Here is a 1,040,939-nt window from a genome sequence, read left to right on the forward strand (position 1 = left end):
AAAAGCTGTCCAATAAGTAAAAAAACAACAACAACAACAACAACTTTTGTCATCCATCTTTGAAGTCGCTGCCTATCCAACTGAAACAGCTTACACTTGTTACAGATGGACCAACAATAAAAAACGACAATGTGGATGCAGCAGCTCATAGGTTTGCTTGCTTTGTTTTGAGTGAACGGGGATGACGGCTGCTCTGGGAAGGGGAAAATTAGACCGTCCTAATTGGCTTCCTTGCTTACAGCGAACTAGATAGGTTCACTTCCACTCCTGTTTATTAAACCTCCTTGGTAACAAGGAGGTTGCTCAGTAACAGCGCGGCGGGCGGACTACTAGTGTCACTGGTTCCAGTTTCCTGTCGGTTTAATTTTCGCGGTGCTCCTCAATATGGCGCTGTCGGCGGCTCGGGCTGTTGCTCGCTTTTTGCGCACAGGTCAGAACCCCCCCTCCCCCTTCTCCTGCGTTTTTTCGTTATATGAATTAGAGGCTGTGAGTGGAGAAAGCGTATCAGTCCAGGCTCTGGTGGGCCGCTGCTGCTGGAAGGCTCGGTGTAGAAACTAAAGTCAGCGAGTAGCGGAATGGGGGGGGGGGGGGGGGGGGGGTTAGAGGGGTTTTAGGCGCCTCTATGAACCTTCACCCTTGTGCCCCTCCTTTAATTTGTAGGTTCCTAGGCCCTCCCTGTAAGTTACAGTTTGCTAATTAAACTCAACCTTTAAATACTTGAAAGGTACTAAGAAACAGCTTGTCCAGAGAGGGGGAAGCGATAAAATTAGAGGACATAAATTGAGGTTGCAGGGTGGTAGACTTAGGACTAATATCAGGAAATTCTTTTTCACAGAGAGGGTGGTTGATGCCTGGAATACCTTCCCAAGTGAGGTGGTTGAGACACAAATGGTGACAGAATTCAAAAAGGCGTGGGATGAACACAGAGGCTCTCTAAAAACAAAAAAGTGGCTGTATGTGTGTTGATGTGTCTAGTGACGCTTAGAGGGCGAGTCTGGCTGCGAAGAACTAAGACCAGTGCCGGGGCAGACTTGTACAGTCTGTGTCCCGTATATGGCAGTTCGGTTTAGGATGGGTTTCAACAGCAACTCAAGTAGCTGGAATGTGAGGACTGTAGGGGATTATATATATGTTTTTGTAAGAGGCCAATTTCCTACCTATGTACTCGCTTATGTCTAGGGGGCGTGGCCTCTGCCCAACATTAGCTGCATGGAAAATAACGGACAGACCAATGGAATATATTAGTTTATTTATACAGCGTTATATACAAAAATATAGAAAACTCTTATCAGCTTATAGCATTAGCAATTCCTGATTGCATGCACAATGGTACCAAAAATATAGAATAACTATGATTATCCTATTGGCTAAATCTGTAATGACAGATAAACACAATACCAAGATCTTAATGATTACCACACAAATCTTATACTAGGCTAACAGCAACTAAAGATCATAAATCCTGACGTCACACATCTGATGGGTCCGAGCCCAGACTAATTACCTAACCCAGCCTGAAGGAAGTAAACTATGATCTCACCGTCCCGGTTTCCAGATCAGATTCCTTCCAATGCCTCAGCCGAAGGTCTCAGCGAGGTCACACAAGCTCAGGTGATGCACTTGTCTTGATCAGCCACAGATGATACAGACGCAGTATAGATCCTTTAGACAGCTGTAACCTGGGGAAAAGCTTTGCCAGGTATTATCAGTAAGTCTCTTAGGTAAAGTCAGGTGCTTGCAGAAATGCAAGTGTTATCTTCTTCTTTGCTTCTGTTCTTCTTCTTAGTTCTTCTCTCTTCTCTCTCCTCTCAGGAACTAGTCCTTCTGTTCCCGCTTCTCAGATCAATCCCTTTTCTGGGAGCCAATCAGAAATAATTCCCCCATGTACTCCCAGCATCTGTATGAAGCTTCCTTTGTCCGTCTTATCTCGTAAGCTCTCTCCCTGGGACAGGCATTCTCCCCCGATGCAGAGTGACCTTGGAGGTGGTGCAGGCTTCAGTAAATCTCTTACAAGCTGAAATGCTGCCTTCTGCACAGTGGGTAGCCAGACATATAGGTGAAAGGTTGCAGCGTCCATTTTGTCTGTAAAGGTGCTCTCATATGCACACAGGGTGGGTGAGATCACAGCAAATACTCCTACAGATTCCCCCCCTTGGAGATGGAAATTACTACAAAGGAGTAAAGGCCTTCTCCAACCTAACTACAAAAATAAGCCAGACAGTTCAGTCAGGATTCAGGTACAAACTTCATGGTCAAAACTACAAAAGTTTCAAAGTAAATCTTAACTAATGCAAACTAACACTCTTCAAAACAGTTCAATTAAGCAAAATAATGTTCACAAGGAAATCACAAATGCTAATACAGCAAAATACTGAATAATAGAACCCGCATGTGCAGTTAGGCAAAAAGTCTTAACACATGAAATTAATCAAACAAATCATGAACCATAATCACATAGATCATGAAAATCACATCATGCAAAGCAAAGCATATTAGTACATAAAAGTGAAAACGGAATAAATTGTTGGCAAAACTCTGGTTAGAGGTAATTACATAAAGTCTTGCAATCTCATTGCCGTAGGTGACAAAGTGTTTACGCGATAGCGTAAATGACGAAGGTCTCTCCAAAACACTACAGCACACAGGAGCATGATGACCCACGAGATGGTCAAAAGTGGGATGACAACGTGAGTGGACATGTGGAACTGGATGACATCAGATGAACGACGTTTGTAATCTGCAACCTCGAGAGTCTCATGGTCAATAGATAATTCAACAGTGTGAGAGTCTTTGGACTGTAAAAATGGTATAAGGTCCATAGCAAAGTCAATAGGATGTCCACGAAATACATCAAGCACTTCCAATTCAGAAACAACCGGGTCTGTGTCAAGATAAAACAGGGAAACTCCTCCGACATGGGCAACAGCATACTTGGGTACAGCGATCACACACACATTGCAAGGAAGAGTGTAACGGTTGATTACATCATGCTTCTGAAAGGTGACAGTAAGTTCAGTACTAGGTGTGCTAACTAACCATACCGTATCCAGTACTGCTACAGTGGTATCAGAAAAATCGTCATATTTGATACGGTAACCTTACACTTCTCTTGGACATTCTCTGTGGACAATCCACAAAGAGCTTCTGTTGTGTCTTTCAGGAACGGTTTACCAGGGCATAGCCAATTAACATCTTTAGTTTTGTGGCAAAGGTCTAAGTTAGGGACCAAATAATGTTGCGGAGCATCCTGTTGGTAAGCAACATACTTAGGTGTATCAACATTAAGGTACAAATTCTCATGCCAGGTACCTACATTTACAACTTGTTTAAGCTGGTATACATTCTCAGGCATAATAAATGGCAAATTAAGGATGAAGGCAATTTCCATACGCTCCATATCCAAATAAAGGGGAAGGGCAGTACCTAAATGAAATGCAATTTGAATTTGAACCGGTTCAATAGACAAACGGGTAACTTTGGCAAAGGCATCTTTAACAACCTCAGATGGTATTAGGTACGTAGGTATCTGTCCCTGCATTAGCTTACTAACACTAGTATCTACTTCCCTAAATAAATCCTGAATAAGGTCCTTAACAGGTTGTATAAACACACGGTCTTCATTCATGGTACCTTTAATTGTCAACAAATCAGCTGTGTTAGCACTAATTTTATGTGTATGTAAATTCACAAGAGTGACCGTATCAGCAATAGTTTTACCCTGGGCAACAAGTTGGCTCTGTTGGACTACCAACTTGGTCTCAATGGCTTTCAAGTCTGCTTGGATGGCATGTATATTGGCCTGCAGCTTTTGGACAGAAACTACGTTGGCAACAGACATGGAAATACCAAAAAGTGAACCAATGGCAGAAAAAATCAAACCACCGGCCATACCAAGAAAACGCTTAGATCTGGACCTGGAATTATAAGGTTGCATAGGTTGTACCATGACTTTGTCCAGTTGATGCAAAATGTTCTTCACTTGTGCACGGGCATTTTGCATATAATTGTGAAACCAGGCATGGGTAGCAGCAGGCAGAGATAAGTTACTCATATTGAAATGTTTCAGTAGTACATGCATTGGGTCAAGGGACACAACTACTTTCTGTGGAACAATCTGGGACTGGGTAATCAGGAAGCCAGGGGTATCTTGCAGAACAACTCCAGACATGGGACCAGGTTCGATCATCTTGGACCACGATCCCAGCAGCACGGAGATCAGGAACACGATCATCAGGGTTCTTTTCTGCATCTGCAAGGTACAAAGAAAACAGACTATGCTGTTGGGGTGTTAGTACAGTTCGTTTCATCAACACATACGTCTGGAATCAAATGACTGGGATGACGTGGTCTCAACTGATTGATGTGGACCCATTTAAGGGTGTCTTCACCGTTAGTATTTTTCTTGAGGCAAATTTGGTAAGCCACAGGTGAAGCTTTATCCACTATTGGGAATGGACCACGCCAACTAGGCAGAAACTTCCTTTCTTTAACCTTGTTTCTGGCAAAATTGAAGTAGAATACCTTGTCGCCAATTTGGTATTCTTTAGAGGTAGTCCCTTGATCATAATAGGCTTTTCTACCTCTAGCGCTACTTTCCAAGTTTTTCTGAGCAAAGGCAAAGGCACTTTGCAAATGCTTACGCAAATGGGTGACATATTCGTGAGTGGAGGTAGCACTGGACAAGTTCACATCATTAGTCCTGTACAACAAATGAATTGGTAATGTCATTTCCCTACCTGTCATCATCTCAAAAGGAGACACTCCGGTGGAACGGTGGGGTGTGGAACGAATCGCCATAAGGACCAATGGTAAAACAATGTCCCAATTCTTACCTGAGGATGACACATACTTCTTCAGAATGGTCACGATGGTGCGATTAGCTCTTTCCACCTGGTCTTTCACCATAGCGTCAAACTCTGAGAAAGGCTGGTTGGTTGGAATTTCCACCTGCTCTTCAATGTCCTCCTGCAAGGTTGAGGTTTCCACAGAATTCACCCTTCGAGGCTTCTGAGGTACAGACATTTCCCTGGACAGAAACAAGAAGTCATCTTCCACCTGTACCTGAGCACACGTCGCATCATAGGGCCAAACAAACTCGAGAGATATGAGGCCCCTGGGAGAGGTAAACCAACTGTCAGTCGTCTCCCCCCCCTGGCAGGTGTCCCAAGAAGAAGGCAGCCTGCCAAGGATAGGCAAACTTACCTCGACATCATGGAAAGACTGGCCAACCAGAAAGCCAAAAGAATCTCCAGCAGATAGCTCAACTTCAGCAGACTGTGGATTGGTGACCAACAGGTATAAGGTGGTACCGGTGATCTCCAAACATGGCAGAACACCAATTGCCAATCCAAGGTCTCGAAAGTGGGCATGTGGGTTAAAGAACACTACATCATCCAGCAGACGTTGTCCTTGAGCGAGGCGAAGCTTGAGGGAAAAATCCCGAACTCTTCCTGGAATGGTTACATCCTTGTCACAGACTACCTCACAGACCTGGGGAATGGTCTGTCCAGACTTCAAACAAACAGCCGTAGGTTCAAGTTCCACTGGGTTGTTCTGCATTCTACTCCACAGGACAAGATTCACCAGGTCCACATAAACTCCCAGTCGTGCAAGGCAATCTGACCCCAAACATAAGGGTTCTCTCAAGCCCCGGACAATAGAGAAGTGGTGAGTGAATGTCTTCTTTCCCACAGTCAAGGGAAGGCCACATATTCCGTCAAGCGGCTTGGAGCCTTGTCCCGGTACCTGTACCGAAGTAGAGGAACATCTGCTGAAGGGAAGTTGTACAGACTTACGAATTTGGCTGTACAACGAGTCACTGATGTAGGAGAGATCACTAGTGAACAGTAAAGTAGCTTGAAGCAATTGGGTGTTAGCCACTTGAACTGGTATGGTGAATTCATCACCTTTCTGGGTGATGACAGTCACCTTGCAAGGATGAGCAAAATCAGGAGCAGAGAGAGGAGATGAGATTTCAAGTGATGCGGGAGACACAGTATCTGTTAAGTCATCCGTCTTGGCTGAGTCCTGTGAAACAATCTCTAGTTGGTCCGCTTGTTGCACCAGCTCTTCATGCTTCTGACCCCCTTTTGGTGCATCTGTCAAAGGAGGCTCCCGCATGGGCGGATCCGCGGAACACCGGAGATCAGTCCGCAGGGGAGTGTCCTGTAGCTCCACAGAGTTGGCATCACTGACTGTACGCCAGTATCTCCCTCGCACATATTTAAGGGGTCGAGTGACTTTAGACCAGATCGTTTCCTCGTCATAATCCAAAACAGGCCGAAATCTCTTCAAAAGGTCATTTCCAATCAGAAATTCTTCACCCTCACTGGTAGTGATGATGGCTGGGTGCCTGACGGTCATCTGTCCAAGCTGTAAAGATAGCCAAACCTGTCCCACAGTTCCAATACTTTGATTGCCATAGGCCACCAGTGACAAGTCGCACGGTGTGACATGTAGCACATCCTGACCCCCCCCTAGAGATGCCTCTAGTTTCTGAAACAGGCCCTGGGTGACCAAAGTCACCTCTGAGGCTGTATCCAGGAGACCTTCACAGGAAAGTACTTGTTGAATCAACAACTCCACGGTATATCTGTAACCTTTAGATATAAGCTTACCTAGAAAATACCTGACTTCCTGGGATGAGTCTTTTGAAAGAGGCCCTTCCGGGTTCGAGGGCTGAGACGCAGCATGGTTCACGGGGGACTCCTCACTGATGGGCGACAACGCATCCACGTGGACAGTGGGGACGCTTGCGGTAACAGGTTTGGTGGACACGTCTAGTCATGCTTGTTCTTCTTCCGAAGAGGATGGCTGTTCCACCTCAACAGATTTAACACTAAGCCCCGGAGGGGTCGGCGGTCTAGAAGACTGGTCCTTCTGCTTCTGGAATTTGACCTTCTTATGAGATGGAGGTGTCTTAGGTACATTGCTAGACTCCGCGATTGAACATCTTGCCATCAATTGGTCCAGCTGAGCTTGCATAGCGCGGATCTTCTCTGCATTCCACTTCTTTTGATTAAACCGCTTCTTTTTAGGGTGTTGCTGTCCCTCCTGTGCAATAGGGGGCGCTGCATCCCGCGGCAGGGCCTGAGAGCCCGGCGGCGTAGTTGGTCTCGGCGCTTTGTTTTCCAGAGAAAGCGTGGAAGTGACCGCACAAACAGCGGGTGTTATTACCCTGTTGCGACTCTTGGATGTCGGTTTAGGAGTCTCGGCGTTTGGCTTGGCGCGGCAGATTTCAAAAATTCCTTCAGCCTGCTTTAGAAGGCTGGAATAGGGTTCTGCGTTTTTTCCTGCCAAGGGAATCTTTATCGGATCAGGCAGACCCTGTATAAAAAGTTCCCTGAAATCACCAAATTCAAGATCTTTAGAGTCAGGCGGGACCCCCCCCTGATAATATGCATGCTTCAAGCGATGGGCCCACTCCCGCGGACTCTCCTCCGGCTTACAACTAATAGTATACGCTGCACGCTTAGCTTCCAGAGAGTTGGCAAAGAGACCGTAGCGCTTCGCTAAGGCTTGCTCCACTGACCGTAAATCAGGGTTATCAGACATGATCAAATCTAGAACTTCATGGCACTCGGTACTAAAGGTCCATTTGAGGAGGGCTCTGATATCATTCTCAGAAGAGACGTGCATGGTTTGCAGGAGTTCATGCACTGCCTTAAGATGGGTTTCTATGGATACCAAGGCAGACTCTTTAAAAGGCGCTATTACGGTGCGTAGCATCTTTATAACATATGCCTGCCTCTCCATAGACATTCCTTTCTGGGGTTCCGGCTTGACATGCCGCTGATCACTACCAGGTGTAGAGAACCTCGGGGCAGGTGCGTTGCTAAAACTGGGTGGATCTGCCGAAGGCTGAGGCCCTGAGCTAGGCACCTGTCCAAGTGAGCTGATGATTTCAGCCGGCAGTCCCTGGGCCCGTGCCCCCAATGGGTGTGGCACTGTCTCGGGTCTGCTGCTTCGTTCACCAGCCACTATGGGGCTGAATTGTACAGAGGGGCGGGAAAGAGCCGGAGCCATGCCCCCAGTGGGTGTGTTTAACTCGGGTCCCTCCCGGCTCACGTAACGGTTCATTTCGGGAGCTGGGCTTGGGTGACCCACAGCAAAACTGTCGGGGAACTCTAAGGTATACGGTACTTCTTCCTGAGCCATTTGCGTAAGCTCTTGCTGCATTGTGGAAATCTTTACAGTGCACTCATCTAATGCTTTAGACAATGAATCTCTGTCCTTCACTGTACATTCTAATTGTAGTGAGACTGTGTCCTGCTTTTCTTTTAACACCGCCAACTCTAGCTTGGCTGCGTGCCAATCTTGAAACACAGACATAGATTGTTCTTGAGTGGCCACTAGCTCCCTGCGCAACTCACTCTGAACACCTTCTGAGACCTGTTTTAGCTCCCGATTTAATGTCCGCAACTTATCTGTTTCCCTAATCTGGTTGTGTAATGCATCAGTCAAACGAGAAAATTTCTCCTGCAACGAATCAAAAGACTCGAGGTACTGGGCAATTTCTTGCTTTAATGTGGAATTAAGTGCTTCACAATCAGTTAGGTCACACTGCAAAGTTTTACACTTATCGTACAGTGTCTGGCACTCCGTACAAATCTCTTCAGAGGAGTCAGGTGGGGCGGGGCTTACATTGGTCCCTGCTAAAGCAGATCTGGCAGTGTCTAAATCAACTCGTAATGCAGCTAACTCACTGTCTCGCTCCTGGACAGTTTCCCTAGTCTGGGACAAATCTAACTGCAACTCTGCTATGCGATCTGTTAGAGGTACAGATATCTGTCTTATCTCATTCATCAAAGAGTCCTTGACTGCCAAAAGAGACACGCCCAGTTCACAAAGCATCCATTGTGACAAATGCTGTTTCTCTTTTATAATTGTATTTAAAACCGTAGCATATGCTTCTGAGCTATTCGGTGACCTGCTACCAAATAAAGCACGTACAGACTCTATTGTAGGAGGAGCTGGTTTCGCCTTACTCTGAGAGAGCGGCAGTAATATCTTAAGCACGCCCCTCTCCTGTTCACTCAGAAGAATTTCAGGCAATGTGCCAACAGTGCCGGTCGCCATGTTAAAGACTAAACACACCCTGTTCCTTCCTTACAGAGTTAGAGAAACCGTTCTTCTCTTTTTGGAGCTCAGAGTAATAAATCTGTCAACCAATTGCAGCAATAAAACACAGCTGTATAAACAAAAGTCTGCCGTCAGCTAGGGCGGAACTGCAGTTCGTGCAGAGAGAAACAGAAAGTCAAACCAGCTTTCTGAAAACACTCAGAAAAAGTTTTAAATTCTGCTGGTCCTGCACTACCGTCCCGGACGAGAGCCCCAATTTGTAGGGGATTATATATATGTTTTTGTAAGAGGCCAATTTCCTACCTATGTACTCGCTTATGTCTAGGGGGCGTGGCCTCTGCCCAACATTAGCTGCATGGAAAATAACGGACAGACCAATGGAATATATTAGTTTATTTATACAGCGTTATATACAAAAATATAGAAAACTCTTATCAGCTTATAGCATTAGCAATTCCTGATTGCATGCACAATGGTACCAAAAATATAGAATAACTATGATTATCCTATTGGCTAAATCTGTAATGACAGATAAACACAATACCAAGATCTTAATGATTACCACACAAATCTTATACTAGGCTAACAGCAACTAAAGATCATAAATCCTGACGTCACACATCTGATGGGTCCGAGCCCAGACTAATTACCTAACCCAGCCTGAAGGAAGTAAACTATGATCTCACCGTCCCGGTTTCCAGATCAGATTCCTTCCAATGCCTCAGCCGAAGGTCTCAGCGAGGTCACACAAGCTCAGGTGATGCACTTGTCTTGATCAGCCACAGATGATACAGACGCAGTATAGATCCTTTAGACAGCTGTAACCTGGGGAAAAGCTTTGCCAGGTATTATCAGTAAGTCTCTTAGGTAAAGTCAGGTGCTTGCAGAAATGCAAGTGTTATCTTCTTCTTTGCTTCTGTTCTTCTTCTTAGTTCTTCTCTCTTCTCTCTCCTCTCAGGAACTAGTCCTTCTGTTCCCGCTTCTCAGATCAATCCCTTTTCTGGGAGCCAATCAGAAATAATTCCCCCATGTACTCCCAGCATCTGTATGAAGCTTCCTTTGTCCGTCTTATCTCGTAAGCTCTCTCCCTGGGACAGGCATTCTCCCCCGATGCAGAGTGACCTTGGAGGTGGTGCAGGCTTCAGTAAATCTCTTACAAGCTGAAATGCTGCCTTCTGCACAGTGGGTAGCCAGACATATAGGTGAAAGGTTGCAGCGTCCATTTTGTCTGTAAAGGTGCTCTCATATGCACACAGGGTGGGTGAGATCACAGCAAATACTCCTACAGGACAATGCTGGGCAGACTTTTACCGTTTGCGTCCTTCAAATGATAAGACGGATTCAGATAGGCTGGAGTGGGCTTTGATGGCAACTCCAGTAGTTGGAACGTAAGGACAGTGCTGGGCAGACTTCTATGGTCTTATCTCTCAAAAATTCCAATCTACGAATGAGATAAACATATGGAAGTAGTACGGATATCGGAAGTGGAACTTCGTTGTATACAAATGTAAAGACTGAGTTTGTCAGCTACATTTAAACTGATGTGGATTCATCTCTATGCAATTTCTGGATGTCTGATAAAAGGAATTAACAGCGGATGGACAGAATCTTAATGTGGATATAAGATTTAAGAGACGATGTGTTAACTATTTGGACATCTGTCTGAGCTGTTCAAATAAGATCAGCTATTAAGAAGGTGGAAATAGCTGTAGAAATTAATGTAACTGGGAATCTCTTGATTCATTGGGTATGCCAGTGAATATGTTATGCGGAGTTCCATCTGAGATGGTATCCTGATATGGTGTGAATAAATAATGGAAAAATGCATATAATGTATTATGTGTAATGTATAAATGTATTATGTTGTGTCATTAAAAGAATTGAAAGGTCACACAGAGTATAGTATAGTCAAAAATTCCAAAGAGAGACAGTGATCAAGTATTTTATATCACATTCATTGTTGGTTTAATCATCAATTCATAATGTGTGACTGTTGGTAGACTGAATGATCGTCCAGATCTTCATCTGCCGTCATTTATTATGTTGCTATGTAACCTAATGCCACCTCTCTCAACAGCTGGGAAAACATATTATATTTAACATTATTAAACAATGAGTTATATGTTTAACAAGCTCAGTTTCCAAAAGCTATTTACAGGGGCAAACAGCTGTTTGAAAATATTCCTCATGCATGCAGTCCTTGTGGATTAATTTAAGTTTGAGCTTATACAGCCACCAGGACCGTTGTTTTTTCTGTTTTAAGATTATCGGACTTCCCAGGTTTTGGGGGATTGTCCCTAACTCCAGACCTGTTCCTGACTCCGTTCTCATTGCAGCCATCTGCCCCTGATTCTAGTAATGGGGACAACAGTTCCATATTTTACTTCAGCTTTTCCCTGCCCACCTTCGCCCACAAAGTCTAGCATCTCCTGGAGTTCTGCCCCACTCTTAAACCTCCCCTTGCATCTCCTTTCCATTTGTCCTGGTGTCAGCATGAAAAACGGCACCACACCATGGATCCTCTGTTCATGCACACTGGCGTTCTCTGCTGGGTCCTGCTCCCTCTGATGCATGCTTTCCTTGCCATGGGGGCAAAACCCAGTAGAGACTTCAGCACACATAAGCAGAGACTCTGTATTGTGTCATTGTGCCTTTCAGGCTGGCAGGAGAGGAAATAGGAAGGAGCTGTGAAGGGAGGTTTGAGGAGAGAGAAGGGAAGAAAGATGCTGGGCCCAAAGGGAGGAGGGAGGAAGAAAGAGGTACAGGTGCTGGACTGGGTCAGAGGGAAGTGGAATGAGAGAGAGAACGTTCTGGACTGGAAGGGGAATGGTGGAGGTGCTGGACTTGAAGGTGAGTGGAGAGGAGAGAGAAGTTGCTGGTCGTCTGGAGAGGAGAAGAGAGTGATTGTGTCAGGAGGGAGAATTGTAAAAAGGAACACGAGTACCCATAGAAGGAATAGACAACATGTGGGAAAAATACTGGAGAAAGAAGAGAAGTGGAAGAACTCAACTCACAAGAGAGAGAAAGAATGGGAAGTAGAGCACAAAGAACAGAAGTATCAAGAGAAAGGAGTAGAAACATAGTGAAAGAAGGAGAAACATAGAGAAAGAAGAAAACGTATTCAGATATTCACTGGCGAGGGAAGAGACAGAGTTGAAACTTAAAGGAACATGGAAGACAGCAGAGAGAAAAACAAAAGGTACAGATGAGACTAGAGTGAGAAAAGAGATGCTAAACTTTCAAACAACTATTGTTTACTTCTAGCACCACATAGCTAGCAGTGAGTTTGAACTGCATGGTTCTCTGTCTTACGTGAATAATGTGGGATTTGGGGCAACCCATACACACTGAGAATTATGTGATACAGATATTAAACAGAATAACTGCTATGGAGGTATACCAGCAGCAAGTCTGAGGAAAAGTTTGGAGGAGGTCCACATTTAGGGTTGTTGGGGACCACCATTGGCTCCCAGGCCTTGCAGTGAAGAACACGGGCCTAATATATGCCCAATAGTTAAGCCAGTGCAGGGCGGGGGCTGGTTTGAAAGCTTTCTGAACAGCAGCGTAAACTGAAACCACTCTCTTCTTCCAGCTGGGAACTGGAACCAGGCCACAGATTTCCCCCGAGTGAATGGTAGATCTCTGGGTGTCCCAAGCAGACACTATGCTCCCCCTGCTGCCAAGTAAGTCTCTTCTCTGCACCACTGTTATTGGGAGAGGGTGTTCTCCCTTTCCTTTTGACGTTTAAAGAAAGTGCATGCTTTGTATTTCTCTGTGACCTAGCTTTTTCCTTTGAGTGTCATTTATTATTAGTACCAATTCAGGTACATAGTACTTTTGTCAAAAAATGTAAAGGTAGTGAAGAGTGAAAGACAGGGCCAGTGGAAACATATTAGCCACAATAGGCTAGCCTGCAGGTATTGAGATGAGCACTAGTATTATGTTTGAGAGATCAAGGCTGTACCCAGTGATATGCACAAACTAGAGCAGTGTTTCCCAAACCTGGTCCTGGAGGCACTCCAGCCAGCCAAGTTTTGGGATATCCACAATGAATATTCATGACAGATGTTTGCATGCACTACCTGCAATGCATACAAATCTCTGTCATGAATATTCATGCCCCTGGCCAGAGAGAGCCCTAAGCCTCCTGGAAGCAGAAGAAGGCACGTCCTGGTAGGGTCCTCGCCCAAATTTCTGCCTTGGGCCCAAGCCATGTCTAACACCATCTCTGGCAGGATACATATTTAAAATTTGACATTTTCTAATCACAAAATAGAAAAAAATATTTTTTCTACCATTGTTGTGTGGTCATTTTATTTTTCAAATCATGTTGGTCCCAAGCTTTGGTTTCTGTTTCCCCTCTTGTCTTCTCTTAACTCACTCGCCAGGGTCTTCTGCCTATTTGACATTTCTTATTCCGAGCTCACCATCCATCTCTGTGTACCAATCTTTCCCTATGTTCAGCATCTCTTTTCTCTATGTCCCCTATACTTCCCTAGCCAGCATTTCTTCCTCAGCATTCATCATCACCACTCTATATTCCCCATCCCCTCCTCTTTGTCCCTTTGCCCACCCCAAGTCCAACATCTCCCTTCTGTGTTCCTATTCTCCCCCATGTCTAGCATCTTTCCTCTGTGTCCATATACCCTCTCCCATGTCTAACATTGCCCCTCTGTGTCCATATACAAGCCACATAAGGCACCTCCCCTTTCCATAGCGTCCCACAGATCAATCCAGAGATTTGTTGGTTATGTCCCTCTACCAGCAGGTGGAGATAGAGAGAACTTCAGAGGTTTACTATATGTGGTCATGTGCAGCCACCTTTACTTCAGTATTCTCTCTATCTAGCAGGTAGATGGTCATAACGGTGCAGCTCTGGATTGATTGGCTCCTGGTCTGGTCCCCTGTTGGGATCTGTTGGGATGTTATTAACGCTGGCAATGAAGTATTCCCTGGTTCCATTATTGGACTGAGGCTCCAATTAGAGCAGCCTTCGCCTTCAGTAGCACAAGGATCTCTTAGCTCAAAACCCTATTCTCATAGGAAGATTTGTTTCCCTTTAGTGTTACAGCTTACCTGTATTGAGAGGTGTAAATTAAGATGAAAAGGTTACTCAGAAAAAGTCATTTCTACCTTCAAGTTAGGAAGCGTTCTACTTCAGTAGCTTATGTTAGAGTATGGAGAGTTTTTGAAGATAAAATGGAAATAGATCTTTCTGAATACTATCTTCTTTCAGAAAGGTCTTAAGAAGGGATTAGTTCCTTCTTCCGTAAAGATCCAAGTTGTGGCACTAGCTGGTTTCAGGGGACGTTTGCAGCACCTCCTCCTCAGCCACTCACCCAGAGGATGTTAATTTCTTCAAAGGAGTTAATCATCGCCATATATTGTTACTAGCCGTTGAGCCCCTAAAAACGGGCTGGTATTGGGGTTTTCCTTCCTTCCCCCTCCCTCCCCGTGAGGTCGCCACCGCTACCGTTCCCCCCCCCCCCCCCGGAGTCGCCGCCATCCCTCCACCCGGCCCGGGCCCTCTTTCTCTCTTCGCTACTAAACTTACACATCCATTCGCCGGAACGCAGCACGCACATCAGCTGAGCTGTCGTCGGTCCTTCCTTCTCTGCCTGTGTCCCGCCCTCCTGTGACGTAACGTGAGCGAGGGCGGGACACAGGCAGGGAAGGAAGGCCGACGGCAGCTCAGCTGATGTGCGTGCTGCGTTCCGGCGAATGGATGTGTAAGTTTAGTAGCGGAGAGAGGGCCGGGTGTGGGGGGGGTAACGGTAGCGGCGACCTCGGGCGGGTGAGGGGGGAGCGGTATCAACCTCGGCGGCGCAGTTTCCCTCTCTGTCCCGCCCTCGTCATCACGTATTGACGCGGGGGCGGGACAGAGAGGGAAGTCTCTACTGCGCATTTGCGAGTGAGTCGGTCACTCGCCGTTTATATGTTTGATGGGCTGTTTGCCCACCATGGAATCTTAATTCGTTCTCAAGTCATTACAGTGTATTCCTTATGAACCTCTTAAGAAGCTTACCTTAAGAGTAGCTCTGGCTATTATGTCTGCCAGAAGACTTTTGGCACTTTCTTGTAGGGATCCTTTTCTTCGTTTTACTAAAGCCAGAGTTTCTATTCAGACAGTCCCTTCCTTCCTTTCCATTTCATCTAAATCCAGCTTTCCTTCTTTGCAATGAATTCTGATAGCACAGATATACTAATTTAATTAAAAGTATTTCTTTATTTTTAGTAGATGTGTCCCTTGTTGCAATGATGATATTCTATATTTATTCAATATTAATGATTATTTTATGTATTGCAAAGTATTGATTTACTCTGTTAAGCTGCAAGGAACAACAGGACAAAACCACAATATGTACAACATACTAGAAGACAGGAGGTGGCCAGGAGGAAGACAGAACAACTAGGAGATATCACCAAAGGGATTTTTATTGTGGAAATGACCCACATGGCTGACTTCCAGTATAAATGTCTGCATCATGGTCCCACAATTTCCAAAGAGATGAGTAACAAAGGCTACTCAGCACTGTGCTTACTTTCCACCTTCAAATAGTTTGTGTTCAGCTATAATTTAAATATTCTTCCTTTGTCGTCTGATAGATGCAAACAACATCAGGGAATATCATTTAAATATGGCAGTGGGGTTCTGAGCATGTCTTTCTCCTGCCCAACAGTGCTTTGCAATATATAATCAATAATCCCTTTAAGTGTTTGGAAGCTGCTTCTTTGAGCAGTAATTGAAACTGTAAATGGAGAATATTTGAATTATAGCTGAATATGAACTGTTTGAAGGTCTTTGGAAATTATGGGACTCCTGATGCAGGCATTTATGCCGAAACCTGACCATGTTGGATCATTTCCATAATAAAGATTATTTTGATGATATATCCTGGTTGGCCACCTCTGCTCTTCTGGGGGCCCTTTTTTACAAAGGTGTGTAGGCGCCTATGTGCATCCAACGTGCATCAAATTGGCACTACCACCCAGCTACCGCGTGCCCCGGGCAGTAATTCCATTTTTGACATGCGCCCAAAATACGCGATAGAAAGTATTTCTATTTTCTACTGCATGGCGCTTACCCGGCGGTAATAAGTTTATGCGCACTGGCCGCTTACTGCCCGGTTAGCGCATGAGATCTTACCACTAAGTCAATGGGTGGCAGTAAGGTCTCAGCCCAAAAATGGATGTGTGCTGATTTTAATTTTGCTGCACATCCATTTTCTGGCACAAAAAATACCCTTTTTTCAGATGCGCTGAGCAAATGGATCTGTGCGCATCCAAAACACGTGCATACTAGAAAGTTGCACGGGGACAGAAATCTAATCCGTCCCCGCAGGGAATCTAACCTATCTCCGCCGCAAGTAATCTCCTCCATCCCAGCCCACCAAGCCCTTGCTGTGCTGCAGACACCTTGACCCCTCCCCCCCCCCCCCCCCCCCCCCACCACCACCAAGAAAGCCAGATTCTATAAGCAGTAAAAATACTAATAGTATTTTCTTCTGTGCAGATGTACAGATCAGCACAGGACCCAAAGCAGTCCAAATTCCAAAACAAGTAAAGTCAGAAACAACACAGTTTATACCTAATTGTTCAACCACCCTTAGGATTCACCTTTAAGATTAAAAAGCAAAACCATGTACATGTAAGGACTGGATAAATGAATTAAAACAAAGTTTAAAGCAAATGCCCTTAGTATGTAATACTTGATGCAGTATTCACATAGTAAGCAGCCTGAGGTAACAGATTTATTTTCTACTGAACATAATTAACGTTGTATGAACTTGGCAGCAAATAGTGTTGTGAACTGGACAATGTTGCCACATTTAGACTGATGCTGGACAAAACTTCTGCATAAAGGAAGCCCTTCTCTAATTATTCAGTACCTTTCTGTGAAAAAATAGTAACAAAAAAGGCAAGTGCATTTTTATAACATACCATTGCAATTCATAAAACAAAAGGAACAAATTCCCACATGCTATCTTTTTCTTTTAATGTAGGCACAGGGAAAAAAAGATTTTAAATGCTCCCAGGTTTCAACTTAATGTTTAATATGGGATATAAATGTTACAAATAAGTAAATTGATAAATAGAAACTCTGAATGGTGAGCACCTGATTTTCAAAACATATCATCTGTTTTAGTGGCCCTTTACCAGGAGAAAAAAAATCTCTGCATGAATATAACAAGTGCTAAGGTGTCCCTATAATCAGCCCCTCCAACTAACATACTGATTACGATCTATAACAAATTACCTATGAAAAGTTATTCCGTCATTATACTTCCTCTGTGTATATCCATATGCTGCAGAAGGCGTCGTGTTTAAAAATATAAGGGTGATTAAATAAAAGTGCCACCAACAAAGAATGACAATGTGGATTCAGCAGCTCATAGGATCACTTGCTTTGTTTTGAGTGTACGGTGGCACGAGGAAAGAGAAACACTCACCCTTTTACCTCCCTTTCCACCCTGGATGCCCTCCCGGGACATAGCTCAAGGCAGCCTGGTGGTCTAATGGCTTCTTCGGTGCAGGAAAGATTCCCACTCTTTCCTGCCCGTTACCGCGGCGCTGATCCTCTCCTCTGTGCTTTTTTAACATGGCTGACAAGACTTCAGTGGCGGCCTCGCAAGACTTCAGTGGAAGTCTCGTGAGGCCACCGCTACGAGTCTCGGCAGCCATGTTAAAAGAGCACAGAGGAGAGGATCAGCGCCGTGATAACGAGCAGGAAAGAGTAGGAATCTTTCCTGCCCCAAAGAAACCACTAGACCACCTGGGTACCTTGAGGTATATGACTGGAGGGCACCCTGCGCTTGGGAGAGGGAAATCACTTCTGCAGGGATCCCGCAGGATCTAGATCCATTCCCACGGGATCCGCTATCCCCGTTCAGCTCTCTAGCATATACACCAGCGCAGGCACTTTTAGGCACACCGTAGTAAAAGGACCCACCCCCTGGTATGCAAGGTGTAAGCTGAAATATGGCCATGACATGTTTTATTAATTTTATGCTGCTCTAAGTTTGTTGTTAAAAATGTTTTTGACTTTGGTGATGGTTTCCCACTATTCCTTTTCTTCTGTTGGCTGTAAATCCTTTGCTACCCTGGACTTCTTTGTTTCTGGCATTTTCATTTCTCGACTCTGCATTTGTGTCAGGAGCACTGAGCAGCCCCAAATGTTTGTGGACAGAAGGTCTGCAGTTGGCATTGAGGGACTCCAGCTTTTTCATTGTGCCTTTGTTTTTCAAAGGGCTACAAAAAAGCCATGGGTTATAAAAAAGACATCGGCTACAAAAAAGACATCAACGGAGGCGAAGAAGCAGCAGCGAGGGCCTTCTCAGGAAGAAAGGGAAAAGTTGATGAGTGACACCAGCCAACCTAAACCTTTTGGACTGACAGCATGGGAGCCTGTGGATGATGTGTATCTGGTCCGGTACTATCCAAAGCCCATCTATGAAATTGAGACTGCTATTGAAATGCTGAAACAGTTTCAGCAACTGGACTTCACTGATCCTAGTCAGGTGGTGCATGTTGAGTTGAGACTTGATATGACAATGGAGAAGGTAAGAGGAATTTTTCTAATGATGAATTTGCCTAATAGAAGTTTTGTCCTTCAAATGCATGAATGACCAAATTCAGGATTTGGGAAAATTTGATAGCAATAAAACACTTGGCAGTTTTTCCTGAATACAAAATAATAAAATCCTGTGTTAAAGTCAAACAAACCATGAATTGGTCTTCCTGGATATCTGAGGAAAAGCGAATAATCCCTTTTCACTTAGGGCTTTAAGATGGGGCACCTTTTTGAAATTGCATAGAATATTACCAGTTACATTATAATATGTGTTATCCCTTTTTAACTTAAGTTTCCATAAAGCTACAAAGAAAAGAAAAAATATTCATCAGGCAATAGAGTGTGTTTACAGGAAAGTATGCAAAAACAAAACAATCCAAACAGGTAAACTATACAGAAACATGACTGTAAAAACAATTGAAAAGTGTGAAGGAGTGCAGAATCAAAGAAACTTCAGAGTTACAGTGCACTCAAACAACATAGCATACAATTTAATTAACCCTTAGGGGAGTAAATTATCAATGTGGTCTGCTGTTATGGTGTATATTTTACTGTTAATTTCTGTTATTAGTAACTAGGTCTCATTGTATTTGCAACTGTGCTAAAATAGCACATTAGTGGTAGTAAAATAACTTGTCTTAATAGTAGCCCCTTAATCCACTACCGACAGAGTTTGGAGATAAATGCTGTAAAGTTGGAGATTTTTGCACTTCCTCCTCTTGTGCACATATTAATTCCTGCAATTGTGTAGGATTCCAAAACGCATAGTTTTCCCCTGGGAACCCATCAAGACATTTTCTAGAGAACTTCAACAAGAAAGTAATCTCCAGAACCAAAGTTCTAGGTGTGAACTTGAGAAATTTCATCCTGGGTTCCTGTCAAAACATCAAGAAAAACCTATATAGGTAAACTATGAAAGGGTGTAGTCTGTTCTCTAAAATATGCTGGTAAGACCAACGCCTTATCAATCAATGCCATGAAGATAGCCGCTAAGGTTCCCCTCATGGAAGATTCCTGGATAGGGGTCTCCAATGGTAGTCATCATGTTAAGATCTTGATTTGATCCTGCAATAACCCCCTGAATATTCTTCACTGGTTTTGTTACTATATATTAGGCACATAGTATGACTTAAGAATAATAGGGATGGATGTAGGATCAAAATGTAGAACATGAAGAAAATCCATCTAGTGGAGTCTGTGTAGTTGGTCTATTTGCATCACCAACATATCTGTGGAGGGCTTTAATTGAGTATTTAAGATGACTTCTCCTGTTTGCCCTAAATATTTCTCTTCTATTTTTAAAGGATGATTTCTTTTTTTTTTTTTTTGTCAGATGTCTCATGAATATTCATTTTTTGCAACTATTGCAGCATGGCAAAATCCAAACACTTGCCAGTATTTGCCTTCCAATGAATTAGGGTGAACTGAGCCACTTTGGTATAGAAAGCCACACTTTAGTGTAAAGGATTTATCTGGTTGTAAATTATTACTTGCCGACTAACCATGCTCTGGAGAGACATCAGGTGATGGGCTTGCTGTCAGTGGCTGAGCCTTTTCTTTTTCTTCTTCAGTGAGGTAGAAGTTCCACTCTACTTTCTATATATTAATACACCTGGGAACCTACTATGTACTGCTGGGTTGGTATCCAGGTATCAGAGAAAAAGCAGAGGAGAAAGGGGGAAAAAAACCCAGTTGAAGTCACATGGCCTATTTTTCTCAGTTTTCAGTTAATACAACTGAAACAAAGTTGTGTTTTCCTAAAAGAGTTCAACTTTTAAGAAATGAAAAACCAGTGCAGGAGGTTTCTCTGACTGACATGAAACATGAATTTGGTTCTTCACACTGTCGCTAGGTTTTGGACAGTGGTTTTACCCACAATGAGTATGTGTGTGTGTGTGTATGGCCTATCCAGCTTGCCCACATGAAAAGTCAGAGAAACCTCCTGCACTGGTTTTTCATTTCTTAAAAGTTGAACTCTTTTAGGAAAACACAACTTTGTTTCAGTTGTATTAACTGAAAACTGAGAAAAATAGGCCATGTGACTTCAATTGTGGATATCCTGCAAACCTGACTGCTGGGTGTGTCCATTCCAGAAGGCAGTGTTGCCTGGTGGGAGCTAGGTAGCAATGAAGAAGCAGCAACAGAAGCAGCTTAGAGACAGCAATATGTAGCTCATTAACACACACTGCAGTACATTACTCTGATTCTAAAAACTGATCAGACTGCAGAAAGGTCAAAGGCAGTGAAACAGGTTTGTTAGCAGCTGTGCATCAGGAACTGGCCTGTTATATAACTACCTATTTTTTTCTTCTTTATTGCCTTCAGAAAAAATTGGATCCATTTATCAGTACCATGCATCTACCCTATCCATTAATATCAGAAACAAACAAAGTATTGGTTTTCACTGAGGTACGTGTGCCTTCCTGGTCCTTTCTAAGTAATCCTTCATTTGTAAATTCAAGAATTCTCTCCTGAAAGAACTGAAAACTTCCCTTTATATAGCTTCACCCTAATTTGGGTTTGTAAATATTTCCATTCTAAGAAAAATATTGCAATAGATTTTTCTATGTAAATTTTGTAGTGCTAATGTCAATAACACAGATTAGAAATTTTGTTGAGAGGGGTGTCATGTGTTAATGTTTTGATTGACAGAATGCAAAAGAAGCAAAAGTTGCAGAAGACAATGGAGCTGCTTTTGTTGGAGGTGCTGAGCTGATTAAAAAGGTACCATTTTTATTCTGTCACACTTTAAAAGATTCAGAATAATCTGAAAAAGAAAGTCAGCTAGAATTCTTTGCATTAGTCATTAATATTTAACCCTGGATATTAGCGTGAGAGTTTGCATTCCATCTAAATGGGTTCCCATGTATATATTAACACTTAAATGCATAAGAGTACACTTACCTATGAAGGTGCCAGCAGGGCACCTAAGCACTGTTCTGTAAGGGCACATCTAACTTAGGGTGTAAATGAAAGGGGGCGTATACTAGAGCCTAACTGAAACCAAGATCTTTGGTTTCTGCCAAAACAGAATCTGCCACTGAAATTGGCCAAAAACAAAACTGGCCCTGCCTCCAGTCAGCCCCTCTTCCCTCGCCCATCCGACCAAAAAGAGCCCCCCTCCTGGACCCATCTGCCAGCAGCAGCCCCCTTCCTGAACCCCCACTCCCCAGGTAGTGTGGGCTAGTGGGAGTGATCACCACTCGCTCCTGCCCACACCTGCTCCTGCCTCAAAATTGCTTTCGGGACTTCCATTGGCAATCTTGCGAGACTGCCACTGGAGAGCAGCCATTTTAGGATTGGAAGTGGTATGGGCAGAAACCATCCTCATTTTTGAATGAACCCTTTCCGCATGTGTGTTAAAATTAAACCACACCTCTGGTGATCTCTGGATGTTAGATGTTTACCCACTTTAATATCAGAAATAGTCTCTCCTCATTTTTAAGCACCAGGTCCATCCCACTTGGGTTCTATTACCAGCTGCTAGAACAGTTCTCCCTGTAGGGAATCCAGAATCCCTTACTTCTAGATGATCTTGCAACAGGGATGCTTCAATCAAACATTCGACATATTAAAATCGTATGTCAAAGCCTGAGAGAGTGGAGAGGAGAGGGGAGTTCTGCACATGTAGTGGACACGTCTGAAGATTTTGAATTTTGGGAAGAAAGTTATAAGAGAAATGAGGGAATTAAAGGTAGATCTAGATTGAGTGCTTATTGGGAGTTGGGCTGCAAAAATTTCTGAACTGGCAAAGGAGATTATTGAAGACGGATTTAGTAGTGGCTAAATGCGAAATAGCAGTGTCTTAGAAGGCAAGAGATGCCCTCACTTTGAATGAATGGAAATCCAGGCTGGTGTTGATAGGGCAAATGGGAAAACTCAGACACACACAACAGGTATGAATGGGGGATTGCTTCTGCCTTGACCCCACTAGACCCTAGGGATTTGTAAAGGTAGGCTTGGGGGGGGGGGGGTGACTTTGGGAGTGAGTTCAAGTGTAGTAGAAGCCCAACTTTTATTGCATCATAGTAACTATCCGTCTTACAGTTAATGGACCTGATATTCAGATCAAGGTAGGTAGCCGGGGCTGCCTTTTACGGTTAGTGCTGAGCCCAGATATTCAATGCCGGGGCGTTTCCACTGACAGGTATTAAATATCCGGTTTATTTTTGGCCACTAAGAACATAGCCGGCCAAGTTGATATTCCACACTAGCCGGCTAAGTTCATAGCGGCCAAAGATAGAACTGCTATTAACGCTTCCAGATTTGGCCATAAATCTTAGCTGGCAATGCGCTGAAAATTGTTGGATAGCCGGTTATATTGTGCGATATAACTGGCAATCCGCTAAGTCCTAACCGGCAATATTCAGTGGGAGATAGCTGGCTATCTCCCGCTGAAAATCGCTAGATAGCAGTCTAAGTACTATTTAACTGGCCAGGTGCCATTCCTGGCTGGTTAAATGGTTTTGAATATCGAACGGAATGAGTTTGACTATAGGTGCAGAAAAGGAGAAACCTTTTTGAAACCAGAGCTCTGTGAGTACGTTTAAAAAACTTTTTCCATGTGGAAATCATGTTTTAAGTATGGTAAATGGCTGTTAGAAAATTGCACAGCTGAATATGTGTGTACACATTTTCTGGAGTATAGGTTAGGTGGAGTTATAAAATATGTGAGTATATGCAGACAAACCTTTTGGAGCAGGTGTAAATATGTGAACAAACGGGGTCATTTCATATGAGCCTGAGAACTTAATCTAGATTCATAATCTAGATGGTTTTTAGACTTTTCACATAGGCACCCTGTTTAAAAATAATTACTTTTCATGTGGGCAAGCTGGATAGGCCATACTGTTTTTATGCGCCATCATTTTCTGTGTTTCTGTTTTATCTTTGATAATTAATGCTTGGGGATTAAGTGTTCCTGGTATATGAGCTAGGAATTTTCAATTTACTGTACTAGAGATGAGTAATTTTACCTGGATCACATCAGATAATACTATGATCTGTTAATATTTGTTTTGCTTTGGTGTTTATTATATTTTGTCTTTTTCCAGTGTTCACAACATTTTTATTGATGACAAATATAAGAAAACTCGTCCAGTGCAGTTGCTATAAAATGAATAAAGTGTCAAAGCTTATACAAAAACAGCAATGGAAAATTCTTTCATCAGTTATTTTACAGATTTTATCCCCCTCCCGCCCTCCTACTTATAGCCCTCCCTTACCCTCGATATGTATTGTACAGAAATATATTATTTATTCAATATACAGATCACTTTGTTTTAACCCTTCCTAACAGCACTGCCCCATAAACCCTACATAATACATGAAAACCTTTTACCACAAAACATCTATAATCATAAATCACTCCCCCACCACCAAACTCATCCAACCAAAACAATTTAAAAAAATTACCATGGAAACAGCAGAGAAGGCTTGTGTTCTTATAACCCATTCAATGTTTGGGAATCACTGGTATAATTTGTAATATGTAGAGCCATTTCTACAAGATGAACATCTAGAATAATACTAGGTATCTCAATATGCAGGGGGGTAAACTAGTCCAATTGTAAAAGAGGTACTTTAGAAAAGTCATCAAAGGCTTATTGTTGACCTCGTGTAACTAATCCAATGTTTTTGGTAATTGGAGTCGAGGAGTGGCCTAATGGTTAATGCAGTGTGGGTTGTGAACCTAGGGAGCCAGGTTTTGATTTCTGCTGCTGCCTGACAGTCAGCAGTGGGTTGAGATCTTCCCTCTGCAGCTCCATGTGACCCCTTGGGCAAGTCACTTAGCCCTCTATTGCCACAGGTATAATATTTAACTTAGATGGTGAGCCCATTAGGGACAGTGCAAAGTACCTGTAATAGAAATTGTAAGCCGCATAGTCACCTCAGGGATCACTTGCGGTATATCAAGTGCTGAAAATAAATAAATAGATCCCCCCCTCCCCTGAGAAAACCAACATTTCCATTCCCCCCAACCATCCCTTAATATTCAGGAACCCAAGTCCATCCTTTACCATATTTGTCTTCAGTCTAGAAATGCCAAAATGCCAAGGTAGTCATGTCTCCCCCCCCCCCCCCCCCCCCCCCCAAAAAAAAAAAATGTTTTTTAAAAGACCAACATTCAGAATTTGCTTGAGCCCTAGGGGATAATAGTCTTCTCATATGTCCAAAAAATATTTACAGTGTTTACATGGGCTATATTTTGTCATTTTATGTAATATTCTGCTTTACTTTTTTGTAAACTTCTTTACATGTTTGTCCAGGAGAGTGGTATGTTTATTTTATTTATAACATTTTATATTTAGATACATTTTCTGACCTGAGGAAGGGGGTGTTAGCTTCTGAAACTAGTCAATAAATGTTCAAAGACATGGGAAGCAACTGCTTGTTCTGGGATTTGTAGTATGGAGTGTTGCCACGATTTGGGTTTCTGTCAGGAACTTGTGACCTAGCTTGGCTACTGTTTGGAAAACAGGATACTGGGCTAGATGGACCATTAATCTGACCCAGTATGGCTACTCTTATGTTCTTATGTAAAGTTAGTCCATGAAAAATATATCATCTTCAAGATTTTGCTTTTATTTATTAACCATTATTTTTGTGTAAGTGAATGAAGACATATTTTTGGACCATTTTTGTGATTTCCAGATTTTGAATGAAGAGATCCAAGCAGACTTCTATGTAGCTGTTCCAGAGATTCTGCCTAAGCTGGATCCGTTGAAGAACAAATTGAGAAACAAATTTCCAAAGAGTAAAAGAGGTAGGCATGTCTTGGTTTCATCAGATGCGTACTTCTCTGTGGCTCGCAAGTGGTGCTACATGTAATATGATGCAGTCATCTATCTGTACTAAATAGAAAAGTACATTCTTTACATATCATCATGTTTTGATGGTTACAGTGGAACCATACAGCATACCTTATTATTCTTTTGGTGTTCAAATGAAAGTTGGAAAGAAAGGAGGTGCGTAAAGGAATCTGGTGAATTACTTCAAAATTCTTTAGAATGGGGAGGTAGAAAGGTGGAATGTGTGAGAGAGGAAGTGTGTGTGTGTGTGTGGGGGGGGTGCTACATTTATCTCTACAGCTAGCCATGAGCTAGTAAAACAATTTTTTGAAGAGGGTAATAAAGTGAGTAGATTGTTAACAAATTGAAGATAAGGGCTAGAGAGCCAGGGATCAAGCAGGGGATATGTACATAAGAACATAAGTATTGCCATTCTAGGACAGACCGAAGGTCCATCAAGCCCAGCATCCTGTTTCCAACAGTGGCTAATCCAGGTCACAAGTACCTAGCAAGATCCCAAAAAAGTACAATATATTTTATGATATTTATCCTAGAAAAAAGCAGAAGATTTTCCTCAAGACCATTTTAATAATGGTCTATGGACTTTTCCTTTAGGAAGCCATCCAAACCTTTTTTTAACCCCACTAAGCTAACCGCTTTTACTATATTCTCTGGCAACGAATTCCAGAGTTTAATTACAAGTTGTATGAAGAAATATTTTCTCCGATTTGTTTTAAATTTACTATTTTGTAACTTCATTGCATGCCCCCTAGTCCTAGTATTTTTGGAAAGAGTAAACAAGCGATTCACTTCTACCGCGGTATTTTCAATTTAGCGAGGGACAAGACAGGGCTGTCCCCTGTCTCCTCTCCTGTTTGTGTTATCCTTAGAACCGCTGTTGCAAGTGTTGAATGCCTCCCCTTCAATCACAAGTAAAGAAATACATAATTATTTTATTAAAGCACTAGCCTATGCAGACGACTTAACAGTAGTCCTCACCACCCCTCAGAAGACTATGGAGATGTTTGGCACCTTTTCAGCTTTTCTTTGAGTTATGAAAAATCCAAAGCACTTCTCCTGATGCCTCACATAAAACAAAACTGGCAAGGTCATTTTCCACTCTCACGGGAAGATACAAAGCTGAGATACAGTATCTAGGCATATTACTACCTGTGGATTTATGTACTCTTTACAAGTTTAATATCCCCTTGTTAGAAGATTCAAAACCTAAGCTTCACCAGTGGCAAGAATTGCCTCTGAGCATATGGGAACGTATTCACCTTTTCAACATGTTACTCAGCACCGTGATGGCTTTGTTTTCCAGCAATTGCTTTTTTTTTTTTTTTTTAAAGGTTCATGAGGAAAAGATTTTAAATAAATTGCTTCAAAAATATCTATGGAAAGGCAAAAACCTAATGCAAGCTCCTAAGGCACACGGGGGGATGGGGCTCCTTAATGTGCGTTATCTGGTGGCTGCTAGCGCAATGCAGCATATCAGTGACTGGTACAGAGGTACAGAACAATTTTCTCTCACTCCACTAGAAACATTTTTGGTGCCAGGTGTCCACTTTAGCCATATTTTACATACATCTAATAATTATTGCCTATCACAATGTCCCACTACCCCATCCTTAAGACAAGTAGGGAGGTGTGATGGTGGGTGTGTAGGAGATCACATTTTTCAGCAAAAGTAACCCCATATCTCTCCATACAGGATAATCCGGCAATGGCGTATTTAACTAGCTGGGCTCGTAAGGGTATACAATATATAATGCATGTTGTTGATGATGAGGGACGTATTAAACCTTTTACTGATTTCGCTATTAAGATGGCTGTTTTGGAAGATCTCATTTGGCTTTACATTGTAATTGTCCTGTTTCTTCACTTCTGTGGAATAATAAAAAGAGTTAAACATAGTAATTAGGGAAAACTGGAACTGCTACACAACATATGCTTCCATATTAAAAAAAAGTGATCTTTAAATTAGAGGCTGACTGAATTTCGGTTTCAGTTATGGTGCTGAAACCGGTCCAATGTCCTTTTTCGGCCCAGTTTTAGTTTCAGCAGAAAGGTTATTTTAATATATGGCTATATTTTCAGTTTCAGCCAAAAATAACTGGGGGAGGTAATATTCAGCCAACAGTGGTCAGCTTTTTTTAAATGCTGACAGCTATGGGCAGAATTACCCCACATACTCAGTGCCAGCCCATGTCCGGACACTGGCACTGAATGTCAGGGGCTAATTTGGGGCTGGCTGCCAGAGCTTATAAGGATCCTTGCTGCTTCCTTTCCTCCTCCCCCCAGTCCATGACATTCCGGGGGAAGTTGGGAGGTTTTAATTGTCATGGGCTGTGGGGAGGGGGAAGGGAAGTAGAAGGGCCAGGAGGGGGCTCTCGGGGTTCCAGACACCTTTTTAATAGTCATGTGGGTCCTGACCAATGTTCAGTACCAGGGCGCACATGTTCAGGGCCCACATAGCTAAGCAGCCAAAATTAGGACAACTTTTGAGCTGTTCTAATTTCAGTCACTTAGTCCCAGCACTGAATATTGCCAGCGCCTGCATAACTGACTTCTCCCCAGTTCTGCCCCCTGTACTACCTCTGACCTAACCACTTTTTGGGGGGCCAGTCAGAGCCAATATTCAGCAGCACTTCCCAGTTAAGTGCCGCTGAATATCAATGGTTGGGTGGCCTGTGATTTAATTGGGCAGAAGCCTCTTCTGCCTGCTTAAATCACTTTGAATATTAGCTGGTGTATGTTTTTGGTGAAAGCTGAAAATTTGTGTTTTGCCCAATTTTGTATACCTCCCCCCCCCCCCCCCCTCCCCAGCCTATCCTACAAGCCATTGTGGTCTAGGGCTATAGCTGGGGCAGGTACAGTCCCCAGTCACTCTTGCCCATGTGTTGGTTCTGCTTTCAAAATAACTGCTGTGACCTCTAGTGGCAGTCTCATAATATATAATTACTAGGCCGCTATAACTGACTGAGCAGAGCAGTGTACAATCTAATTAGAAAAAGAAAAGAACTCCATTTAGATTAGGAACGCAAACTGATCACACAAGCAAAGCAGTCGCACAAGGGGCTGAAAGGAGAGAAGAGGGGAAGGAAAAGAAACTGTCACAATGTGGGTGGGGAGAGGACCCTAACTGGCCGCCTCAATCAAACTGCACCTTCACCAAATGCCTATTTAAAAACCATGTCTTAAGCTCCACTTTGAAACACTTGAAAACAAGATTACTATGAATAGAGGAGGGGAAGGCTATTACAGATGAAAGGGGAAAGAAAAAAAAAAAAGCACTCCATCTGGTTGATTCAAAGAATGCAACCTTAGGACCAGAAAGCACCAGATGGTAATTGTTCAGGGATCGAAGAACCCTAATGCATGTGTAGGGAATGGTAAGGTTGGATAAATAACCAAGGGCACCTGTTCTGAAAGACTTGAAAGTCAGGACTGCAACTTTGTAAATGATCTGCTGTTCTACTGGTAACCACTGCTGTTTCAGTAATGGGGTTGTGTGATCTGTACGACATATGTGACAAAGCAACCTAATAGCAGTGTTTTGATGGGTTTGTAACTTCCTTAGTGCAATACGTAGTAAACCAGCATAAGCTATGTTGCAGTAGTCTAAATGGGATGTAAAAAAAAAATGAGAGGAGAAGTGCATGAAAGATATGATCCAAGAGATGACAGATAGCACATAGCTGGCAAAATACGAGAAAACTAATCTTGAATAGATGTGAGATCTGGGGCAAAAAAAGAAAGAGGTGCCGTGCCGAGGATGATTCCTAGGTAATGGAAGCTGGTCACCGGTTTAATCAATCTTCCAAAAAGGGAGAGAGGGAGGAAGGTAGGGATAGGTTTCCAAAGAACCAGCAGGCAAGAGTTTTGTCCTTATTAAGTACCAGCTTATGTTTAGATAGCCAGTCAGCAATGGAATCAAGGCATGCCTGTAGAGGAGCAATAGAAGGAGAAAAGGGTTTGTTGGATATAAGAAAAGAATGTCATTGGCATAGAAATAGACTGAAATCCCTGAAGACTGGATGTCGGCCGCTAAAGGACTTTAGAAATAAGTTGAAGGGAGGAAGTATTAGCCCTTGAGGGACAGCGCAAAGCAGTTCCCTCTTCTCTGAAATCAAGTTGGACATAATGACTTGGAAAGAGCGGTGGGATTAAAAAAAAAAAGAAGTAAACCACGAGAGGACAATGCCAGATATTCCAAGGGAAGATAGGTGAGAAAGGAACAGAGAGTGAATCGAACCCACTAGGCTACTCCACTCCACTACTTGAATCCTTTCATCTTGATTCAGGAATGGTTTGTTGGAAGATGAGTGACTGATGACATTAATTATGCCACATTTCTATATGTTTGTCTCTCTGGCTATCACTAAAGTGCTGGGTATATTTTCAGCTGGTGGCAGAAAGTGTACATAATGCCAAGTTGGTGGACACTGCTGTGAAATTAATGTGTTTACAAGAGAAACTTGGCTGAGATTATTATTATTTTATTTTGTGTTGATCCTTATGCATTTTTTCAGGTGTATCTCCCGCAGTAAAAGGCTGACCAACTAACTCCTCTAGCTTTCACCTGCTTTTTAATCTTGTTCTTTTTCTTCTGATAGGTTCTGTGAACACTGACATACCCAAAATGCTGAAACTATTCAAAAATGGATACCAATACCAGATAGCGGATGAACGTTTTGTTCGCACAGAAATAGCAACGGTGAGTTGTACAACATGTGTTGCTTTATGCTTCTTTTTCAAAAAAATGTTATATTAGTGGTGTAGTGAATACTTCACCTACATTTGTATTTAATTTTTGGATTTTTCTCACACCTTTTTCAGTAGCAGCTCAAGGTGAGTTACATTCGGGTAAACTGGGGTATGTTTGCTGATGTTGAGTAGGCATGTAGCCTTGGCTTCACTGTTTATCTTTTTCTTTGGAATACAACCTCTTGAAACAAGATATAAGGTAATAACCCACACTCTCTCCAATATTTCTTTAGGTATTTTTGTTTGTTCTTGAACCTCACAGTCAGTGCCTTGCTTACCTGACAGTGACTGCTGTAGTTTTTCCCCCCTCCAATGATATGTTTAATGGGAGGAGGTTTTTTTTTTCTCTTCCCATGTTCAGAAAGTTATAACTTAACCACTTTTCAGATTTTGTGAATACCCTTCATTTTTTGCCAGAATATTCAAGTATTTTTTTTCTGCCTTAAGAAAATAACCTACACGCAATCAGCATACATACACTCTATATAAATTCTACTGCTGTTATAAATAAAAGGAGGAAAAAGCTTCAATACCAGACAGGAGCTCCTTTTGTTGGGAACCACCTTAATGGGAGTCCTGTCTACTCATCACAGGCTCAAAAACAGCAGTAGAATTTATATAGAGTATATGTATGCTGATTGCGTGTATGTTAATTAATACTCTAATAGCTCGCAATTTATATAGATTAAGAAAATAACCAACATGGGAAGCAATACAGCATTTGACTGGTAGGAATTTTGCCAAGCCAGTCTCCTTGAGAAGAAATCCAGGAAACCGAATCCTACCAACATAGGCAGCTGGTGACTCAGCTGTTTGGGGAGACTGTAGTGGGGATGGGACAGAGTTAGTTGAATTTAAAATCCTTGGGAAAGTGGCTTAGCCAGAACTTATTTTTTGGAACAGCCCAAAGATTAACATAGCACTAACATAGTAAATGTTGGTATATAAAGACCTACACAGTCCATCCAGTTCGCCCATCAAGATGGCCAGAGTTGAATCTGGCCAGGTTCCACTATTTCATGAGTAAATACTGGTATACTTTATGTCCATCTCTCTCTGCCAGTTTTGGGGCACAGACCATAGAAGTCTGCCTGGCACCTATCCTACTTCCCAACTACTGACTGGACCACTCCAGCCTTGATCCTGATCTGTTTTTGCCATTTACGGGACCCAGGTTGTAGAAGTCTGCCCAGCATTGGTCTTACTTCCCAATCTCTGAAGCTGCCATCAAAGCTTACTCCAGTTATGTGGTCATTTAAGTTTTGCTTTAATTGGATTCCATCCTTTTCCATATAGTGTTCCTCTGTGTTTATACCATGCATTCTTGAGTTCTGTCACCATTTGTCTTCATAACATTTCACAGAAGGGCATTTCAGGTGTTCACCACCCATAAAGGTCTGAATCATACTAGTTATATTCCTAGGGGTCCTTTTTCTTTTTATTTTATTTATTTATGATAGTTTTCATATCTTTACAAGTCAAACACTTGTGTACAGAAACACAGTTAGAATATTATTAACAAAGAATTTTACAAAAAATAAAGGCAATTAAATCATTAACTTTCTTAGACCACTTTAGTGGGGGGGGGGGGGTGATTATAGAATAAAGGAGTAAATTAGGAAAAAAAGAAAAACATTTTAAATCAAGGCAGTGAATAGAGACTCTGCTTTTACATTATCTAATATTACTTAAGTCTTTTCAAATCTAGAAAAAAATTGTTCTGGTTCATAAAATATATACTTTGAGTCTCCAAGTCTTATCATGCATTTACACAGGTAAGCCAGGAAAAAAGTAGCTCCAAGATCAAGCACTTGTTGTTTCATTTCTAAGAATATCTTTCTTCTCTCTTGGGTAACTCTGGTAACGTCTGGATAAATCCAACTTTTTTCGCCCCCGAACAGGTCTTTAGAATGTTTAAAGTATAATCTCAAGATATTGTTGAGATCCTGTTCAAGTATAAAGGAGACCAATAATGTAGCTCTTTCAGATGCTTTATCAATCAATTGTTCCAGAATTGCTGAAATATTATTTAAATCCATATTATCAATTTCAGTTCTACGTTCTCTGTCATTCTTACCAGGCCTTTTAGGAAGGTAAATATTCTTGTATTTGCTTAATATCTTTTTGCATCACATTAACACGGGATGTTAGATCTTCTTTCACAGCTTCTACTGTTTTAACCATTTCCTCAAACTTAAGAGATAATGGGGAGGAAGTGATGTCATCGGAGAACATGGCAGCTTAAACGCCGTGCTCCCGAGAACCCACAGCGTTTTCCTGCAGTCCCCCGGCTCACAGCAAGTAACCCTAACCAGATCAGCAAGTTGGAGGCACCTGGCACGTGAGGGATTGGGAGAAGTGATGCAAAACTGAGCAGAGCCCGTCAATCTCAATTCGCGTTCGAGAATGGCGCGTTCTTGGCTCCAGGAGATCCGCACGGACTTGAAAGCAGTCTGATCAGACTTGGCCGCCTTGGGAGCTGATCTGAGGGGCGAGATCACAGAACTGGGCCGCAGAGTAGAGAAAGCCAAAGGCCGGCTCGATGACCACTCGGAAGCACTGGGATCTATAGATCGGCAGATCACTGATGTACGGATTGTCCAGCAACTAATGTCCGACAAACTGGAGGATCTGGAAAATCGGAGTAGACATAATAACCTCCGGTTTCGCAGCCTTACTGAGACCCCAACGTATCAGGATAGTCGGTGGTCCAACGAGTGGTCAGCTCTCTGCTATCAGCATCAGAGTCACCTATTGTGCCAGAAAAAGTAATTTTGGAAAGAGCTTATCGAGCTCTGGGGCCAACTAGGCAGAATCTCTCTAAAGACATTATAGCATGCTTTCAGGATTTCAAGTTACAGGAATGAGTAGTAACAGCAGCACGACAAGCGAGTGGCTTTAAATGGGACTCCTGTGGAAATATATCAGGATCTGGCGGCAGCCACTCTGAAGTGCCGGGCTGACCTGAAACCTGTTACAGCTAGTCTACGGGACCTGGGCATTCGTTATAGGTGGAGGCACCCGTTTATGCTGGTTTTTTACAAAGATGGAAAACAGCACCAGCTTAAATCAGTTTCAGAGGCACACGAGGTCCTTCCGGTGGGAGAGCTGGCAGCAACACCATCAACATCTGGAGTGTCTCGATCGGACACAGGCTTGAGGACACATCCGAAATGGCAATGAGTGGGGCACAAGCACCTGCAGCGCCAGCAGTTGGCTGGCCGCCTAACTTGAAGCTGGTCTGGGAGTTTATAATGTGCCTAGGTTCCTTCTGTGGTGATTGGGATGGGTCACTCTTAGGGGATCAGCTCTGAGCTGTGATGGCTGTTGCTTTGTTTATGGGTGTTGAGAGTTGGGTTTGTTTGATGTTAAATTGGGATGTTTGATAGAGTCGGAGGACATAGTGAATTGCCATGTTTGAATTAAGGGCAGTTGAAGGGGGGTTCAGTATAAATGGCAGCATAATCGGTTGGGGTTAAGAGGGTCACATTCCTTCCCTTAAACACCTATTTGGATATGGAAGAGGTGCTATGGATACATGGAAGTGGGTTGGGGAGGGAATTTATTAGGGGAAGAGAAGGGTCTCTTTAGGCAGGAGGGGAGGGTGAGGAGGGGTTTGGAGGGGGGGAGAAGGGGAGGGCAAGGCTAGTGGTTAGCAGAGGAATGGGGGTGGAGGGCCCATAAACAGTAGGGGTAGGAGTATAATATTGTTAGGATGTCGGACATAAAGTTAATGCTCTTGAATGTCAGGGGTTTGAATGTATATATGAAGCGCCAGCTGCTATTTCGGGAACTGGTTCGCTTGAGGGTGGGCATTGCCTTAATTCAAGAGACGCATTTAAAGTCACAATATGAATATTTGTGTAAGCATCGTAATTATCCTCATATGTACTCTGCATCTAACCGTGCGGGGGGTAAGGCCAGGGGGGTTCTGATTGCATTCAACGACTCCCGCCCATGGGATGTCTCAAAAATCATCCGAGATAAGGGGGGACAATTTTATACTAGTAGTTTGTAAAGTGGGGACACACAAATACACTATAGTAAATGTATATGGACCTAACGCGGACCATAGCGAATTCTTTCACCAATTAGATCAGTTAATACTTACACATGGGGAGGGGGCATTGTTATTTGGGGAGGGACTTTAATCTCACACTTAACCCTTGGTTATACAATTCAACCTTAACAGTACAATATCCCCAACAGAGTCGCTTACTGCTTCATGCATTTCTAGCTGAGTTCTTTGAAGACCATCCTGGTGTGAAGCCCTGCCCAACGCATCCAGGATACACTGGGTCGGGCTGGGCGTCGCCATTTTGCAGGCAGCGTCGAAGGAAGAGGAGGGAGGCAGGCTTCCTCCCTTCTCCAACTCAAGGATGGGGGTGGTGGGGGTAGGGGGAGTGACACTGGACCAACAGGGACCCCTTGGTAATGCTAGGGGGTTTGGGGGGGGCTGGAGACCCACCGGACCTCCAGCCCCCCTGTTACTAGGGGGGGGGGGTCAGTCACCCACTGGACCACCAGGGACCTTTTAGAAATGCTGAGGGGAGTTAAGGGGGGCTGGAGACCCACCAGATCTCCAGTCCTCCTTGAACCTGGGGGGGGGGGGTTATCGGGGGGGGGGACCGGACCTCCAGCCTCCTGTTGCTGGGGGGGGGGGGGTTGCTTCATTGGGGGGAATGGGGGCCTGCTAGCATGCAAATGCATGCTGGACAGGGCTCACCATTCCTCCCCAATGGTCTGCAAACCCTAACGACAACTTGGAGCTGGCGTAGGGTTTGCCACGGCCAGCAACCCAATCTTTGGCGCTGCTCGTTGATCATTGGGGATGAATAGGTTTAGCATGCATTTGCATGCTATTTGATCTGAGAGCCCTGTTTTGCATGCATTTCCATGCTACTTGCGTTCAGAGCCCGCAAGCGCATTGTTTCACGCACTCGGGGATTCTGATCATGGGGCATTAGCAAACGCAGGTGCTCGTTTGGCGCTAACAGCCTCTAGCGCTGGCGTTTGCTTCTGATCATCCCCCTGAGAAGAAGAACTATTTCCAGAGGGCATATGAAAGTCACAGAGACAAGGTGTCCTGGCTTGAAGAAATTAATATGGAATTAGAGAGGATTTGGGGTGGTACAGAAGAGGGGCAAAGATGGAGGGAGGAAAAGGAGAGGTTGCATGTGGAGAGGACAGGCTATGAGGATTTGGGAGGAGAGAGAGAGAGGGATGATGTAATTGAGGGGATCCTAGGAGACTTTGAGAACCCAGGCCTCTTAATACTATTGGGTGCAGAGTGAGTTGTCAATGTTGGGGGTGGGGGGGGAAGATGGAAAATTGTTTAAAAACTTGGGTGACTGTTTGTACCATGTTCATGATTGTTTTTACACTGCTATTTGGTTTAATGTTGGACAGTACTTTTCTTTTCCTTGTAATTTGGTCATTGTAACTAATAGAGAAAGTTGTTTTGTTTTTGTTCTAATTAGCTGAAAATTTGAATGGCTACTTTTCACTTTTAAAAACTTGGTGGCATTTTATTGTTTTGTTTTTTTTCAGCTGGATATGCCTAGCAAACATATAATTGCAAATGTGGATGCTGTAATTAAAGATGTCTGCACACACAGACCACTGAGCTATGGTAAGTACGGGAGAGCGACTGACATCCATTGTAAAGTGTACTACAGGGGGCACTGGGACTTGTTTTCAGATACACCACTGATAGTAATTACTTATACATTACATAGTGTATCAAATAGAACATTATAAATCCCCCTTATATGTGACCCAGAGGTTGGTAGCAAGTTGTAGACTAACAGAGAGGGGTCCTTTTACTAAGGCCCACTAATGATAAGATGCCCATCGTCAGCGATAAGATGTCTATTATATTCCTATGGGCGTCTTATCATTTAGCGCATGCTAATCATTAACACACGCCTTAGTAAATGGACCCTAGAGAGTTATTAAGACATAGGCTATCAAATACAAGAATTCACCTTTGATAGGTAAAAGCAAATTCACCACCCTTTTCATGAAACGTATATTCTTAGATTAGTCCTGAGTTGTTTCCATTTCACTCTCATTCTTTGCCACCCTATTCCAGAGCTTCCTTTAGAGACTCACCTGCTGTGCATTTGTCACAGAGGTATCCAAATTTCTCTATTATATCTCACCTCTCCCGCTTTTCTTCCAACGTATACATATTGAGATCTTTAAGTCTGTCCCGTATGCTTTTTATTTTAATTTCTGTTTATTGAGAGACATTAAATTGAATCACAGCATATCAGAGAAATAGTACTACTACTACTCAACAAATGGCATCTAACACTTCGTGCCATATTGAACTAAAGAATGAATAACTCTTTCTCATTAACAACAGTCTCTACAAATTGCAGGAGATGCGCTCCCAGTTTTATCCCCTCCCAAATTCCCCCCCCCCCCCAAAAAAAAAAAAAAAACCTCCCTCCCCTCATAGGTATGATTCACATTCTATTGTATACAGCTGTAAATTGCACAAATGGTCTTACATGTTCATGAGATATCCCCTCCCCGCTGGGGTCAGCGTCTGCCAAAATGGTGTCCAAACTCGGAAAAGGGCTGATTCCGTGAATTTTGAGTCAGACTCTGCCACTCTCCACTCAAACTTCATGTATGTGATCATTTTACTACGCCATTGTTGAGTTGTAGGGCTTTTAGAAGAGATCCACTCGTTCAAAATTAGAGACTTAGCTATTATTGTCGATCTATGCATAAACCCTTTATAGCCCACCGGGATGGGAGTGATCAATGTGGGGTGTCCAAACAATAGAAGTGGGTCGTGTCTCCATTTAGTGTGCCACATTGCCGAAATATAGTTTAAAAGTCTTGACCAAAAGGTGACAATTTGTGGGCAGGACAAGAACATGTGTCCCAGAGTGCCGCCCGGGGACATGCACTTGGGGCAGGCCCCGTCCGGGGATACTCCCACTTAAAATGCCCGCCGTGGCGACATATGCACCCGCAGTGCGAACTTATAGTCCAGCTCCTGGAACGCCACCATCTTTGAAGTGCTCTTGATCCTAAGAACAAAGACCTGAAACACTGACCCTATCTACGGTAACCTCCAGTTCTCCACTCCAGGCTCCAGCCAAGGCCGTGTAATTAGGTTCTTGTACAGAGTCTCTGATATGTCTATGATGCATCCTCAGAGAGACCTTAACTTGTGACGGAAGAGAAAAGGCCGATGACAACTCTTCTTGTACGTCTTCTGTTAGCGACTCCCAGGGTAACCCAAGCACATAATGCTTCAGCTGAAGGTAGTGAAAATGGTCAGAGGAAGATAGCAAAAATTGAATCTGCAGTTCCTCAAATGACCAGATCTGGCCCTCTTCCGTCAAGACTTGAGTTAAATATTGTAGACCATGCCTTTTCCATCTGGCAAAAGCTGGATAAATGTTTCCTGGTGGGAATTTTGGATTGCCGCATATCGCCAAAAATGGGGTCATTCTTGCTGAAAATCTGTGGTGGCGGCAAATCCACTTCCATGTTGCTTTTGCTGTAGGGAAAATGTGCGAATTAGCCAGTGCATTCGGGAGTGGGCCACCTCCAACATGCAGAAGACAGCTAAAATGTATATCTTGAGTAAGCGCTGTTTCTATGCTTGTAGCGGAAAAGTCTGATCTTGATCGACACCAATCAGAGATATGATGCATGCTACTTGCAATAGTGAGGTAACGGATGCTCAGAAGGCCCAACCCTCCATGCTCCACTGGGACATACAAGGTCTTAATAGGGAGACGAGCCCTTTTCCCACTCCATAAAAAGTATTGTAGATGTTTATCCAGCTTCTTCTCATCCACCAGTCTGAGGAAGAGTGGCAGTGTCTGAAAAATGTACAACCACTTTGGCACAAGCAAGATATTGTACAATGCTATCCTACCCAGCAATGACAGAGGATAATCTTTCCACAGTCTTAATTTATGACATGTCATTTCCATCAAAGGTGTTACATTGTCATGATACAACCTCGTCAGATCCTGGGTGATATATGTACCTAAATATTTGATTTTACTCCCTGCCCATGCCAAAAGCATATCCATCTGACCCAGACCCTCCTCTATAGGGTATACATTAAAACCAATTGATTTATGCACATTTAGCGTGAAACCTGAGATTTTTCCAAATGACTGGATTAAATCTAGCAGCTTTCCTAGAGTGGCTTGTGGTTGGGTAGTAATTATCAGAAGATCATCTGCGAAGGACAGAGCTTTAATTTGTTCACCCCCTACCCTTATTCCTGGAATCTCTGCAGAGTGTTTAATGGCCCTCAAAAGGGGTTCTATAATTAGGATGAAAAGTGAGGGTGGAAGAGGGCACCCCTACCCCTGTCTGGTGCCCTTTTGTATTTGAAACGACTGTGATTGAGCCCCATTGATTAAAACTGATGCTTCAGGCCGGAAGTATAAAGCTCGTATGGCCCTCATAATCCACCCGCCAAGACCCGTATATGTTAACACATTAAATACATATTCCCACTCTATCTTATCGAATGCTTTTTCAGCATCTAGGGAATACATACAAGTGGGAATTTGCTGTTGACTAAATGCCATAGCTAAGAGTAATTGTCTGACATTTCCTGCTGCTGTCTAGTTTTGACGAAGCCAACCTGTTCCTTCCCAATTAGTCTAGGTAAAATATTGGACAATCAGTTTGGCCAGGATCTTGAGATCTACGTTTATTAATGAGATGGGTCTATAAGAATTCGCCTGGTTCTCCGGTCTGCCCGGTTTGTGTATTAGTATTATGTATGCCATATTGAAGTGTTGCAGGAATTTGCCCTCCCTTGTAGTTTGCTCATAAAACTCGTAAATACAGGGGTAAAAGGATACTGGTAACGTCTTATAAAACTCCCCTGAGTATCCATTGGGACCAGGTGCCGAACCCACAGGTAAGGTTTTAATTGCCACTTGTATTTCTTTAAGCGTTAGGGGGAGGTCCAGTTCTCCCTGTTCCTGCTCTGTCAATGATGGCTGCTTTACTTGTGTTAAAAACTGATTAATCACTTCTGAGCCTGAGATTTGAGATGGCTTATATAGAGAACTAAAAAAATTCTGAAGTATCTCAGCCATCTTCTCACTCTTGTTGTGGAGTTTCCCTCTAGGATCTCTAAGAGAGACAATTGGCTTCTGTGCCCCCGCCTTCACCAGCCTCGTCAAGAACGCCCCTGTTCTGTCCCCATACCGTTGAAACTTTTATATTTTTGGTATGCTAATGAGCGGCAAGCCAGATGGTGTAATAAGAAGTTAAGGACCACCTGGACTGTGTGGAGCTGCTCCCTTGTGGTCATGGAGGGGTGCTGAATATACTGCGATTTGGCTCTTTTAAGGTCTTTTTCTAGCTTTAGTATTGCAGATGCAAGTTTTTTTTTTATAGGCAGAGACATAGGCTATAATCTCACCTCGCAACACGGCCTTAGCCGTTGCCCAAAACAGGCCTGGTTGGTCCCTATGTTGGTCGTTGTTTTTAGCGTAATCTTCCCACTTCTGCGCCAGATACAATTGAAATTCTTTGTCTGAGTAAAGATAGGCAGGGAACCTCCACCTTCTCGCCTGTTGAAAAAAGCTGGGAGTCTCCAAGTCTATCCACACAATTGAGTGGTCCGAGACCTCCTCCGGAACAATCTCCACATTCAGGACCCAAGGGAAAGTTGTGCGGGAAACTAGGATATAGTCAAGTCGAGAAAGGGTCCCATGCATGCGTGATACATGAGTGTAATCTTGTTCCACCGGATGAAGGCTACGCCATGCATCTACCAAATTGAGAGTCTGCATAAAGTGTGGGAGTGCATGAGATCTCCCCCCCCCCCCCCCTTGTGCAGAGCCTGGGTTGGAACAGTCTTGTTGTGGATGCGACACTAGGTTAAAGTCTCCCATGACCACAAGTGGAGCCGATTGATAGGGCACACACAATCGGGTTAATTTAGCAAGAAATTTGGGATCATAAGAGTTTGGCCCATATAAACCCAGAATCATAAGCTCTCATGCGCCCACAGTCGTATCAAAATGTAGCGGCCTCCCGGGTCCACTTCAACCACTTTGCCGCTAACCCTTTTCGAATTAATATGGCCACCCCTCCCTTACAGTCACCTGAGGAACACGAGTGAACTACTACTACTACTTAACATTTCTAAAGCACTACTAGGGTTACGCAGCGCTGTACAATTTAACATAGAGGGACAGTCCCTGCTCAAAGAGCTTACAATCTAAAAGACAAGTGAACAGTCAGTCTGATAGGGGCAGTCAAATTGGGGCAGTCTGGATTTCCTGAACGGTAAGAGTTGGGTGCCGAACGCAGCATTGAAGAGATGGGCTTTAAGCAAAGACTTGAAGATGGGCAGGGAGGGGGCTTAGCGTAAGGGCTCAGGAAGGTTGTTCCAAGCATAGGGTGAGGCGAGGCAGAATGAGCGGAGCCTGGAGTTGGCGGTGGTGGAGAAGGGTACTGAGAGGAGGGATTTGTCCTGTGAACAGAGGTTTCGGGCGGGAACGTAAGGGGAGATGAGGGTAGAGAGGTAGTGAGGGGCAGCAGACTGAGTGCATTTGTAGGTAAGAAGGAGAAGCTTGAATTGAATGCGGTATCTGATTGGAAGCCAGTGAAGTGACCTGAGGAGAGGGGTGATATGTGTATATCGGTTCTGGCGGAATATAAGACGTGCAGCAGAGTTCTGAACAGATTGAAGGGGGGATAGATGGCTAAGTGGGAGGCCGGTGAGGAGTAAGTTGCAGTAGTCAAGGCGAGAGGTAATGAGAGCGTGGACGAGAGTTCGGGTGGTGTGTTCAGAGAGGAAAGGGCGAATTTTGCTGATGTTAAAGAGGAAGAAGTGATAGGTCTTGGCTATCTGCTGGATATGCGCAGAGAAGGAGAGGGAGGAGTCAAAGATGACTCCGAGGTTGCGGGCAGATGAGACCTGGAGGATTGAGGGTGTTATCAACTGAGATAGAGAGTGGAGGAAGAGGAGAAGTGGGTTTTGGTGGAAAGACGATGAGCTCGGTCTTGGACATGTTCAGTTTCCAGTGGCGGTTGGACATCTAGGCAGCAATGTCGGATAAGCAGGCTGATACCTTTGCCTGGGTCTCCGCGGTGATGTCTGGTGTGGGGAGATACAGCTGCATGTCATCAGCATAGAGATGATACTGGAAACCATGAGATGAGATCAGGGAGCCCAGGGAAGAGGTGTAGATTGAGAAGAGAAGGGGTCCAAGGACAGATCCCTGGGAAACACCAATAGATAGCGGGATGGGGGTGGAGGAAGATCCGTGAGAGTGAACTCTGAAGGTGCGGTGGGAGAGATAGGAGGAGAACCAGGAGAGGACAGAGCCCTGGAACCCAAATGAGGACAGTGTGGCAAGAAGTAAATCATGATTGACAGTGTCAAAAGCGGCAGATAGAACGAGGAGGATGAGGATGGAGTAGTGGCCTCTGGATTTGGCAAGGAACAGGTCATTACAGACTTTAGAGAGTGCTGTTTCTGTCTAGTGTAGAGGGCGAAAACCGGATTGAAGTGGATCGAGGATGGCATGAGAGGAGAGAAAATCAAGGCAGCGGCTGTGAACGGCACGCTCAAGTATTTTGGAGAGGAAGGGTAGGAGGGAGATGGGGCGGTAGTTGGAGGGACAGGTAGGGTCAAGTGATGGTTTTTTGAGGAGAGGTGTGACTACGGCGTGCTTGAAGGTGTCAGGGACAGTTGCAGTGGAGAGAGAGAGGTTGAGGATATGACAGATGGAGGGTGTGACAGTATGAGAGATGATGTTAAGTAAATTGGTGGGGATGGGATCAGAAGAGCAGGTGGTGCATTTCGAGGAGGAAAGAAGGCGAGCGGTTTCCTCCTCGGTGATGTCAGGAAAGGAGGAGAAAGAGGCCTGGGTTGGTTGGTTGAGGGAGAGGGTTGAAGGGTGAAGAGGAGGAGATGGCTTGGTAGTGAACTCAAGGTTGATCTTTTGCACCTCTCCCACCCACTGACGCCTTAACTTTACATGTTCCTCCGCTGAGAACCAGGTTTCCTGCAAGCAGCCTATGTCCGTTCTATGAATATTTAGGGCTGCTAGAATTTTCGCTCATTTGATCGGGGTGGAGATACCTCCTACATTTCATGTAGTGAATCGTAGTGACTTAACTTTTATGTTTGTGTAGGTTATCGTGCGCAGATAGTGGGGGGTCAATGCCGGTCCGCAGAACCTCCTCTACTGTTTCCCTGTTCCATGTTTGTGTAAGGCAACACCACGTGTGCGTTGTAGGAAAGCCTAGCCAACTTTATGTGAAGTGCAAAATTCTTGTTCCTCAACCTATCTGCCCCCCCCTTCCCCCACCCACTCCCCTTCCCTGTCCTACTCCCTTAACCAAAATGTAACTACACTCTAACCAACTTTATCTGCTATTGAGATCAATGATGGTGGCCTCCCCTCCCCCCTCTGCCTAACGCCTGAAAACAATGCAATCCCAATAGGGAAACTGCAATTTAGCATACAGTGCCAACATATATACTCACTCCTCCATATAATAAAGTCACTTATCACCTCAACTTTTACTTTAGCTGTTGTTGTCTTTGATCCTCACGGTGGGGGAGCCTTTGTTAAGTCCGCTGGAACCTCATGTGGATCTCTGTAGGTCTGCCACTTCTCCTGATAGAATATTTTCAAAGTTGCAGGGTAAACTAAGGCAAATCTGTGTTTGGAGTGCGCCAAAGCTTTACACACAGGCCCAAATGCCTGACGTCGTTCTTGCAGCGATGCGGAGAAGTCCTGAAATATTTTAATTGGTGTCCCTTCAAAAGTTAATGAATCCCTCTTCTGCCGCATCCCTCTCAAAATTTCCACTTTGTGGATGCAATTATGCACTTTAACCATAATTATTCTTGGTCGCTGTTTTGGGTCTGTCTTGCATCCCACCCGATGAGCTCTCTCAAGGCACAGTGGCTCTATGCTATCCGATAGTGCGAACTCCGATTTTAGCCATTTTTCTAGTACCTCGGATAGATGCTGTTCTGGGGTGGATGCCGGGAATCCAACAATCCGTAAATTGTCCCGCCTTGACCGGTTTTCCAATTCATCCACTAATTGAGACTGTTTCTGCACCAGCTCAGTTAGCTCCTTCATCCACGCTGCCATCCCCGCCTCCTCATCTTCCACCGTCGACATCCGTTGTTCTAGCTCACCGGTTCGCTTTGTGGTGTCTGCCAGGAGTGATTCGAGGGAGGTAAGCTGGCTAGAGAGCTGTTGTAGTTGGGGGCTCCATTGCGGACTTCACTGCTGTTGTTAACTGCATAAGCTGCGTTTCAGTGAATTCCATGACATTTTTCTCTGGTGCGGGGCTCGCGGCCATTTTGTTGTCGAGGGGTCGGGACTTCTCGATCTCCTTCTTTCCACTTTTTGGAGGCATACTCGATTCTTTACGGGTGACAAACTGGTCCATAAAGTACCCGCTGTCTCTCCCCACCCGTGAAATGGTGATTGGGCACCGTGGCAATCTGTGCTGGGCGCGAGTGGGAGGGCAAGGCCTTAGAGAAGAGCTATCTCGCGTCCGCTCCCCTCAGCTCATCACGTGATCGCGCCTATCCTGTATGCTTTATGACAAAGATCACTGTGTCCTCTGGTCTAACTCATAAGAATAGCCATACTGGGTCAGACCAGTTATTCATCTAGCCCAGTATTCTGCTTCCAATGGTGGTCAATTCAGGTCACAAGTGCTTGACAGAATCCCAAATATTAGCAAGATTCATACTACTGATCTCAGGGACAAGCAGTGGCTTTCCCCATGTCTGTCTCAATAGTAGACTATGGGCTTTTCCTCCAGGAACTTGTCCAGATTTTTTTTTTAAATCCAAATACACTAACCGCTGATTCCACATCCTCTGGCAACGAGTTCCCGAGCTTAAATATTCGTTGAGTGAAAAAATATTTCCTCCTGTTCATTTTATGTTTCAACAATTTTTATTGATGATGTTACAAACAACTTTTATTCAGCAGTCAACAAATTCAGCTTACATCCGCATATCTCATGACTAACAGAACAAAGCTTACAATGAAGAGTTTGAGCTACTTATTTACAACCCAAACTTTTACTGACTTCTGCTCAGTCTGTGTTGATGCACCAGTCCTCAATTTTACTCGGAACTTCTTCCATTTATTTTTGGCTGGAGAAAGGAAATTTTATCTCCCCTGAATAACTCTCCTCATGCACTGAGATTGGAGCTGGATCCTTATTTACATCTATCCTTCCTCTGGGACATTAAAGAAAAATAATGTGGAACACCCCACTCAGTGAACAGCTTAATCAAGTGTTTTAAAAAAAAAAAAGTGGAGGAAAAAAGCTTCGGAGTCTCCACCCAGCAAGTCCAACTAAGCAGACTGTAAGGCTTGAGCTCGGCATGCCATCATATAGCTTCAAAAAAACTCCACTCCTACGTATGTATTCAATTTCAAATCTCCAAATGTACTCTGTGAATTGCTGTCTACTTTGTGTGTCCACTATAACTTAGGTCAATGTACTGTATGCTACTAGCGGAATTCTTATATCAACCAGTAGTCTGTAGAATGCAAGTAATAAGTCTATCGAGAAGGTGTCACCCCAAAACCACTTAGCTCGGTATTATCGCTCTAGTGTTTCTCTCCAGACGGCACTCTCCACTTCGTAACCCGACAGGGAGCCCCCGTTTCACTGGTGCTGCGTCAGGGGTTTCCAAAATTTTCCACGCAAAATTACATCCATACTTGTTCCACTCCGTTTCCTGCTCAAAGCTCCTAGCATCCTGTTTGCTTTTATGTCCACCACCGCACACATGGATTCCACGCTGCTATTTGTTTCATGTGGAGTGTTTTCAATTTCTTTAACATATTGGGCAGTCCCCTCTCCAATTTGATCCTCTCATTGTAGTACAATTTGTAACCTGTTAACACAGTGTCCCATTGATTGTCCTCTTTTCACCAAGTCTCTGAGATGCCTATTATACCTATCTCATCGTTTAGTGCTATATGCTGTAACTCTTCCATCTTATTTTTTCAGGCTTCTAGCATTTGTATACAGACACTTCAGATTGTGTTTTTTCCTTAGATCTACAAGCTGCTTAGAAGTTGAAGGGGGTAATGTGCATCCTTTATCCTGCTGTCTCATTAAGCACAACTGGCTTACTTCTCGACTGGGATTCCCTAAATGTCCTTGGAGAATATTCCACACCGAGCCATGCACTTCTGGGTGGCTGTAAGCTCCCCTCCCCCCATTCTAGTTTAAAAGCAGCTCTATCTCCTTTTTAAAAGTTAACAACACAGTAATCACTGCTAAACAGTGCAAGTTGGTTAGACTCAGTCCACCATGGCCAACTTAAACTTTATAGAAACGTGTGAAATGTTTGTTTCTTAAGTTGACTGACTGCAATGAAATGTGATACTACATACAACTTTGAAGAGATCTGGGGGCCCTTTGCCACTTGGACCACTAGAGCCCACAATGTTATTAGCAATGCATAGGTCAGACCAGTGCATTTTTTCTAGCAAACAAAAGGTGTCGGTACTCATAAGTACATAAGTAATGCCACACTGGGAAAAGACCAAGGGTCCATCGAGCCCAGTATCCTGTCCATGACAGCGGCCAATCCAGGCCAAGGGCACCTGGCGAGCTTCCCAAACGTACATACATTCTATACATGTTATACTCAAATGCCAGGCTGCCCCTCAGGGGTGGGATGATCACTGAGGTACCCACCCCACAATAGCCAGGTCCCCTGCAACCAGTCACGGAATCTATGACAAGGCAGAATTGGTGTCTGGGGCCTGAGTTCTTTCATTAAAACTTGAGGGACCATGGGTCAATTTTAGCAGACAATGGAAAAGGTGCCAGTACTCGGTATCCCCTCAAAAAAAGCCCTGGGTCAGACCTTCCAATATCAAGGTTAGTTTTGTCACAGCTGTGTGTGTGTGTGTGTAGGGTCATTCTGTTGCAATGTTTATATGAATACTGTTGTTACTGTGGGATTTATACTGAAAACATTTTGTATTAAAATGACCAGGTAGCACAGCAGTAGTTGAGTAAGAGTACAAGGCAGCTCTTTCTTCATAGGAGATTAAAGGTACACCCCTATAAAAAATATTTCCCAGAATACCTTTTGGGTGGCGCTGCCATGAAACACAGTGTGGACACAAAGGGTGCTTGCAAACCGGAAAAGTTTGGGAACCACTGTCCTATATTGATGGAGGATATTTTGCCAAGCACATATACATAGAACAGTTGTATCCAGCTTGCGTCTTTGCAATGCAACTTTGCCCAGAAATACTGAATGTCCAGAACTGTACAGAAATAAATGCTAATAGTTACAGGCCATGCAGGACATTAGACCTGTGTTCATGAGATGAAAAACTGTAAAGAATTCCCATGTTTGATTGATTGATTTATGTATTCTTGTATCCCACTGTTATCCAAAAACAGGTTTCAGTTCAAAGTGGTTTATAATTTACATTCTGGTTGAGAGTTACAGTGATGGTGTATAGTTTGCATTCTGATTGAAACTTACTCTGATGGTTTACAAATTAGGAAGTAGAAAGGACCTCAATAGCTTGTTTAGTCAGTTGTATAATTTTTTTGTATAAGTAGGTTTTCAGTTCTTTTCTGAACTAAAGATACTTGGATATGTTTCTTGTGATCTTTGGTATTGAGTTCCACCATTTGGAACCCAGGTATCCAAATCCAGCCATGTATATAGATTTGTAAGTTATGCTTTTGCAGTTGGGTAGGTGCAGAAGTAGGTAGCCTCTGGTTTCTGGGCTTGTGTTTCTTGGATATAGTTCGATCATATCTAGCATATATTCTGGAGACATACCAAATAATATTTTGTAAATCATGGTACTAGCTTTGAAGTATATTAATCTTGCCTTGATTGGCAGCCAGTGTAGTGTTTCGAGCAGTGGGGTAACTCTTTTTATTTCGACTTTTTGAATATTAGCCTTGCTGCTGTGTTTTGGATAGTTTCCAGCGATTCCAGTGTATTTTCCTTGCAACCCACTGCATTGCAGTAGTCTAGTTGTGATAATATTGTCGATTGCACTGTTATCCGGAATGATTGTCTAGGGAAGTAGTCTCTGATTCTTCTCAGTTTCCATAGCGTTCTGAAGCATTTTGTTGTTACTGCTGATATTTGACTGTCTAGTGATAGATGTTTGTCAATAATAATTCCCAGTATTTTTAGCTGCATTTTGATTTGGTATGTTTGATGGTTGATTAAGTTTTGGTGAGGTGTGAGTTTGTGTGTGCTTGATAAAACCAAGGGTTTGTCACTATTCAGTTTGAGTTTGAATGTTGCTGCCCAGTTTTCCATAAGGTCCAGACCTGTTTTAATGTTTGTCCAGGTCAGCATGATGGAATCATTTATTCATTTTTGAATTTGTAAGTTAAGTTTAACATTTCTGATGAGAGCTAATTGTAACTTTAAAAAGAGAGATTTGAATTGAATTTTACAAAATCAGATTCATACACTGTAGAATTTGTTTTCCACTTGGCATTCTACAGCAAGTAACCTATCCCTCCACCATTAATTATCGCTTTTCTTCTGAATACTCACAGTAATGTATGTAAATGCAGTCACCAAAGTCAAACCATAATCTGATTATATATAATTAACAAATGTATTTTTTTCTTCCAGGCCCTTTTATTAATCGCAGCCTTATCTGGAGTCTAACGAGTGAAGCCTTGAATTTCAAGTTTGAGCATTTTCTTCCCCAGCCAGAAGAAGAAATAAAGCCAGAAGATTCCAATTAATGTACAAATGTTAAAGGACAGTGGACTAAAAGTTTTATTATCAATTTTTTATTACAGGAGCTATTGATATTGTATGGCACTTCTCAGATACATTTTTATGTTGAAATCTCATCTGCTTTGTAAATTAGCATAGTTATTCAATGCTTTTCTGCAACAGAGTACATTTGATGAAGTTGTGTTTTCTTAAGAGACCATTTTTATTGGCTTCAAAAAATAATTTATAAAAAGTTGAATAATCACGTCATTAAAAATTCATTGAGACCAGAAGCTGCTGTTATATAATCTCTTCAATCCCCCCAAAATATACCCATTGGCAGGAGAAAATATTAAACACTAACATAAAACTCATTCCTACCTAAAGTGTAAGATGGGATCCTCAGACAAAGGAGCTCAAGAAGAATCACCAGACAGCACAGCTAATGCTCCTGATTGTCAGTCATAGGACCATCTTCAAAGCTTGTGCAAGGTCCATGCCACTGCCAAATTTATAGTGATCAATAAAATACACATAACTTTTAAGGTGTCCAAAGGCTTGTTTTGGGTTTTTTTGCACTGTTGACATCACTGCTGTGATTTTAAAAGCAATTTCTATGTAAAATTTTTCAATTCAATTATAGACTCTTAGCGATAGAATTGCTTTATGTTTACTTTCTTTTATTGATTTTCAATACAAAGGTAAAACAAGAGCTCACAACCTTGAGACAAGCAAAATTTTACAATACAAGGTAAAACAGGAGCTCACAATCATGAAACAGGAAACATTTTCAAAATTAGGATAAAGAAGGGAGGAAAAAAAAAGGAGGGTATGCAACAGAGCATGAAACATGCATAAGCCATAAGATACACCAAGTTTAGCAATCATCACTTTACATTGTTAAAATAAGATACAAGTGGAAGCCATTTTTCCCCATGCAAGGCAAAACAAAATGATTTCTTAGCAAGGTATGTTTCACATTTATAAGTTTGAAACAAATTCCACCATTCTTGGTAAGTGACTTGATATAAGGACTTCCAATGCGAAAAGATTACTTTCAAAGCTAAAGACATCATGGTGTTAACAAGGATACATTAATTGGATTTTAGCATGCTTTTAAAGCATTGATCTTTTAAGTATTACAAATTTAAAAGTTATTGGGCTAGGAAAGTGGAAAATGTCTACCAGTAATGACCAAATTTCTTTCCAATAATTTTGAATACACACACAGTTAAATATAAGGTGCTTAATATGCCTATTTGAGATTGGCAGGACCAACATAAGTTGGAGTTAGAGGGATCAACAACATGCAACTTATGAGGCGTCCACAAAGATCTATGCATAAAGAAGTACAAAGATTGTATCATTGAAGAAGAGTTAGAACATCTAAAGAGGGAATTCCATAACCGCTCCCATAGTTTATCTGAAATAGGCTGCTGAATGTCTTCCTCCCAACATTTATGTAAACCTGTACATTTAGTTGAGGATTTACTTAATAAATATTTATAAGTGTGGGAAGCAGCGTGGCCAGTATGCTGAAGCCTCAAGTTGAAATCAATAAGCTCTGGGGTTTGAGACATTAGCTGAATTTGTAAATTACTTTTTTTAAAACATGGAGCTAATCTGTAGCCATTGATAAAATTGAGAATCTGATAATAAAAATTCAGCTTTCAAATCTGAGAGAGATTTCCATGTCTGGCTACTCAAATGTATCAAATCTTTAAGGGCCCATATTCTTATACATTGCCACTGAGACCAAGAAACTTGTTTTTTTTATCATTTTTAAAGTTGGGGTTATTCCATATAGGCACAAATGTCGTAACAGACCAAGGAATGTCCAAAGGTTTTTCCAAAGATGATAATTTATGGGTAGTGTTGATGATCGGGTTGGAGATAATATTTTTAGGAAGGCGCATGCCAATTGGGAGTGCAATAGCGGGTCGATGATGGATTGTTCAAAGATTAGCCATCTGGGGAGTGAAACAGCATTAAAAGGAGCAATCCATTCCATACCCTGGCGCACAATGAAAGCTTTATGGTATAGTAGGAGGTCAGGGAATCTAACTCCACCTTGCATTTTTGACAGCTTTAGTTTGCTTAGAGAGATTCTGGGTACTTTAAGATTCCATAAAAAATTTGAGAGTAATTTTTCCAGCCGCCTATAAAAGGTACAAAGGAAAAGAAGGGGAATCATACTCAAAGCATATGAGATCTTAGGAACTATCATCATCTTGATGGTATCTAGCCTTCCCCACCAAGTAAGATTTAATGGGGACCACGCTGTTAAAGAGGACTCAACTTGTGCAAGTATTTTGTCAGAGTTAATTTTAATAGTGGTAACAAGATCTCTGTCAAAGAAGACACCAAGATATTTAATAGAGGAAATTACCCATTTAAGAGGCAACCCTTGAATAGAAAAAGGAATACAAATGTCATTCAAAGGCATCAGCTCTGTTTTATCCCAATTTATTTTAATACCTGAAATTTTTGAAAACCTAGAGATTAGGTTAATGAGGGCTTTCAAAGATGATTGAGGACTGGTGAGGTATAGCAGGATGTCATCTGCATATGCTGAGAGTTTAATCTCCCCCTTATCCAAAGAAATACCAGTAATATCTTTTGATTTACGAATTGCCACTAGAAGAGGTTCAAGAGCCAGATTAAATAACAAGGGAGAGACAGGACAGCCTTGCCTGGTGTCTCTATGCAAAGCAAATGAATTAGAAAATTCTCCGTTAGCTACTATACGCACTGAAGGCAAGGAGTATAACAGCTGAATGAAGGATTTAGGGAAACCAAACTGCTCAAGAACATCAAACAAATATTTCCATTCTACCCGGTCAAAGGCCTTCTCCGGATCAAGGGAAACAGATAGTATGGGATAACATGACACAGTAATCTGGTATTATCAGCACCACATCTGGATTTAATGAAACCAGCCTGATCCCTGTGTATAAGTGAATAAACAATGCTTTCAATTCTGCAGCACAAAAGCTTTGCATAAATTTTATAGTCAGTATTTAAAAGCGAGATTGGTCTGTAATTTTGTACAAGAGTACAGTCTCTATTGGGTTTAGGCAGCACTATAGTGTTAGCATCCAAGAAGTGGCCTGAAGAAGAAGACTCAAGCAAAGCTTGAAAATAGGACAGCAGATGAACTGATACAGAAGATGAAAAGGGCTTGTAAAATTCCGCTAGCAAACCATCCGGACCTGGTGCTTTGCCTAGAGGCAGCTTTGTCATGAGAAATAGGTTTTTTAAGTTGGCTGATACAGTGCTCTGAGATGCGTGGTAAGTGCAATGCTGAGAGAAAGCTGGAGATTTCAGAGTCCTGAGCTGTAGATTCTGAGGAGTACAGTGACATAAAAAAGGATTAAAAAGCCTCGAGAATTTGAGAACAGGAGGTTAAAGAGGATCCTGTAGATGATTGAACAACCGCTATCCTCTGTTTTGTTCTCTTGCCCTTGAGATAGGTTGCAAGCAGTTTACCAGCTTTGTTTGCTTCTGAATAGTATATAGTACTTTGTTTAAAAGTAATCACATTAGAGATACTTGACAGCAGAGAATTATATTGCATTTTAAATGACCTAAGCTTTTGAAGAGTAGATTTGGATGAAGAAGTATAAAGAGTTGCCTCAAGCTGGTGTATTTCCTTTTCCAGATTAGAGATTTTAGCATTATTAACCTTGCGAAGATGAGATGAGTAGCTAATTATTTCACCTCTCAGCCAGGATTTAAACGCCTCCCAAACTGATACAAAAGAGGGTACAGAGTCCTTGTTATTGTCAAAAAATTCAGTAGACTTTTGAGAAATGTGCTGGAGAAACAGAGTATTCAATAGTAGAGTGGCATTGAGTCTCCAGGGAGAATAATTGGATTTATTAGGGGACCAGTTGAAGTCACACGATATTGCTGCATGGTCAGAGATCGATATTTCATGATTTTTTGCAGTAGACAATATAGGAGTCAAATCCTTGGTGCCCAAAAAATAATCTATTCTGGAATATGTACAATGAGGGGTTGAGAAAAAAAGAATAGTCTCTAGATGTCGGATAGAGTAGTCTCCAGAGATCAGACCATCCATTGGATTGCATGAGATTATTTAATGTGCTCCTGACTTTGTTTAGCAGGCCTGCAATTTGAAGATCTATCCAGATAAGGGTCTATTGGGAAGTTGAAATCATCACCTATTATACCGTTGCGAGTGAGTGCACTTAGGCCAGATGTATTGACATTGTGGAAGAAATTTGGATCATCAGTGTTTGGAGCATAAACATTGATTAATATTATGGGATTGTCCTCTAGGATTCCTTCTAGCTGAGACCATCTGCCTTCATTGTCGTTGCTATGAGAGATTAACTGGAAAGACAATGACTTTTTGAGAAGAATAATAACACCATTTTTCCGACCTTTTGCAGGGTTAAAAAAAAACATTTATCAAACCATTTACCCAAACGTTTAGAGCTCTCTTGTGCATCAAGATGAGTTTCCTGCAAAAAACAGATATCCACTTTTTTATTCCTCAGATATAATATAAGCTTTTTTCATTTTAATGGGATTGGAAATTCCCTTTACATTAAGGGAAAGTATTCGCAGATTCATCACAAAAATAATGGAATATGAAATCAGCTATGCCACGCTGTACTAAAAAGCAAATGCATGAGAGGAATATACTACTACTACAAATCATTTAGGAAATAACAAGCAAGAATAAGATCCTCCAACAAAAAAAAGGACAAAAGGTGAGGTTCCACGGAGCACAAGTACTTAGGACAAGAAAATATACTCCATTGAGGAGAAAAGAGAATAAAAATAAGATAATCCATTCCGGGGCACATGAGCCCAGTACAGACACTCGGAAGAGCTTTAGCCAGCAATGTAATACAATAACGGCAAAAAGAAAAAAAAATCACATAGCAGCCATAAGTACAAGATGTGTGAAAAGGAGAGAAGCTGCAATCAAATTCAGCTATTAGAGGTCAGATTGCAGAACAAGATTCACTTTCAAGAAAATTCTGTAAGTCAGCAGGGTCAATGTAGTGCTAAGTGCTGTTTTGAAAAGTTACACGCATAGTTGCAGGGTAGAGAAGACTATGCTGAGCTCCCATAGCCTTCAACTGAGGACACATTGAAAAAAACAACTTTCGTTTTTTAGCAGTGTCTTTAGAGAAATCAGGAACCAGCAGGAGTTTCGTTCCTCCATGAAACACAGGGGATTTAGATCTGACAGCCTTCAGGACTGACATCACTTGATCATGACGCAGAAATTTAACAATGATTGGGCACGAGTAGTTTTTCCCAGGGATAGGCCACAGTGAAATACGGTGAGCACGTTCTATATCAATAATAGTCAGTTGGAAGTGCCACAATATTTATGAAGAGGGTTTTTAAAAATTGAATCGTGTCCTTTCCCTCAGATTGCTCAGGGAGCCCAAGAAGCCGGATATTATTCCTTCTCAGATGATTAGAGAGATCTTCTATCTCCCTCTGCATCAGCTCAATTTTATTCAATTTACGTGACGTTTTCAGCTGAAGCGCGTCGTGGACAGACATGCGGTCTTCGAGGAATTCAATTTGGGCATTGAACTGAACGAGCTGAGTAGAAATCACAGCTAATTCTGACTTGATTTCAGCAGTAGAGGTGAGATTTTGCTGCATCAAGACTCACAGGGCTTTGATATCACGGCGAGAGACTTCGTTCTTCCAAGGGGTAATGGCGTCTGAAGGGCCTTTTCAGGAACAGAAACAGCATCCAATTTGTTCCGTTTGGAGACTGGATGTAGAGGGTAAGAGCTATCATTCCTATTAGTTTTTGACACCATCATTACAGGCATCAAAAACGCTGGCTACTACAGGTCTTTTAATACTGAGGCTGGCGGGAGAGATAGCCCTACGCATCCATGCCAGTTAAGGTCACGTGACCACCCCAGAATTGCTTTATGCTCAATGTGAATTATAAGTTAAATGAAACTTACCTGCAATGGGTTTGCTAAAAAATGCTTGTTCATATAAATACTTCTGGAACAGCTTTTTAATCTGATGCAGAGCCCAAATTTCTTTTTGAACTGCATCAGGAGTCAGCACTCTGGTGCAACCTGTGCCTTGAACTGCTGCAAGAAAAACAGTACCTAAGTAAATTAAAATTCTCCTGTGACCCTTCAAACCACAACACAACTTCCTATCACCTTCAGATTAGCACAGCAATAGTACTGGCATTATTATTACACTATACTATGTTCTAATTTAGATAGTGTGATGATGTCCAAAAGCTAGACAATAACTTTATTGATCTAGTATGGACCACAGACTGTTCCAGTACTGTAAGATCACTGTCTCAAAATGTGTGACCAAAAAGCAAAGCAAAACACAATGTTCCTTAGCATCAGCAGCAGATGAATCCAGAGACTTGTGGATTGTGACCATCTACCAGCAGGTAGAGAGAAAGAGTGTTGAACCGTCTTATAAGACGGAATGCTTCTTGGTCATTCAGTAGATATGGTGGGTTTTGGTACTTCATACTCTTCAACCTACTCATGTAAAAGGCCACTGTCTTGATTTTTTTTAGCTTCTCATAACTTTGTTTTTTCATATGTCTGTTGTAAATTGATCATCAATCCCCTGGTCAGACCATTTTATTTTTGATTTTATACTCTTAAAGCTTTTGCTGGTTGATCACTTCTTATTACAGTGTTTAAAAGAAGAAAGATCAAGTCAAATAATTTCCGACATAGTGTCTCATCAGCTTGATTTTGATTTTTCTGACCCAGTTCAAGGCACCGGTCTCATGACCACCTTTGTTGAGTAGAGTGGAAAACAGCTATGAAATCATATAAATCATCCATTCATAAAGCAAAAAAAATTTACTTTTCCTTACTTGTAGAAGATGCATCTTCTTCTTCTAAACATCTTTTTGGTTTATTTAGGACTTAGTGCCACGTATTTCATCAAATGTTGATGAAGAATGCTTTCCATCTTCCTCTTGGCCACTTATTTTCAGGATAAAATATGAAAGATTAGTTCCACCAGATCTATAGCCACTAGTTGATCTTTCTATTTCTGCTTCTGAGACTTTTTTAGCCGTTCCTGCTGATAGCTATTGGAATACCTTTTCTTTGGTTTAGTGATAGGTTAAGGGTTTTTTGTTTAAGCTTAAGCTTTCTGCTTCTTCTTGTTTACTAGATAGTTGTCCTCCTTACCTTATGAAACTTCTACCACCAACAATTATGTTTCTTGTAAATTATTACATCAGGGTCTTTTTTCCCGTTGAACTAGGAGGAATTATTCTTACCCCTATTTTTAGAAAGCTTAATTTAGATCCCATGCTTCCACTTAATTTTAGACTGGTGGCCAGTATTCCATTGGTGGCTGAACAATTAGGGCCCTGTTTACTAAGGCACGTTAGCATTTTTAGCCGCTAACACTAGAGACATCCATATATTCCTATGGGTGTCTCTAGTGTTAGCGTGGGCTAGTTTTTAGTGCGGCTTAGTAAACAGGGCCCTTAGACTCTATAGTGGCCTGTCAATTAACTTCTTATTTGGACAAACATAGCTTTTAAGTTCATTACTATTCGGATTCCAATCTTTCCATAGTACAGAATTAGTTCTACTCTCTTGTTTCAGAGGTACAGCTCTTATTTTACTTCAATTCAATCTTACTGCTGCATTTGATACAGTAGATTATGATATTCTTATTTTTAAGCTGAATTCTATCGGTATTGAGCTACTTAATGTAGTGGATAAGACTGTACCAAATGGTCTTTGATGGTCAGAAAACCTCTTAAACCAAATGTTAACTTTGCTTAAGGATTTATGGAGTTTGGATTAACTACCTGTTGCAGAGTTCAGTAATGTATGCATAAAAAATAACTCCTTGATGTGGCAAGTATTCCTTGAGAGAGACTTTCTTTTCTCTGTTTTGTTGTATTTCTGTTTATGTATTTATTTATTTATTTATTTATTTATTTATTTTGCTTCATTTGTATCCCACATTTTCCCACCTATTTGCAGGCTCAATGTGACTTACATTATGTTGCACTGGCATCATCAATAACAGAGTAAGAGATTCAGCATATTGTTACAGTTAATGTACAATAATATCAGGTAAATATTAATTTTAAAAGTGGACTAACACAACTACCACACCACTTTACTTAGGATAAAAGTGAAAGGGGGTAAACTCAGAAGGATTTAAGATAGTAGAAGGGGTTGTGAAGCTGGGCACAGAACAAGTCTATACTGCCGCTGACCTCCCCACTACTGCTGTTTCTTGAAAATGGCTGCTGACACTTCATGGAAGTCTTGCGAGGCCACCGTTTGAAGTCTCAGCAGTCATTTTCAAGAAGCAGCGGGGAGAGCAGCAGCAGCAGGCAGGAAAGAGTGAGGTTCTTTCCTGCCCTGAAGAGGCCACTAGACCACCAGGGTTGCAAGTTAGGCCGAGGAGGGGACAAGCTGCTCATGAATGGAAGGGAGAAAAGGGGGCAAGCAGCACATGGATAGGACAAGCTGCTCGTGGATGGGAAGGAAAGGAGAGGAGAGGGGGACATGCTGTACAAGGAGGGAAGGGAAAAGAGGGAAATGCAGCACATGGATAGAAGGGGATGGAGAAGGAGAGGGGGACATGCTATTCATGGATGTTTGCTTTTTTTGGAAATGTACATCTTTTTAAATTTTGCATTTAGACTACAGAAGAAAATGCATTTCTGTTACTTTTTCCAGTACTGGCTTTCATGGGGGGGGGGGGGGGGGGTCAAGGTGATTGTGCAGCGGGGGCAGGGCAGCATTTTATTTTTTGTTCTCTTTTTTTTTATCTCCGCAAATGTGGCAACCATAACTCAGGGCTGCAGGTAGTTCCCAACAGACAGAATCTTCAAATTGTAACTCTTTACTCCAAGGTGAGTGAAAGACTAAGGAGGCAGGGCTATGCCATGAAAAGAAGAGATTCCCAGTAAGTAGAGGTAAGAAAGGTCAACTGGGCCTTTTTGCCCTGGACTTCCCCAGAGTTGCAGAAATATATTGCAGCTAACCAGTCAGGCCTGAGCTAGAGAGCACAGCGGCTCAGCACATGATACTCTGATGGACTGGGCTAGAAAATGGCACAGAAGTGGGTAGGCAATCCGCGGTTATACTGCAGGTAAAATGAACATTTTCTAGGTTTTACTGTGGGCGCAAAAAGCAATTATTACCCAGCACCGCGGGAATGGTAGTAATCCCTGTACCTGTGTTAAAACAGATGCCTACCTTTTACCGCTGGGCTGGGACATTCCTCCTCCTCCTCTTGTTCTGCTGAGCTCTGCTCCTCCTCCCTGCCTGCCTGCATGCATGTGCAGGCACGCACACAGTCTTCCAAATGAATGCCAGCTGGCACAGAGTTTCCTCCCCACCCACCATGCTGACATCACAAGAAGAGAGGACCCTGATTGGCCTCTTTCTTTTTGTCTCATCTCACGCTGGCATCACCAGCACCACCACAGCAGCCATTTTGTGGGTTATTTTTCAGTGTGGTGGCTGGTGGCAATACAGTGCATCATTGTACAGGCTAAAGACAGCGGCCGCAGGCAGTGAGCAGCACAGCAGGAGAGAGGACTGACTGAGGACGGAGTCGGGAGTTGAGACTCGGCCAGAGGGACTCATCCAGGCAGGAGAACATGAGCCCAGAGGAACACGTGATACACGATTATGAAGACCACGGTAAGGTGCCCCCCCAGCCTTGCCCCCCAACATGCCTGCTTGTGCAGCAGCATACAGATGCGATGTACACAGTATTATTGGTTTAATCTGTTACAGTAGTAATTAGTTCATTTGGAGGCGCTAGTTATAGGGACTCCCCGCAGTGATCTTTTTCATCTAGTAAAGGGCTACGAAAAAAACACAAACATCAACTTATGAGATCAGGTCAGATGCTCAACAATCATTATTATTTATAATGCAGTGGTATATTATAGTTCAATATTTTTATTGATGATGCTAGACAAAAAAAAAACATATCCAGATTCTAACATAGACAGTAATCCCCCATCAAAGCATTCAAAATAGTCCATCATCAACCTTTTTTTGTTAACCTTTCCATCCTTCCCCCCCCAACCCGCCCTTCTACCCCCTTCCTATATTATAATTCAATATTATTATTGATGACAATTGACAAAAACCATATCCAGTCTCTAACATAGGCAAAGATACCACCAGCAACCCTTCAAAATATAAATACAATGTCAACATCCAACATCAACCTGTTGCCGACATTATAAACATGTCAAGTAGTAATAAAAGGACGTTAACGTTGTCAACCGTATTACATGTAAATCTTAAACAGTTAAATTTGTAAAACACCTTGCCAAAAGATCATCTTGAAAATTTCTGAATCTACACTTCCCCAACTGCAAAGGACTAAAATATAAGCTTATACATGCGACTTCTTTCTCCTACATGAGTATGCAGCTTTGGAACGCTCTACCTGCTGACCTGAAAACAATCGAAGAACTACCTAACTTTCGTAAATCCCTGAAGACGTATCTCTTCAACAAAGCCTACAAAGAGGACCCATAGCTTAACTTTACAACCACACTAATCCTCACCAGTCTGAAACTCTTCTCTAATAACTATTTTCTCAGAACTCTTTCCCACTCTCATTCTCTCTACATCACCAATTGTATCTGACTCACTGGAATGGCAATGCCATAACAGACCTCTGTAAGCCACATTGATCCTGCAAATAGGTGGGAAAATGTGGGATACAAGTGCAATAAATAAAACTAATTGTCCTTTTAAAGAATCCCCCCCCCCCCCCCCCACCTTCATAGGTATATTAATGTAGCAGGAACAATAAGGTACCCTAGAATTCTGAATGTGGATCAACAGTTTAGAATATAACTTCTCCCTTTATGTGCAGTAGTATATTATAAAATGCACTTGCCTTTTTTTATTACTATTTCACAGAGAAGTTCAGTCTAAATGTGGCCACATTGTCCAGTTCAGAAGTTAATTATGTTCAATAGAAAACAAATCTGTTGGCTCAGGCTGTTTGCTACGTTGTGAGTATTCCATCACTGTTTCATTATTGCTACCCACCAGTATTGGACTGTTTTGGGATGGGTCCTATCTGCTGTCTAGAATTTTGGAAGATGGAAATATGAAAGTTTTGGATGTTTTCCGAGCCTGTTGTTTACTTTTGAAATGTGTGTGTGGATCAGTGGATGCCTGTTCTGGTGTTTGGTATCATACATATGGCTATGATTTCAGAACATGCTACGGCATCATTAAAGGACAGACTTTTAAAAATGCCCAGTTGGTACTATATGTGGCATATGCTAATCTCAACTTTGTTAAATGTTTCAGACATATCCATCTACTCACTTGCAGTTGTAGATGAATGATTGGAAAAATTAGTGCTCATTATTGCTTGCTATGTAAATGAATATTCCATCACTGTTTCATTATTGCTTGCTACCACTCCAGTATTACATACTAAGAGCTTTTGCTTTAAACTTTGCTTTATTCAGTTCTTAGATGCAAATGGTTTTGCCTTTTAAACCCAAAGATAAATCTTAAGGTGGTTAAACAATTAGGTATAAACTGTGGTTTTTAGACTGCTTTTGGTCCCTCCCTCGAACTGATCTGTAGAACAGTGGAAGAAAGGAGAGCTCATCTGAAGCCCGATATTGCAAGGTGCTTTATATTTACATAAGTATTGCCATACTGGGATAGACTGAAGGTCCATCAAGCCAGCATCCTGTTTCCAACAGTGGCCAATCCAGGTTACAAGTACATGGCAAGATCCCAAAAGCAGTACAACACATTTTATGCTTATCCTAGAAATAAGTAGTGGATTTTCCCCATGTCCATTTTAATAATGGCTTATGGACTTTTCATTTAGGAAACCATCCAAACCTTTTTTAAACTCCGTTAAGCTGACTGCTTTTACTACATTCACTGGCAATGAATTCCAGAGTTTAATTACTTGTTGAGTGAAGAAATATTTTCTCCAATTTGTTTTAAATTTACTACTTTGTAGCTTCATCGCATGCCCCCTAGTCCTAGTATTTTTGGAACGAGTAAACAAGTGATTCACATCTACCTGTTCCACTCCACTCATTATTTTATAGCCCTCTATCATATCTCCCTTCAGCTGTCTTTTCTCCAAGCTGAAGAGCCCAAGCAGCTTTAGCCTTTCCTCATAGGGAAGTCATCCCATTCCCTTTATCATTTTCATTGCCCTTCTTTGTATCTTTTCTAATTCCATTATATCTTTTTTTGAGATGTGCTGACCAGAATTGCACACAATATTCGAGGTGCGGTCATACCATGGAGTGATATAAAGGCATTATAACGTCCTTGTTTTTGTTTTACAATCCTTTCCTAATTATACATAACATTCTATTTGCTTTCTTGACCGCCGCCGCACACTGAGCAAAGAGTTTCAACATATCCTCAACGATGACGCCTAGATCCCTTTCCTGGACGGTGATTCATAACGTGGAACCTTGCATTATGTATCTGTAGTTCGGGTTCCTCTTTCCCACACGCATCACTCTGCACTTGCTTTCATTAAACGTCATCTGCCATTTGGATGCCTGGTCTCCCAGTCTCGTAAAGGTCCTCTTGTAATTTTTCACAATCCTCTTGCGATTTAACAACTTTGAATAACTTTTCTGTCGTCAGCAAATTTAATTACCTCACTAGTTACTCCCATTGCTAGATCATTTATAAATATGTTAAAAAGCAGCGGTCCCAGCACAGACCCCTGGGGAACCCCACTATCTACCCTTATCCATTGAGAATACTGACAATTTAACCCTACTCTCTGTTTTCTATCTTTTAACCAGTTTTTAATTCACAATAGTGGAGGAGTGGCATGGCCCAGTGGTTAGTGCAGTGGACTTTGATCCTGGGGAACTTAGTTCAATTCCCACTGCAGCTCCTTGTGACTCTGGGCAAGTCACCTAACCCTCCATTGCCCCTGGTACAAAATAAGTACCTGAATATATGTAAACTGCTTTGAATGTAGTTGCAAAAACCTCAGAAAGGCAGTATATCAAGTCCCATTTCCCTTCCCCTTTTCCCTCCTATCCCATGACTCTTCAATTTCCTCTGGAGTCTTTCATGTGGTACTTTGTCAAATGCCTTTTGAAAATCCAGATACACAATATTGACTGGCTCACCTTTATCCATGTTTGTTCACCCCTTCAAAGAAATGTAATAGGTTGGTGAAGCAAGATTTCCCTTCACTAAATCCATGTTGGCTTTGTTTCATTAATCCATGCTTTTGAATGGATTAATGTCATTTTGTTTTTTATAATAGTCTTTACCATTTTACCCGGCACCGACATCAGGCTCAATGGTCTTAATTTCCCGGATCACATCCGGAACTTTTTTTTTTTAATTGGCGTTAGATTGGCCACCCTCCAATCTTTGTTGAATGCAAGGGTGTTTCTTGTAAGTATGGCAGGGAGGGAGTGTAGGGGAGGGGATGTTTGTGAAAGGGGAGGAGGGAGGAAAGATGGGGGGATGCATCTTCTATTTTTTGCTTTATAAATGACAGTTCAGAATATTGTTTGTTCATTTTTATACTGTAAGAAAAAGATTTAAATATAAAATCAACTGTTTGAGGCTTCTGTGGACGGGGACAGAGTTTGGGGGGATGAGGCGGGGATAGAGTTCACGGGGACGGGGACAAACTTTGTCTCCACGTCATTCTCTAGCCTTGACCCATACATGGAAGGGAGGGAGGGCAATAATGGTACAGCAGGGTCCCTGCAAGGCCTAGTATGGCATACCTTGCACAATGACAGAGTCCAACGGGTGACTATGCAGTTGAATGCTAGTGGCTTTTGAGCAGAGATGTGACAACCAGCAAGAAACCACAGACTGTGGTATACTGGAGCTGGGAAGATGATGAGCACTGCACAGGTTAGGTATAGGATTTGTAGCCCTTCTGCAGCTCTGTCTCTGGGATTAGGAGGGGTGTTCTTCTTATAATTGGGAAGCAGTGCGCCACTTAGAACTTCTTGGCAGCCTTTCTCACGGCCAACCAGAAGTAAGGAAATACAGTAGAATCTCTATGAAGCAAATGTTCTATGAGAGCTAGAGATGGTGAGAGTACAGGGGTGGGGGGGGGGGGGGGAGGGGGAATAGGGTCTACAGCTAACTATTGATATTAAAATGTTTGAATCTGACAATGTAGGAAAAAGAATACAACCAGAATTGGCCAAAAAGTCTCCAGCCTAGAACCGGGTAACTTAGCATCTACGTTCTCACCATTCAGTTTTCCCATTGCTTTCAAGTGAATGAGGCTCACTGGGTAACAATGATTTTGATTATTCTGAAGTAGAGAGGTGTGGTAGCCGTGTTAGTCCACTCTTAAAGGTTATCAATAGAAATCAAACAAAATAAAACATGGAAAAGAAAATAAGATGATACCTTTTTTAGTTATGTCCAATAAAAAAGGTATCATCTTATTTTCTTTTCCATGTTTTATTTTGCTTGATTATTCTGAACAGAGCATTGAGAGGCTACATCTTGTGTTTGTGGCTGGCTTTTACTGCTCTTTGCTTAGCTGTTCCCTTCCCACAACACTATGCTAGAAAGCAAAGTTACTTAGCTGTAACAGTAGAGGAGTGTGGTAGCCATGTTAGTCCACTCTTAAGGTTATCAATAGAAATCAAACAAAATAAAACATGGAAAAGAAAATAAGATGATACCTTTTTTATTGGACATAACTTAATACATTTCTTGATTAGCTTTCGAAGGTTGCCCTTCTTTGTCAGATCGGAAATAAGCAAATGTGCTAGCTGACAGTGTATATAAGTGAAAACATTCAAGCATTACTATGACAGTCTGACAGGGTGGGAGGATGGGAGTGGGTAGGAGGTATGCATGGGGACATCAAAGCATATCATTGATATTCTAACAGGATAGGTGTGGATAGGTGAGGGAGGGTGATCAACAGAGAAATACAGCTTTATGGTTTATAATGGGCTAGGAACCCCAGATCCTTGTTAAGTCCTTTCTGTTGGGTGTTAAAATATTCAATCATTCTGACTTCAAAAGTCTTACGTTCTTGTATGGTTTTAAAGTTACCTTTCAGGATTCTCACTGTGAAGTCACTGGTACAGTGTCCTGGTCCTGTAAAATGCTGACCAACAGGGGTGGGAGCCCTACTGGCACCAGTATTGTTCATGTGATGTCTATGTAAATTGAATCTTGTCTTAAGCATCTGGCCTGTTTCTCCAATATAGCATCCTTCGTTACATTTTTTACACTGAATGATATATACCACATTGGAAGATGAGCAAGTGAAAGATTCCTTTATGTTGAATATCTTTCCTTTGTGGATGACTGTGGGGTCCTGTGAAATGTTTTGGCATAGTTTGCAACTGGATAAATTACAGGGAAGTGTGCCCTTCTGTTCCTTTTCAGTCTGTGATGGAAATTTACTTCTGATTAGCTTGTGTTTTAAGTTGGGTGGCTGTCGGAAGGCCAGTACTAGTGGGGATGGGAATATCTCTTTCAGTAATTCATCCTCCTGGAGTATAGGTTGTAGATCTCTTATGATTTTCCTCAGTTTTTCCAGCTCAGGATTGTATGTCACTACAAGGGGGATTCTGTCTGTGGCTTTTTTCTCCTTGTACTGTAGCAGATTCTCCCTGGGTGTTTTGAGGGAGGAGGCAATATTCTTGGAGATTATTTTGGGGTTGTAGCCTTTCTGTTTGAAGGATGCAGTCAGGCTTTTAAGGTGTCTGTCTCTGTCCCCTGGGTCAGAGCAGATACGGTGGTATCTTGTGGCTTGGCTGTAAATGATGGATCTTTTTGTATGTGAAGGATGGAAGCTGGAGTTGTGGAGGTAGCTGCATCTGTCTGTGGGTTTCTTGTATATAGATGTTTGTATACAGCCATCACTGATTGAGACCATGGTGTCCAAAAAATTGACTTTTTCTGGGGAGTAGTCAATTTTGAATCTGATTGTAGGATGGTATGTATTGAAGGAAGAATAAAATTGTTTCAGAGTTTCTTCACCCTCCGTCCAAATCATAAAAATGTCATTGATGTACCGGTAGTATTTCACAGGACCCCACAGTCATCCACAAAGGAAAGATATTCAACATAAAGGAATCTTTCACTTGCTCATCTTCCAATGTGGTATATATCATTCAGTGTAAAAAATGTAACGAAGGATGCTATATTGGAGAAACAGGCCAGATGCTTAAGACAAGATTCAATTTACATAGACATCACATGAACAATACTGGTGCCAGTAGGGCTCCCACCCCTGTTGGTCAGCATTTTACAGGACCAGGACACTGTACCAGTGACTTCACAGTGAGAATCCTGAAAGGTAACTTTAAAACCATACAAGAACGTAAGACCTTTGAAGTCAGAATGATTGAATATTTTAACACCCAACAGAAAGGACTTAACAAGGATCTGGGGTTCCTAGCCCATTATAAACCATAAAGCTGTATTTCTCTGTTGATCACCCTCCCTCACCTATCCACACCTATCCTGTTAGAATATCAATGATATGCTTTGATGTCCCCATGCATACCTCCTACCCACCCCATCCTCCCACCCTGCAAGACTGTCATAGTAATGCTTGAATGTTTTCACTTATATACACTGTCAGCTAGCACATTTGCTTATTTCCGATCTGACGAAGAAGGGCAACCTTCGAAAGCTAATCAAGAAATGTATTAAGTTATGTCCAATAAAAAAGGTATCATCTTATTTTCTTTTCCATGTTTTATTTTGTTTGATTTCTATTGATTAGCTGTAACAGAAATTCTCCATGGATAGCAGGATAAGTCAGGTTCCCTCTTTCTTATGGTCCTTCTGAATAGATGCAAATGAAAGCACTCTTACTCCACCTAGTGGAGATTCTTTGTACTTCATTTATTTTATTTAGCAACTTTCACTATACCTACCCTCTGTACATCACACGATTTGCTTATGAAAAAACAAGCTTTTTTTCAAGTTAGAGCCTTTTTAACCTGTTTGTTTGTTTGTCTTGATTTAACTGAAAGCTCTATGGAGAAGGGGCTGTCTCTTGCATTTGTGTTGCATATATCTAGTAGCACTATGGAAATAAGTAGTAGTGACTATCTGCCTGCGAGAAAATGCTGCTCATCAGCATTCTGTTACGTACAGGACAGCCAAAAGAAACTTGTCTAGGTAGAAGGCATTGCAAAATATAAAGAGAGAGAGAAATAACAAAGAATTATTTCCATGGGTAAAACAGTGATTTTGCCCACAAAATTGGGGGTTTTGACTTTTGCCCATCACAATGTGAGCAAGATTACTCATGCTTTTTCACAGCATGAGCAAACTGTTTGTATGCTATGTGCCTTAGTACTATGAGTTAGTGCCTACATGGGAAATTGAATCTTGTGTTGCTGCAGCCAGGAACAATGTACGTTCTGTCGTCAACAATAAATGATAGCAAGACCCACGTTGGGTCCACTATCTTTTAAAGGGCTGATACAGGATAAAATAAAATCCCCCAGTTGAAGACCCCACCCCCAAAACCTCTGCCCTCTAATCATCCCAGTACTTACTAGGGGTGTCCCTGGCAGGTAGTGGAAGAGCAGATGTGATCTCTAGTCACCTATTTGAATCCTTTATTTGGTGAGTGGTATCCCAGTGGAAAGAGTCTTGTTTTATACTGAAGTCTGGGAGTTTGAAAACAAATACTCCTGCCCCGGTGGCACCCATGTTCAAAATGGTGGCCAAAGCCCCCTAGTGGTAGTCTTGTGGTACTACTGCTAGGGGATCAAGCTCCTTCATGGAATGCCAGAATGGAATTTAGCTGTTTAAAGTGCACCTTTAGATTCTGTTTGGTTAAAAAAGTAATCTTTGGTTTAATATATGTTCATCATTCAGTTCTTGTGTGTGTCTTATCAATAATACAAATATTAAGAATATAAAAGTTCTTCTGAGCCTGTCTTGTCTTATTGTACTCTAAGGGGTCCTTTTACTAAGCTGCGTAAGCATTTACATGTGCCCAACATGCACCAAAATGGAATTAACGCCCAACTACTGAATGGCTCTTGCGGTAATTTCATTTTTGGTGCGTGTCTAATACGTGCATTTGAAAAATATTTTTTAGTTTCAGGTACGCATAACAGACGCGTGCCAAGTAGTATTTGGCGTGCGTAGGTCATTACTGCCCGGTTACCGCTTGAGTCTTCACTGCTAGGTCAATGGCTGGCGGTAAGGTCTCAGACCCAAAATGGATGCATGGCAATTTTCATTTTGCTGCACGTCCATTTTGGCAAAAATGTTTAAAAGGCCTTTTTTTACAAGTACGCTAAAAAATGGATCAGCACACAGCCAAAACCTGCGCCTACACTACCTCAAGCCATTTTTCAGCGCGCCTTTATAAAACGACCCCTAAGTGAATACACAAACGTATTGTCTCACTCTTCCACTAATTTTTTACCTTTCTAGATGCATTTCACTCAAGCAATATTTCAGAAGTTGGGACGTGTTCATCCGCCTGCACACATATGTATGTTTACATTTACACAAATAAACTTCTGCTATCCCATAAAGTCAAGAAAGGAAAGAACCACAGCAATGGTGAAGAATGGCGTTGTTGGTCAGCTGAGCCCAACTCCCACCAGCAGAAGAAGACAGGAAGAGTCGCTGCAGCGGTAAAGAACTGCTTCTGCCTGCCTGCAAAAGAGAGGAAGAGTTGCAGTTTCTGCCAGTGGAGGCTAGGCCACCTGGAGAGAAGCCGTGGCAGTAGTGAATGTGGCTCAGGTAGCTCTGCTACCTTGAGCCAATTTTGCCTTGGTGCCCCCATAGGTGCCAATCTTGAGGTAAGAACAGTGCAGATATGATGCCAGTTTGTGTACTCAAAAGTATTACACACATTTAGATCATCCTCTCCAAAAATTAGCCCTTTTTAGCTTTAGTTGCTGCTGCCATATTCTGCCTTCCTTTTTACACACGCCCAGACCTGCACACTCCCTCCCAAGCTTCTGATACCACTTCAGTGAATCCAGCAGCGATGCCTGGTGGGCTCCAACCACAGCCAGTAGGAAGAAAGCAAGTAGCCACTGAGCTCACTCTTTTGATTGACCACGTCTGACTATATTCCAGCCCCCGCTAAAACTATCATTATATTTTAAATGCCATTCTAACACACATTTTTTATGTAAATTATAGAGGGGTTGATTTTCAAAGCGATTTAAGTGGGCAGGAGAGCCTCCTGCAAATTTAAATCACTTGCGCCTGCCTAGCTGCTGATATTGTGCGGCACTTAACTGGACAGCACTGCTGAATATCAGTGCTCAGTGGCCATGTTGGAAATGGTAAGTCAGGGGTGATACAAGGGGTGGAGCCAGGATAGGGTTACCATATGGCTCCAGAAAAAGGAGGACGGATTGAGCCAGCCGGGTTTTACTTCCATTGCTTTGAAAGCAATGGACGTAAAACCCGGCTGGCTCAATTACTTCCATTGAAAGCAATTGCTTTCCATTGAAAGCAATGGAAGTAAAACCCGGCTGGGTCAATCCGTCCTCCTTTTTCTGGAGCCATATGGTAACCCTAGGTCTGCAATGTCTTCCCTTCCTTCACACCCCACCCCAGCAAGTTCTAATCGCCCTTCCCACCCACCCTGACACAATCTCAGAACCCCCCAATTAGAACAGACCCCCCAGGCCTACCTTAGTCCCTGATGGTTCAGTAGGACGATGGTGGCAGGAGCGAACTCTACCCACTCCTGTTCCCATCATCCCCAATGGACCACCAGAGACTAAAATAGGCTTGGGGAAACCTGTTTTAGCTGGGGAGGGGAAGGTCCATAATTGTGTCAAGGGGGGGAGTCTGAGATTGTACTCACTTGTTCAGTACCCATGTTTTATCATTCCCAACTTAGTAATTCCCTTATCTCTTATTTGTCCCGTTTGTCTGTCCTAATTAGATTGTAAGCTCTGTCGAGAAGGGACTGTCTCTTCATGTTCAAGTGTACAGCGCTGCGTACGTCTTGTAGCACTATAGAAATGATAAGTAGTAGTAGCAGTAGTAGTAGGGGGGGCAGTGACAATGTTAAGAGGGACTGTGGCCTGACCAAGTCCAGTCACACACTGATATTCAATGCCAGTGCCTGGCGTGGTCTGGCTTTGACTATCAGAGCCTAAAGCTGCCCATAGCAGTCAGTGTTAAAAAAAAAAAAAAAGCTGACTGCCACAAGCTGAATATTGACTGGATAGAATATAATTATTCATTCACATGGGACATTCCCAAACCAACCAATAAAACTCCCCCAAGAATGGATGCCAAAAAGAAGTAGGATGATTCACTTTACAATTCAACATTAATAAAATGTTATTTGAACTCTAGTGTCACATCAGTGACAGCAACAGATACTCCCCTGGTCACAGACACTGTGTGAAGCAACATAAATATCTGTTAGCAGACTTGGAAACTTATTATACTACTAGTAAAAGAGGCCCGTTTCCAACTGAAATGAAACGGGCGCTAGCAAGGTTCTAGGGCCACCTCCCTCCCTCCCTCCCTCTCTCTGTCTTCTGAGTTCCAGCCCCCCTCCCCTCCAAGTTCCAGGCCCCCCTACCTGCCTCCCTCCCTCCGAGTTCCATGGCCCCCTACCTGCCTCCCTCCCTTAACTCTGAGTTCCAGGCACCCCTCCAGTTCCAGGACCCCCCTCCCCTTCAAGTTCCAGAACCGGCCCTCCCCTTCCAGTTCCAGGCCCCCCCTCACGGTCGAGTTCCAGGACCCCCTGCCCCCTCCCATTCCAGTTCCAGGACCCCTCCCCCCTCTCCTCCCCTGCCCTCCGAGTTCCACACCCCTGTGCCTCCCTCCCTCTCTGTGCCCTCCGAGTGGAAGCAGGACATTTGTGGCTGGCCCTCCCCTTCGTAAGTGCCGGCTATTATTTAAAATTTCTTACCTCGTGGTCCGCCGGCAACAGTGAAGTTGAGCTGGCACAGCACAGCGCTTCACACTGCCTTCGCTTCTGTTTCAGCTCTGCCTCTGGTCCCGCCCTCATTTCCTGTTTGCGGAAGGGAGGGACCAGGCCAGGCAGTGGCGTAGCTAGGTGGGGCGCAGGGGGAGCAGTCACTCCCCCAAACAAATGTTTAGAAAAAATAGCACCTATGCGCCTCATGCCAACAAATAGTTTTTTCTGCTCCCTCCCTCCCAAGTCTTTAATCTTTTCCTGTCTCTTCTGCCTGTCTCTCCTGTCCGTGTGGTCACTTTTTACTTCCCTGAAGCCTTCTCCCTCCTGCACTGGCGATTCACAGTCAGCCATCTGCCAGCATCGGGGCCTCTCCTCAGGTGCGTCCCACCTCTGCGGAAAACAGGAAGTTGCATTAGAGTAGGCGGGACGCGCCTGAGGAGAGGCCCCGACGCTGGCAGAAGGCTGACTGTGAATCGCTGGTGCAGGAGGGAGAAGGCTTCAGGGAAGTAAAAGGTGACCAAGCGGATGGGAGAGACGGGCAGAAGAGAGGGTGAAAGATGCAAAACTCGGGGGGGGGGGGGGGGAGGGCTGGAAAAGGGAGAAAGCTGCCCAGGGATGTTTAATTGACTGGAGTGGAAGTGAGCCTATCTAGTCCACTTTAACAAGTAAGCCAATTTGGGTAATCTGTTTCCACCCCCCCCCCCCCCCCCCCCCCCCCCCCCCCCCCCCCCCCCGCAGCTGTCATTGCTGTTCAGTTCAAAGCAAGCAAACTTATGATCTGCTGCATACACGTTGTCATTCTTTATTTTTGGTCCATCTGTAACAATGCTAATGCTGTTTCAGTTGGATAGGCAGTGCCTTAAAAGCTGGAGGAGTAAAGAAATAACAGTTGAATATCACTAAAACAGCGTCAAAAATTATTGTTGCTGGTAGAATAGCAAAGCAAAGTCGGATTTAGTGTGGCTTACATTTCAAAATACAGTGAGACAGAATAATAGAAATTAGTTATATTATGGGAATAAATAGATGGATATGCCTGAAACATTTAACAAAGTTGAGATTAGCATATATACCCAACTGGGCATTTAAAAGTTTGTCCTTTATTGATACCACATGTTCAGAAATCATAGCCATAAGTATAGACAGTTATTCAAAGATTATCACATGCACACACCAGAACAGGCATCCAAACATACACTGCAAAAGTAAACAACTTCTACAGAGTACATCCAAAATTTAAGTTTTATTTCCTTATTTCCATCTTCCAAAATTCCAGACAGCAGATGTACAGATCAGCAGGACCCAAAGCAGTCCAAATCAAGTAAAGTCAGAAACAACACAGTTTATACCTAGTTGTTCAACCACCCTTAGGATTCACCCTTGGTTTTAAAAAGCAAACCACTTGTATGTAAGGTGTAGATAAACAAATTTAAACAATCAAAGTTTAAAGCAAATGCCCCTATGTATGTAATACATGGTAGCAGTAATGAAACAATGATGGAATATTCACATAGCAGGCAGACTGAGCCAACAGATTTATTTTCCACTGAACATAATTAACTTTGTATGAACTTGGCGGCTAATAGTTTGCTGAACTGGACAATGTTGGCACATTTAGACTGACTCTGGACTTCTGAATGAAGGCAGCTCTGTCTTCATTATTCAATACCTGTCTTTTAAATAATAGTAATAAAAATATCAAGTGCATTATTATAATATACCTCTGCAATCCACAAAAGGAGCAAGTTCCCACATGCCATCTTTTTCTTTTAATGTAAACACAGGAAAAAAAAAGACTTAAAATGCTCCCAGGTTTCAACCTAATTCATGATTAATATGGGGTATAAATGTAATAAATAAATAAATAGAAAAACTGAATGTTAAGCACCTGATTCTCATAACATGACGTCTGTTTTAGTGGCCTTTACCAGGAGAAAAAAAAATCTTTGCACAAATATAACACATGCTAGAGTGTCCCTATAACCAGCCCCTCCAAATGACACACTGATTACGATTTATAACAAATTACTACTCTTCCTATGAAAAGTTATTCCGTTATTATACTTCTGTGTACATCCGTATACTGCACAAATCGACATGTTTGAAAATATAAGTGAGATTAAATACAAATGCTACCAATAATAAAGAGTGACAACGTGGATGCAGCAACTCATAGGTTTGCTTGTTTTGTTTTGAGAGTACAGCAATGACAGTTGTGTGGGGAAGGGGAAAGTGAGATTGGCCTAATTGGTTTCAACATTTTGATGTCACTTGATCTCCTGTCTATTAAACCTCCTTGGAGCTGCCAGAGGATGGACCATAGGAGAAAGCCAGGGAGATATGTGGCCCCAAGGAGGACGGGGAGCGCTGAAAGAGACGGGGAAGAAGGTTAACATGGGGAGAGAGAAAGATATAGTAAATGCTGGACAGGGAGAGGGTAGGCACATTGGAACGCAAAGAGGCAGTGCTAGAAAAAGAAGAAATGGGGACAAGGGGCACTATGGAAAAGGGGGAGATAGGGGCTCTACTGAAAAGGAGGGGGATAGGGACACAGAGGCACTACGCAAAAGGGGGGAAGGACATAAGGACACAAACAGGGCACTACTGGAAAGGGGAGGAGGAGATAGGGACACAGAGAAGGCACTACTGGAAAGGGGGAGGAGATAGGGACACAGAGGGGCAGTACTGGAAAAGGGAGAAGGAGATAGGAACACAGAGAAGGCACTACTGGAAAGTGGAGGAGATAGGGACACTACTGGAAAGGGGAGGAAGAGATAGGGACACAGAGGGGCACTACTGAAAAGGGGAGAAGGAGATAGGGACACAGAAGGGCACCACTGGAAGGGGGAATGGGGATATGGGGACAATGGTGAAAGGGGGTGAGAAGGGGACAAAGAGGTAATGCTGGAAAAGGGGGGAAGATGAGGGCACAGGACAATGTTATAAAAAGGGAGTGGTGGGGACACCAGGATGGCAGATGCTAGAAAGGGGGAGATGAGGAGACCAGGTAGGCTTGTGCTGAAAAGGGGGGGAGATGGGGACACAGAAAGGGCAGATGCTGAACTTGGGGTTAGTATAGGGACAAGGGACACAGAAGGGAGATGCTGGACAGGACAAATAGTGGTGCAGAAGAAAAAAGGATGGGTGCACTTGGAGACAGAAGAAATGTCAGATGGGCAAGAGACCCTGTAAAGGCAGAAGAAACAGAGAAAAACAGAAAAGAGACAGTGGGACTAAAGCAAATGAGAAAATAAATTGTTCAAACAACAGTAGAGGGGTCCGAGTGCATTTTCTTAAGTCATTTTGGATGTACTGCAGCACAGATTTTGATGGGTAGAATCAGGGACTGCAAATCCCACATGAATTTGGGATGTGAGTTCACACTAGGATTGGTTGAAAAATCTCCCTTCTGGAACTGGATCACTTGGCAGCTCTATACACAGCTATTTGATAGTGGGGACATAAAATGAAAGATCAGTGCCAAATAGATGTAGAGAAGGAAATGAAGAAGACAAGAGGCGAGAGAAGAAATGGAAAGGCCAGTCTGGAAAAGAATTTGTAAGACTGACTCATGGAACATGGAATAAAAGACTGGGACCAGCCAAATTACCAGACAACAAAAGTAGAAAAAATATTTTTATTTAATACTTTGTAAGAACTGAGATGTACCTGCTTTGTAAAATGTACATTTTTTCTATTTTTATTTTGCGAAGTATAGGATATAATGCATTTCTGTCTGTTTTTTACCAGTATTGTAGAGTCTGACTTTCTTGGGCGGGGGGGGGGGGGGGGGGGCTCTATTTCAATTTTTGTTGTTGTCTTTTTTTTTTTTTGGGGGGGGGGGGGGGGTTGTGTCTCCCTATTCTGCATTAGATTGGTAGCATGGAATGTTGCCACAATTTGGGTTTCTGCCAGGTGCTTGTGACCTGGGTTGGCCATGTTGGAAACAGGATACTGGGCTAGATGGACCATTGGTCTGACCCAGTATGGCTACTCTTATGTTATATAGATGAGGGTCTGTCCATGTTCTGCATGTGTGACTGAGGTGAAGGATTCTGCCAGCATGTAGTATCTATGTAGGAATGTGTAACAGTGCAGCTTGTTCCAGTTTCGCAATAGTAGGTATATTGGTGCTCCAGAGCCCAGTGTAATATATATAGAACTGTCTTCTGATAGGTGGGTTAGGGCTGTTATGGTGTGGTAAGTTTTGTGTTCTAGGGCAGTCCTGGAGTACCCCCTTGTCAGTCAGGTTTTCAGGATATCCACAATAAATATACATGACATTGATTTGCATATACTGCTTCCGTTACATGCAAATCGTTTTCATGCAGATTCATTGTGGATAGCCTGAAAACCTGAATGGCAAGGGAGTACTCCAGGACCACCCAGGGAAACACTTCTCTAGGTCCCACTGTAATATTGATAGCATTGTCTTTTCATAGGTGGGTTAGGGCTGTTTTGGTGTGGTAAGTTTTCAGTATAGGTTTTGAGTGACTTTTTGCAGGGGTTTGTGTTATTTCACAAAGTGTCTAGCCCTATTTGAATGTAGGCTGTGGGGCAAGGGCCATCTTTGATGGCCCTAGTCACCCAAAATAAAAATGCTCAAGACTAGTGTTCTTCACATCCTGTAGAGTCACCACACAAGCAAAAGCCCATCTGATTTAAACAAGGTGTCTAGCAGTGGGAGGACTGGGGTGTGCTATTCCTGAGGTGATGGTCACAATTTGAATATTTTTATTTGAAGTTAAGAAGACAGGTTGCCTGCTCTGGCCAGTCCAGGGACCTCTTCTGCGTCCTGCCTCCTGATGTAACTTACTGTTTCCTTGTAGGCAGGACGCAACAGAGACAGTCTGTATTAATCATTGCCCGCCACAGCCCCTGAGCAACAACACAGACACTGCTGTCTAGCTGACACCAACCTGCGCCTATTTTATAAAAGTCTGCTCCCCCTGAGATCAAAGCCTGGCTACTCCTCTGGTTGCAGGATGCAGCGCAACCCATAAGCGGGCACTTATTGAAGAAATACCGGCCAGCAAACACAAATCCCAGCATTTCGGGTGTATTGGTAGGAGTCAAAAGGCAAACTGTATGCCTGATTTTGCCATCAGAGTACCCTGCCCGGTGTCTCTGAGCAATTCAAGCACCATGTCAAAGGACATGTATTGGACTGAAGATGCAGTGTCAGGGATTCAGTTATTGACAGAACTCCCTTTGGGGAATGACAAGTTGTGAATCAGCCAAAATTTTCCAGGCTCTTTTCTTGAAACAGCTGAGATAGGGAACAGGTACATCTCAGGGAAAGGAGAAGAATGGAAAGGCAAGCTTGTCATCATTGACTTGGTGCAAGTGAGGGAGGTGCTGTGGTACCAAGTTGAGGGGTGCTGCAGGCAATCATCCTCGTAAAGGGATGACAAATTCTGATAAAAATCCTTCTACAATCAATCAGAATTGATGTCTTCTGGAATATTGCACCAACCAGGGTTGCATCACCTCTACTTGTATTGGTGTGGGAGCCCATGAGAATATATCAGAGCTTTGGGTTCCCTGAAGGTTTTGCGGGCAACTTCTTCAGATATAGGGCAGGATGGGATGATCTGCATGTGGCGCAGGTGTGCTTAATCTTGCAGTTAGTGATAGCACAGCTACCTTTGTTGTAGCACCAGCAGACATCTCGGGGCATACTGGCGAACTTCCTCGATTTGGCATCTGCTGCCACAGGCATAGGAAAGGAGTACCACAGGGGAGGTGGTATACCTGTAGTAGATGCATTGCAGAGCCAGAGCCTTTCAACATCTATGTCCCAGGCCATAAGTGGATTGGACTCCATCTTGTCACGCATAATCCTCCTGCGCTCTGTAAATGCCAATGATGGCGTCTATTTAGCACAGCATAGAGTCCAGCTAGTCTGGCCTCTTCTTGCACATGATGCTGATCATTCGTGTATATGACAGAACCCATCAGGCAGGGTCACTAGTTTTTGCTCTCTTCTTGGAGCTCATTTAGCATCTGCCCTCAAGCAACTTGAATATATTGAAGTGCTCCCGTTTCTTTACTTTTTTCCATAAGGACTCGGGGACTCTTTGGCCTCACACATGCTGGTGGACAGCATTAAGCCGGGACCTTGTATGCTGCACTTGCAGCAAAGGGAACCTCTACTGTGCCTAGGTCATGCACAAGGGAGGGGAATGAGAAAGAGGAGGAGGAGGAGGAGCTGGACGATGAGGAAGAGCTTGGGTGCTTTGAATGTTTGCACTTCTTACCTTTGTTCTTGCATGAGGCCGCTCTGCCACTGTCTTCCCCATTCGCTGGTGACTGTTCCATAGCTGCCATAGTGACTGCTGCCATCCCAGAGGCTCCGGTCGGGATTGCTACTAATGTGGTGGCACTACCTTCTGCTGGCTCACCTGGCACCAGGGTAGTAGTTTGCATTGGCCCCAAAGCTTGTGTTAGGCTGTGGTGTCTTGTGTGTCTGAATATGCCACATTGATTCGGCCCTTGGGGATTCGCAGTGACTGCTATGTGAGTGACTCCTCGTGCACCTTGTTCTCTGATGTAATCAATTGTGTGAATGTCAGTGGGTGTTTCTCCTCCAGTGACTACTTATCCTACCTCTGGATTGGGAACGTAACCCAGCCCTTCATTGGTGATAATGCTTTCCTGTGGAATGCCCGGAGGAAGAGCTGCTGGAATAACTCTGATGGGAGTTTCATGTTCTCCTGTACCTCAAAGACCACCGTCTCCATGATGAACTGGAAAAACTGCACTGACTCCTAGATGAGGAGTCCCATGATAGGTCCGATCATCTACCATGGGAACGCTGCTTGCTCTAGCAGCATTAGTGTGGGAAGGTGATTATGCCACGCCCACAAGGACGGAGCTTCATCACTGATCCACACACCAAGAATGCCTTTCCTGCTTATTTTCGAATGAGAAGGCCGGCCATCTTCTGACACAAATCGGGAGATGGCCGGCCTTCTCCTAAGGCCGGCCAAATCGGTATAATCGAAAGCCGATTTTGGCCAGCTTCAACTGCTTTCCATCGCAGGGCCGGCCAAAGTTCGAGGGGGCATGTCGGCAGTGTACCGAAGGCGGGACAGGGGCGTGGTTAACAGATGGCCAGCCTCGGCCAATAATGGAAAAAAGAAGGCCGGCTCTGACGAGCATTTGGTCCTTTTTTTGTTCATGACCAAGCCACAAAAATGTGCCCTAAATGACCAGATGACCACCGGAGGGAATCGGGGATGACCTTCCTTTACTCCCCCAGTGGTCACCAACCAACCCCCTCCCACCCAAAAACATTTTTTTGCCAGCCTCTATGCCAGCCTCAAATGTCATACCCAGCTTCATCACAGCACTATGCAGGTCCCTGGAGCAGTTTTTAGTGGGTACTGCAGTGCACTTCAGGCAGGCAGACCCAGGCCTATCCCCCCCCCCCTACCTGTTACACTTGTGGTGGTAAATGGGAGCCCTCCAAAACCCACCATACCCACATCTAGGTACCCCCTGTACCCTTTAAGGGCTATAGTAGTGTTGTACAGTTGTGGGGAGTGGATTTTGGGGGGCTCAGCACACAAGGTAAGGGAGCTATGTACCTGGGAGCAAGTTATGAAGTCCACTGCAGTGCCCCCTAGGGTGCCCGGTTGGTGTCCTGAAATGTGAGGGGGATCAGTGCACTACAAATGCTGGCTCCTCCCACGACCAAATGGCTTGGATTTGGCCGGGTTTGAGATGGCCGCCATTAGTTTCCATTATTGGCGAAAACCAATGGCGGCCATCTCTAATGCTGGCGATCTCTAAAGGCAGCCCAAATGTTGAGATTTAGCCGGCCCCAACCGTATTATCGAAACAAAAGATGGCTGGCCATCTTGTTTCGATTATACGGTCGGGAACGCTTCTTTCCGGGGCCGCCCCTAGAGATGGGCGCCCTTATAGATGGGCGACCCCGTTCGATTATGCCCCTCTTTATTACCTAGTACCCCTACCTTTCTGAGTAGGAGGCAATGACAATGGTTTTGAAGGTGAAATGCCTCATAATAACCTTAAAGCAGTCCTGCTGGTGAGAGGGGATGCAATTGTTGGCCGCTGCCATGTTAAATGTGGACACTCTCACATGCTCTCACAGACCTTTGCTAAAATGAAGGGGAAGAAAGTAAAAGGGGGAGTGGGGATGAAGGGGTGGATGGAGAAGAAGGGGCAAGAGAGCAAAGGGGAGGGCAGAGGGGAAGGAACTGATGAGGCCCCCACCCCAATTACACGTATACCCACACTTCTCATCCCACCATCCTCACTACACTCCCACACTCTCAGGATACAAGCTAATATACAGGATGCAATTCATATACACCTCTCATAAATGCTCCCAGTGCACACAATCACACAGTCAACAGCCCTGCCACCCTTACAAGACACATTTTAGCAGGTCCCTTCCAAGCAGTTCCCCCATCCAGGCTTGCATAAATTTGCAAATTGATGAAGAGAAGCACAGCATTGCATCATACTATAAGTGAACACTTTGCAATGTATTTAAAATTTAAATGGCTCTATCTATAATTGTTGATTTTCCCAGTAAGAATTAGTAAATGTGCTAACATAATTTGATTTCAACATAATGAGTGGGTGAGTAATTGTAGTACATTAGTGATCTGTCATTGAAACTGTTGCACTGAACAGAAATGACTATCATTAACCGGTAGAATTCAGCATTTAATGTTGTAGCTTAATTAGGTTGAATTCTATCAATTCATCATGTTAGCAGTGAGCTGGGTTCAGGCTTCCTTCTTAGGCAAATTGCAGATTTTTGTTCTTGTACTGGATTGTTGGCATTTTCAAAGTCATGAACATTCACAATAAAGTCAGTTCACTTTAGATAAATTAATTCCTAAAGGGCTACATCTGCTTTTCTGTGTTTTGGGGCTCCAGAAGGCAAATATTACAAATTATTTGTGTTCTCAAAGGGAATATGTGGTAATAGATAAGCTTTGACTAGGCTCTTTTAATTGACTATGTTTATTGCTTGATGGTGTTTCCCTTCCCTCTTCCCCTTTATTTTTTCTTTTTTCCTTTTTCTGGGGTAGGGAGTATAAAGGGATGAAAAACTGGGGGAAATTATCTGAGGTTATAGATGTTGTGTTACTTTCCCAAAACCCAGCATGCACTGCTATTATGCAGGCATATACTATCCCCCAAACTCTTTAATTAATCTCTTGAACAATTCTTCCACATCCTATTCCTCTGTTTCTTTGATCATTTTTATTGCTTCCACCGCTTAGCCTTTAATGTGGTCATGTACCACATCCCACTGATCTTCAGGAGGTACACGAAGGATTTTTCAAGTGGACACAGTTTTTTTCACCCACTCTTCCACTTTTTGATCTGCAACATCTTGAATCTTCTTTGGGAATATGCAATGCTGGATACTTTGGCTGCGTCTCTCCCAGCTTCTCAATCACAGTTCTGACCAAAGCAGACAATTCCATTCTCTCTTCCCTAAACATTTTCAAGAGTTCAAACTGCTCCTGATTAACTTTCTCTTGTTCTTCTAGCCAAGAACGGAGGCTTTTCATCTGAACTTTCCAATCTTCCATTTTCTTTGTGAAGAGAAATTGACTATGACATACACGCTACTGCCAGAGATAGAACCTGCTGAAGAAATATGCTTTACTCGGAATCCTCCTAGTTTCTTAACAACTCTTTATCAGAATATTTGTTACACTTTTCAAAATTCTAAATTCTACATTCGAATTCTAAATTTGAATCCTGTCCCATGATGCCACTTGTAGATTCCCTGGTGGTGAGGTTTTAAAAGTGGTAAGATGGAATAGATCACCTACACTACTTAAGGAACTTACAGAGAAAATTTGAGGAAACAGTAGATTATGAGTGTTATATATTGTGCAGTTTAAGGTTTGTCAAATTGTTTTCTCAGATGTTTAAGTTTTTAAAGTAATTTCAGACTAGAACTCTGAATTAAGATGGTTTATTGTACAAGAATTGTTGAGTTTTAAAATGTGTTAATAAAGACAGTTAAAAACAACAATAAATACTTGTTAATACATATTTTAAAACCCAGTTTAAAAAAACAGTTGTATTAAAACGTATTAAAGTGCAAAAGAGGGAAAAATTATGTTCTTACCTGATCATTTTCTTTCCTTTAGTCTTACCAGACCAGTACAGACCAGTGGGTTCTGTCCATCCACCAGCGGAAGGAGGCAGAGAAAATAGTACCAAGTACTTCACCCCTTAAGGGTATCATGCAGCCTGGAATACTCAGTATTTCGAATAGCCAAGCAAAGGTGCTCTCAACTGCTACAAACAAGAAAACAGGAAAACAGCTCACTGGAAAGCCAAGAGTGTCCAGGTGGGAGACCTTCCAGGGCTATTGTGTGACCAAGGGCCAGCCAAAGCACCCATCGAGGAGGAAGGATAGGCACCATTCAATCCTTCTGTCTGTCATGGCGACGCACCCCTGAAGCAGGAGAAGTGGTTCATCAGAAAAGCACAGTTGAGAGCTGGCATTACAAAGTGGAATGGAGAACAAGGGTGAAACCTGTCCTCCTGAAATGGTCTCCATTTCCAGAAGACCAAAATGCACTCAGTATGCGACACACAGGAGTGGAGCCCTAGAAGAAACAACAATGAAGCAAACCAAAGAAAACAAACAGGGTGGGCATCTAGACTGGTCTGGCATGACTAAAAGAAAGAAAATTATCAGATAAGAACATAATTTTTCCTTCCTTGTCATCAATACCAGACCAGTCCAGACCAATGGGATGTAGCAAAGCAGTCATAGCATAAGGGCAAAAAAGGAACGACATGAACAGAAGAACAGCAATGCCTCAAAAGAACAAAGGAAAAATGTAGAAAGATGCCAAGCTACATCTAAAAAGGACCTGCATCAGGAGTAGACACCAAGAGGTCCCCAACTGCTTGAAGAAAACAAAGTCCTTGACCAGAGAGCAAAGCAGAGGCACCTGGAAGGAAGCCAGTGCCCTGAGACTCAGAGGAGCTCAAGGAAGGAGCCTAAGGACTTTCCGATGTCCAGAACAAAGAAGTAGAACCCCAACCACTGACCGAAGGAAAGTCATGGGGTCCCAAGGCTGCCTGTGAAGAGCCCCGCAGAGAGAAAAGAACCCACACAGGCACCAACGACCTCAGCAGCTGTCGATGAAGTCACAGAATAGAGAGGAAGCAATGTACCACTCTCCAAGCCGATGCTTTGTCGAGCCACTGCCAGAGTCTCAAGGCATTATCAAAAGGGGCCTGAACTCCGGCATGCGGACCAAGAGAACTATGTCCCACCAAGAAAGACAGAGGGAGATGCCACCAACCGAAATAGAGGTAGGCACCACCAACTTGAATTCAGCCAGTTGAACCAAGAGTCCCCTAAGAGATGGGACCGGGCCGCAACCGAGTGGCAGACAGCCCGCGACCTCAAAGGAAAACAGAGATGCACTCCCTACTGAGGTAGAGACAGAGGCAAAGTTCCATCAGCAAAGACGGAACTAACCAGCAAGGCCAAGAGGGACTGTGGTACCATCCAAAGATGGGCTCACTTTGACCTCTGTAAGATGGGCCACTGCCCACAGTAAAGGAGGAGACCCACTCATCTGACAAGGACGAAATTGCAGGTACCTAACAGAAAAGTTACTTGTTCCAAATGCAGGAACAGAGCCCCACCCGAGAGCCAGAGACGGAGGTCTGCTACCTGTCCAGAAGCCAGGACAGACACCACAGCCTAAGGTAGAACCATGTCCCAAATACAGGGATTGTATCCTGCTCCATGAGCAGAGCGGAGACAATGCCCCGACCTCCAGAAATGAAGGCACGCTCCATCATCAGAAAGAAAGAAACTCCCCTCAAGGAAAAAGGAAATAAAGTGATGTGCCACATCTGGGAACAGAACACCGCTTGAGCTCCTAGGAGGTACCCATGAGCGGGCCCCAGACCACCTGCAATGAGAGAGACATGTCTGGCTCGCAATAAAGGAGCCCGACTCGCAATGCAGAGATATTGGAAGGCTCAACCTCTAGAGGCAGAGCCAGGATCCCTGTCCAGAGGTGGCCACCCTGGAGTGATAGCCCGAGGCCCGCCACCCAGAGACCCAGCTCAGCTTGATCAGCAGAGAAGGAGTAAGGCCTGACCTCTAGAAATGAAAAAAGGCTTGGCATCCAGAGATGCAGCAAGGTGCAACATCCACAGACGACATAAGGAGCGACCTCCAGAGATGGGTCAAGTCTCGACAGCAGGAGATGGACCAAGGCTCAACTTCCAGAGATGAAGCAAGGCTTGTTACCCCTAGATGGAGCAAGGCTTAACATCCGAAGATTGAGTAAGGCTCAACAGCCAGAGAAGGATCAAGGCTCGACCTCCAGAGAAGGATCAAGTCTCAACCTCCAGAGAGGGAGCAAGGCTCGACCTCTGGAGAGGGAACAAGGCTCGACCTCTGGAGACGGAGCAAGGCTCAACTTCCAGAGAAGGAGCAAGGCTTGATCTCCGGAGAGGGAGCAAGGCCTGACCTCTGGAAAGGGAGCAAGGCTAGACATCCAGAGGCTAGACATCCAGAAACTAATCAAGGCCAGACATCCAGAGACAAAGCAAGGCTATAAACCAGAGATGGACCAAGGTGGAAACACCAGAGCTGGGGCTACGCAGCCACGCTCCATATGCAGCACCAGGTTAGCACCACACGGTAGAAAATAGACAATATTTTCTGCCACGCATATCGGACGCATGTAAATAATGGAATTACCACCTGGGGCACGTGGTAGCCGGGCAGTAGTTCCAAATTGACGTGCGTACGATGCGTATAGGCGGTTACGCATCTTAGTAAAATGGCCCCTTTGTGACTTGCCAATGATCTTTGTTAAGTTTATGTTTGCTGGAGATCTGAAATATGTAGCAATTATCTAATGAAGATAACATTTAGTGGAGCTCAATATGTCATTTTAATTGAAGCACTGTGCAGATTCAGTCCAATAAAATGCCCTCAGGTCAGGCTAAAACTTTGTTTGCTAGGTATATAAAATATGGCTAAGCTTAGCACTGTAAATGTCAAAGGACTAAACTTGCCCTTTCAAAGGCAGATGATGTTCAGAGCATTGTCAGGCTGCAGATCAATACTGCATCCAGGAAACACATCTCTGAATGCAAGATAACATAGAGAAATACAATTCCAAAAATACATCTTGTGTTCTTTGCTTCAGTCCTTAAAAAACAAAATAAAGCAGGTGTCACTATCCTGATAACTAAAAATAGAAATGTGGACTCAATAAGAAGATTCCCAGGAGTGAGGAGAAGACATATCTTTTAATGCATTAATAAATACAACCAGAACAACTAAGGTCGATATATGTACACTAATAAGAATCAGTATTCCTTCTTTGAAGAGACTTTATTCTGCTTCCATTTGCAAAAGGATCATTTAATGAAGGGGGTGACAATAACATTACACTGAATATTGTTCTTAGGCATGATTTATTTATGTATTTATCGATTTGTTCAAACTTGATTTACCCGCCTTCTCAACAGAGGCTCAGGGCAAAGCACAACAATAACATAATTTATAAAATTAAATATAAACACTATAATATCATAACAAAATAAAATGTTAACGTCAGGTGCTCTACTGGAACCCACAAAAACCCTGGAAAAACAGACAAGAATTGACTAGCTGATAGAGGTGTAGCAAACCTGCCTCTGTCTGCATCTCACCAGGATGCATGTTCTGTAGACTAGCAAATAATTGGAAAGCTAGTGTAAGCCATTCTTGCAGTGGAGGCTACAAGGACAATCAGTAAACTCAAACTCCAGATGGCTCATAAATACGTAATAGGCCACCCATGCAATAACTTAAATACCAAAACCCAGGATCTTGATATTGATTTCTCTCATAGTCTCATGCACTAAAGTGCAAAATGACTACAAAAGTGCATTTGATGTGAAAAACAATTGTGCAAAACCCCAGCAAATACACATAAATGCAGAGTCTGGCATTTTGCACTATTTTGCCTTAAAATGCACTTTGCAAAAGTACATGTCACAGGAATAAAAACTGTTGTACAAAAGTTAAATCAAATTTGGCATTAATGAGCTGTTGTGATACAAAATCTTGCAAAGCAGCTCATTGATGCCAATAACTGCAAAAATTAATGTATGAAAAAGTCTTCTTGATGGAGACATCATTATTTTTCGGGTGATTAGGGGAAAAACATTTACTTTTTTTGCATAGTGACAGTATGATTTAAACCATTAGTTCTCAAACCTGTCCTCGGGGACCATCAGCCAGTCAGGTTTTTAGGATATCCCTAATGAATATGCATGAGAGAGATTGGCAAATAATGGAGGTGGCAGGCATGCAAATCTGTCTCATGCATATTCATTAGGAATATCCTGAAAACTTGTCTGGACAGGTTTGAGAACCACTGATTTAAATGGCACTTATGATCCAAATTGAAGGCCCCCTGATCCTCCTAAGGAGCCACCGATATATGGTAAACTAGTGGCCCAGTTCAGAATATCAATGACAAAAAAAAGGTTCCTTTAATTTTCCCCCTCTCTCACTGGAGGAGTCTCAGGCCCTTGGTAATCTGGTACCCTCCCATACTGAACTGGAGACATCAGTGGTAAAATTAACACTCACCCAACTCTTAAAATTACAAAAAGTGAGGGCCAGCCCTGCCCCTACCCATTCCCCCATCCTCCTAAGTCCATGATTCACCCAAGGGGCCTAGGGAACATAATATCAATAGTATCCTAAAATCAGTAGTATCCTTTTACTTGCTGTTTTTGATGTCTGCCTATCATCTCATATTTTTAATATATGTGATATAATGCTGTTGCGTTGTATTTTATATTTTAATATGTTGAATTTTGCCTCGAGCTCCAGTTAATAAGATGGGTGAAAAATAAATAAACTCTCAAAACACTTCTTATGAAATATATCTATGGATCCAGATGAGCCAATAGTTGAATATCACAAAAACAGGTGCTAACCTATGAACTTGTGTGGGTTTATTACATGAGACCTGAAGTAATTAAATAACATGACCATAGCTGTTCTTACTAAACAGTTGAGCCACCATAGTTAGAAATAACTTCAGTCTTCATAGAATTTTCTCTGATGTTCATAGTGCTTCAGAGGAAGAGATCACTCTTCCTGGAATCACATTTGGCTCTGGGCTGAGTTATTCCAGAAATATTTCAAAAGGTGGCCAAGAAGTCTCCCTTTTTTAGGGTAAAATTCAAAGACTTCACCCTTTCCTTGATCCAAAGGATGTTTAGTCTCTTCTTTTTACATTAGTAATGAGTCATGTTGATTACTGTAATGCTCTTTTATAGGCATTACTAGCTCTTCTCTTCATCGTTATCAACGCATTCAAAATATTGCTGTCAAGCAACTTTGTTCAGCAGATAGGTTTGATCAGGTATCCACAATTTTGAAAACATCGTTGGTTGCCAGTTCAACAGAGAATCAAATTTAAAATTGCACTTCTTTCTTTTCAATATATTCTTCCTTTCTACCTTCTTTTGAACTTCTACATCCCTAGAAGATTCTTAAGATCTTCATGAGCCTTTCTTTTGTCTTTGTCATCTCCTTCACTAATTCACCTGGAGGCTACTCATTGTGCTGCATTTTTTATATCAAGCTCCATTTCTCTGGAATCTTTACCTCTCTTATTAAGGTCAGAGAAAAATATCTCTTATTTGTTGTCAGTACTTGAATCTAGTCTTTCTTTAGCAAGTTATCCCATTCCCTTTGTCGATTTTCTTAAAGTTTTAAGTGTTATCTTAGGGGCCCTTTTACTAAGGCGTGTAGGTGCCTATGCATGTCCAACATGCACCATAATTGGAACTACTGCCTGGATACCATGTGCCCTGGGTGGTAATTCCATTTTTGACGCGCGTCCAAAACATGCGGTAGAAAACATTTGTTTATTTTCTACTGCGTGGTGCTTACCCGGCGGTTATCGGCAGTTTACATGCGCTGGCCACTTACCACCCAGTTAGCGCATGAGACCCTACCTCTACATCAATGGGTGGCGGTAAGGTATCATTCTGAAAATGGACGTGCGCTGGTTTTAATTTAGCTGCACATTCATTTTCGGCCACAAAAAAATGCCTTTTTTCCAGGTGCACTAAACAATTTACCTGTGCACATCCAAAACATGTGCCTACACCAGCACAGGCCACTTTTCAGCACGCTTGAATAAAAGGACACCTTAGATAAGTTGTCTTTTCAATTACATTTTTCAGAGTTGACCAGGAAAAGCTTTTACTTTCTCCCCCAAATTCTACAAATGGCACTATAAGTAGTGCAAGCTAATTCGGCTGCACAGCCAAATTTTACGCACAACTTAATTAACAAGTCAGTCAGCACTGATAATTGTGGCACTAATTGGCTTTAATTATAATTTACACATACAGCTTTCTAGATGTATTCTATAATGTGGTGCATGTAAATTCTAATGCATGCAGCTGAAAAGGAGGCATGGCCATGAATGTAGAATAGGCATGTCATGGGCGTTAAAAATACTATGTTCACTATTATAGAATACACCTGATCTGCGCCTAAGTTAGGCACGGGTATTTAGGTCTTGCTTTAGGTGGCCTAAATGGGTGCTCCTACATTTTAGTCTCAAGAACAACTGCTAAATGTATTCTATAAACTATGCCTAACTTTAGGCATAGTTTATAGAATCGCACTAAGCGTGTGTTTTTTCGGCACCAATTTTTAAAGCACCATCTATAGAATTTTGCCCTCTGTGGATAATCCGTTTGATCAGAGACCTCTTTGATAAGAAAATCTCTTACTGTGCTAATGCATGCTTTTTTTAATTAGTAGGTTGGATTACTGTAATGCCTTGTTTCAAGGTATACAACAAGAAGACATTTGCCATCTGCAAGAGATGCAAAACACTGCTATGAGAATTAAGCTCAAGAAAATATGTGCAGGTTGCTCCTCTCTTTAAGGAGGAGCATTGGCTGCCCATGGCATTCCAAATTCCTTTTAAGATTCTGACGTTTAACACCTATGGTTTATTATTCTGGGCAACCTGGGTGTGTAGACCTAGTCAGCAAAATGTATTATTGGTTTCTTCATTTCAACTCATTCACTAAGATACGATTCATCAAGCTACTTTCACAGTAATTGCCTTCACATTATGGAATGATTTGCCAGCAGATCTGTGATTGCCAATATCATTTGCACATTTTATAAATGGACTTATAACTTATTTTTTAAAAAAGTCATGTAAGTAATTAATTTTTTATGAAATCAATAGGTCACAATGTAGGGGGTGGAGGGAGTCTGGAGCCACAATGCAGAAAGCCATAAAACTGCCAGGTTTTCTTATTTTTTCCCCTCCTTTTTTTAATATATTCTTTCTACTCTGTTGTTAGTTTTATTTGTATTGTTACTGTAAACAACTCATATATCAAGTACAGTGCACTCCATTTAAGTGCACGTCGGATAAATGCATGCTCTGTTTAACTGCATGCCATACTTCGGTCCCATTTTTGGTGCCATCAATTTCTATGGGGACAAACTTCGGTTTAGCACACCACTGATAAGTGCAAGATTCACTTATATGCATGGTTTAAGACCGTTCCTTTGCAGGAAAGACTCCGCATAAGCACACGCATGGAATATGGAAGCCGATTGGCGCGTGACAAAGGGGTGGTAAATTTGTGTTACGTACCTCACCTGTAGTGCGGCCCGCAGGGCCGGTTTGCCTCCGAGCGCTTTCTCAGTAGCGGTGGCCAGCCATGCTGGTGGTCGTCATCGGCTATGCTCGGCCTGGGCTCGATGGCCGGCCATGCGAATGGCGGCATCGGTCGTGCTCGGTCCGGTCTCGATGTCCAGCCATGCAGATGCGGCCGGGGTGGCCGGTCAGGTTGGCTATCGGCATCTGTCAGGCTCACTTCAATATCTTAGCCGGCCATTTTGGTTCGGTCCTGGAGGCCGGCCATGCAGACTGTCGGCGTCCAGGAGGTGGGGCTTCCTTCTGGCGCGGATCTTTCGCCTCGCCTGATTGTGCGAGATTGGCTGTTTCTCGCTGGTGCTCCACCCCTCTCCAGCTGCTAGGATCGTTCTCTCCAGCTGACAGGAGTTACTGCTGATGAGGGGACTATTGAAGAGCCACAGTCTCCTTCATACTTTGCTTCGGCTTCTATTGTTATAGAGGTTTGGTGCTTGTGATTGAGCGTTCTGCTGTCTACTTTGCTGTCCACCCTGACTATTGGACCAGACCCGACTATTCTCTGTTCTGCTGCCTGCCCTGACTCTCGGATTGGACCTGATTATTCTCTGTTCTGCTGCCTGCCCTGACTCTTGGATTGGACCTGACTATTCTCAGCTTTGCTGCCTGCCACGGCCGGTGGCTGTGCGACCCCGCTCGAATCCAGAAGTCCTGGTGGCCACCTGCACCTGGGGGCTCAGCTGCCTGACCGAGTATGGCACTCCTCTTCAGTCCACCGTGCTCTGTCAAGGCACAAGGGCTCACAACCGCAGTATCGCAGGAATCTTAACAATTTGAAATCTCGTTGGTTAACTGCCACAGGCAGAATAAGCAAAAGAATGTTGTTAGAGTGTACACTGGAGTCGTTGTTGTCGCGCAACTGTAAGACTTTAACACTGACTGAACAAATAGAAGTTCTTAAAAAATTAGAAAACAAAGTCAAGCATCTATTGCTAAAGAATATGGTGTCAATCCCAGTCAAATTTCACGTATCTTGAAGCAGAAAGTCCAGCTTCTGGAAGACTGGCAAAACAATACAAATCCACAACGGAAACAGGCGGGAAAAGCTGAGGATGTAGAAGATGCTCTTCTTCGGTGGTTTTCTCAAGTCAGGAGCAGACAGTTTCCTGTCAGTGGTCCACTGCTTATGGAGAAAGCTAATCAGCTAGCTGAAAGTCTAGGACTAACTAAATTCAAAGCCACTGTTGGATGGTTGGAAAGATGGAAGGAGAGGAACAACATAAAATTAAAGAAACAGCATGGTGAAAAACAAGACGCTGATGACTTTGGTGCAGGGGCGTAGCTACGGGTGGGCCTGGATGGGCCCAGGCCCACCCAGTTTAGCCTCAGGCCCACCCAGAAGATCCTTACCCTCTCCCACCCCTGCCGCAGTGCTTCTTTTAATGCTTTTGGCGCTGCTGTGCACAGTCTCCCACCCCCGAGGCGGCGCTTAAACTTCGCTACGGCGCTGCCTGCCTGCAACTCTACGTCCGACTTCCTACTCCGGGGCCTTCCCTCTGCTGCGCTGATGTAACTTCCTGCTTACGGAGGCGGGACACGGAAGACGTCGGACGTCGGTGCCGCATCTGTAGAGTTGCTGGCAGGCAGGCAGCGCTGTAGCAAAGTGTAAGCGCCGCCGCGGGGGTGGGAGACTGTGCACAGCAGCCAACAGCATTAAAAGAAGCGCTGCAGGGGTGGGAGAGGGTGAGGAAGTCAGTGGGGTGCTGGCCCAGGAAGGGGAGGGGAGGGAACAGAAGGCTGAAGGGTGCTGGACTTGCCAGGGGCAGAGGGGAAGATGGAAGGAAGGGGAGAGGTTTGGGATTTGCAGAGGGGAAGATGGAAGGAAGGGGAGAGGTTTGGGATTTGCAGAGGGGAAGATGGAAGGAAGGGGAGAGGTTTGGGATTTGCAGAGGGGAGGTTGGAAGGAAGGGGAGAGGTTTGGGATTTGCAGAGGGGAGGTTGGAAGGAAGGGGAGAGGTTTGGGATTTGCAGAGGGGAAGATGGAAGGAAGGGGAGAGGTTTGGGATTTGCAGAGGGGAGGTTGGAGGGAAGGGGAGAGGTTTGGGATTTGCAGAGGGGAGGTTGGAGGGAAGGAGAGAGGTTTGGAATTTGCAGAGGGGAGGTTGGAGGGAAGGGGAGAGGTTTGGGATTTGCAGAGGGGAGGTTGGAAGGAAGGGGAGAGGTTTGGGATTTGCAGAGGGGAGGTTGGAGGGTAGGGGAGAGGTTTGGGATTTGCAGACGGGAGGTTGGAGGGAAGGGGAGAGGTGCTGGATATGCAGGGGGGGGGGTGGAGGGAAAGGGTTGATGTCCTGGATACGCAGAGGGTTGAAGTGAAGGGGAGAGGTGCTGGACATGTAGGGGGGGGCTGAAGGAGAGGTGCTGGATATGCAGATGATGGCTGAAAGGAAAGGAGACAGATGTGGACCTGCAAGGAGGGCTGGAGCAAAGGGAAAAAGGTGTTGGACCTATGGGAGGTGTTAGAGGGAAGGGAGAGAGGTGCAGGGAGAAAGAGCCAGATGCATAAGGGGAAGGAAAGAGAGGAAGAGAAGCTGGTTGGGGGGTGGGATCAGAGAGGAGAGGGACACATTGGTGTGTGTGGAGGAGGGAGAAAGGGGACATAGGGAAGTATACAGATACAGAAGGGAGATGATGGGCATTAGGTGGGAGCATGGGGACAGGGACACAAATGTGAGATGCTGTATGGGGATGGCACATGGGCACAGAGGGGCCTGACAAGGGGGAGAATAGGAATACAGAAGGGATATGCTGGGCATGGGGTGCATAGGTGCACAGAGGAATGATGATGGATGAGGGGATATGAACACAGGGGAGATACTGGACAAGGAAATATAGGAAAACAGAGATGGGAGATGGATGATGGACATGAAGAAAGAAGAAATGTCAAATAGGAGACACTGGCAAGTTATTTAAGAGAAGACAGAGGGAAGCAGAAACCAGAGACTGGGACCAATATGATTTGAGAAAAAATGACCAGACAACAAAAAGGTATTAAAAAATATTTTATTTTCAATGTTGTGAATATAACATGTTGGATTTGAAATGTACATCTTGCCAAAGTTGATGTTAAACATGGCTGGGGTCCAGAACAAAAATCTAGGAAAGGACCCCAAAGTCCATTACCAGGCTGCGCCTTCAGCTTCCAGCATGCAGGCTTTCTCTAGCCAAGGAACCAAGCACAATTGCCCTAGTTCCATCCCCTAACACTATCCCTGGCATGTGCCATCTTTATATTTTGCACAGGAGCAAATGCTTTTCTTTCTTGTTTCTCTGGTGTTGTACTACATGCAAGGTCTAATTTCTTGGGGTTTCCATTTAATTTATATTTCTAGAGTTTGTGGTCACTTATTCTGTATTTGGCATTTGTGTCTTGTTTGTGTGACTGAGGTATTCTGTTAGCATGAAGTTTCCATGTAGCATTCTGTAGTAATTTGGCTTGTTCAGCTTTCCTGATAAATGTATTTGTATTTTAGGGCCCTACTATAATATTTAAGGCACTTCTTTTTCATAGTTAGGATCTTTGTTTTTTGAAGTTAGTGTTGGCATGGTAGATTTGTTCTAGGTTCTGAGTGACTTTTGTTTTATAGATTTTTTTAAAGTTAATTTATAATATGTCTGTAATTGAGATTACACTAGAAAACAAAATTTCTTTGTATGATGAGTTTTATGGAGAATTGTCCTTGCTGTGCTCTGTATCCATTGTTGGTGGAGAGCCAGGAGGTTCTCTGGATGCAGAATGTGTGGCTCAATGGGGCTGAATAGTGCAGTCTATTGTACTTCCCTTAGCTCTCAATGAAGCCTGCACTGCAACCCTCATTGAAGTTATGGAGAGTGTGGTAGGGACAGAGCATGGGTGCATCAGGTTGCTGTTTTTTCTCTTTCAAAAAAGTTGGCAACTCTAGTGCCCACCCATCCAACCTGTTGGCCCACCCAAAAATTGCCTTCTGGCTACGCCACTGCTTTGGTGCTGAAAATTGGGTTGTTTCAGTTCTTCCTACCATCTTGAACGAGTTTGCACCTCATGACATTTTCAATGCTGATGAAAATGGTCTCTAATGGTGAGTGATTCCTGATGGAACACTTGCATTCAAACAAGCTGAAACTACAGGAAGTAAAACGTCGAAGGACCGACTGACGATCCTCCTTTGCTGCAATATGGATGGGAGTGAGAAATTGGAACCACTCATCATTAGAAAGAGCAAACAGCCTCGTTGCTTCAAGAATGTTAAGTGACTTCCTGTGTCATACAAGGCTAACGCAAATTCATGGATGACTGGGGAAATTTGGAAGCAGTGGCTAAAGAAGTTAGACACTAGAATGAGGGCACAAAGCGTCAGATTTTGTTGCTTTGTGATAATTGTGCTGCACACAGTGATGATGTCAGGCTGTCTAATGTCAAGGTGGTCTTCCTGCCACCAAACACTACCTCTCTGATCCAACCTATGGATCAGGGCATAATCGCCAATTTCAAACAACATTATCGGGCTCTTGTGCTACGTCGTCTGATGGACATTATGGATGACCAGACTGGCAAAGGATAAACCTGCTGTTCAACTGGCTCGTAATCTATCACTGTTGGATTCCCTACATATGCAGAAAGAAACCTGGAATCATGTTACACAGGCAACCATTGTGAACTGCTACAAGCGGGCAAGCTTTGTTAAGGATGTGGAGAGGGATGAAACAGATGCAGCTGTTGCAAACGCGTCAGATGAACAGGCTATTGACATCCCAGCTGGTGTTACTGAAGAGGAGTTTCATCACTACGTAGCTGTTGATTACGATCTACAAACAGCTGACAACAGCACTGATGTTGAGATATGCACCTACACGCAGGCAATGGCTGATGATGAACCAGATGATGAAATGAGCAGCGAGGCACATGCTGACAAAATTCAACAACCTCCTGTCACTTTTGCAAGAGCACTGGAGAGTCTCAACACGTTGCAGGCCTATCTGGAGGCCACTGGATGTTAGTACTATGACAGTTTTTACCGTCTGGCAGATGTAGTCTATGGAACTCACAGACACAAGAGTGTACAGAGGACTATGACTGATTACTTCAAGTAAGCCTAACATCAGTTAATGGAGACTGTATACTGAACGTATAATAAACAGTACTGTACATATGTTTATCAGATGTCAAGCTTCTTTGGGTCACAACGGTTAAGTGCACGCTCCGGTTAACTGCATGTATTTCTTTGGTCCCAGACCCTTGCACTTACGCGGATTGCACTGTATTAATAAACTCAATTAAACTAAACAAACTTTTTAGTTCTGCTGATGGGGTTTTTTTTTGTGCGTTTGAGTTCTGTCGATGTGTTTGTTTTGTGCTTTTCAGTTCTGCTGATTGGTTTATTTTGTGCTTTTCAGCTCTGTTGATGTGTTTGTTTTGTGCTTTTAAGTTCTGCAGATGTGTTTGTTTGTGTTTTCCTATTTGACTATGTTCTGGCTATTCTGGTATTCCCCACTCTGATGTTTTATCATTTTTGTCCAACAAGCAGATGTTGTACCTTTCCTTTTGTTATTGTGGTTAGGTTACCCTTATCTCTCTACCTCTACATTTAATTATTAACTGCTTTGATGAACTGGAAATGTGCTATAATAAATGTACTAATAAACTAATGCATTAGGCCTTGATAAAGGGAGTTACAGTGGCATATGATAATGCTGTTAGGGCAGTGGTTCCCAAACCTGGTCCTGGAGGCACCCTAGCAAGTCAGGTTGTCAGGATATTCACCATGAATATTCATGAGAGAGATTTGCATGCAAATAGTGGATATTCTGAAAACCTGACTGGCTGGGGTGCCTCCAGGACCAGGTTTGGAAACCACTGCCTTAGTTAGACCCTTCAGACACAGGTAGTACAGATCAAGCACCAAAATGAGTAAATGTAACATATCAGAGTGATGAACAACTAGAGCCAGACTTATTTACATTTATTTTTAAAGTTTGATATATAGCTTGTCATAAAAATACAGTACAAAGTGATTAACAATAAAATACTTTACACCCATGGCTTAATAACTACCTTCAAAGTTACAATAAAATGCATCAGCAGGCTACCTCAAACTTTTATCATCTCACATTTTACAAATCCCCTGCATCGCTCAGAATAAAGGTTTATTAAGGACTGAGAACTTTAATTTCAAAATCTACATGACTCAATACTTTGAGATAAAGAACAGTGGAAAAGTTATCTAAGCAATGGCCTAGGATGGATTCAAGGCAGAGAGAGCAAGTGAGTGAAACAGCATTGAGGAAGAAAAGAGGAAAGAAAAGGAATTGAAAGAAATCCAAAGAAGTGCAAATAAGGCACTTTTCTTCCATCCTGCGTCTATGAGCAGAAAAGACCTGTAAATCAGGTCCTGAAAGATTTAAAACAATACATTAAAAATACAGCACATACGACTTTCCATTTAAAGGGCACAAGATATTGATTTTAAAGCAAAACAACCTTGTTACATAAAGGGCAATAGGTCAACCACATTCATAGTGTTAAAGCTCCCTAAGAAAACCATCTCTTGATTCATCTGTATAACTAAAAGTCTGTCATTAGAAACTTTTGAAATTCAAAATGCCCTTACTTCCTTTTTAGTATTTTCAACAAAATGTCCAAACCTCTTTCTGACTAGAGGCTGACCGAAACTGCTTTTTCAGTTTTAGCCGAACCCAAAGCTGCTAGACATATCAAACTGTAGAATTAAAATTTCCCTACCTAAGCTCAGTTCTTTCCTAAAATTGGATAGCAAACTTGTTAAGACAGTCTCTGTACTAAATCCAGGTCTGAACCCGGATTGAGACCTTTGCAGTATAGAATGTGATTGAAGATATTCTATAAGTTGAGAAGTCACATAACCTTTACTAACAAAGGTATAGAGGCCACCGGCCTATAACTGGATATTTCATTCCAACTAGACAAGGGGATCTTCGGAATAGGAGTAAGAATTATTCTACCTTTGTCTTTAGGCACTAAACCTTGAGATAGAACAAAAGAGATTTAATGTAAGATAACAAATTAATAAATCTGGTGCTGACTTTGACAGATAACTGGGGCAAGGGTCAAATAAACAATATGAAAACAAATACTTAGAAAGACTGAATCTAATGATGGTAGTAAAAAGGAGGACCATATCCTATCTGCTGGTAGGCATGCTGTAGAATTATTAAGTAGGCTAAGATAATCATCCAAGGCAGAACTAAGGCAATTTAGTTCAGCTCAGATTTTATCAATTTTCTTTGCAAAATAGTTAGCAAGTTGATCCCCAAATGGGATAGGTTCATTAACAGCTGATACAGATTGAGTATCTAGCATTTAATTAACTAAGGAATAAAGCTTCCTAACATTCATAGAGAAATCATCTATGTACTTTGCATAGTAAGAAGTTTTAGCTTCCTTGATTTTATGTTTATATTCCTTGGATAATTTTTTCCAGGTAGACCAATTTTCAGCAGTTTTAGACTTTGCCCAGGTGCGTTCTTGACATCTACAACTCCTCTTCACTACTAGGAGTTCATCTGAAAACCATGGAGATAATTTCTTAGTGGGCCTAAATTTTGTTCTTTCAGGCACTATTAAGTCCAATATCCTCTTACTTGTGTTATCACAAAATTGAAAGAAATCCAAAGAAGAAGAAGCTGTCAGTAGCTGGTTAATGTCAGTAGCTGGTCAGAATTCCGTAGCATTAACTTTGTCCCTTGTTACAAGACAAGTTAAACATGTTAATGGAATTAGCATATGCTAATACGGTAGCACACTTTAACAAATCTGGCCCTTGAGACCTCTTTCAAATAGAAAGTGTATTTGTTTCTTTAATCTTAAAACATAAAGGGCAAATTCACTAAGCTACATTAGCTGTTAAAAGCAGATTTTAATATGTACTAACAGCATGGTACCATGCTAACAGAGCATTGCATTAATGTTAGCATGTGCTAATTGCTATGTTAAACAGTTAACAGTATGGGGGGAAAAAAGAGTCAATAACCAACCACAGCAGTCCGCAAAGTCAGAAAGGAGCAGTCAAAAAAGCCAGCGGCCGTATGATAATAAGCACTTTATTAGAAAAGCGACCTTTATCAATAAAGGGTGTGAGTGATTATTGTCCAGACTTCAGGTCAAACATGTTGCCAGCCCTCCAAATTTCTTTTTTTTTTTGGGGGGGGGCAACAAATTCCCTCCTCCCTACCTAATGAGTACCTTTGCTGGCGGGGTTGCTGAACCGCCCCTGCCAAAAAGTTCCTGCTGAGCTGCTCTCTTCCTCTTCACACTACTGCATTAACCTGAAAGTTGGCAGGGTGCCCCCCAGCTGCCAACATTGGGACTCCTCGTGCATGCTCAGTTTGCAACATGAGGAGGAGGGGAGTGCCTCAAGAGGACATTTCTTTGGCTGACAGGGCTTTGTCATTTCCATCAGCCATTTAATGGGTGCAGGTTGCAGGGGGCTCAGATGGTAGTACTGTGCCCAACATGTATCAGCATCATAAATGCCTGTATCAGGGGCAAAGTATATAATTTTTAGGACATAAAACCAAACCTGGTACAGAATGTTAAAAAGCCAAAAAGGTCACCTACTTTAAAAATTGCTGGAAATCATCCTTACAACTTAGATATAATTCAGTGAAATTACTGTCTGCAGAAACTTGTTGCATGACATATATATGAATTAAGAGCGGTTTCAAAAGTATGTGAGATATATGAGAATATAATTAACAGTCCCAATTCCTCCATTAAGATCCAGCATGTGACTATTTAAATTAAAATGCAATAGCTCAGATTTCACAACCATTCCATTTCTCATACCCTTGTAAAGCTAAAAATGTTTAGCATAGCCTGCTCCTTTTAGATCTGCTATCCACGGGTTAGTAAGAACTTCTATATTTAATGTGGAATCTCTGCTCTTTACCCTGAGTGTCACCCGCTGAGCTGAGTGACTGAAATAGTGAAGTGAAAGCATAAAATCCATGACTTCAGTCTAGCTATCTTGGGTGAGACCAGCTGCAGCTGCTGTTTCATTAGGTCTTTGGGAACCATGGCAGAAAAGTCAAACTAGCGATCCTAAGGAATGAGGCTGGTCTGATTTTTAAAGATGCCAATATGAGAGACAGGCCTACTGAGAGAGGGAAAAGGAGAGGTGAGACAGGGGAAAGTGATGATGAAATCACTAAGAAGCAGTGTATTAAAATACGGTGAGCTAAAACAGTTTAAAGTTTATAAATGCAACTTTAGTTTAGATCTTATAAGCCTATCAAACAATTATATTAAATATGTGACAGCATCATCTACCTCTTTCACTGCTCTCTTTTGATTTATTTCATTATGAATTTGTTGCATTGAAAATACATCACTATGTTGCCAGTGTAACTCATTAATGGGATGGGACTTGATATATGACTTTTCTGTGGTTGCAATCAAAGCAGTTTATATGTTATATACAGGTACTTATTTTGCACCTGGAGCAATGTAAGCCGCATTGAGCCTGCCATGAGTGGGAAAGCGCGGGATACAAATGTAACAAAAAAAAAAATGTTTACTAAGCTATGCAGCAATGTCAACACACAGGAGCAGCTAGTGCAGCTTAGTAAACAGGGTGGGGGGGGGGGGGGGGGGGGTTAAGTGACTTATCCAGAGTCACAAGGAACTGAGGTGAGGAATTGAACCCAGTTCTTCTGGTTCTCAGGCCACTGCACTAAGCACTAAGATACTCCTTCATTCCCTCGGATTGTAGGGGATTTTAAGGCCTGAGTCATCAAAGGCTTTTCTATAAAAACAAGCTAGTAAGCCCAGATATAGTTCATAGCTGAATTGTATAGAAGAGGTCAACCCAGTTGTGTAGACAGATATCCATTTCTGGGTGGGCCCACACATTTCCTCTGTGCCCTCCCCCTCATCTGCCACATTAAAATCAATACCTTTTCTGATGGGGATCCCAAGCTCTGCCAGCTGAATATGTCCCACAACCCCTGTGCCATCTGAGTGGGAAAGTTGGCAGCCTGCTTCCAGTCACTGAGGCTGGCACTCCCCACACGTGCTCAGTGTCTGCAGCTGGAAGGGTGCTGCTGACTTCCCCACAGCTCAGTCAGCAAGGAGGGCTCGGGCAGAAGACATCTTCCGCTGGTGGGGCTTGGGCATCCCTGCCAGCAACATCAACCATGTGCACCGCTTCTGAGTGGGCACCTGCCCACTTGACCCCACCTGTGACTATGCCACTGGCTAAGCTTTTTTTCTCACAACTGGTCCTCCAATTCTGTTTGGATTGAATGAAACAAATAGTTGAGTTGACTTTGTGAATTAAGCAGTTCTCATCAACTAATTTTTATCTGGTGCAAGAGTAACAGTAGCAAGCAAAGTTGAAGGTGTCATTGCTTCAGTGTCCGAAGACTTAAATAGCAGAGACATCCAAAGGTACATTATCTTGATCCAATTTCTTATTTTACCTTCCACAGATTTTACTGGGAGGTAATATACTTGAGAAAATGGAGGCATATTGTCCTCTAAAACACCAAAACTTCCTTAATGTACCTTTTAAGCCTTAAGATGCAGATTATTAGTTCTTAGAGTGTTTTCAAGGTCTTCTGCCTTCCTACGAAGATCAGTTACATCTTTTATTATAGTTCCCTGCAGAGCCGTAGCGAAGGGAGCTGACACCCGGGGCGGGTCGCCGCTGCGCACCCCCCTCCCCCGGGTGCAGCACAGCGCTCCCTCCTCCCGCTAGAGTGCACCCCCCCCCCCCCGGAGAGCATACCTCCCCCCGGAGCGCATACCTGCGGCGAGGGACGAGTGGGAGGGCCGATCTGCCCCAACTGCACGTTGCTGGGGTGTGTCGGCTCCGCGCTGATTCACTGCTCTCTCTGTCCCGGAACAGGAAGTAACCTGTTCCGGGGCAGAGAGGGCAGTGCACCAGCACAGAGCCGACACCCCCCGGCGGGGTGCACCTGGGGCGGACCGCCCCCCTGCCCCCCCCCTTCCTACGCCACTGGTTCCCTGTCACGTCTTCTGAACATTATTCAAATCCTTCTCCTATTTTTCAACCCGCTCCTTTAATTTCTTAACCTCAGAATCAACAGTCCCCAGCCTTTCCTCGTAAGAAGAAAATTGTTGCTTTTTAATGTATTTATAAATGACCTAGCGATGGGAATAACTAGTGAGGTAATTAAATTCGCCGATGACACAAAATTATTCAGGGTCGTCAAGTCGCAGGAGGAATGTGAACGATTACAGGAGGACCTTGCGAGACTGGGAGATTGGGCGTGCAAGTGGCAGATGAAGTTCAATGTTGACAAGTGCAAAGTGATGCATGTGGGTAAGAGGAACCCGAATTATAGCTACGTCTTGCAAGGTTCCGCGTTAGGAGTTACGGATCAAGAAAGGGATCTGGGTGTCGTCGTCGATGATACGCTGAAACCTTCTGCTCAGTGTGCTGCTGCGGCTAGGAAAGCGAATAGAATGTTGGGTGTTATTAGGAAGGGTATGGAGTCCAGGTGTGCGGATGTTATAATGCCGTTGTATCGCTCCATGGTGCGACCGCACCTGGAGTATTGTGTTCAGTACTGGTCTCCGTATCTCAAAAAAGATATAGTAGAATTGGAAAAGGTACAGCGAAGGGCGACGAAAATGATAGTGGGGATGGGACGACTTTCCTATGAAGAGAGGCTGAGAAGGCTAGGGCTTTTTAGCTTGGAGAAGAGACGGCTGAGGGGAGATATGATAGAAGTGTATAAAATAATGAGTGGAATGGATCGGGTGGATGTGAAGCGACTGTTCACGCTATCCAAAAATACTAGGACTAGAGGGCATGAGTTGAAGCTACAGTGTGGTAAATTTAAAACAAATCGGAGAAAATTTTTCTTCACCCAACGTGTAATTAGACTCTGGAATTCGTTGCCGGAGAACGTGGTACGGGCGGTTAGCTTGACGGAGTTTAAAAAGGGGTTAGATAGATTCCTAAAGGACAAGTCCATAGACCGCTATTAAATGGACTTGGAAAAATTCCGCATTTTTAGGTATAACTTGTCTGGAATGTTTTTACGTTTGGGGAGCGTGCCAGGTGCCCTTGACCTGGATTGGCCACTGTCGGTGACAGGATGCTGGGCTAGATGGACCTTTGGTCTTTCCCAGTATGGCACTACTTATGTACTTATGTACTTATGTTGCTCCAATTTTTGAACCTGGGGACACAACTCCTTACCCAAGTATGCAATCAGAGCCCATAAACTGTCCAAAGTCACTTCAGATGGCTTAACAAACAAAATTAGGACATTGTGGGGAAGGTACCAATTCTTGACTTTTAGAAATTACTTCCTGCTCACTTTCTGCAGTAATTGGCTCACCCACAGAGAATGATGGTCCCGTTGCAACAGCTTGGGGGTCCAGAACAACCTGTAATCCCTGGTCCAATATTGGCTGGTTCAGAGCCTCACGGCACTGAGACTCCATTATACTTCCTGGAAGTGGAATCTGAAACGCCAACAATGACAAACTGCTGGTCTGTAGCTGTGGGGGAGGAGCTCTAAAGTTGGCTGGTCTGTAGCTGTGGGGGAGGAGCTCTAAAGTCGGGGCTCAAGGTAACATCTAGCCCTAAGGACGCCACAGGGTCTCCACCAGCTGCAGGCATCTGTCTCAAGCAGGCCGCCTTCCGACTGAATAGGAATTCCAGGCCTCACCATAAAAGATTCGATAGAGCCAATAGCCTGTAAGGGAGGTCGCAGCGAGGCTCCAGCCGCCGACCTTCCCCTGCAATTTGGCATCACAGTCAATGCAACAGAAGAAAGGAGAGACTCAGCACACGTCAGGGCCACTGATCTCTTTTCAAATAGCATCAAGGAGTATAATTGATTCTGCCATCCCCAATATGACGGAGATTCCTGCCCCATCCATGTTCCCAAAATTACTTTCTTGCTCACTCAGATAGCCTTCCTAATAAATTGCCTCTTCCCTCTCCGGAAACATCCCAAACTCTCGAGGTGATCTAGCAAAAACCCTAGGGAAGATATATTAACCTAGTTCTGAAGGATCTTCATAAGGTATGAAGCTATATTACCCCAAAATGTTTGAATCTGAGGGCATGTCTAAAAAGCATGGTAAAATGTATGATCTGTCCTATTGCGTTTCTGATAGACCGGATCCTCTGCTCTGCCCATTTTAAAGAGTTGCTCCTGTGTGCAATAAGCCCTATAAATTATGTAAAACTGACATTCTCTATATTCTGCATTGGAAATAAAAGAGGGAATCTGTCGGATAGTTAAAAGGAGGTGTAATCTATCTGGCTGACATTTCAGGTCTATACTTCCAATGCCAGGTCAACTGGGTTAGATCCTGTTGTGGGAACAATTGGAGCAATAGTTTTTCTGATTGCGTGATTGACAGGCGATCTTCTCCCACATGAGCTACCATTTCATGCAGTAACTCACTATGAGATCTCTCGAAAGCTCTCAGGCCCAAAAATGTAATATAAAGTGATAATTGTCTATAAGCAAAAATATCACAAGGGTGATCCAGAGTGCCATCTCCTAACTGTTCAAGAGGTCTTAGCTTACCTTCATTGTCCCTTATTAAACAGCTGGACTCAGGATTAACATTCCCAGGGTCTCTCTCTGCTTAAAAATTTGTAGTCATGTTACCAGAGTCTTATTTATAGTCATCAGAAAATACAAATAAATCTGGGAAGTTCTGCTGCTCTTCCTTATGATTTCATAAAATCCAGCTTCTTTCCTGATTTATTTCCTTAATCTCAAATCTCTGGTAGGATTGTGAGAGGTGGAAGATTTTACAGATTTGTGTTAAACATGTTCAAGCCAATCACTGCTCTGCTACAGTAATATTATAGTTTGAGGATTTCTTACTTTACTGTACAGAGCCTATAAATGTCACCTTCAGCACCTAACCACCTATCTCTATTCAGGAAATCTAGACTGCCCCAACTTGACATTTCGTCCTTTAGATTGTAAACTCCTTTGAGCAGGGACTGTCCTTCTTTGTTAAACTGTACAGCGCTGCGTAACCCTAGTAGCGCTCTAGAAATGTTAAGTAGTAGTAGTAGTTATTATACCATTCTCAAATAATTCTATTCTCCATGCTCATGTGGGAGGAAATCTGACACCTCCAAGGAAAGAGACCAGCAACAAGTTATCTCTTGCCAAAGGCCCCGTAGAGGTTGTAACAGAATGCTTCCTCGCACCTCCAATAGAATCTGAGAGGTTGATGCCTGCAACAGAAAAAGGAGATACCAGGGAGCAAAATATTCTCTTTCTAGTGTTAAAGGCAAATAGTCCTGACTATCCAGTAACCAGTCTGCTAGATGTCGGAATAAACAGGCTTGATTATATGTTTTAAGGTCCAGCATGCCCATTCCTCCAAGCATCCAACAGCATTTTAAATGGTAATTTTGGTTTGGCCTCACCCCAGCAAAATTTGGTGAGTAATCTTTGAAGAGTTTTAAGATCCTTCTTGAGAAATGTTAATGGAAGTGTTTGCATTACATTTAGCCATCTAGAGAATTCAATCATTCTAAATAGTTGGATTCTACCATGTAAATTAAGGGGGAAAGATTTCCAGCCATTCAGTGTACAGGTAGTTGACGCCAATAGTTTATCCACATTGAGACAGTAAAGTTGAGGCACATCAGCTGTAAGTCGTATACCAAGGTAACGAACGAGCCCTCTGCCAATTGTTAGAGGAAACACACCTGGCCACTGATTACGCACCTGGTCCTGTAAAGTCAATGCTAACCATTTATCATAGTTACGCTTAAAGCCTGATAAATCTCCATATTTGGAGAATACCTCCATCAGGGCAGGTAACAACTGATAAGGGTGAAGTATGTGAACAAACAAGTCATCTGCAAAGGCTAATATTTTAAAAATGGATTTGTTAAGGGGTACTCCAATTATCTCCAGAGCTGTTTTATTTCCCTAATCAATGGGTCCAGCATGAGTATGAATAACAGTGGGGAAAGAGGGCACCCCTGTTGTGTGCCTCTTCTATTAGGAAATGAGGGTGAGAGCACTCCATTTACATTCAAAATAGCTTGAGAATTAGTATATAATAATTTTATAGCTTCCAAAAATAATCCCTGAAAAGCATTGGCCTCCAAGGCTGAAAATAAAAAATACCAAGAGGCCTTGTCAAAGGCCTTCTCCACGTCAACACTGACTATCAAAGAAGGCACCTGATGTTGGTAAACCCTCTCCAGGTACTCCAAGATGGCTCTAATATTTTAAACTGTTGATTGACACCGAACAACCCCCACTTGGGACTCATCACCCAGAGATGGCAAAGCATTTGCCATCCTATTAGCAAAATTTTGGCCAACAATTTTGACTCATAATTTAGCAGGGAAATAGGTCTATATGACAAAGGTCATGTTGGATCTCTACCTGGTTTGGGTAAAATGATCATATGAGCCATTTGCAGTGAATCTGGCATCTTTCTGGTCTCTAATATGGTGTTAAAGTGAGCAAGCAGATTAGAAGAGAGATCTGAGGCCAGAAGTTTATAAAATTCTGCTCAAATCCATCAGGGCCTGGAGTTTTCCCCAAGGCACTAGCACTAATAGCTAAGTTAAGTTCATCCAAGTAAAGTGGCTGTCATATGTGCTTGTGGGTAAAAACATTCATGAGTCTTTACTTGGTTACATTAGTATTCTGTAAAGAAAAGAAGGTGCCTACTTTTCTTTACAGAATATGTTCTAAATAAACACCTTCTTGGCACCTAACAATAGGCACTCCATTATTGAATTGCTCTTCATGAGGAGAATTTTATCAAGCTTTTTCTACTTGTAAAACCTGTTTAAACACAGAACGGGATTTTATAAAATGGCATGACTGAATACATGCATAAAAGTTACATTTTTTACAGTCTGTGTATTGGCATTTGCAGGGGAGTAGTTTGGCAAGAGCAGAAGCAGAATTGCAGTGTATTTTACAATAGGTATGTACATACATAGAGTGCATGCACACATTTACATCTTCAAAGCAGATGGAAATGTATATATCGGCATTTGTGTGCAACTGGGGCTGGATGTGGGTTACATTCTTAGAATGCTCAATAAGACTATTTATTTATTGCATTTGTATCCCACATTTTCCCACCTATTTGCGGGCTCAGTGTGGCTTACAATACATTGTGAGTGATGGAAATACAATTTGTTGTGGTACGATTATGGGTTATATTGTGAAGAGTAGGATGACAGCAAAATAACTATAAATAAAATAAAGTCAGTACCCCCTGAGACAGCATTTGGAACATTGCAAAATGGTGGTCAAATTTGGGGTAACCTCTGCACTGACTTCCACATCAACTGAAAGCCAAGTTTTTTTTAAATTAATAAGAAGAAATTGTTTGAAAAATAAAAAAAAAATAGAATAAATTTAAAAAATTAAAGGATGGAAGGTTTTTGCCTACAAGTGATGCTGACAGGTTATTAGAAGTGTTGAATCTGCATTTTCTGAGGTTCTTCCTTCCAATTTTTGTTATTGAAGTGATATTGAACATATGGTAAGTGAAGTGTCTTTGGTGTTTATGTTGTTATACGTCCTTCCACTTTGAATGATTTGCAAGTCACCTAACCCCAGTTCTTTTTTTCTAGCAAAAAAGGTGCCGGTACTCAAAGGCCAAGACACATTTCAGGGGTAAGGTGATCACTGAGGGGCCCATCCCACAATAGCCAGGTTCCCTGCAACCAGTCACAGAATCTATGACAAGGTAGAATTGTCGTGTAGAGCCTGAGCTCTTTCTAAAACTTGGGGTCCATGGGTCAATTTTAGCAGACAGTGGAAAAGGTGCCGGTACTCAGTACCCCCAAGTACCCCCTCAAAAAAAGCCCTGCCTAACCCTCCATTACCCCAGGTACAAAACAAGTACCTGTATAAAATATGTAAATTGCTTTGATTGTAACCACAGAAAGGCAGTATATCAAATCCCATCCCCTTTCCCTTTCAATAATCAGCACTTATATGTATTTACGTATTCACTTACTAAACCTATGACACCACTGCATACACAAATAATTTGAAATATCTAGATTAGACGTTTCAAATTATTCCCTTGAAATATCTAGATTAGACGTTTCAAATTATTCCCTTGACTTCCCACTAAAAATTGACATCCGTATGCATAAGATAAGTTTACACACACTGGATTTTTAGTGGATGCAAATGTGTCTCATGCATATTCATTGTGAATGTGCTGAAAACACAACTGGCACCTGGATCCGTATCACTAATTTGGGGAGCAGTGAGTTGGAAAGGCTACATCTGCTGCCAGAGGGTCACCCTGAGCAGAGCAGTCTGTGAGTAGTCAGCTGGTGAATGTGATTAGATCAAAGACTGGCTTTGTGTGAGAAAAAAAAATGCTGAGCTATAATAAAATCTGATTAGATGCAAAGTCAGATATTTGATTACAGGCACTATAGTTTCATAGCATAGCAAATGCTTAAAATAAGCCTGTATCCTTTGTGTATTTATTTATTAGGATTTACTTACCGCCTTTTTGAAGGAATTCACTCGAGGCGGTGTACAGTAAGAATATATCAAACATGAGCAATAGACAATTACAGCAGTAAAAATATTCAAAAACAATTCAAAGTATGGCATGGTGGTATACTACTTATAATGTCAACACAATATGTAATAGAACATTATAATTGATAGTGATGGGTAAAGCAAAGATGTAACAAATAGATAGGTAAGAAAGTAGGAAGAGTTAGAAAGTAAGGTGACTGATTTAAAGAAAATTGCACATGAGGTCAGAGAAATGGTTAAATATTATCTCAGCTAGGGTAGGAGTGGATAAATATGTCTTGCTGCAGTATATGCAGCCTGAGTCACTCCTTGTGTGTGTGTGTCAGTGAGACTAATGAGTTAGTTACTTCTTCCATTAAAGGCCTGGTTGAAGAGCCAAGCTTTCACCTGCATCCTAAAGTAGAGATAGTCTTGTGTTAAGAGCAGCCTTTCAGGGAGTGCATTCCAGAGTGTGGGGGCTATTCCGGAGAAGGCTCGCTTGTGAGTATCATGTAATGTCTTTTGGAGAGGGTGTGGTTAGTGTAAGTCCTTTGTTCAGGATTTCCCAAGTTACACACAAGAAGCAGAAGCAGTTTATGTACTCATTGGAGCTACAAGGGGGAAGTGCATGCGTCAAGCTTCAGACATCTCTCCTGATTCTGTACTCAAAGTGTCTTGGACTTCAGAGCTGCCAAGTCACATCCTAAAGCAGTATTATTTGTAGTCCCCGATTCTATGCATTGAAATCAGTGCTGCAGGCGCAATAGTGCACCAGAATGTGCTGTGAAGAATCCAGGACTGGAATAAAAGTTCCCTTCTGGAACTGAGGCCTAGATGCACAAAACTCTAATGTCCCTTTAACGACCCTTTAACGACAAAATTTGCCACCGTTGCATGCATTATAGGCCTTTTCTGAAGCCGCTAGCAGATAACGAAAACGGAATGCAAACCAGAAACTACCATTGAAATGTGGACAATTCTCAATGCACTAACCATACCGAAAATTCTAACGAATCATTTAACGTGAGAAATTTAGCGAGATCTCAGACCTGTCGCTCAGGCCTGAGCTGTCATCTCCCCGCTCCCTCCTGCACCTTAAAAATGCAAGCTGGCAAGTAAAAAAAAAAAAAAAAAGTTATATAAAACACAGTTCCCCACTGCCCCCTGCACTAACCGAAACAAAAAAAGAAATTCAAATAGATCGGGAGGGGGCAAAGGCGCTCGTCAGGAGCATCCTGTATGGGCGCCCTTGCCCCCCCCCCCCCCCGAGATCGCCATTGTTCCCCGCTTCAGCCGGTTTTAATAAAAACAAATCTCCACATTTTCTCATCCCCGGTCCCCCTCCCTTCCTGTGTTTCCTGTCCCTTGCTCCAGGGCTCCACCTCCCGCCATCCTCCGCCTCTGCCCCTGTGCCCCGCCCCCCTGGGATCGTCGCTGCCGCTCCCACCCTCCACCGGACCCCCCCTTCGCATTACCGTCCCGCGTAGCGCCTGTCACCTGTATGTGGAGGCGCTGCACAGGATAAAACATCTGATTGACAATTGCTTCTCCCTTCTCCGACGTCAGTCTGTTGTTCCTGTGCCCGCCCATCATTGACGTAAGTTACCTACGTAGATAACTAACGTAGGTAACTTACGTCAATGGAGGGTGGGCCCAGGAACAACAGACTGACGTCGGAGGAGGGAGAAGCAATTGGCAATCAGATGTTTTATCCCGTGCAGCACCTTCGCATACAGGAGAGAGGCGCTGCACGGGACGGTAATGTGGAGGGGGGGTCCGGTGGAGGGTGGGAGCGGCGGTGACGATCCCAGGGGGCGGGGCACGGGGGTGGAGGCAGAGGATGGTGGGAGGTGGAGCCCTGGAGCAAAGGACAGGAGACACAGGGAGGGGGACCGGGGATGAGAAAATGTGGATATTTGTTTTTATTAAAACCGGCTGAAGCGGGGAACAGTGGCGATCTCGGGGGGGGGGGGGGAGGGCAAGGGCGCCCATACAGGACGCTCCTGACGAGTGCCTTTGCCCCCTCCCGATCTATTTGAACTTTTTTTTTTGTTTCGGTTAGTGCAGGGGGAAGTGGGGAACTACCGGTTTGTGTTTTATATAACTTTTTTTTTTTTTACTTGCCAGCTTGCATTTTTAAGGTGCAGGAGGGAGCGGGGAGATGACAGCTTTTGTTTTGGTTAGTGCAGGGGGAAGTGGGGAGCCACGTGTTTGTGTTGTGGTTTTTTTTGGACGTTTGTGGCATGCGCAGAGCAGCCAGCATAACGCTTGGCTGCTCTGCGCATGATTTAGGGGCCCATTACCAGGGCCGTGCCAAGGGTCTCTGGCGCCCCCCTGCAGACTACCAGTTGGCGCCCCCCCCACCTGGCTCCAAGGCAGCGATTCCCCTCTCTCCCCTGCCCTGCCCTCCCGCTCCCATGTAGGAACTGCCCGCCCTCTTCTCCCCCCCAAGATCCCGTTCGTTTTTTTTGTCTTTTAAATTTACTTTCCTCCGGCAGCGCAGCGTCAGTGAAGGAGGCGGCGCTCCCAGTCCCGACGTCTCTAGCCTTCCCTTGTTCGCTGCTCACTGCCCCGCCTTCTTCTGACCTCATCACGTCATCACGTCAGAAGAAGGCGGGGCAGTGAGCAGCGAACAAGGGAAGGCTAGAGACGTTGGGACTGGGAGCGCCGCCTCCTTCACTGACGCTGCGCTGCCGGAGGAAGGTAAATTTAAAAGACAAAAAAAACGAACGGGATCTTGGGGGGGAGAAGAGGGCGGGCAGTTCCTACATGGGAGCGGGAGGGCAGGGTAAGCACACAACGGCGGCGCCCCCAGAGGATAGCGCCCCCCTGCGGCGCTTACCCCGCTTACCGCATCGGCACGGCCCTGCCCATTACCAACGGGGATTACGATTCATTGATACATTGTACTTCTTCATACCGGAACATGTTTGACCTGTTGTTTTGGTGCATGCTTCGGTTTTTCAAAATTGTTAAGGACTTTAACGATTTAGATTTTTTTACGTTTGTTTGATGCATCTGGGCCTGAGTAATTTGGCAGCTCTGGGACTTGGAGATGGAGAGGGGGGGGGGGGGGGGGTGTCAGCAAAAACTCCTGCTCCTCTCTTTTGTTATCTTCCACTGCCTGGCATGTGGCATACACACGACCAATTCATTAAGGGCTCACAGCTGTGCATGGATACCTGCACCTGGATACGTGCTGATGGACAGATGGACAAACCCTCAACAGTAAATGCTCTCACTGGTGCAAAATGTGCTTAAAAAGGAGTGGCATACCACTGAATCACTAAAGTGTGTGCACACGAATCAACATTCAGCCAATGGCAGAATTAGGCCCCAATATTCAATGCTGAGCCACATCTGACTGGACTGAAGAGAGCCACTCGGACTTCTGCAGATCTCAGTCCATTTTATGGAGTGAGACCTAGGGCCCTATTTACTAAGGTGCGTTAGTGTTTTTAGTGCGCCTAAATGTAGCATGTACGCTAATCATGTGGGTGCCTATCGGGATATCGTAGGCATGTACATGGTTAATGCGCGTACATGGTTAACATGCATTAAAAACATTAACATGCCTATAACGCTTCTTAGTAAACAGGGCCCTTAGTTACTAATAACTAGGGTTAACAGTAAAACAACACTTCGTAACAGTAGCCCATGTTGATAAATTAACCAATTGGTTATATATTTTTTAAATTAAATTTGCACCCTATGCTGTGGAAAGATCCACATTGTGCTCCAACTAAAACACACTTTTATATTTTGTTTTAAAACTATTAGTTTCCGGGGAGAACCTTCACCTCACAAATAATGTTATAAACCCCTATAATAGCGTCTTTTCTGCAAAGGTTGTCACAAGGGATCTATTATAGAGAATGACCGATGCAGACAAGCACACAGTTCTTACAATATAGATTTTTTTTTACCATGTTTTTAAAATGTCCAGCTCTCTTACAAGTTTACAATAAAAGGACCACTTTTCCCAGGTTCCTATTCATCTATACTAGATAAAAGTTCCTCCACAAAATCTGAAACGTGCATAAGTAGTCCAAAAAAATATTTAATTGATCTTTCCAAAATTTAACAAGAGTACTGTTCAAAACTGCTCAAAATCTAATGGAGCTCATATAACAAATCCAAAAATTCAAAAATTTGATGAATGTTGAAAGCGCCTATTCAAGCCATAGTAATGCTAAACATTGCCCCATGTAAGCCGCATTGAGCCTGCCATGAGTGGGAAAGCGCGGGGTACAAATGTAACAAAAAAAAAAAAAGTCAGTATTTACTCCATGACTAAGTTTGAGCGTGGAGTAAAATACTGACATGTTCAGCATTACTATGGCTTGAATAGGCGCTTTCTAGATTCATCAAAATTTTGACTTTTTGGATTTGTTATATGAGCTCCATTAGATTTTGAGCAATTTTGAACAGTACTCTTGTTAAATTTTGGAAAGATCAATTAAATGTTTTTTGGACTACTTATGCACGTTTCAGATTTTGTGGAGGAACTTTTTTCTAGTGCAGTGTTATGTTCTGTTACTATCCATTTCCTCAATTTTTTTGGTAAACCTATTCATCTATAACCAACAAAAACAGGGTCCTGCTGAATTAGCCAGTGTTACTCATGTAAATTATGTAACCACTAGTAAAAAAGCCCCGTTTCTGATGCAAATGAAACGGGGGCTAGCAATGTTTTCTTCTGTGTGCATGTGGGAGTGTGTGTGTCCCTGCCCTCTGGCCTCTCTCCCCTCCCCCCTCTGAGTCCTTCACTGTTACAGAGCCAGCGATTTGATTTCGTGCTCTGCTGTTTTCCTTCACTGACTGTGTTACAGAGAGGGCGGGGCAGACACTCATAGGGAAACCGGATATCTCGCCCCCTTCACACTTCCGGCTGGAGGCTTCATAGAACGTTGGTGTTGCCTTTTATATAGAGAGATGGATAAGGGGCTAAAGTTGCCTCCTGTCCCCTATACAACAAAAATGTAATTTTTTTTGTATTGACATGCATTTTGGAAGACTATAAAATTCGACCAGCGAGGCTTCAGGAAAAGCAAAGCTCTTATCAATTATAATTTGCAGCTAAATAGTAGCACTGTAAGGATCATGGCTTGGACAGCTCCCTGTGTATTGCTCCCACCTGTGTACATCTCCTGTGAGCTAATAAGCTGTGAGAGAGGTCTGGTGTATGTCATTGCTGTATGAGTGGGCAGAGGATGGGGGGGAGGGGCTGAGAAGTGGATCATTGTTATTTTCTTACCAGCAAGATGAAATAATATCTCTTATACAATGTGATACAGCGCTGGGAGCAGCTAAAGTCTTATTAGAAATCAAGTACAAGCAATTTCACATTCCCTAGTGCTTTATAATATCTCTGTGTTTAATGTAGCAATGCTGGGTGTATCTTTCAAAGGACTGACTTGCTTCATTTTAGGTACATTGTGTCCTCTTTCAAATTTATTCCAAGGTCTTCTTGCTGCTTCAGTGTTTTAGATCAGGTTTTCATGTAAATTTATAAGGAATTTTTATCATGTATATCTTTGTTTTTGTAAACCACTCAGATCCTGTTTTGTGGGTATTGAGTGGTGTATAAATTGAAATTGAAATTACATGGAACAGGATGGTTTAATGGTAAGGACAATTACTATGGTGGTATTCTGTATTGTCCCTAGTTATAGCACACAGGGCTGGTGCCCCAGCTCTATCAGTCAGTCTTTCAAGAGAACAGCCCTTTGCTTCCTGCCAGGGCCACCGAAAGACAAAGCCGGCCCGGGCCCGGGGCAAACAAGGGACCCATTGCTGCCCCACTCCCTGGCCCCGCTGCCTCCACCCGTCCTCAACCTTCCCTCTGGCGTATTCCTGCCTATGCGGAAACAGGAAATTGCATTACAGGGAAGGCTATGCGGCTGGTGAGAGCAATGTGTATCAGTCACTGGCTGCTTGTCCTTGCTGCTTGTCCTTGCTACCAGCAAACTGCTGTTTTAAAAGGTACGGGGGGGGGGGGGGGGGGGCTCAATTTTTACAAAAACTAATCATCCAGCACTAACTTCGGGCCCTCCTTGGAAGCTGGGGGAATCTTGGCCCCCCCCATCTTGGCGGCCCTGATCCTCCCAGATCTCCCAGAGGCTGATGCAAAAAGCTTTCCATGTGGTTACCATGGGTTTTACACAATTTTTACTGTGGGATAGCAATGCAGAAAGGAAACACTTACTGCACACCGCATTAACATGAGTGCAAACATGGTGCATTTGCTATCCTGCGGCATGCAAAAAATTTTTAAAAGCTCTGGTCACATAACTACAGCAGGAAAATTTACACCAGGGTCTGGGGCAGCATAGAAGGGTTAATTGAGAGGCGTGGGTGTCTACCAGGACCCTCCTTCTCTCCCCAACTCAACCAGCCTGCCCCAGATACCTGCATCAGCCCCCCTGGTGGTCTAGCAGCCCCCTCCTTCCCCAACAACCCAACCCAAACCAACCTCCCTCCCACCCACAGTTCAAAGTTAGCCTTGGTAGTCTAGTAGCCCCCAACCCACCTCACCTTATCTCACATCCTTTTTTCAAACAAATAATTTCCTGGTGTCTAGTGGCCTCTCCCACTCCCAACCCCTCTCCTAGATCACCTGAGCCAACCCCGCTGTACCAAACAGGAGAGGCAGGAGCTATATGGCAGACTGGTCCTGCCTAGTGCACCTCCAGGATGCACCAAGCAGGGCAGTCGCTTGTCATTTTTCAAGACTGCAGCACCAGAGGCAGGAGCGAGTGTATATCACTCCTGCCTCTTCTGTTAGATATGGTGGGGTGGGCTGGGGGAGGGGTTGGGGGAAGCAGGGGCCACTAAACACCAGGAGTTTAATTTTTTGTTTGAGGAAAGGGTGTTGGATCGGGGGGGGGGGGGGGAGATGGAGAGTGGTCCACTGGACTGACAGGGAAATATAAGTGAGGGAGGGTGGGTGTGTGGTTGGGTAGGTACTAGACTACCAGGGAAATCTTTTAATTGTGGGTAGGGGGTTGGATCAGATTTGGTTGGGAAGAGAAGGGAAGGGGCCTCTACATAGGATTGTGGGTTTGGGAGGGAAAGAGGGAGATGCCAGTACGTTTTGATTAGTATAGTCCGTTCGTCTTCTAGGAATTGTTCTAGATAATAGTTTCTCTTTTTGTTCTCAGGTATCATTGGTTGTACAATGCTCTTTTTACAGGCTTAGATTCAAAATCAGATCAGTCTTTCATTTATCCTCCTGCATTGAATATTCTCATGCACTCTCTAGTAATAAGTCAATTGGATTACTGTAATTCTTTATATATGGGTCTTCGCGTAAAGGACCATCAGTGATTACAAATTGTCCAAAATACAGCTATTAAAATAATTAACGGTTTAAAAAATTTTGACCATGTTACACCGTACCTGATAAATGCACACTGGTTACTAATAACACCGTATTACATAAAAACCTCTGTTACTAGTATTTAAAATTTGTACTTCCAATGAACCACTCTATTTGGCATGTTATCTTGTTCCATATGTTCCTTCACGTGTCTTGAGGTCAGCTAAACATCAGCGCCTTCATGTACCCACTTATAGGGAAATTCACCATGAACATATTTGACATAATATATTCTCGGTACAAGCCCCAGTACTCTATAATTCATTACCCAACTTGACATTTCGTCCTTTAGATTGTAAGCTCCTTCGAGCAGGGACTGTCCTTCTTTGTTAAACTGTACAGCACTGCATAACCCTTGTAGTGCTCTAGAAATGTTAAGTAGTAGTAGTAGTAGTAGTAGTAGTAGTAGTAGTAGTAGTAGTAGTAGTAGTAAATTACCAGTTCAATTAAGACAGTGTTCAAATTTTGAAAACTTCAAATCAGACTTGAAAACCTCTCTTTTAAAGGATGCTTTTCCTACAGTGTAATAATCTTACTTATTCTTGTGCTTGTTTTGGTACTCGATTTCCACCGTGGCTCTGACTACAAATGCAACATCCCTATATGTATTTCCCCCACTCTTTTCTATCTGTATTGTAGTTCTCCCCTTTTTTCCTATTGTATCCCGTTTTACCTTAGTATGTATCCCTTTATAATTTAGATTGTAAGCCGCTATGATGGTTTTTCACTTAGGTGGGGAAGGAAGTTTAAATAAACTTGGAAACTTGGAACTTGGAAATTTTTGTTTTTTTTTAAGCTCACCCTTCCTGTCAGTGCCTGAGCCAATCACCACTCAGGCACTGACAGAAAAAAAAAATGACATTTATCAGTGAACTGCGTATTACTGCCACAGTTTTAGCGTGGCAGTAATTTGCATGCTCATTGATTATAGCATGTCATGGTATTTTTTGTGCAGTATTATACTGCAAGGCTTGCCTCATCTTCCCCCAAGGCAGCAACCTGCAGAGATCAGAAAGGGAGGATGAAACTAGTGCAAATAACAGAACAGAGCAGGGGCATAGCTACGGGAGGGCCTGGGTGGGCCCAGGCCCACCCAGTCTTGGCTGAGGCCCATCCCATTTGCTTGTCCTCCTCCAATCGGTGCACTTTAAGTGCACTGCACAACCTTTTAGTCCTGGCATGGTTCAGTCAGGAGCATTTAGGCAGTCGGCAGCAAAAATAGCTTTACAGCAAGCTGACTACCTCAATGCAGTAACCTGCCTATATTGTTACCTCATGTTTTAAAAGTGTATGTCCGGGTTGAGAACAGCCGCTCTAGCACCACGCTGCAACACTGCTGTTGACGTGCTGTGCTCTGCTGCTCTGATCTCCGTTCTCCGACAGTCATGGCGCCTGCGTGCTTTGCTTTGCCTTGCCCCCCAGGGCCCCCGCAGGCTGCAGCGTGCACGGACGCTGGAACCACACAGAAAAATCTGCCGCCAGTGCCACAGCTCAGCTGAACGGGTCCCTCACTGTGCCACAGTGTCTCAGGCTGCCAGCAGAAGCTGGAGAAGCTATTGGGGACATGCTTCATCTTGCCCCTTGTCCCTCAATCCTCTGCAGGTAGTGCACTCCACTGCGGTACCAGAGGCAGCACAGGGAATCTGCACCTGCCCAGGTAAAACAATTTTTTAAAAATATCTACAGTATAATGCTGGTGCTGGGCTTCTAGGTGGAGGTGGGCTTTTCACTGCCTAGGGGAAAAAGGTATATTTAATCATTACACATACCTTTTTTTCCCTAGGCAGTGAAAAGCCCACCCTCACCCAGAAACCCACTAACAATAAATTTTAATGTTGGGTTTCTGGATGGGGGTGGTCTCAGTCCCCAGTTTAAAATTAAAAAAAAAAAAGTCGTATATTTGTTCATGTTGGTGGGTTTTCGGGTGGGGATGGTCTCTGCAGTGCAACTTAGAGGGAACCTCAGTTAGCGGGGTGTATGTTAATTCCATAGTAACATAGTAAATGACGGCAGATAAAGACCTGTACGGTCCATCCAGTCTGACCATCAAGATAAACTCATTTTACATGGTATGTGATACTTTATATGTATACCCGAGTTTGATTTGTCCTTGCCATTCTCAGGGCACAGACCGTAGAAGTCTGCCCAGTACTGTTCTTGTACTAAGTTCTGAAGCTAACATCGAAGCCCCTTAAAATTTACACTCCAGCCCATCCCTATCTATTCAGTCACGATCAGGGCGTAGACGGTAGAAGTCTGCCCAGCTCCCATTTTGTTTCGAATTACCAGTGTCACCACCCAACCTCCACTAAGATTCCACGGAACCATTCCTTCTAAACAGGATTCCTTTGTGTTTATCCCACGCATGTTTGAATTCCATTACCATTTTCATCACCACCACCTCCCGCGGGAGGGCATTCCACATATCCACCACCCTCTCCGTGAAAAAATACTTCCTGACATCAGTCCTGAGTCTGCCCCCCTTCAACCTCAATTCATGTCCTCTAGTTCTACCGCCTTCCCGTCTCCGGAAAAAGGTTTGTTTGCAGATTAGTACCTTTCAAATATTTGAACGTCTGTATCATATCACCCCTGTTTCTCCTTTCCTCCAAGGTATACATGTTCAGGTCAGCAAGTCTCTCCTCGTACAGTTTGCAACGCAAATCCCATACCATTTTCGTAGCTTGTAATCTAATTGTGAATATTGAGCCAAACATAGTAAGGATTTAATCACAGGTGCAAAATGGGATTAGCACATTATTTATTTTGTTTATTTATTTATTTATTTATTTACTGGGATTTATAGTATCTACACTATGGCCCTGCTTATTACAGGCCCGTTTAACAAGTAAATGCAAGTTTGCAGCTATAACAATAAACTGAATTGCAGCTCGTTGTGAATCTTTTCTGTATATATATCACTGCACGTTGGACTAGATAGGGTGAAAAAGATTTCTGCTTGGTAATAAAGTAAATGCCTTAGGCATCACGACTTAAAATGTTGTGAAATAAAGAGGACATCTCAGCTACGAGCGCTGAGCAGGTTGGGAATTAATGAAAAGGATTTAAAAAAAAAAAAAAAGACATGAACCAGATATCGTATGGAGACAGGAGGGAGAGAGAGTGTAAGATGTTAACACAAACAGGCTTCACACTTAGCAAAGTCTTTATAGTGAATAAAGGAAAGAAGAGAGCAATTTCCTGTAATTGGAGCACAAAAAAACAACAACAAAAAAAGACATTAATGTTCATCAGCCCAGGTGAACAAGAATGAAAGGAAATTTGTAGCTATAGAAATCATTGGTAATTACAATTGTAATTGCCTGTAATTTTTGTTCATGTTTTTACTGTTTTATTGTATTATATGAAAGAGAATGAGGCATAATCATTAATAGAACTGTTTCATGTGAGGGGTGATTCGATATGTACTTGTATTTGATTACCTTAGTAAATGGCAGTTAGAAACCAAAGTAAATAATGAGACAGGAAAAAAAGGAAATACCTTAAGGGAACAAAAACAATCTTATTTCAGCTTTATTAGTGTAAGTGCATTAAATAAGACCAGCTATAATGAAGATATAGTTTACCATGCTGAAATGTGATTGTTGTATTTTGTAGTCATCAAATTGGGGCCTTGTATTTATGCCTTATTGTTTGTATTGGGAAGATAAGCCTGGCTTTCCTCTACAGGCAGGTTCCTTTATCCGTTCGGTGCTTGGTATTTGTTCTGGGTGATGGAACTGCCAAGTTACTTTGGGGCTAACATTCAAATGAAGTTATACATTTGCCAGCAGCCTTTTAGACATTTTTCCTTCTTATTTCATTTCTTTTTATATTTTGCTTTCATGTTCTTTTAAACTGCTTTACTGTGAACCATTTGGAAGGCAATATAGCAAATCTTTTAAACTAAACTAACTTTGTTCTACATTGATTTTCAACCGTTACACGGTACTTCATAATTCTTTTATTTAAAATTTTGGTTAGGATTAATTCATTATATTCACATTAGATTTTGATATGAAGATTAATATATGTTCATTATAAATTGATAATTTCTGCAAATACATATATCCACATACCATTTTATACAATTTTAATTATATTATCAGCATATAATTACAATGTTTATTTGTACAACTTGATGCATTTAAATTGTTTATCCATGTGTTTAATATCTATAATATACTATTTCATATCGATTTTTTTTTATTATTAATTTGATGCATTAAAATTATTATTCACGTGTTTAAATACTCATAATGCATTATTCCACATAATTTTAATCATAAATTTCAGCATTTGCATTTAAACACAATGATGTATTGTTCAAAGTATTATCCATGCGTTCTTAATAATTATTTAAAGCAATCTTTTATAATTCACATTAATAATCTCCAATTATATAAAAAAATTTTTTTTAAATTTTACATATATGTTTTAATATTATGTTTTATTATTATCATCTAATTGGAATATTATTCGAATGAGTCACTGATAATTCTCTGGTTGTTCGTTTATTCATGCTATATTTTCAGCCAATGTCTGTTGTTACATTTACCATATTTATGTTTATGATATATTTGTAACAATATTCTTTATTTGTTTCATTGTCCAACTTAGGTTACAAAGACCCCTGAGGCAGGCCATTGGGCCGAAACACGGCCGTGTCGGGTCATTTTTATGTACATTGTCATCTTTTAATTTTTTATCTTTTAATTTACAAGTAAATAAATACATTATTGTTGGTATCCTCATCCACTCTCCTCACTTTTTGTTTTATATCCAACAGCACCATGAACCATCATTTGCAGGTATCAGCTCAGCTATCACAGTAACAGTCTTTGATCAGGAGCCACAAATCATGCCTCCTTAAGTCTGGTCTCTAGGAAGAAGCATTACAAAATACTGAGCTCTCAGTTCCTATCCTAGACCAATTGGTGCCCTCTGGAGAGTGACAAGATCCCTTCACTTGGATCAGGAAGAAGCTTGTGCACTTCTATACAGAAGCATCCTGAACCAGAGTCACGCCCTGTGCAACATTTCCTCCCCCCAGTGCCCCCTCCCACTCACTATACCACAGCCACTGCAGGGAGACAATGGATAGGGGTAATTTTTGTGCCTCCATTTCCCTTGTGCCCTGTGGGCCGCACCACCCGCAGAGCCCTTGGGATGTTGATTGGTCTATTAATGGCTCCAGCATGTGAACAGGGAGGGGGACTGCTAGCAATCCATCACACTGCTAGCTCCTTAGCCAAGTATCTCCTCCTTCGCATTCACAAGCCCTGGAATTTCTCTTTAAAATGTGATTGAATAGATCTGGAAATGCTCCTTTACTAGATAGGTCATTGGTAATGCATTTGATATACCACCTTTCTGTTGTACAACCAAACCAGTTTACATATTAAATACACATACTTTCTCTGACCCTAGTGGATTCCCAATCTAAGTTTTTGCACCTGGGGCAAGGTTAAGTGACTTGCCCAGGATCACAAGGCGAAGCAAACAAAGGATTATGGAGATCACTGATTATAAACTTTACTGTACTGTTTAAAGAAATGCGATAGGGTTTCTCCTTTATTTTATAAATTACATTGGCTTGCAATATAAGAACATTGGGATTTTCAACTATGCACTATAGCTTTTAAACTTTTATATATGCATGCACTGCCATATATGTTTGAATTATTCCCACGATTGCTAGGAGGTCAGGGTAGGGCATTTCAAACACTATAAATTTCAATTTCCAGGACCAAAAGGATTTAGGTATAAAAAAAATGACTTGAATTATCTATTCCATTGCAAATTACTAAAATATGGAATTCCTTACCACTTAGTTTAAGAGGATGTCAGAATTACATGATTATTTTTTACAACAACTGAAAATACTGAAAAAACTGAAATTAAAAAACTGAAAAAAACTGAAGCTTAGCCGAGATTGGGTGACAGTATAGCGCTGCGTGAGTCTGGTAGCGCCTTGGAAATGATGAGTAGTAGTAGTAGAGCCGGTGGGGGAGGCGGGGCTGGTGGTTGGGAGGCGGGGCTAGTGCTGGGCAGACTTCTACGGTCTGTGCCCTGAAAATGGCAGATACAAATCAAGGTAAGGTATACACAAAACGTAGCACATATGAGTTTACCTTGTTGGGCAGACTGGATGGACCGTGCAGGTCTTTTTTTGCCGTCATCTACTATGTTACCACATTATGTTACTATGTTATTCTTATTTCAGAAGACTTTTAGAGGTTTTAGATTATTTTATTTCTAATATCTATTATTTTGTTGATATTGTAATTCCTAGTGATAACTAGTTATCTTTTTGTTAGTCCACAGTGAACTTCATCTAGCAGAATATGTTACAGTGGCATAGCCACGGGGAGGGGGCCTTGGGGGCCTGGAACCTCCTATTTGGGTTCAGGCCCCCCAAAATAGATATACTGTCTGCTGGTTTGGCTGGCGGGGGTCCCCAAGTCCTGCCAGCAGAAGCCCTCCTCCAGTCAATGCTTGATTTTCTGAGCCACCCCACTGGCTGCCCTGTCCCCCTCCACCCCATGGACATGGTTGTTCTTAGTGAAATTGAGCATGCATGAGGGAGGCTTGCCCATCCCCCTGCACATGCGTGAAAACCAAACATGCACAGAGGTCAGGCCTCTCTCACTCATGCTCAGTTTCACTAAAACCAGGGCAGGCAGAGTGATGGCTCAGGAAAACAGACATTGGCTGGAGGAGGGATTCCACTGGCAGGACTTGTGGGGTCGCAGCAGGGCACAGAGTGGCAGGGAGGCAGGCCAAAGTTTTGTGCCCCCCCCTGACGTTTGGCTCAGAACCCCTCCCAAAATCTGAAGTCTGGCTACATGCCTGGCGGAATATAAGTTTTACTATTGTATTGGAAACCCAATAGCCCAAGCTCAAGATCCAACGTGATAAATTGGAAGATTCTTTGCCTTTAGCTAGGGATAACACACTACTAAGGAAAAGGCCTGGGGAGCATGGTTCTGCCCATGAGATGGAATCAGATACCTTGGTGATCTGTCCTGAGGTACTAACAGCTGTAAATCCCGAATGCAGACCAGTTTTTCACAGGGGAGCAATATGTCCAAGTGGGTGCCAATTTTGCAGGGAACCCAATGACTTTGGCATGCAGAGTGATAGAGAACAGACCTGAACAGAATGCAAAGAGGCAGTCACATGATGTATGGTCTGCAGGCCTGGATAGTCTATGCTGGTGGAAGCTTAATGGGGAGATATGACATTGCTACAGATAATGAGTTTGGTTGCGGTATTTCAGCAGCACTAGGAGCCAGCCCAGTGCAGAGAATTAAGCATAACTGTAGTCAGAGGTATTTCCACTGGCAGCAGTGGGACCCAATACTATAAAATCTTCCTGCAGTAAAACTGAATTAAAAAAAAATAACTTTGGAGCTGGAGGCCTGAAAAGGGTGAGATAACCTGAATCAGGTTTTATTAAGTGTAACCCCATATTTGAAGTTTTGAGAGGAGTAAGATAGACCATAGTATGTTTACCAGTTGCAGAAACTCCTCTTCCAGACAACCTTTGCAGATCATAGTGACACCTTAATGACTTTTGGAAGTACGAGCCAGCATAAATAATGGAAGCATTGGCTAAACACTAGCAGGAGCTCCAGAGAATGTAATACAGATCTGAAAGAAAGTCCACAGGATCTTTGGGATTTGTGGTTCCTAGGACCCCTAAAATATCAGGAAGAGATCTTGCAAAGGCAAACAATCTGAGAACTGTAGCGGCCGGCAAAGCAGCAGGGGCTCAGAGCACATGTAAGGCAAGTAAGCACCTATGGCTATAAGCTGCCTGTGAACAGATAGATCCAGTTTTTTTGGAATTGCGACACTTCCTATTTCTTTCAGAATACAATTCAAGTGCTATTGTTGACTTTCAGGGCTCTACGGGAGGGACATCTGGACTATCTGGCCAGTCTTACTATACCTTATATTCCCATTCCACTGTTGCGGTCCTTTAACGACCATCACCTGGCCCTCCCCTTTCTAAGAGCCTACTGGGAGTCCACTCGATCATTGGCATTTTTCCTTTGGTTGGAACTTTCTTATAAAAATTTCAACGTAGGATTAAAAACCTACCTTTTTCAGTAGCATTTGAGGTTTCGTAGAAATGCTGGAAGATGGAGGATAGAGGTGACTTTGAGACAATCGTTTGATTCTCAATACTGAGAAGACCGTTATGTGCTGGGTTTCAAATCACATGTCCCCACCGTCTGTTGTTTCTACTCTCTTTGGTATACCCCAGCCGCCAGTGAGTTCCTTTAGACATCTAAGAATTATTATTGATTCCCGTTTGACCTGTACCAAACAAATTTCTGCAGTATGAGTATGTTTACTAAAACTTTTAATATACCACAATTGCCCACAAAAGGATTAAAGCTTCCAGACAGGATTGTAGGGGACCAAGATTAATAGCCATTGGGTCAGTGTGATATTCCAGAAGGATATCATCTGTATAGAGCTATATAGAGATTAAAGGACTGGATAAGGGTCCCCAGGGGGCTTTAAAAACATTCAATAATAGGGGTGGCAAAATAGACCCTTGGAGGACACCACAAGCTAGAGGGAAAGATGAGCATGTAGCACCTGAATGGGCAACTCTAAAGGACAATCAAGAACTGTACCTGAATATACCCATTGAAAACTGTAAAAGAAGGGAATGATTAATGAAATCAAAGTGCAGATGTTTTTATTGTAAGTGATAGACTTCAAACCCTATTCAAGAATTCATAATTTATTTATAGTGTTGTGAAAACTTTTTGCATCACCTAAGCAAAACTTCACATGTACATGGTTAGTTGGCTCACAGTCAAGGTATGTCATAGAAACATATAAGTAACATACATCATTTCATTCAGAAATTAATACTACATTCATTTTGAGTGTTTTGTTTTTAATTTTATGGCACTTTATACATGTTATACCAAATGTATTGCAGAGTTTGTAGAATGCATGGATTCTGCACCAAACTAGGATTGAAATGGACAAATCAAATAATAGGATTGTCTTCCAACAGAAATTCAGAATGTTTAACCAATCACACTGCAGCTAGAAGTACAGCTCAGACACAGAGGTGGGGCGCCAGGAAAGCGACTGCTCCCCCAAATGGACTTCCGACAGCACCTATTTTTCAGCAATCCATCACACCTACATAGTCCGCTCTCCACTCCCCCTTGGCATCACAATCTGGCTACGCTTCTGCTCAGACAGAATATATAACATTTAATGCTTGTTGGCCAGTCTAGAAAGTGAATAAAAGCTGAAAACAAATTAAAAGTGCAGGCTGTATTTGTCAGTGTTGTATAGTACTTAAGTAAATATTTTGTCACTTTTACTTGTAAAGAAGTGCAGGAAACATTTTGATACTGAAGTAATAATTTTACCCGTTTTTACTGCTTTTACTCAGTTACATCTAGTGCTTGCAGTTAGTTAAAAGTGAAGAGTAAAAGCAAAAGCAAGACATAAATGGTGATTTCTCAGTATATCAAATAAAGCAGCAAAACCTGGAACAGGATTTTGCTATTGCAAAAACCTTGTCACACATCCAGTGGATCATCTCATCTTAACTCGTGCTGTTCAGTGAATATAGTCTATAACAACAGTGGAGTTACCTGTGTTTGTTGATCTCCAGCCAAACAGAACAGTGATGAATTGGGTCACTTTGAAGGGGAGATGAAGCTGAAGCTGGTTGCAATTCTTCATGAGCAGACATGTCTCTACCCCAACAGACTGCCAATCACCTCATGGAAAATTTTACATTGGAATGACTGTCCACTGGATTGACAGAGTATTTAGAGAAGACTGGCCTTAAGACTGAAGGGTTCCCACCAGGGCCAGCTCAAGAGATAGTGGTGCCCTGAGACAACTTGCTTTGGTAGCACCCCCCTCCTCATTACATTGCTTGCGGTGCCCCCTCCCTCCTCCCTCCCTCTGCGGGTTCAGCATCTCTCCTCCCCCCTCCTGGTCCAGTCTCACTTTCCCCTTTCTCTGTCCCCCTTCCCATGAGTCTGGCACTGCTCCCTCATCTCTCTCACTCCCCTGCGGTCCAGTGAGAAGGGGGGAGGAAAGACAACCTGTAGACTAGGTGAGGTCAGAGGGTGGGTATTTTGGTGCCCTTAATTGATGGCACCCTAGGCCAGATCCTCACCTGGTCCAATGGTTAAGCTGGCCCTGGCTCCCACACATCTGACATTCTTGCATCAGTTCTTAAAGACATTCAAAAAGTGTTTGCTATCAAACAAAAAAATAGTCAGAACAACAGGCAATGATTTCAACTTTGTGAAAGCCTTCTCTGTAATTGGACAGCATGACAATGATAACAAAGATAAAGATCAGCACTACTTCTAATGCAGATAATGATGATGATAAAGCATTATTTGCTATAAGGAAGTCAAGCATTTCAAACAGACATTCCCTTGATCAATACCTGCAGAATGAGTCTGAATACATCAGTAATATTGCAGCCTGGCCTGATCTGAAGGAGAATAATCCACTTCCAGCTAATGCAGTTGTTGAGTACCTTTTTTTTAACTGTGTAGGATTAATTACCCAAAAGCACACTCACATGAGTGATAGTCATTTTCAAAATATAGTTTTACTAAAAGCAAAGTGGATTGACTTGTGGAGCAATAAAGTTATCGGGGCAAAAAATGTATACGGTACCCAAAATCCATAAAAATCTTAATAGACCTCCTGGAAGACCAATAGTATCAGCACGCAATTCACTATCAGAGCGGATTTGCCAGTATGTGGACACGTTTTTGCGTCCACTTATGGTAGAAATACCATCCTTTATTAAGGACTCCACACATTTTTTGAATCAGATAACTAAGGTCAAGATTACAAAATCAACAAAATTAGCTACACTTGATGTGAGAGCACTGTATACTTTGCTCCCCAAAATGAGGCACTAGAAGTGACAGAACAAGCTTTGGATTCACGGGTGAGACCATGGACAGTCCCAACAACATTTTTACAACAACTAATAGATCTGGCATTGAAAAATAATGTTTTCTTATTCAATAACCAGTTATATCTACAAACAGCGGGAATAGCTATGGGGGCTACATTTGCCCCCTCAATAGCAAACCTGTTCATGGCGCGTTTTGAACAGAAATACATCTCTGTCGCCTCAGAATGGCAGAAAATCATATACTGGGGACGGTTCATAGATGATATTTTTGTTTTGTGGGAAGGCACGGAACAGGAATTTACACAGTTTGTTGAGAGACTGAATCAGAGTCATCCAACAATCAAATTCGACCATAATTTGGATCTGAATCAAATCAACTTTTTAGATATACTGATTCAAAAGGAGGGAATGGAGCTCCACACAGATTTGTATACAAAGCCAACGGATAGTAATTCACTGTTGGCATATGATAGCATGCATCCTAAACATCTGGTGGGGAGTCTACCTTTTTCACAGTTCATACGATATAGAAGAATATGTGATTCTACTCAGAAGTATACGGAAAAATCAGAAGATTTGAAAATGAAATTTATGGAGAGGGGGTATACCTATAAGGTGATTAAACAAGCTCAGAAACGAGCGAGGTTCAATGATAGGGATTGGTTATTGCAAATAAAGGAGAGAACATCAGAGTCTCAGATTAATTGTATTTTGAAATACACAAAAGAATCAGATAAGATAACCAAAATAATAAAAAAAACATTGGGGGATCCTCCAAACACAGAATGAATTTAAAGATAAAAGATTGATGGTGTCATACAATAGAAATACAAATTTACAGGATACTCTATGTAGATCAGATGTATGGACTAAGGTACAGACAACCAGTGGAACGCACAAGAAATGTGGTAGATGCAGTATATGCCCTAACATTGAAGGGTCGGTCTTGGAATGGGAACATGGCCAGAAAAACATCAAAGTAAGAGAGCAATCAGATTGTGACACATAAAATGTAGTGTATGCATGCAGGTGTCCATGCAGTAAGATCTACATAGGACATACTTCAAGGAAGTTCAAAACGCGAATTATTGAACATAAACATGGGATTATGCATAAAAAAAACTAGAGGCACCCATGGCACAACACTGTGTAAAGGAGGGGCATACTTTTGAACAAATGCAATTTATGGTCTTGGAAGTAATAACTAAGGGTATGAGAGGGGGGGATATTAAACAACAATTATGGCAGCGGGAGCAACGATTGATTTTTCAATTCAAAACCACTATCCTGCTTATAATTGAAATAGAAAAACGCCTATATTGTGACCCAAATCGGGAGATAGACGTTTATCTCACAAAAACGAATAAAGTGGTATAATCGAAAGCCGAACTTGGACGTTTTCAACTGCACTCCATCGCGGAAGCATACAAAGTTGAAGGGGGCGTGTCGGAGGCGTGGTGAAGGCGGAACTGGGGCGTGGTTATCGGGCGATCAGAGATGGGCGCCTTTCGCCGATAATGGAAAAAAAGTATGCGTTTTTAGCGAGAATTTAGGGCACTTTTCCTGGACCCTGTTTTTTCACGAATAAGGCCCCAAAAAGTGCCCTAAATGACCAGATTACCACCGCAGGGAATCGGGGATGACCTCCCCTGACTCCCCCAGTGGTCACTAACCCCCTCCCACCACAAAAAAATGATGTTTCACAACTTTTTATTTTCACCCTCAAATGTCATACCCACCTCCCTGGCAGCAGTATGCAGGTCCCTGGAGCAGTTGTTAGGGGGTGCAGTGGACTCCATCCCCCCCTACCTGTTACAATTGTGCTGCTTAATGCTTATTAGTCGTCCAACCCCCCAAAACCACTGTACCCACATGTAGGTGCCCCCCTTCACCCCTTAGGGCTATAGTAATGGTGTAGACTTGTGGGCAGTGGGTTTTGAGGGGGATTTGGGGGGCTCAACACACAAGGGAACGGTGCTATGCACCTGGGAGCTCTTTTTTTTTTTTGTAAAAGTGCCCCCTAGGGTGCCCGGTTGGTGTCCTGGCATGTGAGGGGGACCAGTGCACTACGAATATTGGCCCTTCCCATGAACAAATGCCTTGGATTTATTCGTTTTTGAGCTGGGCGCTTTCATTTTCCATTATCGCTGAAAAACAAAAACGCCCAGCTCACAAATTGTCGAATAAAACATGGACGTCTATTTTTTGCGAAAATACGGTTCGGTCTGCCCCTTCACGGACCCGTTCTCGGAGATAAACGCCCATGGAGATAGACGTTTTCGTTCAATTATGCCCCTCTATGCCTATGGGATTGAATAAAAGTGTAGAATGGAAGGCATTCTACTGACTGGCCCTTTAAAACAGAGGCGTAAGCTGATTGGATGAGGTCCCTGTGGGCGTCATTGAAATACCGCAGCCATCTTGAGCGATGTAAATAAAAAAAAAAAAAAGAAATCCTCACAAGCGCATGCTACCATCAGCTCACTAGTTGTTTCCCAGAGATAACTTCTTCCAGGATGATAATGCTCCATGCCACTGAGCAAAAACAGGAAGAAAAAGAACCGGGTGAAGACAACTGAATGGTCAGCACAGTTTTTAGATCTCAATTCAATTGAGAATTTATGGCAAAAGTTTTCACTGGAAATAGCTAAGAGCCAGCCAGTGAACAAAAGGGAACTTATGGAGTCTCTTATTGCCACCTGGAACCATGTTGTCACTCAGGAACAACTCCTGAAGCCAGTGCACTCTATGCCAGAGAGATACTGACAGATAAAAAGAACAAAGGCTGACCAATTAAGTATCAAAAGCCAAAACTGTTCAAACAGAAGGGCCACTACAAAAATTAATTCCTAGAAGAGATTAACATCAATGTGCCTGATGGTAGATGTATTGTTTAACTGCAGTTCTTATATATGGATTTGTATTGCAGGGTACAGCAGTACAGACAAGTTCCCCTGAAGCAAATAACATCTCAGTTGACATTCTAATAGAAAATTTATAGTCAGAAAGAATGCACAATTTAATTTTGATACTAAGCATGTGCACTGTCTTGGAATTCTGGAAAAAAATTTGCCAGAATTCTAGCACACAATCCTAGAAAATGCATTTTATCACAAGGTGATGCAAAACTTTTTCTCAGCACTGTATTTATTTGGATTTTGTTTGCACCTTTTTTTTAGCAGTAGTTCAAGGTGAGTCAAAATTCAGGTACACTAGGTATAACGCAAGAACTAGCAGAGTCCTAGAAGGGGTTAAAGATGAAGGAATAATTAAATTGGTTCAAGACATATAGGGGGAAGTTCTATAAATGGTGCTCAAAATTCAGCACTGAAAAAAAAATCAGCGCTGAACGGTATTCTATAATGGGTGTTCCAGGATCAGCACCCTTTATAGAATAACCTGTAGCACTGGGATTTGCGCTCAACTTTGGGCACGAGGAGTTATACCAACTGAAGCCGGCATGCAAGTTGGACACGGATCCTGCTAATTTTATAACATTGCGCATTTTAAGGGAATGCCTCTGGCCTGCCCTTACCTCTCTCATAGCCACGTCCCCTTTGCAGATCTGCGTGTAAACATGCTCTATTCTATAAATGGGCATGTAAGTGTATTTCACATGGATCTGCCATCCCTGCCCTGTTTCAGTGCTTTACGTCCATTAAAATGCTTTCTGGTGTGGAAAATTTGGTTCTGAAGTAGCGCCAATATTTGGCGCCATATATAGAACTTCCTCCACAGGGGGCAATTCAATGACTGGGTGCCTCTGATGCTGCTGGTGAAAGCCTCTTCTTGAGCAACAGCTGGGTGCACAGGTTCCATTACAGAATACCAGCATAACCCAAATTACCCAAAAGAGGAGTTGGTTGGTGAATACTAGCATAACCCGCCATTGGTGCTAACATTTAGGCACCCGCAGTAACACCACCTATAGAGCTAGCAAGGGTGTGCATAACTTACCGTATTCTGTATGTTGTCTAGTAAGTGGCAGCCCCTCCCATGTGAACACCCCTTTGCATTTACTCTTCATGGGGTCCTTTACCAAGCTGTGGTAAAAATGGCCCTGCAGTAAAAATTACCACGCGCCAGGGCCCTTTTTATTGCAGCGGGTAAAAAGTCCCTAAAAAAAGACATGACTATGCGATAAGATTATTCTTACCATGTGACTATGCGGGGGGGGGGGGGAGTACTTACCGCCACCTATTGAGGTGGTGGTAAGGGCTCCTGCGGTAAGTCAGCAGTAACCACTGGGTTAGCGCCACGCTAGAAATTACAGAATGATTTTCCGTAGCGCCAGAAATGGCGCGTGCTGAAGGCTTCAGGCTGGTGGTAGTTCCGGGTTTCGCACGACTAGTAGAAGGGCCCCTATGCCACTTACATATGCTCTTACAGGTGTTTTGCTGCTACTTACCCGTGAAAGAGACAGTATTGTGTACACTTCCATGCCCAAGTGGTGCTTAAATATGGGCCCCCTGTTATAGAATTAGGGGGATTCTAGGATACTTAAAGGAAGGAAGACAGGGGGGGGTGGGGTCGATATTCAAAGTGATTTAACTGATTAGAAATGGCTCCTGGCTGGTTAAATCATCTGTGCAAGGGTAACAGCTCAATTTCAGTGGCACTTAACCGCTGAAATGTCTGGTTAGCACTGAACTTAAAACCGGCTTATTACGGGGCGGAGCCAGCACTTAACCAGCAAAGGTAACCACTTAAATAGGACCACGTGACCACGTAAAAGTCAGTCCTATCTTTATGTGGTAACTCATAGCCGGTTAAGAGCTGACTATCACACTTGACCAGTTATGATTTAGCTAGCTCTGTAAACCTAGGAATTCAATGTCGCAGACCAGACATGATCTGCCATTGAATTTCCAGGTATAATATCTGCAATGGTCAGCAAAATACTGAGCACCACTATCGATCCCAGATTACTTAGAGCTAGAGCATGCACTCATAGGACATTTATCCCTATTCCAATTGGAGAATAGAGACTTGGACAAATCATAGTAAAACTGTTGTTCTTATATTGTGATGTAGTGCCAAGGAACAGATCTTAAAAGCAGCTCAGAATACTGGATCTTTAAGATGGAGATGAAAATATATATTTCTTTTTCAGGATCTTACCAAGGGAATCATTCAAGAGCAGCAAAAATTGTTTCCAGCAAGAGGGCACTTAGGAAAATGGGGGTTTGCTCTGATCTCTATTAGGTGTGAATAGCAAAATAAGAAATAAAATTGTGAGAACACCTTTCAGATTCTGGAAGCTGTTAGCTGTAAAAACATAGAGAAGCCATGATACTGAGAAGGTGGAGAAGCTGCCAGACATAAAAATTTCCTGCTCATACAGTGCTGAGGAGACATTAGAAAGTGTGGCGGCTCAATAGGAATTTGTCCAAAATGAAACTTTAAGTAATATACTAAAAGGCTGGCAATCTTGCATTCACTATAAATACATAGTTATTAGAAATTGGTGAGAAACCGAAGGATGAAAACCTAGAGGTTTCTGAGCTGAGGCATGAATGATATGGTTCTGTTTGTCTCCAGCAGTGGTGTAGCCAGACCAGTTATTTTAGGTGGCCCACATTACTTTTTTCATCTTCACCACCTCCCGCGGGAGGGCATTCCAAGTATCCACCACTCTCTTCATGAAAAAATACTTCCTGACATTTTTCTTGAGTCTGCCCCCCTTCAATCTCATTTCATGTCCTCTAGTTCTTCCGCTTTCCCATCTACGGAAAAGGTTCATTTATGGATTAATACCTTTCAAATATCTGAACATCTGTATAGTATCACCCCTGTTTCTCCTTTCCTCCAGGGTATACATGTTCAGGTCAGCAAGTCTCTCCTCATATGTCTTGTAACGCAAATCCCATACCATTTTTGTAGCTTTTCTTTGCACCGCTTCAATTCTTTTTACATCCTTAGCAAGATATGGCCTCCAAAACTGAACACAATACTCCAGGTGGGGCCTCACCAATGACTTATACAATGGCATCAACACCTCCTTTCTTCTGCTAGTCACACCTCTCTCTATACAGCCTAGCAACCTTCTAGCTACGGCCACCGCCTTGTCACACTGTTTCATCGCCTTCAGATCCTCAGATACTATCACCCCAAGATCCCTCTCCCCGTCTGTACATATCAGTCTCTCACCGCCTAACACATATGTCTCCCATGGATTTCTACTCCCTAAGTGCATCACTTTGCATTTCTTCGCATTGAATTTTAATTGCCAAAACTTAGTTCATTCTTCTAGCTTCTGCAGATAATTTTTCATGTTTTCCACTCCCTCCCGGGTGTCCACTCTGTTACAAATCTTAGTATCATCTGCAAAAAGGCAAACTTTACCTTCTAACCCTTCGGCAATGTCACTTACAAATATATTGAACAGAATCGGCCCCAGCACAGATCCCTGAGGTACTCCACTACTCACCTTTCCCTCATCCGAGCAAATTCCATTAACCATCACCCTCTGGCGTCTGTCCGTCAACCAGTTTCCTAATCCAGTTCACCACATCGGGTCCTATCTTCAGCCTGTCAAGTTTATTTAAGAGCCTCCTGTGGGGAACCGTGTCAAAAGCTTTGCTGAAATCTAAGTAGATTACGTCTATAGCACGTCCATGATTCAATTCTCCGGTCACCCAGTCAAAGAATTCAATGAGATTCGTTAGGCACGATTTACCTTTGGTAAAACCATGTTGTCTCGGATCTTGCAACTGATTGGCTTCCAAGTAGAAGACAGAGATTAAATTTAATTGAAGACATTCACCCAATATAGCTGGTATCCCCATTATTACTCTATAGTAGAAGATCCATGCCCTTAGGTTGGCCATATTTGGTGAATACTCTGGGAGCTGATGTGAGGCTGAATGGTAGAACCTTGTATTGATAATGCTGGTTATTGACCTTGAATCGAAGGAAGCACCTGAATGATGGGTAGATAGGAATATGGAGGTATGCATCCTGAAGGTCTATCGATGTTAGCCAAGTGTGTTGTTGAATGAATGGAAGTATGACTCCCAGAATAGTCATGCAAAAACTTTCTTTCCGAATGTATTTGTTCAACACTTGAAGATCCAAAATTGCTCTGGTCCCTCCTCCTTTCTTTTGAATGAGAAAATATTTTGAATAAAAGCCCCTGTTTCTTTAGGAGAAGGGAACTAACTCCATGGCTTGGACCTCGAGCAATCTTTGAACTTCCTGTGTTAACATATAATTTTGATGGGATGTTAGTGGAAAAAAAGATGTGTTCTGATATGTGGCCAACAGTGAAATTTTAGTTGGTAATCATTTTGAATAATGCTGAGAATCCCTTGTTCTGTGGTAATTATCAACCAAGCATGGTAGAATCTCTGAAGTCTTCCTCCTACTGGGAAGTTGGGAAGGGAAAGATTGTCAAAAGGAAGGTGGTTGCTTTTATTGTGAAGAGGTGGCAACCTTTAGGTTCCTTCTATCCCTCGGTGCCCTTGGTTGAAAGGATGTACACTAACATCCAAATTTAGGATTGTAGGATGATCTGATAGAGGTGTAAGATCTGCGCTGCTTAAAATGAGATCTGGACAAATAGTAAGGTAGCTTTTTGTAATTAGACCTATGAAAGTGATGTTTATCCATTACTAGAGTATCCACGATAGTACAGTCATCCCTGAAACCTTCTATCAATTCTTCAACTTTGTCACCAAATAAAGAATCACCGACATATGGAGCATCGGCTATTTTTTCAAAAACATCTTCACCAAGTCTCAAGGCTCGTAGCCAGGCTGGACGATGGGACACAATGTCAGAAGCTGCACCTCTATAATTGCCTATTGCTCATGTTTGATCTATTCTTACTGTACACCGCCTTGAGTGAATTCCTTCAAAAAGGCGGTAAATAAATCCTAATAAATAAAATAAATAATTAGACATGATGTTGTGAAAAACTGGAACATTAGCCTGAGGGATCACAGCTTGCAGTTTTGCAAGCTCATCCATAATAGTGTATACATATTCTAGATGATGGAAACTATGAATTGAAATGTGAGCTGAGATCATTGCAGATTGAAAACATCTTTGCGACAATGACATCCATAACCTTTAAATCTTTAGAAGATGGATGATTTGTGAAATCCCTTTGGGTTTTGTTTTGTTTTTTTTTGCATGGCAGAACGAACTAAAGATGCATGTGGAATCTCTTGCTTACAAATCCCAGAATATCTTCCACCTTGAATTTGTTATCTAATGCTCCCTATGTGGATCATGTGGAATATCGTGTTAGCCACAAATTATTTATTTTTTTACTCGTTTCATAAGTGCCTTTACTCCTTAAACCCTTGCTCACCCCGATTAGACTCTTGTCAGTACTGGGTTTTTAAAAAAAAGCTTAATTGTTGATAAATTTCAGAATACAAGTAGCTGAAATAGCCATCGCATTTAAATACAAAGCTTTTACATTATAGACCTTGTGTTATCCCCCTCACCCTCTCTCCGGAATTAAGGTGGTGCTGGTGATCGTGATTTCCACTGTTCATATTTTTTGCCATAGCTTATTAAATGGCATCAAAGGACTGCATCTCATAGCTGTAAGTTTAGACATTTCATTGGAACAAAAAGTCCACTTTGTGAAGAATAAGTTGCATAGATGGTAATGTCTGCTGTTTCCAGGAACAAGACAAAGCCAGCTTTGCTGCTGTGAAGAAGTGTATTGGCAGCTTATGGTGGGGCACAGTTATTTCTGGAGGCTTGAAATGTAATAGGCAATATTCCAATTTACATGGGTATTGTTGTGTGTTTGCTACAATTTCTGATGATGCTTTGAGAACTGGAGCAACTGGAAGTGCTATTGTCTCTTTGGAAACATTTAGATATTCAGTTACTGTTATTTTACTAGAAGATTGATCTTCTTGAGAAGGGCTGGAAAAACCTACAGTAAGAGACAATTTGAGAAGAAATTTGGAGTAAGAAATTTCTTCCAGAGAATATGAAATGTCTTTTTTTTTGGAGAATGAGGGGTGGAAGAAGGTTTAAATGCAGCAATAGATCGGTGATGCTCTGGCAACGAAGGTGAAGATAGCACTGGACTTTCCCTATAGGAGCCATGTGTATGAGGAACAGATTAATCAATTGGCCAATTCTGCTTCTTACGAGAATAGTGATGCTGATCCTGTAAATTCATGGCTAACAGCGCAGCTTGAGCAGACATTAGAGATGGAGCCAACGGCAAAACTGTGCTTTGCTGCTGCTGATGCTGGAGAAAATGGGTCAATAATTGAATTAAGTCTGATGATACATTAGAATCAGACTGATGATAATTAAACAGTGAGCTGTTGATGTCGAGGTCGAGCCTGATTTTCTTGTAAAAATGGTGGCATGAGCCAAGATAGACTGCATCGCAGAGGACTGTATCGCAGAGGAGTGATGACGCCGACAGTGTGAACTTTGATGATGCCAAGAGTGTTGGGACGACCTGCATCTAGACATGGAAACATCTAGAATGACGGCGGCTGCCAGAAGAATTAAAAGATGAGCTTGCTCGACGCCAACGCTTTGGAGGTAGAGCAACTTGTAGTGGAGATAACTCTCCTCAGTTTGATAGAGAGCAATCTGCTGATGTTTGGAGTCACTTATTTGTGATGCCGATGTCAGCTTCTGGATGATTTCGGTGCGCCAGTTAAAAAGCAGAAGCCTGGTTCCCAGGCACTGTGGCAAGGGGGAGAGCAGGTGGAGAAGAAATCTGATCCCCGGGCTTAGAAGCAAGAGGGAGAGCAGGTATTGTTGAATGCTGTTGAGGATTTAAAGCAGGCAGTACTTCAGAGGTGGCTGCTTCTGTGTTTTCCCTCAACTGGTAGTTGACATTCTTGATAGAGAGGTGAAAATATATTTTTCAAACTTTAGAGCCCGAATTTCTAAAGTCTTCTGAGACATGCTTTTACAATCTCCACAGACTGAAACTTGGTGATGCGAACCTAAACAACACAAACATGTAGTGTGAGAGTCTGTGACAGAAAGTTTACAAGTACAATTTGAACATCGTTTAAAGCCAGGTTTAGAGAGAGACATTGAAATCCGTAGCTGCTATGTCGAACTCTGTCGTGAAAATAATAAAATAGCACTAAAGGGGCAATTTAGCAACACGGGTCATTCCGCAACCGCGGACTAAATAAAACTGAGTAGGCGGTTGTGGTTCTGTACTATATATAGGTAGGGACATGCGCAGTAGGCTTTTAAAGCTTGCACAGCTTGCAGAAGGACCAGGTCGATCATGTCACTGTGACGGCAAATTCATCTGTGTGGCTACAAGCAGGGTTGCCAGGTGGAAAAATTTTTTCCCACCCAAACGAGCCCAAATCCAGCCCAAAACCCGCCCAAAGTCAAACCCTGCGCCTGACACCCCACCCCGCCCCCGCCGTCATCACCCCGCCCCCGCCATCATCAACCCTGCCCCCACCGTCATCAACCCCGCCCCGCCATAATCGGCCCCGCCTCCCACATCATCGGCCCCGCCCAAAACGTCAATAACCCCGCCTAAAATGTCACTAACCCTGCCCCCAGCGGCCGAAAAAAATGCTTAAAAAACCGCCCAAAAGACCCCAAACAAGCCCAAAAAACCGCAACCCGCCGCGGGCAAAAATTTCCCGCAGCGGGTCGTGGAAAACCGCCCAATTGGGCGGTAAAACCGCCCACCTGGCAACACTGGCTACAAGTTCTCCATCACAGTTGAAGTGATGTCAGGGTGACGTTACCGACCCGGGCTTCCAATAGCACAGAAAACTCTAAGACCTCTCTGCGCATGCACTAACCTTCCCGCCCGTAGCAGTAGTATAAATAGCGGACACGCCCCCCTGTCAAACTAGTTGATCTTCCAGCTGGCAACAACTCAGGGTGGGAGGGCGGGTCTGTGTGGCTAGATGATCAACTGTCCAAGGAGAACTACCATTACAGGTAAGCAACTTCTATATCTTCTTATCCATGGAGAACAGGAAGTTGCAATGCGTCAGAAGTTCTGATGCAACGTCCTGTTTCAGCCTGGGAGGAATGCAGCAGAGAAACGGTGCTAGGGCAGACGCAGGCAATGTATAAGAATTGCTGCCGCACTGCCTACCAATCCCCCTTTCAAAACATGATGTAAGGAAGACAGGGAAGGGAGGGAGACCTTGGATAAGAGTGGCAAGAATGGGAAGAGGTGGCAGACTGCAGAGGCCCCCTGGAGCTGTTTGCCCCCTCCCAACTCCAGCCCTGAATATGACTTTGAGGATAGAGGGTTTTTGAGAAATAAAGTGCACAGAGGTCCATGGAAGGGGCCCTTAAATGTATGTTTGTGTAATCAACTTAAGAATGTTAGATAAAGAGGACTAGCCATGTTAAATTAATGTCTAGGACTGGCCCTTAAGTTAGTACACACCACTACCAGTTTGTAAAGTCCAGTGAATAGTAATGTGCAGAGGCGCCAACATTTCAAAATTCTTGGTGATGCCACACACAATATAAATCAACCCCTCTCTGACCACAAATCAAGGAGTTTGCTCAATTTGTGAATGCTCAACACCCCCAGAGTGGGACTTCTATGTGTGCACCACAGGTTAAAAACAAGGCGTAGTGCCCCTCAAGTGCAAGGAGCTGCCATTAACATGGTGCCGTGCCCCCGATGAGCCTGCGCATGGTAAGCAGGGGGTTGTTGGGCGGCAGGGAATTTTTTCCTGCCACGCACTGGCACCCCGCTGTGGGAGGAGGAGTTGGAACTGGGGTTTAAAACCCCCAAGGAGATCCCAAACGCCATCTTTTGCCAGCATTTGGGAGAAAGGCAACATCAAGCACCGTGCAGCTTACCACCGAGTCATCACGCTGAATTCGGGGTCTGAGGAGTGCTGCAGGTGATGGAGAGCAAGAACATGAAGGAGAGTTGGACACTCCCCCCATCAGGCATTTACGGATCAGCATGTGGGTAGCATCCGAGGCCCAAGGAACAGCTAGGATAGTGAGGGAAAATCAGCCTCGTGGCCGCTCTGCACTTCCTGCAACGCAGCACAGGAAGAGCAACGAGATAAGCTGACTGTGGGGTTCCCAGTTTTTCTCTGTACCGAATGTGTGATTGGGTCCCCTTAAAAAAAAAAACAACAAAGCAAGCGGGAAGTGGGCTTGTGGGCTGTATGCCGATGTGAAAGGGTGGAAGGCCCCAACCCCTCTCTTTTTCTGGTGGTGGCTGTCCCACGGGTCCCCTTATAAAAAAAAATTAATAAGAATAAAATAAATAAAAAGGATATAATGGGGAGCTGATTGGCTTAATGGATGTCAGCGTATGGGCTGTGTGTCAGCCTCCACACTCCCCCCTTCCATGTAGGAGGGGGACGTTTTGAGTTGTTAGGCAGACATCTTAGGAAGGTCATCCAGGTGATAGCGGTGGCTATCTTGGAAGCTATGGGGCAAGAAATTATGGGGACCTCATCAGACAGCCATATTGGGGAGGTCAGGGAGCAGAGCAATGGGGACCAGTGGCCATTTTATAGCATTGGTGGCCATATTTGATGAGGTTAAAAAAAAGTAATTAATTAAATATATTTAAATGAATGAATGAACAAGCACGTGGGAGCAAGTGATGGATTAGGGATAAAATCCACTGGTTAATGTATAAGTGGTCTGGGGTTCGGATCCCATAAAAAAACAAATCTTAATCACAGATGTTGGCACAGTAACTATAAATATAAAGGATAAAAAAATATGTTATCATATGATTCAACAAGAAGTTGACTAACTATCTTTATTTCAGTTTCTTCAGATTCCCTTTCTTCCTCGAAATCCCCCCCCCCCCATGCAGAATGGAAGTGGTGAACCCGACCCTGATCCAGAAATCGTGGGACATGCGCAAGTGATCGAAAGAGCAGATGGAGTGCAGCCTGTAACCCCCGAACACATGGAGATTCCAGCTGGTACCAGAGGGAGCGGAAGTTTCAGCATTGCTGGGCCTCCCGGGATGGCCCAAACCGTAAGCAAGGTCAAGAGCACCAAAAAGGGGAGCAAGAGCAATTTACCGGGACAGACTAGTGTGAAGGCAGTGGTCGAGATGCCGGCCAGGAAGCTGAATAAGAGAAAGAAGAGTGAGCAAGAAAGGGACACAAGGTGGAGGCATGGAGGACGCACTCGTGTCCTCTGTAAATACACCATAGCATACGACAATGAGAGCAAATATTGCAGACTTGCCGGGCACCCCGCATATGGCCTCTTGGAGCACATCAACGGCCCAAAGGCCAGACACCCCAGTTTATTGGCCCAATGCCTCTTTGTACCCGGGATGTGCAACGCTTCAGCCAATAATCCAAGGGGCCATTGCCTATTCGGGAGGTAATCCTGGGCATATTACAGGGCAATGACAACCTCTTCCCACAATCATAATGCCCTCATATAACCAGGGCTGGGCTTACCCTACACACTTTCCTTTCTATGGAGCATGACTGGGGTATGGCCTTCCACAATGCCGACCCCAGATGCCCCACATAGCGGGGCCCCCTGGTCAAGTAGCGAGTACTGCTGCAACTCCTTTGCAGACAACAGTCACAGGTATTCAGACTCCTGGTTACGTGCCCTCCAACTCTTCATACCAAGGGCCCAGTGCCAGTCATAGCCATCTACACGGAGGCAATAATGCAGTGATGCCAGCGGTCCAGATCCTTAGTCCGGGGAAAGAACCTGGACACAATGGTTGTCATGACATTAACGCTCCCCTGGCTGATACAACGCAAGCATGCACCGCTATGGCAGGAGGGTCGGCTGGCATCAGGGAGATGAGATACCCCTCATCAGCAGTAGCTACAGGTACAACCAGCAGTCTGGCCACAGCGTGCAATGCGAGCATTAACTTAAGTGTGGGTGGCATTACTAACCAGGTATCAGAGCAGGAGGGTACTAGCGCTGGCAGGAAGGAAAATGCGTTGTCCATAGCGCCGCGAAGTGGGGGACAGGGTTCACACATGGGGGATGGAGGAGACAGCGGGGGTTCAGGTCGACGACCACGGGGGATGGAAAGAGTGGAAAGAAGAGGAGGGGGAAGGGAAGGAAAAGAGGAGAAAGCTTAGCGGATCAAGCAGCGATAGCAGCTCAGATTCTTCTTCCACCTCATCCTCATCGAAAGACAAGGAGATAGTACCAGGTATGGGCGAGGCGGCTGTGAGAGGCAATGGCACCCCACTGCTGGCATCCCTGCCCCATCTCTGGAAAATGGTCCCCAAATCAACCAGGAAAAAGATCAGGAAAATAAATTTTTTTTGACATGTTCCAAATATTAGAAGGAAGGAGAAAGGGTAAGAAAAGGAATAAGAACAAAAAGGAGGAGGCAATGGGGCAAACAAAAGTTACCCCCAGGTCAGTGCTGAACTGGCCTACCGCCTTTATGCGGGTGATAGAAGTAGCAGGTCAATGTGACCCAACCCAGTATAGCACCATTTTGGCTTATGCGCACAGTATTATACAAACATATAGAGATTATGGGGGTTACTGATGGCTGAAGTATGATGAACAGTACAGGGACAGGATGAAGAAGGATTCCTCTCTGGACTGGGACTCAAAAGATGTTGACCTTTGGCTTTACACTGTGACCAACAGAGGAGCATCTGGTAGCACGCAGAGCAGGTTCTTTCGGCAGGCAGGGCACAGAGGACAGGGGAGAGCATCAGGTTCACAGGATGGGGTCTGTTGGCATTTCAACTGGGCATCCTGTAACCTGCCAAACTGCAAATTCAGACATGTATGTTCCTTTTGCAGAGCCACCCATACAGCCACCAAGTGCGTTAGGAACGTACCAGACAAGCACACACCACAACCATAATCACATCAGTTTGCAAAAGGCCTCATCCCCGGTAAATTTGGAAATGATGCAGCCATGGTTAGCCAAATGCCCACGCAGGAGGGACGCCCAACTTATTGAGGAGTGTTTTAGTCATGGTTTCAGAATACCCTACAATGGGTCCATACACAGGGGCTATGCAAGGAATTCACCATCAGTTAGACGATTGGCACAAATTGCTCAGGACAAAATTAACAGAGAGATCAAGTTGGGAGGGTGACTGGTACTTTCCAACACAAACCCTTTGACAGATGGATAGTGTCCCCAGTAGCTATTGTCCCAGAAAGGATCCCGGAAAATTCAGACTCATTCACAATCTTTCCTACCCTGAAGGAGGATCTGTGAATGATTTTCTCCCTCCCCCCCACCCCGAAGCATGCTCTGTGCAATATGCCGCTTTCAACCAGGCAGTACGGCTGCTGAGGAGAGCTGGACAGGGAGCACTCATAGCCAAGGCAGACATAGAGTCAGCTTTTAGACTGCTACCAGTGTACCCAGATAACTTTCTCATACAGGGCTTCAAGTTTGGGAAACAATTCTATTATGATAAATGTATGCCAATGGGCTGCTCGGTGTAATGCTCTTGCTTTGAGTGTTTCAGCACGTTTTTGCACTGGGTACTAGCCAGAGCTTCGGGGAGCAGAAATATTGTCCACTACCTTGACGACTTTTTATTTGTTGGCCCCATGGGCAATAATTTGTGCCAATCCCTTCTCAATCACTTCAAAGCTATAGCGGAGAGGTTTGGTATCTCCTTAGTACAGGACAAAATGTGGGGCCCAGCTACAGGACTATCCTTTTTGGGCATTGAACTTGATTCATCTGACATGGTCTCCAGACTCCTGCCAGATAAACATTCCTGCGCCAACTGTCCAGCTCCATGGCGGGGGTTTGTAGGCCATATCACCATATTCAGATTACTCAGCAGATGAAGGATGACCTAAAAGTGTGGAATATGTTTTGGAAAAATTAAGTGACAGGGTGGTATGGTTGAATGACCCCTTGACCAATGTTGACTTGCAGTTATATTCGGACGCGGCTAGTGGCATTGGTTTTGGGGTTTATTTCCAGAGTTCCAGGTGCACAGGGTTATGGCCTCAGGAGTGGAAGGACAGAGCGATTACCGGGAACATTATTTTCCTAGAGTTGTTCCTGGTGGTGGTAGCTGTTTCCATATGGAAAAAGAAATTGAGCAACAGAAGAGTAATTTTTTGGTCAGATAACAGGGCCGTAGTAGATATCTTTAACAGGCAAACTGTGCGATGTTCACGAGTAGTAGACCTGATGCAGGAGCTGGTACTGTTGTGTCTATTCAACAATATTCTGTTTTGTGCAAAGCATGTCCCTGGCACCTGTAATTCAATTGCTGATACTCTTTCTCGTTCCAAGTGGGAATTGTTCCAGGAATTGGCTCCACAAGCCGAAGTGGTAGGAGAGAGTGTCCCCGAATACCTCTGGAGTTTCGGAGCCCCGAGGCTTGGTGACTGTTGTGACACTCAGTGGTACCAGGAACTTGGAAAACCTATACAAAAGGATTCACCAGTCAGCTGCTTCCTGGTAGAACATGGTTGGCACAGTGGCCCCATCCTTGAGAATATGATAGTTGAATATATTGTGCATGCAAAGGAACAGGGACTGTAATATGCATCGGTGACTAGTTACTTATCTGCAGTGTGATTTTTCACAAAGATAGCTGGATGGGGTGATCCAAGGAGAAGTTTTCTTGTGAGGAAGATGCTAGAGGGATGGAAGCAGAAGCGGGGAGTCAAGCTTGACAAAAGATTCCCTATCATATACGAGACATTGCTAAATATCTGGCATGCACTATCGGAGGTTTGCAATTCGCAGTTTGAGACCAGATTATCCTGGGCCGCATTTTCTTTAGTCTTCTTTGGGGCACTCAGGATATGCGAGTTGGTGGTCCCCTCCAGGGGAACACGTAAATGATGCGGACTGCTGCACAGCCAGGTTACTCTGGAGAGAACTACCCTCCGACTGAGGATTCACAGATCTAAGACAGACCAGAGGGGTAGAGGGCAGGCAATTACGTTAGAACAGGTGTACTCTCTACCTACCTTCCTCATTGTGAACACTCGGGATTACATAGCATGGAGACCCAGTGGGGATGGGGAACCCTTTTTAGTGCACCAGGATGGCTCCCCACTTACCTTGTTCCAATTCTTGGCAGTATTGCATAAATGTCTACAGAGGCTGGAACATAATCCAACTAATTTTGGTACCCACTCATTCAGGATAGGTGCGGCCAACAGTATGGCAGCAGAAGGTCTCCCACCGACATCAAGAGGATATGCAGATGGAAGTCGGAGGCATATAAAGTATACGTTAGGCTAGGACTTCCAGACAACCAGGGGGCTCTTTGATTGCTGACATTCAAATGTCTATTGTATGTTTCAGGGGCCGATTTCGGAACGAAAAGCGTGTGGATTGTCAGACACTCTTTTGTCAAATGGGACGCTCGGCGAGCCAAGATCTTATGGCGCCCACCTGGGTTTGGCTTCCAAGGGCATTAGAGTGCATTGGAAGGGAGTTGGAGGAATGAGATGGGCACAGCTGGTCCCATTTCTCTGACATAGATCAGTTGATTTGCCCCCCCCCCCCCCGAGAGCCATGGTCAAGGAGGAAACTACTTGGGAACATGGTCTTGCATTGAATTGGCTAGGTCTGACTTGTCCATCATATTACAACTTTTTCCTCATACCCTGATGATTTGGTCCAATATAATCCCCAGATTGCGTCACAAGCATAGAGATTATGGGGCAGAGCGAGGAAGAAGGTGAACAGGCAAATTGCAACCTGAGTCATGCAAATGGGTGGCCTGCAAATGTCACATACATGGACTGAGGAACTATGCGAGGGGTTCTTTCAGAAGGACAGCGTGCACCTGTCCGACATTGGGAACGACCTATTTAATAATGATGTGCAGAACATACTTGAAGATGTATTCTTAGCACAACTGGCCACAGCTGATGGGTAGTGGGCCTGGGGCATGTAATACTACCCCGGGCTGGTGGCGGGTGTACCCAAGCCTGATGTGAGATAAGCTAGGCAGCTGGGACAGCTGCGCTCAGTGGCGTTCCTAGGGGCGCAGACACCCGGGGCGGATCGCCGATGTGCCCCGCCCCCCCAGGTGCAGTGCCCCCCCCCGGTGAAATAGCCCCCCCAGGTACACGCCGCTGGGGGGGGGGCTGCCGCGCGCCTGTCGGTTCTTCGTTTCCATGCTCCCTCTGCCCCGGAACAGGAAGTAATCTGTTCCGGGGCAGAGGGAGCATGAAAACGAAGAGCCGACAGGCGTGCGGCACCCCCCCCAGCGGCGTGCACCCGGGGCGGACCGCCCCCACCGCCCCCCCTTGGTACGCCACTGGCTGCGCTTAAGGTTGAGCCCCCTTACTGCGCGACAGGGGAGCTCTGGTTTGATACTTTGTGAATTATCAGTCTTGCTAAAGGCGGCGGACTGCGATTGGCATGTTAAGCTTGAAAGTTTCTGGTTGGTTTGGGTATACTCTGTTTAAGCTGAATTTAAATAAAGCTGCAGCCAAGTTATTGGCACTTTGTGAATACACAAGTCCTGTTCTTATTTGTATCATCAATGAAGTTTTAGGCAGGCGTGAGAGGTCTGGGCTGCCCATGTTGTTATAGAGTTAGTAAATGAGCTCGCCTCCTCAGTCCTCACCCTCCACCAGTCCTTGCAGGAGGGGATCAGGTTGCTTTCTCTCCTGCTGTCCACGTGACTCTGCAATCTGTGCCGGAGAGAAGCTCCCTGTGTCCATTTTCACCCTGGGAAAGAAAGGCGGGCTGCATTCTCTCCCCCCCCCCCCCCCCCCCCAACTATACCAGCTCCACTACTGACACTGGGCAATTAGGCTTTGGCTGATTCTTTTTTGTTTGTTCTCGGACCTGCTCCGCTTAAAAGTGTGTGCTTAGTACGGCTCCCCTCCTGCACATACCTTTTGGGAACTGTGCCTGGACCCTCCTCCTCATCGGCTGCACTGAACAGTGAAAGCAGGGCTTGGGCTGATTTGTTGCACTGAGGAAGGCGCTTCCCTTCTCTATTGTTTTTATCCTTGGATCGGGTATTTTATTTTATTTTTTTAATTTAGAGGGGAGTGTTGGAGTGCAGCCAACCCCCCCTGCAGCTGCTGGTAAAGTTACTTGTGTAGGAAGGAGGGAAGTGGCAAACCCCGTACGAGGAACAAGCGAGGAGCTCGGGGGGGGGGGGGGGGGGGGTTACTTACGGCTTCTGAGCTACCTTTTTGTTGTTGTTGCTTTTTGTTTTGATCGAACCCCAGCTGACCCCTCAGTGACCCTGGCAAGAGAAGTTTGAGAGCCTCCCTGAAAGGATCTAAAGCCGCAGCTCTTGCGCTGGTTCTACCAAAAAGCAAGGAGAGTCAACCAGGGACCCGATAACCTGCTGCTACCGGGACCACCGACCAGTACATTTTTTCAAATGAGTGCATTCGCTTTTTTTTTCTTACACTAATACAAAGAAGCTCTGTATTTATTCAGTTACTAGTATAATTCGCTGCTGAAGTTTTGTGAATTCGCATCCGACTTGTTCACTGTATTCTAAGCGAACTGAAGAGAAAAAAATACAGACTGCGTCTAATCTCAGCTACTCTAGATAGGACATTCATTTGGTTTTTTTTTTTTTCGCGGACTTTTTGTTATTCACAGAGTAAAAGCTGGGGTGTTAATTTTGCAGGGAATCGCTATTTTCTGATACTCTGACAGAAGGTCCTTATAATCATTGCACTTGTTAACATATTATTTTAGCTTCCCTACGGCTATGGATTATTATCTAAAACTGGCACTTACTGTGTCTGTCATGTGTACAGGATTTGCAGCCCTGCCTCAGCAGTCGGAAGGTTAGTAAATGATCATTGCATTATTGATGCTCTCATAAAATTATATTTCTTTTAGTTGAAAAATATATTTTCCCTTCCTATGTATCCCCCCCCCCTTTCCTTTTGCGATCGCCCCGGCCTGCTGATAATTTCTCAGAACTATGAACTTACAAAACATTTCTTGCAATATATTTTTAATATAATAAATGCTTTGAAATAACGATAATTATTTATGCTCAAGCTCCCCCCCCCCCCCTCACCTTTGGAGGAGGTGTAGTTGTCAATCCCTGTCTCCAGGGCAGTTGCAGGTAAAACTTGGTTCCCGTGGCCCTAAAATCCACGTTTTACCCGAACCCGTGCAAGGGTAACGGAACCTTTGTAATGTCCCACCCGCACTAGTCTGGCCGCTCCCCCACCCCAATTTCAAACGTCATTTACTCAGGTAAACGGGCTAATGAATTGCCCACCCTTCCTTTAGGGAAAAGGATGCATTGATGGTTATTTGAATTTCTGTAGCTATCAAGGTCTGTTTTTGCTGCAGCCTGCTCTTTGCTGCCGCCCCAGGTAGTCGCCTAATCTTGCCTATAGTTGGGCCGACTCTGCCCCTCTCTGTCTATAAAAGTCGAAAGAAGAATGTCATTATTTGCACCGCTTTCCTCCTGTAACATCCTTGCAATCATCCTTTGAAGGCGGGGCAGCTTGAGCAAACCTTGGTGTACTGTGACAGTCAGCAGGGTTGGTTGAAAATGTTGGAGCGATTGATTTCATTCATTCTCATGCGCCGTCCCCGGTCTTTGATTTATCTTTATGTTGTTTTTAATTTGCTTTGCATCAATGCAGGTAGAAGAAAGTTCACTTGTTATATAACTACGAGATTTTTCCTTGTCAAGGATTCCCTGCAAGTTTTGGGAAGCTGCTTTATGTCCTCAGAAAGTGACTAGCTTTATAAATGTATGTAAGAGTATACACATTTCTTTCCTTCCCCTTCTCCCATTCCTGTTTTCATTCCTGGGAACTGAACTTCAGCAAAGTTCACTTTATTGTAAAGAAGAACCAGTAACAGCTGCTTGGAATGGTGGTGACAGTCTACAACCCCTGTCTCTAGGGTAGGATGGCAAATGGTCGCTATGGCTATTTCAGTTTTGCCACCTGTTGTGCCCTGCAGGAGGCAGTCAGTCAGAAAACTCCACTTCCCTCCTTTTCAGATACCACGAGACCTTGCCAGTTTAATTAAAGCAATGATTTATTTATTTTATTTATTTATTGCATTTGTATCCCCACATTTTCCCACCTCTTTGCAGGCTCAATGTGGCTTACAATATTCATCATTAATGGTGGAATTATATTATAACATAGACATTTGGTATTACAAAAAGATCTTGGGTTATAACAAATAGATATTGTAAGACAGTTCTGAATATATGTGGAGGAGTTGTCAGTGGTGTAGCAAGGGGTGGGCGGGAGGGGCGGTCCGCCCCGGGTGTCAGCTCGGGGGGGGGGGTGCTCCCTGCCAGCTCCTCCCCTCGGCGCATCGACACCCACCCCCAGCTCCCCCTACCTTCAAAAAAATATTGGAATCCGAAGCGAGGCACAGCGCCTCGCGCCTGCACGTAAAAGAAATGTGCAGCATCTCATCGGGCCTTCTCTCGCTCTGTCTGTCCCGCCCTTGCGGAAATAGGAAGTTGCGTTGGGAGGGCGGGACAGACAGCGAGGGAAGGCCCGATGAGACGCTGCACATTTCTTTTACATGCAGGCGCGAGGATTCCGATATTTTTTTAAAGGTAGGGAGCTGGTTGGACGGAAGAGGGTGGGCACTGGGTGGGGGGGGGTGTGTCATCGTGCTGCACCTGGGGGGGGGTGCAACGGCGAACCGCCCCGCCCCGGGTGGCAGCCCCCCGCGCTATGCCACTGGGAGTTGTGTATGTTCACATTTTTTGATCTTTGTGGTATGCTTTATTGAAGAGGTGTGTCTTCAGTAGTTTGCGGAAGTTAGTTGGTTCGTAGATTGTTTTTAAGTTAGATAGAGTTGATATAGAGAATGATAGCATTCACGGTCACTTTACTACTACTACTACAAATCATTTCTATAGCGCTACCAGTCGTACGCAGCGCTTCACATAGTACTTTGGAACTTTTTTTCGCTAAAAAAAAAAAAGTACAGGTATTCTCTGTGACTTTCTGTGTACACAATTCCTCTCAAATTCAACTTATAGCAACCAGACTTTCAGAGAAGGTATCTAAAAAAGGTAGAACTCCAAATTAGTTTTCCCCCAGAAAATGTGTGGGCCTAGCCTCAAATTTAAAATAACGAACAGAGTGTAGGGAGAAAACGACATCCATACAAATAGCCTAGCAGGTTTCTTGTTCCATGGTCAGATCTGAAACCCTGGGCTGTTGCCTGCATAACTGTGGCTAAGCCTGGCTCACTCTCCCTTCATACTTCATCAACTTGCATCCCCAGTATTACAATAGCAAAGACAGGAGCACAGATTGTAAACAAACGGTTCCCCAGAAATATTCTTAAACTCAGTCAGCTCAATTTTAAAAAGGATTATAACCAATAGAAGGTAATTCCATAACTGGGCACTTAATTGGCACATATGCTATAAAGAAAAGTAGACACCTAAATTTCTTTAAAGAATAGTAGCATAACAGGTGAGATATATGCATAGTAACATAGTAACATAGTAGATGACGGCAGAAAAAGACCTGCATGGTCCATCTAGTCTGCCCAAGATAAACTCATATCTTGAATTTGTACCTGTCTTTTTCAGGGCACAGAACGTATAAGTCTGCCCAGCAGTATTTCCCGCCTCCCAACCACCAGTCCCTTCTCCCATCACCGGCTCTGGTACAGACCGTATAAGTCTGCCCTCCCCTATCCTAGCCTCCCAACCACCAACCCCTCTTCCCCCCACCTGCTCCGCCACCCAATTTCAGCTAGCATAAGTGGGTGGTTACATTCTGGAGATACACATGTAACCCAGTTGCCTAGCTAGACCTTCATTTTTTGGGAGAGGGCTGAGCCCAAAGTAGGGAGGAGCCACAAAATTTTGCCCTTCCCACGCTCCATCCTCACCTTGCTCTCTGTACCCCCCTATTACCCCCAAATACCTGATCTGGCGGAGATCCTCAAGCCTTACCAGCTAACAAGGTCATCCACTGGCATCGCTTTCCATGGCTGCTGCCATTTCACCCCCCCCCACATGCTCAGTTTTTGCACATGTGAAAACTGAGCATGCATGAGGTGGGTGCCCCCCATGACCCCCTCCATGCATTCTCAGTTTGGTGAAAACTGAGCATGCTTGGGAGAGGGGCGGCATGGCAGTGGCCATGAAAAGTCCTGCCTACTGCCAGGGACAGGCTGCTGGTGGAGGACCTCTTTGGCTGGGGGCTTGCAGATCTCCACCAGCTGTAGCAGCAAGTGGCACCGCAATTCTTTTTTTTTGGGGGGGGGGGGGCTGAACCCGTGAGGCCCCCTTGTGGCTATGCCACTGATGCAACTTCTGTAAGTTGTGTGTGTGTGCCCCGCCCGCATTCTGCCCATACTCCATGTGTTACCAGAGATTTGTGTATACATACTGAATAGTGTGTAGATGTATGTTCGCAACTTATGTTTGACTTATTCTTGCTGTATATCGCCACGACTGAATTGTTTCAAAAAGGAGGTAAATAAATCCTAATAAATAAATTAATATACATGTGTATGTGTATACAGGTATGTATATTTGATAGTATCCTATATGTTTACACACATAACTGGCACGTATAAATGTCGGTGTCTGCGTTACAGAATTAGCCTATACTGGCTGCCTGGTATCTGAGTATGTAATTGACTGGCCCCATATGCGTACAAAATTGGGCTGGGACAGAGACAGGGTAAGATTAAAAATGATCTGGATAGAGGTAATTTCCATCTGCTATCCAGATAACTTCAAATAACCAAAAAACAAAGTCACACTCTACTTCAATATAAGAACATAAGACTAGCCATACTGGGTCAAACCAATGGTCCATCTAGCCCAGTATTCTGTTTCCAACAGTGGCCGAGCCAGGTCACAAGTATCTGGCAGAAACCCAAATAGTAACAACATTCCATGCTACCAATCCCAGGGCAAGCAGTGGCTTATCCCAATAACAGACTGTGGACTTTTCCTCCAGGAACTTGTCCAAACCTTATTTAAACCCAGATACACTAACCCCTGTTACCACATCCTCTGGCAGTGAGTTCCAGAGCTTAACTATTTGTTAAGTGAACAAATATTTCCTCCTATTTGTTTTAAAAGTATTTCCGTGTAACTTCACTGAGTGGCCCCTAGTCTTTGTATGTCTCGCCAAACTAATATGAAATGTGCTCTATAAACATAGAAGGGAAGACCATCAGTATAAAGGGATGCAAATAAATCATATGCATGTATCACACAAGAGCCATGTATTGAAAATGTCATTCAATGATGACTACTCAATTTTTGCTCAAACATGCGTCATTGGTCATTGCCTCTATGAATCTTTAGCATATATCTAATCATGTGAAATTATAGGGGTAGATTCAATAAGAACTGCACTTAGCTAGTATTCCATAAATGGGGATCAGCACAGAGCTCCCTTTACAGGATACTAGTGTGGTGCACTTCTGGTGCCTAACTTTGGGCGTGAGCACTTACGTCTATCAAAAGCTGGTGCAAATGCTTGCGTCCAACTGGTGGCAGTTAGGCATGCAAATATCAGTATGCTATAACATCATGCCCAACGTGGGAATGCCCCTGACCCGCCCATGCCCCTACCATGACCACATCCCCTTTTGAGTTGTGCACTGTGAAATGTCTATTATGCCCCAGCAGGTGACGATAGGTAGGGGGACATAACCCATTCACCTCTGCATTGATCTGTTGGGCCTAAAGGAAAGAAAATTATCAGGTAAGAGCTAATTTTTCCTTAGGCACACACGTTATAGAATAGAGGGTAGGGCAGATCTGTGTGTAACTCCTAATTACTGCCAATGAAGTGCTTGTTAATTGCAGTAATTGGTCATTAGTTCTTAATTGATTAATTAGTTTACATGTTGATCCAGGATCTGTGCCCAAATTTATTTATTTATTTGTAGCATTTGTATCCCACATTTTTCCACCAATTTGCAGGCTCAATGTGGCTTACATTTGCCGTAATGGCGGTTGCCATTTCCGGGTAACATAAATTTGGACAACCTATACAGAATTTGGGGGATATTGTCCAGAAATAAGTGTTTTATCGTTTCATACCTTCTCTATGTACTAACTACAATGTTACCGTAACGTAGGCATTTCGTTTACTTTAGATCAACATAGGATATCTGGATCATGGATAAATATCGCTGCTATCTGAATAGTAGTTCCCAGTCAGTGATGAATGTGAATCTTCAGTGATATTGACTATAAGGTGCTGGAAATGTGTATTTAACACATGCTGTGGCTGGTGTTTAAAAAAAAAATAGGCTGTCTGCCAGCCCTGAAAATTCCCACATTAAATTTTAGAAATACCTGACCAAATGGAGTAGTGGAGCCCCCTCTGTATGTGCCACAAAATTGACCAGTTTGAGAAAATCTTGTTTCACTGAATAAAATTTATTTTTGGTTCCCTTGCCCCCCCCTGAAATTTCCACCTGTCCACTTTACTTCTGTCCCATCAGTTCTGTTCCAAACTTGGCAGAGACGTGCAATTATTTGCTTGGAAACAAGCCAGAGAGAAAATCGAAACTTTCTGGAAAGACTTTGTAAATGCAGTTTTGCTGCAGAAGAACAGGAAAGTGATGGTGGTTGGGGGAGGGGGGGGGGAGTTACATTGTGGAGTTTTTGTGCAAGCATTTCTTCTCAGTTTGACCACAGAATATGACATTTTCTCTTACTCCTTAACCTTTTCTGCTTGTTGACTGAGGGGGAGATGGGGAGAAGAGCAGGCACCAGACTGACAGGTGCCCCGAAGTCAGGATTAATTACCTTTTCCTCTCTCAAGGGAGCCCCAGACCCACCTCCAATCAAGCGGAAGTAGTTAAATATCACCCAGAGACAGCCTGAGTTGTATTTCCTAAAAGTCATAAGGACACAGCTTGTCAATGTGGAGCTGTGTCCTACCCTGGGGCTCTGGGGAGGGTGCTGCAGTGTGTGCTTTGAAAGAATGTGTGTGCCGCATGCAGCCCTTTGAGAGGTGTGTTTGATACAGAAACAAAACCAAAAGCCCCTGAGTCTTCAGGTATACATAAACAAAGGTCTTACTTTTCACACAACAGAGGTGGTTCATATGTTTTACAAAGGGCAGACTGGCAGAAATAGGCTTGCCTTGTTAATAACTTGGCTGGCAGTCTCTTTCCACCCCCATTCTCCTGTAAAAGTTCACTATGCTCTCCTGGAAGAGATGTGACCTACTTGCAGAATTGCATATTCAGAAAGCAAAGTGCAGGAACATTCAGCTTTTCCCCTAATTTCTGTGGTTTCACCTTATAGAAGAGGAAAATACCAAGGGGAAGAGCACTTGGGAATGGATATGAGCTTGTGTACCTAGAACAGGAATTACTGAAGTCCTGAATGGCACCTGCGCATATGTTATGATGGGTTGCACAAGGAGAATTTATGCCTCTGTAACAGGTACTTTTTTAAATCTGGGGGCAGAGGTGTTGCTAGAAAGTTAGAACGTCTGGGGCAGGGGTCTGGGTAGAGTAGATCCTCCTGCCTTCCCTCCAGATTTGGAAAAAGAATAGAAAAATCATGATTGCTTCTTTCAAGTACAATCCTGATAAAACTGCACTAGCCGTCATCCTGCTATTTTATTCCCTTCTGAAGAATGTCTGCAAGATATCTTAAGTAAGTCACTTAACCTCTGGAGTGGCCTCGTGGTTAGGGTGGTGGACTTTGGTCCTGAGTTCAATTCCCACTTCAGGCACAGGCAGCTCCTTGTGACTCTGGGCAAGTCACTTTGCCCCAGGTACAAATAAGTACCTGTATACAATATGTAAGCCACATTGAGCCTGCCATGAGTGAGAAAGCGCAGGGTACAAATATAACAAAAAAAAATTGCTTCAGATTCAAACATGAGACTGTAAGCTCTCTGGATATAGGAAAATACCTACTGTACCTTAGTGTAGCTCACCTTGAGTTACTAAGAAAGATGTGACCTAAATCCAAATACAGAAATTTTGGAAAAAGACAAAGATGATAATTTGCCAGAAAAAATTTCTCCAACACAAATTCAAATTTTTTTTCTAAATTAACAAGAAAAGCATAACCAGTTTATGTATGAAAATTAAATTAGCTACGAAGACCCTACAAGAAGACATTTAAAAACCTTATTGGGACAATTCTAGAAGTGGGTACCTTTATTAAAGTGCCCTAAGGCCGCGCAGTAGGAGTGTATTCTATAATGGACTCTGGTTGTACAATGTAACCTGGTATCGATGTATCTAACATTTAGGCATTCACAGTTACATTATGCATAGAGTTAGCAAAAATGCAGGTACCTAAATGCAGGAGGGATAAGCATAAATTACAGCAGTGGCATATTTATACAAGGTGCAAGTGTTGCGTATGCACCTCCTATCACCCCCCCCCCCCCGCCCATGCCTTGAAATCATCTCTACTCCAGTCTTTGCCTGGGCAGTGGCAGCGGCATTCATAGACTGCCTGTAGCCTTCACCAGGACTTCCTCTCTGAAATGTCCCGCCCCTTCTGACACAACTTCCTATTTTGTGAAGGGCGGGATGGTTCAGAGAGAAGGTCCCAGTGCATGCTGCAGGCAGCCTATGAGTGCCGCTGCCACTGCCCAGGTGAAGACTGAAGTGAAGATGATTTTAAGGTACTGGGGGGAGGGGGGCATGGGAGACGTACACCCTGTTAAAAATTCCTGGCTACACAACTATCTTACAGTATTCTTTAAGTTACACACATGTCCATGTCCTGCCCATGCTGCACTCGTATGTACACCCCTTGCATTTATGTGCTGTATAAACTAGGCAACCTGCTGACACCTTCGTGGGTGTGTACACTTGTATGCATAAGTGCTAATATTCTGGACATTTACATGTGCAACGGGTGTGTAAATGTGGACGTCTAGATTATAGAATTGCACTTTATGGGGTACATTTTCAAAAGGTCATGTAAATTTAGGTGCCAAAAATTTGGGTACTAAGTGCCAACTCAGTTATTGCCTGCATAAGTTGGCATTAACATGCCCAGCTAATCATGAGCACTTGATGCCGTGTTAATGCTTCGTGTAAATGCTTGTGCCAAAATGTTGGCAATTGTGCATGTAAGTGATAGTATTGTATAATTTAAACGCACAACTGCAAAACCTGTCCCTGACCCGTCCATGTGCACGCCCCCCTTTCGGTAGCGCACTATACGGCATTTAGGTGCTATTGGGCCTAATTCAAGAAATGGTACCCAAAAATAGACGCTGGGACAAATCAGCACTATACTATAAAGGACGAGGAATTAAGCCAATGGAAACCTGGTGTAAATTCTGGCATGCAAGTTGGGCATGCAACCTTGGAATTCTGTAACACTGTACGCATCTATTGAGAACACCCCTGACCTGCCCATGCCCCTCCCATGGCCACACCCCATTTTAGGTTGCATGGTATGAGATTTGGGTGTCCAGGATTATAGAATAATGCACAGCCAGATGCGCTCATAACCCCTAATGCCAATTAACATCAATAAGTTGTTAGCGCTCAATTACTGATGTTAATTGGAACATTATGCAATTAGGTTGTGTGCACATCCCAGGATTGTGTGCAAATTTGAGTGTCCAAGCTTGAGCAACCTTTATAAAATCTGGGGGGTATGTTTGTAGAGTAGCACCTAAGCGCAGTTACATGCATAATTGTAAATTAGTGCCAATTAATGCTATTTTACACAAATGAAGGCTTATTAATGATAATTAAAGCCAATTAGAACCTAATTTAGCAATTAAGTTAGGCATGCAGTTGGCAATATTCTATAACTTGCACGTGCAATTTTGCATGCTATTTGCAAAATTGTATATACAAGTTTATAGAATTAAGAGGTATATGCACTTTATATTACATCAGCTCCAATGGGCTAACATAAAACCCTGCAAAAATATATATTCAGGAGGTAATTCTATAAAGAAGACACCAACATTTTGGCACCACGAATGCACATAGTCCAGAATACTGGTATATACTGAGTGGAGTGGAATGGGTAGACGTGGATCGCTTGTATATTCTTTCCAAAAATACTAGGAATGAAACTACTAAGTAGTAAATTTAAAACAAACTGGAGAAAATATTTCTTCACTCAACATATAATTAAACTCTTGAATTTGTTGCAAGAGAATGTGGTAAAAGCAGTTAGCTTAGCAGGGTTTAAAAAAGGTTTGGATAATTTCCTAAAAGAAAAATCCATAAGCCATTATTAAAATGGGAACACCAACTGCTTATTTCTAGGATAAGCAGCATAAATATATTGTACTGTTTTGGGATCTTGCCAGGTACTTGTGACCTGGATTGGCCACTGTTGGAAACAGGATACTGGGCTTGATGGACCTTTGGTCTGTCCCAGTATGGTAACACTTATGTTCTTATGTGTACGTATCCATGTATGTGCATAAATGCCAATGTTCCAGGTACACACACTTCTACAAATTACGTCTAAATTTGATGATGCTTAGTTTGAAGGTGGGCGTACATATGAGCAAAGTTGGAGCAGAGCTTGGGCGGGTCACACAGTCCATAAATCATAGAATACTATACTTTTTGTATGTTTTTTAAAGCAATCTAGGTGTGAGCATTTAAACCCAAGTGGGGTGCGTTTGTGCACGTTCTGTTAAGGGAAATGCATCTACACTGCAGTGCCTAAATCAGCTTCTACTTACCCTCTTAAACTAGACATTCAGTTATAAAATTACCCATTGTGCTTAGCTTAGTGCATCTTATTGTACTGGTTTCTAATTTAGCTCAGAATGGAAATGCTTCTTTTCCTGAACTTGTTTCCTCTAGCATGCTTTCCCCCCCCCTTGCTTAAGAAAGGTGTATTAACCATGCATTTTGTGTTATTTCTGAATTTCATATGATAACAGTGATCATAATATGATCGGTTTTGATATTGGCATTGAAGGAAGTGAAACTAGGAAATCAAGTACGCTAGCGTTTAACTATAGAAAAGGTGATTACGACAAAATGAGAAAAATGGTGAAAAAAAGACTGAAAGGAGCAGCTCGCAGAGTAAAAAACTTGCATCAGGCGTGGATGCTGTTTAAAAACACCATCCTGGAGGTTCAGGACAAATATATTCCACGTATTAGAAAAAAGGGAAAAAAGACTAAACGTCAGCCGGCGTGGCTAAACAGTAAGATAAAGGAAATCATTAGAGCCAAAAAACAATCCTTCAGAAAGTGGAGAAGAGAACCAACTGAAAGTAACAGGATAGATCATAAGGAATGCCAAGCCAAATGCAAAGCGGAGATAAGGAGGGCAAAAAAGGACTTTGAGAAGAAATTAGCGTTGGAAGCAAAAATACATAGTAAAAACATTTTTAGATACATTAAAAGCAGGAAACCGGCCAAAGAGTCGGTTGGGCCGCTGGACGAAAATGGTGTTAAAGGGGCGATCAAGGAGGACAAAGCCGTAGCGGAGAAATTAAATGAATTCTTTGCTTCGGTCTTCACCGAGGAGGATTTGGGGGGGACACCGGTGCCGGAAAGAATATTTGAAGCGGGGGAGTCGGAGAAACTAAACAAATTCTCTGTAACCTTGGAGGATGTAATGGGTCAGTTCAGCAAGCTGAAGAGTAGTAAATCACCGGGACCTGATGGTATTCATCCCAGAGTATTAATAGAACTAAAAAATGAACTTGCGGAGCTACTGTTAGAAATATGCAATCTGTCCCTAAAATCGAGTGTAATACCGGAAGACTGGAGGGTAGCCAATGTTACTCCGATTTTTAAGAAAGGTTCCAGAGGAGATCCGGGAAATTATAGACCGGTGAGTCTGACGTCGGTGCCGGGCAAGATGGTGGAGGCTATTATTAAGAATAAAATTGCAGAGCATATACAAAAACATGGACTGATGAGACAAAGTCAGCACGGATTTAGTGAAGGGAAGTCTTGCCTCACCAATCTAATGCATTTTTTTGAGGGGGTAAGCAAACATGTGGACAATGGGGAGCCGGTTGATATTGTATATCTGGATTTTCAGAAGGCGTTTGACAAAGTGCCGCACGAAAGACTCCTGAAGAAATTGCAGAGTCATGGAATCGGAGGTAGGGTATTATTATGGATTAAGAACTGGTTGAAAGATAGGAAGCAGAGAGTAGGATTGCGTGGCCAGTATTCTCAGTGGAGGAGGGTAGTTAGTGGGGTCCCGCAGGGGTCTGTGCTGGGTCCGTTGCTTTTTAATGTATTTATAAATGACCTAGAGATGGGAATAACTAGTGAGGTAATTAAATTCGCCGATGACACAAAATTATTCAGGGTCGTCAAGTCGCAGGAGGAATGTGAACGATTACAGGAGGACCTTGCGAGACTGGGAGAATGGGCGTGCAAGTGGCAGATGAAGTTCAATGTTGACAAGTGCAAAGTGATGCATGTGGGTAAGAGGAACCCGAATTATAGCTACGTCTTGCAAGGTTCCGCGTTAGGAGTTACGGATCAAGAAAGGGATCTGGGTGTCGTCGTCGATGATACGCTGAAACCTTCTGCTCAGTGTGCTGCTGCGGCTAGGAAAGCGAATAGAATGTTGGGTGTTATTAGGAAGGGTATGGAGTCCAGGTGTGCGGATGTTATAATGCCGTTGTATCGCTCCATGGTGCGACCGCACCTGGAGTATTGTGTTCAGTACTGGTCTCCGTATCTCAAAAAAGATATAGTAGAATTGGAAAAGGTACAGCGAAGGGCGACGAAAATGATAGTGGGGATGGGACGACTTTCCTATGAAGAGAGGCTGAGAAGGCTAGGGCTTTTCAGCTTGGAGAAGAGACGGCTGAGGGGAGATATGATAGAAGTGTATAAAATAATGAGTGGAATGGATCGGGTGGATGTGAAGCGACTGTTCACGCTATCCAAAAATACTAGGACTAGAGGGCATGAGTTGAAGCTACAGTGTGGTAAATTTAAAACGAATCGGAGAAAATTTTTCTTCACCCAACGTGTAATTAGACTCTGGAATTCATTGCCGGAGAACGTGGTACGGGCGGTTAGCTTGACGGAGTTTAAAAAGGGGTTAGATAGATTCCTAAAGGACAAGTCCATAGACCGCTATTAAATGGACTGGAAAAATTCCTCATTTTTAGGTATAACTTGTCTGGAATGTTTTTACGTTTGGGGAGCGTGCCAGGTGCCCTTGACCTGGATTGGCCACTGTCGGTGACAGGATGCTGGGCTAGATGGACCTTTGGTCTTTCCCAGTATGGCACTACTTATGTACTTACAGTGGGGGAAATAAGTATTTGATCCCTTGCTGATTTTGTAAGTTTGCCCACTGACAAAGACATGAGCAGCCCATAATTGAAGGGTAGGTTATTGGTAACAGTGAGAGATAGCACATCACAAATTAAATCCGGAAAATCACATTGTGGAAAGTATATGAATTTATTTGCATTCTGCAGAGGGAAATAAGTATTTGATCCCCCACCAACCAGTAAGAGATCTGGCCCCTACAGACCAGGTAGATGCTCCAAATCAACTCGTTACCTGCATGACAGACAGCTGTCGGCAATGGTCACCTGTATGAAAGACACCTGTCCACAGACTCAGTGAATCAGTCAGACTCTAACCTCTACAAAATGGCCAAGAGCAAGGAGCTGTCTAAGGATGTCAGGGACAAGATCATACACCTGCACAAGGCTGGAATGGGCTACAAAACCATCAGTAAGACGCTGGGCGAGAAGGAGACAACTGTTGGTGCCATAGTAAGAAAATGGAAGAAGTACAAAATGACTGTCAATCGACAAAGATCTGGGGCTCCACGCAAAATCTCACCTCGTGGGGTATCCTTGATCATGAGGAAGGTTAGAAATCAGCCTACAACTACAAGGGGGGAACTTGTCAATGATCTCAAGGCAGCTGGGACCACTGTCACCACGAAAACCATTGGTAACACATTACGACATAACGGATTGCAATCCTGCAGTGCCCGCAAGGTCCCCCTGCTCCGGAAGGCACATGTGACGGCCCGTCTGAAGTTTGCCAGTGAACACCTGGATGATGCCGAGAGTGATTGGGAGAAGGTGCTGTGGTCAGATGAGACAAAAATTGAGCTCTTTGGCATGAACTCAACTCGCCGTGTTTGGAGGAAGAGAAATGCTGCCTATGACCCAAAGAACACCGTCCCCACTGTCAAGCATGGAGGTGGAAATGTTATGTTTTGGGGGTGTTTCTCTGCTAAGGGCACAGGACTACTTCACCGCATCAATGGGAGAATGGATGGGGCCATGTACCGTACAATTCTGAGTGACAACCTCCTTCCCTCCGCCAGGGCCTTAAAAATGGGTCGTGGCTGGGTCTTCCAGCACGACAATGACCCAAAACATACAGCCAAGGCAACAAAGGAGTGGCTCAGGAAGAAGCACATTAGGGTCATGGAGTGGCCTAGCCAGTCACCAGACCTTAATCCCATTGAAAACTTATGGAGGGAGCTGAAGCTGCGAGTTGCCAAGCGACAGCCCAGAACTCTTAATGATTTAGAGATGATCTGCAAAGAGGAGTGGACCAAAATTCCTCCTGACATGTGTGCAAACCTCATCATCAACTACAGAAGACGTCTGACCGCTGTGCTTGCCAACAAGGGTTTTGCCACCAAGTATTAGGTCTTGTTTGCCAGAGGGATTAAATACTTATTTCCCTCTGCAGAATGCAAATAAATTCATATACTTTCCACAATGTGATTTTCCGGATTTAATTTGTGATGTGCTATCTCTCACTGTTACCAATAACCTACCCTTCAATTATGGGCTGCTCATGTCTTTGTCAGTGGGCAAACTTACAAAATCAGCAAGGGATCAAATACTTATTTCCCCCACTGTATGTACTTGTGCCTTGTTTATTTTTAGTTGTAATTAGATCACGTAAATAGTTCTCTTCAAATCTCCACAACCCCTCTCAACTCGGGCATTCGGCACACACTCAGACGTATCAACCCCCGCCCCCTTCAATACCACACTACAAGCCGTATCTTCGATAGAATTGGATTTATTTTGGCCGCAGCCAGGAACATCAAAATTGTTACAACTTAAACAAATTACATTACATCTTCTACTAATCATTATGCCAGCATGCATTTCTACCCGGGTACACAGCTTCTACACGTAGTTGCATATTCTGGGCCACAGGCCAAGCCGTACCAAGCCCCTGTGGCCCCCTGTGCTGTTTTCCAAGCACCCGACGTCACTTGGTGTCTCCCGTTGAAGGAGGCACCTACCACATTTACAAAATGACGTTCTAGGCCTCCCGGCCGCCCAAGCCAGGAGACAAGCTGTATACACGTTGTTTCCCGTTGAAGGAGGCACCTACCACATTTACAAAATGACGTTCTAGGCCTCCCGGCCGCCCAAGCCAGGAGACAAGCTGTATACACGTTGTTTCCTTATAACAAGGCTGCTCACATGCAAGCCTACCATTTGCATCAACTTGATAATTTTCCACACAACTCTTTCTGCAGCAGTAGTTACCCCAAACTTGTAACTGTTATGTGTCAAGCTGCTGTGTACCCATTGCTGGCTGTGCGTAAACATTGTAGTCTAACGCCTCGCTGCGACAAATCTTGCCTCTCAAGTGGGTGGGCGGGTGGGCGTTGCTCTTCTCCTGCTTCCAAATTCAAAAGGACTTCCTGTGCAGTTCAAATTCCTCTCTCCTCCTCCCTTGCTCCTCCCCTTCTTTCCTGCCCCCTCCCCTTGCTACCCCTTGTTTCCCTCCCACTACTACCTCTGCTCTCTAGCTAGGCCCTCCCTGTACCCTCCCCCACACTTCTGTCTTTGCTGGCCTTCAGCCCGGTTATGGTCGGCCCCCCTTTAATGGGTGTGCCTGGTTCTCAACTCGGGCATTCGGCACACACTCAGACGTATCAACCCCCGCCCCCTTCAATACCACACTACAAGCCGTATCTTCGATAGAATTGGATTTATTTTGGCCGCAGCCAGGAACATCAAAATTGTTACAACTTAAACAAATTACATTACATCTTCTACTAATCATTATGCCAGCATGCATTTCTACCCGGGTACACAGCTTCTACACGTAGTTGCATATTCTGGGCCACAGGCCAAGCCGTACCAAGCCCCTGTGGCCCCCTGTGCTGTTTTCCAAGCACCCGACGTCACTTGGTGTCTCCCGTTGAAGGAGGCACCTACCACATTTACAAAATGACGTTCTAGGCCTCCCGGCCGCCCAAGCCAGGAGACAAGCTGTATACACGTTGTTTCCCGTTGAAGGAGGCACCTACCACATTTACAAAATGACGTTCTAGGCCTCCCGGCCGCCCAAGCCAGGAGACAAGCTGTATACATGTTGTTTCCTTATAACAAGGCTGCTCACATGCAAGCCTACCATTTGCATCAACTTGATAATTTTCCACACAACTCTTTCTGCAGCAGTAGTTACCCCAAACTTGTAACTGTTATGTGTCAAGCTGCTGTGTACCCATTGCTGGCTGTGCGTAAACATTGTAGTCTAACGCCACAGGCCACGGCAACGACACCTCGTTTGCCGTGGTCCCCACCCCTCCTAGCTGCGGTCATGCCCTAACGCTATGGCTTGTATCTATTCGCAAGTCATGTGGGATCGTATGACTTTTAATGCACACATGAATGCCTGAAGCATCCCTCCCTTACCTATACCCTGTTATGGCTCCTCTATCGCCCTGACAACCCAGGCTCTCACTGTTCGGTCTCACTGCTGCCCTTCTTTGCGCCCACCGCCTTTCCCTGTGCCTAATGTACATACAAGTGATGAGTGACCGCATATCCAAATCCGCTGCAGCTCATTCTGGATATGGATACCTGTAATAGAATATAATGGGAAGCGACATGTTAGCACAGTGCAAGCAACCATTATCACTTTGCTGTGGATGCCTTAATGGGTCCAATGTACCGCTTGTATACACTAGATGGGTCTGATGTAGCGCTTGTATACATTAGGTCGCCATCGGCCCAGTCTTTTGATGGCCTCTATGGACACTCCTAGCGCTGCCACTGCCGTAGCTGCCCTAATCCTAAATGAGTGGGTACTGTACATATGTACATAGTGTATGAATCAGCAGGCTGGTCTTTGGTCTTTGTTTTAAGTCTGCTTGAAGGTTCAGGAAAGGGCATGTCCGTTCCAATCCATTTTGATTTGCGAATAAGTAGGTCAGTTGCCGCGGCTGTAATGGCCGCGTCACGTATTAAGAGGGACATGCCATGGTGGGCATGCTTGTACGTAGCCACCAACTCACTGACTCGCAGAGCACCATGCAAAGCTAATGAGAATGCACATTTGACTTGACGGCCCTCAAACTCAGTGTCACTTATCTCCTCTAATGATGCAAAGAGACGGCCCATTTCCCTGCCGGTACTGGGTTTTCTTTTACCTGGGTAGGGTACTCCCGGCCTGCCCCATCCTTTCATCAGTCTCGTGACAACAAATGACCTAGATAGATTTTGGACAGCCACCGCTTTGGCGAGAAAACTGATGGCTGCGAACATGATTGAGACCTGGTTTCTGCTAATTCCCTTCATACATGCCGGGGACCGGGAATATATCAGTACCACCCTTCTCTTCTAAGTGTTGACTATATGTGCGGTTGTGTATCTTGTCTGCGAGGTATCTGTTAACTATCACAGCATCGGGTCCCATTTCCGGGTCTGCGCTCTAAAAACGAGAAGGAGCATCCACTATAACCATTCTCCCTGCCTGGTATATGTTTAGCTGTAATCACTGCAGAACTATCTGTCTGCGCACATAACTTGTGGGAAGTGCATGGCGGACAACTACTGCCATATTGTCTGAGGGAATTACAATTGACTTGTGAGATATGCCAGGTCCCCCCAGGAAACATGATATCCTACGTGGTCCCTGCTGAAACCCGAGCTTGCTGTGCACCACGCTCCCTGGAAGTAAATCTGCCGCATCTAAAGAAAATGCAGGGCTTCCGTGAGAGTGGGTGAATCGTGCCAAAATGAAATCCCATGGGCCAAGAACCTGCTAAATCTCGCTTGATGTCCTGTGTACGTCTGAGATGAAAATGTGCTTTGTTTGTTCCCGATGTTGCTAAAGCTATTGGGACTCACCCTTATTGCGAAGCCTTCTGGACCCAGGAGTTCCTGTACCTGCTTCAGCCTTGCTTTTTTACAGTGCCACCTCATATTCGCTACTCTGGCAAGCTTATCAATTTTGTCAGCCGGCAGTCTGGAACATCTAGTTCCAATTCAATACCTATAACGTAAGGATTCGCCGTGGGCCTACTGTTTTTTCAACGGCTAATGGGATGTCCAATTTCTGTGCCAAGTGGATAAAGACCTGTAACACATCCGTCCACTCTTGTGATTCCCGGTCTTTGAACAGGAAGTCCTTCAGATGAGGACCAGAGACCTAGGGGGGCTAGTTGCTCCACTACCCCATGCACAAACATGCTAAGCTCTTTGAAGTATGCGCACTAGATGTGGCCACACATGGGGACACATTTATGGCAATAAAACCTCTCCTGGAACCTGACACCTAACAAGGGAAAGGGCTGTGGGTGTAAAGGCAAGGTGCGAAAAGCCGAATCTCCGTCCACCTTAGCCCAATGTGCCTAGTTGCCTTGCCGCCGAATTATTTGAATGGCATTGTCTACAGATGCATATTGTACTGTACAGCTGCTATGGTCAATGTAGTCATTTACTGATGTTCCTATGTGGCGGGACAAATTACGACTGGGCCTACCTTTCCCCAGCTCCTTCCTTGGTATTATGCCTAGCGGAGACACTGTTGTTGCCTTGAAGGGCGGGTCCTCAAACAGCCCCGCTATGCAGCCTAGCAATAGTTCTTTGGTAATCTTGCCTGCAGCTATCTGTCGATGCATGTGAATCGAGGATGCATTGTTGGGGTAGTGTTGTCACTGTGGTGTCCTCTAATATGGAATCATGCAACCTGATTGGAAACCTGTGGTGATGCACCCGTTCTGTCAGGGTAACAGGCTAACCTTGAAGCTTGATGGCTTCCGGACCCTGTACTGAGTTAATAGGTTGCTTTCTCCTGTCTCATAAGCTTGCTTGGGGGAGCGCTAGCTCCCTCAGTACCCTGTCCTGTGTTACTAGATTGCTGTTCCCTGTCTCTGGGGAGCCTGCCTTGCCCTGCAGCATGCATGCCCGCGCGGGCGTGTCGGGTGCTAGGTGCAATGTCCGCTGCCTCCGTCCTGCCTTTGTCCTGACGGCATTGCCTGACAGGACTACCACTGGTGCTGACCCGATATGAATGGATTGTCTGCACTGCTTTCTTGTAAATTTAATATCTTAGTTAAGGCATGCCTGTCCCCTAAATATCTCATGCGCTTTTAAAATTGTATTCCATATCCCACACCAAGTCCGGGCCCCTTTCCGTTTCCTTCACTATAGTGAGTGTCCTGAGTATGTGAACAGCTGAGTGTCCTAAGTATGTGAACAGCCTACGACCAGTCCATGAAGGACCCGAATATCTTGGGGTCTTATCTGTTACACTATCCCTGCCTACGGTACCCTCCTCATGCAACTCCCACACAAGGAGGGAGAAGATATCAATCCACCTGTATTGTGAGAACGGTACCTAATGCATCGCTCCTGTGATTAAGTACTCCCACATCCTGACTGGTCCCCTGTGCACCGACCGGTGCCACAACCGCATTCTGTCCTGCCATATTGGGCTCCGTTACCCGTTCTTATCGTCCCGTACTGCATATCTAGTTATGTCATGCGTCTGCGCTGGAAGGAGTGTGGTGCTGTCATTAGACTTACCCCTTGCCAGTACTGGCGGTAGCCCCGCAACTATGGAGGTGGAGTCTGCGGTGCTACTACCTCCCTTGCAGGCCCCCGCACCGTCTGTGCTTGTGGTGTAGGTCCACTGTGACTTCTAAGGTCTGGGGCCGCAGCACTCCACGTCTTAGCTGGTGGAGTTTTGGTGGGCCGCTTGGCTGGCCTTGCTGGTGCATATGTCTCCTTCGCACACTACAATGACATTACTACAATGGAGAGACTAAAAGAATAGACAATTTAAAGCAAAATGACCTCATAATAACTGATTGTGGTGACGCCGGCTTCCCCAATCGCTGCGTGCATCCTATGGTGCCTGTGTAAACTGTACCCTCCTTGCTCACAGCTACATATCCGACTGCGTGCTTTCTGCGCAGTGCGCCCTTCCTTAAATGGCCAGCCTAAAGCCCCAAGGGCGATGGCTGTTACATTCAAATTTGGCCTGGTAGTCAAAACGGCTGCCGTATGCAAAATGGGCCGCTAAAATTAAAATGGCCGGGCCCCTGTAAATCCGGCAGATAAATCAGTAAGACCGGTGGTCCTTCTATCAAAATGGCCACCGTTTTCAAATTAGCTGCTTTAGTCCACGTGGCCGCTCTAGTCAAACTGGCCGCTAAGTGCACATGGCCCTCTAGGACTAACACTGTTGTACCAACCCTTCCCCCCGTGGACCTGGTCCTAACGGCAGCTGAGAGTAGCATACTGTAACCGATATGTTTGTCTGATGCCCCTAAGTACTGTGTCCCGCTATGCTGGCACCAAACGGTATGACATCAATTGTTCCAGCCTATGCCGTGTGTCAAAGACACATGTGTGCGGTATCCAAGGTGGCTGCTGCGGTTAAATTTGTATTTGGAATGTCCATTCTAGTGAATTTTAGCGCCATAAAACTGGCTGCCTTTTCCAAATTTTACTGCTAGTCGGAATGGGTGGTGTATTGAAAGTGGCCACTGTTTTTACAATCGGCACTCATGCAAATGGCCACCCTATCGAAATTCACCGCTGCCGTACGTGCCTCTGTAGGTTAATGGCCGACTGTATGGGCGGGCAATTACAACGCGTAGCGAAGCGCATGTCCCGCCAATTTGGGACTCCCCCTAAGTGGCCCGCAAGAGAAGACCCTGACTAGCGAGGATCGCAATGTGGACGTTTCTGCAAAAACCCGCATCTCAAATATCGCATGGCAGGCCAATCATACAGACATGGCGCCGGTAAGTAACGTTTAAGGTCCGTCGCCGTAATGGCATGGACGGCTTATACCGCATTAATTTATCGAATTTGATAACACGGCGTGGCCAGCCACAACGGGGCTCAAAGGTCCGTTGCCATATAGCGCGTAACTGTCGGCTAAGTATTATTGGCCGGCCATCACCGCATCTTAACATGCGATGTGCCGCTGAGGCAGGAGAAGAGCAAAAATTACGTACCATTAAAGATGTTTTCGTCTCCCTGGGATCGTTTGCGTTTCGGTTCAGTGCTGTGCACAAGGTCTTCCAAGTCGTGCCTCAGTGCCGTGCTATGCACTAGGTCTGCCGGATCAACCGAAATGGGCCTAGACACGTGTGCCTGTAGAACAATCAACGGCCATAACGGGTTTTAAGGTCCGTCGCCGTATTGGCATGGACAGCTTATAACGCATTAATTTTTCGAATTAGATAACACGGCGTGGCCGGCCACAATGGGGCTCGAAGGTCCGTTGCCGTATAGTGCGTAACTGTCGGCCAAGTATTAGTGGCCGGCCATCACCGCATCTTAACGTGCGGTGTGCCGCTGAGGCAGGAGAAGAGCAAAAATGACGTACCATTAAAGGTGTTTGCGCCTCGGTTCAGTACTGTACACAAGGTCTTCCGAGTCGTGCCTCAGTGCCGTGCTATGCACTGCGGATTGCGAGCACTGCATGGCCGGCCAAAAACAGCAACCGCGCTGTGGCAAACCCATCTGCCATGCGCCATGGGCAGCGTATGTGGGACTCTAGCCTAGTGCGCATAATGCCGTGAGATAGGCAGCTAACCCGAGATGGCTGGCCATCCTGGAAAAGCTAAATGGGGGTCGGCAGGAGAAAGCTAAAATGCCTTGCAGCTGCACAAAGTTTTAAATGTCTACATACCGTAAAATTTGTTCTCAATTTGCTGGAATATCGTGCTCTGCTGTAAGAGCTTCTTTGGCTGTACTCTGCACAAGCTCTGCCCAGGGCAGACACAAAACATGTGCCTGTAAAAATTTCAGGAGCTGCTGCCCAGCGTTGCTCTTCTCCTGCTTCCAAATTCAAAAGGACTTCCTGTGCAGTTCAAATTCCTCTCTCCTCCTCCCTTGCTCCTCCCCTTCTTTCCTGCCCCCTCCCCTTGCTACCCCTTGTTTCCCTCCCACTACTACCTCTGCTCTCTAGCTAGGCCCTCCCTGTACCCTCCCCCACACTTCTGTCTTTGCTGGCCTTCAGCCCGGTTATGGTCGGCCCCCCTTTAATGGGTGTGCCTGGTTCTTTCCACCTGAAGGAATTATGGGGTCGATCTTGAAAGCGATTTAACGGGCCAGGAATGGAGCCTGACTGGTTAAATCGCTTGCGTGGTGCTATCTGCTGATATTTAGCGGCACTTAACCAGTTTGTGCCATTAAATTTCAGCACTAGCCACCAAACACAAAATCGACTATTTTGTGGCTGGTCCAGCAGTGGAATCAGCACTTGAGCAGTTAAGTGTCAACATTCAGTGTAAGTTAACCACATAAATAGGAGTGCATAAAACACAGTCCTGTGTTGCTGCGCAGCAACCCAGAACTACTGCTGGCCCAACGTGGGTGCCGGTGGTAGTTCCACCCACAGCACGCACCATTTGTGGCTTTAGGGGAAATACTGAAAAATATATTTCGCAGGGGGTTACCCTAATGCAGTGCTGCCCGGTTACCGCCAGGTTGGTGCAGGAGCCCTTATGTTACTTCAATGGGTGTCAGTAAGTGCTCCCCACTTAATGCACATCTATTTCATTTTTGGTTATTTTCACCCGCTGTGGTAAAAGGGGCCCTGGCACGTCAAAAACGGCTGCCGCCACATATGTTCCTTAGATTCGCTCCCCAGTTTGGCCCGGGTCCACTAGACAAGGCTTACTTAGACTGGGAAAGACGGGGCCTATGTGAGCTGGGACAAATGCTGGATCAGGGGGCAGTGGCCTCGTATGAAGAACTCTGCCATATTCATGGGCTCTCCCCCCTACAGGTCTTCCAGTTTTGTCAAGTTCGTGATTTCATTAAAAAGCGGGCAGAGGAGGAACTCAGTTTAACCGAGACACTATTGGAACAGGGAATGATGGGGGGGGGGGGGGGGAAAGGAGGGATAACCAGAATTTATAAGGCCCTAATATCTGGGGATAATCCCATAGAGCATTATACAAAGAAATGGGAGATGGCTATGGGTTCCACTTATGAATCAACCCAATGGGCGCAGGCCTTCCGGTCTTTATTAAAAGTATCCATATCCAGTGCGCTAATAGAAAGTGGACACAAGATTCTGTACTGGTGGTACTATACGCCTGACCGGTTGGCAACAATGTATAAAACAGGCTGCAGCCTCTGAGGGGAGGAGGTGCACTGCTGAAGGTTCCGTTGGGCCAGCCCTGGGTCCTGGCCATCGGTCAACTTTCCTGTTTTTCAAGCCCATGCCATGCTAAAGAATTCTGGCACATTCTGAGCCACCTCCCTTAGGACCAGTCATAGTCCAACACACTGGTTTCCTGAACTGTGAAAAATTAAAATACTGTAGTACTGTGAAAAATTAAAATATTATGATGCCTAGAGCAGGAGCAGAGGCTGCCTGTTTGGCTCCTCCATCCCCCCCTCAAAGAATTTGCCACATATCCTGACTTTTTTTTTTTTTTTTTGCAAGAGTTGACTATTAAAGTTTAAGGATTCTCTGCTGGGATGGTTTTGAGGTGTTCTGATTTCTTATTGCATTGAGATTGACCTGCAGGGCTCCAGAGAAATTATGGGGAATGGAAGCTAAGATGGTGGCTTTTTAGGCCCTGCTGAGTCCATCGGTAAGCTCAGCATGGACTAACGAGATCATGTCGGAAGTGTGGGCAGTGGTGGAACTTAAACTGGATATTAAACTACAGCAGTTGCACAATAGAATTGAGGCTGCTCATGACAGTTTGGATAGCATGGACCTAACGTTTGATGCGCAGCAACATCAAGTGGGAGCGTTGGAAGTTGGGGCCCAAAGCACATCGTGGGATATGGATCAGCTTTGCCTTAGTCTTCACAGATGGAGCACAAGGTGAATGATTTAGTGGGCAGAGCCCGGCGCCATAATCTGTGTTTGGTGGGCCTTTCCGAGTCCCTGAAGGATGACATTTTTGTGAAGACTTTAGAGACGGATTCTGAATTCTTCACAGTTGATCTCTCTTGATGCTCCTTTTAAAAAAGAATAGGCTCATTGGTTAGGCACTGGAACTGGAGTACCTGCAAGGCCTAGAGTGGTTGTATTTCGTGTAGTTCACTTAGCACATAAGCAAGCTATCCTGCAAGCCTTGCGCGTGGACATAATTTGGAATTTGAAACTAGGAGTTTTACGTTTTCAAGACTTTACTGCTCAAGTGCACTACTTGGAAAGCTTTTGAATCCCCATGTTCTCAGCTTTATCTCCAAAAGATTCCATGTGCTTTGCTTTATCCAGCGCGACTTCGGATTAAGTATGAATGCAAGATTCATATTTTTACTGCTGTGGAGGCAGCGCAAGCTTTTTGGCAAACTGTCCCAGCCGGAGTGGGCACTTAAAATGCTGCTTCTGTGAGCCTTGGACTTGCTTGTAGTTGGCGTTGGACTGGTCCTTTCTGTCTATATTTTATCTTTATTTTGTATATTTCGCTAGTGCATAATAGAACGCCTTAGTATGAGTTTATTTGTCTCATGTTAAAGCCTAGTTCATTCAGGATGGGGGCCTAATTTTGCTGTTAAGTGGGCTGGTTATGATAGGTGGGGGTGGGTGGGGGATATTCATGTGTCCGATCCCATATTTTGGGATAGTACTTTAATTTGGGGTTGGGGTAGAGGTGGGATGTTGGGATGGGAGAGGGATATAGGAATAGGAGGAGATGGGAGGTTGGGATGGGGGAAGAAAATGTAAAACTTCTTAACTATGTTAGGTTTGTTTGACGATATTTTGTATCTGTGTTTTCTCTTTGATAACTGTATATGCTTGTGCTGTTTTGTATACTGTCAATAAAAAAAGATTTAATATAAAATATTACTGCTCCTTCAGGAGACTGGGGGAACATGCAGTCCAAATCTTAATTTGAAGCTAGTGAACAAGGTTAACCCCTTCATTCCTGGCTGACACCAAAGGAAGCCTCCAGATGCCTAGTACAGTAAAATACTGCAGAATCTTACCTAAATCAGAATAGATGTTATGAAGCAGGCTAGGAACTTGTAGAGAAAGGCTTTTCACATTGGTGAAGATTAGTTTCACAGAGCAGAAGAGAGAATCACAATGACAGATAAAACCCCATTTTCCAACAGTAGCATTATTCAGAATCAGGTCAGTTTTCAAAGAAGTTGTGATTGCTGATAGCCTGTAAATGTGTAACTTCTCTCTCTGTAGATATTATAAAGCAATTTCGATAGTGCCGGGCTTAACACATAGTTAAGAAAAGGAGAAAAGTGGGAACTAAAACCACGGGTTCTAGAGACTGGAGCACACAATGTCTTGAATTTAAAACCAGGTTTATTTAAAAATCACAAATGACTCAACACAAAGTTGTGTTTCGGCCGGAAGGCTTGCATCAGGAGTCTGAAACAATATATATAAAAGATATAACATATATAATACAACAGAGCTTGTATAGTTTATGTAACTTATGGATATAATTTAAGAAGATAATACAATGTGCGTTAAAATCTGTATCTAAATTTAAAATGAATAACACATGAATGCGAAACTCATAAATGAAATAAGTACTATGTAATGTACACTTGAGTGTGACCCGGATCTCTGTATAAATAATAAAAAAATAATATGTATATAGAACAAAAATACGGAAATATATTACTGACCTGTATACAAGTGCAAAACAAAATCATCAGAAAGGTAAAAATCATGAAGAAAAACAGGATGGTCTGTGGAAAGAAAGGGAGAATACCACATTTAGACCTATAAGAGCTGAGGGGAAAGATGAGAAATGACTGACAGAGAGTGGGAATAAGAACGCATAAAGCAAATAGGACAAAAAATGCCAAATTTGAAAACAGATAAAAACTGCAGGGCATAGAAGAAAACCAGATAGTCAGAAAAAAAATGGACACATGTCCATACTAATAGGATGTGAGAAAACAGCCAAAGTGCCATGAGCCAAATTGGCACCTTACTCATATCTCCAATTTGGCTCATATACATATTATTTTTGTATTATTTATACAGAGATTCCGTGGTTTTAGTTCCCACTTTTCTCCTCATCTTGAGCTTCTCCATGGGATCTTTGAGTTCTCCACATACGTGGATTCTTTTGGATTTAAGACATACTTAACCACTCTGCACTATCCATACACTGGAGGGGTGGAAGGACAGCAGAGTAGCAATTGTATCCAGATGGTGTCTGAAAATCATCACTATCTTGAAAAGCCTAGAGTTGCAGACCTGAAGTAAACAGATATTGGTGGTGGTGGTCAATGGCAAACACGTATATGCAACACCACTGATTAAATGTGTAGTGGGGCTGATTATATTAATTTAAACATGGGTACTGGCATTTAAATTAAGTTGTTCACCATGATCACTGAAAATTACCTCACTACACACAAAAAAATAAGCATTCATTAAACGCTAGAGACACACATATATTCCACGCTAAAAACACTACAGCGCCTTTGTAAAAGACCCCCCTATGATTTCATTTAATAGTTCAGACCATTCAGTGTGCAGTATGATATACTTCAACAAACATTGGAGAAATTATGGGGTACATATTCAAAGTGATTTAAATGGCTAGGGAGGCTCTTTTAAATTGCTTGTGTGGGGCTATCTGGGGCTATTCAGTGGCACTTAACTGGATAGTGCCACTGAATATCCCCTCTAACCACCTATGCCGAAACTGTCTAGTTTGTAGGTGGTATGAGGGTGGAGTTAGGGCGATTTTCAATCTGCTAATTGGCTAAGTAACCACATTAACTGAGCTCCGGTCTGAATATTGGCTGGTGCCAGGTTAACTTCCGGGTCAGAGGTCATACCCGGATATTCACTGCCAGGTGTCACCCATGCCCTGGCATTGAATATCCAGGGTTAGTTCAGCCTTTGGCTAGAAGTGCCAGCTGCTTACCACACTGCAGGCTGAATATTGGGCCGAATATTTTTGACTTTTATTTCATCATTATTATTACCATTACTATTGCAAGTTGATTGAGGTTTTTTTTTGTGTGTTCACAGCAATCTGAAAATAGTGGGTTTCTGTATTGCTAAATGATATAGGATTGGATTCATTGCTTAATGCCTGCATGCATCTCTCACTGACTCATTGCTGGGCAACTTACTACTTGACTATTCGTGTCTCTGCCCAGTGATTAGCCAGGCCTACCACAAATTGAGAATCATGAGCCTGCTTCTTAAATGAAATGTACTTCCTAGTGTCAGTTAGGGCTGGTATAAAAAGGCATTATAGGCCAATATATAAATTAGCTGAAGAAACTGTCTTGGAACACATTTGCACAAGTTATATACCAAGATGAATGCTCTGTTACTATGGTAATAAAGCCTCTCAGATTATCAAAAGATAAAGTCAACAGCAGGCATTCTGATGTTTTAGACATTAATTGTAGGGCTAGTGCTCATCTGACATCGTGACTGGCTTAGGTTAAGTGCTAGTACCAATGTTTAACATACCCCACAGTGGAGGAATAGCCTGATAGACTGAGAACTGGGGAAGCCAGGGTTCAAATCTCACTGCAGCACCTTGTGACCTTGGACAAGTCACTTAACCTTTCATAGCTCCAGGTACAAACTTAGATTGTGAGCCTGACAGGGAAAGACTCATTATAACTGTCTTATCTAGATTGTAAGCTCTTTGAGCAGGGACTGTCTTTTTGTGTGTGGTGTACAGCGCTGCATATGCCTTGTAGCGCTATAGAAATGATAAGTAGTAGTAGTATACCAAAATGTAACTCACCTTCCGCTATACCTGAAAAGGTGTGCGCTAAATCCAGAATTCCTTTCCTTTCCTTTCACATTCAACACCTCTATCTATGTAGTGCATAACTGTCTGTTTAGTTTAGGCCTGCCTGCTGTTCATCAGGTGAAAATTAACCCCCTAATTCTATAAACGTTGCCAAAAATTGCGCACATGCCCAATTTGTGCGTGTAGTTTAATTGAATAATGAGCCATTAGTGCCAATAATTGGCTTTTTAACAAGCAATTATTGGCGCTAATTGAAATTAATTAATATGTATGCGTGTAAGTTTAGGTGCATCCCGGAAAAGGGGATGCAGAAATGGGAGGGTCATGGGCATTTCAAGGCCGAGCATGGACGTGATTTGAGTTACGCATGCAATTATAGAATAAGGGTGTTCAGTGTGTAAATTTAGGCGAGGGCATTTGAACCATGTTTTTGTTGGTGCAAATGGACTTGCCTACATTTTTTATCTTTCAACAATTTTTATTAATAAACCAGCATGTTAAACACAGACAATAAGCTTTGTGGATAATGGAATAAATGTGACAACATACCGATTAACACAAAATAGTCAAGTCCAACCTCAGAGTTTTAACAATTTTTCGCCCTCCCCCCTAAAACTTTATCTGCCCCTCCCTCCCCGGTGATACACACATATGTCTGTTTATTAGTAAACATTCTTATTGTTGCCAAGGTGAAGAAACAGGATAAACCCTCAAACTTGTCAGTGATATAAAAAAAAAAAAAACACAAACAAAAACAAACCCCAGCTCCCCACCTTGACCATCAGTCAATATTTAGACCCAGTATATGGACTCTGATACTAATACTCCCCCCCATGCCTCTTAAACTGGTATTTCCCCCCAAAACCCCTCAACTTTAGCATTATAACCATAAACTGTAAGGGAAGTCGCTACTCTTGGGTCTTTCCCTACTCTTTATACAAACTATTAGCCCTCCCCCCCAAAGCTACCCTCCCCTCCTTCACCGGTGCAGTGCCTCACCCCCCCACCCTCTCAAATAGACCTAACTTCCCCAGGGGAGTTTGTTCAAAATTTCACTGCGTGCCCATGGCGATATCTGGTTCAAGTAAGCCTCCCAAATTGCAAGGACCCTACACTGCCTTCCAGGAGACAAACATGTTCCCCGAGACTCCCAAACTATTAATTAATTCAATTTGTTCCTCCAATACCAGAAGGAGGGAGGGCGATCCAGGATCCAGTGATTGAGAATGCATTTCCTCCTTAGTATACATGATTTACCCAAGAACAATTTCTCTTCTCTTGTACCCTCCTGCCACAAACACGGAGCACTAAACACTACTCTCTCAAAGGATAAAGTAATTACATGTCCTACCACCCCTTGAAGAAATTGAGCTATTGCCGACCAGAACAGAGTAATGTGCTTACACTGCCACAACCCATGATATAAAGTTGCCCCTGCCTTCTTACACTTGATGCAACTAGGCGCTTCTGACACCCCCGCATGAAATGCCTGTCTCTGGGAGAAATATGCCCTATGCACTGTCCGAAAGTGGCATTCCTGCAGTTCCGTACTATGTACCAAACGCATGCCACTCTGAAGAGAAGACCGGATCAACCGCGCCGAGATTGTTTACTACTATTACTACTACTACTTACTACTTAACATTTCTAAAGCGCTACTAGGGTTACGCAGCGCTGTACAATTTAACATGGAAGGAAAGTCTTGCTCCACCGACCCGCAACTTCTTGCAGGTCCCTTTCTTGAGCCTTCCTACATAACTCACCATGAAACCACAAAACCGATATTTGGCCTACGGCGTTCCCCTCCAAAAATTCTCTCAGTTGACGTCCAAACTGCCCCCTGGCAAAGAATGCACATAGTGAGATAATTGGCTATAAGCAAAGATCGTTGCTGAACCTTGTGCACATTGATCTAAAAAATCTTGCAAGGGCATTAGGGATCCATCCTCCTTAACTAAACTTTCTAACTAAGTTACCCCCTTCGCATTTTCTCCGCCTGGCATAAAATCTGCGTTTCCCCGCAGAGGCAACCATACACTACTTGTCGGGCATTGCCTCCACAGGGGAAGCACCGCCCTCCACAACAACCAGAGGGGTCTAAGCAATATACTCCTACGCATTCTCACCGGCAATCTCCCCCTTGGAGTATGAAGCAAATAGCTCAGATGCCATGGTCTAAAATAAGCCTGTTCTATCCTTATATCCGTGCATGATGTGGTACCCAGCAACCAATTCCGTAGATGACGTAGCAAGCATGCTGGATTATATTTTCGAAGATCAGGAAACCCCAACCCAATTTTTGGGCTCCTGTCAAGTAATGCCACCTCATTTTTGGTTTCCTCCCCCCTCCCCCAACAAAACCTTGCCACCATCCTCTGAAATAATACCAGGTCTCGTCTCAATAAACAAATAGGCAGGGTTTGTAACACATACAACCACCTCGGAAAAACGATCATTCTAAAAAGATGCAACCTACCCAGAAACGACAACAGGAGAGTGGACCAAAGCGACAACTGCTTTTTCATCTCTTTAAGCAACTTTGAAACATTAGTGTCACACAGAAGCAGTGGATCCATGGACAACTGTAAACCTAAGTAACGGAACGACTCCCGCGCCCACCTCAAAGGGAACCCCTCTCCCCACGACTGTCACAAATTATCCAAGCTCGCCAATGCCTCTGACTTTGTAAAATTCAACTGAAATCCTGAGAAATCTCCATACTCCACCAGGCTTTCCATGAGATTCAGTAGTGAAGATCATTTGCAAATGCTGCTGACTTAAACGTAAAATGCCCTATCTGCACTCATATATCCGAGTTATTCTGAATCTCCCTCAAAAGAGGGTCCAAAGTTAACACAAAAAGTAGTGGCGACAGGGGGCAGCCCTGTTGAGTCCCCCGTCTAATTGGGAACCAATCCGACAATATTCCTTTGGCGCACACCTGCGCCTTCGGGTCTGAGTATAGGGTCCGCACCGCCTGAGCAAACCAACCCTCAATACCCCCAACACCCCCAAAATGAACCCCCACTCCACCCTATCGAACGCTTTTTCTGCATCAAAGCTTATTAATAGAGCTGGAACCTTTTCCAAGTCAATGGTCTCCAAAGCCGCCAATATTCTCATGTTTTTCGTGATCACCTTCCCACAGGTGAGCCCCACCTGAGGCTCGGTCACCAATGAAGGAAGAATTCTCGACAGCCTATTAACTATGATCATAGCCAATAGCTTTACCTCCGTATTGAGCAGCGAAATTGGACGATAAGAGTCCAGACAATCCGCCGGCTTACCCGGCTTCTGAAGAACTATGGACATGCCTAAATTTATACGCATGACTACTGCGCTTAAGCGCTTATTCTATAAATTGCACCTAACTTTATGCGCAGCATATAGAATAGCACTTAAGCATTTGTTTCCGCACTGAATTTTTTAGGCATGATTTATAGAATTCACTCCTTACTCTGTAAGTTCTTGGATATATAATCCAGTCTTCTTATTTGTAATTTTCTTAGAACAATTGACAGGAATTAGTGGAATATAAAAGGCTTAATTGTTTAACCTATCTGAATAGTTCATGAATATACTCTGGATAATTCTTTCAACTGCCCTTGTCTCACCCCAACCCATTTTTTTTTTTATACAGATAATATTGGACCCATATAATGACTTCAGTGGCCCAGTACTATCCATATAACTTATATTGATAGGGCAATTGCTTTCGATGCCTACCGGTGAACTTATAGTTGTCTTTGAATATCAAGCCCTGTCTATTTATTGAGGATTTGCATCAGTAAATGAGTGTTAACATGTATAGGATAGCAAGCTGCTTCTTACTTGTCACAGACAGGTCTGGTTTTGAGGTTATGAATGGAAATATTCAGGAAATTGCTTTACAGACAGTGGTGCTGGTTTCATTTGGTTGTCTTGGAAACCAGCCCATTTTTAAACTGCAAATTGGGAGCCAGGCCAGAGGCAGACCTGCATCCTTTTAACTGATCAATGAAACACTTGCACCCTTTTCCTAAACCACCTGTCCACTAGTGACTACTGACAGCTACATATGTGGCTGTCGGCTCCTAACAGAGCAGTTATTAGCATGTTGCTAAAATAATATTAGTTTAGTTTAGGGTCCTGTTTACTAAGCAGTGCTATAGGCACGCTAACGTTTTTAACGCACGTTAACCATGTACGTGCCTACAATATCCCTATAAGCACCTACATTGTAAGCGTGCGTTCTAAAAACACTAACACACCTTAGTAAACAGGTCCCTTAGTTAAAGACTTGATATACTGCCCTTCAGTGACATCAGAATGGTGTACGCAGTTATATTATCAATAACTGTCTTAATAATTGCCTTCACTCTTCTAGAAAGTTACAGTTTGCCTCGGCTTTTAAGACCCTTCTCTGCACCCTGTTAGACATCTTCCAAGGGGTACACTGGTTAAGAACCCCTGACTTAGTACTGGCCCCCACCCAATGTCCGAAAAACATCTCAGATGACTGATTCTGAGTCTAGTCAGACTTATTACAGACCAAGAAAGATGAGTACTAATGATGAAAGCAGCTTCTGCCTCTTCCTACCACTTATCCTTACTTTACATATTAAAAGGACTGTTAAACCTTAATTTCCAAAGAGTGGTTTGCCTCCTTTTTGTTTTCTGAAGGCATACATTGATATGTGCGGTGATTTAAATGGTGTGCTGGCCTTTTACTAATCCCTGTTCCCATTTGTTTTCTCTCACAGGTGCCTGTGTCTATCAAGGCTCACTGTTTGCGGTAGGTCATGCTTCATCTGTTCTGGTTTGCTTTTCCCGCTTTGCTGCAGTGCATTTTTCTAGCAAAAAAGCTGCCGGTACTCAAATGCCAGGGCTGGGGTGATCACTGAGGGACCCACCCCACAATAGCCAGGCCCCCTGCAACCAGTCACAGAATCTATGACAAGGCAGAATTGGTGTGTAGAGCCTGAGCTCTTTCATGAAAACTTGGGGACCATGGGCCAAATTTAGCAGACAATGGGAAAGGTGCTGGTACTCAGTACCCCCTGAAAAAAGGCCCTGCATAACACGCATAATTTTTATTAAGTTAAAATGAGTATGTTGAAAGTAGGAGGAATAAACAACTATACTGCTAGATTTTTCCACTTTTCTCTCCACCCCCACCCCCTTGAAAATTAGCTGCAAAGTCCATGTGGACAGATGTTCAGGTGTATCATGCAACATATTGGGCTACTAAACATTGGTCCTATACAGTGAATTGTTTCTAGGAAAAAAGGTGCAGGTACTCAAATGCTAGGCCACCCTTCAGGGCCCACCGCACAATAGCCAGGCCCCCTGCAACCAGTCACAGAATCTATGAAAAGGCAGAATTGGTGTGTAGAGCCTGAGCTTTTTCATTAAAACTTGGGGTCCATTAGTCAATTTTAGCAGACAATAGAAAAGGTGCCGGTATTCAGTACCCCCAAGTACCCTCTCAAAAAAAGTCCTGCTTTGCTGTAATGGGTAGACATGCTACTGCTGTAGAGTCTGGGGTGTACCCTGTGGAGTACAGCTGTATAAACTTGTTAAAAAAACAAAAAACAACAACTGTTTTACGCCTCTTCAGCTCTCATCAGGCAAGATATGAAGCAGATTAGAATTACTGGTAGTCCTGGCATTTTTATGCCAGCTGGCAAAGTTTGTACAATAGATCTGGGCAGCACTCCTTCTCACTGGTGTAAGTCCTTATTGAAATGGATTTGTTAATGTAGCAGGTTTCTCATACAGCACTGCTCTCCAACAATGTTCTTCCCTAATCACCAACAGGATGTCCAAAATGAATGTATAGATTTGCACACAATTGTTCTATGAATCAGTTGAATTTGTCTTGTTGTGGTTATCTTGAACGTTGACCTGTTGGTGGTTCGCAAGTGCCACTGTCATTATCAGTGTTTTTTGGAAGAACACCTTGTAGGCGGAGCCGCGGATAGACCCAGCTTAATTTCTCGAGGTTGGTGCACTGTAGATCTTCAGATTGGCCAATGTGATTGGTTGATTCACTTTTTTTTCTCTCTGTACCTTTAGCTTCTTGGCATGGATGGGACAGATGTTCCCTCTGGCCATGGCAGGCGAAATTTGCTCCTAGAACATGTAGATAGGAAGAAGTACATTTGTTGGAAAGCTGCTCTTATACCAGGGGTTTGTGTAGGCTGTCAGGAGTGTGAAGTGAACCCTTCAGTGTTCTCTGTTTCCACAGCATTTCTCAAGGACTGTGGGTGTGCACTATAACCTGAATAAAAATTATTACCTATGGATGCTAAGTATTGTTATTTACAAACGAAGACTTCTGTCTGTTCAGTGATGATTGCATTTAAAATCTACAACATTCCATCAGTAATATCCATGCGGACATATGTTATCAGCACCCACAAAATAAAGCACGTGTATTACTCTTGTTTTAGAACAGGCTTGTCCAAGTTTAGTCCCTGAGAGCTGCAAGCAGGCCAGGTTTCCAGAATATCCCTAATGAATATGCACTAATACAAAACTGGGCTATCTAATTCAACAATGATAAAATAATACAATACTATAAATCAAAAATCAATTCTCCGAGGACAAGCAGGCTGCTTGTTCTCACTGATGGGTGACGTCCACGGCAGCCCCTCCAATCGGAATCTTCACTAGCAAAGTCCTTTGCTAGTCCTCGCGCGCCCGCGTGCACCGCGCATGCGCGGGCCGTCTTCCCGCCCGAAACCGGCTCGAGCCGGCCAGTCTTCTTTTGTCCGCACTCGGTACGGTCGTGTTTTCGCCGTGTCGAGCCCCGGAAAGTCGACCTCGCGCGTCCTTTTTCGACGTGTTTTTTCTTTGGAAAATCCTCAAAAACTGTTCGGGAAGTGCTCCGGAAGCCCTCTCGGGTTTCGTTTGCCCCTTCCCGTATTTTCAGATTTTGCCCCGGTAAGTTTTCTTTCGTCGTCGGGGTAGGCCTCTTTTCGGCCTCGGTCGAGATTTTTCTCCCTCAAAGTTTTGGTGCTCACTTTCGCCATTTCGGCTTTTGATTTCGCCGGCGTGATTTTTCCGCCCATGACATCGAAGCCTTCCAGCGGCTTCAAGAAATGCACCCAGTGCGCCCGGGTAATCTCGCTCACTGACAGGCACGCGTCGTGTCTTCAGTGTCTGGGGGCCGAGCACCGCCCTCAGGCCTGTAGTCTGTGTTCCCTTTTGCAAAGGCGGACTCAGGTAGCGAGATTGGCCCAGTGGAACGTTTTGTTCTCGGGCTCTTCGTCGGCATCGGCACCGGGGGTATCGAGTGCATCGACGTCTTCAGCGTCCAGAGCTTCATCCTCGGCCGCCAGTGCATCGAGTGCATCGAGGCATCGGCCCTCTGCATCAGCGCCGAGACATCGGATAGCTGCATCGACGTCGGTGGTACCGGGACCTCGTCTGCTGATGTCGTCGGACGGTGGTGCATCGTCTGGAGTGCAGGTGAGGGCTGTCCATTCCCCTGCTGGTGGCGGTGAGCCTTCGGGTGGGTCTCCCCCTACCCTGAGGGCTCCTGCGGTACAGCCCCCCCGAGACCGACCTCCTTCGGCCTCGGCCCCGAGGAAGCGACGGCTGGATTCTACGTCCTCCTCGTCGGTACCGGGAAGCTCCAGTGACATGCTTCGTTCCAAGAAGTCGAAGAAGCATCGTCACTGGTCCCCTTCCCGTGTCGGTACCGAGAGCTCTGGGTCGCCGAGGGAGTCGGCACCCAGCAGGCATCAGCACCGAGAGGACCGCTCACCCTCTGTTCAGGAGGTGTCGATGCGCTCCACTCTGGACAGCCCGGAACAGCCTCCACGCCCGGAACAGGTTCTGACGTCGACGCCTGCATCGACTTCCATGCCTTTCTCTGCAGCCGCTCTGAACGAGAGCCTCCGGGCCGTTCTCCCAGAGATCCTGGGAGAGCTGTTGCGCCCTACCCCTCCGGTACCGGCGGTGCTTGCGCCTCCGGTGCCGTCGAGCGTGGCGCCGGCTGGCCCATCGCCCGAGGTGAGGTCTCCGGTGTCGGTACCGCGTGCGGTGCCGGCTGCCGTCGCCTCCCAGGAAGGCTCCCCGACTACGTCGGCGGAGGGAGCTTCGCCGATGCGGGCGAGGGAGTCTACCTCTCGATGCCCCCATCGTGGACGTGGCTCCACGGAGTCGAGTCGGGCACGGTTGCAGACACAGGTCCGTGAACTTGTGTCTGACACCGAGGGTGAGGCCTCATGGGAAGAGGAAGAAGACCCCAGATACTTCTCTGACGAGGAGTCTGAGGGTCTTCCTTCCGATCCCACTCCCTCTCCTGAAAGACAGCTTTCCCCTCCTGAGAGTCTGTCTTTCGCTTCCTTTGTCCGGGAGATGTCTACGGCCATCCCCTTCCCGGTGGTTGTGGAGGACGAGCCCAGGGCTGAAATGTTTGAGCTCCTGGACTATCCTTCTCCACCTAAGGAAGCGTCCACTGTTCCCCTGCACCATGTCCTCAAAAAGACATTGCTGGTGAACTGGACCAAGCCTCTAAGTAATCCCCACATCCCCAAGAAGATCGAGTCCCAGTACCGGATCCATGGGGACCCAGATCTGATGCGCACTCAGTTGCCTCATGATTCTGGAGTTGTGGATCTGGCCCTAAAGAAGGCTAAGAGTTCTAGGGAGCATGCTTCGGCGCCCCCGGGCAAGGACTCTAGAACCTTAGACTCCTTTGGGAGGAAGGCCTACCATTCTTCTATGCTCGTGGCCAAAATTCAGTCTTACCAGCTCTACACGAGCATACACATGCGGAACAATGTGCGGCAGTTGGCGGGCTTGGTTGATGCTCTCCCCCCTGAGCAAGCCAAGCCTTTTCAGGAGGTGGTCAGGCAGCTGAAGGCGTGCAGAAAATTCCTGGCCAGAGGGGTGTATGACACCTTTGATGTTGCGTCCAGGGCCGCTGCTCAAGGTGTGGTGATGCGCAGGCTCTCATGGCTGCGTGCCTCCGACCTGGAGAATAGAATCCAGCAGCGGATTGCGGACTCGCCTTGCCGTGCGGATAACATTTTTGGAGAGAAAGTCGAGCAGGTGGTAGAGCAGCTCCACCAGCGGGACACCGCATTCGACAAATTCTCCCGCCGGCAGCCTTCAGCTTCTACCTCTACAGGTAGACAATTTTTCGGGGGAAGGAAGACTGTTCCCTACTCTTCTGGCAAGCGTAGGTACAATCCTCCTTCTCGACAGCCTGCGGCCCAGGCTAAGCCCCAGCGCGCTCGCTCTCGTCAGCAGCGTGCGACTCAGCAAGGCCCCTCGGCTCCCCAGCAAAAGCAAGGGACGAGCTTTTGACTGGCTCCAGCAGAGCATAGCCGACATCCAAGTGTCAGTGCCGGGCGACCTACCAGTCGGAGGGAGGTTGAAAGCTTTTCACCAAAGGTGGCCTCTCATAACCTCCGATCAGTGGGTTCTCCAAATAGTCCGGCAAGGATACACCCTCAATTTGGCCTCAAAACCTCCAAATTGTCCACCGGGAGCTCAGTCTTACAGCTTCCAGCACAAGCAGGTACTTGCAGAGGAACTCTCCGCCCTTCTCAGCGCCAATGCGGTCGAGCCCGTGCCATCCGGGCAAGAAGGGCTGGGATTCTATTCCAGGTACTTCCTTGTGGAAAAGAAAACAGGGGGGATGCGTCCCATCCTAGACCTAAGGGCCCTGAACAAATATCTGGTCAAAGAAAAGTTCAGGATGCTTTCCCTGGGCACCCTACTTCCCATGATTCAGGAAAACGATTGGCTATGCTCTCTGGACTTGAAGGATGCCTACACACACATCCCGATACTGCCAGCTCACAGACAGTATCTGCGATTTCAGCTGGGCACACGTCACTTCCAGTACTGTGTGCTACCCTTTGGGCTCGCCTCTGCGCCCAGGGTGTTCACAAAGTGCTTGGCTGTAGTAGCAGCAGCACTTCGCAGGCTGGGGGTGCACGTGTTCCCATATCTCGACGATTGGCTGGTGAAGAACACGTCCGAGGCAGGAGCCCCTGGAGCTACTGGGGTTTGTGATAAATTACCCAAAGTCCCATCTTCTCCCGGCGCAGAGACTCGAATTCATAGGAGCTCTGCTGGATTCTCGGACTGCTCGCGCCTATCTCCCAGAGGCGAGAGCCAACAACTTGTTGTCCCTCGTCTCGCGGGTGCGAGCGTCCCAGCAGATCACAGCTCGGCAGATGTTGAGATTGCTGGGCCACATGGCCTCCACAGTTCATGTGACTCCCATGGCCCGCCTTCACATGAGATCTGCTCAATGGACCCTAGCTTCCCAGTGGTTTCAGACTGCTGGGGATCTAGAAGACGTGATCCACCTGTCCACGAGTTTTCTCGAATCCCTGTACTGGTGGACGATTTGGTCCAATTTGACTCTGGGACGTCCTTTCCAAATTCCTCAGCTACAAAAAGTGCTGACCACGGATGCGTCTCTCCTGGGATGGGGAGCTCATGTAGATGGGCTTCACACCCAAGGAAGCTGGTCCCTCCAGGAACGCGATCTACAGATCAATCTTCTGGAGTTGCGAGCGATCTGGAACGCTCTGAAGGCTTTCAGAGATCGGCTGTCCCACCAAATTATCCAAATTCAGACAGACAACCAGGTTGCCATGTACTACGTCAACAAGCAGGGGGGCACCGGATCTCGCCCCCTGTGTCAGGAAGCCGTCAGCATGTGGCTCTGGGCTCGCCGTCACGGCATGGTGCTCCAAGCCACATACCTGGCAGGCGTAAACAACAGTCTGGCCGACAGACTGAGCAGGATTATGCAACCTCACGAGTGGTCGCTCAACTCCCGAGTGGTGCGCCAGATCTTCCAAGCGTGGGGCACCCCCTTGGTGGATCTCTTCGCATCTCGAGCCAACCACAAATTCCCTCAGTTCTGTTCCAGGCTTCAGGCCCAAGGCAGACTGGCATCGGATGCCTTCCTCCTGGATTGGGGGGAGGGTCTGCTGTATGCTTATCCTCCCATTCCTCTGGTGGGGAAGACTTTGTTGAAACTCAAGCAAGACCGAGGCACCATGATTCTGATTGCTCCTTTTTGGCCGCGTCAGATCTGGTTCCCTCTTCTTCTGGAGTTATCCTCCGAAGAACCGTGGAGATTAGAGTGTTTTCCGACCCTCATCACGCAGGACGAAGGGGCTCTTCTGCATCCCAGCCTCCGGTCCCTGGCTCTCACGGCCTGGATGTTGAGAGCGTAGACTTTGCCTCTTTGGGTCTGTCAGAGGGTGTCTCCCGCATCTTGCTTGCTTCCAGGAAAGATTCCACTAAGAGGAGTTACTTCTATGGAGGAGGTTTACCGTCTGGTGTGACAGCAAGGCCCTATATCCTCGCTCTTGTCCTACACAGACCCTGCTTGAATACCTTCTGCACTTGTCTGAGTCTGGTCTCAAGACCAACTCTGTAAGGGTTCACCTTAGTGCAATCAGTGCATACCATTACCATGTGGAAGGTAAGCCGATCTCGGGACAGCCTTTAGTTGTTCGCTTCATGAGAGGTTTGCTTTTGTCAAAGCCCCCTGTCAAGCCTCCTACAGTGTCATGGGATCTCAATGTCGTTCTCACCCAGCTGATGAAACCTCCTTTTGAGCCACTGAACTCCTGCCATCTGAAGTACTTGACCTGGAAGGTCATTTTCTTGGTGGCAGTTACTTCAGCTCGTAGAGTCAGTGAGCTTCAGGCCCTGGTAGCCCAGGCCCCTTACACCAAGTTTCATCATAACAGAGTAGTCCTCCGCACTCACCCTAAGTTCTTGCCAAAGGTCGTGTCGGAGTTCCATCTGAACCAGTCAATTGTCTTGCCAACATTCTTTCCCCGTCCTCATTCCTGCCCTGCTGAACGTCAGCTGCACACATTGGACTGCAAGAGAGCATTGGCCTTCTACCTGGAGCGGACACAGCCCAACAGACAGTCCGCCCAATTGTTTGTTTCTTTTGATCCCAATAGGAGGGGAGTGGCTGTGGGGAAACGCACCATATCCAATTGGCTAGCAGATTGCATTTCCTTCACTTACGCCCAGGCGGGGCTGGCTCTTGAGGGTCATGTCACGGCTCATAATGTTAGAGCCATGGCTGCGTCGGTAGCCCACTTGAAGTCAGCCTCTATTGAAGAAATTTGCAAAGCTGCGACGTGGTCATCTGTCCACACATTCACATCTCATTACTGCCTGCAGCAGGATACCCGACGCGACAGTCGGTTCGGGCAGTCAGTTCTTCTGGATCCAACTCCACCCCCCGAGGGCCCTGTTTGTTCTGTTCCAGGCTGCACTCTCAGTTAGTTGGTAAATTTTTTAGGTCAATCTCAGTTATGTCCTCGCCGTTGCGAGGCCCAATTGACCATGGTTGTTGTTTTGAGTGAGCCTGGGGGCTAGGGATACCCCATCAGTGAGAACAAGCAGCCTGCTTGTCCTCGGAGAAAGCGAATGCTACATACCTGTAGAAGGTATTCTCCGAGGACAGCAGGCTGATTGTTCTCACAAACCCACCCACCTCCCCTTTGGAGTTGTGTCTTCCCTTGTCTTTGTCTTGCTACATATAAGACTGGCCGGCTCGAGCCGGTTTCGGGCGGGAAGACGGCCGCGCATGCGCGGTGCGCGCGGGCGCGCGAGGACTAGCAAAGGACTTTGCTAGTGAAGATTCCGATTGGAGGGGCTGCCGTGGACGTCACCCATCAGTGAGAACAATCAGCCTGCTGTCCTCGGAGAATACCTTCTACAGGTATGTAGCATTCGCTTTCTCCGAGGACAAGCAGGCTGCTTGTTCTCACTGATGGGGTTTATTTATTTTATTTGTAGCATTTGTATCCCACATTTTCCCACCTATTTGCAGGCTCAATGTGGCTTACATTATGCTGTGATGGCGATCACCATTTCCGGGTAGGTTCTGGTTGCTACCAAATATTGAATAGAACCTGACACAAAATTTTTGAAACATCCCACAGTAAATTATCCAGTTCACATTTTACATACATTTGCACTTTAACTGGCTGGCCCCCTGCTGGTTCATCAAATAAATGAGCAGTAAAGATCCTAACCACTGCTCATGTTGTAATGTTCTTCATAAAAGGAAACTTTTCAAAATGTTAGCAAATTTGTTGACTGCTTTAGTAAAAAATAAACCACTGTCATTTAAACTCCAACCAGTCCTTGCCAGAATTCATACTGGTAATTTCAACATCAGATGTGTACTGTGTCCAAAACTGTGCCTCAAAACTTGCCTTGTGTCCGGTATCCAACACAGGGGTACCATAGGACCGCACAGATCGTTCAATGGTTCTGCTCAGTCTTTGCTATTTAGTCTTGGCATGCCCACATGTTTCATCACAGAGGCACACTCAGCAGACTAAAACTACATGCTAAGACCCTACAGTACCATACATACCATTCTCATACAAATATTACATCTAAATAACAGTATTACGTATCTTAAAACTGTACAGCAAATTTTCAGTCACTGTCAAAGCAGGAATTCCCTCTGCAGAACACCCAAAAAACAAAGGTGTAACCACAAGTGTCTGATCTCAGCAGAAGCGATGCCAGATATACCTAACATTCAGGAATTGTCTTACTACTAAGCCCATTCAGTTTCCCTGTTAAGACCTTTGGGTTCAACCATATTCCAACTATAAATCATTCTCTGTTCCCGCTGAATCAGCATAGCTGATATGTCACTTCCTCGTTCAGCACACTCCAGAGGGAGTGGAAAACATGAAAAAGGATCTGCAGAAGTTAGAAGAATGGTCTAATGTTTTGCAGTTAAAATTCAATGCTAAGAAGTGCAAAGTGATGTACTTAGGGAGTAAAAATCCAAGTGAGACTTGTGTGCTAGGCGGTGAGAGGCTGATATGCACAGACAGGATCTTGAGGTGGTAGTATCTGAGGATTTGATGGCGACGAACCAGTGTGAAAAGGCGGTAGCCGTAGACAGAAGGTTGCTAGGCTGTATAGAGAGAGGTGTAACCAGCAGAAGAAAGGAGGTGTTGATGCCCCTGTACAAGTCGTTGGTGAGGCCCCACCTGGAGTATTGTGTTCTGTTTTGGAGGCCGTATCTTGCTAAAGTTGTAAGAAGACTTGAAGCGGACCGGAGGAAGGCGACAAGAATGATATGGGGCTTGCGCCAAAGGACATATGAGAAGAGACTAGAAGACCTGAATATGTATATCCTAGAGGAGAGGAGGAACAGGGGAAATATGATAAAACATTTAAAGTATAACGGTTTTATTCAAGATCTAAAGAACCATACAGCAAAAAACTAAACACCAAGTCTAGGCGATAACAGCAATCTGTTACATAATAATATGTAGACAAAAAGAGAATAGTAACACGCCTTACAACATAGAACTAAAAACAGAACTAAAAAAAAAGGAACTTATGATCCTGATTTTATGAGACACCATCCTTCCCCCTTTACCACCCTACCCTGAACCCATTTCCTGTAAACCACAATTGAGATGGCCCACTGTCTGGACTCTTATGACCCCAGTCCATCTTTGAAATAATTATGTCCATTATTCCTAATGCCCCCTCCCCTACCCTGACAGAGAACACCAGAACAGCCCTTTATGTAGCAATAACCAACTGGGCAGGCTGGACTGAAGACAATCGAGGCAAAGCTGCAACTCAAGACCAAGTGACCTGTTGGAAAAGCAAAGACAGAGTGCTGGGAGCTTCCTGAAGTACTCCCTGACCTGGAAGTGGAGGCCTTGTTGTCCGTCCTGCGTGTCCATTCTGCATTTGGGCGCATGCACCTGCCAGAATGCCAGCGTCAGTCAACACAGGAAGTGCTACAAGAGAGTGGGCTGCAGCATGGAGGAGCACTGTGGAGCTGAAGGTGCGTCAGGTATCGGGGCAGGGCACACGGCAGAGTCCGTGACACATGTACACCCCCCCCTTGCATTTACACACTGTGAAAGTTAGGTGCCACATCAGTGGCTGAGCTAGATATCTGGGGGAAAGAAGGATAAAATATAGTCGGAAAAATCCTGGGTGGCTGCAGATGGAAGTTTGTGAAGCCATGGCTCTAGTAGATACAGGTTCTAATTGCACTGGAGGCCCAAAGGAACTGGATAAAGTTGGCTGGCAATCCCACCCCCTCCTCAACAACAACAAAAAAAAGAGGTTAACTGAGTGGGACCAAGTAATTACAGACGTTTATTTGCTTCCTTGAAGCTTCGTGCAGCTGTTTCTCCCTGCTGCCAGTTGTTTTAATTGAATTGTTAGCTCAAGACCAGAGAGAGCCATTGAAAGCTTGGTTTCATTAGTGGCAGAGAATGTGGCTCATTGGCACTTCTTTTAAATGCTTGGTGGGGTTGTGCTGATATTACATTGCTGGTGCCGACAGCATCAGGTCAGCTGTTGACAAGAAATTGAGCGTGTCCAGATGGCAAATTAAAATAAAAGAGGTAAGAAAAAGAGTGTTAATGTAAAGGTGACAGCTCAAGTCACGCTCTGGAGACCATTCCAGTCTTCTGCTTCATTCAGTGGAGGTCCATAGCACTGTGCAACCGTTGAGTCTGTATACATGGCTGATTTTATATTCCACATGGAAATTTGCTATCTTGTCTTATGTAAGAAATGCACAGGGGAAAAACATGGTGCTCGCACCAGGGGAGGGCTGTTACCATCTCTTTTGCAGCCTGCAAGAGCATGTTTCCCAAAAGAGCAGACAGTAAGAAGATACATTCCAGCAGTTGTATTCTGCATTAACTGAGTGCATTCCTTATTAAATAGTGGTTCTGCACAGGCAATCTGCTGATTTTCACATTGTGACATGAGATACAGAGATGGATAAGGACATTTTAAGGAGAGGGGGAAAAAGACATTTACTGTAACCCCCCCCCCCCCCCCAGTGCAGTACACTGGACTCTTTGCATCTTAAAATCAGGGGTATGCATTCATTTTTTTTAAAAAATTTATTTTCAAGCGCCAGTACAGAGGAAATGCAATAAAAACAACTCACAGCAAACCACAATAAACAAGCTTTAAAACAGTGTGAAAAACATACCCAGAAAATGCTGGTTTCCTCCATTGATTTTTTATTTTTACTAATTTTTAACCAATATATCCCAAAAAACATGAGATAAACAGAAACTGAAAATACATACAATGCAATTACATATAGTAATTTAAAAAAAGAAAAAGAGATACATTTTCGTCTACAATATACTTTGTTGGATCCAAGAATTTAAGAAAAAGAAATAAATAAATAAAAATTATATCACCCAGTTATCGCATACCCATACAGAACTCCCCAGCCTGTCACTACAGTGTGCGCATGAGACTATACAATGACATTTATTCCTTCTTTAGCTACAAGAAAATCCTCCAATTGCTTGGATTACGAAAAAAATTGAAACTGTTTACCCTGAAATAACATAAGCAAGGAAATTTCAACCCAAAATTGGTGCCCAAGGCCAAAATCCTTGGTCAAAAGGCCAAAAAGGCCTTACACCTTTTCTGTGTTTCTTTTGAAAGATCAGGAAATATTCTAACTTTAGAGCCAAGGAACTGTGTATCTAAATGTCTAAATGAAAATTTCAAAACACCATTGCGATCCATCTCCAGTGCAAAAGTTACCACCATAGTAGTTCTCTGTGTAATTACTTGCAACGATGATTCCAAAAAGGATGTGAGGTTCATACCATCTCCCTCTTGATCTTCAGGGGTCTCACCAGGAAATTTCCCCGAGACCAGTAAATACTGGGCTCGCGTTATAGGTGGTAATGAATCACCTGACATCCCCAGGACTTCAATTAGGTATTTCTTAACTATATCAATAGGTGAAATTGAAGGCGACCTGGGAAAGTTGAGTAGTCTCAAATTATGTCTCCTAACTTGATTTTCCAAATACTCCAACCGACGATGTGTAAAATTCTTATCTTTAGTTAAAACTGTACCCAACGATTCCGTTGTCTGAATTTTAGTCTCTAAAGAAATTATTTTAGAAGACTGCTGGGCGGTTTCCTGTGCTTGGAGAAGAGTAGCTACAGACAAAGATTTTATATCCTTAGTATTTTTCAAAGTCAAATTTTTTAAAGAAGTATGCATATCAGATGTAAGGCCCCCAAGTGACTCCAGTGTCACAATGGTAGGTTTCACAAAAACCCGAGTAGATACATCAGGAGTAACCAAACTAGATATCTGGTAAAGAGTACTCGCAATTTGTTGAGGTAAAGTTTGTGCTGCATTATGTATTATCTCTTGTCCAAAAGTCAACTTCTCCACTGCTATGGAAGCGTGCCCTCCCTGTTCACCTGGTTCTTCACAGCCGGGGTCAGGACCTATCATAGCTGCATTTCTTCCTGGCTGTGGTGGTGTCGCTTGCAAAACAGGACTTAGAGAAGCCCCGTCTACACTGCTGACTGACGCCAAAGCGTCAGTTCCGACAGAGGGGGAGGATGCCTGTATGGGTCCGGCAGAAATTCCTAATCTTTTGAGGTTCATCTGCGTTGGAGCCTAGGTCGCAACGGGGGTCAAGGGAAACTCCCGCACCTTCCCTCTCCTCTTCCCCATGACTGAGGCACAAGGAGCCGCTTCAATGAGTGATTCATGATAAGTTCTGGGAGCTGCCGGTGCGATCAACCGTCACAGCGCCATCTTGGATCTCCATTTATTTTTTAAAATTTTATACCAGAACAACAAACTCCCACTCATATAAAAAAAAAACACATTAAAGAAACACACCAGTCATCTACGCCACCAACCAGCAACACACACCTCTAGACTCACCTGTCTCCCCTCCCCCCCCCCGAAGTCACCCTGAAAGGCTAAGGATCCAAGAGTTCCTGGAAGCGCTGCCACAAAAGAGCAAACCTCCGATTGTCTATTTTAATGGAACAAGAATATATCTGACACTTATGCCAAGCCACATCATGCATTTTCATAACCCAGCAGTAATAAGACACCTCCTCCGCAGAAGTCCAAAAATGCAAGATAGCTTTTCGAACTGGGAGTAAGGACATATAAATAAAACGTCATATGGGACTGGGAGAGACTTTGGGAAAGCAGTAGTGTATCATAATCCCAGTCCACTGTGTGTTGGACCACCTGATTAATCAAATGAAAAACTGTATTCCAGATGTGTGCCAGACTTAGACTGGCATCTGGGACACCCAACAGCATCCCATGAGCCCAGAGAAGCCCCCTTTGCCCTAGAAATATAGGCTTTATAGAGAATTTTATATTGGGTTTCTTGCAGATCTGCCAATTTAACCATCTCATACAAGGTAGAAAGGGGTATGCATTCATAAGCAAGCATTTTATTTGTTTGAGTATGTAACAATTACTTTTATACATACATATGAATTAAACTGCATGTAATCAACTTATCAGCTTAAAAATAATTCTTGTGTGCATACAATGTTTGTGCAAAGAACAAGTAGGTGAAGCAAACACTAAAAAGTGCTTTCATTTAAATCTACCATGAACTGAGCATTTTTTTTGGCTGTATATATTTCTATCTTAAATAACGGTATGTGAATGTCATGCTTGGTTTGACCCACATTAATTCTGCATCTTCTAGCACAGAGGAAGGCCATAAAGCTTGGTTGGCTTAAAGAATTGGATTTTGGCCCACGAAGATAGATATAATCACACTTCCTGTACCTTTTACTTAAAGCAGCATTGTGCAAACTAATTGTATTTTTTTTCAAGCAGGATGTATAGAATATAATTCTCTAATTTTAATACTTCCAAATATTATGGAGCTGTTTGGGTAGTTGAGCTGGTGGCATCGGGTAGTAGCAGGCTGAAAAGTCACATAACTTCAGTACATTCAGATTTGTTGCCTAGAGAAGGTTCAAGTAGGCGTTTACTGCATGACATCAGAATCCCTGTTGCCATGTGTGGAAAATCCAGGGCGACATTACAGTTTTTGGGCAAAGAGGACAGAAAGGCCACACGCCATTGTACATATGAGCATGAATTTGAATTGTCATGTCTTTTTACTGGAGGATTTAATTCCCTGCATCTTCTAAAAGGGAATAAGATTGCCAGAGGAAAAACCATGTAAGCAAAAATCTTCTGCTAGACTCACAGCAGGACTTTTGCCCACAAGTGGTAGATGTTACAATTGGGCATTGTGTGAAATGGGGTGGGTAACAAGCAGAGAGAAAACTTTTATAGTGTGGCCTGTGATATCCTTTCTAATCTGTTACAGTTTAATTGAGTCACAGTTTGTGTGTGGGTGTGGTAGGGGTGGGTTGTTTTTTTATGTGGGGTCTGTTTTTATTTTATTTAGTGGGTCTTTTTTTTTTTTTTACTTTTGTCTGTTTACTTGTTTCATTGGGTTTCCTCAAAAATCATTTTAGAGGATAGTGTTCACAGTGTATAATTCCTACAGATTTGTGTTTTGTAAGTTTCAGAATATTCAATAAACATTGAATAATAAAAACAGAAATTCTCCTGGGCTTTCAGTGAGGAAGAGAGACTGCGGTGGGTTCGGGGCCAGGCAAGCCTAGACATCGAGTCGGGGGAGTTAATTTGCAAATCCCGGGGCCTGCTTCTCTTTTACTTTTTTAATCTGCAAACTTTGCACTTGGAAAATGTGTTGATGTATTTTTAAAGGAAAACTTGCTGGCTGGTGCCGGGTATTGTGTGATCTGTATAAAGATATATGTTGCTTTTGATGAACGATACCAGTGAGAAGGTTAGAGCAGTGGACTGAGAACCAGCAAACTCAGAGTTCAAATTCTACTGACATTCCTTGTGACTGGGCAAGTCACGTAACTCTCAGTTGCCTCAGATACAAACTTAGAGGGGCACTTCTATAACTGGATGATCCTGTTAGGTGCTCCAGTGCTGTGCAAGGAGCACTAATTTGACAACTGCAGCTGCATGTTGAGATACTGTTATAGAGGGGTGAACGAGAGGAGTTATATCCGGACTTTTGTATTGAGTGTCACATGTATGATTATCTCCCAGTTTGTGAGCGGTTATATGTGTGTGCCCGATGCAAAGGGCTGCTAGTTTTCAGAGAACGGGTCCGTTCTTTGAGGCTAGAGTAGCAGACTTGATGGAGCTGAGGAAGACAGAGAGGTACATAGAGGAGACCTACAGGGATGTTGTAGAGAAGTCCCAGTTTGGTAGCTCCTGTGCTACTTTGGAGAAGAGCGGTCTCCTAGAAGGAGAGCATCACCCTGGTTAAGTAGGAAGTACTCCTGTAGCCAGGACCTGCCCACCAGGGGATGTACTATCTTCTCGCACCAAGGATATGTCTCCAAGTGCTGCCCAGTAGGGAAGGGTTAGGACAGCTGTTGTACTTGGTGATTCGATCATTAGACATTTAGATAGCTGGGTGGCTGGTGGACATGAGGCTTGCCTGGTGACTTGCCTACCTGGTGCGAAGGTGGCGGACCTCACACGCCACCTAGATAGGATTTTAGATAGTGCTGGGGAGGAGCCAGTTGTCTTGGTACATGTGGGTACCAATGACATAGGAAAATGTGGGAGAGAGGTTCCGGAAGCCAAATTTAGGCTCTTAGGTAGAAAGCTCAAACCCAGAACCTCTAGGGTAGCATTTTCTGAAATGCTACCTGTTCCACACGCAGGGCCGAAGAGACAGGCAGAGATCTGGAGTCTCAATGCGTGGATGAGACGATGGTGCAGGGAGGAGGGTTTTAGATTTGTTAGCAACTGGGCAACATTTTGGGGAAAGGGGAGCCTATTCCGAATGGATGAGCTCCACCTTAACCAGGGTGGGACCAGGCTGCTGGCATTGGCATTTAAAAAGGACATAGAGCAGCTTTTAAACTAGAAACGGGGGGGGGGGGGGGGGGGGGGGGGGGGGGGGGGGGGGAAGGCCGACAGTCGCTCAAAAGCGCATGGTTCGGGAGAAGGTATCTTTCAAAGATATCACCAAAACAGGGAAGATAGGGTATCCTGATAGTGAGGTTGCAAAAGAGACCGTAGTAGATCAGGTGCCATATAGAAATCAAAATCAGACAAAAGATTGCAAATTAATACTGTCAACTACCGAGCATGATGTAAATAGGAACAACAAACATCGTTTGAAATGTCTATATGCGAATGCCAGGAGCCTAAGAAATAAGATGGGAGAGTTAGAATATATTGCACTAAATGAAAAGTCTCTATATATAAAATGCACCTCCAACGTTCTAATGAAGCCTCAATCCGGAAACTTGAAGTGGCATAGATATCCGGTTTGCCCATGAGTGTCTGCCCCGCCCTCGCGTCAAACGTGATGACGTCGAGGGCGGAGCACTGACACTCAACGAATCAAGGAAGCCCATTGTTTAATCTGTTTCCACTCCACAACGCTGCCGTCATTCCCAAACACTCAAAACCAAACAAAATCGCCGCTGCACCCCGTCCCCCCCGCCCACAGTCCCCCTCACCCACCCTCCCGCAGCCGCTCACTCACCGTTCCGCCGCACCCCCTCTCCTCTCCGACTCTGGCCATGCAGCAGGACGATTACTACACACGAGTGAAAGTGACCCAATCAACTACACTGTAAGCAAGGAAGCCCATTGGTTAATCTCTGTTTCCACTCCCCAACACAGCCGTCATTCCCATACACTCAAAACCAAGCACACCTAGGAGCTGCTGATCCACATTGTCGTTTTTTTCCCTTCTTCCATCTGAAACACGTCTAAAGCTGTTTCTACTGGATAAACTGTGCCTTAAAAGGTAAAGGACAAAAGGTTTTTGTTTTTGTTTTCTTACTGCACACCTTTTTAATTTATTTGAAAGCTATCCATCTGTACATATGAATATCATGAAATCTAAATTAAATATCACTAAAACAGCTTTAAAAATATTCTACGTGGTAGAAACAGCAATTTTAAACTCTGTATTGTCAGATCATTTGTCAACAATACAAACTTTATCCAGGTAAGTGCCCGTGGCTGCGTCAGCCCCATCGTTGCCTGTCAATGTGTGCATTTAAAGTCCAGTGTTTGTTCCTGGTCTCTTCTTGGATTGACTCCAAATCCACCCAGCAATGGGCGTGGTCAGAGAATATAATGGTACCAATATCCAATCCCACTAAATTTCCCATAAGAACATAAGAATAGCCATACTGGGTCAGACGAATGGTCCATCTAGCCCAGTATCCTGCTTCCAACAGTGGCCAATCCAGGTCAGAAGTACCTGGCAGAAACCCAATTAGAAGCAACATTCCATGCTACCAATCCTGTAGCAAGCAATAACAGACTATGGAATTTTCCTCCAGGATCTTGTCCAAATCTTTTTAAAACCAGATACGCTAACTGCTGTTGCCACATCCTCCGGCAGCGAGTTCCAGTGCTTAACTATTCTTTGAGTGAAAAAAATATTTCCTCCTATTTGTTTTAAAAGTATTTCCATGTAATTTCATTGAGTTACCTTTTGTCTTTGTATATTTTGAAAGAGTGAAAAATTGATTCACTTCTACGTGTTCTACACCACTCAGGATTTTATAGACCTCAATCATATCCCTCCTCAGCCATCTGTTTTCCAAGCTGAAAAGCCCTAACTTTAGCCTTTCCTTATATGAGAGAAGTTCCATTCCCTTTATCATTTTGGTCGCTCTTCTTTTAACCTTTTGCAATTCCACTATATCTTTTTTGAGATACAGCGACCAGAATTGAATGCAGTACTCAGGTGAGCTCGCAGCCTGGAGCGATACAGAGGCATTATAATATTCTTGGTCTTATTTTGCATCACTTTCCTAATAATTCCTAGCACCTTGTTTTCTTTTTTGGCTGCTGCCGCCACATGCTGGGCAGAAGATTTCAGAGTATTGTCTACAATGACACCTAGATCTTTTTCTTGAGTGATGACTCCCAAGGTGGACCCTAGCATCAGGTAACTGTGATTCGGATTATTCTTCCCAATGTGCATCATTTTGCATTTGTCCACATTAAATTTCATCTGCCATTTGGATGCCCTGTCTTCCAGTTTCCTTTAAATCTTTAGCATGATCCTCCGCAGGAAATGCTCTCATTACTTCTGGACTGTTGGAGATGATTTTGTGAAGTCTCAGATTGGCCTCTGCCAGCATTGCTTGTGTTCTCTTTTACAAATCAATGGCTTGTCCTACAGTAGGTGAGGACTTCAAACCATCGTCAATGTAAAAGTCTTTCGATAAGCATCTGTGCCTTACTCTTTCTCCTTCTTGGGCTGTTCTTGTAAACCCATAAGTTGCTACCTGTCATGGTACCACAGGAGTCTCAAGTAGTTTCTGTAGTCTGGGTGGACGACAAAGCAATAGAACATTTGCTGGATGTCCGCTGTGATGATGATGGGTTCCTTTTTGAAGCAATCAAGATTTCTAATAAGCTGCTGATCAGGTCAGGCTTAGAACGCAGCACATTGTTGAAAATTCTGTTTTGTCTCTGGGTCCTTCTTAGAGTCTTCTGAAACAAAGCAAGTTGAGAGAGAGCTTGTTCTCTGTTATTAGGGAGCCATGATCTGGGTGTCTGAAATAATAGAGGAGCTACCCAACTGTTTGACTCATCTTTATAGAATTCCTTATCCATGATTCTCAAGAACTGTGTTTTCTACCGAAATAGTTGGTTTATCATCATCCTTGGTGATCTGGAACACTGAATTCCCCAGATATTCTCCTAAATTTTGTGGAGAGGCATTCTGATAGATGGTTGAGTTGGGGTCTGGTTCTTCCCAGCTGGAAACCTCCTTTACATGTAGATGGTTATGACAAGGCTTGAATAAGGTGGTGCGCCCATTCTTCAAGATGCACATTTTGTACACATCTACACTTGGTCTCCTCAGTCTGTTAAGGCAGGTGTCACCTACTATCACCTCTCCCAAGGCGAGTCAGTAGGCATATGGAGCATCGGGTGGACCTGGACATAACTCATAAACTCCGATCAGTGTTGGTACGTCTCTTTCCAACAAGAATAAAACCTTGGCATTTGGGACCAAAGGCTGTAGATACTCTGCTATAGGTTGCAAATGAGGGGGGGTGGTGCACAATCTCTGATGTGGAAATTTCCTCTCTGTTATCAGGTATCTGATTACTCTCAATACGAGTCAGTGGGTGGGTCTTGTTGCTGCCATCCTATCTCGTATCCACTTGCTCTTCTCCATGTCTTCTTTGTCATCCCTTTGTCTTGAGGTTGTACGGATAGCGATATCCCTGGATGTCAATTAAGTCAAAGAATTCTGTCCTTGCCAGGGACTGGTTACTCTACTCATCTATGATGACATTCACCTTTACTACCTTTTCTGGTTGTTCATGTGGTATACTTTAGCTACACATATCTTGGTGCATGACCTTCCACTGAGGCCTCCTCCATACACTTGTGTACAGTTTGGAGTAATGTTAGGTGGTGATGCTTGCTCCTCTTCCTCTCCCCGCCATGGCTTGACTTTGAGCTGGGGTTCCTGGAGAAGTAGGCTTACTCTTGTCAGAGTGTAAGGCGCTGACATGCTGATCATTATTGCACTCTGTACACATGATGGCAGCTTTACAGTCTCTACCATACGATTGGATGAAGAGCGGCATTTGCAACAGATTCTGTACTTTTTCAACAGATCTTTACCATTGTCTCAAGGGGTTCTCCCTAAATCCTCAACATATCTTGAGAGGATAAGGTTTCTTGTGTTGGTCTGGATTCTCTACTTTCTCTGTAGTAGGAGGACAATCAGATGGTAGGATTGCTGTAGGCGACACATCTGTCATGTGTACTTCTTGAACGGCCTTTTATTCAGGAAGTAGCCTATCTTGCTTGCTTTCAGGTACATCAGATATTAAGCTGGGATAGTTACTCCTCTTTTCCAAATGTCAAATAACTTCACAAAGATTGTGAAGAGAGGAAATGTCTCTTGTCCTCTTTATGCTTTGTACCTAATGATGACCATTTCTCTCTTACGTCATATGGCAGCTTTGTTATAATCTTGTTTATGCCCTAAACTGTATCCAAGTATCACAGGCCTGGAAGGTTCGGATCAGCTTTAATTGCTTCCAGTTCCTGGAGAAGATCTGATTCTTGTAACTTGTCATTATCTCTGCTTGTAACCATTGTAAAACTACTAGTTCTCCTCATCAGTGCCTTTTGGATAGCTTCTGGGCTGCCATAGTGCTGCTCAAGTATTTCCCACATTTCTGTCAAACCTCTGGAGGGGTCATGCAAATATCCATCCTTTAGTCCCTTTACACAATCGGCTGACTCTGTTTCCAGCCATTTTATTATCAGGTTAATTTCTTGCTTTGGGGTGGGTTTCATAATTGCTATGGCATCCTTAAAGTCAGATTTCCATCCTCTATACTTTTCAGGACAGTGATTGAACTGGGTAAGCCCCATCTTCAATCAAAAGAAACAAGAGCAATCCACTGCAAGAAAGCACAAAGCAGGAAAAACAGCAGAGGTTACCAAAAAGACGGACAGACAATCAAAATATATCAATGTTTTTATTGAGTGTCTTCAATTGACTTGAAATGAACCACGTTTCGGCCTACCCATTTGCATATAATCAACTATTGCATTACATTTCTTCAGTGGGTCCCAATGCTCTTTGCCGTCTCATAGCCTCAGATTTTACGAGTTTGTGAAATGGCTAAGGAAGACATGCCTTTCGATATCCGTCCTAGATAAAGCTCCTCCTTCAACTCTCCCCACAGTGGGATTTTGTCGCTTATCACTTCACGATGGTGTGAGGAAGTGGTGTAGCCAGACCTGATATTTTGGGGTGCCCAGACTTAACATGGGGGGGGGGGGGGGCACTAGGCAGAAGTCTTGCGAGATCACTGCTTGAAGTCTCAACAACCATTTTGAAGTGGTGCCAGTAGTGAGCGGGCAGTGACATTGCTGGGCAGGAAAGAGTGGGGTCGTGCCCCGAAGAGGCCACTAGACCACCAAGGCATGAGAAAGTAGGGGAGTAGAGGTAGATCATGGATGGAATGCGGGTAGGGGGTGAGAGAGGTTTTCTTTGGGGGGGGGGGATCAAGGTGACTGTGTGGCATGGAGGTGGGGTGGGGGCATGGCAGAGGGTGTGGTGGGGTAAGTAGGAGTATGAGAGGGGTGTGGCAGGGTGGGGGTGGGGCAAGGCAATTGGTGTCTTCTTTTTTTGTCAAGGCAAATATGGTAACCCTAACTATAGGTAGGTACAACATGGGACAGGGTGGATACAAAAGGAACTGGGGACAAACTACAATATCTGATAGGAAAGAGAGAGGAAGAGAGGGCAGCACATTATGAAGGGTAGGGTATAAGTGATCCAGTAATTCAACTGGCTAATGCCCAAATGCTTCTGAAAAGAAATAGGTCTTTAACCAGTCTTGAACTGGGCTAGCGAAAGTGATGTTTTCAAGGGTTCCATAGTAAAAGAAAATACTTTCTTTGCTTAAGAGTAGGATTTGCCTCTTTGGCTTTCCACATAATAAGAGTGTGCAGTTGATTCCAACGTTCCCCAAAATGACAGTATATCTATTTGCACCCACTTCTTGCTCCTGGTCCTCCATTTGCTGGTCGTCCTCCTCCACCAATGTCAGCAAAATCCTGCCTCAGCCCTGCCCAGCCCATCCATCAGATCTCTCACCACACTTGCCATGTGGCCCTGCTCAGCTTTAAGCTCTTCTTTCATATCCCTTAACATTGCTCTCTGTGCTGGTAAGAGGTCCCTGTACATTCCCAGCTCGATGTCACTTGTTGTGTCTGAAGCGGAATCAGCTAAACACTCTCAGACCTGCTCCAGAACTGTGCTATCGGAGTCGGAAGCAATTTTTGGTGGAGGCGGAGTTGGTAAAAATGTACCAACTTTGAGTTCAGCTTCAAAATAAGTATATATATATATAAGTACTTTAGATCCAGAACAAAAAATTTAAAGCCTAATATCGTTGGAGTTGGACAGTAGAAAAATAGAGGAACACCGGAGCAAATTTAGTGGCCATCGCTGGAGCTAGTCTTCACTGGGTGGAGTTGAATAATTGTGCAGCACTGCAAGCTAGCAGATTGCTTACATGGTAGTTTTTTTAGACTGTTTTCCTTTCGCACTTAATAAAAAATGTACAGGGGTGTAACCTGCACGTAGCAGCAGATACAACTCTAGTCACCTTACTAGGTATATTAGTTAATCGTTATTTGCTGTCATTTACTATGTTATCCTTACAATGAGAGTAAGTAGGGAGGATTGATTGAATCAAATTTTCGTATCAGAAGTATCTGTTATTTTGTTCTGGAGGAGTGGGTGCACCAGAGGTTTCTGTTCTTTTGTCCTGGAGAAATGTGATCTTGGAAAACATATGTAAGCCAGGTTTAGGGTGCAGGTTTGAAATGGAGCATTGGGATTTGAGGCTTCAGGCTCAGGACTGTCACTGTGTTGCTTTAGCTAGATTTGGACAGGATGGTTATAAAATGGAGGAAAACCCCAGGAAGCTGTGTATGAATTGTTATGGTTCTGTAGCCTAGTAGAGGCTGGTTCTGATTGAACCAGGAGGCCCCCCCCCCAAAAAAAAAAAAATTGTGAATGTGTATTTGATGTTGCTGAAATGCCCAGGACTCATTTTTCTTCTCTTTAATCAGGGAGAAGATGAAAGGGTTGAAAGTCATGCAGGTGGAACTGAGACATGTTCTAACACAAACCAGGCAGACAATATTGCTTTCTTTCAAGTTTTATAAGAGACAGAAAAGACTCTTTGCTGAAAAAGTGACCTTCATTGCTTAGGGAAGTGGAAGTTCATAGCAATACACAGCTATGTTGTGTATGAACAACAGAGGTCCGTTTTCATGCTTAAAGTGGGCTGCACTTAGTAATCACAGGTTAATAATAATCAGAAGGGTAAATATGCATTTCGTTTCCTGTTTTACTAAACCAGCTGAAATCTAGGAATGTGCTATCGTTTGTTTTATTACATTTATTTGAAATCTTTTTTTTTTATTTGTCAAGCAAAAAAACATGCAAAATATCAGTTCAGTACAACAGCACAACCAGCTCTTTCTACAAAACATGTTCACCTTCAAAGAGCACAACTCATGTTCTTTTTAAAAGTTCCCTCAGTCCCAACAGAAGCGTTCTTGATCCTTATCCATCCCTAACCCTCCCTTCCCATTTCCTTTATGCCTCTTAATCCATCATATTTCAGAAGGATTGAATGCTTGAAACAAAACAGAATACAACAGAGTGAACAACTAATATTGTGTTTTACATTTGTCAGCCAAACCAGGGGCCCAGATGAAATTTGCAGCGGCCCAGGCCCCTGTGGCCCCCCATAGCTAAGCCTCTGGCTGGTACAAGAGTGTACTTGCACTGGGCTCCATGACTTTCAGTCAGAACCCATTGTTATAAGGCTGGTGCAAATGCTTGTGCTTAGATTGCTAAAGAATGTACCAAGGATCGATCCATGTGGTACATCATTGGTAACATCCTTTTCCTCAGCGAACCACCACCCTCTGTCTTCTACTTAACCAGTTGCAAACCCTGTTAGTCACCTTTTGGTCCAGACTGAGGGCACTCAGTTTCTTTATCAGTCACCTATTTGGAACAGTGTCAAAGGCTTTATTCTAAAATCTAAGTATACCACATCTAGCACTCCCCCTAAATCTAACTGTTTGGTCACCCAGTCAAAGAAGTTAATCAGAGAAGTGTGACAAGACCTTTCTTTAGTAAAACTTGCAGTTTCAGGTCCTGCATTCTGTTTGATTTCAGAAACCTCTCTATGCTCTCTTTCAGAAGTGTTTCCATTACTCTAGCCATCACAGAGGTAAGACAAACTGGCTTGTAGTTCCCAATCTCCTCCTTACTTCTGCTATTGTGGAGAGGGACCACATTTCCCCCCCCCCCCCCCCCTTCTCCAGTCCTCCAGGACCACTCCTGACTCTAAAGAAGCATTGAAAAAGCCAGACAGTGGAGTTGCCAGAAATTCCTTAAACTTCTTCAGTACCCCTTGGATGTATCTCATCCATCTCCATCACTTTGTCTACGTATAGTTTAGCTAGATCCTCATGAACAGTCTTCTGAAATTTGGTCAAGATCAACTACACATCCATTCTTATAAGCATTTGTCTTCTGCAGTCCTACTCCCAGGCCCTTCATCTGTGAACATAGAACAGAAATATTTGTTGAGTAATTCTGCTTTATCCTTATCAGCTTCTTTGTATTGCTCCCCTTCACCCTTTCAGCTTCACAATGCCACGTTTGCACTTCCTTCTTTCTTACATATCTAAAGAATATTTTGTCCCTGAATTTTACCTTATTGACTGTTTCTTCTTCCATTTGCATCTTTGCTTGCCTGACTCCTTTACCAGCTGCTCTTAGCTTTTCCAGGTATTGTAGCCTGTCGTCTTCTTTCTGCGATGCCTTGTGATTTATGAAGGCTGACCTCTTTTCCCCTTACCTTTTCAGCTACTGCTTTTCAGAACTAAATTACACCCAATTGGGCACCACCTAATCAGTACAGTATAATGAAAAGCTAGGTCTTGTGACAGTATTGTACTTTTGAATTTTATTGGAAACTTGTTCCCCAGTCTGGGAACTGCTCCAGGAAATGACCTTTTTCATGTTTTTATGTATTCCAAAACTTTGGCTGATAGAACACTCATCTCAGGGCTCAGGACGGCTTCTGTTTCAATCAGCTTATCCCTTAGTATGGCTGTTTAAACCTATGCCACATTTTTTTGCCATACACAAAGCAGAGTTCAGGACTGTATATGGAGCTGTACAGTATATTTTCTGTATGTTTGGAATGTATTAATTAGATTGTAAGCTCTGTCGAGCAGGGACTGTCTCTTCATGTTCAAGTGTACAGCGCTGCGTACATCTAGTAGCGCTATAAAAATGATAAGTAGTAGTAGTAGTGGAATGTATGGTGACAGATAGTCCCTGTGGTGTTGGGCTGACTGTATCACCTTCCCTCCCTCCTTTGTCTTAGTGTGTATTTACTTTACATTTTTGTACCGCCTATACTTTTCTTGCTTTCTTGCCTTGACTTGGGCAGTGACTTGGTTGCCTTTGATGCATCCCAGTATTAAGTATATATGTGTGTGTGCTTTGCAAGTCACTGAAGAGGTTATGTTTGCTAAGGACCCTTAGTCACCAGATAAATAATTAGTGGTAAACACTGTTGGAGTCTGGGATCCAGATCTACAGTTTGCTGTGCCCTACCTGTCTCTATCTCTCTTTTTTCAAAAGAGTTTATTAATATTTCCTGGCTATGTGTGTCACATTCTCTCTCTCTCCCTCTCCCCCCCCCCAAACCCTCTGGCACACACTCTCCCCATCTCTTTCCTTTTCCCCCTCCTGGCACTCTTCCCCAGGGGCATTAGAACACATTTTTACTTCGGAGGGCCAAACAAACCAAACTCTGTCCCTGCCTCCCCCTCACTACTGCTGTGTCACGGTTGTGTCCAGGTTCCTGGCTCGGTCCCCAGGGGTTAGACCCAGGGAATGCTGCGAATTGATGGTTTACCGTTTCCCATGTTTCAGAAGATATGCTGGTCCGGTCCGGATCTTCCAGCTTTCCAGATTGTTTTGGGAGTTTTTTGGAACTAAGCAGTACCCGTACCTGGTGAACTCCCTTGTGGGCTGCCTTTATTAACCACCTGGGAAGGTCCCTAGTTGCCTTGCAACAGAGGTCCTCAGAGGAGTTTCCTTTGGTGGAAGTCGTTTGCAGTGTTGCTGAGTTTTTCCTGTTTTAGGTTTTGACCCTGCTTGTTTACTGACTTACTGTACTGTCTGCTGCCTGCCCAGACCCGGCTTGGTTCCTGGCCTACGCTGCCGTCTGCTGCCTGTCCAGACCCGGCTTGGCTCCCGGCTTTCTGCTGCTGGTTGTCTGCCCTGCTCCAGCTGGGTTCCCGGTTCGATTATCCTGCTGGTCCCTGCTATTCTCCTTTCCTGCCCGGTCCGGTAAGTCCTGCCGACCGCCCGCACTCTGGGGCTCAACCCCTGAGGAACAGTGGTCAGGTGCAGGTGAAGTTGGGGCTATTTCTGGTCCAGCTGGTGCCAACCTGAGCTGCCTCAACGGCAGCCTCTGTCTGCAAGTTCCGGCCCTGGGTACCGGGAAGTCTGTTTTGCCTGTCCTGCGTTTGGGTGGTTCTCCTGCCGCTGCCACTCCTCGGCAGTGGCCCAAGGGCTCACTAACCTAGAAGTGCCAGTAGAAGCGTGACATGCTGATGTTGTGTCAAGCAAAAAATTGGTAGGGCCATGGTCCCTGAAACCTACTCCATTCCACTGCCTATGTGCTCAATCTCTTCCCCTTCCCCAACACGCTTCTGTCTTTTCTCCACTGCCAGATACTGTATGAAGTAACACAAAACCCTGCAAATGGACATAAATAGTTAGTGACGACAGATAAAGACCTGAATGGTCTATCCAGTCTGCCCAACAGTCTTCACATTCATTATCAATTCAAGATTAAATCAGCAATGAACGTGATATTATATACTTGATCATGGTCTTTCTTTGGTGTTTCTGTACCATACCATCACCAAGTCCAAGAACTCAAAATATACTAGCCCTACCTATGATAATTCAGCAGTACGCCTCCATTCGGGAAAAGAGGACAAGCCAGACTGCTATAGGTTCCCACACACAACCTACATGTTACAGAATCCCTCAGCTCAGTTACACATGGAAAACAGACTATCACGTAGTAAAAATAACAGGTTGCAAATTAGAAATGAATATGCAGAGAAAAAGTTAAATAAAAACTCAAGAGACCCCAGACTCTTTAACAATGGAATACGGAAGAAAGAGAAACAGAAATGCATTTCTTCCAGAGCAAAATATAAGTAATGCACATTTTCAAAGTGATCTAATAAATATTTTGTACCTTTTGTCTGATCATTTTATGTTTCCAGTTGTTTTTGCTCAAGTCTTTCTCTAGGATCTCACACCCACTTTCTCTTTCATCATTCTTCCATTTTCTTTCCTTCATTTCTCTCTAACATCAATCCTTCTGGTTCTGCTTTTTTCTCCATTTCTCTTATCTGCATTTTAAATGTACTTCCACCTAGATTTTATTCCTCCTTTATCCGCCGCATCCCTGCATCCCTCCACTTCATATCCTTATGTCTCTGGTCGTCCCATTTCCACCTGTCTCTCATTCTCATTTCTCAGCAACCTTCTCCCAATCCCCAGGCCCAGCATCAACCTCCTGCTCCCTTCTCCCAATCCCCAGGCCCAGCATCAAACACCAGCTCTCTTCTCTCAGTCCCCAGCTCCAGCATCAACCGGCAGCTCCTTTCTCCCAGTGCCCGGCCCCAAGATTGGTCTCCATCTCCTCTTTCTCCTTCTCACCACCCCCCTACCTTTATAGCCTAACATCCTTCCCTCTTTCTCCACCCTCTACTCTTGTAGCCAAACATTTTCCCTTTCTCTTCCCCTACATTTGTAGTCTAGCATCTCTGTCTCTCTCTCCTTCCCCCTATAATCAGCATCCCTTTCCCTATCCCTTTCTTCTCCTTCCCCCAGCCAGCATCCCCCTTCTCTCTCCTCTCCCCAGTGGTCCAGCATTTCTCCTTCCATTTCCAATGGTCCAGCATTTCTCCACTCCTTAACGGTTCTGTATGTCTCCTTCTCCCTTTCCTTACCTCCCCAATGGTCCAGCGTTTCTCTCTCTTCCCCCGTTGAGCATTTCTCTTCTCTCCTTCTCCCAGTGGGCTAGCATTTGTCTTTCTCTCTCCCCCCCCCCCATGGTGCTGCATCTCTGCTTCAGGTTCCCTCTTCAACCAGTGAACTGGCATCTCCCTTGGCCTCTCACACTCACCCCCCCCCCCCCCCCCCGGGTGTACCTTTCAAAAGTTTTTTTTTTTAATGCTTGGATCAGCAGCTGGCAGCGATGTATATTCACAGTTGTGTCAGACTGTCGGCCATTGCTCTAAGCACATGCTGGGGGGGGGGGGGGGCTTGAGAGGCCAAGGGAGATGCCGGATTGCCGGGGGGGGGGGGGGGTCCAAGAAGGAATGATGATTGATGGGGAGGAGGGGAGAGAGAAATTTGGGAGGAGAGAGGGGTGGAAGGAGGCACTGCATCTAGCACCCTCGCCCCCCTAAACTACCCCAGTGCTGGGCAGTTAGCTAATGTGACATACTGGCTGCTCCTTCAGTGCCTTCTGCAGAACTTGAACTGATCTGTTAAAGAGAAACCTTTAGTTGACTTGTACACTATATGAGTATGTATCTAGTTTCTTACCCTGGATAGCAAGGGCATTAAAGATACACGCTTATATTTTGGACCACCCAGGGCAGGATTAACCCTTTGGAGAGCTCTAGGCAAACAATCTTGATGAGCCACCTCATCATGATGTAAATGCATTTTAAAACACAAATGGGGCCCTGTGTGGTTCTGGTTGCAGAGGAAAACCAGCAAAGGAGGAAGCAGTAGGTAGGAAGCATTACACATCAGGTTCTCTGGTTGAGAGTCCCTTGTACTTGGAAGGGGGCGAAAAGAGAACAGATAGACCTGTACAGGTAGTGATGGCTCTGGTTCCCTCCCCGTACCCTCAGTCTTCTTTCTTCCAGCAGCTGATTTACCAGGTTAAAAATGTGCCTTGGGAGACATTGACTTATATACAGTGTGTTTTTTCTAGCAAAAAAGGTGCCGGTACTCAAATGCTAGGCCACCCTTCAGGAGTGGGGTGATCTTGAGGGATCCACCCCATAATAGCCAGGCCCTCTGCAACCAGTCACAGAATCTATGACAAGACAGAATTGGCGTGTAGAGCCTGAGCTCTGTCAATTAAACTTGGGGTCCATGGGTCAATTTTAAAAGCCCTGCTTATACATCTAATAGGACTCCTCCTAAATATTTGGGCACTAGGCATGTGTCTACTTTCCCAGTGCCTTAATGCTGCCCTGGGAACACCTGGCTATATATTGACAGTGCTATCTATAATAAGAAAAAAGCTAATTTTGGTAGTGAATTTAGTTTTTGTGCCTGATTGAGAGAACTAAAAACCAAAATCTTCTATTTGTCTGCAGAACAAGTACATCAACACTGCCTTGCTAACATGTATCCACTGCTGGGTAGGAGAGTCATTCATTCTCTGTGCCCCTACGAGGTTTGGCCTCTTTGCTCCAAACCTACAGCCAATTAATGCCAGATTATGATGGTGCTTTTTTTGACCAGAGGTATTAAAAAGACTTTCTCATCTTGTGTCTCTGAAAAAACAAAAATGCTTAATACACTTACCTGGTAGTGTTGCAATTAGTGGTCCTAACATTAACATCAGAAATTGTCCAAAATTAAACAGCTTCTTGCGGACTATTACCAGGAAAATGGCCCCTCAGGCGATCTGAGGAGAGGTCCACTGATGATATTGCTGGCCAGATGAGGAGCCTTGCTGTTCAATGATGTGGCTGGCCAGGATGGGGACCCTCTCTGATGATATGACTTGGACAATGAGCACAGCTATATGAGAACTTCCCTCTGTGGCTGGATTGGTGGTGGTGGCATGGTGTGGTGTCACTCCTTTCCAGCAGCCTAGCACGCCAAATAGGTACCTGACTTGTTTATCTGTTCCAACACCTATGGCTTCTGGTCAGATAGTGTTATTTCTCTCCATGGTGACGCATTCATATTTTTAAAAATTGTTTTTAATATTATCTCTATTCTTCATCTTATAATTTAATTAACAATGAGAGAATTAATGTGGAGTGGCAGGACCCTGATAGATACAGTGGGGGGGATGGGGAGAGATAAGTTTCAAAAACAGCTTTATTTATAAATTTAGGGGGGGGGGGGTGAGAGAACAGTGTGTTTTAAGCCTGTAAAATGTATTGAGTATTTCCTGAAGTGTATTTCTCTAGTTTGGCCAGCAGGTGGTTCATGTTTATGTTTTGAAGCTGCTGCAGAACCAAGGCTGTTCTCTTTATGTAAACCTTTTGGAAAGGCAGTCTGCAGTATACTCTCAAACTTGTTGTCTGAGCTCTGATTGGCCCAGAATTTCATTTTCATTTGGAGAATACTGGCTTTTGTTCCAGTCTTAGCCAATAAGAAAAGAGAGCAGGATCTCTTTGTTGAGGCTCAGTAAACAAACAGTTGTATGCCCTGATCTTCCCAGGTACTTTTTAGAAAGTAAGCAAATGTTTAGTTATTGTCATAATTGATCCATGTTTCAGTTACCTGTTATTGTTTTCTGATTTCACATTTTTTGTTCATTGTTCAATTTTGAAGACAATAAACAATATTTAGTTTGTGTCTGGACTGAGAAGGAATCCTGGTGGTTTGTGTGTTGGGTCTGTGAGTGCTTTCTGGGAACTGTGGGACCATTGGGAGTGTGGCTTCAATAACCTAGAAATCACTGGGAATAATTTGAGAGCGGGAGACTCACCCAGAGGCGGTTGTGACCCAGTCGGTGGGAGGAGGGTACTAGTGTAGAGCATGAGTGGCAGGTGCAGGTGGACCTGAGCTGTGCTGGGGATAGACCCTGTAAGTGGCCATGGGATAACCCCAGGCAGGTGGCTAGGTGTTTCGTGCCAGAGAGATTTTCAGATAAATTTAGGAACCTATGTTTTCAGCCAAAGATTTACTTAAAGTTATTTTGCTAAAACTTAAGAACCTAAATTTTGGCCTGTACTACTTACCTAAGGGCCTCATTTATTAACCTACATTAATGTGTTAACTTGAATTAATGTGAGATATGCTTAGGTATGGAATAGGACTAATTGGGAAGAATGGGGCTTGCTTTAAATGTTGTGTTAAATCACATTAATGGTCATTAACATAAATTAGGAGCCTAGAGCTGAAAATGAGTACTAAACTCCCATCTTTTTCCACAACCTGACTTCTCCTCCACATCTGTCCTCTTTTTAGAAACTAAATGTAGGTGCTTGGTGAAGATAGGCTCTGAAAAATAAGAATTTGGCCCTAGTCAATTTTCAGAAGGGCCGATTTAGTTGCCTGACTCTCAAAATTAGGTGCCTGCTGCTTTTGGAAATTGAGCCAGATTCACCTAAGTAATGAAAATGAAATCGTGAAGGTGGCTTTTGTTCTAATCTAATCTAATCCATATTTTATATACCGCTCTATCCCAGCAAGAGGTTCCAGGTGGTTTACATAAAGAAGGTCGGCCAAAATGAGGAACTACATAATTCATAGGCTATAAAATTAAACATCAGATTTATCAAATAAAAAAGATTTCAACCTCTTACACAAGTGCATATAAATTTGATCCACTCAAAGTACACATGGAGGGGCATAATCGAACGCGAACGCCTATCTCCATGGGCGTCTATGTCCAAAAACGGGTACGTGAAGAGGCGGGACAGACCGTATTTTCGAAAAAATGGACGTTTTTCAGCTGGGCGTTTGTTTTTTTTAGCGATAATGGGAACTAAAAACACCCAGCTCAAAAACGTCCTAATCCGAGCCATTTGGTCATGGGAGGGGCCACGATTCGTAGTACACTTGCCCCCCTGACATGCCAGGACACCAACTGGGCACCCTAGAGGTCAGTGCGGTGGACTTCAGACAACGCTCCCACATGCATAGCTCCCTTACCACGGGTGCTGAGCACCCAACCCCCCTCCCCCCAAACCCACTACCCACAAATGTACAACACTACCATAGCTCTTAGGGGTGAAGGGGGCACCTACATGTGGGTACAGTGGGTTTTGGAGACCTCCCATTTACGAGCACAAGTGTTACAGGTAGGGGGGGATGAGCCTTGGTCCACCTGGCTGAAGTGCACTGCGGTAACCACTAAAAGTGCTCCAGGGACCTGCATACACGCAGGCCTCTAGGACTTGTTGCTGCTATATAACATTGGCACACCAGTTGACACCTGAAGACTAATCTCTCCGAAAACGTCCTTTATTGGAATAAGCACACTTACTCACAGTTAACTGCAGATCAGAGGTTGTGCCCCACTGGCAACGAGTCTCCCTGGTACTGAGATTAGCAGTAGGTCAGAGCTGGCAGAGTGGTGTACAATGCCCTCTTTCAGCCACATTCAAGGTAAGAACTAAGTTCTGTAACATGGCTAACACGTGAAAGGGATCTAAAACTGGCTTACAAAAATGGCCACTACCTCATGGACTACAGGAAACAAAACAGGGCACACTCTGACCCAGTAAGCAGGAGGAAAAGCACCATGGGAGTAGAGCCTACCAACTACCAACATCGTGAGCATTTGCCACAAGCTAGTGGAATCATGGAGCCCAATATCCTACACCCACCACAATGCTTTGCTGATGTGACTCTGCAATGTGCATAACAGAAAAGTTGTCACACTCACCCGAGAGCTACATCAGAACCAGGGAAAGGCTGTCACAGGATAGAACACATTCTGCTGTCATAGAGGTGGGTAAGGCATTTGAGGCTGGCATAGAGGCTGGAGAAAAAGTTATTAAAGTGGGGTTTTTTTTGGTGGGAGGGAGTTAGTGACCATTGGGGGAGTCCGGGGAGGTCATCCCCAATTCCCTCCGGTGGTCATCTGGTCAGTTGGGGCACTTTTTTGGGACTTGTTCGTGAAAAAAAAAGGGTCCAAAAAAAGTGACCCAAAATCGCGGTAAAAACGCCTTTTTTTTTTTTCCGATTATCAGCTAAAGACGCCCATCTCTCCTTGGCCGATAACCATGCCCCAGTTCCGCCTTCACCATGCCTCCGACACCCCCCCGTCAACTTTACCCGTTTCTGCGACGGATTGCAGTTGGAAACGCCCAAAATCGGCTTTCGATTATACCGATTTGGGCGCCCACGGGAGAAAGACGCCCATCTCCCGATTTGGGTGGCAATATAGGCGTTTTTCTCTTTCGATTATAAGCAGGTTGGTAACTTATTCCAAATAACATATGCTTAAAAGGTAAACATAGAATCCAGCTGATTCTTAAACCGAATACTTTTAAATATAGGACATTTCAATTGCAAACTATTATGGACTCTAGTTGACATATAAAAGCAGTGAGGAGAAAACAGAATTAATAATACAGGCGTACTACCATATAATATCTGAAAAACTATAGATGTGACTTTAAAAGTAATTTGTGTGCGAACACGAAGCCAATGACGTTTTATAAAGATAAACAGGTAAGAACAAAGTTAACATATTCAACTGATGCCTCTCATCCTTCCAAACCTTTACACAGAGAAAATAGAACGTCCTATTAAGGGCCTGTTTCATGAAAGTCTCTCTTATTCTGTGTCTATGGGTAAAAAGCTGAGAGAAGCAGGCCCTACACATTATTTTGCATTAAGCATTTAAAATTATTATTACATTATCTAATTTGAATTTGATTGTAAATCACAAACACACAATTAAACTTTGATGTTTCTTTAAGTAGCAGTATAATAAATCTAATTGAATCTTAAAAGTGCACAACTGCATTTCCTGTATCAAATATTTATACACACCACACGCAGGTTTACATAGCAAATTATTAATGTTCAGCTATTATCACTATCATATTGTACCTGTCTTGCATGGAAAAATGGAAGCTCTTGTGGTTTGCTAAAAAAAAAAAGGGAAATATTTTGCAGTTTGTAGTACTGAATTTTGATGACCTCTCATTTTTAAGATGTTTCTGGCAGGATTTTGTTTGCCTCCCCCCACCCTCATAAAAGGTTATGCTAGAAAAGGAGAAAGATTCTTGTGAAATTGGGGTTCCACCTTCTGCCACCTTTTGGGGCCGATGCTTAAAGCCTGGGTGCTAAAGCCCACAATGCGAACCCTATAGCGCAACAACAGAACAGAATAGCTAACCAATGCTCAAAGCAAATGATGTTCAAATTTTATGCGTGGATAATTACTGCTGTTAAACCGAAAGCAAGGGGAGGAATATACCTGGTGCATGTGCACAAAAGTTTTGCGGTAAGCGTGGCTTTTGTGCGCATGTCCAGACAGATCCGGGTGCAAGCACACATTGGTGCTCTTCTGTGCTTCAAGGTGAGTGTTTCAGAAATTGTTTGCACTTAAATGTTTGAAAGGCTCATATTTAAGTACAGAAAAACAGGTGCCAATGTGTGCTTTCATTTTTGGTTTTGCTTGGACTTGCACACGTTTGTTTCTCACTATCAATGCTTAGAACCTGGTCCTGGAGGTACACCAGTCAGTCAGGTTTTCAGGAGATCTGCATGCAGTGGAGGCAGTGCATGCAATATCTCTCATTAATATTCATTGTGGATATCATGAAAACCTGACTGGCTGGGGTGCCTCCAGGATCAGGTTTCGGAACCACTGGCTTAGAAACTTCACGGGCTCCCTTCTGCTTCCAAAAGTAGACAAAATCGGCAGTTTAATTTGAGAAATTCACAAGAAATCCTCTCCCCATACCCCTCTGTGCTGCCCCTGAGCTGGCAGTACGTTTTCTGTGTTATAGACAATCATTTGCTTCTGGGCATTGCAACTCTACCATCTAAGCATTAGGAAGAAATAGTTACTGACTTCATTAGCATCCATTTAAATACATTAAAATGCTATTTGCGGCCATCTTTGGCACACATATTAGCACTGGCGCTCGAGCCCTCTGAGCATTCAGCACTGTATAATGTGTGTGCAAATCCAGCACTAACCTCTTTTACCACTGGCATTAGTTTTGAGCATCAGCCTCTTTAAGAGCAACAGGAAAAACAAAGGAGAGCCTACCTCCCCCAATTAACATGGCATGGAGGGATTTATTTACCAGCTGATGAAAAGTGTTATTTACTGCACTGTCAGCTGTGTCAGTGTGCTGTGTGTGTGTGGGGGGGGGGGGGGGGGGGGGGGGGGGAGAAGAATACCTATTGGAACAAGTAAAGAGCTAATTTTCTAACCACATCAAAAGTACATAGGAAGCTCAGGGCAGGATTAAGGCATAGTCAACTAGGCACATGCCAGAAGGCCCAGATGTTTAGGAGTGGCTCTCTGATGTGTTAATTCAATGGCTCCAAAGGCAGAATTGTGCTCTGGTTAGTCAGGGTTCTGGCAGAAAGAGGAGTGGGTGAAAGGGGTTCAGACCCACCGCTACCCACAGAAGTTCAGTCTATTCTCCAGATGGCAGGAATCAGAGAGCAGCACTTCTTACCTACTATTTCCACCTCTGGCACTTTTCATCTGCAGTCAGAACCACATGGGGACTTGTTTGTGGGAGTTTTAAGATGTATTTATATTAAGATGGAGGACACAATGCACACGCTTGCCTAGGGCCCACCTAAGGATTAATCCTGCCCTGGTGAAGCTATCTTTTGCATAGGACGTCTAGGTAGGAACTGGGACATCCAAATTGGGACACTCTCAGTTTACCGAGCATTTTACAAAAGGCTTTGTTGAAATGTGAGACATTTGTAAAATACATCTAAGAACATTTGCAAATTCATGTGTACTTGCCAGCAGGTAAAGCAGGAACAGCGATTTCAAAAGATACTTGTTACCTGTTCCGGGGCAGAGGGGCAGAGGGAGCAGGGAACCAGCGGAGCCAACAGGCTCGCAGCTGTTCTCTGTACCCTCCAGCAGTGTGCACCCGGGGCAGACCGCCCCCATTGCCCCCGCCCTTGCTACGCCACTGGTTGTTGGCCAGACTTCATGGACTGTACATATCTTTACCTGCTGTAAAGATTACTATATTACTTTTTTTTTTTTTTAGTTTTTGTGCTGGTGTTAGAGACCACAGAGGTAAATACATTTACCCCCCCCCCCCCCCCCCAATCATTGCTGGAGATCCCAGGTCCAAAGAGCAAATAGCTGACACTTAGGTGTGCCCCTGAACAGGACTAAGGGGGAAAGTTATCAATGTGGGCTACCATTAAGATGGGTTATTTTTACCACATGTCATGCTGTTCTAGCACAGGGTCCCATTTCATGCAGTGAGTCTCTGGTAAAATAACCTGTCTTAACGGTAGCCTACTTTTGATAACTTCCCCTCTACATGCAGATGGGGGAATTTTTTTAAAATATAGATGCATTTCCTTTGTAAAATGGGAAGTACATGTACATTTTTATGGGCCACCCAAACCATGCCTAGAATATGCCCCCTTTGAATTTGCAATCCTGTGGGCATTTACATATGTCTACAATCTACACATGCAGATGTCACCTTTCACACCTAGAAATGCTGCATAAGGCTTCTAAAATTATCCCCTTTGTCTGCAAAAACAATGGCATTCATGTCATAAGTCAGAAGCCTGCAGGCAAAAAGATTTTTTCCCATTAATTTTTGCCTTTTCTTCCCTTATTTCATTTTTTATTTACCATATTTTCTCGATTCTAAGTCGCACCCCCCCTTTGCATATATGGGGGAAAATACTCGATTCTAAGACACCCTCGATTCTAAGACGCACCCTCATTTTGCGGAGAGTGTACCACGCAGAAATGTCAGTATGGGTTATACATTAAGGTAGTGTGAGTTTGATATATCCTTATTGCAGTGGAGACTAATCAGAGTGCATTCACCTTTGTATTGTAAGATTTTATATTCTGTATTTCATATTAAGATAAATGACTTAGAGGTAGATGCACTAAATGTTTTTCATCGTTAAATGAGCCCTCAGGGAAGAATTTCCTATCCTTTCCATGCACTTAAGCCTATTTTCCGACGACAGTAGCAGCTAACGAAAACGGAATGGAGATGAGCAATTAGTGTGAAAACCCCATTGAAACGGGCAAGAAGAAAGCTGAATCAGCTGATGCCTGCCTTCGCGATGGCGCGTCTTTCTTCTGCTGCGCCCGCCCCTGTCTGACGTCAGTAACCTACGTAGGTTACTGACGTCAGACAGGGGCGGGCCCAGGAGGAGAAAGACGCTCTATCGAAGCTAGGCGAAGGCAGGCATCAGCTGATTCAGCTTTCTTCTTGCCCGTGCAGCGCCTTCGGACAGAGGAGAGAGGCGCTGCACGGGCCCGGTAAGAGGAAGGGGGGCCCGATGGAGGAGGGGAATGGCGGCGACGACCCCAAAAGGGGGCGGGGCACGGACGGAGGATGTCGGGAGGCGGAGCTGAGGTGAGAGAGTAGTGAGGAAGGGAGGGGGGCAGGGGCTTCTAGAAGTTTGCTTTTTCGGGGTGGGGGGAGCGGCGGAAAGTGGGGAGGGGGCAGGGGCTGCTAGAATTTTGCTTTTTCGGGGTGGGGGGAGCGGCGGAAAGTGGGGAGCAGCGGGGGGGGGGGGCAAGGCCGTCTGTACAGGACGCTCCTGATGAGCGCCCTTGCCCCCTCCCGACCCTTTTTTTTAATTTTTGTTTTTATTTGGGAGCCATGTGCTTGCGATTTGACTGTGTTTTGACTGTTTGTGGCATGCGCAGAGCAGCTAACATAACGCTTGGCTGCTCTGCGCATGATTTGGGGGCCGATTAACGATGTGTATTGTGATTCTTTGATACATTGTACGTTTCACTACCGATCTCAGCATGTGTGACTTTTTTTTTTGGTGCATTTTTCGTTATTTTAAAATCGTTAGGGACTTTAACGATTTAGATTTTTTTACGTTTGGTTGCTGCATCTGCCTCTTAGAGGCATATTTTCAAAGCACTTAGCCTTCCAAAGTTCCATATGGAACTTTGGAAGGCTAAGTGCTTTGAAAATATGCCTCTTAACCTCAAAACTACACCAGAACTATCCAATACTGAACTCTTATTATTAGGTTACTTTAATCACATTATTATCACTGTATGTTATACCTTGTCCTTGATATCATATACCTGACTTGTATTATTTATTCATTTATTCCCAATTCATCTGATATTTTTATGTACCTTAATCGTATAAATAATCTGAACTTTTCATCCCGTTAATGGCGATTGCCATTGCGGCATAATGTAAGCCACACTGAGCCTTCAAATAGGTGGGAAAATGTGGGATACAAATGCAGCAAATAAATAAATATTATTTGTAAGCTGCTTCAAATTTTGTGATATTACCATCCGTTAAATATAATACATAATTTAAATTAATTATTGAGTTATTTCAGGTTTATTTTCAGGTTTTTTTTTTTTGGGAGGGGGTTCTCATTGCTCTGTATTCTTTGCTTTAGTGTTTTGGTTATGAACTTTGCCCACTGGGCTCCTGTGCTTGTGGCTGGGATCACATGTGCATATTATGCTGATGTGTTTCACTGTTAAGCAGTGCTTGGCATAGAATATGTTTTCTGTTTTCCAAGGGAGCTATATTTTCCTGTGGAATGGTGTCCTTTTGAACATCTGCCTCAATTCACTGCATGTCCTCAGGCCCCATCTTCAAAGTTGGTCTAAGATTTGAGGGCAATACGGGCTGCCTGTACTTTTCAGACAGTGACTTTGTCCGCTAGAGAAACTGCAATCTGCCTTTCCTGCAAAACTTGTAAATAATTTACCTGGGATCAGCTGTTAAGACTGTGTCAGAAATTGAGAGGGGCAGGTCTAGAAGAGTGGGATGAAGGAGAAGCTGGGCTGAATGAAACTTCACAAACATAGACAGACTACCAGGCACCAATTACCATTCAGACTGCAGGGAATTAGGGCAAACAGGATGCTTAAAGGGTATTATTCGGTACCTCTACTGGTCCCAATAGCAAAGTGAAAGCTGAAAAGCAGGAACAGCAGCAAAACCACAGATTGTTTTATCTAAATTCAAAGGTTCCCTCAAACCCTGGCAGTCATGGCTGGAAATCAAAGCAAAGTTGCATAACTGGAGGAGTTGACCATTATATCTCGTAATGCTATACTTAGAAAATTAACAATTTACCTAGGGAATACATCAAAACAAACATGATTAATGTCCTCAGAATAAAAAGAAAACTAGCAAAAGGGACCAATCTAATATTTAGGAAAAAAATAACTAAGGTTGTAAAAATAGCCAACTACAGAACAAGCAAAAAATCTCTACCACTACAATCGTCTCCCTCAGCCAGTTGAAGTAGAAATGTTAGAATATGAAAGCATCACCCCATCCATTTGGTGACATTTACCCTGAAGAAATACTTTCAGATGATTAGGGTCAAATATGATAAAGAGTTTTCCCTCTTCTTTAATCATACTGTACATTTAGAGGGAAATTGAAAAAGAAAGACACATCCAAGGAAATTGCCTGCAGAGGTAATTAAAAAAAAATCTTCATGGAACATCCAAATTTTATGACCATAGAGAAGGTAAATCTCTATTCCTCAAGAATAAGTTTTAACTCTAGGCCGTTGTCAAAAGATGTTGTAAAAGAGTTAACTAAAATAACTTGGTATCTTGAGCATCTCTTTACAATCCAAAGACACAGATGTATCCATCTTGCCTTTTACCAATTTTGAACCCTGCATGGTACTAGTAATCTCATATGCCCTGGAGATCATAAAATCAATAGAAGGCATTTTAAAATATATTGTAGCTTCTCTTGTGGTTCTGTCAACCTATTACCGGGGAAATTTAAGGGTCGATATTTAGCCTGTGATGGTCAGTGTTTTTTTTAAACCCTGACTGCTGCGGGCAGAATTAGCCTCAGATATTCAATGTCAGGCCATGTCCAGCCACTGGCATTGAACATCCAGAGCTAACTCTGCATGTGATGGGCACTGGAGCTTATGTGGACCCCGGCTGATATTCATCTGGGACCTGTATAATGCAGGTCCTCGCTGAATATTGGCCAGAATCCTCATAAGTATATGGGCCCCCTTCCGATGCACCCTCCCCCTCCAATCCCTCAAGAAGCAATAAAAGACCCCCCCCCCCCGGATCCCCTTACCTCACCCCCACTCATTCCTCCCTGTTGCAGCAGCTTCCCAAATAAGTTGGTAGGAGGCATGGTAGTCATATTTGGGAGGCTGCTGCACAGGCAGGATGGAATGGACATTGCTTCTGCCCATTTTCCCCACTGGACCACCAAGGAAATGGGCAAGTAAGCCCACTCTCATTGAGGTGGTGGGGGGGGGGGGTAGAGGGATCCAGAGAAGGATCTTTTGTTGCTTCCAGGGGATTGAGAGAGGAAGCGGGCATTCGAAGGGGGAGGACCTTGAAAGGCATTCAGGGATGGGAGGAAGGGGGATCTTGCTGTACTTACAGGTGGGGAGGGAATGGGGATTACAGAAGGGTCCTGGATGTCCCAGAGGTTTTGCCAGGGAGGGAGAGGGATGGCACAACAGTGGGCAAGGACTTAACTGGGCAGTGGCTGATATTCAGACTGGTGCTTGGTTGACTTTACAGTATAAAGTTAGGCCAGCCATTTTTCTGGCCTAACTTTATGCGGTTTCTTAGCTGGATAGCAGACTGAATATCTCTGCTAACTATCTAGGTTACTGCACCACTCTGATTCTGTTCCCAGACCCCACACAAACTAGCCAGTTTCAGCATGGGCAGTTAAAGGGGATGTTCAGTGACACTGCCCAGTTAAGTGCTGCTAAATAACCCTGGTTAGTCCCACACAGGAGTGAAAAGTGAAAAAAAAAAAAAGAACATAAGAATAGCCATAATGGGTCAGGCCACTGGTCCACCTACTACTACTACTACTTAACATTTCTAAAGCGCTTCTAGGGTTACGCAGCGCTGTACAATTTAACATGGAAGGACAGTCCCTGCTCAAGGAGCTTACAATCTAAAAGACAGATACTGGGCTAGATGGGCCACTGGCAGAATCCAGGCCAATCCAGGTCACAAGTACCTGGCAGAATCCCAAATAGTAGCAAGATTCCATGCTACCAATCCTAGGGCAAGCAGTGGCTTCCCCCATGCCTTTCTCAATAACAGTCTAAGGACTTTTCCTCCAGAAACTTGTCCAAACTTTTTTAAACACAGATGTGAGAACTGCTGTAACCATATCCTCTGTCAACGAGTTCCAGAGCTTAACCATTTGTTAAGTGAAAAAATATTTCCTCCAGTCCATTTTAAAAGTATTGCCATGTAACGTCATTGTGTGTCCACTAGTCTTTGAACGTTTTGCAAGAGTAAATAAATCGATTTACATTTCCCATTCTACACCATTGAGAATTTTGTAGACCTCTATCTTATACCCCTCAGCCATCTCTTTTCCAAGCTGAAGAACCCTAACCCTAACCTCTTTAGCCTTTCCTCATATGAGAGGAGTTCCATCTCCTTTATCATTTTGGTTGCCCTTCTTTGAACCTGTTCTAATTCCACTATATCTTTTTGAGATATGGTGACCAGAATTGCACACAATACTCAAGATGAGGTCGCACCATGGAGCGATACAGAAGCAGTATAGTATTCTTGCATCCTTTTCGTAATAATTTCTAGCATCCTGTTTGGCCACTGCTGCACACTGGGTAGAAGATTTCAGCGTATTGTCAACAATGACACCTAGATCTTTTGCTTGAGTGCTGACTTCTAAGGTGGAACTTAGCATCAAGCAGCTATGATTTGGATTATTATTCCCAATGTGCATCACTTTGCACTTGTCCATATTACATTTCATCTGCCATTGGATGCCCAGTCTTCCAATTTCCTGAGGCCTTCCTGCAATTTATCACAGTCCACATGTGTTAAGAACATCAAATAGATTTTTGTCATCTCCAGATTTAATCACTTCACTTTTTGCTCCCATTGCCAGATCATTTATAAATATGTTAAATAGCACCGATCCTAGTACAGATCTCTATGGCACTCCACTGTTCACCCTCCTCCATTGAGAAAAATGGCCACTTAACCGTACCCTCTGTTTTCTATCCATTAACCAGTTCGTAATCCAACATTGCCTCTTATTCCATGACTTTTTCATTTTCTCAGGTTAAGGCTAGAATGGGTAGATGGGGGAGGAAGAAGCATGATGAAGACAAGAAATAACCTCCCAGCAGAGGCAGTAGGGCAAAATAATAATAAAAATAAAAAAGGACTTGTTGAGAAACAGAGCTTCTTTAGCAGTTAAAATATGAGGGGAGAGCAAGGAACCAGATTCATCAACTTTTTCTTGTGATAGAGATAGAAATTTGGAAAAATAATTCGCTAAATCTACTCCAAGTAATGTGCTTTTGCCCTAGATGGGGAGAATAAATAGATGGTCCTGGAGTTTTTATCAGCTGACGGTCTATAATTGTAGCACGCCCTTAAACGACCCACCATTCCTGACATATCCTCTAATAGAAGCAAGTTGCTTATTTCAATTTAATTTTGAAGTAAGCTGCAGTAGGCTTGACTAAACTCATCCTAGTGGGACTAGGCTCGTTTGGGAAGGGCTTTAGGTTTTCCTCAGATCAAAAAGATACCACTGTAGAATTATACTTGTTTTAAAGCCGTCCCTTTTCAGCTATCATTATGGCAGGAACAAATAAACCCCAAAACAAAACTAGAATTCATCTGTCTGGGCAAAGGATCTGAGATTGTCAGCTTCTTGCGTGCTCAGAGATGACTGTGCTTGTGCTGTTGTGTATTTTCAGATTTGGTGTCACTCCTCACAAGCAGCACGCTGAGTTAATGCACATTTCACAGAGGCTCAGATGAAACACACATATGCCGTGAAAACAGTCATAAGAGATAATTATATGAATTCTATAGTTAAAGAATCCCTTGAAGTGAAAGAGTATATTTTTTTTGTTTTGATTGTAATTATTTTTTGATCTGGAAGACATACTCCTCCTTTCGGCTTCAGTTAGCCTTTGTTGGACTATGGCACTGTGAACCTACAATTCCTCCCCAGCTACTGGCCGGGGGGGCAGATAGGAGCTCACTCCATACCCTGGTTCATGTGCACACCCAAATTCTACAAGGTTCAAGGGAAATCAGAGCTGGTAGGTTCAAGGTTTCACAAATGACAAGAGAAGCAAGGGTTTCTAAGCTGAGACTTTGGGAGTCTTTTACTAAGCCACGGTAGAAATCAGCTGGTGGTAAACACCGAGACACCCATTATATTCCTATAGGCATCTCAGCATTTACTACCAGCTGATTTCTATCGCGAGCTAAAAATGCTACCACAGCTTAGTAAAAGATCTCCTTTATATGCTCCTCTGTATTCTCATACCGTTGAATTGCTGGGAACAAGTTCTCTTTGGGGCTCTTTTAGTAAAGCTTAGCTCGTGTTGATGGAATTAGCGTGTGCTAAATGCTAACAATAAGAAGCCTGTAGGTATAAAATGGGCTTCCAAGCATTTAACTTGTGCTAATTCCGTAATGTGCAGTGCTGTACACATTATGTGCAAGTACTTTCTCTGTCCCTGGAGGGCTCACAACCTAAGGGGGTCTTTTGGTAAAGCTTAGCTCTAGTTATCTGCAGCAGGGCCCATTTTATTCCTATGGGCCCTGCTGCAGATAACTCGAACTAAGCTTTAGTAAAAGACCCCCTACGTTTTTGTACCTGAGGCAATGGAGGGTTAAGTGGCTTGTCCAAGGTCACAGGGAGCTGCAGTAGGCATTGAATCCAGGTTGCCAGGATCAAAGCCCACTTCACTAACCATTAGGCCCCTTTGCGAGTTATGAGTAGCTAAATGGTTAGGGCTTTTCAGCTTGGAAATGAGACGGCTGAGGGGGGATATGATAAAGATCTACAAAATCCTGAGTGATATCGAGCGAGTAAACGTGAATTGATTGTTTATTCTTTCAAAAAGTACTAAGACTAGGGGATACGCAATAAAATTACATGCAACGGCATACTTGAAAGAGAAGGACGCCCATCTTCCGACACAAATCGGGAGATGGGCGTCCTTCTCTCAGGGTTGCCCAAATCGGCATAATCGAAAGCCGATTTTGGGCGTCCTCAACTGCTTTCTGTCACGAGGATGACCAAAGTTCACGGGGGCGTGTCGGCAGTGTACTGAAGGCGGGACGGAGACATGGTTAACAGATGGGCGTCCTCAATCGATAATGGAAAAAAGAAGGGCGTCCCTGGCGAGCATTTGGTCGACTTTACTTGGTCCAATTTTTTTCACGACCAAGCCTCAAAAAGGTGCCCGAACTGACCAGATGACCACCGGAGGGAATTGGAGATCACCTCCCCTTACTCCCCCAGTGGTCACCAACCCCCTCCCACACAAAAAAAATTAAAAAACATTTTTTTCCAGCCTCTATGCCAGCCTCAAATGTCATACCCAGCTCCATCACAGCAGTATGCAGGTCCCTGGAGCAGTTTTTAGTGGGTACTGCAGTGCACTTCAGGCAGGTGGACCCAGGCCCATCCCCCCCCACCTCTTACACTTGTGGTGGTAAATGGGAGCCCTCCAAAACCCACCCGAAACCCACTGTACCCACATGTACAGTGGTGGAAATAAGTATTTGATCCCTTGCTGATTTTGTAAGTTTGCCCACTGACAAAGACATGAGCAGCCCATAATTGAAGGGTAGGTTATTGGTAACAGTGAGAGATAGCACATCACAAATTAAATCCGGAAAATCACATTGTGGAAAGTATATGAATTTATTTGCATTCTGCAGAGGGAAATAAGTATTTGATCCCCCACCAACCAGTAAGAGATCTGGCCCCTACAGACCAGGTAGATGCTCCAAATCAACTCGTTACCTGCATGACAGACAGCTGTCGGCAATGGTCACCTGTATGAAAGACACCTGTCCACAGACTCAGTGAATCAGTCAGACTCTAACCTCTACAAAATGGCCAAGAGCAAGGAGCTGTCTAAGGATGTCAGGGACAAGATCATACACCTGCACAAGGCTGGAATGGGCTACAAAACCATCAGTAAGACGCTGGGCGAGAAGGAGACAACTGTTGGTGCCATAGTAAGAAAATGGAAGAAGTACAAAATGACTGTCAATCGACAAAGATCTGGGGCTCCACGCAAAATCTCACCTCGTGGGGTATCCTTGATCATGAGGAAGGTTAGAAATCAGCCTACAACTACAAGGGGGGAACTTGTCAATGATCTCAAGGCAGCAGGGACCACTGTCACCACGAAAACCATTGGTAACACATTACGACATAACGGATTGCAATCCTGCAGTGCCCGCAAGGTCCCCCTGCTCCGGAAGGCACATGTGACGGCCCGTCTGAAGTTTGCCAGTGAACACCTGGATGATGCCGAGAGTGATTGGGAGAAGGTGCTGTGGTCAGATGAGACAAAAATTGAGCTCTTTGGCATGAACTCAACTCGCCGTGTTTGGAGGAAGAGAAATGCTGCCTATGACCCAAAGAACACCGTCCCCACTGTCAAGCATGGAGGTGGAAATGTTATGTTTTGGGGGTGTTTCTCTGCTAAGGGCACAGGACTACTTCACCGCATCAATGGGAGAATGGATGGGGCCATGTACCGTACAATTCTGAGTGACAACCTCCTTCCCTCCGCCAGGGCCTTAAAAATGGGTCGTGGCTGGGTCTTCCAGCACGACAATGACCCAAAACATACAGCCAAGGCAACAAAGGAGTGGCTCAGGAAGAAGCACATTAGGGTCATGGAGTGGCCTAGCCAGTCACCAGACCTTAATCCCATTGAAAACTAATGGAGGGAGCTGAAGCTGCGAGTTGCCAAGCGACAGCCCAGAACTCTTAATGATTTAGAGATGATCTGCAAAGAGGAGTGGACCAAAATTCCTCCTGACATGTGTGCAAACCTCATCATCAACTACAGAAGACGTCTGACCGCTGTGCTTGCCAACAAGGGTTTTGCCACCAAGTATTAGGTCTTGTTTGCCAGAGGGATTAAATACTTATTTCCCTCTGCAGAATGCAAATAAATTCATATACTTTCCACAATGTGATTTTCCGGATTTAATTTGTGATGTGCTATCTCTCACTGTTACCAATAACCTACCCTTCAATTATGGGCTGCTCATGTCTTTGTCAGTGGGCAAACTTACAAAATCAGCAAGGGATACTTATTTCCACCACTGTAGGTGCCCCCCTTTACCCTTTAAGGGCTATGGTAGTGTTGTACAGTTGTGGGTAGTGGGTTTTGGGGGGGGGGGTTGGGGGGCTCAGTACACAAGGTAAGGGAGCTATGCACCTGGGAGCAATTTGTGAAGTCCACTGCAGTGCCCCCTAGGGTGCCCGATTGGTGTCCTGGCATGACAGGGGGGACCAGTGCACTACGAATGCTGGCTCCTCCCATGACCAAATGGCTTGCATTTGGTCATTTTTGAGATGGGCGTCCTCGGTTTTGATTATCGGCGAAAACCGAGGTTGCCCATCTCTAAGGACGACCATCTCAACATTTAGGTTGACCATCTCTTAGGATGACCTAAATGTTGAGATTTGGCCATCCCTGACCATATTATTGAAACGAAAGATGGATGCCCATCTTGTTTCGATAATATGGGATGCCCCGCCCCTTCGTGGGGGACGTCCTCAGAGATGGACGCCCTTAGAGATGGGCGTCCCCGTTCAAAAATGCCCCTCATGGAAATACTTTTAAAACAAATAGGAGGAAATATTTTTTTTGCTCAACAGAGGGTAAGGATGTGGTAACAGTGGTTGGCGAATCTGGGTTTAAAAAAGGTTTGGACAGATTCCTGGAAGAAAAGTACATAGTCTGCTATTGAGATAGAATTGGGGAAAGCCACTGCTATCCCTGGGATTGGTAGCATGAATCTTGCTACTATTTGTGATTCTGCTAGGTGCTTGTGACCTGGATTGGCCACTGCTTGTGCTAGATGGACCATCAGTCTGCCCTAGTATGGATATTTTTTATGGTTCGAGCAGTGGGCTGAGAACCTGGGAAACCAGAGTTCAAATCCAAATGTGGCTTCTTGTTCCCTTTTTGAAGCTGCTTTTAATTCCTAATTTTTCTCAGAGGGGTTTAGCGCTTTCGAATCGCGTTTTTCCAAATATAAACCTGACTGCTGTGTTTTGAGCGATCTGAAGTTTCTTTATGAGTTGTTCCTTGCATCCCGCATAGATTCCATTGCAATAATCTACGTGGCTTAGTACCATTGATTGTACCAGATTGCGAAATGTTTCCCTCGAGAAGAATGGTTTCACGCGTTTAAGTTTCCACATTGAGTGGAACATTTTCTTGGTTGTAGAGTTAACTTGGCTGTATTTAAGTGGAACTGGAGCAGAGTTGCGAGGTACATACATAATTTATAAAATACACACACCTGGGCAAAGCTGCACCTATGTCGGAGTTGATGTAACTGCATAAGAGCAATTGTGTGCTGCTAGGATGTTTTTTTTAGAAGTCCAATTTATTAAGGGGCCTTTTTACCAAACTGTGGTAAAAGGTGGCCTTAGTGACTGTGGTTAAATGGCTGATTTTTCTGTTTTCTTTTTTAATGGCTCGGCACTGATTTTCCCATTAGTGCATAAGCCCCCTACTGCCACCTGTTTTGTAGGCAGTAAAGGCTCATGCACTAACCATGCGCAAATTGGTTAGAGCGTGGCAATTTAGCCTCACTAACCGGTTAGGACAGAGCACAACCACTCTCCACTCCCAGCCCCCCAGCCCCCCAGCCCCAGTGCTAAAACATTAAATTTATCTTTTAGCGCGTGGGTAGCATGTGTCCATCGTGAAATTACCATGGGACGCCTGAGTGTGCTCCCAAGGTAAGTTCTTTTTAGCTGCACTTCTGTTGCTTTCATAAAATAGGCACATTTTAAGTATTTGTTATAGGTGCCTTTTTATAAAATACCTTCTGAAATTGCAGCCTGTTTTGTTTTGTAAGAAGATGCTTTCTTGGGCGGTTTGGTTCTGTGTTTTTAGTTTTTTTTAGATGTTTTTACCACAGGCCTCCAGTTGTTTAATAGAACCAGGCTACCCAGGAGCTGCTGTTAAAAGGACATCTGGTCAGATTAGTCAAATACAAATTTAATGATTGATATTTTGCTTCTGTAAAGAATAATTTCAAGCTATGCTATCTTACCCTCCCCACCTTTCACAAAGCCATGCTAGCGGCTGCTGGTGCAGTAATGCCGACGCAGTCAAAATGAATGGGCTGTGCTGGCATCACCGAGCGACTTTGTAAAAGGTGTAGGGTGGGTTAATCTTTTGCTATTTTATATCTGAAGTAATAGATGGCTTAGGGCATTTAAAATTAATTGAAAGCCAGCAGTAAAATGTAGTGAAGGAATATATAAACCCAAAGTAAAAAGAGCGATGAATCTCATTTTATTCTTGCCATCTTTTCTTTTAGCTCTTGGCAGGTTTTTTTTTCCTTGGCCTGACCATTTCCTTCTGCTTAAGGTTAACTGTCCTCTGTTGGATTACAGCACTGTGAAACATCATTTTCAACTATCCAGGAATTTCCCTCATTTTCAACCCTCTGCACCCTCCTACATTGCCCAGAGGTAGTCCTTGACAAAGGCCAAACTACAGCTCTTTCTGTAACTAAAGGGCACACACGTTTTGTGTCTAGCCAGTAGGTATCACTGTTGCGTGATGGCTTAGATGTCGTATTCTCAGGGGACGTGAATGCTGTCTGTGCTGCAGCCGCAGCCCCTGTGAGCCTGGGGAGGAGAAAACCTGAGTCTGAAATGGAATCCAGGTGCCTCCACATGGCAGCACGCAGCACTGGAACCAACTATCGGACATCCCTTGCGATTTCGTTTTAAGGGAAGGGAAATGGGATTTGATATACTGCCTTTCTGAGGTTTTTGCAACTACATTCAAAGCGGTTTACATATATTCAGGTACTTATTTTGTACCAGGGGCAATGGAGGGTTAAGTGACTTGCCCAGAGTCACAAGGAGCTGCAGTGGAAATCAAACTCAGTTTCCCAGGATCAAAGTCCACTGCACTAACTACTAGGCATCTGTCTTTTTGCAGGATTACTGCTATTTGATATTTAGACAAAAAGACAAATAAATAAAAGCCTGCTTTTCAGCTTACTAAGTGTTTTTGCTAGTATACATAGCAGGGTTAACTGGGATATTCTGAATGCCCTGATACCAGGAGAGGGTGTGTGTGGTCTAGGTTGAATCTCTGCTAGGGGGGAAGGGGGGCACTCACAGGTTCAGGTTTCACACAAAGCTGCTTTCAAGGATCTTGAGAAATCAAGGAACAGGGGTAGGGAAAGGGGTGAGAAGTAGAAAAAATAATAAAGTTGAGTGAACAAATGGTTGGCCTTTTATTTTTGTATGCTGCATTGTATTGTTCAGACTAAGAAGACCTCACAGTATAAGTGTATATTGTATTGTTCAGCAGCTGTTAACTTCCATAAGCTAAAAGTGAGACTATGCAGCTTATTTTCAAAGCACATAGACTTACAAAGTTACGGTTACTTTCTGGACTGGCCACATAGACATCCCAGCAAAGCAGTGGGGCAGCCTTGGGGGCACTGTAGTAGGCTTCACATAAAAGGACCGAGATACATATCTCACCATAACCTCCCTTATATTGTATGGTAAGCCTTCCAGGAATAATAAAAGCTATGCTGTATCCACTACAAGAGCTGTTAAGCCTGTAGGTGTCACCTGTATGTAGATATAGTAGGTATATTATGTTTTCCACTGGATATATCGGCGGCCTTTGACTCAGTTGAACATTCCTTGCTTCTCTCAGTCATCTAATGGATTTGCGCATCATTGGTTGAGCTCTGTAGAGGTTTCACTCTAACGTAGTTGACCATTCTTATGTTATTCGCCATTCGAATTCCATTTCCTTCCCTTGTCCTTTATTCTCTGGTGTTCCCCAGGGTTCTATGCTAGGGCCCACCCTATTCAGTATTTTCCTGGCTCTGTTGACTTCTCTGATCCAATCCTTGTGATTCACTTTCTTCATATATGCAGACGATATACAGCTTCTTTTCCCTTTTCACTCCCTGATTTCTGGTAAATTAGACTCTGGCGCTGACTGGCTAATCACAAATCATCTGAAACTTAACTCATCTAAATTGGTAGCTACGATCTTTTCTTCTCATTCTCCTGTCTCGGGTCCTCCCTGCCTCACTATTCAGGGTACTCTTCTTCCTTATGTCTCCTCTACTAGAATCTTGAGCATCACATTGGACAACACCCTCTCTTTTTACTCTCATAGCTCAAGACTGATTTCTTCTTCTTTCTTCACGCTTAGGTGTCTGCATCTGCCCCCTCATGGGTCCTGGATCTCTCGGTATCTTTCTTCATTCACTTATACTGTCCAAACTTGACTATTGTAATTCTATCCTCATAGAATTTCAACTTATCAGTTGAACTGTTTGCAACTGGTACAAAACACTTCTGTGAAACTTCTCTATAACCATAAGAAGTATGATCATGTTACGCTGCTTCTCATCGCTGAGCACATGCTTGCTTCCTGTTGTGTATAAGATTCCTTTTAATCTGAATACCGTAACCCATCAGATTCATTCTTCCGGTCTACCCTCCTTTTTAGCCACTCTTCTGATTCCCTATGCCCCTGCAAGAACACTTCGGTCGCCTAATCAGGGACTGTTAGTTGTCCCCTCTTTCTGTCAACTCTCCTTAACTGTTAGTTGAAGTACATGTTTTAGTGTGGCTTTTCCCATAGCGTGGAATGCCCTCCCCTCATATCTACATCTTGAGTGGTTCTTTCAGAATTTTAAGTCCCAGTTGAAAGCTTATTATTTCTCCTTGGCTTTTCCATCTTCATATGCCTGACTTTGGGCCCTTTTTCTTTGTTTCTGACCCTGTCCGGCAAACAGACAGCACCAAAATTCCTGTTCTTTCCCTCCCTTGTTTTTCCCTCTTTTTCATGATCTAACCTTTCCTTCCCCTGCTTCCCTCTTGTGTTCCAATTTGTGTTATGTTACTTTGTGTTGCCCCCTTTCTTCTCCCCTTTTTAATTAATATATTGTAAACTGCTTAGATTTCTATTTTGAAAATTAGCGGTATATCAAATAAATTGAACTTGACAGATGGCCTCCTGACCATACTGTAATTTTGCTGAAGTTCACTAACAGCTTGAGCTCTTGAAGAAAGCAGTAGAAATAAAAATTTGGATCTGTGGGCATGCATTCTCTCCAAGAAGTATCCCAGCGTGTTCTCTGATACACATTCAGTGGTTCAGTCAGTATCTGTTGCTGATAGTGGCAACACCAAGAGTCTTCTTTTCTTGACTTTCAAGAGAACCGGTAGAATGTTTCTGCATGTTGTCTTGTCTGTTGTCTGCTTATCCGTGTCTGTCAGATGATCATTCTTTACTATGGGAACACTACAAATCCCCACATAGATGGAATAGGGAGGGAAGTTCTCTGCTTACATTGTATTTGAATAAATAGACTTGGGTCTTTTGAGATTAGTATCTTTCTTTTTTAGAGCTTTCAGACCTCTAATCCATGCTGAAATCCTCATGTAGATGGCATAGGGAGGGGCTTTCTCTGCTTACATTATATTTGAATAAATAGAGTTGGGTGTAAGTCTTTTGGGATTAGCATTTATAATTTTTAGAGTGTTTAGGCCTCTAATCCATGTTATAGATATGTAAGAACTACATGTGGAACTTTTCAGTAAAGCTTATAGAATGCTCTTCGTGGGGGAGTACTACCTCAGTGATCTGGACTTACCTCAAATTCCTTTACCTGAATGTAACTCACCTTGAGCTACTACTGAAAAAGGTGTGAGCAAAATCTAAATAAATAAATAAATACCAGGAAACCAACATTTGTTTATGAAGGGGAAGAGATCTGAGTAGGCATAATTGCAGCTCACTGAGAAGCACAGGTAGAATTTGGAGATACAGCTTTTCACTGGTTTGCTTTACAACTATGTTTGACTTATTCTTACTGTACACCGCCTTGAGTGAATTCCTTCAAAAAGGTGGTAAATAAATCCTAATAATAAAATGAATAAAATAAACTGCAAAAGAACTGGTATTTGGTATAGAAATAAGCACAACCTTTATAATTTAAATAATCTTCAGAAAGGGAAAGGGGACGGGATTTGATATACTGCCTTTTATGTGGTTACAATTAAAATGGTTTACATATTTATATACAGGTACTTATTTTGTACTTGGGGCAATGGAGGGTTAAGAAAGGAGCACACCTTTGGATGCTGCTGAGCCCTTACAAAATTCAGCACTGCCCCAGCTGGGTTCTCTGAATGGGATGGGAGGAAGTGAACTAGTACTGCAGGATCCAGAGGCCACAGGTAGAGTCCAACAAACGGACACACATTATTTATTTATTTATTTATTTATAACATTTGTATCCCACATTTCCCCACCTATTTGCAGGCTCAATGTGGCTTACATAATTCTGTAAGTGGTGATTACCAGTTCCGGATAGGAGAAATACATAGTTGGAGTAAAGGAACAAATTAGGTTAGGTTACAAGAGGAAGTTCGTCCTATGATAAGAGCTAAAGGTAATAGGTTAGACTCTGGATTTCAAGATCTGTCCCAAAGGTTTTACTGAAGCATATGGTAGCATTGCAAAAATTAAGAAAAATCTTTTCTTCCGTTTCCAGCAAAATTGAAATACAGCCCAACAGAATAGACAACCGTGCCAGTAGTTCCTGGGATGTGTGTGTTGGTGGCGGATCCCTTTCGCTTCTCCTTACTTTTAAGACACCCAGGATATAAATGTGGGATCCTTTGACTTTCGAGACTCTCACAGATTACTGTGGTTTTACAGCTCTTCATTAAATGTGAATATTATTTTGTGCTATTGTCCAGCAATGTTTAAGGAAGTCTCTAGAGTGATAGAGATGATTGTTGATAGTAATTGTGATCCAGCTAAAACGATAATATTAGTAGATTTTAACCTACATGTTGACTTAGGAGAAGAGGATATGTTTCTCCCAGGACTGGGTTGAGAACCCCTTTTTACATTGCCCAGTTCAAAGGAGGTTTGGGGCCAGTTCTGGATTTCTGCCAATATTATCCTGCATTATGGGTCCTGCAGCACTGTTTTCAATGGGTAGGATCGGGGACTACAAATACCACACAGCTTTAGGATGTAAGTTTGAAACCAGAAAGGGCCAAAAAGTCTTCCTCTTGAAAACAGGGGACTTAGAAACCCTACTTATAACTCCTGCTAGAAAGAGTCTATCCCCTCGATATTTAAAACCATTTAACTGGCCAGGAATGACTCCTGGCTATTTGGCAATATTCAGCAGGAGATAGCCGTGTTATCTCCCTGTTATATCGCACAATGTAACTGGCTATCCCCCGACTACGTTTGGTGACCAAATTAGGCTGCTGAAATAGCTGGAATATTTTGGGCTGGTTTAAACTTAACTGGCCGGTGTTAAATTCAGCTTGACCAGTTAAATCTAAACTGGCCAAAAAACACCCAGATAGTCAAAGCTGGTTACCGGAAATGACCCGACTTTGAATATCCGGGCTGACCGCGGACCATGGGAGTTAGCTGGGCTCCCTCCCATGGTCTAAATATCGGGCCTTATATGCGCGTCTTGAAGGGATCTTATATCTAATTTGTTTTACCTGGGTATGGAACTTTGTTAGTTTAAAATGGTTTAGACTACTGAAAAAAGTTTGTGAAATGAATTGAGGAGGATTAATTGGGAATGTCAAGATGTAAGACCAGGGAATACGGATCATAAAGGAACTGCTAACTTATTTTCAGATGGTTTTAGTGCTAAACTGTTTCAGAACTGAAATTTTCAGGGGTGTGTAGTCTTTAGCTTTGAGAGAACAAATGCATCCTCAAAATAAACTTTGAGCTTGGTTAACATTCATTTACCTTGCCCTGGGGCATTCCTGAGACACACTCCCACATCAGACATGCATGGTATATTTTTGTTTTTTTCCTAGTGTCAAATTAAGTGAGTGGATCAGAAATAGACCCGTGACACAAAGGGAGGGAAACACACTTCAATGCAAGTTAACACAAGCCAGCAAGGAAGATTTCTGTAAAACTCTAAAGCCAAAAATATGGAAAACAGTTATTAAAGTGGAATTTGCTCTGTGTTTTTCAGCTGTATTCTTGAGGGGGCTTGGCTTTGTCTAACCTCAGAATATGTTATATAGCAGGCTGTTTTGCCTGCCAAAATGGCCTTTGGTTTTCTCCTGTCTCAGATCCTTGTCCTGAGGGAAACCCTACTTGCTATGCCTGCAGCAGTTAACCGGTGACTAGTGACAGCCAGACTATATTCTTGCAAGTTAGTCCCATCTAGGCAGCTGCTTGTAGGAGCAGTGTCACATAGAGGCAAGAGGACAAGCATCAGATCATACAGAAGGTTATAGGCTTGTTTTAGTCTCCAGGTTTGGGGACCTGGATACCCACCAGTTGACCTCCGAGAAGAAGGAAATTTTCACAGGAATTCATCTGCCTGACTCACCCAGGCACCCTGCTCTGTTTACCCAGAAGAAGATGTCATCTTTAAGCAAGAGGGATTACCTTCTCAGTGTCCTCCAGCAGAGCCACAGTGTCTGCCTGCCAACTCCTGCTAGTCTGTAAGTGTGTACCATCTACAGTTATAAGCTTTTAAGATCTGCCACAAGGAACAGCATTTTGAAGAGTGATTGTGCATATCCCACACCTACCCGGTGACCAGGGTTTGAGCATAGGAAGAGGAGTGGTGAAGGTAACGACTGTAACATTTCTGTACTGCAGAGAAGGAGGAGGACTGATGTAAATAAGTTGGCCACCTGTATTTGACTGTTCTGATGTTTTGCTTCATCAACTGAAAGCAGAGTAAATTGTTGTTGGTTCAAGTTAATAACCAGTGTGGACTATTTTTATTTGGTAAAATTACAACTCTGAAGCTGACCTTCCTGATCCTGGCCCTGGTCCCAAACAAATACATTTTTTGTGTGCCTTCCATCCCACCAGCTCGGGCAGTGACTAGGCAATTGCCTAGCCCACGTCTACAACCAGGGGGTTGCACAAAGAAAATAAAATAAGGTGATACCTTTTTTTATTGGACTAACTAACTTAGTCCAATAAAAAAAGTCTAATTTTCTTTTCTTTGTTTTATTTTATCTGAACTTATTGCTGTTATGGAGAAATGAAAGCAAACAAGTTGTGGGTGACACCTTTCTATTGGACTAATATGTTGCATTTATAAGACTTTAAAATGCACCATATTTTAAGATACATCAAGGTTTATACTTGGAAAAAAAATAGTGTGACACCTTTTTTTGCCAGGGCTGCTGACTTCTGCAAACTCGTTGCAGTGTCTGGAACATGGATTTTCACAAATATACTCCATCCATTGAGTGTTTGTTCCAAACTAGAAAAAGAACCTTTACTGAAGCCCAAGATCAATAAAGAAAAAACACAGTATGAAACAGAAAGTTGAAGGAAACATTGTGGCTTGTTTTCAAAGCACTTAGACTTACAAAGTTCTATAGGTTACTATGGAACTTTGTAAGTCCAAGTGCTTTGAAAATTTGCCTCATTCTGTAGCATTTTCAGTCCAGTCATTACAGAAGTACAATGTTCAAGAGCAAAGTACTATCCAGTCCACACCAAATTACTTCTCAAGCTTTCTTGAGCAAACTGCAGGAAGGTTAATACTGTCAGGACCTTCTCTTGGGTCGCCTTATCCCTAGAGCTCTTGAAAACTGCTGCATCTTCTCCCATAGACAAAACATCAGAGAATACCTGATGTTTTGGGGTACCTGACTTTCATACCACAAGGTCTGGCTCAAGGAATTATGGCACCCTAAGCCAACTCGCTTTAGCCTCCCCTCCCCCATGCATTGCTTCCGTCCCCAACACTTTCCATGGGTCCGGCATCTCTTCCTCACTCTGTTCACTGTCTCCTCACCCCTTTGGTCTGGTCTCTTCTGCCCTCTTCCTCCATGGTCCTGTACACTTTACTTTGTTTTCTGTCAGCAGAACAACAGGTGACTTTCAGACCACCCTTGCATCTTCCCTCTGCCGCATCCCGCCTCCTCTGATGCATGGGTGGGACAATCAGTATCATCTATAAAGTTGTTTTCCTCTAGTAAGAGTTTATTTTGGGTCTTCCAAGGCTTAATTCCAAAGCCTTGGAAGAACCAAAATAAACACTGGAAATTTGTGTGGAGGAGTGGCCTAGTGGTTAGAGCACTGGTCTTGCAATCCAGAGGTGGCCAGTTCAAAACCCACTGCTGCCCCTTGTGATCTTGGGCAAGTCACTTAATCTTCCACTGCCTCTGGTACAAACTTAGATTGTGAGCCCTCCTGGGACAGAAAAATATCCAGTGTACCTGAATGTAACTCATCTTGAGCTACTACTGAAAAAGGTGTGAGCAAAATCTAAATAAATATACAAAATTTCATAAACTTGTGAAAACATGGTTGTTTAGGGAATATTTGTGATACGTATTATGCAATTCAGATCTTGTATAAATAGCATCTCAATTGAAAATGTTCAACATGTAATTTCTTAAGATTTTAATAGTATCCTAAACTATGTTGTGACTCATCTAGAATAATCAAAAACAGCGAAGATGACGCACAATAACAATAAAGTGAAAAAATGGAAAGGAAGATGAAAACAGGAAAAAAACAAAAAAAATTAATTGAGACAAAGAAACAAAAAAAATTGAAAATTGCAAAAATATGCACATAAAAAGAAAAGAAAAGAAGAAAAAAGAAGAAAACCCAAAATATGTGTATGGGCAAAATCAAAAAATCAGAAAAAGACGACACAAGAATGATGCAAAAAATGAATAATTAAAATAATTTATTAAGGTGATATGACTCGACACAGCTGTGTTTCGGCCAAACCGGCCTGCATCAGGAGTCTGTTACACCATGTGTGTATTCTCTGGCAATGTAAATTCTTGTAAGGAATTCAATGAAATTTTATTCAATAACACTCTACCTTTAAAAAGGCTGTGTGCGTAGTTTGACAACAATCGTAATGAAGAATTCTGGTGTGAAAAGTGTAGTTCACCGGTGAACGCCAGTAACTTCGAAACTCTGCTCCACAAGATATAGCTACACTTTTCACACCAGAATTCTTCATTACGATTGTTGTCAAACTACGCACACAGCCTTTTTAAAGGTAGAGTGTTATTGAATAAAATTTCATTGAATTCCTTACAAGAATTTACATTGCCAGAGAATACACACATGGTGTAACAGACTCCTGATGCAGGCCGGTTTGGCCGAAACACAGCTGTGTCGAGTCATATCACCTTAATAAATTATTTTAATTATTCATTTTTTGCATCATTCTTGTGTCGTCTTTTTCTGATTTTTTGATTTTGCCCATACACATATTTTGGGTTTTCTTCTTTTTTCTTCTTTTCTTTTCTTTTTATGTGCATATTTTTGCAATTTTCAATTTTTTTTGTTTCTTTGTCTCAATTAATTTTTTTTGTTTTTTTCCTGTTTTCATCTTCCTTTCCATTTTTTCACTTTATTGTTATTGTGCGTCATCTTCGCTGTTTTGATTATTGTTGTTTTTGCGAAGACAGGTTTCTTCTGTATTTGTTACAGTGACTCATCTAGACACATACACACACACACACAAAAAATATATATAAGGGATGGGTATTTATGACTAAATTCTATTTATGATGCCTAAAAGATTTGTGCCAAAAAACTTACACCTAAATTATGTTTAAAGTTATGCGCGGTTTATAGAATGCGCTCAGCACCCGTTTCCTAGAACTATAGTTGTGGCCATTTATGCCAAGAAAAACCTGGTGAAAATGCCCACACCTAAGTTACACGTGGAATGGGCATATTCTATAACACTGCATGTAAATTCAAGGAACGCCCACAACCAGCCCATGACCCACCCATGGCCACACCCCTTTTCAGATCTACATCTTGGAATTGACATGCATCACTTTATAGATTACACTTAGAAAGTTCTGCACGTAAATTCCAATTAAAGCCAATTAATGGCAATAATTCATTGTTAAGGGGCAATTATTGGCGCTGATTGAGTTGCGTGCACAAAACAGAATATGACCAGATTTGCATGTACAACTTAGGTTGCACTATATAGAATTTGGGGGTTAAAAACTGTAACTGGTGTTAAATTTTTAAATTCTGACCAAAATTTTTAACTCCCCTCCATTGTCCAGTTTTGCTTTCTCTCCTTCCTATCCTATTTCACCTTGTGCTGGGGGAGGGGGGTGGTCAGCAGCAGGAAGGAGAGAAATGGGTCAGGGGTGACAGGTTTAGTAACAGACAGAGAGACACTTGGATGTAAGTACAGGGAAAGGGTGTAGCAGGAGAGGAGAAAAGTAGGTACCTGCATGGGGATAGGGAGAGCAATGTAGTGTGGGAAGGAAGGAAGTGTGTGTATGCATTATATTCAGCAGGTTTAAAAAGAATTTCCATAAAGTATGCGCAGAGGAAATTTATTAGTACAAAGCCATCCTGCCCAGAGGTGTGATTACAGTTTTTTTAACACACAATTAATTTTGATTCAAATGTTTTGATCATTGCCCACCCATTACACGCACGCTACAAATAATTCCCTACCTGTGGTGTACTGCATTTTAAGTTATTCAGATATATATTTTAGGGTTGATTTTCCAACTGGCCAGAAACGCCTCCTGGCTGGTTAAATTGCTTGTTCAGGGCTAACCGCACATTTTCAGCGAAACTGGTTAATGCTGTTGAAAATGACCAGCTACTACTACTACTTGACATTTCTAAAGCGCTACTAGGGTTACGCAGCGCTGTACAATTTAACATAGAAGGACAGTCCCTGCTCAAAGGAGCTTACAATCTAAAGGACAAATGTACAGTCAGTCAAATAGGGGCAGTCTAGATTTCCTGAAAGCACCTAACTAACCAGTTAGCACCTAACGTAAACCCGGCTGTTTTGGAGGTGTTCCATGGGTAGAGTTAGCACTTGGCTGGTTAATTGCCGATATTCAGCACTTAACTGGCCATGGTCATCATCAAATAAAAGTCAGCCCTGTCTTTATGCGGTGCCCTATAGCTGGTTAAGAACTGAATATCACATTTAATTGGCTGTGGTTTAGCTGATTTTAGAAACCTGGAAATTTGGTGCTGAAGCCTGGACATGGCCTGGCATTGAATTTCCGGGCATAAGAGAGAGAAAGAGAGGAGTCTGGCCTGGTGAAACACTACAGGAGGCACCTGGGAGACCTGAGAGGATAGGCTGTGACTGGGTGTGGTGTCAACTCGTCGGCCTGCTGATGTCACCAGCACAGGCTGCCGCCGCCAATATAGTCCAGCCAAACCCTGTGGTGCAGCCTCAAGGCATGGCCTAAGGGGCACTCCAGGCCCCTTGTGAGCCCCTTTGGGGCCCTGATGGAACCCGGGTGAGCCAGGATTTTCAGCTTGACCTGTTCTGTTCTCTCCCAGGTATATTTTGTGTTTGTCAGTGGGGAAGTGTGAAGTGAAGACTAAGTATATAGTTGCTAGTACACCGGATACTGTAGACCTGATTGAGAAGCACCTGCTTTTGCTCAGTAAGAATATTCCTCCCTCTGTTTCCATGGGGTTGGACTATGGTGCCTCATTAAACTCAGGGGAGAGGCTTACCCCAGAACCACCTTATTCTTCCTGTCTATTCCTGGAGGGGTTCTTCCCAAGTAGGTGTTTCCCTGGGGAGGGAGGAGAGGAGCAAAAGACTTTTTCAGCAGACCACTTCATCACCATCATCTTCTACTGGGTGTTTGTATCCTGTGACATTTCCTAAAGAAGCTTCATCGACTGAGGAGGAAGCTTCTCAAGTTTCCCTATTAGATGTTTGGAAGGTGGTGAAAAGGTCTGAGGCGATGTTGAAAAGGTTCAGTACAGCAGCTCTGTGATTTTCCCCAGCTTGTAGTCTCTAAGATGGACGGAATGGACCAGAAATTTCAGCAATTGGGTAACTCTGTCAAGAAAGATGAATTCCAGGTAACTGCATTGCAGCAAGCTGGAGCTGCAGGGATTAAAAATAGTTTATTTTTACATAGGTAGATGGAGATGTTAGATAATCAGTTAAGGTCTTCCAATTTGAGATTTTTAAAATTTTCAGTGTGTCCCTTGCTGTCCGCAGAGATCCTGTTGAGAAAATATTTCACAGAAGTATTAGCTTTGATTAATGCTGACACAATTATTATTACTAAGTGTTATTATTTGCCAAAAAAAAGTTCTGAGTGCGGGGGGCCAGGATGGGAGGCTCCTGTGGAATTATCTGGTAAAGAAAATGTAATGATGGATTTGATAGCTGTTTTGGAAACTACTCAGGATAATTTCTAGGAGCCATCTACTTTCTTGGGGCCCTGTTTACTAAGTCACGCTGTAGGCACACTAACACTAAAGACACCCATAGGAATATATGGGTATTTCTAGCATTAGCACGCTTAAAAGTTAGAGCTTCTACAGCGTGGCTTAGTAAACACAGGGCCCTTGGTTTCTTTTGCCTCAGAACTTAATAAAGTTTCAGTTTTGAAAAATGACTAAAAGAAGAAGGACTTTTTGTTTTGTGGTAAGAAATAACAGATGTTTCCTGATGTTTCTAGGGCCACACGGGTTAGGAGAAGACAGTTTTTTTTTTTTAAATTTAAGGATAGAGTGGTGGCACAAGAATGACTTTTTTTTAAAAATTTCCGTCAAAAGGTATTGTGACATTTCCTGATAATCAGGGAGGTAGGTATCACAACAATACCAGGGCAGTATACCATCTGAAAGAAGGGGCAGAAAGGACCCTAATTATACATTCTTTGAACCAGACCAGCTTGAAAGACTGTTAATAGACAAGGAAGTAAAACAGAGTGATCATAGGTGGATAAATTTTACATCGCTTTAAGTATGATTCAGATGTATTTTTCCTTATTGTTTTTTTTTAAATAAGAGATTATTTCCTTTCCCTTTTCTCTCCCATGGTTTGAGCTAATTGTTCCTTGAAGTGCTTAGTGTATTCTGTATTTTGAATTTCAAATTTAAAAAAACATTTCCGGGCAAAATGCTGGCGGCAGTCAGTAAAATGCTGAGCACCGCCAGCTGAGTATCAATCCTTTCAGATTCCTTCATTTGTTTTGTGAAACTTTCTGATTGAATTGTGCAGCTTTCTGATTGGTTGTTATATGTACTGAACTAATATTTGTTGCTATGGTCAGGTACAGATTAAGGCATTAGTAAACTAATAATATACTTGGGAACCAGAGTTTAGGGAGGACCTGTCAGAAGTATTTAGGGTTAGGATTGATAACTATCTGGCATTTTCTGTATTCTACTAATTTTTATGTTCATGTCCATATCTGCACTCCAATCCACCCCCTTTGTGAGTAAGCCTGCCCCTCCTTGTTTCTAGGGTAACTAATAGTGGAGACTGGGGGTAGGATCTAGCCAGTGGGAAACTGGGGGGGGTGGAGCACTCTTTAGCTCCATAAGGGGAGGTGCTGTGGAAATGGAGCTTCTGCATGCTGTGGGAGATGGAAGAGAAATGTAGCGATCCCCCAGATGGGAAAAATAGTTTCAACAGCGGTAGCATACAAATAGTGATTTATGGTAACATAGGAATTAAAGAACTGCACCTTTGAAAGAGTCCTCCCCTCTCCTGGTCACAGACACACAGAGAACCCACAAATATATAAATACACACACATGGAAATATTCTTGCACTGATACACAAATGTAGGTACATATGACATCACTCTCTCTCTCTCTCACCCCATGGTTCATTAGAAGTGCAAAAATTACTTAGCTGAAGTATCTATGCTTGGTTTACATTTTTCCCGCCTGTTAGGGATCCACTGTGTATATCCCACACCTTATAATATTCCTGCACCATTTTTTCTTTTCACTACCTCTTTGAGGAGGGTATTCCAAGTATCCACTAGCCTTTCTGTGAAAAAAATACTTCCTGATGTTTTTTTGATTCTGCCTCTCTGTAGCTTCTTATCATGACCTCCTGGTTCTAGAGTTTCTCCTAATTTGTAAAAGGCTGGTTTGTTCAGTATTCCTTTCATCTATTTAAAAGTCTATATTATATCCTAGCGGTCACTGCTCTCCTTAGGGTATACATATTTAAGACCTCTTCTCATATGTCTTCTAATGGAGATCTTTTAGCATTTTGGTCACTTTCTCTATACCAACTCCAGCCTCTTGCTGTCCTTAGTAATATATGGCTACCAAAACAGATAAACATACTGAAACAGAGATAGTAATTTGGTGTGTGATAGTGGTGTAGCCATGGGGACCCGAGTTCTTCCAAATTGGATGCGGGCCTCCACAAGGTCTGCTGGTTTGGCTGGTGGGAGGTCCCCAAGCTCCACCAGCAGAAGCCTTTCTCCAGCACTGTTTGCTGCCACACCTACCAAATTGAGGATTAGGTTTGTGCCTGGTATGTGGCAAGGTGGACCTAATCTTTCTCTGGCAGTGACATGCTGGAAAGTTCCACACTGCACCAGTTTTTGTGCTGATAATGGTGTTGGGGTCTGTGTCTCTGCCTCTGTCTGGTGGGGGTGGGGAGGACCTTGGCCTGCTTGTCTGGAATGGTCTAGCAGGGTTGATGAATAAATTTCACCATTTCTAATACTGTATCATGTTTGTCCTATTGTTAAGATTCAGTTTGACAACTCCCAAGTTTGTCATTTATTGTATTTACTAGTAAAAGAGGCCCGTTTCCAACAGAAAGGAAACGGGTGCTAGCAAGGTTCCAGGGCCCCCTCCCCACTCCTCCTCCCCCCAGGACCCCCCACCTCTCTCTTCTGAGGACCCCCACCCCCTCCCCCTCTCTCTTCTGAGGACCCCCACCCCTCCCCCCTCTTGTCTCAGGACCTCCCCCCCTCTCTCATCTCAGGACCCCCCTCTCTGATTTCTGCCACCCAGCGCCTCCCTCCCTCTGTCTCTGTGGCCTCCGAGTGCAAGGAGGACCTGTGCGAGTGCCCCAGCCCTTCGAACGTGGCAGCTGCTGTTTAAAAAGTTTTACCTCCTGCTCGGCCGGCAACACTCAAGTCCACCAAGTACAGACGCCACTTCAGACAGGCTGTGGTTCACTGTTCCTCTGGTCCTGCCCTCATTTCCTGTTTGCAGAAGGGCGGGACCAGAGGAACAGCGAGCCACAGCCTGTCTGAAGCGGCGTCTGTACTTGGTGGACTTGAGTGTTGCCGGCCGAGCAGAAGTTAAACCTTTTTAAACAGCAGCTGCCACGTACGAAGGGCTGGGGCACTCGCGCACGTCCTCCTTGCACTCGGAGGCCACAGAGACGGGGGGGGGGGTGATGTACAGGGGGAGGGGCGGACTGCTGAACTGGGAGGGGATGGAGATGGTGGAGCGAACTCGTAGCACCCGTGCTTAAGTCGCGTTGCGGTTTCCCAGGCAACACGGTGATGTCACCAGAAGGCTTCAGACATTACGAACAGGGCTTCAACTTCCTGGCAGTCAGCATCAGAACGTTGGAGGTGCAAATTATTATAGTAGATATTTATATTTGGTCATTTTACTATTATTATTTTATTAACCAAATTGTGGATGTACATCCTATGTGCTTTCGCACACACAGCCTATTTGCACACTCTGCTTACTGCTCTAGGTGCAAATTTGTTTTATGCATTTGTTAGGAAACTGTGCTGTGAACTTTAGCACTATTCTAACCTCCCTGAGCAAGAAATTGCTGGATCAAAAAAAGTAAAAAAAAAGAAATAGAGAAAAAAGCTTTTAATCATTTTTCTCCATTTCTCTGCAACTGTTACTGACTTTTAATATCTGCTTCTGAAATCTCTGAGGAACAATTGCCAAGTATAGTTTGCATACAAAAGTAATTTAGTGTGTGCATGGAAATAAGCTTGTGATTTTTAATGGTCAGTTTAATCTCGCTAAGGGTCACTAATGGGATTTCCCTAATGACTGCATATTGCATTCTGTGCTAAAGGAAAAGTGAAAGACATATAGTAGATAAAACCACACAGGTAAAAGGAATCATTGAGAGCAGAATGAATAGCCATTAACTGGAATTTAGATTTTCACCTCAATATCATTTTTATCATAGGAAACCAGAGAATTCAAGAGTTTACTAAATGATTAGTTTTGAATTTACAAACTGATTAATATAGTTTTCAGTTGATTTAAAATGGCATATTACAGGTGGTGGAGTATCATTTGTTTGGACCCATCAATTTGCTCCTACTCCTTTCTCTTTCTAACTCATGGGCAGATGATCCAGGGGCGTAGCTACGGGAGGGCCTGGATGGGCCCAGGCCCACCCAGTTTCGTCTCAGGCCCATCCTCACCTCCCACCCCCGCCGTAGCGCTGCCTCCTCTCCTGCACTTCACGGTCTCTGTCTCCCACCCTCACGGCAGCGCTTTCAATTTGCTATCAGCGCTGCCTGCCTGACAGCTGACAGACGCGGCGTGACGTCCTCCTGCTCCGGGGGCCTTCCCTCTGCCGCGTTGATTCAACTTCCTGTTTACGCAGGGTGGATTGCACGCGGCAGAGGGAAGGTCCCGGAGCAGGACGTCGTCGCGCCGCGTCTGTCAGCTGTCAGGCAGGCAGCGCCGATAGAGCACTGCCGCAGGGGTGGGAGACGGAGACCATGAAGTGCAGGAGAGGAGGCAGCGCCACGGTGGGAGAAGGTGAGTGGAGGCAGCGCCGATAACTTTAAATGTGCTGCGCGCTGCGTGTGTGTGTGTGTGGGGGGAGGGGGGTTGTAGTTGTAGTGCCCACCCATCCAACCTGCTGGCCCACCCAAAAATTGTCTTCTGGCTACGCCACTGAGATGATCGAAAGCCCAGCCAGCTCTAAAAATAGCATGCACATTTGTCCAAACCTTTTTTAAACACAGATACACTAACCGCTGTTACCACCTTCTCTGTTCCACAGCTTAACTATTCGTTGAGTGAAAAAATATGTCTTCCTATTTGTTTTAAAAGTATTTCCATGTAACTTCCTCAAGTGTCCCCTAGTCTTTGTACTTTTGGAATGAGTAAAAAATCGATTTACTTCTACTCATTCTACACCACTCAGGATTTTGTGGACCTCAGTCATATCTCCTCTCATCTGTCTCTTCCAAGCTGAAGAGCTCTAACCTCTTTAGCCTTTCCTCCTACGAGAGGCGTTCTATCCTCTTTATCATTTTGGTTGCTCTTCTTTCAACCTTTTCTAATTCCGCTGAATCTGTTTTGAGATACAGGGACCAGAAGTGAAAATACTTAAAGTGCGGATGCACCATAGAGCGATACAAAGGCATGCTTCCAATGTTTTTTGTACTTCAGCAGCACGAGGAGGAGGGGAGCAGCTCAGCAACAAATTTTTTTGGCTGGCAGGACTTCGGCATCCCTGCCAGCCATTTAACGGGAGCTGCATGTTTGGAGGGGGCTCCAGAAAAAGGAGGACAGATTGAACCAGTCCGGGTTTTACTTCCATGGAAGTAAAATCCAGACTGGCTCAATCTGTTCTCTGTTTTTCTGGAGCCATATGGTAACCCGGGGGTGCACCACAGATGTCAGAGGTCACCCCCATATATTAGAGAGAATATAGGTGGGAACTCACTGATAGAGGAACTCAGACAGTTGCACATGAAAGCTCTCAGAAGCAGACACAAGTGGTGCTGAACTCTACAGCAGGGGTGTACAACATTTTCTTTTTTTTTTTTTTTTTTTAATTTTATATTTTAAATTTTGTATTTATAATTTGAAACAAGTAATACAAGTGTATACTTGTTTAGGGTAACACAGAGCAGAAGCAATACAAGAAAGGAAAAGAAACCCATTTACCAGGATATTATGTAAAGGAAAACATGTTTTATGTTAATTTTGTTATATTGATGAATAGTTATCTTTCTGTTTCAGGTTTTATTTTCTCATTTTGGGCCCTGTTTACTAAGCCGCGTTATAGATGTGTTACCATTTTTAATGTGCGTTAACCATGTATGTGCCTACAATATCCCTATAGGTGCCTACACAGTTAGCGCTCACGCAAATTGTAGGTGCGTTAAAAACGCTAACACGCCTTAGTGAACAGGGCCCTTTATGTTTAAAACAAAAGCAACAGCAACCACCCCTGATGATTCCTTCCCCTGCCAAAAACCTATGCTCTAAAAAGTAAAACCAGTCTCTGGTAGATCTTTCCTCCATCTTTGATACCTACTTGTACCTCCCCCCTTCCTCTTACCCACTATCCTAAGTATATTCATGGGCCGGAATTGACCCCCTTGTTACTCCTGCCCTGCTGGTGTTCTATTCAGAATGGTGCTAGCTGACCCATGGCCATTGCCATTTTGTTGAATAGTTTGCTGACACCACTTTGATTGTAAGTTGGGTGTATAAGAGGGATTGGTAATAGGCCTTTATAGAGGTGTGATTTTTCTTTGGGGGGGGGGGGGAGAAGAGGGCTGAGAGTGGTCCCAGTGGGGGGTTGTTAAACATTAAACAAAAGCAAATATAATTTGTTTTGTTTCATGATAAAGCATACTTCTAGACTATAGACAGCCGAACAAAGCTGTAGATCATAGACAAAGACTTGACCCAGGAAATCCTAAAGAAACTCAGAGTGGCTTGCTCGCAGTTTAGCACAGTCAAAAGCAGATCACATAAATGGTTTTTTTTTGTGTGTGGCACTATTGTCCTTTGGGTTTCTGTACCTGAAACTGAACCACAAATCTGTTCCTTTGAATCTGTTATAATTAATAGGGCAACTCCTGAGCCCATTTCTCTTAGTAAATGGACTCTTTGAAAATGCCCGCCCTATGTGCAGCTAAAATTACAAATGTAATTCAAGTACACATGTAATTTTTATATATAATAGAGTGGTTTAGCAAATGAGGAAAAAATGATAAAAAAATGATAAACAAAAATGACAGGAGTATATTTCACTAGCTGGCCAACACTTCCACGCCCACGTCCTGCCCATGCTATGCTCTCTCAGAGAAAATGGAGCAATGTGGTAACAGGGCAACTACTGCACAGCCTCTTGAGGTGTTTGTGTAGTGGCTAACCACACGTTAATTGTTTGACATCCTTTAGTAAAGGGCCCCCTAAGCACCTAAGGGGGTCTTTTAGCTCTTAGTAGAAATTAGGTGGTGGTAAATGCCGAGACACCCATAGGAATATAATGGGCATCTTGGTGTTTACCGCCTGCTGATTTCTACCACAAGCTAAAAACGCTGCCTTGACTTAGTATTGTAAATGATATTATGTATGTTAGGCTATACATTTATTAAATTGAATGAAAATGAAAGGATGATACCTCTCTTTATCCTCTTGAACATGCCTGTAGCTCTTTCTGCTCTTTTATCACGTTGATTGACAGCATTTAGGTCATCAGAGAGAATTACTCCCGTGTTCCTTCCCTGTTCAGTGGGTTCAAGTACATATTTTCCTAGAGGCCAATATCAAATTGGAAGTGTTTTGGAATGAAACATTTATTTAGTTACATTTATATTCCATAATAGTGCTCAAGAGTGCTGTGCAATAAAATTGCCACTTTTTCAAGCTAGTTATGCCTTGTGAGGGTAGCTAAACACAAGAATATCTATGTACAATTTGTATTGATATGTGCTGAATGCTGGTGGGAAATGCATTAATTTCTAATTTCTGGTGGGACCCTTTTACTGAAATCTGGGCTTAATGCGTTTTAATGTGGGACTTTGCAGTGCGCTAAGCCCAGATTTAATGCAGCGGTTTATTAAGGTTAAAAAACATTTTTTTTTTTGCAGGTCCTACTTTAATTTTTCTATTAGCTTGCGGGACCTTCAAAAAATTAACGTGGAGGCACAGAGTGCTCCCGGGTTGTTTGTATTATCCAGTTAATGCACGCTAATTAGAACATGCTAGCTGAATACTGTTTTCATGCCCATTCCCTGCCCATGCCACACTTTAATGCATTTTGTGGTAGCCTACTAATCATGTGTTAGGGCTTAATGCCCTTTATTAAAAGGACCCCAGTATGACATGATTGTTTTCATATACGTTTTTCAGTTTCCAAATCATTTGTTCTTGCAGATGGTCTTGGTCTCAGTGTTAAATGAAATCAGGGTGGACTGACAGTGATCTGGGCCCCTGGGCAATAAGGATCATTGGGCCCCCTCCCAGGGCCGGTGCTAGGGTTTCTTTTGACCTCCTGCAGCCTATTAGTTGGCGCCCCTATCCATCCAGGGGCGGGATCACTATGGTTCTGCCCCTATAGTAGTCACACACCTTTTACCAGCCATGGCACATATAAACAGGCATCATTGAAAATATTACACCAGTATAGGAGAAAAAAAATAATGTGTGTTTTTTTTGTTTTCATTATAAATAATTTCTGTAAGCTGTTATAGCTCCAGTATGTTTTTAGCATACTGTCACGCCCCTGCCGACGATCCGGAGTAGTGAGCCCTTGGACTGCTGCCAGAGACTAGCAACAGCAGGAAGACCTCCCCATAAGGAAGCATGGACTACACCAACAGACTGGACAGGAACCACAAGCTGGAGCGGACTTGGCTTGACTGGACTGGAACCACCAGCTGCAGCGGACTGGGCTTGGCTGGACTGGAACCACAAGCTGCAGCGGACTTGGCTTGGCTGGACTGGAACCAGATTGAAGTACTTGGCAAGGCAGACACGAACGGGGAAGGGCTAAGGCTAAGGACAACCAGGGTGGAACAAGCAGGCAGGGAACTATAGCAGAAGACAGACAGATCAGGGACACAACAAGGAACTGGAGCTAGGCAGAGCTAGAGCAGCAACAAACACTCTCAGACAAAAGCACATCTGAAGACCTCTATTGCAAAGGCAAAGCCTGAAAGCTCCCAGGTGCTTAATAAAGGCAATTACAGATGATGTCACTGGTGAGGCTGGGCAGCAGAACTACCAAGGCAAGTCGGGAGAGCTGGAACATCAGGACCAGAATGGGACCTGGAAGCCATCTGGGAAACTGAAAAAACAGTCCACCGCAACCATAAGACCTGGTCCCCCGGAGGCAAGGCGAGCGCAGGCATGGAATACAGCCACAGTTGTGACACATACAGACCAGGAATTAGGAGAACAGTCTTGCCAACTCTGAAAAACAATGTGTTATCAAAATCTCAGAACTTAACAAACAGATCCCTATTCAGACACTTGGCCTTGCAGTCACACATGCAGAACAGAGATAGCCCCTCTTCAAATTCTTCAAAAATTAACCTGAAATCCTAAGAAGTTAGACACTACATGCAACATAATACCAGAAAAACAGAAATAAACACATTGCTATGCATTGCAAAATAAGACAGCAGATGTAAATTCTCAAAGAGGACATATTCCAAACACTAAAATAAAAATAAAATGAATTTTTTCTACCTTTGTTTTCTGGTGACTTTGTTTTTCTGATCATGCTGGTCCCAGTTCTGATTCTGCTGCTCTCTATCTGTTCTCTTAACTCCGTTTCCAGGGCTTCTTTTCCATTTATTTCTTTACTTTCTTCCATTCTTCTTCATTTCTTGCCCTACACCCATAAGTAAAAGCTGGGTCCTCCGTAGACTTGACTGGTGGAGGTATAGAGTGGATCCAGCTTCTGCCTATTTTCTCCATTCATGTGCAGTTTTTCTCCTCTCTTCCTTTTCCCTCATCTCCATCAGTATACATCTTCTTCCTCTCTCTTCCTTTCCCTCTATCCATATGCATCTCCTTCCTCTCTTTTCCCTCCCTTCCATCCATATGCATCTCCTTCCTCTCTCTTCCTGCTCCTCCATCCATGTGCAACATTTTTCCTCTCCCCCTCCCCTCCATCCATGTGCATCTCCTTTCTCTGTCTTTCCTTCCCTCCACCCATGCCCAGCATTTCTCCTTTCTCCCCTCCATCCATGTTCATCTTCTCCTCTCTCCTGCCCTCCCCTCCATCCATCTATCCATCAATATCCAGAAACTCTCCTCTCTCCCCTGCCCTCCCCTCCATCCATCCATCCATCCATGCCCAGCAATTCTCCTTTCGCCCCTGCCTTCCCCTACCATCTATGTTCAGCGATTCTTCTCTGCCCTCCACTCCCCTCCATGTCCAGCAATTTTCTCCTCTCTCCCTTGCCCTCCCTTCCCATCCATGTCCAGTGATTCTCCTCCCATCCATGTCCAGCAATTTCTCCTCTGACCTCCCATCCATGTCCAGTGACTTGCCCCAGCCCCCACCTGCCCCCCTTTTCAGCCCTCGAGTTCCGGTTCCAACCCCAGCCCCACCTGCCCGCCCTCTTCTCCAACATCCCCCTTTTCATTCCTGCCGCCCTGTGGGGTTTAAATCTTTTATTTTACCTCAAGTTGCAGCAGCGGTGGCAGTGAAAGCATCAGGCTCGTCTCTAGCCTTCCCTGTCAGTGTCCCGCCCTCGTGGAAAGAGGAAATTACATCAGAGGAGGGCAGGACAGTGAGAGGGAAGGGAATGCTAGAGGCGAGCCTGATGCTTTCACTGCCTCCGCCGCTGCGACTTGAGGTAAAATAAAAGATTTAAACCCCCCAGGGTGGCAGGAATGAAAGGAGGGCTGTCCAGGAGGTGAGGGCAGGCAGGAGGGATTAGGGAGCTGAGGGCAGGCAGGTGGGATCCGAGAGCTGCCTGCAGGTGAGCATGGCTTGTGGCGCCCTCCAGAGGTTGGCGCCCCCTTGCCATGCTTACCACGCTTACTGAGTTCTGCAGGCCTTGCTCCCTCCCCCTCCCCAGGTCCTGCTGTCTCCTTCTTAACCTGCATTTAAGCTGCCGTGGCCACTGACCTTTTCCTTTAGTTTGGCTTCCAGGCTGAAGGCCTCCTTTCCCTCTGCTGCGGCCCGCTCATGGGGAAGAAGGAAGTTATGTCAGAAGGTGAGTGGGCTGCGGCAGAGAGAAGTTCTGGCATCAGTGACAGATGTCTCACTATAATAAACTTGGGTTCAAAATAATTTATCTTTTTTTATATATGCTCTTTAAAATGCTATAAATATTATAAAGTGTTTTAAATGTGCTCAGACCATACCATTTACACCCATTATATCCCCAAGAGGAATATGTAGTGGTGTCACAATGGAACCATCATTGCACATACGATGTTCCGCCTCCTAATATTTGTGTATGTACATACAGCTGAGCCCAAGTAGATCTTTATCACCAGTGTACGCATATATCTATAATAAATACGTATAGGTCATAAACTAGTCACATTAAATACTGTTAGGCTTGAGCTCAAACCTTCGCCCATACATTATGGTGCATTCCATATTACCATCCAATACATAGATAATAGAACATACAATACAACATTTGTTTGAACCTAAAGGAGGTATATGTTAGTTCATGACACCCTGATCTCACTTCCCCCACATATCTTACATAAACCAACCCACAATGCGATATACACATATATTCACACAGTTATTTCACTTCCCTTGAGATTTTTTGTAATTTATTATCAGTGACAGATGGTCAGGGTAGCTGCCTGTGCCCTTGCCTGCATGGAGGAAAGGGGGTTTCAAAGATGAGAGCACGGGAGAGGGGGAGAGAAAGGGGGCATCCTTGTCCCTGTACTAGACCTGTGGATGGAAGGAAAAGAGGGATGTCTGGCACATAGGAGGGAAGTACTAGTCTCCCTACTGCCCTTGGCCCTTGGGCACTGTCTGGTTGCTGGTACGGTCAATCTGCCCCTGAATGGTTTGAGCAGGAGTGACTGCCTAGTTGCATTTCATTGTGGTTGTTTCATAAGAAGAGAGGGGGAGGCTGGAGTTGCTGGACCAAGACAGCTAGGGATGTTTGATGTTAGTTTCATGTGTGGAGGCTTTGGAGTAGGATGATTTGTAGATGGGGTTTACACATTGCATCTCTTGAAACATTCCTTCTGCATATTATATCTCTTTTATGTACTACTCTTTTACAGCAGTTTTATCCTGTGCATTGGGAAATAGGATCTAGGGTTTGTTTCCAGGCCATTTGTTCCTATGGAGGTCTTTGGTAACTGTGCCTCATACATTTTCTCCACCAGAATTCAGAGCTTCTGCCTCCTACCTTACTGTGGAAAGGTCATGATTAAGTTGGTATGAATAGTAGGGGCCTTTGAAGAGAGACTGCAGACAGGGGAACTCATCAAGCCTCCATGTATTGACACTTCTGCAGCTTACAGCAGATTGAAACTGAGTCTTGTTCTCTGATTACCAGAAAGTTGTCAGGGATCTGCCTACATCACAACAATTTAATTTATTAAGGGGCCCTTTTACCAAGTTGGAGTCAGCACTAACGTGTGCTTCCTTGTCATCATGCAGATGAATCCATTACGAATAGGTTGTGTCCACCTACCAGCAGGGGGAGATAGAGAACACTGAAAACCATAGTGCCTCTTAGGACAGCTAGCTCCATCTGCCTTTCAGTCTTTGTAGCGCTCTAGAAATGTTAAATAGTAGTAGTAGTATTTCTCTATCTCCCCAGCAGGGTGGATACAGCTTCTTCAGCTCCTTCAAAATTCTGCCAGGGGTGGCTCCTGTGCTTTGGCCAGTTGTAGCAGGGGTGCTGTGGTTCTGTAATTGTTTGAGAGCCCACTTTAAAGGCACATAGGTTCGCCCTTTCCCTGCCTTACCCTCCCCCCGGGGTGGATGTAGGCACATAGGCTTGCCCTTTCCCTGCCTTGTCCTACCCGTGTGTGGATGCAGGCACATAGGTTCGCCCTATCCCTGCCTTTCCCACCCTTTTCTGCCTCCGGAGTACCTCTCTAGCTGTCTGCCTCCAACTTTCCTCATAGTGTTAAAAAAAAACCGCGCCTTAGCGCTTTTATTTCTGAGGCTTGATTCTCTGTTGTACAGCGTTTCTGAAGCTCCTGGACTTGGTTCTTGAGGTAAGAGCGCTTTTCCTGCTCCTCCGGGGATGTCCCGTTACAGGGTGATTTTGGCGCAAACTCCGCCATCTTGAATTTTTTCTGCCATTTTCGGTGATGGCTGCTGAGAATGTAAAGTGCTGCTCCGTTTGTGGCAAGTGCAAAACTGCAGCGGGGCTCTGTAAAGCGTGCTTTTCAGACGGTAGAGCCAGCAAGAGCATGGCGCGCGATGTTTCTTCCCGTTCGACGGACCTTGCAGCGGGCGCCATCTTGGATGCGCCACATGGCACGACTCCCGTGGTGGCGGTGGAGTCGGAGGCCGGAGGGGTGTCTCGGGCTGAGTTGACCAGAGGGGCTTCTTTCCCCGCGACTCCTGCCTACCTACCACCTAAGCAATTTGCTGGCTTTACTCTTCTGTTGGAGAAGGTCTTGCTTTGTTCATTGGCTACTTCACTTTTTCAACATATAAATCCTTAATTGTTTGCTCATCTTATGGTTTATAACCTTAGGCATAACCCAATTATTGGGTATAAGACTTGATATACCGCCTTTCTGTGTTTTTTTTTTTTTTTGCAACTATATTCAAAGCAGAGTTTACATAGTATATACAGGTACTTATTTGTACCTGGAGCAATGGATGCGTAAGTGCCTTTCCTAGAGTCACAAGGAGCTGCAGTGGGAATCAAACCCAGCTCCCCAGGATCAGAGTCCGCTGCACTAACCACTAGGCTACTCCACCACTTCTGAAGCTGTTGCACTCTCTTCAGTCTCCCTCCCTTCAGAACTTGCAAAGTATTTCCAAGGTGTCCGGACTGAACTGGAACAGAGTACAACACGGGCTGCATTTTGAATTCTTCAGCCAGAATGTAGCAGACGAGTGCAATTCTGCATGGTGGTGGCATTTTTTTAAAATTCCACATTTCACAAAATGACTGCAAGTCATATAAAGGACAGAGACAAGGTACATGTAGCTCCTGGGCATCTATGCCTTCATCTCATGATTGAAGAATTACATTTGTAAATAAGGCTCCTTTTTTCTAATGAAGAAAGCTTGAACATTTAAAACCAGGTAGAGAAACCCTGGGCAATATTGGATTTTTTTTTTTTAAATACTTCAGCCTGGGAATAGATTTTCTTATGCATCCTGTGATTACAGTCATGGTGTCCAAATGCCATGAAAGAAATTTCAGAAGCTAAGAGAAGTAATACTACTGGTGTCTCCAAAATATACCTGAGCTTTGAGATCCAAAAGATAAAAGATTGCATAATTGTATGGGACATTTGTACTAAGCTGCAGTAAAAAGTGTCCTTAGTAAACTTTTATACAGGATTTTCTTGTGCACTAAAACCATTTTTACCACAGCAGTAAAATGGCCTTTTTGTATTTTTTGTATTGATGACCATGCACTAATGTTGCATTAGTGTGTGACCATTAAAGAATTTACCACTTGAACACTTCCTGTCACCCATTTTGTAGATGATAAGGGCTCACATGCCATCCATGTGCTAACTTTGGTAATGTAGCTGCAGTAATTGATTAGCACAGGAATGCTCACTCTCTGCCCCCTGACATGCCCCCTCAAAAATAAAATGGTGTTCAGTTACGGCAGGATGCCTGCATGCGTCCTTCAGTATGCCATTTTAAGCTGCTTTAGGTACACAGGAGTGCCCAACACAGCTTAGTAAAAGGGCTCCTATGTTAACTAAAAGCTCTATAGTAGTTCCTTGTGTCCTTTATGGAGCCATTCATCAAAAAATATGTAATGATACAGTTACTCTAAAATGCCTTGTGAAACTATAATATCTAAAGACCAGTGGTTCCTGGACTTGTCCTGCAGGATTTTTACAATGAATATAAATATAAAATTTGCTTATCCTAGCCTCCAACGTAAGCAAATAGTCTCATACATACTCATTGTGGATGGCCAAGAACCTGACTGTGTCAGGGTCACCAGGGTAGGTTTAGGTGCCTCTAAGCTAGACAGTGCCAGAAAGTTCAGGTGTGTTCAGAATATCCTTAACTGGTATTGTGGTTAAGGAGTTTTTTTGCCTTTCCCCCATTTTGTAGGTCTTTGAAATTCTGCTGCTGTATTGTCAAGGCTTTAGCTTAAGTCATAATAATCTCTTGATGACATGGCGATAGGCTGCAAACACTGTAGACTTTTTTGGTTTCCAAGTCTTTATCAAAGTGAGTTAAGTACCATCAAATGTGGGCTCCAGCAGGAGGAGTTCCACCTCCAGGAAGCAAGCATGGTTTAGGAGATGACCAAAGGAAAACACAATAGATCATCAAGATGGGGCAAATACCAGCAAGAAAACAGAGATCCAATTTGGAGGCTTGCCAAGGTATGTAAAACAGTTAATGAAAACATTATAGGCATTCCCTTTCAGAATGGAAAATATCTGTGACATCCTGTAGCATCTCTCTGGTGTTGTCCATCACTTTGTAAGAACAAATACACTTCTCATGCATAGTCACCTTTAAGAGACTCCATGGCCAGCCCTAGGTGAAACTTCAGCTGTATGCCCCCTATCCTGCCCTACCCTTCTGTGCCAGCAACACCTTCTTACCTTCCTCCCCTCCCTCAGCCCCAGCCAGCTGCAGTCCTTCTAATTTCCTGAAATCCCTGCTCCCACTCTTTCCCACTCAGCTGGCTGCCATTCTCCCATCACAATGAGACAGTGCAGGGGCATGCTCATCACGCTGAACCAGTGAAGCAGTGGTGATTGTGACAAGAGCACCCTCTAGCTCCTGCCTCGCTCCCAGACACGCAGCGCTGTGGTGTACCGGATGCAGTCAAGCCCCTGATCATTCACACGCTTGCCAGTAAGCACTAACTTCTTTCTTCTGGGGTGGGACTGCATGCGATAGGGGAAGGAGGGTCACATTTGCTTGTGTCGGAATTGGGAACTGCTCTGATCTAGCCAGTTTTTGCGTGTCTGGGTGTTGCCCCCAGAATTGTGCCACCCTGGGTGGGTGCCTAGCTCACCTGATGCTAGGGCTAGCCCTGAGAGACTGCAATGAGATTATTTGATAAAATTAGAAAATACTTGTTAAGCTGCATGAGCAGTTTATTTATTCAGTCATATTGACACTGAACTTTCATTCTTCCAGTAGAACATAAGATATTCCTTGCTGGGTTAGATTAACAGCCACTGAGATCAGTATGTCAGGTTCTGTTAGGGCTGTGGGCAATGCACAGAATCAGGTGGGAGAAACAGTCTTTATCAGAGCAAGTTGCAGAGCCCAGAGATTACATAGCACATGTCCAATCCATACTGAAGTCAGTATAGGGAGCTGGATCACAGCAGGAAGCCATGAACTCAGGAGTCCTGGAAAGCAGGAGTGACTTAGCATTTATGCCTAGATGCTCGAAACTCTGGCACTATTCCGGACAGCATCGGAAAAACACCACCGGATCAGTGCGGCAAAGGAACTCCCTAATACTCAACAGTAATGAAATACAAATTTAGGCCCGCTCATAGCATTGAGCATTAGGGACTTCTGTGGGAGGATTGTGCCTGGCACATGTGCTCAATGTTAAGCACAGCTCTTGAGCACATGCCCAGAATGCCAGAGGGGGAGGAGGGAAGGAGGAGGAAGAAGTGCATCCTGGTAGAGGGAAAGAGGTCAGGAGGCTGCTAACAGACTATCCTAGGTTAACTCCATTGCCAGTCAGCATTTCAGCAGGGGCAGGGCAGGGGAGGGAGTAGCTTATGTGACCTCAGCTTCCCCTACATCCCCCACCCCAACAGCTGGACTTTTCCCCTTCCTCCTAATCTTTAATCCTGTTACGGTCCAAGGTTCAGACTGCTCCAGTTGCCAGAGTCTGCAGTTCAATTTAACACCAGCAGGGTGAGCGAATCTCCTGCTTTTGGGCGTGGTTTAAACTTTAGCCTGATTGTAGGCAGCAGCAGACAGCTGGAAGGAATGATTCCCCACCCTTCCCGGTCTCCCCGTTCCTTTCCAATGGCTTGGCATAACCCTAATGCCAGCTCCGAGCTGGCATACAGTTTGCCACAGGAGTGGTGCCCTTGTTTGGCACGCTGCCAGCAGAGCATTAGGGAGGAATATGGGATAACCTCTTTAGCATTATTTGCATGCTTATTGCGCTCATAGCCATCGAGCTTGTTTTACACGCTTCTCGGCTCTGAGCATTCAGAGCACCTGCATTTGCTGCTAAGCATTGGAGCCTTAGAGCAGTAGACTGAGAACCGGGGAAGCCAGGATTCAAATCTTTTTTGTCCCATTGATGCTTCCTGTGATATATGCAAGTCTTTTCACTTTCCATGGCCTCGGGTACAACTTAGATTGTAAGTTCACTTGGGCAGGGCAATACCTACAGTACTTGAATTGTAACTCATTGGCGTATCTGAACTGAATTTGTATTTGGAAAGGTGAAGACTTGAATCTAAGATCTAAATTCAAACAAGGATAATGCTGAAGCACAGGAGCAGAGACTCTGAATGAAGTGTACCTGTAAGAATTTGAGAGGGTACATTTAGAACAAAGTGCCTAAGCAAAGAAGGCACACATCTTACAAACATTTTATAAAAGCAATATATATGCATATGTGTCTCCATAAAATCAACTATCCAGAAGCACCAGCATCAAATTTTCTATTAAGGACTACATAAAACAGACGGGCACAACCAGAGTTTGGAAGGAAATTCGAGATGTGAGAAATCTGATGGATGATAACTTCCTAGAGGCCTTGTCCTACCCCATGTGGATGAAAAGATGATGACAATGTCAAGAACAGGTTGATATCTGGAATGCATATTTAGCAATGGCATTAGAAAAAATGGCTCCTCTAAATAAGGTCTTGTGCTCTATGCACAAACATTCCCCATGGTTCTCCCCAGGATACCGATCCTTAAATATCAAAGACATCAATTTGAAAGAAAATTATGAAAATCTCACCTAGATGACGACAGGCTCAACTATAGGAAACATATGACAGTGAACTGTCAGGCCTTAACAACAGCCAAAAAACAATATTTCTCTCAACACATTGAACAAACTTCAACCAAGCAACTATTTAAAATAGTAAGCCGCCTATTGCAAACCTCAGAACAGAAATAGCCTTCTCAGTTACTAATAACCAGCAATGATTTTGCCACATATTTGCCAACGAAATTAAAGACTCCATCAGGACCTACAGACGATCCCATCTAAGCTCCCACCTCTCCCCATCTCCCAACCACGCACAGCCATCTGGGACTCATTTAACCAGGTCACAGAAGAAATTCTTGAAAAAATCCTGAAAGGTCTACAGTCTACAGCCTACAACCTGCCCTCTTGACCCCTGCCCAGCAAAGATAATACAACAAGCGAGCATAGGCCTCATTGAAGGGGCCACTAAAATTGTTGACTCTCTTGTGGAAGGGCAACTGCCAACAACACTAAAAAGAGCTGTGGTGCGCCCCCTACTGAAAAAGAGCTCACTCGACCAGGACAAGCATCCAGCTTTCCCTATTTAAATGCACAACTATGGAACGCACTGCCAAAAAATAGTAAAAACAACGTACGACCACCTAAACTTCCGGAAAGTACTAAAAACAAACCTGTTCAGAAAAGCATATATTAGTTACATTTACTAATATCTGTTTGATATTTTGTTGTTGTATTATCTTATGTTGATTTTATTATGCATTTTTTATGTTACCTGCTTAGCTGTAATCGGGCTACAAAAGTTATTAAAAAAAATATATATTAGTTACATTTACTAGTACTTTAGGTCCAGAACAAAAAATGTAAAGCCTAATATCATTGGGAGTTGGAATCGGAATTGGACAGTAGAAAAATAGATGAGTCAGAGTCAAAGGCACTGGTTAGACACCACAGAAGTAAGACATTTGCTTCATCAATCACTGGTAGAGATCCTGAATCCAAAAGAGCACGCACTTGATATGCTTGCCCTGGAGCAGATGGAGAAATGTAAAAAGAAAATTTATGATCAGAATTCTTTAAAATTGGTGCCCAAAAAAACCACGCTAAGCGCTGTTCTATGAAAGATGCTGAAAGTTAGGCGCTGTTTATAGAATACGCTTAGCACTGGGATCAGCACCTAACTTTAGACATGAGGATTTACACCAAGTAAACCCTGGTGTAAATCCCTGTGTCTAAATTAGGCTCGGATCCCTCTTATTCCATAACAGCGCCCATAGATTGTAGGAACACCCCTGATCCATCCATGATCCTTCCATGGCTGCACACCCTTTATGGAACTGCATGTAAAATTTATGTGCAGAGTCCCTTGACTAAAAATGCACTTGTGAATTTCAATTAATGCCAACTAGTGCTGATAATTGATTATTAGCACCCAAGTATCAGCGCCAATTGGCTCGTTATTCAATTAAATTGGATGCATGCCTAAATTTGCATGCACAATTTTAAGCACCATTTAGAGAATTTTGGGGCAAATGGTCAGTTCTATAAAGGACACCTAAATTTAGGTGCCTTTTACATGCATTAATTTATGGAATAGACGTGTTTACTCTCATAAATGATATTAATTGGCATATATGCTTCTAGGTGCTAGGCGTTATTCTATAAAAAGTGCATCTAACTCACATAGTGCACAAGTACGAGGAGGCGTTAATGTGGGATGAGCATAGGTGTGTCATGGGTGTTCCACCTAGAGATTCGCGTAACATATAGAATGTTATTGAATGGACGAGGGAATGCAGTATTTCTAAGATGGGCGGGACAAATTGCTTGTTCTTTTGGCCGCTGTCGGTGATGGGGTGCTGGGCTCAATGGACCCTTGGTCTGTCCCAGCATGGCGATGCTTATGTACTTAATACTAGCAGATGCCTGTATTGCAGAGCACACTTAGGCATGCCCACTTACACCTGCTATTGACACTGGGTAAGTGTCTGTGCCTACCATGAAGGGGCCCTTTTACTAAGGTGTGGTAGGCCTACTTCACGCTAAAGGGCACTTCTGCGGGATGTGCCGAGGTGTCCTGCAGTAGTTTCCCGCTCATCGCGTGCTAATCCCACACTGGAAAATATTTTTCATTTTCCAGTGCAGGAGGCATGCCCATGGGCAGAGAGTAGGCGTGCCTGTGCTAATCGGGTTGCGCTGGCACATTACCGCGTGCTACCCAATTAGCGCAGGAGTAGCAAGGGAGCCCATACCACCTCCTAAATAGGTGGTGATAAAAGCTCCCGTGGATAATGGCCATGTGCTAATGGGGAAACTAGTGTGTGGCCACTCTGAAAAAAGTATGCCATGGTGGCCATTCAACAACCACGCTGACACCAGTGCCAACCAGTTTTTAGTGTGACTTGGTAAAAGGACCACTAAGTGCGTGAAAGTGGATTAACGTTAGTATTCTATAATGGCTTAGGCACAGCTCAAAGCTGTTATAGGATTGGCACTAAGCACATTCCTTTGTGGTACCCAAAATTAGGCACCACTGTACAGAATAGCCACCATATTTTCACCTGCCCATATCATACCTCAAATATACCCCCTCTAAATCTATGCCTTGCAGGCTACCTACTCATGTAAATAGTGGCATTCTGAAATGGCCATTTCCATGTGTTTACACTCTACATGTAGATACCAGGCAAATCTTCTAAAACAGCTTTTCCCCAAGTCTGGTCCTGGAGTAGTACCCCTTGCCAGTCAGGTTTTCAGGATATCCACAATGAATATTCATGAAAGAGATTTGTATATAATGGAGACAGTGTATGCAAATCAAGTTCATGCATATTCATTGTGGATATCCTGCAGACCTGACTGGCAAGAGGGTATTCCAGGATTGGACTTGGGAAACACTGTTCTAAAATGACCTCCTAAGAGTAGAAGAAAAGTGAAGGCTATGTCAAGCCTATAGGAGACATTTATTTAATCTAGAAGAGTTCCTTCTTGTAGTTTTACTGTACTTATAAGCTGCTGTAAGTACATAAATATTGCCATATTGGGACAGACCAAAGGTCCATCAAGCCCAGCATCCTGTTTCCAACAGTGGCCAATCCAGGTCACAAATACCTGGCAAGATCCCAAAAAAGTACAAACCAAAAGTACAAAATAAGCAGTGGATTTTACCCAAGTCCATTTTAATAATGGTGTATGGACTCTTCCTTTAGGAAGCCGTCCAAAGCTTTTTAAAACCCTTCTTAGCTAACCACCTTTACCACATTCTCTGGCAACGAATTCCAGAGTTTAATTACACGTTGAGTGAAGAAAATTTTTCTCCGATTTGTTTTAAATTTACTACTTTGTAGCTTCATCACATGCCCCCTAGTCCTGTTTTGGAAAGAGTAAATAGATGCTTCACGTCTACCCGTTCCACTCCACTCATTATTTTATAGACCTCTATCAAATCTCCCCTCATCTGTCTTTTCTCGAAGAGCCCTAACCGCTTTAGCCTTTCCTCAAGTAGTTTGGTTCATTGGCCGCCTAAGCACTAGCCATGTCAACGGAGCTGCCTAGAGCCTACAGCAAGTCGCACGTGTCACCTGTCAGAGACTGACATGCTCTTTGTATTCAGGCAGCAAAATAATTGTAATCAGGTATGTGAAAGTGGCAATGCAGGGCAAATTCTGCAAAGTGTCATTCTGCTTATTTATTGTCTACTGCATCCTCTTTTATGCCAAAAGCATTTTTCATTTCTGTCCTAATATATTTTATTTCTTATATTTTCACATCTTTTAGAATGAAAGGCAGGCATGTCTATTTCCCCGTGGCTCGTTGTGTTCCTGAAGCATCCAGATTGTAAAACCTGTTTGGCTGATAGGAACAGTGTAAATTCAGAATCGTATACTTTTATTGTTATCAGTGTAAATGTGGGACTCATGGGAAAAATAAATCAGATAGAAAACAAACAGGATTAAGGAAGAATTGAAACATGAAATAAACCCTGTGAAGGTCTGATTTTATAATCTGTCAGATATTTGTGGGTTAATTTGGTAAAGCAAAGTGTCAGCTTCTGAAAACCTTATTTTACTTTTGTGTCTTATTCTTCTCTTTCTGATGGTGCCCTCTGGGCATCTAATTGTATGCACCCTGTTAATAGAATGGCTCTTTATGGGGGGTAATTGTATGACCATCTGCATGCATGAAACATACACGCATAGCTTTCTCTGTGCAGACTTGGATTTTCAAAGTGAAAGTATGCCCTTAGCTTTTGAAAATTTCCCCCAAATTATCTTGGTGCTTGAATTTTCAAAACTCTAGGGTCCTTATACTAAGCTGCTGTTAGCACTAACATGTGCTTACCACAGCAAAAAACACCTTTTCCTCGCTGCACCCCCCCCCCTCCCCGCCCATGTGGCAAAAGGAAGTTGTGTCTGAGGGAAGGCCCCTGGGGCTGGCAGAGGAAGGCCTGATATAATCTTTGGTGGCAATAATTACAACATAGGCGGTCAGTGGTTCAGATGTTTGGGAGGCTAAAGAGGGGCGGGACTGGGTAGGGCTAGGGTGAAGTGAGTGGGGCGGGACTGGGTAGGGCTAGGGTGAAGTGAGTGGGGCTAGGAAGAAGTGGGATGGAGCGAAGTGGGGGAGGGGTGATACCTATATTGGCAGTAAATGGGCCAGTTTTGAACACAGGAGGGAAGTATCCTTCCGCTGTGTCCCTGTGGCGCAGCTGCACCAGCTGCCTCCATTGCTTGTACCTCTGTTACTGATGGTAATATGCACATTGACTACATTCCAGGGAATTATGTGCCAAAATTAAAATGAAAACAATGCACCAGAACAGTACCACATATTAAACAGAACAATATTGCAATATTCTGGAAACATATGCAGGCAGTTTAACATTTGCCTCCCAGTTGACCCTCGCTCCCCAGTCCAGCATCTTCCTGTTGGCCATGTTAACCATGATGTTCAGCAGCACTGTAACAGAAATCCTTTGCTTACTGGCAACCATAACATGAATTGCCTACCAATGTTTTTGTTAGGTTGCCAAATGACCACCAGGCTTCAGATCTAAGATAAGTGCTAGACACTTTATGAGTACAAACATACAGCAGATAAAAAAGTTATATTGTAGTTTGTACAAAAGGAGGTTTTTAAGCCAGTGAAGATTCCATCTCGTGAAATCAGAATATAATGTTTTCTTGATCGGGAATACAGAGGCTTTTTCCTCCACAAGAATAAGACAGTTGTAGCCACGCCATTCACAGCCACTCTCTTGAATTTGAGGACCAGAGAAGCCAGGGTTCAACTATCAATGTCACTTTGCAAATCACTTAACTGTTACCTTAGGTACAAACTTAGACCGTAAGCCCTCCAGGGACAGGAAAATACCTCCTGTACCTGAATGTAACTCACCTTGAACCACTGCTAAGAAAGCTGTGAGCAAAATCCAAATCCAAAATCCATTACAGGACTTACTGTGAATCAATACAAAACCCTACAAAAATCACTCGACCTATAAGGCATTCTACCATACCATAATACACTAACTTCCAGGAGTCACACAACAAGGCCCTACCTAAGAAAAGGCAGCATGCTAAATATTGCAGTGGGCAGTAGAACATCAATACACCATTAGGAAAACTAAATAAGCTGGATTAATACATACCGATCCTACAAGGACAATCAATACCTTTTTCACACAAACAGAATACGGATAAACCCCTCACCACCTATAGAATAAGAAACCACAGACTAAAGTAGAAATACATGCACAAAAGTTAAACTGAATCCCCAAGAAATCAGACTCTGCGTATAGTGCAATACCAGAGAAAGAGAAACAGTGATGCATGTCCTCCTGTACTGTGCAAAATAAAGAAAAGAGGTGTAACTTTCAGAAACTGATACATTCGAATCACTACATTAAAAATTAACAAACAAATAATAAAAGAAATAATTGAAAATAAGTTCATACGTTTTTGACTGTCTTTCAGAGACCAAAACTACCTTTCTCAAGTTAGGTTCTATCCTGACCTGAGGAAGGAGGTATTGGCCTCTGAAAGTGCTAGCTAAAGAATGCATCTAGTCCAATGAAAATATATCATTATTTTCCATTTTCACTTTATTTTAGTGTATTAACCTTTAAAATGGACTAACATTGCTACCACACTACTTCACCCTAAATTAAAAATATTTTTTTTCTACCTTTGTTGTCTGGCCATTTAATTTTTCTAATCATGTAGGTCCCAGTTTCTGGTTACTGCTTTCCTGTCTTCTCTTAGCTCTCTTTCCAGGGTCTCCTGTTTGTCTTTCTTCTCTTTCTTCTTCACTTTTTCCACTACATCCATCTCTAACACTTTTCCTTTAAGCTTTCTTCTATTTTTCTGCCTCTCTGTCCATTCAAATTTCATTCACTTTTACTATCCAATCTCCCTTTATTCACTGCATCTACCTAAAGCTTTCCATATCTTTCATTCTACCCAGGCCTTCTCACTCCTTTCCTCTTCTCCCCATCCAGCATTACTCCATCTCCCTCTCTATCTCACTTCTCCCCATCCACCATTACCTCCTCTCTCTTTCTCTCCGTCTCATTTCACCCCATCCAGTATTATCCCCATGTCTCTTTTCTGTGTTCCTGTCTCCTATCGAGCATTACCCCGTCTCTCTCTCTCGCTTTCTCTTTTCTCCCCATCCAGAATTACCCCATCTCTGTCTTTGTGTGTGTGTGTCTTCTCCATTTAGTATTAGCTCCTTTCCCTCTCTGTCTCACCTCCTCCCATTCAGCATTATTCCCTCTATCTGTCTCGCATCAACCCATCCAGCCTAACCCCGTATCCCTCTCTATCTCACTTTACCCAATCCAGCATTAGTCCATCTCTCTCTCTCTCTCTCTCTGTCCCTTCTCTCCCAAGCATTATCCCATCTCTCTGTCTCTCTTTCTTTCTCTCTCTCTCTTTTCCCCAGTCCCCATGTCTCCCTCTGTCTCACTTCTCTTCTTTCTTCTGTCTCAGTTCACCCCATCCAGCATTACCCCTGTCTGTCGATATTCAGCCCTTGACTGCATAAGCCAAACAGCTTAAAGACGGGACTGCTATTTATGTGGTCCGATTTAAGTGGTTTACTTATGTGGTAAGGGGCTGAATATCGGCACTTAACCTGACTCTGCCCCTGGAATGCCCACAAGTTAGCCACTTTGGAATTCGGCGCTAACCAGTGGCGTAGCCAAACCTGAGATTTTGGGTGGGCCCAGAGCTAATATGGGTGGGCACTGTATCTATCTATCTATCTATCTATCTATCTATCTATCTATCTATCTATCTATCTATCTATAGATAGATATAGATAGATAGATAGATATAGATATATAGAGATAGATAGATAGATATAGAGAGAGACATGAGTAATGTTTCTTGGGATACTACAAAATAATGCCTTAGAATGCACTTGATGATGGATTTCTAACTATTCTGCCCAACAGCTGCCCTGCATCAACATAAACCACTTACTTAATGTGGGGAAAAATACAACAGTTTTAAATATAGTTACGTTATGCCATATCAAACTTGATCAGATATTTCTACTATAATGGCAAATATGTCAACACACACAACAGTATAATCACAGCAATGGCATATACTTTGCTTAACAAATGTAAATGCCTGATAACCTTTGAAGACTTATTCCCTTCCTTTGGCTCTACTGCTTTCTATTTCTATTCTGATGCTGACAAAATAAAATTGCCACAGTTTGGCACATATCCTTCAACTTTGTTTTATAAGAAATGTATATCAAAGGGCAGAACGAATCACAGACGAAGAACAAACCAAAAATACTTTATTGAAAATGACCCAACATGACCATGTTTTGCCTGAAGGCTAGGGATATTTGTAAAAACAAACTGTTTAAAATAAAAACCAAGAACAAAGTACAGGTGTGGTTACATGCAGTCAAGAAGTGTAACTATTTAAATAGAACAGTGTAGTGTGCTTTAATATAAAAACAGTAAGTGCATAAATGTACAATTCCAAAGCTGTATAATAGTATGTAGCAAATTAAGTTGAGAACCTATGCTCACTAAAGAATGAAACTATGCTCACTAAAGAATGAGGCGCCGTCTTTTGGTGTTGAATATATCAATAATTCTGTCATAGTCCAATGAATCACACAGTTCTCTTTCAAATGATAACAGTGACAGATTATGGAGGCGACTGGTGAGCATTGAAGCTCTTGATGCCGTTTTGATCCTGTTTACAGTTGAAAACAGTCGTTCCACAGTGCAAGTTGACATCGGCAGAGTGATAAGTACTCTTAAAAGGGCACCGACATTTGGGAAAATGTCCACATTGCAGCTGTCTAATACTTCAATTAAAGATGGAAAATGTATACCTTCTGCTACTTTGCGTTTTAGATGCTGACAAACACTGTTAATTCAGCCTCCTCTATGGTAATGCCATATAATGTACACGGGGGCAGTAGACTCTGTCTTCGGCCAAAGGCCTCAGATGTTGGCATACAGGCAGCAGAAGCAGTCATCATGCCATAAGCATCATCTTGAAAACGATTATTCAGTTCACTTAGCTGGCAGTCAATAATCTCATTCCACAGATGTCTCAAATCTTCATTGCTTTGCACAGAAGATTTACCCAAAGTGGAAAAAACCAATGACTCACCAACTTTATAGGTAGCTTGTCTTTCGAGAGGAAGAAACATCCCACTTTTCAATATCATATTTCTCCATGAGATCCTCTGTTAATTTAAGAACTTTATCAAAGTCATTTGATGTGTTCTCCCTAAACTGAACAAAAGTTTCTTTTAGACACTCTATAAGATTAATGCAATCTGTAACAGACAACGTGGCACTCTGTAGTCCTTTTGTGGCAAAATCACTGCTTTCAAATAATTTCCCAAATGTAACTGCCAGAAATAAGAATTTCTTTGTCTCTATCTGATGTAGAAGTGATAGGGAATCTAGTTTTGTCTGTCACGAGCATTTGAAAATTCAGCAAGTACTTCAAGAATAATATCAAAAAGTATCAATAATTTTTTCACAGAGCCAGATTTTGAGCTCCTCCTTGTGTCTGTTGATCGTTCAAGTTCAAGACATGGTCTATCAGGATGCAGTTGTTTCTGTACTTCCAAAAAACGAGCATGCCTATATGTACCTGTCATAAAACTATGCAAGGAGTTCAGAATTTCAAAAAATGTGCTAACAGAGGGACATGCTTTAGATGCTGTGCAGAGAACCAGATTGGGGCGATGAGAATTACAGTGCACATAAACAGCCCGCCGAAACGTGCGTTTCAAATGACATGAACACCTCCTTTCTTTCCAGACATCACAGATGCTCCATCAAAGCTGAAGCCAACACATAACTCTGGATCTAATTTAAGCACTTCAATCACTTTTATGATTTATCAGAAATCCCATTTGCTGCCATGTCTGCAGTATCAACAAATCCAACTGCCCTTTCCTTTATTACCCCTTTGTGTAGGTACCTGACACATACTGCAACAAGCTCACGTTTAGAGAGATCTTTGCATTCATCACCCAGAATTGCATAGTATGTATTTTGGATTTGATTTTGCGTAACAGTAGTAAAGTGGCAGATTCTAACAGTTCATTCTGAATATCTGGGCTCATTAGAGTTGCATTCTTTGGAAGTTTTTCAAGGCGACTTTTGATACTATTGTCATATTTGCTAAGGAGTTTGAACATTTCCAAAAAGTTTCCTTTATTTAAGGCTTCTTCTGTCTCTCTGTGTCCGCGTAATGGAATTTCTTGCTTGGCACAGAATATCACAATATCAAGTACTACTTTGATGTGTTCACGATTCCTTTCAACTAAAGAAAAGTTCATGGCATCTTGGTTTAGTTGATTGAAAATGTTTCCCCGACCTCCTGGTAAGTGAAAAAAGACTGAAAGGAGCAGCTCGCAGAGTAAAAAACTTGCATCAGGCGTGGATGCTGTTTAAAAACACCATCCTGGAGGTTCAGGACAAATATATTCCACGTATTAGAAAAAAGGGAAAAAAGACTAAACGTCAGCCGGCGTGGCTAAACAGTAAGATAAAGGAAATCATTAGAGCCAAAAAACAATCCTTCAGAAAGTGGAGAAGAGAACCAACTGAAAGTAACAGGATAGATCATAAGGAATGCCAAGCCAAATGCAAAGCAGAGATAAGGAGGGCAAAAAAGGACTTTGAGAAGAAATTAGCGTTAGAAGCAAAAATACATAGTAAAACTTTTTTAGATACATTAAAAGCAGGAACCGGCCAAGAGTCGGTTGGGCCGCTGGACGAAAATGGTGTTAAAGGGGCGATCAAGGAGGACAAAGCCGTAGCGGAGAAATTAAATGAATTCTTTGCTTCGGTCTTCACCGAGGAGGATTTGGGGGGGACACCGGTGCCGGAAAGAATATTTGAAGCGGGGGAGTCGGAGAAACTAAACAAATTCTCTGTAACCTTGGAGGATGTAATGGGTCAGTTCAGCAAGCTGAAGAGTAGTAAATCACCGGGACCTGATGGTATTCATCCCAGAGTATTAATAGAACTAAAAAATGAACTTGCGGAGCTACTGTTAGAAATATGCAATCTGTCCCTAAAATCGAGTGTAGTACCGGAAGACTGGAGGGTAGCCAATGTTACTCCGATTTTTAAGAAGGGTTCCAGAGGAGATCCGGGAAATTATAGACCGGTGAGTCTGACGTCGGTGCCGGGCAAGATGGTGGAGGCTATTATTAAGAATAAAATTGCAGAGCATATACAAAAACATGGACTGATGAGACAAAGTCAGCACGGATTTAGTGAAGGGAAGTCTTGCCTCACCAATCTAATGCATTTTTTTGAGGGGGTAAGCAAACATGTGGACAATGGGGAGCCGGTTGATATTGTATATCTGGATTTTCAGAAGGCGTTTGACAAAGTGCCGCACGAAAGACTCCTGAAGAAATTGCAGAGCCATGGAATCGGAGGTAGGGTATTATTATGGATTAAGAACTGGTTGAAAGATAGGAAGCAGAGAGTAGGATTGCGTGGCCAGTATTCTCAGTGGAGGAGGGTAGTTAGTGGGGTCCCGCAGGGGTCTGTGCTGGGTCCGTTGCTTTTTAATGTATTTATAAATAACCTAGAGATGGGAATAACTAGTGAGGCAATTAAATTCGCCGATGACACAAAATTATTCAGGGTCGTCAAGTCGCAGGAGGAATGTGAACGATTACAGGAGGACCTTGCGAGACTGGGAGGATGGGCGTGCAAGTGGCAGATGAAGTTCAATGTTGACAAGTGCAAAGTGATGCATGTGGGTAAGAGGAACCCGAATTATAGCTACGTCTTGCAAGGTTCCGCGTTAGGAGTTACGGATCAAGAAAGGGATCTGGGTGTCGTCGTCGATGATACGTTGAAACCTTCTGCTCAGTGTGCTGCTGCGGCTAGGAAAGCGAATAGAATGTTGGGTGTTATTAGGAAGGGTATGAGTCCCGGTGTGCGGATGTTATAATGCCGTTGTATCGCTCCATGGTGCGACCGCACCTGGAGTATTGTGTTCAGTACTGGTCTCCGTATCTCAAAAAAGATATAGTAGAATTGGAAAAGGTACAGCGAAGGGCGACGAAAATGATAGTGGGGATGGGACGACTTTCCTATGAAGAGAGGCTGAGAAGGCTAGGGCTTTTCAGCTTGGAGAAGAGACGGCTGAGGGGAGATATGATAGAAGTGTATAAATAATGAGTGGAATGGATCGGGTGGATGTGAAGCGACTGTTCACGCTATCCAAAAATACTAGGACTAGAGGGCATGAGTTGAAGCTACAGTGTGGTAAATTTAAAACGAATCGGAGAAAATTTTTCTTCACCCAACGTGTAATTAGACTCTGGAATTCGTTGCCGGAGAACGTGGTACGGGCGGTTAGCTTGACGAAGTTTAAAAAGGGGTTAGATAGATTCCTAAAGGACAAGTCCATAGACCGCTATTAAATGGACTTGGAAAAATTCCACATTTTTAGGTATAACTTGTCTGGAATGTTTTTACGTTTGGGGAGCGTGCCAGGTGCCCTTGACCTGGATTGGCCACTGTCGGTGACAGGATGCTGGGCTAGATGGACCTTTGGTCTTTCCCAGTATGGCACTACTTATGTACTTATGTCTTCAAATTTTCCTAGTGCAAGACAGTGTGCCTTGCTGGATTCATGTTTTGAGCAGCTCTGATTCATGTGCTTCCAATCTCTAAAGCCAGTTCTTGTGAAAGTTTCTTCAGCTCGGGTATCAGAAAAATGTCTGCACGCTTTGCACAACACTGCATCCTGGCTTGCACTGTATTCCAGCCAGCAAAATTTATCATACCAGTGAGATGAAAAACTTCAGGACTTGCCACTAATTGTACAAACTGGGAAAGCCTGTAACTTTGGCTGTTTTGGTGGTTCATCAATGTCGGATAAATCTGAAAGTAATTCCATCGGTTGCATACCAGGTTTACTGATCTGTGAGCATAAAGTAGAACTTGTTGAGGGAACAGCATCCTCGCCATGCTCCTCTAGATGTGGTTTTTCAATTCTATCTGCATCCTCACCATGCTCCTCTATACGTGGTTTTTTTGAAGTAGTTTAGTAATGAACTCTGTTTTGCCATGGGGGCAGAATAAGGAACACTGTCAGGAAATATATTTATCTCTGGAACACTTCTGGGATTTTTCTCTCCTTGAAGCTGAAATCATAATAACTTCAGTAAGTTTTGTGATAAGGATCTTCTGAGTTTACATTTACATACAGGACTCAAAATACAAATCCACCTATGCATCCAGATTTTCCTACCTAAGCGCACAACTATGGAACGCATTGCCAAAAGCAGTAAAAAACTACACTCGACCACCTAAATTTTCAGAAAGCACTAAAGACAGACCTGTTCAGAAGAGCATACCCCACCGACCCAACATAAAAATGCCTGTTCACCTGCAACACAATGTAACCAAAGACCGTAATAGACATTACCTGACTTTTCTTCCCCCCTTCCCTCTCTAAGTTCCCCCAATTGTACCTACCGTACATGCACCTCATTTGACAACAGTATCACCTTGTATTCATTCATACCATGTATTTGTTCAGACCAGAATCAGTTAACGCCATTAACAGTTACATGTAAGCCACATTGAGCCTGCAAAAATGTGGGATACAAATGTAACAAATAATAATAATACATCCAACAACATAGGTAGCAGAAGCATAATAAAGTTGCCCTTTTACTAAAGCTTAGCACCCGCACAATCCTGGAACAATGTATTCGAATTGTAGTAGCACCTCAATAACAGCAACACAAAATCCATTTGTTGCCAAATGTACTTTGTGATCCTGCAAAGAGGCTTCTTAGAGCCTATATTGCAAACAATAACACCAGTTCCAATAACAGTACCTTTAAAAAAGCAGCAGTGAATATACACAACAGCAATACACATCCCATTGGAAAAGCCTGACAAGTCAGATCCTTCACCCCACTCCTCCCTGTAGCCTAGCATCAGCCCTACCCTACTCCCTACCCACCCCCTATGGAATTAAATTAAAAAAACCCCTTTTTTTCTGCACGCACCGGTCCACCCAGAGAAAACCGCCGGTGCCTACACTTTTTTTTAAAAAAAATGTTAAACTAGGCACTGCAGAGACCACCCCCACCCAAAAACCCACCAAAATGAGAGAAAGACAACTTTTTTTAAAATTAAGCTAGTTTGGCACTATTAAAATTTATTGTTGGGGAAGTTTTGGGTGGGGGATGGCCTCCTCATTGCCCTAGGCACCGGCACATCTACACCCCCCATCCAGAAGCCCACTACCAGACCACAGCCATCATTTTGATTACAAAAGGATAATCAAAATGCTGGCAGGTCATGGTGGTGGGCTTCGGGGGGGGGGTGGGGTGGGGGGGCTCTTCATTGCAGGGCAAAAGATTATGTATGATGAAAAAAAAAAGCATTTACAATTTTATTACCGGCTGCCTGCTGCTGGGCTGGGCTGGGCTGGGCTGGGCTGGGCTGGGCTGGGCTGGGCTGGGCTGGGCTGCTGGCAGCTGCTGCTGCTGCTTACCTTGGCAATAAAGTTAGGATTGAGAGTGGAGACACTGCTGGAGCTCAATCTGGACTGGAATGATGATCTCTAGTTTCCTCGAAGGCTGGAATTTCCTTCCCAAGCCAAATTAGCCAATTCCCACGTCCAGGCAGGGCCAGGCGGAGGCTCACCTCGCACCTGCGTGCGTGCACATGCGCACGTCGTCCAGTGAGCGCTGCTACCGCTATCGCACCACATAGGATGATGGGAAACTACGACGTGGCCCTGCAAGCCAAGTGCATTCATTCCCGAAGCCGAAGGTAGGCGCCAGCCCGGCGGGGGCTGATGTTGTTGTCCGGAGCCTGCCCTGGAGACCTGAGCAGGTGCCCGGCTGCCCGCGACGTGGTAACAATGGTGGTACGACGCTAGCGCTTGGGTGTGGTGGAGGGGGGCCTCCCGTGAGCGAAATCGGGCTGGATTCTGTCCTATCGGACAGCTGAGCCACAGCGGATGGCTGCGCGCGTGCGGGTGCCGTCCCTGTCATCATGCTGTGCTGCTGCTGCTGCAATTTGGGCGGGTGGGCCTGGGCCGAAATTGGGCGGGCGTTCATTTTCAATGAAGATAACCAGTTAAGTGCTGCTGAAAATGACCGGATAGCCGCGAACAAGTGATTTAACCAGTCGGCAGTCGTTCCAATAATTTGAAATATCGTCCGGATAGTTATTACAGAAGGATATCCTGGCAAAAACACTTTTTTTCTTAACACTGAGTAGGTTTTCTCTTCTCCATACTCATACGTGGCAAGACTTGCATGCACCACAGGTACATTAGGATTATTCTTATTATAAAAAAACTAGTGGAACCCAGCCCGTTTCCTCAACAAGGAAACGGGCACTAGGAAGGCTCTCTTGTAAGCGATTTTTTTGTCTCTCCTCTGCCCTCCTCTCCATGTCCAGCGATTCTTCCCTCCCTTCCCTTCCCCTCCCCTCCCCTCCATGTCCAGCAATTCTCCTCTTCCCTGCCCTCCCATCCATGTCCCGCGATTCTCTTCTCTCCTGTCCTCTCCTCCCATCCCATCCCATCCATGTCCATCGATTCTGCTCTGCCCTGCCCTCCCCTCGATGTGCTGCGATTCTCTCTTCCTTTGTACCTTATCGTTTTCTGGCTGGCCTGGTTGACTTCCCTTCCGTTGGTAACATCCTGATGTCAGCTCACCTCCAGCGTTCCCTTCCCTCTCACTGTTCCGCCCTCTGACATCATTACCTTTTGACACCAGGGCGGGGCAGTGAGGGGGAATGGAACGCTGGAGGCTGACTGACGTCATGAGATGTTATGAACCCAGGCAGCCAGACAGCGATGGAACGTTGGAGGTGCAAATTATTATATAGGATTTGATATTCCACTTAGCCCATTAGGATAACAGCAGTGTACAGTAAAATAAACATCAAGTAAAGAAACAAAAAGAACACCATTAAATGGTTGGAAAGATTATATCATAGAGGATGCAACAGATAAACAGCAGCAGAAAGAAAGCTGGATCCAGGAATGAGGACAGTGGCACACTCCAGGCTCAGGTTCTCTCTGAATGTAACTTGATTCAGGGAGGAGAGCTGCATTAGCTGAGTGGTTTCAAAAGTGCTGAACACATAAAAAGTCAAGTAATTAATATAAACCTTGCAGTAGGAGTGCTTCTGATCTTGTGTTGAACCAGTCTGATGCGCTGTCTAATTAAGTATGAGATGGCACTGACAGTAAATTAGGAAAACTTTTCTGTAACTCATCCCCAGAAATTCAGCTGTTTAAGAGACAGAGTTTTGTGTGGAATGAATAGGGACTTACATTTGAGCCATCAATTGCAGTTAAAGTACAACTGTTTCTTCCTGCATAACAGTAGCAACACAAATAGGGTAGCTGGTAGGATTTCCTTGGCTTATTTTGAAATCTTTAACAGGTCGATGGTATATAGAATCTACCAATAGAGCTCCCCCCCCTCCCCAACCAAATCTACCCAAAGCAGACCACAGTGGCTATAAGCAGAACTATGACCCACATTAATAGAACATAGCAGTATTGTAAATGAAGACAGACAAGAGACCGGGCTGACCATCTAGTCTTCCCCATTGAGATTCTTCCATGGATATAACACCCACATGCAAGCAAATATTTCTTTTTCCTCCCCCACCTCCCGCTATAATATTGCACATAGTAGAATTTTTTTTAAAAAGAAGTTTTGATATTTACAGTATTGAGATCAAAGAATATGGACCCAAGTGTGGCAAGTAATTATCACCATGGTTTATAATCAGATTCAGGATTCTTTAGCCAGTTCTCACGTTCTTCATTCAAGCTGGAGTTTAGAAAGAGATATAGCACAGAATCAGCATTACTTGTTGTAGTTAATGAAATTAAGCCGAAGGCAAACAAAATGAGTGATGCTTTTAAAAAATATTTCTAGACGTGACAATGAACTAAAGACAAGCCATGCTGATTTAGACTGAGGTCCGTTGAGTCCCACATCCTGTATCCAGCAGTGGCCAGTCCACATTGCAAATACCTGGTAGATCCCAAAAAGTACATCTGTTTCCCATAGTTAATTTCCAGGGATGAACAATGGCTTTCCCAAGTCTACCTGGCTAGCAGTATTGTGTGGAACTTTCTTCCAAGAACTTGTCCAAGCATCTTGTGAATCCCTCTATGTTGGTTGTTTTGACCACATCCTCTGAATGAGTGTAATGCTACACTCAAGATTAATGATTGCTTAGCTTAAGGTGCTTGTGAAAACCGCCTTTTGCAAGGTGAGATTAATCTGTTAATTAAAGTCGTTACTGCAGCCTGGTGGTTTCAGGAGAGTTCTTCAGTTATTAGTTTAATCCACATAGGCTACGGTAACTCATGTTGTGGACATCTGAAGAAGTCTCTTTGAATATTATAGGTAGTTCAGCATGCATACTGCCTGTCTACTTGCTGACTCTAGCTGTCAAGATAACATAACACCAGTGTTATGTAGTATCTACTGGTAACCAGATGCATGGAGCAGGGTTTCTCAAGCATTTCTGGAATACCTAGCCAGGATATCCACAATGAATATGCATGAGAAAGGATCATGTGGTCCCATATTTCCCAGGTGCAAGCTCTTCAAAGGTTGATATACTGTTTGTTTACTTCAATATGTGACCTTTTTAAAAAAAATCAATCAATCAATTGATCAATCAATCAATCAACAACCCATCAGAATGCCAAGATAGTTTGGTTCTTCAGCTACAAGTGAAATTTGGGCTTAGAAGGGATAGATGCCCTGACACAGGGATGGCCCCAGGGCTCCCTACTTTGTGTTTCCAACATAGTCTCTCATAGTCTGAGAGATCCAGAGGATAGCAGATTCAAATGTGCCCTACTAGCCTTGATATCTTTTAAATACTGATATCAGAGTGGATCCCACTCCGTTCTGCCTTCTAAATAGTCTATCTCTTGAGAGGAAAAGTTTGAGAATGGATATTCATCATCAATTATTATTATTATTTTTTAATATCTTTATTGGGTCAAAGAAAGCGCACAGTACAAAGCATCAAATCCATGTAAGAAACACAATGTCCCCACAATAGAACAGATAAGCAACACTCAATCAGAACATATCTACAATAGTTTTTTTTTTTTTTTTTAATTTCTTGTTTATTGGCACAACTTCATACAATACAAGATAGTGTGATCACAACATTGTGAAAACAAGAACCTTTCACAGAGAATCTTATCTAACAAAAAATAAATCTCAAATCTATTCAGACATATGCCAAACCTGTGATTTTCATTTTCTCCCCCCCTCCCCTCCCTCCTCCTATGCTTCCAAACAAGCTCTCCAAGTAGTTCCCCTCTCCCCACCCTCCCCTAACAATTCAGAATCCTGCTTTTTGCTGTGGCAGTGAGTGAGTCCCAAAACGGTGACCAAACCTTACAAAAGCGATCTCCCCTTGCAGAAGCCAAGTCCCGTACCCTCTGTTTCTCCACTGAACAGCACTGCATCATGGCGCTACGCCAGTGTGATGTGCAGGGGGCCTCTCGTGTTATCCATTGCTGCAAAATTGTTCTTTTCCCCATTAACACAGCTCTCCTTAAGAAAGCCCTCAGGCCCTCAGGCGGAAGTCCTTGCACCAGAAAGGTGTCAAATAGTTGGCCCGGAGTAGGCCTCCACCGTACCCTCCACATGCCCGACACCTGCCCGCCCATTGCCAGCCAAAACGAGCGCACCAGTGGGCATGACCAAAACATGTGTCCCAGGGAAGCTCCGGGTCCCCCACATTTGGGGCAATCATCCGACAATCGCAAAGTTGCCCTGAAAGCTCTGTGGGGCGATATATGGAGGCGCAGCAAGAATTTGTAGTTCATCTCTGTCCATGCTGCATTCTCAGTCACTCCCTGTGACGATTTCAAGCAAATCTCCAGCTGCTGCGGTGTCAGACGCCAACGAAGTTCTTTGGACCATCTGTCACATATGAGAGTAGTGTCCAATGGCGTAAGAGAGTCTCGCAAGCAGCTATGGTAGTATTTCAGTGGAGTTCTCTGCTGCGCCTCCAGCCCCAACAAACCATCCTGTAGCTCCCACACACCCCCAGCCAGAGAGCCGGCCGGCAACGAGCGGACATAATGACTTAGTTGTAAATATGCAAATGTATCGCCCCCTCCCAGACCAAACTCCTCGCATAAGGTCTGAAATGGCTTCATTAACCCCTGCTCTGTTACTACCTGAAATAAATACCGGATCCCCTGCGCTGACCATTTTTTAAATAGGGTCGAAGACCCCCCCTCTGGGAATGCCGGGTTACCCCGGATTGGCAACAGGGGTGACACCAATCTGTTCCATTTATAGGTTTTACTTATCCAGTGCCATGTTTTTCTTAATGGGTTCAAAATGTATTTGTAAGGACCTAGAGGAGGTAACTGGCCTGCTGGCGCCTGCAACCAATATGCAAAATGTAACGGTTCTATCAAAGCTGTCTCAATCCCAGTGCATGAAAAGTGTTCAGTGGATCGGAACCAGTCCGACAGATGGCGTAAGCAACTGGCTATCGAGAATAATTTCAGATCTAAAAGTCCTAGTCCCCCCTTCCCTTTCGGCCGCATCAATGTCTTGATCCCAATTCGTGCTCTCTTACCCTGCCACAGAAACCCATTAAGCTGTCTCTGGAGCCATGTATCCTCTTTGCAACTCAGGATGAGCGGGAGCATCTGTAAAATATATGTCCACTTAGGGAACAGTATCATGTTGTATAAAGCTATTCGCCCTTGTAGTGATAGGGGTAACCCCCTCCAACCCCGCAGTGTTGTTGCTAGTTTATCTTTTAGTGGGCCAAGGTTTATCTCAGCTAGTCGGGACAGATCCGATGGTATTAGTACACCCAAGTATCTGACCTCCCCCTCCGCCCACCGAAACGGAAAGTCTCCCACCCACTCCTCCCTCACCACGGATTGAACTGGGAGAGCTACTGACTTATGTAAGTTTAGAGAAAGACCGGAAAAAAAACCAAACTCCTCTATAACCTCTATTAGGTGAGGGACCGAGGTGGTAGGCTGGGTGAGGGTCAAAAAAAGATCATCCGCAAATGCGAGTACCCTTGTTTCCTTCCCACGACATGTTACTCCTTTTATGTTAGGGTCTTTTAGTATGGTACGCAGGAGGGGTTCTAAGTACAATAAGAACAATAATGGGGACAGGGGACACCCCTGTCTGGTACCCCTTTCCACTTTAAAAGCGTCCGATCGAAGACCATTAACCAAAACCCGTGCCGTGGTGTCCCGATAAAGTGTATTTATTGCAGCCAGAAGCCTCCCTCCCACCCCAATATATTCGAGGGTTTGGAACAAATAGTCCCAGTTGACTTTGTCGAAGGCCTTGGCTGCGTCAAGGCTCACTAATAGTAGTGGGTCCCCTGTAGCCTGTCCATAGGCCGTTGCCAACAGTACTTTCCGCACATGGGTAACTGCGTGGCGGCCTCGCACAAAGCCCACCTGGTGCTCCCCCACCAGAGATGGAATATAGGCAGCCAACCTATCAGCCAGAATCCTAGCCAAAATTTTTACATCCACATTGAGGAGGGATATAGGTCTATAGGACTCCAGCTGATCTAGCGGCTTGCCAGGTTTCGGGATCAGGGTAATGAGTGCTTCATTTGCTCCCTTGGTAAATGAGCCCCTGTCTATCACTTCATCATAATAATCTATTAGTGGACCATAAATATGAGGTGCCATGATTTTGTAGTATTCATTTGAGAAACCGTCTACCCCTGGGGCAGACCCCAACTTTAGATTCTTGATGACTTTTTGCACTTCTAGCCCCTGGAGTGGTTTAGACAGAGCCTGCTGGGCCTCCACCCTCAACTTGGGCATCCCTGCATCATCTAAATCCTTCAACAAAGGCCCACGTTCACAGTTCCCTGTAGTGTACATGTCCTCAAAAAAAACACGGAACCCATCTAGAATGGCTTGTGGCGTAGAAACCCGCAACCCCCGCTGGTTGATAATCTTGGGGATAAACTGGCATGGAGTGTTCGACCGTGCCACCCTCGCCAAAAGTTTACCTGATTTGTTTCCAAAGCATTGGAATCTAAGGCGACCCGCTGACAGGTGTCTTTGCGCTTGCTCATGGAGAAGAGAATTAAGTGCCACCAGGGCGGTATCCATCCTGTCTTTATGAAGCCTAGAGGGAGTAGTAATAAATTTTTTTTTTGCTAGTTTATATTCCCCTTCCAGGCGTAACACCCCTGCCGCCATCCTCTTGGCCCTGGCACTTTGAAAAGCGATCACCTCTCCTCTTATTACAGCTTTAGAGGCCTCCCAAAAAATAATTGAAGAATCACATGAGTCAGCGTTAGTGTCAACATAAAATTGCCATTTTGACTGTAAATGCTCTATGAACTGTTTGTCTTGATATAGGAAGGACGGGAATCTCCAAGGCCGTGCCCCTGTTACACCTACGGCCAAGTCCAAAACCAGCCAGATCATTGCATGGTCAGAGACAACCAATGGGCCTATCTCAGCCCTCCGGACCTTGAAGAACCAAGACTGGGAGATCAGTAGGTAATCAATTCTCGACCAGGTTTGGTGGACTTTAGATTGGTGTGTATAATCTCTGATGGTGAGGTTATGCACCCGCCAGGGGTCCACCAAATGGAGTTGACGGCAGAGCGTTCCCATGTCTTTCCCTCCCCCCGGTCCCCGGAAAGCCCTAGGAGAGGATCTATCCAGGGCAGGGTTTACTACTTGGTTGAAATCTCCCGCCCAAATCCATGGAGCGTCCGCGTGTTGGAGGCCCAGGGCAGTAAGCGATTGAAAGAAACCTGGGTTGTGTTCGTTAGGGCCGTAAATCGAGCATAGGTAATAATGTTGGCCCCGGAGGTTCATCTTCACTAATACTATACGGCCCTCGGTGTCCTTGTAAATTAATTTGGACTGGCATGGGAGACCCCTTTTGATTAGGATGGCCACCCCACTTTTCTTTCCCCCTGAAGAGGAATAAAAACACTCCCCTACCCACTGTTGCTTTAGTTTTCTGTGTTCTATGTCTGTGAGCTTAGTCTCTTGAAGACAAGCAATGGTGGCACCCCTGCGCCTCAGCTGTGTTAATATTTTGTACCGTTTCACCGGGGATGTAATTCCAGAGACATTCCAGGAGATTATTTTTACCTGGGAGCAATCAGCCAGTCACCAAAATATCAATAGTTAGAATAACAGATTTACCATTTTCATAATCCCCGGGGGCCAGCCCCTCCCCCCAAGGGATCCAGCTTCCGTACAGAGCAGGGGTTTTCAGTACAACCATATTATCCACTGCTAATATCCCCTTACTCCTGTTTTTACTCGCTCCCACAGCACTAGTGCACAGCCATGTGACTCTCTCCCCCTCCCTCCCCTCCCTCCCCTCTAACCTGGTCCCTTTCCCTCTTATCCCTCCCCCCTCCCCCCCCGCCCTTATCCTTTCCATCCCTCTCCAACCCCCTCGCCTCCTCCCCTTCCCCCCTTCCCCTTAGACCCACACTTGTATTGCCCATTGGAATGGGTTTGGGGGTTTTCCTTGTCTCCCTGCACCCGACTCCTAATACAGGTTATACAACATACCAACCCTGCAACTTAGTGTTCTAGTCCTTATCAGAGTGGTTCAGTATATTAGACTATATGCAGTTCAGCCGCTGCCTGCCGCGTCCCGATCCTTCAACTCCTGTTGTTGTACATACTTCTGTGCCTCCTCCGGAGTTCCCAGGGTTCTCCACTGCCCGTTGTCCTTGACTTTTAGCACTGCAGGGTAAGCCAGCATGAACTGGGTGTTCATTTCATGCAGTTTCTTGCAATATGGGGTAAACAGCTTCCTTTTCTCCTGTAGTGCTGCGGAGTAATTTTGGAAAATGAGTATTTGATTACCATCAAATTTAGTTTCATTCCGTTTCATCCGAAATCCCCTCAGAATTTCCTCTTTGTGTACATAATTATGTACTTTTAGGATTACTGTCCTTGGATTGCGTCGTCCATCTTGCTGCCTGCCCACGCGGTGGGCCCTCTCCAAACATAAGGGCCCCGCGTGGTCGGATAGAGCAAATTCTTTAGCTAGCCATTTCTCTAGCACTGAAGACAGCACCGACGCACCCACCGATTCCGGCAGGCCCACGATTCTTAAATTGGCTCGACGGGACCTGTTCTCTAGTTCGTCTAGTTTTTCAGTTACAGACTCCATTTTGTTTTTGATCTCTGTAAGCTGCTGCGCGTGAGGGATTAGAGACTCCTCCACTGCCGATACCCGTTGTTCGAGCTCACCCGTTCTTTTGGTTGTGTCCGTGATTAAGGCGTTCTCAAGGCGTTCCAGTACTTTGTCCCATTTGGGTTCGACCACCGCTCCGACTACCTCCGCCAGTTGCCTCAGCTGCTCCGCCGAAAAAGCTATAGAGTCTTTTGGCGGCGTGCGCGGACTCGCCTCCGCGCCGCCCGCTGATTTCGGCTTCTCTTTTTCTTTTTCCTTCTTGGAGCTTTTGGGCGCCATTAGTGGATTCGGGGAGTTTAAATATTTTTCCATACAATCTCCCCTCACGATTCCACAGTTGTGGCGGTGTTTACCTGGGGTTTTCAGGGTTTATTCCTAAAAGATCGAGTCGGGGCCCGGGAGATCGCGGAAACCACGTCTGCCTTGCCTTAAAGCATCACGTGACCCCCTCATCTACAATAGTTAATCAAAGAAAGGGCAACTTGGCAGTCAAGGAAAAGATATTGTCAGTAGACTCATAGCAAACGAGCAAGAACGTGGAAGGCCCATAGGGACTCCTCAGCTCTTGTCAATGTCACTCACATGCCGCAGCCAAAACCAATATCAACTGCCAATGTGCGGCCACGTCAAAGCTAGAGGCCCACTTTTAGTAAAGCATGTGCATTGCTGCCCCCGAGTCCATTCAACCACAGGTGACCTCTGGACTTCCAAAATTGGTTGCTGCCATCCAGGAGCAGAAGGGGAAGCAATATTCCAAACCAGGAAGCAATATTCCAAACCGGATCCTGCAGGTGCCCAAAGGGAATCAAACTTTGATATTGTATAGAACCAGCAGAACAAGTATCTTAAGCCACTGTTCCCATAGAGAGAGTGGCTCTTAAACAGAGTCAAAGCAGCTTATCCACAAATGCATGCAAATCATTATGGTCTGTGAAGAAAATTGTCTTGTTATTGTGAATGACCCGGACTTTTGCAAGGTGCTTGCACTGCTCTCCCATTTGTTTGCTTTGCTCCAAGTCTGTAGCCAAGTAATCTTAAAACAGAAAGATTTTTGACATTTGATAGTCCACTTGACGCAGGGAGCGAAAGGCCTGCATAAACTTATCCTTCCTTCTCAGTGTAGTTGAACACCCATGCCAGCACAGGTCGTGGTCTCTTTTCCCCATCTCTGATGGCACCCACTCGATTAACACATTCCCATCTGGGATGTTAAGACCCATATGGGTGGGAAGCCACTTTTCAATAAAATCCAGCAACTCTCTATCCTTCACAGACTCGGGCAGACCAATGATTTTCACATTGTTGTGGTGGCTTAAGTTTTTCTGATCATCGACTTGCTGTAACAATTGCTGATTTGGGGACTCCACAGCAGTGAGGCACCCCTCCATCGAATTGGTGTAATCCTCTTGGTGCGTGATCCTCTCTCCACTAACTACAATCATGAGCCCTGCTGCTGCAGATTCTCTCTTTTTCTTTTAAACTTTATACAAGACTTCCAAACCTGAACCCCCCCCCCCCGGATGAAGACCCAGCTCAAAAACAGAGTTCCCATTAAGGGCCTAAAAGGGGGGCAATTTGGGGAGCGACACCAAAAATGTCGCCACCTGTCAGGGGTGCCCAAGCCTCCCTTATCCCGAGAAAGTGCTAATTTAGCAAGACTAATCCAAGATGCTTTACCCTGATACAGAAACTGCCACAATATACTGTTAAACTAGCCCTAGTCCTTGCAGGTAGGCTAGAAAGGAACCATCTGAAGTGGGTAAAGGAGCTTAGGCAGCGCCTCCATCTTAAATAAAGCACTACGGCAAGAAGGCCAGAGGAAGATCTTTCCAACAGTCACAGAGGGTCTTAATCTTATTCAACTGATCAAGAACATTCAGCTTATATAATACTTCTCATCAGCATAGAGATAAATCCCTAAATACTTAATAACCCCCGGGGCCCATCGTAACACTGTTGACGGCCGTCTTCTATCGAAAGAGCACATATAAAATTTCTGACTTATCATAATTTATTTGGAGACTGGAAAACATGTTAAAATGATCTATTGAAAGTGGTTTGCATCACCACTTTCCAGTAGTGGACAGGGTCGCCCAGAAAAAGCAGCATGTCATCAGCAAAAAGATAGATTTTTTGCTCTGCATCACCCAGACACGTGCTAGAAATGGGAGTGTAATGGAAGCTTGACCCGTTAAAATGGTCCCTCCCATCTGAATTTCAGTGACATATTTCTGCACTCTACTTGGCCAAACCAAATTGGTCAACAATTTTCTGGTGTGATTTCCCCCATTTATATAATTTATACTTAGCTGTTTGATCCAACAGAGTCCAATTCCCTCTGCACCGAGGTCAGCTCTTCTCCACAGCATTAAGTGTGGCAATATGCCTCTTATGCAACGATTGATAGCGGATAGTAAGCTTGAGCAACTGAGCATCCCTCTTCTTCTGAACATGGCTAAGGTAAGAAATAATCCTACCTCTCATTACAGCCTTGTCTGTTTCCCAAAAATTGGAGGCACTAACACAAGGCTCCCCCACTCCAGCCCTCCTGCCCCCACCATTATCCTCTAAAAATTTCTGCCAAGCTTTGCGCGCAAACTGTTGATAGTGGCGATCTTGGCACCACACAGGATTCAAGCGCCAGATATGGGTTGCCCCAGCATCACTAAAATGAAAAACCACTTCCAAATCAGAGTGGTCCGATAGAACCATAGGAACAATGTCGGCTGAGGCCAAAGATAAAAAAAAGAGAGTCGGAGACCAAAAAATACTCAGTTCTAGTGTACACATTATGGACCCAAAAATAAAAAGTAAAATCAGAGTCCAAGGGGATGCAGGACACGCAAGCATCCAAGAGGTTCAAGTGTGAAAACATAAAATTGACTTCCCTACCAAAATGATCAGAAGGTGAACAGGACGGTTGACAATTTAAGAGGTTCACCACTACGTTGAAGTCCTCAACATTCCTTTTCTATGTACTTATCAACGTGTGTCATATTTATTTAGAGCATTGACCCATGAGGCAGGCGTGTTTTACACTGAAACACAGGACTGCGTCAAGTCAACGTTTTTGTATTTTTAAATAAACTTTGCCCTTGTGTTGGAATTTGTGTGATCACTCCCCAAGTTTTTGTTTGTTTTTCTTATACCATAAATTTATAAGCATAACTTTTAAGCTCCTAAATTAAAATTAATTTTCAGTTTTAAACTTAGGTTTCTAAGTTTGTTTAAAAATAGATCACAAATTTAGGTGCTTAGGACCCCAATATTTAGCCCACAGCAATAAGCAGGTTGTAAGCTGCTCACAGCTGCAGGCTGAGTTAAGTGTGGACTGGATATATATTCAGTGCTGTGGCATTTCTGGCCTTTGGCCTTGAATATCTGGGTTTGTGTGGCAACCTGGAAGCTAAACATGTACTGGCCAATATTCAGACTGCTGTGCGGTTAGCTTGGTGGCTAAAATTAGGACAGCCGTTTATGCTGTCCTGACGTTTTCCGCTTAACTAATTAGCAGACCAAAAATCTCTACTAACTGTTTAAAGCACTGGCTCCATCCCTGGACCGCCCTAGAACTAACCATTTACCCTTGGGTTCTATATATTGCGCCCAAGATTGGGCACCTATCCAAGATCTGTGCCCAACTAAATTGGCTAACAAGCCAATTAGCACCAATAATTGGGTACTAATTGGCACCGATTTGAATTTGCATACCCATCTTGCTATGTGCCGTTCTATAACAAATGTGCCCAAATCCCATAGCACGCAACCCAAAAGGGGGCATGGCCATGGGAGGTACATGGGTGGTAAATTAATACCAATACTGAAAATCACTAGTTGCTAACAAGCTTATCCAAGAATTGGAACTTGTTTAATTGTTTAAAAGAAGAAAGAGAAATGAGATCATCAATAGCGCCAGCGTAATGAAACAGCACTTAAGGAACGGGGCCACCGTTTCACCAGTTTTTGGCTTCTTCAGGAACTCATGCTGCTTGTCATCACCATAAGTGTATTTTCAGTTCAGTAGGTTTCAGTGCAAAAATGGCGCCATTTCATTACACTGGCGCTTTTGATGATCTCATTTTGCTTGTATATAAAGACTTTTTGATGCACAGTAAATGATGGCACATAAAAAGTATACAAAATAAGGAGTTTTGATCCGTATGATAGAAACGAGATAACGGCTTAAGCTATTGCCGGTTACAACCTAGGATTTTTAAACCGAGTGGTTTCTGAGGGATCTTTTCCCTTTTAAATAATTGAACAAGTTCCAATTCTTGGACAAGCTTGTTAGCAACTAGTGTTTTTCAGTATTAGTATTGATTTACCACATTTAGGACCCTGTTTACTAAGCAGCGTTATATGCGCGTTAACATTTTTAATACGCGTTAACTATGTACGCGTGTTAACCATGTGCGTGCCTACAATATCCCTATAGGCACCTACGCAGCTGTGGAATACATTACCACCTGACCTAAAAAATATTCACGACCTTATCAACTTTCGAAAATCACTAAAGACTTACCTTTTTAACAAGACGTATCATAATAATCAATAATAGGAACTCCAACACATCACTACTTACTAGATAATCTGTCTGTTTTTTTATTTATCGAATTGGATAATCTGTCTGTTTTCTGTTTCTGATTTATTGAATTGATTATATCCATTATGTTACACTTGTTCTTTATATAACCAATTGTTCTATCTACTCTTGATTGGCGATTGACAGGATGTATTATTGTAAGCCACTTTGAGTCGGCAAATAGGTGGGAAAATGTGGGCTATAAATGCAACAAATAAATAAATAAATAAATAAATAGTTAGCGCGCGTGCTAAGTGTAGACACGCTAAAAACACTAATGTACCTTAGTAAACAGGGCCCTTATACACTAGTATTTACTGCATGTTTTGATTTTTTTGTGAGGTACATGAATGGGTCAGGGACGCTCCTAAAATTTGTGCGCAGCTTTATAGAATACCAGGGATGTTCGCCCAAATTGGGCACCGGGAATTACACCTGTTTTCAGCAGACATAAGTCCATTCTATAATGGGTGCTTATCTTTGAGTGCCCATTATAGAATAGGACTGAGGGCCAATTTTTTTGGCGCCGATTTTTGAGCACCATTTACTGAATCTAGTCCTTAGTGCTTTGGTGGTCAGAGCAGTGGCGTAGCTACGTGGGGCCTGGGGGGGCTGGGCCCCCATAGATTTGTCCCTGGACCCCCCTGCCGACGACCCGCCCGACACCCCCTCCTGCCGCCAACTCGCTGTCAGACTCACAGAACGAAGCCTTGCACATGATGTACAGGACGTCAGACTCACAGAACAAAGCCTTGCAGATCATCTGCAAGGCTTCGCTCTGTGAGTTTGACGTCCTGCTTGTACAACGTGCAGAACATCAGAAACAGAAGGAAGCCTTTTGCGAGAAGAGGACCTTGGCTGGCAGGGGTTGGGGTCCCCCGCCAGCAAAGGCAGGCGACGGCGGGTTGGTGGCGGGAGGGGGGTTGAGAGGGTCGGCGGCAGGGGGGGGGCAAAGTCGGCAATGGCGGGGGGACCAAGTCGTCATCGGGGGGGGGCAGCGGTGAGGGGGCAAAGTCGGCATTGGGGGGGGGGGTCGGCGCTGCCTGGGGGGGGGGGGGGGGGTAAAATGTGCCTCCTTACCTCGGGCTATGGACCCCCCTCCCGCTGAAGTCTGGCTATGCCTCTGGGTCAGAGGGGATATTCCAGCAACACTATTTGGTCTGCTTGATCTCTTTTGAATATTGGGCCCTCAGCTTTTTTGAACATCAGGCCTCATATGACCTATCCAGTCTGCCCATGTGCATGAACTACTAAGCTCTACAATTCCTTCCTGCAGATATAACACATTGACATTGTTTTAGGAATAATAATTGTTTTTATTATTTTTTCAAATAGCTATGTTTTTATTGCTCCATGCTTCTGATATGATTTGACTATCTCTGTGAAATCATTTCTTTATTCTATTTGTGCCTGCCATCCTCTCCCTTGACAATTACTCCCCTCTTCAAACTACTTGAGCAGTCTTGGTGGCCCAATGCTCTGAGCACTGCTTCAGATGAGGTTCGTTTCTATTTAATCAGAGAGCAGAGTTCAGATAAATTCAATACAAAATAAATCCCCTCAGGTTAGGTTGTGCTTAGTGAATCGCTTTAATGGTAAGTCGAGTTTCAAGGAAGTGCTCTCAAAATGTAAGGATAAACTGCATTCTCTTCTATGATATTTCAGTATGTGATAAGAGAGTCTGGAAGCTTTTATCTTGAGTTTCACTGATCCAGAATCAAACATTTCTTATAGAACATTGCATTATTATGAAAAGCGTAGTCTGTGAGCTCAGGAGAGTAGTATGCAGAGTGATGACGGCCTCAGCAAGCTAATATTATGTAACAAAAATAAAGTATATTAAAGCCAATCTCCTTGAAAGATTTTACGTATAAACAGGCCGATATTCAAAGGAACATATACTTTTTTCAGTTGACATAACATGTACAAGTCCCCTATCTGTGAATTTTCAATAGCACTACAGTCAAATCCACTTAGGCCAAGATTCTATATATGGCACCGAAGAAACTGGCACTGAAAGAAGCACTATTCTTTAAGCCTCGCTTAAAGTTGGGCATGGTTTATAGAACAGCACTTACACCAAACGTTAGGTGGGGCCATTTGCACCAACTGAAACATGGTGCAAATGTAACGTGGAGGAGCATAATCGAACGGGGGTGCCCACCGATAAGGGCGCCCATCTCCGGGGACGGCCCCGGGAAGGGGCGGAGCCAACTGTATTATCGAACAAGATGGGCGTCCATCTTTCATTTCGATAATATGGTGGGGGCCGGCCAAATCTCAACATTTAGGTCAACCTTAGAGATGGTCGACCTAAATGTTGAGATCGCCGGACTTAGAGATGGCCAGCCTTGGTTTTCGCCGATAATGGAAACCGAGGCCGGCCATCTCAAAACCAAGCCATTTATGTGTAGCATATCTCCCCTCTTCCCTTCCCTACATGTGCAACATTTCACTCATTTTCCTCTGTGGTATTGTCTCTTCTATTCCTCCTTTCCCCGCAGGTCCTGGCACCTCTCTCCTCTCCCCACCCAATTTTAGCACCTCTTTCCTACTACTACTACTACTTATCATTTCTATAGCGCTACTAGATGTACACAGCGCTGTACACTTGAACATGAAGAGACAGTCCCTTTCCCTCTCCGCACCCCCTCTCTTCTTCACCTACCTCATTGGATCTCTCTCTTCCCTAACTGACCTCCCTGCCCATCACCTCTCCTCTTAGCCCCCCGATGCAGCATTGCTGTCCTTTCTTAACCCTCATATAGAACCTCTCGCCCTTCTCCCTCCCCCTGATGCAGCACCTCTCTTTTCTTCTTGGCCCCCTGATGTAGCACTGTTCTCCCTCCTTGCTCCCCAAGCAGAACTGCTCTCCATCATTCTGACACTCCCCCAGCCCCAGTCCATTGTCTCCCTCATTCTCAAACCCACAGCCCCAGTCCAGCACCTCCCCCTCATATTCAAATTCTCCACCCCCTTGTCCCACCTCTCTCCTCTCCCCACCCAATTTTAGCACCTCTTTCCTACTACTACTACTTACCATTTCTATAGCGCTACTAGATGTACGCAGCGCTGTACACTTGAACATGAAGAGACGGTCCCTTTCCCTCTCCGCACCCCTTCTCTTCTTCACCTACCTCATTGGATCTCTCTCTTCCCTAACTGACCTCCCTGCCCGTCACCTCTCCTCTTAGCCCCCCGATGCAGCATTGCTGTCCTTTCTTAACCCTCATATAGAACCTCTCGCCCTCCTCCCTCCGCCTGATGCAGCACCTCTCTTTTCTTCTTGGCCCCCTGATGTAGCACTGCTCCCCAAGCAGAACTGCTCTCCATCATTCTGACACTCCCCCAGCCCAAGTCCATTGTCTCCCTCATTCTCACAAACCCCCAGCCCCAGCATATCCCCCTCATTCTCAAACCCACAGCCCCAGTCCAGCACCCCCCCCTCATTCTTACACTCTCCCAGCCCCAGTCTAGCACCTCTCCCTCATATTCAAATTCTCCACCCCCTTGTCCCACCTTCCAAATTGTCTTTGAGGTCACCTGTGGCAGCTTTCCTTCTCCAGCGTGTCCCTTCTGATTCATTTTCCTGGGACGCAGTTGAGGGAGAGAAGTTGTGTCAGAGGGGGTGGGGCAAAGCCACGGTGGACTTCAGGTATGAGTTTGAAGGAAGTTTGGGTGGCATTTTGAGATTAAGGAGAGAGGTGCTGAATTGCGGACGGGGAGCAGAGAGAGATATATGCTGAACTGGGGAGAGTGAGAGAGATGGCAGACCATGGGGAGGGGACTGGTCCCTGAATGCATGTTTAGAGGGGTGTTCGGTGTGTGAGGGCAGCCAAATGCGTGTGACTTTGTATCTCTGTGGAGGGGGTCCCTGTGATATACTTGGGGAGCAGCTGTGGTACACTGGTTGAGAAATGCTGGTCTGTGGCAATCAAAACCTAGCACATCAATCAAATATCCAAAATCTTCATTAACCAGTAGTAGTCTTAGTCCACATCTCAAAGGGTGTCCAAATTTTCCCAAACTGTCCCAGTCTTTTCTTTCTGAAGGCCAGTAACATATACATTGAATTAAGGTCCCACAACATGTGCATAAACGCTGTCTGGATGGTAGAGTAGACTGCCTCCACCAAGTTCCTAAATGCATAGGGCTGCAACCATCCTGCTCACACTCTTCCACAGGACAATACTACTACTACTACTACTACTTATCATTTCTATAGCGCTACTAGACGTACTCAGCGCTACATGAACATGAAGAGACAGTCCCTGCTTGACAGAGCTTACAATCTAATTAGGACAAACAGAACAAATAAGAGATAAGGGAATTACTAAGGTGGGGATGATAAAATAAGGGTACTGAACAAGTGAGTAAGGGTTAGGAGTTAAACGCAGCATCAAAAAGGTGGGCTTTTAGCCTAGATTTGAAGACTGCCAGAGATGGAGCAAATAGTTCCGAGGATCCAGACAGAGATTCTCTCTTAAACCTCAGAACTAAGTGTCACCACCTCTCCCCAGAGCTTTTCAGCCCTAGGCACTCCCATCAGATATGGAAGAAGCTCCCCTCTTGTGTACATGCCCATCCCAGATTCTATACCACTTAGAGGAGGGTGAGTACCTGTAAGGAGCTGTCACATACTCTGGCAAGTGACATACAGAATGTACGGTGACCCGAGCCGCATGTTGTCAGAGCAATACTAAAATTAATTAAGCACTACAACCTAGGATGTGAGGTTCTCTAGGGGCTCAGCAGCAGAGCAGTGCACTGGCATGCAGGAAGCCAGGCTTAGATTCCCAAACACAGCTGCTCCTCGAAACAGCAAAGGACAGGGATGCTGTGGAGGAAATGTTCTCAACCCCAACGGGGTGGAAGTCTCATCTGTTGCGCAATAGCAACACTTAGTGGCCAGATTAAGAGAGTACATGTACTGGGGGAGTAGCCTAATGGTTAGTGGCAGTATATCTAATCCATGATCCCTGAACTGACCTCTTTTATTTATTTTCATTTGCATTTTTGCATTTTCTCACACCTTTTATAGTGCAGTGGGCTAAAAACATCCAACAATCCAGTGGCGAACAGAGAGATTTTTGAACCAGAAAAATGTCTAGCTTCAGAAAAACATCTGTCTTTTTGTTTTGAAAATGGCCATTTGCTAGATGCTTTTCTGCTCTGTGTCTATCTTTTAGAACCATTTTCGGGGGGGAAAAATCCAAGGGAAAAATGCACAAAACAAGCCTCTGGGATGTATGGAGGGCCAGCTTTCTTAGTAGACTGGTCACACAGACGTCCCAGCAGAGCAGTAGGGCACCCTAGGGGGCACTGCAGTGGACTTCACATAAAAGGTCCCAGGTACACATTTCAACAGTAGCCCCTTATATTGTATGGTGAGCCTAACCCACCAAAAACCTACTGTACCCAACTGTACACCACTACAATAGCCTTTATAACTGCAGGTGTCACCTATATTGGGTACAGTAGGTTTTTGATGGGTTTTGGAGGGCTCACACTTTCCGCCACAAGTGTAACAGTTAGAGTGGGATATAGGCCTGTTCCCCATCTCCACAGTTCACTGCACTGACCACTAGTCTACTCCAGGGACCTGCTTGCTGTTCTAATAGGCCTGACCATAACATCTGATGCTGTCATAGAGGCTGGTATGTAGTGTTTCTTTCACATCTTTGAGGGGTGGGAGGGGGTCAGTGACCACTGGGTGAGTAAGGGGAAGGGTCATGTCTTAATCTCTCCAGTAGTTATTTGATCATTTAGGTTACCTTTTTGTGATTTAATTGTGATTGAAACAGGTCTAGACTAAAACATCTGACTTTTAGCCGTGGACGTTTTTGCTTTGTTCCATTATGGCAGAAAAATGTCCACGTTCTGGGAACACCCAAATCCTGCCCTTGACATGCTGTCTTGTGATTTGGACACAGTGCCTATGAACTGCATAGAAAACCGTTTTAAAATGGGTTTCAAAAACAGCAATTTGGACGTTTTGGCAAAAAAACATCCATCTGCTGCTTTGTGCCACTTTTTGGTAATTTTTCTGTTTCGAAAATGAGCCCCTATAGTATAATAAATGTAAACCACTCTGGTTGTACCACAGAAAGGCAGTGTACCAAATCCATAACCCTTTACTGGGTTCCAGAATGAGCTGCAATCAGTAATATCTGGTCAAAGGCCATCACTACCATGGAAGGGCTGAGAGTTAAATGGGGGAGGGAAATGTTAAACCTAAGTAATGCATATAAAGGCTCGTAGCCTTGCAACCCCAGCTGATTTTATCTGAGCTGGGAGTCAGAAAAAGAAGAAAGAAACTGATGGGCAAACAAAAAAAAAAAACCCCACTCTATGAACAAGTAATTATTAGCTCCAACTCTCACGTTTGAAGTTTAGTCATAAGTAATAATTCTGCACTACTGTAGGCAGAAATACAGAGAGGCAGAAAATGAGAATATCTATCATTCTGGCAAGTGGAGGATTTGGAGAAAGAACAAATGCTCTTTGGAAGTCCCCTTTGTCAGAGTGATGAATCTTTTCATTGTTCTGCCTCTTGTCTTTTATTGGTTCATTCTCAAAATCAAAAGGAGCCTCTCGTGCACCTGTGGTACAGGGGCCAACACATGAGGTGAGCATCAAATCCATAGTGACATACAGGGCTTCAAAAACCAGAGTTTGAAAATAGTTTTTTAACAGCAAGAAGCACTGGCAGATTTTAAGAATATAATAAGAAGGTAAACAGGGTGTCTGGAGCCTGGAGGGTGACATAGAGAGAAGGGACTACAGTGGATTTAAGTATCTTACCAGGGGTGTTCCCTCTGAAAGCATGGTGGTGGAGGCAATCCTCCCTCCAACACTGCACAATAATAATGAATCATCCAGAAGTAACTTACAGTGATGGGGTAGACTTGTGATGATGCTCAGCTGCTGCTCCCCCCCCCCCCCCCCTCTCCGCTCAGGTGACTGCTGTTAGGCTTTTGCCTCCTCTGCCTATTGAGGTTTGTCCCTGGAGAGGGACAGTGCTAATGACACCTTCCTTTTACAGGAGAGGTTGAAGGCTTTTTGAAATCTATTGATTGGGGAGGGGGGTCTGGAAGCCCTAAGAACTCAAATGTGCTTCTCAGTTTTCATCAGTGAGTCTATTCTCCAAATTTCAGTTGAATAACTATCACCATACTAGTGTACAGACTTTGTTTTTATTTTTTTTATTTTTTCTGCTTACCTCAGTGGGGTATTGCATTTGTGTTTTCTAAACTTGCTATAGACTTTTATTTTTTATGTTATTTTCCCTAAGGAATTTGTGTTTCATGAGTAGTATGACACTTGGAAACTAAAGTTATCTTGTCATCCACAGAACAAGTGCATAAGCAGATCAAGGAGGTATAATAAGACAGGAGAAGGCATGACATCAAAAAGTTGAAGCCGGTTTCCCCCCAGCAGCCGCCATATTGGTGTACCAAAACAAACCCCTTGAAAACTCCACAAACTCCCTCCAACTCCCCTCCTAACAGAAAGAATGCAAACCCAAGGAGGTTTAATAAAACAATATAAAACTCACAAGTTTGCTACTGTTTTTCAGTAGCGTCTGCAAGTGTTTTGGGTCACTCAGTATGCTTAAAATTAGGCACCGTTTATAGAATAGTGCTTGGCACCAGGAACCACAAGTACTTTTAGCTGTGACCATTTACACCAATGAAACCCTGGCATAAATCCTCGTGCCTAAATTAGGCGCATAACAGCACGCATAAATTGTGGGAACACCCCCGATCTGCTCATGACCCAATCATGGTTGCACCCCCTTTTTGGATGCATGGATCCAGCCGCTTAAATTTGCATGTGTAAATTTTAATTAATGTCAATTAGCACCGATAATTGGCTCATTATTCAGTTAAATTGCATTAGCAAATTGGGCACATACCCAAATTTGTACACGCAATTTATAGCAACTTTTATAGCATTCAGGAGTTTATGACCAAGACCACTTCTGGGCTCATTTTCGAAAGAGAAGGATGCCCATCTTTCGACATAAATTGGAGGATGGATGTCCTTCTCCCAGAAACGTCCAAATCGGTATAATCGAAAGCCGATTTTGGTCGTCCCCAACTGCACTCTGTTGCAGGGACGGCCAGAGTTCAAGGGGGCGTGTCGGAGGCATAGCGAAGGTGGGACTTGGGCATGCCTAACACTTGGATGTCCTTGACCCTTAATCGAAAAAAACAAGGACGTTCCTGACGAGCACTTGGATGTTTTCACCTGGACCTGTTTTTCTTACGACTAAGGCACAAAAAGGTTCCCGAAATGACCAGATGACCACCAGAGAGAATCGGGGATGACCTCCCGTTACTCTCCCAATGGTCACTAACCCTCTCCCACCCTCAAAAAACATCTTTAAAAATATGTCGGGCCAGCCTCAGATGTCATACTCAGGTCCATGACAGCAGTATGCAGGTCTTTGGAGCAGTTTTAATGGGTGAGTGCACTTCAGAAAGTCGGACCCAGCACCATCCCCCCCTACCTGTTACGTTTGTGGAGGAAACAGCGAGCCCTCCAAAACCCACCACAAACCCACTGTACCCACATCTAGGTGCCCCCCTTCACCTGTAAGGGCTATAGTAGTGGTGTACAGTTGGGGGTAGTGGGTTTGGGGGTTTTTGGGGGGGCTCAGCACACATCGTGAGGGAGCTATGTTCCTGGGAGCATTTTATGAAGTCCACTGCAGTGCCCCCTAGGGTGCCCGGTTGGTGTCCTGGCATGTCAGGGGGACCAGTGCACTACAAATGCTGGCTCCTGCCATGACCAAATAGCTTGTATTTGGTCTTTCTGAGATGGACGTCTTTGGTTTCGAAAATCGCCGAAAATCAGAAACATCCATGTCTAGGGATGTCCAAATCTAGGGACGACGAAATTTAAGGATTTGGACGTCCCTGATGGTATTTTCGAAACGAAAGATGGATGTCCATCTTGTTTTAAAAATACGGGTTTCCCCACCCCTGGATTGGGACGTTTTGCAAGAGCGTCTAAATCGCAACTTGGATGTTCCTTTTGAAAAAGCCCCTCTTACCATTTTAGTAGCTGCCTTCTGGATGGACTCCATCCTGTTTATATCTTTTTGAAAGTGCGGTTTCTAGAATTGCACATAATATTCTAAATGAGGTCTCACCAGAGTCTTATACAGGGGCATCATCACCTCCTTTTTCCCCTGGCCATCCCTCACCCTATGGACCCAAGCAACCTTCTAACTTTCTGAATCACTAGGAGGAAGCTCATTAGGTAGGGTTGTAGCAGCACAGGGTGGAGGTATGTGATGAGTAAAGTGTTATGATTCTGCAGGGAAAGGTTTTGGACTCACTCCTGATTGGCTTGTCAGGGGCTGAGCCAGCAGACGTCAGAAGCTTGATCCATTTAAGCTTGTCTTTCCCTTGCAATCATTGCTTTGGCGTTGATTGCCTTGCTGAAGCCAGCCTGTATTTAGGCGCTTGTGTTACGTGGGAGCTTAGCCTTTCTCCTCGTGCTTGCTGTTTCTGTGTATGTGTGCTGGGTATTCCCAGCATGAGCCTGATTGCCTCACTTCCCCCACCTGGCTTGCTTCTCCTGCTCTAACGTTGTGCTGTCTGGGGCAAGGTGTTGCCTTGAATCATTTCAGTTTATTTGTTTAGCTTTCTCTCCTTCGGTGTTCCCTTGCTTGTGCTGAGCTGCTGCTCTGCTCCCTGTGGTTCTGCCTTCTGTTGTCCTTGTATTTTTGCTCCTGTTTATTTGTTCAGTTCTCTTTTGTTTGCTGTAGCTGTCTCCTGTGTGTGGAGAGCAGCCTTCCTGTTCTGGTCTGTGTGTGTCAAGTCAGCTTCCTCTGTTTGTTTACTCTCCCCTTATCTTGTCTGCAGAGTGCTCTGCCCTGTTCTGTCCCTTTCACAGATCCTTTTTTTTCCTTGGGGGTTGTGGGGCCAGTTTGTATATTCCTTAGGTAGTTCTTTTCCTTTGTGTGCTGTGCCTTGTTCCCTTGTGTGCTGTGTTGTTTCAGCCTAGAGTATATCCCTATAATTGGTTTCCTTTTCCCTGAGTGCTGTGCTGTTTAAGCCTAGAGTGTTTCTTTCTGGGGCTTCCTGTATTCTTGTTCGCCTGTGGCACAGCTTTGTTTTCCCATAGATGCTTCTGCCTCTCACCCTTTTCTCTGTGGCTTTACCCTGCACTGTGTGTGCTGCAGTTCCGTGTGGAACCCTTGTTATTCTTTCCCCCTTTCCGGAGTGTGACTCGGTTCCTGGGCGGCCGTGAGGCCTGCTTGCTTGGTCTCTGCGTGAGTGGGTTCCCGATAGGCCATGAGGCCCGCCTGAATGTTCTATCTTCCCCTTTCTGGTGGTGCCTGTGTGGGGTTTGGTGACTGGGGTGGTTTCATAGGGCCTGTTCGGTCCACCCTAGGCCTTGGCCTAAATTCTATACTAGGCCTCGGCCTGGGCTCAAGGGCTCACGTCCAGAATAACGTAAAGCATGTGGAGCATGCCTCATGGAATTATTTCCAGGCCCTCATTGTGTGTGTTTGTGTGCTTGTGGTGTGTATGTGTTTGCCTTTAGTATGTGTGTGTGCATATATGTTGGCTCTGTGCTTGTGTGTGACTCAGAGAGCAGAGAAGAGGTTTCTGTGTATCAAAGTTTCTGTGCAGCACGAACTGGAACTGTTTCTCCCATAGGAATGCACTGGGCCATATTTTTAGGAAGTGAATTTATTTATTGAGATTCATTAACCACCTTTATGAAGAGAATCACACAAGGTAATATACAGCATGTATAGCTTGACAGAGACAATTTACACTGCAGTAAAAGCCGATCAGTAATAAAATGACCAAATAGTATAATAAACAGAATAGATAGATAAATTTAATCATAGTAATAGCAAATAACTTGATACAATGCCAATAATGTAAGCATTAAAACAGCACAGTTTGACTTTGATGTTACAGAAATATGATACAATATCAGCAGAATAAAAATAATACACCATAATAAGCAGCTTTCAAGAACATTCAGGTAGTACAGATAGGATAATCAAAATGTTAACACAGTACAAATGAAGCATCTTAATAGGCAGCATAGTGGAACACTGATATAAATAGGCATGATACAATATCAGCATAACACACTGAACTATCTTAATAGGCAGTAGAGAGCAGCTGGGACATATATACAGACAATATGGCTCAGGAAAAGGCATTGGGATAAATAAAGGTGGGTATCTAGACTGAGGGTAAATTATATGTACAGTTGAATATGGAACTGGTCTTAGTTACAGGGTGCATGGCAAATTAATCCAGATGCAGAGTGAATGGATAGTCAGTCGCCACGGTCATTAAAAGCATGGGAGAAGAGCCAGGCTTTTCACCTGCTTCCTGAATTGGAGGTAATCTTGCTTTAGTCCAGGGGTTCCCAAATGTTTCCGGTTTGCAGAACCCCCCCTTGGCCACATGGGTCTCCGTGGCACTCCCCCCACCCCCCTGCCACTTGGGTCTCCGTACCCCCCCACATGGGTCTCCCTTTCACTGCTTCCCCCTGCTCTCACACCAGCACACCTCTGCCTTCCCTAAATCCAGCATCGCTCACTACCTTCCTTCCTGCAAGTCCAGGATCGCTGCCGCTTCCTTCTCCTTCCCCCGCCACCGCTGCAGTGCTTGCAGCTTACATTTTCGGGCCATGTGCGATTCACACAGGCACTCCGGGGCCTTCCCAGTCTGCCGCATCAGGCCCTCTGATGCAGCTTCCTGTTGCAAGGGCCAGACATGGGCAGAGGGAAGTCCCCACAGTGCTTGTGTGAATCGCGGATAACCCAAAAATATAAGCTGCAAACACTGCAGCGGCATAGGGGGAAGAAGCAGGAAGCAGCAGATGCTGGACCTGCGGGAGGGGAAAGTAGGGAGTGATACGCTGCAGCACCCTTGAGGGTTTGCTGCGACGCAGCAGGGTGCCGTGGTGCACAGTTTGGTAACTGCTGCTTTAGTCAAAACCCCTCTGGGAGTGAGTTCCAGAGTGTGAGGGCAACTCCTGAGAAGGCTCACTGGTGGGTATTACATCGTACAATTTCTTTTGATGAGGGTACAGATAACGATGCTCCTTGAGAGGACCTTGCCTCAAAGATGTATAGAGGGCCAACTCATTCTTTAAATACTCTAGCCCATTTTGTTTGAGTGCCATGAAAATCAGAAGAGACTTTTGGCCCTAGGATACTGGTAGCCAATGAGGTTTATGCAGGAAGGATGTGACGGTGGTAGGGATTACAAGGAGAAGAGAGAGAGAGAGGCAAAGGTAGGGAAGAAGAGAGGGCATGGGGATGTAAGGGGGAACAGGAGTGGAGCCATTGGAGGGACAGCCCCCTCTTCCCCACTCTGGATTCTTCCTCTCCTCTCAGTCTGGATCTTCACCCGAAATTTAAGTCTTTAGTGACAGAATAACTATTAATCTTGAATTTTCAGAAATATTGTTGCCATAAAAATAATAGTTTAACAGCAAGTGTTTTTTGTAGGCTTCAGCTAGTAAATAATAATATCAACAGGAATTAATCATGGTGCAGGGAATTTAGGAGCATCTTTTTTTTTGTTGTTGTTGTAGCTAACTTGGAACAAAGAGCTTATGTGTGAGCAGTTTTAAAGTGGCATCAAACACTAATAAAAGCCTTGGGCTTACTGAGTTTAGAGCTAGTCAAATTAAATGTCAGAAGAACTGAAATCCTCAGCTTTGGTTTAAACACTTCTTTGCACTTATTTTTGATGGGTCACCACGAGTTGGTATTAAAAAGGCTCCCCGTGGACGTTTGCTTTAGTTTCTTAAATTGCTTCATCTGTCTTAATAACGTTAAGCCCTGCCTGCATGCACAAGTGCCATAATAACTTATTATTACAAGGAATGTACGTTACTGAATGCCATGCTTACATAGAGATTCCGTAAAAAGGGCAAGACTATAAACTAGGTACTACCACTGACGTGTGTTACTTGTGTAAATGTTTAGAATACTAACATATGCATATGTATGTTAGCACATACACACATATAGGCCAATATACCTATCCTGCATACTGTGTATTTCATTCACAAGCATCTATGATCTAGGGACCATCAAATAGTATTTATTCATTAGTCCATTTTTTAAACCCTTTTTCTAATTATAAATTATTTTAAATGCATCAAAGTGCGTTACAATAAAATAATAATCAAAACAATACAATACAAAGTATTAGAAACAATAAATTATTTCTTAAAAAAAAAACTAACATGAAACTAAATACAATTACCAATGTACTCCAATTACAGAACAACAATTTTCCTTCTAGGGAATAGGTAATCAGCTACTGTCCAAGAGGGAATGGGGGAAAAGAGGAGGTCCTTCCTGCTCTTTAAAATAACCGGCAAAGAATGGGAGTGGTTTCATGTTTAACAGGTTGCTGCCAACTATGATAAAAAATTGAAGACCATAAGGACTAAAGCTGGATGCCTGGAAGCACAGTTTGCTTTTCTCATTTTCAGGCATTTCTTGTATTTCCAGTTAACTTATTTTGTCATTTTTTGGACGAAAAGGGGTTTTGGTGATTGGTGCTGGGAAAGGAGGAGGGGGATAGTGATTAGACTGTAAAGTTTGTTGAGCAGGGACTCTTATATGTTTGTGTGCAGTGTTGCGTATGTGGAGTTGTGCTACAGAAATAGGTAGTAGTAATAGTAATATGGAGAGTGGATAGGGAGGATGGAAATAGAAAAGGGATCTTAGGCAGGAGGAGCAGAGGGATACATGATGGAAGGAAGAATGAGAGTGCAGGGAAGGGGAATAGGGAGGAGCTGAGGATGGAGAGGAAAAGGGGAGGTGGGGGGTATCGGGGAGGAGGGAAGAGAAGGTGAGAATCCTGGATCAGGGACAGAGTTCTCTCCACTTCCAGTCCTCACTTAGACCTTACAACACTTCTAATTCCTGCTCCTCACCTCAGATCCTCTCAATATCTCAACCTATCTTCCTGCATCCTCTGCAGTCCCTCACTGTATTCACTGCCCCACACCTCTCTGCTCTCTTTTTTTTTTTCAAATAAGCTCTTTATTAAGAAAATGTAATAACACAGGCTGATTGCTAACAAACACAGTAACAAAGAAAATCAAGTCCCCCCCATACCCTCCCTTTCCAACCCGCCAGAGAGACCAGGCCAGAAACCCATTAAAAATGGATGAAATTAGGGGATGCCACACCAATCACAATAGGGCCTCCATATCGCATAGAAGTGGCCCATGTGGTCCCTTTTCAGTGCTGTCAGTTTACACATCAGATATAAATGATCTAGCTTAATTAGCAAACGCTCTTGACCCGGAGGATCCACTTGTCGCCATGCAGAGGCCAAGCAAAGTCAAGCCGCCGTCACCACAAAGGCCATCAACTGATGTGATTCCTCCGATAATGAACAAGTATTTCCATCCACATGGTTTGAAGCATTTCATGTTCTGTTGGGGGCTCATCATTCAATATTATCAAGGGTTTAGTGGTTAGGAGGTTGTCTGTAAGCTTGTAGAGCTTCCTCATGTTCTTATAGTCTGACCCTATTTGTTCTTTGTAAAAGTTCTTTTTGCCTGTCTTATTTTGTTCTTAGATTTATTCCGCACTTCCATCCACATGTTTTTTGGTGTGTCATTTTTGGTTTTCTTACATGTTCTTTTTTGTCTTCTGCAGTGGGCTTTGGGTTCTTTCAATTCTTCGTTGTACCATGGTATTGCTTTTCTTTTTTGTGTTAGTTTGGTTGATAAGGGGGCTATGTCATCTAGTACAATGGTGCATCTGTTGTCCCACTGTGGAGTCTGTATTTGGGGACCATTGATTTTCGTACATTGTGGACCAGAATTTAGTTGCATCAACTTTCCCTCGCGATTTGTATGGAGTTCATGTTTGTGTTGGTTGTGTCCCTTGCTCTTTCCAATAGAGGATCACGTCTAGTCTGAAGTGGCAGACCAAAGAGTTTCTGTTCATCTCGGATTGTGTATTATGAATTCTTGTGTTGGTGAAAATCTATATGTTAGTAGGTCAAGTGTTGAGCATGTGTTGAGGACAGTGATGGTCACTGGAAGTCCCAAAGTTTAAGGAAGTCAGTGCCATCTTTAGTGTTTATCTTATTTTGGTCTTCTAGGTGTAGAATGATGTTACCTATTATATGTGTGTTAGGTTTAGCTAAGCAGGTGTTTGAGTTGGATTGGGCCACTTTCCAGTTTCCTGGTGGCCTGTATAATATTATACAGCACAGGTAGTTGAGTAAGGTATTGTTTCTTCTGACTGAAGCAATTTCTAGCTGTGGTCCACGGTGAAAACGGATTTGTAAATTAATGCAATGCCTCCTTTTTTCCCATTTCTGGTCCAGTGTAGGATTTTGTAATCTGGGGGGCAGAGGTCTAGGATTATAGAGTCTTTTTTGTCGTGGATCCATGTTTCGTTCAGGAATACCAGTCCGAGGTCTTCGTCTGATATTTTATTTATTTATTTATTGCATTTGTATCCCACATTTTCCCACCTTTTTGCGGGTTCAGTGTGGCTTACAATATGAGTTAAATATTGGAAATACAATTTGTTACAGATTGGTTATGGATTACATTTTGTATAATTATGTGAAACAATTGGAGTGTCCTTGGGGGTGTAACAATGGAGCACAAACATTGAAACATTGGGAGGAAACAATGGGAGCTTAGAGGGCAATAAGAAGGCATGAAGACATATGATATATGTCTTTCTGTGATTGAAGTTATGAATGATGTGATATTACTGGAATGAGAGTTCCGAGGTGAATGTGTGATGCATTCGTGAATAGTAGGTGTGGACGTTATGTGTTTTGGTTCTTTCCGTAAATCTTTTCGAAAAGATGGGTCTTCAGTGATCTGCGGAAGGAAGCTTGTTCGTTGATTGTTCTTACGTTGCGTGGCAGTGTATTCCAATACTGCGTGCTCATGTGAGAAAAGGTTGATGCATGTAGCGTTTTGTATTTCACGCCTTTGCAATTGGGGAAGTGGAGGTTTAAGAAGGTTCGGGATGATTTTTTGGCGTTTCTGGGTGGTAGGTCTATTAGCTCAGACATGTAGGCTGGGGCTTCGCCCTGAATGATTTTGTGGACTAATGTGCATACTTTGAAAGTGATGCGCTCCTTTAGTGGAAGCCAGTGTAGTTTCTCTCGTAATGGTTTTGCACTCTCATATTTTGGTTTTCCAAAGATGAGTCTGGCTGCCGTATTCTGGGCTGTTTGAAGTTTTCTCAGTGTTTGTTCTTTGCAACCTGCGTATAGTGAGTTGCAGTAATCCAGATGGCTGAGCACGAGGGATTGTACTAGGCTGCGAAAGATGGATCTTGGGAAGTATGGTCTTATCCTTTTAAGTTTCCACATGCTGTAGAACATCTTTTTAGTTGTGTTGTTAGCATGAGTATCGAGCGTTAGGTGGCGGTCAATAGTGATTCCAAGGATCTTTAGCGTTTCTGAGATTTGAAGGTTCAGGTTTGGTGTGTTTATGGCTGTGAATTCTTTTGTGTTGTGTTGGGAGGTGAGTATTAGGCATTTAGTTTTTTCTGCGTTTAATTTCAGACGGAATGCATCTGCCCATGTGTTCATGATGTGTAGACTTTGATTGATTTCGATGAGGATTTTGTTATTCAATCTTTGATCAGTTCAATCTTGTTGACCGCTGATCTGGCATTCATGTATCCCACCAGTATTGGAAGATAGGGGTGTCTTCTGTTGTCATGGTTTTGGTTATTTTCACTAGGTGACACTTGATTGGAATTCTGGTTTCGTTGGTTCCCTTCTTTACTGTTTGTTGTGTTTGGGTTGTTGTTGTATGTGTCTTTTTGGTTGTGTTTGTGTTTAAGTGGTTCCTTCTGTTTGTAGGTGTTCTATTTTGGTGAGGGGTGATGTATTTTGTTGTATGAGTTGAAATGCAGAGTATAGGAATTTTGTTATTGTCTCATGGTGTAAGGGCTCCTGTGTTGGGTAATAGGGTTAGGATAAAAATGCCTACTAGGAGTCTTGTGATGTCCATTTTGCTTGTATCAGGTCGTGGGGGGTAGATGGTTGCTTTGAAGCTTATGTTTGGATCCTGTGGGCGTAGATCTGCATTACCGGTTTACCATGTTTTCCAACTGGGCCTGCAAGCCCTTCAGCTCAGCAGCCATACGGGTACTTTCTTGTTGGCTCTCCACCCGGTCATCATCTAATTCCACAATTTTTGTCTCCATGGCCTCCAACCTCATAGTCAGGTCCTCCAGTTTGGCATTCAAGTGCCCCACTACCAGCTCAGTGATCTCATCCTTAGCAGCCCTGATTTCTCCCAATACAGTTGTCCAAATGGGCTCAGAGTCAGCTGGGACCAGATTCGTGGGCGTGGACTACTTTCCCTTTCCTTGGAGAGGTGCGGTATACGAGCTGCCACCATCCTTAGAAGCTCTGGAGGCTTTCATGGCATAAAGATCTTTAATAGAGGTCAGAGTTTTAGTCTTCAAAACTTTAGGCATAGTGCCAAAAGCACCTGTCCACCATACCTCAGGGCACCAGATAAAACCTTCACAAAACTCATGGAAAACGCTGTTGTTGACTGGTTTGGGGGAGAGTGCCTCAGAGTCTCCTCGGGCATATCCGACCCACATGAGTGCCAACCGGAAGTCTTCATTTTAGTATATATGTGTTGTGTTTAGTGTGCTTACTCTGCGTTCATCTCTGAGCAGGCAAAGAACTATGCAGGAAGCTCTTATCTTGTGGAGTGTTATTTTGCAGAAGGTACTTCTCCCCCCATATGGTAAAGTAAAAAAAAATAAGCAGGACCAGAGATCACAGGAAATGATAAAATGATTCTTCCATGTCATATTTTGTGTCTGACATTAAAATTACCAAGTGAATGGCTGTCATTTCCCCAGCCAGAAATTAAAGCTAGCCAAAAGCAAGATGCAAGGAAAATGCAAAAAGTTGTTTCCCTGTTCGTCAAGATTTTTTTTCAGCTGATTTTATTCTCCAGTTATGCTGCAAAGAATAGTTTTATTTTCCTGGCTCCTGATAGTATTCTTGGAGACATGATTTAGTAAAAGGCCATTTTGTGCCTGTGGGAAAAACTTCTTCTGAACCAGGCCCTGGCATTAACCATAGAAGAAAGCTGATTGTAATTTAAGGTTGTACACATTTTGTTCTGCAGATATCTGAATGACAAGGACAACTTTTATGAAAAGAAAAAAAAAAGAAAAGCTTCAGAATTGGTGGTGGCTTATTTTCCAACCAATGAAATCTCTTTTGCAGACTGTGCAATTAGATCTAAGTGAATTGTGAGTTGGTTTTCCACGAATAGGATTTCATTCTGTTTGTGACATTTATTTTCTGCCAGCGAAAGACAAGCTGTTGATGTCAAAAAGCCTCCCCCATTGTGGTAAATAAGAAGATACTGACCATAAAGAATGCTTCCAGCGATGGGAGAGGCCTTGAGAATGGAAGCTAGCCCACAGCTTGCCTGGCTCTGACTTCTAGTTCAGTCAGTGATAGAGGTAGTGGCAGTTAGGGAGATTAAGTGTTTCATTCTTGGATTTTGGACAGTTATAGTTGGAGAGTGAATTGCTGCTGTTTCCCTTCTCACACATACTGACAAGTTACACAAACTGTAAGGCCACAGGTGCCAGCATTTCAAATTGGTTGGGAGATGCCAAACGCAATACAAATTACCATCCCTGTGCACAAGTAAAGGAATTTGCTAAATATTGAGGGTGCTCAGCACCCACAGAGCTGGCTCCTATGTATAAAGCATAGAATCCATGATAACCTATCCAGATGACGTGCTAACATCTAGAGCAGAGGTTTGCAACCCAATCCATGGGACACACACATCCTGTCTGTGTTTCTAGGCATCTGCAATGAATATGCACAAGAGATTTATTTTTTATCTATTTTACTCATTTCTATTCTGCCTGAGCTGAATACAGAAAACCATGCAAACTGCTTTGATTGTATGCAAATCTACCTCATGCATATTCACTGTTCTGTAAACCTGACTGGCTGGGTGTGTCCTGAGGACTGGGTTGAAAATCACTGATTGAAAGCAAAATATTGAATGTGATAACTGTAGTGTTGCTACACTGTTTGCTCCTGTTGTCCTCTGGAATAGAAAGCACATGGTTAGAAGTCCAAGAAGATCAGGTCACAGGAAATGCAATTGCTTACATTTTGTGACATTTGATGAAAGATCACTTGCTGTGCGGTTTAAGCTCCTTTTAATGCTTCTGGAAAGAGCACTGCAGCTGACTGGACCACCTGGGTGGATGCGCTACACTTTCACACAGTAGATCTGTGCTTAAGGCTTTGCATCTCGGATGACTGTATCCTGGCAGGGAAAAAAAAACCTCTCAGGAAGAAAAACAAGGTGGCCCTTGTAAGAAGCTGTGTTAGATTTAGAGTTGCTTCTTTTTTTAGTGCATATTTTTGTGTACTAAAATTATTTTCAATATAGTAAAGGTTTAATTCACACAAAAGGTAACCTTAAATAGGACATAAAGGAGTGGAATAATTTTAGCATGTCTAATTTGCTAATGCATGCTAATGATCTGCAAGTGGAATTATTCCCAGTGTGGAAAGCTATGTTAAATATTAGTGAATATTTTGCTTCCTGTTTTGCTCTGAAGCGTTACTTCAAACCCTGAGATGAAGTAAAGTTTAACTTCCAAATGACTTCAACAGGAAGTCAATTAGAAGTTTAAAAATTAGCTACCAAAGACCTGAGACCCATAAGTCAGGTTCCCCTGAAGATGGTGTTTCTCAATTGTGGACCCACAGACCAGGGATCTCATGACTCCAAGCCCCTAGTCACATGACCGTGTGATTAAAAGATCTTGGTACTTAGGTGATGCAAGGCTGGGAGTGGGACTCCTGCACCCCTCACCAACTCAGCTAAACCCTCGACCATCCACTAATCCACCCACTCCACCAGTCTAACCCATGTCGATCCACTAACTGAAAAACAGAGAGGGGTTCACACTCTCCACAGCAATCGAACACAACAAAAAAATGGAGTGGAGAGGACCAAATATCAAGAGATCAGTCATCACACACAAGGGTAAGATGCTCCAGAATAACCTTTATTAGGACCCAACACGGTCCGTGTTTCGGCTATATCAGCCTTCTTCAGGGGTCTACAAAGTTGTAAACATATATGTTTTTATATGTTTACAACTTTGTAGACCCCTGAAGAAGGCTGATATAGCCGAAACACGGACCGTGTTGGGTCCTAATAAAGGTTATTCTGGAGCATCTTACCCTTGTGTGTGACGACTGATCTCTTGATATTTGGTCCTCTCCACTCCATTTTTTTGTTGTGATCCACTAACTGACTCTCGCCCATCCACTAACTCACCACAAATACCCATCAATCTAATCATCCATTTATCGAAGTTCCCACTCATCTAACCCTCTCATACTCATGTACCCATCCCTTCACCTACCTATTCATAGTGAGTAAGTGAGGGCAGGTGAGTGAGGGTTAGAGGGGGTGAATGTTAGTGATAGTTGGTTAGGGAATATTTTAGAATTGTTGTGGAGGCTTAGTGGGTAGGAGTGGTCTTGGGGCATCGTCTCCCTACATCAGGATGACCAAATCATTTGGGACAGGGTCAACAAAGCCTCATTTCAAGGATTAGAAGTGCTGGTTAAACTTAACTTCCATTCAAATACAGCAGGTATTTCACTGTATGCAGAGGGTTTACAGTTAAGTTTGTCCAAAGGAAGGTTAAATAGCTTACCCAAGATCACAAGGAGCCACAGTGGGATTTTAACTGGTTGTCAGCCTGGTGCTTGATGTATTGAGAGACCTAGGGCTTTGTTCAGCTGTAATAAAGCGTTTTTCTTCATATCTATCTAATCAATCGCAAATGGTATTTTGGAATCGGGACATTTCTTTGCCAAAGTTGATAGTTTGGATTTACACTTTTATTTTTTTTGCAGATGATATTCCACTGGTTTTCATGAAAGATAATCAACAAGATGCCAATTCTGATTTTAATCAGAAATTGATTATTTTAGGACATTGGTTAAGCAATCAGGAGTTGGTTTTGAATGTGCAAAAATCTGTGGTCATGTGGATTTCTCACAGGTCTAATGCTTTGGTCTCAAAACCAATGTTTCAGGGCAAACAGCTTGCTATATTGTTCATGATTTTATTACCTTAGGATTTCATTGTGATGAGCAAATTAAATTTAATTTACAAATTAGTAATGCGGTTGTCCTGTTATTTCCAAATAAGGTAGATTTGTCCATTAAGACCATTGTTAAGTACAACAAAGTTGGTAAAAATAACACATGCTCTTGTAATAAGCAGGCTGGATTATTGCAACTCACTTTTTCAAGGTTTATCTTTAACAAACTTGAAGTGATTGCAATTGGTATGGATTACTGCAGCACGATTGATCTCTGGAAAGAAAAGAACTGATTACATTACGCCGGTTCTGGCTGCATTACATTGGTTGCCAGTGTCAGCAAGAATAATGCATATGGACTTGATTGTAATTAGCTGTTGAACAGTGATGTAATGATATTAGTGGCAGGGTTGTACATATTGTCTATTTTTCTTACTTACATGTTGTATAAATTTGTTTTTATTATGTATGTTTTTATGGAAACCACCTAGGTCATAGGTAGCCTTAAATAAATAAATAAATAGCTTTCAAAATATTATGTCTGGTGTTTAAAGCTTTTCGTATGGGAGCTCCAAAGTGTCTTTCTGATGTGATCGAGGTATACTCCTACAAGGCAGTTACGCTCTTCTCAACAGACTTTTCTGGTACTCCCTGTATTATCTTTGGTTAAATTGTCTTCTACCATGAATCGTGTGTTTTTGTTACACTGGTCCTTACTTGTGGAACTCTTTGCCAGAAGAAATCAGAAGTATTAATAGTTATTTAATATTTTGTAAAGCCTTGAAAACATAGCTTTTTGAGAGTTCTTTTGGGTAGCCGTGAAATTTGTTGTTCTGTAGTTGGAGTGCATTGGTAATTTAAGTGTTTTATGTATTTAGCTTCATGTTTTTTTTTCAAAGAAATAATTTATTGGTTCTAATACTTTGTGTTATATTGTTTTATTTATTTTAAACCACTTTGATGCATCTTTGTGTAATGTGGTACATCAAATCAATAAATTAAGACAGTGCCTGAAATAACAATCTATATTCTTTCCCGGTACTATGGTTAATAATTCTATTAGCGATTATAGCAAACTTGCAATAGAAACAGTGATCACATGTAGAATGGCCCAGTGAATTGCCTATTTTGCCCCTTTGCAGTCTTCAATCATTCTCCTAAATTCTGTCTCCTAGTATAAGCAAATCTCGGTTTAAATTCAAAACCAGTATGTAAAGGCAAAATATTCCAATGCTTACAAATTATCTATTGAATTTGAAGTACATGTGAGAAATAAAGCAAGACACAGGTAATGTGTTTCTCATCCTGATCTCTTAATGTGTTGAATAACCACTACCTGTTGATGTTATAAGCACATTTGAAAGCCTTATGTATTACTTTCTTTGAATATCCATGGTTCAAAAACTTAGTTTTCATTTGCCGAGCGTGGGTCAAAAATGTCTGTTGATCAGAACAGTCACTTACCACCGGATTCTATATATGGCGCCTAAAACATCCACTTGAAACTAAGTGTATTCTATAAAATTTAGGCACGGTGTATAGAATATGCTTAGTCAATACCGTAGCACCTAAATCTATGTGCACCCATTTACGCCAATAAAAACCTGGTGTAAATCCGTGCGTGTAGATTTAGACACACTGTAATTATGCGTGGAAAGTTTGGAATGCGCACAAAACGCCCATAAATATGTCCATAAACATACCCCTTTTAAGTTACACATGTTTATTTTGAACTGCGTGCTTTGCAATTTAGGTGCAGTTCTTTATAGAATATGCTTAGTGATTTCCACGCATAAATTGTGATATTGCCAATTAATGCTGATTACTTTGTTACACTAATTAAGTTATGTGTGTATCTCCATGCGGAATCTAAGCACCATATATAGAATCTGGCCCTTAACCTTTAAAAATTGACTCCTAGGTAAACTATCCAGCTTATTTTCGAACGAGAAAGACGCCCATATTTCAAACCAAATCGGGAGCTAGGCGTCTTTCTCCCGTGGGTGCCCAAATCGGTATAATCGAAAGCCGATTTTGGGCGGCTTCAACTGCAATCTGTCGCGGAAACGACCAAAGTTGACGGGGGCTTGTTAGAGGCGTGGTGAAGGCGGGGCTGGGGTGTGGTTATCGGCCGAGGAGAGATGGGCGTCCTCGGCCGATAATTGAAAAAAGAAAGGCGTTTTTAGTGCGAATTTGGGTCACTTTTTTTGGACCCTGTTTTTCACGAACAAGTCCCCAAAAAGTGGCCCAACTACCCAGATGACCACTGGAGGGAATCGGGGTTGACCTCCATGGACTCCCCCAGTGGTCACTAACCCCCTCCCACCAAAAAGAACCCACTTGAAAATCCTTTTTTGCCAGCCTCTATGCCAGCCTCAAATGCCGTACCCACCTCCATGACAGCAGAATGTGTTCCATCCTGTGACAGCCTTTCCCTGGTTCTGATGTGGCTCTCGGGTGAGTGTGACACCTTTTCTGTTATGTGCACTGCAGTCACATCAGCAATGCATTGTGGTGGGTGTAGGGTATTGGCCTCCGTGATTCCACTAGCTTGTGTTAAATGCTCACGATGTTGGTAGGTGGTAGGCTCTACTCCCATGGTGCTTTTCCCTCTGCCTACTGGGTCAGAGTGTGCCCTGTTTTGTTTCCGGTAGTCCATGAGGTAGTGGCCATTTTTGTAAGCCAGTTTTAGATCCCTTTCATGTGTTAGCCACGTTACAGAACCTAGTTCTTACCTTGAATGTTGCTGAAAGAGGGCATTGTACAGCATTCTGCCAGCTCTGGCCTACTGCTAATCTTAGTACCAGGGAGACTCGTTGCCAGTGGGGCACAACCTCTGATCTGCAGTTAACTGTGAGTAAACGTGCTTATTCCAATAAAGGACGTTTTCGGAGCGATTAGTCTTCAGGTGTCAACTGGTGTGCCAAGGTTATACAGCAGCAACAAGTCCTAGAGGCCTACGTGTATGCAGGTCCCTGGAGCACTTTTAGTGGGTACCGCAGTGCACTTCAGGCAGGCGGACCCAGGCCCATCCCCTCCCACCTGTAACACTTGTGCTGGTAAATGGGAGCCCTCCAAAACCCACTGTACCCACATGTAGGTGCCCCCTTCACCCCTAACAGCTATGTAGTGTTGTACATTTGTGGGTAGTGGGTTTTGGGGGAGGGGGGTTGGGGGGTTGGGGGCTCTGCACCCGTGGTAAGGGAGCTATGCATGTGGGAGTAGTTTCTGAAGTCCACCGCACTGACCTCTAGGGTGCCCAGTTGGTGTCCTGGCATGTCATGGGGGCCAGTGTACTACGAATCCTGGCCCCTCCCACGACCAAATGGCTTGGATTAGGACGTTTGTAAGCTGGGCATTTTTAGTTTCCATTATCGCTAAAAAAAACAAACGCCCAGCTCACAAACGACTAAATCCATGGCACATTTGGTCCGTACAAACCGTATTTTCAAAGCGAAAGATGGATGTCCATTTTTTTCAAAAATACGGTCTGGTCCACTCCTTCACATACCCGTTTTCGGAAATAGTCGCCCATGGAGATGGGCGTTCGCGTTCGATTATGCCCCTCCACGTTTCAAACAACGGGGATGAAAACTCCTATAATGGAGAATCAAATTTGTGTCTGTACTTTTGCGATAAATTTGAGTACCAAATTGTCCCTGATTGTATGTAATCTGGATATTTTAAAAATTTACAGATACTCCACCTGTTTGCCAAGTGAATGTTATAATAGGATCACTATGATTCAAATATTGCAGAAAATCTTCTAAACACTTCTTAACACCCTTCCAGATCAGAAGAACGTAAATCCAGATCTATAAATCACTCCACATAATTATATGAGACATATACATGGATTGATACACAAACTTGCATTCAAACTCTACCATATATAAGCAGACAACTGTAGGGGCAACCATAGCCCCCATGGCTACCCCTTTTATTTGTAAATAAAACTCTTGCTGAAATATGAAATAATTCTTCATTATCACACATTGAGCTAACTGGCCCCCCAAAAATCAATTTTGTCAATTGATATTGGTAACTGAACAAGCTCAACGTGAATCAGCGATAGTGCTGCTGTCTGTAGCACATTGGCATATAAAGCGTTAACATCCATGATTACCAAAAATATCTGCTGGTCATATGGAACCTGTATCTGGTCTAAAAATTGCAAAAGATGAGAAGAATCATGCATGAAAGAAGCTGCTTAATTAACTCGGGATTGGCGGTGGTAGTCCAGATATTGAGAACGTGGTTCCATTAAAGACCCTTTGCCCGAGACAATAGGTCTCCCTGGGGGTCTATGTAAGGACTTGTGTATTTTAGGTACAAAGTATATAATTGGTATAACTGGGTGTTTTCTATACTTGTACTGATATTCCTTAAAAGTTACCATACCTAATTGCACTGCTGAATGCAAAATCTGAGCAATTACTTCTGAAAACTGAGTGGTTGGATTTTCTGTCAAATGTTGATAATATTGACCATCTTGTAATTGCCTAAATGTCTCTTCCAAGTATTTACTTTTATCTTGCACAACCACCCCACCTCCCTTGTCATCCCACATTACAATGATTGATTGATCTAGTTGTAATTCATTCAAAGCTTCCTTCTGAGCCTGCAAATTGGTGGGAAAATGTGGGATACAAATGCTACAAATAAATAAATTATGATATCTCATACAAAATTGATTTTGAACCAACTGAATATCTTTAATAACCAACCGCTGAAAGGTATCAATGTGTCCCAGAGGAACCCGAATGGAAGATAGACGATGTAGATCTGAAAAGATGGGATCTGTATTAGTCCCCTGCAAACTAGATTGGGGCCCAAAAAAGAGTTGTAACCTTCATTTTCTGAAAAGGTTTTGTAAATATGATCTAGTCAAAAATGCATCAATGCATCATAAGGGCCTGCTGGGACAAATGACATACCTAGGCTTAATACTGATTTGTAAGCCATCGTCAGATGTTTATATGAAATATTAAACACTGTGTTTAACGCCTCCTTACTTGTCGTCAGGGTCTGGCTCCTGCTACTATACCTGACATGTCTGGCACTTGTGTTGGAATGGTAGGAGCAAAATAGCATCTGAAGATTTAGATGCTCCAGCTGCTACCTGTACTAATGACTTGTCCCTTGGAATTTGTACCACCTGTTCTCCTGATGAGTTACTTGATGAATTAATAAATGCTACCTTTTTATTTCTCTTATTCCTATGTGATTTGCGATTTCTATCCATCCAAGGGAACACAAACCTTTTAGTATAATCTAAATCAGAGATTGTCAACCTTTTCCATCTCACGGCACACTGACAAGGCGCTAAAATGGTCAAGGCACACCATGAGTTTTTTTTAAAGGATATATGTCCTCTCCACCTTTTTCTCGCCCTGCCGTACCCATTGGCATTTTACTTACCCTGACCCAGAGAAGAAAAACAATTTTTGGATGTCCCCAACACTGGTACTCTGCGCATATGCAAAGCTAAGCATGCGCAGAGTACAAGTATCTGCGGATCAGGAAGCAGTTACTGACTGCCGAACTGTGCATAGGAGCTTCTGGGCGCCTTTAGGGACATATTCAGCTGACAGGGCTTGGGGATCCCTGCCAGCTGCTGCAGACAGTCCCACAGCACACCTGCAGACCATCCATGGCATGCACACTGGTTGAAAATTGGTGATCTAAATGATCTCGTCGTATATATTTAGCAAATTTTTGCCCTCTAATTTCTTGCTTATACCTTTCAATTACTTGTTGATGCTCTATCTATTGTTGATCAAACACACCTGCAGTGCTGCTTTGTTTAATCATATCAATCTTAGTTTTCAAGTCCTCATTTAATTCCTGTAACATCTTGTTCAATATATCAATGGTGAGTAGCATCAAGTTTAATGAACACTGTATATCAATGTAATTCCATTGAGACACATATTCCTGATCATCAAGGAATCGAGGTTCTTTATAAATTCTAAGACCATGGGGTACCCTCTGGATATGGCAGTATTCTACTAAAGAAGCGGAATGAAATTCTGTTTGAATTATAAATGTATGTAATTTAAAAATTCCGGCCAGCCTATCAAGGATTCTCCTCCCTGGCGTTAAACAACCACTTCCCCACTAATAAGGAAGAAACTCTTTCCGCTGATAGGCCAGATTTCGAATTCCACCCAGGAGTGACTATTTGGTGGAATAATAAAATTATTTGTATTCACATTATATAGCCATCAATGATTTGTTGATATAAGGATTTATGATAAATTAATCAGTATTCGTGAAGTTAGCCCAGGTTCAGTATTAAAGAAGCATGTTCATTAGGGATATTTTGAAAGCCCAAAACGTTTGCAGCCCTCAAGGACTGAATTTGTATACCCCTCTTTTAAACAGGAGATTAAGGGGCAGTGCCCTGATGAGCCTTGTACTGGGACGGTCTCTCACAGACAGGAGCCCCTACTTTGAAGGTGGCATGGTGTCAGCGTGAGATTACTATATATGAACGTTTAAATGGAAGACTGAACCTTCCTACATCAATGGCTTTTGTAGACCAGAGGGATCACCCTGATGTTGGAACAATTGCCTGCCCATCGGGCCATTTTCTTTTTCTTTCTGAAAGATGACAGCATGTAGAAAAATCATGCACTAGGCAGATTTTTTTTATTTTAGTTACATTTGTACCCCGCGCTTTTCCCACTCGTGGCAGGCTCAATGCGGCTTACCTGGGGCAATGGAGGGTTAAGTGACTTGCCCAGAGTCACAAGGAGCTGCCTGTGCCTGAAGTGGGAATTGAACTCAGTTCCCCAGGATCAAAGTCCACTGCACTAACCACTAGGCTACTCCTCCACTAGCAACATGCCATGTACCCTTGCAGATCACCAATGTGGCCGCGCAGGCTTCTGCTTCTGTGAGTCTGACGTCCTGCATGTACATGCAGGACGTCAGACTCACAGAAACAGAAGCCTGCGCAGCCTTCTACATGGAGTGTTGCTAGTGGAATAGCAACATTCCATGTAGAATCTCCAATAGTAGCAACATTCCATGTAGAATCTCCAATAGTATCTATTTTATTTTTGTTACATTTGTACCCCGCGCTTTTCCCACTCGTGGCAGGCTCAATGCGGCTTACATGGGGCAATGGAGGGTTAAGTGACTTGCCCAGAGTCACAAGGAGCTGCTTGTGCCTGAAGTGGGAATTGAACTCAGTTCCCCAGGATCAAAGTCCACTGCACTAACCACTAGGCTACTCCTCCACTAGCAACATTCCATGTACCCTTGCAGATCACCAATGTGGCCGTGCAGGCTTCTGCTTCTGTGAGTCTGACGTCCTGCACGTACGTGCAGGACGTCAGACTCACAGAAACAGAAGCCTGCGCAGCCTTCTACATGGAATGTTGCTAGTGGAATAGCAACATTCCATGTAGAATCTCCAATAGTATCTATTTTATTTTTATTACATTTGTACCCTGCGCTTTCCCACTCGTGGCAGGCTCAATGCGGCTTACATGGGGCAATGGAGGGTTAAGTGACTTGCCCAGAGTCACAAGGAGCTGCCTGTGCCTGAAGTGGGAATCAAACTCAGTTCCCCAGGACCAAAGATTCATTCAGATTCAGGCCTTTGAATCCTTCCATTTTCCCCCGATGATCTAATTTCATGCTCCTTCCCATCCTCATGTTGGTTCCCACTATTTGTCGACTTGGTGCTATTTGTATTTATTATGCAGAGAGCCCACTCTGTAATGCAGACTTAGGGGGTCTGACCTAGAGACTCACCCTTCCTGCCTTCTGTTTTCTCAAAGAATCTCAGGAATCAGAGAACTTGCTCTTTTTTATAATTAGCCCATTTCCTTGATTAAATCACACCAAATGTTGTTGATTTAATTTTATTTAATCTTATTTGTGAGTCTGTCCCCCCGATATTCAAAACTATTTAACTGGCCAGGAATAACTTCTGGCCGGTTAAATAGGGTTTAAGTGCAGATATTTGGCGCTTAACCGGCTATGTTGAACAGTCAAAATAGGCCACTTAAACAGCAGGCCTATCTTTGACTGCTAATAAGTTAACCGGTTAGTACTGAATATCGGCATAGCCGGTTAACTTTTTAGCAGCCAAAATGAACCCGGATATTCAATGCTGGTCACTGGATACAACCCAGCATTGAATATCCGAGTTTAACGCCAACAGCAGACAGCAAACATGCTGCCTGCTGCCAACTGAATATTGGGCCCTGTGTGTCTTGACTAGATTGTAAACTCCAGGGAGAAGGGACCGTCTTACTTGTGTCTGTACAGTGCTGTGCACATCTGGCAGTGCTGCAGTAATGGTTAACAGTATCATGAGACAGTTTACAACACTCTGTCCAAAGCTGTGCTTGGTGGATGGAAACCAGAAAGCAAAAGTGGATGGTCTGTATGAACAAAAATCAGTCTAGGGCCAATTAACTTACTCATGTAGTGTGGCAGCAGCTTGAAATGAATTCTGAAGCAGAAAAAGTTTAATGCTGAGTTCTAACTATTTACAAGGATCGATGCCCTTTTAAAGCATTTAGCTCACGCTTTTTCTCAATAGTTCAAAAAAAATAAAATAAAGCAAACCCCCAAAGAAGAAAAAGCACAAATTATTAGGTCTGTATAAATTTAGCACGATCCCTTTTTTTAAAAATAAGACTCAAATTGGTTGAGTCAAAACAGCGCACTCCTTTAAATTGTCCAGTGTTATCTAGCAGGGGCAGGGATGGAAGGCAGCGCCTTATTTTTTTTTGCGCAACCTCTATAATTACATGCTACTCATTTGTGTAAACTGTGTGGGACTACTCGAGATTGATAGAAATAAACAGGATGTGTATGAAAGAAGCAAGGGCAGGGGCAGTGAGTCACAGGATAGCAGGGAAGTCACTTGAAGATCTGGAGGATTCACAGCATAGGAAGGAAGAGTGCTAATGAGGACCTAACCCCCTCTGAGCCAGAAGAGGGAAGAAACTGTGTGGCCGGGACATTAACAAGTCCTGGTAAGGATCCTCCCTCCAATCCGCATCCCTGAAACAAGAGGCCTCCTAGGCAGGATGTGAATAGGAGCCAGTGAGGGTGCTAAGTCCCTACCAGCTGTGGTGCAGCATAAACTGGCACAAAATAAGGTGATGGATGGGGAACACTCTTTTTTTTCCACTGGAAGATTTTTTTCACTGGAAGAAGATCCAGCGGTAAAATAAGTATGTAGTACTGGAGGGAGGGGAATCTATGAGGAGAAAGAGGAAGTGAAAGGAGAGGGAAAGGGAGTCAGCCCCTAGAGGTTGTGGCAGCCATTTTGCCGTTGGAGCGACTAGGGGAAGGAGTGAGTCAGATTCACTCCTGCCCGATTACCCACTGGACCCTTCCCCTTCCCCCCCCCCCCCCCCCCAGGTGTGACTTAAGCATGGCAGGAGCCTTGCCTACCTATTTAAATCCTATATTTCTTTGCCCAGAATTCCCCCAGGAATGAAAAACAGAAGTTTTAAAACACAAAAGAAGAGGAGGTAAGAATAGCCTGCAAAAAGGCTGCTCTAAATTAAACTTACTTAGCTATATGAATAGTGGCTAAGTATTGTCACTATTCATGGAGATGGTAGCAGTCAGCCGTGCACTAAATACATACATTCATGTGCACATGCTCAAAACTCTGCCTCTTACCACCCAGTCAGCGCTAATGACATGCAAATTTGGGCACAATGTCAGTGCTGAACATTAGGGAGCTGTTTCCAGTACTACAGGAGAATTGTGCATGGGCATGAACTCAAGAGCCCAGGCACAATCCTCCCACTGAAGAGGTTTGTCAGGTCTAGGCTTTTCTCCTGCAGGAGAAAAGCCTGGACCTGACAAGCCCTGGTGGTCCGGTGGACCCTCAGACCCTTCACCCCCAAACACATAAATCCCCCCTCTACCGCAATACATAGGAACCCTGGTGGTCCAGTGAGACCCTTGCAAGTCTGACCTGACCTTCCCCCTCCCCCCCAAACCCCCTCGAAACTTAAAGCAGGAGGAGGAACTAGTACTCCCTTCTCCTGCAGGCGCTGCCTCAAAATGGTAGCGCCCTGCCCAGTACATCCTGGGATGCACTGGGCAGGGCTTAACTACCATATTTGGTATATTAGGAAAGGGATGCAAAATAAGACCAAGTATATTACAGTGCCTCTGTATCGCTCCATTGTGCGTTCAGTTTTGGTCACCGTATCTCAAAAAAGATATAGTGGAGTTAGAAAAGGTTCAAAGAAGAGTGACCAAAATGATAAAGGGGATGGAACTCCTCTCATATGAGGAAAGGCTAAAGAGGTTAGGGCTGTTCAGCTTGGTAAAGAGATGGCTAAGGGGGGATATGATTGAGATCTATAAAATCCTGAGTGGTGTAGAACGAGTAGAACTGAATCGTTTTTTAACTCTTTCAAAAAGTAAAAATACCAGGGGACATTTACATGTGTAAGTGGGAGCTCTGCTTATGTCCCACCCATTTGTACGCTCTCCTTACAAATACACAGGAGGGAATTGGGGGAGAAGAAAAAAGAGTAACAGCCTACAAATAAAAGAGACCCTGATCCTGACTATAGGGGAATTGATACCAGGAGGTACAAAAAGGGCAAGAGTTTTGGACAGATTTTCCTGAACAAGCTGGGCACAGTGAAACTTGGGACCATAGTCCGAAGAAAGGAAATAAATGGCACGTGTTTTGAGCATACCCTTAATAATTTTTAAGACTGACTGAAGCACAAGCCTGCCACAGCTTTCAGTGAGACTTTGGATTTTTGAAGAAGCTGATAATTTTGTTCTTGGCCATTTTGAGGAGACAACAGCTCAGATAAGTGAACCATCAACACATATTAATAACACTTGAATTGCTGCAACTGATTATGCTGGTGAGCTATGATAGAAAATGGGGTGCTCTTGGGGTTTTGTTTAGGAATATTGAGCATGTTTGATTTCTGAGCACAGGTTTTATTTACAGACCATAATATGTTATAAAATGAAAGTTGAAAAATTTACAATTAGAAAAAGGTTTTAAAAAAGAAATACTATTTCATGATCCCTAGATCATAGAATCTTGTGAATGAAATACACAGTATGCAAGATAGGAATATTGGCCTATATGTACATATGTGCTAACATACATATGCTTATGCTAGTATTCTAAACATTTACATGTATAACACACATGTCAGTGCTAGCACCTAGTTTATAGACTTGCCCTTTTTGTGTCCGTGGATAAAACGTTTAGTGAACCAGGCCCTTAATGCAGTTTTGACTAGCTTTGAAGAGTTGATTGTTGACCTTGGTCACTACATGTTTCTGTGGACTAACATGGCGCTAGTGTGTATTGGAGTTGTTAATCTTGGTGTTTCCCCAGCTTTTCTTCCTTTTAATACTGGGTGTTGTGATTTTATTTGCGTTGGGCATTGGCATACCCAAGCTGACCCAGCTGGGTAGGAAGGAATGAGGGAATTTACTTTTTAACTTTATAAGTGCAGAACATGTATCCAGCAGGAATAGAGCAAATATTATTCCTGGAGATAATGCAAATGTTCTGACTGTTGGTAATTATGAGGGATATAACAATATTATGTACATCCAGAATGAATAAAGGAATTGCTTTTGTGAATATGGAGAATTTAGCTAATAAAGCACTGCTGAGAATATTATGTCAGGATGTTTAATATTCAGGTCTGCTTCTATTCCAGCAGTAAAAGTTGTTAGTTCAAATATTCTACCATTTGTTAGCAAAGAGCACTTTGCGAAGGCCTCAGTTGCTGTGGAAAATTAACCAGCCCTGTTCAAACGATTCCTTCTGAATATAAATCACCAAGAGGATAAACCTGTAATGGCCTTCAGAGGCCAGGTTTTTATGATTCTGAGCACTGTGACTAAAATAATAGCTGAAATACAAAATTGATGATTTCAATTTGTTGTTTTTGCAAGCAGTGAATCGATGAGTGGAAAGTAAGTTGTAGAACAAGGTGGGAGGTCACAGTTCTGAAACTCCAAGATGCAAAGGAAATATTTCTTCCCGTAGGACAGTGGATGCATGAAATGGTGGTCTATCTGAGGTGTGATGGAGTGAAAAACAGTATCAGAATTCATGAAAGTAGGGAATGAAGACAGATGGGAAACTTACTGCTTTTAGAATTTAATTTCTTTATTAATTTTCAAATTTACAAGACATACTCATAAATGGAAATACAGCAAAATTTACAGAGATTACATTTAAGTTGAAACATTTCCAGTTATTGGTATTTAGTCTCTTTTAAACACCAAGAAAATTATATATATTAAAGAAAAAGAAAATTGCTTTCTTAGACCACATACAAATTGAGCTAGGGGGTGGATAAAGAAGATGAGAAGATCAAATTAAGCATTCTAAATCGGGGTATATGGCCTGGTCCAAAAGCCCAGCATAATCTTCCTTTTTTCCTTAATTCCTTTACACACATTATCTAGACAGTTTTTTACTTTCTATAAATACTTTAAGCTGATCTGGTTCATAAAACATATATTTATTCCCCAAGTATTTTATGCTGCATTTGCAAGGGTATGCCAACAAAAAATTTGCTCCCATAGATTTAACCTCTTCTCTATATGCAAGAAAAATTTTTCTACGATCTTGTGTAGCTCTTGTCACATCGGGGAAAATCCACATCTTTTGTCCACAAAATAACTTCTGAGAATTTTTAAAGTAAAATTTCATCAGTGCATTTAAGTCTTGCTCAAAAACAAAAGATATCAAAAGTGTCCTTCGAGTAGAAACCTCTGATAGGGAATCCTCCAATAATGCCGAGATATCCTGAAGATTCAAGTCTGAAATTTGATTGTTTTCTATTGGGTTCACCTTGGTTTGCTTGGGTTCAGGGAGGTAATAAATTTTGTTAATCGGTGGTATTGCCGATTGAGGATAAGCCAATACTTCAATCAGGTATTTCTTAAAGAAATCCAATGGTGACATCCCAGTAGCTATTGGAAAATTTAGTATCCTCAGATTTAAACGTCTATTATAATTCTCTATCTGTTCCATTTTTGATGCCATTTTGATTTTATCAACCATTAATGTTTCTGTAACCTTTTTAAAAGATTCAATTTCCGTTTGCGTCTGTGAGTTTTGAACCAACGATTCTCGTTTTACAGTTTCAAGAGCTTGAGTTAAGGAGTCTATTTTATCCACCATTTTAGCAGTGTCTTGGGATGTTTTGTTAACTGCTTTAGTTAAATTTTGAATAGCTGCCCAGATAGTGTGTAATGTTACCGCTTGGGGAGCAGCGAGCTCCAAGTTCGTCTCCACTGAGTCCTGGGGCATGGCACCGCCGTCTGAGGGCCTCCGGTCACCGCATTCCGATTCCGATAAGTCCTCATCGCCAGCCTGAAGGAGTGCAGGGCAAAGCGGCGGATTAAGTTCCGGCGGAGACAAAGATATTTCAGTCCCTCGAGGAAACGCCGCTCCTCCGGTCGCTCCAGTCATGGGATCCCTCACACCGGTATCGGCTGGGGTGCTCGAAAGAAATCGTAAGAGGGTTTGCTGAGTGGGGGCAGGAACGAGGGCTGGCTGCGGTAAGCCCTTTACCACCCCCTTTCTCTTTGTATGCGGCATTAGGCTAAATTCTCTCAAGAAAATCTAAAGAGAACAGCAAACGATCCGCAACACCTCAAGCTTGGGCCGCCATCTTGACTCCACCGCTCGCCAACTTACTGCTTTTAATCTGGTGTCCACATTGTTGTATTGGTCAGGAGAATCCAGTCACTATACTTGGATACATAAGTACATAAGTATTGCCATACTGGGAAAGACCAAAGGTCCATCAAGCCCAGCATCCTGTTTCCAACAGTGGCCAATCCAGGTCACAAATACCTGGCAAGATACCAAAAAAGTACAAAACATTTTATACTGCTTATCCCAGAAATAGTGGATTTCCCCAAATTCCATTTAATAATGGTCTGTGGACTTTTCCTTTAGGAAGCCGTCCAAATCTTTTTTAACTCCACTAAGCTAACCGTCTTTACCACATTCTCTGGCAATGAATTCCAGAGTTTAATTACACGTTGAGTGAAGAAAAATTTTCTCCAGTTCGTTTTAAATTTACTACATTGTAGCTTCATCACATGCCCCCTAGTCCTAGTATTTTTGGAAAGCATAAACAGACGCTTCACATCTACCCGTTCCACTCCACTCATTATTTTATAGACCTCTATCATATCTCCCCTCAGCTGCCTTTTCTTCAAGTTGAAGAGCCCTAGTTGCTTTAGCCTTTCCTCATAGGGAAGTCGTCCCATCCCCTTTATCATTTTCATCGCCCTTCTCTGCACCTTTTCTAATTCCACTCTATCTTTTTTGAGATGCAGCGACCAGAATTGAACATGATATTCAAGGTGCGGTCGCACCATGGAGCGATACAAAGGCATTATAACATCCTCATTTTTGTTTTCCATTCCTTTCCTAATAATACCTAACATTCTCTTTGCTTTCTTAGCCGCAGCAGCACACTGAGAAGAAGGTTTCAACATATCATCAACGACGACACCTAGATCCCTTTCTTGGTCTGTGACTCCTAATGTGGAACCTTGCATGACTTAGCTATAATTCGGGTTCCTCTTTCCCACATGCATCACTTTGCACTTGCTCACATTAAACATCATCTGCCATTTAGACGCGCCGTCTCCCAGTCTCGTAAGGTCCTCTTGTAATTTTTCACAATCCTCCCGTGATTTAATGACTTTGAATAACTTTGTGTCATCAGCAAATTTAATTACCTCACTAGTTACTCCCATCTCTAGGTCATTGATAAATATGTTAAAAAGCAGCAGTCCCAGCACAGACCCCTGGGGAACCCCACTAACTACCCTTCTCCATTGAGAATACTGACCATTTTATTTTTTTGTTACATTTGTACCCTGTGCTTTCCCACTCATGGCAGGCTCAATGCGGCAATGGAGGGTTGTGACTTGCCCAGAGTCACAAGGAGCTGCCTGTGCATGAAGTGGGAATTGAACTCAGTTCCTCAGGACCAAAGTCCACCACCCTAACCAGTAGGCCACTCCTCCACCTCCCTACTCTCTGTTTTCTATCTTTTAACCAGTTTTTAATCCACAGTAGAACACTACCTCCTATCCCATGACTCTCCAATTTCCTCTGGAGTCTTTCATGAGGTACTTTGTCAAACCTTCTGAAAATCGAGATACACAATATCAACCGGCTCACCTTTATCTACATGTTTGTTCATCCCTTCAAAGAAGTGTAGTAAATTGGTGAGGCAAGATTTCTCTTCACTAAATCCATGTTGACTTTCATGCTTATTTTTGAAAGAGAAGGACGCCCATCTTTCGACACAAATCGTGAGATGGGCGTCCTTCTCGTAAGGTCGTCCAAATCGGCATAATTGAAAGGCGATTTTTTGACACCCTCGACTGGTTTCCATCGTGGGGACGACCAAAGTTCACGGGGGTGTGTCAGCAGGGTAGCGAAGGCAGGACTGGGGCTTGATTAGGAATTGGTCGTCCTCGGCTGATAATAGAAAAAAGAAGGGCGTCCCTGACGAGCACTTGGCCGACTTTACTTGGTCCATTTTTTTTCACGACCAAGCCTCAAAAAGGTGCCCCAAGTGACCACAGGAGGGAATCGGGGATGACCTCCCCTTACTCCCCCAGTGGTCACTAACCTACTCCCACCATAAAAAAACAAGTGTAAAAATACTTTTTTGCCAGCCTCTGCTTCTTACAGCCACTCAACAACAACCTGATGGTTCAGAAGATTACCTCCCCCCCCCCTCCCCCGTGCCTGCTATGTCTGACCTGCCAGAGTTCATCCTGCTTCTGCTCTGTGCTGGTACTGCAAACTTGTTCAGAACACATGACCAACATTTCCCATGTGCTGTTCTTGTGCATCATGAAATCAGTACATTGGAGGTGTTGCCCAACAAGGCTAAGTCATTTTGAGGTCTGTTTACTTAGCTGCATTACCAGTTATTCTTATTCTTTTTAATGTTATTGTGCTCAAACATTGCTGTGTGTGATCAGCTACGGTAGCCTTATTGTCTCTACAAAGTGCTGCTAACCATCATCCAGCCGGTTCAACGGATGGGAGTCAATGACATGAGGCATTTTCTTTATTCCTCTTCAGTCACACAGGTTGCTATTCACCATTCCCCCTTTTCTTGGGGCAGGCACTGCAGTGACCCTATTCTGTGTAGAAATGGTTGAGAAGGGTCCATTGGCAATGGGGGAGATTAAATGCTGGCTACTGAATAGGATGGTAACAGCATACACTATGCCCTCTCTGCTACGTTCCTTTGGCTAGCAGGGACAAACTAATGTTGCCAGTTGTAGACCAAATCCTCACAATGGATCCTGGTCCTTGTGTCAAAGGCCATTGCATTAACAGTTAACATGCAGTAACAACCTCTACATTAACTGTAAGTTGCAGTCTCCCCATTCCATACCGCCTTCCATGTTAGCTGTTTAATGTGAGAATTACTATATATATAGTTAAGGTGCTGTATATAGTGTTAACCAGCTAACTCAGCTACATAGATGGCCCTAAAAAATCTGTGTTAGAACAATACATTTGTAAATTAATAGTTAAGAATGAAATTGTTTCAAGAGCTCCTCTCTCTGTCTTTCTCTTTCTCTCTCTCTGTGGTTTATTTGCATTTTGGTTTTCTCTGGGTCATTAGACTGCCAATTGCTTCATGTTACTGGCTAATTGGAGGAAGTAAGAAACACTGAAAGGAACCTTAATGAACTGCCAAGTCCCCTCACTTGGCTGAGCCCAAGGTGAGGCTGGTAATTGTCCTGGCAGTGTAATTACTCCAGGCCCTGCCTCTGGGTTTAACAAAGCCGCCCCTCTTTTACCATCTCCCTGGGAGACATTTGATATCTGCTTTCCTTCGGCAGCTCCCTGGCAGGCAGCTGCAGTTGAAGTAAGTGCAATTGCACAGTCTTCTTTTTGTTAGGGATCACAGCCTCCTTGTGCGGCTGGATATTAGAGTCGATCAGTTGGTCTCACCTTTTTGACTGTAGGTCATTCCTGTAGAAATGGATTGCAGCTGTTTTTTTCTGTCAGCTTGGATTGGAGCCGTGGGTCACATCAGCTGGCAGTGACGGTGCCTCTGTCATGTGCCAGTCATATCTGGAGACTGAGGTTGGGGGTGGGGTGAGGAGTCAGAGAAAACATATTTCATCGGTTTCTCATGGAAAAGGAAAGCTGCATTACTTCTCCCATCACAGTCTGTCATCACTCTTGTCAGTCATGTCTGTCAAAATTGATCTCTACCCTTTCCCCTAAGAGAATGGCCAACTCTCAGAGTGAGGTTTATTGGCAGCAGGACTGTGAAGCTGGCGTCGGAGTTGTCGAGTTGAAGTCAAAGGAGGAAGCAATTTTGGGTGAAGTCGGAGTTGGTAAAAATGTACCGACTGACTCCATCTTCAAAATGAATAGTAGTGTATTGCATATTTCCATTTGATACCATTTTGCTCAGGTCCTTTGTTTAAATGTCAAATAAATATATTTTGTGGTCTATTAGTCCCAATTTTGTACATAATAAATATCCTAGGTTTCTATAATTAATCAAATTTCTCTTAGGTTTTCTGTGCATAATAGGAGTCAGAGTTGGGGTTGTGGTTGGGCAGTAGAAAAATAGGAGTCGGAATTGGAGTCGAGGGTTTGCTGTACAGCCCTGATTGGCAGGACAATATGGGTACCTGGCATTGCCATAGCCTGTTCTATACTTAGCTATGGACAAACCTTTTGGGTTTTAATGTTGTTAATCTGGCACCTTTTGCAAAACAGTAACTGTTAACCTGCCACCCCCTCCCGCAGCTTGGCCCACTTTTATAGCTTTACCTTTACCTTTATCTTACTCTTCACTTCCTCCCCATACCCTCTTCCATCTCCTGCCCCCAGTACTCATTGAAAGGTTTATTTATTACCTGGTTTAATGTACGAATTACTAAACTGGGTAACACACACTTCTTCATTGGTGTTAGTGCAACCTGAAAGTGACTCATCCTGATGGGTCTATCCAACTTCTTAATTAGCAGACTAGATTAATTTCAGTGATGGTGCTTTACATTTTAAGAAAACTGCTGGGTGCCAGGCTTTGCTTTGTTCAGGTGTGGGTATCTGCAGTCAGTGGTACTGTTAGTGTTGATGGAGCTTACATCAGTGTCTCTTGAAGGTAGATGTCTGGAAAGTTGTAGAGGAGTCACTGAAGACACAGAGCCAAGAAGAGGTCAGGGTAGACGTTCCCTTAGAGGACCTAAATTGATTAGGCAGGGAGTATGCCCTGATTGGTCACAGTACATAAGGAGAGCAGCATAGATCCAGTTCTTGCTGGCTGAACAGAGTTATGCTGCTGCTGCTTCTTGCTTTCTTCAGGTCCTTCTCTCATTTTTTTGAAAGATGTTCTTTTCGTTCTAATAGCCTCTTTCACTTCACCTTTTAACCATGCTGGCTATCATTTGTTCTTCTTTCCACCTTTATAAATACATGGAATACATCTGGTCTGGGATTCCAGGATAGTAAACAGGCCTGAGTTAAAGTCCTTACCTTTATGGCTGCTCCTTTTAGCTTTTTTTTTAATTATTATTATTTTCCTTATTTTATCATAGATGCTCGTTCAGAAGTTAAATGCTGCCACAGTAGATTCCCTTAGTGTCTTTACTCCCGTTAACTGAAATGTGATCATGTTATGATCACTGCTTTCCAGCAGACTCAATACCGTTACCTCTCAGATTAAGTCCTGCATGAAATGTATCTCAGATCCAAAGTGTAAAGCTGCCTGGTCCTTCTTAATGCCCTGTTTTATTTTTCTGCTCAGTCTTGTTGCCCAACTTTCATTTTAAATCTGGGTTTTCCAAGTTAACAAACCTCGCTAAGTCAAACGAAAGTGTGATAGCAGTCTTTACCTCTTTTGACAGAGGCAGAAGCTTTGAAAGCGAACCTATGAAGCAGCAATCTACTTCCAAATCATTGTGCAAGCTGCTGATTTACTACAGGATTTTGTCCACAATAAAGTTGCCTCTGGAAGGATCTTGTTTTTAATGTAAATTTTAGTTTTATGATGTAAACTGTTCTGTTTTGTGAGCGCAATAAGAAACGGTATAGTAAATAGATAAACGATAAATGATATACATTTTTTAATAATCTCCTCTATATGGTAAAATGATGGTGAGAGTTCCCCTTGCCACCTGATCACTGTAACCCTCTTAATCCCTAGATTTAGGTTCAAAGTGGTTCACAGCAAAAGATTACATTACAGAACAAACAGAAAAACAAGACAAAAAAGTTCACTTCAGATATTTTTCAAAAAGGTATGTTTTTAGATGCTTCTTAAAAAGGAAGCAAAATGATAAAGATTTTATCTGCAATGGAAGACTATTCCAGACGTGTACTGCATAAACAAAGAAGATTCCAAAAAATTTTATAAGAGTATATGTTTACAAGAAGGAAAGCTCAGTAGATCAATATGTCAGCCTGTGTGTTAAAAGTGAGCAGACTATTAAGATGTACAGTCTTGTTGAGCAGACTGGATGGACCGCGCAGGTCTTTTTCTGCCGTCATATACTATGTTACTATGTTACAGTGGCAGATGTATAAAATCTTAAACACAAAACAAAATAATTTAAAATCAATACGAGTGCAAGTAGAAAGCCACCATTATCTTCCTTTCCTAAAAAGGCATTGGATGAAATACTTTTTCCCATGACACAGTTTGTAGTTAACACTTGGAACTGATTGCCAAAGGACACTGTGAAAGCGAATGATAAAATTGTGTTGAACAAAGGATTAGGCACACTTTTGTAGGCTGTCTTAAATTTACAGGTTTTTTTTTTTTTTTTGGGGGGGGGGGGGGGGAGTCACCCTAGAATTATTCAATCTCTAAACTCTTGTTAGAAGTTGGAAGGGTCTGACTGCTAATGGAGAGTGCTGAGTATGGCTTGTTTTGACAGTGACCAGGAGTGGACACTAATGGAGATGGGATGTGAGGCTAGGCAAACCTTCACTCTGACCTAGTTGGGTTGATTGGTAGGGTAGAAGACATAAGCAAGGATGGAGCTGATATTGAGCTGCATTTGTGAATTTATATGTACAGCTACAAAGAGCAGATGAATCTCACCTGAGTAGATTGAATGGGCCATTTTCCTCTTTATCTGTTGTGGTTTTTTTTTATCATGCTACTAGGTTAGTGTACCATAAAAGGGTAACATTCTGTGTTTTGTGCTACCATTCCATCCTCTCATTCTCCTACTATTCCAATTTACCCTACCAGGTGGCAGCAGTAATTTTGCATCTGCATACCCTTCAGTTTGTGTGAGAGGTCACACATTTGACTTCCAAAGACATGACTGCTCTTTGCCTGCCCCTTCTAAATTGTTTTCTAACCTCTGTTAGACTTACGTTTTGAGAGTTGTAAGGTCTGTCTGTGTGGTAGATCTGTTGTGTTTGTTACATGTATATGAAGATTATGGTGCTCATTTTCAAATCAAGTAGACTTACAAAGTTAGGTGAGTAATCTATGTAACTTTGTAAGTCTACATGCTTTGAAAATGAACCTCAATATGTGTTGAATTGTTACTTTCTATGAACAGTGGATAGGTGAGTGATCAGTCTATTTAAATATATCTATATCTATGACTGTACTGGATATCTAAGGTGCGGGCTAGCCCTTTAAAATCACATTGTGAAGGTTGTGCCTGCATCTTCTCAGTCAGCAGAAGTGAAAATTTGTTCTAGTTGCTTGAATGGCAGTTTGAATTCATCCTGATTCCCCCTCCTCCCTCATTTACTGATATCAAATACATGGCTTCACTTTCACTGTGGGAGTGATTACTTTCACTCCAATAAAGATATTCTCGTTCTGCAGATGTTAAGGCTGCCTCGGTGCTCACTAACTGTATGGAATGAATACATAATGTAAGTCTGTATACATGTCAGCTTCTGCTTCTCAGCCGGAGTATGCTGTTTCAGTGTCCCATCAAAAGGCTGTCATATCAGAGAGCAAAGAATAGTCTAACAAGTGAAAGTTGTCAACTGGATGATGGAGGCATATCTAGAAAACAAAAAAGAAAAGAAAAATCCTGGCGATTTCACTTTGAAGTATTTAGTTTATGTTTAAAAATGGTAGAAGACTATCTCCTCTGAAACAAAAACTTCTAATACACAGATTTTCTTAAAATGGTGTATATATATATATATATATATATATATATATATATATATATATATATATATATATATATATACAGTGGTGGAAATAAGTATTTGATCCCTTGCTGATTTTGTAAGTTTGCCCACTGACAAAGACATGAGCAGCCCATAATTGAAGGGTAGGTTATTGGTAACAGTGAGAGATAGCACATCACAAATTAAATCCGGAAAATCACATTGTGGAAAGTATATGAATTTATTTGCATTCTGCAGAGGGAAATAAGTATTTGATCCCCCACCAACCAGTAAGAGATCTGGCCCCTACAGACCAGGTAGATGCTCCAAATCAACTCGTTACCTGCATGACAGACAGCTGTCGGCAATGGTCACCTGTATGAAAGACACCTGTCCACAGACTCAGTGAATCAGTCAGACTCTAACCTCTACAAAATGGCCAAGAGCAAGGAGCTGTCTAAGGATGTCAGGGACAAGATCATACACCTGCACAAGGCTGGAATGGGCTACAAAACCATCAGTAAGACGCTGGGCGAGAAGGAGACAACTGTTGGTGCCATAGTAAGAAAATGGAAGAAGTACAAAATGACTGTCAATCGACAAAGATCTGGGGCTCCACGCAAAATCTCACCTCGTGGGGTATCCTTGATCATGAGGAAGGTTAGAAATCAGCCTACAACTACAAGGGGGGAACTTGTCAATGATCTCAAGGCAGCTGGGACCACTGTCACCACGAAAACCATTGGTAACACATTACGACATAACGGATTGCAATCCTGCAGTGCCCGCAAGGTCCCCCTGCTCCGGAAGGCACATGTGACGGCCCGTCTGAAGTTTGCCAGTGAACACCTGGATGATGCCGAGAGTGATTGGGAGAAGGTGCTGTGGTCAGATGAGACAAAAATTGAGCTCTTTGGCATGAACTCAACTCGCCGTGTTTGGAGGAAGAGAAATGCTGCCTATGACCCAAAGAACACCGTCCCCACTGTCAAGCATGGAGGTGGAAATGTTATGTTTTGGGGGTGTTTCTCTGCTAAGGGCACAGGACTACTTCACCGCATCAATGGGAGAATGGATGGGGCCATGTACCGTACAATTCTGAGTGACAACCTCCTTCCCTCCGCCAGGGCCTTAAAAATGGGTCGTGGCTGGGTCTTCCAGCACGACAATGACCCAAAACATACAGCCAAGGCAACAAAGGAGTGGCTCAGGAAGAAGCACATTAGGGTCATGGAGTGGCCTAGCCAGTCACCAGACCTTAATCCCATTGAAAACTTATGGAGGGAGCTGAAGCTGCGAGTTGCCAAGTGACAGCCCAGAACTCTTAATGATTTAGAGATGATCTGCAAAGAGGAGTGGACCAAAATTCCTCCTGACATGTGTGCAAACCTCATCATCAACTACAGAAGACGTCTGACCGCTGTGCTTGCCAACAAGGGTTTTGCCACCAAGTATTAGGTCTTGTTTGCCAGAGGGATTAAATACTTATTTCCCTCTGCAGAATGCAAATAAATTCTTATACTTTCCACAATGTGATTTTCCGGATTTAATTTGTGATGTGCTATCTCTCACTGTTACCAATAACCTACCCTTCAATTATGGGCTGCTCATGTCTTTGTCAGTGGGCAAACTTACAAAATCAGCAAGGGATCAAATACTTATTTCCACCACTGTATATATATATATATATATTAATGTATAAGAAGTCTTTATTAAGTGCATAGTCAAAGGGATACATAGCAAGGTACAAAATGCCACCAAAAAGTCAATAATACATCCTGCCAATACAAACAAAGCTTGAAACAAATAGTTCCTCCGACCCATACATAATAATTCAACATATTTTAAGCATGTTAATAGCTCTTTGGATTATTGCTGGCCTTTGTGATCAGATGTGAGAAAGAAGGGGTTCTGCATGTGAACATGCCCAAATATTAAGGAGGGTGGAGCTCTAAGGTAAGGTGCTATAACCTTTTGCTGCAAGGCGCTAGAATATGTCCTTTTCAGCGTGTGGATAGGAATAACTAGGCAAACTGGATGGGATGATTGGTCTTTTTCTGCCATCATCAGCCATACTGCTGTGTTCCATCATGAAGTGAGCATCATGCCTATCTATTGGTCTGCATGCACATACTGGCACATGTCAAGGGAACACACCTAGAGTTTGCAATGCAGCCAGTATCCATTCCTTGGTTATCACATAACTCGACTATTGTAACTGTATATCAGGAAATTAGAGTCAAAGAACTTCGTCAACTCCAGATTGTTCAAAACACAGCAATCAGACTAATAGCAAAGATTAGGAAATATGATCATATCCACATCCTACTTAAAAGATGCACACTGGTTACCTTTGACTCATTGTATTACTTGTCTTCAAGACTCTGTCTTCCAGTGAACTACTATACCTTTCTTGCCTCTTTTTCCTTTCTGTCCTAATGGAACACTTAGATCTGCTCAACAGAACCAACTCATTGTTCCTAGTTACTGCATACCAGTCCATGAACACATCAGAGAAGCTATTTTTTTCTGCACAAGGCTCCCGTTTATGGAATGCCCTCTCTAATTCATTAAGATTGCAACCCTCAGTGATGAATTTCAATACTGAAAGCTCTTTCTTAGAGTGCGGTCACTCGGGACTAGCCAGACAGTACAGAGCTATCCTGTTGTGTTACCCTACCCTCTTTACTATCATGATTGTAGTTCTACTCCCACTACCCTTTTGTGTACTGTCCTTTTACATACTGTTATGTTTTCCTTTTTCTATCAAATTAGATTGCAAATCGCCCTGAAGGTCTCCGTAGGGCGGGGTGGCAAATATTGAATAAACTTGGAAACTTATCCATATTTTGAAGCATTTGACCTTTTTGAACACATGTAAAAAAGGCATTCGTGTTGAGTTATTTCATCCAGAGGCATGATAATTTAGATGAAAATTTACCAGTTGGGTGTAAACGGAGGAAGATGGGATATTGTTCTTGCATCTACCGTGCTGAAAACGAGTTCAGTTGGTGGAAGTAAGGTCATTTTCTGTAAGCTCAAAGTGGAAAAACACTAGCCTTGAAAATCCACACATCAGCTTGGTGGAAGCAAAGATGGTGCTGGAAGTCTAAAAGGAGTGTGCTATGTACATTGAGGCCCTAATTCTATATATGGCACTATAAATTGCATAATGAGCCAATTAATGCCAATAATTGGGCACTAACAATCAATTATCATATCTAATTGGCAATAATTATACTTTACATGCACATCTTTTAGTCACTATTCTATAAAGATGTGTGCATAAATTTGTACGCATGGCTCAAAAAAGTGGGGATGGGTGATCAGGGGTGTTCCTGGAATTTGCACGCAGTGTTACAAAATTAGGTAGATCCGTGCCTAATTTAGGCATGAGGATTTATACCAGGTTTCAGTTGGTGTAAATCCTCGCACTTAAATTAGGCACAGATCCCAGCGCCAAATGCTGTTCAATAAACGGCACTCAACTCTGAGTGCTTACTGCTTATTTTTTTCAGCGCCATGTACAGAATTTAGTCCCAAATCCCTCAAGTGCAAGAGGTTGGCAACCAAACAGAGTATCATCTTAGCTAAGGCTGGTGCAAGGGTATTGGGCACATTAGGCGAGCCCTCCGTCTTATGCTCCCTCCCCCCTCACAATTAATTTTCAGGCCCTTAATCTCCCCCCCCCCCCAACACATACTTTTACACACATACACACACACTTATATTCCAAGAATCTTTTACCCAGGTGAAGGGGTCATTTGAAAATTGCCCCCTTCCCGCAGGCAAAAGTATGCCTTGGTAGTTCTTTAAGTATGTGTGGCTATCAAATGTATTGTTTTCTTTTAACTGTAGCTTCTCTTTCTTCTTTCTTGCTTCTCAGAAGTTGCTGCCCTAGGTGGCTGCCTGGTCTTGCCTAATGGTTTGCCTGGCCTGAACTTTAGCTCGAAACAGCAGTTAGACAACTTTGGCAATTGTAAGAAACCGTTGGGAATCTGCGTGTCATAGCATTTACAGCCTTAGCTGTGTTACTGGACTGACTGGCCCATATTGGTTTTTATCTGCCGCCATCCACAATGTCACTTTGAAATAGTTTTACTTTGTTTGCTCTAGGCATCCTTCTTAAATAAGAATAGGCTCTCACACACACCTACTATATTTATGTGTAACATAAAAACTGTTTCCTGCAAGAAAATGGATACCTGTTTGCTGCTGACCATTTTTATGTCTTGGATATGATCGCTGTGTATTATGGAGCAGAAGCAAAAGGACACAGAGAGAGGAATGAAATACAAGCTTTGCACACAACATAACAGGGTTATAACTTGCTCTGCTTTTGATATTCAAAATATCAATCAGATCTCAAAGACAGTCATTGGTCTTGTTTTGTGACAACCATAGCAGCTGCAGAGAATCCCATGTTCTCATATTATAGGGATAAAGACAACCTTGTTCTCATCTAGTGACATTATCATACAGACAGTTAGTTAGTCCCCATGTGTAGCTGTGCTTGGGATTAATGTGGCCATTATTTTGTACAAGTCCACCTCAAAGTCTGCATTTCAAATATCTTGAACCTGAGAAAGGATCCAGTGCACACAGAACACTTTCCCTATAGGCGAGTTTAAACGCACATGGGGATTAGTTTGGTGCAGTGGGCTGCATTTCTTTTGCCTTGGCTGCTTTGTTGAATAAGTGAGCTTGTGTACTGCAGTGGTAGTTCTGTGGAAAACTGTAATGAATGCCCAGCATTGTAATGTGTAAACAACATAACAGGTTATATCTACAGTATAAACTCAAGTGCTGTGGGCATGAAGCATGCCTGTTCCAGTAGCAGGTGCTTTGGGGGGGGGGGGAGGGGGCTTGTGGTCTTATACAGGTTGCCATTAAATCCTGACACCCAGTTCTGAGGGGAAAGAGCTACACAAGAGTGCCAAACAAATTGAGGGAAAAGTCATGTTTTTCACACCTTCGAGCTGGCAGGCTCAGTACGATTCTCCATTTTTCATCCCCCAGCTCTAAATTTTGGCAGCATTTCCAGAGCGATTTGCCTCCTCCTCTTCAGCCCCAGTTTTCATTAGGGGGACGGGGGTGAGTGCAGACTAACTAGCTGCCCACATGAAAGCTTCACCCATAGGAATTACTTTGCCACGCTGTTCTCTCTCTGAGGGTGACCAGACATGTCAGTTGTAATAGCAAGCCAGGTTAATTAGGTTCAGACAGAGGCTTGGCTAGTTGACAGTGGGATCTGCTGTGCTGTTTGGCGTGCTCTGACATATTGGGTCCGATTCAACACGTGTTACTCTGTACCTGTCATTCTGTGCCTGTGGGAAGATTACTGATGAGTTGAAAGGAAGCCCACCCTCTCCTGCTAGTGGTAAACACATTTCCAGCTTGTTGCAACATATTAAAACAAACCGGCACTTAACCCGATAGTACAGCCATAAGACGGTACTTGAGCAGGATCATTTGTTATACAGTTCACAGAGAATGAGGGACAGATTTATTGCTGCAGTATGGTTTGCACAAGTGGCAACACACAGCACTTTTCAAGCACAATAAGGCAGTGTGACAGCATAAAACCACCAATATACTTTCCCCAGTAAAGCATTTTGGAAAGTAAACCCTTGAACAATTCCGTTGTGCTTTACAGTAGGTAATAAAGTGGCCTTTTTGAGATGATATTTATATACTTTCCCCCATTTCAGCGTCTTCAAGATTCCTTGTGAAGAAACCCTCCAATATTGTTCTTTTATCACTGGGATTGGTGACTGGTTTTAATTCAGATGTACAGTACAGTCTCGATTATCCGACCATCCGGCATATCCAACAGACCCCCGGCGACGTCACGTGCCTTCTCTTTCCATTTTCCGAACCCGGGACCCTACTTTTACTGCCTGTGTTTCTGCATTGTTTGAGGGGTTACCATTGTTTTCCATATTATCCAGCTTTGCATTTATCCAACAACAGGTCGGTCCCGTTTAGGTCAGATAATCGAGACTCCAAGTTGAATGAGTTGTGTTTTATTATCCTTAGATATGTTGTACTTAAACACCATTTTACAAGGATGACTGTATCTAACCTGGTTGTGCTTTTTAAATTAAATTAAAGACAAATTAAAAAAAAAAAGCTTGTATGACGTATGCACATGAGGAAATGCAAGAGATCAAAAATCAACTAATATAGCTTTCATTTTAGGAGGGCAGTTCTGTAACAGAGCACCTGGTAAGAGTCTATTCCAGCACTTCCCAAACTGTGTGCTGCGGCAAACTCACAGGGGTGCTGTGGAGGGAGTGGCAAGAGCACGCTGATTGGTCTCCTGCTCCTGCGTGCCGGGTCCTGGGTTGTCAGTAGTAATAATTACAGATGGACGTGCAAGGAAAGATAAGAAAAGTTGGTAAATAAAGAGCTACTGATTTTCCAGGTATCCCAGGCTTTAGTGACCAGCTGCTATTGAGCAGCCCCCATGAAAGCTTTTTTCCCCCAGAATATCTTTTTTTGGGGATGGAGGACAAGAAATGTGTGGTGGGGTGGAGGGAGCCATGAAAAATTGCATGGACACTAACCAGGGGCGTAGCCAGACTTCGTTGGGAGGGGGGTCCAGTGCCCGAGGTGAGGGGACACATTTTATTCCCCCCCCCTGGTGCCGCCACCACCAACAACTTTGACACCCCCTGCCGACGACCCTCTCGACCCCCCTCCCGCCGCCAACCCTCCCCTACCGCCGCCATCACAGTTGGCTACCTTTGCTGACGGGGGACCCCAACCCCCACCAGCCGAGGTCCTCTTCTTCCAGCGCAAGGCTTCGTTCTGTTTCTGTGAGTCTGACATCCTACGCCGGAAGAAGAGGACCTCGGCTGGCGGGGGTTGGAGTCCCCTGCCAGCAAAGGTAGCCGACTGCGGCGGCGGGGGAGGGTTGGCGGCGGGAGGGGGGTCGAGAGGGTTGTTGGTAGGGGGTCCAGGTCCAAATCTATGGGGGCCCACTGACACTAAGCCCCCTATTTACTAAGCTGCCCTAGCAGCTGCTATGCGTTAACACCAACACAGCCAAATCTCTTTGAATGGGCTGTGTTGGCATTGCTGTGCGTCTTAGTAAACAGGGGGGCTAAGGGTGCTGCAAACTGAAAAAGTTTGGGAACCACTGAATAGACTTTATTCTATAAAACAATGCTTTTCAGTGCATGGTCTGCGGGACAATAGCAGCCCCTGCTGTCACTCTGTTTTTACTTTTTTTTTTTTTTACCTCTGGATGCAGGCTGTGAGCCCTACATTGAAGAACACTGTCAGTTCACTTCCTCTACTGGCTGGCATGAACAGGAACAACAGGTGTGGCTGCAGGCCAGGCTCCTGTTCTGCTCCACCTGCAAAAAGCATCATGTGTGGCTGCTGCTTTGCAGAGACAAACTTTTTCCTGCCTGCTAGTTTAAGTATGTACTCTGCACCTGAGGGTCTTTCTGAGAAACATTCTCTCCCTGCTTCAGCTTCCTCACTACTGCGGTCGGTCGGCATCTGTCTGTCTCTCTTACCTTCCCTTCTACACCTCCACGAATCTGGCTCCTCTCCCTCCCTCCTTACCCTTCTCCTCTCCAGGGTCTTAAAAACTTCCCTGTCATTTCTGACAGTGATTAAACGATGCTGCCAATGGCCAACCCAGGGGCCTTTCCTTTGCCATGTTCTTCCTCCTTTGATGCAACTTCATGTTGTCATGTGGGTAAGATGTGACAGAGGGAAGGCCTCAGGACCAGCTGAAGGCATCCTGGTTTAATAAGTTTGTAGGACCACAGGGGGGGGATTGATAGGGAGAGATGCTGAACCCATAAGAGAGGTGGAGGCAGCACAGGAGTGGGTGAGGAATGAGGGAGACTGACTGCACTTGGGGGGGGGGGGGGGGTTAGGGGGAGAGAAGCTGGATCCACAGAAGGAAAGAGGGAGAAAGAGAGTGAAAGATGCTGGACACTCCTTTCCAACTGTCTTTGTAGTTCTTGTAACCAATTAAAAAAAAATGCAGAGAGGGCTGACAGAGGAGGTAGCCAAGAAAGTTAAGTTATTGGAAGCCAAGGATGGAGCACTGATATAGCAGCAACAAGTGGTGGCCCAGGGGTTGAAGGATTAAAAATTGACAGTCCACACTGAGGACTATCAGACCAAAGCAGATGCTGCAGAGACTGAAGTAGAACAGCTGCAGCAAGAATTGGCAGAAACAGTACCATGGTGGCAGTATACTGGACTCAGTTGCAAGAAGCTGAAAGCAAGGACACGGATACTGGAGGTCCTGAATGCCAGGCTCCAAAGTGAAGTGCAAGAATGAGTGTCCAGGAGGAGGGTGTTGGGCGCCAAATCCTAACTACTGGACCTGTGAGAGAGAGAAAGCAGCCCAGATAGAGTTTTTCAGGCTGATAGAAGTGAATGGGTTGTTGACCCGTCAGCTGACAGAAATGCAAGAGAAGGTGTGTATGGAGTATGTCAGTGCATGGGAGCACAAAGAAAAGATGGCAGTGCTGGAGAGTAGAATACAGACACTGCAAGGCCAACTGGGCCAGATGAAAGTCTCCAGGGGGGACACCTTGAAGAAGCTGGAGTATGTAGCTACACAACTCAAGTAAACTACTCAGAAGGAGGTTCAAGTGGAGAACTAACTGAGAGACATCAGGAGGAGAGCAAAAAACAACAACAAAAAAAGAAACCCAGCGGATACAGTCAAAATCTCACTTCACTATAACCATGTTTAACTTTATCAGTAGCTAAACTTGCTGTTCTCACTTGGATATCGATCAAGATATTAAAAAACAGGGAGGAAAAAGCCTCAGGTAGTGTAGGTCATTTCAATCACTGGCATAAAAAACCTCTCCCAATATCAATGGAAAACACATATTTTTACTTCAACTCAATATTGTACTATTTTTATAACTTTATACTTTTAGTATTATCAAAAAATCAGCTACTTAACTAAAGTGTAGCATATCAGGGCAGTTGTATCATTCACCTCAATGCTAGCCACCATTTCACGGGACCCATCCGCTGCTTCATAAGTACTCTCTCTTGCTTATTATTTCTTTAGCTGAGCATGTTCAAAATCATGAGGAGCAGAGTAAAATGTACAGGGCCCTGTTTACTAAGGTACGCTAGCATTTTTATCGCATGCTAAAAATTAGTACGCACTAACCATGTAGACGTCCATAGGAATATTATAGGCATCAACACAGTGTGTGCTAAAAACATGAACCTGCCTCTAGCGCGGCTTAGTAAACAGGCCCCAAGTCTCTTCCAGTTTGGTTAGATGTCCTCCATGGGTCAGCGTGATTTTGGTTGTGAAATGAGGTTATGTAGCTCTCTCCATGAATGAGATTTCCCACATTTTGAAGAAGACTGTCTAAATTTAAATCTAAAGGGAGATTAAAATCACCAGCCACAATAAAACAGCAGACATTATTTTCAAGCAAACTCTGGGACAGTTCCCTAAAAAAAATCAGGGCTGTCAATATCGGGAGCATAAACATACAAAAACAGGTATTTAACATTATTAATGTAGCCTATTACAGCTATCCATCTGTTGACGCGTTTTGAGATTCAAATAAAAAAGGAAATGTTTTGCTGAATATTATAGAAACATCTGCTTTCTTTTGAAGTGCAGGAGAGAGTATGCATGAGTAGAGATCCAAAGACATTGTATTTTAAGACAGTCTGATGCAGGTAAATGAGTTTCTTATAACATTATAATAACAGGGTTTTGTTTTTAGATAAAAGATTTTCTTCCTCTTCACTGAGTGGTTTAAACCATTCACATTTAAAGATATAATATTAGCAATAGCCAAAGTCAAAGAATTCTAAATATAGAGAGGAAAAATGAATTCCATCATTGGGTATAAAATAATCTTGAAAGAGTCTCCAGGAAGGTAAGAGAAAGGTGTATCATAGTAATAAGATGAGAAATTGTAAACCTCCACCATCGGATGTGGAATGCACAACGGGTGAGAGAGACATGATGTGAAAAGGCATAGAGGGAGACCGTGACCGTTAAACGGATTCAAATGCCAAAAACAATCTAAAGAAAAAATTTGTATCAAATATGGATCTTATAATAAACAACAGATCTGGATATATCTGACAAATTTAAAGAAGATTTTAAATAACATATTTACTCCCCTGCTTACTAAGCCACGAGGCAATGCCGACACAGCCCATTCAAAGTGAATGGGCTGTGTTGGCATTGCTGCACAGCTTAGTAAACAGGGGGTTAAAGAAAATTAGGTAGATCTACACATCAATTTAAACATAAATCATAACATATCAAGTTTTATATACCATATCACTCCTAAATGCTCAGAGCTGTTTACAGAAATAATATGCATGATACAATTAATATAGCCAACTTATATAAAAATACACCTTAAAAGAGGAAAGAAAATAGAATTTATTTATTTATTTATTTGCTGCATTTATATCCCACATTTTCCCGCCTATTTGCAGGCTCAATGTGGCTTACAATATAATACAACTACAATCACATTGATGGAATAGAAAATCAGAGTATATCTCTCTATATAAAACGCACCTCCAACGTTCTAATGAAGCCTCTGTTAGCCAACAACATTCTAAGTGAAGGGGGTGAGATCGCATTGTGTCTGCCCCGCCCACGCGTGAAACGTGATGACGTCGAGGGCGGAGCAATGACACTCAACCAATCGCAACGCTCGGCAGCGAAGCATCAGGGAAGGAGGCGGCGCTCTCGACGTCTAGCCTTCCCTTCGCTGTGTTCCGCCTTCTTCTGACGTCAAGGATGACGTCAAAAGAAGGCGGAACACAGCGAAGGGAAACCTAGACGTCGGGAGCACCGCCTCCTTCCCTGACGCTTCGCTGCCGGAACCGCCACGGAGGTAAATTTAAAAACAAGAAAAAAAAAAAAAAAAACATGTTGGGGGGCGAGAAGAGGGTGGCCACTAAACTACAATAATGGGAGCGGGAGGGCAGGGGAGAAACGACAGCATGGATGCGAAGGGGGAGGGGGGGGAGAAGAGGGCGGCCCAGGCTGGGACATGGGAGAGAGAGGAGCATGGATGCGAGGGGGGGTCATGGAAGGGAGACAGGGGACTTGCTGGGAAAGGATGAATTGAGGCGGCAGGGGACAGAGGAGCATGGATGGGCATGGATTGGGAGGGCAGGGCTCAGGGAGAGAGGGCAATTGCTGGAAAGGGATGAATGAAGGGGGCAGGGGACAGAGGAGCATGGATGGGCATGGATTGGGAGGGCAGGCCTCAGGCAGAGAGGGGAATTGCTGGATAGGGATGAATGGAGGGGCCAGGTGACAGAGGAGCATGGATTGGGAGGGCAGGGCTCAGGGAGAGAGGGCAATTGCTGGAAAGGGATGAATGGAGGGGCCAGGTGACAGAGGAGCATGGATTGGAAGGGCAGGACTCAGGGAGAGGGGAATTGCTGGATAGGGATGAATGGAGGAGACAGATGGGCATGGATGGATATGGATTGCAGGGCAGGCCTCAGGCAGAGAGGGGAAATGCTGGATAGGGAAAAATGGAGGGGCCAGGTGACAGATGAGCATGGATGGGCATGGATTGGAAGGGCAGGACTCAGGGAGAGGGGAATTGCTGGATAGGGATGAATGGAGGGCACAAATGGGCATGGATGCATATGGATTGCAGGGCAGGCCTCAGGCAGAGAGGGGAATTGCTGGATAGGGATGAATGGAGGGGCCAGGTGACAGAGGAGCATGGATTGGAAGGGCAGGACTCAGGGACAGGGGAATTGCTGGATAGGGATGAATGGAGGGGACAGATGGCCATGGATGGATATGGATTGCAGGGCAGGCCTCAGGCAGAGAAGGGAAATGCTGGATAGGGAAAAATGGAGGGGCCAGGTGACAAAGGAGCATGGATGGGCATGGATTGGAAGGGCAGGACTCAGGGAGAGGGGAATTGCTGGATAGGGATGAATGGAGGGGACAGATGGCCATGGATGCATATGGATTGCAGGGCAGGCCTCAGGGAGACAGCGGAATTGCTGGATAGGGATGAATGGAGGGGCCAGGTGACAGAGGAGCATGGATTGGACTCACACTTTCACTCTGACTCTCAAACACTCACTCTCACATACACTCTCCCAAACATACACACTCCGAGGAAAACCTTGCTAGCGCCCGTTTCATTTGTGTCAGAAACGGGCCTTTTTTACTAGTATAACAGAAAAGGTGTATAGGAATATTGTTGCGATCATATAAACAGAGAAGAATTTCAGAAATATTGCTATTAAAGTGCATACGAAAATTATGTTAAAAGAATGAGAACAAATAACACTTTAAGGATAATAGTGAGGAAAAACCCCAAGATTTAACTAATTTCCGAAACCTCAAGTAATTGTTTTTAGTCTATATTTCAAAAGGCAAAGCATCCTGAATAAGGACTACTGCAAATGAAAAAAAGTCTCTTTATGGTAGAAACTAATTTGGGTTTAAAGAAAAAAAGGAGTTTATTAACATGCAATACCCTAGTGGTACTTTTAATAGGTTGAACAACGAGTAAAGAAAAAAAGATATTGTGGACAAATCATCAAAGCAGGTTATCATGTTAGAAAACAATTACGTATTTTAAAACTATGACATTAGAAAAGACACACATTGTTTATAATCTATAAATTCAATGAGAACAGGACAAATATGAGGTAGCGCTTGGATCAGAGGATCAAGCATGAGGAAGTATTTCTTGATGTCTTCAAGAAAGTAAGTCAGTATATCTGGAATAGAATCAATCAAGTACAAAACAATATCAGGTGAATTTTCGAAAGAGAAGGGCGCCCATCTTCCGACACAAATCGGGAGATGGGTGTCCTTCTCGCAAGGTCGCCCAAATCGGCATAATCGAAAGCCGATTTTGGGTGCCCTCAACTGCTTTCCGTCGTGGGGTTGACCAAAGTTCACGGGGGCATGTCGGCAGTGTAGCGAAGGCGGGACTGGGGCGTGCTTAGGAGATGGGTGTTCTCGGCCAATAATGGAAAAAAGAAGGGCGTCCCTGATGAACACTTGGCTGACTTTACTTGGTCCTTTTTTTCTTACGACCAAGCCACAAAAATATGCCCTAAATGACCAGATGACCACTGCAGGGAATCGGGGATGACCTCCTCTTTACTCCCCCAGTGGTCACTATTCCCCTCCCACCCTCAAAACATTTTTTTAAAACTATTTTTTCCAGCCTCTATGCCAGCCTCAAATATCATACCCAGTTCCATGACAGCAGTATGCAGGTCCCTGGAGCAGTTTTAGTGGGTGCAGTGCACTTCAGGCAGGCGGACCCTGGCCCATCCCCCCCACCTGTTACACTTGTGGTGGTAAATGTGAGCCCTTCAAAACCCACCAGAAACCCACTGTACCCATATGTAGGTGCCCCCCTTCACCCCTAAAGGCTATGGTAGTGGTGTACAGTTGTGGGGAGTGGGTTTTGGGGAGGGGGTTGGGAGGCTCAGCACACAAGGTAAAGGAGTTATACACCTGGGAGCAATTTATGAAGTCCACTGCAGTGCCCCCTAGGGTGCCCGGTTGGTGTCTTGGCATGTTAGGGGGACCAGTGCACTATGAATGCTGGCTCCTCCCACAACCAAATGGCTGGGATTTGGTCGTTTCTGAGATGGGCGTCCTCAGTTTCCATTATCGGCGAAAATCGTGAACGACCATTTCTAAGGATGACCATCTCTAAGGTCGACCTAAATTTCACGATTTGGGCGTCCCCTACCATATTATCAAAACGAAAGATAGATGCCCATCTTGTTTCGATAATATGGGTTTCCCCCCCCCCTTTCGCCAGGACGTCCTGCGAGAACGTCTTCAGGAAAACTTGGGCGCCCCTTTCAGTTATGCCCCTCTTAGTCTTATGGAGCACCAGAGGGGGCTATGCCTTCGGGCCTGGTTGGTACCAAATATTCTTCTCAGGTGCCACCCTCATCTGAGTTCATCCTGCTCTTGCACCAGGCTTATTTAAGGAAGCGTGTCCTGCCTGGGACTGACCTCGAAAGTGTAGTGTAGCAGCTCCTCTCTCTTCCTTCCCTTGGGCCCTCAGACAGTGGAGGTTTTGCAGCTTCTTTGCAGTTGGAGATCCTGGAGATGCTGGAGGAGGGGGAACTAGGGCCTGAGTAGCCTGATGATTCCATGGTGGTCCACATGTTTCATAGGGAGGGCTTGCCTTCTTTAATCACTAGCCTTGGATGTGCTGCATATCTATCCTCCTGCTGCTCAGTTGGCAGCTGCATCCAATCCTTTGATGGCCAGTACTAAGAAGCCTTCCAAGTCCTTTCCTGTTCATGCAGGAATTGATTTCTGCCCAGTGGTCTACCCCATATTCCTGCCCCAGGGTGGCTAGGACTATGTCTTGCTTGTACCCCATTTTGGTGGAGGAGCTGGACAAATTAAGGATGCCCAAGGTGGCTGCTGTGACGGAGAAGACCACTGCCCCGGTGAATGGCAGCATGGCTCCGAAGGACGTCTATGATAGGAAGCTAGAATTGGTTTCTTCATGGTTTTGGCTCTCTCCTTACAAGCGCCTATTTGTAGTTCATATTTCACCAGATCATGTCTTACTTGGGTACAGCATGGGGTGGACATCTGGTGCTGGTGGTTTGGTTACCCTTGATTCCCAGTCATGGAGTGGGCCTTAAAGCTTTCCTTTAAGGTTTTGGCTCTCTTTACAAGTGGCTGTTTATAGTTTGTATTCCACCAAGGCATTCCTTACTTAGGTACAGTATGGGGTGAACCCGGCATCTGGTGCTGGTAGTTTGGTCACCCTTGATTCCCGGTCACGGAGTGGGGCTTATTTAGTGGATGCGCTGTATGATTTGATTAGAGCTGTCGCCAAGAAGGTGATGTTAGCGGTTAGCCTTGGTCTGCGTACTATTTGTAGCATTGGTTATCTCTGCAGTTGTCTCTGTTTCTCAACCAGTGTGAGGACTGCTTTGATACATTACATTTGTTCCTGGATTCATCTGCTGTTGACACTAAGGAAGGAAAAATATGTCTTACCTGATCATTTTCTTTCCTTTAGTCACAGCAGATGAATCCATAATCCAACCCTATTTCTGTGTCTGTCTGCTATTCTCGGTTGGTTTCTCTGTTTAATGTTGTTGATTCAGTTTGCTACTGGGGCTAGTTCCATGAGGACAATGTTTTTGAATCAGACTGTGAGGGAGGAGAATGGCTGACTCATTTTAACTTTCTGCTTTGTTATGGGAAATATTGGCTGACCTGTCCTGTATATCAGAGTTCAGTATGCTTTCCTCTATCTCCACCTGCTGGTAGATAGTCATAATCCATTTGTTCCTGGATTCATCTGTTGTGACTAAAGGAAAGAAAATTATCCATTCTACACATTTATGTGCATAATTGGTGTGTAAATTTTAGTGCATATGTTATAGAAGTATCCCCTAAATGAACAGAGCTGCAGAACATATACAGTGGTGGAAATAAGTATTTGATCCCTTGCTGATTTTGTAAGTTTGCCCACTGACAAAGACATGAGCAGCCCATAATTGAAGGGTAGGTTATTGGTAACAGTGAGAGATAGCACATAACAAATTAAATCCGGAAAATCACATTGTGGAAAGTATATGAATTTATTTGCATTCTGCAGAGGGAAATAAGTATTTAATCCCTCTGGCAAACAAGACCTAATACTTGGTGGCAAAACCCTTGTTGGCAAGCACAGCGGTCAGACGTCTTCTGTAGTTGATGATGAGGTTTGCACACATGTCAGGAGGAATTTTGGTCCACTCCTCTTTGCAGATCATCTCTAAATCATTAAGAGTTCTGGGCTGTCGCTTGGCAACTCGCAGCTTCAGCTCCCTCCATAAGTTTTCAATGGGATTAAGGTCTGGTGACTGGCTAGGCCACTCCATGACCCTAATGTGCTTCTTCCTGAGCCACTCCTTTGTTGCCTTGGCTGTATGTTTTGGGTCATTGTCGTGCTGGAAGACCCAGCCACGACCCATTTTTAAGGCCCTGGCGGAGGGAAGGAGGTTGTCACTCAGAATTGTACGGTACATGGCCCCATCCATTCTCCCATTGATGCGGTGAAGTAGTCCTGTGCCCTTAGCAGAGAAACACCCCCAAAACATAACATTTCCACCTCCATGCTTGACAGTGGGGACGGTGTTCTTTGGGTCATAGGCAGCATTTCTCTTCCTCCAAACACGGCGAGTTGAGTTCATGCCAAAGAGCTCAATTTTTGTCTCATCTGACCACAGCACCTTCTCCCAATCACTCTCAGCATCATCCAGGTGTTCACTGGCAAACTTCAGACGGGCCGTCACATGTGCCTTCCGGAGCAGGGGGACCTTGCGGGCACTGCAGGATTGCAATCCGTTATGTCGTAATGTGTTACCAATGGTTTTCGTGGTGACAGTGGTCCCAGCTGCCTTGAGATCATTGACAAGTTCCCCCCTTGTAGTTGTAGGCTGATTTCTAACCTTCCTCATGATCAAGGATACCCCACGAGGTGAGATTTTGCGTGGAGCCCCAGATCTTTGTCGATTGACAGTCATTTTGTACTTCTTCCATTTTCTTACTATGGCACCAACAGTTGTCTCCTTCTCGCCCAGCGTCTTACTGATGGTTTTGTAGCCCATTCCAGCCTTGTGCAGGTGTATGATCTTGTCCCTGACATCCTTAGACAGCTCCTTGCTCTTGGCCATTTTGTAGAGGTTAGAGTCTGACTGATTCGCTGAGTCTGTGGACAGGTGTCTTTCATACAGGTGACCATTGCCGACAGCTGTCTGTCATGCAGGTAACGAGTTGATTTGGAGCATCTACCTGGTCTGTAGGGGCCAGATCTCTTACTGGTTGGTGGGGGATCAAATACTTATTTCCCTCTGCAGAATGCAAATAAATTCTTATACTTTCCACAATGTGATTTTCCGGATTTAATTTGTGATGTGCTATCTCTCACTGTTACCAATAACCTACCCTTCAATTATGGGCTGCTCATGTCTTTGTCAGTGGGCAAACTTACAAAATCAGCAAGGGATCAAATACTTATTTCCACCACTGTATTTGGGTGGGGAAGTCAAACCAATCAACCAGCCACTTCTCCTGCCTTTCCAGGTTCCCTAGTTGTTGATGCTATATGGGGCCAAATGTTGCTTGGGCTACAGCACCTGTAGCACTGGTCTACTGCCTATTAACTGAACAATTCAAAAGAGGAGTTTGAATACAGTTGTCTGCTGAAAGGGGCCAGTGCTGTGCTTTCCAATTGCATGTGTTTGGGGTTACATCTGTGGAGTAATTTTCTGCCACCTACACATCAGGAAGAGAGCTTATTTGCACACATCCATAATAGAGAAGGGGAAGTGGCCTTATGTTTGGAGCAATAGGATGGGTACCAGGAAAGCCAAATTCCATTTCTCCCAGGGACACCCCATATGACCTCAGATACCCATCTAGATCATAAGCTCACTGGTGGATGGACCTTGGATGTATCCCTGATGTTTTATACTCCACTTTGGTCTTACTCTGGAAATGTTAAATAGAAATACAAATTAAAATTGAAGCTGGTGTAGATGCATTTTTACTTAAGAATTCCCTATTTCCAGCTGGTTGCCCACCAGCAGACTGGATAAACCATGCAGTTCTTTATTTGCTGTCATCTACTATGTTACAGTCTGGTGACTTGAAAATCCTAGTTTTTGTTTTTACAATAACAATAAAACCAGACCATAATGGTTGAGAAAGCAACATTTGGTGATGTTTGGGGCTATAAAAGTCAGTGCAGCTAAGTCAAATGCTAATATTATTGTCTTGGTCATACTGTATTCCATTCTGACATTGTGGGAGTTGAGCTTCAAGTCAGCATGGCTCATGAATGATGATGGTTTCTTGGCCCTGCATTCCAGAGGTATAACAATCCTCTGAGTCCTGGAGAAAATGAGACGTTTGGGAGGTTATAATGCTTTTTTGTTCAAACGATGTAAAAACTACCCAGTGGTATTGTGATTTATAAGCTTTTAAGATCCATGTGTGCTTTTTTTCAAGTGATCTGTGTGGTCTTTGAATACTCGTGTACAAAATCATCTTTGGATAATTCTGATCTTAGTCCAAATAGTAGTGGTTTATCATATGTTATTGTGGTTTTCTTACAAATTGTTTCTGCTTCCAAAAACAGGGCCGCACAGAGTTCAGTCTTCTTGTTTTTAATATTTTACAGTAATTGCGTTGTTTTGCTTTCCCCACCCTAAAGGTTTCTGTAGTTTCTTGTCCTGTTAAAGTTTTCTACCTACTGAAATTTTCACCTGCTTTTTTTTTTTCAATAAAGGAATTTTCACTAATGTGCATTAGGAAGTGTTTACTGAGTGCCCTTTGCCAAGGACGTGTAAAAGATGACATGTTAATTCCTTTGGTATGCAGACCTAATTCAGGTTTCATGCCAATAATTAAGTCTTGCCTTAAGGTTCTAAAAAAAAAAAAAAAAATCTGTTAGCAAGCAGAAATGGATATAACTATCTAATTGTTAAAACAAGTCTCTACCTTCCCTAAATCAGATCTCTGAGGAAATTATACAGTCTCATATTTAATGGTATTGCGGAGGGTGGGGGTGGGGAGACACTTCCCCTTCTCCCAAAACCACAAGTAAGTGATGAAATCACAAGAAAAAATGAGTTTACAATGCCTACCTGGTCAATAGGTCCAAATGAAACAATCCAATTCCCAAATGAAACTTTAAGTTATTTTAAATATTAGAAACTTAGCAGGCTCATGTAAATTTTGTAGGACCTCAGTGGCGACTTGTTTCACAAGGGCCACTCTACCCTTGAGTCGCCTGCCTCTTCACAGGTGTACAACATTTAGAACTTCTTTCAATTTATTCATGCCCAAACTTGTTATAATTTTTTCAAAAATGTTTTATTATTTCACTTAAAATATAGAATCAATGCTACTTAGCTTCAACATGTAGATTCACTTGGTGTAGGACCGCTACTCCCCACATGCATCACTCTGCACTTCTTCACATTAAATTTTAATTGCCAAATATTAGACCAATTTTTTGCAGATCCCTCTTCATGTTGTCCACTCCCTCAGGGGTGTCCACTCTGTTGAAAATCTTGGTATCATCTGCAAAAAATGCAGACTTTACCTTCTAACCCTTCAGCAATGTCACTCACAAATATATTGAATAGAATCGGCCCAGCAGTGATCCTTGAGGCAGTCCACTACTCACCTTTCCTTCCTCCAAGTGAATTTCATTAACCACCACCTTCTGATGTCTGTCTGTGAACCAGTTTTTAATACACTTCACCAATTTGGATCCTAACCAGTCTGTCGAGTTTATTCAAGATCCTCCTATGACGAACTGTGTCAAAGGCTTTGTTGAAATCTAAGTACATTATGTCCTCAATCCAATTCTCCGGACACCCAGTCAAATTCAATCAGGTTCATTTTGCATGATTTACCTTTGGTAAAACCATGTTGCCTCTGATCTTGTATCCCACTGGATTCCAGAAAATTCACTATCTTTTCCTTCAGCAGTGCTTCCATAACTTTTCCAATGACTGAAGTGAAGCTTACTGACCTGTAGTTTCCCCGCTTCTTCTCTGTCACCACATTTGTGAAGAGGGACCACATCCCTTCTTCTCCATTCTTGCACAACCTCTCCCATCTCCAAAGATTTATTAAACAAATCTTTAAGAGGACCCACAAGAACATCTCTGAGCTCCCTCAGTATCCTGGGTCCCATGGCTTTGTCCACCTCCAGTTTTTCAAGTTGTTCATAAACACTTTCTACATTTATTGGCTGGTCTTGTATATCGATATAAGAAACAATTTTGGTTTAAGAGTTTCTGATACTAGTGATTTACTCACATTTAGATTCCAGTATTAGCCATACAATCTTTAAAAATCTAAGGACAAAGGAATTATATTTTGACCACTCAACGGTCAAGGCATGACTCCCTTTGAACACTAGCCTGAAAATACAATAAAAAGTTAAATACAATTAGAGAAATACATAAAATATTGTATAACAGCAAAGCTAGTTCCACTCTACCATTTCAACAGCCCATTCTATTTAATTTTCCTACAAAATAAGAAACAAGATGGTCCCATTAAAAATAGATGTCTGTAGGGTCACTGGCTCTTTTTAAGTGCTGTGGCTGCTCTGTGGAGGGCCTAGGATCTATTCCTAGGCCAAGCTTTCTGGGCTAGCCAAGGCTAGGCATGAAGCAGAGAATATGTTCACAACGCCAGAGGTGGGTGGGGAAAAGAACCTCAGTCATCACACAGCACCACCTAGTGGCCAGACCTATGGTCCAAAAGAAACCATGATTTGTGATTCCTGGCTGAACTGGAAAGGGGGTCATATAAATAGGGTAAAAATTCCTGACTGGCTAAGAATGAAAATTCATAGTGTGGTAGCCCAACAACTGACTAGCCAAAAGAAATACAATTAATATGGCCACTCAGGTTCATTAGCATATGGGCCACTGTCACATAAACCAGCTGTAGAAAATAAGCTTGCGCTCACATAAAACCTAATGATGCATTTTTCTGGCCCAGCAGATTTCCTCAGTTGTTTCTACGTTTCGGCTCCATGCTGGATTAATGGGCCCAGCAGATCCTACCTTCTAACTATGTTTAAATTGCAGTTCTACATCTGTTCCCATTTGAAATGAAGATTGGCAACAGCAAGCCTCAGGGCAAAAACATCCATGTAGTACGAGGGAAGAATAAATGAAAAATAATCTTTCTGCTGGTTAACAATTCTTGTCCTGCAAACTATTCCCACACTCAGTAATACCACCAGGAGAATGCACATGTATTTATGTACTCACATGTCTAGGAGATTGCTGATTGCTGGCCGCTGAAAGCAGCACAATCGAACACAGCACTTGCTCAGGTTTCCTTAAATTTAGATAAGGCATGCAATGATTTCTACATTTTCACTCTCATAGATCTGTAGAGAACTACATTTCAAGCTAATTTTTGAAAATCCAGCTTTATTATGGCCACCAGAACATATAGTACCAGATAGGTTTTCTGTAGCTCCTGTACAGCAAAACCAGGAGCTGCAGCATAGTTTGGGAATACTATCTTATAAAGGAAATAATGGGTCTTATGTATTTCGGTTTTGAGTGTGAGCCTGTCTTTAAAACAGAGGCATACTGACCACTGGAACAATAGGGCAGTGTCCGAGGGCCCATAGCAGCAAGGGACACATTCTCCCCTAGCCTCCTAGTTTAATTACTTTTGATAGGTGGTTAGGGGTCCATGAGCCATATTGCCTGGGGGCCCAGGTCACTGTCAGTACACACATGCTATAAAACCTTGCACAGTAGCTTGCGAGACCCATGGGCTATGTTAGAGACCATTGGTGCTTTATTTCCCAGGGTGTTTTTAATAGTTTGCATTTCCACAAAATGTTGGGGGGGGGGGGGGGGGGGGGGGGAGGTCCCAGTATCACTTACACGGCATGGGATATTGTTGGAAAAAGTCACACCATAGATGCATTGCAAGATATCTGAGGCATGCCACTATCCCATTATATTAATATGCCCCAGAGTGTAGTAGCCTTCACATTACTCTTCTTTAAATAATTTTTTGCATAGTTTTCTGCTATGAAGAATAATTTATAGTCGAAAGTTGTGTGTCTGCTTCTCAATGTAAGGCTCTTGTGCTCACTTAAAAGTAAAGGCCCTGTGCAAAGCTTCTGAACTGCAGCACTACAGATGGTATAACTGGACATGGAGGGAAAACTTCTGCAAAACCAGGGAAAAGATGCTGATGGCTCTCTTACAGAGAGAAGGACCAATGACTCTGGTGGCTCCTCTCTCACCACCCATCTGAAGTTTGAGGAATGGTACAAGAGATGCTGACAATCCTGCAGTGGACCTAACTCATCTGTATTCTGAACTCTGGCAATATGGGATCAGTGATCAAACTGCTCTTGGACAAGGGTATCCTTAAATCCCCAGTACTTGTGCTCCTAAAGGAAGCAACTAAAAAACTCCAGTCTTTCTGGTCGTGGCCCAAAAAGCCAAATGCACTGGATTTAACCATTTGGACGAAGCAGCAGAAACCCAAACTTGAGCAAGACACCTGGAACCCAAAATACAAAGTGTAACTCTTGAACTCAGCCTCTTAAATAAAAGTCTGCTCTATGACACAGATGAGCAGAGTAAGAGGAATATGACATTGCTCATTGTGTTGGGAGTAAAGCGACTGTCTATTATATAACCTGTTTCAAAGAGCCCACTAGGCACAGAAACAGTACTGTACATAACATATGTAAACTGCTTTGATTGTACCTCAGAAAGGTGGTATATCAAATCCATGATTCTTTACTTCTACTTCTGAAAAAGAGAAAGTCCTTTGGAACAACTGAGTACCGTAAGGAGTCATAATTTTTGTAAGAACATGTCCATGTGTAAACAGTAACATCTGCAAGTGCATATCGCACATACTTGTAAATACCAATTTCAGAAAACACTATTTACCAGTGGGGAAGCTACAGGTAGGCCTGGGTAAGCACAAGGCTCACCCATTTTTGGCCCAGGCCCACCCAGCAGTGGCACTTCATTTCCCTGTCCTCCACCAGCGGCCCGGTATCTGTCCCTATCTCTGAACCCCCTCTGGCTCCCTGGTGTACCTCATAGGCAACTGCAGTGATTCATTTTTGCTGCCTACACAGCAGGGTTCCCTGTGCTGTGTTCTGCCAGTCAGGAAACAGAAAGTGATGTCAGCAAGGGCAGAACATGGTAGAGGAAAGCCTGCTGAGCCGGCACAAGCAGCAAAAATGGATCACTACAGCTGCTTCTGAGGTACACCGAGGAGGGGATTCAGAGACAGGGAGAGTTGCCATTCTACAGTTGGGGGATTGGAGAGAGAGGGAGATACTCTGGATGTGGGGGTGGGAAGGAGCAAGGGGAATGTAAAAATTTTTATTTTTTATATTTGGGGGGGGGAGGGAGTAGAAGGCCCATCCAAATTAACTCTGAGTCCACCCAAAATACTAGGCCTAGCTACACTACTGTTATTTACACATGAGGATCCAGAACACGCAACTTATTTCAAGGGGGAATGCTTCATGCTTGGCTTAGGTGGAACTAAAATCTACACATGTATTCCCCATTTTACAAAGGGGACACATGCGAATGCAGGAAAATTTCCATGTCAGGTTTTACATCAGTTCAAAGGCACACATATACATTTTTTTTAAGTGTTCATTTCAGCCAGGGCTTTACATGGGGGATTAAGGGAGTCAATTTCCTTAATTTCATGTAGTTTATCAATGATATCAATTTGATACACCATCAAATCTAAAATGAGGTCATGGCAGTTAAAATAGTACTAATAAGAAAATAAAAAAAGAAATGCAAAAAATTGACAGGAAAGAGAGCTATCAACCACTTTCTCAAGTAGAATCAAGGTGGGCTTTTTAAGAGCAGGTATTATTTATTTCTTCCTCTAAAAATAAAGCCATGTTAAAATTGCAGCTTTGCTACCTAATTGGTGGTACTTACACATATAAGACTAGATTCTATATATCACGTCTAAAAAAAATCAGCGCTGAACTGAAATATACCTAGGCATATTCTATAAAGTACACCAAAATTAGGCATACTTTATAGAATTAACCTAAATTTCCATGCAGTTAAATAGAATACACTGAATGCCCATCCGCATGACTAAATTTAGTCACGGGCAGGTCCGCCAAGTAAAACTTGGTGTAAATGCCAACGCCTAAATTACTCTCAGACCGGATGTATACTATAGCCACATGTATAAATATTAGAAATGCCCATAAAATGCCCATTCTATGCCTATGGCCACGCCCCCTTTTCAACTATGAGGGGCATAATTGAACGAAAACATCTATCTCCATGGGCGTTTATCTCCGAGAACAGGTCCGTGAAGGGGCGAACCGAACCGTATTTTCAAAAAAAATAGACGTCCATGTTTTATTCGACAATTTGTGAGCTGGGCGTTTTTGTTTTTCAGTGACAATGGAAAATGAAAGCGCCCAGCTCAAAAATGAATAAATCCAAGGCATTTGTTCGTGGGAGGGGCCAGGATTCGTAGTGCACTGGTCCCCCTCACATGCCAGGACACCAACCGGGCACCCTAGGGGGCACTTTTACAAAAAAAAAAAAAAAAGGTAAAAGAGCTCCCAGGTGCATAGCACCCTTCCCTTGTGTGTTGAGCCCCCCAAATCCCCCTCAAAACCCACTGCCCACAAGTCTACACCATTACTATAGCCCTAAGGGGTGAAGGGGGGCACCTACATGTGGGTACAGTGGGTTTGGGGGGGGTTGGATGACTAAGCATTAAGCAGCACAATTGTAACAGGTAGGGGGGGATGGGCCTGGGTCCACCTGCCTGAAGTCCACTGCACCCCCTAACAACTGCTCCAGGGACCTGCATACTGCTGCCAGGGAGGTGGGTATGACATTTGAGGGTGAAAATAAAAAGTTGTGAAACATCATTTTTTTGTGGTGGGAGGGGGTTAGTGACCACTGGGGGAGTCAGGGGAGGTCATCCCCGATTCCCTCTGGTGGTAATCTGGTCATTTAGGGCACTTTTTGGGGCCTTATTCGTGAAAAAACAGGGTCCAGGAAAAGTGCCCTAAATTCTAGCTACAAACGCATACTTTTTTTCCATTATTGGCGAAAGGCGCCCATCTTTCCTCGGCCGATAACCACGCCCCAGTTCCACCTTCGCCACGCCTCCGACACGCCCCCGTCAACTTTGTACGCTTCCGCGATGGAGTGCAGTTGAAAACGTCCAAAATCGGCTTTCCATTATACCGATTTATTCGTTTTTGTGAGATAAACGTCTATCTCCCGATTTGGGTCAAAATCTAGGCGTTTTTCTCTTTCAATTATAAGGTGGTATGTGACTTAGAATTTATGTTCATCACGTTATAGAATACACTTAGACAGTTCTGCACGTAAATTCTAATTAATGCTAATTAGTGTCAAAAGATTGTTAAGTGGAAATTATCATTGCTGATTGTGGTCACAAATCCAGAATATGACTGGATTTGCGTGTGTAACTTAAATTGCGCTATACAGAATCCAGGGGATGTTTGCAAAATGAGGCAGCTGCACATGGAAGTGATGCCACTTACATGTGAAGTTTCAGAATTGCCCCTTCCATGTGTTGAGTTGCCAACATCTCCTTGTGGAAGATGCTGGGTCCATGCCGTTCATCCTTTCAATGTGTATATTTGTAAAGTGGCTACTCCTGCTGCATGTGCCAGCAAATACATATGCACTCCTGCAGGTATTTTGTAAAAGGTACTATGTCCACCAGGGCTGGATTAACTACTGGACCAGACCAGGTGAGGCACTGCCCAGGGCACCAGTGATTAAGGGAGCCTTCCCCCCCCCCCCCAGGTTCGGTCTCTCTCCTTTTCTATCCCCCCCCCCCCCCACACACACACAGGTCCAGCACTGCTCCATCACCCCAAGTCTTCCCTCTGCTGCACCCTGCACCTTGTGATGCAATTTCCTGTGGGCGGAATATGGCAGAAGGAAGACCCAGGGGCTGGACAAAGGCAGCCTGTCATGCTGCTGTTGCTATGCTTAGCGACCAATGTAACATTTACAGGCTATTGAGAAGAGAGAGGGCAGGAAGCAGTGCCGGACCCGAGGGAGGGGGAACCAAGGAGTGGGACAGATGCCGAACCTATGGGGGGAGGGTGCCAGGCACATTGCAATGGGGGAGGGGGGTCGTCAGCAATGCAAGTTGGCTCAGAGTGCCACTATCCCTTCAGCTGGCCCTGATGTCCTCAGATCCTTTTCTAACATACCATCAGAACTGAGCACATCTCAACATGAACATCTTAATTCCAACCTCAGTGTAAAATGGGACTCTATGTATAGTGTCCCACCACTTGAGATCCAAAGTTCCATGTCACAGAACTATCAAAAAACCTTTGAGATCATGTTTAGGCCAACAGAACAACATCCAGCTGTATTCGTACCCAAGTCTGTAACTCTGCCTCTCCCACTTCTTTACTGTTCCTACTTCTTTCTCCTTTTCTTCCCTGGCTTCATGTCTTCGTGGAGGGGCATTTTCAAATGGGGACGACCATCTCTAAGGGCGCCCAACTCTAAGGATGGTGCCGTGAAGGGGCGAGGCAATGCGTATTATCGAAAAAAGATGGACGTCCATCATTTGTTTCGATAATACGGTTGGGGACGCCCAAATCTTGACATTTAGGTCGACCTTAGAGATGGTCGTCCTCGGTTTTCGGCGATAATGGAAACCAAAGGTCTATCTCAAAAACGTCCAAATCCAAGCCCTTTGGTTGTGGGAGGAGCCAGCATTTGTAGTGCACTGGTCCCCTTCACATGCCAGGACACCAACCGAGCACCCTAGGGGGCACTGCAGAGGACTTCAGAAATTGCTCCTAGGTGCATAGCTCCCTTACCTTGGGTGCTGAGCCCCCAAACCCCCCCCCCAGGTCCGCCTGCCTGAAGTACACTGCACCCACTACAACTGCTCCAGGGACCTGTATACTGCTGCGATGGACCTGAGTATGGCATTTGAGGCTGGCATAGAGGCTGGAAAAAAAGTATTTTTAATCTTGTTTTTTATGGTGGGAGGGGGTTAGTGACCACTGGGGGAGTAAGGGGGAGGTTATCCCCGATACCTCCGGTGTTCATCTGGTCAGTTCGAGCACCTTTTTGAGACTTGGTCATGAAAAAAAATGGACCAAGTAAAGTTGGCCAAGTGCTCGTCAGGGACGCCCTTCTTTTTTCTATTATCGGCCAAGGACGACCATCTCCTAATCACGCCCCAGTCCTGCCTTTGCTACCCTGCCGACATGCCCCCATGAACTTTGGTCATCCCCGTGATGGAAAGCAGTCGAGGGTGTCAAAACATCAACTATCAATTATGCCGATTTGGGCGACCTTGCGAGAAGGACACCCATCTCCCGATTTATGTCAAAAGATGGGCGTCCTTCTCTTTCGAAAATAAGCGTGATAGTGACCAGAGGACATTTTTAAATTTTAATAAAATGGAAGTTGCTTATTTTTTAATTCCTGGCCATCATCAGATTAAATTTAACATTAGATAGTTTAACAAGGGGTATGACTATCAAAAAAAAAAGTAAAAAAGCACATCATTAGCTAGGCAGACGAGTAAGCCAGCATGTATCCATGGGTTTAAGTAACAAGGAATGGATCTAGTCTTTGGGATCCTGTGGGTACTTTTGACCTGGACTGAGCACTAGAGAATGAAACAGGGACAAAGTTTGGCCCCATCCCTGCCCCGTCCCCGTGGGTGCTGTCTCCATCATAAGTACATAAGTATTGCCATACTGAGAAAGACCAAAGGTCCATCAAGCCCAGCATCCTGTTTCCAACAGTGTCCAATCCAGGTCACAAATACCTGCCAAGATCCCAAAAAAGTACAAAACATTTTATATGGCTTATCCCAGAAATAGTGGATTTTCCCCAAGTCCATTTAATAACGGTCTATGGACTTTTCTTTAGGAAAGCCATCCAAACCTTTTTAAAACTCCGCTAAGCTAACCGCCTTTACCACATTCTCTGGCAACAAATTCCAGAGTTTAATTACACGTTGAGTGAAGAAAACGTTTCTCTGATTCGTTTTAAATTTACCACATTGAAGCTTCATCGCATGCCCCCTATCCTAGTATTTTTGGAAAGCGTAAACAGACACTTCACATCTACCTGTTCAACTCCACTCATTATTTTATAGACCTCTATTATATCTCCCCTCAGCCGCCTTTTCTCCAAGCTGAAGAGCCCTAGCCGCTCTAGCCTTTCCACATAGGGAAGTCGTCCCATCCCCTTTATCATTTTTGTCACCCTTCTCTGCACTTTTTCCAATTCCACTATATCTTTTTTGAGATGCGGCAACCAGAATTGAACACAATATTCGAAGTGCAGTCGCACCATGGAGCATTACAAAGGCATTATAACATCCTCATTTTTGTTTTCCATTCTTTTCCTAATAATACCTAACATTCTATTTGCTTTCTTAGCCACACACAGCAGCACACTGAGCAGAAGGTTTTAATGTATCATCAACGACGACACCCAGATCCCTTTCTTGGTCTGTGACTCCCAACGTGGAACCTTGCATGACGTAGCTATAATTAAGGTTCCTCTTTCCCACATGCATCACTTTGCACTTGCTCACTTTAAACGTCACCTGCCATTTAGACGCCCAGTCTCCCAGTCTCGTAAGGTCCTCTTGTAATTTTTCACAATCCTTCCGCGATTTAACGACTTTGAATAACTGTGTGTCATCAGCAAATTTAATTACCTCACTAGTTACTTCCATCTCTAGGTCATTTATAAATATGTTAAAAAGCAGCAGTCCCAGCACAGAGCCCTGGGGAACCCCACTAACTACCCTTCTCCATTGAGAATACTGACCTACTTTCTGTTTTCTATCTTTTAACCAGTTTTAAATCCACAATAGAACACTACCTCCTATCCCATGACTCTCCAATTTCCTCTGGAGTCTTTCATGAGATATTTTGTCAAACGCCTTCCGAAAATCCAGATACACAATATCAACCGGCTCACCTTTATCCACGTTTTTTCACCCCTTCAAAGAAATGTAGTGGATTGGTGAGGCAATCTAGGTGATGGTCTATGTTTTCCTTGTACAACTGCAGTGAGGGATTCTTTTAATATGTAGATTCTATGTAGGCATCAGTCTGCTCTCTTTTTTAGTTGGAGGTGTTCTGCTGTTGTACAGTATTTGCAATGCTGACTTTTCATAGGTAGGGTTAATGCATTTTGAGTTCTTGGACTTGGTGCTGGTATGGTAAGCTTCTGAGTGTCTGTTTGCAAGGTTTTATGTTACTTTTACAGTGTCTGGTAGTGGAGGGAGTTTGTGTCGCTGTCACCAATGTGACACCAGCGTTTGAACAGAATGTTTTTATATCTTGAGTTGGAAAGTGAAACATTCTACTTCTGCTCTGTACCTGTTGTTGGGAGTGAACCATGTGACTGAATAATTATACTCTGTGAGGGTAATTCTATAAAGTGGATGCCAACATACAGACACCAAGTAGGTGCGTAAATTACAAATACTGGCATATATGTGTGTATATTTGCATGTATGTGCATAAATGCCAATATTCCAGCTACACGCTGTTCAATTAAAATGGTGCCTACATGTGGTGGCATATAGTGTGAAGATGGGCATTCATATGGGTTGAGTTTGAGTGTGAGCTGTTGTAGGCGGTCGTACCTAAATTATACACACATATTTGCATTGCTGCTTTAGGATTCTATAAAGGAAAGCAGGCTCTAAATCAACATTTGAGGCATCTAAATATAGGAACCCTTTTATAGAATGATATTCTGTGGGGGCAATTCTGTATTTGGATCCCCTTTTTAGGTGCTCTGATGCTTTGTGGCCAGAGCCTAATCTATACCAGTAACTGGGTGCTCAGATTCCATTCTAGAGGTGGGAAAATGTGGGATACAAATGCAAATAAATAAATGTCCAGACCTACTGTTTCTCTGTATCTAGCTCTGTGACTTCTCCAGTCTGCCTTTTTTCCTTTTGTTGTTCTTCCTCTTTGCCAAGCCTCACTTGTGACATCATCAGCTTACTCCTTTATAAGGACCCAGGGAGCTTTCCTGCGTTGCCTTTGCAACAGGTCTAATTTCTCCTTTTCTTGCTGTGCTGTTGTTTGATTCTGAGGGAACTGGTCTTCTTGTTAATCTGTTCCTCTGGGCACAGCCCTGAGCCCTGTGTGTGTGGTTTTGGTTTGAATCTGTATGGATTACTTTCCTGTTAGGTTTGCTCTCAAGCAAAGCCCTCTTTGGTTTCTCTGTGTGTGTTGTTCTGGTTTGTACCTGTATGGATTACTTGCCTGTTAACTTTGCACCCAAGCAAAGCCCTGTTCTGTTTTTCTGTGTGTTTGGTTCTGGTTTCAACCTGAATGGATTACTTCCTTGTTATCTGGGCTCTCCAGCATTAGCCTGTTCTATTTCCCTGTGTGGTTTCCCTTGTTACCGTTTACTGTTCAGAGAGCCGGTTGTTGCCAGCCCAGCTGTTTTCCTTGATTACTTTGCTTCTGTGCAGCTGTGTGTGCTCTGTCTGCTCTGTCTCTGCCTGCCTTTCCTTTCCCTACCCAGCTATGTGCTGGATGAGTTATGGTAAGAACATTTCCCTTTGTTTGATTTAAATCATTGACTGCAGTGTAAGCCCTGCTTCTTTCTGACTTGTGTAATAGAAGCAGCCCTTCCCTTTAGTCTGCTTTAACTCTTTGTCTGCTGTGTTGTCTCCTGATTCTTGTGAGCGTTGCTCCTTATCTGATTTGTGTATGTAAAGGCTACTTTCCCTGTTTGCTTGCTTATCCCTTTGTCTCTAGTGTCTGTTACTTGACTCTGTGGCACAGCCTTGTGTATTCCTATAAGTGGCTTCCCTATTTTCTTGAGTGCTATGTGGCACAGCCTTGTGTATTCCTATAAGTGGCTTCCCTTTATTCTTGAGTGCTGTGTGGCACAGCCTTGTGTATTCTTATGAGTGGCTTCCTTTCACCCTTGAGTGCTGTGTGGCCAGCCTTGTGTATTCTTAAGAGTGGCTTCCCTTTACCCTTGAGTGTTGTGTGGCCAGCCTAGTGTATTCTTAGAGTGGCTTCCCTTTTCCCTGAGTGATGTATGGTACAGCTTAGAGTGTTCCAATGAATGGCTTCCCTTATCCTAGAGTGCTGTGTGGCACAGCAACGAGTGTTCCTTTACTATGGCCGTGTGGCCTTGTCTTGAGTTTTCCATGTGTGCTTTCTGTTTTCCTCTCTGTGAGGTTTCTGTTTGAGTTTGAGTGGGTTACTCTTCTGTTTAGCTGTGACTGCTGGCGCAGCCTTGAGCGGTCTCTCTGTGTGGCATGAGTGGGCTGTTCTTTCGTTTAGCTGTGTCTACTAGCACTGCCATGAGCTTCCTCTCTGTTTGGTTCTGTTTGTGTTTGAGTGGGTTGCTCTTTCGTTTAGCTGTGACTACTAACGCAGCCTTGAGCGGTCTCTCTGTGTGGCACAAGTGGGCTGTTCTTTCGTTTAGCTGTGTCTACTAGGTCAACCCTGAGCGTCCTCTCTGTTTGATTTCTGTTTCTGTTTGAGTGGGTGGTTCTTCTGTTAGCTGTGACTACTATCTTAGCCTTGAGCTGCTTCTCTGTGTGGCACGAGTGGACAGCTCTTCTGTTTAGCTGGGACTACTAGCTCAGCCCTGAGCTACCTCTCTGTGTGATTTTCTGTTTGACTTGGTTAGGACTATTTGTTTATAGCTGTGGTTCTAGCACAGCCCTGAGCATCCTTTATTTGATTCTGTTTGTGTTTGAGGGGGTGGTTCTTTTGTTAGCTGGGACTACTAGCTTAGCCCTGAGCTACCTCTCTGTGTGATTTCTGTTTGTCTTAGTTAGGACTATTCATGTATAGCTGTGGTTCTAAGCTCAGCCCTGTGCTGCCTCCCTTTGTGGTTTTCTTATCTTTTACTTGTGGTTTCTACCATGTGAGTCTAAGTGGGGTTGTCCTTTCCCCTTCAGTTTCTTTGTGCCTGTGTGTAGGGTCTTTTGACCCCTTGTTTGTGGCTCTGTTTAGTGCAGTGTGTGTGCACTGCTTGAGTAGTACTTGCTCAAGAGATTCCGTTCTGTTTCTTTCCCCTTCCCTCTGGTATGAGTGGGTTCCAGTTCGGCCTTGCGGCCTGTATGCTTGGACTCTGTTAAGGGTGGGTTCCAGTTCGGCCTTGCAGCCCGTATGAGTGTCCTGCTTTTGTTAAGTTCTGTTCCTGGTTTTCGCTTTAGCCAGGCTCTGGTTTCACCTTGTGTTGAGTGTGCTCTGTCTATTTTCCATGTCTGGTATCTTGTTTGTATTCAGTGCCTGGTTCACCTCTGCTCTATGCCTCCTCAGAGGACTGGTCTGCTACAGCCCAAGGGCTTACCATCCCAGGTTCCGTGACACTAGAATTCTAGTCTAATCCGACATTGGTGCTAACCACTGCTCCTTCTAAGCTGAGCGGGAGTCCTCCACCTACAGTCCTGCCAGTGGGGTACGCTGTTTCACTATCACATTGTCTATAGTGAGGGACAGGCAAGCTTTGCAGGACTCCAGGGAACCTGCCTGTCCAGGGAACCATATTGAAGCAGCACCCCCCACTGGCAGCTTTGCAGATGGAGGACTCCTGCTCAGCTTAGAGGGAGCAATCACAGACATGGCTTAACAGGGGTCATGTAATTGTGGCTAGGGAGCGCATAACTTAAACGTGCAACTTAGAGGACACTTTAAGTGGCAGCCCCTGCTATTCGTTCCCTTCCCTTACATTTGCATGTTATGCCACCTATGCATGCCCTTACACAGAATAGCACATAGTTGCTGTGTTGGCATTCATGCGCATTTACCCATGGCAGTGCTGATATTCTGTACATTCATGTATGCACATAAATGAGGTAATTCTATAATTAGGAGCCTGTTCATATAATTTACATAAAATGACAAAATGTACGTCAGGGGTGGGAACTGGAGGTGGAGCTGGTGGTGAAACTTGGGCTTCCCCATACAGAATGAGATTCTGCCACCCCTGCATGGTTAGCTGTTGTAAGTTTCTTAAGTGGAATAAACTGTTCTAAACTTATTAGTGATGAGGAGTTTGTTTTCGTACACTGTCTTGTTGGATTGTTAGTAGAAAGCTTTTAATCAAATCAGACAAATCTAAAAAGTCATCTGTTTGTGAAAGCTTATGGCAGTAATACAAATTAGTGAATGTAACAGATATAGGGCTTTTTTTACCATACAGTGGTACAGCCTTACGTGGGTCATTCCTGCATGCCAATACCATTTTTACTGCTGGAGTAAAATGGCTAGTTTTTTCTATTTTCCTTATTAATGGCCACGTGCTAATTTTGCAGCACAAAAGGGCCTCCAGAAGTGCAGCAATGGTACAGTCTTTAATGAAATGGACCTTACATGGGCCGTGTTTCGGCGCAGAAAAACGCCTTCCTCAGGGGTCAATTCAGCATTCCTTTAAGTTGGAAATAATCCAAATTGTACCATTTGGGAGCATCTGGTACAATCTGCTGCAGATCAAAACGTGTTCTTAAAGGACAATTTGGGCTATTTCCAACTTAAAGGAATACTGAATTGACCCCTGAGGCAGGTGTTTTTCTGCGCCGAAACACGGCCGTGTCTGGTCCATTTCATTAAACATTGTACTATTGTTCCAGTTCTGGAGGCCCTTTTGTGCTTTTTTGCTGCTTTGGTTTGTGTACTTTTGGACCCTCTTTTTGCTGTCTGGCATGTGCTAGTTTTGCCATTAGCACATGAGCCCCTATCGCCACCCATTTTGTAGGCGGTAAGGGCTTGTGAGCTAAACATGCGCTATTCGGTTAGCATGCAGCAATGTAGCTGTGCTAACCAATTAGTTCAGAACACGCCCACTTTTTGCCCCCAGGGCTAATGCATTTTATTTTTTTAGTGTGGGTGTAGTGCGCAAACATCCCAAAATTACTGTGGGACGCCACAGCGTGCCCTATGATAAGCCATTTTTTGCTGCAGTAAGTTGGGTCATGGAAAGAACAGGAATATGCATTTATTGTAGATATATATAAATTTGTGTGATGGATGATATTGGATATTGAAAATTGAAATCGGATGTTGCATAACACTAACCCCCCCAGTTTACTAAGCTGTGCTAGCTGCCGCTATGCTCTAATGCCGACACAGCCCGTTCATTGACACCTCTCTATACTTCTTTTTCAGAATGACACATTTTGGAAACCAGATTCTTGCCAAGACTGCAGTTGCCATGGTGACATTGTCGTCTGTGAATCAACTTTCTGCAGAGACCCCCAATGTGACTTTCAGAAGGTGCGCTAATTTTAGCCATATTCATAGTTCACTATCTCATTCAAGTAATAAAACTTTGTGTTTGTTTTTATTTTGTTGCAGTGGGGGCATACCTTGCCATTTTGCACACCTCAGCTTTCAGCTCTCATAATTTCAGTTCCATCCCTGCTGCTATTTAAATGAGGAAAGACTGGTCCAGAACTAATATACTCTGGGCCTTCATTTGCAGCAGCTTAGGGGCTTTCCTATGGAGGCTGACTCTTTTAAGTTAAATGCCAAATGCCTGGAGAGTAAAGAATTTTGGACTATGATTGGGGTCATGGTTCAGGAGATTACTGGGTATAGTTTCATTTTGGAACCAGACCTGTGTGTGCTAAATTTATGTGTGTGTCTGGTGGGGGGGGGGGGGAGCAACTACGGGGCAATTCACAATCTGAGTGCATGGTCAAACTAGTGGCAACTAAGAATAGTAGTGCTAAAGATTGGAAAAGACCAATAATGCTTAATAGTTCTGAAGTTATACAAAAACTGATGGACACACATGAAACGGAATATATCACTGTACACAGACTACACAAGGTGAAGGAGCACAAAAAAAGTTTGAGATCCCTTCATAATGTGGTGGAATTTACAGGACACTTGTTAGGGTGTGGAGTGTGAGTTTTTGAGGGACCAGGCTCTACATAGAAGAGATCTACTCCATCTGAACTGAGGGAAGGGAAAGGGGGGATGGGAGGGGAGAGCAGGAGGAAAGCTGTAGATAACTGAGAAGGAATCTGAAGCGTTGTTGAAATGACAACTTTGCCATCCTCAAAATTTATATTTGTTTATGATAGTCTTGTTGAGTTGTTTCCAATTAATATTTTGCATTCTTCTCCTTAGATTTAAAAAAAAAAAAAAAAAGTTAAGTGCCTATAGATAATCTATCTGAAATATGTAATGGACTTCTGCATAGCCCCTTTAGGATCTCCAATATTTCAGAGGCAAAAGGCAGGACTTTGCAGAGATACCAATCAAACATATCTTGAGTAAATACTCAGGAGAGAGTAAATGAATAACAAGAAAATGTAATATACATAAATTCCTACTTTGAACCAGCTCTTCAAGGGCTTCCATCTTAGAATATAAAGATAACCTCGCATAAATTCCAGAAATCTTGGTTGCTTGTAAAGTTGTCACCTTATTTTCTTTGATGTCATTTGATTACTTTTTTGTGTTACTTTATATATGTATGCATTCATGCTTCTTTCAATTCAATATTCAGACCTGGCAATGAACATATTTTGTAAATGCCATTATAGCATTAAAAAAATAATAATTATAAAAATAAATACGTATATATATATATATATATATATATATATATATATATATATATATATATATATATATATACATATATACATACATATATTATTTTTGTTCTGATCATCAATGTTTTTCAAAGATCTATGTTTTTAACATACCATAGTATAATACGTGAGTCCTTTATCACCATTTGTATGAATGAGTTTGATAGACCAGTAACAAGGAATGAAGCCCTGATGTGATGTCCTACAGCTGGAATATTTATCCTGAAATCCCATCAGTCTCTGTTTGCCTACTGACCTGGGATTTTTCCATCTCTGATTAGGGAGAAGCCCTTCGAATACCTCCTAATAAATGCTGCCCAGAGTGTGTCTCCAGGACTGAGGGCTTTTGCCAACATGAAGGACAAATTCATGGGGTAAGGTTTTATATATATCAATCTGCTGTTTCTTCCATTACTCCATAGAAGGGTGATAGGAAGGATGGACAGTGCTAACTGGGGAGTCCAAGATGTGCCTCTCTGTCAACTTCGCTTTAGTAAAATTTATTTTTCAGGTGCTATTGTGATACTTTTTGGACAATCAGTGGGGGGTGATATTCATCCAGGGGATATCCAGATATCTTTAACCGGATATCGAAAGACATGGGCCATGTTTACCTCAATGTGCTAGGTAGTTAGTATGGGTAATAGCATGTGCTAACTGTTAACAGTCTCACGCTAATAATGACTACTGTGCACTAAAATGGCCAGTGTGCTAAAAATCTTGTAATAACTGCTTAGCACAGGATGGGGCGGGGACTGAGTGAGGTATAGCCAGAGATTGGGTGTTGACTCCATTGCAGTTAGCACATGGTAATTAGCACACACCATCACGGGTGCAGTTAGAGGGCATTTCAGGATGCCTCTGGAGCCTGCTTTGAAAAGGAAAGGAGGCAACTGCTTTTCTATAAAATACTAGTGTAGCTGGTTATATACATGCATATGTGGAGCTGTGGTCAATGCTAACACACAGATTCAATAGATATGCATGCAACATAGTATTCTGTGCCTGGAACATGTAAACACCCACCTGCAAAATGTGCGTTATCAAAGATATGTGCCTAGTCACTGAATAGCCCACCTAATAGCACCAAAGAACTCTTCAATCAAGGAGGAGACAAACAATTCCACAATAGCATCAAGCCTAATGCCTATATATAGTCCAAAAATTCACTTTATAAACCAGTTATGGAAGTTCTTACCACAAGAACTTACCAAGTGATATCAAACTCAAATATTTCTTCACCATGGAAACCAGAATGTGGAGTACCTCAAAGCTCACCACTATCGCTGACCCTCTTTAACCCAATGATGACCCCACTAGCCAAATCCCTATCCAAACAAGGCCTCAACCCCTACATCTATGCTGACGATGTCATGATATACATCCCGTTGAAACATGATCTAACAGAAATCACAAACAAAATCAAACTCAGCCTGCAAATCATGAACTCATGGGCAGATGCATTTCAATTGAAAGTCAACGCTGAAAAAACACACTGTCTCATCATATCATCACAATACAACACGTACAACATGTACAAACACACCAGAATAAACAGCCTGAAAATTCTCGGAGTCACTATCGATCGAAACCTTATGCTAGAAAGCCTAGCGAAAATTACAACAAAGAAAATGTTCCACTCAATGTGGAAACTCAAACGAGTAAAACCTTTCTTCCCGAGGAAAATATTCCGCAGCCTGGTACAATCAATGGTGCTAAGTCACCTAGACTACTGCAATGCAATCTATGCCAGATGTAAAGAACAAATTATGAAGAAACTTCAAACTGCCCAAAACACCGCAGCCAGACTCATATTTGGAAAAACACGATACGAAAGCGCCAAACCCCTACATGAAAAACTGTATTGGCTCCCAATCAAAGAACGAATCGTGTTCAAAATTTGCACCCTGGTTCACAAAATTATTCACTGCGAGACCCCGATCTACATGGCAGACCTCATAGACTTACCAACCAGAAACACAAACAGGTCAGCACGCACATTCCTAAATCTCCACTACCCAACCTGCAAAGGAGTAAAATACAAATCAACATATGCATCCAGCTTCTCCTATATAAGCACACAAATATGGAATGCACTACCAAACACCACGAAAACAGTGCATGACCTAACAACCTTCCAGAAATCATTAAAGACCTATCTGTTCAAGAAAGCCTACCACAACGATCCAGCCTAAACACCTGAACCCTGCAACACAATGAAACTTGTACCAGAAAAGGACACTTAATTCTTCTTCCTCAACTACCTAAGACACTCTGTTACTCTTGAACTTTAACGCAATTACCACTATGTATTTCTGACACCGGAATTTACGTTCGACATCACGGTACTATGTAAGCCACATTGAGCCTGCAAATACTGTAGGTGGGAAAATGTGAGATGCAAATGCAACAAATAAATACATAAAATAAAATTGTTAGATCTATCAGATACACATGCTTCCACCATTAGGCTATATTATTTGAGCCAAGCATATATATAGGGTGAGCATGTAATCTTCATCAATCCCTCAGCTACACATTTTTTGAATCTCTTTTCAGAGGATAATTTGAAAAACGTACTTATCTTTATTTCTTCTTAAATTTTTAATTTTGTAGTATAGATAAAATTATAATAGGAGACACATCAAAAACCGACATGAATTCATGTAGTCACCGAATAGCACATAGGCAAATTATTATTTATACTTTAAGGTGTTCACAGGACTTTTTTTTTCAGAGGGTACCTGGAGATACTGAGTACCGGCACCTTTTCCATTTTCTGCTAAAATTGTCTCATGGCCCCCAAGTATTAATGGAAGAATTCAGGCTTCACATACAATTGCTGCCTTTTCATAAATTCTGTGGCTAGTTGCAGGGGGCCTGGTTATTCTGGGGTGTATCCTTCAGTAATCACCCGACCCCTGAAGGATGGCCTTTCATTTTACTGCCACCTTTTTTTGCTAGACAGAATGCACTGGGTGTTCACATGGGTGTGGAAATGACTAGAATACTGGCATTTACATGTGTTCATGTTGTCTGGCTTTAAGTGGCTGTTTTATAGAATTATCTTCTTAGCATGGATGCACTTAATGCGTCCTCAACAGGATGCGTTAAGTACATCCACGCTAATTGCAAATGAACTTAATGTGCAGTAAGGCAGCATTCTGTGCAATAACTGCAGGGGACATGCTGGACATATCTGCTACAGTTACCACACAGCCTATGCGCTTGCTCCTTGTTAATTTTAGCTGTTAACACATGATAGGTACAAAATCTTACTGCACTCTAGTAAACAGGTCCCTTAATCAGCTGAAAATAGCTAGTTAAAGTTCACAGAATAAATGTATCTGGTTGAATTTAGGATAGCAACTGGTTACCTACAGCCAAGTAGAATTTGTGTTTGTAGCTTAAACTTAAAATAGCAAACAAAAATATACTATGAGGGGCATTTTCGATATGACGTCTAACATGGCCATTTTCAAATGAGAAAAACTTCCAGCTTCCATTAGAAAATGGCCATTTACTAGATGTTTTTGTGCTCAGTGTGTCTATCCTTTAGAGAACATTTTTTGAAAAAAACCCTAGCAGGCACTGCAGTGGACTTCACATAAAAGGTCCCAGATACACATCTCACCGTTACTCCCTTGTATAGTGAGCCCTTCAAAACCCACCAAAAGCTACTGTACCCAACTGTACACCACTACAATAGTCCTTATATCTGCAGGTGTCACCTATATGTAGGTACAGTAGCTTTTTGGGGTTCACACTTTCTACCACAAGTGTAACAGAGTGTGGTATGGGCCTGGGTCCTCCACTGCACCGACCACTACACTACTCCAGGGACCTGCTTTCTGCTGTAGTTGGAGTGGCCATACCTTCTGAAGCTGTCATAGAGGCTGGTATTCACTCTTTCTTTCACATCTTTGGGGGGGTGAGAGGAGGTCAATGATCACTGGGGGGGAGCAAGGGGGGGTCATGCCTTTATCCTTCCAGTGCTCATCTCATCATTTAGGGCACCTTTTTGTGACTTAGACATAATTGATCAAGATCTAGACCAAAACATCTAACTTTTAGCACTGGTCATTTTTGCTTTGTTCCATTATGGCAGAAAAATGTTTGAGTTTTGGGAATGCCCAAATCCCGTCCTCAGCACACTCCCAACATACCCTCTTGTGATTTGAACGCACTGCAGAGAGAACCTCTCAAATCTGAGTTTTGAAAATCATGATTTGGATTTTTTTTTTTTTTTTAGAAAAATGTTCAATTGTCACTTTATACTGTTTTTGAGACATTTTTCTCTATTGAAAATGAGCCCTATATGTGATAAGAAGGAAAAAGCCTCAGATAAATTGCAGGCATAAAGCCTTCTATTCATATTCTATTATATCCCAGTTTTGTGCATATTCATATCTTTCAAACTTAGCTTTACCAGGCTCAGAAAGCTGCAGAGATAATAAGTAATCATATACAGTTCTTGAACAAGATGAAGTTTGAATGATGAAAGTTTTTCAGATATGAATATGCACAAAATTTAGATATAATAGAATATTTGTTGTGGCCAAATCTCTTGACTTTAGACATGTCTTTCGTCAAGTCTATCCTAAACTCATCTCTGCTATTTATCTAGTTTAGTGTTAATTTATCTTCCTACCTCTTCCTGCTTCATGTCAGGACAGTTTCAAAAGCAATAATAAGTGAGCAAAGGATAACAAAACCAAGAGGACAATACTACAAAAGATGACTTGAAAAATAGAGTGAAGGGAGTCAACCCCCCCCCCCCCCAAAAAAAAAAAAAAAGAACCAAAAACTGAGATCAAGACTGTAGTCTTAACTAACAAGGCAAAACTAAACCAGGGGCTTAGCCAGACCTCGAAGTGGGGGGGTCCAGAGCCCAAAGTGAGGAGGCACATTTTGGCCTGCCTGCCCCTTCCCCCCTCCCCCCCCCAATGCCACATACCTTGGCTGGTGGGGGTCCCCAACCCCCGCCAGCTGAAGCGTTTCTCCAGCGACGCTCTCCTTACATTACCTGCCCTGCTTCCCCTCATGTTGCCCATGCTTGATTTTAATGAACTTGAATATGCTCGAAGTGTCGCGAGCATGCTCAGTTTCACTAAAACTGAACATGCAAGCGACAAGAGGGAAAGCATGGCAGGCAATGTAAGCAGAGCAGCGCTGGAGAACGACTTCAGCTGGCAGGGGTTGTAAGTACACCACTGATCTAAACATAATGGGGGAAATTCAGTAAATGGTACCCAACGTTAGGTGCTGGGAAGATCCACGCTAAGATAATGTTCTGTAAAGGTCACTCTGCACTGAGTGCCCTTGAAGAATATTAGCTTAGCGTAGATCTCACACCTAGCTTTAGGCGTGGCATTTACCTCTGCTGAAACCTGGTGTAAATGCTGGCACACAACTAATGACAGTTGGGCATGTAAATGACCCCATTTTAAAACGTCATGCCTAATTTCTGGGAATGTCCCTGACCCACCCATGCCCCTCCCTTGACCAGGCTCACTTTTGAGTCATGCGCCGTAAAATTTAGGTGTGCATTTTATAGAATAGGGTGCAGGACAGATCCGCATGTAAATCCAAATGACTACCAATTAACACCAATTATTGATTTTTAACAGCTTATTAACTAATTAGTTTACACGTGGATCTGGGGTCTGTGCCCAAATTTGCACATACAGCTTTGGTTTAGTTTAGTTTATTGGACATTTACTTACCCACCTTTCAGATAAAATGAAAGTGGTGTACAACCTAAAAGGAAAAAGGAAAGGAACTACAAAATCCAAACAGAAAAGGATAGAGCGAAAAGGAGAAGACGACACACACACAAAACATTCTACTATGGCAGACTATGCTGTTGGACTACTAACGTCCCGATTCAGTAAAATTAAGGAATACTAGAGTAAATAAATGAGGCTTTAAAGCTGATTTCTATCTTAGAAGTGAGCATTCTGAGTGCAGAGCAACTGGGAGGGAGTTCCATAAAAATGGAGCAGCACAAGAAAAAAGGAGAATTATAGTTTATAGTTTGTTAAAACTTGCTATACCGCCCAAGCTGACTTGCAGAACTGGGCGGTTTATAATCAATACAATTATATAAAAGAAAGAGTGGAAAGGAACTACAAAATATCATAGGAGAGAAAGTAAAGACAATCAAACCAAGAGATTCACAGCAAGCTAAGCTAGGTAAAGGGATGGGAAGGGAACCAGAAGCAAAAAAAGGGAAGAAAGGGAAATGGGACTTGAAATACCGCCTTTCTGAGGTTTTTGCAACTACATTCAAAGCGGTTTACATATATTCAGGCACTTATTTTGTACCAGGGGAAATGGAGGGTTAAGTGACTTGCCCAGAGTCACAAGGAGCTGGAGTGGGAATCAAACTCAGTTCCCCAGGATCAAAGTCCACTGCACTAACCACAGGGAAAGCAGGGGAGGGAGGGAAAAGAGGCTGGAGGACAGTGATAATCTACGGTAAGTACTAAAAATGAAAAGCCTGTTTAAAAAGTCATGTTTTTAGAGCTGTCTTAACATTTTTAGAGGATGACTCAGCCCAAAGGGAAAGAGATAGAGAGTTCCAAATAAAAGGAGCAGTGAAAAAGAATGCTCAGTGCTTGGTGGATTCTGAGTCAACTTTAGGTTGAGTGACGGATGGCCTGAAGATGAGAACAATGGATAGAGAGTAGGGTGAGACGATTCTCACAGACTGAGCGGGAAGCTCGTGTAGATCGATAAGGGAAGATTAGAGAAGAAAGATAGGCCAGAACAGAAGTATGAAGTACTTTGTGGGTAAGAACCAAAGTTTTGTACTACAGCTAGTATGGGATGGGAGGCCAGTAGTGTTGAGCTAAGAGAGGGGTAATATGGTCATAGTGAGAAGCATGCATAAGAAGACGAATAGCAGTATGTTGAATCAACTGTAGCTTTTTTAGGGCAATCTGTGGGAGACCAACAAATATGATGTTACAGTAGTCTAGCTTAGACAGGACTAGAGCATGAAGAAGAGTGGCACACCTGTATAGAACCTGGGGGAACAGTACTACAGGCTGAAGATAAGCAGTAGGATCGGGTGACCAAGCCTATAATTGATTAATGAAGAGGAACCTCTATGCACCTCTAAGGTCGCTAAGGTCCTCCCAAGGAGCCACAGCCAGCTAAGACAAGGCAAGCTAGGCAGTTACCTATGGTGACATCATTTGGTGTGCAGCATTGCAGCCTAATCACTACAATAGTCTTCTGCTTCTGTGCCCCTGCTCTGTTGCCGACTGCTGAAAGAGGGGAGCAGGTGAGAAGGCAAGAGCAATGTTGTGGAGGTAGGAGAGAGGCAGGAGCAGATGCTGGGAAAAGGGGAGAGGAATGGATGCTTGGGGAGGAGGCAGATGGCAGAGGAAGAGGCAGGAGAATATGTTGGAAAGGGGCAAGCAGAGCGAAGGGATGCTGGGGAAGGAGACAGGGGCCTGATGGGTGAATTCTGGGGGAAAGGGTAAGAGAGCAGATGTTGAGGATATGTGGTGGGAGGACAGAAACTCAATGTTTGGAGAGGATATAGAAATTTAGTGGGAGAGTGGAAGAGCACAGTCTGGGATTGGCTGGGATTGGGGTCTCAAAGCTTGAATGGTGATTGAATAGCATGGGAAAATGGAGACAAAAGGATTAGGTGAGAGCACAGTGGGGACTGATTAGGAGGGCAGCAGTAACAGAAATTGGAAGGGGTATGAATAGTGGTGTGTTAGATGGGCTATAGATGTAGAAGAGTAGCCTAATATTTAGTGCACTGGCCTGAGAACCAGGGGAACCGGGTTCAGTTCCCACTGTAGCTCCTTATGACCCTGGGCAAGTCATTTAACCCTCCATTGCCCCAGGTACAAAATACCCCCCTTAGATTGTGAGCCCAGTAGGGTCAGAAAAAAGTACTTGTATATATTATGTAAACTACTTTGATTGTACCACAGAAAGGCAGTATATCAAATCCCTCTCCCCCCCTCCACAGGGTATAAAAATGATAGAGGCAGGTGGCACCTTGTAGACTAACCAGTTTTTGTAGGCATTAACTTTTGAGGACCAGAGTCCACTTTTTTCCGATAGGTTATGAGATAGTGTGAAGAAAAATGGGAAGATGGTATGAGGGACATGAAGGGGATAGGGAGGGGTTGAGACTTGAGAGGCAATAGAAAGGGACAGGGGACTGTGGAGAGTCATGAGAGACAGAGGAAGGGGATTGGCCCGAGAGAGTGTGGAAATGGAGAAAGTGAAAGGGGGAATGAATGGGATGGTAAAGGGTAAGAGAGAAAAATGGGCTGAAGGCAGAGGAGGAAATGAGTGACAGAGAAGGAACCAGAAGAGGAAGAGAGGCAGGGTAAGGAAGATGAGGGCTGACGGAGGTGAGTGCAGTGGGTGGTATTGGTGGGGGGGAGGGAGAGGAGGGGGGTGAAAGGGAGAATAGGTGAGAGGGAGGATAGAAGAGCGGAGAAGGAGTGAAACAGAGGGGGAATGAGAGAACTGGAGAGGAGAGTGGGATATAGAAAGATTTATTTAAAACAGGAGGGTGGAAGAAGAGGAGTAAAATCTACTTTAAGGTGAATACAGAGATAGGTGAAAGAAATGGAGAAAAAAAATATACAAAGATGTTTTTAGAGAGAGATGTTGGGGTGGGGGAGATAGAATTAGCACTTTTAATGTAATCTAAAAGTGAAATAGGTAGCTGATGATGAGAGGCCAGTAGTGGAGTTACATGATCAAATTTACCAGTGTGATTTTGAATAAGTTGTAATAGCCAGTATGGAATCCAGCATTGTAATGTATCCAGATTTGTAACAGAGGGTATGCATCAGCTGTGGAAACTTTCAGAAAGCGTTCATGCTTATTTTGCCTTTCAGATGAAATGAAATTCTGAACACAAAATTGGGAGTCAGTAGTATGCCTTTCTGAAACTATAATCAGGCATGCTTGCAGAAAAGCTGAAAAAAATTTGTTCTGCTAATGTGTAAGTAAGTTTTACTAGAAGCTTCAGGGGCAGTGTTATTTTTTTCAGAAACTGGCAGTTGCAGGAGTAGTTAATCAGACCTTCCTAACAGAGCTATCTTGCTTGCAGCTCGAGTAGGATTTTGGTTTTCTGTATGAGTGCCTCAGTGGTTATAGTAACTAGTTGCATGGTACCTGCACAGGTCTCCTGAAATGAAGCCCATCTCTATGTGCATGGTCTTTGCTGGCTTCTGCCAAATATTCTGCTGATTCTGTGAATACTCTGTGCTTGAAACTCAGTGATGCATTGAATTATTTATTGCAGGTGAGAACTGGTTGAGTGCAGCCTGGCATTCATTGCCCATATGACCAGCCTGCAGCAGCCATATCAAATTTACTTTAGGTCAGGTTTAAAAGATGCTAACTTGGCATAATGCTGCAGCTCAAGTCAGTGAGAAGGCATTATTGCTTTCTTGGAAGAATGACCCGGAATGTCCCTGCACCATCTGAAGGCTTTCATTCCTGTAGTGTGTGGGAGTGAATAAAAGCCATTAATCTTCTCTAACTTAACCAAAGAATGGGAAAGGGTGTAAGGCAGAGCTTCTGAGCATGTTGTAAAGAAATGACAGTAAAATATAGTATACATTGTTCTGTAAGAAAAGACTCTTTCATTTTTCTTGCATTTCTACTTACACACAGGATAGGAACAGTGTTTGAGATAAGTTATGCGGTTGGCAGCAGGTTCTTGTGAACTTCCTGGGCTGCCACAGCTTAACTTTTAGCCATATGACTTATCCATTTTTAAATTAGGGCATAATGTGCAGTGGTTTGGGGGCAAACCTAAAAGCTATTACAGAGTGCAGTGACATTTGGCTATTCTCTATTTAAATTATATGTACAAGCCTAATCAGTCCAATTTGTTCTGTATAGTTTGGCATTAACATTGGAGTAATTCTCCGTAGATTGCCTAAAGTTAGGCCTCGAGTTGATGTGTGCTAAGCATTTCTATAACGACAGTTGTGCGTGCAAATACAATACTAGCGTTGAGTCTGCATTTACACGCCTTACTTTAGCTGCAAGCATTTACGCTAGCTCAGGGATTCTTAACCCAGGCTTTGGGACACACCTAGCCAACAAGGTTTACAAGATATCCACAATGAATATGCATGAGATAAATTTGCATACAGTGAAGATAGGGCATGCAAATCTAGCCTATGCATATTTATTGTGTGTATCCTGAAAACTTGACAGGCTAGGTGTGTCCCAAGGACTGGGTTGAGAACCCCTGCGCTAGCTCAATGACTGGTGTAAATACTTGTGCTTAACTGTAGGGTGTTAGGTGTGTAAACATGAATATTCTATAACTGCCTGACACACCCCCTGCCTGCCCATGCTCCTCCCAGGTTTACGCTCTCTTGGAGTTGTGCGCTCTGGATTTGAGCGCATATCTTGTAGAATACTGACTAAGGGCAGTAACATGCATATCTCACTCCTTAAAAAATTACAAACAGCACAAAATAACGCTGCCCCGCCTTGTATTCAGTGCTCCTCGCTTTAAGAAGGCTTCCCCCTCTTTTGTTAAAAATTCACTGGCTTCCCATAAATGCCAGGGGATCACCTTTAAAATATGCCTGACTACTTACCAAATCATATCTGGTTTATTACCCTCCTTCACGTAATACAGTAAAAAGATCTAGGGCCTTGTTTACTAAGGTGCGCTAGTGTTTTTATTGTGTGCTACAAAAGTAGCATGCGCTAACACTAGAGATACCGATATGGGTGTGTCTAACTGAGGCAGCCTGGGCAGAGAAATCATATTACTTTGTTAATTCTGTTTCAGTTTGGTTCAGTCCTGTAAAGTGATAGAATGCCATCTGGTTTTAATTACTCAAATGTCTAGCTTTTGCTAGACTAGAGGTTAGAAAGGTCAGAGAGAAATGAAACTTTCTTTGTCCCTTTTTGAGTGATGGATTGTTAAGACTAGTTCATATTTACCACATCTGGATGCCATTGATTAGCAAGCAGGCAGTTTAAAAGATTAGGCTGAATGCTGTTTAGAGGTTCTTGATAATTTAGATTTTGTCTTATAAGGAATTCTGATTTCTGCTTATTTTAAAATATGTTTTATTCTGTTTAATTAATAAGTTCTATTTCTCTATGTAAAATATCAATTCAGTGTCTATATTTTTGTCTTGACTTTTCAAGTGAGATTTGTCTGCAGTTTAAGAGGTCATCATCTGGTTTGAATTATCCACAGTCCTAGCTAGTTCTGTGTATGAAGCTAGAAGGTGAAAGAGGTCAGGGAAAGTCAAGTCTTTTCCTTGATGGATTATAGCTAAGTGTAGGATTGGCCTCCTGAAAGTAATAACAAACCATGTCTGTGTGCCATTAAGCAAGACTGGCCCTTGGCCCCTTAATGAATGCCAGAGCCCAGTTAGAATCTGAGAATTTAATAATAATAAAATGCAGGAGATAGGTGCCACATTGTCTAGTTTGAGAGGCCCCAGGTCATAGGTCAGTTTAGGAAATATCTCAAACCTATGTAACTGATATTTTGAGTAAATGTATAGAGATAATTAGTTCAAGACAGGGTAATCAATCTATTCTTTACCATCTGGTGAGAAAGGGGGGCTAGAAGGGTTTAGGACCCTATATAAAGGAGAACAGAAGCAGCTTACGTTAGAAGAGAAGGAGCTGAGACGAGAAGGAACCAAGACAGGAGACACAGAGAGCTGAAGAGAAGGAGAGGTCTAGCGCTGATGTCCTACTTGTTTGCTGGCAAATAAAGAAGACTTCTCTCTCATTCTGGTGTGTGGTGTTTGACTCCTGAAGTACCACAGATTCTGCTAACAATAGTGGTAATTCCTGCAACATAACGTTAGTGCACCCTAAAAATGCTAGTGCGCCTACAGTGCAGCTTAGTAAATAGAGCCCATGGAGAATATATCAAGCTGCATTATCCAAACTGCAAAGGTCTTTCTTACAAATCAATCCTTGTTGCAGGCTTCACATATCAGAGTGTCAAACTTTGGAATTCTCTACCTATGCAATTAAGGTAATTAGAAGATTATCTGATACTCCGTAAATTACTAAAGGCTTTTCTATTAAGTACATATCTTATCAAAAGACAATAAATCCTAATAAATAAATAAAGTAACATTGCCATCTCTCTTATATGTTTCAATATAACCAATACTCTAGCCTAGCTTCATGACAAACACACAATTATTCCTAATATGTTAAAATGTTATAATTAATTATCCGACTGTATTATATTTTTTATGTTTTTTTCTTGAATTTGTGCTACATTGAACCTGAGCTTGTTCGGGGTAATGTTGGATGCAAATGTCATAATAATAATAACTGGATTAGCACCAATTAACACCAATTATCACCAATAATTGGTTGTTTAGGCCAATTAGCAGCTAGCTAATTCAGTAAGTTATATGTGCGACTGATCTTATTCTATAAGCTATGCATTAGTCAGAACTTTTGAAGTGTAGCTTTTTAGAATTAGAGAGATAATGTCCTTAGACCATAATCCAAAAATGAACAAATCAAACACTTACCTGATTTTACTTGATGCTGTCTTCAGTGGACCACAGATTTCTCCACTCTGCAACATACTCTGCCCAGACAGCATCCCACTTCTTTAATTCACACTTTCTGGGAATCTACCCAACATGATTGTGTTTTGAGCAGCAACTCTGCATTCGAGCACATCTACTCTAAATTCTAAACAAAAGAAAATACATTAAAGGTCATACTCCTTAACATGGCTGCCAATTTTTCAAACAGTCAAATTCAAGATGGCGCTTCACTTTTTGGCTGGATTGTTTTAGTATTTTATAAAGGTATCGTAGGCACCAGCCCTAATGGTGTATAGGTGCTACACCTGTACTGACATTTCATAAATACACATGTACACTGCAGCTTCGTTCCAGCTCTTCCAAACTGCATAAAATTAAGAGTTCAGTCTGGTGAGACATGTGGACAGAAATGAGGCCAGCGGAACCCAGGCTCAGAAGAAGATGAAAAGTAAACAGAGAAAATGCCTCGCTTACTTTGCAGGCTGAAAATAGGATTATAGTCAAGTAGTTTATACATGTATTCTCCTAGCTCTGGGACCTTCCTTCCAAATGGCATAACTAGGACTGAATGGGCCCTGGGTAGGCCCCTTAACATCATCTCTGGTGGGGACTTGAGGAGGGGGGCACCCTTTCAGAGCTCCAGTAAATAAACTCTGCCAAAACCAAACACATTCCAGACCTATATAGAAAACCTGTCATAGTAATAGAAATAGAAACTGAAATCCAAAATATCAGAGATGCACATTTCCCACAGCTGACATATTACAATTAATAAATTAAGTAACAAAAACTATATTTTTTCTACCTTTGTTGTCTGAGCATTGCTTTGGTCACAGCGTCTCTTTTCTGCTTTTCTTTGTATTTTCTTCTCTCATGCCAGAGTATGCAGTCCTTTTGACATTTCTTTCTATGTCCAACATGCATCTTTCCCCTGCATCCCTATCCATCATATCCATCATCGCCCCTCTGTGCCCCTGTCCCTATCTTCCCCCTTTGTTCGGTATCTGCGTTCTCAGTGTCCCTATCCTCCCTCCATATTCAGCATTTCTCCTTTGTGTCCCTATTTTACTCTGTCCAGCATCAGCTCCTGTGTCTCTATCCCTCCCCTTGTGTCCAGCATTGCTCCTATGTGTCTCAATCCCTATGCTTTCTCCATGTCCAGCATCTCTTCTCTGTGTACCCATCCCTCCCTCTTGCACCCCTGACCTCCGCTCCTTGGTCTGGCATATTTCTCTCCCTCCTTGGTCCAAGGTCTCTTTCTCTCTCTCCCTCTCTTCCCTCCACACCTCCACTCTAGTCCAGCATCTGCACCCTTTCTTTCTCCCCCCTCCCCTTTGGTCCAGGTCTCTCTCTCTCTCTTCTCTCTGCTTACCCCCAGGTCCATTGTCTCCCCCCCCTCCCTTTGGCTCCACAAGGTCTTTTTCTCTCTTTTTTCCCCTCTGCCCCCTCAAAGTTCAGCATCTCCCTCCCCCCTCATGGGCCCAGCATAGGGTTACCATATGGCTCCAGAAAAAGGAGAACGGATTGAGCCAGCCGGGTTTTACTTCCATTGCTTGAAAGCAATGGAAGTAAAACCCGGCTGGCTCAATTACTTCCATTGAAAGCAATGGAAGTAAAACCCGGCTGGCTCAATCCGTCCTCCTTTTTCTGGAGCCATATGGTAACCCTAGCCCAGCATCTATCCCCACCCACTTGTCCAGTATCTCCCCACCCTCCAAACTCAGGTACGGCATCTCTACAGCTTTCCCTCACTGGTCCTCTAAATGCTGTGGCAGGTCATGGCAGATGTAGTGCTGATAGCTGCCTCTCTTTAGCCAGTGGAGCTTTTCCTCTGCCACATCCCACTTCTCTGATGCAACTTCCTATGGGCGGGATGCAGCAGAGGAAAAGCTCTAATGGCCAGAGAGAGCTAGCTTTCAGCACTGTGTATCCTGGGGTGGGGAGGGGGAAGAAGGGAGGGTGCAATTGCAGACGGCCCCTACCATTGAGCAACCCTGGGTATTTTACTGGGTTCTCCTAATGGTAGCTACGCCTTTGTTCTTTCCTCCAGACTAGCCCTCCCTCTTTCCCTCTCCTCCTCAGCTATGACCTTATTAAGGAATGCTGGATTTAAGGAGGACTAGGGATTCCTTCTGTATACCCCTAGTGAATAACCATGTGCTATTTAATACTGTTTTCTACATGCATTTTCAGTGCTGCTTGGACGCCTTTCTCTGTCAAAAATATGTATAGCTTTAAATGGATATCTGATCTGTTTTGAAGTTTTGTCATTGCTTCTTTGCTGAGTATCAAGCTCAGTAATTCTAGTGTTCAAAATTCCTTTGAAAATCAAAAGAGGTAGCATACTCAAGTAATCAGAAATGAATTGCTAGACACTGTCAGTTGGAGAGAAAAAGGCACAAATTGAACTGGGCATAATTTTATTTCTATGTATAAGTCAAGCAGTGCTTCCAATAAATTAAACATTTGGACAAAAGTGTGTGACTGAGTGCACATAATGCCTGCATGATTAGGCCATTGTTTAACACTTTGGATCATAATATCATGCTTACAAGGCTGTCAGAAACAGGTATCGGTGGCACCATATTTACATGGTTCAAATTCTATTTGTCAGACAGCAATCAGTTCTTTTCAGCGACAGCACATCATCATCTTTGGCACTGAACTTCTGAGTGCCACAGGGATCCATACTGTCTCCTGTTTTATTTAATATCTACTTCAAGCCTTTAACTGAATTGCTTTGGTCGACGTACACACAGTTCCATATCTATGCTGATAACGTGCAACTATTTGTACCCATTGAATTAGATCTATCCATAGTTTTGAGGAAACTGACTGCCTGTCTAACAGGAATGGGCAGGAAAAAAAAAAAAAAAGCAACCCAATGAACTCTGCCTGAATCCAGACAAAAACAGACATTTTGTGGGTTCCTAAGAAAAGTGGACTGTAACATTTGGGAAGTTATCTTGAGATACTGCAAATTCAAGCAATCTATAAAAACCGTCACTTGCTGCAACTATGAAATCTCTCTCCATACATTGAAAAGTAGATGCTGACCACAGTGGTCCATGCCATGATAAGATTATGATTGGGCTACTGTAATGCCCCTGTGCACTAGTGAAACCAAAAAGAGTTTTCACCATCATATGCTGCAACATGACTGATAAGAAGACTGCAAGAGGCGTGACCACATCACCCCCTTCCTGCAAAAACTGCACTGGCTACTAGTATCTTACTGGGCCAGATTTAAAGGTCTATTTTTGATTTTCAAGATCTTCAAACAAAATGGGCCAGAGAATCTAAAGAATAAGTTATTCCTCTACACACCTTTGAGGCTTTCACGGTTCCTTGTCTTTACCCTTGTCAACAGAAATTACACGATGTGATATGCTTCAGTGAGCCTTCTCAAGAGTAGCCTTCACACTTGAATTCATTCCCAGAAGGACTATGCCAAACTCGACTACCCATACCTCTGTTTCAGGAAGCAGGTGAAAGCCTGGTTCTTCTCCAGAGCCTTTAATAGATGTTGGTGTCTTAACTATCCACTCACTCCACCCTTCGGCTATTACTGCTCACTCTGTAACTTAGACTAGTTACTCAAGTAACATAAGAAATTCAGCAGTTTAAAGCTGCCTAAATTGTCACTGCTGTTCTCTAATTCACTTCAGTGTCAGTGTTCTCACTGCTGGCCTCTATAGAATGAGAAGCCACCTCTTCAATATTGCTTTCGGCACCTAACCTTTATACCTTTCATGTAATCGAGAATGCCCCAAATTGACTACCCCTACTTGACTGACTCTACATTTGTCCATTAGATTGTAAGCTCTTTGAGCAGGGATTGTCCTTCTGTGTTAAAATTGTACAGCGCTGCGTAACCCTGGTAGCGCATTAGAAATGTTAAGTAGTAGTAGCAATAGCCCCCTCCCCCTGAGTACTTAAGCACACTCCATGTTTACAAAATTTGTCTTAGGTCCCATCTCCCACCACTGAGCTTCATCGCACAGAAAGATCCCTTCTACAATGCCTGCAGCAGCACCCTGAATGAGGAATCAGCCTGTCATACCCCTAAGGGTTGGCAACACAGAGGCACTTGCCCCAGAGCAAGGATTCAAAGGGATTAGGGACAAGAACCAAAACTGACACAGTTGCTGCCTTGTTTTAGTGTGGTGGAACGGGGAACCACTATACCCGTGCAAAATCCTAAGAGAGGAGAAGATCATTCGAGATTTTTTGCTGTAACAGAAAATCTGTCATATAACTCTAGGGCAAAGGGATTAACAACTATTAAATACCATCACATCCACAGCAGTGAAGTGTCTATTAACCAGATGCTGGAGAAACCTGTAAGTGTACCATCTATAAGGAGCACTGATAAATCACTACCATTTGTAAATCCAAATAGCAGGTGTTGACTGTGTGTCTGTAGGACCCTCACCTATCCGGTGAGCTAGTCTGAATAATTAAGGGAAGTAAAGTAACCAACTAACGTAACTAATGCTATTTCTTCTGGAGAGGAGAAAGACTGCATATAGTCGCAAGTTGTTTGGCAAATTACTCTTGTGCTGTCAGTTGATGGACAGTAAAGTTTGGTTCAGACATAAAGGACTGTGTGTGGTGTAAATTTTGGAATATAAAGTCTGGTGCATAGCTTGCCCAGCCTTCTGGGAAATATCCTAGTCCTGACTCTGGTCCCTCAACCAAGAAATAAGAGAGTGTGCCCCTGTTCCCAGCTTACCGGGCGGGCTTACACTAGGCAGATGCCTTGATGTACAATAGGGTGGGGGGTTACACTCATATCTTATTCAGCTGTTCATATAATTTATCATCAGTTTGTCCTATCTATATATCTCAACTGTACTTGCCCCCTCTTCTTCCTTTATGATGTATTGTATTCTACGAAAAGCATTAGCATCATATCTGTGTTAATTGAATGTTCTAAAATGTGCCTATTAAGATATTTCATTTGTGCTGTTCTGACATTGTATCATTTCTGTTATGTTAATATTCTTTGATGCTGCCCATTATGGTATTTGTATTCTGCAGACATGCATCATATTTCTATGATTGTTTTTCAGTGCTATTAAATATTTATATTTTTGATACTTTGTCTTATTACTAGGATTCAATTTGCTATCTACAAGTTTACTTCACTGACAGAATTTATGCTTATATTTGAATATTTTACTACTGTTTATATTGTTAACAAAATTGTAAGTATCAGTTAAAACTGTACCTGCTGTACACCGCCTTGGGTGAATCTTTTCATAAAGGCAGCTAATAAATCCCAATAATTAAATAAGTATAATTGCTGCCTAGCATCATCCTTCCTTTCTTGTTTCCAGATTTTGCTGATCTTACACCCCACTTTCTCCATGGGTGTAGTTTGGGAGGAGGTGTTGGGGGGGGGGGGGATGCCTCTCAAAATGCTTTGGGCTGGAATTAAGAGTGGGCCACATGGACTCTGCTGCTTGTGCTGCCTTGTTTTCTGGACCTACCTCCCATTCATACCCTCTTTCCTCTGGCAGCAATAGCAGACCTAAAAACAGTGTCAAGCACCACAGAGGCATTGTGCTTTTGTGCCGCTGAAGGCCCTGATGTCATTTTCCATTGCAATATGGGGTGGAACAGCAGGGCCTTCAGTGGCATAGAAGCAAGAAGGCTTCATGTCGTTTGACATGTTTTTAAGTCTGCTGTTTCTGTGCCGAAGGAAGGGAGTTATGAAGGGGAGACATTGATGGGCTGCGAGGCAGGGGGAAGGAAGGAGGAGAAATGCAGGACTTGGGGGGGGGGGGAAGAGGAAGAGGGAAATATGCTGGTCCTGATGGGTCTGGGAGTAGGGAGATGGAAAGTTGCTGGGCCTGGGTTCTGGAAGAAGAGGGAGTGGGAAGAGGCTGGATCTAGTGAGGGGAAAAAAGGGAGAGATGCTGAGGGGGGGGGGGGAGATGCAAATCCTGGTGCAGGGGTGAAGAAGAGAGAAGGAGAGATGCTGGATTTGGTGGTGGTTGGGGTTGGGTAATGGAGACAAGAATGTGCCAGGAGGGAAAGGGATTGAGCCAAGGATGGTGTCAGTGAGTGTTGAGAGGAACGGAACAGTAGATAGTGTGTGCCAGGAGCAAGGAGGGAATGAGAATGAAGAGGAGAAAGGGAAGATGACAAATGGGAGAAAGGAGATAAAATGGGAGGATTTGAGAGTGTGAGGAAAGGTGGGAGGAGAGGAAGAACATGAGAGAAAGGTGAGGAAGAGAGGAGTGGGAAGAGACAAAAAGAGAGAGACGGAAGAAGGGGAATATAGTATGGAGGAAAATAAGCAAGGAGGTAGGGGTGGAGGAGATGATGCAAGAAAAGTGAAAGACGAGGCAGTTATGGAGAGGAGGGGAAGGATGTCAGTGGGGAGGAGAGGAGCAAGGTGTGTGTGTGAGCGAGAAGGAGAGGAGAGGGAGGAGAATGGAAGAGTATAGATAGGATAAAGGGAAAAGAAAATAAATGGAACCTATATCAAAAGCAAAAGAAAGATGACGAGATGGAAAAATCTAGAAGAAATACAGAGATAATAAAATGAACAACAGAAGAAAAAAAACAACTTAGAAATCAGAAGGGAGATGAAATGTGAAGACAGATTTTCATTTCTCTGAGGAAGGCCTAGAGAAATGAAAATAAATCTAAATGAAATAATAATAGAAAAGACAATAAAACTATATTAAGAAATAAAAACGTGTGAAAATATATTATTGTATTACCATGTTGCAACTATGACTGAACTGGTGGGAAGGTTAAGGCTGGTGACATCAAGCTTGGGTTGAGGGGATGGGACATCATAGTGTGTATATGACTGTATAAGTTTGTGTGTGGAAAAGAGGTGAATCCTGGGAGAGGGGAGCAGGGAGAGAAAGCAAATAGTCACCCATATGAAGGGCAAAGAAGGGGAAGTGAGGATGTTCCCCCCTCCCCCACCACCAATCTGAGTTCCTTACTCCTTGTCCCCTCCCCATCAGTTGAAAGAGGCAAACTGTGCCTATGACATTCCTGCTTCAGGACATCCAAACAAGTTTTTTCCATTTTCACACCTTTTTTTTAATCTCAACCTCAGGCCTTTAGAAAAAATTCCTTCCAGAAATCCAAGGTTTCCTCTTGTTTCCCATATTCTAGTCACATCTAAAGATACATTTCTTCAAACTTGTGCAATTCATGCCCATGTTTACCTGCCTAGCATTTATTTCTGTGCACCATATTATCTATGAAGAGTTGCCTTATCAGTAAGAAATATGTTAGGACAAATCAACAGTAGTGTTTCTGCTTACTTATGGGCCTGGGATTTTTGGATATACAGAGCTTCATGCTGGAGGTGAGTTGAAAGAGGGGAAAGGGAAATGGGACTTGATATACCACCTTTCTGAGGTTTTTGCAACTACATTCAAAGCAGTTTACATATATTCAAGTACTTATTTTGTACCAGGGGCAATGGAGGGTTAAGTGACTTCTCAGAGTCACAAGGAGCTGCAGTGGGAATTGAACTCAGTTCCCCAGGATCAAAGTCCACTGCACTAACCACTAGGCTACTCCTCCACTCCACGGGAAGCTTTGGTGCCTGATATTAGGTGACTGTTGTTTCTACTTTTTGGTGTTCCACTGTCTGTTAGTAAAGCGCAGTCATCTGTTTCTCACTCTCCTTCCCCTGTTGTGTTCTGCAGTGGGATTCTGGTGTTTTCCACTTTTATGCTCTCAGTGTTTGGTGTGTAATTGTCATTGCTATTCTGGGTGCTGCAGTGTTTATCAGCACTTTCTCAGCCAGGGCGGCTGGAATTCTTTCAGCTGCACAAATCTTTATCCTGACACTGTTGACAAGCTTGCACACAAACAGCTTAAAGAAATAAAGTATTACCTGTAGGTGTAGATTAGCATGAATCCAAAGCTGTTGTCACACAGTGGTCACATTTAGCAGTAGATCTTGGAAATGTGTTGATTTTGTAGGCAGCAGGCCAGAACTGTATTATACTGGGGGCATCTGTGACATGTAAAACAGATACTGCTATGCTTAAGGGGAATTTGGATTTAGCTCACAGCTTTTTCACTTGTAGCTCAAGGCAAGTTACCTTCAGGTACATTGGTAATTTCCCTGTCTACAGAGGGCTTACAGTCTAAGGTTGCATCTGAGGCAGTGGTGGGTGAAGTGTCTTGCCCAGAGTCACAGGGAGAGGCAGTGGGATTTGAACTGGTCTTCCATGGTTCTCAGCTTGCTGCTCTGACCATTAGGCTCCTTCTGCACTCCAGAATTTTGTACACTACTTGCAGTAGAAGCACAAGTATGATGTATGAGAGTTAAATGATAAGTGATGCCTCCACCTCCATAATTCACCAACAGATGGCAGTACTGACACAGTACACATGTTCACTTGTTCTTTCAAATCTCTTCCTTCATCTCAGTTGGTGAGAAGTGTCTGTGTGATGAGGTTGTTTTGCTATTGCTTGTGAAATAGAAGCTTGTAGTGATAACTCGTCAATGTGATTTAAGCAATGTGCCGTGATAGAATTTCTGAGCATTGGAGTCTCTCCAACTGAAATTCACAGCCACATTGTTTATGGTGATGATTGTGTTGAAGTGAGCACTGTGCATGCTGGGCCGAAAAAACGTAAAGATTGTGAACTGGGAAGGGCTGATTCGTGTGATCAAAAACAAAGTGAACGACTCTTGACAACAGCAGACGAGTCTCACAAGAGAAAGGTTGACGAACTCATAAATGATAATTGGGGGATCACTCAAAGCATTACGCTGCAACCCTAAAAACTTTGAAAGCATGACTGAGAAGAGTTTAGAAACACAAGAAGGAAATTTTGTTGCAACATGATAACCCTAGGCCTCACACAGCACAAAACATCACAGAAACCATTGCGTAGATGGGTCAGTCTTACCCCATTCGCCATACAGCCTAGACTTAGCACAAAAGATTTCCATTTTTTCTAAACAGAAGGAATTCCTTCAGGGGCATCTGTTCAACTCAAATGAAGAGGTGGAAATGACTGTGAGCAACTGGTTGTACAGACAAGATGTGTAGTTCTTTCGTGACACCTTTCAGAACTTGTCCATCATTGGCAGAAATGTATGGTGAATTGTGGCAACTATGTAGAAAATTAAATACCTGTAACAAAAGAGCATGTTTCAAGCATTATTTTCACTTTTAATTAATTGTAATGTCTTAATTTAAACAAAAGTTATAGATGTGGAAGCATTATGTTTCATGCAACCCTTTTAAATACTCTTCACCTGTACTTGAGCAATGTAATCTGCTGAGATAAGGCACTGTTTCCTGGTTTAATGGGCTATACATGTCTTTGAAATAAATAAAATAAAATGGAGGATACATTTAGGCACCTAATTTAGAGGCCAACTGAATTCCAGTTTTGGATTTGGTTGCAAAACCAGCCCAGAAGTTTCTGCCAAAAATGCTTCCCCACCCGTAATCACTCTCCACACCCCCTCGGGCCGCCCGATGGCAGAAGACACGCTTGCACCCCCCACCCCCCAGCTGAAGAAAAGGTGCCCTTCAGGGTTGCCACCACCCCCCCTACCCCCGGCAGAGACCTGGCCACCTGGGCTGCCTGGACCTACTTTAACAAATCCTGGTGGTCTAATGGCTACTTTGGGGGGCCGGGCACAATGTTTTCAGTTTTGGTTCCATCCAAAACCAAGTGGCGAATTTCAGCTGTGGATTCAGTTTCGGTCAAAACCAAAACCACCGGTTTCAGTCAGCTTCTAACCTAATTTAGGTGCATCATTTTAAGACCTCAGCTTTTTTTGATTATTGGGCCCCATTTATGTAGATTTAGGTGCCTAATTTAAGTGTTTAGTAATGAAGATTAGTGCTAAGCCCCTACATTTTTCCCTACTCTAAATCCACTACTGTTGCCACCCTTTTTTTGTGCTTCTGTTAGAAACCTATTGAAATTAGGAACTTAGTTTAGGCACTGAGCCTTAGTAAATTTTCAAATAAGTTAATTTAGAAATTTAACGCACAAAGAATTCTCTAGTTTTCCATATATATCTGAATCCCTAAGTCAAGGCCGAAATTGACCTGACCTAGAGGAGCCCTTTGGCTTGTCCTCTGGCAGCCACTGTGCCTTAGAGTCCCCAAAGTCCTTCACCAATCTTTCCAGATCTGCTCCAAAAAGAAGCCTACTCCAAAAGGGTAATCTGGTGAGGCATTATTTGGACGTTGCATCCACTGCCCAATGCCTCAGCCAGCTCAAAATTTAGGTCCCCAGCTTCAGCTGAAAATCTTCCTTTTCAATTTAAGCACTGATTGTTTTTTTGTTCCCATTGTGTGCTTGGCATTCTAGTTATGAATAACAATGCCACAATTGTCTATTGTTTGATGATTTTTAATTGCTTCTCCACCAGTCCAGACCTAAGCAGAGTGTTGACTTTGATTCTGAGTAAGATGATTGACTAGAAATGCCCTACTTCAACAAATCCTGGTTTGAAATACTTCTGTTGGCTACTTTTAGAAAGTGTATTCATCTTTAACTTGTTAAATATATAACCTTAAATTTTTCTTCAAAGGAAGCAGATTGTGTTTTGTATCTGGATCAACTAGGGTTTTAATGACCCTTAAGGGAACAGAAGCTGAGACAATCTCTGTTTAGTACAAAGTTAAAGATAATATCATTCTTGCTATTTATTTGTAGTTTTTCACAGATTCAAAATAAGAACATAATGAATATAGCAGATGCAGAAGTTTACAGTCAGTACTGTACTTAAAAAAAAAAAAACACCTTCCAAATGATTCCTGTAGCCTTCTCCAGTGTCTTTCTATTCTTGCTTTGGAATATCTCCCCTCCACTGCAACATCCTTGCGAACGCTGCCAGGTCTGAAATATCTTTAGTGTCCTTGCATGCACTATGTATTTGAGACCTCCCCACAGAGTTTCAGTAAGTATGTACAATGTGCATTCATTTACACACATCCGGTTTGTTGCTGTAACTTAAAACAATTTAACAAGCACTCAATTGATCTTTGCATGTTAACCCTCAAATTAATGCACTGACAGTTCCGGGGGTCCTTGGCGGCCCTGGGCTCACATGGTGAATTGGTCTGCCAGCGCCAGGATTCCAGTCCTGCCTTTTGGCCAACCGGCCCATGGTGTCCTCATACCATGTTGGCAGTTGTGTTTACGGGCGTGGTATTTCTGGGCATCAGTCTCTTTTCTCTAGATGTGGAACACAGCCCCTGCTCTCAATGTCGAACATGGCTCCATACCTGGCTCTTGGGCACCTCCCGGTCTTTACATATGGGACATGGCTATATCTCTGGCTCTTGGGCATGTCCCCGACTCTGAATATAGAGCACCACTCCTTTGCTGGATGTGGAGCGCACCTCCATTTATGAATATGGAGCACGGCTCTATCTCTGGAGGTTGAGCACAGCTTTGACTCTTCATGTGGGATGTGGCGCTATCCCTGGATGTAGAGTGCAGTTCCATCTTTGGAAGTGGGGCGCTTCTCCAGTTCTGTATATGGGGCACGGCTCCCTCTTTGGAGGTTGGCCTTGTCTCAGTCTTGGGATATGGGGTCCTGTTCCATCCCTGGCTGTAGAGCACTACTCCATCTCTGTCTCTTTCCTCTGTCCTGGCATATAGGCACGTCTCCATCTGTGTCTGTTGAGCTCACCTCCTTCTCTGAATATAGAGCTCAACTCCATCCCTGGATGTACAGCTTGCCTCTGTCTCTGGATATAAAACACGATTACATCTCTGGATGTTGAGCTCCCCTTCATCTCTACATATACAGCACAGCTCACCACTGGCTCTGGATATAGAGCACAATTCCATCTCTGGATGTTGAGCTCCTCTCCGTCTGTTCATATGGAGCACAGCTGCATCCACGGATGTTGCACTTACCTCCGTCTCTGGATATAAAGCATGGCTCCATCTCTGGATGAGGAACACACCTCCATCTCTGCATATGGAGTGCAACTCTTTCTCTGGAGGGGGTATGCACTTCCGTCTCTGACTATAGGGTGCAGCTACATCTCTGGATGGGTAATGCACCTTCGGAAGGAATGCTATTTACTTCCTTGTTTTTCTGCTCCTCCTTCTGCTTTGTTATGAAGATTACTGGCTATCCATGGAGCGTACCATCCTTTATGGCAGAGATCAATTTAATGCTCTCTGTCTCCACCTGCTGGTAGATGGTCACAACCCACAAGTCTCTAGATTCATCTGCTGTGAGTAAAGGAAAGACAATAATTAGGCAAGACATAATTTTTCCTTATGCACCAGTTATATGCGGCAGGAGCATTAATTATAGAGCCAATAACATCTTAAATATCAATTGGGTCTAAATGGGTACATAAACATTTATATAGCGGAACATAACCGGTTATGTTAGCCATTTTAGAATCATAAACAGACCGCATGATATTCAGTGCTATTTAATTGTCCAGGAATGGCTCCTGGTTGGATAAATAGTACTTAATCAGCTGTTTGCAAATATTCAGGTGAGAGATATCCGGTTACCTCCTGCTGAAAATTCATAGTGCTTATCGGATAACCGGCTATATCATGCAGTATAGCATATCCGCTAATATTCAGCACATTGCGGGTCATAGCTGAAATAGCAGGCCTATCTTTGACCTGTTTCAACTTAACTGCAAATCGGTGGGAAAATGTGGGATACAAATGCTACAAATAAATAAAATAAATAAATAAAAACTGGCCAATGCAGAATATTAACTTGGCCAGTTCAATTGAAACTAGCCAAAATAAACTGGATTTTCAGTGCTGGCCATCAGAAATGGCCTGGAATTGAATATCTGGGCTCAATGTTAACTGCGGTCTGAATATCGGCCCCATTGTTCCTAAGCATTGGGGGGGGGGGGGGGGGGCGAGGATGGAAATTAACCACTGAGGGATTAACAGGACAACCTCCACTAATTCCTCCTGTGGAGAGCTGCTCACTATGAGCATGTTTCTGAAATTTAGATTTCTTTGGTAGTGGGTGTATATCTCAGTGTTAACTGTTTGGAGATAAACGTGCATCTCCCTTCTGAGATGGGGAATACATGTCTAACCTTAAGGCTCAGCAGCCCAAAATACACCCAGACCACTACCCTTGCTATATGCACATTTTCCAGTTTTAGACACGTATATCACGACTTTATAAAATTGGAATGTTGACATTTCTGCCATTTGAACATCTAAATGCCACGTATTCACATCTAAGATGCAAATAGTGCTTCTAAAGTAAGCATGGTTTTCCATAGGTCCATAGTACAGCATTGCTTGCATAACAGCAGTCTGCATGGGAGAATTGTCTTTACGTCATATTAATAACTTAGGGCCCTGTTTACTAAGCTGCACTAGAGGCACGCTAGCACTTTTAATGCACACTAAATGCTGGAGACACTCATAGGAATATATGGGTGTCTCTAGGGTTTAGCGCACTGTAAAAGTGCTAGCGCGCCTCTAGCGTGGCTTAGTAAAGAGGACCCTCAATAAAAAAGTTGTAATGAATCAACTGTAAGAATGTCCATAATTTTGAACCTACTGTGTTCACTGTTTTCTTGTTTCGAATCTGTAAAAAACTGCAAATAAATAGCAATTTTGCATTATAATTTCCAGAAAGATGTTCTGTTTAACTTTGGATCAGTTAGAGGTTGTGTCCAATTCGGTTTACTTAGGGATTCATGGGTACATACTCTATGACCAGGAGTGCCTAAACTTTTGGATACAACTGTACATTTTTATTGACTGTACATTTTCTTCACCATCTTTTGGGAGCTGATGCTTCCTTCTTCAAATTAGAATGCACAAAAGCTGACATTTTGCCAGAAAATGAGTAAATGAATGATGATAAAACCTTTCCAATGATTTACTTTTATTTTCTGGAAGTGTCATTTTTTAATCTGAGGAAGGGAATGTCTACTACCTAATGCTATTCAAGAAATGTGTTAAGCGAGTCCAATAAAAAGATATCGCCTATTATTTTGCTTGTTAACTTTTATCTCCATGCATTGAAGTGGACTAAGATGTCAAATATACTACTTTATCAAACTTTGAGCAAGGCATTTACTGTCAGTTAACAAGCTGATGCATGCCACTACCTTCTCTTACTTGAGCACACAGTTATGGAATGCATTACCTACAGACCTGAAAACAATCGATGAAATAACTACCTTTCGCAAATCTCTGAAGACATATTTCTTCAACAAAGCCTACAAAGAGAACCTATAGCCTCACTAATCCACTTCACCAACACACCCAGTCATGAAAGTCCACCTTCCATACCTATCCCCTAATCACTTCCTTCTTACTTCCCTTACTTAATCTCTGCACCTTACCAATAACTATATCTCATAGCCTGGAATGACAATATAATAACAAAATTATGTAAGCCACATTGAGCCTGCAAATAGGTGGGAAAATGTGGGATACAAATGCAACAAATAAATAAATAAATTGCTTAAGTCAAAGGCTTTTAAACTTGCCTGAGGCCTTCACCTCTTCTAGAACTGAGATATTTTTAGTTGAGGCAGACAAACAAGTCATGAAAACTGCTTTACAATGTTATGTGCCTTGTTTCTGGTTGGATTTAGCTCAGGCCCTTTTTTAGTAGTAGTTCAAGGTGAGTTATATTCAGGTACAGAAGGTATTTTCTTGTCTCTAGATGGCTTATTATCTAAGGGCCTGATGCAGTGGCGTTCCTAGGGGGGGCGGTGGGTGCGGTCCACCCCGGGTGCACACCACTGGGGGGGGTGCCGCGCACCTGTGCGCTACGTTCGTTCTATGCTCCCTCTGCCCCGGAACAGGTTACTTCCTGGTCCGGGGCAGAGGGAGCATGGAAACGAATGAAGCGGACAGGCGCGCAGCACCCCCCCCCCGCGGCGTGCGCTGGGGGGGGTTCCTTCGCCGGGGGGGGGGAGGGTCTCGCTGCACCCAGGGGGCGGGGCGCATCGGCGATCCGCCCCGGGTGTCAGCCCCCCTAGGAACGCCACTGGCCTGATGTTCAAAAGGGTTTAACCTGGCAGGAGAGGATCCTGCCTGGTAAAACCGTGCTGATCAGGCTGGGAGGTTATATTCTGTGACCCTTAATATCTCCTCTGACTGCCATAGTACCGTCCGTAGCTTGGTCAGAGCCATTTTGCGACAATATTCAGTTTGCTAACTGATTAAGTGAAGAAAGTTAGGACTGGACATGGCCTGGCATTGAATAGCTGGGCTTAATTCAGTTCATGGAGGTCAGTGGCTTAAAAAACAGGCTGAATATTGGCTGGTAGGTTCGTGCTTGAGGCAGTGAAATGCCCAAGAACACAAGGAGAAGAGGTGGACCTGGCTTTCCTGGTTCGCAGCCCATCGCTCTAACCATTCAGCTACTCCTCCTAATTCAGTGGAAAATATTTATTGGTTTGTCAACATATATGCATAGCAAAGAAAGAGAGCAATGCATTTTTTTATTGTCAGTATGATATTATGAGTTTTAGATCATTGAGTATTGAATGCAGTTCTGGACCCCACATAAAAGATATAGGTGAATTAGAAGAACCTTCAGAGAAGGGTGATCAGAATGCTAAGGGAACAATTCTCCTAGGAAGAAAGACTAAAGAGGTTTGGGCTCTTCAGCTTGTGTGGCTTGGGATGGGGGGAGGAGGAGAGAAGTGATAAGAGGTCTACATAATCATGAGTGAGGTGGACTTGGTAAACGCAAATCAGCTGTTTACTCTTTCAAAATGGACAAAGACTAGGGGACACGCTATGAAGTCACCAAGTAGTACATTTAAAATCTGAAAAAATGTTTTCACTCAACACATAGCTAAGATTTGGAGGATGTGGTAAATGCAGTTAGTGTAGCAGGGTTTAAAAAAGATGTGGACAAGTGTCTGGAGAAAAAGTCCATAAACCACTATTAGGGGGCTTGGGGAAATCCACTGTTGATTCTTGATGATAAGAAGCATGGAATCTATCTAATTTTTGGAATCTTGTCAGGTACTTGTGACCTGGATTGACCACTGTTGGAAATAGGATAATGGGCTTGATGGACCTTTGCTCGGGGCCAGTGTGAACATTTTTATGTTCTCTCCCTTCCATTTTCATGTTGGATTATTTGTAGTAAATAATTAGCAGATTTTAGTACACACAGCTTCAGCTTTAGAAATGTTAATTTCTTTCTTCATCTCTCTCTCATTCACCCCTGAATAATTCACTGCTGAGTCACTTTAAAGTTGAAGTAACAAAACATCTGTTTACTCACAGTTTGTAGTTAGATTATAATCAGACAGGCTTATATTTACATATTACTATACATTTGTATTATCAGCTCCTTCCATGTGCTTAGATGGTAATGGATGCTCACACCACCATAGATCCTCTCAGGTTAGGAGAGATCATGAGCTCCATGTGCTCCATGTGCTGCATGTGCTGCATCTATCCCCCACAGGAAGTTGCATAGCTGTGTGACCTCTCTAAGTAATTCACATCAGAGGTCACAGAGTAATCACAGAGAAATAATAGGTGACAGGCAATGCATGTAAAAATACAATTACATTCCAACAAACCCCTTCTCATGCATAACTGTCATGCAATTATTTATTCATACAAAGTCCAAGCTTTATACGCAGATTCACAAAATGTTCTCTGGGTAACGGTTTGGTCATGATGTCAGCTGTCATCTCACTGGTGTGACAATAGTGTAGACTGATGACCCCTTCTTTCGCCAACTCTCGCACGTTGTGGTATTTCGTTGCGATGTGCTTGGTGCGTGACTGAACCTTGTCATTCTGTGACAGTCGGATGCAGCTCTGATTATCTTCCATTATCTGGATTGGTCTCTGTTCAGCTATTCCGAAATCCAGCAAAAGTTTTTCAATCCACATCAGTTCTCTGCACGCTTCCGATACGGCCACATATTCAGCTTCTGTAGAAGACAGACTCACAATACTTTGTTTATGACTGGCCCATGAAATTTGTACATTTCCATACATAAACACATGTCCACTTGTGGATTTATAATCAGAATGATCCCCTGCCCAATCTGAATCACAGTAACATATTAGTTTTGGATTACTATTGGCTGAAATCTTTAATTTACAATCAATGGTACCCTTTAAATACCTTACCATCCTTTTAACTGCAGTCCAATCTGATTTGGTAGGTGAGCTGACCCTTCTGCTCAAAATTCCTACTGCATTTGCTATATCAGCCCTGTATGTGGTAGCTAGATATAAAAGCTTACCTATGGCTGATCTATATTGGATGTTATCTGGTAAAGGTTCTCTTACTGTTTCATCCTTCAGAAAATCAGTGATCATGGGAGTGCTTACAACTTGGGCATCTTGCATACCTAAACTTTCAATAAGCTCATTTATTTTCTGCTTCTGGCTTAGAAGATAAGAACCATCATTTTGTTTCTCAATTTCTATACCAAGATAGTATGACACATTACCAAGTTCTTTTATCTCAACATTCTGGTTTAAACACTTTACAATGTCCTTGTACTCTTGCTCACTTTCGCTTGCAATGAGCAGATCATCAACAAAAGCCAAAATGTATGCATATTGTCCATTTGTGCACCTAGTGTACAAGCATTTATCTGCTTCACCTTGCTTAAATCCTAAATTTGTCAATATTTCATGCAATTTTTCATTCCAACATTCTGCACTTTGCTTTAATCCACAAAGACCTTTGTTTAATTTACACACTAGCTGTCTTTGTTTTGTATTTATGAAACCTGTTGGTTGTTCCATGTACAAGTCTTCAGTTATTTCTCCATGAAGAAACGCTGTTTTCACATCAATGTGGTTGACTTGCATGCCTTTGAGACTGCAATGCTCAGAAGTGTTCTGATTGTCGTGTGTTTCACTACAGGTGCAAACACTTCATCAAAATCTTCTCCATATTTTTGAAGATATCCCTTTGCCACTAATCTGGCTTTATACCTTTCCACTTTTCCTTGTGCATTCCTTTTTAACTTGAATACCCATTTGCATCCTATAGCTTTCTTGCCAGGAGGTAATTTTGTAAGAATCCAAGTATTATTTTTATCCAATGCATCAATTTCTTCTTGTGCAGCTTTATGCCATTCAGCAGCTTCTTCTGCTGGCATTTTCTCAATCTCATCCCATGTTAAGGGCTCTTGAGCTTCTGCTGACTTTGTTAGGTAAGACAGTCTTGGGGGTGGAACACCTTTGTTTTCCCTGGATGAGCGTCTGACAACAGGTTGGTCTGACCTTTCCGCATCCTCTAAATCTGAGAGTCCTTCTCCAATTGATTCCCCTTCTCCAACTGTACTGTCTTCTTCAATGATCCTTTCTGTGTCTGCTTCCTCTGCCTGTTCCTCGTTAGATACAGGTGAGTTGCTTTCAGACATCTGCCTTGGTATGGCATTTATATACACTGGCATGTCTATTATGGTTCTAGTTTCATATTCTGGATGATAAGGCTCATCTGGGATAATCCAGCCTTTATCAACCCTTTTGTTTTCATCAAAATATGTAACATGTCTTATGCCAACAATGCCAGTTTTCAGATTCAAAATTCTATATCCTTTGTGTCCTGGAGTATAGCCAACTAAAATGCCCCTTTCTGTTGTGGAATCCAGCTTATGCCTTCTTTGCTTTGGTATATGAGCATATGCTGTACTTCCAAATGTTCTTATGTGTGACAGGTTTGGCTTCCTACCATGCCATGTCTCATGTGGTGTGCGCTCAGCGCCTTTAGTTGGCATTCTGTTTTGTAGGTACACTGCTGTGAGAATGGCTTCCCCCCATAGTCTTTTAGGGAGATTGCTATCTGACAGCATACATCTGGTCATTTCCACAAGTGACCTAAATTTTCTCTCTGCAACAGAATTTTGTTCTGGTGTATAAGCTACTGTTGTGATATGCTGAATGCCTTCTTGTTCTAGAAATGTGTGCATGCTTTGTGAAGTGAACTCACCACCATTGTCGGTCTGAAGAACCTTTGGTTTTCTTTCAAATTTATTGCTCACCATGGCTACGTATTTCTTCAGCATGTCTGTGACTTGACTTTTCTCTTTCAGCAAATAGGCCACACAATATCTAGAGAAATCATCCAAGAATATTAGCACAAATCTGTTATTTCCCAATGATGGGATATTAAACGGTCCACATAAGTCACTGTGTATTAAGTCCAGTACTTTATTACTCCTATTTCCTGTGTATGCAGGAAATGAGGGTCTCACACCTTTTTGAGTAACACAGTCTATGCATTTCTCCATTTTACCAGCATCTGCACTTATCTGAATGCCAGTGGCCAGTTGCTTACTGTGAAGATCCTGGATCACCTTAAAATCACGATGTCCCAGGCGGCGGTGCCAGATTTCCGGACTACATTTACCATCATTCTTCCTTACTTGCACCATATGTGAGGCTTCACCTGAAATGCTCAGTTTATAAACATCATTATGCATAAAAGCTTCAGCATACACTTCATCATTTTTAGAGATTGTGCACTTACTGTTTTCAAAATGAATCACAAATCCCTTCTTATCTAATGTAGATACACTAAGCATATTGCAAACTGCTTGGGGAATATACAAGACATCACTTACAGGAATTTCTTTAACTTCATTAGACACTTTGCATTTTAAGAATCCAATACCTTTTGCTTGGATCTTAGCAGTCCCTGCGTTTGCAGTTTTAAGAATACCTTCCTCTGGACACATTTCCTGAAAGAAATCCTTACAATTGGTTAAATGGCATGTACTCCCTGAATCCAAAATCCAAGTACTTTCATTTGAATTATTATTTACCATAGTCAAAGATTTTTCTGCCATTAGAAAGCCCTTGTGTTTATCTTTGTCCTTCATACATTTCCTGGTTTGAAAATTCTTTAGTTCCATTGGCTTAGGTGAGCTAGAGGGAGTGTTTTGTGTTTCCTTACACCATTTAGATACATGTCCCTCCTTTCCACATGAGTAGCAAATCAGCTTGCCCTTGGGTGGAGTTTTCCCATAGCTCCGCCTTCCTCTGTTCTTTGCCAAGAAATTTGTTTCATTTCTCTCTGACTTGCTTTGAGAACACATCTCCTCAGAATCATTTATTATGCATTCCTGCCTTAGTTTTGATGTTGCCTGTTCAAAAGATTGCCCTTCAATGGCCTCATTTACAGACCTAAAAACATCAAACTTCTTTGATAGTGAGGTAAAAAGAAATGCTCTTTTCAATGCATCACACATGGGAATTCCAGAAAGTTCTAACTTTTGAAATGAAGACATAAGATGCATAATGTGATCATTACATTTACTTTTATCCCTTAATTTGGTTTCATTCAACTCTGCCAGCCAAATTGGTTGCTGCTTTGCATATGTAGTTGCATACATAGTTCTCAGTTTATATAAAATGTCCTTTGGTGTATCTTTTCCCTCCACTAATATGGCTTGTTTCTCTGAGAGAGCTTCCAAAAGCATGCACTTCACATAATAGTTTGCATTGTCCCATTCAGCCATATTTTCATCTGTTCTGTCTTGGTCTAAGCATATATTTAATCCTTTTGCTCGAAGGAGACATATTAATCTTAGTTCCCACTGCTGATAATTAAACTCAGTTAATTTAGGCACCTTGAGAGAATAGAAAAATGGTGAATTTCTTCCCTCAGCCATTTTCTTAGCCTTCTGTCTGCTGTGTGGGGGGAGAGAGAGACAGACTGAATCTTTCCTTTAAAACTTAAGAGAAAAATGTGGCCTTTTTTTCTGCCTGGTAATATTTCTCTTCTTTTTCAATTCCTGAGCCCTGGGCCCATAACCCTTTTGTTGGATTATTTGTAGTAAATAATTAGCAGATTTTAGTACACACAGCTTCAGCTTTAGAAATGTTAATTTCTTTCTTCATCTCTCTCTCATTCACCCCTGAATAATTCACTGCTGAGTCACTTTAAAGTTGAAGTAACAAAACATCTGTTTACTCACAGTTTGTAGTTAGATTATAATCAGACAGGCTTATATTTACATATTACTATACATTTGTATTATCAGCTCCTTCCATGTGCTTAGATGGTAATGGATGCTCACACCACCATAGATCCTCTCAGGTTAGGAGAGATCATGAGCTCCATGTGCTCCATGTGCTGCATGTGCTGCATCTATCCCCCACAGGAAGTTGCATAGCTGTGTGACCTCTCTAAGTAATTCACATCAGAGGTCACAGAGTAATCACAGAGAAATAATAGGTGACAGGCAATGCATGTAAAAATACAATTACATTCCAACATTTCATTCAAGAGTATATAGCATTTTCCTACTCCTGTCATCCCTTTGCTTGAATTTTTGCTGCTATTATATCTCAGAGATAACTGAGGATCATTTAATTTAGTGAGCCCAGACCCAGGAAACCAAAGAAAGGATTTATATTTGGTTTAGGGTTCCAGGGATATCCTCACAGCCTTCACAGTGTGGGACATGCAACTTGAAACAGAATTTTATGAAGTATGGCACTGTATTGCATAACTGTGGCATGCATCTGCTCCAAAATTAAATTAGTAAAGTGTTTTTGCTTCATGTATGATAAGCAAGAACATTCAGTTTTGCAATATAATTTAATTGTCTTGTTCCTTTCCCCCCTTTGTTTTTGTTCATTATCACAGCATGACACGGAATGGACAAGCTCGGGATGCAGCATTTGCTCCTGTACAAGTGGCAAGGTGACTTGTGTGCCAAAGCCCTGCCCAAGTCTTTCCTGTCATGGAGGGGAGAGAGAGTACGTGGCAAGGGGAGAGTGCTGTCCACGATGTGTGGGAACAGGTGGTGAGTATGTGCCTTGTGCATCAAACATGCACGTACTGCAGCGGGTCATGTTTATTCACTCCTACCTTAGCTGAGATAATGTTTAACCATCTCTCTGATCTCACGTGCAGCTTTCTTTAAATCAATCACCTTACTTTTTTATTTATTTATTTTTGTTACATTTGTACCCCACACTTTCCCACTCATGGCAGGCTCAATGCAGCTTACTTGGGGCAATGGAGGGTTAAGTGACTTGCCCAGAGTCACAAGGAGCTGCCTGTGCCTGAAGTGGGAATTGAACTCAGTTCCTCAGTTCCCCAGGACCAAAGTCCACCACCCTAACCACTAGGCCACTCCTCTAATTCTTCCTACTTTCTTACTCATCTATATGTTACAACTTTGCCTTACCCTTCACTACCAATTATAATGTTCTAGTACATAATAGTGTTGTCATTGCAAGTAGTATACCATGCCATACTTTGTATTGTTCGAATATTTTTACTGCTCTAATTGCCTATTGCTCATGTTTGATTTATTCTTACTGTACACCGCCTTGAGTGAATGCCTAGTGGTTAGCGTGGTGGACTTTGGTCCTGAGGAACTGGGTTCGATTCCCACTGCAGGCACAGGCAGCTCCTTGTAACTCTGGGCAAATCACTTAACCATCCATTGCCCCAGGTACAAATAAGTACCTGTATATAATATGTAAGCCGCATTGAACCTGCTATGAGTGGGAAAGTGCGGGGTACAAATGTAACAAAAAAAAGTCCTAATAAATCAATAAATGCTGTATTCAGTCTTGCATTTGGTGAAACCGGTTGGTTTGTGGCGTCAGGTGGGCTGGATTGATAGTGGTGCAGAAGCTGAGCATGCCAGTTGACTTGTGGCCAATGAGATATTATACTGACCTTTTTCTGCTCTTGAACCCTTCACTGTGTTTCTCCTTCTCTTCCTTCTTGGCTCAGGAGCAGATCTTGTGTCCTTTTCTTTTTTTCCATCCTAAGTCTGATTGCTGTAATAATTTAATTGCAAATTGCCTTGATATGTACATGTTGGCGATATGTCAAATCTAAATAAACTAAACTAATCAATTCTTCCATTTTCTGAATAAGCTCTTTCCTTGTTTTTCATGTGAATGTTTTGGTTTAATTCAGGGATGTCCAACATCGGCCCTCACCAGGTTGCGTTTTCAGGATTTCCCCAATGAATATGCATGAGATATGTTTGCATACAATGGAGGCAGTGCATGCAAACAGATCTCATGCATATTTATTGGGGAAATCTTGAAAATCTGACTGGATTGCAGCCCTTGGGGACCTAGGTTGGACAACCCTGGGCTAATTACTATGGTCCCCTCCAATGACATAAGGATTTAATTATACATTTTCCTTTAACTGCTGGAGCAAGCAGTGTCTTCCTGCCCTTTTGGACTTCCAGCTGAATCAGGATGAACCACTCGTAGAGCTGTGACACTGTGCGCCTTCATTCAGAACTAACTGGGAATTTCCCCCTCTTCTGTTCCAAGTATTGCACTGAAACACCTTCAGCCAGAGGTCATAGAACTAGGCTTTCTACAGAGCCTTCAGCCATGCCAGCTCCAAACCGTGGAACACTTTTCCTTCAGAAATCAAACTGGAATCCTTCTACAAGACATTCAAAAAGCAGATTAAAAGTTGACACTTCCGTCAGACCTTCAAAACTCGAATGCCTTCTTCCTTAGCATCACCAACAGAACGATCCAGACTTCTGAGTTATGCCTGTCTACCAACAGGTGGAGATAGAGGACTCAGAATTGAGCTGTGCCATAAGAGGCAGTGTGCAGCTATCATCTGAGCCAGTGCAGTCACATAAGCGCTGGCTCAGATGTTAAAGTGCTGTTCTCACTGTGGAGTGAGAAAATAGCATTTGGGAAAGAGATCTCCTGTTCAAAAGATAAACCTTGAATTCTCTACCTCGCCACCAATAGTCCGTTCCCGTCTCTCTCCTTCCCCTCATTCCTTTTCCTCTTTTCCTGAAGTTACTATAGAGGAAACTACACTTCTCCTTTCTTCCTCAAAATGTACCACCTGTTCCTCTGATCCCATTCCTACCCACCTTCTTAATGCCATCTCACCTGCTCTTATTCCTTTTATCTGTCACATTCTCAACCTCTCACTTTCCATTGCAACTGTCCCTACTGCCTTTAAACATGCTGTGGTCACACCTCTCCTTAAGAAGCCTTCACTCGTCCCTCTAATTACTGCCCCCATATACCTCCTCCCTTTTCTCTCCAAATTACTTGAGCGTGCTGTTCACCACTGCTGCCTTGATTTTCTCTCCTCACATGCTATTCTTGATCCACTACAATCTGGTTTTCGCCCTCTCCACTCAACCGAAACTGCGCTTACTAAAGTCTCCAATGACCTATTACTGGCTAAATCCAGAGATCAATATTCCATCCTCATTCTTCTTGATCTTTCCGCTGCTTTTGACACTGTCGATCACAGCATACTTCTCAATACCCTGTACTCACTTGGATTCCAGGGCTCTGTCCTTTCCTGGTTCTCTTCCTACCTCTCCCTCCGCACGTTCAGTGTTCACTCTGGTGGATCCTCTTCTACTTCTATCCCTCTGTCTGTCGGCGTACCTCAGGGTTCTGTTCTTGGTCCCCTCCTCTTTTCTATCTACACTTCTTCCCTTGGTTCATTAATCTCATCCCATGGCTTTTCCTACCATCTCTATGCTGATGACTCCCTAATCTACCTTTCTACCCCTGATATCTCACCTTGCATCCAAACCAAAGTTTCAGCGTGCTTGTCTGACATTGCTGTCTGGATGTCTCAATGCCACCTGAAATTAAACATGACCAAAACCGAGCTTCTCATTTTTCCCCCCAAGCCCACCTCCCCACTCCCCCCGTTTTCTATTTCTGTTGATGGCTCTCTCATTATCCCTGTCTCCTCAGCTCGAAACCTTGGGGTCATCTTTGACTCTTCTCTCTCCATCTCTGCTCATATCCAGCAGATCGCCAAGACCTGTCGTTTCTTTCTTTACAACATCCGTAAAATCCACCCCTTTCTTTCCGAGCACTCTACCAAAACCCTCATCCACACCCTTGTCACCTCTCGTTTAGACTACTGCAATCTGCTTCTTGCTGGCCTCCCACTTAGTCACCCCTCCCCTCTCCAATCGGTTCAAAACTCTACTGCCCGTCTCGACTTCCGCCAGGATCGCTTTACTCATACCACCCCTCTCCTCAAGTCGTTTCAGTGGCTCCCTATCCGTTTCCGCATCCTGTTCAAACTTCATCTACTAACCTATAAATGTACTCACTCTGCTGCTCCCCAGTATCTCTCCACACTCGTCCTTCCCTACACCCCTTCCCGTGCACTCCGCTCCATGGATAAATCCTTCTTATCTGTTCCCTTCTCCACTACTGCCAACTCCAGACTTCGTGCCTTCTGTCTCGCTGCACCCTACACCTGGAATAAACTTCCTGAGCCCCTACGTCTTGCCCCATCCTTGGCCACCTTTATATCTAGACTGAAAGCCCACCTCTTTAACATTGCTTTTGACTCGTAACCACTTGTAACCACTCGCCTCCACCTACCCTCCTCTCCTCCTTCCTGTACACATTAATTGATTTGATTACTTTATTTTTTGTCTATTAGATTGTAAGCTCTTTGAGCAGGGACTGTCTTACTTCTATGTTTGTGCAGCGCTGCGTACGCCTTGTAGCGCTATAGAAATGCTAAATAGTAGTAGTAGTTCCCTCTCCCAACCCTAGAGGACAGATCCCTCAGTCCAGTCCGGAGACCACCTAGGTCTGTTTTTGGACCATTCCACTCCAGTGACAGGGGAGCCTTTAGTTATGGTGCCAGCAGTTAGTCAGCTCTAGGAATGAGAGAGACAGCCATCTTGGAATTTTGCACGCCTGAGGTCTTCCTCATCTTCACCATCTCAGTTGCTCTCTGGCTCCTTTCTGGATCATAGTTCTGAGGCTTCATTGGCTTTTTCAGTGCACCAGGACACTTCTTCTCAGTTTCTTGTATGTTTCTCTCAGTATCTTCCCAGGGTAGCTCCTTTTTTGTCTGTATGGCCTTTGGCAAGTTACCCAGCTGGTAGTGAGAGATTTTAGTAATATTTTTTCTTGCACTTTCGACTTGGTGAAACAGTAGGCAAACACCTCTTCAAACTGTATGAAAGGCATTTTTTTTAGTCATTCTTCACCATGGTGTAGGCTCGAGTAGCGGAAGAGGGGACCCAGTTGGAGCCTTTAGGAGACAGGGGCCTCTCATATTTCCTCAGCTCTCCAGGATGCCAGTATGACCTAACCATTTGCTTGATTTCTCACCTTAAATTTATTGCCTGTCCAATGGATGGGAAGTCTGGACATGCCTGAGCACACTAATAATGTTTTTGGCTTTGGGAGCAGTTTCACCAATACCATTTATAGAGTGCAATCTGGATAGGAGATCCATTTAATTTCAGTCCATCCTGGGCCTAAAGCACTTGTGCCTTGAAAACTGCTCTTTTCTGCTCTGCGGTCAGTAATAGCTTTGTTGTTACTGGGAAAATCCCTCATTGCTGTGGACCTCTGAGAGGCTTATTTCCACATTTGATGTAGCCTCTGGATCAGCAATTTCTCTATTTTGTGATTCTAGGGCAGTTTTTCAGTCCTAAGCCGTGCCATTTAGTCTTTGCTCAGGCCACAGGATGTTCTCTAATAGCATGTAGTAGTGGCATATCTTGGTTGCCAAGATATCTGAATCTATCCTTACTTGGTCTGACTGACTGATGGTGCTTTTTTCTTCAGGATGGCTTAGAGGTCTCTTCTAGGGTGGTTTGACTTCTACAGTCTTTTGGCTGGGTGATCAACTGCACCAAGAATCTTCCCTCTTCTTCTCAGTCTCTAGAGTGCTTGGGAATCTGGTTCAGCACTCTGCTCAGAGCGTTTCCTCCTAGTCTCCAAAATCTTCAAACCGCTCTCTCAAATTTATCATATTCTGCATCTTCCAAACCCATGAGCCTGGAATTACATGTGGATTCCGAGGTCAATGGCTGCAAACTTGGATATTATACCCTGATCAATAATACAAATTGGGCTGATCCAGTTCTCTCTATGGATCTGCTGGTCCCCTGTTCATCAGGAATACAGCATTCATCTTCACTGGATGTCTTAGGCATGTGGTAGCATAGCTTGCTGTCTTCAGCAGAATCTCTGAGTTAGGGGTTTTCTCTTGCATCCCTTGTGTGGCTAGTAGTGAACTCGAATGTCATCCTTTCAGGTTAGGAAGCCCATTGCCTTCAACTGCTCCAGGGAGGTGGTCCCCTTCAGAAGCATCTTGGCCGACAAACCTAGCGCTTTGGGCTGTTTGCAAGGCTCTAGTAGAGTTTGCCTCAACTCTTCATCATCAACCTCTCTAGGTCCTTTCAGACAATGTAACCATAATATTATACATTAATAGACTGTGAGGAACTCAGAGGGCTACTTTGTCATTAGAAACTTGCTTTATCCTTCTTTGGCAGAGAAAAATTATCAGGTGCTATTCGAGGCGCACATAGAAGGAGAATTGCATATGATGGCCAATTATGTCAGTGGAAATTCCTTGGACCCGGGGAAATGGGACCTCTTTGATCACGATTTTCCTCATAACCTTGTGATGGGGACTTCCTCACTTGGGGCCATATGGCCACACGAAACAATGCCATTTATTTATTAGGATTTATTTACCGCCTTTTTGAAGGAATTCACTCAAGGCAGTGTACAGCAACATTAAGTCAAACATAGGCAGTAAACAATTACAGCAGTAAAAATATTCAAATAACAGTACAAGGTATGGCATAGTATACTAGGGAGCATAGGGTGTAAACAAAGATGGAGCATATAGATAGATAAGATAGAGTAACAAGAGTTAGAAAATAAGTGGCCTAATTCAAAGAAAGTTGCGTGTGAAGTCAGAATATGATCTCAGAAAGTAGACAGAAATGCATCTCACCTCTGTCACACTTGGCAGGGAAAGGAAGTTTGTTGTAGCTACCGCCAGGTCATTTCCGGTACAGTCTACTGTGTATTATTGAGTATCACACATTAATTTTATGATTTTGGAAGGCAGGTTATTACCACATATAAAGCGACCGGGCTTTATATGCGATGCTAATGGTCAGACTTTAATGGTGCACGTACTAACGGTGCTATATATATATATCTTTAGATATAGATAGATATGTGACCGAGTGAAAAGGTAACAAAAGTGAGGATGCAAATAACAGAGATAAAGGAGTTAAACATTCTGGCGGTAAATTTGGGCAGCTTTCGTTTTTCGAAAGTTTTGTTTACTCTAGGGTCAGAATGGGACTATGCAATTTTTTTCACAACTTTGATGTTTTTCATGTTATACAGCCTAAAAAATGCAAAAATGAAAGTTTCTGAGGTTAATTACTTTTTTTTATTGATAAATGTTTCTCATTAATTAAAGATGTATTTAGTCCATACCTGAGGCTGAAATTTGGCAGGATTATGCAGTTGATATCCTTCTATTTTGTAGTATAAATAAGTCACATACCCCAATTTTTGTACCATTTTTTCTCTGTGGGTCACACACACACTAAATATATAAAATTATGTGTACATGTAGGTGGGTTGTTGTATCTATAACTGAATGTATAGGTGTTGTTGTGCACCATTTCCAATGTAGTTTTGGAGATAAAGGCTGGGTTATTATTTTATCTGCAAGATATATGTATATATGTATGTATTTATATGTCATCTGTGTATGATCCTAGAATGTGAATGTGGATGGCAGCCACATGTATTTTGGAGTGAGCACACAGTGTTCCTGCCTGTATGTGTGCCATAGCCAGGGGTGTGCCATCAAATTTCTAACAATGGGCTCTCTCTCCGGGTATAACCAGCCCTGCAATTGGGGCTAGGAAGGGCCAGGGGTGGAATTGAGGGAGGCAACGCATGCCTCTCTCCTGACCCTCGTGTGGGCACACTAGGCGTACCTTTGCTGGCAGGGATGCTGAACCCCACCAGCCAATAAGTGGACTGCCACCACTCCTCGTTGCTTGTTTCTGGCTCTGAGCAGCGTGCTGGGACCTCGTGCGCGTGCACAAGAATTCCAGCCTGCTGCTCAAAGCCGGAAACAAGGAGTGGGGAGCAGCAGCAGTCTATTTACTTGGCTGGTGGGGCTCAGCATCCCTGCCAGCAGAATAAAAAAGAATCCAGGAGGGGACCCGAGCAAACATTTTGAGAGCCCGTTGTTAAAGTAGCCATGGGGAGGGCCTGTTTTAACAACCGGCTCCCAAAATTCTTAAAAACTTAACAAACGGCTGTCGCGAGCCCGTGAGAGCCCGCTTCAGCACACCACTGGCCATAGCAGAAATTTCTTTTTCTGTCTTTCTGTGTGAGGTATGTATGCAGGCTATAGCTTCTCAGTAAACCTGTGTATCCATCCTTTATGGATGAGTAGAATGGCCTCTCTGTGGAGGTGGTAGAGACAAGGACTGCATTTGAATTCAGGAAAGTTTCGGACGAGCATAGAGGGTCTCTGAGGGCGGATTATAGAGATGAGCAGTTGGTAGGGATGTGCATTCATTTAAAATGACATAGGAAGTGTCCGCAATATTTTCCATGTTGTTGGCTAACGAAAGCGAGCAGAGATAAACACAAAATTTTATGTTTTTCATGTGCTGTCAATAGTGCTCTCTCTTTCAAAAGAGCATGCACTATTCATGAAAAATGTACACTGTTTGCGAATAATGTGCACTCTTAACAAAAGAGTGTATGTTCTTTCTGAAGGAATATACACGCTGAACAACATCGCTTCCATGATGATATAATGAAAAAAATATCCAAACAAAGCGAACATTCCCAGAGATGATATAAGAAATGACACAAAATAAAAAAGTTTTCTGGCTACACACCTCTACTAGTTGGTATGGATGGGCAGACTGGATAGATCATGTGGTCTTCATCTGCCATCATTGTGTTCTCGGGAGGCAGGAGCCTGAACCCTGTGCCTGTTTGTACAGATAGGTTAGTGTTAGAGCGCCCCCTCGCCCACATACACATAAAACATCTAGATGTGAACAAATTAAGGGGTACTTTTACAAAGGCGCGCTGAAAAATGGCTTGCAGTAGTGTAGGCGCGGGTTTTGGGCGCGCACCAATCCATTTTTTACTGTGCACCGATCGATTTTTTAGCGCGCCTGTAAAAAAAGGCCTCTTTTTTTGCTGAAAATGGACGTGCGGCAAAATCAAAATTGACGCACATCCATTTTGGGTCTGAGACCTTACCGCCAGCCATTGACCTAGTGGTAACTGGTAAAGAATCTGGGCGGTAATGACCTACGCGTGTCAAATGCCACTTGGCGCGCATCCATTACGCGTACCAGAAAATAAAAAACATTTTTCAGACGCGCATAGCAGACGCGTGCCAAAATTGAAATTACCGCATGGGCCACACGGTAACCGGGCGGTAACTCCAATTTGGCACCTACGCAGCTTAGTAAAAGGGCCCCTAAGGGAGGAAGTTATCAATGTGGGCTACCATTTGGACATGTTATTTTAAAATTGTTAACCCCAGTTATTAATAACTAGGTCTCATTGCATAAAATGGGCTATAGTTAAGATGGGTTATTTTACTGTTAATCTGGGTTATTAGTAACTAGATCTCATTGTATATAAAAGAACGTAAGAACAGCCATTCTGGATCAGCTCAATGGTCCATCTAGCCCAGTACCCTTCTTTCAGCAGTGACCAATCCAGGTCAAAAGTACCTGGCAGAAACCCAAATAGTGGCAATATTCCATGCTACCAATCTCAGGGCAAGCAGTGGCTTCCCCATGTCCATCTCAATAACAGACTATGGACTTTTCCTCCAGGAACTTGTCCAAACCTTTTTTATACCCAGATAGATTAACCACGGTTAGCAGATCCTCCAGCAGTGAGTTCCAGAGCTTAACTATTCTTTGAGTGAAAAAATATTTCCTTCTATTTGTTTTTAAAGCATTTCCATGTAATGTCATTGAGTGTCCCCTGGTCTTTGTACTTTTTGAGAGTGAAAAATCGATTCACTTTTACCTGTTCTACACCACTCAGGATTTTATAGACCTCAATCATATCCCCACCCCCCCCCCCCCCCCCCCCCCCCTCAGCTGCCTCTTTTCCAATATGAAGAGCCCTAACCTCTTCAGCCTTTCCTCATAAGGGAGGAGTTCCATCACCTTTATCATATAAAATGGAACCTGCTCTTAAATAGCACGAGTTAGGGGTAAAATAACCTGTCCTAATGGTAGTCAACATAGATAACTTTTCCCCTAAGTGCACTCTTACCCAGAATACACGAGACTGAAGCCAGTAATCAAATGCTGACAGTATGTACACACCTTGGGTGAATGTCTTCAAAAAATATTAAATAAATCCTAATAAATAAATCTTACAGAGAAAGCAATTACCTAGTTTGTTCTCCTAGAAACCCACACTGGCACTGCCCATTGCCATTTCTCAACATAAAGAGACAGGCCTGTTAACGGATGTGCTGTCTGTAATTTCAACCAGCCAAGCAAAATTACTGGTATAGTTATAAATATCACTGTCCAGAAAATGTCAGCGTGTTTAAAATTCTAATGAAATCGGGCATATGCTATGAGCCCAATCATGGCGATTCTTTTGAGTACAGCTTTCTGTATAATGGTATTTTGGGAGTATAATGTACACAAAGGGCCTATCTGGAAGAATAAACACTGATGGTGATGTCAAGGAACTCTCTTTGATGGATTCTCTGAAGCAGTAACCAGGGTTTTTTTTTTTTTTTCAGCCTTAGACCTTTCTAGTGTATTGTAGTATAGCAAAGGAAACTCTCCTGGGGACCAAGCTCTGTTTCCCTGAACAATTGTCTAACAGAACAGGAGTATTTAATAGAAGTATCTTTTAAAATGGGTATTTCCCTTTAGTCTGCTCCTGTTTATAAATAAATGAAAACATGATTCAGAATTCCCTGTCTATATATTTTAGATACTGCACAAACATACATACATTATTCGCTGTAACATTTTGCCTAACATATTTTTACATTGGAGCACTTGCCAGTATTTCCCTCTGTATCTGATATACCATTATCACGTGTTTTGTGGGTTGAAATCAGGCACTAAAATGAGGGGTCCTTTTACAAAGGCACGCTGAAAAATGGTTTGCGGTAGTGTAGGCGCGGGTTTGGGGCGCACGCTGGTCCAATTTTTAGCACGCCTGTAAAAAAGTCCTTTTTTTGCCGAAAATGGACATGCGGCAAAATGAAAATTGCCGTGCATCCATTTTGGGTCTGAGACCTTACCACCAGCCATTGACCTAGCGGTAAGGGCTCACGCTGTAACCGGGTGGTAATGGTCTATATGTGTAAAATGCTGATTACAGCCCGATTACCACCCATGCGCCAGAAAATACAAATATTTTCTGGTGTGCATAGCAGATGCACGTCAAAAATGAAATTACTGCAAGAGCCACACGGTAGTCAGGCGCATTGGGTGCGCGTAGACGCTTACGTGGCTTAGTGAAAGGGCCCCTGCGTGGTTTGCCAAACTTGCAGGTGCTATAATTCCAGAGCTATGAATACAGATTCATTTCATATTACTAACTGTTGGCAGAGCAACGTATCATCAGTGAGGAGCAGAAGAGGTCAGATGAGTTTCTAGGAGTCAGGTATTACTGCCATTCCAGACATGTCAAGATTCCAGTTCATAGTCCCTGAGCCAGGGATTTGCTCTAATCACCTTCTTGGGGTACAAAGGAGTAATTTATCTGGTTATCATATTTGGTTATGGTTCCCAAAGGTTTTTTCTGCCTTTTGAATACCCACAAATATTTATCTGGTGTGGATAGCATGAAATGGACTGATCTCTCTTGCATGATGGTTTCTTTTAGCTAGGCTGATGATATAAATTGATCTCATATTGTCTGTATTAAACAGTGTCCTATATAGGAAGGTTTCATGAATGTTTCTATCCAGGAGGGACTCGTGGGAGCTTCTTTTCTGTTGCAACATAAATCAGAAGATGGGCGTCCTTCTCCCAGAGACGTCCAAATTGGTATAATCGAAACCCGATTTTGGACGTCTCCAACTGCAGTCCGTCGCAAGGACGTCCAAATTTCAAGGGGGCGTGTCGGAGGTGTAGCGAAGGTGGGACTTGGGCATGCCTAACACTTGGATGTCTTTGACCCATAATCAAAAAGAACAAGGACGTCCCTGATGAACACTTGGACGTTTTCACCCAGACGTGTTTTTATTACGAATAAGGCACAAAAAGGTGCCCGAAATGACCAGATGACCACCGGAGAGAATCGAGGATGACCTCCCATTACTACCCCAGTGGTCACTAACCCCCTCCCACCCTCAAAAAACATCTTTAAAAATATGTTGTGCCAACCTCTATGCCAGCCTCAGATGTCATACTCAGGTCCATGACAGCGCATGCGGGTCCCTGGAGCAGTTGTAGTGGGTACTGCAGTGCACTTCAGACAGGCGGACCTAGGCCCATACCCCCCCTACCTGTTACATTTGTGGAGGGAACAGTGAGCTCTCCAAAACCCACCACAAACCCACTGTACCCATATATAGGTGCCCCCCCTTCACCTGTAAGGGCTATGGTAGTGGTGTACCGTTGTGGGTAGTGGGGTTTGGGTTTTTTTTTGGGGGGGGGGGCTCAGCACACAAGGTATGTTCCTGGGAGCATTTTATGAAGTCCACTGCAGTGCCCCCTAGGGTGCCTGGTTGATGTCCTGGCATGTTAGGGGGACCAGTGCACTACAAATGCTGGCTCCTCCCACGCCTAAATGGCTCGCATTTGGACGTTTTTGACATGGACGTCTTTGGTTTCGAAAATCGCCGAAAATCAGAAACGTCCATATCTAGGGATGTCCAAATCTAGGGATGTCCAAATTTAAGGATTTGGCCGTCTCTGACGGTATTTTTGAAACAAAAGATGGACGTCCATCTTTGTTAAAAAATACGGGTTTTCCCGCCCCTGGATTTCACCGTTTTACAAGGATGTCCAAATCGCAACTTGGATGTTTCTTTTGAAAATGCCCTCCACGTCTCCTACATCCACTGAGTTATTGAATTACCCCCTTAGTGAATAATTTTATAAATAGGATATAAAACTTATGGGACAGAAAGGCATAGAAATTAAACTTATGCAATAATAGAAACTTATCCACCTATTTGCTTTTATATAACTCCTTCCCCTCAGGAAATGCCTATCCCTACACTTGTTTTGAGTCTTGCACAATCTCCTAGTCAAATTTAAGCGACTGTGTGTATTTTACAAAATACATGTGCAAGTCACAAATCCACCCTGGGAACATGTCAGCTAACTCTGGATAAAATTCAGCATGTGTAGCCTGGACGGGTTTATAAGCATCTATTTCTGCAGCTGCAAAGAAGGCTTATACAATTACCCCTTTAAATCTAAATCTTTTTTATTGTACACCGCCTTGCTCTTTGCTTAAAGAAAGGCGGTTTATCAAATAAAGTAAACCATAAACCATAAATAATTTTAAAGGGATGAGGAAATTATGGTAGACGTAAGGGTGCCATCTTTCATCAAGGATCTTGTGGCTGCCTCCAGGGTATCTCAGGGATTCTCTCAGAGCACTTCAGTTCAATATTATCATGAGTGATGCTGCAGAGCATTTAGAAAGAAAAGATTTTCATTTTGCAGAAGGCATTAAGATCTGCTAAGCAGTAGATATCCTTGCGAGAGTGCATAGAATGTGAATATGTGGCAGTTTAAGATTTAAAACAGAAAGGTTTAAAGCCCATGCTTGAGATACAGAAATCCAGAGGAGCGGTGCTTGATAGGATAGGGGGATGGGTGGTTTAGAGAGGGAAATACCCACAGCATCATGAAGGTATAAAAATCAGTATGATATGGCAGGTACCAGAGCCAGAGGGATTCAAGAGTGCATAATCAATAGAAGACTGGAATTAAATCATGTCTCTGTATAATTCAGGGATGGGCAACCATGGTCCTCAAGGGCCACAACTCGGTTAGGTTTTCAAAGATTTCCACAATGAATATGCATGAGATTGATCTGCATGTACTGCTTCCATTGTATGCAAATAAAGCTTATGCATATTCATTGTGGAAATCTTTAAAAACTGACTGGGTTGTGGCCCTTGAGGACTGTGGTTGCCTACCCCTGGTATAATTAGTTGGCGACACCCCACCTAGAATATTCTATCCAGTTCGGAAGTCTCTGTCTCCAAAAGGATATGGACAGCCTAGAGGCAGTCCAGAGAAAGGCTAGCAAAAATGCTTATGAAACAATGTTGAAGAACCTACAGAAGGGAAATATGAAAGACACATTCATATACTACTACTATTTAGCATTTCTATAGTGCTACAAGGCGTACGCAGCGCTGCACAACATAGAAGAAAGACAGTCCCTGCTCAAAGAGCTTACAATCTAATAGACAAAAAATAAAGTAAGCAAATCAAATCAATTAATGTGTACAGGAAGGAGGAGAGGAGGGTAGGTGGTGGCGAGTGGTTACAAGTGGTTACGAGTCAAAAGCAATGTTAAAGAAGTGGGCTTTCAGTCTAGATTTAAAGGTGGCCAAGGATGGGGCAAGACGTAGGGGCTCAGGAAGTTTATTCCAGGCGTAGGGTGCAGTGAGACAGAAGGCGCGAAGTCTGGAGTTGGCAGTAGTGGAGAAGGGAACAGATAAGAAGGATTTATCCATGGAGCGGAGTGCACGGGAAGGGGTGTAGGGAAGGACGAGTGTGGAGAGATACTGGGGAGCAGCAGAGTGAGTACATTTATAGGTTAGTAGAAGAAGTTTGAACAGGATACGAAAACGGATAGAGAGCCAGTGAAGCGACTTGAGGAGAGGGGTAGTATGAGTAAAGCGACCCTGGCGGAAGACGAGACGGGCAGCAGAGTTTTGAACCGATTAGACAGGGGAGAGGTGACTAAGTGGGAGGCCAGCAAGAAGCAGATTGCAGTAGTCTAAACGAGAGGTGACAAGGATGTGGATGAGGGTTTTGGTAGAGTGCTCAGAAAGAAAGGGGCGGATTTTACGGATGTTGTAAAGAAAGAAACGACAGGTCTTGGCGATCTGCTGGATATGAGCAGAGAAGGAGAGAGAAGAGTCAAAGATGACCCCATGGTTTCGAGCTGAGGAGACAGGGATAATGAGAGAGCCATCAACAGAAATAGAACACGGGGGGAGTGGGGAGGTGGGTTTGGGGGGAAAAATGAGAAGCTCGGTTTTGGTCATGTTTAATTTCAGGTGGCGTTGAGACATCCAGACAGCAATGTCAGACAAGCACGCTGAAACTTTGGTTTGGATGCAAGGTGAGATATCAGGGGTAGAAAGGTAGATTAGGGAGTCATCAGCATAGAGATGGTAGGAAAAGCCATGGGATGAGATTAATGAACCAAGGGAAGAAGTGTAGATAGCAAAGAGGAGGGGACCAAGAACAGAACCCTGAGGTACGCTGACAGGCAGAGGGATAGAAGTAGAAGAGGATCCACCAGAGTGAACACTGAAGGTGCGGAGGGAGAGGTAGGAAGAGAACCAGGAAAGGACAGAGCCCTGGAATCCAAGTGAGGACAGGGTATCGAGGAGTATGCTGTGATTGACAGTGTCAAAAGCAGCGGAAAGATCAAGAAGAATGAGGATGGAATAGAGACCTCTGGATTTAGCCAGTAATAGGTCATTGGAGACTTTAGTAAGCGCAGTTTCGGTTGAGTGGAGAGGACGAAAACCAGATTGTAGTGGGTCAAGAATAGCATGTGAGGACAGAAAATCAAGGCAGCAGCGGTGAACAGCACGCTCAAGTAATTTGGAGAGAAAGGGAAGGAGGGAGATGGGTCGGTAATTAGAGGGACAAGTAGGGTCGCGTGAAGGCTTCTTAAGGAAACCTTTTAAAGAGGAAAGAGTGCTCTAGAACAAGAGGTCATAGAGGTGTGGAAGGGTAGACTCAGGAGGAACACTGAAAATATTCTTCATGGAAAGGGTGTGAATACATGGAGCAACCTCCCAGCAGGGACAGTGGAGGCAAAATAACTCAGTAGCTGAGTAACTGAATTCAGGAGAGCCTGGCATGAGCAGAGAGAAGCGACATGAAAGCCAGAGGTTGGCTGGGGAGGGGTGGGGGGTGACACTGCACTGAGTCTGTCTCAAAGAACAATGTGCCTGTGTTTTTCATGACAGGCCCAACTATGTGTGGAATACCCTCCCTTTGGAGTTAAGACAGATGAATTCCCTTAGTATCCTTTAGAAAACATCTTAAAGCTTTTCTGTTTCAACAAGCTTTTACTTGATTTTTATTTGACTGTGGTGTAAGATTAAACTGTTAGAGGCCCTTTTTTACTAAGCCATGATAGGCACTAGTGCGTGCCTACTGCACACCAAAAAGCAGTGCCGTGGGACATGCTTAGGTGTCCGCAGTAGTGTACTGATCAGTGTGTGCTAAAAATAGTTTGGGGGGGGGGGTTGCGTAGGAGGTGTGCTTGTGGGTGGAGAGTAGCTGGGCTCTGTGGTAATCGGGTAGCATGGGTACATTGCCACACACTGCCCAATTGGCACGGGAGTAACCTGGGAGCCCTTACCGCCTAGTAAATAGGTGGCAGTAAGGGCTCCCTTGGTAATGGCCATGCACTAATTGGGAAAATAGTGCATGGACATTTTACCGCCCTACTAAAAGTGGCCACAATGTACAGTAAACCCAAGTGCTATAAATAGCGCTGGCTACTTTTGAGTTCGGCTTAGTAAAAGGGCCCCTTAATGTGTTAGTGTATTTGAATTTGCTAGAGTTTAGATTTTTATTGATGTTTTATAATGCTTAAGGTTGTATATTTTAAATATGTATGTGAGATTGCAATCCTTTCATAAGTGGGATATAAATCCTTTAAACAAGTAAATGAATAAACCTGAAAGGACTAGATGGTTCTTACAGCCCTTATTTGCCTTCCTATTCTGTTTCCCTCCTACTTTTATCTTTTTTTCTGTACCTCACGGCTCCTGCTCCCAGCCCATAACTGTAACAAATGAGGCCTTTTCACCCTCAGCTTTGAGTACATTGCATTCTGGCGCTGTTCCTGAAAGTGCTCTCCCTGCATTGATGAAAAGCAGGCATGCAGCGTCACTTTGAAACTTATCCCAGGAAAAACCCCTCACTCATTTTTACCTGTAAAATTGCAGGATACCTTTTCTGAGTAAAAAATACATTCATACTTTTAAAATTTAACTCCCCCACCCTCCCCCCGCAGTCCCACCCTTACCTCCAGTATCCATTCCCCATACAGGTTTAGCTTTATTAAAATTTAATATACCGCTAAATACAAAAGAAAACATCAAAGTAGTTTACAATTTAAAAAAATCATGTAGAAAAGAACTCCATTCTTTAGATAGTATAAACCTAATCATACACATCATTGAACTTCCCTCCCTCCCTCCCATATAAATATCAGCAATCTTATCAGCCTGTAAAAATATGTGTGACATGGCATTGAGGGCCAGATTTTATATATGATGCCTAGAAAATCCACGTGGAAAACATTTCTGCCTAAGGGGTATGTTTACTAAGGCGCGTTAGCGTTTTTAACGCTCCTTTAAAGTTAAGGCGCGTTAAATGCTAACCCGCCAATACATTCCTATAGGTGCATTAGCATTTGACTCGTGTTAGCGTTTAACGCACGTTAAAAACACTAACGCACCTATAAGGTGCCTTTGTAAACACAGGTCTAAATATATAAGCAGCACCTATATTTAGGTACGGTAAATAGATTACACTTAGTTGATATTCAAGCATCCAAAATTACGTGCCTCCATTTACACAGTGAAAACATGACATAAATCCCAGCATGTAGATTTAGCCCCAGAGGGCTTTAGTCTATAACTGCACGCAAATTTTGGGACGCCTATGAAATGCCCATTTCCCTGCCCATAGCCACACCCCTTATTGCCCGCACACATTAAAATTTAGGCACAGTGCATTACAAAATACACTTAAGGAGTTGTGCGCGTAATTTTTTAATTTTTGACAATTAGTGCTCTTTATTGCTTGTTAAGTGCTGTTATCAACGACGATTGGCTTGTTAAGCCAGTTAAGTTATGCGCATTGTTACAGAGTACACTTGGATTTCAGCATGGAACGCTAGGCGTGCTATATAGAATCCGGGGATGAGTGTGCACTTTTACCCAGGTATAGGGTGGACGGTTTTATAGGGGTTAATTTTCATCGGTAAAGCAGTGTTTTACAGTACTTGTAGAAACGGCGTTGAAAATGATCCTGTCTGAGAAAACCAGCGTAAGGTACAAGTGTGTATGCTTTACAGGTCCCTGCTCCTTTGGTGGCCACGTGCTTCAGGATGGAGAGGAGTGGCAGATGAGTCGCTGTGCAAAGTGTCGCTGCAGAAGTGGTGCAGTGCAGTGCTTCACTACGGAGTGCCCGCCCTTGATCTGTGCCCAGGTAAGAGTATCTGAGTATCCGGTCATGTTTTACCACCAGGTACTATTGTAAAGCCTACAGTCCCTGCACAAGACCTGGGAAATCTTTATTAACGAAGAATTAGAAAAAAGGTGACAAATAAGGAAAGAGTTCTAGTTGATTTGAAATAATATATAACGTAATGAGAGCTAGGTGTAGCTTTCCATAACACAAAAACGTGTCTAAGAGCTTATGGTGCTAATTTTGGAAGCAGATGGATGTCTCAAAAAGGCCAAAAAGAAAAATCCATCCTCTGAAAACATCCAAATCGCAATTGTTGAAAGCAGAATTTGGACATTTTACTCTGCGGTTCATCCAAATAGCAAGGGAACGTGTTGGAGGCGTGTTTTGGGCGGGACTAGGGTACACCCAAAATTAGGACATCTTTCACTTATAATGGTATAGGAAGAAACATCCAATGCAAAAAAAGGACATTTTCATCTAGATCTGTTTCAGTCATATCCAAGGTCCAAAAAGGTGCCCTAATTGAGTAGCTAACCATTGGAGGGATGAAGGCATGAGCCCTCCTTAATCTCCCAGTGGTTACTGACCCTCTCCTAAAGAAGTGACAGTGGATACCGGGCTGTATGAGAGCTTCTGGTATTATGGACATTCCTAATAGAGTACGACTGGTAGCGCTATAGAAATGATTTATAGTAGTAGTAGAAGAGCAGCAGTCAAGAATATGGAGTAGCCTAATGGTCAGTGCATTGGACTTTGAACAATGGGACTCAGATGTAACTCCGCTACTCTTTTATTTCTGTACAAATACGTGAGTTCTTCTGGAACATAGATTTACCTATTGCACCTGAATTTATAGCACACCTACAAGAGTTATGGCTGTTGTAGTGGAGTACCTTTAGGTACAGTAGGTTTTTATCAGTTCTTGGAGGGCTCATAATAACATAAAGGAATTAAGGTGAAATTTGTATCTGGGTTCCGTTGTTTAAAGTCCACTGCACTTGCCACTAGGCTGCCCCTCTGCTCTGCAGGGACATGTGTGTGACCATTTTTGTACAAATGATGCCAGACAGAACTTGTTGTGCCTGGTTTTTTGGACGTTTCATTTTGGAAACTAGCCGTTCGTTTTGGATGTTTTCAGAGCAAGAATGTTCTCCTCACATATTTTCGAACAGGAGATCTTGACGACGTTTTTCCTGTTTGAAAATGGCTGTGGGATGGGCATTTTTTTCACATTCTTTTGAAATTGCTCCTCCATGTGTTATTTTAGGAGGGCATGTGGAAAGTAATAACATGCAGCTAGTTTTGATTGAGAATTTCACCTATGCACAAAGGTGCCTGAAATGACCAGATGATCACCGGAGAGAAGCGGGGATGACCTCCCGTTACTCCCCCAGTGGTCACTAACCCCCTCCACCCTCAAAAAACATCTTAAAAATATTTCGTGCCAGTCTCTATGGCAGCCTCAGATGTCATACTCAGATCCATGACAGTGTATGCAGGTCCCTGGAGCAGTGTTAGTGGGTACTGCAGTGCACTTCAGACAGGCGGACCCAGGCCCATACTCCCCCCCCCCCACCGCTAACATTTGTGGAGGAAACAGCGAGCCCTCCAAAACCCACCAGAAACCCACTGTACCCACATCTAGGTGCCCTCCTTCACCCGTAAGGGCTATGGTAGTGGTGTACAGTTGTGAGTAGTGGGTTTTGGGGGGCTCAGCATACAAGGTAAGGGAGCTATGTACCTGGGAGTATTTTCTGCAGTGCTCCCTAGGGTTCCCGGTTGGTGTCATGGCATGTCATGGGGACCAGTGCACTAGAAATACTGGCTCCTCCCACGTCCAAATGGCTTGCATTTGGACGTTTTAGATTTGGATGTCTTTGGTTTCGATAAGCGCCGAAAGTCAAAGATGTCCACGTCTAGGGACGTCCATGTCTAAGGACGTCCAAATTCAAGGAAGTCCTAGGTATTTTCAAAACGAAAGATGGACGTCCATCTTTTTTCAAAAATACGGTTTTCCCCACCCCCAGATTTGGACCTTTTTCAAAGACAACCAAATCCAAACATATATGTTTCTTTTGAAAATGCCCCTCTATATCACCTATGCATCATGCATCTGGGAAATTCCCCCAACCCTTCACAGTGGCCCCAGAATAATATTGTAAAAAATTATTATTGAAGGAGAAGTGGAGAAGGGAACACTTTTGACCTTGTGGTTTCAGCTCATTAACCTCCAATTAAAAGGTTCACTTTTGAGCTTTGAAAAAAAAATGTAATATATTGTAGTTTTCCCCAGGAAATCTTCTCACTGTCAGAGTCCCAGCACAGGCTCCCAGTGATGCAGGGAGCTGTATATCTCCAATTAAGCACATTCATACACAACTACCCAGCAGCCCCTTCAGCAAGATCCCTAGAGGCAAAGCAAATTAGCTAGCAACACTGACCAAGCACTGGATCTCACACAAAGGGAGGGCAGATGGTAGAAACTCATTTCATTCACATCCTGGGCATTTCCTATGTAAGTCCAGCAATAACAAACTACATAAAAAAAAATAAGGAAAAAAAAAAAGCATTTAGTTAACCATAAAGACCTAATAGTCCAACTTCTCTCCTCCAAAACCAAAACACTCATGGCTCATAGAGCTCGACCATGCACCCAACCTGCATCGCTCCAGAGCTATGAGCAATAACTATAACTAATATAAAAGGAAAGAAAATCATTTGCCTCAAGTTGTTGGCCGATACCTTATTCACAGACTGAGAGACCAAAAATGGTTTAGCTTGTTGCACACTAATAGATCAGTGGGCTGAGAACCAGAGAAGTCCAGTTTAAATCCCACTGCAGCTCTTTGTGTCCTTGAGCCAGTCATTTAACCCTTCATTGCCTCAGACAGGGAAATACTTACTGTAGCTGAAATTACCTGACCTTGAGCTGCAACTGAAAATGTGTGAGTTAAATAAATATTGTAGCTTTCCCTGCCACTCCAGTCTCTAATTTAGCAGGTTAGAGCATGGCATAATGACGTAATTTCTTTTGCATATCACTGAATTCAGCTTGCTGATACTGAAGCTCAGCTGAAAAGTTTTGAAAAATGGACGCTGGTGAACCTTGGGGTGAAATCTCGCCTGCTTCGCACGCTGCTGCCGTTATCTGTGCCTTGTGCCTATAGTAGTGCAGTCTGATAATGAGGACTCTGACCTCTCTGCTGGTGTGGGTCCCAAGGCCCTGTGCATCCTATCGATGATAAACTTGCCGGTTATAGAGGTGAATTGCAACACTTGTATTAGCCGCTCAAAAACAAAGTCTGCCGGGCTAGGGCTTTATGCATTTTTAGGCAGCCCGACTAGTGAAGATCATTTCTCAGGCTTCAGTTTTCTAAATCTTTGTTTGGTGGTGAGCACATTAACACAACATTCAAGTTTCCCCATACCTCCTGCTCTGTCCTCCAGGTCATGTACATGCTCTACCATATCATGAATGAGATCACTGATCTATCTTTTTTACAATTATCTCCAGCCACATGAGTAGGCTTTGTTGAATTAGTGTAACTGCTGAAGCAGCCATTCATGGTAGCAGCCATGCCCTTCAGGAGGTCAAGTAATCCCCACCTCTGATTTATTTTCCTCTATAGGCTCCTCTTGTGCGGTGTTGTTTTAAGGGGTTCAGCCTTTCACCAGGGTACTTGGCAGCTGATTTTTCTTTGTAGCTTTTTTTGTGGTGATCAAGCCATTTAAGTTTTCTTTATCTGTAGATTTGAACATATTAGAGCAGTTCTGGAGCACTTAGCTTATGCAATTCAGTCAGGGAGTACTTGCTCTGCATTTACCTCTTACACTGCCATAACTGGAAGTCATCATAACAAAACAGTTTAATTGTGAAAGGAGAAGACATATGGATAATCAGAGAATATTTAAGAGAAGCATGGTTAATATGCAAATTTATGAGAACTGAAAACTATCTTTATAGTATTCTAGACCAGTGTAATTTAACATTGTTCCCTATCAGAATTTGACTTGAAAGGTCACTGTTCCAAGTGAGGCACGCTGCTTACTGTTGGTTAATAATCAACAATAGCCCCATTTTAGGTAGAATAGAGAAATCATAAGAGAGACATCCAGGTCGGTATGTGTCAGATTCTAGAGGTGGTTTATTAAAGAATCTTCCAACATGGAGCCTTTTCTAAAATATATGTAGGAATGATTGTGTACATACCAGCTTTCCGCAACAGGAGCAATCATTTTACAATCGCCAATGTCTGAAACCCCAGCAGAGACAGGTGGAGGAGCATTTTCGATATGATGTCTAAGTCTGAATTTGGACGTTTTACAAAAAAAGTCCTAATCCAGAACAGGAAAGGAGGTCATTTTGTACAAAAAAAAATGTCTATCTTTCCCTTTTGAAAATACTGTTTGGAAAAAGGTTTTGTGATTTGGACGTTTTATTTTTTGATCCATTTTCAAACAAAAAACGTCCAATTGCAAAACATCCAAAATAGAGGAGGAGTGGCTTAATGGTTAGTGCAGCAGGCTTTGATCCTGGTAACATGGGTTCAATTCCCACTGCAGCTCCTTGTGACTTTGGGCAAGTCAAATGCACAAGGGGCGTTTTTGGATATGATGTCTGAATTTGGACTTTTTTGTAAAATGTCCAAACTCAGAACTGGAAGGGTCATTTTCTACAAAAAAAAAGTCTATCTTTTCCTTTTGAAAATGCTGTTTGGAAAAACATTTTGTGATTTTTGTTTGAAAATAGACCAAACAATAAAACGTCCAAAACGTCCGAATGCAAAACGTACAAAACACACAAGAAAATCTACAATACAGTGAAACCGTTCACATGTTCTAAGTGTGGTAAAAGCTTTGGTTATAATGTAAATCTCAAAGCGCATCAGAAAGTCCACATGGGAGTAAAACCATTTACATGTTCTGAGTGTGGTAAAAGCTTTGGTTGGAAAGAAAGCCTCACACGGCATCAGAGAATCCATACAGGGATGAAAAACCATTTACATGCACTGAGGAGTAGGCATAGAGGGGCATAATTGAACGAAAACGTCTATCTCCAAGGGCGTTTATCTCCGAGAATGGGTCCGTGAAGGGGCGGACCGAACCGTATTTTCACAAAAAATAGACGTCCATGTTTTATTTGACAATTTGTGAGCTGGGCGTTTTTGTTTTTCAGCGATAATGGAAAATGAAAGCGCCCCGCTCAAAAACGAATAAATCCAAGGCATTTGTTCGTGGGAGGGGCCAGGATTCGTAGTGCACTGGTCCCCCTCACATGCCAGGACACCAACCGGGCACCCTAGGGGGCACTTTTACAAAAAAAAAAAAAAGGTAAAAGAGCTCCCAGGTGCATAGCACCCTTCCCTTGTGTGTTGAGCCCCCCAAATCCCCCTCAAAACCCACTGCCCACAAGTCTACACCATTACTATAGCCCTAAGGGGTGAAGGGGGGCACCTACATGTGGGTACAGTGGGTTTGGGGGGTTGGACGACTAATAAGCATTAAGAAGCACAATTGTAACAGGTAGGGGGGGATGGGCATGGGTCCACCTGCCTGAAGTCCACTGCACCCCCTAACTACTGCTCCAGGGACCTGCATACTGCTGCCAGGGAGGTGGGTATGACATTTGAGGGTGAAAATAAAAAGTTGTGAAACATCATTTTTTTGTGGTGGGAGGGGGTTAGTGACCACTGGGGGAGTCAGGGGAGGTCATCCCCGATTCCCTCTGGGGGTAATTTGGTCATTTAAGGCACTTTTTGGGGCCTTATTTGTGAAAAAACAGGGTCCAGGAAAAGTGCCCTAAATTCTCGCTAAAAACGCATACTTTTTTTCTATTATCGGCAAAAGGCGCCCATCTCTGATCGCCCGATAACCACGCCCCAATTCCACCTTCACCACGCCTCCGACACGCCCCCGTCAACTTTGTACGCTTCCACGATGGAGTGCAGTTGAAAACGTCCAAGTTCAGCTTTCGATTATACCGCTTTATTCGTTTTTGTGAGATAAACGTCTATCTCCCAATTTGGGTCACAATATAGGCATTTTTCTATTTCGATTATAAGCAGGATAGTAACATAGTAGATGACGGCAGAAAAAGACCTGCACGGTCCATCCAGTCTGCCCAACAAGATAACTCACATGTGCTACTTTTTGTGTATACCCTACTTTGATTTGTACCTGTGCTCTTCAGGGCACAGACCGTATAAGTCTGCCCAGCACTATCCCTGCTTCCCACCGCCGGCTCTGGCACAGACCGTATAAGTCTGCCCAGCACTATATAAAAGCTTCAGTTGTATTGGGACAGGTAATTAGGGAATGTACACGCTTGCTATGAAGTATGAAAAAATAGCTCTGGTATTTAGATATATATAATGAGATCTCCTTTTTATCTATAGATCTGAATTCAAAGCCCAAATCTACTGATAAATAAGGCTCAGATGTTATTAAAAAAAAATAGAAAGCTTGGCATCAGGTAGAATAGTGGAAAAGTGACATCCCAGGAATGCAATAGGGCAACCTTGGGGGCACTGCAGTGGACTTTATAAAATGCTCCCAGGTACACATCTCACCATTGCTCCCTTACCTTGTCTGCTGAGCCCACCCAAAACCCACTACCCCCAACTGTACACCACTACAGCACCAATATGTGGATACAGTGGGTTTCTGGTGGGGTTTAGAGGAATCACAGTTTCCTCCACAAGTGTAACAGGTTGGGGGAGGTAGAAGCCTGGGTCCACCTGTCTGCAGTGCACTGCACCACTATTAGACTACTCCAGGGACCTGCATGCTATTCTAATGGACCTGGGTATAACATCTGAGGCTGGCATAGAGGCTGGCAAGTAATATTTTTAATCACATTTTTTGGGTGGGAGGGGGTTAGTGACCACTGGGGGAGTAAGGGGAGGTGATCCCTGATTTTCTCCAGTGGTCATCTGGTCATTTGGAGCACCTTTGTGTGTGGAGTAAAGTAGTAGCCTAGTGGTAAGTGCAGCAGACTTTTATCTTGGGGAAGTGGGTTCAATTCCCACTGCAGCTATTTGTTATAAAAACAGGTCTAGCTCAAAAAGTCTTAGTCCTGGACTTTTTTGTTTTGTTCCATTATGGCTGAAAAATGTCTAAGTCTTAGGAACACCCAAGTCCCGCCCTGAACACGCCCCTGAAATGCCCCCTTGAGATTTGGACGTAGTTCTGACGGACTTCAGAGAAAAACGTCTAAAAAGAGGTTTCAAAAATACAAATTTGGACGTTTTTGTCAGAAAAACGTCCAAATGCAGACTTATGTCACTTTTTGGATGTTTTTGTCTTTTGAAAATGAGCCTGTTAGTGTCTTAAGTGTCCATAGTTATATGTGTTAAGTTTGTATTTCAGAACCTTTGACATGAGTGCTGACACATAGATGTGTGACGTTTTGGAAATCTGCACATCTAAATGCTCCCAATTAAGAACAGAGCCTGCAATCATTCAGCATAATCAGTTTGGTGGGGGGAGAGGGAACTTGGGGATTAAAGGAGTGACCCACTCTATCTAATCCCTCCTATAGAGCATTGGCAGAAATCAGCACTTTTATAAAACTATGCATTCCCAGGAGCAGGTGGAAATTCCAATATTAATCACAATGATCATAGACATTCAATCCCCTTCTGAAATGGGGAATGCACATTTTTTTTTTGTCCTGCCTAAACTCTGTCCCTTGCCGTGTACAAAATAAGACCAAAAATATGTATTTTTTTCCGTTCAAAATTTTTATTATATTTTGTAAATTACAGTACAAAAGTGTGGAAATGATGTTGAAATTGTAATCTTTTAGGTACAAAGACCAAAAATATTATAATGTCTCTGTATCATTCCATGGTGCGACCTTACCTTGAGTATTGTGTTCATTCTGGTTACCATATCTCAAAAAGAGATATGGTCTATAAAATCCTGAGTGGTGTAGAACAGGTAGAAGTGAATTGATTTTTCACTCATTCAAAAAGTACAAAGACTAGGGGACACTCAAGGAAGTTACATGGAAATACTTTTAAAACAAATAGGAGGAAATGTTTTTTAAAGAATAGTTAAGCTTTGGAACTTGTTGCTGGAGGATGTGATATCAGCAGTTAGCGTATCTGGGTTTATAAAAGTTTGGATAAGTTCCTGGAGGAAAAGTCCATAGTCTGTTATTGAGATGGACATGGGGCTTGCCTTGGGATTGGTAGCATGGAATGTTGCTACTAATTAGGTTTGTGCCAGGTACTTGGCCACTATTGGAAGCAGGATACTGGCCTAGATGGCCTGTTGGTCTGACCCAGTATGGCTATTCTTATGTTCGTATGTTCATATATAGCAAGTTTTCAAATGTAAATCCTGGCTTTCTACAATGGGGTATGTAAATGCTGGTATTTAAGTGTTGAAATCATGACTTGGACTTCTAAAATAAGGGCCTAAGGGGAATTCCATAAGTGGGTGCCACAGGTTAGTTGCCTAGATGCAGCACCTGAGCACTAATTCTATAAGGCATCCAGACTCCATTATTGAATACTAGCATATGTCGGCATCTGCACACCTGCATTTCAGTGTGCTTTTATGCCATGTCAGTAACAGGTGTAAATGGGCACACCTAAATATGGCACTTTAGTGTGTAACCTACAGTGTTCTACACCAGATTCTGCCCATATGCACCCCCCCTGCACTTACGTGCTGAGCAAGTTGCACGTGTCAGTTAGAGAATACTGTTTAGTGCCAGGGTTGGTGTTAGATGGTAGCAAACACTGAAATTGCCCTGGGAGTCTCAGGCCTTCCTGCAAGCAGGCATTAATACCAGCCCTGCAGAGCACGCAACTAGTGTGTATGTATGTATTTATTTATTTATGGCATTTGTACCCCACATTATCCCAAACAAGTTTGGGGTCAGTGTGGCTTACATCAAACTTTTAAAGCAAATTACAGTAAGATAATTATAACAAAAATACAAAACAATAGGTAAAAACATCCAAGCAGTAAGATGACTCATTTTGAAATAACAAATTAACTAAAAGAATAACAGTCACCAACAGTGGCAAGGAATTCACTAAATAAGAAATAAGAATGCTTTCAACAATTTACGGAATTTCAAGTAGACAGTAACATATCTGAGTGATTTTGGTAGGGAATTCCATTTCCTAGTAATTTGGTATGTGAAGCTTGCATCATGAATAGATCTGTAACATTTTTATAACACGGAAAATGGAGGAGAAGATAGTCTCTTGATGTCGGATGAGCATTACGTAAAGATAATTCTAACAAGTATTGCAAAAGACCAAATAAAATTTGATAAACAAGTACATATAGTTTAAAGGTAACTCTTGCATTTATTGGAAGCCAATGCAGTTTGATTAAAAGAGGAGCTGACGGTGAATCGGGGGCTTTACATACGTATTCTGAGCTGTTTGAAGGTTTTTGATAAGAGAGACTTTTAGGCCTGAGTAAACGGCATTACAGTTCTAATAAAATTTGGATAGCACTAAAGATTGAACTAAAGAGCGGAAAAAGGAGTTAGAAAAGAAAGTCCTCAGTTTTTTCAATCCCCACAGAGAATTAAAGACACTAGAAATCACCACAGAAATCTGAGGTTCAAATGATAGGTACTGGTCGATAGTTATTCCTAAGATTTTCATGGTGGTAGAACAAGGGGTAGGACACATTATCAACAGTGAAGTTTTTATTAGTCATTGGGTGGGCAGAATTAGGATTAAGAACTTGGTTTTATCATTATTCAGTTTTAATTTAAATTTGGTATCTCAAGATTCTATCAGAACCAAGCCAGACTTAATTCTAGGTAAGATTTCATCTGTTTTCTTTAAATGGTATGTAAATAGTGACATCATCAATGTAAATAAAGGTATTAAAGCCATTTGATTCCAGTAATCTACCTAGTGGATCATAATTATATTAAACAGAATGGGAGAGAGAGAAAAACCCCGAGGCATCCCACACACAGAGAGCCAGGGAGAAGAAATATTACCAGATAACTTTACTTGATATTGTCTTGACTTTAAGAAACCATTGAACCATTGCAGGACTTCACCACAAATGCCAAACTGATCCATCAGACTCGGTAAAATATTATGGTCAACCGTGTCAAATGTGCTGGAGTTATGTGTGCATTCATTGTGCATAAGTGATAGTGTTGTCTAACTTTAGTGTGCAAATGGTGCTAATATTTAGGTGGCAAAGTTGTAGAATGAGGGGGTAAATGTTTAGTTAACGCATTGTCTGCTTATGCATTTGTACTTGTTTAGTGAATGAGGGTTTCTGTGGTTACAGCGTATGTTTAAAAACATATTTTCACCATGGGATAGTGGTCACACGGTCACTTGTAGGTCGTACAGTTTTGTATATCTGCAATAACTTATAAGGGAGCAGCACCACACTGGTTATTCCCCAACAGTAGTGAATGGAGCGCTGGGTGTGTTAAGGATGTGATTGGGTTGGGTATCTGCCAGCACACTTACAGTGCATTAAACCTCCATGATATTATCTTGCCTATGCTGTGTCTGTACTGCTGTCCTTGCTTCTCTCTCAAACATCATTACTTTTTCTTGAATGTGTAGGATGAAAGCCCAGCAATCATGCCTGGAAAGTGTTGTCCAGAATGTGTCCAGAAATCCTGCTCGGTCTCTGGAAGAGAGTTTCAGGTAATAATTTCTAGTGTTGCATGAAAATAAACATGTACATATCTCAAAATTGTCTACTTAAAAGTTGAGAGGTTTTTAGATATATTTGATTTATTGCCTTTATAAAAGTTATTAATTAGGTACTTTTTTGACATTTCACATGGGCATTCTGTTATAAAATTACCCCATGTTGCCCATTTGTAACAAATATATATGGAATAATTCTATATAATATGGGCACATATGATGCTACAATTTATTTTATTTATTTAAGATATTTATAGCCTGCCTATGAACTAGGCAGGTTACAAGAAAAACAAACATAATAAAATGACAAAATCACATATAAAAACATAATCAGCATATAACTCTATCATCTTCATAAAATACAAAAACACTGGATAAGAATCCTAAGTATGCCTGTGTAAACAAGAGCGCCTTAAGCTGTTTCTTAAAAATGTCAAACTTCTGCAGCAGATGAAGTCGAAGCGGTAGATCATTCCACCCACTAGGGCCAGCATAAGATAATGCGGCCTTTGCCACAACAGAAGAGTGCAAGCACTTAAATGATGAAACAGTCAAGCGCTGTGTATTTTCAGAGTGTAATACTTGCATAGGCTTCTAATACTGTAATACCTTGCTAAAATATTCAGGAACTGAATCATGTAAAGTCTGAAAAACCAAAGATAGCAATTTAAAACAAACTGTATATACAATTGGCAACCAATGAAGAGCTTTCGTTGCACCTGTAACAGACTCAAAACGTCCTAAACCAAAAATCATGCATACAGCAGCATGTTGAACGACCTGTAACACATGCATTCTGGCCCCTGTAATACCCAATAAAAGGCTATTACAGTAATCTAATTTTGTAAGCACCAAACTCTGAACCAAAATCTGGAAATCAAACTTTGGCAATAACAGTTTTAACTTGGGATTTTCAACTGAAAAAAACCCACATTTGTACCATTCTTGAGCAATGTGTTTGCATAGAAACCATGAATCAATGACAACACTCAAGTCATTAGAATACAGGCATAAGCCACCTAAAGATGTGTATATTTTGCAGGTAGTGGTACACAAGGGTGGCATCTGGGCAGAGTATGGGCAAGATTTTAAGTTATGCACGTAACTGACAGAATACTCTGCATGCAGTTATGCTCTATGACTGGTGTGTGTATATCCGGTTATGCTAGTAGAGTCCTGGTTAATCGACCTTCTGACACTGGATTAACCAACAGTCAGTTCACCAGGGTACACCCAGTCTTCCCCCCCCCCAACCCAAGGTACACTTCTCCTGCCCACTCATCCTCGAACACCAGCTGTCTCCCTGATCTCAGTCCCTATCTCTCTAATCTTAGATCCCCCCTCCAAATTGCCTACCCTCAGCCACCTGACAAAGGTAGGCCACCCCGTAGGAGCCAGAGTTCAAGGCAGCCATTTTCAAAATGGAGCTTGTATGGGCAGGAGCGTGAGGAGATGTTCCTGCCCTTAACTCACCCCTGGACCACTAGGGCTTCTGAAGGTAAACCGCAGGGAAAGGGGACCTACCTTTGTCCGGTGGCCTTGGGGAGGCAGTGTATGTGGGGGGGGGGGGGAGGTCTGAGATCAGGGAGGTGGAAGGAGGCAGGGTCCGAGATCAGGGAGGCAGCTGCTGTTTGGGGGTGGGTGGATAGGGGAAGAGTTTCTGAGTGTGGCTGTTGGGCAGATGCAGTTGGTCTTGGAAATCTGACTTTTCAGTTATCCCACAATTAAATCAGATAATCGAGACTCTGTTGTATTCTATAAATGGAAGTAGGTGCCTGCTTTCTTCTATAAAATAGATGCCACATAGGCGCCCTCTGGACATCTAAATATAGAGCACTTTTACAGAATTACCCCAAAGGGATTGGATTAGCACAGTCCTGTCCAAGTTCAGTCCTCAAGGGCTGCAAACATGAATTTGCATAGGAGACATTTGCCTGCCCACTACCTCCATTGTATGCAAATCTCCCTCATGCGTATTTATTAAACATACCTTGAAAATCTGGCCTATTTGTTGCCCTTGAGGACTGAACTTGAACATGCCTGGATTAGCTCAAATAGAGCTTCTGGGAAAGTAGGCGATTAATACATGTAATTAATAAATAAAATAAATAAATATGAAACTCCTAAGCATTATACACCCCAGGGAATTACGTGATTATGCCTTACCATAATGCCACACCTAAAATATTAACCTTTCACCACAATACTTTTGAACATCAGTCGGATCATCAGAAGGTGACTCCGTCTTTAGCTTTCAGCACAGATCATTATATGATAGTTCCTCATGGAGTCATACTATTTATCTGATCTCAGACGTCTTTAAGAAAATAATATTCAAGATGGTTTCCTGGAATAATACAAAGAAAGCCAATTGATACTGACAGTCTTTAACATCTTATGTTCTCTGGCTCCATATTTCAGTCTTCCAACATAATTTCATGCCTTCATGCATAATCACGTAAAACCATTCAATTCTGTGGCAGACAGCAGGGTCTGAGGGGAAGAAGTCAGTAAGGTGCAGTTTGGAGGGCTAACAGGCTTAACATCAGCAGTCAAATATAATTGGCAGTCATCCAGATCATTCAGCTTGCTGCATGCTTTCCCTAAAGTCAGTGGAAGAAGGATTAGCATGTGTTATGGCTGCTAGAGTGGAGTGCAGGAAAAAGGTAGCAAGCTGGGTCTAGGCTGACTGCATGCATGTGCTTCTGCTGACTTTCTGTCATCAGAGGAGGGAATGGCACTGGGGGCCTGCCCCAGCCCCTGGCCTGCCTGCCTGCATTGGAGACCTGCAGAGCAGTCAAAGCAAAACAGTTTAGGCTGGCCTGCACAGTATAAAATGCCTGATGGGGAAGGAGTTGGGAGAGAGGGATGTCTGGATAATGGGAAGGGGGAAGAGAAGTCTGGAGATACCTTAAGAGGGGCCTGTTAGAGAAGAAAGGAGTAAACCACTATGGAAGTTGAAAAGCCAGGGGTATCAGATGGGGGAGGTTAGGGGAAAGATGTGCTTGATAGGAAAGGTTAGGGGGTGGATGGGTGCCTCATGGAGGAGGGAAGAGGATCTTATAGGAGATTTTGGAGATTCTTGACGGGGAAGGGGGAGAAGAAGGTAAGTTCCTGTAGGGACCTGATGAAGGGGGATAGGGGAGACGCTTGATGAGTAAAGGGGTAGGAGGGAGAGAAGGCTGAGTTTGATGGAGAAAGGGATCATGTGATGTAAGGGGAAGGAGCTTTTGGTAGGAAAGGCTAGTGAATAGAGGTGCCTGATGGGGGAGATGGAGAAAATGGCTTAAAGGTAAGGAGCAGACCCAATGTCTTAAGGTGGCAAGGTAGTAGAAACAAGGAAGGGGCCATGGAAGGCTGGGGAAGGGAGTGGTTTGAGTGGTAAGGAGAGAGGGTAGTTACAAAAGAAATAAATGAAAACAGTACATATAAGGAAGTGATGTCACCAAACAGTATGGTGGTCTGAAGAGATTGCTCCTGCTCGCCCACGTTGTTTTTTGAAACGTTTCCCCAGCATCTAAGCTTCAATCAGCTGATTTTGACTAGAACAGCAAGGAGAAGAGTCCAGGCTTCCAGAGACGATGAGTTTGCAGACCAACTTGTCACCGTTCACGTATACGGGAGGCACGACTGCAAACCGCGAGGCAGACCCGGAACCGCCGCCCATGCACACCTCACAGCACTCAGAGAGTTTGTCGCTCCGAGATCCATCTGCATCTGGGGAAGGCCAGGACCTAGCAGGGACGACTCCCTCGATCGACCTAAAATAATGGCTGCAGGAGATTCGCTCTGACCTGAAAGCCATTTGTTCTGAGCTGGACTCATTAGGGGCAGACTTAAGAGGTGAGATCCGGGACCTAGGTAATAGGCTGGAGGAAGTGGAAAGCCGAGTTGAGGAGCGGATGGAGGAGATGGGATCCCTGGATCGCAGGGTGTTGGATGTACATTTGGGCTACCAGCAATTAGCTGATAAAATTGAAGATCTGGAGAATAGGAGCCGGAGACACAATTTAAGATTTAGGGGGCTCCCAGAAACTCCTGCATATATTGACTGTGAATCAGTGGTAAAATGGGTGACTAACGCTATTCTGACAGAAGCAGGAACCCCCTTGGATGCCACTGAGATCCCGATTGAGTGATCCCACAGGGCTTTGGGCCACACCCGGAATAACTTGTCTAAAGACATTATTGCCTGCTTCCAGGATTTCAAACTCAAGGAGCGAGTGTTACATGCAGCCCGGCAGCTTAACAACTTTCAGTGGGATTCATACCATATAGAAAACAGTACATATGGAGGGGCATAATCGAACAGAAACGCCTATCTCCATGGGCGTTTATCTCCGAGAACGGGTCCGTGAAGGGGCGGACCAAATCGTATTTCGAAAAAACATGGACGTTTATCTTTTTTGAGCTGGGCGTTTTTGTTTTTCAGCGATAATGGAAACCGAAAACGCCCAGCACAAAAACGAATAACTCCAAGACATTTATTCGTGGGAGGGGCCAGGATTCTTACTGCACCGGTCCACCTCACATGCCAGGACACCAACCGGGCACCCTAGGGGGCACTTTTACAAAAAAAAAAAAAAAAAGGTAAAACAGCTCCCAGGTGCATAGCACCCTTCCCTTGGGTGTTAAGCCCCCCAAATCCCCCTCAAAACCCACTGCCCAGAAGTCTACACCATTACTATAGCCCTAAGGGGTGAAGGGGGGCACCTACACGTGGGTACAGTGGGTTTGGGGGGCGGTTTGGAGGGCTCCCATTTACCAGCACAAGTGTAACAGGTGGGGGGGGGGGGATGAGCCTGGGTCCACCTGCCTGAAGTCCACTGCTCCAGTGACCTGCATACTGCTGCCAGGGAGGTGGGTATGACATTTGAGGGTGAAAATAAAAAGTTGTGAAACGGCATATTTTGTGGTGGGAGGGGGTTTGTGACCACTGGGGGAGTCAGGGGAGGTCATCCCCGATTCCCTCCAGTGGTCATCTGGTCATTTAGGGCACTTTTTGGGGCCTTATTCGTGGAAAAACAGGGTCCAGGAAAAGTGCCCTAAATTCTCGCTAAAAACGCATATTTTTGTTCCATTATCGGCGAAAGGCGCCCATCTCTGATCGGCAGATAACCACGCCCCAGTTCCGCCTTCACCACGCCTTCGACACGCCCCCATCAACTTTGTCCGCATCCGCAACGGAGTGCAGTTGAAAACGTCCAAATTCGGCTTTCGATTATACCGCTTTATTCGTTTTTGTGAGATAAACGTCTATCTCCCGATTTGGGTCACAATATAGGCGTTTTTCTATTTCGATTATAAGCAGGATAGTCTAGTCACACACACACACCCATCTAATCATTTGCAAACACCATGCACACAAACATACAGACCCGAACTATACATTTGTAGACACCCCCTGTCTAGCCTCAACCTGCAATACACCCCTGGTCATGCCTTCTACCCATTCTACTCAGTTGTGAACAAGCACTCAGGGGCCGATGCACAAATCTTGCCGTGGTTGCAACATTTGCTTTAGACTAGTTGGAGGTGATCTAAAGTAAACGTTATGTAGCATCTAAAGCACAAAGGGGTTTTGAATGACTTTTACTGCATGCCGTGGCATCTACTGAGAACTCCATGCAAATGTATTACAATGAGCGCATTAGTATTATAATGAGCATTTTGTACAATGCACAGAAAGGACCACCTACCGTCTGCATGAAAAATTTACCGGCAGGTCTGGAGCTGTTGGTAGTGTGAGAGCTACATGAGAATAAGCTCTGCACAAGAATTACAAAATGCTTCTGCTCCATTCATGACTACAAGGATAACAATCCACCTCAGATCTGCTAGAGTTTGACCACTAATAGTGCCTTAGGAGATGCTTGCACATTTTTGACAAACTTAAAACCCCCATAGGTTAGTACTCATCACTTGACCTTGAATTGGAGAGCCTGAGAAAGGGAAGGCTGTGCTTCCCGTCTATTGCCCTGGATAACATGTAAGGGAATAAGCGGCGGTATTCAGGTGGCTTGGTTGGGAAAGTGCCTAGCACATGCGCAGAACATGGGCACTTTACGAGAGACTGTTCTACGCATGCACTAGGTGCTTTCCCTACCGAGCCGCTTGCAGAATTTGCATGCATCTGATTTGCATGTGACTCCCTTTGAGCATCTGTTACAGTTTGCAAAATGGTAAGTTCAACAGCAGATGCCCTGTTTAACGGTGACTTTTGTGCATCAGGGCCTGACAGTTCCTTACTACAGACCTGCAGATACCCCCTCTCCCCTCCACCATCCACTCAAATATACCAAGCCCTGCTGCTCACTCTCTCAGACATAGGCGCCCCGTATAAGAGGCTTGGGGAGGCTAAGCCTCCCCAGCCCAACCGTGACCTTACCCTGCACCCTGCTTCCCTCCCGACTCAGCTCCCCGACCAGCAGCGCCCTGCCAGCACAGCTCCCTGACCGGCAGCTCAGCTCCCCGATAGACCGACCCTGGGGCGGGGGGGGGGGGGGTGCTCAGCCGCTCCCGCTGCTCCTTTTCTTAATGGAACCCCACGCACCAGCCTTTTAAAAAGAAATGTCCGACGCGGTGGCGAGGTGCAGCACCTCGTATCTGCAAGTAAAAGAAGCGGATCATCTCATTGGGCCTTCCCTCACTCTGTCCCGCCCTCCTCTGATGCAACTTCCTATTTCCGCAAGGGCGGGACAGTGAGGGAAGGCCCGATGAGATGATCCACTTCTTTTACATGCAAATGCGAGGTGCTGCGCCTCGCCACCGCGTCGGACATTTCTTTTTAAAGACTGGGTGGCAGAGAGAAGACAAGGCACTGAGGTTCTGGCTCACAGGGGGGGGGGAGAAGGGAGGGAGCGAGGGACAAATTTGCTGCATCGAGAGGCAGGGAGGGGAAGTGGTATTGCATGGGGAGGGGGGCAAGGAGGGAGAGAGGTGCTGCATGGGGTGGCAAGGCGGGATATTTGTGCTGCATGATGGGGGTCAAGGAAGAAGAGAAGTGATGCATTGGGGCAGTGGGCAACAACACAGGGGAGACATATTTTGCATGGGAGGGCAAGGAGGGAGAGAGGTGCAGTATCAAGAGGGGTAGGGAGGGACAGAGGTGCTGTGGGGTGGGGGCAAGGAGGGACAGAGGTGCTGCATCAGGAAGGGAGGGACAGTGGTACTGCATTGGGGGGGGGGGGGTAGAAATGAGGAAGAGAGGTGCTGGATAGGAAGAAAGATTCATTGGGGGAAATATGGAAGGGAGAGGGCACGGAGAGAGAAAGAGGTGCTGGACTTAGGAGAGAAGATGGATGGCGGACTTGAAGAGAAAAGACGTGCCAAATGTACAAGGAGACTTTGTCAAAACAGTTAAGAGAAGAAAGAGGAAATCAGAAACCAGAGACTGGGACCAACACAATAAGAAAAATAAAATGACCAGACAACAAAGGTAGAAAAAAATAATTTTATTTTTTATTTATTGATTAGAATATGTCAGTTTTTTGAATGTGCGCCTGCCAGAACTGGTTTTAGACAAAGTGGAGGTAAATCTCCAGCTTTGAGATGGGCCACCCTTGGCATCTCTGAACTCCTTCACCTTTGCTGGCAGGGATACCGAGCCATGCCAGCCAATAAATGAACTGCCACTGCTCTCTGCTGCTTGTTTCTGGCTCTGAGCAGAATGCCAGGACTTCTCAGTGTGCGAATTCCTGGCATGCTGCTCAGAGCCAGAAACAAGCAGTGGAGAGTGGCAGTAATCCATTTATTTGGCTGATGGAGCTCGGCATCCCTACAGCAAAGGTATACCTTGCGTGTCTGAACGGTGGGAGGGGAGAGGGAGGAATGCATTGCCCCCCTACCCCCTAGTCCCCATGCCCTCCCCCCTCCCAAATTGCAAGGCTTGCTATACCCAGAAAGACAGCCTGTTGTTAAAATTTTCCCAGCACACCACTGGGTGTAGAGCCTAAATCATGACACACTACCTCTCGATGGATCTACATATGGTCTATCAGACAACTATGGATGTAAGCTCCACCCCTAGCCCCACCCATAACCCCGCCCCCTTTAGCCTCTCCAAACAGTTGGGCCACTGACCGCCTATGCTCCCAGAATCCTACTGTCCTCTTCCATCCATTGTGTGAAAAAAAAAAACTATTTAGTTTTGATTAAATTTAGAATTTTTTTGTCACAAAACAATGGTGCATAGTTCTTGGGATGCAGTAGTACTTGGACAAAACAATTTCAGAGACATTGCAATAGATCATTTCCTGGCCGAGATTGAGCTTTTTTCCAGCTCAGGCCACCAGCGGGTCACTCTTATTGTGGGAAGAACTGAAGGAATGTGGAGGTGTGAAGGAGTCTGCTGGCAAGTAGCAGCTGGTTTGATAAAGCTGCAGCTGCAGTTGATAAGGCATTCCTGGCTCCTCCATCTTCAAAGGGCAGAACAGAGAGTGCTGATAACACAAACTGTTATGGTTGTTATTGCAAGGTCTGAAGAGGATCTGAATTACTTTTCAGTCTGCTGGAGCTTTTGACCAGTTTTATTGTTTGAATGCCTGTGGCTGGAATTATGTTTTTTCATCAGATAGTTTTGTGCAGTTTCACTGTCACTCTCTGCAGTAGCATTAACTGAAATCAGGGGTGTCAAATTGTAATCTGGGGTGGGGTGGGGGGGGGGGGATATGTGCAAACCAGTCAGGTTTTCAGGATATCCTAATGAATATGTATGAGATATATGTACATGTAGTGGCTGCATTATGCACATATGTCTAAGAAAATTCATTAGGGATATCCTGAAACCGGAGTGGTTTGCTCACTCTTCCCCATCCCCCTCCTTCTGGGGTTTGCAGTTTGATACCAGTGCACTAAAAGTGACTAACTATACACTCATTCTGTACCTGGACTGGCCTGCTACACACACTACAATTTAGATCAGTTCCTTATTTCTTGCTTAAGTATACAAAGAACTTGCCTTGAGTTTAGCTAAATATAAAATTATCCCAACTGACTCTGCACCACACATCTTGTTCCCATCATATATATGATCTTGGTCCCTCAGCTATATGGTAAACTGTATTGTAGAAAATCTTTAGCATCATATCTATGTTAGTTGAATGTTCTAATGCATGTTTATTACTACTACTAATCATTTCTATATCCCCACTAGATGTGCACAGTGCTGTATGCATTATATACAGGTACTTTCTCTGTCCCTAGGGGGCTCACAATCTGTTTTGGGTTTTTGTTTTATTTGTACATGGGGCAGTGGAGGGTTAATTGACTTACCCAAGGTCACAAGGAGCTGCAGTGGGAATTGAACCCAAGTTACTAGGATCAAAGCCTGCTGCACTAACCACTAGGCTACTCTTCCAGGTGTATCATTAGTATTATGCTAACATTGTATTATATCTCTAGTATTTGAATTCCAGTGCTGGTAATTGTGTATATTTTTGATACTGTTTCAAGGTAGTTCTATTATTAGGTTTCAATTTACTGTTTTCAAGTTTACTTCATTTATTATATTTAGTTGATTCTTGGTTATTTTACTATTGTTAGGCTGTTAACAAAATTGTAAGTTTTATGTTAAACTGTACCTGCTGCTGCTGTACACTGCCTTGGGTGAATCTCCTCATAAAGGTGGTTAATAAATCCCAATCAATATCTGCCCGATATTCAAAAGAGTTTAACCAAGCAATAGAGGCTACTGTCCGGTTAAACTCTGCTGAGTTACCCGACAAACAGCAAATTCTTCGGAGCAGGCAGGAAAGAACCCCAGTCTGGGTGGCTGGAGGCGGGGCAGGGGAGAGAGGAGAGGCGCTGGACATGGGTGGCTGGAGGGGGGGGCAGGGGAGAGAGGAGAGCTGCTGGACATGGGGTGGCTGGAGGGGGGGCAGGGGAGAGAGGAGGGTTGCTGGACATGGGTGGCTGTAGGGAGGGCAGGGAAGAGAGGAGAGTTGCTGGACATGGGTTGCTGGAGGAGGGGCAGGGGAGAGGAGAGTCGCTGGACATGGGGTGGCTGGAGGGGGGGCAGGGGAGAGAGGAGGGTTGCTGGACATGGGTGGCTGGAGGGAGGGCAGGGAAGAGAGGAGAGTTGCTGGACATGGGTTGCTGGAGGGGGGGCAGGGGAGGGGAGAGTCGCTGGACATGGGTGCCTGGAGGGGGGGCAGGGGAGAGAGGAGAGTTGCTGGAGATGGGGTGGCTGGAGGGGGGGCAGGGGAGAGAGGAGGGTTGCTGGACATGGGTGGCTGGAGGGAGGGCAGGGAAGAGAGGAGAGTTGCTGGACATGGGTTGCTGGAGGGGGGGCAGGGGAGAGGAGAGTTGCTGGACATGGGTGGCTGGAGGGGGGGCAGGGGAGAGAGGAGGGTTGCTGGACATGGGTGGCTGGAGGGAGGGCAGGGAAGAGAGGAGAGTTGCTGGACATGGGTTGCTGGAGGGGGGGCAGGGAGAGGAGAGTCGCTGGACATGGGTGGCTGGAGGGGGGGCAGGGGAGAGAGGAGAGTTGCTGGACATGGGGTGGCTGGAGGGGGGCAGGGGAGAGAGGAGGGTTGCTGGACATGGGTGGCTGTAGGGAGGGCAGGGAAGAGAGGAGAGTTGCTGGACATGGGTTGCTGGAGGGGGGCAGGGGAGAGGAGAGTCGCTGGACATGGGTGGCTGGAGGGGGGCAGGGAAGAGAGGAGAGTTGCTGGACATGGGGTGGCTGGAGGGGGGCAGGGGAGAGAGGAGGGTTGCTGGACATGGGTGGCTGGAGGGAGGGCAGGGGAGAGAGGAGAGTCGCTGGACATGGGTGGCTGAAGGGGGGGCAGGGGAGAGAGGAGGGTTCGTAGTATATAAAAGTGTACTGTAGACGTCCACTCTCATTTCTTGCTTTGGCTATTTCATTACATTTTTCACAACAAAAATGTCGCCCATTTTAACGGGCTTAACGGCTAGTATAAAACATATTATATGGTCACCGGGCTGCTGATATCTGAAAAAGCTAAATGTATAACTTATCTGGACAGTGGCTGAATATTGCTGCTACCCAGATAATTTCATGGTACCATCCTCCCTCTCTCCTTCCATACAGATAGTATTGGTCCATTCAGACAGATTTCTTTTTGTTTTTGTACTCCTTATATATTCAATAGTAACGAAAAATACAAAGTCAAGCAACATAATGTCAGCTGTACAGTATCTTAAAGCTTAATGATTTTGTTTAAGTATTTCCCCCCCCCCTCCCCCCCCCATTTCTTAAATACTTATTCTGTACCATTCATGTGTGATTGTACATTCTAGTCAAAGTGGTGTAATTATGCAGTCAGGGTATTTTCACTTAATGTAGATATCAGACAGATTTTTTGATCCAGTTCTAACATAGTAAATGTCATCAGATAAAGACCTTCACAGTCCATCCAGGTGGCCAGAGTTGAATCTGGCAGTTTGTATAGGTTCCACTTCTTCATGATTTTACACTGGTATACTTAATCTCTGTCTCTCTCTTTCTGCCAATTTTGGGGTACAGACTGTAGAAGTCTCCCTGGCACCGGTCCTACTTCTCAAATAAAGGAGTTGCTGTCGAAGCCCACTCCAGCCTTCAGACTGATTGTTTTTGCCATTTACAGAACCTGACTGTAGAAATCTGCCTGGCATTGGTCTCACTTCCCAACCTCTGAAGCTGCTGTCAAAGCTCGTTCCAGTTATGAAGTCATTTAAGTTTTGCTTTCATTGGATTCCATCCTTTTTCTATATAGCGGTCCTCTGTTTTTAATCCCACGCATTCTTGAATTCCGTCACCATTTCTGTCTTCACCACCTCTCACGGGAGGGCATTCCAGGCATCCACCACCCTTTCCGTGAAAAACATTTCCTGACATTGCTCCTAAGTCGATGGCAAAAAAACAAGCAGACCAGATGATAAAAGTCAAACCATGTATTTATTTGATCAACAAAGATTCAAATTGCCCAATACAGGCCATGTTTTGCCAATGGTGGGGCTGTATCAGGGGCACTAAAACAAACAGATAAATATAAATATATGCAAATAAAATATATCTATAAAAATGGATACTAAAATAGCTATGTCTAAAAAAACAAGACTATATCCGCAATAATAGTGAAAGCCTAAAATCATACTAAAATAATATGAACAGACTGAGCCCATAACCAAATATAGATCATATATAGCACACCCTGCTTTAAGATGTAATGAAAAACATTTGTGACACACCATGCCAACATAAGTATTGTTAAAAAGTGTTACAGACAGACAGTGCCGATGTGATCCATTTGTGGCATATCATGCTTATCCCAAATGCGATTATGAAAACATTCATAGTAAATCATGATAACAGCATCTGCCTAATAACCATTAATCATTGTTCAAAAAATAAATCCACAGCACTCTAAAAACAATAAAATCTTATTTAAACCTTAAGTGACACATATGACAAGAGAGCAAAATAGCTCATACAGTTGCGATTACAAATTTTAACTGAAATATAGCCCTAAAAAAATTAAAGATTAAAATGTTTTGAAAAGAAATACAAAATACAAGTTGACAAATTACAAATGAAAGAATCTAAAACAGCTTACATCTATAAACAGCCTTACAGCTGTCACAGCCTACTTCAGAAAAGGAAGCCTACTTTTAAGGATTTCAATGTTTGTATCCTATCCCCTCTATCCCTCCTTTCCTCTAGGATATACATATTGAGCTCTTCAGGTCTCTTCTCGTACCTCATTTGGTAGAAGCCCTATACAAGGGCTGCAGATTCATAGATAGGGAAGTTATGGGTGAAAGGGACCAAAGAGGTGGCAATAGTTACTTCTGATTTATCTTTGTACAGATTTTGAAGTTGCTTGCAACTTTAGTACCTAAGACAGTGTTTCGTTTAAACAGACCTGGCTGACAGCTGTTGCTTACAGTAAGACTCTGCTCTTTTCTTTTATAGTTACATAAAGTATTTTTAAAGCAAACAGTCTCTAGCCTGCACAATGTCTGAACCACATGTGGACAAATTATGTGCAATGCCTGTGCAGTGCAGTAACCCACAGCTATGAATAAACAATGGCAATGTGTGAAAGGACTTCCTGGTATGTAACTTCTGTTTCTTTTTTATCCAGCATGGGGAGCAGTGGAGGGAAAGCTCCTGTATGACCTGCAAATGTGACCGAGGCGAGCCCAAATGCTACACACAGACATGCGCTGCACTTACCTGTGAGAAGGTATGCCATTCCTACAGCCAGGTGCACTAACTCCACGGAAAGAGCTCTTCCCTTACTGATTCCTTAGCGAATTGGTAAAAAACGGGCTTGCATGAAGGAAATCGCATGCAAATGAGCTGCTCGCTGTTAGCTCATTTACAGGCGATTTCCTTCCTAAGGAGGGGAAGCCAGTCGGCCAGCCGAGCATGTGCAGAGCAGCCAATCGTTATGCTGGCTGCTCTGCGCATGCCAAAGATGGCTTCATACACGTCACTCTCAGAAAAAAAAAGGACGTCCCTGATGGGCGTCCTTTTTGGACATGTTTTTCTTATGTGCCCGAAATGACCACCGCCGGAGAGAAGGGGATCGGGACATGCGAGGACGTCCAAATCAAAACTATTTGGACGTCCCTTTGGATTATTTATTTTATTTATTATTTATTTTATATCATTTATATCCCACATTTTCCCACCACTGGCAGGCTCAATGTGGCTTACAACATTTAGGAAGCATACAGTAAAGTACAATAAAGTGAAAGGGATATGGATGGCGTAAAGTTACAGGGGCAAGATAAAGTAATTGAGTTCACAAAATCTTGATAGGATTTGTAGTCCAGGAATCACAGATGCAGGACTGGGTCTTTACTACTACTATTTAACATTTCTAAAGCACTTCCAGGGTTATGTAGCGCTGTACAATCTAACAAAGAAGAACAGTCCCTGCTCAAAGGAGCTTACAATCTAATGGACAAAAAAGTGCCAGTTTAGCGTGCAAGTAGTAAACTGGGACATGCACAAAAGGGTTCTCCAAGCCATTTTCCTGTCATGGTAGCAGCTAAGGAAAACGGAATGCAAATGAGCTAATTACCATTATAATATGAATGTGATGCGATGCACTATCGTTTCTAATCCCATGCACTGTGGAAAACCTAACGGGAGGTCTGCACCTCTCGTTGGGGCTGCTGTGAGAAGGGTAAGCTTTCCCAAATAAGTAGGTCTTGAGAGACTTCCGGAAAGTCAGATGATCCTGAACCGACTTTACTGATTTAGGCAATGCATTCCACAAATGAGTGCTGATGTAGGAAAAGGTGGAAACGTGTGTGGTTTTATACTTGAGACCAGAACACGCAGGGTAATGGAGGTTTAAGTATGCATGAGAAGATCTCAGTGAATTCCTTGGTGGTAAGTTGACAAGGGCATCCATATAAGCTGAAGCTTCTCCGTAGAGGATCTTATGGACTAGGGTGCAAATTTTAAAAGTTATTCGCTCCTGTACAGGAAGCCAGTGTAATTTCTCACGAAGTGGTCTGGAACTTTTGAACTTTGACGCACCGAAGATGAGTCGAGCCGCTGTGTTCTGGACAGTTTGTAGTTTTTTGAGAAGTAGGTCTCTGCACCCTGCGTATATGCCATTACAGTAATTGATTCGGCTTAAGACTAGCGATTAGACTAAATTACAAAATACTTCTCTGGGGAAATAAGGCTTTAATCGTTTAAGTTTCCAGAGAGAGAAGAAAATTTTCTTGGTGGTGGAGTTGGTATGATCCATCAGTGTTAAGTTTCGGTCAACAATTACTCCTAGTATCACAGCGCGTTTAGATTGGCTGAGAGAGACCTGGAGGGGCATAATCGAAAGGGATGTCCAAATAGTTTTGATTTGGACGTCCTCACACATCCCGATCCCCTTCTCTCCGGCGGTGGTCATTTCGGGCACATAAGAAAAACACGTCCAAAAAGGACGCTCATCACAAAATCTGAAGAAAAAAAACGTCCAAGTGTTCGTCAGGGACGTCCTTTTTTTTTTTTTTTTTTGAGTGAAGGATGTCCAAGTGTTAGCACTTGAAAGGACGTCCCTGACAAACACTTGAATGTTTTTTTTTCTTCTGATTTTTGCGATGGGTGTCCTCCTCTGCATGGGTCCCGCTCACAGCAGCCCCAGCGAGAGGTGCAGACCTCCCGTTAGGTTTTCCACTGTGCATGGGATCGGAAACGATAGTGCATCGCATTCACATTATAATAGTAATTAGCTCATTTGCATTCCGTTTTCGTTAGCTGCTACCATGACAGGAAAATGGCTTGGAGAACCCTTTTGTGCATGTCCCGGTTTACTACTTGCGCTCTAAACTGGCTAGAACCAGTTTAAAAACCACATTGCTGGCTCGTTAAGTTTAGTGCATCTGGCCCCTAGTTTCTTACCATTCCTTTTCTTCCTGCATGGTTCAAACAGGTTGGCATCAGCTGTGGCTAGAGATGCACAAAAGCCTTTTGTTTGAAAATTATGTGTTGAGATGTGGGATATTTGCTGTTTGAGATTCGCATGCTGTGACATTTCGAATAGAAAAAGGTTTGCCTCCGTTTTCATAGCCAGGTATATTGTAGACCAGGTTTCCAAACCTGCTCCACAGATAGTCAGGGTTTCAGGATATCCACAGTGAGTATGCATAAGATAGATCTGGGATATGCTGGAGACATGGTCTATGCAGATTTCTCTTCTACATATTTATCTGTAGATATACCAAAAGGCAGACTGATTGCAGGGTCACCAGAACAGCTTTGAGAAACTTCAGTGTAGATAAGTCTAAGATAGAGGCTAGATCTGACTTAAATGGGACCTTGATATTTTTCCCTCCTGAGACCTGAATATAGGCTAAAATAGTGGTCTCAAATCTGGTCCTGGAGGCACCCCTGCGAGTTAGGTTTTCAGGATAACCACAATGAATATTTATGAGAGAGATGGCATGCAGTGGAGGCAGTGCAAGCTAATGTCTACCATGTATATTCATTGTGGATATCCTGAAAACTTGACTGGCTGAGACCACGTTAGGCTAAAGGTAAGGTTTTGTAACTTTTACTTGAGTATTCATATTTATTAGATGCACTGCTATCTGTCACCAAAAAAGAAGCAGGAGCCCTTGTGCATCCCATTAATGTTTCAGTTTTGCAGGACACATTCTGTGCTTCTAATCTTCTAGGACTGGGTTGTTTCCAACTGGTGTGAAAGAGAGAGGATGATGTTCAGTGGGAGTACTGGAAACTGTCAGGGGGAGAGTGGGGCAAATGCTGTGCTATGCCAGATGACACATTGTGAGGCTGGGGGAGTTTGCAGTGACTAGGAAGAGCTGACCCCTCAGAACTCCCTGTATAGTAGGTGAGGTGGTGGTAGTTGGTAGGGGGAGGGGGGAGGGAATGATGATTGCATGGCTTTGCCCTGACAAGTGATTCATTTTTCCAGGGTGAAAACAAAGTGAAGCGTGCCGGGCAGTGCTGCGAGGAGTGTGTGTCTACAAAAGGACACTGCCTTAATGAAGGCGCCCGCAGGTACCATGGCGAGATGTGGAATGGCACTCATTGTGAGTTCTGCAAGTGTGACCAAGGGAAGGTCATTTGCCAGAAAGGAGAATGTGCAAAAGTGAAGTGTGCTTGGGTAAGGGCATGTTCTTTTCCAGCTTCAATAGTCTGGTGTTCTTCACTCTTCACTCTGCTCTCGTCTCTGTTTATCCTTTTTCTGCACAAATTTAATTTTCATTTCTTTTATTGCAAAAGACCCATTACTGCTGGGTGGTTAATGAAGCGCTCTGGCCTGCAAAAATCCCGACCCACGTAAATGACTGACTCTCTAGATGTTCTTTCAGATTCATTTTCCTAATGTTGACAGAAATATATTTGGGCCCATTCTTGGGATAGTCAGCTCTATCCCACGGAGACTAGTGCCCGTGCATAATTTTTTTACACTTCTGAATAATGCCAAGTGGGGGTCTACCTGAGTAATCTGCTATATTGTGTTGCCCTGAAAAGGTGCCTGGTTTCAGGGTAGGTGATTGTCTATGAACCTGGAAAAAAATCTGTTATGAAACTTGGAGAAGAGAACATTATGAAATTATGGCATGCCTACCAGCTAGAATCATGCTGCTTGGATTAGTGATAGAGTTGAAAAGGTCCATTGATCTGGGGGTTGTTTACTAAAGCTTACCTCGAGTTATCTGCAGCAGGGCCCATAGGAATAAAATGGGCCCTGCTGCAGATAACTTGAGCTAAGCTTTAGTAAATAGGGGTCTTGGTTTTGTAAGGTGGTAAACTCCATACAGGAACATAGTCTAGACTCTGCCCCTCTGATTCTCTACCACATTGGGCAGTTAGGCATATTTATTTATTTGTTTATCATTTTTAGATATTTCCTTTCCCCAAAAGCCATGAGATAATGTACAAGAAATAAAAGCACATAGCAATAACATCACAAAAAATAATCTACTTTCTAAAACCAATCAATTAAAAGCAATCTCAAACAGCCATGCTTTGCATTTTCCTCCGGAAAGCTGCAGTGTCATCGAAGCATTTTCAGCTCCAGTGGATATATGCTTCATCAAGAAGAGCCTTTATATAAAAATGCTTTCCTGCTGGAAGCCAGCGGTCAAACATCTGCACGTATCTGTAATACAGGTTTCCCACGCCTAAACCAACACCACCTCTGCCCCTCATATCTTTAACTTGATCTCTCAGCCCTGCTTCTGCTGCTACACAAGCCCTGTCCTAATTCTGTTTCTGCTGCTACCCAAGCCCTGTCCTAATTCTGTTACATCGCTGGTCCCGTTATTTCAGGCCCAGTCTTTCTTTGCTCTGATTCTGATGAGACTAGAGCTTTAATCTAGCAGGTGGGCCCTCTTCCATGCCCTAACACTATACAATAATCCCCTCAACCTACAAATGTAGCGAAGCTACTGTCCAAAAGCATTCTGCCTATGTTCACTGATATTTGGGTTTCACAATGGTCAGTCAGTTTCAGTTGGAAGCCTGATGCAACAGTGCAACTGTTCATTCTTCATATGCTGAGAAAAGTCTTTGAGTCTTAATTGGAATTACCTACTATAATTGGAGGCGCATCAGTGAGGGGACTGGGCCATGGAACATTCAGTAGCAATCTCTGGTTTTTAGTTTTATTTTTAAGGATATTTTATTTTATTTTACCTTCTACTTATCTGTTATGCGTCTTTCTGATTATTGATTGTCATTCCTTTTCATTAATAATTATATATTAATTTAAATTATTTTTTTACTTCATTGTCAGTTTCATTTTATAGAAACAGCCTAGTTGTTATAAATAGGCAGTATATAAAAAAAATGTGAAACTTAAACTTGAACTTCATGCAGGTTTTGTGGGCAGCATTTTTGTAATCATCGCAAATGTGTCTGGTAAAGAAAAAGTACAGTTCTTGAACAACAGTAGCATCCCAGTTCAGCCCTTATTTTTTTTCTATTAGAGCCTTCCTAGACATTTCATTTATTGATGGTGATGATGGTGATGTTTTTCTTCTGGTCTCTGTCTTAAGTTAAGCGCTGATTCAAATGCTTAGCTTAAAACACGTATTCAGTGCTGCTGTGCGTATGGATAGACGCACTGCGTATACATATTCAGCAGTGATTACGCAGGCATTCTTCATTTTTCAACTGCATATAGGAGCTGCTAGGGCGGCCGAGAGACAGAGCTGAGCCCGGGACAGGACCACTGACCCCCCCCCCCCCCCCCCCCCCGCCACTCAGACCGCTCCTGCTCCCCCCACTCAGGCAGCCACCACCCCTGAGCCCAAAGAAAGTGGGCCTGAAAACTCATCTCTTTGCCGCCCTCTTCGGCTCCCCTCTCCCCACTCTCCTTGGTCCCCTCTAGTGCTCTTCCCCCCCCCCCCTCAATCAAACCAAAAGAAATACCTGAGCTGATGGGGATCTGCAAGCCCTACCAGCCGAAGACCTCCTCCCAGCAGCAAGAACTCTTACACCTTGCTCAGCTGGTGGTAGTGTCCTGGAACCACTGGCATGGCCAGACTCTGCGCATGCGTGCAAACTGAGCATGCACGAGGGGTAGGGCAGCAGCAGCTCCGCCTCAGCAACTGCTGGCTAGACAGGGTGTAAGTGTTCTTTCTGCTGGGAGGAGATCTTCAGCTGGTGGGGGCTTGTAGATCCCTGCCAGCTACGTCTATGGAGCACTGATTTTGGGTAGGCCTGATCCCAAAGTGGATGGGCCCAGGCCCTGGCCCACCCATGGCTATCTGGCCTGAGAGAGATAGACCCCGGTGCCGGGCCCCCCTTGGAGGGCGGGCCTGGGAATCTTACCCTCCCCCTCAGCAGCCCTGGCTGCTGCTAGATAAATTCTTGTGCTGCCTCTGTCGCCAACTCTTCCCAACTTGGCCTCTAGTTATACTGATATTATCAGGTGAATGCATAACTTGTCCCAAGAGTAACTAAAACTTATGCGTACAAAATATCTTTTTAGAACATGTGAGTTGTTTTTATTATTATTTGTTGCCTTATCCCTTTAAATGTGGTTGTGTCCTGTAGAATTGCTAGATTTAGGGTTACAATTTCACATGGTTATTTTCTTCTATGTTTGATTTTCTTCTGCAAGCATAAAATTCACTTCTGTTTCACTCTTCTCAACTTGGTTTTTGGGACCACATTGTCAATCTAATTTTCAAATTATCCTGAATGAATGTGTGTGCAGTTCTTCCATTGTCTGCAAATCTATCTCGTGCTTATTCATTGTGGATATCGTGGAAACCAGATCAGCAGGTTGGTTCCTCAAGGACCAGGTACAGAACTGTGTTCCACATGATTTTCAGTCTCTTAGCATGCTGCCATCACCCCGTGTGTGGTATGCAGTACTTCTGTGTCACTTGATCTGGGGTTGGAATTTGGAACCATGCTTCTGAACCCATTCATGTGGACCTCACATACCCTTTGCCTGGAGATTCCATTTATAATGATCTGCTCTGTGAAATGTAATCTGAGAGAGGTGATCCCTCTTTCCTCTGCCCCACTATTGACCCTTCCATTCCTGTACTGATCCTCTTACCCTCATTCCTAGGATGTTTGAGTTCTGATGAGAGCTCTGTTAGAAGGATGAGGTTATAATGGAACACTCCCATGCACTGTAGTACTTATCTCTTGTGCTCTGGGGGATTTCAAAGAAAGAGAGAACGCTATAAATATTTATAAAGACATGTCCAATCTTACCGACTCACCAACATTCTTAATGTTGATGATAATGAAGTAACACCTCTTATGGCAAGGCTGTGGATGACATGGTTATCTTTCACCCAACTTTGAATCTTGGCAGACACATGCTGTGCCTTAGCAAAGTTCATAGTACCCAGCAGTAGAACTTCTTTTTTTATCTTCTCTTTTTCCTTTCTCTTATTTTTATTGTCTCAGCAATCAACATGCTTAGTGTGCATACTTTTTGAGCAAAGTAATAAAAGGAGCCTGTAGGGTTGTGAATCTGCTTTAGGAAGGTAACTGAAAGTGTAAGAATAAAAAAGGAGATGACTGACAAGGTGAAGATAAAAAAAAAAATTAACATTCAGAAGGCATAAGGGATCTCAGAAATGGGAGGATGGAGAAAATATCTACAATTAACTGAGAGGTGCATGGTAGACAGTCCGGATAACAAAGGCCAGAGTGGAGAGGGAAGAAAAGCAAAGGCAGCAAAGCGAGGTGGCAAGACTATTTTTTTGATATGTAGTGAAAGTAGGACGTGCAGAGGAGGGATTATATAAGGCTGTGAGTTGAAAGGAAGAAATGTGTGAAGGGTGACAAAGAAATGGCAGAAATACTGAGCAGACACTTTTGGAAGGGAATGCTGAAGGAGCACATATAAACACAATCCCCTGGATTCTGTGTATGGTGCACAAAGTTTTACAGGTGCCCAAGATGTGTGCAGAAATTAATTGAGTAACGACCCTTAACTGTCAATTATTGGGTGCTAACAACCAAGTATTGAAGTTGATTGGCATTTTCACAAAGGACAAACCTATCTCTGATAACACATACTTAGCAGATGGGTGTGCATTTGGGCAGAGTGGGGGTGGGGTGCATATTTACACCGGTGACATAGAGAATACTGAATAAGAAGTTAGATTGGTTGGGGGGGTGCCATTGGGACTTGATTTAGACTACACTTTGCATTGGTTTAGTGGTACTGGAGCTCTCTATGACTTAATATAACGGTCATATTTAATGCTATCTGAGCAGATTATTTATTTTATTTTATTTATTGGGATTTATTAGCTGCCTTTATGAAGAGATTCACCCAAGGTGGTGTACAGTAGGTACAGTTTAACATCAAATTTACAATTTTGTTAACAGAATAACAATAGTAAAATGAGCAAGTATAAACATAAATACAACGAAAGAGGAAAACATGAAAACAGCAAATGTTACTGTACATGTTGTGTTGAAAAAGTTAATAAAGATATATTATATAAACATAGGGAATACTGTATGTTATGCTTGTACCTCTGGAATAAGGTGCACACACTTACCTCAGTACTCAGTTAACACTTAAGAATATGGCCATTATATTGTGTCATGGAGGGGCATAATCAAAAGGGGCACCCAAGTTTTCCTGAGGACGTCCTCGCCGGACGTCCCGGCGAAGGGGCGGGGAAACCCATATTATCGAAACAAGATGGGCATCCAACTTTCGTTTTGATAATACGGTCGGGGACGCCCAAACCTTGACATTTAGGTCGTCCCTAGAGATGGTCATCCTTAGACTTGGTTGTTTCTGATGTTCGGCGATAATGGAAACCAAGGACGCCCATCTCAGAAACAACCAAATGCAAGCCTTCTGGTCGTGGGAAGAGCCAGCATTCGTAGTGCACTGGTCCTCCTGACATGCCAGGACATCAACTGGGCACCCTAGGGGGCACTGCAGTGGACTTCAGAAAAAACTCTGAGGTACATAGCTCCCTTACCTTGAGTGTTGAGCCCCCCCCCCCAAAACCCACTACCCACAACTGTACACCACTACCATAGCCCTTATGGGTGAAGGGAGGCACCTACATGTGGGTACAGTGGGTTTCTGGTGGATTTTGGAGGGCTCACGTTTACCACCATAAGTGTAACAGGTAGGGGGAGGATGGGCCTGGGTCCGCCTGCCTGAAGTGCACTGCACCCACTAAAACTGCTCCAAGGACCTGCATACTGCTGTGATGGACCTGAGTATGACATTTGAGGCTGGCATAGAGGCTGGCACAAAATATTTTTAAAGTTGTTTTTTGAGGGTGGGAGGGGGTTAGTGACCACTGGGGGAGTAAGGGGAGGCCATCCGGTCATTTTGTGCCTTGGTCGTAAGAAAAACTGGACCAGGTAAAGTCATCCAAATTCTCATCAGGGACGCCCTTTTTTTTCCATTATGGGTCGAGGACGCCCATGTGTTAGGCACGCTGAAGTCCCGCCTCCAACACACCCCCGTGAACTTTCGTTGTCCCCGCGACAGAAAGTAGTTGGGGACGCCCAAAATCGGCTTTCAATTATGCTGATTTGGGCGACCCTGGGAGAAGGACGCCCATCTTCCGATTTGTGTCAAAAGATGGGCATCCTTCTCTTTCGAAAATAAGCCTGATAGAGATCCTTGGTTCTTATAGCTCCAGTACCACAAAACCAATGCAAAGTGCAGTCTAAATCAAGTCCCAATGCCCCCCCCCCCCAACCAACCCAACTTCTTATTCAGTATGTCACCGGTGTAAGTGTGCACCCCACCCCCACTCTGCCCATTTGCATGCCCACCTGCTAAGTACAGTGAAACCTCGGTTTTTGTCGATAATCCGTCCGAAAACAATTGGCGAAATCCGAAACCGATGAAAACAGAAGCAATTAACGAGGACGGCCAAAATCGGGAGAAGGACGTCCATCTTCCGATACAAATTGGGAGATGGACGTCCTTCTTTTTCAACGAAATTCGAGGCAACCAACGAAAACCAAGACAAATTTCTCGTCGAAAAAATCAACAAAATCCGAAACCGACGAAAACCAACGTCAACCAAAACCGAGGTACTACTGTATGTGCTATCAGAAATACATGTGTCCTTAGTGAAAATGCTAATATACAAAACATGTGCATAACTAGTACATAAATATAGACATTGCCTTTATAGAATTACCCCATAAATGTGTATATTTTATAAATCTGCACAGACATCACAGGGCCGGAGCTTTGCCCCCAGGGAATGGCTAAGCCAGGGTTTCCCTAACAACCTGTTGGATTTTCAGGATATTCACAATGAATACACATGCGATAAATTTGCATGTGCTGGGTCTTCAGTAAATGCAGATTGATCTCACACATATAAAAGTCTTTCCCATTTTTGGGGCCCTTTTACTAAGCTGCGGTAGGGCAACTGTGCGAGTAGCGCATGTCAAATTGACCCTATTGCTGGGGTAGCGCGGGCGCCCAACAGTAGTTCTGAAGTTGGTGCGCTCAGTTTCCCTCGGTAGAAAATAATTTTCTATTTTCTACTACGGGGATGTTCCCCTTCGGTAATTTGCACGATTACTTCACAAGTAGCGTGTAAGCCCTTACTGCCTTCTAAATAGGTGGTGGTAAGGGCACAGGCTGTAAATAGCCATGTGCTACTTTTAAAATTAGTGCAGGGCCATTTACTACCCCATTTAAAAAACGGCCTTTTTCTCACCACAGTAAAAAAATAGCCCAGCATGCGCCAATTTTACACACCAAAACTAGTGAAGGCCACTTTTTACCGTGGCTTAGTAAAGGGGCTCATTTATGTGGTAACTTATAGCTTGTTACCGCTGCACGGCCTGGAAATGCTAATCTTCTGCATAGTACTGTGACTTCTCTGCAGGGTGAAGAACTGGTTCATCGGAAAGAAAAGTGTTGTCCTGAATGCATCACAAGTGGGAGCTACTGTACATACACAGAACGCAGCAAGGAGGTGAGTACCGACGAACTCAAACTTGGGCATCAGTCCCATGGGTCTTTATTCACAGTTGGTTCATTAGTGTTTGTGGCTGCTTCTGGCTTAAGAATCAGGAGTTCAACAAAAAAAACAGAAGAACAAAATCCCTCGCAATGCACAAAAGTAAAAGACACAGCGAAGGTGACACCAAAAGAAAAATGGACTAGATGGAAGTAGATAAATCAGTACAATTTTAATAAAAACTTCCAAAGACTCGACACGAATCGTGTTTCGGCCACACGGCCTGCTTCAGGAGTCTGAAAGCAAAACATTAATAACAATAAAAAAAAAAAAATATATATATATATATACTAGTAAAGGAGGCCCGTTTCCAACAGAAAGGAAATGGGCACTAGCAAGTTCCAGGGCCCCCTCCTCCTCCCCCATTCCTCCTCCTCCCCCCTCCCCCCCTCCCCCTAATCACCCCCTCCTCCTCCACCTCCCCCCTTCCCCCTCCTCATCACCTCCCTCCTCCCCCCTCTCATCTCAGGACCCCCTACCCTCTCTCGTCTGAGGACCCCCACCCTCTCCCCTCCCCTCCCCCTCTCATCTCAAGACCCGCTCCCGTCTCAGGACCACCCCCATCTATCCGGGCCCCCCCTCTCCTCAGATTTCTGCCGCCCATCGCCTCACTCCGTCTGTGGCCTCCGAGTGCAAGGAGGACGTGTGCGGGTGCCCCAGCCCTTCATATGTGGTAGCTGCTTTTAAAAAAGTTTTTACCTCCTGCTCGGCCGGCAACACTGAAGTCCAGCAAGTACAGACGCTACTTCAGACAGGCTGTGGCTTGCTGTTCCTCTGGTTCCGCCCTCTTTCCTGTTTGCGGAAGGGTGGGACCACAGGAACTGCAGAAACAGAAGCGAAACCACAGCCTGTCTGAAGCGGCGTCTGTACTTTATGGACTTCAGTGTTGCCGGCCAAGCAGGAAGAAAAACTTTTTAAACAGCAGCTGCCACGTATGAAGGGCTGGGGCACCCACACATGTCCTCCTTGCACTCAGAGGCCACAGAGACAAAGGAAGGGAGGTGCCGGGTGGCTGAAATGGGAGGAGAGGGGGGGGCGTGGAACTTGAACGGCAGTGGGGCCGTTGCGGCCCGCGGAACTCGGACGACGGGAGAGGAAGGAGGGAGGGAGGTTGGGGATCATGGAACTCGGGGGGGGGGGGGGGGCGTTTGGTTACTCACCTCCGGTAGCTGCTGCTGGGTTCCCTTCCCTCTCACTTCCCATTGGTCCGCCCTCTGACGTCATCCCCAGGGCGGACCAATAGGAACTGTGTTACAAACCCAGGCAGCCAGACGGATGTGCAGAGGTCTAAATTATTATATATATATATATATATATATATATATATATATATATATATATATATATATATATATATATAAATCAAATAATGAAACAGTAATAAAATATATGTGTACATAAAAATAAACTTTTGATATAATGTCAAAATTACAATAGCATAAAAACTAAAAGCAGAACTTAAAATGCACATACACATACTAAAATAGCATATTCCTGTGTGGAATAGACTGTTATTACACCAGATTATATAAAAGATAGTGTTTAGCACAATGCTTATAGGGAAGACAGAAGCATAAAGAGGTCAAAAGGATTCCTCAAATTATGTGCTTTGCTGATATGGATCACTTTAAAAAAACATCTACATTATGTGGTAATTCTGCTCTGTGGCTGGTATAAGTGCTTATGCCTAAATTGTATTTGTGATCTGAGCTGTTCCATTAGTATTCTATAAAGAAAAGTGGGCACCTACTTTCTTTTATAGAATAGATGCCACAAAGTTGCCCATTGGGTGCCTAAATATGGATGCCCTGTGATGGAATTGCCCTCCGTATGGGCAATTTTTGTACTGCACGCAGTGTTACAGAATGCGGGGGATTTGCGCCTAATTTACATGTGAGGATTTTTACCAGGTTTCAATTGGTGTAAATCTTTTGGGCGCAGATCCATGCGCTACGTGCTATTCTATAAATGGCACCCAACTGGGAGAGCTGTTTTTAGAATAGCGCTTGGTGCACATTTTGTTTGGCTCTTAAATTTGGGCACCATTTACAGAATCTAGTCCACACTGTATGGGTGACTTTCAGATTGCTTGTTTCCATGACTGAGGCACTGTGTTACTTGTGGGAATGGCTCTGAAAATTGCATTCCCTATGTCCCTGTACAGGGCTAGCTATGTGCATTTGATTTGAGCTGTAGGAAGTATGATGCTAGTAATATATGTGTATTACTATTTTTATTGAAAAGAATAATATTTAGCATGTTTCTATATCATTATTATATAAAACAAATGTCTTTTTATACTATAAATGTTAAACTGATGAGGCATATAATCGAATGTAAATAAATAAAAAAAATTACTACTGCATGATTTAAGGTCCAATTTAAGCACTTATGTCAGGTGTTGAGCTGGAGGCCAGGGCCCTCTCACCAGTATGGTATTCCTTTCTCTCCGCAGACTTCTGCGTCGGTTCTGAGTGGATTAAAACATGTGAGAGTAAGTGCTCTGTGACTTCATAACAAAACGTTTATTACTAAGATGCTTAAATGATGTAAGCAGACAACATTTTGACACTCTGACTTTATTAACGATGAAAAACAGGGTTCCCTTAGGAAACTGGAGGCTTCAGCCAGCACATATTGGAGGTCTTTTACAAAGCGGCGGTAAGCCCAACAAGGCTTACTGCTCATTAATCTGGAACTACCGTCGGGTTACCGCAGCAGCCTGGCGGTAGTTCCTACCCCCAGCACTCGCCACTTCTGGCGTTGCAAAAATTTTTTTTATTTTTGTAGCGCCGGTGTTTACCCGGTGCTAGTCGGGCAGTGCCCCATGCTGTCCGGTTACTGCCGGGTTAGTGTGGGAGCCCTTATTGCCACCTCAATGGGTGGTGGTAAATGCTCCCCCTCAAAATGGCTGTGTGGCAAGTGGTTCACTTGCCGCATGGCCATTTCTTAAAAAAAAAAAAAAAAAAGAAGACAGCCTTTTTACCTGCTACGGTGAAAGGGGGCCTCAGCATTGGTCAAAAACACAAGCTGATGCAAGCAGAGGCCCTCTTTTACCAGAGCTTGGTAAAAGGACCACATTGTTACGATGATGCATTTGATTATTGTCTTGTGATTGTTGTGAATTGCTTTGGGTTTAACTTTGTTCAAGGAAGGTGGTATTTAAATATAGTATAATGCAAAAACGTAGCTACTACTGAATTGAGCAGTCAGATTGTCTGATTTGACTTCCTGTGGCTCACATCTCTCTTTTATTTATTTATTTATTTTATTTATTTATTTGTTACATTTGTATCACACATTTCCCCACCTATTTGCAGGCTCAATGTGGCTTACATAGTACTGTAAAGGCATTCGCCAATTCTGGTATGAACAAATACAGGAATGTTATGGTAGAATAAGGTTTGTGTGTATGGACACATTAGGGAATTGTAGAGAGGAAGAGAATCGTAGAGAGGAAGAGTTATTATACATTGCGAGCTTTGATTTTGTAGTGTTGCAGCGTACAGGCATTTAAGTTGGGTCGGTAGGGTATGCCTTTTTGAACAGGTTAGTTTTTAATGATTTTAATTGCTCAGTTGGTAAGCTCTGGTTTCCAGCAGAGGGAGTGGTTGGTCGAGCCGTTTTCAGCTGGTGGCCTAGTCCTATGTCTAGGTTCCTCGGTGTTTCAGCCACCGCCAGGCATAGGACTCTATGGATCTATTCGCCCTGCGACAGTTGTGTCTGTGCAAGATACCTCCATATGCTTCCCCCATGCCAATTTTAGGCCAGCTGTGGGGGCAGACCTTTGGGGCAGAGCGATCCTGGTCTTCAGCCTGGTCATGGCTTCCATGATATGCAGATCTCGTGAGGCTCCTGGTTGGGGAGCCATTGTGATTCCCTCAGTGTCGAGGTCTTTCTGTCGGGACCTAGTGGCCATGGAGGTTCCTTCACCCCTTTCCTTTGGTCCTGCGGCCTGGCCCTGGAGAGGGCTCAGCTGAGGAAGAAAGGTTATTCCTTTCAGTGGTGGCTTCCCTGCTTTGGGCCGGAAAGCGCTCTTCCTCATTGGCGTCATCCTCATGCTGTGAGGTTTTGGGTCACCATTGCGTCCTCTCTGGGCCACTTTCTGGCTTTTTGGCAGGAGGGAAATTCATGGGGCTAGTGCTGTAGGTCCAGTGGGGGTCCTGGCTTGCTTTCAGGGCTGCTTGCAGGAGTCATTAGCTGCTACTTCTGGACTGAGTCTTTTTCTGGTCCTTCGGGTGCTTCAGCACTCCCCGTTTGAGCCTGTTGATAGGTGGCCCTCGTTCTATGGCACCATGGCTTAGTTGGCTAAAGCACCTGTCTAGTTCTCTCTTTGTCCACGGTGTTCTTTGAGGTGTTTGTGTCAACCTGTTGCTTCTCGCAACTTCAGTCTCTTTCTCTTTTGGAAGGTCCCTTTATCTGTTTTTCGGAGGCAGGGGTCTCACTTGGGTCAGTATCATGCTTCTTGCCTTAGTGTTTGTTGGTCTTTCTTTTTTCGTACTCAGTGGTCTGTCTTTTGGAAGCTTCTGGTCTTAGCAGGGCGTTCTTGCATTTCATGGTTCCCAATGTTTTTTGCCATTCGTTTGGTCCTATTGGGCTGTTTGGTAAACAGCAGGGGGGTCTCATGTTGCCCAAGGCTTTCTTTGCCCAGTGGGTGAAGGTGGCTGTGGTCTCAGCCTGTATCCTGGGAGGCGCTTCTGAGGTTGAAGGCTCTCTCTCCTGGACGTGTGGCTACGTCTTGGGCGGAGGCTTCGTTGTCTTCTCTGGCTATCTGTAGGTCAGCGGTGTACGCTTCACTGCATACCTTCAGTAAGTATGGTAGAATGGCTGGTGCCACTCAGGCAGCAGCTACATTTGGGGCGTCGGTTCCGCGTATGGCAGATTTGGCTTCTCACCCTCGTAGGGATAGCTTTTGAACATTCCACTTGTCCTGGAATAGTGGGAATGAACGTAATGGAAGGAGAAATTAGGTCTTACCTGATAATTTTCTTTCCATTAGTTCTTCACACTATTCCAGGAGCCCTCCCGTGGTGCAACGCCTTTGTTGGTGGCTCCGTGTACTGTCTTTGTATCCTGTTTTCCAGGGGCCTTATCTTTGAATGGTTCTTGGGGCTGGGTATGTTGATTGCTGACAATGCTCCTGATTGGGTGTGTTTTCTTCCTTGCTTGAGGACCGATACTGAGGAGCTGAGCTGCTAGCAGGGAGCTATGTAGTGGTGCTCAGTTCTGTATTCTCTGTCTCCACCTGCTGGTTGATGAACATAACTACCCACTTATCCTGGAATAGTGTGAAGAACTAATGGAAAGAAAATTATCAGATTAGACCTAATTTCTCCTTTGTTGAGACAGTCACCTTCTGCACATACAATTTCAAATGTGGACAGTGACTTAGATAGATAATGTTTGTCATATCACAAGATAGAGATCATAAGCTATATCTTTGTTGAGACCTTGGATGAACAATCTCATGAGAAAACACAACTCACACATACTACATTGGCCACATAGCTAGTGGCTCAAGGGCAGGACCATCTCAAGGGATTGTGGCACCATGAGATAACGTTTGCATTGATACCCCCTCCCCCTTCACATTGGTGCACCCCACATCATCAACCTCCTCCCCTCCTCCCTCAGCTCCCATGAAGCTAGCTAGCCTGCTTTATGTTTAGGTTCAATGCCTTCTGAAAGGTCAGTCTTCTCCCCAACCCCAAAGCTGTTGCACACTGAAAATCATTGAATCATCCATCTTTCCCTCAATTTTACAAGCTTCCCCACAACATAATGCAGCCACCACCATATTTTACTTTAGGAATTCTGTTAATGTGATTATGTACAGTTTGTTTATACCACATGTATTGCGTAGCAGTGAGACCAAAAAGTTCTACTTTGGTCCTATCAGACCTCAAAACCTTCTCCATACAGGGCAGTATCCTCTAAGTGTTTCTTTGTAAGTGTTATGCAGCATATCATCCCCTGGATTCTATATAAGGCACAGCAAGTACGCAGTTGAGTAACAAGCCAATTAGTCATGATAATTGGCCAATAGCAACCAGTTATCATCACTAATTGGCAATAATTGGAATTTACGCACACTTCTTTTTAGGCATATTCTGAAAAGAGGTACGTGTAAATTCCAACCCACGTAGCTGAAAATGGGGTGCCATCATGGAAGGAGTGTAGGTGTGTTGGGGGTGTCAATCACATTTACATGCGTTGTTATAGAATTCAGTGGAACGTGTGTATATTTAGGTGCACGTATTTACACCAGGTTTTCAATGGCATAAGTGGCTGCACCTAATTGTGCCTGTGTTCCACTGGCCTATGTGCTATTTTATAAACCTTATCTTATAGTATAGTATCACATACGTTATTCCAATGTGCCTACATTGAAGACGCCTTATATAGAATCTGGCCGCATATTGCTTATTTTCAGCAGCGGCTTTCTTCATGATACCTTCCTGTGTAGTCCATGGTTGTGGAGTGATCTTGAAATTGTTAATAGTCAACATTTTCCACTGTCTTAGCCAGAGACCTTTGTAGGTCTTTTAAAGTAATTTTAGGCCTTGGCAGTTTCTTACTCATGTTTACTATTTTGCATGTTTAAACTGTTGCTTCAGATTTGTATTGCAGAACAGAAATAACTTGATTTTGTATCCAGAAGTGACTGAACAGAAATGAGCTGTATTTTATTTTGGGCCTTGTTATGATAGGTTTAGGAAACAGAGCTAATTTGGCAAAGGGCATGAAGACTGATCTAAAAAATACTTTTTGTTTCTTATTCTTAATTTTTTTTGAATATTTCTATAATTCTTTCACGTTGAAAATGTAGAGCATTTTGTGTACATCAGTAAAACAAACTTTTGCACTAATGCATTTTGAATAGTACGTTTTAGACAGCAGAATGCATTTGTTTCCTATAAATCTTTTAATATGTTTTCTGCCTGAAATATTCTGATGTTTCATCTTCTCCCGGGGTTCTCATTTTATGTAACTTCAGAAAAATATCATTGCTGAAAACATTGAACTTCTAAATCTCCTTTGCAGTTTAAGCGGGATTATGAGTAATAAATTCACTGGGAAGATTAATGTTTCATCTGTTTGTAGTTCTGTGTGGTTTCAGAAGGTATAAGCTGTGTTTGGATAGCTTCTTGCTGAGATAATGAATTCAAGGTAGAAAGAGATGGTGCTTCGCATCAAGACCATCTGTCACCTGTCACGTCTTTCTTCTACAAAATCAAAATCTGCAGAGTGAAGCTTCCTGTTACAAGTTACATTTCCTGAAATAAGACAAAATAAGGGTTTTTTGAGACAAATGACAGTTTTTCACCAGCAGTGTTATGGTACCCACAATCCCCTTTGAATTGGTGCAATCTTTCTGGGGGAAAAAAACCCAGTTGTACAAATCTGCTCCTGTTACAGAGGGATTATGACTGTGTGAGACCAGAAACATATACAAAGTTTGCGTAGATAGAAAGGCCTTTGTATTCTGAAGAGATCTATGTTTGGCCTAGATGTATGCGAAGGAAGGCTACATTGTTGTGGTTTAAGCATTTTATTCCTGAGAGCCAATTGCCATTAAAACAGAACAGCTACCTTAGATTCAGGAAGAGTCTAAAAACCTTTCTCTTCCCAAAGACTGCTTCATAACAATCCATTGACTTCTACCTCCTAGTATCATCCATTATCCCTTCCTATAATGTTTTTGGTCTCATGCATTACACCAGTGGTCTCTAATTGTTCTCATACTTCACACTAATGTTATCAGCTTTCGTTATCGGCTTTTGTCTCACCTAGAATGTAAACTGCACTGAACCCTGGAAAGGGGATATTAGCAGTATAAAAGAATTGATTTGAATTGATTTGAACTGTATTTCTCGGGTTCTGGAGGTTGCAGATTTCTTTGGTCCTGTCACAATTCAGGAAAGGTGAGCCCTTGGGCCACAGTCGAGTTGGTGCTACCTAGTCAACCCAAGGGCTAGCTGGGCCCTGACTGGTGGCAGACAAGTCATCCGAACTAGGCACAGGTCAGACAGAACTAGACAGTAGGCTCAGCTGGAGCTGAAAAAAAGGCTCAGCAGGAACTGAAGGCTAGGCAGGCAGGCTGGAGACAAGGCATTGCTTTTGACTTGTAACCACTTGTATCCACTCGCCTCCACCTACCCTCCTCTCCTGTTTCCTCTACACATTAATTGATTTGTTTGCTTTATTTTTTGTCTACTAGATTGTAAGCTCTTTGAGCAGGGACTGCCTTTCTTCTATGTTTGTGCAGCGCTGCGTACGCTTTGTAGCGCTATAGAAATGCTAAATAGTAGTAGTAGTAGCAAGGCAGGCTGAAGACAAGGCGAGGCAGGCAACTGGAGGCAGGGCAAAACAGGCTGGAGCTCAAGGCAGGAGTTTAGGCAGGAGACAGGGTTGCAACACACACTAGGCAAAGCTGAGAGACCTGTTGCAAAGGCAAATGCAGAGAGGCAGGAGCTATCCAATATATGCCCCAGCCTGGAAGTGATGTCCATAGTGTGCGTCCAGCACTCCAGCACCTGCCCCTTTAAATAAGTTCTTCGGCGCATGGCACACCCCAGGAAGCCCAGGAAGTGTAACAGGAGAGCGGGCCATCATCCAGAGGAGGAATGCAGAGGCTAACCACAGGAGAAGGAAAGTGCGTCGGGACGTGGAACATGGCGGTGGGCATGACAGGTCCAAAGAAACCTCAGCTCCTTACATAAGGACATTAACTGACAGGAAGTACCTTCCATTTTGGGTGGTGTTAATAAATTAATGTTCATTAATAGCAGGAATAATCAAGTGAACTTTATCGTGAGAGCAGCATGGGGCACATAGACCGCTCTCATAAGGCTGAGAGTGGTATAGTGTTTCTTCCTCAGTGGATTTTCTCAGTTGTTTAACAAGTTTTCCCTATTAGATTTCTGACCAGAGTGGTCTGTGTTCAAGGCTGGTCTCAGGCCTCTTGAGTGTCAGCCTGAGACCAGCAACCCAAAAATTCCTCTGCAAATAATGAAGCATCAGTGCTGGAACTAGTTAGTTTTACTGTGTGCTAAAAAGGGGCCAGTATGTTATTCTGTTATTACTTTTCTGTGCTGTTCCATATGATTATTTTGGAGGCAATATTCAACCTATGGCAGTCAGAGTTTTGTTAAATGCTGAGCACTGTGGGCTGAGTTTGACCCAGATGTTCAGTGCTAGGCCTAATCTGGCTACCAGTACTAAATATCCGGTCTTTGCACCCAAATAACTAACTGGGCATAGTTAGGATTGCCCTTTGTGAGATCCTGTTTGCTCAGTTAGTTATTCAGGCACTGGCCTTTGTAACTGGCAGTGCGCATATAGCTTCCGGGTCCACCCCCAAACTATCCCTGTATTAACCAGATAATATCGTGGTAGTGAGAGCTGCTATTTAGCGGCACTCTTTGGTTAACTGCTGTTGATGATCTGTGACTGAGCCACTCAGCACTATTTAGCTGTCAGGAACCTCTCTTGCCTGTCAATAGTTCCGGGTTGCCATGCAGCAAACCATTTGCCGCACGGCAACCACGCCTGAGTGCGGCAGGATTGGGGTGTGTAGTACTGAAATGGTTCCATGAGTTTTTACATTGTAAGTAGTATACAATGCCATACTTTGTATTGTTATTTGAATATTTTTACTGCTGTAATTGTCTATTGCTTATGTGTTGGTTTATTCTTACTGTACACCGCCTTGTGTGAATTCCTTCAAAAGGCAGTAAATAAATCCTAATAAATAAATAAATAAATAAAATAATAAATAAATAGTGCTGAATATCGACCCCTTTGCTTTTTCCATTCAAGTTATTTCATTCTGAAAGGCCACATGAAGGTGAAAATGGAGCCTTTCTTCTGCTGGTGTCAGGTCTGGCTTGCTCAAAAGAACCGTGACATACCATGTAGAAAGGTCCATGTGGTGGGTCCATATGGAATTATGGCTTTATCCATAAGCCCTTGCAGTAGCATGTGCTGGTTTGATAAGTAAGCAGTGACCATTACAGATAACAGAAGAAATGGGAAGTGCCCCACTGAAGCCAGTCGGTCACTTCCCCAAGCGATGTAGGAGGTAACTGAGAGTCTTGTCTTCCTGCCCTTAGACACAGCCAGAGTTAATATGAAGCTCCCTGATGGGGAGGAATATCACAGCAGTTGCAATTACTTGACACCCACCGGCACTGTTTTTTTCAGGCTGAGCCCTGCCCTTGCCACTGAGCCCTGTTGTTCATGGCACGCCTTACTTTGGGTTTGATATTATAGTTGGTGATGTAAACACTGGTTCATTTTTCTCCCCATCTGGAATGCTGCTTCCATTCCATGGAGCAGGAGCTGCTTTTGAAGTTTACTTTCCACTTTAATAGTTGGCAGCTTAGAAGCTCTGTCCGATTCCAGATGCAGACATGGACGTCAGTGTGCCAAAACATGACGATGTCCACAATAGCATTAATTCAAGTGTGGTTAAGATGCCCTTTATCTTGTATGCATGTTATTTGCACTTCTAAGAGTCGTTTATTAGCTATCTGTGCAAAATCAGTAATGAGCTGCATAATTATGCCAATCAGTTGATTACTTATAAAAAGCATAGAAAAATAAGGCATGTAAAAAAGGAGGAATGTTTATAAAGTTCTGTTACTGCAAGAAACTTGACACTTTTAAGAGATGGGGCATTTTATGTGGTCAGCATAAATACAGTAATGTCATTAACACAGGCATTTGATGTAGATAATTAATGTTCATTAATGACTCATGTTATTGCATTTGGATATATTGACCTCAGAGTCTTCTGTTTTCAGACTTGGAAAAATGACATCTCAATTTTCCAAGCAAATAAAACTGGTTAGGAAGCCAGTGGGATCCATGTCCTTAGTTTTGGTGGTCTTAGGGCAGTCAGCCTGTTCTGGAGGGAGATCAGTTGAGACCTGGCCTGCCCTTGACCCAGTTGACTTTTGGTATGTGTTAATATCACTGTAACTGTATGAAATCTCATCCACTACAGAGCGGATTAAAGTGGGCGGAAGGTCTGTGCAAGGATTGTGAGTGCCAGAATGGTGACGTGACCTGCTATGTACCCTCCTGTCCATCCTGCCCTGTTGGCACCCTGACAGTATCAGTGACCGGGGAGTGCTGCCCAGAATGCAGAGCAGGTAGCTGATCAGCTTTCTTCAATGGTATATTTGTTACGCCTCTCTCTGTACACATGAATTCTTTGACTTCTTAAATCTTGTTCCCAGGGATTCTCAACAGAAAATACTGAACTGTGAAATTACAGGGACAGAGGTGGGGCAAATATTTTTGAAGCAGTGCATAAAGCCACATGCTGCCTTCAAATGAACAGAATTTGGGTAGGAAGTATTATACTGGAAAAATCAGATGGCCCTAAAGATATGAAAGGATTGTGGCAGAGGTAGTGGATATGTACAAACAGAAGAAGACATGGGACTGTACTAAAGGATTTCTATTTAGTTTCTGTGGAATAGATGCTTCATACGTAGGATCTGCATGGAGGAGTGGCCTAGTGGTTAGGGTGGTGGACTTTGGTCCTGAGGAACTGAGTTTGATTCCTGGCACAGGCAGCTCCTTGTGACTCTGGGCAAGTCACTTAACCCTCCATTGCCTGCCGCATTGAGCCTGCCATGAGTGGGAAAGCGCGGGGTACAAATGTAACAAAAATAAATAAATAAATCTGTAGTTTGGTCCTGTCCAAGAATATCTATATAATTTATTATTTATTCTTGGACAGGACCAAATGTGAAGATAAATGATAGCTGTGAATGGGAGCTCTTGCATTGTTTGTTAGACATAGACTGCCAGAAACAGAATGGAAATAGGGTAAGCATCTGAATGGACTTTCCATTAGAGCAGCTTGGGAAAGGTATTATTAACTTCAGCTTGGTTGAAGCCAGTACCATGATTTCTGGTTTAATAAGAGAACAGAAACTCGGGATATGGAGAGCATGACAGGAGTAAATCTGCAGCTAGTAGAAAGGCATCAAACTGAAAAGATATTTGTCATATTAAGAAATCTAAAAAGAAGCAAAAGCGTAGAGATTGCTAAGAAAATGCCAAAGTGGTGCTGAAATGATTAGAGAATAGTATAGTGAAGTGAAGCAGTTTTGAGGGAACATCCTGTAACGGCTTTTTGGTTAGTCTTTCTCATGTACTACTCCTTGCACTATGCTGTTAACTATGCTGATTATTGATAATTAAAATATAAAAAATGTTTTTATTTATTGGGATTTATTAACCGCCTTTATGAAGAGATTCACTCATGGCAGTGTACAGTAGGTATAGTTTAACATAAAACTTACAATTTTGTTAACAGCATAGCAATAGTAAAATGACCAAGTATAAACATAAATACAATAAATGAGGTAAACTTTGAAAACAGCAAACTGAAACCTAATAAGTGGACTACTATGAAACAGGATCAAGAATATAAACATTTAACTGCACTGAAATTCAATACAAAGTTAGCATAATACTAATGAAATATCTAATAAGCACGCATTAGAACATTCAGATAACATACAGTGGTGGAAATAAGTATTTGATCCCTTGCTGATTTTGTAAGTTTGCCCACTGACAAAGACATGAGCAGCCCATAATTGAAGGGTAGGTTATTGGTAACAGTGAGAGATAGCACATCACAAATTAAATCCGGAAAATCACATTGTGGAAAGTATATGAATTTATTTGCATTCTGCAGAGGGAAATAAGTATTTGATCCCCCACCAACCAGTAAGAGATCTGGCCCCTACAGACCAGGTAGATGCTCCAAATCAACTCGTTACCTGCATGACAGACAGCTGTCGGCAATGGTCACCTGTATGAAAGACACCTGTCCACAGACTCAGTGAATCAGTCAGACTCTAACCTCTACAAAATGGCCAAGAGCAAGGAGCTGTCTAAGGATGTCAGGGACAAGATCATACACCTGCACAAGGCTGGAATGGGCTACAAAACCATCAGTAAGACGCTGGGCGAGAAGGAGACAACTGTTGGTGCCATAGTAAGAAAATGGAAGAAGTACAAAATGACTGTCAATCGACAAAGATCTGGGGCTCCACGCAAAATCTCACCTCGTGGGGTATCCTTGATCATGAGGAAGGTTAGAAATCAGCCTACAACTACAAGGGGGGAACTTGTCAATGATCTCAAGGCAGCTGGGACCACTGTCACCACGAAAACCATTGGTAACACATTACGACATAACGGATTGCAATCCTGCAGTGCCCGCAAGGTCCCCCTGCTCCGGAAGGCACATGTGACGGCCCGTCTGAAGTTTGCCAGTGAACACCTGGATGATGCCGAGAGTGATTGGGAGAAGGTGCTGTGGTCAGATGAGACAAAAATTGAGCTCTTTGGCATGAACTCAACTCGCCGTGTTTGGAGGAAGAGAAATGCTGCCTATGACCCAAAGAACACCGTCCCCACTGTCAAGCATGGAGGTGGAAATGTTATGTTTAGGGGGTGTTTCTCTGCTAAGGGCACAGGACTACTTCACCGCATCAATGGGAGAATGGATGGGGCCATGTACCGTACAATTCTGAGTGACAACCTCCTTCCCTCCGCCAGGGCCTTAAAAATGGGTCGTGGCTGGGTCTTCCAGCACGACAATGACCCAAAACATACAGCCAAGGCAACAAAGGAGTGGCTCAGGAAGAAGCACATTAGGGTCATGGAGTGGCCTAGCCAGTCACCAGACCTTAATCCCATTGAAAACTTATGGAGGGAGCTGAAGCTGCGAGTTGCCAAGCGACAGCCCAGAACTCTTAATGATTTAGAGATGATCTGCAAAGAGGAGTGGACCAAAATTCCTCCTGACATGTGTGCAAACCTCATCATCAACTACAGAAGACGTCTGACCGCTGTGCTTGCCAACAAGGGTTTTGCCACCAAGTATTAGGTCTTGTTTGCCAGAGGGATTAAATACTTATTTCCCTCTGCAGAATGCAAATAAATTCATATACTTTCCACAATGTGATTTTCAGGATTTAATTTGTGATGTGCTATCTCTCACTGTTACTAATAACCTACCCTTCAATTATGGGCTGCTCATGTCTTTGTCAGTGGGCAAACTTACAAAATCAGCAAGGGATCAAATACTTATTTCCACCACTGTAGATATGATGCTAATGCTTTTCTACAATACAGCTTACCATATAGCTGAGGAGCCAAGTGCAGATATACAGATGGGGACAAGATGGGTGGTACAGAGATAGTTGGTATAAATAAATGGGTGGCTAAACTCTAGGCACGTTCTTTGTACAGTTAATCAAGACATAAGGAACTGGTCTAAGTTACAGTGTGTGTAACAAGCTAGTCCGTGTATACTCAGTCACTCTGTATTAAAGACTTGGGAGAGGAGCCAGGCTTTCACCTGCTTCCTGAAGAAGAGGTAGTCTCCAGTCTTTACTTAAAAAGCAGACACCTGGTTCTCATTACTGCCTCTGAAGGGCCTCATATATGAAGCACTTTCCTCATAGATAAAATAGGAGAAACTTTTCAGTACATCTAGCCCATAGTGAGGAAAAATGGTTCTTCATGTTAGTGTTGTGGGTTGGATATAAAGCAGCAGACTCCAAAATATATATGGAACACACAACCTTAATGTTTTCATTCAGGGGGAATCTTTCTGTGCACCTTCTCTCCCTTCCCAGAAGCATTGAAAACAAGTTCTATTAATCTTGTATTTATATATTTAAAACATTTATGCACTGAATTCCTGGGACATGTATTGCCCAAATTTGTGTACAAAATAAAAACATAAATGATATACCTATAACACAAAATCAAAACCATAAACGCAGACGCCTGTGCACATAGACAGAGTGCTACAGCTACAGCCTCCTTCCACCTGCAGAGGGTAAAACCTTCCTCAATCCCTGTAACCAACCCAAATCTCTATGCATTAATATTCTAACAAAACCAGCTGCAGACCTACATCCTCGTAGCTTGACAAGGACACCTATCCTACCAAAGGAAAAAGCCAATCCTTCTCTCTATTTCAAGGCCAGATAATTCTGTCCTCCTCATATAACTTCAAGCAAACTCTTGCATAACAAAGCAGCTACTGTGGAAAATGGTCTGTCCCATACAAAAGTGCAGTGAATATCCCTCACTGCAAGAACAGTTGGTCGGTAGTGCATCCTGAGAGGAGCAGCACTCACCAAGGGGCATAGCCATGGATGGGCCCCTCCAGTTCCTTCCGTCCCAACCATAGTTTCCAAGTTTATTAACATTTGATATACCTCACCATTGGCAATCCTTCTGAAAAGCCAAAAGAAGAACTACAATAATAATAGAAAAGAAGAAATAAAGTTGTGTAGAAAGGAAAAGGCCAGATAAAGGTAAAGAAAAGGATAAAAGAGGCAGAATATTGGGTGAGTTTGAACTACAATGGCTAGCAGAAGAGATCAGTGTTTGGCCAGCATGCTGCACACATTAAAATCTCATAGGCAGCACGTCCTGTTCATGATCTTCTGACATTGTGACCGGGATGTGCTGCTGTGGACATTTCAGTGCAATTGTGGTGCTAGCTGCATATCAGGAAGGGAAGGTAGAGCAGTGAGGATAGTGTGACAGGTGTTCACTGCTACTGTCTGGACCTGAAATGAGTGGTCAGAATTTAAAACAACGCTGGCTTGCACAGGCCGCCAGTGTAAAGATTGTAGCCACAGCATGGGGGTGGGGGGGGGGGGGTGTTTTGAACTGTTAAATACTGCTCTTGCTGCTACATTCCAAACTGTTTGTAGCCGACGCATGAGCCTGTCAGGGAGGCTGACATAAAGACCATTACAGGAGTCCAGTTGCAAGATAACCAGAGGCTTTGCTACTGTCCAATATGACTGAGCATCCAAAAAGGCTGTAACAGCCGCTCTAGCTGCAGTTTCATAAAAATATTACTGCTATTACCTGCTCCTCTAATGAGAGAGCTGCATCCAGCCACACTCCCAGGTTCCCTACAGTCAGTGCTGGCTTAATATCCTGCTGTCACTTGGAACATGACTCTTCAACTGTGTTCTCTTATATTTTCCCTCTCCCTACCTTCCCCTCCCCCTTTTTTATTGTTTTCTCTTATTGTAAACCACTTTGATATTCTTCTTTATGAAAGGTGGTATAGAAGGTCTTGTAAAAACACAAATATAAACTCCTGAACCAGGTAGGGGGGAGCTCCCACACACAACATCTAAAACTTATCCACGCTCGATATCAACATAATTTTCTGCAGCCAGGAGCCTATAACCACCAATTTATTGCTGTTGGGGCCTTGACTGCACACTGGAAAATCGGCACCTTTTGTAGAGGTGTGAGGTATGAAGGTGCAGCCTCATATAGATTTTTGGGCGTTGACAATTCACATCATAGGGGGGTGGGGGGTGGGGAGCGGCTACACCTTAATATATAATCTTTCAGAGTTGATAATTTATGATTTGAATAACAGGTAATCCAGAATGGGAACAATGTCAAATTCCTGTTGTCATGCCACCTTTTCAGCTCCTCTGGAACTAAACTGCTAGGGCCTGATATTCAGCCCGCAATAGTAAGCGGTGTCTGAATCGCTCACAGCCACAGACTGACCTGACCCCAGATATTTAGTGGTGGGGCACGTGCAGTTCCTGGTATTTAATATGTGGCTATCAGCAGTTACCCAAAAGTTAACTGGGTACCGACTGAAATTCAGACTGGTGCCCGGTTAACTTTGGGGTCCTTTTACTAAGGTACGCTGAAAAATAGCCTGCACTAGTGTAGGTGCATGTTTTGGATGCTCGCAGATCCATTTTTCAGCAAGCCTGTAAAAAGGGCCTTTTTTTTTTGTTTGGCTGAAAATGGATATGCTGCAAAATAAAAATTGGCGTCCGTCCATTTTGGGTCTGAGACCTTACCGCCACCCATTGACTTAGCAGTAAGGACTCATGCGTTAACTTGGCGGTAATAGTCAGCATGTGTACACTGCCGATTACCGCCCGGTTAGCGTGTTGGAAAATAAAAATTATTTTCCAACGCATTATCCCCAGGCCACGTGGTAGCTGGGCAGTAGTTCCAAATTGGTGCACATTGGACACGCATAGGCACCTACACAGCTTAATGAAAGGGCCCCTCTCTGCGGTTATTTAGCTGGTTAGCAGACTGAAAATCTTTGCTAATTGGCTAAGAAGGCGCTCTACCCACACTTTGCCCCCAGCTCACCTCTAACCGGTTAGGAGATGGCTGGTTACTGATGATATCCGGGCAGGAGATGTTAAACCCTTTTGAGTATCAGGTGGCTAATGCCTCTGGTTAGGGGATAACTTTACTTAATAGTAGTGGTCCACAGGATGCTACAGTCTGCCCTCATTTGCATTTTAAAGTTAGGTTTTATTTTCTGGAGGGCTTGTTTATCATATTGAAGGAGCGCTGGTTGTGTACAATTTCCTCTACTTAATCACATAACTCTAGGTAATAGCTGATTGCAAAAAGAAAAGAAAAAAAAAGCCACTGCTGTTTTTAATTAGATTGTCATTGCAGAGGTGGTTTGGTGGGTCTGCAAGATGAATGGGTTTGTTGTACCTATTACCCAAGTGACAGAAGTCATTCATATTTTATAGAGTCAAAGGATCTGCAATGCTGATAATTTACCCTAAGGTTACCAGTGTAACTTCTCTGGGAAATGTATGTTACTCCTGTGACACCACAGCTTGGGAAATCAAACAGTTTCATTCATTGAAAAAGCTAGACTTTGGATACATGACCCAAGTTTTAGACTTTTCGGTCAATATTCAGCTCACAGCAGTCAGTTCTTTAAACACTAACCTCTGCTGGCTAAATTACACTCTGTTATTCAGCACTGGGTCCTGTCCTAGTACCAACACTGAATAATCTGGGTGTTTACAGAAGCCAAGATGGAATCCGAGTACAGCTGATTTTCACTCCAAGATGCCCAGTTAGTTACTGTATCTAGCTACCAGTACTGGATATCAGTGGTGCCTGAATAACACCTATTCTGCCCCAGGGCCACCCCGGCACTAACCAGAGAGTGCCGTAGCACGTAGGGTTACCATATGGCTCCAGAAAAAGGAGAACATATTGATCCAGTCTGGGTTTTTCTTCCATGGAAAGCAATGGAAGTAAAACTCAGACTGGTTCAATCTGTCCTCCTTTTTCTAGAGCCATATGGTAACCCTACGTAGCAGTAAGAGCAGATGCAGCATTCAGTGGCACTATCCAGTTACGTGCTGTAGGACCATACTTTGCTGTTTAACTTGGCACAAGTGTCTCTTGCTTGTTTATATTACTTTTAGTTGTCATGGGGCCGGGATGGTGAGCCCTTGGGCTGCAGCAGACAAGTCCTCTGGGGAGGCGCAGAGCAGAGGCAAACCAGGCACTGAATACAAACAAGATACCAGACATGGCAAATAGACAGAGCACACTCAAGACAAGCAACAAGCACCACCAGAAAAGGGAGATAGACTACTCAGGCAGGCCGCAAGGCCGATCTGTAACCCACTCGTACAGAGTCCAAGCGTACGGGCCTGACTGCCGAACTGGAACCGAATCATACCACAGGGAAGGGAAAAGAAACAGAATGTAATCTCTTGAGCAAGTACTACTCAAGCAGTGCACACACACTAAACAGAGCCACAAACAAGGGGTCAAAACACCCTACACACAGGCACAAAGAAACTGAAGGGGAAAAGACAACCCCACAGACTCACATGGTAGAAACGACATGTAAAAGATAAGAAAACTACATAGGAAGGCAGCACAGGACTGGGCTAGAACCACAGCTATAAATAAATAGTCCTAACCAAGTCAAACAGACATCACACAGAGAGGCAGCTCAAGGCTGAGCTAGTAGTCACAGCAAACAGAAAAACCATCCACTCAAACAGAATCAGAGAGGATGCACAGGACTGTGCTAGTAGACACAGCTAAATGGAAGAATGGCCCACTCGTGCCACACAGAGAGACCATGCAAGGCTGTGCTAGTAGTCACAGCTAAACGAAAAAGCAACCTACTCAAACACAACCAGAAACCTTACAGAGAGAACTCAAACAGAAAGCACACAGGGAAAACTCAAGACAAGGTCACACAAAGGAACACTCATGGCTATGCCACACAGCACTCAAGGATAAGGGAAGCCACTCGTGAAGGAACACTCTAAGCTGTACCATACAGCACTCAGGGAAGAGGGAAGCCACTCAAAGGAATACTGAAGGGTGTGCCACCAGGCATTCAAGGAAAAAGGGAAGCCACTCATAGGAATACGCTAGGCTGTGCCACACAGCACTCAAGGGAAAAGGGAAGCCACTCATAGGAACACTCTAGGCTTACCATACAGCACTCAAGGGCAAAGGGAAGCCACCTACAGGCATATACAAGGCTGTGCCACACAGCACTCAAGGGAAAAGGGATACCACTCATAGGAACACTCTAGGCTGTACCATACAGCACTCAAGGGTAAAGGGAATCCACTCATAAGAATACACAAGTCTGGCCATACAGGACTCAAAGGTAAAGGGAAACCACTTATAAGAATACACAAGGCTGTGCCACACAGCACTCAAGGGTAAAGGGAAGCCGCTTATAGGATGTGCCACACAGCACTCAAGGGTAAAGGGAAGCCGCTTATAGGAATACACAAGGCTGTGCCACAGAGTCAAGTAACAGACACTAGAGACAAAGGGAAAAGCAAGCAAACAGGGATAGCTGCCTTTACATACACAAATCAGGTAAGGAGCAATGCTCACAAGAATCAGGAGATAAACACAGCAGACATAGAGTTAAAGCAGGCTAAAGGGAAGGGCTGCTTCTAAAACACAGGTCAGCAAGAAGCAGGGCTTACACTGCAGTCAAAGGTTTCAAGCAAACAAAGGGGAAAACAAACAATGTTCTTACCAGAACTCAGCCAGCGCCCACAGCCAGGTAGGGATAGGAAAGGCAGGCAGAGACAGAGCACACCAGCTGCACAGAAGCAAGGTAATCAAGGAAAGCAGCTGGGCTGGCAACAACAGGCTCTCTGAACAGTGAAAGGTAACAAGGGAAACCACACAAGGAAACAGAACAGGCTTAAGCTGGAGAGCCTAGACAACAAGGAAAGATCTATTCAGGTTCAAACCAGAACCACACACACACAGAAAAAGAAAACAGGGCTTTGCTTGGGAGCAAAGTTAACAGGCAAGTAATCCATACAGGTTTAAACCAGAACACACAAAGAGAAACAGAAGAGGGCTTTGCTTGAGAGCAAACCTAACAGGAACATAATCCACACAGATTCAAACCAAAACCACTCACACAGGGCTCAGAGCTGTGCCCAAAGGCACAGCATAACAAGAAGACTAGTTCCCTCAGAATCAAACAACGGTCCAACAAGAAAAAGGAAAATAGACCTGTTGCAAAAGCAAGGCAGGAAAGCTCCCTGGGTCCTTATAAAGGAGTAGGCTGATGAGGTCAGAAGTAGGAAATGAAGCAGGGAGACCAAAGCGAGGCTTGGCTAACAGGAAGAACAACAACAGGAAAAAAGGCAGACTAGAGCAATTACAGAGCTAGATACAGAGAAACAGTGGGTCTGAGCATAAGGGCACGGCCACAATTGTGACATTAGTGACATTAGTATCAACCCCTATGTTGTTGGGGTTTCTTGGGATCTGAATGGAAACTTTTGTGAGCATTATCTAGAAGCTGAAGTCAAATCCATTTCCTCCACTGTACCTCCTTGCTACCTTGGGTGTATCATTTTATATGTCAGGTGCTCATTTGAACTAAGCTATTCAGGGAAGGGATTTGTACCAATGCTACTACTACTTAACATTTCTAAAGCGCTACTAGGGTTACGCAGCGCTGTACAGTTGGTTTGGGATGTTGTATAAAAATGGAAAAATAATAATTGTTTTTCAAAGCTGTTTTTACCTAAACTTCCTTCTCTGGATACTGTGAGTAGCAGCACTGCTGACCACCAACTAGGGTTGCCAACTGGCTCCAGGTTTTCCAGAGTAGGGTGATCCAGTCCTGGTTTTACCCCTTGGTATGCAGGGACAAAACCTTACTTTCCACAGGGGAATAAGAACTACAAATCCCTTTGTTCAGTGGGGTAAATCCAGGACTGGATTAATTTGTCCTGAGTAAAACAGAGCCACTTGGGAGCGCTGCTGTCAGTGGCTTTTAGGTGTTGCTGAATGTTACCCTTACTGATAGCTCTCCTGAGACATTATGGGGAAAACAACATAGTAACCCAGTGGTTGTCAGTTGATAAGGTCTGGCTGTACTCTCTCCTGCCATCTTCTCTCATTCTTACTACCAACCTCTGACTCTGTGCCAAGGATAGGATCAATGTTCCCTCTAAGCTGTGTGGGAGTCTTCCAACTGCATTCCTGCCAGTGGGAATAGTGCTGCAATACTGTGTTTTCAGTCACTAGGGATTAGCAGGTTCCCTAGCATCCTGCAGAGCTTACCTTGTCCCTCACTAATGAAAATGTGATACTAAAACAGCATCCCCCTCCCTCCCACTGGCAGGAATGTAAGTGGAGGACTCCTGCACAGCTTAGAGGGAACATTGGCATTTTGGTAACTCAAAGGTACTAGTGCTGAAGAGTGTCCTTGGCTGCAGAGGTGCTATCTCTTTCACTGGTCTTCCTCACTTGTAAGACTGAATTGGTGATGTTGTTTTTGTGGTGCTCTGTACCAGGCTGGGGCTTTTCTTCAAATGTCCTTCTAAACCAGCTCCTGGGAATGCTGGCAAAACAGATGATTTGGCCATATAAATCGAGCCCCAGCATAGATCAAAGTTTGTGACATGCTTCCAGTATGCCACCCATGTTCAAGTATGTTTGGTAAGGGAAGCCTATCTTAGTGCTTCTTCACTGCTATGCCTTGCTCGCTGTGCTGACTTGTACTTTTCCGGTAAAAGCCTGCATCTGACACTTTGTTTTCTCTTTCTGATTTAGCTCAGTGTCACTCAGACTGCTTGACCTGCTCTCAGTCTGTTGACCACTGTGATGTCTGCCTTGATGAAAACAGAGTGATGCAGGAGGGGCACTGTGTTAACAGCTGTGATGCTGGATTCTACCAGGATGGCAGAGTGTGCTTAGGTACAGTTCCAGGGAATTTAGTTGGTGCATCTCTCATTCTTCATAATGTGGTGTTCACTTTGGGAAGGAACCAGGGAAAGGACAAACTGAGCCTGAAAATGGGTTGGATCTGACAAGGGGTTTCTGAGAAATAACCCCCCCCCTCCCCCCCGACAAAAAAAATTGCTAAATGCATTTTTCTTTGAGAGGCAGTTCTGGCAGCTGCAGTAGAGAGTTGCATGAGGGCAGAAATTTCACCCATCTCCAATGGAATCTAACCCATACCCTCTCATACACGCTAAGATCCATTCCATCCCCACAATTTATCTACTCCATCCCCACCCGTACCTGCAGGAGTCAGTGCTATTATTTACTTGCAGCCCTCTGTTCCCTTCTAACCCCAACATCCTCCTGTGGTTTTTTGGATGGTAGTCACTATTCAACCAATGAGTGTTCCAAGCCTCAGTCTGGTGTTCCAGCTGCCTCTCTGAGAGTTGCAAGCCTTATTCTGGTACACCAATTGCCTCTCGCAGTGCATTCCAAGCCTTATTCTGGAGTCACCAGAGGTTTTTGACTATACTCCCGCAGAAACCCCACGGCAACTTCTTGCATACCTGCGGGAATCCTGCAATCTCTGTTCCCATGCAGCTGTCTAAGCTGCAGCATATAAACATGAATACATTGTACTTACATGGCAGGGTAAAAGAGTGACCCCCCCTTTTTGTCTTCAGCTAAGTATGCTGTCTCTAGGAAATGTAATATAAGATATGTAGAGTTTCCCACAAGGGCAGCTCTGTGTGGAGCTTCTGTGTTGGTGCATGGAGGCTGCTGGACTACAGGGAGGGAACTGTACCATAACTTCTCAGTAAAGCATTAGAAATTCAGTGTTGTGAGTTCCTCCTGCATGGAACTGAGGTTGTTCCTTCTTGAGCTATCCAGCACAGAGGGAACTGTTAATTTGTTATGGATGCTGAAAAGATATCAGGTGTACATTATTAACTCCATTAATGCTTTTTGGTTGTGTTTGTCTCTGCGTCTGTCACCTCCACTTGCCCATCCCCATTCAACTCACCACCATGTACCACTTTTTTTCTCCACCATTCCCACACCTCTCATGGCTGAGAAAACAGATTTAGGAAGTACTGTGTGTTTCCTATAAGGGCAGTGCTTGAGATTCTTCCTGCTGTCCTGCCTCACTTCTTGAGTTGACCCTTTGAACTAAAGTTTGCCTTTTGTTTGGCACGAGCAGCCTGTAAGGAGATGTGCGGCACCTGTGAGACTGAATTTGAGTGCACTTCATGCTCGGGCAGTCTGCTGCTGAAGGAGGGGCAGTGTGTGACATCCTGTGGAGAGGGATACTATCAGGATCACTTCAACTGTTCAGGTAAATACATACACTGATAAACAGGGCCCAGGGCTGTTTCTAGCTTCCTCTTGCTTTCCTCACCCTTCTCCTGTTGCTAGAAACCTGAGACCTTCTCCTATTGCTAGAAACCTGAGACCTTCTCTTATTGCTAGAAACCATTCAGGGCCATGCCAACACAGTAAGCGAGGTAAGCACTGCAAGGGGCGCTGACCTCTGGAGGGCGCCTGAGGTCTGCTCAGTTGCTAAATCTTTTACCTGAAGTTGTGATTCTCCTCTCTCCCCTGCCCTCCCCTCTTCACGTAGCAGTGCTCAGTAGCAGTGCTCACTGAGGCACGCAGGCTCTGCTGAAGTTGTTTGAAAGAGTACAACTAGTGCTATATATGTCTTTGGTGTGGGAAGAACTCCTTAGTCAGGGTGAGCTTGAACAACATTCAAATTAAAGAGAACAGGTTTGGAGGGAGGTGTGCAAGTGAGACTAGGGAGAAATAAAAAAATAAATAGTGTAATTGTTAAAATCTGTAAGTGGTTCAAAGTTTTTCTGAGCATGTACACTGAGAGGAGGGCATGATGACTGCAATGATGTGTGCATAATTATCAGGTAACCTGAGATAGCTAGAGCTAAAAGCCATTTCATTGGCTGATGGTTCCAACAGTAGTTTCAGAGAAGTTTAGCTGACTGTTTAGTGTTTGAAGAGCTGGTAAGTGAAAATCTGATTGCTTTTTTGTGTGTTTGTTTTTATATAAAACATTCTCCTTGGATAGGAAGAGTAAAGAGTTTGTGATATTTGAAAATACATTTTGCTTTAATGAAATTGCTAAACCTTAGAGTCAGTGCTAGCGATCATTTTCACAATTAAAAATCATAAAAAATTTATTTGCGATCAAGTATTTTACAAGAAAGGCTTGTAAGCCTTGCCATGATTGCTATTGAGAATGATATATGTGCCCAGTTAGATATCAAAGATTTAATTACCAATTTCATGAACATGAAAGCATGAAAAGCTAAGTGGTTGTAAACCCTTTATTTGTTCAGCAATCCCACAAAGATGCACTCCATCTTTCAGCTCCTATTTCCTTTGCATCTTGTGCCACACGGGGGGGGGGGGGGGGGGGGGGCAACTGATAGTCTGCAGGGGGGCGCCAGAGACCCTTGGCACGGCCCTGAAACCATTCTATGATGAATTGAATGGAAGTGATATATATGAGGTAAAGGCAGAGTTAGAATTTCTGCTTCATTTGAAATACTAATGCTATAAAATGCTGTTGTAATCAAAATATTATTATCATTATCATAATTGGATCTTTAGAGAAAAACTTCCACTTAAGCCTTAGACTTTGAGATATATTAATGGAAGTAGGTGAAACACCTCATCTGTTCATCAATCCAAAGATGTTCTGATGTTTATTTATTTTCAATTTTTTACAATTTTTCTTGTATTATTCTTCGTGTTTTGTATATATATTCATTTGAATATCATGAAGTCTTACACTCAATACTTAATTCATGTTTTCAAATGCAGCAGTCAGTAGAAATGTAGAGAAATACAACTTTTCTGAATTTCAGCTGAGGGGTTAAGGTGCCAACATGTGTTTTGCTCAAAAAGCTGTTTCAAGGTGAACCCCATAATATTCAATGCAGTGTGTAACACAGCCGGCTTAAGTAGAAGTTTTCCTCTGAAGATCTAATTATGATAATGACAATAATATTTTGATTACAACGTCATTTTATAGCATTTGTGTTTCAACATATAGCTGTTGTTTTTGTTATATTGGAGAGATGTAGAGCCTTCATTGTTTATTTGAAATACTGACACAGTCTACTTTTTGGGTGCATTTCACTGTGATAGTGATGAGGGGAGCCGGAGCTGTTAAAGGCTCCCAGTCCCCACCAGCAGAAGAAAAGCATGGTGGAAGTGGAGGAGATGTTCAGGGGAGGTTTATAATTCCCTTCTGGCAGAAGAGAAGTCTAGTCTGAGACAGGGTAGAGAGGAGATGGAAGCAACAATGAGCTGAAAGGGAAAGGATGGGAAGAATGAGCTGAGACAAAATGGGAGGGGATGAGAGAGAAAAAAGACGGGAAGAAGAGCAGGAGAGGAGGAGGGTGAGAGGAGATGAAAGGGATATGGGGACGGAAGGGAGGAGGAGAGGGGATGACCCACTCACAGTAGCATTCAAACACACCAAACCCAGTGCTCACTTTACATGCAGTTTCTCTCTCTAGGATACTTGTGATCTGGACTGGCCACTGTTGGAAACAGGACACTGGGCTAGAAGGACCATTGATCTGTCCCAGTATGACCATTCTTATGTTTTCTCTTTCAGAAACACACAACCAAATCCATTCTGTCACACAGATACACACCATCTGCTCAGTGATGCACACACTCTTTTACAAAACACACTTGATCTAGACACTCCCTAGCTGCAGCAAACAGTGGCCTTAGCGCACCTCTATGCAGGTTTTTCCTGTGCACTAAAGCCATTTTTACTGCAGCCAAAAGTTGCTGGGAATATTTTCCCATGTCCTCGAGGGAATGAAACCAATTTGTTTTAGTTCAGCCTGGCTGCATTGATTGCATAAAACCGGTGCAGCCAAGCATGTTGGAAACATCAGCCCCTACCCACCTAAATTCATGGCTGTGCCCTTGACATTTCACGGCATGCCAAGAAAATACACTAGCAGAAAATCTGTGCTGCCAGGCCTAACCACATTAGACTAAGTAGCAACTGTACTTTCAGTGACTGGAAGTTTGGTATTTATTCCATGATGATTTCTTGGTGTAGTGTGGTCTGCAATGTGTATTTCTTCATAATGATGCAGTGGGGTGAGGTAGAACAGTGTATGGTTATCTTTTTTTACAGCAGGAAATTATGAAATTATGGAAAACCAGAGATTAAGAAGATGCAGCCAGCAATGCATATTCATTCTTTAACCACCAAATTAGTGCCAGGAGTCACTGAGAAATTGTAGTAAACATGATCACAAATGAAGATTTTGGAGCTCAGTCTTTGCTGCTGCTCTGTCTTCTCCATGAAAACTACATAAATGCAAAATATTTTAATGTAATTCAATGCAGAAATTCATTCCATCCTATTGTGGCTAATATGTTAAAAGAAGGGCCACTGAATGGAGTCCTCGAGTTTGCTAATGGTGGCTGACAGTCCATGTTGTGTTGTAGTGTTTGGTTTAGTTTAGTGTCACTGGCCTGGGGTAGGACTAAGCCACTTTTTTTCAGTAATCCTGCAGAGAATCCTCATCATGCAGTGTAGAATATTTGAAGTTGGATTTTACATTGCCCTCTTGCATAGTTACTGTAGCTGAGTTTGACCCATGTTGATTCCCTAAGTTACAGAGACTGTAGCTTATTCAGAGTTTGTGTTTCCCCAGGAGATGTAAGGTTACCAATGGAAAGTTTGCAGGTCTCATTTTGGGCATCATAAAATTTAGTTTTCCGTTTCTGGAATAGCTGCAGTATCACTTTGCATCAGATGACATAATGCAATTCATAAGCAGAGCATCCTTTAATGTCATACTGCTCAGTTCGTTAGCATGTGAGTTAATCCTCCCCTTACAAGTGTTTCCACAGTTTTTACAGTTCAGACACAGAAAGTTTCCATTCCTTAATCTGGATAGTTAATCCTGGCCATTTTGTTTAAAGAACATTTCTGCTTTTGTAAGTGTGTCTTTCAAACTATAAAGTACAGTAATATGATGCAGCAAAAGAGAGACACATTGCGAGAGGAATTTTCTCCCTACCCATGCTCACATTTTTAGAACTGTTCAGTTCGATTTTTATTTCCTCAACTGGTAGAAAGTGGGTTCCTTTCTAACCTCTTCCCTAGGGCATTGTTTATCCTTTTACCCTAACTTCTGTATCTGTTTGTCACAAAATTTTGTACCATGCTAAACAAATAGTGAAATGCGCTAAACCTGTCTCCTATAGATATGATCCTTCTGGGAAGTGCCAGTAGATCTGAGCAAATATATCCCTCTTAAATATAGCAAGAATGTGCTGGTTGGCTTGAAAAGAGCAATGCTACACTGAAACAGTCTCTGTGATCTAAAAATAATGGCAACACAGATGACAGCCATGCTAATTCCTTGCTTAATCGCTAAGTTGCAAGCACAGCTGGGGCATTTGGTGGATGCTCTATTTTAGATAAAGTCCATGCATGGCATTTTCTGGGGCTGTTTATAGTAGAATGATAGATAGCATGTATGGTAAATGACAGTATTGAATGTCCACAGCTATCAAAGAAAAATGTTTCGGAGTTTATCTCTCTTGCATTCCAGTCTCTCCATGGTGAAATATTTCACCCTAAGATGAAGGTTCGGTATGAATACAAAAGAAGTTTCTTTTGACTTTAGGTCTACTCCTTGATCTTTTTCATTCAATGACCTAGCATGGGAAGGTGAGACAAACACAAATTGCCATCCTTGGAGCACTGCGATCACTCACTGTAAGATATATTAGGATGAGATATACTGGGTATGTAGGGTGTGTTGACATGAGTACAGCACATTCTTTCATGCATGAACCACTTGGAAGCAAAGAATTACAGCTATAGTTTGCTGAACTAATAGTCATGGGAGTAACCAATAGCGATTTTCTGCTAGGTCATGCCAGACCACTGATCTGCACATAAAAAAAATAGGACAACCTAAAATCTTTCTTAAAGCAAGAATAGATTGCATGGTGTTCCTGGAGGTGTAAAAGTGTAAATCAAGCCAAAATCATCTAAGCAATAATCTTGACTTCTGTTTCTGCTTCAGAAAATAAAAAGGACTAATTGTGACCTGGTGCAGTGATTTATACTGTTTTATAAGTGGGGCCACTTGAGCAAATAAACTTCAGTGTGAGAGGCATGATCATTGTATTTAATTGAATTAGGGTATGTGCCCTACCATTTCATGCTCAGGGTGAGTTGTAATAAATCTATAAGTATAATAAATCATAATAAATCATTACATTTACAAAACACAATAAAAACCAATTCACAAACAAGATGAGAGATACAACTTTTACATTTTTTGAAGTTCATTTTTTTAACATAGACATTAAAAGTTGTTCCCAGCTAGGATGTCTTTTGGAAGTAGTATTTCAGTTGTTTCGATGTTGGAAAGGCAAATTCTGTCAGGGAATACTGTGTCTGATTGGCAGTGTTTACCATCTGGGGTGCCTCAAGGATTCTCTCTGTTGCCGAAGTTGGTCAACCTATATTTGGAGCCTTTGGCTGGGATGCTGCGATTGCTGGGGTGCAATTTGGGATGTACGCCACCGATGTACAATTGCTTATGTAACACATGGGAAATCCACCACCACCACCTTGCGGACTTTCAGGGTTGAGAATTTTGTGTCACTGGTAGCAGGCAAAAGATAGAAGGTCCCTGGTGATGTTTATAGTTATTAAGGAAGACTGTGGAGGGAGGAGCTTGGGGGATTGGTTCAGAATAGCCCAAGCAAAAGGGGGTGGGGTAGAGTGTGATAAGAGGGAAGAGCGAGTGATTGAAAGGGTCTTTGAATCCCTGACCTCTCACCAAGACCCAGGGGAATAAGGAAGGGCCTAGACCTCAAGGACCATAAATAGAGGGAGAAAATGGAATTGGACTTCTGCTTCAAAGCAGAAGTAGCAGAACTGTATCCCTCCCCACAAAGGAGTGTGTGTGTCACTGTTTCGATATCCTGGAGGGGAAAGATACCCCAGGAGGAAGAGCAGGAGACTGGAGAGCTGTATTCTTGGGAAGAGAATGAAGTAGATGGTGGGGGAAGAAGGAAATCCTCCCTGATAGGGTCCTGGCGTGAGGACATATATGGAAAAGGTGGATCTTAAGCTATTAGTAGATAAAGATTCTGAGGTCTGGGAAGGGACTTTGTGCCAGTGTAAAGAGAAGGTAAACAATGAGCAGAAGATTGATACTGACCATCAGTAATACCATGAAGTTGAACTGTAAATATGTATAAAGTTGAGCCCTCTTTTGAACATTCCTGAAACCTGTTATTCATTTTGCCTGTTCAGTAAAACCAGCATTTGTTTTGTAGACTACTGGTCTGGTGTGGATTATTTAAGTTCCAGATACATCTGAGGGTGTGTTGCCTCTCCGATCTACCGGAGTCAGCTCTGGCCCTGGCCTGCACCCTGAATTACAAATTGAATTAATGATCTAGCCCCCCTCATGCTCGATGGAGGCCCAGATGAACTTTGCCCCAGGGTCGGGGTTACACTTATTGAAGGAGAAAGGTATAGTTGAAGTGTCAAAGAATTTGACCCATTGGCTGCTCGTCTAGAAGACAGAGTTAGTATGGGTAGGTAGGATATCTTTTCCACCTGTTGTCTCTACCATATATTGTGCTGAAACAGGTTTGGTTGGTTGACTATGGTATGTAGCTTAGGAATCAATTGTGATGTTACCTGCCTGCTACAGACGTTTAGTTGGTTTTACAATCGTTGGTTTTATCTTTTTGGGATTATTGCAACACCCTCTATCATGGGCTTCCAGCCTGTGTTTTACGTTCTCTATAGCTGGCTCAAAATTTGGGTGCATACATGTTAACAGGCTGTGGGCCTAGCATAGCAATGACATGGGTTTTGTGAAAGTTGTTTTTGTGTGTAATTTAAGATCAGCTTCTTGGTGTTTCATACTTAAAATGAGGGGAGGCCATCTATTTGTGAGATGTTATGTGGTCAGTAGGAGTGGGTTAGATTTGGTTGACTAAGGAGGCAGCTTTCTCTCTGACTGCTCTGGTGATTTAGAATGCCTGAAGAGAAACAGAAGAACAAAAATGTCCCCATAAAAAACATAGACAGCAAAAAGTGGAGATGGCTAGGGGAATAATGATATCACTGGAGCCACACTCAGGTTAATAATTTATTGATAACCCAACACAGCCGTGTTTTAGCAAGTGCCCGTGTCCTTGATTTTCAATGTGAGTAAGCTCAATATGTTTTCACAAACCTTAAGCCTCTCATATAATCAGTTGATCCTTGATTTTCTCTCCTCACATGCTATTCTTGACCCACTACAATCTGGTTTTCACCCTCTCCACTCAACCGAAACTGCGCTTACTAAAGTCTCCAATGACCTATTACTGGCTAAATCCAGAGGTCAATATTCCATCCTCATTCTTCTTGATCTTTCCGCTGCTTTTGACACTGTCGATCACAGCATACTTCTCGATACCCTGTCCTCACTTGGATTCCAGGGCTCTGTCCTTTCCTGGTTCTCTTCCTACCTCTCCCTCCACACCTTTAGTGTTCACTCTGGTGGATCCTCTTCTACTTCTATCCCTCTGCCTGTAGGCGTACCTCAGGGTTCTGTTCTTGGTCCCCTCCTCTTTTGTATCTACACTTCTTCCCTTGGTTCATTAATCTCATCCCATGGCTTTTCCTACCATCTCTATGCTGATGACTCCCAAATCTACCTTTCTACCCCTAATATCTCACCTTGCATCCAAACCAAAGTTTCAGTGTGCTTGTCTGACATTGCTGTCTGGATGTCTCAACGCCACCTGAAATTAAACATGACCAAAACCGAGCTTCTCATTTTTCCCCCCAAACCCACCTCCCCACTCCCCCCATTTTCTATTTCTGTTGATGGCTCTCTCATTCTCCCTGTCTCCTCAGCTCGAAACCTTGGGGTCATCTTTGACTCTTCTCTCTCCTTCTCTGCTTATATCCAGCAGATCGCCAAGACCTGTCGTTTCTTTCTTTACAACATCCGTAAAATCCGCCCCTTTCTTTCCGAGCACTCTACCAAAACCCTCATCCACACCCTTGTCACCTCTCGTTTAGACTACTGCAATCTGCTTCTTGCTGGCCTCCCACTTAGTCACCTCTCCCCTCTCCAATCGGTTCAAAACTCTGCTGCCCGTCTCGTCTTCCACCAGGGTCGCTTTACTCATACTACCCCTCACCTCAAGTCGCTTCACTGGCTCCCTATCCGTTTTCGCATCCTGTTCAAACTTCTACTACTAACCTATAAATGTACTCACTCTGCTGCTCCCCAGTATCTCTCCACACTCGTCCTTCCCTACACCCCTTCCCGTGCACTCCGCTCCATGGATATCTCCTTCTTATCTGTTCCCTTCTTCACTACTGCCAACTCCAGAGTTCACATCTTCTGTCTCGCTGCACCCTACGCCTGGAATAAACTTCCTGAGCCCATACGTCTTGCCCCATCCTTGGCCACCTTTAAATCTAGACTGAAAGCCCACCTCTTTAACATTGCTTTTGACTCGTAACCACTTGTAACCACTCGCCTCCACCTACCCTCCTCTCCTCCTTCCCGTACACATTAATTGATTTGATTTGCTTACTTTATTTTTTGTCTATGAGATTGTAAGCTCTTTGAGCAGGGACTGTCTTTCTTCTATGTTTGTGCAGCGCTGCGTACGCCTTGTAGCGCTATAGAAATGCTAAATAGTAGTAGTAGTAGTAGATCCAACAAAGATATTGCTACACCATTCAAACAATGTTGAAACAGAAAGGCTTCACAAGCTCATACATTCATAATACCCCCGATAATCAACCAGTGGCGGACAGCACTTTGACTGTCTATTCTCGGATATTCAATTCTGGGCTGTTTCCTGCGACTGGCATTGAATTCCTGGGTTTTTCAACATCGGCTAGTGCATAACCAGTTAAGTCAATATTCAGACTTAACTGGCAAAGATGAGCCTGCTTTTTATGCGGTCTTATTTGGCCACTAAGCCTGGCCGGTTAAGTTCCAAATTTTGGTACTTAACCGGTCAGGCCATCAACATCGCCAGCTTTATTTTCAGTGCTAACTGTTCAGTGGCAACAACCAGTTAAATGCCACTGAAAATAACCAGTTACCCGCTGAGAACTGTTTGGCAGCCATTCCCAGCCAGTTAACTCATGCTGAATATTGAGCCAATTGAGTTTACTTACATTCAAAATCAAGGATCTATGACACAGGCACTTACTGAAACATGGCCGTGTCAGGTCATCAATTTTATTAACCTAAGTGTGGCTCCAGAGACATAATTATTCTCGTGACTATCTTTGCTTTTTGCTGATTTGGAATGCCTGGCAAGTGGTCATTAGGACTGAAGGGAACAACTTGAGCTTTTGTAAGCTGTTTATGTTAGCATTTACTTAGGTTGGGTTTTTAGGGAGGATTCTGGAAAGAGTTTTTATTTTTTTGGGTGGTATATTTGGAGCAAGGTGGGGTGGAAGGGTCTTTGTTTTTTATGATTGTATTTGTGTGTGTGTATGTGTGAGAATGTGTTTTTGTTCACCACTCAGATCAGTTTTGGCCGGATGTGTGGTGTATAAGTTAATAAATAAATAATTAAAAAAAGCAATTTCTTGACCTTCCTTCAGAAAGGCAACAAGTGGTTGGCTTGGCATTCAGGCCCACTGTAAGTGACTTGCAAGACTAAAACTGTGCGACACACACACACACACACGCACTTCTTCTATCACTTAGATTCTGCTGTTTTATCCCATCCTCAATCCTTCCATGTGAACTTTTCCTCAGTTTAATACCTGCCTTCCACCTTCCTTGGAGGATTACCATCATTGCTACTACTGGGGCGGCTATTCTGTTTTCTTACAGTCTCAAAAGAATGGCTCAGGACTTTGGATATCATGTGGCTCTACCCCACAGAGAGTCACATGGAGCGGAGCAGCTGTTCCAAATGCAGATTCAGCAACAAGCGTCGCATTGCACATTTTATCTTTATTTGATATACTGTCCATCATAGCTTATCTAAACGGTTCACAGTCAAAAGTAAAAGTTAAGGGGCGCTAACCCCACCCCCCACTTAGATTATGGTAGAACTGATAAATATAATAATATTAAATATATTGAAAGAAAATAACATTCAATAAGAAACAGTAGGAGGAATGGAAATGACAGCGTGAAATAATTTATTGGTGAATGCCATAGATGGAGACTACTACTGGAAAAGGGATTGCAGGTGATTTAGTTTTTAGGATAGGCCTAGTTCAAATAAAAGGTTTTCAGTGCCAACTTGAAATCTCATTTAAGAAATTTAAGGCACATGTCTGAAGAAAAAGCATTCCAGAGAGTGGGGGCCTGGACACTAAAACAAGAACATCTAGCACAATCTAAGCAAATATGTAAATAAAATGTGTTGCAACTCAAGGGTTAGGATATTGCTTTAAAGATTGTTTATTCACACATCAATAGGCACACACATATTACATAACACTCTTATGCAGTATACATACATCACCACAGGATTGTAGCCTTCATCTGAGCCATAACAGCAATCGGGGAAGCACCGATGACTGCCCAGAGATTCTGCGGGACAATTCCACACTGGATAGAGGCGTCCCTCAAACCAGGTACAGAGCTTCTGTTTCAGCCAGGGCTTTCCCCTCTTTTTATAACAGCTCACAAACAAGTGTGCCTGGAACAGAACAATGAGTGGCCAATCTACATTCCTCTCTCCCAGGCACCCTCTGATGAAAACACCAGCCTTTGGACTTGTTTCTCAGCACAGTCCTGTAGTGAGTTACCCACCGCAATGGAGCGTTGTGGTAGCAACCTGTCAAACAACTATTCTGGTAGCAACAGGTCAAAACAAACATTCTGCATGTCAGAAAACAAATATTCTGGGTCAGCATAAGTATCATATCATAAGTATTAAATATTCTGGGTCAGCATAAGTATCATATCATAAGTATTATACTCCAACACAAAATGGAACAACAAAAAGGTTCTGCTAAGTGGAGCGGAGTGAGCTACTACTACTACTACTACTTGACATTTCTAAAGCGCTACTAGGGTTACGCGGCACTGTACAATTTAACATTGAAGGACAGTCCCTGCTCAAAGGAGCTTACAATCTAAAGCAGTGGCGTAGCCAAGGGTGGGCTTGGGTGGGCCCAGGCCCACCCACTTTGGGTTCAGGCCCACCCAGTAGCAGCATACCTATGATGTGGCTGGCAGGGATCCCCAAGCCCCACCAGCCGAAAACTCCCAACAAATGTCCCTCCTGCATACCTTGTAAGTAGCAGATCTTCGCCTGCAGTGACATACATACTGCTCGCACTGGCCCCACAGCCTTCCCTCTGATGTATTTCTGCCTAGGCGGAAACAGGAAGTTGCATCAGTGGGAAGGCTGTGTGGCCAACATGAGCAGTGTGTATTAGTTGCTGCTCGCTGCTGGTGAAAATCTGCTATTTAAAAGGTATACGGGAGAGGGGGGATGTTTGAGAGATCATATGGCATGCAGGCGAGAGAAAGAGAGACCAAATCACGTGTGGGACGGGGCGAGGTTTTGCCCACCCATCTTGGGGCCAGGCCCACCCAATATTGGGTGTCTGGCTACGCCCCTGATCTAAAGGACAAATGTACAGTCAGTCAAATAGGGGCAGTCTAGATTTCCTGAAAGGTATAAAGGTTAGGTGCCGAAAGCAACATTGACGAGGTGGGCTTTGAGCAAGGATTTGAAGATGGGTAGGGAGGGGGCTTGGCGTAAGGGCTCAGGAAGTTTATTCCAAGCATAGGGTGAGGCGAGGCAGAATAAGCGGAGCCTGGAGTTGGCGGTGGTGGAGAAGGGTACTGAGAGGAGGGATTTGTCCTGTGAGCGGAGGTTACGGGCGGGAACGTAAGGGGAAATGAGGGTAGAGAGGTAATGAGGGGCTGCAGACTGAGTGCATTTGTAGGTAAGAAGGAGAATCTTGAACTGTATGGGGTATCTGATTGGAAGCCAGATTGGAAGTTGAAAAGCCAGAGCGGAAAGCTTGATGTGCAATACTGAGGTCTTTGAATGAGATCCACTAAGATCTCCTGGGGAAAGACATAGCCGCATTTTTTAACACCCCGGATACTAAGAAAAGTAATGTGCATACAAACATATTTCATATTCTTTTAAATATTGTATGTGAGGAGGAGAACAGTGCTGAGGAGAGAGATACTGCAATACTTTCTAATGGCCAGGAGGCAGAGTTGTTTCTTGTAGCAAACATCTGCAGGTTAAGGTAAAAATAAGTTGCGAGTTAACAAAAAGAAAGCCCCAACCTTCAAAAGCCAGTGCTTTCATTACCCAGGTCAGTGTTTTTGCTTCACTGTTTCAGAATGCCACGAGTCCTGCTTAACGTGCCAGGGATCCTCAGAGGAGGACTGTGTGATCTGCAGAGATCAGGCGCTCGTGCAAAAGGAAGGGGCCTGTGTGAGCAGTTGCGGCCGGGGATTCTACAGGCAACGGGGAGTCTGCAGTGGTAGGTATACAGCGTCCACTTGCTTTTGGTAAGCCACAGGGAATGGTGTGGAATATGCAGAAGTATATGAAGACTTGAAAACAAGTTTAAAAGCTAAGTACACTTATAAATATTTAGTGAAGCTTTTGGATGAAATAATTTCATGTTGAGTAAAATACTCCTTGTGCACTCTGTTAAATTGCTGAGATTATGTGAAATCCTGCTTGAAGGCCATTTAGCTGCCTAAAGCCACTGAGGTCTGTAGCAGGAGGACGACAAGGTGAAGGGAGATTTACTAATGTGTTCTTTGATGTGATATGCAGCAGTCCGTCTGCTCAAGTACAGAGCACTGCTTCTGGAGTGCACCCCTAGCAGCATTTCTACAGCATACTGTGTCCACTTTTTTTAGGGGGGAGGGGAGAGGAAGAGAATTGTCAGTTTTGCAACTGGAACTGATCAAAGTGACCAGTTCCTCACTGCACTCGTTCTTCCTTTCTGCCAAGGCAACTGGTGAAGAGTAATTCATCTTCATGTCCCATCAGCTGATGGGTTTGTTTTAGAAACAGTGAGCTACTGAGCTGTGCAAGGATTTACGCTGTGGGGGCATGATTTCAGTGTGCTGTGTAACAAGACTGGAGGTTCCTTATAAAGAGAAAACTCTTAAGCTTATTTGTTCTCTTCCCCCACCCCATAGTGCACTCTTTATGCAGCAGTAATGAAATGTGAATTATCTAGAAGAATAAGTAATAACATGCCAACCCTAGCATGATTTCTGCACACCTCCATGTGTTTTGCAAAATGGGGCCCTACATAATTAGCAGCATGTTCCCAAGAGCCTCACATCATTCCTGTTTTTTTAAAATGACTAACATTGTAATTAGGGGTTAACCACTTAAAGAGGGAATAAGAAGTCACCAGGCCCTCCAAAGGTAGAAACCAGAAAGAAAGAAAGAAAACAAGGTGGTGTCATTTTTTGTTAAAATTCTGGCAGATCATTTATTTGAAGGCTACTGAGGCCTGAGTGCTAATGGTTTATGTGAAGCCTGAGGCTGTTTAGCAGATAGCTGGAATAGCAAGTTGTTGACCAAGGCAAATTACATGCTACACCAGACTGGAGAGGCTAGCATGTATACACTAAAGTTACTGTGCATATACATGTAAATGAAGGGATATCTGCAGATTAGGATTTAGTAGGTGCACAGGGAAGAGTGCCATATGCTCTCCTCTAAGGACTAAAGTCTCACTAAGGCCTATAATGTAACACCTTCCTCAGGCCAGATATTAACCTTTTGACAGGTAGGCAGTTGAAAGAGGTCAACTGATAGATTGCACTATGGCTTACATGGAGGAGATGTACAAAACCGGGCACTGTAGCAGTTTACCCATGCAGCCTTGAGGTAGAATATATCTTCCCATTCTTCTGTTCAGAAAAGAAAAATGCACCAGAGCACACTTTAGAACTTCCTCTGGAAATCCACTTTTTTCACATCCTTTCAAACAAAAGGGTAACACATGAGGTTTTCAAACACTGCTGTATGCGCCACAGTTATTTTATTCTCTCCAACAAAGGACCATCTTACAAGTTCCGGAAGAATTTCAAGGTTATGCCAGTAATTGCTGTCCTTACTGGTTAGTTCATCAAAAGACTGTTGTAGACATTTTGAGTGTTCAGCTAGAACAGTGTTTGATAAGTCAAGTAATAATTTTTGTTTGATAAGTAGCCTCTGGAGAGCTTTGAAGCCCTTCTGGGTCCAGTCCATGTGATGTTGGAACCTCAACCAGGTTTGCAAGTACCATCCTATTGTAGACTCCTCTTTATATTTTCAGATCCCCTACATAAAGTCACCACTGGGACTATAGGTCAATCCTTGTTCTAGTACTAAAGGGTGCTCATACAGGGTGTAAGGTCAGATGTTGATGTCCTCCAAAGTCAGGGCTGATAGATTTTTCTCCTTTGAATAATAGGATGGCTATGCTGAGGCTTCCTGAATCAACATCTGATGCCAATTTTTCTCATCTTTGCAGACATTCCTGACTAGATGTCACATAATGATATTTGATAGTTATTCTGGGCATGTGTGGCACAACTTTCAGGCTGCTTTCTTTCTGCTCTGCCTCCTTAACATTTTCTACCTCCCTGCAGACATAAGAGGAACATGTTTTTGTCTTCTCATTTTACACTTCCTCTTCTGACATCCAGTGATCACTTGCTCCTTCTCTCTGTACTGACAAACATCCCATGTACATGCACCTGATGTACTTACATAAAGGATTGCAAAAAGGGGGAGAAGGCAAAAAAAAAAGACTGCTTGTGTTTAGGTTTTTTTGTATGTGCTAATTTGTGTAGAATCTGCATGTCATTTAGTGATCAGGTATATGCAATGATGAGATGCTAGGTTAGCATGTTGCTGATGTATTCTTTTGTGTGCATACAAGTAAACCTTTAGGGCTGGATTTAGTAAATGGTGCTGCGAAAAATCAATGCTCAGCACTATTCTGTAAAGGGTTCTCTGGGATGAGTGCTTACCCCTATCCCAAAACACCAGAAGGGAGACTTAGGAGGTCAACTACAGACCAGTAGCCTCCATACCACTAAATGTCAAGTTCCTTGAGAGTATAGTAGCATCACAACTCATCAAATATTTAGAGCACAATAACCTTTTACATCAAAATCAGTCAGAGTTTAGGAAAAGCTAGAATACCGAGACTCTACAAGGTACATTATTCAGTGAATTCAGAAAGTTTATGAGCTATGGCAAACAAGTAATGATCATGCAATTTGACCTTTCCAGTGTATTTGACGTAGTAAACCATCAAGTGCTACTGGCAATCTTGGACTCTTTTGGCACAGGGGGTCATGGATTAGACTGGATAGGATGATTCCTTAGGTACAGATCTTACAGCGTGAAGATGAATGGGATTCTGTCAGATGAATGGATAGTACACATAGGAGTGCCACAGGGATCCCCACTCTCCCTGATATTATTTAATGCCCTGATGGCCTTCTTAGGCTTCTTTATGGAAAAGGAGGAATACACTTCTTCTCTTATGCAGATGATGTCACACTCTACTTCCCTTTCTCTAAGGATAAAGATGATGTTAATGTCTTGATATCGCATGGTCTCACTTTATTGGAGAAATGGGCAATAGGTTTACGTCTTAAATAGAAAACCAAGTACTTAATTGTTTCAGCACCTAACACTGATATTTCAGAATTAAGCCTGAGCCTTAGTGGCACCCCCTTGAAAATAGAACTAGAATTGAGAATAGTAGGGATTCTGGTCAATAGACATCTGAACTTGGAAAACCAATATCAAATGGTTATCAAAAAAACATTTTATGTACTTAGAAAGTTAAGAAAGATACGTCACTGTTTTAGCGTTGATAAATTTAAGCTGATTGTTGTACAGTCCCTCATTCTATCACAAATTGACTACTGCAATGTGCTATGTGTAAGCTGTACCACATCAGTTAGAAAAAGACAACAATGTACAGAATGTAGCTGCAAAACTGATATTCTCCAAATCTAAATTTGAGAGAGTTACCCCGTTGTTCATTGCACTGCACTAGCTCCCGGTGGAGGCAAGAGGGATTGCACAATGATATTTCTGTCACTGTATGGTAACACACCAGAATTCTTAACCCAATGGTTGTTATTACCTAAACCTAGGCATAGGAGACTAGCTGGCAACCTATTGGATCTGTCATTTCTCTCCCCCAAAGGCATCAGATTCAGATCATTACATGTACTGAGTTTACCTTATCTATCTGCAAAACATTGGAACGATCTACCGATTAAGATAAGGACTATAAATCATTTTGGAACGTTCCGCAAAATGCTGAAAGCCTATCTATTTGAAAGACACATCTCACAAAATGCTCAATAATCACTGATTGCCAGTATTTAGTTTATTAGAAGACTTTCAAATTCTTCCCTCTTCAGCGTTAATCTCAATATGTAATCTCTGTAAAATGTACCTATTCTCTTGATGTAAGTCGTATTGAACTCGTCATGGGAATATTGTTGACTAATAAGAAATAAAGTAAAGTGCTCTTTATAGACTAATATGTAGTGCTGATTTTGGGCCCGAGGCCTTATGCCATCTGAACCCTGGTGTAAATCCTGACACGCAAGATGAGCGTGCATCCCTGGAATTCTATAACACTGCGCACATCTTTTTGGGATGCTCCTGACCCGTCTGTGGGCACCCCCCCCCCCCCCCTTTGGGTTGCATGTTATGAAATTTGTGCAGACAGTGTTACAGAACAGTGCACAGCCAGATCTTAATTGCTGCCAATTAACAATAATTGATTGTTAGCATCCAGTTATTTATTTATTACATTTGTATCCCACATTTTCCCGCATAGCAGTAGGCTCAATGTGGCTTACAGGTTCCAGAGAGGAGAGTACCAACTCTGGGAATATAAACAGAGTGGAAAATAGAGTAACAGTAGATGCAAGTAAGCTGATAAGGTTCCGGAAAAGAGAATACAACTCTGGGACGAATATATAGTAGCATATAGAGAGAAGTAATCCCAATGAGGCTGATAAGTCTCTGGGGATGGGACTGCAGCTTCTAGTGAGCAATACAGAGTAGGATAAGGGTAGAAGTACACAATTATAACTGGAGTGGTAAAATTCATACAGTTTGAAGTAATAGGATTATGTGGAAGGGGTATTGTTCATTTCATAGACCGAAAGATGTGATGCATTGTTCATGAATTAGTTCGGGTCTGCTGGGTAGGCTTTCCGGAAAAGGTGAGTCTTGTGGTACGGGCGGTTAGCTTGACGGAGTTTAAAAAGGGGTTAGATAGATTCCTAAAGGACAAGTCCATAGACCGCTATTAAATGGACTTGGAAAAATTCCGCATTTTTAGGTATAACTTGTCTGGAATGTTTTTACGTTTGGGGAGCGTGCCAGGTGCCCTTGACCTGGATTGGCCACTGTCGGTGACAGGATGCTGGGCTAGATGGACCTTTGGTCTTTCCCAGTATGGCACTACTTATGTACTTATGTACTTATGTCTTTTTGAAATTTTAGATGGGTGTTCACAGTTCTAATGTTTCTAGGTAAAGCGTTCCAGAGCTGGACTGTTGATGGCTCGTTAACCTATTAAGTTGCGTGCACATCTCAGAATCACATTCAGATTTCATCACTCTAATTTGAGCGACCTTTATAGAATCTGAGGGTTAGTGTATGACCTGTTACTTGGGATTATAGCATTTGTACAGGGTCAGCCCCTCCCATTGAGCGACTGTGGGTTTTTTGTAACTAACCCCACTTTTTAGCCACTACTGAGTTATTTAAATAAGGCCCTTCATCCCTTTGCACTTTCCACAGGCCACTCCTGCATGCAGACAACATTGTTCTAGCATGTACGCAGTAAATAGATTTTAGTATAAGTTTTAGTGTATAGGCCCCATGGACTACTACTTGTATGGTAACTTCATCACAAATGCTTCTATTATTGGAACAGAGGTTTCAGGGAGCTTACAGAATTTTTCTCTTTTTTCCCTCTCAGTTCACTGATAAATGTTACTGCCTCTCTCTCTTTAGCTTGTGATCCATCCTGTGAGACTTGTCATGTGGATAGTCCTGAATGTTTGACCTGTGAGAAAGGAAAGGTCCTGCACAACAGGAGATGTATAGCTAAATGTCCTGTTGGACACTATGAGGATGCAGTGGGCAGATGCAAAGGTGAGAGAACATTCTGGAAGGCTCTTGTCAGGTCAGTGAACAGAAAGAACCTTAAGGTTTCAAAAATAAATAAATAGAATAAAGCTAACATGAAACAACTTCCCAGAGTGCAAGTTAAGAAATGTATAAATTATAGAGAAAGTCTGTCAAGATCTCTTTTTTGTTGTTGCTTAAAATTCTGTCATCTAACTGCAATTTTTTTTCTGAAATGTTTTGGAAATTTCCTACCAGTCCTGATGATGTGCAGCCTCCCATTCATGGAAGAATCAAATGATAGTGCTTGTTTCTAGAAAATGCTATTTTTTTTTTTGGGGGGGGGGTGCTAAAAAGAACCCAGACCTCTGGCAGCTGGGATGTATACTTAGCAGTGTTGACAAGAATAGCTGTGCAGCAATGGGTTTTTTGAAACTGCTGCTTCAACACCTGCAACTGAATATTATCTGTAAATGTTCATTTGCTCTTTCTGGACAACAATTTTATAAATCAGATATAGCCAGACTATCAATAAGGAGTAAAAGTGGTGCTAACGTAACATTACACAGGCCTCAGAACATTTAGGGTCCTTTTACCAAGCTCATGCTATCAGCTCCTGTGACTATCTCGGGTACTGACAGGAAAGGTTGATATTAAAAAAATAAAATCACAAGCATGCTGCTACGTGCTTCTGCAGCTGCCAAATTATCTAGTTCCAGGAGGGAGACTTTAAAACCAGGACTGGCCTCAAACTTACATCCTAAAAGTAGTCTGGTTCTATCCATTGAAATCAGTGCTGCAGGTCACATAATGTATCATGAGGGTGTCTGAAATCCTGGACTGCGCTGGCGGCAGGGGCCATTTTTCCCATGCACCAGGGCTCTTTTTACCACAGCGGGTAAAAACACCCCATGCACACATGGCCATTCAGTAAGAGAACTCTTACTGCATGGCCATGCGACGGGGAGCCCTTGATAAGGGCTCCTGCGCTAACCTGGCGGTAACTGGGCAGCGCGCAGCGTTGCCTGATTTCTGCTGGGTTTTCGCCGCGTAAGCCATTTCCAGGGGTTTTCTTTTTCCCTGGAAATGGCACACGCTCATGGCGGGACTACCGCCGGCAATTGTCCCAAAAGAGCAAGCGGTAAGCCCACATTAGGCTTACTGCCGCTCTGTAAAAGGTCCCCTCAGAGTAGGAACATTTTATCCAGTGGAATAATCTTTTTTTTTTTTCCATTGACAAGCAGGATAGAGTTAGGTAGAAGAACATGATGTCATTCGATGGTGCGGGGATAGAACTGCTCTCCCATGGCTTATAACTTCAGAGTTCTGAGCATGCACAGCCCTTCCTGCGCACAGTGATCTCTTCAGCTTCTCAGTTTTTTTGTTTCTTCCGCTCTAGCAAACAGTTGTGGGCCAAAGTTCTCCCTTTTTCTAAAAAGATGTTTTCCATATTTAGGCAGTTTTTTTGTTAACTTTATTTAAAAAAAAAAAAAACATGTCACTGAACTCAGATTTTCATCCTTGCCAAAAGTGTGGCAGAAAATTCCAGAACTTTGACACTCATTCTGGGTTTGGATCATGCTTAAGAACACTGCAAGCATTGCACTTAAATGTCTCCTAGAGTGAGAAGAGCTCATCCCAATCGGATTTGGGACCATTTGGTGGTGGAGCAGGGCTTCCACAAGAGAAAATTCAGAAGAGAAATAGCTCTGCACAGTCCTTGGTAACCCCTCTGCTTACAAGTCAAGAATCTTTTATGCAGCAGCCTTCAACCTCTGGCAATAAAATGTAAAGCAGTATTGATGAAAGGCCTTAATGAGTGTATGGGCTGTTCCTTTTTTCTTCTTTGTATGCACTTTTTTTTTCCTCAGAAGGCCACCGGTTATAGGTACTGATTTAACCAGTTCTGGGTTAAGCTCCTTGACCACTGCCTTTGACCTGTAAATGTGAACTATTCTGTATTTTGGGGGGAAGAAAAACAGAACAAAGAACTTACAAGATCAAGCAGAATTCTTTGCAGCATGGAAGGTCTAGTTTATTAATGGCTTTCTTCACTGTGTGCTTTAAATCCATCCTTTTGTTTTGACTAAGTGCTGTTATAGGTTGGTTGATTTGTGTGGCTTTTTTAAATTAATATTTACATTGTGAGCCCACCAGGGACAGAGAAAGTACCTGCGTATAATAAATATAAACTGCTTTGGTTGTACCACAGTAAGGTGATATATCATATCCATGAGCCTTTACCCTTCCCTTTACCCTTTTAATTTATTTATTAACTGCATTTATGAAGAGCAGGTAGTAATAATTTTACAGTACCTTGCTCTGTTCGACAAACTATGCACATTAAGGAGGTAATTCTCAAAAGATTGCCTAAAACAGGGGCGTAGCTAGGTGGGGTCCTGGGCCCCTCCTCCCAGATTTAGTCCCCCTGTACTTTCGACCCCCCCCCCCCTAACCCTCCCTGTCACTTTCGACCCGCTGCCGCCGGCGCCACAAGGTACCTTTGCTGGCAGGGATCCCCAAACCCTGCCAGCCTTAGTCTTCTTCAGCTCCGGTCTCCGGCGTGTTCGCTGATCTGTGCTGTGAGTCCTGACGTCCAGCAGGTCCTGCACGATCCTTTAAGTGAAACTCTCAGTTTCACGTAAAGGACCGTGCAGGACGTCAGGACTCACAGCACAGATCAGCGAGCACGCTGGAGACTGGAGCTGAAGAAGACTAAGGCTGGCAGGGGTTGGGGACCCCCGCCAGCAAAGGTACCTTGCGGCGGTGGTTTGAAAGTGGTGGGGGAGGCGGGCTAAAATGTGCCCCTCCACCTTGGGCTACGCCCCTGGATATGTGTGCTAATTGCATAATGGCAATTCTGTGTGTTTTGTTTCTGTTATCTCTTCAGTTTTATAGCACTGTTTTTACTACAAAGATACTGCAAGTGGCAATGAGCTGCCAGTGAGTCCTCTCTTGAATTGAAGAGCAAAACGAGCAGCCCCTATGGTTTTGACTTGACCCTTACATGCGTTTTTTTCCCCTCCCAGCTTGTCATGACACCTGTGTCAACTGCTCTGGACCAATGGCCACTCAGTGCACTTCCTGTCCTGGCTCTCGTGTACTGCTCCAGGGACAGTGTCTGCCTGGCTGTGGAGAAGGCTCCTATCCCGAGCTTGGTGTTTGCAAAGGTACTCTGTGTTTCTCACGCTAGGTGCAGAAAAGCAACATTCAAGTAGACAGATGCATCTGATCAGTTTAAAGCAGTAGAGCTTCGTAGACAAAAAAAAGAAAGCAGTAAAAGGGTGATATTCAAAAGATGGGTCTAGGTAACTTTGGGAGTTACCCATGGAACAGTGGCGTAGCCACAGGTGGGCTGGGGTGGGCCAGGGCCCACCCAGACAGGGCTCAGGCCCACCCAACAGTAATACACATTTAGCAGTAGCTGGTGGGGATCCCAATCTCTGTCAGCTGAAGACTTCCCCCTGATGGTAAGGAAAACGCTACTTTCCACGATACCGGCACCTGCACATTCTCAGTTTTCAGCGCTTGCCTGCTGCAGACTGCCAAGGTGGAGAGAAGCATTTTTCCACCAGCTGAGATATTTTTTTGGTGGGGAGGAGAACACTTGGTGCCCACCCACTTCTTGCCTAGGCCCACCCAAAATCTGCTGTCTGGCTACGCCCCTGCCATGGAAATCTTTGTTTTAAAAGTTTCTCCCCTATTTGCTCATCCACCAGACAAATCTGACCCAGTATCTTCAAAGGCATCCCAGGGGCACTGCTAGACTTTAAGAAGCTAATTTTATAAAGTCATACCTAGGTAACAGTCAAATCCAAAAGTAGAGGTGGACCAAGTAGACACTTACAGCTAGATGGGCTGGAGGGCACACTGGGAGCTATCTCTGGCTATTCATCTGGCTTTGGATGTGGGGCCTTGGCCTCTTGGGAAACGGGCTGTGAGTGCATCGGCTTCTCTGTGTGCTAGAGGCCATATTTAACGTAGACCCTCAAAAATATCTGCATGGGAATTTTTGTCTGTCTTTGCATCCTGGGATTAGCAGGATTGCTGAGCTAAAGGAGTAGACAATTCCTCACTCTTTCTCTCAAATATTAACAAAATTGCAGTTGCACATGGTACTGCTGTTTTAAATAGCAAGATGCAAGAACTTGTGCCTGGAAAGTGCATTTGAAAAGGTACCACCATTTTCCTTGCAAATTTGAATTCTGTACTCCGGAAGTCATATGTTACTGAGATATATACTTTACACTTGTGTTCAAAAAGCAAGATTAGCAATTAGCCAATTAATATATAACCAAAGGATTCAGGAGTGCAGGATTAGCCTAGTGGTTAGAGGTGCAGTTTCAGGGAAACCCAGTTGAAATCCTGCTTCTCGCACCGATTATTCCTTGTGACTTCACTTAACCCTCCATCCTTAAGGTACAAAATTACATTGTACATCCACCTGGACAGGGGAGTAACTTGTGTTCCTGTTTGTACCTCACCTTGAGGTTGGATTTAGAAATACCATGTAGCTGAATCTCAAATCCTGAGCTGTCTTTTATGTTGTGCCGTTACAAAGAATGAAAAATATCCCTTTGGTTTAGGCAGTGAAACCTAATATAGCGAGTATGTGTCAGCTGCATATGGTCAGTTCTTAGGTGTGTACCAGAGCCCTATGTGTAACACTCCTAAAATAATGATCTTTATTTTTGTTACATTTGTACCCTGCGCTTTCCCACTCATGGCAGGCTCAATGTGGCTTACATGTGGCAATGGAAGGTTAAGTGACTTGCCCAAAGTCACAAGGAGCTGCCTGTGCCTGAAGTGTGAATTGAACTCAGTTCCTCAGGACCAAAGTCCACCACCCTAACCACTAGGCCACTCCACCACTCGTTTGCCAACAGATAGAAATATTGTTACAATTATATTTATTTACTAGGATTTATTTACCATCTTTTTGAAGGAATTCACTCAGGGGGTCTTTTACAAAGGTGCGCTAGGGTTTTTAGTGCATGGTAAACACTAGAGACCCCACCCATAGGAATATATGGGTGTCTCTAGCTTTTAGCACACACTTATTTTTAGCGCATGCTTAAAAACGTTAGCGCCCCTTTGTAAAAGGCCCACTCAGGGTGGTGTACAGCAAGAATAAATCAAATATAAGCAATAGACAATTACAGTAGTAAAAATATTCAAATAACAGTACAAAGTATGGAATAGTATACTACATTACAATGTCAACACAATTCACAATAAAACATCTTAATAGACAGCATAGGATGTAAGCAAAGATGGGACATATAGATAGATAAGATAGAGTAATAGGAGTAAGAAAGTAAGGGAGTAAGTTAAGGGTAGAAAGGTACTTGAATATTATTTTAGCTAGGGTAGGAGAGGATAAGCATGTCCTTCTATAGTATGTGCAGCCGGTATCAACCCCCTTTTCTTTATTATTTTAGAATAAACTAGAATTTAAATCTAGACAAAAAATAATTGCATGGTATATCTTGACAATTTGCTCCTCAATGGAGATGTCTTCTGCTCTTTTATTCTTAATGTTACAGCTGAATGAGCAAATAGTGTCACATCATGTTGTAATGCTTTCTGTTGACTGTCTCTAGGTTAGGCGAGTGGTGGTGCAGTTTATCATGCAGAATAGCAAATTTTGTGCCTCAAACTTTGGTTTTGAAGGACACAGATGAATAGTTTGCTAGCATGAGGATCAGAGTCAGCATATTTCTGCTTGCTGCTGAGTAATCCTTTGCACCTGCCCTTTTCTTTGAAACCTTGTTTTTCAGCTTGTCATCAGTCCTGTCATACCTGTGTTGGCCCAGAGAGTGCTCACTGCACGCAGTGTCTAAAGCCAGAAGAGGTATTACAATCAGAACAAGAATTTAATGGGACTCCTTATGGTCCCTGCCTGTCTCAGTGCAAAATCGGTTCATACCCAGATAGCATGGGAGTGTGCAGAGGTAAGAGTGATGCTGAATTCCTTGTCATGTGACTCTGATTTACATTCTCATATGTATAACTCGAAGCTTTTTTTTTTCAGGTGGTATATACTGCTGCTAAGTATCTGCACCTTTTTCTACTGCCTTGACAGACTCCAATGTAAAGTGTGCTTGGCATTCAGAAAGTGATATCAGGGAACATGATTACTCTGATGGCATGGGGACGTGAAGTAGTTGTCCCCATGCCATCATAGTTCTTAACACCCCAACCCCAAGGACAGCCTTGTTTGCCTGCCTCTGTTGCTCATAGTAGTGCAGCAAAAGCAACAGGAGCTGTGGAGTCTTTGAATATGGACAGTGCTGCCTATACCTGCAGCCTGCCCCCTCTCTCAGACCCTATGCTTCCTACTCAGAGGAGACAGGTTACAGGAACAGGATGGGCTCCCCATGTTCAGAGACCCTACAGCTTACACTATGTGTTTCCTAAGGATGATTGATATATAATCTTGTGTTTTTTTTAGTTCTATTTTTGATTTCTTTTTAATTGCAAACAACCTTGGCCGGTAATATCAGAAAAGGAAGAATAGCAACTATATATAAATTAAACAAAACATTGCCATCGCTGTTCAGGGGAGTTTGTGTGGGATAGGAGGGGGAAGAGAAGGGGCTGAGGGAAGAGCGGAGGAAAAGAGAGAGGTGGAAGAGACACAAGGGAGAAAGGGGTGCAGGAGAGAGAAGATGAAGTGATGGAAGAGAGACAATGGAGGTAGAGGTAGAGATCTGCATGTAAACTAATTAGTCAATTAATACTAACAATCAATTGCTGGTGTTAACAAACACTTAATTTGCAGTAATTAGGAGTTATGCACAGATCTGCCTTATGCCTTATTTTATAAAAGGCAAGCCTAAATTTCATAGCGTGCAACTCAAAAGGGACGGGGGCATGAGCAGGTCAGGAGCGTTGCCCAGAATTAGGCATGATATTATAGAATACCTGTATTTGCACCTCTAACTGCCATCAGTTGGGCATGAACATTTACAGCAGCTTTTGGCAGGCATAAGTGCTCACACCCAAAGTTAGGCGTGCGAAACGCACCAAGGCAGTTTTCTGTAAAGGGTGCACTGCACAAAACACCCTTTACAGAATACTATATTCCATTATGTAGCTTCCCACTATTCCAGAACCTGTGGGATAGTTGTGTCCATCAACCAGCAGGTGGTGATAGAGAGGGGAGATGCTGGCTGGAAGCATGGGGAGAGAAAGAGAGGAGACATTGACTGGGAGGGTAGGGATAGAAAAAGGAGAGATGTTGGATGGAAGGATGGGGTGTGAAAGAGGAGAGGCCCTGGCCAGAAAGGTGGAGAGAGAAATAGGGGAGACACTGACTGGAAGGGTGGAAAGGGGGAGACACTGTCTGGAAGGATGGGGGGAGAGAGAGGGAACATGTTGGATGGAAAATGGGGAGAGAGAAAAATGCTGGTTGGAAGGATGGAGAAAGGTGGGAGATGCTGGATGGAAGGGTGGAGAAAGAAAGAGGGGAGATGTGAGATGGAAGGATAGGGAGAGAAAGAAGGCAAATGCTGAATGGAAGGGTGGGGGAGAAAGAGAGAGATACTGGATGGAAAGGGGAAAGAAGACAGAGTTAATTAAAGACTGGAGAATAAGAGGAAAGGAAATAGGGGAGAGCCCCAGGGTAAGGGAAAGAGATGGAAAGCTGTAAGTAGATGAAGTCAAAAGAGGGAAATTAAAGACTGGATAGTAAGAATGAATTAAATCTGGACAGAGAGGCAGAAAAGTAAATTGAAGAAAACTGAAAGAAAAAGCAGGAGATAGGAAAATGACAAATGGACAGGAAACCCTGGCAAGAGTATTAAGAGAAGACAAAGGAAAGCAGAAACCAGAGACTGGGACCAACATAATTAAAAAAAGTAAATAGGCAGACAATAAAGGTAGAAAAAATAATTTTATTTTTAATTTAGGGTGAAGTAATGTGGTAGTTGTGTTAATAAATACAAATAAAACACAAAATGGAAAATAAAGTGATATCTTTATATTGGACTAATGTTAATACGTTTTTGATTAGCTTTCAGAGGCCAAAGCTTCCTGCCTCGAAGTAGGAGAGGATACCATGACAGCAATATACTTTCTTGACGTGACCTGAGGCAGGAGATTTTGGCCTCTGAAAGCTAATCAAAAAGTGTATTTGGTTAGTCCAATAAAAAGGTATCATCTTATTTTCTATTTTTATTATTTGTATCTATTAACTTGTAGTGTACTGATTGGAATATGTTGTTTTTTAAAATTTATGGGCCCTGTTTACTGAGGCACATTAGCGGTTTTAATGTGCCTACAATTAGCGTGTGCGTCAACCGTGTAGGCGCCTATAACGTGGCTTAGTAAGCAGGACCATATGTCTGGTATCTTTATATTTTGCATACTATAGAGCAATATGCATCACGTAGACTACCAGAGCTGAGCCTGGTGGCCATTTGGCAACTTACCAAAAACACTGATTGGTACATTTATGGTTGCCAGTAACTACAGTATTTCTGTTACAGCGCTGCTGAACACCACTGTTTACATAGCCAACAGGAAGATGCTGGATTGGGGAGTTAGGGCTGACTGGGAGCCAAGTGTGAAAGTTCCTGCATATATTTCCAGAATACTACAAATACGATTCTGTTTAATATGTTGTACAATATGTTGTATTATTTGATGTGCATTATTTTGATTTAGATTTTTTGTTACATAATTCCTGGAGTGTATTCAATGTGCATAATGCCGTCAGTATCAGAGGTACTAGGAGGAGGCAGCTGGTACACAGTGAAAAGGTCCTTCCTTGCTGTGTTCAAAAGAATCCCTACTGTCTCTTTACTATTAACATTGGTGTTTCCCCCAATGTTAAAATCTAAGGATTTTAAATTGCCCCAGCTTAGCACACCCCACCCTACCTTGGACCCACCCCACCTTTGCCTCCCCAAACAGTTGAATCATTGACTGCCTATGGTCCTAATTTTTTTCAACAACCCTCCCCCAACCACAGAACATTGATTCTCTCCAAAGACCCTGTGCAGAGCTCAGTTCCCCCACCAGAGTTGGCAGATGGTGAAAAATTTTCCAGACCAATTCATGCCCAAAAGTAGCCCCAAATAGCCCAACAGTTTTCAATACCAAAACTAGGTATTTAATAATAATAATAATAATAATATTGTTGTTGTTGTTGTTGTTATTTAATATTATTACATAATATGTCATATAATTTAATATTTTCAAACTATCTTCATTTTTCATTTTCATAGTAAGTAGACTTTAAAATAAATTTGTTTAAGTACTTAGCTTAAGCATCAAGATCCTGACAGGAATACTGAAACAGGCACAGGAATAGGAACACTGAAACAGGTGGGAAAGGGAACCCTGAAACAGGAATGGAAAAAGAATTTCCCAGCCCAACACACATCCAAAATGAGCCCAAAAACAGCCCAAGCTGCTGTGTGTGTGTGTGTGTGTGGGGGGGGGGGGGGGGGGGGGGCGTTTTCCCACCTGTGCAAGCGCGCTTGCTCTGCCTCCTCTACTCTTCCCATGTGGTTGATGTGTTCCAACTGCTGCAAGGGGTACTCTAAGGCTGGACTTGGGAAACACTGCTATAAAACACTAATCCTATAAACTTACACTATCACCACCAGAGCAAAAAATAAGAACTGAAGAGATATTGCAAAACAGAAGCATTATCAATTATAACATAGTTTAGTTCACATGGAGGGGCATAATCGAATGGGGCGCCCAAGTTGTCCTGAGGACGTCCTCGCAGAATGTCCTGACGAAGGGGCGGGGAATCCTGTATTATCGAAACAAGATGGGCGGTCATCTTTTGTTTCAATAATACGGTCAGAGACGCCCAAATCTCAACATTTAGGTCGACCTTAGAGATGGTCGGCCCCGGTTTTCGGCGATAATGGAAACTGAGGACGCCCATCTCAGAAACGACCAAATCCAAGTCCTTTGGTCATGGGAGGAGCCAGCATTCGTAGTGCACTGGTCCCCCTGACATGCCAGGACACCAACCGGAAAAAGCTCCCAGGTGCATAGCTCCCTTACCTTGTGTGCTGAGCCCCCCAAAACCCACTCCCCACAACTGTACACCACTACCATAGCCCTAAGGGGTGAAGGGGGGGCACCTACATGTGGGTACAGTGGGTTTGTGGTGGGTTTTGAAGGGCTCACATTTACCACCACAAGTGTAACAGATGGGTCCGCCTGCCTGAAGTGTGTTGGATTATTTGTAGTAAATAATTAGCAGATTTTAGTACACACAGCTTCAGCTTTAGAAATGTTAATTTCTTTCTTCATCTCTCTCTCATTCACCCCTGAATAATTCACTGCTGAGTCACTTTAAAGTTGAAGTAACAAAACATCTGTTTACTCACAGTTTGTAGTTAGATTATAATCAGACAGGCTTATATATACATATTACTATACATTTGTATTATCAGCTCCTTCCATGTGCTTAGATGGTAATGGATGCTCACACCACCATAGATCCTCTCAGGTTAGGAGAGATCATGAGCTCCATGTGCTCCATGTGCTGCATGTGCTGCATCTAACCCCCACAGGAAGTTGCATAGCTGTGTGACCTCTCTAAGTAATTCACATCAGAGGTCACAGAGTAATCACAGAGAAATAATAGGTGACAGGCAATGCATGTAAAATACAATAAATTCCAACAAACCCCTTCTCATGCATAACTGTCATGCAATTATTTATTCATACAAAGTCCAAGCTTTATACGCAGATTCACAAAATGTTCTCTGGGTAACGGTTTGGTCATGATGTCAGCTGTCATCTCACTGGTGTGACAATAGTGTAGACTGATGACCCCTTCTTTCGCCAACTCTCGCACGTTGTGGTATTTCGTTGCGATATGCTTGGTGCGTGACTGAACCTTGTCATTCTGTGACAGTCGGATGCAGCTCTGATTATCTTCCATTATCTGGATTGGTCTCTTTTCAGCTATTCCGAAATCCAGCAAAAGTTTTTCAATCCACATCAGTTCTCTGCACGCTTCCGATACGGCCACGTATTCAGCTTCTGTAGAAGACAAACTCACAATACTTTGTTTATGACTGGCCCATGAAATTTGTACATTTCCATACATAAACACATATCCACTTGTGGATTTATAATCAGAATGATCCCCTGCCCAATCTGAATCACAGTAACATATTAGTTTTGGATTACTATTGGCTGAAATCTTTAATTTACAATCAATGGTACCCTTTAAATACCTTACCATCCTTTTAACTGCAGTCCAATCTGATTTGGTAGGTGAGCTGACCCTTCTGCTCAAAATTCCTACTGCATTTGCTATATCAGCCCTGTATGTGGTAGCTAGATATAAAAGCTTACCTATGGCTGATCTATATTGGATGTTATCTGGTAAAGGTTCTCTTACTGTTTCATCCTTCAGAAAATCAGTGATCATGGGAGTGCTTACAACTTGGGCATCTTGCATACCTAAACTTTCAATAAGCTCATTTATTTTCTGCTTCTGGCTTAGAAGATAAGAACCATCATTTTGTTTCTCAATTTCTATACCAAGATAGTATGACACATTACCCAGTTCTTTTATCTCAACATTGAGGTTTAAATATTTTATAATGTCCTTGTACTCTTGCTCACTTTCGCTTGCAATGAGCAGATCATCAACAAAAGCTAAAATGTATGCATATTGTCCATTTCTGCACCTAGTGTACAAACATTTATCTGCTTCACCTTGCTTAAATCCTAAATTTGTCAATATTTCATGCAATTTTTCATTCCAACATTTTGCACTTTGCTTTAATCCATAAAGACCTTTGTTTAATTTACACACTAGCTGTCTTTGTTTTGTATTTATGAAACCTGTTGGTTGTTCCATGTACAAGTCTTCAGTTATATCTCCGTGAAGAAACGCTGTTTTCACATCAATGTGGTTGACTTGCATGCCTTTTGAGACTGCAATGCTCAGAAGTGTTCTGATTGTCGTGTGTTTCACTACAGGTGCAAACACTTCATCAAAATCTTCTCCATATTTTTGAAGATATCCCTTTGCCACTAATCTGGCTTTATACCTTTCCACTTTTCCTTGTGCATTCCTTTTTAACTTGAATACCCATTTGCATCCTATAGCTTTCTTGCCAGGAGGTAATTTTGTAAGAATCCAAGTATTATTTTTATCCAATGCATCAATTTCTTCTTGTGCAGCTTTATGCCATTCAGCAGCTTCTTCTGCTGGCATTTTCTCAATCTCATCCCATGTTAAGGGCTCTTGAGCTTCTGCTGACTTTGTTAGGTAAGACAGTCTTGGGGGTGGAACACCTTTGTTTTCCCTGGATGAGCGTCTGACAACAGGTTGGTCTGACCTTTCCGCATCCTCTAAATCTGAGAGTCCTTCTCCAATTGATTCCCCTTCTCCAACTGTACTGTCTTCTTCAATGATCCTTTCTGTGTCTGCTTCCTCTGCCTGTTCCTCGTTAGATACAGGTGAGTTGCTTTCAGACATCTGCCTTGGTATGGCATTTATATACACTGGCATGTCTATTATGGTTCTAGTTTCATATTCTGGATGATAAGGCTCATCTGGGATAATCCAGCCTTTATCGACCCTTTTGTTTTCATCAAAATATGTAACATGTCTTATGCCAACAATGCCAGTTTTCAGATTCAAAATTCTATATCCTTTGTGTCCTGGAGCATAGCCAACTAAAATGCCCCTTTCTGTTGTGGAATCCAGCTTATGCCTTCTTTGCTTTGGTACATGAGCATATGCTGTACTTCCAAATGTTCTTATGTGTGACAGGTTTGGCTTCCTACCATGCCATGTCTCATGTGGTGTGCGCTCAGCGCCTTTAGTTGGCATTCTGTTTTGTAGGTACACTGCTGTGAGAATGGCTTCCCCCCATAGTCTTTTAGGGAGATTGCTATCTGACAGCATACATCTGGTCATTTCCACAAGTGACCTAAATTTTCTCTCTGCAACAGAATTTTGCTCTGGTGTATAAGCTACTGTTGTGATATGCTGAATGCCTTCTTGTTCTAGAAATGTGTGCATGCTTTGTGAAGTGAACTCACCACCATTGTCGGTCTGAAGAACCTTTGGTTTTCTTTCAAATTTATTGCTCACCATGGCTACGTATTTCTTCAGCATGTCTGTGACTTGACTTTTTTCTTTCAGCAAATAGGCCACACAATATCTAGAGAAATCATCCAAGAATATTAGCACAAATCTGTTATTTCCCAATGATGGGATATTAAACGGTCCACATAAGTCACTGTGTATTAAGTCCAGTACTTTATTACTCCTATTTCCTGTGTATGCAGGAAATGAGGGTCTCACACCTTTTTGAGTAACACAGTCTATGCATTTCTCCATTTTACCAGCATCTGCACTTATCTGAATGCCGGTGGCCAGTTGCTTACTGTAAAGATCCTGGATCACCTTACAATCACGATGTCCCAGGCGGCGATGCCAGATTTCCAGACTACATTTACCATCATTCTTCCTTACTTGCGCCATATGTGAGGCTTCACCTGAAATGTTCAGCTTATAAACATCATTATGCATAAAAGCTTCAGCATACACTTCATCATTTTTAGAGATTGTGCACTTACTGTTTTCAAAATGAATCACAAATCCCTTCTTATCTAATGTAGATACACTAAGCATATTGCAAACTGCTTGGGGAATATACAAGACATCACTTACAGGAATTTCTTTAACTTCATTAGACACTTTGCATTTTAAGAATCCAATACCTTTTGCTTGGATCTTAGCAGTCCCTGCGTTTGCAGTTTTAAGAATACCTTCCTCTGGACACATTTCCTGAAAGAAATTCTTACAATTGGTTAAATGGCATGTGCTCCCTGAATCCAAAATCCAAGTACTTTCATTTGAATTATTATTTACCATAGTCAAAGATTTTTCTGCCATTAGAAAACCCTTGTGTTTATCTTTGTCCTTCATACATTTCCTGGTTTGAAAATTCTTTAGTTCCATTGGCTTAGGTGAGCTAGAGGGAGTGTTTTGTGTTTCCTTACACCATTTAGATACATGTCCCTCCTTTCCACATGAGTAGCAAATCAGCTTGCCCTTGGGTGGAGTTTTCCCATAGCTCCGCCTTCCTCTGTTCTTTGCCAAGAAATTTGTTTCATTTCTCTCTGACTTGCTTTGAGAACACATCTCCTCAGAATCATTTATTATGCATTCCTGCCTTAGTTTTGATGTTGCCTGTTCAAAAGATTGCCCTTCAATGGCCTCATTTACAGACCTAAAAACATCAAACTTCTTTGATAGTGAGGTAAAAAGAAATGCTCTTTTCAATGCATCACACATGGGAATTCCAGAAAGTTCTAGCTTTTGAAATGAAGACATAAGATGCATAATGTGATCATTACATTTACTTTTATCCCTTAATTTGGTTTCATTCAATTCTGCCAACCAAATTGGTTGCTGCTTTGCATATGTAGTTGCATACATAGTTCTCAGTTTATATAAAATGTCCTTTGGTGTATCTTTTCCCTCCACTAATATGGCTTGTTTCTCTGAGAGAGCTTCCAAAAGCATGCACTTCACATAATAGTTTGCATTGTCCCATTCAGCCATATTTTCATCTGTTCTGTCCTGGTCTAAGCATATATTCAATCCTTTTGCTCGAAGGAGACATATAAATCTTAGTTCCCACTGCCGATAATTAAACTCAGTTAATCTAGGCACCTTGAGAGAATAGAAAAATGGTGAATTTCTTCCCTCAGCCATTTTCTTAGCCTTCTGTCTGCTGTGTGGGGGGAGAGAGAGACAGACTGAATCTTTCCTTTAAAACTTAAGAGAAAAATGTGGCCTTTTTTTCTGCCTGGTAATATTTCTCTTCTTTTTCAATTCCTGGCATCTGGGCCCATAACCCTTTTGTTGGATTATTTGTAGTAAATAATTAGCAGATTTTAGTACACACAGCTTCAGCTTTAGAAATGTTAATTTCTTTCTTCATCTCTCTCTCATTCACCCCTGAATAATTCACTGCTGAGTCACTTTAAAGTTGAAGTAACAAAACATCTGTTTACTCACAGTTTGTAGTTAGATTATAATCAGACAGGCTTATATATACATATTACTATACATTTGTATTATCAGCTCCTTCCATGTGCTTAGATGGTAATGGATGCTCACACCACCATAGATCCTCTCAGGTTAGGAGAGATCATGAGCTCCATGTGCTCCATGTGCTGCATGTGCTGCATCTAACCCCCACAGGAAGTTGCATAGCTGTGTGACCTCTCTAAGTAATTCACATCAGAGGTCACAGAGTAATCACAGAGAAATAATAGGTGACAGGCAATGCATGTAAAATACAATAAATTCCAACAAAGTGCACTGCAGTACCCACTAAAACTGCTCCAGGGACCTACATACTGCTGTCATGGAGCTGGGTATGACATTTGAGGCTGGCACAAAATATTTTTAAAGTTTTTTTGAGGGTAGGAGGGTGTTAGTGACCACTGGGGGAGTAAGGGGAGGTCATCCCCGATTTCCTCTGGTTGTCATCTGGTCAGTTCGGGCACCTTTTTGAGGCTTGGTCGCAAGAAAAAATGGACCAAGTAAAGTTGGCCAAGTGCTCGTCAGGGACGCCCTTTTTTTTCCATTATCGGCCGAGGACGCCCATGTGTTAAGCACGCCCCAGTCCCGCCTTCGTTATGCTTCCGACATGCCCCCGTGAACTTTGGTTGTCCCTGCGACGGAAAGCAGTTTTTACGCCCAAAATCGGCTTTCAATTATGCCGATTTGGGCAACCCTGGGAGAAGGACGCCCATCTTGCGATTTGTGTCAAAAGATGGGCGCCCTTCTCTTTCGAAAATAAGCCTGATGGTAATCACATAGTTCTCAAAAATGTGAAAGAAAATGTCCCTAATATTTAGCTTTCACTGTGATGCAGGTACTTCAAACTACCCAACAAAGGCCCTGTTTCACCTTATAAATGCATCAGGGGATTTAGTCACCTTCCAGTCCTTACCCAAAAAGTGAGTGTCACATATCCACAAAGGGTAATTTGAAGTACCCTATCACAGATAAGAACCTGTGTTTCATCACAGCCCATTAGACCACCAGGTTTTGTTTTGTTTTTTTTACTGGGCGGGGGCACCATTATACTATTAGAGATATTTCATAGGGGTCAGGATGGGAGGAGGTTCCACAAGAGGTGTCAGGTTGGGGGTGGGGGACAGAAGCAAAGCTTCCAAGTTACCCTGTTCAAGAAGGGAGATTTTAGGCCAGTCCAGGATTTCAGACACCCTCATGATATATTATGTGACTTGCAGCACTGATTTTAATGGACAGAACCAGACTACTTTTAGGATGTAAATTTGTGGCCAATCCAGGTTTTAAAGTCTCCCTCCTGGAACTAAGTAATTTGGCACCTGCAGAAGCACGTAGCAGCATGCTTGTGTTTTTATTTTTTTAATATCAGCCTTTCCTGTCAGTGCCCTAGATAGGAAAGGTAATGAGCAGTGGATTAACTCAGCAGTAATTTGCATGCTCACTGATACCATGCTGCAGTATTTTTTGTACTAATTTCTTGAAGAGTGTGGGAGCTCTACCATGAGGCTTTCTGTATGGGGCTGGGCCTCATTTCAACACCAACCACTGAAAGAAGCAAGGGGGTCTGATTAACTTCTCTATAGTTTTTAACATTTCTTGTCCAAGTCTTGTTTATCCAATATCTCACCTTTTCAAAACCAAAGAGGTCAGGATTTTTTCAAAAAAGTTTTCTTTCAAACCTCCAAACCCTGCACCAGTAAAGAGGAGAAAATCTCAAAACCTTCAGTGCTTCTCTAGCCCATAAAACATTAACTATTTGGAACAATTTTCTTGGCCAACATTTTTTTTATATATAAATAGTGATGCCTGAGATCACCAACAATTTAGTAAAACCTGTTGTACACCTTGCATTCAATCCTACCTTCCTTAAAGCGCCTCTGGATAATTCTAACCAAGTCAACAGAAATCACACAGAGAGGTAGCACAGGGCTGGGCTAGTAGTCCCAGCTAAACAGAAGAAGCAATCCACTCAAACACAACCAGAAACCTCACAAAGAGAACTCAAACAGAAAGCACACAGGAAAAACTCAAGACAAGGCCACACAGAGGAACACACACAGCTATGCCATAAAGAACTCAAGGATAAGGGAAGCCACTCATGAGGGAACACTCTAAGCTGTACCATACAGCACTCAGGGAAAAGGGAATCCACTCAAAGGAATACTCAAGGGTATGCCACTAGGCACTCAAGGAAAAATGAGAAGCCACTCATAGGAATACACTAGGCTGTGCCACACAGCACTCAAGGGAAAAGGGAAGCCACTCATAAAATACACAAGGCTGACCAAGCAGCAGTCAGGGGTAAAGGGGAGCCAACTATAGGAATACACTCTAGGCTATACCATACAGCATTCAGGGAAAAGGGAAGCCACTCATAGAAATACACTAGGCTGTGCCACACAGCACTCAAGGGTAAAGGGAAGCCACTCATAAGAATACACAAGGCTGGCCACACAACACACGAGTAAAGGGAAGCCACTTACAGGAATACACAAGGCTGTGCCACACAGCACTCAAGAAAAGGGGAGCCAACAATAGGAATACAATTTAGGCTGTGCCACACAGCACTCAAGGGAAAAAGGGAAGCCACTCATAAGAATACACAAGGCTGGCCACACAACACCCAAGGGTAAAGGGAAGCCACTTATAGGAATACACAAGGCTGTGCCACAGAATCAAACAGACACAAGAGACAAAGGGAAAAGTATGCAAACAGGGAAAGCTGCCTTTACATACACAAATCAGATAATGAGGAATGCTCACAAGAATCAGGAGACGTACACAGCAGACAAAAGCAGGCTAAAGGGAAGGACTGCTTCTAAAACACATCAGAAAGAAGCAGGGTTTACACTGCAGTCAAAGGTTTAAAGCAAACAAAGAGAAAAAAAACCAATGTTTTTACCAGAACTCAGCCGGGAAGGGAAAGGCAGACAGATACAGAGCACACCCAGCTGCATGGGAGCAAGGTAATCAAAGAAAGCAGCTGGGCTGGCAACAACCGGATCTCTGAACAGTGAAAGGTAACAAAATCCTTCTGTAAAACCAAATGTATATCCTCTTCTCATTTCCAGTATCCATGATGTATTGTAAGCCACATTGAGCCTGCAAAGAGGTGGGAAAACGTGGGATACAAATGCAACAAATAACAAGGGAAACCACACAAGGAAACAGAACAGGCTTAAGCTGGAGAGCCTACCGTGTTTCCACGAAAATAGGGCATCCCCATAAAATAAGACCTACCGAGGTTTTTGGTGCCCTTAGAAAATATAAGGCCTCCCCCGAAAGTAAGGCCTAGCAAAGTTTTGTTTTTCCCGGTAAGTAGGGTCCCCCCCCCTGAGATCGCCGGGCCCCCCTCCGTCGTTCTGAAACTAACCCCCCACCCGAGGTCGTCCCCCCCCACCCGAGATGGCGCCCCCACCCGAAGTCGCCGGACCCCAACCCCCTCTGTCGCTACGAAACTAACCTGCACTTAAGCCTCCTTTCACTTTCCTTCCAGTTCGCAGCAAGCAGCAGCAGTAGGAGGGCAGGCCACTCCTTCCTTCCGTGTCCCGCCCTCGCCTGACGTAACGTAATGTCAGGCGAGGGTGGGGCTCGGAAGGAAGGAGAGGCCTGCCCTGCCCTGCTGCTCCTGCGAACTGGAAGGAAAGTGAAAGGAGGCTTAAGTTCAGGTTAGTTTCTGAGCGACGGAGGGGGGTGGGGTCCGGCGACTTCGGGTGGGAGCGCCATCTCGGGTGGGGGGGGGGGGCGACCTCGGGTGGGGGGTTACCGGTAGTTGCAGGAGCGACGGAGGGAAGGTGGGCGGGCCAACCGTGTTTCCCCGAAATATTAAGACATCCCCTGAAAATAAGACCTAGCGCCTTTTTGGGCGCAAAAATTAATATAAGGCAGTGTCTTATATTCGGGGAAACACGGTAGACAACAAGAAAAGAATCTATTCTGGTTCAAAGCGAAACCACACACACAGAAAAACAGAACAGGGCTTTGCTTGGAAGTAAAGTTAACAAGCTAGTAATCCATACAGGTTTAAAGCAGAACAACACACACACACAGAGAAACAAAAGAGGGCTTTGCTTGAGAGCAAACCTAACAGGAAAGTAATCCATACAGATTCAAACCAAAACCACTCACACAGGGCTGTGCCCAAAGGTACAGCATAACAAGAAGACTAATTCCCTCAGAATCAAACAATAGTCCAACAAGAAAAAGGAAAATAGACCTGTTGCAAAAGCAAGGCAGAAAAGCTCCCTGGGTCCTTATAAAGGAGTAGGCTGATGATGTCACAAGTAGGAAATGAAGCAGAAGCAGGGAGACCAAAGTGAGGCTTGGCTAACAGGAAGAAGAACAACAGGAAAAAAGGCAGACTGGAGAGGTCACAGAGCTAGATACAAAGAAACAGTAGGTCTGAATATAAGGGCATGGCCACAACCGTGACAACTACACAGCATTGGAAGTTTTGGCAGCATCTGGTCCCTTTTATTCAGTTTCCCCCGCAGTGGTCATGGTCCCTCAAAATCCGGTGGTCAGTGCAGAGAAAATGCATGTTCCTGGCTTGGCGGGAAATGCTGCTATTTTGTCCTCTCTATTGGTGTCGGAGGATCGTCCTGCTTCCCTCCTGTTCCATTCAGTGGACCAGTTGGCAGTGGTGCTGTCAGAGTGGCCCAGAATCCAAGAGGGAGGTTTCCCTCCTGTTCTCCAAATGTACCAAACTTTTTTATTACAAAAATCTGGTCCCACTTCAGCTCATTTAGGACAGGGCTTAGGTAGGCATGTGGCACCTTCGTGGAGATCTAAGGGGTCCTGGGTTCTGGAGGAGGATCTCATCCAGAACAGGAGATGCCCTCTCTGGAAGAGGACAATGTATTAGAGGAAGGACAGTTTTTGGAGGGCTCCGGTCCTGCTGACCTGGGTGCGAACTCTTTATTTCTGGGGGAAGATCCTTCCGTTGTTAGAATTTTTCACAAAGAGGACTTACAGGAGCTCATTATTTTGGTGGCAATTACATTGTGTTTTGAGGACGAGCAGCCCACAGAAATAGAGGGCCATAAGGTGGATCTTCTAGTTAAGGGCATTAGATGTTTAGTTAAAACCTTTCGTATGCACCAGAATATTAGGGACATCATTCAGGCACAGTGGGATGTGCCGGATTCTCCTTGGTCTATGGTCCGTCTCTACCCAGTTCTGGATACGGACAAGTACCTTCTTAAAATTCTAGTGATAAATGCAGTAGTCTCTGCTGTGACTAAGCAGAATATGGTCCCTGTAGATGGAGGCACAGCTCTTTGGGATGTTCAGGATCACCGAATGGAGGCTCTTTTTAAAGAGTAGTTTTGATGTCTCTTCCTTAGCAGTTCAAGCGGCCATCTGTGGTTCCTTGGTGGCTAGGGCTTTCTTCTGGTGGGCCGAAAGGGTCTTAGATAGAGCTTTGGATGATTTGTCTTTGATAGATGCAGAGGTGTCTGATTGGTTCCGCCTTTTTGGTGGATGCTTTGTACGATTTGCTGAGGACATCTTCTAAGTCTTTGGCCTTAGGAGTAGCAGCGCAACGCTCTGTTTGGCTATGAGGCTGGTCAGCAGATGCGGCGACTAAGTCTAAGCTGAATAAATTCCCTTTCCGGGGTTCCTTTTTGTTTAGAGAAGATTTGGACAAGTTAGTCCGCAGTCTAGGTGATACTAAGGTACCTCGCCGTTAGGAAGATTGGCTTAGAATGTTGGGCTGTCACTTGCTTTCGGACTGCAGTCGGGGACTAGATTTCTGTCGCTTTTGGATGGGTAGAGGAGCTCAGAATTAGTGGTCTAGGTTTTTCCAGTCCTTTCAGGGGGCTTAGAGCGGTGGCAGGGAGGCTGAGGCCTCTTTCCAGTCACCAGCCCATCCTGCCTTATGAAGGTGTTCGGGTCCAGCCTTCAGTACCTATGGGAGCTCATTTAACACAGTTCTATCAGAGATGGGACCAGATTACCCCTGATCAGTGGTGCTAGAGGTTATTTGCGAAGGGTACACCTTGGACTTTGCACAGTGTCTTCCAGACGCCTTTCTGGAGTCTCCCTGCCGATCTCACCTCAAGGCGGACGCGGTTTGGGACACTCTAGCAAGGCTTCTCGATCTGCAGGCTATTTGTCCAGTTCCCTCCTTGGAAGTCAGGCAAGGCTGTTATTCCATTTATTTTGTAGTTTCAAAGAAAGAAAGGTTCTTCTGTCCGATTTTGGATATCAAGGCGGTCAGTCGGACTCTCAAGATAGCCAGTTTTCATATGGAAACTCTTCACTTGGTGATTGTGGCAGTCAGATTGGGAGAGTTTTTGATTGTGTTAGATATGACAGAGGCATATCTGCACATTCTGATCCAGTCCGTGCAGCAATGGTTTCTTCGCTTCAAGATTTTAGGCAAGCATATTCAATTTCAGGCTAGCTACAGCTGCTCGCATATACTGGTAGTGGCAGTAGCTCTCAGAAAGGGCAGAATTTTGGTCCATCCCTATTTAGACACCTGGCTTATCTGTGCAAAGTCATATCAGGGAAGTTTGCAGGTCATGGACCAGGTTGTCCAGTTCCTTCAGTCCCTCGGGTGGTCAACTCCCACAAGAGTCGCCTGGTGCCATCTCAGACCCTCGAGTACTTGGGGGTGTCCTTTGATACAGTCTGACTATTTCTTCTTCAGGGCAGGATTCTCAAGTTACTGTCTCAGATGCAAGCCTTCCTGCGCAGCTCTGTACTATCTTCAGGTTTTGGGCTCTGTTGTGGCGACAATATAGAGTAACACAGTAAATGATGGCAGATAAAGATCTGTATGGTCCATCCAGTCTGCCTAATAAGATAAACTCATTTTACATGGTATGTGATACTTTATATCCGAGTTTGATTTTTTCTTGACATTCTCAGGGCACAGACTGTAGAAGTCTGCCCAACACTGTTCTTGTACTAAGTTCTGAAGCTAACGTCGAAACCCCTTAAAATTTACACTCTAGCCCATCCATATCTATTTAGTCACGATCAGGGTATAGACCGTAGAAGTCTGCCCAGCAACGGTTTTGCTTCCCAATTACCTGCGTTGCCACTTAATCTCCGCTAAGATTCCATGGATCCATTCTTTCAAAACAGGATTCCTTTGTGTTTATCCCACGCATGTTTGAATTCCATTACCGTTTTCATCTCCACCACAGGCCAGAGCACACATGAGATCTTTCCAATCATCTCTCCTGTCCCGGTGGTCACCACAGACAAATTCTTTACAGTTGAAATTGCCTCTAAGGGCACGGGAATGCAGCAACCTACTTTGGTGGCTACGAACAACCAATATGACCAAGGGGTTGCCACTGGATCTGCCACACTGGATAGTAATCACAACGGATGCCAGCCTCAAGAGCTGGGGGAGTTCACTGTCTGGGGCAGTTTGCGTAAGGTCTTTGGTTTTCACAGGAGGCTTCCTGCTCGATCAACCTTTTGGAAACCAGCACGATTCAGGCTCTGAAGTGTTTTGCCTGCTGCCGGAGGGCGAGTTGGTGTGCATTCTATCAGACTATGCAACAGCGGCAGCTTATGTCAATCAGTGAGGGGGGGTACGAGGAGTCGCCAGTTGCTGCAGGAATCAGTGAGCCTCATGGCGAGGGCAGAGCTTCATCTAGCTGCCCTCTTGGTGTCCCATGAGGCAGGAATGGAGAACGTTCATGAGGACTTTCTCAGTCGTCACACCCTGGATCCAGGGGAATGGTCTCTCAAAGAATGACTGCATTCCAAGCAGTACTGGATTTTTGGGGTCTCCCAATCATGTATCTATTGGCCACAGGTCTCAATGGAAAGGTTCCTCACTTCTTCAGTCGCAGAAGAGATCTTGGAGCGGAGGGTGTAGATACTTTTCTACAACCTTGGCCTTTGGGCTTTCTTTATGCGTTTCCTCCGTGGCCTCTTTTGGGACGTCTGATTAATGGGTCGAGGCACACAGGTGGCCAGTGATCTTGATAGCTCCGGACTGGCCCTGTAGGTCGTGGTACACAGATCTCATGCACCTTCTCGTCGACCCTCCGCTCTGGTTTCCGGTGGCTCCCGATTTTCTGGTCCTGGTCCTGATTGTTCATCTAGACCCGGTTCTGTTTTGTCTTATGGCTTGGCTCTTGAGAGGGTTCGGTTGACGAAGAGAGGTTACTCTTCTAAGGTAATTTCTATGATGATTAGGTCGAGGCATTGGTCGATGTCTCTGAATTATATTAGAATTTGGCGGATTTTCAAGTCTTGGTGTGCTGATTGGGACATTTCTCCCTTGTGAGCGTCAGTGGCAGAAATCTTGCATTTTTTACAACAAGGGTTCGATAAAAGCTTGTCACTCTCTTCTCTTAAAGTACAGATTATGGCATTGCCTTGCTTTTGGAGGCGTGTGCAGAGTAAGTCTTTGGCTAATCTTCCAGATGTCTCGCATTTCCTGAGGGGTGTAGGTCTCTGAGGGGCATAGGTGTCCTTTGTCCTTCTTCTAGGGTCATCTTTCCGGCTTGGGACCTTAATATGGTTCTTTCTGTTCTTACTAAGTCTCCTTTTGAGTCTTTGGCGTCTTGTTCTCTTAAGGATCTGACACTCAAGACGGTATTTTTGGTGGCCATTGCCTCGGCTAGATGAGTGTCACAGTTGCAGGCATTTTCCTGTAGGTTGCCATTTTTAGAATTTTCAAAAGAGCGAGTGATGTGTTCTGTTCCTTCCTTTCTTCCTAAGGTTGTTTCGCATTTTCATTTGTCTCAGTTGGTAGTTTTGCCTGTCTTAAGTTCTTCCTCCTGCCCTGAAGACCAGCAAAGATTGTGATCTCTGGATATCAGGAGAATCCTTAAGGACTATCTGAAAACTATGGAGAAATTTTGTCGTACAGATTGTCTGTTCCTGCTGATTGGATGTTCCCATACGGGTTTCCATCTCTAGGTGGCTTAAAGAGATGATAGCTTCCGCTTACCTTCTGTCTGGGAAGTCAGTTCCAAATGGAGTCAATGCCCACTCTACCACGGGGCAGGCTGCTTCATGGGCAGAGCGCTTTTTTGTGCCGCCTTTGGAAATTTGTAAGCCAGCGACTTGGTCTTCCTTGCATTCCACTATATCTTTCTTGAGATGCGACGACCAGAATTGAATACAATATTCAAGGTGCGGTCGCACCATGGACCAATATAAAGGCATTACAACGTTCTCATTTTTGTTTTCCATTCCTTTCCTAATAATACCTAACGTTCTATTTGCTGTCTTAGCCGCCTTAGCACACTGAGCAGAGGGTTTCAACGTATCATCAATGATGACACCTAGATCCCTTTATTGGTCTGTGACTTCTAACATGGAACCTTGCATTATGTAGCTATATTTTGGGTTCCTCTTTCCCACATGCATCACTTTGCACTTGCTCACATTAAACTATATCTGCCATTTAGATGCCAAGAGAGGGATAATCGAACGGGGGCGCCCATCTCTAAGGACAGCTCCGTAAAGGGGCGGGGTAACCCGTATTATCGAAACAAGATGGACATCCATCTTTTGTTTCGATAATACGGTCGGGGACGCCCAAATCATGAAATTTGGGTTGACCTTAGAGATGGTTGTCCCCGGTTTTCAGCGATAATGGAAAGCGAGGACGCCCATCTCAGAAACGACCAAATCCAAGCCATTTGGTCGTGGGAGGAGCCAGCATTCATAGTGCACTGGTCCCACTAACTGAATGTAAAAAGGCCTTCCCTTACCGATCCGGAACGGGCATGCATGAAGGAAATTGCATGCAAATGAGCTGCTCGCTGTTAGCTCATTTGCACACGAACGTCCAAAATGTGGATGTTTCTGTGAGAAGGACATCCATGCCTTTAAACACAGGGGTTGTGGCTGTGGTAGGAGGGGAAAGGAGATGCTTTATTCCAAAGAAAAAGTAAATTGAAGAGAAATAAACTGGAGCGGGGCAAAGGCAACATTGAAAAGATACCTCAAAGAGAAGCAAAGAATCATAAAACACTCCAGAAGTGTGAAGGCTTTAGCTAAAATTGTTTTATTAGTATGAGGGAAAGAATGAGGAGCAAGAGGAGGTGAAGGAGGGCCCTGGAAGGAGATAAGATAGGAAACAGCAGAGATGGTAAAGTCATGGAAATCAAATAGGGGTAAAATGAATGAGAAACTACTTGCTTCATCTGTAATATCCAATAAAGCAAGCACTTGTAGTAAGATACATGCTGAGGGTGCTTTCGTTTATGGTTTACTTGTATAAACCACTCTGCAATTATTCTTGTACTTTTATTTCACTTGAGCCAGTGTTATGGCTAGATTCTGTAAATGGTGCCTAAATGTAGGCGCCAAAATGATCCGTACTAAGCTCATGTTCTGTGGAGGGTGCTTTGCACCTTTACAGGATACCTGCGTAGCATGCATTTCGTGCCTAGCTTTGGGCACAAGCATTTATACCTGCCAAAGGCTGTTGCCTAACTGATGGCAGTTGGGTCCACAAATGCAGGTATTCTAGAACATTGCACCTAATGTCTGGGAGCACCCTTGCCCCGCCCATGCCCCTCCCCTGTCCATGCTCCATTTGGAGGTATGCACTATGAAATTTAGGCATGCATATTAAGTGTTCGTTAAGCCATTAATTGATTGTTATCACTTAAATGACTAATTGGTTTGTGCACCAACTTTGGGTGACCTATATAGAATCCAGGGGTATTTGTATTGTTAGAGGTATGGCTAGCCCTTACATTGCTGTTCCTTAGTCAGGCATGTATAGTGTAGACTATAAATCAGAGTGGCCACTGAACTGTTAAGATGCAGCCTCTGAGACTGTTACCAGAATTCTTGCTCAGATGGCCTGTCTTGATAATGGCATGGTTGTGATGCTGTGGGCTTTCAGAAGCTAAGGGGGTCTTTTACTAAGCCGCAGCTTGTGGTAGAAATCGGCTGGCGGGAAACACCCTGTTTACCGCCAGCCGATTTCTGCCGTGAGCTAAAAAATGCTACTGCAGCTTAGTAAAAGACCTCCTAAGTTAGTGAGACAGGAGTAGAACAGTACATGCTAATGGACAGGGCTGGTGGTAGAAATATTGGGCCCAGGGAAACAATTTGGGAGGGAGCCCCAAAGCCAACTGGCAGACTTCTCTTTCTTCTACTTTAGAAAGGTTTGGGACCCTCTATGGCACGGGAGCATGGGGTCCCAGGGTAGTTGCCGTGTTTGCACTCCCCTAACACTGGCCCTGCTAATGGCAACTCAGTATAGTGAAACTTCTCCCTGTTCCAGTACTGAGTCTGTGGCCTCTGAGGGGGTGGCAGGGAGGAGACATGTCTCGGGGAGTATCATCTTTTAGGTGAGGCGCTAAACTGAGCTCTTGTCCATTTTGTGGAAATTAAGTGCCCTGACTTTTTCTAGTAGACACATAACAGAAGAAAATAACCCCTAAGACTCCACAGGCAGCTTTCAACAGTATAGGGATGTTAATTTTGTTTTCATGGCTACGTTCCAAATGCAGTTGTACAGTTTGGCACACATTGATTTCCCTGCTGGAGGAAAAACCTAATTAGAGTTAAAAAAAAATCTCTGTCACTTTCTGATGTATGTATCCTTTATTAAATTACCATGCAGCTATTTGAATAGAAAGTGCTATATGGCACAAATGCTAAATAATAACATAATTCAGTACAGAATATAAGCGTAAAGGCTGCTGTAATGTTCTGTTGCCCTGTTCTGAAGACTGGCCTGCTTTCCGTACCCTTAGGTGGCCTTAGTGAAACTAAGAGAAGGACAAACTAATAAAGATTTTAAACCTATTGCAAAATCTAGTAGCCCCTGTTCTACTGCGCCCATCTGCCCCTTTCAAGTTCTTCTCACACCCTTCTCTTTCTCACTCTCACTGGGAGGAAAGGTTGGAGAAGGAACAAGTTCTCTGCATTAGCTGTTGGGTTTGGCTTCTCTCTCCTATTCCATGCTGGTTCTAAAATGGGACTAGTGATGTAAACATATAGCCATGGCTTCAACAACTTTAATAAAAACACGGTATCCCACAGTACTAGAATATGACAAGCAAGGTTTCAGTTGGATTCCCCACAGGTGGTGATGAAGTTGTGAGAAAGATTTCTTGCATTGCTATCCAAAGTTCTCTCTCCTAAATTGGATCATTTGCATGATAAGGCTTATCAAAAGTGAATCCAGACTGTACATTCTCTCAGTGATGCAGCTGGCAGATGCAGAGCTGTGTATTCAGAAAGTGGGTCACTTCTTTCTGTACCGAGTCTGGCAAGGACTCATGAAGGAAGTCGACTTCTTTTAAACATACATGATGAATTTCACACTGTTTTCCAGAATCTTACCAGTGTCACTTGAGGGTACCAAAAATGTGTTTTATAGCAACATTATTTCAGTTTAGGTTTGCATGCCTTTGAAAGAAAACCAAGGATGGGTTTTTATACCATGTGCTCATTTGCCAGAAAGAAACCTAAATAAGATGTGACAAGCAGTTTAATTTCCCATTGATACCACGGTATCGTGCTGTCGTGAAATAGAAGTGCATCTGTGTTTTGCAGAGAGAGGAGACGCATCCTGGCAATCCAATAAACAACCGGAGACTGTCCTGTCCATTCCTAGCACTTTCTCTAGGGAACACTGCAAAATGAGCAGCAACAGCTAAAGCGCAATGTGCCGTCTTCGTTAATTGTGACTGACAGTGACATATAACTTATCAAGGAACTGGCCGTGCTTTGTGTCTTTTCCTCCTGTTACTCTATCAAGGAGATGTGGTGGTTATTGGCACAGCTTTCAGTTCAGAGAGTTGTCTTTGACTTCAGATCACTGTTCTAAACTTCCCTTAACTTGATTCAATCAGTGGAAGGTAGATTAACATCTGAATTATTGATGCCTTTATGTAGTAAGGAAGGAAACAGAGTGCCGGGGTGCATTGACAGCTCCTGACAAATCACGTGTGCTCGAGAAAAGATGCTGACTTGTAAGTTACGTAAATGAACAATGACTGCTTTTTTATTCCTGTATGTTTTATTTTTTTTTATATTTTTCTCTCCATCATAAACTTGATACAAAGTGACAGTATTAATTCATACATTAACATTGTACAATATATTCATGAATATGTCAGATTCAATAAAGGAGGGAATAATAAGCCTGCCAGTGCATCCAAAATAGAATAATAAAATTAATTTTTACTAAATTATCCTACATCTATTTCCACATCTATTTCCAATAATAACTTGACATTTCATATTTTACATCTTAAAACAAAGAATCATCAGAATTAGAATTGTGCTGTGTTTTTTAGCACACTTTTCTAGCTTTTTGTCTAATAACAATTTAGCACGTCAAAGTCTTAGAATACATAATTTTGGAGGTAGGTCTAGAAAAGCTTTTCTGCGTGGGAAACCTTTTTTTACATGCAGAAAATGATTTTTCCTAAAACCAAGCAGCTGTATATAAGTGTGTAAGTATACTAACACCTGTTCTTACACGTGTGCCATGCAGAAGCATTTCTGGGGCCTGAGTCGGGTCAGTATTGGGATGAGTGCACATTTGTCATAAAATACGCGTGTAAGCACATATAGTACGTGCACACAGTAATGCCTGCCTTGAAGCAGGTGTAAATTAGTGTATTTGAATTTGTCCTACTGGGACTGCTTCTCTGTGCTGGTTTTATAAAGGTACCAGGAGCATAGCTATATTGCTTTTCAAGGCCGGCTCAAGGGATTTTGGCGGCCCACCCCTGCATTGGCATGCCCCCTTCTGTTGGCTTTCTGCTTCTTGCCTACAGCAGCACGAAGACAGGCTGCTTTTGGCCAGCCCCTGGTTCTTCCCTCTGCCATATCCCGCCCATAGGAAATTACATCAGAGGGGGTAGGACGTGGCAGAGGGAAAACCCAGGGTCTGGCTGAAGGCGGTCTGTCTTTGTGCTGTTGCTGCTGGCAGCTCACTTAAATTTACAGGACTGGGGGTGCACACCTTTTATAGAATAGCATGTAGAATCTATCTCTGCCAGCGCTGATTTTTGAGCGCCATTTATGGAATTCTCCCCCCACACCCCAGAGGGCTCTTGTTAGTTTACTCTATAAAGGAACATAGGCACCTATTTTCCTTTGTAGAATACTATTGTAATAGCAAAAATAAGCACTTGTAAGTTAAGCACAAACACACCAGCCATAGAGCTGTCGTAAGCTCTTGTGCCTTAATACTGGAGATACATGCATGTAGGTCCGAGTCCTGCTCATGCTCTACTTATGGCGTAAAATGCATGCTATTTAAATATATGCATATTTAAAGAGCAATTCTATAAGTTGATGCTTCCATCTACCTGCCATTTGCGTACATAAATGTACAGAATTCTGTCACTTTCGTGGGTAATTGTACACTTGAAGTGCGTAACGCAGCTAAGGGGCCCTTTTACTAAGTGGTGGTAAGGCCAATGTGGGCTTTCCATTCGCCAAGCTGGAACTACTGCCGGGCTACTGCAGGAGCCTATCGGTAGTTCCCATCCCCAGCGCATTCCATTTCCGGCAGCAAGTGCATTATTTACCGCTGCAGTAAAAGGGGGACTCGGCGTTGATCAAAAACATGTGCTGACACTAGTGCAGGCCACCTTTTACCACATCTTAGTAAAAGGGGCCCTAAGTGCTATTCTGTAATGCAGTGCTTCCCAAACTGTCCTGGGGGAACCCCAGCCAGTCAGGGTTTCAGCATATTCACAATGAATATTCATGAGATGGATTTGCATACACTGCTTCCTTGGTACGCACATCTATCTCATGCATATTCATCGTTGATATCCTGAAAAGTGCCTGGCTGGGGTTCCCCCGGGACAGGTTTGGGAAGCAGTGCTGAAAAGACACATGTACAGTGGGGGAAATAAGTATTTGATCCCTTGCTGATTTTGTAAGTTTGCCCACTGACAAAGACATGAGCAGCCCATAATTGAAGGGTAGGTTATTGGTAACAGTGAGAGATAGCACATCACAAATTAAATCCGGAAAATCACATTGTGGAAAGTATATGAATTTATTTGCATTCTGCAGAGGGAAATAAGTATTTGATCCCCCACCAACCAGTAAGAGATCTGGCCCCTACAGACCAGGTAGATGCTCCAAATCAACTCGTTACCTGCATGACAGACAGCTGTCGGCAATGGTCACCTGTATGAAAGACACCTGTCCACAGACTCAGTGAATCAGTCAGACTCTAACCTCTACAAAATGGCCAAGAGCAAGGAGCTGTCTAAGGATGTCAGGGACAAGATCATACACCTGCACAAGGCTGGAATGGGCTACAAAACCATCAGTAAGACGCTGGGCGAGAAGGAGACAACTGTTGGTGCCATAGTAAGAAAATGGAAGAAGTACAAAATGACTGTCAATCGACAAAGATCTGGGGCTCCACGCAAAATCTCACCTCGTGGGGTATCCTTGATCATGAGGAAGGTTAGAAATCAGCCTACAACTACAAGGGGGGAACTTGTCAATGATCTCAAGGCAGCTGGGACCACTGTCACCACGAAAACCATTGGTAACACATTACGACATAACGGATTGCAATCCTGCAGTGCCCGCAAGGTCCCCCTGCTCCGGAAGGCACATGTGACGGCCCGTCTGAAGTTTGCCAGTGAACACCTGGATGATGCCGAGAGTGATTGGGAGAAGGTGCTGTGGTCAGATGAGACAAAAATTGAGCTCTTTGGCATGAACTCAACTCGCCGTGTTTGGAGGAAGAGAAATGCTGCCTATGACCCAAAGAACACCGTCCCCACTGTCAAGCATGGAGGTGGAAATGTTATGTTTTGGGGGTGTTTCTCTGCTAAGGGCACAGGACAACTTCACCGCATCAATGGGAGAATGGATGGGGCCATGTACCGTACAATTCTGAGTGACAACCTCCTTCCCTCCGCCAGGGCCTTAAAAATGGGTCGTGGCTGGGTCTTCCAGCACGACAATGACCCAAAACATACAGCCAAGGCAACAAAGGAGTGGCTCAGGAAGAAGCACATTAGGGTCATGGAGTGGCCTAGCCAGTCACCAGACCTTAATCCCATTGAAAACTTATGGAGGGAGCTGAAGCTGCGAGTTGCCAAGCGACAGCCCAGAACTCTTAATGATTTAGAGATGATCTGCAAAGAGGAGTGGACCAAAATTCCTCCTGACATGTGTGCAAACCTCATCATCAACTACAGAAGACGTCTGACCGCTGTGCTTGCCAACAAGGGTTTTGCCACCAAGTATTAGGTCTTGTTTGCCAGAGGGATCAAATACTTATTTCCCTCTGCAGAATGCAAATAAATTCATATACTTTCCACAATGTGATTTTCCGGATTTAATTTGTGATGTGCTATCTCTCACTGTTACCAATAACCTACCCTTCAATTATGGGCTGCTCATGTCTTTGTCAGTGGGCAAACTTACAAAATCAGCAAGGGATCAAATACTTATTTCCCCCACTGTAAGTGGCAGCGTGCATAACTGCAAGGGGCGGAGCATGGGAAGGGCACAGATGGAGCTGTCACACACTCAACTTACACATACTATACATTATGTATGCCCTTACCACATTTAGGGATCCGCAGTTGCACCATCTTGTATGGCTGGTGTTACGGTGGGCACGTGAATGTAAAAGGTGCGCTGATGCTGTGTGGTGAACGTCTATTATGTAAGTGCATCTCACTGTTCTATAATGAAATCCGGACACTGAGATGCACTTACATAATAGACGCTCACCACACAGCGTCGGGGCCCTAAGAGGAGGCTCCTATTTATAGAATTTCTCCCTTACAGAATAGCATTTAGGCAGATTGTTGGCATTTACATGCGTATGTGTGCACATGCAGACGTATATGCCAATATTGTAATGATTTCTGTCAGGGCCTCCGAGAAGGGGGGCAGGGGGGGCAAAAATCCCCTTGCCCAGGCCTCCAAGGGGGGCCCGGCGCCGGGGTCAGGCCGCCGGCACTGCAGTCCCCAGTCTCACCTGCCTGCCTCCACGGCTCCGGGCCCCCTTCATTCAAAGTGGCAGTCGCAGATTGCATCTCTTCTGGCCTTCCCTCCCTGTGTCCCGCCCTCGCAGAAACCGGAAGATACATCAGACGAGGGTGGGACACAGGGAGGGAAGGCCAGAAGAGACGCGATCTGCGACTGCCGCTTTGAATGAAGGGGGCCCAGAGCCGTGGAGGCAGGTGAGACCGGGGACTGCAGCGGCGGGGGGAGCGACGGTGGGGGGGGGGGGGGGGGGGGGGGGGGGGAGGGGGGCCTTGCCCCGGGCCCAGCTTGGTGTCTCGGCGGCCCTGATTTCTGCACACAATTGGCATGTAAATGTTAGCACTTACTTTATAGAATTACCCCCAAATGTGGTTTATTTCGACTTGCTATACTGCCCTTCCTGCAAACATCACAGGGGGGTTTACAACCAGTTACAGTCAATTTTATAAAAGGCCTATTTCTGCCATCATGTTAATCAAATCACTTATTTTTCATTCTCTTACCCATCCATGTGATTTTTTTTTAAATCAGTTTTAAGTTCAAGACTCTCTGTAGCAGTCAGTCATATCTTAAAATTAGGCTTTGTAAACAGTGCTAAAGTAGAAGCTAGAGAATCTGGAGGGAAAAGTTTTTCACTCGAAGCATTTTTCTACCTGTCTAGTGGAGAAAGACAGGGTGCTATTGAGACTTCAGGAGTTTAAGGGCGTTTTTTATTATTCTGTGATTAGCCATCAGAAACTAGAGTAGTAAATGTCTAGCCTTTGCAACCACGGAAAAGCCTCAACAGATTCTATAGAGCATGGCTCAGCACACAACCTCTCTGGAGGTCCAGGTGTTTATGATCTGGAACTGTAATGGTGCTTTCATCCAGAGGTCATTGTTATACTGGGTGCTTCCTTTAGCTCTGATAATCCATTTTTCCTAATAGCAGTTTCTTTAAAGATCATCCCCCTCCCCTATGAGGAATTTTAATTAAAAAAACATTTTCAGCCTCTTCCCGATTACCCATGTTCACCTTTCACTGATGATCAAGGTGCACAAATGGACAGACAGATGAACAGACACAGGGTCAACTGTAAGCGCTCTCAGAAAAGGAAGAGCCCTGTGCCAAATTTGCTTAAAGCAACTTAGGACAGGGGTGTGATAATGTGGGAACCGAGTTGGGCAAGAGCCAGACCAAGGGAAAGTGAAACAAATCTCTTTTATTAAACCACTAGGAAACAATGCCCGTTTCTGAGCGCAATGAAATGGGTGCTAGCAAGGGGCCCCCTCCCTCCGTCCCTCCGAGCTACTTGCCTTGTTCGGGGTTCGCGTCGCTGTGTGTGGGGAGGGTTTTTTTTTTTTTTGCTGCGCCTCCGTGGCCGTGCCTGTGGCATTTCCATTTCGGCCCTCGAGTGTCATAGCTCCGCCCTCGATGTCATGACGTTTTGATGCGAGGGCGGTGCAGACACTCCAGGGCACACCGGATATCTCGGGCTCCTCAACTTCCGTTGAGGCTTCAGAACGTTGGGGTTGCCTTTTATATATAGAGATTATTGCAGCCCGTTATCCCACAGGTACAAACAACAAGTGTAGGCTCTTTTACTCCAGAGTCAACTGTGCAGGCTTGTAAACTACTGGCTTTCACCCCACAGTATGTACACATATACACCTTTCCTTGCCAGGTTTTACCACACGAGTCTGCCTCCCACCAGACCTCAACAGTATCCTTATGAGGATACTGTTGAGGTCTGGTGGAAGGCAGACAGACAGTATCCTTATGTAGGTTAAAAGTCAAGCTTAGCCTACTAATACTACTACTACTATTTATCACTTCTATAGCGCAACAAGGCATACGCAGCAGCCTAGCTTGTATCAGGTCTGGCAGCTTACTTACAAGCTGTTGAGTCCCTCACTCTAGGGTAGCTTCTGTCCTCCCAGGGCCTCCCTCCTGGAAACCTCTTTATTTAGGCTTCCCTGAACTGTTCTGGCTCAAGGAATTTTAACGCCCTCCTGGCCTGAGCCCCACCCCTCTGACTCAGGCTCAGCCTTTACCTCTGCAGACTAGTGCCACCTATTGCAAGGTGGCTGAACTGTATCAACAGAGAGGGAGTACTCTTCTCTATACCATCTACACCCTCACAAGGGGATACCAACATTGTTCTGCTGTAACTCTCTGGTTTCCATTTCTTTCCCTTTGCCTTTTTCATAGCAGAGCATGATGTACAGCAGGAGTAGAGGTCTAGCCTAATGGTTTCTGCAGTGGGCTGAGATCCAGGGGAACTGGGTTCAATTCCCACTTTAGCTCCTTGTGATCCTGGGCAAGTCACTTACCCTTCCATTGCTCCAGGTACAAGAAAATAAAGGTTGGATTTTGAGCTCACTAGGGACAGAGAAAGTACCTACTGTATATGCAATATGTAAACTACTTTGGTTGTACCATGAAAGGCAGTTGATCAAATCCATTACCCTCACCTTGAACATTTAGGTCTGCAAAAATAATCCAGCCTTGTGGTGGTAAATACAGTACAGTTGTGACTTGCAAGAAGAAAACCAGTTTAGATAAAGTCCAAGGGAAAAAAGCAAAGAGAAACTTGTGACTTTTGGATAGGAATGTTGCATGGAGGTCAGATCTGGCAACTGGTTAAGCTTATTAAGGCAGGGCATGACACTTGCGTGTAGAAGACACGTCCTGATCTAACCCTCTGATGTCTCTGAACCAAGCAGCATGCTTCAGTGGGTATGGCATGTTTCTCTTGGAAGCATTCCAGCATTTGATGTAATCACATTTTTTTTCTTGTGTGTGGAGGGTGTAGGGTGGTGATTTTGCAATCACCAGCACATTTTTTTTGACGCTAGATCAGTAGGGAGGTGCTGCAGATCAGTGTTAGACATAAGCCTTTTGCATGGCTTTCTGGTCACTAGCCAGGTCTGCATTGGCACCAGCAAACATAAAGGCTGTTAGGTGGAGGTTACTAAGAAGGGTCTTTACAAAGAGGGTGTGTTGAAGCAATCAGCATTTTTCTTATAGAAGCTACTTATTGTTACACTTGGATCTGTTTTGCGAGAGCCTTTTTCTGTTTATAATTAGTCTTTATGGTAACTCAAATACCTTCATGCTTATACTTCTCAAGGCCACAGGCAGCAATTGGCAGGTGTATATAATATCACATTCGATGAGTTGCTCTTGTATCCCAGCCAGGGGCGTAGCCAGACACCCAATTTTGGGTGGGCCTGGGCCCAAGATGGGTGGGCAGAAGAACTCAGCCTTGTCCCACAAGTGACTTGGTCTCTCCCTCTCTCGCCTGCATACCTTTTAAATAGATTTTCACCGCAGCAACTAATACACACTGCTCATGTTGGCCCTACAGCCTGTATCAGTTGCTACTTGCTGCAGGTAACAGTCTATTTACAAGGTATGCAGGAGGGACAGTGGTTGGGAGTTTTCGGCTGGTGGGGGTGGGAAGAATTTATATAGGACCAAACAACAAGGTAGAAGCAGTAACGCTAGAGCAAAAGAGTAACCTAATACAAAAAATAAAGCTCTAGTGACAAATTGTGTGCTTGTGCAAAAAATGAAGAAAAAGCCCTCAGAAACAGTGGGTAAAATACCCAGGGTTTAGTGCGCGGTTATATTACTCTTATAACACACGCCACGATTCTATCATTGGGCAAAAAACTTCATTTTAGATTAAGCTTGCAATTTTTATAGCTTTTTAAACTTTTAAATTCTATAACTTAAAGTGTTGCTATTGTAAAATATGTTTTTTCGTTCTTTTTCCAGATATATTTTTTCTTTCTTTTCTTTTTCCAACAACCACTATTTAACAATAAGGCGTAAACTGTTGCACTTAGCTTTTAAGCTGGGCACTCTTCATTGTCTGTTCTACGGGAACCTGTTTCGCCCAGAAACGCGGCTTCATCGGGAATGGAGTGCTTTAAGTGTGTTTGATGAAAGCATGCCATACCATAAATCTGAATGAGAAAAAAGGGCAGTTCTAATGTCTAGGTGCATATATATAGGAAGGCTGGCTGCTAGTGTTAGAGTTGTCAGCGGCCATTTTTCTAATGCAACTGCTAGGGACAGAAGCAAGTGGGCATTTAGACCTGCTACCTGGGATGTCCTGGTTTAAAAAAAAGGTGCTCCTATTGAGCAGCACTCCACTGGAGGAAGAAAGCAAAACTGGCAAGGGATACTGGACTTTATGAGAGCTTCATCAGAAATAAATGTTTCTAAATTGACCGACGTAACGTTTTTTTTTTCCAGCACATAAATGTCTGTATTGCCATGTGATAGCATACATGTTCATGTGCTGCCACAGGTCATGTTCCTGTTTTGCCCCATTTATATTTTAGACTTTTATTTTTCTAAAATGGATGTTCGTGGCTTACATAGCCCAGTGCATGAACATCAGTTTCTTCATGTATTTTAGAACAGGTTCTGAGCTGGCAAAATCCTGTTCTAAGATACTAGTAGATCTTGAGATGACCTGCTCCACATAAATAGGCAGACAGATTCATATATAAAGATATATTAATAAATCAAAAAGACAGACAGAGATAAATAGTTTAGAAACTGACTAGATAAATACATAGAAATAAATCAATGACATGCACCGAGATTTAATGGATGGGCAGTAGGTAGAGATGGATGGAGAAATGGTATATTTTATTTCCTGGAAACGGACTACAATCTATATTTTTCATCCTCATGCATTTCTAAGACATAAAAACCTACTTTAAAATGCCTTCACAAAGCTGGCTGGCAGGTCCTCATTCGATGCCCATACCAGCAATGAAAATTGCCTTAAGGTTCCTTGTAACCCTTGGCAAGTAGAAACAGCTCAAACCATTCAATTATCTTAGATACAATGAGACCTAGTTCCTAATAACCCGGTTAACAGTAAAATAACACATCTTAATGGTTGCTCGTATTAATATCTTCTCCCCTAAATATCAGCACTTACACGTGTATGCCTGCCATTTTGCTAATCTACACATATATACGCCATTAATTAACAAAAGAGGACACCATCCTTATTTATTTTTAATCTGGAGGGGGAAGTAAGCAACAGAGGGGATTATGGGGGGAAGCTCTTTCATCTCTCCTGCTAAGGGCTGGCTCAAGCAATCACGTGCTACAAATGTGCACTTGCAAGGGATCAGCTGTAAATCTTCACATTGAAATACTGGGCCAGGCTGGCGATCCCTTTATGAAATGGAGAGTATACCTTTAGATTTTTGACTTGCCAAGAAACATGCCCCCTTGACATCTATATGTAGTGAAGCTATCTTTGGGAAAATAGTGGCATACTGAAATCAAGTTTTACACATGTATGCGATACACATATATATAAATGCTGCTATTTATTTAGGGAAATCATGAATAGGGCTTCTAAAATACTGTAAGGGTCTAAGTGTAAAGATAATATAAGAAATCGGAAGGGAGCAAGGGTGAAGAGGTAGGGGACAGCTTGGTTGGTTTTTTTTTTGGCAAATATTTTTGTTGTAATTTTCCTATATAAGAACAAAACATTTGAAAAAGAAAACAGTAAAGAACATGAGTAATTCTGATAAGTAGGATAAGGTAAGGCATATAATACCATATAAAGGAACATATTAGAAGGGAGAGTATGAGGCATATTTTCAAAGCACTTTGGGAGGCTAACCAGCTTATAATCGAATGAGAAAAACGCCCAAGTTCCGACCTAAATCGGGAGATGGGCGTTTATCTCACAAAAACGAATAACGCGGTATAATCAAAAGCCGAATTTGGGACGCTTTCAACTGCACTCCGTCGCGGATGCGGACAAAGTTGACGGGGGCGTGTCGAAGGCGTGTCGAAGGCGGAACTGGGGCGTGGTTATCGGGCGAACAGAGATGGGCGCCTTTTCGCCGATAATGGAAGAAAAATATGCGATTTTAGCGAGAATTTAGGGCACTTTTCCTGGACCCTGTTTTTCCACGAATAAGGCCCCAAAAAGTGCCCTAAATGACCAGATGACCACTGGAGGGAATCGGGGATGACCTCCCCTGACTTCCCCAGTGGTCACAAACCCCCTCCCAGCACAAAATATGACGTTTCACAACTTTTTCTTTTCACCCTCAAATGTCATACCCACCTCCCTGGCAGCAGTATGCAGGTTACTGGAGCACTTATTAGGGGGTGCAGTGGACTTCAGGCAGGTGGACCCAGGCCCATCCCCCCCTACCTGTTACAATTGTGCTGCTTAATGCGTTAGTCGTCCAACCCCCCCAAACCCACTGTACCCACATGTAGGTGCCCCCCCTTCACCCCTTAGGGCTATAGTAATGGTGTAGACTTATGGGCAGTGGGTTTTGAGGGGGATTTGGGAGGCTCAACACACAAGGGAAGGGTGCTATGCACCTGGGAGCTCTTTTACCTTTTTTTTTTGTTTTGTAAAAGTGCCCCCTAGGGTGCCCGGTTGGTGTTCTGGCATGTGAGGGGGACTAGTGCACTACGAATCATGGCCCCTCCCACGAACAAATGCCTTGGATGTATTCGTTTTTGAGCTGGGCGCTTTCATTTTCCATTATCACTGAATAACAAAAACGCCCAGCTCACAAAGTAGCGAATAACATATGGGCGTCTATTTTTTTCGAAAATACGGTTGGCTCCGCCCCTTCACGGACCCGTTCTCGGAGATAAACGCCCATGGAGATAGGCGTTATCGTTCGATTATGCCCCTCCACGTTCCATAGGTTTCTATGGAACTTTGGGAGGCTAAGTGCTTTGAAAATGAGCCTCTATATAGATTAAACAGATTTTGAGTACAGAATTACGAAGACAGATATGAGTCCAATTTCTTCCATTTGAGGCAATGCTTGCTAAATCTGTATAGGTTGGATTCTGAAATTCTTTTGTATTTCCTGAACATGATAATCCAGTTCCACCACATGTTGACATCTAGAAGTGAATTGTCTTTCCAATGATTAATGATTAATTTAGCTGCTGCAGAAATCGTAAAATCAAGTAGACATTTTATTTATTTATTTATTGCATTTGTATCCCACATTTTCCCACCTTTTTGCGGGCTCAGTGTGGCTTACAATATGAAATGAATGATGGAAATACAATTTGTTACAAATTGGTTATGGATTACATTGTGCAGAGTTATGCGAGACAGTTGAAGAGTCGTTAAGGAATGTAACAATGGAACACAAACATTGAAACACTGGAAGGAGACAATGGGAGCTTGGAGGGCAATATTAAGGCATAAAAACATATGGTATACATATTTCTGTGAGTAAAGGTATGAGTGATGTGAGGTTACGGGGGATGAGAGTTCAGAAGTGGATGTATGATGCATTAATGAACAGTAAGTGTGGACTTTATGTGTTTTGGCTCTTTCCGTAAATTTTTTCAAAAAGATGGGTCTTCAATAATCTGCGGAAGGAAGCTTGCTCGTGGATCGTTCTTAAGTTGCGCGGCAGTGTATTCCAAAACTGCGTGCTCATGTGAGAAAAGGTTGACGCGTGTAGCGTCTTGTATTTCAAGCCCTTGCAATTGGGGAAATGGAGGTTGAGGAAAGTTCGGGATGATCTTTTGACGTTTCTGGGTGGTAAGTCTTTTAACTCAGACATGTATGCTGGGGCTTCGCTGTGAATGATTTTGTGGACTAATGTGCATACTTTAAAAGTGACGCGTTCCTTGAGTGGAAGCCAGTGTAGTTTCTCTCGTAATGGTTTTGCACTTTTATATTTTGGTTTTCCGAAGATGAGTCTGGCTGCCGTATTCTGGGCTGTTTGAAGTTTCCTCAGTGTTTGCTCTTTGCAACCTGCGTATAGTGAGTTGCAGTAATCCAGATGGCTGAGTACGAGGGATTGCACTAGGCTGCGAAAGACGGATCTTGGGAAGAATGATCTTATCCTTTTCAATTTCCACATGCAGTAAAACATCTTTTTAGTTGTGTTGTTTGCGTGAGTTTCGAGTGTTAGGTGGCGGTCGATAGTGACTCCAAGGATTTTTAGCATTTCTGAGATTGGAAGGTTTAGGTTTGGTGTGTTTATAGCGGTAAATTCCTTTGTGTTGTATTGGGAGGTGAGTATCAGGCATTGAGTTTTTTCTGCATTTAATTTCAGACGAAATGCATCTGCCCATGTGTTCATGATGTGTAGGCTTTGATTGATTTCGTTGAAGATTTCGTTAATGTCTTGTTTAAAAGGGATGTATATTGTCACATCATCAGCGTATATATATGGGTTGAGGTTATGGTTTGATAGGAGTTTTGCCAGAGGGATCATCATTAGGTTGAAAATGGTTGGTGAGAGGGGTGATCCTTGTGGTACTCCACATTCAGGTGTCCATGCCTTAGACGTGGTTGAATTTGATGTGACTTGATACGAACGTTGGGTTAGGAACCCCTTGAACCAATTCAGGACATTTCCTCCAATGCCAAAGTATTCAAGTATGTGTAATAGGATTCCGTGGTCAACCATATCGAAGGCACTTGACATGTCAAATTGTAGGAGGAGTATATTGTTGCCAGTCGCAATTATTTGCTTAAATTTAGTCATAAGTGTGACTAATACTGTTTCTGTGCTATGATTCGACCGGAATCCTGATTGGGCATCATGCAGTATTGAGTGTTTGTTTAGATAGTTTGTGAGTTGTTTAGTTACCATTCCTTCGGTTATTTTGGTTATTAGTGGTATGGATGCTACTGGCCTGTAATTGGTTAATTCACTCGTGCTTTTCTTTGTATCTTTAGGAATTGGGGTGAGTAAGATTTTTCCTTTTTCTTTTGGGAAAAGTCCGTTTTGTAGCATGAAGTTTACATGGTTTGTTAGGTCTATTATTAATTGTTGAGGAGCAGATTTCATGAGGTTATTTGGGCATGTGTCTAGTTTGCAGTGGGATTTGGCATATCTTTTGAGAGTTTCAGAGATGAGGTCTTCTGTTAGTATTTCGAATTTGGTCCAGGTTCTGTCTGCTGGGTGTGTTCCTTCTTCTGGATCTAGACATCTTCAGTCATTTTGTGTGAAAGAGCACAAGTTGGTTGTTTTTCTTGTCCCCCACACAAAATGAAGGAGTTCATTGCACCTAGACAAGAGGAGTCCACCTTCGCCAGCTTAGGGGAAGAGAAAAGGAGAAGGAGAGAGGATAAGAGAGAGACACTTACATGACTTTAATGTTGAGATTATCAACTTAATTTGAATTCAGCCTGGTTTAAAGCAGCTTTTGGCCAAACATTCACAAAAAAGCTGAGGGGGTGATATTCAGCCAGTGGCAGTAAACAGTTTGTAAGCCCCTCACAACCGCAGGCTGAACTAACTCTGGATAATCAGTGCCGGGGTATGCGTGGCTCCTGCCATTGAATATTTGGGTACGTTGCTGACCCAGAAGTTAACCAGGTACCAGACAACATTCAGACCAGTGTCCGGTTAACTAGACACATAAAATTAGAACAGCCTTTTTGCTGTCCTCACATTATGTTCCTACTTAGCTTCTAACTGGAAAAGTATAGTTCTGCCCAAGCTCTTCCCCTAGCCTAGCCGGTTAGGGAATAGCTGGTTAGCGGTGATATTCAACGGCACTTCAAGTTAAGTACCACTGAATATTGGTGGCCAGCCAGCTCAGTGAGGTTTAACTGAGCAGAAGAGTCTCTTGCCCAGTTAAACCCCTCTGAATATTGACCCCTGAGTTCCTGCATTTGTGCCACAAGTTAGGTTCTTAAATTAGTGCCCTATTTTCAGCCAAGTTTTCAGCTGAAAATGTACCTTAATTTAAGATCTTAAAACGTATGCGTATGTAACCCGGATCTCACTGACTAGCTGATTGTGTTTTTACAGTTCTGTATTGGTCTTATTTTACAATATAGTACAGTTATTATAGTATGTTATAGTGCTCCAAGCATGCTTCAGTATGTGCTATAGTGTTGTTAATAAAGAATTTTTGAAAATGGGGAACTCTATGCTTTTTTTGCATTGTTTGAGGGGTTACCATTGTTTTCCATTTTATCTGACTTTTCACTTATCTGACAATAGGTCGGTCTCGTTTATGTCAGATAATCGAGACTGTATTGTGTTTCTATTTTAGTTTGTAGTCACTTAGGGACAGTGGTGTGCTTGAGCTAGCTTGTGAGAGCTGTTTAAGTTTTTAAGAATTTTGGGAGCTGGTTGTTAAAGTAGGCCACCCATGGCTACTTTAGCAACTGGCTCCAAAAATTTGAGCTTGGGGCCCCCTCCTATACTCCCTTTTACTTTGCTGACGGGGATACCGAGCCCTGCCAGCAAAATAGACTTCCGGCACTCCCTGCTGCTTGTTTCCTGCTCTGAGCAACATGCCGGGACATCTCATGCATGTTCAGTTTTTGGATACGGTTATTTTACTGTCCTTTTAGGGATGTAATGTGACTTGCAGTGTGCACCTGTTGTTCACTGCAAGTCACGTTATGGAATTTACTAGTAATGAGTTGCTTATACTGTAAGATGGGACCCAAAAGGGGGCAGCAAAGCAAAAGTTGTCTCAGGACATCACAACCCTATGTTGGCCCTGACAAATATATACACACACCTGCACACACAAATACAAACATAAAAACATGGACTATCACCTCATCCAAGCACTGAGTCTACAGAGCATGGCTTGCCTCAGAGGCAGGGAATATTTCTGAGAATACTATCCAGAAGATTCCAGATATTAATTCCTACCTAAAAGCCTAGATATATCTTCCAGAACCTCCTTTACACACCTACCTATGTCATTGGTACTTATATATACTCGGACAGCAGTGATTACATTCCTATCTAGGTGATATGTGAGGTCTACCACCTTTCAACTCGGGCAATCAGGTTACCAGTTGATCCTTACTTCTTCCAGCCAGCTGGCTATCTACCTTTCTAATGATCAAATCACTAGCCAACGGCAGCCCTAACCATTCCTTCCTGGATATATTTTCTAGCTGTTGGATTTCCCCCACTCTAGAAATCTTGGAAACTCTTTCAGAGACCTGTGAGATAGAGTTTAAAGCCCTGGAACTTCTGCTCACATCTGAAAAGGATCCTTCGTGGTCTGTTTTGGCTTTGCAGTCATATAGTGTAGGGCCTGCTCCTGCGTAGCAGTCTGGTGAGGATTCTTCAGGCAGGCAAGAAAATCCATCAACAATACTCCCTTGTTAATGATTTTTTGTGCATGGGGTCTGGGTGCCTCACTGATGGTGTTTCTTGCATTAATATGGGTTGAATGTGATTGCCAAGCAATAATGGATTTTCTCATCATAGTAGTTTATGGAAATTTTTTTGTATTATTACGGAGAGCTGCTCCGCTGTAAGGTCCAATACTGGTATTTCTGCCTATGTGAACCGTCAGATTAATTACTTGTGGCAAACATATAGGACTAGATTCAGTAAATGGTGGCCAAATTTGGGTGCTGAAAATAATGCACACTGATTGCTATTCTATAAATGAAATTCCGAGTTGGGCGTTATTTACAGAAGAGTGCATAGTGGCGGGATCTGCACCCAGTTTTGGTTGCGAGGATTTACATGAACTGAAACCTGGTGTAAATCCTCATCCGTAACTTAGGCATGGATCCCTCAAATTTTGTAATACTTTGTGCATCTTTAGTGAACATCTCTTACCCACCAATGCCCCTGTCACAGCTACATACCTTTGAAGTTGTGCATGAAAATATTTGCGTACTTATCTTTATAGAATAGCGCTTAGTAAGATGTGTGTGCAAATCCAAATTGTCGCCAATTAACGCTACAATTGGTTGTTAGTATTTGTTCTTGAGAACAGTGTCTGTTGGCACTGTGTCTCAAAGCCAAATATTTGTTTCCTCGTGGGAGCTGTATTGGAATTTGATTCAGAAAGCTTATCAATAAGGCCTTTTCTGGTGTGGGAGTGCTGCTCTTTGCTGTCAGACAGCCAACGACTCCTGACGCAGGCATTGTGCCGAAACATGGCCGTGTCGGGTCAGCTAATAAAGATCTTGCTATTTCAACTTCTTGTCACACCTGCATTCTTTGCTGTCTCCGCTTTGTTTTGTCCTCTATTAACCTACCTGCCATAAAGTGAATTTATGCAGATGGTGTACTTGGGGTTTCTTTCATTTTGTGGCTGTAGGGTGAAAACATAGGAAATTCAGTGCAAGGTGCACCCTGTGACCCTTTAACCAAAGTGTGCTTACTCAGAAACAGGCTAGCGTATTAATGAGCAATTGCATGAAGTATTAATGTGCATTAACTATCTTATTCCCAATATTTAAAATGATTTAACAGAGCAGCTGCCCAGTTAAATTGCTCTGTCCTGCTCCCCTGTTAATATTCAGTGGCACTTAATTTAACCATGTCACTATTTAGTTAGCCCTGAGGTGGTCTAGGGGCCAGACTTTAGATGGTCAGTGAAGTTATCCAGACACTTGCGATATTCAGTCACTTGCTGTTTTTGAGGGGCAGGACTGGGATCAGCAGAGCCTTTGGCAGCACAGACGAAAGACCTCACAGCTTCACTTGCTTTATTGCTGCTGCTGCACATGCAGGAAACAGAAGCAGCAGGAGCCATAGCCACTGGAACTGGGGCTAGCAAAAGGATAGGAAACCTGTTTTTTAGGGATGGCACTTGCCACCCCTTGTCACCTTATTATGACACCTATGCTGCAAAGATTGCTTTTTTTTTCTCCTGGGGCGTATCAACAGTGGGGGTTGTATATTCACACTTTTCAGAACAAATTTGGAGTCATAATAATATTCACTGTATTTCCTTATTGTTTCTGCAGCATGCCATTCCTCGTGTTTGAGCTGTACATGGAACAGTACTGTGGATTGCACAGCCTGTGCCCCTCAAAGGGTCCTCCATGATGGTCAGTGCGTGTTCAAGTGCCCTGATGGATTCTACAGCCAGGACAGCACCTGCTACTGTGAGTGAACCACTAGCCACCGGGGTTGAATTTTAGCAATAGCATATACCTTTGGTCAATTACATTCTAAAATTTGTTTGTTTAAAAAAAACATAAGGCTGACACTCAAAAACAAAATGCCTAAGGGGGAAGTATTAGCACTAGTAACCCGGTTATAGAGGTTCCTACCTGGTTAACTAGCACTGACCGAGGCCTGAGAGAATATTCAGTGGCAAATAACTGAATAGTGACCGTGAATGTCCTATCCAGTTAGTGCCAGGGCGGTCTGGGGGGTGGAGCCAGATAGCTACCCAGTGAACTTAGGATACCAAAGGACAGCAGAAAGACTGTCCTAAGTTAACTGAGTACTGGGTACTGCCGGTGAGTATCAACGGCTCCCAGATAACTCCTGGCAGCTGCCTTAGACCTGTATAGTCAGAGCTGATACCCTGAAAGGGGTTGACATTGAATATCCAGGTCTAATTTAGCCAGCTGTGGCCAGATTTTAATAAAACACTGACCACCACTGGCTGAATATCGCCTCTCAAGGGGACAGCTCTATTTAGGGCACTACAGGTTAGGCGCTAAAAAGCTGTTCAAAATCTTTAATGGGTTGATTGCAGTTGGTGCAAAACGTGGCTGATAGATTGATGTATTCCGCCCAACAGTTAGATTCTGTTTCCCCATTGCTCAGGAAGTTACATTGGTTGCCTGTTCAGGCTAGAGTCCAGTTTAAATTATGCACTCTATTTTTTCGGATTTTTATACAGTGAAACTCCATTATATTTAGTTGATTGGGCAACACTTCTTTCTACCACCAATTGCAGTAAGACTCGCAATCAAACGTTACTCTGTTTTCCATTACCTAAACAGGTTAAGAGATTCATTGTACTATCATTGCCATAACTGATTTGCTTCGCACCAGACTACCTAATATTTCGTAAGACTCTCAAAACCTTCTTATTTGTAAAACACTCCTAATTATAATCTTAATTATGTGATTAAATCTTATTGTTAAGTCTGGGAGGATTGGTCCTGTTGTCTTACCATATGATCCGCATAAAACTATCAAGGGTAATTGTGGAATAGAAGAATCGTGTAACATAATGCGCACCATAACATATTCTGTAACGGTAAATTTGCTTTCCAAAGTAGTTACAGAATACTAGTGTAGGTGGACAATGACGTGCCTAAATTTAGGTACGACTACTTATGTCTACTCTGTGGCAGGTGTAAATGTTCCCACATGCTGGAATAGTCAAAATGCCGATGACTAGCCCATGCCCCCCTCATGAATGCCACACTTGCAGTTATGTCTGCAAAATTCATCAGTCAGCGTCACAAAAAACTATCTGAGCCTGTCTTGGTGTTGCCTTATTGTGCCTATGGTCAGGTAGTCCTGCTAGTCCTAAGAAACTGAAACTACCAAGTTCATTATTAAAATAGGGGCCAAAAGGCTGAGTTTATGGCTATTGACCTGGAGTCTTTCAGAAAGAGTAGCAAAGTGACTTTGATCTGGATTATTCTGCTCAGACATCTTCACAGATAAGAAAATAAAAGCCTTTCTAAAAGAAAGCGAATCATAGTTGTGCACTTGCTTCATTCATTCATTTGTTGTGTTTGGAAGGTGTTTGCTTTCTAATGATTGGGTTTGCCTCTTCCTATAGCCTGCCATCCATCTTGCAAAGAATGTCGCAATGGCTCAGATGCTGGGTGTGTGACCTGCCATCCCCATGCAGCGCTTAGCAGAGGAAACTGTAGGTCCAGCTGCCAGGAGGGACAGTACCTCAATCTAGTTGGCTACTGTGTTGGTAAGAAACAACAAATTCACACACACTCTCTCTCTCTCAGCTTCAAGGGTAATGAAAAGTCTATAAATTGGAATTGTATATTTAAATTATTGCTTTCATTTACAGAGGTCCAGTGAATATTTATGTTATTATGCATTGATATTAGATCAAGGAAAACACTTCTTCATGAGTTCACTGTATCAGTATTTCTCAGTGGTATCATGTCCCCGTTGATGTCAGTCCCTTCCTTGGCGATGTATTTCCTAACAGGGTTGAGATTCAGAACTCTGCCCAGCCCAAACGCTAATATTCAGGAGTGCCATTGAATATTAGCTCTGAGCACTGCAGTACTTTCCGGTTAGAGCTGAGGTGGTCCAGGTCCTTAAAGTAATCCAGGCATCACCAGTATTCAGTGCTGCTGATTGGATAACTAACAGACAACAAGAAAGGCAAAGATCTGCAACAGCCACAGGCAGAGAACCACAGCAGATCAATACCACAAACTACAGAAAATGCAATGGAGAAAAGTTTAAAAGTTTATTACACGGTGGCAAATTAAGAATCACAACTCAGCATGGCCATGTTTCGACCCAGTATGGCACTGCATCAGGGGTATGTTACCACACTTTGCAACGTAGTAAGTGATGGCAGATAAAGACCTGAATGGTCCATCCAGTCTGCCCTAAAGTCACATTCATTCTCAATAATTCAAGATTAAATCAACAATGAACGTGATATTATATACATGATCATGGTCTTTCTTTGTTGTTTCTGGGTCATAAACAATAGAAGTACGCCCGGCTCTGTCCTTTTGTTTCAACTACTGGAGTTGCTGTCAAAGCCCACTCCAGCCTATCTGAATCCGTCTTGCAGGACACAGACCGTAAAAGTCTTCCCAGCACTGTCCTCACATTCCATATTACTGGAGTTTCGGTCAAAGCTCTCTACAGCCCATCCTAAACTGGATTGTTATATGCGGGACTCAGAATGAACAAGCCAGCCTAGTACTGGCCTTAGCTGATACAGCCAGAGTTGCCATATAAGCACCACTTGATATTCAAACACATATGTAACCCTTTAAGTTTTGTTTTTTATACCATTCGTTTTGTAATTAGAGATCCTCTGTGTTCATTCCTCGCCTTTTTTTTTTTTTAAATTCTGCCACAGTTTTTTTCTCCACTTCCTCCCTCAGGTGGGTATTCCAGCATCAACCACCCTCTCTGTGAAAAAGAATTTTCTGACATTACTCCTAAGTCTACCACCCCACAACCTCAATTCATGTCCTCTAGTTTTATCATTTTCCCTTCTCTGAAAAATATATGTTTCTATATTAATACCTTTCAACTATTTAAACATCTTTATCATATCTTCTCTCTCCTGTCTCTCCTCTCCTGTAGGGTATACATATTCAGGTCTTCCAGTCTCTTCTCATACATCTTTTGGCACAATCCCCATATCATTTTTGTCACCTTCCTCTGCACCGCTTCAAGTCTTCTTACATACTTTAGCAAGATACAGTCTCCAAAACTGAACACAATACTCCAGGTGGGGCCTGGAGAAAACAGACTGAACTGTCCTGAACTATTTTTTATTTTTTTACCATTGTAGGGGCATAATGTATTATTCTAGCTGTCCATTGTGCTTATCTGCCTGTGGATAACTAACAGCACAAGTGGGAGCACCTAAAATGCTATCCTTACTATGCCTGGTTAGTTATCCAAGCACCGACACTGAATATTGGCCAGACCGGGATTGGCAAAACTTTTGCAGCACTCCTGAAGTTCCGTGCTGCACACCATGATATAGGATCGCTTTTTGAATCCTGGTGGAGGGGGCTGCAGAATCCTTTTCTTACCCAGGACAGTAAAGTACCTATGGCGGCAACAAGGATCTCCTGCCTGCAGGAGAAAACATTGCACAAGCAGCTGTACTTGTGCAGTGTTAAAAAAGATTAATCACGCTGCTCACGGACTTTAAATAGGTATAATGCTTTAAACACCCTACAAGGATTAGTATAGCAACATGACAAATGCAATCTGCTCTTTCCTTTCTCCATTTTAATCTTCAAGAATAGTATTTTTTTTTCTGTAAGTCTTTTCCAAGAGGCTAAAGTTGACTGTGTGCTGCACAAATACACTTTAATATATTGTTAGGAAGTCTCAAAGCGCAATTTAACTGCTTGAAAATGAATCAAACTATTTTAATCAGTCCTGCTGTAGTCGGGACCTGATCCAGCTACAGCTTAGCATGGTTTATTTAAGGAGAACTGCAGCTTTTGAGGTTTCTGCCGTTGGAGAAGACTACAAAAATAAATGAGATAAAGGAAAGCAAACGAATTTGTAGATATAATAGATACTGTTCTTTATTGTCTCCAAGCAGTTTGGGCCTCCTTACTGAGCTTGTCTTGCTTTTTAAAATTTTTTTCATTTCTGAAATTCATTTTTTAGGTTGCAGTAAACTACTCTTGTAAGCATCTTTTCAAGGTTGATTTTCTTTATCACAATGCTGTGTGTGGGGGTGTGTGTGTGTGGGGGGGAGCAAGGCCAGTGGGAAAAGGAGGCTCTTGGTCTGCTAAAAGGGGAATTCTAGATCAAAATTTCATATCCATTTCCTTTAAGACTACAAAAGCTCAGGAGGGAAGAGATAATGCCGCTGAATACAGACAACCTTGGCATTATCCAGATGGTCAATTATTATGTTCGAGAAATCAATATTAAATGTGTGCTTTTCAATTGATGCTACTAAAATGAGCAGACTTTACAAATTACATTGTTCAACTAATTTCAACATCAAACCATTTTTTTCACAAAAGCATGCTTGAACTGTTGAATCATTCTTGTTATTTATTATAAATATCGTAACTAATACATCAGGATACTAATCACCGACTATTGTTTGTTATGATATGTTACTGTCTGTGGATTTTGCGGGATATGTCGCATACCTTTGCATGATTGATAAAATCCGGTTTTTGAAATGTTAGACATTTTGCTGGAGGGGTATGGACTCACTGACTATTATTTGTTATGATATGTTTTATGATTAGTGTCCTGATGTATTAGTTACGATATTTATAATAAATAACAGAATGTTTCAACAGTTCAGGTATGCCTTTAGAAAGAGTCTGCTTTGTGGAAAAAATGGGTTGATATTGAAATTAGTTGAACAATATAATTTGTTGTAAAGTGTGCTAATTTTAGTAGTGTTATCCAGATAGTGCCAGGCTGGTCTGGTGGTGGAACCAGTGACAAGCCATGTAAGTCTCTATGCATGCCCAACGCGTGCCAAAATGAACTTATGGCCCGACTACCGCGTGCCTCTTGCGGTAATTTTATTTTTGGCATGCGTCCACTACGCGCGTCTGGAAAATATTTTTTATTTTCGGATGCGTGTAGTGGATGTGCGCAGGTCGTTACCACACAGATTCTTTACCGTTAGCTCTATGGCAGGCGATAAGGCCAGACACCCAAAAACAGACGCATGGTAATTTTGATTTTGCCGCACGTCCATTTTCGGCAAAAATTTTAAAAAAGGCATTTTTGGTATGTGCGCTGAAAAATATTTCTTCGCACGCCCAAGACCTGCGCCTACACTGCCACAAGCCACTTTTTACCGCGGCTTAGTAAAAGGACCCTTAGTACTTTTGCTGAGGTATTCAGATAGTATCTGAATATCACCGCTCTCTGGATAGTGCTGATACTGCACTGTTCTGTCCGGATATTCAGCGGCAGCTACTCTTCAGACACTACGGCTGAATATCTGGGGTTTTTTTTTGGGTTTTTTTTGCTTGTAGCTACAACCAGTGTTTTAAAAAAAATTCTGACCGCCGTGGGCCCAATATTGGGGAGGGGGGGGGGTAGATGTTTCCAGTCACTTTGGATTTTAGAGGGCATGTGTAAATAGGAAGTAAGATTAAATTATCCTTGTAAATTATACAATAGGACTTACTTTGAAGCTGATGTAGTAAAACACAAGTAAACATTGTCTGCTAAAATTTAGTGCAGATTTTTTAAACTCATGAGTTAAAAATAGTTAACTCACAATGCAGTCAGTAAATAGTATGCAAATGCATCATGGGTTTAAGGGGGGAATTCATCAAGCAGAGTTAGGGCCATAACACGCATTAAGGGAATTGGGCTTCTTAGCATCTAGTGCGCATTAATTTCCTGATTGTGCATGAAGGCCCTAATGGTGCTTGATGAATTTCCCCCTTTATGTACGTCTAGCTACGTCTTGCAAGGTTCCGCGTTAGGAGTTACGGATCAAGAAAGGGATCTGGGTGTCGTCGTCGATGATACGCTGAAACCTTCTGCTCAGTGTGCTGCTGCGGCTAGGAAAGCGAATAGAATGTTGGGTGTTATTAAGAAGGGTATGGAGTCCAGGTGTGCGGATGTTATAATGCCGTTGTATCGCTCCATGGTGCGACCGCACCTGGAGTATTGTGTTCAGTACTGGTCTCCGTATCTCAAAAAAGATATAGTAGAATTGGAAAAGGTACAGCGAAGGGCGACGAAAATGATAGTGGGGATGGGACGACTTTCCTATGAAGAGAGGCTGAGAAGGCTAGGGCTTTTCAGCTTGGAGAAGAGACGGCTGAGGGGAGATATGATAGAAGTGTATAAAATAATGAGTGGAATGGATCGGGTGGATGTGAAGCGACTGTTCACGCTATCCAAAAATACTAGGACTAGAGGGCATGAGTTGAAGCTACAGTGTGGTAAATTTAAAACGAATCGGAGAAAATTTTTCTTCACCCAACGTGTAATTAGACTCTGGAATTCATTGCCGGAGAACGTGGTACGGGCGGTTAGCTTGACGGAGTTTAAAAAGGGGTTAGATAGATTCCTAAAGGACAAGTCCATAGACCGCTATTAAATGGACTGGAAAAATTCCTCATTTTTAGGTACAACTTGTCTGGAATGTTTTTACGTTTGGGGAGCGTGCCAGGTGCCCTTGACCTGGATTGGCCACTGTCGGTGACAGGATGCTGGGCTAGATGGACCTTTGGTCTTTCCCAGTATGGCACTACTTATGTACTTATGTACTTATGTACTTATGTTGTAATTTTAAAAAAATGTAGGCAACAATGTAAGTAGAAAGGTGCAGTAATAAAGATTGTAATGTTACTGTTTATATCAGTGGTTATAAGTCAAATTTGTGTCTTTAACCATTGAAGTAAAAAAATTGGAGTCTCCCTGGTCTAGCTCAGGACCCTTAAGAAAGAGGGACTCTGCCCTGGGACTCCCAATGCAGGGAGAATCTGTTCCTAAGGCTGTCACACCTACTCACTAACACCGTACAACCACATAGTTACCACCAAACCACTTATCTACCTTCTGCTTAAACACAAATAGAAACCCATAAAATCAGAGGAAGTAGGTTGGCAGGCCATGTCACTTAGAGCTGGAGGACTGGGCTAATTAGAACCTTGAATGGAGAACAAGTCTTCAGGCCATTTTTAAACTTAGGAAATGATTGTTCCGTTCTGAGCTCATAAATTTAACTGAGGTATGCCTGGTTACTTCAGAGTGCATCCAGGATGAAATGGAAAGAAGATTAAGCTGTGATAAACTAAAAGCGTAGGTTGCAGTATAGGGGATGAGAAAATCAATAAGATATCTTGGAGAACCTGTGTGCATTGCCCAGTGGTTTGCCATTAGCGTCTTAAACTGGATCTTTCAACTGTGATTATTTCAGTGAAGATTTTAGTCCAAGGTATAGGGGCCCTTTTACTAAGCAGCACTAAAAAGTGGGTTCTGCTATCCCTAGCTCGGTTCTTTCCCACGTGTTAAGGCCACTTTTACCACTGCCAGGAAATGACCTATTTTCCTATTTCTACAATAATGGCCACATGCTAATTTTCACATTGGTGTGTGGCCATTACCACAAGAGCACTTACCAACACCTATTTTGTAGGCGGAAAGGGCTCGCGCTCTAACCATACGCTAATCATTTAGGTCGCAGTAGTGTAGCTGTACCAACTGATTATTGCAAAACATGCCTACTTTCCACCTCCAGCGCTAAAAAATCAAAACTATTCATTAGCTCATGGGTAGCGAGTTCAAACCAAAACTACCACAGGAAGCCTGAGCATGCCCCATAGTAGTGCATTGTAACCTGCAGTAAGCATGCGTTAGTGCTTACTGCAGCATAGTAAAAGGACCCCATAGAATGTTACAGTAATTGACATGGTTAATAATGAGAGATTAGGTCAATCCGTGCAGCTCCATCTTCTCAAGAAAAGGACGAAAATACGATATCTTCCATAAGGCTAGGAAGGAGAGCTGTACAAAGTAGAGATCCGAGCATTGAATGAGAGATCAGAATTTAAGTGAATGCTCAGAGTCTGAAGTGTACTATTTAGTGTAAGTGAGATATTAAAATGATTGGGGCTGCGAATAAAGAGGTGTCTTTCCTGGCAAACCAAATTGTTTCTAATTTGAGAGAACCGAGCTTCAGCATGCGATGGATGAGCCAGTAGGTGACAGAATCCAGTCAAGTCTTGATATCAGGGGGAAGGTGAGCATGGTTGTAGGATACTAGCTGCATGTTGTCAGTGTAAAAAAAAGTCACTTTAGCCTGAGGTTCTGGGTAAGGGTGACTAGAGAGTTAAGAAGAGATTGAAAAGTGGATTGAACCCTGAGGAAGCCTACAGGAAAGTTGATAAGAGCTGGAGGAATGTTGGGCCCAGTCCATTTGGAAGGTGCAGTCTTGAAGAAAGGTCCATTTGGAAGGTGCAGTCTTGAAGAAAGGACTGGGATCAATTCAACACTGTATCTTGGTGTCCCAAATCATGAAGATAAGACATCAATCATGTATGATCCACTAATGTGGATACCAAGTCAAGGAAGACCAGGATTTACATTTCTCCCCTGCTTGTTTGTCAAATTTCATCCATCAGCAACCAGAACAGATTTAGTGCTGTGCCCGGGATAGAATCCAGATTCTGTATGATCGAGAGCATGAATTTTGTCAAGGAAACTGGAAAGCTTAAAGTGAGCTGCTTTCTCAACTGTTTTAGAAATAAATACGAGGATGGAGACAGATCAGAAGTAGGAAAGAAAGGCTGGGCCCAGATTTGTTTTAACAAATAGAGGTCTGATCCTGGCATCCTTTGATTATTTGGGAAGGTAGCCCATGTTCAAGACTGGAATCCATTGAAGAGATGTGTAGAGACAGTCCTAATAGAGGATGCTTTAAGAATTGGGCATGGAATGGATTGGCAGGTGAAGATGTAGGCTTCACAGCCAGGACAGTCTTCTTGAAGTTGAGCAAAGAAAGAAGGTTAACAGCTGAGAAGATGCTAGAATTGCAAACTTCATGTGCCATCAATGGAGGAAGGTTGTCCTGGCCAGCTGATAGACATGCTGTAGCATGCCTGGAACCGGTGGATGGAGATAAAGAATTGGGCATGGAACATTCAAACTGAATATTTTCCACTTTGTCTGGGAAGAATGGGACAACGCTATCAGGAGAGTGGAACGAGTTGACATCAAAGCCTTAGATCTTGAGGTTATTGAACTGACCACCCTAAATTACTGCTTTTGGTGATTCTTCTGGGCTTGAATCTTGTGAGAGAAGTGAATTTTATGGCTAGCCAGATGGTAGTTTGTATGTGACTAGATGGGCTCTACATAAAGAGAATTGGCTGCTGATTTATGCATCCATCATCCACGGAGTGGTTGTCTCATCAAGAGTCATAGTCTCTGATAGAGCCAGTGGCAATGAAGACAGGAAGTGATGGTCAACATTAAGAAAGGCAGCATTGTTCAAAGCATGCAGATGAGTGTTATTCCAGTAGCCTATTCTGTATTTTGACAAGTAAGGAAGAGACATTGTTTGTATGTGGTATCTAACTGCTAGTTCCCAAGCTTCTTGTGAAGTGACTTAAAATTAGTTGAGGTTTGCTGGATCTGAAAACTGTGTAACTGGAACATGATCAAAAAGTGATTTGACCAAGAAATATGAAGGAGCGAAAATATATTACTCAAACAGTAGGACAAATTGGTGGACAAAAACAGATCCAATGGATGCCCTGCCGAATAAATGGGACATTGTATGTGTTGGAAGAAGTCCAAGTTTTCCATTAGCTTGTCAAGAGGCTTTGTAGGCCGCTTTGCATGAAAATTAAAGTCCAGTAGAAGTAATGTAAATAAAGTGTAGTGTTAACACAATATTGCATTCAGAATGGAAGAAACAGGTAGATAAGAAGATAAGCACAAAAATGGCTGTTTATTTCTATGGGTTAAGGAGTTCCAGCTTCTGTAGCATTGAAACTCACCAACATACAGTGAAACACAGCAGTTAGGGAACTCCTTCTTTCAAATTACCTCTTTCTGTTCTCTCCCAACTCTCCCCAAACTGCCCCATCCCTGAAAACTACCCCCCTACAAACTGCCCCACCCCCATAAACACCCCCCCAATGGCCTATCACCCTGCAAACTGCTTCCAGCCCCAAAAACTACTTCTCACACACTGAATCACCACCACACTAACTGCCCCCACAAATGCCTCACCATCTCACAAACTGCTCCTACCTTCAAAATCTATCTCTGTAGCTGCCCTACCACTCCACAAACTGCCTCTACCCCCAAAACCTCTCCCTGCAACTGCCTTACCATCCTGCAAGCTGCCTCCACACACACACACTCAAATGCCTCAACAGAAACAAACACATATATTCAAAGGGGTTGGAAAGAATTCCACGAGCCTTGCTTTCCTCATTTTGTTATCGCTCTCTGTGGGTTCTTAGGGCAAAGTTCAAAATTCTTTAGGCAAGTCTAAAGACCATAAGTTTGTTGGGGGTTTTTTCCAGTAGATACTGCTCCAGTTTCTAAAGGGAGAGACTTTCCTTTCAAAGGTTGCCCAAGAAAAAGCAAACACAACAAAAGCAGAACAAGCCTTTGCATACATAGTATATAAATACAAAGAGCAAAGGTGATGAATAAGTCCTGAATCAAAAAAAGATATGGTCAAGAAAATGTATTGTAGTAATCAATAACACATTCAAGGTACGGAGTGGAGGAGTAGCCTAGTGGTTAATGCAGCAGACTTTGGTCCTGGGGAACTGGGATCGATTCTCGTTGCAACTCCTTGTGACTCTGGGTAAAAGTCACTTAACCCTCCTTTGCCCCAGATAGATGACTCAGCCTGAGCTATGTTTTGGCCATAAGGCCTGCCTCAGGAGTAGATGCCAATACCTCAGTTCAAAAAGGATGTGGTAGAATCATATAAAATGCACCAAAATATACAAGGTCACTCATATAAATTCTTCTCATGAAATCTCTGAACAACAGCACTCAGGTATTTGGTATTGACTCCTGAGGCAGACTGAAACACTGCTCATGTTGAGTCATTCATACCTTGAACGTGCTATTGATTACTACAATTAATTTTCTTGCACCATATTTCTTTTTTATTCAGGACGTATTTGTCACCTTTGCTATTTGTATTTATATGCCCAGGAAAAAGTACAGATGCAGGATTGAACCTGCTTTTTCTGTGAAGAGTAACATGTACTCTTTTCAAAACACAAAACTATGGGGTCCTTTTACTAAGGCACGCTAACAGATAAGATGCCCATTATATTCGTTAGTGTGCCTTAGTAAAAGGACCCCTATGTATGCTATTGCCTCTTCAAAATTAACCCTGCCACTAGCCCACATTCTTTTTCTTCCCAGTTAAAACACACATTGTTGATTCCCCCAGATACTTTTACAGAAAATATGGGCTATTTTCAGATGGACTGTGGCCTATGGCTTTTGAAAATTGCTCTCAACTTCAAGCTATGTGATCACACAGTTTTTGCGCCTTAAATGACACAAACATAAACATTTGATTCCACAAGAAAAGGGGCAGAGCAATAGTACCTGTGGCACGAAAACATCAATAACCATTCTTTTTTACCTTGAAAGAATTCTTAATTAGCTGGAAAATAAACACTTAAATTGACAATTCATAAACCCCTAAGTTCAGGAACCCTAAGAGGCTTATTTTCGAAAGAGAAAAACGCCCAAATTCCGACCTAAATCGGGAGATGGACGTCTTTCTCTTGTGGGTGCCCAAATCGGTATAATCGAAAGCCGATTTTGGGCGTTTCCAACTGCACTCCGTTGCGGGAACGCATAAAGTTGACGGGGACGTGTCGGAGGCGTGGTGAAGGCGGGACTGAGGCGTGGTTATCGGCTGAGCAGAGATGTGCGTGCTCGGCCGATAATGGAAAAAAGAAAGGCGTTTTCAGAAAGAATTTAGGTCACTTTTGTTGGACCCGTTTTTTTCACGAACAGGTCCCAAAAAAGTGCCCTAAATGACCAGATGACCACCGGAGGGAACCGGGGATGACCTCCCCTGACTCCCCCAGTGGTCACTAACCCCCTCCCACCAAAAAAAAAACGAATGTTAAACACTTTTTTCCCAACTTGTAAGCCAGCCTCAAATGTCATCCCCAGCTCCATGACAGCAGTATGCAGGTCCCCGAAGTAATTTTAGTTTAGTTAGTGCTGTGCGGGACCCATGCAGAGAGGAAAAATCGGAAGAAAAAAAACAAAAACAAGCAAGTGTAGTCAGGGACGTCTAAATTACCAGGATAGTAAAAGGGGGAATCGAACCAGCAACCTTCTGATTACAAGCTCAGTGCTCTAACCAGTAAACCACATTATTCAGGTGCTTAGATGTCCTTCCCTTTCCATTAAGTCCCTCCAAGTTTCTGTCAGCCAATCACCGCTGTTTAGCTGACACAGATGTCAGCTAAATGAGCTGTGATTGGCTGACAGAAACTTGGAGAGACTTAATGGAAAGGGAAGGACGTCTAATCAGTGGTGCACTGGCTAGAGCACTGAGCTTGTAATCAAAAGGTTGCTGGTTCAATTCCCTCTTTTAATTTGGACGTCCCTGACTGCACTTGCTTGTTTTTGTTTTTTTTCTTCCGATTTTTCCTCTCTGCATGGGTCCCGCGCAGCACCAACTAAAGTAAAATTGCTCTGGGGACCTGCATACTACTGTCATGGAGCTAGGTATGATATTTGAGGCTGGCATAGAGGCATCTCAGGGGGACCAGTGCACTACGAATGCTGGCCCCTCCCACGACCAAATGCCTTGGATTTGGTCGTTTTTGAGCTGGGACGCTTCGGTTTCGATTATCGCTAAAAAACAAAAACGCCCAGCTCAAAAAACGCCCTAATCCAATGTATTTTCGAAAAAAAAGATGGACGTCCATTTTTTTCGAAAATACAGTTCGGCCCGCCCCTTCACTGACCTGTTCTCGGAGATGGACGTTTTTACAAATGGGCGTTCGCGTTCGATTATGCCCCTCTAAATGTACTAAGGACAATTCATAATTCAGTTCAACTTGAATGTAAAGGTAGGGTGGCATTAATAACCTGTATATGGGAATATTTATTTCCCCTCATGATATCACTGATGGTATCTGCCTTCTCTATGCATCTTTTATTCCGTTGGAAGCATGTAGCATATTCGGTGGGCCCCACAAGGCTTTATTAAAGAACAGAGTGTGACTAGTATCTTATAGGCCTACTTAAAAGCTTTGTTTTTTTGTTTTTAAAATGTACAGGTGATATTACGTTCATCATCTGGAAAGGATTCTCCATGGACATTGTCAGTTAGTGGATTGATATTAATAACATAGTGCCATAGGAGTGCAGCTAATAGTCAGATAAATTACAGCTCTTTTATCAGTGTCCCTTAATAGCTTACATCATGTAGAAAAACCAATACAGTATATTCACGTTCTATGCCTAGTAATAACAAGAATTTATTTGTGTGTATAATTATACAGGGCAAAACTCCTTTGATTGCCATGGGATCCTACCTTCACATCAACTGGCAAATTCATGAGCATATTGGATTGCCTTTATAAAAGAGTGAAAAAAATACAGTGAAAGAGAAGTTTATGCGCGTCCATTTTGTTTTTAAAGAAGATTTGAGTTCTGTGGTGAAAACAACTAACTTTATCACATTTTTTAAGTTCTGAATTTTTCTAAGCAGGATGACCCCATTTCCTGACTCTACTTATTGTGAATCTTAAAGTCTTAAGTTCAGATGAATCGCTAGCCCTTGCTAGAACTCTTAACTGGATTCTGCTCCCTAGAGAAAAATTAGCAAATGATATTTAAATACTATCCCAGAAAAGTGTCTGCACTACTAGCTTACCTATGAACTTCATTAGTGAAGCCTCAGACCACAAGAATGTAGCAAACACAGGGCACAATCATTAAAAAAGATAAATAAATAAAAGGATTCCTACAGCATTAGTCAATGAGTACCAAGCAGACTAAACCAAATATGTAGTCACCTTCTACAGGGCTGCATTTCAAGAGGTTCTCATTCTTCAGTCTTCAGAAAAGTTAGTTAAATTTTGTGTGAATAAACACACTTTACAGGGATCATGTGACGCCTGGAGCAGGTGCGGAGGCTGCTTTCTTGGCTTCTCCGTCTCCTCATCAAAATACCCACATATCTTGACCTTTTTTTTTTTTTTTTCTTCAAAAAAACAGGCTTCAAAGTTTACCTACCTTTAGGAGTGCCTGTTGGATTGTAGTGGGGAATAGTTTTGAGGCTATTGTTTATGCCAGCCATGGCATCATGCCTGACTCACAGGGATCAAGAGGGACATCAGAAGCCTGCAGCTAAGATGGTGGCTCAATTGGCCTCGCTGAGCCCCTTGGTAAGTTCTGCATGGACTTTGGAGAGATTGTGACCGAGGCAAGGGTGGCAGTGGAAGCAGCGCTAGATGCAGAATTGCAGAAGTTACACAATAAAACTGAGGTGGCACATGAATGTTTGGATAGCATGGAATTGGAATTGGACACTCAGCAACTTTGGGTTGGTGCATTGGAGGATAAGGATCAAAATGTTGCTCGTGACATGAATCAACTTCAGCTCCTCGTCCAACAGCTGGAATGCAAATTGGATGAAATGGAGGGCAGAACTAGGCATAACAATGTATGACTGGTGGGATTTTACAAGTCCATGTAGGATGCAGATCTTGTGAAGATTTTGGAGAGTTGGCTCACGCAATTCTTGACTTTGGAATCTTTTGAGGGTCCCTTTAAAACTGAGTTTGTCCCTATGATGGGCTCTGGACCTGGTGATATATCACATCCCTTGTATGGTTATATTTCATATTTTGCATCTGGCACATAAGCAAGCTGTCCTGCAGGTCCTGTGTGCTAGGAAGCGTTTGGATTATAACAATCGGAAATTATTGTGTTTTCAGGACTACACAGCTAAAGTGCATACTCAATGGAAAGCGTTTGCTCCTTTGTCTACTGAGCTCCATGTACGGAAGATTTCCAGAGCCCTGCTCTATCTGGCGTGACTTCAGGTTATGTATGATGGTCAATCACATATTTTTACATTAGTGGAGACAGTGAAAACTTTTATTCAGACTCTCTCAGCTAGTGTTGGCACTTAGGCAGCTGCCTCCATGTATTTGGCCCTGCAAGCAACTTTCGTTAATTTGGAACTTCCGTATTTATTCTTGGGTTCAGTACTTTTTGACTGTGTCATTGGTATGTTTGATTTATCTTTAGCTCTTGCTTCTTATATAAGATTATTTTGGTATGTTGGGGATATGGGGTTTTCTATCCTGTTTTACAGGTCGCTATTGGTTTGGTTAAGGCAAGGTGGGGGTAAGCAGGAGATGTTCACGTGAAATTTCCCATAGTATATGGTGCTATACTTTAGGATTGGATTTGGTAATGGGCAGTAAGGGAATGGGTAAAGGAAAGGTATGGGTGAAGATTGGGAGGGAGTTGGGGAACTGGGAAGGGGAGGGGGATAAGTATGGGAAGAAGGGGAGAAAATAATGGAACAGTAGGGCGACTGATCTTATTTGTTGTCAAATGTTTCTTGTCTCTGCTGTTATATTCTCTGTATATTTGGTTGATTATTCTGTTTGATGTGTAAGTCGTCAATAAAAAAGATTTTCAATAAACACACTTTATATTTGTGGTAGTTATTTAGTCCCCCATACGAGCTAATAGAGCATTTCAAGAAGCGGGCGCCTCCATTTAGGTGCCCAGATATTATTCTATAATATCTGGATGCCAAGGTTCCATTATAGAATACTAGTGTAACCTGCTATCGCCACACCTTACGTTTATGCATCCGCAATTACACAAGCCATACATCTGGCATAACTTTAGTCATGTAAATGTGACAGGGATGAACCTAATTTAAAGTATTCTGTAAGTTTCATGTGTAAGCGGGAGGTCCTCCCATGTGCTGCCCATGTGTACATCCCCCTTGCATTTATGCACTATGCTACTTATGCGTGCTATTACAGAATAGCGCTTAGGTGCCCTGCTGGCACTTTTGTGGAAAGTGTGCTCTTAAGTATGCCAGTGCTAGAATTCTGTATATTCATATGCACAAGGGGCACATAAATGTGGACGCCCATTTATAGAACTGCCATTTAAATATCTTTAAATCATATATACTGCTTAGCAAGATACGCCACAGAGCACTATATCTCCAATCCAGTATAGAGACTTCTAGAATCAACAACATAACATTACGATTTTACCTCTTCGCCCACCTTCTTCACCCAACCATGACAAGTGGATACCCACACCCAATCTGTTTGCTGGTGTGGTTTGTTCCTGAACATACCAATGCTAATAAACAGAGAAACACAGAAAATGATGGCAGATAAAGACCATCCCCCTGATTCTGTAAAAGTCGCCAAAACATTGTGCACACTAATTTAGGCATGCTCCCAATTTGCACACTCAATTTAATAGAATAACAAACTAGTCAGTTGGCTTTTTAACAAGCAATTATTGGTACTAATTAGATTTAATTGGGCCTTAAGATTGTAAATGTAGGCATGGGGTCTGTGCCTAAAATGTATGTGTGGCCCAAAAAAGAGGGTGCCGAAATGAGACGTTCATGGCTATTTCGGGGTGGATTGGGGACATAGTTTTGAGTTACATGTGTAATTATAGAATAACGGTACTCCATGCATAAATTTAGGTGTGAGTATTTGCACCATGTTTTCGCTGGTGCAAATGGTGGTGCCTAAATTTATATGTGTCCTCTCTGCTTAAACGTTATTTTATAAACTGTGCCAAACTTTAGGTGCAACTTATAGAATACCACTTAAGTGGTTTTTTAGGCGCCATATATAGAATCTAGCCCCATATGGCCTATCTAGTCTGCCTATCCATACCATCCACTATGTCTTTCTCTCCCTTAGAGATCCTATGTGTTTGTCTCATGTTTTTTTGAATTCTTATACAGTATTGGTCTCCATCACTTCCACTGGAAGGCCATTCCCTGCACCCACACCATCCTTTCTTTTTTTTTTTTTATTTCTTTATTTATAGTTTTAAATTACATTATTCAAGGATAACCTTGTGCAGAAATACAGGAAGAAATAAAATAATATCCAGTCATTCATATTTCTCAAGCATTATAATAACTTATATACACATTTGCACATACACGTATACATATACATATATATACATACTTATGTACTTAGACTGGTTAATTATCTTTAGGAACTATATAACAAATAAACCTTTCTTAGACCCCAATTTAAATGAGGGGGGAAAAGAGTAAGAGAAGTTTTTATAAACTTATATTCAAATTAAGGAAAAAGCTGCTTTTTCTCCAGAAAAAAAAACAATTTCATTTCACTTGTTTCAATTCTACAAATGATTTAAGTTGTTCCGGTGAAAAGAAAATATATTTAGTTTGACCCAATTTAACTACACATTTACACGGGTAAGCAAGAAAAAAGGAAGCGCCAATATCTATTGTCTTTTGTTTTAAAGCAAGAAATAATTTCCTTTTTTGTTGAGTGGACTTGGTGACGTCTGGGTATATCCACACTTTTGAGCCATAGAATTGAGCTTTCAAATTTCTAAAATAGAGTCTTAGAATAGCATTGTAGTCCTGCTCAAAAACCATAGAAACAACCAATGTAGCTCTGTTCATTATAATGTCCGAGGATTGTTCCAGAATATCAGAAATATTTTGTAAGTCAGGAATACTTTTCTCAGAGCCTTGCCCTCCTTCTCTTGTTTTAGGAATATAATATATTTTATTTAATGGGGGTATTGTCTCAGCAGAGAAATTCAAAATTTCTATCAGGTATTTCTTAAAGGTATCTATCAAAGTTACCCCCGCAATTATAGGAAAATTTAAGAGACGGAGATTTAGGCGTCTGTTAAAGTTCTCAATCTGTTCAATCTTACGTCTAAGGTCTATAGAGTCCTTAGTGGAAACATTTTTAAAGGCATTTAAAGTATCTACCTCTTGTTGTAAAGATTGCACTTTGTTGTTAAATCATTTTTAACAGAGTCTACGGTGTTTTTCAAGTCTTCAAACTTAGTATTAAGATTAAGCACATCACCTGAAGTCTTCTGCAACATGGTAGCAATCCGGTCTAACATCACCTTTAGTGTTTGTAGAGTCACCTCTGAGGTCTGTGTTACAGAAGCAATGCTTCCTCCAGCTCCCCGAGTCGTAGCCTGCATGCCTGGGTCCTCACTGGAAGCCTCTATCGACACATCGTCAGAGTCGATGGGGTTTCCCTCCAGGGCTGCTCTCGACGCCGGGCTGAGAGGGATCTGTGAAAGAGATGGTGGAGACAGGGAGACTTCCTCTCCCGGCAGGGGGGCTGCTTCTCCAGTCCTTCCCGCAATGGGATCCTCTCCCCGTATAGTTCTGGAGGCACCGGAGAGGAAACGGTCCAGCGATGTTTGAGCCGTGGAGGGGGTTGAGGTAGGTGGAGGCACTAATCTCAACACTCCCTTACGTTTAGTATGAGGCATTTTACCAAGGAAAAAAGAGTGTTTTCAGCTCATAACATCCAGAGCGCTTCAACAATCGTCCGGTGCGGCAGCCATCTTGAATTCCCCCAATATCACCATCCTTTCTAAAAAGAAGTATTTCCTTAGATTTCCTCAAGTCTATCCCCCTTTCACCTTCATCCTATGCTCCCTCATTCCCAGTCTTCCTTTCAGTTGAAAGGCACTTGCCTCATTTGCATTTATGCAATGGAGGTATTTAAATGTCTCTATCTTATCTCCCCTCTGCTGCCTTGTTCCAAAGTAAGAGTGAGCAAGAAACAAGCAAGCGGTCTACCAAATCCAACGTGATGGAAAGAAACACGAGACAAACCTTATAAAAAGCAAATAGTCTATTTATATTCCAAAGTTCTCAGAGATTCAAACATCTGTTTGAATCTCTGGGAGCTTTGGAATATAAATAAAGACTGTTTGCGTTTTATAAGGTTTGCCTCTTGTTTCTTTTCTTCCAAAGTATCACATTGAAATCTTTTAAGTCTGTTTCCGCACACTTTATGATGAAGACCTCAGACCATTTTAGTGATCACTCTCTGCATCAACTCCATCCTTATACCTTTTTGAAGGTGCAGTCTCCAGAATTGTACCTAGTACTTTAAATGTGGTCTCACCAGAGACTTATACAAAGGCACTATCACCCAAGCATCCTTATGGCTTTTGCCTTCGCCTTCTCTACCTGTTGACCATTGTATGATCATCAGATATGATCACTCCCAAGTCCTGCTCTTCTTTCATGCACAGAAGTAAATTACCTCCTATACTGTACCACTCCCTCAGGTTTTTGCAGCCGAGATGCTTGACCCTGCATTTTTAACATTCAATCTTTGCTAGATTCCTCTTCATGCTATTTACATAATCAGGGGGGGTCCACCCTGTTGCAGATTTTGGTATCATCTGCAAAGAGGCAAAACTTTCCGGATAGCCTTCCACAATATCACTCACAAAATTGTTAAAAAGAGCTTAGTCAAGGACCGGTCTGTGTCACACCACTGGTAACATCCCTTTCCTCTGAGTGAACTCCATTTACCACTACCCTTTGTTGCTTTCCACTCAACCAGTTTCTAACCCAGTCAGTCACTTTAGGGTCCATACTGAGGGCATTCTGTTTATTTATAAGTTGCCTATGTGGAACTGGTGGTAGCGAGAATGTATGTGAAAATGATAGGCCTCCCAGCTCAGAAGGGAATATCAAGAGTTAACCATCAAAATTTGAAAACAGAGAAAATTTGAAGACAAAGCAGGACAGATGCATTTAACCTAGTTACAGTCTGCTGATATTGCTGAGCTAACAATTTAATCTCGCTTAATTAATGAATGTCCTGTCCAGATGCTGAGACATGTCACTAAGAACGAACATGTTTTATGACTAAAGAAAGAACAGGGGAACTGAAAATAATGTACCCTTGTAGCTTGCTTTTTGCTTAAGAGTTCCTGGTTCCTTATATGGTAAGAATCTTTTGACTGTATGATATAACAGCTGTCTGACCTTTACCCTTGAAGCTGTTGTAGAATGCTGATAGAAGCTAAATATAATCTTAACCAATAAGTATCTTGTTTTTTGTATCCTGTGATTTACGATGAAAACCTGCTGACCTGTAATCAATGACTGAATCCTTTTTGCCAATAAAATGAAGCAGAGAGCCTGAAGGATTTAAGACAGTTTTAGGTGAACTCTCTGTCATTAGGTGTAACCCAGACTCTCTCCCAGAGGTCTCTGAACTTTCTAACTGCAACTGTTTGTCTTTTGTGACTTTCGATCCCCTGACCTCCCAGCAGGAAGATAAGGATTGGGTGTTGTTGCTTGTCTAGGTGAGCTCCACAAACAAACAGAACCATGGCATTAGCTTTGCTAAAATCTGAGTACACCATCTAGCCCTTTCCCTGATCCAACCGTTTGGCCACCCAAATTAATCAGATTTGTTTGACCAGATCTACCTCTCATAATTCCAGAAATTTAACTATACTTTGTTTTAGAAGTGTTTCCATGACTTTACCTACAGTGGCCTAACCAGCCTGTAGTTCTCAAACCTCCTCTTGCTTTTGTGGAGAGTGACATTTGCCTTTATCCTCTGGAACCACTCCCAAATCTAAAGAAGCATTGAAAAGGTCAGATAGCAGAGTCACCAAGAACGTCCCTAATTTCCTTCAGTTTCCTCAGATGTATCCCATCTGACCGTATCACTTTGTCTACCTTCATTTTAGCTAGCTCCTTGTGAATACACTCCATTTCAATTTGTGTTTTCTCTTTTGTGGTCTTATTCCCAGCCCTTCCTCTGTGAACGCAGAACAGAAATATTGGTTAAGGAATTGCACTTTATCTGTATCAGCTTCTATGTATTGTACATGTTTCTCCCCATCCCCACTGAGCCTTAGAAAGCTACATTTGTTCTATTATGTATTGTTTTGACAGTATACCCTACACTGTCAATTAAAATGTTCTATTACATATTGTGTTGACATTGTAAGTAGTATACTATGCTGTACTTTGTATTGTTATTTGAATATTTTTACTGCTGTAATTGTCTTATTACTCATGTTTGATTTATTCTTACTGTACACTGCCTTGAATGAATTCCTTCAAAAAGATGGTAAATAAATCCAAATAAATAAATAAATTTGCACTTCCTCCTATCACTAGCCAACAAGCCAGCCATAACCTAACTCCCCCTTCTTCTCTCCAGGGAAGGCAAGCATCTACCTGCCTTTCTCCCTTACCACCAAACTATGTTAGCCTAGTTTCATTAAGTACTGCACTCAGTGGGAGAGTTTGAATATATAAGTACATAAGTGTCACCATACTGGGACAGACCGAAGGTTTATCAAGCCCAAGATCCTGTTTCCAACAGTTGCCAATCCATGTCGCAAATACTTGACAAGATCCCAAAAGAGTAAAACAAATTCTATGCTGCTTATCCCAGAAATAAGCAGTGGGTTTTCCCAAGTCCATCTTAATAATGGTTTATGGACTTTTAGGAACTTGCTAAACATAAATTAACACTCGGGTGCGGATATGCTAGGCTATATGTCAAACACAAAATAATCCGCTGCCAAGAAATGACAGTAATTTAAACTGTATACGCAACAGTATTGCACTTAGCAGGAAAAAAGGCCTCAAAGAGCTCAAAGATCACGATAAATCTATCAGAGCTAGAACGGATCACAAGGATCCTGCCTTCATCATCGGCCAAAACCTTATGATGTACAATTTTTCCTGCAGATGTTGTAGGCAGTGGTGTCACGAGGGCAGCTGACACCTGGGGCGGGTCGTCACTGCGCACCCCCCCCCCCGGGTGCAGCGCGACGCACCCTCCCCCCTCCGTAGCGCAACACCCCCCCCACCGCCCACGAGAACATACCTGGAAGGCGGTAGAGGGGTGGGTGGGCGGGACAACCCGCCGACAGCACGCCGCTGGGAGGGTGTCGGCGCCTCGCTGGTTCCTTGCTCTCTCTGCCCCGGAACAGGAAGTAACCTGTTCTGGGGCAGAGAGAGCAAGGAACCAGCGAGGCGCCGACACCCCACAGCGGCGTGCACCCGGGGCGGACCGCCCCACCGCCCCCCCCCCTTCGTACGCCACTGGTTGTAGGTCTCCAATTGACTGTTATATTGTATATATATATTACTCTTTCAAAATCTATAATAGCTTTATAGGCACCATCACTTATCTTTCACGGTGGTACTATGGATCACGTTTCCCACACTGGTACTGTGCTGTACTCTCTTCAATTCATGTGCTGAGCCTCCACTTCTGTTCTTGTTGTAAAAGGAATCTTTGGAAATCTCCTCCTCGACTTGTAATATGAATTGCTTGAAGTACCACGCATTGCAAATCCTCAAAAGCATGCTGGTATCTGTTACAATGTGTCACTAATGGTAGCCCGATCCTTTCAGTGCTGATCGAGCTCTAGTGTTCAGCTAGTCGCACTGATAGTATTCTAGTAGTCTGGCCCACATACAGCTTATCGCATGGACATCTTAGACAATACACAACATAACTAGATCTACATGTAGCGTTGTGATTGAGGGTATACTTTTTTTGATTGAAAGGATTAGTGAAAATAGATGTATCTTCCATTATCGGACAGAAACTACAATTGCCACACTTAGAATGGCCTGTCCAAATCTCGGAACTTCTTGCTGTTGGTAATAGCTTAGGTAAGGCTGCTGGACTTAAATGCTCCTTCAAGTTCTTATTTCTGCTGAATGCAAATTTTATCTGGGTATCACAGAATAGTGGCATCGTACATATTAAGGACCAGTGTTTTCTAAGTATAGAGACTACTTTGGGAGAGCTTGGAATATACTGCATTACATATGTCATAATAGCATCATCTTCAGTAACTATGCAGGGTTTTGGGGTTAGTAATAAATCTCTATTATTGAACCGTGCCCGTTTGAAGGCATTCCGTATTATTCAGTTAGGATATCCTCTTGCTGACGAGCTTCGTAATACGAATTTAAATTTCAATCGAAGCTCTTGTCAGCAAAATTAGAAGCAAGGGGATATCCTAACCAAATAATACGGAATGCCTACAAATGGGCACGGTTGTTTGTGTATGCTAGTACAGCTCAGTGAAAAGTGGTGAAGGGATAAGATGGTGAGACAATAATAATTTACAGTTCAAAGGCTCTATATCTAATAATTGAATTCTTTATTGTCAGTCTAAAAGGGTTTGATCATTCTAATTTTGAAAGTTTACTGTGTGCTCCTTAAGTTTCATTTGGGTGTCTTTATTGTAAGGTTCTTAAGGGAATGATTTTCCTTTCAGAAATGCTTACCCACTGAGCTATCATTTTCTTTATTTCTGTAGAAGATTGTGAAGCTTGATTTGTGTCCTCCATTTTTGACATGTTCTCCAGAGTAGCTTCCCTCTTCACAATTTTTGCATTGGATCATTCATACTACATTCATAGAGAAACATGAATGTGAGCTTTTTATTTTGAATGTCTTTACCATGTGGGTAGCTGTAGGGTCCTGTGATATGTGTTGGCATAACTTGTAATTGTAATATCTTGTAAGGTTTTGTGCCATTTTCTTTTATTTGGGATTCTGTTTGGAGGTTGCTTCTTATAAGTTTTTTGTTTCACGTTAGGTAACTGGCAGAAGGTTAGACTGGAGGGGGGATATTTCTTTTAGCAATTCATCCTCCAGAAATAAGGGTTGAAGATCTTTTAGAATTTTTATTTTTGGGTGGGGAATGGGGAGGAGGTTGTAATGCTGGATTATATGTTACTACAAGCAGAACACATTCCATGATTTTTCTTTTCCTTGAATTAAAGGTGTGTTGAGTGAGGATGCAGTTTTCTTAAAGTTGAGTTTGGGGGTGTGTGCTCCTTTTTCCTTTGAAGTGCTTATTACGATTTTGTGGGCCTGAGTAAATGTGCTGGTACCTTATAGCTTGGCTGTACGTAATAGACTTTTTTTTTAATTTGTGGAGGATGGCAGCTGGATCTATGAAAGTAATTGAGTCTGTCATTTGGTTTCCTATATACTGACGTTTGTAACTGACCATAATACTGAGATTTTAAGAAGTAATTCTGTATGGAGCAGTGGCGTAGCCAGACCTGAGATTTTGGGTGGGCCCAGAGCTAATATGGGTGGGCACGCACTGTCTGTATAAGTATGAGAAGTGTCTCTTGGGATCCTACAAAATAATGCCTTAGAATTCACTTGATGATGGATTTTTAAGTAGTCTGCCCAACAGCTGCCCTGCATCAGTATAACCACATACATACTTAATGGAAACATTGATATTTTTAAATATAATTACATTATCCCACAATCTCTCCACTGCAAAATGCTGTACACAGACTTGTGCAAAAACACACTCATATCCTTACTAAACCATAACAGCACTATTTCCAAGGACATGATGAGCTACAACCTTATGCTTGAAAAGGCAGAACTGTAATTACACTAGGCTCTAAAACACCAATACACTACCTCGTGAAAAAAAAGCAAAACAAAAAGGGCTGCAAATACTACACGCTAGCAGAATACTGCACCTTGATCACACATGAAAAACACATGACACAAGGAACTAGAAATCAAAAAATATGAAGGCAAAATACTGAACTGGGGCATGGCATGAGAGTGGGACAAGGGAGGAGCATGGGCAGGCCAGGTGTCAGGTTTTTCTTTGGCAACTGTACCCAAGGAGAGGGCACACCAACTGCATTAACCTTATTAGGGAAAGAGCACCCTCTCATTCAGCCATGCATGCATCAAAGTGTCTCTTGGAAGAGTAACATTACAAAGCATTTGAATGTGGTACCTTTGCTGCTCTGTCTACTGTCCTTATATAATGTGAATAGCCGAGGGGTACTGCTTGCTTTCAACATCACAGACAGGAATTTTTCCAACCTTGTCTTCAGCGCTGGGGTCCAAGAATCCTGAAAGAGCTCTTTAAAAGAGGGATGCACTGTCAACCCCCTTCGTGCACGTGCAGCACAGCACTGCAGCTATGCTGCCCTCAGATGCCATGAGGCCGAGCGAGCCGACGTCGTACGGACGAAGCGAGAGCGAGGCTGATGATGAGCACGCCCGCCGCTGCGCACATCCACGTCCGCGTAGGATGGATGGGAAGACGAGAACATGATGCGCCAGAGAGATCATCAGCTGACCGGTCCTCCCTGCCCTGAGCCGAGCGGGTGCCTGCGACGTGGGGTAGCGCTTATGCTAGGCTGCTCAGCTCCAGCCTCCACTGCTGCAGTCTGTCAGATTGAGTATGTGCGCTTGCTTGGGTGGCATGGTGGGGCGGGCCTGAGCCAAAATCGGGCTGGAAGGATTCAGGAATCAGCTGAGCCAGAGCGGGTGGGTGCCGTCTCTGTCAGTCTGTCTGCCGTATGCTAGGAGGCTGCTGCTGCTGCATTGTGCGTGCGCTTGAGTGGGTGGACCTGGGCCCACCCAGGCCCACCCGTAGCTACGCCCCTGGCTAAAGTTAGGTGGCATGTATGTGCTTAAATGCCACTATTCTAGCAATTTACACACATATGTGAACACATACGCATGTAATAACAATAATCTGGCTGTGTGCTATTCTGTAAGTATGTGCTTATCTTCGACAGAGTGTACTTTGCAGGTGGACATTCACATGGGCAGGGTCTGGCAGAGCACACATTTACACAGATAACAAAATATTCAAGGAGGTGTTTCATAACTCTCACTGAGGTGATGTGCCTTTTGCATTCATGGTGGCTCTCTAACTGTTTTCTGGACTTTGACAATAATTAGTTGTCTTTGTTCTTGGCTGTTCCCTGTGTCTACTTTTTGGATGCTCTGTCTGTTTTTATCATATTTGTTGGTGGGTTTTTTTTAAAGTCTTCCTCCCCCTCCCACCCCCCCCCCCCCCCCCCCCCCCCCCCCCGTGTTTGAATTTAGATACTATGATGATTTTTTTTTTAAATATCTAGCCGATATTCGGCTTGCAGGAGGCAGACCGGCTAAGCGCTGCGATTGGCACTGAGCCTGGATATTCAATGCCGGGCAGTTTCCAGTGGCCAGCATTGAATAACTAGGTTTTTGGCCAACTTAAACTTAACCAAGTTAATAGTCAGCTTTGGCCCGTTAAGTTTATAGTGGCCAAAGATAGGCCTGCTATTTATGCGGTCTGATTTGGCTGTTAAACTTAGCCAGCGAAGCACTGAATATTCGCAGCTAGCTGGCTATATTGCACGATATAACTGGTTGACTGCTATGCGCTAAGTGCTGATATTCAGCAGAGATAACTGGCTATCTCGCGTTGAATATTCACGCTTAACCAACTAAGTGCTATTTAATTACTACTACTTATCATTTCTATAGCGCTACAAGGCATGCGCAGTGCTGTACACCAAACACAAAAAGACAGTTGGCCAGGAGTTGTTCCTGACCGGTTAAATAACGCTGAATATAGGTGTTGGGGGGGGTGTTAAGTACATAAGTATTGCCATACTGGACAGACCAAAGCTCCATCAAGCCCAGCATCCTGTTTCCAACAGTGGCCAATCTAGGTCACAAGTACCTGGCAAGATCCCAAAACAGTACTTATGTGTGTTACATTGTGATCCGCATTTCTATATTGGGAAAACAAATGTGACAAATAAATAAGTTACACGTGTATCTCTTGAATCTAGGTGTAAGCGTTTACACCAGCATTATGACTGATATAAGTGTTTGTGCCTAAACATATATGCACATATATACCTGGTCACGCTAATATTCTGTAAAGGAAACTAGGTGCCTACATTGTTTTATAGAATAGGCTCCTTTATTGAATTACCCTCAAAGTATCTAACAAGTTGATGCTTTCCATGAAGTAGAACATTTGAGTTTGATTGTGGAATGGGATGCATTGAAGGAGTTGTAGAAATGTTTAAGGATTTCTTGTCCTTCATTCTAAAGTATGAAGATATCATCTTTGTACAAGTAATATATGAAAGGTTTTTTGTGGTAGCTATTTCAGGATGACTTCTCCAGTTCTGACATAAAAGGTTGGCATACTATGATGCCATTTGGGTGCCCATAGCGGTTCCTGTGAGTTGCAAATAGACTAATATCTCATCTCAGACCAACAACATAATACCTGAGGGATGTGCAACCCTAAAACCTAGATGAGTGCTTAAACCCATTGTAACTGTATTGTTTCTCCTCTGACTGATGAAGAGAGGATAACTCTCAAAAGCTCATGAAAGATACATTGAGTTCAATAAAAAGGTATCACCCACAACCCAGTTGTTGACCCTTATTTCCACATATCCAAGAGGGCTGACATGACAATCACAGTTCTCTGCTCAAGATGGAAGTTGACATAGAGAAAGATTCTTCTGTGTTGTATTTTCTTCCATTAAATGAATGGTAGATAATACAACACAGCCATACCCATTCAGGAGGTGTTAACTGCACCATGTTATCTGCCATGTTGGCTATTAATGCATGATAACTAACTCTGTGCTAATTGTAAGGTAGGGATGGGCTGTCATTTGCAACAACATATGAATTTTCCATGTCATTGCTTGTTAAATGAAAACGAGCAGAATAAATACATTTTGTGTATTTTCATTTGCCAATAATTTTGCATACTATTTGGAAAGAGAATGCACTCTTCCTAGAGTGTGCAGTGGTAGCAAAGAGAGCATACTCTTTTCCTGATATTGCATGCATGCATGACCTCATAACTAGAATGAGTTTTGACGGCAGCTTTAGAGTTTGAGAAGTAAGACCAATGTTGAGCAGACTTCTATGGTCTGGGTCCCATAAATGGCAAAAACAGATCGGGATCAAGACTGGAATCCACTTTGATGAAAACTCCAGTAGTTGGGAAGTAGGACTGGTGCTGGGCAGTAGTGCTGCCCGATTCATTCGAAAAGTTTTTGATTCAATTCGATTCGCTCATATGAATTGATTTTTCGATTTAATTCGATTCAGTTTTTTAAGGCTACTATAGATTAGGTGCTTTAATTTAGGCAACCAGTTATAGAATGAAGGAGTTAATTTATAAAATATGCACATACATCACAACATCACTGCCACATTTCCCAAAGTACATTCCTAGCAATGCCTTCATGCAGTTGCATAAAAGTACACCTGAAATTTTGGTGCTCACACTTTCTAATCACATATACCCTGATGCAATTTTATAAACACCCTTTCACATGTAAAATAGGTTTAAAATGCAGAAAATGCTTCAGGAAGAGCATAAGATGGTTTTAGAACAAGGAGAAAGGTTCTTCCATATCCATATGGTTTTTCAACACTGGAAACCCCCCTCCCCCTCAATGTATTGATCATGTAACCTTTCAAGTATCACTCACATATAACTAGTTTGGGCATCTTACACACAGGCATGAACTGCTGCTGGATTGGAGGTGAACTCTCAGAATCTCATGATAGAACTTCTGACAGCGCTTGTGATGCTGTGCAATTATATCACCTACAACACAAGTTTAGTGGCCACTGTATTAATTGAACAACACAAGAGACCAAAACATTATTTCTCCAAATTTGATCTTTACTGTCTGCTTGCATCGCCAACTACAGAATAGTACTAATAGGAAGTCTATTTCTACATTTATTTTTTTAATGACCCATGGACTTCATACAGTCCAGGCACAAAAACATTTCCAGAGCGCTGAGCAACAAGAGAGTCAGAAAACCAAAAGGTTGATGCTGCTGTCAGGAACAGAGGCAGGAGCTGAGAAAACAAGAATGTTCATGTTTTTATACTATTAGTATTTTGCAGAATGGAAAGCAGCAAGAACAAAAGAGCATGAAGTCCTTTTGAGCATTTCAGACCACTAAAGCCCATGATGACCCCCATATGCCATGATGCAAGGAGACCCCACTCCCTATTCCTAGCACATGCAGAAAAAGGATGCATCACATCAGGCCCAAACAATAGAGAGGAATCTCCACTACTGGAGGATAAAGCCCCAGACGCACCTTCCTGCTTATTTTCGAAGGAGAAGGGCGGCCATCTTCCGACACAAATCGGGAGATGGCCAGCCTTCTACTAAAGCCCGCCAAATCGGTATAATTGAAAGCCAATTTTGGCTGGCTTCAACTGCTTTCCGTCGCAGGGCTGGCCAAAGTTCAAGGGGGGCGTGTTGGCAGTGTACACAAGGCGGGGCGGGGGGCGTGGTTAAGAGATGGCCGACCTCGGCCGATAATGGAAAAAAGAAGGCCGAACCTGACGAGCATTAGGCCAACTTTACTTGGTCCCTTTTTGTTCACGACCAAGCCTCAAAAAGGTGCCCGAACTGACCAGATGACCACCGGAGGGAATCGGGGATCACCTCCCCTTACTCCCCCAGTGGTCACCAACCCAATCCCACCCAAAAAAAAACAAATTAAAAAACATTTTTTCCAGCCTCTATGCCACCTTCAAATGTCATACCCAGCTCCATGACAGCAGTATGCAGGTCCCTGGAGCAGTTTTTAGTGGGTGCAGTGCACTTCAGGCAGGCGGACCCAGGCCCAACCCCTCCCCTACCTGTTACACTTGTGGTGGTAAATGGGAGCCTTCCAACCCCCCCCAAAACCCACTGTACCCACATGTAGGTGCCCCCCTTCATCCCTAAGGGCTATGGTAGTGGTGTACAGTTGTGGGGAGTGGGTTTTGGGGGGCTCAGCACCCATGGTAAGGGAGCTATGCAGCTGGGAGCAATTTGTGATGTCCACTGCAGTGCCCCCTAGGGTGCCCGGTTGGTGTCCTGGCATGTGAGAGGGACCAGTGCACTACAAATGCTGGCTCCTCCCACGACCAAATGGCTTGGATTTGGCTGTGTTTGAGATGGCCGCCATTAGTTTCCATTATCGGTGAATACCAATGGCGGTCATCTCTAACACCGGCGATCTCTAAGGGCTGCCCAAATGTTGACATTTTGCCGGTGCCGACCGTGTTATCGAAACGAAAGATGGCTGGCCATCTTGTTTCAATAATACAGTCGGGTACGCCGCTTAACAGGGCCGTCATTAGAGATGGCCGCCCTTATAGATGGCCGCCCCCATTCGACTATGCCCCTCCATGTAAGTTTATGTGCTTTGAAACGAGCCTCCACACCTTACACTTTTTCAGTATTCCACTGTGAAAAATAGATTTGTTTGCTTTCTTTGTATTCCTCTTCACTAATCCCACTTTCTCCTTTTATCTTGATTATTTGTTATTCCGAAGTCTATTGAAAACTCACTTCTTCAGTCTAGCCTTTAAGGAAATAAACACTCTTCTCAAATAAACTCATGTCATTTATTTTTATCTCATCCCACCTCCCACTACTCCTGTCTATCCCAGTTAATCCTAGCCCTTTACCTTTTTCCTCCATATTTCAATTATCTGGCTTAAGTCACTAAGGGCCCTGTTTATTGGGGTGCACTAGAGTTTTTAGCGCATGTTAATGCTGGAGACACCCACAGGAATATCTGATCGTCTCTAGTGCCAATGTGCGTACCTACAGCACAGTTTAGTAAACAGGGCCCTAAGCATTTAATTACATCTGTTACTAACTCAAGTTTTACTGGTCTAACATTATGAGATGTATTTTACTTTGAACATGTTCATGCTTTTCTAATTGTTATTTAAGCCACATTGAACCTGAGTTCTACTCAGGCTAATGCGGGATATAAATGTAATAAATAAATAAAGAAATCGTAGATATTCTCCATATGGTTTAACGTTTCTCCATTATGGACTACATTCTAAATATGGCGCCTGAAAAATCCACGCAGAATAAATTTCTGCCAAAGCGTATTTTATAAACAGCAGCTAAATTTGTGCTACCAGATTGGATAAACCATTGTTTAGTTAAGGGGCAATTTCCAGTAGGATGGGGTGATATGTTGCTAACTCCTATTCCCAAGGATATGAAAGGAAATTTACAGTAAGTAACAAATTTTTAGACCAGTGGCATCAATTCTATTGTTTACCAAGATCGCAGAGGGTTGGGTCATGGAACAGTTGGAAGATTATTTAACAAAATTCAATTTATTGCATTACTCACAATCAGAGTTTCGTAACATATATAGCACTGTAACTATTTTGGGGGCACTGATAGCACAAGGAAGGCAATTGTTGAGTCGAGGACAAAATTCAATAATTATTCAATTTTATTTATCAGGTGCCTTCGATTTAGTGGATCATACTGTATTACTATATTTGCTGGATAGCATTGGACTTACTGGTGCAGCTCTTAATTGGTTTAGAGGCTTTTTAAAAGATAGAACATACAGAGTTAAAATGCAGGGTAGCTTGTCAGATGTTTGGGTTCCAGAGTGCGAGGTACTGCCAGGGTCCCCCCTTCTCTATTATTGTTTGTCTTGTTACAGCCCTTAGAGATAGCACTTAATTGAAAGTGTTCATTTATATTTATGCAGATGATATTGCCAACTTCTTCTCTAGAATGTAATGACACCCTAGATAGAATTCAGGACTGTTTTGGGGTCATTCAATGTTGGGCAACAGAATTTCAATTAAAACTTAAATCAGGAAAAAACTAAATTTCTATGGTTAGGATCTTTAAGAGATGTTCAGGGAGGGGAAAATTTTACTACTGGTAATATGCAGTTAAATTTGAATTTGTAACAAGGGTTTTAGGAGTAGAGGTGGATAGTTAATTGACTATGGTTCATCAGGTAAATAAGGTGGTGAAGCATTCTTTTTTGCTATTGAAAAAGTTAAGATCGATACGTAAGTTTTTTGAATTACATGTTTTGTGATTAATAGTGCAGTCATTGTTGCTTTCAAAGACGGATTATTGCAACTTTGTGTATATAGGTTGCACAAAATCAATAATGAAAAGGTTGCAGACAGTACAAAACTTGGCAATTAGGGTTATTTTTTCTTTGAAAAGGGATGAATCTGTCAGACCTTATTTTCATAAATTGTATTGGTTACCAGTTATTGCAAGATCTCATTTTAAATTATGTACATTTGACTTTCCTATTTGGTTGTTTTTTTCCCTTAATTGGGTAGACAGCTGTTAAGAGGGCAAATTGCTTTATAGTTTCCACCAGTCAAGCTGGTCAAATATTTCAGACAGCTTTCTGCCTTGATTCCTTACCAGGCTGCTTCATTGTGGAACTCTCTTCCGAAACTGTGTGTTCTATATTTAATTTTTGACATTTTGTAAGCACTATATTATTTGAGCAAAATTGTAGGTTAATGGAATCTGATCTGTTATGTAAATTTTTCTATTTTCCCTGCTAAATGGGCTGGTTTTTCTTTCTATTACTTCGTAATCCGCACAACCCTTAGTGGATTTGTGAAATATAAGGCTAATGTAATGCAATTAGAATACACTTAGTTGATATTCCAGCACCTGAGAACTGACTCGCATCTATTTACACCAAGGGAAACGTGGCCATAAATTCTGGTATGTAGGTTAGGCACGAGGGACATATTTTATAACAGTCCCACATAAATTTGGAATGCTCACGAAACGGCCAGTTCCGCACCCATAACCACACCCTTCTTTGGCTCTGTAAATTGGAATTTAGGCACTGTGCATTACAGAATATGCTTAGCGAGTTATGCACGTAAATTCTAATTATTGCCAATTAGTGCTCATTATTGCTTGTTAACTGCTGTCAAAAATGCTGATTGGCTTGTTAAGCCAAATAAGTTATGCGTGTTATAGAATACACAATATATATAAGAATCCAGCGGTATATGTCCAATACAAGTTTTATTGTCTCCTTTCATGGAATGGGTAATATTGTTTTCAACATTCTTAGGTGGTAATTTTATAATTGCATGGATGCAGAAATAATACGTGCGTAATTTTCCCAGTGCTGGTACCAGCAAATTTTCAAAACAAAAATATATGTGTAATTCTGTTTTGAAAATTGCCTCAGAGAATTTATGCAAATATATTTACACCCCTTTCTCTAGTATACACATATTTCCTGGCTTAATTTATGCACATGCATGTATATTTTATATTTTGTAAAGTGTGGGCATATTCACGAATTCTTCTCCAGCCCTCCTTCCCCCTGAACCTCCCCTCCATCCCCCAGTCCAGGTAAACCAATGTACAAAAAGAGAATCCTATTTCTGTGTAAAATTCTGTTTCACCAACGGAAATACATTTTCAGATTGTTCTATCACCTTTTTTGTAAAATTACTTGTGTAGGATTTCCCTCTCTGAAGGTTTCATTAACCTTCTGTCAAGAGTTCCACATCACATGACCTCAGATAATGTACTAAGTAGGCATCCCATGTCCTCCTCAACCTTGCATACAGCATTTTCTTTGCCTTTTGCAGACTGTCATCCTTTGTGCCAGCACTGTGTTGCTGACCTTCATGACACTGGAAGCATCTGCTTGAAATGTCAGAATCCTCGTCACCTACTGCATAAGGACCAGTGTCTTTCCGAGTGTGCTGAGGGATATTATACACAAAGAGGGGCTTGTAAAAGTGAGTAGCACCTACAGACCCGCACAGATGTCTGTGTGCCCACCCTAGTCCATTGCATTTGTGTTGTCATAAAGTGTTTGATGATTGGTTAACCTCAAAGTATGAGAATATTTTTAGTTCAGTGTTTGAAAATTAATGGAATAACTTCTAAGAATTCCCCTTTTTGTATGCTTAACATTTTCCAAATAAGTTTGAAATCTTGTTTTAAACCAGTTTAAAACCCAAAAGCAAATTCTTTTAATTTTGGTTTGTTTTTCAAGCATGCTTCAAACTGGTAAATGAATATCAATCTCTCCTGTCTTTCTTAGATACAGAAATGCAGTGTGCTAGATGTAATGAAATTAAATTCTGCAAACAGAAACTATAGCTTTCACAGTGCTCAGTGTTACTGTGAACATTCAGTGTAGAAAGCAAATTTGTTTTAAAAGGGGCCTGCGCATTTTCAAGAAAGATTTTTTGTTTGTTTGTTTGTTTGCTCTTCATTATAGACAGATTTCGTATGAAATAAAGGTTACTATTCATCCAAGTCAACTGAACAGGCTGATCTGGTCTTGGTTTTGTCCCATATATGGAATTGTAGATCTTATTATCTAAGGAAAATCAGCAGGACAGTCAGACCTAATATATGTAAACTTCTTTGGTTGTACCACAGAAAGACAGTATATCAAATCCATGATCTCTTTACCCTTATTTATTTTTTATTTGTACATTTGTTACACCGTCAGTTCGTCAATGACATCAAGCGGTGTACAGTCCAGACATTGAAATCAGACAGAAAAGAATAAAAAGACAAAGCCAAAAGGGGAAGGAGAGTGAAGCATAGCACAACAATATAATACCATAGCACTGCAATTACATATGACTGAGACAGGAGGGGGGTTGGGAAGGGAGAGGAATCACCAAGTTAAAACTGACGATTAATATAAATTACATCACTGAAACCTTTTGAAAAAAACAAACAAACCAATTCCAAGTGCTGACTTAAATTTAAATTAAAAAGAAAGTAATTGGATATCAGAGGGAAGGTTAATCCACAGAGATGGAGTAATACAACAAAAGGCTGTGTGCCTAGAGTTATCCATGTATATAGAAGGGAGAAGCCCAAGACTGGATTAGCCTGTTTGGTTGAGTTTGCAGTTCTGTATGAAAAGCCAGTAATGGCTATTGTATCACAAGTATACAATATGGTGTTAATTCTATAAAGAGCCACCTAGTTTTAGGGAGCAGGAACATGGGTAAATGTTGGTAGTCTAAGCATTTAGGCACGTAAGTGGCTTTTTATAGAATTCTGATGTAATAGTACATGATAGCGAGTGCTTTGCTGGTGGGCTTTCACGTGGGTGGAGCAAGCAAATACATGCATAAATTATAGTACTCTATAATTTATATGGATTCTGGATTTCATCTATGTACAATCACTCATACCAGCTACCTGTGTATGGCTGGTATAAGTAATTGCACCATAAATGTAAGCACATTTTCTGCCATTACGCTAGAATTCTATAAAGAAAAGTAGGTGCCTACTTTTCTTTAAGGAATAGGTTTGAATAGGCGCTCTTATCCTCAGTGCCTTGCTGTAGAATTACCCTCTAAGGACCAGATTCTGTAAATGGTTCTCAAAGTTGGGCGCAAAAAAAAAAAAAATCAGCCCTAAGCATGATTATATAAATGGCACACGCTCTTTATAAAACTAGCCTTTGAGCCCGTAAAAACGAGCTAGAAAAGGAAGGGGGGGTTTGAAAGCCCCCCCTGAATAGGTCGCTGCCGCCCCTCTCCCCCGGAGTCGCCGCCGCCCCCCCCCTCCACCCGGGCCGGGTACCTGGCTTCACTATTCAAACCGCCGGAACGCAGCACACAGCTCATCTGAGCTGCCGTCGGCCTTCCTTCGCTGCGTGTGTTCCGCCCTCGTGTGACGTAACGTCGGCGAGGGCGGGACACAGGCAGGTAAGGAAGGCCAAAGGCAGCTCAGATGAGCTGTGTGCTGCGTTCCGGCAGTTTGAATAGTGAAGCCAGGTACCCGGGCCAGGTGGAGGGTGGGTGGTGGCGGCGACTCCGGGTGGGTGGGGGAGAGCGGTAGCGGCAACCCTGGGGAGGGGAGCGGTGGCGACGGCGGTTCCCTCCTCGCAGGTGCGCAGGTTCCCTCTCTGTCACGCCCCGTCATCACGTATTGACGTGGGGGTGGGACAGAGAGGGTCTCTACTGCGCATTTGCGAGTGAGTACGCCTCTTGCCATTTATATGTTTGATTGTGTTAAGCACCAATTCCTGCGCCTAACTTTAGGCACCAGATTTACACCTTCTGAAACCTAGTGTAAATACTGGTGCCCAAGTTAGGCGTGCAGAGGCCGTATTCTGTAGCTAGGTGTGTAACTTTATGGAACTCCCCTGACACATCCGTGGCCACACCCCCTTTTGAGTTATGGGCTGGTATAATTAGGCGCCACGCCTTATAAAATTGTGCGCAGCTAGATGCACTTGGAAATTTTAATGAGTGCAAATTGATTTCAATAATTGGTTGTTAGCACCCAGCTATCAATAGCTAAGGGTGTATTACTCAATTAAATTCCACACACATCTTGGGCATGTGTACAAATTTTGGTGAGCAAATCTGGTAACCATGTATAGAATCCAGGGGTAAATGTTGGTGTTTGAAAAGTTACAGTGAACCCTAACAAATTTCAGGACACATTTTCCTTATTGTGTTCCCACAGAGTGTCATTCCTCATGTAAGACCTGCAGTGACCAAGGACCACACTCCTGTACATCTTGTAAAGCTGGTCTGGTTCTAGCCCACAATGGAATGTGCACACTTACCTGTTTCCAGGGACACTACCGCAGTGAGACGCATATTTGCAAATGTACGTGCTGCCAAAAATGTCTTAAACTGTTCTCAAGCCTCATTCTGCCATTTTGCTTTTGTCATTGAGAGCATGTGTTTTTAGGAGATCAGGTGACAACACTAAAATGGAAAAAGACAGGGATGCACTATTTCCTAAGATGCAACTTCAAACAAATACATATATGAACTTTTTTTGTTTAAAATCAAGAAATATCCAGAGTACCTGAATGTAACTCACCTTGAGCTACTACTGAAAAAGGTGTGAGCAAAATTCAAATAAATACATAAATAAATAAATATAATATTCAAGCATATGCCTTATAAAGAGCTTCAGGGTATCATAGAGGGGATAATCGAACGGGGGGCGCCCATCTCTAAGGACAGCCCCGTAAAGGGGTGGGGTAACCCGTATTATCGAAACAAGATGGACATCCAGCTTTCATTTCAATAATGCGGTCCGGGACGCCCAAATCATAAAATTTAGGTCGACCTTAGAGATGGTCGTCCCCGCTTTTGGCGATAATGGAAACTGAGGACGCCCATCTCAGAAACGACCAAATCCAAGCCATTTAGACGTGGGAGGAGCCAGCATTCGTAGTGCACTGGTCCCACTGACTGAATGGAAAAAGCCCTTCCCTTACCGATCAGGAAAGGAAAGGGCATGCATGAAGGAAATTGCATGCAAATGAGCTGCTGCTTGTTAGCTCATTTGCACACGATTTCCTTCCAAGAGTTGAGGATGTCCAAAATGTGGATGTTTCTGTGAGAAGGATGTCCATGCCTTTACTGTGCCTCCAACACCCTCTTTATTTATTTGGATTTTGGATCACAAGTAGCAGCAGTAGTGGGATTTGAACCAGCAACCTCTTGATTGCAAGACTAGTGCTGTAACCACTAGGCCACTCTGCCACTCCGCCATGCTACTCCACTCCCTTGAAATTTGGCCGTCCCTGTGGAGGGCAGTTGAGGACGTCCAAAATGTTTGAAAGTTCGTCCACGTCTTCATTATGCCTCCGCTGACAGACACATACCTCCCCCCCCCCCCAGGAACCTGCATACTGCCCCCCCCCCCCCACCACCTCAGGGATGACCAAATTTTAAGGGAGTGGATTGGAGGAGTGGCTTAGTGTTTAGAACACTGGTCTTGCAATCCAGAGGTGGCAGGTTCAAATCCCATTGCTACTACTTGTGATCCAAAATTCAAACAAATAAATAAAGAGGGTGTCAGAGGCATAGCAAAGGCATGGACATCCTTCTCACAGAAACATCCACATTTTGGACATCCTCAACTGCCGTCGCAGGGACGGAGGCATAGCAAAGGACATACTCAAAAAAAAAAAAGACAAAAGTTTTTGAAATTTTTATTTGGGTGGGAGGTGGTTAGTGACCACTGGGGAAGTCAGGGGAGGTCATCCCCAATTCCCTCCTGTGGCCATCTGGTCAGTTCGGGCACCTTTTTGATGCTTGGTCATGAAAAAAAAGGGACCAAGTAAAGTCGGCCAAATGCTTGTGAGGGACGCCCTTCTTTTTTCCATTATTGGCCGAAGATGCCCATCTGTTAACCACGCCCCCGTCCCGCCTTCGGTACACTGCCGACACACACCCTTGAACTTTGGTCGTCCCCTTGACGTAAAGCAGTTGAGGACGCCCAAAATCAGCTTTTGATTATGCCGATTTGGGCAACCTTAGGAGAAGGACGCCCATCTCGTGATTTGTGTCGGAAGATGGGCGTCCTTCTCCATCGAAAATCAGCAGGATAGTATCTTTAAAGTGAATTAAATTATGAGTCAAAATGCTGTTTTGTTCAATGTTTCTTTTGGTTTTAAATTCCTAGCCTAGGGAGTTAGGTGCCTGCATTGTCCCTTTTTGAAAATTGGCTAGGTCAAAGCTCCTAAACGTAGGAGCCATTTTTCATTAGGAACTTACATTTAGATGACCTAAAAGTAGGAAGGCCATGGGGGCAAAGTTGGGATAGGGAAAAAAGTTATGCACGTAGCACTGTGAAAAATTACAAGAGGACCTTATGAGACTGGGAGACTGGGCGTCTAAATGGCAGATGGTGTTTAATGTGAGCAGGTGCGTAGTGATGCATGTGGGAAAGTGGAACCCGAATTATAGCTACGTCGTGCAAGGTTCCACGTTAGGAGTCACAGACCAAGAAAGGGATCTAGGTGTCGACATTGATGATATGATGATACGTTGAAACCTTCTGCTCAGTGTGCTGCTGCGGCTAAGAAAGCAAATAGAATGTTAGGTATTATTAGGAATGGAATGCAAAACAAAAATGAGGATGTTATAATGCCGTTGTATCACACCATGGTGTGGTGACCGCACCTTGAATATTGTGTTCAATTCTGGTCGCCGTATCTCAAAAAAGATATAGTGGAATTAGAAAAGGTGCAGAGAAGGGCGCCGAAAATGATAAAGGGGATGGGACGACTTCCCTATGAGGAAAGGCTAAAGTGGCTAGGGCTCTTCAGCTTGGAGAAAAGGTGGCTGAGGGGACAAATGATAGAGGTCTATAAAATAATGAGTGGTAGATGTGAAGCGTCTGTTTATGCTTTCCCAAAAATACTAGGACTTGGAGGTATGCGATGAAGCTACAATGTAGTAAATTGAAAACGAATTGGAGAAAATCTTTGTTCACTCAATGTGTAATTAAACTCTGAAAGTCGTTGCCAGAGAATGTGGTAAAGGCGGTTAGCTTAGTGGCGTTAAAAAAAGGTTTGGACAGCTTCTTAAAGAAAAAGTTCATAGACCATTATTAAATGGACTTGGGGAAAATCCTCTATTTCTGGGATAAGCAGTATAGAATGTTTTGTACTTTTTTGGGATCTTGCCAGGTATTTGTGACCTGGATTGGCCACTGTTGGAAACAGGATGCTGGGCTTGATGGACCTTTGGTCTTTCCCAGTATGGCAATATTTATGTACTTATGCACTGAGTTTTAGTACTGGGTGCCAAACTTAGGGCCCCTTTTACTAAAATGCTCTACTGGATTTAGCATGTGCTAAATGCTAAGATGACCATAAGAATATAATCAGCATCTTAGTGTTTAGCGCACACTAAATCTGCTAGCTTGCTTTAGTGAAGGACTCCTTAGGCATCTAAATCTAGGCAAATGGAATTTCAGTCCTAAATTTAGACCCCATTCACTTTAGTGTTAGTGTGTGCACTAATAGCAGTGCATCAGACTAAAGGTCCACCAAACTTTGCATCCTGCTTCAAATGCTGGCCAGTTAATTGCTTTCACCAAAGCTTAGTCTTGCATTAGGTGAGAAAAAAACTTCCTTCAATAGTTTTAACAGTGCTACTTATTATCTCTATGGATTTGTTCTGAATCTTAGTTCTGTTTGGTTTGAAAGGATAACCAATCATTCCCTGATGATTGTATAGGCGTCGCTCTTATTCCCTCTTATTCCTCTCTTTTCTGAGCTAAAGAGCCGTAAGCAATTTAGTTTTTCATCATAGAGTTCCATCCGTTTTACCATTGTTGTCGCTCTCTTTTGTACCTTCTCGTGCTCTGCTTTATCTTTTTTGAGACAAGATGACTAGAATTGCACACAGTAATCAGGATGCTGTCATACTATGGATCCATACAGAGGTACTATGTTGTTCTCAGTTTTGCTATCCATCTAATAATACCTAGCATTGTATTTGTATTTTGACAGTGAACCAAGGATTTCCACAATAACACCAAGAACTTTTTTTTTAGTGGTAACTCCCAGTATGGAATGCACTGTATTCCTATAGTTTTAATTACATTTTCCCAGGCTTATCACTTTGCACTTTTCCATTTCACCTGCTATTTCCTTACTGTCCTCATCAGACCAGTTCAGAACCTATGGTTCTCTGTAACTCGCCCCTTAAGGGGGCACTTACATTCTTTTTGAGGTGCTGTTACATTTAAGTTGCAAGCAACAATTCTCTCAATTCCTTTCCCTTGTTAGTAGGCAGGGGTGGAGTACTAAATTGTCTTCGGGTGCAATACTAAGAAGTCAAATCTGCTCATGCAGCTATTGAAGACTGATGAACAGTAGAAAATAGTAACAAAGTTGACTGTCAATGTGTTCTGTATGTTTAATACCCCTCCTAATAGGATTTTAGGAGCTCCTTTTTATACAAATGTTTGGCTTCCTACAAGATGTTTCAGGGTTGGGCCACAACTGAATATTATTAAGACATGTAGTTGTTCCTTATGCATTTATTTGGCATTTGTCTTGCTGTCACGATTCAAGGAAAGTGAACCTGTGGGCTGTAACGAGTTTAGCTCCAACTGTGCAGTGCAAGCGCAGCGCAGGTCTCTGCTGATGGCTGCTGACATAGTTGCTTGACAAAGACCAGAACAGACAGGCAGGAATGCTGAGGCAGGGCTGGGCAGGAATGGGCTGGCCGAAATGCTGAAGCAAGGCAGGGCAGGAACAAGCTGTCAGGAACACCGGAACAAGGCAAAGCAAGAACACTAGAACAAGTCTAGACAGGAGCACTGCAGCAAGACTAGGCTGGAGTACTGGAACAAGGCAATGCGCACTGAAGTCTGCAAGACACCAGAAAGCCTGTTGCTGAGGCACTAGTTGAGTGTAGGACACTTTTTTAAATATCTAGGCAGAATGTGAAGTCATCAGTCAGCACCATCTTGCAGGGCTATAAAAAGGAAGTGCAGAATTCTAGTAAGCAGAACAGAATCTTCAGGCATGGGAGACTGCTGGAGATCATGGAAGACTTCTGAAAACAGGCGAAGGGCATGACAGCACCCCCTCACCTAAGCCCCCCTCCCCAGTACCTTGGGATTGGGCTTGAGGGGATAGAGGCGATGAAAATATTTGATATGTGCAGGGGCATGAACATTGACAGCAGGTTGCCAAGTATTATCCTCAGGTCCAAAACCCTTCCAAGCAAGAAGATAGTGTAATCTCCCCTTAATTTTCTTAGCGTCCAGAATATCTTGTACCTCAAATTCTAGATAAACTGCCATCACTGGTGCGGGTGGTAGAGGTGCCTGAGGTGCATCTCCCAACAGAACGACTGGCTTAAATAGGGTCATGTGGAAGGCATTATGGATGCGCATAGAGGAGGGAAGCTGCAGCCAATAAGTGACTGAGCCAAGCTGACATAGTACCGAAAAGGGCCCAATGAACCTGGATTAGATCTTCTGGGATGGCACCTTAAGCCTGAGGTATTTGGTGCTGAGCCACACCTTCTCCCTGGGGTGGAATGTAGGAGCTGTCATCGTTTGCAATTGGCCTGTTTCTTATGGGAAGCTGAGACTCTAGTGAGCAGGCATTGGGTCTGCTCTCAAATTCCCCGGACGTTCCCGACTGCCTGTTGAACTGCTGGAGTGGCAGAAGTTAGGCGGACCATTTCAGGAATCTGGGGCTGTTGTCCATACACCACATAGAAAGGAGAATATCTTGTAGATTCACTAATGTGATTGCTATAAGAGATTCCACCCAGGGAAGTGGAGAAGTCGTCCTGGTGATCATCGACGTAGGCCTGAAGGAAACTTTTGAGGATCTGATTTACCCTTTCAATCTGAGGTTGATATGCTGAGGAGAAATCCAGTTGGATGCCAAAATTCTCACATAACTTCTGCCAAAAGCAGGAGGTGAACTGAACCCCATAGTCGCTGATGATACATTCATGTATTCTGTGGAAGCAGAAGACTTCTTAAAGAACTGGGCCGAGGTGGCAGCAGAGGGTAAGGAGCTCATAGGGATGAAGTGCACCCACTTAGAAAAGTGATCCACCACTACCCAGATGGTGGTGCACTCCTGAGAGGGGGGAAGGTCAGGAATGAAGTCCATGGCGATGTCTGACCAGGGTAGCTCAGTAACTGGAAGAAGCTGGAGCAGGCCCCAAGGGAAAGCATGCATGGGCTTATTTCTGGCACAGTTCACACAGGGCTTGACATGGTTTTGCACATCATGAGACATTTGTGGCCACCAATATTGACTTGCCACCAGTTGAAGGGTTTTCTTTATTCCCTGGTGCCCTGCAAGTTTGGAGTTGTGTGCCCATCACAAGACCTTCTCCCTTGATCATTTTGGAACAATTGTTTTCCCCAGAGTTTCTGTGATCAGGGAGACAGCAAGAATCTTTGCAGGGTCAATGATGGGTTGGGGTTTGGAGATGTACCCTACGAAATCAAAGGATCTGGAGAGGGCATCTATTCGGGCGTTTATTTCCGCTGGGTGGTAGGTCAGTCTGAAATCAAAGTGGGAGAAAAAGAGAGACCACCTGCCCTGACGAGGATTCAGCCAAGATCTTGTAATCGGTGGTTATGGTGAAGGATGCGAAGTCCCCTCCAGTCTTCCAGGGCCAGTTTAATGCTCAAGAGTTCATGGTCTCTGATAGTGTAGTTATGTTCGGCCATGGAAAACTTCTTTGAGTAGAAGGAACAGGGCAACAGTTTCCCGCTGGAGGAAGTTTGGGAAAGAATAGCCCAGCACTTCTACTTTCTCAGAGAAGGGGTGCGAGGTATCCAGATGAGGGCTGATAGGAAAGCTTCCTTAAGGTTTGAGAAGGCCACTCAGGCTTCTGACAACCAATTGCATGTGTCACCCCCTTTCGAGTGAGGACTGCAAGAGGGGTCGGAAGGCTAGAGTTATTATGGATAAATTGTCAGTAGTAATTTGCAAAACCCAAGAATCTCTGGAGGGCCTTGAGGCCCATGAGTTGTGGCCAGTCTTGGATAGCAGATTTGGCTGGGTCCATATGAAGGCCAGAGAACAAAATTATGTATCCCAAGAAGGGGAGGGTCATCTACTTGAAGGAACACTTCTTCAGTTTAGCATATAGGCAACTTTCCCGTAGGCACTATAGCACTGTCTTGACATGGATTCAATTCTCAGGAAGTGATGTAGAATACACTGGAATATCATGTAGGTACACTAAAACACAGAAGTAGAGGAGGTCTCAAAAAACGTCATTAATGAAGTGCTGGAATACCGCTGGGGCGCAGTCCAAAAGGCATTACTAGATATTCATAGTGTCTATCCCGTGTGTTGAAGGCTGTCTTCCACTCATCGCCGGCTCAAATACAGAGCAGGTTATAGGTCTCGTGGAGGTCAAGTTTGGTGAAGATAGTTGCTCCCTGTAGACAATCAAAGAACTCAGCTATGAGTAGTAAGGGGTACTTATTCTTAATAGTGATAGGGTTCAGGCTGTGATAATTGATGCAGGGTCTTAAGGATCTGTCTTTTTTCTCAATGAAAAAGAAGCCAGCACCTGTTGGAGAGGTGGAGGGATAGATTCATAATAATCCCTAACATAAAAAAGAGAATCATTACTATACTCCAGTCCTTCATTTTGAGGAGATCCAAGTAGAAAACCAAAGGTAATAACTTAAGAATGGAAAGATCAGCTAGAGCCTAGCTCTTAAAGCAGAACTAGACATGACAATCACAATTCTCTGTTCAAGATGGAAGTTAACGTAGAGGAAGATTCTTCGCACTGCATTAACTGAATGATAAAAGATGCAAGCAGTTAGCCATACCCATTCAGGAGGCGTTAACTGCACTGTGTTATTTGCCATGTTAGCTATTAATACATGATAACTACCTGTGTGTTAATTGTAAGGTAGGAATGGGCTGTCATTTGCACACTCTTTTCCTGATAGTGTATGCATGCATGACCTCATAACTGGAGTGAGCTTTGACAGCGGCTTCAGAGGCTGGGAAGTAAGACCAATGCCAGGCAGACTTCTACAGTCTGGGTCCTGTAAATGTCAAATCAGGGATGGAGTGGGCTTTGATGGCAACTTCAGTAGTTGGAAACTAGGACCGGTTCCAGACAGACTTTATGGTCTGTGCCCTAGAATTGGCAGGAAGAGAGAGAGATAAAGTATACCAACTTGGGCCACCTTGTGGGGCAGACTGGATGGATTGTGCAGATTTTACCTGCTAACATTTACTGTGTTACTATGCTACTTCATTGTAGATCAGTGTCCGCTTCTATTGGCAAAGGGTTCTACCTTGCCCCTCCATACTCACTCTACACCTCTTCCCTAGGCTCACTGATCTCATCTCATGGTTTTCAGTATCATCTCTATGCTGATGACACCCAGCTATATCTCTCCACACCAGACATCACCACGGAGACCCAGGCCAAGGTATCAGCCTGCTTATCCGACATTGCTGCCTGGATGTCCAACCGCCACCTGAAGCTGAACATGTCCAAAACCGAGCTCCTCGTCTTTCCACCTAAACCCACCTCTCCTCTTCCTCCACTCTCTATCTCAGTTGATAACACCCTCATCCACCCCGTTCCATCTGCCCGCAACCTTGGAGTCATCTTCGATTCCTCCCTCTCCTTCTCTGCGCATATCCAACAGACTGCCGAGACTTGTCCAGAGTCACAAGGAGCTGCCTGTGGCTGAAGTGGGAATCAAACTCAGTTCCCCAGGACCAAAGTCCACCACCCTAACCACTAGGCCACTCTCTGATTTCACATTGCTTCTTTTATTATTTGTTATGTTAAAGCTCAATACCCATTATTCATATTTGGTATTCATATTTGACCGAATGATATTTTTCATTATTCATATTCGGATGAATAGTAAAATATGCTATTTGGTGCAACTCTAGTACCCATGTATATTTTAATATACATGTGCACATTGCAACACTTCATTTGGACTTCACCCCCGGGGAATACCTGGGTGTGGTCCACATACATGTGTACTCGATCTTTGAATTGTATAAGTACATAAGTACATAAGTAGTGCCATACTGGGAAAGACCAAAGGTCCATCTAGCCCAGCATCCTGTCACCGACAGTGGCCAATCCAGGTCAAGGGCACCTGGCACGCTCCCTAAACGTAAAAACATTCCAGACAAGTTATACCTAAAAATGCGGAATTTTTCCAAGTCCATTTAATAGCGGTCTATGGACTTGTCCTTTAGGAATCTATCTAACCCCTTTTTAAACTCCGTCAAGCTAACCGCCCGTACCACGTTCTCCGGCAACGAATTCCAGAGTCTAATTACACGTTGGGTGAAGAAAAATTTTCTCCGATTCATTTTAAATTTACCACACTGTAGCCCTTTTCCTTGTGTACAGCTACAGCAGGTAAGAAAAACAAAACAAAATTAATTTTTGTGTTTGAAACGACATAAGAAATGTCATTGGTATTTCCTGTGTCATTTCACATGACATCATATCCTTTACAGCAAAGTGTTTGTATGAGGGAATGGCATAGAATAAACATGGCATAATTGATGCAGACCATTGTACATTCAAGGCTACTTCTTTACCGTGACCAGCCTTAAGTTCATTGAGGGCTGATTCTTAACAGAACAAGCAGAAAAGATAAATCTAAATTTTATTCATGACCAAAATAATGAAGCAAATCCACTTTACCTATCTCTAGCTGATGCAGCAATATTTTACTTGTGTTGTGCCTGTCTCATGCATATTTGCTGTTTAATGGAACCAGTATGAAACAAAATGAAACATGACATGCTGTGTTTTTATTGAACTAATTCTAAAGCAAGGCAGCATGTACACCAGTGACCACCTAAAATGTTGCAGATTTCAAAGGCAATTTATCATTATTTTATCAGTCAGCAGTTTGCCATCAGATATGCCTTTCTTTATATTAAGTGTATAGCATCATGAAATCTGGTATAACATTACACAAAATAATTGTAATATGATAATTTTATTGCTCAGTTTTGTTGCAATTATAAGAATATAAGGGGTCCTTTTACCAAGCTGCGGTAAAGGGGGCCTACACTGGCATCAGCACATTTTTGACGTGTGCTGAGGCCCCCTTCTACCGCAGCAGGTAAAAGGCTGTCTTTTTTTTTTTTTTTTAAAGAAATGGCTGTACAGCATGTCCATTTCGGGGGGAGCACTTCCCGCCACCCATTGAGGTGGCGGTAAGGGCTCCCGTGCTAACCTGGCAGCACGCGGCACTGTCTGATTACCACCGGGTAAACACCAGTGCTACAAAAATGAAAGCATTTTTGTAGCGCCTGAAGTGTTCCGCGCTGGGGGTGGGAACTACTGCCAGGCTGCTGCGGTAGTTCCGGATTAGCGATAACCCCATTCTGTTTTCTTTTAACAGTTTTTAATCCACAATCCAGCTCATTTTCGAAGGAGATCGCTGGCCATCTTTTCCGACACAAATAGGGAGATGGCCAGCGATCTCCTAAAACCGGCCAAATCGGTATAATCGAAAGCCAATTTTGGCCGACTTCAACTGCGTTCTGTCGCGGGGCCAGCGAAATTTCAAGGGGGTGTGTTGGTACGGTAGCGAAGGCAGGACGGGGGCGTGCATTGAGATGGCCGGCTTCCCTCGATAATGGGAAACAAAAGCCGGCCTTCATGAGCATTTCGCCGGCTTCACTTGGTCCCTTTTTTTTCAGGTCCAAGTCCCAAAAAAGTGCCCGAACTGACCAGATGACCATCGGAGGGAATCGGGGATCACCTCCCCTGACTCCCCCAGCGGTCACTAACCCCCTCCCACCCTCAAAAAAAATTTTAACAACTTTTTGTTCCAGCCTGTATACCAACCTCAAATGTCATACTCAGGTCCATCGCAGTATACAGGTCCCTGGAGCAGTTTTAGTGGGTGCAGTGGATTTCAGGCAGGCGGACCCAGGCCCCCCCACCTGTTACACTTGTGGTGGTAAATGTTAAGCCCTCCAAACCCCCCCAAAACCCACTGTACCCACATGTAGGTGCCCCCCTTCACCCCTTAGGGCTATGGTAGTGGTGTATAGTTGTGGGTAGTGGGTTTTGGTGGGCTCATCACCCAAGGTAAGGGAGCTATTTTAATTTTTTTTTTTTACTTTTTATAAGTTCCCCCTAGGGTGCCCAGTTGGTGTCCTGGCATGTGAGGGGGACCAGTGCACTACGAATCCTGGCCCCTCCCACGACCAAATGCCTTGGATTTGGCCGGGTTTCAGGTCGCCGGCTTCGGTTTCCATTATGGGCAAAAACCGAGGCCGGCCATCTCAAACCCAGCCATCTCTGACATTTGGGCGGCCCCAACCGTATTATCGAAAAAAAAAAGATGGTCGGCCATCTTTTTCGAAAATATGGTTGGCTCTGCCCCTTCGCGGCGCCGTCCTCGGAGATGGCCAGCGCCGTTCGAAAATGCCCCTCAATAAGACATTAGCTCCTATCCCATGACTTTCTAATTTCCTTGTGAGTCTTTTATGAGGTACTTTGTCAAATGCTTTTGAAAATCCATATATATAATATCAGCCGGCTCACCTTTAGCCATGTGTTTATTCATCCCTTCAAAGAAATGTGAATTGGTGAGGCAAGATTTCCCTTGACGAAATCCGTGTTGGCTTTGGAGCTCATTTTCAAAGCACTTATACTTTCAAAGTTCCATGTTTTACTACGGAACTTTGTAAGTCTAAGTGCTTTTGAAAATATGTCACATTAATCCATGCTTTCAGTTCACTGAATCATTGACCACTAACATCACAAATTATCATTATTATCTATCCAGCTTATAATCGAAAGAGAAAAACGCCTATATTTCGACCCAAATCGGGAGATGGGTGTTTTTCTTGCAAAGGCGCCCAAATCGGTATAATTGAAAGCCGATTTTGGGCGTTTCCAACTGCACTCTGTCGCGGAAACGAATAAAGTTGACGGGGGCGTGTCGGAGGCAGGACTGGGGTGTGGTTATCAGCCGAGGAGAGATGGGCGTCTGCAGCTGATAATCGGAAAAAAAAAGGCGTTTTTACCGTGATTTTGGGTCACTTTTTTTGGACCCCTTTTTTTTCACGAAGAAGTCCCAAAAACGTGCCCCAACTGCCCAGATGACCACCGGAGGGAATCTGGGATGACCTCCCCGGACTCCCCCAGTGGTCACTAACCCCCTCCCACCAAAAAAACCCCCACTTTAAAAACTTTTTTCCCAGCCTGTATGCCAGCCTCACATGCTGTACCCACCTCCACGACAGCAGAATGTGTTCGATCCTCTCACAGCCTTTCCCTGGGTCAGATGTGCCTCTCAGGTGCAGTACAGGGTCACATCAGCATTGCATTGTGGTGGGTGTAGGGTATTGGGCTCCGTGATTTCATCAGCTTGTGTTACAGTCTCACGATGTTGGTAATTGGTAGGCTCTTCTCCCATGGTGCTTTTCCCCCTGCCTACTGGGTCAGAGTGTGCCCTGTTGTGTTTCCTGTTGTAGTCCATGCGGTAGTGGCCATTTTTGTAAGCCAGTTTTAGTTCCCTTTCCTGTGCTAGCCACGTTAGACAACTTAGTTCTTACCTTGAATGTGGCTGAAAGAGGGCATTGTACAGCATTCTGCCAGCTCTGACCTACTGCTAATCTCAGTGGGGCACAACCTCTGCAGTTAACTGTGAGTAAACGTGCTTATTCCAATAAAGGACGTTTTCAGAGAGATTAGTCTTCAGGTGTCAACTGGTGTGCCAATGTTATACAGCAGCAACAAGTCCTAGAGGCCTGCGTGTATGCAGGTCCCTGGAGCACTTTTCAGGCAGGTGGACCCAGGCCCACCCCCCCCCCCCCCCCACCTGCAACACTTGTGCTGGTAAATGGGAGGCCTCCAAAACCTACTGTACCCACATGTAGGTGCCCCCTTAACCCCTAAGAGCTATGGTAGTGTTGTACATTTGTGGGTAGTGGGTTTTGGAGGAGGGGGGTTGGGAGCTCAGCACCCGTGGTAAGGGAGCTATGCATGTGGGAGCTTTTTCTGAAGTCCACCGCACTGACCTAGGGTGCCCAGTTGGTGTCCTGGCATATCAGGGGGGCCAGTATACTACCAATCGTAGCCCCTCCCACAACCAAATGGCTTGGATTAGGACGTTTTTGAGCTGGGTGTTTTTAGTTTCCATTATCACTAAAAAAAACCAAACGCCCAGCTCAAAAACGTCCATTTTTTCGAAAATACAGTTCGGCCCGCCCCTTCACGGACCCGTTCTCGGAAATAAACACCCATGGAGATAGGCGTTTGCGTTCGATTATGCCCCTCCACATAACCTACATATGTTCATTAAAAGCTTCCTAGCTAAACTACTTGCTAATCAACTGAATAAATGCAAATGCAAAATACACAAATCACATATATTTTCAAAATCAGTCAGCACAGATGGTTACCGTCTGATCACATTTCCATCCGATTACTTGCAATCACTTGTAATGTCCATTGTATCTCAAACGTCTTCGTTTTGATGTTCTCCTATTGTTGTTTAAATATATTGGGGGTACATCCCGACTTAATGATATCAACTTTACTTTTAAACTCATCATTCAGTTCTTATAACTTATTCAGTTTATCAGTGGTTTATAACATAAGGTCAAGTGAACATCTAAACAATATTTTTACATTGGGTTACATTTGCTGATCGTCCATGTGACAAAACAGTGGGCTTTTTAAACCTGTAAAATTGCCTTAATTCTTGAAGTGTATTTCTCTAGTTTGGCCAACAGGTGGTGCATGTTTATGCTTAAAGCTGTTACAGAGAAAAGACCTGCAGTGCTGTGGCCAGTTTTTGGGGGTTTTTTTTTAACTTGTTCTGGGCTCTGATTGGCCTGGAGTTTGAAGTTACCCAGAAGTTACTGGTTTTATCTTCAGTCTTAGCCAGGAAGAAAAGAGAGTAGGATCTCTTTAGTGAGGCTCTGTGAACAGTTATATGTCCTGATCTTCCCAGGTACTACTTAGATAGCATACAAATGTTTACTTAATGTTATAATTGATCCATATTTCAGTTACCTATTATTGCTCTGCTGATTGCACTTTTTCTGTTTCACTGTTTAGTTTTTCAGACAATAAACAATATTAGTTTGTTGCCTGTGCCTGTCTGGACTGATAAAGAATCCCGGTGGTTTGTGTGTTGGTCTGTGAGTGCTTTCTGGGAACTGTGGGACCACTGGGAGTGTGACCTCCAGTAACCTAGAAATCACTGGGGATAATTTGAGAGCGGAAGACTTACCCAGAAGCGGTTGTGACCCAGTCAATGGAAGGATGGTGCCAGTGTAGAGCACAAGCAGGTGCAGGCAGACCTGAGCTGTGCTAGGGATAGACCCTCTAAGTGGCCGTGAAGTAGCCCCAGGCGATTGACTAGGCATTTCGTGACAGGCCATAAATCACGGTTCTTTGTAAATTCGAAGACCAAGTGGGAATCCTAACACTGTGGTAAAATTCCACAAGTGTTGCGGCGTGAAGTTCAGTGCATACTATGTATTTATGCAGTTTCAAACCTCAGCATCCATGGAATTTAATAAACAAGTCCCTGCTAATAAAGAAGAAACTCTATCTGTCGATAGCCCAGTTTTTGATGTTCACCTGGTGTGGCCATTATGTCCTTTATAGGATAATTCCTAATCACAACACCTCTACTCAGGAAATCTAGACTACCCCAACTTGACATTTCGTCCTTTAGATTGTAAGCTCTTCTGAGCAGGGACCGTCCTTAGTTATTAATTTGTACAGCGCCGCGTAACCCTAGTAGCGCTCTAGAAATGTTAAGTAGTAGTAACTTAAAACAAATTATCTATGTAACCTACATATGTTCATTAAAAACTTTCTAGCTAAACTACCTGCTAATCAACTGAATAAATGCTGACGCATAAGATACAAATCACATATATTACAAAGTCAGTCTGCACAGATTGTTGCCTTCTGATCACATTTCCATCTGATTACTTGTACTTTGAATACGGAGTCCTCTGTCAGAGTGAGAATGTGCTTAGGTTGGCTCCTTATTTATTTATTTATTTATTTATTTGCATTTGTATCCCACATTTTCCCACCTTTTTGCGGGCTCAAAGTGGCTTACAATACATTATGAATAATGGAAATTACATTTTGTTCCAATTCGGTTATGGATTACATTGTGAAGAGTTATACAAAACAAATCAAATCAAAGAATCGTTAAGGAATATATCAGTGGAAAAGAATATAGAAACATTGAAAGGAAAACAAAGAAAAAACTAGAGATTCTGAGGACAATATATAGCATATGAACAACGGATAGCCTATGGTATACATCTTCTTTGGTTAAAGGTATGAGTGTGGTGTGATTTCAGGATTGAGAATTCTTAGGTGGGTGTGTTGATGTATAACGGAGCAGTGAGTGCGGATTTTATATGTTTTGGTTCTTTCCGTAGATTTTATCAAAAAGATGTGTTTTCAGTAATTTGCGGAAGTTGGTTTGTTCGTGAATCGTTTTCAGGTTGCGCGGAAGTGTGTTCCAGTATTGCGTGCTCATGTAGGAAAAGGTTGACGCGTGTAGCGTCTTGTATTTCAGGCCCTTGCAGTTAGGGAAGTGTAGGTTGAGGAAGGTTCGTGATGATCTTTTGGCGTTTCTGGGTGGTAAGTCAATTAACTCAGTCATGTATGCTGGGGCTTCGCCGTGGATAATTTTGTGGACTAATGTGCATACTTTAAAAGTAATGCGTTCCTTAAGTGGGAGCCAGTGTAACTTCTCTCGTAAGGGTTTTGCACTTTCATATTTTGGTTTTCCAAAGATGAGTCTGGCCGCTGTGTTCTGGGCTGTCTGAAGTTTCCTCAGGATTTGCTCTTTGCAGCCTGCGTACAGCGAGTTGCAGTAATCCAGATGACTGAGTACGAGGGATTGCACTAGGCCGCGAAAAATTTAGAATGAGGTACATACATGTATAATTTATTACCATAAACCGTTTTCTGTTTCTAAAGCAGAACACTGAAATGTGAATTAGTAGAATATGGTACTAGGAAATAGAATTCCGGTTATTCTTAATTCCTTTTTATGTGCACTGGTGCAAATTTCCTGTTGAAAAAGAAGCTCTTCCACTTTTTGATGTTCCACTTATATCTAGGGGAAGACATAAGGCAGTTTATATAAATAAAGTTGCTTTGAAAGGATCCCTGTCCTTTTTCATCACCCCAGTAGGCTGGCAGTATAAAGATCTCAGAGTGACCCGGGAAACACTACAGCAGTAGGTCTCAAATGGAAAAGAATCATGGCAAAAGCCAGGGCATCAGAAGGCTATTGCATGCAAATGAATTTTAGGAAAAAAAGAACATGGAAGTTGATGATATGACTACTATTTTCATAGTACAGTTGGTTCTCTGCCTGTAATCTTTCTTGTTTTCTCTATTTCTTCACAGCTTGTAATGACCAGTGCTTGACTTGTCATTCAGCAAATGGCTGCAGCTCCTGCAGAGATCCAACCAAGGTCCTGCTCTTTGGAGAATGTCAATATGAGAATTGTGCCCAGCAATACTATCTTGACTATACCACAAGAACATGTAAAGGTGGGTGAGACCCAGTAAAAAGAAAGTTAATGAAGATGTTTAGTGCTGTTGGGTGGCTAGGATGCTGAAGGTATGCTTCAGTGAACTTTGCAGTGTCTCTTAGATCCATGACCTCTTCTTTCAGTATTATGTATACCGTGGCTCAGAATAATCCAAGTTTCCAGGTTCATTTGAGATTTAATATACCACCCAATTGGCAATCTAGGCGGTTTACAACCATAAAATAATATTCAGAAATGAAAGGAGCGCTATTCATAACAGGATAGGAAAGCTGAGAGAAAGGGAAGAAAAGGGAGGAAAGCATCCTAACCAGAGGCGTAGCCAGACCTTGATTTGGGAGTGGGGGGGACACATATTGCCCCGCTTCCCCTCCGCTCTCGACCCCCACCATAACCCTACAAATGTGGGCTGGTGGGGGTCCCCAAGCCCTGCTAGTAGAAGCTTTCCTGTGGCAATATTTGCCATGTGCCTTACGTTTTTTATTGATATTTTGACTCGCAGAGCCCCTTTGAGGTTGCTTACAAAAGAATTACCAAATGTAGAACCAGTTTTTGATTCCACTTCTTAACACCTGTAATTTATATACAAGAGATTTTACCCCGGAAGCAGGCACATGTCTGTGCCAAAACATAGCTAAGTCAGTTATCACTTGTTTATAGTTGCTGAGTACAATAAAGAATCATCTGATTCCAACCTTTATTGATCAACTTCACTTTTTAAATTCATCATTCCTTTCTGTGTAGCATCACCAGAATTCACCATTTCTTTTCTGAAGATCCATTCTGTCATCACCTTGCCCTTGTTGCTTTCCAGAGTGTGACTGGAGCTGTAATGCTTGCAGTGGTCCACTGAGCACCGACTGCCTGCAGTGTATGGATGGCTACGTTCTCCACCATGGTGCCTGTGTGCAGCATTGTCCACCTGCTTTCTACCGGGATGGAGATAGCACTTGTCAGAGTAAGTCCGGTAAACCAGATCCTTATCGGAATGAAAGCATTTATTGAAGTATTTCGATATACCTAACTTTTTTGTCAAATGTGGAAATGCTGTTGTACAATCAGTTTGTTTTCTGAGAACAATGAGAACTAGCAACCAGTGGACATGACATATTTTATGCTTATGAGAAGAGTGAGAAGATGTTGGGAATGTCACGAGAATTACTCTGCTATAAGTTCTTTATAGAAGGTATGTGGAGTTCCGCCTCTGTGTATATCAAAACATATATATACTCCACTTTTCAGTTGCACAATAGCATTCACGCTAATAATAATACCAAAAAATGGAAGGAAAAAGCTTCAAACCGTTCTGCACTCAATTCAAGGAGCTCAGAGTTTTTATCATTGGCATAAAAAATCCTTCCATCAAAAACTTCTATCATTCTTAAATTTACTTATATTTGCAAACAAAGTTTTAGCTGTTTTGGACTTATCTTAGACAACTTAAAGTTTCAGACCAGCTTTAAATATCTTCTCTATGTATGATGATGGCCAGCATTTTGCTCAACTGCTTCAGGGCATCATGGACCAGCAAGTAAAACAACTTCTTCCATGCACTGCCATGCTAACCCTTCTCTAACTATGTTCTATGTAAAAGAAATCAGCATTTACCAAGTTAGTACAAAGAGTGAGAGAGAAGAAATCTCAGGTGTGTCACGTGATCTTGCTAAGCCTATGGGCCCTGTTTAGTAAGCTGTGCTGTAGGCGCACAAACCTTTTATTTTTAGCGTGCGCTAACGCTAGAGACACTCATAGGAATATAATGGGTGTCTCTGTTGTTAGTGCATGCTAAAAAGGTTTGCGCGCCTACAGCGTGGCTTAGTAAACAGGGCTCTATGTTTGCAAGTTGAGGTTCAAGGACATCACAGTTATAGCAGAGTAGATCGAGAGTCAGGGAGTGAATATACTTTAAAATGATATCCATATGACTTTATGTTCTGCAGGATGTGAGGATCGCTGCCTCCAGTGCACTGGGCCAGAGTGGTGCACTGTGTGTGAAGCACCGTTCTACCTCTTAGAAGGAAAGTGTGTCAGAGAGTGTTGGAAGCAGTACTATGTGGACCATGCTCAGCAAAGATGCACAGGTAATCAGAGCTATATAATGAAGAGGAACTTTGAAGGCATTTGGAAAAATGTGGCTGTCTTTATCCAAATATCTGTAGTTGGAATCTAAATGGCACAATTCAGATCCAGGAAAAGTTATTGGCAGGACAAATTGTTCAAGTGTTGGCCTCTCCTGCCTGGTTAAATCACTTTGAATATCAGGTTGTTCATGCACAAATTTACACCTGCTCTGAAACAGGTATAAATTTGTGCTTGTACTCCATGGGTCAGGTCTATAAAGTGTACCAAAATGCTGGGCGCTGAGTTGCTATTTATGTGCCAGCCTTTAAGTGTGCCTACGACAAGTATGAATGCACAGGCCTAGATGCAGCACTTCAGCACATAAATGAATCTGTTCTAGAATATGTGCATGTAATTGTGGGAGATGCTCATGCCCCATCCACATGAACGTGCATTATGCCCAACTAACACACACAAATCCGTAACATCCATGTGCACAGGTGCTAGTATTTTATAATCTGAGTGGAAATATGTGACATCCATTTAGTGCTCACCTTGTAGAATGAGGGGCTATGGGTGTACTCATTCATTTCACAAAATACATACGTACATTATACCTCGGACCCATCGCCACCCAAACTCTGTCCCTGGGAGCACCCTTGCATGGTGTGCTTGTGAGTACATGTCATCTTGTTAGCACATGTACTTATATGTGTTTATTTGACTGTAAGCAGGGACTGTCTCGCTGTGTCAGGTGTTCAGCGCTGTGTGCGTCTGGTAGCGCTATACAAATGTTAATAATAATAATACTGTTACATAAGAGACATTTTCTGTGTAAAACATAGTTTATGCATAGAAAATACTTTATATTTATATTTCAATCATTTTTATTGGAGAAAATTTCAAAATAAACTTGATCAACAGTATTTTGGCTTCTGTTGTAACTTATTTAAGTCACCATCAACATCTTATTGAACCTTTACATCTTAACAGTAACTTACGCATCTTTATTCATTGTAAAGCGAAACAAACTAAATATATGGCATACTAAATATCTGCCCTTTTTGTCGCCAAACTGATCTATTGTTCTCCAATTCTTTAGTTTTCCCCTCTTTTTCCCCCTCCCTTTCCCTTCCCTCCCTCCCTCCCTTCCCCCTACCCTCCCACCCTTACCCACCCTCTATCACAGTTATAATTCACATCACGTTTATTTCTTATTCCACTTTAGTTCTCACATATTTATTATTTGACCTCTGGCTTGTGGAGTCAAGGTCAACCAGAACAGGGTCCAGCAATTCCAAAAGTTCTTTGCAACAAGAGGTCCCCGACCTTTCAGGCTTATCCGTTCCGTGCGCAATAAGTTAATCATCTGCCCTCTCCAGTGAGATACCGAAGGGCTCTCCGCTGACAACCACATCAATAGGATGGTTTTCTTCGCAACCATAATCGTTTTAAACACAAATGCTCGACATCCTCTTGGAGAGCTTCCCGATAGTTTTGGGTGGCCAAACAACAACATTGGTTCTACTTGCCATTGTATGTCCCACATGTCTGCCACTCTTCGTATCAATGCCTTCCAGTATGATCCAATCTGTGGACAACTCCAGAACATATGTCCCAATGTTGCTCCCTCCGCCTTACACTTGGGACATGCTCCATCTGGTGATATGCCCATGTGGAATGCACGTCTAGGAGGGACATACGCTCTCAACGTAAACTTAAACTGCATCTCCCAATAATACGTTTGATCCGCATTCTTACGATATCCAATCAAATGCTCTCGGATCAATGCTGCAGTTATATCCACTCCCAACTCCGCACTCCACAGTTTCGATAGTGTCACAAAGTCTGGTTCTTTTGCCATTTCTTTTAAGTGTCTATGGTAAAATTTCAATGGCACTTTTTGTTGTGCTCCCAATGAGAGGGCCGATCCCAGCTCCTCCTGTACATCTTCCGTCATTGATTCCTGTGGGAGACTACGGCTATAATGTTGCAGTTGCAAGTAATGAAACCAATCTGATGAGTCAAGCATAAACTGGTTTTTAAGTTGTTCCCATGATTTAATCTTCCCATCCTTGTCTAGTGCCTGGTGCATGTATTCCAATCCTTTTTCCTTCCAACGTACAAAGGCCGCATGTTGTTGTCCAGGTGGGAATTCGGGGTTACCCCAAATTGGAAGGTATGGGGTTATGGCAGCTCGGAATTTGTGGTGTCTACAGAGCCAACTCCACACCGCTTGAGCTGTATGCAAAATTTGTGCTGCCCTTAACAGGCTCATTTCTGCTTTATTCTTTTTATGTATCAGGTAGCTGATATGTCTCTGGCCTATTTCTTGCAACTCGAGGTGAGAGGGAGTAAAATATTGTGTGCGTCTTAGCCAGTCATTTAGGTGCCTCATGCCACTTGCAATTGTCATCTCCCGAAGGTTCAATAGTCCCAGGCCTCCAAATTCTCTCGATAGATGAAGTGTGGATAGTGCTATTCTTGGTTTTTTTTGGGTTTTTTTTTCGCCCACAAAAAGGTCTGTAATAACTTGTTTAGTTGTTTTTCATCAGCCTTGGTCAGGTATAATGGCAAAGTCTGAAATACGTAGAGCCATCTGGGCACTGTTACCATATTATAAAGGGCTATCCGACCCATAAGCGATAATGGGAATCCCTGCCACATTTGTAAAGTTAACTTTGTTGTATTCATCAGTTTTCTCATGTTTCGATCATATAGCTGAGTAAGTTCTCGAGGTATTAATACACCCAGATATTTTATTGCCTCTGTCTCCCACTCCATGGGTAATGTTAGTTTCTGTCTGAGAGCATCCCCCTGCAATACCTCCAAAGCCCTAGATTTTTGAATGTTCAATATGTACCCTGACAGGTCCCCATATTCCTTTACTATCTCCAATATTCTAGGTATTGCCTGTTCAGGCTGTTGGGTTATTACTAATAAATCATCAGCAAAGGCGAGGGCTTTGACTGTGCCTCCCGCCAAAGGCACCCCCCTTACCCCTCCATCTGCTTTAAGAGCTTGTAATAGTGGTTCCATTGCCAGGATAAACAGAAGGGGCGAGAGCGGGCATCCCTGCCTGGTTCCTTGTCTGATCTCAAAGGAAGTTCCCTTTATTCCATTTACCAAAACTGCTGCTCGAGGTTTGTTATACAGTGCCCCCAATGCATCTCCATACCATCCTTGAATACCCATATAGTTTAACAGACCAAATAAGTATCCCCAGTCTACCTTATCAAATGCCTTTTCAGCATCCAAACTAAGAATCAAAGCTGGTTCCTGGTCTTGCTGGCTCTTTGCCATTGCCAAGAGCAATCTTCTAACATTGTTCCCTGCTTGCCGGTTCCTCACAAAACCTACTTGTTCTTCCCCTATTAGATCAGGAAGAAGTTGTCCTAATCTGGTGGCAAGAATGCGAGCCAGTATCTTTACATCTAAGTTTATCAGGGAGATTGGCCGATAGGAACCTGGTTGTGTGCTCTCCTTCCCTGGTTTAGGTATCAAAGTGATTAGTGCATCATTGGCATATAGGGGGAATTCCTTGTCTTCAACTACCTGTTCTAAGTATTTCCCCAGGGCTTCCAAACCTTCTTTCGATAGTATCTTATAATATTCTCCCATAAAGCCGTCAGGCCCAGGTGCCGAGCTCGTGGCTAATGTTTTGATCGTATTTTGCAATTCTGTCCCTGTTATAGGACTATTTAACATGTCTATTTGTTGTGGCTGGAGTTTGGGGAAGCCCATTCGATCTAAATATTCCTCCAAGTCCCCTATGTCCTTTCTCGGCAAGCCCCCATATAGGGAACTAAAATAATTATGAAATATCTTCCCTATATCTTCACTCTTATTTTTTGTCACCCCCTTGTGGTCTTGTATTGCAGTGATTACCCGTCCTGGGGTCTCTGTTTTCAGCAGCCTTGCTAACATAGTGCCTGCTTTGTTACCAAAGCGTTGTAGTCTACATTTATAATATGTTAAGGATCTTATGGTCTGCTTGTGAATTAAGGTATTAAGGGTGATTTGGGCCGTTAAGTATTGTTCCTTATTTATTGCTGTTGGGTTTTTTATATAAACTTGTTTGGCTTTCTTAAGTTGGGTTTCTAGATGTAAAATTGCCCTTGCTTGCTTTTTCTTACGGCTTTGTACAAAGGCAATTATATCCCCCCGCACTACTGCCTTGGAGGCCATCCAGTATAGTTTTGGATTATTCATGTGCTGTTTGTTAAACCGTTCATAATCCTTCCATTTAGCATTAATGTAACGGGTGAATTCTTTGTCTCCATGTAAGTACATCGGGTATCTCCAACCCCCTCCATGCCTATAATACTCTGAGGTCTCTATCTCCATCCACACCATTGCATGATCCGATATTTCTGTAGGGCCTATTCCAGTACCTCGTACCCAGGAGAACGCCGAACTGTCCAAGAGTATATAGTCTATTCTAGAACTGGTACCATGTGCCCTAGATAAGTGTGTATAATCTTTTGTCTCTGGATGTAATGCCCTCCAGGTGTCTACCAAGCTTAACGTACGTGTGAACGTCGAGAGTGCCCGCTTTCTACTCCCCCCTTGTGGTGCTTCTCTTGGATTAGTGGTGTCCATCTTTGGGTCCATTACTAAGTTAAAGTCTCCACATATCAACAATTTCAGAGACGCATACGGGGCACACTGTTTTATTATAGTTTGGAAGAAGTTTGGTGAAAAATCATTGGGCCCATATAAGGATATGACCAAGAACTCTTTGTTTTGAAGCCAAAGATGTATTAGGACATATCGTCCCTGGGGGTCTGCCTGAAGCAATTTTGCCTTAGCTGCTATTCCCTTCCTTATTAATATTGCCACTCCCCTCGACCTGCCTGTAGCAGAAGCAGAAAATACTTCCCCCACCCAAGCTCTTTTCAATTTACAGTGTTCGTCTTCCGAAAGTCTAGTTTCCTGTAGGCAAGCCACATCTGCTCTATGTCTCTGCAATGCCTGTAATATTTTCGACCTTTTCACAGGAGTTGCTATGCCCCCAACGTTCCAAGAGATGAACCGGATCATCTTAGCCATCCCAGCATTGCATTAGCCATATTAAAATCCAGTTTTTCTTTATTATGTTTGAGGTTTGGGCGCCCAGCCTCGCCTTCCTCTCTATTGATCTGATCTTATCTGTGGGTTCCTTGAATTTTGTTCTACTCAGTGCGTGTAGGGGTGTGTTATTCCCTTTCTCCTCTTACTACATGTCTTCCTTTCTTGTGGTTGTAATTTCAATTGTATTAGTTGCTCCTGTGATAGTTCTCCCTCCCTCTTTAATCTCCTGTATCCTTCTCTCCTCCATCTCTCTCCCCTCTTCCCTCCCTCCCTCTTCCCGTCCCGTCCCCCCCATTTCTTCTTCCCATAATCCCCGATCCACCCCATCCACCTTATGGTGTAAGACTTATAATGATGGTTCCCCTCCCCCAGCCCGCTTATTCTCTATCTTATCCCATTTCTTGTGTTCAGTCTTGTGCAGGTCTAATTGCCTTCCCCCTCTAACTCAATATAGTGTAATAGTCAGCAAGTCCCCTTAAATTATAGTTGTGCTCCCTATGTCAGGGTCTTCAAATCTATACCTCAGATATCTTGTGCTGGATTCATGTATTAGCGTCCTCAGAGTTCAGTTGCTCTTGGAGCCCATCCCGTGCTTCTTGCGGTGTATGAAATATTTTCCAGTTTCCATTTTGCAGTACTTTCAACTGTGCCGGATAAGCGAGCATGAATCTTCTATTCAATGTTGCTAACTTTGTGCATATTGGCCCAAAGGCTCGCCTACGTTCCTGCAGTACTATCGAATAGTCCTGAAAGATTTTTATTTTTGCTCCATCAAATGTCAATGTATCCCATTTCTGGCGTGCTCCTCTTAGTATTTCAGTTTTGTGCACAAAATTATGGATCTTTGTAATAACTACTCTTGCTCTGCCATTCCCGGTTCCTTTTCGGCCTAGTCGATGAGCGCGGGAATTTTGTCCCCCCCGTCCCCCCCTCTCGGCGGCCCTATAGGGAATGAAATAGGAAGCCAGGGAAGAAATGAGGCAGGAGAGCTAGAGGGTGAGAGGAGGTGATGGAAATTTGATAGGTAAGTGAAATATAGGTGGAGGACTGAAGAGTGAGAGGGTAAAATTTGAGTGGGTAGACAGAAAAGAGGAAATATGTCAGAGATGGATGTATTCAGGAAATGGAAGAAGATGAACAGAAAGGGGAGAAAAGTCAAATGGACAGTATCCACTGGAAAAAGAGCAGAAGACAAGACAAGAAAGCAGAAAAGAGAAACTTGGGACTGACATGCTTGTAAAAATAAAATGCCCAGACTTCAAAGGTGGAAAAAAAGTGTTGGAAATGCATTTCTGGAGGGAATTGGGAGGAGTCAAAATGGTGGCGTGATACTGGTGGTTTGCTAATACTCTGTCTCTCTGCAGTTCTTACCTTTGTTTTTTCTGTGACCCAATGCCGCTTACTAAGAGGCAAGGGGTGGTGATTGTCATCCTCCCCTCTTCAGCAAGGTTTGAGCGTTATGCCATCAGGACCCCCCCAGTTTAGATATGGAGAGTATTGCCCTGCTTTGTCTGCAGATGAAGGAGCAGCCACTGCTATAGGGCTGAAACATCTTTGTCTCCTCCAGAGACCAATGCTCCACCGTGCCTGGTCGACACTGGTATGAGAAGCCTGGCTGCTGAAGATGCTGCACAGGGTCTCTCTCTTGAGGGTGCCATACTCGATATGAAAATCACGGATGGAAACATCCACAAGGCTGGGAGGTCTGCTACAGCCTCACTGGTGATGACCTAAGATATCACCTGGAAAGTGCTTCAGATAGTAGATGGTACTGTTTCCAAGTCCACAGAAGAGATATCTGCTTTAGTAACTGGTATTGCTGAGTTGTCTGTGATAGGTCAGATTCTCATTCTTGTGGGTTATCATTATTATGCTTCTTGAAGAATCGTCAGAGCTATCTTCAAAGGCGACCTTCTTAGACCTTCCATTGTTATTCATGTTCATTACCTGGGGATAATTATTCCTCTTCTTATAATCAAGTTAATCATAATTTCACATGTTTTATCTCTTTCCTAAATTCTGCATCTGTTTACCCATTTCATCCAAATGGGAAACATGGGGGTGGATCTTGAGATGGTGATCCAGGAATTCCACATGTATAGTGCAGTTTGGGAGTTTAAAATAAGCATGGATAAAATGGATGTGCTAAAAAATCTGGAGGACAGGGAATTGGGTATATATAAAGGAACTTCCCATTTAAATAGGTAGAAAACTCAATTAGATATCTAGGAATCAAAGTTACTAATGACCCTATAGGCTCCATGAAAATAATCATGGTTCCCTATTTAAGTTGAACTCTGAAGATTTATTGAAATGGCAGGAGGGGAAACTATTGTGATTCTGAAGAATTGCTATAGTGATGATGAATATTCTTCCACACCTAATTTATTTATTTCAGGTGTGCCTTGTCCCAGACCCTAACTCTTCATTGATAGTTCTGTGGAAGAAAATATACAGTAGGAAAGAACTGGGAGTATCAGATATCATGGACAGCTCACTTAAGACATGTATTGAATTGGCAGGGAGGAATGCCTTTTAAGAGATTTGTACAGGTGGATCAGTGCTTTGAGGGTAATTCTATAAATGAGAGCCAATTCTATAAAGGAACATAGGTGCCTACTTTCCTTTATAGAATACTAGCATAACCATTTAGAAACACACTTAAAGTCTGGCACATATTTAAGAGGTACAAACACTTATGCTGGCCATAGAGCTGGTATGAGTTCTCACGCCTAAAAGTTATATGAACAAGTGGACCCTAACATTCAGACTAACACTGTAAAACAGAAATCATGTACAGATCACAGCAATACAAGAATAGGCTGTACACCTGTACCAGGATTTCTGGACATAAGCTACATTTCAGCTTTGGAGTTACCAATTTCACTGACTCAACAGTGCAGCAAAAAATCATGAAAACCATGCAGTTCAGAGAATCAGTCACAACTCTGCAAGTCTTTTATTTCAGTGTTATACAGTATAAAAGGGTTTGCTGACTTCTGCTGCTAGGCTGTTTGTGAGTGTGATACTCTTGAGAAGGCCTCCAATATCTTGTTTATACAGGGAGTCTGTGGCTCTTGATGCATTGATTTGGTTATTAATGATGCTTTATTTTCTTTACCTTCAACCTTCATGCCCTGAATTAGCTTGCCCTGCTAGGTGCTCGGACTGTGACAGCTCTGGTTGGTGCCAACGCTGTAGCAATCAAGCATTTCTGAAGAGTGGACTGTGTGTGCCAGATTGTGGTCCTGGTTCCTATGGAAATCCAAAAACTAAAATATGTGAAGGTGAGTTTTTGTACACGTGTCTGATGTCAGCTGACTGAAGTGACCCGGATGTTCTACTTCTGCTCAGAAAAATAGTTGCTTTTTTGTGAAAAATAATATTGCCATATACAACAAACTCTCTGGTTTATATAAAGAATGTTGTATTCATTTTGAGTATAATCAAATGTTTTATGAAGTAAAAAGGTTTTGTTTCCCTTGTTTTCTGCTATGGAGAAGAAATCCTCATTTTTTAATTTTTTTAACTAGCAAGGTCATCATTATTCTTCATAAGATCACTGCATAGCTAAATTTACAGAGTGTCCGGCAGAAAATCACCAAGAAGAATCATTACTGGTATTGCAATTCATCTTTAGCTGTCACATTTTAAATGGTTTAATTGCCCACCCAGTTGCAGACTGTAGCAAACTGTGCATAGCATGAAATAGACAGCATGGTGATTTATATAAGCCAGAACTAATGATTGTGCCTTTTACTGTGGCAAGTGAGCCCACTATAAAAAAGTGAAAAAGTGTAGCATACCCATGCAACTAGAAGGTTAAATTAGGACAAGTTTGAAACCTGGGAGATTCAGGATTCAACCTTAATTGCTCACTATTAATGCATTGCACATAGCACACTCAGAATTCAGTCACTTTTAAAATGAAGACCGAGAAATTACCCTAGCCACTGTCTTCATTGTCATAAGTAGTAGGAGTAACTACAGAATAAAAATTCGGGTTCAGTTGCAGATAATTTTCAGGTAGTCTGGCTCATTTTCTCATAGTTTTTAGGATTAATTTTCCAGAAAATTAAGTTATGTAAAAAATTTTAATACATCTAATTCAGCTTTCAATTAGGAAAAGCAAGCTAATTGTATTTTTACAGCTAGGTGACATCATCCAACAGAGCCCGGTGCGGATGCTGACTAGCAAGATTATTGTAGAACTTTCTACTAGCGTCCCACTGCGCATGTGCTGGTATCTTTCCGCCCGACGATTGAGCATGGGTCCCTCAGTCTTCATTCTTCCGCAGAGCAGGGAGGATGCGTCATTGTGTTCTTTTTTCAGTGCGATATTTAATATTTTTACCTAATGGTTATTTTCAGCTGGACTATTTTTATCAGTATTTTTTTTTGTGATGTTTTATAAGATTTTTTGTCTGTGTTGTGAGTCTATGATATGTGAATTTATGATTATGAGTATAAATTGTTCTCCGCTCAGAATGGTACATTTGCAGACTACAAATTTTTTAAATAAATACATAGCAACATAGTAAGTGATGGCAGATAAAGACCTGAATGGTCCATCGAGTCTGCCCAACAATCACATTCATTATCAATTCAAGATTTAAATCAACAATGAATATGATATTATATACTTGATCATGGTTTTTCTTTGGTGTTTCTGGGACGTAGACCATAGAAGTCAACTCGTCTCTGTTCTTGTGTTCCAATAAATAATCTGTAGTGCCTTCCCATGTGGGTATTTTTGTCCCTTTTGGCCAATGTGGTCAAACCCATGCCACCAGGGGAAAAAGAGAAGGAATTCTATTCCATGTACTTCTTTGTGCCCAAAAAGACAAGTGGATTTTGTCCCACCCTAGATCTAAGGGCCCTGAACAAATTCCTGGTCAAAGAAAAGTTCAGGATAATTTCCCTAGACGTCGTTCTTCCCATGATTCAGGAAAAAGATTGGCTATGCTTTCTGGACTTAAAGAATGTCTATACCCACATTTCGATACTTCCCAGTCACAGGAAGTATCTCTTAGATTCCAAATAGGGAAACACCACTACCAGTATCATGGTTTGCCTTTTAGCTCCCAGGGTATTCACCAAATGTCTAGCGGTATTTGCTGCATACTTGTGCAGACTGGGAGTGTTTGCGTTTCTCTGTCTGGATGATTAGTTGGTCAACAGCACAACACAAGAGAAGGCATCAGATTCAATGCGCCTAACTATTCGGATGTTGGAGTTACTAAAGTTCATCATAAACTACCCCAAGACCCACCTTCTCCCAGTTCAGCAATTGGAATACATAAAAGCCCTGCTTGATATATTGCAGGCTTAGGCTTTTCTCCCACAAGCAAGAGCAGAGACCTTAACAGCAATGGTCTTGCAGGACCGAAGCAGCAAGCAGGTCACAGCTCGGCAAATATTGAAGATTGGTAGGCCACATGGCCTCACCACTACATGTCATTCCCATGGCACAACTCCATTTGAGAGTGGCCCAGTGGATCCTAACTTCCCAGTGGTCTCAGGTGAATGGGAATCTAACTGAACTGCAGGATGTATGGCGAAAGGAAGAAGCACTGTAGGTTAAACTGGTAAAATGGAAAGGAAAATGTATTTACAGGTCACCTTCACAGTCTGAAGAAATGGACAGAGATTTAGCTGAAGACGTCCACAAAATAGCTAGGAAAGGGGACGTACTACTGATAGGTGATTTCTATATGCTGGATGCCGATTGAGACATCCCTGTCGTGCAGTCTTCTAGAAGCAAAGAGTTCTTGGATTCTCTACAGGAGAAATAGTTTCAGCAGTGGGTAATGGAACTGACGTGGAATGGAGCTATCCCCTATTGCTCACAAACAGGGAAAATGTTTCTGATGTTACAGTGGGTGATCATCTCAACTGGGTTCGATTCATACTGCAGCTCCTTGTGACTCTGGGCAAGTCACTTAACCCTTCATTGCCCTAGGTACAAAAAAACATAGATTTTGACCCCTCTAGGGACAGAAAAAGTACCTGCATATAAAGTGTACAGCACTGCATACACATAGTAGCGCTATAGAAATGATTAGTGGTAGTAGTAGTAATAGTAGCATCTAGTGACCACCGAATGGTGTGGTTCAACACTAAGACAGAGGAGGAGAAGGCTTATTCAAGATTGAAGGTCCTAGATTTCAAAAGAACTAACTTTGCCGAGATGAGGGAAGTTCTCAGGAAAGAGCTGGATGGGAACAGCTGAAGGAAGTAGAACAGCAGTGGGCGAAACTGAAAGGAGCTATTTTAAAGGTGAAAAACTTTTATGTTAGAAAACTACATAAAATTAAGAGGAAAAGAAGGCCGTTCAGGTTCTCAAACGTAGTAGCTGAAAAGGTAAGGGAACGAAGGTTAGCCTTCTTACATTACAAGAAGACTCAGAAAGAGGAGGACAAGCAAGAGAAGCTGGAAAACTTGTCAGGAATGCGAAGAGGCAAATGTAAGAAAAAAGAGCCGATATGGTAAAATCGGGGGACAAGACATTTTTCATATATGTAAGTAACAGAAGAAAGTGCCATAATAACATTGTGAGACGCAAAGCTGAGGAGGGGAATATGTAGAAGCTAATAAGGATAAAGCTGAACTTTTTAACAATTATTTCTGTTCCTTGTTCACGGACAAAAGACTGGGGGTAGGACAACAGAAAACAAATGCTAATGGGGATGGATGTATTGTAGACTGGGAACAATATTCAGAAGACTCTGTTCGGGAGTTGCTGGCTAAACTAAAAGTAGACAACGCAATGGGACCTGATGGGGTACATCCGAGAGTACTCAGGGAACTCGGAGGTGTTCTGGTGGCATTGCTGTCTGACCTCTTCAATGCTTCCTTAGAGTTTGGAGTGGTCCCGGAGGACTAGAGAAGGACGGATGTGGTCCCTTTGCACAAAAGCGGGAGGAGGTTGGGAATTACAGACCTGTCAGTCTCAACCTTGGTGGTGAGTAAACTAGTGGTAAATGAAGCTTGCTCTGAGGAAAGGGATATTATCAATGGTGTATTACAGGGATCGGTCCTTGGGCTAGCTGTTTTTAACATCTTTGTGAGTGATATTGCAGAAGGACTGTCTGGTAAGGTTTGTCTCTTTGTGGATGATACCAAATTCTGTAATAGGATGGATGCCCCAGAGGGTGTGGATAGCATGCAGAGGGATCTGGCGAAGCTTGAAGAATGTTCCAATAATTGGCAACTAAGAATTAATGCTAAAAAATGCAGGGAAATGCACTTGGGATACAGAAATCTAAGGGAAACGGTACAGTATGGGGGTGAAGTGCTGCTGTGTACGAAAGAAGAGTGGGACTTGAGGGTGATTGTGTTTGATGATCTTAAGATGGCCAAAGAAGTAGAAAAGATGATGGTCAAAGCCAGAAGGGTGCATAAGGAGAGGGATGACCAGCAGGAAAAAAGAGGTAATAGTGCCCTTGTATAAGTCTCTGGTAAGGCCCCATTTAGAATGCTGTGTGCAATTCTGGAGACCACATTTATGGAAAGATATAAACAGGATGGAGTCGGTCCAGAGGACGGCTACAAAATTGGTCAGCGGTTTCTGTCATAAAACACATAGGGACAGGCTTATGAACCTTAACATGTATACACTGGGATAGAGGGGATATGATAGAGACATTTAAATACCTCAGTGGCATTAATGTACAGGAGGTGAGCCTTTTTCAAATGAAGGAAACCTCTGGAATGAAAGGGCATAAGATGAAGTTTAGAGGAAATAGGCTTAGGACAAATCTGAGGAAATGCTCTTTCACGGAAAGTGTGGTGGATGCATGCAATGGCCTCCCGGTGGAGGTTGCGGAGATGAAGACTTTGTCAGAGTTTAAGAAGTCGTGGGACAGACACGTGGGATCTCTTAGGAAAAGGAGGCGTTAGTGGTTGCTGAGGGTGAGCAGACTGGATGGGCCATACGGCTCTTATCTGCCGTCATGTTTCTATGTTTCTACACACTTCTAAAGAGGAGGATTATGAGGTTTCTTGAATTGAATGGACTGCAGAACCCAAGGCAGCATGGCTTCACTAGAGGCAGGTCATATCAGACAAATCTGATTGATTTCTTTCACTGGGTGACCAAACAGTTGGATGTGGGAGGGATGCTAGATGTGGTGTAATTGGATTTTAGCAAAGTCTTTGACGCAGTCCCATGCAGGCAACTGATAAACCAAGTGCCCTCAGTATAGGACCTAAAGTGGCTGACTGGGTTAAAAACTGGTTAAGTGGAAGGAGACAGAGGGTAGTAGTAAATTTAGCTTGCTCTGAGGAAAGGGTTGTTATCAATGGTGTACCGCAGGGTTTGGTCTTCAGACAGGCTCTTTTTAACATCTTCGTGAGTGATATTGCGGAAAGACTGTTGGCTTGTCTCTTTGCGGATGATACCAAACTCTGTAATGTGTGTAATTCTGGAGACCGCACTTACAGAAAGATATAAACAGGATGGAAACGGTCCAGAGGGCGGCTACAAAATTAGTAAGTGGTCTCTGTTGTAAAACATATAGGGACAGGCTTAGGAACCTCAACATGTATACGCTGGAAGAGAGGCGAGAGAGAGGGGATATGATAAAAACATTTAAATACCTCAGTGGCATCAATATACAGGATGCGAGCCTTTTTCAAATGAAGGAAAACTCTGGAATGAGGGGGCATACGATGAAGTTAAGGGGAAATAGACTTATGAGGAATCTTAAGAAAATACTCTTTCATGGAAAAGGTGGTGTATGCATGGAATGGCCTACCGGTGGAGGTTGTGGAGATGAGGACTATGTCAGAATTTTAAAAAGCGTGGGACGGGCATGTGGGATCCCTTAGGAAAGGAAGAGTTATCGGTTACTGAGGTTGGGCAGACTGGATGGGCCATTTGACCCTTATCTGCTGTCATGTTTCTAGATTCCACCAGAGTTGACTCATGCCCTTCTCTGATGGACAATTTGATCAAATTTGACTGTGGGACAACCATTCCAAATTCCACCTCTTTAGAAGGTGCTAACAACGGATGCATTCAACCTGGGATGGGGAGCTCATGTAGATGGGCTTCACACCCAAGGAACTTGGTCTGCTCAGGAAACATATCTCCATATCAATCTCCTTGAGCTAAAGGCCATTTTGAACACTCTAAAGGCTGTCAGAGATTGGCTACAGAACCAAATTGTTCTAATTCAAACGAACAACCAAGTTGCAATGTTCTTTGTGAAGAAATGGGGCTATGGGATCCTAACCCTTGTGTCAGGAAGCAGTGGGGATGTGGAAGTGGGCCGTCCTTCATGGAAGGTCCTCCGAGCCCCATGCCTACCAGGAACAGACAGCTGTCTGGCAGAGAGACCATGCAGAGAGTTTGCAACTGCATGAGTGATCTCTCAACATGGATGTAGCCTGCAAGATCTTCCAAGAGTGGGGCATGCCCTTGATGGATCTTTTTGCCACTCATCTCAACAACAAAGTTCCCCAGTTCTGTTCCAGGCTCAGATCACATGGCAGACTAGTGTCAGATGCTTTTCGTCTACATTGGGGGGGAAGGTCTTCTGTATGCCATACAAAAGACGCTGATACCATCTACTATGACAAAGATCTTTTTAAAGACCCACTCTTTGCATTATCTGTATTGAAAAGATATGTTTTTGGACGTTTGATTACTCATGGACTCCTGAAGCAGGCCACACAGTGCTGTGTCTAGTCTTCAGATACATTTTCTCAAGTATGAAGGTTTTCTCTCTCATCTTTGTAGTCCATGGTCATTTTCCCACCTTTGTCTCCCTTTTTGTCTTCCAATACGTCTCATAGAGAAGACTTTGCTGAAACTCAAGCAAGACTGTGGAACTGTGATCCTAATTACCTCTTACTGCCGAGGCAGATCTGGTTTCCTCTTCTGGAATTGTCCTCTGAAAATCCATGGAGATTGAAGTATTTTCTGACCCTCATCATACAGAATGAGGAATCCCTTCTTGAGATTGTAGAATTTGAACCCTTAGATTTGCCTGAGGGTGTTTCTCGCATCTTTCTGGCTTCCAGGTGAGACTCCACTAAGAGCTGTTACTCATTTAAGTAGATGTTGCATCCCTTGCCTGTCGCGCCTCTCACCGGAGCAACGCCCGCAGAGGATGCGCTCCAGAATTGGCCGCCTTTCTTCGTGCCATTGGCCGGCCAGTCTGGTTCCCTCTCCAGATCGCCGGCCATCCTGGCCACGCTGCTCCCGATGGCCGTCCATTGGGCCCGCGTCAACGAAGTCGAAGAACATGGTGCCGGCATTCGAAGGCCGGCTTCTCTTCCGGATGCGGAGCCCGGGAAGCGAGGCTGCGCCTTGTGGTTTCCTGATTGGTTGGTTGAAGCGGGGCTCCGCCTCCGGTCTGACGCTACGCCTATCCTGGATGCTCCTCGGATGACGTCTCCTGTGGTCCCTGCGCTCCCCAGCTGACTGTCGGCTCCCTGATGGGGAGGGCTATTTAAGGAGCAGCGCTTCTCATGTTTCTTGCTTTGGCTTCTCGTCTCAGAGGACTTAAGCTTCCATGCGTTGTCTCCAGACATCTCTTCTGATTGACCTGACTTGTTTGACCTCTGCTTGTTCCTGACACTCCTCGCTTGCTGCCAGCTCAGACCTCTGCTAGTTCCTGACATTCCTTGCTTGCTGCCAGCCTGTCTGCTGTCTGATCCCAGTCCTCCCTCTGCCTGGCCGGTCGGCCAACCCCTGCGGTTCCGGAAGTCCCGTTGGCCGCCTGCAGCTGGGAGCTCAACTCCCGGTGAACGGCGGTCACCGCGGGTGAAGTCTAGGGGTTGTTCGGCTGTCCTTTGGAGGGCTGCGGTCACCTTCACCTCCGCCCTCCAGTAGGACCCAAGGGCTCATGGGATTTCCATCCAGGACAGTAGAGGAGGTTTGCCGTCTGGTGTAAGGGCAGAACCTTAGATCCCCTCACTTGCCCTACACAAAAATTGCTTGAATACCTCCTGCACCTCTCTGAGTCTGGTTTGAAAACCAACTCTATAAGGTCATCTTAGTGCAATTAGTGCTTCTCATCACCGTGTGGGAAGTAAGCCCATCTCTGTACAGCCTCTAGTTGCTCGCTTCATGTGAGGTTCTTAACATTATCCTCACCCAGCTGATGAAAACTCCTTTTGAGCCACTTGATTCCTGTCATCTGAAGTATTTGACCTGGAAAGTTGTGTTTTTGGTGGTGGTCATTTCAGCTCACAGGGTCAGTGAGCTTCAGGCACTAGTAGCTGATCTATCTTACACTGGGTTTCACCACAATAGAGTAGCTCTCTGCACTTGCCCTAAGTTCCTTCCTAAGATAGTGTTGGAGTTCCAGTCAATCATCCTGCCAATATTTTTCACAAAAGTACATGCCCATCCTGGTGAGAGTGAACTGCATACCTTAGATTTCAAGTGAGCCTTAGCCTTCTATATGGAGTGGACTAAAGCCCAAGGACAGTGCACATTTTCTAATTAGCTAGCAGATTCCATCTCCTTTATTTATGCCCAGACTTGGCTGACTCTAGAGGGTCATGTGAAAACTCATAATGTCAGTTATGACTACATCTGTAGCCCACTTGAGGGCAGCCTTCATAGAGGAGATTTGCAAAGCTGCAACGTGGTCATCTGACCAAACAGTCACATCTCATTACTGCCTTGAGTAGGATACCCGACTTGACAGCCGGTTCTGGCAGGCAGTCCTGAAGAATGTGTTTGGTGTCTAGAATCCAACTCCACCTTCCTAGGCCCAGTTTTCTTTGGTTCCAGGCTACACCTTTACAACTAGAATGTAAATAGTTTCAGGTTAATTGAGTTTCAGGTCTTGATGTTTCGAGTCCCTATTGTCCTAGCATTGTTGTTTTTAGTGAGTCTGGTAGCTAGGGATTCCGAGCTGTGAGAATACAAAGGCCTGTTTGTGCTTGAAGAAAGCAAAGTTACTCACCTGTAGTGGATGTTAAGGACAGCAGGCCAAGTATCTCACATTCCCTCCCATCTTCTCTTGGAGTTATATTCTTTAGCTGTCTTATTTGAATGAGGGACCCGTTGGATGGGAAGGCACTAGTTTCTTAGTAGTGGGATGCTGCTAGAATGTTCTACAATAATCTCCATCAGAGCGGTTAAGTGCCGCTGAATATTGGTGTCCACCCAGCTTAATGGGGTTTAACTGAGCTGGGTCTGCTAACTCCAGACTCTGTTCCTTTTATGTTGCTGCACCATATGGCTGGAATAGACTTCCTGAACCGGTACGTCAAGCTCTATCTCTGGCTGTCTTCAAAACTGTCGCGTGCACGAGGACCTTGGCACACTGTCAGACTTCTTCCCCGGGAGCACTGGTTTCGTGAGTCCTTGGACCACTACCGTGGAGCGGCAGTGGCAGGCAAGATCACCTACAAGGTAGAGAGGAGACAAGACTGGACTGGGACCCCGGACTGGAGTTCTACACAGGAATACTCAGAACTGGAACGCACCGGACGGGTGCGCACTGGAGTGGGGCCCGCTGGACTGGACACACTGGAGTGGCCCCACTGGACAGGAACATACAGGAGTGAAACCCGCTGGACTGGAACACACTGGAGCGGAACCCGCGGAACTGGAACACCCTGGACCTAGGCTTCACCTACACTTGACTGCCTTCCCCCTCGGGTTGAGCCCTCAGGTTCTGGCAGCCGGTAGGGCTTACAGGAACAGCAGGAATGAAGATCCAGGAGTGCCCCCTGGCACCTAGGCGAAGGCAAGGCAGAAAATGTCTGGGTTCCGGCAGCAGGCAGATTCAAAGCAATGGTCAGGACAAGGAACCAAAGTACGGCTGGAGCCTCAGTGTCAAGGAGTACTGGCAACAGATAGAACAAGGGCAGAAGCTCCAGAAGCAAAAGAAACACACACGGAAAACCAGCAGGCTAAACACAAGAAGACTAGTCAACTGTACAAGCTAGTAGGAAAGCTATGCCCAAGCAAACCAGTCATACACACGAAACATACATAAAGCAAAACACAGGAAAGCTGTACACAGGCTGACAATGCAAAGCTGTGCCCAAGCTACCAAGTCATACACTAGGAACAAACACAGAGAACTAGCACTAACTAATCATGCACTGGAAACAAACACAGAGAACCTAACTAATCAAGCACTGGAAACCAACACAGAGAACTAGCAGAGCTAGGCACAGGCTACAAGCCAGACGGTGCTTAAGCTAACTAGACATGCACTGGAAACAAGCACAGAAACTCACACAGAGCAAATACAGAAGGGCTGGAAACCCACAAGCGATAAACACAGAAGGGCAGAAACCCACAGGCGATAAACACAGAAGGGCTAAAAACCCACAGGTGATAAACACAGAAGGGCTGAAAACCCACAGAAGGGTAGGAGACCCACAGAGTAAAAGACAAGGAAAGCAAACGGTGCTAACAGCACACTAACCTCGGGACCTAAAGCACTGCGGAGGGAATGGCAATGCAAAGGCCAGGACTGTAGTTTCCAAGTCACTAATAAAGCCCTTCAACACCAGAGCCACAGGTGCAGCAATCACCTTGCAACCAAACAGAGGCTTGACACACAAAGCAGTCATCCCATAGGAAGGAACAGCGGGAGCCATCTTGGATACTGGCAAGCAGGAGGAAGCGGCAGCCATCTTGGAAGAGGCAAAGCCCACACAGGTGAGATTCAGTAGGGCAATCAGCACACAGAGCCAGAGAGAAACTAAGACAGAGACAGACACAGAGACAAGCAGAAGCCAGCCCAGCCACTGACTCCCAGAAACAGGGTAAGTATGAGGGTGGTCACGGCCACAGACGTGACAGTACCCCCTCCTCAAGACCCCCCTCTCGGTCTCCCTGAGGAGGTCAGGTGTCCAGGGGTAACTGTGATGAAACCTTCTGATCGGTTTCAACCCCCAGACATGGATCACTGGACTGGAAGTCACAAAGAAGTTCAAAACTGGCAGACAGGAGCGGAACTTGTCAACAGGAGGCTCCTTCCAATCACCGCTGGGCCAACTCAGGAACTTGGATGCATCAAGAGGAACCACATTCAAAAGGCACCCTTCTCCGAGGGAACCCAGACTGAACTCAGGAAGCAAACCGAGACTGGGACCCGGACTAGAGTCAAAAAGCAAACCGGGCCTGGGACCCAGGCGGGCGTCAGAAGCTTGACTGGAACTGGAACTCAGAGCAGGCTCAGCATCTTGGCTGGAAGTGGAACTAGGAACGGACTCAGCATCTTGGCTGGAACTGGAGCTCGGAGCAGGGTCAGCATCTTGGCTGGAACTGGAGCTCGGAGCAGGGTCAGCATCTTGGCTGGAAGTGGAACTTGGAACGGACTCAGCATCTTGGCTGGAACTGGAGCTCGGAGCAGGGTCAGCATCTTGGCCGGAACTGGAACTTGGAACTGGCTCAGCATCTTGGCTGGAACTGGAACTCGGAGCAGGGTCAGCATCTTGGCTGGAACTGGAACTTGGAACTGGCTCAGCATCTTGGCTGGAACTGGAGCTCGGAGCAGGGTCAGCATCTTGGCTGCAACTGGAACTTGGAACAGACTCAGCATCTTGGCTGGAACTGGAACTTGGAAGAGATTCAGCTGCAGGGCTGGACGCACCCCTCTGGCCGGACTGGGACGTCTCTCTAACATTAGCTTCAGGCGGCGTCTGCCGAGCAGGGTTCAAGAGGAGACGGCCCTGGTATCCCCAGAGCATGCTAGCAGGCTGAAATGCAGAAAATGGGTTTCTCCGGGCCCCAAGCCGTTGAACACACCTTCTCTCAGCTATTGCTTCGGAGGTCTTCTCCCAGGCTGAATCAAAACAAGGTCTCTCATAGTCCTCTTGGAACGTCATCTCATCCTCAAGAGCAGACTCAATATCTTGGCTGACCTCTGCACTCGGTGCAGATTCAGCATCTTGACTGGAACTACAACTCGATCCAGACTCAGCATCTTGGCTGGAACTGGAACTTGGAACAGAAGTTGAACCGGGACTGGGACCCGGACTGGAATCAGAGTCTTGACTGGCAGGGCCCCTCAAACTGGACTCAGGAGCTTGGCTGGGAGCGCCCCGCGAACTGGACTTTAACTGAGGCTTGGTCTGAAGCACCACTCGAACTGGCCTTAGGAGCTTGATAGGAGGTGCCCTCTGGACTGGAAGCGGAGGTGCCACCTGAACCACCCTGTGGACTGGCATCGGAGGCTTGGTTAGAAGCCCCCCTCGAACTGGACTCAGTGGCTTGACTGGACGGGTCACTTGAACAAGAACCGGAGACTGGACCCGAAGCGCCACTTGCACAGGAATCTGAGGCTCCATCAGAAGCACCCCTCGGACTGGACTCGGAGCCTTAAGTGGCATCGTTACTTGGACTTGAATTGGAGGTTCAGTATGAAGCATCCCCTGGACTGGACTCAGGCTCTTAAGCGGCCGCGCTACTTGAACTGGGGTCAGGGGCTTGGTAGGAAGTACCCCTCGGACCGGCTTAGGAGCTTGGCTGGACTTGACATCCCGGACAGGAGCTGAACTGCGAGGGGCACCCCGATTGTTCTGTACCACCCGCTGGGAAGCCCCGAGCATGGGCCTTCCACAGCGTATTCGTTCAGCCTCCGCTTCTGGAGTACCCCGCAGGGCTGGCTCCTCGAGGAGTCTGTAGCGGTATTCATAAAGCTGAGTCAATGGATCAATATCCGAAACTGGGCTATGGTGGACCCTACACCTCTGGAGACGCTTTCGCTCAGCTGCCGCTTCCAAAGTATCTCTCAGGGTTGGATCAGACAAAAGTTTCTTCCGGTAGTCGCGGAGGGTCAAAAAACGATTCACAGAAAAAATTGGGTTGATATAGGGATCGGACCACAAATTTAGGACTACCTCCGGATGGTTCGTGAGGAACTCGGACATGGACGGTAGTCCCCGCTGGGCGGATGATCTTGCCGGACTCATGGCCTTTGCATTCTGTCGCGTGCACGAGGACCTTGGCACACTGTCAGACTTCTTCCCCGGGAGCACTGGTTTCGTGAGTCCTTGGACCACTACCGTGGAGCGGCAGTGGCAGGCAAGATCACCTACAAGGTAGAGAGGAGACAAGACTGGACTGGGACCCCGGACTGGAGTTCTACACAGGAATACTCAGAACTGGAACGCACCGGACGGGTGCGCACTGGAGTGGGGCCCGCTGGACTGGACACACTGGAGTGGCCCCACTGGACAGGAACATACAGGAGTGAAACCCGCTGGACTGGAACACACTGGAGCGGAACCCGCGGAACTGGAACACCCTGGACCTAGGCTTCACCTACACTTGACTGCCTTCCCCCTCGGGTTGAGCCCTCAGGTTCTGGCAGCCGGTAGGGCTTACAGGAACAGCAGGAATGAAGATCCAGGAGTGCCCCCTGGCACCTAGGCGAAGGCAAGGCAGAAAATGTCTGGGTTCCGGCAGCAGGCAGATTCAAAGCAATGGTCAGGACAAGGAACCAAAGTACGGCTGGAGCCTCAGTGTCAAGGAGTACTGGCAACAGATAGAACAAGGGCAGAAGCTCCAGAAGCAAAAGAAACACACACGGAAAACCAGCAGGCTAAACACAAGAATACTAGTCAACTGTACAAGCTAGTAGGAAAGCTATGCCCAAGCAAACCAGTCATACACACGAAACATACATAAAGCAAAACACAGGAAAGCTGTACACAGGCTGACAATGCAAAGCTGTGCCCAAGCTACCAAGTCATACACTAGGAACAAACACAGAGCAAACTCAGAGAACTAGGAAAGCTGTATACAAGCTAACAAACAGACGGTGCCTAAGCTGGCTAGTCTAACACTAGGAACAAACACAGAGAACTAGCACTAACTAATCATGCACTGGAAACAAACACAGAGAACCTAACTAATCAAGCACTGGAAACCAACACAGAGAACTAGCAGAGCTAGGCACAGGCTACAAGCCAGACGGTGCTTAAGCTAACTAGACATGCACTGGAAACAAGCACAGAAACTCACACAGAGCAAATACAGAAGGGCTGGAAACCCACAAGCGATAAACACAGAAGGGCAGAAACCCACAGGCGATAAACACAGAAGGGCTAAAAACCCACAGGTGATAAACACAGAAGGGCTGAAAACCCACAGAAGGGTAGGAGACCCACAGAGTAAAAGACAAGGAAAGCAAACGGTGCTAACAGCACACTAACCTCGGGACCTAAAGCACTGCGGAGGGAATGGCAATGCAAAGGCCAGGACTGTAGTTTCCAAGTCACTAATAAAGCCCTTCAACACCAGAGCCACAGGTGCAGCAATCACCTTGCAACCAAACAGAGGCTTGACACACAAAGCAGTCATCCCATAGGAAGGAACAGCGGGAGCCATCTTGGATACTGGCAAGCAGGAGGAAGCGGCAGCCATCTTGGAAGAGGCAAAGCCCACACAGGTGAGATTCAGTAGGGCAATCAGCACACAGAGCCAGAGAGAAACTAAGACAGAGACAGACACAGAGACAAGCAGAAGCCAGCCCAGCCACTGACTCCCAGAAACAGGGTAAGTATGAGGGTGGTCACGGCCACAGACGTGACAAAAGCTATGCTAAAAGCCCACCTTTTTGATGCTGCTTTTAACTCCTACCCCTTACTTACTTGTTCAGTACCCATGTTTTATCATTCCCACCTTAGTAATTCCCTTATCCCTTATTTGTCCTGTTTGTCTGTCCTAGTTAGATTGTAAGCTCTGTCGAGCAAGGACTGTCTTTTCATGTCCAGTGTACAGCGTTGTGTATGTCTAGTAGAACTATAGAAATGATAGGTAGTAGTAGTAGTAGTTTAACTGGCAGGATCCTTTCCTGTCCAGTTAAACCCTTTTCAATGTCGACCCCATTGATGTCAAAAGATGAGATTTTTCCAGTTCGGCAAAATGAAACCATAGCTTTTAATGTTAGGAACGCAGAGCCTTCCAACTTCAGAAGGCTCTCCATGTGTATTTGTGAGTGAAAATGATATGCTTTACGTATTTGTGTGTAATGGAAACCTTTTGTTTTGTTCTGCTAAGGTGACATTCCTGCTCCTGTGCTCCGTGTGAATGGGTCACTCACAGTATGGATTGGAGCAGTAAAGGCACTGGACATCTCCCTTATGGAAGCAGAGGGATTAGCCGACATGCAGGAACATCTGCTGTTCCATGTAGTGAGACCACCCACCAATGGCAAACTGGTAAAGGTAGTAAAGGGCAAGGAAATGCCCCTGAACAAGGATAATGTTTTTAGCTGGAAGGAGCTCAAAGACCAGAAAGTGCAGTTTAAACACAGCAAAGTAAAATCAAGGTAACTAGGGGGTTATATTTTATCCTTATTATAACATCATAATGTTAAGTTTGTTGGAATGCTTACGTTATCTCTGTATTTTGACAAGAATATTACTTTTAAAAAACCTGAATATTTTTAGTAAATCAGGAACACTGATGTAACCAGTATTTCATCAGATCTGGTACCAACACCTGGGAGTGGTTCGTAGCACATCACAACAAGAGACACAATGGTAACATAGTAAATGATGGTGGATAGAGTCCAAAATGATCTATCTAGTCTGTCCGGTTAAGAGATTTACCTGAGTATGTGAAGAAATACATTTCTCTGTGCAGCCCAATGCGAACTCCTCATTCCATATGTCTTTTAACCGCCTCTCAGTGCTTTTCCCATCAGTACCCTCCACATCCAAAGTGATGGTATGGGGGAGCCCACTAGAGCCTCCTATTGTAAAAGAGATATGTCAGTTCATTTCAAATTCATTGGAACACTGCTCCATTGTGGTGGGTCCATGTGTGTCACCAGCCCCCTCTCCTTTTGTTAAAAATTTGGAACAAACTGATGGGGTTTTTTAGTGCTTCCCTCTGTACTTTTGGTGATATCACTCCCCTTTTGTCCAAATTTCCTGCTCCACAGAGGTTAGTGTAGCATGACATACATTGAGGCCGATTTTCAGACCATGGTAGTTAGATTGGAAAATTCCCACAGTCAGCGCTGACGCCGGATATTCAATGCCCGGTCAATTCCAGTGACCAGCATTGAATATGTGGTTTATTTTTGACTGGTTTCAAGATAACTGGCTAAGCTGAGATTCAGACTTAGCCAGTTATCTTGAAACTAGCCAAAGATATCTCTATGGTTTCATACGGCCAAATATGGTCGCTAAACTCACTTTAAAAACTCACGATATGACCGGCTATCTGCTAGCCACTAACCAGGGATATTCAGTGGGGGATAGCCGGTTACCACCCACTGAATATCGGCAGATAGGTTAAGCACTTTTTAGCCGGTCAGCAGCCATTCTGGCCAGTTAAATAGTGCTGAATATCGGAGTGGGGGGGAATGTTTTTGTTTAATGTGTCTTGCCTATAGCTTGAAAAGGTTGGGAAACTCTGCACAAGTGACTGATGTTCTGGTGGTTCTGACACAGGCCATCTCTCTTACAGTTCAGAAAAACGGGGACATTTTTCTGAACATGTGCGGTAGTTCTTGTATAGTCGATGCTGTGCTGGTTTCAACGGTTGATGTACAGAGCTTAGGGGGCAACTTCCTGGGAAAGTGGAAAAATTTGTTCTGATTTATGCTGCTATCTGTGGAGAACGCCTCATTACAGTAAGCAGCTGTGCTCTCTCCCCACTTACAAGCAGAACTAGTGGGACCCCCATAGCTGAGGATTTCACTGGGCATGGTTTCTTTCTGAATTATATAGAGCAACCTGGGTAAGTAATGTGGGGAAGATGACTGTCAACTGAATAGGTTTCTCTAAATGTACTGTCACTCAGGTCTCATTGTTCAGATAATACTGAGATGAGAAGGTATGAGTGGACCATACTGCAGCTTTACAGATTTCCTCAGCTGAGATGGAACAGAGATGGGCAACTGACATTGCCAGTGCTCTAATCTAATATGCTTGTATGCTGTTCAAACTGTAGCAGTACATTATGGAGTCCTATAGCCAGTTTGACGAGCTCTCTTTCTTGGCTACTAGATAGAAGTTCTAGCATATTGTGATCATAAGATATGAAGAGCTGTGTATCCTAATGAAATAGCTGTGTTATTATATAGTTTTTCAGTCTAGAATATAGAAAGCCTGTGAGCATGAGACTTCAGGGAGAATGTAGGAGCCATAATTGATTGGGTGCACCATTTTCATCTTTATGTTCTGTTATTTACTGTATTGCAAGTAGCCAAAGAGAGGAGGTCCACAGCTTTCACCATTAGGAGGGGAGAGAAAGGAAAATGTTTGCTGGCTAAGTTGGGGAATAGAGATACAAGATGCCAGACAGCAGGAGAGAGAGGGGCTTCTGACTGGATGGCATAGAGAGAGGAAAAGCATGCTGAGCTAGTGGGAGAAGGAGCGAGAGATGTACACTGCAGAAAGAGGCAAAGAGGTGGAGTGATGCTGGAGTGCTAGGCTGGGGTTGGAGAAGGATGGAGACAGAAGAGATGATATGCCAGAGCTGCTACCAGTAAGTAGCAGGGGCGTATCTGCGTGGGGCCTCAGGGGCCTGGGCCCCCGCAGATTTTGCCCTGGACCCCCCTACCACCATCAACCCTCCCCTGCTGCCGTTGCTTACTTTTGCTGGCGGGGGACCCCAACCCCCGCCAGCCGAGGTCCGCTTCCACCTGCTGCTGCCTTAAAAACTACTTCTTCAGCCGGCGGGGGACCCCAAACCCCCGCCAGCCGCCCCGAGGTGTTTAAAATTCATCTTCGGCCTCCGTGGCCGTGCTGCTGTTGATAAGAGCTGTTGAATCCACTTCGGAGTCTGACGTCGTTGTACGTTGTACGTGCTGCGACGTCAGACTCCGAAGTGGATTCAACAGCTCCAATCAACAGCAGCACGGCCACGGAGGCCAAAGATGAATTTTAAACACCTCGGGGCGGCTGGCGGGGGTTTGGGGTCCCCCGCCGACTGAAGAAGTAGTTTTTAAGGCAGCGGCAGGTGGAAGCGGACCTCGGCTGGCGGGGGTTGGGGCCCCCCCCCAGCAAAGGTAAGCAACGGCAGCGGGGGAGGGGGGTGGAGAGAGTCATTGGTGGCGGTGGGGGCTCTGACAATGGCGGGGGGGGGGTCGGTGGCGGTGGGGGGGGGGCTAAAATGTGCCCCCTCCCTCTGGCTGTGGCCCCCCCTACCGCTGGAGTCCAGATACGCCCCTGGTAAGTAGGGAATGAAATGGGGGACGAGCATAAGAATGAAGGTTTGCTTAGATGCCTAATACCTTTGCACCAGGTTTGCTCAAAGAACTTACAAGATGTACGAAGAAAATTAGGGGTAGCCTTGAGTTATCCTTTTCAATTGATTCACAGTAAGAAATAACTGCTCATTCTCCAGCTTACAATCCTGAGGTGTATTTCAGTAAAATATTAGCAGCTGGGAGATGGCCTTAGAGGTTCAGTGGCAGTGCTGTACCATTCTATATGAAAAACCCCGGTTCAATTCTCATGTCCAGCTTTCAATCCCTGGGCTGGCTAGGGTTGAAGATGCTGCAGAGGAAGCATTCAGAGCCCAGGGAGGGGGAATTCCAGTGATTGTTCAGTGCTGACATCTCTAATTGGAACTAAGGTGTACATGACCGTTTGGGTCTTTATCTGCCGTCATTTACTATGTTATGTGTATATTATCTGCTGGGTCCAGAAGGCACTGTGATCTGTGGCTCCTACCCAAGAACTGACACTACGATGGCTGGATAAGGGCAGATTATAAAACTAGGGGAAATACCCCGTATAGTGGTAAATGAAGGCTCATAGTGTGGTAGCCCAGTTGGAGATGGCTCTGACTCAACTGGAAGCTGCAAGAAGCAGAAAGAAATGGGCCGGGAAAGCAGGTTAGATCACCTGCAATGGACTGCAGCAGACACAAACATAATCACTCTTGTCCCTCTGTGTTGATGAAAGATTATATATTTCTATTGAAATTATGATGCCTTTTCTTATATCACTGATAATATCAAAACAAAATATTTGTTTTTATGTTCAATTTACATGCACATTGGCGTTTACACTCTTTTCAGAGCAGCACATTCAGTAATGACACTGATTCTCACCCTCCATTTTGGATTTCATTTTGTTCATGTAGGATTGGTCAGTTCTCTTTGAAGGTCAGCTATGGCCAGTTCTTCTCTGAACCAAAAACCATTAACATCCAAGCAGTTTCAGCAAAGGTAATGTAATAGCACATGTACTAAACAGATGTCCACTTGGATTTATTGAAGTAGTATAAACTATTTATCATTATTGCTAAGATTGTTGCAGCTTTAGCCCCAGCCTCTATACCAGCCTCAAATGTCATACTCAGGTCCATCACAGCAGTATGCAGGTCCCTGGAGCAGTTTTAGTGGGTGCAGTGTACTTCAGGCAGGTGGACCCAGGCCCATCCTCCGCCCACCTGTTACACTTGTAGTGGTAAATGTGAGCCCTCCAAAACCCACCACAAACCCACTGTACCCACATGTAGGTGCCCCTCTTCATCCCTTAGGGCTATGGTAGTGGTGTACAGTTGTGGGTTTTGGGGGACTCAGCACTCAAAGTAAGGGAGCTATGTACCTCGGAGCAATTTCTGAAGTCCACTGCAGTGCCCCCTAGGGTGCCCGGTTGGTGTCCTGAGGACCAGTTCACTATGAATGCTGGCTCCTCCCACGACCAAAGGACTTGCATTTGGTCATTTCTGAGCTGGGCGTCCTTGGTTTCCATTATTGCCGAAAATCAGAAACGACCAAGTCTAGGTACGACCATAACTAAGGACGATCTAAATTTCAGGATTTGGTTGTCCCCGATCGTATTATCAAACCGAAAGATGGACATCCATCTTGTTTCGATAATAAGGGTTTCCCCGCCCCTCCACCGGGACGTTTTGCGAGGACAAGCAAAACTTGGGCGTCCCTTTCGATTATGCCCCTCCACGGGTCTAAGCAGTGGTGCCAACTGAGGTATTTAGAGTCAGCAGCAGAAGACCACAGGAGATTTTTAAAATCTCTTGCAGTTTTCTGGGATAAGTGACCACATATGCCCTTAATATTCACTCTGTCCTTAAGAGTCACCAATGAGTCAGATATTCCTAATGAATATGCATAAGAGGCATCCACATGCAATGGAGATATTAATATGCCGGGTTCGGCAGCTGTATGAAATGGGCTTCAGTAACTCTGTGATCGTGCATTGCAGCTTTGAGATCCATAGTTTGCTTTGGACCGCAACTGCAATCATAAAAGTGTGGCAGCATATTGACTTGCTTATTTGATTGATTGATTCAATCCATACACTGGCAGAATTATGGCTGGACAGTGTAGTGCCGTGTCATTCATAGAACATCATTTGGAGATTTGATAAACCGCATTTTGATATTGTGATGTGGTTTAATGGATGTTACTGCATGATAAAAGCAAGTCACAAATCTGAGTAGTAGGGTGTGGGGGTATGAACTCCAAAGGAAGCTATCAGGCTTATTTTCGAAAGGGAAGGACGCCCATCTTCCGACACAAATTGGGAGATGGGCGTCCTTCTCCCGAGGTTGCCCAAATCAGTATAATCGAAAGCCGATTTTTTGCATCCTCAACTGCTTTCCGTCGCGGGGACGACCAGAGTTCACGGAGGCGTGTCGGCAGTGTACCGAAGGCGAGACGGGGCGTGGTTAAGAGATGGGCGTCCTCGGCCGATAATGGCAAAAAGAAGGGCGTCCCTCACGAGCATTTGGTCGACTTTACTTGGTCCCTTTTTTTCACGACCAAGCCTCGAAAAGGTGCCAGAACTGACCAGATGACCACCAGAGGGAATTGGGGATCACCTCCCCTTACTCCCCCAGTGGTCACCAATCCCCTCCCACCCTAAAAAAAAATTAAAAAACATTTTTTTCCATCTCTATGCCAGCCTCAAATGTCATACCCAGCTCCATCACAGCAGTATGCAGGTCCGTGGAGCAGTTTTTAGTGGGTGCAGTGCACTTCAGGTAGGCGGACCCAGGTCCATCCCCCCCACACCTGTTACACTTGTGGTGGTAAATGTGAGCCCTCCAAAACCCACTGTACCCACATGTAGGTGCCCACCTTCATCCCTAAGGGCTATGGTAGTGGTGTACAGTTGTGGGGAGTGGGTTTTTTGGGGGCTCAGCACACAAGGTAAGGGAGCTATGCACCTGGGACCTTTTTCTGAAGTCCACTGCAGTGCCCCCTAGGGTGCCCGGTTGGTGTCCTGGCATGTGAGAAAGACCAGTGTACTACGAATGCTGGCTCCTCCCACGACCAAAGGGCTTGGATTTGGTCGTTTTTGAGCTGGGCGTCCTCGGTTTCCATTATGGCTGAAAACCGGGGTCGACCATCTCTAAGGTTGACCTAAATGTTGAGATTTGGGCATCCTCAACCGTATTATCGAAACGAAAGATGGACGTCCATCTTGTTTCAATAATACGGGTTTCCCCACCCCTTCGCCGGAACGTCCTTAGAGATGGACGCCCTTAGAGATGGTCGTCCTGTTCGATTATGCCCCTCTCTGTGTGCAACGTAATTTTGAAGAATGGAATAAGGGTGTGAAATAAGCACACAGAACAGCACTATAACGATGTTATTATGGTTATGAGATTTATTATCAATCAAAATAAAGGTTTGAACCTATTCTGCAGTGAGTAGAATTTCCCACTCTGTCCCACAAATTTCAAACTGAAATTAGTACAATACTACTTAACAAACAGAACCTCAAACTTCCCAGTAAGGAAAGTGCCAAAGGGCACCAAGAAATCCAGTAATGTTGACAATTTGTGGGACGGAGAGGGAAATTCTACTCACTGCAGAATAGGTTCAAACCTTTATTTTGATTGATATTGATTATATGGTGTTTGAATTCCCTTCTTTTTGATATGAGATGTTAATGCAATTTTGTGGTTCATAATAAATGTGTGAAGATAATGTATATTTATGAGAATATTGTACATGTATATTCATTAGGAATATCTTGGAAACCTGACCCATTGGTAGTCCTCAAGGACTAGGAGTGAAGACTGGCTTATGCTGCTTTAGGGGTCACACTGATCCAGATTGTTTCCTTGAATTTCTCTAATGTAAATTAGTTTATCTAAGCTTTCAAGATCTCTTTAAGGCAATTTCTTTTTATTGCTTTATATCCAGTAAATTTACAAACAGTCAAGATTATCTGCCTCAGATAAAATAGTGATTCCAATTTAATTAATTCTAGATCAATGTATATTGTTTGTACTCTTAGCCTTCCACTTTCAGGGAACTTATCCAAGTACTGGATTATTTCTGTGCAGGCCCCCTACGTGCTAAGGAATGAACCTCTTTTGGTTGGAAGAGGTGAAGTGGCAGCCATAACTAGCTCAGTGCTGGATATCCGAGATGAGGACAATCCAAAGGATGTAATGGTAACTGTTCTAGACCCTCCACATCATGGCCACCTGGTTACTGGTCCTGGAGACGTAGCTGCCCTCTTGTTCAGGCTTAATGACATCTTTGACGGACTCCTTCACTATGTCCATGATGGCTCGAATAGCCAAGATGATGTGACTCTGTTGCAAGCAAATGATGGGAATTATTTCCAGAATATCCTTTTCCATGTTCAAGTTACTCACAAGGTAGGCTCTCTCTATTAATCTGGACACTGCAAAATTAAAGGGAATTTTCATTCATTTTTTCATCCAGATTGCAAATTTACTTCAGCTATTCAAATTTGATCAAGCAGTTCTTGTTTTTGTTTCTCAGTGCTACAGATGCAGGCTTTGTTTTATTCAACTATCTGTTCCTTGGTTTGATGCCACACCATTTCAGCTATTTGCTGCTGACATACATAATTATTATGCACTATTATTTATTTATTTACTAGTTTAAAAAAAAGGCCCGTTTCTGGAACAAATGAAACGGGCGCTAGTAAGGTTTTCCTGGGAGTGTGTATGTTTGAGAGAGTGTGTGTGTGTGAGAGTGACTGCGTGAGAGAGAGAGCCAGAATGAATGTGCGGGTGTGTGACAGAGTGAGACTGTCTGTGTGACAGTGTGTGTGTGTGAGAATGAGAGTGTGCGGCAGGGCCCCCCTCCCCTGTTCCTTACGCCCCTCACCCCCTTCCCTCCTCCCCTCCTTTTCCTCCTCCTTCCCCCCTCCCAGTTCCAGTGTGCCCCTCCCTCCTTCCCACCCACGTTCAGGGTCCCAACTTCAGGGTCCCTCCCTCCCACCTCCAGGGTCCCTCCTTCAGGGTCCCTCCCTCGGTCCCTCCCTCCCTCAGGGTCCCTCGGTCCCTCCTTCCCTCAGGGTCCCTCCTACTAATACTTATCATTTATCCAAGGTAGGTTCAGGCTGGCTCCCTCCCTGCCTCCAACGCTTAGGCTGACTGGCTCCCTCGGACGTTCAGTCTGGCTCCCTCCCTCCCTCCGACGTTCATGCTGACTTCCTGGCTCCCTCCGACGTTCATGCTGGCTCCCTCCATCATTCAGGCAGGCTGGCTCCCTCGTCCGTCTAGCTCCGTCGCTCCCTCCGACGTTCAGGCTGACTTCCTGGCTCCCTTCGACGTTCAGGCTGGCTCCCTCCGTCGTTCAGGCAGGCTGGCTCCCTCGGCGGTTTCCTTTTTTTTAATACTTTACCGGCACTGTTCTTCTCTTTTTGTGCCGTTGGCGGGTTTGTTTTTTTAATACTTTTTTGTTGTTTGGTGACCTTGGCTTGCGCTGCTGTGCTGTGATTGAGCACAGTCGTTTGTGACGCAACCGGAGTTGCGAGATGTCATCATGTCAGCAGATGGATACATGGAGCACGAATGCTTCAAGGTTTTTGTCCACACTGCCACTGGCCTGCCAGCTTCAGAATGTTGGAGGTGGGTTTTATTATATAGGATTTTTAGTTCACACCTTTTCATTAGTAATACAAGGCAAGTTACATTCAAGTGCAGTATTTCCCTGTCTCCAGAGGACATACAATATAATCATCATAATGATAATAATGGGATTTATATTCAAAAAATATTTATCCAGGTAGGAAGGCTTCTACCCAGCTAAATCTGCTGGATGGCTCAGTGACATCATACAGTTAATAGGCCTCAGTCTATTCAGAGGAGCTATCATTGAAGGAGCCGCTAAAGGAGGGAGATGACCCGAAAATACTGAGGTTGTTTCATTAAGAGGAGCTCAGTACTCTTATTTCTGAGGGACTGGTGGTTCTTTCCATTGAGGAGACTTCTGCTTCGGCGTCAGGAGTTTCATCTTCATTGATCATGAGTGGACTTAGAGATCCTCCTAAGTCCTTCCCGATGCATCCAGATATTCAAGACCTGATTACAGCAGAATGGTCTCACCGAATGTGGAACTGAGATTGGGATGAGCCATGACTCACTTTTACCCATTGGTTTTGGAGGAGAAACAGAAATTGCAGCTTCCCAGGGTGGACTCCCTTGTTACGGTAGTGACTAAAAAGACCACCTAACCATTGGAAGGGGCATTGCCATAAATGACCTACAGTATAGGAAGCTTGAAGGCTTACTGAAACAAGCTTTTGAAGTGGTCTCTTTGGGCTTTCAAGTGACAGTGTGCAGCTCATTCATGATTGGAGCATGCCTGAAGTAGCATCAGCAGTCTGCAACATAAGACGGGCGCCATAACACCCAGCTGGAAGCGTGGTTGGCCTACTTGGAGATGCTATTTATGACATGTTACGGGTTATGGTCCACAGTATACCTTTGGTTGTCACGGCACATCGGCAACTCTGATTGTGGCATTGGGCAGCGGGTGCAGCATCAAAGTCCCATCTAGTTAAACTTCCTTTTCTGAGCAAGAGGCTGTTCGGAGATCTCAGTAACTTGGTGAAAGAACTGGGGAAACTAAACCACAAAGATTGCCAGAAGATAAACTGAAAGCTTCTGGTTGTCCATCTTCAGGGGGCTTTCGATTTTGAGACAGCAGATGGGACCAGCTGGTTGTCAGCAATATGATCAGAAGTCCTCTGGAATAGTGGGAAGGACTAATAGAAAATTATCAAGTAAGATCTAATTTTTCCTTCCATTACATAGCTTCCCACTATTCCAGAACCTATGGGATCTTTAAAGCAATCCCTAGAGTGGGTGGGATTCTGGTGCTGCTGCCCTGAGGGCCAAAGCCCCAAAACTGGCTTCAGAGTGTGCTGCAATGCCCACTTTGTAGTGCTTTGCAAAGGCATGCAGCATCAAAATGTCGCCACCTTGCAAATATCTGCTGGAGACAGCAAGGTAGTCTCCACACAAGATGTTGTTGTACACCTTGTAGAATGAGCCCAAAACAATTTAGCTGAGTCAATAGTCTCCTTCAGTCATCTAGCAATTGGGGGCTTGGAAACCATAAGGCCAAGCCTCTATTTATCAAAAAGCATAAACAGTCTGTTCGATTTATGAAAATCATTCGTGACTTCCAGATGTCTAATGAGGACTCTATGCACATCGAGAATCTTCAAGGAAGAATACTGAGTCTCTTCATCCTCTCTGTGAAAGAATAAAAGCTTCACAGATTGGTTGAGATGAAATGCTGATACCACTTTCAGAAGAAAAGAAGGAACCGTGCACAGGGAGACCCCCGCCTCCAAAAAGCAAAGAAAGGTTTCCCAACAAGAGAGAGCTTGAAGCTATGAAACCCTCTGTGCCGACAGCCACCAAGAACACTATCTGTAGCATAAGATCTTTCAAGGAGGCCTTCCAGAGTGACTCAAAAGGAGGCTTCTGAAGAGCAAAGACTAATTTAAGGTTCAGTACTGGACACAGCATACAAAAGAGAGGCCAGAAGCAGCCCACTTCCTTCAAGAATCGAATGATATCTGGGTGAGCCCCTAGAGACGTCTTCTGTAGTCGGCCCCTGAAACAGGTCATAGCCGCTGTAGTACCAGACTGTATTTCTTTTCTTTTTCAGACTTAACATTGTTTAAGTTTAATTATTTATATTCCTCTTTGAGCCAAAGCGGATTACATATTAAACATACACTGGTTGATATTCAAAGTGATTTAAACAGGCTGGAGATCCTTCTGCCCATTTAAATTGCTTGTGCCCACCCAGTCGCCAATATTCAGTAACACTTAATTGGACAGTGCCGCTGAATATTGGAACTCACCAGCCATGTTTCACTTGGGCAAGTACAGGACATTAGAGGAGGAGGATCCGGGAGTTATGTGGATGCCAGCAATATTCAGTACCGGCACCCACATAACTAATCAGACATATAGGACCATATAAAAAGCAGTCCTGACTTTTACCGGTTAGCTATGCTGGTACCGTTACTGAATATGAGTTGGCACCCGCACAACTTTCGGTACTGGCCGGCACGTGGTTCTGAGTTCTCCTCTCCCTCCTAACCCCTGGATAAGTAAATACCTCCCTTCCCACCCACCCCCCGACAAAGGCCCCCATTCCCACCTCCCCCCCCCCCCCCCGACAAGTAAAGGCCTCCCTTTCCAGAGCCTGCTTGAACTCCCTGGTTATCCAGCAGGGTGATGGGAGCAGGAGCAAACCCCACTCACTCTTGCCAGTAGCTGCTCTGTGGTAAAAATGGCCACCATGACCTCCAGCAGTAATCTTGTGGTACCAGCAGTAGAGACTACCACTAGAAGTTGCAGTGGCCATTTTTACCATGGAGCCACTGGTAACGAGCGAGTGGTGTTTGCTACTGCACCCATCGCCCAGCTGGACCACTAGAGAGTTCAAGTAGACCAGGAGGGGCCTATTCTGACTGGAGGTGGGAAGGGGTCTTGACCTGTTGGGGGGCTGGGAGGAGGGTCTTGACGTTGGGTTTTAGCTGTCAACCTACCTAGTTCCAGTAGGGACACTGTAAGCCAGTCCTGGATTTCTGACAACCCAATCCTGATTCATTATGGGAGCAGAAGCATTTATTTATCTCACTGGGTGGACTCGGGGACTACAACTACCACTCTGCTTTGTGATGCAACTTTAGAATCAGGATTGACCTAAAATATCCCTAGTGAAAGTGAATAATATTCTAGTCCTCCATCTGTTTCCATATGCTATTCAGGTGTAAGTCTGTTTGTTGAGATATGTCCACCCGACTTCAGTAGTTCTGCAGCGTAATGAATCCTTCGGATTTCTGAATTTTCAGATCCTGAGCTTCATATTAGACTTAAGCAGCCTGAATCAAATTGAAATCAGTTAAAACGTAGAAAGACCCTCATACAGGTTGCCAGTAATGTCAGTTTTAAAGAGCAAAAAGATTAAACTGAAAATAAAGGGCATTTCAGCAACCAGGCTTTTGTTAATTAGATGGATTACAACATCAAAGCTAGCCCGGAGCACTGGCATGAAATGATTGACTTTCTCATGAAGGGATGCTTCTTTAGGGAAACTGGTCAGCACTGTTGTTACACTTAAACCCTAACTTTGGTTTTAATTAATGCTCAGCCACTTGAAAATTATTTCTTTTCCTATTATATCCTCATTTTACCACTTGAAAGGCTTTTAAAATGCAAACTCTTTTGTTTCTTCCTTACTTCCTGCACCAATAAATTTCACAATCTTGGCAGCCTTTCCCTTTGAGGGAGTCATTTTCTTCTGTGTGGTTGGGCTTTGATGTTGCCTGATACTGCTAAAAGGCAGTGTTTGATTATGGTTGCACAGTATCTTCATCCTTTGCAGCTACAGTGTGGCTGATGTAGAACTGATCTTGCAGCAGACCTAAATGGTCAGAATAATTTTGTAAGTACTGACATAAAGGTTGACAGCATGTCTTCTTCTGAAGAACTTGTGAATCATCTATAAATTAATTCCTGTGTTTTGCTCACTAGATTAATTTACATTTTATATTTACATGTTTTTGAATTTGATTGCCTGCCGTTCTAAATCCAAGCTCAAGGTGAGTTATTTTCAGCTACAGTTGTTAGATTCCTATCCCAGAAAGCTTACAGATATATTGGAGAAAGGAGAAAAGATAGGAATGGAATTGCAAGACTGAAAAGCTTGTACATGTTCGATTTCTCTAAAAATGAGCATGCGCACAGAGGAGGGGGAAAGCAAGGCAGGCGGCATGGTGGCAAATGTTGCCACAGGAAATCTGCTGGCAGGGCTTGGGGACCCCTGCCAGCCAAACCATCTGAACTTTGTCATTTTGTCCTCTCAGATTCAGAACAGTGTTTTGGAGCAGAAGGTTATATCTTTGGAGAAATGTGTTGAAGTAGCAGAAGTAGAGACTAAGAAGTTTTGACAAACAAGTTGTGCTTATTAAGGGCAATGTCTTGCTCCACCATAAAATAGAAAATTTGGATAATATTTTGATACGTAAGAGACTGCACTTCATTAAATTCTCCAAAGTTCTGTCTATAGCACCTCTAAAAACTTTGGAGGTTCTTAGTACCAGAGCAGTCTTATGTTCCTTTCTGGAAAATTTAGTATTTGACACTGTACTGATCAACCATTAGCAGTTTATAATCTCCCAGGAGCACTTTTATTCGCTGACGGCTCCCTGGTGGCTCCTGTTCAGCATTACAAGCCCACAGCCCAGGCTCACTAGAGCTTTACCTCTAAGAAAGACTCAGTGACAGTTCTCTGTGGTAGCCTGTAATCTCAGTCTCATCATTTGGGCTCCTCTTTCAACTCAGGGTGACTGTTCCTTAATTATCATCCTTTCTGGGAATCATTCCCTGATGTATCCTCGGGTAACAGGTCACATTTCAGGTACCCCTGATGCACCCCCTGACACCTTCCTTGGGAATATAACCCTGGTTTCTCAGCTTTCCCAGATACGCAAATTAATAGCAGATGCAAATCCACTCTATTAGCATCCCTGATCCACTCTTGTGGGGAACAGCTTCTTTCCACCAACAGTTCCTCTGATTTTTCCTTAACTGAGCCCGCTTAGTTGGGAGACCTGGGTCTCAGTTTAAAACAGCCTCCTCCCCTGGACAGGACTCCACTCACACTGTAACTTTACAGTCCTGTCCTTCACCCCACGGCTGTTAGTCCAGTTCAAATAGTCTTCAGTTCCATCTGGCCCAATATTCCTTCACATTGGCTTCTACAACAGTTATTGGCTCCATTACTACAATATCCATAGCAAGGTAAGTACCTTCTTGGCTTTAGAGGGATCCTTCTTTCTCAGCTTCCAAGGGGTCTCCTCCAGCAGGTCTCTCCCTTCTCCATCTGACTTCAGGCTCCCTCCATTTCGACTCCCATTTCCTCTCCTTTAGCTCCTCTGGAGTTGCTATTTATATAGGGCTGCTAATAGCCCACCACACCCCTTCTGGGCCCCTCCTCCTGGTTCCAGAAGCTCCAGTACCTTCTCCCGGGTACCTTTTCTTAAAGGGGAAACGTCTGCTATGGGTCCTCTCCAGCCCCTATGTTCCTGGCCTTGGCTGGAGCTCCCTCTAGTGGCCCCTTCAGGTCATTACCCTGGTGTCCCATTGGAGCTCCCTCTAGTGACCAGATCATGGCATTTTCCAATATTTTCTCTAGGAGAGCGCCCTCTGGCTGCCTCCTCAGGGTAGGGCAGTCCTGTGTTTATCACAATCTACAACTGATGTTTCTTTTGATGCATTGAATTTAACTCAGACTCTGGAAGATAAAACTGTGGAAGTTATCCCAGTAACACTGATTGCTAATTTTGTATTGGATCCAGATATTAAAACTTTTTTTCACCACTCGGATACTTTATTTTTGAACTGTAAGATTAGCCAGGGCTTCTCAGAAAAGATGTCAGCAATTTTTGAGGTTAAGACTGCAAGTAGTTCAACATGGGGGTCTTTTCTGGTTAAATGATACACATAAATTGTTTATACATACCGTCAAGTATGTATTCTATGATCCTGAGCTTATTATGATTTCCGTTTATTTATTTATTATTAGGATTTATTTACTGCCTTTTTGAACGAATTCACTCAAGACAGTGTACAGTAAGATTAGTTCAAACATGAGCAATAGACAATTACAAGCAGTAAAAATATTCAAAAACAATAGAAAATATGGCATGGTATACTATTTACAATGTCAACACAATACGTATTACAGCATTATAGGTGATAACAAAGGGTAAAGCAAAGATGTAACATATAGAAGGGTAAGAAAGTAGGAAGAGTTAGAAAGTAAGGTGATTGATTTAAAGAAAGTTGCACATGAGGTCAGAGAAATGATTAAATGTTATCTTAGCTAGGGTAGGAGTGGATAAACATGTCCTGCTGCAGTATATGCAGCCTGAGTACTCCTTGTGTGTGTGAGTGAAACTAATGAGTTAGTTACTTCTTCCAGTAAAGGCCTGGTTGAAGAGCTAAGCTTTCACCTGCTTCCTGAAGTAGAGATAGTCTTGTGTTAAGAGCAGCCTTTCAGGCAGTGCATTCCAGAGTGTGGGCGCTAAACCTGAGAAGGCTCGCTTGCGGGTATCACATTGTGTAATGTCTTTTGAAGAGGGTATGGTTAGTGAAAGTCCTTGGGAGGACCTTAGTGTCCTTGGCAGTGTGTGGAGGAGCATCCTATTTTTCAGGTACTCGGGGCCATTTTCTTTCAGGGCCTTGAAGATCAGACATAGAGTTTTAAATTTAGCCCTGTATTGTACTGGTAGCCAATGAAGGTTTTGCAAAAATGGTGTGATATGGTCACGTTGCTTGCAACCTTCTATGAGTCTTGCTGCTGCATTCTGAATCAACTGGAGCTGGTGCAGGCCCTTTGTAGTCAGACCATTGTATAGGGCATTGCAGTAATCCAGTCTTGATGTTATCATGGCATGTACAACTGGGATAAAATTTACCTTCTCGATGTAAGGAGAGAGGCAGCGTAGCTGTTGTAAATAGTAGAAGCAGCTCTTGAAGGTTGCTTAGATTTGGGGAATCAGAGTAAGTGTTGAATCTAACTGTATTCCAAGGTTTCTGACTTGTGATTTGAGGGGGAGTTAATACTTCCCAAAAGGGATTGTGATGTCAGTTATGTATCCACTTGTGTTAGGAACCCAGAGAAGCTTGGTCTTATTTGGGTTTAGGCAAAGTTTGTTGTGCTTAGCCCATTCTTATATTGATGTTAGACAGGTAATCAGTTTATTCAAGGCTGTAGGTAAGTCAGGTTCAATATGTATGAGTAGCTGCACATCATCTGCATAGATGTAGAGCTGAGTGTCCATTGACCGGATCAGCTCAGCTAGTGGTTTGAGGTAGATATTGAACAGAATAGGTGACAGTATCGATCCTTGTGGTACCCCGCAGGTCATTGTTCATGGTGGTGATGAGTTGCTGCCAAACATTATGGATTGTAGGATCTGAACCTAGCAAGTACTGTTCCATTGATACCTGTTTCTGTCAGTCACGCTAGCATGATATCATGATCCATGGTGTCAAAAGCTGCAGAGAAATCAAGCAATACTAACATCGAGGCGAATCCCTTGTCTCGGTTTCTGTGAAGATCATCTAGTAGGAATACAAGGACTGTTTCTGTACCATAACCAGGTCTGAATCCAGATTGACATGGATCTAGCCAGTTTCTCTTTTCTAATCAGTCATTAAGTTGAACACAGACTAGAAACGGAACGTTGGATACTGGCCTGTAATTTTCAAGTTTGTCCTGGTCAAGGTTGTTTTTCTTCAGCAGAGGGTGGACCACTGCCCTTTTTAATGCTGCTGGTAGCTGCCCATTAGAAAGAGAGGTGTTCACAATTTTTGTGGTGCCTTCTGTGAGGCCCATACTTGCCTGCTGCACTATCTTTGATGGGCAGGGAGCAGGTAGTAGGCCGAAGGTCTCTTAGGATTTTGTCAAGGCTCACCTATGTCATTGGGTTAAAGGTGTCCCATCTGTCTCTGTCAGGAGGGGGCGAGTTTGTGCACCCCTGGTTGACTGGTTGGGGACTGGGTGGGATTGCCAGTGAATCCTGGCGGAGACGTTTAATTTTTTTTTTGGCAAAGTATGCAGCAAAATCACTGCAAATAGTAGAAGGACCACCAGCAACTCCTGTGGAATTTCCATTTATATCTAATGTGGTTATTCTGGAAGCAGATCTTTTCCTAACTGCTTTATATTGTCAGATTAGAAATTTGCCTCAAATTATGCCTTATCTTCCTAAACTATAATGGACGGTTAATAGAACACATACTTCATATAATTGTCTTTATTTTTTTGCTTTTGATTGGATGCATTTTGTTCTACTTATTTCTGTAACAAAAGTTGTTTCTTAGATTGTAATTATAAATGCTTATAAATAAACATTTTTTAAAAAGGGGAAAAAATGAACATATTACGACAAGTTCTTGCAACAGTTACAACTTACTCCTTTCATTTCTTCTCACAGGTTCAGGAAAGCTATCAGCTTGCTTCAAACCCATTGGTGTGGGTCCCAGAGGGAGGGATGCTACAGATCACCAGCAGGTTTTTGCAGGCCCGGGCCTTTGGTGCCAGTGATTCTGAGATCACCTACACAATAATAAGTGACCATCCTAAATTTGGTAACTTCAGCTTTTTTTTCCTTCTGTATTGTTCTGAAATATGTATTAAGTTGGTTTTCTCATTCATGACTGGTTTTATGTACTGGCAATTTGGGCTTTACCCAGGGGCTTAGGAATTGTAGAGGCAGTGTCCAGGTATGAATGCAATTCTAGATAAAGCTGTCTTTTGCACCTGGTAGGGTGTTATCTCTTTGATTATAAGCAATTCCAAGTGCTTTTTTGTAATGTATTTTGTATGGCTGCTGAAGCCCCTATTATAATTGGTTCTACTTTTTTATTTTTTTCCCATAGTCTTTCAGTGTAGATTCTTGTATTTTGTGACTTTTCCAGCATGTACCTTGCAATTTTTGATCTATCATTATTATAACCTTTGAGAGTTTCAGGTCCTAAGGCAAGCTCAGCATTGCTTATGTTATGTTCTTATATCATCCCAGGTGAAATAGTTCTTTTAGTTCCGATGCCAGCAGATGGTCCAACTGATGGGTGGCAACGCCAGCTTGATGGGAGAATGGCCACACATACTACCACATTTACCCAACAGGACATTAACGAAGGCATTGTGTGGTATAGACACTCAGGTGCCCAGTCACAGAGAGATTCTTTCCAATTCCAGGTACTGGGAAGACAAAAATAATAATAAAAGTAATATAATTGCATCTTTCATTGCTTACTGTGGTTCATTCAGTTGGTGTACCTCAGGGCCCTGTCTTGGGACCTGTTCTTTTCTTCATCTATATTTCTTTCCTTGGTGCGCTGATCTCCTCCCATGGTTTTCAGTATCACCTTATTGCTGATTACTCCCAGATCTATCTCTCCACACCAGAAATTTCAGCAGGAATCCAGGCCCAAGTCTCAGCCTGCCTGTCTAACTTTACTGCCTGGATGTCTCACTGCCATCTGAAACTAAACATAGCCAAGACTGAGTTTCTTATCTTTCCCCCTAAACCCACCTCTCCTCTTCCCCCATGCTGTATCTCTGTGGATAACACTCTCATCCTCCCTGTCTCATCAGCTCATAACCTTGGGGTCATCTTTGACTTCTCTTTCTCTGCACATATCCAATAGACTGCTAAAACCTGACGTTTCTTTCTCTATAATATCACCAAAATTTGTCCCTTCCTTTCTGAGCACAACACCTTATCCATATTCTTATCACCTCTCGCGTAGACTACTTCAACTTGCTTCTCACACTAACCCATCTCTGTCCCCTTCAATCTGTTCAGAACTCTGCCGCATGATTTATATTCCGTCAGTGTCGCTATGCTCATATTAGCCCTCTCCTCAAGTCGCTTCATTGGTTCCCTATCCATTTCCACATACAATTCAAGCTCCTCTTATTGATTTAACAAATGCATTCAGTCTGCAGCTCCTGAGTACTCCTCCACTCTTATCTCTCCCTATACTCCTCCCCGGAAACTCCGTTAATCAGGTAAATCTCTCTTATCTGAACTCTTCATCTCCACTGCCAACTCCAGACTCTGTTCCTTTAATCTTTCTGTACCGTACACCTAGAATAGACTTCCTGAATCAGCACGTCAAACTCCAGCTCTAGCCATCTTCAAATCTAGGCCAAAAGCCCACCTTTTTGAGGCTGCTTTTAACTCCTAACTCCTATTCACTTGTTCAGTACCCATGTCTGTTTTATAATTCCCACCTTAATTCCCTTCTCCATTATTTGTCCTGTTTGTCTGTCTTGATTAGATTTTAAGCTCTGTCGAGCAGGGACTGTCTCTTACATGTTCAATATACAGCGCTGCGTACATCTAATAGCGCTCTCCTGCATAAGTGTAGGTTGCCTACTTAGAGGTCCTTTTACTAAAGTGTGTTAAGATTTGGGCTTAATGTGCTATAACACAGGCTTTTAACACATGGCAAGCCCAAAACTAATGCTGCATCAAGAAGGGGCATTCCCACTATTTTTTATTGCAGATGGTGTGTTAAATTTCAGATTAATGGGCAGTACCTGCTCCAGATTACCATCTATCCTTCATGGTTCAAGTCTCTGCAGTATCTAAATCTTGTTTCCATGCATTGAGACTAATACATACAATTCATAGCTACATTGATGACTCAGCAGGGCCGTGCCTACACGGTAAGTGGGGTAAGCACCGCAGGGGGGCGCCAACCTCTGCAGGGTGCTGCCGCAGTGCTTACCCTCGCCGCTTACTCTCGCCACTTACCTCAGCTCTGCGCCGCCCTGGGGGCTTTAAATCTTTTACCTCCGACGGTCGCAGCAGCTGAGCAGCGTCAGTGAAAGTGCTGCCGACGTCTCCAGCCTTCCTTTCGCGCTCGCTCGTTCGTTCCCTCAGTGTCCCGCCCTCGCAAGGAAATGACATCAGAAGAAGGCGGGACACTGAGGGAACGAACGAGCGAGCGCCAAGGGAAGGCTGGAGACGTCGGCAGCGCTTTCACTGACGCTGCTCAGCTGCTGCGACTTTCGGAGGTAAAAGATTTAAAGCCCCCAGGGTGGTGCGGAGCTGACAGCTGAGGTAAGGGAAGGGCAGAGAGGGACATGGATGGGAGGGCAGGGCCCAGGGAGAGGAGAAATTGCTGGGAATGGAGGGGAGGGGAGAGAGGAGAATTACTGGATATGGATGGAGGAGGGAAGGGCAGAGAGGGACATGGATGGGAGGGCAGGGCCCAGGGAGAGGAGAAATTGCTGGAAATGGAGGGGAGAGAGAATTGCTGGATATGGATGGAGGAGGGAAGGGCAGAGAGGGACATGGATGGGAGGGCTGGGCCCAGGGAGAGGAGAAACTGATGGAAATGGAGGGGAGGGGAGAGGAGAATTGCTGGATATGGATGGAGGAGAGAAGGACAGAGAGGGACAAGGATGGACATGGATGGGAGGGTAGGGCCCAGGGAGAGAGGAGAAATTGCTGGAAATGGAGGGGAGAGGAGAGAGGAGAATTGCTGCATATGGATGGAGGAGGGAAGGGCAGAGAGGGACATGGATGGGAGGGCAGGGCCCAGGGAGAAACTGCTGGACATGGAGGGGAGAGAGGTGAATTGCTGGATATGGATGGAGGAGAGAAGGGCAAAGAGGGACAAGGATGGACATGGATGGGAGGGCAGGGTCCAGGAAGAGAGGAGAAATTGCTGGACATGGATGGAGGAGGGAAGGGCAGAGAGGGACATGGATGAACATGGATGGGAGGGCAGGGCCCAGGGAGAGAGGAGAAATTGCTGGAAATGGAGGGAGGGTAGAGAGGAGAATTGCTGGATATGGATGGAGGAGGGAAGGGCAGAGAGGGACGTGGATGGACATGGATGGGAGGGCAGGGCCCAGGGAGAGAGGAGAAATTGCTGGACATGAAGGGGAGGGGAGAGAGGAGAATTGTTGGACATGGATGGAGGGGAGGGAAGGGAAGACAGAGGAAGGAGATGCACATGGATGGAGGGAAAGGGAGAGAGAAGAAATGCTGGGCATGGATGGAGGGGAGGGAAGAGAGAGGAAGGAGATGAGGGAAAAGGAAGAGAGGAGAAAAACTGCACATGGATAGAGAAAATAGGCAGAAGCTGGATCCACTGGACAGTGAAGTCTGCGGAGGACCCAGCTTTTACTTATGGATATAGAGCAAGAAATGAAGAAGAAAGGAGGAAAGTAAAGAAATAAATGGAAAGGAAGCCCTGGAAACGGAGTTAAGAGGACAGATAGCAGCAGAATCAGATACTGGGCCAGCATGATCAGAAAAAGAAAGTCACCAGACAACATTTTATTCATTTTATTTTCATTTTAGTGTTTGGAATATATCCACTTTGAGAATTTACATCTGGTATCTTATTTTGCAATGTATAGCAGTTTGTTTCTAAGAATATTGCTGACAATTCCTGTCAGTGTGGCAAGTGGTGAGCGATCATTTTCATGGTTAAAAATCATAAAAAATTATTTGCGATCAAGTATTTCACAAGAAAGGCTTGTAAGCCTTGCCATGATTGCTATTGAGAAAGATATATGTGCCCAGTTAGATATCAAAGATTTAATTACTAATTTCGTGAACATGAAAGCACGAAAAGCTAAGTGGTTGTAAACCCTCTATTTGTTGAGCAATCCCGCAAAGATGCACTCTATCTTTCAGCTCCTTTTTCCTTTGCATCTTGTGCCACACCAGGGGGGGCCCGCCAACTGATAGTCTGCAGGGGGGCACCAGAGACCCTAGGCACAGCCCTGTAACTCAGCCTGCATTACACTTCTTTATGCCCTCATAGCAAGTAGATTAGACTACTGTTACTCCATGTGACAGGGTTTATAGGACATTGCCCCTCACCCTTAAGAGAAGTCCCTCTTTAAGTAGCCAGGGCACAGGTCCCGCCCCAAGAGGGAGTAAGCCGGGAGGGGCGGAGTCATGACTGGGAACTTCAAAAGGCAGGGCCAGGCAGAATTTAAGGAGGCCAGGGAAGGAAGACGGGAGCCCCAGCCTATGCCCTGACTGAATATATCTAACTGCTTTAATTTGGCTGAGGTAAGCCAACCTTGTGTTTTTCGTTCAGACTTGTGAGTTTTGCTTTGAACCAGACCTGATCCTTGTCAGAGACCTGAGAACCTGCAGCTGTTTTGGGGCTTTGGCAACCCCGGCAGCCACAAGCTGGGTTAGGCCTGCCGCTTGAGGCCTGTTTAATAACTGTTTCTGAACCGCCGAGGTCTACCCGCTCTGAGTTGGGTCCTGTGAAGGAACAGACCCAAGGATTCCTGTAAATAAATACTTATTTTGTGTGCCTCTCTGTTGTCCGGCTGCATTATTCCATTGGTCTACTCCCCACATTCACTCAAGGGTATTACACTTCATCTATGCTGAACTTCATACCAATCTTGTAAAACGATTGCACACTGTTCAGAACACTTCCATTAGACTGCTGGCGAAAGCCAAACAATTTGATCAAGTAACACCCCTTTTTTATACCTATAATTGGCTTCCAGTTCTTTTTAGAAAGCAACAATGGATCCTTAGTTTGACTCATAAAACACTCTATGCAGTGTCCATCCTATGTTGCATCCGTTATCTGACTCTGTGTTTCTACTAGATCCCTTTGATCCGTACCTGAACACTGCCTCTGTATTTCTTCCGTTTTTCACTCCCAAAAAGGATAAGGCCCTTTTCTGTGTCTCTCCCCTACTCTGGAACTCTCTTCCACTCTTCTCAGCGAGTTGTCTCTTGCCTTCCTGGAATCGGCAGCTGAAGTGCATTATACCTTTCATTAGCTATGGCAGGCAGTATTATTCTTGGACCCACGTCCCTCCATTCCCCTGTAACCCTTCTCTCCTCCCCTTATCTATTAACTTGTGTCCTATGAAATTGTAGTTCTTTTCTATTAATTTCATTTACAATGTAAACCACTCTGATTGCAAGACAGAGAGGCAGTATATTAGGAGTCTGAGTAAACATAAACGGACATATTTAGGTGGCAGTAAGTGCTCCCTCGTTAACTCTGCGTTAGCTAGTCAGCACACAATAAGTGTAACGCGCTAGCTGGCTAGTACTTCTACACCCACTCTCTGCTCATGTTATGCCCCGTCAGATACATTTAGAAAAATTAAGTAATACACAGTTTAATGTGCGCTAACAGGCAAAGAACAACATTTGTTAACGTGGTCACGCAGTAGCCTGTTTCTGGCCATTAACCATGTGTTAAGTGCTTAACGCACTTTAGTAAAAGGACCCCTCCTCTAAAGTATGCCTTGTAAGTTCTTTTAGCTGAGCTCTGAGCTTTTTCATTGCTTTTTTGAAGATTTCATATCTTTTATTGAAGGTTTATGTTTCAGTCATAGTTCATTTGAATAATAAGAGCAAACCCTAGATGGAATTTTTAGTTGCAAAATAATGAAAACAGATATATTATGGGTATGAGCATATGGTAGCATATGGTAGTAGTGAGTTCACTCACTACATCTCTCTCCTTCCCAGCCAACAACTCATTCCTTTCATATCTGACAAGTCACTAAGGAGAAGCAAAGCCTTCTTACACATTTTACACTATCCACCGGATTATATATATGGCAACTAAAGTTGCACATCTACTACGATTGACGTTTTATCCAATTATCTTTTATTTCTTATTATGAAAATGAACTTTATTTATTTGACTACTTAATTCCACTCTATCACCTCCATATTTTAACTATGTATTTCTCTTTTTCCGGAATTGGTGATCACCATTACGGAGCAATTGTAAGCCACATTGAGCCTGCAAATAGGCGGGAAAATGTGGGATACAAATGCTACAAATAAATAAATAAACTTAATTGTTTAATAAGCCAATCAGCGCCAATAATTGGCCACTAACAAGCAATTATCGGCACTAACTGGCACTAATTAGAATTTACGCGTGCAGCTGAGCATATTCTGTAAAGTGGTGCACGTAAATTCTAATATGTGGATCTCTAAAGGGGACGTGACCATGGGGGGAATGGGTGGGCCATGGCCATTCCTAAAAATTACATACACTGTTATAGAATATACCCAATTCATGCCTAAGTTAGGCGCTGGCATTTACACCAGGTTTTACTTGTCATAAATGATCGCACCTAAATTTTAGCCGCAGGGTGGACGCTAACCATATTCTATAAACCGCACCTAAAATTAGGAGAGGTTTATAGAATAGTGCTAAGCGCGTTTTTTTTGTCGGCACCAATTTCTTTAGGCGTCATATATTGAATCTGGTCCTAGGGGAGTAATTCTATAATTGGGCACCACAAGTAAGGCACACAGATGCAGCAGCTAAGCGCTAATACTATAACAGCATTTTGATGCCAAGATTCCATTATAGAATGCAAGTGTAACTTGGCATTTACGTGTCTACATTTAGGTGCACTCACTTATGACATCGCATCAGCCAGGTGCAAGTGGATGCGCCTAAATGTGCCACTCGTGTGTAACTTACAGTAGTCCATAAATTACTCGTGTAAATGTTTTACCCACTCATGCCCCTCTACTGTCAGCACCCCCTTGTATTTACTTGTTAGGCAAGTTGTGCATGTAAAACAGCTCTATGCACTCAACTAGCACTTATGCGTACAAGTGTGCGCTTACCTGCTTGTAAATTTGAGCACCAAATTATAGAATGAGGGGGCATATGATCAGGAAGCTGAAGTTTACCTTTTGTAGGTTTGTGATGTACACAACTCTTGTTTCATTACTGCAGCTGGGCCCTCTTTCTTGGTGGTGTATTATTTTGCTACTTATCGCTTGGTCCAGTCCAATGTCTGGAGTCTTTCTTCCTTTTTTTAAAACTTTTTATTTATAACGTTATATAAAAAATTCCAAGATAATCAAATCTTGTAACAGAAAAAGGCAGATCTGTACATTAAAGACATAGTTGTAAAATTAAATTATACAATTAAACTATGCAGCTAGAGAAGGACGAGTGACCATAGCAAGTGATTTAGAATCCAAAAAGGATTTCAAGTCATATTTAACAGAATTAAGCATAACAACACACTTGCATGGATAAATAAGGTAAAAAATGAGCTCCTAATTACAGTCTTAAGATCAAAAATTGCTGGCGACGCTTCTGTGTCACTCTCGCCACATCCAGGAAAGCCCACATTTTATATCCAAGGACAGTGAGTCACGATGGTGGAACAAGAGTCTTAGAACCCAATCACAGTCTAGGTCCAACACAAAAGTCACAAAGTTGTAGGTTTAGTATCTGTCACATCAATTTCTATCACTTGAGTTAAATCCAAAAGATCAAATGAAGCATCCAAATTAGTGGCACCCTTGAGTGCAGTGTTTCCCAAACTGTGTGCTACGGCAAACTCACAGGGTTGCCATGGAAGGAGATGTATAATAAGCGCACACTGATTGGTCTCCTGCTCCTGTGTGCTGAGACCTGGGTTATCATGTGTTAACGCATTAACTCTGCTCTGCCTTCTTCCTGTCATAGGAAGTACTGTGACAGGAAGAAGGACCTGACCCATGGCCGGAGGGAGAGCAGAGTTAACATATGATAACCAGGGTCCTGGCATACAGGAGTTGGAGAAAAGACTGAAGGAGCACAGTTTGAGAAATGCGGACTTAAAATGATCTTGAATGTACAGCTTGTGTCTTTCAACTAAAAACAGCTTTTTTCCATTTGAGCATGCTTAAGGATTACATGCATTGCTTCTTGTTACATGGACATGACATTCCTGCTCTGTCTTTGGACAGAGTTCCACATTTTGTAAAGCAGATAGAATTCAAACCAGTTCTGATTTATTTGATATGAAGGTTTAAGTCCTGTGATAAATAGACACAAGTTTCCAAGAATACTACATGAATGCGTGGCAGGGGAATACTAAAAGAATGCGTGATGGTGGTGGTGGTGGGGGGGGGGTGAAATGTGTGGCGGGGCAAGAGAGGGCGCTGTGAATAATTGCATGGACACTAAACAAACCGAAAAAGTTTAGGAACCACTGCTCTAATGGCTGATCCATTTCTTTCTTTAATAAGGTAGAGCAAAATAAATTCTTGAAACTGGATGATAATAATTTTCTGGAATCTTAAGTATTTCAGTAAGATATTTTTTAAAAGTATCTAGAGGTGCTTCAGTGGAAACCTTAAGAAAATTAAACCTTAATGCGTAACACCTTATAATGATATCTACATTTTCAACTTTACGATGTAAAATTTTATTATCCTTCATCAAGGCAGTATATTGCTGTAACCCATTCTGAGTCACCAGAAAAATACTGAGAAACCACTAAAAGTTTTTGAGACAAAGATGCCTCTAAACCAGCCATAGCATCCCACAGAGAATTCAAAGTTATATCCACAGGCTTCTGGAGGAAGGGTTGTGAGAGACCTTCATCTGAATCAGCTACAGTCCCCGTTGCTTTTCCAGCCACAGTGCCTCTAGACATCTGGGCTGCTACAGAAGGAGCACCAGGACAGGCATCTCACTTGGCTGGGCAGGTCCTTCTAAAAGGCTCTCCATTGCCTGAACAGGTATTATGAGCATTCACTGCTTATGGCTTTCAGATGCTGGCATCAGGGATGGACTCTGAACTTTTGGGTTGAATGTAATGTCGACCTCAAACGGGGAGAACTGTTCACCTCTTGATTGTCGTGCCACAGGCAAGGCAATCATTCCAGATGACATAGATGGAACAGCGTAATGGTTCATTAGGCCCTTTGAAGGAGACATGGATGTGGCAGGAAACAAACGCTGCTTCCCTCTCCTCTCACATTCTCATCAAGAAGCTCAGAAGTTTTCTTTCTCCATTTTCCTAAGGTGTTGTTAGAGAAATCCAGTGTTTGCACAAGACTCTCCTTATGAGAACCAATAGCACTTTGCCATACAGGGACTCCTGATGCAGGCCTGAACGGCCAAAACACGACTCGTGTCGAGTCCAGTTTTTTAAGAATAAACTCTTGCTGTGAACTTTTTTCTGAGTCACTAGAAGTTTGTTTGGTGTCATCCATCTTGTCACCTTCGCTGTGCTTTTTTCTTGGTTTTCCCTCTCCTCTTTGGCATAACGAAGACCGAAAAGGAAATGTAGAGAGATGGGTGGGAGCTCACGCCACACACTTCCTCTCAGGATGCCATCTTATCCCTGAGTCTTTCTTCCTATTAATTTTGAAAATTCATGGCAGTAGTACGGGAATTGTATCTAGGCTGAAGTACAGGTTTCCTCTGGGGAGCAGGAATCAACACAGAGATGACATGTGGAGGGGCATAATTGAACGAAAACGTCTATCTCCATGGGCGTTTATCTCCGAGAACGGGTCCGTGAAGGGGCGGACCGAACCGTATTTTCGAAAAAAATAGACGTCCATGTTTTATTCGACAATTTGTGAGCTGGGCATTTTTGTTTTTCAGTGATAATGGAAAATGAAAGCGCCCAGCTCAAAAACGAATAAATCCAAGGCATTTGTTCGTGGGAGGGGCCAGGAGTCGTAGTGCACTGGTCCCCCTCACATGCCAGGACACCAACCGGGCACCCTAGGGGGCACTTTTACAAAAAAAAAAAAAAAAAGGTAAAAGAGCTCCCAGGTGCATAGCACCTTTCCCTTGTGTGTTGAACCTCCCCAAATCCCCCTCAAAACCCACTGCCCACAAGTCTACACCATTACTATAGCCCTAAGGGGTGAAGGGGGGCACCTACATGTGGGTACAGTGGGTTTGGGGGGGTTGGACGACTAAGCATTAAGCAGCACAATTGTAACAGGTAGGGGGGGATGGGCCTGAGTCCACCTGCCTGAAGTCCACTGCACCCCTAACAACTGCTCCAGGGACCTGCATACTGCTGCCAGGGAGGTGGGTATGACATTTGAGGGTGAAAATAAAAATTTGTGAAACATCATGTTTTGTGGTGGGAGGGGGTTAGTGACCACTGGGGGAGTCAGGGGAGGTCATCCCCGATTCCCTCTGGTGGTCATCTGGTCATTTAGGGCACTTTTGGGGGCCTTATTCGTGAAAAAACAGGGTCCAGGAAAAGTGCCCTAAATAAGTACATAAGTACATAAGTAGTGCCATACTGGGAAAGACCAAAGGTCCATCTAGCCCAGCATCCTGTCACCGACAGTGGCCAATCCAGGTCAAGGGCACCTGGCACGCTCCCCAAACGTAAAAACATTCCAGACAAGTTATACCTAAAAATGCGGAATTTTTCCAAGTCCATTTAATAGCGGTCTATGGACTTGTCCTTTAGGAATCTATCTAACCCCTTTTTAAACTCCGTCAAGCTAACCGCCCGTACCACGTTCTCCGGCAACGAATTCCAGAGTCTAATTACACGTTGGGTGAAGAAATATTTTCTCCGATTCGTTTTAAATTTACCACACTGTAGCTTCAACTCATGCCCTCTAGTCCTAGTATTTTTGGATAGCGTGAACAGTCGCTTCACATCCACCCAATCCATTCCACTCATTATTTTATACACTTCTATCATATCTCCCCTCAGCCGCATACTTTTTTCCATTATCTGCGAAAGGCGCCCATCTCTCCTCGGCCAATAACCACGCCCCAGTTCCACCTTCGCCATGCCTCCGACGCCCCCGTCAACTTTGTACGCTTCCGCGATGGAGTGCAGTTAAAAACGTCCAAAATCGGCTTTCCATTATACCGATTTATTCGTTTTTGTGAGATAAACGTCTATCTCCCGATTTGGGTTGAAATCTAGGCGTTTTTCTCTTTCAATTATAAGGTGGATAGCCAGTCAGTCCATGCACACAAGAGCTTGTGTGTGCCATTTTAGAAGTAATGCTTGTTCAGCAGAGCTGCTCTAGTTCAGGATTCCAAAATGCTTCCAGTTTTACTTGTGTGTAGAGCAAGAATTATGGGTTGGTTCTAAAGCATGGAAGCAAGAGATCTATTTTGTGTCCTACAGCCTGGCAGAGTCAGGCAGCTGCCAATTCAAGGGCAATCCCAACAAAAAAAAGGGCACTAACCTGCTTATAATCGAACGAGAAAAACGCCCAAGAGCCGACCTAAATCGGGAGATGGACGTTAATCTCACAAAAACGAGTAAATCCATATAATCGAAAGCAATGTTTCAGTGCGTCCGTGTCGCTCGTACGTGGACGTAAAAACGCCCAAATAAGAGGCGTGTCGGGGGCGTGTTAGGGGCGGTGATACGACGTGGACGGGTACAACGTATAACGAATAGCGAAAGGGCTCTGGTTGAGCGGGAAGATGGGCGTAATATGATGGACCCGAAATAAAAGCGACCAGAGCAAGGGGGAAAGCGTCTTTAGACCCATTAGCGATTGTGTGTAGTTGGAGAGTGGCGATATTGTTGGTGGAAGAGCTGAAGTGGTGGTTGCAGAGAGAAAGCCGAGCGTGTTGAGTACCTGTGACGGTCGTCTGTGTGCCCTGCCTCTTTTTGTGTCTTACCCTTTCACCGTTCCTTACTCCTACTCCTTTGCTCCATCGCCCCCTTCCCCTCCCCCTATCCCTCCCCATTCACTCTTCCCACGTGTATACTGTATTCCCTGACCTCCGTTTGTCTCTGTGTGCCTGTACTGTTTGGCGAGTGAGTGGCCAGAGGGGCGTAGTGGCTGGAAGTGACAGATCTGTGTGTGTTGCTGTTTGACTACTAGTCCTAATACTTGCACTGGTGGTGGGGATATGGATGCACTTAATGCACTTGTGGCATTCATGCTACACGAAGAGGCCACCCACCGCAGGAGGTATTCACGGCCCCGAGTGTTTAGGCCCCGCACCACCTTCCTACAACTCACTGACCAGCAGTGTCTAACAAGGTTCAGGTTTGATAGGGCCACCATTCGTCAGCTGTGTGAGCAGCTGAAACCCCTCCTTCAGCCCCAGACACGTAGGAATAACCCCATCCCTGCCCACCTCAAAATCACTTCTGCTCTCTCTGTCCTGGCCACTGGCAGTTTTCAATCCGTATTAGCTGCTAACACAGGCCTCACCCAGGCTTCTATTTCACACTGTCTCACCCAGTTCCTGGATGCCTTCATAACTCACACCTCACACTACATCACTTTCCCCACCACCCCCCAGGCTCTGCACAACAACATGGCCGCCTTCTATGCTGTTGCTAGATTCCCCTCGGTCATCGGTGTGATAGACTGCACACACGTAGCCCTCAGACCCCCCCGGGCACACGAAGCCACCTACAGAAATAGGAAGGCATTTCATTCTATGAACATGCAAGTTGTATGTGATGCCCAGGGGGAGATATTAGACGTGTGTGCCAGGTACCCCGGCTCCAGCCACGATGCCTACATCCTACAGCACTCGGGCATCTTCCGCAGGTTCGAGCAAGGGGAGTTCATTGGTGGATGGCTACTAGGTAAGTGCAACATGCATGTACCACCCATACTAGACCTCCTCCACTGGGCAACCCTCCGCCCTGGCTTCCTCCACCACAACCCACTATCCAAATCCCCCCGCCCCCCCCCTGTACCTGCTCCAAGCGATACACACTCATCTATCTCATTCTGCTTTTCTGCAAAGGTGACCGAGGCTACCCGCAGAGGACATGGCTCATGACCCCCCTGATCCACCCACAACCAGGGCCAGAAGAAACCTACAACAGGAAACATCGCAGCACCCGGGGGATCATTGAGCGCACCTTTGGTTTATTGAAAAACCGCTTCCGCTGTCTGGACCGGTCTGGAGGAGAGCTGCTCTACAGTCCAGAAAAGGTGGCCAAGATCTTTGTGGCGTGCTGTATGTTACACAATTTGGCCCAGCGCAGAGGACAGCCTCTCCCAGAGGAGCCACAGCCACCACCAGAAGAGGCCCCAGATGAGCTGGAAGAGGAGCCCCCTCCACCCCCAGCCCACAGAGCAGAGCTCAATGCCTACCAGCTTGGCGTAAGAGCAAGACAAAGACTCATTGAAACAAGTTTTAGGTGAATGTAAGTGAGCATTTATTTTTTACATACAGTGCATATGTGTTTGGTCAACCCCACCACCACCACCACCACCCCCCCTCCCACACCCACCCCCCTCCCACCAACCCTCACCCTACAGCATGTCCCATCATTTTCCCCTTCCCTTCCCCCGTCCCCTCCTACCCCTCCCACGCCCTTCCTTTGCAGCTGGTGCTGCACGGGAAGTCTCTTCCCCCTCTTCGGAGCTGCTGCTCCCAGTGTCCTCCTCCCTATCCCCACGGCAGCCTGCGGCTTCGGCTGCACCGTGGAAATCGGGCCACCTTCTTGGTTGTAGTGGTCTGGCCACAGGACCCAGAATGGGAGAAGCAGGAGTGGGTGCGGAGGCTGAGGAGCGCAATGCCCACCTCTTAGCTGGTGGTTGCTGGTGGTCAGTGGAGGAGGAGGTTGATGGCAGGGGCTGCTCCAGCAGCACGGGGGCTGGAGTAGGCGCGGTGCCCTGAGGGTGCAGGTGTTGGATGCTCTGCTCCAGCCGTCTCAGTTGCTGGAGCACCTCCTGGTGGCCTTCACGTTGCGCCTGGAGGAGTTCTTGGTGTGCTCGCTGCTGTGCCTCCAGTGCTTGGCGCTGCAGCTCCAGTTTCTGCTGGCGGTACTCCTCCAAGCGCACGTTGTGGCGGAGTAGTTCCGTGGCCAGCCGCAGGAGTTTCCTCCTTTGGGCGGATGGCCTCTGGCGGGGAGCTGGGCCCTCCTCCTCCTCACCAAAGTCCTCCGGTGCTGGAGGTGCGGCCTCTGCTGGTGCAGGTGGTGGTGGTGGTGGCAGAGCCTGGACAGCTGGTGCAGGTGGTGGTGGTGGTGGTGGCAGAGGCTGGACAGCTGGTGCAGGTGGTGGTGGTGGTGCTGGCAGAGGCTGGACAGCCGGTGCAGGTGGTGGTGGTGGTGCTGGCAGAGGCTGGACAGCCGGTGCAGGTGGTGGTGGTGGTGCTGGCAGAGGCTGGACAGCTGGTGGTGGTAGAGGCTGGACAGCTGGTGCAGGTGGTGGTGGACGCGGAGGATGCACAGCTGGTGCAGGTGGTGGAGGCTGGACTGCTGGTGCTGCAGGCTGTGGAGGTTGAGGCTGGACGGATGGTGTAGGGCGTTGGCCTTGCAGGCCACTAGGGCCAGCCTCCTCTGAGTCTTCACCTGTATAGCACAAGAGTGAGGAATAGTGTTGGTGCAAATAACCCACTTTTGTCTTTCAGCATTCATATACATTGGTATGTCCCCCAACCTGATGACCCAGCAAAGAGATGGTGAGGAGAAATGGAATTGACACGGGTACAAAAGAGAGAGGCCCGCAGGCAGCTGGGTAGAGGTGGTGGATGAGCAGCCAAGAGAAGGACACCACTCACAACGTTGTGCACAAGCTGTTAGTTGTATAATTGTTAAATTGAACAACATTGCAGCATGTGTTGTGTTACTACTGACTTGCTAAACTGCATAGAACTGCTTTATGACCCCCATTACAGGCTCCTTCAGTTGAATGCATGTGGCCCACACTCAGTAGAGCACAGAGGTCACAGGAGGAACTAGGCACAGTTTGGTAAAATGGGAAAATAGGAGGGAGTAGTAGGGAAGGACGGCCCCCAGAGTTCTGCCACAGTAGTAACCTACACACACCCATAGGAGCCAACTGGAAAGTAGTATTGGGGGTGCTAAGCCCAGTGACCAACACTCCTCCCTGCACAGCTACATGATCTTTCCTCAATATTGGGGGTGCTCACACACACACACAGCACCCACCCTGTCTGCTTGCTCCTATAACACACATGACCACTACCACTACTCAAATAGAGCTTACAATTAATTCTATAAATATGGGCACACAGGACAAGTAAGAGGAAACCCAATGACAATGGTAGGGATAGGGAGTAAGGGTAGAGAGCTAGTGAGTAGGGGTTACCAGGTCACAACAGCATCATAAAGGTGGCCTGTTAATATACAGAAAGACAGCCAGAGATACTCCCACCCCCACCCCCACCCCCACCTACCTCCCTCCTCCTGCCCCCCACTCCTCACCTCCCTCCCTCCTCCTGCCCCCCACTCCTCACCTCCCTCCCCCTGACCCCAACTTCTATAACACAAGTGTACTGCAGCACAACAGATACCCCAACTGCATAATGAAACACCTACCCGAGTCCTCAGCCTGGCCCGAGGTGTCCATGGAGCCAATCCCGTGGATGCCCTCCTGGGGTAGGAGGGAGTACACCATCAGCTCGATGGGTGTAAGGTTGGCAGTATCATTGCCTGGGGGATTGGCCCCTGCCTTCCTCCGAACATCCCTCCTCAGCTTCCGCCACTTCCTCTTGCAGTCCTCCACGTCTCTCCCAGCATGGAAGACAGCATTCAGGCTGTCCCGTACTGCCTCCCATTCCCGCTGCTTTACTGTTGCTGCCAGCCTCTGCCCTGTGGGAGCAAACAGACTCCGGTGCCGCTGTACAATTTCTTGTACCAGGAGCTCCACCTCTGCCTCGAGAAAATTACCCTTCCGGGTCGGCGGCATGCGTGGTGGCATTGTACCAATGGGGTTTTCGAAAATACGGAGTGGGCGTTTATATAGGCGCCAAGAACGCCCATTGAGACGGGGGAATAGGCGTTTCTGATTTGGGCGCTACTTTTTCAATTATACACATAATTCCTAAGCGTGCCCAGCTCAGATAGCGATTAGGAACACATGGTTTCGATTATGAGTAGATAAGTATGGGCGTCTCCACCTGCCTTCCCTTTCTTCATTGCCATTTTACCTGCCATTTCCTGCACTGAGACCTTGCCCGATGTTCGTAATAATCAGTTACAGGGTTTTACCCTCACTTAGCATGCTTGGGTACACCTGTGTATTTAGGGGGGGGGGAAATTATTGTTGGCCCTCAGCCACCACGCCTTCCGTTTCCTGTCTTCCACATCGCCTGATGCTCCCTTCCTTTCTCCCATTCTCTCTGCCTGGTTGTAGCAGGCAGTGTGTGGGGGCCACGAATTTGCTACACTCACCCCAAATCAAGCACCCCTCGGTAAGAGTCATTTCAATCAGGGAGATGTGCAGCTAATGTTCCAGAAGATAAAAGGCGCACTACACAGTCTTGAAACAGACGTTCATGGTAAGCTCTCATTTGTCTGCCACCTCTTCTCTTTGTGCTCATAGTCAAGGAGTGTGCATTCACTGTATGTATGTAGTCTGGAGTCAGATGTTAGGTAGCTCTGTTTTCACCAGGTTCCTGTGCACTGTACTGTGGGGTTGGCAGGTCCTCAGTGGTGTGGTCCAGCGGTTGGAGGTGCTGTATTGGTTCCCGGTAGCTTCCATCTTCCTTGTTTATGTGGTGTACCCCAGTCCCCATTTATGAAGTGGCCACCCATTCTCAAGGTCCATAGGCGGGGGAGGGGAGAATGATTAATGCAATGGATGTGTATAGCACATTATGGACCCACCTTCCTAAATTGCTCCATAGGTAGTAGGGTAGGGAACATGCACATTACATTGTTTTTAATCGGTAGCCTGGACAAAATGATCGAGGTGGCTACAGGTAGTGCCACTGAGGCCTATGACGTGGTGGTGAGGGAAAGGGGTGTGTGTACAGGTACCAACCCAAAGTAACTGGTGGTGGCTAAAGCCTGATGGCTGCTGTGGCCTACTGGTTAGAGCACCAGCCTTATAATCATAAGGTTGCTGGTTCAAATCCCACCTAAGGCAAGTCAGTTCAGCGACAAAGTTTGACACAAACCCAGAATACTTGAATGTAACACACCTTGATCGACTACTGGAGAAAGTGTGATCACACCTGCAAATAATGAGCACCATTTTTATTTGTGGCCTTCCCTAACACAAGTATTACATTGCAACTGTGATGAAGTAACCATCCATCTATTGGGTTTCCCATTGTTTCCCTTTTGCTCCTCAGCATTATATACCATAGCTGATGTATTCAATGTGAAAATATGAGCCAGCTGTTTGTATTGTAGGTCCTTCTTGCCCCCCCCCCCCCCACCCCACCAATGTGGCTTGTGGGTAAGGATATGTGTCCATCAGACAGCAAACACTTTGTATGTGGTACCTGGAGTTATGTGGAAGTGTGTACCTGGCAGATCACACGTGGTACACTATTAATCTCTTATTGATGGCACTCTGTATTGTGGGTCAGTATGGTGGAGGGGAGGGAGGGAGGAAGGGAGAGAGAGATGCTGGCTGGCCATTTTTATTAATGAACACAAATATCCATCCAGCCTCCCCGGCCCAACCCCCCTGCACATATGGGCCATGCAGGTTGGAATGAACAGGTGGCGTTCTGTCTGGCCAACATTCTCAGACATACATCACCTTCTCATTCACACAGCACATTTAATGCTATGCATATTGCTGCCTCCTTCCTCTCAACTCAACAGCACCATTTGGTGATATGTAATGCACAAGGGAGACAAACACACACACACACCCTGATAGTTATATTATAACAAAAATTTATTTGGCCCCCATCCCCACCCCCACCCCTACAAAATAACCCCAACAATGCCCTCCTCCCCCCCACAACTCCCCACACACCCCAACAATTCCCTCCCCCACCCCCCACAGAACCCCCAACATTTCCCTCCCCCCACACACACAACCCCAACAATTCCCTCCCTCCCTCCCCCCACACACACAACACCAACAGGCCCCCCTATTTAAATTAAGGGCGGCCACGCCCTCTTAGTAAGGCCCTCTGTAGCAGGGCAATGAGCAGCCCCAGCAGTACCCTTAGTGGGCCCTGGAGCTGCTAATTGCCCTGCCGTAGGGCTGTCACCTCCTGCAGCAGCTGGTGCTGGCCAACTATAATCTGCTGCTGGCCATCTACCAGCTGCTGCAGGAGGCGCACTACAGTCGCCGGCCCAAAGGCTGGAGGTGGGCCAGGGGACATGGATGATGGCCCAGGGGATGGAGGTGGGCCAGGGGACACAGAAGCTGGCCCAGGGGATGGAGGTGGGCCAGGGGACACAGAAGCTGGCCCAGGGGATGGAGGTGGGCCAGGGGACACAGAAGCTGGCCCAGGGGATGGAGGTGGGCCAGGCGATGGTGCTGCAGGTGGGGAGGGGTCCTCATGCAGGTCTATAATGAGGACTCCCTCCTCCGAGTCCTCCTCCTCCTCTTCTTGCTGGTGGCCCGCCTCCTGGCCTGGCTCCTGCTCCTCCTCTTCCTCCATGTGCCCCTCCTCCTGCTCTTCCTCCTCCTCCTCCTCCTCCTCCTCCTCCTGGGGGTGGTGGCCCTCCTCATCCTGGCGCTCACTTTCCTGCTGGTGGAGCCCTGTGTATGTAAAAGGAGTGTGATTGAGATCAGTGCATACACCATGGCTTGCATAGTGCAGTAGCTGGGTGGCATGGGGCAGGGTGTGGTAAGGCGTAGCCTATGCCCATGGGGAATGAGCTGCATCAGATGACATGAAACAGAACCCTGGACCCTCCTCTGACACACACCACGCAGGACATGTGGCCATACCAAATTCATTGCTGACCAGCATGTTTGCATTGTGAAATGCAACGAGGGGTTGATGGGCAGTTGTTGGGGGGGGGGGGGCAGTGGGAAGGGTGTTGAGCACAATTCTTTTATGTGATTTAGGCCATAACATGCAGTAAAAGTAGGGCCTCAGGCAGCTGTACCAGGACACAGTAATCAGCCACCACAATAAGGGGAATAGTAAAGTGTGGCATATCATCTCATTCATCTCGGGAGGATGGTCGGACGTTGCAAGCATGCTCATGGGAGAACCCCTGCAACCTGCATCCTTGATCTGGGACAGATATGGTATTACTTACTAGGTGGCTATTAGGCACATGGGAAGTGATATTGTACAACACATTTGCTTTATTCATGAAATGTATGTAGTAATGTGTACAGGTGTCCTGTTTTTGAATACTTACGGCGAGCCCTGAGGTGCCTTCGCACCGCCCGGATGAGGTCAGGCCTCTCCCGCCTCACCCGCCGGAACCGCCTCCTTAAGGACTCGAGGTCCCGGTGGACTCCAAAGCGTCTGTAAGATATAAGTTTGTAGAGCAGGGGTCAGGGGTGTTGGTCCTTTTTGTCCTCTGCACACATTAATTTGCTATTCACATACCAGAGAGAGAGGGTCTACAGTGTTGGGGGGGGGGGGCACCTCCATTGGTAGTGAATCATAGGAGCCACCTTTTTAACATTTTGGGGGGTGGAACCCCCAGTGGAGATGACCCCTCCCTCCATACATATTTGATATTGGGGGTGGGGTGGTGAAGCACCCACAGCAGCCACCGAGTTGGTTCCTATGCAGATGATGGCAGAGAGGTGGGCATGAGGCCAGACAGTACCGTTTGTATACATTCTAATGTATGCTTGTTAAACTACTTTATATGTGTTATCATGACCATGTTATAAAGTATGGTATAGGTTTCATTGGTCTCATGCTTGCACTATTTGGAGGCGTTGTAACCCACTGGCTGCAAAGAGGGGTTGGAAAATGTGGCCTTCACATAACTAACGAAATTTTCACATAACACTAATAGCATAGTGACGATAGTAACCTAACGAAATACATTCTTGTAGGGATGTGGGAATGGTGGTCGTTTAAATAACATACAAATTATTAGTGATTGTGCATGTTCCTATATTACTCATGATCCTTGCATGGACACTCCAGTTACTGCTGGTAACATTGATGACGGAGCTGTTATATGTGTAGGTACAGGAGGGGAGGGGGGTTGGGCCATAACCTTACCTTTCTAGCCTTTCCCGGATACGGGACCAGGCTCGCATGGCCTGCAGCCTGGGGGGCAGGTGGTGGTGCTGGATGAAAAGGCGATGGCGGTGCCTTAGGCAGAGCCGGACAAGCAGCAGGCTCTCCTCTTCTCCAAAATTTGGCTCCCTGCGTTGTGCCATTTTTCCACGTGTTGGAAAAGAAGTGCCTTATATAGACGACCTTGCGTGAGGGACGTCGTTTCATGCACAGCTCCATATATGGATGACCATTCCATATATGGCCCCTATCAGCACGTGGACGCCCTCGTAAGCATAGACGTCTTTGACGTGCACATGCCTGCAGGAGTGTGAAACGTGCCTTATATAGATGACGCACCCCACCCGACCCTTTTCACATATACACAATATGCATTTACTGCATGTTTAGTAGGTGTACAGTGCATGCAGATCCGGACATTCAGATGGGCACATATGATGGAAGATTTGGTGGAGCAGTAGGTGTACAGTGCATGCAGATCCGGATATTCAGATGGGCACATATGATGGAAGTATGGGTGGAGCAGCATGATATGTCTGTAGTTGACACATATATGCGTTCCTCATATATTTCCGTACCCAGATGGCATGAACAACATGTATTGTACTTGCGATACACCTATGTACATTATTTTTCACACCACGTGATTTGGTCGTTTGCACCTGCAATAGTCGACCGTGTTAGGGCGCCCAATTTAGTCACGCTTATGCGCTCGTCATTTGATTGTTTTCTTACAGGGATAATCGATTGTCGAAAAACGCCCACACTATTTTTCCATTATACAGGTCTATTTTTGGACGTTATCGTAAGAACGCCCTAATTCGTACTTGGACGATCTTTCCATTTTGCCCCTCTAAGGGGATCAACTTCGAATGATAGCTTTCCATCCATTGATATAGGTTCACCAATGTGAATGTTTATAAAAGGTTGAGTGTGGCAAAATCCAGTATCCTTTTATAAAGATGAAAGCTTCAAAGCTTAACCCTAAAATACTCCCGTCATCTTGAATTACAGAAGGTCAAGGAGAAAATGCAGTTTACAACTAATAACAAAAGAAAGTAGGACAAGAACACTAACAGGAAAGTGGAAGTACTGAATGAGATTAGCCTTTGCAACATATGATCAGAGTTTTGGAGTGGGTTATGTCAGGGAGAGATTATGGCTTCATACTCTAGTAAGAAATCCTCACAGTAACTGAAAAATTTGTTTTATCTATACCCAAAAGGTTTTTTATTATAATGCCATAACATAACACTGTAACTGAATGCCAGGAGCAATAATATATTAATATAACAAAAATTTCAACAATAGGAAAAAAAAACCATAACAAATTTAAAAAACTTCTTAATTTACTTTGTATCATTAATGCAAAACAAAGCATATATTTACTCCAGTACCAATAGAACAGTTAGGGGTCTTTTTACTTAGGTGTACTAATGGATTTAACGCGTGCTAAATGCTGCACAGCCCACTGTCTACCTATGAGCAGCATGGCACTTGAAGCACAGTAATTGGTTAGCATTCACTAAATCTGTTAGCACATCTTGGTAAAAGAATTCCTTAATAAATAATATTAGAAAAAGAGGAGAAAAGGGTTCAGCTTAAAACCTTTTATTGCCCAACTACAAACAAATGGTGAAAAGTATAACTCATCATTGCCCAACCAAAATTTCAATATGTAACAAATGAAAAACCATTGTGTAGTTAACTTGGTCCTCATCTGATTTCTTTTCAATAATTATCTATCTGTGGCAACTAGTTCCAACAATCTTAGGTGTGACTTGCCAAGATCACATCACAAATTATGAGATACTAAGGAAAAGTAACTCCAGCAGATTACAAGATATTGTTACCGAATGCAGAGTCCAGTTGACAGGACACATTGTACGAATGGAAGACCATTATCATCCCAAGATGGCACTAAAATGGGGACCAGCTGGTGTATCGAGAAGAAGAGGAAGACAGAAACTGACCTAGAAGACAGATGGAGAAAGCTTGTTGCACAAAATCCATTGTCCAAAACATTTTCCACTTTCACATTGTTTGTACCATGTCCCAAATTGTGATATCAAAATAACTTTCCTACAAGCAAGAAGTTACAAAACTTCACCATTCACTTGTCAAGCTTTTGCTGATTTTCACCAATATCAATCAGGCACCAGGTTTCACTTGATAGGGCTTTATCAGGATAGGTAGGAGCCAAAATGCACAAATTTTCTTTATGCCATTGAGGAAATTTGTGTGCCATTGAACAAGTTAAGTACACAATGGTTATTTTTGATATTTGTTACAGATTGAAATTTTGGTTGGGCATTGATGAGTTAGTCACAAAACATATCATATAATTACAATTATATACCAAGATATGTTGTTCACTGCCCTCCCATTCATTTCCAGGTTATGGAGTGTACAGTGACAGCCACTTCCTTGTGCTTGACTGCATATACTGGCCATACTCTGTGGCTAATGGGAATGGGAAAATGGGCAACGGGGGAGGGAGGAAAGCCTACCATGTGTTCATGGGGCCCTTTTACCAAACTGCAGTGAAAAGTGGCCTTGGTGCGTGCTTGCATGGGTCATTCCTGCGTGCTAAGGCCATTTTTCCACATGGGTAAAATGGCTGAATTTCTTTTTTTCTATTAATGGCCACATGCTGATTTTCCCATTAACATGTAGCCATTAGATCATGAGCCCCTACTGTCACTGATTAATGCAGATCATGCTTACCCTCTGACTCAGGCATGCCTCCAGTGCTAAAAAATAAAATCTGTTTTTTACTGCATGGGTAGTGCTTGTTGATGCCAATATTACCGCGGGACACCTGAGTGTGCCCCACGATAAGGCATTTTAAGCTGAGGTAAGCACGTGTTCCCTTACGTAGTTTCCCACTATTCCATAACCTGTGAGTAGTTGTGTTTATCAACCAGCAGGTAGAGATAGAAGACTGAAAACTGAGCTGAGACATATCTCTCTTGGCATCCAGTCCAGCTTCTCAGTATTTTCCATCTCCTGCAGGTGGATGGCAGCTTGAAGCAGGGTAGACCTACTTGGCAGATGCTATTTATGATGTGTTATGGTTTACAGCCCACTGTATGTCTTTGGCTGTCACGACTCGTCTGCAACTCTGGTTCCGGCATTGGGCAGCAGATGCAGCATCAAAGTCATGTCTAGTTAAACTGCTCTTTTGGGACAAGTAGCTATTTGGAGAAGATCTCAGTAACTTGATGAAAGAACTGGGGGAAACTTAAGCCATAGCGGTTGCTGGAAGATAAGCTGAAGGCCTCTGGATATCTGCCTTCAGGGGACTCTCGATCTGGATTTCAAGACAGCAGACGGTACGAGCCTGTTTCTCAACAATATGATCAGAAGTCCCACTTTCAGGCTTGCCAGTCTTCTTTTTGTGCACACAGGAAGTCCTCAGTCAACTAGAATGCCCAGTGCCTCCAGAGCTTTGCAGTGAAGTGATGCTGGTCCAGTCTCCCTCTAGTGGAAGGACATATTCAGGAATTTCAGAAGGAGTAGGCCAAAATCATGCCAGACCAATTAATTCTGGATATTCATACTGAAGGTTACAAATTGGAGTTCCTTGCTCGTGCTCCAGGCCATTGTTCCTATTCTCCAGGCTGAACAGGGACAAGGCAAATACTCCATCTAATTCTTTGTCCCAGAGAAGGAAAGCAACTTTCGTCCAGTCTTAGCTCTCAAAAGTCTTAACTGCTGCCTCCGAGTGTTCTGCATTCGCATGGAGATACTAAGAGCAGTCATAGCCTCAGTTCAAGCAGGAGAGTTTCTCACTGCCCTCTATTTCAAGGCTATATCCATATGATCGCTACATCAGAGGTTTATATATTTTGCCGTGCTGGGCTGTCACTTCCAGTTCAGGGCTTTTCCCTTCAGTTATGCCATAGCTCCAAGAACGTTTAGCAAAGTTATGATGGGGGTGGCATCCTTTCCTCAGCACAAGGAAATGAGAGTTCACCCATATCTTGATAATTTGCTCATTCATGCATCGTCCTATTCGGACAGCGTGGCAGCGATTGACAAAGTTGTCCATCTGCAGTTGTTGGGTTGGGTGATCAATTTTAAGAAGAACAGACCAGGGCTGCCGAGAGGGGGGACAGGGGGGACAAAATTGCCCGGGCCTCCGGGGGGGGGGGCCCGGCGCCGCCGCTGCAGTCCAGCCCGCTCTCCATTGCTCCCTGGCATTGAACTTCAGCGCCTCACCTTCGAAAGCGCAGCAAGTAGCGGCAGACCACTCCTTCCTTCCTTGTCCCGCCCTCGCCTGACGTAACTTCCGCGAGGGCGGGACACGGAAGGAAGGAGTGGTCTGCCGCTGCTTGTTGCTGCGCTTTCGAAGGTGAGGTGCTTAAGGTCAGTGCAGTGGCCCCAGGGGTGGAGAGAGGGCCCAGTGGTGGATGGAGGGGGGCCCGGCGACCACAGGTAGGGGGGCCCCGGGGGGCGGCCTTGTCCTGGGCCTGGCCCAGTCTCTCGGTGGCCCTGGAACAGACTAACTTCATTGCAGACGCTGGAGTATCTGGGCGTTCTATTCAACACAGTATGGGAGAGGATCTGCCTCAAGGAGCACAGGAGGTCGAAGCTGGTTCAACAGATTCATCTCAGTCCAGTCAGGCCCAGGGTCTGGGACTGTGTCCAGGTTCTGGAGTCAATGACGACAGCGATAGATGTGGTGCCATGGGCAAAGGCTCTATCGCTCAGGAATTTGACCATCAGAGCTCCCTTTCCAATAACACAATGTGAAGTGATGAGAACAGACACCAGCAAGTCAGATTGGGAAGCTCATTACAAGATCCATCTGGCACAGGGCACCTGGATGGAACAGGGATCTCAGTGGTCAGTAAATTGCTTGGAGCTTAGGGCAGTGTGGAATGCCTTATACAACTTTGCTCCCTTTGTGGCGGGGACCCCAGTCTGAGTTTTCTTTCAAAATGTGATGGCGGTGGCTTATATCAACAAGCAAGGTGGGACCCGCAGTCTAATGGCAGTGGAGGTGACCTCTTTCATGAGCTGGTGGAGAAAAATCTTCTCTGCTTGTCAGCTCTCATCGCTGGGTTCTTGAATGTGGAAGTGGACTTTCTCAGGAGACACTTCTTGGACCCAGAGAATGAGAAATATCCAGCCAGGGGTTTCAGCTGAGAGTGAACCGTTGGGGTTCTCCATTTCTGGACTTGAAAGTGACAAACTGGAATACCAAAGAGCCCAAGTTCTTCATCTGTTGTAAATAACCGGGCTTGATGTGGATTGATGCCCTACTGCAGCCCTGGCCAGAAGCACATCTACTGTATGTCTTCCCTCCTTGGCCCATGGTAGGCCACGTGTTGAAAAGGGTCGCATTACACTGGGGTTGAATAATTCTTGTGCCACAGATTGGCCACAGTGGTACACAGACCTGATTTGATTGCTGGACAGGAGTCCTCTCCGTCTTCTGCAGGTACATAGTCTACTGAAGCAAGGCCCGGTGCTCATGGAGGATCTGCTCCCCTTTGGTCTTACGGTTTGACTGTTGAAAGGGCTCGGATGAGACAAAAAGTTTATTCTGATTTGGTCAATGCTACCCTGCTTCAGGCTCAGAAACACTCTATATCGATGGTATATGCAAAGATATGGAGGATGTGTGAGGGCCGGTATTCTAAGCGCAAACTATCTCCCTTCTCTGCTCATATCACTCACATCCTAGCATTTAGCCAAGCAAATCTTCAGAAAGTATTGGCATTTGATTCTCTAAAAGTTCAGGTTTGGCTTTTGCCTGTTTCAGGGACCGACTACAGAAGACATCTTGTGTGGCTCACTAGGATATCATTCGATTCTTGTGGGGAGTGGGTCACTTGCAGCCTCGGTGTTGCACGCTGTTTCTGGTGTTTCACCTTAGTTTAGTCTTTCGGACTCTTCAGAAGCCTCCTTTTGAGCCACTCTGGAAGGCCTCCTTGAAAGATCTTACACTAAAGACAATGTTCTTGATGGCTGTTGCTTTGGCACATAGGGTTTTGAAGCTTTAGTTTCTCTCTTGTCGGGATCTCTTTCTTCGCTTTTCAGATGCGGAGGTCTCTCTGTACATGGTTCCTTCCTTTCTTACGAAAGTGCTATCAGCATTTCATCTCAACCAATCTGTGGAGCTTCTGTCCTTTCACAGAGAAGACGAAGAGGCTTAGTATTCTTCCTTGAAGCTTCTCAATGTGCATGGAGTCCTCATTAGATAGTTGGAAGTCACAAATCAGTTTAACAGTTTGGATGCACTCTTTGTGCTTTTTTGTAAACAGAGGCTTGTCCTCATGGCTTCCAAGCCCACAATTGCTAGATGGCTGAAGAACACTATCGCGTCAACGTGTTTGCTTGCGGTGAAGTAGGCTCCTCAGGGCTTGTGGGCTCATTCAATGAGATGTACAGTGACATACTGGGCAATGACATACTGGGCAGTGGATAGTTGCAAGGCGGTGACGTAGTTGACGTGGCATACCTTTGTCAAGCCCTACTGGGTGAACATTGCAGCACACTCTGAAGCCAGTTTTTGGGCTTCGGTCCTCAGGGCAGTGGTGTCAAGATCCCACTGGTTCTGGAATAGTGGGAATCTATCTAATGGAAGGTGAAATTAGGTTTTACCTGATAATTATATTTCCTCTAGTCCTTCCCACTATTCCAGAAGCCCACCCGAGGTTTCTGAGAAGTTTAGTTAATACGAAGTAATGGGCAAAATAATGACTGTCACCTTGCATGGTGCTTCCTGCATATCTCTTGTACTTTACAAGTTGTCCAGAGATGTGAGAGGTCCACACGTTTGCTTGTCTGGTTAGTTTTAGGTTAGCAAGTTACTTAAGGTTGTGTTTATTCTGAGTTTCTTCTTACTGCTTGTTTATGGAAATACTGAGGAGCTGGTCTGGATGCCAAGAGAGATATGTCTCAGCTCAGTTTTCAGTTCTCTATCTCCATCTGCTAAGTTGATGGACTAGTGGGAAGGACTAGAGTAAAGAAAGTGAAGTCTGCGTGATTTTTTTGCTGTTTGGTCGTTTTGCTGTTTGAAGAACTACTTGCAGTTTTTTTTTCAGATATAAGTAGCTTAGAGTCCCTGCTCTCCAGAGAGGTTACTGTGAAGGTTCCTGGTTGTGTGGATAGTGCCAGAGGGGTTAAGGGGGCTACTGGGCTTAGGGATATGAATACTGGAGGCTTGTAGCCCATCCTGTTTGGGATGGTGTCAGCATTTTATGTTCTCTGTCTCCATCTGCTGGTAGAGGGGCAAAACCCACGCATCTGCACTGGTCTGGCTGGATTGACGAAAAGGAAATTACCAGGTATGTAATTACTCCTTTGGGAAATAGAAACACAGAGATATAAAGTAGCTTGACCGTGATCCTTGCAGAGAGTGGGTAGCAGATAGAGTTTGAATTTCCATCCAATGAGTTCTCCTGAATTGCAGGTCACTTTTCCAATCAAATCCAAATTGCCTCATCTTGTGTGTATATTCAATGTCATTTTTCATCTTAGCTCATTCATTGTCAATATCATATGCTTACAGGTATCCAATGGAGCCAACCCACAGAGTCGGCTGGACAGTCATGTCTTCAATATTGGCATTTTACCACAGATTCCTGGGGCTCCAAGACTCTCTCCTGGATCTTCCCTCCATATGACCGTAAGGCTGAGACAGAGGCATGGCCCTTCTTTCTCATTTGGGTTGTGTTCACAGTGTGTCACTATTGCTATGTTAAGAAGAAAACTTTCCTGTTCATGATTATTAGAATAATCCCTATTGATTTGTGCTTGAAGAAAATAAAGATCTCAGACACCTTACCTTCTGTAAAAGAAACAAATAAATGTTAAGCTTTTCTACATTAACGAGCACAGCAAAGGCCCCTTTGCATATCTCTGAAGAATGTCTTTGGTTATGCACTGTAAACTTTATATTTTGTAGGCACTGGAAGATCGTTTGACGGTGATTAACCCAGATGCTCTCTCCTTCTCGGCCTTGGAGAGTTCCAGTGATAAAGTTGTGTTCAACGTCACTGTACCTCTGCAGCCAAATCAAGGCAAGCGATATTCTTAGCTTGTGGTGTTCCTACAAACTATGGTAGCTTTTTAAACATTTGCTCTTAAAAACAAGTCAAATTACTGTTCAGTGACTGATTATAGACAGGTGTTGCTGTATTGTCCAGATTTTATCTAGTCACAAAATAGATGTCTAACTACTTCACCCCACTTTCTAGTCTACAGAATTCCTGAGCTGAGGATCTGGAGATTTTCAGCAGGGATGTACATTTGTTAGCACGGATTCCATATGTTAGTGCAATTTAAGAATGTTAGTGCCAAAAAAATTAAATTAATGTGCACAAAGTTGGTTTGTACAGATATCTGAAATGAACTGAAAAAAATGTCCAAAAACTGGGAAAATGGCCAGTCGAATCAAGAATGAAACATATTTTTTCCTTGTGAGCATACCTAGTATTTAACCAACATTACCCTTTTATCACATAGTGCAGAAAAATAAAAAAAATATTCAGACTGATTCAGAGTGTATTTGGTTATTTCCTGGGAGGATGAGAAAAACATGTATATTATTTTTTAGACACTGCTCAATTTCTCGAGAGAGACCTTTTTCTGGCCCGCTAGTTCCCAGACTGGTCTTGGTATACTCCCTAGTCAGTCAGATATCTGTGGTGAATATACAGGAAATAAATTTTCATGCAGTGAGATAGTAAATATAAATCTGTCTCATGCATATTCATTGTGCATCTCCTTAAAAACTCAACTAACTGGGGGTCACCCAAGACAGACTTGAGACCACTAGCCTTTTGTACTTTGCTATGGATTGCACTGCAGCATTATTTATTTGAAAAGAAAGGAGACATCATAGTAGATGACTAGCATTCATGGGGTCAATATTCAAAGTGATTTAACCAGCTAGAAGTGACTCCTGACTCATTAAATTGCTTGTTTTGGGCTAACCAGTCATTTTCAGCAGCACTTAACCAGCTAGCGCCGCTGAAAATGACCAGTTAGTTCCTAAAACATAGATACAAGTTTGGCATGCTATGCTAGTATTCTATAAAGAGAAGTAAATGCCCACTTTTCTTTATAGAATAGACCCAAAAAGGCACATCATAGATGCATCTTTATTGAATTACCCTCTATAAAGAGCTGCTTAAAGTTAGGTGACAAGTACGCATGTAAATGAATATGTGAAAGGCAATTCTATAACCAGGCACTCAAGATTACGCACTCCTTGTGCACATAAATGCACAGAAAAGCAGCAATTATACATGTAAATGTGCAAAATGTTATTCTTTAATTGCCCGCCTAAGTGCTATAGTACACAAATGCACAGGAAGCATACACATGGGCAGATCATGCCAGAGAAATCTGATAGATATGTTTAAATAGATAAGCAGAGCATTTTTTCAGCAGCAGGCTGCATCAGTGATGATTTTTGAAAAATTCCCTCATTTGATCTGAAAAAGGGAAGGGTGATTAGTAGAGTATTTGGGGGCTAGTTCAGTGTGTTTGTGAGTGATACTCAAAAAGTTTAGAAGGAAAGTTTCCTTCTTAGGGATAATACTAAGACCTGCACCTCTCTTACCCCCAAGTCAGGTGGCAATGCCAACACAGCCCATTCAAAGTGAATGAGCTGTGTCAGCATTAGGGCACAGCAGCTTCTAGCACGACTTAATAAATGGGGGTAAAGGAGTAGAAAGAATGAGGTCGAGAACTTCTCATTTTGTATTAATCAACTATTGCATATTTATTTATATTTATGTTTATTTGCATAAAGCAAATAGAGTATGGTCTTGTTTCAGCCTTCCCACGACATTCGGGTCAGGTCGCTCTTATGAAGATACTCTTCCTCACATTGTACTCTAGGTGTATACCAAGTTATATCTTAACAGTGGCCCAAGAGCAATTCATAAACCTCTTTCAAAAATTTCTATCCTTCATGCTGTGTCTTCCTTGAGGAAAAAGGCAATATCATGCTCATCCCCATTCCCAAAACTCCTATAGTTAAGAAAAGTGATATATCAAATTATAGACCTGTTGCATCATTCTCTCTATTTATGGAAGGTCTAATAGCCAAACAACTGATGAAATACCTCTCTCACTTCTCTCTGTTACATAAATCATAATCAGGTTTCAGGAGGCAAAGTGATAGTACAGAAACAGTAGTCACAACCCTTGTATCCAAGTTTAAAAGAGAAATAAGTGCAGGGAAGAAAATTATCATTCTCCAATTTCACAATGCCCAGCACATTCAATGTCATTGATCATAACATCATATTAAAATTACTGGGCAAGCAAAGTCCACTTATGAAAGCTCCAGGGGACGACAGGCTGCAGATGGAATTCTACAGATTGTTAGGTGATGAGATGGTGCCACCCTTAGTGAATGTTTTTAGTGTTATGATTGAGAAAGAGGCTATTCCCCTGGAGTTAAACATGACTCGGATAGTGGTGTTGCCGAAACCGTAGAAAGACCTGTTATTGCTTGGCTCGTATAGGCCGATTTCCCTTATAAATGTAGAGCTTAAAATTCTGGCGAATTGGCTGAGGCGGATTTTAATGAATTTATTGATGCCTATCTGATGCCCTGAATAGACGAGTTGCTAGACCACTTAGCTGGGGTCCATTACCTGACTACAGTGGACCTTAGCCAAGGTTACTGACACATTCCCCTAACAGCTGCTGCTCAACAGTGATCAGCATTTATTACCCCATTTGGTCTGTATTAATTTACTGTGATGCCTTTTGGAATGAAAAATGCCCCTGGTACATTTCAATCCTTGGTGAATTGTCTGTTAGATGGACTCTAGGAGCATACTAGGGCTTATCTTGATGACATTGCTGTGTACAGTCAAACTTGGGATGACCAACTGATCCATTTGAGTTGAGTACTGGATCGGATCAGGGAGGCCCGCCTGACTATAAAACCCAGCAAATGTCAGATGGGGGTGGCAGAAGTGCAATATTTAGGGCACAGAATGGGAGATGGACAGCTGAAGCCTGAACCAGCTAAGGTGGAAGCTGTACAAAATTGGTCCACTCCCCAAACTAAAAAGCAAGTATTGGCCCTTCTTGGAACAATGGGGTATTACAGGAAGTTTGTGCCTTACTACAGCACTATAGCCAAGCCCATGACTGACTTGGCTAAAAAGAAACTACCACGATCGTTACCTAGTCACCAGAATGTGAAGCTAGCTTCCAAAAATTAAAGACAGCTTTAACTACCAATCCAGTACTAGTTGCACCTGATTACCATCAAAGATTTGTGGTACAGACTGATGCCTCAGCATATGGCATTGGGGCTGTACTCAGTCAAGTGAATAGCAATGGGGAGGGGCACCCCATTGTGTATCTGAGTCGCAAGCTCCTTGACAGAGAGGTAGCCTATGCCACTATTGAAAAAGAGTGTCTGGCATTAGTGTGGGCCCTTAAGAAATTGCAACTGTATCTGTATGGGTGAGATTTTACTGTCATCACAGATCACAATCTGTTGGTCTGGCTTAAGAGAATCTCAGGAGAGAATTGAAATCTACTCCAGTGCAGCCTGTTCCTGCAGATGTACAACTTCACCATACAACACCGGAAAGGCAGTGAACATGGCAATGCTGAGTGACTCTCCAGAAAAGAAGAGCAAGAACCGCCCTTACATTAGACTGTCGAGATTTGATCTGCGGTCTGTAGAGGTCACAGTCCGGGGTCTCTCTCTTAAGGAGGGAGGTGTGACAAAACGGTTTTAAGCCTGTAACTTGTATTAATTATTTCTTGAAATGTATTTCTCTAGTTTGGCCAGCAGGTGGTGTATGTTTATGTTTGAAGCTGTTACAGAGAACTGACCGTTCCTTCTTTAGTTAACATAGATAAGAGGTAACCTGCAGTGATGTGGCCAGCTATTTTTAAAACTTGTTGTTGTGGGCTCTGTGTGGCCCAGGAGCTCAATGTCATCTAGGATATACTAGGATCTCTTTGCTGAGGCCCTGTGAAAAGTTATGTTTGATAACTTGAGAGCAGTTATATGTCCTGATCTCCCCAGGTACTATTTAGATAGTAAACAAATCTTTAATTAGTGTTATAATTGATCCATATTTCAGCTATCTGTTACTATTTGCTGATTGCACTGTTTCTATTCATTGTACTAATTTTTTGCATGACAATAAACATTATAGTTTATTGCCTCTGCTTGTTTGGACTGACTAAGAATCCTAGTAGTTTGTGTGTTGGGTCTGTGAGTTTTTCTGGGAACTGTGGGACCACTGGGAATGTGGCCTCCAGTAACCTAGAAATCACTGAGGATATTTTGAGAGCAGGAGACTTGCCAGAGGTGGTTGTGACCCAGTCGGTGGGAGGAGGCTGCTAGTGTAGAGCACAAGCGGCAGGTGCATGCAGACCTGAACTGTTCTGGGGATACACTTTCTAAGTGGCTGTGGGGTAGCCCCAGGCAGGTGGCTAGGCGTTTCATGACAGCGTTTATTTGGATTTCTGTGTTTCTTGGTTTCTTTTTTTACCCTTCGTTGCATTCAAACTTCTAGCGAGTGGTTGTCATTTTGTGGTGTGCCCCATATTGCTGTTTGGGCTCTTCCCGGGAATATGGTAGTTCCCTCTGGGTGACGCTGCTTGAATTTGGCAGCTAAGATTTAATGCTAAAATTATGCAGGGTTTTGCATTTGGGGTAGAAAATCTTGAGTGAGTGGCAGTTTTAGGGAGTAAAGTAATTCTGTGAACAAAAGAGGAGCCGAACTTAGGTGTGATCATATGTGATGATCTTAAGGTGATTGAAAATTGCTCTGGGATCCTGAAGCTGTTAATCGAAACGCTGGCCATCACTGGCTCAGGGGGATAAAACCCATATTCGGTATTACATAACATCGATATATCACAGATAATAGAATATACAAAATCAACTGTACACTATGAGACTCCTGAGGAAGGCGCTTTTTAGCGCCAAAACACAGCTGTGTCGAGTCGAGTTTTTCACTGTTTTACTTGGAATAAAGGTTTGATTTACAATAAACGTCTACCCCGGTTTCTTGGAGGAGCCTACCTTTCCTACTCCTTGCTTAGGTGGCCAAACAGGTAGAAAAGGAGATGGCATAAGCCAGAACAATGCTTAGGTACATAGGGAGAGGAATGACCAGCAGGATAAAAAGGTGACAATGCCTCTGTATAAGTCTTGCTAGTGAAATCTCATTTACAGTACTGTGTACGGGTCTGAAGACTGCATTTTCCAAAAAATATAAGCGGTTAGCACCGAAAGGCCATGATAAATGCATTTCTTTGTGTAAAAGATCTCATTTTATGACACTTTGAGGGACATTCTTGAAAGGACATTCAAGTCAGAATTGGGACATTTAAAAAAAACGTCCATCTCACAGCCATTTTCGAACAGGAAATACATTGTGGTTTCCTGTTCGAAGAGACTGAAATGTCCAAATTGTTAATGCCAAAAGTCCAGAAATGGCAACCTAGACTTCTTTGCAGAGCAGAGGGCAGCCTAGCGGTCAGTGCAGTGGACTTTAATCCAGGTCATTCAGATTCTTATTTCCCTACAAATGCTGAGCCTTCCAGGAACAGGCAAACCTCTGTACCTGACGTACATCACCTCAATAGCCTTCAGGCTTGTAGGTATCATACTTATTTGGGTACAGTAGGTATATGTCTGTTTCTGAAGGGCTCACAATTTAAAGGGGGGGGGGGGAACAAAGACCATAGTGGGAGCTGAACCTGGGTCCCCTGGTTTACCATCCACTGCACTGACCATTAGGCTACTCCTCAGACCTGCTTACTGTTTTGTTCAGAATGCCCACAATACCTGATGCTGTCATACAGCCTGGTATTCCTTTGTGGTTTCACTTTCAGGGGAGAGGGAGGGGGGGTTATGCCTTAATCCCTCCAATGGTCATCTTCTCAAGCAAAGCACCTTTTTGTACCCGGGCATGATTGAAACAGGTCTAAACAAAATGGTAATGTTCAGGTATGTTGTCTTTTTTTTTTCTCAGGAACCTTGGAACACAGCAATTGGCCCCACTCACCAGTTATGCACTTCACGCAAGCTGATATCAACCAGGGGAAAATAGTTTACCGTCCACCTACTGCAGCCCCACACCTCCAAGAAATGATGGCCTACTCCTTCGCAGGTGAGCATGACAGCATTGAAACTGCCAGGGAGATCCTAAGCTAGAATCCTGCAGATGTCCATACAAGCCATATTCTTGGGAGAGTATAAGGAATACGCTTATCATATTCCCTGTAAATGAAAGCTCAGGCGCATATCACATGTCTTTGTATGGATGGATAGACAAACATGTTATGGTAATGATGGTGGTACAGCATAATAAGGTTAGAGAGAGAGATGAGTCACCTTCATAAAGTAGATGGGGGCTCTTCTACTCCCTTAATCATGGAGCCTGTGCCTGTAGCTCAGTGGTAGAGTTAAATGGATTGAAGGCCCAATCCTGAGATCAGCAAGTGGAAGAATAAACTGTGATGTGCTGTGAAACACAGTAGAGGGTGAATTCTATAAATCACGACTTCAGTATCGATGCAGAAAAACCAGGTTGAGTGTTATTCTATAAGCCGCGCCTAAAGTTAGGTGCAGTTTATAGAATACTGCTTAAGCTCAGGGGTCATGCAGAAATTTAAGCACGTCCATTTGCATCAACGAAAATGTGGTGCAAATGGCAGCACCTAAATTTACGCACAGAACACCCTTATTCTATAATTGTGCGCGTAACTGGAATCCATGTTTATGCTCTGCCCTGAAACGCCCGTGAACCTCCCATTTCCGTGACCCCTTTTCTGGCACGCAAATAAAATTTAGGTGCTGGTCATGTGTCTTAATTTGTGCTTGTACATATTAATTGATTTCAATTAGCACTAATAATTGCTTGTTAAAAAGCCAATTATTGGCATTAATTGCCTTGTTATTCAATTAAATTGCTTGCACAATTTTTGGTGACTTTTATAGAATTAGAAGGTAAATGTGGAACTGGCACACTTTGGTATGTGTGTCCCGCATAAAAGCATCTTATTTCAGTAAACTTTGAATATTCAGTGCTATACACTTTGTGCAGCAAGTCTGTTATTCATAATAAAATACATGCATTTGTAGGTTAATTATTTGAATATGAAAATGATAGTAAAGGGGAGAAGATTTGTATTTAGATCACAATAGCTCAAGGTGAGTTACATTCAGATACAGTAGTTTTTTTCCTGCCTCTGGAAGGTTTATAGTGGAGGGTTAAGTGACTTGCCCAAGATCACAAGGATTTGAATCCTGGCTTCCCTGGTTCTCATCAAGCTGTTCTAACCATTAAGCTATATCGCCACTCTTACTGTGTTCCTAAATTAATGTCTCTGATAATGGAGTGTCTGAGCAGTAAGAATTTTCTGCTTTTCACCATCCCGCCGCCTACTGAGGCTAGCAGATGATCCGGGGTGCAGGGCATAGCCACAGCCGTGACACTGTGGTTACAGATCAAAGCAGTTTACATATTATATGCAGGTACTTATTTTATACCGGGGGCAATGGAGGGTTAAGTGACTTGCCTAGAGTCACAATCTGCTGGAGTGGGAATTGAGCCCAGTTCAACAGGATCAAAGCCCACTGCACTAACCACTAGGCTACTCCTCCACAGTACTGATTTAATCAGGGCTGGCGCAACCCAGTAAGCATGGTGGGGGGTGGGGCAGGGCGCCCAAAACCACCCCAAGCTCTGCTTACAAGGTTGCGTCAGGCTACTTCCCTCTCCTCTCCCTCTGACCCATCCCCGTGCAGTCGGACATCTCTCCCTCCTTGTCTCCCCACATCCAGCGTCTTTCTGTCTTCCCTCCCTGGCACCTTTCTCTATCTCTCCCTTCTCTTCTCTCCTGCCGGCAGTCAAAGCTTCCTGTTCATCATGGCAAGGGCAGCAGCAGCACTGTAAGCAGGCTGCTTTGGCAGCCCTAGAGGCCTTCCCTCAGTCACAACCTGTCCTCTTCCTCGAGGTGCTGAGGGGGAGGGGGGGCAAGGAGAGAGGGGTAGGTGCTGGCATTGAGGGGGGGCAAGGAGAGAGGAGTAGGAGCTGGCATCAAGGAGGGAGATGCTGCACTGGTGGGGGGGTGTCGATTTATAGGTTGTAGGGGGGGGGGGGGGGGCGCCAGAAACCGTAACACCAGCCCTAGACTTGACTATTGTAACCGTTTATTGCTAGGTTATTCTCAGGTTAGTAGTCATAGACCAGTTAGTTCAAAATACTTCTTCCAGGTTGCTTTAGAATGGTCACCCTGCTTTTGCAGAAGCTGCATTGACTGCCAGTGACTCTCAGAGTGTACTTTTAAATATTGTGCTTTAGTATATCGGACCTTGTACAGGGGCAGCCTGGGTATTTTGCAAACAAACATATGCTATATTTGCTATCAAGACCTCTTCACTCCCAACAAGAAAACCTGTTGGAGCTCCCTCTTTGAGTGAGATTTACCTATCTACTAAGTGGAGTGGAGGAGTAGCCTAGTGCTTAGAGAACTGAGCTGACAACCAAGGAAGCCCTATTGAAATCCTGTTGCCACTCCTTGAGATCTTGGGCAAGTCACCTCCACTTCCTCAGGTATAAACTTAGATTGTAAGCCTTCTAGAGAAATACTTAGAGGGGCATAATCGAAAGTGGGTGCCAATCTCCATGGGTGCCCATCTCCGTGGGCGGCCATGTGAAGGGGCAGGACAAACCGTATTTTCCACAAAAGATGGGCGCCCATCTTTTTTTCAATAATATGGGTTGTGCGGGGCAAATGCCTAGGATTTGGGCGTTTTTGAGCTGGGCGCTATCGGTTTTCATTGATAATGGAAACCGAAGACGCCCAGCTCAAAAACGAACAAATCCAAGGCATTGGGTCATGGGAGGGGCCAGGATTCGTAGTGCACTGGTCCCCCTCACATGCCAGGATACCAACTGGGCACCCTAGGGGGCACTTTTACAAATTAAAAAAAAAATTAAAATAGCTCCCAGGTGCATAGCACCCTTCCCTTGTGTGCTGAGCCCCACAAATCCCCCCCAAAACCCACTGCCCACAAGTCTATACCATTACCATAGCCCTAAGGGGTGCAGGGGGCACCTACATGTGGGTACAGTGGGTTTTGGGGGTTTTTGGAGGGCTCAACATTAATTGGAGGGCTCAACATTAACCAGCACAAATGGAACAGGTAGGGGGGGATGGGCCTGGGTCCGCCTGCCTGATGTCCACTGCACCCACTAACAACTGCTCCAAGAGACCTGCATACTGCTGTCAGGGAGCTGGGTATGACATTTGAGGCTCGCATACAGGCTGTCCAAAAAAAAGTTTTTAAAGTTTTTTTTTTTTTTTGCGGTGGGAGTGGGTTAGTGACCACTGGTGGAGTCAGGGGAGGTGATCCCCGATTCCCTCCGGTGGGCAGTTGGGGCACTTTTTTGGGACTTGGGTCGTGAAAAAAAAGGGTCCAGCAAAAGCGACCCAAATTCTCGCTTGTGCCGCCTTTTTTTTTTCGATTATCAGCCGAAGGCGCCCATCTCTCGGCCGATAAACATGCCCCAGTCCCGCCTTCACCATGCCTCCGACACGCCCCCATCAACTTTGTTCGTTCCCGCAACGGAGTGCAGTTGAAGACGCCCAAAATTGGCTTTCGATTATACCGATTTGGGCGCCTTTGCGAGATGGGCACCCATCTCCCGATTTGGGTCGAAATATGGGCGCCCATCACTTTCGAAAATAAGGCCGTTAGTGTACCTGAATGTAACTCATCCTTAGGTACTATAGAAAAGGTGTGAGCTAAGTGCAAATAAATAACTAAAGCACTTTTAGCTAGATGGGGCCTACTTGAGGGAGCACTGTCATACTGGAGCTTAGGGGTGAGCTCAGTTACCAATGTTTTTGTAAGATGCTTAAGGTCTGGTTTTTTGTTTAGGCTTATAGGGTTGAAGGGTAGTTTGGGGAAGGGAGGTGTCTGTGGAAAGTGTGTGATATCTTAATTGGAAAATTGTATTAAGTGGAAAGGAGATATTATCTGTGTGTATTGTTTTATTGTAGACCATTTGATATTCTTCAACAGTTAGCAATATATCAAGTGAATAAATCATTCCTGTGACTTAATGTGTATGAATAACTGTTTTTATGCATGTTACCATTAGTGCGGTTTAATAATCTGCTATCATAGTGTTACAAAATTGTCCAAACTCTGGAAGGAACAATGAACTTCTTATATTTTAAAAGCCCCAGATCCTAATATAAATGCAAAATCCTCTGGTGCAGTCAACCAATTATATGGATATCAATTCAACCAATCAAATAATGTAATATTTACCTAACAAATCTTTATCTCATAAACCATCAGTTATTATTAATCTTTTACATTTTTTGATTTTTAGTGAAATGTGCCCAGAAAACCATATGTGTGTTAAAGTTGTCTACAAAAATGACCACATCACTGCACATTTTGTAAGCACAGATTAATAATCTTATTCATCCAACAAGCTTCATAGCCATTGATAGATTAAAAAGGTTTTTTTTTAAATTTATCTTCATATTCTGTGCTCCAGAGATTACTGAGTGCTCATTGATAGAGAAAAGTTCTGTCTAAAGAATATTCCAATCTGTCTCCAACAAGGATCCTAGTTTCACTTTGACGGCTTCATCAGGGGTAAAAGTGTACAAAAGAAGTTGGTATCAACCAGAGCTGTATCAAACAGCGTATCTTACTGTTTGGCTGAATACAAATAATGAAAAGTATTATTTGGCTGAATATGAATACCAAATATGAATGATGGGCATTGAGCTTTAACATAACAAATAATAAAAGAAGCAAAGTGAAATCAGAAATCACGTGTTTTATTTCAGTAGGATTTAGCATAGTAGAGCCCTGGATTATTTGTATTCGAATTTAGGGGTCCTTTTGCTAAGGCGCGCTAACAGATTTAGCGCGTGCTAAACATAAGACACCCATAGGAATATAATGGGCCTCTTATTTAGCACGCCTTAGTAAAAGGACCCCTTACTTCAATATTCGGCTGAATACGAATAAATATATTCAGGGCTGAATCAAATACGAATATTCGGTACAGCCCTAGTATCAACCACACATCTTTATGGTTGACCAGACTAGAGGATTTTGCAATCATAATAGTGTTACAGCCATATCTACTACTTCTGGTAAAATATTCTGTAATTTTGTCACTCTGAGTGAATCTATTACCCTGTGATCTTACAGGATGCCTCTTTCTTTTACTGGTTGCTAGTTTCATAAAAAGCTAATATTTGTCCAGCATCATACATTTTTGTCTAAATTGGAATTCTTCTTTATCTTGCATATTTTGTCAGGTCTTCCAGAATCTGTGAACTTCTTCTTCACAGGTATGAAAATTCTAATATATTTTAAATGTCTATAATCTGTTTGTAAGGACCTACAATTTCAAATGTAATTTTATAATTCTGTGTTAATAAATATGAATGCAGTAAGGCCAAGGGTTATTTAATGCCACAGTAATAATCTTCTGATCCTTTTCATCCCGGGATTCTGTCTTCATTAGAGAGGGCCAGCAGTGATAAGGTCTTTCTTCTGTGTTTAGTTCAAATAAACAGAATAATTAGTAGAAAGACAGTGAATCCTCCCTCCATGCCCCCAATTTGAAGGAATATACACTAAACAATCCAATAAATGGGGCAATAATGAATCTACAGTAATAATACTATTCCTCCCTTCCCCCCAACAGTTTCTACTCCAAATATTTCCTTTCAGTCTGGGCCATTCTCTCCATAGGTGGTTTAAAGTTAATTTGTAGTGTCTATATTGAATAGGGGGAAAAGTCTCAACTGCTGCGGCAACAAATCACGATCATTGATTGCACGCCGAAAAAAGTCATCATAGACTGAAAAACCCCCGTAAATTATATTTTCTTCATTGTTTTAATTTTTTTTAGATCTGTTCATGCATCACATCCTCGTATATCAAAATCTTTTATAGAGTCCAAAGATTAGATAAACAAGTGAACTTATCTTTCTATTGTGAACTCAAGCTTGCATGTTGATTCCAACTGTCCCGTTTCGCTATTCTTCTTCAGGGAACCATACTGCAAGACATCTGTTAGTTGCTAGTGCTTCATGCTGGAGAACTCATTCATCCGCTCAGTGGATCATGATTTGTTGCCGCAGCAGTTGAGACTTTTCCCCCTATTCAATATAGACACTACAGAACTGCTAGTTTTGTTTTTTGAGGATATCAATATCAGCAAGCAGTAATTTTGATCTGTGTGTGGTATTTAAGTTAATTTGGGCATTCTATAGCATTCCTAAGCCATATACATAAATGCACAGCAGATGGAGACTGAGAATTACGGATTTCTGAGATCACCTATAACTAGGCTGTGCAGTCCCCAAAGAGTCAGTAGTTCTCTATCTCCAGCAGATGGTGGACATGGTAAGCCTATGCAGTCCTGAGTTGATGTTAAATTGATTGGGTCAGAGGGCTCTAAATTTTTTTCCTTCTTAGTTGGGGAGTTAAAAAAAAAAGAGAGAGAAAGCCAGATTCAAAGTAGTAGTTGCTCTTTTCAGTGCTGACCTGATTTCTTTCTGTGCCCTGGACTATGGCTGAGGTCCATGGAGTGCTACATCCAGGCGGCCATGTCCTTCTCCCCACATCCCCATCGAGGATCATTTCTGTGTGTGCCTCGGCTGTTCTCCTCTGCTTTGTTGCAGTCAGTCAGCCTAGAGAGCTGTGAGGTCTGTTGTTTAAAAAAAAAAAAGTTTTAGTGGTATTTCTGAGTACCTGCCTTCCCCTCGCAGTGCCTTTAGTTTCAGGTCGCAGCTGCTTGGTGCAACAGTTCCTTTGCCTTTAGGTAAGGAAGAGTCCGGGGAGGGGAGGGCCAGTTTCCAACTTAAAGCATATGGGCAGTGCCGGTTCCCAAGCTTGCAGCATGTGGACAGCCGCAGTGAGCATTGAGAAACTGAAGAAGTGCTCTCTGCGCTTGCACCAAGGGGTGGATGGAGCAGACAGATGCAAGTTTTGTACAGGCCATGGGAGAGCTGAATTGGTGGCGACATCTGCCCTGAGCTTGCCAAGACCCAAGGAGACTCAAGAGAAGATAAGCAGCATAAAGTGTATTGAACTTTTTTGGGATCTTGCCAGGTATTTGTGACCTGGATTGGCCACTGTTGGAAACAGGATGCTGGACTTGATGGACCTTTGGTCTGTCCCAGTGTGGCAATACTTATGTACTTATAAATAAAAGGATACACAGTAAAAAAAAAAAAAGGACATGTATCCAAGTGGTGGTCAAATGGCACTTCACCATCTTGGTAAAACTAAAAAAGATTATAACAAAATATGTGACGCCTGCAGGATTCCCACGGGGATGGAAGAATTTTCCATGGAATTTTTGCAGGAGTGTAGTCAAAATCTATGGTGACTCCAGAATGAGGCTTGGAATGCCCTAAAAAAGGCAATCGGATCACAAGAATGAGGTTTGGAACATACAGAGAGAGGCAGTTGGAGTGTCAGAATGAGGCTTGGAGCGCCCAGAGAGGCAGCCGGAACACCAAACTGAGGCTTCGAACACTCATTGGATGAACAGTGAATACCATCCAAAAAACCATGGGAGGTTGGGAGGAAATAGAAGGCTGCGAGCAAGTAAATAATAGTATCAATTCTCCCAGGACAAGCAGGCCTATAATTCTCACAAGGGGGGTAACTACTCAGTCCAGAGCTTGTTACAAGCTTTTCAGAGCTTTTTGAGCATGAGTCATGCTCCCACTGCACATGTGCCTTCCTGCCTGCAAACAGCTCTGGCTGACAGTTCTATTTTTTTCTGCAGTCTGCCTTTCTGATTCCTTTTTTGTTTTTCTTTGCCCTGTTCTTGTTCAGGGTGCATTTTATTTCCCTCCCCTTACATTTTAGCGGTTGTATCCCTATTTTAAGGTTTATTTATTTTTACCTTACTCAGTAGGCTGCATTTAGACCTGAGCCCTGGTCAGGTTTCTCCCTTTTCATCTCTGGCGCTTTGACCCTTTTCCGACACTATCGAGTGTTTTGATTTAGCCACTGCTGTATTTCCTTCCATGTCATCGAAGGTTCCCAGTGGCTTTAAGTGCTGTAGCTGGTGCTATAGGACCATCTCTTGCAAGAACCCATTCTTGTTGTCCTCAGTACTTGGGGCCTGAACGTATCCCCTTCTAACTGTGTTCTTTGTCTTCACATGAAAAAAAGAACCCAGTTAGCCAGCCAGGCTCAACGAGAAAAACTTTTGGAGCCAGGTCCGAAGCCTCAACATTGATGTCAGCGTCGGATGTGTTGGTACGTATGGTTGCGAGGCCCTCAAACATTGGGAGTGACCATGCATCAAATGACTCTAATCATGCAGAATGATCTCTTCTGCATCCAAAACTCCAGTCTCTGAGCCTCATGGCCTGGATGTTGAGAGCTTAGAATTTGCTTTCTTGCTTCTTCCTGAGAGTGTCTCCAGGGTCTTCCTAGCTTCCAGGAAACATTCCACTAAGAGATGTTACTCTTCAAATGGAGGAGGTTTGCCGTCTGGTGTGAGGGCAAGACCCTAGATCCCGTTTCCTGCCCTACACGACTCTGCTTGAATACTTTCTACATGAAGGTATGGAGTATGGCCTCAAGACCAAGTCAGTAAGGGTTCACCTCAGTGCAATTAGTACTTGTCGTCATCGTGTAGAGAGTAAGCCCATCTCTGGACAGTCTCTAATTTGCTCGATGAGAGGTTTGCTGTTGATAAAGCCCCATGTCAAACTCCACTTGTGTCATGGGATTTCAATATCATTCTCACCTAGCTGATGAAAGATTCTTTTGAGCCACTTGATTCCTGTCATCTGAAGTACTTGACCTGTAAGGTCATATTTTTGGTGGCTGTTAATTCAGCTCGCAGTCAGTGAGCTGCAGGCCCTAGTAGTGGATGCACTTTATATCAAGTTTTATCACAACAGAGTAGTCCTCCTCACGCACCCTAAGTTCCTGCCTAAGGTTGTGTTGCAGTTCCATCTGAACCAGTCAGTTGTCTTTCCAACATTCTTTCCCAGACCTTATGCCCATCCTGGCGAGGGCACACTGCACACCTTGGAATGCAAGTGAGCATTGGCCTTTTACTTGGAGCAGACTAGGCCCCACAGACAGTCCACTCAGCTTTTTGTTTCTTTTGATCTCAACAGGATGGGAGTCACCTTTGGGAAACCACAATCTCTAATTAGCTGGCAGATTTCATTTCCTTCTAGGCTAGGTTAACATTTGAGGGTCATGTCAAAGCTCACAATGTCAGAACCATGGCTGCATTGGTAGCCCACATGCGACTAACCTCCATAGAAGAAATTTGCAAGGCAGTGACATGGTCTTCAGTCCACACATTCACATCTCACTACAGCCTTAAGCAGGATACCTGATGTGACAGTCAGTTTGACCAGACAAATTTGTTTGGGGTCTAGAATCCAACTCCACCCCCCTAGGTCCATTTTATTCTGTTCCAGGCCGCGCTTTCACACAGCTGTATATAGTTTCAGGTTAACTTGTGTTTTGACCTCGCCATTGCGAGGTTCACTTGACCAGTGGTTGTTTTCGGTGAGCCTGGTAGCTAGGGGGTATCTAGCAAATTCCCACCTAGTCAGTTCCCCCTGAATAATTCTTACCCACCAATTACCCTCTGGACAATTGCTATCTAGGTCAATTAACCACTGGATAATTCCCCTCTCGCATGTGTCAATTCCCCACCCCCTAGCCCTCATCTGCCTTTTTAGTACTCACTCCTTGTTCTGCTCTTCAAGTCTTTGCTCTTCCTCCCTCCTCCCTCCCTGCAAGGGAGGGGGGGATTGGAGTACAGAAGCCAGAAGCACAGGTCTAGAAGTGATGGGAAAATGGCTGTGGTGTAGCAGACTCACTGCCATGGGCCTATAACACAGCCTGCAGACTATTAAAACTGAATATTAGATTCCACTATAAATACTAGATTTAAAAAGAAAGCTAGAGATACATCTGATTCAGTTTTGTTACTGTCTACCCCTCTTCCTTCTTTCTAATGGTTTACCAAGTAATATTTTTTTTGTTTACATATTCACAATGTTTGAAGTATATTTGGTGTAAAGGGGTCCGCTTCCTCCACTCTGGGTTGGGGCTGGCAGTCCTGTTAGGCTCACAGGTTTCCAGCAAAGAACCAGACTGCCGTATGGTCTTAAGACCAAAGTGCTTTATTCTCAATTTAGTTCCACTCTCAAAATTGAAATGCAGTTCACAAACAGGGTTCAGGCCGGGTTCCAAACTCCAGCCAACATTCAGTTCCTTAACAGGTCAGGCCCACTTCCTTTGCACTACCTTCCCCTCCAAAGGGCTCAGTCAAAATTCCGCCTGCTGTTCTATACATCCCAATAATTCAACCCTTTCACAAACAGTCTCTTCAAAGGAAGCCACTACTTAATGCCCCTGTCCTCTTCACAGCACCCAGGAGGACCCTGTACCAAACAGGGCTGGCAGCTTTCCTCCTACCTCACAGCACCACACCCCTGTGGCCTCTCACACTGCCTTCATGTGCTGGACAGGGCTACCTTTACATTCTCACACTCCATGGCAGCTTACTCTTCCCTCCCAGGGAAGCTCCAGTGGCAGGCCCTTTCCGTCCTCCACCTACTCCATGGCAGCTTCTCTCTCATTCAGTTTCCTCTCCCTCCTGGTGGCTGGGAGCCACCCAGAAATCTCTCCCCTCTCACAGCTGGAGGGAATTATATACCGGCGATGCAGCTAAGGGACCGAGCTTCACCTCCCCTTCTCCCTCTAGTGGGGAAGGGAGTAACTGGCTCACCTAGCACTGAGCCACTACTCCCCCTGCTGGGGTTGGAAATCCGTTCCACCTTTTTGGGGCTACCCTCCTCTCTCCTGCTTGCAAGGGCTTCTGGGAACCATAGTTCGAGGATTAGCTGCTTCTCTGTGGGGCCCCGAGTGCTAACTTTGTCACATTGGGAAATAAATGTTGGGGGGTGGGGGGAATTGTCCTTGGTAGAGGTGGAGGGAATTAGTCAGGATGAAATTGACCTAGTTGAGAGTTGTCTAGGAGGTAATTGGTGAGTAGGAATTGTCTGTGGGAACTGACCTAGAATTTTAAGGGGTATCCTGCATGGAGTTCCCACCTAGACAATTCCCCCTGCACAAATCCCACCCACCAATTACCCTCTGGACAGCTGTCATCTATGTCAGTTACTCACTAGATAATTCTCCCCCTCCCATGTGTCAATCCTCACCCAGTTAAATCTACCCCCCCCCCCCCACCACCAAATAATCTGCCTTTTCAGTGCTCACTCAGTCCTTGTTCTGCTCTTTGAGTCTTTGGTCTTCCTCCCTCCTCCCTCCCTGCAGTGACCAGCATTTCACTTAGCGTGAGAAGAAGAAATAAGTCATAACAAGAGTGATGGTCATTAGGGGAGAGACAGAAGAAACTGCGGAGGGAGGGGCAAAGAAGAAACTGCAGAGGGAGGGGCAAGAGTAATATGTGGGAAATTGAGGGGGGAGGCCAGATTTGGAGTACAGAAGCCAGAAGCGCAGGTCTAGAAGAGGTGAGAAAATAGCTGTCCTCAGTAGAGGGAGGGGAATTAGGAGAAATTGACCTAGTTGGGAATTGTCCAATGGGTAATTGGTGAGTGAGAATTGTCTTGGGGGAATTGTCCAGGTGGGAACTGACTAGAAACAGCTAGGAATTCCCACATGTGAGAATTATAGACCCGCTTGTCCTCGGAGAAAGCAAAGATACTTACCTGTAGTAAGTATTCTCTGAGGACAGCAGGCCATATAGTCTCATATACCCTCCCACCTCCCCTTGGAGTTGTCTCCTTTTTCAAATATGCTATAGCATTGTACTGTTGGTCCTACACTCTTGTGACAGGTGGGAAAGCATTCACACATGCGTGGTGGGGGCACAACTCGCACTGAAAAATCTCTGAAAAGCTTGTTACAAGCTCTGGAGTGGGCAGCGTGGACTGCGTTACATGTGAGAATATATGGCCTGCTGTCCTCAGAGAATACCTGCTACATGTAAGTATCTTCGCTTTACTACGGATACGGCTGGGAATGGAGGAGATTATTTGTGGGGATGGATAGGGATGGAATGGATCTTAGTGGATATGGGTTAGATTCCATTGAAGATGGCAAAATGTTTGTCCCCATTCTAATAGGCTATTACCTCAGAGGAGGGCGGGACTTAATGCGGGAAGAGCCTATTACCTCAGAGGAGGGCGGGAGTTAATGCGGGAAGGTCGGCCCGACGATGTGCAGGAGATTTTTACTAGCAGGGCAGACACGAGGCGCTGCCTGCTACTCGGCGCTTCTCAATTTTTTTACAGAAGAGTGATCGATCGTCGGGGGGGGGGGTGGGAGCGGTGGGCGGGGCAACCCCAGGCGCGCCGCGCGGGGCCCCCTTGAGCGTGGGGCCCTATGCGGCCGCCTCGGTCGCCTCGCCCTAAGACCGGCCCTGATTCCAGATATACTATGATATATGAGGAGTGTTCCTTTTCTCAGTATAATATTAGTATAAACTAGGCCAAATTTGATAGATATTTACAGTAAACCTTCAGATGTGAATACATTTTTGAATTTTGATAGCTATCATAGCACATCTCTGAAAATGAACCTCCTCTAAAACCTGTTCCTTCATTTGAAAAGGCTAAGTTATGATATGAAAAAAAGATTAAGAGAAAAGGGCTATCCTGAGGTTCCATGTATTGAAAAGTGTTAGCAGAAACCTTCAGCTTGTAACAGAGAGAGTTTATTGAGATCTAAAGAGAGGACAAGAACTGATAGGATTGTAGGTACTTTACTGTTTACTCATATGTCTAACCACATTGTCCGGATTCTTAAACAACACTGGCATATTGTACAGTCTGAAACCTTTTTCTGGCAAAAGCTTAATGATTGCATATAAGCAAATATGGTACCATCTGCCTTACCAGGAAGCAGCATGAATATGATGAGAAGGTTACTGCTAGGACATTTTGAATATGGAAGTGGATCCATATGTACAGTTAATATCAAAATTAAAGTTTTCACTATTCCATCATCTCGTAAGGAATATGCCTTGAAACAATTTTCCAACTGTAAAATGGAGTGATTTGTGTATGCTGCACTATGCCCTTGCGGTCTGGCATGTATTGCAAAAACAAAGAGGAGGTTTGACATTATGATCATGGAAAACGAAAACAAAAGTGCTATGAAGAGACAAATTAAAGAAGAACCTCTGGTGGAACATTCTTTAGAAGCTGGCTATAATTTTGAAGAATACAAATTTTGTGTTTTAGCGGCCAAAGAAGCAAACCAGAATACTAGGAATTATTAGGAAAGGGGTGTAAGCTAAGACCAAGAATATTATAATACCTCTGTATCGCTCCATGGTGCTACCTCACCTTGAGTATTGCGTTCAATTCTGGTCGCCGTATCTCAAAAAAGATATAGCGGAATTAGAACAGGTTCAAAGAAGAGTGACCAAAATGATAAAGGGGATGGAACTCCTCCCATATGAGGAAATGCTAAAGAGGTTAGGGCTCTTCAGCTTGGAAAAGAGACGTCTGAGGGGGATATGATTTGAGGTTTCAAATCCTTAGTGGTGTAGATGGGTAGAAGTAAATCAATTTTTCACTCTTTAAAAAAGTACAAAGATCAGGGGATACTCAATTAAATTACATGAAAATACTTTTAAAACAAGTAGGAGGAAATATTATTTAACTCAAAGAATAGTGTCTATAATTAAGTTTTATTTCAGGTATACTGTACTATTTAACTTATTTCAGGTATACTGCACTATTTCCCATCCCCCAAACTCTCTTTTTCCTGTCAGCCACATGAAGGAATTTCTGGCTGGTCACATGCTCTGATGGGGTCTCATGTTGCTAAGGCAATTCAGATACCTGGTATATCCTGTTACTAAAGTGAGTTAGAGGTGTGGCAAGGAGAAACTGCAAGCTTCCAGCATATATGAAAGTCCCAATTACAAGTCTCCAGCCCATGTGCAGCACCTATGATTGGTCCATGGTAGAGGAGAGGTGGATGCTCACAACAGCCTATAAAACCCTGCTGCAGAAAGGAATCTGAAAAACCAGGCATGTTTGGAGAGAGAGTGTTTCAGATCTGTCCACTGGCCTATGGTTTTTCCCCAAGGAGGTTTTACTCCCCCCCCCCCCCCCCGATAGAAACTAATTCTCTATAACTATGAATCTTTCTTTCATTCATTCTTTCTGTCTGCCTTTTCTCTGCTTTCTCTCTGATCTGTGACCTTTGTATGAGGAACAAACTTTTCTTCCTTCTTTATCTAATTAGTCTAATTACTTATAATTACCAGAGGTACTGATGTTAGATTTTGTAAGTTTGTTATAACTTGAAACTGATGTCTGATGCTGTGCTGGTGGGTGAGTAATTAAAAAGACTTAATTCTCTCTAATTCCTGTATATTTTTTTCTATGATATTTAATATAATTCGTAAGTGTTTTAGCGAATAGCAAACCAAACACAACCTAGTACAATAGTTAAACTCTGTAACTCGCTGCCAGAGGATGTGGTAACAGCGGCTAGCGTAACTGGGTTTAAAAAAAAAAGGTTTGGATAAGTTCCTGGAGAAAAAGTCCATAATTTGTTATTGAGATGGACGTGGGGGAAGCCACTACTTGCCCCGGAATTGGTAGCATGGACAACCTCACTAATATACCCCACCAACCCAATTAGTTATGAAAGCCCACCCTCTATAACTACCCTAATCACTCCCTTCCTTCTTCTATCCTTCCTCACTCAAACTATGCACAATTCTAATGTATCTGATATCCTGGTATGACAATGTTAACATAATCATGTAAGCCACATTGAGCCTGCAAATAGGTGGGAAAATGTGGGATACAAATGCAATAAAATAAATAAATAAATAATTGGGTTTCTGCCAGGTACTTGTGACCTGGATTGGCCACTGTTGAAAGCATGATACTGGGCTACCTTGACCATTATTCTGACCCAGTATAGCTATTCTTATGTTCTTATGCTCGATTTCTGCCTCCCTGACCTTTGACTCATGTCAGGGTGTTTTAAAGCAGATATGCTACCACTTAGGAAATTGTTGTTACTTTGGAAACTGCAGAAAATCTTGTGAGAGGCTGCCATCTTCTGGATTAAGCTGGTAAGAGCTAGCTTTTAAGTCTGCACAAACAATTTTTGTTGTATACTGCTATGTATCCAATGTTATTACCTTTATTAAGTAGGCTCCACATATGTTGTTATGATCTTTAGTTTTATCAATGCGGTGAAGTGCCATTTGAACACCACTTGGTTAGGTGTCCTTTTTTCCTACTGTGTGTCCTTTTATTATGTTCTTATTTATTGCAGTCCAATTATTTATGTCATTATGGGGCCCTTTTACTAAGCCACTTTAAAAAGTGGCCTGCGCTAGTTTTGGCGCGCACTGGACCATTTTATACTGTGGTGGGTAAAATGCCTTTTTTAAAATGGGGCAGTAAATGGCCATGTGCTAATATTAAAATTAGCACGCAGCTATTTACTGACTGAGCCTTTACCACCACCTATTTAGAAGGCTTAAAGGGCTCATGCGCTACTTGTGTGGTAAGCAGGCAGCACATAGCAATGTGGCCGTGCTGCCGGTTACCGCTGGGAACTCCCCCAGGAATAGAAAATAGAAAATTATTTTCTACCATGGGAAACTGCACACCAGCTTCAGAACTACCGCCGGACACCCATACTAGGTTTGATTTGGTGCGCGCTACCTGAGTGATAGCCTTATGTTTTTGTGATGGTTTTCTATATATGTCTTGGCTTCTATATTTGTTTTTTATCCTTTGTTATTTATTATTATATTTATTATTATTTATAATTGCTTTTACTAACAAGTTCTTTGTTTTATTCATTGTTAGTATCTTCTAGCCCCTGCTGCAACCTTTGCGTGGATGAAACACGGCCAGTGTCAGGCTTGTTTGGGTTTTTATTTCATTAATAAAGGTTTTGCAGTCTTCATTCCTGCATTCGATCTGCTTTTGTTCACGGGCATAGTTATCTAGTTTACATCAAAAGGTTTGCATGCATTCAGGTTATTGCTGATTATGGGGGGAGATAAAGACTGGTTAGAGCACAGTGAAAACAGTCATTCTATACTGCTATACTTGTGAGATTAACTGTAAGATTCCCCTAAATGAAAGTTGTCTTCAGTCTGTTAAAAAAAGTATTGTTTATCTTGGTATTATATTTGCCTTATCAACTAACTTGCTAGTCACATGCATACAAGGTCTAACATCAGGTGCTGTAGTAGGCCTTACTTATTTATTTTTAAAAAATATTTATATTCCGCTTATTTCATGGTTTATGACGTGATTACAATTGTAAATATACATAATCAAAACTCATAAAATAACTATACAATAAAACAATAATATGAGAACCACTCCTACTTCAGCTGAGATCGTATTCATGCACCTTTCTGGCTTCACGTACAACTTTCTTTAAATTAGTCCCCTTAGTCTATAACTTCTGTTACTCTATCTTATCTGTCTATGGTGCTTATTTTAGAAGTTCTGTTCCTGTTTTGGACATCTGAAAACCAGCAATTGGACAATTGCATGGATGTCCAGATACCAATTTTGTAAAGCCAGAATATGGACATCTAATGTTGCAGTATGTCCATATGGTAAAGGGGAGTGGTGTGGGTGTGTTTTAAGCGCGGGACCAGAGAGGGGCCAAAAGATGAATGTCCAGCTACAATTGCAGAAAGGGAAGGGACGTCCATGTTCAAAGAGATAGACTTCTATATTTTGACCTAGTACTACCAGGTTTCAGAAAGGTTCTCTGAGCAGTTCTCCACTCAATAGAGATAAAGGAAGTCACAGTGGGTATTTTTTCTCTCCCTGGAGTGCTCACAATTTAAAAAAAACAAAAATTACAGAAAGCTGCACTGGGACTTGAACTGGCAGCCTTGCAACCTCTGGATTGTTGCTTTGACTCCTTTAACCATTAGGCTATTCCTACACATTGATGTGTGGGTGGCCATTTTATAATATGGATGTTCCTCTGCTGCCAAACAGTTGTCCATGTCCCTCATTTTGCCTCATTCATAACTTGGATGTTTCTGTTTGTAAAATGGATGTTCAAGCTAGATGTTTTAATAACATGGATATCCATCTCGCATGCATTTTAGAATAGGCTGTATCCTGTTCTAATGGATGTTCATTTGTGATATTCTGACTGGGATGTCCACATTCTGAGTTGCACGTCCTGTCTAAAATGCCACACTATCCAGCTTATAATCGAACGAGAAAAACGCCCAAGTTCCGACCTAAATCGGGAGATGGGCGTTTATCTCACAAAAACGATTAAAGCGGTATAATCGAAAGCCGATTTTGGACGTTTTCAACTGCACTCCGTCGCGGATGCGGACAAAGTTGATGGGGGCGTGTCAGAGGTGTGGCGAAGGCGGAACTGGGGCGTGGTTATCTGCCGAACAGAGATGGGCGTATTTCACAGATAATGGGACAAAAGTATGCGTTTTTAGCTAGAATTTAGGGCACTTTTCCTGGACCCTGTTTTTTCACGAATAAGGCCCCAAAAAGTGCCCTAAATGACCAGATGACCACTGGAGGGAATCGGGGATGACCTCCCCTGACTCCCCCAGTGGTCATAAACCCCCTCCCACCACAAAAAATGATGTTTCACAACTTTTTATTTTGACCCTCAAATGTCATACCCACCTCCCTGGCAGCAGTATGCAGGTCCCTGGAGCAGTTGTTAGGGGGTGCAGTGGACTTCAGGCAGGTGGACTCAGGCCCATCCCCCCCCCTACCTGTTACAATTGTGCTGCTTAATGCTTAGTCGTCCAACCCCCCCCGAACCCACTGTACCCACATGTAGGTGCCCCCCTTCACTCCTTAGGGCTATAGTAATGGTGTAGACTTGTGGGCAGTGGGTTTTGAGGGGGATTTGGGGGGCTCTACACACAAGGGAAGGGTGCTATGCACCTGGGAGCTCTTTTACCTTTTGTTCTGTTTTTGTAAAAGTGCCCCCTAGGGTGCCTGGTTGGTGTCCTGGCATGTTAGGGGGACCAGTGCACTACGACTCCTGGCCCCTCCCACGAACAAATGCCTTGGATTTATTCGTTTTTGAGCTGGGCGATTTCATTGTCCATTATCGCTGAAAAGCAAAAACGCCCAGCTCACAACTTGGCGAATAAAACATGGACGTCTAATTTTTTCGAAAATACGCTTGGGTCCGCCCCTTCACGGACCCGTTCTCGGAGATAAACGCCCATGGAGATAGGCGTTTCTGTTCGATTATGCCCCTCTATATGTTCTACTTTCATTTACACCATATGCTATCTATTAAGATGTTTTATTATGTATTGTGTCAACATTGTAAATAGTGGCCAATCCAGGTCACAAGTACCTGGCAATATCCCAGAATGTAAAACAGATTTTATGTTGCTTATTCTAGAAATAAGCAGTGGATTTTCCCAAGTCCATCTTAATAATTGCTTATGGACTTTTCTTTGAGGAAATTATCCAAACCTTTTTTAAATCCTGCTAAGCTAACTGCTTTTGCCACATTCTCTGACAACAAATTCCAGAGTTTAATTACACTTTGAGTGAAGAAATATTTTCTCTGGTTTGTTTTAAATTTATTACTTAGTAGCTTCATTGCATGCCCCCTAGTCCTAGCATTTTTGGAAAGAGTAGACAAGTGATTTACCTCTATCCCAGGAGATCTCAACCCAGTCCTCAGGACATACCTAACAGTCATGTTTTCTGGATACCCACAATATGCATGAGAGATTTGCATGTTGTACCTCGATTGTATGCAAATTTATCTCATGTATATTCATTGTGGATGTCCTGAAAACTTGACTGGCTAGGTGTGTCCCAGGGACTGTTGAGAACCTCTGCTCTACCCGTTCCGCTCCAGTCAGTATTTTATAGATTTCTATCATATCTGTCCTCAGTTGATGTTGTCTGTTGCCTATGTCCAAATTGTCTTGCTGTATACCACCTTGGGTGAATTTCTTCAAAAAAGTAGGTTATCAATAGAAATCAAACAAAATAAAACATGGAAAAGAAAATAAGATGATACCTTTTTATTGGACATAACTTAATACATTTCTTGATTAACTTTCGAAGGTTGCCCTTCTTCGTCAGATCGGAAATAAGCAAATGTGCTAGCTGACAGTGTATATAAGTGAAAACATTCAAGCATTACTATGACAGTCTGACAGGGTGGGAGGATGGGGGTGGGTAGGAGGTATGCATGGGGACATCAAAGCATATCATTGATATTCTAACAGGATGGGTGTGGATAGGTGAGGGGTAGGGTGATCAACGGAGACATATAGCTTTATGGTTTATAATGGGCTAGGAACCCCAGATCCTTGTTAAGTCCTTTCTGTTGGGTGTTAAAATATTCAATCATTCTGACTTCAAAGGTCTTACGTTCTGTATGTCAATGATATGCTTTGATGTCCCCATGCATACCTCCTACCCACCCCCATCCTCCCACCCTGTCAGACTGTCATAGTAATGCTTGAATGTTTTCACTTATATACACTGTCAGCTAGCACATTTGCTTATTTCCGATCTGACGAAGAAGGGCAACCTTCGAAAGTTAATCAAGAAATGTATTAAGTTATGTCCAATAAAAAAGGTTTCATTTTATTTTATTTTCCATGTTTTATTTTGTTTGATTTCTATTGATAACCTTAAGAGTGGACTAACAGGGCTACCACACTCCTCTATTCAAAAAAGTAGTAAATAATTACTAATAAATATAGTCACTAAGGGGAGGAAGTGTGTAGAAGAGTGGTTCGCAACACAGACCTAGAGGCAAAGCTGCCTGGTCTGATTTTCAAGATATACACAATAGGGATGTGCATTAATTTGTTTAATTCATGTATATAAGTTTGTTATGGTCATAAGTTCAGTTTTTGCATGAATGAAATCAAACAAACCTTAAAAAAAAACAAATTTACATGTCACAAAACAAAATAAAAAAATTAAAAACTCAAAACAATAAAACAAAATGAAATGAAAATAAATGGGGGAGGAGAGTTGCACACCTATAATAAATTATAAATATGTTTGAGAGATTTGTCTGAAACCAACTTAATTGACCTTAGAGGCTGAAGTTAGCCTCCCCAAAATGAATTGTAACTGCATGATTTGTATGATATGTACACTGGAATTCATATTTCTTTTGTAGTGTCTGATGGAGAATATACAACTTTAGAGATGCCATTCACCATTTACTTGCCGTCCAGCAATCAGCAGCCACCAGCATTCCAGGTCACTACTCCATTTCTGGAGGTCATCCAGGGGGGAAGAACTCCCATTGGTAAGAAGCGGATAAGGAGTCTTTTTGTTTTAGATTAGTATAGTCACTTAGATCTCTAAAGGAACGTGTCAGCCATATCCCTTCTCTGAGGAGACAAACTGCAAGTATTTCACGACCAATAGATTCATATGAGGATTTCTTTTCCATTTTTATCTATGCAGAACATTGCTTTTACTTGCACTGTTAACCAAAAAAAAAGAAAAAAACCAAAACCCACACACCAAGTGAGATACAAACCTAGAAGTGGATACCATAAAAATGAAATACAAATTCTACATAATATTATGATTCAGTTTAAAACAAGCATGAGGGGAAAAGATGGGATCTGACATACTGCTTTTCTGTAGTTACAATCAAAGCGGTTCAGGTGCTTATTTTGTACCTAAGGCAATGGAGGGTTAAGTGAATTTCCTAGAGTCATAAGCAGTGAGTTTTTTCTAGCAAAAAAGTTGCAGGTATTCAAATGTCAGGCAACTCTTTAGGGGTGGGGTGATCACTGAGGGACCCACCCCACAATAGCCAGGCCCCCTGCAACCAGTCACAGAATCTATGACAAGGCAGAATTTGAGTGTAGAGCCTGAACGTTTTCATTAAAATTTGGGGACCCTGGGCCAATTTTAGCAGACAACGGAAAAGGTACTGGTACTTAGTACCCCCAAGTACCCCCTCAAAAAAAGCCCTGGTCATAAGGAGCTGCAGTGGAGGAGTGGCCTAGTGGTAAGGGTGGTGGACTCTGGTCCTGGGGAACTGAGTTTGATTCCCACTTCAGGCACAGGCAGCTCCTTGTGACACTGGGCAAGTCACTTAACCCTCCATTGCCCCAGGTACAAATAAGTACCTGTATATGTAAGCCACATTGAGCCTGCCATGAGTGGGAAAGTGCGGGGTGCAAATGTAACAAAAATAAAAGATTGAACCCAGTTTCCCTAGTTTTCAGGTCACTGCACTAACCATTAGGATATCCTCCTCCACAACAATTTAGAACAATCCCTCCACATATATAAAGGGTAAGGGGGGTATAATACATCTCTGCTAATGTTTAAACGATAAAAGACCCACAGCGCATTAAGGGCATGCTAGTGTTTTTAGCGCACGCTAATGATTAGCACGCACTAAACGCTAAAGTTGCCCATAGAAACATATGGGCGACTCTAGTGTTTAGCAGACGCTAAAAATGCTAGTGCACCTTACTAAACAGGGCTCTAAGTCTTTTCCTCCCTTGGGCAGAACTGTAATTCCCATATACCAATTCCCATATACCTTATTGAAGGGGACAACAGGTGGGGGGGGGGGGGCCTGGGTCCGCTGCCTCAAGTGCACTGCACCCACTAAAACTGCTCCAGGGACCTACATACTGCTGTCAGGGAGCTGGGTATGACATTTGAGGCTGGCAAAAAATATTTTAAAAGTTTTTTTGAGGGTGGGAGGGGGTTAATGACCACTGGGGGAGTAAGGGGAGGTCATAGCCGATTCCCTCCGGTGGTCATCTGGTCAGTTCAGGCACCTTTTTGAGGCTTGGTCGTGAAAAAAAAGGGACCAAGTAAACTCAGCCAAATGCTCGTCAGGGACGCCCTTCTTTTTTCCATTATGGGCCGAGGACGCCCATCTCTTAACCACGCCCCCGTCCCGCCTTCACTACGCTGCCGACACGCCCCTGTGAACTTTGGTCATCCCTGCGATGGAAAGCAGTTGAGGACGCCCAAAATCGGCTTTCAGTTATGCTGATTTGGGCGACCCTGAGAGATGGACGCCCATCTCCCGATTTGTGTCGAAAGATGGGCGCCCTTCTCTTTCGATTATACCCCTGATAATAAAACTCTCAATAAAATACAGGTCGAAGAATGGCTTAGGGAGGAAGACATTTATACCTTACACTGACCTACTCGCATTCATTTGCAAAGAAACAAAACCATAGCTTCAGAGGTGGATGCTGAGTGACAAGCGGACTTGGTGGATCTGTCATCTCTGTCTTCTTTTAACTATGGCTATAAATACATACTGGCGATTATTGACATCTCATTGAAATATGCTTGGACCATGTGTCAAAAACCAGCCATGAAGTGGTTGAAGCCTTTGAAAAGGTATTTAGTTTAGGCCACATGCCTAAAAAAAATACAAATGGACAAGGGTAAAGAGTTTTTAAATAAACCTGTACAGACGTTATTGAAAAGAAAAGAAATCTGTCACTTCGTAACCAGCAATGATGTAAAAGCGACCATGGTAGAGAGGTTTAACCGCACACTAAAGTCTAAAATGAGGCGGTACTTCACGTCACACAGCAGTTTTCACTATGTAGGTGTATTTCAGGCCATGCTACATAGCTATAATCAGAGTTTTCACAGAACCATACAGGGTAGACCTATCGACGTGACACCTCTAAATTCTCTCCAGGTCTTGAAAATGATCTATACAGGGAATGCGAAACTAGAAACAGCCGTGAAAAATTTTGCAAAAGGCAATCACATAATACTGTCGAAAACAAAAGGTGCTTTTCAAAAGGGTTACAAACAGACGTGAACCAATGAGATATTTATAATGATGTGTTAAACAGGGAGCAGAAGCCTGTTTACAAGATACAGTATTACGACAGGAAAACCGTGGAAGGTTCTTTTTACCCTGAAGAACGATTAAAAATCAATCCTGACACTGACAGGGTCTACCGTATTGAAAAAGTTTTAGAAGTAAAGGAAGGGGTCGGAGCAAAAAATATCTAGTGAAATGGAGAGGCTGGCCTGAGAAATTTAACAGTTGGATGCTGGCCAGCGAGGTACAAGACATCTAAGGCTGCGCATGAGAACCAACATTGACAATGAGGGATTCTACATTACAATACCTAGCAATGCCTCTGTGGAAATATTCCCACAAAATACCAGTTCTAATTTTATAGTACGTTTAGCAAGACCTCTGGATCTACAAGGCCCTTGGGAAGTGGGTTTGGCCGAGATACAATACCCACACACATGAGACAACGTTACAAAACACTAATTTTACATCTTGATGGTGTATGGCTTACCAGATGAAACATTGGCAGTAAGAAGAAGTTATTACTCGAGTGTGGAAACTTTAACAGCGAGTATAAAAGATGACATTGCTGTTCGCTACAATAAGCAATCGCTGTTACTCTCTTATGTCCCCTTCAGACGTAGGACTGTAATGAGAAATAGGGGCTCATCGTCACTCATCCGAGCAGATGACGAATTAGCAATTATTTTAGGGTTAGAAACTTGCGGTTTTACTAGTAGTGCGAGCTTGCCCGCTGACATCACAGGTGGTTTTAACACCTTGTACCTCTATACAGACATCATGCAGCATCAGTTAATAGCGGATCATTTGTACCACTGCTGCATTCCTTACCGGATAAAGGGAAAAGTAACGAGTTTGTCACCTTCACATATAATAAACCCCATTATGTCTCTGTGAACAAGAACCACAGCGATGCTATTTCCTTTGAATAAAGATGAATCAGAACAGGCACGTCTCATTTCTCTATAGGACAGTGATCCTTAAGCTTCACCTGCGACCTCGGAAAGTGAACATATTTTTATATGATAGTAATTAAAATTTACGGTGACCCTGTATTATGAGAGTATTATGTAACCCAGGCCAGTCATGGTCTCCCGGGCTTTTACGGATCATCCTTTATGTATGGAGCAGGGATCAGAGGTGTGTAGAAAAGTGCTACTGTTGCTGAGAGGGGCATTGAGATTGTTAAACTGCACATGAAAAGCATGGCTAAAAATGTAGCCAAAGATGTGATAGGTCACATCACCACAGCATTTCTGAATAACATGAACAACAGCAACACTGAGCAGACAGGATCAGGACTAGCAGTCGTGCAAAAAGCCCTTAGATGAAAGAGAGGTGGGCAGACACTTTTAGAAGGACTGCCTGAACCCCTCAAAGAGAAACTGAACTGCGTAGCATCTCAGAAGCCTAAGCACAAGGTTAAGAAGAGAGTTGACACTGCAGAGCACAGAAGATATATTTTTGAGAAAATAATCATGGCTTTTATGCACAATGGCTTAGAAGAATGCATTAAATCAGAATTGGACCTCTTTCAATTATCACCCACACAAACCACTAAGGAAAAACATTTAAATACCGCCTTTATTGACCTTATCGGAAACCGCGCCACTTGACTTTTATGTAGCTGGTCACAGTGAAGATTATTTGGATTTGAACTTATTATGTTATGTCCAGGCCCATAACATGACTTAACATGTTATGTACATGCCTACAACATAACATAACATAACATGTCATCATGAGTTATGTCATGTCCAGGCCCAGAACATAACAGGATATAACGTCTTTCTTTCCGGTGAGAAAAAGGTTAAGCTCTGCACATTCCTCCAAGGCTGTAGAGGGCAGTGTCAGAGATTTTTGACATTGCTTCCAGCACATGACCCCATCCAAGATGGCGACCAGTAGTGGAAATAGGAAGTGATGTAATGCGTCTGGTGGAAGCCACCATATTAAAGGGGTGTGGCTATGACATCAATTCCTGTGATCACCAAAAGGGGTTGGGTTTTGGGCGGGTTATGCAAAAAAGGGATGGAGTTTGGGGTAGGGTTATGCAAATAAGGAGGTTAGGGGTGGGGTTATGCTAAAAGGCGGGACTTCAGCATCACATCCGATGATGTCATCAGAAGGGATGGAGAATGGGCAGGATTTGGGAGTGTCATGCTTCTGATTGACTCAGAACTAGAAGTGGGTGTGAACACCTGTCAAAATTATTCAAATTAGCTTTGACAAATGCTCATGAGATACACTACTACTAGGAATTTCACCATTGGAGCTTCCTTTCTGATAACACAATGGGAGGTGGTGACAATGGACTCCAGCAAGTCGGGTTGGGGAGCTCATTACAAGTTTCATCAGGGCACCTGGATGGAACAGGAGTCTCAGTGATCAATAAATCACTCGGAGCTTAGGGTAGTGTGGAATGCGTTATGCAACTTATCTCCCTTTCTGGCAGGTGCTCTGGTCTGAGCTTTCTCTGTCAATATGACAGTGGTGACTTATATCAATAAGCAAGGTGGGACTCAGAACCGTCCGATGGCGGAGGAGGTGGCCTCCCTCATGAGTTGAGGGGAGAAAAATAATTTCTGCTTGTCAGCAGCTCACATTGCTGGGTCCTTGAATATGGACTTCCTCAGCAGACACTCCTATGACCCAGGAGAATAGGAACTATCCAGCCAGGGTTTTCAGCTGATAGTGGACAAATGGGGTTCTCCGCTTCGGGACTTGATGGTGAAGAAAAAGAATGCGGTCTCGCATCGAGGAAAAAAAGAGAGAAGGTGTGAAGAGTTAGAAGGTGCTTAAAGTCTGGAAACAGTATGTAAATTCCAGGAAGCCCTTGACACACTGCACTGATTCACTCTGCTGAACTAACACTACTCCAAGAAGAGTGCTGGAGAGACTTTGTTGTGAACACTGTGCTCCTGCTTGATGTGATTTAGAAGATTTTTATGATTTAAAAGGACTATAATTTGAACCTTTAAGGACGATATCTAAGACACAAGTGAAAGATTTGAAATTGAGGAAACAACAATTGGGGAGCATGTACACAGATTATGGATATATAGAAATGTGCCCACACAAGGTTTATGTGAATGGGTGGTGAAATGAAGGGTGTGACTGGGCAAGTTCCGGAACACACAGCATAAGTGGTTTTATGTGATATATGTATTGTAATAAAAGAAATTAAATATTTTAAAGGAAGAACGTTTTTTGTGATATAGAAGAAAAAGAATGCCAGAGACACATCTACTATATGTCTTCCTTCCTTGGCTTATGGGAGGCTGCATGTTGAAAAGGATTGCATTGCACCCTGGTCAAATAATTTTCATAGCTCCGAATTAGCTGAGGAGACCATGCTATGTGGACCTGATTTGACTGCTGGATAGGGATCCTCTCTGTCTTCCACAGGTACATGGTCTACTGAAGCAAGGTCCAGTGCTCACGGAGGATCCATTCCCCTTTGGTTTTATGTCTTGGGCATTGAAAGGATTTGGTTGATATGAGAAGGTTATTCTTCAGGCTAAGAAGTGGTCTACGTCCATGGCATATGCAAGGGTATGGAGGATGTTCGAGGACTGGTGTCTGGCTGCGGAGGTCGTGTTATGTGGACCTGATTTGACTGCTGGATAGGGATCCTCTCCGTCTTCCACAGGTATATGGCCTACTGAAACAAGGTCCAGTGCTCATGGAGGATCCATTCCCCTTTGATTTCACGGCTTGGCCATTGAAAGGTAATTCATTAGGCTTGGAAGTGTTCTACGTCCATGGCATATGTGAGGGTATGGAGGACGTTTGAGGGCTGGCGTTCTGAGCATGGACTTTCTCCCTTCTCTGCTCAGATCATTCACACCCTAGCATTTCATCAGACAGGTTTTCAGAAAGGATTGGCGATGGGTTAAAGTTGCGGCTTTGGCTTGTTTTAGGGTCCGACTACAGAAGAAGTCTCTTGCCACTCACCCGGATATCATTCAATTCTTATCAGGAGCGGGCCACTTCTGGCCTCTCTTTTATATGTGATGTCCAGAGTGGAACCTTAATTTAGTCCTTCGGGCTCTTCTGAAGCCGGAAGGATTCCTTGAAAAATCTTAGCTAAAGACAGCATTCTTGGTGGCTATTGCATCGACACGTAGGGTTTCAGAGCTTCAGACTCTCTCTTGTTGGGATCCTTTTCTTCACTTTTCAGAGGCAGAGGTCTCACTACACATGGTTCCTTCATTTCTTTCAAAATAGATAGCATTTCATCTCAACCAATCTGTGAAGCTTTCAGTCATTTCCTAGAGGAAATGAAGAGGCTCAATATTCTTCCTTGAAGCTTCTCGACGAGCATAAAGTCCTCATTAGATATCTGGAATAAGACAGACTGTGCTTTTTGGTAAATAGAGGCTTGGCCTCATGACTTCCAAGCCCACAGTTGCATCAGCTTATTTACTTGCAGGGAAGCAGGCTCTTCAGGCCTTGCGAGCTCATTCTATGAGGCGTACTGCACCATCCTGGGTGGAGACTACCTTACTTTCTCCAGCGGATGTGTGCAAGGCGGCAACACTGCATACCTTTACCAAGCACTACAGGGTGGACGTTGCGACATGCTTGTAAGCCAGTTTTAGGGCTTTGGTCCTCAGGGTGGCAGTGCCAGGATTCCACCCACTCTAGTGATTGCTTTTAAACATTCCACAGGTCCTGCATAGTGGGAAGCTAAGTATTGGAAGGAGAAATTAGGGCTTACCTGATAATTTTCTTTCCATTAGTCCTTCCCCCTATTCCAGAGGCTTGTCTGAGGTGTCTGAGAAATTTAGTCCATGCAAAGTAATGGGTCAAATAACGACTGTCACCTTGCACAGTTAAACTTTGGAACTTGCTGTTGGAGGATCTGTTAACAGCGGTTAGCGTATCTTGGTTTAAAAAAGATTTGGACAAGTTCCTGTTTGGTTAGCGTGTTATTGAAGGTCGTTGTGTTTATTCTGAATTTCTCCTTACTGCTTGTCTACGTAAATACTGAGGAGTTGGACTGGATGCCAAGAGAGATATGCCCCTCAGCTTAGTTTTCAGTTCTCTATCTCCACCTGCTGGTTGATGGACACAACTATTCCACAGGTTCTGGATTAGTGGGAAGGACTAATGGAAGAAAATGATCAGGTAAAACCTAATTTCTCCTTCATCCTCATGAACTGAAGTTTAAATTCTCATGGTTCTCTCTTACTAGCTCCAGTTCTAATGGGAGATCTCCTCTGATTGTATAGCTTTATGTTTCTTCTCTTTCAATCTTTTAAAAACATTCCATCTTTTCCCTTTCCCTTAATCTTTTCTTCTTTGCCCCTCACCATGTCTGATTTTAGGGTATCCCATATTATATTTAGCCCTACCTCTCTTTATGTTCCTCTCTAATTATTTTTCATTGATTTTCTTCATCTTCTGTACTACCTTGTCCCTCAGTAGAGATTTGTTTAACCTCCAAAATCCCACCCACTCTGTCCTGCAAATCCCTGTAATTCTACCCATACCGGGGAATGATCTGGTACCAATATGTTCCCTGTTTCTGAGGCCTTCACACCGCGAAACATATTCTAACTAATTAGCATATAATCAGTTGTGGTATATTCCTTATGAGCCACAGAATAAAAAAAACAAATAATTCTGATGACCTACTTGGTACAATCACAAAAATAGATTAGATCAATTTCACCATATAAAAAAATCAGAGAAAAAAAACAGTGGTGAATTTTTGTAAAATACAGGATATTCATATAGCATAACAAAATTCAAAAGCATGGAGGAAAAGACCTCATAAGGCTTAATTTTGAATATAGCCATTTGACATTGTAATCGATCAAAAAATAATCATTGGTCTAAAAAAACCTCCAGATACTGTTTAATGACTTTAATAATGTCAAAAACTTCAGGTATCATTTATAATGCCCACTAAACAAATGCAATATATCAAAACTGCAAATTGCAAATCGCATTTAACTTTGGGTGCATGGCAGTGTAGCTTTCACTGCATGAAAGACTTGACAACACTACAAATATCTTGGCTTATAGTCCAATATGAAGAGAATCCGATCTTCAAGCTGTAAGGACCTTTATACTCTCTAAACGATATGTCTGTTCTCTCTTAAAATCGGCTAAGGTCCCGATGGGGATCCTTTTTGCAAACAGCTTCTTCTGGAGACCCAGCCGTGAAATTGCCTGTTGAAAAGACTCAGTTAGCGAGATTGAATATTTTTATCAGATGCTTCAAACTTTTCCTATGTTTAGAGCTCAGTTCTCCCATCCCTTAGAGTGGTTCGCATTAGTTGGCATGTTGAAATTGGGCCCCCTGATTATTTCTCCTGGCTCGTATTTGGGGCATATATATTTTACCTTTTTGACTCCCTTTCACATCCACACACGTCCCTTCTTTATCTTTATAGACCCCTCTGCTTGAAATTTTAAAAATAATATTAAAATTTATACCTAGCTAAATACCATTACAGTTCTAAGTGGATTACAGTAATAAGAGAACTGGAAAAACTTCCAGGAATTACATTACTATCTAAAATCTTAAAATCTAATATTATCAATGTGAGACAAATTTATTAAATAAAAAGGTGTTTACAGATTTATGAAAAATGTAATAATTAGAAATATGTTGCAATTGTACTGGTAAATGCTTCCAAATTTTAGCTGCTTGATAAGCAAGACAGCTAAGCAAGAGCATTAGCATTGTTACCTTTGCTATTTTTACACCCCTTTCCTTCAAGCTGAGTAAAAGTCTTAGATTGTATTAGCCTTTTTTTCCTCATTCTCACATTTATCTTACGAAGCATAGCCGCTGACCATTGATGACAATGATGATTATGGTAATAACCCAAAAAATTGATGCCAGCCCTTGGCTTTCAGTAGATGGCATTTTTGTAACCTAACTGTCTCTGAATCAAGTGATGATGTTCTGTTGGCACTGGGTAGTCTCACAGTGCATAGATTGAATCAGTCCAGCATCTCCTGCAGTACCTTTCACTAATGGCTTGTTTGACCGACAGGTGTGCAGCTGACAGTGAGTGACACCAGCACTGCTCTTGAAGACCTCATCTTTCAGCTGCTGGATCCTCCTCAGCATGGTGTTCTAATCAAATCTGAATCTGGGATCGAGACCCACATGGGTGCAGGTAGGCTGAAACGATGACCAGCCCGCATATTAACTGGACAGCACAATGAAAGTGAACTGGCATGGCAGGCTATATGTATTCCTCTGGCACCATCTTCAATATCCCCCTCATTCTATAACAGGTCCTTTACATTTAAGCACGTATTGCTTGCGTAAATTTGAGGAATACTGCCATCCACGGGGTAAGTATACACTTATCACATAAATGGCAGCATTGCGCCTAACCACTAATGTATGATTATGCAGGCAAATGGTATAGCATGTAACTGTTAGAGGGGCGTTTACATGGGCGGGACAGTAGGCTGGACTGACATCCCAGGCATCCAGACAAAGGTGCAAATTATTAAATAGTAGGATAGGATGATAAAATGATACATTTACCAGATATTATAATGTTGTAATTTTATAATTTGAAACCAGAGTTGGAGTCAGTACATTTTTTCTGAGTCAGACTCCATCCAAAATTGCTTCCTACTCTGATTCCACAGTCCTGCTTTGATATCCAGTGTTTGGCATAAATATAGTCATCTAAATAAAACTGTATAAAATGGGCCATGTGATAGATAACACATAACAACATTAGCTCATGCTTTTAGTAGATGACCCATAATCAACTAAGACCAAACCCAGGGTGTTAAAAGATGTGTAATAATGCAGTAAATTTCACTATAATCAGGGCATGATGGGGTGTTTGCTGCCAAATGTATAGATGGTGGTCATGATGACCATAGGTAAGCAGAAATGAATAAAAATGAGCAATCTGGGATTAGAAAAGAAATATCAGTTGAGCTCAGCGATAATATATTTCTTAAAACATCAAATAGTGCGGGATATTTATTTTATCCTGAAAGTGTCTTATTTTGAAAGGTGATGCGTTTACATACGAGGATGTGACCCAGCGTACCTTGCATTATATCCATGATGGTTCAGCAGCTGAAGAGGACAGCATGAATGTCTCAGTAACCGATGGCATCACTACCACCAGGATGACTGTAAGGGTTGAAGTGTCAAGCAGGAGCAGCAGTGGACTGCGGCCGGCTCCTGGTTGCCCATTCAGCATCACAGTGGCCAGCAAAAGCTCTGTTACCCTAACAAGATCCCACCTGGCTTATGAGGTAAGTTTTACATAGTAGCATAGGTCTTAGACTGATCCCATGAGGAGAGAAACCCCATACAAACCTGTTAGTCATTTGGTCATCTACTCATGAAAACTGGTAACTGAGTCAAATTTTATGGCTATTGATCATTGGATTTCTACCACAGTGCCTCTAAATAAACGATAATGGTTCTCTTACTACCTTCTAATAAAAACTAATGACAACTGGATATTTGCTGCACTGTGTTGCCCTGAGTATATGTGCATATATGCCTGGATTCTATATATGGCGCCCAGATTTGTTCATGTGCCTGAGAAGCTCACATAAATTAATTTAATAATGAGGTCTGAACCATCAATAATTGGGTGCTATCATGATAACAACCAATTATCGATGTTGATTGACACCCATTAAAATTAGCATCTGGCTGTACATTATATAAAGGAGGGTGCCCAATTCCTATAGCGTATATCTCAAAAGAGGGCATAGCCATAGGAGGGGCATGGGAATGTCAGGGGCATTCCAAAAAGTTAGGCGCTTAGTTACGGAGTACTGTCTTATTGTGCCCAACTTGGGCACCAGCATTAACACCAGATTTAAGCAGGCATAAGCCTAGCGCCCAAAGTTAAGGTGCATGTGCGTGCCCTTTATAGAATAGCGCTTAGCACCGATTTTTTTCGGTGCCCATTTTTGAGGGTCATTTATAGAATCCAGTCTACAGCATGTTTTTTTCTATCTCTTATATGTAGATTTCTGTTATCTATCTACAAATGCAGGAAAGTGCCTCTCTGCTAATGCCATAGGATATAATCGTGTCAGCACTGAACAACGGTCACATACGGCATACTACTTGCTTACTGTGTTTGACTACGGAGGTCAACTCAAAGTCGTCATTGCATAGAGAAAGAGAACAGAGCTGGATTTTAGTACTTTATGATTAATGTGAGGTTTAATTGTAGAAAAAGCTGGTTCGTTATGGTTAAATGACCCAGCCATGCCTAGCAGGACACACAGTCAACTCGCTGCATTGTGTCATCTCCTTCCTGTTTTCTGTGGCACAGAGACCACAAGCAGATGAGACACTTATGTGTCAAGCTTAGCATGTCACAACAAACGAGCAGCAGGGCTCTCTATCTTGCATGGGCCAGCTTCCTTTAAAATTTGATTCTGTTGCTTAAAATTATGAAAAAAGGGGAATAGTTAGATGGGGATACTTCAGCCTATCGAGCATCCAGAAGAGTTCTAGAATGAGAAATTTCCTTAAGCACCTCGGACAATGAATGAGTCTTTGGTTTTGTGTTCTGTCATGTCACAGAAACTCTTTGTGCTCTAGTACAGGGGGTGGAGAAACTCAGCACATGAGGCTTTTCATCCAGCTGATATGGACACCTCTGCTGCCCCATTCATTCCTCTCCCTTGCCCAGACACATCTTATTGCAGCAGTGGAAACTGACAGGAGTAGCAGTGGGGCTGATTGTGCTATAGAAGCAGCATATTGCTTGTTCTGGCTACCACCGGAAGCACTAAACCCAGAATAAACGGCTAGTGATCACTAGATGCCACCACTGCCTTTCCTCTTCCAGCAACTCATGGACTTCTGCCCCCACCAACTGTAACTTCCTGTGATCAAGAGGAGAAGAGGAGAGAAAGCAACAGATGAAAAGGGAGAGAGCTTCAGTGAGTGGTAGCAGCAAGTGACTATGGTTAGAGCCACATTGCAGGGAGGCACAGGACTGCAGACTCAGAGGAAGATCCACAGAGTTGTATTGCAGGAGTGAGTAATGTGTACTGGAGGTCTGGAAGAATAGTAAAATAGTAACATAACATAGTAGATGGCAGCAGATAAAGACCTGTATGGTCCATCCAGTCCGCCCAACAAGATAAACTCATTACATATGGTATGAAGTGATACATCATATGTATACCTGATCTTGATTTGTCCTTGCCATTTTCAGGGAACAGACTGTAGAAGTCTGCCCAGCCCTGCCCTTGTTCCAAATTTCTGAACTAGTTGAAGCCCCTGAAAAGCTCCACTGCAGCCCATCCAAATCTATTCAGCCATGATCAGGGTACAGACCGTAGAAGTCTTGTCCAGCACTGGCTTTGCTTCCCTTGTGGCCTTGGACAAGCTCTTACCCCTCCTTTGCCTTGGGATGTGTAAGAATGGCACTGGCAACCTCACCCTGTTTAGGGGGGCCTGCCAGTGAAACTAACTCACTTCTGGTGGCCCCATATTTATTTGGCCATATTTTAATTACTGATATTCAGGCCAGTTTGGAATCTGTTTGGCTATTATGTAATTTTTAAAATCTTAGAAGTTTACAGGAAAAAAAGGTCAAAAAGACAGATGTTTGCCTTAGCCCAGTGCTATTACCACACACAACTGGATTTTGCCTAAAACATTTATAAAGAAACCATTAAAGAATGTGAAGCTCATTTAAATAATTTTTGGTAAAGAGATCACAGACCAGTTCATTCCACTGCAGTCTGTCAATTTAAGGTCTCACTATTATAGCTACTACTACTACTACTTAACATTTCTAGAGCGCTACTAGGGTTACGCAGCGCTGTACAATTTAACAAAGAGAGACAGTCCCTGCTCAAAGAGCTTACAATCTAATAGCTGATACATATGAATGTATATCAGGTGTATAGTACAATCTCAGTTATCTGACATAAATGGGACCAACCCATTGTCGGATAACTGAAACATTAGATAATAGGGAAGACAACGGTAGCCCTTAAAAAATGCATAGAAAACATACTTTATGCATAAAGAACAGGTGAGTGTAGGAGGGAAAGCACAGGCTGATAGGAAAGAGGGGGTCCTTATTAGGAGGAGGTAGAGTGTCCTGACAGGAGATCAGTATGCCCTCGTAGAGTAGAGGCAAAGGAAAGGAGGGTGGGTGCTGTGGTGTACAGAGTGGAGAGAGATTTAACACAGAGAGGAACTCCTGGTCATTCAGCTCAGAAGAGGAGACTTCTTAGTCCCAGAATCAACAGTTCTGTCCTCCCAACCCAAGTGCCTTATCAATGCTAATGGGGCCCTTCATCCATCCAGAGTTGCCCTCCCCTGCTCCTATAGGTAAAGTTGCTTGTGCTCACCCCCTCACATTATTTATTTATTACATTTGTATCCCACATTTTCCCACCTATTTGCAGGCTCAATGTGGTTTACATTGTACCGTAGAGGCATTCGCCATCTCCGGTAGAGAAACAAATACAAAGAGTTGTTGTGGTCGAATAAGATTCATGTGTTATAGACATATTGGGGAATCATACATGGATGGATCTGTGTTTGTTCATGGTGATGTTGCTTTCTGTAATACTTCATGTGTCCACTGCTTGCTGCGGTTAGGGTGTGCATTTTTTGGACAGATACACTGTTACACATACAGCATTTTCCTTTTGCTGTTGGGGAGATGGGATTCAGTGAGCTCTAACAAAATATTTTAGAGAGATGATACTTTCAATAATATTCAAGTCTCGATTGAAAGGAGCCAAGATGGCGATTGAAGCAGTGAGGCGTGTTTGAGCTCCTGATCCTTCGGAATTCTGCTTGATGCTTCAGTGGGTTTCCCTGTGCTTGTAATGGGGAAAAGGAAGGAGAAAACTAGGGATATTCCCTCCTCTAACCCCAGTGGTAACCTCACGCCAAAGCAAGCAACTTTGGAGTGATTCGGCGTTCAACCGCTGGAAGAGCCTGCAGTTGCTACAGTCGGAGCCACAGTATCTTTGCAGAATTTCAGCATAGAGGGAGTGTCGCTTAGTCCTTTCCCAAGCACATCTCCTCCTTGACCTGGAAGCAGTTTAGTCCGGCTGAGACGCCTGATGTGGGGTTGGTCTCCCCAGTTGTGAGAGGAGGGCCTTGTGGTAACATCTGAGGGGGAGACAGGCCAGCTTGGTTAGCTTATCCCTTGCTTCAGTGACTTCCAGAGAGAGAGATAGTCTGGCTAGGAGGAATAATCTGAGACTCCTAAATTTTCCTAAATCTCCACTAATTCTTGCATTACATACAGTGGGGGAAATAAGTATTTGATCCCTTGCTGATTTTGTAAGTTTGCCCACTGACAAAGACATGAGCAGCCCATAATTGAAGGGTAGGTTATTGGTAACAGTGAGAGATAGCACATCACAAATTAAATCCGGAAAATCACATTGTGGAAAGTATATGAATTTATTTGCATTCTGCAGAGGGAAATAAGTATTTAATCCCTCTGGCAAACAAGACCTAATACTTGGTGGCAAAACCCTTGTTGGCAAGCACAGCGGTCAGACGTCTTCTGTAGTTGATGATGAGGTTTGCACACATGTCAGGAGGAATTTTGGTCCACTCCTCTTTGCAGATCATCTCTAAATCATTAAGAGTTCTGGGCTGTCGCTTGGCAACTCGCAGCTTCAGCTCCCTCCATAAATTTTCAATGGGATTAAGGTCTGGTGACTGGCTAGGCCACTCCATGACCCTAATGTGCTTCTTCCTGAGCCACTCCTTTGTTGCCTTGGCTGTATGTTTTGGGTCATTGTCGTGCTGGAAGACCCAGCCACGACCCATTTTTAAGGCCCTGGCGGAGGGAAGGAGGTTGTCACTCAGAATTGTACGGTACATGGCCCCATCCATTCTCCCATTGATGCGGTGAAGTAGTCCTGTGCCCTTAGCAGAGAAACACCCCAAAACATAACATTTCCACCTCCATGCTTGACAGTGGGGACGGTGTTCTTTGGGTCATAGGCAGCATTTCTCTTCCTCCAAACACGGCGAGTTGAGTTCATGCCAAAGAGCTCAATTTTTGTCTCATCTGACCACAGCACCTTCTCCCAATCACTCTCGGCATCATCCAGGTGTTCACTGGCAAACTTCAGACGGGCCGTCACATGTGCCTTCCGGAGCAGGGGGACCTTGCGGGCACTGCAGGATTGCAATCCGTTATGTCGTAATGTGTTACCAATGGTTTTCGTGGTGACAGTGGTCCCAGCTGCCTTGAGATCATTGACAAGTTCCCCCCTTGTAGTTGTAGGCTGATTTCTAACCTTCCTCATGATCAAGGATACCCCACGAGGTGAGATTTTGTGTGGAGCCCCAGATCTTTGTCGATTGACAGTCATTTTGTACTTCTTCCATTTTCTTACTATGGCACCAACAGTTGTCTCCTTCTCGCCCAGCGTCTTACTGATGGTTTTGTAGCCCATTCCAGCCTTGTGCAGGTGTATGATCTTGTACCTGACATCCTTAGACAGCTCCTTGCTCTTTTCCATTTTGTAGAGGTTAGAGTCTGACTGATTCACTGAGTCTGTGGACAGGTGTCTTTCATACAGGTGACCATTGCCGACAGCTGTCTGTCATGCAGGTAACGAGTTGATTTGGAACATCTACCTGGTCTGTAGGGGCCAGATCTCTTACTGGTTGGTGGGGGATCAAATACTTATTTCCCTCTGCAGAATGCAAATAAATTCATATACTTTCCACAATGTGATTTTCCGGATTTAATTTGTGATGTGCTATCTCTCACTGTTACCAATAACCTACCCTTCAATTATGGGCTGCTCATGTCTTTGTCAGTGGGCAAACTTACAAAATCAGCAAGGGATCAAATACTTATTTCCCCCACTGTATGCTTAAGAAATATTTTGGGGAGATATTGGGAGTGCCGGCTGAGGGTTTTCCACCCATAGTTGGAGCCCAATATCTATCTGAGACTTCAAGGAGCTCCTCTGTGAATCCTCAATCTGAATTAAATCTTACTTAATTCTTGGAAAGTTCTTTGTAGGTTAGAACGGAATGAGCTACTTTTCTAGTGACTTTTGCTTTTGAACCAGATAGAAATAATATATATCGGCTTTATTTTCGATATATGAATGCAACTTGTTTGAGGGCCAAAGTTCAGATTTTTCCTCATTTAGCTAAAGACACGCAGAAAATGAGATGTGAATTCTGGAGTTCTCTTTCTGGGAGGTTCTTTTGTCTTAAAATGTTCCTGTAGATGTTTGGTGCCTCTAAATGCAATTAACTATGTTTTCTTTGATCCTAAAAAGCTGCTGGAATTTATTTCTGTTAAGGAAGGTGAAAGAAATGTTTCCTTGAATGAACCCACTTGTTAGTTATATGCTGTTTAGACTGGCTGCATCTGTTCGATTCTTCTCTGCTCCAATAATTGATTTTTGATTAATTATAAATTTTTTCCTTAAACATTTGCTTGTATCTTGGCTCAGTGAATTGTGGACTAAATTTGGGGGTATTTTTCCATTGTTTTGTTTGCTCTTGTTTATTGATAACTTTGCTAATATCATTCATAAGTTTGTTCTTTGAATGTAAATCATTAAATTGATATAAATAAAAAATTAAAAAATAATATTCAAGTCTCTGGACACCTCCACACCAAATTTGTCATGTAAATCAAATAGACACTTCTGAATAACTGGCTTTATTCCCTTGGCAGCTTTGGAAGAAAACAAGGTTTTATTTTTGTTGTTCTGTGTTTATTTTAAATTAGGACAGTGCCTCTCCTGATTCCAGGATCCAAATTCAGATCATTTCTCTGCCTTTGTATGGCGTGCTGACAAAGACAGAGCCCACGCAGGCTGATGAAGAGCTCTCAGAGTCGTCTGTTTTCACCATGGAAGATATCAATAATCAGAAAATCAGGTACTGAGCCGGATTTACTTGGCCAAACTCATCAGGAAAAAAGTGCCGAGGCTGCTTTATGCTGCCTGCTGGAGCTGTACTGCAGTTACGTCCGAGTATTTATTTGCCCATTATCTGAGGCTGTCTTCTTGTAACTCCCACTGTAATAAATGAGTTTCTGTGATAGCATGCTGGATGTATAAGATGTTGATTAATAACCCTTATCTCTTCTTTAGTTGAAGGGCCACATTAACCCCCATTAACAATAATGCAGTCTTGAGTGTGAAAAATATTAATGAGCTGCACTGCATGTTGTCATGCTAATAAGCTTATTACTGTTAACATAAGGGTGATGAAAATAATGTTAAGCAGTATGATTTGCATTAATTCTGTGGTAAGACAAAATTTTACCTGCATTAATATCCAGGGGTTAACACAAGGCCTGGAGCAGGCAGGGGCGTAGCCAAGGGTGAGCCTGGGTGCTTGAGGCCCACCTTAGCTACCCCCAATCCAACATCCTTCGCTGCCTTCCTTCCCAGCTTTTATGGTCGGGCCATCACTGGCAGCGATTCACACAGGCACTTCAGGGCCTTCCCTTTCCTGCATCCGGCCCTCGCATAAACAGAAAGTTGCATCATAGAGGTCCGGATGCAGCAGAGGGAAGACCCATGGCAGTAGGGGGGAGCAGGAAGAGGCAACGATTCCAGATGGCCGGACCTGCCGGGAGGAAAAGCAGTGAGGGATGTTGGATTGGGGGAAGGCAGAGAGGTGCTGGACTTGTTGGGGGAGGCTGGAGGGAAGGGAGAGGGGGTTTGGAGGAAAGGAGAGAGCTGCTGGACGTGGGAGGAAGAGGAGGAGGGGGCTGGAGGGAAGGGAGAGAACTGTTGGATGTGTGAGGAGGAGGGGCTGGAGGAAAAGAAGAGAGCTTCTGGATTTGTGGGAGGAAGAGGAGGAAGGGGGCTGGAGGGAAGGGATAGAGCTGCTGGATGTGGGTGGAACAGGAGGAGGCTGGACGTGGGTGGAAGAGAAGGGAGCTAGAGGGAAGGAAGAGAGCTGCTGGATGTGGGTGGAAGAGTAGAAAGGAGCTGGTGGGAAGGGGGAGAGCTGCTGGAGGGAAAGAGGAGGGAGGTATAAAACAGTTCCTAGTCAACAGATAAATTAAGAACCTCAGTTGCTATCTTCATAAAAACATTTTCTAAAAAATAAGGCTTTTAGATGTTTACGGAAGCTTAAACAACTGGTCACCCCTCTTAAATCTTTATGTATGTTTTTCCTGTGAGGTGCCTTGGGACTCATGATTGGACGGGTTATAAATCCTTGTAAATAAATAAATAAAATAAAACTTTTCCATCACAGTAACAAATGTTTTGTTTGCTGATAATCAAAAACTGCCTTCTGAAGTAAGAACCTCATTCAAGCTGTTAAGCATGCTGGTAGGTTAGCATGGTGTGGGGCTGCTTTGCTACATCAGGATCTGGATGTCAGGAAATTCTAGAGGAGAATGTCAGGTCATCTGTTGGGTGAGCTGAAGTTGAGCTGAAAGTAGGTTATGCAGCAAGACAACACCCCTAAGCATTCAAGTAAATCTATTACCAAACAACTGAAGAAGAGATTTCATGTTTTGGGCTGGCCAAATCAAAGTACCAACCTAAACCCAGTTGAAATGTTATGGCAAGACCTGAGGTGAGTTGTTCATATAAGGAAGCCCTGAAAATTCCTCAGGTATTTTTTTTTTTTCATTAATGTACAAACATTTGCTGCACCACCCTTCAAACAAAGGATCATCAACTCAATTTACAATTCTAAAAACAAAAATAACATGCTAGTCAGAGAAAAAGTGAGAGGACAGAGAGAGAGCAAAGGGGGAGGTAGGAGGAAACAGAAGAGAGCGGTGTGGGGGGGGGGGGTTGCCCCTCCACCACAGCTGTCTCAACAATGTGAGAGACTGGCCAACAATAATAAGAAATATTTAGTTGAAGTTATTGCTGCTGAAGGAGCTGCCACCAGTTAGGGTGTCTTTTACTAAGGTGTGCTAGCATTTTTAGCTCGTGCTAGAAATCAGCTGGTGCTAAATGCGAGACACCCATATGGGCGTTTTTTGGCCTAGGGATCCTTTTACTAAGCTGTGGTAAAAAGTGGCATAAGGTGGTATGAGCGCATGTTTTGGGTGCGCGCTGGGCCAGTTTTTACCGTGTCTGGGAAAAGGGACTTTTTTCAATGGGCTGGGAAAAGGGCCTGCAGTAAAATTGAAACCAGTTTACGCCTATTTACGGTCTGAGCCCTTAATGCCACCCATTGATCTAGTGGTAAAGGCTCACATGCTATATGTGTGGTGACCGTTTGGCGCTCACCAACTGCCGATTAACCCCAGAAACGCCACATGCGGTAGGAAATAAAAAAATAATTTGTCCAGGCAATTTGAGCGTTCACCAAATCCAAAATTACCGCCAGGGGTGCGCACTAGCCTGGTGGTAGTTTCATTTTGGCACGCGCTGCATACGCATAGAGCCTTTGTAAAAGGGCCCCTGAGTTATGTAATCAGTGGGCCATCTTTCTCTGTTATCAGGGTTTAGATTAGAATTTTGATAAATTACAGATCATCCTGAGGGGGATCACAAACTATTTCTCAACAGTGTACATGTTTCAGGTGGAGATGTTTGAGGCACCCAGTAATAAAGCTGCAAGGTATTCTGCAGTGTATAGCTGCAATTCCCAGGGTATAACCTATCATTCATTCAGGACAACTGCTGCCCTGTGTTGTAATTGCTGTGAGAAGATAACATTTTCTTCATTTCTAGAGTATTAACTCTAATAAATATCCAATTTGTTTTTCTTTCTTGCGAACAGTGGGTTTAATTTTTAATGTGGTATTCATAGGTATTCTACTGGTTTTGAGACGGACAGTCAGCCAGTGACTGATGTTTTCCATTTCGTCGTCTTCAATGCTAACAGTCAGCATCTTGACAATCAGATGTTTACCATCACAATCACATCTGCTCACAGCCAGCCCCTGGTTGTCACTTCTGCTGGGCATATATCCGTAAGTAATACACAACAAACTGACTTGATCTTACACATTCAAGTTTTTCAAGTGAAAGCAAAGCTATTTTACCAAAGCAAATGTTGACAGGTGTGAATAGCACAGTGGGATAGAAGTTGCATTATGTTATATATACTTTGAAATAATGCATTTAATGCAGGTGTTTGATATACCTAGCTAGGCCCTCCCCCCTCAGCAGTCTCTTTCCCAACACTTAAACAAAATGTTATTTTATCATCCTAATGGACCTTCTTAAAATGGGGTTTGATGTTTGTTTTAAAAAATGTGTTTCATCATTGTTTGTAGTGTGTCATTCTCAGTGGTGTTCAAAGTACTAGGTCAAAGTATGTTTATGTTTATTTAAAATTTGATATATCGCCTTTACACAATAATATATCAAAGCGGTTGACAGTAAAATATAAAATTAAATCAAGCAAAAAGAACACCATTTTCAATTGAAATAAGAAATCATTCAGACAAAGGTAAGATAAAAAAAACAATGGTTGAAAACTGCAAGCCAAAGTGTGTGCAAACCAAACAGGCTAAGTAAAGTTAACAAGAACTAGATTGAAAAGTAAAAATACATGTATATTTTTATACTTAAGTAAAAGCACAATGAAGAACACATTAAAAATTTACTTAAGTAAAAGTAAAAAAAAGTTACTGCTTAATATTATACTTTTTGAGTAGAAAGTAAAAGTACCATAACTACCGTGAACACAGCTATTGTTAACATTTTTATCCCAACAATTTTATTGCTCTGCAATTCAATCTACTTCGCTTTTAGTCAAACTACATTTTGAAAATGACTGCCACACATGTGAGTGCACTTGTGAGTCTTTAATCCACCACAGCTAAAAAGGTGTTTAGGAAGTAGATTGTTCCGTCTGATAAAATGTTTCTTTAAATCGGACGAGGCCACAATATTACTGATGCCTTTTAACTGGGTCTGCAGGTATTGAGGCCATCAGCCTCTCGTCACAGTGACCTTACAGTCCAATCATCCAAGGGAACCACTAGACAATAGTCAAGATGAACTGCTTACCTGAGATTTCCAGGCTCATAGCACAGCCACTTCTTAAGCATCTCCTGACACTGCGTATGACATGTTCAACACAGACCAACCTGCTGCTATGGAGTCTCTTATGCTACAGCCTATGCTTTCTATGCCAGTGTTGCCTAGAGTGACTGATGAATCTTCATGTTCATCTCTCCAGTTTCCAGAGTATTCCCTTTCTTTTCTTCAAAAGGTGTTTGCTGATTTTTTGAAGGGTTACTTCAAATCTATCTCAAGTTTTTTTTTCACCACCACAACCTAAAGAGCCCTCTAGCTCTTCTGTCCTTACACCAGTACAGAGACACACATATCTCGCTGTTATCCACCTCAGAGTCCGAACATAAACCTGCGCATTCATCTCCTCCCTCCTCTCTGGGCTCACATTCATATAATGTAGAAGGCCTCTTAGATCCCTTTGATCAACTGCTCTCTCCAGGTAATGTGGAAGAGAAGAGGTTTCCGTAGGAATTCTGTTGATCCTTCTCCTCCATTGTCGAGAAATGAAGATATTTCAGTTTTTTAGCTGTTATATTAAAGACTTCTTGACATCCTTCTTCAGCTGTCCGCACTTTTTTTGTTCTATTGCCTTCGTTGCACGTGAGGGTTTTTCCTCCTCCTTTTTGTTCTCCGTTGATCCTTCTCCTCCATTGTCGAGAAATGAGGATATTTCATATCAAACATTTGTCAACAGAATGGCTAAAATAGTGCCTTTTCTGCTTCAGCAGGAATTGGAACCAAGATCTGATTATTTTGGCCTTTTAAAATATATAGAGGTTCCAAAAATGACCCTTGCTGAACTGTTCATGGCATTCTCAAGAGTCAGTAGTTCTGTATGTAGAAAAAAAAAATCCACTTTTTTTTTTGTTACATTTGTATTCTGTGCTTTCCCACTCATGGCAGGCTCAATGCAGCAGGCAATGGAGGGTTAAGTGACTTGCCCAAAGTCACAAGGAGCTGCCTGTGCCAGGAATTGAACTCAGTTCCTCAGGACCAAAGTCCACCACCCTAACCACTAGGCCACTCCTCCACTCCACTTACTGTTCAGCCTGTGTCTAAGAGGTAGGACATGAAATATAAAGTCCAACAAATGACTGGGTTCAAGTCCAAATGTCACACACTTCAGTAGTGGTTGAAGGAGCCATGAGAAAAAAAAATGCATGAATTTCTCTAACACTTCTCCAGGGAAGGAGTGCTATGTGCTATATAATTTAGGAAAACAAGTCTTCCAGAGAGCTATGTTCTCTGCTGGGGTTACTGCCCATCACCTCTACATGGTTTGGTATATGCATACTGCGAAAAAAAAACAAGGAAGACACACTGCAGTACTCTGTAGCATAGACACAAAATGTTGAAGTAGACGATGTGATGGTAGAAAATACATTATTCAAATGACTTGAGGTGGACCGTGTTTCAGCCCATAGGCCTGCCTCAGGAGTCAATTACTTGCTGAGATAATGAGATAATTTACCCACTTGTACTGCCCCAGGGCAATCAATACCCACACACTGGTGGAGAGTCTGTATGCAAACTCTAACACAATGGAAAGTGTGGCTGCAAACAGATTCTAGTTCCACTGTTTTTTGCCATAGACCCTGTGTGGGGCTCAGCTTCCACCACAATCCTTGCAGCTACCATGGATGACTGGCTTCTAGTGGCTCAGTCAGAGTTAACTCTCCTGAAGAAAACAGTTGCTCTTCTTCAATCTTTTGGATTTCTTAACAACTTCCAAAAGCCTACCCCATTTTCCAGCATCATTCCCCTTTATAGAAGTAATCTTGAGACACCACCAATCCAAAGCCTTTCTTCCAGGGGATAGGACCCAAATGCTGATAGTCTATGTTCATTCTATACAGTGTGGTGTTAAGAGGAGCAGTCACAGGGCACCCATTCCACTTCTCCCACTTTGGTTGTATAAAGGAGCCTTAGGAGGGATTTAGAGCTCGGGAAGGAAAGAAAACCTGGAGTGGAATCCCAAGGCATGACAGGGGTTTTAGAGTTCCCTAGAAAACATGGAAGCCATTTAGAGGGAGAAACTTCTAGTTCCCTTAACTCCTATATGCCAATCAAGGGAAGGAGGAGCCGTATAGGGAGCAGTTTGAGAACTCCTGAGTAGAAGGGAGGGAGCCCTGGGAGAGAGAAGGAACCAGAGGAAAGAGCCCCAGCCCAGAAAAAGGAACTTGCTCATAGCAATTGGCCAGCAGGAGTAAACGGGCTACCCAACCCAGGGCAAAGAGGACCCTAAAGTAAAGGCTGAATTAAGGAGTCATGGGTGCTAGTAGCTAGCAGGAGTGGAGGAGTGGCCTAGTGATTAGAGCACCAGTCTTGACATCCAGAGGTGCCCAGTTGAAATCCCACTGCTGTTCCTTGTGATGTTGGGCAAGTCACTTAACCCTCTGTTGCCTCAGGTAGAAACTTAGATTATGAGCCCAACAGGGAAGCACCCAGCATACCTGCACATAACTCACCTTCAGTTACTACTGAAAAGGCATGATCAAAATCCAAATAAATAAATAAATGCACAGAGGACCCCAAACAGGAAGCTGCAAAAGTTTTAAGACCATGGAAGGAGGTGAGGCCACATGCCTCACAGTCAGGGCTGAATTTGAACTGTGCTGAGAGGCAGAAGAACAGGGGACTGTTATGCTTGACAACTTTGTGTTTATATGAGAATATATCTGCCAGAGATAAAGCTGTATTTATTATTTGGAAACTGCAGAGAGAAAGTATATATGCCAAAGGTGAAGGATGTGTTTTTGTTTGAGAACTGTAATAAAGCTCCTTGGTGTATTTCTAAGAACTGTTCCCTGTTACTTGTGTCTGGGAAGGGGAGAAACCTAGAGATAGTGAGCTAAACTTTGCCAGATTCCGCTTGCCCATGACAACAGTCTGTTCCAAGATTGCAGCTAGAGCATACTTACAGAAGCTGGGCTTAATGACCAGTACTGTTCAAGTTGCTCCCTTAGCCTGTTTAAAGATGCAGTGTCCTGAGTAGGTTTTCAAATTTGAGTGGGGTCATCAATCCCAATTCTTTCCTTGATACTTTGCCCACATCGCCAGTGCACCTCATATTTCGGTGCTAGACTCACAAGCCCAACTAAGCAGTTGATATAGCCTTTGCAACACAGGCGGGGAGTTCATCTCAGAAACGGCATAAGATCATCCTGCAAATTTCTCAATCTGCACTTCCCCAGTTGTAAAGGATTAAAATATAAGCTGATACACGCCACCACCTTCTCTTACATGAGCACGCAGTTGTGGAATGCATTAACTACAGCCCTGAAAGCTATTGATGAAATAACTAACTTCCGCAAATCTCTGAAGACACATCTATTCAACAAGGCCTACAAAGAGAACCCATAGCCTTACAAAACTACCTCACCAACTCACCCAATTATTACAGTCCACCTTATATCCTGCCTAACACCTTCCTTCTCTCTTCCCTCACCTAATCTTTGTACATTACTAATTGTATCTGATATCATGGAATGATTGTGTCATAACCAAACTCTGTAAGCCACATTGAGCCTGCAAATAGGTGGGAAATGTGGGATACAAATGCAATAAATAAAATCTCAACAATCAACATTCACAGGCAATGTTGTCAATTATGAACCAGCTCTTTATATCAACACTTCACTTAGATTTCAGATCAGTCTTCTATGTCATGTGAGGTTTTCTTCACCACCTTCATGATTCTTGTGTACTTATTCAGACAATTAAGTGAACAAGAAAATGAGGTATGGGCTCTCTGTAACTTTGCCAAGAAGCAACCAGAATCTAGGACTTTGCTTTAACCAGTTGTATCCACATACAGGCTACCTACACGTCTGATCCACAAAATCAGTTAGTTAACAGACTCGGCAGAGTACTTCATCCTCACTGATAGCTACTGGATGCAACTCTTCTGCATCCCTCTTTCAAGACTGGGGAGTACCTCAATTTGACTTTTTTTTACCAGAAGACAGTGCAAAGCTTCCTCTGTGTTGTTTGATTCTTCCTTTTTATCTGCAACTAGCTCCAGATGCCCTGGCAATTCTGTGGTCTTGATTGTTTCTCTGTGTTACCCTCTAATTCCTCTCATACCAAGAGTTCTGCACAAGTTCTTTGACTTTGAACTTGTGCTCTATAATTGGCCTTGACAGAACTGGGTCATTGATGTCAAAAACCTAGTAATTCTACCTCCTTGCAAGCCATTCCAATTTCCAATGCTGATAACTCAATAGGAGGGCTGTCTTCTTCATCCGGTCTTCTTCGTGTGTGGGAAATTGAGCAGTCTTTGGATTCTGCTCTCAGTATTCCACAGCCCATCCAGGACATTCTCATAGCAGCTCTGAAACCTGCCACTAGACAAACATATGCATTCAGTCTTGTCCTTTACCATGACCACAACCCTATAATTTGTCCTCCTACTGTTATATTGTCTTAGCCTTCAAACCTTCTTTATTAGAGTACACCTCTGTGTTCTGTCAGCTATCATGCTCTTGTGGATAGTGTTCCAGCATAACAATTGCATGTGTTTGCTCGTTTCATAATGTAAAGCCTCCATTTTGAAAGTCCATTCCATGGGACCTAAATTTGGTGCTAACCTTACTTATGAAGTCTCCCTTTGAACCTCTGGACATTGCATCTCTAAGTTCCTAACCTGGAAGGTACTCTTTCTAGTAGTAATTACTTCAGCTAGGAATGAACTTCAAGCAGTAGTAACATATGAACCCTGCACACAGTTCCATCATCACAAGGTTGTTCTTTGGACACATCTCAAGTGCTTACCTAAAGTGATGGTACCTTTTCACTCAAATGCACCTCCCACCTTCTACCCAAAGCCTCCATACTTTACTCTGTAAACAGGCTGTCATATACTACTTGAAAAGAACTGAATCATTCAGAAAATCTACTCAATTTTTATCTCCTCTGACCCAAATAGACCTAGTATGCGAATTACGAAAAGAACTTCAGCAAACTGGCTGTCTTCATGCATTCAATTTTGCTTTGAAAAAGTAGATGTTCCTCTCAGTTCCAAGGAACAATCAAATTAGAGCTACTGTCATGATAGTAGTCTTTAAAGTCAGCCTCACTGAATACCATCTGCAAAGCACCTACATTGTCATATCTTCATGTATTTACTGCACATAATTGTTTGCACAAAGCCTCAGCACAGGATGGTGCCTTTGGCTAAGCATTGCTGGACTGTCTGTCCCTATGAACTAACAACTGTTCCAGTTGATGATGTGAACTGCTCTAAGACTGAGAACCAGTCAGTAGTTTGCCTGACTCAGTACTGCTTGTTGATGGAAAACGAAATGTTGCTCACCTATAACAGATGTTTTCCATAGGCAGCAAATTGATAAGGCATCCAATCCCTCCCACATCTCCGAGAGTTACTTGCACAGAGCTTTGAAATCAGCTGTGATGGTGAGGAGAGTTCTGCGTACAGGATGAACCATGAATGCTACACTGGCTCCCACTTAAAGAATGCATTACGTTCAAAATATGTACCCTAGCTCACAAAATCATTCACAGAGATGCCCCAGCCTACATGTCAGACCTGCTAGACTACCACCCAGGAATGCTAAAAAAATGATCCCGCACATTCCTCAATATTCACTTCCCCAACTGTAAGGTCTAAAATACAAACTAACGCATGCCTCTACCTTTTCCTACTTGAGCACACAATTCTGGAACGCGCTGCCGCACAGCCTGAAAACGATCTATGAACTAACTTAACTTTCGCAAACTACTGAAGACCCATCTCTTTAACAAGGCATACCACAAAGATCAACAAATGTGAACTCCTACAAATATACCCAGAATTGTCTTACAGCATTTGCTTGTCACTCTACTATCTTATTTCATCATTATCATGTTAAACAAGATCCTTATGTAATACTAAATGTATATTCTCTTATACATTTCCAACATTCTGATGTATTGTTAGCCACATTGAGCCTGCAAGAGGTGGGAAAATGTGGGATACAAATGCAATAAATAAATAAATGTACACTTTAGTTCTGAGCTGTGTGAGAGTAGTTCCATTCCCAGCGCCATCAGATGATTTCACCCACTCGTGTGCCGTATCGACCCTGCTGTCTACGGAAAACATCTGTTACAGGTGAGCAACATTGCTATAGGCACATATGTTGCAAACTCTTCCCAGTGCTGCCCATACAGATCCCATGAAAGTAAGTGCAATCTTTTATTTTTATGTATATACCGACATGCAGTTTTGTAACAGCCATTGTCTGTGGGTAATACATGCAGGGAAAGTAATTTTATCACAGGTTGCCTAAGCTGGTAGGCCTACTAGGTGCTGATTTTCAGGCTGTTTTATAAAAGCCCAAACCTGCTGAAATCATGGTTAAAATGCAGCCATGGACATTTACGCCTGAGCAAAAGCTGGTGTAGATTAGTGCAGCTAAAATGTGTACATAGATGTGTATTTTATCATCGACATGCATACTTTGTGACTCTGCCTTCTTTCCACTCAAACTACATCTCAGAACGTGCTTACGTGTGCGTCACTTAAAACTAGGCATTTTCTTGCTACTGGATGTATCGTTACGTGTGGAGTGATTTTTGTAAGAGGTCTTTATTTGCGTACAACGGGTTTATGCACAAAAATTCATTTATTGAATTACCCCTCTGCCCCCCGGGTGCATAGTTCTTTTTTGAGATTTTATAACCTTTATTTGCAGGTTGACGAAGGAGAAAGAATACATATAGCCGCACACCATATTCTAGCCACTGAAACATTCGAGAAACAGCTGATGATTCACATAAGCAGTGCCCCAACTTATGGCTACATTGAAAACACAAAAACAGGTAGAAGTCATGTTCCATTCCTCTTTTGGCAGCTAGGGCTGTGCTGTAACAGTAACCCATACTGTAAAACTAGGGAATGGTTCAGCTGGTGGGTAAGACGTCTGTATTAGGATGTACAAACAGAGGCAGCTGTAATCCCATGGAAGTATAGGAATAGTTTTAAAACCCTATGAGGAGTTTTCAGGTTCATGGTCCTTCGTACTCATGTATTTACAAGACAGATTCTAGATAAATTCCCCATGGAGTTTTCCCCTTTGAAATGTGGAGCCAGCAAGACCGAGGACTTCACATCTGCTTTATGGCAGGTGCAGTGCATGCACGGTAGAGTATGCACAGGGTTTTTCAAAATGAAATCCCCACTTTATTTCCCTTCACCCATTGATCTGTCTTATTTTGGCTGCGTAAGAAAGTGCATGCACAGTTTCACAGATGATGGGGCTAATTTTCAAATCACTTAGACTTTCAAAGTTCCATAGGTTGTAAGTCTAAATGCTTTGAAAATATGCCTCCAGGTGTTTGTCTGCTGATGGGAGCACAGTTTTTAGTCTGAGTAATTTATCAGAATAACTGCAGGTTCAGATTTAAGCTTAGGTAATGTAGACAACTACCTCTGGTACTAGGTTTTGATATGTCCATAGCAGAAACAGGAAGACACCCTCTACGGTAGTGGTTCCCAAACCTGATCCTGGAGGCGCTCCAGCCAGTCAGGTTTTCAGGATATCCACAATGAATATTCATGAGAGAGATTTGCATTCAGTGGAGGCAGGACCAGGTTTGGAACCACTGCTCTACGGAAATCCAAAGGAACCAACGCAGGAGTAGAGAATGACACAATGACAATCCACCAGGGAGATCAAGTTTAAAGCAGCTTTATTAGAGCACCAAAACGAAAAAGACCCGACACGAGCCGTGTTTTGGCAGACACAGCCCGCCTGCCTCGGGTCACTATACACAACTCAATCTCTTAAGACAACTGAGAATAATGCCTGGTGTAGTAGCAAAAGTCATTGTAGCAGCAGTCTCCACAATGCTGCATTGTAAACAGAAGGACACCGTGGACATTTCACAGGTCAGCAATTAACCCCTCCTATGGAATCTCCCTCTAGATGCGCGCTATGAAATTTAGGCGCTCATGTTATAGAATAGGACATGGGCCAAATCCACGCATTATTCCTAATCACTGCCAATTAATTTACATTCAGATCTAAGATCTGTGGGCCAAATTTTGGGATGGGGGGAAGCCCAAATTGTGGGGGTAATCAATTCCTGCACATAAGTTATAGAAGAGTGACTAGCACTAACACATGTTAAAATGCTTGTGTTCTATAACGTATGTCTGCAATCGGCACCTAACTTAGGCACCAGGTTATAGAAGAGAGGTTGCGCTGGCTCATCAGCTGCAGTGGAAAGAATCCTGTTTTATCGGGGTGGTTTACTGCAATGCATTATCTCCTGTGTTTGCAGGTGGGAGATCTGGTGTGGGAGGCAGCAGCCCACAGATATGTCATTCTCCTTCCAGGATATTTTGGAGAACAGCATTTTCTATATCCAAAGCATCCACGAAGGCATTGAACCTACTGATGATGCGTTCAGCTTTTATGTGACCGATGAATCCAGCAAGTCTGAGATGCACACTGTCAGCATCACCATTCAGGTACAAACTGTATTGAAAGGAGGTGGGGGGGGGGGGAAATGCAGTAATTATAAAGTACCACCAGGGTGCATGGCCCAGAAGTAGTTATGGGGTAAGTACTTAAGTAGACTTATCTGGGTAGCAGCACTTGCTACCTGGTTAATTCCCACTGAGACAGATATTCAGTGGCAGTATCCAGGTACTTGAATTGACGGAGTGGCGACAGGTCATGGGAGAATAAATTGACCGACAAGATAAGTGGTGTTTTCACCTAAAGTTATTTAAGACTGACTTTATTACCGGGAGGTTTTTTGCCTGTGATGACAGATAGAACTCTTTAAATCATTGAGCTGTATAGCCAAAAAATACGGAGTCTATTGAGGCTTTTTCCTCCGGTATAACACAGTAGTTATGTGAAGTGCGTTGTTAGGTTTTAAGAAGATAGTACTGTAAGTATCCAGGTACTGCCAGTGAATCCTTTATAGACCATGGCAGTACTATCCGGATGGAGGTGAGGTGGAGATGAGAGTTATCTGTGTAGCAGCAATTTTCAGTGCCACTATCCATATAACTGAATAATTTAGGGAGAGCATAAAAACTATCCTAAGTGTTTCCAGATAATACCAGGCACTCAGTGCTCCTGATATTCAGCAGCCACTATCTGGATACTGCCATTGAATATCTGGATTTTATTGATCTGAGCAGCTGGCATTTAAAAAAAACACACCCCACCATGGGCTGAATATCGAGGGGGGAGGGGAGGGAGAAGATTTTTCTGTTGGAAACCATCTAGCTAAGCATGGGGAGATGAAGTGACTTTCCCAAGATGACTTCATGAAAGGCTTGAGAAGTGCTCGGAGGGCCACAGGTTCGCTCCTTGGTTTTCATACTATAGCAGTACTCGTATCGGCAGTATAAAAAGATCTTTACAAACTGTCATCAACATTAAATACTTGACTATTATTTTCAAGTCTTTAAGCAACATATTTCCATTTTATGGGCTAGAAAGAGGTTTGGATCACCAAGAAAATGGGCAGTGGCTTCTTTGAAGATTTTAGCATAGTGAGTCCTGCTGCTGGTGGGCAAGGTAACTTCTCATTGAACTCCCATCCAGTATCCTGCTCAGCCTCTCCCTTTGCCCACCTGGCATACCACTTTCTCTCCAGTGCCTGAACCAATAATATTTTTAAATAACTGGTTGGCTGTGATAAGTATGTGCAACCAGTTGTGAATTTTTTTGTCTTAGTGCCAGCAGTGGAGAGACAGCAGTGTGCAGGCGGGAAAGTGTTCTGCATGCATGCCAGGAGTTTCCATTTCCATTTCATTTATGATCATAAATGAATCATTCAGCTGTGCACTGGAACTTTAATACACAAACAGTAGGGAAATAGCCCTGCCAGACTTGTCTGGCATTTTGTTAATCTTCTATGAAGTATCGTAAATAGCAAAACAAGTGGGGTTTTTTTTCTCTGATTACAGATAGAAATGTCTATTCCAAAATGTGCTTCTTTTTTAGGGTAGCCACTTTTTTTTTTTAGGGAAAAGTATGTTCATAGTTTTGTTTATTTAAATCTATATATGTATGTAGCTCTCCCAACCTAATCCTGCCCTGTCGATGCCTCCTAAATTCCACAGGTAAAAGTACATACATGCTTTTACCCACAGTAGAGGATAATTTTATGAAAAATCTCCTAGACTTAGAAGGCAAAAGGATGACGATTTCCAGCCTATTTTTTAAAGACACATGGGCACAGGCTTTAAGCTCTCTTACTTGAACTAGTTTCTCAGGGTTTTTAAGTGGGGGGACGTCTGTCACATCTACCAGATCTGAGTTTTTGAGCTGCCTGCCCTGCAGCTGAAAGCACATGGAGAAGAAAATGTTTGAGGTTGCTAGTATTTCTGTCTTTTTTCCATTTGTCTATATTTACAGAGATTTTTTGTTCATAATGGTCACAGCTTTGGTGTGTTTATAAAAGTCAATTAAATAAATACATTTTAACCTGCTTTTTCCTAGAGGAAGAATGACGAAGCTCCAGAGATCTCAGTGTACCCTCTCCTTGTGCTGGACAGCTCCGGAGTAGTAATCAGAAACACCTCTATAGCAGTCAATGACATGGACACACCAGATAATGAATGGGTATCATAGTAACTAAAAAGCCTGACTATGGTACGCTCACCCTTCTTTTATGTGTGTTTATACATATGGGTGGATGTGCATGTGGTATGAATGTTATATTACACAGTGGAGAACACTTTTATAAAGTTATTTGACTGATGATAAATGTTAGTCTATTATTATTCATCAAATTTATGTCCTGCATTAACTGATCCCTCTAAGCAGGTTACAAAGGAACATACATAAATCATAAAAGCATACAAGATACAATAGCTCAAAAACAAATCACAGCATAAAATACAGTTGGATACTGAGTACATAGGTTCAGGTTATCTTTACTTGATATACCGCTGTAAGGAGGGTATCATCATAGCGGTGTACAATATGATTTAAATAACAACACAAAGAGGGAGAGTAGAAGGAGAGGTATGAACTAAGATGGCGGATTGACTAGTTTGTAAGGTTTATGAATTAAAGTTAGCAACTTAAAATGGGCACAATCATCTATAGGCAGCCAATGTTCCTGGTATAATAAGGGGTGACATATCATACTTAAGTTTACCTGTAATCAATTTGACTGTTACAATTTGGATAACCTGGAGACATCATAGTTTTCGTGAATCAAACCATGTGAAGAGAGCATTACAGTAATCAACAGTAGAAATAACCAAAGTATGAACTCAGAATATGAAGTACTGCTGGCTCCAAAAAAGGACGTAAGGATTGAATCTGACAGAGATGGAAAAAGCACATAGAGACATCAGACGATATATGGGAGAAAAAAGTAAAAGCAGAATCTATATTACCGGTGTTGCCACGCAAATCTCCGCTAAGCTTCTGTGGATCCATTCCTTCTGAACAGGATTCCTTTGTGTTTATCCCATGCATTTTTGAATTCCATTACTGTTTCCATCACCACCACCTCCCGCGGGAGGGCATTCCAAGTATCCACCACCTCTCCATGAAAAAATACTTCCTGCCATTTTTCCTGAGTTCCTCCCTTCAACCTCAATTCATGACCTCTAGTTCTTCCGCCTTCCCGTCTCTGGAAAAGGTTTGTTTGTGGAATAATACCTTTCAAATATTTGAACATCTGTATCATATAACCCCTGTTTCTCCTTTCCTCCAGGGTGTACATGTTCAGGTCAATAACCTGCTTATAATCGAAATAGAAAAACGCCTATATTGTGACCCAAATCGGGAGATAGACGTTTATCTCACAAAAACGAATAAAGCGGTATAATCAAAAGGCGAATTTGGACGTTTTCAACTGCACTCCGTCGCGGATGCGGACAAAGTTGATGGGGGCGTGTCGAAGGCGTGGTGAAGGCGGAACTGGGGCGTGGTTATCGGCCGATCAGAGATGGGCGCCTTCGCCGATAATGGAAAAAAAATATGCGTTTTTAGCGAGAATTTAGGGCCACTTTTCCTGGACCCTGTTTTTCCACGAATAAGGCCCCAAAAAAGTGCCCTAAATGACCAGATGACCACTGGAGGGAATCGGGGATGACCTCCCCTGACTCCCCCAGTGGTCACAAACCCCCTCCCACCACAAAATATGCAGTTTCACAACTTTTATTTTCACCCTCAAATGTCATACCCACCTCCCTGGCAGCAGTATGCAGGTCACTGGAGCAGTTATTAGGGGTGCAGTGGACTTCAGGCAGGTGGACCCAGGTCCATCCCCCCCCCCCCACCTGTTACACTTGTGCTGGTAAATGGGAGCCCTCCAAACCGCCCCCCAAACCCACTGTACCCACATGTAGGTGCCCCCCTTCACCCCTTAGGGCTATAGTAATGGTGTAGACTTGTGGGCAGTGGGTTTTGAGGGGGATTTCGGGGGCTCAACACCAAAGGGAAGGGTTATATGCACCTGGGAGCTGTTTACCTTTTATTTGTTTTTGTAAAAGTGTCCCCTAGGGTGCCCGGTTGGTGTCCTGGCATGTGAGGGGGACCAGTGCACTACGAATCCTGGCCCCTCCCACGAATACATGTCTTGGAGTTATTCGTTTTTGAGCTGGGCGATTTCGGTTTCCATTATCGCTGAAAAACAAAACGCCCAGCTCAAAAAAAGATAAACGTCCATGTTTTTCGAAAATACGGTTCGGTCCGCCCCTTCACGGACCCGTTCTCGGAGATGGACATTTCCGTTCGATTATGCCCCTTCACGTCTCTCGTACATCTTGTAACGCAAATCCCATACCATTTTTGTATCTTTTCTTTGCACCGCTTCAGTCTTTTTACATCCTTAGAAAGATATGGCCTCCAAAACTGAATACAATACTCCAGGTGGGGCCTCACTAATGACTTATACAGGGGCATCAACACCTCCTTTCTTCTGCTGGTTACACCTCTCTCTATACAGCATAGCATCCTTCTGGCTACAGCCACCGCCTTGTCACACTGTCTTGGTCATCTTCAGATACTCTGATACTATCACCCCAAGATCCCTGTTCCTGCTTGTGCATATCAGACTCTCACCTAATACATACATTGCCCTTGGATTTCTGCTCCCTAAGTTCATCACTTTGCACTTCTTTGCATTGAATTTTAATTGCCAACATTAGACCATTCTTCTAGCTTCTTCAGATCCTTTTTATGTTTTCCACTCCCTCCAGGGTGTCCACTCTGTTACAAATCTTAGTATCATCCACAAAAAGGCAAGCTTTACCTTCTAACCCTTCGGCAATGTCACTTACAAATATATTGAACAGAATCAGCCCCAGCACCGATCCTTGAGGCACTCCACTACTTACCCCTCCCTCCTCCAACCACCACCCTCTGGCATCTCTCTGTCAACCAGTTCCTAATCCAGCTCACCACTTTGGGTCCGATCTTCAGCCTGTCAAGTTATTCAAGAGTCTCCTATGAGGTACCGTGTCAAAGGCTTTGCTGAAATCTAAGTAGATTACATTGATCGCACGTCCTCTATTCAGTTCTCTGGTCACCCAGTCAAAGAATTCAATGAGATTGATTTGGCACGATTTACCTTTGGTAAAACCACGTTGTCTTGGATCTTTCAACTTATTGGATTCCAGGAAATTCACTATCCTTTCCTTCAACGTTGCTTCCATTACTTTTCTAATAACCAAAGTGAGGCTTACGGCCTGTAGTTTCCAGCTTCTTTTCTGTCACCACTTTTGTGAAGAGGGATCACATCCGCTCTGCTCCAATCCCAGGACCATCTCCATCCTTCTTAAATAGATTATAGCCTGGTATGTTTGCATCCCATTCATGGGAATCATTGAGCCATTTCTCCGTGATTGCAACAATGTCTAAGTCTGCCTCTAACATCAGGTTTACAGATCATGAACTTTGTTGCTTAAACAGCGAGCATTTCTGGACATCACTTTCCATCTACATTTCAGTGGCATTTCATCTTCTGTTTAGTTTTTTGTTTAGTCTCACTTCCTGCTGTGTCAATAAGGAGTGATTTGCTAAGATTGTTGTTTTCATTGCTTTCTTTTCTACTGACACATCTTGTCTTTAGCTTTAGCTGGGGGTGACCACTGGAAGTGATGTGCCTCCATATGCCACCCCCACCTTCTAGTTTAAATGCCTAGAAACATATTGTCTAAATTTCTCCCCAAGGATTTTTTTTCCTGCTACAGTGAGATGTAGCCCATCATTACAATATAGTATTTTGTTTTTCCATGTATTGCCCCAAAACTGGTTCAATGGCGTCTCGAACTGTGGGTGCGTGTGCCGAAGGGGTGTGCACAAGGAACAGGAGCTTCTGGGGGCGACCCTTTAAAATATTGGTCTGGTTAATAAAGGGGGCTTCCGATTTACCTAGGTCATTTTTGTCATTTTTTTATTTTGAACTAATCGGCCTTTGCTTATTCTCAACCAATATTCCAGATAATCACCACCACCTCCTCTATCCCTGTTATTTGGGTTGAAGAAACAAGATATTCCCAGGTGTTGGTTATCTCAACAGAAAAATTGCTGCCATAGTCGTTATGTGATCCTTGTTCTCAGAGGTTTTGCTGCTACTACCTGTTCCTCCATCAATACTATAGAAAAAAAAAAAAAATCCCCAAAGGAGAAACAATACAGCTTCAAAATCCAAAAATAGTCAATCCTAAAACAAAAATAGGATTGGATGTCGTATATCAAATAACTCTAGATAATTTATGTAGGGGGCCTGAAGAGAGTTCAGTATAGGCTGTACATAGCCAGGGCATATCTTTCAGTGAGTCTAGCTGCCAACAGCAGCTCACTTTTAAGCTCTATACATCATATAACACTTTCTAAATTCAAGTCCCCAATATTTTTTGTGAATGACAGTTTGAATTATATGATATCCCACACCTATCTATAAATCTGTGTTTGTAATATAATACTAGTAAAGAAAGCCCCGTTTCTGATGCAAATGAAATGGGGGCTAGCAAGGTTTTCTTCTGTGTGCATGTGGGAGTGTGTGTGTCCCCTGCCCTCTGCCCTCTCTCCCCTCCCCACTCTGAGTCCTTCACTGTTACAGAGAGAGCGATTTGATTTCGTGCTTTGCTGTGTTTGTTCCTTCACTGTTTGTGTTACAGAGAGAGCAAGGGCGGGGCAGACACTCATAGGGAAACCGGATATCTCTCCCCCTTCACAACTTCCGGCTGGAAGCTTCATAGAACGTTGGTGGTGCCTTTATATATAGAGATTTTTTTGCTCTAAGGCATCAATACAAAAACTAGACCCTCTAAAAACCCTGGGGGCATCTCCCCTCCCGGAAGTGCAATTTTGGTCTCTCTTCACAGAAACACAACTGAATGAAGTGTACACTAAGCACAGAAAGGTGTAAAAAAGGACAGAACCAAAACTTAGCTTTCCAAATTAGTTGCAGTTTCACTGTCCATTCCCTCACGTCCAACAGAAATTTCTGTTTCAAGTCCTTCCTCAGGGACGCCAGTGCCACCTTCAGTTGCGTCTGTTGACTACCTGTTCCTCAGCATCTTACGCTAGCAAATCTTCTTACGTTTGGTCTCCTCAATTGTCCGCTCCGTTCAATCTAAGACGCATTAGTTCATGATCTCATTTCGACTCATAACTTGAATTTACTGTCTTACAGGAACTTGGATCCGTGACTGTGAAGAATCCTACTTATATCAATGTGTGCCTCCAAATTATACAGTTTTTCATACAGCTAGGACATGTAAAAGGGGAGGAGGAGTACAGTCTGTTTATCGTCTCTTCTTCAGGCAGTGGAACTTCCAGTTACTGATTTTTCAGCATCCGGAACTTGTAATGTTAAAATTTCTGCTCCTTCACCTTTTAAATTTTAATGATTTGCGATTTACATCTGGCTCCCTCAAAACATACCTTTGGGAAATCTTCACAAAAACATTAGCTGATGCCCGCTACTCTATTTGCAAATCTCATTATTGTGGGTGATTTTAATATCCATAAAGATGATGCTCATTCTTCTAGGGCTTATCATTTCTGTCTTTCTTGGAAGATATTCAACTAGTCAGTTGATCACTTTTCCCACTCTCATAGCAAGCCACACATTAGACCTAATTATGATTCAAGAAGAGTCTACCACACTTAGCTTTTAATATATACAGACACAATGTTACCTGGATGGATCATTTCCTATTACTTTCCACTATCCAGTTTACCCTTTTTTCTGAATTGACTGAACAGACCTGCTCCTTATATTCTTCTCAGTTTGTGTATTGAGATTCTGGCACTCTTTCCCAGGTCATTTTCTGATATGGCATTAGAAAAGGCAGCTGTATGCTGACAATCAACTTAAAAGCCTATTTCAGACCACAGGAAAATACTGATGGATGATAGAGTTAGAAATCATTGTCATCCTAGAAAATCTCCGTGGTTTCTTCACAGCTTACTAATATTGAAGTATCAATTACGTAGAGCAGACGCCTATAGCGGAAAAATTATGAAAGTTATGCCTTGAAACCAATCATTCAGGAGATTATCGCTCCGTTACAATTATGAACTTAGGGCCCCTTTTTACAAAGAGGGCTTGCCGCTTGCTAAAAGGGAAGTACCCGCCAGGCTACCGTATAATCGGTGCTACAAAAATATTTTATTTTTGTAGCACCAGTGTGTACACAGGACGGTAATCGGCAGTGCCGTGCGCTGCCGGTTAGCGTGGGAGACCTTGCTACCACCTCAGAGGTGGCGGTAAGGGCTTCCCCCAAAAATAGCTGCGGGCAATGCTTCATTTGCTGCATGGCGATTTCCTGAAAAAAGACCTACCTTTACCCGCTGGCGGTTAAAGGGGCCTCAGCACTCATCAAAACATGCCAACCGCCAGCACAGGCCCCTTTTTGCAGCAGCTTGGTAAAAGGGGCCCTTAAACATTACCAAAAAGAATTATTTATCAAAACAATTAGTAACTCCTCTAACCCAACTAGGAAGTTGTATAAAATTGTTTCCGACCTCACTCATAAATTGAATGTTAGTCATAATTTTCCTTCAGCTACTGCTTTGGCTAATTATTTTCAATTGAAAATTTCTAGTTTACAGTTATCGTTACCTCCATTTTGGATCTTTATTTGCATACTTTTATTGAGACTTTAGATTTCATCAGTTGTTCCGCATATTAGAGCAATTTCAATGTCCCATCCCTTACCATCTTAGAAAAGACAATCAATGATATCTGTCATGAAATGCCTAGCCATCTGCCTGGGGCTATCCCACAGCCACTTAGAGCGTCTATCCCCAGCACACCTCAGGTCCGCTTGCACCTATCGCTTATGCTCTACACTAGCACCCTCCTCCCACCAACTGGGTCACAACCTGCCTCTGAGCAAGTCTCCCACTCTCAAATTATCCCCAATGATTCTTAGGTTACTGGGGCCACTCTCCCAGTGGCCCACAGTCCTAGAAAAGCAATTCACAGGACCCAATACACAGTCCAGACAGCAGAGTTAACAAACTGAAAAAAATGTTTATTGTCTGAAAATACTTATTTTGTGTTTGGCATTGTGTTCTGTGTGAGTGACCAAGGTATTCGTTAGCATGATTTTCTAATAGTATTCTATAGTAATTTGGCTTGTTCAGTTTCTCGATAGATGTATTGATATTTTAGGGCCCCTAATCTGTCATAGGTAGGATCCTTGTTTTGGATGTTAGTGTTGGTATGGTAGATTTTCTCAAGCTTCTGAGTGACTTTTTGTTTCCATAGATTTTTGCATTTCTTTACAATATGTCTGTTATATGAGATAACACTAGAAACAAAAACTTTTTGTATGGTTAGTTTTATGGGAAGTGTCCTTTTCTCTGCTCCCTCTGTTGGGGGAGGGTCAGGGGTTCAGTGGCTGCAGAACATTAGGGAAGCATATGTGTGTTGAGGAACCGTGATCAATGAGGGATAAAGAATGCAGCCTCTCATACTTCCCTTAACCCTCAATGTGGGCTGTAGCCACTGAGACTGCACTACTACCCTCTTTGAAAGTTATTGGGAGTGGGGCAGGGATGGGGCATGGGTGCATCAGATGGCAGATTTTTCTCTAGTGCCTACCCATCCAACCTGTTGGCCCACCCAAAAATTGCCTTCTGACTCATGGCACTACACAGCGGCCCTTGGGATTTTCTGAAACTTTTCAGCTGTTCATCTTTACAAACAGGGATTCTCAATTATAGATATGAAAGTCATCTTCAGACTTAATATGCACTGGGTGTATTAGTTTCTTTGTACTCTACTGGAGGAAAGGGTACTTAGAAAATAAAGATCCTGGTCAACAGATGTGCAGTGAGTGAGGGAAAAGACACCCTCACATGATCTGTTTTCATGTATACTGCTTTCCTCAATGTGTTGGCAGAACAGTCATGACACGGAATGTATTTTGATTTGGAGTCAATAAATTAGCAAATGAGCATTTTGAATGTAAAAGTGGAGTTTTTCTAGAATTGTTGATAATAGCAAAGTAAATCCCATTATTTAAGGATAATGTAATGGTTTAAATGTTGCACACTGTACTAACTTGCTTGCAACAATAGTCTTTTACAGAAAAGGGTGGGGAAAACACACAGAGGTTTTAACAAGGGTGTGCATTCAGGGTTCGGATTCTATAAATAGCATTCAAAAATGGGCGCTGGAAAAGATTGGCGCTAAGCATGATTCCATAAAGAGGGCTCACCCTTTGTAGAATTATGCTTAGCCCCAATTCCCGCACCCCTTAGACCTGCTGAACCTGATATAATGCTAGCACCTAAGTTGGTTGCACTGACCTATTATTCTGTAACAATGAGCTCAACTTTTAGGAACGCTCCTGACACACCCATAGCCTCTCCCATGGCCATACCGTGTTTTGAGTTGTATGCTAAGGGATTTGGGCAGCAAGTATTATAGAATAGCATGCAGCCAGATGCACATGTAGATCTTAATTGGTGCCAATTAACATCAATAAGTGGTTGCTAGTGGCCAGGTTAAGTTGCACATGTGTCCTCAGGATCATGCCCAAATTTGGGCACCATATATAACATCTGGGGGTTGTGTATACATTCTGTCATTTGAGCACTAAAAAAGTGCACACAAAATTAATTGTATGTACATAAACCCATGCATGTTCCTGCATAAAGTTAATTACGTATGAAATTGATTTACACATAAAAAGTTTTGTGCTACTAAAATTTGTTTTGAAATGAAGGTGTGAAATGAACTAAAAAAACACCCAAAAACTGAGAAAAATTTGTAAAAATCCAAAAATGAACTGAAAATGTTTTGTCTGTGCATATCCTTATAATGTTTAATGATTGCTCTGTTATAATATTGATGTTCTCTCAGGCCACTTACGCAGGCGCCAGTTTTATTCAGAGCCCCTGGGAAACGGCCGCATTCTGTCTCAAGGTTCCTCCTTCACCTATTCAGGACATTCTGGATGAGCTAATTATTTATACGCTCAGTAGCCTGAGTGCACAATGGGATGAGTTCAGTTTCTCACTGACGGATGGCCTGCAACTGAGAACAGACGGCTGGAGATTTCCATGCAGCTGCCAAAGAATGAGTCACCACGACTGGCTGTGAACAGGGGCCTGCAGCTTTCTGCTGGTATGTAAGTTCTAACCATCAGTATATGGAAATCACCTCCATGAATCCCCAACAGAACAATGATCAGTTAGTGGAAAGCAACCTGTCAGGAAACTGATGTCAGTGGTTGCCATAAGGGGAGACATAGGAAAGCGACCAATCCACAAGACAGACAACCACAAAGAAGTAGAAGGAATGAGCCATGGATGTTGGTGAACCAAAGAAGAGCAATTTATTAAAAGTAGACCTGACATGGACTATTCACCAACACACCTGTCTGTGGCCTATTCGCTCATCTTCTTTCCGGCAGCATAAGGGGAGAGCCTGAAGTTGTTATAAGGGATCCAATATAACAAGACTGAGAAATATCTGGTGGTAAACCCTGGATTATATAAGAATCCTTCTCTCAGCATTGATCCTTATATTCTAAGGACCTATTTTTATGTGTATATATGGTGGGGCAATTTTTTAAGCATCTACTTGACCATGTAAAATGTTGCTACCCACTCAAGATGCTTGTGAAAACTACTCCTTAGAGGGCAATTTTAAAGACATTTCCACATGAAAACCAGTGTTGTTATGCACAAAAGTATATTTTATAAATTGCCATAGCAATATGCTGGTGAAGTTTTATGTATACAGCTTGAAAGTGAATAAATGTACTCAGACTTAGGGGAGGCATTCCTGAGGATTGAGATTGGGGAGGGGGTAAGCGCTTAGATGAGTGTTTTAATTTTTATTTTAAAACAATGCATAAACATGTACATAAAGTCAGGAAATCTTTGTGTGCCAGACAGTAGGCATAAGTGTGTTTCATACAAATTTCCTGGGGTAATTTTCAAAATGAAAGTATGCACATACTTCTGTTTTGAAACGTCAAAGACACACACCACATGTACTATTTACCCATCTGTGCAGTAATAAAATTACCATCATACTAAGAGTTGCCTATTAATAGTGGAAAATATTTAAGAGTGGTATATAATGAGAAAAGATAAACTTATAGGTAAGTCAATTACTTTTGCATCTATATTCCCAAACAGCAAAATCCAATCCAAATAAATAAAAAAAAATAGGTAAATATTAACCAGAAGAATTTTATCATTCAGGGTCCGATATTCAGTGAGAGTTAACTGATTAGGAATGGCCGCTGAATGGTTAACTCACATCTTGGCAGATAACCATTATTTTCGTTGGCATTTAACCATGAAAATGCCCGGTTAACACCAAAAATAAAGCCAGCGATGTTGGGGGTGTTCGGGGGGAGTGACCAGTTAAGTCCCGATGTTCGGAACTTAAACTGCCGCACACTTAGCAGCCAAGTAGACCCTCTGTTTATGCAACCTTATCTTTGCCTGCTGAGCCATAGCTAGTTAAGTCTGAATATCAACTTAATCAGTCACTTGTTAGCTGGCATTGAGAAACCCAGATATGCAATGCTGATCACCGGAAACAGCCAAACATTGAATATCTGGATTGAACGCTGCCCATGGGTAGTCAAAGTGCTGCATACCTCTGGCTGAATATTGGGGGAGGGGGGTGTCAGTGTTTAATCAAAACTTCCAAGCTCTTGTGCATTTCAGAAAGGGCAGTGGTCTTGAGAGGAAATTTTAATATCAGAGGCAGATAAAGAGCCATTGAGTGGAGAAGTTAACCAGTTAGTTTTAACTAGATAACTATCAAGATATTCAGCTATAGATGACCAGATAAAGTTGAGGAAGAATATCAAGTTAATTCTAACAGTGTACAAACATTAATGCAGTTAGTAAATATGTCCTATGTAAAGCTGCTACTCAGAAGCTAGAAACAAGCTTTCGGTGTATAACAAGATGAATCATGGCAGAGTAAGTACAGCTGTGCATAAAATGGCAAAAATAAATATAGGTAAAATATGTAAACTGTTAGAAAAACAACATCTTCATTATTTAGCAACCAAAGATCTGGCCAGTAATGTGTGAGATGCATCTCAGCAATTTGTCGTTGACTGTCATCTAGGTTCTGGTGCCCAAATCACAGATCAGCACTTGAAAGCTGCAGATATTGATTCAGATGTCTTGAAAATCAGATATAACTTGAAGAAAAGACCCTGTGGTAGGACATCTGCAGATGGCAAGCGGTGAAAGTTTTGCACCAATTTCCATGAAGGGACCAGTCAAAGCTTTACCCAGGCTGACCTCAATAAAGGTGAGCAAAGGTCTTGTACAATGAAGTGTATTTCTTATCATGGTTGGAAGAAGTGTAAGAGGATAAAGATGAAAGGTTAATTTGGGCATGTATAAGAAGGTACACTCCCACTGAGAGCATACATTTATGAGGATGATGGTGTTTTACTTGCAGCATTCTCTGCCATCAACACATATAGCTCCCATCTCGTTCCTCTGTCAGTCTGTCCATAGTCTGCACCTTCTACTTTCAAAAACATCATCGTCCCAGCTGCATTATCCACTTTAGTATTCAGTCTCTGTCCCAGGGTTCTGGTCTTCCTACCACTGTGGTGTTGCTGTCATAAATTATGACGGACCAAATTAGCTCATCCTCTCTGCTCAGCTGAGATTCTTCTGCTTCAGATAAATGAACATATAAATTTATATGTGCACCCAAACACCAGCTCCCCTACCCCTGTGTCTTTCACTTACCCATATATACTTGATATAAACCTATCCGGATATAAACTGAGATAACTATTCCCCTAAAAAAGGAGGGGGGGGATTGTTAACTTGAATATAAACAGAGGGTTTATATTCAAGTAGTCTTCTCCTTTTCCCCTCCCCCATGGTGTCCAGAATTCCTCCATCCTTCTTTTCCCTTTCTTCCCTCCTTCATACCCACCCACCCCCCAAACAGAGAGAGCCCCCTCTCAACACACAGGACGTTCTGCCAGTAACAGTTCCAATCCCAGAATGGCTGACGTGACTTCCAATGTCAGTCTTGCAAGATTGCCGCTGGAAGTCACAACAGCCATTTTCAATGAGGAGAACAGCATGGGCAGGTACGCATGAGAATAGCTCCTGCCCCAACTCTCCACTAGAAATAATAGGCCCGAGGGAAGGGCGGGCCTACAGGTGTGTCAGGAGGAGAGGTTGGCAGCGGTAGAGGAGGGATGGCATGGGGGAGGGTAGGAAGTAACACTGGACACCACGAGGGAGGGGGGAATGTGGAGGTATGCCAGCTGACTCGAGTATAAACTGAGATTTAAATTTTGTCCCTTTTTTTTTTGCCAAAAATCTCAATTTATACTTGAGTATATACGGTAGCTCTCAACCCTTCCCTACCACTTCTCTCTTCATCTTTCCCCCATGCATGCCTAGAATTTGATAAAAATGCTGGTCTTCATAACCTGTACTGGTAGGCTGTTTCAGGCTTTGTCATCTTCAACTTTGATTCCTGCAAGACCAGTATATAATCAACACCCATATTAAATAACTATGGTTTGTGCATTACTGATACAATAAATAGTGCCTGTTGTTACTATACAATGTGCCTCTGCTTATTAATTTGCTTTTTGGGCTGTTTACAGGGCAAGTGGAATACAGGCACAAGAAGGGGGAGCCTGGAGGTAATTTTGCATTCAAATTTGATGTGATTGATGCAGAAGGCAACCAACTGATTGACCAATCTTTTCACATTAGTGTGTTAGGTGAGCATTCTTTTAATCTTATTCTGTCAGCATTTGTGTTTTAATTTACAAGAGTTCTTGGGTTCATTTGCACCAAACTGGTGAGCTCTTTACAGAGGGAACAGGCCACTTTTAAGGAAACCATAAATCTGTTTTTTTTTAAACGTGGGATGATACTAGCACAAAATATCTAGGCAAATATACAATGCAGTAGGTATAAAACACATGCCTAATATCTGAAGTGATTTTCCTATAACAAAAAACCTTATTAGATTCAGCTGGATCTGACACTTGAATCAGGGCTCAAAAGTAGGTCCCAGCTTGTAGATGTACAGAAGGTAGTCTCAGCCTGCAGTTTGGGGTCTGTGCAACTATTTTACTCCATATAATTTTAAACAGCAGTGACTAGCCTAGCATGGATACTTCCGTTTGTATGCTAAACTGAAGAGAAAGGACATTAGAAGGTACTTTCTTGAGACTCTGCTCTTACAGGTGTCCTTTTGAAGCCTGTGAAGACCTAACCTAGTCTGCCTCCAAACAACTCTTCCAACCTGCTTTAAAAAAAATTCTTAAGGGAGCAATTTTAAACTATTCCTGGGGCTCTCGAGCTCACAGGCACATGGACTCATGAGTCTGCGAGCTACTGAAGGAGTTGCTTTTTGAAAATGGAGCCACAAGGACTGCATGCACCTTGCATCTGGTTTGAAAGTGCACATACTGCAGCCTTTGTATATGCAGATTAATCTCTTGCATATTCATTGTGGATATGCTAAAAATGAAAACCACTGGCTATGGGTCCCCAGGGAAGTTTAGGGAAACCCTATTCTGTGTATTTATTTCAGCTCTTGAAATGCAGCATCCATTTAGTCAATGCATCTTTGTTAAAGAGTAAACATGCTGCCTGAGATACCTAGGGAGAAGTTCTGTAATAGTGTGCCTGTATTTAGGTGACTAACGAGTGCCTGATAGGAGCCTATTTGTTAAAGGAAAGTAAGCGCCTACTTTCCTTATAGACTACTGGCATAACCAGATATGTGTGTATGGGCGTAGGTACAAGCATTTATGCCAGCCATAGGGCTAGTGTAAATGCTTGCTCCTAAATGCTGGAAGTACACATGAAACTTATTGTATTCTATAAGTGTATGTGTGAATCCCGCCCACACTCTGTCCATGTGTACACCCATCAGTCAACTATGTCAGTGGTTCCCAAACCTGGTCCTGGAGGCACCCCAGCCAGTCAGGTTTTCAGGATATCCACAATGAATATTCATGAGGGCAATTTGCATGCCCTCCCTCCACTGATGGAATGCATCTAGGATCAGGCTTGAGAACCACTGAACTATGTGCATGTAAGATATGTGCGCATTTACAGAATAGAGCTTTGGTGGATTTTGACATTTACATATATGCTGGTATTCTAATCATTTACACATATAATGGACATGTAAATCTTAGTGCCTTATTTATAGGATACCCCCATAGTTTCTGTGTAAGTAAGTGTCAAAGCAGCCATTCCCAACCCAGTCCTCAGGGCATACCTAGTCCCATCAGGTTTTCAAGTTATCTACAATCAATATTTATGAGTTAGATTTGTATGCAGTTGAGGCAGTGCATGCAAATCTATCTCATTCATATTTATTGTGGATATCTTGAAAATCTGATAGGACTAGGTGTGCCCCGAGGACTGGGTTGAGAATGGCTGGTCTAAGGCAAGGGAGCTGTGTATATTCTTGTATCTACAGCAACCTATGTTTTGATGCTTTCAGAAAACAAACTGCCACCATCTGTCACTGTTAACAAAGGCTTGGTTGTGGACGAAAACTCAGTGAAGAAAATCACAACTCTGCAGCTATCAGCCACTGACCAGGACAGCGAGCCCGGGGAACTCCTTTATCAAATCGTTAAGCAACCCCAGCTGGGTTATCTGGAACATGCAGCATCACCAGGCATGTAATACTTTCACCATTGTTCACTTTGGAGCATTTGGGGGGGGGGGGTTGTCCAAATGAGGGTTTTGTACATTCTATAACTGGAATGAATCTCATTCTCCAGCTCCAGCAGTGGCACAACAGTGATGTAGCTGGCGGGGTCCCCAAGCCCTGACAGATAAAGACTCCTGCTAATAAACACAAACCAGGACTCAAAAGCCACCTACTGCGAGTAAGTGTAATAATAAACAGTTATTTCACCCGTATGTGATCAATAATTTTATGTGTACAGTACCCTCAGATATAAACCACCGTGACTGCAGTCAATAATGCTGCTACAACGTGGCATAGCACTTCTTTCATTGGGTAACTCTTACTATATTTTTTTGGGTAAACAGCAACCTCTGCTCATATTTTTTGCATCCCAATCACCACAGTGCTATAAAATCACTTATACATTTGTTTAAAAGATTACATATACTAGGTGAAAAAAACTGTTCACTTATCTCGTGAGTTCTTGCCTCTCCGGCAGAACTGTGTTGCCTTGCTGAAACAATTAGCAATTGCCTTCCCCTGGATCCGCCCGACTCCGCGGGGTTTCAAAACAATTTCCTCAGGGACAAAGGGTTAAGGCTACATAAATCGCTTCTTCTTCTTTATTCTGTCTCAAGCAACACAGTTCTGCCGGAGAGGCAAGAACTCACGAGATAAGTGAACAGTTTTTTTCACCTAGTATATGTAATCTTTTAAACAAATGTATAAGTGATTTTATAGCACTGTGGTGATTGGGATGCAAAAAAATATGAGCAGAGGTTGCTCTTTACCCAAAAAAATATAGTAAGAGTTACCCAATGAAAGAAGTGCTATGCCACGTTGTAGCAGCATTATTGACTGCAGTCACGGTGGTTTATATCTGAGGGTACTCTACACATAAAAATTATTGATCACATACGGGTGAAATAACTGTTTATTATTACACTTACTCGCAGTAGGTGGCTTTTGAGTCCTGGTTTGTGTTTATTAGCAGTTGAATGTTACCAGAGACATTGATATTGTGAACTCGTTTTCAGATAAAGACTCCTGGCATCTCTCTCTCCAGGAGATTAGGGAGTCACTTAACTCCACTCCTCTGACCCCTCCTTCCCCCTGTACATTTAAATTCTTTAATTCTTCACTGGCAGAGAACAGCACATTCCCCCTGCTCGCGCTGGCCCGAGCCTTGCCTTTGATGCAACTTCCTGTTTATAGGACCAGGAAGTTGCTTAGAGTGAAGTTCAGAGCCAGCGTAAGCAAGGGGAACAAGTTGTTGCTCACTGCTGCTGAAAACTTAAAGGACAAAGGTATCAGGTGGAGGGTCAGGGGAGAAGAGTTACATTAGTGACCCCTCCCCCAGTTGCCCTTGGAGGGGAGGGAGAGATGGTGAGCGGGATTGTCGTACCCACCCACTTGGTGGCTCAGACCTGCACAAAATTGGTTTTCCGGTTTACACCTCTGATGTTGGGTATGATCTCAAGTTGTTAGATTTACTGCTGATGCTCTTGTTAATACTTGCATTAAGACCACTTGACAGTAGAGGGCGCATATGCAATAATAGATTTTGTCACAGAACAGTGTGTTTTAAAGCCTATAGAGTTTATTCAGTTGTGAACGCTACGTACGACTGGTAGCGCTATAGAAATGATTTATAGTAGTAGTAGTAGTATTGGGTATTTCCTGAAGTGTATTTCTCTAGTTTGGCCAGCAGGTGGTGCATGTTTATGTTTTGAAGCTGCTGCAGAACCAAGGCTGTTTTCTTTGCTTAAGGAAAGGCAGTCTGTAGTATACTTTCAAACCTGTTGTTCTGGGCTCTGATTGGCCCAGGAGATCAGTTTCATTTGGAATGTACTGGCTTTTGCCCCAGTCTTAGCCAGGGAGCAGATCTCTTTGCTGAAGCCCTGTGATCAGTTATATTTGATAATCTGTGAGCAGCATATTTCCTGATCTCCCCAGGTACTTTTTAGAAAGTAAACAAATGTTTAGATAGTTTTATAATTGATACATATTTCAGTTACCTGTTATTTTTCTGCTGATTGCACTTTTTCTGTTTCACTGTTCAATATTTTTATGACAATAAATACTATTAGTTTGTTGTCTCTGCCTGTCTGGACTGATAAAGAATCCTGGTGGTTTGTGTGTTGGGTCTGTGAGTAACCAGAAAGTAACCCAGCTGAGGTTGCTTTCTGGGAACTGTGGTACCACTAGGAGTTTGGCTCCTGTAACCTAGAAATCACTAGGGATAATTTGAGAGCGGGAGACTCACCCAGAGGCGGTTGTGACCCAGTCAGTTGGAGGAGGATTCTAGTTTAGAGCACAAGTAGCAGGTGCAGGCGGACCTGACCTGTGCTGGGAATAGACTCTCTTAAGTGGCTGCGGGGTAGCCCCTGGCTGGGGCTAGGCATTTCATGACAGTGTGTAAATGTTAGAATCTGGTTTATGGAATTAACCCCTAAATGTTTCTAGAATATTGCATATTCAGAGTTTGAGGATCCTTCCAGAAATAATCTGTGACATCAATTAAAAGGCTTTTCTGACTTGGTTTGCCTCTTTTTCAGAAAGAATTATGCAGAGAAGGGATATCAAAAAGTTTGAAAGTTAATATTAACCAAAAATGAAAGACTTCAGCTGTGCAAACAGTTTTCAGCCCTCAATAGTGCTTACTTAACACAGCCAAAAATACTTCACATTTATCAATATGATCAAAGCAGAGAAGCATTCAGCTTCTCAATTGACCTGTCCAAGCCAACAATACATTCAGTTCGCCTTCTTTTAAGTTGGAATGCCTTTTATTGCTAGAGGATCCTTTGGGCAGGGCTGTCATTGCAGAGTGTGTTCTGAGAGGTGAGAGAGCGCCTTATGTTTGCTGCACACTGAAACATCAACCCTGTTTTCCTGATGCTTATGCAGTAAGGGAAACTTTAAAGTGTACATGAGCAACTTTCATATCAGTCTGTTTCAGAGAGGTGAAATATGCGCTCTTGGAGAGTCCAAGAGAGATTCAGCTATGGTAACAAACTTCATAGGCAGTGGAAATGGGCAAGCCACTGGAGCCGTGGTCCAATCAATATTTTTCTCGACAGCATCAGCAATTAGAGGGAGCAGGGCCAGAGATTGATTTCTTTGGCCCTTCCAACCAAAAAGATGTTTCGGTGCCCCTGACATACTGAACATGACATGCAATAATTCTCAGTGGCAAAAGCCATTCAAGTTGATATTTGAAATGTGGTAAGCAATATAAACTGTACAGATACCTTTTTTAAAACTCTATGCCGGGATCACGTGATGTAGTGAGAGAAGCAGCACGTCTCTGTGTCTCTCCGGGTCACCTGTATCTTATACACCCTGTAATACCCTGAAAGTAGCTCCGATCTGAGTGTCTCTGCCCATTTGAGGAATCAGAAGAATCTATGGACAAATTTACTATACTTTTATATCGTGAGATGTCTGGTAAGGGACAAAAGAAAGACAGGTCCAAGACTCGCTCTGCTGATCCCAAGATGGCGGAGGATTTGGTTGGTGCGGGACCTACGTAGTTAGAACAGCTTACAGTGGTGATCGGGAAAAGCGGTGGAACCCCACTTGGAATGCCTTTTGGGAGAAATTGCAAATATAGAGGCAGTCCTAGCAGAAACCACACGCCGTACCAGCGAATTAGAACAGCAAGTCTCCTCCATGGAAGATGGGATCGCCCGCAAGGAACCCATCATCACTCAGCTGCAAAAGCAGATTAAAGAGTATGAGGGCAAGCTTGATGATCTTGAAAATTGCTCGCTCAGGAGCAACCTTAGACTAGTAGGTCTTCCAGAGCATATAGCAGAGTACTCGTTGGCATCTGTGTTGTAGCATTGGATGGTCTCAGAGTTTGCACTGTCGGACAGTGCAGGCCCCCTCTGTCTTGAGAGGGCAGATTGCATAGGCCATGTTCAAGATGGCAGGCAGAGGCCGAGGGTGGTCATCATTAAAATTCTACATACATAAAGTTGAAATTTTGCGGGGATACAGCCAAAAATGGGCAACCTTAACTTATGAAGGGGAAGCTATTAGGATTTTCCAAGATTATTCATTTTGACTGCAAGAAAAATGACGGACATTTACTCCCCTTTGTGCAGTCTTACATGAGAAAAACAGTTGCTTTTTATTACTTACTCAGCAATTCTAAAGATTTATCTGAATGGGCAGTGGACATCCTACAATACGTTTGAAGCAGCTGAAAATCAGCAAGTGCACAGTCTGCAAGAACAGTCTTCAACAACACCGTGATCCACTATTTCCTGAGGACAGAATATGCCACTACTTAGATTGAATGGTAGAACTACTCAGGGTTTCAGTCACAAATTTGAGTGTTTGCTGTCTTGGTACATGCTGTGGGGTGAAGCAAACTGCTTTGGAGGTTAATGTTGGTAATTTTTGAGGGATATTCTTACTATTGGTGGGAGGGTGGAACATGGGGCACTAGACGTCAGATATGCTCTTCTATTTTCAGCCCCTGATATGAGGTGGTGGAAGAATATTTGGGATAAGTTTCAGTGGGTGGTTTGGGGTGGGGCAGGGAGGGAGCGATGGAATGGGGAAGAGGGGTATAGTATTTTGTACAGGATAATGCAGCTTTGTACACTGTTGATATTCGCTGAACAATGTTTTCAGAGATGTTTGGAAGTTTTCTTGAAGATATTCAAGGGGAGGGAAGTTGCAGCTCATCTGCATATCCTTTACAGCCTTCTCCGGGTTACAGCCTTCTCCGGGGTTCAGCGCTGCGTACGCCTTGTAGCGCTATAGAAATGCTAAATAGTAGTAGTAGTAGTAGACTCCCAGGTCCACTCCGATCCACTCAGGGCCTCCGGTCTAGGTGCCCAGCGCTCCCAGCAGGTGCTGTGGAGGACTTGCAGCCCTTCTGCATAAGTGCATTCACTCTGCAGCTCCTCAGTACCTCTCCACTCTCATCTCTCCCTACATTCCTCCCAGGAACTCCGTTCACTGGGTAAATCTCTATTATCTGCACCCTTGTCCTCCACTGCTAACTCCAGACTCCGTTCCTTTTATCTTGCTGCACCATATGCCTGGAATAGACTTCCTGAGCCGGTACGTCAAGCTCATCTCTGGCCGTCTTCAAATCTAAGCTAAAAGCCCACCTTTTTGATGCTGCTTTTAACTCTTAACTCTTATTCACTTGTTCAGAACCCTTATTTTATCATCCTCACTTTAATATTCCCTTATCTCTCTTGTTTGTCCTGTCTGTCCTAATTAGATTGTAAGCTCTGTCGAGCAGGGACTGTCCCTTCAAGTGTACAGCGCTGCATATGTCTAGTAGCGCTATAGAAATGATAAGTAGTAGTAGTAGTCATACCCATTGAACATGATCTACCCACAGCTCTGAGTAAACTGTCTGCCTGCCTAACTGCAACTCAGAAATGGGCAAACAACAAACTTTGTCAGAACCCAAATAAAACAGAGATTCTTTGGGTATCAAACACAAGTGGACAAATACCCAACTTCAAAATTCCTTTTGGAAAGTATGAACTCTCCCTAAAATCATAGGTCAGGAATTTTGGGATACTGCTAGACTCATCACTCACTCTGATCCCACAAATTCAAACAGCCTTCAAAAATTGTCTTTATTGCCTACGACAACTAAGAAATCTCTCTCCATTTACACGACTAGACTACTGTAATGCTCTGTACACTGGCCAAACCAAAAAGAGTTTGTATCAGCTCCAACTAATTCAGAATGCCGCAGTGCGACTGATAGAAGGCTGCAAGTGGCATGACAACATCACACCCTTCCTACAAAAACTACACTGGCTACCAGTACCTTACAGGGCTAAATTTAAAACTCCATATTTGATTTTCAAGGTCCTCAGCCAAATGGGCCAGAATATTTAAAGAATAAGTTAATCCTTTACACACCTTTAAGATCTCTAAGGTCCTCTCAAGGATCATCACTATCTGTTCCTTCATCAAAAGAAATTGTATGATGTGATACCCGTCAGCAAGCCTTCTCAGGAGTAGCACCCATACTCTGGAATTTACTTTCAGAGGGGCTACATATAACTCGAGACTACATCTACTTCAGGAAGCAGGTGAAAGCCTGGCTCTTCTCCTAAGTCTTTAATACATAGGGTGACTGACTATACACTCATTCTGCACTTGAACTAGCTTGCTACATACACTGTAACTTAGATTAGTTCCTTATATGTTGCTTAACTATCCAACAAACTTGCCTTGAGTTTAGCTAACCACCAAATTATCGCAGTTGACTCTGAGGGGCATAGTCGAAAGGGACACCCAAGTTTTCCTGGGGATGTCCTCGCAGGACGACTCCAGCAAGGGGCGGGGAAACCCCTATTATCGAAACAAGATGGGCGTCCATCTTTCGTTTCGATAATATGGTCGGGGACGCCCAAATTAGCAAATTTAGGTCGACCTTAGAGATGGTCGTCCCCGGCGGAGATGGTCGTCCCCAGGACTTGGTCGTTTCTGATTTTCAGCAATAATGGAAAGCGAGGATGCCCATCTCAGAAATGACCAAATCCAAGCCATTTGGTCGTGGGAGGAGCCAGCATTCGTAGTGCACTGGTCCCCCTGGCATGCCAGGACACCAACCGGGCACCCTAGGGGGCACTGCAATGGACTTCACAAATTGCTCCCAGGTACATAGCTCCCTTACCTTCAGCCAGATGCACTAACTGAACAGAAAAAGCCCTTCCCTTACCGATCCCTTAGCAATTCGGAAAGAATAGGGTTACCATTTTTTGTCCTTAAAAAAAGAGGACACTTGCCCCATCTCACGCCCTCGCCCAGCTCCTTTCACGCCCTCTCCACGCCCCTTTCCACACCTCACCCCGCCCCTTGTCACGCTTCACCCCGCCCCCCCTGTCGCATTTTCCCCTCCCCCTGGTCACCACCTCACCTCCCCTCCCCCGGCCCCGTCACCACCTCTCCCCTTACTCATGATCTTCCCTGGTAGTCTAGTGACTTCGGGGCAGGAAAGAGCCCCCTCTTTCCTGCCTGGCGCGCTGCTCTGCATCCTATATGCTGTCTGTGACGGTCTCGGCGAGATTCAAAATGGCCGCCGAGAATTGAAGCGGCCTCGCGAGACTTCAATTTTCAGCGGCCATTTTGAATCGCGCCGAGACCGTAACAGCCAGTATACAGGATGCAGAGCAGCGTGCCGTGCAGGAAGAGGGGGCTCTTTCCTGCCCCAAAGTCACTAGACCACCAGGGAAGATCGTGAGTAAGGGGAGGGGAGGTCCGCCGCCTGCACGTCAGCGTCAGCCCGCCCATTTGTCCAGAAATCCGGACAAATGGGCAGGCTGGCCAAAATCCGTCCGGACGCCCGGAAATGTCCTCAAAAAGAGGACATGTCGGGGGAAATCCGGATGTATGGTAACCCTAGGAAAGGAACAGGCATGCATGAAGGAAATTGAATGCAAATGAGCTGCTCACTGTTAGCTCATTTGCACATGATTTCCTTCCTAAGGAGGGGAAGCCAGTGCAGAGCAGCCAAAGACGGCTTCATACAGTATTCAGTTGCTGTCTGGATGAATTTATCCATTTAGAGGAACCTCATAAAGAATGGTTCTAATTTAAACAGATACGTTATGCATTTAAGTTTGTCAACTTTTCTTATGTGGTGGACATGGTTCTGAATATTGCCCCCCCCCCCTGATTTCTTACATTTCATTTGATTTTTGGGGTACTCAGTGTCACATCTCTGTGGTAATAGTCTTTGGATGGATATTGCATTTTCCCCTCACTTGATATATAATGTTTGAAATATAATGTTTGTGGACTGAGACCTGCATGCACAGCTCTACCGTAGGCACTTTAAAACTGACTACTTTCTAGACATTGAATTTCTGCATTTGTTCCCTTCCCTGCCCTCTCTCTATTGTCAGGTGCAAAGCTTAGCTCCTTCAGTCAGGCAGATCTGGTCTCCCGTCATATCCAGTACATCCACACCAGTGAGGAGGAGAAGCATGCGGATGAATTCACGTTCACAGTCTCCGACGGTGTCAATGAGGTGGGAGGGTAGCCACTTTCTGCACATATCATTAATTGCACTGTATGAAGCCATAGTTGGTTTATATCATTACTGTAAATAAGAAGAGAAGTTTCTTTTCTTCCCTACACGTATTTGTATTGACCATTTTATGATTCCAGAATATATAAAAGAAAGGAAATAATAAAAGAAAAAATCCAAATGTTCTAATCCTAATCATAAGGTAAGAGAAAGTCCATCATAACGAGATGTAATTAAGAACAAAGAAGTAACATTTCAACTGAACAATTTATGTCAACAAAGCCTAAAGCAGAGAAACTAAAGCCACAGACAGTATTCTATCTTCTAATGATGAATCAAACTCAAACAACTCTTCCCTGAACTCTGCTGATAGTTTATCAAAAATGAGAAAGGCAGTCTGGATCTAAGAAAAAATAACTATGCTGCATATTTTGGGGGCCAGATTTTCAAAAGGAGTTATGTGTTTACTCTTTGCCAGTAAATGTTTAACTCCTTCTACCGATATTCAAAGGCAAAATACAGAAAGAGGCTGGCAAATATAGCTGTAACTGCTCCAGCATTCTCCGTATGGGGAGAAATTCTATAAATGGTGCTCAAAATTCAACACCAAAAAAATTTGACGGTGAACAGCATTCTATAACGTGTGTTCTGGGATTGATACTCTTTATAGAATAGTGCGTAGCACCAAAATTCATGCTCAACTTTGGGCACAAGGATTTACACCAACTGAAACCAGGTGTAAATCTCAGTGCTCAAGCTGGGTGCTGATTCCCCAAATTCTATAACATTGTGTGCATTTTAAGGTAATACCCCTGACCCACCCATGTCCCTCCAATGTCCATGCCCCCTTTGCAGATCTGAGCAGAAACACTTAAGTACTAGTCTATAAATGGGCGCGTAAGTGTGTTTTCACGTGGAACTGCCATTTCTGCTGTGTTTCATCACCCTGCGTCTGTTAGAACTCTTTTTCGCCCTGAAAATTCAGCACGGACGTAGCACCTAACGTTCAGTGCTATATATAGAATTTCCCCCATAGTGCCTGGGTGGAGCTACACTGGGGGGAAAGTCGGAACAGAAAGTTCTCTGTATAGCGACAATATTCGGCTATTGTACAGTTAACTTACCTGCTTATCTTCAGGTGTGCCATAGTTATCATTGAAAAAATACAATAACTGCTGTAGCTGAAAATAGACCCACACTTCAGAGATAATTCAAAGGAAAGTAGCCCCCATAGTAAGCACCTGAGATCTTAATTAAGTGAAGCATCTGCACTTTATTTTATTTGTATATTAAGCAGCACTATCTCTTTAAGTAGTACTGCTGAATACACATTTATGTAGTGGATGGGATCACCATTGTAAGCATTTGAGGTAGGCCTATTATTTTCCTGCCTAACTTAAATTTTATTTTATTTATTTTATTGCATTTGTATCCCACATTTTCCCGCCTATTTGCGGGCTCAGTGTGGCTTACAATACATTGTGAATGATGGAAATACAATGTGTTACAGTACAATTATGGGTTACATTATGAGGAGTTGTGGGAAGACAAAGTCAAGTCAAAACAACATTTAGAGCGTAGAAAGTATGGAATGTTACAATGGGGAAAAGATAGGGCGATAGAACAATAGCACGAAAACCTTAAGGTAAAGTAATTTTATATGTGGGTGGAGTATTCGGGGTAAGAGAATTTAGAAGAAAGTGTATTGATGCATTTCTGTTAGTGTGTATGGTTAAGTTATCCAGAAAGCAGCTGAATTTCTTTTCTATCTGGACAGTTTTTTGGCTTTATGTTATCCAGTCTGGTATAAGAGCTATACGGTTATTGAGCTCCTTGGAATATCAAGTGCAGCTGACCTCGGAAGCAGACATTTGCTGAAACACAGCCCGTGTCGGGTCTGCTAATAAAGATTACTCTTCTCACCGATCCCCGGGGCCTAAGTGCTTTTTCTATTTGTGTTGCAGTCTTCATTGCACTATTGAGTCCCTCTTCTCTGTTTGAATAACTTTTTTGGTCAGTCCCCGACCCACTTAACCCTACCTATGAGCATAAGGATTACTTTTATGCAGAGAACTTTTGTCTGTATAACTTGTCATGGCATGGTGAATGAATTAAGATTATCTGTAGCGTGTCAGTGACTTGGTTATAAAATCCCTACCAGGCATCTCTCTTGAGGCTGGTGTCATAGCAGCTTCTGTTTTTATTGTGTGAAATGGCACCATATGATAGCATCCGAAGGACAGGAGAAGCAAATAGAAATAGTTCTGTAACAGTTATACAGAACGAGAACTGGTTAAGTTGAGACAGGTGTGGTCAAATAGATGACTGGCAAGGGGAGGGGAATAGTTTGTGTACTAAGATCAGGTCGAGGTGGGAAAGGGAATTTCAGATGGGTTGTGGGGGTTTGATATTGTATTTAAACAAAATGAGTTTGATTATTGCTGTTATGGACATTTGTATACGTGGTTTATGACAAAAAAAAAAGAAAGAGGCTGGAGCTATAGAACCAAAGAGGAAGCTAAAAAAATTAGCACCATACAAGAAAAAATCCAAATAAAAATGTCCATAAGTTTATTGATAAGAGAACCTGACGTGGCCGTTTTGCCAAAGCAGGTTGCATCAGGGGACGTAGTCTGTTGAAAATTACCTCAGTTATAGCAAGAATTTTTCCCTGGGTATATTTTTGGTTGTATGACTATTTGATGAATTAGGTTTTAGAAGTACCATAAGTTTTTATATAACTGAGATCATTTCCAACAAATTGTGACCTCTGATGTATTCTGCTTTGGTGAAGCATGGCCATGTCGGATTATCTTATCAATAAACTTGTGGACTTTTTTATTCAGATTTTTTTCTTGTATATTACATAGTTTATGAGATGAGAGATATTGTTTGTATTGTGATGTTTAACCAATAAAGAGTTAATGGGAAAAAAAACAGATGGCCATAGATAAACTGTGATTAAACCTTGGGAATTTATGACTTTCAGTCCTGAAAACCAGACTCTGCAATGGCCTTTTAACTTCTGAGCCTAGTCTGGAGTATGTATAGTGCAGATCAAAGACATCAGATTGCAATGTTTAGCCAGTACCCTGAGTTTCCCTGTGGTATGTGATAGGTGGAAGGACGGCTTGGTAGTGTCCAAGTAAGTGAATTGTTTGGACTTAATAGTGTTTGCAGAATGTAAAACTGGCTGAAGCTAGAGGAATTTGTTTTGATCAGCCTGTAGTAATAGATACATGAAAATATTTTCCTATCTCCACAATTCCACACATTCATTTAAATTCATTTCAATCAAAAACGATGAGTGGGAGTGGAAGGAAAAGAGTCCTGTTTTATGAAAGATTTGTGATAAATAGAAGAAAAATGTGTGCATTTCTTTGTTTGGTTTTTTTTTTAATCTAAAGGTGGCTCAGACATTCTATATCACCATAAATCCAGTGGATGACTCTTTGCCTGTGGTGCAGAACCTTGGGATGAGGGTGCAGGAAGGGGTGAGGAAAACCATCACAGAATTTGAACTGAAAGCCACAGATGCCGACACTGAGGTAAGGCTGTTAAGGTGGAAATTAGAAGAAGTGCTGTCGTCCTGAATGGAAGCATGGTGGCAGTTTGGTGCCAGGCAAGATGTGGTTATGGAAGAAATGTGAAACCCTGGCCAGCAGCTTGTTAGGGGGTGAGAACGGTGTTTATAGGCATCATGATTGCTTCTTTTCTGCTTGTTTATATGTAAGACCTATAAGGATCTAGAAATATATTAGTGATGGAGTTATGCATGTGACATGATCTCCAGTGACAATGATCTTCATGGCTATAAAGAAATGCTCACAGAGAGTCACTAGAGGTATGAAGCTGATCTGAAGTTGCAGGCATGGGAAGGTGGTCTGCAAATTCCTTCTTTGTACAAGTTTGGAGAGCAGAACCAGGGTTCTCTGTGGCAGAGGAGTGGCATGGTTTGTTTGTTTTTTGGCGAAAACGCTGAATCTATATCTGGAAGAGGGTGTTTGTAGCTGAAAATAGCAAGCACCTGAGATCTTATTGATAAAAATTCCAGTGACACCTAGAAATAAAAGTGTAGGTATCCAAAGGGAGAGGCTGTGAAGAAACAGAAGATATGTTGCTCTTTAAAAAATTGTGCAAGACAAAAGAGACTCCAGGGCCTTAAGAGCTCCAAATACCAATTGATAGTCTAGTAAATGTTTTCAGTGATTGTAAATCCTGACTACAGTAGAGTCTCAGTTGTATGACGTAAACAAAACTGACCTATTGTTAGATAAATGATGAGTCGGATGATCGGAGACTGTACTCCTGGACCCCTCCTCAAGTGCCTCCTCACTCACCTGCTTCACCGTAGTCCAGTGGCGTAGTCATGGGGGAGCCCTGAGGGAGCCTCAGAGGCCTGGGCCATCCGGGTTTTGGCACTCTCATATTGTGGATCTGGGTGTCTGTTTCTATTGCTGGTGGGGATCTTCAAGCCCTGTCAACCAAAGAGGTTCTCCACTGCTATTGCTGGCAGTGGTACTTTCTGTGGGCCACCACCCTGTACCAGACTTCCCCTGCCCTCGTGTATGCGTGAAAACAACCCCCACGCAGTCAATTGCTGACTCTGCCCCCAGAACGCCCCCAAAATAGCTGGTTTTCGTTTTGGTGCTAACTGGTTATTTTCAGCAGCACTAACCAGTTAAGTGCTACTGAAAATTAGTGGTTAGCCTCGAACAGGCAATTTAACCATCCAGGAACTCTTTCTGGCCAGTTAAATCGATTAGAATATCGACCCCTGTATTTACAACTTGTCCAGTCCCTCATTTTATATTTTTCTTTTCCTAATCAGGCTGATTCAATTACTTTTACCATCGTGCAACCCCCACGGTATGGCACCATCGAACGCACCAGCAATAGGCAACATTATCGCCAGACGACCACTTTCACCATGGAGGACATTTATCAGAACAGGATAAGTTACAGCCATGATGGCAGCAACTCCCTGAAAGACCGCTTCACTATCACTGTGTCTGACGGAACCAACTCCTTATTCATTGTGGAAGATGGAGGGAAGGAGGTAAGACTCGGAGAGAAAAGGCAGTGGACAAAATATTTCTGCTGTTAATCTGATCTGCCACTTCATTTTCTCAGTGCATCTTCTCTGACTATAGCAAAACTATCTTGTTTTTTATTGTTTGCAAAGACATTCATATGAACATTGCATTTTGTAAGATGTCCCACACTGTCAGAAACTCACTTGTTTGTGCATTGGGTCATGGGTGAAATGCACCCATGAAGCAGACTGAGCTGAATGATAGTCTGCAAAACAATTTGGTTGATGTGTGTGTTAATTTGAATCCAGAGAAATAAACGTTAATAAAACAAAATACATATATATATATATGAAATGATAACTTTTTTGAGGACTAACTTAATACTAAATAACAGTCGTACTTGCATAACTTCTGGACACTGCTGAAGACTTGGATGTCAGTGCTAGTGTCCGGATAGGGTCTGGTATTGAATATCTGGGCCTACTTGCTGACCACTGTTGCTGAATATTGTGTCATGTCCCCTACCTCAACGCAAGCGGCGTCCTCGGGCTGCGCAGGGTCCTGTTGACACACACACTTGACTGGCACAGCCCTGAGCCATGTGTGTGTAGTTCTTCTCTAGCTGCAGTCTCCTTGATTGCTTTGCTTCCACCCACCTGGGTCTGCTCTTCCCCTGCCTGGCTTTCCTTGCTTCTCTCCTATTGGTCTTCCAGTTCCTCCTTCCCCTGCTCTTGTCCTATGGCTTTGCCTCTTCTCCCAGCTGATGTCAGGTGCCAGCACTTTATCAGCTGAGCTCTCCCTAGACTCCTTGCTTCGGTTTCTACTTTGGTAGGTGTTACTTGCTCAGTAGTGTGCTTCTCCTCTACTTTGTTCTTCGTTGCTGACTTAACCTGTACCTGGATTACTCTTGTGTCTGCTGCCTGCCTACTGACTCTGCCTGTACCTGGATTACTCTCGTGTCTGCTGCCTGCCTACTGACTCTGCCTGTACCTGGATTACTCTTGTGTCTGCTGCCTGCCTCCTGACCTTGCCTGTACCTGGATTACTCTCTTGCCTGCTGCCTGTCTGGCCGTCACGTTCATCACCCTGCTTCCTGCTCCATCTCGTAAACCCTGCAGGCTGCCCGCACCTAGGGACTCAACCTCTGGGGAACGACAGTCAGCGCAGGTGAAACCCGGGGTTGTCCGGCCACCAAGCAGAACCTGGTCTGAGTACCGGGCTCGGCAGCGCTCTACTTGGTACAAGAACTCACATATGAAGGACTTAGGTCTAATTTCTGGGCTCTTTGAGATTGTCATGTGATCGTTAACATTCTTTTAAATGCTTTCATGGTAAGGGCAGATTTTACATTTTAACTTGATATTCTAGGACAGGGGTGTCCAGTCGCACCCCTCAAGGGCCACAGTCCAATCAGGTTTTTAGGATTTCCCCAATGAATATGTATGAGATCTGTATCCATTATATGCAAATAGATCTCATGAATATTTATTGTGGAAATTCTGAAAACCCAACCTGACGAGGGCTGAGTTTGGACACTCCTGTTCTAGAGGATAGTGTTCTGAGTGCATTAAAATGGATTAACCCTCCTAAGTTTCTCTGTCTGAAACTTGCCATCCAATGGCTTCCACAGTGCCTGTGCTCTTAGTCATAGGAAAAAGGTATGTTCCTCCGGGCGTGCTTAGGTCTGGAGAGTAAACCAGCAGGTATACTTGGTATTTTCAAAAGTACATGCACTATTCTTCACTCACTGTACACCTTCTCCTTCTACTTCCCACACACATAGGTGGCCACTTTTATTTGAAAAAGTATTATAAATAATGCATGCTGAAATTGCCCACCTACTTTTTAAAAATCTACATAACTGTATATAAAGAACATACAAATGTTAAATTTGTAGATCAGTAGGTAGGTTCTACCAGTTGTTTCAAAGCATTATCTTGTACATGTTTGAGCATCCAGAAATGCTCATCTCATAAACACTTTGGAAAAAAACAAATTTCTGTTCAGAGAGAATACTCCAATAATATCACCAAAAAACTCTCTGGTAAAATTCAAAGATCACAGCAGTACCCCCAGGGGATGGGCACCAATCTCCACAAGACGGTGGTAAATTTTTTGTATATATAGGATCACTCAGTGAGTCACTACAACTACTCACTCACTGGTGCGTCTCAAGAGCAAATATGGAGCTCAATAGCTATTATTGCTTCATCTAGTGACCATGTTCACACACCCCTATGATCCTATGTGTGACCTGAATAAACCAATAATATAGTGCCCAAACCTCCAAATGGTCTGTGGTTCAAAACCAAGTGCTTTATGTCATGCCCAAACTTAAACGCTAAATGTTGTGCTTAATATTTCTTCACTCAATACTGAACAAATAAATCACTTAACTGTGGCAGACTGAAAAAAAACTGCAGCTCAAACGAGATGCCCCATTTCGTTTAACTTCCTCAGGAGCCTTAGTTACAGAAAACAATCATCCATCACTCATATGCCATCAAGTTCCATAATACAAGCAAAACGGGTTTGTCACGCAGCCGAATTAACTTCCTTCTTTTGATCCACAGGCCCTTTGGAGGTTTGGGCACTATATTATTGGTTTATTCAGATCACACATAGGATCACAGGGCTGTGTGAACCAGTGATGTAGCCAGACCTGACATTTTGGGGGGACCCAGAGTTAACATGGGGGAGCACTAGGCATATAAGTGTGAGTAGTTCTTGATATACTAAATCATGCCGTAGAGTACACTTGATAATGAATTTCTAAGTAAACAGTCTGTCCTGCATCAACAATAACCCTATACACACTTATGGAAACTTTGGAAACACTAACATTTTTTAATATAGTAGTTTTATCCCATAACTTAAACTTTGCCATTATAGTAGACTTGTATCTGGTCAACATCTCAACACACATCACAATATCTGGCAAAATAATTACCACAATGGCACATATCCTTCAACTGCTTTATAACAAATATAAATTTCTTATAAAGCTGTTTTAATACAATAGGTAAAATACCTTTGAAGTAGCAGTTTAATTATGTAGTCTGAAAATCTAATATACAAAATATATCAACCCCTGACACTTCACACTGGACCATCATGCTGTTAATTTAAACATATATTTTGCATCCACATAAAGTCCCATAATCCCTTCTCTAAGAATGATATTTAAAAAATTAAAAAGATATAGCAGAATTAGAAAAGGTTCAAAGAAGGACAACCAAAATGATTAAGAGGAGTGAACTCCTCTCATATGAGGAAAAGTTTAAGAGATTAGGAATCTTCAGTTTAAGAGATGGCTGAGGAGGGATATGATAATCCTGAGTGGAGTAGAACAGGTAAATGTTTGATTGTTTATTCTTTCAAAAAGTATAAAGATTAGGGGACACTCAATAAAGTTACATGGTAATACTTTTAAAATGAATAGAAGGAAATATTTTGTCACTCAACAAATAGTTAAGCTCTAGAACTCACTGCCGGAGAATGTAGTAACAGCAGTTAGCATATCTATGTTTAAAGAAGGGTTAGATAAGTTCGTGGAGGAAAAGTCAATTAACTGCTATTAAGGTGGAGATGGGGAAAGCCACTACTTTTCCCTAGGGTTGGCAGCTTGGAATCTTGTTGCTCAGGATTCTGCCAGGTACTTGTGACCTGGATTGGCCACTACTGAAAGTAGATGGACCATCAGTCTGCCCCAATATGGCTTTTCTTAAGTTCTTATGTAAAGCAGAAAAGGCGCACTTCCTTAGGAACTCACCATACAAAAAAAAAATTCTGATTTTGGTGTCATCTCAGTAAAAACAAATACTCTGCAGTTCCAAGCTTATTGTGAAGTACCTGTAAAGCCAAACTTAGAAAAATTACCCAGGACCTATAGAGCGGATCTACTTTACCATAACACCACTAACTTACAGAGGTAACACAACAAGGATTCTACCTAGGAACACTGTACACACTAAATATTGAAGTGGGCAGTAGAAAGAACATCAATACACCTATTGTAAAACTAAACAAGCTGGATTAGTACAGATCGATCCTACACAGACGTTGAATGCTAATAGAATAGCTTGCCTTTTTCACACATGAACACAAGTAGACCCTCAAGTAACCACAAACTAAAAGTAGAAATATGAAGACAAAAATTAAACTGAACCCGCAAAAAGCAAGCATACAGTGCAACACCAGAGAAATAGAAACAGAGACGCATGTCCTTCTGTACTCAGCAGATATAAAGACAGCAGATGTAGATTTCAAAAATTGACATATTCTAATTGCTATATTATAAATTAACAAATAAACACTGGTGTTTACTAACCTACTAGCACGGCTGGCTATGAAGTAGTGCCAACACAGCCTATTCACTTTGAATGGGCTGTGTCGGCAATGCCGCACAGAAGCCACTAGTGCAGCTTAGTAAACAGGCCCAAAAATGAAAAATGAAAATAAGATACTACCTTTTTTTTTTTTTTTTTGGAGTACTAAATACATTTGCTGACTAGCTTTCTTATACCAAAATCTCGTTCTTCAGGTCTGAACAGTATACCGCTGCTATGGTAAGGTTGTTGACTTAGGAAGGAGGTTTTGGCTTAAGAAAGCTAGTCAAAAAATGTATTTAGTCCAATAAAAAGGTGTCACCTTTTTTTACATTTTTTCTTTTATTTCTATTTATTAACTTTTAAAGTGAACTAACATCTACCACATTCTTCATCCTAAATTGAAAATAAAATTGTTTTTTTTCTACCTTTGCTGTGGTCATTTAACTTTTCCAATTGTGCTGGCCTCAGTCTTTGGTTACTGCTGTCCTGTCTTCTTTTAACTCTTTTTTTCCAAAGGTCTCCTGCCATTTGTCATGTTTTTTCTTTCCGTCTTCTTCACCTACTCCACTACATATAACTCCAAATCTGTTCCTTTTAGATTTCTTCCTTTCTTTTTTTTTTTTTTGGCCTATCAATTCAGATTTTTTACTGTGTCTACCTACAGCTTTCCATTTCTTTCACTCATTCTGGCCCTCCCATTCTTCTTACTCTCTTTCCCAGTCTTCTAATCATTCTTTCGTCTTTCCCTCTGCCATCCAGAATCTTCTCTTGCTACCTCTGCCATCAAGTATCTCCATCCTCTATGTCTTTCTCTACCACCTGCCATCTAGCATCTTCTCCCTCATTGTATCTCTTTCTCCCTCTGCCATCCAGCATCCCCTGTCCTCTTTCTCTTTCCCCACTCTGCTGTCCAGTTTCTCGTGTGCCTCTCTCCCCTGCCCCACCATCCAGTATCTCCTGTGTCTCTGTCCCTGCCCCGCCATCCAGCATTGCCTCTGTCAGTCTCTGCACTTGAAATACAGTATTGCCCTATCTCTCTTCCTTCCCATCTCCCCCTGCACCATTCAGCATTGTCCTTATCTCTTTCTCTCTCTCTCTCTCTCTTCCCCCTCACATCCAACATTGCTCTCTCTCTCTCCATAAAGTATTGCCTCTCTTTCTCTTGACTTGCCATCCATCATCTCCTCTGTCTTTCCTACCCCCCCCCCCCCATCCAGCATTGCCTTTCTTTCTCTCTTCCCTTAGTATTCAACACTGCCCCTGCCTCTCCACCCCTGCACCATTCAGCATTACCCCTGCCTATCTCTGTTCCCCCCATCCAGCCCTGCCCCTCTTTCCCTGCTCCTCTTTTCTCTCCCCCCGCCCGTCCGCCGTGCAGTAGGCTTTCTAGCCCATCCAACATTGCCTCTGTGTTTCTTTCTCCCCCCTGTCCAGTATTGCCCCATATTTGTCTCCCCTATCTAGTATTCCCCCTGTGTTCTCTCTTTCTCCTTTCCCCCCCTTCCATCCAGACTTACCCCGTTTCTCTGTCCCTCCCCACCCATCCCATATACCCAGTTCCTTTCTCTCTCCCCTTCCACATACTGCCATCAAGCAGCACAATTTTCATTCATCCCTCCCTCCCTCCTCTTGCAGCTCTGTGGGCCCACGCTAATAAATAACCCAAAAAAGACATGTGGGACTGCAGCTCTCTGCCTGTTTCCTGTGCCAGTCCCACCTCCTCTCACATAAACAGTAGTAGCAGGCAGAGAGCCGTGGTCCCAACTCCCATGTGTCTTCTTTGGGTTATTAGCATGGGTCGGCAGAGCTGAAAGTGGTGGGAAGAAGGAAAATTGTGCTGCTTGACATGGGTACATGGAAGGGGAATAGAGAAAGGAACCAGGTAATACAGGATGGGTGGGAATTGGGGAAGGACAGAGAAACAGAGTAAGCCTGAATGGAAGGAGAGAGGCAGTGGACGCACGGATGCTGTGGAGGCCTGAGCCAACATTGAGGGTGCCTGGGCCCCCCGTGGCTACACCCCTGGTGTGAACATGGTCACTAGTTGAAGCAATAGTTGCTTTTGAGCTCCATATTTGCTCCTGAGGTGCACCAGTATGTGCGCTTGTTGTAGCGACATGTTGAATGATCCTATATATACAAAAGAAATTTAATTTACCACCTTATTGTGGAGATTGGTGCCGATCCCTTGGAGGTACTGTTGTGATCTTTGAATTTTATTAGAGAGTTTATTATTTACTATCACACTAAAACACTCTTACTCAAAAAGAGGTATAACATCCAAAATGACTGCCCGATTTTTGTCATTTGTCAGGTATTGACAGCAGTGCCTCAGAAGATTAAAGTGGACATCCTCCCTGTGGACGATGGGACCCCGAGAATTGTTACCAACCTGGGACTGCAGTGGCTGGAGTACATGGAAGGAAAGGTAGACATGCTCCGTCTACTTCAATCTCTTGTTTAGTCTTCTTTTATTCCTCTTTTTGATGGCTAACTCAAAAGAATTGAGAGGGACACAGGGAGATTGTAATTTTAAAATTACTTCATTGCCCATTATACACAGTTAGGACCAGATTCTATATAAATGGTGCTGAAAAAAAAACACGCTTAGCGGACTTCTGATCGGGTCATAGAGCACTGAGGCAGCAGTGGTTTACTGCTCCTGAGGTCCCCTGAGATCTGCACTCATTAAACTCAATATTCCCTGTTTCTTTTCCCTTCACAATCAGAGGAGGTCAAGACTGATGACTCCACAGCCTGAAATTCCATTTTGGTGTTTGGATGGCCTCCAAAACTGCAAAAAAGGAGAGGGGACAGACAGCTGATTCTAAGATGGCGGATAAAGGTGCACCATCATCTCCCACGCTGAGCTCTCAGTGGACTGCTGAGATTACCATGGAGGTAAGGGCTGCGGTGGAGTGCACTGTTAGCCACCAGCTGCAATTACTATTGAATAAATTGGACAGTACGAAACAGCGTTTCACCACTATGTCTGCTGATATACGAAGCGGTACAGCACCACATGGGGGCTTTGGAGGACAGTGTTCACACCGTGGTCTCGGAGCAGCCGCCATTATTAAACTGCGTCAGTACATTGGAATCTAAACTTGAAGATATGGAGAATCAAGATCACCGAAACAATTTGAGGCTCGTTGGCCTCCCGGAGTCCATTCCGTGTGAGCTGTGGCAGCATGTGGAAACCTGGTTCCCCACCGCCATGTCCCTTTCAAAATCCGAGGACCTGTTTCGAGTGGAACGGTCTCACCGTTTGGGACAGTGGAGAGATGCAACCGATTGGCTGCGTTTTTTCCGAGTTTTGAACTGGAAATTTTGCAGGCTTGCATGGTGGCACTGTGCTGGAATATCAAAATGCCAGAATCTTATGTTTTCAATATTACTCCATCAAGGTTTCTGCGGCTCGTAATGCCTTTGAACCACTCTGCTCCAGGCTGTTTAAACTCAAGGTACATTTCAACCTTTTGTACCCTGCGAGACTCAAAATCAGTGAAAATGGATGTATTCAGTATTTTGAGAGAAGAGAAAAAAATCCGCCAGAAGGCGGAGAACTCTAGACGCCCCACGGACAACAACAAGAAATGAGATAAAAGTGGGAGGACGACCAAGGATTCCAAAGACTGAAAGGATGTATAATAATAAAGATGTTTATTGAGGTGTAAAGACTCGACACAACATCGTGTTTCGGCCGTTAGGCCTGCATCAGGAGTCTTAATGCCAAATGCCTTTGAGAACTATTTGATGAAGGCAAATCCTCAACAAAAGGAGGTCTTTAAAAAGACCGTGGTGAGAGTAAGCGTGCTTCGTTGTCTCCTCGGACACAGCGCTTGTAATGGAATGCTGCAATAAGCAGTATTTTGAGAACATTCCTGAAGCAACCACTTATGTGGGCCAGCTGGTAGTCCAACCCACGTCAGAACATCTGACCCACTTGCTGACTACTGAGCCCTTGGTCTGGTAGTGGCATGATTTCAGTTCTCCATGAGTGCTTTTAGGGATGAACAGCGGGAGACTGTTGCTTGCTGCCCCTGTCTCCTACTCGGACTGTGGCTTCTACCCTTTGCTCATGCCCCATTTTTCCGTGCCTTTGCCACTGATGAGGGGCCTTCTTGTTCAAGCTGGAGGGTGAGAAACGGGACTCTTTGCAGTTTTCTATCATCGGTTGATGACCAAGGCGTGGCTCAGCCAGATTTTGGTTGTGCCAGGCCTCTCCATATCCAACTGTTTATTTCAGTTCTTGACACCCCTACTGTAGACTTCCCATTATCGGCAGTTGACTCAGCTTTGCTTATAAGGGAGGCTTAAACATGGTCACCTGTTAGACAGCTCTTCTGGAGCCTTTTGTTGCACCTGTTCATTTTGGAGATATGCAACTTCTGTGCAAAGACTAGTGCCTGTAGTAGCTGTGGTTCTCACCCCCCCCCCCCCCCTTTTTCCTCTTGCCTTGGATATTAAGGTGCTAGCAGTGTCTGTTGGGGGTAGGGGGAAATATGGCTGGTTTTCTTGGTTTCAATTTGTGTGTTTCCCTCTTGAGGACTCTGGGTCTCTTTTGGCCATTCACTTTAAGGACTGGCTGGGCAGGTATGTTATCCTTTGGCAGCTCTTCTGAGTTCCAGGGGATACTGTTTATTATTCCATGTTGCGACTTTCAGGACCCTTAATGATGGTTGTACATTTTGGTATGTTAAATAGGTGCATGGATTATTGGGGTAAGTTGGAAGTTGTGGGGAGACAAAGGAGAGGTGGGATGGATTCATTGGTATAGAGTTGCGGGCTGGGTATTCACTGGGGCATCTCTCTGTGTAGATATCTTTCCTGTCTTTGTCTGAGGACTGGAGTATTTTGGTACATGACTATCCTATTTGATCTGGAAGGTGTAGAACAGGGCGCCCTCTCAGGTTTTTTTTTACTCTACTGATTATCACTTGCTCTGTCAGCTTTTTTATTTTGACACTGTCACTTAAGCTTGTCACTTGGAATGTGGGAGGTGTCTCTTCCCCCATTAAGAGGCAAAAAAATATTAAAGACCCTGAATAATAAAAAAAATGCTCAATTGCCTTTTTGCAGGAGACTCACCTCTGTGCCTCAGAGCATGATAAGCTTTGCCACTGGTGGATGAGTAGCGTTTATGATTCCCCTGCTTTGGGTAGAAAGGGGAACATCATTATTTTAATCAGAAAAGGTATACAGGAGGAGACACATAGAGGGTGGTCCAAGACCCAGCAGGTAGATATGTTCTTGCATTGGCGACATTAGACTGCATTCCTTTTTTGCTTTGTAATGTTTATGCCCTCAATACTTTTTTCCCCAGCTCATTAGGCAGATTCATTCCTTTGTGGATATCCCTGTCCTATTGGGTGGGGATCTTAATGATGTTGCAGATCCTGCCATGGATAGGTCCCATCCTACAGGGCAGGAGTTGGCAAGAGTCCAGAGAGGGATAAATATGCTTTGCTCACCCTGGACATGGTGGACGTGTGGTGGACCGTACATTCCACAGATAGAGATTACACGCATCTCTCTGGGGTGCGTTCCACAATGTCCCGGATCAACTATTTACTGATCTCTCGGGGGTATTGTCTTCTGTGATTGAGGCTTTGATAGGTCCTTTTATGATATCTGACCATGCTAGGGTCGAACTGAGCCTACAATTAAGTTTCTCCCTTGGGGTAGGTAACCTATGGAGCTTTCCGATGTTCTTATATAAGGACCCTGGGTTTTTCCCCTTTCTTTAATATGGGATCCAACCATCTCTGAGGATTAAGACTCAACTATTAGAGGTCCAACAGGCTTTAAATTAGCTTCTTCATCATAATGCCCAGAGGACACAGAACACAGGCTTATTATAAATACTGCCTTTATCGCTTTGCTAACAAAAGTAGTAGTTTACTGGCCAAATAGGTCAAACGGAGCAAAGGCCCGAGTAAAATTGCCACTCTTAACAACTCAGAGGGACGCTTGGCACATGATGATCAATCCATAAATGGCATTCTGAAGGACTTTATTGCACGATTCTGTAGTGCACCTGCTAACTCTGACCTGGACAGCAAGATTTATCTTTCCTGCCTGGATCTCCCTAAGGTTTCTGAGTCGGATTTGGCTGTGTTGAATGGTCATAAGTACATAAGTAATACCACACTGGGAAAAGACCAAGGGTCCATCGAGCCCAGCATCCTGTCCACGACAGTGGCCAATCCAGGCCAAGGGCACCTGGCAAGCTTCCCAAACATACAAACATTCTATACATGTTATTCCTGGAATTGTGGATTTTTCCCAAGTCCATTTAGTAGTGGTTTATGGACTTGTCCTTTAGGAAACCGTCTAACTCCTTTTTAAACTCTGCCAAGCTAACCGCCTTCACCATATTCTCCGGCAACGAATTCCAGAGTTTAATTAAGCGTTGGGTGAATAAACATTTTCTCTGATTTGTTTTAAATTTACTACACTGTAGTTTCAATGCATACCCCCCTAGTCCTAGTATTTTTGGAAAGCGTGAACAAACGCTTCACATCCACCTGTTCCACTCCACTCATTATTTTATATACCTCTATCATGTCTCCCCTCAGCCGTCTCTTCTCCAAGCTGAAAAGCCCTAGCCTCCTTAGTCTTTCTTCATAAGAAAGTCGTCCCATCCCCGCTATCATTTTAGTCACCCTTCGCTGCACCTTTTCCAATTCTACTATATCTTTCTTGAGATGCGGCGACCAGAATTGAACACAATACTCAAGGTGCGGTCACACCATGGAGCGATACAACGGCATTATAACATCCTCATACCTGTTTTCCATACCTTTCCTAATAATACCCAACATTCTATTCGCTTTCCTAGCCGCAGCAGCACACTGAGAAGAAGGTTTCAGTGTATTATCGACGACAACGACGACACCCAGATCCCTTTCTTGGTCCATAACTCCTAACATGGAACCTTGCATGACATAGCAATAATTCGGGTTCTTTTTTTCCCCACATGCATCACCTTGCACTTGCTCACATTAAACGTCATCTGCCATTTAGCCGCCCAGTCTCCCAGTCTCGTAAGGTCCTTCTGTAATTTTTCAAAATCCTGTTGCGAGTTAACGACGTTGAATAACTTTGTGTCATCAGCAAATTTAATTACCTCGCTAGTTACTCCCATCTCTAAATCATTTATAAATATATTAAAAAGCAGTGGTCCTAGCACAGACACCTGAGGAACCCCACTAACTACCCTTCTCCATTGTGAATACTGCCCGTTTAACCCCACTCTCTGTTTCCTATCCTTCAACCAGTTTTTAATCCACAATAGGACATTTCCTCCTATCCCATGACCCTCCAATTTCCTCTGTAGCCTTTCATGACGTACCTTGTCAAACGCCTTTTGAAAATCCAGATACACATTATCAACCGGCTCCCCTTTGTCCACGTTTGTTTAATCCTTCAAAGAATTGAAGTAAATTGGTCAGGCAGGATTTCCCCACACAAAAGCCGTGCTGACTTGGTCTCGGTAATCCATGTCCTTGGATGTGCTGTGTAATTTTGTTTTTGATAATAGCCTCTACCATTTTCCCCGGCACCGACGTCAGACTCACCAGTCTATAATTTCCCAGATCTCCCCTGGAACCTTTTTTAAAAATCAGCGTTACATTGGCCACCCTCCAATCCGGTTAGGATGGAGGAGGTGGAATGGGTGATCCAGCAAAGCCCTTTGGTAAGGTGCTGGGGCCTGATGGATTGAGTTTTACAAGCTCTTGCATCAGGAAATTAGTCCACTCTTGACTTCGGCTTTTAATGCAGTAGTCTCGCACAGTCAACTGCCTCCCCACCTTAATATGGCTCAAATTATAGTTTTATTCAAACCTGTTAAACCCCCAGATCAGCCAGAGTTGTACCGCCCTATTACTTTGTTAAACTATGAAACTAAACTGTTGGCCAAGGTTATGGCCAATTGGCTGGCCAGGATTCTTCCCTCACTGATTGAAGAACCACAGGTTGGCTTTACTTGTGGCCAGGAGATATCTAAAAACTTGCGATGCATAGTGGCTGCTTTGGAGGAACCCCCACTTTGTTGATCAGCTTTGATAATGAAAAAACGTTTGACCAGGTAAAGTGGTGGGGTTCCTCTATGGCATACTGGAGGATTGTGTTATTCAGGATTTCTTTTCTCAGGTCGTCTGAGCCTTATATACGACCCTCAGGCTAGGGTTTGCGCTAATGGTATTCTCTCTGCACCTTTTCGTATTGGTCAGGGTACGCACCAGGGCTGCCTCCTCTTGCCCCTTCTATTTGTCCTAACACTTGACCCGCTTCGAGAGCTTCAGAATAATGTGGAGATACCAGGCGTATGTATTGGATCTACTGTGTTTAAAACGGCAGCATTTACTGATGATTTGTTAGTACTTATTACAAAGCCTCGTTCCTCCCTCCCCATTCTTATGGAAAGTCTTCATGAATACAGAGATTTTTCAAAATTTAAACTTAATTTGACTAAATCTGAGACTTTGGCGAATTCGGATTCATTGCATTGAGTGTGGGTCACAGATTTTCCTTTAAGGTGGGCACAAGGGTCTTTCCACTATCTCAGTATCCAGCTACCTATGGATCTTCCTAAGGTCTCTGAGTCGGATCTGGCTGTGTTGAATGGTCCGGTTCAGGTGGAGGAGGCGGAATGGGCGATCCAGCAAAGCCCCTTGGGTAAGGCTCTAGGGCCTTATGATTAAGTTTTACAAGCTCTTCCATCAGGAAATTAGCCCACTTTTGACCTCGGTTTTTAATGTAGTAGTCTTGCACAGTCAACTGCCTCCCCACCTTAATATGGCTGGAATTAGTTTTATTCAAACCTGCTCTATAGGCTTAATGCGGACAAACTTCTTCAGGATATGAAAACTACTACTACTACTACTATTTAACATTTCTAGAGCGCTACAAAGTGTACGCAGCGCTGTACAAACACAGAAGAAAGACAGTCCCTGCTCAAAGAGCTTACAATCTAATAGACAAAAAGTAAAGCATTTAAATTTAAAATATTTAAGCAGTCAAGCACAAGAGAACAGTCACAGAAGGACAGAAGATGTTGAAGGGTGGTCAGTGTGATTAGGTGTAACTCTGGTTGGAGTAGTGGGAGAAGGTGATAGGAGATATACTATAGGATGTCATTCTGAGGCCAGGCTAAGTCTAAAGCAGGAGAAGGTATTCTCTGCAGCCTATCTGTGAGATGGAAAATGCTCTCTGAAGCTGCTGCTATAAGTTGTTAGTTTTCTCTCCCTGAAAGAGATCCAAGCCACACCCACGAAGTTCAAACTGTCAGTGGGGAGGGTGAGGGGAGGAAATGGCAGTGCTTGATGAAAAAGAGAGCTCAGTTTGATAGGAGATATACTATAGGATGTCATTCTGAGGCCAGGCTAAGTCTAAAGCAGGAGAAGGTATTCTCTGCAGCCTATCTGTGAGATGGAAAATGCTCTCTGAAGCTGCTGCTATAAGTTGTTAGTTTTCTCTCCCTGAAAGAGATCCAAGCCACACCCACGAAGTTCAAACTGGCAGTGGGGAGGGTGAGGGGAGGAAATGGCAGTGCTTGATGAAAAAGAGAGCTCAGTTTGATAGGAGATATACTATAGGATGTCATTCTGAGGCCAGGCTAAGTCTAAAGCAGGAGAAGGTATTCTCTGCAGCCTATCTGTGAGATGGAAAATGCTCTCTGAAGCTGCTGCTATAAGTTGTTAGTTTTCTCTCCCTGAAAGAGATCCAAGCCACACCCACGAAGTTCAAACTGTCAGTGGGGAGGGTGAGGGGAGGAAATGGCAGTGCTTGATGAAAAAGAGAGCTCAGTTAGACTACTGGAGCTCCTTGCCTCTATCGCTGTTAGAGAGGATCAACTTAAATCATATGGTGCTTTTTCCATGCTGACTTTCAGGCTTATTTTTGAAAGAGAAGGGCGCCCATCTTTTGACACAAATCGGGAGATGGGCATCCTTCTCTCAGGGTCGCCCAAATCGGCATAATCGAAAGCCGATTTTAGGCGTCCCCAACTGCTTCCCGTTGCGGGGATGACCAAAGTCCCCGGGGGCATGTCGGAGGTGTAGCGAAGGCGGGACTGGGGCATGCCTAACAGGTGGGTGTCCTTGAGCGATAATGGAAAAAAGAAGGGCGTCCCTGAAGAGCACTGGGCAACTTTACTTGGTCCATCTTTTCTTATGACCAAGCTTCAAAAAGGTGCACGAACTGACCAGATGAATCGGGGATGACCTCCCCTGACTCCCCCAGTGGTGACTAACCCCCTCCCACCCTAAAAAAAATAACTTTAAAAACTTTTTTGCCAGCCTGAAATGTCATACTCAGGTCCATCGCAGCAATTTGCAGGTCCCTGAGAGGGGAGGTATGTGTGTGTCAGCGGAGGCATAGCGAAGGCATGGACGTCCTTCTTTCAAACATTTTGGACGTCCTAAACTGCCCCCTCCCACAGGGATGGCCAGATTTCAAGGGAGTGGAGTGGCATGCAGGAGTGGCCTAGTGGTTAGAGCACTGGTGTTGCAATCCAGAGGTGGCCAGGTCAAATCCCACTGCTACTACTTTTGATCCAAAATCCAAATAAATAAAGAGGGTGTCAGAGGCATAGCAGGCATGGACATTTTTCTCACAGAAACATCCAGGCATGGACATCCTCACAGAAACATCCACATTTTGGATGTCCTCAACTGCTGTTGCAGGGACAGAGGCATAGCGAATGACGTCCTTAACCCATACTCTAAAAAAAAAAAAAAGACGTCCCTGACGAGCGCTTGGACATTTTCACCTGGACTTGCATTTTTCTAAGGTTGTAGATGGCAATTTATTTAAGGTTGTAGATGACTATTATACACGCAGCTTGTCTGTATACATGAAGCCGTTTTTGACATGCGCAGAGCAGCCACGCATAATGTTTGGCAGCTCTGCACTGGCTTCCCCTCCTTAGGAAGGAAATCATGTGCAAATGAGCTAACAGTGAGCAGCTCATTTGCATGCGATTTCCTTCATGCATGCCCGTTCCTTTCTGAATCGGTAAGGGAAGGGCTTTTTCCGTTCAGTTAGTGCATCAGTTAGTTCAATACAGTGCCCCCTAGGGTGCCCAGTTGGTGTCCTGGCATGTCATGGGGACCAGTGCACTAAGAATGCTGGCTCCTCCCATGACCAAATGCCTTGGATTTGGTCGTTTTTGAGATGGGCGTCCTCGGTTTCCATTATGGCCGAAAACCGGGGACGACCATCTCAACATTTAGGTCGACCATCTCTAAGGTCGACCTAAATGTTGAGATTTGGGTGTCCCTGACCGTATTATCTAAACGAAAGATGGACGCCTATCCTGTTTCAATAATCCGGGTTTCCCCACCCCTTCGCGGGGACGTCCTGTGAGGATGCCCTCAGCAAAACTTGGGCGCACCGTTCGAATATGCCCCTTTGTTTACTTTGTCATGACTTTCATACCTTGCAAAGGCTTTTGGTGAAGTTTTTCTGGGAGGGAAACCGGTGGCACTATCTTTTGGGTTCTTAGGAGCAAGGAGGAACGGGAGTTCCAGATCTTAAAACATAAAATCAAGCTTGTCTCCACAGCATCTTCGGAACTAGTTACTGGGCACATCTACTTTTATAGAATGTAGTCCTGGAGAGAGCTTATTTTCACCCCTGGCATCTTAATTTTCTTCTTTATGCAAAGCTAGTGAAGATACCACTTCTGCTTCATAGGAGTGTATTACTTAGTCCTCCTTGGAATTTGTGGAAGGAAATTTTTCCAATGTAGAACCAGGAGCCATCCTGTAGTTCTTCCTACCTATTATTGGCAATGCTGAGTTTTTTTTCCTGGTAGGAATAATGGGATATTTTGGCACTGGGAGGCCAAGAGTGTTTCCTTATTGGAGCAAAGTGGACAGGTCCTTTTTTACCTTTTGGATCTGCAGATACGGTGCAGCTTTGGTCCTTCTGACATTTTTGCATACTTTCAAATATCTCATTACTTGTCTTCTCTGTCCAAACAGAGTTTGGAGCTGAGGTTTGGTGCTCAATTTCGGGAGTTCTTGGAAGGGGACACCATGGGTCAGGCCTCTATTTCATGGTTCCATAAGGAGCTTAATAAACACTCTTCTGCTTTAGATTTTGGCGATGTGGCCACTAGGTGGGAATGGGATCTGGGTCGTTCTTTCAGAGTTGCGTTCATCGTGGCTGCCCTCTGAGGGGTAGTGTAGAGTTGTAGGAATGTCACTTTCAGACCGTGCAGAGAGTCTGTTTTTCTCAAACACAGGCATTTCATGTGGGAAGCATGAATACCCCCAGTTGTCTTAAATGTACTGTAGCGGATAATTCCTTTTTTTATATGGTTTGCGGCATTGTCGGCTGATTAAGTCCTTCTGGGCCGCTATTTTCTTTTTTCTCCAATCTGTCTTGGGTCATTAGATTAGGATCAGTCTAGAAGGCATTCTGTGCAGCTCTGTTATAACTCTGGGAGCCTTACCACTTGAGGAAAGCTCTTAGTGAGAAAGTCCTGCATCTTAAGGAAGAAGTTCATTCTCAATTACTGGTTACAGTCCTCCCCACCATCCAGACGATATTGGAAAAATAAACTACATGCACTCATGTTATTGGAATCTCAGGGGCTCATCTCTCCCTCAAGCGACAAAGAGGCTCCTTGGTTTAGAATCTCGGATGAAGCTGTCTTTCCTATTTCGTCACTGGGGTTTTTTGGTGTTGTATTCTTTTGTAACTGCCATTTCCTGTCCTATTGTGTCGTGTCTTGTTTGTGTCTTTTATGTCTGGTATATAATTTTGGAATGTAAACAGCTTTGGTATATTTTGGTTTGTAAATAACTGCTAACCAGCCAGGAAGAACATCACCACTCACATCACCATTTCCTTCTTAAAATACCTTACAGTATCTCTTTCTCCACTAAAAAATACATATAGACATATTTTTAGGGATGGCCCTCCTTCCTCTTCTGGGGATTTATTGTAAACAGTTTGTTTCCTCTCTGCCAGCCTGTGCTTGGGAGCAGTACTTCCCTGTTCATTAGTAATTTTCAAAATGTACCTCCATGTTCTAGGCAACAAATATTATCACCAAGAAGGAACTAATGACTATGGATCCTGACACCGAGGACAAGCAGCTAATCTACCAAATAACAGATGGACCTGCTCATGGCCACTTAGAGAACAAGCTGAAGCCTGGAGCAACTGTAACCGCATTCTCCCAAGGTAAGAAAGTGCACTCTAACATTTTTACATTCCCCCTTACTCTTTTCCCAAGAACCTCTGAAAATATATGTGTTAACGCCTTCACCTTGCCCATTGTCACTGGTAAAACCCACCTGTGGGATAGAAGCACGGCCTTTCTTTTAGGCAGACCAATTCAAAGATTTAAAAAATGCATGTTTGGCTAATAAATCCCAATTCAATAAACAAAAGGATCCAGTTGTTTGTATTAATACAAGTGCTGGTGTGTGTAGGTAATAAAGATCCATTCTGTGCATTTTAAAAATATGGAATGCTGGAAGGAACTATTTATAAAGGGTTTCTGTCTGTGTGGGACTAGATAACCCCAGAGAAGGGACAGAAAATCAATTTTGCCTCACTGGAAGAAAATGAGAATGTCTCGGATGATTTCAAAAACCAGAAACATCGGATCAGTGTTTTTGATGAAGGAATCCTCCCAAAGATCTCTATTATTTTGCTGTGAGAAGCAATTAGAAGCTGTTGAATAATGGTGACTGCTCCACCTCTCTCAGTCTCATCCCTAGCTTGACCCAGAGGAAGAAAAGCAGTCAGAGACAGACAGGGAAAAAAACAGACAGTTGTGACATTCACCACACAAACATACTACAATATACACACACAACTACTCCACATACTCATATACATCATCCACTCATGTATGTGTATATATATATAACCATTCAATATGCTAGGGTGGGATTTCTAAAGACAGGCAAAACAAATAGTGAATCCAATAAAAGTCCTCCCATAATGAGTGTACATAAGTACATAAGTAGTGCCATACTGGGAAAGACCAAAGGTCCATCTAGCCCAGCATCCTGTCACCGACAGTGGCCAATCCAGGTCAAGGGCACCTGGCACGCTCCCCAAACGTAAAAACATTCCAGACAAGTTATACCTAAAAATGCGGAATTTTTCCAAGTCCATTTAATAGCGGTCTATGGACTTGTCCTTTAGGAATCTATCTAACCCCTTTTTAAACTCCGTCAAGCTAATCGCCCGTACCACGTTCTCCGGCAACGAATTCCAGAGTCTAATTACACGTTGGGTGAAGAAAAATTTTCTCCGATTCGTTTTAAATTTACCACACTGTAGCTTCAACTCATGCCCTCTAGTCCTATTATTTTTGGATAGCGTGAACAGTCGCTTCACATCCACCCGATCCATTCCACTCATTATTTTATACACTTCTATCATATCTCCCCTCAGCCGTCTCTTCTCCAAGCTGAAAAGCCCTAGCCTTCTCAGCCTCTCTTCATAGGAAAGTCGTCCCATCCCCACTATCATTTTCGTCGCCCTTCGCTGTACCTTTTCCAATTCTACTATATCTTTTTTGAGATACGGAGACCAGTACTGAACACAATACTCCAGGTCTTTATTGAAAGCTACACGATTGACCCGACACGTGACGTGTTTCGGCCGTAAAGGCCTGCGTCAGGGGTCTAATAATGTCTGAAGAAGAAAAAAATGCCTTGTGGGTCAGATGAATAATAGCACATAAACTGCTCCAATACCCTTCCAAACCCTCAGGAGTTGGCCATCCCTGCCTTAGAACTCTCCCACTCCATAGAGGCTTCTTCGGAAGAGTCCACTCATTGTGGGAGGACTTTTATTGGATCCACTGTTTGTTTTGCCTGTCTTTGGTTCCCTTGTGGAGAGCTCACCTTCTGTGGGTGGTTGCTAGGGTGGGATTTCTGTCAGGTAGCCAACCTCTGCCCAACTCAGCCATCCATCCACTTTTGGTCAGTAAATGAGTACTTGACCTTAGCCAGGGTGAGGAAGATGAATCTGGAAGGCAATGGCAAATCACCTCACTAATGTCTGCCAAGGTGGCTTCCATATGTCATTTGCGACTTACGCACAGGAAACTAACGTTACCTTTACATTTTTTGCACAGAAAACATTGTACTTACCTTTAGTAGTGTAGCTTCTCAACATCTTTATTCATTTAAATTAGCCTATTCTCCCTGGCTACCAGAAGAGTGCTTAAGGGAAAGGGGATGGGATTTGATATACTGCCTTTTTGTGGTTGCAATCAAAGTAATTTACTTGTTATATACAGGTACTTACTTTGTACCTGGGGCAATGGAGGGTTGACTCCCCCAAAGTCACAAGGAGTTGCAGTGGGAATCAAACCCAGTTCCTCTGGTTCTCAGCCCACTGCATGAATCATTAGGCTACTCCTCCACTCTATTGTAAGCCCGGTCTCGTGATCAGAGCCACAAAATTCATCCATGTGTAAACACTGGGCCTTGTAAATTTATGGAGGTAAAATCCACAAACCATACGTGCCTGGTTATAGAATTGCCCTGCCCAAGTTTCCTTTTGAAAACTGACCTGTAAGGACGTAGCCACAGAGCTCCAAAATTGTCTTCTTTATCTTAACATTAGATTAAGTGTACAGTAGCATTTGTTTCCTTGGAGGATAGTGGACCTGCTACACCATGTTGAGTGTGCCTTTCTAAGCTGCTAGAAGAAAATTCAGCATGATCTGCTTTCAAGCTGAAAGTGATCTCCAAGTAACTAATCTGTTTCAGTCTGATGATAAGGGGTTCCTGCTAAGTGACAACACCATCTGACATCTAAAAAATCTTGTTCTAAGATGGGCTTACAGTATTTTAACTTCCTCAACCAGAGCAACATATGGTTTTTACAACATCTGTTTCACACCCAAAGAGTCCCTTAATGATAACAGTAAACAATGCTGAATTTGTGCACCTGTGTGACTGTAAAATTGTTATTAACAATCTTTCTAACTGGGTCCGCATAGAGGATGTAAACCTGGGCCTAATTCGATATGTCCTGCATGAAAAAGAGATTCAGGAGACCATGGACACATTCAAGTTTCTTGTGAAGGACAGCAAGCCCAACATTGTCAGTGACAACGTCTTCCACATCCAGTGGTCTCTCATCAGTTTTCAGTACACCAGGTAAACACTGTTTTACAGGGGCCTGAGATACTGACATTGGGTATGCATAAGTAAAAGTTGCCAGCAGAGATAAAACATTGGCTCTAGAACAAAATAATCTGTGTGGTGTATAGCTGTTCAACTTCAGTGGTGTTGGTGATGAGGACAAATAAACAGATCCGTTAACTGAAAGAACCCATTCAAAAGCAACTCTGAAAGAGCCTTTTTTAGAAAATTCAAGTACATAAGACACACATGCTGGTCAGATCAAAGGTCTGTGAAGCACAGCGTCCTGTCTCCAACAGTGGCCAGTCCAGTTCAGTGGGTAGTACCTGGGTGTCCATTCCTTACAGTTCCCTCCCAGGGATGTGGAAAATCCATTTTAAACCCAGCTGTGCCAGATGCCATGACAGCACTCTCTGGCCACAACTTTCACAGCTTGATTGATTGTTCGGTTAAAAATACTTTCTCCAATTTGTTTTAAAAATTGCAAGTGTTGTTTTCATACAGTGTCTCCTAGTCCTAGTACTATTTGAAGGTATAAATAATCATTCTGTATTAACCTGCTCCACCACTTCCGTTTTATAAGTTTCTGTCGTATAACTTTTTACTCATCTTTTCTCCAAGCTGAAAGGGTATATAACCTTTATCACTTTTCTATATCTTTTCAAGTTCTATTACATCTTTTTTGAGAAGAGGCAGCAGTCTGCAGTGGAGTGTTGAAGAACTATGTGGGACAAGGGAACAACTTCTTGCCTCCAGTCTGTCCCTATCTCTGAGACATATCTCTAAAGCTGCATTCAGGAGGAGGGGGGGGGGAGGAGAGTGAGTGAGTGGAGTGTGCAAAGGTTTGCAAGGCCCTAACCCGCAGTGTGTTATGCTCCTTCCCGAGCTGCCGGGATCCAGCTTATGGCAGAGAGACCTGACAAAATGAGGCTCTGTAGGTCCTGCGGGCACCACAGTGTTGATGTGGCTGGTGATGCTTGTAAATACTGTGCTCCACAAATAGGAGGCAGAGCCAGGGCAGCAGGAGCAGTGCTTGGGAAGGAAGTTCAGGAGAGCCTGGAAGCCTGCAAGACAGAGGAATGTGCAGTAGCTGAGATGATGGTGGCAATTCTGAGTTTGGCAGAGACCGCCACAATCTTGGATGCATGAGTCTCATTTGCAATGGACTAATGCTAGCCTTGGCTACTTACCATTCTAGCTAGTTCTTTTATGGTGCCTATGGGGGACTGGCAGAATAGCGTAGAGGAGGAAATAGTAGCTGACAGGATGCTGCTCCTGCTGCCAAGTACTGCCTGATGGCGTTCCTACTCTTTTTTTCCTGCTGCATCCTTATTGCCTCTCTGTTTCTGATGCTCCCTTTCATCCTTCTTAATCACCAGCTTATTTGTTCAGTAAATCAGTGAATTACACTGGAGAGTATTATTCCCTTTGACTTGTGGATCACAAAGTGACTAGCATTTAAGCATCTTTCTTAGTGAGGATTTTCAATGTTTCTTTGTACTTCAAGCTGCAAGGAGTCCACAGCATCAGCACCTCTGGATGCCAATCTCTCTTTCTACCAAAGACTCTCTAACTTTGCCTCCAGCATATTCACTGTCAGGATGATAATGCCCTTCTTGAACTTAATTCTTCTATTTCATCCTTGAAAGGAAACATTTGGTACTCTCCTCTTTAAAATATCTGTCTTCAAATTGGCTGGTAGACTTTAGGGATTAGAAACCAGTCTCTCAGTTCCTCTCCAGAAGCACTGCTGGCTGCCCTAGAGCTTTGAGGAGCATCAGCTAACTTCCCTCCCTGTTTCTACTACCACTTCCACACCTACCCTTTCCAAGCCTTGTAATTCAATCAGACTTGATCGTAAGCTTAATTGAGAAGGGACTGGCTCTGTTACATATGTTTGTGCAGCACTATGCACACCCAGTAGCACTTTAGAAATATGCTTCCTTTGCCTATCTGCCCTTGCTGTTTAGGTTCCTTTTCTCTCTGACTTGACTATGCAGTCTGTCTGACTCTGGAGCCAGCCACAGAGCCTGCAAGATTCTTAGTTTAAATCATGTCTATTGAGGACAATCACAGAAATAAATATATGTAAACATTGCTGAACAGTCATTCTTATTTTCTGATAACCAATAACTCCTTCCCAACACCTGTTCCCTTACCCACAACAAAGAAATAAGTTGACCAATTCGGAAGGCCTGTTGTGTTCTTATGACCTCCTGAAAATCTAGCACAAAAATAAAAAGGGGGGGGGGGGTAAACCACATCAGGGGCGGGGCCTGCAAGATTTTTAAAATTCACTTTTCTCTGTTACAGAGACAAAATCAGTGCTGCTTTTTTCTGTCTGGGCTCATGAGTCATAGAGTCTGAGAGATTTCTGAACCTCACTTTTTTTTTATGCTGAGACAGAAATAGTGCTGTAGCTCTGCTTTTTAAGAGCCCTATCACTACTATTTTTCTCTAAACTATGCAGTCTTTCTGGCTGTAGAGTCTGAGAGGTTTTTAAAACTCACTTTTCTCTGACACTGGGAAAGAAACAGTGCTGTCTGTCACTTTTCCAGAGTGGCTATATTGATCTATGGATGATATTTCTATTTTTTAAAAGCTTTTTGAACTTAGTAAAGGAACTTTCTAAAGCCTCCATGTTTCTGCCACCTTCTTTCTCTGAATGCAGGAGAAAAAAAGCAATGCAAGACTGCTCTTGTTCAAGGTTTCTTGCTGAGCTGCTGACACCGGCCTTGGGATGGGGTTTAGGAGAAATGAAACAGGGTTGTGCTTATTTGGCTTCTTGTCTAAAAGTCCAACGTTATTGGTGAAGTGACTCCTGCTTCTTTCTGCCACCCCCCTCCCCCAAGTGGCTAGGTCTGGCCCCATAAATGGCACTGATGCCAAAAACAAATGAGATATTTGTCTCATTCTGGCCCTGCAGTCATTCGCATTTACAAACCAAAAATGCCCTCCTTTATCATGTTTTACTATTAGTAAATTTTAACAAACTGGAGAAAATATTTCTTCATTCAATGTGTAATTAAACTCTGGAATTCGTTGCCAGAGAATGTGGTAAAAGCAGTTAGCTTAGCAGGGTTTTAAAAAGCTTTGGCTAATTTTTCTAAAGGAAAATCCATAAGCCACTGCTCATTTCTAGGATAAGCAGCATAAAATCTGTTTTACTGTTTTGGGATGTACTGGACTTGATGGACCTTCAGTCTGTCCCAGTATGTATGGGAACGCTTATGTTCTTATATTCTTAAAAATGTACATTCCAAATTTCTAAGTACTCTTTCAAACTTTATGAAATATTTGTAGTGAATACTATGAGGATAACAAACATCGTAACCTCACTACATACATGCTTTATGTTCACAGCTATAATGTCAGTGAAAAAGCAGGCTCTGTCAGCATAACCGTGAAGAGAACTGGAAATCTCAACCAGTATGCCATTGTCCTGTGTCGCACAGAACAGGGCAGTGCTACTTCCAGCTCTAGCATGGGTTCAAAGCCCGGTCAGCAAGACTACGTAGAGTATGCAGGCCAGGTGAGCTCTAGGGAAGGATGTTCAGATGTAACTGAAGAGGTCCCCAGCACCCCTGCTCAGGATGCAAGGTTATGTTTTGCATTTGACTTGCCACTCTTTTCTCCCAGTTGCCTTTACATCTTTGGCAGAGTTGCAGGAAAGAAAAGAATGGATTGAAGAGTCCTAAAGACTAGATTTAAACTTCATGATATAACTATGTGCGATTCATTCTGTATGGAATCTTTGTATCTTCTTGCTAGAAACAGACCCCATAGTTTCAGTTAAAATCAAGTATTGTAATGTTGCAATGACTTTGGAGGGATGAAAATATTTTAATAAGAAAAATGTTTTATTGGTGGGGGGGGGGGGGGGGGGTAGTGCAGAAGATACATCAGCTCCAAATTATTATGATGTTATGAAAGCACATTGAAATGGACTAGCTAAAAAGTTAAAGTAAAAATAAATTTAAAATGACATGACTGAAGGAGGGGTGGGCAGTGTTAACTATTATTCGTCATTATCTTTGAACTTGGCTTTTTCTTTATTGAGTTTTATATAGCTGTTATCAAGCATTGTTTGAAGTTATTGTTGCATATGACACTAAAGATATTTCAAAATAAAATGTCATAACTGGTTGAAACTCCTGAGTGCAACACCACATGTATGTTTGCCATTTGTTTGGTCCTTTCAGGTACAGTTCGATGAGAGGGAAGACACAAAGGCCTGTACCGTTGTCATCAATGATGATCATGTCTTTGAGGACATTGAGAGTTTCACCATGGAGTTGAGTATGCCAGCCTACGCCTTGCTGGGGGAGATCACCAAGGCCACAGTCAATATCAATGACACAGAGGACGAACCAACTCTTCAGTTTGACAAGAAAATGTACCGCACCAACGAGAGTGCTGACTTCCTGTTTGCACCCATTGAGAGAAAAGGTTGTTTTTTCTTTTTTAAACTAATTCCCATGGCCATCTATCACTACCAGTTTGAGATCTCTGAATGAGGCAGTGGATTACTTTTATAGAAATTGTGCTAGAGCAGGGGTTAGCAACCTTTGTACACAGAGGGCTGCACAAATATCAGTACTAACCGTAGTGGGCCACACATGGAAAATTAACAAAATACCATATAATTCACTGAGCAGCATACACTGAGCCAGTAGCTGTTTCTAAAATATTTATTTCTTGGTGTCTGCTCCAGGCCATTCCCCATGAATGGGTATATGCCTTCCTACCTGCAGATGGGGAGACTGAGAACAAACCGAGAGACCTCACATACAATGCTGTGCAGACCTAGCCCTCCTCAGTATTTTCTCAGTCTCATCAGCAGATGATAGGTAGGTGCCTGCAAGGAGGTTAGATTGAGAACAGGAGATGGTAGGAGGCTATCTAGCCCATTATATGGGTTGAAGGCAGTAGGCGGAGTCACTATGAGGGGCATAATTGAACGCCCATTTGTAAAAACGTCCATCTCCGAGAACGGAGGGCCGAACTGTATTTTCGAAAAAAAATGGACGTCCATCTTTTTTTTCGAAAATACATTGGATTAGGGCGTTTTTTGAGCTGGGCGTTTTTGTTTTTTAGCGATAATCGAAACCGAAGTGTCCCAGCTCAAAAACGACCAAATCCAAGGCATTTGGTCGTGGGAGGGGCCAGCATTCGTAGTGCACTGGTCTCCCTGAGATGCTTCTATGCCAGCCTCAAATATCATACCTAGCTCCATGACAGTAGTATGCAGGTCCCCAGAGCAATTTTACTTTAGTTGGTGCTGCGCGGGACCCATGCAGAGAGGAAAAAATCGGAAGAAAAAAAAAACAAGCAAGCAAGTGCAGTCAGGGACGTCCAAATTAAAAGATAGTAAAAGGGGGAATTGAACCAGCAAACTTTTGATTACAAGCTCAGTGCTCTAGCCAGTGCACCACTGATTAAACGTCCTTCTTTTTCCATTAAGTCTCTCCAAGTTTCTGTCAGCCAATCACAGCTCATTTAGCTGACATCTGTGTCAGCTAAACAGCGGTGATTGGCTGACAGAAACTGGGACTTAATGGAAAGGGAAGGACATCCAAGCACCTGAATAATGTGGTTCACTGGCTAGAGCACTGAGCTTGTAATCAGAAGGTTGCTGGTTCGATTCCCCCTTTTACTAGCCTGGTAATTTAGACGTCCCTGACTGCACTTGCTTGGTTTTTTTTTTTCTTCCGATTTTTCCGCTCTGCATGGGTCCCGCACAGCACTAACTAAACTAAAATTACTTCGGGGACCTGCATACTGCTGTCATGGAGCTGGGGATGACATTTGAGGCTGGCTTACAAGTTGGGAAAAAAGTGTTTAACATTCGTTTTTTTTTGGTGGGAGGGGGTTAGTGACCACTGGGGGAGTCAGGGGAGGTCATCCCCGGTTCCCTCCGGTGGTCATCTGGTCATTTAGGGCACTTTTTTGGGACCTGTTCGTGAAAAAAACGGGTCCAACAAAAGTGACCTAAATTCTCTCTGAAAACGCCTTTCTTTTTTCCATTATCGGCCGAGCACGCACATCTCTGCTCAGCCGATAACCACGCCTCAGTCCCGCCTTCACCACGCCTCTGACACGCCCCCGTCAACTTTATGCATTCCCGCGACGGAGTGCAGTTGGAAACGCCCAAAATCGGCTTTCGATTATACCGATTTGGGCACCCACAAGAGAAAGATGTCCATCTCCCAATTTAGGTCGGAATTTGGGCGTTTTTCTCTTTCGAAAATAAGCCTCTATTTCACCCAAAACAGTAGCAAACGCTATTGAAAACAATAGTAAAAGATTATTAAAAATAATGGACTGCATATGTGTGGCCCATCTGTAAAAAGTCAAAAGCTGTTTCAGTTGGATAGGCAGTGCCTTAAAAGGTGGACAAAAGATTTTTTTTTTTACTTATTTGACAGCTTTTTAATTTATTTGAAAGCTTCCCATATGTAGATATAAATATCATGAAATCAAAACTAAATATCACTAAAACAGCTTCAAAAAATTATTGTAGCTGGTGGAAACAGCATTAATAAAGGCTGTATTTTTTGCTCATTTTTCTACATTGTTCTATACAATACAGTAACACATGGCCAAATTTCAGTGAGGATATTCTGTTTACTGATGGGTTCATCTTAACTGTTGTTGTTATAAAGCTTGGAAGTAAAATTAAACTGTCCTTTCATTGGGGCACATGGAATCACATCTTCACCTCATCTCTTTTGTAAATGGATTATTATGTTATCCGGTTAGATGGCAATATTCAGCGCCTAACCGGATAAGTTTAGCAGTCAAATAGGAACGTGTAAATATCTATCCTATCTTTAATCACTAAAAGGTTAGTGCTGGATATCAGCATAGCCGGTTAACTTTTTAGTGGTTAAAACCCCCCAGATATTCAAAGCCGGTAGCCATAAATGGCTCGGCACTGAATATCCAGGTTTATTGCCAGCGGCCGACACCAAAAGCGCTGCCTGCTGTTGGCTGAATATTAGGGGGAAACTTAATAAAAGTGTAAAATAAGTCCAAAGCATTTTATATAGTAGTGCATTATAAAGTGTTTTGGACTTATTTTCTACTTTTATTAAAGTTGTTTGTATTGATTAAAGATGTTAAACAACAACTACTGTCTCAGTATATGCTGCTCTGAGTTATTGGTATTATTGCTTGAAAACTGAACGTGATGATTGAATGAACATAAATGGACTGTTACCATATACTTGTCTTTCCAAACAGTTGCTAACACTGTCAAATAAGTCTTGTCCCATTGTTGTATCCTTCAACAGTTCCACTGACAATCAAACTCTAATTAATGACGTTTGTGTGGGGTGTATTTTGGTATTATTCTTCCCATGATCTCACAGGCCACATAAAATTCAGTGGCAGGCCACAGGTTGCTCACCCCTGCTCTAGAGGATATCTGAGCTATAAATATGTTATTTATTTATTTATTCATTCATTCATTCATTTATTTGTTGCTTTTATACCCCGGTTGATAGCAGGTTCAGTGCGGCTTACAAAATATGGGTTACAAAGTATCGCAGAAATAACACAGTTGTAGGGTAGTAGAATTATGGTGTGGTTGTATAGAGTAGGACAAGAGGAAGAGATGTGGAGGGGAGGATTGAGGTATAGGTAATATTAGTGGTGAGGATTAGGTTCGTAAATTAAGTCGGGCCGTTTGGATAGGCTTGGATATACTCCCTCAAATAGATGAAAAGTTGCAAAGTGCTATCAATCTATCAGTTATTATTATCTTCATTTCAGGAGACTCCAGCAGCACTGTGTCTGCCATTTGCTATACTGTGTCCAAATCTGCCAAAGGCAGCAGCCTCCATGCTCTTGAGTCTGGTTCTGACTTCAAGTCCAGGGGAATGGACAGAGAGAGCCGGGTTGTATTTGGACCTGGTGTCACCATGTCAACCTGTGATGTCAAGCTGATCGACGACAGTGAATACGAAGAGGAGGAGGAGTTTGAAGTCATCCTTGCTGACACTTCTGAAAATGCCCGGATAGGGAGCATCTCGACTGCCAAGGTTATAATTAATGGCCCCAATGATGCAGCAACCATTTCCCTAGGCAATGCAACATTTACTGTTGGTGAAGATGCAGGTACATTTTGAAAGTCAATGTGTGATATTCATGCAACTCTAGGCATTCCTCAGTAAGCAGCACCATAGATGTATGTGGACAGGGTATTCATTGTTTGCTAAAAGTCATTAATTGCTGATCTGAGGCAGAGATCTAGAAAAACTATTGGGTTCCAGTATTGTTGTAGTGCATGCACTGTGTTTTGCAGAACCATTTATTTTGTATCAGATATTGCCCTGACATGATGAAGAATGACTTCACAATTTAGTAACAAACATATTAAGATAGTAGGGTTTTCGTTTGTGGGGTAGGAAGTTACAGAAATTTAATCCTCCTAGTTTGATCAGTTTCTTATCCCCAGTGGGTTCGGGTGCCAGGGTTTTTAGCCCTTGATATAATCTCTCAAGGAACTCTCCTTACCTTTTGATTCAGCCTTTCCAAAACTAAGGGGGTCTTTTATTAAAGCTTAGCTCAAATTATCTTCAGCAGGGCCCATAGGAATAAAATGGGCCCTGCTGCAGATTACTCAAGCTAAGCTTTAATAAAAGACCCCCTGAGCTCTAGACTAGCTACATTCAGGTACAGTAGCATTTTCCTGTCCCAGAGGGTTTACAGTCTAAGTTGATTCCCAACGCAATGGAGGGTGAATTGACTTGCCCAAAGTCATTAGGAGCATCAGTGGGAGGAGCAAAATGTGAACCCTGGCTTCCCTGGTGCTTATGCTTCTACACTGACCAGTAGATGTCACCATTTCAGGTGAAAAGAAGTTATTGACAGCTTATCTACTCTCCTTTATTTCGGCATACTAAAGAGAGAAATTAAACTGAACAGGATGATAGTCCTCCATTCCTGTCACCAAAGTGGAAGCAGTGAAAATAAGCTTTAGTTGACTTTTCCCTTCTGTTCCTACTCAATAACAAATGGTGCCAGGTTTAATAATAGGACAGTAGAAAAAAGGCAGTCTGACACACACACATTTGGACGGATTTATTCTCAAAACGTCCAAATCGGTATTTTCGAAACCTGTTTTACAGATGTCTATGCGTTTTGTTTTCAGTGTGTCCAAATCACAAGGAGGCATTTCGAAGGCAGGATTAGGGTGGGTTTAGGGAGAGCCTAACACTTGGACATTTTACAGCCATAATGGAACAAAACCAAAATATGTAGGGCGAAAACCTCAACGTTTGGTCTACACCTGTTTTCTAATGAATAAGACACAAAATGGTGCCCTAAATAATCAAATGACTGCTGGAGGGATCCCCTTACTCCCTCAGTGGTCACTGATCCCCTCCCACTACCAAAAAATATGAATTAAAATAGTACACACCAGCCTCTGTTACAGCCTCAGATGTTATAGTCAGGTCCATTAGAGCAGCATGCAGGTCCCCGAAGTAGTGCACTGTAGGCACTAGTGGACCCAGGCCCATACCTCCCCTTACCTGTTACACTTGTGGTGGAAACTGTGAGCCCTCCAAAACTCACCAGAAACCCACAGTACCCACATATAGGTGCCCCCTTCACCCATAAGGGCTATTGTAGTGGTGTAAAGGTGGAGGTAGTGGGTTTGGGAGGGCTCAGCAGAGAAGATAAGGGAGCAACAGTGAGATGTGTACCTGGGTGCATTTATATGAAGTCCACAGCAGTGTCCCATTGCTCTCCAGGGATGTGTGGGGACCAGTCTACTAAAAATGCTGGCCCCTACTATATCCCAGTGGCTTGATTTTGAGCGTTTCTTTTCATAAATGGCCTAAACAGATAAACACACAAAGCACAAAACCTTATTCGAAACAGTATTAAAAAAAAAAAAGATAGATGTTTTTCTTTTTTTGAAAATGGGTATATTTCCTTTTCAGATTTGGTACATTTAGTGCAAAATGTCCAAAGTCTGACTTAGATGCACTATCAAAAATGCCCCTTGACATGACCTGTTCAGTCTGCCCATCCATATCAACTATGAAGCTTTACAGTCCCTTATCACTAACAGAGACACTATATGCTTGTCCCATGCCTTTTTGAATTCAGATACAGTTGATCCAGCACTGCATGAATGTGTCCTTAAGATTTTTTTTGATTATACACTACTGCATTATGATTTTTTATTACCTTTGTTTTTATTGTCAAAAGGTCTATATGAGTTGATATATTATTGATGTTTTATGGTACATTATTTATATGATATAGTATTTATTATCATGATTTATGCTTTACTTTTTCTTTTTTTATTTAATACTTATCAGTGTGTCTGATTAACAGTTTTTACCCCGACCCAACCCTGCCCAGGCGAAACATGGCCACGTATCCCCTTTTGATGTAATAAAGCTTCTTACAGACATCTGCTGTTATTGTGATCTGCTGTGTTGTTGTGCTGCTTTAAGCACTATAGACTGCTGCTTTCAGTTTTGCTGTCTGGTGTTGCTTTTCTGCTCCTTAGTTTTACCTGTGTTTCAAAGCAAGGTTTTCTGGTTTTCATACCCCTACCCTAGGGACCATGAAAAGCAAAAAGCTGAATGTCTCCTCAGCTTTCTGAGGGAGCCAAATAAAGGTTGAAAAACATGTTCGATGTTGTCCCTGATATTCAAATGATCTTATTTGAGAGCATTTCATGAAATTTATTTTGAGATAGCTGAATTGCTCTTGAAAATTCTTGTTTTACTCATAGACACCAGTTACTGTGAACATGACCCTGGTTTGTAAGAGTGTTCTGCCTTGCATCTGACGGCCTTCTGGAATTGCTGATTGGTAGGTTTCTAGACTTGCAAATGAAAGCTTAATTTTAAATATATTCTGCCATATACAACAGGTACCATTGAAATCCCAGTGGTCCGGCATGGCACGGACCTGTCAGCTCCCACTTCAGTGTGGTGTGCCACAAGGCCCTCAGATCCACCCTCTGCTACTCCAGGAATTGATTACATTCCCAGCTCCAAGAAAGTAGAATTCAGGCCCGGCAAAACTGAAGAGGTAAGCAGCTTCATTGTTGTAGTTTGGGACACTGAGAATATATAGTACATTTATTCTGTTTGTAATGAGTCAGCTTTTAAATCAGACCAGGTTAGAAATAATCAGGTGAATGGCATTTGCATGTTTGTGTAGCAACACTTTATAGGGTTATTCTAGACAAACAGGCAGTATCCACCAGTGGAAACAGCACATAGGGCCAGATTCTGTATATGGCGTCCAAAATGTAAGCATGTTGGAATAACGCGCCTAGCTCTAGTCTATAAACTGTGTCTACAGTAAGACGCAGTTTATAGAATAACACACAGGCAGAGGGAACGTGCGTACATTAGGCGTGGCCATATACACCACTGATAACCTGGTGTAAATACCTGCAGCTAAATTTACGCGCGTTCTCCCAAATTCTATAACAAAGTATGTAAAAGTGATTGATACCCCTGACACACCACACTCCTCCCATGACCGTGCCCCATTTTCAGCTATGCGTGTTGGAATTTACATGCACCTCTTTTTAGAATATGCCTAAAAAGAAGTGCGCGCAATTTCCAATTATTGCCAGTTGGTGATAATAATTGGTTGTTATTGGCTAATTGTCATGACTAATTGGCTTGTTATCCAGTTGAGTAGCGCATGTAAATCGGCTGCACACACAATTTAATGTGCGCTTCTCGCTGCACTTTATATGGAATTCGGGGGATAGTGAGTAATTGTGTAAAGGGGAGCTTATGTGTAGGCTTCAAGAATGCCTGTTTAGAGCCTATTCTGTAAAGGAAGGTAGCTGTCTACTTTTTTCATAAAATACTCATGTAGCAAGGCAAATATGTGTGTATATTTTAGTTGCACCTAGAATCCTAAAAACATTGTAACTTTAGTATTCAATAATTTGCATGTGTAACTGTTCACCCCACCCGTGATTCACCTAGACTCCATCCATATGTTTGCCCACCTTCAAAGTGTACTCCATTGCTTTTAGGCACCATTGTATAGGATAGCACATAGGTTGAATATTGGCATTTTCCATGCATATATGCTGGTATTCCTGGACATTTACACATGTTATTGGCCCCTAAATATTGGGGTCCACTTTATACATTTTGTCCAGAAAAAATGAGTCCCCTTACGTAGTTTCAAAATATTTTGCAATTATTTAAATATTTAGTATGATATTTGAAAATACATTAGTATCATGGGATTTTTTCTTAGTTAATTCATAATTTGTGTCAGTGTCCTCCTTCAGCCTTGACACATTCACAAAGTCTTCAATGCCACTGAGCGGTTGGCTCTATTAATTCTGGTGTCTCATTAATTAAGAGCTCAACTGTTTTGTGAGCTTGGTGTGCTGGAGCTCCATCCTGTTGAAAAATAAAATACTCACAAACATCTCGAATTTCAGAACAAGTGCCAAGTCCACGCGTATTCTGTCTATGGTGTGAACACCAACCGGCACTTTGAAAGAGAAACTCATCAATGGGGTAGTTTCCCTTTTGAAAACAAACTTGCAGGTGCATGGGTACAAAGCTGCATGCAGTGGCAAATTCATGTCCCCATTTCACTCCACAAATGAAGGGGGAGGAGAGATTCATAACATTAGGCTAGCGATGCATTTGATATGTCTTTCAGTTCTGCACCTTGACAATCCTGGATGATGTTCAGCACCCGGTCATCGAAGGGCTGGAGACATTTATTGTTTTCCTGAGCTCAGCACAAGGGGCTGAACTGACCGACCCATCCCAGGCTACAATTGGTATTAATGATACTTTCCAGGATGGTAAGTTGTGGATTGAGCGCATTCTTTAGTTCCTGTTCTTACATCTCCACCTCAGAATTAGCTTTGCTGTTTAACTCTAGTTGAAATATCTCCTTTTGTTTATCATTCCAGTTCCAAATTCTAAAGAGTACCATTTCTAAGGACTGGTATTGATAGTGCTATAGTGTGTTAGTTTAGTATCCTTCTCACGTTTTCTTTGTCTACCAACATGGTTTCTACATTGCATGTTGGTTGTATCTTTCACCATCTCCATATATTCAGAGTGGGTGTATCCTTCTCTGTCTTTGTTAATATCTGTTCTTTATTGAAACCAATAGCAATGAAGATGTTGTTCTACTTTGTGCAGTACCGAGCATGCAGTTTGGCAAGGATTTGTACACAGTGAAAGAGAAAGAGGGAATGCTGCATATTCCTGTCATCCGAACTGGAGACCTGAGCTACAAATCTTCTGTGAGATGCTACACCCAAAGTCAGATGGCAGAGGGCATGAAGGACTTTGAGGAGAGGAGGAATTCGGATGATTCGTGCATTACTTTTCTGAAAGGAGAAAAAGTAAAGATTTCAGTGGGGAGAATTGAAATAACAAGTTTCCATTATGTAGCTTCCTTCTATTCCAGAACCTGTGGAATAGTTGTGTCCATCAACCAGCAGGTGGAGATAAACTAAAAACTGAGCTGAGACATCTCTCTTGGCATCCAGTCCAGCTCCTCAGTATTTTCTGTCTCCAGCAGATGGATGTACACACTTTTTAGCCTTTGGTTCTGAGTTATTTACTCCTGGTCCAGTTGGTCAGCTGGTCCCCAGTTGAGCTTTGTGGATGGCTTGAGTCTGTAGAGTCATATCTGGAAGTCTTCAGATCCCTGTCTCTGGTGCCCCGTGAATTTACTTCTTCCCTCCCTTCACTTCTCCCCTGTTTCTTGTGGAGCTGTCCTTTTCCAGCACAACAACATAAAAAAAAAGAAAGAAAGGAGAAGGAAAGTGGTTTGCTGGAGTGCGTAGAACAGAGTATCAGTCCTGATTCTTTCTCGTCTGTGGTAAGACTTGTGGAGACTGTGAGCTTGGGGGGAGCAGCTGGCCATGGTAAGTCTGACTAAAGTTTGACTCAGAAGTGCTTGGAGGGCTGCAAGTACTACTTGGTGCAGGGGAGGGATCCTGACTTACAGCTTGGGACATGTTGTGCTGTGCTTGTGACAGTCGGAGTGAATGGAGACTTCCATGGAGGCAGATAAGTGGTATTCTTGCTGTGGGACCCGCTGGCTGGCATCAAGGCTTTGCAGTGTTTGCAAGCCAGGAATCCCACAGGACACAGAGGAAACAATTGGCGGCAGCACATCTTCAGATTTGGTGCAGCATCCAAATAAGTCAGTATTTTTGGGCTCTCTGGAAGGACTGGTACACAGTTTAATGCAGGAAAGCACAGGAGGGGGTGAAAGGTTACTGTGGAGTACCTTGCCACTCTACGTCTCAATAGGAATGCTGTTATGAAAATCTGAATATGACAACATATAACTTGTTGATTTGAAAGATTTCCCTGGTGAAGACTGTGTTTATCGAAACATGGCCCGTTTTGGGTCATTCTATCAGCAATTATTTGGAGAATAAACTTTGATCACCCTGAACACTGTGGTTGGCTTCCTCCACTTCTTTGGTTTGATTCATGTGACTGTGTGGATTTCATCAGTGCCCTCTGGGAGCTGGACTGGATGCCAAGAGAGATATGTCTCAGCTCAGTTTTCAGTTCTCTATCTCCATCAGCATGTTGATAGACACAACTATCCCACAAGTTCTAGAGTAGTGGGAAGGACTAATGGAAAGAAAATTATCAGAGTAGACCTAATTTCTCCTTAGAGCTGTTATGTTCAATAGCTTTAAGAAGAAATAAAAATGTTAAAGAATGCACTGATGACACGTAGGGAGATCCTGCATTTAATATAGCTTTGTAGTAGGTATGCTTTACTAATATGTATTAATTAGTGTATAAGTTAGAAATTTGGAACATAACACACTTGGTTTAGATAAATGAATGCCTTTTGACAAAACAAGTGCAGTACAACAGCATTGGTTTTTTTTTTTTTTGATTGAATGATTGATTTGTTGCATTTGTTATTCTGCCTTTCAAAATAACATCAAGGCAGTTTATAATTATCCAGATTTTTTAAAAAATGCAGAAAGACAATCCATATCAGTTCAACATAAAAGCAAGTAAACACACAAAAGAAGGTAAGTGAATAGCACAACAATAATTACCAAGTAGATTAACACAAGTCCGGGACACATAAGGATAATTAAAACTATTAAAAACCTAAAACGAAGTTAAAAGAAACTGACCCACATTCAAGATCCATAATTTATCCTCTCTATTAACCTGCAACATCAAAACATTGTTCAAAAAGGTACGTTCTAAGGCCATCTTAAATTTTATTTTTAAGACCTTAAATCTGAGTTCCAGGGAGAGAGAATTCACAGGAGTCATACAACTAAAAGCAGTACTCCAAGTACTGTCTAGCCATAAACTTGTAAATGAAGGGGCCACCAACAAATTAGCCTGAGAGGAACGCAGTACTCAAGATGGCCACTGCTGACTGTCCTGAGTTTGCAGTCAGCGCTGTGGCTGTCTAGATAGCCAATCCACATACACATAGAACAGCCTTTATTGTGTCCTAAGTTACATGGATACTTTTATCTGGAAAGTGGCACTGAAATTCACTACTATTCAGATACATGCCGGCTGCCCCACTTCTAACTAGATAAGCTGTTTTGAATGGTGGCCCCTTACACTGTAATCCTGCACTAACCATTCATTTTTGGGCTGAGAACCCATATCCCCACTGAAGTATGTTGTAATAATGCATCTATATACTGCCAAGCTGGTCCTGACCTCAATCGCAGCATGTGCAACCTGATTTGGGGTTGTGACCCAAATTTTGGGAAGTCCTGGTGTAACCCCTCCAGGGCCAGGGGACTTTGAACTACTATGGAAAATGCATGAACTAAATCCAGTTACTGATCAGTGGAGGATACAAATATAATATACCATTTTTTATTTATGCAATTATTTCAAATAATTAAGTAACACTTGTACAGCAAAGCCATGTAAAAGGAAATATTAATAATAAAGTAATATAAAAAAAAACTAATATATTATGATTAAACATTTTCTATGATCTTTGGCTTTCAGGTAAAAAACTGCACAGTACTTATCAATGATGACTCTGTGTTTGAGCCAGAGGAGCAGTTCAGGGTCTATCTGAGTAACCCTCTTGGGAGCCACTGGAGTGGGGCAAGGACTGGAAAGACTGATGTGGCTACAATCTCCATCTCAAATGATGAAGACGGTAAGAACAGCTCTCTGCAAAAGAGAGTAGTATAAGATTTAAGACATTCTCAGATTCACACCTTTCTGGGGTAGATGAAATGAGGAGCAGATGTGACTGGATCAAAATAATTGTTCAATGAGCCTGAAAAACAGTTGATACTCAGTCCTAGTCATCGAGAGCCATAAATGGTTAGGTTTTCGGGATGTCCCTAATGAATATGCATAAGAGAGATTTGCATACAGTGAGGTAGTAGGCATGCCAATCTCTCCCATGCATATCCTGAAAGCCTGACACATTTGTGCTGGACCGTACCAAGCCATAATTATGCCCCATGGAAGGTTGGGAGTAATTTTTCATCCCCTCCATATTTGTGCCCTATGTGGCCACACTGCTCGCATGGCTGTTGGTACTGTGCTATATTCACAACCCTTGACTGGGGGTGAATACCACTGCTGTAAGTTACTTTGAATGAAATAATACTACACAGAACTATATATACTAGCTCCTGCTCTTGTAACATTTTTATTTTGAAGCTGGAGTCAGTGTCAGTAGATATTTACTGATTCTAACTCCACCTCCACCCAAAATTGCTTCCGACTCTGACTCCACAGCCCTGGGCAGAATTATTTGTTTATAATGAGCATCGTGTAGCCATATAGGGGGCAATCCTATGCAGTATTCTATAATAGCAATTACGCACATAAATTCCATTTTAGAACATTAGTATAAGTCACATTTATGCACTAAACTTTAGGCATGACCACTTACCTCATGTCAAAGGCCGGTGTAAATACATGTGCATAAGTGCTGAGCACACCTCTGATCCATCTATGCCCTTCCCATGTCCACACCTCCCTAGCAGTTTTGCGCTAAAGGATTTGTGTGCTAAATTTATAGAATTACATCTAAGTGCAGTTACATGCATAACTACAAATTAGTAGTAATTAACACCAATTATAACTGTGACAGAACAGTGTGTTTTAAACCTGTAAAATTGCCTTTATTAACTCTTGAAGTGCATTTCTCTAGTTTGTCCAGCAGCTGGTGCATGTTTTATGTTAAAGCTGTTATAGAAAAGTACATACTCTCTTTTAGTTTCACTTAGTGAAGAAGCGAATCTACAGTACTTTGAGCAGTGTACTTTTAAAACTTGTTGACTGGGGTCTGATTGGACTGGAGTTTGAAATTACCCAGCAGTTGTTGCTGGTTGTTGCTTCAGTCTTAGCCCAGGAGAAAAGAGAGACAGATCTCTTTGCTGATGCTTGGTGAACTATATGTCCCGATCTCCCTTAGGTACTTTCTAGGAAGTATGCTGTTTAGTTAGTGTTATATTTGTTCCATATTTCAGTTACCTGTTATTGTTTGCTAATTGCACTATTTTGTTCCACTGTTCGATTTTTAAAAGATAATAAACAATATTTAGTTTTTTTTCTCTCTCTCTGGACTGATAAAGAATCCTGGTGGTTTGAGTGTTGGGTCTGTGAGTGCTTTCAGGAAACTGTGGGACCACTGGGAGTGTGCCTCCAATAACCTAGAAATCACTGGGGATAATTTGAGAGTGGAAGACTTGTCCAGAGGCGGTTGTGACCCAGTCGGTGGGAGTGTTAGTGTAGAGCACAGGCAGCAGGTGCAGGCAGATCTGAGCTGTTCTGGGGATAGACCCTCTAAGTGTCCACGGGATAACCCCAGGTGGGTAGCTAGGCGTTTCGGTGACAATAACCAATTATAATTAGCACCTAATTTATCAATTAAGTTATGCACATAACCATAGATATTTTTTAACCTGCATGTAATTTTGTGCATTAACCCCCAGATTCTATAAGTAGCAGGCAGATTTCAGTACGCAAAATTGCACGCTATTCTGAGATGCGCATGTAAGTAAATTAAGAGCTAACAGTCAATTATTGGCATTAATTGGCAACAATTTGGATTTGTGTGTGCTTCTGGTTATGTGCTATTCTATAAAGATCCGCGAGCAAATCATATAGTGCACAACTCAAAAGGGGACATGGGCATGGGCGGCACAGGGGCATTCTGTAAAGATGTGCGTAGTATTACTGAATACCAGGGATTTGCGCCTAAATTATGCACCAGGATCTACACCAAGTTTCAGTTGATGTAAATCCTCACACTAAAGTTTGGTGCAGAAATTGGCCCTAAGCACTGTGCTGTAAACAGCACCCAACTTGGAGAGCTGTTTATAGAATAGCACTCCATGCGGATACTTTTTTGGCACCAAATTTTGAACACCATTTACTGAATCTAGTCCTAAGTGTAAAATTGTGAATGTAAGATTATAGATTGAGAGGAATACTGTATTTTTATTCTTCTACGTTTTTCATCATGATCTGTAAACCTGTTTAAAAATAGCCGGGTCAATATTCAGCTACTGCAGTTAATGTTATTTTTAAACACCAGCTGCAACAGTCAAAAAATGTCTGGATATTCGGTGCCACGATCTGGATAGTGGCTGGCGCTGAACATCCGGATAATGCAGTCAGCACTGGAACTTATCCAGAACGCTTCAGTATTCAGTCCCCTATCCAGATAACTTAGGGCAGTAGGTTTTTTTTTGTCCTAAGGTATCCAGATAAGTTATCCAGAGTGCGGTCTGAATATTACCATAATCCAGATAAGTTCCAAGATTGTGTTTGCCCACACATCGCCCAGCATGCAATGTGTAAGGATACTCAGCGACACTCTCCAGAGAGCACGTGCTGCTATCCAGTCAAATGCTTTTCAATATTGACCTGAGCATTTTTTGCCTTTTTGCTTTGTGTTTTTTTCATAGTAAAACATTTAAGGGGGAAGTTACCAAGCTTCATTAGGGTCTTAAGTTGTGTTATTTGCCCTTTAATGTGATTTATTGGGCTCTACTGCAGCTTGCCTTTCTCCACCATAGTGATATTTAGGTCAGCACAGATTACATAGTAATGAGATGCAAAAACATGCAAGTGCACATAAAGTAACTCATTAATATGTAAAAACTAGAACGTGACTTGCAGTGTGTACGGGATTCACACTGCAAGTTACATTATGGCCATAAAATGACAGTAAAATGGGTTATTTTACCATGTTGGGAGTATCAGGCCTCCTAGGCCCCCCAAAGAGCCCCCTACTATCCCTACTAGCATTTTGCCTGATGGACCGGTGGTCTTCAAGCAGGCGCAATCTTTAGTTGCTCCTGCCCTGCCAGTGCCATCTCCAAATGGTGCCCCTAGTAGTAGTCTTGCATTAGTATCTCTAGAGATTATGTTTCCATATAAGGGCTGCTGGAATAACATTGCTGGCTGACTCCCGTGGTAAATCATGTTACGGTAAAATCTTGCCTCTTACCGCACCTTGATAATCTTCCCCCTTCAAGTCATGTTCTGTAGCATTATCACTGAATGTCTGTGTCTAACAAGATGTCCAGAGATGGGTAAATTTGCTTTCAAGGCTTCTCACTGTTTAGATTCATCACTTTTTAGAGCAGAGAGCTGTGAAGGGAGACAGGGTGGATCCTAAACCCTTTCTGTCTCTGTGTCACTATAGCACTCTGGTTTTCTTATTTTTACTCCAAACTGAATCTCTGTTTCCTGCATTTGTCTCTTCCAGCACCTACCATAGAGTTTGAGGAAGCTACATACCAAATCCGGGAGCCCCGGGACCCAGACACTGTTGCTGTTTTAAACATCAAGGTGGTCCGAAGAGGAGACCTGGATAGGACTTCCAAGGTCCGCTGCAGCACCCGAGATGGCTCAGCTCAATCTGGTGTTGATTACTATCCAAAAAGCCAAGTTCTCAAGTTCAGTCCTGGTGAGGAAATAAAGGCATTTTCTATGTCACTTGTAACATAGTAAGTGACGGTAGATAAAGACCTGAGCAGTCCATCCAATCTGCCAAACAGTCACACTCGTTATCAATTCATGATTAAATCAACAATGAAAGTGATATTATATACTTGATCACGAACCTTTCTTTGGTGTTTCTGGGACATAGACCGTAGAAGTACACACAGCTCTGTCCTTACGTTCCACCTGCTGGAGTTACCATCAAAGCCCACCCCAGCCTATCAGAGTCCATCTTGGCTGCCCAGCACTGTCCTCAGTTCCAGCTACTGAAGTTGCCGTTGAAGGCCTTTCCTGCCTATCCTGACCTACAAAGTCTGCCCGGCACTGGCCTTAGTTCTTCACAGCTGGAGTCGTCATCCATGTGTCACTCACACATCCACCCACCTGCAGCCATTTAAGGTTTTTTTTGTTTGTTTGTTTTATACCATCAGTTTTCTAAATAGAGTTCCTCTGTGTTCGTCCCACGCCTTTTTGAATTCCAAACAAATATCTCTTGTTTTAGTATGTTACAAACAAATAACATTTACAGCTAGAGTTACTAATGTGTGCCCAACATGGGATAATTCCTATGTGGCACCTATTCTATAAAGGAACGTTGGTGCTTACATTGCATTATAGAATGGTAGTGTAACTGGGTGTATACATGTTTATGCATTTAGGCATCAGCACTTAAACTAACCATAGAGCTGAGATGAATGCTCTCACCTAAATATCGGAGATAGGTTCAAGGTTCGTTTTATTTGATTACCCGCTTAGGGTCAGACCATCAGCGTGGTCTACATAGATAAAATAATAAGCATAAATGCAGCTATAATGTGTAGGCAGCATTATGAATAGAAACACATAGAGCCTAAACAATACATAAAAGCAGACAGTTCTGCTACTGACCGACAAACCCCGAGAGGATCGACTGTATATGGTCAGTTAAACTGTTGAAAGCTTCCCGAACAGATGGGCCTTAAGTGTAGCCTTAAATTTTGGGAGGGTGTCCACTATTCATATTGCCAATTGAATTGTGAAAAGTGCACGGAGGCACCTCGTGAGGTCCGGGGACCACCAACTGATGTTTTTGGCTGGATCGCAGTGGTCTAGATGGAATATAGAGAAGGGAGGACAGCTAAGCTGGAGAGCCTGATTGTAACACTTTGGTAAACTAAGAGCCAAATTTTGGATTTAATTTGTTGGTTCACTGGTAACCAGTGGTCAAGCTTTAAAAGGGGTGTCTCTCGATCAAATTTATGAGCTTTATGGATCAATTTTACGGCAGTGTTCTGAAGTAATTTTAGCCACTTGGTCTCCCTCTGGCCCTGTCCAACTAAGAGGTCATTTGAACAGTCTATGTGTGTGATAACAAATGCTTGAATGAGGAAGCGTAAATCATCCTGATCCAAAACGTGTGTGTAATTTATATTCTATAAGTTATGCACATAAGTGTACTTCCCATCCACACATTTGCATGTTTTGCATCCCATTACTACTTAACCTGTGGCGACTAAAATAGCATCACAGTAATTTTAATCAGGTGACATTAGAGCCGTTTAAAGAGATAAGGGGCAAATAACACGACTTAAAGCCCTAATGTAGCTTGATGAATTCCCCCACACACACATGCAAAATATATAATAAATAATGCCCTTCACCCCTAAAAAAAGCACTGGAGGATGTCCATGATAAAAATAAATTCTCACATATGGGTACTGTTCTTTAAAAAACTTCTAAGGACAAGAAACCATTTTTAGGTAAAGTGACACAAATTAGTGGCTCTCTGGCCAGAAAGCTCAATATGCAGTCAGAGGGGATGTGTGCAGGGAAAACATGTTCTGTTCATTTTTTTTTAATTTTGCTTTTTCACATATTCATATGAATACATTTTTAACCCGCATTAAGAAACATCAATTTCACATGTATTAATGGGTTAATGCACATTAAATCAGTTTTACACAAAATGTTTTAAGGCATCGTGGACGCCCAAGTTTTCCTGGGGACGTCCTCGCAGGACGGCTCCAGCAAGGAGTGGGGAAACCCGTATTATCGAAACAAGATGGGCATCCATCTTTTGTTTTGATAATACAGTCAGGGACGCCCAAATCAGCAAATTTATATGGACCTTAGAGATGGTTGTCCCCAGCAGAGATGGTCATCCCCAGGACTTGGTCGTTTCTGATTTTCAGCGATAATGGAAAGCGAGGACACCTATCTCAGAAATGACCAAATCCAAGCCATTTGGTTGTGGGAGGAGCCAGCAATCGTAGTGCACTGGTCCCCCTGACATGCCAGGACACCAACCGGGCACCCTAGGGGGCACTGCAGTGGACTTCACAAATTGCTCCCAGGTACATAGCTCCCTTACCTTCAGCCAGATGCACTAACTGAACGGAAAAAGCCCTTCCCTTACCGATCCCTTAGCGATTCGGAAAGGAACGGGCATGCATGAAGGAAATTGCATGCAAATGAGCTACTTTCTGTTAGCTCATTTGCACACAGTTTCCTTCCTAAGGAGGGGAAGCCAGTGCAGAGCAGCCAAGCATTATGCATGGCTGCTCTGCACATGCCAAAGACAGCTTCATACATGCAGACAAGCTGTGTGTATAATAGCCGTCTACAAGCTTAGAAAAACACATGTCCAGGTGAAAACGTCCAAGTGCTCGTCAGGGACCTCTTTTTTTTTTTTTTTTTTTTTTTAGAGTATGGGTGAAGGACGTCCTTTGCTATGTCTCCGTCCCTGAGACGGCAGTTGAGGATGTCCAAAATGTGGACATCCATGTCTTCTCACAAACATATGAAAAATCCGCAATCAAGCGGAGAACTCGAATGCCCCACGGGAAAACACAAATACAGGTAAAAAGTGGGATGTTAGAGCACGGAAATACAAATCCTGGAGACAATATCCTAAAAACTTCTTTATTGATGAAAGACTCGACACAACTGTTGTGTTTCGGCCTACAGGCCTGCATCAGGAGTCTATAAAAACATACATAATCAAATAAATCATTCAAACAAATAATGAGCATACAATGAGAATTCAACATATGTCAATATATGAATGTGATGCCATGGGCAGAACACTTGTTGCATTGCACAGCCAGGAAAAGGTTTTTCTTTGATGGGACAAAGCTGAACTATGCGCACTAATATCCCTATGGAAACAAATTACTGCATGACCTGAACATTCTTAGTGTGTTTCTGGTTCTCTCATCTTAAGATCACACATGAAATGACTTTTATATAATTATAAAAAGCTACCTCTCACATTCTAGGAAAGAGTATGCCGCACAATGAAATGATCCCATAGGAACAAAAGGAAAAAGAATCCCTTGAAAGCCAGTATTCTAACACAGTCTCTCCAAGATGTTGCTGTGTAAGCTGGAAAATGGTGTGTTGGATCAACGTTTTATCCATATAGCAGAGAACCAAGCTAGTGGAACTATACATTAGACAAAGAGAATTATAAGAATAGTAGGAATCACACATTGCAGATTTTTATTTTATTGACAATGTGGTCATCTTAGCCTGCTGCAGAATTTTAGAATGAGCCACTGGTTGAAAATGCAGCTGAAGTGGTAGGATCAGCTAGAAACTGATGCCTGAACCTGGTCAATTAACGGTCATCTTCTATTTTGTTCTTGTGAGGGAAACACTTTGTAAATAAGGTCTTGTGATGTACTCATCCTCTTTAATTGACATACCTCATGAAGTCAAGTGAGAAGTGAGTAAATAATCTGTCCTCATTTTGTAGGCATGGACCACATCATGTTTAAAGTGGAGATTTTATCCAATGAAGACAGGGAGTGGCATGAATCTTTTTCCCTGGTACTGGGCCCGGATGATCCAGTAGAGGCTGTCCTTGGAGAAATAACCACAGCAATAGTGACTATTCTAGACCAGGAAGCAGCGGGCAGCCTCATCTTACCAGCCCCACCTATTGTGAGTGTGTTGAACCTTATGTGTTCAGTATAGTGCTCCAGAAAACTGATATTTCATTACAGGAAGCAAAATTCTGATCATGGCCAGCTGAATATTGAGCCCTTAGTGTTTGGGCTTGAATGTATAACTTTAAATGGATAAGTTATGCCTTGGACCTCCCAATGAATATTGACCTCCAACTTTTTATTAGGCAAAAACCACTAGGTCTTTTCTTATTGGTTTAAAAATATGTAGTGCTCCTGTTGTGTAATAGACTTTACCAAAAATAGCTCCCATAATGTTATGTGTAAACTACTTAGTGGCAAGATGTCCAGGTGCTTTAGTATGCTGTCAACGTATTTTTAATGAGAAGCTTCCTGGGTTATTGGTCTTGGAAATCCACTTAAGGTTACACATGTTCACATGTATTTCATCTGCTATATCTCTAGATGGATTACGAGCCAGAAAATGCACGTCTACATTTGAAATTGTAATATATGGGCATATTCCCCTCCTGTCCAACTTCAACATCATAAACACTTATTGCTTTGAGTTGATAAGTGTAGCAGCCTAGCAAAACCAGGCAGCCATATTTAGCCCTTTGGCTATAGTAAATTTTCAAAACCAAATGTCTAACTGCCTAATTCTAAGGTTAAGAGGCTAGATTTCTTGGAAAATCTCTTTCTAGAAGTGTTATTTTTCTCATTAATGAAATCCTAACAACTATTACAAATAAGAATAGAATTGCTCTGTTGTAAGAAAAAAATGTGGAACCCGAGGTCTTCTGAAATGGCAGATGAATGTGGTATGCTTCCAGCTATCGCAGAGAATTGCTTCTGCATTTTAATTACTCTCTCCCTATCCATGAGTACTTTGCAAAAAAAAAAAAAAAATACTACAGCTTCCTACCCCTTTAAATCAGGAAATAAATACTCTGTACTACAGAAGCAGCACACAGCAAAGACAGAAAACCTTTTTCTAGATTCATTTCACCTGCTGCTGTTTACTCCTCAACTAACAGGTACTGCTTTCCTATCTGCTACAGGTGGTCTCGCTAGCAGACTATGACCAGGTGGAAGAAGTCACAAAAGTGGGTATCAAGAAGTCCCCATCTCCGGGCTACCCATTGGTCTGTGTGACGCCATGCGACTCCCACTTCCCCAAGTATAACGTCATGAAGGAGCGCTGCGAGGAGGCTGGAATCAACCAGTCTTCCATCCAGTTCAGCTGGGAAGTGGCAACTCCCACGGATGGCAGTGGAGCCAGATCCCCCTTTGAAACCATCACAGACAACACACCTTTTACCAGCATCAACCATATGGTACATTCTAGATTATCAGATATTTGTAGTTTGTTTGCATGCAACTTCTAGATTAGAAATTAATTTTTAGTACTAACAACTGAAATCCCTTCAGAGTCCAGCTGTATGTGACTACTGTGCTCTCTTTTTACTAAGGAAACCTAACAAATCTTTCTTTTACTGAGACACTATCAGTGTATCACAGAAGCACTTGTTTACCAATATTGCTTTCATGCCCATATACTTAGAAACTAGGGCTGTTCATTTAACATGTTTTAACGCAATTAACGCGTTAACGTTTTTAACTTGTGCTAATAATTTTAACATGATTAATCTCATCATGCTTCTCTCTCCTACTGCTACCCCCCTCCCTCCCCGGTGCTCCTGCAACTTGTTCTCTCCTACCCACTGTCGTACACCTGCAGCCTTTTCTCTCCTGCCACCCCACTCTCTGGCATCTCATTCCACCTGCCCACCACCCTCCTAACTTGCTTTGTACACACGGCAGCATTAAGCACACACTGCTCCAATCCTCTCTCTAACCACAGCCCACCCTCTCTAGCGTCCCGCCTTCTCTGATGAAACTTCATGTTTCCTGCTGGAGGAATCGGACGCTAGAGAGGGAGGGCCCCGATTTACAGAGCAGAGCAGCGTGTGGTTAATGCCGCCATGTGTACAAGGCAAGTTTGGAGGGCCACGTGCAGCGGGCGGTGGGATGAGATGCTAGAGAGCACGGTGGCAGCAGAGAAAAGGCTGCTGGTGTGCGTCGGACAGGACAGAACAAGCTGTAGGAGCATCGGGGAGGGAGGGGGACAGCGATTGGAGAGAAAAATATATGCATGAGGGAGGAAGAGTCGGAGAGAGTCAAGAGGTGGTAGGAAAGAAAAGAAAAGTCTGTCGGTGTGGGGTGGGGGGTTAGGAGAGAATGTGGGGCAGCTGGAGAGAAAAAGCTGCAGGAGCTCCCGGGGGGGGGGGGGGGGGGGAGGGAAATGAGATTCTGCCAGTGGAGAGAAGAGGAAGGGAAGGAATGAGATGAGATGGTGCGATTGGTGCCCATAGAGAGGAAGGGAAGGGAAGAGAGATGGATGAGATGATGCCCATAGAGAGGACGGGAAAGAGAGGAGATGGTGCCCACGGGGTGGGAGGAGAGACCGGAGGAGATGGTGCCCAAGGTGGGGAGGGGAAGAGGGACATAAGGAAAGAGGAGATGATGCCCATGGATGAAGGGAAGCGATAGAAATGAGACAGATATAAGGAGAAAGAAAAATGACAGAAAGCTGAATGTGAAAGATGTTATATGGGAAGAAGTGAAGGAGGAGAGAAAAGAAAATAGAGTTCAGAGCACAGACAGAGGAACAGAACCAGAGGCAGGGAATAAGATTATTAGAAAAATAAAATCATTGTATAACAATGGTAAGAAAAATGATTTTATTTTCAGTTTAGTAAAAGAATTTACATCTGTATTCTATATTTTGCACTATACAGGTGAAAATGTGAGGCGGACATGTGATTAATAATTTTGGGTGCCATTAATCTTCCTATTACACCTTTGAATTGGTGAACACTCCTATTAGAAACTGATATGTCACTTCCTCCTTCCAATACTTCAGTTTAGAGATAACTAGAGTAAGAAACAGTGTGTGCAAGTCAACAGTGTCCCTTCAGTGCAATAGTAATACATTGAGGGGCATTTTCGATATGACGTCTAAATCTAACTGTCCAAATTTCAAGTGGAGAATATAGCCATTTTCAAAAAATATATATATCTTTTTTTGGGGGGGGGGGAATGGCTATTTGTTAGATGTTTTTGTGCTCTATGTGTTCTTTTTGGTCCGTTTAAAAAAAAAAAAAAAAAAGTCCAAGTGAAAAACACACAAAATTAAGCAATTGGGATGTAGGAGGAGCCAGCATTCTTAGTAGACTGGCCACAGAGACATCCCAGGACAGCAATGGGGCACCCTAGAGGGCACTGCAGTGGACTTCAAATAAATGCTTCCATGTACACATCTCACCGTTGCTCCCTTATCTTGTCTGCTGAGCCCCCCAAAACCCACTTCCCCAACTGTACACCACTACAATAGCCATTATGGGTGAATGGGGCACCTATTTGTGGATACAGTGGGTTTCTGGTGAGTTTTTGGAGGGCTTACAGTTTCCTCCACAAGTTGAATAAGTAGGGGGAGGCATGGTCCTGGGTCCACCTAGCTGCAGTGCACTGCACCTTGTGAAGATCCTCCCTTCCGCCTGAAGGTCCTCAGGATCTCCCCTTCACCCTGGCTACCCCATCTCCTGGTTCACTGCAGTCCACGGGCAGGGCTCAAAGAAATCAACTTCAAAGCAAACCTAACAAGTTCTTTATTTTGCTTGGGATCCCACAGTCCAGCAGTTCAAAAAGACAAAATACTCGAAGCGAAAAAAAAACCTCCCAATTCCCCCTGTTGCTCCTCTCAGGGGTACAACCACAGCAAGGAAAAAAAACAACTTTTAACTCCCAGGCTTCCAGCACCCAGCTGGTTCCTTACAGACAGTTTTATAGCCCTGGGTCTTCTTTCTTCCCTCCCCCTCTCCCTTTCTCTCCCTTGGGAGGGGGCAAAACACTGCAAGCAGTTCCAGCAAAAAAAACAAACACAGTTCTTGAGGCTTCAGCACACAGCTCAAAACCCTTTCAGCTTCTTTTAGGTTTTTTAGCCACAGTTCACACTCCTCCTTCCTCCTGCTGGGGCTCAGCCCACTCCGAGAAAATCTCTCATCCCTCTTCAACCAGAACTCTTTAAACTCACAGTTCAAGCACAGCCTGAGCTCTGGAAAATGAAAAGGCCCCACCCATCTGGGTCACTCTCTCTAAGCACTGACCCATCCTCCCACATGACCTTTCCTCTTCCCTCTCTTAGCCCAGCTACCATACCATGAGGTTACCTGCTCTCTTATTTTGTTACCTAAGGAGTGAGCCCAGGCTGAGAGGTCCATAGGCTCTTCCTCGCTCTCCTCCCTTTCTCTCTGCCCAGCTTCTTGATACTCCATGGGCTCACCGTCCCACCCACTTTGCAGCTGTTCCTCTTTCCCTTGATTACCCTGCAGGGGCACCACCCTTTCCTTGTTAGAGTTCTCCCCCTGTTCCTGCTGGGGAAGGTAATCTCTGTACCAGGCTTTTCCCCGAGGTTGCTGGGAAATGTAGTCTCTTCCTCTCCTCCATTTTGTAGGGGTCACGAACCTTTCTCTGCTCTCTCTTGGGTGATGCTGGGTAATGTAGTCCTTTTCTCTCCACCCTTTTCTAGGGGGCACTAATACTTCTCTCGCGCTCTGGGGATGGAATGGAGACAAGGCTCTGTTCTGCCTACGTCTGCTCGTGAGCCGCCTCCCTTCTTCCTCTTCCATTTCCATCTTATCTACCCCCAGGTCCTCTCCTTCACAACCTACCACTAGACTACTCCAGGGACCTGCATGTTGCTCTGATGGACCTGAGTATAACATCTGAGGCTGGTAAATAATGTTTTTAATCACATTTTTGAGGGGTGGGAGGGGGTTAGTGACCACTGGGGGAGTAAGGGGATGTCATCCCTGATTCCCTCCAGTGGTCATCTGGTCATTTAGGGTAGTTTGTTGTGGCTTTTTCGTTTATAAAACAGGTCTAGACGGTAAACATCCAACTTATAGTTGTGGGTGTTTTTGGTTTTTTCCTTTATGACTTAAAAACTTCCAAGTGTTAGGAATGCCAAGATCCCACCCTTATCATGCCTCTTACATGCCCCCTTGTGATTTGAACACACTTCCTGACGGACTCCGTAGAAAAATGTCTAAAAATTGTTAATACCAATTTAGATGTTTTTGTGAAAAAAAAAACATCCAAATTTAGATTTATGCCACTTTTTGGATATTTTTTTCTTTTGAAAATGAGCCCCACTGTCACTTAAAAAGAGAAAAAGGTCCTTCATTACCACTTTGTTATCCATTTGTTTCATGCTACATCATTTTTCAGTCTCTATTCAAGCCTTCAAAAGCCTGTAATAAAATATCTCTGAATAACTAACTGGTAGAAAAATTCAAATAAGAATGAGCCACTCAGCAGAGTGCATTCAGAGAAAAATATAATATTGTTTGCACAGGTTAAGTCAGTCATTGAAATTACCTCTCCATGCCCCCACTTGTACTTTTTCAGTAATACTCCATATCAAGCCTTTAAAAATATGTCCATAATTTATACAATGTTCCGTCACTGGAGCTTGTAACTTTCTCAGTCGACTGTGATGCTATAACAAACATGGCATTAAGGCTTGTACCTTAATGACATTGCCCTCAGACTGGGAACAGATGGGAGAATCTGCTCACAGACTGGAAAGAAGGGGAAGATTGGCTGAATGTGGCTCACAGGCTTTAGTTTGCGTATACCTGTATTAATGAATAAAGATTTATATTAGTAATCCTTTTATTTCTAGATTGCCTTTCCACTTTTAGCTCAAGGTGATTTACAACATTTTTGAGTGTAAAGCAGAGTAGGCTGCTGTGAATATAGTAACCGCTGCCTAATAATAATGTGTCCGATATTCAGACTGTGGTAGGTAGCCGGGCTGCCTCCCACAGTCAGCACCAAGCCCAGATATTTCATGCCAGGCTGTTTCCGGTGACAGGCATTGAACATCTGGTTTATTTTTGGCCGGTTGAGTTTGAACCGGCCAAAGATATTCCACCTATTCACGCAGCCACATTTGGCCACTTAACTGGCACTGAATTTTCCCAGCTACCCGGATATTTCCTTCTATCTCACTGCACCACACGCCTGGAATAGACTTCACGAGCACGTACATCTAGCCCCGTCTTTGGCTGTTTTCAAGTCCAAGCTAAAAGCCCACCTCTTTGATGCCACTTTTGAGCCCTAACCACTGCTCACTTGCCTGTACTTTTTATCCCCTCCTCTTTAATTCCCCTTACCTCTTAGTTGTTCTGTCTGTTTCCTGTCTTATTTAGATTGTGAGCTCTTTGAGCAGGGACTGTCTTTATGTGTATGGTGTACAGCGCTGCGTATGCCTTGTAGCGCTATAGAAGTGTTAAGTAGTAGTAGTTATATTGCGCAATATAACCGGCTAGCTGCTATCCACTGACCAGGGATATTCAGTGGGAGATAGCCAGCTATCTTCTGCTGAATATGGCTGGATAGCTGGCTAAGTACCATTTAACTAGCCAGATGCCATCCCTGGCCGGTTAAATGGTTTTGAATATTTTGGGGAATGTAATGATTCAGAAGATACTGGTCTGATGGTGCCATAAGGATGAGTATTTAACACACGTTCAACTTTCTTGTTTGTCTTCCTTACCATAAGGTGCTGGACAGCATTTACTTCAGCCGGCGCTTCCATGTACGGTGCGTTGCCAAAGCAGTGGACAAGGCAGGACACGTGGGGACACCATTAAGAAGCAACGTAGTATCCATAGGGACGGACAGCGCCATCTGCCATACACCTGTGGTAGCGGGCACTGCCAGGGGATTCCAGGCACAGTCATTTGTAGCCACTCTAAAGTATCTGGATGTCAAGCACAAGGAGCACCCCAACAGGTGAGAGGGATCTCACATCACCTGGCAAGATTGTGATAGAGTGTGGAGTATTTGTTTGCAAAACTGGAGGTGTAGGACTTCTGTTGTGTTCTGGCCAATTCTGTATAGACTGGGATAATGACAGATCCCAGATTTCATACCCATAGAAGAGGATTGATTAAATGATGCTATCAAACAGTTTAATAGTAGTATTCCAGAGGTGAGGAGAGTTTGTGCAGAAGTCACATTATCATTTTTTTTTAATTTTATTGATAACAACTTAATTTTACAAGCACTAAAATAACTTGCCAGAAATACAGAGAAAATAACACACAAGAATTATTTCAATCAGGTAATTCTATACTCTTCCTTAGACCACAAAATAGGGAGAGTGAAACAAGACAAGGAGATCAATTAAACAACAGTAAACAAAGAAAATGTGATATTAACCTGATTATCCCCAGTTATTATTTATCTGAATCATTATTCCACATTGATCGTCTGGTTGGCTTCTTCAAACCCAAAACGGTGTATAGTCAATTTATTTCGTTGGAAACATTCTTATTGTCCAATATTAGTGGAAATAATACACCTGATTTCATTTTTTTCTCTTTTAAAACCAGAAATTGTTAACAATACAAACACTTGAGTCTCTAATCCAATTCCCACTGATTAAAGTAATCCCAGTATCACAGGTGTCACTCCTTTTGAATTAATATACTAAGAGGAATCATTTCAGAGGGAAAAAACTTTAGGAGTCATACCCGGAATTCTGGGAAAACAACAATCTCGATATTAATCATCTGTAATAATATTCATTTTGTTCAAATTTTTCTGGTCTATTATCATTTTCAAAATCTTAACTGTTTCCTACTCCTGTAGAACTTCATTTGCTATATCAATTTTTCATTCTCAAAGGATTCAATTAGATTATCCATGTGGCTCACTAATAAGATTATATCTGAAGCTAAATTATTTACTACCACCGTTAGGTCCTGGAGCGCCTTCCAGATGATATTCAATGTAACCTCCATGGGAGCCAAAAACTCCAAGCTGATAACTCTTTCGGGTTTAGGAGTGGCACCGCCGACATGGGTTCAGCTGTAAACGACTTCCGTTTCAACATACACTCCTAACTCACTCCAACCCTCCTTTGGACATGGTGGTTAAATGATTCATGAGCAATGAAGTTGTTTCCAGGTCCAAGAGCATCAACGCTCCTTCGCCGGCGCTAATCAAAGAACTCACCAACCCAGTCATCTGTGGACAGCTTGTCGCGCAGCGGTCCCACACGTGCTGCACAGGGGACAAAACGCTGGCCATCGGCAGCTGACCCCCCATTGTCCCCTTCCTCTCAGTTAAGGTAACTGCAAATGCAGAGAGGAAATTTAAACAAAGACAGAACTTCAGAGAACAGCTGGGCCGTTGAGCGTACGAGCTTCAGGTCGCCATCTTTCCACTTTCCCTAGTTTGGGACACTCTTTGTCTGTTTTCTCCTCAGAGGCCTGTCTGATATGGGTAACCCTTCAGCATAGCCCTCTGAGTCATTGAAATACAGAAGCCCCTCCATCGTTACAAGGTGGTGTCCCTTCAGAGGGGGTCTCATTATTAATGTAGGGCTCTTGTCATTGTTGAGTAAGGCCGGGGTAGTAGGGTTTGTGTATTGGGTCTGTGAGTGTTTTCTAGGAACTATGGGACCACTGGGAATATGGCCCCAGTAACCGAGAAATCGCTGGGGAATACCTTGAGAGTGGAAGACTCGCCCAGAGGTGGTTGAGACCCAGTTGGTGGGAGGAGGGTGCTAGTGTAGAGCACAAGCGGCAGGTTCAGGCAGACCTGAGCTGTGCTGGGGATAGACCCTCTAAGTGGCCGCGGGGTAGCCCCAGGCGGGTGGCTAGGCATTCCATGACACTAGTCTACTCTTCTCGTCTTCCAATGGTAGGACGTCTTCAGGAGTTTCAGGAGGAGTGGACCAAAATCACATCTGACCAGTGGGTTCTAGATATCTTACTGAAGGTTACAAGTTGGAGTTCTCTCGCCCTCTGCGGTCCCCTCTCTTTTTCCCCTGAACTTGTTCTATTACTTCATCAGGCTTTTTGCCTGAAGAGGGGGCTCCCTGTGAAAGCTGTGGGAGATCCCCTGGCAACCATGGCCTGGAATGGCTGCTTGGGCGGGCCCTTGGGGCCAAGAAGGCCCGTTTTGCAGCTGGGGAGGACCTGGAGGTGGTGCTTTCCCTCAGGTCAGAGCTCCCATTCTCTGAGGATGCAGATCAGGGAGATCTCTGGGATGCAGAGAACCTGGGGGAGCCTGCACAGGTGCCTATGGGAGAGGATCCCTCAGTTGTTCGGCTACTGTGAAGTCGCAGTCTTGTTTGGTTGGATGTCTGGTGCTCTCTTCCTTCCGAGGGTTCCTAAAGGGAGTTTAGTTATGTTATGTTTTCTGTTTCTGGGTTTTTAGTGATTTTTCTATGGTGCTTAGCTATTCGAAATACTAAGCAGGTCAGGGTTGCACAGCTCTTTATACAGGTGTCACTACTCAATAATTCTCAGTCTCCCTCTGCTGGTAGGAGTGCATATTACCTACTCATTGGGAATGGTCTGGAGAGACTCAAGGAAAGCAAATTAGCAGGTAAGATCTAATTTCTCCTTGTTCTACAATCAATAAATTACCTTCTAAAGTCCTTTGATTAAAACTGACTACCTTGGGGATGTTAAGATCCTATGATACATTTTGTAGGCTTAATAGGATTAGCCAATATGTCCTGAATAAATTCTAGCGTGAATGTGTTCTCCACCTTGATGATGGCCATTTTCTCAGTAACATGACAGATACTTGGTTGGTATATTTTAATATTACTGTTTTTATATTGTTTTTTTGGCTGTTAAGTGTATTTCTGGTAATTGTATTTGTTATTTCAGGGGGAGAAGGGTGAGGAGTATTATGCCTTTGTTGAATGTCTAGTTTATATGCTGTTGTGATTATTTACTACAACGTCATAAACATATTTGAACTAAAATGCTGATCATGGCTGGCTAAATTAGCCCTGGATATTCAGTGCACTGCCACGTGTGGGCCCTGGCACTGATTATCCAGGGCTAAATCATACTGGGCTGATGCGGGTCCTGGAGGATTATCAGTCTGGGCCCACAGAAGACTGATATGTGGGCCCCAGCTGAATATCGGCTGGGATCCATGTAACCGTTTTTTAAAATTCACCCCACCCCTCCCCAAATCCCCAAAGCAGCCTGCCTCCTTCCCTCCCCCATCCCCGAAAATCCCCTGGGCCTACCTTGTGGTCCAGTGGGGTGGATGGGGGCAAAAGCAAAGCCCACTCGCTCCTGCCCCCTTGCGATTGCCTTCTAGAAATGGCTGCTGCGACCTCTCAGTGGGAATCGAACTGAGTTCGATTCCCACTGCAGTTCCTTGTGACTCTGGGCAAGTCACTTAACCCTTCATTGCCCCTGGTACAAAATAAGTACCTGAATATATGTAAACCGATTTGAATGTAGTTGCAAAAACCTCAGAAAGGCGGTATATCAGGTCCCATTTCCCTTCCCTCATGGAAACTCTCAGTATTTACTGCGAGCAACCGTGAGAGGTTGTGGAAACCATTTGCAGAACCCCCACTGGACCACCAAGGATACAGGTAGGCCTGGGGGCCCTACCTAGACCTCAGGGGGATATGGGGGTTTGGGGGATGTTGGGGGGTTAAGAAGGGCAGTGAGCTGGAGAGAAGGGGAAAGGAAGAAGGCGGGCTGCTTCATGGGGGCTTGGGGGGAGGAAAACTTTTTTTTTTAAGTTATGCAGGTCCCAGCCACATACTTAATCTGGTCAGTTTAGAACAGCTCAAAAACTGTCCTAACATGGCCGGGTTAGGTATGTGGGTCCTTGCACTGAATATTGCCGGCACCCGCATAACCCCCGACTCCTCCCCAGTCCCGCCCCTTATACCACCCCTGACCTGCCCACTTTTAACATGGGCAGTCAGAGACAATATTCAGAATGCTGCCTGGTTTAATGCTACTGAATAACAGCGGTTGGGAGGCTCACCACGATTTAAGCCAGCCGGAGCCTGTTCTGTACACTTAAATTGCTCTGAATATCAGCTGGCATATTTTTTTGCAAGTAGATTTCCTCCTAAGGGTACATAGCATTATAAATTAGCAAGATATCTCCACTGCAGAGTGTGTCTTCATAGCTGGCAATTGAGCTAATTGTATTTAAAAACAGATAAATACAGAAAATGATGGCAGATAGAGACCATACGACCCAGGGTTGTAGCCAGACCTCAGCGGGAGGGGGGTCCAGAGCCCAAGGTGGGAGGGCACATTTTAGCCCGCCTCCCCCAGTTGCCGACACCCCCCCCCCCCCCGCCAGTTTCACCCTCCGCCGCTGCCAACCCTCCCCCGCCACTTTCGACCCCGCTGCCGCAAGGTACCTTTGCTGGTGGGGGTCCCCAACCCCCAGCAGCCTTAGTCTTCTTCAGCACCGGTCTTCGGCACGTTTGCTCACTTCGCTGATCTGTGCTGTGAGTCCTGACATTGTGCTGGACGTCAGGACTCACAGCACAGATCAAAGTGAGCGAACGCACCGGAGCCCAGCGCTGAAGAAGACTAAGACTGCCGGGGGTTGGGGACCCTCACCAGCAAAGGTACCTTGCTGCTGCGGCGGGGGGAGAGTCAAAAGTGGCGGGGGGGGGGGTCGAATGTGGAGGGGGCCAAGACTAAATCTGTGGGGCCCCATGCCCCCGTGGCCCCACCTAGCTACGCCCCTGATACAGCCTATGCAGTCTGCCCATCCATACCAACTAGTAAGCTGTACAGTCCCTTCCTCTCTCACTTAGAGATTCTCTGTTTTTCTCCCACGTTTTCCTGAATTCAGATAGGTCAGTGACATATTTAACAAGGTCACCAAGAAGAGCAGATTCAGTCTCCACATTCAGTTTGTTATGGTAAACTATTACTAAGAAAGTATTTCTGTACCAATATTTTCTTTCCCTAGAATTCATATTGCTGTGCAGATTCCTCACCAGGATGGAATGCTTCCTCTGGTGTCCACCATGCCACTCCACAACCTGAATTTTCTACTCTCAGAGTCCATTTATAGACACCAGCACATCTGCTCCAACCTGGTCACCATCAAGGACCTCAAAGGTATCTCAGGTAATGTCTCTGTGAACTACAGTATTGGGTTGTAGCTCTTCCTGTGTGAAATGTGAGCATGGTGCCAATAACATAGCAAGGAACCCTCTGACAGAGAATAATAAAAGGTACCTTATTTACTTATTAAGGGGCCGATGTAATAAAGGGGCTCATTTTCAAAAGAGAAAAACGTCATAAGGTGGCAGAAGGATGTTTTTCTCTCAAAATCATCCAAGTTACAGTTTTCAACACCCTGATTTTAAACGTTTTGCTCCACAGTTTGTCCAAATTTCAAAGGGGGGAGGTTCTGGGGGCCTGTTTTTGGCGAGACATTTTTCTGAAATAATGGAGCAAAATGAAAAGGGCCAAAATTAAGATGATTTTGACTAGACCAGTTTCAATCATGACTAAGTGGCCAAAAGATGCCCTAAATGACCACTGGAGAGATAAGTGCTGAAAGAAATCCCAGCGCCAAATATCAAAGTATTGAAATTTAATATACAAGCTTAACAATGCCATTCTATTTTTTACAAATCATTAACCAACCACAAGATGAACCATTATTCTGCACAGAATAATATTGATGAGTATGCACCACGTAGCATATCAGCACATGCACATAATATGTTTGCATTAAAACCCTGTGCACAGTATTCCAGTGCTATTTATACATCGAATAGTATATGCAACTCTGAGGGCTGATATAATATTTTATGCACAAAATATAGCTGCCGCAAGCACAGATTCAATATGCTTGCTCCCCACATGCTCGCTCATGATAGCACTCATTTTTTTGTGCACAACTTACTTGTATGGGGAACAAAAATTTTTACTCTTATGCTTGTATTAGGAAACTGTGATTGAGCTTTAGGGCGTGACTGTGACACAAAGTTACTACATCAGTCATGATGCAACCCACGTAACTTAGACATTCTTTTTAACAGTACTGCATAACCACACAGTCTGCTTCCTTATATCCACTCCTTAGAGGAATGGAGGAGTAGCCTAGTGGTTAGTGCAGTGGGCTTTGATCCTGGGGAACTAGGTTCAATTTCAGCTGCAGCTCGTTGTGACTCTGGGCAAGTTATTTAACCCTCCATTGTCTCAGGTACAAAATAAGTACCTGTATATAATATGTAGACCACTTTGATTGTAACCACACAAAGGTGGAATATCAAGCCTGTCCCCTTAGATCAGTGCAGGGGCGTATCTGAGGTTCAGCAGTAGGGGGGGCAGGGGCTAGAGTGAGGGGGCATATTATAGCCCCGCCGCCGCTGCCGAGGTCCGCTTCCTCCTGCCTGCTGAATCTGGAAGGGAAGGGATGCAGCTTTTACAGCACAGCACGAGGAAGAAAACTTAAATATGACTTCGGCTGGGCTTGCGGGGGTTGGGGTCCCCCGCCAGCTGAAGTAAAAGGCACCGGCAGGTAGGAGGAAGCGGACCTCGGCGGGGGTAGGTGACGGCGGTAGGAGGGTCCAAGGTGAAATCTGTGGGGGCCCAGGCCCCTGTGGCCCCACACTGATACGCCCCTGGATCAGTGGTGTAGTCACCCACTTTGGGCTCAGGCCCACCCAAAATTTGTGTACCATTACTGAGGCTGGCAGAGATTCCCAAGCCCCACCAGTAGAAAGCCTCCTCCCCTGCAACAGTGCTCCGAGCCAAGCCACTGCTACTGTTGTCCCTCTTGCGTGCTCAGTTTCACAAATTGGGGGTTTGGTGGCAGCAGCAACTCAAAGACACTACTGCCAAGCATTAAAAGTATCTTGGCTGCTCAAGGAGGAGGTGGGGTGGAGGGGCCGAGAGGGGGCAAAGAGTGAGGGGAGAGCAAGGGCAAAGAGAAACTTTCGTGCATACTCACTCTGGGCTCAGGCACACCTAAATTAGCCATCTGGCTATGCCACTGTCTTAAATACTTATAAAATTTGACCCAGGGTAGTTTGGGTGATGTGTCCAAGTTGGGAGAATCACTTTATTTTTCCCACTCTTTATATGCAGTGTTGAAATCAGTCAAGCCTAAAAAAAAATAGAACCTAATATAAAGTCTGGAAATGCTTATTTACATGATCCAAGGATTACCACATCATTTTGGGGCAATAATGGGATTTAACTGCTCCTTCCTCAACATTAGCCAGGTTTCCATAGAGTGGACTGCTATGGAGAAAGTCCTCATGGCATTTAGAGGCAGCTCTGACCTTGATTAAAGAGCAGCAGCCTAATACTAGAAACCACCCCCCCTAAGAGGAAAATAATTAGGGTACAGTTTTTTTCAAGTAATGTCCAAGTAGTGACATTAGGTTAGTGTTGAACTGGCCATACAGCACTGCTCTGAATAACCGTCCTCTCTCCCCCACCCCATGTGCTTATTATTCACATGGAGGAATACTACCATGTACTCAAGCATGTGTAAGGCAGTCCTGCTGCTTTTCTCCTTTTCTTTCCATTTTGGACATTCATAATATTTTCTAGAAAAGAGCAGCCACTGAAAGGAATGCAACAAGAGTGGGAAACTAAGATACTACCAGAAACAGGAACAGCCAGTTGTTGTTGGACTGCTTGGACCAATAACGTCTATCATTGAAATTGTGGTCATAGTGTTATTGTTCATAAGTGTCCCACTTTGGCTGAGTTACCATTTCTCTGTTACTAAGGAAAATTCTTTGAGATCTAGGCATCGAGAACATGCCTATTTGAGCCTGCCCTATAAAAAAAGGTAGGCGCCTTCTTTTCTTTATAGAAAACTAGAGTAAGTTGCCTAGAATGAATATAGATTGCAAAAGAATGTATGTACATTACAAGAGTTATATACTCTATGCACTTAATTGTGTGCCGTGCCCACGTTTCAATCATGCGAACGCTCATCTGCATCTTGGATGCTCATATGTGTTTATATATGCGAGTAAATGAGTAGAATTATTTAAGTGCGTTCTTGCCACCTAGAACTAGGAGCCTCTTTATAGAATTAGCCCCACTGGTAGCAAATGTTGCCATTGTTAGTGTGCTTCACATTTCAAAAGGATGTGAGCTCTCCTCCAGCTCAAGAGGATCTTCTGGCTCCTCCTGAACATGAGCTTGCTTTCCTGCACTGGCAGTGTGCTCTCTCCTCCCCTCAGTCTGAATTTCCCTGTTCCACAATGGTTACAGCTGTTTGCCTCCAATCACCATTTACAATTAACTGCAAAAAAAAACCAACAACAACAACAAAATCTAGAGCCAGGCCAGTTACTCTTGCTTCAGTGTTGATTCAGTTCTAATCACTAAAATGACAGCTGCCATAGTTTTAGCACTAAATGATGCACTTTCTTTCTCTCATGGTTTCTTTCTCTTCCTCCCATCTCACGTTTTGTTCAGAAGCAGGATTCCTGGATGAGGTGACCTATGACAGCATTGCCATAGGTCCTGGCTACGATCGCCCATACCAGTTTGACCCCAGCATGAGGGAACCCAAGACAATCCAACTCTATAAACACCTGAACCTAAAGAGCTGCCTTTGGACTTTTGACGCCTATTATGACATGACGGAGCTCATCGACGTCTGTGGGGGATCTGTAACAGCAGATTTTCAGGTAGTGTGTTTAAATAACTGAAAGAAATGTGTATCTTTCTACATAAAGAAGCAGAGAAAGCCTTGTAGCCCAGTTCCTTGAGATCTTTCTCCACTGACATAGTATATATAGAAAGCATCGGTGAATCTGGTCCTTAGCTTGTTTCACTTGAGAATTAAGACATTAGGGAAGCGATATAAGTTCAAATGAGGGGCCTTTAGGGTGGTGGTGGAGGTAGAAGGGATTGGGATGGACTGTCCCCAACCACCAAAGCTTAAAGGAGGCAGAGTGCAGCAATTATAGTAGTAAATGACAGCAGATAAAAGACCTGTAAGGTCCATCCAGTCTGCCCAACAAAATAAACTCATTTTACATGGTATGTGATACTTTATATGTATACACGAGTTTGATTTGTCCTTACCATTCTCAGGGCACAGACCTTAGAAGTCTGCCCAGCACTTTCTTTTAATAAGTTACCTCGTTGCCTTCCACCAGCTTTCTTCAGTGAAAGATGAGAAGCTTAGGTGCTTGCCTGGTTGCCAGAGAGCCTAGGCTGAAATAATTTAATTAGAAAAAGCTGAAGGGAGGCAGTGTGACAACACTCTGCCTCCACCCCCGTAGTGCGGGGTCACCGAGCCCGCTACATAAATTCCCCACCCCCCACTCACTACAGGAGCTGCTTGGGTGGAATTTATACCATTGCGTAAGGGAATAACAATGTAAACCTTTTGCCATGTCTCCAAAGCTGATGCAAAACTGTTGTGGCCATTTTCGTTTTGTTTTGCACCAGTATTTTTGAAATACGAACTATGAAAGATGATTTCTGACTGCAGCATCCAGAGCTGATATTTCTCAATTAATGACAATCACAGAACTTCATGAAGAACACCATTTGGTGTGTAAGAAGACAGGTTTCTTGAAAGCCCTTACAAATATCTCATTGTGCTCTTTATAACTTATAAGACTTGTAGGACAATGGCAGACCTTAGAGGCCTCATTGTTATATTGCTGGTAGTACTGAATATATAGTGAACGTAAGTACCCAAGCGAAAGGTGCCAGAACTGATTTCCACATGTGATACGGTTGAGGGAGTTCCCTACCTGAATGACACTCCAGTTCAACTTATCAACATTCAGGATTTCAGCTTCATTACTTCAGAGCTGGGGTCTCTGCTTTATTATTTGCAAGGACACACACCTAAATCAGCACAATAAGTTCATGCCTGTCCTTTTTGAATGTTCTCAGAAGATGATCTTACCTAATTTGTCTCCCTTTGTTTTTTGTTGGGCAGGTGCGGGACTCTGCTCAGTCTTTCCTGACTGTGCATGTGCCCCTCCATGTTTCCTACATTTATGTCACAGCTCCCAGAGGCTGGGCCTCCCTGGAACATCACACGGAGATGGAGTTCTCCTTCTTCTATGACACTGTTCTGTGGAGGACAGGTATCTCACTTATTTCCCCCGTCCTTATTTAAGGGTTGGACATCACACGGCACACTCTTCTCCTAAGCTAAGAGGCTGTGTTCCGTCTTGTGTTAAATATAACTCAGGTTTACTATAAATTTAAAGACAAGTGGCTTCTCAACTGATAACCTATGCAGGTCGTGTCATAAGTCTCCTGGCTCTCTCCTACATTTACTCTATGAATGCTCCAATGTAAAAATCTTCTGGTGAGACATATGGAATAAAATTGTTGACATATTACATTTGCAAGAAAATGTATCACCCACCATTATAATTTTGAAATCTGCTCTATCCTCATATTTATATGATACAAACATTTCAACTTCCTAATTTCAATAACCCTGAAATTGATCATTACCCACTGGAAATATAATACAAACCTAATTGTAATCATATGATGGAACTGGATACTCTTATACAGGAAATATGGTAGAGGAGCCAATCGCTTCCCTTGGGAACAGCAGGAACTGCAGGAGGTGCTCGACCGTGTATGATGTGAAAACAAGTACCCATAATCTTTCATATTGCTTACATTTCCTTGTCATGTCTTGCAGGGATTCAGACAGACAGTGTTCTTTCCGCTAGGCTTCAGATAATAAGGATCTACATCAGGGAAGATGGCCGCCTTGTCATTGAGTTTAAAACTCATGCAAAATTCAGAGGTAAGATGCCGAGCTGCTTTTCCCAGAGAAATTTGTGGACTATTTCTGTCACTTCCCTCACACCCAGAAATATGCCTCACTCTGCAAGGATTTTATTATGAATTGTAAGAATGCCCACTATAAAGGACAGGATTTGAGAGTCTGAAAATTCCCCCTATAGTATATACATGGAATGGAGGGCTAGCCTAATGGTTATGGTTTAGGCAATGAGCTGTGAACCAGAAGGTTCAGGCCCAAATGCCACAGCAGCTCCTTATGGCCTTAGGCAAGTCACTTACCCATTTATGCTTCAGGAGAAGGCAAAGGGAAACCACTCCTATATTATACCAAGAAAAATACAAGGGGGGGGGGTCCTTAATCATGTGGTCACTAGGAGTCAACTCTGACTCAAGAGCACACCTGAACCTGGAGCAAATAAACAGCTCATTTCCTTTCAAGACCAGAAAAGCAAACTTGATGGAATACAGCAAATTTCCAAAGGTGTTCTTTATGTTATAAGTGTATGTCTATGTCTGCTCAATTCCTCTCAACCTAAAATATGTCATGCTGAGTCAGACCAAAGGTCCATCAAACCAGCATGCTATCTCTCAAAGTGACCAATACAGGTCACTAGGAAGAATCCAGTAGACCCAAAGAATAGATCCATTCCTTGTCTCAGGGATGAGTAGTAGTCCTGTGAGGACTATTTGGCTAATAATTGTTTAAACTCAGCTATATTAGATGCCTTCACCATATCCTCCAACAACAAATTCCATAGCTTAATTGTTCGTTGAGTGAAAAAGAATTACTTTCTACAGAGTATTCCCTAGTCCTAGTACTGTTTCAGAAAGTAATAATAACCATTCCCTATTAACCTGTCTCAGGACATTATAAACCTCTGTTGTATCCTTCTTAGTCATTCCAACACCATTCTGAAAAGCCCCAACCTGGTTACCATTTATTCATATGGGACTCATTCTCTCATTTTGATTGACCTTCTTTGTACCTTTCTAGAAGTATAACTATATTCTCCATTCTTTTCCAAATTATACCTAACATTCTGTTTGCTTTCCTGACTGCTGCCACATGCTGAGCTGAGGATTTTAACCCAACATAACTCAGTGTTTAAGTTTTAATGGTGTTGCAGAAGGAAAAGTCACACTTTAAATTTCTTTTTCTTTTTTTTTATGTTTTTATTTTTTGATTTTTTACAACATAAGAAAAACCAATATGACAAAATATCCAATTAGATAACTTTTCCAATGCTGTTATAAATTGCACAACAATACAACAGTTATTATATCACCCCCCCCCCACACACACACACACACACACCCCCATCCCCCTTTGTTCATAGAGAAAGCTTAAGTGTCTCTGTTACTGTAGCAACTTACTAAGACTGGGTACACTTTAAATTTCTACCTCCAAAACATTAGCGGACTCTGCACAAACTGGTACCTAAGCCTGATCCCTTCTCCCAAAAGCTGATATGATTTTCAAGATATCCATCTATGAATATGTTTTGCATGTTAGATGAAGAATTGGGCTAACGTCTGTGAGCACGTCTGTAATGCATGTTCTTTCAGATATCCTGAATTGCAGATTAACTGGGGTTGGAGTGGGCAGAGCAAGGTTTGGGTTAAGCATCACTGAAAATAAAAGGAAAGCGTGCAGAGGAGTTACTGGGAAATACACAGTCTGTTCATTCCAGTTGAGCTTCATTAGCCTGGAAGAATGGGAGTTTGGGGTTCAATTGATATGCTTTGACCTCACAATCCCCAAACCGTACATTAATTTTTTACATACATATTTGTATTCATGATGGTCTTTTTTTGTTACAGGGCAGTTTGTGATGGAGCACCACACCCTTCCAGATGTGAAGTCTGTTATAATCGCTCCCGATCACCTGGGCGGTATTGAGTTTGACCTGCAGCCTGTGTGGCGTGCTCAGACTTTTGACTCACCATATCAGCTCTGGAGGGCCACCAGTTCCTATAGCAGGTAAGAAAGTTAGTAGAAGAATGGAGATTATATGCATTTTGTGTTACGTATGGATATTACAGTCAGGTACCTTATTTGCCAAGAGGTAAACCTCATAATATAAAGCAGCTGGTTAAGACCTCTTGATGGTACATAGCCCCAGATGCCTTCTTATTCCACTGGGGGATGGATCTACTATACTTTTCTGCCACTGCCCCTCATAGGGAAAACTCTTCTTAAACTATGCCAGAGGTTTTCAACCCAGTTATCGGGGCCGGGCACACCCAGCCAGTCGAGTTGTTTAGGATATCCCCATTGAATTCAATGGGATATCATGAAAACCCCAACTGGATGGGTGTGCCCTGAGTACTAGGCTGAAAACCCCTAAACTACGCTGAGGCCAAGGAACCATGATTCTAATTGCACCCTACTGGCTTCGTCAAATCTGGTTCCCTCTTCTCCTAGAATTGTCATCCAGGGTACCATTCAGGTTAGATCCTTTTCCAACCCTATTAACACAGAACAAAGGATCCCTTCTTCCTCTCTGGCCCTGATGGCATGGTACCTAACAATATAGATCTACATTCATTGAATCTTCCTCACAAAGTCTGTGTAATACTTCTTGCCTCTAGAAAACCTCCCACAAGAAAAAGTTACCATTTAAAATGGAAATGATTCCTTCTCTGGTGCTCAACTAGGTCACTTGACCCTACTATATGCTGTCTTCCTACCCTTATGGAGTACCTCCTCCATCTTTCAAATTCTGGACTCAAAAACTAACTCAGAGTACATTTGAGCACCATAAGTGCTTTTCACACTAAAATTGATAATAAGCCAATTTCAGTTCATCCCTTGATGGTTAGATTCTTGAAGGTCTTATTTCACACCAAACCTCCTATCAAACCACCTCCAGTGGCATTGGATCTGAATGTTGTCCTCACGGCTTTTATGATACCTCCTTTTGAACCACTTCATTTCTGTTCTCTGAAGTTCCTCACATATAAAGTACTGTTCTTAACAGCTCTTCTGCCAGATGAATCAGTGAGCTTCAAGCCCTTGTGGCAGATCCACCTTACACCAGATTCTACCACAACAGGGTTGTACTGGGGACTCACCCCAAATTCCTCCCAAAAATGGTTTTGAAGTTTCATCTCAACCAGTCCATTGTACTACCTGTCTTCTTTCCTAAACCATTTTCATGCTGGAGAAGCAGCACTGCATACCTTAGACTGCAAGTGTGCTCTAGTATACTATCTAGAATTAACAAAACCTCATCAGAAATCCTCCCAGCTTTTTGTATCCTTTGATCTTATCAGGTTGGGAATTCTCATCACCAAGCGTACAATCTCTGTTTGTTTGTTTGTTTGTTTGGCTGGCTGACTGTATCTATACGTACATTCCTCCATGTCCAGGTCACCGCTCATAATGTGAGAGCCATGGTGGCCTCAGTATACACAAGAACATAAGAATAGCCATACTGGGTCAGACCAATGGTCTATCTAGGCCAGTATCCTGTTGGCCAATCCAGGTCACAAGTACCTGGCAGAAACTGAATTAGTAGCAACATTCCATACTACCAATCCTGGAGCAAGTAGTGGCTTGCCCCATGTCCATCTCAATAACAGACTATGGATTTTTCCTCCAGAAACTTGTACAAACCTTTTTTAAACCCAGATACACTAATCACTATTACCACATTCACCGGCAATGAGTTCCACAGCTTAGCTATTCTTTGAGTGAAAAAATATTTCCTCCTATTTGTTTTAAAAGTATTTCCATGTTATTTTATTGAGTGTCTCCTGGTCTTTGTACTTTTTGAAATCGTGAAAAATCGCTTCATTTTTACCCGTTCTGCACCACTCAGGATTTTATAGACCTCAATCATATCCCCCCTCAGCTGTCTCTTTTCCAAGCTGAAGAGCCCTAACCATTTACCCTTTCCTCAATTGGGAGGAGTTCCATTCCCTTTACCATTTTGGTTGCTCTTCTTTGAACCTGGGGGCTGAGAAGGGGGCAGTTGGGAGAACGGGGCTATGGCTGGGGAGGGCAGGTGGGAGAATGAAACCAGAGACAACAAACTGTACATAAATATTTTTTTCCTTTTTTGCTTTAGGATAAAGTATAGTATTGTAGATCTATTAATAATGTTTATAAATAGAAAATGAAAATAAGGTAATCTTTTTATTGGACTAATTTTAATACATTTTGACTAACATTTGGAGACCAAAACCCCCTTCCTCAGGTCAGGATAGGATACCGTAACAGCACTATACTTTATTGACCTGAGGAAGGAGGTTTTGGCCTCTGAAAGCTAAATGTATTAGTCCAATCAGTGGCGTAGGAAGGGGGGGCGGTGGGGTGGTCCGCACCGGGTGCACGCTGCTGGGGGGGTGTCGGCTCCGCTGGTTCCCTGCTCTCTCTGCCCTGGAACAGGTTACTTCCTGTTCCGGGGCAGAGAGAGCAGGGAACCAGCGGAGCCGACGCAACTCCCAGCAACGTGCACTCAGGGCGGAGCGGCCCTCCCACCCGTCCCCTTTCCTACGTCAGTGGTAAGAATGCGCTCCGGGGGGTGCGCGCACCGAGGGGGATGCGCCGCGCTGCACCCAGGGGGGTTGTGCAGCGGCAACCCGCCCCGGGTGTCAGCCGCCCTCGCTATGGCACTGAGTCCAATAAATGGTATTATCCTATTTTCTGTATTTGTTTTATTTCTATTTATTAATGTGTAAAGTGGTGATTGGTATTTGTTAGTTTTTTCAAATTTACATCTGCTATCTTTATATTTTGCACAGTACTAGGGGACATACATCACTATCAGTGTCTGTTTCTCTGGTGTTGCATTGTATGCAGAATCTGGCTTCTTGGGGGTTCAGTTTAATTTTTGTCTAAGTATTTCTGTTTTTAATGTGTGGTTACTTATTCTATAGTGGATTAGGGTGCATCTCTGTCTGAAAAGGCATGGCTTTCTGTTGGCATCGACTGTGTAGGATTGACGATTTGTACTATTCTGGCTGGTTTAGTTTTACAATAGGTGAATTGATGTTCTAGTGCTCACTGCAGTGTTTAAGATGCTTTCTTTTCCTAGGTACACCCTTGTGTGACTTGTAGAAATTACTGCTTTATGGTATGGTAGAATTGCTCTGTAGGTCCTGAGTGTTTTGTATTCTCAGTATGCCTAGTACTGGATTTTGGAGGGGGAGGCATAGGCGTAGTTTGACTGTTTCATTTGGGGGGGGCAAAGAATGGGCGGGGCATATTAGCATATCATTTGCATATATACATATGCAAATGAATATGCTAATATGGAGGAAGGAAATTAAATTTACAGGCAAAATATCACAGATGCACATTTCAAAAAGCTGACACATTTCAATTAATAAATTATGAATAAAATACTTTTATTTACCTTTGTTGTCTGATCATTTAGTTTTTCTATTCGCTTTGATCCCATTGTCTTCTGTTTTATGCAGTGTCTTCTTTCCAGTAGGCTTCCCTCTGCTCCCCACCCTCCCAGTCCCATCCATCTCTTGCTCCTTCCCTCTGCTCCCCACCCCTCCCAGTCCCATCCATCTTCTGTTCCTTCCCTCTGCTCACCATCCCTCCGTCCCATCCATCTTCTGCTCCTTCCCTCTGCTGTGCCTGACCTCTCCCAATCCCATCCATCTCCTGGTCCATCCTTCTGCTCCCCACCCCTCGCAGTCCCATCCATCTCTTGCTCCTTCCCTCTGCTCCCCACCCCTCCCAGTCCCAACCATCTCTTGCTCCTTCCCTCTGCTCCCCACCCCTCCCAGTCCCATCCATCTTCTGTTCCTTCCCTCTGCTCACCATCCCTCCGTCCCATCCATCTTCCCTCTGCTCCCCACCCCCCCGCGAGGTCCAAGATGGTGACTCCGTTTACCCCCTCTCTTCCTCCCTCCCTCCGGCCCAGGCAACAGTCTTCAGCTTTTCCAGCGTTCCTGGCAGCGGTAGCGATGTACACGCTGCCTTCGGTCTGCCCCGGAAGCCTTCTCTTCAAGTTCCTGTTCCCACCTATGCGGGAACAGGAACTTGAAGAGAAGGCTTCGGGGCAGAGCCAAAGGCAGCGTGTACAACGCTACCGCTGCCAGGAATGCTGGAAAAGACTGCTGCCTGCGCCGGAGGGAGGGAGGAAGAGAGAGGGGTAGACGGACACGCTCCTCTCCGTCCGCTTGGCTTCCCTGCCCTCTCTGTCTGCGTACCGCCAGAAAGGAAATGATGTCAGAGGAAGGCGGGACGCAGATAGAGAGGGCAGGGAAGCCAAGCGGATGGAGAGGAGCGCGTGCCTGCATGTGTTTTTTTTTTTTTTAACTAATGGCGCGGCGGCGCCTCGTGTCGTTTGGGGGGGCATTGCCCCCCCTCGCCCCCACCAGTCTACGCCTATGGGGGGAGGGTGTTTAAAAATGATCGGCCCCGGGTGTCAAATACCCTAGGAACACCATTGCACATTTGAGACATAAAGGATATTCCAAAGATATGATTGCCACTTTACTTCATGTTAGAAAGCGTTCCACTTCCTATTCAGGGATCTGGAGATTATCTGAATCCTGGTATTCGGATAATGTTGTTTGTTCATTTGCACAAGGGCTTCATCTTAGGGTCCTTGAAAATTCATGTGGCAGATTTATCTTGTTTCTGAAGTTACTTAGAAAAATCACCCTTAGCATCTAATCTAATAACGTAAACGAATGCAAGGAATTCATCCAATTATGGGAGCTCCACTGGCCTAATATGCAACCCACCCACAAAAAAGGACACACACTAGACATTATAACTCACAAATTCTCATCAGAGCCCACCCTCACTATCACAGATACAAAATGGACAATTGCACCATGGTCAGATCACTACAAAGCAAATACCTCCCTCTCATGGAAAACAAAAGGGTCACAACGAAAACAGGAAAAAAGAACCTATACCACAAGAGGCAAAATAGACCCACTAACATTCTGGCAAGAACTTTATACTGACGAATGGGCAACTCCTACAGACTCACCCCAATTTCTACAAGAATGGGACAACAAATGTACAGCAATACTAGACAGCATAGCACCGCTCCAAACTAGATTCTCAAAAAGAAAAAACTCCATACCATGGTTCAATGAAGAATTGAAAGACTTAAAAACACAGGTCAGAAGACTGGAAAGAATATGGAGAAAAAAAAAGACGAAATCACTCTTAATGACTGGAAACAGCTGCAATGAAAATACAAATACAAAATCAGACAAACTAAAAGAATGTACTACAAAGCCATAATAGGACCAAACTACAAAGATACACATAAGCTCTTTTCACTTGTGAACAAACTCCTAAACACTATACCGGTTACCTCTAACAAAACAGACACCCCATCCGCTACCAACATAGCGAAATATTTTAACGAAAAAATCATAAAACTCCGACGCATGATACATAATAACACCACAGACTATACAAGAATCCTTGACTGCCTAGATCCAAAACCTGGGGAATACCCAGCTTGATCGTTCATGGACCAACTTCGACGAAATCTCAGTAGATGAACTCTCACAATGGCTTAAAAAATATAGCAAGTCTCAATGCAAATTAGATATTTGCCCTGTTAGCCTAATAAGAGCCGCTCCAAAACAATTCAAGAAAGACCTTACGGACCAAATAAACCACAGACTCCAAAACTGCCTATTCCCCACGAATAAAGGAAACATCCTACTCACACCTTTGCCAAAAGACGCTAAAAAAAGCACAATGGACTTAACTAATTATCGACCAGATGCGTCTATACCGCTCATTACCAAAATAATGGAGGGTATAGTTACAAAACAACTCACTGAATACCTAAATAAACACTCAATTCTACATGAGTCACAATCAGGATTTCGATCAAATCACAGCACCGAAACTTTACTAGTGGCAGCAATGAACTCATTCATAAAAACAATTGCAACTGGTAAGAACATACTAGTACTACAATTTGACATGTCAAGCACCTTCGACATGGTTGATCATGGAATATTACTTCACATTCTAGAATACTTCGGAATCGGAGGCCCAGTCCTCAAGTGGTTTGAGGGATTCCTCACCACCAGATCCTACCAAGTAATAACAGATGCCGAAAGATCACTTCCATGGACACCGGAATGCGGAGTTCCTCAAGGATCCTCCTTATCACCTACCATCTTCAACTTAATGATGATACCACTACCCAAACTATTAGCCAATCAAAACCTTAACCCTTTCATATATGCAGACGATGTCACAATCTACATCCCGTTCAAACACAATCTAACCGAAATCACCAACGAGATCAACCAAGGCCTCAGAACCATGCACAACTGGGCAGATTCATTCCATCTAAAACTCAACGCAGAAAAAACTCAATGCCTAGTACTCACTTCTCAATACAACACAAACAACTACTCCACTATTACCACACCATACTGCACCCTTCCTATCTCAGAAAACCTGAAGATTCTCGGAGTTACCATAGACCGAAACCTCACTCTCAATACCCACGTGAAGAACACGACAAAAAAGATGTTCTACTCGATGTGGAAACTCAAAAGAGTTAAGCCTTACTTGCCGAGAAGCATTTTCCGTACCCTGGTACAATCTATGGTAATAAGTCACGTGGACTACTGTAATGCTCTGTACGCCGACTGCAAAGAACAGACTATTAAGAAACTCCAAACAGCCCAAAATACCGCAGCCAGACTCATATTTGGAAAAACCAAATACGAAAGTGCGAAACCCCTAAGAGAGAACCTTCACTGGCTACCACTCAAGGAACGCATCGAATTCAAGATATGCACGATCGTACACAAGATCATTCACGCAGATGCCCCACTTTACATGTCTAACCTAGTGGACCTACCGCCCAGAAACGCCAAGAGATCAGCCCGCAAATTCCTCAATTTGAACTTCCCCAGCTGTAAAGGACTTAAATACAAGCAAGCATACGCCACCACCTTCTCGTACAGAAGCACACAGCTATGGAATACGTTACCCTCAACCTTAAAAACAATGGACAATCTAAGCAACTTTCGCAAATCCTTGAAGATGCATCTCTTCAACAGAGCCTACAAAAAGAACCTCTAAAGACACAAATCACCACACAACCTACCTACACAACTAATTACACCTCCTACATCACCCTATTTAACACCCCCTTCTCTTTCTTCAAATATCTTCGTCCTACCACCGATTATATCTAATATCCTCTCATGAATATGTCATAATAACACTCTATAAGCCACATTGAGCCTGCAAATAGGTGGGATAATGTGGGGTACAAATGTAATAAATAAATAAATAATCCAGATGTGCTTAATTTTCTCAAGGGAATTTCTTGTATTCAACCTCCTTTTCACAGTTCTTGTCCAGAATGGAATTTGAACCTCAAGCTCAAAGCTCTGGGACTTCCTCCCTTTGAACCACTTAAGACAGCAACAACTAAAGATCTCACTCTTAAAACAGTGTTCTTGTTAGCCATTTCTTCATCTGGGAGAATTTCTGAAATTGAGACACTTTCCTGCAGAAATTGTTTTCTTTGTTTTACAGAAGTGGGGATCTCCATTAGAAGAGTTCCATCCTTTATTCCCAAAATAGTCTTTTATTTTTATTTGAATAAGGCTCTTGTTCTTCCTTTCATGGAGAAGATTATGGAAAAGAATTTAAAGTGCTATGTTTTGGATGTTTATTGTGCTCTTCTCAAGTATTAGGAGTCATCGGTAAATTTAGGAGGTCTGACTGGTTAGTTGTTCTGTTAGAGGCTGCCTTGTCTTGTTTGCTCCTCTGAAGGCTACTATAGCTCGTTGGCTTACGGAACTAATTTATTTTTCTTTTCAAGGGGAAACAGCCTCTTCAAGGACTCAGAACTCATTCTACTCCAGATTTAGCAGCTTCTTGGTCAGAGTTGTGAGCAATGGCTCTGTTAGATATTTGTAAAGCTGCAACTTGGTCTTCACTTCACATGTTTGCAAACAAATAATTGATTTGGCTGCACAAGAGGAAGCATAATTTGAGGCTGAGGTGCTCAGAGGAGCATTATCAATGTCTCACCCTTCTTATAGACTGCTTTGCTACATCCCACAAGTTCTGGACTGGTCTCATAAGGACACTAAGAAAGGAGAAATAATGCTTACCTCTTAATTTTTTTTCCTTTAGTCCTACCAGACCAGTCCAGACATCTGACTAAATGGGTTATTTCAGTTTTATAATGAATACTTTTACAGTTAAGGAATAAGAATTTTTGTGTAATTTTTTTCATGTTGGATGTTGTATTTGCATTTTATTATTCAAGTTCAAGGAAAGCAAATTGCCTAATTTTCACTGGTGTTCTTATAGGGCCAAGCCTATAAGTATTTAATCTCTGTCTGTCTGCTGGCTGATGGGCAAAACCCACAAGTTCTGAAGTAGTCTGGTAGGAGTAAGGGAAAGAAAATTAATAGGTAAAAATATTTTTTCCTTGGACCAGTCTGTCTTGACTCACTAATCAGACAGGTTAACTTCTACTAATGTTTTAAATGTGGCCAGCTACTTGCTGTATGTGGAAGAAGGTGGAGTATTTCTGGCCTCATGCACTGTATAAAGATTAAAGTGCTTTCAGATCATGGTTAAAACAATACACAGTCCTAGACTTCTGAGAATCATATATGGATTTAATAAATTGGAAACTTTGAGGCCCATTTACAAAAGCTTAGTCCAGGGTTCCTCAAATCCAATAATCAATGTCCACAACCCAGTTGGTTTTCAGGATTTCCACAATGAATATGTATAAGATCTATTTGCATTCACTGCTTCCTTTGCATGCAAATAGATCTCATACATGTTCATTGTGTAAATCCTGAGAACCAGGCTGGGTTGTGGACCTCAACAACTGAATTTGAAGACCTCTGGCTTAGCCTGTGCTAACAGACGTTAGCATAGGCTAAGGGCCCCTTTGTTCTCTTAATTGTGCTTAAGAATGCTCTTCAGCTTCCTGGCAAAATTAATCACCTTCTCATGCCTTGCTTTCCACTTTAATTTCATATGTGAACCATAAAAATATGAAAACTGAGCATGAAACAATAGACAACTGACTCTTCTCTTCGTGCATGTCATGGTGTAGTAACAAAGATTATTTTATATTGTGCATTTCTGGAGAATGCTGGAGGCCTGTCAGAATTGCTCTGGATTTCATGGAACACATGCTGATCTACCATACCCAGTGGTGTAGGAAGGGGGGCGGTGGGGCAGTCCGCCCCGGGTGCACGCCGCTGGGGGGGTGTCAGCTCCGCTGGTTCCCTGCTTGCTCTGCCCCAGAACAGGTTACTTCTTGTTTCGGGGCAGAGAGAGCAGGGAACCAGCTGAGCCGACGCAGCTCCCAGCAACGTGCAGTCGGGGCGGATCGGCCCTACCGCCCGTCCCTCGCCGCTTTGCGATGTAAGTACGCGCTGCGGAGGAGGGGGTGCACACCAGATGGGGAAGGGTGTGCCGTGCTGCACCCGGGGGGGTGTGCAGCGGCGACCCGCCCCGGGTGTCAGCTGCCCTCGCTACGGCACTGACCATACCTTTACCCAGTCTTCATTCCAGAGAGTAACTCAGTAACCACTCAAGTAACAGCCATTTTCTGCTTCTTTTCCCAGGAAGGACTACTCCGGAGAGTACACTATTTACTTAATCCCTTGCACAGTGCAGCCCACGCAGCCCTGGATAGACCCGGGAGACAAGCCTCTGGCCTGTACAGCGCACGCTCCAGAAAGGTTGGGAGAAACTTTCTTGCAGTAGTAGTAGTAGCCAAACTAAAAATGTGCAGCATATGAGCTGAGAGGGAAGACAGCAGCTTTTACTTTTTTAATTGGTCACTTTTTTTATACAAATTTTTTCTATGAGATGCAGATCCTTGCCACATTTCCTTTCTCAGTTTACTGTCAAATGGCTCCAGTGTTTTGTTTTTAATTTGCATGTTAGTTTACATTAAGAAGCACTATATTTGATGGATTGTACCGAAGAGTAACGGTACATAACCAGCCTTATTTTCGAAAGTGATGGGCGCCCAGATTTCGACCCAAATCGGGAGATAGGCGCCCATCTTGCAAAGGCGTCCAAATCGGTATAATCAAAAGCCGATTTTGGGCGTCTTCAACTGCACTCAGTCGCGGGAACGAACAAAGTTGAAGGGGGCATGTCGGAGGTGTGGTGAAGGTGGGACTAGGTTGTGTTTATCGGCCAAGGAGAGATGGGCGCCTTCGGCCGATAATCGAAAAAACAAAGGCGTTTTTAGTGCGAATTTAGGTCACTTTTTTTGGACCCTTTTTTTTCACAAATAAGTCCCAAAAAAGTGCCCTAAATGACCAGATGACCACCGGAGGGAATCGGGGATGACCACCCCTGACTCCCCCAGTGGTCACTAACCCCCTCCCACCAAAAAAAACAACTTTAACAACTTTATTTGCCAGCCTGTATGCCACCGTCAAATGCCATACCCAGCTCCATCACAGCAGTATGCAGGTCCCTGGAACAGTTGTTAGTGGGTTCAGTGGACTTCAGCAAGGTGGACCCGGGCTCATCTCCCCCCTACCTATTACACTTGTGGTGGTAAATGGGAGCCCTCCAAACTGCCCCCCAAACCCACTGTACCTCCTTCAGCCATAAGGGCTATATGGTGTAGAGTTGTGGACAGTGGGTTTTGGGGGGGAATTGAGGGGCTCAGCACCCAAAGAAAGGGAGCTATGGACTTGGGAGGTATTTGACTTTTTTTTTTAATTGTTACAAGTGCCCCCTAGGGTGCCCGGTTGGTGTCCTGGCATGTGAAGGGGACCAGTGCACTACGAATCCTGGCCCCTCCCACAACCAGATGCCTTGGATTTGTTCGTTTTTGAGCTGGGCGCCTTCGGTTTCCATTATCGCTGAAAAACGAAACAGCCCAGCTCAAATCCACACAAATCCGATGTATTTGCCGAGCACAAACCGTATTATCGAGAAAAAGATGGGCGGCCATTTTTTTCGAAAATACGGTCTGTCCCACCCCTTCACGTACCCGTTCTCGGACATAGACGCCCATGGAGATGGGCGTTCGCGTTCGATTATGCCCCTCAATGTGATCTTAGTTCACTGCATTGACTAACATTCAGAAAATAATTAAAAAGAGAAGCACTGGAAATATTTTAAATAATCTAAGCTGTAGTATAAAATAATTCAATGAACAATAATATAGAACATTACATGCAACCATATCACAACTCAAAGACTTAGACCACTATTAGGAAGAAACCAAGAAAAGCATCCATAGGAAGCTAGCCAGCTTATAATCGAAAGACAAAAACGCCTATATTGCGACCTAAATCGGGAGATAGGCGTTTATCTCCCAAAAACGAATAACGCGGTATAATCGAAAGCCGAACTTGGACGTTTTTAACTGCACTCCATCGCGGAAGCGTACAAAGTTGACGGGGGCGTGGTGAAGGCGGAACTGGGGTGTGGTTATCAGCCGATCAGAGATGGGCGCCTTTCGCCAATAATGGAAAAAAAATATGCGTTTTTAGCGAGAATTTAGGGCACTTTTCCTGGACCCTGTTTTTCCACGAATAAAGCCCCAAAAAGTGCCCTGAATGACCAGATAACCACTGGAGGGAATTGGGGATGACCTCCCCTGACTCCCCCAGTGGTCACAAACCCCCTCCCACCACAAAATATGCCGTTTCACAACTGTTTATTTTCACCCTCAAATGTCATACCCACCTCCCTGGCAGCAGTATGTAGGTCACTGGAGCAGTTATTAGGGGGTGCAGTGGACTTCAGGCAGGTGGACCCAGGCCCATCCCTCCCCTACCTGTTACAATTGTGCTGCTTAATGCTTATTAATCGTCCAACCCCCCAAACCCACTGTACCCACATGTAGGTGCCCCCCTTCACCCCTTAGGGCTATAGTAATGGTGTAGACTTGTGGGCGGTAGGTTTTGAGGGAGATTTGGGGGGCTCAACACCCAAGGGAAGGGTGCTATGCACCTGGGAGCTGTTTTACTTTTTTTTTGTTTTTGTAAAAGTGCCCCCTAGGGTGCCCGGTTGATGCCCTGGCATGTGAGGGGGGACAGTGCAGTACGAATCCTGGCCCCTCCCATGAACAAATGCCTTGGATTTATTCGTTTTTGAGCTGGGCGCTTTCATTTTCCATTATCGCTGAAAAACAAAAACGCCCAGCTCACAAATTGTCGAATAAAACATGGACTTCTATTTTTTTCGAAAATACAGTTCGGTCCGCCCCTTCACGAACCCGTTCTCTGAGATAAACGCCCATGGAGATAGACGTTTTCGTTCAGTTATGCCCCTCTAGATTAACTAAGGATGAGCAAAATGAAGAGACTTAGCAAAACCTATCCACAAAACATACAACTCCCTGTCTAATCACTGGGCACACTTGGCAGACCCACATCTCTATTATCTAGAAAAAAGCACTACTGAGAAGTCAGTCTCTCTCTCTCTCTCTCTCCTGCTGCTCATTGTGTCAGTGCTATTCCAATCCTACCAGCTCAGCCCACCGTCCTGTACAGTTCTTGTATTTGCTACCAGCTCTTTCTCACGACTCTTATATTCCTTTCTTTTCTCAACATCCCAGGTCAAGACACTCGTACTTAGTTCTGCTGATTTTCTCCAAGGCCCCATGCAGAGCTCTATCTCTCCAACAACACTTGCAGCTCAGACCCTCCTCCTTGTGACTACAGCAGCTTCCCGTTGGCTGGATACTACCACAGTCTCTGCACTGGAAGGGAGGAAGAGTAGAAAGCTATAGAGACAGTTAGTATAGAAATCAGGGGCATACCCAGAAGGGAGGGCCGAGCTTTTCCTCTCAGTTCTCCTCAGGGGCGTAGCCAGACAGCAGATTTTCGGTGGGCCTAGGCAAGAAATGGGTGGGCACCAAGTGTTCTCCCCCACCCCACCACACCAAACAAATATCTCAGCTGGCGGGAAAATGCTTCTCTCCACCTTGACAGTCTGCAGCAGGCATGCACAGGTGCCAGTATCGTGGAGAGCAGCGTTTCTGTTACCATCAGGGGGAAGTCTTCAGCTGATGGAGTTGGGATCTCCAACAGCTACTGCTAAACGTATGCTACTGTTGGGTGGGCCTGAGCCCACCCAGGCCCACCTGTGGCTACGCCACTCCCACCACCACCGCTGCTGATGCCACCAAATTGTATCTTTGCTGGTGGCCCCTGTAAAGTAGTTGCTAAGAACTGAAATGAAGAAAAGCCACTCATATCCAAGACTTTTCTCCTCCCTCTGCTGTAGGTTTTTGGTCCCGATTGCATTCCAGCAGACAAACCGCCCAGTTCCAGTTGTGTACTCTCTGAACACAGAGTTCCACCTCTGCAACAACGAGAAGGTGTTCCTGCTGGACCCCACCAAGACTGAAATGTCCCTGGCTGAAATGGATTACAAAGGAGCATTCTCAAAAGGTGTGCTTTTATGTGGTCCTCAAAGGAGAGGAGAGGAGATGGAAGGGCATTGGGAGAGGTGGTCAGAGTGCCATGATGTAAAATGAGGAAAATCTCTGGGAGTGCAGAGTTTAAATCTTCCTCTCCCACCGACTCCCTGTGTCGCTGGGCCCCAGTTTACCTGAATGTAGCTGAACGGTGCATTCTGTTAGTCACTCCTCTGAAAGTTTTCATGCAGGTCTGATTTTAGAATTGGTAACAGATATCCCACCCCTCACGCGGCTGCCTGCATGTTTCCAAAGTACTAAATTATAAAAGGTTAAGAGTTGAGTATCCCATGTAAATACAAGCTATTGTTAGTCTACAATGTATGATGAATTAATGGCCTAGAGGATCAGATAAGCAGTTGTCCACCTGTACTGGATTTTATGGGAGTAATATTATAAAGCAGTTTCCATGTGTAAAGCTTTTATAAAATTATATGAGTGCATACACGTGCACAACTACAACAGCATGGTTACTTTGACATGGAGGCATTCCGTAGGGAGCAGTTTAGTCAGAGCAATGGCAGAGTTGTGATGCGTGTGTACTTTATAAAGTAATAAATCACTTTCTTCACCTGGTATAGAACTAAAGATACCAGTTTGTTTCCCAAATGAACCTCAATAGTGTCGCACACAGTATTCAACTCAACCTATGAGCTTTACACACTAACTTCTTCATCGGTTCTTATAAAAATTCAACTCTTATGACTCTCATAGTATCTATTTTAAGAAAATTTCACTCATCTTATAATTCCTTCTGAATTCCTCTTCAGAAAGTGTCGGCTTGGGGAAACTCTCTGCTGACATGCTTTGCTGAAGCTATTTTAAGGAAACCCCCTGTCATTCAGCCTGACCCATCTCGCCAACCTCTCTCTCAGTATCAGTCAAGATAGTGACCCACGCATTAGCCAACATCTTCTGAAGAGGGATTATAAGATGAGTGAAATTTTCATAAAATAATCAGTGTTGTATAGTAACTAAGTAAATATAACATAAGTAAACGTTTTGTTACTTTTACATGTGAAGAAGTACAGGAAATTTTTCCTTGATTGGAGGGAAAGGTCATACCCAGCTGACCTCTCAGGAAAGAGATAGTATGAATGACCAGAAAATGATAGCAGGTAGACAAAAGAGCCAAGCTTGGCTGAGAAAGGGAGGAGGTCTTTGAAGGAGAATAGACCACTAGTAACAGACTTTACAGACAAGAAGGAGTGACTGCATTACATGTGAGACTACATTGCACTCTTGCTGATATATCTTTGCAGTGAGTGACTGCAGCAATAAAAATCCTTAGAAGTGAGAACAGTAAAGGATTAAATACATTTTAGGGCCAAACTATAAACTAGTGTAAGGCTGTCAGGGGACAGAACAGTGGTCGGTTTGTTTTTTTTTAATCACTACTTACAAATGTACAGCCACAACATGGCCAACTGTGAAGAGCAAGGTTTGGACAGCCAGAAAAGTATATGTGTATTTGTCTGCTCCGAGGCTCTGAGGTCATTTGGACTTGGCATTTTGAGAAGTAAATCAGAGGGCAGATGTGCTCACCTCTCTGGCATTTATAACCACCTCAAAAATTCCCAGAATTGGAGTTTTTAGCGCTGGTACCTGGTTAATTATCCAGGCATGTTAGATCAGACTTAAAGCTGTTCTAACTTGTCTGGATAGCCATCCGTATCATTAGTAGCCCGATAAGCTGGTCTGTGGACCCGAATACTCAGTGCATCAGGTATAGAAAACCCCACTGCATCTGGCGTTTAAAACACACTAACCACCAGGGGATAAGATTACCCCAAGAGCTCCAGCTATTCTGGTAGCTACCGTGTCAGAACTGCTATCAACTTCTGTGCTTCTTCCTTTTCTAGCTGGGTAACTACATGTAGGGCCGCCGAGAGGGGGGGTGGAGGGGGCAAAATTCCCCATGCCCGGGCCTCCAAGGGGGGCCCAGCACCGGAGTCAGGCCACCGGCACTGCAGTCCCCGGTCTCACCTGCCTGCCTCCATGGCTCCAGGCCCCCTGCATTCGAAGCAGCAGTCACAGATCGCCTCCCTTAGGGCCTTCCCTCCCTGTGTCCCGCCCTCTCGGAAACCGGAAGTTACATCGGACGAGGGCAGGACACAGGGAGGGAAGACCAGAAGAGAGGCGATCTGCGACTGCCGCTTTGAATGCAGGGGGCCCGGAGCTGTGGAGACAGGCAGGTGAGACCAGGGACTGCAGCAGCGGGGGGAGCGACGGGGGGGGGGGGGGCGGCAGAGGTGTGAGGAGTGACGGGGTGGCAGCGGCGGAGGGGGGGGCGGTGGCGGGACAGCCTTGCCCCAGGCCCAGCCTAGTCTCTCAGCGGCCCTGACTACGTGAGCACTGTTTTACCAACTCTGACTTTCCAGGGCTTCTTGATGGTCATCTTAAGCTTTGCATTTTCTCCCTAAAATGTCTTGTTTTTTCCTGAGTATGGTAGCACAGGAGAAGGAAGGTTGGGGAACATGGCCCTGTGCTGTCACCTCAGCTACATCCTGGCCTTTTTTAGGGGATACTCAGTGGTGCTGAGTATTGGCACCTTTTCCATTGCCTGCTAAAATTGGCCCACAGTCGTCAAGTATTAATGAAAGAACCAAGGCTTACCACTGTCTTGTCATAGATTCTGTGGCCTGTTGCTAGGAGTATCTTGTTGGGCAGGTCTTTATCTGCCATCATTTACTATATATGTTACTTTTACCAAATAATTTTACCAATTTTTAACTACTTTTACCTAGTTACTTCTGATGCTTGCAGTTAAAAGTGGCAGAGAGACCTAAATGATGATTCCTCAGTAAACCAAATCCTGGAACAGGATTTTGCAGTTGCAAACCTTGTCACACAAACAGTGGAATCATCTCATCTTAAATTTTAGTGTTCATGGAATACAGCCTATGAGAACAGTAGAGTTGCCTATGCTTGTTGAACTGATTTCTAGTCTCCAGCCAAACAGAACAGTGATGAGTTCGGTAACCTTGAATCGGAGATGAAGCTGAAGCTGGTTGCAATTCTTGATGAACAGACATATTTCTCTATCACAACAGATTTCTGGGCATCCCATGGAAAATTTTACTGGCGTGACAGTCCACTGGATTGATAGTCTGCTTGTCTGGCCTTAAGACTGAAGAGTTTCTATACATATGACATCAGTTCTTGAACATATTCAGTTTGCCATCAGATGAGAAATAGTTAGGACAACAACAGACAATGATTTCAGCTTTGTCAAAACCTTCTCTGTAATTGAACCGCATGACAATGATAACAAAAATAAAGATACAAGTAATGAATTAGCACTACTACTAATGCAGATGACAATGAAGATAATAAAGCATTCTTTGCTATAAGGAAGCCAAGTGCACCAGAGATTCCTTTGATGAATGTTTGTAGACCAAGTTAAAAGGCATCAGTAATATTGCAGGGGCTTTGTGATGATTCTTTGTCAATCTCTTTTTTGAGTATTGTGTAGAAATATTGTTTAAAACATTTTTTTTAATATGAATATGCATGAGTTGGATTGGCATAGAATGAAGATAGTGCATGCAAATCTATCTCATGCATATTCATTGTGGATATTTTGAAAACCTGACTGGTTGGATGTGCCCCAAGGACTGGGTTGAGAAGCCCTGCTCTAGGGAGTATGCATGTAAAAGTACACATAACGAGAACACACTTTTTATTTATTTTAAAATCTTTTTTTTTATTAAGGTTGAAAAGAGAACACGAAGTGCATCCCCGCACAAATGCCTCCCCCCCCCCCCCCCACCCGCAACAACCCCACCCCCTCGGTTACAAATAACCAGGGCCAGTCTTAGCAACTATGGGACCCTGTACAAACCAGTACTGCGGGGCCCCCACCTAGCCCTGCCCTGCCTGTGGAAATTGACACATGTATGTGCATTTGATGATTATTTCATAAACCCTGTCTGATGTTATGACAAACTAAAATTAAATTAAAGTTTTACAGTCATCTCAGTAAGGCCAACACAAGAACATTACTGTACCAAAGCAGCACTGACTCCCAAGACGTAAAGAGAAACAACCTTACCTGTGAAAAGGTGGCACTAAACACAGAAATACCTGGTCTATGTTGGCATGCCTAATATAATGTATATGTAGATAGCTAACACATAAAATATATTTTAGCAGGCCTCTTAATCAACTGTAGGCACCTAGCACATTTGATGAATTCCTTAGGCATCTAACTAACCTATATATTTCTAACTTACCTAGCTACAGGCAACTTTGAAAATCTAATCTGTAGTCTGCGAGTACTCAGGGTATGGATTTCTTCTCTTTCTGTCTCCCAACTTAAACTTTGCTGTGTAATCTTTGCAGGTCAGACCTTGTACGGGCGAGTGCTTTGGAATCCAGACCAGAATCTGAACTCTGCCTACAGGCTGCAACTGGAGAAAGTCTATCTGTGCACTGGCAAAGATGGTCACGTGCCTTTCTTTGACCCCACTGGGACAATTTACAATGAAGGCCCTCAGTATGGCTGCATTCAGCCCAACAAGCACCTGAAACACAGGTTTCTCCTTTTGGTGTGTCATTTATTCATTTGTGTAATTTCATTTGCGTAATTCCTGATCTATCAACAGTATGGAATGAGGGAGCTTTTCAAGTTAAAATGTTATTTCTATCAGTCATATATATTATATATGCCTATAGCTGTGTGTATATAGATTTAGATATACACATATACCTGTATATGTATGTGTGTGTGTGTATGTGTGTGTTCTTGTATAAAATGCTGTCTCCTCGAAAAGGGGCTTTTAGTTGTAATTTGACTAAAACAAAACATGGTGAGATATTCAGTCCGAAGGCTGGCCTAAACTTATTCAGATAGCTATATGGAGGCGGACTGAATATCAAAGCTCTCTGTATAGCAGCATTTCTCACTGCTCTGTATATACATTCAACAAAAAGAAAAAATCCCAAGTGTCAAAAAACAGTAAAGGATTTAACACTTCACTTCCAAAACAAATCTGACTTCTCAGATCAATTAAATTATGAAATTAAATATGTGAAAATGGTTTCTCTCAGTTATCTAAGCCATGGCACCCTCGTGTCTAAGGATTCCTAAGGCAACAAGAACTATGAGCCATCCGTTTAAGGCTCTCATTTGATGCCCAGATACATCCTTGCGTAAACAATATATAGTGAAATATGAAAAGTGCAATTCAATGAAGAAAATGTACATTCATTACTCAATATCAAATGGTGTCCCCAAACAAATTAAGTGACTCCAAAGCACAAAATAGTCACTCTAATTAAGAAAAAAGTCACAGTCACTCTGAAATAGTACTTATCTGAAGCCCAAATAATTGGTAGTGAAATTCTCCAACCACTGGCTCTATAGAGTTCCATTTCAAAATCTTCCTCAGGAATTCCGGTATCAAAAAGATTTGAAGAGAGACTGCAACTGGAGTCAGATGTCCTTTGGAGTCATCTAATTTGTTTGGGGACACCTTTGATATTGAGTCTTGGCTTTTACATTTTCCTCATTGAATTGCACTTTTCATGTATTTCACTATAAATGGTTTCCTCAAGGATGTATTTGAAAGGTATTAATCCGCAAACAAATATTTTCCGGAGATGGGTAGGCGGTAGAACAAGAGGACATGAAATGAGATTGAAGGGGGGCAGAATCAGGAAAGATGTCAGGAAGTATTCTTTCACAGAGAGGGTGGTGGATGCTTGGAATGCCCTCCCGCAGGAGGTGGTGGAGATGAAAATGGTAGCGGAATTCAAACATGCGTGGGATATACATAAAGGAATCCTGTGCAGAAGGAATGGATCCTCAGAAGCTTAGCCAAAATTGGGTGGCGGAGCAGGTGGGGGGAAGAGGGGTTGGTGGTTGGGAGGCGAGGATAGTGGAGGGCAGACTTATTCGGTCTGTGCCAGAGCCGGTGATGGGAGGCAGGACTGGTGGTTGGGAGGCGGGAAATCCTGCTGGGCAGACTTATACGGTCTGTGCCCTGAAAAAGACAGGTACAAATCAAGGTAAGGTATACACATATGAATTTATCTTGTGGGCAGACTGGATGGACCATGCAGGTCTTTTTCTGCCGTCATCTACTATGTTACTATCTGGGCATTAAATGAGGGCCTTAAACGGACAGCTCATAGTTCTTGTTGCCTTAAGAAGCCTTAGACACAAGGGTGCCATGGCTTAGATAACTGAGAGTAACTATTTAACAGGCAGCACTCCTCATGGAGTGGCATTGCTCCTTTCCACCTCCTACACCAGCCACAGTCTGGCTTCTCCCCCCTTCCTTCCTTAACCCTCTTCTTCGAGCAGCGGAAGCAATTCCCATATGCCGCCCTGCCATCGGCACCAGCTTCTCTCTACTGCAGCCCACCTCTCTGACATAACTTTCTGTTTCCTCAGAGGCAGGCTGCAGCAGGGCAGCCTATGGGAATCGCTGCCGACAACAACTTTTGGAAAACAAAAAAGGAAGCTAGACACAGGGAAGGGGATTGAAGAAGGAAGGGGGAGATGCCAAATCGTGGCTGGCGGGGGGAAGGAGTTGGGAGACAGAGAGAATATGAAGGGAGAGATGTTGGACTTAGGGAGGGGGTGGCATCATCTTGCCTCTCAACTCAGGTAGCAAATTCTCTTGGGCTGCCCCTAGCACAGAGCTGCAAATCTGGAGATTTCTTTTTGCAACTCCCTGTCTCTACACATCATCACCTGCCTCTGAGCAAGTCCCTGAGTCTCCCTGTGCTCGAGCTTAGAGGGTAAGGCTGTTGGATACGGATCATCTTATATAGCAGTGCATACAATGATTGTACCTCTGTATAACTCATACTTTAAGGAACAGAGATAGTATTGTGATTCATGGCAAAGGGGTAGCCAAAATGAATTGCTACAAAGAGTGTTTGTTATAGCTCAATGTAATTCTGCAAGAGCTATTTTGGAGACAACCAAAGGTATTGTAAAGAGGTTTCTAATAAGGGGGAGGAATTGCGATTTTGTGTTTTCTTGGGTCACTGCAATCTTGATCACGAACCAAAGAAAGTCCACCCCTTGGAAAATATGTAGAGGAGATCTCCCTGCTTTCCATTTACTCATTGCAAATCAGCCTCTCTTTTATAAAGGGGGACCAGAGTGATTTGTACTATATAAGTTCCTTGACATGGGTTTTGGGGTCAGTTGAGTCAAGAGAAGTGTAAGATATATAAGGAATCTCCTTGTCACTCTTATTTCTTCCCTTCCAAATGCACGCACAAATATACACACACTGTTACTCACAGCACCAGCAGGAATACAACATGTGTGCTTTATGTAGGCATTTCTTTCTTTGATTTCTAGGACCGAAACCAGCCAGAGGTAACAGATAAGTACTTCCACGATGTTCCATTTGCTGCCTATTTTGCCTCCGAGTCTCCTGATTTCCAGATGATGGATGCTATGCCGGGTGTAGATGGATTTACTATGAAAGTGGATGCCCTTTACAAGGTTAGAATTTGAACATTTGCAAGGTTTTACACTCACTAAGAGGTAATTTTATAACATGGGCCTGGGCAGAAAAGCACATTAGTGTATATTCCACACATGTATCTTCACCAGCTTTGAAATAAATAAACATGGCGGTACATATCTCACGGTTGTGCCCTTAAATTGTATAGTGAGTCCTCCAAACTCCTCCAAAAACCTACTGTACCGAGCTGTACACCACAATAGCCCTTATGGCTGTAGGTGTCACCTATATGTGGGTACAGTAGGTTTTTGGTGGGTTTTAGAGGGCTCATACCATAACACTTAGATTGAGATATAGGCCTGGGTTCCCTTCTCTACATTGCATTGCACTGACCACTAGGACACTCCAGGGACCTGCTTGCAACTCTGGTAGGACTGGCCATAACATCTGAAGCTGTCATAGAGGCTGGTATGTACTGTTTCTTTCACATCTATTGTGGGGGGGGGGGGGTCAATGACCACTGGAGGAGTAAGGGGGATCATGCCTTAGTTCCTCCAGTGGGCATTTAGAGCACCTTTTTGTGAGTTAGTCATGATTGAAGCAGGTCCAGACCAAAACATTCCATTTTTAGCCCTGTACATTTTTGCTTTGTTCCATTATGGCAGAAAAACTTTCAAGTTGTGGGAACGCCCAGATCTCGTCCCCAACACGCCTCCTTGATTTAGACAAACTGCATAGAAAAACGTCTAAAAAATGTGTTTTGAAAATAGCAATTTGGACATTTTTGCAAGAAAAACATCCATCTGCTTTGTTCCACTTTTTGAACGTTTTTTCATTTTGAAAATGAGCCCCTAAACTAGCTACAGTGGGGGAAATAAGTATTTGATCCCTTGCTGATTTTGTAAGTTTGCCCACTGACAAAGACATGAGCAGCCCATAATTGAAGGGTAGGTTATTGGTAACAGTGAGAGATAGCACATCACAAATTAAATCCGGAAAATCACATTGTGGAAAGTATATGAATTTATTTGCATTCTGCAGAGGGAAATAAGTATTTGATCCCCCACCAACCAGTAAGAGATCTGGCCCCTACAGACCAGGTAGATGCTCCAAATCAACTCGTTACCTGCATGACAGACAGCTGTCGGCAATGGTCACCTGTATGAAAGACACCTGTCCACAGACTCAGTGAATCAGTCAGACTCTAACCTCTACAAAATGGCCAAGAGCAAGGAGCTGTCTAAGGATGTCAGGGACAAGATCATACACCTGCACAAGGCTGGAATGGGCTACAAAACCATCAGTAAGACGCTGGGCGAGAAGGAGACAACTGTTGGTGCCATAGTAAGAAAATGGAAGAAGTACAAAATGACTGTCAATCGACAAAGATCTGGGGCTCCACACAAAATCTCACCTCGTGGGGTATCCTTGATCATGAGGAAGGTTAGAAATCAGCCTACAACTACAAGGGGGGAACTTGTCAATGATCTCAAGGCAGCTGGGACCACTGTCACCACGAAAACCATTGGTAACACATTACGACATAACGGATTGCAATCCTGCAGTGCCCGCAAGGTCCCCCTGCTCCGGAAGGCACATGTGACGGCCCGTCTGAAGTTTGCCAGTGAACACCTGGATGATGCCGAGAGTGATTGGGAGAAGGTGCTGTGGTCAGATGAGACAAAAATTGAGCTCTTTGGCATGAACTCAACTCGCCGTGTTTGGAGGAAGAGAAATGCTGCCTATGACCCAAAGAACACCGTCCCCACTGTCAAGCATGGAGGTGGAAATGTTATGTTTTGGGGGTGTTTCTCTGCTAAGGGCACAGGACTACTTCACCGCATCAATGGGAGAATGGATGGGGCCATATACCGTACAATTCTGAGTGACAACCTCCTTCCCTCCGCCAGGGCCTTAAAAATGGGTCGTGGCTGGGTCTTCCAGCACGACAATGACCCAAAACATACAGCCAAGGCAACAAAGGAGTGGCTCAGGAAGAAGCACATTAGGGTCATGGAGTGGCCTAGCCAGTCACCAGACCTTAATCCCATTGAAAACTTATGGAGGGAGCTGAAGCTGCGAGTTGCCAAGCGACAGCCCAGAACTCTTAATGATTTAGAGATGATCTGCAAAGAGGAGTGGACCAAAATTCCTCCTGACATGTGTGCAAACCTCATCATCAACTACAGAAGACGTCTGACCGCTGTGCTTTCCAACAAGGGTTTTGCCACCAAGTATTAGGTCTTGTTTGCCAGAGGGATTAAATACTTATTTCCCTCTGCAGAATGCAAATAAATTCATATACTTTCCACAATGTGATTTTCCGGATTTAATTTGTGATGTGCTATCTCTCACTGTTACCAATAACCTACCCTTCAATTATGGGCTGCTCATGTCTTTGTCAGTGGGCAAACTTACAAAATCAGCAAGGGATCAAATACTTATTTCCCCCACTGTATATACTGTAAAGGCAATGTATGTGTCTCTCAAGAATAATATGGGAGTTTGGACATTATGGGGATGATTTTATTTTAAGCCTATTCTGTAAAGGCAACATGGGTGCCTCTGTACTTCTATAAACTAGGCTTCCAGAATTGGTCCCAACATCATGCAAATGCCGATACTTACATTTACATCTGCTCTGAAGTTGGTGTAAATATGTGGGTATGTACCCACATATTTTTATAACTTTGCACCGCCATCTAAACTATGCCCCAGGCATGCATATGCCCAACAAAAATAGGATTAGATTCAGTAAATCCCACTCAAATTTGTATGCACCATTTATAGAATCCAGTGGTTCTTGTCAGCGTGCAGACTTGAGTGTAAACTGTTCTGCATGTAAAACCAGATTTATACACAGGCAAACCTTTGGAATATTTATTCCCATGTATCTCAAATTCACTAGAGCTGCAGAGTTGAAAAGAAAAAAGAAAAGCTGTTCTGGAGGTGGTGCCAGCAGCCAGGGCCGCCGAGAGCCGGGCCCGGGAAAAGACCGCCCCCAGGCCCCCCCCCCCACCTGAGGTCGAGTCATGCCCCGCCCCCCCCACCCGAAGTCGCCGGGCCCCCCTCCACCCGAGGTCGCATCGCGCCCCTCCCCACCCGAAGTCGCCGGGCCCTCCGAACTAACTTGAAGCGCCTTCACATTCGCATCGCAGCAAGCAGCAGGGCGGACCTCTCCTTCCTTCCGTGCCCCGCCCTCGAAGACGTTACATCAGGCGAGGGCGGGGCACGGAAGGAAGGAGTGGCCTGCCTTGCTGCTGCTGCGATGCGAACGTGAAGGCGCTTCAGGTTAGTTCCAGGAGCTACGGAGGGCGGGCCGGACTGCAGCGGCGCCGGGCCCCCTCCAGAGGCCCGGGCCCGGGGACTTTTGTCCCCCCTGTCCCCCCCTCTCGGCGGCCCTGCCAGCAGCAGCCTGTGGAGAAGATAGGAGGGAGAGTGTGCACTGGAGGAAAGAATCAGTGAGCTGCACTTAGGGGCCCTTTTACAAAGGCCCGTAGGCGCCTACGCACGTCCAACGCACGTCAAATTGGAACTACCACCCGGCTACTGTGTGCCCCAGGTGGTAATTCCATTTTTGACGTGTGTCTATTTTCTACTGCGGGGCGGTTACCCGGCGGTAATTGGCAAGTTACACATGCTGGCCATTTACTGCCTGGTTAGCGCGTGAGACCTTACCACAAAGTCAATGGGTGGCGGAAGGTCTCAGGCCGAAAATGGACTCGTGCTCATTTTAATTTTGCTGCACGTCCATTTTTGGCCACAAATAAGGGCCTTTTTTCCAGGCACGCTGAAAAATGGACCTGCGCATGTCTAAAACACGTTCCTACACCAGTGCAGGCCACTTTTTGGTGCGCCTTAGTAAAAGGGCCCATTGGATTTGATGGAAGCCTCCTCTGACCCCTTGGGCCTTACACTAAAGAATCCTGGAATATACAGTGGAAGAAATCCTTCTTTCAGATGTATTGCTTTGCTAACAGCAGTAAACATATTTTATTTCTCTTTATGAAGGTGGAAGCTGGACATCAGTGGTACCTTCAAGTGATCTACATTATTGGCCCAGAAACTATTGCAGGCCCACGAGTTCAGCGTTCACTTGCCTACAAGCTGAAACGCAGACGTAGAGACCTGGTGGACAAGAACGGCAGACTGACCCTGGATGACTCCCTGATCTATGACAATGAAGGTGATCTGATCAAGAACGGCACCAATATGAAATCACTGAGCCTCGAGATGGAGGCGGCAGCTTCTCCTTCCTTCTCATCCCAGACAGGAACTTCCATAGGTGGTGCTTTTGCTGCCGTGATGCTACTTCTGCTGGTGCTCCTGGCTATTTGCTTCCTAACTAGGAAGTGCAGGAGACAGAAAAAGAAAAAGCCAGCCAAAGATGTAATAGAGGATTTTCCTCTCAACACAAAGATGGAGGCTTCAAAGAAAAATGTAGACCGATTTGAGAAAAATTTTAACAGACACTACTGCACTGTAAGAAACATCAACATACTGAACAAAAGTGAAGAGGTATATAAGGTTAAAGGTGTCAAGGTCAAACAGGTCAATCTAGATGTCAAAGTTCACAATAACTTGCATGATGGAACAGAAGTTTGATGGTGTAGCATATGTTTATTTTTTAAATGGCTTTTTATAAATTGTACAAAAAAAAAGTTCTAGTATTTTTATAATCCTGTGGAAAACAAAAAGGAAAAATAGCATTGCGTGGTGGACAGCTATGCATCACGTTAACACAACTGAGCTACCTCACTACAACACATACAGAAGCATGTGGTGCACAGGATAGAAAATGCCCTTAGGTTTTCCTGTAGTATAACTACACTTTGCTATATTTTTCAGCAAACCGCTGCACCTTTTCTTTGATGCCACAAGTCTCAGGCAGTTATATTAACAGGTGTTTAGTAATCAGGGTAGTTATGGCAAAAGGTTAACGTACATAATGGGCATCAAGTGTGCTTAACACTGGCCTGTGATGCATTGACATGCACTGCACCTATCCATCAGGATTTCCAAAGTCCATTATATGAAATTAGTGAAAAGAAACAAACAAAAAAGAAAAGACAAACAGATAAATGAGAATAGTTGGATAGAAATGATAATAATGGGTGCTTAAAAAATGATGGATTTCAAGACTACTGAAGTTCCTTCTTCAGGCAATGGAAGAGTCCATTATCTTTCTCTATCCTTCAACTGATACGTTTCTCCTTTTCATTTCCTTTCTTTTTTTCTGAATGCTTAACACAGTGCTCTTTTTCTAGTAGATTCACTTTATAATGCTAATTTGTTTCTAACTGTTTTTTCTCCATTTATTTACTCTTCCTGGTTGTTCATTTTGCACCTAAACACAACTAAAGCAAACCAAGAAGAATAGTGAAGTCACCTTTTAGTGTATTTGTATTTTGTTTGGAGGTTGTTCTCTTTTTTATCTTATTCTTCTTTTATTTTATTTTTTTTAATGTAGTTAAAGGATTTGGAAATTCTGCTACTGCCTCTACTTGGATGTCACTGTAACTTTGACAACTATACAGCATCTAATCCTCAGGGAGTAATTTTATAATTGCATGAACCCAATAATAATATACACATACATCTTCCTGTGTAGGTACTGATGAACTTTCAAAATGAAAGTATGCACAGACTTCCACTTTGAAAACGACCCCAGAAAATGTATGCAAATATATTTACTCCTGCTGATTGGCATCCACAAATTTCCCAAATGAATTTACATGCCTGGGTGCATGTAAATATTAACCCCTTCCCTTATGCACATATAGATTGTAAGCATATGAGTTTACCCACATATTGGAAGGGCACTTTTATAAAATCATATTTCTACAAATAAAACACTCATAAAATTATCCTGAAAACAGGCAAGCCAACCAAAGGTACAAAGTCCAAGTAATCACAATAATCTTAGGGGGTCTTTTACTAAAGCTTAGCTCTAGTTATCTGCAGTAGGGCCCATTTTATTCCTCTGGGCCCTGCTGCATGCAGATATCTCAAGCTAAGCTTTAGTAAAAGACCCTCTTAATGTCTGGCAAACTGGGTCAGGCAAGTCTAGATTCATTTTCAGCCACGCCTGGTCAGAACTTATGACTGAATAACCCCTTTCCTCAAGTTATTACATTGGCTTCCAATCCGCTTCCACAGACAATTCAAACATATGTTTCTTGCCTACAATTTAATTTGCTCTGCAGCTCCTCATCACTTTTCTTTTCTCTCCCTATATCCTTCGTTATGAATTCTCTTCTTTTGGTAAGTCACTCTTACCTGCACCCTCCTTTTCTGTTGCTAACTCTGAATCTGCTCTGTTGGAAGTGCTGCAGTGTTTGCCTAGAACAGACTTCTTGAGTCAGTGCATCATACTCCCATTCTGGGCATTTTCACATCCAGGCTAAAATTCACCTTTCTGAGGTTGCTTTTACATCGTGATCGCTTCTTTATTATTCTCCTGGACAGGGCTTAATTTGTAGATAAAAGGAAGTAGAACTGAGGACAGGTGGATAGATTAGGGAGCAGAGAAGACTGTTCTCTACTTTGCTGCAAGCTTACTCCCCTTCCCTCCTCTTGTCTGCAGACTGTCTGGAAGGTAGGGACAGGAGCAGAACACCCCATTTTCTCTGGAGTCTGAAAAGAAATGACGGACCTGTATTCCAGGCCATTTCCCCAGAAATTAAGCACCACTCCTAGATTCTCTTGTTTATCATGTATGTTTGTCTTGACTAGATTGTAAGCTCTATAGAGCAGGGACCCTCCCTGTGATATGTGTCTATACAGCACTACCTATGCCTGGTAGTGTTTTGAAATGATAGGGCTGGCTGGAACTGAAAGACTGGGAAACAAATATTGGCTCAGTATGAAAGCCCCTTTCAGACACTTCAGTTTGAAGGAGAAGTTTCAGCTCATCCTTCTGTAATTCAGGGGTCCTTTTACTAAAGGTTAGCACATGCTAACAGAATTATTTATGTGTGCTAAGTGCCACGTGGCCCACAGATATAAAAAAAAAAAAGCACATGCCATGGTTTAGTAAAAGGGCCCCTTGTTACTGAGCTGGTGGACCACAAATACTAGCTTGTGGTGCTTGGAACATCACAGCTTTCATTTCCATCCTGTACCCTGACTGACAGCAGAATAGACGAGCCAACAATTTGTGGGTGAGTTTAGAAATTTGACTTGAGCTTTCTGTGTTATTTAAGCATTTAATTTTTTTTTTTATCAAAACCTTTTTTGCTATAGAGAGCTTACAAGTGTGCTTGCTGTCCTGGTTTTCCACTCTTTTCTACAAGACATGCACCGCTTTCAGGTTCATTTTTAGTAGCTCAGACACTTGATTTGGCATTATATGTGTGTATCCATAAAAATCATGCCATATATTCATGGGCACAGTACTAATTATAACTACTCTATATGCATGTTATGTATTCACATTCATTGTCTTTGGTGTAAAAAGATCCATTGCTGTCTTGGTAATTTGTGTCAATATAATTGTACAGCCTGCAGTTTCTGCATGGAATTAAGACTTGATTGACTAGGTTCTCTATCTTAATTTCATCTGGTGCTTTGTGGGCTACTGCTTTCATGTTAGTCTATTGGCTGAATGAATCAGGTTGGTTGGGGGTTTGGATGTTGTGAGTGTGTCTCAGATCCTGCAGTTCTGCTGTACGATGTATTCGTTTCACCATTCTTTTCATATCGTGCTTTGCAGGAAAAACAAAGGAACCTGGAAACTATCGAGGGTTTTCCTCATTTGTTATCACATTATGCTACCACACACACACAAAAAAAGTTAACCGAGGGCAGTGTTATGGTTCTCTCATTTAACACATTGGAGAATGCTGCAGATTTCTGTGGCATATACTGGCATGGATGGATGTCCCACTATTAAGGCTATTGACGCATAAATTTATGCTGTATGATGCTGACCCCATGCCTGTTCTGTTTCCCTCTAACTTCTGTATCTGTTATTGTGCAAAATTCAGGATGTGTTAGAAAAAGTACGCATCACATGAAATATCAAACAGGATAGGGTGGAATAATCCTGACCTGAGTTTTTACATTTCATTCCCTGAGAAAAAATGTTTGGCCACTTACATGACTCCAGAGTTTTGCAGAATTGAGCCTTTTGTCCCTTTACAGACTCACAGAGGCCTTGGGTTGATCTAAGTAAACAGCTTTGGTGCTATCATCCTGTATAATTATGTATTTGAAATACTACTCTGTTTATTATGGACGATATGTGAGATTGACAATACATGCCACAAAACACATTTTTACTTAATAAAAATAATTTTGGATATACAGAGAATGGGGGTTTGTTATTTTTTGTCCTCAAACCTTTAGCACTTACACGCACACTGTGAATGAAGAAATATTTTTTTTTAATTGAGGTAGACAATTCTTACCTAAAATATTTATATTACATATACACCATGATTAAGAAAACAGGGAACCCCTAGATTTTGTCATCTGTTGTTTAACAGCATAATTGAAACAAACTTTGGTAATTTTTACCAAAATAAAGAGCAAGCAACACATGATTGCATAACTGACTGTCAGAACTCGCTGCTTGCCTACTTTTTCTACTGTGCAAAAGTGATGACAGTGTGATGTCATTGTTTAACTGTGAAAATGGTGTTTATTGAAAAAAAGAGTTATCAAGTTTTTGCAACAAACTAAGGGGGAATTTTACAAAACTACGGGAAGCACTAGCACGTGCTTCCCACAGCAGAAAATGGCGTACCACAGGGTACACTGAGATGTCCCATGTTAATTTTGTCATCTGCGCATGCTACCCACATGTTAAAAAATATTTCTTATTTATTAGTGCAGGAGACATGTTTGGGTGGAGAGTGGGTGTATTTTTATGCAGCTACTTTGCCGCGTACTAACCGATCAGTTAGTGCTTACTGCAGCTTAATAAAAGGACCTCTGTGTTTCTTAAAGAGCAAAATTGCAAATTCAACCTTGGTATTGAAATACCTTGATACACATAACTAATAATTAACTATCACACAAAAGATGTACAGATACATGTCAAATACACCTAATAACATCCATTGTAGATAAAATGATAACATATGCTCTATCAAAAATCCAAAAATTATCCCATCTCTTCCCCCCTCCCTCCCCCCAGGGGCACAACACAAGTACATAATAAGAAGAAGGCTTGGAATTGCAACAATAAATTTAAGATTCTGCTGTGAACTATTGGCATCAGGGTGTTGCAAAAATGTTCTCAAGTCTTCTGAAGGACAAGCCCCTTGGCCAAGGTCATATCTTATACACTCAAACGCTCCATCGTTAACAACTGTATTATTTGAGAGCACCATTGTGCTATGGTTGTGGTATCCTGTGATAGAAAATTGATCAAAATAGACTTCTTAGACCTTAAGGGCCCTGTTTAGTAAGACGCACTAGTGTTTTTAGCATGTGCCTAAAATTAGCACACGCTAGAGGCACCCATATATTCCTATGGGTGTTTTTAGCGTTTACAGCATGTTAAAACGCTAGCGCACCCTTAGCGCTGCTTAGTAAAAAGGGCCCTGTAATAGCTCTTTTTAGGAACTCCCCTGACAGAGTAGGAATCATATATCAAATTTGTCAAATAGTAATCCTGGTAAAATTCTTACTGTAGACAATAAACCAAATCAAAAACAGGGTAAAAACCCACAAAATAATTTCAAATATACACACTAAATGGTGGGAGTTATTATACTATCTGACATCAAAGGATCGCTGACTGTACAGGAGGAAGAAGCCTCAAGAAGCTCACACACATTGAAAACACTTGGAGCAGGGCTGCTTCATCATTGGCAAGAAAAAACCTCCTACAGAACAGTTAGCAACATCCAGCATCCAAACAACATAAAACGCCACTTGCAAATATTGCCTGTACTCTAATAAGTTAAAGAGCATTAGCTTAGGTGTGTCTTCCTCAGTTCCTCTCCACCAAATAGACCGCGGCCGACGGTGGCCAGACATTTCACTGTCTGCTTCAGGGTCCAGTGGTCGTGACAGGGGCGTAGCCAGACACCCAATTTTGGGTGGGCCTGGGTTCAAGATAGGTGGGCAAAAGAACTCCGCCTTGTCCCACAAGTGATTTGGTCTCTCACCTGCATGCCATATTGTCTCTCAAACATCCCCCCTCCCCTGCATACGTTTTAAATATCAGATTTTCACCGGCAGCGAGCAGCAACTAATATACACTGCTCATGTTGGCCCTACAGCCTTCCCTCTGATGCAACTTCCTGTTTCCGCATAGGCGGGGATACATCAGAAGAAAGGCTGTGGGGCCGGTGCGAGCAGTATGTATCAGTCATTGCTCACTGCAGGCGAAGATCTGCTATTTACAAGGTATGCAGGAGGGACAGTTGTTGGGAGTTTTCAGCTGGCGGGGCTTGGAGATCCCTGCCAACCACATCATAGTTGTGCTGCTACTGGGTGGGCCTGAGCTCAAAGTGGGTGGGCCTGGGCCCACCCAGGCCCACCCTTGGCTACGCCACTGGGTCGTGAGCTATAGAGAGAACCAATCCATCTTTTCATATGACAGACCACATACAAGAGATGAGGGCCAGAAGCTGTAGCCAAAATAACATTACTCTGGGGAAAGACCCAAAACATATGGCTCAGAGTAACGTTACCTTGATGACATTTTGAACAATTATCTGACAATTGAAACTTGGCTCTGAATGCCCTTCTTGAGGAAAAGTAAAGGTGCATAACAAACTTATACTGCATTTCCCCATAAAGTAATATTCTCAGTAATACTGTAGTTCTAACTTCCCTTATACATGATTTGAGCAGTCCCTCCAGCAGTTCACATTGCAATTCCAGAATAGCTTATCATAGTACACAGAGTTGTTATGCTTTGTTGGTACTTATGATGGTAGGAAAGCGGTACCTTGAGCTGGGAGTCTAAGGTAAAAGCTGTGGTAATCAATCTAATACAGAATAATGAGCCACAAAAAAAAAAAAAAACATTCATACAAAAGTTGAAATGGAGACCCCCTCCTCTCTGCACAAGAAAGCCATACTCTATAAACAGTGCAATACTGGTAAAAGAGAAACAGAAATGCATGTTCTCCTGTACTTTGCAAAATAAAAATAGAAAAAAAATGTACATTTTACAAAGCAGGCACATCTCCGTTCTTACAACGTATTAAATAAAAATTAATTTTTCTTTTCTATCTTTGTTGTCTGGGAATTTAATTTTCTAATTAGGCTGGCCCCAGTCTTTTTTTCCACGTTCCATGAGTCAGCCTTCCAAATTCTTTTCCAGATTGGCCTTTCCATTTCTTCTCTCTCCTATTGTCTTCTTCCTTTCCTTCTCTACATCTCTCTGGCACTGATCTTTCGTTTTATGTTCCTACTATCAAATAGCTGTGCACAGAGCTGCCAAGTGATCCAGTTCTAGGAGGGAGATTTTTCATCAATCCTAGTGTGAACTCACATCCCAAATTCATGTGGGATTTGCAGTCCCTGATTCTACCCATCAAAATCTGTGCTGCAAGTTCCAAAATGCACCAGGATAGAGCTATCAGAAATTCAGGGCTGATCTAAAGTCTCCCTCACAGAACTGGATAATTTGGAAACTCTGTGTGGAGGTTCTATACAATATTACACCGTACAAAGGCAACATTTGGTAAGTGGATTTAGGGTCCCTGATTGCAAGGTGATGGAAGGAGCACTGGCATATGGCACTGTGACTTAGCTGAGGTCTGCAGTATGTAAATTATTTTGGGGAGTAGGTAGTGGTATAATAGGGCATGTTTATAAATGAAGGCTCCTGGCTGCAGATTCCAGACCTGTATCCAAATGAGCCCAAAGAAAGAAGGAAACAAGCCACATTTAAAAAAAAGGACCAGAGGAGAGGGGTTAGGGAAAGGTACTGTAAGGGGAAGGATTCCTGATGAGAACATGATAGAATTAAAGACAGTGGATCTACTACGTTTGGAGGATCCCTAAAGGGAGTCGGGGAGGGATGGAACATAATATTCCTTTAGTGGAATGAATGAGCCTCTCCCTCTGACAATAGGACTCCTATGAGAAAGATTTGCTAGCCCTAGCCTTCCCACATTAGGCAAAATCCTCTACAGAGGCAGAGTCCTGACCTCTGTAATTTTTTTTTTCCTGAACAGCTGACTGGAAGCCTGGTGTTATAAAGATTAAATATATTGAATTTAAATGGAAATAAGATTAAACTCCCCTTTCATTGGGGCACATGGAGTCACAGCTTCACTGCATCAGTTTTGTAGAAATTTACATTTTAGATACACAAATGGCTTATTCTGTTTTGAGGCATGTTTCAGGGACAAGTCAAAATGAAAATCAATATTTTGTTTCAAGCAGATCTCTTTTGTTTAAACATAACTAAGCGGGCTATAAGCCCCAAATGCAGTCCATTGGCTTTCTGATATTTTGTTCTTGTGATGACTTATACTGTGCCAAAACTGAAAACTCTTTTCTCTCTTATCTGGTCAATAATAAAAGGAATTCATTGTGAACACTATCCACCCTGAAAGGTTGTTTTGTGGCTGTACATGAGGAATTATGATGTTGAATAAGTGTATGTTTGTGGCCCTAGTCATGCATCCAAAGTTTGTATAATCCTTTAAAGAAAGTTAGTTAATTGTTTAACATATTAGTAGAGCATAACCATATAGGCATGGTATGGCCGCATTTTCAATATGGTAATACTAGAGCCCAACTAAGGAACAGGTTATTTCACTGAACCAAACTAGCTTTCTTGTGCCATCACCATCCAGCAGGATCGGTAGTGTCTTTAAATGGTGGAGGATACAGGATTTTATTTTATTTTATTGACATTTGTATCACACATCCCAAGCAAACACGGGTTCCATGTAGCTTACATTTAAAAATACAGTGAGACAGAATAATAGAATTCAGTTATATCATGGCCACCACCTTGTCACACTGTTTCGTCGCCTTCAGATCCTCAGATACTATTACCCTAAGATCCCTCTCCCCGTCTGTACATATCAGACTCCCACCTCCTAACACATACGTCTCCCGTGGATTTCTACTGCCTAAGTTCATCACTTTGCATTTCTTCGCATTTAATTTTAATTGCCAAACATTAGACCATTCTTCTAGCTTCTGCAGATCTTTTTTCATGTTTTCCACTCCCTCTGGGGTGTCCACTCTGTTACAAATCTTGGTGTCATCCGCAAAAAGGCAAACTTTACCTTCTAACCCTTCGGCTCTTTTTAACGTCTTTGTGAGCGATATTGCAGATGTTACTGAACTCTGCAACAGAGTGGACACCCTGGAGGGTGTGAATGACATGAGGAAGGACCTAGTGAAACTGGAGGAATGGACCGATATTTGGCAACTAAAGGTTTAATCCCAAAAAATGCAGGGTCATGCACTTAGGTCACAAAAATCCAAGAGAATGGTACAGTATAGGGGGTGTAGTGCTTCAGTGTGCGAAGGAAGAGCGGGACTTGGGGGTGATTGTGTCTGATGACCTTAAAGCTTTCAAACAGGTAGAAAAAGCAACAGCCAAAGCCAGAAGGATGCTTGGGTGCATAAACAGAGGCATGACTAGCAGGAAAAGGGAGGTGATAGTGCCGTTGTATAAGTCTCTGGTGAGGCCTCATTTGTAGTACTGCGTGCAGTTCTGGAGACCACACCTAAGGAAAGACATAAACAGGATGGAGTCGGTGCAGAGGGCGCCTACGAAATTAGTAAGCAGTCTTGAAAGCAAAAATTATAGGGACAGGCTTATGAACCTCAACATGTATACGCTGGAAGAGAGGAGGGCGAGCGGAGACATTATAAAAACGTTTAAATATCTCAAGGGCATTTATGTACAGGAAGAGAGCCTTTTTCAAATGAAGGAAAGCTCTGGAATGAGGGGGCATATGACAAAGTTAAGAGGGAATAGGCTTAGGAGTAACCTAAGGAAATAGTATTCAGTGGCGTAGCCACGGGCGGGCCTGGACACTTTTCCTTCAGGCCTGCCCAGCGCCCACCCTAATAAACCCCAACCCAAGTGAGGCGCCATCTTTTCCTGCCTCTTCTGCTGGCTCTCCCCGTCCGCGTGGTCTATTTATTTTTAGTCCTTGAAGCGCCGCTCTCCCTCCAGCACCGCACCGGCGATTCTGATAGCCTTCTGCCAGCGTGCATCGTTGGGGGCGGGGCCTCTCCTTAGGCATGTCCCACCTCGGGACGCACCTGAGGCCCCACCCCTGATGGCGCACGCTGGCAGAAGGCTATCGGAATCGCTGGTGCGTTGCTGGAGGGAGAACGGCACTTCAAGGACTAAAAATAAACAGACCACGCAGACGGGGAGAGCCGGCAGAAGAGAGGGAGGGGATGGCGAAGGGAGAAAGCGCTGCCCAGGTAGGCCGAGGGAGGCAGAAGAAAATGCGGGGGGGGGGGGAGGGAATATTTTAAAATTACTGTGTAGGGGTGGGGTTGGGAACGGCCCACCCAGGTTAATGCGGGGCCCGCCCAAAATGGCAGGTCTGGCTACGCTGCTAGTATTATTTCACAGAAAGGGTGGTGGAGGCGTGGAATGGCCTCCCGGTGGAGTCGAGGACTGTTCCAGAATTTAAAAAGGCATGGGATAAGCATGTGGGATCGCTTAGGAACAGGAAGAATTAGGGGTTACAGAGGATGAGCAGACTGGATGGGTCATATGGCCTTTATCTGCTGTCATGTTTCTATGTTATGCTGTAAGCCACCAAGCATGTGGAGATCGTGTGGGGTAGAAAATTATGTAAATTAATAGGGGTGGGGTACAGATGGCAAAGAGACGGATGCGAGACACTGGCTGGTTTAAAGGCACAACGATGACCAGCAAACTGAAGCTGAAGCAATGTGCTGGAGTGCTTTCAGCAGTGTGCGTTTCTTTGTATTCTTGTTAAAACAATTTCCTCAAGTTAGGTAATGACTATTAAAAGCGGCGGCTAACTCAGGTAATAGTGCATAAGGTAATATAGCACAACTTGCAATAGCCACACCCACTACAGAGCTCCTGCCTGGCAATGCCCTCCAGCAGTTTGCCCCCCCCCCCCCCTTTCGCACTTCAATCAGTAAAGCTCTGGTGACCTCGAAACGGAGCAAACGTCAGAAATTATGAATTCCGGAGGAAGGCTCAGATTAGGGAGAGCTGCAGGTCTCTGCAAGGAAGAGTTCTTGGCTGCCCTGCCCCCGCCCCACCCCTGGGCGGCTTCGTTGCTTGCAACTTAGGGAAGCGGGAGAGGTAGATAGAAGAGAACCCTGTGGCAGAGCACGAGCGAGAACCAGGTGAGTGGACTGTTGGGGGTGAGGGGCTGCAGGTGTTTCAGCAGCTGTTTCCCTCTTCCCGCCTTTTGCGCTGAAGAGCGAAGAGAGCGCGTTTCTGAGCGGATTTGCGCTCCAGGTGCGAGAGAAGCAAGTTTTCTTTTCGTTTGCTCTGTTCATTGGACTTTTGGGCGATGTTTAAGTGCTTTTGCTTTCTCTGCAGTGGAGTGGGGGGAAAGTTATGGATTTTAGATTTAGTTACTTCCCTTTCCAAAGCCAAACAAGAGCTTACTATTATGTTTGTCTATGAGGGAATGGGCGAAGTGATTTACTTTACAAGGAGCGGCAGTGAGAGTTATAAGATTTGGGAAGAGATCTAAATCTTACACTTGGCAATCTGAAGAACCCCATGCATTAAAAAAAATTGATGAAAAAGCCGCTGCCATAACGAATTCAAACTAGTTTTCTGTCTGTGCGCTCTTGCTAATTGTAGGAGGTTTAGGATTGCAGAGAAGTTGCTATTTTCTCCAACATCCAGTTATTATTAATTTATCTTTTTAAGCTTAACTTAATTCAGATTGTACTAGGATGCCCCTAACCAGCATAGGAACCCAGACATACATTAAAACATACACAGTGGGTGTGCACAGAAATAAAAGAACTACAGACGTATTTCTATTTCTGTGCATGCGAGAGCGGGATATGGATCCCACAGGTTAAAAAAAGCCAGGAGGATGCTTGGGGGCAAAGGAAGAGGAGTAGATGATAATGCCTCTGTATAAATCTGGTGATACTTGGGAGTACTGTGCACACAGTTCTGGAGACCACACCTTCACAAAGATATGAACAGGATGGAGTCTATCCAGAGGGTGTCAACTAAAATGGTCAACAGTCATCATCACAAAGCATAATAGGACAGAGATAAAGATCTAAATATACATACCCTGGAGGAGAGCCAGGATGGGAGAGAGATTTAAATTTCTCCATATGTGCAGGAGATGAGTCTCTTACTAGAAAGCAGGCTTTCTGATAAGGATGAAAGGGATGGACAGGAATAATCAAAGGAAATGTTCTGTTGTGGAAAGAGTGGTAGATATATTGAACAGCCTTCCACTGGAGATGGTAGAGACAAGGATGGTATCTGAATTCAGAAAAGCTTGGGACAAGCACAAAAGATCTCTGGGGGAGAAAAAGGGATTGTAGAGCTAAGCAGTTGGCCTGAATGGGCAGACTAGGTAGGTCTTTTGCACTGGCTTTCTGTTCTCACGGATGCTCATTGTGTGCTTAGGTGACATATACTGAACTAGCCCAATACATGATGTCTTAAATGTTTTAAGGAGCTGACATTCCCTTCTTCAGGTCAGAACAGGACGTACTAAAGATGGCATTTGTCAGAAAATGGAAGTGACTCATAAAATATTTCACAATGGTAATGTCAGGTGAAAGGTGGGGGCTAACTCAGCACCCAGACTATAGAGCATGGGTGCTGAATGTAAAGATGGAGAGGCACTGCTCTTTAAAATGTATCTACTAATTCCTGCTTCATTACCTGAAGCAGTGTTGCTAACATGTTGCTCCAAAGGTCCTTTTCAGTGATCTATCAAGTGATGTAAACCAAAACTGCCCTTAGTGCCGCTGAAAATGCCTGGTTAGTGCTTAAGCTGAAACCGGCTATTTTGTGGTGTTCTAGGGCAGAGTCAGCATTTAGGCTAGAATAACCACATCAATACAACCAAATAAAACTCGGTCCTATATCTATGGAGTTCATCTTAGCTGGTTAAATGCTGAATATTGCGCTGCTCTTTTTTTTTTTAACGGCCACTGTTCTGAAACTTTTGGCGGTTTTTTTCAGATGAAAATAATGTGGCTGTTCCCCCGTGGCTCTACAACATCCCTTGAAGGGGTAGAGGCTAGCCTTCAGTACACTACCCGCTGAGCTTTTTACAGTGCCCAGGGAAGGCACAGGTAGAGTGATGGGAGGAAGGACCCGGCCAGACACCCAAGGCACCAGAAACCCCAGCGGGTCTCAGCCTCTGTCAGCAATTACTCCTAGCGACTCAGAGAGAGAAAGAGATTTAACTTTCTTTTTTTTCTTTTTTTTACACAGAAAAGTAAGGAAAGAATGAAACTGAAGGGCTCAACACGTCTTTCGCCTACTGGGGACTGAAAATACTGAGACTTGCTAGGGCTGAGGTGGGCTGTTATTGGTTCTCTCAAGAAACATTGTTCTCAGTCTCCGCCTGCTGGAAAGCGTGCACAACCCATTAGTTCTACTGGGCCAGTCCAGATGGACTAAAAAAACATAGTAACGTAGTAGATGACGGCAGAAAAAGACCTGCTCGGTCCACCCAGTCTGCCCAACAAGATAAACTCACATGTGCCATTTTTTGTGTATACCTTACCTTGATTTGTACCTGTCTTTTTCAGGGCACAGACCGTATAAGTCTGCCCAGCACTATCCCCGCCCCCCAACCACCCGCCCCGCCTCCCACCACCGGCTCTGGCACAGACCGTATAAGTCTGCCCAGCACTATCCCCACCTCCCAACCACCAGCCCTGCCTCCCACCACGAGCTAAGCTTCTGGGGATCCCTTCCTTCTGAGCAGGATTCCTTTATGTTTATCCACATGTTTGAATTCCGTTACCGTTTTCCTCTCCACCACCTCCCGCGGGTAAGCATTCCAAGCATTCACCACTCTCTCCGTGAAAAAATACTTCCTGACATTTTTCTTGAGTCTGGCACCCTTCAGTCTCATTTCATGTCCTCTAGTTCTACCACCTTCCCCTCTCCGGAAAAGGTTCGTTTGCAGATTAATAGCAGGTAGGACCTAATTTCTCCATTTCACTCTGTTCCTGTGCTATAAAAACTAGAACTCCTCCTACAGAAATTCATTAGGCTTTTTTTTTGGGTGGGGGGGGAGCTTATTTCTCTGAAACTTCTGTTCAATTTGGCCCATTTTCAGACTCATTAATTTTCCTGTTTTTCTTTTCCCCTCACGCCAAATTTAATCCCATTCTGTTAAATTTTCAGAGAGTTATTTTGTCCCCAGATGGACTGTTGTGCTGCAGCTTGGAGGTTAAAAGGTACCTTAGTCCCCTTGTATGAGTGGTGAAGAAATAGCCAGGAAATCTAAGCAAAACCCCTGTCTCATTCCCCCTGATATTCAAAGCTATTAACCAACCAAACATGACTGGTGACCGGTTAAATAGCATATTAGCACCTAACCACTAATATTCAGTGGGAGATAACCTAATATTGCCGATATTCAGAGCCTAACAGGATAAGTTTTAGTAGTCAAATAGGATGGCATAAATAGCTAATCTGTCTTTAACCACTACAAAGTTAACAGGTTAGCGCTTAATATTGGCATAGCCGGTTAACTTTTTAGGGTTACAAAAGCCCCGGATATTCAATGGTTGCTGGAAACGGCCTGGCATTGAATATCCAGGTTTAACGCCACTGGCGGACAGCAAAAGTGCTGCCTGCCACTGACTGAATATCAGGCCCCTTGTGTTTAGGTGTAGTGGTCAAGGATCTGAACCAAAGCCAGGAAACCCCCCTTTTAGCTAAGCATTTATACTAGCCCAGATTTTCTCTACAAGGGATATATCTTCCCACCCTATCAGTCAGGAATGAAGACACAGCCCCTGTTAGCAAAAGGTCCAAACTCCCTTAATTCTGGTAGAGCAACTGTTCAACAGGCAGAACCTTAGGAGTTTTCTGGTTCTTGTAAAAACCTTTTTCCTTGTGGACAAATATTTCACAAGGATCCTATTCCACAGATTTTGTCAAAAGAGAATTTTCTTTACCCACATTACTTTCTGTAGTAGTGGGGCTCCTGGTGGTTGGTGCTTCTCACTCTCTCTTCTCCCTTCAGCTTGAGATTCAAGTCAACAGTTCTCTCTTTCCTTCACTAGCCAGATAGAGGGGTGAGAAGAACCTCCGACTTTTACACATGCTTCATGCAAGAAGACAGCAATTTAAATCTCAAGGGAGGCTTCATACCAGACATAAATGCAAGCAGTGCGGCGAGCATTAGCAGTAAATTTGAGAGGGAAAGGAAGTTGATGTACCGCATTTCTGTGGTTACAATCAAAGCAGTTTATATACTATATATAGGTACTTATTTTGTACTTGGGGCAATGGAGGGTTACGTGACTTGCCCAGAATCGCAAAAAGCTACAGTAGGAATCAAACCCAGTTCCACTGATTCTCAGGCTGCTGCACTAACCATTTGGCTTCTCCTCCATTGAAAGGCTGAGATCATATTCCATATGTCCTAGTTCATTCTTGTCATAGTATGCACAACACTAACCCATTTGAAGACACTGTCCCCAATATATAAACTAATAAGGCCCAGAGGCTGAGCCTTAAAAACGTAACTGCTTCTGTCAGCACATTCACCAACAAAAATCCACCACACATGCTCTAGCAGTCTCTGACTTATACAGGGGCAGACAGAACTGCTAAAGCCATCCAGTAGGGAATGCTGTAGCAGAATGGTGTATTCTGCCTCGCTACACTAAGGGGGTCTTTTAGCTTGAGTTATCTGCAGCAGGGAGAATAAAGAGGAAGAGATGCTGGGCACTTGAAAAAGGGAGGGGTAGAGTAAGGAGGGGGAGATGTTAGAGACCAGAAAAGGGGAGGGGTTTAGGGTAGGGAAGGAGAAATGCTGGACACATGAAAAGGAGGCACAGAGTAAGGAAGGGGATATGCTGGGGCGGGTGGTAGGGAAGAGCAGGAGAGATACTGGTCCATGGAGAGGTAGGGAAAAGGAGATGATAGACAAGGGAGTGAAAGGTTTTGAGCTGCCCCTTGGTAGGTGGGATGTGTAGGATGCATGGCTGAAGGTTCATGTAAGACACCAGATACTTTGTGCTGTTCCTAGTCCACAGAGTTTCACAGCATCTCTCAGCCTGGGCTAGCTGTGTCAATACAGCACATCACACTTGTAAGAAGCAATAGATCTTATTTGTAAATAATTCTTCTGAACAATTTGCAGTAGTCCTTGCAATCATGCTTAACATTTCCAGTGCGTAACCTCCACTTGTAGTGAATTCTGAATAACAACTTGGGATACATTGATAGTAAGTCACTGCATTGGGAGTTGGCTCCTGCAGAAAGGAGCAGTTATTGATATAGAAATTTCTTAGGAGCAATAATGGCTCTAGTAAGGAGCAGAGCATACATTATGATTTTGCATACAAAATCTAAACAATTGAAAGGACCTTCCAGATACCAGTAAGTCTCACTTCTGCATCGACTTCATGGAACAGACACATGCATACACTGAGTATGCCTATATTTTTCACATAATATGAAAATATGAATAGAGTGATTTAGAACAGACTAACTTAAAAAGTAGCCAGTGTTATACATGGATAATTTGAAGAGAACTGAACCCAGTAGACTGGAATGTGGTTTTATTCTCCTCTGCCAGACTGCTGGGTTCCTTGCAGCGTAGTTAATGGACAGTGGCGAGGCACACACTGGATGTAAGGGAAGAGTTGAAAACTGCCAATGTTTTGTGGCAAGTGGGGCACATTTGATGAACAATACATGACCGTATCTTACTAAGGACATAAAAAAAAGGCTGAAACAGTTCAGAAGAACACAACAAAAATGCTGAGTTTGTGCCAAAAAATGTACGATATATATCTCCTGGAGGAGGGGAGGTACAGGGAGATATGTTACAATGGTTGAAGTACTTGAAGGGTATTATATAAACAGATCTTTTTCAGAGACAGAGAAAGATAGAATAGAGGTCATGAATTGAGGTTTCAGGGTGAGGAGTAACATTAAGAAATACTTTTTCACACAGAGGATGGTGGGTGCCTAGAGGATCCTCTTGTTGGAGTTGCTGAGAACAAAATCAGTTATGAAATTCAAAAAATATGTGGGATAAACATGGAGGATCGCTGTAGAAAGGAGGATGGAATCAAAGCAAATCTTAAATGACCTTTACTCTTCAAACAGAGCATAAAGGGGAGTAACCTTCATGCAGCGACAAGTAAAACTCTGGCCACCTTGTTGGGCAGACTGAATGGACCATACAGGTCTTTATCTGCTCTCATTTACTGTCTGCCTCCCCCCACCCTTTTACAAAGCTGCACAGCAATGCAGACATAGCCCATTCACTTTGAATGGGCTGTGTCGGCATTACCACATCAACAGCCAGTAGCATGGCTTTGTAAAAGGGGAGGTAAGTTCTTATAATTAAGTGGTGTATTTCCAAAGGAAAGTTTTTAACTCAAGGCTCTCCATGCTTTCTTTCTAACTTGCTGCTGTTTTCTTGTTTGCACTGACTCAATTTAAGGCATAGTGTTGCTGGCTAATGTTTTATTAGATTCTTGATTTCTGTAGTACAACTAAAGCAGTTTACATATTACATGAAAGTACTTTCTATGTTTCTAGTGGGCTGATACTTTTTTTTTTGTACCTGAGACAATGGAGGGTTAAATGATTTGCCCAGGGTCACAAGGAGCCACAGTGGGAATTAAACCCACTGCAGTAACCATAGGCTACTCTTCCCCTCCGATCCAGGTTTTACTGAAATGCAAGCATGGACTTGTAGTTCTTGCCCCATTGACTACTGTAGGAAAATCAGAAGAGCAACTCCGAGCATTCACTGGGGTAAAGCTGGAACTGGATTAGTAGTCTGCCCTTTGAGACATGGAGCCAGATGAGGTTACTATATAAAAGCTGCAAATTAATATTAAACAAATGAATCACTCATGAAGAAAAGAAGGCAAAGAATTGGTGTTGTCTATTAGATTGTAAGCTCTTTGAGCAGGGACTGTCTTTCTTCTGTGTTTGTACAGCGCTGCGTACACTTTGTAGCGCTCTAGAAATGTTAAATAGTAGTAGTAGTAGTAGTAGGTTGAATTGCATGGTCTCGGTCAATATTTTGTGAAAGATACATTTATTAGATTGACTAACAATGGGTGTAAGAAAATATTTGTTAAACCTTAAGGTATGCAGAAAAAGATGCAACCCATTATTTTCTAGGTGTTTTATGGCATACTGAATAATTGGTTCCATCTCTGTTATATTTCAGGACAACTTTGAGACAAAACATGCAGACTGTGACACCAATGTGGGTAAGCAAAGAACAATGTGAACTGTTTTTTTTTTTTTTTGCATATTTTTCATCCAGTTTAATTCTGAATTGTGGAAATGATGAACTCCAGGCTTGTGTGCTTTTAGAGATCCACTTTAATTAGGGAGACTAAAAAGTTGGCATGGCCCAGTATGGACAAATATAGCACTATAAACCTCGATAACAGAGTGAATTTATCAAATTAATTTTATCTGTCGTTTGGTTTTTTTTTTCCAAATATGTACCCAGTGACAGCTCTGCTGTGACAGTGAACTACAATGGGAGCACTCAGCTCTTGATAGGTTTTGCAAAAAAGAAAGCCTTCTAATATGCATGTTGCACTCAGTTTTAGCAGTATATAGCTAACTTTGACATTTAGGTTGAAATGCCTTTCTTAACATCAAAATTCCCATCAGGAAAAAGTATGCTGCATGTATTAGTAGACCAGCTGCAGAGCTGAAAAGCGGGGAAGCTAAAAGTTAGTACATGAGTACAATATTTTTTTCCAATATATCACACTTTAATTTGTAATCTATAGACATTCTGTGACTCATTCAGCAAAATAAAAATCAGACAAGATGTGGTTTGCAGGAACAGGTTAGACTTGAATTTCCAAATCTGGATACAGCATAGACTAAACATTCAAGTAACCTGTGAGAAGGCTGGTTAGAGAAGCTTTACACAGTGCTTAGTGAAAGAACTTTAACATACTTAAATGAAAGGAAAGCTCTGATTTGGAAACTCATGCTCTTTGCAGGTGACTCATAAGCATGTGCTCTTTCTATAAAGTTAAGCAGGACTTTCAATGCAATGAGATTCTACTCGTGCAGTGGTTCCCAAACCTGGTCCTGGAGGCACCCCAGCCAGTCAAATTTTCAACATGTCCACAATGAATATTCCATGGCATCCCACAGATCAATCCAGAGACTTGGGGTTGTGTCCCTCTACCAGCAGGTGGAGATAGAGATAACCTCCGAGGTTTGCTATATGTGGACCTGTGCAGCCAGCTGAACCTCAGTATTCTCTCTATCTAGCAGGTAGAGGGACATCTCTGTGCAGCTCTGGTTTGATCTGGCTACTGGTGTCCTTTGGGCCTAGTTTAGCACAGACAGGGGTTGAGTGGCTGTTTGCAGCTTGTGGTGTACACCTGGTGGTGTCAGGTCCCTCCCAGTCTCCCCCTACCTTTCCTCCGTCCCCCGGGGCTGTTGGCCTGATCGGGTGTTTCCTTTCTCTCCTGACTAAAAAAAAAAATGAAAAGGTAAGAGACTTTATTTTTGTTGAATCATACGGAGGAACTAGACATTACTACTACTACTACTTATCATTTCTATAGCGCTGCTAGACGTACACAGCGCTGTACACTTGAACATGAAGAGACAGTCCCTGCTCGACAGATCTTACAATCTAATTAGGACAGACAAACGAGATAAGGGAATATTAAGGTGAGGATGATAAAATAAGGGTTCTGAACAAGGGAATAAGGGTTAGGAGTTTAAAGCAGCATCAAAAAGGTGGGCTTTTAGCTTAGATTTGAAGATGGCCAGAGATGGAGCTTGATGTACCGGCTCAGGAAGTCTATTCCAGGCATATGGTGCAGCAAGATAAAAGGAACGGAGTCTGGAGTTAGCGGTGGAGGAGAAGGGTGCAGATAAGAGAGATTTACCCAGTGAACGGAGTTCCCGGGGAGGAATGTAGGGAGAGATGAGAGTGGAGAGGTACTGAGGAGCTGCAGAGTGAATGCACTTATAGGTCAATAAGAGGAGTTTGAACTGTATGCGGAAACGGATAGGAAGCCAGTGAAGTGACTTGAGGAGAGGGCTAATATGAGCATAACGACCCTGGCGGAATATTAGTCGTGTAGCAGAATTTTGAACAGATTGAAGAGGAGAGAGATGGCTAAGTGGGAGACCTGTGAGAAGCAAGTTGCAATAGTCTAAGCGAGAGTTGATAAGAGTGTGGATGAGGGTTCTGGTAGTGTGCTCAGAAAGGAAAGGCCGAATTTTGCTGATATTATAGAGAAAGAAACCACATTCTGCCGAGTCAGTTTTGGGGCAGGCGTTTGTGGAGCATATCAGTGCCTTTTGAGGCGGCTAAGCGCTGCTCCTGGTGTGGCTCCCGGTGTGGGGGCCGGAGAGCAGCATTGGGGGACTGTGAGTCCTGCCACCGTCAGCCCACAGCGGGTGTTCAGCGGCACGGGAGTTCCCCTCAGGCGTCTAGTGAGTCGGAAGCGCAGGGGATAGTTTCGGCGGTTTCCTCGGGGCAGTTAGTGCAGCATGCATTGGCAGGCGAAATTTTACCCTCTCAGGTGTGACCCGCTCCACACGTGGCGGTTGATAGACAAGAGGCGCAGCGCGCTTCTGTGGCACAGGCTCCGATGGAGGGAAGTGATGTACAGGTAGTAGGGGAGTCCCTTGCAGTCCCTTTTTCCCGGATTTTGTTTTATTAATGCACAATGCCTTTCTTTTGAAGAAGTCAGGAGCTTCTCTTCAGGCAGCCCTGTCTCTTCCTCAGCAAACTTGGTTGCTGCAGCCTCTCAGTCTTTCCTGCCAAAACGTCCCTGGGTGGAGATTTTGGATCACGAAGAGCTATCTGACACAGATGGCCCACTTTTTTTTCACAAATCTAGGATTTACAATCATTTCAAAGAAGCAATGCTTTAAGAAAACTCACAATATAAGGAAATACAACAAAATAAAAATGTGAATATCAATTCAGATCACAATAAAAGGAAAAAATGTAGATTCAAGATCAAGAAATAAAAGCAAGAACAAGACAACATAAACACCACATACCTATCTCAGCCCACCTTACTAACAGTAGAAAAATAATGCTGAGACATCCATACAATAACCTTAAGCTCCTCTTTTGCAGAAATAAACTCCAAAAGCTATTTAGGGTGAAAGAAATTGTAAGTTACACCTTCAAAGACTATCACAGAAACACAAAGAAACTTCAGCACAAAACTGGCACCCAATGCTATCATTCTTGACCGATAGCCTAAAAATGTCTGGTGCCTCCTCTGCATATCTTGAGAAAGATCAGAGAAAATACTTTTATATGATCCCATAAACTGCTGATTAATGTTACAGAAGTATAAATGCAAAATATTGTTGCAATCCAGTTCCAGGGCAAGTGTAACAATTAAAGTGAGTCTCTGTTCTATTATTTCAAGTGACGATTCAAGAAATCCAATCAAGTCCATATCCAGAACATTCCTTCCTGAAGTCTCTGTTTTATCAGATACATGCTGTGTTCTTACAATCAGTGGGAGAGCTTCCACTGGTTTCTTAAGAACTTCCCTAAAATACTCTCACCAAGGTAAAAGTGGGGACTTGGGAAAATTCAGGAAGCATAGATTATTTCTTCTTAACTGATTCTTTAGATATTCTGTTCTTTTGATGTGTAATAATCTATCCTTCACAAAGACTTCCTCAAGATCTTATATTTGTTATTTATATATGGACAGAGGTTGATAATACTGTAAGTTTGTCACTAATGACATCTATGTGGTTAACAAATTTTAAATATTAAAAAAATATATATATAAAAGGCAAGTGTCGTACTCACTCGCAAATGCGCAGTAGAGACCTTCTCTGCCCCACCCCCGCATCAATACATGATGACGGGGGCGGAACAGAGAGGGTCTGTACTGCGCATTTCTGAGGGAGGGACACCGCCGTCTAACGCTCCCCCCACCCGAGTCGCCGCCACCACCCACCTTCTACGCGGTCGGGCCCTCGCTCCACTATTGAAACAGCGAAGGTCCGGGAACGCAGCACTGAGCTCTGCTGAGCTGCCGACATCGCCCTTCCTTCTTCTCTGCCTCTGTCCCGCCCTCGACGACGTTACGTCACACGAGGGCGGGACAGGCAGAGAAGAAGAATGAAGGCCGACGTCGGTAGCTCAGCAGAGCTCAGTGCTGCGTTCCCGGACCCTCGCTGTTTCAATAGCGGAGCGAGGGCCCGGCCGGGTGGAAGGTGGGTGGTGACGACTCGGGGGGGGGGGGGCGCGAATTCGGAGGGGGAGGGGCAGCAGCGAACTCGGCGGCGGGGGCAGGCCTTTCAACCCCCCCTTCCTATAATAGCCCGTTTTTACGGGCTCAAAGGCTAGTAACAGCATAGAAAGGACAAGAATTCAGGTGAGAAGTAGTTATGGAGTGGTGTAACCAAAGGTCTTGGAAAAAAAAAAGATGTGTTTTGAATTGTGACTTAAATGCTCTGACAGAGTCTGGAGATGGGGAAGGAGGTCATTCCTTATTTTGGGCCCAAGGTATCTAAAGGTGGTTTCTCTGGAAATATTCAGATGGAGACAGGCAGGAGAGAGGAGAGTCAGTAGATCGCTGTTAGAGGAATGAAAGGAATGAGGAGTGTTTGGGATAAGAAGATTGTTAATAGGAGGGGGCTGAAGGTAGACAGCCTTTAAAGACAAAGAGAAGGAGCTTAAACAATGCAGGCAGAGACGGGGAGCCAGTGTTCAGTATGAATGAGAGGTGTAATGTGTTCAAAGTGATGTGCATAGTTCAGAAGTTTAACAGATGTTGATTGAACCAGTTGATTATGTTTCAGAGAACAGAGAGGAAGTCCTGTATAAAGAGAGTCCAGTAATCTAGATGGGACATGACCAGGGCAAGAAGAAGTATCAAACATATAAACGGCGAGTGACCGAACTCACTCGCAAATGCGCAGTAAAGACCCTCTCTGTCCCGCCCCCGCGTCAATACGTGATGACGGGGGCGGGACAGAGAGGGTCTCTACTGCGCAAGGGGAGGGACGAAACCGCCGTCGCTACCGCTTCCCCCCCCCCCCCAAGGTCGCCGCCGCCACCCACTCTCCACCCAGCCTGGCCATTGGCTCCGCTATAGAAACAGTGCGGGAACAGAGCACACAGCTCAGCTGAGCTGCCGTCGGCCTTCCTTCCCTGGGCGAGGGCGGGACACAGGCAGAGAAGAAGGACAGCAGCTCATCTGAGCTGTGTGCTGCGTTCCCGCACTGTTTCAATAGCGAAGCGAGGGCCTGGCCCGGGTGGAGGGGTGGCGACGACTCTGGGGGGGGGGTGTAGCGGTGACCTCGGAGGGGCAGCGGAGAGCTCGGCGGGGGGGGGCTTTCAACACCCCCCCCCCCCCGTCCTATACTAGCCCGTTTTTACGGGCTCAACGGCTAGTATGAAATAAGAGAGAGAGAGAGGGAAAAGAGTGCACTGGACTAATATGATGTATTGCAAAAAATGAGGAGCAAACAACATCGATCTGTTGCTTAAACCACATATGGAGGAGTGGCTTAGTGGTTAGGGTGGTGGACTTTGGTCCTGGGGAACTGAGGAACTGAGTTCGATTCCCACTTCAGGCACATGCAGTCCTTGTGACTCTGGGCAAGTCACTTAACCCTCCATTGCCCCACGTAAGCCGCATTGAGCCTGCCATGAGTGGGAAAGCGCGGGGTACAAATGTAACAAAAAAAATGAGTTTGGTAAGAAAGACAACACCCAAAATCTTAGTGGGAAGTGGATGGCCCTCAAGAGCAGAGGGCAGGGGGCGAGGGGGTTTGGAAAATAATAGCCTCGCATTTAGACACATTAAGGATTAGATGGTTGTCTTTGAGCCAGCTAGAAATGTGAGAGACAAAAGTATTCAAAGAATGAAGTGGAGGGATCAGAAATACAGCAGAACATCTGAATGTCATCGGCATAACAATATGGTGTGCAACCTTGCTATTGGATAATAGTGAGAAGCGGAGCAACATTAAAGAGAATATGGGAAATAATTGAGCCTTTTGGGACACCAGATTCAATATAAAAAACTGGCGAAAGGGAACTGTCATTAGCCAGTTGAAATATGTGATCAGAGAGGTAACTGGTGATCCATGATAGGACTATCCCTGTGATACTCAGTGAATGAAGATGGAGAAGAAGGGAGTGGTCAACTAAATCAAAGGCAGAAGAAAGGTCAAGAGAGACTAGTACAACAGATTGATGTTGGTCCAAACAGGATTGAATAGTGTCATGGAATGGAAGAAGAAGTGACTCAGTGCTGTGTCTGAAGAGGGTGCAGGATGTTAGTGTTTTCAATGAAGGAGTTGAGTTGGAAAAGAACAAGTTCCTTTAGAATCTTGGAAAAGAAAGGGAGGTTAGAAATTGGGCAGAAGTTGGAAGAGAGAGAAGGGTCCAGATGAGGTTTTTTTCAGGAGTGGTCTTACAAGCTCATGTTTCCAACATGGGGGAACTATGCCTTGGGAGAGGCTTGCCTGAAGAAGTGGGAGTAGCGGGACTGAGAGATGTTTCACAAGATAGGCAGGAAAGGGGTCCAGGAGGGAGAAAGGTGGATTAAGCGAGGTAAGGATCTCGGAGAAGGAGACACTGGAGGGTAAATTGAAAGAGGACCAGGTGGCTGTGGGGACGGAGGTGGAAAGGGGAGAATCATGAGATTGTGGAACCAGGACAGAAGGAGAGGTGATGGGGGGCTTGAAGCTCTGTCATAGGGATGAAATCTTTCCCCACCAGGCATCAGTGTTGCTCACAGGGCCTTCACAGGTTTGTAATCCACAGGCCACTGCAATTCCTCAAACTTCCAGCTGAGCAGGCCTCTTGCCAGGAGACAAGCACAGACACAGCCCTCCTATGCCTGTCCCTTCTCAGGATCCCTTTGCCCAAGATTTACCAACTCCAGACCAACAGTCTTTCTTTTCTCCTTTATGTACTTTCTTCAACACAGTCTTTGATACACACAGCAGGTTTTGCTTCAACTCTGCCTTCATTCTGTTCTCATTACCCCTGGGAGATGAAAGGGGTCACACCCAACCACTGTCAGCCTCTAGCACCTGACAGCCTCCCCTCTCCCTCCTGACCCCAGTTGAAAACCCTCACCCCCGGTTGGAGTGCCTCTGCAGCCACTTCTTTCCCTCTTTCATTGTCATCAAACCATGTGACCAGGAGCCCTCTTACTTGCACTCCTTTAGCTTGAGCTAAGGCAGAAATGTCCATAGGCTCTCCTTCTGAAGCCTCCTCTCTCTCTCCAATCCTCCTCCTCCCTCTCCAGACTGCCAGTCCATGGGCTCCTCTACAGCCCTCTTTACCAGCTGCCTCCCATCATCATTATCCCCCTCTCCCAGCTGTTTCCTATTCTGTTCATCCAGCCCTCCCAGATCCTCCTCCTTTCCCCTAGGATTCTGGGACTTGTAGTGGGGGTAACACTTCCTCATCCTACCAGGCCTCTTTCTCAAGTGCTGTTGTTGGGACTTGTAGTCCTTCAGCTTCATTGTCCTCAGTGGTGAAGGAGACAGGCTGCTTTCCCGCACTGGCTCTGCACTTTTGATTCGGGCCCTTTTCGGCTCTGTCCTCCCGGGGTGGTCTAGGATACCCAAGCGACTTCCCCCTTAACTCGCTGCACGACCTTTGCTCCCCGCCTGATCACATAGCACAGAGACCCTTTTATTGGTACTGACTTCCTATGTGAAAGAACAGTGCTAGGAAACAAGCAATATTGCTCCAATTCGATATATCTGTGGCATTCAATGCCGTTGACCATTCTTTGTTGATGTGTTTAGGTGAAATTGGTATTTCTGGTAAAGTTTTCACATGGTTTCAGGATTTTTAAAGTAATTGCAGTTATTGTGTACGTCTAAATAAATCATTCTCTGAATTTTGGTCCCTGGGTTGTGGAGTTCCACAAGGGTCCCCACTATCTCCCATCTTGTTCAATTTATATATAGCTACATTAGGAAAGATTGAATTAGGATTGGGAGAACTTCTACTTTCCTTTGCTGATGACATATTATTACTGCCAATTCTTGCTGAATGTTCAGACTTTGTTAAACAGCATTTCTTTAGGCATGAATAAGATTCGGAAATGGGCATTAGATAACAAGTTGAAATTAAATTCCAGCAAAAGCAAAAGTTTTATGGTTTAGAAATTCAGTCATTTTTGTTCCTTCCTTGATTATTATAGCAAAAGATCAAATTTTAACAGTTGAGTCAGAATCAAGGGTGTTGGGTGTAATTTTAGATTCCTCTGGCTTATCATTCTCAAGTAAATTCTTTATGGTGGAAGACTTTTTAAAGTTGAAATAATTACGACTATTGAGATCTTATTTTTATCAAGAGGCATTTGCTTTGCTAGTTCAAATGCTAATTTTACCACATCTAGATTATTGTATTGTCCTTTATTTTGGTTTATGTTCTAAATTGATGAAGAAACTACAACTCATTCAGAACATTTCAGTGAGGGTGATTTTTTTAGACTTAAGTTTTAGTAGCGTTTCATTTTACATTGCCAGACTTCACTGGCTTCAGATTTATGAAAGAATTTTATTTAAAGCATCTTGTCTGCTTTTTCAGATTCTATATGGTAGTAGTATTTCAGAAGTACTTCAGAATTATTGATAAATACAGTTTCAATTTTTATTCCAAAATTATCACGTCGATTAAGCAATCAGATGATACTTCGTCCTCCTCCTTTTCGGAATATGTGATTTCTCAGAGTTGATAACTTGTTTTATTTTTTTGGTTTTGGGGGTATCTTCCTGGATTTCTTTTCCTTCTTATGTTAAAACTGAACTAAATTACTTGCATTCCGGAAGAAGGTTAAAACTTTTTTGTTTGACCGAACATATATGGTTTGAATATAGGTTAAATGATTTTATTTCATATCAGTTATGTATTGATGATGATTCTGTTTTATTTGCTTCTGTTGTACACCGCATTGAACCCTTTTTAGGGAAATTATCAGTTTATAAGAACTGTACTGATATTGTGGTGTGTACTACTACTTAACATTTCTAGAGCGCTACTAGGGTTGCGCAGCGCTGTACAAATTAACACTAAGGACGGTCCCTGCTCAGAAGAGCTTACAATCTAAAGGACGAAATGTCAAGTTGGGGTAGTCTAGATTTCCTGAGTAGAGGTGTTGTGATTAGGTGCCGAAGGCAATGATTTGAAGATGGGTAGGGAAGGGGCCTGGCGTATGGGCTCAGGGAGTTTGTTCCAAGCATGGGGTGAGGCGAGGCAGAAAGGGCGGAGCCTAGAGTTGGCGGTGGTGGAGAAGGGTACTGAAAGGAGGGATTTGTGTTGAGAGCGGAGGTTACGGGTAGGAACGTAAGGGGAGATGAGGGTAGAGAGGTAAGGAGGGGCTGCAGATCGAGTGCATTTGTAGGTTAGTAGGAGAACTCTGGAAACTCTTGATAATGTAAGCATAAAAATACGCAGGAGGAAAAAGCCTCAAGAAGCTCCTATTCTGCTTACGATAGCAATAAGAGGGCTAGGACTTCTTCATCACGGGCAAAAAAACCTCCTGGTTAAATTCGCTTGCCTTATTCTTACCAAATTTTAACAACAGCCATTTCAAAAATTACTTAGCTTAAAGAAGCAAGCCTCTCTCCTATCTCTTCCCGTTATCTTGACCGTGATAAATATTTGGGCCAGTTCTATGGAGACTTATTCCTGTGCAGATATTTTTGCAGTCTTGGGAATTTTACAGAGGTAGATCAATCTATATTATTAATCCCACCTTTCTCTGTTTCAGCTCAGTGTGTACGAGACAAAGGCATGTTTTTGTAATACAGAGGATATCTAAGGACTTTATAGTGATGAGATCGGAGACCTTTGGTTTGATGGGAGCAGGCTTTAATGGGCACAAGTTTGAGAGGGGTGCAACAGGAACAGGAGGGAGAGGCAGGTGAGTGAGAGGCAAAGCGAATGGGGATAACACGATAGAATGGACCTGCGGCATAGCCACAGATAGGCCGGGACCCACCCGAAATCTGTGCTCCATAGGCGTGGCTGGCAGGGATCATGCCAGCAGAAGATCTGTTCCCAGCAGAAAGAACACTTACATCCTGTGCAGCCAGCAGTGTCGCTAAGCTGCTGCTGCCACACCACTTGAGTATGCGCAGAGGCTGGCCATATCAGTGGCTCTGGAACACAACCACCATCTGCGCAGCGTGTAAGTGTTCTTTCTGCCAGGAGGAGGTCTTTAGCTGGCGGAGCTTGCGGATCCCTGCAAGCTCAGGTATTTCTTTTGGTTTGATTGTGAGGGGGGGGGGGGGAGAGCACCAGAGGGGGGACAAGGAGGGCAAGGAGAGCACTGGAGGGGGCCCTAAGGTGGGGCAGGGAAGAGATTATTTTTTTCAGGTTCACCCTAAATTTGCCATCTGGCTGTGCTTCTGGAATGGACAAGGGTAGAAAACTGAGAGAATCCACAGGCAGAACAGCACGGGAATGGGAGCAGGAGAGAGAGTTATGGTCAGGGTAGGCAACCCAGAAAGCACACAAAGGAGGTATAGGGACAGCTGTGCACAAAGAAAGGGCACCCCAAAGAGTGCACAAGGAGCACGTCCTGCTCCTTAGTCGCACTCCTTCAATGAGCGCCTGCAGCGCTAGCACCTTGCAAGTGGATGGCTAATGTAGCATTCCGTTGTTGACGTCACCTTGTTCGGTATTAGAGACTGGAGAGGAATTGGAGATTTGTGAGCCAGTGACAGGAGGGAGAAATCTTGTTCAGGATGTTACATTAGTAGCTTGTTGGTCAAACTGCTGGGCTTGAATAGCAATCTTCTCAGATAAATCTTTTATCTCACCCTCCATTTTCTCAGTCACACTCAGAGGAATTTAGGGCTTGTATTGCGTCCCAGAGTACCTCCAAGGTTACAATGGCCAGTCTAGCTATCTTCCCCATTTGCACTTCCACAGAAGGTGTACTCCTTCTACAAGTTATGGCACTCACAGTTACTTGAGCCTGGTGTACCAAAGGTGCCATTCTTTTCGGGATTGCTCCTTCCCGGGTAGAGGACTCTGCAAGGGTGAACTCCCAGGCAGTGCAGGCAAACCCAGAGATTCTCTTGAGTCTGTCCCAATCTGATCCTTCTCCAACAGACTCTTTCCAGGCTGCAATGATGCCATACTTTTCACAGGGCTCAATGAAACCCCATCTATACTGCTGCTGAGAGCAGTTGCTGACAGTGCTTGGATAGAAGAAATAGGTGCCACAGATCCTACCACCACTCAAAAATCTTCAAGCATGGTTTGCCGCACCGGGGTATCCGACTAGGTGCCAGGAGATAAGCCTTTGTCGTTCCCTTCCTCTTGCCCATAATACTGGTCAAGAGAACCAAGGACACCAATGCAAGCTGAGATTCCAGAGGAGCAACAGGTACATGTTACAGAATGCTATCTTGGACCTACCCTCCGACTACCTACACTTTGGAGTATTTTAATCATTTATGTGCAGATGTGACAATATACGTGTGTAAATGACTCACAGAATATTGACTAAATGCAAAAATATACATCATGACATGATGGTGTGCACTTTACTGGTGGGCATGCACAGGGCTGGAGTTTGGTTGGAGCACAAGTATGCACATAATTCATAGAATACTGTAATTTACATTCATACAAGAGAGATATTGGTATAGACATTTACACTGCCCCTAGGACTTGTCTGAATGTCCACGCCTGCTGCTTATGCTAATATTTTGTAGTCACCTAATTTTCTTTGTAAAATAGAACTTTCTTGCTTTCTTATCCTAGGAGCCCTGTTAGAAGCACTTTCTTTCTCTTTGCTCTTCGTTCTTCTCTCTTTTCATTGCAGGGCTTGTTCATACAGCCATTCAGTCATGTTGGCCACTGGACAAAGAGATATTTGCCTTTGCACACTCCACCCTTTGCATTATCAAGCAGTGGTTTTGTGGCCCAATGCTCTCTCATTAATAATCTCCTTAATGTTTGTCAGAAGAACCCTGCCTGGAATCATGTCATCACCCTAGCAAAAACTGGAGACAGGTACCATAAAACAGGGCTCTGGAAGATATTCAGTTAAAACCCCAACATTTTTATCTTTGGTCTCTGAAAAAGTATCATTCAGGACGTAAGGGCAGTCCTGACATGTTCCCATCACTGATGCCATCGTACTGCAAAGTACGGCTGGATCCAGATGCTTCTTGCAGCATCACAAGCAGGAAGTTGCATTACACGCTGGCCGAGGAAATGAATGAGTACAAACTGAAAAAATAAACCTGAGATGTGCATTTGTGGTCATATTTGTATTGGGTCTTCAAACATAGTTTCTAAAATTTTGAGTAGAGAGGTGTGGTAGTTGTGTTAGTCCACTTTTAAAGGTAATCAATAGAAATAAAACAAAATAAAACATTTTGAGGAACCTGGAGTTGAAAATTTTTTTTTTTTAATATCAGTACAGGAGAGGCAGATGGGATCCATAGACAATAGTGACAATAAAAGAAAGCAGATCACAAGGATGGAGACTAAACTGTTTTATTAAATAGCCCGATGTGGCCACATTTTGCCCACTTCTGGGCTGTGTCGGTGGATAAAACAGTCCTGGGACATGCAAACAAAAGTCTCTTCTAAAAATAGTCAGGCATAGATATTCAAGAAAGTAATCCAGTAAGGAATTCAGGTTTGGGTCTCTGTACAGCATATGCAGATGTGGCCAAAACTGAGTGTAGTGTTTGGGACCTTTGCTTTAATTTTTCTCTGTCTATCTTTAGCATGGGGATTTGCACATGCATGTTTATCACTATCAATGGAGTGGACTACAAAGTATGATCTTTGGAACCTTGGGATCATGTAGGGTTCATAGTTTTAACCCATCTCTGATGTTAAGCTGCATGCTACATAGAGAGTTTGTGTAGGTGGGAAGAATTTGAAGAACTTGAGGAATGTATTACCGCCCAGTTAAATTGTTTCTGTGGATATAGAAAACATTTTATGAACTGCTGCTTTTTTTTTTTTAAATTCCACTGGAGGGTTCTGCATTTATTTATTTTCCCAGTGTGTAGTGTTGTCACAGGAGTCCATAGTGAGACACTGGGAAACATCTGCAGGAGAATCCAAAAGTCCTATAGCTCCTCTTTGCAATAAATGCCTGGGAGGAAATGGATTTGTTTATTTATTTATTTATTGTTCGCTTATATCCCACATTTTCCAACTCATGCAGGCACAATGTGGCTTACAAAACGTTAATAAGATTACAAAATAAGAAACTTAGAAAAGTATACAGGAAGTAAGCAGGGGGAAAAGCATCTAACAGGGCAAACTAGCAGGGTAGGGGTCAGGGAGGGTGCATCAGTCAGCGGTATAAAGTGAGGAGTAGGTCTTGGCAAAGAAGTGGGTCTTCAACAACTTCTTGAAGAGGGCGTGGTCCGCTTGAGTTTTGAGGTGTTGCGGGAGAGCATTCCAGTGCTTAGGGCTCCAATAGCGGAAGGACGAGGCGAAGATCTTCTTGTACTTGACACCCTTACAGTTTAGGAAGTGCAGATGGAGCGGCAGGATTGGCATTCCTGGGCGGAAGATCGATCAAGGGGTGCATATATTCCGGGGAAGCCCATAGACAATTTTATGGGTCAAGGAGCAGAGCTTAAAGGCAATGCACTCCTGTACAGGCAGCCAGTGTAATTTGAAGCACAAGGGTTCGGCATGTGCAAAGCGTCGCTCTCCTAGGATGAGTCTCGCGGCAGTGTTCTGAACTGTTTGGAACTTTTTCAACAATGAGGCCTGGCAGCCCGCATAAATTCCGCTGTAGTAGTCCAAGTGGGAGAGGACAAGCCAGTGGACAAGTGTGTGGAACAAATCTCTAGTAAGGAAGTATCTGATGTGCCGAAGCCTCCACATGGCATGAAACATTTTTTTGGAGACCAGCTGCACATGAGTGTCCAGCTGGAGGTGTGTGTCAAGTTGCACTCCCAAAAGCCACAGGCTGGTGGCAATCGGAAGGGCAGAGCCCATTACTGGGAGCACTTTGTCAAGTACTGGGGTGTGGATGGATGAGAAGATGAGACACTGTGTTTTGTCCATGTTTAATTTGAAACGGAAGACATGGGCCCAATGTTCTATGGTGGAGAAGCAGGCATCAATGAGGTGAACAATTTCCGACACGGTGGTGCGAAAGGGGATGTAGACTGTAATATCGTCGGTATAGATGAAAGGGTTGAGGTCCAGTTTTGCGAGAGTGGCAGCTAAAGGCATCAACATAATATTGAATAAGGCAGGTGAAAATGGAGAGCCCTGCGGAACCCCACAGGAGGCTTTCCACGGGTCAGAAGTAGCAGAGAAGGCAGCAAACAAAAACAAAAGTGTACCACTGTGATCTGTAGCCCTGTTCTCGTTCTAATTTTTATCTAGTTCTGGAACATCAAAGTGTTCTATTCTTTGAGCACTTTCCTTTAGTTTGTCCTCACTGTTCTAGATCAAAGTAAGTTAAGGTACTGCTGTGCTGATAGTTATCAGAAACCTGTGATATTGGATTTTCCTTGTCATCAATACCAGACCAGTCCAGACAAATGGGTTATGTCCATCCACCAGCGGAAGGAGACGGAGAAAATAGTCCCTGGTTCTTTACCCCTTAAGGGTATCATGCAGCCTGGAATGTTCAGTATCTTCTCTGTCTCCTAGCAGATGGTGGATGGATGTGCAGCTTCTCCTGGTGATGGCTGGCTAGCTCCTGCTTGAGCAAGGGGTGTGCTGGTACCTGAATTTGGTGGTTTTGGATGATACTCAGTTTGACTGGATCCCTCATCTACCAGCTAGGAGATACCTAGTGTACTGGGTCCCTCTCCTCCCGGAGCCTTGGAAGCTCGGCGGGTTTGCATGTGGCACTGCATAGTTCTTCTGGGCATGTAGGTTTCCTTTTTTCTGTTTATTCAATCTGCTTTGGTGAGGTGAGATACTCTATTTATTTATGTATTTATTTATTTATTTCAGTAGAAAAAAAAAAGGAAAACTCCTTTCTTCTTTCTTTAAGCTTTGGCTATGTTTTTTCTAGTGATCCAGTGCTGGTATGGCTGTTTCTTCAGCTCTCAGGGCTGCATCCGTTTTGGTGGGCTTTTGGTCCCATCAGTCGCAGGCCTGTTTCAGGTTGTCTGCAACCGCGTGGTGCTCTCCTTCTGTTCCTGCCTGTTTCAGTAGCAGTTCCCCTTTGTTCGCTGCTCTCGTTGGGGGCTACTGCTCTTTGGCTGGGCGGTTTCTCCCTCTGGGCTGCCCGGAGAGGAATGCGTCATCTGTTTAAGGATTGTTTTTCAGTGCTAGTGTGTGCAGGAGTTTTGTTGCACTGCTCCTCTGAGTCCAGTTTGGGCCTTCTTTTGAGCTGATTCCACACCCTGTTTTCTTTTACTTGATGTGGCATGTTGACTATAGCTTCTGTGCAGACTGCGACTGATGCTGCATAGCCCCAGTTCTGGTGCTTCTGCCTTGGGCCAGATGGCTGGTCTTGCTGTGTTTCCAAATGTTTGGATAGGCTCGATCTCCAGAGCAGAATAGATTAAGCCAGTCTCCCTCTCTGGAGGTTGAGAATTGGCTCCCCCTCTGGGGGCCGAGAGTTGGCTCCCCATCCGGGGGTCGTAGCTTGCTGCATCTCTGCGGTCGCACTTTGCTCTGTTTCTTGAGACTGGGTAGGGCTCCTTCTCTGCTGGTCCTGCTGAGCTAGACCTTTAGGTGGCAGTCCTCGGACTGTCCCTCCGGGACATATTGTGATCTGTCTCTGGATGGAGTGCCTGACTCCATTGCTGGTTTTTGAACCTGGTCCTGTCTCTAGGGGTTGAGCCTTTCTATTTCACTGCATTGCGAAGCGGGCTCCTTCTTGCGAGACACGCTCATTGTCGGGGGTCCGCTCATGGCTGCTTCTTGCAATGAGTGGGGCTTTTTGTTCAGAGGGGTCTCATGGGAAGGGGTACCGTCACATTTTCATGGCAGGCCTCTGTTGCTCTTAAGTTCCTCTGGCTTAATTCTTGTTGGCAGGGTAGTCTTCTCCACTACTGCGGGCTGTTGCCCATCCTTCCAGGGTCGAAGTGATCCCATCTCCGGAGAGTTGTGGTCTTGATGGCCCCTTACTTCTGCCTCGGTCTCAAAGAGGGGGCTGTCTCCATTTCCTCAGAGGGAGCGGGCTGGCTGCCTCTGCGCTGTGGTTTGATTTCTGTTTTTGGGATTGGCGTAGCTCTCTTGGTCAGCCTGGCAGGGTTCGAACTTCTTTCAGTTCTATCTTGGGTCTCCTTTCTGCAGCTCCGGTGGACGCTTGATGTGGTTGCACTTGGCTTCCTCTCCTTTCTGTGACTTCATCAACAGCTTGTGCCTTGGTTGGTGCCAGTACAGGACCTTCTCTGTGGGATTCTTCTCAGACTGACTTGGAATCTTGTGGGGTTTCCTTTACTCAGTTGTTGGAGATATACTTCTTGGTTCTGGGCCTTTGGATCTCCTTAGGCTTCTTCCTCAGGTTCTTCTGGGTATTTGGGCACCAGCATCCTTCCAGATGCTACGGCGTTCTCTCTTTTGAGAACCCTGTTTTCTTCCGGCGGTTTGGGACCTCTGGGTATCTCTGCTGGATTCAGGACCTAGTTAGGAAGCTGCTCAGTGTCTTTGTTGACTTTCCTGTGGTCCCTTTGGGACATTGGTGTCCTGCTGTGAGTGGGGTTCATTTCCTGCCCTACTGTTATGACTACTTTGCTACATCCCATTGGTCTGGACTGGTCTAGTATTGATGACAAGGAAAAATGATGTTCTTACCTGATAATTTTCTTTCCTTTAGTCATACCAGACCAGTTCAGATGCCCTCCCTGCCGGTCTGGGTTTTACCTTTGGTTTGTTTTATTGTTGCTTCTTCTAGGGCTCGACTCCTCTCTGTCACTGATGGCTTTTGGAAGCAACAGGCATTTCGTCCTTGTCCTCCATGCCACTTTGCAATGCTAGCTCTACACAACTCTAGATTGTGTTTCACTGATGGGCCGCTTCTCCTGCTGCAGGGACTTGTCTGCAAGACAGGCGGAAGGACTGCGTGCTGCCTCGCCTTTCTCCTTGATGGGGGATTGGGCTAGTCATAGTCATTCAAGAGCCCTGGAAAGTCTCCCGCCTCAGCACTTGGGATTTCCGGTGCCCACTGTTTTTCTTTTCCCTCTTTTCTTGTTTGTAGCAGTTGAGAACATCATTGCTTGGGTATTTGAAATACTGGATATTCCAGGCTGCACGATACCCTTAAGAGAAGGACTATTTTCTTTGTCTCCTTCCGCTGGTGGATGGACATAACCCATTGTTCTGGACTGGTCTGGTATGACTAAAGGAAAGAAAATTATCAGGTAAGAACATCATTTTTCCATTGCAAATACAAGGTGATTGTAGGAGCAGACCTAATAATTGTAGATATCCAAAATAATTTGAGCCCATTATTTAGCAGGATAGGCAGGGTAAAATTTGAACTGACTAATGTAAATGTTTCAAATGATATGTTTATTCAGCATTGCTTTAAGTTTAGACAGTGCAGCTGAATATACAGATACAGAAGTGGAATGTCTGAAGCAGACAGTGCAGTTATACCTGTTTTTAGAGTGGCATTTTAGAAAGTATGTATAAATTGGAATTAAGACATCCAGGATGGGACGTCTTAAATTCCGCTAGTATTGCAGAACAGTATCTGCCGATGTAGGGCCTGTTGTAAAACACATGGAGAAATGGATGTTAATGCACTTGTTATATGCGGTGGGAACTTCCATTTTATAACCAACAATGTTTATAATATTAATGGTGTTGGCATGACAACTTAAACATTTATGTCAGTATCTAAACACGTATGAGCTGAAATACCAACATACATGTTTATTTGCCGGCACATAAAACATTTGCCAGCAATTTCTTAAGTTGTCACACAGTCTGATATCCCTTGTCAGATTCACATTTGGGGGGTGGGGGGTATCAACCACTGGAGGATTAAAGGGTTGACCTCCCCTAATCTCTCGAGTACTCAATACGATCACTTTTCTGAAACCTAGATGCCCCAGGCAGCAGGTATAAATCCTGATGTCAATATCTTAGACATTCATTGCCCTTCTGAAATCAGAAATACGCGTTTATTTTTTAGGTCTGCCCTAGTTCTGCCCAGAACTTAACCAGACAACAACCCATTGTTGTAACAGGGATAATTTTAGATTGTTGGTGCAATCCATGGTTTTAACACAGATAGATTACTGTAATGTTTTAGATGTGGGTTGTACTACCATTGTACGAAAGAGACTACAAATTGTTCAGAATGTAGCAGGTTGATTTTTGACAAAATTATTTGAGTTTGACATTTTTCTTTCCTAGAGGGGTTAGCTATAAGGCAATGGAGTGGCCTAGTGGTTAGAGTGCCGGTCTTGCAATCCAGAGGTGGCCAGTTCAAATCCCACTGCTGCTTCTTGTGATCTTGGGCAAGTCACTTAACCCACCATTGCCTTAGGTACAAACTTAGATTGTGAGCCCTCCTGGGACAGAGAAATATCCAGAGTACCTGAATGTAACTCACCTTGAGCTACTACTGAAAAAGGTGTCAGCAAAATCTAAATAAATGCAGCTACTTTGCCCTACTTGACAGCAAAATGGTGGAATGTCATTCCATTTCAGATACAGTAATACCTTGGTTTTCATTGACTTCGGTTATCATCGGTTTCAGCTTTCGTCAGTTTTTTTTCACGAAAATTTGTCTCGGATTTCGTTGGTGTGACCTCACTGCTAATTTTGCGAAAACAAAGGGTGACCCACGCATTCTCCTGCTCAGAAATAATTGCCTCAGTTTTCGTCGGTTTTGGATTTCGCCGATTGTTTTCGGGACGGATTATCGATGAAAACCGAGGTATCACTGTAGTTCTTATTATAAGATGTTTTGTAAAGCTTTAAAACATGCTTGTTTGAAAGATATGTATTGGGTAAAATTTAAGGTGGGGTTATGTACATATTTGTTTTTATTGTAATTCCTGGTATGTCCAGTTTTCTAAATATGTGTAAATTGCACTGAACTCTTCTGGTATGTTGTGATTCTTCGGAAATAAAGTGAAGTCTAAAACTCAAATGACACTTCTAAAATAAGTACCATAATCTATTTGTGTAGCAGCTGGACATTGCTGCTTACACTTACAGATTATACATTTAAGTGACCCAGTCCCAGTGCACCTTAATCTGAGCCCCTTTTATAAATGTATAATTCTGGATCTATAATAAATTATACATTCATAATGCTGTGTATAGTAGCCCACATTTAAGAAATAAACACACATATGTCTGCAGCACTGCCAAATGTATAAGTGCTTCTGAATTTTGGCTTCTGTGTTTTTAATAGCAAAAGACAGAAGGATCAGGGTTAAGAAAGAAGCCAATTGATATTCAGATGAACATAAGGCCTGCAGAGTACCTGTTTTTCCAACGGACAGAGCACTCCACTCTGAAACTTTGTTATTGACTGCTGAAGGGTGTGAAGTGAACAAAATAGCCTGCTCTTGAAACCTAGACACTTCAAATGTTATGACTTGAGAAAATAGAATACCTTTTCTGTTTAAAGGCATCCTGAGTTCCCAATTTTATCCTGGCTGTTTGTTTTTCAGTGAGTCAGACGGAAATTTTGTGCACAAGATTGCCTTTGAATGCTGCTAGGAAGATGCAGTGATCTCTGAACCTTTTTTCCATGGCGTCCCACAGATCAATCCAGAGACTTGTGGTTGTGTCCCTCTACCAGCAGGTGGAGATAGAGAGAACCTCCGAGGTTTGCTATATGTGGACCTGTGCAGCCAGCTGAACCTCAGTGTTTTCTCTATCTAGCAGGTGGAGGGACATCTCTGTGCAGCTCTGGTTTGATCTGGCTACTGGTGTCCTTTGGGCCTAGTTTAGCACAGTCAGGGGTTGAGTAGGGTTACCATATTTTGTCCCCCCCAAAAAGGAGGACATATGCCCCTGCCCCTTTCACACCCCACCCCGCCCCTTTCACGCCCTTGCTCCACCCCTGTCACATTTTCCCCTCCCCCACTGTCACACACCCCGCCACTCCCCCTCCTCGTCACCCCCTTCCCCTTACCTTACTACTGCCCTGGTGGTCTAGTGACCTCTTCGGGGCAGGAAAGAGCCCCCGCTTTCCTGCCCAGGGCGCTGCCCTGCATGCATCCTTCCTGTTCGTGATCTCAGCGCTGATTCAAAATGGCCGCAGAGAGTTGAAGTCTCGCGAGATCACTTCAACTCTCGGTGGCATTTTGAATCGGCGCCAAGATCATGGTCAGGAAGGATGCATGCAGGGCAGCGCTCCGGGCAGGAAAGAGGGGGCTCTTTCCTGCCCCGAAGGCAGAAGAGGTCACTAGACCTCCAGGGAAGTAGTAAGTAAGGGGAGGGGAGGCTAGCAATCTGCCCGTTTGTCCAGATTTCTGGACAAATGGGCAGGTTGGCAAAACCCACCCGGTTGCCCGGACATGCCCTCAAAAAGAGGGCTTTTCAGGTTTTGGCCATTACCCCCCCTGAATCGTCAGGAGGAACAGGTCCGGTGCCCTCTATTATGTCTGGCACCAAATGCCCACCTCGTTCCTTTCATCTGCATTAGGCCATGAAGATCCTTATTTCGGCGCAGTGGGATATGCCGGACAGTGGGCTTAAGGTTGCTTAGAGTTATGTTGCATCTTTACGCACTACCTGCTCCTGACTTAGACTTGCTAAAGGTCGCTACGGTGGATTCCTTAATCACAACGGCCACTAAGAAAACCAATCTCCCTGTGGAGGGTGGCGCGGCGCTCAAGGATCCTCAGGATCATAAGTTGGAGACTTGCTTCAAGCTGTCCTTGAAGTAGCGGCCCTTTCCCTACAGGCCTCAGTTTGTGGCTCCTATGCGGCGCAGGCATGCTTTTCGTGGGTATAGAAAGCCTCCTCTCCAGAAGATCTTGTGGCTGTTTTGCCGGCCTTGGAGTACGGTTTAGCTTTCCTTGCGGATCTTCTTTATGATCTTTTGAGGGCTTCGGTGAAGGTGTTTTCCCTAGGGGTCACCACGCATCGCTGGCTGTGGTTGCAGCATTGGGCTGCAGGCAAGTTACGTTTAGCAAGGCTTCCTTTTAGGGGAAAGCTTTTGTTTGGGACAGAACAGATTGTGAAGGGCCTCGGTGACTCTAAGGGCCAGCGCCTCCCAGAGGACAGGTCCAAATTTGTACGACCGATGGGACCTAGACCTAAGTTTAGGGGTGCATGGCGTTACCTTGAAGGCGATTTTCCTAGTAGCCATTACTTACGCTCGGAGAATTTCAGAGTTGCAGGCCCTTTCTTGCAGAGACCCCTTCCTGCGTCTTACGGAGGTGGGGGTATCGATTAGGACAGTTCCTTTGTTTTTGCCCAAGGTGGTTTCTCGTTTCCACTTGGGGCAGTCCCTGCATTTGCCGGCCTTCTGCTGGGAAGATTACCCTGAGCGATTCCGGGCTCTTTGATGCCTCGACGTGAGACGGGCTCTTCTCAGGTATTTGGAGGTAACAAATAAATTTCGTCTTTCTGACCATCTCTTCATCCTTTTTGGAGGCAATAAGAAGGGTCATATGGCGTCCAAGAACACCATAGCCTATTGGTTGTGGGAGGCCTTCTCTTCGGCATACGTGGCATTGGGCAAGCAAGCCCCTTTGCAAGTTCGTGCTCATTCTACGCAAGCTCAAGCTTCCTCCTATGCACTGTCCCGTTTGGTTTCTCTGGAAGATATCTGCAGGGCAGCTACATGGGCTTCGGTCCATACATTCACTTGTCATTATCGGGTAAATGTGGCAGCTCGTCAAGATGCAGTGTTTGGCTCGTCGGTGATTTCTGCCGGATTGGGGGTGTCCTGCCCTACTTGAGGACTGCTTGGGTACATCCCACAATTCTCTGGATTGATCTGTGGGACGCCATGGAAGGAAAAATTAATTGTTACCTGATAATTTTCTTTCCATTAGTCCCAACAGATCAGTCCACAGCCCCCCCCCCCCCCCCCGCATTTACTATCTGCAGTTTTGGTGCGGTTGGGTAGTTTTTTTTCGGGTTCCGTTCTGAATGTTCCTTTGTTTGATTAAAAAATAAATAAATACAGAAGTTGTGGAAGTATGTTGGGCAATTGGTCTGACAATGTCAGGAGAGTTTTCTATTGTTTCCATTCCACTGCTTTGGTATCATTCATACTGAGGTTCAGCTGGCTGCACAGGTCCACATATAGCAAACCTCAGAGGTTCTCTCTGTCTCCAGCTGCTGGTAGAGGGACACAACCACAAGTCTCTGGATTGATCTGTTGGGACTAATGGAAAGAAAATTATCAGGTAAGAATTAATTTTTCCTTCCATCTTCTTTGTTCCTATCCATAAACATACCTTCTCAGGAATTTGAAGGAAAAGAAACAGCTATTGATAATTCTAATATTAAATACTGAATTCTAGTTAATTTCATTTATGTGATTTGAAAGGGGTTTTGGATAACAACTTACTGAGTTGCTCTGTAAGCAATGACAACAAGCAAATGATAAAAGAAAATATACAAATTCTAGCATCAAAGTCCCTTGTTCTGGAGTTACATTACATTACAAGTCTTATAGTCTACAATTACCTGTACAGTTCAATGTGGAAAACAAGATGAGAGCTGGAAACAACATCTAGGAATTACAATTCACATTTTCAGAAACAACTGACAATATTAATCTAAAGACTGAAGTGCTATTAAGATTTCTTATCTTAGTCTAAGGGGCCTATGCGATAGTATTCATAAGTGTTTTACTGTGTAACTTGGTACAGTTTTTACATGTGTGCTAAAAAGGAACTAGCATGCTATGCAAAATTTTTACCAACGGCATGGTAAAACTTGTCCTCGGTGTCATTGCTTTGATATTAACTCAGAAAATTTTAACACTCGCATTAGCCATGCTAAAGAATTGCTAATAGACATCATCCCAAAGTGAAAGTGTTATTTTCCGAGGACAAGCAGGCTGCTTGTTCTCACGATTGGGTCGTCATCTGTGACGGCCCAGGAGACCAGCAAATCCATAAGAAAAAACAAAAACTTCTAGAGCACACCGGTACGCGGGTAGAGCGAACCGTGCATACGCAAGCGGCTTCCCGCAGCGCGAGCGTGCCCTGTCAGTTTTTTTTGATCTGCGTCTTGAGTGACACGTTTTTTTTGATTGTTCTCAATTTCACCTCAAGAAACCTGTTTAGCGTTTACCGCTCCCCTTTTTCTTTTTCTTTGTAGTTTATTACAAAAAATTTTTTTAATAAATAAATAAAAGTTATTCTTCACTTCTTTAAGTTTCCTTCTTTTCTCGTTGCGGCCACCTTTTAGGCTGCTCGGCCGGGTCTTCTTTTCCTTTTATGTGCCTTTTTATTTGGCACCATCGAGTCCTTTAATTTTGCAGTCGCCATTTTTCCATCCATGTCATCGAGGACTCGCAGCGGCTTCAATCGTTGTACTCGCTGCAACCAGACCATCTCGGGTACCGACCCCCACGCATGGTGTCTCCAATGCCTTGGGCCCGAACATTTGCCAGCTGCTTGTAAGCTGTGCTCTTTAATGAGAAAGTAGACCCAAGTGTCTTGGGAGGCTCAACGTGAAAGACGTTTTGCTGATCAGTCTGGTCCATCGACATCGGTACCAAGGTCGGCGTCGTCGAGGGAAGCATCAACTTCGATAGCGCAGGTAATGGCTGCCAAACGACCACATCGCGCTGGGAGCAGCGAGGCATTGAGTGGGTCTCCACCTGTCTCGAGGCCTACTGCTATGCAGGCCCCCCTGGGACCGACCTTCGTAGGACCCGGCCCCGAGGAGGCATGAGGATTCCACGTCCTCCTCTTCAGTACCGAGGAGTCTCGATGATGGGCGTCGAGCGAAGGCTAAGAAGCACCGTCATCGTTCTCCTTCCATGTGCAGTACCTAGAGCTCTGGAGAGCTGAGGGATTTGGCACCCGAGAAGCGTCGGCGCCGAGAGGACCGCTCACCCTTTTTACAGAAGATGCTGATGCGTTGGTCTTCTGGCAGCTTGGTACCAGATCTCGAGCCTCCTCAGATTCTGCCACCGGCTCCTGCTCTGGCCCCACAGCCTTTTCCGATGGAGGGTTCGACGAGCGCATCAGGGCCCTTCTTGCACAGCTTCTGGAGGGATTGCTGCGCCAGTCTGCTTCGGTGCCAGGGGTGCTTGCACCTTCTGCATCGACTGTGGAAGCGGCGTCTGAGCCTTTGCCTGTGGTGAGGTCCCCGGCATCGGCGTCGCCCGCCACCCAGGTTGATTCTCCCTCGACATCGGCGGAGGAAGCTTCGCTGCAGTCCAGGCAGGAGTCAACTTCTGGACATCCCCCTCGAGGCCGTCGTTCCTCAACATCGAGACAGGCTCGGATTCGGGCTGCTCTTAGAGAGCTTTTGTCCAATACCGATTATCAGTGCTTGTGGGAGGAAGAGGAAGATACCAGATACTTTTCTGAAGAGTCATATGGAGTCTCCTCTGATCCTACTCCGCCTATTGAAAGAAGGATGTCTCCCCCTGAGAGTCTTTCTTTTTCCTCCTTTGTTTGGGAAATGTCTAAGGATATTCCCTTCCCTATGGAGGTTGTGGATGACCCCAGGGCCGAGATGCTCGAGGTCTTGGACCATGGGCGTAGACTGGGGGGGCAAGGGGGGGCAATGCCCCCCCAAACGACGAAGACGACGAATCTTCTTTCCTGCAGCGGCGAACAGGAGGCCGTAACGGTAAAAGCAGCAAGCAAGAAGCCAGGCTCGAGTCGACTCCGTCCTTCACTTCCTGAATCCTACCCTCTCAGCATCCCGCCCGAAAGGAAATGACGTCAGAGGAAGGCGGGACGCAGAGAGGGTAGGATTCAGGAAGCGAAGGACGGAGTTGACTCGAGCCTGGCTTCTTGCTTGCTGCTTTCCCGCCCGCTCGTTCGCCGCTGCAGCTTCGGGAGTGGAGTGAGCCAGCCTATCTAGTCCACTGTTTAAGTAAGGAAGCCATTTGGTTAATCTAAATTTCCACTCCCCCGCGCAGCCGTCGCCGTTCACTCAAAACACAGCTGTGAGCTGCTGCATCCACGTTGTGGTTCTCTTGGGAGATGCTGTGAAGGGGGAGGGAGACGCTGGATAGAATGGGGAAGGGAAGGGGATGGTTTAACAGTACAAACATGGTGCATTGTATAAATGTTTTTCTTTTTGATTATATTGCTGGTAGGAATTGGACAATAAAGGCATTTTACACTTGTCTCAGGCTTAAAAGAGAGCAGTAATTGCCAGGTTGGAAACAAATACAAAAAAAAAAAACATTTTTAACAACTTCTTGCATTACCTTGTTTAAATGTGGAATTGTAGTGGATGTCATTAATAATGATTCAGCCAGGGAGAGGGATTGGATGATGTGAGTAGTAGGAAGTAGTAAATGAGCACTGTTTAAAAAAAAAATAAAATAAAAGCCGACGCCATCTTAGTAGGAGGGATCCTTATACAAATGAACTAAGCTGGTGCTTAAGGTTATTAAGATAAAGTCATGGATACAATTTAGTGGCTATATGTGTGTTTTGTTAATGTCAACAAACTCAGAAGGAATGGATCCTCAGGAACTTACCCGAGATTGGATAGCAGAGCCGGTAGTGGGAGGCGGGGCTGGAGGTTGGGAGGCGGGGATAGTGCTGGGCAGACTTATACGGTCTGTGCCAGAGCCGGTGGTGGGAGGCGGGGCTGGTGGTTGGGAGGCAGGGATAGTGCTGGGCAGACTTATACAGTCTGTGCCAGAGCCGGTGGGGAAGGCGGGGATAGTGCTGGGCAGACTTATACGGTCTGTGCCAGAGCCGGTGGTGGGAGGCGGGGCTGGTGGTTGGGAGGCAGGGATAGTGCTGGGCAGACTTATACGGTCTGTGCCAGAGCCGGTGGGGGAGGCAGGGATAGTGCTGGGCAGACTTATATGGTCTGTGCCAGAGCTGGTGGTGGGAGGCGGGGATAGTGCTGGGCAGACTTATACGGTCTGTTCCAGAGCCGGTGGTTGGGAGGCGGGGCTGGTGGTTGGGAGGCGGGGATAGTGCTGGGCAGACTTATACGGTCTGTGCCCTGAAGAGCACAGGTATAAATCAAAGTAGGGTATACACAAAAAGTAGCACACATGAGTTGTCTTGTTGGGCAGACTGGATGGACCGTGCAGGTCTTTTTTTCTGCCGTCATCTACTATGTTACTATCCAGCTTATAATCGATAAAGAAAAACGCCTATATTTCGACCCAAATCGGGAGATGGGCGTTTCTCTCGCAAAGGCGCCCAAATCGGTATAATCGAAAGCCGATTTTGGGCGTTTCCAACTGCACTCCATCGCGGAAACGAATAAAGTTGACGGGAGCGTGTCGGAGGCGTGGTGGAGGCGGAACTGGGGCATGGTTATCAGCCAAGGAGAGATGGGCGTCTTTAGCTGATAATCGAAAAAAAAAAAGGCGTTTTTACCGTGATTTTGGGTCACTTTTTTTGGACTCTTTTTTTTCACGAACAAGTCCCAAAAAAGTGCTCCAACTGCCCAGATGACCATTGGAGGGAATCGGGGATGACCTCCCCGGACTCCCCCAGTGGTCACTAACCCCCTCCCACCAAAAAAAACCCCACTTTACAAACTTTTTTCCAGCCTCTATGCCAGCCTCAAATGCCGTACCCACCTCCATGACAGCAGAATGTGTTCGATCCTGTCACAGCCTTTCCCTGGGTCAGATGTGGCTCTCGGGTGCAGTACAGGGTCACATCAGCATTGCATTGTGGTGGGTGTAGGGTGTTGGGCTCTGTGATTTCATTAGCTTGTGTTACAGTCTCACGATGTTGGTAGTTGGTAGGCTCTTCTCCCATGGTGCTTTTCCCTCTGCCTACTGGGTCAGAGTGTGCCCTGTTGTGTTTCCTGTTGTAGTCCATGTGGTAGTGGCCATTTATGTAAGCCAGTTTTAGTTCCCTTTCCTGTGTTAGCCACGCTAGACAACTTAGTTCTTCCCTTGAATGTGGCTGAAAGAGGGCATTGTACAGCATTCTGCCAGCTCTGACCTACTGCTCATCTCAGTACCAGGGAGACTCGTTGCCAGTGGGGCACAACCTCTGATCTGCAGTTAACTGTGAGTAAAGGCGGTTATTCCAATAAAGGACGTTTTCGGAGAGATTAGTCTTCAGGTGTCAACTGGTGTGCCAATGTTATATAACAGCAACCAGTCCTAGAGGCCTGCGTGTATGCAGGTCCCTGGAGCACTTTTAGTGGGTACCGCAGTGCACTTCAGCCAGGTGGCCCCAGGCCCATCCCCCCCCACCTGTAACACTTGTGCTGGTAAATGGGAGGCCTCCAAAACCCACTGTACCCACATGTAGGTGCCCCCTTCACCCCTAAGAGCTATGGTAGTGTTGTACATTTGTGGGTAGTGGGTTTTGGGGGAGGGGGGTTGGGAGCTCAGCACCCGTGGTAAGGGAGCTATGCATGTGGGAGCTTTTTCTGAAGTCCACCGCACTGACCTAGGGTGCCCAGTTGGTGTCCTGGCATATCGGGGGGGCGAGTGTACTACGAATCCTGGCCCCTCCCACGACCAAATGGCTTGGATTAGGACATTTTTGAGCTGGGCGTTTTTAGTTTCCATTATTGCTAAAAAAAAACAAACGCCCAGCTCAAAAATGTCCATTTTTTTCGAAAATTCGGTTCGGCCCGCCCCTTCACGGACCCGTTCTCGGAGATAAACGCCCATGGAGATAGGTGTTTCTGTTCGATTATGCCCCTCCACGTTACCTACACAAAGGTAAGTGCAATATACCACCTGAGGGAGAGAGGGGAGAGACGTCAGGGAGGAGAAGCACATGGATGGAGGGGAGAGAGGAGAAATGCTGGACATGGATGGAGTGGAGGGCGGGGAAGAGAGGAGAAATGTTGGACAAGCATGGAGGGAAGGAAAGACAAATATCAAATGGAAAGAAGACACTGCATAAAACAGAAGACACTGGGACCAAAGCGAATAGAAAAACTAAATGATCAGACAGCAAAGGTAGAAAAAAGTATTTTATTCAGAATTTATTAATTGGAATATGTCAGCTTTTTGAAATGTGCATCTGTGATATTTTGCATGTAAAAGTTTCAATTTTTCTGGTATTGCTGCATGCTGAGTCTGACTACTTGAGTTAACTTTCCAGTATTTTGCCTTCATATTTTTTGATTTCTAGTTCCTTGTGTCATGTGTTTTTCATGTGTGATCAAGGTGCAGTATTCTGCTAGCGTGTAGTATTTGCAGCCCTTTTTCTTTTGTTTTTTACCGAGGTAGCGTATTGGTGTTTTACAGCCTGCCTGGTGTAATTACAGTTCTGCCTTTTCACGCATAAGGTTGTAGCTCGTCCTGTCCTTGGAATTAGTGCTGTTATGGTTTAGTAAGGATATGAGTGTGTTTTTGTACAAGTTTGTGTATAGTGTTTTGCAGTGGAGAGATTGTGTGTTGGCCTTACTGAGGTGGCACCAAAACATCAGAAAGGGTGTAGAGCCTAAATCATGACACACACTACCTCTTGAAGGATCTACATATAGAGCATATGTACTTCTAAGGTCAACACTGGCATGATATGGGAAAGGGGGTGGGGAAATACTACTGGAGAGGAAGAGGGAGTGCTGGGTAAGGAGGAAAGAAGGAAGAAAGGGAGAAAGAGCTGGCTTGATATCTCATACATATTCATTAAGGTTATTCCCCCAAAAAGCCAGCTCTTTTTCCCTTCCTTCCTCCATATTAGCATATTCATTTGCATATATATATATGCAAATGAATATGCTAATATGCTCCGCCCCATCCTTTGCCCCCCCCAAATGAAACATTCAAACTACGCCTATGTCTTGGACTATCCTTCGCCCACAGAGGTTGCAGTGGCCCCCTTGCATAACACACTCAGGGAAGTTCTTATGCGAAACTGGTCGCTCCCTCTATCTAATCCAGTTTCCCCCCCCCCCAAAACTGAGTCCCAGTACAGCGTCCATGGAGAACCAGTAATGGTGAAGGCCCAACTACCTCACGATTCCATGGTGGTGGACTCTGCTTTCAGAAGAGCCAAGAGTACTAGAGAGTCTAGGACCTTGGATTCTTTTGGGAGAAAGACGTATCAAGCCGCTATGCTCGCAGCCAATATCCAAACATACCAGCTCTACACGAGCATCCACTTGCGGAACTTGGTGAGGCAACTGTCCAGTTTGGTCGAAGCACTTCCTCCGGAGCAGGAGGAATTTACGGAGGGGGAGCTATTTGCAGAGGAATCTGATGATCCTACCCCAGTGCAGGAGTTTCATAAGGGAAGAGTTGCATTCTTTCTACCTAAGGCTCTCCAAGTTCTTAATATTTCCTCTTCTGATTCTGCTACACCTGCATCTGCTAATCTTAAAATGAGAGCACTAGAATATTGCTTCAGTCTTTTTCCAGTGCATGAGGCAATGCAGGAAGTCATTTCTGCTCATTGGGTCACCCCAGACATTGCCCTTCGAGTGGCAGCGGCTATGTCATGTTTGCCCTTTTTCCATGCCTGAGCTGGAAAAGCTACATTTGCCTAAAGTGGGTTCGTTGGTGGCAACAGGCCACGCTGTCTGTGGTGAATTCCAGAGTTGGTTAAATACTGTTCCTAGTGTGGGAGCCAATGAACAGCATCAGGGCAGTGCACCATGTGTTTTAGGTCCTCTGAAAGGGCCTATTTAGTGTTCTCTTATTCTTAGGTACATTTTCATTTAGAGAGCTAGAGTCCCCTCAGGTTTTTTTTTCACAGAGGGTAGTTACTTAAAGAAAAAAAAAAACTACCCTGAAAGTTTTCTTCCCTTTGTTTTTTTTGTTATCAGAACTGTATTTATATTGGCAGTATAGGTATTCCTTTTTTTCAGCATCTTTACAAAGGAGTTTAGTGTAGAGTCAGGCTTAGTGCTGTTGGCTCATGTTTCTGTGAGAAATGTTACATATTGAGTTATTTCTTGGGCTTTCAAACTGAAGGTCACAGGTTCAAGACTGGTTTGTGTATCATATTAGAAACTGTGGAGCTCAGCTCCATTTAAATTGGGGCATATTTTACTTCAATCTCCCATATTGCTTACCTTGGCAAGCAGTTAATTTGCTGGGACAGCTAACACTTACTCTACAGTGCTAAAGGTTAGCTGTATTGCTTTGCCACAGCAGCTCTGCTGTCTGATATTGCATAATGATACTGGCCAAAACTATTGCTTACCAGCTCTAGCCACCACTGTATCAGTGGCACCACTAGCTGTTTGCTGTAGTGTCTCGAAATACTTCTGTTGCACTTTTGCACCTTTTCATTGTATTGGATAGCTAGCAATATTACAGAGCTACTTCAATGTAGAGGAATAGTTTAATGGTTAAAGCAGCCAGCTGAGGGAGCACAGAGGTTGCTGGCTCAAGTACTACTACTACTACTATTTAGCATTTCTATAGCGCTACAAGGCATACGCAGCACTGCACAAACATAGAAGAAAGACAGTCCCTGCTCAAAGAGCTTACAATCTAATAGACAAAAAATAAATAAGGTAAGCAAATCAAATCAATTAATGTGAATGGGAAGGAAGAGAGGAGGGTAGGTGGAGGCGAGTGGTTACAAGTGGTTATGAGTCAAAAGCAATGTTAAAGAGGTGGGCTTTCAGTCTAGATTTAAAGGTGGCCAAGGATGGGGCAAGACGTAGGGGCTCAGGAAGTTTATTCCAGGCGTAGGGTGCAGCGAGACAGAAGGCGCGAAGTCTGGAGTTGGCAGTAGTGGAGAAGGGAACAGATAAGAAGGATTTATCCATGGAGCGGAGTGCACAGCAAGGGGTGTAGGGAAGGACGAGTGTGGAGAGATACTGGGGAGAAGCAGAGTGAGTACATTTATAGGTTAGTAGAAGAAGTTTGAACAGGATGCGAAAATGGATAGGGAGCCAGTGAAGGGTCTTGAGGAGAGGGGTAGTATGAGTAAAGCAACCCTGGCGGAAGATGAGACGGGCAGCAGAGTTTTGAACCAACTGGAGAGGGGAGAGGTGACTAAGTGGGAGGCCAGCAAGAAGCAGATTGCAGTAGTCTAAACGAGAGGTGACAAGGGTGTGGATGAGGGTTTTGGTAGAGTGCTCGGAAAGGACGGGGCGAATTTTATGGATGTTGTAAAGAATGAAACGACAGGTCTTGGCAATCTGCTGGATATGAGCAGAGAAGGAGAGAGAAGAGTCAAAGATGACCCCAAGGTTTCGAGCTGAGGAGACAGGGAGAATGAGAGAGCCATCAACAGAAATAGAAAATGGGGGGAGCGGGGAGGTGGGTTTGGGGGGGGAAATGAGAAGCTCGGTTTTGGTCATATTTAATTTTAGGTGGCGTTGAGACATCCAGACAGCAATGTCAGACAAGCACGCTGAAACTTTGGTTTGGATGCAAGGTGAGATATCAGGGGTAGAAAGGTAGATTTGGGAGTCATCAGCATAGAGATGGTAGGAAAAGCCATGGGATGAGATTAATGAACCAAGGGAAGAAGTGTAGATAGAAAAGCGGAGCGGAGGAGTGGCCTAGTGGTTAGGGTGGTGGACTTTGGTCCTGGGGAACTGAGGAACTGAGTTCAATTCCCACCTCAGGTAGCTCCCTGTGACTCTGGGCAAGTCACTTAACCCTCCATTGCCCCATGTAAGCCGCATTGAGCCTGCCTTGAGTGGGAAAGCGCGGGGTACAAATGTAACAAAAAAAAAAACCAAAAAAAAAAAAAAGAGGAGGGGACCAAGAACAGAACCCTGAGGTACGCCGACAGGCAGAGGGATAGAAATAGAAGAGGATCCACCAGAGTGAACACTAAAGGTGCGGAGGGAGAGGTAGGAAGAGAACCAGGAAAGGACAGAGCCCTGGAATCCAAGTGAGGACAGGGTATCGAGAAGTATGCTGTGATCGACAGTGTCAAAAGCAGTGGAAAGATCAAGAAGAATGAGGATGGAATATTGACCTCTGGATTTAGCCAGTAATAGGTCATTGGAGACTTTAGTAAGCGCAGTTTCGGTTGAGTGGAGAGGGCGAAAACCAGATTGTAGTGGGTCAAGAATAGAATGTGAGGAGAGAAAATCAAGGCAGCGGCGGTGAACAGCACGCTCAAGTAATTTGGAGAGAAAAGGAAGGAGGGAGATGGGTCGGTAATTAGAGGGACAAGTAGGGTTGAGTGAAGGCTTCTTAAGGAGAGGTGTGACCACAGCATGTTTAAAGGCAGCAGGGACAGTCGCAGTGGAAAGTGAGAGGTTGAGAATGTGACAGATAAAAGGAATAAGAGCAGGAGAGATGGCATTAAGAAGGTGGGTGGGAATGGGATCAGAGGAACAGGTGGTACATTTTGAGGAAGAAAGGAGAAGTGTAGTTTCCTCAATAGTAACTTCAGGAAAGGAGGAAAGGGAATGAAGGGAAGGAGAGAGAGGGGAACGGACTAGTGGAGGGAGAGGTGGTGAGGTAGAGAAAGCAAGGTTTATCTTTTGAACCTTGTTGTGAAAGAATTCAGCAAGGGTCTGGGGAGATAATGAAGGGGGAGTTGGGGGAGGGGGCACCTTGAGGAGAGAGTTCAATGTGGTGAAGAGAAGTCGAGGATTAGAGCCAAGAGAGTTGGTCAGTTGGATATAATAATCCTGTTTGGCACGTAAAAGAGCAGATTGGAAGGAGGTCAGCATGAACTTAAAGTGTAAGAAATCAGCAAGGGCCCGAGATTTCCGCCAGAGGCGTTAGGCGGAGCGGGTACAGGAACGTAGGTAGCGGATATTAGAAGTCAGCCAAGGTTGGGGTTTTGTACGCCTTACAGGGCGGGTCATCAAAGGTGCAAGAGTGTCTAAGGCAGAGGATAGAGTATTGTTGTAAGAAGAAACAGCCTTGTTGACAGACGTGGATGGTGCCACAGTAGAGAGGAGGTTTGAAACATGGGAGGATAGAGATGAAGGGTCAATATCGTGAAGATTCCTAGATAAATTAGATAAGATAGGACGGGACTGGGAGGGAGGAGATTTAAGTGTGAAAGTTATAAGATGGTGATCAGAGGAGGGAAGATCAGAGACAAGGAAACTAGAAGGTGAACAGTTGGAGGAGAAGATGAGATCAAGACAGTGACCATTTTGATGAGTGGGGGAGGTGGAGCACAGTTGGAGATTAAAGGAGGACGTTAAAGCGAGTAACTTGGAAATATAAGAGTTGGAAGGATCATTAGCAGGAATATTAAAGTCACCAAAGATGAGAGAGGGGGAGGAAGGATCATGGAAGAAGGCAAACCAGGCGTCAAAGTCACTGAGAAAGGATGAAAGGGACGATAAATGACCGCTATTCGAAGAGGCAGAGGAGAGAAAAGGCGGATAGAGTGGACTTCAAAGGAGGAAAAACAGTGAGATTGAGGTGTCCCACTGCAGCTTGCCATCAGTAGTGCACAATGGTACAAACAGCTATATTTTGGTACACCATCTAGCTCTGCTCTCTGCCACACTAGTTAACGCCAGTGCGCAGCTATGCCAGTCAGTGCTAATGCATGGCCACACCAGTCAATTCTTGACCCTCTCAGCAAGAAGATAGCTCTGACTTACACATTGGACAGCTGATGTGGCTTCTTAGTCACATTTAGCAAGCTACCTTTTAGAGGTAAACTTCTGTTTGGAGAATATGTAGAGAAGTTTGGTAAAGACATAGGGGACTCCAAGTCTCAGAGACTGCCATAGGGCAAGTCTAAAGATTCTTTTAAATCTTCTCAGCCTCATCTTAGGTTTCATGAGACCAAGTGCTGCAGGCCAGGCAAATCTAACTTTCAGGGTTCTCACGTCAACAAAAACAAGCTGCCTTTCATGCTGACAGAGATAACTCGACTTCAAACTCTAGATCTACCATTGCCTTCGGCATCTTCCAATGATGGGGTCTCGGTCACTCCTCTGGTTTCATAATAGCAGGCCTCCTCGCTAGGTTCCATGAGGAGTGGACCAGTATTACCTCAGACCAATGTGTACTGGAGTTCTGCCATTCCACTGCAGATTTTTTTCTTGGAATCTCCATGCAAGCTCCAGCCCAAATATCAAGCAGTTTAAGCCACCTTGCAAACACTTCTTCATTTAGGCACAGTCAACACTGTCTCCAGTTGCAATCGAGGAATGGGAAGTTATTCCATTTACTTTATAGTTCCAAAGAAGGAAGCTTCTTTCCACTTGGGTTTAGACATCAAAAGAGTCAACAGAGTGTTATAGGTTCAGCATTTCACAACTGCAGTCTGTAATAGTTTCAGCAGAACAACAACCCATAGGTAAGGGCAAAGGAACCCCACACGTGGAAAACTAGAGTCAAAACCAAAAAGTAGGGGTGGACCAAAGAGTCTTGCCAGCCGAAGGTTGATTGAAGTAACTTTATTGCATCAAACACAAATATATACGACCCCAGTCAAAACCAAAAAGTAGGGGTGGACCAAGGAGTCTCACCAGTTTCTAACCTCCCTGGATCTCAAGGAAGTGTGCTTTCATATTCCCACTTCACCTTCCCACAGAAGATTTGCAATTGTTGGGAAACATTATCAATTTATGACCACGTCATTCAACCTTTCCATGTCACCAAGGACATTTTTTCTAGGTCATGGTAGTAGTGGTAGCCTTCCTTTGCAATTTGGCTGATTTGCGACTCTTTCTATCAAGAGAGTCTGCAAGTTTCATCAAAGATAGCTACTCTTCTTCAGTCCTTAAGATTGGTATTCCATTTTGTCAAGAGTCACTTGTTTCCAACACAAATCTTGATGTATCTGGGAGTGATATTTAACATAGGATTACGGAAGACATTTCTTCCTGTTGTTCATCAGCAAAAGGTTCACACTCCAGTCAAGATCTACTTTCCCCACCAGTTCCTGGGGTCTGGGAATATGTTCAAGTTCTGGGCGCAATGGCCTCTATCTTGGATGTTCTTCCATGGGATAGATTCCACATGAGACCATTTCAGGGGTTCCTTCTCAGCTGTCAGTCTCCATCTCTCTTGGACCCTCTGAGCCAAACCTCAGCCTAAACTGGTGGATTCAGTGCAGCCTTTCTCTGACAATTCAGAAGTTCTTTCTCTGCAGGTGGCTATCTGCAGCTCATATGCTGCTAGGGTGTGCCTTAGCTGGATGCAACAGATTTCAGATTCCTTCCAGAAATCTGACAGTCAGCATCCTCTAAATTGCCAGATGTGGAGAGGGAGCTGGCATATTTGGCAGATTTGTTGTATGGCTTGATTCAGGCATTGACCAAGCAGATGTCTTTGACCATCACAGCCTGTTGTTTGCTGTGGTTGCACCACTGAGCAGCAGATGCAACTTCAATCAGCATCTGGTTAAGCTCCATTTTTAAAGGCAAGCTGTTGTTTGGTGAGGACTTACCAAAGTTGGTGAAAGATCTGGGTGACTCAGACTTAGCGTCCAGCTGGGACATGTCTAAGCAATCTTTCCGTTCAAGTCAGGCTCGCCTTCGTTTTAAAGATACCAGGTGCAATCGTTCAGGGCAGCCTAGTTTTAATTGGAGATACAGGTATCTGTCCAAGCAGGATTTTGGAACTACTGACTTCACAATGTTGAGATCCTCTGGATTACTCCTGAAGGGATGACGGGGCGCACAGTCCCATCTTTTCTGGTTTCTTATAAGCAGGAAGCCAACCAGCAAGTGGCAGTATAACAGTGCTCTGCTCTGCACTGTCTGGATATTGGATCCAAAAAAGGTTATGTCCCAAGTTTCTGAGGCAGTGACCTTAGCTAGCTGTGAACACAGTTATGGTTATACAGTACTTTCTATGCCACCCTTCATAAATGCAGAGTGGTGTACAATCTAATATAATAATTCACACCACCAATGTTCTGAAGCTGACTCCGTGGCAGTGAAGCCGTGTAGGGTTCGTAATCGCACTCACAAACACTGTCCCACCCACCGGACGTTCGTTCCCTCCCTCCCAATTCCAGGGTCCCCCCTCCCTCCCAGTTCCAGGGTCATCATCCCTCTCTCCCTTCCAGTTCCAGGCCCCCTCCCTCCGAATTTTAAAAGTCATCCTGACTTACCTCACGCAGTAAAAAGCGTGTAGGCTCAGCACTTCAGTTTTCCCTTCTCTGTCTCTCAGCTCTGGTCCTGCCCTTGCGGAAACAGGAAATGAGGGTGGGACCAGAGCTGAGAGACAGAGAAGGGAAAACTGAAGTAAGTGCCTAGCCTGCACACTTTTTACCGTTGCTGCCAGCTGCCGTAACCCTGACGAGGTAAGTCAGGATGACTTTTAAAATTCAGAGGGAGGGGGCCTAGAACTGGAAGGGAGGGAGGGGCGACGACCCTGGAACTGGGAAGAAGGGAGGGGGGGACCCTGGAACTGGGAGGGAGGAGGGAGGGATGGAAGACCCTGGAACTGGGAGGGAGGACCCTGGAAGAGGGAGGGGGGACGCTGGAACTTCCCTTAAAAACATTAATGGCAGAAGGTGATTACCTTGCTAGCGCCCGTTTCATTTCAATGAGAAACGGGCTTTTTTACTAGTAGTATTTATTTATTTATTGCATTTGTAGCCCACATTTTCCCACCTTTTTGCAGGCTCAATGAGGCTTACAATATATCATGAATGGTGGAAATACATTAGAAAATAGACATTTAGTATTACTGTAGAATCTTGGGTAACATGATAATGATAGAGCATGATATTAATATAACAAGCAGATATTTTAAGACAGTTCTGAATATATGTATAATAAAATAATAATAAATGGAGAAAGAATAGAAGAAAAATACTGAGGAGGCAGGCATGGTCCACTGTGCTTGCTCAAGAGGTCACTCATCCCCAAAGACCTGGGTGAAATAATACGTATTGAGACCTGATTTGAACTTAGGAGTAAAGTTTTCTTCATTATGAATGTGCTTTATAAAATAGTTCCAAAGCAATAGAGCTAAAATTTGGAAAGCTAAGTTGTGAGTGACTTCATGACAGGAGCTCTAGATGGTGGAGGAACAAGCAAAAGATGATGATTGTGAGGAAAAGATGATGATTGTGAGGGTAATAGATGAGCAGGAGTATGAGGAATAAGAACATAACACAATGCTACTGATCCCAAGGACAAGCAGTGGCTTTCCCTTTGTCTATCTCAATAGCCTTAAAAGCAAGAAATAGCACAGGCTTGCACTGGCACAAGCTGCAATCATCTAAGCAGAGGTTGCTGAATACCATTATAAAGAATGCTACAGTAATCCAACTAACTTGTCACCATAACATGTAGTAAGGTGAGCAAAGTGTACTGTTCAAGGAAAGATATAAGAGGCCTGGTCCACTTCAAGGCAAAGAAACTAGATTTGAGATCCAGTGAAAAGCAGGGTTATGGAGTTGGAAGCAATTTTGGGTGGAGTTGGAAGCAGTTTTGGATGGAGTCGGAGTTGGTAAAAATGTTCCGACTCTGACTTCAGCTTCAAAATAAAAACTTACAACATTATAATATATGGTACATTTATCAGTTTATGCTTACATATCTAGCTTTGTCCTGAATTTAAAGTACTGGCAAATATAAGTTATATTTACCAGTACTTTTGATCCAAGACAAAGATAGATATATATCCATAACAAAGAATTTATAGCCTAATATCAGTAGGAGTTGGAGCTGGACTCTGAGTCATATTCAAAGGTTTGGTGTACCAACTGCACAGCCCTGGTGAAAAGACAGAGCTGACCGAGGAAATCATTGGTTTCGGCTGAGAGAAACAGTTGGAAGTTAACAGGAGTAAACCTGTCAGAGAAGCAAAACGGTGATGAGTCTCTTGCCAGCTCAGTTTGCTGACAGCTCAGACAAAGACTGGGAGATTACCAGGGTCTCAGAACTGATCCAGGAAAGGTACAGAACGTAACTCTGGAGACAGACAAATGAATTTTTAACAGTAATCAGAGTGAAGTCCCCTTTCTTTATCTGCCTGTTATTGCACCTTTTAATCCTTTTTGTATTCACTGTTCATCTTCTTTGTTAATACATTTTTTGGTTTCTTCTGAGTCAGAATCCCAGGTAAGGAAGACCCTGTCGGATCTCACTGTTCTGAAGTGAAAGATCTGTGGATTTTTTTCTTTTCTGCAAATCCCATGATCTCAGATTATGTGAGTCCTTGAAGTACTCAAAAATCTGAAGAGATTATCTTGTGAGGCAGGAACTTGCCTGGGTGAATGGCAACTCAGATGATGGTTGGAGAGTTGTCAGAGTAGGAACAAGTCACGTATAGTGCAAACTGAGACCTTCATGTGGTCAAGGGCTTAATTGGCACTAGAGAGTGGTACAGGTGGGTTATGTAACAACATTTTAAAAATAGAGCCTTAGTATACATTGATAACTGAGTAGAGAAAAATCTAAAAGGGCTCAATATTTGAGCAAGAGGGATTTCCTTATTGCCACCAGACCAGAACCAATAGATGTCAACCAGCACTTGGAGACAGAGCCCAATTGTTTGAGTTCTGCCCTATAAAGGGTATCATGCAGCTCAAGTACAACAGTTTTTCTCTGTCTCCAGCAGCAGGTGTGGCTAATTCCTGGCTTCCAGTTGAGTGTTAAGGGAGTCTCAGGAATCCAGGGCTCATTTATTTAATAAAAAAAAAAGAGAGAGAGAAAGCCACAGGAATCCACCCCCCTCTCCCCTCAACTAGTCAAGTTTCTTTTTCTGTTTTACTAGCTGTCAGTATTGTATAATTTGTTTTTTTGTGCTTGGATTATAGTGGAGTTGTTTAGTCAGTTTGTTCTTTTTCTCCACTGAGTAAATGTTTTGATTTTTGATGGAATGTTAGATCTTATGGTTATATTGGTTCAGTTTGGAGAATCCCTATTGTTAAATAAGTGGTACATGAAGACTGAGGACCTTAATTCTTGTTGGGGTTTTTTTTTTTTTTTGAGCTATTGCCATTGCTAGAAAGTCAAGCACAGTTTGGCTGAGCTGAAAGACAGAATCTTAGTAGAATTTATTATTTTTCCAGTTGATATTCAGCCCATGGTGGTCAGAATTAACACCATGCATTCAATTCCAGGCCATGTCTAGCCACTGTCATTAAATATCTGGGGCTAATTTGACGTGTGCTAGCCACTAGAGCTTATGCGGGTCCTGCTTGAATATTGTCCGGGGCCCACATGAGTATATGGCTCCCCCACCCCCCAATCCTCCTGCCTCTTCCACCCTCAGAAAAGCAAGCCCCTCCTCCCAATGTTAATGGGCTTAGTTGCCAGTTTTCCTGGTGGTCCAGTAGAGAAATGGGCAGGAGCAATGCCCACTCACTCTTGCCCCTTTTGGCAGGCTCCTAAAAATGTCTTTCACTAGAGGTTGTGGCAGCCTTTTTTAGGAGGCTATTGTAAGGGGCAAAAGCAAGTTGGCATCGCTCTTGCCCATTTCCCCACTGAACCATCAGGCAAATGGGCGGGGAAGCCTGCTAACATGGAGGGAGGGGCTTGATTTTCTGAGGGACTGATCTGGTGGGACTCAAGAAATGGAAGTTAGCAGATAGAACACATTTTTCCATGTTACCCATTGAATTATTATAGACAGCGCTCTGCTTACTGATAACACTGTGGGGCATATTTACTGTTCCTGTTCAATACAGAAATCAATGCTTGCTAATGGTTAGCCAAGTCGTGTGTTAACAGCTATCATGGAAAATGCCATTTTGGTCATGGAATGGACAGGGATCACACCTTACAGTTATTGCAGAGGTTGTTACTGCACATCATCTTTTAACTCAACAGATGAAACCCACAAAAATGGTATGAGGTTTGCATCAGAAGACATGTCAAAAGCAACCAAAAGCAACTTGGAAGACCCGAATATGTATACCCCAGAGGAAAGAAGGGACAGGGAGATATGATGCAGATGTTTTGAATGCTTGAAAGATTTTTTTATAAAAACAAATCTTTTTCAGATACAGGGAAGTAATAGAACTAGAAGACATGAATTGAGGTTGCAGGGTGGTAGGCTTAGGAGTAACAAACCAGAGAGTAGAGGCTGACTGATGGACAAACCAACTCAGGAGATGATGTTGAAGACGTTTTATTAAACAGCTTGACAGAGGACCCGACACGGTCCGTGTTTTGGCGCAAAGAGCATCTGCCTCAGGGGTCACAGATAAAATTCACAACATGTATTGGCTCAGAGAATTCCCTCCGACCATGTACGTGGTGAGATAAAAAACAAACTCTCCCTCTAGATGTTAACTCAGGAGATAATGAAGATGCAGCGTGTCCATGAGTTTATGCACCACCTGCTGGCCAAACTAGAGAAATACACTTCAAGAAATAATACAGTTTACAGGCTTACAAACCCACTGTTTTGTCACACTGTACAATTATACATTTCCACAGGCTTTTTCTGGGAGGAATATTGTTGGAATGATCATGATTCTTTATTTTTATTACCAAATCATGGGGGGTGGAGGGAGTATAGGGGTCTGAACATATGTATTGCCATGTGGGAGCAGATGAAAGATACATCTACCCCAGTATCCTGTTTTCCAACAGTGGACAATACAGGTCACATGTATTTGGCAGGATATCAAAAAGCAGCAAGATTCCATGCTACCCCCACCCCCCAGGACAAGTCATGGCCCTCCCCAGGTTCACCCCAACAACAGTTCATGAATGCCTCTTCTGGGAACCTTCCCTAACCCATTTATGCCAATTGCCTTCACCACATGCTTTGCCAACAGGCTCCAAAGTTATTTGGGGAGGGTACAAGGCTGAAGGTTCATCTACGATACCTAATATCCATGCACTTGCCCTGCTTTCCTCCTCTAATTCCCATCTCACCTCAGTATGAAAATATTATGAGACCTTTTGTGATTTGCTTTGGTGTCTTGTATTTAACATACTGCTTTTTGCAGGTAACATCAAAGCAGTGTACAATAGTTAAAATAAAACATATAAAAAAGGTAAGAAAGGAACTACAATATAGTGTAGGAAAGTTAAAAACAAGAAAGAATAAAGAGTACAAGAAAGAATTACATAAAATTTACATCAAACATAAAATACTGTTGTTCCAAGGAGGGGACAAGTATACTGTGGGAAGTGGTTAATGTTGAGCTGACTCAAAGGCAATCTAAAACAGGTGAATCTTCAAGGAGTACTTAAATTGTGGGTAGGATGCTTCAAGACAGAGATGTTTAAGAAGAGAATTCCACAGAGAGGATGCAAGGTAAAACATTGCAGAAGAGCAAGTAGACACAGGAGGGAGGAAGAATCTTTGGTCTTCCAAGGAGCAGAGAGTAAGGGAAGGGATGTCAGGAATTAGGGAAGAAAGAAAGAAAGAAAGAAAGGACTCATAGAATAAAATGTTTGTTGGCTAAGGTAAGGACCTTGAATTTTATCTGATAGAGAACAGGTAACCCGTGCTATGTTTTAAAAGAGGAGAGAGCAGGTAACCAGTGTTTGTTATTTTGAAAGAGGAGAAACATGATCAGTACGTCTGACATGACAAAAATTTGAACCGATTGGAGTCACTGTAACAGGGTCTGAGGAAGACCAGAATATATAATATGACAGTAATCAAGCTTTGAAATCACTAAGGGCCCTGTTTACTAAGGTGCGTTAGTGTTTTTAGCGTGCCTACACTTATTGCGTGCGTTAACCATGTAGCCACCTATAGAGATATTGTAGGCATGTACATGGTTAATGCGCATTAAAAATGTTAACGCACCTATAATGCTGCTTAGTAAACAGGGCCCTAAGGCTAGTAAGATAGTGATCTGTGAGGAATAATCCAAGAACAGACATATTGAATGAAATTGTCTGAAGGCAAAGAAACAAGATTTAACAAGGGCATTTACACATGGTTCAAAAGAAAGCTTACTAACAATGATAATTCCAAGATATTTGAAACTAGAAACTAGTTGTAAGAGCGACAGAGGGAAGGTGCTATAGTTGGAGTGGGAAAGTGACCAGTAATCCAAGAGCCCACTGTTTTTGAGTGATTATCAAGATAAATGTCAAATAGCCATTTCAAAACTGCAGCAAGTACAAGTTGAAGGATGGTAACATTATTTATTTATTTATTTATTTATTTGTTTGTTACATTTGTATCCCACATTTTCCAACCTATTTGCAGGCTCAATGTGGCTTACATAGTACTGGAAAGGCTTTTGCTGACACCGGCGTGAACATATACAAAGTGATGTTGTGGTAGGTTAGGGGCAGACGGACCAGTGTAATAAACTATAAAAACATAATCTGCTTCAAAATAGGTGGATAGACCATGTTCTTGGATCAGGAAAGCCAAATGACTCAGAAAAATGTTAAACAAAAGAGGGGCAAAAATGGAGTCATGGGGGACTCCACAGGACAGGGAAAGGGAAGAGAGGTAGAGGCAGGGGTAACCACTGAAAAGGACCCATCAGCTAAAAATGAAGTAAACCATTCCAAATCTTTGTCAATCACACCCCCCCCCCCCCCCTCAGCGTTTATTTGTAGCCCTTCGTTATTATCCATTACAATTTTAAGTCAAAATCTTTTTATTTGTTTGTTGTTTATGTGACTTGTTCATCTCTGTTGATGAAATTGTAAAGGTCTAATAAGCAGGGAATATCTCCTATATGTCTCTATAAAGTGCTGCATAAAACCACAAATAATAAGTATAGACATTATCACTGCAGTGCAAAATACATATAATTCTGTGAATGAATACCACAGTGAAATTACTGGTAATAATAAAGTAAGGGGACTTTTTATTAAAGTGCGCTGATCTGTTCTTAATGTATTATAAAGTGGGACTTTCTCACGTGATAAGCACAGATTTAATGCAACAGTTATTAGGGCTTTTAAACAAAATTGTAGGTTTGCACTAATGTTAGCACTAGCACGTGAGACCTACAAAAAAGGAATGCAGGAGCACTTGGTGCTAAGTGCTCCCATGTTAATTGTCCAGCTTATAATCGAAAGTGATCGCCGGCCATCTTCCGACACAAATCGGGAGATGGCCAGCGATTTCTTAAAAGCAGCGAAATCGGTATAATCAAAAGCGGCATTTTTGACAGCATCGCCTCTTTCCCGTCACTTCGCCAGCGAAAGTTCAAGGGAGTGTGTCGCTAGATTAGCGAAGGCAGGACATGGGCATGGGCGTGGCTACCAGATGGCCGGCTTTCGCCGATAATGGGAAAAAAAGCGGCGTTAAGCAGTATTTCGCCGGCTTTACTTGGTCCTTTTTTTTTCACGACCAAACCTCAAAAAGGTGCCCCAACTGACCAGATGACCACTGGAGGGAATGGGGTATGACCTCCCCATACTCCCCCAGTGGTCACCAATCCCCTTCCAAACTAAAAAAATAAAACTAAAAACCTTTTTTGCCAGCCTGTATGCCAGCCTCAAGTGCTGTACCCACCTCCATGACAGCAGAATGTGTTGTATCCTCCGACAGCCTTTCCCTGGTTGCGATGTGGCTCTTGAGTGAGTGTGACACCTTTTCTATTAGGTGCCCTGCAGAGTCACATTAGCAATGCATTGTGGTGGGTGTAGGGTACTGGGCTCTACTCCCATGGTGCTTCCCCCGCTAACTGGGTCAGAGTGTGCCCTGTTTTGTTTCCTGTTGTAGTCCATGCGGTAGTGGCCATTTTTGTAAGCCAGTTTTAGTTCCCTTTCCTGTGTTACCCACATTAGAGAACGTAGTTCTTACCTTGAATGGTGCTGAAAGAGGGCATTGTACACCATTGTGCCAGCTCTGACCTACTGCTAATCTTAGTACCAGGGGTCTCTTTGCCAGTGGGGCACAACCTCTGATCTGCAGTTAACTGTGAGTAAACGTGGTTATTTCAAGAAAGGACTTTTTCAGAGAGATTAGTCTTCAGGTGTGAACTGGTGTGCCAAAGTTATACAGCAGCAATAAGTCCTAGAGGCTGTATGCAGCTCCCTGGATCAATTTTAGTGGGTGCAGTACATTTGTGGGTAGTGGGTTTGGGGGGCTCAGCTCCCAAAGTAAGGGAGCTATGCATGTGGGAGCTTTTCTGAAGTCCACCGCAGTGACCCCTAGGGTGACTGGTTGGTGTCCTGGCATGTCAGGGGGGCCAGTGCACTAAAAATGCTGGCTCCTCCCACAGCCAAATGCCTTGAATTTGGCCGGGGTTTGAGATGGCCGACATAACTTTCCATTATCGCTGAAAAACAAACCCGGTGAACTCCACGGCATTTGGCCGGGCTAAACCGTATTATCGAAAAAAAGATGGCCGGCCATCTTTTTCAATAATACGGTTCCGGCCAGCTGTAGCGCTGCCGCCAACATAGGTCGCCGGCGATCTATTTGGCCGGCGACGTTCGATTATGCCCATCCACGTTATTCAGTTAATGTGCACTAATCAGAATGCGCAAGCTGGATAACACAGGAATGTCCACTCTACACCTATGAATTGCCCCCTCTAAAAATCTAATATAATAAAACGCACCGTGAACGTTCTAATGAGGACAACGCTCTGAAGCCATCTGACGTCACTCCCCGAGTCCCTGGCTGTAGGGTTCGTGGCGTTCGTGGTGTGAAGCCACCCAGCCGTCTCTGCCCCGCCCTCGTGTCTAAAGAAACAAATCCGGAAGCGAAGCATCAGGGAAGGAGGCGGCGCTCCCGACGTCTAGCCTTCCCTTCGCTGTGTTCCGCCTTCAAAAAAGGCGGAACACAGCGAAGGGAAAGCTAGACGTTGGGAGCGCCGCCTCCTTCCCTGACGCTTCGCTGCCGGAAACGCCACGGAGGTAAAGTTAAAAGAATAAAAAAAACAAAAAGGGATGCATGGATACGAGGGGGGGGGGCATGGATGCGAAGGGGGTGGGGGGAGAAGAGGGCGGGCCAGGCTGGGACATGGGAGAGAGAGGAGCATGGATGCGAGGGGGGGCCATGGAAGGGAGAGAGGGGACTTGCTGGAAAAGGATGAATGGAGGCAGCAGGGGACAGAGGAGCATGGATTGGGAGGGCAGGGCTCAGGGAAAGAGGGAAATTGCTGAAAAGGGATGAATGGAGGGGGCAGTGCCCATGGAGAGAGGGGAATTGCTGGAAATGGATGAATGGAGGGGCCAGGTGACAGAGGAGCATGGATGGGCATGGATTGGAAGGGCAGGACTCAGGGAGAGGGGAATTGCTGGATAGGGATGAATGGAGGGGACAGATGGGCATGGATGGATATGGATTGCAGGGCAGGCCTCAGGCAGAGAGGGGAAATGCAGGATAGGGATGAATGGAGGGGGCAGGTGACAGAGAAACATGGATGGCCATGGATTGGGAGGGCAGGGCTCAGGGAGAGACTCACTCTCTCTCTCACACACTCACACTTTCACTCTGACTCTCAAACAGTCACTCTCACATACACTCTCCCAAACATACACACTCCGAGGAAAACCTTGCTAGCGCCCGTTTCATTTGTGTCAGAAACGGGCCTTTTTTACTAGTATTTAAATAAAATAGTTAACGTGTACTTAGCATGCAATAACAGCCAAAATATCACAAAATGCTGTAATGCTTTTTGCTGTTGCCTGTTTTCCTGCTCTAAAGCCATGTTAAGGGCTTGTATTATTTTGTTATTGCTGAATCTTGTAACTTTTTTTTTTTTCTATCTTTTAGGTTGGGAACAGGGGAACAATTAAAGACTATCCAAGCTTCAGTGCAGCTCAAGATGCTAGTGCCATTAAGAATGCACTCAAAGGAGCTGGTAAATATACCGAACTTTGCCTTAAGGAAATAAGCATGTTTTTAAATGATTTTTTTTTTTAATTTCTTCCTCAGTTGCAGAACAATTCTGTAAAATTGAAAGGACATGATATGTACGTAGAAGATTTCTTGTAAAGTTATCCCACACATGAAAGTATGTACAGTGCAATTTGGCATGTTATTGTGCGTGCCTTTAGAGTAGGCATGTTCAGGGAAGTATTTGAGTAGAACAGTGATTTACATGTCTGCTTTGTGTGCTAACATTTAGGCCTGCTCCTAAGACTCTGGTGTATGTATGAAGGTTCACTGAGATATTGGGAAGAGTGTGATATTAATTACCTGATAACAACAAAGAGAAGAGGGTGAGGCCTTCCAATGATCATGTTGGCTATGAGTTGCTACTTGTCCACAAATGATGCATTGGTACATAAGTCTTGGAGGGAGGCTGTTGTGTATACATTGGACAGTATGATTGACTAGATACAAGATAAACTATGGGTTCACAGAATCTTTGGAAGATTAGCAGCATTGGATAATATGGGTGGGATAGTGGGTCTCTGAGATGGAGGACTCAGCATTATGCAGAAGTGAAGAAAGCCCTAGCACATCAGATGAGAAGCTCGATCTTGAGAATCTTGCCCAGAGCACACCCAAAAGACACGCCCACACTACCGCAGGTTACTTTTTACCATGGCTTTGTAAAAGGACCCCACAGAGCTACTACAGAGAAAGGTGTGGTTTAAATCCAAAATCCAGTACCAGGCATGTTGTGAAGTAATACAAAACAGTATAAGTGTCACTCAGAATACATACAGAGCAATTCTACCATACCATAATAGCAGTAACTTCTATGAGTCACATAACAAAAGCCTACCTAGGAAAAGGTAGCACCATTAGAACACCAATACACTTATTGCAAATCGATCCTACACAGACATTCAATTCTATTAGAAAACCTGGTCTCTTTCACACATTGAGAACACAGATAGATCTTCACTGACTACAGAATAAGTACTTCAAACTAAATTTAGAAATATATAGACAAAAATTAAACTGAACCCCCATAAGAATGAATTCAGTCTGGTCAGAGAGGGAGAAAATAAATTGAAGAAAGCTGAAAGGAAAAGGAGGAGAGAGAAAAATGGCAAATGGACTGCAAACCCTGGCAAGAGAGTTAAGAAAAGGTGAGGAAGCAAAAACCAGAGATTGGGACCAACACAATTAGAAAAAGGAAATGACCAGACAACAAAGGTAGAAAAACAATTTATTTTAGTTTAGGATAAATACTATGGTAGCCGTGTCAATAAAGTTAATAAATACAAACAAAAAAATGGGAAATAAGGTGATACCTTTTTATTGGTCTAATTTTAATACATTTTGACTAACTTTTGGAGACGAAGACCTCCTTTCTTAGGTCAGAACAGGATACCGTAATAGCAGTATACAACTGTCCTGACCTGACAGAAGAGGTTTCAGCCTCCAGAAGGTAGTTGAAAAATGTATTAAATTAGTCCAATAAAATGCCACTTTATTTCCATTTTTTATTTGTATTTATAGAGAGGCACCTTCCACGTGTTGTACCAATGTGTCACAATGAAGTAAGGATCATAGAGGGGTCATTTTTTTTTTTAAGTTATTTTCATATGTATCTTCTTATACCGATCAGCATAAAAGTACATGTAGCCCAGCCATCACGATGATGCTCCTTGGACAGATAAATGGCGTTCTGAACCTGGGCAGTAGAAAGTTGCTGTTAGATGATGGCAGTTAATGTTCCCTGCTCCTCAGTGACTGTGCATACTGTCTCCACACAAATCCAGTCCTATCTGTAATTCCATTTTCAACTTCATGAAAAAGAAGACACTTATGTGCTTTGATCCAGTCCATGTTAACAGTCTTGTCTTTAATTATTTAGGAACAGATGAAAAAGCCCTCATCAGCATTCTTCCTGCAAGGAGCAATGCACAGAGACAGCTGATTGCAAAGGAGTATCGAGCAATGGCTGGAAAGGTACTGAAAAGGAGAATACTTAGGTCATAGCCCTACCAGCAAAGGGTCACACCTGAGAAGCACAAGATAAGGCAATGGTCGTCCTAGGGGCTTTTTAGTAAGCTGCAGTAATAAGAGCCCTGCGCTAGCAGTGGGAACTGTTTTTTGTCATGCACTGAAGCCCTTTACACTCAAAAATTTTTATTGATGACTTTATGCATAACCAATACAACTATTTCATGACATATAATGTTTGAACTAACCAAGCTAATACAAAGAAAAAAGCCACTAAAGTGGGCATCAACAAATTATTTCTCACTTAACACCCTTCTCCCATGTCCCACCCCTTATATTGTAATACTATTTGCAATCTAGTAATGAGCATAGTATCAAACCCCTCCCCCCCCTAAAATCCCCAAACCTGCTTTACAACCCCCCCCCCCCCCACCTATCCCCAGATACAGAAACAGATCCCCCTTTCCGGGCCCCACGAGGTCTGGATTCTTATGACCCCACAAGACCACTGGCACAGGGAAACCAGTGACACCATACTACCTTACCCTCTACCCACCCAGGTCCCTTCACAATTTAAATGTACTACTTATATGGAGTCCGAATTCAAGGAGTGAACCAATCAGTCAGACAATATAATCACAACACATTAAGTACCAAACTTCTGCCTCTAGGAGACAGAAAGGACAATAAGGCTCTCAAAGCTTCAGAAATGAGTTTTGCATTTGTAAGAACCCTTCGCCTCCTAAGTTAACAATGGATGTACCTGATTGTGCCAGTGCCAATATACTGGTGATGTATCAGACACCCAGGTCTGCAAAATACATTTACGTGCCAGCAGACAGGCTTTTCAGAGCAACAGCATCGATTCTGCCGGGGCTCCCCTCACAGACCTAGGACAGTCCAGCAGCAATAGGGATGGAGATCGCGCTACCTGATGCTGAAGAATCGATGACAGATGCACGATGACCCAATCCCAAAACCGCTGGACTTTTTCACACACCCAAAAGGTGTGGTAGAAAGTATTGTCTGACTTGTTACATTTGGGGTACAATGAAGAGGACAAGCCCCCCCTCCCCCCCCCCCCCCCCCCGCATGGACCACCTGAACCTGAGTAAAATAGGCCCTCAGAAGGACTCGAAAATAACATTCTTTGTAAGAAGCGCTACCCGTGAGCTTCAGAATGCCTCAAATAGCGGAGAGCATATCCCACAATTCCAAGTTCAAATCTGTGTCCAGTTCCCAATGATGTCTAATGTCTTCTAGCCTCTTATTCGTTCCCAAGTTCCACAAAGCTTTATGGATTCCTGAAATGGAAGTGGAGGACACAGATATGGTATCCAAAATGTTATGCACTTGAACTCCAGTTCCATTGCTCAGGGATTCCACTCGCAAAGAATACTTTAGCTGCTTCAACTTGGTTTCACTTAATAGGCATTATGCCATTTCAGTATTAGAATTTATTTTTTTAAACATTGGCTTTTTAACAATTTGCACGCACAATTTTTGGCAATCTCTATAGAATCCGGGCAAAATGATTTGTGCCAAATTTAAATATTCAGATAGTTTACCCGCTGCTACCCACAAATTGAATAAGGCAGTCAGTGGGACAACGATAACCTCACCCAGTAGTTTGTAAAATTCAGCTCTAAGACCATCTGGGCCTGGAGCCTTGCCCAACACACTCGTACCAATTGCCCACGAAACTTCATCAGTTTGAATAGGGGCATTTAGAAATGTGCGGTCGGACTGTGACAGGCGAGGAAGGTCAAGCCCCTTCAAATAGAGGCGACCTGGCAATTCATCAGTTTTTGGGAGTGTACAAAGTGCGATAAAAGGTTTGAAAAACTTCACAAATGCCCTTATCAGTGTGGACAGCCTCTCCCAGAGTATTTTTTATAGTGACTATAGACTTTGAGGTTTGCTTTTGGGCAATTAGCTTAGCTAGCAGCTTCCCACACTTATTCCCATGTCTGTATAACTGAAATTTAAAGTAAATTTGTGATTTAACGGAGCCTTCATGAAGAAGTGAATTAAGCGCCACCTACTTTGACAAAAGCTCTTGTTTCAGGTCAGGAATGGGCAGAGAGCCATGCATACGGCGCAGAGTTATCAGCCTCCGCTCCAAACGATGGAGTTCCCTAGCCTTCACTTTTTTTAAAATGGCTCGTATAACTAACAGTTTCACCCCGTAAGACAGCTTTAGCAGCTTCCCAATATATAGCTGTATTATGGATACTATTTCAGTTGAGCTGCGTATATTCGGTCCAACATTGCAATAATTGTTCCCTAAATTCCATATTATGATATAAATAGGCCGGAAAAGTCCAGGATTGGGCCAAGTGCACAGACCCAGCAGGCAGTCACTCCAACCAGACAATAGCATGGTCCAAAATAACATAAGGCCCAATCTGAGAGTCTATAACAGAATTCAAGAGGGACTGGGAGATCATCAAATAATCGATCCAAGATTGTGTACCATGCGCCTGAGATAGGTGTGTATACTCTTTATCAATAGGATGTAAGACACTGGCTTTGAATTTGAATATCAGCCCAATGGTTTTCTGAAACATTCAGAGCTAGATTTATTAAGGTGTGTTATTAGTAGATAGGCCCCATAGCATAAAATGAAACTTGCACTAAATAAAACATGTTGATGCGTGTTACATGTGCAGCAGCGTGATAACACCTAGCCTTAGTACATTGGTATCTTGGTTTTCTTTTAAGGAACAAGGTTAAGAGTTAATTAGAACCATTGTATTTCCAGTATTCTCTTTGTCAGATACATTTCCAATGAAAATGAAATGTCTTAAAATTTGGTGAACAAATATAGCTAATTAAGGTCAAGTAAAAGGTGAAACAACATCATTGGAATCTTAAAGCAATAGTACTTGATAAGAGTCTCGAAATTTGAACTTGCCTTTTTGCTCTCTTGCTTCTCCTTTTGGTTATGTTTCCATGACTCCTTTTTTGTACTTTATCCCCCGATATTTAGAACCATTTAACCAGCCAAGAACAGCACTCTAGCCAGTTAAATGGTACTTAGCCGGCTATCCAGCGATATTCAGCGGGGGATTGCTGGCTGTCTCTTACTGAATATTGCTGGCGGTTAATGCTTAGCAGAAAGCCAGTTATATTGTGCAATATAACCGGCTATCCGCTGATTTTCGGTGCATCACTGGCTACATGTGGCGGCCAAATTTGGCCGCATCAATAGCAGGCCTATCTTTGGCCGGTTCGAACTTAACCGGCCAGTGCTGAGTATCGACTTGGCTGGTTAAGTTGGAACCGACAAAAAACAAACTGGATATTCAATGCCAGTCATCGAAAATGGCCTGGCATTAATATCTGGGCTCAGCACTACCTCCCACAGTCTGAATGTTGGCCCCTAACCCCAGGATTCTATATATCGTGGAAATCGAAGCGTAGTCCATAACAATGCGCATAACTTAATGACTTGTAAGCTAGTCAGTGCTGATAATTGGATGTTAACAATCAGTCAGCTGTAATTGACATTAGAATTTTTTGCGCACTACTTGCTAAGCGCATTCTGTGACGTGGTGCACATAAACTCTAAGTCGCATTGTTGAAAAGTGGACGTGGTTATGGGAGTGGAATGCGTGGGTCATGGGTGTTTCTAAATCTACACACGTTGTTATAGAATACACCTGCTCCACACCTAATTTAGGTATTTACACCAGGTTTTAGTTGTCATATTTGACCGTGACTAAATTTAGTCGCATGGAGCAGCACTCGGCGTATTCTATAACGTATGACTAAATTAAAGCATTCTTTATAGAATACGCTTTGATTTCCACGCGGAAATTGAGGTGTGATATATAGAATCTAGTCTTATATGTTTTGGTCCTGGGGAAGCCAGTTTTCAAAGGGATAACAATTGAGCCCCTAGCAGTCAGCATTTTTTTGGCTGGATAGTCAGTGCCAGGTCATGTAACTGTCTAAGTGAAACCGGACAAATATAGGACTGAGTTGTATGCACTCCAGTTTGTCCAGTTAACTTTAGCAGTTAAGTGCTGAATATCTTCCCTTAACTGCATAAGTGCCAGCTCCACCCCTGGGCCGCATCAGCTATGGCTTTAACAGTTAGTGCTGATATTTCTTACCTCCAAGCATTTTGGGGACAGGACTTGCCATACTTGAAAAATGTTGGAAACCACTTTGAGATTAAAAAAAAAAATTTTTGGAAAGGCAGTTTAGAAATGTAAAATGTATTTTTAAAATTATATGTATCAATGTTATGCTTGGATAGGACTCTGGGGGCCATTACCCCAGTTTGTCTGGAATCAAATGGTGGTAGCCGTTCTGCAGGAGGAATTTTCTTGTGTTTATACACTAATATCTTCTCAGGCATAAACTAAAAATAAGAATGAAAGAGAATTTTCTCATACATATTCTTCAATAAAGTTTTGTTAGTATTACCATGTTGAAATCTTGGCAGCTTTTGAGGCTCAGTGTTGTAGGAGGAAGCTGTGTTGAGGAGGGGAAGGGGTCCTGAGGCAGGGCTGGACAAACTCTGATACTGCTTGTTTCCTCTGTTCTTCAGGAACTTAAGGGTGACTTGAAGAGTGACCTCTCAGGAGACTTTGAACGAGTTATGGTTTCTCTGCTGCTGCCTCCAGCACTTTTTGATGCTAAACAGCTAAAGAAATCTATGAAAGTAAGTAGAAACTATTATTTACATTCTACTTGCAAGGAAAGATATAATCTGAAGCACACTGTCTTTTCCTCTGTTTGTTGTCATTTAACAAGAAATAGTTTCAAAGAGTTTGCATGGTACTCATTTTTAACATCCTGTACTAAATAAAAACTAATCCAACAGAGAGGTAAACAAGGAGCAGTGGTCAACAGGATGACCCAACCCTAGGAGTCCAGGTTGAACAATTGATGATTTAAAGAGCACAGTGTGACACCAGTATTGCACACAAATAAGATTTATTTGGTAAATGAAAACCAGCCATTGTCATCAGACTGATAATTACCAAAAAGAAAAAAAAAGTGACCAAGTTATAAGTTAAAACTATAATAAAACAGGATGATTTTAGAAACAATTTCTGTGTAGTGAGCATATTCAGACAATTCTATAACTAGGCACTCACAGATACATCCCCTTTGCATTAATAAGTGACCAAAGTGCTAATCTATAAGGACGTTTTAATTGTTATAGCACACAACTGCAAGGGGTGTACACATGGTGGAGCATAGGCGGAGCTCCCAGATACGTGCGTAACTTACAGAATACTTCTCTGAGGACAAGCAGGCATAATATCACATATGGGTGACATCATCCACAGAGCCCGGTGCAGACACTGTCAAGAGCACTGTCAATTTAAATTTTTTGAGGCAGTGCCCCCACCGTGCATGTGCCTTCCCACCCAACGTTTAAGACCAGCAGTCTATCATTAGCCATGGAGCAGAGATGTCTTTTTTTTTTTTGGGGGGGGGGGTTTGTTTGTTTGTTTTTTTAATCTCTCAACACGTCAAACTTTTGCCTTCCCTTTTTCGTGATATATTTTTCTTCATATTCTTCTGTTTTTCAGTACTAATTTTGTAAGTTTACTCGTTTCTTTTCAATTTATCATTTTTTCAATTTTCGGCCTTTGGGGCCTCTGAGCCTTTTTTTTTTTTTTTGCCTCGAAAGCATCAACCGTTCTCAAGTATGCAACTACTCAAGCTCCCTGGGCCATAGAGCTTTTTGACCTTGCATCAGACCCCCATAACTGGTGAGCTCAGTGCTTAGGTTCAGAGTACCAGGACATAGAGTGTAGCCTCTACCTGCGCATGCAAGCGAGGACCTTTAAAGCCCTGCGTGAAGAACTTTTTGGTTCTGCATTGACATTGGCATCTGCATCGAGCATGGCAGGGGATTCGACATTCAACACAGAACCTGCATTGGCATCAACATCGGGTGCACTGATACAACATCGAGAAGGTCCAATGTCGGACTTGGTACCGTGACAGCAGGGGACAGCTTAGAGACTCTACATCCTCTTTATCGGTGTATCAAGGGACCTGCAATGTAAAAAACCTAAGAAGCATCACCATTGTTCTCCTTCCAGACACTCTGCTAACACCTCCCCTGCATCGATGTCTTCGATGCACGGGAAGCATCCATGCTGTAGTGACCATTATCCTTCTCTCCAACTTATTTCTCATAGACAGCCTTCGAGATCTTTGAGATCTCCTAAACCTGCACAGGCTATTACTCAGGCTGCATCCACACCGCTTTCCCAGCCAGTACCGATACTTACTCTACATGAAGAAATCTGGGCTATGTTTTCAGAGCTACTTCATTCACAGTCTATACAGGCTTACAGGGTGCTTGCGCCAGCCTCAGCCCAGCCTGTCAGTACATCTGAAAGACAGTCACAGGAGAGGTTCCGCATATCGGCTCAGCGTTGACCATCTGGGGCGGCACAAAATACGACTGATGTATACGTCGACATCAGCAAAGGAACTTTCACCAACTTCAGAGATTCATCTGCCTCAATGTACCTCGAAGAAAAGTTGACACTCTCTTCTACATACTTCCCATGAACAGTACTTTGAAGAGTCAGACTCAGACCTGATCTGGGAAACAGATCAACATAAGAATAGCCATACTGGGTCAGACCAATGGTCAGGACCGGTCAAACCCGGTAAGCGGGGTAAGCGCCGCAGGGGGCACCTGCCTTCAAGGGCGCCGCTGCACCGCCATACCGCGCCGCCCTACCGCGCCGCCCTTGGTGCTTTAAATCTTTAATTTACCTCTGTTCCAGCAGCCACATCATTTGAAAGCCCTGCCCCGTCTCTAGCCTTCCCTCCCTTCGTGAGTTCATTCCGCAGTCCCGCTTTCTGACGTCATTTCCTCGTCATTGCTCGGGGCACTTCTCTCTGTCCAGGGTACTGCTCTCTGTCCGGGGCACCTCTCCCCCTCTCTCTCTGTCTCCCTTCAAGCAGAGCACACAGGGCTCTGCATGCACTACTTCTCTCTCTCTCTCTCGTTCCCCCTGCACACATATATACCTCTTGCAGCACAACCCCAAAGCTTCTCTCTTCCTCTGAACAAACACCCTATCCTTTCTATCTCTCTCTAAACACACACCCAGAGACAGCCTGTACCAGTTACCTGTACTAAGTGCTGTGCACCTATATATATATGCAAAGTATAATATACTTTATATATCCAAACCCGTGTGGAGTGTGTATTCTTTGGGAACCCACTGCCTCTGTGAACTGGACCCGGGACCAACCCTAGACAACGATTGCTGACAGTAGATCTCTTACATCTTCTTCCATAAAGACCGAAGGATAGAACTCATACAATCTCTCCGCTATGACCTTGTCCTCCCTGAGTTCTTTTGCTTTCCTGATCTAACGGTCCCACAGATTCCACCTCAGGCTTCCTGCTTCTGATATACCTGAAAAAAGGGTTACTATCCTGCTTATAATCGAAATAGAAAAACGCCTATATTGTGACCCAAATTGGGAGATAGACGTTTATCTCACAAAAACGAATAAAGCGGTATAATCGAAATCCGAATTTGGACGTTTTCAACTGCACTCCGTAGGGGATGTGGACAAAGTTGATAGGGGCATGTCGAAGGCGTGGTGAAGGCGGAACTGGGGCGTGGTTATCTGCCGATCAGAGATGGGCGCCTTTCGCCGATAATGGAAAAAAAATATGCGTTTTTAGCGAGAATTTAGGGCACTTTTCCTGGACCCTGTTTTTCCATGAATAAGGCCCCAAAAAGTGCCCTAAATGACCAGATGACCACTGGAGGGAATCGGGGATGACCTCTCCTGACTCCCCCAGTGGTCACAAACCCCCTCCCACCACAAAATATGCCGTTTCACAACTGTTTATTTTCACCCTCAAATGTCATACCCACCTCCCTGGCAGCAGTATGCAGGTTACTGGAGCAGTTATTAGGGGGTGCAGTGGACTTCAGGCAGGTGAACCCAGGCCCATCCCCCCCCCCCCCACCTGTTACACTTGTGCTGGTAAATGGGAGCCCTCCAAACCGCCCCCCAAACCCACTGTACCCACATGTAGGTGCCCCCCTTCACCCCTTAGGGCTATAGTAATGATGTAGACTTGTGGGCAGTGGGTTTTGAGGGGGATTTGGGGGGCTCAACACACAAGGGAAGGGTGCTATGCACCTGGGAGCTGTTTACCTTTTTTTTTTTTGTAAAAGTGCCCCCTAGGGTGCCCAGTTGGTGTCCTGGCATGTGAGGGGGACCAGTGCACTACGAATCCTGGCCCCTCCCACGAATAAATGTCTTGGAGTTATTCATTTTTGAGCTGGGCGTTTTTATTTTCCATTATCGCTGAAAAACAAAAACGCCCAGCTCAAAAAAAGATAAACGTCCATGTTTTTCTAAAATACGGTTCGGTCCACCCTTCACGGACCCGTTCTCGGAGATAAACGCCATGGAGATAGACGTTTCCGTTCGATTATGCCCCTTTACGAGTTTTTGTCTCTGCGGCAAGTTTTTCTTCAAATTCTCTTATAGCATTCTGGCTTGACAGTGCTTATGTTGCTTCTTGGATCCTTTTTCCATTTTTGGAAAGATGTTCTTTTGGCTTACAGGACTTCCCAGCTGAAGAGTCCTATGGCATTCCATCTGATCCTTCTCTGCCACAAAGTATATCTTTTCCCAGCTTTGTCCATGAGATGGCTCAAGCCATACCTTTCAAATTAAAGACAGAGGAAGAACCTCATTCAGAACTTTTTGAGGTTCTTGATTTTATGTTGTAAGCCTGGTAGCTAGTGAGTCCCATATGTGAGAATATTATGCCTGCTTATTCTTGGAGAAGGCTAAGTTACTTACCTGTAGCAGGTGCTCTCCAAGAACACAGGCACATATTTTCACATCCCTCTCGTCTACCCTTGGAATTGTCTTCTTAGCTTTAGTACTGTACTGCTGGTCCCATGCTCGAGCATTGGGCGGGAAGGCAATCTCGCATGTGCGGTTGGGGCACTGTCTCAAAGATTTAAAGTGACAGTGCACTTGACTGTGTCTGTAGCGGGCTCTGTGAATGACATCACCTATATGTGAGAATATATGCCTGCTGTCCTTAGAGAACACCTGCTACAGGTAAATAATTTAGCTTTATTTTTGTCCTTTCTGCATTTAGGTGTATGGTTAGTGTGACTGCGTAAACCTAAATGTAACACATACTGATTCTAGGTTAGGCTTTTATTCTGTAACTGTATCTGGGCACCCAGATGCCGTTATACAATAGGCTTTCACTGCATGCCATCAAAGCACCTAAAAGAAGGCGCCTGTCTACAGATTTGCCACTATTGTGCAAATTTTTTTGCCATATGCATATATAAAAGTATACTTAAGGAGCAATACCAGGTATACTTTTATGACAAATATATTTTATTGTCTCTCAATTAGCCCCTTTTTCATGCTTCTTCCTACCATCTTCCTCCCCCCCCCCCCCCCAACCTTCTCCATTTCCCATTCTGACCTTCTACCGTAACTCATCAGCACTACATTGATATATCTTTTAGTTATGGCATAAACTGCTTAGTCGCCTACCCAGGCTCAATTTTGCGGTATATCAAATGTACCAAAATAAAGAAAAAAAAATAATTTTATTTAATCTCCTTTTGCTATCCTGTGTCATGGGATAGCTGCAATATAAGCTTTGAAAAGTCCCAGTTCAAAACACTGGTTGCTCTTCTCCAGTTGTTGCATACCCTCCTATGAGGAAGTCGCCAAAACTACCCCAATGACACAGTTCATTTAAAAAAAAAAAAAGAAAGAAAGAAAAGCAAAATTCCCCAAAACACTGCTTTATCTTCAGCAGCTATTTATTCATGTAGTACTCTGTTCAATTTTTTCACCACTAGGGTGTCCCCTTTCACCATCCACCCCTTCTCCCTTTCTCCATTATAGCTCCCTAGGAGTCTTTTAATGGAGAAACAGAAAATACAATGTCTTTCTCTTGTCATTTTTGTTCAAACCCCAAACATTAAAGGCACCAGGTTCAACAAAAATACAGCCTTGGCTTTTCAAGTTTTTGCAAAGGCTGTGCAGTCCTCCTCCCTCCCAGTGTTTGAAATCAGAATGGAAACACCGGTAGCTGCTGTTGACCCTTTCAAACTAAAACCTTCCAGCTAGGTTTTCTTTACAAAAATAAAGATAGCAATATAATATTCACAAACTTAACTCCATAGGTTCAGTGGGATTTAGGCAGTGGTGGAAAATTTCTAACAAGTTCTCCCTCCGGGCATAGTCAGCTGTACAATGTGTGTGTGTGTGTGGGGGGGGGGGGGGGGAGATGGATTGGGGGGCAACACACTCCTCAATCTCCCCTCTGCCCCCCCCCCCCCCCCCCATGCAGGCATGTTAGGCATACCTTTGCTGGCAGGGAATCCAACTATCTTTCTCTTTTTATCTAGGTACAGGAAAAAAAAGATCTTAAATGCTCCCAGGTTTCAACCTAATTCATGTTTAATGTGGGATATAAATAATAATAATAAAACTTTATTTATAACCCACTATATCTTTAAAAGTCTAAGCGAGGAACAAATCATATATTTAAAAAACAAAACAATAAAAATTTTTTCTTTACACAACAAACTATACAAAAAACTCTACAATTCAAACATACAGCAGATTAAAATTTACATGGTATTAAAATAATTTATACATGAGGAACCAAAAGCCTGAAGAAATAAATGAGTTTTCAATGCTTTTTTAAACCAGTCCATATTTTGTATTGAATGAAGTTCAATGGGCAAAGCATTCCATGGTTTCGGACCTTTGATGTAGAAAATAGATGATCTGCATTCTTCTAAATAAACCTGACAAAATGAAGGCACATCAAATAGCTGTTTCTGAGATGATCTCAGAGAGCGAGTAGGTTGATAACATCTTAGAATGGCACTAAGAGTTGGTGAAATATGACCATTCAATATTTTGAAAACTAGCAATAAAATTTTAAATTCAATGCGAATTTTACAGGGAGCCAATGCAGTGATTTCAAAATTGGAGTAACATGATCATAACAAATCTCTCTTGTCGTCCCCCTTCTCCTCCACCGCTAACTCCAGTCTTTGTTCCTTTCCCTCACGGCACCTTATGCCTGGAATAGACTTCCTGAGCCTGTACGTCTAGCTCCATCTCTACCTGTTTTCAAATCCATGCTAAAAACCCACCTTTTCACCACTGCTTTTGGCTCCTAGCTACTACTCAATTACCTCCCCTTGTTCCTTCTCACCCAGAACTTCCCTCGCCCTTAATTGTCTTGTCTGTCTGTGTTATTTTTAGATTGTAAGCTCTATTGAGCAGGGACTGTCTCTCTATGTCAGGTGTTCAGCGCTGCGCGTGCGCGTCTGGTAGCGCTATACAAATGTTAATAATGATAATAACGAGAACCTCACTTAATCACTCGGGCTACAGTGTTCTGAACTACTTGTAGCATCTTCAGCATGTTACCGATAATTCCCATTAGCAAATCAATAGATAGAAACTCTGGATGTTGAGCACCCGATTCTCAGAACATGATGCCTGTTTTTGTGGCTTTTTACCAGGAGAAAAAAATCTTTGCATGAATACAACACTTGATAGTGTCCCTATAACCAGTCCCTCCTCCAAATGACATAGTAATTACGATTTATAACAAATTTCTACTCTACCTATGAAAAGCTGGCATGTTTGAACATGTAAGTGAGATTAAATAAAAATGCTACCAACATTAAAGAACAACAACATGGATGCAGCAGCTCAAAGGACTGTTTGCTTTGTTTGGGATAATGGCTGCCCGGGGTAGGGGAAACAGACAAACCTCCGAGGAATCTTGTCTTAATGCATCTTCTGTTCTGATTCTAACCTCTTTGAGCTGCAGCCCCGCATGCGCTGTTGCCAGCTTCCTTTCTCCTCCCGGGCTGGTACTTCGGTGGCCTGAAGCAAGAACCATGAGCTGCGATCCTCATGCTTGCGGCGGGCAAAACAAAAAAACAGCATGAAACCATGCGCGGGGCTATAGCCCTGCGTGCGCTGCTGCCAGCTTCCTTCCTCCACCCCCCCCCCCCCCTCAGTATGTAACTTCCTGTTTTGGAGAGGGAGGAGGAAGGGAGCCGGCAGCAGTGCACACAGGGCTACGGCCCCCGCGCACTGTTTCATGCTGTTTTTTGTTTTGCCGCGAGGGTCGGACTCAGAGTGAGATTTCCAGCCACAGGGCAGCTGGAGCTGGCACTGCCAGAAAGGGACCTGAGCCACCCCAGCCCCAAATTTTGGGAGCCGGTTGTTAAAGTTTAACAACCTGCTCCCAAAATTCTTTAAAAAATAACAAATGGCTCGGCTCGCCAGCTCCAGCACACCACTGGATTGACTGCCCCTTCAGTCTCCATACAGTTTGTCTCCTCAACCTCCATCTCTACTGAGCTTCATCTGGTTTAAAAAGTTTCTGCTCACAGTCCATGGGCTCAAGATCCTCCCCTTCCTGTATCAACAATCTCCCTTGTACTTCTGTCCCTCTATTGGGCTTGGAGGCATGTCCCATCTTCCAGGATCCTTTTTCCCCTGATGGCTGTCCCTAGGCTGAGGATTACTCTCCCCTCTTTACTTGTTCTTTAGGCTAAGCTTAGGGTCTTACAGGGATACCTTTGCTGTTCTTCCCCACACCTGTTAATGTAATGGAGTTCTTTTTCCTCTTTAGTAGTAGTTTTGCTTATTATGCCAACTTTTGTGCCAAAATGTCAAAGCAGTTTACAACTAAAACATATCATTTCTATAGTGCTACTAGATGTACACAGCACTGTACATGTTTTATGCAGGTACTTTTTCTGTCCCAAGAGGGCTCACAATCTAAGTTTTTGTACCTGGGACAATGGAGAGTTAAGTGACTTGCCCTAGGTCACAAGGAGGAAATCTCGCACCCTGTCAGATTTCTCCCATTACAAATTCATGCTATCCTCCTTCCAGTCCTCCCTATTCCTGGCCAAGCAGGAATATTATTCTCAATTAACCAATTCTCTTGGCTCCAATCCTCGTCGCCTCTTCGCCACCCTCAACTCCCTACTTAAAGTGCCCTCCGCTCCCACCCCCCCTCACTCTCTCCTCAAAAACTAGCTGACTACTTCCGCGATAAAGTACAGAAGATAAACCTTGAATTCACTTCCAACCCTTCTCCTCCCTGTGACTTCTTAACCCACTCCCTCAACCAACCTAACCTGGCCGCCTCCTCCTCCTTCCCTGAGATCACCGAAGAGGAAACTGCTCACCTTCTTTCTTCCTCTAAGTGCACCACCTGTTCCTCTGATCCCATTCCCACCAATCTGCTTAACAACATCTCTCCTACAATTAACCCCTCAATCTGTCACATCCTCAACCTCTCACTCTCTCCACTGCTACTGTCCCTGACACCTTCAAGCATGCTGTATTCACACCACTTCTCAACAAACCATCACTTGACCCCACCTGTCCCTCCAACTACCGCCCATCTCTCTTCTTCCCTTTCTCTCCAAACGCCACTGCCTTGATTTCCTCTCCTCTCAGGCCGTCCTCGATCCGCTTCAATCCGGCTTTCGCCCACTACACTCGACAGAAACAGCACTCTCTAAAGTCTGCAATGACCTGTTCCTTGCCAAATCCAAAGGGCACTACTCCATCCTCATCCTCCTCGACCTATCTGCCGCCTTTGACACCGTCAATCATAATTTACTTCTTGACACACTGTCCTCATTCGGGTTCCAGGGCTCCGTCCTCTCCTGGTTCTCTTCGTATCTTTCCCACACGAACCTTCAGAGTATTTTCTAATGGCTCTTCTTCCACCCCCGTCACGCTCTCTGTTGGGGTTCCTCAAGGATCTGCCCTTGGACTGCTTCTTTTCTCGATCTACACCTCTTCCCTGGGCTCGCTGATCTCATCAACATGGTTTCCAGTACCATCTCTATGCTGATGACACCCAGCTTTACCTCTCCACTCCCGACATCACAGTCGAAACCCAGGCCAAGTTTCGGCCTGCCTTTCAGACATCGCTGCCTAGATGTCCAACCGGCATCTGAAACTGAACATGGCAAAGACTGAGCTCCTTGTCTTTCCACCCAAACCCTCTTCTCCTCTTCCCCCACTTTCCGTCTCTGTTGACAACGCCCTCATCCTCCCTGTCTCTTCAGCCCGCAATCTCGGAGTCATTCTCGACTCCTCCCTCTCCTTCTCTGCCCATATCCAGCAGACAGCTAAGACCTGTCGCTTCTTCCTCTATAATATTAGCAAAATCCGCCCATTCCTCTCTGAACAGACCACCCGAACCCTCGTCCACTCACTCGTTACCTCTCGTCTTGACTATTGCAACCTTCTCCTTGCTGGTCTCCCGCTCTTAGCCACCTATCCCCCCTTCAATCTGTCCAAAATTTCCGCCGCACGTCTGATCTACCACATGAACCGATACTCTCATATCACCCCTCTCCTCAAGTCGCTTCACTGGCTCCCGATCCGCTACCGTATACAGTTCAAGCTTCTCCTATTGACCTTCAAGTGCACTCAATCTGCAGCCCCCCATTACCTCTCTACCCTCCTCTCCCCGTATGTTCCCACCCGTAACCTCCGCTCTCAGGACAAAGCACTCCTATCTGTACCCTTCTCCACCACCGCTAACTCCAGACTCCGCCCCTTCTGCCTTGCATCACCTTATGCCTGGAACCGACTTCCCGAGCCCATACGCTATGCGCCCTCCCTGCCCATTTTCCTTACTCAAAGCCCATCTCTTCTCCCTTGCTTATGGCGCCAAACCACCCTCCCCATTCATGATACCTACACTGACTACATAGTTTGTAACCTTTAGATTGTAAGCTCTCTCAAGCAGGGACTGTCCTTCCCATGTTTAACTTGTACAGCGCTGCGTAACCCTAGCAGCGCTATAGAAATGCTAAGTAGTAGTAGTAGTAGTAGTACTGTGGGAATTGAATCCAGGTTACCAGGATCAAGGCCTGCAGCACTTACCATTAGTCTACGCCTCCACTCCATAAACAAGTACCACCCTTAGACCCTTAATACACATCAAATTGCCAAATGGATATAAAAAGGAGACAGGATCTTCAAGCCCAGGCCAACCTATGGCCACAATCCACCCATGAGGAGGTGTAAATTTGTGCATGAGCATTTCTGCAATTTGGACTGGTTTTGGGTGCCTATTTAAAAAACGATAATAATACCATACCCACTTTAATATTCAGACAATATTCTCACAGAGTCCCCCAAACCAATTCTTAATTTCCAATAATTTTTAATCAGCTATTATTTTACAAGGGGTAGGAAAAGCCTCAGAAAACAGGGTGGCTTTGTTCCAAAACTGTTTGCTCCCCACTTCTCAATGATTTGCATAAATCCTCCCTAATTTTCCATAATACATAATTTCATAATTCTATCAGGGACACACAGCTTCTACAACTATATACAGTGAAGTTTCACATCTTAATTCATTCTGAATGCAGCCGAACTCAAATTGTATATGCAGCCTCTCACAGTCTCTTACAGATCATGTATGCAGTTGTTACCTTGGTCTCACCTCAAGGTTCTGGGCACCAGCTCACTCCAGGGGCATAGCTACGGGTGGGCCCAGGCCCACCCAGTTTTGCCTCAGGCCCACCCAGAAGCAGAGTCCCAACACCTCCATGTCTTCCAATCCTCACTCTCTCTCCCTCCCGCCGCAGCACTTACATTTAATGCTGTCGGCGCTACCAATGGCATCACCTCACAGATGTAGCGTCCTGCTTCTTGCAGCTCACAGTCTTCCCCCCTCCCCTGTGGCAGCATTTGCAATTTGCTATCGGCGCTGCCTGACAGCAACTCGCAGAGGCGGCACCATCCTGCTACGGGGCCTTCCCTCTGCCACGCTGATGCAACTTCCTGTTTACACATGGGAGACTGTGGTGCAGGAGCAGGATGCCACATCTGTGAGTGGCAGTGCCGATAGAGTTAAATGCAAGCACTGTGGCGGGGGTGGGAGAAGGTGAGGAAGACAGTGGGGTGCTGGCCTTTAAAGGGGAGTGGGCTGTAGGGAATGGAGAGGTGCTGGACTTGTTGGGAGAGGGTGGTAAGGAAGATGCGGAGGTGCTGGCCCTGGGAGGGGATCGGAGGGGCCTTAAGGGAAGAGAGAGGTGCTGGACTTGCGAGGGGCAGAGGGTTGAAGGGAGAGAGGTACAGGACTTGCAGGGGGGGTGGAGGGAAGGGGAGAGGTACTGGATATGCAGGGGGGTTGGAGGGAAAGAGGAGATGTGCTAGATATGCAGAGGGTTTGAAGTGAAGGGGAGAGGTGCTGGACATGTAGGGGGGCTGGATGAAAGGGAGAGAGGTGCTGGAACATGACGGGGAGGGCTGGATGAAAGGGAGAGAGGTGTCTGAACATGTAGTGGGGGGCTGAATGAAGGGAAAGAGGTGCTGGAAATGTAAGACGGGGGCTGGAAGAGAGGTGCTGGATATGTAGGGGATGGGCTGAAAGGAAAGGAGAGAGGTGTGGACCTGCAAGGAGGGCTGGAGCAAAGGGCGAAAGGTGTTGGGGGCGATGGGAGGGGTTAGAGGGAAGGGAGAGAGATGCTAGACAAAGGGAATAAAGGAAGAGGGGTGTCAAATGCTGCACCCATAGTGGGCGAACGAGCCAGATGCATTAAGGGGAAGGAAAAAGAGAGAGAGGAGAGGGACACATTGGTGTGAAGGAGGGAGAAAGGGGACATAAGGAGGTGTTCAGATATAGAAGGGAGATAATGGGCATTATGTGGGAGCATGGGGACAAGGACACACATGCGAGATGCTGAATAGGGATGGCATATGGGCACAGAGGGGCAATGCCTCACAAGGGGGGAAAGGGGATATGGAATAGTGATACAATGCTGGACACTGGAAAGGGGGTATAGGGATACAGAGGGAGGGGGGGAGATATAGGAGGAGAATAGGAACACAGAAGGGATATGCTGGGCTTAGGTGCACAGAGGAATAATGATAGATGAGGGGATATGAATACAGGGGAAGGTAGTGGACAAGGAAATACAGGAAACAGAGATGGGAGATGGATGATGGACATGGAGAAAGAAGAAATGTCAAATAGATAGCAGGACCCTGCCAAGTGAGATAAGAGAAGACCGGGGGAAGCAGAAACCAGAGACTGGGTCCAATATGATTTGAAAAATAAAATGACCAAACAAAAAGGTACAAAAAATTATTTTGTTTTCAATGTTCTGAATATAATGTGTTGAATTTGGAATGTACATCTTGCCAGAGTTGATGTTAAACACGCCTTATGTAACCTTTTGACCCTTGCAGCCGCTCCTCTGTTTTGTTTTATTTTTCACCGTCTTCTCATTTTTTTTATAGTCTCCTTTTTGAAAGTTAAACACTAACGTATTGGATATCCTGTGTATATTTACTCCAAAACTAATATCAAATCTGACCATATTATGATCACTGTTTCAAGCGGGTCCCATCCCATTTACCTCCCGCACCAGATCATGCAATCCGCTAAGGACTAGGTCTAGAATTTTCCTTCTCTTGTTGGCTCCTGTACCAGCTGCTCCATAAAGCAGTCTTTGATTTCGTCAAAGAAATTTACCTCCCTAGCATGCCCCGATGTTACATTTACCCAGTCAACATCGGAGGTAATTGAAATCACCATTATTATTGTGTTGCCCAGTTTGTTTGCTTTCCTAATTTCCTTTAACATTTCTACATCGTCTGTTCATCCTGGCCAAGTGGATGGTAGTACACTCCTATCACTATCCTTTTCTCCTTTACCACATGGAATTTCAATCCACAGGGATTCCAAGATGTGTTTTGTTTTCCTGTAGAATTTTCAGTCTATTGATTCAAGGCCCTCCTTAACATACAGTGCTACCCCTCCACCAATTCGATCCACTCTATCACTAAGAAATAATTTGTACCCCAGTATGACAGTGTCCTACTGGTTATCCTCCTTCCACCAGGTCTCAGAGATTCCTATTATATCTAATTTTCATTTAGTGCAATATATTCTAACTCTCCCATCTTATTTCTTAGTGCTTATGGCATTTGCATATTGACAATTCAAACTATGTTTGTTGTTCCTATTACATCATGCTCAGTACTTGACTGTATTAAATTGCAATCTTTTGTCTGATTTTTATTTTTATTTAAGGACACCTGATCTACTACGGTCTCTTTTGCAACCTATCGGGATACCTTATCTCTCCTGTTTTGGTGATATCTTTAAAAGATACCTTATTCTGAACCATGCGCTTTTGAGCGACTGTCGGCCTTCCCCCAGTCTCTAGTTTAAAAGCTGCTCTATCTCCTTTTTAAACGCCAATGCCAGCAGCCTGGGTCCAACCTGGTTAAGGTGGAACCCAGCCTTTCGGAATAGGCTCCCCCTTCCTCAGAATGCTGCCCAGTTCCTAACAAATCTAAAACCCTCCTCCCTGCACCATCATCTCATCCATGCATTGAGACTCCGGAGCTCTGCCTGTCTCTTGGGCCCTTCGCATGGAACAGATAGCACTTGAGAAAATGCTACCCTAGAGGATCTGGATTTAAGCTTTCTACCTAAGAGCCTACATGTGGCTTCCAGAACCTCTCCCCCCACATTTTCCTAGGTCACTGGTACCCACATGTACCAAAAACAGCGGCTCCTCCCCAGCACTTTCTAAAATCCTATCTAGGTGACGCATGAGATCTGCCACCCTTTGCACCAGGCAGGAAAGTCATCAGGTGATCCTCACGTCCACAGCCACCCAGCTATCTACATGCCTATAATTGAAATCACCCACTACAACAGCTGTCCTAACCTTCCCACCTGGGCAGTAGCTCCTGGAGACGCATGCTACGGTGCAAGAGGATATTGCATTCCCTGGTGTGCTGGTCATGTCTACAGGATTACTTCCAGCCTCACCAGGTAATGCTGTCTTTTTAGGAGGCCCTCCCTCCACCAAGGCAGCACAGGAGACCCTCTCATGTACCTCTCTGTCGCCCTCCAGCTCTCCAAGTCCGCTCTCTAGTCTCAAGAGAACGGACTCGTTCTCTGAGAGCTAGGAGCTCTCTTCATCGAGCCCACACATGACTTCTCACCAAATGGGAGATAATCATACATGTGACACTTAATGCAAAAGACTGGATAGCACCCTCCTTGCTGCTAGACTACTTTCTGCATCTTAATATTATAGAGTTATTTAATTAAAACTTCTATAGGCACTAGGGTATCAGATGAATATAATGATCTTTTGACTGTTGTAATTTTGCAATTTACGGTTTGTTCTTAGAAACTAAATGTAATTCATACTAATGAAATTGAAAATTCTCCTCTTGTCTTAATTAGAATAATTGACTATAAATGAAGAGTTGAGCTAGGGGTTGATGGGATTTGGGGAGGGTGGGCGGGAATGAGGACTGAACTGGGCCCTTCTTTGCCTTCTAGAGACTATCTGTTAATGCCTGTGGCAGAAACTTCAAGTTTTAAACCTATGGAGACTAGCTAATAAAGTTTGCTTATTTTTTTTTTTTTATTTTATTTTATTTTAAAATTCTAACTGTGTTTATCAATATCTCATAATTCCTCTTTTAAACCCTTATCTTTAAGCTGCGGCAGAAACGTCAAGCTTTAAACTATGGGAAAAGGCTATGGACACTAGCTAATAGCACGCAAATAAGTCGTGTTAATTATTTTAGCAGGATACACATGAAGTCCATATTGTTCAAACAGCTCTTGAGCTTGTTGATCTAAAATCTTCCACAGAAGAAACAAACCTTTGCAATCGCAAAAACGGACTGTCTGGCAAACTTACCTTTGGGTGGTACTGGATGGAAACTACCAAAACATAAATACATATTTCTGAACTACTGCATTGCAAAACAAAGAAGTATAAATCTTTTTCTCTTCTTGAATCAGCAGTACATCCACAAATTCAATAGACAATGAATGAAAACACAATGTAAACTTTTAAATTAGCCTGCACCAAATTTATCCAGTGGAAAAAACTGATGCAATGCTTGCACATCACCAGTCCAAAAACACCAAAATATCATCCAAAAATCACTTCCAAAATACTATATTTGGCCACCACTGAAATGTGTATATAAACTGTTCTTCAAATTTAGCCATATATCACAACTGAAGAGGCTAATGATCCTCCATGGCTAACCCTCATATTTGTTCATAAAAGTGGAGAAATTACATTGTGGTCTAAAGAGAATTATTGTAATGAAGGTATTCATCAGCTTATGGATACAATCCTGTTAAGGATTTACATCTTTAATTAAAGCTCATGCCTCAGTTGCTTTGAAGAAGTCTGATTACATCGAAGGAAGCTAGTTTTCTTATGATTGAAACTCCCTATACTACCCAAATTTATTTTTTTAACTAAATTGCATAAGAACTTACATAATCCTCCAGGACATCCTATAGTGGCTTTGAGAAGGCCATTTTGGAACCTCTATCTCAGTTTATCGATTTATTTTTTAAAGCTTGGAGCCAGACAAGTTAAATCTCTTTTGCAAGACTCAACTGATTAGGACAATTGGATTCTTTTATACTACCTGAATTGGTGATTTTTGTGACATTGGATGTGTCTTTCTTTTGCTACTGTAATTCCTCAGAGAAAACATTAAATATCATTCATGCAGTTTTAGAAATGCGATTCAAGCCTCAGCAGATTTCAACTGAATTTCTTTTAGAATTGACTGAATTGATGATAAAAGAGAATCGTTAGCCCCTTGAATTGCGACATTAACATATGGCCAGTCCTATTAGTATCACAAGCAGCAAATGTCCAAAATCGGATTTAGACGTAAGACGTCATATCGAAAATGCCCCTCCACGTATATCAAAGGCTACTCGTTTGATTCAATCAATTAGCATCACAATGTGATACTAATTGTTTTAATATGGTTTGTTTGTGTGGTTCACTGTCAATATAATTTGATTTTAGTTGGGTTTTTGTTTGTTTTATTCTAGTCACCCCCCTAATGAAGACTTTCAAAACATGGCATGTTGGGTTGATGTTAGACTTAGTCCACAAAATCTTCTTAGACTTTTCTCTTGTGTTTGTTGTGTTTTGGATCCCCTTGTGTGTGCTGGCATTTACACATACAGAGCCCTGAGTGAGGCTATTTTTTTGGGAATGTGTTTCTTTGTAAAATGGGTTACTCCTGCCTTGTGCATGCTGCCACATACACATATATTTCCTGCAGCCTTATAGGTAATTTACAGATGGCTCCACGTGTAGTGAACTCTGCAGATTATGAATATCCGTGCTTGGACATACTTTTTCCTACCTAGATAACCTATGCAAACCTGGGCTTCAAATGTTTGATTTTTCTTTATAACAATTGCATTTTTAAGGATTTACTTTTAAATGTGTTCTAAAAATGTAAAACAGAGTGATTGCAAGGTAGAAGATTCAAGCCATTTGTTTATCTACAGGGACCTGGGACAAAGGAATGTGATCTGATAGAAATCCTCGCTTCAAGAAGCAGCAAGCAAATAAGAGAGATAGCGCAAGCATATTACACAGGTACAGATGTTTCCAACAAATATTCTTCTTCTCTGCTTTTCTTTGCCCAGTTCCCTGTAAAGTATTAATAACATAATTTGGGGCTGTTTTACAAAAAGGCATTTAGCCCTTAATGTGCAGTTTCCGTGCGTTACTGTTAAAGCGTTTTGTTGTATTTTGCTTTGTTTGCACTTGCTAACCTGCACATTACCTATTTTAAAAATATATATATATTTTGGAGGGAGTGTGCATGGGTGGAGATTGGGTGTTCCCATGTTATCCAACTAGTGCATTCTGATTAGCACTTTCTAACTGGATAACGCAGATTTAATGTAGGAGCATCTAGCACCTCCTAAGTAGGAAGCAATAAATGCTCCTGTGTTAACTGTATGCAGGTGCTACACACTAATGACAACATTAGCTCAAGACCTAGTTAAATCTAGGCTTAGCCCAGATTTCACCGCACTTTAGTAAAAGATGCCCCTTTGTGTGAACAGTTGATTATTTTTATGCTACCAGGTCTGTCTAGACCAGGCTGTTATATCATAGCTGTACTTTAAATCATATACCACAATTTCCAATCTCCTTCTGTAATGGTCAAAGCCAGACTTTCTCTTAATGCAATCATGTAGGATCTTGTTCATTTGTTTGAACTGCTCACACACAGGTGCAGCTTCTAATAAAGGCTGCTTACTTAGGGGTCCTTTTATTAAGTTGCACTATGCACTAGTGAGCGCTTACCACAGCTTAAAAGGGCTTTCTGCGGGATGTGTTCAGGCACACACAAACCATGCATTAAGATGCCGATGACCAAAAGTAAACGTAGGCACTAGAGGCCGTTAATGCCATGCTAGCACCTGCATTTATCAGTGCAGAGTGATCAGAGGGGTCTAGCGCGGCAATCAACGAGCGCGCCAGGCCTTAACATACATAGCATGCAAATGTATTCCTTTCCCAATAATCAGAAAAGAGCGCCCGAAACAAAGGTGCCTTACCACTATAAAAAATAACTCCAGGTCTGAGCAGGCATTTAGGTGTTGGAAGAGAGGATTTCCCTTGATTGTCTTGCTTCTCTCATGATTCCTTCTGCAAAATCTACTTGGTTTGATTGCTTTTAGAAGCAGAAGGAAACTCGTTCAAGCCCTTGAGCACTGGTTGTGAGACACAACAAACCTGAACATGAAGCACACATTGGCGTTCAAAGCAGCCATGCTTAAAAAGGAGCCCAAGTCACACATTGGCATCTGTTATTTGAATCTAAATATAGGCATGCATAAAAAAATTAAAACGTTTATATTTGGGCTGCAGAAAACAGACGCACATGTGTGCTTCACAATCCTCCCATGCTAAAGCGCTGAACTCCCTAATGCTCAAACCTATGAGCGCATCTATATTTGTATCTCATTAGCTTTGAGCATTAGGGCGTTGTTCTGTGCTATTCAGAATAGCACAGGAGTTTTGATCATTAGCTCCTAAAAATATTTTTATTTTTTTTTAAACCTGAGGGGTATGAGTCTTGGGGCAAAGAGTGGGCATTTCTGTGCTAATCAGTTAGCTCATCTACATTACCATGCGCTAACTGATTAGCACAGGATCGCTTGTGAGCCTTACCACCTACAGAATGGGTGGCAGTAAGTGCTCATGCACTAATTTTTGTTAATGGCTATATTAGCAGCAAGGAGTAAACGAGACATTCACAAGAGGGTTCGCTGAGCTCATCTTCCTATCACTATAGCAGCTAACAAAAATGGAATGCAAAGTTATTATAATTTGCTAATTATAGTGCATGGCCATTTTCCAGTTTTCCTGATGCACAGAAGCAGTCCCTTGCTTTACCATGGAAAAGTTAACGGGAGGTCTGGAGCTGTCAGTCCTGACAGCTCCAGACCCCCTGTTAAATTTGAGTGAGCTTCACACAACAAAATATCAGGGCAGAGGGACTGCTTTTAACCAGAACACAAAAAGTGTGACAAAAATCCAATCTTGAAAGGCTGTAGGGAGCTGGTGGATCCCTGCGATGGGAGGAAAGGATCGTGCTTCAGCTGTCTGGGGCCAGGCAGAGATGAGGAAGAGCTGCAGGAGTTCTTGTGCTACACCTGCCCTGTCGTGCCTCCTGGCAAGCAAGTGGGGGCGCCAGAGGAGAGAAGAGAACCCCAGTGCTCACGAACGAGAACCTGGGGTTGGGGGGGACTACTCTTCCTCAGGGCTGCTAGTGTCTTAGCTAGTCTCCCTCCTCCCACCTTTTATGCTGGAGTGGCAGATTGCTAACTCCAGGCTCCTGGCATCAGCAGACCGGAACTGCCCCCCACCCCCAGCCTGGAAGGAGAGCGCAGGCTCGGGGGGGGGGGGGGGGAGCTACGCAGGCTCTCATACATGCAGCTGTCTGCGTGTATGAGAGCCGTCTGTAGCATGCGCAAAGCAGCCATGCTTAGTGATGGGCTGCTCTGTGCATGCTCAACTGGCCGACTGGCTTCTCCCATATCGCTTGCAAATGAGCTGGGCCGCAAAAGCAACAAGCAGCTCATTTGCATGCGATTCTCTTTGGGAATCCATCTGTATTTCCAAATTGGTATTTTTTACCGATTTGAAAATACGAATGGATTGTTAACGGGGATCTTAAGGGCATCTTGTCTTCAGTATTTTACATAAAGCCCAAGGATTTGCCTTTAAATTTTTTAATAAGTCTTGGAGTTACTGCTGCAACTGAACAGAATATAGATGGGTTAGTGTTGAGAGTATAGTAGGATTAGATTCAAAATGATTTTTTGCAGATGTCATCAGTGTATTGCTGCCAAACAGGAGGTTAGGGCGATATCTTTGTATCATTGGTAATTTTACAACAGGCAATCTAACTTGTGCAGTTGTGCACAAAAGCTATGCCTACTTTTATGTGGGGAATTTTGCACATGAAGTGCTATTCTAATGTTCTAAAGCCGCCCCCCCCCCCCCCCCCCCCCCACACACACACACACCACTGGAAAAACACCTGCACCAGTGGTTCCCAAATCTGGTCCTGGAGGCACTACAGCCAGTCAGGTTTTGGGATATTCACAATGAACATTCATGAGAAATATTTGCAGATCTCTCTCATGAATATTCATTGTGGATATCCAAAAACCATGACTGGCTGGGGTTCCTCCAGGATCAGGTTTGGGGAACCACTGACCTGCGCAAAAGTTACAAGTGCTTTGAAGCACAGGAATATTTTACTTTATGGTTTATTAAAATGTTATATACTATTCTTTATGAAAGCACAAAAAGCAGTTTGCACACATAATGTTGATTCCTTGGCCACGGCCCTTTCCAAACTCGGGCTCAACCCATTTATTTATGCAGATGACATCACTATCTTTATCCCTTTCAAAAAAGACCTAAGCAAAATTACCAATGAGATACGACTAGGATTACACACCATGCTTGACTGGGCCAACTCATTTAAATTCAAAACTCAACGCTGAGAAAACTCATTGTCTAATTCTCTCCTCTCCCTATAACAAATTCACACCCCCAACGTTAATCACATCCTGAGCTTGTCTTGCCAATCTCGGAGTCCCTAAAAATATTAGGTGTCCTTGTTGATAGAACCTTAACCCTGGAGCAGCAAGCGAACTCTACACCAGCAAATGTTCTTCTCTCTTTGGAAGCTTAAGCGTATACAACCTTATTTCCCTAGAGAAGTATTCCGCAGCTTAGTTCAATCCCTAGTTATTGCCGCCTTGATTACTGCAGTGGAATTTATGGGAGATGCACATATACACTCCTAAAAAAACTACAAACTGCCCAGAACACAGCAGCTAGGCTGTTCTTTGGTAAATCGAGATTTGATAGTTCGAGACCGCTGCTGTGAGAAGCTGCACTGTCTTCCTGTGAAGGACCGAATCACTTTTAAAATTTGCACTTTGGTGCACAAAATCATCTATGGTGAAGCCCCTGCTTATATGGACACCCTAATTAACCTGCCGCCTAGGAACTCTCACAAATCAGCTCGCTCGTACCTAAACCTCCATTACCCAGTTTTTCTGGCCTCAAGTATAAGACCACTTATGCAGCCTCCTTCTCCTATCTCAAGCACTCAATTGTGGAATAGGCTACCCCAATTGGTCAAACTTACTCCTGATCACCCGACCTTCAAGAAGCGCCCTCAAGACCTTCCTTTTTGGTAGAGCATACGCTTCAAACCCGCCTGGCATCTCTTCCTTCTGAATTCCAACTGACGTAGCAACACATTGTTCACCCCTACTCTTTCCCTTTTCCCTCCTTAGCTATTTCCCTTTCTCTCTTACGACATTGTTTGTGTGCTGAATTGTTGTATGTTTTTATAAACTGTTGTACGCCACATTGAGCCTGCCATGGGTGGGAATATTGTGGGATATAAATGCTATAAATAAACAAATTAATTAAATATAGGGAAGAAAGGAAAAGGAAAGGAACGCCAATAAATGGATAAGATAGAGAAAAATGGGGACTACTAGACAAAGGTAGGTCAAGAGGCTAAAAGAAGAACATGAAACAAAGGAAAGTAATTGGGGTCATCGTCCTTGCAGAAACCTCCTCAACCCATCACCAGTCCATAAGCTTCTTGGAATAGAATGTCTATAGAACTGATTTAAATTTGGGAAAAGCAAAAAAGGGCACAGTCTCTTGTAGTGACAAATTTAGCCATTGAGGTGAAGGAACACAGAAGGCCTCATATTCAAAGTATTTAACCAGCCAGAGACAGTTCCTGGCCGTTTAAATAGAGTTTTAGCACCTAACTGCAGATATTTAGCGGGAGATAACTGGTTATCTCTTGCTGAATATCCACGGTTAGTGGCTAGCTGCTAACTGGCTATATTACATGACATAGCCAATTAGGTGCGGATATTCAAAACCAAACCAGCTATGTTTAGTGGTTAAAATAAGATGTATAAATAGCAGGTCTACCTTTAACTGCTAAGCACTTAGCCAGTTAGTGCTGAATATTGGCTTAACTGGTTAAGTTGCCACGCTAGAAAATGAAAATGGATATTTCTTAGTGTCAGCAGCAAATGAATCCAGAGACTTTGTGAGTTGTGACCCAGTGACGTAGCCCCACCTTCCCGCTTGCACTTGTTGGCGCCATGGCGGTGCAGCCTATGTGCATGCGCTGTGTGATAAGTAAGAGGGTGTCCTATATGGGGTAGGCCACTAGAGGGTGCTAGTAGGAGAATAGGTGGAGGTCGCTAGGACCGGGGAGAGCTCTGGGAGGTCCCCAGGTGTAGGAGGTTATGGGCTGGGTCCTGTTGAGCTATTAACCACTTTATACCCCACCTGAGTGTGAAAGGAAGAGAAGTGAGCTGGCAGCAGAAGAGGAGAGATCCCCCTGAAAGATACTGGATAACCCTATGGACTTGTGGAGGACTGTGTGTCCAAAGGAGATCAGCAGGCTGAAAATCCTGGGGTAAGAAGTCCCTAAAGTATTAGTGTTTGACTGTGTGTCCTCAGTACTTATAGGAACTGTGTGTTCAGTGAAAGGACTGTGTGTCCAGAACTGTGTGTTCAAAGAGGGGACTGTGTGTCCAGAACTGTGTGTCCAAAGTACTGAGAGAAGCAGGCTGCAAAGCCTGGGTTTAAAAGTCCCCAAAGTATTGAAGGTAGTACTGAGCCCATGTATCTGTGTGGGGAGCCTCAGTGTGAAGATCTTTGAAAGCATTAAGCTAGAAGAAGTGTGCCCAAGGGCTGGAATAAAGAGTTTGCCTGAGAAATATGCAGTTGGTGAGACCTGTTTAATTTGCTTAGTGGGAACCAGGTCACCCTGAGCGAGAAGGGGTGGCACACTAATCTGCATATAATCTGCATATGAGAACTAGTTCACCTTCCAGCATGCACGCAGTGCCAGTGCCAGAACAGGAATGATGCAGATGGTCGTTGTTGCCTTCCTGTCAGTGTACCAAAAGTGAAGAAAAACTGACTGCTGCTGTGAGCTGCCCAGAGTCTGCACACCCCCCCCCTGTCTCCCTCCCCCCACACTGTGCTGCCTGCAGAAGTGCTTGAAGCCAGGAGAAGGAGAACGTCATCCAGAGAGCTGCTCAGCTGGACCCGCAGCAGCCATTGTGGTAGTAACTTAATCAGTGTTACTTAGTATAATGCTGCTGCAGCTGAGGTGAGCTCTCTTGGCGACGTTCGGGCCTCCTTCCCTCCCTGTGTCCCTCCCTCGTCTGACGTAACTTCCGCGGAGGGCAGGACACAAGGAGGGAAGGAGGGCCAAAGGAGGCATTTCTGCTGCCTGCAGCGCTGCTTTCATGGAGGTAAGACTGCGATTTCAATACAGGGGGCCGGCCCGGGTGGCGGATGGAGAGGGGGGGAGCGGCGGCGGCGACCTTGGGGGGGGTAGAGGGGGAGCGGCAGCGGCGATCTCGGGGGGGGTAGAGGGGGAGCGGCAGCGGCGATCTCGGGGGGTAGAGGGGGAGCGGCAGCAGCGACCTCGGGGGGCGAGGCAGTGAGGGTGGCAGGGGCGGGGCCCCAGGGCCCTGGATACCAGACCTTGGAGGGGGGGGACAAGGGGAGGAATGAGGAGATGCCGGATCTGGGTAGAGGGAAGGAGCAGAAGATGGATGGGACTGGGAGAGGTTGGGGCAGAGGTTAAGGAGCAGAAGATGGATGGGGGTGGGAGAGGGGAGGAAGCAAGATGTGAAAATAGGGATATGAGATGAAGGGCAAGAAAAGGGGATGATGTGGGGAAAGGTTGAGACATAATGTGAATGACCAGGAAGACTGGAGAGAGGATAAGAGGCTTTCCATAGCATCCCACAGATCAATCCAGAGACTTGTGGGTTGTGTCCCTCTACCAGCAGGTGGAGATAGAGAGAACCTCCGAGGTTTGCTATATGTGGACCTGTGCAGCCAAGTAAATCTCAGTATTCTCTCTATCTAGCAGGAGGAGGGACATCTCTGTGCAGCTCTGGTTTGCTCTGGCTACTGGTGTCCTTTGGGCTTAGTTTAGCACAGACAGGGGTTGAGTGGCTCTTTGCAGCTTGGGGTGTACACCTAGTGGTGCCACGTCCCTCCCGGTCTCCCCCTACCTTTCCTCCGTCCCACAGGGCTGTTGGCCTGATCGGGTGTTTCCTTTCTCTCCTGACAAAAAAAAAAAAAGGTAAGCGTCTCTTTAAGAGCCTTGGTTTTTGTTTAATCATACGGAGGAGCTAGGCGGACTGCCGAGTCAATTTTGGGCAAGCGTTTGTGGAGCATGTCGGCACCTTCTGAGGCGGCTAAGTGCTGCTCCCGGTGTGGGGGCCGGAGAGCAGCGTCGGAGGGGGGGGTGAGTCCTGCTGCCTTCGGCCCGCAGCGGGTGCTCAGCGCGATGGGGGTTCCCCTCAGGTGTCCGGAGAGTCAGAAGCGCAGGGGATAATTTTGACGGTTTCATTGGGGCAATTAGTGCAGTGTGTGTCGGCTGGCGCAATTTTCTCCTTTCAGGCGCAACCCGCATTGGAGTGATGATATATGCTCTTAATAGGCCTGGCCAGAACATCTGAGGCTATGATAGAGGCTGGTATGTACTTTTACATCTTTGGGAGGCTGGGAGAGGGTCAGTGACTACTGAGGGAGTAAAAGGGGGGGGGGGTCTTGCCTTAATACCGCCAGTGGTCATTTGGTAATTTAGGGCACCTTTTTGTGACTTTGTCGTGATTGAAGCAGGTATAGAACAAAATGTCTAACTTTTAGACCTGGAAGTTTTTACTTTGATCCATTATGGCAGAAAAACATCAAAGATTTGAGAATGCCCAAATCCTGCCCCAACATTCCCCTTACCCACCCTTTGTGATTTGGGCGTCAGTCAAACTGCATAGAAAAACATCTTCAAATGGTTTCAAAAGTATATATTTGGATTTTTTGGACAAAAAAAAAAACGTTCATCTGCCGCTTTGTGCTGCTTTTTTGACATTTTTCTGTTTGAAAATAAGCCCCATAGTGTTATCTGGAATTTTAGAAAGCTTTTGACAGAATCCCTCATGAGAGACTCCTGAAGAAATTAAAAGGAATGGATTTGGAGACAATGTTCTGTTGTGGATTGCGAATGGGTTAAAAGAAAACAGAGAGTAGAAAGTGTTCAAGATGGTGTCTTGAGAAGACACGCCCTGTAGGTATGGAAAAGTGTAAGGAGAAGATGTGGGAGCTTGTTCAGCATGCTGCATCTCAAATATACACTAAACCACTGGGGTTCGGAAAAAGCACCAGCCCCCATGGAGTTTGAAACATTGTCACCAAGAAGTGAGAAGTTGGCCCCGCTTGCTACATCTGAAGCGGTTCAGGATTCAGAGGAGTTGACGTAGCGTGCTTTGGAAGTTAGCTTCTCTCAGAAGGGGAGCTTTTCTGTGCTTCCAAAGTCACTGGGAGATCCCAAGATGGCGCACAGGTTTGCAGAGTCGCCAATTTTTATGATTTAGTGTGTACATCTGTTGGGGTTGGTTCTGGTGTTTGTGGATCTCCTCTAGTTGAGGTGGAAGAGTTATCAGGGTGGCTACCTATAATAATTCAACCATAGGCCACAACAGATTACTCTTGATGCAGTATAGGAAGCCCTTACAGTGTTGCGTAAATCAAGTTCAGCATTGACAAATGTTTTCTCTGATATTTCCTCAAAGGCAGATTGGGAAAGCTAAGATGTGCCAGGAAAGGATTGAGAAACTAGAGAACTCTACCAGTAAAATGCATCAAATACAGCTTGAGTTAATTAATAAAAATTTAGTTCATGATAAATCGGAAATTTGGAGAATGAGGCATGATATCTGAACATATACTAGCCCTGGGAGACTTACTGAAGAAATTGAAGAAATACATGTTGAAAATACTGAAGATACTGGAATCAGTGGTTCTCCTCTGTTTTTTCATGCCTCTTTTTTTGCCTAACTGTGCCCTGCTCCTGGGCTTGCCCTTGTTTTGTTTCCCCATTATTGTGGTCTAAGTGATACAAGATATTGGAGTACTTTTACTAATGTGTGCTTACCGCAGGTTAAAGTCCACTACCGCAGGGTGCACTCAGGAGTCCCTTGATAGTTTTTGTATGTGCACGCTCCCACGTGCTAAAAAATACATGTTATTCCTTAGCACTGGGGCAGAGAGTAGGCATGTTCTGCACTAATCGGTTAGCTAACCAATTAGCGCATGAGCCTTTACTGCCTACAAAACAGGTGTCGGTAAGTGCTCATTCGCTAATGGAAAATTGCTGAATAGAAAAACCGATCATTTCCCTGCAGTGCTAAAAGTGGCCTTAGCATAGTAACACAATAAATGATGACAGATAAAAGACCTGTATGGTCCATCCAGTCTGCCCAACTAGATAAACTCATTTTACATGGTATGTGATACTTTATACCAGAGTTTGATTTGTCCTTGCCATTCTCAGGGCACAGTCCGTAGAAGTCTGCCCAGCACTGTTCTTGTACTAAGTTCTGAGGCTAACATCCCTTAAAATTTACACTCGAGCCCATCCATATCTATTCAGTCATGATCAGGGCGTAGACCGTAGAAGTCTGCGCAGCACTGGTTTTGCTTCCCAATTACTGCTGTTGGGTAAGACCTGCACTGGGATAGATCAGGTCACATTTTAGCACTGCTTAGTGAAAGGGCCCCACTGTGAGTTCTCCCAAGCCTTATACATAGGGTGACTGCTATACACCCATTCTGCACCTGGACTAGCTTGATACTCAGACCAGTTCCGTATATCTTGATTAACTATACAAAGAACATGTCTTTAGTTTAGCTACCCATTTGTTTATCCCCACTGACTCTGTACCACCCATCTTGTCCCCATCTATATATCTGCATTTGGCCCCTTAGCCATATGGTAAGCTGTATTGTAGAAAACCATTAGTATCATAGCAATGTTATTGGAATGTTCTGATTGTGTACTTATTAGATATTTCTTCACTATTATGCTCACATCAGATTATACATCTGTTATTTGAATTTCAGTGCTGTTAAATGTGGACGTATATTTTTGATCTTGTTTCATGGTAGTCTTAAAATTAGGTTTCAATTTGCTGTCTTCAAGTTTTCCTCTTTCATTGTATTTATGTTTATACTTGTACATTTTACTATTGTTATGCTGGTAACAATATTGTAAGTTTGATGTTAAACTGTACCTATTGTACACCGCCTTGGGTGAATGTCTTCATAAAAGTGGTTAATAAATCCCAATAAATAAATACCCTATATATTTCCTTTATCTAGTTGTTACAGTATTATTATTATTATTATTATTTATTGCATTTGTATCCCACATTTTCCCACCTCTTGGCGGGCTCAGTGTGGCTTACAATAAGATATGAATAATGGAAATACATTTGTTACAACTTGGTTATAGGTTACATTGTACAAGTTTTGTGAAACCATCGAAGTATCATTAAGAATATAACAAGTTTTTGCATTTGTGTTTATTGATTATTCTTTAAATAAAAGCTTTAAAAAGAGTAGGTATAATTGTATTCTGCTGACATTATATTTCTGTATCTGTTTGCACTGCTATTAAATTTTTATATTTTCAACACTGTATCATGTTAGTACTAATTACTAGGATTCAATTTGCCAGGTCCAAGTTTATCTCGTTGATTTTATTGTTTATATTTGGTCATTTACCATTATTATGTCAAGTTGTACTGGCTGTACACTGTCATGGGTGAATCTCTTCATAAAGGTGACTAATAAATTCCAATAAACAAAGGGGTCCTTTTACTAAGGTGCGGTTAATGGATTTAGTGCACCCTAATGATTAGCATGCTCTAAATAAGATTCCATTATATTCCTATGGGCGTCTAATCATTAGCACACGTTAAATCTGTTAGTGCACCTTAGTAAAAGAAGCCCAAAATGAATAAATGGCTGATTCAGTGAAGGAAGGTGAATTGTAGAGTACCCCATGGATCTGTACTGGGATCAGTGGTTTTAATATATATATAAATGATCTGAAAATGGGAACAATGACTGAACTGATCAACTTTACAGATGACACAAAGTTATCAAATTATATGTGGATTGTGAGAAATTGTAGGAAGATCGTACAAGACTGGAAGTCTGGGCAGCCAAATGGCAGATGAAATTTAACATAGACAAATGCAAAGGGATGCAAATTGGGAAGAAAAACCCAAATTTATACATACACAGTACTAGGTTCCACATTAGGAATCGCCACCCAGGAAAAGGATCTATGCACCATTGTGGAAAATACATTGAAATCTTCTGTTCAGTGTGTGATGGTGGCCAAAAAAGCAAACCAAAAAATATCATAAAGCCTCTCTATATCACTCCATGAGTATTGTGTGCAATTCTGGTCACCGCATCTTAAAAAGATATAGCAGATACAGAGAAGGTTGTGGCCAAAATAATTAAAGGGATGGAATGATTCTCATATGAGGAAATGCTAGGGAGACTGGGAATCTTCAGTTTGGAAAAGAGATGGCTGATTTGAGATATGATGGAGGTTTATAAAATCCTGAGTGGAGTAGAACAAATAAACATCCATCGATCTTTGTAGTTTTTGAAAAAGTAAAGAACTAGAGGACGTGCCATGAAGCCTGACATGCAAAAAGTGATTTCTGTATATTTGGTTCATCTTTTTCATCTTGCTAACTCTACATTCTTGAAGTGGTACAAACCATATAGTGATTGAGGGCACCAGGGTATAAAGGGGGGAGGGGAAATTGAGCCTATGTTGTGAAATTGTCAAATGTTGTTGAGGAAGCTCTGGAGCTCATAGCTGGAGGATGCGATAAAAGCAATTAATATAGCTGAGTTTGAAAAAAGGTTTGGGACAATTCTTAGAGAAAAGTTCATAAATCATTGTTAAGGTAGATCTTGGAATCCTGCCAGGTTTTTGTGACGTGGACTGGCCACTGTTGGAAACAGGATACTGGGCTAGATGGACCTTTGGTCTGATCCATCGTGACAATTCTTATGTTCTTAAATATTGCATACCCTTTTGGAGGCCATTCTTTCAAACTGGAGTGGAGGAGTAGCCAGATGGTTAGAGCACTGGGCTGAGAACTAGGAGAGCCTGGTTCAAATCCTACTGCTTCTCCTTTTAATCTTGGGCAGTCACTTCACCCTCCATTGCCTCAGGTACAAAACTCAGATTGTGAGCCCTCCAGAGACAGAAAATACTTGATGTGCCTGAATGTAAACCACTTTTGGGCTTGCAGGTGATATATAAGAAATAAAATATATGTGGACAGCTTTAGATGGCCTCTGCTAATGCAGACAGGGCAAGGTGTAACCTTAACCTGGAAAATGGAATTGTCTGGGAATAAGTAGCATGGTGGTGAATGAAGTATCACTAGTCGATTGGATATTGTGTTGTTAAAGGGAAAATCCTTTTTTTTTTTAATGAAATGATCTTGACACAGGATAAGCTCATATTCCAGAATAAGGTGTAGCTTCAAAGTGGGAAGGACTCTGTCAGAAGTGGCCTGCAGTTTTGTAGTTCAAACTGAATCATCACAAATTATTTTCGGGTGTCTTTTTAACAAATTGACTGGAATACTTAACCTGAGAGTTAGAAATTAATAATGTGTGTCTCTCATGTCAATAAAACACATGCATGTATAGATTCTCAGAGAGCAATAAACTCCACTGCAATGCATGGTTTGCTGTTTCCTTCTAGCAGTATTACAAAGTTCTGTGTTGCTTCTTCTAGCATATGGAAAGAATCTGAGTGATGACCATCCGTTCTGACACAGTAGGTGATTTCGAAAAAGCTCTGTTGACTTTAGCCGAGGTAAGGCATCAAGAAATCCTTTTGCAAAATTTACAGCTGCAGCACCTATGATTTTATAGAATATTTAATTGAATCTTTTTAATATAGTTAGGCATTTCCATTTAGAAGGGCCAACCCAGTAGCAGAGTGACAGTGCTGTTATGTCTTATGCAAAGATTTCTTAGCTCAGGTTTTCTGATCCCCAAGTCAGCTGTGGCTGAAGATGCCATGGAGGCAGCATTCATAGCCCTTAAGTGGTAGGGGTTGGGCATCGTAATCATTGCACAATGTTGACCCCCATTGGCCAGATTTAGGGCTTATGGTTACTGGAAGTTCTTTGTGAAAGTTCCCCACCTAAGAACTGCAGTAAGTTGGGAGCAAGGACATTATTGAGCAGGGCAGAAAGATGCCCTAAAAGTCTGCCAGTAGGTTGTGTTGCCTTCAGCTTTGGGCAGGCTCGGGGGCCCCTTTTGGTCGTGTTTTTCAAAGTATTAGGTGAAAGTACTTAAGTGAAAGTAAAATAAGTGTATTTTAATATTTAAGTAAAAGTAAAAAAATATACCCCCCTGTTTACTAAGACAAGTGGCAATGCCGACACAGCCCATTCAAAGAGAATGGGCTGTGTCGGTATTAGCACAGCTTAGTAAGCAGGGGAGATAGTGAAGAACGCATTACTTAAGTAAAATTTAAAAAGTTATTGCGTAATATAATACTTTTTGAATAAAAAGTAAAAGTACTGCAACTACAATGAATTCAATTATCGTTAATGTTTTTATCCCAATAACTTTACTGCTCTACAAATCAATCCACTTTGCTTTTAGTAAAACTAAATTTTTTAAATGACTGTCACTCATGTGAGTGCTCTTGTGAGTGTTTAATCCACCTCAGCTAAAAAGGTGTTCAACAACTGCACTAACAGGAAGTGGAGCGTTCCGTCTGATATAAAGTTCCTTCAAATCAGAGCAGGCTAAAAAAACTATTGATGTTTTCTGACATAGTCTGCAGGTGTTGATCAAGGGAATTTCTGTTTGAAACACTTGACCTCCATATAGCAAAGAATACTTTATCATCTTCATTATTATCATCATCCTGTCTAATTACAGAGAAGGCTTTCACAAAGTTGGAATCATTGTCGGTTGTTGTTCTATCAGTTTTTCATCTGATAGCAAACTCTGTTTGAATGTCTTTGAGAACTGATGCAAGAACATTAAATGCTAGACACACAGACTTCCTTCTAAAGACTCTGTCAATTCAGTGGACAGCCACCCCAATGTAAATTGTCCATCGGATGATCAGTAAAGACATATGTGGTAAAAACATATGACTGTTCACCAAGATTTGCAAAAATCTTCAGCTTTATTTCTGATTCAAAGTGATCCTAGCCATCACTGTTCAATTTAACTGGAGTCCAGTAACCAATTAAACACGGGCAACTCCAAATTTCTCATAGGCTATATTCACTGGACAGCAAAATGTAAGATGAGATGATCCACTGTTTGCGTATCGAGGTTTGCAATAGCAAAATCCCGTTCCAGGTTTTACTGTTTTATTTGGTTTACTAAGGAATTATCACTTATGTCTTGCTTCCGTTTTTAACTTTTCACTGCAAGCATCAGATGTAACTGAGTAAAAACAGTAAAAATTGGTGAAATTATTACATCAGTAAAAGTAACAAATATTATCCTGTACTTCTTTACAAGTAAAAGTAAAAACTTAAGTACAGTAACTAATTACATTTACTTAGTTACTATACAGCACTGCTTTTGGCATGGGGGCCCAGAACAGATGCTCTGTTTGCACTCCCCCTAATACTGGCCCTGATTAAGAAGAGATATAAAATATGTGAAAACATTTTTGAGTGATTGCACATGAAAGCTGACCGTGCCAAATCCCAACCTTTTATCCGATTGAACTGGAAGCCCAAGAGGAACAGAAGGAAACAGCTGGGTAAAAGAGAAAAATGAATTGCCAGTTATTATTACCTAAGAAGTGCCTTTGAAAAATCACTGCAACAGATGTAGCTAGGAAGCTGTTAAAACTATGAACACATTTGCTTCTGAGGAAATTCTGTGCTCCTGTTCAGTGCAGAATTTGGACAGAATTCTCCTTGTACAGAATGCTGCACAGGCAGTAGTGGCAGTGGCTTGCATGATTCTGTTGCCCACACATCCTGTGCTGATAACAGTAAGAGAGGAAAGTGGTTGCACTTTGAACCTTGTCCTCTTCTTCTGCCTCCCTGGGCCTAATCTGAGCTGCACGGCCGGGACACTGAACAGCTATGCAGTTCAAATAAGCAGTCTGATTCTGGGTGGCAGAAGAGGATAATATGGCTTGATGTACATCAGTTCACCTCCTTTTGCCACCTGATTAGCATGGGACAGACAGGGCTGACCCAGCCATTAGGTAAGGGCAACAAGCTGCTACGGTCAAAGCAAAATAATAGGCCTTGACAGCCACACAAACCCAAAGAACCATCAGCACATACTTTAAGCTGCAGTTTCATAAGTTGTTTGTATGATGACCATGAGTCTGAGTTTCTAACTATCAAAATCATAAGGAAGGGGAGGCTGTGACCTAAGGGCTTTAAGTTAATGGGGGGGGGGGGGATGTAAGTCTAAACATTTACCTAGGGTGCCCACCATGTTTTCATCAGCTCTGAGAAGGCAAACTGGCATTGTGTGCCATGGTGGAGAGCAAAGAGCATGCTGGGTGAGAAATTGGGGGGGAGAGAGAGCAATGAGATTGTGTGCCTGGGAGGAGGGAGAGAAATCTTAGGGGGTTGCAGAGGGATGGAGAGAGAGCTTGGGGACAGAAAGAACTCTAGGGGTCTTGTTGGAGGAGATAGCAAAGAAGGTTGGGGGGTCTTGAGGGGTAGAGAACTGAGGAGGAAAGAAAGAGGCGGGTCTTGCTTAAGGGTGCTGATAGATAACTGGGGGGCAGAGAGCTATGGATACATCTGTGGCTGTGGAAGATAGAACTGGGGAGGGCAGAGACAGAAAGAGAGTTTGGGTAAGAGAGAACAGGGAGCAAGAGAGGAAAAGGAGCAGAGAGACAAATAACTAGAGGGAGGAATGTACGAGTTATCCACTCTGGAGAGGGGGGGGGGGGGGCAGAGAAACTTGCGGAAAGGAAGATCAAGTATAGGAAGGAAGAGGAGGGGGTGAAATGAATTGAAATAATTGGTGTTTCCTCCCTCAAGTGTTTATCTTTAATTGCAGAACTGTCTAATATGCAAACTCATGCCCACATGGGCACAGTGGTGGCACCACCAGAAGTTTCCACTTGTGTTAGTGTTGAATATGTAAAAGCTTTCAACAGACATGAGCATCGCCACTAGCAATACTGTTCTCATTTAAATTTAAAAAAAATGGAAACAGATGACTCATTTCTGAGAAAGCTATGCTTCACCTATCCTGGGTTTTCTCTTCCCAGACAGCTGATACTGGGGAAATCCCAGCCCAAGCATTTTCACTGAAGAAAAAAGAGAGATGTGTGTATGTGGGCAACTGCATGCGAATGTACATCTTGCAGAGAGAGAAGGAATCCGCTCCCATTTTAATGAAAATTCTTTTTTTTCCAATGTTTTTTTTTTTTAACAATACACCTCTCCTTGCAGATTGTAGTGGATGGTGTTTTAAAAGACATTTTTTTCTTTACTGATTTGTAAGGTCAGCAGTGGCCAACTGGCATCATCTTACGAGTTGTATATAGTTCTTTCAGATGCTAAATGCTGCTCTTGAGTTTTGTGGATAGTTGGCAGCAGTCCTCCACCAGTTCCATCCCAATGCATGTGAGCTTGCTTTATGTTTCTTCATGATCTTTCCTCTCTGAGCAGCCAGGGGGAGGATCACCCTTTGTATGAACTGCAACTCCAGAGCTACATGCTGCACACTGACACACATGCATGCTGCTGTCACACCACCAGAGCTGTTAAAGATGCCCTGCCTGGAGGAAGTGACATCAGCATCCGAGATGGCTGCTTGAGCTGAGAGCTCCACATGTCCTGAGGATATAACTTAATGTGTCTCTCACTGTGAGCTCCCCCAATGCGATTTTCTCTTCGCATTGTGAGCGGTAGTTCTTCCAGCATGCTCAGATGGAGTATGTCAGCGGTGGGATGCCTGAAAACAACTGAGGCCAACTCGCTGACTTCAACGTAGCCTGCTGTTCACGGATCTCTCTCCCCAGTCCCTTACTACTACTACTTATCATTTCTAAAGCGCTGGTAGACGTACGCAGCGCTGTACACTTGAACATGAAGAGACAGTCCCTGCTCGACAGAGCTTAGAATCTAATTAGGACAGACAAACAGGACAAACAAGAGATAAGGGAATATTAAAGTGAGGATGATAAAATAAGGGTTCTGAACAAGTGAATAAGGGTTAGGAGTTAAAAGCAGCATCAAAAAGGTGGGCTTTTAGCTTAGATTTGAAGACGGACAAAGATGGAGCTTGACGTACCGGCTCAGGAAGTCTATTCCAGGCATATGGTGCAGGAAGATAAAAGGAACGGAGTCTGGAGTTAGTAGTGGAGGAGAAGGGTGCAGATAAGAGAGATTTACAAAGTGAATGGATTTCCCAGGGAGGAATGTAGGGAGAGATGAGAGTGGAGAGGTACTGAGGAGCTGCAGAGTGAATGCACTTATAGGTCAATGAGAGGAGTTTGAACTGTATGCGGAACGGATAGGAAGCCAGTGAAGTGACTTGAGAAGAGGGCTAATATGAGCATAACGACACTGGCGGAATATTAGTTGTGCAGCAGAATTTTGAACAGATTGAAGAGGAGAGAGATGGCTAAGTGGGAGACCTGTGAGAAGCAAATTGCAATAGTCTAAGTGAGAGGTGATGAGAGTGTGGATGAGGGTTCTGGTAATGTGCTCAGAAGGAAAGGGTGAATTTTGGTGATATTATAGAGAGAGAAACAACAGGTTTTAGCAGTCTGCTGAATATGTGCAGAGGAAGGAGAGGGAGGAGTTGAAGATGACCCCAAGGTTACGAGCTGATGAGACAGGAAGGATGAGAGTGTTATCCACAGAAATAGAGAATGAGGGAGGAGGAGAGGTTGGTTTAGGGGGAAAGATAAGAAGCTCAGTCTTGGTCATGGTTTATTTCAAATGGCGCTGAGACATCCAGGCAGGAATGTCAGACAGGCAGGCTGATACTTTGGCCTGGATTTCGGCTGAGATTTCTGGTGTGGAGAGGTAGATCTGGGAGTCATTAGCGTAAAGATGATACTGAAAACCATGGGATGAGATCAGAGTACCAAGGGAAGAAGTATAGATAGAGAAAAGAAGAGGTCCCAGGACAGAACCCTGAGGTACACCAACTGACAGTGGGTTAGAAGTAGAGGAGGATCCACTAGAGTATACACTAAAGGTATGCTGGGAGAGATAAGAAGGAAACCAGGAAAGAACAGAGCCCTGAAATCCAAGGGAGGACAGCGTATCAAGGAGTGGGCTGTGATCAACAGTTAAAAAGCAGCAGATAGATCGAGAAGGATGAGGATAGAATAGAGACCTTTGGATCTGGCCAAGAATAGATCATTGGAGACTTTAGCAATCGCTGTTTCAGTTGAATGAAGGGGGCAAAAGCCAGATTGAAGTGGATCAAGAATAGCTTGAGATGAAAGAAAGTCAAGGCAACGGCGGTGAACAGCATGTTCAAGTATCTTGGATAGGAAAGGGAGGAGGGAGATGGGGTGATAGTTGGAAGGACAGATAGGGTCCAATGAAGGTTTTTTAAGGAGTGGTGTGACTACGGCATGTTTGAAGGCATCAGGAACAGTCGCAGCGGACAGTGAAAGATTGAGGATATGACAGATAAAAGGGATGACAGTAGGAGAGATAGTGTTAAGTAGATGGGTGGGAATAGGATCAGAGGAACAGGTAGTTAGTTTTGAGGAGGAAATAAGATGTGTAGTTTCCTCTTCAGTGATTTAAGAAAAGGAGGCAGGGGTTGGAGGGTTGAGAGAATGGACTAAGGGAAGGAGAGGTGGAGGTGACCTGGTTGAGAATTCAAGTTTAATCTTGTGAACCTTATCATGAAAGAACTCAGCCAGCGTCTGGGGGGAAAGTGAAGGGGTGGTTGGAGGTGAAGGCACTTTGAGGAGAGAATTCAGTGTGGCAAAGAGACGTTAAGGGTTTGAGCCAAGAGAATTTGTCAACTGGATGTAATAGTCCTGTTTGGCAAGTAAAAGAGCAGACTGGAAGGAGGTCAGCAAGAATTTGAAATGTATGAAGTCAGCATGGGCACAGGATTTCAGCCAAAGGCATTTTGGCAGAGTGGACACAGGAACGTAGGTAGCGGATTCTAGAGGTCAGCCAAGGCTGGGGTTTGGTACAGAACGGGGAATGCGAGGAGCGAGAGTATCCAGAGCAGAGGAGAGAATAGTATTATGGGAAGAGACAGCCTCATTGACAGGACTTGGATAACATAGTGGTAGAGAAGAGATTTGAAACACTGGAGGACAGAGTAAAAGGGTCAATAGCCTGAAGATTCCTAAATGTATTGGTTAAGATTGGATGGGACTGGGGAGGAGGATGTTTGTGTGAAGGTTAAGATTGGACGGGACTGGGGAGGAGGGTGTTTAAGTGTGAAAGTTATCAGATGATGGTCAGAGAGGGGAAGAGTTGAGGCAAAGAAACTGGAGAGTGAGCAGTTTGAGAAGAGGATAAGATCAAGACAGTGGCCATTGTGGTGAGTGGGGGCAGTGGGTCGCCTGATCCTAGCCAAAAAGCACCTGGAAACCCTGGGCACCGGGAGCGAGGGCCCTGGGAAGATCGGGGTGGACCTGGGAGTCACCCCGGATACAGCTATGAGGATATGCAGAAGGGCTGCAAGTCCTCCACAGCACCTGGTGGGAGCACTTGGCACCTAGAGCGGAGGCCCTGAGTGGATTGGAGTGGACCTGGGAGTCACCCCGGAGAAGGCTGTAAAGGATATGCAGATGAGCTGCAAGTCCTCCACAGCACCTGAAAGGCAGCTGGTGGTAGAGCTGAGCACTCTCAGCTGAGGAAAGGCTTACCAGGGGTTAGGCCGAAGCCAGCATTCCTCCCCCTGAGGGTCGCCTGATCCTTAATGAGCAAATAGCTTCCCCACTGGGAGAAATGCACGAGTGCATGTTGGAGATCTAGTTCAAACTTGCAACCCTGATGACGGATTTAAAGGGAGAAATCTCGGAGCTGGGACACCGCTTGGAAGATCTGGAGGGAGGTTTGGACAACATGTGGACGCTATTGTAGCACTTGAATCTAAGCTGCAGGTCTCAGCATCTATTGAAGCCCACTCTTGCAGATAAGGTCGAAGACCTGGAAAATCACTGCAGATGCTGCAATCTTCGCTTCCGCAGCCTCCCGGAGACTCCAGAATGCAATAATTGTGAGGAAACTGTGCAAACATAGTGAGCTCCTTGTTATCATTGGTTTCACAGTCCATGGACCCTTCAACTATAAAAATGAGTGGGCTTATAGAGCGTTGGGCAGGACCCATGGGCGAATATGGCCTGAGATATTATAGCTTGCTTTACTGAATTCAAAACTAAGAAGGCAATTTATCTAGAGCTCAGGGCATGGCATATGTGGTCTGGGACACCTACAATATAGAAATCTACCTGGGCTTGGCAGCCACCACCCTGAAGGCACTCTAGTGAACTCACACAGCAACTATGAGAGAAAAATATTAATACAAATGGCAACATCCTTTTGCACTTACCTTTTATTACCAAACAAGCTGCATTAAGTGAAAACTAAGGAAGAGGCGCTGACTGTTTTGGAGAGTGAGCTGACTAATAAACACTTCCAGTCAACTTCATCAGGGTCTGACTTGATGGTTAAGCTGAGCCCCAAGTGGTTAGAGGGTACAAGGCAGGAAACATCGCTTGACCAGACAACAATCAGCCACTAAGATGCCTTCCAGGAGCCCACCTGAGTGATCTTTGCTGTTTATTGCTGATTAATCCTACTTTTGCTGTTTTCAGATGTGCCTTAGTTCTGGTGGGCACATTGTTGTGCGATTGTTGTCTCCAACAGAGATGGGCCATTGGAGATTTTGATTCATTTGGACACTTGACTCCTTGGGCTGCGCGATGAACCACTTCACTTCCTCCCTATGATAGCCTGTGTTGCACGGGCTGTACTGGCTTATAGTGGGATGGAGTGGGGGAGGGAGCAACGGGGTTTTTTAGGCTGTTACTTGTGCTTATGGGACCACTCTCACTGTTATTCCTAAACCTGACAAGGATCCTCAGCATTATTTATTATTTATTACATTTGTACCCCGCACTTTCCCACACACGGCAGGCTCAATGTGGCTTACATAGTAACAATATAAAGAATTACAAAGTCGTAAGAAGAATATACAGTTTGTAGTGAACACAATATTAATGGGATTAACGGATAAGTAAATTGAACATAGGAGGAATTGGATGCAGAAGAGCGTTGGATGGTAGGCGTAGGAAGATGGAGAGGAATGGATATGGAGTAGTAGCAAAAGGAAAATGGGAAACATGGTCAATGTATAACAATCGTCAATAAGAATCATGTGGGCAAGCTTGGTTAGGTTGAATCGTTAGAGTAGGCTATCTTGAAGAGATGGATCTTCAGTGCTTTTCTGAATGGCAAAAGGCCGTTAATGGTACGGATAGGTCTTGGTAGAGCATTCCAAAGCTGGCTACCTGAAAGGAAAATTGGATGCGTAGAAGGATTTGTACTTAATACCTTTGCAGTTGGGGAGGTGTAGATTAAGGTAAGTACGAGAAGACGTCAAGCTGTTCCTGGTTGGGAGGTCGATAAGGTGATTCAGTAGGTGGGGGCTTCTCCGTGTAATATCTTGTAAATCATTGTGTGGACTTTAAAGTTATTCTTTCTCTGATGGGAGCCAGTGAAGCTTCTCTCGAAGAGGTGTTGCGCTATCAAATCTTGACTTGCCAAAAATAAGTCTGGCTGCCGTGTTTTGGGAAGTCTGGAGCTTTTTCAATATTAGGGACTTACAACCTAAAAAAACACTGTTGCAATAATCTGCGTGTGTGAGTACAGTGGATTGTACTAGGTTCCAGAAGGTGTCCAAAGGAAGATATGATTTCACTCGTTTCAAAAACCACATTATGTTAAACATTTTTTGTTGATGACTTTTGGTTTTCAAATGATAAATAGCTATCGATCATTACTCCAAGGATTTTTCAAGTTGTCTGATATGGGAAATTTAGCCTCTCGTAGGCCCATATCTCTCTTGGGTACCGATTATAAAATTTTTACTAGGATATTGGCTAAGGGTCTCCAGAGATGCATGCCCCAGTTGGTTGCTGCATATCAGGCAGGCTTCATAACTGGGAGACAGACATTTGATAATGTCCACAGGGCCCTACACCTGATCGAGGCTGCTTCTATATTGCAAGAGCAGGCTTTGTTACTTTTGGTTGATGCCAAAAAGGCTTTTGATTGGATAGTTCTTTTTGCGCCATGTATAGAATCTCCCTCTGAATGTCGGGACTTAACCACATAAATGCTAACTCCACCTTCAGACCACCCACAAGTTACCTGGTTTCAGCTTAGGTGCTAACCACTGAATATCCGCAGTTAGCCCTGGACAAGTGATTTAATAGGGAGGAGCTTCTCCTGGCCGTTAAAATCACTTATTGACCAGTAATACTATAAGTTCTCTAGGGACAGAAAATACTTACTGCACGTGAACGTAACTCACTGAACTACAACTGAAATTGCATAACTTTTCAGAGAAAGGTCTTAAGTAGACAAATATGGGTCAGCAGAAAAACATATAATGCTGCTGAAAAAAAAAGGATTTGAAACTCTGATGAGCTCTTTTAAGCTCATTTAGGGGTCCTTTTACTAAGCTCCGGGAAAAAGGGCTCTGCGATAGCGGCAGACGCCATTTTCCCCATGCATCAGGGCCCATTTTACCACAGTGGGTACAAAGCTCCCCTCTCCAAAAATAGCCATGGGGTGAGATTACTCTGTGTGGCCATGCGGCAGGGCCGCCGAGAGGGGGGCAGGGGGGGACAAAATTCCCTGGGCCTCCAAGGGGGGGCCTGGCGCTGCAGTCCCCGGTCTCACCCACCCGCCCTCGGCTCCGTCGACAGCCCCTCTCCGTCCACCACCGGGCTCCCTGCATTCAAATCGATTCAGCAGCACTTCACCTCCATGTGAAAGTGCAGCAGCAGATCGCCTCCCTTTGGGCCTTCCCTCCCTGTGTCCCGCCCTCATCTGATGTAACTTCCTGTTTCCACAAGGGCGGGACACAGGGAGGGAAGGCCCAAAGGGAGGCGATCTGTCGTGCTTTCACACGGAGGTGAGGCGATGCTGAATCGATTGAAGGCAGGGGGCCCGGTGGCGGACGGAGGGGGCTGTCGACGGGGCTGGGGGTGGGTAAGTGGAGACTGGGGACTGCGGCGCCTGCAGCCTGAGTAGCAATGGGGGGAGTGGTGGGCTCGGGTTCGGTGGGGGTGGCGGCGGGACCTCTCCTGCCATGCGGTGGGAGCACTTACCGCCACCCATCGAGGTGGCGGTAAGGGCTTCCATGGTAAACCGGTGGTACCAGGCAGTAATTCCCGAGGGTAGCGTGCGGTAAGCCTGCGCTGGGCTTACCAACACTTTGTAAAAGGCCCGTTAGTAAGGTAGGATACCAGGTGTATTTGGGGGAAGCTGTTAAACTGCTTTTAAAATATTCAATTTTTTCACCTGTGAAAGCAACTGTCAGGATGCATGTTGTCTGTCTGCTTTAGTTTCAAGACAGAGGGTGATGCTCTACTTGTAAAAGCTTTTCTTCTTTTGTCTGAATCTCAGTAATATCTTGACAGCAATTTGGTTCTAAATGTTTTGTATTATAGGGCAGAAGAGATGAAAATAACAAAGTGGATGGACAGCTTGCTAAAAAAGATGCACAGGTATGCAGGGTTTATCAGTGTTAATCTGTGGTTGAGCTGCAGAGGCATATTTAAGATCAGCCTCATGGTCAGGAACATCAGTGATACAAGGTTTCATCTTCTAGCTGGAAAAAAAAACAGCATACTGAGAAGAGTTAGTGCCTCCTACATTTTCTTGGTCACTGACCACAGGATCTTAACATAACATAACAAATCTTGTATACCGTGTCAAAACATATGCTCAGAGTGGCTTGCAAACTGAATAATAAAGCAGGAACAAATCCGCCAAGCAACACAAATAGGTACTTAAAAAACATCATAAAACTGATAAGATTAGCATACTATTAGTTCATGTATTTCTTGAACAACCACGTGTTTAGAAGATTACAAAAGTTTAGATGATCTTGTTCCAGTCGAAGCTGTATCCGAAGTGAGTTCCAATTTTTAATAGCAACAAAGCTACCCCCCCCCCCCCCTTTTCACAAAGCCATGCTAGCAGCTGCCAATATCCCATTCACTTTGGGCTGTGTCGGCATTACTGCACCAGCAGCTGCTAGCACAGTTTTGTAAAAGGAGGGGTAAATGTCTTCTTACAGGAGCAGATGAATTTCAAAAACTGAGAAGTATGAAAAGAAAGTTTATTTTTGTGCATAAGCCTACTAGTGTGGAAGTCTGTTGGTAAAGAAATAAATTGAGATAAGCAGGACATGAGCCATAAAGTATATTGAAAACTAAACATAACATCTTGAATTCAATTCTTGCTCCTTTTGGGAGCCAAAGTAAAGATTGCAGCAATGGAGTGACTGTGTTGTACTAGCAGGGCCAGTCTTAGACGGGGCGGCTGCACCGGGCCTCATGCTCCCAGGGACCCCGCAACCCTCCCCAAACCTACCTTAACACAACACACACTGGTGGTCAAGTGGCCTGTTCAGGGCAGGAAAGAACCCCACTCTTTCCTGCCCACTACCTGCTCCCACTGCCACATTCTTCAAAATGGCTGCCGAGACTTCAAGTGGCAGCCATTTTGAAGAAGCAACAGCATTGAGCAGAACAGCGGCAGTGGGCAGGGTTCATTCCTGCCCTGAAGTGACCACTAGATTGCATTAAGGTAGGTTCAGGGAGGGCACCCTGAGGCTCAGGAGAAGGGGCAGTGCACATTTTTAAAAAATCTTGTCAAAAGGGGCGGGGCTAGGCACAGAACCAGGGTGGGAGCAGAGCTAGGCAAGGGGCTGGGGTCCCCAGTGAACTGGTCTACACAGGGTCCTACAATTGTTAAGACCAGCCCTGGTACTGTGATTTATGCCAAATTATTCTAACAGTATTGTGTAACAATTGAATCCTACTCAAGGAATTTTTAGTGAGAATCTATATAGAGAGAATTACAGTAATCAAGTTTAGACAAGATTAAACGTGTACAACCTTCTGTAGATCGTCAGGAGATAAAGTATGGTTGATCTCTCTCTTAACTTGATATGCAGAGTAATCACTTGGCACTGACACCTCTAGTAGGGATGCTGGTGAGAGAATCAGAAGAGAGGTGAAAAAGGGCAGTTTGGTTCAGTACCATGTAGGCTTCTACAGTGGAGTCCTACATTCAGCAGTGATTATGGGTAGCTGTCACTTCTCAGCCAGCCAGTGCTGCATATGTGTGATACTCACAACTCTCAAGGGCAAATAAGGATGCTACATCACTTGTCATCACACCCTGTTGACTGCAAGTGCAGCTTTACTGCTGGGGATGTCTTTATTTTGTGCCACCAATAGCGTGCAGGCTTCTATGTAGATATATGTGGAAAATGATTTGTGCAGTGACACTGTATGCGTCACTTGAGACTACTTTCAAATAGAGGTGTACTGAATAGTATATTTTACTATTCAGCCAAATACGAATAATGAAAAATATTATTCGGCCAATTATGAATAATGGACATTGAGCTTTAAGATAGCAAATAATAAAAGAATCAACGTGAAAATCAAGTATTTATTTCGGTAGTATTTAACACAGTAGAGCCCTGGATTATTTGTATTCGAATTTAAATCGCTATTTGGCCGAATGTGAATAATGTATTCAGGGCACTACTTGAGGCTGAATCGAATACGAATATTCAGTACAGCACTACTTTCAAGGTCATAAAAGTTTCCCTGAATAGATTTCCCATTGTTTTCCAGTTCCCAAGTCAGAATGTCATTATTGCAATAGTTTTCCCCTATGCAGCGTATCAAAATTAATACATTTTTTTAAAGCTATACCACAAATGTATATTAAGATTTAAAATTATGCATGCTTTCTGTCCTTTATTGTTCATACAAGATTTAGGCTTTCTGGTAATAGCTACCTAACCACCTAAATGGAAAGATGCAAAGTGAAGTTCGAATAATGTGTTACAATATATTTCACCAGTGCAGTCTACTGTGCCATCTATATCTGGTAAACCCCATGCAGAGTTTTACCGTGCCCTAGGGAAATTTGTATAGTTTAGGTGTATCACATCAGTGCTGGAAATAAGAAATTACATATTAGTTTACCATGCTACATGCTAATTTTCATAAAATAGGCAACATAGATATATATGAATGTAGCCCATAAATTATGAAGAGATCCAAGAGAGGAAATCTCAGGAGTGGGAACAATACTAACAAATTAAATAAACTCTACAATAATAAATAATCGTGTTTCAACATCCAGCTGAACCCTACCCCTATCCATTCAGTCTATACATTGGGCTTGCTGATCTTGAACTGTTTGATAGTCACTAATTCAAGAAAAGAAAATCTTATGGGCCAATATTAAGGTGATAGCGGCAACCATGTTAATTTAAATCCCAGTGCTAGTGTATACATATATTCTGTGCTGCTAACTATACATTTAATGCAGTCACTGTCCTCACTATCTGGATAATTTTCATAACCTGCTCTCATTCCACTCTTGCTCCCCATTGACCACATCAGGGTCCCCAAACCTTTTGCACCAAAGGTCACTTTGAAACTTTCAGATCACTGAAAGGGCTGGACAGTTTGCTGAGCAGAGGGATCCTTCACCCCCTCCCTCCCCCCTTCTTATGTGTTGTCCTGTGGCCAGATGTGGCTGAGGCCCTAGGGCTGCAGTTTAGTGACCCTTGGCATAAAGGGTAATAGACCAACAACTTCCCCATACCCCACGCTGTGGTTCAGCATCTCCTATTCCTCATTCTGTAGTCCAGCATCTCCTCTTTCTCTCCTCCCCTATGGCCTCCATCTCCTTTATCTCCTCTTTCTCTTCCCTATTCCTCCCCCTTCCACACACACACACACACCTGAGCATCTCTTCTTCTCTCCCTCAAACTTCACTACCTCCTACCATCACCACCCCTGTTGGGCTCATGTCAGCAATTACTGAAACTCTTGTCACGTGGGTCCCCAGAGCCTTCCCTGTGCTCTGCCATGTTCCACTTCTGCCAGAAACAGAAAGTTGAGTCAGAAAGGGTGAGACACAGCACAGGGAAGATTCTAGAGCTCATAGGGGAAAACTATCTTTAATTGGTGCTGCCAGTGTAGGCAAGGAGGTTGCAATAGTGGCAGTGGAGGAATAGATTAAAATTTGAATGAGCAGGGCCTATTCAGTATTGGGAAGACAAAATGGGCAGGGGAAAATGTGTCTAACTGTTGGGAGGGGGCATAGTTTGAAGACCCCTGGACTATGCAGATAGTATCAGGACAGTTAGATGCATTTTTGCCTGAAACTGCATGGCTAGCATATGAATATATAACGCTGAATATTTGATTCTGGTATGGGCTCAAAATATATAGCAGTCAGTCTGATAACTGAAATTTGTGTATTCCTGTGTTCTAGGTCCTGTACAATGCTGGTGAGAAAAAATGGGGAACCGATGAAGATGCATTTATTCAAATTATGTGCTTAAGGAGTCTACCTCAATTGAAATTAAGTATGATGCTTATTTCAAGCCATATTATCAACAGGGGCGATAATGCAAATAGCAAACAAATGTGATATCTTGTTTGTCAGAGAAATTGAAATAAAAAAAAAAAAAAACATAGAAGAGAGGAAAAGAAAGAAGCCATTGTAGCTTCCAAGGGCTTCAAACTCACCCAGTGCACTGCAGGTTATGCTAGAGGTGGAATTGTCAGATTGAAATGTGTGGAGAGAGATGAACAAAAGGGAGAAATGCTAAACAAATGCTTCTGTTTGATGTTCACCGATAAAGAGTTTGGAAAAACACTGTTGATTGTTGACAAGGATGTATATAAGAGTGGTGTAGATGTGATGGCATTTACAGAAGATGTTATTTGTGTGGAACTAGCAAAACAAAAGGTGGGTAAAGCCATAGAGCTGGATGGAATACATCCTATGTGTGGAACTAGCAAAACTGAAGGGAAACAAATCCACAACTTAGCATATCAAAGGAGCTCAGATAGTGCCTGAGAGTTGTGGGGAAATTTAATAGATGATTTATGGAAGGAAAGAATAGTGAACTATCTACAGTTCATGGTTTGCATGACCCAAGGTAGCCTGACTTTAACAGAGGCAGATGATGTCAAATAAATCTCATAATTTTTTTAAATTATTGAGTAAGTATAGAATTAGATCAAAGGATGTGCATGGTATTCAACATGCTTGGATTTCAGAAAAGATTTGGATTCTGGCTTATGAGTAAATTGACCAACCTGGAAGTGGGCCCCAAAGTAGTGAACTGGATTAGAAATTGGTTGAGTGATAGAAAGCAGAGAATAATGGTAAATAGAATTTTTTTTCTGATCAGCTAAAAGGGATTAGTGCAGTTCCTGAGGATTATTTCTAGAGCCTGTTCAAGACATCATTTTTGTCAGTAATGTTTCTGGGAAGAGTTGAAGTTTGCCTTTTTGTAGGTCATATCAAGAAGAGTGGACCCCTTCAGGGAGTAGGTAGAATAAAAGTGATCTCTTTCAGAGATGGTAGAGAAACCATGGTCAACCAAAGAAGTAGAGGATAACACATGGCTTCAACTCAGGGAACCTCACTGTGAATAATCTTTATTAGCACCACCAAAAGACCCAACACAGGGCCGTGTTTTGGTGGAGACATCTGCCTGCTTCAGAGGTCAAATGTAATACCTGACTGATAGCAGAGCTCTGTGTAGTACCTATGATGAAAAAGCTCTGTAGAGCCAGGTGTGAACACGGTTTGTTGCTGTGGTCTGCTGAGCAAGTTGACACCAAAAAACTTCAGCAGACCACAGCAACAGAAAAATGAAATTAATTCTTAGTTTAATTAATTCTTAGTTAGTCTTTACTAGAGAATTGTGGGGAAATACCAACTGAAATTGGTATCTCCCCATTCTCTGGCAATGATTATTGAGAGGAACTGAAGCAAATCATTGTGAAAGTTGAAGTTATTATTAGAGCAAGTTGTCAACATAAATAGTTCTGAAAAAAACTTAAATGTAAAAGTACAGATTTCTAGTGGTAATTTGTAACTGATCAATAAAATGTGCCGCTATATCTGAGGACTGGAGATTTAGCCAATGTAAGGACAGTTTTTAAAAGGGCTCCGGGGATGATCCAGGAAGCTACAGACCAGTGAGTCTGACATCAGTGGTGGGGAATATGGTAGCAGCTGTTAAGAACTGTGATTTTGGGTCGGCCCTGTACCAGTGTCACAGTAACTTCTAACACAGAGGTTATCAACCTAGTCTTCAGGACACACACAGGCAGTCAGATTTTCAGGATATCCACAATGAATATGCATGAGATAACTTTGCATGCACTACCTTCACCATATCCTATTGGTTAAAACAGAGGTCTGAGAATCAAGGAAGCCTGGTTCAAATCCTATTGCTGCTCCTTGTGATTTCAGGCAATGTACTTAACCCTTCATTGCCTCAGGTATAAACTCAGACTATGAACTTTCCAGAGTCAGAAAAATACCTACTGTATCTGAAAGTAAACCATTTCAATAGCTTTCAGGCTTGCAGATGGTATACAAGAAATTAAATAAAAACAAATTTTTAAAAATCTGTCTCATAAATGTTCATTGTGGGTATCCTGAAAACCTGACTGGCTAGGTGTGTCCCGAGGATTAAGTTGAGACCCCTTGTTCTAACAAAGTAGTCCTTTCCTCCAGTTCACCCATTCTCTTTTGAAAGAAAGAAAATTGCACTGTACGAGAATTCCATCTCCATTTTCCTTTCTTTCATTACACCATGGTTCTTTTGGAAGTAATGGCGCTACTAAAAGACAATAATATGAAAGCTAAGTATGAATTTTTAATGCTAATGTGGACAGTGCTGAGTATTTAGGAGCTTGAAAATGTGTCAAAGGAGTGAAAGCAACTGAACATAGGACAAAAGAGAGTCAAGACTTTTGATGAAAATAGGAGTAACGATAGGATAATGTGAAGACTTGGTAGACTTAGAGGCAAAAAGGAGGATAGTAGAAGCATAAAGAAGATATGGGGTAAGAAGGGGGTACAGGATGGGTGACCAAAATGGAAGAAGTGGGGAGTAGACAAGCAGATTGAAAAGACCTTAATGAGGAAGAAATTGTGAAATGTAAAAAGGGGGAATGAGAGTGAAGAATGGGCAGAGAAGAAAAGTAAATAGAGACAAGGAGGACTGCAGAAGGGATTGGTAGTACTGTGATTCAGAAGCAGTAAATGAAGTATAGATGGCAAAAACCAAAGTGGCTTTTGGTCTTGTCTCCAGCTGAATTCTACCAGTGCAAATGATGATGACGGAGGTTGAATTATGAGGATAGCCAGGGATTTGGTTAAGAGCAAGAACAATTGACTTGAATGAGAGGGCAGAAGAGTTGCTAGGGTAGATGTGTCAAAATGTCAATCAGCTGGGGAAGAATCAATCAAAGTTTCCCTTCCTGTCTGCTAAGAGAAACTGAGTTTCCTAGGCATGTCATCTAAGGTAAGAAGGATATGATCTATTAAAGGGGCAAAGGGCACAATAATATATTCATCTCTAATCATACAGGGGTAATTTTAAAACTCTTCATTGGGATAAAATCTGTGGCTATTTTTAACTCATGAACCTTGCACCAGTTTTCAAAGTAAAATATTCACTTTGAAACTTGCTGTGGTACAGTGCACCCATACAGATTTACACCTGTGTTTTCTGTTTGTACTTTTTGATGGAAAACAATGCTTATAGATTTGAAAATGCAGTCTACCTGTGTCATTTTCCTCCCTGAAGTAAACACTCTCCCAGGAATGCCATCTCTCAGTGTAGTTAAAAATCTGCATGCCGTGGATTTTTACTTGTGTTCAGGTTACCAGTATTCAGATAGCCAATTAAAAAGGGTAAAACATTTTAAAATCATGTAAATGGCTTTCAAAATTGCCTTTTCCATGACTTGCATAGGATCTCTGAAGCACAGTCATACTGCAATCTGTGCAAATGAAATATAATCATTCAACAACTTATTTTCATACCTAAGTTATACTGCTCATTGCCAATTTGAATAATGACACTTTATATCTCATTTTGTTAATCCCCGTTTATTGCCCTGGGGAGTCACTTAAAAATGTATAAATATTATTTGCATATCTTTTTTAAGCTTTTGAGGAATACAAGAATATCAGCAACAAGAGCATTGAAGACAGCATAGCTGGTGAAATGACAGGAGATCTGGAGGATTTATTGTTGGCTATAGGTAAGATACCGTAGATTAGGAGTCAAGCATGCTGCTTGTCTTACGGGGTCATGTACTAAGCTGTGGTAGAAATCAGCTGGCAGTAAACACCGAGACGCCCATTATATTCCTATGGGTATCTTGGCGTTCACAGCCAGCTGACTTCTACCATGAGCTAAAAATGCAACCACAGCTTAGTAAAAGACCCCCCCCTCCCCCAGAGCACTACAGAGATAAAGATGATGATCTGTCAAAGTCCCGATCCTCGCCGAAGTTAAAAGGCACTTATTTTATCTATTTATTTCACAATTTATAATCTGTATTTCCATTATTATGCTTAATGTGAGGAACAAAATATGTCAAAAAGAAATAGTCACATGAGATGTGTGATGTGATCAGTGGAGAAGGACAGATTTCTTCAGTGCTCTGAGGGCTGCTCCCTTATCTGTGCCCATCAGCGAGAATCTGCTTTTCCTCTGCTTAAGACGTAACCTGGGTTCAGGAGAAATTTATGGACAAATGTTTCAAAAAAGGCAAGGTCTTGAAGATCACCTGAATGACTGTATGCATCAACACTGAAATTGAAGTACTGCATTGAATCAGGTATCTATCTAGCCTTCCATCAGCTTTCCTTTCAGGTTCCTCCTTTAAGACTGCTGATGTCAAAGAGGGCATAACAGATGGGTCACTTGAAATGTACCAATGTCCCAGGTTCTTGGAGAGTGTTGCACCTCTTCTGACTCTGAGGATGAGCAACGCTCCATCTGGGGAGGGGGGTGCATGGAAGATATAATGGTTTCCATTGTCTCTGCATTCATGACATTATGCTCTGATGAAGACTGATATTGATGCTTTGATACACATTATCAGTAGTCTTCGATGCCAACAAAGAAGAAGCCAAATACTCCTTCAAGTTGGTATCAATGTCAAATCCCAGTAGCCTCTATTGATGCTGAACACTGTTTAGACTGATGCCTCCAGTACTGGTGACACTGGATAGAACTTGGATGTGCTGAAGTTCCTTTCTTTTTGCTCTTCAGAGCCACATATCTCTCTTAGTCATTTAGAAACATAAATGACACTGAGAGGGTTTATGATCGGACCCAAGACACTGCAAACATCAGTTGAGAGTACCTCCTTCAAATGTAGCATTTCTAAAAGCTGCTGGGAGCTTTTTTCCTGGGACATGTCACTGAAATAAATACCCACAGAAAAATCAAATAGCTTGATTTTCAAAAATAGAAGGCCTGGCCAGGACACCAGACATCAAAGTGAGTTGACAAAGCAGATATAAAAAAATGGAAGAAAACTTCAAAATGGCTGAAAACTTTAACTAAGAGCTAGAGTTACTAAATTGAGAAGTGAGTTCCTGAGAGAAATGAGAACTTAAGCTAGGTAAAGTTTAAACTTTTAGGGGTAGGTATGCAGCTGGTGGTAGTGAGCCTTTTTGTTTTAGCTGCCACCGATTATTGCCAGATATTCAATGCCAGGCCATGTCTCAGTAGTGGCATTAAATATCTGGGTTTATGCAGCCTGCTATCTCTTATGCAGTTATGTGCAATATTCAGCACTTAACCACCTAAGCAACACCACATAAAGATAGGACTGACTTTTATGCAGTTTGATTTGTCCAGTTAACTTAGGCAGTTAAGTACTGAATATCAGCACTTAACTGCAAAAATGCCAACTCTGCCCCTGGACTGCCCACAATATAGCAGGCTCTCACTTTAGTGGTATGTGGTGATATTCAGTGGCACTAGCCCCACACAAACAATTTAACCATTCAGGAGCCATTTCTGGTCACTTAAACTGCTTCAAATAGCAACCCCATAAACTTCAGCTGGCCCTCCTCATGCATCCTGCATTCAAGTACTGACCCATTAAATTCTGACTTTAGAGCTCACGTCTTTCTCTGATATTTCTAGATCTTATTGTAAATGGGATTTAACCGAGTTAAAATAAAATACCTATGGGGCCCATTCCTGGCCCATCAGGAACATTGGTAGCCAGTGTTGGACCCTTTCCAGGGGTCCAAGGAGTGTCCAGGGCTGGACATGGCAGCAGCCATGACCTGCTGCCATGTGGTTCTAGAGAAGAATGAGGGCTCCCAAGCAGATGCGACTAAGAAAATAGTTGGTCTGGGCCTGGCTGCCGGAGCTCCAGATCATGCACATTTTTTCACGCATGCTTGATTGAGCTCCAGAGCTAGGATTAGGCCACAGGTGAAGCCGAGGTCTCGATTTTTAGGTCTGCCTAGCAGAGTTCCGCTGAAAATCATGGCTTTTTGCCACTGCCTCAGTGGGTCGATCCAGATCCCAAAGAAGGGCAGGGGACAGCCTGAGGACCATCTCTGGGATAAGGTAAAGGGGTCCTTTGGCCTCAGATTTTAATTATTGTAATATTTTTGGGAACTTTTAGGTGTCATGGGGCTGGGGCTCCAAGAGTTAATTTAAAAATTTGTTTTTTGCTTGTGGGGGTTTCTGGGAGTCTCCTTAAGGTGTAATGGGTAAGTAAGAGATTTTTTTATTTATTGAATTGTTTTTACTGGCCATGTTATGTGCAGGCTGCTCGTGGGCTTCTGAGCGCACATTTTGGGCTCTGCTTACTTATGTCAGAAGCTGAGGTCACATTTTAATATGTGAGATGGGCGTTTGGGATTATTATTTAATTTTTGGATGCTTGCGAGGAAATTTGGTATTGTCTTGTACTTTGGGTTATTTTAAATTTGGAAAATAGAGTGTGATTGGAACATGGTACAATGAGATACTGATATAGTTTTTATTAAAATACATAATGATTTTGTGGTACTTTACTTGAAAGTTTATTCTTCCCATTCATTTCAATGGGTAAAATAGTTTCCAAAATGGAGATTGCCCTAAGGTCCTGAGTTAGAAAAAAAGAAAATGAACATTCCATGTGCTGATGTCCGATTGGCATTTAGGGGTCAGGTGGCCCAAGCTGAGTCATGGTTGCTCTGTCAGCCACTTGGTAGCAGTTGCCAGAGGAACTCTGGACTATGGAAGGAGCAGATGTGTGCATGAGAGAAATTTAAAACAAGGAAAAGTGCCGATAGTGCCTGGAGAACATATGTAACTGTGCAATGTAGCAGTGTCAGAGAAAGAAGTGAGCTCTAAAGTCAGAATTTAAGATTGGAGAGAGACTGGAAGTTCTGCTCTCTAGTTTTCTGTTAATAAGCTGCAACATGACTAGTTTACTAGGAGGACTGGTGAGTGCATGGTCCAATTTTAAAACCCCAGAAATAGTGCAGTTGGTGAGTGGTTACCTAGCCTAGCCTGGCCAAGGGAGCGGATTGGCTTGGCTTGAATGGGTCTAACGAGTGAGGGCCTGTGTTACAAAAGCCAAGTGCAGTTTCTGTTCAGTGCGTCTGAGTGAGCCTGAGTGAACCAAGGACACAGACTATGCTCCTGTAGAATAGGGAGGCAGTCACAGAGCAGGCATCTTAGAAAAGAAGTGAATTAACTTTAGCTTTTAAATAGTAAAACAGCCCAACAGCGTTATAATCTTTTAAATTTCCAGATATTGTTTCTGCTGTGCAGAGGTAGTCAGGAAGGCAGGGTTTTTGTTCCCTTTCTGTTTTATTAGTTAGTAGTAGGTTGCAGAGTGGAGCGGTGTCAATGCTGGACTGCTATGGGCTCCTCCACAAGCAAGACCAAAACCTGGACCTACAGATAAGTGGTGCTGCAATGAACACTCCTAAGGGAAACACAGGGAGAGACTTTGTTTAGTTTAAAAAAGACACTGGTTTATTACATGGGGTTAACTGCTAAAAGCCTTACTTACATGGAAGATAATCCTGGTTTGGGTCTGAAGAGTTGCTTCGGGGCACCTGAAAGAGCGAAAACACAAACTCCCCAATATTCAAGACCATTTAACCTGCCAGGAATGGCACCTGGCCTGTTAAATGGCACTTAACTGGTGGTGACATGCAGTTTAAAAAAAAAAGTATTTGTGGAGAGGAAGGTAATTTGCTTCCCTATTCCTTGCTAGTCACCTTTTGACAATCACCAAAACAGTTTACAATAATAGTAGTTGTAGTGTGACTGCTACCAAAGGACTGAGAGAATTGTTTAGGGGTTATCAGCCATGCATAGCTAACAGAACCCACTTTCTGGCAGAGTGAGCTGGTTTCTATGGGCAGTTCCCTGTAGTGTGAGGAGCCAATTCTCAAAACACAGTGCCGGCGTTATTGCCCATTAGCACCATAACAGCGCACATATTAATGTGTGCACAATGTTCAAAGGGCTCTAGTGCCAGAAACAACTCGCCCACCAAAAATTAGCACGAATGATACTTAAATATATGCAAATGGTATTATTCCTTCTCAGAGAACAGAGCAGAAAAGAACGCTGCCCATAACAGTGGAAACCTACTGCCAGCTCAGTAGGGAGGATTTCTCAGGGTTTTCACTCTAAAAGCTGTTAGTTCTGAAATGCAGTATTCTGAAATATTTCAGAAATGCAAGTAAGCATGCACAATCCTCTAAGCACTAGTACTGAGCCGGACAAGCCAGGAGGGAGCAACACCTGAAGCCTGTTTGGGCAACAACCAAAATCCTGCTGCTGGGAAAATTCACAGGATCTTTGCAGGGGAGGGAGAGAATTTAAAAGAGCAGTGATGATAAAATCTGGTATGGTCTCATAAAGCTCAGAATGGACTACTTGCTCCCCAATTTGACTGGGCATGCGCACAATAGCTGTGCTTACATGTTCCTTCCCCCTCGTACAGCGTGCATAAAATTTACATGCTGCTAAGGTTGAGTGTGCTGAAGTTATTTTTGTGTGCTGGTATTTTTGTATATTTTCCGGTGCTGTTCCATACAGCGCTGGAGTTCTGAGCATCAGCCCCTGAGTCTATCGTACATCATCAGCTGTGACATGTTCTGTGGGTAGGAGCTGGCTCCACCTGCTTAAAAGCATTTGGGGGGGTATATATCTGCCACTGCACATATATGTGGTCCCAAAGACAATATCCCCATCAGAATCCGCTTGGACCCCCTGACATATCCTGGAAACATGATGGATGCTACACCAAACATAAAACTTATTGGGGGGGGGGGGGGAAGAGGAGAAAAATACAAACACATAGACACACACACTGATCTCATAACTCTGTTTTACCTCCTTTCCTAGGCAGGCAAAATGCTGGCTTGGTTAGTAAAACTTTGTCATAGAGAGTGTGTAGTATTAACATGTGCCGGCTGGCTCCTTTATTCAGTAGGCTGATCCAGTCTTGGTATTACCCCACTACTTGCTTAGACTTGTAGTTCAACTTCTTATAGCTGGATCAATTGGGAAATCAGAAGTGCAAGCCCATGCATGCAGTGGAGTAAAACCAGGGCTGGGTCACCCTCTTCTGAAACAATGAAACTAGTTGGGAAATCTAGCTTTGTTGCAGTGTATAATGCAAGATTACTTACACTGTTCTTCCACTTGTTATTTTTTTGTTATTTCATTTAACTTGAACCTTATTTCTCTTCAGTGAAGTGTGTGAATAGCATCCCTGCTTTTTTTGCTGAAAGACTGCGCAAAGCGTTGAAGGTGGGTTCTCAGAATTACAAGGAATCTTTGTTACATTTTCATGGTGAGGCAATGCTCAGTTGGTCTACACTATCTCTGTAGCCTTGGCTACTCTGTGGTTTTAGCCCTTGTGATGTGACAGTTAGAAGTATCCAACCCTGTGAAAAAAATAAAAAAAGAGGAACACACACTTTGATACAAACAATGCTCAAATTCCAAAAGAATACCGTCATTTCATTAATGTCATTCTTATTTTTTTTTTTTTTTAATTTCGTTTTACAGGGTGCTGGAACTGATGAGTTTACCCTCACGAGGATAATGGTCTCTAGGTCAGAAATAGACCTTCTGGATATTCGAAATGAGTATAAGAAGCTCACTGGAAGTTCCTTGTATTCTTCCATTAAAGTATGAACTTTTATGCCAAGCATTTTTGTCTTAGCTTATCAAACCCCCATTTGCCTGTGGTGCGTACCTGGCAATTGAGAGAAAAAGTGCCTTCAATTAATTTTCACTTGTAGGGAGTAATGGCTGAGGCCCCGCTAAGCTTTATAAGGACATTTCAGAGGATTGAGAGAACTGGCATGCTTCTTGTGACTTGAGACATCTTAACCTCTGCAGCAGGCAGCTAGTTAAAGCAGAACTGACTGGAGAAGTGTGTGTGAGAGTTCCATCACTGCTAATGCCTAAGGATGATTTACTTCTGAGGTTCAGTTCCGTGTTTCTTTTTACCATATGATTCTTTGACCGGCTTGTGTTAGAGCACTGTGCATGCTCGCAGAGGTTTCCCCCTCCATCACTGCAAAACCAAAACATAAGAGCCTGCTACACTTCATTATAAATAATTCTGAATGCAAACCACTTCCTGATATACATTTGTTGTGGTGACAGCTGTTTTTGCTCTGGGCAGAAACATTGACTCACTAGATTAACTAGTGAATATCGTATATCCTCCAAGACTCTGGATAGTGCTGACATTTTTTGTTTTAACTTGGGAGAGATTATTTTGGAGACTCCATACTTTTAGTGAAGTCATTAATGTTAAAGATGTTGGGAGCCTCCAACAAAAAGCAGCATAGAGCTGAAATGCTGAGGATTAAGAGGGTGTGACAGCAGCTGGCCTTACAGAGTTTAAGGGGGGTTTAGACAGATTCCTGAGGGAAAAGTCCATTGAACATTATTTAAAAAATTTTTTTTTTTGGGGGGGGGGGGGGGGGGGTTGCCGGGTTCTTGAAGCCTGGATTGGCCGCTGTCGGAGACAGGATGCTGGCCTTGATGGACCCTTGATCTTTTCCCAGTATGGCGGTGCTTATGTGCTTCTTGCACAAAAGGAAAGAGCTGTATTTTTAGGAACATTAAAAAGCAGGTGAAAATGTAGTTATCACCTTGTCTTCCCTTTTCATAAGAGGTGATTTCATTTTTAAGCCGCACTGCCTAAAAAGGAAACTCTTTTTAAACTGCCAAAAATATATGAGCTCAGTTTCCTAGTTTTAATTACAATTGGATCACATTCTTAGACAGGAATGTCTCATTATCTGGCAACATTCAGCATAGAATGAAAAATTATTGGTCACTGGAGCAGTCACCTCCACAGACAATATTGCTTTAAGCCGTGTTGAACCTTAGCAGTCAATATTTACAACTTATCCGCTTAGCAATCTGTGTTTGGAATACTGGAGGATGTCACTGTGCAGTACAAGAAAGGAAGAAATGAATTACCATAAATAGAGGCGCATGATCGCTAGTTAGTGAAAGTGATGGCCTAGCTACATCATTAATTCAGACTCATATTGTAAGTTATGTTCATAGTAGTACTTCCAATGAATATGAGCGAAGTTCTCAGGTTTTGTATAAAGCAAAGTAACACCATGTATTTTTTTTTTCCTCCTTTCCTCCTCTCAATGTGTAGTCTGATACATCTGGAGACTATGAAGCCACCCTGCTGAAAATCTGCGGAGGAGAAGACTGAAAACAAGTTACCCAAAAAAAAAAAAGTCATGCCAATGTTTCATGACCAAGATAGTCAAGATAACTTTTGCATGTTTTCCTCATTGCCTTTTTTCCCATTAATGTACAAAATAAATGAATGCTTATTTCCAGCATTTCTGAAGGCAATAGCCATTTGTCTGTTTATGCTTGAAATTTATATTGATCACGGCCTGTGGCAGTGTACTATAATTTTGAAATTCTTTCTTTTTCCTCTGCTTTTATATATGTCTATGTAATTCTGACATCTACATTTATTTACAGATTGCATTATGTTTATCACATACAGTATTCAGTTCATTATGCCTTAGCCAGCACCTGTGCGGCAGCCCTGGCAGCAGACGTGCAGAGCTGGCAGAAAGTGGTAAAAGAGAGGAAAAGTGGGGTGGAGAGCAAAAGCAGAATTTGGGCATTCATAGAGTACCCTAAATAGGAGCACTTTCTTCCAAATTAAAAAAAAATCTAATTTATACTTCACTAGCAAGATTGATAATGGATGCTGTTTCTCATTTGCAGAATGGCTGTTAACACTAATATAACTTCCAAAGAATACTCATACTGAGCTGTGTCTTCAGTACTAAATATTTCACACTTTGATTATTTTGAGGAACGATTAACACTCTCTGTGTCCACCTTTTTTCATTTGATGAATAATGACCTTGTCTCCAGGTAGATGAAATAGCATCCACGTTCCTAATTACATATTTTGTTACCTTATGCATTTTCAAACAAATTAAAAACATAAAGGGACTGATATTCAGCTGGTGTTGTGCAGTGCGCTTCCTGTCCACCACTGGCGTTAAACCTGGATATTCAATACTGGGCTGTTTCGGTGACTGGCATTGAATATCTGGATTTATACTGGCTGTGCCGATATTCAGCACTAACTGGTAACTTTTTTGGCCACTCAACATAGCTAGTTTGGTGCTGAACATTCGTGCTTAACTGGCTATGTCATATGATATAGCTGGCTAGCAGCTAGTCGCTAACCAGGATATTCAGTGGGAGATAACCAGTTGTCTCCTGCTGAATATCCATGGTTAGGTGCTTTATTTATTTATTTATTTAGATTTTGCTCACACCTTTGTCAGTAGTAGCTCAAGGTGAGTTACATTCAGGTACTCTGGATAATTCCATCCCGGGAGGGCTGACAATCTAAGTTTGTACCCGAGGCAATGGAGGGTTAAGTGACTTGCCCAAGATCACAAGAAGCAGCAGTGGGATTTGAACCAGCCGCCTCTAGATTGCAAGACCGGTGCTCTAACCACTAGGCCACTCCACTCCGCTATTTAAATGCTATTTAACTGTCCAGGAGCCATTCTTGGCTGTTAAATAGTTTTGAATATTGGGGGGGGGGGGGGGGGGAGTGTCTTACACTTGACTCCCACTGTATATACAATAGGAGAAATTCCCTTTGATTTGCCCCCCTCAGCAAGCCTTCTCTGAAGATGGGCAGCAGCTGGTTGACAATGCCAGCAGAGGAGTAGCATTACCTATAGGGGTATCAGAAAGACATTGGCTGGTGCTGTAGGAACAAGGAAAACCCTGGAGCATCATCAAAGGGAAGCCCCGATGAGGGGAAGTACCTATACCTTCCTTCAGGCTGCTTCTTCCTTATATATCAATTTTCCGCTATTTCCAACCTTAGCAATGCAAATAGCACGCCGATTAGAAAGGATTAAGTTCAGAGCAGGGCAGAGGAAAAGAATCAGGCTGCCATCAAGGCCAGTGATGTCACTTCCTCCCCTTCAGGCTTCTTCTACCTTAAAATTACATTAAGATTAAGTGAAATTAAATAGTAATCTGTGAAACAGATCATCAGATGCCATCGAGGAAGTTTTGCTCATGCTTAGAAATAGGATTGACATGACCCACTTTTGTGGATTATTCATTTTTTAAATATATTTCACATTCCAAAGCATTTTGTAAAGTTTCTCAGTTATGCAAAGCTGTCCCTTAGTAACAGTGGATCCATCTTTTACAAAATCCCTGTCTATTCATCTTGGCCCTGTTGATTGTGTTTCAACTGATCAACTTCTCTAGCTCATAAAAATCCATTAAGTTCCCTATTTGCAGGACTTAGCACTGTGTATATACTACATATGAAGTTCCATTTTACATAGAAATAGGAATTCAGATGTCCAGGTCAGAACAAGTCAATTTCTGGTAGAACATCAGAAAAGGATCTGCTGACAGAGCCTTTTCTAAAATCCATACAGGATGGAATGAATTGTGTGCACCACTTACATGCAGTAAGAGCATCCATCTATAAATATCAACTGGGCTAACACAGCAACAGACATGTATATGTTGATATTGTGATAGTCACATCCAGGATAGTTGGGTTAAGGCAGTGTCAGTTTGAAATACAAGTCCCAGAAGGCAGTGGCGTTCCTAGGGGCGCTGACACCCGGGACGGATCGCCGGTCAGTGTCGTTCGTTTCCATGCTCCCTCTGCCCCGGAACAGGTTACTTCCTGTTCCGGGGCAGAGGGAGCATGGAAACTAATGACGCAAACTGGCACGCGGCACCCCCCCCCCCCCCCAGCGGCATGCACCCGGGGCGGACCGCTCCCACCGCCCCCCCCCCTTGGTACGCCACTGCCAGAAGGCATTGCAGGCAAGGAGCCAGGAGGTGAGATGAGGAACCCGGACTGGACTCCTAGTTGCAATGGGGGAGAAGACATGGTGTAAGCTGGCAGGACGTGTAGATGGGCTGCCACTAGGGGGAAAGAGAGTTAAGAAACCCTGTGTGCAGGAGCTCATCATTAGTCTAATGCTTAACTCAGCTGGTATGGGTGTGGGGGAAGCTAATGGAAGGAGAATGATTGGTTGTGAGAGCAGAAGCCAGGGATTGATTAGGCAGAGAAGAGAAGCAGTTGCAGGCTGAAAACCCTTGGGTAACAGAGGTCCCTAAAGTACTGAAGCAGGCTGAAATCCCTTGGGAGTGAGGAAGTCCCAAAAGTATTTGCAGGCTTGGAAATCCTTGGGTAAGAGAGGTCCCTAAAGTATTGAATTTACCAGTGAAGCTGATGCAGGGTGAAATCCCTTGGGTATGAGAAGTCCCTACAGTATTGAACTCTCCTGAAGGTAAAGAGAGTAGAAGGTAGAAACTGCTGCTTTGTGATTTAACTGTGATGATGAACTGAAAGAACTGCTTCTATTTGGAATTGAACTACTGTTTATTGTGCACTGGATAAAGAACCCAGACTGGAGTGGACTGTGAGCCTGTATTGAATCCTGGTATGTGCTGATAGCCTACTGCGTAAAGGGGACTATTTGCCACACACTTTCAGGTGGCTTACATGTGCTTAAGATTGAAGGTGAATACTGCTGTTGGAACTGTGTATCAGGTCTACTAGAAACCTGCATGGAATAAAGTCCTTAAGAGTGAAGTTGCGGGTGGACATTTATTTCTTGACTGTACCAAGAGCCTGTGGCTGGAGGACATTGTTCAATCCTTGGCTGCACTTAGAGGTACCTGGTTACAATATTTCTGAACATGCATGTATATGTTTGGTTTTTTTTTTATTATTTACTTTGTTTGTATTTTGCCTTTAACAAGAGTCAACTCACTACTCTTCCCTATCCAATGACTTTTTAATTTTCTCAGGAGTCTCTCATGGGGAACTATCAAAACCTTTCTGAAAATCTAGATACACTACATCAACTGGCTCACCTTTATCCACATGTTTATTCACACTTTCAAAGAAATGAAGCAAATTGGTGAGACAAGAATTCCCTTGGCTGAACCCATGTTGACTCTTTCCCATTAAACCATGTTTGTCTATGTGTTCCATAATTTTATTTTTTTGTAATAGTTTCCACTAATTGCCCGGCACTGAAGTCAGGCTTACCGGTCTCTAATTTCCCAATCACCAATGGAACCCTTTTTAAAAATCAGCGTTAAATTGGCCACCCTCCAATCTTCAGGTACTACGGATGATATTAATGACAAGTTACAGATCACTAACAGCAGATCAGCAATTTCATGTTTGAGTTCTTTCAGTACCCTAGGGTGTATACTATCTGGTCCAGGTGATTTATCACTCTTTAACTTGTAGATTTGACTCATTATGTCTTCCACGTTTACAGAAATTTCACCACATTGTCACCCTTGAAAACCATTTCTGGTACAAGTAGATGTCTTACATCTTCTTCCGTAAAGACTGAAGCAAAGAATTCATTCAATCTCTCCACGGCTGAGAGACAGAGACAAAGCCAGGCCCGGGACAAACAGTCTTAAGTTCCCCCCCCCCCCCCCGCACCAATTTTATCTATCAAACATGACCCTACCTCAACGTCTGCAGTGCTCCTCCTCAGCCTGGTTGTCTGTCTTCTGTTGTGCTTGTGCTGTGTGTCGGCTGGGGCTGGGTTAACGTGTTAATTCTGAGTCTTCTCTGCCTCTGCAGATACTTCCTGCCGCGATGCCAGTGGAAACAGGAAGTAGTCAGGAGAAGGCAGGAAGAAGTCTTCTCTGCCGCTGCAGGCCCAACACAGTAACCCATGAGCAGGAGACCAATGACTGCAGCCTTCTTCTGCCTTCTCAGCTGCTTGTGCCATCATCACCATCAGGAAGCCTTGCCAATGCAGCAGCAGCAGAACCGGGCCACCCTTAGAGGCCGGGCCTGAGGAATCTTCCCCCCCCCCCCCTGTCCCCCACCTTAGTGGCCCTGAATCTCTCCACTATGTCCTTGTCCTCCCTGCGTGCACTTTTTGCTCCTTCATGATCTATCTGTCCCACAGATTCCCTCACAGACTTTCTGCTTCTGATGTACCTGATAAAGGTGTTACTGTGAGTTTTTGTCTCTGCAACAAGTTTTTCTTCGTATTCTCTTTTAGCCTTCTTCATCAATGCTTTGTATCTAGCTTGACAGTGCTTATGTTGCTTCTTATTTTCTTCATTCAGATCCTTATTTCCATTCTTTGAAGGATGTTCTTTTGGCTCTAATAGCCTCTTTCACTTCACTTTTTAACCATGCTGGCTGTCATTTGCTCTTCTTTTCACTTTTGTGAATATATGGAATACATATGGAAAGGGATCTGGGTGTGCTGCTGCGGCTAGGAAAGCGAATAGAATGTTGGGTATTATTAGGAAAGGTATAGAAAACAGGTGTGAGGATGTTAAAATGCCGTTGTATCGTTCCATGGTTCGACCACACCTTGAGTATTGTGTCCAATTGTGGTCGCCGCATCTCAAGAAAGATATAGTGGAATTGGAAAAGGTGCAGCGAAGGGCGACGAAAATGATAGCGGGGATGGTACGACTTCTCTATGAAGAAAGACTAAGGAGGCTAGGGCTTTTCAGCTTGGAGAAGAGACGGCTGAGGGGAGACATGATAGAGGTATGTAAAATAATGAGTGGAGTGGAACAGGTGGATATGAAGCGTCTGTTCACGCTTTCCAAAAATACTAGGACTAGGGGGCATGTGATGAAACTACAGTGTAGTAAATTTAAAACAAATAGGAGAAAATATTTCTTCACACGATGCGTAATTAAACTCTGGATTCGTTGCCGGAGAACATGGTGAAGGCGGTTAGCTTGGCAGAGTTTAAAAAGGGGTTAGACGGTTTCCTAAAGGACAATTCCATAAACCACTACTAAATGGACTTGGGAAAAATCCACAATTCCAGAAATAACATATATAGAATGTTTGTACGTTTGGGAAGCTTGTCAGGTGCCCTTGGCCTGGATTGGCCGCTGTCATGGACAGGATTCTGGGCTCGATGGACCCTTGGTCTTTTCCCAGTGTGGCATTACTTATGTACTTATATCTGGTCTGGTATTTTTAAACAATGTCCATGCCTGATTTAGAATCCTACCTTTGCGACCAATCCTTTTACCTTCTTTTTAACTATTTCCCTCAATTTATCATAGTTGCCCTTTTGAAAATTTAAATGCTGCTTCAGTAGATCTCCTTAGTGACTTCGCTTCAGATATCAGCTCAAAGTTTATCATATTATGATATTATTCTATTAGCAATGCAATTCTGGATGAATCTCCCACAAACATCTATCCTGAAGAATCTGTCCAAAAGAAAGAGATGTTCCTTTGTCTTGGATGCCAGTACTATAAGCTTTTGTTTCATAAAATAAGATGCTTGGAATTTAGTTGGAACAATTGTTACAAGATTGTTGCGCTGACCTTCCTGGCTCTTACCACATTTGTCTCTTCTGGGGATGTTGTTTTCATCAACCTTCCTTCCTGAGACAGGGCCAGAATGTTTTTTGCATGCTCAGCAGTCATGCTGCACTTCCTTTGGCCTAGAGAGAGGCTTTTAGAAATATTTAACTTACTGCCTTTATGGAATAGATGTCCTTCCTGAGATTGCAGACGGTCCTCTATGTCCATAAACAGCTCTAGTTTCTGAATTTGTACAAAGAATATTCATATAATGATTACTATGTATATGTCATTTAGGTGGGGAAATGAAATAATAAATCACCTTGTTTAAAAGTACACAGGTATTTTATGAAAGGATTTGGTAAACACTGATCCTTTTATCAGCTGCATATAATGCCACTGAAGAAATACATATATTTGGTGCAACACACAACAGAAAAGTATATTTTATAAACAAACATAAATAAAAGAACAGCATCACTGGGAGGTTTATTCATATAAGAAGCATTCAGGGCTTTCAAGGTATTCAGTGACCCCCCCAAATTCTATATATGGTGCCTTAAGTTGTGCACACTAATTTGGCCAGATGGCCAAATTGCGTGCACAACTTAACAAGCCAATCATGCCAATAATTGGTACTTAACCAATTAACAGTACTAATTGGCTTTAATTAGAATTTACGCATACAACTTTCTAGGTGTATTCAACATGGTGCACGTAAATTCTAATTAAAAAGGGGATGTGGCCATGGGAGTGGGTGTTTCAAAAAACTATGCACACTTATAGAATACACCTAATGTGCGCCTAACTTAGGTGCAGGCATTTAGGAATGGTTTTAGGTGGCCTAAATGGATGCACCTAAATTTTATTTGCAGAATGGCACATGAGTGTATTCTATAAACTACACCTAATTTTAGGCGTAGTGTATAGAATCACACTAGCCCTGAATCCTCAGCCCTGCCACAGATGCTGAATATCATTGTCTTTTCTTCTTTCTCTATTTTTGTGAGGCTGAGGAACTTTGTCTTTGTGCCAGAGAGCGGCAGGGGGGGGGGGGGGGGAGCTCTTCGTTCCTTTTCTAATGTCCATTCTCCAGTGTTGTGTTGCTAATTAAGAAGCCAAGCTAGGAGCTCTAAACTGACCACCACAACGCTGTGCATCTATCCTGCCTCAAACATTAGTATCTCGCATCTAGCTCTGAGCCTATCGTCTCACCTCACTTCAATATGTTTACACAGAAGGGTTCTAGTATGAAAATGAATAATCCAATGCTCCTTCTGTACATAGGCACCAACATTTCAACATGATTTTTTTTTTTTTTTGGGGGGGGGGGGTGCCCAACACAATACAAATGACCCGTTCCTTCACATAATGAAGGATCTTGCTCAATATCTGGATTGCTCAACACCACTGGCACCCACAGAGCTGGCTCCTATGCTTCTGCAAATAGTAGAATGAAAGGTAACATGGAAATTCAAACACTGGATCAGGTAGCATATGAGATTAAGTAGAAATATAGGGGTTGCTATTTAAACTTGCACTGGCTGGCCCAACTGTTAAGATTCAGCAGCACTTAACCAAAAAGTGTGGCTACAAGCAAAGCGCTGGTAAATGCATCTCACATTATTCATTTCCTGCCAGTAAGCACGATGTAAGCAAGCTCCTGATTCGTAGCCCTGCAAAGCTGCTGATTGACCATTATTTTGTTGCTGTCAGGCCCAGCTGCCTCATTAGTCAGTAGGATTTATTCCCATCAGGACACACATCTTAGTTTTAAATCTCTTTCTTAAAAATTAAGCAAACATTTTTACAGTAACAGTTATCTGATATGAACAAGAGAGTATCAACAGTATCTGCATAATCCATTAGCCTGAAAAAGACCCCCCCCACACACACACATCAATAACATCATAATTCCCCTCCCTTCCCTACGTCATGATATTATTTTAATGAAAACACTTTTATTAGGTGAAACTAAACTCCAGCATCAATTTTATACAGCACTGCAAATTAATCATGGTCAAAAATAAAAATCTAATTTAAACAAAGTTCCAATTCCCTTGTCTCAATGATTTTGTTCCGGTCATGTTAAATCTTTCTATACTCTCCTTAAATTCTCTTATAGAGTCCTCCATGGACATCCCTCTACTTCTTTTCTTCAGAGTCCTGGACTAAGTACTCCAGACTCTTCTGTGGTCACTCTCACAGGACTTTCACTTTCCAAAAACCACACCTGCCATGGGTGGAATAGATGTGATTTCACTATAGCGTATAAAGCGGAAGTATTAGGGGCTTTAGCAATACGTTTGGAATAATGATCATATGACATTGTTACAGCACTACCATTAAACACTACTGCAAGGCACAGAAATTAATGCTATTAAACTTCATAGCACATTGGTGTCAAATATATTTCCAACATTAGAACTATTTAAGCTTTTTAAACAAGAGATAGTAGACCTTACGAGACTGGGACACTGGGCGTCTAAATGGCAGATGACATTTAATGTGAACAAGTGCAAAGTGATGCATATGGGAAAGAGGAACCCAAACTATAACTACGTCATGCAGGGTTCAGCGTTGGGAGTCACGGACCGAGAAAGGTATCTAGGTGTCGTCGTTGATGATACATTGAAAACTTCTGCTCAATGTGCTGCTGTGGCTAGGATAGCAAATAGAATGTTGGGAATTATTAGGAAAGGTATGGAAAACAGGTGTGAGGATGTCATAATGCCGTTATATCGCTTCATGGTGCGACCGCACCTCGAGTATTGTGTTCAATTCTGGTTGCCGCACCTCAAAAAAGATATAGTGGAATTGGAAAAGGTGCAGAGAAGGGCGACAAAGATGATACAGGGGATGGGACGACTTCCCTATGAGGAAAGGCTGAAGAGGCTGGGGCTCTTCAGCTTGGAGAAAAGGCAGCTGAGGGGTGATATGATAGAGGTCTATAAGATAATGAGTGGAATGGAACGGGTCGATGTGGAGCGTCTGTTTACGCTTTCCAAAAACACTAGGACAAGGGGGCATGCGATGATGTTGCAGTGTGGTAAATTTAGAACAAATCGGAGGAAAATTTTCTTCACTCAACACGTAGTTAAACTCTGGAATTCGCTGCCGGAAAAAGCTAAGGCGGTTAATTTAGTGGACTTCAAAAAAAGGTTGGACGGCTTCCTGGAGGAAAAGGCCATAAAATGTTACTGAATGGACGAGGGAATAATACACTATTTCTAGGATGGGCGTGACAAATTGCTTGTTCTTTTGGCCACTGTCGGTGACGGGGTGCTGGGCTCGATGGATCCTTGGTCTGTCCCAGCATGGCGATGCTTATGTACTTATGATTAACATATAGCTATATGAAATTAAAAAATTCAGGCACTTAATTCATAGTTAGCTTAGCATTTAACTATGCAGTGGATTGTTTAAGGGCTACTGACAATAAATTAGTAGTATAATTTGTAGAGATTCACAGCCTGTCCAAAGTTCAATTCATCCTCAGTCTCAGGTCCCAGTGGAAAGATCACAGACAAATAGCACAGAAAGGGGGGGGGGGGGGAGAGAAAAAAGTCCCTTCAAAAGTCTCAGGTTCATTCCAAAACAGATAGGGCTTCAAGGCCAGAGTCCCACCTGGCAGAGCTGTTTCTATATAGTACCCTTGACAGGATCTGTCCTTCCTAATTACATAAATGCTGAATCTGAGCCTTTAAGACAGCTTTTACCATCAAATTGTCTTTCCAGAAGTTCTTATAGACAGGACCCAAGTACAGATGCTCCAACAATTCTTCCTCAACCCATTAAGCTCTAGGAGTGAGAATGTAATGCCCACAAAGTTAGCAATTTCAGCTTAGGATCTAATTGAGCATTTTTAGCATCACTATTTGATTAAGCGCCACTATATACTACTACAAATCATTTCTATAGCACTACCAGTCGTACACAGCGTGCCACTATATATGCCCGGTTAGCCCTGGCCAGGCAATTTAAATGGCCAGGAGCCATTTCTGGCCTTTTAAATCACTTTGAATATCAACCCCTAAGTTTATAGAATATCGCCTATGTGCAATTACACACATAACTATAAATTTGCACCAATTAACACCACTTAAAGGTTATTTTGGGTACATAGGGCCAATTGGCACCTAATTTAAGAATTACATTAGGCAGGCAACCAGCTCTATTTTAAAACGAGCACTCCAATTTGCACACTAGTCAGAAATTTGGGCATACAATCAGACATACAGGGAAAATAGGTATGTTTTCAAAGTTGACTTGAAGAGAGTCCCATTAGGCTCTCATTTCAGGTGAAGAGGCAGCAAAGTCCATTGACAGGGGCCAAAAAATGAGGAAGCAGTGAGTCTGGTTGTGTCTAGGTGACGGATGGATGGATGGATGGGGATGGTAAGACCAATTAGTTAACATACTGTATTCAGAGAGATTAAGATAGAGTGGTACTGATGAATAGGTGAGAAAGGTAAATAGGAACACCAGTATGAAATACATTGTGCCGGATCAAGACTAGAACTTTATAGTGAATTTTAAGTGTTATTGGAAGCCAGTTAAGTTGTTTAAGGACAGGACTAATATGTTCAAATTTGTTTCTGTCTGTAAGTAATTTAGCTACTGTATTTGAAGGAGTTGCAATTGTTGAAAAGAGAACTGGTTTAATCCAAATAAAAAGAGTTGAAATAATCAAGGGGGTTGATTAGAGCAAAAATCAAGGGTGTCAATATTCAACTGGTGGCACTCGGCATTTTGCTGATCGTTGCCAACATTATACTCAGAAGTTCAATGCTGAATCATGTCCGGGTTTCGGCACTGAATTTACAGGTTTACCGAGATGGCAAAAACCATAGCCCAGTTAAGTGCAATATTCGGCACTTAACTGGCTAAGGCAAACCTCAAAGACAGGACTAACTTTTATGCAGTCCTGTTTATGCAGTTACCTTAGCTGGTTAAGTGCTGAAAATTGGCACTTAATTGACCAAGTGCTGAAAATTGGCATTTAATTGACCAAGTGCTGACTCCATCCCCAGAACACAACCAGTTAGGGGCTAACCAGAATTTTTCAGCAGCACTAACCGGTTAAGTGCTGCTGAATATAACCAGTTAACCCTGAACAAGTGATTAAACCAGCCGGGAGCCATATCTGGCCAGTTAAATCACTTTGAATATCAACCCCAAGGTTTTTTAAATTTCAGAAGCAAAATGGTTTTACTGGTTTGTCAGAGAGTAAAATAAGAAGATTTGAGAACTTCTGCAATTTGAGAATCAAAAGTTAGAAAGGAGTAAAATTTATAGTCGAAATCATGATGCAGTTGAAGAGGAGAACTGGGATACAACATTGAATGAAGGGAAAAGGGGGTGGTGTAAAATAAACTATGTAAAAAAAAACAGAAGAAGGAGAAACTCCAATCCTTACGAACACGTGCAACACCAACAAGGAGTGAGGAAACAAAAGATGAGGAAGCCAAAGCAGGATGGCATAAATAAATCTTTTTTACTTCCAGAATACTTCGGCCTTCGTCAGGAGCCTTGACAAACACAATGCAACAAATGTAGCATTCAATGAAGGTACAATGTTATTAACATCAAACTCCACTGTTCCATGCAGCGCCATCAGTTATCAAACTAGTAGCAATCTGCATGCAAAATGCTGCTAGTGTGAGAACCGAAGGTGCTGCCACAGATGAGAACCAAAACTTAACAAGGATAATTTATTTATCACTATGCCTTAATGTAATCAGTCCAGAGCAAGACAAGCAAGGTCAGAAATCATATGGTCCAGGAAAGCAAGGAAACAGATGCAACACAGGAGAGAAGTCACACAGCAGAATATTTACAAGCAAAAAAACAACTAGCAAGAAGTACCACAGCTGAATCTACCAGAACACAGAAGCACATGGGACACATGGCACAAGACTGCAGTGAGCTGACTGGAGTGCAATTGAGTAGCTCATCTTAGCAGAGCCAAATCTCAGAATCCTCAGAGCAGCAGTTCAAGACCAGCCTTTGCCTGACAAAAGCCATTTCTGCAAATAAAGCATTGCTTTACTACAGAATTCTTTTTTTTTATTATTATAAAATTGCCTTCCCTATCTTTAACCAAATTGGTTACTCACCTCTCATTTCACAATATCTAGGCCAGGGGTTCTTAACCAGTATTGCCCAGAGGTCAGATGGGGTATGGAGAAGGGTCTTTAAATCTGAGACAATTTATTGAAACTTTTTAGAAGAGTGAAGGCAGCCATTAGGACAGTTGGTAGTATAACTGAACTACTGTAATTTTAGCAACAGGTTAGCAGTTATCACTGTTAACGACAAATAGTGACATATGTAGATGTCAGAAGTCACTAGTGGACAGTGGCGTAGCTAGGGTAGTTGACACCCGGGGCCGGTCATTTTTTAACACCCCCCCCAAATCCAGTACTAGGCATACCGAGAATACAAAACACTCAGGACCTATAGAGCAATTCTACCATACCATAAGCAGTCATTTCTATGAGTCACACAAGGAAAAGGAAAGCATCTTAAGCACTACAGTGAGCACTAGAACATCAATTCACCTATTGTAAAAACGAAACCAGACAGAATAGTACAGATCGTCGATCCTGCATAGTCAATGCCAATTGAAAACCATGTCTTTTTCACAAACACAGATACACCCTAATCCACTATAGAATAAGTAATCATAAACTTTCTATTTAGACAAAAATTAAACTGAACCCCCGATGCCAGACTCTGCATACAATGCAACACCACAGAAACAGAAAATGTCCCCTAGTACTGTGCAAAATATAAAGACAGCAGATGTAAATTTGAAAAAACTAACAAATACCAATCACCACTTTACAAATTAACAAATAAAACAAATACAGAAAATAAAATAATACCATTTTATTGGACTAATACATTTAGCTTCCAGAGGCCAAAATCTCCTTCTTCAGGTCAATACAGTATAGTGCTGTTACAGTATCCTATCTTGACCTGAGGAAGGGGGTTTTGTTCTCTGAAAGTTAAGTCAAAATGTATTAAAATTAGTCCAATAAAAAGATTACCTTATTTACATGTTCTATGGAAGGGGCAGAAACAATTTATAAACATTAACACAGCTACAATACTATATCCTAAAGCAAAATAATAAAAATATATATTTACAGTTTGTTGTCTCTGGTTTCTGCTTTCCTCGTCTTCTTTTCACAGTCTTCCTTCCATCCAGCATCTGTCTTCGCTCTCTCTCTCTGCCATCCAGTGTCTGCCCTCTCTAATGTCCCCTCCACCCACTGTCTACCCTCTCTCTCTGCCCCTTCCATCCACTATCTGCACTCTCTCTCCCTTCCATCCACATCTGCCCTCTATCTCTGCCCCTTCCATCCACCATTTGACCCAGTCTGCCCTCTTTCTCCCCCTTCCACCCACCATCTGCCCTTTCTCTCTGCCCCTTCAATCCGTCTGCCCTCCTTCTCCCATCCATCTAGGGTCTGCCCTCCCTCACGCTCCCCTTTCCATCCAGGGTTTGTCCCCACCCTCCCCAATCCCCTTCTCCCCTCTGGGCACCCCTCTGGGCTCCCCCACCCTCCCCAATCCCCTTATCCCCTCTGGGCTCCCCACCCTCCCCAATCCCCTTCGGGCACCCATCTGGGCTCCCCATTCCCCTTCTCCCCTCTGGGCACCCATCTGGGCTCCCCACCCTCCCCAATCCCCTTCGGGCACCCATCTGGGCTCCTCCACCCTCCCCAATCCCCTTCTTCCCTCTGGGCACCCATCTGGGCTCCCTCCCCCACCCTCCCCAATCCCCTTCTCCCCTTTGAGCACCCCTCTGAGTCCCCCCTCCCACCCGACCCGACCCAACACACCTACCAGCTCCGTTCTCCTGCTCCGACCCTGTCCTGCCTTTAAAAAAATTTTTTCGAAGCGCCGGAGTGGCAGGCAGCGCCTCGTGTCTGCCCTGCTAGTAAGAAGCTCCTCGACGTTGTCGTCGGGCCTTCCCACATTGAGTCTCACCCGCCCTCGTGGTAATAGGAAATTACCTCAGAGGAGGGCGGGACTCAATGTGGGAAGGCCCGGTGACGACGTCCAGGAGCTTCTTACTAGCAGGGCAGACGCGAGGTGCTGCCTGCCACTCCAGCGCTTCGAAAAAATTTTTTTTAAGGCAGGACAGGGTGGGAGCAGCGGGAGCAGAGCACCCCCCTCCCACCCGCTGACACCCAGGGCGGACCACCCCCACCGCCCCGCCCTTGCTACGCCACTGCTAGTGGACATGTGGTTTATGAAGGGGGTGCAAGGGTTTCATTGATCATTTAAAGGGGTGCAGGAACCAAAGGTTAATAACCTTTGATCTAGGAAGTTACAAATAAAAACATCAACACATACATTTATTCAAATAGAACTTACATATTCCTATCAAAATATTATCATTTATCCAGCCATTACAATACCCTAAAAATGTGTGTGGGTAAAAGTACACACATACAACCTTCATGCATGTGAGTTTGCCCACTGTTTGAGGGGGCATGCCTGAGAGTGGGCTTTGTATTTTGTACATATATTTGAAGTTACAAAAAAAGTGTGCAAGTATTTTATTTCAGAAAAATTACACACAAGAAATATCAGATGTAACTGGGCATGCACATTGTTTCTGGGGCAATTTCCAAAGTGAAAGTATGCACATAGGGGTCCTTTTACTAAGGTGCGCTGAAAAATGGTCTGCGGTAATGTAGACGCATGTTTCGGGTGCGCGCAGAATCATTTTTCAGCGCATCTGCAAAAAAAATGCCTTTTTATAATTTTTGCAGAAAATGAACGTGCAGCAAAATGAAAATTGCCGCGCGTCCATTTTGGGTCTGAGACCTTACCACCAGCCATTGACCTAGCAGTAAAGTCTCATGCTGTAACTGGGCGGTAATGACCTATGTGTGCAAAATGCCACTTGGCACGCGTACCTGACATGCACCGGAAAATAAAAAATATAGCAGATGCACACCAAAAATGAAATTACCGCAAGGGCCATGCGGTAGCTGTGCAGTAACTCCATTTTGGCATGCATTGGGTGCGCAAGGGCCTCATAGTTCTGCTTTGAAAAATTTCAGAGTCCATACTGTGAAAACTATACATGTATTTTTCAGTAATGCAGGCAGTTATAAAGTTATCCCACACTTATTTCTTCCTGTATGAACTTCAGCAAATTTGCAAGGTAATGCATGTATGTACTTGTCAGGTTCTTAGGTTCAGAGCCCGCGGGGCCGGGCTCTGGAGCAAACGTGAGCCCTTGGGCTGCTGCCGAGGAGCGACAGCAGCAGGCAAAACCCACCAACCAACGCAGGGCAAGCACACCGGCACCGGCAGGGACTGCAGGCACCGCCCAGCGAGCCGGAACACACGGACTGGAATCCCCCGGACTGGGGGACACAGGACTGGAACACTGGACTGCAATCCCCAGGACTAGAGGACACAGGGCTGGAACACACTGGACTGGAGCGCACCAGACTAGAACACACACCGGACCGGAACACACTGGACTGGTCCGTACAGCTTCACCTGCGCTTGGCCACTACCCCCCCCCAAGGGTTGAGCCCTTGGGTTCGAGTGGCCGGCAGGACTTACCGGATACCGGATGACCCAGGGACCAGGACTGGAAACAGAAGAGACAGCAGTGCTCCAAGGAACTGGACTAACCAGGGCACTCCTAGGCCTACACTAACAAAAGGTCTTCCTAAGCCCTATACTAACAAGCTAAACACAAAACTAACAAGCTTCCTAAGCACTACTCTAGCAAACTAGATACAAAACTAACAAGGTGCTTCCTAAGCACTACCCTAGCAAGCTAGATACAAAACTAACAAGGTGCTTCCTAAGCACTACCCTAGCAAGCTAGACACAAAACTAACAAGGTGCTTCCAAAACCAAGAGGGAAAAGCAGGGGAACCACAAAGAAAAGCAGGAAAGCTAAACACACAAACACCAGTGCACACTGCACTAACACTAACCTGGACCTTAGCAAAAGCAAGCAGGGAAACTAGACACAAAGTCAGAAGTGCACACTGCACCACCCTACCTAAAGCAAATACAACCGTTGCAAAGGCTCTGAAGGAAAGAACACCACTTCCTTATCAAGGCCCTCCCTGATGATGTCATACTCCCCAGGCAGCACACTGAAACACAGAGAGCACACTGAAACCCATAGAGGCCCAACCCACACCAATGCAGCACCGTGAAGCACTTGAAGCCAGTACACCCAAAGAGAGTTAGAGCTAACTCAGTCCATACACACAGCTGTAGTAAAGTGAAACAATTATCCCATGCTGCTGGAAGCTGCCAGCACAGAGAGAGAGAGCCAGCTGCTCAGAAAGGACAGACAAAAGAAACAGAAGCCAGCTAAGCTGACCACCAGGAAAAAGGTAAGTTTGAGAGGGGTTATGACCACAATCATAACAGTACTTCCACTTTGAAAATTACCTAAGAGGATTTACATTTACAGCTGCTGTTTGGCACACATATGCTTTAAGGATTAATTTACTATATACATACATATTTATTTTCAAAAGTCTGTGCATAAATGCACACCTTCCCCAACCCTGCCCCTGAGAATGTCTCCACTGCCTGTACACATGTAATGTCACACAGACATTTGTCAGGAAATTTCATAAGACCTTAATTTCCAATTACTGTATGTAAAAACTGCTTTATCCTCAAAAGTGCATTTGAATATTACCCTCCATGTGACGATAGTTATCTAGAATTATTACCGTATATATATCTCCCTACCACTCTGTTCTAAAAGTAAGCAATTGCTACATTTGATTACGATTCAAATTAAAAAAAGGAAGAACATGGATACACTAAGGACACTTTACTAAGCATACAGCATCAATTATTTTGTTAACATCTGGGCAGGAAAGGGGTTTATTTACTCTAGTTCTCTTCTCCATTTTTGTTTTGCTAGAGTGATTGCATCCTGTAGTAATTCAGTACACTTAGCACACTTCCTTTTTCATACAAACGATACCTATTTATTACTAAATGCAAGGCAGAGAAGAGTCAAAATTGGCAGCAGAACAGCTCACTGAAGTAGATTCTATATACACTAAAGTCTTGATTATCCGACATAAATGGGACTGACCTGTTGTCAGATAAGTGAAAAGTTGGATAATACGGAAAACAATGGCAACCCCTCAAACAATGCATCAAGAAAGGCTGTAAAAGCAGGGTCCTGGGTCTGAAACAAACTGTCTCAAGTGCGAAACTCCCCTCTGTGCTATGCTAGAAAATGGAAAGGGACACGATTACATCACCAGGGGGGGGGGTCTGTCGGATATGCCGGATGGTCGGATTAGTGAAGGTCGGATCGAGACTGTACTGTATATCTTTATATTATGTTATATACAAATGTCTTATTCTGCTAATTGTAAACAATCTTACTCTTTGTGGATAACAAGATAAAAAAAATAATAGAATGTACAAAACACACAAATATATAAAAATTAATCACTGGTATCCATCTAGGTTCGGAGGAGTTCAAACTTTCAGCATATGCGGATGATATCATGTTATATCTCACCAACCCTCAGTCATCCTTGAAAGCCCTCTTTAACCTAATATCTAGATTCTCAAAAATGTCAGGCTATAAAGTTAATTGGGATAAAACAGAAATGATGCCTTTGAGCAACATCTGTACTTCTTTTACCGCTCCAGAGCTGCCCTGTAAATGGATATCCTCTTCTATAAAGTATCTCGGTGTCTACTTTGATAGAGACCTCATCAACACCATTAAAGTTAACTCTGATAAAGTAACTGCGCAGGTTGAGGCCTCACTGGCGACCTGGTCCCCATTAAACCTCACTTGGTGGGGAAGACTTGATACTATTAAAATGACGATAGTCCCTAAAATCACATATACGTTGAGCATGATCCCTCTTCTCTTTCCTTGTGCCTTTTATAGGCATCTGGAAAAGATGCTCACCAACTTTTTATGGAATCTTAGGTTGCCCAGAATCTCTCTAAGTAATCTTAAGCTCCTAAAAAGTCATGGAGGAGTGAAATTTCCTGATCTCCTGCTTTATGATATGCTTCATTATGCTTCATTATGCGGCAGGACATGGAATGGATCACTCCTGTAAATGTTACTTCCCCACCCAGATGGTTAACCTTTGAACAAGCCCTTATCGACCCATTAAAACATTCCCATATAATTGGCATGCACCTTACCAAGAGCATTGTCTCTAATCCGATCATTAACACCGCCCATAAATTAATGATATCCTTAGACAAATCGATGGATATCCCTTAGTCTGATACACCACTCATCCCTATTTGGAACAACCTTAACTTTACAATTGGCAATAAACAAGTTTCATGGTCTCAGTGGCAGCATATAGGAATTTGGTTCTTAAAAGATCTGATCCATATGAGTAGGCGGACATGGAAAACCTTCTCAGATTTGAAAACAGAATTTGCACTAGCAGACGCCCAGTTTTACCAATGGCTTCAGATTAGCTCCATGATAAAAAAGAAAATTAAAGATTACAAACACAGTTCCTGACCCAAACCCCAGAGCTTATGGATTTTAATTTGAAGCTCCAGCATACTGGTCATGCTGCTTCCCACATTTACAAATACCTTCTTAGCAAATCCCGCACCAAATGTACAGGTTTACGTAGATGTTGGGAGGAAGACATACAGCAGCCTATATCAGATAAACTGTGGGAACAGCTTTGGAAGTTCCTCTTCAGATGCTCTAAACTCTTCTGTTACTACATATTCTATGTATTTCTTTATGCATAGATCCCTATGGACGCCATATAAGTTGCATGTTATCGCTCCCTCTAACCCTAGTGTGTGCTGGACTTGGCAGTCTCAAGTGGGTAATATAAAGCATCTTATATTTGACTGTGTGTGCCTTTGTAAATACTGGCTAGAAATCTGGTCACAACTAGGAGACATTTTTCACTTTCCTGGCTCAATCACCTATCAATTTGTGATTCTCAGGGATCAGTACTACAAGAGTTTGCTGACCCACAGTGAAGGGACTCTTGTTAACACCATGGTATCTTCAGCACTGAAAGTCCTTACACCAAGCCACCTACCAGGAATGGTGGAACTTATTGCTCCAAATCTACAAATACGAATTGCACCTTGCAAAGAAATCTTCTCGCTTTGCTTCATATAGGGAAAAATGGCTACCACTTGCATCTTATTTTGACACTGTACAGCGATAAGCACTAAATTAGATGTATCTTATGGCCTATGCATGCTTTATACTTTGATTTGTATCCTCCAGCCCCGCCCCCTCTTTCTCTCTTCTTTTCCTCTTTCCTACCTCTCTCTTTTCTTAACTTAATTTGAACCTAGATATGGATAGCTACTTCTTAAATGTGAGCTCCAGTAGTGCCATACTTTGTAAAATGTTGCTTGTTGCTATGTTGTGAGCTCTTGCTTATATTTGTATCGAAAACCAATAAAAGAAATTAAACTAAAAAAAAATTAATCACTGTGACAGCACGTCTAATGCAGTTGCTGCGGAAAATGTTTTGTATTTTATTTATTGTAAACCATTATGATCTGTGACCAGATATCTAATCTTTTAAATAAATATAAGCATAGACATAAACAATGAAGTTTTGTGTGGCTAGCCTAGCTTTATTTACTTACCATTTGTTTGTTTGTTCGGATATGATATACCACACTTCTGAATTAGCAAGCAGAATGGTGTACAATAAAATCAGTATCAATTTCTGTTCACAATAAAGGAAAATCTGCTGTTGATGGCTGCTAATTCCGTTTCTAGTTAAACAGAGGAGGTAGGATCCAGGTACAATCAACTATTTCAATATCAATATTATTTGCAACAAAATCCTCACAGACCATCATTGTTTTCTACCATTCCATATGGTATTTAAGCAGAATAACCACATTTTTCCCACAAAATACACTTGAGGCTATGAACCTCCTGAGTTTATTTTGAATTTTGTAAACATTTTTAAAACTAATAAAATTGTATCACTACACCTCAGGCCCTCAAAAAGAAAGTGACTCAATCTGATGACCCAACTGAGTAGATTACCTGGAAACATTGTAAGATCTCCACCACTGGAAGACTCTTGGAAAAGTCTCCTGCACTGGGAGACTCTTGAGTCCCTCGGCCCTTTAGCTGAGCTGTGTGCTGTAATCCACTGCTAAAGAGCACACAGCAATCCAAAAGGTCAGATCATTATACTTTATTGTAATCCCTTTGTGTCAACTGCTCCTCCAAAGGTAGTTCTCACCACAGCATTTCTCAAGAAGCATAGCAGTTCAACAGCATAGTATTCAAAACAAAACAAAAAAAAAAAAAAGCCAAAAGGTTACAAAATCTCAGCAGTTCATATAAAGCAGTTTTGCAAAGCAATTCTTCAAACAAAGTAACTCAAAAAGGGCTCAGACTCCCAGCACTTCATGTACAGCAGGTATGCAAAGTAATTCTCCAAACACGGTAGCTCCAGAAAGGGTTCAAACCCTCCCCAGCAGTTCATGTCAACAGTTAGGCCAAACAATTCCCCAAACACAGCAGTTCAGGAAGGGTTCAAACTCCCAGCAGTTCATGTATAGCAGTTATGCAAAGTAATTCTCCAAACCTGGTAGATCAAAAAGGGTTCAAACTCCACAGCAGTTATGCAAAACAATTCCACAAACACGGCAGTTCAGAAAGGGTTCAAACTCCCAGCAGTTCATGTATAGCAGTTATGCCCAAAACCACCACACCCCCTCTCTCCCTTTCAAAGAAATCAACCTAGGGAGAGTGGCAAGGGTCCCTCCCCAACCAGGCCAGCATTATACCCTGACCACCACCCGCATGACCCTTCCGTGGTAAACCTGTTCTCTCAGCTCCTCTCGTGGGATAGCCACCTTTTCCCTTCTTCTACCAGGCTCTCCTCCCAACCAGCCCTCTGCTGTTTCACCTCCTTTCCTTCCAGTTTAGTCAGCGCCTCTTGCTCTAGTTCCTCCCGTTTTTCTTCCCCTTGCCAGTCCATAAGCTCCTCCCCACACCCATTGCTCCATTTGCTTGATTGGGCAGGTTCAGAACTCCTTCCCTCATCCTGGCTCTCTGGGACAGGTTTTTCCAACTCCCTTCTCTTGCCCTTCTCCTGACCTCCTCTGGGGGCTGTTGGGGATTGAAGTCCCTGTTTCTACCATGGGACCTACTCAGGGGCTGCTGGGAAATGTAGTCTTTTCCTTTTCTCCAATCCCCCAGGGGAAAAGACTCCTTCCTTTCTCTACCCAGTCTCCCTCCCTCTCGAGCCTCCTTGTTCCTCCATGTGCCTTCATTCTCCCTCTCACCCTCATAACATATACAGAGGTATAATCATTTATCCATTTTGACAGTGTGAACTCAGATGTACTGCACTATGCATCTGTGTGATGAGAGGGAGCATAGTGAACATAAGAATAGCCATATTGGGTCAGACCAATGGTCTATCTAACCCAATATCCTGCTTCCAACAGTGGCCAATTCAGGTTACAAGTACTTGACAGAATCCCATATAGTAGCAAGATTCATGCTACTGATCCCAAGGACAAGCATTGGCTATTCCCATGTCCATCTCAATAGCAGACTATGGCCTTTTCCTCCAGAAACTTGACCAAACCTTTTTTAAACCCAGATACACTAACCACTGATACCACATCCAGTGGTGTAGCCAGGAATTTTCAACATGGGGTACGTCTCTAGCCAGGTCGAGGTTATTGCACAGTTCCTAATCATTAGGATCTCACACACAACTTTATTATTGTTCTCATGTACTGTACATTTCTGATGTAAGGAATACAAAACAAAATGCCAGTGCTAAATTTATGCCTATGTTAAATACTGGTGTCAATAGACTGCTTACTTACTTGCTTAGCATAGCTGCAACCACCGATTTTTCAGTGCAAAATGGTTGATTACTTTGTCTATGTTAATCTGAATGTCTTTGTGGATGGATGCCATCACCAATCCTTGTATATTTTGATCTGTCAGCCTGGAATGTAGATAGGTCTTGAGAATTTTCATTGTTGAAAATGTTCACTCTGGTGTAGTGGTAGAAACTGGTAGACTTGCAAAAATTTGAAGCAAAGCATGAATATGGGGGTAAAAGGCCTTGTCACATGCTGCAAGTGCTAGCAGACAGATCATCGATGACCAATGTAGGCACATCCTGCCATTGAGATATCAGATAGAGGAAAAAGTCCAAAAGGTATGCAGGATCTGCTAGAACCCCTGCAACAGGAGGATGTAGGATTGGCTAATAATTGTGGCCATGAGAAGTCTGGAGAATCCCTACAGCATTTAGGGCCAGATGCATCAACCAAACGTAAAAAAATCTAAAACGTAAAAGTCCCTAACGAATTTGGAAAAACGAAGAATGCACTAAAAAAACAAGTCGCACATGTTCGGTGCGGTATTGTAAATTACAATGCATTAAACTGGTGTAATCTCCGTCGGTAATCGGCCCCTAAAGCATGCGCAGAGCAGTCAAGTGTTATGCTGGTTGCTCTGCACATGCCACAAATGTCAAAACAACAACAAAACCAAAACAAAACACAAACACGTGTGTTTCAGGAGGGGGCAAAGGTGCTCGTTAGGAACGTCCTGCATGGACGGCCTTGCCCCCCCCCCCCCCCCGCCCGAGGTCACAGCTGCTCCCCGCTTCCCCCTGCAGCATAGAAATCCAAACTTTAGCAGCCCTGGCCCCCCTCCCTTCCCCTCTTCCTTTCTTTTGCCTACAGCTCCGCCTCACGCCATCCTCTGCCCCCGTGCCCCGCCCCCGCCGCCCCCCCTGAGGTCATCGCCGCCGCTCCCCCCCTCCGCCTTACCGGGCCCGCGCAGCGCCTCTCACCTCTGTGTGAAGGCGCTGCACGGGCAAGAAGAACAACTGATCACCGCAAGTCTTCAGGACGTCTCTCCTTCCCTGAGCTGGGCCCGCCCCCGTCTGACGTAAGTAACCGGCCAGCTTATAATCGAAAGTAATCACCGGCTATTTCCCGACACAAATCGGGATATGGCCGGCGATTTCGCAAAAGCGGCAAAAAGCATATATTCGAAAGCTACTTTTGTGATAGCTTCGCCGCTTTCCCTTCGCCTCACCGGCAAAAGTTCAAAGGGGCATGTTGGCGGCGAAGCGAAGGCGGGACATGGGCAGGCTTGGGCGTGGCTACCAGATGGCCGGCTTTCGCGGATAATGGAAAAATAAAACCCGGTGATAAGCAGTATTTTGCCGGGTTTACTTGGTCCTTTTATTTTCACGACCAAGCCTCAAAAAGGTGCCCCAACTGACCAGATGACCACCGGAGGGAATGGGGGATGACCTCCCCTTACTCCCCCAGTGGTCGCCAACCCCCTCCCACACTAAAATTATTAAAATACAAACCTTTTTTGCCAGCCTGTATGCCAGCCTCAAATGTCATACCCAGCACCCAGACAGCAGTATGCAGGTCCCTGGAACAGTTGTTGTTGGTTGCGGTGGACTGCAGAAAGGCAGAGCTAGGCCCATCCCCCCCCTACCTGTTCCACTTGTGGTGGGTAATGTTGAGCCTTCCCAAACCCCCCAAAACCCACTGTACCCACATGTAGGTGCCCCCCTTCAGCCCTTAGGGCTAGGGTAATGGTGCACACTTGTGGGCAGTGGGTTTTGGGGGGGATTTGGGGGACTCAGCACACAAGGGAAGGGTGCTATGCACCTGGAAGCTAATTTGGTTGTTTATAAAAGATGTTTGAAGTGCCCCCTAGGGTGCCCGGTTGGTGTCCTGGCATGTGAGGGGGACCATTGCACTACAAATGCTGGCTCCTCCCACGGCCAAATGCCTTGGATTTCGCCGGGTTTGAGATCGCCGGCAGTTTTTTCCATTATTGCGGAAAAACAAAAGTGGCGATCTGAAACCCGGCGAAATCCAAGGCATTTCGCCAGCCCACACCGTATTATCGAAAAAAAAAGATGGCCGGCCATCTTTTTTGAAAATACGGTTCTGGCCAGCTGTTGCGCCGCCGCCAAAATAGATCGCCGGCGACCTATTTCGCCGGCGATGTTCGATTATTCCCCTCCAGGTTACTTACATCAGACGGGGCCAGGCCCAGCTCAGGGAACAAGGAGAGACGTCCTGAAGACTCGTGGTGATCAGATGTTCTTTTTGCCCGTGCAGCGACTTCACACAGAGGTGAGAGGCGCTGCGCGGGCCCGGTAAGGCGGAGGGGGGCCCGGTGGAGGGGGGGAGCGGTGGCAACGAACTCAGGGGGCGCGCGGGGGGCGGGGCACGGGGGCGGAGGATGGCGGGAGGCGGAGTTGTGGGCGAAAGAAAGGAAGGGAGGGGGGCCGGGGCTGCTAAAGGTTGGATTTCTATGCTGCAGGGGGAAGCGGGGAGCAGCGGCGACCTCGGGCGGGGGGGGCACAGGGGCGGAGGATGACAGGAGGCGGAGCTGTGGGAGAAAGAAAGGAGAAAGGGAGGGAGGGGGGCCGGGGCTGATAAAGTTTTAAGTTTTGTGCTTTTTAATGCAGGGGGAGTGGGGCGCAGCGGCGACCTCGAGCGGGGGGGGGGGGGGCAAGGATGCTCATAAAGGATGCTCCTGACGAGCGTTTTTGCCCCCCTCCCACCCGATTTTTTTTTTACATTACAGTTTGAAAACCGGGCAGCCCTAACGAGAGGTACAGACCTCTCGTTAGCTTTCCGGTGGTTTTCCTGCGTTAGGGCAAGCGGTAAACTTTGATGCATCTCATTCCAATAGGGTTTCTAAACAATTTGTTCATCTACATTCCATTTTCATTAGCTGCTGTCGTCTTCGGAAAAAGGCCTTTAATGCATGTCATGGTTTAAAACTTGTTCGTTAAAGGGTTGTAAAAGGATCATTAAAGTTTAGTGCAACTGGCCCTTAGAGCAGACTCAGGTGCAGGTTTTTCTGCAAAGCAACATAGCACAAGTGGAAGCTGAACTCCAGGATCTGTAAAGACTGGGGAGGAAGCTAAGCCAGGCAGAGCTCAGGTTACAAGGTGCTCTAGGAAGAAATAGAGATTTATTGCAACAGCTTAAAGGAAATGGCTGGCGGTAAGGTCTCAGACCTTAAATGGACACACAGCAATTTTCATTTTGCTGCACGTCCATTTTCAGGAAAGTTTTAAAAAGGCATTTTTTTTACAGGTGTGCTGAAAAATGATTCTGCGCACAACCCAGTGGCGTTCCTAGGGTCGCTGACACCCGGGGCGGATCGCCGATGCGCCCCCCCCCCCCCGGGTGCAGCGCAACCCCCCCGGCGAAACGATGGACACCCCCCACAGGTTCATCTTTACCTGCTGGGGGAGTGCCGCGCGTCTGTCAGCAATACTCATTCCCTGCTCCCTCTGCCCCGGAACAGGTTACTTCCTGTTCCGGGGCAGAGGGAGCAGGGAACGAGTGTTGCCGACAGATGCGCGGCACCCCCCCCCCAGTGGCGAAACGATGGATACCTTTTCCTGGCGAAACAAACGACACCCCCCCCGGGTGCATCTTTATCTGCTGGGGGGGGGGGGGTGCTGCGCGCCTGTCGACTTCACTCGTTCCCTGCTCCCTCTGCCCCGGAACAGAAAGTAACCCGTTCCGGGGCAGAGGGAGCAGGGAACGAGTGAAGTCGACAGACGTGCGGCACCCCCCCAGCGGTGTGCACCCGAGGCAGACCGCCCCCACCGCTCCCCCCTTGGTATGCCACAGGCACAACCAAAACATGCATCTACACTACTGCAGGCTATTTTTCAGCACGCCTTTGTAAAAGGGCCCCTGAATATTTTTTATATGCAGATGATGTTGTTTTGATTTTTCCAGTACTGATAGACCTTAATACAGTGAAGGTTAAGATGAATGATGTTTTTTCTGGAAATACGTGATTGAATGTCCCAGCATTTTTTAAAGATTAATCCAGAGAAAACAAATGTTTAACTGTGTTTTTTTTTAGTAAAGTAACTAAGGTATAAGATATTGGACATCAGGATAATATTTCCGAAGCTGTTCAGATTCACCATGCTGACATACTTATTAAACTTCTGGGTGTGCGGTTCGATTCTAATTTGACGATGGAAACACACGTTACTGTCAGGCTTCTTCCCTGGAAGCACTGGGTTTGTGAGCCCTTGGACCACTATCGTGGAGCAGCAGTGGCAGGCAAGGTCACCTTCAACACCTGAGGAGAAGCAGCAGCCGACAGTAAGCAACTACGGAGGCTGTCCAGGCACAACCAAGAGAGACAAGTCCGGCAGCCTGGCAGAACCGGACCAGACTGGGCTAAAGTCTGGAACGGGTAGGAACAGCAAGACAAATTATGGCAGCCACTGGCTCTGGCCACCAGCGTGTGAGAGGAGCACAAACCAAGGAGCGGGCAGCGTGCACACAGAACATAGAGACTTAGAATACCTAGGTTCAGCACAGAGAAGCAAACAGAGCCAGGCTGGACACAGAGGTAGAGCTAACTCAGGCAGCCCCCCCCCCCCCCCCAGTGGAGTAATTAGAGCCATGCTGGAAGCAGCCAGCACACAGAAGGAAAACTACTCCAGAAAGGATAGGCAGAAGCCAGCTTAGAAGCTGACCCCCAGAAATAAGGTAAGTCTGAGGGTGATCACGGCCGCAGACGTGACAGTTACCCATTTGGTTCAAAAGGTTATGTATAAACTGAAATTATTACATAGACAATACATTTTTGGGAGAGACATTGTTTTCAGGTGATTATCCAGGCAGTTATTCTCACAACTCTTGATAATTGTAATATTTGTTTGTTAGGAATTTCTGTGAAGCAATTGCTTACATTGCAAATATTACAGAATTTGTCTGCCAAACTGGTACTGAATTGTAGTAGATATAATCATGCAACACCGTTTTTATGGGATTTGCATTGGCTGCCAATTCAGGCCAGAATTGAATTAAAAATGCTGTCTTTTGTTTTCAAAATTTTATATGGTTTGTGTCCTACATATTTGACCAGATTAGTGAGTGTGAATAAACCCTCTAGATGTCTGTGAGAGAACTGTTATTGGCATTACCTTCATTGACTGTTTGTTGGTTAAGTCATATGAAAAAAAAGTGCTTTTCCAGGCGCTGCACCAGACTCATGAAATAGCCTTCCTTCTGTTATTAGAAATATTTCTTCCTATACTGGAAACAGAAGGTGCTGGCAGCTACAGTGCTTTCATTACATAAGTACATAAGTAATGCCATACTGGGAAAAGACCAAGGGTCCATCGAGCCCAGCATCCTGTCCACGACAGCGGCCAATCCAGGCCAAGGGCACCTGGCAAGCTTCCCAAACGTACAAACATTCTATACATGTTATCCCTGGAATTGTGGATTTTTCCCAAGTCCATTTAGTAGCGGTTTATGGACTTGTCCTTTAGGAAACTGTCCAACCCCTTTTTAAACTCTGCTAAGCTAACCGCCTTCACCACTTTCTCCGGCAACAAATTCCAGAGTTTAATTATACGTTGGGTGAAGAAAAATTTTCTCAGATTTGTTTTAAATTTACTACACTGTAGTTTCATCGCATGCCCCCTAGTCCTAGTATTTTTGGAAAGCGTGAACAGACGCTTCACATCCACCTGTTCCACTCCACTCATTATTTTATATACCTCTATCATGTCTCCCCTCAGCTGTCTCTTCTCCAAGCTGAATAGCCCTAGCCTCCTTAATCTTTCTTCATAGGGAAGTCGTCCCATCCCCACTATCATTTTAGTCGCCCTTCGCTGCACCTTTTCCAATTCTACTATATCTTTCTTGAGATGCGGCGACCAGAATTGAACACAATACTCAAGGTGCGGTCGCACCATGGAGCGATACAACGGCATTATAACATCCTCACACCTGTTTTCCATACCTTTCCTAATAATACCCAACATTCTATTCGCTTTCCTAGCCGCAGCAGCACACTGATTAGAAGGTTTCAGTGTATTATCAACGACGACACCCAGATCCCTTTCTTGGTCCGTAACTCCTAACGTGGAACCTTGCATGACGTAGCTATAATTCGGGTTCTTTTTTCCCACATGCATCACCTTGCACTTGCTCACATTAAACGTCATCTGCCATTTAGCCGCCCAGTCTCCCAGTCTCGTAAGGTCCTCTTGTAATTTTTCACAATCCTGTCGCGATTTAACAACTTTGTATAACTTTGTGTCATCAGCAAATTTAATTACCTCGCTAGTTACTCCCATCTCTAAATCATTTATAAATATATTAAAAAGCAGCGGTCCTAGCACAGACCCCTGAGGAACCCCACTAACTACCCTTCTCCATTGTGAATACTGCCCATTTAACCCCACTCTCTGTTTCCTATCCTTCAACCAGTTTTTAATCCACAATAGGACATTTCCTCCTATCCCATGACCCTCCAATTTCCTCTGTAGCCTTTCATGAGGTACCTTGTCAAACGCCTTTTGAAAATCCAGATACACAATATCAACCGGTTCCCCTTTGTCCATTCTCCCTCCTCCCTCTTCCTCTTCTGAAGTACCTAATGCTGACACTTCTCCCAGGCTCTCTGCCTCTGATAGGTGCACAGAGCGCCATAGAACCACCCGTACCACCCCCAGAAGACACGCTGGGATTGGACGCCCAACATCCAATCCCAGCATGCCTTGCAGGGAGGAGCAGGATGCTGAAGCATTTAAACTGCTTCTATGTCTACTGTGCTCTTTTTTTTTGGCCTTCTCTGTTGCTACTGCCGCCAGCCAGAGCCTGCTGCTTGTCTCTAGCACTACCACCAGCCTTCCACTATCACCGCTGCCTGCCTGCCACCATGTGACCACTATCTAGAGCCACTGCTGCCGCTGCTCTACCATTCCTGTCAGGACCAAGGAGGTTAGATTGAGAACAGGAGATGGCATGATGTCAAAAAGCTGAACCCAATTAGGCTAATCTCTCTTTCCCTCTCCTCCATGCAGCCGTCTTCCCTGTTCTTCGAAAACAAAGAAAGCAACCCTATAAGGTGCTCTATCCACATGGCCATTTTTACTTTTGGTAGCATTTTTATTAGATCTCACATGCCGGCTTGTACAGCATACGGATGTACACAGAGGAAATATTGGTTTCATCAGAGTAGTAATTAGTTCTAAATTGTAAATCATTGTGTATTTGGAGGGTCTGGTTTTAGGGGACTCCCTGTATTTGTGCAGAGATATTTTCACCTAGTAAAGGGCCACCAAACAGATATGTTATGAGAATCAAGGTGCTCAACAATCAGAGTTGCTATTTTTTAAGTACAATTTTTTTTACAAAACATTCATTAGGTTGAAACCTGGGAGCATTTAACATCTTTTTTTTTTTCCTGTGCCTACATCAAAAGAAAAAGATGGCATGTGGGAACTTGCTCCTTTTGTTTTGTAGAATACAGTGGTATATTATAAAAATGTACTTGCCTTTTTTATTACTACTATTTCATAGAGAGGTATTGACTAGTGATGGAAAGGCTTCCTTCATGCAGAGGTTACTACTACTAATCATTTCTATAGTGGTGTACACATTATATGCAGGTATTTTCTCCCTAGGGGGCTCACAATCTAAGTTTTTGTACCTGATGTAATGGAGGGTTAGTTGACCTGTCCAAGGTCATGTACTGGGAATTGAACCCAGGTTGGCAGGATCAAAGCCTGCTGCAGTAACCATTAGGCCACTCCTCTACTGCTAGTTCTTGTCAGAGTCAGTCTAAATGTGTCAACACTCTCCAGTTCAGCACACTATTTGCTGCTGAATTCATACAAAGTTAATTATGCTCAGTGGAAAATAAATCTGTTGGCTCAGCCTGCTTGCTATGTGAATATTCCATCACTGTTTCATCATTGCTACCAAGTATTACATATTAAGGGCATTTGCTTTAAACTTTGTTTTAATTTGTTTATCTAGCCCTTACATGCACATGTTTTTGCTTTTTAAACCCAAAGATGAATCCAAAGGGTGGTTGAACAATTAGGTATAAACTGTGTGTTGTTTCTGACTACTTGTTTTGGACTGCTTTGGGTCCTACTGATCTGTAGTCTAGAATTTTGGAAGATGGAAATGAGAAAATATAAATTAAGTTTTGGATGTACTCTTTAGAAGTTGTTGTTTACTTTTGCAATGTGTGTATGGATGCCTTTCTAGTGTGTGCATGTGATAATGTTTGAATAACTGTCTATACTTATGGCTAAGATTTCTGAACATGCGGCAACATTAAAGGGCAGACTTTTAAATGCCCAGTTGGATATATATGCTAATCTCAAATTTGTTAAATGTTTTACACAAATCCATCTACTTGCTCCCATTGTATAACTGAATTCTATTATTCTGTTTCACTGTATTTTCAAATGTAAGCCAAATTGAACCTGAGTTTGCTTGGGATAATGTGGGATATAAATGTAAAAAATAAAAAAATCCTTTATCCTCCATCTTTTAAGACACTACCTATCCAGCTGGATGGTGATGGCACAAGGAAAGCAAGTTTGGTCCAGTGTAGACTAACTCAAAATAACATGTTCTTTAGCTGCTGAGCTCTAGTATTACCATATTGGAAATGCGACCATACCATGCCTCTATGGTTATGTTCCACTAATAAGTTAAACGATTAACTGGTTTTCTTGATAGGATTATATAAACTCTGGATGCATAACTAGGGACACAAACATATACTTACTTATTTATTCAATATCACAATTTTTCATGTACAGCCACAAAACAACCTTTTAGGGTGGATAGTATTCACAATGAGCTCCTTTTATTATTAACCAGATAGAGATAAGAGTTTTCCATGTTCGCACAGTATAAGACTTCGATGTTAACAAGCAATTATCAGCACTAATTGGCATTTATACACGCACAACTCACTAAGTGTATTCTGTAACATGATGCATGTAAATTCTAAGTTGCATAGTTGAAAAGGGGGTGTGGCCATGGGCAGGACATATGTGTTTCTAAAATGTATGCATGTTGTTATAGAATACACCCGCTCTGCGCCTAATTTAAGCATCAGGATTTACGCCAAGTAAAACATGGTGTAAATGGCCACATGCGGACATATTCTATACACCACATGGAAATTTAAGCCTAGGCATATTTTTTTCCATGCAGATTTTTCAGGCACCATATATAGAATCTAGCCCAATATGCTTTATGGGCTAAAGTCAGTAATTTGAATTTTACCCTATATGAGATGGGTAAGCAGTGGTATTTTAAAAAGTATGAGGTGATGTGGTCATATGATCTACCATTGCCCAACAAACTTAGCGCTGCACTCTGCAATGTTTGCAAACACCTAAGATTGGAGCTCTAGATACCAGCATAGACTACATTGGCATATTCTGTTTTTACAACCAAATAGTGCATGCAACAAGATGTGAAGTATTTTTTCATAAAAATAATGTTTGACCAAGTGTAGTAACCTCACTGTATGAAATCTTTCCTAATAGTTTCTGATACCTGATCATTGAAAGTAAATTGTAAACCCACTATTGCCCCTAAGTATTTACATTTATCTACTGATGGAATAAGCTTACCAAACAAATTTTAAACTACAATTGGGGGGGGGGGGGGGGGGGGAGCTGACAGTCACCCAGGAGCACATGGTTCGATGTGGAGTATCCATGAAGGATATTATTGAAACAGGACATTTAGGGAATCCCAGTAGAGAGATTTCAACAATGCTTAAAGTAAGCTAGGTGTGCTTAATGAAAGAGCAGGAGATAAAGGATGCACATTATTCCCTTCAAACTTCTAAGCAGCTTGTAGATCAAGGAAAAAAACACAACTTGAAGTGCCTGTATACAATGCTAGAAGACTAAAAAAATAAGATGGGAGAGTTAGAGTATATAGCACTAAATGATGAGGTAGATATAATAGGCATCTTAGAGACTTAGTAGAAAGAGGACAATCAATGGGACTCTGTTAACAGGGTACAAATTGTATCGCAATGATAGAGAGGATCAAATTGGAGGGGAGGTTGTGCTATATGTTAAAGAGGAAATTGAGTCAAATAAAATAAACATTCCACATGAAGATAGCAGCGTGGAATCATTATGGATACAAATTTCATGTGTGAAGGGACGGAGTACTCTTGTAGGGCTGTATTACCGTCCTCTGGGACAGAACGATGAAGACATTTTTACAGAGATTAAGAAAGTTGGCAAATTGGCCAATGCTATAATAATGGGTGATTTCAATTACCTCAATATTGACTGGATAAAGTTTACATCAGGGAGTGCCAGGGAGATAAAATTTTAGATGTAATAAACGACTGCTTCTTGGAGTAACTGGTGCAGGAACTGACAAAAGGGGGAGTCATTTTGGATCTGGTCCTTGGTGGTGTACAGGGCATAGTGCGAGAGGTGGTAGTGTTAGGTCCCCTGGGAAACAGTGATCATAACATGATCAAGTTTGAGCTACTATCTGGGATGAACCCACAAAGGAAAGCTACTGTAGTGCATTTAATTTTCGAAAGGGCGACTATAATAAAATGAGGAAAATGGTTAAAAAGAAACTAAAAGGATTGGCTGCTAAGGTTAGAACACTTTCAGGCTCATTTTCGAAAGAGATGGATGTCCAAAAAGTGACATACAGTAAGTCAGCATTTGGACATCCATCTCATAGAAAAGTCATTTTGGACATCTTTCTCCGAAGTCCGTCAGAAGGATATCCAAATCTCAAGGGGGAGTATCAGGGGCGTGTTCAAGGTGGGACTTGGGCGTTCCTAAGACTTGGATGACTTTCAGTCACAATGGAACAAAGCAAAAACGTTTTGAGCTAGACTTGTTTTATTACGAATAAGGCACAAAAAGGTGCCCAAATGACCAGATGACCACTGGAGGAAATCAGGGATGACCTCCCTTTACTCCCTCAGTGGTCACTAACCCCCACCCACCCCCAAAAAAGTGTGTTGAAGAACATTACTTGCCAGCCTCTATGCCAGCCTCAGATGTCATACTCAGGTCCATTACAGCAGCATGCAGGTCCCTGGAGTAGTCTAGTAACATAGTAACATGGTAACATAGTAGATGACTGCAGAAAAAGACCTGCACGTCCCCATCCAGTCTGCCCACAAGATAAACTCATATGTGCTACGTTTTGTGTATACCTTACCTTGATTATATCTGCCATTGTCAGGGCACAGATCGTATAAGTCTGCCCAGCACTAGCCCTGCCTCCCAACCACCAGCTCCGCCTCCGTGGACCAAGCCTCCTACTTCTCCCTACCTGTTACAATTGTGGAGGAAACTGTGAGCCCTCCAAAACTCACCAGAAACCCACTGTACCAACATAAGGGCTATGGTAGTGGTTTACAGTCGGGGGTAGTGGGTTTGGGGGGGGCTCAGCAGATAAAGTAAGGGAGCAATAGTGAGATGTGTACCTGGGAGCATTTTATGAAGTCCACTGCAGTGCCCCCTAAAGTGCCCTAATGCTGTCCTGGGATATCAGGAGGACCAGTCTACTAAAACGCTGGCTCCTCCTATGTCCCAATGGCTTGATTTTGGACGTTTTACACTTGGATTTTTTTTTTTTTTTTTCCAAAAATGGCCAAAAAACAAAGACGTCCAAATCACAAAACGTCCAAATCACAGGACGTCCATAGCATTTTTGAACGAAAAAGATGGACGTCCATCTTTTTCGAAAATGACCTTCTTTCCTATTTGGAATTTGGACATCTTTGTAAAACGTCCAAATTCTGATTGAGATGCTTCTTTCAAAAATGCCCCTCTAAATCAGGCATGGACATTATTCAAAAATACCATTTAGATGCATTCCAAGCATTTGCAAAGATGGAAAGAACAGAAAATGACAGACAGCGTGGTTAAAAGGTGAAGTAAAAGAGGCTATTACAGCCAAAATATTGTCCTTCAAACAATGGAAAAAGGATCCAAATGAAGAAAATAAGAAGCATCATAAGTTCTGGCAAGTCAGATGCAAAGCATTAATAAAGAAGGCTAAAAGAGAATATGAAGAGAAACTTGCCGCAGATGCTAAAACTCACAGTAGGAACTTTTTCAAGTACATCAGAAGCAGAAAGCCTGCGAGGGAGTCCACCAGGGGCTTAGCTAGGTGGGGCCTCAGGGGCATGGGCCCCCACAGCTTTAGTCCTGGCCCCCTCCACTTTTGACCCCCCCCCCCCATGCCGCTGCCGCAAGGTACCTTTGCTGGCGGGGGTCCCCAACCCCTGCCAGCCTTAGTCTTCTTCAACACCGGTCTCCAGCGCGTTCGCTGGTCTGTGCTGGGTGTCCTGACATCCAGCACGTTCCTTTAAGTGAAACTCTCAGTTTCACTTAAAGGAACGTGCTGGACGTGAGGACTCACAGTACAGATCAGCGAACGTGCCTGAGACCGGTGTTGAAGAAGACTAAGGCTGGCGGGGGGAGACAGGCTAAAATGTGCCCCCCTACCTTGGGCTCTGGACCCCTCTCCCGCTGAGGTCTGGCTACACCCCTGCATAGGACCACTAGATTATGAAGAAGCAAATGGGGCACACAGGGAGGACAAGCTATACTGGAGAAACTGAATGGATTCTTTGCTTCTGTTTTTACAGAAGATATAAGAGATCTGCTTGTACCGGAAATAGTTTTCAAGGATGATGATGTGGAGAAACTGAAAGAAATCTCAGTGAACCTGGAAGATGTACTCAGCTAAATTGACAAATTAAAGAGCAGTAAATCACCTGGACTGGATGACATACATCCATGGGTACTGAAAGAATTCAAGCATAAAATTGCTGATCTGCTGTTAGTAATATGTAATCTGTTGTTAAGATCGTCCATAGTACCTGAAGATTGGAGGGTGGCCAATGTGACACCAATTTTTTTAAAAGGGTTCTAGGGGTGATCTGGGAAATTACAGACCAATAAGCCTGATGTCAGTGCCAGGAAAAATAGTGGAAACTATAATAAAGAATAAAATTACAGAACACATAAACAAACAAGTCTTGCCTCACTAATTTGCTTCATTTCTTTGACGGCAATAACATGTGGATAAAGATGAGCTGGTTGATGTAGTGTATAGATTTTCAGAAAGCTTTTGATAAAATTCCTTATGAAAGACTCTTGAGAAAATTAAAGAGTCATGGGATAGGAGACAAGGTTCTGGTGTGGATTAGGAATTGGTTATTGGACAGAAAAAGGAGGGTAGGGTTAAATGGTCATTTCTCTCAATGGAGGGTGAATAATGGAGTGCCGCAGTGATGTGTATTGGGACTGATGCTATTTAACATATTTATAAATGATATGGAAATCGGAACGACGAGTGAGGTGATTAAATTTGCAGATGATACAAACCTATCCAAGGTTGTGAAATATTGAAGGAAGACCTTAGGAAATTGGAAGACTGAGCATCCAAATGGCAGAAGAAATTTAATGTGGACAAATGCAAGGTGATGCACATTGCAAAGAACAATCTGAATCATAGTTACCTGATACTAGGGTCCACCTTGGGGGTCAGTACTCAAGAAAAAGATATAGGTGTCATTGTTGATAATACACTGAAATCTTCTGCTCAGTCTGCGACAGCAGTCAAAAAGCAAACAGGATGCTAGGAATTATTAGGAAAGGGATGGTGAATAAGACCAAAAATACTACAATGCCTCTGTGTCACTGTATGGTGCGACTGCATCTTGAGTATTGCGTTCAGTTCTGGTCGCTGTATCTCAAAAAAGATATAGCAGAATTTGAAAAGATTCAAAGAGTGACCAAAATGATAAAGGGGATGGAACTCTCATATGAGGAAAGGCTAAAGGGGTTATGGCTCTTCAGCTTAGAAAAGAGATGGATGAGGAGAGATATGCTATAATAGATTGTCCGAAAGAGGTGGGGTCTCCGGAAGAAGCCTATGCGAAACAGGTCCCCATTGGGACCTCTACCTAAGACTTGAAAGAATTTTGCAGAACAAAGATAACTTGACGATCATCTAAAGTTTTGCATGAGCCGTGCAATTTAAGCTGCAATTTAAGCTAAGTAATAATTTTACTTCATTCAATTGATGGTAGAAATTTATTGTGAATTAAAGTTTTGAAATTTTTGTCTACTCAGCAACTGTGAATAGGAGGTTTTTCAGATCAATGATGACTTGTTTGACCAATCACGCATATAGGAAGCTATAAGCTCCAAGTTTGTGGATTGAGGTCTTTTCCTCCTAATTTTTGAGAAATAAGCAATTAAGAGAAAAAAAGGACAGTTTGCTCTGTATTTCCTACGAATATACAATACTATATGTCTATAGAGGTACTTTACTGCTTTGTTGTATGATATTTAGATCCCTATAATCATTTGTTGTTAAGACTCCTCTTCAAACCTAAGCCAGTTAGGCCCAAAAATCTGAAACTGGTGTTGCTTGAACAAGTCAAATATACTTGTAGATCTCTACCTTTCAGAGATCTACAATTAAAAAAAACCCCCACTCTAAGTGTACTGTGATTTATAAAGTTATATTATAGGTTTGACGTGCAGGTAGTGTTACCGTATGGCTCCAGAAAAAGGAGGACACATTGATCCAGAACAAGTTTTGCTTCCATTGAAAACAATGGAAGTAAAACCCAGACTGGCTCAATCTGTCCTCCTTTTTCTGGAGCCATATGGTAACCCTACGTGCAGGGAATGGAAACAAGATTAGTGTGTTGAGGGTCTAGTTGAGGCAACTGTCCAATCGGGTGTTTGCCCCATATGGATGGAATATTGTTTACAAATGAACTCATATTGGTCTTGTAATCCAGAGGTGGCCGGTTCAAATCCTGCTGCTGCTCCTTGTGATCTTGGCCGTCACTTAACCCTCCATTGCCTCAGGTACAAACTTAGATTGTGAGCCCTCCTGGGACAGAGAAATATCCAGTGTACCTGAATGTAACTCACTTTGAGCTACTACTGAAAAAGGTGTGAGCAAAATCTAAATAAATAAAATAATAAATATTATATGCCCTGGTAAATTACAGAAAAAATATCAATAAAAATAGCTAGCAAGCCTACCTCGGGGAAGACCAAGCTATCTCCTCTGACCTTGTAAGCTTATAGATTGTAAGCTCCTTTGAGCAGGGACTGTCCTTCTTTGTTAATTTGTACAGCGCTGCGTAACCCTAGTAGCGCTCTAGAAATGTTAAGTAGTAGTAGTAGTAGACCTCTGCATTTGAAAGTCTGTCTTCAGCTCCTCCTGTTCCACAACTTTTGTTTCAATCTTCACCACACTGCGATTCAGTTTTACTAGCTCCCTCCATAGGTTATCTTTACAGTTTTTAATTTGTCCTTTTACTGAGCTGTGGCCCTGCTTGATTTCTTGCAGAACCTCTCCATATCTTGGCTTCATCAGTGGTTTACTTCCCTTGGGGGAGACCTAATTCTCATCACTCTCCTGCTCTTCTCTTTCTGTTGCACAAGGCCCATTTCCACCTGCTCCTTGCCCACCAGTTTTTCTGACCATCTATTCATTGACTTTTCTTACTCGGTTTTCTTTGGGAAGCGTTATTTGCTTTTTGGAATGGGGGTTACACTTATAACTCCTCCAGTTCCTCACTCTTCAGGAGAATGAGCACTCATTTTAAAGTTTTTCTGCAACATCGTTGGCGCTCCCCAGCCAGCAGCCATTTTTGCCTGCTGACACTAATTCCTCACACTTTAGCTGAACTATTGTTGAGAATATTCCTATTCTATGTTAGTGGACACACTGTTATGACAAATAGTCATAGAATTATTTTAATTTCTTATAAAGGCCAAGCAGAACAGTAATTTCTTGTCCTGCTGTTAACAGCTCTACTTCACATGGGCAGGTTAGAACTAGTGTCCTTTGTCAAGAAAGTGCTTCTTTAATTTGGTTTAAAAATCCTGCCACTTTCAAAACTGATTTTTTCAGTATCTGTGTATGTACCGGATCAGTATTTTTGTTTTTTTTGTTTCCATCTCATAATTCTGTGAATCTCACCTACTATTCAACATGGGAATGCCATATGCTATTAAAATCTTAGAAATGAACTAATATGCCACAAACTGCAGGCAGATGGTTTATACAAGGAATACAATGACTTGCATTTGCAATGTATGTCTGACCCTCCTGTGCAGTATATCTCTGTTTTCCTGGCAACTGGAAAAACAGTATCAGAGAATGAGAGGGCAAGGCTTACTGAATGAAAGAAAAAGAGCATTTCAAGTAGGAGACTGAAGGCTTACAATGCCAGTTATTATAGTCTTGCTTCACATATGCCTATTTTACAAATCTGTTCTGCAGAGGTAACTAATAAATAAACTGAGCACTCTTGGTAAGGGCCCAAAAGTGACTGGCTGGATTAGAAACTGGTTGAGTGGGAGGTGACAATTGTTAGTGCTAAATGGAGGTCCACGCTCATGCAAGGGGCTCTACCAGTGGTATGCCACTAGAAACCCCTGCCGCTGCCCCCTCTGCCCCGGTCCTACCTGAGGGGTCCTGGTGGCCTTGGCGGGGGGCATGTTTTTTTTCTGCCCACTGCGCTGGCCACTATCCTCCGCCTGGTGGCAACTGCCTGTTTTCAAAATGGTGGCCGAGACTTCCGCAGGGAGTCTTGGCTGCCATAAATATGATGGTGCTGGGCAGGGGGGGGAATAGCGGCATACCTGCGGGCCAGGCAGGAAAAGCGAAGATACTTACCTGTACAGGTATTCTCGAAGACAGCAGGCTGATTGTTCCACATGTAGGTCAACGTCTGCGTCGGCCCAGGATTGGCATTTGCAAGCAAAGTATTTAAAAAGTTTTGCCAGAGTCTTCTGGCACGCGTGCAGCTCACATGCGCGGACTGATTTTCCGCCCGTCGCGTGAGCGCATTCCCTCAGTTAAATCAAAAAGCATAAAAAGAAGCAAATAACAACTCCAAAGGGGAAGTGGGCAGGATTGTGAGAACAATCAGCCTGCTGTCCTTGGAGAATACCTGCTACAGGTAAGTAACTTCACTTTCTCCAAGGACAAACAGGCTGCTTGTTCTCACATATGGGGTATCCCTAGCAACCAGGCTCACTCAAAACAATGAACATTGGTCAATTGGGTCTTGCAACGGCGAGGACATAACATAGATTGACCTGAAACCATAAACAACTAACTAAGAGTGCAGCCTGGAACAGAACAAAAATGGGTCTAGGGGGGTGGAGTTGGATTCTAAACCCCGAACAGATTCTGCAGCACCGACTGCCCAAACCGACTGTTGCGTCCGGTATCCTGCTGAAGGCAGTAGTGAGATGTGAATGTGTGGACTGATGACCACGTTGCAGCCTTGGAAATCTCCTCAATGAAGGCTGACTTTAAGTGAGCCACTGACGCAGCTATGGCTATAACATTATGAGCCGTGACATGGCCCTCCAGAGTCAGCCCAGCTTGGGCATAAGTGAAGGAAAAGCAATCTGCTAGCCAACTTGAGATTGTGCGTTTTCTGATGGCGACTCCCCTCCTGTTGGGATTGAAAGAAACAAACTGAGCAGATTGTTTAAAGAGCTTTGTCCGCTCAACGCAAAAGGCCACTGCTCTCTTGCAGTCCAGGGTATGCAAACTGCTTTCGCCCAGGGCAGGTATGAGGACGGGGAAAGAATGTTGGCAAGACAATTGACTGGTTCAGAGGAACTCCGACACCCACCTTTGGCAGGAACTTAGGGTGCGTGCGGAGGACTACTGTGTTGTGATGAAATTTGATATAAGGTGCGTGTAATAACCAAGGCCGACTACACTAACGGACCCTATGAGCTGAAGTACACAGCCACCAAGAAAATGACCTTCCAGGTCAAGTACTTCAGATGGCAGGTATTCAGTGGCTCAAAAGAGCTTTCATCAGCTGAGTGAGAAGAGGCTGGATCCCATGACCCTGGTGGAGGTTTGACTGGGGGCTTTGACAAAAGCAAACCTCTCATGAAGCGAACTACTAAAGGCTGTCCAGAGATAGGCTACCCTCTACACGGCAATGATAAGCTCTAATCGCCTAAGGTGAACTCTACGGAGTTGGTCTTGAGACCAGACTCTGATAAGTGTAGAAGGTATTCAAGCAGGTCCATGTAGGACAAGAAAGAGGATCTAGGGCCTTGCTGTCACACCAGACGGCAAACTTCCCTCCATTCGAAAGAGTAACACCTCTTTGTGGAATCTTTCTGGAAGCAAGCAAGACTTGGGAGACACCCTCTGAAAGACCCAAGGAGGCGGAATTCTAACGCTCTCAACTCCAGGCTGTGAGAGCCGAGACTGGAGGTTGGGATGTAGACGTGGACCCTCCATTCTGAGAGTATGAGGGTTGGAAAACACTCCAATCTCACGGTTTTTCGGAGGACAACTCCAGAAGAAGAGGGAACCAAATCTGATGTGGCCAGAAGGGTGCAAACAGGATCATTGTTCCATGGTCTTGCTTGAGTTTCAGTAAAGTCTTCCCTACTAGAGGTATGGGAGGATCTTCCCTACTAGAGTTATGGGAGGATACGCATACAGAAGGCCTGTTCCCCAATGTAGGAGAGAGGCATCTGACGTTAGTCTGTCATGGGCCTGAAGCCTGGAACAGAACTGAGGGACCTTTGTGATTAATCTGAGTGGCAAAAAGATCCACCGAGGGGGTGCCCCACGCACGGAAGATCTTGTGGACTATGCCCATGTTCAGTGACCACTCTTGAGGTTCCATTATCCTGCTCAACCTGTCGGCCAGACTGTTGTTTACGCCTGCCAGATAAGTGGCTTGGAGAAACATGCCGTGACGGCGAGCCCAAAGCCGCATCTGGATGGCTCCCTGACACAGAGGGCGAGATCCGGTGCCCCCCTGCTTGTTGGTATAAAACATGGCAACCTGATTGTCTGTCTGAATAAAGATTACTCGGTTGGACAGCCGATCCCTGAAAGCCTTTAGAGCGTTCCAGATTGCTCTTAATTCCAGGAGGTTGATCTGCAGACCTTTTTCCTGAAAGGACCAGGCTCCCTGAGTGTGGAGCCCATCTACATGAGCTCCCCACCCCAGGAGAGATGCATCCGTCATCAGCACTTTTTGTGGCTGAGGAACTTGGAATGGTCACCCCAAAGTCAAATTGGATCGAATTGTCCACCACTGAAGAGAATTCTGAAAGTCGGTGGACAGCTGGATTACATCCTCTAGATCCCCCGCAGCTTGAAACCACTGGGAAGCTAGGGTCCATTGAGCTGATCTCATATGTAGACGTGCCATGGGCGTTATATGAACTGTGGAGGCCATGTGCCCCAGAAGTCTCAACATCTGTGACCTGCTGAGACGCTCGAACCATGGACACCAGGGACAGAAGGTTATCCGCCCTTGCCTCAGGGAGATAAGCTCGAGCTGTCTGAGTGTTCAGCAGAGCTCCAATGAATTGCAATTTTTGGACTGGGGCGAGATGGGACTTGGGATAATTTATGACAAACCCCAGTAGCTCCAGCACCTGAATAGTCATTCGCATGGACTCCAGAGCACCTTCCTTCGACGTGCTCTTCACCAGCCAATCGTCAAGATAAGGAAACACATGCACTCCCAGTCTGCGTAGAGACACTGCACATACAGCTAGGCATTTTGTACACACTCTGGGCATAGACGCCAGGCCAAAAGGCAGTACATGGTACTGAAAGTGCTGTGTTCCCAGCCGAAATCGAAGATACTTCCTGTGAGCTGGAAGTATCGAGATGTGTATGTAAGCATCCTTTAAGTCCAGAGAGCATAGCCAATCGTTTTCCTGAATCATAGGAACAAGGGTACCTAGGGAAACCATCCTGAACTTTTCTCGGATAAGAAATTTGTTCAGGGCCCTTAGGTCTAGGATGGGACGCATCCCCCCTGTTTTCTTTTGCACAAGGAAGTACCTGGAATAGAATCCCAGCCCTTCTTCCCCTGGTGGAACGGGTTCGACCGCTTGGGCCTGTAGAAGGGCGGAGAGTGGAATGGAGGCCGTGCATGCAAATCTCTCTCATGGATGTTCATTGTGGATATCCTGAAAAGTTGACTGGCTGTGTTGCCTCCAGGACCAGGTTTAGGAACCACTGGTTTAGAGATTTAAAGTTAAGATTTAATGCTAAAAAATACAGGATCAAGCCTTTAGGCTGCAAAACCCCAAGGGAGCAGTACAGCATAGGGGTGAAGTTCTTCCATGAACAGAACTTGGGGATGATGGTATCTGAAGATCTTAAGGTGGCCAAACAGGTAAATAATGTGACAGGAAAAAGCAGGATGGATGTTTGGGTGCATCTGCAGAGAAATGGCTATCAGAGAAAAGGAGGTGATAGTGTTTCTATCTTTAGTGATATATCTCTTGGCATACTGTATACAATTCCGGAGACCACATTTTCAAACAGATATAAACCAGATGCAGTTGGTCCAGAGGCTGGCTACTGAAATGGTTCACTGTCTTCATCACAAACCATAAGGGGACAGACTTAAAGATCTAAACATGTATACCCTGGAATACGGGTGGGAAAATGGAGATATAATAAGTTAAATATCTAAAAGGTACAAAAACATAGAAATCAGGCATTTTTCAATGGAAAGGAGGCTCTGGAAAAAGGGGTTATATGATGAAAGTAAAAGAGCAAAATCAGGAGTAATCCAAGGAAAGGTTTCCTTACAAAAAGGATAGTGGACAAGTGGGGCAGCCTCCCAGTGGACATGGTGGAGATGAGGACAGTACCAGAATTTAAGAAAGCATGGGACAAGAACTGAGAATCTCTGAGGGAGAAGGGGTTGTAAAGAGTAGTGTGATGGTTTGGAGGGACAAACTGGAGAGACCATATGGTCTTTTTCTGCTGTAATTTTCTACTCTGTTTATATTGCCCCTTAAAAATCAGAAATTATCAATTCCTTTAAGGAAAGAAAAGGCTTTTTTTTTTTTACTATGTTGTGAAATCACACCAACCCCACAAGAATCCTACAAGGTCAATGCTTCTCGGTTACAGGACATCAGAATCATAAATGTACATTTTAGCAACTGTGATAGGCAAGCACATTTGTCTTCGATCAGATTCCCACTCATTTCCTTCTCAGTTCCCTTTACTCTGACCCTTTTCTCTCTCTCTCCCCACTTACCCTGATCTTGATGTTAGGAACTGCGATACTTTTTCTAGATTTTAATCCACTGCCAGTCTCACTTGCATCTCAGTCATTTTTCTGCCTCCACGGGCTTTGCACTTTGGGTGGCAATCCCTGTTGCCTACTCCTATTTATGACCCTGGTGGACATCCTTGATTTTCATTGAAATTTTCAGCCTCCTGTCCGCACATGTACTGAAAGGACATATCTCGATGTTGCTGCCAAACTCTTGTGTCACGCAAGAGTATGATTAACATAGATTTACTCAGGAACAAAGGCCTGTGCTTGTTAATTATACAGATGCACAGACACAGAGATAAACAGTTGTTGCAATACATATAAAAACAAATGCAGTGTGTTCTCAGCTGGAATACATCTAGCAACTGGAGCTATCATTTTCCAAGCAGGGGTATAGCCATGAGTGGGACTGAGCCATAGCTATGGGTGGGCCTGGGCCCCTCCACTTTTGCTTCAGGCCTACTCACCAGCTGGATGTATCATTTGTGTGGGGAGGAAAATGCCACCAAGAAGGTGGAGGTACGCTAGGATCCTACGCAAGGGGAAGATGTATATTGTAAATCAAACCTTTATTCGAAGTTACACAGTGAAAAACTCAGGTTTGATTTACAATATACGTCTTCCCCGGTTTCTTGGAGGAGCCTTCCCTTCCTACTCCCTGCTGCGTGTGTATCATTTGTGTAACTGGTGGAAATCACCAAGCTCTGCCAGCTGAAGAAATTTGAAGCCCACCCCAAATCAACTGTGCAGTGCAGTGAAAAAGCATGGCAGTCAACAGCAGTATTTTGAACTGCTAATGCTAGTACTGCTAGCATACTGAATAATCTGATAGCCATAAAAGCATAAGGAGCCTTCAAAATTGTCTCAGCTTCACTTTATTGATCAGACCCGACACAATCTACCTTTCAGCGATAAATGCCTGCGTCAGGGATCTATAGATGATATCCGATTCCAAAGAAACAAATAATCTAGTAATGAAAGAAAAACTTGTCTTGAAAAAGACAGGTTCGCTAGGAGCTTAATAAAGAGACACCAAATGGCGAGGGAACAAAATGTGAACTTGGAGGAGTATTCCGCACTGTGAATAACTGCCAAACACTGGCGCAATTAACGCTATTAGCTTTTGCTTCTTTGCTTTTGGATTCCCTATCTTCTGTATCCAGCATACTGAGTAATGGTGGTCTAGCAATGCTCAATGCTGATCCCATGAGATTTGAACATGTTTGCAGTACTGGAATCTGCACAGCTGACTCGAGGCAGGCTCTAGATTCCTTCAACTGGTGGGCTTGGTGTCCCTACCAGCTAAGGTATTTTAAATTTTAATTTTGGTGGTGGGAGGTTGGGGAGAGAGGAAAAAGGAAAGGGAAAGCATGGGGAGGCAGAGGAAATGAGGTGCCTAGTGTTCACCCATGTCAAGCAAGAAATTAATTTCTGGCTATGCCACTATTTCCAAGTTCCAATAAAAGGCCATTCTCAGAAAACAAGCACACAGTACAATTTTAAAACATATTTGCATTTAATTCCCAACAGGTACAATAAACAGTGGGCCTCAGTATTCAAAAAAAGCTGAGCCCCTAAACTTAGGCGCCTAAGTTAGTTTCCTAACTGTGTCTGTTATGTTCAGTCAAACATAAGATCCTAAGGGGTCCTTTTACTAAGCCATAGTAAAAGTGGCCTGTGGTAGTGTGGGCAGGGCCGGCCCTAGGGTTTCTAGCGCCCTCCTGCAGTCTATTAGTCGGCGCCCCTACCCATCCAGAGGCGGGATCACTATGGCTCCGCCCCCACAGTAGACACACCCTTTTTACCAGCCATGGCATCATTGAAAATATTACACCAGTATAGAAGAAAAATAACTTAGCACACAGACCAGGAATTAGGAGAACAGACAGTCTTGCCAACTCTGAAAAACAATGTGTTATCAAAATTTCAGAATCTAACAAACAGATCCCTATTCAGACACTTGGCCTTGCAATCACACATGTAGAACAGAGATAGCCTCTCTTCAAATTCTTCAAAAATTAACCTGAAATCCTAAGAAGTTAGACTCTGCATGCAGCACAATAGCTTTCCCATCGAGCACAGCTTAGGATCTAGCTAGGACTGACTTAATCAACATAAACTAACATATTCTACAATCTGAGTTGGACAGACTAACAGGAATTACTGAAGTGGGAATGAGAGATAGGTGATGGTTAGGAATTGAAAGCAGGCATCTAGCACTCCTGTCCTGTGAGTTGCTGTGTTGGGAGTGGGGGGTGGGGGTGGAAAAGGGTGGGTCAGGTGCAGCACTAAACAGCAGTCTCTGACAAAACAAGGGTCCAGGCTCTGCTGTGCTGTCTCTGTCTGAGCCCTCTCTGGGCAGAGGACAGAGGTTAGCTGAGCTCCCACAAGTTATTTCAGAGCCAGATTCAGTTGGAGCAGTGACGTCCTCTGACAAACATAAAGGAAGATATTTCTCTGCTTGGGAGGGGGGAGGGGACGGAACAGAGAGCTGACAGCTTTGGAGCCAGACTGAGATGAGCAGCAGAGATTAGATACTCAGAAGAGCCTGATTGCTTGCAAAGTGACGCCCTTGAAGGCAGACGCCCTCCTGCAGTGCTTACCCTGCTTACCGGGTTTGACCGGCCCTGAGTGTGGGTGCATATTTTGGCATGTGATAGGCCATTTTTACTGCGGCTGGGGAAAAAGGCTTTTTTAAATTGGGGCAGTAAATGGCTGTGTGCTAAAATTAAAAGTAGCATGCTGCTGTTTACAGCCTGAGCCCTTACTGCCACCCATTGACCTAGCGCCGCGGTAAGGGCTCACGTGCTGATTACTGACGGAAACGCTCCCTGAAGTAGAAAACAGAAAAATATTTTCTACAACAGGAAACAGTGCACACCAACTTTGAAATCACCACCGGGTGGGTGCGCTAACTAGGCGGTAGTGTCGATTTGGTGCACGCTACACACACGGTAGCCCAACCACTGCTTTGTAAAAGGGCCCCTAAGTTTTCTGCTTAAAATTCACCTAAATGTAAGAGTTTTATGCTGCCATTCGTTTGTCTAGATTAGGGCCTAGTGCTGAAAATTGGTGCTAAGCCCCTAACTTTTTTCCTTGCCCTAAATTTGGCTTCCTTGCCACCCATTATTCAGTCTCCTAAAGATAGGAGTTTAGTGAATTTTTGGCATAAATTAAAACACGCAACTCTTGTAAATTTTCAAAGAGGCCACTTTTAAGTGCCTGACTTTTAAAATTAGGCGCATAAACCCCTGAAGTATTGGCCTTGGTATTTATAAATAACTAGTGTTTTTTAAACTGTGCACTGCAGCACCTTGGTGCACTGCGGCAAACTCACAGGTGTGCTGCGGAGGGAGATGGAAGATGATGCTGAATAAGGGTATGTATGTACAATAAAGTTTAATGAAGACCACACACATTCCACAGTGAATCTTGGGCCCCCATCTCCCCTCCACTGCAGGGCATTAGAAAGGTACTATGTTTATCACGTTGTCATGGATGGACCCGGGCCCACCCAGAAGCGGTGCCCCCTTGACAGTGCTGCTTCAATAGGTCCACAGCAGCAATTTCCACATGCTGCCTGCCGCTAACCCGGGGGCAGGACACAGCTGAGCACCTTGGGAGCTGCCTGCACTGGGGCCATGGCAGTGTTGTCAGCGGTGTGCCCAAGTCCTAACTCTGTTGCTGGACTGGAGAGGAGCTTTAAAATAATAAAAACCTAGGGCGCTGTTTACTAAGCAGTGATAAGGGTGCATTGAGGGGCATAATCGAAAGGGGTGTCCAAGTTTTCCTGAGTACGTCCTCACAGGATATCCCGGCGAAGGGACAGGGAAACCCGTATTATCGAAACAAGATGGGTGTCCATCTTTCGATTCGATAATACGGTCGCCCAAGGGGACACTGCAGTGGACTTCAGAAATTGCTCCCAGGTGCATAGTTCCATTACCTTATGTGCTGAGCCCCCCAAAAACCCACTCCCCACAACTGTACACCACTACCATAGCCCTTATGGGTGAACGGGAGCACCTAGATGTGGGTACAGTGAGTTTCTGGTGGGTTTTGAAGGGCTCACATTTACCACCACAAGTGTAACAGGTAGGGGGGGATGGGCCTGGGTCCACCTGCATGAAGTGCACTGCACCCACTAAAACTGCTCCAGGGACCTGCATACTGCTGTCATGGAGCTGGGTATGATATTTGAGGCTGTCAGAGGCTGGAAAAAATATTTTTAAAAATGTGTTTTGAGGGTGGGATGGGGTTAGTGACCACTGGGGGAGTAAGGGGAGATCATCCCCGATTCCCTCCGGTGGTCATCTGGTCATTTAGGGCACAATTTTGTGGCTTGGTCGTAAGAAAAAAAGGACCAGGTAAAGTCGTCTAAGTGTTCTTTTTTCCATTATGGGTCGAGGACGCCCATGTGTTAGGCAAGCCCCAGTCCCACTTTCGCTATGCCTCCGACATGCTCCCGTGAACTTTGGCCATCCCCGCGACGGAAGGCAGTTGAGGACACCCAAAATCGGCTTTCGATTATGCCGATTTGGGCGGCCCTGGGAGAAGGACGCCCATCTCCCAATTTGTGTCGAAAGATGTGCGCCCTTCTCTTTCGAAAATAAGCCTGATAAGCACTTTTATCATGTGCTAATAATTAGGATGCGCTAAACACAAAGTCACTAAGTGCTAAAAACGCTAGTGCAGCTTAGTAAACAGGGCCCCTAGTTTGGATCAATTAATAAAAAATTGGTCCCAAGTTATATTTAAACTGTAACTCAATTCAGAGAGCCAGATTTTCAAGGATTTTCTGAATGATAAATAGAGATATTGTGCAATTCAGACAGCAGAGTATTCCACAGAAAAGATCCAGCATAACAAAACACCCTATTTCTCTTTGTTGTCAATTTAAGAACACTCAATGAAGGCCACTAAAGCAGACTTACATGATGAATGCAAATTTAAGCTTATCCAAAAGATACACAGGGATGCCAATATAAAGAGCCTCGATGACCAGACATAACAATTTGAAATAAATTCTTGCAATAATTAGGAGCCAATGTAACCCCTTAAACACTGGAGTCACATAATCAAATATTTTTTTTCCCCAGTAATCAACCTGGCTGCAGTTTTCTGAACTAACTGAAGCCTTTTTAAGGCTATTTTTAGTCAGCCCATGATATAACAAATTACAATCATATAATCTGCTGGTAATATGAAGGAGGCATGAGAACTTGATAAATGTTCTGTTTATTATAGGAGAATAATGATAATGTTTAGGGATGAGTGGGATAAGGGGGGATAGTTGAGGGGGAGAAGTTATATATGTTCAAACGAAGATGAAGCTGAATACTGTTGTCTCAATATTGCTCTTTGGATTTTGTATAATTGTATTGGCATTTATGGATATCATTCATGACTCATCTTCAATAAAAATGAATGAAAAATAATCTGCTGGTAATCAATGCATGCACCACTTTTAACAAATAACATGAGAAAAGGTTTTAACTGGTGAATCATTTTCAAATTAAAAAAAAAAAAACTAGAGCAAACATTTGAGATGAAAACTTCAGTGAATTATCACAATTAAAACCCAAAGGGGCCCTTTTATAAAGCATTGGTAAGCCCAACGCGGGCTTATCACACACTAATCGAAACTACTGCTGGCCCAATATGGACACTGGCGGTAGTTTTGGGTCTAACATGCGCCATTTCCAGGGCACTGGAAACATTTTTCTTTCTAGCGCGGCACTAACCCAGCAGTAATCGGGCATTGCCGTTAGGTGCCCAGTTACTATGGTAAGTGCTCCCTGCCGCATGGCCACGCTGTGAGAGTTATATTGCCAAGTGGCCATTTGTTTTTTTGGGCTTTTTATCAAAACACTGTGGTAAAAAGGGCTCCCGCTGCTAGCGCAGGGCCCTTTTTCCCGCAGCTTAGTAAAAGGACCCCAAAGTAACTAATTTAATAATGGTATTGACTGATTCTGCACTATAAGGGTTGGTTAGTATTATGTTCATCAATAGTCTTGATTACTGTAACCTGCTTCTCACCGGCCTCCCTCTTAGCCATCTCTCTCCTCTTCGCGCCTTCTGTCTCGCTGCACCCTACGCCTGGAATAAGCTTCCTGAGCCCCTACGTCTTGCCCCATCCTTGGCCACCTTTAAATCTAGACTGAAAGCCCACCTCTTTAACATTGCTTTTGACTCGTAACCACTTGTAACCACTCGCCTCCATCTACCCTCCTCTCTTCCTTCCCGTTCACATTAATTGATTTGATTTGCTTACTTTATTTATTTTTTGTCTATTAGATTGTAAGCTCTTTGAGCAGGGACTGTCTTTCTTCTATGTTTGTGCAACGCTGCGTATGCCTTGTAGCGCTATAGAAATGCTAAATAGTAGTAGTAGTACTCTTCAATCAGTCCAAAACTCTGCTGCGCGACTCATTTTCCGCCAAAGTCGCTATACTCACTTTAGCCCTCTCCTTAAGTCACTTCACTGGCTCCCTATCCGTTTCTGCATTCAATTCAAACTTCTCTTATTAACCTATAAGTGCATTCACTCTGCCACTCCCCAGTACCTCTCCACTCTTGTCTCTCCCTACGCCCCCCCTCGGGTACTCCGTTCTGTTGATAAATCTCTCTTATCTGTCCCCTTCTCCTCTACTGCTAATTCCAGACTCCGTTCCTTTTATCTTGCTGCACCTCATGCCTGGAATAAACTTCCTGAACCTGTACATCTAGCCCCCTCTTTGGCCGTTTTCAAGTCCAAACTTAAAGCCCACCTCTTTACCACTGCTTTTGACTCCTAACCACTGCTCACTTGCCCTATCCTTTCATCCTCACCTCTTTATTCCCTTACCCTTAATTGTTCTGTTTGTCTGCCTGTCTTATCTAGATTTTAAGCTCTTTGAGCAGGGACTGTCTTTTTTGTGTATGGTGTATAGCGCTGCGTATGCCTTGTAGCGCTATAGAAATGATAAGTAGTAGTATTAGTTACTCCTGTTTTTATTTCTTTTTTTCTCTCCTTCCTATGCTCTTATTTTAATTTGTCCAGGTCAGGTAATTTCTTTTGCCTAGATTCTTGGATGTTTTTTTTTAAATTATTTGTATTACTTTATTTAATTGTCTGTTGCCCTAGGTATAAAATAAGTACCTGTATATAATATATAAACCACTTTGATTGTAACCACAAAAGGCAGTATATCAAAGCCCATCCCCATTCCTATACTAATATTCCTTTTCTAATGTAAAGGATTTACTATTTGTATCACTTCTTTGGGAAACAAATAGAATGTAATCATTTTTCATCTTTGTAAGCTTTGGAGTTGCTGTTCACATTCTCACTCACTTTCAAAATAAAATGTGACTATAAAATCATGTGAGAGAGAAGGCAGTCGTAATTACATTTTGGAAAAAAGGAAGCTGGGGTCATTGACAAACATGCTGCTACTTCCTCTACCTCAGGCTGCTGTGAAATGCTGATGATGTGAGCACATTGGCAAAAGTAAACCTCTTCATAAATCCAAAGGGAGGAAATCCTGGAAGGCAAACTGCCCACAAACTACACACATTAACTCTTTGCTTTGACCTTCCTTTGGTAGGAAATACAGTAAAAGTTGTATCATAGCATAATCTTCCCCCCTGAATATGGGAAATTATGTTTATGTTTATTAAAACTTAGTATAGTGCTTAACATTTGCCAAAGAAAGCGGTTTACGATTTCTAAGAGTACAACAGCAGAAAAATAAAAAGGAGGAGGAAGAATTCCATTATATAAAAGAAAAGCCTAACACACAGGAACTACTCATACCACATAGACTTTTCATTCCACATAGATCTTGTGTCCTGCAGAAAGCTAGTATATCTTACTAATATATTCTATTACTATATTCTATTTTAATGTCAAAAGCCTGTTTTAAAAATAGGGTCCTTAACAAAACCTTGAACTTATTAAAATGTGCTTCTGCCCATAAAAAAGGTGGAAGACTATTACACAAAGAGGGTGCTGCATAAAAAAAAAAAGCCTAAGAATGTGCAGATATCCATCTAGCTTTCTTCAGGTTTGGTATAATCATTCTATTGCAGAGAATGTTTTTATTACTTATCTTTATATCCTTTTAATACTTGGTGGTTATGTTTTTAGACCCCTGAGGAAGGCTTGTTCCTGAAAGTCCATAAGCTATTATCAAGATGGACTTGGTAAAATCCACTGCTTATTTCTGGGATAAGCAGCATAAAATGTATTGTGCTGTTTTGGGATCTTGCCAGGTACTTGTAACCTCGATTGGCCACTGTTGGAAACAGGATACTGGGCTTGATGGGGGTGGGCTCTTCACTGCCTAGGGCAAAAAAGGTATATTTTAATCATTAAATATACATTTTTTTGTCCTAGGCACTGGCAGTGAAGTGCTTACCCCACCCAGAAATTCCCAACAATAAATTTTAATAGTGCCCAGCTAGCTTAATTAAAAAAAAAATTACATGATGATGTTAAAAAAATTACATGATGATGTTAAAAAAAATATGTATTTAAAATTTTATTACCTGGTCCTGCAGTGCTGGGCAGCTGCTTGCTGATCCGTATCTCCAACCTTTTCTCGCACTACTCAACCCCTGGCAGCAGTAAGTGTGGTGCGTGCAGCTATTTTGACCAGCAACGATGAGTGGGAACGAGGTTGAGCACGCCACGTGGGTGGGGATATACAACAAAACATGACTCAATTCAACAGCAGCAGTAGCACGCAGAGAAGGAAGGATGCACATATACAACAAACATAGTAACATAGTAACATAGTAGATGACGGCAGAAAAAGACCTGCACGGTCCATCCAGTCTGCCCAAGATAAACTCATGTGTATACCTTACCTTGATTTGTACCTGTCTTTCTCAGGGCACAGACCGTATAAGTCTGCCCAGCAGTTTTTCCTGCCTCCCAACCACCTGTCCCGCCTTCCATCACCGGCTCTGGCACAGACCGTATAAAAGTCTGCCCTCCCCTATCCTCGCCTCCCAACCACCAACCCCTCTTCCCCCCACCTGCTCTGCCACCCAATTGTAGCTAAGCTTCTGAGGATCCATTCCTTCTGCATAGGATTCCTTTATGCACATCCCATGCATGTTTGAATTCCGTTACCGTTTTCATCGCCACCACCTCCCGCGGGAGGGCATTCCAAGCATCCACCACCCTCCCCGTGAAAAAATACTTCCTGACATCTTTTCTGAGTCTGCCCCCCTTCAATCTCATTTCATGTCCTCTCGTTCTACCGCCTTCCCATCTCCGGAAAAGATTTGTTTGCGGATTAATACCTTTCAAATATTTGAACGTCTGTATCATATCACCCCTGTTCCTCCTTTCCTCCAGGGTATACATGTTCAGGTCAGCAAGTCTCTCTTCATACGTTTTGGAACGCAAATCCCATACCATCCTCGTAGCTTTTCTTTGCACCGCTTCCATTTTTTGACATCCTTCGCAAGGTACGGCCTCCAAAACTGAACACAGTACTCCAGGTGGGGCCTCACCAACGTCTTATACAGGGGCATTAAAACCTCCCTTCTTCTGCTGGTCACACCTCTCCCTATACAGCCTAGCAATCTTCTAGCTACGGCCACCGCCTTGTCACACTGTTTCATCGTCTTCAGGTCCTCGGATACTATCACCCCAAGATCCCTCTCCCCGTCCGTGCCAATCAGACTCTCCCCGCCTAACACATACGTCTCCCTTGGATTTCTACTCCCTAAGTGCATCACTTTGCATTTCTTCGCATTGAATTTTAATTGCCAAACGTTAGACCATTTTTCTAGCTTCTTCAGATCTTTTTTCATGTTTTCCACTCCCTCCGGGGTGTCCACTCTGTTGCAAATCTTGGTGTCATCCGCAAAAAGGCAAACTTTACCTCGTAACCCTTCGGCAATGTCACTCACAAATATATATCCCTGAGGCACTCCACTACTCACCTTTCCCTCCTCCAAGCAAACTCCATTCACCACCACCCTCTGGCGTCTGCCCGTCAACCAGTTCCTAATCCAGTTCACCACTTCGGGTCCTATCTTCAGCCCATCTAGTTTATTCAAGAGCCTCCTGTGGGGAACTGTGTCGAAAGCTTTGCTGAAATCTAAATAGATTACGTCCATAGCACGTCCTTGATTTAATTCTCCCGTCACCCAGTCAAAGAATTCAATGAGATTCGTTTGGCACGATTTCCCTTTGGTGAAACCATGTTGTCTCGGATCTTGCAACTTATTTGCTTCCAGGAAATTCACTATCCTTTCCTTCAGCATCGCTTCCATTACTTTACCAATAACCGAAGTGAGGCTTACCGGCCTGTAGTTTCCAGCCTCTTCCCTATCACCACTTTTGTGAAGAGGGACCACCTCCGCCGTTCTCCAGTCCCTCGGAACCTCTCCCGTCTCCAAGGATTTATTAAACAAATCTTTAAGAGGACCCGCCAGAACCTCTCTGAGCTCCCTCAATATCCTGGGGTGGATCCCGTCCGGTCCCATGGCTTTGTCCACCTTTAGCTTTCCAAGTTGTTGATAAACACTCTCTTCCGTGAACGGTGCTCTATCCGCTCCATTCTCAGGTGTACTTTTGCCAGTCCCTAGCGGTCCTTCTCCAGGATTTTCTTCTGTGAAAACAGAGCAAAAGTATCTATTTAGCAAATTGGCTTTTTCTTCATCATTTTCTACATAGCGTTTTGTTGTATCTTTTAGTCTCAGAATTCCGTTTTTAGTCTTTCTCCTTTCACTAATATACCTGAAGAAGTTTTTGTCTCCCCTTCTTACATTTCTAGCCATTTGTTCTTCCGCTTGCGCCTTCGCCAGACGTACCTCTCTCTTGGCTTCTTTCAGTTTCATCTGGTATTCCTCCCCGTGTTCCTGTTCTTGAGATTTTCTATATTTCTGGAACGCCAACTCTTTAGCCTTTATTTTCTCAGCCACTTGCTTGGAGAACCATATCGGTTTCCTTTTTCTTTTGCTTTTAGTTACTCTCCTTACATAAAGGTCTGTGGCCCTATTTATTACTTCTTTCAGCCTGGACCACTGTCCTTCCACTTCTCGTACGTCCTCCCAGCCCATCAGCTCCTTTCTCAGGTATTCGCCCATTTTACTAAAGTCAGCACGCTTGAAATCCAGGACTTTGAGTTTAGAGTGTCTGCCCTGCACTTCAGCCGTCATATCAAACCAAACCGTTTGATGGTCACTGCTTTTCAGGTGTGCACCCACTCTGACATTTGACACACTATTCCCATTTGTGAGCACCAGATCCAACGTTGCTCCCTCCCTCATGGGTTCCGTCACCATTTGTCTGAGCAGAGCACTTTGGAAAGCATCCACAATCTGTCTACTTCTTTCAGATTTGGCAGATGGAACCTTCCAATCTACATCTGGCAGATTAAAATCTCCCAACAACAGCACCTCTCTTTTCTTCGCCAACTTATGAATATCAGCGATCAGATCTTTATCTAGTTCCTCCAATTGTGTCGGGGGTCTGTAGACAACGCCCACATGGACAGAGGTTCCATCCTCTCTTTTTAAGGTGATCCATATCGCTTCTTCCTTTCCCCAGTTTCCTGTCATTTCAGTCGCTGCGATATCATTTCTCACATACAGAGCTACTCCTCCACCTTTACGCCCCTCTCTGTCCTTCCTAAAAAGATTATAGCCTGGTATGTTTACATCCCATTCATGGAAACCATTGAGCCATGTCTCTGTGACTGCAACTATGTCCAAGTCTGCCTCCAACATCAGGGCTTGAACGTCATGAATTTTATTGCTTAGAATATGAGCATTTGTGGTCATCGCTTTCCATCTACATTTCCTAGTATGTGTTTTGGTTTTAGTGATTTGGGGGTGTCTTTTCTCTTTGGGTACCTTCTTATCTTTTTGTTCCACCTTCCTTGGTTTTTGTTCTGCCTCAGTTTTATTTTCAGGAACATCGCAATGCTGTAGTGGAGCAAAAGAATTTTGTAGTGGCAACACTTGTGCTGGTTGATGCTTTTGTGTCACATGACGAAGTCTGCCTGAGCCTACTGTGAACCATCTGTTCTTATGTGGTTTTATTCTTTGAGGCAGTGGTGAGAAGTTATGATTCTGCACAGTCCTATAAGTTGCTTTAATTGCATCTAATTCTTGCATTACTTTACAGAGACTCAATTCAACAGCAGCAGTAGCACACAGAGAAGGAAGGATGCACGGTCACGCACGGGTCACCAGAGGTCAAGCTGCGACCTACAGTGCGACTGTGTGTGTGCGTGCCCACTGTGCCGTCATGCCGAGTCTGCCTCTGTTCTACTACTACTACTACTTATCATTTCTATAGCGCTACTAGATGTACGCAGCGCTGTACACTTGAACATGAAGAGACATTCCCTGCTCGACAGAGCTTACAATCTAATTAAGACAGTCTGACTAAAAGGTAGGTGGGTGCATAGGAGCCAACTTTTCAAAATGATTGGGGGTGCTGACATTTTTTTTTTACAGGCAGTGCGTTCTCTCCCCCCCCCCCCCCACCTTAAAATCTTGTCTGCTGCAGTCTTCACCTGGGCAGTGGCAGCGCCACTCATAGGCTGCCTGCAACCTGCACCAGGACTTCTTCCCTGAACAGTCCCACCCCTCAGTCCCCCTGTACTGTGCAAATATAAAGAGATGCAACTTTCAAACACTGACATATTTCAATCACTATACTATAGGTTAACAAATACAAATAAAACAAAAAATGGAAAATTTGATAATATTTTTATTGGACTAAATATTATTTGTAGCATTTGTATCCCACATTTTCCCACCTATTTGCAGGCTCAATCTGGCTTACATTTGCCGTAGTGGCGATTGCCATTTCCGGACTACAAAGTTGCACATGGTTTTACATTCAAGTGCGTACATACATAGTAGAAGAATACATTGTGATCTTGCGTAGGTGTCAGCATTATGTTGTTGCTCAGGTATCGACATTAGGGTGAGAGTGATAGTGTTTGACAGTGAGGTTGGTCAGTATTATGTGGTTATATAGTAATCGATTTTAGATTAGAAGTGGTATTGTTTGTTCATTAAGAGCATTGAGGGTACTCGGTCGGGTGGTCAGGGCCGGTCTTAGGCAGAGGCGGCCAAGGCGGCCGCACAGGGCCCGCGCTTAAGGGGGCCCCGCGTGGCATGCCTCAACTCTGCCTCTCCCTCCGACCCCCGCTCGCTCGGACCTCATCATCATTATGATCCCGCTCGCTCCGGACCGCATCATGATCGCTCCGCTCCTGCCACTAGTGCCCACCCCCCCACTGAGCCCGCCGTCAGCTCCCGGCGCCTCCCAGTCCCAGGACAATGACAGTTGCAGCGACGGCCCGGCCTGACAGACAGTTGCAGGCACGACAGCTCACCCCAGCTGTTCCCCTTCCGCATTCCCGCTCAATGTCCCACCTCCTTCTGATGAGGTATTTCCTGTTTCCACGAGGGCGGGCTGGAGTCATTCAGCAGGAAGGGAAAAGGAGCTGGAGCGTGGTCGGAGGTGAGCCATCGATTCACTGGTGCCAGTGTGAGTGCGACTTAAAAAATAAAGAAAGTCAAGTGGAGTGCCTGGAGCAACTATGTGCCACTGCCAGTGCCATTCAAAGGCAAGGTATGAATGATGATAGCTTTTCTTATAAAGGAACCAAAGTGCTCTTGTTGATTTGCGAATGGAACTCAACCATTAAAGTGATGATCTGGTGGTTCATTTGTGCAGGTGAGCCATCGCTGGTGCAAATGCTGTGCGACTTAAAATAAAGTCAAGTGGAGGAGCTGGAGCAAGTTTGTGCCCAGGGCCAGTCTTAGATGCTCCAGGCTATCATTCTTCCTAAAACCGGTCTGGTAGGTGTGTAAAACAAAGGTCTTGTCCAAGAAGTCACAAAGTTGGTAGTGAACAATTTGGCAATGAATGGAAGGTTTGAGATGGGTCAGAAGTTTGCAGGGTCAGAGGAGTCAAGGGTGGGTTTCAAGACTAGAGCATGCTTCCAGGCACTTGGAACACTGCTGTTGGTTAAAGAGATTTGAAGGATGGGTAAAAATAAGGGGAACACATGAGGTGCTAGATGCTTGAATAAGTGAGTGTGCCAGGGATCAAGAGGAGAGTCAAAGGGGTTCATGTCCTGGAGTAGAGTTTTGAGGGAGAAGAGGACAATAGCATTGAAAGAGCACCAGGAAGACTGAAGTTGGGCAGCGCTCTCTGGAGGGGGGAGAGAGAGGGATGAATGGAGTTGAGTGGGGGGGATGAGAAAGGGGAGAAGAGCTAATTAAGGAGGATTGGTGTATTCACCTTGTTCTGCTAAAAAGTGGCAAGAGTACCAACAGGTAGCATAGAGGGGTCAAAAGTAGGGGGCTCTGAGGTCAGGGGGGCTAGGGACCTAATGATATTAATATATAGTTATATAGCCCGCTGCTTTCAGTTTAATAATCCAAAATATGGGCAAACCAACTTAGAAGTGAGAGAAAAAGTGCATAAAAGAGGTTTGTGGAGGAAACACTAATATTCCCAGTCCAGGATCAATAGTACTAAGACTATTGCAACCTGCTGTTCACAGCTCTCCTACTGAACCATCTCTCTCTACTTCCATCTATTGAAAATTCAGTTGTGCAACTCATTTTCCACTAGTCTCCCTATATTAACATAATTCTCCTTCTCAAGTCACTTCAGTGGCTTGTTCACATTTCTGGATACACTTCAAACTTTTCTTACTCACCTACAACATCTTTAAGTCTGTGACTCATTACCTCTCCTCTCTTCTCTCTCCCTATATCCCTCTTTGGGACAGGGCTGGTGTTAGACATTCTGGGACCCAGGTCACCTACCTTGCTAATTCAGGCAAATTTGGGGTCCCCTGTGGCATGAGGAGTCCATCAGTTTTTTTGTACAAGTTTAGCGTCATTTGTCTTTATTTGAAGTTTCATAAATAAAAAAATTTCTAAAAATGGAATAATCTTTTCAATGGGGTGGAGCTAGAGTGGGGGCGGAGCTAGGGCAGGTAGGGCTAGGGCAGGGCTAGGACGGGGCCCCACCAAATTGGTCTGCATAGGGCCCCGCACTTGCTAAGACCGGCTCTGCGCATGGTTAAGGTCGATCCAGTCTTATTCTTCATTCTTATTGTTTAGTAATTAGGAAGGTTGTTTATTGTATGCCTTCTTGAATAAGTCAGTTTTCAATAGTCTTCGAAAGATAGTTAGGTCTTGCGTTGTTTTTATGGTCTTCAGAAGTGTGTTCCATAGTTGTGTGCAAATGTAGGAAAAACTGGTTGCGTATATGGACTTGTATTTTAATCCTTTGCAATTGGGGTAATGGAGGTTGAGGAATGTGTGTGCTGATCTTTTTGCGTTCCTAGCAGGTAGGTCTATAAGTTCTGTCATATAGGCTGGAGCTTCCCCTTGTATAATTTTGTGGACCATGGTGCAGACTTTGAACGCAATGCGTTCTTTTAATGGAAGCCAGTTCAAATAGCTTTCAAAGGCCAAAACCTCTTTCCTCAGGTCAGGACAGTGTACTGCTGTTATGGTATTCTGTTCTGACAAGAGAAAGGAGGGTTTGGTCTCCAAACTTTAGTCCAAAATGTATTAAAATTAGTCCAATAAAGATATCACCTTACTTCCATTTTCTGTATTTATTAACACAGCTACCACACTACTTTATCTTAAACGAAAAATAAAATTCATTTTTTCCTACCTTTGTGGTCTGGCTGTTTACTGTTTCTAATTGTGTTGGTCCCAGTCTCTTGTTTCTTCTTTCTTCGATCTTAACTCTCCCCCCTTTCCATCCAGCATCTACCCCCTCTCTCTCTCCCCTTTCCTTCCAGCAACTGCCCCCTCTCTTCCTCCTTACTATCCAGCATCTGCCCCCTCTCTTCCCCCTTTCAATCCAGCATCTACCCCCTCTCTTTCCCCTTTCCATCCAGCATCTGCCCCCTCTCTTCCCTCTTTCCATCCAGCATCTATTTTCTCCATCCATGTGTAGTTTTTCTTCTTTTTTCACTTTCCCTCATCTCTGTCAGTATGCATCTCCTTCCTCTTTCTTCACTTCCCTCCATCCATATGCATCTCCTTCCTCTCTCTCTTCCCTCTCCTCCATCCATGTCCACCATTTTTCCTCTCTCTCCGCCCCGCCATCCATGTTCATCTCACTTCCTCTCTTCCCTCCCCTCCATCTATGTCCAGCATTTCTCCTGCCCTCCCCTCTATCCATGTCCAGCAACTCTCCTCTCTCCCCTGCATCCATGTCCAGCAACTCTCCTCTTTCCCTTGCCCTTCCCTCCATCCATATCCAGCAACTCTCCTCTCTCCCCTGCCCTCACCCACCCATATCCAGCAACTCTCCTCTCTCCCCTGTCCTCCCCCCATCCATGTCCAGCAACTCTCCTCTCTCTCTTGCCTTCCCCTGCATCCATATCCAGCAACTCTCCTCTCTCCCCTGCATCCATGTCCAGCAACTGTCCTCTCTCCCATGCCCTCCCCTGCATCCATGTCCAAAAACTCTTCTCTCTCCCCTGCCCTCCCCTCCATCTCCATCCATGTCCAGTAACTCTCCTCTCTCCCCTGCCCTCCCCACCATCCATTCATGTCCAGCAACTGTCCTCTCTCCTCTGCCCTCTTCCCCCATCCATATCCAGCAATTCTCCTCTCTCCCCTGCCCTCCCCTCCATGTCTAGCGATTTCTCCCCTCCCTCCCATCCATGTCCAGTGATTCTCCTCTCTCCCTTGCCCTCCCCTCCATGTCCAGTGACGCACCAAAACCCACCTGCCCCCCCCCGAGTTCCAGTTCCACCCCCTGCCCAACCTGCCCGCCCTCTTCTCCCTCAACAGCCCTCCTTGCCTTCCTGCAGCCCAGCCAGTGCTTAAAACTCATTTTACCTGACTGAAGTCGTGACTGCAAAAGAAGCAGAGTAGAGCAGGCTCTCCTTCAGCCTTCCCCTTCTCTCTCAGCATCCCGCCCTCATTTCCTGTTTCCACAAGGGCGGGACGTTGAGAGAAAAGGGGAAGGCTGAAGGCGAGCCTACTCTACTCTGCCTATGGGTGGGTGGGACTGGAGATCAGCTAAGCGGGCGGCCACCGCTGGTGCGGTACAAAAGTGATATGTGCAACTGTGCTTGGGTGGGCGGGCCTGAGCCAAGATTGGATGGGCCTGGGCCCGACCATAGCTACGTCCCTGCTTGAAACTAAGCGGACTGGAAGGCAGGTCAGGTTAAAAAATATCCTTAGGTCTGTAAATAGATGGGTGTTGACTGTTAAAAATGTGAGTCAGATAGACTTGTGACTTTACTGAATGTTTATTGCCACTCTATTTTCTTTTTCCTCCGTAAGAAAAGGGGATGGGATTTGATGTACCACCTTTCTGTGGTTACAATCAAAGTGGTTTACTTATTATATACAAGTACTTATTTTATACCTGGGGCAATGGAGAGCAAAGGGGTCCTTTTACTAAGGTGTGCTAACAGATTTAGTGTGAGCTAAGTGATAAGACACCCATTATCCCCCGGATTCGAAATAGCGCGACTTAAGTTGCTCGCACAAATTCAGTTATATTCTGGATTTGCGCATGCAATTTAATTAGTTAACAAGCCAATCAGTGCCAATAAGTGCCACTTAATCAATTATTGACACTAATTGGCATTAATTAGAATTTACGCACAGAACTGTCTAAGCGTATTTTATGTGATGCAAGTAAATTCTAAGTCGCATAGTTGAAAAGGGGGCATGGCCATGGGCGTGGAACGAGCGGGTTGTGGGTACTTCTAAAATCTATGTGCATGGTTATAGAATACACCCAGCCAGTATGTAATTTAGGCATCATTTACATCAAGTTTTACTTGGCATAACTGCACGTGACTACATTTAGTCATGCAGACAGCCACTCGGCATATTCTATAAACTGCACAGAAATTTAGACTTATTCTATCAACTACACCTAAATTTAGGTATAATTTATAGAATACGCCTAGGCGTATTTTGTTTTGGCGCCAATTTTTTAGGCATAATATATAGAATCTAATTTTTATTTCTATAGGTATCTTATGTGTTAGCACGCCTTAGTAAAATTACCCCTAAGTGACTTGCCCAAGAAGCTGCAGTGGGAATCAAACTGAGTTCCCTTGGTTTGCCAGCTGCTGCAGCACTAACCATTAGGCTACTCCTCCACTCCATATACCCCCTGAATGCCACCCATTTATCTAGTGGTAAGGGCTCACATGCTACACGCACAGTGACTGGTGGGCGCATGCCAACTGCTGACTACCGCCGGAAAGGCCGCGTGTGGAAGGAAATAAATAAATAAATAAATAAAATCAACCAGGCGTTATGGGCATGCTGAAATTACCACCAGGGGTGTGGTAGCCTGGCGGTAGTCTCATTTTTGTGCATGTTGCACATGTGTAGAGCCTAATGCACCTTTGTAAAAGGGCTCCTTAGTATGAAGTGACTTTGTAAAAGTGCATTTTTTAATGAAAAATAGTGCAAAATGACTAAAAACACACAAAAATGCCAAATGTCTGGTATTTGGTGTAATTTTTCATATGATATGCACTTTTGCAAAGTCACTTTACAAAATACACTTTTCTGTAATAAACGTTTGTACAAAGATTGCTTCATGCATGAAATTTGGCATTAAAAAGCTGCTACAATGCATACAAAGCAGCTCACTAACGCCGTAAATAGTGAAAACGGAGCAAAAGGCTTTGCTGGCCTGTGTATTTTTTAAACCTACACCACTGGATGTTGTTATTTTTTCAAAGCTACTGACAACAAAAATAAAAAAAAGGCACTTTGCAGGGCAGCAGCTGCAATTTAAAGGCCCATCATGGCCAGAATTGAAGGCCTCCTGGCATCCTCCTAGGGGCCTCCACTGGGCAAGTGGACCCCACAACCCCTCCACACCAGCCCTGAAGCAGGGATAAAGTTTTTAAAATTAGGACCCCTCTAAATCCCACCTCGTAAATCAAGCAATCTAAGGGCTGGCTCATCTATCCACCCATTCCCTACTCCTTTGGGATCTCAAATCACTTGGGGCCCGGTGCAGTTACCTTGCTAAAGCTCAGTGTACTGTTGCAAATGTAATGCAACAATGTTGGACTCCAATGCTGTAAGCAAATATCAAATTATTACTGTGTTAACCCCCCCCCCCCCACCACCACCACCAAATATATGTGCCTGTCAGGAAAAAAAATGCACACACCGCTGCAGTAAGATTTAGTTGTTTGCTGCATCTGGGAGTAAAATACCTCCCTTTCTGTCAGAATGTGAGTTCATGCACTGACATAAAGGGATATATATAAAAAAAAAAGAAGTCAGAAGTCTTCAACTCCCCCTCTCCCCTCACACACAAAAGTTCCCTAGTGGCCCAGTGGGCCCCCTGGAGGCCCAGTGGTATCTGATCCTTGACCCCCCCCCCCCCCCACCCCAAAGATATTCCTAATGGCTTGTGGACCCTTACCCTCCTCCCCAAAAATACCTTCAGCATCCAAGTGAACCTCCCCATACCCCTGAATCCCCAAATCGTACCATTAAATGCAAGCAGGAGCAATGTCCACTCATTCATGCCTCTGTACCACTTTGGGCGTGTACCATGCAGGGTTACTCTGCCAGTGAAGGGTCAGAGGGTCTTGCGGATGCCCACTTGGGCCACCAGGGACAATTTGGGGGTTGGAGGACTGGATTGGCAGGTTCAGGCCACCAATGAGCTTTGGGTCATATGGGAAAAGTGCCACACTTTGTCATAGATGACCCTGTATTCCTGTGCTGCATTTTTCTGGCCTTGAGCTGGCATAAAAATTCAGTGCTACAAAATGAGTGCAAAAAAATTGTATTTTGCATGCTCACTGTAATTCCTTTAATGCAATGATTTTATACTGATTTTCCTGCATTGGGAGTAAGAGAGTATAAACCACTACACTGCAGCTTACTGCATAAAGCCCGTGGGGAGTACAGGAGTCCTGCCCTAATTGCTCCCACTACCAAAATGGCTTACTATGATCCTAACCCACATTTGCACAGTAAAGGTGAAGATAATTACCTGTAAAACGATCTTTTGAAGGACTTTAGTGGCACTTTTTCCCCTTGCCGCTGGTAGTGGCACCAGGGGCGTAGCCAGACTTCGGTGGGAGGGGGGTCCAGAGCCCGAGGTGAGGGGGCACATTTTAGCCCCCCCCCCCGGCGCCGCCAACCCACCACCACTTTTCACAACCTCCCGCCCTCTTGACCCCCCCCGCGAACCATCCCCCGCCATCGCCTACCTTCGGTTTTGCTGGCGGGGGACCCCAATCCCCGCCAGCAGATGTCCTCTTCGTCCTGCAATCAAAAAAGTCTTTGTTCTGTTGCATGCTGACGTCCTGCACGTTGTACGTGCAGGACGTCAGACACAGAAAACAGACGTTCTGTTCTCTGAGTCTGACGTCCCCGTCAGCATGCAATAGAACAAAGACTTTTTTGACTGCAGGATGAAAAGGACGTCGGCTGGCGGGGATTGGGGTCCCCCACCAGCAAAACCGAAGGTAGGCGGGGGGGGGGGGGGTCAAGAGGGTCGTCAGGAGGGGGGTCCAGGAGGAAATCTATGGGGGCCCAGGCCCCCTCAGGCCCCACGTAGCTACGCCACTGAGTGGCACTGCTTCAATTTAATCAGCCCGCCTCTGGGCTTTGGGCCTTCCCTGTAGTGCGACCCATCCTTGTGGAAGCAGGAAGTTGTGTCAGTGAGGACGGGACGCATCATAGGGAAGGGCTGAAGCTCTAAGACAGGCTGATTCAATTGAAGCAGTGCCCCTAGCAGCGGCAAGGGGAAAAAGTGACAGGGACCGCGGAGAGAGAGGGAGGACAGATGCTGGAATCGGGAAGGGGGGAGGGAAGGAAAGGGGAGAGATACTAGAACTGGAGGTGCTGAGGCATCCTCCCATCCAGTGGGCTCTCAGGACTGCCCCACCCCCACATACCCAAACACTGGCTTAGTAGCAAAGAAGTTTGAGGCAAGCCCCCCCCCCAGAACTTCCTACTGAGGACATGTTAGTCAGCTGGCTGCCTTCCCCAGAAAAACAGTAACCTCCCTTTGAGTCCCGAAGCCCAGGGCCACTGAGAGGGGGGTGAAGGGGGGGGGGGATTTCCCCAGGCCCAGCAAGCTTCTTCTTGCTGCCTGCTTCCGGGTCTGTCTGTCCTACGTGCCGCCCAGGACATGCAATCAGAGAAGATGCTGGCTGCTACAGACTCACAGAACAAACACAGACAAAGGGAATAATGGCAACCAAACAACAGAGAATTCTCCCTGTGCCACAGGTACAGACTAAGCGGAAACAAGGTAAGCTCACAGCTGAAGGAAATAACGCTAGAGTGTCCTATGCAGGCAGAGGCATGTTTAAATAGGGTCTGGCATCTGATGTCAGCTGCCTCAGATGTCAGCCCAATCCCTGACATGCCAATCATGAGCAAGACCCAGTCACTACCCTGCCTGTCTCAGTAGGATCATAACATCCTCCTTCTCCAATGACTGCACCTCATGCTGGGACTTGGGAGAGCACGCCTTTTATAATCTCAGCCACAGTGTCCCACACATGCACATGCACGGAAGATAGAGCGCATCTGCACAGTTAGGGAAAAAACCCAGCCTCCCTGAATGTGTGAGAAGAGGGGGTTTTGGTGTGAAAAGCTGGAGAATGGGGCCAAATGTGTGTGTCACACATCAAAAGCCTATGACTTGGTATGTCTGAGAACTAAGGCCCTGAGGCTCAACGGTCTGGCACTAAAGCCAATAGCCCAGACCCCACAGCACAAGAACAGTACATAAACCTAGCTCTCCAATGCTCAAAGGAACTGGTATTCAAATAAAATGCATGCAATGAAGCAAATGCAAGGGGGAGAAACCAGGGCCACCAAGAGGGGGGCAAGATTGTCTGGGACAGCATCCAAGGAGGGTCTGGTACCAGAGCTGTCCGATTCACGATTTGAATGACTTGTCAATTTGTTTTTGGTAAATCGATTCGAATCGATTCATTTTTGTAAAAATCAAGGCCCCTGTGTATCTTTTAAAAGATCAGTTCTTCGCCGGTGAGCACAAGCAGCCTGTGACTGATGCGCACTGCTTGCAAAGATTGCACTGCCTTCCAAGTGATGCAACTTTCTGTTTCCACATGGCGAGAACACACCACAGGGAAGGCTGAGAGGCCAGCAGAATCAGTTGCTTGCTGCTCGTGCTCACTGCTGGCAAAGAACTGCAGTTTTAAAAGGTAATTTTTTTCAGAAGCTGCATTATTAATTGTTAATTCTGAAAAGTCCAAACCGACCCAGCCAGCCAATGCCGGGGTGGGGTGGGGTGGGGGGGACAGAGGGGCCCTTGTCTGTTCACACCGGGCCTGGCTTTGTCTCGCGGTGGCTCTGAGAGGAACATGCCTGGCACAGTGTTGTGTGCAGTTCTGGAGACCGCACCTACGGAAGGGTATGGGTGGGATGGAGGGCAGATGCAAGGTTGGTAGGTGGTCTTGGACATAAAACATATAGGGACTGGCATATGAACCTCAACGCATGTATGCTGGAAGAGAGGAGGGAGAGAAGAGATATGGTAGAGACGTTTGAATATCTCTGGGGCATTAATGTACAGGAGGTGAGCCTTTTTCAAATGAAGGAAAACTCTGGAATGAGGGGGCATACAATGAAGTTAAGAGGAAATTGGCTTAGGAGGAATCTAAGAAAGTATTCATTCATGGAAAGGGTGGTGAAAGCGTGGAACGGTCTCCCAGTGGAGGTCGTGGAGACAAGGACTGTGTCAGAATTTAAGAAAGCGTGGGTCAAGAACGTGGGATCCCTTAGGAAAAGGTAGGCTAAAGAAGTTAGGGCTCTTCAACTTGGAAAAGAGATAGCTGAGGGGGGATATAACAAAAGTCTACAAAATCCTGAGTGGTGTAGAATGGGTAAAAGTGAATCAATTTTTCATTCTTTCAGAAAGTACAAAGACCAGGGAACACTCAATGAAATTACATGGAAATACGTTTAAAACAAATAGGAGGAAAATGTTTTCACTGAAAGAATAGTTAAGTTCTGGAATTCATTGCTGAAGGATGTGGTAACAGCGGTTATCAGAGCTGGGTTTTTTAAAAAAAGGTTTGGGCAAGTTCCTGGAGGAAAGTCCACAGTCTGTTATTGAATCAGACATGGGGGAAGCCATTCCTTGCCCCGGGATTGGTAGCATGGAATGTTGCTACTAATTAGGCTTCTGCCAGGTACTTGTGACCTGGATTGGCCACTGTTGGAAGCAGGATACTGGGCTAGATGGACCATTGGTCTGACCCAGTATAGCTATTATATTCTAAGACCTGCACTTACCATGAAACTGAAGACTGGAAGTGCAAGCACACGCTGACATTGTTTTCTGCGCCTCTAAATATGTGTGTTTCAACAATTGTTTTCACTTCACAAGCTCATATTTAACTGCAGAAGAATGGTGCCAATGTGTGCTTGCACTTTCTGTTTGCTGGGACTCACACATTTGTTTCTCACTATCAGCATTAATCAGCTGCATGGGCTTCCTTCCAAAGTAATAAGAATGTAGAACCAGCAGTTTAAAGTGAGAATCACTAAACCCCTTAGAGGATATCATATTGTTTGAGGGAGAGGGGAGCTCCTTCTTCCATGCTTCTACAGGCTGCACCAGTGTCTACTGTGGGGAGTCTATTAAAAATAAAAAGTGACTGGCTTCTATATGGACTGTTGTTGGTGTCCTTGGGAAAATCTGTTTGTTGGTTTTAGCCACTGGATATAAAAACAAGGAGGAAGCTTTAGCACAGTGTTAAAAAGAAACCATGGATCTTTGTCATCCTGTGGACCAGGTGGTGGTAGCTCAGCCTAGTTTGATTTGGGATAAGAATATGATTCACAGAAGGCTGGAAGATTTTGATATTATATTAAGTGTCTAAATTTGAGAATGGTCGGTTTTTCAGAGTCCAATTTGCCCCCTCAGATCTCTTCAATAAATAACTGAATAAAGTTTTAAAGATTCCTGTAGAGGCACATCTATTCCTGGCTAAAATCTGTTAGGTTCCCTTCTCCTTGTCCTTCTCACAGGAACATATCTGTGGACAGCTGGACAGATCAGGAGGGGATGAAGTAGAAAGATCCACTTTGCTTGTTGTATTTCAAATTCGTTAAGAAAGGAACTCTGTTTTGCTTCTCCTTTTCGTAATGTTCATTTTATGGGTGAAAAGATTTGGATTCACTCATATTAATGTAAGGTGACTCTAGATCAAAGGAAGACATTTTTAGCAATAATGAAAGTTTTCTGATCCTGAGACACATTTCCTAATTTATTTCTCTTGTAAATGCACTGTCTCCAGACAGGCAGAGTCCAATGAGGAGTATAAAAAATCCATGTGTTTGTGCCATCTTTATATTTTGCACAAGTCAGGAGTAAATACATCTCTTTCTACATCTCTGGCATTATACTAAATAACTGTTTCAGGCTTGTGCAGATGGGCGCCAGAGCTTACGGGGATGGGGACAGGGATAAACTTTGTCCCCAAGTTATCTCTAATAGGAACAACAAATATAGTTTGAAATGTCTATATGTGAATGCCAGAAGCCTAAGAAATAAGATGAGAGAGTTAGAATATACTGCACTAAATTAAAAAGTAGATATAATAGGCATCTCTGAGACCTGGTGGAAGGAGGATAACCAGTGGGACACTGTCATACAGGGGTACAAATTATATTGTAGTGATACGGTGGATCGAATCGGTGGAGGGGTAGCATTGTATATTAACGAGAGCCTTGAATCAATTAGATTCTGCAGGAAACAAAACGCATCTTGGAATCACTATGATTGAAATTCCATGTGTAAAAGGGAAAAGGTTAGTGATAGGAGTGTACTACTGTCCACCTGGCCAGGATGATCAGACGGATGCAGAAATGTTAAAGAAAATTAGTGATGCAAACAAACTGGGCAACACAATAATAATGGGTGATTTCAATTACCCTGATATTGACTGGGTAAACATAACATCAGGGCACGCTAGGGAGGTAAAATTCCTTGACGAAATCAAGGACTGCTTTATGGTGTAGCTGGTACAGGAGCCGACGAGAGGAGGAAAAATTCTAGACCTAGTCCTTAGCGGAGAGCATGATCTGGTGCTGGAGGTAATGGTGCTGGTGGGGCCGTTTGATAACAGTGATCATAATATAATCGGATTTGATATTAGCTTTGAAGTAAGTATACATAGGAAATCAAATACATTAGTGTTTAACTTTAAAAAAAAGGAGACTATGATAAAATGAGAAGAACGGTGAAAAACAAACTTAGAGGAGCAGCTGCAAGGGTCAAACATTTACATCAGGCGTGGATGCTGTTCAAAAACACCATCCTGGAAGCCCGGGCCAAATATATTCTGCGTATTAAAAAATGAGGACGGAAGACCAAACGACAGCCGGCATGGTTAAAAATTAAGGTGAAGGAAGCTATTAGAGCTAAAAGAAAATCCTTCAGAAAACGGAAGAAGGAACAAACTGAAAATAATAAGAAACAGCATAAGGAATGTCAAGTCAAATGGAATGGAAAACGAAATGAGGACGTTATAATGCCTTTCTATCGCTCCATGGTGCGACCACACCTCGAATTCTGTGTTCAATTCTGGTCACCGCATCTCAAAAAAGATATAGTGGAATTAGAAAAGGTGCAGAGAAGGGCGACAAAAATGATAAAGGGGATGGGTTGACTTCCTTATGAGGAAAGGCTAAAGCGGCTAGGGCTCTTCAGCTTGGAGAAAAGACGGCTGAGGGGCGATATGAAAGTGGTCTATAAAATAATGAGTGGAGTGGAATGGGTAGATGTGAAGCGTCTGTTTACACTTTCCAAAAATACTAGGACTAAGGTGCATGCAATGAAGCTACAATGTAGTCAATTTAAAACGAATCGGAGAAAACTTTTCTTAGTGTAATTAAACTCTGGAATTTGTTGCCAGAGAATGTGGTTAAGGTGGTTAGCTTAGCGGAGTTTTAAAAAAGGTTTGGATGACTTCCTAAAGGAAAAGTCCATAGACCGTTATTAAATGGACTTGGGGAAATCCACTATTTCTGGGATAAGCAGTATAAAATGTTTTGTACTGTTTTTGAGATCTTGCCAGGTATTTGTGACCTGGATTGGCCACTTTTAGAAACAGGATGCTCGGCTTGATGGACCTTTGGTCTGTCCAAGTATGGCAATACTTACGTACTTATGTACTAATATAAGCTTAAGAAACTGCAATATGGAGGAGTTAATGTCCTGTCCATCACTCCCATCACCAAACAGAAGCTGCTTGGACTCTGACTAAATAACGAGGATTAAACCACCAGAAAAAGAAAATTACTATACTCTGTAACTGTGTTTTGCTGTTTTGGGGAGCCAAAGGGTGCGTTTTTTCACCATAACACTTACTACACCAATGCAGCTTTCAGAATGTGTCTGTGCTTTAAAGGAAATCCACTGTTCTAAGGCAGGAAGTGCTAACTGCCCACGCAAATGCCTTGTGCAGAGCTGCAGACACTGTTCTAGGAACCACTTCCATAGTTGCAAAGCGCCTCCTGAGACTTTTTAGCTCTAGTTGAGCTTATAGGAAAAATAAAATAAATAGCTGACCGTAGCACAGGATTAACTAAGGGCCCTGTTTACTAAGTCGCATCAGCGTTTTTAGTGCATGCTAAAAATTAGCACTCGCTAACCGTGTAGACCAGGGGCGTAGCTACAGGGGGGCCACGGGGGCCTGGGCCCCTGCAAATTTCGTCCGGGTCCCTGGTTTAGCTGGCGGGGTCCTCAACCCCCACCAGCCGGCCTTCTTCAGCGCCCTTATCCGGTGCAGCCATGTTCCTGCTCTGCTCTTCTTTCTCTTGCTTCTCCTGTCCTGTGCACGCTGATGCTCCTTTACGTGAAACTGAGAAGGAGCGTCATCGTGCAAAGGACAGGAGGAGCAAGAAGAAAGAAGAACAGGGCAGGAATGCGACTGCGTCGGAGACCGGCACTGAAGAAGGCTTCGGCTGGCGGGGGTTGGGGACCCCCGCCAGCAAAGGTATTTGTTTGCAAGGCGAGGTGGGGTGCAAGTAGGTGAAGGGGGTGTGAGGAGGTGCGAGGCTGTGGTGGGGGAGGTGAGGCGAAGCAAGTGTGGTGGGGGGGGGGGCGGCACTCAAAATGTGCCCCCAACCTCAGACTCTGGCCCCCTCCCACCATAAGGTCTGGCTACGCCCCTGGTGTAGACGCCCATAGGAATATTATAGGGATCTACGACGATTAGCGCACACTAATGCTCAGCACGCATTAAAATAATAACACACCTCTTCTTGAGTAAGTAACAGGACCCAATACTAATTAGTATAATAGAAATAGTAGATTAGATGTTTAGGGCCAGAAACAGCACAACAGGCAAGAAAGTTTGCAGTTAAAGACTGCAGACCCAACCCCTCTGCGCAAAATAGGATGAGAAAGTGAGGTCTTTCCAACCAGAGACCCATAGATGACCCAAGGCTCTGCCTGGGTGGTGAGCACAGAGGTCAAGTCCTAACCAGTCCCCTAAAAAGAGATGCACTAGTAAGATAACAGACTAACTCATGCTATGGCAAGCTAAAGAACCAGGATCAATCACGTGTGTCAGTCAGGTGACCAGGCATATTTTTAAAATATATAACGCAGGGAGAAATTTGTATTCATCAGAAGTAGGTTTGAGCTGTCAGAACTGCTTCTCGTTGTGGTCCACAGCCTAATTAATTATTAATTAAAGCTTCCCTCATTCTGGTATCTTGAACACCTGTTGCATTATACTGAATTGTTTATTGCTGTGACTAATAAATTACCAAATTTGATTTTACTTTGTCAGCTGGCACCACGAAAGGACTACACAAAGATTTCTGGAAGGCCATGGGACAAACTACAAGTGCCCATTAAGGTAAGGGGAGGCAGTTCACTCAATTGTATTTTGTTCCTGGTTTTTACAGACAAGAAGGTAAATTCAAATTCAGAAAATACTTGCAGGTGAGGTAGGCCCAGGTAAAACTCTACCAGGGACGCAAGTGGGATGCTAGAGAGGTTCCACCAGGGCAGTTGGGGTTGGTAAAAAAAAAAAAAAAAGGATACCCAACGGAGTAAAAAGGATGTGGTACAGGATAATGTGTGCCCCTATGGGATATGGGGACCCCTGCAGGGTGTTTTAGGAAAATAGGGGACCTGAAACCTAGAAGTAGATGGCTAAGTAGCATGTTTATACACAGGGGAGGTCCATGGCAATGGCCAATGCGGGAAGGTTTTCATTAGATAAATTTGAATATTTTGCTAAATTGTATGAAAAGTAAACACATGTCTAATGTAAAAATCTGATCAATGGCTATAGTTTGGAAATGATATGATTAAGCAATCTATTAATGATTTGGCTGACAAATATAAGAAATAACTGAGTAATACTAAAGATTGTTAAAAATGTGGAAAGTAAAACGAAATATTTTTATACAAATGTACAGATTCAGCTCTCACAGCTCCTTCGCCAGCTTATGCCCTGGTTGTGGGCAAAGATAGGGAAAGACAATTTGAGTTAAAGTGTGCTGCAGCTCTTGCAGCAGTATAGCCAGTGCAGGAACAGTGTTGTGGGAGGTGAACAGATAAAAACATAGAAACATGATGGCAGATAAGGGTCAAGTGGCCCATCCAGTCTGCCCATCCTCAGTACCACCTAACTCTTCCTTCCAGGAGATGCTGTAGGAGGGGCTCCATTAGAGGTGCCACAGCAGCAGTCCCCAGCATGTGGGAACAACGTATTATAAGGGAAGATCAATCAGTAAATAGTGAGGATGAAAATGATGACTCTAGACGCAGGAGAGGGGTGACTGGATAGAAGTGGTCTGGGAGTACTCTCTATGTCTGATGCCTGGGGAGGTATGGTAGATTAGATGTCCAAACTCCTGGTCTGCACACGAGGTACGGCTATCAGTAAGGAACTCTTTCAGATCTGGAAGGAATCTGAAGGAAGTGGCAAAAAGAATTGGATGCTTTAATTTGGTGTTATGATCCCTCATATGGGGATCTAAGGGGCCCTTTTACAAAGGCGTGTGCAGCATGTGTCAAATCGGCATTACCACCTGGCTAGCATGTGCACCTGGCAGTAATTCCAAGTTTGATGCGTGCTGAAAACCCACAGTAGAAAATAATTTTCTATTTTCTACCACGGGAGTGTTTCTGGCGGTAATCGGCAATTGGTGCGTACTGAACGGTTACCGCGTGGTAATGCGTGAGCCCTTACCGCTAAGTCAATGGGTGATGTTAAGGGTGCAGGCCGTAAATAGATGCATGCTGGTTTTAATTTTGCCGCATATCCATTTCCCGGCCCAAAATCCTCCCCTTTTTTCAGGGTGCAGTGGAGAAATGGTCCAGCACATGTCCAATACACGTCCACACTACTGCAGGTCACTTTTTGGCACGCCTTTGTAAAAAGGCCTCATAATTTGCTACTAAATGGAAAAATTAGTTCTTACTAGATAATTATCTTTCCATTAGTCCCATCAGATCAATCCAGAGACTTGTGGGTTATATCCCTCCACCAGCAGATGGAGATAGAGAAAGAACTTCAGAGGTAGGTATATTTGGTCATGTGCAGCCAGCTTCTCCTCAGTATTGTCGATACCAAAGCAGTGAGCTCCAAGAACCAACTGAGCGGCAAACTCTCCTGCCCTTAAACTCCAAATTGAACACCTCAACCGTCCACGGGGGAGGCCTGTAGTTGTTTTTTTTTTAACCAAACGTTGGAAAGCCTAACCAGAATAAGAAGCCGTGCCAACACAGAAAAACAAACCCAAGAAAAACACTCGGAATCATTCAAGGGGGGGGGGCCTCTGGATTGATCTGATGGGACAAATGGAAAGAAAATGATCAGGTAAGAACTAATTTTTCCTTCCATAGCGTCCCCAGATCAATCCAGAGACTTGTGGGATGTAGCAAAGCAGTCCTCAAGTGGGGCGGGCCACCTCTACCCCAGAAGCAATCACCCAATGCCCTGAAAGCCGCATCCTGATGGGCAGCCACATCCACTTTGAAATGCTACATGAAAGAGTGTACTGCAGCGCATGTGGCAGCTCAACAAATGTCCTCCAAAGACACCAAATAAGCCTCAGCATGTGATGCTGCTTGCACTCTGGTGGAGTGTGCCTGAACCTGCAAGGGAGGCGTTAGTCCTCCAGCAATATAAGCTGAGGTAATCGTCTCCTGTAACCAGTGTGCCACTGTGGCTTTAGAAGCCATTTCTCCTTTTTTACTACCTGCGTGAAGAACGAGCAGATGATCCGATTGACGGAATTCATTAGTGACCTCCAGAAAATGGATGAAAAGACGCCGAACATCCAGACACCACAAGACCAAAATTCAGCCAGATAGTCCTCCTAGCGAAACACTGGCAACATCAATGTCTGGTCCAGATGGAAACAAGACACCACCTTAGGTAAAAAAGATAGTACCGTCCAAATGCACACTCCTGCTTCTGTAAAGTGGAGAAATATCTCCTTGCACGCTAAAGCCTGTAGCTCCAAGACTCAGCGTGCGGAAGCAATAGCCAACAGGAAAACCGTCTTCATAGTAAGGTCCTTCAGAGACAATAGACCCAAAGGCTAGAACGGTGGGCGGTGCATCACCTGTAACACGATGTTCATATTCCAAGATGGTAACACCAGCAAGCGTGGTGGCCGTAGGTGATTCACCCCGCGGAGGAAGCGGACTACATCCGGGAGAGCAGCCAACGAGGACCCCTGAAGGTAGGTCTGGAAACAGGCCAAAGCCACTACCTGAACTAAGCGTATTGAGCGAGAGTGACTTTTACAAGTCTTCCTGCAAAAATGCTAGAATCAGAGAAATCGAGGTTGACATTGCAGGGATTCCGGCCGAAGAACACCACACTTCGAAGGTGCGCCAGACTCTAGCGTACACTGCGGAAGTAGTCTGTTTTCTGGCCCGCAGAATGGTTGCAATAACCAAATTAGAATATCCCTTCTTCCTTAAATGTGTCCTCTCAAGGGCCAGGCTGTAAGACCAAAGTGGGAGGGATCCTCCAGTCGAATTGGTCTCTGGAAAAGAAGACCTCCCTGAGCGGGAAGACGTAGTGGCGGGTCCACCAGCAATCCGACCTACCACTTGACCCACCATGGGCCACAGGGGGGGGGGGACACATAGAGTAGTCCGAAAGGCCAACTCTGGAGCAGTGCTTCGATCCCTTCGGAACTGAACAGTCTGCTGAAGAAGCGGCCTACTTTCGCTTTTAACCTGCTGGCCATGATATCCATCACCGGAACCCCCCAACGGGCTGTGATCTGCTCGAACGCCAAGTGCAAAAGTTCCCACTCGCCCAGATCCAACTCGTTGCGACTGAGAAAATTTGCCTGCACATTCATTGAACCCACAATATGTGCTGCTGAAAGTAGAATGAGATGCCTCTTTGCCCAGAGTCACAGCAGTTCCGCCTCTCTCTCCAGACAGTCATTCTTCTTTCCCCCCTGTCCACATATGCTACTGCCATCAAATTGTCTGAGAGCACTCGCATAGGGCACCCCCGCAGGATGCCCAGAAATTCCCTGAGAGCCTAACACATCGCTCTGAGCTCCACTCGGTTGATCGACCAAGATGCCTCCACTGGGGACCAAGAACCCTGGGTCACTTGCCCCCTACAATGTGCTCCCTAACCAAAGAGGAGTCTGTCATCACTACCACCCATTCCGGAGACGTTCTGGCATCAACCACCAGCACATTGCCAACATGGCCTGTAGCGACCACAGCATGCAGGATTGGTATTCTCCTGACAGGGGGACCACGTCTTGAGCAGGGACAACTGAAGGGGCCTCATGTGACTCCTGGCCCACAAAACCACATCCAATGTAGTCGCCATAGACCCCCAACACCTGCACATAATCCCATGTCTGTGGCACCAGCTTCTGAATAATATTCTCCACCTCAGTGTGGAGACGTAGCCTGCGCACCTCTGGCAGGGACACAGTCCTGGCCCAGGTGTCAAAAATCACCCCCAGGTACTCCAGAGACTGTGACAGAATCAGATGACACTTCGGCACATTGATCATCCAGCCCAAGGACTGGAGGAGATCGACCACTCGTGCCATGGCCTTCAGACTCTCCTTGTAGGACGGAGCCTGAATGAGCCAATTGTCCAGATAAGGGTGCACCTGAATCCCATCCCAATGAAGAGGTGCTGCTACAACCACCATTACCTTGGAAAAGGTCCTGGGTACCGAAGCTGCCTGAGAACTGCAAACTGAATAAAGTGCTGATGAGAGGGCCAAATGGGAATGTTCAGATGAGCCTCTTTTAAGTCGAGTGTGGTCAAGAATTTCCCAGGCTGTACTGCTGCAATGACCGCTCTTAAGGTATCTATACGGAAATGTCGGACCTGCAGGGCTTTGTTGATGGACTTGAGGTCTAGTACTGGACGGAAGGACCCGCCCTTTTTGGGTACCACAAAGTAAATTGAGTTTCGTCCACTGCCCCTATCTCCCTTGGGGACTGGAAAATCCCTAAGTGCAACAACTCCACTAGCATGTCTCACACCACCGCTATCTTTACTACTACTACTACTATTTAACATTTCTAAAGCACTACCAGGGTTACGCAGCGCTGTACAATCTAACAAAGAAGGACAGTCCCTGCTCAAAGGAGCTTACAATCTAAAAGGACAAAAAGTGCAGTCAATCAATTGGGGGCAGTCTAGATTTCCTGGATAGAGGTACAATGGTTAGGTGCCGAAATCGACATTGAAGAGGTGGGCTTTGAGTAAGGATTTGAAGATGGGTAGGGAGGGGGCTTGGCGTAGGGTGAGGCGAGGCAGAAAGGGCGGAGCCTGGAGTTGGAGTTTCAGAAGTGCAGGCCTTGTCCTACAGGGATCTGTACCCTTCCTTTCAGAAGTCAGTTTCCATTCAGACAGTTCCATCCTTTATTACGAAGATAGCATTTCCCTTTCATGCTAATCAGGTGGTAAGTCTGCACAGCTTTTCAGAGAGGGGGAATTCTGAGCATGCCAAGAAGTTGCACCAGCTGGATGTATTACTACTACTACTACTACTACTATTTAACATTTCTAAAGCGCTACCAGGGTTGTGCGGCGCTGTACAATTAACAAAGAAGGACAATCCCTGCTCAAAGGAGCTTACAATCTAAAGGACAAAAAGTGCAGTCAATCAAGATTGAGGCAGTCTAGATTTCCTGGATAGAGGTACAATGGTTAGGTGCCGAAAGTGACATTGAAGAGATGGGCTTTGAGCAAGGATTTGAAGATGGGTAGGGAGGGGGCTTGGCGTATGGCTCAGGGAGTTTATTCCAAGCATAGGGTGAGGCAAGGCAGAAAGGGCGGAGTCTGGAGTTGGCAGTGGTGGAGAAGGGTACTGAGAGGAGGGATTTGTCCTGTGAGCGGAGGTTACGGGTAGAAGCGTAAGGGGAGATGAGGGTAGAGAGGTAATGAGGGGCTGCAGATTAAGTGCATTTGTAGGTTAGTAGGAGAAGCTTGAACTGTATGCGTTACCTGATCGGAAGCCAGTGAAGTGACTTGAGGAGAGGGGTGATATGAGCATATCGGTCTAGGTGGAAGATAAGACGGACAGCAGAGTTCTGAATGGATTGAAGGGGGGATAGATGGTTAAGTGGGAGGCCAGTGAGGTGTAGGTTGCAGTAGTCAAGGCGAGAGGTGATGAGAGAGTGGATGAGAGTTCGAGTGGTGTGCTCTGAGAGGAAGGGGCGAATTTTGCTGATGTTATAGAGAAAGAAGCGACAGGTCTTGGCTGTCTGCTGGATATGCTGCTTTGCAGGGAGACTTCAGAAAGAAATCTAGCAAAGGCCGGGCAAACTCGAGTTTGTACCTGTACCGAATTACCTCCAAGACCCATTCGTCGGAAGTTACCCTGGCCCATTCCCCCAGAAAATGGGACAATCATCCCCCAACAATTGGTAGGGGATGAACCAGGGCCCCATCATTGCTGATCTCTTGTGGCAGGCTGAGACCTGGCTGTGGAGACTGCCAACCGGCCATCGCCACGAAAGGACTGTGGCTTCTGCTGAAAGCGAGGATTCTGAAAGGAAGCCATGTGCCCAGGATGGTAATGCTGTGCCTCCCCAAACTGAGAACAGGATGGTCCAGGACAAGACACAGTCTTTGCTCTATCCTCTGGTAAGCGTTGCCCCTTGGAATCACCCAGGGCTTTAACTATGTTTTCTAGCTCTTCCCCGAAGAGAAGCTTTCCTTTGACGGGCAAGCTTGCCAGCCTCAATTTGGAGGCCATGACCACTGCTCAGTGCCTCAATCAAATCCAGCGACAGGCCATAAAAGCCAAGGACAGCTGCTTTGCTGACTCCCGTAAAAGATCATATAGCAGATACACCAAATAAACTAATCTGGACTCCAGGGCCGGGAGATATCTAACTAGGTCCTCCATCGAGGAGGCCTTCTGCACCCAAGAGAGACATGCCCTGGCCACGTAGGATCTGCACACTGACGCCTGCAAACTCAACACTGCCACTTCAAATGCTAGTTTGAGGGATGCCTCCTTATGGATGCCAGTTTGAGAAATGGCAGCTTGTGATCCTGAGGGTCCTTAAGGGCTGTGCCACCCTCTACCAGCAAGGTGGTCCTTTTGGTCACCACCGTGATCAAGTCCATGGTAGGGAGCTTCAGAGATTTCAGATCTGATACCGGCAGTGCATATAGACGTGCCATTCCTCTCACTACCCTCAGGCTCGTATCTGGTGTATCCCATTGCGCAAAGATAAGGACTTTCATCGCATTGTGAATGTGGAAAGACTTCGCAGGATTCTTACTCATGGACATAATAGAGGGGGCAGGCTGCGCCCTGACCATGCGACCAAGGGAAGAAATATCTAAGATCTCTAGCATTTTGACGATTAGTGCGGGGAGCTCCTCCTTCCAGAACAGCTGTGCTGCAGTGGAGTCATCACCCTCCTCAGTGGATAATTCCCCTTCCTCTCCAAGGTCTAAGTCCCCAATGGGAGATCCAACAGAAGGAAAGACATCTTCAGGGTCTAACTGCAGGGAGACCTCATCAAACCCAAAAAGCTCCACCCATGGCTGTTTGGCCAGGAGTGTCACTGCTGGAGAAGTAGGTTACAAGAGGGAGGGGGTGCCAAACAGGTCCCCAAGCTCCCTGTGTGCTTCAATAAAAAGGCCTAGTGCATAAGCACAACAAACTCCAGGGAAAAAGGAGCTTCATTACTCCCCGATACCTGTCCCATAACTTGGGACTGCTCGTAGTCCAGCGTCCTGTCAGCTCTGTCAGGAAGCAACTCTCCTGACGCCATGTGCGACGGTGAAGCCAGAGGAGCTGAAAAATGGTGCCCGTAGCAGGGTGCTTCACTACAGAGCCCGACATTCCCGTCAAAACCAGTGCGGGCTCTTCAGCGGTGCCGGACAAACCAGGACTGCCCAAAACAGCCGGCACCAAATCTGCCATGCTTTAACGCACGCGGGCTTCACAGCTGCCGGTCATTGCTCTCCGTTTCCCACACTGTGAGAAGCGCCTTGCTGCTTCCGACACTGACACTGTGACCCTAGCAACACTAACAAGCGATTGGCCCCTGGAACCAAGCACCCGCCGCAGTAAGCGTTCCTCCGTTTGGTTCCCCTGCTACAGACTGCCTAGCAGTGCTTACCTCAGCTGCCAAAGGCTCCGGCTTGGGTTTTGTTTTTGTTTTATGTAGACAGGAAAGAAAGCTGAGGCTATGATGCAGGAAACCTGGGGCTGCTGGGGGGAGGGGGAGAGGGACCTGGCACCACCAGATATACACCCCAATAGCTTCCAATGCTGACCTCAACCCCTATCCAGGCTCTACTATAACCCATGGGCAGGCAAGGATCTGGATCAATCCGAAGCTGCGCTTATGACCCTCCACCTGCTAGCTAGAGAGAATACTTAGGAGAGGCTGGTGGAGAGACATATCCCACAAGTCTCTGGATTGATTTGGGGACGCTATGGAAGTAGCTATTCCAAATTCTAGGTACAGAGAGAAACTAAAAACAAAAGCAAAGTAGCCAATAGAAGGCTCCATGCCAGACCCCCTTAATGACGGACAATAGAATTAACTTAAAACAGCTTGTGAAGCCCTGCAAAAGCAGTCACTGATGCTCTTTAAAACTGTCAGTATAAAATGGGAAGCTGTACTGCTGACTGGGTGTTATCAAGTGTGTTGCACAGAATAATGCTAATTAGATAGCAACCAAGACCAGGAAACAACAAAAGAAGATCAGTTACTCAATCAGCAGTAGGCTGAGATCTTTACAGGGCACAGCTTCCAGAAGAAGGGGATGAGGTGCCTGCGGGAGAGATTATATCCCTCCCGCCTGTAGTGTGCCACCAATGTCATCAATATGGACACTGGAGAAGTGACCCAACAACACTGCTCCAGATCAGCCCCAAGGACCCACAATGTTTTATTGGCCCAATTGGAGCTATTGGACAATGTTATGAGCATTATGGAGACAGTAACTAACTAGACTTGGCACCATCTCAGACAGGGGCTGAACAACCCAAGGCTAATTCAGTAAGACAGCATGTTTTAATTCCCCTGTCCTCTGACTGTGAAATTAAATTAAATGTGCAAGGCAAACCTCTCAGTTTTATAACAGACACAGGAGCAATTCACTCTGGAAAGTTTCTGTTTTTCTGCAGGCCTGAAAGTCAACTGTAAGAAACTTCAACTCTGCAAAAAAAGGGTGAATTTTCTTGGCTGTGTACTAACACATGGCTCTATCTCCTACCCTGTTCAGCTGTTAAGAAATAGTTAAGAGAATTCCAAGGATCTGTAATAACTGCAGACAATGGATTTTAGACTATGCATTGATAAGTCTGCCTTTGCAGATGCTACTGAAGGGGGAGGTTCCTGAGAAGCCCTTGCCCTAAGAACCTGGAGAAGAGATAGCTTTTACATCCCTCACAGAAGCCCTTACCAGCACCGGGCCTGCCGAATTACTCACTGCCTTTCCAACTTTACTGTCACAAAACTTAAGGGGTGGGGGTGGGGTATTCACACAGATGCACATTTCACTGTTCAAAGAGTAAAGCTATGAACTGGCATTGTTATGCGAGAATCACATCCATGTTTAAGAGGTGCTTCAGTTTAAACCCTGCCACTTTGCAACTCACACCAGAAGATGGAGACCCATATGACTGTGTGCTAACAATTAAGCCTCAAACTCAGGCCTGGCAAGACCTGAGCACTGTCCCTCAAAATAATGCTGGCTTTGAATTGTGTAGATAACTCCTGCCTCAAAGACCAGAATGGGATTTGATAGCAAGGTATGCAGTATGTACAGTACATTGTACTTAGATTGTGAGCCCTCCTGGGACAGAGAAATATCCAAAGTACCTGAATGTAACTCACCTTGAGCTACTACTGAGAAAGGTGTAAGCAAAATCTAAATAAATAAATATGATGTAATCGAAGTGCAGTATTTACCTCAATGCATGACCCAACAGTCTTCCGAAAACAATTGAAAACCAACCTATTCTAGAAGGCATACCATAACGATCCATCCTAAATACTAGACAACTAGACTCTACATGAACTAGACAAAACCGAACTCTTTACACTAGACTGATAACCTTCGCTGCTACTAATGAAAGTTACGCAATACGCACTACCACTTTATTTCTCATGCCGGAATTGAACTTTCTATAGTTGATTATCTAACTTTTGTTACTTATTACTCAAGAACTTTCTATAGTTGATTATCTAACTTATGTTACTTATTACTCAGGAACTTCAATGCAATACCACTTTGTATTCTACTTTACCATTTATGCGCCTTAATGCATTAGAACTTGTAATTCTCAATCCAGAAATGGCGATCGCCGTTATGGCATAATGTAAGCCACATTGAGCCTGCAAATTGGTGGGAAAATGTGGGATACAAATGCAACAAATAAATAAATTAATAAAAAATGCACAGGTAGCTGAACTTGTTGCCCTTATTCAGGCTTGTACTTTAGCCACAGGTCATTCTGTAATCATTTATACTGATTCACGATATGGGTAAGGAATGGTTTGGGATTTTTGGGGCTATTTAGGAAGCAAGGATTTACCTGACCTTAGGGAATAAGCAGGGCCGTGCCTAGGGTCTCTGGCGCCCCCCTGCAGACTATCAGTTGGCGCCCCCCCCCCCCCCGTGAAAATGATCACGCCCCCCCCCCCCCGGTGAAAATGATCGCTCACCACTTGCCACACTGACAGGAACTGTCAGCAATATACTTAGAAACAAATTGCTATACATTGCAAAATAAGATAGCAGATGTAAATTCTCAAAGTGGACATATTCCAAACGCTAAAATGAAAATAAAATGATTTTTTTTTTACCTTTGTTGTCTGGTGACTTTCTTTTTCCGATCATGCTGGCCCAGTATCTGAGTCTGCTGCTATCTGTCCTCTTAACTCCATTTCCAGGGCTTCCTTTCCATTTATTTCTTTACTTTCCTCCTTTCTTCTTCATTTCTTGCTCTATATCCATTTCCAGCAATTTCTTCTCTCTCCCTGGGTCCTGCCCTCCCATCCATGTCCATTCTTGTCCCTCTCTGCCCTTCCCTCCTCCATCCATAGCCAGCAATCCTCCTCTCTCCCCTCCCCTCCATTTCCAGCAATTTGTCCTCTCCCTGGGCCCCCATGTCCATCCTTGTCCCTCTCTGCCCTTCCCTCCTCCATCCATAGCCAGCAATCCTCCTCTCTCCCCTCCCCTCCATTTCCAGCAAATTGTCCTCTCCCTGGGCCCCCATGTCCATCCTTGTCCCTCTCTGCGCTTCCCTCCTCCTCCATCCATAGCCAGCAATCCTCCTCCCCTCCATTTCCAGCAATTTGTCCTCTCCCTGGGCCCCCATGTCCATCCTTGTCCCTCTCTGCCCTTCCCTCCTCCTCCATCCATAGCCAGCAATCCTCCTCCCCTCCATTTCCAGCAATTTGTCCTCTCCCTGGGCCCCCATGTCCATCCTTGTCCCTCTCTGCCCTTCCCTCCTCCATCCATAGCCAGCAATCCTCCTCTCTCCCTCCCCTCCATTCCAGCAAATTGTACTCTCCCTGGGCCCCCATGTCCATCCTTGTCCCCTCTCTGCGCTTCCCTCCTCCTCCATCCATAGCCAGCAATCCTCCTCCCCTCCATTTCCAGCAATTTGTCCTCTCCCTGGGCCCCCATGTCCATCCTTTTCCCTCTCTGCCCTTCCCTCCTCCTCCATCCATAGCCAGCAATCCTCCTCCCCTCCATTTCCAGCAATTTGTACTCTCCCTGGGCCCCCATGTCCATCCTTGTCCCTCTCTGCCCTTCCCTCCTCCTCCATCCATAGCCAGCAATCCTCCTCCCCTCCATTTCCAGCAAATTGTACTCTCCCTGGGCCCCCATGTCCATCCTTGTCCCTCTCTGCCCTTCCCTGCTGCATCCATAGCTAGCAATCCTCCTCTCTCCCCTTCCAGCAATTTGTCCTCTCCCTGGGCCTTGCTGCTGCCCTCCCATCCATGCCTCTCTGCCCTCCCATCCATGCCTGTCAGCAATTCTCTCCCCTGCTCTGCCCTCTCCCCTCCTGTCCAGTGATTTCTTCTCTCTCCCTGCCCTGCATCCATACATGGCCAACAATTCTCCTCTCCCCTGCCCTCCCCCCTACATGTGGCAGGCTGCAGCGTTTTTGCGAGGCAGCTCTGGCTCTCCCTCCTTCCTTCCTTGGTTCCCGCTCTGGCTCCCCGATCAGCAGCCCCCCCCCCCCCCCGCGTGTTTTAACCTTTACGCGATGTCAATCAATGAAGAACGCACAACAGACTCGTTCCAGCTTCTCTCTTCACACAGTGTCCCCGCCCTCGCGGGAACAGGAAATGCATCATCGCTGACGCTGAAGGCGGGACACTGTGTGAAGAGAGAAGCTGGAAACGAGTCTGTTGTGCGTTCTTCATTGATTGACATCGCGTAAAGGTTAAAACACGCGGGGGGGGGGGGGGGGCTGCTGATCGGGGAGCCAGAGCGGGAACTAAGGAAGGAAGGAGGGAGAGCCCGAGCTGCCTCGCAAAAGCGCTACGCTTGTGAGGGCAGCAGGGACGTCCGAAGTCCACAATTGGGCTGGGGCGCCGGTAAGCACCGCGGCGGCGCCCTCCAGAGGTGGGCGCCTCCCTGCGGCACTTACCTCGCTTACCGCATCGGCACGGCCCTGGGAATAAGCCAATAGTTAATGATTAAATGTATATGTATATCCCTATTTGCACCAGGCTCTGCAACTTAGATTAAATAATACACTTTTTGCTTATTTACAACCCAAACTTTTACTGACTTCTGCTCAGTCTGTGTTGAGGCACCAGTCCTCAATTTTATTTTGAATTTCTTTCGTTTATTTTGGCTGGAGAAAGGAAATTTTTATCTTCCCTTCATATTACAATTAAAGTGGCCTAGTGGCTAGAGCACTGGTTTTGCAGTCCAGAGGTGGCCGGTTCAAATCCTTGCTGCTCCTTGTGATCTTGGGCAAGACACTTAACCCTCCATTGCCTCAGGTACAAACTTAGATTGTGAGCCCTCCTGGGACAGAGAAATATCCAGTGTACTTGAATGTAACTCACCTTGAGCTCCTACTGAAAAAGGTGTGAGCAAAATGGAAAAAAAAAAAAAAACCACTCTCCTCATGCCCTGTGATCTAACCCTCCTCCTGGACAACAAAGAAAAAACCTACAGCAACCAGTATCAATTGCACTATTCCAAGGATATCAGAACCAGAAACTATAAAGCCCATACCAATCTGCGAGTTAAAATTTTATTTTAACATATATTTCTAAAATTCTGAATCTGTTAGATTCCTTAGAACTAAAGTCAATCATCAACCCCCTTCTGTATGAAGTCTTCAGAGAAATTCACATAGAAATGCTAAGTACATCCATTTGTTTCTCTATTGCTGGAAGCCTTTGATCTCACAAACCTGATCTGAATTTACAACTTTAAAAAGGTCTGTTCTTTTACATTATTTAAAGCCTTAGCCCTGCATTACCACTAGTAAGATTGTTGATCCACAGGGTGAACTCCACAGAGTGGACTGTAGTGCCACCCAGTTAAATTTTGCCTAACTAGCTTCTGACAAAAAATGTGCCTTGGTCTGGCAGACCATGAGACTTCAAGGATCCCAGTGATAACTTTTGACAAATGTCCTCATGAGAGACTCCTTAGAAAATAAAAGCGTCATGGCATAGGAGGCAACGTTCTGTTGTGGATTAGGAACTGGTTATTGAACAGTAAACAGGGGGGGAGGATTAAATGTCCAATTTTCTCAGTGGAGGAGGGTGAATAGTGGAGTGCCGCAGGGATCTATATTGGGACCGGTGCTATTTAACATATTTATAAATGATCTGGAAATCGGAACAAGTGAGGTGATTAAATTTGCAGATCACACAAAACTATTCAAAGTTGTAAAAACACATGCGGATTGTAATAAATTACTGGAAGACTGAGCATCAAAATGGCAGATGAAATTTAAGGTAGACAAATGCAAAGTGACGCATGTTGGGAAGAATAATCTGAATCATAGTTACCTGATGCTAGGGTCCACTTTAGGAGTCAGCACTCAAGAAAAAGACCCTAGGTGTCGTAATAGACAATACACTGAATTCTTCTGCCCAGTTGCGGCGGCAGCCAAAAAAGCAAACAGGATGCTAGGAATTATTAGGAGAGGGATGTAAAATAAGATCAAAAATATTATAATGCCTTTGTATTGCTCCATGGTATGACTTCACCTTCAGTATTTTGTTCAAGTCTGGTCGCCATATCAGATGATACAGTGGAATTACAAAAGGTTCAAACAAGAATGACCAAAATGATATAGGGGATAGAACTGCTTCCATATGAGGAAAGGCGATAGGGCTCTTTAGCTTGGAAAAGAGACAGTTGGGGGGGGGGTAAGATTGAGGTCTACAAAATCCTTAGTGGTGTCGAGCAAGTGGAGGAAATGTTTTTTTCACTCAAAGAATAGTTAAGCTCTGGAACTTGTTGCCAGAGGATGTGGCAATGTCGGTTAGTGTATCTGGGTTAAAAAAAAAAGGTTTGGACAAGTTCCTGGAGGAAAAGTCCTTAGTCTGTTATTGAGATGGACATGGGGGAAGCCATGGGATTGGTAGCATGGAATTGTGCTACTAATTGGGTTTCTGCCAGGTACTTGTGACCTGCATTGGCCACTGCTGGAAGCAGGATACTTAGCTAGATGGACCGCTGGTCTGACCCAGTATGGCTATTCTTATGTTCTTATGAATGATTAGGAATGATTATATTTCCTATGTATGGAGTGGCTAAAACTGTTCAGATGATAAAAAGGTTGTCTATTATTCTGGGAAAGGCTTTGAATTATACTTTGGTCTCACTACAGCTAGTTGCCCTGGAAAACAGAGCAGCTTTAGATTAATAGATTATGGCCAAGGGAGGAGTTTGTGCTTTAACAGATGAGTGCTGCACTTATATCTCAGATAACACTCTAGAAGTAGATGCCATGATGGCTATAGCATGAGAGACCATAGCCCATACTAAAGAGGGGTTGGGAGTTTTCATGGCTCTTCTCATGGTTACTTGGCTTAGATTGCATAGGATCACGGTGTCACGTCCCTCGCCTGTCGCGCTTCTCACCTGGGCAGTGCAGCGTCCGCACGGGACGCGCTCCGGGAGTGGCCGCCTCTCCCCGTGTCATTGGCCGGCTTGTCTGCCTTCCGCTCCCGATCGCCGGCCATCTCGGCTATACTGCTTCCGAGGGCCGGCCATTAGGCTTCCGGTATCGGACTCCTCGATCATGGTGCCGGTGTTTGCTAGCCGGCTTCTCTTCCGGCCGCGGAGCCCGGGAAGCGAGACTCCACCTTGGAAACCTCTGGTTGGCGGCGGGAGGCTAAGCTCCGCCTAGGGTCTGACGTTGCACCGTTCCTGGAGGCTCCTCGGTTGACGTCTTCTACGGTCTCCAGCTGTTTCTCTCTTCCCTGATAAGGAGGGCTATTTAAGGAGCCGCCTTTTTCAGGGTCTTTGCTTCGGCTTCTCTTCTCTGAGGACTTAGCTCCCGTATGCTGTTTCCAGACAGTCTGCTATTGAATCTGACTTGACTCAACCTCTGCTAGTTTCTGACGATTCCTGCTTGCTGCCAGCCTCGACCTCTGCTAGTTTCTGACGATCCCTGCTTGCTGCCAGCCTCGACCTCTGCTAGTTTCTGACGATCCCTGCTTGCTGCCAGCCTCGTCCTCTGCTAGTTCCTGACCAGCCTCGGCTGCTACTCTCAGGTCCACTGCCTGGTCCCTGTCCTCTCTACCCTCGGTCAGCCCATCAGCCCCTGCGGTTCCAGAAGTCCCGTCGGCTGCCTGCAGCTGGGAGCTCAACTCCCGGTGAACGGCGGTCACCGCGGGTGGATAGGGGGTTGGTCGGCTGTCCTCTAGAGGACTGCGGTTCTAGTCACCTCTGCCCTCTGGGAGGACCCAAGGGCTCACATAGACTTGCAAACCAGACAGGAACAAGACACACGGATATTACAAGTAATTTTAATAGTGATTGTGGTGTGTGTGATTTAGTGTCCATTCCCTAAGCACTAAGAAATATTTGAAGGCTGTCGCCCAGCCAAGTCCTTTGTGTCACCATAGGAGACACTGGAAAGGGAATATGTAAGGTTAAGCACAATTAATCAGGAGGATGATAGGGATTCAGGTGCAGGCTCCATAAGGACTATAAGTTTTTATGTTTGAAGTTGTCCAATAGGTAGCTCATAGGAAAAATAAAATAAATAGTTGATAGTTAATTAATCCTATGCTACTAATTAATATAACAGAAATATGATTTGTGGTTAGGCCAGAAACAGCACAACAGACAGGAAAGTCGTCAGTTAAAGATTGCAGACCCAAACCCTCTGTTCAAAATGAGAATGTGAGCTCTTGCCAAACCCCGAGACCTACAGATGATGACCTGAGGCCCTGCCCAGGTGGAGAATGCAAATGGCCCAGGCCCTGCCTGGGTGGGGAGCACACAGATCAAGAGGACATGTCCTAACCAGTCCCTAAAAAGATAGAAACTATTAAAGATAACAAACTCATGCTAGGGTAAGCTAAAGGTCCATGACCAATCACGTGTCATTCAATTACAAAACTGCACTTACAAAAGTTTCCAACGACTTGTTCCTGGCCAAATCCAAAGGTCTCTACTCTATCCTCATCCTTCTCGATCTAGCCACCGCTTTTGACCCTGTTGATCATAGCCTACTCCTTGATACACTGTCTTCATTTGGATTCCAGGGCTCTGTTCTTTCCTGGTTCTCCTCCTACCTCTCGCTTCGCACCTTTAGTGTACACTCTGGTGGATCCTCTTCCACTTCTATCCCTCTACAAATCGGTGTACCTCAGGGTTCTGTTTTCGGTCCTCTCCTGTTCTCCATCTACACTTCTTCCATTGGCTCTTTGATATCATCCCATGGCTTTCAATACCATCTCTATGCTGATGACTCTCAAATCTACCTCTCTACCCCCAAAATCTCAACCAGCGTCCAGACCAATGTTTCAGCCTGCCTATCTGATATCACTGCCTGGATGTCTCAGCGTCATCTAAAACTTAACATGGCCAAAACCGAGCTTCTCATCTTTCCCCCTAAACCTACCTCTCCTCTCCCCCCGTTCTCTATTTCTGTGGATGGCACTCTCATTCTCCCTGTCTCATGTGCTCGTAACCTTGGGGTCATCTTTGACACCTCTCTCTCCTTCTCTACTCACATTCAGCAGATTGCCAAAACCTGTCGTTTCTTTCTCTATAACATCAGCAAAATTCGTCCCTTCCTCTCTGAGCACTCTACCAGAACCCTTATTCACACCCTTATCACCTCTCGTCTTGATTACTGTAACCTGCTTCTCACCGGCCTCCCTCTTAGCCATCTCTCTCCTCTTCAATCAGTCCAAAACTCTGCTGCACGACTCATTTCCCGCCAAAGTCGCTATGCTCACATTAGCCCTCTCCTTAAGTCACTTCACTGGCTCCCTATCCGTTTCCACATTCAATTTAAACTTCTCTTATTGACCTATAAGTGCATTTACTCTGCCGCTCTCCAGTACCTCTCCACTCTTGTCTCTCCCTACGCCCCCCCTCGGGTACTCCGTTCTGTTGATAAATCTCTCTTATCTGTCCCCTTCTCCTCTACTGCTAAATCCAGACTCCGTTCCTTTTATCTTGCTGCACCTCACGCCTGGAATAGACTTCCCGAGCCTGTACGTCTAGCCCCCTCTTTGGCTGTTTTCAAGTCCAAACTTAACGCCCACCTTTTTACCACTGCTTTTGACTCCTAACCACTGCTCACTTGCCCTATCCTTTTACTCTCACCTCTTTATTCCCTTACCCTTAATTGTTCTGTCTGTCTGCCTGTCTTATCTAGATTGTAAGCTCACAGGGACTGTCTTTTTTTGTGTATGGTGTACAGCGCTGCGTATGCCTTGTAGCGCTATAGAAATGATAAGTAGTAGTAGTAGGTGACCAAGCATATTTTTAAAGTATATAATATGAGGAAAGAAACTTGTATTCATCAGAAGTAGGTTTCAGCAGTCAGACTGCTTCTCGTTTGTGGATACACATCCTAATTAATTCATGAATTACAGCTTCCCTCATTCTGGTACCTTCAATATTGTT

The 1,040,939-nt window shown here is 43.7% G+C and overlaps 3 protein-coding genes across 3 annotated transcripts; all 3 read left to right on the forward strand.

Annotated features, from left to right (window-relative positions):
• The first annotated feature begins 324 nt into the window (after positions 1-324).
• On the forward strand, positions 325-48,498 carry MRPL1 (mitochondrial ribosomal protein L1). Its single transcript, XM_030190548.1, has 9 exons — positions 325-430; positions 12,674-12,764; positions 18,329-18,641; positions 20,978-21,061; positions 21,305-21,376; positions 25,307-25,418; positions 30,063-30,163; positions 35,764-35,845; positions 47,864-48,498. The coding sequence occupies exons 1-9, from the start codon at positions 385-387 to the stop codon at positions 47,977-47,979; spliced, it is 1,017 nt and encodes a 338-aa protein (XP_030046408.1). The 5' UTR covers positions 325-384; the 3' UTR covers positions 47,980-48,498.
• Positions 48,499-141,250: 92,752 nt separating this feature from the next.
• FRAS1 (Fraser extracellular matrix complex subunit 1) lies at positions 141,251-830,676 on the forward strand. Its single transcript, XM_030190549.1, is given in 79 exon segments — positions 141,251-142,127; positions 173,943-173,974; positions 354,569-354,676; positions 356,289-356,381; positions 390,153-390,312; positions 407,618-407,751; positions 418,305-418,388; positions 431,483-431,584; positions 434,795-434,986; positions 442,197-442,286; positions 444,787-444,825; positions 453,343-453,490; positions 464,271-464,414; positions 465,643-465,777; positions 477,832-477,975; positions 483,513-483,653; positions 486,656-486,796; positions 489,407-489,580; positions 528,345-528,485; positions 530,132-530,275; positions 561,823-561,975; positions 564,686-564,832; positions 580,897-581,043; positions 581,857-582,000; positions 582,983-583,123; positions 591,323-591,463; positions 606,169-606,439; positions 610,216-610,300; positions 613,396-613,716; positions 623,346-623,499; positions 623,934-624,112; positions 651,071-651,187; positions 651,467-651,581; positions 657,537-657,674; positions 662,863-662,895; positions 677,747-677,878; positions 687,418-687,543; positions 688,410-688,657; positions 695,128-695,279; positions 698,136-698,298; positions 706,048-706,174; positions 707,639-707,665; positions 707,668-707,828; positions 709,822-709,945; positions 709,948-709,974; positions 718,670-718,749; positions 718,751-718,850; positions 718,853-718,933; positions 720,908-720,990; positions 720,992-721,106; positions 722,430-722,549; positions 724,295-724,474; positions 732,388-732,512; positions 735,920-736,060; positions 737,344-737,571; positions 744,194-744,307; positions 754,935-755,085; positions 757,874-758,033; positions 761,382-761,550; positions 762,221-762,467; positions 765,795-766,139; positions 768,919-769,079; positions 770,697-770,844; positions 771,191-771,396; positions 774,023-774,179; positions 777,759-777,959; positions 781,731-781,918; positions 782,943-783,218; positions 788,513-788,745; positions 793,726-793,886; positions 797,214-797,428; positions 798,700-798,850; positions 799,426-799,533; positions 801,354-801,513; positions 811,107-811,223; positions 814,747-814,913; positions 819,284-819,489; positions 822,264-822,410; positions 826,384-830,676. Coding segments are annotated over 79 exon segments (12,033 nt in total). The 5' UTR covers positions 141,251-142,048; the 3' UTR covers positions 826,978-830,676.
• A 6,849-nt stretch (positions 830,677-837,525) lies between these two features.
• ANXA3 (annexin A3) lies at positions 837,526-952,245 on the forward strand. The gene is given in 14 exon segments (XM_030190550.1): positions 837,526-837,654; positions 844,689-844,731; positions 889,972-890,059; positions 891,974-892,068; positions 896,624-896,737; positions 913,463-913,553; positions 926,179-926,204; positions 926,206-926,259; positions 937,078-937,134; positions 940,943-941,036; positions 944,653-944,748; positions 950,227-950,285; positions 950,547-950,669; positions 952,171-952,245. Coding segments are annotated over 13 exon segments (981 nt in total). The 5' UTR covers positions 837,526-837,654; positions 844,689-844,707; the 3' UTR covers positions 952,231-952,245.
• The last annotated feature ends 88,694 nt before the right edge of the window (positions 952,246-1,040,939 follow it).

Source organism: Microcaecilia unicolor, chromosome 2 (genome assembly GCF_901765095.1).
Source record: "Microcaecilia unicolor chromosome 2, aMicUni1.1, whole genome shotgun sequence".
Lineage (NCBI taxonomy): Eukaryota > Metazoa > Chordata > Amphibia > Gymnophiona > Siphonopidae > Microcaecilia > Microcaecilia unicolor.

What these genes read in the sequence shown, in the direction of transcription:
- MRPL1 (XM_030190548.1), top strand. Translation starts at nt 385, where the DNA reads ATGGCGCTGTCGGCGGCTCGGGCTGTTGCTCGCTTTTTGCGCACAG. An exon ending in TATGCTCCCCCTGCTGCCAA is followed by an intron (nt 12,765 to 18,328) that starts GTAAGTCTCTTC and finishes TGTTTTTCAAAG; the next exon opens with GGCTACAAAAAAGCCATGGG. An exon ending in AAGTATTGGTTTTCACTGAG is followed by an intron (nt 21,062 to 21,304) that starts GTACGTGTGCCT and finishes TTTGATTGACAG; the next exon opens with AATGCAAAAGAAGCAAAAGT.